We start from the raw sequence: 1,118,558 nt of genomic DNA on the forward strand, positions 1-1,118,558 counted from the left end.
AAATACACTTTTCTGAACTGAACTGGTTACCAAAGAGTCCTTTGATCCAAAGTAAATGAGGTCATTTCTGTATCTTGGCAATAGTAAATAATGCTGCTATGCATATTTGGGTGCATGTATTTTATTCATTTAGTGTTTTGGAGGGTTTTTTAAATATATATACCCAAGAGTGGAATTGCTAGGTCATATGGTAGTTCTATTTTTCTAGTTTTTTAAGAAACCTCCATGCTGCTCTCCACAGTGGCTACACCAATTTACCTTACCATCGACAGTATACGAGGGTTCCCTTTTCTCTACATCCTGGCCAACATTTGCTATTTGTGGTCATTTTGATGATAGCCATTCTGACAGGTGTGAGGTGATAGCTCATTGTGGTTTTGATTTGCATTTCCCTGATGATTAGTGACATTGAGCATCTTTTCATGCACCTGTTGGCCATCTGCATTTCCTCTTTGAAAAAAAATGTCTAGTCAGTTCTTCTGCCCAGTTTTCCCAGCACCAATTATCGAAGAGAGACTGTCTTTTCTCCACTGTATATTCTTACCTCCTTCATTGTAGGTTAATTGACCACAAGTCGATGGGTTTTTTTCTGAGCTTTCTATCCTGTTCCATTGATATGTGCATCTTTTTTGTGTCCATCAATAGATACAAGGATGAAGAAGATGGGGTATGTACATACAATGGAATACTACTAAGTCATACAAAGAAGAAAATTTTGCCACTTGCAGCAACATGAATAGACTTGAAGGGCATCATGCTAAATGAAACGTCAGACAAAGAAAGACAAGTACTGTATGATATCACTTATATGTAGAATCTAAAATATACAACAAATTAGTGAATATAACAAAAAAGAAGCAGACAGAGATATAGAGAATAAACTAGTAGTTACCTGGGAGGCGGGAGGAGCAACATAGGAATGAAGGAGTTGGAGCTACAAACTATTGGGTATAAGATAGGTTCGAGGACGTATTATACAGCAAGGGGAATATGGTCAATATTTTGTAATAACTCTAAATGGAACATACCTTTTAAACCTGTATAAAAAATATAAAGCAAAAAGAATTTGATACAGCAATTAAAAAATAACCCACTCCAGTATTCTTTCCTTGAGAATCCCATGGACAGAGGAGCCTGATGAGCTACAGTGCATAGGGTCACAGAGTCAGACATGACTGAAGCAACTGAACACACACACACAAATAAACACACACACACATTTAGGCAGAAAAACAGTAGATGAGATCCCTCCTTGAAATGCGTCCCACCTTTCCCTCCAAGGTTGGCCTGCCAGGGACTTGCTCTTTCATCGCAAATGGCCAGCCAACAATTTCCTTTCTACTGCTGCCCCAGAGCCTTTAAGGTTCGCCTCTGGTCTCTAAAGATAAGAAGCATTTCTGTCTGGTTCCCAGAGAATCCATCTTTGACTTTGCACTGTGGTGCCCTGTTCTGACAAGGCCCTACTTCACTCTTTTTCCAAAGTTTTTCACTGTTGGTATACCCTAAAATTCTCCCCGTTTCTACTCCATCAGTCTTTACACTGGATGGTTTACCCATAGCAATTTTGGAAACCACTTGTGAAAACTGTAGACTACTATTCTCAAGGTAGGAATGAAGTAGCTGCTGAAGAAATATTTTGTGAATGACTCATAACCCAGGAACGTTTAAGCTGCTGAATGAATGGTTAAGCTCCTCCCAGCCGGGGAATTGATGTCACCATCACCCACTTCAGGGCAGTGTCACAACTACTAAAATGCCTTGAATATCTGTGACAGGAATAAGATTTTTGAGGCAATAAGTCAATATCTTTTTTGTTTCTGGTGATTCATTTTCCTTAATTGTTCTGGAAGTTACTACTCATTTTGGACCCTGGACCAGAATTTGAGGAGAACAAGAGCCATCATTGCACTTTATTTAAAAATGAGGTCTTAAAAGATTATAGTTAGACAAAAGTCTAAAAACAAACACTCCAGTTTTGCAAAAGCTCATTCTTGCTGAGAGAAAGAAAAGAGGTTAAAAAGGAAATACGTGTGTGGTCTGATGAGCTGGATGTCAGAGGACTGGTTCTGGGGAAGAAGGGAGAGATAAGCAGTTCTTAGCCCCAAGAAGGGATTAGTTGCTAAGCCCGCATGGCAGCCTTCCTGTGCTGTGAAAGGAGCTAAATGAGAGGTAAGGGAGAAGGGCCAGGGGCTAGACATGGGCCCAGGGACCATCAGAGAGGCTTTGGGGAAATATGTGAACACAGTGTGAATGGGGGAAATAGTCAGCCACTCATGGATTTCCAGCAATCCTGCCCCAGGGGAATGGACCTGGGGCCACTTCAGGCCCCATGGGTCTTTCACACTGCAGTGTGGTACTAAGATGGCAAAGAGAGAATGGAACTAGGGAGAAGGGAGGATATAGATGCCAAGGGAACCATCGGACTGAATGTGGCTTGGGGAGAAGCCACAGATCCATGGAGACTACATGAATGGACACTGGACATCTGCAAGGGACACCAGCACATTATCTGAGGTGCATGGGGCTAATCATCCCTCTATGAACAGCAGACCCTGGGGGGAGTTGGCTCCTCTGCAGAAGTCTAGGGGTGTAAGGGCAACCTAGGGACCAGAGGTTCTCCTCCCTTTACCTGGCACATAGTCCTCTAGTCTAGAACAAGAAAAGAGAGGGAGATTCTTGAGACAGGAGAAACTGTCCTGTAAGAAGGTTTGAACTTTGAATGGACTCAATATTTATCCCGAAGAACTTTTTAACCTGGAAAGAATGAAAATTGTCATCACTGCAAACAGGGGCTCCAAGTAAGATGAGCTCAGTGAAGGGGGAAAAAAGTAAGATGCATTTCTTCATTTTTTTAATGTATTCTGACTTGTGGCATGTGAATTTTTATCCCACTGCAAATACATCACTATTTTTCTATCAAGGTTAAAAGGAAAAAGTGCTTCCTGCTCCCCACATTACAAGCAATGATTACTGGATTGCATCTTAAATCTAGAAAACTCACTCATTCAATGCACACTGGGTTCTTACTATGTACCATGCAATGTGAAAGCTCTGTGAGTCCAAATTTAAAATATAATGTTCATTTGGGACATTGTGAACAAAATATCTTCACTGCCAGAGAAAATAGAAAAGTTCTTAGAAAGATGACACCTGTATTAATAATATATAATGTGTTTTATAATAGTAAAGCACAAAGGTCTTCATCTTGCTTCTAACAAGACCCCAAGCCAAGCTTATGCATGTACTCACTGGTCAACAACCAGTGAGTTATTTCTTTTTTCTTGTCTGACTGCTGTGGCTAAGACTTAAAATATTATATTGAACAGAAGTAGTGACAGTAGATATCCTTATCTTATTCCAGATGAATGGATGTCTAAATCACTACTTTAGTCCTTAAAATTAAGTAGTATCTCTACATGTAAAATTATTCCTAAAGTCATAATATACCACTATTAACAACTTAAGTTTATTATGTGGGTTACAGTGAATCACACTACTTCACTTAATGTAGATGGCAGACAGGGCATTTATTACTTCCATTCTACAGATGAAGAAATGAGCTTCACTGTTCAACCATCTTTCTGAACCAGGTCTAACTCATATCTTCAGGTTCTCATACCTATACCACTCTTCTACTCAAACATCTACATTGGCTATCACCATTCCTGGGATAACAGATTTGATCTTTGCCCCTTATGTAAAGTGGATTCTGTCTACTTTAAAGTGGGGTATAGTTCCAGATCCCTTTGTACAAATTCTCCCCTGATCAACAGCCTTGTCCACACTGATCTTGCCTTCCTCTCAATGCCCACAGCATGTCTGTTCTCTTGACATAGCTATTTGATAATCTATCATACTGTTCCTGAAAAAGCTTTTTTTCTGGTATTCACCATTCAGTATGTTTACATCTTGTTGCCCAAACTAGATACAGCTCCTTAAAGATCTTTTCCTATCCAGCCCTCTCATACTCCTTTGCACAGTAGTTGGCATGCCACAAGACCACATATATTTCCAGATTCTCTGATTGGCTGAAATAGTTCTTTTCCTCTCCTTTGAAAGGAAAAGGGCCCCTGAAGATCCCTGAACCCCGGGACAAGTGAAGAACTCTATGAAGCAGGCAACCACAGTGAGAGGGAAGATGTCCTGCTCCACACTTTTTCTTATGACTATCCCTGTTGAGATCCCAGCAATCAAATGTCATTTAATTCAGTCCAGTGAAGATTGGATGATTTCATCCTTCTGACAAGAGTGCTGTTCTGTATTTAATGGTTAAAATATACATGCATGGGTTGCAAACATTATAGTTATGTCTTTATATTAAATCAATGCATTCCCAGACTATTCCTATGTCTTGCACAAAACTATCAAATGTAATTGCGCTTTCTGACTTTGTGACACAGCCCATCAGTTCCAAAATGCCTTCTTTATTTCTTTTACTTAAAAAGTACATTCAATCTACTCTGGACTTTCCCATCTGTCAGTGTAGCTTGAAGTGACTTCCTGCCATGTCAGCTGACTGTGAGTCACGTCACTGCTGCACGTTAGCGAGGCTGCTTCTGCATCCTCAGCAACTAGAGGAAGATGGACATGAGCTATCAGACATTCCCCTTTCCAGGGGGACTGCTTTTTTTCTCCTGTTCATTTGAACCGCATGGCTATAAGGGTTGCCCCCCGCTCCTGGCTTTGTGATGATGCTTCAGAAGAATAGGAAAACCAGTTTCCTCCTTTCCAGAAGCAAAGTACATTTTAAAAACTCCATCTCTGTAGTGCATGAATCATTTATCTGGGCAACCCCTTTCTCCGAGGGGGTCCTTCCTTCTAGCCACACGCCGGGGATGTCTTCAGTGAGGCAAATGCTAATGACTGAAGTTCTAGTTCTGGGACTCAGCGTGATGCAAGCAGAGTTTAGAAATTTCAAAATCACAGGAAAGGAGCTACAAGGGTAGATAGGGTAGATGTGAAATACAAAGAAGACAACTTCCTGGATTGGGGAAGCTCTTGGAGCAAAATTAAGAATAAGTAACTTCTAGGAAGTTGGAGGAGTTTAGAGACTGTTTTTGCCTTCTGCAAATATCTTGCATACTATTTAGCTACTTGAGAATTAAAAGTCCTTTTTCAAAGAGGATAAGGGGGCTGTGGCACTAACCTATCCCATCTGATGCGTTTGGAAAAAAGCCAACAAAACATTATCTTGTTGCACTCAGCAGATGTAGATGAATTAAAAATCTTTTTTTTTTCCCAATTAGGATAGTGACATAACAATTCAGTTACACTGTCATCATGTCTGATTTATCCAGAGATATGGCTTGTTAGCAATGTCAGGATATTGCCTTGGATTTCTGTTTGTTTGTTTGATTTTGTTTTTTCCCCCTTTCCAGGGATTGTTGGCACAAAAATGATTTGGAGGAGAAAAAAGCAGGTAAATTAGAGGTGGGAGTAGAAGAGTGAACTTATGCTCTTTTTTACAATCCTAGCAAAATGTATACTTGTAGGGGAGTGGGAAGGAAGTGGTCAGCCAAAATCCTCTTGAAATTTAAAGTTGGGGAGATCACTGACCCTGACGTAGTAAAGCTGAGAAAATGTCTATACGCCTCTCACAGTAAAATACTCCATCAGCATTCTGCTTGTTTCAGTATCACTAATGATCAAATTACCTGTAATCATTCTAACCAAAGCACCACCAGCTCAACTATTGATATATGTGTAATAGGAACAGATTGCAAGCTTCCATTCTGGGTTTTTTCTATGTCATCTCAATTTGAAACTTTCTTGTCCATTTACTGGACCATACATCTGATTATATAACTTGATACTGATTTTAGAGAAAAGAAAAAAGTGTCAGTTTTGGTTTTTTTTAATCAAGGAAAATCAGGCTAACATCTATCAAAGAAATAGGTGAAGATTAATGGAAATTGGCTATTAATTACAATGGTTTGAAAAAACATAGAAGTTTATGGTCTTCATATAAAAGTCTGAAGGTAGAAACCTAGATCTGCAATGGCAACTTTGATCCCCAAATATGTCAGGGGCCCAGGTTCCTTCCAGCTTTTTCTTCTGCTGATCCAAAACTATGGCCCCAAAGTTCTGGTCCAAGACATATATTAGTAGCAAGGGAGGAGAATGAAGACTAAGGGGCTTGGATGCCCATGACATTGGTCTGTAAAGAAGGTTCCCAGAAGCTACCACCCACATGGCACTTCCCCTTGTTTCCCATTAGTCAGAAGTTCATCACTTGGATACACCTAGCTACAGGGAGGCTAAGCAATGCAGATTTTTTTCTGCATACCCATGGACCTAGCCAAAAGCCCATCACTGATGAAAGCTATTTACTGGAAGTAATTTAATGTCTCAGCCACAGAACAAAAGGGCATGATATATCATGTAGACAGGTTCTACACACTTCCACATAATATGCTAGTAAAGTCATCAGCCTTGCTATAAAAATTTGAAGACAAAAGTAATAATTCACACTCAATACAATAATTTATGGATCATTTGAGAGTTGTAGATAAGACATAGCCATCTATTAGTTCTATAACATCATAGGTATATATACCTACTTCTTTATCCTAATCTTTTCTGGATTGATGATACTATAGATTCATGTTGGTGGAATAAATGTAGCCTTTAGCATCTTAGATCAGCACCGTTAAACCTAAAGAGAAAAGTATATAGGCAGATCAGGGTCATATCTTTAGAGCATTCATTGAAGTTAATTCATAGCATCCTGTTTTGGAGAAATTTTGATCAGTGCTTTCATGTATACTTACATACCATGCTTAAATAAAACATTTCACTTATCTGTATTCTTTCCCATAAGATCTAGTGATATATGGGTACTCCTCAAACACCCATTTCATGTAAGTTAAGAAATTTCAGTAATACAGATTTGGGATTCAGTACAAAATGGAGTAAATTGGAAAGTTCAAAATTTTATTAAGGAGTGTTGTGTTAGTCACTCCCACCAGGTTCCTCTGTCCATGGAATTCTCCAGGCATGAATACTGGAGTGGGTAGCCATTCCCTTCTCCAGGAGATCTTCCTGACCCAGGGATAGAACCTGGGTCTCCTGCTTTGCAGGAAGATTCTTTAAGATCTGAGAAGCTTTACCAATTATTTAGAGTAATTTACTCTAAGATTATCCACTGGCTCTCATATAGAACCCTCATATATACCCTAAAACCTCTGGAATTTAGACATCTTAGCTATTTCTGAATTGCAGATGGAAACCTGGTGATCATGCTCTGGCGCTGAACCTGTCATTCCTAAAAAGGAAATGAACAACCAAACTCAAGTGGAATCTTAAGGAAACAGTTTCCGATTCTTTCAATTAAAATGAAACTACCTTTTCAAGATAACATTTTCTGTAGAAAGTTTTTATAGGTCCTTAAACATGACTAAACTCCCAAACCAGGGAAAAGCTAAAATTCTGTCCTGACTCAAAGGCAGAATTCCACTACCTGAGTCACCTACCACTCTTCAGCAGCGCCCTGGATTTGCTGAAAGAAGCTCCAGCCAAGGACTGGGCAGGTTTGGCCATGTTCTTTTATGAAATCAGTTGATGACACAGTCACAAGAACTGCAGCTCAAAGGTTACAGGTTGGGTTGATGCCAACCCTGGTAAGATGTCCTCCATGTGGTACAGGGAACTGTAATCTCTCTAGATATCAAGACACTCCTTTAGTTCAAACATCTGTGTTGTCTGCTCATGGTAAAATCACCACTTTCAGCTCTAGCCTTTTGGGATAGCTAAGGGTGTTTAGTCCATTTTGGCTCAGTTCTGTCCTTTCCTGGTATTTATGGGAAACCCAAGTTCATATTCACCTGCATTTGCTCATTTTCTTTTAATCTTTTTTCTCTCTCTGGCTTGCTTCTAAATTAAGAATCATTCTTAAAACCATAGCATGAAAGTCAGCCTAAAGTAGCCATCATCTAGAGGAGCCTGAGAATCTTAGACTCAAATCATTTTAGAGCTATAAAAGCATTTAAAGATCACCTCATCCAAACTCAGTTCAAAGGAGTTAGGGTGCCCACTTCAGTGCTCATAAGCAGAAATGCAATCAGACCTGGACCTCAGAAATTTTCATTGCAACTTTGACCCAGTAATTACACATCTAGGAATCTAGTCTTCAGATAATCTGAAAAACATATAAAGACATTCATATATAAGCACACTCCTTCCAATTAATGAGGCCGCATATCAATAAAAATATGATCTTATAAAGTGATGGGGTATGTGTAAGTGAAGGAAACTCAGAAAGAGAATGCCCAGGAACCTATTTTCACAGTGGTTACCTCTAAGGAATAGGATTGGTTGACCAATAGGAGAGGAGGGCCATTCACATTTTATTTTATATACTCTTATTAATATATTTTCTCAATGAAACTGGTTAGGGGTAAAAAGAACACAGGTGTGATTCCCTGGCTCTCATGACCATCCTCTCATTGAAAGTATCAGTGTTAACATTTTCCCACCTTAATAAATATGTTTACCAGTTTGCCCCTTTCCCAATATTCAGATAATATAAGCATATTCAACACTCTTTCCTGCTGGCTAATGCTAGAAATGTGAATTTTTGAGAAAGATTCAGTCTAATAGAAAATGATCTGTTTTCCCCACCAACATTCCCTGTAGCCTGTGGAGGTCATGTGGATGACAACATGGGAGTTGATAAAACTGGGCTCTTTCTTCTCTTACTGTGATACTCTGTCAATGAACTAGTTATGAACCTTTGCTTGAGAGTTTCTTTTGTTGAACCCTGCACATAGAGATGAGTCCTGGCCATGGTAATATTCATATTGTAATTCAACTTTCCTCCGGGCTTACCCAACTGCACAGATAACAAGAACAACGCCGACTCAAGTTTCCCTGGTTCTTTCCATAGCCTGGGGTCATGGGACCTATAACCCCATGAAAGGTAACTTTCAAATATTTCTGACGGTTCCTAGAAGGTGTCTTCCATGCGCTGCTGAGTAAGATCCCTCTACCAAACTAGTCTAAAACTCTCCTGGCCATGTGATGGCGATCACTGTCCCCTGCTTGGCACTTCCATCTACTTTGGCAGCCAAAGCCCTGGAAATCAGAGGTGTTCAAGTTGCTTGGCATTTTCCTTTAGGTGGGAGGTATGCTTCCTCCTCCCCACCCCCACTCCTGCCCAACCCCAGTGACGGTACCCAGCAGTGCAGCTTCTGCCCCAGTATCTTATAGAATTATTCGTGATTCAGAATTTCACTTTCTCTTTGTAGTTCCCCTCCCTTTCAAAGGACTCAGGCTTTCATTCTTAAATGTGTATTGCCGGCCTGCTCTGTGCAGACTTGTATAATATGTGCAACGACAGATATTGCCGAGGACCCTGCGAGCATGGACTTTTCAGTCACTTCGTGGAGAAAGACAATGAACAAGGAAATAAAAGCAAATAAATATATAACTGAAAATGGAGACAGGTGCAGTGAAGGAAACAAAGAAATAAGAAAGCAACTTCTTTAGGTAGGATGGTCAGAAAAGACCTCCAAAGTAGTGCATGCGTCCTCAGTCACATCTGACTCTTTGCCACCCCATAGACTATGGCCCACCAACCTCCTCTGTCCGTTGTATTTCCCAGGCAGGAATACTGGAGTGGGTTACCATGCCCTCCTCCAGTGGATCTTCCCAACCCAGGGATCGACTGACCCTGAGTCTCCTGTGTCTCCTGCACTGCAGGTGGATTCTGTACCTACTATTCTTTACCTTCCCCAGAGCCATCTGGGAAGCCCTCTGAAGAAGTGATAGTGTACATAACAACTGAGACATTGAAATGCCTAATTTGGGAAAAAGGAGGAGAGGAGATGAGGCAGGGAAGAGAAATAAGAAATGGAAAGTGGAGGAAGGGCTAACATTTTTTAATTATTGGGAAGCAGGAACATCCTAACAAGTTGACATATATTATTTCCTTTAATCCTAACACAAGTCTATGAAGCAGAATGACTGTAAGCCCCACGTCACAGATGAGTCAAATGAAGCATGAAAAGGGTAAGTAAGTAGAAAGGCAGAACTTGAACCCAGGCAGCCTAAGACCCTAAGGGAAGAAAGACTTTGGGATATTTCAATAACTTACAGGCCAGTGTGGCTGCAGCAGAAGGCAACAAGGGGAAACCAGGACATGATGGAGATGGCAAGGCAGGCAGGACTAGACCATGCATGGTACATGTTCTTATTTCATTCTGCGAGACTTTCATGGTTAACAATACTCCAAAGGATCAGTACTGTACTGAGGAACCAGCTGTGGGCATGAAAATTACTTATATTCTTTTTGTATGCAGAGGTATTAGAAAATGAGCGTGCTTCCCTTCTGTTGTGACTAGGACAGGACACTTAAGATCCTGGAGAATGAATTACACTTTCTGGCACATCTGTTGACTTGATGTTTAACTTAGAAAATTGCAGTGTCTCCCAGTACTTACCTGCAGCAACTCATCCTCTGTGTTATAGAATTATGGGGGGCCAAATTAAGAGCATTCTGCTTAGGGTTGAATCCTGAGTTAATAAACATAGAGATGAGGAAGAGCAAGAAGAGGAGCCAGTTGTCAGAGTGAGCTAACCCTCTGCAGGCAACCAGGAGTTCGGCCTCGATGTGATCAGCTCTGAACAACAGAGCTTGCTCATGGCCACAGGCTACCCCCTGGATCTTCTCTTTAAGCTACCTTACTTGGACAATAAGCCCTGGAGATGAAGATGTACTGGTGCACCCAGTACAGAATAAGAATGAAAAGGGGTGAAGTGACCTCTTTTCAAACTCCAGTGAGTCATATCAATGGGAAGAAAGAAAAAATTGCCATCTTTCCATCCATAAGATCAGCTTTTTGTTTTCTTGCTCTCCTAAATCCTTTTAGAGAATTCCTCCACCTCACAAGAAAACCCAAATTTGCCCCCCCTCAACAAATAAGAGATGAACTCAATCTAATCACATAAGTTTGAGCCTAATCTCAGCTCTAGTCACATAAATTAGGAAGATCAGACAGGGGATTTCCCAAATTCTGTTTGCTTGCAGTGATAAACCCTTATTGGTTGGAGTGTTCTTCCTTCTTGTTGAATAGTGTAGCCACCCATCCGCCATGCCCCCTCTCCAGCAGGCCCTCAGTTTCTGTTTGGGGATACATGTGATTCCTGAAAGGCTGATTCCATCTTGGTGGGAAGGAGGGAATACGTGGCCTGGGCTAAGCCATCAGCACATCTATCCCTCATCACCGTGACTGTAACTGAGCCAGTTCATTCAGAGGGACCCTCAGGACTTTTGCTGGAGTTGCAAGATGATGCTTCCCCATCTCTCCTGTTGTATTTGAACTAGAAGCCCTGGAGTTAGAGCCACCAGGGGCCCACAAGAGGAGCCTGACTTAGGATAGCGTAGCCCTAAGTAAAACAAAATTGATAGAGAAAAGAGAGAAGATCTGGGTCCTGGATGACATCATTTAAATGAAGGACCCCACCCTCCCAGAAACCTGGACTTTTCAGGGACATGAGTTGATTAAATTGAGTTCAACAACAATTCACTGAGTGGCAACTTACATGCCAGATATGGTATCAAACACTTAGAATACATGAAACAGACAAGAATCACTGTCCTTATTCAGGAGACAATAGACAATAAACATAACAAGTAAACTGGTAGTGTGTTAGAGGGTGAAAGACACTGTGGGAAAAGGAAAAGAAGAGCAAGGTAAGGCGGTGGAGGGAGACAGGGTCTCTGTGGTTTAAACTGGAATGAGATGTGTCTCTTTGTTGCTTGCTGTCTACTTATTGCTTGCAAATGAACACCTTATGCATGCATGCTCAGTTGCTCAGTCGTATCAAACTCTGCGACCTCATGGACTGTAGCCCACCAGGCTCCTCTGTCCATGGGATTCTCCAGGCAAGAATATTGGAGTGGGTTGCCATTTCCTTCTCCAGGGGATCTTTCCAACCCAGGGATGGAACCTGAGTTTCCTGCATTGGCAAGCAGATCCTTTACCACTGAGCTGCCTGGGAAGCCTCAAATAAACACTTTGCTGTGCTGTGCTTAGTAGCTCAGTTATGTCCAACTCTTTGCAACCCCATGGACTGTAGCCTGCCAGGCTCCTCTGTCTACGAGAATTCTCCTGGCAAGAATACTGGAGTGGGTTACCATGCCCTCCTCCAGGGGATCTTCCCTATCCAGGGATCGAACCCAGGTCTCTCGCACTGCAGGTGGATTCTTTACCATCTGAGCCACCAGGGAAACCCAGATAAACACCTTAGGACAAATACTTGAAATACCCTCAAGCCCACCCAAGCAAATACGGAGATCCAGAAATTATAACAGACACCCCAAGGAAATAAAAGGAAGGTTAATTATATTTGTCTAAGCATCAGGAGGGGAAAAAGGTATCTGAATTCAGAATAAAGATTAAACTAATTCATTTCAAGCTACAGATCCACCTTTGGGGGCAGAGTGTGGGGAAACCCTTGAAACACTTCCATTTCAAACCTGTAGCACTTTGATATAAGTGACAATAGTTTCCTGAAGTAGCAAGATTCTTGTACTCCCACTGTTTCTGCTTCTTGACATACAAAAACGGTCACTTGTCTCTGTTTCCAATTTTGATTGATGGAAAACGCAACAAATGAATGTCAACAGTGCTTCATAACTTAAGATGTTAGACTCTATGATTCATTTTCCCAGGGACCCACTTGTAAGAACTATGATAAAGCCAAACTTTATTGCAGAACTATGCTGAAAGCTAAGAAGCAAGAAAGCAAAGAAGAAAGAATGAATGAGAGAGAGAGCAAATTACCTTAAAAGAGAGATGTCTGCTCCCACGCACCTTTCTGAGTACGTGGCTAGTGGCTTCCTGTAAAGGAAACTTTTTGTCGACTCTTGTCTTCGTTAGTTAAGACTGGCATTCCCCCCCTTGTACTCCTGTGCAATGTTGTGCGAAAGAAGAAACCATCACCATAGAGACTCTGGTCACTTGAACACTAGTCACGGCGGCGGATACTCTGTCCTTTACCACCGCACTTGCTTTTCAGCAGGTATCTGCTTACAGGCTGCTTGTTTTTAGATCCAATGCCAGACAAACTAAAGTTATGCTCTGATAATGCCAAAAGACACTTATAAACATGACTAAATTGGTAGAGTGGGTTTTCATGCAAATGCACTGTGCCTGTGCCCTTACCAGTTTCAGATCTCAGGCACCAACTTTCCCTAGGTGCCTCCGAGTTTAGCCTCAGTGAAGCTAAACTGCAGAACCCAGTAGGCAGAGCCAGGGAGAAGGGATGGGGTAGGGAGACAAACACAGAAAGTTTCCTCCCCCTCTAAGTCTCTCTCTAAAAGCTAAATGATGAAAAAGCACCTGACCCACTTCAGGAAGACACACTGACACTAGAATAGTATTGTTTATATATTTGTGAAAAGAGGCATCTTCAATCATCAGGAAAGAAAGATTATTCAACAGGTCATGTTGAGACATTGGTCAGTCTTTTGGCAAAAGAAGATCCTCCCAATCTACCATTAAATTCCCAGTGGCTTCCAGAAAATTGCAGAGGAAGATAAACTGCCAAACTCATTCTATGAGACCACCATTGCCCTAATATCAAAACCAGAAAGAGATGCCACAAAAAAAGAAAACAACAGGCCAATATCACTGATGAACATAGATGCAAAAATCCTCACAAAATTCTAGCAAACAGAATCCGACAACATATTAAAAAGATCACACATCATGACCAAGCAGGCTTTATCCCAGGGAGGCAAGGATTCTTCAATATTCGCAAGTCAATCAATGTGATACACCACATTAACAAATTGAAAGATAAAAACCATATGATTATCTCAATAGATGCAGAGAAAGGTGTTGACAAAATTCAATGTCCATTTAGGATAAAAACCCTCCAGAAAGCAGGCATAGAAGGAACATACCCCAACATAATAAAAGCCATATATGATAAACCCACAGCAAACTTTACCCTCAATGGAGAAAAATTGAAAGCATTCCCCATAAAGTCAGGAACAAGACAAATGTGCCCACTCTCATCACTACTATTCAATGTAGTTTTAGAAGTCTTAGCCACAGCAATCAGAGGAGTAAAAGAAATAAAAGGAATCCAGATTGGAAAAGAAGAAGTAAAACTCTCACTGTTTACGGATGACATGATCCTCTACATAGAAAACCCTAAAGATACCACCAGAAAATTACTAGAGTTCATCAATGAATACAGTATAGTTGCAGGATATAAAATTAACACACAGAAATCCCTTGCACTCCTATACACTAACAATGAGAAAACAAAGAGAAGTTAAGGAAATGATTCCATTCACCATTGCAACGAAAAGAATAAAATACTTAGGAATATATCTACCTAAAGAAACAAAAACCTATATATAGAAAACTATAAAACACTGATGAAAGAAATCAAAGATGACACAAATAGATGGAGAAATATACCATGTTCACGGATCAGAAGAATCAATATAGTGAAAATGAGTATACTACCCAAAGCAATCTATAGATTCAATGCAATCCCTATCAAGCTACCAACAGTATTTTTCACAGAACTGGAACAAATAATTTCACAATTTTTATGGAAATACAAAAAACTTCGAAGAGCCAAAGCAATCTTGAAAAAGAAGAATGGAATTGGAGGAATCAACTTGCCTGACTTCAGATTATACTACAAAGCTACCGTCATCAAGACAGTATGGTACTGGCACAAAGACATAAATATAGATCAAAGAAACAAAATAGAAAGCCCAGAAGATAAATCCAAGCACCTATGGACACTTTATCTTTGACAAAGGAGGCAAGAATATACAATGGAGAAAAGACAATCTCTTTAACAAGTGGTGCTGGGAAAACTGGTCAACCACCTGTAAAAGAATGAAACTAGAACACTTTCTAACACCATACACAAAAATAAATTCAAAATGGTTTAAAGATCTAAATGCAAGACCAGAAACTATAAAACTCCTAGAGGAAAACATAGACAAAGCACTCTCTGACATAAATCATAGTAGGATCCTCTATGACCCACCTCCCAGAGTAATGGAAATAAAAGCAAAAATAAACAAATGGGACCTAATTAAACTTAAAAGTTTTTGCATAATGAAGGAAACTCTAAGCAAGGTGAAATCCCAAGCCTTCAGAATGGGAGAAAATAATAGCAAATGAAGTAACTGACAAAGAATTAATCTCAAAAACATACAAGCAACTCCTGCAGCTCAATTCCAGAAAAATAAATGACCCAATCAAAAAATGGGTCAAAGAACTAAACAGACATTTCTCCAAAGAAGACATAAAGATGGCTAACAAACACATGAAAAGATGCTCAACGTCACTCATTGTCAGAGAAATGCAAATCAAATCCACAATGGGGTACCATCTCACGCTGGGCAAAATGGGTGCTATCAAAAAGTCTACAAACTATAAATGCTGGAGAGGGTGTGGAGAAAAGGGAATCTTCTTACACTGTTGGCAGGAATGCAAATTAGTACAGCCACTGTGGAGAACAGGGTGGAGATTCCTTAAAAAACTGGAAATAGAACTGCCATATGACCCAGCAATCCCACTGCTGAGCATACACACCGAGGAAACCAGAACTGAAAGAGACATATGTACCCCAACGTTCATCGCAGCACTGTTTACAATAGCTAAGACCTAGATGTCCATTGGCAGACAAGTGGATAAGAAAGCTGTGGTACATATACACAATGGAATATTACTCCACTATTAAAAAGAACACATTTGAATCAGTTCTAATGAGGTGGGTGAAACTGGAGCCTATTATACAGAGTGAAGTAATCAGAAAGAAAAACACCAATACAGTATATTAATGCATATATATGGGATTTAGAAAGATAGTAATCATGACCCTATATACGAGATAGCAAAAGAGACACGGATATAAAGAACAGACTTTTGGACTCTGTGAGAGAAGGAGAGGGTGGGATGATTTAAGAGAATGGCATTGAAACATGTATTTTACCATATGTGAAACAGATCACCAGTCCAAGTTTGATGCATGAAACAGGGCACTCAAAGCCGAAGCACTGGGACAACACTGAGGGATGGGATGGAGAGGGAGGTGGGAGGGAGATTCAGGATGGGGGACACATGTACGCCCATGGCTGATTCATGTCAATGTATGGCAAAAACCACTACTATAGTGTAAAGTAATTAGCCTCCAATTAAAATTAATTAATTAATTTAAAAAAAATTCCCAGTGGCTGACACCCCAGGACACATGCACATAAATGCACACACACAAGTATATACACACACACACAGAGGCAAAGAAATCTAACTGTATACATGTCAAAGAAAAATAGCTGAATATTTGATCACTTGGTGGTGAAAGGATTCTAGGACTCATGCAAGAAATCTCAAGGAAAATGAGGACAGACCTGATCATATGACAATATTAAACTTAAGAATGTATGATGAAAAAAAAGAAACAGGAAAATACAAGCATCTAAGCAGAGAGGAAATTCTTCAGTGAATATCATAATAATCTGACATCTTTAAAACATAGTGTATAAACAGTGATTGCGAAAACATGAAAATTGTAGAATAAAAATGGGCAAAGGACACCAAACAATTCACAATAGAGCAATACAAGTGAATTTAAAAATAGATGAAAAAATGTCCATCTCAAGATTAAAGGCAAAATTGAAACAGCTGAGGGAAAATTTTCTTAATACTGAGTTAGCAAAAAAATCATTTCTAATAGTGCTGAAAAGAGTATAGTGAAACAGGAAATTTCATTCACTACTAGTAGGAATGTACAACTTTATGGAAAACAATCTGTGTTTTCTCAAGAGGGCTCAAAAATGTTTATATCCTTTGACCTAGTAATCCTACTTCCAAGAATTTATCATCAGAAAGTAATTCTAAAATTCCAAGATAAAATTCCAAATAATCACTGCTTGTGAAAGCCTGAAGCACCCCAAAATGTCCACTATTCATTTCAAGGGGCTTCCCAGGTGGCACAGTGGGAAAGAATCCACCTGCAAATGTAGGAGCTGCAAGAGATATGGGTTCGATCCCAGGGTTGGGAAGATCCCCTGGAGGAGGAAATGGCAACCCACTCCAGTATTCTTGCCTGGGAAATTCTACAGACAGAGGAGCCTGGCAGGCTACAGTCCATGGGGTCACAAAGAGTCAGACTCATTTCAGTCTTATTGAGCACCTAATATGTATCAAACATTGATCTAGAACAGAATCCAAACACAAAATAGACATGGCCTTCATCCTTGCAGAACTTACAATCTGGGTGGAGATAAGTAGTTAACCGAGTAGTTATGACATTTGCTGAAGACCTCAGAAGAGAGGGAACCTAACCAGAGGAAGTGACATTTAATCTAAAACGAGAAAAATGTGTGAAGTTAATCAGAAGATGGGGATGATAGAGGGAAGAACATTTCAGCAAAAGAAAACAGCATATGCATGACCTAGAGGAAAAACCGGCTAGAAAGTCTGGAAGTTCAGTAGAGCTAGAACAGTGGGGCAGGAGCCAAAAGGTAGCCAGCTGTAAATCACGTTAAAAAGTTTAGATTTTATCCTAAAAGCTATGGTTTGAAAATTATGTCACATTCATTACATAAACACTTAAGTTATTAGGAGAATAGTTTCCATGTTGTTTATCATCTGCAGTTTGTTGTTTTTTGCTGCTTAGTCACTAAGTCGTGTCTGATTCTTTGCAACTGCAGCCCGCCAGGTTCCTCTGTCCATGGAATTCTCCAGGCAAGAATACTGGAGTGGGTTGTCATCCCTTCCTCCAGGGGATCTTCCCAACCCAGGGATGGAACCTATCTCTCTTATGTCTCTTGTATTGGTGGGTGGGTTCTTTACCACTAGCACCACCTGGGAGGCCCAGGGAAGCCCTGAGGAGACGCAAAAGATACCAAAGATAATTTTACTCTCTTCACCTTCTCAAGCACATGGAAATCTGCTTTGCTCATGGAAGATCCAGGCTTTGCTAATCTTCCCCTCCTTGAGCAACTCTCACCCTTCCCTTCCAACTCAACTTAGAAAGTCTTTGTGTTTCTAAGTGACAATAAAGAGAACCAAGACTCTATTGGCAGAATCAGACCTAATAGGAACTGAACTAGAATTGCTTTCCTGGGGAAGGAAGAGACAGATGTGAGGGAGTGGGTTCCATCAAGAGGAGATCTTTCCAGATTGGGAGAATGGCTGTGATGCTGATAAGGGGAGCTAAGTGTTCAATATTAGGTACCAGGTCTTGAATTCCTTAGTAAAGATGTGAAAATCTACCCAGCGGGAGGACATTCCCACTTTTGTGTGTATCACTAGGGCATGCAAAGAGCACGGGCACAACTGTCAAGGGGACTGAAAACCGGAAGCCCACATCCCTGGGTTTAGCCTGTGTTGGGCTCCAGGGTGGTAACGATGTGTGTGTGTGTGTGTTTATATCTCTAAGAGAATGATAGAATCATCTGAAAACACAAGGGAGGTTAACTTTTCCAAAGAACTCTTGGTGAGTGTGGTCAGGACAGACTTCTGACTTAGAAATGGAATCTGTGATCCATGCAGGATGCTTATGAAAAAAAAGAAAAGAATGTTGATCTTCTGTTACAAATAATATAAATGTTTTTATAACCAAAAGGTTTATTTATGAAGAGCTTGTAAAAGCTTGTAAAAATTAAACCAAAAAAACCAACAAATTGTACAAAGAGTATATTGCCGGCTTTGCTTAAAATATGCACACACATACATGCACAGTCAACAAAATACAAGAATATAGGCTATTAATGGCAGTTATCTCCAAGTGACCTTTCTCCCCTCTGCTTTAAAGCATGTTCCAAACTGCTGGGTAAGTATGTATATATTTATATATGCTTTGTACATATTTTAATCATTTAAAAATGTTAATATCTGAATAGAATAAACCTAGTTTAGTTTTTGGCCTATAGTAGTACTACATAGGAGAAGGCAATGGCACCCCACTCCAGTACTCTTGCCTGGAAAATCCCATGGACGGAGGAGCCTGGTAGGCTGCAGTCCATGCATGGGGTCACGAAGAGTCAGACACGACTGAGCGACTTCACTTTCACTTTTCACTTTCATGCATTGGAGAAGGAAATGGCAACCCACTCCAGTGTTCTTGCCTGGAGAATCCCAGGGACGGGGGAGCCTGGTGGGCTGCCGTCTATGGGGTCACACAGAGTCGGACACGACTGAAGCGACTTAGCAGCAGTACTACATAAGTAACATTCATCAATAAATGAAGCAACTTCATCACAAGAGTGTACACAGATTGTGAAAACTATTCAAATGTTTTTGACCTATACAATGTGGGCACAGTCCTCATTGACTGTTGTCAATGACTAACCTGTAATCATTTTCCTGTTTGGGGGGTGAAATTAAAACAAGATTTGATGCTACTCCTTTGCTCTCAACAAACAAATAAGAAAAGCTACAAAACATTTATTGCTTTAAAATCTGCATATCTGCAGTCTTGTCACTACTGAGTTTTCAGGCCTGAGAAACAGGGACACAAATTTATATTTTCTTTTTCAAATTACTAGTCATATGAAAATTTAGCGAAATAAATTAAGAATACTCTATCCAAAAAAATTAAAAACTTCACTTCCAAGGTCCTTTTAATCTAAGTTAAAGATAAAAAAGCATCAAAGAGGTGCCACAGTTATCTGGTTAAATTGACAACCATGAGACGTGTGGATGGTTGTCTACAAGTTCAGAAACAGGAAACAGCACTTGAGCTGCTTGCCAGGGCATACGAATCGAGGTCGTTGTAATGTAGGAAATCAAGATCAGAGGATGAGCAGCGGTCTTTGAGAACAAAACAGTCCTTGGTGAGAAACAGTGACGTGAAGTTGTGTTTATGTGAACACAAGCCATTCTCGTCCCAAGTCTAATGACTGGAGTGTTTTCTTTCCCCTCGCAACAACTTTGTGGTCAAATGACATTGTATATTCATTGTGGAAGCATGTCTGTCACTAATAACATATCAAGCAGAGGCCTTGATATGATCTGCAGCTGATCAGTTGATTAGGTTTCACCTGCAGGAAAAGCCTGGCCACAGCCTGCCACAGGCTTGCCAAGCATGACGTACAGAAGCGTCCCTGTCGCAGCCCCAGTGGGAGTATGCAGGCCTGAAAAACACACTTAATTCCATCTCCTTCTCCATGGCAACAGAGTCAGATAATGACCATCCTTCAGCATGAAGAAGGTGATCCCATGCCCAGGAGTTTTCGAGGGCAATGCATGAACAACACCCCTGCAACACGTTTGTTTTGGCAGTAGACATGGATGCACAGCCGGGCAAGGCTGCCAGAGGAGCTTTCAGAGGGAACACAAGATTCCTGCCCTGGAAGAAGGAACAAAGATATGAATGTTCCCTGTTTCCTGGGAGGAGGAGGGCAAATAGGCATCTGCTGAGTTGGAGCCTCTCATATTTATCAGATGAACAGAATACTTCCCTTCTAAACCTCCCAACACCTTGAACAAAACTTCAAATCTCTTCCATTTAGCTTGTTAGTAGAAGAAATCAGGGAAGTACCTGGAGGAAAACTAAATGAGAGAGGAAAGGAGTCATCTACTGTGTACCCTCCCCTAGAGCAAGGCGAGCCCCTTACCCACTGGAACTCTTTCTACTAGCCTTTACTAGGGGCTGTTTGGGATTTTGTTGGCTTGTTTGCTTGGGTGTTTATCTCCTCTAAATTTCTCGAGGGCAGTCCTACCATCTCTTTTTCCTCTTTCTGTCCATGTTACTTGGCATGGAACAGAAGCTTAATCAATATTTACCAGTTGCCAGGGGCGATGCTGTTGATAGTTATATGAAGTACAGCTAAGTGATGGGACATTCTCCTAGCCTTAGACAGTTGTGACAGTCTCTGGGAAATTCCAGTCCAGATCTTGGACCCTCTAATCAGGCTAGTCAAGAGTGGGACATCTCCTAGTGTCTTCTCTAAGAGAGACGCACAAACCTTGTAGATTACAGTATGGGCTCTGGAGCCAGATGACCCAGACTAGAATCCTGGCTCCACTTCAAGCTGTGTGAGCTTGAGTAAGTTACTTACCTTCTCTGTGCCTCTGTGGGGCTGAAATGAACCCATTAGAATGGCGCCTGGTGCCCTAGACGAACTCTTGTAAGTTGTCACTATTTCTGGTATTATTGCTCAATTTTAGGGAGAGAAAATTCCAGGTGATGAGAGCCTTCTGCTTCAAATTTTGAGTTTCACATGTAACTTTGCTGGGAGTCCCTGCCTAGATGAAAGATGAATCAGGTATCTAAGCTTCTTCCTTAAAGCTATCAGTTCAGTCACTGCCAATCCCCAGGGATACCTATGAGAACCTTACTAAACTCCTGCAAATGTATAGTTCAGTCACTTGAAAAGGAAAGATAAATGGTCCAAACCAACCAATCCATTGTAACTGTACATGGGGTATTCAGTTTCCCTTGAATCAGTATTATCTCTTTACCAGGTGTGATTGCTACTTATTGTCTGGAACCTCGTCAGATACCATGGCAGGAACTGTAAACAACAAGCACTCAAAAAGCTGAGGGGACCTAAAGCCAAGTTGGAGATGCAACGTGAATACTGGGTGATTAACAAACATACAGGTCCAGAGAGTGGTTGTGTTACGCAACCCCTCCCAACATACACACACACACCATGAGCCCACAGTGCAGTGTTCCAAGGACACTTTAAAGCTTAAATGATACATGAGGAATTTGATAAAGTTCACTCTCAAAGCCAGTGAAATAAGGTCACCCATAACTACAAACCAGCAGCAAAATATTGTCTGGGGAAAGGACTCTGACTGCCCTTCATTTCAACCACCACCTTGAGCACATTGTCTTGGAACTGCAAAAAGAGAAGGCAGGGAAAGAGAGAGATGGGTCACCATGGTGATGATTTCCAGAGGAGGAGAATCAAAGTGTTGGAAATTTCTACTAAGAATTTTAAGTCACTGGGACACTTGCCTTTCTTATCTAGGATTATATTCCTACCGTGTGGCTGCAGTGTGAGAAAGGAAGAGGAGTCAGTTTCCCATGTTATCATATTACAGTACATTTGTCACAACAAATGAATCAATATTGATGCATCATTCTCTCGATTTTTCCACAATATCTCTTTTTCTGTCCCAGGATCCCACCCAGAACACCACGTAACATTTAGTTGTCTAATATCTCCTTAAGCTTCTCTTGCTATGAGAGTTTCTCAAACTTTCCTTGTTTTTGATGATCTTGAGAGGTTTACTCGTCAGGTATGTTGTAGATACACAACTGTGGGTGTGACTGGTGATAGACGCAAAGTCCGATGCTGTAAAGAGCAATACTGCATAGGAACCTGGAATGTTAGGTCCATGAAGGCAAATTGGAAGTGGTCAAACAGGAGATGGCAAGAGTGAACGTCGACATTCTAGGAATCAGCGAACTAAGATGGACTGGAATGGGTGAATTTAACTCAGATGACCATTATATCTACTGCTGTGGGCAAGAATCCCTTAGAAGAAATGGAGTAGCCATCATGGTCAACAAAAGAGTCCAAAATGCAGTACTTGGATGCAATCTCAAAAACGATACAATGATCTCTGTTCATTTCCAAGGCAAACCATTCAATATCACAGTAATCCAAGTCTATGCCCAGACCAGTAACGCCAAAGAAGCTGAAGTAGAATGGTTCTATGAAGACCTACAAGACCTTCTAGAACTAACACCCAAAAAAGATGTCCTTTTCATTATAGGGGACTGGAATGCAAAAGTAGGAAGTCAAGAAACACCTGGCGTAACAGGCAAGTTTGGCCTTGGAGTACAGAATGAAGCAGGGCAAAGGCTAATAGAGTTTTGCCAAGAGAACGCACTGGTAATAGCAAACACCCTCTTCCAACAACATAAGAGAAGACTCTACACGTGGACATCACCAGATGGTCAACACCGAAATCAGATTGATTATATTCTTTGCAGCCAAAGATGGAGAAGCTCTATACAGTCAGCAAAAACAAGATCAGGAGCAGACTGTGGCTCAAATCATGAACTGCTTATTGCCAAATTCAGACTTAAATTGAAGAAAGTAGGGAAAACCACTAGACCATTCAGGTATGACCTAGATCAAATCCCTTATGAGTATACAGTGGAAGTGACAAATAGATTTAAGGGACTAGATCTGATAGACAGAGTGCCTGATGAACTATGGACAGAGGCTCGTGACATTGTACAAGAGACAGGGATCAAGAAAATCCCCATGGAAAAGAAATGCAAAAAAGCAAAATGGCTGTCTGAGGAGGCCTTACAGATAGCTGGGAAGAGAAGAGAAGCGAAAAGCAAAGGAGAAAAGGAAAGATATTCCCATCTGAATGCAGAGTTCCAAAGAATAGCAAGGAGAGATAAGAAAGCCTTCCTCAGCGATCAGTGCAAAGAAATAGAGGAAAACAACAGATTGGAAAAGACTAGAGATCTCTTCAAGAAAATTAGAGATACCAAGGGAACATTTCATGCAAAGATGGGCTCGATAAAGGACAGAAATGGTATGGACCTAACAGAAGCAGAAGATATTAAGAAGAGGTGGCAAGAATACACAGAAGAACTCTACAAAAAAGATCTTCATGACCCAGATAATCACGATGGTGTGATCACTCACCTAGAGCCAGACATCCTGGAATGTGAAGTCAAGTGGGCCTTAGAAAGCATCACTACGAGCAAAGCTAGTGGAGGTGATGGAATTCCAGTTGAGCTATTTCAAATCCTCAAAGGTGATGCTGTGAAAGTGCTACACTCGATATGACAGCAAATTTGGAAAACTCAGCAGTGGCCACAGGACTGGAGAAGGTCAGTTTTCGTTCCAATCCCAAAGAAAGGCAATGCCAAAGAATGCTCAAACTACCGCACAATTGCACTCATCTCACACGCTAGTAAAGTAATGCTCAAAATTCTCCAAGCCAGGCTTCAGCAATACGTGAACCGTGAACTTCCACATGTTCAAGCTGGTTTTAGAAAAGGCAGAGGAACCAGAGATCAAATTGCCAATATCCGCTGGATCATTGAAAAAGCAAGAGAGTTCCAGAAAAACATCTATTTCTGCTTTATTGACTATACCAAAGCCTTTGACTGTGTGGATCACAATAAACTGTGGAAAATTCTGAAAGAGATGGGAATACCAGACCCTCTGACCTGTCTCTTGAAAAACCTGTATGCAGGTCAGGAAGCAACAGTTAGAACTGGACATGGAATAACAGACTGGTTCCAAATAGGAAAAGGAGTCCGTCAAGGCTGTATATTGTCACCCTGCTTATTTAACTTATATGCAGAGTACATCATGAGAAACGCTGGGCTGGAAGAAACACAAGCTGGAATCAAGATTGCCGGGAGAAATATCAATAACCTCAGATATGCGGATGACACCACCCTTATGGCAGAAAGTGAAGAAGAACTAAAGAGCCTCTTGATGAAGGTGAAGGAGGAGAGTGAAAATGTTGGCTTAAAGCTCAACGTTCAGAAAACTAAGATCATGGCATTTGGTCCCATCACTCCATGGGAAATAGATGGGGAAACAGTGGAAACAGTGTCAGACTTTATTTTTTTGGGCTCCAGAATCACTGCTGATGGTGACTGCAGCCAGGAAATTAAAAGACGCTTACTCCTTGGCAGGAAGGTTATGGCCAACCTAGATAGCATATTTAAAAGCAGAGACATTACTTTGCCAACAAAAGTCCGTCTAGTCAAGGCTATGGTTTTTCCAGTGGTCATGTATGGATGTGAGAGTTGGACGGTGAAGAAAGCTGAGCGCCGAAGAATCGATGCTTTTGAACTGTGGTGTTGGAGAAGACTCTTGAGAGTCCCTTGGACTGCAAGGAGATCCAGTCAATCCATCCTAAAAGAGATCAATCCTGGGTGTTCATTGGAAGGTCTGATGTTGAAGCTGAAACTCCAATACTTTGGCCACCTCATGCGAAGAGTTGACTCATTGGAAAAGACCCTAATGCTGGGTAGGATTGGGGGTCGGAGGAGAAGGGGACGACAGAGGATGAGATGGTTGAATGGCATCACCAACTCGATGAACATGGGTTTGGGTAGACTGCGGGAGTTGGTGGTGGACAGGGAGTCCTGGCGTGCTGCAGTTCATGGGGTCACAGAGAGTCGGACACGACTGAGCGACTGAACTGAACTGAACTTTCTTCAAAGGAAATCTTATGGGGAAACCCAATATTTAAAAAAAGAAAGTAGAGCTGCTCTGATGAAGGGTGAGGGGGCTGAATGTTGCTTCTGGTCCTCCTGGCACGGGGGGCCCTCACTGGCCAAGTTCAACCTTCCCAGGTGATGCTTGTCCATCTCCTCCTGACCACCTCTAGTGATCAAAGCTTCTTTAGCACTAAACTACTTCCATTTTCAGTACAGCTCAAAACTTTTCAAATATTCTTCTTTCCTTTGAGCCCAGATAAGCCTTCATATCACCCTTTAGCACTAGGGCTGATTCTTTTCTTGGGGTGAAGCGAGGAGACCTAGTTCATTTTCCATTCGAAGGCTCTTCTCATTTCACAATCAGGCCTACTGCCCCCTAAACAGGGGTTGTCAGCTCAACTCATCTGAGGAGCTTTTAAAACTCCTGGTTGTCCAGATTGCATTTGAAATCCAGGTAAATTCAAAGTGTCTCAGGAAGACACAAGATATAGCCCTGGCTCATAATGAGAGCCTGTGCCATAGCCTCCGCTGCCCAGGGCAAATGTGGCCACCTCTTCTACCTGATCCTTAGTTGACATCATTTTATAGTTTCTCACCATCCTCTTTGCTTTCTTCTCAGGGTGTTGCATTGGCCAGGTACAAACATAAGTCATAATAGCACAATAATTTGTACCAGCTGTTTTTGTAGAAAGTGAAAGTGTTAGTCACTAAGTCATGTCCAACTCTTTGTGATCCCATGGATAATAGCACAACAGGCTCCTCTGTTCATGGAATTCTCGAGGCAAGGATACTGGAGTGGGTTACCATTCCCTTCCCTAGGGAATCTTCCCGACCCAGGGATTGAACCTGGGTCTCCCGCATTGCAGGCAGATACTTTACCATCTGAGCCACCTGGGAAGCTGAATGTAAAAACTGTCTAAGTGCTGGGTTGTTATGATGTCAAATGCTTCCTTGCCCAAGGAAATTAAAGTCAGCCAGTCACGTACTACTCATCCATTTCTGATCAGACATAGCCCTCCTACCTTTCTCTAAGCAAGCTTGAATTTGGTGAAAGGGAGCAACCTTCACATTCACAGCTAGTATAACCACTGTCTCAGTTATAGGAGAGGTAGATGGTGTGATGACTTTTGATGAATGACCCAAAGCATCTCCACCCAAATGGCCAAGTTCTTTGGTGTGGAGTACTCTCTCCTCCTCTATCCCTAAACCTATTAGCAAATAACTTAGCTGTGTATAGGATGTCAAGTTTACCAGTCTCTCTTCTGAGTCCTCTTAGGCAGCATTTCCTGAGATCATACAGGCCAGGAGCCAAGGAGTTTTGCTAGAGAGGGAGTGGGTAAAGCTCACTTAGAGGAAGCTTTGAAGTATCTCTATTCTCCAGAGCCAATGGCAATTACTTGTCTCCACCAAGCTGAAGAACATATTTCATCCATTCCTATCTCCGTGCGTTAACTTCTCTTTATTGAGTGACTCATAGCCATCAAGTCCAAGGAAGCATGAAGGGGATAACATCTATGTAAAAACTGGTTTCCACCAACCGCTCCAGGCTGCAGAGTGTTATTGAGATAAACATAGTAACTGTGTTGAAAGCTTCATCTCAAACCTACGTGTTCCATCCTCATTTGGACCCTCAATTCTCTCCTGTAATTATTTTGTCTTACTTAACTCTCCCCCATGCCCTACATCAGTGTCTCAGAACCTCCTTCCAAAGCTCCAGCTTTCTCATCTCTAACATGGGGATAATTATAGCATCTATTTAGTAAAGCTATTCTGAGTGTTAAATGAAAATAATGAGCATATGGTTATAAACACATGATATCATAAGTACCTAATAAATGCTGTTATTATTGTTATTATATTATGTATATACTACTACATATTATATGCTGTTATTATTATGTAACATAAATAATGATACAATGACAAAATAATAATTGTGTGATTTTCTACTCACCTCAGAGTCAAGAAACATTTTTCAATGCCAGCTGTATGCCAGTTATTGTGACAGGTACTGGGATTTTAAAAAATTAGTAAGACGTAGTATTTGTTCATCCCATAGGGAGAAAGAGGTGTGGGATTTAGCATTGATACAACATTTTGATATATTCTCTCTGAAGAGCCCAGCTTCCTCCCTCTAGATTTCCCTCATCTGATGGCTGTTTCCATCTCAGAGACGGTTTCAACCTTAGCCTATGCTGTGAGCTCTTAACACTGCAGCCCAAGGTTTAAAGCTGAGTTCTTGTTCCTGAACAGATTAGAGCAAAGCTGAGGCTACAGAAGAAAGAAAAAGAAAGAAAGAAAAGAGGAAGGAGGAAGGAAAAAGGAAGACAGAAAGAGAGAAAGAAAGAAAAAGAAAGGAAGGAAGAAAACCAACCTGGAGATAACTCATAGCTGTATAGCAAGCGCCATATGAGTCATTAAAGAAAAAAAAAGAGAGAGACACCACAACCTTCAGCACAAGAGAACCACTGAGCTCCAGTTGGAAAAAAATATGTATATGTGTGTGTATATATATATATATATATATATATATAAGTATATTCCCAATAGGAATAAAGCTAATTCTTCAAAACTTTGTAATCATATTGGTAACACTTTAATATCTTACAGTTTCTATAAAGTAATTTCACACACACGAAACTTTGTTTCCTTAAGCCATTTAATTCGGTGAGGAAGGTCAAGGAATATTCTGCCCATTTTATAAATGAAAAAACTGAGGCTGAGAGAGAAGGAGGTGATGAGGAGAACTGAGTCAGCTAGTAAGTGCTGACTTTCGGCTGGGTCTTGGGGCCCTGCTCACCTGCTTTTCCTCCCAGTATGTTAACATTTATTCATTTATTATATGCCAACATTATGCTGGGAAATTAGCATTATGTTTTCTTACCTCCACTGCACAACTCTGAAAGTTCTCATACTGCCTGCTTTTTAAGATCAGGATAACCTCATGAGGAGGGCCTGGGCAGGAAGGGAAACTGTTAAGTAACTTGCTCCAAATCCCATTTCCAGGAATCTGAAGTTGGTATATAAGTCCAAGCTTACAAAACCTGAGTTCTATGTATTACGCTATATCTCTTATCTGTCAAGGACTTTTGCTTGGGAGAGCAAAAGATAATACAAAAAAAAATAAAATAAAATAAAGTCAAGTTTAGAGCAGATGGCAGTGGCAGCAGCTAAAACTGGACAAGATGACTGTGGTTAGGTAACCTGTTTGTGCCGAAACTGGCCATAGCGCAGGATGGAGAGGGGAACACCCTCCTCAGTAATGGCCAGAAATACTTGGTTATATTCATAAACACTAATTTCTAAGTTATTTCTGGAAAAAATTTTAATTTCTCTCTCGATTTTTATTACTCTTTATGATCACATGAGATCCCCTGCTGGAAAGTCTTCAGTGACCCAGGTGCACGGCAGTGATCCGCATGTCCATTCAGACTTATCACTTACATAGACAACCTCTGACAAATGATATGATGGCTTGTGTTGTTCAAATAAATTCAGTAGTTTATATTACACTGGACATGACATCTTTGAAAAGTACCTTAATTAATTTGAAGCTTAGGATGTCAGCAAAAAATCTCTTTTGAAGAAAAAAAAACTAAGGAAGAGGTTATGAACAAGTTTAAAGAGTGTGTGTTCAACAAAATACATTAAAAATAGCACAATATAGTGTAGCAAAGTTTATGGCAGATGCTTGATATGGCAGCCTCTTTGGAATGCTAAGTTTAGAAATATTTCAGTGGGTTGGATCTCAAAATTCTGAAGCAGCACTGAATAATTTTCTACTAGGTACACTGTACTTTTATGAGGATTTCATCCTTTTTTTCCCTTTTTGTATTCAAGCTGAACTGGTTGGTGACTATGACTCAGATTAACTGGCTGTGGTTTGAAGGGTATCCAGTATCGCTTCAGAATGCTAATCTCCTTTGTCATGGACCATCCCTGGGGATTCCAAAGTGTTAACCGCCTTAAAGGAACTCCCCTTCCTCAATAACCACAACTCCCAACAAGAAATGAGCAACTTCTGGTAGTGAAGTATTAACCTCATTTTAGAAGTATTAACTAAAAGTAAAACCAAGGCGAGAAAACTCTCTCTGAAACACATTGTTTGTCATATTAGGAAATAAGCTTGGGAGATAGACAAAAACTTCCTAAGAAGTAAACTGAATTAATTTTATCAAAAGCTTTTCAACCAAAGATTTTTATTACTGTTGCTTTTCACCTATGATATATAGTGGATAGGAATAAAGAAAGGATAAACTATAACCTACATAAGGACTGAGTACCCCACTTTTGGTGCTCAGACACAGAGAAAGCAACAATTCCTAAGCATTTTTTAATCAAGTTGAGGTCTAATCAATATCTATCAATACCTACTAAGTGCCACCCTGTGTTACCAAATACTGGGGAGTTAGTAATACAAGGTATTTTCCTTTAAGAAGCTTACTATCCAGTGGAGGAGTTCCTACTATATTCACAAACTTTTTAATATCTATTATCAGAGTTATTAGGTGATACTACCTGCTAAGGGCTTTGATCTGTCCTCAAAATGAATCTGGGCTTCCCTGATAGCTCAGTTGGTAAAGAATCCACCAGCAATGCAGGAGACCCTGGTTCGATTCCTGGGTCAGGAAGATCCCCTGGAGAAGGGAAAGAGATAGTTATGTTATACTGGATAATACCCACTTCAATATTTTGGCCTAGAGAATTCCATGGACTGTATAGTCCATGGGGTCACAAAGAGTCAGAGACAACTGAGCGACTTTCACTTTCATTTTTCATGGAGAAGGAAATGGCAACCCACTCCGGTATTCTTGCCTGAAGAATCCCCCTGGACAGAGAATCCTGGTGGGCTACAGTCCATGGGGTCGCAAGAGTAAGACGTGACTTAGGGACTAAACCACCAAGATGAATTCTTGAGAGGGGCCAGAGACACGTGAAGACCTCACACAATCCTTGTCCAACACACATTCTCACTATAAACTATAAACCATTTGTGGTCTTATTTTTCTTAATCCATTTCAGGTAGAGACATATTCATTTGCTAATAATATAAGTACAATGTGTGCATGCCAGAAAATACAACATACTTATTTTCAACTTGGAAACTTAACTCTCAAAAAATAAGAGACTAATTGGAATCAAAAATGAGCCTAAGAAGTGAAGGGGTACTGGGAAAACCATCAGAGAGCCAAAGTTACTGTTAAAGGCAGAGATTTCCCGGATGTGGCTTAATGTCAATACACTGGATGCACAGATTGAAGAGTGTAGGGGTTTGTACAGATGGTTTTCTAGAAAGATTGTATCATACATAAAATACTTGAACTTTTCAGATTCAAAATTCCTAAGTGGAAGAGGGATTAGGGACTTTTTTAAGGGACTCAATGACTCAGCTTGACTCTCCAACTTTGTTTCATGAGCATTCAAAACCAAACAAACAAAACAAAGCACACACACACACCCCAGACGTGCCTAATTCCGTAGTTAGGTAATGTAGTGGAAACACCCGTGTAAGTTTGTAAATCTGTGAATTATATCAAGCAGTGGTATGAAGAGTTTGAGACTGAGTTTTCCATTTCCTTTAATTCCCCCACAGTGATGAGCAGAGTCTTACTCCCATCACAGACATTCACATTTAATGACTATGCCTTTTGAAAGAATGAATGAATGAATGAATGAATAAATGAATCAATCAGTCAGTGCCTCCATAGGCACAGACATATGTGTGGATATATAGGTGTGAGGACTTGTGGAGTTTACCTTCTAAATTCCACATCAGGATATTATAATGAATGGATTCAATACTTTGTAAACTTGCCTGCTTCTAAGTCAGGGGCCATATATTAAAAGTATCAATTTCTAGGTTTCTGTCCTGAAGATTCTGATAGGAGAGAAATCTAGAAATCTCTATTGTTAACAAATAGCTCCTGTTAATACTTGTTATCCAGCAGATGTAGGAAATACCAGACTAATTGATTCATGCTGCTTAATTATAATATTTTATTTGCTTAATTAAGGGTTTTTATTTTATTCCTTTTTATCACAGACATTCCCAATGGTCCTTTCTTTAGTTCCCCACATTTTCTTTTTTTTTTCTTTGAGCTTCATTTTCTTTTGTAAACGTTGGCCATGGAGCCCTATTCCTATCTTTACCCCTAACCTGAATCTCTATTTCATTTCCACTCACACAGTCATCATGGATACTACTCCCATTAAAAGTCTAACTGTCAAAGTGATAAGTGTTCATTTCAAGAACTTTTAAAACCTTGGAGGGAGAAAACAATTTCACCATTTCAACAGACTTCAGGAAGATTTGAAGAAAAAAAAATTGAGGAACTGAAAATGTCTGAGTCCTGTAGTCAGGGGATATACCTAAGGAATAAACCCCAAAAATGTCTTGTACACACTTCCTCCAGACTCAGTTGTAAATTATTTGCATATTCCCACCTCAAAGGAGGTTATTTTCTCATTTAGTCAAAGTTTAAAACATTGTAGATGATATTCATGTGTCTTGACCATAGCTGGTTAGATACATGAATGTGCATGTGTTACTCCCTCTAATGTGGGACCACATGAAGAAATTTAACTATGTTTCATTTTTCATTCATTCCGTAATTTACACAATGCAAATGCCTACTCTATGCCACAGGCTAGTATCTGAGCTAATAGGCAAAGACTAGTAAGAGGTTATCCTCACCTGTAACTAACTCACAGTTTATTGGAAAAATAAGCATATAAACAAGTAATTATGTTACAATAAGACTATTATTAATATATTAGGGTATATATGTAAGATGCTATGAGAACATAGAAAATATATCATGGGTATGGAGTGGGGTCACCTTTAGAAAGGAGATGAAATTTTTTTGCAAGTATCTATTGCTACGGCTATTTTTTAATTGTATAAATAATATAACACTAAGAAGGATATTTTTTTCGCCACTTTGCACATTAACAGTCTTTCTTTTCTGATGTTCCTATCCAGTCTTTTTGTTTATATGCAAATATATATGTTTATGGCTTCCCCAGTGGCTCAGCAGTAAGAATCCACCCGCAATGCAGGAGACATAGGAGATGCGGGTTCCATCCCTGGGTCGGGAAGGTCCCCTGAAGGAGGAAATGGCAACCCACTCCAGTATTCTTGCCTGGGAAATCCCATGGACAGAGGAGGCTGGCAGGCTTCAGTACAAAGGGTCACAGTCAGACATGACTGAGCACATACACACATATATATACAATATACATACATGTTAGAATATATAACATACTTACATATATGCTGCTGCTGCTGCTGCTGCTAAGTTGCTTCAGTCGTGTCCGACTCTTAGCGACCCCATGGACTGTAGCCTACCAGGCTCCTCTGTCCATGGGATTTTCCAGGCAAGAGTGCTGGAGTGGGATGCCATTGCCTTCTCCGCTTACATATATGATGTAATATATATATACGTAAATGTTTATTTATGTGTTTTTTATTTATGTGTATATTTATGTATATTTATATTTTAGAATATATATTTTGGAAAGCTGAAATCATAACATCTATGTGTGTTCCAAAGCTTTGTGTACATTTGGCTGTTTGAAACCTAAAATATTTCTCCTATAAAAACAAATTTCTTTTCAGGTTTCAGACAATTTATGAATTAATGTAAACCCCAACATACCAAAATGATTTTGTACATTTAGAGGGGAAATATTTCCTGGTTAAGTGGAAAATTGTGCAGATGGCTTCTGGAAGACCTTCATTCTAAGCAGCTTATAGTGAAACATTTCATTTGGAAGTCTGGACCTTCCTTCTTTGGTTACCTTAATCTACATTCACAGATCCGCTGGAGAAGGGATAGGCTACCCACTCCAGTATTCTTGGGCTTCCCTTCTGGCTCAGTTGGTAAAGAATCTGCCTGTAATGTGGGAGACCTGGGTTTGAATCCTGGGTTGGGAAGATCCCCTGGAGAAGGGAAGGCTACCCACTCCAGTATTCTAGGCTGGAGAATTCCATGGGGTCACAAAGAGTCGGACACGACTGAGCAACTTTCACTTTCACATTCACAGAGTAGAATTTATACTGATCATTAGGACCCAGTTGGTTCCAGCGTTCTGGGTTATTCTTTCCGTCCCAAGATAGGATGCCTCTTGGCCTGACCAATGATCTGGCGGAGTATGGTTGCAACAGAGACCTCAAGTCCAAATGGAGAGAAAAACTAATCTACAAGGCCCTGGATTAAACACTCTCTGTTAAAATGATAAAAGTTTATGAGCTTTCCTGGAATAGCCTATTTAATACACATCATTCTACCACTATACGGTTATGGCTGTACAGTGGTAAAGTAACTGTGTAGTCATTAGACAAATATATTGCTTTTCTAATGCATTTCTCTAGTAAAAAAGAAAACGGTAAAGTGATTTTTAAATATTTTAAAATATATTCCAAATGCTCATTCATCCTCAAGATGGGAATTTAGTAGATAGCCCATGGTCTGGTTAGGGAGAGATGGCAACAAGATGCTAGGGGAATGGGCAGTTCATTTCCTTTTGATAACATTACAACTGGGGGTATGAGGAATGGAAGCCCAGAGCGAGTGGAAGAGGGGATACAGTTTGATTTTCTAATTTGGAAATGGATGGTCTCACTGTGATAGGAAAAAGCCAAACAACCACAGATTGAGGTTAGCTTCTGGCTAACTGGGAAAACTAGCACCCTGGAAAAGTAGAGCATGTGTATAGCTGAGTGGGGAGAGAAAAAAAAAGGAAGCCAGTGACTGGGTCCACACTCCAGATGATTGACTGTCACAAGAAATTGTTTGCTCTGCCTGCAGTTACAGTGGAGAAAGTAGAATGATAGACTGCAGGCATCCCCCAGTCTCTGGATTCTGGATCTTGGACCCTGGGGTCATGTCCAGGTAAGTTTACTACTCATTCACGCTTCTACTTGACCTCATGTCACTTGACAACCATTTTTGGTGTATTGCTTCATTCTAACCATTTTCAAGGGGCTTCCCAGGTGGCTCAGTGGCAAAGAATGCACCTGCCAATGCAGGAGATACAAGTTTGATCCCTGGATGGGGGAGATATCCTGGAGAAGGAATGGCAACCTACTCCAATATTCTTGCCTGAAAAGTCCCATAGATAGTGGAGACTGGCAGGTACAGTCCATAGGGTCCCAAAGAGTTGGACAGGACTGAGCAACTAAACACGCACACAGCTGCTTTCAAACTTTATCCTCCTAACCCCAAGCCTGTGTTCCTGTCACATTTGCTTCCCATTTCTTTGACTGGCTACCCATCCATAAGTCTCCCATGTCAGGAGCCCAGGGGTCTTCTGGACTCTTTTATCTCACTCTCACATTCAGACCATCCACTAAATCCCATTAATTGTGACCTTGGTTTCCCAGTGAAGTTCAAGAGAGGAGCAGGGAAAGAGGGCTACCTTTACTCTGGAGTGAGGGGTGGGAATGTGGGAATCATAGAAGGCCAAGCAAAAAGACAGCAATCAGGTACTAAGAAGGGTTTGGTTGAAAGTGGTTGCCCCTGAGCTCTGTACTGGGGGAAGAGATGTGAAATAGGAGAAGAGCCCAGTGAGTGAGCAACAGTCAGGAACAGTGACAGGAGTGGAAAGTGCTCAGAGGTCCAACAGCACCTCAGCGGGTGATGGAGGAATAAGTGGCCATGATCACCGAGAGGATTTCAGGATTTAGGATAACAGATGAAGCATTGTCAGATAGTAGACTTTATTTTTTTAATATCTATTTATTTATTTATTTGGTTGCATCAGGTTTTAGCTGTAGCATGCGCGATCTTCTCTGCGTCATGTGGAATCATTCATTGGGGCCCACAGACTCTCTAGTTGTGGCCTGTGGGCTCAGCATTTGTGGGACACCAGCTTAGTTGCTCCCTGGCATGTGGGATCTTAGTTCCCTGACCAGGGATCGAACCCATGTACCCTGCATTGTAAGGCAGATTCTTAACCACTGGACCACCAGGGAAGTCCCTTTGTGGTTCAGTCACTAAGTCGTGTTGGATTCTTTGCAGCCTTGTCCCTCACCATCTCCCAGAGTTTGCCCAAGTTCATGTCCATTGAATTGATGATGCCATCCAACCATTTCATCCTCGGCTGCCCTCTTCTTTATCTTTCCCAGCGTCGGGGTCTTTTCCAATGAGTCAGCTGTTCCCTAGCTGACTTCAAGTTCAAGGTGTGCCCACGTTCAGCTGCAACTTACTGCAGTTAGCTTGCGGAACTGATGTGAAATGTGGATGTTGAAGTCACTGGGTCTCCTGGCGGGGGAGGAGAGGGACACATGTTGAGGGAGACAAGCGATGGCCTGAAAGCCCTTCTTGTGGTTTTAGAGGCCTGGCGCCCTTGGTCCCCTCCCAGTCTCTCTCCATTCTGCCCAGGCTCTGCCCTATCACTCGGATCCAGCTGGCCCTCTTTCAGTTCCTTGAATGCCCTGGACTCTGTTTCACCCCAGGGCCCCCACAAATGTAGTTTCCTCTTTTTAGAATTTAGAACACACTTCAACTCCTGCTCTCCCTTCCTCACTCCAGTCAGATCTCATTTTGAATGTGACTTCCCCCAAGAGACTTTCCCCAAGTCTTCAGGCCATAAATCTGCGTTGGAACTCTTTTAGACTTCCCCATGTTACCCTGCCCTTCTCAATACTTACCACCATTGTAACTAGTTATTTCTATCATGATTTGCTTACAGCCAATCTCTCTCAAGGGGCAAGATTTCTGAGGGCAAACAGCATATCCACCCTCTCTACCAACACAATTCCATTCCTAATAGCTGCGGCTAAGTCGCTTCAGTCGTGTCCAACTCTGTGTGACCCCATAGACAGCAGCCCACCAGGCTCCGCCATCCCTGGGATTCTCCAGGCAGGAATACTGGAGTGGGCTGCCGTTTCCTTCTCCAGTGCATGAAAGGGAAAAGAGAAAGTGAAGTTGCTCAGTCGTGTCCGACTCTTAGCGACCCCATGGACTGTAGCCTACTGGGCTCCTCCGTCCATGGGATTTTCCAGGCAAGAGTACTGGAGTGGGGTGCCATTGCCTTCTCCATTCCTAATAGAGTACCCATTTATGTATTTGTACTTACTCTTGATCCAAAAGATGGTACAAAGTACTACAGTTGTATGGAGTATTCTGAATTGAAACAATATTGCATTAAATAAATTTAAATCATTGGATAAACTGTCTAAATGAATGTGAAGGTAAAGGATTCACTGGTTGTCAAACTAGTTAATTTCCCAAATTAAGACACTACAGTATATAAAAATAGAAGGAGCTTCTACCCAAAGGACTACCTCTCAGTCTTTAACGAGGTCTGCCACTGCCATGTCAATCTTCTTTAGATACCATTTTCATCATAGCTCTTCCCTGCTTCAAGTTTTCTCAGATTCCTTTCTCCATCCCCTAAACAAAGCTGAAGTCCTCTGGTGACTTGAAGTGGCCCTTATTGAGTCAAGTTTTTTCCTACTCAAATCAGGCAAGTTTTTTTCACTCTCACATTAACTTTCTGCACTCATTTCTCACTTCAATGACTTGACACATATAACTTCCCTCTCATGGAAGGCCCTTGCCCTTCTCCAGAACCTATCTGACACTGACCCTGTCATTTAAGACCTGACCCGAGGAGGAGGTCATTTCAGCCTTGTTAGTGTATTCTCCTTTGAATTGGATAACATTTGATCACTGGAAGCACAAAATATTAATAGTACTTAACTGTATACAGTCTTGAATTGCTCAGTATAGATTTTTGTAAGTTACACGTATCTCAATGTCTCCTGTGCTCAGATATTCAGTCGTGTCCAACTCTTTTGCAACCCCGTGGACTGTAGCCTGTCAGCTTCCTCTGTCCATGGGATTCTTTGGACAATAATACTGGAGTGGGGTGCCATTAATAAATTCCTCATCTAACCAAAGTGATGGAGAAGGGCCTGACAACCCACTCCAGTATTCTTGCCCAGAGAGTCCCATGGACAGAGGAGCCTGGCGGGCTACATCCCTGGGATCACAAAGAGTCGGACACAACTGAAGGGACTTAGCAACCAAAGTGAACCAAAGCTTAAAATAGCCTAAATTACTTTGTATTCTCCAAACTAGGATGTTGGTCAAGTTTCCTTTTTACTTAATGTCCAAACACGCTTGTAAAATTCATTTGCCTCAAGAATTTATTTTCAGATTAAAAAATTTTTAGAAAATGTATTTTAGCAGCTTTTTTTCCTGTGGTTTTTCTAGTCTCATGTAAGCAAATATTAGTTAACAGAGCATTTTGAGGTTTAATTATGAACAATATCTGTCTGGAACACAAAATCAACACTTTACTGCCATAAGGATGGGTTCCCAGTCACTTACTAAAGATCATATGGTGTTTATGAGTGATGCCTGACTGAGGCTAGGAATTCCTAGTGTTCCACACTCTCAAAACATATTAAGAAATTGCTACAAAGCATGTTTAAAGCAACTCAGGACTCTTTTTGTGACTCTCATTTAACTAAATAACTCTTTCCAATGATTTTCTTGGCTGTGTATTTCATAGAAATGATGCAAGCACTGCCTTTTATCCACTATGAGAATATTTCTTATAAAACTGATGTAGATTCCATTAAAATATCTCTAGGTATTTTTTTTTATTTTAAATAATGCCTTTATTTTTATTTAAGCAACACCTTAGTGGGCATAAAAATCTCTAGGTATTAAATCACTAAAAAAGAAAACTGTTAGTCAATCTGGCATCACAAATGCCAGTTATGTGTGAAGTCCTTATATTCATGATTATCATTATAATAGTAAAAATATTATTATCATTATATATTATTTTATATGAATAAAATATTAATTATGTACTGGGCTAGAAGTCAAGACTTACCCATTACTCTATAATGCAAAGATATACAGTCACCTGGAGTGATTTCATAGAGAATTTAGAGAAATTGAAAACATTCTGTTTAGCTGGGAAAGCTGACACAAATTCATGGTCAAAGCTTATGAATACAGTTTTTTATAACCCTAAAGAGATTCGGTTCTTTATCCTTAAGAAAAGGTAATAATTTCCCTAAAAGATAAAGATTGATACAGAATAGACTAAGTCAGACAAACTGAGGATGTACTAGGCTACACTTAATGGAAGTTCTTCGCTTAATTCTTACTTATGACTTTAATAATACTGCTAGCTATGTAAAAAAGAAAAGGTAACATAATATTTTCAGGCTCAGTGTTCTTATCACAAATTAAAAAATGAAAGTGGTAACGGCAATCCTGGAATATCCAGGAAATCTGATCTCATTGTTGAGGAAGCTACCAAATATGGGCGCACAGAGGGATAGAATTTTCCAGGGCAAATTCTCTGAGGTATATAGAGTTGGGAATACCCTTATTAAAAATTCTTTTTCCAAATTGAATGTAAAAAGATCTGTTTAATTGTTAGAATGTAACTGATGGGAAAAGCAGTGGTCATGATACGGGGAATCACCCAGAGTTTTCTGTAGACTCATAAGATCCAAGTAATCAGAGGCACTCATTTCGGAAGACCTGCTTTAAGTGACATTTCCTTCTGATCCACAACAGGTTTCTTTCTGTTTCATGTCGCCTGTGCACAGTCTACACTGGAATCTAGGGTTGTCGCCCATAGAGAAAACAGGCAAAAATGTGTGTGCCACCCCCACACACCTCTGAAAATGAAATCTACATCAAGATATAGAATAGCCTAAACCCTAACTGTACACCGTATGACTACAACAGAATTCTGGCTTCAGTGGTTAGTAAATATGAAATACAAAGACAAAAGGAGGATTTCCATTACCACATGAATCAGATTTGCTATCTGTCACACCCCCGAGGCATAAAAGAATTGTAAAAGTCTAGGACCCCATTGGCTCCCTGGAAGAGACCCCACACCTGCCACATCTCCATGCTCTGCCCAGCTAATATCATTCAGAGACCTTAGAGCTCCTGGAGTGAACACTTCCAGGGTGGTGATGAAAAGCAAGGATGCTGGAACCAACCTGAGCTGCCACTTAATAAAAGGGTGGCCTTGGGCATGTAACTTACCCTCTCTTTGCATAAGTTCTTGTATCTGTCAAATGAGGATAATAATAGTGCCTACTTGATTAAGTGATTTATGAAGATTAAATAGATTACTGCTTATAAAACACTAGAATATTACCAACCACAAGGTCAGTGCTGTCAGCTATTAATTGTTACTATTAACTTAATACCAAAACACTAGAACTTTATTGAGCACATGGTAAATGCTATATCAGTTATTAAATGTTATTATTAAATTAACACCAACCATGCCAACAGTTCTCTTGAGGGATTTCCTGTGTGTGTTCGTCGCTCAGTTGTGTCTCTTTTGTGACCCCCATGGACAGTAGTCTACTAGGGCCCTCTGTCTATGAATTCTCCAGGCAAGAATACTGTAGTGAGTAGCCATTCCTTTCTCCAGATGATCTTCCAGACCTAGAGATAGAACCTGGGTCTGCATTGCACGCAGATTCTTTACCATCTGAGCCACCAAGGAGGCCCTGAGAGCTTCCCTTGCCTGTCTTAAATAGACATCTCCATACAGACTCTGCACTGACCTCACCCCCACTTTATATAACCGTATTTAGTTCTCACTACCTCCATGTGCTTTCCTCAAAATTGGATGGTCATTTATACCCATGGGCTTCCCTGATAACTCACTTGGTAAAGAATCCACCTGCAATACAGGAGACCCCAGTTCAATTTCTGAGTCAGGAAGATCCACTGGAGAAGGAATAGCCTACCTACTCCAGTATTCTTGGGCTTCCCTTATGGCTCAGCTGGTAAGGAATCCACCTGCAATGCGGGAGACCTGGGTTCAATCCCTCGGTTGGGAAGATCCCCTGAAGGGAAAGGCTACCCACTCCAGTATTCTGGCCTGGAGAATTCCACAGACTGTATAGTCCATTGGGTTGCAAGGAGTTGGACACGACTGAGCAACTATCCCACTCTAAGCTCTGGGATAACCATGTTCACTTCAACTTTACACCCACAGTGTGATGAGCAAATTCTCTCTCATGTAATCTGAGCTGATCAACTCTGAGGTCTAATCAGGTTCTGGCAGGTTCTTGTCTTCATATCCTGTTTCAGCCATGGATGCTAACATTGGAATTCTAACATTTTAATTCATCTCTGCTGGGTATCACAAAAGCTTTCTGTAGTTCATTTCTTTGTGTCTTCACAATAACTGACTCTTTTTAGTCCCACTTTGCACATGAGGAGACTAAGACACTAAGATTTAAAGGCTTTTCACGGAAAGTGATGAGGCCTGTGACAGAGGTGGATCTGACTCCAACGCCTTTGTTCTCCCATCTCAGCCACCCATCTGCCAACTCTTGTGGATGCTATCCATCTCTGAAAACCTCAGACCTCTGGCCATCCTCCTTGGTAAGTTCTTCACCTCCATCAGAGTAAGATCATTACATTTCTAGACTGACTGGAAGATAGGAAACAATGGCCTATGAGCTGATCATGTTTTTCACATTTTTAAATGGTTGAAAGCAAATCAAAGGAAAAATAGTACTTGGTGACATATGAAAATTATGTGAAATTCAAGTGTCAGTCTTCATAAATAAAGGTTATTGGACCATAGCTACAATCATTTTCTTATGTATTATCAATGGCTGTGTTCACAGTATGCTGGCAGAGCTGCACAGATATGGTGGAGACCATATGAGCCACAGAACCAAAGCTATTTACTATCCAGCCATCCCTGCTCTAGACCTTTGCTACTCGCTGTGTGGTTCAGAGACCAAGAGCATCAGCAACACTGGGGAGCTCATGAGAAAAGCAAAGTCTTGGTCTCCATCTCAGAATCTGAATTTTAAACCCAGTAACCCATCTGCATATGAAAGTTTGAGCAGCACTGGTCTAGGGAGAGGACCATGTCAAAGAGGTTTGAGGAGGGATGAGGGTTTCTGAGCCTGACCTTCCTGTTCCAACATTTCTTGTTTATGTAGCCTTGGGGGTAACACAGAATTTAATCCTCAGGTTTCACAGCTGTAAAGTGGATATAAGACCATCTACCTTTAGGTATCAGGTAGAGGAGTAGAGCTCCTCTGTATAGTGGACCTATCCCAGCGACAGTCACATAACAAGCATTTAATTAACTCCAAAGACTATGAACCCTTAACATTTGGGGCATGTGACTTAGCTAAAAAGAGTCCACCACCTTGACTTCATGGAAACAGAGGAAATCGGCAACATTTTTCAATGGGTTTGATCAAAATTGTAGACCATTTCAATATGTGCTGTGGACTGAATGTTTGTGCTCCCCCCACACACATTCAAATGTTGAAATCTAATCTTTAATGTTTCGGTAATTGGAGGCAGCGCATTTGGAAGTGAGTAGGTCTTGAGGAGAGAGCCCTCATGGATGAGATTAGAGCCCTTATAAAAGAGGCCCCAGAGAGCTCCCTTGTCCCCTCCCCCACATGAGGGCACAATGGTCATTTCTAAACCAGCAAGAGAGTCTTCATCAGACACCAAACCTGCCAGCACCTTAAGCTTGGACTTCCCTGTCTCTGGGACTATGAGAAATAAATTTCTGTTGTTTATAAGCCACCATTCTTTGGCATTTTTGTTATCACATCTCTCGAAGGCTAAGACAGTATATTTGATCAAAAATGAAGACCTGATAACAATGTAAAGCTGCCGAAGAATAAGTGTGGAGCGGCCTGCCTCCTCCTTATTCTCCTAATTTCCCCACTGGACCCTTGATCGCCAGCTGCAGGTTCAGCCCCACCCTAGGCTCTGGGATAACCATGTTCTTAGTGTACAGGTGACTCAACACCAGGTCAGCTCCACTGACGGACCTGCTGGCACCATGTGTCCTACATTCAGAAACTGGATGCCTGCCTCATGACTCATATATTAACACCACAAATACTTAGTTGAATGGCTCCTATGTGCCAAGCAAAGGACCTCCTGAAAACACACATATAGCTCCTAGAAAGAGTCTTTTTCCTTATGCCCCAGTTAGCATTAATTTCACCTGAGAACCTGCCTTGCTAAAATACCAAATACTTCAGTTTCTCCAAGACCATGTCCTAGACTTTATCCCCCCAGTTCCTCTAGGACTGAGGTCCTCTGCCACCTAGTCCAGCCAGCATCTCCTGCCAGTGCGGTGACCACATGGATCTCCATGCCCGCTGCTCCCAGACTCCAGGCCTGTCCTCCTGTGTGACTTCATCCATGCTGACTTTCTCACCCTTTGGTGGTCCCTGGCTCCAGGCCTCCACTCCTGGAAGGAGTCTACTCTCTTCCTCTCTGACAGAGCAGCCTTCTGGATGCTTTAGTGATGATCGCTCATTCTTTACCATAGCAAGCCTCACCAGCCTGTTGCAGAAACAAGCCCAAGCTGATCACATCAATGGAAACTATAAAAGGAACTCTGGCTTTGTTCATTCACCTTTTGTGATCATGGGACAGTCCTGTGTCCTGTGACTCATGCTGAATGCCTTGAGTGTGCTCTTCCCTGGGCAGTCAATTTCCCCTGATTCACTGGCCACATGCTTTTTCCCCCTTGGGAATAAGCAATTCACTGGATCATCTTTTTATGTGCTGAAATGTTTCTTGAAAGTTAGATAGGTTACCTGGGAAAGGCCAATTGGAGGTGTGACACAAATGAGTTTCCTTCCAAATGAAAGCATTTAAAAGGGAAGACAAATAATTGAATAGAGTCCTCCCTGGTATTGCTGCTATGGTACAGTTAGATCACATGAAAATGTAAATTGTGCTCCCTGAAAGCAAAGGCAGCTGAAAAGATCATTAATTTTCCCCAGGACTTTTTCGGTTGATTTTCAATAAGGGCCAGGAACTGTATCCCCAAGTTGAGGTATGATTTTATTAACAAAAAGAAAACCTACACTAATGATACCTAGCATGACAATGTTTCCATTCCAGATGAAGAAGCATGCTTGGACATGCAGTCCAATAGTATCTCAGTTTATTTTACACTTGATTTTGTTTAACTTATTCAAAATCTGCTAAATTAAGCATTGTGGTTAAGAGCACAGACTTTGGTGACAAGCAAATCTTTAGTACTGTACCAGTTTTGTCAGTTTCTATACTTGTAAACTTGATTCTGCTATTTTATCCGGAAAATGGGATAATTACACCCACTTGTGAAGATTAAACATGATAAGACAAATAAAACTTAAGCTCAGTAGCAAGCATACAAGGAGTCTGCCACAAAGGGGTATAAAACACATGGATATCGGGAACGAAGTATTAGAAGATGATAATAGAAGCTCTCTATTTGATTTGACAACCGAGCAACACTAATCAAATCCTCTACTATCTTGCGGAGGGAGATTCTTTACCTTCAAAATAGAAATAGAATCTATATAGTATTTGGCAATATTTTCTTCATACTGTACACAGTTATCAAGAGAGATGTGAAAGGCATGTCCTGTTCAGTCACCTCTGTTTGGGTGCTGATACCTTCACGGATAAGCCAGGCAGTCATAACCTGTTTGATTAACTCATATCCAACAAGAATGTCACAGATGTCCAAGTGGGACTTCTAGTCACCTTGAAAAACCTGCCACAGAGGTGAGTAGTACAGAGGAAAGAGTGCAAAGACAGGGAAATCATTTCTATTCCAGAGTATAGACAAGTATGAGTCATAATAATGGAAATTTCAGGTTATTGGAGAGACTACTTTATCTTACTAGATTAGTCACACTTACTCCAGGATACGGCACTAGAGTGTGCCTTTGTCATATACTGTACTTTTCGAGCACACAAAGGACGAGGCACTGTATATTATCTTCATTTAATCCTTAAAATAACTTTTTGAGGTCAGTACCATTATTATCCCTCTTCCTATTAGCTCTACTTTATCACATCTTCTACTGAGGGATATAAAAATAGTTAAATGGAAAGACATACCATATTCTTGAATAAAAAGTTTCAACATCATAAATATATAGTCTTCCTTTAAAAATTACAAACTTAAGGCACTCCTTTCACCAAAAAACTATTCAATTTTGTTGTAAGGGGAGAGACCAGATAAGTGGATTCTTCATATGAGATAGTAAATAAGCAAGATTAGCTAAGAAAATTTTTGAAAAAATCAGAAGATATATACATTTATTAGATGATTTCCCAGGTGGCTCAGTAGTAAAGAATCCACCTGCAAAGCAGGAGACACAGGTTCAGTCCCTGGGTAGGGAAGATCCCCTGGAGAAGGAAATGGCAACCCACTCTAGTGTTCTTGCCAGGGAAATTCCATAGACAGAGGAGCCTGGCAGACTACAGTCCATGGGGTCACAAAGAGTCGGACACAACTTAGTGACTAAACAAGAACAAGTCTATCAGATATTATATTATAAAAGTCTAATTGTTAAAACAGTATTTTTTTGTATAAGAAAAGACCAAAAAATCAGCGAGACAGTGTAGTAAGTTCAAGCATATATTAAAAGATGTACAGAAATTTAGGCTATGATAAATTCAATTGGAGATTAGTGTGTTATTTAATAGGTGACTTTGGAACAACCAAGTGGCCACCTGGAAAAATAAAATAAAATTAGAGCCCCACTTCATAGCTTAAAATAAAATAATTTTCAGATATATCAAATATTTTAATGTAAAAAATGAAGTCACAACATATTCAAAAGGAAGTTGGGAGATTTTAATTTTTAATTTCAGAGTGAGAAAGACCTTTCTAAATATGATATTTTTAAAAAATCATAGACATATCTATATTTGCAATTCATACACAGACAAAAGACTATTTTCAAGTATATAAGTAGTTCTTGCACTTTAGTAGGAGGAAAGCCAACACCCAAGAGAAAATGCACAAGACTTGAGCAGTTACAGAAAGGTTCTTTAAAACAGGAAAGAATGCTCACCTTTTGTGGTGACAAGAGAACATAAAACCAGCATGATACGATATTTTCACCCAACAATTTCATGAAGATTTCCATGCGGAAACATCACTGACAGGCCTGAATATAAAGGGACAGCCACAGTGCAGAACAATTTGGCACTGTCCATGCAACTTTCAAATACAAATATTTATTTACCCAATATTTCCACTTGTAAAAGTATATCTCACAGAGATGTATTCCTATGTGTGCGATGGCCCATCCACACTGCAGCATTGCCTGCCAGAGCAAGAGACTGAAAGCAGCCTAAGTGTCCATCACAGTTAAATCATGGCCCAGCTATATAATGAAATGCTGTGTAGCTATTTTAAAAAATAATAAAGTGAAATCACATGTGCTAATATGGGTCAATTCCAAGATATTTTAAGTGAAAAAATATGTAAGCCTGAGGAAAGAGGCTTTGTGAAATTGAGTAACTTGCCTAAAATAACCTTGCCATTCTAGGGTTGTTGGTACTAGAACCCTATTCTTTCTGAGTACAAGGCCCTGCTTAAATGGGCACTGCTGTTCTGCTGTTGTGGAAAAGTCATGTTGTGGAAAGATATGAGGTCAAAGGATTACATGTCTTCTGTGACTCTATGGATCCACTGTTTCTTTGGGCAGTTTTTCAAGGAGGGGAGAGCGTGTGGAGTGTGGAATTGACTGCATAACTTCACTCTAGTTAACCTTGTTCCCTGAGCAATTTATTAAAGTGTTCCCCTTAATCTCTCAGACATACCAGGACTGGCAGGGGAGGTATGGCTTATTGATTCCTCTCTGTGTCTCTGGAGCAGAATTAAAGCTGAGGGATCTAGTATTTCCTAACCCTTTGAAAGCACTGTGTACCTTGAAAACGGCCAAGTATTTATGGCAAAACCTTTCCATTTTCTGAAGGGAAAAGTGGTTCAGCAAATGAAGGCATTAACAGTCGTTGAAAGGTGCTCAGCAAACGAGGGCATTAATAGTCGCTGAAAGGTATGTGGCAACATCACAATTCAATTTATGAAAGGAAATTGAAGGCAGAATTCTTATCTAATTAAAACAGCTTGAGGAAAGAAAATGGGCAAAGGCTAATTACCTAACTTGGCATCTGGCCCGGGAAAGAAAGGTTAGTATTTTCCTTCAAAAACTGTCAGGAAACTTCAAATTATAAAGCTTGCTTTAAAGCTGTAGAGAATTTTTCATCCCTGAATCCCATAGTGCCTGACACATGTGAATTATTTGGCCTTGGGATGCTTCCTTTAAAAAGTAATTATTCATTTTTCTATAGATAAGGTAGTTAAATTTGATTAAGGAGCTGAAGTTTTTACAAAACAATCTAAAGGCCCAATATCTGGTATCTTATTTAACTTCTAAATTCTAGTTCCCTTGGTTTAGTCTTTACTGCTTTTATCAAGTGGAAGAAGTTCTATTTAGCAAAAATGTGTTGGTATTTCCTAGTGATATTCAGGGGTTTTCTGGTTGTTGTCATTTGCAAGTTTGTTTGTTTTTACTTTAATCTGTTTGAACGTTTCCATGGCCGCATGGTAAAGAATGTGGTCAGTTGGGCACCTGGAAACCTATGGTTTATTTCTGGTCTGCTATTAACCTGCTATGTGTCCCTGGACATATCAGTACACCTTGAAGGGGTTCAGTTTCTTCATCTATAAGATGAGGAAATGTGCAAAATAAGATCAATTCTTATCAGGAATTACAAAATACAAAGTGGATGGAAGCAATGCCTTTAGGTGTGACTATGGAGATTCACCCTTCCTACCCATCCCGCATGGCCTTGAGGATGACCTTCAAATCATCTCCCAGGAATACTAAGATTCCTGTGTAGGGGGAAATATTGGTCAAAGGACACAAACTTTCAGTTATAAGAGATTAAGAATCTCACACTCTACAGACTGAGCTAGCCAGGCACTAAACTTTCAGTTATAAGATGAATTAAGTTCTCAGGATCTAATGTACACTATGGTGACTATAGTTGTTAATACTATATTGTATACTGGAAGCTTGCTAAGAAACTAGCTTTCAGGTGATCTCATCAATATATATATACATATATACACATATATATGTATATATATATACCAAAACATGTTGTACACCTTAAATATATACAATTTTTATTTTTTAGGGAAGTAAATTATGATGTGGACAAGAAATCAAGTCATTAACATAAAATAATTGATCTTGATAAAACTCAGTGAATTAAAAATAAGAGTACATGAATCAAAACTGGTTTACCGTGTTATTTTTTTTTAATGAATCAAAAAATTAAAATGTCTTATTGAAAAACAATTTTATATACTGGATACTTGAAATTTGCTAAGACAATAGACTTTAATTGTCGTCACACCACTCACAAAATGGTGTGAGATTATGTGAGATTATGGATGTGTTAGTTAGCTTGGTATGGTAATCATTTCACAATATGTACATGAATTAAATCATCCCATTTATCTTAAATATATACAATTTTTTTCAATTGTAATTCAATAAAGCTGAATAAAAATGTTCATTAAAAAACTAAAATATCGTAAAAAAAGGAAAGAAAAGAAAATTACCAGTTTTGATGATTTCAAAAGTCCCATCAAGCACTAATATTCAATAGTTCTATAATTCTATATTTGTGGGGAAAAAAGTAAATGTATAAAGAAATTCTTGAACTCCCTGGCAGAATAAAGATAATATTCTTCCCCAATACATATGGAAAACAAACATGAAATGCCTTGTTGTGCCTTTTAGTAAGATCAATTCCAAGCAAACCTTGAAATAAAATAATTTTTGTCCTGACAAGAAAATGAACAATTAATAATAACTTGTTACTACGTGCCAGTCACTGTTCTAAGCACATCTCATGTATTAGTTTATTTAATGCTTATAATAACCCTGAGTCTTTTTATTATCTCCAGTTTTCAAATGCAGAGCTCAAGGCAAAGAAGTGAAGTAACTTGCCAAGATCGTTCAGCTAATAAATGACTGAGTTGAACTTTGAACCCAGTAGGGTGAGTCAAACCCTACACAGGTTTCCACATTAAATGTAACCCACTGGAATACTAATCCATATACAATCTTCTTGATAGAACCAAATAAGGATAAAATATTGGAAATGGAATGACTCTTAGGTATCAGTGCATCCAAATTTTTCATTTTTTTAATTTTAATTGGAGGCTAATTACTTTACCATATTGTAGTGGTTTTGCCATACATTGACATGAATCAGCCATGTATGTATAAGTGTTTCCCATCCTGAACCCCCCTCTCACCTCCTTCCCCATCCCATCCCTCTGGGTCATCCCAGTGCACCAGCCCTGAGCACCCTGTCTCATGCATCAAACCTGGACTGGCGATCTGTTTCACATATGATAATATACATGTTTCAATGCTATTCTTTCAAATCATCTCACCCTTGCCTTCTCCCACAGAGTCCAAAAGACTGTTCTATACGTCTGTGTCTCTTTTGCTATCTCGCATATAGAGTTATCATTACCATCTTTCTAAATTCCATATATGTGCGTTAGTACACTGTATTGGTGTTTTTCTTTCTGGCTTACTTCACTCTGTATAATAGGCTCCAGTTTCATCCACTTCATTAGAATTGATTCAAATGTATTCTTTTTAATGGCTGAGTAGTAGTCCATTGTGTATATGTACCACAGCTTCCTTATCCATTCATCTGCTGATGGACATCTAGGTTGTTTCCATGTCCTGGCTATTGTAAACAGTGCTGCAATGAACATTGGAGTACATGTGTCTCTTTCAGTTCTAGTTTCCTCAGTGTGTATGCCCAGCAGTGGGATTGCTGGGTCATATGTCAGTTCTATTACTAGCTTTTTAAGGAATCTCCACACTGTTCTCCATAGTGGCTGTACTAGTTTGCATTCCTGCCAACAGTGTAGTAGGGTCCTCTTTTCTCCACACCCTCTCCAGCATTTATTGTTTGTAGACTTTTTGATAGCAGCCATTCTGACCAGCGTGAGATGGTACCTCATTGTGGTTTTGATTTGCATTTCTCTGATAATGAGTGAAGTTGAGCATCTTTTCATGTGTTTGTTAGCCATCTTTATGTCTTCTTTGGAGAAATGTCTGTTTAGTTCTTTGACCCATTTTTTGATTGGGTCATTTATTTTTCTGGAATTGAGCTGCAGGAGTTGCTTGTATGTTTTTGAGATTAATTCTTTGTCAGTTGCTTTGTTTGCTATTATTTTCTCCCATTCTGAAGGCTGTCTTTTCACCTTGCTTATAGTTTCCTTTGTTGTGCAAAAGCTTTTAAGTTTAATTAGGTCCCATTTGTTTATTTTTGCTTTTATTTCCATTACTCTGGGAGGTGGGTCATAGATTTATGACCTGCTGTGATTTATGTCGGAGAGTGTCTTGCCTATGTTTTCCTCTAGGAGTTTTATAGTTTCTGGTCTTACGTTAGATCTTTAATCTATCTTGAGTTTATTTTTGTGTATGGTGTTAGAAAGTGTTCTAGTTTCATTCTTTTACAAGTGGTTGACCAGTTTTCCCAGCACCACTTTTTTTTTTTTTTTTTTTTGGAAAAAGAGCCAAGCTATGCTTTATTTCAAACTTTACATCTGTCATCATTGTGATCCAAAGAAGATTCATTTAGTTATATTCACAGGTGGTTATTGTAGGCATTATAATCTCCCATCTTACCTAGTGTTGGATGAAGTAAACATGCCTTTTTTAAACCAGAGCAAATAAATACAAGAGGGATTTTTTGGTCGCATTTAATGATTTCTTTCTCATACCATAGAATTTTCCCCTTACCTAGCTTATGAGGTCCTTAGCTTATGAGGATTGATGTTTACACGATTTCTCCTGCACTTTCAGCACAAGACATTTGTTTTTGGCTTGAATAAGGTGAAACCTAGAACAGGGTAAAGGCCAAGAATGGTACAGAGTAGCAGAAACAGGGGATAATTTATCATTCCTAACCTGGTCTCACAATCTGATTAGAACTGGATGAATCATTAATGGTATAGAGCACACCTTGCATTTTATTTATTTATTTATTTTTGTTATTTTAAATCAGTTTATTTATCTATTTTTTAACTTTACAATATTGTATTTGTTTTGCCATACATTGACATGAATCCACCATGGGTGTACATGTGTTCCCCTTCCAGAACCCCCCTCTCACCTCCCTCCCCATCCCATCCCTCCGGGTCATTGCAGCCACACCACTTGTTAAAGAGATTGTCTTTTCTCCATTGTATATTCTTGCCTCCTTTGTCAAAGATAAGGTGTTCATAGGTGCGTGGATTTATCTCTGGGCTTTCTATTTTGTTCCATTGATCTATATCTGTGTCTTTGTGCCAGTACCATACTGTCTTGATGACTGTAGCTTTGTAGTATAGCCTGAAGTCAGGCAGGTTGATTCCTCCGATTCCATTCTTGTTTCTCAAGATTGCTTTGGCTATTCAAGGTTTTTTGTATTTCCATACAAATTGTGACATTATTTTTTCTAGTTCTGTGAAAAATACTGTTGGTAGCTTGATAGGGATTGCATTGAATCTATAGATTGCTTTGGGTAGTATACTCATTTTCACTATATTGATTCTTCCAATCCATGAACCTGGTATATTTCTTCATCTATTTGTGTCCTCTTTGATTTCTTTCATCAGTGTTTTGTAGTTTTCTATACATAGGTCTTTTGTTTCTTTAGGTAGATATATTCCTAAGTATTTTATTCTTTTTGTTGCAGTGGTGAATGGAATTGTTTCCTTAATTTCTCTTTCTGTTTTCTCATTGTTAGTGTATAGGAATGCAAGGAATTTCTGTGTGCTAATTTTGTATCCTGAATGAATTAGTATATTCATTGATTAGCTCTAATAATTTTCTGGTGGAGTCTTTAGGGTTTTCTATGTAGAGGATCATGTCATCTGCAAACAGTGTGAGTTTTACTTCTTTTCCAAACTGGATTCCTTTTATTTCTTTTTCTGCTCTGATTGCTGTGGCCAAAACTTCCAAAACTATGTTGAATAGTAGTGGTGAGAGTGGGCACCCTTGTCTTGTTTCTGACTTTAGGGGAAATGCTTTCAATTTTTCACCATTGAGTAAACTTTTCATTTTATAAATGAGCACAGTGAGACCAATTTAAGAAGGGGAAAAGTCATCTCTTGGCTCAGCTGAAAGTTCTAAAGTTCCTCAAGTTTCTCAAAATGATTTCTATCAGAAATTCCTCCCTTTAAAACTTAAAAGTAAAACAAATATTAACTCATAAAATATCAAATAGATGCTTTAAGGCTTACAGTAAATGACCATTAGCTTAGGAGGTTATTTACATTTTCTCATGGAGAGTTTTCCATTCACATCAGCTGATTTAGCTCTAGAAAGACAAACTGAAAGCACAGCCACATGCAGAGTTTTGCATGGATAGTTCTGTCATCACAAAGCAAACTACTGTAGTTAGGGAATAAGACATAACAGGTTGTGCATTTCTGAGCGACTATAGTTAACACGCCCAGGGCCAAGAATTCTTCAAGCCACCCAAGCAGTACAATAATTTTCCTGAAGTTCAAAGCCAGGAATGTATATATGAATTAAGCTCTTTCATTTAAAAAGGTTTGTTTTTTTAAAAATCTCAAATCCCACACGTGCCCAAGTTTGAATGTTTGACATCATTGAGAACAAACCAAAGAATTACTATTTGGTTCAACCAGAGAAGCCAAGAACCAACCTTGAAAGCCTCAAGAATCAGGGTATTTCTTCTTAAGAATTTATTTCAGAGCTGAAATGCAACAAGTTGAGTTTGTGGGCTGGGGGATGGGGGGAGTTCTGTAAAATACCATGAAAGTCACTCATTTCAGGAGAAAAGCTTCATTTCATTTTGTGATAAGGCATGATGGCTATCTAGCCATTTTCTCTAGAGAACTGAACGTGTCTCAAGACAGTTTCAGCAGATGTAGTTCACGTGTGAAAAACCCAGGCAGCTTCCAAAGCATATATTAAAAATACAGCAATTGTGAGCTTTCCTTTTAGGTTTCTAAGTCTTCTCTAATAAAAACTAGAAATCAGATAAGCTAAAGTCGTAGGACTTTATGAAAACAGAACCAGTTCAGAAAACAGGAGAGTTTTTTTCAGTAACATAAAACAAACAAAAGGTTAATATTTTTGCATATGATAAACTTATTTACAAATGAATTTTTTAAAATTAAAGTGCATGAATAAACATTTTAAAATTCATAAACATTCTTCTGGGAGACTAGTCAAGTCCCCTATAATTAAGAGAATAATAGACATACATACCTAACAGAGGGTCTTTATTTATCTGCCCTGCTGATGTTCATTCATTCAAATAAGAAAGAATAAAATGTCTAGCCAGTTCATCTCAGGGACACATACATACCCTATGCACATGATGTTAAAAATTAATAAATTGGTAGACCTTTTTTCTTGTTCATCTATTTTCAGTTTATTTCATAGAAATAAACCTATTGAACCTAGGAATTTAGAGCTAAAGTCTTTCCTCCCTTACACAGTGAAGAAGAAAGAAGAATGTAGACTATTGTTAGTGAGTTAAAGAATGTGTGTACATGTAATAAAATGATATTAAATCCATGGTATCACTTGAGACCATGGATCCTCAGAATCATGGAAATACAGATGCTTCTCCAACCTGCAAATGTGCTCGGAATTTCCCCCTTTAAGCTCTGGGAAGTTGTGGTGCCAACAGGAATGTTTCTCAAGAAATGTAACACATTGCAATCTGGTTTCAAAAATGGATGTGAATTGACTTATTAATTCAGCCAGTCTCATAAAAAAAAAAAGTCCCCCAGGAGAGAATGAAAGCCAAAATCCATTTCTTATGGAGATGGTGGGGTAGGTGAGGAAAGAAAGCAGGAGTTACAAGGAGGCAGGATTGCAGGCAATGCAAACTGGACAAAGGGAATTGAGAGACAAGTGAAGAAAAGGGGGGCACATCGAAGGCAAATTTTCATAATGGCTTGTGCTGTTCCAAGTAACAAGAACCCATTTATTTCAGTTAACATCCAGCTTACTGCTGAACCCAACACCACACATCAACTAGTTCCTAATAACACCCATTTTAGATCTTTTGGTCATCATTCATATTGGGTCATTAACAGCAGCCTCCACAGAAACAGAAATGAAATCAAGAATTGAATATTTATCTACATGATGTCAAATAAAATTACTTTGCCAAGTGTTTCAGCCAAGAGTTGTCAGAAAATTAAACCAGAATTCGTTGAGGAATGGATCTTCTGACAAGTTTCGGATTTCAGTACCGCAAGCTTTCAGGCAAAGGAGGATAAAGAGGAGTTGTACTTGGCACGAAACCAACTTCCTCCCTCCTAGTGGAGGGTCTTTGTTCCTGTTACTAGTGACTCACTGGGTTACCTCAGTGAAGTAAGTCCCTTCCTCATGGTGGGTCTTGGTTTCTCCATTCACCGCAGATAATCCCTGTAAAGGACCTGAAGTTCCTAGATAAGAAGTAGCATTTCAGGAAAATTTGGCATCCATAGAGTGATGAAATCTATGACATCATTATCCCAGTTCTCCTTGGAGTTATAGCCCACAAAGAACTTCTACTGTCTTCTCAAAACTAGCCTTGACAATAGCCTTGAAAGCACAAACATCACACTTGGAATAATCTCAAAACTCAGCCCAGCGTTACTAAAATTTGAAGCAAGATTTAAAGCTACCCTGCAATAAGTAAACTGCCATACTTACACAAGGCTATTTCAAAATACATTTAATATGGATTTTCTTTTTCAACAGAGCACAATGCTGGGAAAAGTAGAATGATTGTACAACAGACACAAAATGTTCAATTTCAGTTTAACCTATGATTGCCAGGCCTTAAAATTCCATACATTTTTCAGAAATACACTGTGGCTATTTCTTAAGAAAGACTCATGAACTGAGTTTGAGGTGAGCCAGGTATAGGTCCCCTTCTCAATTATCAAGACTGCCTCTGTCTAATCAGGTTTCTCCTGCCCCTGCCCCCACCCCCCTCTCCACCTCCCTCTCCACACCCCCCACCACTATCTTAGGATGTACATCTTTTCCATTATGTGATATAAGAACACAGGCCACAGACACAGTCCCACAGACTGTGTAACTCCAAGAGGTCATGTGTGCTCACTCTATGAAGTTCATGACACGTGAATGTTGGCACCACAGCAAAAATTACAGATAACTCCGAAATGCTCCAAAATACCTCCACATAACCAGAATTCCTTTTCTCTCTGATAAAGAGACCTTATTTTTCTCCTGTGTGTCCACTCAGTGTTAATAATAGTTCTTTCTCTTTGCAGAGTTTTGTTCATCTCAGTAAGCTCTGTTACAGAAATTAGTTCCTTGTAAGGCTTGCCTGGAGAATCCCATGGACAGACGACCCTAGCAGGCTACACTCCATGGGGTTGCAAAGAGTTGGACGTGACTGAGTGACTAACACAAGGCTTTTATATCTCTTCGATTTCAATGCACTGCCCAGATTTCCTCAAATTTTATATCTCCTTTCCCATAAGGAGTTTCTCCTTCTATACTCTCCCTTCCTCTTCCACTCTTTGTTTCTGATTTACCAAGAAAATTCTTATTGGTCTTGCTTATGTGTTAAGTTTCATGCAAAGATAGCCTCGATAAAGGACAGAAATGGTATGGACCTAACAGAAGCAGAAGATATTAAGAAGAGGTGGCAAGAATACACAGAAGAACTCTACAAAAAAGATCTTCATGACCCAGATAATCACGATGGTGTGATCACTCACCTAGAGCCAGACATCCTGGAATGTGAAGTCAAGTGGGCCTTAGAAAGCATCACTACGAACAAAGCTAGTGGAGGTGATGGAATTCCAGTTGAGCTATTTCAAAGCCTCAAAGGTGATGCTGTGAAAGTGCTACACTCGATATGACAGCAAATTTGGAAAACTCAGCAGTGGCCACAGGACTGGAAGAGGTCAGTTTTCGTTCCAATCCCAAAGAAAGGCAATGCCAAAGAATGCTCAAACTACCACACAATTGCACTCATCTCACATGCTAGTAAAGTAATGCTCAAAATTCTCCAAGCCAGGCTTCAGCAATACGTGAACCGTGAACTTCCAGATGTTCAAGCTGGTTTTAGAAAAGGCAGAGGAACCAGAGATCAAATTGCCAATATCCGCTGGATGATCGAAAAAGCAAGAGAGTTCCAGAAAAACATCTATTTCTGCTTTATTGACTATGCCAAAGCCTTTGACTGTGTGGATCACAATAAACTGGAAAATTCTTCAAGAGATGGGAATACCAGACCACCTGACCTGTCTCTTGAGAAACCTGTATGCAGGTCAGGAAGCAACAGTTAGAACTGGACATGGAACAACAGACTGGTTCCAAATAGGAAAAGGAGTACGTCAAGGCTGTATATTGTCATCCTGCTTATTTAACTAATATGCAGAGTACATCATGAGAAACGCTGGGCTGGAAGAAACACAAGCTGGAATCAAGATTGCCGGGAGAAATATCAATCACCTCAGATATGCGGATGACACCACCCTTATGGCAGAAAGTGAAGAAGAACTAAAGAGCCTCTTGATGAAGGTGAAGGAGGAGAGTGAAAAAGTTGGCTTAAAGCTCAACGTTCAGAAAACTAAGATCATGGCATCTGGTCCCATCACTCCATGGGAAATAGATGGGGAAACAGTAGAAACAGTGTCAGACTTTATTTTTTTGGGCTCCAGAATCACTGCTGATGGTGACTGCAGCCATGAAATTAAAAGACGCTTACCCCTTGGCAGGAAGGTTATGGCCAACCTAGATAGCATATTTAAAAGCAGAGACATTACTTTGCCAACAAAAGTCCGTCTAGTCAAGGCTATGGTTTTTCCAGTGGTCATGTATGGATGTGAGAGTTGGACGGTGAAGAAAGCTGAGCGCCGAAGAATCGATGCTTTTGAACTGTGGTGTTGGAGAAGACTCTTGAGAGTCCCTTGGACTGCAAGGAGATCCAGTCAATCCATCTTAAAAGAGATCAATCCTGGGTGTTCATTGGAAGGTCTGATGTTGAAGCTGAAACTCCAATACTTTGGCCACCTCATGCGAAGGGTTGACTCATTGGAAAAGACCCTAATGCTGGGTAGGATTGGGGGCGGGAGGAGAAGGGGACGACAGAGGATGAGATGGTTGGATGGCATAACTGACTCGATGGACATGGGTTTGGGTAGACTCCGGGAGCTGGTGATGGACAGAGGGGCCTGGCGTGCTGCAATTCATGGGGTCGCAAAGAGTCCAACACGACTGAGCTACTGAACTGAACTGATGTGTTAAGTACTAGAAAGGGAAAAGTGCAGAGCCAGTGCTCTGATTCAGAAGGTGGAAATAACAGTAAAAACTAGAGAAGGGCAGGGCTAAGAAAGCATACTCATAGAGACCATCATTCCAGTGGTAGGATTATAGAAATGGGGGTAGAACTAAACTGAGAGTTACAGACCACTCTGCCTCTGACTGCCATGACCTCATTACAAACCCTCACCTTGGCAGACAAGATGGTACAGCAGTGATCTCAGGACAGTTGGAAGTGACAGATATAACCATGGTCTTTCAGGCTTGTTGCTCCTGCTATTGCATTCCTAGCTCATGAAACCAGAGAGCAGATGTAAACCAGAAAAGTGATAATGGAAGCTACAGGGGAGTTGAGGGGCCATAGCCAGGCAGTGATGTACAGGAGCTGACAAATTCTGTTTTCAAAGGAGCACAAGGGGAGAGTGGTATGAGGACTGGGGATGTTCTTTTACACCCATCAACTTTTATCAGCTTTACTAGCTCAGAAAGTTTCCTGAGGATGAAACCAAGGCCTGTCTGGCTCCCAAGACCACATGGTGCCCCTGGCCAGGGTCCATGTTTTGCTAAGTGACTGCCATAGGCTTACGAAGCTGGGCCCCTACAAACACGGGCCCTGAGACTTTAAATCTTATAGGCTCTCTTCTGAGAGTGATTGTCAATAGTCAGGACCTAACAGCGTGGGTGTAAGGCAGGCCCAGGGCCAATCATGGCTCTGTCACTGACTGATTGTGTAGACTTTGGGCAAATGGCTTAAATTTCTTAAACTTCAATTTCTTCATCTGCAAAGTGAAATTGTGAGGTTTAAATGGCAGAAAGCAAACAGCCTACAACCTGGCACGTAATAAGAACTTGATAAGTATCATCATCATTATTACTATATGCATGACTATCCATTGTTTCGGTGTTACTTGAGTTGAAAACATTTGTGAATGAGAGGAAGACAAATATCAGGTTAGGAGTTGGAAAAAAAATTCCAGTCACTGGGTTCAAATGACCAGCACCAGCCTTGGGACCTTAGTCACTACTGACTCTCACTTCTAAAAGCCGCTGGAAAAGTACCACCCCCCATGCAGACTCCACCTCATTCTCCCCAGGTTCTTACTTAGAAAAGGAATATATTTTTCTAACTCAAAACCTGAGATATATGTCCTGACAAGTACACTTAAGTCTACAAGAGGACAATGGTACGGAATACTTCAGTCTGGTTCTAGTTTAATCGTGCTAGAAAATGAGCCCAGTCAAGGGGGACACCAAGGCAATAAAAGGACTTAGTGGCTCTCTCTCCACAACTCATGTCCCTCACAGCCAAGATGGCTGACACCTATTTCCACAAGACACTCACTGGGTGAAGCCAGTGCTCTTAGCACACTACTTAATAGGAGAGCTCAGTGATAAAGAACCAGCCTGCCTTGGCAGGAGACATGGGTTCCATCCCTGGGTGGGAATATCCCCTGGAGAAGGAAATGGCAACCCACTCCAGTATTCTTGCCTGGGAAATCTCATGGACCGAGGAGCCTGCCCGGCTACACTCAATGGGGTCGCAAGAGTTGGACATGACTTAGGGATCAAAACAACACTAATAAGAGTAAGAGTAATAAGTATTATCAACCATTGACATCTTGGGGAGAACTATTATCAAGATCCCCTAAAAGGACTCCGAATAACAGTTTAGGGGAATGTGGCAAGGACAGTAAGGAACAAGAAGTGATTTGTAAATTGGTATGATACCTGAATGTGATGCCACCCGGACCCCTGATACGCAGAAATGGAGACGGGAAATCAATCAAGTGAGGGACGGAGTTGGTAGAGGTTTTGATTCCTAATTTTATCTAAGTCTGGTTTTGCCCCGTGAATTTCAGGGCCGCGAGGTCTGACGTCACCTCCAGGTAGCCTCCCACCAGCCTGGGGTCCGGGGATGGCAGGAATGCAGCGGGTGAGGACCAAGAGCTGTGACTGCATCTTTTTCTCGAAATCCCCCCCCACCCGGGGCCCAGAGTTGGACGCTCCCCTACGGGCTCATCACGTGTGCAGCCCAAGCAGTGCAAACCCAGCAGAGGTCTGTGGTCCCCGGGCGCTAGGGTGGTTTTTAGGGTTTTCTTTCTTTATGATTTCCCTTCTTGTTCTCCACAGTTGATGATTTTCTGCAGAAAAACGGCTGAGAAAAAGAACCTATTTCATTTCCAGTTCCCATCACTGCGATTTCCACATGGATGTGACGTTCAGTCCAGCTTCCGAAATGCCCAGGTGACTCACGCGGGGACACCCCGGGGCGGGGCGCAGGAGTTTCTCTGGCGGCGCGGAGGGGCGGGGCGGCGGGGCGGGGTCGGGGCGGGGCGGAGTGCATCTAGCTTCCCGTTCCTGCTGCGCCTCCTGCGCCTCCTAGCGGCGAGATCAGGGCTCCAGGAGTCTGGGGCTCGTGTCACGTGACTGGAAAGTCCCTGGGTGGAAATCCCCCGCTGTCCGCGGGCGGTAAAACAGAAAGGGAAAAAAGAGAACTGGCAGTCTGCAGCCTTCGCGGCGGCCAAGTGCGACTAGCTAGGAGGCCGTGGGGGCGGAGCGGCGAGAGCAGCCGCCGGGAGGACTACGGTGGCAGCAGCAAGGGAGATCCACACCCCCCGGCCGGCCCGCCAGAGAACTAGCCCGAACCAGGCGTCCATGGGGAGCCGCCTTCACCCGGCCCCGACCCGAATTGCGACCCCAGCCTGCGGCGCACGCTTGTCCTGACCTGGACTTGGGATTTCTGAAGAGGTTCGCGCGGCCCGAAGAGGTAACCCCGCGTCCCTGTGCCGTCTGCCACGGGCTCTCCCGTGACAAGGGCTGCGGGTGCGAATTTGGCAGCGACCCGCGGGCTGGCCCTGTCGACCTGACCTTGGTTTTGCCGCGGTCCCAGAGGGAAGTTTGTTGGCCGTTTGTGACCCCGGTAGGTTCTGAGCTGCTGAGAGTGGAGGTGGCCGCCAGATGTTGGGGTGACAGCCTGTATTCTAGGATACAGCCAACTGTTCCTTGCAGCTCATGCAGAGAACTTGAACGGCAGCTGCTTGGGGGAGAGTCGCCCCCCGGAGCCGCTTGGTCTGGGTGGTCATCGGTGCTTTGCTCTTCGGCTTGTCCCTTTTGGAGTCGAGCTCTGCATGCTTACGTCCACGTAGACCTTGCAGAACCGCCTGGCCTCCTTCCAGACTGTGCAGCACCGGTCCAGAGGGATGGAATATCGCAGCGGCATCAAAACCTAGGGGGCAGGGGTCCCGGTCAGCTCTCCTTTCCGGGGAGGGCTTGCAGACACTCAGAGTGCAGCAGTGTCAGAGAGGTATGCATGGAGCAGGAGGTCGTCCACCTGCCTTGGGGGGTGACTCCAGTTTAGAGCATCTGCAAGCCCCTACCCCCAAGTCAGACTGTCTTTTTCAGCCGGGGTCGTCCCACATCCTGCCACCTGGCCTTTCAGGAAAGCTGTGGTATTAAGTAAGGAAGGAGCTCAACTCTTGTTGAGACCGCTTTGTTTTCAGTTCTCCCTGCCTCTAATCTTTCCTCGCAAAGCCGCTCTGGTCAACTCCCTCAGGGCAGCCTTTTGGGAGAACCAGTGTTTGAGTCTTCTGGACCACAACCCCAATGTCCCAGATTATTAAGCAGCCAGTTACTGCTTCATTCTTGTGTGCTAAGGTGCTTCTTTATTTTTTTTTTTCAATTCTTTGTACAATTTTTGAGTTTTTGAAGTAGTACTTTCTGAAAATTTAATATCTGTTGGTAGGCCAATTCATGCATTGGAGAAGGAAATGGCAACCCACTCCAGTGTTCTTGCCTGGAGAATCCCAGGGACGGCGGAGCCTGGTGGGCTGCCGTCTATGGGGTCGCACCGAGTCTGACACGACTGAAGCGACTTAGCAGCAGCAGCAGCAGGCCAATGAGTTAAAAGAAACATGAAAGAAATATTATTGCTAATATTGTTTGTCTTTGCATATAAGGACATTACATTCATAGCTCAGAAATTCTTTTATCACAAGTCAGATTATTCTTTAATCTTAAGTGTGGAGAAGTCTAAGTCCTGGCCACTTAGGCAATGGGCTTTGATTTCTTTTATGGAGGCAATGCTGCAGGCCACTCCAAACTACACCAATGAATGAGGCGACACTGGACTGTCGGATATTGACATTTGCATGTCTTGCCTGTGGTTCTGGCTCTCACTATTTGAAAGATCTTAGGTGCAGAAGAAAATAATAGAAGAGTCAGAAAAGCAAAAAGAGGCTACACCTAGTTTGTTTCGGATCTTCTTGCCTGTTTCCATGTGAGAGCAGCAGTCACTGCAGCCACAGGTGTGGTGTTGTGAGATTAACAAGGGGGCTGGTTTGGAAGACCCGGCTTCTAGACAAAGGCCTGCCCTTGAATGGTGTGGGACCTACCTGAGCAGGACCAGTACTGCAGGTGCTGTAGCTGGAGACTATGATAGTCATGTGACTTCACGCTGGGGAATAAGGTTATCTTTGATCTTTTGCCTCAGCATCAAGCTGATGGTCAGGCAGTAGAAGTATGTGGTCAGGCCGTGCTTGCTGAGTGATGGATGGACAAATGAATGACATCGTGAAAGAGACTTTTGCCATGCCACCAAGGGGGAGCGTGTGTGATGTTTTTGTCCCTTAGTTGTGTCTGTGGTCCTGCCATGATTTTGCCCAGTTCCACCTGCAAGGAATGTCTGACGTCAAAAAGGAGAGATTACCATTTGACCCAGAGAATGACTTCTTCCAGGCATCATCTAGCTATCAGATTAGGAATCCTGATCTAAATCTACCACCAGAAGACTCCTCAGAAGCAACCTCGGAGTCATCTACTCCACCTGTCTTCCTGCAGTGGGCCATGAGAATTTAGACCATTTTATCAATGTCTTTAAGAAAGCTGAGACCTACCCAGGACAGGCTTCCTTGTAACGTGGGTTTCTTCTCCCTCTTAACTTCATTTAACTTCTTTCTCATCTAGAGTCTTGCCCTGGCAAACAGTATGCTACAGGACTGGGATTAACAATCACAGTGAAACTTCCTAGAGGCTCTGTTCATGCTCTGAAACTGTCTTTGTCTTCATCTTGGAAATTTGGATGGATGGCAGGGCACTCTGCTCAGGGTCAGTGAATGTCAGCTGGCTCTCCACAAAGAGATGAGCCGTAAAGTCCCATGTTAAATCGATTCACATCTTCCCATGCTATTGTCATGGATTGGAGATGCTGGGGTTATCCCCCTTCCTCTTTCATTTGCCCTGAGTGGCCCCCTCTGGCTGCAACTTCTTTCCTTGTCTGCTTCCAAACTTTTGTTTCTTTCCACTGGTTGATTGTGCTTGAAGATTTCAGGATGAAGACAGGGTGAGAAATCCATCTGAGTATTGGTAGCTGGAAGACAATGATAAAATTATGTGGGTGGTTGAGTTTAAGTACTACAGTTAATTCCATCATTACATAGAATATAATTCTGTGCTTTTAATATCTGCCCTTGGAAGTGTAGGATTTATTATTCTACTATTGTTATTATTCTAATTCTTCTTCTGATGTTGTAAAGTTCAGTGGAGAGGTTCTGAAAGACTGCTGTTTGCTCTTAAAATTGGAAAGCATCTTGCTGGGAGCAGACTTTTTTGTTGGTTATAAAACATTCAGTTCAACCCTTTACGTATATATATATAAGTAGCATTTTATAAATGAGTGCTTTATAAATGTTCCTTTTGGGGACTATAGAGAAAACTACAGTCAGCAGCCTACATGGTAGCATAAAATTGCAGGATTTTTCACAAAATATTTGTTATCTTTCCAGGATAGGGAGGGAGTGCTTGAAAGAGGTAAATCAAGACATGGACTAAAAAAAAAAGAGTTGCTTGGTGGTGCTCTTAGAAGATGAGCTGACTTGTCAGGGCTGCATTGTGCCTGTAACCAGCATTGAGGGCACCTCAAATCCAGTGTTTGCCCCCAGAACAGCATCAGGATGAGATGGGAGTTTCAGTCAGTTAGAAGGTACCATACCTGTTGCTGACAGACAAGCTTGGCTCCCTGACAAACGTTACTGAAAACACGGGTTATCCCCCTCCTCCTCATTGCCCACTCCTGCTCTTGTTTAGACTAATCTTTAAAAATGATGTAACTTAAAACTGTCCAGTGTGAGTTCATCTTTGGGGCCAGCTAGTATCCTGGGAGTAGAGGTGACTAAGATCTTTTGCCTGCCACTCAGGGTGATGACAAGATCAGACGGTGGGGTTTCCTGCAGGCAGGTATATAGGAGTCATATCAAAGTCAGACTAACAGTGTGGGGTTTTCTTTCCCTCCTCTTCAGGTATTGGAAAGCACCATGGCTGAGCAACTGCTTCCTCTGGCCTTGTATTTGAGCAATATGCGGAAAGCTGTGAAGATACGAGAGAGAACCCCAGCAGATATTTTTAAACCTACCAATGGAATCATTCACCATTTTAAATCCATGCACCGATACACTCTGGAAATGTTCAGAACTTGCCAGTTTTGTCCACAGTTTCGGGAGATCATCCACAATGCTCTCATTGACAGAAACATCCAGGCTTCCCTGGAAAGCCAGAAGAAACTCAACTGGTGTCGAGAAGTCAGGAGGCTTGTGGCACTGAAAACAAATGGTAAGACGTGCTTTTGTCTAGGGGTTGGGGTGGCTTCTACCATGCTGGGTCCCTATTTATTAAAATGCACCAGCCCCAAATCAAATCTCTTAAGGCTATAGGTACCTTAGTATAGAGACACTCTAAGGGGCATGTGATGAAAGCAAGCTTGCTTTGTGAGTATTTGAGTTAAGGGTGGTTTCTAGTGCATGTTAGAGAGCAGAGCACACTGAAGCTTGGAGAATGCATTTCTGGACACCATGCATTAGGTGTATGTGTAGGGTATGTATGTATGATTTCTGTATTTAATTCTTGTGACTGTTTAATCATCTGTGAAATACCCTTCCCTCACGAGTAACGGAAATATCAAAAGGCTTTAAAAAGTTCAGAAGAAAAGCATGGTGTGAAAATCAGTAGTGTTTTCCACTGTCATTAGAAAATGCTCGTGATGATGGCCTTACACTTCTTGAATCGATGGCATTTTATGGGTTAACCAATGGCTGTTGTCAGCTCCTCCCTTACCTAGGTTCTGTTGCCTGCAGTCCCAAGATACTAACTAGACAGATAAACGTGAGTTCTTAGCGCAAGTTTTAGTCCTCTATTTCATTCTTTTTAGGGATTCCTAGTACTGTACTGCATTTCTTGCTGTCTGTGACTGTCTGCCCAATGGCTGTTTACGACTCGTTGCTGTTTCCTGTTCTAAACTTCACTGTTTTTTTTTCTTCAATTATTTCCTTTGAGCAAGAGTATGCATATCACAGACACATTCAAGCCTAGTGTTAAATGTAGAAACAAAATTCTACTTTATAAATGTAGTTAATTATTACAAGAAGCAGTAGACTGCTTATTGTCTAGGTAAAAGCGGGAAACTCCTGTCCTTAGACCAGTGACAATCCTAAACCATCGCAATTATTTCGACTGATATACATCTAAGGGCAAAATAATACATCTTCATTGGCAGTGAGACCAGATGATAAGTGTGTTAACTTAATTAAATGACTTGGTACATTCACTTTGGCCATTTTTGACTTGGGTAACTTGGCACAGTTGAGGAACGTGACTTTTTGCTTGGGTTTTGGGGGTTAAGTGCATCACCTCAACATCGTGCTTTTATTTTTGAAGCATAGATTCTTAGAAACATAGAAAGAAAACTGAGGCTACCTAATGTTTACACTGGTTTTGGCATTAAATCAAGAGATGCTTAGAAGTAGGTAATTATGTTAAGTCATCATCAAGGGGTTTATATTCCTGACAGTTTGTGGTTTTAACTCTCCCATTTTGTTACAAAAAGAGGTGGAGTCAACTTTGGGAGAGTTGAAAAGAAGAGATTCTGCCAAATTAGAAATGTGGTAATAAGAAAAAAACCATTTTATCATGAACTGAACTGAGATTTTAGGTTCAACTTGCCCTAGTTCCTTAAGGAAAAAAATGGAAGATAAAAAGTAAATACTTGTCTTGCAAAGATACGCATTTAAGTCAAGGATTCACGCTACAAATAAAACTACAAAGCAAGTGCGTTTTGATATCATTTTCTGAGAGATGGGGGTTTTTAGGCTCAGAGTCCTTTTATTTTGCCACTTACAAGAAAATTCCTTAAAATTCTGAAAAAGGAAGAAAAAATATTTAGGGGAAGAGGAAAACAAACGACTTTTCCTTTCTAATTTTTATTAGCACCATTTTTTTTTTTTAAAGTCTTCCCCCTATAGGAAGGCTCTTCAAAGTCAATGGTCTATTTGGGGAGGGGGTGATTCACAAGTTTGCGTTTGAGGATATGAGACTGCGGTGAATGAGGAAGGGAGTAGGTGGCATAAAATTGAAACTTCATTTGAAAAATTCCAGCGTCTATTGGCTGCAGCGATTTCACTTGTATAATGAGTAGCCCTATTCCAGCTCACCCTGACCACACCCACTTGGAAAGTCCAGGGTGCACTTCGCAGTTTAAATGTCTACACACCAGAACAAAAAGTACAATAGCTGTTGCTCAACTGCTAGTCAAATAACTTAGCACTGGGGAATTCCAGATGTTACTTAGGGAATTTTATACTGGTGCATCTCAATAAAGAACTGAAAGTAAGCACAAGAAGAAGAAAAAAAGCCTTATCTTTGCTCTAGATTTTGCAAAGGGGAAATTTCAACAGCTTGCAATTGTTGCCACACTTTTGCCAAGACACAGGCTTGAGCGATCTTTTTGGTTCATTTGTTTGAATGTTTATTTAGCTAGTTTTTCTGACTGTGTAAACTGAAAGGATATTGGCTGTGGATATGTATTTGAGGGTGGTGGTGGTGGTGTTGTTGTTTACAGTTGACTATAATTAGGATATGATAAAATTTCAAATAGCTTCATTGCCCCATACAGCAATGTAAGGAAATAATTGAACTTTTCTTTATAAAAAAAATTATGCACTTCCCAAAAGAGCCTAAGGAGTTAACTTTTTTAATATTAAACATTCCTCCAAAACGTTTATTCTTTGGAGGCCAAAAAAATGCCATTTCATGAGTTGTGGATTTTTAACCTATAAAAGTAACAAAGTGACAGACTAAAATTAGACCTATCTTTTTCTCAGAAGGCTCAGAGTTCTTAAAGTGCCAGCCATAAACACTGAATTATTTTCAAATGTAGACATCTAGGCACTCTTTAACTCTGAAAAGGGACTCTAATTGCTAACAGGTTCACACAAGGCATTTATGGGAGGTGGGAGTGAACAGGCTAGTAGGTATTCTGTCTTCATCCCATTTTATAAATCAGGAGAGGAAACTCCCAGGCCCCGAATGCTGTGGTGGGGTGGTCAAGTCATTTATCCCTGAGTCATGGCCAGACGGTCCCTGTCTAGTAAGCAGAGCCAGACCAGCTTCCTGGTTTGAGCATGTTGTTCTGGTGTTCTCTCTCAGGGTCAGAGAGCAATAGGACCAGCATCTGAGCCAGAAAATCAAGGCTTGTTAGAAAGGAAGAGACTTCAGAGATCATAACCCAATGCCCTCATCTCACAAAGAGGAAAAATACTCAGAGGTTAAAAAATTCCCCACCGAGGGTAGAGCCAGACTGGAGTCAAGGTCTCCAGACTCTTTGTCCTTGGTTCCTTGGGCTTTGTTAGTAGCATTCATTAAACAGAAGAGTTACAAGAATGATTTTTTATTTTTCCCTTAAAGCTGTCATCACCTAGTGAAATGTTACCAGCTGGTCCTTTGACTAAGAAACTAAACCATTGGCATTTCTCACAAGCACTACTGGGCCCCCACCAATGGTAGCAGAGAGGCTGTTTATTCTGGAAACCTCTGCTAGGCCTTAGATGCGGATTGCTAGAATTTGCTTCCCTTCTGTCCTCAGGTGATGGCAACTGCCTCATGCACGCTGCTTCCCAGTACATGTGGGGTGTTCAGGACACAGACTTGGTCCTGAGGAAGGCGCTCTTCAGCACCCTCAAGGAGACGGACACGCGCAACTTTAAATTCCGCTGGCAGCTGGAATCTCTTAAGTCTCAGGAATTCGTGGAAACCGGGCTTTGCTACGACACCCGGGTATGTTGGAGTTCCTCCTCACGCATCTATTGACAGAGCTCCATGATGGGAAAACTGCACCTCCGACCAGTCCCTGCTGTCAGGGAGCATATGGGTTGCTGGGTCACGTGAACTTAGCTCGAGTCAATGGAAAACACCAGAAACTTCCCGTGGGATGAACCCAAGGCCCTTGTCACTGCTGGGAGGCTCCTAGGCAGCATCTTCCCAGCTGTAGAGTCATTTTAGACTGATCTTTCTGATCACGGGTTTCTCTGTGGCATTTTGGCTATTTGGGGGGTTTGATGGCCCTTCGCTTGCTTTACTGAGCCCACCAGTCAGGGGGCACCTCCCCATCTTCGGTCACAAGGCTGGGACTTTGTGCACAAGGAGCTTGGCGTGGTGCTTCAGCAGGGGTTTTTCTGAAAGCAGGTGCTGTCCCCCTGCTCCTCTGCTTCTGAGTTTGCCTTGTAGTGGGAAAAAGTAAAGGAAGAAAACCAGAATGGGGGAAAAATGGGTGATCATTTGAGTGATGATCTCAAGAAAGGGTAAACGTAAGCTCAGTGATACCAGTGAATAATTATAGAGTGGAGCCAAAGTTGTTTTTTAATGCAGAGTACGTTCAATAGTTTCTTTCCTCTCCCCTTAGAATTGGACCGATGAGTGGGATAGCCTCATCAAGATGGCATCCGCGGACACACCCGCGGCCCGAGGTGGACTGCAGTATCATTCACTGGAAGAAATACACATATTTGTCCTTTGCAACATCCTCAGAAGGCCAATCATTGTCATTTCAGGTGAGACGCCCGCTGATGACTTACCTGTATTTAGGTGCCTTTCAGCTTTAATCCCTTACCTCTTAGGAAAACCCACGCAACCCAAGTTCCAGGCGACCGTAGTTAAACGGACTCCCATGAAAGTCTCAGAGGGCCTTATCTTTTCTTTCTCTTTCCTTAAACAGACAAAATGCTGAGAAGTTTGGAATCAGGTTCCAATTTTGCTCCTCTGAAGGTGGGTGGGATTTACCTGCCTCTGCACTGGCCTGCCCAGGAATGCTACAGATACCCCATTGTGCTCGGCTATGACAGCCAACACTTTGTACCCCTGGTGACCATGAAGGACAGTGGACCTGGTGAGAAAACCAAGCATCTATTCACATTTGTAACTGCTGGTGAATCCTGGTACACCCTGTTCTTACTGAACGTCAGGGTTTGCTCTTTGGCTCCTTTTTGAAAGCCTCATTTAAGTATATTAGTTTTATTTAAATATAGTATTCTGTCATTTGTTTGATTAGCAGTAATAATGCACTAGCACTAATCATAATGCCCCCCCCACCCCCGCTTTTTTTTGTGTGTCGTTTGGGACCTACTTTGAGCATGTTAGTGGCAAATAGGAGATAATGTCTGTTACTGCCACCATTTCTTAATTAGCCCATAATACAGTGCCCGGCCTGGGGCAGGTAAACGTCTGGCAGGCTAGCTATTACTGTACTAGCTTAATGTGAAACTAATAGGGTACTTTATAAATGCTTTAGGTACAATATTTTATTTCATTTTATCTTCACAGCATCCATGTGGATGCTATAAGCACTGATAGTCTTACTGTACAGATGAGGCACCTGAAACTCAGAGAAGTTAAGTAACTTCCATAATGTCACAGAGCTGGATAGTGGCAGAGTCAGAATCTGAACTCAGGTCAGTCTGAATCTGAAGTGCAATAATGTAACCAATAAGACCCGCTGCTTGGAGGCTGCTTTATATTCTGTGAACTTCCTGGAAACAGTGTATTTTATATTAGAGTTTAGCACAGTTTGTTTCCCCGTTTGATTTTGTGGCTAGATAATACTTTTCCACTCTGTAATTGTAGCCTTTCTGCATTTTCAAAATGCAGTCGTTATATATATATGACCTCACACAAAATCTTGTTTAGTAGAATCGTTTTGCTTACGTGTTATTTCTTTTCCCCTCAGAAATCCGAGCTGTTCCACTTGTTAACAGAGAGCGAGGACGATTTGAAGACTTAAAAGTTCACTTTTTGACAGATACTGAAAACGAGATGAAGGAAAAGCTCCTGAAAGAGTACTTGATGGTGGTAGAAATCCCCGTTCAAGGCTGGGACCATGGCACCACCCATTTAATTAATGCTGCAAAGTAAGCAGTTTGTTTTTAGCTCTATCCTGGGTCACCTTTAAGCTGCTCTGCCTCAGAGACCAATAGTAAAGTTATTTGAAGCCAGTTTCCTCCAACGTGAAACAAATCTAGGGGCTTGTGTGTGTCAGAGACAATCAGCTCAAGTGGCACTGACTTTGGTTTTCAAATGAGAACAAGGAATTTTTCCAGAGGATTGTCCTGTGTATCTGGATGCTGGGAAGCCAGCATTGTGGCTTCAAAAAGTGCATTCACATCAAGGATACTTCTTTTTCTTTTAATTGCCCTAGTGCTAGACTAACAAGCGAAAATTCTTAGAAACAAAAGCCTCATTCTCCTGGCTTCTGGGTAAGGCAAGACACATCACATGCAGGCTAGGCTGTAAAATGTGTTCTGTAGCAGCCACGTGAGTTGGCCACGTGGATCAGGGAGGAGAGACCCAGAGTGTGGGTTTATAGGTATCAAGATTGTAAACACTGGCTTGATGATAAAGAGATGCCTGTTTCCTAGAACTTGAAGTGCACAAGACCGAGAAGGCCTAAGCTAAACAATTTCTCAGCGTGGAGATGAACAAATTTCAGTGAGTCAGAAGTCAGTACGGAGTGCCTGTGGGTGCGTCCGCCTCTTAGTTACTGCTCATGGCAGTTAACGCTGATAGGCACCAGATACACATTTAAAATTAATAACAGCAAAATACAGAATGCAACATTCCAGTGTAGTTTGTGCTAGAAAGTAGACTTGTCCCAAATGAATACCCTGAATAATGTTTCACTAGTAATTTGATCTCTGAGAACTTAAATAGTAAAAAGTAACTATTTCAAAGAGGAATAGAGTAAGTATAGAAGAAGTCCCCAAGTAACCCTTTCTTTAGCATTCTCTGTAATTTGGGGTGGACCAAAATTAATTAAATGAGACTGATTCTCAGAATAGTGATGTTTTCTCAGCATTACTGGACTGTGTTACGTTAGAGGTGTAAACTATCACAGACGGCATTTCAGTGGATGGGTAGAAAATTATTGCCACAATCCATATTTTCAGTTTGCTCTATGAGCCAATGATGTAAAATCGTGTGTGGGTCTGTGTGTGTGTGTGTGTGTTTGTGAAGTCTCACATTTTTCCTTTTGTTCTTTAGGTTGGATGAAGCTAACTTACCCAAAGAAATAAACCTGGTAGATGATTACTTTGAACTTGTCCAGCACGAATACAAGAAGTGGCAGGAAAACAATGAGCAGGGACGGAGAGACACACACCCCCAGAATCCTCTGGACCCTTCCATCCCCCAGCTTTCTCTCATGGACGTCAAATGTGAGACACCCAACTGCCCATTCTTCATGTCCGTGAACACCCAGCCTTTGTGCCACGAGTGCTCAGAAAGGCGGCAAAAGAACCAAACGAAAGCCCCAAAGCCCACCTCCAAGCCGGGCCCCGAGCTGCTCCCCGGCCTGGTGCTTGGGACCTCCCGGGGGGAGGTCTGGAGTCCCGCAGAGCCTGCCGGAGGCCCCCACTCAGCCCCTCCAACGGCACCCAGCCTCTTTCTGTTCAGCGAGACCACGGCCATGAAGTGCAAGAGCCCCGGCTGCCCCTTTACCCTCAACGTGCAGCACAACGGCTTCTGTGAGCGATGCCACAATGCCCGGCAGCTGCCGGCAGGCCACCCTGCAGACCCCACACAGCTTCCTGACACAGGCAAGTGCCGAGCCTGCCTCCAGGATGTCACCAGGACGTTTAATGGCATCTGCAGTACTTGCTTTAAAAGGACTACAGCCGAGGCTGCCCCAAACCTCAGCTCCAGTGGCTCCCTGTCCTGCCACCAGCGCTCCAAGTCTGACCCCTCGCAGCTGGCCCAGAGCCTGTCCCCACACGCCTGCCGCAGAGCCGGGCCCGAGGCACCCTCCAGTCACCACTCCCCAGCCACACGGACTCCAGGGGACAGGATGGGGACTAGCAAGTGCAGGAAAGCAGGATGCATGTACTTTGGGACCCTAGAGAACAAAGGCTTTTGCACGCTGTGTTTCATCGAGTACAGAGAAAATAAACGTGAGTGTGACGATGGGTTTCCTCTCCTCTGTTTAAAAATGCCCGAGTAGAAGGCTGTATGCCTCTTAACTTGAAGAAGGGAGCCCCTCTGGGCCGTGGGGGAGAGTGTGGCTTGCCTGGGGGCAGAATCCCAGTAGTTCTTCCAGCACGCTTGGAAGTAAAAGCACAGAATAGCATGTTCCAGGACCCACAGAGCTCTGTGCAGAGTTCAGAGAATTTGTTTTATAAAGTCATGCAATGCAGTGTTTGTAAGGTAGAGTTCAAACAAGACTTCTTTTGAAACTCAAGCAAACTAGAAAAAATTCAAAATCTGAAGAGCAGTAACTGAAAAGAGGGCTTCCCTAGTGGCTCCAATGGTAAAGAATCCTCCTTCAATGTGGGAGACCTGGGGTTGATCCCTGGGTCAGGAAGATCCCCTGGAGAAGGGAATAGCTACCCACTCCAGTATTCTTGCCTGGAGAAGCCCATGGACAGAGGAGCCTGGTGGGCTACAGTCCATGGGGCCACAAAGAGCCTGATATGACTGAGCGACTAACACTTTAGGGCTCCCCTGGTGGCTCAGAGAGTAAAGAGTCTGCCCGCAATGCAGGAGACCCGGGTTCAGTCGCAGGGTCGCGAAGATACCCTGGAGAAGGAAATGGCAACCCACTCCAGTATTCTTGCCTAGAGAATCCCATGGACAGAGGAGCTTGGTGGGTTACAGTCCATGGGGTCACAAAGCGTCAGACACGACTGAGTAACACACACAGAGAGTTTGACAGAGGGCAGTCTCCACTGACTACATAAGAGTGCCTCTGTGGTTTTAGAAACATCAAATCTGAAAGAAGGGCGGGCACTTAATGTCTCTGCTTGTTCTGTGGCTGTGACCTACCTGTACAGCGTGTTCCAAAGGGAGAGACTTGTAGAGTCAAAGATGTTTTAATTACAGTATGATTTCTGTTGTTTATTTTGCTGAGTGTCTGAAAGGTTGCTCTCCTAGAGTGCAACCGGCCTAATCTGTGTCAGAAAACTGTCCTTCTGCTGGGTGCCCCATACATGTTCCTGATGAGCCTCCCCTCTCTTGCAGATTTAGTCACTGTCTCCGGGAAAGCCAGTCCCACAGCCTCCAGGTTCCAGAACGCAGTCCCCTGCCTGGGCAGGGAATGTGGCGCCCTCGGTAGCACCGTGTTTGAAGGATACTGTCAGAAGTGTTTCATTGAAGCTCAGAATCAGAGATTCCATGAAGCAAAAAGGACTGAAGAGCAGCTGGTGAGACCTCTCAAGGGACTTCCCCCTCTCCTGCGGCCCCGACCTCCTTCCCACAGTGATAAGCATTTCTCCCTGCTGAGTTCCAGGGAAAAACCAGGGGAAAAGTCAGCCTGGCCCCCAGACATGTAGCAGTTCCTATTGATTTTCATGGCCTGAGTTTACTTTTGAATTCATTTGAAGAAGCAAATGAAACTAGCCATGGAATAAAACCCATGAAAGCCTCTGAGAAGCCAGATGGTGATCAGAGACGTCTTGGATTTGTAGCAGAAGTACAGACTTCTTAGTGGCCAGCAGGCTTCCTTAACTAATAACTAATCCTCTGTCATGAGATCCAAGGAGGAAGCAGATCGCCCCGGGTGCCTCCACTTACTGGCCAAAAGAAAGCAAGCATTTATTGATAGATGCCTTGCCTATTGGTTGTTGGATGGTAGGGAATCTGTCTGAGTGAGGATAGCTTAGTATTCACACAGTTACTATTCATGCAATTACTATTCACGCAAACAGAAGTGGCCTCTGTGTTAGGGTTGGTGGTTCCCCTGGGCCTCCCTGGGGCCAAGGTCTGATTTCATGGGATGGGGATAAGCGGTCCTTGGAGACTCCGGTCCGCAGGCTGCCACCTGTCCCCTTGGGCAGGCAGATGCCCCTCACCTCACCGGACCCTTTGTAGGACCCACACTGTCAGTTGAATAGGGCACCACGTTCTCCTTGCAACACATGCTGATGGCTCTGTCTGCTCTCTCCACCCAGAGGTCAAGCCAGCGCAGAGACTTGCCCCGAGCCTCACAGGGTGCCTCTAGGTCCAAGTGCGCACGGGCCACCTGCCGGAATGTGCTGGCCTGCTGCAGCCAGGAGCTCTGCATGGAGTGCCAGCACCTCGGCCAGCGAGCGGGCACCAGCGCCCGTCGGCCAGAGCACACCCCCGAGGAGCCCCCAACGCAGCGCTGCCGGGCCCCCGCCTGCGACCACTTCGGCAATACCAAGTGCAACGGCTACTGCAACGAGTGCTTTCAGTTCAAGCAGATGTATGGCTAACCCGACCCAGGGGGCCAGCCCCAGGCCTGGTGGGGCCTAGAGCCTTAGCCCACAGGGTGCCGTTCTCTCTCGGCACCCCGGTGCCACTCCCGAGGGCCCTACTCTGCAGGGTGGGCCTGGGCTGTCTGTGAGCGGGGGATGAAAGAAGCACTCGGTCACCAGCCAGGAATCTGAGCAAAGCGTGTGACGTGCCGCGGGTTGCACGGGGTCAGCCTGGAGCTGCTGCTCCTCCTCCCCTTCCGAGCAGAAGGCTGGGAACCTCCGAGCCAGGACTGCCCCACCACCTTTAGAGAAAAGGGAAAAGATGCAGGGTCCGGCTGGACTGGGAAACCCAGAGCCAGTCCCCTGCCCTCCCTCAGCATCTCTCGGAGACAGGGAGCTGAGGCCTCAGGGCCTGCAAGCCCTCTACCGGAAACTCAGGAAGCTCAGGGAGCACGGTTTCTCCCTACCAGCCTCACTCTTCTCCTACGGACACGGCAGAAGCAGAACCATCCGCAGACTGTGATGCTGAGGCTGAACTCATTCATAAAGAAAAGCAAACCAGCTGCTCTTTACAATACACACCTTTCAAGACTCAGAACATCTTAGCGGGCAGATGTCTAACTCCTGGTTACCGCTGTGTTTACTTCTAAAGTTAACTCGAACTGAGGTGTGCATACAGTTGTGTACATGTATCATGGCCCCTTATATTCTGTATGAGGGATTTTTTTTTTGGTCATGTTGAGATGCTGCCCTAGAGGTTTTAAGTAAGAGGACTGACTAATAATAATAACCTATTTTCTGGTTGTTGTTGGGGCAGGCACCTCTCATAGACACAGCTTGCATGAACTCTACCGCTGCTCTCTGAATTGGAAATTCCTGTGTAAATCATTTTATTTATTTTATTACAAACTTTAAGGTTATTTAAGTGAAGATGTTTCTTCTGGTCTTCAGAAAATGTTGTAGTGTCCTCTTGAGATAACAGACTGACTATCAGAAGCAGGCAAGTTCCTGATCACAGTGGGGGAGTCGGCCTTCTCCGTGCACTTTGCTTGCCTTCCCTAGGAAAGAAACAGTCCCTTCCACAGTAAATCCATTAAAATCTCACGCTTTCTTGTGAGACTTTTGGCGAGAGCCACTTCCCAGCTCTTCAGTGAGCAACCATTCTCCAAAGCATATATATGGTTCTGTGTATCCTACCTCCTCAGAGAGACGATGGGGAAGGAGCAGAGATGAAATCGGGAAAGGTCACGGGGAAAGATGTTGCCTTTGACGAAGGGTTTGTTTGCTGTGTTAATGCTGTGTCCTGGGGTGCGGGGCGGTGACCTCACAGCCACCTTAGCATTGGAACAGCACAACCTTGTAACCATGAGTATGAGGAAACCTCTCTCTGTCCTTGGCCTGCAGCTTCTCTGTGTGTTTTGTGTTACTGTCATACTTGTGCTAGGAAAAAAAAAAAAGGGAAACACATTGTCCCCAGAGGTAAAGGCTGCTATTTTTTTGTTGTTGGCCTGGACTTATGACCTGAAAATCTTGGCAATCTGTACCTAACGCTCCATAGCCTTTACTGGTCTGACGTGATGTGTTTTTCTCTTGAGAATCCATACACCTTTTCCCTTGGCATATCCCTTTATGTCTTTCTAAAGATTTCAAATAAACGTCAGTGTTTTCATTTAGTTCTTTTAAAGTTTCTATTTTAATATTTTATGTGTATCAATATTTTCATTCTTAATGTGAATAAAAGGAATTATTTATGCTTACTATACAAAACATTTGAAATTTGCACATTTAATTGTCTCTAATAGAAAACCGTTGACTCTCCTCTATTGGCGTCCTTCAAGTTTTCCTAAATTTAAATGTAACTTTTCACAAAAGTCAAAATTAAAAAGTAAATTATTTAAGAGCAAATTTGGATGTTTTCTATTTACGAGTGATGAAAGAAAAGGGCCCCATATTAAGACCATGCTTCCCAAACAGTTGTTTCAATGTGCACCTGTACAGGGGGTACATCTCTCACCCATAGGTAGTAAGAGAACCTGCTCCTAAGGGTGAGGCCTCTGGTTTAACAGGGAAGACACTGAGACCCAGAGGGAAACTAGGCAGGACCTGCCAGTGCCTGTTCCCATGAGATGCTAGGTCCCTGTGCTCCTGTGAAGGTTCCTGCCCTCAGCCTTACTGAAGTGCAGAGAGCGAAGACGAGGGAGGAGCAGAGAGAGACAGAAAAGGAGAGAAATCAGAGAGGAGGAAGGCGTGTAAGACTTGTGGGTCAGATCTCAGAAGAGGTGACCTATGGCTGTGATGGACATGAGGACTGGTGGTGACAGCAGTGTCCTGGGAAATTATAAATGGCCCAGTCTTCCACCCAATACAAGGGTGCCCTTAGAATATCAATGCTGAAGAACTGTGCAGCTCCTGGAATCTTTTTTTTTTTTAAAGCTCCTCAGGAGATTCTGATCATCAGCCATATTTTAGAATCATGCCTTTAAAGAAATATTTATAATATTTTTAAACTTACTGTGGGAAATTTTAACATACAAGAAGTATGTTGTTGAGAGTACAAGGTAGTTGAGAATATTTTGAACCCTCATATGTCCATCCAGTTTCAACAATCAACACTTTGCCAAATTTGTTTCATTTGTCACCTTCTCTCTCTCTCTTTTTTTTTTTTTGACTATTTCAAAGCAAATTTCAGATACTGTGTTCTCACACTCACCAATACCTCAAGGGTGAATCTCTAACCTATAAAAATATGTTCTTTTTCTATAGCCACCATTATTAACCCCAGCTGAATTACTTTTAATAACATCCAATCCTAAGAATGTATTCAATAATAATTTCTCAGATTGTCCACTATACAGAGTCCTATTGCTTTGGGTTACTAACATTTCTTAAGACTCTTGTTCTTTAACACTCCCTCTTTAAAATTTCATGCTATTTGTTAAGGCAATTAGGTCATTAGTTCTATAGCACAGCTCACATTCTGGATTTGGTGTTTTGCTTTCTTCTGGTGTCATTTCACTTATTTTTCAAGACTGCTTATTAGATTTCTGGTTCAATCAGACAAGAATTGTTCACAGCGATGCTGTGTATCCCAGCCTGTCTGAGCTCTATGAATGCTTACCCAGAGGAATCACAAAGCCTCAAATCAACCTCTTTTCTTTTTCTCCATTCTTCCTCCATCTCTCACCTGGCATTAAAAATTACAATCCTTCAATCAGCATGATGAACACAAGCATTTGACCATAAGTCATCAGGATTTCTAAAATAGGAAGTGACTTATAATTAGCAAATTATCTGACTCAGAGAATGGCACATAGACCCAAATAGGGTAGGTTTGGAGGGCAGCAAGGGAGCCACTTGGGGTATATTCCAGTCTGGAGCAGCAGATGGACCTCAGATTTGGGAACCCTATAAAGCCTGTACACAGTTTTCTATTGGGGTGTATACACTATTTTTCTGAAGTGGAAACAGGGGCTTTCTTCAAAATCTCAAAGAAATTGATGACTTTCCAAAAACGCAAAGGACCTAGGCCTAGAGGGCTGAAAAAATAAGACTTGGAAGAAACAAGCTTTGCTTCAGCTTGCCCGGCTCTTTCCTTCTAACACTGTGGAATGTCACCTTCATACCACACACAGGTGGAAGCTCAGATCACCCACACCTGAGCTCATAATACTTTATCCCTGCCCTCTTCCCGTGCTCAGGGAAGGATATTAGCAGCTTCCAAGTTGCCTCTAGATTTTGCCCCCTCCTCCCACATCCAAACTTCTGTGAAGTGTGTCTCTGAAACACCTATCAAATCCATACTTCATTCCCTTTCCTTCTGCTGCTCCAGCTTGGGCCCCAGCCTCCTGCTGTCTTTTTTTTTTTAATGTGCCTAGTCTCCCCTTTCTAGCCCACTCCCTTACTAGTTACCTATGCTTTTAAATCACAGACCTGATGATGCTTCTCCTTTAATTAAAACTCCCCAATGTCTTCCCAATGCTCCTAAAGCCGAGTGCATGTGACCAGGAGATACAGAAAGAAAATAGGAAACCTCTGTTCATTTTGCTGATATTTGATATATGAGTTACTACTGGTGTTCTCCCGTTGTCAGCATCAGGGGACCACTGTCATCCAAGCAGTCCCAAAGCAACTGTAGATTGCTCAGCTCAGAGGGGATAACAAGGGTGCCTTCATTCACTGACTTCCTGAATCTTGATACAAATAAAATTGGACCTATCCCTTGTTACATGATGCTGTTACCAAAACTGGTGTACCTGTGCCATCTGGACACTTTCTTACCTGCACATTTAAACTCAGAAACCAAATATTCTAGGCTGGTTAAAAACTATCCAAATGAAGAGTTTCAGGGGGGTTTGAACCCACTTATTGGGAATATCAATGTATCTTTACACCTTCCCAACTAATTGACATCAAAGAAGACTGGAATTTACCAGCTGCATTTTGACAAAAACCTTTCCATAACTGACAGCTAAAATTGAAATTTAACTCACTACAAATAAGGAGGCACAATGATTTTTTTTTTCTTTCTCTCCATCTTCTATTGTTTTTCTATCTTCTGCAGGTATACGTTATAAACATATTTTTGGATTTCACGGAGTTCCTGACAGAGTCTTAAGGACTTTCAGAGATCACCAAGACCACACTTGAAAAACCTCTGCTTTAGAACAACAATTTTTTTTAACTTATTTTTTATTGGGGTATAGCCAATTAACAATGCTGTGATAGTTTCAGGAGAACAGCAAAGGGGCTCACCCATACATACACGTGTATCCATTCTCCTCCAAACTCCCCTCCCATCCAGGCTGCCACTTAACATCGAGCAGAATTCCATGTGCTATACAGTAGGTCCTTGTTAGAACAACAATTCTTCACCAAGGGTTCCCACCACACCAATAACACCTGCAGAAATGTTTTGAGGATTCCAGTGTCCATGCCCTGCCTCCTCTGGGAGTTAACTGCATACAACCGTCCCTCTGTATGCTCAGGGGACTGGTTCCAGCAGATACCAAAATCCAGGATGCTCAAGTTCCTTATATAAAATAGTGTCCTACAGTCAGTGTCCTTATCTGTGGACACGGAACCTGCGAAGGGAGGGCCAACCTCACGGCAGGGCAGTGGGCAGAAAAGACTGCACCAAGCCCTAGTTTAGAAGATCCTCTCTAAGCAGTGGACTCGGTGTTTTTTTGACTATGTGCCCTACCATGAACAATTTTTGAGCAGGTACTCCCACTATATGTAAATTTGGGTTTTTTAATAAATTATATATATTTATTACTATATCAACATAGCCTGTGCTTTGTGAAACATGCAAAAGATTAAGAGATAAAAACTAAATCAAAGAAATCCTACCACTTTCCTGCCACATCCCCAGGGAATCCTCTGCACACACTTTGCAGACAGCTGACAGCTGCCAGAGAACATTCTGCAGAGGTCTCTACCTCCCTGCCTTTTTGGCAAGTCTCTCCGGATGCCCTTCCCTCCTTCACTCCCCTCAGTCTTCTCCCTTCATCAGAAGCTGGCAGAGTTCCTGTCTTCTCTTCCATACGAGCCCACGTATCATGGAAAGAACCTGATACTTTGTTTAAAAAAAAATTAGGTTCAATCCCTGGCCCTATTGCCTATTAGTTATATGGACTTATAGTTAGTTATACAGACTTGAGCTGGTTAGTTATATGGACTTACAGTTAGTTTTACAGACTTGAGTTAATTATATGGCCTTATAGCTAATTATACTGACTTGAGTCAGTTATATGGACTTATAATTAGTTATACGGACTTGAGCAAATGACCTCATGTTTCTGAGTCTCAGATTTCTCATCTGTATGAAACTCATTAAATGTTTTTAAACATGTATTAGGGAACTTCTTCCCCTTTTCTATCAATAATCAAATTAATGATTCTCAACCCTGGAGATATTAGAATCACACAGATGACTTTTTCCTTTTTCTTTTGGAGTGTAATTGCTTTATGACATTGTATTAGTTTCTGCCGTATGGTGAAGTGAATCGACTATATCTATGCATATATCTCCCCTTCTTGGACCTCCCTCCCACCACCACCCACCCCGACCCCATCCCACCCATCTAGGTCATCACAGAGCACTGAGCTGAGCTCCCTGCCTTCTATCGCAGCTTCCCACCGGTTATCTATTTTACATATAGTAGTGTATATATGTCAGTGTGCAGGCATGCTCGGTCGCTCAGTCATGTTCAACTCTTTGCGACCCCATGGACTGTAGCCCATCAGGCTCCTCTTTCCCACGGGGTTTCCCAGGCAAGAATACTGGAGTGGGTTGCCATTTTCTACTCTAGGGGATCTTCCCAACCCAGGGATCGAACCCATGCCTCCTGCATTGGCAGACAGATTCTTTACACCTGTGCCACCTAATACTACTCTCCCAATTTGTCCCACCCTCTCCTCTCCCTCTGTGTCCAAGGCAATGACCAAATATTCCCACCCTTAACTGGCCTGGGAGGGCACTCTCCCCCGGGTTTTGAACTTTTTAAAGTTCAGATGAATCTAATATAAGGCCAGGGGGTGGAATCACCAGTAGACAAAAGAGTCCCATTTCCACAGATGCAATAAGAGAAAAGGCCCACAAGTGCAGTATGTACCTGGGGCAGCTGGAGAGGATGGTGCCTCCTTTCAGGTGGCCCCTTCTGCACCCCCACTAGGAGGCACTTATTATCATGGAGTGTCTTCTTTGGCATAAAGTGTCATCTTCCCGAGACAATGTCACATTAACCAAGATCAGAGATAATGCTACTGCGCTGATAATTTGCATGAGAACAATTCACTACCAAAAGCGTACGAACACTTGCCCCTCTGGCCAAGGCATCTCCTTCTCAGAGAATCACTCTGTGGGAATTGTCATCATCCAGAGGCCTGGGGAGCTGGAGTCAGAACCAGGGGAGCTAGTCACTGATGTCCTGCCACGATGTCCTCTGCTGAGTGCAGGGATCTACCCATCTCCAGGTCTCTGACAGATTGAGTCTTTATTCTGTACACAGCAGATGCTCTCCACGATGCTGTCTCCTGCATATGGCGCTTAGATGGACTGCCTCCAGTTTTGAGACACTGCCTGTTCTTTGCAACACCCTCTCAACCCTCCTTCTGATTGATCCACACTCCTCTACTCATGTCAACACCTTCCATTAGGCCACAGTCTGTCTCTTCTGGTGACTTTGTACATTTCTGAGTTGCCTTTTTATTGAACATCCAGAGGGATATCCGATTTCTAAGATATAACCCCTTTCAGTTCCTATCTAGGAATCTTGGGTTAAAAGGTGATAATTTGGAAAATCCTTAGAATTTACTAGAATGAGATTTGACATGATATTTTCAATATTATAGTAGTACTCTAGTGTATTCAAAATGGTATCCAGTTGTCAGTCTACACAGGAAGCAAAGTAAGAGAAGACATCATTTACAGCATGTGGAATTGTAGCAAACACAAGCATGGATTTCCTAATATTAAGAACGTGGAGCCCTGAAATGACTTAGAGTTGGAATAAATACCTCTATCACCTCCAACCTGCCTCCTGCCTTTAAAACAGTGCTCATCTGTTTAGCTGTATTCTAACATCTTCCAGTCCTATAATTCAGTGAAAGCCTGCTCATATTTTAAGGGACCTGGACTTCATTCAAATTCTTGCCCCGGAAATTCTCCAGGGCGAGGAGGTGTCACATGCCCTCTCACCAGCAGTTTGGGAAGTCCACCAGCAGTTTGATGAAGATGAAATCAATGAAAATGTTGGCTGAATGTTGAATTAGTTTCACAAACACATAATGCTTCTCTGTGAATTCCAGTTTTATAGTTAAATTTTCCAGTAGAATAATGAGTCAGAAAATAGGAAGTAGCTAGCACTTCATACCACCCCACTCCAGTACTCTTGCCTGGAAAATCCCACAGACAGAGGAGCCTGGTAGGCTACAGTCCGTGGGGTCGCAAAAAGTCGGACACGACTGAGCGACTTCACTTTCACTTTTCACTTTCATGCACTGGAGAAGGAAATGGCAACCCACTCCAGTGTTCTTGCGTGGAGAATCCTAGGGACGGCGGAGCCTGGTGGGCTGCCGTCTATGGGGTCACACAGAGTCGGACATGACTGAAGCAACTTAGCAGCAGCAGCACTTCATGCTTTTCATGATCATCTTGAGCAAACTTTAACTAAAAAGATAGAACAACCTGGTGATTGTTTTATGCCTTCTTGAGAATTTCAAGCTATCATCAGATCCATGGGTTTAAAGCAGACACTTAAGTAAAAATACTAGCTACCTGTTCCCCAGTTTTCAAAGTATTATGTGTTCTAACTTATACCTGAAGTTTTATTTTATTTAAAACACCATATTCAGAATGGAGAATATTTTCAAAATAGGAAACTGATATTTTTATCTGAGATTGAGACTTACAGCTTTCCAATACCCATAAACAGACAGGAAAAGAAAGCATACAAAATTATGTCTGGTAAAAAATGTATTTAATAAATAGATATTTTAAAGGAACGGTCTTTTTCACAGGAAAAAACTGGAGTTATTTGGACAAGTGGAAAGGAAATTATTGACACAGAGGCTTCTGAATCTGCAAAAGCATCAGCCCCGTTGGCCCAGCAGAAGCTACACATGCCCTTAGAGGCAGCAGAATAGTTTGTGGGTCTGTGGAAAATGTACCACAATTATTTAACCACAGACCCTTGGTCAGGAAGATCCGCTGGAGAAGGGAATGGCAACCCACCCCAGTATTCTTTCCTGGAAAATCCCATGGACAGAGGAGCCTGGTGGGCTAGATAGAGTCCATGGGGTCACAAAGAGTCAAACACATGTGAAGCACACAGACGGACTTGAAGCTTCTTCTGTTATCTATGTGGGATTTTACAGTTTTGGGAAAGGACAACTTGATATTCCATGTCTGAGGAAATACACTCATGTCTCTTCACCTCCAAAATACTTTAATTAGGTCATACCTAATTGTCAGAGAATTTGCTAACAGAAATTGTAATAGTATAGTTGGCATATGCTCCAAACCATTAGGTAAATAGAGAATGACATTATAAAATATTATTTAATAAAAATAAAATGAACCAGAAATTTCTTTTCATTAAAAAAATTTTTAATGAAAATGGGTTAAAGTCTGTTCATTTGGAATCTACCAGCTCTTCTAGGCTCCCATGCTCAACAACTAGACTGCTCCTCACCAGGCCATCACACCAGCTTGGTAACTGGTCCTCTTAGTTTCAACTAGTACCCCTTGCAAACCATTCTATGCAGTGAAGCCAGTGGGGTTTTTACGAATTTCCATCTAATCATGTTCCCCACTTCAGGCCTGTGCAACATCCTAGACCAGAAGGATTTTAGGAGCAAAGACTTGAATGAAACTTGGGGTCCCTGAACTCTGAGCAGAATTTCACTGAACCAAATTATGTTAGACCTGCAGAAATGCAGTACAGAGCTTCCCCTTGATGATCTCTGCTTAGTAAAAGCCATGTTCTCGAATGGGGACTGGCCCTAGATCAAGAGAAATTTAAAGTATTATTCTCAAATGCCCTTCACATTCATTGGTTTTTCTCCTACTAACTGTACTGTATCTGATGCTTATCCCTTTTGAGGTTAGGGCTTCCCTGTTAGCTCAGATGGTAAAGCGTCTGCCTACAATGTAGGGGACCCGGGTTCGATCCCTGGGTTGGGAAGATCCCCTGGAGAAGGAAATGGCAACCCACTCCAGTATTCTTACCTGGAGAATTCCATGGACCGAGGAGCCTGGTGGGCTACAGTCCATGGGGTCACAAAGAGTCGGACACGACTGAGCAACTTCACTTCACTTTGAGGTTAAAGTATTGTCCCAGGAGGTTTAATATATTAATCTTTCATACTGAAAAGTTGACTGCCTCCTGAGACAAATTGTAAGGTCAACTCAAAATGGAGGTTAGTCATTTCCAGCCCTATCAAGTGGAAAGAACACTGAAATAAAAGGCAAAAGGTCTGTGTTCAAGTCCTAAAGAGATCATTTATTAACCATGTAAACATAAAGAAGTCATTTGACTTCTTAAAGTCAATTTCTTCTTCAAGAAACAGAAATTTAACAAGCATCTCATGAGAGTTATTTTAAGATTTAAAACTAGGATGGGAAAATGGATGTGAAAATATTTTTCCAAACTATAAATGTTGTGAAGGTCAGAACCCAAGAAGGTTTACCTGAAGAGTCTGCCAGTACCTTGGGGCAAAGAGAAGATGAGGATAGGAAAGGAAGCCGGAATTGATGAGAATAGAACTATATACCTGGCTATAGAACTGGGTCCTAGGATGAGTGGTCAGATTTTCAAGTCATAGTGTCCACAGGGGCATAGTAAACTTGATCTAGTATCAATATCTAAAAGGTCCAGTTTGGGGCAAAATGGACTGCCCAAGCAGTAGTGATTTTCAGAATCAGACACTTGGCAGGGTTGATGGGCTCTGTTTTGGCATGATATCACAGCAGAAGTTCCAAGTCCAGACAGTAGTTATCACTCACTTTGTTGCTTGGCACAGAGTAGGCAATCAATATATTTTTATTGACTTGACCAGCTGACTAGTAGAATAACTGAACAAATGTCTGAAAATAGGAAAGCATGTTGTCAAGGCCCCAGAAAAGCTGAGTCCAGTTCATAACCTGGCTCCAGACCCACATGGGAAATATCAGTGTTAATCAGGATGAGCTGTCCAGTGACATGGGCTGAGCAAGCTCAGTGCTGGCCAGAAGGAAGAGAAGAGATAGAGCTTAGTGGGCTGAAGATGAGGATGTGAAGCCCACCCCATGCACAACGGCGTGGCTCTAACAGAAATTCAAAACCACACCTTTGGGTAGAGATGAGGCATCTGGCTTGGTCAGACCATCAGGGTCAGGACTAGGATGGAGCTAACAACCGGCAGGTGCCTGAACTTCAGTTCAGTTCAGTTGCTCAGTCGTGTCCGACTGTTTGCGACCCCATGAACTGCAGCACGCCAGGCCTCTCTGTCCATCACCAACTCCCGGAGTCTACCCAAACCCATGTCCATCGAGTCGGTGATGCCATCCAACCATCTCATCCTCTGTCGTCCCCTTCTCCTCCCGCCCCCAATCCTACCCAGCATTAGGGTCTTTTCCAATGAGTCAACCCTTCGCATGAGGTGGCCAAAGTATTGGAGTTTCAGCTTCAACATCAGACCTTCCAATGAACACTCAGGATTGATCTCTTTAAGGATGGATTGATTGGATCTCCTTGCAGTCCAAGGGACTCTCAAGAGTCTTCTCCAACACCACAGTTCAAAAGCATCAATTCTTCGGCGCTCAGCTTTCTTCACCGTCCAACTCTCACATCCATACATGACCACTGGAAAAACCATAGCCTTGACTAGACGGAATTTTGTTGGCAAAGTAAAATAGGAAAAGGAGTCCGTCAAGGCTGTATATTGTCACCCTGCTTATTTAACTTATATGCAGAGTACATCATGAGAAACGCTGGGCTGGAAGAAACACAAGCTGGAATCAAGATTGCCGGGAGAAATATCAATAACCTCAGATATGCAGATGACACCACCCTTATGGCAGAGAGTGAAGAAGAACTAAAGAGCCTCTTGATGAAGGTGAAGGAGGAGAGTGAAAAAGTTGGCTTAAAGCTCAATGTTCAGAAAACTAAGATCATGGCATCTGGTCCCATCACTCCATGGGAAATAGATGGGGAAACAGTAGAAACAGTGTCAGACTTTATTTTTTGGGGCTCCAGAATCACTGCTGATGGTGACTGCAGCCATGAAATTAAAAGACGCTTACTCCTTGGAAGGAAGGTTGTAGCCAACCTAGATAGCATATTTAAAAGCAGAGACATTACTTTGTCTGAACTTACCAGGAAGTAAAATTATACATTAATATATTATCATACTGAGTTTTTAAACATTAACTACTCACCTAAACACAATGAAAATTTCACTTTGGGATCCACAGCCTGCTTAATATGGATTCATTTTAATAATTATCTTAATATACAGCTGTGAAAATGTCTGTTTTTTTTAAGAAAACCTGGGAAATGCTAATGAAATAATGAAAGAAGTAGATAAACAGGCTATGTTCCTATGTTCACAATTCTGTGTGTGTGCACTTTCAACAAAATAAATCTACCCTTTGTTACCATCACACACCCTTCCTAAAAGGCATTGAAGTTTATAAATATCAACAAACAAGTCCAGTAGAGTATCTATTTTTAAATGTGATATAAAATCATAAGACTTTTTTGTCCATTTACCCCAGTTCCAGGGATGGCTGGGAAAGAATGAAATGCACGAGACGGGGCACTCAGGGCCGGTGCACTGGGACGACCCTGAGGGATGGGATGGGGAAGGAGGTGGCAGGGCCGGGGGGTGGGGGGGAATGTTCAGGATGCGGGACACATGTACATCCATGGCTGATTCATGTCAATGTATGGCAAAAACCACTACAATATTATAAAGTAATTAGCCTCCAATTAAAATAAATTAATTAATTTTTTAAAAAAGAATGAAATCAACCAACCTAGAAAAGGATACCCTCCCTCCGCTCACCATACATTTAAGCCTGAGGGCTTTTGGCAAAAGATTCCCAGAAAACTGTTCAGCTGACCCAGAGATTAACCCATTTATAAATGCATCCAGTTGTCACTGAGTATGCTTTTTGTTCATTTAATGAATACTAGTCTAATGCAAATCTCTATGTAGTGAAAAATAAAGGACCCATCTAATACCCCCGCCCAGAAAAAGAATAAATGCACAAAGATTAAATCTCAGTTGTCTTCTTTAAGTAAATGTTAACACTGTCAAGAAAAGGTCAGGGCTAATTTTTTTTTTTTTAACAGTGGGGACACACTTGTAACTGGAAAACAGAGTCTATGTTCAACTAATTTACACTAGCTTTGGTGAAATGCACTTAATAGATATGGTCGTATGATGTGTGATGTTAAAATCCAATGCAGAGTTTTCCCAGAGAAGGTAGGAAGGAGGTGAGGTGGTTTCTCATTGCTGTGTTGGGCACCAGGACCCAAGCTCTCCTCCTCAGAAGACAACAGTTGACTAAACACCTTATGGCCCTGAATCATACCTGGGGTTCCTTTGTGAGTGAGAAGCTTGGGGCAGTTTCTAGAGTGTTCTATCATGGGCTGGAGAATAATAGCGAATTTCAAGTGATCCCAGAGAGTCGCGTTTTGAAGATTCTCTCATTCTCTGCTACGAGAGACAACCATCCCATGTAATTAATTATCTGTAGAGCTGTGTTGTCAATACGATAATTCATCTGCCCTAGGTTAGAGCATCCTGTGAACTGTTAGCACAAAGTGTTGATTTTACTCTGATGCTCCAGAGGAATCCACACTGCCTGTTAGTGGGAAGCTCGCCCACTAGAAACAAATCTCCAGTGGATGCCATGCTAAGATTGTCACTGGAGGGCTGAAAATCCAGAGTGAGTAGTACATCTCAGAGTCCTCAGGCTTACAACAGGGGAACGGGGTCTCCTCTGGGTGGATATGTGACTTTAGGTAAGACTTTCAGATTTTGAAAATCCAGAAAATAGACAAGGGGATTGGAAATTGAAGTTATTATTAGACTGTGATGTTAGAAATGTGTAGGACAGGAAAGTCAGCCCAGTACCCTGGAGTTCCCATGCAGTCTGTGGATTTTAAGAGGCACTTCCCAGAAGGTTCAGGTACCACACATGCCCCCTGCAAGGCCACTGTGGAAAAACTCACTGCTCTTCTGATGCCCAAGGGGCTGTGCTGCCAGCTCCTCAGTCACGGGAGGTGTCTTTTTCTAAGCCCAGATAAGACAGTTACATTGAAACTATTGCATCATCTTGCTACAGTCAAGCATGATTAAATAGATACGCTGGAAAGACAGAAGAAGGACGCTGGCTGATCACAAAGTCAAAGGAGTGTCATTTATGGTAAAACACCTTTTTCCTTTAGTTTGTAGTAAAACCAATTGCAGGTGGTAGTGATTGCTACACCACGCTTTCAGTAATGGTTCGATTTCTACATTTCTAGATAGTGTTTCCTATTCTTTTTTCTTTTTTTTTCTCTTTACATGACCTTAAAGAAACCTGAATCAAGTTTTGACAGCAGGCGGGTTGAGGGGACATGGAGTATGAGAGTCACTTCTGTTCCAGTGTTAATTTTCAAAAACTCCAGATGTCTAATACTGAAAGCCAGTCCAGAGCGCACAGAGTTAAAGAACTCGCTGCCTAGCCTTCCTCGGGCTGTGGGGCTGAATCACACTAGGGAAGGAAAGTCTGTCTCACAGAATTATTAATTCACTACTGTGATTTTCTTTCTCTGTTGCTAAAGGGGAGCTGGGGGAAGGGTGTGGGAAGTCGAGTGGGCAGCCAGGAAGTGTGACATTTGTCTTGGTTCCTTGCGATTGGAGGAAATTCTGTCTTTTTTTGGTTCAGAAATTTTAGCAGTATAACTTTTTTGTTGTCCTTTAAATGTTTGGCTTTTATCAATGGAAGCGACCCGAAGCCCACTTCTCTGAGGTTGTGAAAAATGTATAAATATATATCAAATGATGTCATTCAGATGAAGGGCTGGACAGGAAAACCTAGCCCCACAGGAGCCGGGTCCTAACTTGCCTCTAAAGCCTTGTGTAATTTAAGGCAGTACTTGTCAAGGGAGTCTAATCAGATCTGTCACCTTCAGTCTCCTTTTTGAACTTCACCTCAATTTTCTACTTTATCTTCTTTTGATGAGAATTGAACATGAATATGAATGATCGTCCATGTCAGTTCTCTGAAGACTCGTAGTCACTAAAAGGTAATCATTTAGTGACCAACTGTCACTAAGATGCTAGACAAATTGCAAGTGAAATATAAATAAATGTCCCTTACTAAATAGGCTACAAGAAGGTTTAGACAATGTGCAGCAGCTATTTTGAGTTATTTGGATAAAACATAGTCTCAAACTTGGGTGTAATATTATAAATAATGCACTAATTTAATATTAATATAAGCACTAGTAAGCCTTAATTTAATAATTATCCATTTTGTTACTGTTCTTTAGACCTTATACATATGCTCTAAATATGCTTCTTTGTAGTAAATGTTTATTTACAGTTTTTTGTTCCAGAATGTTGTTTTAGTCACTAAGTTCTGTCTGACTCTTTTGCAACCCCATGGACTATACCCCACCAGTACACAAACACTGAAAATTAATTAGTATTTAATGAGCACTAATTTAATATAACCTCAGTATGTTTCATTTCAAAAGACCAATTGTAATTTCTATTTGCTTATTTCTAAGAAATTTCTTTCATTTTAAAAGAACTTGTAATATATTTGGATAATAAATAAAATGAATAAATAAAAGTACATATATTGTATACTCATTATATGGCAGTCCATGAGCTGGGCTTAAAAAAAAAACTCATTTAATCTTCACAAAATCTTATTAGTTAGGTATTATTCCTATCTGACAAACAAGAAAACTAAGGCTCAGAAATTTCACACAGCCAAGTTTAAAAACGTGGTTTGTCTATCTCAAAAGAGGAATGCTATACTAAGAGGAATGTCTAATATCTTTCTCTCATTTTCAGTGTCTACATTCTGGGGGGCTACAGTCCATGCATGGGGTTGCAAAAGAGTTGGACAAGACTTAGTGACTAAAACAACATTCTTTAACAAAAAACTGTAAATAAATACCTGCCACAAAAAAACATATGTACAACATATATATAAAGTCTAAAGAACAGTAATAAAATGGATAATTGTATATCCACCCCTGTGCTTAAGAAATCAGACATGAGCAACAATTTCAAAATTCTTCATTCCCTTCCCCTGTCCTGTTTTTCTCCATCATTCCAGAAGACTGATGATTTCACTCACAGTATGGAGCCATCTTCCCAATTAGAAAGTAGGCATCCTGAGAAAAGCACTGTGCTTTCTTGTTATAGCTTTATGATTCTTTCATTTTTCATCCCAATTTTACCACTTAGGAATTCATCCCCAAACAATGTGTTGCTTTATTTTGCTTCAATTCGAACTTTATAAAATTAGTCTTTTGTAACTCACTCTCTTCATTCAAAATGCTCTATGCTGATAAGAATAGTGTGTGGTTCTTCATTTCACTGCTGCATAGTATTCAGTTGTAGGAATATACCTCAGCTAGTTACCCAGTCTCTTGTTTATCTGCATCTGTATTGTTTCTGGGTTTTGCTGTTACAAAAATAGTAACATTCTTGTCCACATCTCTTGGTGTACACATGCCATAAATGTATGCTGCTGCTAAGCTGCTGCTGCTGCTAAGTCGCTTCAGTTGTGACCAACTCTGTGCCACCCCATAGACGGTAGCCCACCAGGCTCCACCATCCCTGGGATTCTCCAGGCAAGAACACTGGAGTGGGTTGCCATTTCCTTCTCCAATGCATGAAAGTGAAAAGTAAAAGTGAAGCCGCTCAGTCGGGTCCGACTCTTTGCGATCCATGGACTGTAGCCTACCAGGCTCCTCTGTCCATGGGATTTTCCAGGCAAGAGTACTGGAGTGGGTTGCCATTGCCTTCTCCACCATAAATGTATATAGAGGAGTAAAACTGGCAGGTGGAAGGGTATGTGAATGTTCAATCTTATACAATGATGCCAAGTATATTTTTTAATATTTTGAAAAAAATTTTACATTTATACTTAGAGTATTTTAAATGCTCCATTTAAAAAGTTCCATTTTTCCACATTCTCATCAATGCTTGATGTCATTAAAAGAGCTTTTGAGTTTTGCCAGTCTGGTAGGTCTGAAATGACAGCCCATTCTAAGTTTGGTATAAATTGCCCTGATTACTAATGAATTTGAAATTGTTTTCATATGCTTGTTAATCATTTGAGTTTGCTGTTCTGTGACAAGTCTGCTCATATGTTTTGCTCATTTCCTCAATGTTTTTCTATCGTTTTATTTGCTGTTTTCTTTTTAATTTGCAGGTTGCCTTTATGTATTCTTATTTCGTCATTAGACATACATGTTGCAAATATCTTCTCCAGATTTGGGGCTGGATTTTCACAAAGAGAAAGTCAATTTTAATGTTGTCAAATTTAATTTTTTTCCCCTTTGTAAGCAAAAATCTTATGTTCAAAATCTTTTCCTTTCCAGAGGTCATTAATGTGTTATCCTATATTTTCATCTAAACATTTTTAAGCTTTTCTCCATATTTAAATCCTTAATGTCTCTGAATCTGTTTTAGGGATGTAGTAAGTCTTCCTTAATGGCTGGCTCAGTGGTAAAGAATTCGCCTGCCAATGCAGGAGATGTGGGTTCAATCCCTGGGTCCAGAAGATCCCCTGAAGATGGAAATGGCAGCCCACCCCAATATTCTTGCCTGGAGAATTCCATGGACAGAGGAGCCTGTCAGATTACAGTCCCTGGGGGTTACAAATGAGTTCAACGTAACTTAGCAACTAAACAACAAGAGAACAGTGAGGAATTTATTTTTTCCTATGCTTTCAAAGGAGCTGCACAGTCTGAAGCAAGATCACCTGGATTCAATAGTTGAAACGTTTCATCGGTCTCCATTGCATTTGTGCTTCTCTTTTGAAAATGGTATTTATATGTATCTTTTGGTTTTTCTTACTTTTATGACTACTGTCTTTTTAAAAAATTTAATTAGTTTTTCTAACTTGTTTGCTTTTATATAAAATAACAATTGACTTTTATGTATAGATTTTTGTTTTAATAAATTTTATAGATTTGTCTGGGTTCTCTATGAAAACAATTACATCATCAGAAGTGTGATTTTCTATATAAAATATCTAACATCAAGGACTTACTGTAGAGCACAGGTAATTCTATTCAATATCTTATAAAAACTTATAATGGAAAAGAATCTGAAAAATTATATACAAAAATATGTATATATATGTGTTTATATACTTGTGTATATATATAAACATATACACATATATATTTGTAAAACTGAATCATTCTGCTGTAAACCTGAAACTAACACAACATTGTAAATCAGCTATACTTTTTAATAAAAAGTATGATTTTCAAGTTGTGTTTGTATGTGTGTGCATGCATGCACATGTGTATAAAGATACACTGAAAACTAAAAAGTATCCATTATTCTATTAAATTGCCACTTAAAACTTGAAGTCCACTTGTAAATTTATTGCATTATTTGTCCATATATACATTTTTTGTAACATAAATTTTCATATGTTTTCTCATTTTAAGTAATATCTATTAGATGAGAAGACTTATAGGCATAACAAAAAAATCAAGATCACCCATAATTCTACCATACAATTTAATAAATTCAACAATAGATATATTTTAATAACCTACTATATTCAAATAATCTATTTATTTCCTATTTTCAATGATTTTGCTTTCTAGTGAATAGCTACTGTAAGCTTTTTGATGTTCTACTTATTTGTTCCTTTTTCTAAAGATAAATACATATTTTTAGCGCAAATGAAGTACTATTGTACATGTAATTATGTAACTTGATATATTTATAAACAATATATGTAGCCATTTTGTCATATTGCTGAAAATTCTTCTGCAGCATTACTTTTGATGAATGCATATTACATTCCATTGTATGTGGAATTATATATGTATGTGGGTTATAATTAATTATTTTGTTACATAAATACTGTGTTCAATTTTTTTACTACTGTAAATAAGTTATAACTTTCCACCATTTTATGATGATTTCTTCAGGAAAAATTTCTGAAAGTGGAATTCAAAATTCTAAGTTTTTAAAAAAGTAGTATTGCTAAATTGCCTTTCAAAGATTATGTTCTAATATGAAAATCCACCAACAGTGTGTCTGATCCATTCTGTAATACTCTCTCTCTCACTCACATACACATACACACACACACACACACACACACACACACACACACACGTGCGTCTCAAGACTCTAAACTTGAATCATTAAATGGAACCAAAAAACTTCCTAAAATTTTCACTAAAACTACCTGGGAAAACTTTTTGCAAAATTACCCACCCTAGAAATTATTACACTTGCTCCCACTGAGTTAAAAGAACAGAAAGAAAGAATTTTCTCCGGGCACTTTTCATGAAGATGACTAGAAGATAAAACTATATTTTTCTTTCTAAGGTTGAGAGAAGGTTTTTTATTTTAATTTTATCACATCTGATGGAATTCCTTCATGTATTTATTGCTTTGTTTCTAACTATAAGTATGACAAGCTCATCGCTGTCTGTGGTTACATGGGGGTTTTTGGAAACAATTTTAACTTCGGGCATACCCCTGAACGTGGGCAGCGCCCACACGCTCTCAACTCAGCCTCCTCTTACCCTTTTGGGAAGTCCTGATACCCTTATGAAAAGGTTGTTTTTTTTTTTTTCCCTGTTTTATTTTACCACTCTCAAGTCAAAGAGGGGTTTTCTTCGGTCCTCAGCCCAACTTACACAATTTTAATAGCTGGTACTACATTGAGAATGCTTGTTCTACAATATTAGTTCTCACCCTTGGCAACACATTAAAATTATTTAGGGAGCTTTTTCAAATGCCCTTCTCTGAGATTCAGACTGAATTTGTCTGAGCTATCAGCCCTGGTAACCAGTGTTCTAATGTGGATTCTGTCCTCAACCACTGTCATCATCAAAATGGCCTCTGCAAAGAAGAATGGGATTAGAAAAGGGAAAGCAAGGAGCTGAAGAGAGGATACTCATGAAGTAGAAGTGAAGACTCTCTTTTCATAGCCAAACAAGGTTTTAAAGTAAAAGAAGGTTGAATCATGTCAGTTTATGAAAATTGGATAACGTACGAATTTCATCATTTCCTTGTCATATTTGGAACATCCATTTCAGCTCAGTGTTCTGCTTGGTAAATCAGGAGTGTCTTCCAAAGGCGCCATTTCAATATATTACTTCTTATTTCCCTTCAAGGAAGTGGGAAGGAGAAAAGTATAAGGATGAAGTGCGTGCTAAATCGCTTCAGTCGTGTCTGACTCTTTGCGACCCTATGGACTATAGCCAGGCTCCTATGTCCATGGGATTCTCCAAGCAAGGATACTGGAGTGGGACGTCATTTCCTACTCCAGGAGTTCTTCCCAACCGGGGATCGAACCCACGTCTCTTATTCTCCTGCATTGGCAGGCGGATTCTGGGGGAGGAAAGAGGAGAGAAGACACGAGCAAAATGTAAAGGGTAAAAATAACGGACAGGAAAGAACATGTGAGTAAAACCGGGAAAGAGAGCAGGAGATACACGCCGAGGACGGCAGATCAAGGGCAGAGAGGAAACCCCACTGAGGGGCAGGCAGGGAGGCTCCTTAAGCCCTTGTCAAATGAAAACTCAGTGGAAAAGGAGGAAGTCAAAGTAGAGAAAGATTGACAGGAAAGAAAGAGGGGATACATACAACACCAGTGCTTGGGTCTCCCTTCAGAAAAAAAGACAGGGAAAAATGTAGGACCCCAAGAATTGACCTTCCTATTTCCCTCCTACTCTTACAGTGCAAGTGGGTCACAAAAGAAAAGATAATTCAACTCCCACCTCTTAAACAAGACTGCAATTACTCAAGGCATCATAGGTGCAGATGCTATAACTTTCCTCAGCAATTGTTTTTATCTTACAATTCAAAATTTTCCTCAATTCTTCTCTTCTTTAATAATGTCTGTGCATTTACAAGTTAGAAATATTGTTCTTCTTCGATGCAACATTAACATATACTTAGGTATCTTCCCTCTAACTTTCATCTATCTGCCTTAATTCAAGTGGTAAAAGAGAAGGTATGTGTTAGGGGCAGGGTTGAGGTGAGAAAATTTTGTTTCTACTGCCAGGCATCTTTCTTAATCCTTCTACAGGAATTAAGGGCATATACAGAAATACCCATGATGTCAATTGTATTGTTTATAAGAAGTCTGGAAGTAAGTAGTTCCAGGGTTCACTAAGCATCTCAATAACTGTTATGTTCCCAAGCAATACATCTTTCTACTCAGCCAAACTCAAGGTGTTGTCTTTGTAGTTTTGCCTCATGGTTGTAAAATTTTGTCCTCAATTCAGCTTCTCATGCAGGTATGGGGGTCAAAGGAAAGTTCCCATCCTTTTAAGCAGAAGACAAAATATCTTTCCCCAAAGTCTCAGTGCCTTCTCCTCCTTCACCAGAAATGGATCCAAAGGCCAACTTCAGTTTCAAAAGAGTGTGAGAAAGAGATTCTGTGGCTGTTCAGCTGCCATATGGAAAAGGAGACAAGAGAAGGGGGCTGAGGATAGCTTTGGGGAAGCCCAACAACAGGGACCCCTCATCTGTCTGTTGTCTGGGGTCCCTTTTGTCCTCCTCTCCTGCTTCATGCCTTCAAGCACAATTTCCAAATTCTATTGTGTTTATAGAAACACAAGCCTATGGAATTTCCACCTATTAAAATAAAACCTAGCACATCCACCTGTACTTTTTAAATATTAATTTTATAATACCTACACTATGTTTTCCTTGGGATATTATCTACCTTAATAAGTTTTTTAGGTCCCTTGCCTCTTCCTTGGTATCTACCACCTTTAAAACTCCTGGCTTCAAATATAACGTGGCTATAGCTAGTCTTGCAACAGCTGTGAAGAAATCATTTGAGGATTACTTGTTGCTTTCATTGGGATGGATTATCCTCCACCCCAATAATCTTATTCTTTTTAGCACAGGCAATTGTCTGTTCCTATTTTATTTTCCTCTAAATAAAGCTCAGTTGTTTTTAGTCTCAAAAAGTGTTCCATATGGGCATTCAATGTTTACTGCCCACTAAGAAGCCTTCCTTGACCCTCCAAGGGTGGCAAGGCTTGGAAGGGTGGGAAAATGGGGTGTGTGCCTCTCGCTGTGTTCTCATTGTTTCTACATTTTTGCTGTCAGTCATGTGCATTATAGATGCCACCATGACCCCTGCATCACCCTGTATGCTGTCTTCACCTCAGCACCCTTGAGCCCAGTGTAACCTCCAGATTAGAGTGGTCCTTTTTCATAGACACTGGGCAAAAGGTGATTGAATTGACATGAAGGGAAAGGATCTGAAATGCCCCATTTGGCCACATGACAGTCAGCTGGTTGCAGCTGATTTACCCAGACCAGGTATTAATCTGTAGAGTAAGTCCCTCTGGGACTTCCATCAGCCACAATCTCTCACTAGGCTGTTCTTCATCAAAAATCTCTCCTCCCATGAAGTCAAACAGAAAAGTAAGCAGAGTTAGGCAATGAATCTAAGTGAGGATGGATGGCTAAAGCTGCGCTCCTTTTTTGGCATCTTCTTGGCTCATTTGTGCTGGGGAAGCACCTTTATGCTACAAAGCAGGTCCATTGGCAGGAGGACAGGCAGGAAGTATGTTAGGGAAACAACAGAATTCTGGAGCCAAATTGCCTCTCTCCAGCCCCTTAAGCTCTTCTTCTTTGGTGGCCATTCTTCTCATTGAAATTCATTTCCTATTTAGAGTTTCTTCTGGGGCAGCCCTGAGGGCAGCCTTAACGAATTAGTCCAGCAAACACAAGCCTTCCTTTTTTGTCAGCCTACAAGATCCGCCATCATTTTTAACTCTCTCTTAATCAAACTCTTTGAAATCTAATTGGACTGTACCCAACAACAGTCTTGTCTATCAGTATACTTGAAAAATGTACTCCTTGGGAGCTTGTTTGGAAGTTGCAGCAGGGGAGCACAACTACTCTTATACTCTTGACGGAAGGAGCACATGGTTTAGGGAGGGAGGCAAGTGGAGTGGTCAGGGAAGAAGGGGACACCTGCCTAGCCAACCAGACCAGCCAAGTCAACCACGACAATCAAAGGATGACAGACTTTGCAGTCAGATCACCCTTGCATCCAAAAAAATGTGCTTCTTGATGAAAGACTTACTAATCTCATCTAACTTTATGACCACCCTTTGATATGACTTAGCATGGATGCGTGGAGGAATCAGAGCTGAGTCTTAGGTGAACAACATTTGTGTTGATGCATAAGCAGAGAGAAAAGAGAAGAAAAAAATGGTCAAAAGTTTGGGGCTCCCCAGGTGGCGCTAGTGGTAAAGCACCTTCCTGACAATGCAGAAGACGCACAATAGTCCAGTTTGATCCTTGGATCAGGAAGATCCCCTGAAGAGGAAATGGCAACCCACTCCAGTATTCTGTCCTGGAGAATCCCATGGACAGAGGGGCCTGGCAGGGTAAGGTCCATAGGTCGCAAAGAGTCAGACACAAATGAAGTGACTTAGTATGCATCCATGCTTTGATATACCAGCTTAGCATTTATATTCCCAGCGTTCCCTTCAATTTCTTATTTAATGTGAATGAATGATATCTCTAGTTAGATAGTAGGCTTTTTGGAAAAAGGACTGTGCTGTGTTCGGTAATGTTTTAAAAATCCTTCTACTTGACAATGTGTTGCTCCTGCTAAAGTGCTCATCATTCTTTTGGTGTGTGTGATGGATTTAACCTGACCCTGTCCTAGACAAATTCTGACCTATAGAGACACTTGGTTCAGTGTAAAGTCATCTGTATTCTTAGTGAATTCATATAATGATCCATGTATTGTAAATGCTGAGCACTCCTGCCTATTACATATTCTAACAGGGCTTGACTTTTGCAAACAGACTACTATACTCGCAATTAAATGAGTGAAATCAACACCATAAAGGCTATAAGGATCAATGGTGACCCTGGAAAAAGGTTTTCAAATGAGACACTTTTCAATTTTATAGATATATATAGATACAGATATATACACACACACACATATGTTAGTTGTTCAGTCATGTCCAACTTTTTGAGATCCTGTGGACTATAGCCCACCAGGCTCCTCTGTCCATGGAATTCTCCAGGCAAGAATGCTGGAGTGGGTTGCCATTCCCTTCTCCAGGGGAATTTCCCAACCCAGGGATTGAACCCAGGTCTCCAGCATTGTAGGCAGAATTCTTTACCAGCTGAGCCACCAGGGAAATCCATTTAATAAGCATACATTAAATTATGTCACATTACAAGAGCCTGGAGACACAGAATCAGGCTGGAAACATCATCAACAACACTGGCTCTCTCTAGCTTTGAGTTCCATAGTTTTTAGACTGTTGTTCTTTTGTCCTCCTGCTTTTTGGATCATGATAGAAAGATAATACCATAGTGGTGGATACACGTTATTATACATTTGTGAAAATCTATGTATTATATAACACAAAGAGTGAACCTCAATGTAAGCTATGGATTTTAGTTAATAATAATCTATCAATATTGGTTCATAAATTGTAGCAAGGGCTTCCCAGGTAAAAAACTTGCCTGCCAGTGCAGGAGATGTAGGAGTTCAATCCTGGGATCAGGAAGATCCTCTGGAGGAGGGCATGGCAACCCACTCCAGTATTCTTGCCTGGAGAATCCCATGGACAGAGGAGCCTGGCAGGCTAAATTGTAACAAATATACCACAGTAAAGCAAGATGTTCCTAACAGGGGCTATGAGGGGTCAGGTGAGAGAGCATATGGGAACTCTCTGTAATTTCTGCTCAATGTTCCTATAAACCTAAAATTGGTCTAAAAAAAAAGTCTATTAACTAAAAAGTTAATGTTCCTGAAATGTCTAAAACACAGGGAACATTTAGTAAATAATAACTATTATTATTCAATATCTCCCTGGTGACACAGCAACTATGACACAGTAACTTCCTTGGCTGGCTAAGGGTACCCATTATATGAGAGTTTCTGAACCTTGGTACACCACTGACATTTAGACTAGATACTATTTTATTGTGAAGGGCTGTCCTGAGCACTGTAGGATTTTAGCAGCATTTGTTCTCTCCACACTAGAGAGAACCTGTTCCCCACCAACCTCCAATCTCATTCCATGAAAACAGAAAATGTCTCCAGACTGTCCAGGGAAAACAAAATCACCCCTGGTTGAAAACCACTGCGTTAGGTGCATTTAAAGAAAAACAAAAGGACTCCAAACATCTTAATCTCTACCTCAGTCACATTAGATAAGAGTTTCCAAACTCTAATATGAAATGTATGCCCCTGGAAATAAATTCTATCTGCTGGGGATTTTTCACTTCATGATTTTGGCCTTGGGACCAAAATCCCTGAGGACCTAACCTGGTTTGGCATCATTTGAAAGCAGGAATGCTATTCAGTTTCTGTCCAAACTGACCCAAATAAAACTAAAATCATATGTCCGTCTTTTTTTTCCCCTCATCCTTTCAATAAGCACAAGATCAGAGAATGGCAAATCTTTGCCGAAAGGACATTTTCAGCCTTGCTTGTTTTGTTTAAATAAATTATTTAGGACATTTTGATACATCATGGCATTTTCCTCCCAAGAAAAAGAGTCTTCAGCTTAGTGATAATTTTCATCACTAATCTCAGTCTTAACCACTAAACCTCAGTCAAAGGGTCTGGAGAAAAGCAAAAGACCCTGTCGTTTGTTATTTGTTAGGTTAAACGGGGATTTTATGTGGGTGCCTTAACTGGGTCAGGTACCCTACGACTATCTTCTTGAAGTTTGAAAGCTGGAGTTTCCAGGAGATATGCTAATCCTGATTTGCCTGTATGAGTTTTTACTGGGTGCAAGCCAAAAGATTGTATTTGTTTGTTTATTTATGTAAAGAGTGAGAGTTTTCAGCACTAGGCTCAAGTCCAGGGGAATTCATGGTTCAGTCAAGACCAACAGCCGAGACAAGGCTACTGCGTTCCCCACCAGACTTCTTTGGATTCCTTATCAGAGGAAAAGAGATCTTCTAAGAAAGAATTTTGAATGACTCATTCCTTCTCAACAAAATTCCTTAGTATCACCAAAAGATACTCTATTTAGATGAGGAAGGAGGACGGAGAGGGTAGGAGAGGATAAACAGGAGCATGTGTGAAGTGGGGACTCAGTTCCATCCATCCTCGGAGGAGACCCTTGGCTACTGTGCTTTCTGGCAGGCTCACTTCTAACACTTCCCTGGGACTTGACAGTTAGTTAGGAGTGTTTAGGGTTCTGGGCTGTACACTAGGCCAGCATGTGGCATCAGATCCCAAGAGACAGAGTCACCCATATGCTCTTCAACAAATTTATTTTCTATGGGTTTGTGAAACACCGGGCTCACTAACTCACAAGGGCTAGGTGATTCTTACAGTAAATAAATACACAACATCAGTCATCTAAATGACCAATCTCTCCTCTCAGAGATTTCAGTAAAGGAGGTAAGTAGTTAATTCTGGCCAAGTATCAGAATCAACATGTGGAGTGTTTTTTTTAATATTATGGACACCCAACTTCTGCTCTAACTCTTCTTAATGATATTGCTAGGGTTAAGGTGGAAGCATCAACATCAGTTTGAGGTTGGAAGCCAAGTTTACATAGGCTATGTGAAAACAGTGGTTACAGAAGGTCACCCAACCATGTGTTCCATCTAGATGGCTGATGAGTATCAGTAGCACACACCATGCCCTGTCTCTGGTGGGCAGACCAGGTGGAGAACAAAGGGTGCCCTTATTCCCTAGTTCACCTTGAGTGGCCACCGCCTCAAACTTTCCATGTCGTATATATATCTTACTCTCCATAAAACTATTATCACAGCCAGCCTCCTGTTTGTGCTTAATAAGTTAAACAACTAAGGCAGCAGTTGTCTGATTCTACTCCCCGGGTCTCTAGTTCTCTCATCAATCAGTATCTAAATGTGTATTAAAAGAAACAACAAAAGTTTAAGGTTCCAGAGGGATCTGGAATAATCTACCATGGGAAAAAACTAGTTCTCATAATAGCTCATGTGTCTAAAACCCGGAGAAGCCCTGCCAGAAGGTGACGTTGTTAGGGAGAAGTTGAGCACATTCAGAATTTAAAAGATCCTTTAGTGTAGACAGACATTGGTCTGAATCCTAATTATTTTCAATTAGGTGAAGAAAGTTTTAAATTTATGTTTCAGTTCAGTTCAGTCACTCAGTCTTGTCTGACTCTTTGTGACCCCATGAATCGCAGCATGCCAGGCTTCCCTGTCCATCACCAACTTATGGAGTTTACCCAAACTCATGTCCATCGAGTCGGTGATGCCATCCAGCCATCTCATCCTCTGTCATCCCCTTCTTCTCCTGCCCCCAATCCTTCCCAGCAACAGGGTCTTTTCCAATGAGTCAACTCTTCGTATGAGGCAGCCAAAGAATTGGAGTTTCCGCTTCAGCATCAGTCTTTCCAATGAACATTCAGGACTGATCTCCTGTACGATGGACTGGTTGGATCTTCTTGCAGTCCAAGGGACTCTCAAGAGTCTTCTCCAACACCACAGTTCAAAAGCATCAATTCTTCAGTGCTCAGCTTTCTTCACCATCCAACTCTCACATCCATACATGACCAATGGAAAAACCATAGCCTTGACTAGACAGACCTTTGTTGGCAAAGTAATGTCTCTGCTTTTTAATATGCTATCTAGGTTGGTCATAACTTTCCTTCCAAGGAGTAAGTGTCTTTTAATTTCATGGCTGCAATCACCATCTGCAGTGATTCTGGAGCCCCCCAAAATAAAGTCTGACACTGTTTCCACTGTTTCCCCATCTATTTCCCATGAAGTGATGGGACTGGATGCCATGATCTTAGTTTTCTGAATGTTGAGCTGTAAGCCAAATTTTCACTCTCCTCTTTCACTTTCCTCAAGAGGCTCTTTAGTTCTTCTTCACTTTCTGCCATAAGGGTGGTGTCATCTGCATATCTGAGGTTATTGATATTTCTCCCAGCAATCTTGATTCCAGCTTGTGTTTCTTCCAGCCCAGCATTTCTCATGATGTACTCTGCATATAAGTTAAATAAGCAGGGTGACAACATACAGCCTTGACATACTCCTTTTCCTATTTGGAACCAGTCTGTTGCTCCATGTCCAGTTCTAACTGTTGTTTCCTGACCTGCATACAGGTTTCTCAAGAGGCAGGTCAGGTGGTCTGGTATTCCCATCTCTTTCAGAATTTTCCACAGTTTATTGTGATCCACACAGTCAAAGGCTTTGGCATAGTCAATAAAGCAGAAATAGATGCTTTTCTGGAACTCTCTTGCTTTTTCGATGATCCAGCGGATATTGGCAATTTGATCTCTGGTTCCTCTGCCTTTTCTAAAACCAGCTTGAACATCTCTGGAAGTTCACGGTTCATGTATTGCTGAAGCCTGGCTTGGAGAATTTTGAGCATTACTTTACTAGCGTGTGAGATGAGTGTAATTGTGCGGTAGTTTGAGCATTCTTTGGCATTACCTTTCTGTGGGATTGGGATGAAAACTGACCTTTTCCAGTCCTGTGGCCACTGCTGAGTTTTCCAAATTTGCTGGCACGTTGAGTGCAGCACTTTCACAGCATCATCTTTGAGGCTTTGAAATAGCTCAACCGGAATTCCATCACCTCCACTAGCTTTGTTCATAGTGATGCTTTCTAAGGCCCACTTGACTTCACATTCCAGGATGTCTGGCTCTAGGTGAGTGATCACACCATCGTGATTATCTAGGTCATGAAGATCTTTTTTGTACAGTTCTTCTGTGTATTCTTGCCACCTCTTCTTAGTATCTTCTGCTTCTGTTAGGCCCATACCATTTCTGTCCTTTATCGAGCCCATCTTTGCATGAAATGTTCCCTTGGTATCTCTAATTTTCTTGAAGAGATCTTTAGTCTTTCCCATTCTGTTGTTTTCGTCTATTTCTTTGCATTGATCACTGAGGATGGCTTTCTTATCTCTCCTTGCTCTTCTTTGGACTTAAAATCTGATTCCAGAAATTGCATAATAAACAAGATCCCTTTGGACTGATCTAGGGGGTAGCTGGAGGCTTCCCTGCTTGTTCAGATGGTAAAGAATCCGCCTAGAATGTAGGAGACCCGGAGTTTGTTTCCTAGGTCAGGAAGATCCGCAAGAGAAGGGAAAGGCAACCCACTCCCATATTTTCACCTGGAGAATCCCATGGACAAAGGAGCCAGGCAGGTTTCAGTCCATGGGGTTGCAAAGAGTCGGACAAGACTGAGTGACTAACATACACCCACAGGGGAGAGCTGGAGGGACCCTCTCTCAGGGGTGCCAGTAGAACCAGCCAGCACAGTGACACTGAGCCCTGCCCCCATAATGCACGATGACCCGTGGGGTTCATAACCCCATGACACATGGATGACTTTTTTGATGCTATCTTATAAAAGATATGATCTTCAATGATTGAGGCATTAGATTCATTCCTAGGCAAATACTGCCTCCAGTGGAGTCCCGTGCAGCAGGGCTCATGCAAATGGGCACCCTGAGTAGCAATTTAACTGCAAAATTTAACTATGATTGAAAATTATCTCAAAGGTCAAATCATAACCAGATAGATAAGCTATGATTCTGCCACTAAATAGCCCTCTGTGACTTTGGGGCTATTAGTCAGTTCACGCATTCTTTCATTTATTCTCTGGTTTACTCATGAACTTTTAAAATATCTGTTAAGTGCCAGAAGGTCTGTCAATAATTGGCAATACAATAATAATCAAAACAGAGAGCCTGGGCCCTTGCCTGGTAGGGAGACAGACATGAAACTAAGCATCACACAGATATATATAGACATAGAACTTATGATAAGGATTGGGAAGGAATGATGTAACAATAAGGAGGGTCCCTCAATTAGGCTGAGGGGTCAGGGAGGACCTCTTAGAATCATTAAGCTGAGGATAATTAGGACTCAGACCAAAAAGTGTGGGAAGAGGGGATCAGATATTGACAGCAACAGATGTGAAGGCAAGTGTTCAAGGGAAAAGAGTGAAGAAGTAGTCTTGGAGTTACAAATCTTTGCCTCGCAAGATGGAAATGATGGCCCAAGAATTCTAAAGTGGGCACGAAGGAAAGTGAAAGAAGAAGGTGTTGAAAGAAGAGAGAGTGTGTATATTGGGTCCAGCTCAAGGCTGATGAGATGGCAAACTGCTGACAGGATGGAAGTCTAGTCTACATGCTGAACGGATGTGATTGTCTCCTTGGAGAAGTTCTCCTATGAACTAGTAACAGAGGTGGTGTCCAGGGCATGGCAATGGTGTGCATGGCCAAGGTAGAGCACAGGAGAAATGTACCCCAGTGAGCAGGTTGTAGGAAAGAGCCTGTAGAATGGCCTCTCTGTTGAATGGGCCTCTGGTTTATTTATGGTTTTTAGGATAAAGACTAGTCCAGGTGCTAAAGTCTTCAGTGAGTGATCAGAAGGCTTGAAGACAATCACGTCACTCCCCTGTGGGGGGCCCCTGGGACCTTGGTGGTCTTCAGTAACAATATTCACTGCGTGTTTTTCATTCTTTCAACCTACTGAGAAACATGCTAGACTTAAAATCTGAAGATCCAGGTTCAAGTCTGGGCCTGGGACTCTCTAAATGTGCCCTTTACCTTGGACATGCCACTCTGAGCCCTTGATTCTGGGTTTTCTCATCTCTGAATGATATAATGACCTTCAGAAAGTTGGTGGGAGGTGGGGAAGGGGTCGTATACCTTCCTAGGGAAGAACATAAGAATTTCCAGGGCAATGATTTTCAACCCTCCTTGCACATAGCAATTACCTGCATTTGGTCTAGGTTGGGCAAGCTTTGGAATTTTTTAAAAGGTCCCCCAGTGATTCTAATGAGCAGAGTTTGGGAATTATTGCTCATGGGAAACAGATGTCATCTGAGAAGCTTGTTAAATAGACACCACTAGAATATAAGCCTGATTTCTCTGTTTTGTTCACCAAAATTACCCTCATGTCCAGAATGTTTGACACATAGTGGGCACTCAGTAAATCATGTTTGGCAGTATCCTGATTATAAAGGGACACAAAGTCAAAATTGCTACTGAAATTCTTATTCCATTACTTAACTCTTCTGGTTAGTCCTGGCCAGAGAACTGTAGCCTTAAGCATAATTCTAAAATATTAAGTAGGATTTGTCTACATGTAATTAGCCTCCTTCTGAAGTCCCTTTCCCCACACAGTCATACAAAATGTGGTCTTGATCTCATGAGGGGTCTGTATTCAGGGTATTTCTTTTGATCACTCCCCTGTGGAGATGGCAGTATCTTCTCTTCTCTACTCCCATAGCATCTTGAACCTCGTTTTCATCCCAAGCCATCATAGAGGGCAGGGTAGAGATAGCCTGTTTATAAGCCTGTCTGCTCCCTTTCCCGGAGAAGGCAATGGCACCCCACTCCAGTACTCTTGCCTGGAAAATCCCATGGACGGAGGAGCGGGGTAGGCTGCAGTCCATGGGGTTGCTAAGAGTCAGACACGACTGAGCGACTTCACTTTCACTTTTCCCTTTCATGCATTGGAGAAGGAAATGGCAACCCACTCCAGTGTTCTTGCCTGGAGAATCCCAGGGACAGCGGAGCCTGGTGGGAGGCTGTCTATGGGGTCGCACGGAGTCGGACACGACTGAAGCGACTTAGCAGCAGCAGCTCCCTTTCCACAAAGTTCCCTGAAGACAGAGAGAATCCTATTTTCCTTGTAATTCTAGCACCTATTGATGGTGAGAATGATAACGATGATAATGTCCTTGGCCTCAGGGACTTTAGCACATAATGAATAAATTTGTATACTGTCTGGGACCCACTGGGGATTTTTCTCACTGTGTTTCCCTTCTGATAGAGAAAGAACCAGGATTAAACTACAGAGGCCAACCAGAAATTTACTTCATAATCAGCAGTGGGATAACTTCAAGGTTTACACTTTCCTGGGACAAAGATAAAAGGAAAGGAGTAGTAGATGGCTTTGGTGGGCACCCAAGAACTGACTAGTGGGCTCAGGTTACTGGATTTTCCCAGCCTGCTTTGGGGAGGTCAGCCAACCTTGGCAACAAAAGCACCACTGTGAAAGGAGAGCTCACTGGGGTCAGAGGTGTTCTTAGCTGCAAATTCTTCCACCATGTGGTCTCCCAGAAATAACCGGAGACTGAGAATTAAGAAACTGAGTCTCCTGTCTTCTTATTAACCAGCCGAGTGGTATTGGGTAAGCCACCGAAACCTTCTATGGGGGAGTCTTTTCATCCATAAAAGAAATGGTTAAAAATTGTTACCTTACACAGTGGTAGTGAAAACAAAAACTAGGTACTACGTGTAAAACCTCTTTACAATGAAACTCTTTAGGTGCTATATGAAGTGACAGAGTTAGCAAATGTTGTACTCATACCACGTCAGTAACTTAGGTTCCCCAGGGATTTGCCATAGGATCTCCATGGGCCAGGCCATCAGAAGTAGCCCCTGGTTCAGCACAGGGCCTGAACATTAAGCGTCGGCAAGCTGTTGTCCACAATGCCTGTCCTTTGAGTTGTGAATGGTGCTATTGTCTTCTCTGAGGATAGATAAGAGCCCAAGAGAGATACAAACTTTCCAGAATACTTTAAGCTCTCCATTCCCACCATCACCTAAGCCCCCCAGTTGCCTCTTTGAAAATGTTAAATTACCTGCCCAGGCCTGCTAGGGGTTTCCCTGGTGGCTCAAGCTATAAAGAATCTGCCTGCAATGCAGGAGATACAGTTTCAATCCCTGGACCAGGAAGATCCCCTGGAGGAGAAAATGGCAACCCACTCTAGTATTCTTGCCTGGAGAATCCTATGGACAGAGAAGCCACAGTTAGAAGGAGAGTCCTACACCTGATAGTCTAGATAAAGTCTTATGTTAATGGTGTTCTAGCTCAGTTTCTTCCTCTGCTCTAAGAGGTCTACATTTTGCCTTTATGGCAAGTGGGTGCCAGCATAGGGGGGATGCGGTAGTTCTTATTTTCTGACTTCCTTCTATAGTCAATAGAACAAAGGCAACTTTTTTTCTCTTCTTGCTGTTGTCATCGTTTAGATGGGTCTGAGCCTTGCTGGGAGAGAAAAAAATCTTTTCCTTCCACTCATCTTAGGTTCTCAGAGAAGGCACTGGCGACCCACTCCGGTACTCTTGCCTGGAGAATCCCATGGACTGAGGAGCCTGGTAGGCTGCAGTCCATGGGGTCGCTACAAGTCGGACACAACTGAGCGATTTCACTTTCACTTTCCACTTTCATGCATTGGAGAAGGAAATGGCAACCCACTCCAGTGTTCTTGCCTGGAGAATCCCAGGGACAGCGGAGCCTGGTGGGCTGCCGTCTATGGGGTCGCACAGAGTCGGACACGACTGAAGCGACTTAATAGCAGCAGCATCTTAGGTTCTCCAGCTGGGGCATTATAAAGTGGACTGACAAAAGGCAGGTTAACAAGAGATAAACCAATCAGTTTATTAACATGGGCATCGCACTGCACATGGGAGCCCTCAGTGATGAGTGAGTGACTCAAAGCGGTTGTTGGAACTTGGGACCTATATGTCTTAACTGGGAAACAGGAAGGGGAGAAAGGGCACTTATAAAAGAGCAAATGACTTTTTGCAAATGAGCCTTTAAAAGAATAGAAGAGAGGGACTCCCCTGGCAGTCTAGCGGTTGAGACTTTGCCTTCCAATGCATAGGGTACAGGTTCAATTCCTGGTTGGTGAGCTAAGATCTCACAAGCCTAGTGGCCAAAACATCAGAACAACAGAAGCAATATTATAACAAATTCAATAAAGACTTTAAAAATGGTCCACGTCATAAAAAAAAAGGAGATATACTTGTGAGATGTCTGTCTGGGTGTGGTATGATCTCCACTCTAGAAGAAAAAATGAGATTTGCTCCCAGGGAGGGAATTTATGACAATTGAGTTCTTTTTTTTTTTTTTAACTTTTTATTTTGTATTGGAGTATAGCCAATTAATAATGTTGTGATAGTTTCAGGTGGACAGCAAAGGGACTCAGCTATACATATACTGTATCCATTCAACAGTCGAGTTCTTTTGAGAAGCTCTGCTTTTAGGCAGATAAGGGATCTCAGGAATTTAAATATTTTGACATCAAAAGAATTCTTAGGTCAAAGTGGCGTATTTGGGGGGCAGTGGAACATTCTACTTCCCTTCAACCTTCTAGACCAAATTGCTATGTGTTATAGTATTGACTTTTAGGACTAAACAAGTCTACAACCTTGCTTTGGGCAGGGCTAGGGTAGGGCTAGGGCTAGAGTGTGTCGACAGGGGGAAAAAAAAGCACTTCATGAGGGTTGTGAGTTAGGTTTTATTTGGGGTCAAATGAGGGGTAGAGCCTGGAGACAGCCTCTCAGGTAGCTCTGAGGACCTGCTCCAAAGAGGTAGGGAGAGGTCAGTATATACATTTGGCAAAGGGAGTATGTGCAATCAAGCACACATTTGAGCAGAAGGTTGCTGCCAGTCACGAGGAGCAGATGTTACCATTCATGACTTTGTGATTTTCTAGATATGAGATGAGAGAAATTGGATTCATGAAATCTTCTCCTGAAAATATCTAACTATCTGAATCTCTGCCAGTTTTTCCCAGAGCACAGAGAACCTCATTCCTAATCTCAGCCTTGAACCCTCTTCAGGGTGTGTTGAAGGTCATTGACTATAGTGGCAAATGACTTCATTCTTGCAGAACCAGATGGCAAGCTACAATTTTCAGTTGGCAGGTGAGACAAAGTGAACACTGGCCTTGACTGCAAAATTTAGGGGGAGTAGAGGGAGCAAAACCATATCATCAAGATATATAATATTTTAATTCAGTATCTTTGAAAATAAAAAGCAGTGGAAACATCCAAGAAGAAAATGTACATTAAACTAGAATCAGTATTATTGAATACAGGCCACGGGCTTAAAGGATCTATTTCTGATATTAATGAGTACAGACTGCTTGCTTCCTTGGGCCCGTACTTCCAGTGGAAATTTTCCTGAAACACAGTGTCCTCAAAAGTCTCCCACATGCTCCTCTTCTTCCTTCACCTGTGAGCCCCTCCTCACGCGCTTCAAAACAGTAGTCAACGTTTCTCAGCCAGGTGCCAGGCACTGAGCCAAGATCTTCATAATCATGACATCAGGTAAGCCTCACGAGCTGCACAGTGTTAGTAAAGCAGGCCCAACTCTGTTTTGCAGTTGAAGAAGATTCAGAGAGGCACTGTCACAGCCACAATGGGCACAACCAGTATATGGCGGAGCAGAACTGGGACTCACCCACCCTCTCTACTGTTTCTCACAGATAAAATCCTCCACTTTATCTTTTCTTACTACTTGTCATTCATCAGCTGCAGTCAGGATTCCCTTTCCAAGACCTCCTGACTTGCCTCTTTAGAAGCTTTATGTTGAATTATAGGCTTCGCTGAAATTCATCTTGCTGAAGTGGGAAGATGGAAGGGGAGGAGCCTTAGGGAGAAGGCATTTAATCCAATGCATTTCATTCCCTCAGTTTGCAAAATAGGGAACTGAGTCCTGGAAGAGCCATGTGTCTTGCCGAGTTGGCATAATGGCAACTCCAGGAGAACCTGCTCAGGGGCTCTGTCTCTCCTCTTTCCACCAAACTTTGGCTCTGCGTCATACTGTCCATCCTGAGTATGCCCGAACCGGTCTGTCCACCGGGAGTTTCTCCACCAGCTCCCAAGTTGTGGGTTTTGTCCCCAAGACTCTCCTCTTCAACCCCACTTGCTTTCCACTCCCTAGAAGTAGCCATTGATCACCTCAAGCATGCCAGGGATTTTTCTGATATTTTAGGCAGCACTCTGAAACAGAAAAAAATGTCTGGCTCAGAATAAAGTTACTGGGTTGAAAAACAAAAAGGGGGGATAGGTGAGATAGAGAAAATCTCATCTTCAAAGAGAAAATCATCTCAGGAATTTATGGTCCCAGTCTGCTTCTGTGTTCAGTTCTGAGTGCAGATCACCATCTCTAGACTAGAAGCAGCTCTGTGTGGAGAAACCCCCAACATCCCAACCCATTCTTTATCCTGACCTGCCAGTTCCCCTCCACTGTGGGGGTTTCAGTGACAGCCCTTAGAATCAGCAGAAAACTTTCAAGGTTTCATCAAAATGAACCTAAATCCCCTTTCTCTCACTCCCAGAAGCTCATCAACTGATCAACCTCTTGGAATGCACCTTGGGAGTGATAGCATTGATGAAAGGGAAGTTTCCATGAGGTGAGAGGAACCTAGTGCCTTGGAATCCTGAAATGGCCCGAGCCCCATTCAGAGATTGGCAGGCTCATGTGTTGTAGTCATACCAATGGTTCCCAAATTGGTCCATCCACAGAGGAGCTTTACCCAGAAAGCTGCCCTCTGGGGATGTTCCCGCTTATTCTGCCAATGACTAGTAATGGGGGGGAAAAGAACCAGAAGAGTTGTTCTAAAACCTTCTGTAGAAACTTGGGGTTGGGGGGGATGGCCCCAAAACAGAAGGAATTGGTCATTTCAAGTGAATGGTTCTCAGGTGGGGCTTCCCAGGTGGCGCTAGTGGTAAAGAACTCACCTGCCAATGCGGACATGAGAGATACGGGTTCGATCCCTGGGTCAGGAAGATCCCCTGGAGGAGAGCGTGGCAACCCCCTCCAGTACTCTTGCCTGGAGAATCCCATGGACAGAGGAGCCTGGCAGGCTACAGTCCATGGGGTCGCAAAGAGTCAGACAAGACTGAAGTGACTTAGCACACTCCCATGCATGGTGCTCAAACATTTTAAAATATTTGATAGAAAACTCTAACCACCAACCTGTGAATTTGGCATCACTGCTCAAGAGAGTGCAGAGAAAGTGAGCGGAACTCCGAGATCTTCCACTTTTTAAATGAAAGCAAAGAATCATCCTCTATGAATTCTTTACGTTATGACAAAAAAGAACTTCCTCCCTTGTCCTGGGTTAGTTCCATCAGCTTCAGTCTGGAGCTACTGAGAGGCAAAGCACATAACAGTTGCACAGAAAGTCCTTTGCAGGATAGATAGGGAGTAAAACAGAAATTGGATTGGACTGACCACGAGCCTTCCTGAATCCAAAATTGAATCCACAGCAATACACAATCTAACTTTCACCTTAGTGGATAACTAGAACAGACCAAGTAAGTCCTGCGAAATTATATGTGAGCCATCACTTGAGCCTCCATACAAAGCGCATCTTTGAAAACCAGCCTTTCCTTATGGAGTTATGGCATTTTATGGCATTTAAAGGGGTTTTTTTTCTTTTTAATAGAAGTAAGTTTATTTTTACTTTGTAAGCAAAACTGCTCATAAGAGAATTTTTTTCCTGATTCTATTGTTGCATGCTGTGTAACTGATATTCCGTGTTACATGGAGATTCCTGAGGCTTGCTGGCTCCAGACCGAGTCTTCGTGGCTCCCAAGATGGTGTAACCAGAGCCCAGCTGGGACAGGGAGAACCACCCTGAGAAAACTCTGCCCAGATCCGTGACATCTCCTAGGTGAAAACCACAATCTAGCAAATTTCAAAAGTACAGAGAAGCCTGAGGAAGAAAAAAAAAAAAAAAGTCCCTTATCATTTCACCGCTTTCAGCATTTTGATTAAAACATGTGTTGTCAATACAGCAGCTCTTTCCTATGTTTTCAGAATACAGCTTGATTCCAAACAGAGCCCTGGGGATAAATCAGGCCATCAGAATTCTGAAGACTGGTGCCATGTTGCAGATGGAGTTTAAAAGCTGTGATGGGGGGCGGGGAGGAAAAGCTTCTAAATATAACAAACTTCCCAAAATGGCAATCGAGCCTAACTGAAGTCGTACTATTTTTGAATGTGGAAATCCCCTCCTTGAAGCACACAAGTCAGTGGTCGAGCCGTCTAAGAATTGAACCTCTGTGCTGCCAGTGGGACAGTGTGTCCTTCGGTGAATATCACGGTCACTCCTCTTCCTTCCTGCCACCAAAGGGGTCACCAACAACTGTTACAAACTAAACGTGACACCTGGTGCCCGGGGAGCTGAATCCTGTGTGCCAGTGCGGTTCCCACTTCAGCAGATGTTCCCTTTGAAGCATTTCTTTTTAACCCTCATTTCAGTTCTGTATTACTTTCTGGACTTTTGCCAACACTTCTCCATGAAACACTTTGCATATCTTAGCTTTAATTAAAAAAAAAAAGGATTATATTTTGGAAAATACACGTCCATATACATCTCTAACTTTGAAAGGACTGAAGGAGAAATGTAGTAGTTTCTTTTTGCAAAATTTAAGTACAGGAGAGAGCTAGCAGGCACTTTTATAAAGAAAGTCAAGCTTGTCCACATACGGACATTCCCTCAAGTTCATTTCCATGTTCAACTTGAGTCAGGCTATATTTAGGGTGCCAATCAGGCTTTCAGAAACTTCTATGTTCTTGATGTTCAAGGCCACATCCTCTCCAGAAATTGGTTTAAAGACAGACCCTGTCACCTACTGCAAAACTTCTCACGCCTTCCTCCCCTGTATGGCCTCTTATGGACAGAGGCTGAGCGCCAGACTCCCATCGAAGCAAACCACTTCTGTCACCTACTTCCAGGCAATTTCTTTCAAACACTGTTTTTTTAAGAGCAATGGGATGTTTCCAACAAAACCGAGAGGAATTTACAGCGACTTCCCATATGCCTTCCAGGCAGTGTTGAGGCAACTTTTCTTCATTTATTTTCCTTGTTAAACCCTAACACAATATAATGATATCTCAAAGGCCCCTCAGTATTAAGAGAAAACAATTAAAATCCCATTCCAGGCCTCTGATGGCTTAGTATTGTTCATGACTGTAATTCCTTACTTCACGTGCTGTTCGCTTCTGTTGCTGTCAAACTGAGTTTCTGACTTACTCAGCTAAGGATGGGAAACAGTAGAAGTGAGGTGATTCCATGCGGGGCACAAAGGCAGCCTCTCAGACCACACTGTGTATTTTAAAAATTAACGTATCTTTCCGATGATGTAGGGAATTCATGTTTACTTTGGAAATTTTGGAAAAGATTTTATAACATCAAGAAGCAAATTAAATTACCAAAACGGATCATCTCCCCCAAATTATCCCTCTAAACATTTTGGGAAATAATCTTCTGGCATTTTTTTCTATGCTTATAAGTACACATTGCCACCCCAACTCCTCTAGTTAGAATCATGCTAGATAGACTATTTTTTAAACTCTGTTTTTTATTTTAATTTTATTTTATTTGGGCACACTGTGTGGTTTGCAGGATCTTAGACCTCAATCAGACATCAAACCCATGCGCCCAGCACTGGAAGCATGGGGTACTAACCCCTGGATTACCAGGGAATTCCACTGATACACTATTTTATAACATGATTTTTTCAAGCTTCCCTGATGGCTTAGCAGTAAAGAATCCACCTGCAAGGCAAGAGCTACAGGAGACACGGGTTCCAACCTGGGTCGGGAAGATCTCCTGAAGAAGGAAATGGTAACCCACTCCAGTATCCTTGCCTGGGAAATCCCATGGAGAGAAGAGCCTGGCAGGCTATACAGTCCATGAGGTTGCAAAGAGTCGGACGGGACTGAACACATGGCACAAAACTAATGTTATAATCATTTTCCTATCATTAAATTTATTCATCTGTTGTTTTGTTTGTCATTATAAAAAGCCAGAGAAATAGCCAAGGCAGTTATAAGCCCCATTTTACAGATTAGGAAAACAAAGCACAGAAGTGACTATACTAAAATAAAAAAATCAGCTCAGTTTAGGTCTTCCAACTGCCAAACAGGGCTCTTCTCTCCTGTCAAATTAAAAGAGCAGAAAAGCACAAATTGAGGGATCTTTGCTATTCCTTTGCAAGAGTTAGAGGCATTAATGAAACATAGTTATTATAAGTAATCTTCACCCATTCCTCTTTCATAGATTTTTAGGCTCAGTTCTTTTTTTTATTGAGGTATAGTTGATGTACTATATTATTATATAAATTACAGGTATGCAACATAATGATTCACAGTTTTTAAAGGCTATACTCCTTGTATTTGTTGTTGTTGTTTAGTTGCTAAGTCATGTCCAACTCTTTCGCAACCCCGTGGACTACAGCCTGCCACGGTCCTCTGTCCATGGGATTTCCCAGCCAAGAATACCGGAGTGGGTTGCCCTTTCCTTCTCCAGGGGATATTCCCAACCCAGAGATCAAACCCACGTCTCCTGTTTGGCAGGCAGATTCTTTACCACTGGGCCACCTGGGAAGACCATACTCCTTGTATAGTTACCATAAAATATTGACCACAGTCCCTATGTTGTACAACATATCCTTGTAGCTTACTTATTTTCTACATAATAGTTCCTCTTAATCCCCTTCCTTATATTGTCAGTGTCTCTCCCCTCCTCCTTCTCCCCATTGGTAACCACTAATTTGTTCTCCATTATCTGTGAGTCTGTTTCCTTTTTGTTATATTCACTAGTTTGTTGTATTTTTTAGATTCCAATATATGTGATATCATACAATATTTATCTTTCACTTAGAATAATCTCTAAGTCCATCCATGTTGTTGCAAATGGCAAAATTTCATTATTTTTTATAGATCGGTAGTATTCCATTGTATATACATACCATGTCTTCTTTATTCATTTATCTGTTGATGGACACTTAGGTTGCTTCCATATCTTGGAATTATAAATAATGTTGCTGCAAAAATTGGGGTGCATGCTTCTTTTCAAGCTAGCTTTTGGTTTTTGTCAGGTATATACCCAGGAGCAGAATTGTTGGGTAATATGGTAGTTCTCATGCTTTGCACGTAGGGCTAGTGGTAAAGAACCCACCTGCCAATGCAGGAGATGTAAGAGATGAGATTTCAATCCCTGCATCAGGAAAATCCCCTGGAGTTGGGCACGGCAACCCACTTCAGTATTCTTGCCTGGAGAATCCCATGATGGGCTACAGCCCATAGGGTCAAAAAGAGTCTGAAACAACTAAAGTGACTTAGCACAACACATGGTAATTCTATTTTTAGTTTTTTGAGAAACTACCATACGGTTTTCCACAGTGGCTGCACCAATTTACATTCCCAACTAGAGTTCCCTTTTCTGCATATCTTTGCTAACATTTGTTTTTGGTTTTTTTTAAACAGTATTTATTTGTTTGGCTGCATAATGTCTTTATTGTATCACATGGAAACTTTGCTGCATTGTGCAGGATCTTTCCTTCCAGCACATGGTGGTCCAGGGATGGAACCCACATCTCTCACACTGCAAGGTGAATTCTTAACCACTGGACCACCAGGAAGTCCCCCAATGTTTGTTATTTGTAGTCTCTTTGACGATGGCCGTTCTGACAAGTGTGAGGTGATAGCTCATTGTAGTTTTAATTTGCATTTCTCTGATGATTAATGATGTTGAGCATCTTTTCATATGCCTGTTGGCCATATGTATGTCTTTGGGAAAATGTCTATTCAGATCTTCTGCCCACTTTTAATAGGATTGTTTATGTTTTGCTAATGAACTGTTTATCTAATTAGATATCCCTTATCTGTCATATCATTAGCAAATATTTTCTCCCATTCAGTAACTTGTCTTTTCACTTTGTGGATGGTTTCCTTTGCTGTACAAACCTCATGTGAAGAGCAGACTCATTGGAAAAGACCCTGGTGCTGGGAAAGACAGGAGGCAAAGGGAGAAGGGGACGACAGAGGACAAGATGGTTGAATGGCATCACCAACTCAGTGGACATGAGTTTGAGCAAGCTCTGGGAGATGGTAAAGGACAGGAAAGCCTGGTGTGCTGCAGTTCATGGGGTCGCAGAGTTGGACACAACTGAGTGATTGATCAACAAGGTCCCACTTGCTTATTTTTGCTTTTATTTCCTTTGATTTCAGAGATAAATCTAAAAATAATATGGCTATGATTTATGTCAAGGAGTGTTCTGCCTATGTTTTCTTCTAGGAGTCTTTTTTTTAATATATATGTTTGTTTATTTATTTGACTGTTCTGGGTCTTAGTTGCTGCATGTGGGATCTAGTTTCCTGACCTGATCTGATTCCTTTATATATTGCAGTATGATTGATATTTAGCATGAGCTAGCACTGCTATCACATTATGTAATTATCATTGCTTTTGGGGGTGGAAATAATTAATATCAGGCTTCTCTGGTGGCTCAGTGGTAAAGAACTTGCCTGCCAATGCAGGAGACTCGGGTTCAATCCCTGGATCAGGAAGATCCCCTGGAGGAGGAAAGGACAACCCACTCCAGTATTCTTGCCTGGGAAATCCCATGGACAGAAGAGCCTGGAGGGCTATAGTCCATGGAGTTGCAAAGAGTCGTACATGGCTTAGCTACTAAAGAACAACAAACAATTTTTTATAATCACTGTGCTGTACCTTCAATCTCCCAGACTCATGTATCTGCTGGTTGCAAGCTTGTACTCTTAAGCAATATCTTTCTTACACCCCAATCTCCCTGCCCTTGGTAACACCATTTTAGTCTCTGTTTTTGTGCAGTACAGCTTTTTATACTCAACCCACTTCTTTATTTACTTTTCTATTTATAGTTATTTATGTTTACTCTAGCTGTTTCCTATGCCTGGAATTTTCTTCCGCTCTACATCCAAATAGCCACTCCCTCACTTCCTTCAAGTTTTTGCTTAAATTTAACTTTCTCAGTCCAGACCTACACAGACTCCCAATATAAAACTGCAGCCCCCACTCCCACCTCAGTATTATATATTTTCCTTACTCTGCTGTTTTTTTCTTTTCATCGTACATATCACTTTCTTATATTCTATGAAGTTTACTTATTTATTATCCCTATTTTCTGATTTTCTCCCAATAAACAATGAACTACACAAGAGAGATGTATTTCTATCTTGTTCACTTCTGTATCCCTAATATAGGGTAGCATCTGGTCCCATCACTTCATGGCAAATAGATGGGGAAACAGTGGAAACAGTGTCAGATTTTATTTTGAGGGGCTCCAAAATCACTGCTGATGGTGATTGCAGCCATGAAATTAAAAGACGCTTACTCCTTGGAAGGAAAGTTATGACCAATCTAGATAGCATATTAAAAAGCAGAGACGTTACTTCGTCAACAAAAGTCCATCTAGTCAAGGCTATGGTTTTTCCAGTGGTCATGTATGGATGTGAGAGTTGGACTGTGAAGAAAGCTGAGTGCTGAAGAATTGATGCTTTTGAACTGTGGTGTTGGAGAAGACTCTTGAGAGTCCCTTGGACTGCAAGGAGATCCAATCAGTCCATCCTGAAGGAGATCAGCCCTGGGTGTTCATTGGAAGGACTGATGCTGAAGCTGAAACTCCAATACTTTGGCCATCTCATGTGAAGAGTTGACTCACTGGAAAAGACCCTGATGCTGGGAAGGACTGGCGGCAGGAGAAGGGGATGACAGAGGATGAGATGGCTGGATGGCATCACTGACTCGATGGACATGAGTTTGGGTAAACTCCGGGAACTGGTGATAGACAGGGAGGCCTGGTGTGCTATAGTCCATGGGGTCGCAGAGAGTGGGACACGACTGAGTCACTGAACTGAACTGAACAGCAACATTAACTGAAAGTATTTTAAGTATCTACCACTAATTAATAGATAACTATATTCGTAATAATGACCACTTAGTCCTAAACTCTTGAGAGTCCCTTGGACTACAAGGAGATCCAACCAGTCCATCCTAAAGGAGATCAGTCCTGGGTGTTCATTGGAAGGACTGATGTTGAAGCTGAAACTCCAATACTTTGGCCACCTCATGCGAAGAACTGACTCATTTGAAAAGACCCTGATGCTGGGAAAGATAGAGGGCAGGAGGTGAAGGGGACGACAGAGGATGAGATGGTTGGATGGCATCACTGACTCAATGGATATGAGTTTGAGTAGGCTCTGGGAGTTGGTGATGGACAGGGAGGCCTGGTGTGCTATAGCCCATTGGGTCGCAGAGAGTGGGACACGACTGAGCGACTGAACTGAACTGAACTGATTCAAGAAATATTTGTCTCATGAGTGAGTGAATAAAGATGGACAATCATCCTTTTTTACTTTAGTATTTAGAATTATTGTGGTTCATAGATTCTTTCCAAAAAGATTTCAGTTATTTATACTCCCAACTAGTAATATATGAGTATGCATATTTCCCCAATATTTATTAGCATTACATGTTATCAGTCTTTTTAACTTTATACTATGCAATGATAGTTCATTGTCTTTATAATTTATAGGTTTATTAATCACTTATTTTTCTTCTAGGAATTGCATGTTTATGTTATGCGGTCACTTATTTTAAACTCTTTTTTAACTTAATGAGCTCTTTTACAAATTAACTTAAGCCTTAATCTATCAGATACAGTCTAAATATTTAATTCCATTCTCTCTTGGTCTTTTAAACATTTGTCTTGAAGTGTTTAGATATTTTTCTGTTCAAAGAAATATAAGAATACGAATGTTCCTTTTTATTATCTAGATGAAACAAAAGATGTTTATTTTATAAGCAAATTTTATGATATGTTTTTGCAAGAAAGGCTTGCTTTCAAGGATCAAGGCTCTTAACCAATTTGCAGTTGTATTGAGCAGCAGGGACAGGAAACTGTCAACAGATGACTTTGCACAAAATCTTGCCTTTCAGGAAAAGGAAAAAAAGAAAGATAATTGCTAGGCTAGCTTTAGATCACTTGATCTATAGCAGGATTCTTTGTAAGTCAGTGAGAATAAAAGAATTTGTTATGGTTGATTTTTCCTCTGTTTTTTGATAAAACAGAAAAGCCAACTAGTTCTTAGGATAACCAAGTCATGATTCTATGAGCAAAGGATAATAATTTTTATAAAATGGTACATTTCATTTGTATAATGTTTATAGTTTCAATGTACTTCCATAAATATTACCTGATTTGCTCACCGAAAACAAAACCATTTTATAGAAAGTAAACTGGAAGTTCTACAAGGTAACTCTGGCAACCAGTATCCCATATTGATTCTGTTACAGTCAGATCCCATGGCACCCAAGGAAGATTTCCTAATCAAGTGAATTATTTAGAATTTCAATAAGTTAAAATATTAAAGAAAATGATATTAGAATATTCAGTTGAAAAGTTTGGACCTCAAAATAGATTTTTTCTCCTTTTTTGTTCTAACTGATATTTGGTACCACACTGGTATCTACTTAATGCCTACTCTTGACATGGGTCAGTGTGTGATTCACAGAATGCAAGTCAACAGTGTCCAGAAAAAATGCTTCTGGCAAATCTTACTCTATTATTTTACAATCTCTTAAATTTTGAGGACCTTCTTTCTCCATAATACATTTGTCTTGGGTCCATAGATTGAAGACATTTTTTTTTTTAAGATGCAAAAGAACAACAACAACTTTTAGATAGTAATCAGGGCATTTTTATTTTAAAATTATATAAGATCACAAAATGATGCCTAGCTGTCTATCCAAAAGCTACTGAATCATATTCAAATATATGGCAATCCTATTTTATCTACTTCTATTTTCTTCTTAGTGAAGCCATTTTTTTTCTTATAAAAGCCATAATGAAGTTAAATAAGAGATAATCTGTTAAGCTCACATTTACAAATATCCCTGGTGAGGTGTCCATATGCATTGAGATCCACAAATTCTCTGAAACACTGGACTTGCTTAGCTCTATAAACTGAGGCTAAGTCCATATCCGCCGACACATTCCACACTCAGCTGGCCCCTGCCATTCTTAATTAATCCCATCTGTGTCAGATATTCTTAATCTTTCATGCCATCTGTTTCAAACACTGTTTTTGTTAAGACCTGGCTGAGTTACCCTGCATTCAAAGTCCTTATATTTGTTTCTCAGTTTGTGATTGCAGTGTGTCAGAGTTTGTGTTTCAGATATTGGTTTCATTACTTTCAGTCATAAACTCAGGGGAGGCATCAACTTTCTCCTTATTTCAAATTATTCTGGCCTTGGGCATTTTCTTAGTATTTGGCCTGAGATATGAGAAGGCCTTGTTCAGTCAGAAAAAAAAAAGCTAGCTGGCAAGACCATGTATTAACCTCAGTTTGAAGAGTAACTCATATCAGCATCGCCTCATGCCAATAAACAGAGGACTTTCAGCAGTCTGAGATGGAAACGTTCAGAGAATAATAGTGTTTTTCTTCTATTGTAAGTGAAGATGGGACTTTTGGCTTGAAATCACCTGTGGGAATGGCTTGCACTGATTTGTTCCAGAATATCCATTTTTCTTGGAGAAGGAAATGGCAACCCACTCCAGTATTCTTGCTTGAGAAATCCCATGGACTGAGAGGTGTAGCAGGCTACAGTCCACGGGTTTGCAGAATAGTCAGACAGGACTTAGTGACTAAACAAAAACATCCATTTTTCTACCAGTAACATCCTTCCAACTAATTAAAAAGAAAGATATGTAGAGGTTTTCTTAAGATGCCAATAGTCACTTGCTATTAAAATAGGCTTCTTCTTGCATAACTTGTTTTTCTATTACTAGAGAAAAATTATTAACCCACATGCTCCCAAATTTCAGCTTTAACTCAGTATAAGTCCAGAGCAACAGAAATTTCTTTGGGGTGAAACAAAGCAAGAATGTTGAAAATAAAAGCTTGTAGCGTTGTAGTTTTCCTCAATCTAGGTCACTGTTATCTGCCTAGGATTTTATTTTTAAGACAGAGACCATCATATCTGTTTAGTTTTCTTCCCCTGGATCTGCCCAGGATTTAGAGATATGACATGATAACATTATTTGAATAATTAACCATAGGGCCTTGTGCCTTCTCAATTTGATAAACAGACTTCTTATATTAGGCAAAGAGAATAGTGGGAAAAAAAATTTGACCACACCCCTGGCATGTGAGATCTTAAGTTCCCTGACCAGGAATTGAACCCATGCCACCTGCGGTGGAAGCACAGAGTCTTAAACACTGGACAGCCAGGAAAATCCCTGGAATTTATACTTCTATCTCTCCTTACAATATAGTTCCCTCCCAATATTCCTTATTGATCTTTTTTTTATTTAATTTTTCCTCTTCCTCTCACTTTTCATTCTTACCTTATGCAAAACAAATAAACAAAATACATAAATCTAATATCTCTGTTTTGGGACTTTTTTTTGCCAATAATCAGGCCCATTTTTCTGGCACTAGCTGATATATTAAGTAGTCTCCCCTCCTCTTAAATCCCACCCACCCCAACTCGAGCATCCATTACATCGGGCTGGCCCCTTGTGTTCCACTCTAACATACCTGATGTGAAGACGAAGAATTGGAGAGTCTTACTACATGCAATCCCTGATCCTACCTGAAACTAACTCTGCTTTAAACTCTCTAATCACTCTCCTAGCAGTTTCACCGAGTGCAATTGCCTGTCAGAATAGCCACAGAAATTGGGTAAATGTACTTTCACTTTTCCTCTTCATTGAAATGGATTATAGAAATTGCAGCTGACCCCATGTGCTCATCAGTAACTCATTGGTTTTACAACTGAGACTTCTCAGTGGTTTAGGGGTACTCCTCCCACGTCTTCTCTAAACCCTATTATAGAAAAGGGGACAATAGGGGAATTCTTGTTCTAACACTCCCTTCCCCCATCTCTTCCGGAAGCTGCCAATGTACTATCTCTAGAAACCTCAGGCAAGTCTGAGAAACCCCTGATCCTACACCCTGCCTAGCTCTCAAAGGGCTTTTATAGGTCAGATCTTGGCAGAAATTTCCACTCACTTTTTGGACTGTTCGGGCTTAAACAAAATCACTAATAAATATCAAATCACCCTCACAATACCTTCACTTTCACAACTGCTCATGTCCTACACTTGAAAGAAATGAGCCAGACTTTCCAGACCCAGTTCAGATGCTCCTAAGGGAACACAAGAAGCCAGGATCCTCTTGGTAGATTTTTCCTGACAAGAGTTCAGGAACCAAGGAAACAAAGAGCCCCTGGTATTTAAAGATCTCTCCCTGTTGGTAGCAACTGGGTCACAAAAGGAACTCTGAAACAGAGTAGATAATTCTACAGAGAGACTTTCACATACATTTGCATTCGGAAGATATGGGAACGAGGTGTTCCATTTAGTTATTAGTTAGAATATAGCTTATTAACTAGAATACTGGTTTGGCTGCAGTAAGAGTGAGATTCTAAATAACAGTGGCTTTTAAAACATAGACCATTTATGTGTCTTGAATACAAAAGGGCAGGTTTGCAGTTCAGGCTAGTGAGGTGGCCCCACAATCTTGCAGCTCTTTTTTCTTTAACACTTTTATCTTCAACGACTGGTTTCCATCTGAAGGTCTACAACGGCTGATTCATCTCCCACCATCACACCTGCTTTCCAGCCAGAGGAAGGAATCCAGGGCACAGGAGGGCACCCCTACCGTCTGAGGGCACAGTGAGCCATGGCACAGAGCACCTCACTCATATTCCACTAGCCAGAACCAAGTTCATGGTCACACCTGTCTGCAAGGAAGGCTGTGAAATAAATAAAAACTTTAACTGGGTAACTAAGTACCCAGTTTAAAAAAAAAAAAATGGAGAGAATGGATTCTGGAAAACAGCCACTAATTTCTGCCACCACCTACTTTCCAAGGATAATATAACATCTACAGTGAATAGAGTGGCTCTGATATTAATTTCCAACCTCTTCTCACTAAAAGTTGAGTAAAAAATATAGTCTGGAATTACCCTATTTTCATTTCTATAATTCCAAACATTTTTCCAAATCCTCTTCTGTGGTCCACATGTTTTCCAGCCATATACTTTCATGCCAAATACAGATCCTTTTGAGTCTTCATCTGACATTTCTAAATGTTCCAAAAGGTAAGATTTTTTTTACCAACTACATTTATACAGTTACTGGTGATCCTAATTTGATCATAAGAGCCATACAATATATGAATTTTAAGGAGGCAATTTGGAGGATGGGAATATTTGTGAAGAATCAGGTTTCTCTATTTCAAATTTCAGCTCAACTTTTTAAACTAATTATCTGCTCTTTGACAAGATACTTTACCTTTCTGAGCTATGTATTTTTCAGTTTTAAGCAGAGAGCTGGGACTCCCTCTTTGCAAAGCCATTGTAAAGATCAAATAGTCTGTTATATAACATTGTCTAGCACACAGCAAATGCACAGTGGACAGTCATCCTTTCTGCTTTAATTCTTGACACACTTCACAAAATTCCTGCCACAGCCCTTCATCTGGAAATGGTATCCCCCATCCTCTTTGTTCTGTGTCATGAAGAGTTGAAGACAGTCCTGACTTTGGGGTGACTCATGACACCCCACTCCAGTACTCTTGCCTGGAAAATCCCATGGACGGAGGAGCCTGGTGGGCTACAGTCCATGGGGTTGCTAAGAGTCGGACACGACTGAGCAACTTCACTTTCACTTTTCCCTTTCATGCATTGGAAAAGGAAATGGCAACCCACTCCAGTATTCTTGCCTGGAGAATCCCAGGGATGGCGGAGCCTGATGGGCTGCCATCTATGGGGTCGCACAGAGTCGGACACGACTGAAGCGACTTAGCAGCAGCAGCAGCAGCAAGCCCTAATTTACAGTGGCATATTGCCTGAAGAATTCTTTCCCACAGTTCAGAAGTCTTGTGTCCTGTGAAATAAAACCTTATCATCTCTCACAGTTCTTTACACAATAGTTATAGGGGAGCTGGGCTTCGCCATTTAATTGTTTCATATCAACTGTCCATGAATGTGCTAGGCAAGATAAGTTACTTACCAACATCTATCATTTGTAAACCTAAAAAGAATTTCAGGCAGCAGATAAAGATACATCTAGGACTGCAACAGTAGAAACTAACACAACAATGTAAAGCAATTGCATTCCAATTACAAAAAAAAAACCAGAAGACAAAATTAGAAAAATGAAACAAATGGAAAACAAAAAATGGAGCATAAACAGGTCTTCCCAGGTGGCACTAGTGGTAAAGAACCCACCTGCTGAACACGACTAAAGCGACTTAGTGCACACACACACACAGGGCATAAATGAAGCCAGGAATGAAATTGGTGTCCAAATATTCACACCAGAGCTCACAGATGCCTCTCTCTGCCATAGGACTAAACATTGTATACTTTTGCAAGGACTTTCCTTGGTTTATAGATGGCCATCTTCTTGCTCTCACAGTGTTCTCCTTGTATGTTAGTACAAATTCCCCTTTCTTAGAGAACATCGATCTTATTAGGTTACTGGTCATTCAATCATGGAGCCATCCCTTAAAGACCTCACTTTACTTGATTGTCTCTGTGAAGACCTTGTTTCCAAATAAGTGCACATTCCTTATTTACTGGGGCAGATAGGACTTCATTCTCTGAATTTTAATGAAATTGGGCAAGCAAACCCTACCATTTATTATGCTGCTGCTATTTAGATGCTAAGTTGTGTCCAACTCTTTTGTGACCTCGTGGACTGAAGCCCAGCAGGTTCCTCTGTCCCTGGGATTCTCCAGGCAAGAATATTGGAGTGGGTTGCCATTTCCTACTCCAGGGGATCTTCCCAACCCATGAATTGAACCTAAGTCTCCTGCTTGTCAGGCAAATTCTTTACCAGTGGGTCACCTGGGAAGACCCTCAACCTCTGTATTTTAGGGGGACGCAATTCAACCTATAACACATTGCTTCTGATAGAACAAACTCAGAGCTTGTTGTCTTGCTTTATGTTTTGTTTTAATTTCACAATATCTTGCTTTGAGATTTCACAGGGTCTTAGGGTGAGCATTTAAGCATCAGTTACTGCATAGAGCACCCCTCCATCACACGGGCTAAGGGATTACTAGGATTCTCTGAGAGGCAGCTGCTGCCCCTTAGATGAATGAAACTCTGAGTGCATGCCTGTGTGCTAAGTCGCTTCAGTCGTGTCTGACTCTTTGCTACCCCAGGGACTGTGGCCCACTAGGTTCCTCTATTTGTGGGATTCTCCTAGCAAGAATACTAGAGTGGGTTGCCATGCCCTCCTCCAGGGAATCTTCCTGATCCAGGAATCAAACTCGTGTCTCTTATATCTCCTGCATTGGCAAGCAGGTTCTTTACCACCAGCGCCACCTGGAAAGCCTTAAGCTCGGAAAGCGGCTGGTAATGGAGACTTTCTCAGATTTGTATCTCTTGTCTCTTCCTCTATAACTAACATATAATACTCTCTTCTTCAGTGTTTCATAGCACTCTCTGGAGTTCATGATCACTTCTCTATTCTAGTAGTTTCCCAGCAGTGCTGCTCAGTGCAATAATGTATCAAGATATCTGTAAAGTTGGGGTAAACAGCCCTTTCACACCATGGAGGGAAATGTCAGTCAAGAATCTGTCTGGAAATCCAGATGACAGTGAAAGGTCTTTACCTTTTAAAATTTTCTTAGTGAAAATAATAAGACACCACAATCTACTCTTTGTGGCATTAATGCCTCAACATTTCTCCAGAAAAGCAAGGAGTGAAAACCAGAATTTTAGAGCCAGAAGGCTATAAATGTCATCTCCTCCTTCATTTTCAGGAGAAAGAATAGAGATACAGAAAGATGAAGTCTCTCGCCTCCCAATCCAATCATCTTTTAATTAGGCTTTCTTATCTTTGTTAAACCCAGATTTAACTGCTTCAAGCACCACCTATGGTCAGGCTGTGAGAACACAGCACAGGTGCCTTTTATCTGAATCCCTCAAGACCATATGTGTTTCTGAATTCAGGAAGTGTTCAGACTTCAGAAAGGCAATATAGCACACACACAGTGTATTTCATGATATCTTCAGTGGGGTTAGGACAGCACCTTCTAACCAAACACATTAATATTTCCTTAGTGAGCTGTGTGAGTATTCACATGACGTGTGCATACTCACATTATGTGCAATTAATAAGAATCATACATAGCTTCATGGCACTTCATGGGTGAATAGTGCCCACTTCATGGCACTTTGATTTTGCCACCAAAGTAAGTTATGAAAACGTTTCAGTTTTCAGAGTTTTTAGTGCTCTCTACGTCTCAGTATTGGGAATAAGGGTTTGTCAGCTCTTCTTCCCTCAGAAGAGAGATTCTTGAGCTTGATTGTGTGAAGGAACTACTGGAGGAGCCCCAGCCTACAACTATTGATTAAGATTCTTTGGGGTATGGCCTGGGAATCAGAATTTTTGACAAACAACCCAGCTGATACTGATGCAAATAGCGGGGGCTAGGAAGGAAACAAACTTCAAGGAATACTGCCTAGAGCACAGAGTCCTGGCATGGGAGACAGAAGGGAACCTCAACTGGGTTATTTTTATCACATGCCTCTCCTGACACCTCCCTTTGACATCTGTTTGACCCTGCAGTCAAGTTTCACAGAATTTTTCCATGACATTTTGATGGGAAGTGGGTGTCCAAAGGGTGCGTATATGCAGATATTCAAAGGAACGAGAGAGAAAAACAAAGATGAATGAGAAGGAGAAAATCTCTGTTCTCAAAATCTTCAAACTACAGTCCAGTCACTGGATTACATCACATGTATTCATTCCTTATTTGAGTGCCCTGCTGTGGATCAGCCACCAATTCAGACACGTGTATAATCACAGAATAATAACTAATGTGATTATTATTATATTATTATTATTAATTCTCTTTCCGCATGTCTCTTCTCAATATTGATTTTTCCGAGGGGTGGGCATCAGCCACTGAAGCATATTGCACCCCTCCAGGCTGTAGCTCCATCTGCTGGAATACAGGGCAATTAACCAGTGCCCCACTGATGTTTAATACAGATGATCCTTCACATATATCCCTGGTGGCTCAGATGGTAAAAAATCTGCCTGCAGTGCAGGAGACCTGAGTTCCCTCCCTGGGTTGGGAAGTTCCCCCCCTGGAGAAGGGAATGGCAACCCATTCCAGTATTCTTGCCTGGGAAATCCCATGGACAGAGGAGTCTGGCAGGCTACAGTCCATGGGGTCGCAAAGAGTTGGACACAACTGAGCAACTAACACATATATGAAATCAAAATCATATGAAATCAAATCTATATGACCGTGTCAGTTGTGCTGATGGAAGTTATTTGTTTGTTCTCTGTAGGTGAGTGTATGACAGAATTATCTGTGTAACCCCATCGGAGAGCATTAGACTAATCTATTGATACCCAGTTGAGAAGGCTTTAGTGTAAATAGGTTAACTTCCCTAATATAGCCTGCACTTGCTGGGGATGAACAATTGACCTTCCTTGAAAATGCCTCCCTTTAAGCTCAGTCTCTTGAGAAAAGCCCCAGGGTGGCTATTAAGGCCTCTGGGGGTTGACTCTAGGTAAGGAGCTAGGCATGGAGCCCAGGTGACCACGGAAGCTTATTAATGGTCTCTCTGGGTTTAGCAATCCCTCTGGGCAGTCTGAAGTTGTTTTGCCAATCTCTGATTTACCCCCTCAGCCGTCTCCCCTTTCCCCATTAATTTACCCCACACTACCCGTTTCTCCCTAAATTCCCTTTTCCGTTTCACTCATCAAAGCTCACTCTCTCAAGTCTCTTCCTCTGAGTCTCTGTACCTCTCGATTTCACTCTCTAGGCTTCCCAGGTAGCTCAGTGGTAAAGAATCTGCCTGCCTATGCAGGAGATGCAGGAGACTTGGCTTCGATCCCTGGGTCGGGAAGATCCCCTGGAGTAGGAAATGACAACCCAAACCAGTATTCTTGTCTGGGAAATTCCATGGACAGAGGAGCCTGGCGGGCTACCGTCCACGGGATTGCAAAGAGTCGGACACGACTGATCGTGACTGAGCACAGTCAGCTGACACACGGAGCTCTGATCTTCTCTGTGGAGCTTTCTGTGTGGCTCTCTGACTGGGGCAGGACCTCTGTAGGAAGGTGTGTGTCTCTGCAGGAGGGAGTGGAGGTGGGCAGGTGACGTTTAGAGACACCAGTGCTGACAGGTGGGAATGTAACTGATGCTAATTTTTAGACTGAATGGCTTCTATGGAAATGGAGGATTGGGATAGAGGGAGACAAAGAAGGAGGGTAGGGAGGAAGAATGAATATCTGAGGAGGTTGGAATGGCCATGACCCACAGACGGGCCCATGAGCGGACTAGAACGGAGCCAGCCCTCTCCAAGACATCAGCTCCAGGAGAGCAGGGACTTCACCTATGTGCTTTCTGGAGTCTCCTCAGGAGCTTGAGGAGGGCCTGACAGGCCGCAAATGCCCAATATTTGTTGAACGAGTCAATGTTATCGTTGTGAGATTGCTGTTACCTAAAACTGCCCTACAAGTACTTAGAACTTTGTCAATTGTGCAGTGTCTTTTAGTCAACAAATATTTAGGAGTGGCTGGAAATAGTTTGGGGAAGTAGAAATGAGCCCATTGAAGTTGGCCTTGAAGGACAGACTAGGAGTTTTGAAGTGGAAGAAGAGGTTGCAGTAATTCTGGTTGCAGGGAGGAGGCGTTGTAGGAGCCAGACTCTGTGGGACTCTTCACAAATCCTGCATCAGTCATCACAGCTCAGCTCCTTTCTAACTGGGTGAACTGGGGCAAGAGTCTCTTGTCGAATCTCTGAATTCTTCTCCTTGGCTGATTTATAAATGATCGATGTTGGGGCATTCAGACCTGAGGGCTTCTCTTTTTTCTCCTCCATGCCAATGACCCTAAACACCATGTATATGCAGATAATCCCATTTTTTTAAATCTCTCATCCACATTTGGATACCCAACTGTCTAACCGACCTCTTGATTTGGATGAGTGCTCACCTTTTTTTCACAATCAAACTGGAACTCTTGATTTCATGTCCCATTTCTTTTTCTCAAAACCTGCTCTACTCTGATCATCCCAGCTCAGTTCCTGGCCCTGCCATTCACCCAGAGGCTCAAGCTAGAAACCTCTTTTTAAAGATATTTTTTATATGGACTATTATTAAACTCTTTATTGTTATAATACGGCTTCATTTTATGTTTTGGTTTTATGGCCATGAGATATGTGGGATCTTAGGTCTCCAAGCAGAGATCGAACCCCCGGCCCCACCCCTGCATTGGAAGGCAAAGTCCTAACCACCAGACCATGAAGGAAGTCCCTAGAAACCTCTTTAAATCCTCCCTTTTCCTCACTTTCCTCCACATCCATTAGCAAGTCACAAAGGCTCTGTCTCAAAAACAGCCCCTTCATCCCTTCACTGGTGTGCATTCTACCAGCTCCTCAAGCCCAACCCCCATCATCTCCTGCCCTGACTCCTACAGTAGCTGCCCAACTGGTCTCCCAGGTTTACCTCTTTCACCCTCATCAGCCTTACAACACACTAAGCTAGAGTGATATTTGAAATTTTAATTCAGATTTGTCTTTGCACTGTTCTCATTTTTTCCAGTCTTCCCATTGCATGGAATAAGCTCCAAATTCCTCGCCATCGAGCAGAGCATTTTCCATCTGCGGCCTCTTTCCACCTCACTCCCCTCAACTCCCCCACTCCCTCTCCAGGTCCTGCTTGTTCTGAGGCCTCTGCACTCTCTCTTCCATCCTTTCTTGGTTGAATCCTTTCTCACCCTTAACCTCTCAGCTTAAATGTCACCTAGTTAGCAATGCCTTTTTTTTTTCCTTAAAGGAAGTTTTTCTTTTTTTAACTCATTAGGTCATTTTTAACTTTATTTTATATTGGAGTATCATTAATTAACAATGTTCTGCTACTTTCAGGTGTGCGTACATGCTAAGTCGCTTCAGTCGTGTCTGACTCTTTTCAACCCTTGGACTGTAGCCCGCCAGGCTCCTCTGTCCATGGGATTCTCCAGGAAAGAATACTGGAGTGGGTAGCCATTTCCTCCTCCAGGAGATCTTCCTAACCCAGGGATCAAACCCACCCTTGGACTGTTGCCCGCCAGGCTCCTCTGTCCATGGGATTCTCCAGGAAAGAATACTGGAGTGGGTAGCCATTTCCTCCTCCAGGAGATCTTCCTAACCCAGGGATCAAACCCACATCTCCTGCATCTTCTGCATTACAGGCAGATTCTTTACCCACTGAGACACCTGGGAAGCCCTAGTTTCAAGTGTACAGCAAACTGATTCAGTTATACATATACATGTATCTATTCTTTTCCAAATTTCTTTCATATTTAGGTTATTACATAATATTGAGCAGAGTTTTCTGTGCTATGCAGCAGGTCCTTGTTGGTTATCCATTTTAAATATATGCCTTTTAAAATCAACCCAAAGTAGTCTAACCCACCTATTACTTTCTCACACAAGACTCTACTGTTCACTTCTCAGGACTCTTCGCAGTCTATAATTATTTTATTTGCTGACTTGGTTATCTCCAATTAGGATGTAAGTTACATAAGATCAAGGACCCTGTCTTACACAGTGGAGGATCTCAACCTCTTAGAAAAGTATCTGGTACAGACTTGGCACTCAGTAAACATTTCCTGAATAGATGAATGAGCTTCTGGGGGCCTCATTTTCTTTTCTTTTTAAGTTTGTTTATTTTTAATTTAAGGATAATTGCTTTATAGTATTGTGTTTGTTTCCGCCAAACATTAACATGAATCAGCCATAGGTATATGTATGTTCCCTCCCTCTTGAAACTCCTTCCCAGCTCCCTCCCCACCCCACCCCTCTAGGTGGTTACAGAGCCCTTGTTTGATTTCCCTGAGTCATACAAAAATATGGAATGCTTCATGAATTTGCATAGGGGCCATGCTAGTTTTCTCTGTATCGTTCCAGTTTTAGTATATGTGCTGCTGAAATGAGCATCCTCATTTTCTTATTCTGTGACCTAAAGGTAAAACATATGGCCCTGTTTCATAGAGTTGTTATGAGGATTAAATATGAAAAAATTCTAAGAGATCAATAAATGTTAGCCACTATTATTATTACTAATACTACTTCTAGTAATAGTCATACTAGTAATACCACTATTCTTTCAACAGCCCTTATGAGGTAGTTAAAATTATCTAGAATTTACAAATAAGGAAATGAAGATTAGACATTCGAATGGCCTATGTTAAGATCACTTAGTATGCCTTAGAGCTTGAATTTTAAGAGTGAAGAGTTGGAAATGACTAAAGAGCTCATTTCTCAGTGATTAGAAGGAAGGTGTTTTCAATGGCGTTACCAAGCTTTGGACAGAGGGACTCTAAAGGGAAGAGATATGTCATGCTGAGCAGGTATCTGAATATCCAAGGTTTGATGCCTAATAAACTATCGGGGATAGAAGCCTCACTCATGTGAGAGGTCAGCAGTTTTAGATTTGTGTATCCAAGAATATAACCTCTCCATTGTGATCATAATACCATTATCTAGAAAGCTGTTCATTTAGTATTGGCAGAAACACACATACACGTACTCCTTGAGGTGCCAGCTCCCCAGATGGGCCCCTCGCTCTTACCTACCCTGCCCCCTACTGGAATTCCCTTCTGTGTTTTCTAATCCTAGATCCTTCCTCACAGCATCCTGTATCCCTTTTGGAGGCTCACTTTGTGGGCCTCAAGCATTAACTTCAGGACCCAGAAGCAGGCCTTTGAGGTCTGATGTTGTATCATGCTTGGGTGATGTGAATTTTTTGGAATAAAAAAACAAAGTAGGATACCAAAAACTCTTCTCTTCTTATATTGATGTCTTTAAAAATAGCTAAAATTTGTCTAGCACTTATCATATGCCAGGGACTATTCTAAGTACTTTAGATGACTATATAAAATGTTTGTTTTAGGAAATAAGGAAAAGAAGAGTGATGAATAGAAGAGACAGAACAAAGACTCTAAGGCTGATGGATAAAGAAGATGGATAAGGCATTGTTTTATGGCTCAGCTAATAAGGAATCTGCCTGCAATGTGGGAGACCTGGATTCAATCCTTGGTTTGGGAAGATCCCCTGGAGAAGAGAACTGCCTACCCGCTCCACTATTCTGGTCTAGAGAATTCCATAAATACACACATACAGGTCAAGAAACATGTATAACCAGCATCCCAAAGACCCATCCTGTGCTCCCTCCCTTCCCTGAGACAGAGACTATCAGGCCCAAGTTTCTCATAACCTCCATAAGCTGCCTCTCTGGCAGCTTCAAACACAAAAGCCATTGAATGTTAGGGACCTTGGGCATTGTCTAATCAACATGCTTCCTCCTCGTTTTGAGTTCAGAGGGGAAATGACTTGTTCAAGATCACACAGAAAGTTACAGAATCCGAATCTCTGCTTTCTACTGGTCCATGGGGTCACAAAGAGTTGGACACAACTAAGCGACTTTCACTTTCACACATTTTAGAATGAAGCACTTCAAGGAAGAGATGGTCAACAGTCTCAAGTCTCTCTTAAATTGGAGGAAGAAAATTAGGTTCATATTTAATTTCAGAAAAGTGTTTATGTAGAGAACTTAGAACTCAGATGACTAGAAAAATGAGGGAGGAAGTATAAACAGAAGGTATAGAGAGTCTTCTGCACATTTGACAGCAAATAGAAGTAGGCAAGAGGCATGGTTGCTAGAGAAGACAGCAAGGTAAAGGGAAATATTTGCTCAATTTGAGAGACCTATAAATTTTGAAAGGTAGAATGCAAGAAGCAAAAGAAGTGGGAGAAGAGTGAAGATATGGAAAGGGAGGGAAATAATGATGGGTGCAAACACCCTTCAAAGTTGATCTGAGACCAAACTAAGCTGAGGTTCTTAAGCTGGGATGCACCATGGAGTCACTTGGGAGCCTTAAAAACAATTAGTGCCTGGATCCCACCTCCAGAGCTTCTGATTTAACTGGTCTGGGAGTGCCTGGGCATCAAAACATGTAATATTTCCTAATTGATTCTAACATGCAGCCAAGTTTGGGAAATGCTGATCCAGGACTCAAGAGACTCTCTCTTCTTTGAATCTGAAAATAAGAACTAAGAAAATGATATAAGGATAGATCATTCGAGTTGAAGACAAACTTAACTGATGAAACTCACACATGTTGGCTTGGATCATCTTAGTAAAAATAAGAAATTAAACAGGTGATTTGATTATCAGTGGAGTGGGAAGAAGGAAGTTTGAAGACAGAGGCTCCTTGAATAGCTACCATGAGGGGCACATGGAAGAGACTCCTGCAGCAGAGGAGTGACAGACAACGTGGAATAATGATGTTGTTGTGCCTGGGTATTGGTTAAGCCAGGATTTCACACAGATTCATCCTCTTATAGCTGGGCTTCATAGACTGATGGAGATGTAGAGAAAGCTGATGGAGGGTGATCCATGGGCTCAGGACGGTCAAAGGAAGAAGTCAATTGACCATAGAATCCAGTGTTGGGCTACGGTTGGTTAGGAAACAAGCTGAGTAGATTTGGACAGTGGGAGAGAAGACCTGTAAGGTTGTGGTTAGAGAAAGGAACATTAGCAACTGAAATTCCAATTGGAAAACAATCCTTCAGGATCTATACCTCTTAGTGCACATTAAAAATATTAAAAATGCAAGTATCATGTTTCCTCTACAATTCAAGGAGGCTTGGTGAAAGAAACAATAGACACAAATTCTCAGATCAATCATTAGACAGAGCTCTGCCAACAACCAGTCCCTCTGTCCATCTTCGGGGCTCAGTATATACTAGGAAGAGGCTTACTGTGAAAACTTCTCAGGATTTGTATACCTGAATCACTACATCAGCTTGTCAGGTTGCTTAGCTACACATATCACACACCAATAAAAATATCTTTCTTTACCATGAGTTTCTTTCTGTGACTCCACCCCTCCCAACATTTTTTTGATGTCTTCTCGCTCCTCCATACTCCCATCCCCCAAATGGCTGTCGTAATCTTGATTTTAGAATCAGGCATCTTGAGGGGAAAAACCTCAAGGTCCCCATTTGTTTTCTAGCATTAAACTCGCAAAAAAAATTTACTGGCAATTCGTTTACAGAGGTGGAGACTTATTAAAACCAAAAAACAAGTGGCTCATGGGAAACCTTTTGTGCACTTAAGCATAACTCTTCATTTGTGTCAGCCAAAAGTTGTACTGACTTATATTGTCCTGCATTTTTTAACCAAATTCAAGTATCGCATAATCATTACCAGTTTCACAATTTTCTTCTTCTTTTTTTCTGTTACTGAAAAATTGAGTTTAAGGTAAAACTTCAACCTGTAAAGTGAGCAGGGCCAACTAGTCCTCTCTCAGCTCACCTGCTGGTTTCATTTGAAATGAAACTCACTTTTGCTCTTAATTCTTTCTCCTTCTCTCCTCTCCCCTACTCTCACCTATTACCTGGAAATGTCATTCAGGTCAGAGTTCTCAGATGCAATGTAGGATGGTTCTTATCTTCCAGACCAGGTGGCAAGGAATTTGAAACTGCACAGTACTGTGGCTGCAATGTTTAGACACAGGTGTGTAAGAGAGAAGCATCTTATAACAGAATCTTACGTTTAAGGCAGACTTCACAGAAATTTTGAGTTGCTTAGTTACAAGTGAGCTTGGTTATGAAAGTAGAATGTTTGTGTATGTGTGTGTATGTGAGTGTGTGCTTAGTCATTCAGTCACCTGACTCTTTGTGACCCCAAGGACTGTAGCCCACCAGGCTCCTCTGACCGTGGGGTTCTCCAGGCAAGAATACTGGAATGGGTTGCCATCTCCTTCTCCAGGATATTTTTCTGACCCAGGGATCAAACCCAAGTTTCCTGCATTGTGGGGGGATTCTTTACCATCTGCCCATGTATGTGTGTATATATATATACATATATCCCCATACTACTGGTCTGCAAATGAAATCTACTGAAATCAAAGAAAACTTTATTTAAAAGTTATGCTATTACTAGCAATAATAATCATAATGCTTTATACTGTTCACTGTGCTTTCACATACATTTAGTATGAGTTCTTCAGAACTGTGTGGGAGGGACTTCCCTGGTGGTCCAGTGGCTAAGGCTCCACGCTCCCAACACAGGGGGCCTGGGTTCAATCCCTGGTCAGGGAACTAGATCCCACAATCTCCAACTAAAAAAATATCTTGCATAACACAACTAAAGATCCCTCATGCCTCCAGGAAGATCAAAGATCCCAAGTGCCACAACTAAGACCCAGTGCAAATAAATAAATATAAAAAAGAACTGTGCAGGAGGTGGTTGAACATTCATTCACTCATTCATTCAAGCCAACTGTCCTGTCTTGTGAGAGGGGCAAAAGTCCAAACAGCCACTTTGAGCTGAATGGACAGAGAGCTTGAGGTACTTACAGAGGCCGATTGCATCCTAAGACTCAGAGGTCAAGAAGTGATGCACAAGGCACTCAGAAGGCTCTCATAATTTATGCAAATGATTCACACTGGAGTGAACAGCATGAGATTTACTGAAATCTGACAGCTGGGCAGGAAGAATGCTATTTTAGAGCCAAGTCACCAAGTGGACATCACTGAGATTCATGTTTGGCAGCTAGCTGGAGCAACAGATTCTCACCTTGTCAAGGAGAAGGATTCATGTTCAACCACAAAATACCTTGGGGACTTCCTTCTCCCCATGCTAGTTGTTGTCTTCTTTGTATCCATTAATTGAGAAATCAGTCACTCAGCGCTCACTCAGTCGTATCTGACTCTTTGTGACCCTCTGGACCGTAGCCCACCAGACTCCTCTGTCCACGGAATTTTCCAAGCAAGAATACTGGAATGGGTAGCCATGTTCTCCTCCAGGGGATCTCCCTGACCCGAGGAATGAACCTGACCCAAGGATTGAACCCAAAGACTGACCCAAGGATTGAACCTTGGGTCAGGGAGAGTCTCCCACATCTCCTGCTTTGGCAGGTGGATTCTTACCACTGCGTCATCTGGGAAGCAACTGAGAAACACATAATGATAAAAACCAACTAGGAATCACTAAAATGCATTGTCTTAGTCCATTCCAGCTGCTATAACAGAATACACAGATTGGGTGCCTTAAATCACAAACATTTATTTCTCCTATCTCTTGAGACTACAAGACTGAGATCAGGGTGCCTACATGGTCAGGTTCTTAATGAAGTACTTCCTCTTAAATGTCCCGTCATCTGGCACAGAAAAAGGGAAAAAGAACTAACTCTCTTCCTCTTTAAGGATGCTAATCCCATCGTGGGGCTCCACCCTTAGGCCTAATTACCCACCAAAGGCCTCACCTTCAAATACCATCACCTTTGAGCCTCAACATATGGATGGGAGGAGGGGAACATAAACCTTCAGTTCACAGCATGCACCTTCCCCCATTCCCTCACAAGCCCATCCCCTTGCCTGTTCTCCAAGACCCTAACTGGAGATTGCTTCCTGCTTGCCCAGTGACTATGGGCCAGCTCTGATCCTGGCAGACAGCCACCTTCTCTGACATCCAGTGGGATGCGAACTCACCTTCTCCAGCAAGGACTGAACCCCTTCTTCCAAGATGTCTTTCCATGGGTCCTCTTTCTTAGTCCTATGGTGCCCTTTAAAGTTCCTTTTACTCTTCTATCATAGTTTAATAACTCTTTGTAATAAACATCCCCTGTTTTACATTACTATGTGGTTTCTATCTCTTGGTTGAACCAACATTAACACAAGTTCATTTGGAAAAGTAAAGACACATACATGCATGAGATAATGAATCCACAAACAGTAGCTGGAAGAGAAAAGAATTCCTTTCTCACAACCGCTATCTATAATCTTCCAGATGTCCACAGTCAGTAGGTTGGGAAACCTTGGGCTAGAACTTCAGGTTGGCAGAAACAAAAGCAAAATCCCTGACATGGAAATGAAGCTATTCAGAGAATGACATGAATGCCCTGGGGTGGGGTGGGGAAGCTTCTAGTGTTAGGGAACCATGTTGATGTTCATGGTCAGCCCTGCCTCCTCCTCTTGATCCAGAATCTATGAACATCATAAAGATGAAATGTGTCTTGGATTGAAGAGGTGGGGAGAAGGGAACTGGGTCTACTCTGTCAGGATGAGTTCAGACCCTGGACTGGGATGGAGCCTGCAGGTGGGGGAGGAAAGGCAACAGCAAACCTAACAGTGAAAATCTGAGACTGGCTGGGGGTAAAAGAGCAGAGCTGACATCAGCCATCTGTCAAGCACCTGACTGACAGGTGAGCCTCTAAAGCAAGGGATACCAGGCAAACTGCTGGAGAGCACTCAGTATACAAGTGGAACAAGCATGACTGGAAAACAGGTCCTCTGACTCCTAACTAGGATTCCTGTTTATCACACTGCTCATCCTAACAGGGCTTACTATTAGGGGCAGAACAGAAGGTTTCCATCATTTCCGATGTTCTGGAACAGATTAAATAGCATAGAAATCATCTTTTTTCGGAAGATATTTATGGAATTTGCCTTTCAAAATATCCAGATCTGGCTTTAGGAGGATTAGAGTTAAGGAAATATTTTAAATTCCTCTTCGGTTTTCCACCTAATTGATTTGGTGAGGTTTTTTAAAGCCATTCCCTGAGTCAATTTTGGTAATTTAAAATTCCTGAAAAAGACTATTGATTTTATCAAAATATTCAATTTCTTTACTTAGTGTTGTAAAGAGTATTTAATTTCTAAAGTGAAAGTTGCTCAGCTGTATCCAACTTTTGCAGGCTCTATACAGTCCATGGAATTCTCCAGGCCAGAATACTTGGAGTGGGTAGCTGGTCCCCAGGGGATCTTCCCAACCCAGGTCTCTCACATTGCAGGGAAATTCTTTAACAGTGGAGCCACTAGGGAAGCCCAAGAATACTGGAGTGGGTAGCCTACCCCTTCTCCAGCGAATCTTGCTGACCCAGGAATTGAACTGGTGTCTCCTACATTGTAGGCGGATTCTTTACCAACTGGGCTACCAGGGAATCCCATTTAATTTCTAAGTATCCTCTATATCATCTGTGGTTAAAACCCAGTTCCCGCACTAAATGATGTTATTGTGTTTTTCTCCTTTTCTTCATGGTCACAGATGCCAAGGATTTGCTTGTTCAATATCTTTTCATAGAACCACTTCTGTATTTTCCATGCCAATTCTATTGTCCATTTCTTTGTTTCTCTCTTTTTTTAATTTAATAGGAGAAATGTTACAGGGAATCTCAGATGCAGAGATATGAGTTAATCATACTTCCTTCTACATGACTCACTTTTACAATTGTTCTGTACTAGACTCTCTATTTCAGTTCTTTTATTTATTTTCTACTTTACTGTAACCCATACTCTCATTCCTTTCCTCTAAATAGACTTCTTCCAGTTCTCGGATCAGTATCTTTTCTAGAAAAACGTAATGTCTTTTTAAACTTATTTTAGCCTGTAATTTTGGAATTATTCATATTGCATGTTTCTATTAATTTCCTATTGCTGCCATAACAAATTATTTCAAACTCAGTGGCTTAAAACAACAAAATCATCATTTTACTGTTCTGGAGATCAGGAATTCAAAGTTAACATCAACTACCACCTAAAGTCACTGGTCTAAAATCAAGGGGTTGCCAGGGTTGATTTTTTTCCCAAAGGTTCTGAGAGAAGAATCTTGTTTCCGTGACTTTTTCAGTCTCTAGAGGCTGCAAAGGTTCAGGACTCCTTCCTTGCTTCTCTTCAATCTCTTGTTTCCTTCATCACATCTCCTACTCCTGACTGTGAGCCCACTGCCTCCCTCTAATAAGGACTCCTGTTACTGCACTGGGCCCACCTGGATAATGCAGGCTACTCTCCCTCCATTAACATTACTTGATCATATTTGCACAGGTTCTGGGGATTAGAACGTGGCCATCCTCAGAGGACCATCTTTCAGCCTGCAACAGTGCTCATGTAATTCATCTCTTCTAACCGCTGTGTAGTACTCATGGCATATATGCACCATCCTTCACCTATCCCTGCTCCTCGGGATGAAGACCTGCTACTATTTACATCTCTTCAATGAATATCCTCTTACAAGTCCCCTTAAGAATCTGTGTGAGATTTCTCAAGGCTCTATAGAGGGACAAGGAGGGTGAAAGGAGCTGATACAAATTTCCAACCCTTACCTTCTGGAACGGTATAAGGGTCTAGAATGGTATCAATACAAATGCCATGTAAAGACTTTTTAAATTTTTATTTTATGTTTGTTTGAGTGCACTGTGTCTTTGTTGCTATGCACAGGCTTTCTCTAGTTGCAGCAAGTGGGGGCTACTCTCTAGTTGTAGTGCATGAGCTTCTCACTGCAGTGGCTTCTCTTGTTAAGGAAGCATGGGCTCTAGAGCCCAGGCTCAGTACTTGTGGCACACAGGCTTAGCCACCCTGCAGTATGTGGGATACTCCCAGGGATGGAACCTGTGTCCTCTGCATTGGCAGGCAGACTGTTAACACTTGGTCACCAGGGAAGTCCCCCATGTAAAGATTTTTGCCAATTCCACCCTGGAAGGAGACTTGAAAACAGTTTTCCCTATAGGACAAAAATGTCATGCCATAGCCCTGAGTTATACCCAGAAGTGTTACTAACTGCAGTGTGCAGACAGGCCATTTCTCCAAAATGTCTATTGCTCTCCACCTGTAGCACAAGGAGTTTCTTATTTCCCACACATCCTTCCTAACACTTGGTAATACCTGTGTAAGTTCAGGCCGGTCAAGATGGCTGTCCTCTTGCTCTCTGCACATCTCCTGCTCCAGCAGACCCTGCTTCATACACATGCCTATCCAATACTCTTAGTTATACAGCTTAATTAGTCGCTGCCTTCCTGCTTGTCCCCTGCCCCAGCCACTGGTTTCCCTGGTAATTGATGAGCTAATTTGATGTCAATTCCACCTATAAAGGGAGCCTCCTCCTCCCCCAGGTATGGAAGATGGCTGTCATTTTCTGCTTGCTGTCTGCTGGTCACAGTGGGGTTTCAATCCAGGGCCCTCTTGCTTAGGACAGGTAAGATTCCTGTGTCCAATAAACTGTTGATGTCCCTGTCGCCACCTCTGGGTTCTTTCTCTGGTCATAAGGTTGGGCAACTGTAAGGCTTGCAAGCCTGCAGGGTGTGGCCCAACAACCTGATTTTCTAATAATTTACTACTTTATGGGGGTTAATGTATTCTCATTATTGTTATCAAGTTTCTACAATAATTAGTGAGGTTGACCATCTGTTGATATGCTTATTATCAGTTCTGCTTTTTACTACTAGGAATCTTCACACATTTTCTTCCAGGTTATTTCATTTATGGTGGTGGTTGATGTTCTTGTTTCTATCCATTTTCCGGAATTCATTGTTTTCTCAATTCATTACTTGTCAGTTATAAATACTGCAAATACCTTCTCTCAATATATTATGCATCTCAACTTTTCTATGTTGCCTTTTATTTAACAGAAATCTTTAATTTTGACATAGTCAAACTCACTAACTTTTTAACTTAGAGTACAAGTACTTGCTTTCTAACTCATTAATTTTTACATTTATTTTCATTTCTTCCTTCTTTTTATTACTTGTTTACTCTTTTTTCTCTAGAATATTGAACTAAATGCCTACATAAGTTTCATCTTTCAGTTTTTAATTTAATGACTGAATATTAGCTAATATTTCTTTGGTGAGAGATGTTTTGAATTTGACAAATTTTAAGTAAAATTTTATTCCATTTTGCTTCAATCTTTAACCAAATATTTTTCTGCTTTGAGCTATTTCCCATCCACTACTTTGCAGATGTTAGGTGCATTCCCATAGTTATATTTTATTATAACTGGGCTAAAATAAATATATCACTGGTATAATACTGAAATATATTACCGGAAATTGCAATCTTCATGTCATAAAGAGGAAAAGTAGAGTATCCAATAGCAAGTGAAAAAAAAATTGCAAGTGCAAGTCAAGCCCAGCCATTTCTTCCTATCATAATTTCACTTTCTTTTTCTAAGTTGTTAAATTTTAAAACTTGAGATTGAAGTGTTGGTTTTACTTTGTATAATAATGATTTGTGAGAACACTTAAAATCATTTGTTATAGAAACAGTAAGATTAGAAAAGGAAATTGAAAGCCATTTTGCAAGCTTAATGTTATACAGTTTTTTAATCATTGCAGGGAGGATAAGCTCATTTATACAGAACGTGTATTCCAGCCAATGCAGCAGATACAAACTGCAGCTTAAGAAAACAAAAGAAATATAGATGCTGAACTGTATTTTGTTTGTTTGTTCAACAAATATTAAAGGCCTATCACGTGCCACTGTTCTGAACACTGGGAATACAGCAGTTAACAGAGTGGGTAAGATCTACATTCAAACGGAGCTTTGGAGTAAGAGATGATGCAATAAAGAAATAAACAGGTAAATAAAGTAATTTTAGTTCAGGTATTTCCCAAGAAAAAAAATAAAACATGGTGGCCTGTGAGCCAGTAACTTACCAATAAGAAGCAGCCATCCATCCACACGGAGATGCACCTGGGCGGAGCCACAGCAAATGCACATGAGCCCCATAATGACCTGCTCTTTATCCAGAATGCAACAAGAATCTGGCTCGTTAGCATGGACAGCTAGGAAAGAGAGAAACTGTTCCACAGGTTTGTTCATCACAAAATTCATTACACAAACAGGATTGACTGTTACACTCTTCTGTCACAAGAGATGCAACAGGGAGAGGCAATCTTTTTTGCAGGAAGGCTAATTCTGGAAAAAGTGTTTATTGATTGTTTTGTTTGTTTTTTGGAGGGCGTGGGGGAGAAAGTAGTCCAGATAGCCATTAGAATAGACTTCTCAGCGATGATAGCCACTTCTCAGGGGTGTTGGAAGGGTAACCACAACCCAGCTCTCAACACAGGAATTCAAACATCCCCAAACATCACGTTTCTTCCACCCCAAACTTTTCATCCAATCAGGGGGGTTCCTTCTCAGTTCTTCCCCCTCCAATTTCCAGCCCAGCTAGCTCTTGGCTTTCACATTCCTAGTCTTTCCCCAGGCATCGAAATCTCTTCTATTTCTTACCCAGTGTATTTCCACCCAATCCAACATCCTCTTAACTCCTAGGCTCACGTCTAAACCTCAGCAAAAGAGACAGGCGCTTCAGATACTAAGGCCACCCATTAGGAGATAGTGACAAGTTAAGAGAACAAAAACCTTTTTCAATTTTATCTCCTATTGTGCTTTGGCATTGTATTTTCAATAACAACTGGTATGTGTGTGTGTGTTTCATGTTGTAAAAGCTATATAGCCAGCACATGTTACAGTAACTTCATGGTACTGACAAGTGTCTGTACAAATTGTTAAACTGCTTCTGATTATATTATATTGTGGATTTCTTTGACTGAGGGACTTCCCTGGTTGCTCAGACAATGAAGAATCTGCCTGCAATGCAGCAGACCTGGGTTTGATCCCTGGGTCAGAAAGATCCCCTGGAGAAGGGAATGGCAACCCACTCCAATATTCTTGCCTGAAGAATTCTACGGACAGGGGAGCCTGGTGGGCTTATAGTCCATGAGGTCACGAAGAGTCAGACACAACTGAGTGACTAGCACACTTTCCTTGATTGACCTTATAAGTTACTTAATTGCAATATATAGTTTGTCTCATGGTGCTTCCTAATTTAAGACAATTAATCTGAAGATAGGATGGAAGAGAAGACCATATTTACCATAGCATCTAAAAAGTAAAATACTTAGAAAAAATTTTTAAATGTGCAACTTGATGTGAGAAACTTTAAAGCCCTCCTGAAGACCTAACAATAGATTTTGAAGGGGTTTAAAGCATACTGCCCCAAAATATGCCACTCTAACATAAGAATTATTTTGAGCTAAAGGCAGTTGAAAAGAAGCAAACACACATAAACTTTCTTGCTCTTTCTTCCTCTATTATGGAGAGGATAATTTTTAATCAGTCAGTCAGTTTAGTCGCTTAGTTGTGTCTGATTCTTTGTGACCCCATGGACTGCAGCATGCCCGGCTTCCCTGTCCACCACCAACTCTCAGAGCTTGCTCAAACTCATGTCCATTGAGTCGGTGTTGCCATCCAACCACCTCATCCTCTGTCGTCCCCTTCTCCTCCTGCCTTCAATCTTTCCCAGCATCATGGTCTTTTCCAGTGAGTCAGTTCTTAGCATCAGGTGGCCAAAGTATTAGAGTTTCAGCTTCAGTATCTTATCAGCCCAGAGAAATCTGCATAACAAACCTTACTAACTAGTCCTTATCTTCGATCAGTTTCACCCATATGTGTACCTACCCACAGTTTACCACCCCTTATCCTTTGTTTTGTCACATCTTGGCAAATTTATTGTTCTTTTGCTAAGATGCTACATAAGCCCCAGTTCTAACCACCGATTTGAATTATTCATCACTGAAGTTTCTCCTGTGATTAGCTCAGCATTTGGTAATAAAGTGTTTTCTCTCATTATTCTTTTGTTACTGTAATTTGCAGGGCCCCCCTTGAAGAACCTACACGTTAGAGGGGAAGTTTTTCCTCCCCTATAACTTCAATGTATATAAAGACATAATCTTATATATCATGGATAGAAAGACTCAGTAATGAAAAGGTACCAACTGTCCCAACATTAGCTTCTAAATATGGCATTATCCACTTAAAATAACACCATAAAGTTCATGTGGAAAAATAAATTTAAATAGCTAGAAAAACTAAAAGAAAAAAAGGAATGTGGGAGATGGAGTTTACCAGATATTAAAACGTACCACAGAATCTTAATAACTATATGTCTGGTACCTAAATAGAAAGACCTGTGGATTAGAAGAAAATTTCAAAAATTTTCAGTACAAACATATTCAGTAATATAGTATATGTTAAAGATGACATTTATATCAATAAAGATGGATCTTTAGATTAACAGAACAACTGATTGTCCACATAAAGAAAAGATAAAATTAGATCTGTACCTCACATTATACATAAGGATAAACCTTCAATTATAGCAAGTATTTAAAAACAAAAGTTTTTAAAAGTTGCAAAAGGTAATATAAATGAATTCCTTGCTAACCCTGGAGGAGGCAAGTCCCTTACATGACTTAAAATACATGTCATAAAATTAAAGAACATAAATTAATATGTATTTTTAAATCCATTAACATAGCAAATATGTCCTAAGCAAGTTAAATGACAAAATGATAAACTGGGGAAAAATTGCAAATCATATGACAAATACCACTCCCCTGAATAGATGATAAACTCCTAAGGCACTCCCAGAAATAGAGGAAGAACCCAATAGAAAAACAGGTAGGCTATGCCATGCCACCCTGGATGCGCCGATCTCACCCAATGAAAAAGCAGGCAAAGCACATAAAGGACATTTCGTAGAAAAAGAAGCATTCATAGCTAAATGGGTTACAAATTAATATGAGAAACACAAATAAAAATGGCATTCCTTTAGCACAAAGGGGGAAATGTTGCAGGCCTGTGCAGGAGGATCTGGTGATATCTGCCTAAATTATGGCTTCAGTGGTCCTTGGATCTAGCAATCCCACATCTGGGCTTTTTTCCAACAGTTACATCTGCACACATAGTAAGTGAAAATGTACAAGACTATTTATTGTGACAGGGTTTGGATAGGACCCAAATAAAACATGGCATATTTACAAAATTAATCCTATGCAGCTGTGAAAAAAAAATGAGCGCCTTTTCTGTACCAAGGTACAGAAGTGTTTGGGCTGTCCTGTTAAGCAGAGAAAACAACGTGTAAAACTCAATACAATGTGGGCTGAATTTTTGTGTAATAAAATGAGGAGGGTGGGAACAGTATGTTCTGTCCTTATCTGTCAGCATCTGCAAAAAGAAATATTGGAAAGATAAATAAGTCAACAAACCAAAAGTAGTATGAAGAGTAGGAAGTGAGAGAGGATAGGATGGATGGGAAGGGCCAAGTGTGAAGTGGACTTCTTCCTGTGTACCTTTTATATCATTTTTATTTTGAACTGTCAATGTATTACTAACTTGGAAAAAATACAGTATTTTTTGAAACAAGAGGTTATTTTCATTTCAAATGAGACAAACAACATGGTCTTGAACTCAAACAAGATAGTTTTTAAGTTTCCATACTTTACAACATGACTTCTCAGCCGTTTTTTCTTTATGGTACAAGTCATGGTGGATATTTACATCTAACCTCAAAATATCTCCCTCCTTGCACACTCACACGCTCACACTGTATCCCCACCAGTCCCTCTTCCCACCCATCGTATCCCCACTGAGTGAATGAGGGCCTTCACCTCCAAGCCTCTACACCAGCTGTGTTCACTCCTTCATCAGATTTATGTGCCATTTGCAGAAAGCTGAATCCAAAGTATTAAAAGCCATCATCACACATATGTCCAGGATATAATTTAAAAAAGAAAAAAAGCTGCCACGAAACTAAAATACTTTGACAATGACAATAAAATTGTGAAGTGAGGGTTGTCCTTGATTGGCTTCTATCTCCTGTTCTAAGGACCACCTTCCACACTGTGCTGTACTCTTCCCTGGGATGCTCAGTTCCCACCTGGTACCCAACACCTTCCCACAATTAGTAAGAAGAGCTCCGATGTGTTGGGGACACACAAGGTAGCTGTTATTTATCATGTATTCATTTATTCTGTCCCTGCCTATTTCAGCTAGTGCTTTAGAAAGCTGGCAGGATTACTTTCTGGTTTTTTTTTTTTTTAATGGAAATAGAACCCAGAGAACTAAATAAATTCCCAATATCCCAAGAACTGCAAGTAGCAAAATCAGGACTGGAATCTAGGTACATCTCATGCCTAAACTTGCTCTCTTGCCTGACCCATGTACACACTATCCTTTTATTTTCCTCATGGAGCAATTAAAACCCCTCCCTCTCTCCCTCCCTCTCTCTCTCTCTCTCACTTTTCCTCTCCCTCCCTTCCTCCCCCTCCCTCTCTCTCCTGCCCGTCCAATATTCCTAGGGAGCTATTAAATGTGCTCTAGTCATAAGGGCTAATAAAGGTATAATAACGGCCTGTCATACATAAGAGGTAAGGTTCATTGAGCACTTACTGTGTGCTAGTCACTAAGCAAAATGTTTTATTTATGCAATGCTATCCTTACTAGATTTTTAAGAAGTAGGCATTACTATTACTTTCATTTTACAGATGAAGACATTTAGGCTTAGAGCGCAGAGTGTTCCCAGGTTATGGTTAAGAAAAGGCAGAGGCTGGATGGAACCAGGCAGCACATTGTGAACCTGGTCCTTCATCACACAGGTCTGCATCCCCCATTCACTCCTCCAAAGACACGTGTAGCTGAGGACAACAGTCTTGGAAAGCACAGGTATTGTCACAAGAAATAAATCTGAATTAGTGACCTCCTAATCTCTAGCTGGGAGATATTTGGTGCTTGAAGGAGCTTTCTTAAGGGCTTTCCCAGGTCTTTCAAATATGCATATTTCCTCTGTAGGCTAGTTTTGGCTGCCCTGAAATCAACCCAGGTTGAGTTTTTATAGTGTATCTAAAGAAAACTGTCTTTCTCCTTTAGGTCTCAAGGGATTCGCAGTATATGCCTCCAAAGAAACCATATCCACAGCTCAACAACTTGTATCCCTACAATGTCTGGTCAGTAGGCAGCTTCCAGGCCCATTTAGTCTAATTTTTCAGCCCCAAACCTTTTTTCTCCAGCTCTAAGTGCAGTTTTCCTTTAGTCAGAGAGAGAAGCTAGAAATGCATTCTTAGACAAGCATTTTCTCAAGAATGTTCCACGAAACTGTAAGTATTATGACTTATAAAGATGCTTTGGTCCCTTCCCAAAGTGTGAGTTAAATCATTTGGGGAAAAGTTTTCAATGGAAGGGCACCACATGTGCCTTTTTTTTCTCGCTGGAACTTCACCACACTTACCTCACACAAGAAAGGAAGGAGTGGTAGAAGAATCCTTTCTGCCCTCTGGTTCTCTTCCTCCAATTCAAACTAGACTTGGTCTCCAGCATCAAAAGAACAGAGGGATCACCACTGAAATGCAAAGAGAAACAAAAACATTCATTCTCTGCTGTTGTGATTCCATCAACCCAGCTATAAACATATTGTTAAAGGTAGTTACCCTCCTTATAAGCAACTACTGTTATTTGAAGGGTCATTTTGACTGTATACTATTTTTACCTTTTCCCTGAGCTACCAGGGAAGCCCTTACCTTTTTGAAGTTTCTTTATTCGATTTGATTTTTTGGCTGTGGCATGCAGGATCTTACTTCCCTAACTAGGGATCAAACCAGTGCCCCTTGCAGTGGAACCAAGAGTCTTCTTAACCACTGGATCACTGGGGAAGTCTCTCAAGTCTCTTTAGAACAATCCATTCTCCTACAGAGTTTTATTGTTTATATAATACCTACTTGTTTACACATCATCTATGGCTGCTTTCATGCACAGAGTTGGGTAATTGGAACAGACAACATATGGCTCAACACCACATGGCTCACAAAGTCAGAGATATTTCCTACCCGGCCCTTCACCCAGAAAAGTTGGGCAATCCCTGCTTTGGAATGTCACCCTCTTCAAGACATAACCCTTAGTGGTTAAGGGTTTTATACCGGAGTCAAAGCAAGAATTCCAATGAGAATTCAGTGCCACAGCTTTGTTGGCTGTGCTCTGAGCCAGGTTTCTTAACTTCTTCTAAATGTCCGCTTTTTCATCTCTAGAATGATAACTACAAGAACAACACTGGCTCGTGGGGTTGTGAGGATTCTGTGAACTACCCACCACGTGGAAAGCACAAACTATAATACTTGGGGCTTCAAAGATGGCATAATGGTAAAGAATCTGCCTGTCAAGCTGGAGACAAGGGTTTGATCCCTGGGTTGGGAAGATCCCCTGGAGAAGGAAATGACAACTCACTCCAGGATTCTTGCCTGGGAAATCCCATGGACAGAGAAGCCAGGCAGGCCACAGTCCATGGGGTCACAAAGAGTCGGATACAACTTCGTGACTGAGCACAATGATTAGTAATACCACGAATCTTTTCATGTGCTTGTTGGCTATTTGGCTATAGTATTTGAAGCAAGTTCACAAGAAGAATACGCTATTATTATCAATATTATGATGGATATGATGATTGATATTTTGGCTAAGATTTACAGGCCTGCAAGCATAATTAATAATCTGAAAAAACTTTTAGGGGTAGAAACTTCTTCTTGGTTTATCATTTCTTAAAGTCCTATGACCAGAGAATGGCTTGTCAGTGTTCCCTGGGGACCCTCCGGAGACAGCAGGCGTTAGTATGAAGAGCCTGTCTCCTTCCAGTCCCTGCCTCTCCTCCTCCTTCCTCACCTCCCTTTCATCTCTCACCTCTCACTCTTTTTCCTTCTATGGTCTGGCTCTGCCTGTGAACTGCTTAATGTTTTAAACACAGTGTTTCCTCCCTCCTCATTTCCAGCAAACTGTACTTGTCCTTCCACTCAGTAAGTTGGGGATCCAACTCCCAGCTCATTGAAAGCCAGTTGATGTGATAGATGAGCTAGTCTTGCTGACATATGAGTGTCTGAGGTTACCTCTTAGCACTCCAATAAGGTCTTCTGGACCTGTAATGCCTTACCCAAAGCAACCATTCTAATCAGTCTGGGAACTGCAGGCAGTGGGGCAGCCAGCTAAGGAAGAGTTGTTAGGGCCAGAGATAATTTGGCACTCTTCCAACTCACGGTGTATAACTGTCTATAAATAAAATGCTTGCTAAGTCACTTCAGTCATGCCCAACCAACTCTTTGCAACCCTGTGGACCACAGCCCACCAGACTCCTCTGTCCTTGGGATTCTCCAGGTAAGAATACTGGTATAGGTTGTTGTGTTCTCCTCCAAGGGATTTTTTCAACCCAGGGATCAAACCCACACCTCATAGCTCTCCTGCACTGGCAGGCAGATTCTTTACCATTAGCAACACCTGGGACGCCCTTGCCAGGGAGCAAACCCATGCACCCTGCATTGGAAGGGCAGAGTCTTAACCACTGAACCACCAGGGAATTCTAAATAAAATAAGTCTAGGGTAATTGGTAAAGGAATCCTTGGGCATTTGTTCTGGTTAGCACAGGTAGGGAAGAGATCTGGAAACAAACACTCATCCTCTCACAGGTGCTAATGATCACTGGCTTCATCATTAGTTTACCCAGCTTTTCTCCCCAGCATCATGTCCCATCCTGAGGATATAGGCCCTGCAGGAGACCCAGGATCTGGGATGAGAAATGGGGACAGCCTCCTGTTGCAATCAACTCTTGGTGCTCTAGCCATAAGAACACCTAATCCAAGCTGGGTTTTCTTCCAGGAATTTGAACTTTGGTTATAATCCCAGATATGAACATTCCAGAGACAAGGAAACCAAAACTCAGATTAAGTAGCTGCTCAAGTTCCCACAGTAGATAAAATGGTAAGTCTTAAATTCAAATCTCTTAGACTCCAAAGATGGCTCAGTGGTAAAGAATCTGGTTGTCAAAGCAAGAGACACGAGTTCAACCCCTGTGTCAGGAAGATCTCCTGGAGAAGGAAATGGCAACCTACTCCCTACTCCAGGGAGCCTGGCATATTTGGATATGACTGTCATGTAGCTTCAACACAGGCCAGTGGCTTTATAAAAAATGAGACTACAAAGGATGGTGGAGGTTCACCTAAGGAAAAAACAACCTATGCTAAAGATATCTTCTTATGAATTTCCTTCTTTATGATTCTGGGCTTAGGGTGATGATTGAAATGGACTTGGATCCAATGAACCTGGGTTGCATCCCATCTCCCCTCCTCTTATCTGTGAGAAGTTGGACAAATGATCTTCTAGGTCTTTACTTCAGTATCTGTAAAGAGAAGAAAACTAAGAGTACTTATTCACAGAGCTGCTTTTAAAATTAAGTAAGATAACCCATATGAAGCATTTGGTACAATGTCTGGTATATAATAAGCACTAATAAATATTGGCTACTTATATTATTTCCAATACTATACTGATCCAATCATTCTCCTGCTTAAAATCCTTGAGTTGTTTCCTTTTGCCTTCAGCAAGCCCAAACCTTCTAAAAATATCTGAAGCTTCCCCCTTCCGGTGTTTTAGTGGCAACTCCTATATAGGCCACTTCCTAGAACTGGAATGAGAGAAGTAATATCGCGGTAAAGAAGTATCACCATGAGTAAGTTCAAATGTCACAGATAATGCGGCACTAAAGGACCTGGTGACCCCTTCTAAGTCCAGGAAGTCAGGGGATCTCTCCCTGTATCCAGCTCTGTCCCCACCACCTCTTTGCTGTCCTAGCTCAGGCTTCTACAGTATGGTTAGTGCCTTGGGGTGTCAGATATTTGATGAACTAGTATTAAAATGATGCCCAGAAAAGGCAACACCCTCCAATTCTGAAATGGACAAGCCTTTGTGGAGGGATGCTCGGCACAGTGAAACAGAGAGAGGGAAGTTACCCAGCGATTTTGAAATATGTGGTTGGAATTGCCCCAATCAAAATATTTTTTAGTTCCTTTTTATCACTTTTTTTTCTGTTTTATTTTATTCTGTTTGATGGGAGTGGGAGGCGTGGGAGGGAGGCCATTAACGTGAGACCTATCCTAGTTTTCAGCACTCGTTCCCCAATGTCTCATCTCTACTGGCAGAGAGGAGACTAACAGCTTTGTCTCACCGGTGACTAGAAGCCCTGGAAGTATTTGCAACATCCTGATTCTGATCACAGCTCTGTATGTATATGCTCAGACACAGGGCTCGCTCACTCTGTGTGTGTGTGTGGTGGGGTTTCAGGAGAAGGAGGACAGGACTCCCTATTTCTGCCCCTAAAACTTCATATCTCACCCATAACACCAAAAATGACAGAGGACGACACATTTCAGGTATATCTTGTAAGAGTTATCTAAAGGAATGACCATCTGATTAAATGAGACTATCTAGGAAAATTTCCATATCTCTGGCTTTCATGAATAAGTGGATAGCTAGCTATACCATCACTGAGACAGGAGTTATGAGTCCAGTGTTTTACCTTATAAACTTGAAGTCCCCATGAAATGGTTAAATGGAGATAATCAGAAGGCAGTTAGATACACAGGTCTGAAGAACAAAGGGAGATCAGCATGGGAGGTACAGATAAGGTGTAGTTAAAGATTCAGGTGAGCTTGCCCAGGTAAAATAAACATTGCTAAGAAAGGAACATGGACCTAGAGTCTGTCCTATACAGCGAAGTAAGTCAGAAAAAGAAAAACAACTATTGTATATTAACGCCAGACACCCTGGAGTGTGAAGTCAAGTGGACCTTAGGAAGCCTGCACAGCATGGCTCATAGCTTCATTGAGTGAAGCAAGCCCCTTCTCCACAAGGCTGTGATCCCTGAAGGTAATCTAGAAAAATGGTACAGCTGAACCTATTTGCAGGGCAGGAATGGAAACACAGACATAGAGAACAGACATATGGACACAGTGGGGAGAAGAGAGGGGAGGGTAGGATGAATTGGGAAACTAGCACTGACATATATACACTACCATGTGCAAAATAGCTAGTGAGAACTTGCTGAATAGTATAGGGAGCTCAGTTCTGTGCTCTGTGACAACCTAGAGGGGTGGGATTGGGAGGGGGACTCAAGAGGGAGGGGATATATGTATACATATGGCTGATTCACCTTGTCGTACAGCAGTAACTAACACGACTTTGTAAAGCAACTATACTCCAATTCAAAAAAAATGAAAGGAACCAATAGACTCCTAAGAAATTGCATCATTTAAAGATATGAAGCCACGAAACAATTGACAGAGAGTTAGAATGAAAGTCAGGGAGAATAATACCTGAGCAACTAATAGAAGAGTGGTTTTTTAAAAGGAGGACATGGTTAGCTGAGTCACATGTGAAAAAAGTCACAGACAGGACTCATTCATTCAATCACTGATTCATTCATTCAACAAATATTGAATGCCTGATCTGTGCCATAGATGTCTAGATGCTGGGGACAGCAGTAACTATGAAACCATCTTGCTTGCAGGTAACTTAATGTATTGAGTAAGACAGAAAAGAAAATAGACAATTACAAAAACAAATATAAAGAAGTAAAGGTGTCAGGAGGTGACATGGGTATGTCTGGACATCACTTTCAGTGGAGAGACAAGGGCAGATACAATCTTGTGCAGATGTGGCATTCAAGGGACTTGGTTCTCAGCTAATAAGAGACTTAGGATGATAACTACAGATGGACAGCAAGGGGAGAAGTGGTATTTTTGAAGAGAGAATTTGGGTTTATTCAATGAAGGGAGAGATTAGAGATCAGAACTAAAAAGGGATTCACTGATCTGCACGTTGTCTGGGGAGAGTGAGGAGGAAGAGAGAAGGGTTTGAGAGGACTGGGTTCCAGAGTCAGGTGGACAAAGCAAACTTGTAGATAAAAAAAAAATCCTGTCTTTCACAGGAGATAGCTATCAAGAAGAGGACAGATGAATGGAGAGATAGAAGGAGGGAGGGAGGGAGGGAGGGAGGGAGAATGGGTGGAGGGATAGAGAGATGGATGGAGGGCTGGATGGAGAGATGATAGAGGGATGGAGGAGGGATGGAGGGAGAGAAGTGCAGATAAACTTTGGAACCAGAATGACAGATTTTCAAGTCCTAAAAATGATCAGATAGAATTATTAATCTCATCTTTCCCTCCACTCATATTCAAACAAAAATAGTGAGTAAAAGGATTTACTTCAGTGGGCAACCTCAAAGGCCTTTCAAAGAATCTGGTAGACTTTGCTGGAAATATATTAATCAGCAGCCTGATACATGGGAACTGGGTTTGTGGGGCTCTGCTGGGAAGTGCTCGAAGCCTGGGCCACAGTCCTCGGAGGAGGGGGCGCACTTTCTCATCTCAGCAAGCGTGAGGCGCAAAGGTCACAGGCCTGAGGAAGCAGTACATCCATTTCCTCCCCACAGTTTCCTCTGTAACACTACGCTCAGCCTCTGCCCTGGCTGTTTCATCGAAACCCATCTCTTGAAGGTCACCAATGACATCTTTATTGCTAATTCAAATGGCCTTTTCCTTCACCCCGTTCTCATCGTCCCCGGGAGTCTATTGTTTATCAAAGTCCTTTCAGGGACAGCTGACACGGTTGACCTCTTTTTGAAACTCTCTCCAGCCTACATGACACTGCACTACTGTGATTCCCCCGCTCTCCGTGTGAGTAAAGGGTAATCCCTAGAGGATGGAAAAAGAGAGTTGACAGTAGAATTCAGTGAAGGATGGCGTTGTGCTAGTATTACAGACAGTGTTTATAATGGCCATCAGGCCCAGCAAAATCTGCCCTCCTCTCCTGCTGATCTCTACTCACCTGCTCCCTCCACCCCAGCCACCTCGTCCTGCTGTCCTGGAAACACACCAGGCACACCACCTTCACCATTTCTCTCTCCTGGTATCCTCCTGGCTAGAATTTTCGCTTCTGCTTCCGAAGCTGAGAAAAACAGTGGGATGGATAAAACTCCAAAGATATGTTCGATATAGTAAGTAAATATCTTATGAGACATGTCAAAGATAGACTTAACCAGTGAAATATATGATTTTACAAGCATGGAATAAACAAGAGTGTTGTTTCTAGAAAGAAAGTGATGGAAGGACCAAATAGGAAAGTCCTGATCATGCCATCTCCAGGTGGACAGCTATGCTCATCTCAAATTGGCCATCGCTTGGGGATATATATTATGGTCCCCAGTCTGACTCCACATGTGTTCCACCCAAGAGAACCAGGAAAAGCTCATGGCTTCTCAATAGGCTCATACATGAACCACAGCTATAGGCGAGAGTGATCGGCCTCGATTCCCTCTGATAGAGCAAGTGTGTTGTTGGTCCCCAGACATCTTCTCTCTGTTGAGCTATGGATTAAGTTCAAATCTGGTCCTATAACTTTACTCAGTGAGAAGGCTGGTACGTGTGTGTGTGTGTGTGAGAGAGAGAGAGAGAGAATATATTAACATTGCACAACCCAGGATTCATCTAGTGAGCCATTTACCTGCTTACACACATCCTAAGTATGTCAACCTACACCAGCTCTTTCCTCTCTCCCCTCTTGCTACTCTCCATGCGTTATGTGTTAGGTTGATTCAACAATCTGTCTGATTTGAGCCTCTTAATTTGAACCATGAGCCTTTCTGTTCCATAACAGAAGAGCTTGCCTGGTACTTGAATGTTCCTACTACATCACAATCATTTCCCACAAAAATCTCTTTCAAGTCTTTGTCTAAATGTCACCTTCTCAATAAGGTCTACCCTGAACACCCTACTGAAATTTGAAGTCCCCTTTGCCAGCCCCCTAGCTCCACTCTATTATTTTTTTTTTCCCTTGTATACATGCTAAATCACTCAGTCATGTCTGACTCTTTGCAACCCCATGGACTCTAGCCCACTAGGCTCCTCGGTCCATGGGATTCTCCAGGCAAGAATACTGGAGCGGGTTGCTATTTCCTTCCCCAGGGGATCTTCCCAACCCAGGGATCAAACCTGCAACTCTCTCTCTCATGCACATACACACACACGTACCAGCCTTCTCACTGAGTAAAGTTATAGGACCAGATTTGAACTTAATCCGTAGCTCAACAGAGAGAAGATGTCTGGGGACCAACAACGCACTTGCTCTATCAGAGGGAATCGAGGCCGATCACTCTCGCCTATAGTTGTGGTTCATGTATGAGCCTATTGAGAAGCCATGAGCTTTTCCTGGTTCTCTTGGGTGGAACACATGTGGAGTCAGACTGGGGACCATAATATATATCCCCAAAATGTGGGTCTCCCACATTGCAGACAGATTCTTTAACGTCTGAGCCACCAGGGAATCCCCTTTGTCAGACCCCTAATTCCACTCTTATTCTTTTATTCACTTCGTAGATATCATTTTCAAATGCATATGATTTACTTATCCTGTTCATTGCTGTCTGTCTCTGCCATTAGAATATAAATCCTCTTGCTCCCTGTCTGTTATGTAGTGATAGTCCACATTCATAACACAGTGCCTAGAACATAGTAAAAATATTCATTGCTATGTGAGTTGTCATAAACCAGGCAAAAGTAAAGGAAGTGGCATCATTGCTGGGGTACACAGGTTCACACTCACAGTTTACGAAGATGTGAAAGTCCACATCAACTCCAGCACTGAACAACAACAGTGGGAGGTGAATGGTGCACAGCTCTGGGAGAAGGCAACACAACCAGGGGTGATGCCAGTGCGGAAGACAGGAAGGAACGTACAGTCTAATGATAGTCTTTGGCTGTATGGAAAGATGCTGAATGAAGGATTAGCTTTTGTCTCCCATTTCTAGTGGACCATTAGAAGAAATAGTCAACTTTAATTGGTTTTATCAGGTTAAATTTTTTTTTTTCTTTTTTTTCTTTTTTTTTTTTTTATAAATTTATTTATTTTAGTTGGGGGCTAATTACTTTACAATATTGTAATAGTTTTTGCCATACATTGACATGAATCAGCCATGGGTTTACATGTGTTCCCCTTCCTGGACCCCCCACCCACCTCCCTCCCCATCCCATCCCTCTGGGTCATCCCATTGCCCCAGCCCTGAGCCCTTGTCTCATGCATCGAACATGGAATGGTGTTCTGTTTCACATACGATAATATATCAGGTTAAATTTTGAGAAAACCCTTTTCTAAATTTAGATGCAAATTCCATTCCTTTTAGGGGTTAAGCAGATAGTGAAGTAAAGCAAGGATAATAGAGTGTGGTGTGGATTTTGCTGAACTGGAGAGCCCAGAGCCCATTAAAAACAGCAAGCCTTCCTTGGCTTCAACCGAGAATTGAGACAGGAATGTAGAATCAATATCACCACATGCAAGAATGTTAGAAATCTCATCTTTTCCCAAATTTCTCAATTTTTACAACTCTGAACTTAACAAAATCTATTATTTTGGCCTTTAGTTTATTATTTCTGGATTATATCCAAGGCTCTCTGATACTGGTCGCCAACCACCCTTTCCAACCTGTATTATCTCCCTTACTCAGCATGGATCTTCCACTCCATTTAGCAATCTGTACCCTATGCTCTCAACACCCTTACACAGTCTCACTGCTCTCAGAAGATTGCCCTTTTATAGAATGGAACCTACCCCGGCCCATCTTCCTAATCCATCTCTCTCATGTTCCACTCTTTCATGACATACAGATTAACACTCAACACATTCTAATAATTTCTCAGATCACCCTAGTCTACAGCCGTGTGTCCTGCAGTTTTTATGGCATAAATCATCTACCACCTTATGACATTAGACATCTTTCCTGTGTATATATACACTGTTCCCCCAACCAGGCTGTAAACTCCTCAAGCGTTAGCGTCTGAGACAAAAGTACACACAGTCCTTGGTGTTAGAAAGGCTGGTCTTTGTCACTTACCATCAATGTGACATACAGCTAGTGACTGAACTTTTTCTCAATCTCAGTTTCACCTATAAAGTGCAAATAATATCTCTTGATAGAAAGCTTGCAGAGTTTAAAGGAAATGAATAGAAAACAGATGTTTGCAAAGGATAGAAAAAGTGTCTGGCACATTGTAAGTATTCACCAGCATTGTTTTCATTTCTATAAAAATTCTTTGGCTGTTTTGTATGCCCTGCAGTGCCTGGTATAGGTCTTGCTCAACAGAATAGTCATAATAAGTATTTGTTGATTTGCCTCATGTAGAGAACACTATCCTGACTCTAACAAAGGCATTTTTGCCCAATTTCAAATTTGGAAAACTCTAACAGAGATTTGAAAAACACACATTTCTCTGATGATTCAATATGAGTTTTGCCCTTGAACAGGACAGCAAGACAAAGGATTTCCTTCATTTTTGTCATTAGAGTTTATCTTAAGCCCATGGCTCTCAAAGGGGGAGGTGGAGACAGATTTTCTCCCCAGGACAACCCTTGGCAATATTTGGAGACATATGGGATGTCACAGCTTGGGGTGCGGGTGTTGTAGGCATCTAGTGGTACATGGCAAAGATGCTGTTGAATACCCTACCCTCTCATCACCCAAAGGAGAATTATCTGGCCCCAAATGTCATTAGTGCCAAGGTTTAAAAAAAAAAAGAAAAACTCAATCTAAGAATGAGGCAATCACCATTCTTAAGATCTCTCCCTTTCTTGAACTCTCTGCTATTCCGAATTCATGAGATGGGGAGAGAGCAAGAAGCTGGAAGAGATCAACAGCAGGGCGTGTAAGCGGTGGCTGGTTCGTGGAGAATCAGAGAATGAAAGGATTCCCAGCTCAGGGGCTTCTAGGATCACTGAACTCAGGGCACCCTTTCTATTTCCAGTACCTCAGGACACTGCTGCCAACGTGTGTCTGAGTACCCTCTTCTTGAATAACGTCTCCTACTTCGCCACACAAACATGGAAACCAACGTGAAAGACCTCTACGAAGGGTATTAGATAAAATAGTCTTGAATCCAAGCTGATCATTATGCTAATGTAAGCGTGACTTAACTGGATCAGAACCCTTTGAAAATGTAAATTCATTCTCATAGTTTCCCAAAGATATAACTGCTTTTATAAGAAGGTCAAATGTCTATCTTATACTCACACATCGAGGCTGTGAATAAATGTGGTTATAACACTGGTTTCCTCTCTCAGAAATTTCCTACATTGGTGGCTTGGTTCTTTTCTTTCGTTAAATATATTCTAGCTAAATGTTTGAAATGTTCTTTCTTTGTTCTTTTACTTTCCTTTTTCATGACCTCCCCTCCCTCATTCTTTTCTTTTTTTTCCTTTGTCACTTCATTCTATATTTCTTTTTTCCTTTCTTTTCGACTATAAGATCAAGAAGAAATGATCTATTATGGTTACTTTCTAGTCCTCTTTCTATGGAGCGCTAGAAAGTCACCTACTTTTAAAAATTAACTTTGCGCTGCCATCTTGTGGTGAATTGAGATATTCAGCCAGTCAAATGAACGCAGATTTCTGAATTATTGAAATACCTACAAATGCACAACCCTAGGTAACTAAGACTCAGCATCATTCATCTCACCTCATGATTTAAGAGCCAGAACCTAAAGCTAAGGCCCCCTCAATCCCTACAACCCTCCTTTATCCCAAAGCCTGTGATTTCTCCTAGGGAGGCAAATTTACTGTTATCAAACGAGTCTTGAAAACTCTTGAGTATAAGAAAAAATAATAATAACCTTTACCTAGGCCTATGGCACATTTTAGCTTTTTAGAAGGAACCTAGCAGGTTTCAAGTATTCAGAATTCTTTTGTACCAAGTCATCCATGTAGATTCAAGATCTACAATATTAATGTAGAGGAATTGCCGAAAGTCACGATATTGATGCTAACCTAGATAAGTAACCCAACATCAGATACTTTGGGACAGGCACAAAACAACACGGAAAAGTTAGCGAGAGATTTTTAAAGATCAAACTAGTATTTGCTCAATGAAACCATACAAATGTCTATTGACTTGTTGTATTAGGGGAATTACACAAAATACAAAGGTGGTATTTAATGGAAGCTCTAAAGAGATGTATCCTGCAGATGATGCTAGGACCTCAAGCTGAGCAGGTCCAAAATGAAATTCACTCATCTATTTCTCCACCCCCAGCCTTCTCACACCCATCACACACACACACATACAGAGCCATACTGTATCTCTTTAAAATTCTCATTTGATCGTATGTCTATTTTTAATGTCCTTCGTTGGCTCCCTTTGTCCTCAGATTACAGTCTGAAAACACCAACATGGATATGATCCCCTGTCTCCTGCCCTAGGTCCCTGTGTCCCTCTGTATCGGCTGTCTTCTCATTCAAGCTCTGTGCATTCTCTCACTAGGTGGGTTCCCCTGTCTACATGCACTTGTACTTCTCCTTTTGTAATAGTCCTAATGCTGATCATTCTTTGTTTCATCTCTGTTTTTCCTGTTACTAGAGGGTAGAAGCTCTGGGGCATTTTTCTTGCTGCATAGTGATGCTCGGGAATATTGATTTAACCTGCCTCTGAATGTGGTTCACAGCAACAGGGAGATAAGATCAGACTTTAGAGTGAGGAAGACTCTAGGGTGCCTTCCAGGGAGAAACAGGCCCACCCACCACCAGGTCCCAGGTCCCAGCAAGGCTGGATGATCCTGTGGCTTGTCTAATGGCAGTCCTGGAATCAGAATCCTGTTATCCCGACAAGCAGTTCCAAGGACTCGCTGAGAGGAAAGATGGAGAGATGGATGCTACCTTCGGTATAAACATTAGATGTGACAAGGGTTTGGAGGATGAGTGTAAGTCTGGTCCCTGATGCCTCCCTTAGTGAACATGAAGGTGTTAGTTGCTCAGTCGTGTCTGACTCTTTGCGACCCCATGGACTGTAGCCCGCCAGGCTCCACCATCCATGGGATTCTCCCGGCAAGAATACTGGAGTGGGTTGCCATTTCCTACTCCAGGGGATCTTCCCCAAGGGATGGAACCTGGATCTCCTGAATCTTCAGGCAGATTCATTACCATCTGAGCTACCAGGGAAGTCCCTTAGTGAAAGCATGATCTTTCACCCTGTGCTTTGGGAGTTTACCCTGAGTTCTGTGGTTCTCTTTGTTTAGAAGCTTTCCATGTCCCACTCTGTGCCTTTGTGGTTTGGGGAAAGCCACTCAAAGTGATTTTGGTGTGCTCTGAAAAAACGAAAAGGGAAAGAAAACTAACCTTTATGTTTCCAGGTTTTATGCCCACTCTATAAAACATCTGTTACTCTCCCTAATTTAAAATGAGGACATGTAGGTTCAGAGAAGTTAAGCAACAGGGCCTGTGGGGAAATGAGCTCTGATGACTGTGGTCCTCCATGGTGCCAGTCTCCATCTCTAGGGAGGGGATGCGTCAGCCCTGAGAGCTGGAGGGAGGAGCTCAGAGGAGACACTGGGGATGCTGGAGACCTTCCTGTTGTTGATGGTAAATTCAGCCTTGGGAATTGGCTAAAGGCAGATGTTTCCATCTCTCAGATGTGATGCTGTGATTTCTAATAAGAAACACATCTTTGGCTTTGTCCTGGTTCCTGGCACCGAGCTCCTGAAACTCTTGTAAATTCCTAAGTGGTAAGTACACTAGGGGGCTTCCCTGGTAGCTCAGACCATAAAGAATCTGCCTGCAATGCGGGAGACCTGAGTTCGATCCCTGGGTCAGGAAGATCCCCTGAAGAAGGGCGTGGCTATCCCCTCCAGTATTCTTGTAAAGAGTCGGACAAGATTGGGTGACTAACCCTTTCACTTTCAAGACCACTAGGAGCATCTCTTGTTCGCTAATGAGGAGACTCTGAGAGCACTCCTGGATGGCAGCTGGTCACCAGAAAGACCAAGTCATAATTAGATGCTTGGCATTTTCAGCCTCATCCTTTCAACCACACCTCTCTAGAGAGAAGAGAGGGCCTGGAAATGGAGTGAAGGAGCCATCATGCCTACGTGATGAAGCCTCCAGAAAAATCCCAAAGTAAGGGGTTCAGAGAACTTCCCAGGTGGTGAACACATCCCTGTACCAGCCTGTGTTCACCTGTGTTGCTGGTGATGCACCCCAACTCCAGGGGACAGAAGTTCCTGAACCCAGGACCCTTCCAGAACTCACCCTATGTAGCTCTTCAGCAAGCTGCTCATCTGTAGCCTTTAACAAACTAGTAAACAAAAGTGTTTCCCTGAGTTCTGTGCATTGTTCTAGTAAATAATCAAGTCCCAGGGGGAGAAGATCAGGTGTGTAGCCATGTCCAACAGAAGCTGTAGGAAACACGAGGACCTTCACTTGCATTTACCTGCTGATGTGGGAGAGGGGGCAGACTGTTGGGACTGAGCCCTTCACCTGTGGGATCAGACGCTACCTCTAGGTAGACAGTACAGAACTGAGTTAAATTGTAGGACACCCAGCTGGTGTCACAGAAATTGCTCAGTATGTGAAAACGTGGCACACATTTCATGTCAGAAGTGTGGTGAGCGTGGTATTTGTGTGAGAGACATACAGGAGAGAAGATCGGATAGTTTTCTAAGCCACCATCCCAGGCTGGAGCCCATCCAGAAATCAAACCATAGTTACGCCAACTGTGTTGGGATTCTACTATGCCAATTTTAGTTATCTGTTATCTATCTGTAGTCTTATACATTTTGTGATATGCAGTTTTGTTGTTGTTCAGTCACCAAGTCGTGTCCAACTCCTTGCAACCCCATGGACTGCAGCATGCCAGGCCCCTGTCCCTCACCATCTCCCGGAGTTTGCCCAAGTTCATGTCCATTGAATCGGTGATGCCATCCAACCGTCTCATCCTCTGTTACCCCCTTTCCCTCCTGCCTTCAATCTTTCCCAATATGAGAGTCTTTTCCAGTGAATCAGCAGTTCGCATCAGGTGACCAAAGTATTGGAGCTTCAGTAAGTCTTTTACAATCAAAAGGACCTGGGCTGTTTTCTTCAGAGATGACTAGGAAGGGAGGGACCAAGGAGTTGGCAGGGGGAGTGGACTGGCCTGGCCCTCAGGGGACAGGAAGGGTTGGGAAAGCAGGCTGAGTCACTGTAGGCTGCAATCAAGAAAGAACAAACCGAGGGGACCCCAGAGATGTGTGCTTGACAAGAAGCTATAAGCTGAGTAAGAAGTTGAGAATCGGACAAAGTCCTTTGACAGGTGCGGGGCTGGAGAGGGAGGAACAAGGCTTCCCACCTGGGTGGGAACAACAACTCGTCAACCTGTCAAAACCCATTTCCCAGCAAGGGAGAGCTGGCAGCTGCCCGGCTGGCTTAGTGAATGGTGTGTACTGACTGTAAAGGGTCAGGCTTGGAGAGCACCTTGGAGAGGGTGCTTGTTTCAAGGCCACAGGGACAGACACCAGAGAAAGTTGCTGCTACCTGTCACTGGTTCTCTGTGGATTAGTGGTTACCAGCCTGGGCCATTGGTACAAAGGTAAGTCAGAGTCAGCAAAAGCAATAGAATTTATATCACAGATAAGCCTTGTACTCTTGGTGAGTCTATTGCACAATACACTGTACCTGAAAGGGAAATGACTTTTGAGGCCCTCCTGTCCCACCCAGCAGGAGGGAGTGAGAATTGAGCCCCACAACACTCTACCTCCCCTTCTATAGATAAACTCCCCTGCTCCCACCCTCCATGCTCTTCCTTACACTTGCCTGGCCAAACTCCATCCTGGTTAACCCCACCCTCTATCACTCTGTGCCTGCAGCCCTACCCCTGCACAGGGCTGGAAAAAAACACCCCACCATGGCAGCTGGTCTTATTTTAAATTCATGGCAGCAGATATCTGAGATTCTGCTAGGCCCATACTAGCCCAAGCAGTTCTGCCATATTTCCCAAGTCAGCTAACTCCCGTGACCTTGTAGATGATGGTCATGCACCTTCTCCCCTCTTCAAACTTCCATCACATTCTCACCCTTCCCGACTCTGCTAAACATTTGCTTCCATTTTATGGTGAAAGTTGAAACAACCAAAAGACAAATTCCACACCCTATCATCTCCACATTCACCTACCCACCTCACCTGCCTTGGTGCTCAGATCATTTGCCTTCCCTTCTGTAACTCTGGAGGAGCAGCCCATGATCATTAGATCAATAAGACCAATTTTGTACATTATGTCCCACCCCTTCTCACCTACTCAAGGACACCATGGCCCACTTGATCTCATGCACCGCTCATTTCTCTCCTCTCTTAGACCAGTCCCAACAGCATACAAACATGCTATAATAGCTCCCATGTTACACACATCTTTTGAAATCTACTTTCCCTTCTGGTTATTATCCCACTTGTCCCTTTTCTTTTATAGCAAAATGCCTTAAAGAGCTTTTAATCCTTTGTGATCTCCACTTCCATTCTTCACATGCTCTCTAGAACCCACTCCAGTCAGACTTCTGCCTGATTCTCCCACTGCAAGAGTTCTGGACAAAGACAGCACCTGGCACATGGTCAAGCCCCAGGGTCACTGCATAGTCTTTTTTGTCTCATCTATTAGCAGTATCTGTTGTTCCTCTCTGCCTTCTTGAAACACTGACTTCATTTGGCTGGTCAGTCATGACTTCCTCTTGGTTTTCCTCTGAATGCACGGGCCTCTTCTTATTGTCCACTGAACTTTATCCTCACATGAACTCTGGATGTGGGGAGTGCCTCAGGGTAGAGTCCTCTGACCTTTCATCAGCTCAGACTACATTCACTTCCTCAGCTTTCAATGTGACTCCAGGCCAGCAACTCCCATGCTGACACCTCTAACCAGACTCGCCCCTGAATTCCAGAATCCTGAATCTATCTGCTGGACATCTCTGATAACCCGTGCACAGTGCTTCAGCAGTTGGCCTCCAGTATCTATTTGTGATGGAAGCCTAGCCCTTCCACTTAGCAGATGCATGAGCAGAAAAGTGTTGACATACCAAGTGTGACTGCTGGTCTTGAAAAGGCTTCTTCGTGAGGTTGATCCTTGGTTGGTATCTGGCAACTTGGATTTTGAGACTGTTCACTCCATTTCCCAAATTGATAAGAGTGCCCCTCTGTGCCTGAACTGGGCAAGCAATACAATTCATGCTGAATATCTGCTTTCCTTCTGGGAGCCTGGAATTTGTACACATGCTGGGCAGAGATCGTCTACACAACCAGCCTCCAATAAGTATCCAGGCATTGAGGCACTGATGAGCTTCCTTGGGAGTCACTTCACATGTGTTGTCACCACTCATTGTTGGGGACATTAAGTGCATCTGGGGTGACTGTACCGGGAGGGGACTCTTGGAAGCTTGTGTCTGGTTTCCCCTCAACTTTGTCCTCTGTGCCTTTTTTCTTTGTTCATTTTACTTGGTATCTTTTCATTGTAATAGATCACAACCATGAGCATGACTGCATGCTGAGTCCTGTAAGTTGTCCCAGCAAATCACGCAGCCTGGGGGAGGTCTCAGGGATGCCCAACATACATATGTCTCTGAACTAAAGTCACTTCATCTTCCTGTGCTTTGGTTTCCTCATCTGTAAAGTGGGAATAATAATAGCATCCAATCCCAGGGACAGAGGAGCCTGGTGGGCTGCCGTCTATGGGGTCGCACAAAGTCGGACACGACTGAAGCAACCTAGCAGCAGCAGCAGCATGTGAGGTTTATACAAGTGAATACACATAAAGAACTCAAAACAGTGCCTGACTCATGGTAAACACAAATATTATGTCATCTCAAACATAAGTGTCTAAGAACATACAGTTAGATAAGATGAGAGCCAGGGTAAGAAGCTGAATATCCCTGATTTTTTGGTTTTACTGTGGACATTATACTCCCGTCATGTCTCAAACGTTAAAATTTCTCTGGACTCTATATACATGCAGCTATCTGGAATAATTCAATTCTGTAAGCCATCTGTTGGTTTACCTATAGAGATAGTGATTAGAAGTTCATCACTCAGTTTGTTTTCTTGAATAGTCATATAAATACATATGACAAATTCAATCTGTAAGAATATAATTGCAAGACATTTAATTGACTAGAATCTATTTTTATCCTAGAGGGCATTGCGCTGTGGACAAACTCAGAGATTGCTATTCATAGGTGACTCTTTTACAACAGAGTCTTCAATTTTTCTCCCTAAGCATTTATGAAGGCTGCTCTGTGCAAAGCTCTATAATGTGCGATGTTGCTGTTGTTCAGTTGCTCAGTGGTGTCCATCTCTTTTCAACCCCATGGACTGCAGCATGCCAGGCTTCCCTGTCCATCACCATCTCCCAGAGCTTGCTCAAACTCATGTCCATTGAGTCAGTGATGCCATCCAACCATCTTGTCCTCTGTCGTCCCCTTCTCCTGCCTTCAATCTTTCCCAGCATCAGGGTCTTTTCCAATGAGTCGGCTCTTTGCATCAGGTGGCCAAATTATTGGAGCTTCAGCTTCAGCATCAGTCCTTCCAATGAACATTCAGGCCCGATTTCCTTTAGGACTTACTGGTTTGATCTCCTTGCAGTCCAAATGACTCTCAAGAATCTTCTTCAACACCACAGCTCAAAAGCATCAATATTTTGGCACGCACCCTTCTTTACGGTCCAACTCTCACATCCATACATGACTACTGGAAAAACCATAGCTTTGACTAGACGGACCATTGTCAGAAAAGTAATGTCTTTGCTTTTTAATATGCTGTCTAGGTTGGTCATAGCTTTTCTTCCAAGGAGCAAGCTTTTTAAAATTTTGTGGCTGCAGTCACCATCTGCAGTGATTATGGAGCCCAAGAAAATAAAGCCTGTCACTGTTTCCCCATCTGTTTGCCATGAAATGATTGGACAGGCTGCCACAATCTTCGTTTTCTGAATGTTGAGTTTTATGCCAGCTTTTTCCCTCTCTTTCACCTTCATCAAGAGGCTCTTTGGTTCCTCTTTGCTTTCTGTCATAAAGCAGAAATGATGTTGCTGAGAAACGTCACTTAGTATTGCAGATAGTGACCATCACTGACCTTTCCACTTAGCAATATGGGACACAAAGGGGCTGCCCTTCAGACCCCACCCAGCTTCCTCCAGACTTCAGGAAATCCCAGACAGGACTTCAAACTCATTTCTCTCACACACACCACAAAGCAGGGCAGTGAGGCTCATTATTCCTGGTTAAGCATGCACTGGTTCTCCCCACATTACCTCTCCCAGGTCTTTCTCCAGGTGCTCTTATCTTCTTGGTCGGGACCAGGCATGTCACAGTCTACATGACCCATCTGTTCACATCTCTGAGTGTTACTCTGTGACTCTGCTCTCCTTGATACCCTTCTGTGATAGGGGCAGTCAACTAGTACAGCCAAGCCAAATTCAAAAAGGGAATTCTCCAGGAAAGCCCTGTGAATATGGTCATCTGTTCATGCCTCTCAAATAAGGAATCCCAGCCTATGGGGTTCTCTTTACTCTCACCTCCCTCTTTCTCCTCCTCACATTAGGTAACAGTGCAGGGAACCTAGGCTCTGAAATCTGTGAGCCAGAGCCCTTCAGTTCTGATTACAATCAGTAGGGGATGCCTGTGAGGTGAGGAAAGGTGGGTAGGCGCCAACCTGTGGAACCACCTTGTTTCCAGAACAGGACAGTTGTGAGAAACAAGTGGCCATCGAGGCTTGAGTTTAGAATTAGTGTTTCAAGTAATGAATCAAAGACAACTTCACCAGGTCCTAGTATGTCCTGATTCCTGTCCTCCCCCACCTTCATGACTTCCCAACACAGCAGCCAATGTTCCTTTAAAAACGTAAGTCCCTGGAGAAGGCAATGGCAGCCCACTCCAGTATTCTTGCCTGGGATTGCCATGGACAGAGGAGCCTGGAGAGCTGCAGTCCATGAGGTTGCAAGAGAGTCGGACACAACTTAGCAACTAAACAACAACAGCATTTGTATACAGCACATGGCAACCCACTGCAGTATTCTTGCCAGGAGAATTTCATGGACAGAGGATCCTGATAGACTACATTCCATGGGTCATAAAGAGTCAGACACAACTGAATGACTAACACTTTCACTTTTTTGCATAACTTAGATGGTAATTTTACTTCCTTCTGCAGATACTGGTTTTGTTGTTTTGTCAGTTCAGAAAGTCAAATAAACTATGATTTATCCACATGATGGAAAATTGTGCAACCATTAAAATGTTTGCAATAGCAAATGCTTATTATAAACAAGAACAAAATACAAAAATATTTTGTGTAATCCAATTACACATGTAAGAAGTGGAGAACAATAAAAGCCCAAGAAGAAAGCTACTAAACGTTAAAATGATTTTCTTTGGTATTGAAAAAAGTGAGTCCCAACATGTCACATCTGTGCTTAAAGACTTGCAGTGGCTCCCATCGTGCTCTGAGTAAAAGCCAAAGGCTTTGGGTGGCCTATAGACCCTGTGTGACCTGCCCCCACTTTACTCTCTGACCTCATCTCCTCTTGCTCACTCACCTCCAGCCCACACTGTTCCTCAAACACACCAGGCACATCCCTGCCTCAGTGTTTGTTCTGGCCACTTACTCCTCCCGAGTCTCCTTCCTCAATACAAACATGGCAGTTCCTTCACTTCTTAAGATCTGTGAGGTGTACCTCTGACACCCCTGACACCTGATTCACTTCTCCCTGCTTCATTTTTCTGCATTGTTCTTACCACCATCAGACATACTATAGACGTGATTATTTGCAGTGGTCACTCTTCTCCACTACAATGTCAGACCCAGAAGAGGAGGGAGTTTCTCTGCTTTATTCATTGTTTATTCCCCAGCACCTAGAACTGTGCGGAGTCCATGGCAGGTGCTCAGGAAGTTTTTACTACAGGAATGAATAAATGAACAGGTATTCAAACACACAGTCTAATTCCTGTGCCCAAGTGTCTTCTTAGTTGCAAATTGATTTCCAAGAATTGAGTATCCAAAACAAGAGAAGAATCCAGTCAATGAAAAGACTGGAGAAAAACAGACATTTGATCAGAATGACTTTGTACACTGAACTTTAAATAGCTTTCAAAACGGAGTTGATAGCTGAGAGTGTTACAAGCTCCAGAAATGACCACAATGGGTAAGCTGCCAATCTAGGAAGAGCCAGATTTACATAGGCACCAGGTGCTAATGCCAGAAATTCTAAGGGCTCTCCTTTTTTTTTTTTTTCTTTTAAGGTAGCCTTTGCTGGAAAATCCAACTTACATTTTAGTTCAGGTCAAGGATTCATATAAGTAGCACCGACTTCAAACATTTTCTACCATGGTTCCCATATTTGTCAGATAAAGTTCCCCAATTTTTGTTTCAAAAATAAGCTAGTCATAACTGTAACATGAAAATGACTCTGAGGATAGGTTTTGTTGGGACTTGACCCATTCCACGGGTTTTGACAAATGTATAATAACAAGTATCCATCATTATGGTATCAGAGTAATTCACTGCCCTAAAAATCCTCTGTGCTCCACCTGTTCAGCCCTCCCTCCCCCCACCTCTTGGTAACTACTGACTTTTTTTTAACTGTTTCTTTAGTTATGTTATTAACAGGATAGCATACAGTTGGAATCATACATCATGTAGCCCCTTCAGATTGGCTTCTTTCACTGAGTAATATACATTAAGATTACTCCATGTTTTTTCATGGTTTGATAGCTCATATCTTTTTAGCACTGAAGAGTAGTCTGTTGCCATGATGTTACCAGTTTACTTATTGAAGGACATCTTGGTTGCCTCTAAGTTTTGACAATCATAAACTTTGTGTGAACATAAGTTTGCAACTCATTTGAGTAAATACTAAGATGTGCCATTGCCGAGTTGTACAGAACGTTTCTCTTTTTAAAGGGGGGGGGAAATGTTGCCTTCCATCTTCCCTGGGGCTGGGCATTTATCATCAAATTTAGATACATATTCAAACTAGTTGCTCAGTGGTGTCTAACTCTTTGTGACCCCATGGACTGTAGACCACCAGCTTTCTCTGTTCATGGGGATTCTCCAGGCAAGAATACTGGAGTGGGTTGCTATGCCCTCCTCCAGGGAGATCTTCCCAACCTAGGGATTGAACCCAAGTTGCCCACATTGCAGGCAGATTCTTTACCAGCTGAGTCATCAGGGAAGACCAAGAATACTGGAGTGAGCAGTTTATCCCTTCTCCAGGGAATCTTCCCAACCCAGGAATCAAACCTGGATCTCCTGCACTGCAGGTGGATTATTTACCAGCTGTGAGCTACCAGGGAAGTAGGGAGGAGTTACAGATATCTTTCTCACTTTAAACATTTCTTCAGTTTAGCCTTCTAGTAAAAATTATAGTTAATATAATAATAACTCTTACAAACATCCTTATTGACACTCTTCCTTTTCTATGATAGCTGACCTCACTTGCTAAATCTCAAATTATCACTACCAACTGAGCCTTCAGAACATCTTGTAGACTTGTATTCTAATGTTCAGTGATTACCAACACAGTAACAATGCAGTGACTTCTAGTCATCAAGAAAAGAGTCCATGACACTTAATATACCATCAATTATATTTGCTGTGTCCCAGTTCTTTGACAATAGGAGTACTATATGTGTTTGACACTATAAATTTTATTAATCAGTATATTTAATAAACTAAAATGCTGATTTTTCTATAATATTGGAAAGTCATGTTTAATATCTACAATACATAATAAAGTTGTAGTCATCACTCAGTCATGTCTGACTCTTTGTGACCCCACGGACTGTACAGTCCATGGAATTCTCCAGGCCAGAATGCTGGAGTGGGTAGCCTTTCCCTTCTCCAGGGGATCTTCCCAACCCAGGGATCAAATCCAGGTCTCCGACATTGCAGGCGGATTCTTTACCAGATGAGCCACCAGGGAAGCCCATAATAAAGTTAAATGATGACACTATCATGTCATAGATTGTGGTGAGTTCCAGTTTCTCTCAAGAAAGAATACTAATTCCGATTTGAAAACAGGTTGCTCCGATTATTTTGTGTCCTCTGCCTGGTGCCAGCCTGTCTCTAGGTGGCGCCAGAGTACAGAGGATGCCTTCCAACGTGCACAGCAAGTTGAATCAAAATGGTATGTGATAACACACACTTAGCAAAACACTAATTGTAGAATTTAGGTGAAAGGTATATGGGTGTTCACTGTGCAATTTTCAACTTTTCTGTATGTTTGAAATTTTTTATAATAAAACATCAGGGAGGGAAAAAATGGGCTTTCCTGACATAACGGGCTGTGCGTAGAAGTAATCTACTGTGCTGTGCTCAGTCATGTCCAACTCTTTGCGGTCCCCTGGACTGTAGCCCGCCAGGTTCCTCTGTGCGTGGAATTTTCCAGGCAAGAATACTAGCTGGGGTTGCCATTTCTTCCCCCAGAGGTTCTTCCCAACCCAAAGAGGGAACCCCAGTCTCCTGCATCTCCTGCACTGGCAGGCGGATTCTTTCCCACTGCGCCCCCTGGGAAGCCGGCAGTAACCTACACAGAAACGTAAATTGGGATTCATTCATCTCTGCGCTTTATTTATCATCTTTAAAACTTCTATACATTCAATACTTTCGCTCTCACGACACTTTAAGGAATTGTGAATTGTGGTGTTTTCCTGACAAGGACTTCGGTTAATATCGACTGTCCACATGTCTTGCAAAGTTAAAATACAAACTCCTTGAGGGCAGGTTCCATTCCTCTCTGTGTATTTCCCCAGCTCCTAGCTAAAGACACTAAGCGGCCAAGAAACCCCTGATTAATTTTAAATAATGCAGAGAAGTAGCACAGTTTAAAACTGCAAAGCCAAGGGCTTGGTGATTACTGAGAATTTTAGCACAGTGAAATACAGAGGAGAGGCCTTGATGAATTTGAAATGTGTCGATGGAATTGTCTAACTAAAAGTGCCCTTGATGTCATGGTGGTCCTTAATGCTATTGTAGGCGCCCACTCTCTAATTGCTAGAAAAAAATCCAGAGACATGGACATGTGCATCCCACATGTTAAACCCCACAGTGCCTAGTGATGAGCAGATCCTCAAAATTTAGCCTATGAATGATGAACAGCTAGAGAAAGTCTTCAGTGGCAATTTGAACTAGGAAGTTGTAAGTTCTTAAATTGCCAAGCATCTTCTCTTATGACTTGTTATATATACTAATCTATGTATTTATATTTCTGAATTCTTATGTTACCTAATGTGGCTCTTTATTGATCACATTTACCCCAAAGTTACACACTTTCTATCTACTCTCAGGTGGTTCATATTTTCTCAAAGGGTCATGTAATTAATGAGACTTTGGAAGAATTAGGCCTACTATTTAAAGAATTTTTGCTATATATTAGAGTGTATCATAAAGTTTTCACAGTTTAACAAATTGTGCAAACATATAAATTACACTGTATGTGAAACTATATTTAAACATACTGTATCTGACCAAATGCACTTAGAAAAATCTCAGACAGCAGACAAAATCTCTTTATGTTTAGCATGTTCTCTTAACTCATGAAATCCCTAAAGGATGATTTGCTACCAGCCAGCTGGGGTGGGGAAGGGTGTGGAGATAATCATGTTAAAAGCTGTGAATCAGACCCACATTAACCTAGCTTTCCTTTCTATAGCAACTTCAGATTTATGCTATATTCAGCAAATATGGACCCAGTTGCCTTCAAATATTGAATATCCTCTGGGATGGAACCCTAAGAAGCACTGGTGACCATAATCTCACAGGTTCAAAAATGAATGAGAAAATTTGCTCTGAGATTTAGGGTGGGGTGGGAACAGTCATGGAATGACTGTTGAAATTCCATTGGGTGGGGCCCTTGGGACGGCATTGATCGCTCCTGGAGAGAATTCATTGTAATGAGAGAACTGAAGAGGCTGTTGAGTCATTTTGTCTTTAAATATAGCAGCAATACTCTTATTTGAGCTAGTTTTCAGCAAATGACACACTAATAGAGTTAAATTCAGGTAGACTCATATAACAGGATCTAGAGAATATACTCTCTAACCAACCTTTCTTCCTGTGTAATTTGATATTTTAATATTACTTACATAGACTTTTATTATTGCTATATAAAAATACATACATATAAATACAGAGATCCATAGACTTGGTTTTGGAAAAATACCCCGTTTTTTTCTAAGTCCTGCTTAAAATGAAGACAGCCTCACAGGATTTTTCAGACGACACATCTCTCACAGATTGTCCTGTTCCTCGCCAAGCAAGGAGTGTGTGTGTGTGTGTGTGTGTGTGTGTGTGTGTGTGCGCGCGCGCACTCAGTTGCTCAGTCACGTCTGACTGTTTGCGACCCCGTGGACTGTGGCCCACAGGGCTCCTCTGTCCATGAGATTTTTCAGGCAAGAATACTGGAGTAGGTTGCCATTTCCTCCTCCAGGGGATCTTTCTGACCCAGGGATCAAACTCCCTGAGTCGCGTGCATTGGAAGGCAGATTCTTTACCTGGGAAGCCCAAGCAAGGATTACTACAAACAAAAGAAGAACAGTCTTGAAAATGATGGGGAACATCAGACATCATTTCTTAATTCAGAGTGACAGGTGAGATCGCTGTGTACATTGTGGGTATTTCCTCTAGAATATGTGGCTTTGTTTAAGGCTTAGGGTCACTGAAAGCCTGATTATTCAAAAAAAAAATACATTCTTAATCTGAGAGATTGAGATTTTTAAATTAATCATTAGAATTCAAGTGTGACTATTACTACAGACATTTCCAGAGAACATGAGAAACTGCACTCTTCTTCCTTCTGTAGACTCTTGCGGGTTTTTTTTATATACATCAATCACCCCCTTCATACTGCAGCCTCGTTCTCAGCCTTCCCTTTTCTCCATAAGTACAGAGAGTGAATCTAAAACTTGAAGGTGTTCAGACATCTTCAGAGTACCTCTTACAGAAGCAGAAGACTGGCCCCACCTTAGAACTGTAGAGAGGGAAGTTCTGGGGCTGGAGCTGGAATCTTCATTTTAAATAAGCCACAGTCTCACTCGAACCTATGAGAACTAGCTTTGTTGTTCACTCAGTCATGTCCTACCCTTTGTGACCCCATGAAGTGCAGCATGCAAGGCTTCCCTGCACTTCGTTATCTCCTTGAGTTTGCTCCAACTCAAGTCCATTGAGTCAGTGATACCATCCAACCATCTTATCTTTTGTCGCCCCCTTCTCCTTCTGTCTTCTATCTTTCCCAATATCAAGTTCTTCTTCAAAGAGTCAGCTCTTCGTATCTGGTGGCCAAAGTATTGGAGCTTCAGCAACACTCCTTCCAATGAATATTCAGGGTTGATTTCCTTTAGGAATGACTGGTTTGATCTCCTTGCTGTCCAAGGGACTCTCGAGAGTCTTCTCCAGCACCATAGCTCAAAAGCATCAATTCTTCGGCATTCAGCCTTCTTTATGCTCTAACTCTCACATCCATACATGACTACTGGAAAAATCATAGCTTTGACTATACAAACCTTTGTTGGCAAAGTAATGTCTCTGCTTTTTAATTTGCTAAATTTATTATGCTTTTCTTCCAAGGAGCAAGCATCTTATAATTTCATGGCTGCAGTCACTGTCTGCAGTGATTTTGGAGTCAAAGAAAATGAAATCTGTCACTGTTTCCACTTTTCCTATCTATTTGCTATGAAGCAACAGGACTGGATACCATGATCTTCGTTTTTTGAATGTTGATTTTTAAGCCAGCTTTTTCACTCTCCTCTTTCACCTTCATCAAGACTCTCTTTAGTTCCTCTTCACTTTCTGCCATTAAAGTGGTATCATCTGCATATCTGAGGTTGGTGAGAACTAGCTACAGACCTGTTTTTCCTTGTATACTCCATTCTTCCATCAACTCCCCTTGACAGAGGAAGGAGTGATTTACAAAGGTGCTTCCAAAATTTTACTGCTCACTGGATCACTTGGGAATCTTGTTCAAATATAGGGTTTGGCTCAGTTGGTCTGGGGTAGGGCCAGAGCTTCTGTATTTCTAGTAAGTTCCCAGCTGATACTCATGTTGCTGATCCAAGGATTTAAGGCAGGAAATCTGTGACTTTTACAGAATGCTTCTCCCCTCCCCCCATTCATTCTTACTGGGGAAAATGCCCCTACTTTGGCCTCTTTAAATTGTTAGTTTGCTTCTTCAGCAATAAACTGTGATGGCTGAACAGGCATTTACAGAACAGTACTCTAATCAAATAAAATCCACAGAAATATTAGCTATCATTTCACAACGTACCATCACAATGTCCTGCATGGTAATTAGGCATAACTGCCAAGCAGGCCATATAATTGCCATAATTAATACCACCTTTACACAAATGCCATCTTTAGAATTTCTCTTCTCATTGGATCAAGTTCCTCCAGTGCATCATCATGTTCTCACCCAATGATGTGAATAAAGCTTAAACTGGAGTATAGATGATTTTCCAATGCCATTTGATGTTAATGTGGTAAATAGTTTAGGAAACTAGAAAGGTGTTTGAAAGGTAAATAATTAAACAAAAGAAAATAGAATCAGAGAAAGTTAAAATCAAGACTTCCCACATTTCTAATCCGTCTAGACTGACTTTCTCTTCACGAGCCCACTGAACAACAAAGCTACATCCACGGTGAAAGGTCAATGTGAACATCTTTAGAAAGGCAGGGAATAAACAGATCTCGACACCTGCGGCTGACGGAGAGGAGGGAAAAGGATAAGGGTTGGTGGAAAGGGTATCGAGAGTGAAACACTCATATAAAAAGAAACTTTGTTCAAATATAATGTATGTCTTACATGAATGTTTAAGGTTGGGAGGTGAGAAAAGAGAAAAGTAGTCCCAGAAACAAAGCTTCTAGATTTGGCCTAGACCTACAGAGGGTTCAGGGATGAAAGGATTCAGGCACATCACTTCTGGAGAAGGAGACTTTTAAGTAAAATCCCCCCAAAAAAGCAATAGAATGGTAATCTTAATTTTCTTTGTACTATCTTATTCTCAAGATTCTATTTTAGCTACTCTAGCCAGTAGATTAGAACAAGAAGAAATGAATGATTAAGGGTAGTTAAGGGTAACAGAATATGCCACTTTGGTATATTAAATATTTTGAGCTAAAGGCAACTGAGTAAGTATGAGGAAAGCTCTCTACCTGCCCCCCCCATTTGCCTAAAAGCAAGACATAAATCTGTGTCCCCAGCGGCCCCCAGCCCCTCTTTACCAGGAAAACAAGTTAATCACCAGAAACAACCCTAGACCCTTATCAGCTCAGAGAAAACACCACAGGAACCTATGTGGCAAATTTTAAGGACCCTTCTCTTCTATTAGTTCCCCCATAGATTTACCTTCCTTCAATTTGCTGCTCTAGAAACTCAAAGACCTTTCCTTTGTCTTGACACTTTCTACAAATTTATCATTCTTTTGTTTAGATGCCATATAAGCCCCAATCTCCAACCACTCTTTTGAATTACTCATCTCTGAGTACCCTGTGTGGATGTGCGCTGCCCAGGTTCATAAACTCGAATTTGTTTTTCTCTTGTTCATCTGTCTTTTGTTGTCCGATTTGCAAGGCCCTAGCTGGAGAACCTAACACTGGTAGAGAAAATTAGGCTCATGAAACGTAACCAATATAATTCTCTTAGAGAAATTCGATGAAGACTGTCACGCTATAAAATGAGATGCTAAAATACACCAAGATATGAGCTCTAATGATGCTTTCATTATGTTATAGGGAACAGAAAGGTCAGAAAAAAATAGGAACAGAAGCCTAGAGACAATAAATGCAATTAACAAATAATGGTCTTTTGATGGCAGGTGAACAGAATAGAAAGGCCATGATTCCCTGGGGCCCATCTTACAACAGGCTGACTTATTCAGGTGGTTCTAGGCCCTCTGTCTGGGCCATGATGGGAAGGGATGTGATGACATTTACAAAGCACTAGAAACCATGCTTTAGAGCTAAGACCTCACGTTAGAAACTTCCCTCACTGTAATTTAGTCGATATCTAGATCTATTCTATTTATTGTCACAGAAACATTGTTTAGAAGTCTCTCCTTAATTTTTTTTTTTCCTGAGCAGGGTATTTTAATTCTTAAGGTTATAACTTGCCATTCTAATAACAAAAAAGTTTTTAGATGTTAAGAGGAATTTCCTATTAAGTTACTCAGCATGGTGTTTGAGCAACAGTGCTTTGAGAGAAATCACGTTCGAGTACTTGAAACAACCTCCCTCCCAGCCTGGGCTTCCCAGGGGCTCAGGTAAAAGAATTCGCTGCCGAAGTAGGAGACTCAGGAGATCCCCTGCATCAGGAAGATCCCCAGAGGAGGAAATGGCAACCCACTCCAGTATTCTTGCCTGTAAAATTCCATGGACACAGGAGCTTGGCTATAGTCCATGGGATCGCAAGTCAGACATGACTGAGCGACTAAGCACACGCACAGGCCCTCACAGCCCGTCTTTCCAGACGGCCCCAAGACGTGTATGCTTAACTGGGACTGTTTAGCTGCTCAAGTCCCAGGGAGAAATCCTCACAGGACTCCACCCCAGTCACAGTTGAGAGGAGCCCTCCAGCATCCTTCTGCCTCCCTGGGCTGAGACCATTGATGCCCACCAGCTCCGAGTTTCTCTAAAGCCCCTGTACCACTTTTTGAAGAGAACGGCTCCTGGGTCTTTAAGGGTCCTCTCTGTGGCTGGGATCTCCAGGTGCCCAGGACACCTTGCAATTTTGCTGAAGTCTCTCCAGCCAGACCTGTACATCACAGAGAGGTGGTAGTTTCATTGAAGTTAATGCTACAGAAGATGACTAAGGAGGGGGGTGCCTGTGGGAGAGGAATGGGTTGGGCATTTTGCAGTATGCCTTTATGGTGCAAGAAAGTCAGCCTGTACCGGTAGAAGTTGTGCTGGTCCTGGAGGTGGATCACTGGGGTCTCAATCCAGGTCAGCCATTTATTTACTATGTAAGTTAACACATAAACCTCTTTCTATGTCTCCTGAAAAAAGAGAAAGTGTTAGTCCCTCAGTCGTGTCCGACTCTTTGCAACCCCTTGGACTGTAGCCCACCAGGCTCCTCTGTCCATGGGATTCTCCAGGCAAGAATACTGGAGTGGGTCGACATTCCCTTCTCCAGGGGATCTTCCCAACCCAGGGACTGAACCCAGGTCTCCTGCATTGCAGGCAGATTCTTTTACCATCTGAGCCACCAGGGAAGCCCATATCCTATCTATAAATTGAGGTGTATATATATCATATATATTATATATAATTTTAAAAGTCTGTGATGTGTGGCAGCTACGTGAGACTACCCTAAGATTGGGTGGGGCTCACTTAAATCAGATTCAGCCATGGGAGTCAGATCCAGCAAATCACACCACAATTATGCCTCCAAAAGAGGACTGACAGCCTCAGAAAGGCGGTAATTAAGGCTCCTGATTGCACATTATTCAAAGGTTCCCCACCTGCTTTAAGGAACAGCATGCCTCTATAGACCCAACCTGAAAACTAGCCTGAGATTGGGCTAAATTTAAAAGAAATCAAGGCCTATGCAAAGAAGCTCTGTAACAACTAAAAATGAAACCACAGTTCTCCTCTCCCATACTTCACTCAGGCTCCAGGGAGGCAAGCTAAACCTCACCATGTCTAACCTCACCTCACAGGGAGGGCTAGAACCCCAAGATGCTATTTGGTAGGAAGCTACAGGCCACAAGAAGAGCTTGCTTTTGACCAGTTGATCTTAAACTTGCTGCCCAACCAAAACACCTGGGGAGGTTTTTTTTTTTAATGACCCACAAGGTGCTGGTAAACAGGCCCTTAGGGGCTGAGGAGGAGGGGAACTTCCTGATGTGTAGTGTTTGCTGATGGCTGTGGTAGAATTACCACATGGGGGCCAACTTTAAACCACCAAACGGATGTCCCTGAGCACAGAGTAGGGGAGAGAAGCAGAACCCGGACGAGCCAGCCCCAGGACAGCAGTGAGGTGACAGGGCCTTTCTGGAGCGCCTGTTTTAAATGGCCGGCGGTAGGTTCGAGCCGGGAACGCGGAAAACCAGCCCCAGGTGCTCCTGACTCACAGCGGTGTTTGAGTTGAGCACCACAGACCCTAGCTGTGGGCGTCGCTGTCTCTCCTGCCCTGCCTTTCTCTCCCTGTTTTACAGCTCAGCTCAGTACATTCCTTTTAGAATGATGTTGCCATATTTAGATCATGTGCTTTGGGGAAGCCATCTCCTTCTTCTCAAGGCTCGGTGGTAAAGAATCCGCCTACAATGCAGGAGATGCAGGAGACCTGGGTTCGATCCCTGGGTTGGGAAGATCCCCTCGAGAAGGACATGGCAACCCACTCCAGTATTCTTGCCTGGAGAATCCCATGGACAGAGAAGCCTGGTGGGCTACAGTCCATGGGGTCGGAAAGAGTCGGACACCACTGAGGGACTAAACAACTCCTCCTCCTTCTCTCTGGCTCCAAGTTCCTTCCTGGTTGTGTGTGCGGGGGATGGGGTGGAGGGGGAGATTGTCTCTAAAAGCAGTTCATTTATTCAAAAACATGTGTTAAATAATACATTCAAGGCATATACTGGGCCCTCAGGAAACAAGGTTGAAGAACATGCTCTTCACCTTCAAGTACTTTGGAGTCTGGAGGAAAAGCAGTCAGTCAGCGGTGGGTGGTGGTGGGGGCATCAAGGGAGTGCAGCGAAGGGAGATGGGAACAGACATGATGATGAACTAATCCAGCAGTTTTCCAGACACCACCACACGCTCCACCCCCCCACCCCACCCCCTTGTAGCCAGCATGCTGCTGCTGCTAAGTCGATTCAGTCGTGTCCTACTCTGTGCGACCCCATAGATGGCAGCCCACCAGGCTCCCCCGTCCCTGGGATCCTCCAGGCAAGAATACTGGAGTGGATTGCCGTTTCCTTCTCCAGTGCATGAAAGTGAAAAGTCAAAGTGAAGTTGCTCAGTTATGTCTGACTCTCAGCGACCCCATGGACTGCAGCCTACCAGACTCCATGGGATTTTTCCAGGCAAGAGTACTGGAGTGGGGTGCCATTGCCTTCTCCGTGTAGCCAGCATACTGACCTGAAAATGGGAAAGCTAAGTATAGTAATGAGATAGCTCTCTCCTGTCAGTTTTCATTCCAATCCCAATAATGCCAATGCCAAATAATGTTCAGACTACCATAATTGGGTTCATTTCATATGCTAGTAAGATTATGCTCAAAATCCTTCAAGCTAGGCTTCAACAGTACGTGAACTGAGAACTTCCAAATGTACAAGCTGGATTTAGAAAAGGCAGAGGAACCAGAGATCAAATTCCAACATTTACTGGAACAGAGAGAAAGCAAAGGAATTCCAGAAAAATATCTGCTTCATTGACTGTGCTAAAGCCTTTGATTGTGTAGATCACAACAAAACTGTGGAAAATTCTTAAAAAGATGGGCACTTCTGTCATATAAAACTGCAATCCTATGGACTGTAGCCCACCAGGCTCCATTGTCCATGGGATTCTCCAGGCAAGAACACTGGAGTGGGTTGCCATTCCTTTCTCCAGAAATGTCACCAATAGGGCATGGTAAAATATTTTATGATACCACCCTCTGACAATATCTTTGCAACCATATTTTGGAGAATGTATTACTTACTTGTGACATAATGACTAAAGGAAAATGCACAATATATACTAATAACTATGTAGCACAAAAATCTCAACTTCTCACATGGGGAAAAAGACTAGGAAAAGAAATTATAAAATGGTAATTACAATTCTTGCTAAGTAGTAAAAAAAATACCACAGATTTTTATTTCTTCTTTTATGGTTTTTACTTTCCAAATTTTCTAAGTAAACATTTTTATAATAGGGGGAAGAGAAATATTGCCTAAATGTTGTTAAAGTGGCAGCTGAAGAGAACCAGACCAGAAGCAGAACAATTAGTTTGTTGATATTTACTGTCCATTAGATTTCTGAGTCTTTGTTCATGGCACACCAGAGTTATAAGCAGTATTCTTAGAAATTCTCTGGACCACAATCCCCTTCCATTCCCCTACTATGGTTCCCATCAAGATTTCTCGAATCTCTGGACTCTCATCCCATCACTTGCACTCTCAGCACTCCTAAGTGATTTGAACTTTCCTAGCTGCTGCAATTCTAGCTTTTTCCACAATATTGAGGGAGCCTCCATTCCACTCTCCTTGGGGATAAGAATGCTTATAATATTTTTTTATATCCCCAGGAAGAACCATGTGATCACATGTCTGTAATCAGAGTTTCTGTTGTGGTCAGAAACTCTGTGGTCAGAGTTTCTGCTCTGACCACTGCTTTTGCCCAGTGCAACCCAAAATAGCCATGGTCCATACCATGAGACTCTTCATTAGTAATGGATGGTAATAATTGGACTATGGTGAACTAGCTTGGGTACTCCAGAGAAGTTCGTCAGTGGGCTGACGTTTTGAAACTGAGCCAGGCCCATCAGGCTCTTCCCTTGGAGACTTAAATTGGGAAGGACAGAGAGGAACAAGCAGCTGGCAGAAGCTAAAGTTGAAGGGATACACAGATGAAGTCAGGAGGGAAGGCTGTGTTCATGATAAGTCATGGCCATCCAGTCATGAGAAAGCAGAAACTATGAGCAGGCAGAGTCAATGATGTAGAGAAAAGGCATGCAGAGTAGAGGGGAAAGGTGAGCTGTAGTGAGAGGCAAACCCACAAAATAGCATGGGAGAGAACCAGAGTGAAGTTTCAGACACTCCAGCTATTGAGGCTCTTAGATGTTGCTGCCTTACCACATGCTGGCTGACCTGCTGTTTCCTATTTTTTTACTTTGGTTCATCTCCCTAGGTTCCATGTGTTTCCTTATAATAACAAACCCACCCTACCATCCTGCCTCCCTTTGTGCTAATCTTATATTACAGAAGTCTCTGTTTTTCTTGAAATCAGGAGCACTGAATTTGAATTTTGGTTGATCCATTTACTTATTTATTGAATTGTGTATCCATTTATTGAATAATATATTAAAATTGTGCCAATATTCTATTCCCTAGGGACATGAAAATATGTAATTTGATACTTGTTCTTACTTATTATCTGTATAGGCTTTCACAGTGGTACATAAATATGAGAGGTACAAAGGAGAGAATGGATATAATTGAATACTGGGGTTGGGTGAGAGAAAGTATAAGGAAAAGACATGAGAGAATTTTTAAATTATGTTCCAGGCCTTTGTCTGGGTCACTGACAGAATGACAGTGCTGTTCTCCAAAATAAAGAATTCAAGGATGATGAACATTGAGTTTAAGGATATCTAGGTCTTGGTATCCAATATGCAGCTGTGGAAAGAGATCATAACTTAAAACATAGATTTAGGAAAAATAAATATTACCAATAATATTTGGATCTGACTTCCACAATGAGAAGAAGGCTGAGAATTAAACGCTGGGCACCATTTAACAGGAGGCAGAGAATTAAGTTTCTAGGAAGGGGCCACATAGGAGTGATCCATTAGTAGGAGAACCAGGAAATGAATATGTCAGAGATGCTAGAGAGTGGTAGATCATTTCAAGCAGGAGGACATAATCAACAGTCCAAATGCCACAGAGATATTGAGAAAGGTAAAATATGGACTGAAAGATGCCCATTATATTTGTAATATAGAAGTTCCTGGTGACCTAGATGAGAGGGCTGAGTGAGAAAACCACTAAGAGAATAATGAGCTGAGGCTCAAACAGTAAGCATGAATTATCCATTCAGTAAAGAGAGAGACAGAGAAACACCCCAGGAGGGAGATGTGAGGATGTGAGGGGATGAAGAGTCGGGAATTAATGGAGCCCATCCATTGGTCTTCACCCTTTTCTACAAGGGGAAAAAGTTTAACTCTCTTGGGTTCCAGCTGAGCATAGCTGAGTGTCCGCACAGATTGGCTCCTCTGTGTTCTGGGCTCCTCCCCACTCCCCCCAAGTCCAGGGGGAGCCCCTGCAGGAGTCCTGCCTGCAGCCTCTTCTGCCTCTATCTGGGCTCCTCTTCCTGCAAGACTGGAAGAGAACCGCCCCCTCTTCCAACTTACACCCGGGCTCTGCGGTCTTCCTAGCTGTTCCACGTCTGCCTAAAGTGATGTGTATGCCATGCTCTTCTAAAGAACCGGAGAGACAAAGTGGGGATTACATTGTGTAGGAGAAAACTAGGAGCTGTGCTCCAAAGTGTGGTTTAGGAAGAAGGAAAGCAGGTGTGGCCAGGATTAGGTGTGGGCCCTCCAAGTCCCATCCCCTCCAGCGTTCCCCACATCTGTTGGCGCCTATTCACACGCCTCCCTAAACAAACATTCATTCTCAAAGGATAGATTTATAAAGGGAGATAAAATACATTGTTAACTCTGGTAAGTTTCAGGAATCCTCTCTGCTGTGGATTCAATAAGACACGATGTTATAATCCCTTAGTTACACTAGAGGAATTTTGAGATGAGATAATTTGAATTCAAATAAACTCGAGGGAGATTCTCCTTAGGTTCTGTATGGAGGAAGGGAAGGGAATGCTTCATGCTGAGCTTGGTCCCCCTGCCGGGAAGGACAGATTGTCATTGTTTAGTCTCTAGGTCGTGTCTGACTCTTTTGCAACCCCACAGACTATAGCCCACCAGGCTCTTCTTTCCATGGGATTTTCCAGGCAAGAATACTGGAGTGGGTTGCTATTTCCTACTCCAGGGGATCTTCCCGATCCAGGGATTGAATTCGAGTCTTCTGCATTGGCAAGAGGATTCTTTACCACTGTCCCACCTAGGAATGGGTGATAAATGGAGTCTAGTTCCTGAGTAAGGAGAAGGGGTGGGGCTCTGGGGCACAGGAGAGCATAGCTTACCTGCTGAAAGAGAAAGATGCAAGTTTAAGAGCAGGCGCAGACACATTTATAGATGTGGGACAGGACAAGACAGAGTTCTCACTGATGGTTCTGTTTTCACAGTAAATTATAAACAAAAGCCGCTGGCACTAAGTCTTCAGGAGGTAAGAATTACTGCTACTAGTAATAGCAGATCTGTGTATTGGATAGTGAAGGGGGACCAGCTCCTTTATATACACTATCTTATCGAGCCCCCATCACAGCCTTCTGAAGTGCAATTAACCCTTAAATACAAGTTTGTTAACTTGTATTTGTACTGAAGAGGGCTTCTTCAGTATTCCAACACTGCTGGAAAAAAAAAAAAAAACAGGAAATGCTAATTGCAATATTCCACTGAATATCTATGAAAGTTACATGAAAAGCTGTACAAATATACATGTGTGTGCTTAGTCGTTCAGTCACATCCAACTCTTTGCAACCCCATGGACTCTACCCTGCCAGGCTCCTCTGTCCATGGGATTTTCCAGGCAAGAATATTGGAGTGGATTGCCATTTCCTTCTCCAGGGGATCCTCCCGACCCAGGAACCGAACCCACATCTCCTGCATTGGCAGGTGGATTATTTACCCCGTGCCATCTGGGAAGCCTCAAATAGACATGCTACTCTACATTTGAAGTAATCCATCCATAAGAAAAATTTGCTTCCCTGGTCATTTCCTATTATTCCATGGAGGCCCTAGGAGGCTTCTAGGATTAAAATTATATTAATGTCCAAGACGGCACTGTAAAAATGATTTTTAAATGATATAACTTGTAAGGATCTTTATAGTTTGATCTTCTGGTTCCTAATCATGAGACCAGCTGGAGAGAAACTTGTCAAAGAACTTCAGGAGTACTTTTATCAGATATCAGATGATTGAGAAGTGGAGAAAGGTAAAGTCACAGCTTTTAGGGTCCAATCTTTAGACTGCTGCATCAAAAGACATGGGATTCTGTTCAACTGAACAGCAACATATGAGCATTATGCTGGGCTTTAGGGTTTTCATACCAAAATGATGCAAATACACTCAATGCCCATAAGAAGTTTACAATCAGTCAGAGGAAGAAAAATACAGACATCGATAATGATTTTGTGGACTTTATGGCAGACACAGCCCCAGGCCTAGAGATTCTGATTAATCGGGCCAGGGAATCAGTGTTTTCTGAAAGCTCCTCTGTGACTCTCCTGTGCATCACAGTTGAGAACCCCTGCTCTGGCTCCTACGGCAGGTGTAGGTGGATTAGTGAGTGATGGTACAGGTAATACTGCAGTGAGAGGCTGGGGCCTCCCTGTAGAAGGCCTTGAAAACAACCTTGAGGGAAAGAGATTATTAGACCTGAATGGTAAGATTATTCCAGCAAAACTGGGGGAAGAAGATTGGCATGCGTAGGCACTGAAGGTCATGAGGTCATTTAGGAAACTTGGAAAGGCAAGAGGAATCAAGGGTCAAGTGCCGAATTGGGAAAGTAGGAAGAAAAAGGAAGGAGTAAGTGAGAGAAACATGATAACAGGTAGGATATGAAATCTAATGAGATGGAAAGAGGGGAAGAAGAGGCAGGAGTCCGAGTGGTCCGAGAGCTTTATGTGTGGGTGACCGGATAAAGGCAATGCATTAAAATAAATAAGGAAATCAGACGCTGGTGCTGGTGATCTTAGTATGGAAGAATGAAAAGTAGAGGATTCGAGGGAAAGGTCAGAGAGCAAAGTTGGAAGATAAAGATAAGGAGCAGATGACGCTCCTACTTCAAAAATCAAGAGCTGCCACTATTCCAGGAGCAAACCCTTTTCAAAACCATCTTTCTAAAATTAGCATTGTAAGTATATTTAATCAGTTACTGGAGTTTTACTGGTTTCACACTGCTGCCATAACAAATTACCTCAGACTTAGTGGATTAAAAGCAATGCAGCTGTATTATCTTACAGCTCTGTAGGATAGATGTCTGAAGTGGGTCTCCCTGGGTTAAAAATAAGGTGTCGACAGGGCTACACTCTTGTCTGGAAAGTCTGAGAGAGAATCAATTTCCTTGCCTTTTCCTGCTTCTAGAGTCCGCCTGCAAACCTTGGATCGTGGGCCCCACTCCCTCCATTTTCAAGGCCAGAAATGGTGAGTCTAGTTTTTTCATATTGAATCACTCTGACTTCCTCTTCTGCCTCCCTCTTCCACTTCTAAGGACCCTTGTGATTATATTGGACTCACCCAAATAATCCATGATAAACTCCCCCATTTTAAGGTCAGTCAATTAGCAACCATAATTCCAACTAAAATCTTCATTGTCATTTTCCATGTAATGTAATGTAGTGACAGGTTCTGGCAATTAGGATATAGACATCTTCGGAAACCATTATTCCATTTACCATAGAGCTGTTTCATGTTTTTAGGCTCATGTTATAAATTCAACTCTGACTTTCAGGTCTGATTTAGTATTTTATAATGCACATAAAACTTTGTTCCTTTTTACAGAGGCCTTACTCTATGGTATTGGAACTAACTCCCACAAGCCAGAAAATTTTGAGGTATAGTTCAACCCAGAGGAATAATATTAACTTGAGTGTGAATATTAAAAAATTGCAAAGGATTCCATTCTGTTATTATAGAAGTAAAAAAGTTTCTTAATTACTTTCACCATTTTACTTCTATTTTTTTCTTTTCATGAGATTTGTAATCATTTGCTAGAGCGGCAGTAACAAAGAACCACACATTGGGTGGTGGCTTAAACAAAAGAAATTTATTTTCTCACAGTTCTGGAGTCTAGAAGTCTGAGACCAAGGTGTCAACAATGATTGGTTTCTTCTGGGGTTCGTAGGGAAGGCTGTGTCCCAAGCCTCTCTCCTTGGCTGGTAAATGTCTATCTTATCTCTCATCATGCCTCTATCTTCCCATCATCTTCCCTTGGTACATATCTGTGTTCAAATTTTTTCTTATAAAGACAACAGTCACTGGGTTAGGGCATCCCCAATGATCTCATTCTAGCTTACTTGCCTCATTAAAGACCCTGTCTCCAAATCAGTGTCATTCTGAGGGCCCGGCAGTTAGGACTTAAACATATGAATTTCTCAGGGAGACAATGCAGGCCATAACATAATGTGCTATGCTAAGTTACTTCAGTTGTGTCCGACTCTTGGCGATCCTGTGGACCGTAGCCTGCCAGGCTCCTCTGTCCATGGGATTCTCCAGGCAAGAATACTGGAGTGGGTTGCCATTTCCTTCTCCCATAACATAATAGGGTAAACCTATGACAAAATGAATCTCGCATGCCAACTCTGCTGGTTGGTGGCTGCCTCAGAGCATCTTTTGGGAAGGATTCTGAAGGCATATCTGGATTCGTCTGGAAAGAGCATCAGAATCAACCAGCAATGACTGATTGATGCTGGCTAGTGGAGTAGCAAGTAGCATTCCATTGATTTGAAATCCTCTTATTGACTCAATTATCACACAAGGAGTGAGAGATTCTTTTTGCTCAGTACAGAGAAGACTACGATCTTGGAAGAATAATGTTGGATGCTGATATACTGAGCCATTGGTTACATTATAACCTAGAATTCATTGCCCCACTTCCACTGGAAGTTTTAAATATCTTTAATTGTATATGGTATCAGACTGACCAGTGCCTAACTGCTTAAATAATGATTAGAGAAACTGCCTGAGGAACCCAAGTCATTAATAAGCCATTAAAATGAATTACATCTTTGTAAAAGATGCCTTTTATAGGAAAAATGAATCATTGGAGAGGCAGCCATTATATTATTTTGAGAACTACATACAGATGTGTTCATTTAACAATAATGCACTTGGGCATCATCCACACCCAAAAAAAGAACTGATTAGAAAACTTTGGGGACCTGATCTTGCATTCATTGAAAGTAGCAAAGCATCATTATTGAAGGATTAATTTGATTTTTATAAGATTAACCCTGTGAAGAAAATCAGTGGGGTATATAGTCCCTGGAATAGTTTGACATGTTTCTGTATTATCAAAACTCTGCCATAAAAGGTAGAGTTTTGAACCAGCCATTTACAAGGCAGCCCACTACTATCATATTTGAGGGTGAGTCTGTGGTTGAATTGAAGAAAATTTGTCTGAGAGCCTTATCCCAATTAATCCCATTCATATATCTCTGTTCTTATGCAACTATGAGGCTGAAGATGCAGTAGACAGACAGGTAAAGCTGTTCCGAACAAGAGGGCTGAAGGAGAGTGGCTGACACTTGGCATTATTCAGTAAAGGAGCCAATTCTGTTGGGAGGACTGATGCTTCAAGGCTTGCATCAGATGCCCAGAGATTTGACAAGATAAACCAGAATGTGCGCTGGATGTACTCTACACCGTGTTTATTTTCACCACAAAAGTTAGTCTTTGCTGACAAGTATGGAATGAGACCAAGCTGGCTTCCTGCCACTCAGCTGAAGCTCTTGGGGACAGTGTCATGTGAGGCTAGCACTCAAGAGAACCAGTGTGACACAGCCAGTTCAGCTGACACCAAAGCCTTCTTCCCAGGTTGACCTGACAATGGTAGAATCAGGACATATAAGGGTTACCAAGGAATAGATGAACAGTCACTCCTCTCCTCTCTCAAACAAGTGAGGAGAGACTGCCTGGTAGTTCTCATTACAATTTTAAGTCAACAAGTATTATACCAATAGGAATCATTATAAAGAGTCTGAATATATCAATCATTTAAAAAATATCAATACGAAATTGTAAAAGATAGTGTTATATGAATAGAAATCCTTATAAAAGATGTGACCATATCAATTGTTTTAAATATCAATACAAAATTGTAAAATATATATAAAAATATAAAGAATGTTCTCTTAATGGGAACCCTCCTACACTGTTGGTAGGAATGTAAATTGCTGCAGCCACTATGGAAAACAGTATGAGTTTCCTTAAAAAGCTAAAAATAGAGTTGCCATATGATCCAGAAATCCCACTCCTGGGCATATATCAGGCAAAAACTATAATTTGAAAAGATATCTGCACCTCAGTGTTCATAGTAGTACTGTTTACAGTAGCCAAGACATGGAAACAACCTAAATGTCCATCAGTGGGTGACTGGATAAAGAAGATGTGGTGTATATGCACAATGGAATATTACTCAGTTAGAAAAAAGAGTGAAATAACCCATTTTTGACAACATGGGTGGACAGAGTGTGTCTCTAATAGCTAGACTACATGGGTCCTGAAACCCACTAGCACAAATAGAATTGGGCCTTCTTGCCATCTCTCTCAGTATCCCACTTGCAGAATCTATGCTTCCCTTGAAGCCTTTGACTCTGCTGGTTAAAAATCTTAGTTCTTTGGGAGAAACCATCAGCCAGAGGACACGAAAAAGGTTCCATCGAACTTGCAGTTGTAACTACCACCAGATCACCATCCACCAGTGGACCAGCAGTGGTGTGTTTATACTACCACAGAAGTAAGTGCCAATGATTTACATGAAGTTCTGCAGTTTTTTCCTCCACAGTGGGTCAGAGAAGAGTATATTTAGAATCTAGGAGATATACTGGGGCTCCTCTTGGTGACTCTATGCCCAGCAAGAATGATAAATGGACAATTGCAGCTATTATCCCCCAAATAAAAGCAAGATAACATCACTAGACAAGAAAAGCCTGAGTCAGCCATCAGGCAAATCATTGAGGCCAGCTCAGTGATGGTTGAGTAAAAGAGAATTCTAGAATGGATGGTGAAGCAAGAAGATAATGAAAATCAGTTATGCCTATTGGATTAGCTACAGTGGGAACTATAGTTTGTTTTACTAATCCTCTCGCTTTGGTCTTTTCAAAGACATAACTGGCTACTGCCTTAAAACAGATTCTATGACTGAACTTATGCTTTCTCTTTTGAATAAGTAAGGGAGAAAATCTTATTCTCACAAAAATGAAGGCTCTACATTTTAGTTATGGGTGTTGGACACACAGCACAGCTGAATCTGAGTGGTGCAAGGTGTGTGCTGTATCACAACACTTAGGTGCCACATCCACCTCCCATGTTTCTGAGGTCTTTGGGCGTGGTTTCCACGTCTCCACGTATAGCCTGAACTTCAAGCAGCCAAACTGTACATAGCACTTGTCTCATGCCAGCACCACATACTCTTTGCCTCCTCCCCTGGCTTTCCTATTGATGCTGAGGAATCAAGCACCAAGAGAACTTCTTGAGGTTCCTGCAGTCACCACCCAGAAACTCAGAATTCATGTCCCAAGGGACCAATCTGTAACCAATAGGGAAGGGAGCTGAGTGAATGTTTCTCCATCCCTCTTCCATTACTCCCACCCCCAACAATCCATACTGACAGTGCACTCCCTCCAGGGAAAATCCCAGATCACCTCCCCCTCAACACCGTCACCACCCAACACAACCTCAGTAGTTTATCTCTGTCTATGAGCCCCAGATAATTATGGGAATTTACATGAGAACACAATGGTACTTAACAGACTCCAATATTCCCCTCATACCAAAGCCTCCCAGGCAAAGAGCACTCAAGCAAAGCAACTTAGTGTTCAAGTCCTTTCCAGGTGCAGAGTATCCAGTAGACTCTCCCCCAGAAAGACAGTGTAAGTCTCCCCTGGGTCTCCCACACTGTGGGTAGCAAACAGTATTTGGGTTCTTCTTGCTCTGGCTTTGCTTGATCTTAGTTCAGGTTTTCTCTTGGTAAACTGGGTGCTGATGGTTAGACCCAGATCCTCAGCCAGCGCCCCAGGCTCCTTGAGCCACCAGACAGGTAAAGCCTGTAGCTTGGAGAGAGGTGCTTCCCAGCGCTGGGCGAGTGACCCAATCCCCTGCAGCAGGTCCCGCCTATCCAGTGACACCGAAGGCCCCACTCCCTAAGGGCCACTCCTTGTTTCATCTGGTTGTGTGCCAGGGGCTTCTCTTTCTCGTGATTTATTTCACGTGGACTGTGTGAGTGCAGCTCTGGACTCATAGTTCTCATCAGCTTAACTTCCTACATGAGCCCTAGAGGAGCCCCCTTGCCCCACTCTTTTTTTTTCCCTCCAGAATGAAAAACACTAAAAAACACAGTTAAGGGAAAATCATGCTTTGGAGGGATGAGGGATATCACAGCTTAACATTTTTATTGTTAACAAAGTACTAAAGGCGTCAGAAGGACTTCCCAAGGTTGTCAGTGACCAGCTCACAGCCCAGGGTTCAACAGAAATGTGAACTTTAAGACTCGCTCCTCGAAAGTCTAGTTGGCAACTGTCTCTAGAACAGGGATTCCCAGGCTTGTGAAATTTCAAAAACAAAACTTTAGAGAATGGCAGGGTTTTATTTTGTCACGTACAGGCATTACAGACAAACAAAAGACCCTGCCAATTTAGTCTCACCATTGTATCTGAAATGAAACGACATTTTTAACATCTGAAACTGGGAAGAGCGTGATTCAAATAAAGGAGAGCTTTTGACTAAATTAACTTCAAGAAAAAAAATCACTGCCTTGTTCTTTTCCTCATTTCACTCATGATAAATGTCAGCTGGTCCAACCAGACCTGCAAGAGTCCACAGTCTGGCTGTGGGAACCATTCTTCTGTAGCGTAACTCAACCAAGAATTTGCACAGTTTCCTGTGCAGTGGTGGGAAACCCACGATGGGTACCAGGATGTTACTAGCTCTCCGTGGCCCATTCTAGAGACCTGCTCCACCCTCTGACCGTGAGCAATGAGAAGCTTACAATTAAGATGGAGAATGTAGTCACATAGAATCTAAGCACAGCTGTGCTGTGTAAAGGATACCAGCAACTTGGGATACAGAGCATTTTCAGTTGCTGCTGCTGCTGCTGCTGCTAAGTCGCTTCATTCGTGTCCGACTCTGTGCGACCCCATAGATGGCAGCCCACCAGGCTCCCCCGTCCCTGGGATTTTCCAGGCAAGAGTACTGGAGTGGGTTGCCGTTGCCTTCTCCATTTCAGTTGCTAGTCCAAGTAAAATGGATTCTTTTCTATTCTTCCTTAAGCAATCCCTATTTAAAATCTGTAAGACACTGTTGCAAGAAGAAAAATATAATGAAGTATCACCTTATGGCAATGTGTTTTTAATAACATAAACTATCAAATTACTAAGAAACCTCAATATCAAAGGAAATTCTTGAAATTGGAAGAGCCCCTAAAAGTCATCAGGTGCCACTCTCCATGGTTCAGGAACCCTTTGCCCCACACTGCAGCCCTCACTCCATGCCCCCTGGCTTACCTGGCCCCCAGCGCTGCTCTCTGCTTGTACCTAGCTCTCCCAAATCTTCAATGCTAGCCATTTCCCCTTACCAGAAGTCTCACATCTTATCCCCTCCAACCAAATCTTATCCCCCAAAATTGTTTTCCTCCAACTCGAATTACAAAGTGAAACCTCACATGTGTACCTGGCTGATAACAGATAAAGGATAAGAAGAGGGAGTAGAGAGATGAAGGGCCTCTGCTCAGCCACCAAAATCCTGTATTGCATATGGGATCATATAGATTAATATTTTCTTTCCATGAAAATCTCCAGGAGCTACCTTCTTGGGAAATTTAATTTCAAAAGTACAAAAGAAAAGGCAAAAAGCAATGAAGAGCCAAATCCAGTTTTGGCTGGGTGTTTGGAAGGCTGAGGCCAGCCTGGGTGGGATTATGTGAGATGATCTGTGATGGGAAGGGGATGTGACAGGAAGGAGCCTGGGGAAGGGGGGCAGAGGTGGGCTGCAAGGCTCTGGTCACTACAATATGAGATCTGTCAGCTGAATGACTGACTTATCTTGCCCTCAAGCATAGTTACCTAGAAACCTTGCACTTTGTAAAATTTCTGCAATCATTAAACAGTAGTATTCTTATTCTAGAGGACAGTATTGAGCCCATTTTCCTATTCTTTCTATATTATCACCAGGTGATAATTTCCTCGGCTGAACCATTCATTTCCTTCTGAATTTATTGGCTATTTTTTTGCACCTGGTTGTTCTACATTCTATTCATTCACCAATACACAATCCAGAAGTCTGAAAAAAATGCATTTTGAAAGTAGCTCTTCTTGTAAATTTCATATAGAAGGGGGAAAAACCAAGCTGGAAAATATCTCCAAGAACCCAACTCTGTTCTTGGTGTGCTATTTGTGAAACGATTAGAATGTGAACCTTGCTTAGGGTACACTAGTTTTGAATTCCTGAGTGATGTAGACATATTATGAAGCAAGATTAGGCAGGTTCCTACAGACCATTTACCATTAGGAACAGAAAGTTCCCAGGAGAAGGTAGATGCTCTTGAGAAAGATAGCTCAGAGCAGTGCTATTTTGAGAAAGGAGGAGAGAAAAGATTCGCTGAACAATGATCTAAAATGTTGCATTCCCTAAATTGTCTGGGTTTTCAGTTCAGTTCAGTCACTCAGTCGTGTCCGACTCTTTGCGACCCCATGAACCGCAGCACGCCAGGCCTCCCTGTCCATCACCAACTTCCGGAGTCCACCCAAACCCATGTCCATTGAGTCAGTGATGCCATCCAACCATCTCATCATCTGTCATCCCCTTCTCCTCCTGCCCTCAATCTTTCCCAGCATCAGGGTCTTTTCAAATGAGTCAGCTCCTCACATCAGGTGGCCAAAGTATTGGAGTTTCAGCTTCAACATCAGTCCTTCCAATGAACACCCAGGACTGATCTCCTTTAGGATGGACTGGTTGGATCTCCTTGCAGTCCAAGGGACTCTCAAGAGTCTTCTCCAACACCACAGTTTAAAAGCATCAATTCTTCAGCGCTCAGCTTTCTTTATAGTCCAAATCTCACATCCATACATGACCACTGGAAAAACCATAGCCTTGACTAGACTGACCTTTGTTGGCAAAGTAATGTCTCTGCTTTTTAATATGCTGTCTAGGTTGGTCATAACCTTCCTTCCAAGGAGTAAGCGTCTTTTAATTTCTTGGCTGTAGTCACCCACCATCTGCAGTGATTTTAGAGCCCAGAAAAATAAAGTCAGCCACTGTTTCCACTGTTTTCCCATCTATTTGCCATGAAGTGATGGGGCCGGATGCCATGATCTTAGTTTTCTGAACGTTGAGCTTTAAGCCAACTTTTCACTCTCTTCTTTCACTTTCATCAAGAGGCTCTTTAGTTCTTCTTCACTTCCTGCCATAAAGGTGGTGTCATCTGCATATCTGAGGTTATTGATATTTCTCCTGGCAATCTTGATTCCACCTTGTGTTTCCTCCAGCCCAGCATTTCTCATGATGTACTCTACATATAAGTTAAATAAGTAGGGTGACAATATACAGCCTTGACGTACTCCTTTTCCTATTTGGAACCAGTCTGTTGTTCCATGTCCAGTTCTAACTGTCGCTTCCTGAACTGCATACAGGTTTCTCAAGAGACAGGTCAGAGGGTCTGGTATTCCCATCTCTTTCAGAATTTTCCACAGTTTATTGTGATCCACACAGTCAAAGGCTTTGGCATAGTCAATAAAGCAGAAATAGATGTTTTTCTGGAACTCTCTTGCTTTTTCAGTGATCCAGCGGATGTTGGCAATTTGATCTCTGGTTCCTCTGCCTTTTCTAAAACCAGCTTGAACATCTGGAAGTTCACGGTTCACGTGTTGCTGAAGCCTGGCTTGGAGAATTTTGAGCATTACTTTGCTAGCATGTGAGATGAGTGCAACTGTGTGGTAGTTTGAGCATTCTTTGGCATTGCCTTTCTTTGGGATTGGAATGAAAACTGACCTTTTCCAGTCCTGTGGCCACTGCTGAGGTTTCCAGATTTGCATATTGAGTGCATCACTTTCACAGCATTATCTTTCAGGATTTTAAAGAGCTCAACTGGAATTCCATCACCTCCACTAGCTTTGTTCGTAGTGATGCTTCCTAAGGCCCACTTGACTTAACATTCCAGGATGTCTGGCTCTGAGTGTTTGGGTTGTGCTAATACCAGAGAACAGAGAGACTAAACCAGCACATTCTATGAGAAAGAGAAAGAAAGCTAAAATCTGTTTCTCTGTCAAGTGCAGTGAGGGTTTTAGAAAGGACTTTGCAAAACGGGACAGGACTTGAAGCCACAGTTTCAGGTGACTTGAAGAACAATTTCCAGGATAGAAAATTATGTATTCTGAGACACTGATTTGAATCACCTGGAGCAAACCACATCCTCAGGGTTTCTTCACTTTTCTGCTCCCGGAGCCATGTGGCTCAGAGTGAACTAAACTGAAAGATGGCTGAGTGAAGTTTTCAAGAGGAAAGGAGTTTCAGTATGAAATTGTTCCTCTCGGGCATCTATGGTTGTGACTCTGTTGGGGGGAGGGTGGGAGGAGGCCTTGGCCAGGCAGCCACCTGTACCCAGCTTCCGAGCAGGCCCTGCCTCTCAGACACACATCATTTCAAAACTCACCACTGCCTCTCTTCTCTGCTGCACCTTTTCAAGCTTCATTTTACTTGTTATTTCCTGGGCCAAAATGTCAGAACCGTATATATATATTATACCCTCTGATCATGGTTCATGATGGACCCCTTTAAAGAGACTGAGCTTGTGAAAGAACCAGAAGCATCGGGAACAGGGTAAAGAACTGTGATGTCAAGGACTGCACTAGAGCAAAGCCCAGATGAGTTGGAAAATTTTTGAACAAACTTGCCAGAAGCGAGTGCTTCAAGCCTTGCGGGACTACGTCTTTCAAAGGGCAATTTAAAAAGAAGCAAGATTTGATTTAAAAAAATTTTTAAAGGACAAGGGGTGCCCTCAAAATCAATATCCTTACATAGATACTAGACTTAATTCTGACTCTGACATAATTCAGTCACCTTGGAAGAACAGACACCTGCCAGAGATGCACACTGCACGAGGCACTTATATAGAAGGGCTGGTGAATATCTTTGCAGAGGTGCTGGGAGGTGTGGGGCACTCTGGGCCCTCCCCTTCCTCTTAGAGTCAGCTGTCACCTGTGAGCCCTGCCTGAGCCACAGCTTCCAGGGATGACCCCTCTCTGCAGTATTTTTAGGGACTTTAAAACTGGCTATTAGGTCTCCCGAGATCAAATCAGTTCAGAACACATGCAGGCGAGTTGAATCCAGCTTCAGCAGTATTATAACAAGGAGAAGAAAGAAAACAAAGGGCTAAGTGTGCCACTGATCATGCCTGACTGCCCATGTGTGGTGAACCCAGTATCTAAGTGGGAAAGAGCTGGATGCTACACTTGGTGTGGCCTGCCCTCTGTAAGTATGGTCTGAGCCCATGAAATAGGAAAGGAATGAATGGCTGCCTCTTCCTCTTCCTATCCTTCCATCCACAAACCATCCTGGTGTCCTGAATGAGCCAGAGTCAGAGAGCTCCTAGGGTTGGCCGTTTGTGTGATAAGGATGTAGACGCCATGAGCGCTCAGCATAGAATATCCTGAGCAGGAGAGGTGCTCAGATTCCGGGTACCAGAGAAGCTTCACTGACAACAGAGACTAGAACTGCGTGGACACTGATACTGTCAGGCAGCCTTGTCCACCGGGGAACTGGCAGTAGTGGATCTCAACCAGGGATGATTCTACCCCCAGGGGCCACACGGCAAAATCTGGAGACGTTTTTGGTTGTCACAGCTGGGAGGATGCTCCTGGAATCAAGCAGGCAGAGGCCAAGGATGCTATTAAACATCCTGCGACACATAGGACAGCTGCCTTCTACAAAGAGCTATCTGGCACGAGATGTCCGTAGGACCAAGGTTGAGAAGCCCTGATCTAGAGCATGTCCCCAGCCCTATGGAAGAAGGGCTGGGAGAGAAGATCCACAAAGTGATTACTGGCTCTTAAGGAAGCAGAGCGTTGTCCTGAGTTTGCTCTAAGGAGGTTTGTCAGGTGTTAACAGTACTTTCGGGTAGGAAAGAAGCAGTGCTGGTGCATCAGGTCTGTCCTGGGTGAGGCCCATGGACTGGGCTTAGTGTTTGCTACTGCAATCCTTATAAACAATTATACAGAAAAAAAGAAGTGTGAAAAGGAATTCTTACAGCTCCTCTAGGGTATTGTTCTGAAAATCCAACTTTTTGTTTCAGAGTCAACAGAAAAAGATGACATCATGTGTGAAAGTATTAGTTGCTCAGTCGTGTCCAACTCTTTGCGACCCCATGGACTGTATTCTCCAGGCAAGAACACTGGAGTGGGTAGCCATTTCCTTCTCCAGGGGAGCTTCCTGACTCAGGGATCAAAACCAGGTCTCCTACATTGGGTCAGAGATTTTTGTCTGTTTATTGGCTGATATACCACAAGATCTTGGAGCTATATTTGGCACACGAGAGGCACTCAAAATATACTTATGGAGTGAATGACAGCCTCCAATCAATCTAGGCTCCTTCTCAGGCACCCTTCTCATTGGAAAAATAATAGTCGACTTTTATTAGTTGTTTATTAAGTGCCAAGAGCTGTTCTAAATGCTTATAATATCCACATTAATTGAATTAATCCTCCACCACTTATTGAAGTGGGCACTATTATTATCTCCATTTTACAGATGAGGACAATGAGGCAAAGAAAAGTTAAATAATTTGTCCAGGGTCACACAGCTAGTCAGTAATAGAGCTGAGATTCAAACCCAGGCCATCTAGACTCAGAGCCTGGGTGTTTCCATGTGGGTGGCACCTTTTTTCCCAGAGAAGACCCTATGCACAGATTGAATGCTGCTGTGTCTCGGCACCAGTGAGAAATAACGCTAAAAATAAAAAAATAAGATAGTACCTTCTGGCCTAGAATTAAGCCCTGAAATTATGATAAAGATGCAAGTTTAGAAAATGAAAGAGTTGCGATAGCCCCAAGTTCTGGAAGACCTAGAGGAGGCTTTGATGCTGTGAGGTGACCAGTGAGCAGGCTGGGATCAGACAGCAGTGCTTTGCCTGGCTCCCTACCCAGCTTCCTGTACCTTCATCCTTTACTGTTAGCAGAGTCTCCTCTCACTCAGCGCCCACTCCACGTACTCAGCTGTGCCTCCGAACCTCATCAGACAGAACTGCCCTGCTTCAAGACACTCAGCCACATGGATGTCAAGTTTAATGTCAGGTCTCTCCTGACTCTGTGCTCCAAATAACCCCTGGCTGCCTCCCAATTCCTGTCAGCTAATAACTGTCTTAGCTTCTGCCTGTCCCTTTTCTTCCTCCCAGGATGAGGACTTTGATCTTGAAGCTCCTTCTTCAGTTATATCCTGTTGACTTCTGTTGGGCCATCCACCCGACCACATCTGCACAGACTGTCTTTACTCAGCTACTATATGCCCATGCCCTACTCCCCTCCCAGCTCTCTGACCTGCCTGACTAGACCTCCCTGAGGCCATCACCTGCCTGGACTGTCACCTGACCTTAGTCCCATCCTTTTCACATAGTTTTCCTTCTGCCTGGATTCACCACCGCTTACAGCTGTGTTTGCCCTCAGCCTCTGCCCTTCCCCCCAGAGATGGGTGTGCCTGGTCTCCAGACTGTCTCTTCTGGTCTGTCTGGGGCAACCACCTCCTGAGAGCTGACACCTCATCTCTGGTGCTGCTTAGAATGAAAGCTTGACCCATGCTGAGATCAGCAAAACAACACCTCTGTCCTCCGCCCCACACAGAGCTGTGTCACTGCTTCTGTGCACGCTTTCCTAAATTCCCCAGGATGAGCTGGCCATCTTCCTTGGTGAACCTGGAGTTCCCAGGATAGGTCTCCAGGAAGACAACTGTCACTATAACGATATCTAATTTGTGATATGTCTAACAAGGTACAGAACATTCTCTTCCTTAGTAGCAGGCATGAGAGATGTAGGGCAGGAACCATTGTTGTTGGGAAAATTTTAAGATCACTTGGTTTTAGTGAGTTCCTATAAGAAATATCATTTGATGCTAAAGCCTCAGAGAGAGGGTCAAGATCATATCATACAAGGAAACAGATTTGTTTCATCCTCAGAGCAGGGAGAGGAAGAGTGGAGCCATCAAGACAAAAAAGCCTCACACTCTGGAATGAGACCCATCCCCCAGAAAAGCCAACCAGCCTTACAATAAATAAATTGTTGTTAGAAAGCAGCAATGAGTTGGGATTTGGCATCTGGGTGTATTTGAAAGGAATCAGAAACACTATGTGTGGACACAGACACAGAGACAGAATTGTGGGCTTGCAAACCCTTTGAAATTAATAGTATATATAGATATATCTTTTTATATTTATGTATAGGCTTTCCTGGTGGCTCAGATGGTAAAGAATCTGCCTGCAATGCAGGAGACGCGGTTAGGAAGATCCCCTGGAGAAGAGAATGGTTACCCACTCCAGTATTCTTGCCTGGAAAATTCCATGGACAGAGGAACCCGGTGGGCCACAGTCCATGGGGTCACACGACTGAGTGACTGATACTTTTACTTTGATGTCAATGTATATCAATAGATGATGGATAGATAGACAAATAGACAGATATAGTTATCTCTTGGGGAGGCTTAGAACTTCCCAGCCATGAAGTGGAGGTCCAGGCATGCCCACCTACATGTCAGAGATGTGTGGAGAATAAGAGGGTGGACAGCTGACATCTAAACAGCCTCTTCTGTGAAGCATAAGACTCCTTGACAACAAAGAACGCGTCTTATTTGTCTTTGTTCAGCCATTCTTTGACACGCTGCCTGCCTGACACGAAGATAGTGCTCGGCAAATACACGATGAATTGGTGAATGACTGCAGCTATTCTGAGCACCGCTCTGCCTTACTTGGTTCATGCAGGATATCCTTGTATAAACCTGTCTCCCTAAGAAACTGGAAACTTGTTCAGCCACTAAGTCATGCCAACTCTTTGAGATCCCATGGACTACAGCACACCAGGCTACTCTGTCCCCCACTATCTCCCAGAGTTTTCTCAGATTCCTATCCATCAAGTCGGTGATGCCATCTAGCCATCTCATCTGCTGCCACTCCCTTCTCTTTTTGCCTTCAATCTTTCCCAGCATCAGGATCTTTTCCAATGAGTTGGCTCTTCGCTTCAGGTGGCCAAAGTATTGAAACTTCACTACTTGGCTTCCCTGGTGGCTCAGTAATACAGAATCCGCCTCCCAATGCAGGAGACATGGGTTTGATCCCTGGGTCAGGAAAATCCCCTGGAGAAGGGAAGGGCTACCCACTCCAGTATTCTTGCCTGGGAAATCCCATGGACAGAGGAGCCCGTTGGGCTACAGTCCATGAGGGTCAAAAAAGAGTCGGACACAACTTAGTGACTAAACAACAATTGGAAACTACCACCTGAATAATCCTCTTCACACCTTGTGAGACATCATCTCAGGAGAGTTACCAGGCCAGTGAATTGTGTGTTGCTGTCTTGCTTATTTGGGCTGAGGGCACCAAGCCCTGGACAGCAGGGCCACCATCCCCTGGGGCCTCTGGGGAATGCTGAGGCCTGCCCTCCTGAGTCAGCTCAGGGGTGGGGCTCAGGGAGATGGCCCCAGGTGGAGGTGGAAACCCTGTCAAAGCCTGGGTGAAGAAGGGTGAGGTAGGGAGAGGAGGAGCCATTTCAGCTTCTGTGTGTGCGTGCTGGTTTAGTTCTCACAATTACTCAGACTAGCAGCTGGGCATGAGAGCCACCTACTTCCTGAGAAAGGGAGGGACTCCAGGTGAGACATTAAAGGTACAAGAGCCGCAGAATCACCGACAAGACACCAGATTTACACTCAGCCATACTCTGATGCATCGCATTCCTTTGCCTGGCGTTTGAGGGTCTCCTTAGTCTGGCCCAACTTACCCAGCGAACCGACTCCCAATACCAAAGGCAGACCTGCAGAGGTTGACCTCACACACTAACTGGAGGCCAAGTAGATTGGTCCCAAGTAATAAAATTTCCACAGAAATCACATGACCACGGACTCTGAGAGACAAAGCTCTGGTCTTATAATTGAATGAGTCACCCATTTGTTGCTGGAGTTGTTAGTCACTTTCTCTGTGTTCTAACCAAAGATGAGGTAGCCTGGATTTAAAAAGCCAGTTGATCCTATTTCTCGTCAGCTGATTTCTGTGTGCAGTTTCCACAAATGAGTATTTACTTTCTAGGCCATGTCACCACCATGTAAGAAGCTCAAGCAATACTTAGGCATGTTATGTCTAGAACACATTATTTTCCTAGGAACAATGATAATAAATGCTACTTACTCCCTCTAATGAGAACATACCAGCCTGTCTATCACCCAGGAGGAGGAATGACAGGAGGTCTTGGGATGCCCCAAAGGAAACTCGAGGACTCTTACCACATTGTTTTTTATCAACTGAGTTCAAAGAAAGAACAAACAATTGCTCTCATCGGGTTTTCCTTTAGCTGGAGGCTGATGCCATACATCAAGCCGCAGTGGGGTAATATTCAAACAATCATCACTGGAATCATGTAAGAATATGTGCAGAGCACCTGGGATCCTCACAGCTCTTCTGTGGGTCTCTCAAGATTGAACACTGTCTTGCCACCCAATCCCCCCTCAATCACAACTAAATACTAATAACTTTGATCTTTGTGCACTTAATCTTAGCAGGGACTGCTTTTAGGGCTCCCACGTGTTGACTGGTTTAATCCTCACAATTTTATGATATATACACACTTGTTATTTAGTGACTAAGTTATATCCAACTCTTTGCAACTCCATGGACTGTAGCACGCCAGTCTCCTCTGTCCACTGTCTCCTGGAGTTTGTTCAAATTCACGCACACTTATTCTCCCAGATTAATTTGCCCAAGGATATGTTTAATAAATTGTAGAACCAGGATTTCAACCCCAGAAGCCTGACTCCAAGACCTGTGTAGCTAAGTGCTATGTTACTCCAAAATCAAAGAACAATAAAACTGAGCGAAAGGGAAGAATGATATGTGAATGGAATATAAAACCAGCATAATTTAAATTATCTGAACTGGGGGAACACAATATAAATCAGAGGGGAAAAACTATCCTTTCATCAACTCTGTAGTCCTCTTCATTTAAATCTAATATTGGCTTTACTCCCATGGGGAGATGGAGGCCACAGTTAAACCACAAGGGGAAACCAAAATAATTTGCTTTGGGGTTTCAGTGTGAGAATCATGTCAGGAATTTTTGAGGGTAATTTGATTATCCAGTCTTCTTATTCACATGTTGAGTTTAGACCCTAACCCCCAACAAAATATGACTCCAGTCAGTTGCAGTGACTGAGTTGGGGGAAATCTTGTAGCATTTTTCCATCGCTGAATCACCATCAAGAGGCATCCTGAGAAGCACCAGCCATGCGTTGGGCTGACATTCAGAGCTGTTCCTTCTTTCTGCTGTGGAGGCCAGAGCCCTGAGCCCACTGGGGTAGCCCATCAGGCTCCTCTGTCCCTGGGATTTACCAAGCAAAAATACTAGAGTAGGTTGCCAGTTCCTTCCCCAGGGGATCTTCTCAACCCACGGATGGAACCCATGTCTCCTGCGTGGCAGGCAGATTCTTTATTGCTGAGACACCCGGGAAGCCCCCACAGACTAATAGCAAGTAAATTAAAACATCACAGACTTGTAGTCAGACACCGGCCAAAACACCGTGAAGCAATTCTCCATCATAAATAAATCACACATTAATAAGAACTTCTTCATACAGAGTCTATTAGCATTTTTCCTAAACCTACAGCCAAACATCTGTCCGCAAATGCCCAGTACTAATTGCTCTTCCATGGTGAAAGCCATTTCCATTGTGCAACATTCCTCATGTCACTTGACAAAGTTATTTTGCCAAAAGCACATTGGGCCTCCTTTCTGAGCATAATATTAGTCATTATCTTTGTGGCTGGTTTTAGAAGCTTCTCATAAATCGTGCATACTATCATACTATTTTTGCTCTAAGAAGCTCATTTGGTGTCCATCTTCATGAGGAGAAGAAGGCCCACACGAGAAGCTGAAACTAAGAATGATGTATTCAGGAACTGAGAGGGAAGCGGCAGTCTCCCTTTTAGTTTAGACCAGTAGTTAATTACCATAGTTCAGAATTACCTGAAGAACTAAAGAAATTAATCATAATTCCTAAGCCCCACCTAGATTTTGATTTTAGGATTTATTTCTATAAAATAGTTTGCCAAATAAATGTATAAGATGAAAAAAAAAATACCCCCTCCACCCCAGGTCAAGGAGGTAGGGTACTTGGGAATTTTTTTTTAAGTTTTCTAGGTAATTTTTATTACAGCCTAGACTAGACTTCTATTATAAGAATAATACATTCCAGAAAGCCCTCTGTGCTGAAGTTCCTTGCATTAGTTCTAGACCTACTACCAGAATGTAATTTTTCCAAGGCTTCCTGTTTATAAAAGATGAACAATTATTATTGGGCATCTTTTAATGAGAGTTTAAGATTGTGAAATTGACTTTTTTTTTTTTTTACTTCCTATCTATATTTTCTCTCAAAATGAAACAGAAGAGTACCACCTAGAAGAAACATGGACCCTCAAAGCCCCATGGCCTTGCTGTTTATCCCAACAGGTAAGAGACTGATAAATTTGTCATATGCCATAAATAAAAAAGAAAGATGAAAGTACTTTACATGCTCTCAGAGGCATCATAATACACTGCTCCCCCATTCACTGCTTTCTTTCAGAAGCCAGCAGTATTGGGGGAATGGCAAGGAAGAGTAAGTACATCACAGACAAGTGAATGTCAGGAGCTGAATTTCTCCTCCTTTCTCTGTCCTACTGTTTCCCCAGCGGTGGTGCTGGTCTCACATCAAACTTGGGAGACACCGGTGGTACCCAGTACCTTCAAAAAACATTTGACGAAGTGTGATTTCCCTTACTCCATGGGGAGATACTAAATAAATAAATGCATTTTATTAGTTGATTTGATGATTGAATTTTAGTGGTAGTATGTGTTTCGTTAATCCAGTTACTGATATCTGTTAAGATATTTGGTTCTGATTAGTTTAATTCCAAAAAAGAGATTTCTAGAATAGTGTTTCTACATCATCCCTCCAATCTGCCTCATGATGTTAACCCTCCCGTGGACATTTCCTAATTAGATCAAAAATCAAGGACTGAATCCCTGAGAGATTGGATAATAAAATGGCATCTGCCATATGTTCTCAGACTGGGAGGCTGAAAGCAAAGGAATAATCTTTCCTCCTCAGTCCACAAGAAAGGGCGTGTTTTCAAAGCAGAGATAGGTTTGCTTTATACAGCAGGTTATCTAGGCCAATAAGTCCATCTGTGTTTATTTCCTACATGTTACCCTCTAGAATGGTGGAACCCTTATTTGTTATTTCACCAGTCTCAGCATTGCTCCAGAGACTTGAGGGAAGAGAATTTATACAGATTAACCTGGCGGGTCAGAGAGGAAGGAGTCCTTTAGAGGCCGGGGCTGCAGTAAGCTGAAGCTTGAGGGGGAGAACAAACCTCAGGATATAGGACAACAGTAGTGGCCCAGTTCCACCTCCCCATCAGGAAATGCTTCTTTCAAGGAAAACAGCCTAGTTAGAGGTCTGACACTTTTTCCCTTTATTAAGTAAAGTTGCATAGCCTTCAGAGATAATATGCCCATCTCACAGAAGAAATGACCGAGGCCAAGGTAAGTTGAGTTTCTTTACCCAAAACAATAGAGCTGAAAGTGGTACTATAAGAAGTGAGAAGCATACCACTTAGTGTTTCACATCACTGATTTCCAAACTGGGGAATTATAGCACACTTTAAAAGATCTTTCTAAATTGTCATAAAATACATAACATAAAATTGTGTCTTACCCATTTTTAAGTATACAGTACAGTAGTGTTCATATAGTCACATTGTTGTGCAACAGATGCCCAGAAATTTTTCATCTTCTGAAACTAAAATTTTCTACCCATTAAATAACTCCCCATTTTCCCATCCTTCCATCCCCTGGCAACCCCCATTCTATTTTGTTCCTATGAATTTGACTACGTTAGATACCTCATGTAAGTGGAATTATACAATATTTGTCTTTATTTAAATGGCTTGTTTCACTTAGCTTGATGATTTTAGGTTCTTCCATGTTGTAGCAGGTGACAGAGTTTCCTTCCTTTTTAAAACTAAGTAATATTCTACTGTATGTATATATTATATTTTGTTTATCCAGTTATCTGTCGATGGACACTAGAATTTCTTCCACCTCTTGGTTGTGAATAATGCTGCAGTTAATGTGAGAGGGTAAATGTTTCTACATATTCCTGCTTTGAATTCTCTTGGGTGTATACTCGTAAGTGGAATTGCTAAACCATATCATAATTCTATTTTGAATTTTCAGAGGAACTATTTTCCGCACTGTTTTAAATTCCCACCAACAGTGCACAAGAGTCTCAATTTCTCCACATCCCCATCAATATTTGTTATTTTCCTTTTTTTTTGATAGGTGCCATCCAAATGAAAGTGAGGTGGCATTTCATTGTGGTTTGACTTGCATTTCCCTAATCATAAGTGATCCTGAACATCTTTTAATAAGCTTGTTGGTCATTTATATATCATCTAAGAGAAATGTCTATCAAGTCCTTTGTCATTTTTGTAATCGATATATTTGGGTTTTATTGATTTGTAGTTCTTTATTTTGAATATTAATTGCTTATCAGATATATGATTTGCAAATATTTTCTACCATTTTGTGGGTTGCCTTTTCACTCTTTTGTTTGTGGCCTTTGATGAACAAAAGTTCTGAAGTTTGATGCAATCCCATTTATCTATATTTGCTTTTGTTGCCTTTGCTTTGGTGTCATATCCAGAAATCACTGCCAAATCCAATGTCACTGAAGATTTTTGTCTCTATGCTTTCTTCTAGGAGGTATGTAGTTTTAGGTCTTTGATTTAGGTATTTTCTCAGTGCCATTTGTTGAAGAGACTGTCCTTCCCCCATTGAGTAGTCTTTGCACCCTTGTTGAAAGTACCCCAGCTAGGTTTCCTTAAAAATGATTAAAGCATAAGGATTTCCCTGATGGTCCAGTGGCTAAGACTCCACACTACCAATGTGGGGGCCCTTTGTTAGATCCCTGGTTGGGGAACTAGATACCACATGCCACAACTAAAAGTTCACATGCCACAGCTAAAAGATCCTGCATGCTGCAACTAAAAAGAAAAAAAAAAGTCCCACATGCTGCAACTAAGACCCAGCTCAGACAAATAAATATGTTTTAGAGCACATGCATGTTTTAGGAAATAAGATCTTTCTCTGATGTAAATTTTGTTATCAATCCTTTACCTCTTCAGTATGTCCAATGTCATTAATTATAGTAAAAAATAACAACTTACAAATTGATCAAAATTACATTGCAAGCCAGTGACAGAATTGTGGTATATCAGTGTGCCTCAGCATACCAGTTGGGTCCCACAATGCTAGAGTGTAGTCTCTCAGAGAAGGTATTTCTTGGAATCCTAGGCATATTTTCTCCATCCTTACTAAGGATAAACAATTACATGGATTTAATCAGATTAAATTTCCTGACTACTGTGCAAAGCATAAACATACTATTTATGTCTTTTTAAAATTACAGTTGACATAAAATATTAGGTTAGTTTCAGGTGTACTAGATAGTGATTTGACATTAGCTTTCATTTTGAAAGGATCACCATAATCATCTGTCTGCATTCAAATTTATTACTATATTAGTGACCATATTCCCTGTGCTATATGTATATTACATGCCTGTGGTTTATTTATTTTGCAAATGGAAGTTTGTAAACATTAATCCCCTTCACCTATTTCAACCCTTCCCCTCCTTACAACCACCTGTTTATACACTGTACCTATGAGTCTGGCTTTGTTTTGTTTATTTATTTTGTTTTGTTTTTTAGATTCCACTTATAGTGAGAGCATACAGTGTTTATCTTTCTCTATCTGACTTATTTCACTTACTCTCTAGATCCATCCATGTTGTTACAATTGGTAAGATGTCTTTTTATGGTTGAATAGTGTTCCATTGTGTATATATATCACACCTTCTTTATCCATTTGTCTGTTGATGGACACTTACATTGCTTCCATATCATAACTATTGTAAATAATGCTGCAGTGAACACTGGTATGCATATGCCTTTGAATTAGTGTTTTGTTTCCTTCAGGTAAATACACAGAACTGAAATTGCTGGATCATGTGATAGTTCTATTTTTAATTTTTTGTGGAACCTCCTTACAGTTTTCCATGATGGCTCTACCAATTTACAATCCCACCAACAGTGCCGGAGAGTTCCCTTTTCCCCACATCCTCATTAACACTTGTTATTTGTTATCCTTTCAATGAGAACCATTCTGGTAGACGTGAGATGGTATCTCATTGTGGTTTTGATTTGCTTTGCCTTGATGATTAGTTATGTTGAACAGCTTTTCATGTACCTCTTGGCCACCTAATATATTGTCTTTGGAAATATTTCTGTTCAGTACTTTTACTCACTGGCTTGTTTCATTTTTTTTTTTTAATATTGAGTTGTTTGAGCTGTTTATGTATTTTGGATATTAATCTCTAAATAAACATATCATTTTCAAATACTTTCTTCCATTCAGTAGGCTACCTCTTCCTTTGGTTGACAGTTTTTCCACTATGCAAAAGCATTTTAGTTTGATGTAGTCCCATTTGCCTATTTTTGCTTTTGTTTCCCTGGCCTGAGGACCAGTGTCAAAGAGTGTACTGTCAGTGTTTTCTTCTAGGAGTTTTATGGTTTCAGGTTTTATGTTCAAGTATTTAGCCCATTTTGAGTTTATTTTTTGTATGCACTGTGAGATATTAGTCCAGTTTGATCCCTTTGCATGTAGCTTTCTATCTTTCCCAGCACCACTTATTGAAGAGGCTGTCTTTTCCTCACTATATATTTTTGCCTCCTTTGTCATAGATAAATTGCCTTATGAGCTTGGGTTCATTTCTGGACTCTATAGTCTGTTTCATTGATTTTTGTGTTGTATGTTCCCTCTATGCCAACTTTGTTGAGAGTTTTACCAAAAATGAATGTTAAACTTTGCTAAAAGTGTTTTCACATATGTTGAGATGATCATATGATTTTTATTCTTCAATTTGCTAATGTGATGTACACAGTGATTGATTTGCAGATAGTGAAACACCCTTCCATCCCTAGAATAAATCCCATTTAATCATGATGTATGATCTTCTTAATGTATTGTTGAATTTGGCTTGCTAATATTTTATTGAGATTTTTTACACCTATATTAATCAGTGATATTGGTGTGTAATTTCCCTTTTTTGTAGTGTCTGTGTCTGGTTTTATTATTGGGTGATATGTAGAAAATCCTACAGACACTACCAAAATATGTATAATAAAGTCCATGTACGACAAGCCCACAGCCACCATCATGTTCAATGGTAAAAAGCTGATATCATTTCCTCTAAGATCATAAACAAAACAAAGATATCCACTCCTCCCACTTTTATTCAGTACAGTATTAAAAGTCCTAGCCATAGAAATCAGACAAGTAAAAGAAATTAAAGAAACCCAAATTGTCACTGTTTGCAGATAGCATAACACTATATACAGAAAATCTGACAGATGCTACCAAAAAGAACTATTAGGATTAACAAATGAATTCAGTAAAGTGACAGGATACAAAATTAGTATACATAAATCTTGTGCTTCTATATACTAATAATAAACTATCAGAAAGAGAAATTAATAATCCCATTTATAAAGGCATCAAAAAGAATAAAATAGCTAGGAATAAATCTAACCAAAAAGGTTAAAGTTTTTCACAGAACTAAGACAGGTAATTCTAAAAATAGTATGGAAGCACAAAAGACCTCAAATAGCTAAAGCAATCTTGAGAAAGAAGATCAAACCTAGATATTTCACACTCCCTGATTTTAAACTACACTACAAAGCAACCTGTCTCTTGAGAAACCTGTATGCAGGTCAGGAAGCAACAGTTAGAACTGGACATGGAACAACAGACTGGTTCCAAATAGGAAAAGGAGTACATCAAGGCTGTATATTGTCACCCTGCTTATTTAACTTACATGCAGAGTACATCATGAGAAACACTGGGCTGGAAGAAACACAAGCTGGAATCAAGATTGCCGGGAGAAATATCAATAACCTCAGATATGCGGATGACACCACCCTTATGGCAGAAAATGAAGAAGAACTAAAGAGCCTCTTGATGAAGGTGAAAGAGGAGAGTGAAAAAGTTGGCTTAAAGCTCAACGTTCAGAAAACTAAGATCATGGCATCTGGTCCCATCACTTCATGGCAAATAGATGTGGAAACAGTGTCAGACTTTATTTTTGGGGGCTCCAAAATCACTGCTGATGGTGACTGCAGCCATGAAATTAAAAGACACTTACTCCTTGGAAGGAAGGTTATGGCCAACCTAGACAGCATATTTAAAAGCAGAGACATTACTTTGCCAGCAAAAGTCCGTCTAGTCAAGGCTATGGTTTTTCCAGTGGTCATGTATGGATGTGAGAGTTGGACGGTGAAGAAAGCTGAGCGCCGAAGAATTGATGCTTTTGAACTGTGGTGTTGGAGAAGACTCTTGAGAGTCCCTTGGACTGCAAGGAGATCCAATCAATCCATCCTAAAAGAGATCAATCCTGGGTGTTCATTGGAAGGTCTGATGTTGAAGCTGAAACTCCAATACTTTGGCCACCTCATGCGAAGGGTTGACTCATTGCAAAAGACCCTAATGCTGGGTAGGATTGGGGGCGGGAGGAGAAGGGGACGACAGAGGATGAGATGGTTGGATGGCATCACCGACTCGATGGACATGGGTTTGGGTGGACTCCAGGAGTTGGTGATGGACAGAGAGGCCTGGTGTGCTGCAATTCATGGGGTCGCAAAGAGTCCGACATGACTGAGTGACTGAACTGAACTGAACAAAGCAACAGTAACTAAAACAGTATGGTATTGCACAAAAGATAAGTAGGTCAATTGTGACATTCTTCCCATTTATGGATCACTGAGCCAGTGGTATGGATTCTGACGAAAGCATATCTCTGCCCCTCCTGTCCATCTCATTGTGGTTTCTTCTTTATGTCTTTAGTTGTGAAAAATCTTTTCTGCTGGTCTTCAGGTCATTCTCATAGATAGAGAGATACTTACTTGATCTATAAGTACTTGTAATTTTGGTGTACCCAGGGGAAGAGGTGAGTTCAAGGTCTTCCTACTTCACCATCTTGGACACCTCTAAGGCATTACCATTTTGTAGCCAAGTACATAAATAGGATCAAACAATGACTACCACTTGATTCATGAATGACTAGGAAGCATGTGGTCTAAAATCATTTTACTGTCTCCACCCTTCAGAATGTCAGTTTCATGAAAGTAAGAACATTGTCTGTCTTGCTCACCTCTGTGTCTCCAGTAACTGTTGCAAAGGAAGCATGCAATAAAGCTGTGCTGAGAGAACGAATGGCAAAATGAGCAAGTGCAGAAAAGTTGTAAATCGTGGAAAGTCATTAAAAACCATGTTTAACCTTGTCATCCATGGGTATCCATTCTTTATACATTTTCAGATTTGTTCTTTAACCTTCTCCTTCCTCTCTCTCTGTTTCCTCTGTCTCTCACTCTCTCTAGTTGTGTGTGTGTGTGTAATAAAATATATTTAATGTACTCTCTATTTTATAGCCTGCTATTGTGTGTTCGTGTGCTCAGTCACTTTAGCTGTGTCTGACTCTTTGCAACCTCATGGGCTGTAGCCCACCAGGCTCCTCTGTCCATGGGATTTTCCTGGCAAGAATACTTGGAGTGGGTTGCCCTCCTCCAGTGGATCTTCCCAACCCAGGGATCAAATTTATGTCTCCCGTGCCTCCTGCATTGCAGGCAGATTCTTTACCACTTGAGCTATCAGGGAAGATAAAACTCCTGGCAATACTTATTGAACATACACCTCTATCAATAGTAATTATTATAAAGTATAAATATGCCTGTTTAAAAAAATAGAAGAGTAAAAAGTAAAGAATAAAAGCCATACCCCACTCAGTCCCATTCCTAGAAGTAACTACTGTTAAGATTGGTATGTATTATTCCATGGTTCTTCTTTTGTCTATATAAATACACACACACATATACATGATGTTATACAACATGTCATATATATGTATATATGTATATGTATATATACATAAATATAGGGAAATAAGGTCACAGAAATTTAAACTTGTCTTTTTAAATTTCAGAATATATTGATATCTTCCCATGTCAGAACATGTAAAAAATTGTCAGGGCTTTTAAATCTTAAGATGCCAGCAGGGTAGGGGGAGAAGTAAGCCAACAAAAAGCAAGCTGATTCCTGCTTCAGCGAGATTCAGGATTTAAAAACAGTCTCTGAAGGCAAGACTCAAGGTGGAGTTGAACACAGGAGGATAGCTTCTGAGTCTTTACAAGAAGCATATAGAAGCCCAGTTTTGCTTCTCTACTAGAGTTAAGTGACTTCTCCTCAACTTTGGCAGAAAACTAGAAATGTGCCCAGAGTATTGAGGACAAATCATGGCTAAGGAAAAGTAAGGCACATGTTGAAAACATGTAGATTATGTTAAAGGCTGTATACTTAGTTGTGAAAGTCCCAGCCCAGTCCCCCAGTGGCTCCTAGAATAATAGGAACCAGGTTCTGCTTTTTAAGCAAGAGATAGGACAATTCTGCTCCAGGAAAACTGATCAGCCCAAGAGAAAAGACTCATGTCTATCAATAATTTGGAGGCCCCCAAGGCAACAATCAGATTCACCTTCTTAACCTATGGTGACGACCACTAATTGAACCCAATCAACATATGTGGAGCTTGAAAACTAGAATTTTTGTGTCTCACTCTAAAATATAAATGATCAACCAAGGATCATCAAACATCCAAGAAAACCTCAAAATTGAAAAATAGGAACCAAAACACACACATAAGCTACCAAAAAAAATGGGTTTCAAGGAAGAAAGAGATATGAATTAAGACCAGAAGTAAACTTCAAAAACTTATTAATATCTTATGGAAAAATGAGAGGAGATTTTGCTTCCACAGAGTAAGACAGGATGATACTCTTAAAAAAAAAAAAAGAGGAATGATTGGGGGATAAGAAAAAGCCCTTGGAAATTAAATATAGAAGAAAAGTTTTTAGATTCAACAAAAAGACTGAAAGACGAATATTAGGAAAATCACTGCAAAGGAAGCATAAAAAGACAAAGAGATGGAAAATAGAAAAGGACAGAAAGAAAAGAGATTCAAACATTGAGAGAAAAAAACAGAAAATTAGAAGACATAACTAAGGGATCCAACATATGGTTCACCTTCAAGGGAAAACCAAACTTAGATAAGTGGTTGGGGAAGTGGTCTCAGGATGGAGCCTACAATTGCCTCCCTCCAGTCAGAAGGCAACAACAATGGCATTTTTGGCAGTACATGCAGCCATGAAGACTCCTGTCAGCCTGAGCATCACAATTACTGAAATGCTTACCTGTGATGGGGTGGAATGGAAGAGGAAGCGCTGGCTTATAAGATCTCTGTAGCACTTGAAAGATAATCTGTGGGGGCAATGGTTATGATAAGGATCATGGAATTGTTAACTGAAGAAAGTGAATAAAATGCTTATGTCAACCAACCATCAACTTGATGGCACATTGTGAAAGCTAGAGGTCCTCCATGGAAGCATCTAAAGAGATCTTTATCTCCTGTGTCTGTATGTCAAACTGTTGAAAATCAGGTCTAGGGTTTGATACAAGCATGACAGACCTACAATGGGGGCTGCATGCACAGTCCTAGGAAGTCTCCCATGTTAAAAATCAGGCTCTGATAGGAAGAGCTGGACTCCAAGACCTGGGATTCAGACTTTGGGTAGAGAGCTCCAGACTCACCGAATGGTGCCCTCTCCTGTGGTGGAGGCAAGTCACCTCCCACTGCCTGGAAACAAAGACCTCACCTGAGGCAGATGCCTCGCAAGATGTTAGAGTCCTCCTCATTGTTCCTTCCCTCATTGCTTCTACATCTGTGACTAGGTTGAGTTCTTAGACTATCCTGAAAAGGAAAGTAAAACTACAGGAAGAAATAGCTTATCACCAAAAGAGCTGCAGGACCTGGCTGATATGTCCAGTCAGCACTGAGAAGTCACCCATGAAAATGGACCTCAGGGATGTTGGATTGAGATGGGTGGTGGGATGAACCACCTTCCTCAAAACCTGAAAGCCCAGTATCCAGGGATTTATGGAATTATAAGAGGTGAAATCCTGTATAACATTTCCTTAAACTAAGGGAGCCAAGGTGTGACAATGGACACATGACCATAAGATCCACTGATCTTTCCATTTGCTGAATCTCCCAGAAGCTGCCAGACTAAGGAGATATTAAAACAGCCTTTTATAGTCTCTTTACAAGAAGTCTTTTGGCTTCCCTGGTGGCTCAGAAGGTAAAGAATCTGCCTATAAGGCAGGAGACCCCGGTTTGATCCCTGGATCAGGAAGATGCCCTGGAGAAGGAAATGGCTACCCACTCCAGTATTCTTGCCGGGAGAATCCCAGGGACAGAAGAGCCTCACGGGCTACAGTCCATGGGATCACAAAGAACTGGACCTGACTGAGCGACTAACACTTTCACTTTTCACTTTTATAGTCTCAGCTAAGGTACCTGCTCGCAGACCTTTCAGAGCTGGGCTCATGCCCTTGTGGCTCCACTCCCAGTGTCTTATTCGGGGGAGTTTATGCCCCCTATAACAGAAATTTTAGGCTCTGCAGAATTCAAAGTCTAGGTCTTTGAGGGGGAATGCTTTGACCAGGGGACATAATAAGGGTTCCACTGAAGCTAAAGCTACTGCCAAGGGTCATTTTAGGTTCCTCATGCAGATGGACCAACAAGCCAATAATCAGTTATTGTATTAGTGTTAACTGACCTTGATCATCACAAAGGCGAATAGTTGCTGTTACAAAATACCAATTAAAGCTTCAGGCTGCCACCATGGGGACTATAAGTCATTTCGCTTGTCTTCCCATTTATGAGATGGCTTAGAGACTATGGCCTTCAGCTACTTTGAGGCATCAGTAGCAGAGCCTGCTCTGCGTGGGCAGGGGTGCCCTGGGGGCTGTAGCAGGCAATGTCCCCCATGTCTCCTTGGCACCCGTCTGGCCCTGCAGCTACAGGACAGTTGCCTTGCCCTCTGACAGCTCCCCAGCCCAAGTGTCTGTCTCTCTAACCCTTGGCCCGAGAGCTTTGCCTGGTGCTGTGAGAATCTGCTCAGCCTGCACACAGGGCAGCTTAGACATGCTAGGATTTAAACTCCAGAGCAAAGATCAACAGTGAAGAACAGCAGCCATTGGATAAGGAGCCCAGCCTCCCAGTCCTGCAGTAGACCTGTTCCGGGGCACATTCCCCACAGCTCCTCAGCAGTCTTGAGCCCCAAGTCAGTGCTCTGACTATAAACATACACTTGACTGTCGTTTATCCTAAGCTCTTCTACTCTACTTATTCCTTTATTTGTGCTTTCTGGGATCACTTCCCAAATAAACTACCTACCCCCAAGTTCTTGTCTTAGGAATCCAAATTAAGGCAGTGTACCATGAACAAAAAAAAAAGGTGTTCTGCTGTCAAAACTCCTGATGACTTATAGTTCACTTTAGCATCTTAGTAGTTCTGAAATTTGTATTGTAATTAAGAAAAAAGAACACAATATAATAATAATAAAAGATTCTTTATATTCTTTTACCACTGTATTTCCTCAGTGTATCTATGTGTAGCTGAAAGAATGGACTTTGGAATCAAACTGACCTGGTTTGAATGATGGTTGCATTATTTACTTTAGAGTCCGTCGCATTATTTACTTTAGAGTCCGTCACCTCTCCTAAGCCTTAGGATCTCAAACTCTACTGTGGTAACAGTGTATCTACCTAAAGGGATTGTTGTTAAGGTCGAATAAAAGCCTGGCTCATGGTAAGAAAGTGATAAAACATACATATTATTATAATTACCTGACTGGACAATCTTTTTCAGTAAGATTTATTAGCATCTGGAACATGAATGTTTTTTTAGAACTTTCTGTATGCATTTCTCTAGTGAAAATCTAACCTCTCCTCTTGTGCTGAAAATACTAAATCATAATTCTAAATGATGACTTTTCTTCTATAAAAGTTTTAAAGGAATTTGTAGAACTCAAAAAAAGCATTCCTATCAATGAATTCCTACAAAGGAGAAGCCTATGTTTAACATGTCAGCTTTGTCGACATTGTGAGCCTTATGAAGCGTCTCTAACGAGTCTCGTTTGGTCCATGTTACCAAACTTTTGTTCAATGAAAATGGTGTCTCAGCAGAAAGATCTGTAGTTTTTTTTAATTTTTATTTTATATTGGAGTATAGTTGATTTACAATGTTGCGTTCGTTTTAGGTGTACAGCACAGTGGTTCAGTTATACATATATATATATTCTTTTTCAGATTCTTTTTCCATGTAGGTTATTACAGAGTATTAAGTAGAGTTCCCTGTGTTATACGTAGTTGATTATTTTATATATAGTAGTGTGTGTATGTTAATCCCGAACTCCTAATTGGAAAGTTCTGTGTTGTAACATGTAGAAATTTCTACACTTTGCCTGCCAGTGTTAACACATGCTGTGATTACTCACCTACCCTCAGATTGAGGAAAAGATTGGGCTGCTCTGTTACCAAAACATAGGGTCCCAAAGAGCACTTTCCCTACAGACGACCTTCGAAAGAAAAACTACACAAAACAGGCTGCCTGTGTGTAACATCCTTCCATTTTCCATTCATTTCCAAAAGCAGCCATGAGATTACACAGCTATAAATTCTGAAAACTTCTCTAGCCTCTTAGAACAAAAAACTGTGATGTAAAAAAAGTGAACAACCAGGCATGTTTTATACATAAATCCCTAAATACTAAACAAGGGGAATTGAGAAAACTCTGGTGAAGGGCTGGGGGCAGGCTGTCTGCTTCCTGATGGCTTTCTTGTAATGATTCAGCTTTGCCATGGGCCAAAGACAGTGCCCATCTACGGCTCCTCCAGGGATGCTCAGAGAGCCCCACCAGGGCAGTTAGGCTAAGAATTAGCCAGTTAGAGCTGGGAGCTTATTGTTAATTGGCTCAGTCAGGAGGTGGAGAAGTAGTACTCTGAGCTGAGTAACTTCAATGCAGCCTTTCTTTTTTTTTTTTTAATAAGACATAGTTTCCTTTGAGATTCGTGTATCTGTAGCACATGTGAATAGAAAAAGACAAACATCACTTAAGTCAGTTTCAACTTAACTGGTGATGTTTCTGAATGTTGAATTTACTATTTAGTGTATTCCAGGCAAGAATACTGGAGTGAGTTGCCATTCTCTTCTCCATGGGAACTTCCCGACCAAGGGATCAAACCCAGGTCTCCTTCATTGCCGGCAGATTCTTTTCTGTCTGAGCCTCCAGGGAAGCCCTTATTGTGTTTACCTCTGGCTTCCCTGATAGCTCAGTTAGTAAAGAATCCATCTGCAACGCAGGAGACACCGGTTTGATTCCTGGGTCGGGAAGATCCACTGGAGAAGGGATAGGCTACCCACACCAGTATTCTTGGGCTTCCCTTGTGGCTCAGCTGGTAAAGAATCTGCCTGCAATGCGGGAGACCTGGGTTCAATCCCTGGGTTGGTACGATACCCCGGAGAAGGGAAAGCTACCCACTCCAGTATTCTGGCCTAGAAAATTCCATGGACTGTATAGTCCATGGGATCTCAAAGAGTCAGACATGACTGAGCAACTTTAACTTTCACTGGCCCTAAATCCCTGTGGTGTTGAAGAAGACTCTTGAGAGTAACTTGAACTGTAAGGAGATCCAACCAGTCCATCCTAAAGGAAATCAGTCCTGAGTATTCTTTGGAAGGATTGATGCTGAAGCTGAAACTCCAATACTTTGGCCACCTGACGTGAAGAACTGACTCATTTGAAAAGACCCTGATGCTGGGAAAGATTGAAGGTGGGAGGAGAAGGGGATGATAAAGGACAAGATGGTTGGATGGCATCACCGACTCAATGGACATGAGTTTGAGTAAACTCTGGGAGTTGGCGATGGACAGGGAGGCCTGGCATGCTGCAGTACATGGGGTCGCAGAGTTGGACACGACTGAGCAACTGAACTGAACTGACTGCAATCCCTGATGTCTTATAGAGAATATCTGGAGAGGGATGTGTGCAGAGGGGATGGGGAAGGCTTGGCTGACTTCTCAATTCTGATAGTAATGTTCATCTACACCAGGGCTCCTCTTTGGAGTGAGGATTGTTCTACTGTGGTGTTGGGATGTCTGATTGCATAGCCAGGGCCGCCTGGTGGCGCTGTGCAGCTGCGTCCTGCACAGGGGCCCCTGGCTCAGGGTGTTTCTGGTAGAAGGCTGCATCTAGTCTTTCCCTGAGCACTAACAGCCCTACTGGGAAGATCCCTCCAGAGAGAGGACTAAGAGGCTAATTTACAAAAGTGGTTTGTGTTTGTTTGGGGTCAGCCAGGAATTCATTTTTATCATGTTGGTGTCTCTAGTCTTGAGATCTAATTTCTGACCCCCTAGATATCTTCAGAAGAGGAGATTATTCCAATAGTAAATTTTGTCAACATGAAATTAAATATGGCAAATGCAAGCTTCTTATACATTCTTCAGTTTATCAACCTTCTACATCTGCACTGAAACTAGTTTTGGTTGTTGTTGAAAAAGGATGAGGTATTGAGGTGCTGGGTTTCCCTGGTGGCTCAGACGGTAAATAATCTGCCTGCAATGTGGGAGACCTGGGTTCAACCCCTCAGTCAGGAAGATCCCCTGGAGAGGGACATGGCAACCCACTCCAGTATTCTTACCTGGAGAATTCCAAGGACAGAGGCGGCTGGTGGGCTACAGTCCATTCGGTCCCAGAGTCAGACATGACTGAGTGACTAACACACACACATTGAGGTGCTACTGGACCAGGAACTGAGTGAGGTGTAATTTGAAAATCCGAATTTTCACGGAAGCATTTCAAGTTAAAAATATCCACTGAATAGAAAGCATAGAACAGGGAAACAGGATTCGCACAAGAAATTTGCTTTCAAAGCCTCACTTGGCAATTTACTTTTAATGATTACCTTCAGAGTTTCCATGTGAGTTCCCTCTTAACTTATTCAAAAACAGTTGATACTAGCAGGTTAGTTCCCTTGAATCTTTGTACTGGAAAAACTGGCTGAGCAAACCATTATACAACCATCTCTTATGATTATTCGATGACTCATTATCACTAAGACAATCTTAAGCCATTTAAATCAACAGAATTCCATTTCTTCACTAGAGAACTATCTTTAAACACACACACACACACACTTCTGAGTTCTCCTTTACTTCTGCAGTTGGAGAGAGCAGGTTGTAAAATTTACAGTGAAACACAGAATAGTACAAGTGGAACATTGTTAATGGCAAAGAATCTAAACCTCTTTTAATCTCCCTTTTTGGCTTTTTCTCTTCCCACACTTGAGGTGTGTTATTTCTGCCACACCCCGAAGACACACCCAGATACTTGAGAAATCCAAGAACAATGCACTGGAAGGGTGCCCAGACAAGCCAAGCTCATTGAAGAATGGTCTCCAAAAGCAAAGGGCTCCCTGATCATCCACCAGTGAGTCTCAAGCTTGGTCTGTCTTCAGGAATTTTAAAACCTGAAACCACTCTACAGAGAGAGTGGTTTTTAAAACTGCTGCGAAAATAACTGTTACAGAAAGAGCATGGAAAAGAGGAAGGATTTCAAAAGCGAGAGCTGGCACTGAATCTCTTTATCCCAACTTCCTAAGCAGCCTTCTCCTTCCCCTGGCAGAGCCTTTGCTGCAGTTCCAATTATATCCTTACTGCATAATCGTAGGAATATTCTTACTCAAAGTCATCCCCTTTTCAAACCAATTTAGATGTCAAAATTATTTTTCTAATGAAGAATATTCCACAGTGTAACAAAAACTATTGATGTACTACTCTGTTCTATGTGAATATCATTTGTTCACCATGTTTTCTGTAATACATATTTCAAAGTAGCCTGTACACCATGAAGATACACAACATTCTATGCAGTGTATGGATGATTCTATTGTCTTTTTAAAAATTGTACCTCAGGACCAGTAATCTGTAATCTCAAACGCAGTATATTTTAGAAAGTCTAAAAACTAGTACTTCAGAAAGAAGATTAAAAGGGTTTTTCTTTATGATGCCCTCTCCATCAAGACTGGACCCTCTAAAGTCAGCCACACCCCTGGAATGATTTGGAAAATGGCTCATACCAGTGATGCTCACAAAGTCATGACTTATGAGGTAAGGGTCCAAGCACAGAGAAGTGCAATCCAGCCATGAAAACAACACAGTGTGAACTCTCTGCTTCTCAAACATGATACCGTGAGATACACAGACCCATGGAGATGTTTTGAATTTCTTTCTTCTCTTTGCCATGAATTTCCCTCATCTGCCTCGCTCATCCCCAATTCTCTCTGAAGAACCAGCCCTCAATGGGACCTAGTCCTTTACACTCTCCATACTTCTCCGTTATAAAATGTCCCCCAAAACACATAGAAAAGCAGAACTCTCCTGGAGTATGGAGAATGAAAGGGGCTGAGAGACCCAAACCAACACAGTGGGAGGAGGGGGAAGCCTGAAATCCTCATAATAGTATCAATACCTACTGGAAAAGTGAAAGTCACTCAGTCATGTCCAACTCTTTCTGACCCCATGGACTATATAGTCTATGGAATTCTCCAGGCCAGAATACTGGAGTGGGTAGCCTTTCCCTTCTCCAGGGGATCTTTCCAACCCAGGGATCAAACCCAGGTCTCCTGCATTGCAGGCAGATTCTTTACCAGCTGAGCCACAGGGAAGCCCAAATATCTACTGTACTGTGTTCTAATGCACCAAACAATACCACAACATGGTGTGTTTTGTATCTATTATTGCTGTTGTTATTTACTAGGTGTCTGACCTTGCAAACATTACTTTACATTCCTGTGCTTCTATTTCTTCTCTAAACAATTAAGATCATTAAGTTCATATCAGAGGATCTAGGCCAGGTTTATATGGATTAGTACATGGGAAGCACTTAGAGGATGCTGGTTAGGAAGTGTAAACATATCTTTGGGTTCTTCCACTCTGTAATTTTCAGGTGGCAGCCTGGTGGGGGGAAGAGGGGGCGAGCCAACTGGCAAATTCCTCATGGGGCTGACTTCTAACTAATCCCCCTGATTTACACCCTCCTCCTTTCCTGGTCCTACTCTTCCTTGCCAACACCAAGCTTGGCACTTCTTTGGCACCTACAAGCAGCACAGCTGCTACTTCCCTGATAGCCAGCTTGAGTTGGTTCTGACTGGCAGCTCCACTGATATGTTAACAATGTCACTCATTTTCCATCTTCCAGAAATTTGACAGAATCTCTGGTCAGCTATATATCCCTCTTTAATTATGGATTTATTCCCTCTGGCACCTGTTTACTATTCTACATTTTCTTTCCCTCCTGGTCAGAAGTGATTATTTAATAGAGAGTTCATTCTACCATCTTGAACCAGAAGCTCCCTGAAATACAAATAAATATTTGCTTCTAGGCTTCAGGGTTACTTATGTTCATAAAAAGAGTCTAGAGGCACTTATTTAGTAGATCTTCCAATGAAAGGAATATTCTTTAATTTTCAATTAAAGAAAAAAATCCATCACAATTTTAAGATGTTAATCATTTGTCTCTAGTTACGAAAATCAACTTGAAAAAACACACTAAAAAATAGCATCACTTAATCCTTTTCCTTTTCCCAAGAATATTTGAAAAAATCAACAGATGAGGAGCTATACATACAAACACACTGAATCAGAGAATTTTGTAAGAAAAAGGATCATAGCAATAATCTTACAGATGAGGCTGAGACATGAGGTGTGGTAAACTACTCAAGCTATGAATTCCAGCATAGCTAACAAAAGCCAACAGTGGAATGAAACTAAAATATGCCCTTTTCAGGTATTCTTAGGAAAACAAGTCAATTCAGCATCTGTGTTTATTATATTAACAGAACTGTCAGCAGGAGCTTGTAGCAAAAATTCAACCCAAGTTATTATGACTATATTTTTCCATTCTTTTCATTCCCTTAAGAAAAGAAAACCTATCAAATTTAATGTCAGTCCTGCAGTGTATGATTTTGAAGCTAAAAGTAATTACACTCCATAGTTACCTTGTGCAACAACTGAAAGTCCTTGACACATTACCCTTTTGTTACAGTCAATGGTAAAAGACACTTGGCATATCTGATTACTTCTAGTGTGAGCGTGAGATAATTGTTTGGGAACCTAGAACTCCTTGTTTAATGGGTGGGGACTCAGTATAATAATTACAGAGCCAGAAACCAGTTCAGCTTGATCATGGGAAATCTCATTCAGTGCATTTTTAGTCTTGAGATGGCTTCTCAAATTCTCTATTCCTCTCTGGGATTCTCTAGAATTCTCCTGCTCTGTTTATGACATAAAGGTTTCTGTCCTGATGAATGTGAACTAAGAAGGAATGGAGGGTCTCTATGCTGGAACAAGGCTGAAAAAAGTGGCACATTTTAAGTGAAGTAATGATGTTTCTTCTGTCACAGACAAATGTCTGTTAATACAGACCATGGATTCAAGGAAGCTGTAATTTTTCCTAAATGTGCATCACTAGGATCTAGTATGTTACTTATTTAGGAGAGAAAGAAGGAAGCTGGGCGGGAACAAAATCCAAAGACAAGAATGCTTGCTTTAGAGAGGACCTGTATCTGGTCACTTTCATGTCTAAATGAGATATCCAGTTTCTGAATCTCTAGATATCCATTATATTCGTGAATGGATCAAATTGTTAATTTGATCATTTCAAACCTTGTCACAGATTTTAAAATTTTGGTGTAAAGAATCACCCAGATCAAATTCTTGTAGTCTTGTGGTCAAATTTATGAAACGATCACCTTAAACTTTGAAAACCATAGAAGAAAAAGTCATTGCCAGTAGTTGACAGAAGCACTAAGAAAAAATATCCTCCTCCTCCTGCCGGGAGCCAGCTCACGAGAGTCCCACCCATGACAGAGTCATGAAGAGAAGACCTGACGAGCAGAGCAACTCAGGCCTCAGGGAATCTCAGAAGGCTGCCTCAGCGCTCACGTTAAAGATATCTGTCTTTCTGATGTTTACTATAATAAACCTCTTCTTATTTTCTATGACTTAGGCAAAAGGCCTTTCCTGATTCCCTTCTAAAATAGATTATTCTGAAACCTCAAATCAACAAGGCCCCTGAACAGTAGCACCCTAAATAAAATCATCTGGGATATAGAGTATGCTGATCTAAATTCCTTTTGCTAACATATTGGTTTGTTTAATAAATGTACCTGTGCCTTTGAAGCTAATGTGCATAACTGCTCCCTAGTAATAAAACAGCATTGAGAGCCTCCGCACAGAAAGCCCCTATGGGCACAAAACCCTTCGCAGGAAAAAAGGCTTGTTAGGAAATACAAAAAATATTGCTTTGTGAAACTGTTACTTAATCTATATTTACTCACTATGTTTTTACTCTTAACGTATTTAGCCTATATAATGAAAGCATAATAGTTAGAGATTTATATAAATAGAAGTTTAGCTTTAATACAAATAATAAGACAATTGTTGATTTAACTGATGATTCTTACTTAAAGTTGAACTTCAGCTTGCTGTTCTTTGACTTTATGGAACTACATTCTTTTCTGTTAAGCTCAAGGCATAGAGTAATTACCAAAAACAGGTTTTACCTTAAAACTTCCTGTTGATGAATTCTTTCCTGATGTGCCCTATACAAAAGTGTTCTGACTGATCAGCCCTTATCAATGTTGAGTCACAAGGTGTTAGCAGGCCACCAGGCCAGAAGATGATGTAAACAAAATGAGGCTTTTTGTAACTGAAGACATGCAAACGGCTTCGATGAGGGTCGAAACTGCTGGCGCATTGAGCTAACTTGAAAGGCCCATTAAGATAAACCCATTAAGCTAAGTTGGTATGTCCCTTAAGCTAAGTTGGTATGTTCCTTGAGCTAAGTCGGTATGTCCCTTAAGCTAAGTTGGTATGTTCCTTGAGCTAAGTTGGTATGTCCCTTAAGCTAAGTTGGTATGTTCCTTGAGCTAAGTTGGTATGTCCCTTAAGCTGAATTGGTATGTCCCTTAAGCTGAATTGGTATGACTCTATACTTTACATTTGTTTCTATATACCACTAAAAATATAAAATCTGTCTAAAAAACAATTAAGTCAGAAGACACTTGGAAACGCTGAGACTCGCTGTGTCTTCTCATTCGTATCGCCGACGCCGTCCTTCCTGAGGGAACCCCTGGACCTGCTGGAGCTGGACTCCGGCATTCTCCCACCCTGCTACTTGGAAGCCCTTCTTCACATTTATATACAATAGAGTAGAATTCACCTATGAGCCATCATGGAAAAAAAAAAAAAACAACCAGAAAATGGAAGATGGACAAGAGGAAAAGAAGTAAAGAGACTGCTTGTGGTCCCGTGACCTGAATGGAAGAAGATTCCATCTCAAGCAGGAAGCTGTGCCACAGAAGACAGGAGAACCACCAGCGAAACCATACTAATGTTCCGTGGTGTCTGGACCTACCAGGAAGCTCTTGGTCCATTCCCTCTGATGGCAGTGCTGGATAAATACTGTTTGATATATTGGTCATTGAGGAAGTAGTTTAGAGAGTAAACTACTAGAATCCATTAAAGTTCATCAAAAATTGTGTTTTTTTTTTATGTTCATCTTAAAACTTGAAAATGATATAAGCAACTTTTCACTTTATCCAATGTTCTTACTACCCAACTCAAAACATCTTTTACAAATTCCCTTCCCCCAGATTTGGGGGAATGAGGGGAGAAGCAAAACCAAAAATACTGCAAACTAGAAGCAAGATAAGATCACCTGGTTTATTGAGAAAAGTTCATAATAAAACTGCAACTGCTATTTTTACAACTTACAAAATAATTTGATATATAAAATGAATTGGTTTTCATTATGTAAGTACAAATAGTAAAAAAAATAATAATATTCCATGTGATATATCATATTTGCAAGTCAGAGAAATCCCACATTCCTGAATTCTCCTGTTAAATGTTTTACATCCGATATTTTTAATCTCTTTACCAAGGGAAACCAGGTTTTTAACCATATTTAAGTTTTTGCTTACAGTTGCAATCTATCAGAAGCTGTGTCTACATGATTAGAGCCCAATCAAGCCAAAGATGAAAAGTTCAAGCCATGTCTTCTCTTTAGGCTGTTTAATGTTACTTTTGTGATGGGAATGGCCCTCCTAATGCTTTACTGAACAACCTAATACTACTTAAAGGTCATAATGAATTAGACCAGTCCATTTTTTAATCCAGTCTACTCTAGTTTAGAGCATATAGACACCAAAGAGCACAGAATTACTAGTAGCTTTCTACCACACCCCCACCCTATGAACCACTTTAAAAGAGAACATTTCATCATAAGATTTCACTGCTTAAGGAGGCCTTATTACTGCAACAGGTTTTGGCCATGAAAGAATACTTTCCTAGATGTCATATCAAGTTAATGGGAAGCTTAGCCCCAAATCAATTATTCATGATACTCACTAGAAATTCTCACAAATTACATGCATTTAGGAACCAATTTTGCTTCTTTGAATAGCCAAAGGCTTGAAAAAAATTTTTTTATGTGTTTTAGAATATTTAGTCACTGACAATTTTTACCAGTATCTTCTTCCTCTCCTTAGTCCTTAATAGACCCAACCCATTCCATCAGGGAAGAACAGAAACTGAACCAGATTACTCAAATCTTTGAAGCCTTCTCATTTTTACCTTATAAATTATGTGGTTAGGCTAGATATAAGGAAACATTGGCATATTAGTATTGAGTTGGCCAAAAAGTGAGTTCAGGTTTTCCCATCAATCTTATGGACAAGCCTGAATGAACTTTTTAGCCAACTTAATAATTAGGTAATTAATTAAAAGAAGTAAGTCTTACTTAACACTACAAAACATATATAAAAGATGAATATGAAACTATAACACCATTTAAGAAACACTTTCCCCAGATTATTTTAGCATTTTGACCATAGTTTAATGATATGAACATTGTCCCCAGAACAGGTTCAAAGTATTCCGGGGAAAACAGTTTCTTTCTCTGGAATCTATCTCAGCAGCAGTGATGTTCTTCGGCTCATTCCCCACCTTAGGCAGACGTGTAGAAGTACCTGGGCTTGGCATTGCCCAGCAGGTCATCTTCATAGTTGGGGAGGCAACAGAAGAAGAAGGCACAGCCGATCAGGATAATAGTGGCCGCCCACCCGAAGCCATAGGCCCAGTTATAGATGTAAGTGACAGCAGGGTTGTGGTGAAGGTTAAAGGTCTGAGTGTACTTCACAGGGTAAATTACCAGGGAGATGATCTGGAACACAGCTAAAAGGAAGGAAAAAAAATTCCCAAAGTATGAATGCATGAATGCATGGTAACAACAGATTAATTCCTCTTCCTCAACATTTTTGCCTTAAAATTAAGTGTTATATCCACCTAAATAATGCTGACAAAAGGGGCTGGGAGAATCTAGTTAATCATGAGCCAAAAAAGATGGTTGAATATTTTGTGTCAGAGATACCTGGCACTGAGCAGAATACTGAATATATGAAATACAGGCAGAATATTAGAGAATCATTCCATAGTACCTGTGTAAGCATTATATATACTAGAGTAAAAATTGCTGAATTGTGGTGTGCAATAGAAAGCAAGAGGGTAGAGAAGAGCCTATTTTTTTCATCTTTGCATTTCCTGTGCCAAACATTTAATATTTCAGTGTTAGAAAAAATAATATATATATACATACACGTGTGTATGCACAAACATATACAGAATTAAGACTCAATACATTTGATAACATACCACTGGAATATTCATTCAATAAATGAATGACTAAATGAAACAATGAAAGAATGATATGAATAATCAATGGGAGAATCAGTAGAAAAGCCTTCAGAGGAAGGGAAATTTGAAGAATAAATAGAAATAAAGAGATGGAGGGCAGGAAAAAGAGCATTGCAGGCTAGAAGAATAGAAGTAAAAGAGAATAATCACAGTGCTTTGAAAAAGTGAAATAGAAGATACAGGAAGGGAAACATGTCAAAAAGATTTCTAAACTTAATATAAGAGTCACATTGTTACAATTATTATTAATCATGCATTAACATTTTAAATTGCTTAAAAATAAAAGGAGCTTTCTTAGATTTACTTTGTAGTCTTTTTCAATGAACATGCATAATTCTCTTTTAAAGCTCTAATGAGTATACACATGCTATGCTATGCCATAAACTATGACAAAAGACCCTGATGCTGGGAAAGATTGAAGGCAGGAGGAGAAGGGGACAACAGAGGATGAGATGGTTGTATGGCATCATCGACTCAATGGACATGAGTTTGAGCAAATTCCAGGAGAGAGTGAAGGACAGGGAAACTTAACATGCTGCAGTTCATGGGGTCACAGAGTCAGACACGACTGAGCGACTGAACACAATGCTATGCCATGCACTTTTTAACTTAGTATTTCATGTGTGCATTGCCATGACTTAAGGTATGAGCAAATTTTAGTTCTGTGACACTCAGACGCTGCTCTTCACAGAGGGACCAATTAGTTGGCTGTGCTTCCTGGAGTATGTCCAGGAGTGGATAGTTCTCACTGCCACTTTCCTTTCACCTTAATTTTTTTCTACTAGCTCCACAGATATATTCTTAACTAGTTTTCTGTTTCTTTTTTTTCTAAAGAAAAGTTAGTTTTTCCATTTCTTTTTTTTAATCACTAGAAAGGCTATAGATGTTTCCATATCTTGACTTGTTGCTTCTGTTTCCCAACTTAAAATACTCTCCTTTGGCAACTCATGAAGGGCAATCTTGGTGTGGATCATCATTTCTCTGCTTCTTGCCTACTTAAAATAGCAAACTTTCACTGGTTAAGCCTGTCATTTAGTGCAAATCATTGTGTCCTACACAAAAGGAACACTTCTCTGCATTTTTCTCTAATATGTGCCATAATACATGTAAAATATTGTTATGTAGCCATTTGGGTTCATCACATGGTTTAGATCAATTTCTACAAAATCTAAATTGCAGAGGACCCTTCCATGATCCACCGCATCCTAAGACTGCAAAACTTCTTCACCAAGTGCAATGGTTCAGGGACATTTCAGTCCCCTAGGCATGCGGCTCATGGCAGGCCAGTCTGGGATCACTGTGGAGACTGCCCTTCCAGTGGCGACACAGCCCTGACTCCTTGGGGACTTGAGGTCATCTATGAGAGACAGCCGCAGGTAGAGTGACAACCTTCCTCACTTGGGTGGGGGGCCTGGAACTGGATCACTATCTCAGGCAGAAGAGGAAAGGGATCAAGATCTTAAAGCACATCCTCTGTTACTTCTGCCTTTGGGGACACATTTTCTGAGAGCATATCAGGAACTGTGTTATCAGGGATCTTCACTGTGGCTTAGACATTACTATATTGGTGTTCACTGCAGATAGGAATGAAGAATTGCTGGCGCACAGTCTTACCAGCCAGGGCCAGGAGGCCTCCAATCACTCTCAGGAAGACAAGCATTTGGGGTCCACAGAGGGCAAAGAAGGAGAGGATGAAGCAGATCACCAGGATGATGAAACCACAGAGCAGCATGGCGGCGGCTGCCCTTCCCCAAGCTACAAGGAAAAACAAATGGCCATTAATACGACAGACATGCCAAATTTAAAAATTACTTAACAAAGCATCAACAGGTTTTTTTTTCGAATAATTATATTTGGGTGGAAGAACAGTTTTTCTTTCAATAATACTTAAACACCTCCGTATTTTAAGGGAAGAATAGGCAATTCGTAGGTAGGACATTAATATAGAGATATACAGAGAAGGCAATGGCAACCCACTCCAGTACTCTTGCCCGGAAAATCCCATGGACGGAGGAGCCTGGTAGGCTGCAGTCCATGGGTCGCTAAGAGTTGGACACGGCTGAGCGACTTCACTTTCAATTTTCACTTTCATACACTGGAGAAGGAAATGGCAACCCACTCTAGTGTTCTTGCCTGGAGAATCCCAGGGACGGAGGAGCCTGGTGGGCTGCCGTCTATGGGGTCGCACAGAGTCGGACACGACTGAAGCGACTTAGCAGCAGCAGCATACAGTAATGCCTTATCCCTCAGTTTGGGGACAAATGTTTATACCTCCAAAATGAAAGGTAGACATCATTAAACTGTATCTCATTTAATAAGTAGATAAATTGGCCATATAAACAGGTATATTTAAAAGATTAACTCAAGTTCTAATCCAGTACAACACAATAAACAACAACATTTTTGGTATTGAACAATCCAAATTATAATCTCTTCAGGAACTGTTTCAATTACCTTTAAAAGGATCTTTGTTTTGTATTAAGATTTGGTTCCATGCAAAAATAATTTTTGAAAACAGACTATCTATGACTAGGCTGCTGCTAAGTCGCTTCAGTCGTGTCCGACTCTGTGCGACCCCTAGGCAGAGATGTGAAATAAAACAACTTAATTGTAAAGTAGGTATGATTTTTATAACAAGTTTAGGTGCAAACAACCTTTCTAAATTTTTGCCTAAATTTTTTCTGAAGTATTCAGAATTTGTCGCACAATAATTATCAGTTATTGACAGGCACCCTAAAAACAATCGGGATGAGGTGGAAATTGAGTTCTGGTTTCAAAGATCTCTGTGGACAGCTCCAGCCCTGGCTCATTCTGCTCTGCGCCTATGGGAAGAGAAAAGCCATGACTTCCCAGCTAAGGATTCCAGCCAATCATTCTTCCTGTTCAACCTGCACCAATTTGTAAAATCTCTTTCCACACAACTTTCTCTCCAGAGGTAGTAACTGACATGTATGAAGCAATCACTTTGTGCCAGGCATGGGGCTAAGAACCTGCCATGGTTTAACTCTCTCTCTGAATTCTCACGATAACTCTTCAAGGTTCACATTCTGTTATCATTTCTATTTTAGAAGTGAGATTAAACTGAGGCTTGGAGAGTCCAGATAACCTGCCTAGAGTCACAGAGCTGGCAGCCAAGTCTGATTTCTAGCCTGTCTGAAGCCAGAATATGACTCTTTTTTTCTTTGGGGATATGATTTACATGTTGGAAAATTTATCCACTTAAAGTGTACAATTCAGTGGTTTTTACTATATTTACAGGGTTGTGCAGCCGTCACCATTTACAATTCCAAAACTTTCATCACTCCAAAAAGAAACCCCATGACCGTTAGCAGTCACCTCCCCCTCCCTTCTTCCTTCAGCTTCCAACAATCACGAATCTACTTTCTGTCTCTATAAATTTGTATACCCTATACAGTGCTTATAAACGGAATTATAGGTTATACTATGTGGCCTTTGTGACTGTCCTGTGCTTTCATATAGCATGTTTTCAAGGTTCATCTATATTGTAGCAGCATGGATCAGGACTTCATTCCCTTTTATGACCAATAATTATTCTATTGTATGGAGAGCCCACATTATGTTTGTCCACTCATTCCTTAATGAATGAACATGCACCCTTAACCTGTTTTTCTTTATTGAATTTGAAAAGGAGAGTTGCATGCACCTCAGTGCTGGTCCTACTCCAGCTTTAACACAGCTTGGCTAGCAAACATACCCTCCCTTAATTTTGGTCACTAGACTGGTCAATGTTAGACAAACCTAAGGACTAGCAGAAAGAACAAAGGCTTGGGAACTTTGTTTATACCCTGCCTCTACTACCAATTAGGGCTTCCCAAGTGGTGCTAGTGGTAAAGAACCTGCCTGTCAATGCAGGAGACATAAGAGATACAGATTTGATCTCTGGGTCAGGAAGATGCTCTGTAGGAGGGCACGGCAACCCACTCCAGTATTTTTGCCTGGAAATCCTCATGGACAGAAGAAGCTGGTGGTCTACAGTCCACGGGGTCACAAAAAGTCAGACACAACTGAGCGGCTAACTTTCACTTTCTTTCAAGTAGAAGACGCATGCTCATTTTTTTTTTTTTACATGCTCAAATATTATGTTTTCACACAAATGACTCTTTAGTAGCACTGTCAGGATGACAGTCCAAGTGGCACTGTCAGGGGTATGACAGTCCATGAGTGGGTCCAGTTTTGTTTGTAATTTTTACTACTTTCCTACAAGTCCTGCTCTTTCTGTGAGATCAATAAGAGATTTTAGGACCAAGGTAAAAAGAAATGTTTTACTTTAAAAGCAACATAGATAAAGCCAGAATGTGAAATTGAGTAATTAATTCTCTTTTCTCACTTTTGCCTTGTCCTTTGAGTAAGGTAACTTTTCAGAGAAGAGGAGCCACTTTTGGAAAGAACAACTAAGACCATCTCTAAGTCTAAGCCATAGACCACTCACACAAAACCATCAGTGGTGCTTATAAAAAATATGGATTCCTGTGTGTCCCTCCAGACACACTGAATCACAGTTGAAAAGATAGTGCCCAGGAATCTGCATTTTATTAGTATTTCTTACATTTATACTAAAGTTTGAGAACAACTAAGATAGATGATTAATCTTATTATAAGAACAGCTGTAGCATTGCCAGAAAAGAGCATGCAACTTTCAGTATGTGACCCACTGCCAATTAGAGTCTCATTTCTATAGATTTTTTTCATGGCTACTGCCAATCATTAAATTCAATTAAATACAATCATTAAATTCAAATAAGCAGACGCTGTTTTTTCCTTTTAAGTTGAATTCACAGGTTTGTAATTGTTCAATGAAAAGGCAATACATCTGTATATGCATACAGAGGAATACAAACATTATGAAGATCAATTGTATAGTAGAATGTGAGTGTTCAATAAAAACAGAAAAAAAAAATCCTAACAGGGAGCATATTTAATAATCAAACTTTGACAATTACAGCTTAAGGTTTTTAAACTATAGCTAAATAATGTATGATATTTCCTAAAGAGTAATATCAATCATTTTGCCTGTTTATTTGAGGAAAATTAATACAAAGTTAAATTATTGCTATTACTACTTCCTCTGACACTATAGCTGTAATTCACATTTAGTTTCAGGCACTTGAAAGAACTTATAGAAATAGTAAGCCAATTCACCTAAAATCAACAGGTGAATGTAAAGATAAACAGATCATTTTAATAACTCTTTCTATGCTATGTTAAATCAACTCAATTAGCGTCTTGCTTATTTAAAATGCTGAGTCTGAGAGAAATCAAAATGGACACTTCAGCAACATTTTGTCTAGAGAAAGGCTGCCTTGGAAGTAGAACATGTAAAACCTGCTCCTTATAGCGTGGAAACACCCACAGTGAATCACTTAACTATCATTTGAGATAGAAATCTCAACATGGTTTTGAAGGTCCTGACGGATGGATAACAAGGAAGGCAATCTGCTCTCATGTCAATGACTATTTTATTGTAAGATGGTGAGATGGATCCTATCAGGTCTGAGCAGGGTCCTCCCAGCCCAACATTCTGCCTGAGAAGGGGCCCAACTGCCATGTAGACGTACAACATGGCAATTTTCCAAGACATACACTTTAAAAAGTTAAGTCTGTAGGCTAAGTACCTTTGGTCTCCCTTAATTACCCAGAATGAGCCTAATATTCCCAAATTTACCAAACCCTTTTGAGAACTATTTATATTTTATATTATACCTTGATCTAAATTATACCTATTTACCAGCCCCAATGAAAAAAACATCACTTGTTAAAACTTGTCCTAAAGCTACTTCTTTCATAATTCAACAGATGTTCCTCAGTTCTTCAAAGACAATCCATCTTCATCTGTTTTGAATATAACTCTGTCCTTCATTAATATTTTATATAGTAAATTTTGTTGCCTTTTCTAATCTGTATTTTATTGGCATTTGTTACATCCACACTAAAATTTGAGAACAACTTAGATGATTAATCTCCTTATAAAGATAGATTGCAACACTGCCGAAAAGGAGCATATAAGTTTCATGAGAAATAAAACTACTATCAACTGTAGTCTCATTTCTATAGATTTTTTTTTTCATGGTTACTGTCAATCATTAAATTCAATTAAATACAAACATTAAATTCAAATAAGTAGAATTTGTGTGTGTGTGTGTGCAGGGGTTGGGGAAGTTGTCAATTACCTTTCTCTGAATTGAGACCACGACAGCATGCTGTATTTCAGGTAAACAGAGTTTCTATGCAGGAAAGTTTTTTTGTTTGTTTGTTTTCTCAAAGGAAGACAAATTTGGTGTTTCATATGTATTCATAATTTATTCTGTCATAAGTTTATTTTCTAAATACCACTTGGAGAAATTCATGTTATCAAAGAAACCAGCAATATTATAAATACACTTTTAAATAAGATTCATTAAACATCCATTTAGGTGAAGAATGGCTTATCAAATTTTGCTGTTTCTTGCAAAGATTCAACATTAAATCAACAACATGGAAACCATTCGCTATCACTAAGGAAATTCTGAGTTTTAGAAAAAAAATGTTTTTAAATTTTTTGTATGAGGAAGAATGCTGTATCTTTTTTCAGAGATTATATACTGAAACATGACATTACAAGGCAAATACAGCTGGGAAAAGACCAATAAGATCAACTGATAAAAAAAGAGCAATAAAAGTAAAAATAAGTAAATACCTCAAATATCAAGCTAGAAACCATAAATCAAACTTAAGTTTGTGGAAAAGAAAAAAAAACAAAATTTTATTTTAAGACAAGGAGAGCACTACTACTATTGTGGATGATATTTTGGAGCCTGTCATGACTTTTTCACCCCAAATTAGTATTTCTTTGAATGGATTTGCTGCATTCTTCATGAGTTTTACATGTGGGCACCAAATATTGAGGTTTCCCTAGTGGCTCAGTAGTAAAAAATCAGCCTGCAATGAAGGAGGCGTGGGTTCTATCTCTGAGTCAGGAAGATCCCCTGGAGGAGGGCTTGGCAACCCACTCCAGTATTCTTGCCTAGCGAATTCCATGGACTGAGGAGCCTGGCAGGCTAGAGCCCATAGGGTGGCAAAGAGCTGGACACGACTGAAGCAACTGAGCAGAGCACACAGCACCGAATGTTGACCAAGACCTACTGTGGCCGAGCCCCTTACTCAGTGCTCTGCAGACACCAACTGTCACCCAACCAGAGGACGGCTCCTTTCCAGAACAAAAGATTCATCTATGAACAAGACAGAAAACCCTACCTAGTGAATCTGAGATTTTGTCAGATTTCTTCCTATTGTTTCTATAAAGTTCTTTATGTCATACACAAGCAGAACTGAAAACTGGATAAGACCAATATTAAAAATATAAAAAGATGCTATCTACAAATAAACATAAGCATGGGTGAATGATATATTCAAAAAGACTGTTGCCTATTCATCAGGGAGACTTGCAGTAATACAGACCAGTGCTTCTGAAACTTAAAAGTGCTGATAAATCAGTCACCTGGGGACCTAGTTAAAATACAGATTCCAATTCAGTACATGGGCCTAAGACACTGAGTGTCCAGTAACCTCCCCAATAATGCAGATGCTGATGGTCTGCGACACATTAGTAGTAAAAATCTAGAAGATAACTCAGTACAGGCCTCCAAAAAAATCGGCATAGGAAGAGCGATTCTGAAAGGTTTGGAGGCAGGAAAGGAATGGCTTAAAGGAAGAATGGTGGGGGCGGGGGTCACTGGGGGGAGATTCCAGGGTAGGTGTGAGATTCTTTACATGCTCCACATTCCCACCCCCTCTAAACTGAGCCAGATGATAACTGGTGCCCATTGGTCTTTACAGAATCCTTGACCATCTTCTTTTAAAGTCTGAGTGGGGAAACTATCCTACACAGGAAGATGGGAAAATACAGGAAATTGTGTATGAACTCAGAAAAGATAACTAGTAGCAAATTTGGGATCTGCCCTCAAATGTCTGAAAATCTGTCTGCTGTTAGAAGGCTAGAAAGAAGAATTTACAGAGAAGCACATCAGCTCTGGTCAGTGTTAAAGAGAGGTACTTCTTTTTTTTTAATTGGAGGATAATTGCTTTACAATGTTGTATTGGTTTCTGCCATACAACAATACAAATAAGCCATAATTATATATACATTCCGTACCTCTTCAGCTCCCTCGTCCCTACCATCCCACCCTTCTAGGTCATCACAGAGTATCAGATTGGGCTCCCTGTGTTATATAGCATTGCCACCAAGAGAGGTACTTTTAAACAAACAAGTATGGTGGAGAGAATTAAGTTGCTGAACAAAGGGTGAAAGCTCAGATCAATCACAGGGGATGCTGACGGGCAGGTTTTGGAGCAATCTTGAGTAGGTGCACTCTTCGTCCCTCCTAATTCTGATAGTCTAGGAGTCTGTGCCCATTTACAGGGAGAAAAGACAAGTTAGGTCACTAAAAAGGAATTGAGGCTCTCTGGTAGTTACTGCTAAGCACAGGAAATGTGGAGTAAACTAGGCAAGATCACTGGTTCCTAGATGTCTAGATTTTATAAATCAACATATATACATATGTATTTAATCATGAAAATCAATGGAGTGTCCAACTTTTTGTTTTACTGTATAAGAATATGAACACATGCCAACAAAAGATTAATCTATCTGCTACTGCTACTGCTAAGTCACTTCAGTCGTGTCCGATTCTGTGTGATCCCATAGACGGCAGCCCACCAGGCTCCACCGTCCCTGGGATTCTCCAGGCAAGAATACTGGAGTGGGTTGCCATTGCCTAATTTCATAAGCCACAAGAATATAATCTCAAAATGAAATCCTTTAAGTTGAATTTAGCCCAGTGAACACCTGTTATCTTCGTACTTATTTTTCTCATTTTCCATACTTTGAAAAACCATAGGGCTAAATGATCTAAAACTATCTCCTATAATAATCTGACTCTTTGTCTCAAAGCTGATTTCATGTTAAAAAAAAAAAACTTTCAATGTGGTATCATTGGTAAAAATGAGGCTATGCCCTTCTGAGTTGAGATCGAAGACAAAGGTTCTCCCTTGCTGCCACTCAGACTTGCCACTGTCGTTCTTGGAGCATAAATTCATCTTTCTTATCCCAGTAACTGATCCATAAACTTAACTCCATTACTCTCCACCCTGAGCGAGTCAGAGCTTGCTTAGGACTGGAAATCTACATCTCTGAAGTTGAAAATATCCTCCTGATCTACTCTTTCTTAGAACTGGAAAAGAAGGTGCCAGCAATGCAAAAATACCATCTGTGAACACGGATTCAAATTTAATTTTGCATTTTCTTTATACATGAAATTTGAATGACTGTTTCAGCATTTAAATCTAGATTTTTCTTTTCCTGTTTTGAGGATTAGAAAACTTGATTTAAAAAAAAAAATTCAAACAAGTATGTGTATTTATTTAGTTGTTGTTGTTTAGCTACTAAATTATATCTGTCTCTTTTGCGAACCCACGGACTGTAGCCCCCCAGGCTGCTCTGTCCACGGGATTTCCCAGGCAAGAATACTGGAGTGAAAAAAAGAATACTGGAGCGTGTTGCCATTTCCTTCTCCAGGAGATCTTCCCAACTGAACCCTCCTCTCCTGCATTGCAGGCAGATTCTTTATCACTGAGCCACCAGGGAAGCCCCATTTAGTTGTTACTATAATGTAAAAGAAAATATTCAGTGTTTAATTCGGTTTATTGATGAGGAAAAATGAAGTGGATACATCATTTTTTTAAATTCTTAAAACTGTTAATGACAGTGAAGAATATAACATTCTGCTTTTTACATAATTCTAAGGAACTATTTACCTTTATGAAAAGAAGCCTATATATTATTTAGTATTATTGCCGATACCTACCAGTAACAACACAGGTCTTTAATACCAAAATAAATCAATGTTATAAATATCAGCAAATAAAAGTGATAGTGAAGCACTTTGTAATACAAAGGTATACTTTCTTAAGTGTTACAATGGTCAACCACAAGAAACTTTTAAAAAGTGGAGGTACTTACTTAATTCTCTACACTGAGATATTTTAATTAGAGCCATCAACCTTACTCTTTGTCATGTTTGTACATACGTGGGAGTATGTGTAAACTGCTCAGTGTATTTTAGATAAAGTATGACCTCATGTGAATGTATTTTTTTCGGCAAGGACTTACTGAAGCTATCTGAAAATCTCAAGAGTTCAGACACTTAGATAGTCGACCTAACGTGTAGAAATACACAATTTCTATACCTGTGAGGCAAAATTAGACAACAGTCCCTGGCAGGAGATGGAGTGAAAGTATAATAATCATTCTAACCATCTTTGACATCAATGGCCCGGGATGGACCTCTTGTGAATTCATAGCTATTTTCTTCTTCCCATGGTCACCTATAATGCTGGGTAGGATTGGGGGCAGGAGAAGGGGACGACAGAGGATGAGATGGTTGGATGGCATCACCAACTCGATGGACATGGGTTCGGGTAGACTCTGGGAGTTGGTGATGGACAGAGACGCGTGGCGTGCTGCAATTCATAGGGTCGCAAAGAGTCGCACACGACTGAGCGACTGAACTGAACTGAACTGATGGTCACCTATTGACAGTGGATTCATTTGATTCTAGGGCTTGAGCAAAAGCTGTGTCTAACACCTTCTAGGCACTTGGTTATCTTTACAAAGGTCAGGAATAACTAAATTGGAATGTGAAGGCTACCACCACCCACTTGTGAAAATCACAAAGATAGTACTAGATTTCTCAAGACTCACTTGGAAAACTGCACTTTTCCAAAGACCAAACTATTCACTGGATCTGTACTTTCTTTACAATTAAAAAAAGTTAATGCTTTAGACTCCTGTCTAATTAAAAAATTAGAAAACAGAAATAGAATCTGCTTACTCCCTTCTTTATACAAAGCACTCAATCAGCCTGAGGTTAGAAGCACCACACCCTAAGAAGGTGAGTTCATCCTGCAAGTCAAGAAAAATAAAAACTGCATTGTGCCAGTTTCACAAGAGGGCTGTGGTCACAGCCAGAGCCTTTGCAGGCCAGATCGTGTCCCAGCAATAGTGCTGATGTAGGCTCTGCCTGCACCCTTCTCCTGACTGGCTCACTAACCTTCTTAATTCACATGCCCAGCATCACTGAATATTCGTTGGGTCTGTATTAGTCTTTGCAGTGAGACATAAAGACCAAAGTCAGTTTAAAAACACACCTGTTTTAAGAAGGCCTGCTAAATCCCCTGTACGATACTGAACCTGACTGCATTTTAACCAAATATACACATATGTTATTTCAAAGAAATTAACTTGCTTGGAAAACCTAAAAGACTTGCAGGTAATACAAACCATGGCAGGTGGGCTGTTTGTGCTTTAAGAGAGGAAAAACAGACTTCAAGGAAAGTAGGAATTTCATTTAGTCTTTACATTTACCTCCTGACAAGGGCCATGCCTCCTTTGTGTGTGGGGGTTGGGGGATGTGGTGGATTCCATGTGGGAACTTCCAGGTAATTCCACAGTGGATAAGATAAAGCACCAAGCCCCTGATACAGGACCTCAAGATAAACAGAATTTGGTTTGAAGCCCTGGGCCAGTTTAGGGGTAGGGGGCAAGTCAAAGGCCCTACCAGACAATGGGGTAAAAAGCAGGATAGCTTTCTTTCTCGGTTTAAAACTATTAAACTCAGTTAGTAAGGCCCCATTCAGTAGTACCTGGCTTTAAGCTTCTGATTATGCTCCTACTTAAACCCTCTTTTCTCAGACCCCACACACGTCGCTAATTACAATAGACCCCAGGAGTTCTTCCCACCTACCAGTAAGCTGGGGGCGGTACCAGCCCAGGGCAACTCCTGCTCGGGTTCTGTCAGCTAACTAGTAGGCAGGAAATCCCCCCACGTTGGAAAAAGAAAATACTCTATCTGCAGTATTTTAAATTTGTCAGCTCCGTTTCATTTCGCTAGTGTAGAAGATGTGTTTGCTTTTTAGATTTCAAATCGAAATTGAAATAAAGTTTTCTAAACAGCAATGCTGGACTTGAGCCAAACTCTCCCTCTAACAAGAATTACACTGCAGCGTTAAACACTGCAATATCTACTGAAATTACCACTGCTAAAACTTGGACAGAAAGGGTTTTTGTTTTTGGTTTGTTTTTTTTTTAAGGAAGAAGAGCTGCTTTCTCTTAGTTCAAGTTGAATAGTATAGCGAATTAGGGAAGGTAGCACTTTTAGTACTTGTATTTTAAGCATAAGAAGAACCAAAGGAGGCCACGGAAGGGGAATAAATTTCAGTAGGTATCCAAGAAAATATACTTTGTTCATTGTATTTACTCATCAAACCCTTTTCAAATGGCTGAGATCACCTTTTGCTGTACAAACTACGAATAAATGTGGTTTGAACTAGGGTCATTGTCCTCCAATGTCGAGCTTGGGTTTTGGCCACTCAAGGCTGCTACTGCTTGATTTTGTACGGGTCCGATGTATGAACCCAGGCTCTGAAGAGATTTTTGTTGAATCACCCATTAGCCCCCCGACCCTGTTTAGGCCCTTCTCGACCCTGTTTTAGTCCATTCCCGTTGAGTGACTTCCGCACTCCCTGGGCGCGGGCGATCGCCCCAGCCGCCGCCCGGAGGACTTCACGGAGGCGGCGGCACTCACCATATTCCATGAGGCTGTCGCAGACTTCTAGTAAACAATGCCACCACAGCGAGGACGTTTGGCTGTCATCGCTCGACTGCAGCCAGCCGCGGCCGGCCAGCGCGATGATGTCAAAGACGATGGCGCTAAGCAGGAGCAACGGCAGGATCCACCTGCAGCGCTCGCAGGCCAGGCCGCAGCGCAGCATCTCGACGGCGGCAGCGGGGAGGAGAGCAGCGCGCGAGGCTCGGACACCGGCGGAGAGTGGTCCTCGAGCGCGGGCAGCGCGACAAAAGGGAAGAGGCCGCGAGGAGGCGGCTCTTGGAGGACGCGGCTCCGAGCTGGCAGCGGGGGCGCGGCGCCCGCCCCACCTAGATTCCGGTGACTCAGAGCGCGCCGCCCGGACCTGCCCGGCCGGCCCTCCTAGGCGCGCGCAGGGGAGGCGGGGCCGAGCTCAGGTTACAGCGGGTGTGGGTGAGCCTAACCCTGCCCGCGAGCGGCCTGGAGCCTCTGGGAGCCACAGTCTCGTCTCCCCCTGTCACTTAGTCCCCTCGCATCCAACGCTTTTCTTCTCTGTGCTTCAAGGTGTACACATTTTAATCTGCGCATCACCAGTTAAGTATTCAACCCCTGAAGTCGGATCGTGGTCTGATTTTCAACAATACTGTATATAAGTTTCCAGCCATTTGAGATGAGTGTTCAAACTGGACATGGGTCATTGTCGCACTCCGTTTGAGCGCGTGTTTGAGCACATGTACCGAACCGAGCACCCGGTGCCTGAGCCTCCCCAAGAACTTCCCTGGTAATCCCAAGGGCTTCCTCTCGTGGTTCAGATGGCAAAGAATCTGCCTGCAATGCAGGGGACCGGGGTTTGATCCCTGGGTGGGGAAGATCCCCTGGAGAAGGAAATGGCAACCCACTCCAGTATTCTAGAGTCGGATACGACTGAGTGACTAACAGACACACACATACACACACACAGCCGCACTTTCTTTGAGCGGGTACCCAACCGAGGACCCTGTCCCTGACCCTCCCCCGCAGAGGTGGGCACTTCCTGCTGAGCTCCACCTTTGTACCTTGTACCTCAGCTGCTTCAGACTCAAAACTGTTTACATTCCCGCCTTCTCCACTCGGGTGCCAACTCTTTGACAGAGAGACCTTGTTTTAATGATCTGTGTATCCCTGGTGCCTGCCCTGTGCCTGGGTCTTAAAGGGAGCACGGTAAACATTTTATTGGCAAACACACTGAAATTAACAAATGCTAGTTTCAGTGGTGGTGGGGAAGGAAATGGCAACCCACTCCAATACTCTTGCCTGGAAAATCCCATGGACAGAGGAGCCTGGTAGGCTACAGTTCATGGGGTGGCAAAGAGTCGGACAGTACTGAGCGACTTCACTCACTTCATCCTTTATCACTGGAGAAGGAAATGGCAACCCACTCCAGTATTCTGGCTTGGAGAATCCCATGGACCTGGGAGCCTGGCGGGCCGTGGTCCATGGGGTCGCAGAGAGTTGGACACGACTGAAGTGACTGAGCAAGAGAGAGTTTCAGTCGTGCAAGTGCTTTAACCACTTCTCCAGATAAATTCAGGTCCCCTTGGCTGCCGTCCACTCCTTAGCCCAGATCTCTACTTAGACCCCCTTCCATCTACCCTTTTCATTTACTATTTTGAGGTTTCTCGAAACAAAAACCACCTGTCAGCATGCAACCGCCAACTAAAGTCTCACCTCTGGTGTCCTGACTCTGCTTCCATTACCACCGTAGCTCCTCAGGTGTGGCTAGCAGGGTGAGGTGGCAGCTGGGAGTGGTACTGAGGAGAAACAAGTTCTCAGTATCTGTACAACCCCTCCTTGGGCAAATCATGAAGAACAGCCAATGAGGGTCATATCTTACCTTGTACCCCCAAAGATATATTCTGAATCACTTTTTCTTTTCTTTTTATTGAAGATTTACAATATTAGTTTCAGGTATACAGCATAGGGATTCAATATTTTTATAGCACCCAATATGCCAGCAAATTTGGAAAACTCAACAGTGGCCACAGAACTGGAAAAGGTCACTTTTCATTCCAATCCCAAAGAAAGGCAATGCCAAAGAATGTTTGAACTATCACACAATTGCACTCAATTCACCTGCTAACGAAAATCCTTTAAGCTAGGCTTCAACAGTACATAAATCGAAAACTTCCAGATGTACAAGCTGGATTTAGAAAAGGCAGAGGAACCAGATATCAAATTGCCAATATCTGTTGGATCATAGAAAAATCAAGAGAGTTCCATAAAAATGTCTACTTCTGCTTCATTGACTATGCTAAAATCTTTGTGTGGATCACAACACACTGTGGAAAATTCTGAAAGAGATGGGAATACCAGACTACCTTACCTGCCTCCTGAGAAACCTATATGCAGGTCAAGAAGCAACAGTTAGAACCTGACATGGAACAACAGACTGGTTCCAAATTGGGAAAGGAGTACGTCAAGGCTGTATATGGTCAACCTGCTTATTTAACTTACATGCAAAGTACATCATGCAAAATGCCAGGCTGGATGAATCACGAGCTGGAATCAAGATTGCCAGGAGACATATTAATAACCTCAGATATGCAGATCTCACCACCCTAATGGCAGAAAGTAAAGAGGAACTAAAGAGCCTCTTGATGAAAGTGAAAGAGCAGAGTGAAAAAGCTGGCTTAAAACTCAACATTCAAAAAACAAAGATCATGGCATCCAGTCCCATCACTTCGTGGCAAATAGATGGGGAAACAATGAAAACTGACAGACTTTATTTTCTTGGGTTCCAAAATCACTGCAGATGGTAACTGCAGCCATGAAATTAAAAGATGCTTGTTCCTTGGAAGAAAAGCTATGACCAACCTAGATGGCATATTAAAAAGCAGAGACATTACTTTGCCAACAAAGATCCATATAGTCAAAGCTATGGTTTTTCCAGTAATCATGTTATGAATATGAGAGTTGGACCATAAAGAAGGCTGAGCACTGAAGAATTGATGCTTCTGAACTGTGGTGCTGGAGAAGACTCTTGAGAGTCCCTTGGACAACAAGGAGATCAAACCAGTCAATCCCATAGGAAATCAGTTGTCCTGAATATTCCCTAGAAGGACTGATGCTGAAGCTGAAGCTCCAATACTTTGGCCACCTGATGCAAATAGCCAACTTATCGGAAAAGACCCTGATGCTGGGAAAGTCTGAGGGCAGGAGGAGAAGGGGATGATGACAGAGGATGAGATGGTAGAATGGCATCATCAACTCAATGGACATGAGTTTGAGCAAACTCCAGGAGATAGTGAAGGACAGGGAAGCCTGGCATGCGGCAGTCCATGGGGTCAGAGAGTCAGGCACAACGGAGTGACTGAATAACAATACTCCATTTAAAAATATTATAAAAATTGGCTATATTCCCTGTGCTGTACAATATATCCTTATAATGTATTTATTTTATATATAGAAGTTTGTGCCTCTTAATCCCCTGTCCCTGTTTTGCCCCTCCCCCTTCCCACTGGTAACCACTTATTTGTTCTCAGCATTTGTTTCTGTTTTACTTTATTCATTCATTCATTCGTTTTATTTTTTTTTAGATTCCACATATAAGTTATAATATACAGTATTTGTCTTTCTCTGACTTATTTCACTAGGCATAATACCCTCTAAGTTCATCCATGTTGTTACAAATAGCAAAATTTCATTTGGTGGATACTGATGTTGCTTTCATATTTTGGTTATTGTAAGAAATACTGCTGTGAACACTGGGGTGCATGTATCTTTTTGAATTAGTGTTTTCGTTTTCTTCAGTTATATTCCCGGGAGTAGAATTGCTGGATCATATGATAGGTCTATATTTAGTCTTTTGAGGAACCTCTGTATACTGTTTTCCATAGTTCAGTTCAGTTCAGTCACTCAGTCGTGTCCGACTCTTTGCGACCCCATGAATCGCAGCACGCCAGGCCTCCCTGTCCATCACCAACTCCTAGGGTCTACCCAAACCCATGTCCATCGAGTCAGTGATGCCATCCAACCATCTCATCCTCTGTCGTCCCCTTCTCCTCCTGCCCCCAATCCTTCCCAGCATCAGGGTCTTTTCCAATGAGTCAACTCTTCACATGAGGTGGCCAAAGTATTGGAGTTTCAGCTTCAACATCAGTCCTTCCAATGAACACCCAGGACTGATCTCCTTTAGGATGGACTGGTTTGGTCTCCTTGCAGTCCAAGGGACTCTCAAGAGTCTCCTCCAACACCACAGTTCAAAAGCATCAATTCTGGGGTGCTCAGCTTTCTTCACCATCCAACCCTCACATCCATACATGACCACTGGAAAAACCATAGCCTTGACTAGACGGACCTTTGTTGGCAAAGTAATGTCTCTGCTTTTAAATATGCTGTCTAGGTTGGTCATAACCTTCCTTCCAAGGAGTAAGCGTCTTTTAATTTTGTGGCTGCAATCACCATCAGCAGTGATTTTGGAGCCCAAAAAATAAAGTCTGACACTGTTTCCACTGTTTCCCCATCTATTTGCCATGAAGTGATGGGACCAGATGCCATGATCTTAGTTTTCTGAACGTTGAGCTTTAAGCCAACTTTTTCACTCTCCTCTTTCACTTTCATCAAGAGGCTCTTTAGTTCTTCTTCACTTTCTGCCATAAGGGTGGTGTCATCCGCATATCTGAGGTTATTGATATTTCTCCTGGCAGTCTTGATTCCAGCTTGTGTTTCTTCCAGCCCAGCATTTCTCATGATGTACTCTGCATATAAGTTAAATAAGTAGGGTGACAATATACAGCCTTGATGTACTCCTTTTCCTATTTGGAACCAGTCTGTTGTTCCATGTCCAGTTCTAACTGTTGCTTCCTGACCTGCATACAGGTTTCTCAAGAGACAGGTCAGAGGGTCTGGTATTCCCATCTCTTTCAGAATTTTCCACAGTTTATTGTGATCCACACAGTCAAAGGCTTTGGCATAGTCAATAAAGCAGAAATAGATGTTTTTCTGGAACTCTCTTGCTTTTTCAGTGATCCAGCGGATGTTGGCAATTTGATCTCTGGTTCCTCTGCCTTTTCTAAAACCAGCTTGCACATCTGGAAGTTCACGGTTCACGTATTGCTGAAGCCTGGCTTGGAGAATTTTGAGCATTACTTTACTAGCATGTGAGATGAGTGCAATTGTGTGGTAGTTTGAGCATTCTTTGGCATTACCTTTCTGTGGGATTGGGATGAAAACTGACCTTTTCCAGTCCTGTGGCCACTGCTGAGTTTTCCAGATTTGCTGGCATATCGAGTGCAGCACTTTCACAGCATCATCTTTCAGGATTTGAAATAGCTCAACTGGAATTCCATCACCTCCACTAGCTTTGTTCGTAGTGATGCTTTCTAAGGTCCAGTCGACTTCACATTCCAGGATGTCTGGCTCTAGGTGAGTGATCACACCTTCGTGATTATCTGGGTCATGAAGATCTTTTTTGTACAGTTCTTCTGTGTATTCTTGCCACCTCTTCTTAATATCTTCTGCTTCTGTTAGGTCCATTCCATTTCTGTCCTTTATCGAGCCCATCTTTGCATGAAATGTTCCCTTGATATCTCTAGCAATTTACATTTCCACCAACAGTGTACTAGGGTTCTCTTCTGCACATCCTCACAAACATTTGTTATCTGTGGGTGGTTTTTTTTTTTCATGAAGACATTCTTTTCTGACAGGTGTGAGAAAATATCTCATTGTGGGCTTGATTTGCATTTCTCACATGTGAATTCCATACTTTTTCCATTTAGAATTAAAGAAGTGGAAAATATATATCAGTGTTTAAATTTAGTCTCCTGTATTTCAATTTGGTATCCTCAATAGAAACAAAATACTGTTTTTCATTATGCAGTTCTCTGTGGCAATTTTTCAAGATGAATAAAATAAAATTACTGAGCAAATATCTGAAGCCACCTGAAATAATTTCCCCAGCCTTCATTTTACATAAACCAGATTCACATATTTTCATTAAAGGCAAATATTTTCACTTTCAAGGGGGTATTCTGCTGAGAGTTAACTGCATACCATGTAGACTATGTAAAGAAAATATTCTCAGTTTTCAAAAGTATCAAAAATATTTGTTTTATTAGCTGTATAATAAATTTATGAGGAAAAATCATTTTCTTACAAATCAAAGTACTGATTATGAGCAGATTTCAGGCAAATTGAGTGTTTCTTTGGTGTTTTAATCTCTTCGAGTAATTTTGGACTAAATATGACTTATTTCTCTTGTTTCAGTAGATTTCAGGAAAAGAGCCATTAATGCTGAAGTGAAAGCAAGTAAAGTACCTCCTCAGAATTTATGGAAGAGATCCAAATTGACGCTGGTTGTTTTCCAACAATAATGTACCTCACACATGATCCCCAGACTATGGAACCAGATAGCTCAGGTTCAGATCCTTTCTCATACTTGCTGTGTGACACTGGGCCACTTAACTTCTTCGTGCTTCAGTTTCCTCATCTATGAAATGGATGGTGCTCACCCTACAGCACTGTTGTTCAGTCGCTCAGTCATGTCCAACTCTGTGACCCCATGGACTGCAGCACACCAGGCTTCCCTGTCCTTCACGATCTCCCAGAGCTTGCTCAAACTCATGTCCATTGAGTTGGTGATGCCATCTAACGATCTCATCCTTTGTCGTCCCCTTCTCCTCCTGCATGCAATCTTTCCTAGCATCAGGATCTCATTGTAATAAAAATCAAAAGAGTTAGTATATGTAAAATGCTCAGAATAATGCCTGCATATAGTAAGTCACGACAAAAGAGTTGCTGGTGACGATGATGATAATTTTCAAATAGGTTTTCCACTTTAATGAGATTGGAATTGGGACTTTTCATGTTCGTAAGATGCAAGTTCTATGTACGAATATTAACCAAAAATCATTATCATAGACAATGCAATCATTCATCCAGACATATTCCTGAAATGCTAGCTTATAGTTTCCCAGGTGGCTCAGTGGTGAAGAATCTGCTTGCCATTGCAGGAGACATAGGAGACATGGATTTGATCCCTGGCTGGGGAGAAAAAGGAAATGGCAACCCTTTCTGGTATCCTTGCCTGGAGAATCCCATAGACAAAGGAGCCTGGCGAGCTACAGTCTATGGGGTGGCAAAGAATCAGACACAGCTTAGGACAGAGCATCCACTCTAGCAATGGAGAATAAACAGTTAAATTTCTCCCCCTACTGGATAACAGGTGGATTGCAGAACATTCAGCAACTTAGATTGTTCCTTTAAAAAGATTTACAAATCTGACGGGTATATGGTTATATAAGTAATGAATGCTATAAACAAAAATATATAAATACATCACTTGAAAATGAAAATTTTTAGTTGGTTTAACCTCCATCCAGAAAAAGTAATAGTAATCATAATAATAACAGCTAAGTCACATTTGCTGGGAGTTTGCTGTGTGCCCGTGTTTCCAACTCACCCTATGAGATATGTACCACTCTCGCCTTCATACTGAGAAGACTGGGGCAAAAAGAAGCTAAGTGGCTTGCCCAAGATCGCACAGTCCTTGAGTGGCAAAGCCACATATCACCCTACGCAGTTCAACACCAGGGACGGTGTTGTTTACGACAGCCACTCATGAGAGTCTGGGAGATATTTATACAGAAGCTTCTTTCTTTCTCTTCTCTCCTTGCCCTCCATAAACATCCAAGACACTGCCAATTCTCTCCCAAGTGAAAGTGAAAGTGTTAGTTACACAGTCATGTCTGACTCTGCGACTCCATGGACTGTAGCCCTCCAAGTTCCTCTGTTCATGGAATTCTCCAGGCAAGAATGCTGGAGTGGGTTGCCATTCCCTTCTCCAGGGGTCTTCCAACCCAGGGATCAAACCCGCTCTCCTACATTGTAGGAGAATTCTCTACCATCTGAGTAGTGAAATGACCCCCATGTAAGTTACCACGTTCTCACTAGTAAACCAAATCGACATCAGTGCAGTAGAAGAGACAATCATAAAATAAGCACTGAACAGAAGATTAGTCAGTCGGAGGTATGGTCCTTGCTGACCCCGTGTTTCCCCTCTAATCCTTGTCCAAGCTCTTCTCCCTGGCTTATGCAACCTTTTAATTATCTCTACTCTCTCTCTCCTTTTCCTTCCTCAGTCAACTGTATCTCCCTTCTACCTAGTGATGTGATGGCCAAAGTTAAACAACCAACTTTCTGAAGAAAAAAAATCCTTGACATATAGTATTTGCCCATTTCCATAGTGTAGCTACTCCCCATGGCTGATTTTCAACTACGAATTTGATGTCAGTGAACACAGAGTTAGGAAGAATATATGTATAACCATCTGTCTCAAGCTAGTAAGAGCACACCACTGCATCTACCCCCAATACCCTACTAAAACTCCTCTCACAAAGGTCCCCAGGAAGCTATCTGTTGCCCCTTTGTTGCACTAGATACTTTGGTATCTTCTTCCATGAAACTTTGTACTCTCCTGGCTTCTATAAAGATGTTGAAGTCCAGTACCAAAGACCACCAGAACACATTTATAGTCAAATAAAGTTAGATTTACTAACTTACGGCAGCAAGAGAGGCTGAACACTGTGAAGATGTCTCAATGAGAAGGTGGGGGGATGGCTAGTAACAAGATTTGGCTTATACTGGGCGATTTTGAAGAGTATTCATGGGAGTGGGTATTGTGTTCTGAGTTACATTATGTCAGAAAGAATTGCATGGTGTTTTTACTTTTTCAGCATTCAAATCTGATTATGGAGTGGTCTTGTTTTTGTCTTGTTCTACCACACAGAGTAAACTTTTCTGTTTTAAAAGTCTGTGAAATTAGCTATGCTCAGCATTAGATCACTTGTTGTTCAGTAGCTCAGTCGTGTCTGATTCTGGGACCCCATGGACTGCAGCACACCAGTCTTCATTCACCATCTCCTGCAGTTTGCTCAAACTCACCTTCATTGAGTTGGTGACACCATCCAACCATCTCATCCTCTGTCACTACCTTCTCCTCCTGCCCTCAGTCTTTCCTAGCATCAGGGTCTTTTCCAATGAGTTGGCTCTTCGTGTCAGGTGGTCAAAGTATTGGAGCTTCAGCATCAGTCCTTCTAATGAATATTCAGGGTTGATTTCCTGTATAGTCTTGGTATTGGTTGCCAGGCCAACTACCAGACATGTGAGATGTTTTTACTTTCACACTGGTTCTCTGTTGCATCTTTCCACGCAGCCCTTCCCTGTCTCCTTAATGTACTAGTCTTTCTCTGCTTCCTGCCTTCATCCAGGGTTGGATTCTCTGGGCTTCTTTCCTTGCACCATTTTTCTGTCCTCTCTATATATTTGTTTTGAGTTACAACACACACTTTCATGATTTCAACCCTTACCTACATACTGATGTCTTGAAAAAAGATGTAATTGCCAGTCCATACTTTTTCTCTATGCTCCAAACTTTTATACCAACTTCCAGCAAGATGGTATGACCTGGATTCTCCCTCAAACACTTTAAGCTCAACCAGTACAGAGTTCAAATGGCCCTCTCTTCCCTAAACCATTAGTTTCTATCTGTAGCACCTCCATCACCTTGGTCACCAAAATTAAAACTCCCAGATCATCCTTGACTCTTTCTTTTATATCCAGTATATATGTGATACTTAAAAATCTGCCACCTACTTTACCTCTCAAATATTTGTACAGTGCGGACTCCCTGCTGCTCCTACTCTGGTTCATTTGTCTTTACTGCCCCAGCTGCATTCTCCCTGCTCTGCCTGTTTCCAGTTCTGAACACTCCCCCATCCCTAATTCATCTTCCACAAGATCCTTAACATGAAACAGCTGAATGTGAGCCTCTTCCAGGACCCCTCACTGCTGCTCCCTCACTTCTGTGGTCAGGAATGAGATTTCCAGAAGTGACACACAAATTCCTCCATGGTCTGGCCCCTGTGAGCCTCTCCAGCTTCATCAGTTACCTCTGCTTACTTTACACTTTATTGTCTTTTTTTTTTCCCTCCTCACATACCCTCTACTTTCTAATGTTATTTCTGGAATACTTCTCTTCCTAGTTCCCACCTTATTCACTCATTTAGTTCTTGCTAAAGATCTGCTTCAGACCTCATGTCTTCCAAGAAAATGGCCCTGAATCTTGGCATACTCCCACCCCCAATCTAAGGTAACTATGTACTCTTTCTCTGTGCTCCCAGAAGACTTGAAGCATACTTATTAATCCCATTGTTTTATAATCATCTTTTTCTTGTCCCCATTAGATGGTGAAATTCTTAAGGAAAGTGATCATTGTCCTAATTGTCTTTGTACCCCCCAGAACCTTTTCTAATACAAGTGTTAAAAAATTGCTTGATGAATATATAAATGCATGAACGGCTATGTCAATGGCTGCCTTGGTCTTTCTGATCCTCAATATACTCACGTATTTGTTGAGGTAGTTAAAGTAGCTCTAAAAAAAGTAACAGTATTAGTCGCTCAGTCAAATAGTTCTAAAAAAAAAAAATGACAGTGTTAGTTGCTCAGTTGTGTCCAACTCTTTGTGATCTCCATGTACTATAGCCCGCCAGGCTCCTCTATCCATGGGATTCTCCAGGCAAGAATACTGGAGTGGGTAGCCTTTCTCCAAGAGATCTTCGCAACCCAGGGATCTATTGAACCCAGGTCTCCTGCATTCAGGTGAATTTTTTACTGTCTGAGCCACCATAGCTCTAAAAGATATAGATAAATGAAAAAATTCTAATCAAATTGAAAAAAATTTTATTCAGAACAGTAGATGGCGGTAGAACATTGTTATTCAACATAGCATTTGCACAACTTAAAATCCGTCAAATAACCACAGAAAAACTATAGTCACAAAGTAGGATTTTTAAGATGACTCTATAACCTCAGTTAATAACACTGTATCCATATTTATTCATTAAATGGAACAGGTGTACTATACTGATGTAAAATGTTAATAATAGGAAATTAGTGGTTGTTTATGGGAACTCTGTACTGTTGCAAGATTTCTGTAAATCTGAAACTGTTCTAAAAATATTTTGCAGTTTTAAATGCCTCTATATTGGTAAATAATTTTCCTCATGCAAAAATGAATATTCCAGTATCAATTATTTCCCTCATATAAAATTAAACCCCTAATTCAATAATTAATCTTCAAATTTTAAAAAAGTTTTTAGATATCCAGTGTCAACCAGAAAAAAATACACAACAAAAGTTGAGAATTGTGTTTTACTGGAGACATTACTGAGGAACTTAAGCCTGGGGTACAGTCTCTAAGATAGCTCTGAGGGAATGTTCCATAGAAGTAAGGAAGGAGCCATAATCATAAACAAAGGATGTTGCTGCCACCATGCCATTGGCCAGTGAAGCTATGTCCACCCAAAGTGCACCTCGAGAGAATTCAGGATGCAGAAAAGCAGGATACCGGCCCTGGAGAGTTAAGGTGCATATCAAAGGAATGATTTCTTTAAGCTCAGACTTTTCCTGTACACAGGAAAGCACTGAATTCATTAACTTGAGATGTCTGGCTTTTCTTTAATTAGCAGTAATTTTTTAATGTTTGGCTGCATGTTTGTTTGGTTTTTCATTTGTTTGCTTGCTTGCAAAAACTCTTATATATCCTGACTCCTCCTACCTCAAAATATTTTGATTTATTTCTTCTTTCTATTTCTCTTTTTTTTTTATTCTGTAGGGACACTGTCAACTTAAAAAAATAGTCACAACCAAAAAGTTGAGAGTTATGTTTTGTTCAGTGGAAATTTTTAGGACTTAAGCCTTGGAAGCAGTGTCTCAAGAGAGAACTGCTCTGAGGAGGCTAGGGGAGGAGCCAGGTTATATAGAAGTTTTGCAGCAAAAGACAGGTAGTCTGAACACAAAAGATTATTGTTAATTAAAGAAAAAACTAGATATCCCAAGTTAAGGAATTTAGCGCTTTTCTACTTATGGGAAAATGCAAGAGTCCGGGCTCACTGAAATCATTCTTTTCATATGCATTTCCATTCTCTGGGACCTGTATCCTGTGTTTTTCACCTCCTGAGTTCTTCAGTGCTCGCTGTAGGGAGTGGCTGCAGCCTGATGGCTACCAAATTATGCAGGTATTCTTCTTCTTCCCAAGTGCCCTTAGGGCTTGGGAATTCACATTTGAAGGGCCAGAATCTCTGATGATTATGATATTCTTGTTTACTGATAGATATGACAGGAAATATTCCATTTCTCAACACACACATACATATATATTGCATGGATTTTGTATATACATATATTGGTTTTTACAAAATTAGAATTAAACTCTACATATAACTAGGTATCCTGTTTTTTATTTGATATGTAAAAATCTGAATATTTTTAAGTTCTTGATATACCTTGCCAAGTGGCTTTTCTGTTTACACTTGCCGCAACAGAATTTAATACTTGATTTGTCCTATCTTTGCTACCTATGGTTAATTTCCCTGCCTGTTCTTTACATTTCTGTATAATACTGCGTATTTATTCCTCCAGGAAACATTTATTGAGTTCCTCTCATATACTCAGCACTGTGTCAGGAAATAGTCTAGGAAGCTAGAAAGGATAAGGCCCTGTAGCCATCTACTCAGTACTCGGGGCTTGGGAAAGATACGGCCACCAAGTGATGCTGCTGATGTCAGTGCTGTGTGCTGTCCTAGTGCAGGGCTGTGGGCTGGGGGAGCAGAGAGAAGGTGTGTCACCAGTAGCCCTGGAGGAACCAGCACAGTTATTAAGAGTGGGACACAAGGCTTATTTTAGGGCTGTTTGTTCTCTGTGCCTAATTATAACTCAATTCTGATTCTAACCCCCTCCCTGGGACTAATGTACCAACATAGTCAAAGGGACTTGTTGACAGCCTTCTACTGAGGAGGGGTCAACTAACATTTGCTTAAAATTGCTATGTTCCAAGGAGTCTGCTAAGTTATCCTACAAGTAATGCCTATTTTAATTCTCACAACTGTCTGTGAGTTAAAGCTGTTATGCCCATTCCACAGATGAAGAAAACTAAAACTGAGCTATTAAGTAAACTGTTTTAGTAAATGATGGTATTGACACTCTGGTTTACTTGTGCAATGTCCAGGCCATATCCACTCCGTCACACTGATGTCATGATCTCTGAGTTGAGCTAAAGATGATGTCTTAGGCAAGCACAATGTTTAGAACCAACAAGGAAACAGAGGTAAGGAAGGTTTAGTGTAGGCATATAATACTATGTACATGTAGGGGTTAAATCTCAACATCAGTTCCAAGCTTTGAAAGCCATGAAACAAATAAGAAACATGAGACTGAAATACTAAGCCCCAAAATTGTCATCTAGAACCCAAAAGTTTAATTGTGGTTTAGTCACTTAGTCGTGTCCAACTCTTGCGACCCCGTGGACTGTAGCCCACCAAGCTCCTCTGTCTATGGGATTTCCTGGGCAAGAATATTGGAGTCGGTTGTGATTTCCTTCTCCAGGGGATCTTCCCAACCTGGGGATCAAACCCAAATCTCCTACGCTGCAAGCAGATTCTTTACCACTGAGCCACTAGGGAAACCCAAAAGTTTAATTAGAAATAATAAATGCTAACATTTATTATTTCAAGGTATGTGGCACTAGTCTTTGTATATGATGTATATTAATTTCTTTAGTCTCAGAACAACCCTATGAAGTAGGAGCAATTATTATGTCTACTTTGCAGATAGAGATGCTGAAACATAGATAGTTTAAATTACATGTTTAAGATCATTCAGTAGCTTAGTGTTAAAGCTAGGAAAAGCCCAGACCAAACTTCTTGATCCAAGAACTCAGCATCACTGTGCAAATAACAATAATAGCAACTAACACTTCTCTAGCACTTACTATATACCAGTCCATGTTTTGAGAACACATTCATTTCTTTTATCCTCACAATATCATGAGCAGCATACAACTGTTGCTTCTACATTACAGATGAAGAAACTGAGGCACAAAGAAGCTAAATGATTTTCCCCAGATAACACAGCTGGTAAGTGGCAGAGCTGGGCTTCAAGCCCAGACATTTGGCTCCAGAGCTTGCACAATTAACTCCCGAAACTCAATTTATTGTGCATATTCTTAAATTTATTGGAGCACATTTGAAATTTGTAGAGCATAGCCAGCTGTCAATATATATTCTAAGACTCTAGTTATCTCTCCAAACCAGTTCCAGAGTATGCTCACCCTTCCTCCCTCTCCCTTTCTCTCTCCACCTCTAGTACAAAGATGATTGTTGCACACCTGGAATAATAATTTTAGTGATCGTCCTAAAATGCAGGTTATATAATCTAGGTTTCTTTCAGCCTGGAAAATTTCCAATAAATATTCAGCTAAGACCTAAATGAGTAACATATGCCCTTAAAATACACCTTTAAAAAATATCCTTGCAAGATAGAGAAGAGGATGAGAAAGCACAAACCCAGGCTGAGCAGAATTGTATTAAAGATTATACAGACTTGATTCATGTCAATGTATGGCAAAAACTATTACAATATTGTAAAGTAATTAACCCCCAACTAAAATAAATAAATTTATAAAAAAAAAAAAAGATTATACAGACTTGCTTCTTTAGAAAACTGAAGGCGTATCAGAGTTGTACTAAAAATTACTTTAACAACCGAGGGGAACATCAATGTTTGGAAGAATTTTTGTATTTAAGATTTTCACTCTGTCTCTGAAATGGACATTTTGTTTTATTTGGCGTTTTCTGGGAATTCTTCCCAGCTTACATTTGACCCGTTTTGTGAGGTCACTTCTGCCCATCCCATAATGACCTCTCAGAGCCCATTTGGTTTTAACTACTGCTTCTTCATACATCCATATCATCTCCCAAACTGACCTTAAAACCTCCAAGAGAAGGTTTGTGTTCAGTCGCCCAATGGTGTCCAACTCGTCACAGTCCGATGGACGGCAGCGCACCAGGCCTCCCTGTCCCTCACCATATGCCAAAGTTTGCCCAAGTTCATGTCCATTGCATCAGTGATGCCATCCAGCCATCTCATCCTCTGACACCCTTTTCTCCTTCTGCCCTCAATCTTTCCCAGCATCAGGGGCTTTTCCAATGAGTCAGCTGTTTGCATCAGGTGACCAAAATATCGGAGCTTCAGCTTCAGCATCAGTCCTTCCAATGAATATTCAGGGTTGATTTCCTTTAAGGTTGACTGGTTTGATCTCCTTGTTGTCCAAAGAAGTTGCAAGAGTCTTCTCTAGCACCACAGTTCGAAGGCATCAATTCTTTGGCCCTCTGTCTTTACAGTCCAGCTCTCACAACTGTACATGACCACTGGAAAGACCATAGCCTTGACTATCCATACTTTTGTTGGCAAAGTAATGATTTTGCTTTTCAGCACACTGTCTAGGTTTGTCAATCTATGACAATAAAAGGTTTATACTTCTCTGTATTCCTACAATTTGCACTTAATCTGCCAGGCTGTATCTCTCTGGATTTCAGGAAATAAAACTACCAAGTAACAAACTGTTTTGCCATATGGATAGAGATAAAAAAGAAAAATATGCTTAAATATACAAATGTTATGTAATATTTAGCACCTCTACGTACCCCTTCCCTTGTTTCAGGAAGTTCATTCTGCCACCATTATTTGATTATCTTTTAATTGGGGCTGGCAATGTTTTCTGAACTTTGTTAAAAATTCAAAGCCATATCTTTATATGCCTGAAAAGGTACAGAATATATGTTAACATTTTGTATTTACGAATGGTAAGTTACAAGTAATTTTTATTTTCACTTTTTAATACATTAATATTTTCAACAATGAATGTATTTACCTTATTCACTTTTCATTATGCATCATAATTACGTGGTTATAAAGCAACCACAGTTAAGTCAACCATTCTCCTATTGATGGGTATTTAGGTTGTTATCAGCTTTTTGCCACGACAAACATCCTCTTGCATATTTCTGCAAATATTTCCTTGGGATAAATATCAGTGGAAATAATGGATCAAAGATGATATGCAAACTGATTGATATTTACAAATTGCCCTCCCAAAAGGTGGGACCTATTTTTATTTCCACCAAAAGGAAAATGCTTGCCAACATCATGTTTTATAAATGATGTCATTTTTGCCAGTCTGATAAGGGAAAAATTAGGCATCTCCTTGATTTGATTTTCAGCTTATTTTAAGTGAATTGGGACATGTATTTGGACATTCGTATTTCTTAGTGATTTATATATAGCACTGAAGTGTGCTATACACAGGTGAAGTGCTTCTGCACAGCACTGAAATTAGGGTGGCTACTACTCAGAGCAGAAAGTATGAGAAAGGAGGAATCTCTCTTTTATCTGAATTTGTATTCCGTGCCCAAAGATCCACTGCCAGTGTTGTTTCTTGTAAGATTTATAGCCATCACTCAATATCTATAGAGCACTGGTTCTAGAAGTCCCGTGGATGCCAAAATCTGTGGATGTTCAAGTCCCTTACATAAAGAGGTATAGTGCACACAGCCTTCATATCTGCAGATGTAGAACCCAGGGATACGCAAGGGCAGCTGTCAGGGAGGCTGCAACCCAACTGAGCCCCTTCATAAAATGAACCTCACCCAGTTAAGACTCATTTACTTGCAATAAAACCCAAACTCCTTTCTGAGACCTAAAAGCCTTGCAGGACCTGACCCTTGCTGCTCTTACCAACCCCATCTACTGCCACAACACCTCTCTCCCTAGCCTCTTGGGCCTCTTCACTGTCCCTCTGACAAACCAGACACTTCACTGTCCCAAAGCCTTTGCAGTTTCTCATCCCTCTGCCTGGAAGATGCCTCCTTCAGCTCTTCACATGCTCCCAGACTCTCATCCCTCAGGCTTTAATTCATTCCCCCTCTTAACGAGGCACCCTACCCCCACCTTGTCAGTTACTCTAACACATCACCCTGTTTATTTCATTTAATATGGTTTGTGTCTAGAGGGTCTCCAAGACCATGCTCAGACGCAGTGACTCACTAGAAGGAATAACAGGGCTTAGAAGAGTTATTATACTCAAGGTTGTGGTTTATTAAAGTGAAAAGATACAGAATAGAATCAGCGAAGGAAAATGGTGCTTGGGTGAAGTCCAGGAGAAACTGGATGAATGCTTCTAGCTCCTCTCCCAGCAGAGTCACGTGGAGATGCCATTCATTCTCCCAGTAACAGTGTGTGACAACACTGGTAAGCTACTGCCAACTAGGGAAGTGGTCCTGAGCCTTCGTGTCCAAGGCTTTTATTGAGCATCAGTCACATAGGCTTGCAGTGCCCATGTGACTGCTTACTACTCATTTTCCAGCTCTCCTTGCCACAGAAGTCAAACTGACACAGCATGGCCCAAGGTCTCAAGCATCTGAAAACACCCTTATCAGGCACCCTTATCGGACTGGCTCAAGGGCCAGTCCCTCTGAAAACAGGACTTTCTGTGGAACATGTAGGGTTTGAACAACCTGGGCCTGTTAAGCTAACCCCTTGCTGTACAGTCTGAAATGTCCTCGTTTGTTCATTTATTCATTGCTTCTTGACTATCCTCCCCATTAGAAGACGGTTCCATGAAGGCAGAAAGACCTTGTCTGTTTCCTCCTGCGCTACACAGCCCAGCACCTGGCACAGGAAGGCATTCGATAGATACTTGCTGAGGGAATATATGAATGACTAAATGAAACATTTGAATAAGTATTTACAAGTTCCTCTTACCTCTGCTTCTTATAGTTTTGTCACACTCACACACATTGAGAGCTTGGAAGAAAGTCATAAAACATAACACTTTCACAAAGAAAAACAAGCCTCTAAGTTAAGTTCTCATTAGCATAAAATTCCAAACATTTCCTTCAAGCAATGTTTTAATTTCATAATTATTTGACTTGGCATGAAAATTCTATCTAAATATGTCAGAGGTTTGAAAAATAATTTTGGCTTTGTAATGAATCTCACTTTATTGCAGTGTCTGCCTTTCTCAAATTATACTAATAATTCTGCCATAATGTTTTCTGAAACATTTATGAATTCCTTTAACTTATATTTCAGTAGCATCTTAATCTTTTGAACTCCTTGATGCGGAAATATTTTTTTATCTACTGTCATAATTTCTTGCAATGTATTCCAGCAGAGTAAAAAAAAAAATGTCCTTCAATAGATGAAATAAGTTTCCAATTTAGAACATTTCTGCTTTAGGGGGAGGGGTGTTTTATGATTACATTCCCTGATGCTTAGTTTTTGCCATCTGCTCTTCCTGGTTATTATAAATGACAGGAACGTGTAACAGATAAAAGTGATTTAAAATGCCTATATCTGTTTCTTTCATTGAAAAATGCTGCTAAGAAGACATTTATGATTATTCATGATTCAGGCATGAACCATGGAATAAACTGGTCACACGTGACAGACCAATTTGTTTCCTGGACTAATGATTTTCTAAAGCTAATATATGCTGGAGTAGGACTACACTGAAAAGTTCATAGCTTCTTCAGCATTAAGGGACAATGCTTAGGGTAGGGTTGATGACACAGAGGTAAGTAATTTCAGCTGTATTCACTTTGTGGGAAGCTGTGTTTTGAGATGAAAGGTATTGCTAGAAAAAAGAAAACAAGATATGAGGATACATCTGTATGCTCTGTAGATTCACATAATCAGAATAATAATAAGTCCTGTTGTAGTAGAGTAAAACCTACTGCAAACAATACATTTAAGCTCTAATTAAAGCCACAGTCTCATGATAAGCACATTACTCCTGTTTAGGCAAGTGTAGGTCCTTTGCTTTTCAAAAAAATATTGCTCTGCCCTTGTAAGCCAAATACTGATATAGTAGATTCCATATGAGCCCATGCTGTGCTGTACACTGTACTCAGTCATATCCAACTTTTTGTGACCTCATGGACTGTAGCCCACCAGGCTCCTCTGTCCATAGGATTTTCCAGGCAAGAATACTGGAGTGGGTTGCCATTTCCTTCTCCAACTATAGACTTTGGTAATAAGAATCACTTGGGTGCTTATTAAAATCACAACTTTCTAGGCTCCATGCCTACAGAATGTTTTTCTATAGGAAGGGAAAGGTGTGTCAAATTTGTCTTCCAAATATTATGCTGGGCCAACAGGAAATGGCCTTGATAAGCCAGACCATATGGTCACTGACAGTAGGTCTGGGTGTTTATTTACCAGGAATTCCATGTGATTCTTGTGGAGAGAGAATGGGAATGCTCTTGAGGGAATCAATCCTCCTTCTCTCTGTCCCTTGGGAGCTAGAGCACATCTATTAATAGGAAGAGTTTCTACCTGGAGGGAACCATCTGCTCCGTCACAGGGAAAGGCCTTATCCAGAGAGTGAGCAAAAATCTGGCTTCCCTGATCCCCTGGGAAAGGGTACTCTTAGTGCTAAAGCCAAGTCCTGGACAAATGGGAACCTTATCACCCTATCATGGAAAACCAGGCAAAGCAGCTTCTCCAGAGACTGCAGGACAGGAGATATCGATAGAAGGAAAAGTGTGTGAAATATTGGGTCCAGCCTCCTGTTGGTCTCTACTACTCAAAACTGTCTGTTTGTTTTAAATATCTATTTATTTGGCTGTGCCAGATCTCAGTTGCAGTGAGAGGGATCTTCAATCTTAGTTGCCGTATATGGGATCTGGTTTCCTGACCAGGGATTGAATCCAGGCGCCCTGCATTGGGAACACAGAGTCTTAGCCACTGGACCACCAGAGAAGTCCTTCAAAATTGCTTTAATAGAAGAGAGACCTCGGTTCTCATGAATTCCTTTAGTCCCAAGACCTCCTCAGAGGTCAGCAGACACTTTGGGTACTATATCTCACTTAGAAGGAGAAAGTTTTGTAAAACACAGGAAATTAAGATATTTGATGGACTCGTATCTATTCATTATCAAAACACTGCGCTCTTAGTGCCAGCCTCAGTGAGTCTGTTAGTTCCTGAAGTCTGTGTACAAGTCCCCTTCTCTCCCACACCACCCGCATTTCCAGCTGATAACCTCCCCTCTCTCTTCACTTCCCCAAGGAGTGAGCATATGTAGTACTTAAGTCCTGCCCTGCACAGCTTGATTCCAAAGCCCTCAGGGCCTAATACAAAGCTGAAGAGAGAGAGCCTGAGGTTCAGGGACCTCATATGACTGGGAGTCCTTACTGAGGGAGGCAGGGAAAATTGCCTCTTTAATAGGGGCCCCTGGAGGTCAAGGGTTCAGGGACTTGCTGGAAGCATACCTACCCAGACCATCAGTGGGGATTCAGAGAGAAGTCAGAGAGACCAAGTGTGTGACCAGAGGAGAGCAAACATGGGGCCGTCAGGGCTAAGGAGGGGAGAGGTCACTGGAGAAAGAACTGAGAGGGAGATGCACAACTTCAGAGCACGGGTGCTCAGTTGCGTTGGACTCTGTGACCCCATGGACTGTAGCCCACCAGCCTCCTCTGTCCATGGGATTTTCTAGGCAAGAATACTGGAGTAGGCTACCATTTCCTTCTCCAGGGGATCTTCTCCACCCAGGGATCAAACTCACATCTCCAGCGTCTCCGGCCTTGGCAGTCAGATTTTTTTTACCACTGTGACATCTGGGAAGCCCTTCAGGGCTTCAGGAGTTCAAGTTAGGGCTTCCCTGGTGGCTCAGTGGTAAGACTTTGGTTCGATCCCTGGGTCCGGAAGAGCCCCTGGAGAAAGAAATGGCAACCCATTCCAATATGCTTGCCTGGGAAATCCCACCGACCGAAGGAGCCTGGAGGGCTATAGTCCGTGGGGTCGCAAAAGAGTCAGATCGGACTCAGCGACTAAAACAACAACACAGCACAGGTTGAAGAGCGGGGGGAGGGGTCTGCCTGTGAGCGTGCACCTGAGGAAGGGCTGTCAAAACTACAACTGGGGAGCAAGGAGCCCATCAGCTCCTGTAAAAGCTGCTTTCCTCCGTGATGAGGGGGCAGCTGTCAGCCTCTACAGGCTGCAGAAACAGAGATTTTTCACCCTTGCCTGCCTCTCAAGGGACAAGAACAGTAGCAGTCACCATCTGAAATAGTACAACAATTATCTCAACAGCGTGTGTCTTTACAGAACATTGCACTTTGCAAGGCTTACTGAATGAAGTAGAGTATACTTTCTTTTAACCTTTCAAACGGGCTTTCTATTTTATCCCAGATTGCAAAAGATATTTTCTTTAATGTGTGGAATAGAAAAGTTCATGAAATCACAATCGATTTAACTTCTTGTAAGGACATGATAATAGCTCATTCTAGCATGTATTTATGTGACTCACAGGAAAAATAGATCAAGTTTGAAGAACTTCTAATCATTTTTTCTATGTATAGACTACATCATGGTTTTCAGAATTGAATTTGTAGAGGACTATGTTAAGACAGTTTCTAAGATACCTTAAAAAAAAAAAGATACCATGTCATTTCATAAGGCTTTTTCTATCTTAATATGTAGCAGTAATTTCTTCTTTAAATTTTTTGAAGAAAAGACAGCTGCACACAGGTAAATTTATGTAAACTTTGGGTCCCAAGCATATTAATATTTGAGAGATGACAATAATAGAGCTTCCCAGGGTAAAAACATTGGTTCAGAGATTCCTGTGTTCTCACTCAGACTCTCCAGTAACTTACCATGTAAACTAAACCTTCTTTAACATCTATGTAACTTAGAAGTCTTTCCTATAAAATAAGTATGATATATTCAAAGAATTAGCCATTTTTAAAGTATGCCTCCTTGCCCCCAGACTCCAGCTGAATTTTCCTTCTGACTTTTCTCACTCATTCTAGCTGAAAATTGCAAAAGACTAATACACAACCCTATTTCATCCCTTTCTGAGTTTGGAAATAAGTGAATGATCAGAGCTGGAATCAGATGGAGAGCAAAATACAGGTTAGATTACTGACAGGAGATGAGCTAGTGAAGGTAACTTGCAAGTGCTGTAACAAGGGGCCTCCCTGTATATCTATCATTTAAGTCACTGGCCCAGTTGGGGCACCTCAAACCTTGCCAGACTGATAGAATATATATTTGTCCTGCAGAGGGACAGGGTATAAAGGGGACTGAAGCCCAAAAGAAGCTGAGCCAGAACATTCAGTCCCTTTTTAAAAATGTACCAACCACTTAGGTCATCTTCTTACCACAGGGAGAAGGGAGAAAACAGAGAGGAGCCAAGTGGATTCCACCCCTATTTCTGCCTCCTACAAAGTGGAATAAACATTTTAAAATTGTAGTTGATAATCGCATAACTCCCTGAATATATTAAAAAGCAACAAATTTTACAAATCAAATGCATAAATTGCATGGTACATGAATCAAATCTTCGTAAAGCTGTTACAAAAAATCAATGACATAAAGGATATATGGAGATCCAACTGCAAGGAGATCCAACTAGTCCATCCTAAAGAAAATCATTCCTGAATACTCATTGGAAGGACTGATGCTAAAGCTGAAGCTCCAATACTTTGGCCACCTGATGGGAAGAACTGACACATTGGAAAAGACCCTGATGCTGGGAAAGACTGAAGGCAGGAGGAGAAGGGTCTGACAGAAGATGAGATGGTTGGATGGCATCACCAACTCGATGGACATGAGTTTGAGCAAGCTCTGAGAGTTGGTGATGGACAGGGAAGCCTGGTGTGCTGCAGTCCATGGGGTAGCACAAAGTCAGACATGACTGAATGACTGAACCGAACTGAACTGAAAAGATATAATCATGTATATGAATTGATTTAAATGGAATTCATTGAAAACCATGTTACTAACATTCACTCAAGAAGAAATTGTCTGGATAGCCCCCATATTTATTGAACAAATTTTATTTATACTTAGAAATTCCCCCACAAAAAGAATACCAGGCCCAGAAAAATTTAATGGTGAATTCTACCAAAGAAGAAATAATAGGAATTTTATACAAATTTTTCTAGAAAGAAGAAGGAATACTTTCCAACTCATTTTATGAGGCCAACCAGCATTACCTGATACCAAAGCCAGAGAAGACATTATAAGAAGAGAAAACTACAAACCAATATCTTTTATGTATATAGACACAAAAACTCTAAACAAAATAGTAACGAATGGAACAGTACATAAAAAAGATAATACATCATGATCACATCAGGTTTATGCCAAGAATGCAAGCTGAGATTAACATTAATGATCAATCAATGTAATTTCCCATATTAAAAGCTATATATATATATATATATATCCACATGATTATTTCATTAAATGAAAAAAGAATTGGAAAAAATGGAATTTTCATTTATGATAAAAAATTTTAAGAATATTGGGAACAGAACTTCCTCAACCCAACAAAGGGAGTCTACAAAAACTCTTCACCTAACATCATAAACAATGGTGAAAGACTGAATGTATTACCCTTAAAGATGAAGAAAAAGGCAAGGATGTCAGGTCTTACGATTTTATACATTCATTTATGAATATGTATGTAGCTTGATTCTTTGCAACCAAAGATGGAAAAGCTCTATACAGTCAGCAAAAACAAGACTGGGAGCTAACTGTGGCTCAGATCATTAACTCCTAATTGCCAAATTCAGACTTAAATTGAAGAAAGTAGGGAAAACCACATTTAGGTATGACCTAAATCAAATCCCTTATAATTACATAGTGTAAGTGACAAATAGATTCAAGGGATTAGATCTGATAGACATAGTGCCTGAAGAGCTATGGATGGAGGTTTGTGACATTGTAGAGGAAGCAGTGATCAAGACCATCCCCCAAAAAAAGAAATGCCAAAAGGCAAAATGGTCTGAGGAGGCCTTAAAAATAGCTATGAAAATAAGAGAAGTGAAAGGCAAAGGAGAAAAGGAAAGATATACCCATTTGAATGCAGAGTTCCAAAGAATAGCAAGGAGAGATAAGAAAGGCTTCCTCAGTGATCAGTGCAAAGAAATAGAGGAAAATAATAGAATGGGAAAGACTAGAGACCTCTTCAAGAAAATTAGAGATACCAAGGGAACATTTCATGCAAAGGACAGAAAGGCACAATAAAGCACAGAAATTGTATGGACCTAATAGAAGCAAATTAAAAGATGCTTACTCCTTGGAAGGAAGATTATGACCAACCTAGATAGCATATTCAAAAGCAGAGACATTACTTTGCCAACAAAGGTCCATCTAGTCAAGGCTATGGTTTTTCCAGTGGTCATGTATGGATGTGAGGGTTGGACGATGAAGAAAGCTGAGTGCTGAAGAATTGATGCTTTTGAACTGTGGTGCTGGAAGACTCTTGAGAGTCCCTTGGACTACAAGGATATCCAACCAGTCCACCCTAAAGGAGATCAGTCCTGGGTGTTCATTGGAAGGACTGATGTTGAAGTTGAAACTCCAATACTTTGGCCACCTCATGCGAAGAGTTGACTCATTTGAAAAGACCCTAATGCTGGGAAGGATTGGGGGCAGGAGGAGAAGGGGATGACAGAGGATGAGATGGTTGGATGGCATCACTAACTTGATGGACATGGGTTTGGTTAAACTATGAGAGTTGGTGATGGACAGGGAGGCCTGGCGTGCTGCGATTCATGGGGTCGCAAAGAGTTGGACACGACTGAGCGACTGAACTGAACTGAACTGAGTAGAAGCAGAAGATATTAAGAGGTGGCAAGAATACACAGAAGAACTACACAAAAAAGATCTTCACGACCCAGATAATCATGAAAGTGTGACCACTCACCTAGAGCCAGACACCCTGGAATGTGAAGTCAAGTGGGCCTTAGGAAGCATCACTACGAACAAGGTTAGTGGAGGTGATGGAATTCCAGTTGAGCTATTTCAAATCCTAAAAGATGATGCTGTGAAAGTACTGCTCTCAACATGCCAGCAAATTTGGAAAACCCAGCAGTGGCCACAGGACTGGAAAAGGTCAGTTTTCATCCCAATCCCAAAGAAAGGCAATGCCAAAGAATGCTCAAACCACTGCACAATTGCACTCATCTCACACACTAGCAAAGTAATGCTCAAAATTCTCTAAGCCAGGCTTTAACAGTATGTGAACCGTGAACTTCCAGATGTTCAAGCTGGATTTAGAAAAGGCAGAGGAACCAAAGATCAAATTGCAAACATCCGTTGGATCATCAAAAAAGCAAGAGAGTTCAGAAAAACATCTACTTCTGCTTTATTGACTATACCAAAGCGTTTGACTGTGTGGATCACAATAAACTGTGGAAAATTCTTCAAGAGATGGGGATACCAGACCACCTGACCTGCCTCCTGAGAAATCTGTATGCAGATCAAGAAGCAACATTTAGAACTGGACGTGGAACAACAGACTGGTTCCAAATGGGAAAAGGAGTACGTCAAGGCTGTATATTGTCACCCTGCTTATTTAACTTATATGCAGAGTACATTATGAGAAATCCTGGACTGGATGAAGCACAAGGTGGAATCAAGATTGCCAGGAGAAATATCAGTAACCTCAGATATGGAGATGACACCACCCTTATGGAAGAAAGTGAAGAGGAACTAAAGAGTCTCTTGATGAAAGTGAAAGAGGAGAGTGTAAAAGTTGGCTTAAAACTCAACATTCAGAAAACTAAGATCATGGCATCTGGTCCCCTCACTTCATGGCAAATAGATGGGGAAATAGTGACAGACTTTATTTTGAGGGGCTCCAAAATCCCTGCAGATGGTGACTGCAGCCATGAAATTAAAATATGCTTGATCCTTGGAAGAAAAGCTATGACCAACCTAGACGGCATATTAAAAAGCAGAGACATTACTTTGCCAGCAAAGGTCCATCTAGTCAAAGCTATGGTTTTTCCAGTAGTCATGTATGGATGTGAGAGTTGGACTATAAAGAAAGCTGAGTGCTGAAGAATTGATGCTTTTGAACTGTGGTGTTGGAGAAGACTCTTGAGAGTCCCTTGGACTGTAAGGAGATCCAACCAGTCCATCCTAAAGGAGATCTGTCCTGGGTGTTCATTGGAAGGACTGATGTTGAAGCTGAAACTCCAATACTTTGGCCACCTGATGCAAAGGACTGACTCATTGGAAAAGACCCTGATGCTGGGAAAGATTGAAGGTGGGAGGAGAAGGGGAAGACAGAGGATGAGATGGTTAGATTGCATCACTGACTCAAAGGACATGAGCTTGAGTAAACTCCAGGAGTTGGTGATGGACAGGGAGGCCTGGCGTGCTGCAGTCCATGGGGTTGCAAAGAGTCAGACATGACTGAACGACTGAACTGAACTGATGTAGCTTGAATACCTCTTCACAGGTTTATTGGTCATTTGTATTTCTTCTTATGCCCAATTTTCTCTGATGTTACTCTTACCAAATAACACCTCCTTATTAGGGATATTAAACCATTCTCATGTATATTGCAAATATTTTTCTTAATTCATCATACTATTTTTAGTCATTTGCATTTTAATTTTGTTTTTTATTTTCTATAGAAATTAACATTTTTCTGAAGTCTAAATATATCAGTCTGTTTATTGCCTTTTAATTTTTGAAATTAAGCTATGGACATCATAGAAGATTTCATTGTAGTTAACAGTCCATGGACAGAGAAGCCTGATAGGCTACAGTTCATGGGATCGCAAAAAGTTGCACATAACTGATTGAGCGCATGCACATATTCACACCAGTCAACCAGATCTTCATCCCAGGAATCTTTATTTTTTAAATCTTCTCTGTAAAGATGGGAAAAACCGAGCTTACTCCAGTGAAGATACAAATAACCTTGTGTAAGAAGGTCAAGATACTGAATTTTCATGACAAATGTCAGTTTTGTCATTTTTTTTATGTACACTTAATACACATGAATCACTTTCCAATAACAAATTTAGGGCTTACCCATTTTTCCAGACCCAGTATTTCCAAAGTCATTAGAGTCAAATTAACTGCTCTACAACACCCGCCAAATGGTGCTGTTTGAGGAAGTGGTATATATCCACTTCAGGTGGTTCTGAAGATCACCCACCCCTTTTTATCTTTGCATCTGTAGACTTAATATTGTTCTTGTTGAATGAATTAACATTCCAGTTATTCTAACTGGAATGAAATGTCTAGAAACTATACAGGTACAAACATCCCCTGACTTATAAACACTTGACTCAGTAGTACACTGAATGACCACTCCCAGAAGTCCTCTCCTATCACCGATATCCTCTTCTCCAAGAACCTTCCCTCGCTGCTGGTACCAATTCATGAAGCCCTTTCTATCTGCTGTTGTGGAGACCAGTTAGGAGCCCCTGTTTGAGACCTCTCCAGCCAGTGGCACTTCCATCCATTCTTACCATCGACAGAATCACCAGGGATTCAGTGTCTCAAGACTCTCAGGGCTTAGAAATGAGAGTGTGAGGTGGTGGTCTGGTCTGTCTTTCTGGGAATACTAGGAACTGCACCCAGGAATATTTTATTCCTGTGATGGAATAAATAAGATTTGGTGACTTTGGCTAAGAATGTAGCCACCATTTATAATCTTAGGCTTAACAAATACTTTTTGGGTTATATACGTCTCATAAGTTGGGGTTACCTGGAGGGTGAACACTAAAAGTTATAGTAATTTGATTTTTTCTTTTCACTTGATAAAATATTAAATCAAATGCACATTTTATCTGTAATATTAAAGCCCAGTCCAACTGTAAAGATAAAAAAGGAAGTGTTCCTTTCTGGGCATGCCTGCAGCTAACTCAAGGGATCTGCCAGCCATAAAGGCAAGCAGAACTTCTTTCCACACAAGCACATGGCTTGTTAATTCCCTTCTACATTTGTTTGTTTGTCAAAACCCTAAATTTCTTAGGGGGCATGATCTGTGCTTGTGAAACAATATACATATTGTTCCCCAAGTCAAAAAAATAACTGAATTGCAGAGAAGAAACATTCAGCCTTCTCCACTTCTGAATTTCTTCAAAAATATCTTCAGGGTTTGCTAAAACAGAACAATCTGGGGAATACCGTGGGCACCCAATATTAGAACTTGGCGCCGTCACTGCCATACTGCTGCTGCTGCTAAATCGCTTCAGTCGTGTCTGACTCTGTGCGACCTCATAGACGGCAGCCCACCAGGCTCCCCCGTCACTGCCATAGCCTGGGTTCAATACGGGGTACGGAAACTAAGATCCCACAAGCCTTGTGCCATGGCCACAAAAAAAGAGAAAAAAAGAGAACATTTCCACAGTATAAAGATCCAAATGTGACAAGGCAGATCATAGTAGAGCTCTAGAGAAGATCTCTGCAGAGTTTTACTACCCAAAAGGCAATGTCACATCTTTCTACTTCTAGGACCAAAAGTTTCTTCTCTTAACCAGCAGGCCCAGGATAAGGGTTCTTCACTTTCAGCATCTATCATACCCTTCCAGCCAGACAGCTCCACCAGCTACCATCTCCATGTGTCCTGGACTCCTAGATTCTAAGCCATATCCTGCAGAATTGTAGTCAAGGAGTAACACATTCCTCCCCAAGTTCCCGCAGGTCAGGTGTGTCTTGTTGATTCTAATTCTCTTTCCCAGTTCCCCGACTTCTATACCCAGCCTTAGATGAGACCATTTGAGGTTAGAGAGGTGAAATCCTTTTTCTTTGGTTCTTAAGTTTCAGTTCAGTTTCAGTGAAAGTCGCTCAGTTGTGTCCGATTCTTTGCAACACCATGGACTATACAGTCCATGGAATTCTTCAGGCTAGAATACTGGAGTGGGTAGACATAACTCTCTCCAGGGGTTCTTCCCAACCCAGGGATCGAACCCAGGTCTCCTACATTGCAGGCAGATTCTTTACCATCTGAGCCACCAGGGACACCCTGGTTCTTAAATCCACTCCTAAATCCCAAGAGAAAATTGCTTCTCTTCCAATCACTAAATTATTGACTTGGCAAATCTCTCAGAGCTTGTAACAACATGCAATCCTTTATCTAAAAGTATACCTACTTCCAAAAAAGATTTGAAATAGTTTATTTGTTCCCATAGTAAATGGACAAAGTTTAAATATAAGCCAGAACATTGAATAGAAACATAAAGTTGGATGTTTCCAGGCACCTGGAGTAACATAAGTATAATCATTCACTCAAACATTCATGTATTCTTATTGAATAACAACTATGTGCCAGGCATCAAGTTAGGCACTGGCATTCAGCAGTGAGCAAAACGGGCATTTTTGGGGCACTTCCTTCTTGGCTCTTAACTTGCACTTGGAAGAGATGGCTGAGTTGGAGCACGATAAGCAGAGCAGTAATGTCAAAGGCTCGGAGAGTGGGTGTGAGAGCACATGAAAGGCGAGGAGAAATAGGAGAGGCAGCAAAGAGGGAGGGAGAGAAAGACATACAGAGACAGAGAGAACCGTGAGAAAGAGAAAGCTCGGATTGAGGTGCGAAGCTACTCTAATGAGAACCAGTAAACAAAATGGAAGTATAGTGAGAAAGTACAATTAGAATAATAGAAAGACAAGGGAAATGGGGTTTCACAGAATCCAGCAAAGGAGTGTGTTTGAAGGAAAAAGTAGTCAGTGATGTCAAATGATAAAGAGATGAAATAAAATGGAGGGCTTGCCTAAAGAATTTAAAGAAGAGACTTGGCAGGAGGGGCAGGGCGGAAACCAGCCCTGAGAGCAACCACTAAGCAGAGGAGTCCTTGAGAGAAGTGGAACATGAGGAACCCGGAACCGTTGCTTCTCTATGGTCACCTGGTTCTCTTCTACTCACATTCAGGTCAAAGCTTAGATGGCGTTGCTTGTGGAAGGGATCCCAACCCCCAGTCCTGGTTAGGTGTCCCTCCTATATGCTTTTATTTAAAAAAATATTTTATTATTTATTCATTTGGCTGTGCTAAGCCTCAGCTGTGGTACAATAGGATCTTGGATCTTCATTGCAGCATTCAGGATCTAGTTCCCTGCTGCTGCTGCTGCTAAGTCGCTTCAGTCATGTCCAACTCTTCGCGACCCCATAGAGTGCAGCCCACCAGGCTCCTCCTTCCATGGGACTCTCCAGGCAAGAGTACTGGAATGGCTTGCCATCTCTTCTCTAGTTCTCTGACCGGGAATCAAACCTGGGCCCCCCTCATTGGGACCATGGAGCCTTAGCCACTGGACCAGCAGAGAAGTCCCCCTTCTATATGCTTCTATAAGCACTGTCTACTTTCTCTCATGGCAATGACCATATCTCTTTGACTGTCAACAGAAACAACTCTGATAAACTTAAGCAGAAAGACCAGGCTCCTCTGTCCATGGGATTTTCCAGGCAAGAGTACTGGAATGGGTTGCCATTTCCTTCTCCAGGGGATCTTCCTGACCCAAGGATCAAACCCGGGTCTCCTGCATTGTAGGCAGATGCTTTTACCGTCTGAGCCACCAGGGGAGTAGTATGAGCTTTTATACATTTTCAATATAAACCCCTTAACAGATACATAATTTGCAAATACTTTCTTCCATTCAGTAGGCTTCCCTTTCATTTTGTTGATAGTTTCCTTTGCTGGGTAGAAGCCTTTTAGTTTGGTATAGTCCTAGTTGTTTATTTTTGCTTTTGAAATGCTTTTGCTTTTGGTGTCAGATTCAAAAAATCATTGTCAAGATCTATATTAAGGAGTGTATGGCCTATATTTTCTTCTAGCGGTTTTACGGCTTCAGGTCTCATGTTCAAATCTTTCATTCATTTCTAGTTAATTTTTGTGTGTGATATAAGATAGTGGTCAAGTTTCATCCTTTTGTATGTCACTGTTCAGTTTTTTTCAACACCATATACTGAAGAGACAATTCTTTCCCCATTGTATACTCTTCACCATATTACATTAACTATATTCAAAGTTACAGTAATTAAAACAGTATGGTATTGGCATAAAAATAGACACATAAATCAGTGGAATACAGTAAAGAGCCCAGAAATAAGCCCACCCGTATGTGTCAATTAACTTATGACAAAAGGCCCAGATGAATTTTAAATTCATCCATTTCTGCTCCAAGAAAGTACCTGTTGGGAATTTCACTAGAATTGCTTATTATCCAACATTTTATCTTCTTTACAGGAAATGAGGTATGTTTCTTCATTTTCTTGGATCCCCTTAAAATTCTTCAATAAAGACTTTGAGTATTCTGAACAAAGGGCTTGCACACATTTCCTTATATTTATTCCTAGCTGCTTTTTTATTAATTTATGCTGCTAATTTTTTGGGTTTTTTTGCTGGAAAATAGAAATCCAAATTATCTTTTTATATTAATACTACATCTAGAAACCTTGCTAAACCCTTATTAATTCTGAACATTTATCTGTAGGTTCTTTTAAAGTTTCCTTGTATGTACTTGTATCATCTATACATAATGACTATTTCATTTATTCCTTTTGTAATTCTTGCACTTTTTTCATTGTGCTGCCTGAGATCTTTAGTCAGTGTACAGTTGAATAGAAGTTGTAAATGGAGCATTCTTGTCTCCAGACTATGTCCCTTCCTTCTTCTTGGTGCTTGCTTCAGAATCAGAATCTCAAATGGAAACACTGATGAGGAATAATAAATGCTTCCATTATATGAGGTAGGTTTCTTTCTCTAACCTTCTGAGGAATTTTCAATACATCGTGATGCTGAAGAAGAGCAATATAGATTCTCTCCTGCACTATTGGTGGAAGCAAACATCCATATTCCTTGAACATATTCTGGCAATAAGTTGGCAGGCCCTTTAACTGTGTATGCTTTTTGACTCAGCATTTCCACATTTAGGATTTTACTTTAGGAAGGTATGTGGGGAAGTAGGGAGGTAATGTAATAACTAAGTGTTCATTGAAGTCTTCTTTATAATAGTAAAAACTGGAACTAACAATATAGATGAGTCATATAACAGAAATGATAAAAGTGAAAGTGAAGTCACTCAGTCGTGTCCGATTCCTTCCGACCCCATGGACTGTAGCCTACTGTCCTCTATCCATGGAATTTTCCAGGCAAGAATACTGGAGTGGGTTGCCATTTCCTTCTCCAGGGATCTTCCCAACCCAGGGATCAAACCCGGGTCTCCCGCATTGCGGGCAGACGCTTTAGCATCTGAGCCACCAAATGATAAGCAGCCATTAAAAAGGAAGACGTGTCTGTGACAAAACATTGAGTAAAAAGAAATAAAATGTTTAAGAACGTGTATAATGTTACCTCATTTTTATAAAACTACATCAATATTTGGAATTCCTAGGTGGCTCAGTGGTAAAGAATCCGCCTGCCAATGCAGAAGACTCAGGTTTGATCCCTGAGTTGGGAAGATCCCCTGGAGGAGGGCATGGCAACCCACTCCAGTATTCTTGCCTGGAGAATCCCATGGACAGAGGAACCTGGCAGGCTACAGTCCATAGGATCACAAAGAGTCAGACACAACTAAAGTGACTTATAACACATGCATGCACATCAATATTTGCACCTACATATACACATCAAAACACACAGATTTAGCACAACTATGAAAAGAATGTTCATTAAAATTTTACTAATGAGCGGTATCAAGCTTTTGGGGTTTATTTACTTTATTGTTTATAATGTTATGTGTAATTTTGCATGCTCAGTCACTCAGTTGTGCCAACCCTTTGCGACCCCATGGGCTATAGACTGCCAGGGTCCCCTGTCCATGGAATTTTTCAGGCAAGAATATTAGAAAGGGTTGCCATTTCCTCCTCCAAAGGATCTTCCCAACCCAGGAATTGAACCTGCATATCTTGCATTAGCAGGTGGATTCTTTACCACGGCAGCACTTGGGAAGCCCTCTACTCATTAGTGGATTGCGAAATCAATTACCATTTCATCAGATTATATTCTTTTCAGAAATGAAGTAATGTGTAACCTTCAATATCAGAATGCCATGTGTATCTATATTTTAAGTGTTGCTGTCCACATTGCAGCAAATACTGAGCTGAGTGACAGCTGGTAGAGGAGATGTAATGACTATATGTGCTGGCTGGGAGTCAACTGGCCATTCCCTCTTCTGTTCATTGGTATCTGGTTTGATTTTCTGGATTTGACCATAATTGTATCAGGAAGTCAATGTTTTTTAGTTTAATGTGTGTCAGTGTAACTTACAGTTACAGTTAATCATGAAATGAAGTTTAGAAGAATTTATCCTCTATTAGTCAGGACAACAAGACTTTCCATCAAGTTTGGGTTATATGTTTTTTGAATTAGGTGTAATTGTTAGGCATTTTTTGCTTTGCAATAACTGTACATTTTAATCAAACTTGTATATGTATGTGTGTGCTCAGTCGTGTCAGACTCTTTGCAACCCCATGGACTGTAGCCCATCAGGCTCCTCTGTCCATGGAATTTTCTAGGCAAGAATACTGGAGTGGGTTGCCATTTCCTTCTCCACAAACTCGTATAAGTTATCTTCAAATAGTTTTTTATTAGAAGAAATGAGAACGACAATGTAAAAATCACAGAAGCATGTTCTGACTGAACTGCCAGATCTAGACCTATAAATAGTGACAACATTGGGAAACATATTTCTTTTAATCAATAAATTTTAAAATTTGAGCTAGTCTAAAAAACTCAAGCCTTTTGAATAAAGATTAAGTATAGTTTGTCAAATACTCAAAACCATTGAAAATTTATTATTAGCAATATTTTTGCAAATGAAAGCTAAAAATTGTACACACACATAAACTTATAAACACAAACTTGTTTGTAAGATCCTCAAATATTTTCAAAGAAAGAAAAAAAGACATAAATTCATCAGCTTTAGTTCAGGTCAGTTAATGAAAAAGTGTTAGTATCATATTTAGTTACACATGTGTGGCGAGAGAGAAAATTACTCCCAAAGTTTCTGAAAAATCTATTCCTGGCTTTAAATAGGTTATGCCTCTTTAGAGAAATGGATAAATAATTTATGATGTATGTATTCATAAAGCAGCAAAGGATATAGCCTTTAAGAACAATGTGGAAGAAAAAAAAGAATAATTTAGGAGAAGAATATTGAATGACATGAAAAGCAGTTTCTGGGTTTCCCTTGTGGCTCAGCTGGTAAAGAATCCGCCTGCAATGCGGGAGACCTGGGTTTGATCCCTGGGTTGGGAAGATTCCCCTGGAAAAGCAGTTTCTACTGTATAGAAATAGAAGGTTGTAAAATGCTATGTACTTCTTTGCACTAAATGAGCCCAGTTTTATTATTTAAATATTTGATATAAATGCATGTATAAGTTTTAAAATACATACATACATATATAAATGGAAAATAAACATAAACTATTAACAGTCTTTTTCTCTGATGGGGTTATAAGTGAGTTTATTTTTTCCTTGAACATTTTTATTTTTATGATTACAAATTATTTTTTAAGTGGTGAGAAAATGAAATAAAAGTAGAATATTGATGATAAATCAGCTAAGAAATTAAAAATATACTTCTCCTTGATAATACATTCTCTTAAACACACTTGTGGTTCTAGGAGTCACTTAGTCGTGTCCAGCTCTTTGTGACCCCAAGGACAGCAGCCCGCCAGGCTGCTCTGCCCATGGGATTCTCCAGGCAAGGATGCTGGAGTGGGTTGCCATTTTCTTCTCCGTGTGGTTCTATAGAACACACAGAATACTTATTAGGCAGATGTGAGCAGACACAGGTTATGTGATTCTACTTAATGAGAGCACTAATATTTCCATTTTATTTAACAATAGCTATTGTTTTAGAAGTAACAATTTTGTTTCAGTTTTTTAATCTAGCTATTAACATACCTATATGTATACTGGGTGGATGCAAAGGATGTTTTCTAGTGTGAGCTGACTTTTTTTTAAAAGGACCTTTTAACTACTCTTACTTCCTTCACAGACAACATTTTGAGTGGATTGTTTAGATATATGTTTCTACCTGCTCTTAATCCACTCCAACCAGGCCTCCCCTGTGATTCCTCTGGGGCAATCCTGACTAAACTTCCACAACCATCGAATCCTTGGCTGTGTTTATCTTGTTGCCTGGCCACTTTTATTTCATTTTGCCACCACTTAAAAAATAATTTGTAATCATAAAAATAAAAGTGTTCAAGGAAAAAATAAACTCACCTATAACCCCATCAGAGATAAACACTGTTAATAGTTTATGTTTATTTTCCATTTATACATGTTCAGTTCAGTTCAGTCGCTCAGTCGTGTCCGACTCTTTGCGACCCCATGAACTGCAGCACGCCAGGCCTCTCTGTCCATCACCAACTCCCGGAGTCTACCCAAACCCATGTCCATCGAGTCGGTGATGCCATCCAACCATCTCATCCTCTGTCGTCCCCTTCTCCTCCTGCCCCCAATCCCATCCAGCATCAGGGTCTTTTCCAATGAGTCAACCCTTCGCATGAGGTGGCCAAAGTATTGGAGTTTCAGCTTCAACATCAGTCCTTCCAATGAACACCCAGGATTGATCTCTTTTAGGATGGATTGATTGGATCTCCTTGCAGTCCAAGGGACTCTCAAGAGTCTTCTCCAACACCACAGTTCAAAAGCATCAATTCTGCGGCGCTCAGCTTTCTTCACCGTCCAACTCTCACATCCATACATGATCACTGGAAAAACCATAGCCTTGACTAGACGGACTTTTGTTGGCAAAGTAATGTCTCTGCTTTTAAATATGCTATCTAGGTTGGCCATAACCTTCCTTCCAAGGAGTAAGCATCTTTTAATTTCATGGCTGCAGTCACCATCAGCAGTGATTCTGGAGCCCAAAAAAATAAAGTCTGACACTGTTTCCACTGTTTCCCCATCTATTTCCCATGGAGTGATGGGACCAGATGCCATGATCTTAGTTTTCTGAACGTTGAGCTTTAAGCCAACTTTTTCACTCTCCTCCTTCACCTTCATCAAGAGGCTCTTTAGTTCTTCTTCACTTTCTGCCATAAGGGTGGTGTCATCCGCATATCTGAGGTTATTGATATTTCTCCCGGCAATCTTGATTCCAGCTTGTGTTTCTTCCAGCCCAGCGTTTCTCATGATGTACTCTGCATATAAGTTAAATAAGCAGGGTGACAATATACAGCCTTGACGTACTCCTTTTCCTATTTATGTATGTATGTATTTTAAAACTTATACATGCATCAAATATTTAAATAATACAACTGGGCTCATTTAGTGCAAAGAAGTACATAGCATTTTACAACCTTCTATTTCTATACAGTAAAAACTGCTTTTCAAGTCATTCAATATTCCTCTCCTGAATAACTTTTTTTTCTTCCATATTATTCTTAAAGGCTATATACTTTTTGCTGCTTTATGAATGCATACATCATAAATTATCCATTTCTCTATTGTTTAGTTTTCAGTTTTTAAAACTAACTGAATGACACACTAAAATCCTTTTTTTAAAACAAACAAACAAACAAAAAAACCTTTATTCACTTCCATAACCACTTGCTTAGGATGAATTCCTAAAAGTGGGATTTCTGGGCTGAAGCCATATCTCTGCTATATCCAGAACCCCTCCAGGAATGATACCAAGTCCCCTTCCACCAGCACCCATAACATGAGAGGACCTAATCGGTCAGCTCCTTACTAACACTAGGCAACTAAATGTAAAATCTCTTAGCTAATTTTATTAAAACAAAAATTACCTTTTATTTAAAAGTCAGTGCTCGCTGGAATTATAAGTCATTTGTATTTATTCCTCTGTGAACTGACTTCATATTATCGCCTATTGTTTTAAAGTGTGCATCTCGTTGTTTTTTTTTAATGCTTTGTAAAAGCTTTTATTGTTGTTGTTGTTTAGTCACTGTGTCGTGTCTGACTCTTTTGCAACTTCATGGATTGTAGCCTGCCAGTTTCCTCTGCCCATGGGATTTCCTAGGGAAGAATACTAGAGTGGGTTGCCATTTCCTTTTGCAGGGGATCTTCCCCACCCAGGCATTGAATCTGCATCTCATGTGTCTCCTGCATTGGCAGGCAGATTCCTTACCACTGAAGTCACCTGGGAAGCCCCAAAAGTTTTTATACAAAGGTATTTTAAATCTTTTTATCTCTGAAATATTATTTTCCTAGTGTATAATTGAGTTTGTTTTTAATTATAAAAATAATGAATAATCTTTAAAAAAGTAAAAAACTTAACCACATAAAATTAAAAAGATGTTACTCTCTTTTCTCTTCAGTCTGCTCCTCAGAGTGTCATTTGCTTTTTATTCTTTGTGTAGAACTTTTAACATAAAGCTTCTACATATTGAAATAGTCAAATCTATTTACCTTTCACTTTTGCCAGTTTCTTAGCTGCTCTATGACAAATAATTTGAATGCCTTAAGCTAAGCATATTCACTTACATTTTCTTCTAAACCTTTTATGGATCAGTTCTTAAATTTAACTCAACACATTTGTAATCTACTTTTCTATACGGTATAAAGCTGTGATACATGCACATATGTGTGTGTATAGTATATATATACTATTTCCAAATAGTTAAAGATGTAGTCTTACATAATCATATTGACTACAATGTTTTTTAATTTTTTCTTAGCACTGGAAACCTTTCTTCAAATGATGGCATTATGAGGTGTGTGGATGAGTAGAGGGTCCCTAGAAGTCTAGGACTTCGCAAGTTTTGCCTCCTCACTACCAAGTGGACTTAAGGGGCAGTCTGAACACCTCCCTCCCATCTGTTGGACACCCTCCCATGACACTCCCTTTCCTCACTGCCCTCCTGAACCACAGGTTTCTAACTGCTCCTTTTCAGTCTCTTCTGTAGGCACATGCTCCTCTGTCCATCATCTGAGGGTAAGAGGTCCCCCAGCTTCCTTCTGGCGTTGTGCTTTTTCCATTTTATCTATTGCCTCCCAGTAACCTTTGCCAAATCCTAGGCATCAGCAATTCTCCTGACTTAGTGGCTTCCAATACTCTTTTCTATCACAGAGTCCTATCCTTAGTTTCTACCCATAAATAAAACACCCTATTAGTGAATGAAAGTCATTCAGTCATGTCTGACTCTTTGTGATTCCAAGGACTATACAGTCCATGGAATTCTCCAGGCCAGAATACTGGAGGGGGTAGCCTTTCCCTTCTCCAGGGGAACTTCCCAACCCACGGATGGAACCCAGGTCTCCCACAATGCAGGTGGATTCTTTATCAGCTGAGCCATAAGGGAGGCCCCAAACACCCTATGGATATCCTAATTGCCATTTCAAACTGAACTTGTTCAGAACTGAACTCATATACTCCCTGGATTCCAAACCTTTCTCTTCCTTTCTTCTTTAACTTACAGGATGGGACCATTACCCTCCCATTTTCCCAAACAAGAAACCTGCAAGTCATCCCATATATTACCATCCCAATCAGTCAGTAAATCCTACTGCTCCAATTCAAAGATCTCTTGCTATATTGTCCTTTATTCCTTTCCATCTACCATTGGCTTATTTCTAGATCACTGAAGACTCTTCTCTTTTCCCAGCTGCCAGTCTAATCCTCTGCAATTTAACTTCCTCAGTACCACTACAGTTAAATTTCTAAAGAAAAACAAAAACGCCCAGAATCTTTTCTGAGTTCCCAATCACAGCTTTCACAACAGGGGGAAAAAAAGAGACTCCAAGTAGGACTCCTGCTTTCCCCTCCCGTTTTCCTCCAACATCCATTCTAGGGCCTCCATCAGTGAAGGTCTTGAAGTGACTGAAGCACTCTCCCAAGATCTGAGATTCTGCCTCAGGCTGCCTTCCTCCGGCCACCTGCCTGAGGGTTCTTCATTGCCTAAGCTTTCTGGGTCCACCGTCTCCCACCCCTACACCTAAGTTGGGTAGCTCTCTGCTGCGTGGTTCCCTGTGCACCACCATCCCGCCGCGCCCCACCCCCCTTTTTTTTCTTCAGAGGATAACAACTCAGGTCAACAGAGGATTGGAAAGGGAAGGAGAAATATTTTTTAAGGGTTTTGGATTCAAGAGTCCAAATTTTGTTGGTTTGGTTTCCTCTTGTATAACGGGTGTATAACGGGGATGTTAATCCCACCATCACACACACACACACACCTGATTCACACTGGGTTTCCTCCTGTATATAATAGGGATGTTAATCCTACCATGACACACACACACGTGAGATGGTGTGCAATACATGGTTGGGAAGAATCAGTCAGTTCACAGGTAGCGCCCGAGCCTGGCACCGAGGGCGGCCCAGAACTAGTGAGCCTGGACCGCGGGATGCCGCGGGCGGCGCGACACCACCAGGCGCCAGAGGTTGGGGGAGGCTCCTCGAGCCGGAGCCCAGCAGCCCCAACTCCGCCCGCCCGGGATGGGGGAGGCGGGGGCAACGGCGAGGCTCCTCCCCGCCCGCCGCCCGCCGCCACCAGACGCTCCCTCGGGCCGAGCCCGGCCAACGCCCGGCCGGCGAGCCAGCCCACGACATCCGCCACCAGCGTTCCGCGAGCCTCCTGCCCCGGGGTCCGCCCCGGGTCTCAGCCTCCGCTCCCCAGCCCGCCGTCTCCAGCGCAGCGCGCGGGGCGCACCTGACCCTGAGGGCGGGGCGGCGGGCGGGGCTCCGGGCCTGACGCGGCGGCGGCATGGAGCGGGCGTGATTCATCAGCCGCGGCGCCGGGCCGGAGCGGGGCGAGCGCAGCGGCCGCCCAGGCGCCCAGGGCCGGGCTGCGGTGGCGGCGGCGTCCCCGCCGGGCCTTGCGCGCGCTCCCCTCGTTGTCGGCGGCTAGCCCGCGGCAGAGGTCAAGATGGAAGAGATCCTAAGGAAGCTGCAGAAGGAGGCGTCCGGGAGCAAGTACAAAGCCATCAAAGAGAGCTGCACCTGGGCCCTGGGTAAGCGCACCGAGCGGGGCGCCGGGCACCTGCCGGCGGGTCCTGTTCGCCGCCGCCGGAGGGCCGCGCCGAGGAGGGCTGTGATGGCCCCTCTGCGGGGGGGTGGTGGTGGGGCTTTCGCGGAGCAGCTGTGACAGATGCTGTTTCGCGCAATTGCGAGAGTTGCCTCGGAGAATTGACGGGTGATGTGCGAATTTGGATTCGGGCGTGTACATCTATCCGCCTACCTTCTGGTCTCTTTATCTTCTCCCAAACCTTAATGGGGAACCGCCGTGCTCCCCTCCTGGCGGCCCCTTTCTTCAGGTCCCCTGCACGGCGGACGACGGTCACCCATCTCCGAGTTAGGACCACAAGCCGGTGGGAAAACACCGGCCTGATTCCAAAGCGACTGTGGGCTAGAGGGAAGTTGAACCGTCAACCACGGTCTCAAGTACCTTGGCGAGTATAACGAGGAAGGAACAGCTTATTTGATTTTCCTGATAGAGGCCAGCTTGTTAAGTATTAGCTTTCATGGTTATTGTAAATGAAAAATAACATACAGGTGGGATGGTGTTACCTCTGCAATTCTATTGTTGTCTGCCCTTCGGACAGATTTGATATTAGATTTGTGAACTCTGCAAGCACTGAAATAAGTTCCAGGTAGCAAATTTGTGTTTGTTGTCAGACTCAGATTGTAGAACTCAACCTCGGAGAAAACGGCAAGACATTCCAATTAGGCAAGAATGTGGGCAATCAGAATTGTCTGGATGGAAATGCAGAGAGTTCAGGAGCATACTTGGGGTGATAGTGATGCTTGAAGAGAGAGAAAAGGAAAGGCCAAGAAGAAACCAGGGCAGCTCTGTGGGCCCCTGGCCTTCCCCAAGCCTGTATGTGATTCCTCAATTGCCACCTAGTCAAAACAGAAAATTGAATCCCTTTCTCTCTCAACCAAAAAGCCATCAGTGTTTGTCATGACACTCTGCTGTGGTACAGCCTGAAAAGGAATAGGGAAGGGCCGTTAGTAGGTTTTCTACTAAATGGAGAATTATGATGGTGCTCTACGCATCTCGGTTAATATTTAGAAGATCTGAATTCACATATGTTTGTGTGTGCACAGACCATCACTTTTTTTTTTTAATCTCTGCCTGTCATCACAGAATTTTCTAGAATGTTGTCTAGGAAGTTTATCTTGTAGGCAGAATCAGAACTTGACCATTTGTTTACTGGTAGAGGGGGGGAAAAATGGACCAGATACTTAAGTGAGCGGCAAGGCTCTTAAAGCCACAGTACTGTTTTTGCATTGCCATTGTCATTCAGTGGAGTGATGGGGTAGATTCTCAAATGCTTCAAATGAAGGGTCACAGATGGCCCGGTAACATAATCTAGCAGGTCCTGACTGCACTCTAGACAGGCTCTTACATGTACTTGTTATTATTTTGCTGTAAGTTAAGCAGATTTAGATAACAGGGGGGAGGAGAGGAATCTAGCATTTTTAATGTTTGGATTTTGATACTCTACATCTTGTTAAGTTAAAGTGCAACGTTACCTAGTTTAGGTCCTTGAAGAAAAAGCCCGGAGCTGAGGCAACTAGATAATGTGAGCAGAGCCTGGAGTCCAGCCTGATGGGAAGAGTAAATGGGATTCTTTTCCCAGGGGCCGTCCTCAGCAAGAGATGGGAGTGCATGAAACAGTTAAATAACAGTGCTGCGGGAGCATTCATTGTGCAGGTTGGAAGGAGTAAACCAGGAAAACAGATCAAAGAAGAGGGGGTGAATGTGGGGTCAGGGGTGGGGGGTGGGGCAACTGGTATGAGTTGGTGGGCTTTTGAAGTCAGTTGGACTTGAAGAATGGGTAAGCTGTGGGTTTCTGCTTTTCTTTGCTTGTGTAGCAAAGATTTATTAAGATCTCCTCTGTACTGAGCAGTGGGGAGAGAAAAATGAATAAAATGCTTCCTCCCTGTAATTAGCTTGTTAGGAGGGTATGTTGGAGGGAGAATGCTGCGGAAACAAAGACCTGAAGGTATGGCTTCCTGTTCTCTTTCCCACTCCAGTCCATTTTCTCCTGTTCCATGTTTTTTTTTTTTTTTTTTGCTATAAAATACTTTTCACTCCTCAATCCCTATACTTTTTTTTTTTTAGAGTAAAGGGTGAATTCCTTAGAATGCTCTCTGAAATCTAGCCCCAGCCTTCTTTCCTGGCACCCTCACAGCAGGGGTTCATCGGTCCCCAGGAAGCCATATACTTTCTTGTACACGCTGTGTGCTGCACATTCCTCTGCCTGGGCTCATGCTAGTCCTTCTGCCATGGCTTAAGGCTCAGCTCACATACAAAGGCTCCCCTGAGCTCTGCAAGTGAATCGGTTGCTCCTCTGGGCTCTTAGCTCTGCCCTCAGGATCCTCTTAGAGCACCTGCTCTTGGGGATTATAGTTGGTTATGCCCCCAGCTACTCTTTTAGGGACAGGATGATTGAGAAATATATTGGATTCAGGAGACAGAAAGAAAGAATTCAAGCAGACTTAAAGCAAAATGGAATGTTTCACTCTATGAACTAAACAGCCCTTGGAAGGTTAGCTGTGGTTGAGTTTGGTTCAGGGATTAGATACTGTTAGAAGGATCTTACTCTGCTCTTTTGGGATGACAAACACACTCAACATGAGTCCCCAAAGCTTTGAGTTCATCAGTCAGCACACTAAGACCATCTCAGGAAAGAGGGCTCGTCCCCCACTTAGACCATCATGGGAGAAAGAGGTCGTTTCCATACTTAGACCATCTCAAGAGAAAGGAGTCATCTTACACTTGGGCCGTTATAGGCGAGAGGGATCACCATGACATTTAGACCACCCCAGGAGAGAGTCATTCTTATGAAAGCTACCATGGGAAAGAGGGGTCATCTTCACACTTAGTCCATCTCAGAAGAAAGAGGTCATCTCCCACTTGGACTATTATAAGAGAAAGACATTTAGATCATAACAGGGGAGAGGAGTCATCTCCCACTAAAACTCTCATAGGAGAGAGAGAGAGAGCATCTCCACATTTAGGCCATTACAGGAGACTGGGGTCACTTCCCACTTGGCCAATCATGGACTCATCCAAAGGGAGTGGAGCTCTTCCAGTCGCTCCTGCCCAATCCTTGGTGTCACTAGTTCTCTGTTTGTCCTGATGGGTTGAGTGTGTATCCCTGAACCAGTCTTCTAGCTAAGGAATGAAACAGGCTAGCTGCCTACAAGGGCCACTGAAATCCCAGAGTCAGCCAAAGATGGCTTTCTCAAGACAAAATCAGGGTTTGCAACTTGAGAGGCTGGTGAGTGGATGGTGGTCAACCAAAGCAACATACGTCCACAGTGTAGACATGAGCTTCCTTAGCATAGGGACTGTCACTTAGGCTTGTTTGTGGCTTCTGCACCTACAATATGAGAGAGACATGCTCAATACATAAATAAATCATGTTAATGACTTATTTGTGTTTTAAGTGATATTAATCTTTTTTTTCTAGTTACAAAAGTTATATATGCTCATTTTAGAATGTTGAAACATATCCAAACACTATAAAGAAAATAATCTCATCACCCATAGAAAGCCCTAATCATATTTTGGAGTATTTCCCGTCTGCAAAGGGTTTTTACCATATATAGTGGATTGTTAGTTTTTTTTTAACTTCAGCATTTTCTTAACATTGGTTTCTGAAAATCTGTTTTCTTAATGGCTGCATAATAACTGGCAAGGAATATGTATATTTTTTTCTCTATTTTGAGCTATCTAGGTTATATACTTTTCTTGTCAGTGAGGAAGTGGTCTGACTAAGGAATAGGAAAAGAAAAAGGGACTGGGTCACTGTGTGGAGGGCCTGAGAGAAGCGCATTCTCCTTCAAGGACTGGCAGTCCTGGAGGTGTGGGAGCTGGGAATGGCAGGATGGAATAGAAGGGCAGATCATTAGAACTGGAGCACGCCTCTTTTAGAAACTGAGTGTTTTGCATATACCAGGGGCTCCTGTTGAATTGATTTAGAAAATGGAGAAGAGAGAGAAAATTAGAAGTTGGAACACCAAGTTAAAGAAGAAGGATGGTCTGTGTAACTAACCATCATCCTTCCGTCTGTCTTTTTGCCCGTTTTTCCTTCCAGCCTCAGTGTCTGCTATCTTCACAGCCAAACTACTTAAAAAGTGGATATAGTGCTTGTGTCCACATCCTCACTTCCTGCTCACTCTTCAACTCACTCCAGTCTTTCCCCTCTGTTCTTCCACCTCCTGAAGAATAAGGTGCTCAGACCTCAGAGTGTAGCAGACCGTTCTCACATCCCTCTTATGGGTCCTCTCAGCCACTCTGGGCATCTACTTGGCCTTGGCCTCGTGCCCTCACCCTGCTGGTTTTGATCCTGCCTCTTGAGTTTTTCTGTCTCCTTTGCAGTTTCAGCTCCCATAGTGGGTGCATGCTTAGTCATGTCCAATTTTTTGCAACCCCATGGACTGTAGCCTGCCAGGCTCCTCTGTCCATGGAACTTCCCAGGCAAGAATTCTGGAGTGGGTTGTCATTTCCTTCTCCAGAGGATCTTCCCAACCCAGGGATTGAACCCACATCTCCTGTGGCTTCTGCATTGGCAGGCATATTCTTTACCACTGAGCCACCTGGGAAGCTTTAGCTCCTCCCCAGCCTAAAAGTTTGTGTTTTACAAGAACTAGCCATGAACCCTCTTCTATGACTCCCAGGCCTCCTGGAGTTGAACACTTTCAGAGCCGCAGCTTCAGTTCAGTTTCTGAGAATGCGATACCCACATTTAGATCCCTGGGCTTCACCTTGCTCTGACACTAGCCCCCTTCTTCCTCCAGTGCAACTTCCTACCCACATCTCTTCTGGAACGGGGTGGGCTCATTATGGCTGCTCTGTGACTTTCTCTTTTCCCTTTCCTCTCGCTCTTTGTTAGCACTTGCAGGGTTGGGCACTGTTGCACAGCTTGAGTTAAATATAAACTCCTCTGATGAGGAAAACTACAGCGGTTTGGTTGTTCACTGTCAGACCCTCTTCTTGGGAGGCAGCATCAAGTTATCCTGGATATTGGCTGTGCCCTGCTCACTGCTGGGCCAGACTCACCTGCCTGGCCTTTGAGCTGCTCCCTGTACCTGCATCTCAGGGTTTTGTTTTCTTTTATGATCCTGTCTCATCTCAAGAATTGACCTCAGTCCTTCTACTTCCTCCCTTGCCTTGTGGCCCCTGCACCACTGACTCATCTTACCATCTTTCTGTTTTGGTCTCTTCCTCAAACCTGCTGCTGTGCCCCATGGACCACAGCAGTCCCAGATCCTATCATTATGGTTTGTCCTGTTTTTACTCCGGAGTCTCAGGGATACATTTGGTGTCCACTGTTCCCTCTGATCTCTTAGCTGTGTGGGAAAAGATGGTTCTCCTTCCCCAGTAAAAATAATTTAAACTGACAGAGCTTGTTGACTCTAAAACAGTGAAGAGAGGAGGCAAGAGTTTGAACAGAAAAAGTGGAGACAAGTTGGAGTGTGTGATGTTGTGATTTATGATAAATATGTATTTGGTCTTGGTCCCTGTTTTTGGCTCAGAGTTTCTAAAATCCTTGGAATTTCCCAAAAGGAAGAGAGCTAAAAATGTCATTCTTTATGTTAATGAAGTAATTTTGGACCACATCTAAGGATGGGAGCTGGTTGCCAAAACCATCCTCTTCAGTCCCACTCCCCCTGACCTCCACGGAGGGGAGAGGAGCTGAAGATCGAACATCAGTTCGATGATCAGTTGTACCTGTGTAATGAAGCCTCCATAAAACCTAAAGGGATGGAGTTTGGAGAGCTTCCTGGTTGACACCCAGGAAGCATGGAATCTCTCTGCTCTTTCCCCATACCTTGCCACGTGTATCTCTTCCACTGGGCTATTCCTGAATTATATCCTTCTGTAACATACCAGTAATCTAGTAAGTAAAAGTTCCTGTGAGTTCTGTGAGTCATTCTAGTGAGTTAATTAAACCCAAGGAGGGGATTTTTGGAAACTTTAATTTATAGCCAGTCAGTCAGAAGCGCAGGTGACAACCAGGACTTGAGATTGGCATCTGAAGGTGGGGAGGTGGTGGGGGGTGGTGGGGGAGGTGGTGGGGGTGGTGGTGGGGGAGGTGGTGGTGGGGGTGGTGGTGGGGGGGAGGTGGTGGGGGTGGTGGTGGGGGGGAGGTGGTGGGGGAGGTGGTGGGGGGGAGGTGGTGGGGGGGAGGTGGTGGGGGGGAGGTGGTGGGGGGGAGGTGGTGGGGGGAGGTGGTGGGGGGTGGTGGGGGGTGGTGGGGGGGAGGTGGTGGGGGGTGGTGGGGGGGGTGGTGGGGGGTGGTGGGGGGGGTGGTGGGGGGGTGGGGGTGGGGGGGGTGGGGGGTGGGGGGGGTGGTGGGGGTGGGGGGTGGGGGGTGGTGGGGGTGGTGGGGGTGGGGGGTGGTGGGGGTGGTGGGGGTGGGGGGTGGTGGGGGTGGTGGGGGTGGGGGGTGGTGGGGGTGGTGGGGGTGGGGGGTGGTGGGGGTGGTGGGGGTGGGGGGTGGTGGGGGTGGTGGGGGTGGGGGGTGGTGGGGGTGGTGGGGGTGGGGGGTGGTGGGGGTGGTGGGGGTGGGGGGTGGTGGGGGTGGTGGTGGTGGGGGGTGGTGGGGGTGGTGGTGGTGGGGGGTGGTGGGGGTGGTGGTGGGGTGTTACAGGCTTGTAGGACTGAACCCAACCTGTGGGGTCTTATGTTCTTTCCAGGTAGATAGTGTCAGAATTGAGTTAAATTGTATGACACTCAGCTGGTGTCAGAGAATTGCTTGTTGAGGGAACCGTCTCCCCTACCACCTCCCAACCCCACAAACACACATTGGAATTGGGTGCAGGATTGGTAAATCTATTGAACTAGAACAGCTTTTATTTTGAAAGAGAATAGTGAATGTTTCATTATCACTATAATTGGAGGCAGCAAGGGTGTGAATATCCATAGCAATGGTAAAGTGTTGTGCATCCAGGTGAGGTTAATGAGATTTGGGTGTGAGCCTTCCAATCAGTATTCTTCAATATTGTGTGATTTTTGAAAAGTTTCACCTGCTGTGTCATAAATGTGAGATGAGCTGTTACATAAAGTGCTTTGTGAACATGAAAGTCTCTCAAGTATAAGTTATTATCTAAAGGTATTAAAACAGTATTTTCAAGGAAATAGCTCTCCTTTCTCTATTGTTATTGCAAGAATATAGCATTTTTAGTCAGTTGTAAATAGATTACATTGGCATTCTGTTTCAGGTTAGGAATTGACTGTCTCTAAGGGAAATGCGTCCTAATTTTTAAGCTCTGAGAGGAAGTGTTGTGAGCTAGAAAAGGCAAAGGATTTTTAAGTGTGGATGATTTGCATGCAGATAATTGAGAACTGACTAATTTATAATTATAGGAATTTTCGGGGGGGGAAGAAACTAATAGTGAGATTTATGTAAAGTTTAGATTCCTAGTCCTCATATATTTATTTTTAACTTTGTAATTTTCCTTTTGCAGAAACCCTCGATGGTGTGGATACCATTGTCAAGATCCCTCCACACTTGCTGAGGTAAGGAGACTGGAGTTGTAGAATATAGTAGAAGTAAAAATGGCCCACCATGTTTTCTTGAAGGGCCCAGATAACCTCTTTGGCTTATAGCATTTTAGTTGCTGACTGTTGACCTTTCCGCATCTGTGAACTGGGGTATTTCATGAGTGCCTTAGTGAAATCTGTATTCCAAAGGAACCAGCTGTGGAAGTCTTGGATGAAACGATAAAATTGGTCAAGGAGGGAAATGACCAAAACCTAAGGGAGGATGTGGACTGTGGACAGAATCTCCCACCATGGGTCAGGAAATGGCGCCCACTTTGGGCTTCGCTAGTGGCTCAGCTGGTAAAGAATCCACCTGCCATGCGGGAGGCCTGGGTTTGATCCCTGGGTTGGGAAGATCCCCTGGAGAAGGGAATGGCTACTAACTCCTGTATTCTGGCCTGGAAAATTTTGTGGACTGTATAGTCCATGGGGTCACAAAGAATCAGACATGACTGAGCAACTTTCACTTTGGGGGGAAGCAGTCCTGCCCCACGTGGGGTGGATTTAAGCTGTCACTGGCCCCTTGGGTGGACACCATCTCACAAACTCTGTGGCCACCTGCAGTAGCCCTGAGACCGTGAGTCTATTTCCCCAGTTCCTCAACTCTCCCCACTCCCCCTACCTCCATCATTGTGAGAGAAATACATGCCTTTTGTGGAAATTTGGAAAGAGCAAATATGAAAGTTGCCCGTAATTACACCAACCTAGAATAACCACTGAAAACAATTTAACAGATTCTCTTAACAGACTTTTCCCCCAATACACGTACGTATTTTTACAAATTAATATGAGGCTTTATTTACAGATTTGTTTCCTGCTTGATTTTTTTGGTCAGCACTATAGAAGAACGTTTTCTAATGTCAATATATGTTCTTGAAATATTGCATATTCTTTTACTATATGGCTGTTGCAACATAAATTATTTAGTAATTTTCTTATTAAACATTTGGATTGTTTCTAGATTTTTCTTTGCAATTATTAAATACTAAGTCTTTTGAGTATAGTTTCTATATTGTCAGGACACTTATGATTTATTATGTATTTTCTCTCTTTTCAAGTAGATTGAAAAAAGAATTATGCTTCTGTCTTTTTAGAAAATGTATTAATTCTACTGTAGTGCCTGCTACAGGCTGATACATTCGTGTGTTAGTCAGTTCATGTATAAGGGAATTCATGCGTTAATCAAACCAAGTGGACTTTTCTTCTAAATAGATAGAATGTCTGGCAGCAACATTCTTACCCAGAGGAGGGGTATTCCAGCTGAGGTATGCATGCACACAAAGGAATATAAAAAATCTCCAGGAGATACAAAGGCGTAGATGGTTGAAGAGAGATGATTTCCTGGTTCCCAGTTTCTATAGTTAACCTATCTTAAAATTATTTGCTTCAGAATTGATTTTGTTGTGTCTGGTTTTTCTATTTCACCTCTTACAGTCATCCTCTCCCTCTTGACAAAGGACAGCAGAGCTGTCTCCCACCCCATCCTGACTCTGACCCTAGTGTGTTGTCCTGTGATGCAAAACCCTCTTCCCACTAACAGAGAACTATGAAAATATTAGTGTCTGTTGGTAAAGGGGATGAATATAATGACCAAGGCACGCGTCTTTTTGCAGGTTAGTTTTCATTTCTTGGCTTTCAGTGAAATTGGAAGAGGACCTAATCTGGTTATAACAAAGAAAAAAGATTTTTTTGATGATGAATCTCCTTCATTCCTTTCTTACTTATATAAACAAGGTTTCTTAGTGCTTGCATCTTTAAAGGTGGGAAAAAAAGGTATGGAATTGATAGTATATTATTATTATAATCAGTTTCATTGTATTATAACAGTAGAGAGTGTTCATTCATCAGTATATGAGCTAGTTGAGGAGAAAGAGACAAATCCTGTACATTTCTTTAGAGATACATTTCCAATAAATTTTTAATTTCCATGTTAACTATATTAACATTCTTATAAGTAATTATTAATGTTGTTTGGATTGGTTGTATGCATTAGTAATGATAGCTCAAAGAGGAAAATGGGACACTTTTAAGCCTTACAGCCATAGGAAATTTTTAAGAATCACTTTATATACATTTTTGTTGCAGGGAAATATAATAGGAAAATTCATAAAATCAAGTGTTAAACGTGTTAGATTGAGAGAAAATTCTGTGTGGGGAGTAAAATGGAAATACAAGTTCAAGGAGATAACAGTGCAGCCTTTTTGCAAAGAGGAGTTTGTTCATGTATTTTTTGATGGGTGAAGATGATTTGCAAATTGGTGTGGTATTTGGATTTTATTGGATACCTTTAAGTGAGTGATATGTTTTAATTAAAATTGTACTAATTCCAATATGCCAGAATTACAACCTTTGCAATGAATTAAAATTATGGTTGAGAAATTTAAATGTCAACTTAAAATGTGTGAAAAATAGTATTTAAAATTTGCAAAAATGTTTGATGACACTGCCATAAAGGTTGTTTCTCTATCCAAGGGGTTGTTGAAGCTACGGTGCAACTTTCTATGGTTGTGGATCTGTGATAAAAGGTTTGCCTTCAGTGTTAGAAGGAAGAAAGTGACAATGATACCAGAAGAGGCTCCTGGTACAGTGGGCATCAAAAGACAACTGGCATTTTTTACCTCTTGGTGGGTGTGGAACCAAATGAGCAGGAGAAAACACTATGTTAATGGGCCGTGTTTGGTCCCCTGCTTAGCCGCTGAGTATTACGCTTGTCCGTGATATTGAGCCCAGGGCCAGCTGGCCATCTTGTACGACCACAGGTTGCTGCTCAGTCGCTAAGTCATTTCTGACTTTGCAACCCCATGGACAGCAGCACACCAGGCTTCTCTGTCCTTCACTATCCCCCAGGGTTTGCTCAGACTCATGTCCATTGAGTCGGTGATGCCATCCAACCATCTCATCCTCTGTCACCTCCTTCTCCTCCTGCCCTCAATCTTTCCCAGCATCAGGGTCTTTTCCAGCGAGTCGCGTCTTCACATCAGGTAGCCAAAGTATTGGAGCTTCAGTTTCAGCATCAGTCCTTCTAATGAATATTCAGTATTGACTTCCAAAAAGAAAACAAAAAATCATCACCAGGCACATCCACAACTGAGTGTTATTTCCAGCTTTGGCCCAGCTTCTTTATTCTTTCTGGAACTGTTTCTCCACTGTTCCCCGGTAGCATGTTGGACACTTACTGACCTGGGGGGCTCATCTTCCAATGTCGTATTTTTTTGCCTTTTACTACTGTTCATGGGGTTCTCAAAGCAAGAATACTGAAGTGGTTAGCCATTCCCTTCTCCAGTGGACCACGTTTTGTCAGAACCCTCCACTGTGACCTGTCTTGTGTGGCCCTGCACAGCATGACTTATAGCTTCACTGAGTTACACAAGGCTGTGATCCATATGATCATTTTGGTTAGCTTTCTGTGATTGTTATTTTCTTTCAGGAGTCTGTGGGATTGTAGTTCTTGCTTCTTCTGTCTGCCCTCTGATGAATGAGGATACAACCATAAGAGGTAGTCACAAAATTGGTGGGAAGGATGCCAGATGAGGAACCATAGATGAATACATATATATGTGTGTGTGTCTTCACCAATATTAGAATATAACTCAGAGTGTTTGAATGATAGATGGTTGGTGATGTCATCCTGTATACAGAGGAATGTGGGTTTTTGCATTCCAGATGTGCTACAAAGTCTATCAAGCATCCTTGAACAGAGAACTGAGCTGTATGAATGAGACACAGCAGATGTAAGCATTGCTCTCAGAGGTTTTATATTCTCCAAGAGGAGACTGAAAACAAATGTAGTTGGGGAAAAAACACTTATGAGGCAGCAAGTATAAATTGAATATGGAATTTTATGCCTATCAGAAGGTTTCAGTTTGACTATGACTTGTAATAGTTGGGAACCTTTCAAAGCCTGTTTTAGCCTATATGAATAAGCCATAACCAAACAAAAACAATCTATTGAATTAATGAGTCTGCTTGACTATTTGAAATTAGGGAAACATACACCATAATGGACTTTCCCTTTCTATGGTAAATCAGCTTTCCTTTAATTCTTTGATTCTTCTTCCAGGCATTTTGAAACCCACAGTCCACTTACTCTATCCAGTACTGTGTTTAACATGGTATCTTCCTATTGTTTGAGCACAATAAATTAAAATTTTTTTTTTAATTTAGGTGCTGTAATTTCTTGTCTGCTTATAAGTAAGAATTTGGATTTGTTATTTTTTCTTCAGTTACACTTCTGTTTTAATGATTTTTTCTTCAGTTATATTTAGTATACGAGAAAGAAACCTGACTCATAAACTATTCTTGGCATTCTTCTGGTATTGTATTCAGATTCAGTTTCCATTTCTGTTATGTAATCACCCAGAAATGATTATTTACAAAAATGTTTTGTTGTTTCAGCCTTTGGAACGAGCCATCAGGACTAAATTAAATATCAAATACTTTTGCCGTGCTTTTTTTCTTATTTTTTCTTTTGCCATTGATTGTCTTTCAGGTTAAATCTGTTAGCATTCTGATAGATAATTACTAATACTGTTCTGATCAATTGTGTACATTAGTAATGGTAGTTCAAACCAGAAGAAAATTGAAACCTTGAAAGAACTAAGATTGTATTATCTTTTTTTTTTTTAATTTTTTTTTTCTTTTACCGTTGATTGCTCTGAGGACTTCTTGTGCAAATGGAAGTCCACAAGTCACGTGAATGATTTTAGTGACTCTAGTGACTGGATTTGGTCATGCATAGGGCACTGTATAGGAGAAACCTATGAAAAAAGGCTTTAGTTGGAATGGAGTGGTCAGAGGCATTGCTTATTTCTGCCCCAGGCTCATTCACTGAACAAATGCCCAGTCTTATTGTTGATACAGTGAGCAGTCTTGGCAACCAGGATGGGGATTCACGTAGAGGACCAGTGAGGTTCAGCGTCAGGGATGGGGGAAGGGCCAGGGAAGTTGCCCTGTAGAGCGTTTCCTGAGTTTGTTAGTAGATAGTCATGTGAACATCTTCCTGCCCATAGTCTTGCTTTTTGATCTTAGGGGTGAGATTTAAGCATCCTTATCTTCCTCCTTGAGGAGCCTGAAAACCCTCACTCAATTTTTTTTTAAGATTTTTTTTTTTTTTTGGCTGCCCAGGCTTTTTGTTGTGGCTTGAGGTTGAATAGTTGTGGTGAGTGGGCTGTAGAGAAAGTGAGCTCAGTAGTCATGTGTAGGCTTAGTTGCCCCATGGCAGGTGGGATCTTAGTTTCCCGACCAGGGATTCAACCCACATCCCCTACGTTGGAAACTGGATTCTTAACCACCATGAAGTCCCTCTTTTCTCTCTGCTTAAACTCGGGTCTTACATGTCTTCACAGGGTTGAATAAAACCTGTGAATCGGTGGGCAGTGGTGGTGTGCCCATGTTCAAGGAAGAGGCCTTCCTCAGGCTGGGGTTATCTTCTCCTCAGCCTTCTTGTTTGACTGGCAAAAGGCAGCTTAGGATGTTCCCTTAAAGTTGACAGACTTGATAAAATATCTCTGCTCAAGTCAAGTTACATCCAATAGTAACTGACTCCATCGTTGTTAGTTGCTAGTTTTTCAGCCAAGTAAGAAATGAGACTTGGAAGCTATTGATCAAGAACTATTAATAGTTAACAACATTACATGTTTTCTCTTCCCTTTTTTCTACTTTCTCTCACCCCCTACACCTCTTGCTATTCCCGCCGTGGTTTGGGAATCAAGTAATATAACCAAAGTAACCTGATCAGTTATGGAATTTTCAGGGCTGCTCTGGGTGTTGTTATGAATATTCCTGGCTGATGTCTGTGTTTTGTGAGGCTATCACCAGCCACCAGGAGGGGCCACAACTTCTGTAATGCTTAACTTGTTGCAAGTTGATACATTGGTCTTGCCCTTTCATGCCCACTGTCTTTGTGATGGCTTGGTTACGATGATACCCAGATCTGTCTGATGTTTTTCTCTCTGAAATATTGAAGAACTTATATTTTTTCTAACCCTATGTGTTAAAAGGAAAAGGGCTTATGCCATGTCTGTGGACCATTCATACCACTGTTATTTGCAGTCACGGGCTCTTCTAGATCTGCTGGCAAGTTCCTGAGGAATGTCCCTCCCTTTCCAATGGACTCCTGTAGTGTCCTTCTGCTTCTGAGTCTTGGCTGGAAATGGTCAGTCCCTCTGCTGGCATCTGGCCATCAGAGAAACCAGCTCTTCCCATGACCAAGACCATGTTTACTAAGAACCCTAAACATGGTCTTAGTCATATACACATGCAAGAGGATATAAAACTAGGGTTTTACTGAGGACATTTCCCAGTCTCTGCCCATACTCTTCTGGGAGCTATCTCATACACTGAAATAGAGCATACTTGTTATGAGTCCTCTTCCTTTTGCGTGCCAGGACCAAGACAGCAGGTCTAGAGGTCTATGGTTAGCAATGCTCCCCTTTGTATGGGACACTGAAACACTGGGGACATATTTTATGAGCTGCTTTTTTCATCAAAATTGTTCACTGTGTGTCTTATGCAGTATTCTTCACTTCCTCTTACTACTTATCCTTGAAGACTGAGCTATGGTTAATGAAAGTGGTCCTTCTTTCCTTTGTGCCTTCACTGTTTCTGTCATGAATTTATCATGGCATTTATCAGCCAGGTTGGTAATCTTTAGGGGATCTGTTTGAGACCCTTTTTCAAGGAGTTCATATACATAAATTTTTCATCTTTTTACCTCCTAGTTCAGTGCCCTCTAAATGTTCAGAGGATGAAAATGCCTCTCCAGACTCTGCATTGTGCATCTTAGTGAACCTGTGTCCTCATCTCCTAGGTTCTTGGAAAACATAGTATTTGGAAGAATCTGTACTTTGGCAGTAGAATCTCTAACATCTCATTGGCTGAAAGGGTAGGTCCCAAAGAGTAGACCAGAAATCCAACACCCTATCCATTGACCTCAGCTAGAATAGTCTTAAATCCTTTACTCTCTTCTCAATCAAAGCCCTGGCTAGTCTAATGTCTCTTATTTGATTGAGGTTGAGGGTTTGTGGTCGTTATTAATATCATGACCCCGATTAATGGTCTGTGTCAAAGGACACTGAATATACAAGGGGTTCAGCTCTCATTAGGTTCCCATGAAGAGTCCTTGGCTCACCTGGATGAGGCACTCTGCCTGCCTGCACTCAACCGCCCCCAGTGTGAATTTGACTTGGAGTCAAATTGCTGTTCTAAAGAAATAAAGAGTCTTCACCTCCGTCTCTCTCCAGTCCAGGATTTTCCCTTTCTCTGAGCCCAAGTAACTTACAACAGGACTAGTCCAGATGAGATAAAACAGGACTAGTCCAGAATCCTCAAGCAATCTCGTTAAAAGGCAGCCATTGGCAGCAAACCTCCTATTGGCATTTCTCAGTGCCTTTCGGGAACAATCCCAGACATCACTCCGGCCATGACTCAGCTGCCATTTTGCTTACCTTCTCTATGATTCTTCAGAGCCAACCTCAGCCTAATTGCTTTCCTCTTGCCGGTTGCAATTCCCAGAAAGACTCTTTTACAGTCCTGCTTCCCATTTGTCCTTATAAGTGTCCCCCATTCCCTCCCATCCCCACCCTGGCTGAGCCTCTGCCCAGCCCTGTAGAGCAGTGGCCCCCAGCCTTTTCGGCACCAGGGACCAGTTTCATGAAAGATAATTTTTCCATGGATGGGGGAGGGGGGATGGTTTCAGGATGATTCAAGTGCATTACATTTATTCTAATATTATTGCATCAGCTGCACCTCAAATCATCAGGCATTAGATCCCAGAGGTTGGGGACCCCTGCTCTAGAGGCTTCATTTTGCCTGCCTGGTCTGGACACTTCTTTCAGCCCAGATCCTTGTTTTGATTTAGGGACCTACTGATATTTTATGGAGGGTGGGAACACACTCATTAGCATTCATGTTTGGAAAGAACCATCTGTAATAACTTCCTATTCTTTGTAAGGCTTTAATCGCTTTTCTGTTGTTTTTATCTATTTTAGGGCTTTAGTTCTGTGCTTTGAACACTGCAGCAACTTCTATAGGTTGTGCAAGTTTTTTGTTTGTTTTTTAATTGAAGAAATAAGTGTCTCCATATCAACTGGAAAGGACTGTATGTGATTTCAAATGGATCAGTGGGTTTTGGCAGGCAGTTTCAATCTCATCATTGTTGTTTCTGCCTTTCTGAGGACATGGAGACGTGTTGGGCTCCCCTTGCTACCTCTCACTGTCAAGAGGTGGAATCAGAGGCTGCCGGTGTAGGATTTCCAGGTCCTGTCTTCAGCTCATGCTAACTGAATGGAGGATGTTAGCATAAATGCAGGACAGGTGCTTCTGATGAGGCCTTTGTGTTAGTCCAGATAAATGGCAAGTATCTGTGCTTCTTCCAGATTTGAACTCATCTTGAGGTCTCCTCTTGGTGATTTCTGGTTTTCCTCCATACTATGGCTGACTTATCTTTGCAGAGGCGCACACATGTAAGTTTTGACTCTCCTGATCTTTTTCTGGTTTGGCACCAGAAAAAAAAAAGAATAGGATGCTTAAGATACTTTAGTTAGTCTAAGCCTGGCTCATTTTCAGTCTTAGCGAAGTCTTTATCCCTCCCAGCCATGAAAGGAAATATGGAGGGAGCCATCAATCTTGCCTCAGGTCAGTGGGAATCATTTAAGTGAAAAAGGACTTGCCACAGAGTCAACCTGAACTGTTCCAGCTCCCTGGGATCCAGCTTCCTAAACAAGTGAGCAGAATGACATTTCTGTGTTGGCCACAAAAAACAGTTGGCAGGGAGAAAGTGGCATGTGGAATAGCCAATAAGTAGCCTGTAACAGTGCTTGCGAGTGGTGGAGATGCTGAAATCCATATTACAAATCAAGGTGCCCCAAAGATCTAGTATTTTTTTTCTCCTTTTATTCCTTTCCCTACTGCTATGGAAACAAAGTATTCCCATCACCTTTTAGCATAGTATAAATGACAATACTATATACTATTCCTGACTTACAAGCACCTCCTTCTGTGTATATGCCAGCCTATAAAGTCAATTCTAATGATTTTCATGTTCTAACCTCTTTGATAAGGAAGACCTACAATTAACTTTTAATTATAAAGCTTCTTCTTGTTAATAGCCCTGGACCTCAAAGCACTTTAAATGATGTGGTCAGTTAGAGAAGTGCATAACCTACCCAAGCTGGGATGGTAGGGGTTGTTTGGCTTGAGTGATATTTTGGGATGTGAGCAAAACCAGCCATGGCCACTCATCCTTCCATTATAACAGGTGCTTGATGCCTTTATTTTATGGCACTTGGCTCTAAAGAGAAGTGTTAGAAGGAAGCATAGAAAATGTGTAACAGTCCAACCATAAATTTTCTTTCTTCAGTTTTCATTCCTTTTGAGTGAAATGAAGGTAGGATTTTTGCTGTATGGGTTGTTCTGTGCTTGCTTTTTATAATTGTGTCTTACAGGCAATTTAGGTCCAAATTTCCTGCTTTAACTTCAGAGTATGCCGTTGAGAAATTGTTTGTACTGATTGAGTTAAAAAAATGGATTCCGAGAGATGGGTAGGGACTGGAGCTTGTCGATTCAGTGACGTAAATGACTTGGTGAAGTATCTCTCACTTCCTAAAACCTTTCTACTGGGAATAGTGCAAAAACTAGAATCCTGTTTAGTTTCTTTGGATATCTTTATTAAATATTTCCTATTTGTATTGTACCACCTATTTATGTGTAGTTGGACTTAACTCAGTAGGGTTATGTAACTACACAGTGCCCTGATGTATGTTTTTCCAGTCTAATAAATTTCACATAGGAGATCTCCTATTACTGATTTTATAACTGAGTACTCTGTTAATATGATGCCTCTTGGCATGCTTAATTGCTTGTGATTCACACGTTCTCAACTAAATTTGAGATGCTAGAACCTATATTGACATTTTTCAACCTTTATTATGTGTCAAGGACTCTTAGGTATTAAGCATGCTGGTCTCCATCTTGCCTTTTCTCTTGTGAGATAGGGGAGTCCTGAGACTTGGAAAGACTCCTTGAACCAGGCTGGAACAGAGTCAGAGTTGTTAGAGTCAAAGTGCACATTCTTAACACATTACAGAGTATTACCTCTCCCATTATGGACAACACAGAAGTTCATGTTTTCTGATTTGTAATTTATGTGAAATGCTGAGATGTATAAAACTAAATTTTATGCAATAAGTTATTTGATGAAGCACCATGATCGAAAAGAACTCTTGGGAAATGGGCTATAGTTAGCTCCTGCTCATCCCATGAATGAGACTTCCCAGGTGGTGCTAGTGGTCAAGAACCCGCCTGCCAATGCAGGAGACAGGAGAGAAGCGGGTTCAATCCCTAGGTTGGGACAATCCCCTGGAGGCAGGCATGGCAACCACTCCAGTATTCCTGCCTGGAGAATCCCACGGACAGAGGAGCCTGGTGGGCTACAGTCCATGGGGTCACAAAGAGTAGGACACAACTGAAGCGACTTAGCATGCACACACACCCATGAATACAACTTACTAATGTAGCAATGTCAATGAAGTCACTTGGTATTGAAAACAACTTTAAGTGCAATTTCCAAGGAGCTGGAGCTTTTAAAGAGGGAGTATCTTGTATGGAGACTGAGGGGCGAGCCATAAATTATTAGAGCTTTTGAGATAAATGTGTAGATGTGACTTTGCCAGGAAATGATTGAAATTGACATTTCCTCTCTGTAAAGCAAAAAGAGAGTTAAGATGAAAGAGACACTAGTCTGGGATTGATGTGAATACCCACTGGGAAGCCTGGGTAATTATGTGATTAAAAAATGAACCCTCATGTCTCCAAGTTCTGGCTCATGTGACAGAGGGAAGATTCTAGCAACTAAGATGCTTTCTTTAGGGATGGTTAAGATGAGCAAGGGCTTCTCTGGTGGCTCAGCAGTTAAGAATCTGCCTGCCAATGCAGGAGATGAGGGTTCAATCCCTGGGTTGGGAAGATCCCCTGGAGGAGGGCTGGCAACCCACTCCAGTATCTTTGCTTGGAGAATCCCATAGACAGAGGAGACTGGTGGGCTACAGTTCTAGGGTCGCAAAGAGTCAGACACGACTGAAGTGACTGAGCACGTGCACACAAGATGAGCAAACCTGCAGAATTACCAAGGGGAGACTTACGGTAGGGCTCATTGTATGGCCTAAACTAAAGGAATATTTCTAGAACAGGTTGTATTTAGAGTGGGAGGAGACCTCAGCTCATTTTTAAGTTAATGGTATCCAGAGCGAAGAGCTGACTCATTGGAAAAGACCCTGATGCTGGGAAGGATTGGGGGCAGGAGGAGAAGAGGACGACAGAGGATGAGATGGCTGGATGGCATCACCAACTCAATGGACATGAGTTTGAGTAGACTCCGGGAGTTGGTGATGGACAGGAAGGCCTGGCGTGCTGCGATTCATGGGGTCGCAAAGAGTCGGACACGACTGAGTAACTGAACTGAACTGAGAGAACTGTTGCATTTCAAAGATTTTTAAAATTCTGCCTGTTGCTTCCTTTGCTTTGTAAGCCCCGTTTTCTTTTTCTGTATTTACCAGCTGGGAGGAAAGTCCTTCGAAAACAAAAGGGGTTTTGTGTGCTCATCTCAGAAAGATTGATAGAGAAGCTGAGCAACTGGGCCCAAGGGTCATGGGGGGAGCAGGCAGAGGGAGGGGTATGAGCACAGAGGCTGCCCAAGTTGGGCCGCGGAGGGCGGCTGACCCTACTAAAATAAAGCTGCATGTGGACAATAAGGACAGTAATATGACATTTGCTTAAAAGGGGGAGGAGAGCATTCGTGTGTTTCAGAGGTAGTAAAAATACAGCTGTAATTAAAGTCAGTAGGATATTTGATTAAGAAAGAAAGCGATTGTTAGTTTAAGGTATGTGTGCAGGAGCATTCAGTACAATGGACGCCTTTATAAATATTTGTTCATGCTGATTGCCTTTCATCTCCGGGTCTTGAATGTCCACATCTCTATTGGTGGCACCAGGAACCCTGATTGATAGTAGGAAGAAAGTTCAAGGGAGATCTCGGTTCTAGGGGAGGAGGCTGTAGGTTAGGGGGGACCGGTACCCTGGGTTTGGAGCCAGGGCCAAGCAAGCAACATTCTATGTGCTGGAAACACAGTGGAAAACAAAACAGAAACTCTCCTCTAAGAGCCTGCCGCTTGTTGAGGGGAAGGAAGCATCATAATACATTAGGTCCTGGGTGCAAGTCCTGGTTCTCCCATGTAGGACCACTGGGACCCTGAGCTAGCCATTGTGCCTGTCAGCTTGTGTGAGTGGAGGAGGACATGGAAGGATGGACACTGACAAAAGTAGATGTCTCTGTTTCCCCCGTGTGATCGTGGACTGAGCTGTAGATGTGGAGGAGAGAGATCTGGAGAGACCCCCATCTCAGGCCACAGGTGTGGGCTGGGTCTCCCCAGCAAGGGCTCAGCATGCCTGCCTCCCGCCCCTTTGCAGGGAAGAGCCTGTTTTACCTCCTGCATCTTTCATCTCTTTTCAGCATCCTAGCAGGAGAGTAGCTGCACCCATGGGGCTTGTCTCAGGACCCTCTGTGTCACTCACACACACACACACATATATATCAACTTAATTGAGATAAAATGTGTGAATTTAAGGTATACAATGTGTGTGATGATTTAAGCACGTATTGTGAAATGATTACAATAAGGTTAGTTAGCATATTCATCAGCTCACATCGTTTGTGTGTGCGTGATGAGAACTCTCCTAGCAATTTTCATATATATAATACATTATTACTAAACAGTCACCATTTTGTACATTAGATGACCAGAACTTATTCATCTTCTAAGTGGAATTTTGTACCCTTTGACCTCTTTCACCCATCCCCACACCCCATGTCTGTGGTAACCACCAAGCGCCACTCTGTTTTTATGTGTTCAGTTGTTTTACATTCCATATATAAGTAAGATCATGCATCTTTTCCTGATTTCTTTCACTTAGCATAATGTCCTCAAGGCTCATTCATGCTGTTGTAAATGGCAGGATTTCCTTTTTTTTTTGTAGCTGAGTAATTTTTCATTGTGTTTGTATATGTGAATCACTGTGATGTTGTGATTTATAGACACACACACATAGCTGGCCCTTGAACAACACAAGTTTGAACTGCAAGGCCCCTCTATTTTTTAAAGATTTATTTTTTGCATGCACTGGGTCTTCATTGCTGCGCACGGGCTTTCTCTAGCTGCAGCAATCAGGGGCTACTCTTCATTCTGTTGCGCAGACTTCTCATTGTGGTGGCCTCTTGTAGTGGAGCACAGGCTCAAGGTATGCTGGCTCAGTAGTTGTGGTGCTTGGTTGACTTGGTTGCTTCTCAGCATGTGGGATCTTCCTGGACCAGGGATAGGATCCTTGTTCCCTGCATTGGTAGGCGGACTCTCAACCGCTAAACCACCAGGGAAGCTCCGAGGCTCCTCTTATACACAGACTTTTTTCACTTTATGCACACTACAGTAGCACATGAGGTTGGTTGAATCCACGGATACAGAACCAAGACTGCAGAAACCGCCCGTAAAGTTATACTTGGATTGTCTGCTGTACGGATGGTTGCCACCCCTAACCCCTAAAGTGTTCAAGGGTCAACGATACGATATTTGGTCTTCATCCCATTCTGGCACCAGAGTGCCTAAAACTCTTGGAATTTCTTGACAAGAGCCATACAGGTGATTTTGTTCTGTTAATGAGGTTAATAAGTGCCTTTTGGAAAGCACTTCAGGGAGGGCTGGGTTGCCCGTGGAGCGAATGTTGGAGCTCTCAGCCCCCTTCCAACCTCTGCGGAGGGGAGAGAGGTTGGAGATTCCATTCAGTAGCCTAGAGCCAGTGATTTAATCGCTCATGCCTGCATCTGGAAGCTTCCAGATTTCAGAGAGCCTCCTCGTGGAGGTTTTGCAGACAGTGGAGCACGTTGGAGAGAGCAGGGAAGCTCCTTCCCACACACCTTGCCCTCTGCGTCTCTTCCATCTGGCTGTTGCTGAGTTATCTCCTTATATAATAAACCGGTAATCTAGTGAGGAAAATGTTCTCTGAGTTCTCAGAGCTGCCCTAGCAAATTAATCCAACCTAAAGAGGGTGTGCTTAGAATGTCCAATTTGTGCCAGGTTGAATAGAAGCACAAGTGACAACCTAGACTGGTGATTGGCATCTGAAGCTGGTGTAGAGGAGTGAGTCTTGTGGGACTTGACTGTGGAATTTGATGCTGTCTCTGGGTAGACAGTGTTTGGAGTTGAACTGTAGGACACGTCACTGATGTCAGAGAGTTGCTCGGTGGTGGTGGGGACTCTCCCATAGGAATCGGGTGCAGAGCTCCGCTAATCACATTTTCTTTATTGTGCTGAAAACTCTGCCTCTGTGCACCGGTGCTGAGTCAAATCAGGGAGACAGAGTTTTGGGTGAAGTATTGATAGAAAAGAATAGTTTTATGGCTTTGCCAGGCAAAGAGAGAGACAATGGGCTCGTGCCCCTCAGGATGTACCCTCAGGGTACATCCCTACCTGAGAGGATTTGGCGAGGAGTTTTTTAGCAATATTCGAGGGTGGGGTTGCTGATAATATCAGTGTATCTGCAGGGTCTGCACTCCTTTAATCAGGTCTTAGGTGGTCTCCTCCTAATCAGCTTCTCTGGTTCCTCTGATCTGGCCTTACTGAGGTGAGTTTACTGAGGTAAGCTTCCTTTAGTCTGGCTTCAGGTGGTCTTCTCTAGCTTGAAGAACGCTAACCACCTTTGTTAATTGTTTGTTGATTCTTTTAGTTCTGTGGAGAGCATGTGGTAGGTGTATCCCTTGAGGGGAACCAGGACCCTGCCCCAAGGCTGAATTATTGTATCTTGGCTATGGCTCCCCTGTCTGCCTTCCCTTCCCTTCCCAGATTAGCAACTGTTTGAGTCTGCCCTTTGGAACTCCTGGAAGGTCCCAGAGGCTGGAGTCTGTTCCCTACAAACAAGAAATGAGGGACAGGGAGGCTTCCGTGCTTAGGAGCCCCACAGGGTCCTGCTTGGTTTCAGTTCGTTTGTTACTTTAATGCAGCAGTTCTCAGATATTTTGGTCTCAAGACCTTTGACACTTTTAAAAACTGAGGACCCCAGAGAACTTCTTAAGATCTTTTGGATTGTATTTACCACGTGAAATGTGAAGTGTTAGTCACTCAGTCATGTATTTACCACATTAGACATTAAAATAGAAATTTTAAAATATTTAATTAATTAAAAATAAGCCCATTGCATGTCCCCTGTAAAGACTTTTTTGTCCCTTAATGAAAAGTAGTTGTTGTTTAGTCCCTAAGTCATGTCTGACTCTTCTGTGACCCCATGGGCTGTAGCCCACCAGGCTCCTCTGTCCATGGGATTTCCCAGGCAAGAATACTAGAGTGGGTTGCCATTTCCTACTCCAGAGGATGTTCCCAACCCAAGTATCAAACCCGAGTCCTGTGTCTCCTTTACCCCTGAGCCACCAGGGAAGGCCTTCATGAAAAGTAACTGCTTTCAAAACAAATGTAGGAGAGCTTTGCATTTTTGCCCATCTCTTTACTGTCTGGTTTAATAGAAAACAGCTGGTTTAATAGAAGGCAGCTCAGCTCTTCTCTATTCAATCTGTTACAGTCTGTTGCTTTGGTTGAAATAGAAAAAGCAAACCAGCCTATACAGATAAGTGGTTTAAAACAGGAGGGGAATTTTAATCACTTTTTTGAATAAGTGTGCATTATTCTTTTTTGATAAACTCTACTCTATACTCCTAAGATATTGAGAGTGAAAAGCTTTGACCTTATGGACCTTTGACAAGATCTCAGGAGTCTAGACTATATTTTGAGAACCATTTCTCCCCATTTCCGAAGCCAGAATCTTAAATGATTGATTCTCTGGAATCAACCAGTTCTTCCTCTTTTCTGAGAATAGGAGTTGCTCTCAACCCTGCCTTCTCAGGGACTTGCCTTGGCCCCCAAAGCTTTAGGCCTGCACAGCAACATGCGGTTAAGCTTTAGCAGGAGGTGGCTGTTTGTTCTTCTGCCTCACAGGCCTGTGAAACTGTGACTGGGAATTTTTAGAACCACCAGCCATGGAAATTGCCCCATCATAATCCTGTGAACAATGTCCTCCTTACTGGCGTCTTCTAAAGTTTCCATAAGAAATCAAAAGACAGTATTTTACAGAATGTACAACAAATCATAAGTGAAACTTCCCTTTGATAAAGTAGGCTGACAGTGTTTTGGTAGCAAGATTGAGGGTTTTTTTTTTTTTTTTTTCCGGTGGTGAGTTTCAAAGTGTGATTGTTAGATTGGAGAACAAAGCTCTGGGAACAAAGAAGTAAATAAGAATCTGGATTTAAGTAAGTGTTATTTCCAATTTCCAAGAATACAAAGGGGCCTAACTGGTCTTTGGGAATTATAAACAAATTCTGGCAAGATCTGGAAAATTTCACTGTGGCCCTTACAAAATTCTTTAAAATAAATTCTGGCATTTGGAATAGGGAACCAGAACCATTATTTTTCTGTGGAACAGAAACGTTTGTTTGCCTAACTATCCCCTACCCCCAACGGGTCTGATTGGGTATCAGGAACTGCCTTTTTTAGCTTTTTAAAAAAGATTTCTTTTTGGCTGTGCTGGATCTTTGTTTTTGTGCGTGGGCTTTCTCTAGTTGTGGGAAGCCAGGGCTACTCTTTCCTCATGAGGAAATGAGGTGCTCAGGCTTCTCATTGCCATGGCTTCTCTAGGCACGCGGGCTCAGTAGTTTCAGTGCACAGGGTTAGGCACCTCACTGCTTGTGGGATCTTCCCGGACCAGGGATCGAACCCGTGTGCCCTGCATCGGGAGGTGGACTCTCATCCACTATGTTGTGTTGTGCTCAGTCACTTCAGTTGTGTCCGACTCTTTGCGACCCCATAGACTGTAGCCTTCCAGGCTCCTCTGTCCATGGAATTGTCCAGGCAAGAATACAGGAGTGGGTTGCCATGCCCTCCTCCAAGGAACCTTCCCAACCTTCCCAAGGATGGAACCTGTGTCTCCTGCATCTCCTGCATTGCAGGCAAATTCTTTACCACTGAAACACCGGGGAAATCCCCTCATTCACTATACCACCAGAGAAATCCCAGGAATTTGCCCTTATCATCAAGAGCAGGTTGATAATCAGTAGCCCCAAGCCCTGTGCTTTAGAGGAGGCTGCCCCCTTGCAGCCTGGACCGGCTTATCTGGCCATGGGCTTGCCATGTACCCCATGTATCAAAATGGAGTATGAGAGATGCTGTCTCAGTCCTATGAAGGTTGAAGTTGTCTTCCTCTGAAACTTGTCACATTTGTGTGTTGTTTGTAGCAACTAGAGACTTCCCTGGTGGCTCAGAGGTTAAAGCGACTGCCTCCAATGCGGGAGACCTGGGTTCGATCCCTGGGTCGGGAAGATCCCCTGGAGAAGGAAATGGCAAACCATTCCAGTATTCTTGCCTGGAGAATCCCATGGACGGAGGAGCCTGGTAGGCTATAGTCCACGGGGTCGCAAAGAGTCAGACACGACTGAGCGACTTCCCTTCCCTTGTAGCAACTACAGCTGCTTTGCCTCTATGAAGGGAGCCAGCCAGGGCATAAGGTTGACACATCGAGGGTGGATTAGCAGGAAGATGGAAAGAACCTGGGTTCTTGGTTGTGCCATAAGAGCATGGACTTATCCCATCCTGGAGCCAGCCTGCCTCCTTGTTTAAGCTTCTTAGGAAAGTTGGGTCTCCTGTCACTCACAGCTGAAAGCGCTCTCCCCCAGTATACGCTCCTAAAGGAACCCCCCTGAGCCTTAGGGACCCAAGGGTAGGAGGGTTGCCCAGGTGAACATGGCAGTTGTTAACAAACCTGAAGATGTATTAGCGGGATCTTTTCCTCTTTTCTGGCTGCCGTGTGGCCATTTTGTTGTCCTTTTTATTTCTTCTTCAGGTCAAGTTGAAATCTAAATTGAGTGTTGGATAACTGGTGGAATAGGAGAGCTGAAACAACTGTGGCATTTAAAGATGTGGGCGCTGGGAGATGGGGCCAAGCTTCTCTCCTACACCGTGGGTACACAGGTAGATACCATAGCCTTGTCCCACCAGCAGAAATAAGTGATTTACTTGTGTTTTCCACAAGCTAGACCCTAAATGCCATTGTCTTTATACTCAGGGGCCCTGGTATATATATAATGTGTCTGCCCCCACAATACTGAAGGCTACCAATTTTGGAGCCTTAGTCTGTGCTGATAATTGTACTAGTGACTTTATGCATTGTCTTTATTAAATTTTATAATAAATATAATAGGTTCTATTATAACCTATATTTTAATGATAAAACAGATTGGAGTGATAAAAACCATTTGCTTGAAGTTACATAGCTAATATGGGCTTCCCTGGTGGCTCAGTTGGTAGAGAACATACCTACAATGCAGGAGACCTGGGTTTGATCCCTGGGTTGGGAAGATCCCCTGGAGAAGGGAATGGCAACCACCTTCAGTGTTCTTCCCTGGAGAATCCCATGGACAGAGGAGCCTGGTGGGTTACAGTCCACAGGGTCACAAAGAGTTGGCTACAACTGTGCAACTTTCACACACACATAACTAATATACAATAGTGGTTCAAATACAGATCTGACTTGAAAATTGTTCTTTTAACTAGTATATTCTATGTCTTTGCATATTTGCTGAATACCTGTCATTTAGATGTGTTACGATAGGAATGAATGTCCCTATCTATACCTTCATTTCCCCTTTCCCCTTTGGTCAATGTGTCAAGGCAGAGGCACATATGAGATTACTTAAATATTGGCTCTTCTCTAGGGATAAGTTTTATCAGAGTGTATGGGTTATAAATGCATTCAGTGGTAAATAATAGAAAGCCTAACAGTGATTTAAATGAGATGGGGCTTATTTTCCTCATATAATACCCAGTCTGGAGGTAGGCCTTTGGCACTGGTATATCCACGAGTCTGTTGGCCTTTCATTATAGTTGGCTCTTCACACCACAAAAAGGCTGTTGCAGTTCCAGTCATCACATTCTCATCCAAAATAGAAGGCAAAAAGACTGAAAGCAGAAGGGCAATGCCAGCTAAACAGGTCTAGTCCTTTATATCAGGAAAGCAAACGGTTTTTCAGAGCCACAGGAGAAGCTGAAAAAGTAGGAAACAGGATTCTTGGGAAAGGCTTAGACTAATCTTAATCTACCATTTGGGCTGATCACACTATCAGCCACTATCAGGGGTAGAATCGATGCTTTAGAACTGTGTTGGAGAAGACTCTTGAGAGTCCCGTGGACTGCATGGAGATCAAACCGTCAATCCTAAAGAAAATCAGTCCTGAATATTCATTGGAAGGACTGATGCTGAAGCTGAAGCTCCAATACTTTGGCCACCTGATGCGAAGAACTGACTGACTGGAAAAGACCTTGATGCTGGGAAAGATTGAAGGGTGGAGGAGAAGGGGACGACAGAGGATGAGATGGTTGGATCGCATCACCGACTCGATGGACATGAGTTTGAGCAAGCTCTGGGAGTTGATGATGGACAGGGAAGCCTGGCATACTGCAGTCCATGGGATTGCACAGAGTCGGACCAACTGAGTGACTGAACTGACTGACACTATCAGCCAAAACAAAGTTGGAATCTAGTTGCTAAGGAAAAGGCTACTAACACTGCTAACCACACATTTCAGAGTAGAGGCTGTTAGAATTTGAAGAGGTGATAGAGATATTCCTATCGTGTAGATAAAACAGTTGAGACTTAAAAAGATCACAGGTGCCTGCATCAGGACTAAAGAAGTTTTCTTTAAGTGTACTGCTCTTAACACTACGCCTCCCTGATACTTCTATAAAGTGTTTGATTTAAAACCCTTTCAGGGACTTCCCTGGTGGTCCAGTGGTTAGGACTCTGTGCTTGCTTCCACTGCAGGGGGCACAGGTTTGATCCCTGGTCTGGGAATTAAGATCCTTCATGGTGCAGGGAGGCAGGGGCAAAGAAAAGCCTTTTCATATCTCTTCCTCAGTTCATCTGTCTCATCGAGAAGGCTGGGAAGGGCAGAACCTCCCTGGTGTCTTAGTAGAAGCGAAGTTCCCCAGAGAGCTCAGCAACATGGCCAGGATTATACCCTATGTTTGTTGGCCAAAATGAAATCCTAAACCTCCAGGCTGCACCGGAGTTCTTTTACCAGACTCCATTGTCTCCCACAGTTCTGTGGTCTTCCCTATGGCCTTCCCTCTTCCCCCAGAGCAGGGGGGCTCCCTGCCTAGAATCCTGAACTTTCAGTTGGGCAGGTCTGGCTGCCTGGACATTCCAGCAAAAGATGGTTCTGGGGATGACTGAGTGGAGCTGAGCCTACATAGGGACATTCGGTCCTTCTTTGTCCCCAGGGACAGAGAACAGCTACCCACTGTGAATGTGGCAACGAGTAAGGGCCCATAAACTTGAGCCTGGAAATTTACTTCCTGAGTTGACTTGACCCTGTCTTTCAGCACCAGGGTCACTGGTCATTTTGATCCTGTTCGGCATGTTCCTGCCTCCTCAGGCAGGGACTGAGAGTGCCATGGTGTCTTGCAATATGCTGGGAAAAACACCAGGATGTGGACAGTGGGCTGAAGTCACCCTTAGTAACAGGGTATCTTTTACAGCCAGAAGAGTGTTTACATGGTCGAGTCAGTTATTCTCAGTTTTCTGAGTGGGGTTCCTTTCGTTACCTTGGAAAAGGAGAGATTCTTTTCTTTAGCTAGAAGAGTCTATAGAGTGTGGTTTTATGGGTAAAAATAGTAATTATAGCAGAATCATAATTACAGTGTTTAAAATATGTGAATACTTGATAAATTCATTGACAGATTTCCTTTTCTACTGTATGAACATCGTTATCAGCCTTGAGGACCTCAGCTTGTCTTCAAGCTGGTTTTGTGGCATGCGTATTTTTGCAAACTCACTAAGTCTGTAGTTGAATTTAGGGCATTTACAGCCAAGCCTGTTGGGAATGGCTGTGTTGCATTTGTTCTTTGTAACCTCTGTTGGATATGCCTGCCAAGAATAATAACACCCGGAAGACTTGTGTTAACGCCCACGAGCAGGATCTGGACAGTCCTCCTGGTTTGGTCATGGCTCAGTTCTCAGCAGTCCCATCCCCAGGCCCAGGACTGGGATTGTTGTCAGGCAGCCCTTACTGACTTCGTTTACTGTCTTTTGGTTTTTAAAATACTATGAAGACAGTCTGCTATTGTTTCTTCCTTCAGTGTGTAAACAAATACTTGGCATTTCTTTTTCTTACAGTGTGTGTTGCATTTAGGAAGGTCATGCAGTTACAGAATAGATTTGATATTACCATGAGTAGAATAAAGTAGCCTGTGGCTCATGTAAATACAGCTGCATACAGGGTAATCATGATTAAAGCAGTTTGAAACAGGCTGAAAGGTAACTTCCCAAAGTTTGAAAACTGAAACTTTCAAATTGGCACTGTAATGCCCATCACAAGCCCAGCCTTTAAAAATAAATTTAATCTCAAGACACAATCTGGTCTTCGCATCAGGTGTGGCAGATTAATGTAGGTTTTTGATCAGCCGACTATACAGGCTCGGAGAGGGGAAGGATAGAGTGCATAATGTGTTTAAAGCAGGCAGCTAGTAAGGAACCAAACTAACCTTTTCGGCTTTCACCCAAGAGCTATTTTTAGAAAGTGCTTGCAGTGCAGAATCTATTGGGATATTCAGTCTTCAGAATACCACAAATATATTACTGCTGGAAGAAGTTGCTGTTTATGGGAAAATAAAATTTAACATCACTATTCTCTTTCTGACTGAATTGTTTAAAGGGAGTTATCTCTGTATGTGGATGGCTGAAAGTGACTTTCAGTGCCTTTGGAGAAAACTGCAGAGTTTTTAACAGGGCACAGAGATTGTAACTTCAAACTATAAAAAGATGTCATTTCCCTCCCAGCTTTGTTGAGGTGTAATTGACAAGTAAGATTGTATATCTTTAAGGTGTATTGATTTGATATATGTATACATTGTGAAATGATTACCATAATCAAGTTAATTAACACATCTAACACATCACATAATTTGTGTCTATGTGGTGAGAATTACTCTTAAGATCTTCTCTCTAAGCAAAATTCATGTATACAGATTTCAGGTATACAATACAGTATTACTGACTGTAGTCACCAAGCTGTTCACTGGCTCCCCAGAACTAATCCATCTCATAATTGAAAGTTTATACTCTTTAACATTTCCTGTTTTCCTTTTTCCATTTCTTTTCCATTTCCTTATTTCCCTACCCTCCAGCCTCTGGCAACTACCTTTTTAACTCTCTCTTTCTATAAGTTTGACTTTTTTAGATTACACATATAAGTGAGGTAATGCAGTATTTATCTTTTCACCTCTGGCTTATTTCATTAAGCACAGTGTTCTGTCGGTTCGTCCATGTTGTAGCAAATGGTAGGATTTCTTCCTTTTTATGGCTGAATAATATTTCATCATGTGTGGTTCTATCTGTAGTTAGTTAGAGATCACCTTTTATTAAAATCTGTTTATTTATTGATGAATACTTAGATTGTTTCCATAACTTTGCTATTGTGAATAATGCAGCAATGCACATGGGAATGCGGATATTTCTTTTAGATACTGATTTTAATTAGATACTGATTTCATTTGAATATGTACCCAGACATAGAATTTCTGGACCATGTGGCAACTCTGTATTTATATTTTTGAGGAAGCTCCCTACTATTTTCCATAGTGGCCACATCAATTATTTATTACCACCAACAGTGCAGACGGTTCCCTTTTCTCCACATCCTTGCCAAAACTCGTCTCTATTCAGACAGAAACAATTCTTAATTGTACTTGTCCTGAGGGAAGTGGCGATTATTGCCCTGGCTTTCATGTGCCAGGCTGTTTTAGGGGAGAATACAAGAAAGCTAGGTGATTAATATTTTTTATTACTTTGGTTAATTTCCAGGAATGTCTGTGTTTGTTTCCATGTTGTAGATGCCTTTCCCTTTTTGGTTCCTGTTCCCTTATGATGCAGAAGCAATTTGTTGCTATGGAAGGAGTGTAGGTTTTTGTGTCACGTAGTCCTTACATTTGAGTCTGGACTCATTCATTTACCAGCTCTGTTCATGGATACTTGACTCTGGGAGCCTCCAAGTCTTGAACTATAAAATGGACTTGATAATGTCCACTGCCCCATTTCTTATGACGGTTAAACAAGATAACATAATGAGAAAGTTCCTAGTTCACAGCCTCTTCCAATGGATGGGCTCATCACTTCTTTTCCATACCTTCTTCTCTACAGCAGTGAACAAAGTGTTCTAGTTTTTTCCTAAGTTTTAACAGCACCTAATACTTTATAATAGTTACATGACATGGGACAATTTACTTACCATCTCTGAGCCTGTTAGCTCATTGATGATATGGAAATAATTATCTATCACAGTACGTACACATTCAGTTGTAAGTACTGAATTAAATGAGATCCTGCGTATATGTCAAGTCATAATACCTGGCACAGAGTGGACACTCAGTGACTGGTAGATATCAGTATTGTATGGACATTTCTTGAAGGACAGTCTTCTTCCTGTCATCTTCTTGACTTTGACAGCTTCCTTTGACTTTTCCTTTGCTGGCATCATTTTTTCTGTCCACACACTGGTTAGAGGGATTTTTCTAAGCTCTGTCCATCTTTGAGTTTTCCTTGGAAGTTTCACCCATTTCAAAGGTTTCATCTACCACTTTTAGATGGCTAATGTCTAAATTTTTCCTGAGCTCCAGATGAGTATATCCAGTTTTCTGTTTGTTAGAGGAATCTTGAACTCAGAACATATATACAAAACTGTAGCTATTATCCTTCCCACTTCCTGCCTCAAAGCCATTCTTCCAGTAGGTTCTCTCTACTCTACTCCTGTGCTATCTCTAGGTTCTGTTTCCTCCTGTTCATTTTTGAACACAGGTCCAACTGCATTGTATTTTCACCTCTAGGGCCACAGCAGAGTGTAGTTCCTTCTCCCAGGCCTTCCTGCTGCCCGTAAATAATGACAACAAAACTATGATAGCAGTGATAAAAGTACCATGACAACAACCATTTGGTGAGTGTACAACAGGCTAGGCAGTATCATACCACCCTAAGTCCTGGGTGAGATGGGACCCTGCTCTGAGTTCATGTTGTAGAGGCCCCATTCTCCTCCTCCTCAGAGCTAAGGGAGCATTCCCACCCAGAGCCCACCCTGTACCCTCAGCTCATGCTCTGGGTACTCGAGTCTTCAGAGTCCCCTACTTAGATTATGCTGAGCTTCCTTCCAAAAACTGAGTGTGGGCCTTTTCACCAGTTCTGTCTTTGGCAAGGCACCCACAAGAATCTGCATCTCTGGGCTTGAGGCCTGGCCACAGGGCAGCTGTTTGTGTGGTTTGTGGTCCGAGATTTGCCTGCAGGCTGGGATGTCCATACCTGTGCCCATGAGACCTCTCTTGGGGCAGAACAGAGCCAGGCATGGAAGAGAAGGGGATTGGGCCAGGGGCCTTTAGGAGTGCTGAGGTTATGCTAGCGCTGGGCAATCAGGAATGTTTCTAATGTATTAACAGCTTCTTATCTAATCATTATAATTCTCAAGGTATGATATATTACTTCTGTATTTCTAGATGAATAAAATGAGAATTGAAGAGGTTAAATACTTAGTGCACAGGTTGTAGTTGGCAGAGCCTGAATCTGACCCAGATTAGTTTTCTTCCAAAATTTTTATTCTATGATATTTGTACTTTTTAATCCATTTTCTACATTGTAGCCAGTTCCATTTGTATAGAAAATGTCTATATCACGTTATTCCCTTGATTAAAAATCTTTTATTAGCTCTTCATTTTCATTTGGCCAAGGCCAGTCTCTCTCGTGTTGCATGCAAGATCCTTCAAAGCCTGGCTCAAATCTTCTTTGTCAAACTCATTTCTCACCAGTCTTCCCACCATGACTCTTTGGGTCATAATTGTGCTTGGGCTGTTCCGTAAATCCACTCTGCCTTTGCACTCACAATCTCAGCTGGGTATGTCCTTTTCCTCTCTTGACTGACCAAGTCTCATACTGTCCCCTCCTTTTCAGGACCAAATGAGTATCACCTTGTCTGTGAAGACACTTGAATTTTTCTAGGTAGGATGTCTCCTACCCTACTGTACTTCTGTAATTGTGTATACCTTAATACAAGTGCTTGGTGCCTTGTACCTGTGTTAGCTCTCAGTGAGAGTTCTTGGTTCAGTGAGACTTTCAAAAGTTCCTTCGCAGGACCTCTCATTCATCATTACACGCCTAACACTTCATACAGAACCTGGATGCCTATAGGCTACATAAATATTAAAATCTTTTTATTACTAAAAATCTTATTTCTCAAAAATTATTAGCCAGCAAGGAATACAAATTTAAGTTCTGACAGTTGTGTTGATTTGCGGATAGACTGGTTTTACAGGCATTTTGATGTCATAACTGGAAATTTCTATCTCACAGATAAATGTAACTTTACATTTAATCCCACCATTTTGCTGTCACGACATTTATACGTTGAGAGGTTATTATAATAAATGTATACATGTATTATTTGTGAGCCTTAATAGGCTAGTAAGTTCTGAATAGAATCTAGAGAGATCACAGTTCTGTCTCAAAGTGATTAGTTTTGTTTTTTGAGTTACCTTTTTTTTTAAATATGTATGTTTCTGAATGATGTTTATGCTACAAACTTACTGTTTTTCAAGAGGTAATTACACATTGGCATAAATCATCAGCTCATAATGATGATATGGTGTATATTGTCTAGCTCATTTTCTCTTCTTCCCTAAGATTTGAGTATTCAGGTTAGAAATCTTGTCTGTTATGGTGGTTTCTCTCTACTTGCCCCTCCATGACGGAGATTCTGGGCAGAGTCTTGCCTCTGGATTGCCTGTCGGAGCATTTTCATCATGAATAAAAGAAGCATTAACTAACAAAAGACATGTGGTTCCATGTAACAGGGCAGTGCAGAGCAATTCCCCTAGGGTATGTTTCATTCTGTTAGCATATTTACACTGTAAACTTGATTATAAGAAAACATTCCACAGAAAGAAGCAAGATTAATTTAGGCAGACTGAGTTTAGATACATGTGACTACGGTAACTATACTTTAGGGTCATAAGCAGGCCTATTTTCAGTCCAAAAGATTTGGGGGAAAAGAAGTAATTCAGTAAGTGTTTGAAAGATGCTAAGGAAATGTCTTAGGGGAAAGGGGAACTATTCCAGGAATACTGCCTGCTTTTGATAAAGTGGGAAGAGTAGTGACTTAATAGAAAAGATGAAATTAGCCCAGAGGAAAGTCAGGAAGGATTAGATCGAAGCTGTTTCTGGAAACATGGCCTTCCAGGATTCTAGGCCAAAGCTTTGAAGACAAGGGAGTGGGCGTTTATGCACAGGTAGGAGAGGGCTCGCTTCACTTCCTCTCTATTTCTAAAGGTAGTTTATTTTATTATTGAAAGATTTTTAAAATGTTGAAACATATAAATAATAAAGCCAAAACCATCTATGTTCCCAAAAGACAGAGATAAATTCTAGAGGAGTTTTGAGCAATTTCTTTCCAGCCTGTCTCCTCCACTCACTTGTATGTGTATATGTTTTAATTCAAGTGTAGGACCATGGTATGATATGTTTTCTCTATTGTATTCTCATTTTTAATTTCTTTGACATTTTCAAAGCATTTTCCTGTGTCAATAAAAACTTTTCAAGATATTTTAAGTTATTCTATTTCAGAGATATACCAGAACTTATTTAGGCTTATTTACTTTATAAATAAAACTACAGATAAATCTTTGCATCTGAGATTTTGCTAGATCTCTGTTTCTTTACAAAAGGTTAATAGAAATAGAAAATCCTAAGTCAAAGCATGCTAATATATTTTTAATGTGTTTTTTTAATTGTAGTATAATTGCTTTACAACATAGTGTTTGTTTCTGCTGTACAACATCGTAAATCAGCCATGTGTATACATATATCTCTTCCCTCTCGAGCCTCCCTCCCACCACCCCCTTATCCTAGCTCTAGAGGTCATCACAGAGCTCTAAGCTGAGCTCCCTGTGCCGTACAGCAGCTTCCCATTAGCTATCTATTTTACACATGGTTGGAGAAGGAAATGGCAGCCCACTCCAGTATTCTTGCCTGGCGAATTCCATGGACAGAGGAGCCTGGCAGACTGTGGTCCATGGGGTCGCAGAGTCGGACACAACTGAGCGGTTTTCACTCACTTCACTCACACATGGTAGTGTGTATATGTCAATGCTCCTGTCTCAATTCATCCCACCCTCTCATTCCCCTAAAGCATACTAGTGTTTTTAAGTTCTTGAGATACTTTTTACAGATTGTTTTAGATGTCAGAATGAAAGAATAGAATCTTTCCATGGTGCCACAGACAGTGATTATATGAGGAGCTGAGAAGTGTATTGATAGAGGTGAGGAAGGATTTATAAGTGGAAAGATGTAAAATTTCACATGTGAATGATCAATTTGGGAGAGAATGTGAGAAAGTATAAGGATGAATTGACCATGGACAGAAGGAAGGGAGTTTCCTTATGAAGGGTGCTTCACAGTCTTGCCGTGCGTGAAATGCACAAGGTTTGAGAGTTAAATGGTAACCATTCACCTCACATGCTGCCAAAGAGTTTGAGTTCAGGGGTCCATTGCTGCTGTAGTCCTAGTTCAAGAGTGAAAGGTCCTCTCTCCCCTCCACCTCCCTCATCAGTAAATGTCGATAATGTTCATTTCTCCTCATTGGTTTGGTGAGTGGCTTAAATGAGATTGTGTGCCTAAGCCCTTAGCCTGGTGTGTGGCACAATTCTGACATCCACTGCCACCCTCCCTTATATTAGTTAGGAATCCTGTAGTTGAAAGTGACAGAACACTCATTTCAAAGAAAAAAAGCCAGTATGCTATGTCCAACATAAAGTCTTGTATCCAACAAAATGGAAATAACCACTTGATTTGTTTTTTGTTTTTTTTTACTGGATGAGTGAATAAACGAATAAATAAATGGAAAATGCCTAAGAAGTGTTAACACTAAGTCCATTTAAAGATTGGTTGAGCTTATAAAGATAAATAAGTCCAATTAAAAAAAAAAGATCTAATCGAGTGGTATTCCCATTCCATTGGATACAAGACTTTGTGCTGGACAAAGCATACACTTTAGTGCTTCCCCTCTTGATTACACAGAACTTGTATCTTTTGGTAGAAGTAGTAGTATTGATGATCCTAGATTGCAGGTGAAAATATCTAGCCACATTTAATTTTTTTCAAAAATAAATAAGCTGTGGGGATATAATGTACAGCATGGTGACTGTAACAATACCGTATAATGTATTTGAAGGTTACTAAGAGAAGAGATCTTCAAGGAAGGAAGAATTTTAACTATGTGAGGTGATTCTTGTTAACTAAACTTATTGTGGTAGTTATTTTGTAACATATACATGTATCAAATCATTTTGTTGTAGGCATTAAACTGAAACAATGTTATATATAACATATGTCTTTAAGTCATGGAAATTTTTTTTCAAAATGAAAAATTTACATCTTCTTGATCTATTGTGTTTTATATTTTTAAAATATTACAAGAATATTAGATGAAAACTTTAAAATGAAAAAGGTAAACCGGTTTCCCTATCACAATAGTATTATAAAATGTTTTTGTATTTATGTTGCTTTCTGTTCCTTTACAGCTTATTTTTTAAATGAGACATATCAAATAGCAAGGATAAAAACCTAGATGGTATTTAAAAATTTTCAGGTGATTGATAACCTACTTTACCGCCTGCAGTTGTCCTCTCATTACAAAAGCAAACCTATTAGCATAGTGATGCCCATCAGGTAAATGGAGGTTTGTTTCTTGAACAAGAACAGTAGGTGTAATTGCTAAAAAGAACATTTGGACTGTAGATATAAGTGCCAGGAAGGAAATGAGTACCATATTTAATATTTTCTCTGTGTATGTACAAATTCACTCACCTTTTTGAGCTGAACAGGAGAAGGAAATACTGTGATGTTCATTTGTGTGAGGAGGTTAGTGACTTTGTGGCTTTGTAAATATTTTCTTCAGATTTATTGATGACCATTCTGACTAGTGTGAGGTAACACCTCATTGTAGTTTTGATTTGAATTTCTCCAATAGTTAGTGATGCTGAGTATCTTTTCATATGCCTCTTAGCCACCTGTATGTCTTCTTCAGAGAAATGTCTATTTAGCTCTTCCATCCAATTTTTGACTAGATTATTTTTTTGATGTTGAGCTGCATGAGACTATTTGTATATTTTTGAGATTCAGCCCCTGTCAGCTGCTTCTTTTGCAAATATTTTCTCCAGTTCTGAGGGTTGTCTTTTCATCTCGTTTATGATTTCCTTTGCTGTGCAAAAGCTTGTAAGTAAGGATAGAGTAAATCGGGGGCTTCCCTGGAGGCTCAGATGATAAAGAATCTACCGGCAATCCCAGGGTTGGGAAGATCCCCTGGAGGAGGGCATGGCAACCCACTCCAGTATTCATGTCTGGAGAATTTTATGGACAGAGGAGCCTGGTGGGCCACAGTCCATGGGGTCACAGAGAGTCAGACACGACTGACGCTACTAAGGAGCAGCAGCAGCAGGATGAATTGGGAGAGTGGCACTGACATATGTACCCTACTGTGTATAATATAGATAAATAATGAGAACCTACTGTACAGCACAGTGACCTAAATGGGAAGGAAATCCAAAAAAGGGGGATATATGTATGCATATATCTGATTCACTTTGTGTATAGCAGAAATAACACAACATTGTAAAGCAACTATACTTCAATAAAAATTTTTTAAATATTTTCTTCAGATTATAGCCATCTACTTTAGAGTTATTATATTAAAATTAATACAAATATAAAATATTAATACAAAGAAAGTGAAAGCTCCTCCATGCCACTGTCTAGACATACCCGTCATCAGCATTCAGCCCAGCTCTTTCTTAGGTAGCACCCTAATTGATTTTCATAGCTGTGTCTCTCTGGATTGTTTGTATTTTGTAATGTACATGTAGGCCTTTTATAATGAAATATAATAAAGGTATATTTTGGGAGAAAGTAGGAGCACAACCGTGGGCTTCCCAGGTGGCACAGTGGCAAAGAATCTGCCTGCCAATGCAGGAGACATAAGAGACAGGGATTCGATCCCTGAATGGGGAAGATCCCCTGGAGTAGGGAATGGCAACCCACTCCAGTATTCATGCCTGGAAAATTCTGTGGATGGAGGAGCCTGGCGGGCTACACTCCACAGGGTCGCAAAGAGTCAGAGACGACTGAGCAGCTGAGCACACAGACATGAACATAACTCTATTATTTAGGATTTTCTATAAAGTCTTATTGAAATATAGTTGATTTACAATGTTGTGTCAGTTTCAAGTGAACAGCAAAATGATTCAGGTATACATATATGTATTCTTTTTCAGATGCTTTTCCCTTATAGGTTATTACAAGATATTGAGTATAGTTTCCTGTGCTATAGAATAGAACCTTGTTGATTATCTATTTAGGATTCTTTTTAACAGAGTGTATCGTGTAAAATTATGCATAGTCAACCCTTCCCAACATACAGAAAACAGCAGTTTCATATGTTCTACTTAATAATTGCAATAGGCTTGCCAAGGCATCTCAGAGTCCTGCAGCAGTGGGATTTTATGTTGTTCACAGTTGTATCCCTCAGACCTAGAACAGTTCTAGGAGGAATCTAATCTTTGTTGTTCAATATAGAGGTTACTGATGAAGATAAGTTCATTAAACTAGGAGTGAAAATAGAAATAAAAGAGAAACAATTTAACTGCACTGCAGAAAAAAATCAATCAAGGAACCAGTTCAGTTCCAGTTGGCTCCATGAATTGGCTCTGGCAAAAGCTTAGTCAATGAAAATTCATCAATGTTGATGCAAACTGTTGAAAGCATCAATATTCATAAACACAAATAATAACATCTCGAATGTCACAACAGGGGGCTGAAAACCTTCTGTGCTCAAACTAGGAAAAGTGATGGCTGTCATTGAACCCAGCAGCTAGATCCAAAACCGGATATATCCCATTCATTCAAACTGTGTGTACCTTTTCATAACTGCATTCCAACCATCAAATGTAATGCCTTGTTCCATGAACGACCTGCACAGTAAGATAGTTTATTTATTCAATACCTGTCCCCATTCTGGTGGGCATCTGGATTGCTCTTTGTAGAGTAGTGTGGCATACACCACAGGCGATGGGGAGTTGCCTGGCAGAGGCCAAAGAACAGGGGTTTTGAAGACAGATGGTCTAAATTTAAATCACAGCTCTAATAAGTCAGACAGAGAAGAAGAAATAGCATATGACATCCTTTATATGTGGAATCTAATAAGGAATGATTCAAATGAACTTATAAAACAGAAAGAAACTCACAGACTTAGAGAACAAATTTATGGTTGCTGGTGAGAAGGGATGAGAGGAAGGGATGTTGGGGAGTTGGATGGACATGTACACTCTGTTGTATTTAAAATGGATAACCAAAAAGGACCTACTGTATAGCACAGGGAATACTGTTCAATGTTATGTGGCAGCCTGGATGGGGAGGGGGGAGCTTGGGGGAGAATGGATTCATGTGTATGTATGGCTGAGTCCCTTGGCTGTTCACCTGAAACTGTCACAACACTCTTAACTGTTAAACCCCAATACAAAATAAAAAGTTGAAGAAACCTGTTTAAAAAATATTTAAATCACAGCCCTGCCATTTACAAACATGTGACCTTGGACCGTTAATCTAACCTCCCTTAGTTTGTTTTGTTAACAATTAAATCTCTTCATAATAAGATAGTCAATATGATAATATGAATAGGTACTTGGGACTTACAGGTCACTGATGTTCCATCAGAGCTGTGGTTATATGTGAAGGAATCCAGACAGTTATTGAATAAATGGCTTTGATCATAGAATCCTAGAATTATAGAGCCTCAGCAGACCTCAGAAATCTAAGGTATCTTTTTGTTCCATCCCAGGCAGTGCATCAAAAAAGAGTCAACCTAAAATTTGCAAATGTATTTGGTGTTACATGAAGTTCATTTTTGTGCTCATATTAAAAGGTAATCTTTGATAAATCTAACTTTCCCCCATTCACCTATTTTAATTTCCCTTTGTCCATTGTTATCTTGGCCCAATAAAGCTGGTCTGTGAACCATGACAGCACAGTTAAAGAAATAGGCTTAGTTTCCTTGCCATGACCAGACACTGTCACAGGATGATGTCTTCCTTGTGCGTGTGCAGAACTGCTAATTATTCTTCTTTAAGAAATAATGACATGCCAGGGCATGAAACCTGGGGCCACCGTCTTTATTCAGTTAGGCAAGAGTGAACTTGCACATGCCCATGCATGAAGAATAATCACTTCGTGTAGCTGAGTGTTGGTTTTGGTGTATCTGTTCCCCAATGAGGCAGCATCTGGAAAGATCAAAAGGCGATTTATACCAAAACAGTCTGTGCAAAGGGGACCAAGTGTGTGCCACGTTGCATCTTCATTATACATTTCATCCTGAGACTCAATTAAGAAGCCTGTTATTTTTTTATTAAAATCACTTAAAAAATTAAGGCAGAAGGACTTTTATGACACCAGAGAGCAAGCCGTGTAATCAGCTGTGCCCCACATGTGTTCATTTTCTGTTATAGTCGTGATCTGAGGCTCATGATACTAATCTAGGGGATTGCTGGAGCTGAGAGGCCATGAATCCTGAGATTTGTCAACCCCCTCAACACACACACCAACACACCCACCCACACCAACACACCCACTCACACCCACCCACACACATACCAACACCCCCACCCCCCAGTGTACACCCCTCAAAACCCTCTCTGCTTCAGGGCTCAGTGTAACATTACTTCAAAGCTTTTTGTCCTACTGGGACTGTGAGCCCAGCCAGGGAACCCAGCCTATTCTCTGACACACAGAAGTTTCTGCCTTGTTGGGCAGGTCCTTTCTCCTGAAAGCTGAAGTTCTTAACTTGGGATCAAAGTGGAGTTAGATTTTGGGGGGACCTATGAATGGGCTCAGTCACTTCAGTCATGTCCGACTCTTTGCTACCCTATGTGTGGACTGTAGCCCACCAGGCTCCTCTGTCCATGGTATTCCCCAGGCAAGAATACTAGAGTGGGCTGCTATGTCCTTTTCCAGGGGACTTCCCGACCAGGGATCTAACTCTTATCTCCTGCATTGCAGATGGATTCTTTACCACCGAGCCACCAGGAAAGCCCAGGGGAGGGGGGAGAACTATGAATCCCCTGAAATGATTTGTATACTTATCTAGGAAGAGGATCTTTTTGTGTTCATGATTGAGAAAAGATTAAGAAACGGAACTATTCTAGCTTTGCTCTCATCTTTTGACACCAAAGGGTGTTGGAAGAAACTTGGTCTTGGGAGTGAGATGGATTTCTATTTGGATTGTTTCCAGTAGATTTTAGCTGTGTAACCTTGGGCAGGCTATGAAATCTCTCTGAAACTCTATTTTCTCGAATATAAAACAAGGGTAAGAATGCCCATTTTAAGGTTGAAGTGACTGGTAGATTTAATAGCAAAACAATAAATAATTTTTATTCTTTTTCCTTCTATGAATAAAATGAAAGCAAGTATCTGTTCTGTCTTGTTCCTTGTTAGGTCTTTTCATGACAGTGCCTTGCACACGGCAGACTCTCAAGTGTTGGTTGGATGGATAACTGGATGGATGGAGTGCCTTGGTTTGGTACCCAGATGAACTCCCTCTGTCTGCTTCCTTAAAGCACTGATTTTCTAAGAGAGATCTTGGTGCTAGAATTGGCCTTGCTTAGACCCTTCCAAGACCCATGCTCCATTGTCCTATGCAAAAATCTTTCTGGGTACTACAACAAGATTGGATCTTGTTATCCTGTGCTTTAAATCATGGTCTCTGCTGGGCCTTTGTCTATATCAGGGCTGGACAAACTAGCCGGCAGACCAAATCTGGCCACTTGCCTGTTTTTGGAACGTAGCCATGCTCATTTATCAAGATGTTGTCTATGACAGGTTTGTGCTATAGCAGAGTTGAGTACTTAGCACAGAGATCCTATGATCTTCGATGCTTGATGTAATTTTTATCAGCCTCTTTTTCCATAAAAAGTTCTCCAACCCCTGATAGACATTTTCTGTACTTTTTAACCCTGCAGGATTGGTCTTAAGATGCTTCTTCTGTGGATTGTGAATCTAAGATTTAGTAGTTAAGTGTCTTGACTGAGATTGCACAACTTCAGAAATGTTAAGGTTTCAATCTAGATCTGTGTGATTCCACAGCCCATAGTTTTTCCACTAAATGATGATACCTTGCAATAAGACCAAATCCTAGCCGAACCAATTACATCTTTCAGTTCTTCCTGGTGACCATGACTGGCATGGGGAGCAGTTCAGTGGTGTTCCCTGGAATCGTGGTGGGACCTGGTAGTGCTGGCATTTATCAGTAGTCTAGTTCCAATTTGCAGTACAAATTGTGTGAGTTTAGAAGTAGGTAAGGGAGTGTGATGAGGATTTCAAGGACTAGTACAGTCGATGGCAGAGCAGTATGGGCATGCTGTGGTTTATCTGCAAACGTAATACTCCCCAGAGCTCACGGGTTTCAGCATTCTAGGAAGATCCTTGTTACTGCTGAATGTGGCATCCACTCTTGTTTGATGTCTTGGTGAGAAATATGTAATATTTATGCATTTTCGGCACACAGCCACTCAACAGAGACTGTCCCTGCTCCAGGCTATGAGACTATAGGAATTTTGGACCTCCTTGTCTGCCCACAGCTACCATGCCCTCATTGGCAGATCTGACTGCAAACATTTGAGATAAAGTTCTTCCACAGTCAATTAATCCTGGTGGAAATTTAATTGTTTCAAGGATTTACAGGTGAACTTCTATAGTTCTTCTGTTAATACTCAATCAGCCCATTATTAGGGGCTTTCCAGGTAGCCCAGTGGTGAAGAATCTGCCTGCCAGTGCAGGAAACACAAAAGACATGAGTTCGATCCCTGCAGCGTGAAGATCCCCTGCAGTAGGAAATGGCAACCCACTCCAGTATTCTTGCCTGGAAAATTCCATGGACAGAGAAGCCTGGGAGGCTACAATCCATGGGGTTGCAAAGAGTCGGACACAACTGAGCATGAACACAACGAGCCCATTATTACTAATTCTCACTTGACTTTCACACTTCCAGTTAATTTTTCCAAGCTTATAAACTGGTTATGATTAAACAACAGAAATAAAATTGGGAAAATTAGCTATTCCTGCTTTCATTTGACTGCATAGCAATGCTTGCCTTATAACCGAGACAAGCTGAATATCATGATAATAGCGAGAAAATTATAGCCACCCAACTGGAAGTGACACCGTTGGGTAATTTATCCACCTGTCAAAGGATGTACTAATGAAAAATGGTTATACTGTGAATCAACTGTCATATAAAATGGGGTACTGTAACTTTGGGCTAGTAAGGGGACAGTGAGAAGGATCAGGAAGGCAAAATGTTCTTTCTGATAGTCTGGTTTTGTTCTTTGTGGCCAACATTAGGGGGAGTGTCTGGGTCTGTCTCCATCTGTCATGGAGCTGCTGATGGAGAATTCCACAGAAAAACTGCAGGGTGGACAGGAAGGAATCGGAGCTATAATTAACTTTCTGTTTCATTGTGTTCTACATCATTGACGCTTTTCCCCCTAAAGACGGAATCGTGTAATCTTACCCTGTGGCTTTCACAGTCTCTAAAGTCAATGAATCTTTCAGCTTATGCTGAAAATATAAAAGAGATAAAATGAGGCTGCTCTGATTTAAGTGAGGGTGGAGGAGCTTGGTAAAATTAAGTAACATTTCATTTGTTGTGCCAGCATAACTCTGTGGGGAAATAATGGGTTGATTAAAATTCTTGGTCTATTGTTTAATTATTTAGAGTGAATGCGTCTTACAGAAAAATAGGTTTCTCTTTGTAGTCCTCTTGGTTTATTCCTGATATATTTTAGTGCCCAGTTATTTTTTTCTTCAGCTTCAAAATATGCAAGTAGCTCTCAATCTTTTTTTCTTTTTGTCTTTCACTTGATGTCAGGTACTTCTCGTGGGTCCAAGCTGTTGATGGTTTGATTGTATTTCTGCCTTGGAAACATGTTTGTTAAGCCCCATCACAAAATTTAGGTCACGCTGATGGAGACTAAAGAACTAATTCAAAAATTATACGTGGGGCTTCCCTGATGGTTCAGTGGTAAAGAATCTGCCTGCCAATGTAGATGTGGGTTTGATCCTTGGTCCAGGAGGATCCCACGTGCCGTAGGGCAACAAAGCCTGTGCTCCAAAACTGTTGAGCCGTGCTATAGAGCCTGGGAGCTGCAACTACGGAGCCCATGTGCCACAACTACTGAAGCTCACTCACCTAGAGCCTATCCTTTGCAACAAGAGAAGCCACCGCAATGAGAAGCCTGCACACCACAACTAGAGAGTAGCCTCCACTTGCTTCAACAAGAGAAAAGCCCGTGTAGCAATGACCAGCACAGACAAAAATAAATACATAAAATTTTAAAAAAGTTATAGCTGATTAAAGAACACTTTGAATTGGGGAGAAATTGACAAGTGTATCAAATTTCAATTTATATTGATGAGGCAGACTAGTCCAGGTGATGATGCCCTAACTTGCTAGGTGGGGGAGAGATCTGAGCAAAGGCGTAGAAATCTATATAAACAGTGTTCTCTAGGGTTACACACCCCAGGTGTACTGAATACAGTTAATTATATTACTTTGGGAAAGAGCAAGGCATGTTCATAGACTGGTAAGGGACTTACCATGTGATGACTAGTTCACCAAAACAATTGATTGAGAGTCCTTGTGTGTGTGTTCTCTATAGCTTTCTTAAGAAGGCAAGCTGCTGGTACACTGTGATTTCTGCACAGTGTTTTTGCTGTTTTTTTCACTCCAGGTGCGGTTTCATTACTGATCATAGTTCAGTGTATGTGTGTGGTGGCATTTGGGGGTGGGTGTACATAGGCTTGCATCCTTTGGCTGCCAGCCTTGCTGAGCTCACATATGGTCCTTATTTGTGTGTTGCCAGGGAGAAATGCCTGCTGCCCCTCCAGTTGGCTTTGGAATCCAAGAATGTGAAACTGGCTCAACACGCCTTGGCAGGGATACAGGTACAGTATACAATACATCCTGTTCTTATCCCAACAGGATGAGAGAAATTGACAGACCACCTTGGCATTGAAAGAGCAAATAGTTACCATTCTAAATTGTAGCTGTTTAAAGACTCTGACAAAAAATGATTGAACTGTGTAATAACCATAGAGGATAACGATTTTCTTTTCTTACCAGCATTTCTCTGTGCACAGCATTATCTTGCTGAGCATGTATGGTCAGACACTGACTCTTGGAGACTCAGCTAAGCCCACATAGCAATGAAATATTTTTTATGACACCTAACTTTTGGGAGAGTAAGGGACTCCAAGAGAGACACCTCAAGTTCTATACCAGCTCAAATCTTATATGCATCCAACATCTGTGGTTCTGTGTCATGAGCAATCATGGTAAGCTGGAAAGATTTTGGTTTGTTTTCTAGTCTACAGGTAAGTTGGCAAATGTTTTGTTTCCAGAACGAGATTGGGAAGGAAAAAGAAATTTGGTCTAATCAGAAAAATCAAACTGCACAAATACACTTCCTTCTCTTAGCATTTGTTCATTCTGTTTTGCACCATACGTAGTAGTTGTTGGCTGTATAAATACATTGACTTTCTTAAAAGGATTTTTAAAATTGGAATAAATTGCTTTATATATTGTGTTAGTTTCTGCTTACAGTGAAGCAAATCAGTCATATGTATACACATATCCCCTCCTTTTTGGACCACCCTCCACCCCAGCCCCTCATTCCACCCCTCTGGGTCATCACAGAGCACTGAACTGAGCTTCCTGTGCTTCATAGCAGCTTCCCACTAGCTATTTTACACATGGATACAGATGTGGTACATACACAATAGACTATTATTCAGCTACTAAAAGGAACAAAATGGGATCATTCATAGAGACGTGGATGAACCTAGAGTCTGTCATACAGAGTGAAGTCAGTCAGAAAGAGAAAAGCAAACATCATATATCAATGCTGCTGCTGCTAAGTCGCTTCAGTCATGTTTGACACTGTGCGACCCCATTGATGGCAGCCCACCAGGCTCCCCCATCCCTGGGATTCTCCAGGCAAGAATACTGGAGTGGGTTGCCATTTCCTTCTCCAGTGCATGAAAGTGAAAAGTGAAAGTGAAATCGCTCAGGTGTGTCCGACTTGTCGCGACCCCATGGACTGCAGCCTATCAGGCTCCTCCATCCATGGGATTTTCCAGGCAAGAGTACCGGAGTGGGTTGCCATTGCCTTCTCCATATATCAATGCATATATGTAGAATCTAGAAAAATGGTACAGATAAACAATGACTTCTTAAGTGGTTTGGTGGCTGAGTGACAAGCACTGTGGAGTTCAAGCCTGCAGGGGATTCTTCCAGCATGACCATGGATTGGTAGCATTGTTGGATGTCTTTTCACATTACTGTTTCATAGTTTGCTCTTTAAGTTTAGAGAGGTCTCTAATACCTTTTCAGTGTCAATAAATATGAAAGAGTAAGAAAATTATGACTGTTTCTCCCTTCAGTTCAGTTCAGTCGCTCAGTCATGTCTGATTCTTTGCGACCCCATGAACTGCAGCATGCCAGGCCTCTCTGTCCATCACCAACTCCCGGAGTCTACCCAAACCCATGTCCATCGAGTCGGTGATGCCATCCAACCATCTCATCCTCTGTTGTCCCCTTCTCCTCCTGCCCCCAATCCTACCCAGCATTAGGGTCTTTTCCAATGAGTCAACCCTTCGCATGAGGTGGCCAAAGTATTGGAGTTTCAGCTTCAACATCAGACCTTCCAATGAACACCCAGGATTGATCTCTTTTAGGATGGATTGATTGGATCTCCTTGCAGTCCAAGGGACTCTCAAGAGTCTTCTCCAACACCACAGTTCAAAAGCATCAATTCTTCGGCGCTCAGCTTTCTTCACCGTCCAGCTCTCACATCCATACATGACTGCTGGAAAAACCATAGCCTTGACTAGATGGACTTTGGTTGGCAAAGTAATGTCTCTGCTTTTAAATATGCTATCTAGGTTGGCCATAACCTTCCTTCCAAGGAGTAAGTGTCTTTTAATTTCATGGCTGCAGTCACCATCAGCAGTGATTCTGGAGCCCAAAAAATAAAGTCTGACACTGTTTCCACTGTTTCCCCATCTATTTCCCATGGAGTGATAGGACCAGATGCCATGATCTTAGTTTTCTGGACGTTGAGCTTTAAGCCAACTTTTTCACTCTCCTCTTTCACTTTCATCAAGAGGCTCTTTAGTTCTTCTTCACTTTCTGCCATAAGGGTGGTGTCATCCGCATATCTGAGGTTATTGATATTTCTCTCGGGAATCTTGATTCCAGCTTGTGTTTCTTCCAGCCCAGCGTTTCTCATGATGTACTCTGCATATAAGTTAAATAAGCAGGGTGACAATATACAGCCTTGACGGACTCCTTTTCCTATTTGGAACCAGTCTGTTGTTCCATGTCCAGTTCTAACTGTTGCTTCCTGACCTGCATACAGGTTTCTCAAGAGACAGGTCAGAGGGTCTGGTATTACCATCACTTTCAGAATTTTCCACAGTTTATTGTGATCCACACAGTCAAAGGCTTTGGTATAGTCGATAAAGCAGAAATAGATGTTTTTCTGGAACTCTCTTGCTTTTTTGATGATCCAGCGGATATTGGCAATTTGATCTCTAGTTCCTCTGCCTTTTCTAAAACCAGCTTGAACATCTGGAAGTTCACGGTTCACGCATTGCTGAAGCCTGGCTTGGAGAATTTTGAGCATTACTTTACTAGCATGTGAGATGACTGCAATTGTGCGGTAGTTTGAGCATTCTTTGGCATTGCCTTTCTTTGGGATTGGAATGAAAACTGACCTTTTCCAGTCCTGTGGCCACTGCTGAGTTTTCCAAATTTGCTGTCATATCGAGTGCAGCACTTTCACAGCATCACCTTTGAGGATTTGAAATAGCTCAACTGGAATTCCATCAGCTCCACTAGCTTTGTTCGTAGTGATGCTTTCTAAGGCCCACTTGACTTCACATTCCAGGATGTCTGGCTCTAGGTGAGTGATCACACCATCGTGATTATCTGGGTTGTGAAGATCTTTTTTGTACAGTTCTTCTGTGTATTCTTGCCACCTCTTCTTAATATCTTCTGCTTCTGTTAGGTCCATACCATTTCTGTCCTTTATCGAGCCTATCTTTGCATGAAATGTTCCCTTGGTATCTCTAATTTTCTTGAAGAGATCTCTAGTCTTTCCCAATCTGTTGTTTTCCTCTATTTCTTTGCACTGATCGCTGAGGAAGGCTTTCTTATCTCTCCTTGCTATTCTTTGGAACTCTGCATTCAGATGGGAATATCTTTCCTTTTCTCCTTTGCTTTTCGCTTCTCTTCTCTTCCCAGCTATCTGTAAGGCCTCCTCAGACAGCCATTTTGCTTTTTTGCATTTCTTTTCCATGGGGATTTTCTTGATCCCTGATGGGAATATCTTTCCTTTTCTCCTTTGCTTTTCGCTTCTCTTCTCTTCCCAGCTATCTGTAAGGCCTCCTCAGACAGCCATTTTGCTTTTTTGCATTTCTTTTCCATGGAGATTTTCTTGATCCCTATCTCCTGTACAATGTCACGAACCTCTGTCCATAGTTCACCAGGCACTCTGTCTATCAGGTCTAGTCCCTTAAATCTATTTGTCACCTCCACTGTATACTCATAAGGGATTTGATCTAGGTCATACCTGAATGGCCTAGTGGTTTTCCCTACTTTCTTCAATTTAAGTCTGAATTTGGCAATAAGCAATTCATGATCTGAGCCACAGTCTGCTCCTGGTCTTGTTTTTGCTGACTGTATAGAGCTTCTCCATCTTTGGCTGCAAAGAATATAATCAATCTGATTTCGGTGTTGACCATCTGGTGATGTCCACGTGTAGAGGCTTCTGTTGTGTTGTTGGAAGAGAGTGTTTGCTATGACCAGTGCATTCTCTTGGCAAAACTCTTATTAGCCTTTGCCCTGCTTCATTCTTTACTCCAAGGCCAAATTTGCCTGTTACGCCAGGTGTTTCTTGACTTCCTACTTTTGCATTCCAGTCCCCTATAATGAAAAGGACATCTTTTTTGGGTGTTAGTTCTAGAAGGTCTTGTAGGTCTTCATAGAACTGTTCACCTTCAACTTCTTCTGCGTTACTGGTTGGGGCATAGACTTGGATTACTGTGATATTGAATGGTTTGCCTTGGAAACGAACAGAGATCATTGTATCGTTTTTGAGATTGCATCCAAGTACTGCATTTTGGACTCTTTTGTTGACCATGATGGCTACTCCATTTCTTCTAAGGGATTCTTGCCCACAGCAGTAGATATAATGGTCATCTGAGTTAAATTCACCCATTCCAGTCCATCTTAGTTCGCTGATTCCTAGAATGTCGATGTTCACTCTTGCCATCTCCTGTTTGACCACTTCCAATTTGCCTTGATTCGTGGACCTAACATTCCAGGTTTCTATGCAATATTGCTCTTTACAGCATCGGACTTTGCGTCTATCACCAGTCACATCCACAGTTGGGTATCGTTTTTGCTTTGGCTCCATCCCATCATTCTTTCTGGAGTTATTTCTCCACAGATCTCCATTAGCATATTGGGCACCTACTGACCTGGGGAGTTCCTCTTTCAGTGTCCTATCTTTTTGCCTTTTCATACTGTTCATGGGGTTCTCAAGGCAAGAATACTGAAGTGGTTTGCCATGCCCTTCTCCAGTGGACCACATTCCCTTAGCTGGTTAGAATTAGAGAATGTATATTTCAATATGCAGTGACATTAGGAATTTTTAAACATTAAAAAAATTAAAGTTATTAAAAAACTCTACTTTTCTCCAAAGTAACTGTAAAAATGAATAGAAGTTTGTTTCAACCTGCCACTTATGTTCTCTTTTTTCTAGTATTACATAGATTTTCCATTTAGTTTTTTTTTTTTTTTTTAAATCCTCAAACTCTAAGTTACAGTCTCATCTTTTCATGGGAACTTTACTGACATGGGGGGCTGGGCATCTTCCTCTCAGCATCCCTTGTGACCTCCCATTAAAAAGTGAAAGTCGCTCAGTCGTGTACGACTCTTTGCCATCCCATGGACTATACAGTCCATGAAATTCTCCAGGCCAGAATACTGGAGTGGGTTGCTTTTCCCTTCTCCAGGGGATCTTCCCAACCCAGGGATCAAACCCAGGTCTCCCACATTGCAGGCAGATTTTTTACCAGCTGAGCCACAAGGGAAGCCCAAGAATACTGGAGTGGGTACCCTATCCCTTCTCCAGCGGATCTTTCTGACCCAGGAATCGAACCAGGGTGTCCTGCATTGCAGGCGGATTTTTTACCAACTGAGCTATCAGGGAAGCCCCCCTATTAACTTTTAAGGCATTTTTTTTTAGAATTCTAGTCTTTATTACTTTAAGTAAAAACAGGGTTTTGTATATGAACTAACTCTGGGCTGCCCTGCATAGTCAAAAATTTCTTTTGAGTGGACACTTCAGAGATATTGTGGATTCAGTCCCCAATCACCGTAATAAAGCAGATATTACAGTAGAGTGAGCCACATGGATTTTACATTTTCCCAGTGCATATAAAAGTTATGTTTATACCATACTGTAGTCTCTTAAGTGTGCAGTAGCATTATATCTAAAAAAATGTACATACCTTAACTAAAAAATACTTTCTTGATAAAAGAAAATGCTAACATCATCTGAGCCTTCAGCCAGCTATAGTAGTAACATCAAAGAGCACTGATTGCAGATGATTATAATAAATAGAGTAAAAATAAAAAGTTTGAAATATTGCAAGAATTACTAAAATGTGACACAGAGACACTATGTGAGTAAATACTATTGGGAAAATGGTGCCAGTAAACTTAACTGATACACAGTTGCCACAACCCTTCAGTTTATAAAGAAACTTGATACTTGTGAAGGGCAATAAAGCTAAGTACAATAAAATGAGGTATAGTTGTATAGGTGAATTCAGGGAGTCCTAAGAAGAAGGTTTGAAATACATGTTTTCTGGGTCTGCAGTGACATTCAGCTAAAAGAGGGAGTCATTGTCCTGGATGAATCAGAATTCCAAAAATTCTTCTTGGTTGCAACCCCATGCTGCATCAGACAAGGACAAATTTAATAGGGATAGATATAAAATCCATCCTACTCTGGGGTCTCAAAAATCGATTGCCCCAGGACAGATTGGGGAAGAACAGCTTAACTGCAGCCCTTGAGAATGAGGTTTCTGCGTGAGTCATCATAAAATGTGCTGTGACTTCCCTCATCCTAAAATGTGCTGTGACTTACAGCTAAGCTAATTTGATCTGAGAGTGTGATTAAACTTCTGTATTACTGTTTTTTGTTTGTTTTTTGGTTTGATTTTAAGCAGTAAACACATTTAATTGTCTCACACAACTAGAATTCTAGAGGTAAACAATTCCAGGTTTGAAACAGGAGGGCAATGGCCACCAAAGACTGCATTTCTTTCCCTCTTGCCATCTTTTTTATTGTTATTATTTTTAAAAGACTATTTTAGAGCAGTGTTAGATTGACAGTAAAATTGAAAGGAGGATGCAGAGATTTCCCACATACTCTCCCCCTACACATGCATAGCCTCACCCATCATCACTCCTAGAATGATACTTTAAAAAAAAAAAAAAAGATGAGGCTATATTGACACGTCCTAATCACCCAGAGTCCATATATTTACCTTAACATGCATCTTTGGGTGCTCCTGCTCATTGCTATCAGACCACCCTTGAAGTGTTACATTCACTGGAGGCCACATGTTGAGGAAAGTGTCTGTGAAACCATGTTATGTGGAGAACGTTTGATGGCACCCAAGGAGGTTTAGTGTGGAGAAGAAGAGATTTAGGTGGAGTTCATCGCTGATCAAGTATTTTAGAAACTTAATCTGTGTGGCTCCAGGTATAACTAGGGCATACAAGTTGTAGGCAAGGAGGGTTTGGTTCAATTCATAAAGAATTTTATGAAAAATGAGTTGTTTTCAAGTAGAGGAGAGCTGTCCTGTGAGATGTAATGCCTTCTGGGAAACCTCATGAAAATGACTGTCTTCGTGTTTAGGTTTTTGTGGGATTGATTTTCTGATGAAAACATATTAAGATTTGTAGATTCGTGAATAATTCCTGGGTAAATGATAGCTCACATTAGGAAGTACAAATGTGAACAATCAACCTGTGTATATAAACCTCCTTTCCTGTGACAAAGCTTCATTCAGAAAGGGGGGGTGCAAACGTGCCTGTTGTGAGGCCGGATTCCCCTTGGCGCATTCATTCTCCATCCCCACCCACCAAACGACTTATTTGGCCACCACATTAGAATGTCACTTCATAAAATTTACAGTAAATTATCTAATAGCAGGAAAAAGCCTTTGCCAAAAACCATTTACCAAAGGCATGATGCATTTTTCTTTTTGATGGCACAGAGCAGAAACTCCTTCCTAACGGCCTCCAGCTACATGCCTCCCGAGTAAGAAACGTTATCCGTAGTACATACTAGGCTACAGCAGAATAAGGCAGCAGGGGAAAGCCTGTCTGTGATCACTGTCTTGTGCCTCTTTACAGAAGCTCCTGGCGGAAGAGAGGTTTGTATCCATGGAAACGGACTCTGATGAGAAGCAGCTGCTCAATCAGATCCTGAATGCTGTGAAAGTGACGCCTTCTCTCCATGAAGACCTGCAGGTAGAAGTGATGAAGGTGGGTTTGACGCACTCCCAGTTTGCATCACTGTGATGGAAACGAATTGCTGACCCTCATTGTTAGCTTAAAGATGCCTCTATGTGGTGGTCATTTGGACTATATGATTATTATCCTTGCTTGTGGTACCCCAGAATAACCTTGATTGTTGAACAGAAATGACAACTAAGTACAAAGGTTTACTTGGTTTACAGATTTCAATAAATCGGTAAGATTTTTGGCCTGATGCTGCATATCAAATGTTGTTAAATATATTTATGACCTTTTGAGAGAATGTATAGGAAATAGATTTATGACCTTTTGAGGAAATGTACAGGAGTAGTTCCAGCTTGAGGTAGACCTGATCATTCTGGGCATTTTGCCTGCCTATATGTGTTAAAACAAAGCAAAGACCTAATGACATATATTAATGCTATGTTGAATAGTCAGTTTAAGGAAAGGAAGATCATCCTTTGAAACCATATCAGAATCACATCTTTATTTCCATCCTCACATTCTGTGAACCATTCTCCCTTTAGGGGGTGGCATCTCTCTCTCCCCTTTTCCCTTTTTCCCCTCCTTTTAGAGCCACCATAATTGGGAGCCTCTTATACAGACTCAGGGGTGTGTTGTATCCCGTAAGTCAACAGTGAGTTGGGCAGAAAAGGATAGAAATCTCTAGCCTAGAATAGCACCTTGGTCAGAGTAGCACAGCTGGAACCCATGAGCTGGACACAACATCTGTCTGTTTCCTCCCTAGAGGAGTGTGTACAGAGAAATGTGTAAGCATAGTTGGTGTCATATAATGGTTGATTTCTTCCTAGAAATGCACTGGTGGATTTTTGTCTTTGAAAAGAGATATCAGTCTTTTACCTCTCAGTTTCTCCATTGAGAAAAGATCAGCTTCAGTCATGGCATTGTCTTAATGCCCTGGGTCTCAACTTAGCCCTACTGGTGGGTAATTTAGTATAGTGATTAAGAGTTCAGACTTTGAAGCCAGCCTGTCTGGGTTTGAATACTTACATTCTAGTTGGACTTCCTTGAACAGATTCCTGAACCACTCTGTGCTTTGGTCTCTTCATCTGGAGAATGGGGGAGATAGTTCAGTTCAGTCGTTCAGTCATGTTTGACTCTGTGACTCCAAGGACTACAGCACGCCAGGCTTCCCTGTCCATCACCAACTCCTGGAGCTTGCTCAAACTCATGTCCATTAAGTTAGTGATGCCATACAATCATCTCATCCTCTGTCATCCCCTTCTCCTCCTGCCTTCAATTTTTCCCAGCATCAGGGTCTTTTCCAGTGAGTCAGTTCTTCGCATCATGTGGCCAAAGTATTAGAGTTTAAGCTTTAGCATCAGTCCTTCCAATGAATGTTCAGGACTGATTTCCTTGAAGATTGACTATTTGGATCTCCTTGCAGTCCAAGGGACTCTCAAGAGTCTTCTCCAACCCCACAGTTCAAAAGCATCAATCCTTCGGCACTGAGCTTTATTTATAGTCCAATTCTCGCATCCATACCTGGCTACTGGAAAAACCATAGCTTTGACTAGATGGACCTTTGTCGGCAAAGTAATGTCTCTGCTTTTTAACATGCTGTCTAAGTTGGTCATAGTTTTTCTTCCAAGGAACAAGCGTCTGTTAATTTCATGGCTGCAGTCACCATCTGCAGTGATGTTGGAGCCCAAGAAAATAAAGTCTCTCTCTGTTTCCATTGTTTCCCCATCTATTTGCCATGAAGTGATGGGACCAGATGCCATGATCTTCATTTTTTGAATGTTGAGTTTTAAGCCATCTTTTTCACTCTGCTCTTTCACTTTCATCAAGAGGCTCTTTAGTTCCTCTTCACTTTCTTCCATAAGGGTGGTGTCATCTCTGTATCTGAGGTTATTGATATTTCTCCCGGCAATCTTGATTCCAGCTTGTGCTTCATCGAGCCCAGCATTTCACATGATATACTATTCATATAAGTTAAATAAGCAGAGTCACAATATATAGCCTTGATATACTCCTTTCCCGATTTGGAACCAGTCAGTTTTTCCATGTCTGGTTCTAACCGTTGCTTCTTGACCTGCGTACAGATTTCTCAGAAGGCGGGTTAGATGGTCAGGTATCCCCATCTGTTTAAGAATTTTCCACAGTTTGTTGTGATCCACACAGTCAAAGGCTTTGGTGTAATCAATAAAGCAGAAGTAGACGTTTTTATGGAACCCTCTTGCTTTTTTGATGATCCAGTGGATGTTGGCAATTTGATCTCTGGTTCCTCTGTCTTTTCTAAATCCAGCTTGAACATCTGGAAGTTCATGGTTCACATACTGTTAAAGCATGACTTGGAGAATTTTGAGCATTACTTTGCTAGCATGTGAGATGAGTGCAATTGTGTAGTACTTGGAACATTCTTTGGCATTGCCCTTCTTTGGGATTGGAATGAAAACTGACCTTTTCCAGTCCTGTGGCCCCTGCTAAGTTTTCCAAATTTGCTGACATATTGAGTGCAGCGCTTTCACAGCATCATCTTTTAGGATTTGAAATAGCTCAACTGGAATTCCATCATATCCACCTCCACATCACCTTCATCGGGGGAAATAGTAGTCCCTACCTAATAGGACCATTGTGAGGATTAAGTAAGTGATTGTTGTAAGGAATTTAGCACAGTATCTGGCCCAAAGCAAGTTCTTTAGAAGTGCTATTTGTTACTTCTTCTTTTCCTATTACTTCTGCCACAACTAGCTCCTGCTGCTTTGTCATCATCTCAGTGGGTGGGTCTAGGAATATTCTTATATGCAGTAAACATTGAGAATGTCTGAGCTACCTAATCTTTAAGAACTCATTTTCTTTAACCCTCTTTGATTCTGAAATGTGTGGTTTTGCCTTATCCTTTGACATATGTTGGGCCACTGTGCCTTCCTAGGAACCCAAGAGTAACCATCTCTAGATTTGTTTGACTTCTCCACTACCTCTGTGCAACCATTGAGAGAGGCAAGGTCAGCATCCACGTCCATCACTTTTACAACTTTCAAGTTAAGTCTGTTTATCCTTCTTCCACTTAAAGATCTCCAAATACTAGACACACCTCACAGATTTCGTATTACTGTAGAAATTCTCCCAGGAGTATAGCTTTTAATGGAATATAGGAATTTGCATTAAAAATTAAAACAAGAAAGTACCTATTCTAGGAACTATGTAGGAGCAGGATGTTTAATGGTTATGTCAACAGAAACACCTGTTTTGAAAACATACTTGTTTTCTAATTCCAGCCCAGTGGTACCTTCTGCCAGCTTTGCTGAAGACAGGAGTTGACACATGTTAGCGCTGCTGGAAACCCTGGAAACCCAGGCTTTATGGACTTTGTAATGACACCATACTAGACAGTGGTACTTGTCGTTAATGTATGGAAATAGATCAGACATTGTCAGAAAAGAGGAAAACAATCATCTGGGTTGCAATACTTCACAGTTAGGTTCCCGAAACTTTTAAAAAGAAGAGGCCCTTTGGTACATGCTTTTGTTTTTAGAAACTTTGTGAAAGTGAAAGTTGCTCAGTTGTGTTTAACTCTTTGTGACTCTATGAACTGCAGCCTGCCAGGCTCCTCTGTCCATGGAATTCTCCAGGCCAGAATACTGGAGTGGGTAGCCGTTCCCTTCTTCAGGGGATCTTCCCAACCCAGGAATTGAACTCCGGTCTCCCACATTGCAGGCAGATTCTTTACCAGCTGAGCCACCAGAGAAGCCCAAAAATACTGGAGTGGGTAGCCTATCCCTTCTCCAGGGGATCTTCCTGACCCAGGGATCGAACTGGGGTCTCCTACATTGCAGGTGGATTCTTTACCAGCTGGGCTAATGTTTTAAAAACTTAAACATTAGAATTGGGAAAAATATTTCAAGCTAGTTTTTTAGCATCAAATGAAACTTTGGAGAAGGTAGTCTGACTGTAAGAGCCCAAAGGTGAGGGTTCCATGATCATTTCTGATTTCTGAGATTTAAATTACTTGTTTGGGTATAAAGACATATACAAATGATAGCATTTGGGGCTTAGAAATAAGTTTTTTACCCTTTCTCCATGCATGAGGAATTTCTATACCAACTTCAGTCATCCTTAGATGTGAGCACCCTTCTATCTTGTAATTCTGTAATGCTTGTCATGACCAAAGTAAAAACTTTAACACAAGGACTTGTTTTGCTAATATCATTACTGCATGAAAATACTTTTACCACCTTTTCTCCCCAAAGTAGAGACAGAGAGAAACAGAGAGAAATATGAATTGGATGAGTCCTCAGAGGGAATGAGTGAATTCCATTACATATGGAGGATATATTAACTTGGTGTTTCTGCATAACTCATTCTGACAGTCAATGATCTAAACTAGATATTTCTTATAAAAATTCTCTAGTCATATTATAGAAATATATTGTAGGAAAATCTTTTAAAATGTGATATGGTAGACCTTTTCAAATACTGGTCTGAGTATACTATTCAGGACAGATAAAGCCACACCATGCAGTTTTTATTTCTTTCCAAACATGGCAAAGTACATTTTTATGACAAATCATAAGTCCTGTTTTTCAGAAAGCTGTATCGTACATTTTACTCACATATTGCTAACTGCTAGTGTTTATAAACATGAGAAATTGAATCATGTCACATTCTTAGAAGTGTGCAGCAATTGTATTAAATTCCTGGGGAGAAAATAATATGGTTCTCTCTTTTAGAAACTTCCCTGAGTTAAAACAGGAAGCAGCTAATAATGAAACCCAAGATTATGATGGTAATGTTCTCATTAAGAAAGAAGGCTCTAGACTTTCATTTGGGGGGTTCAGAAATATCAGTGATGCTTACTTCTGACAAATTTAATAGTGATGACGTTAGATCACTTAGTCTAAGAACTGTCCTGTTGAATACATGGTTATACTATCTAACAGGAGGGGGAGAAAAGACAACTTTTATTTATTGAAATGGCCATGGAATCCAAATAAAAATTTTATCACTGAGCACATAGAGTGTCAGAACTGCAGATAATCAGGAAGAGGGTTTCTCTGAAGATACATTACCTTTGAAATGGATTGGTAGATGGCAGGGAGCCAGTTAATATTTAGGTTAAATACTTATTGGCTTTGGTAACATTTTTCCTGTGGTGTGTGCCATTTCCATAAATGCCATGCAGACTTCATAGGGGCCAGGTACATAACTAATGACATCTCTGACTAGAGCAATTAGGACCCCCCCCCTACTTTCTGATGGATAATCTTTAGTGAGGTTATTAACTGACACAGCTGGCTGAGTCTTCAGCGACTGGAGGGAACTTTGGCCGGCCTTCTGTGTATCTCAGCGTGTTAGAGATGCGAGCTGCCTATCTGGGGAGGGCAGGCTGGCTTTGTCAGTAAGAAAAGATATGATGCTGGATATTGAGCAAGCATTGGATGAACGTTCTGTCATTAGATGTCTTATGTGCATCTTTAGATAATAGAATTGAATATTGCTGAACTGCTTTACATTTTCAAAGGAGAAATGACAGGGGCCAATTTCTTAACATTTATTATGCATTAGACACCCTGATGAATACATTCACACTAGGCTCATACAGCTAGTGAAATGGCAGGACCAATATTCAAATTGTAATTCAGCCTGGGGCCAAACGTGGGCTCTTGAACAGTGGGTTACCTTGTCTTCTGAGTTTATCCTGAAAATCAGGTGATTCCCAGTATTGTTCCCATTTTATAGATGATTGAACAGAAAAGGTAAATTACAGGCTAATAAGGGGCAAAGCTCAGAGCGGCTCAAAGTCCTGTGTTTTCTGTACCCTTTCTGTATCCTTCTGTATTCCCTTGCTAGTGCTGTGAGTTAGATTCAAATACAAAGGAAGAATCAAAGTCTCTTACCCATCAAATGAGCTCATGACTCTCTATGTGTGGTCATAGAGTTGGGGGAATGGAGAGAGAGTATCATTTATCACTGAGGTATTATATTTTATAACAAAATCCAACCAGACCTCTACAGAAAATGTAAAGGTGAGAGACTTGTGGAGGAGGCCCTCACTTTCTACAGGGCTGGTGGACACGCTTCAGGGTTTCCATTTAGAACTCTGGTTTTACTGGGTACCACCAGGACAGTCAGCACCTTGATTAGAGAGTAAGAAAGAGGCCAAATGGAAGGACCATTTCTAAATCTCCTCTCAATAATATTTTAATAGCAGAGTCTTATATTTGGGCTGTTTACCCAAATGGTTAGTTTTGATAGCCCTAATTCTGGGCATTTGGTCTTCTAGAGTGCTTTATGGAAGGAATGATCATTAATAAAGTTTGAGAGTGAAATGGTTGAATTGTCCTGACTTCTCATAAGCGAGGAGAAATTCCTTCTTAATCTAAAATTACCAAGACACTTTAGAAGATGTGCATCAGTCTCTAGGATGAATAAAAAAATCCGGTGTTTGGTACGTTTAGAATGTACCATTATTGGAGTTTAGCTATAGACTTACATAGTATTTCTGCACTTAATGCAAGAAAGTGTTTAAAACATGTGATTCTGTGAGCTAAATGTTCTCAAGTAGCCCTCTCTCTTCCTGCTGCTAAAATCAAATGTTGATACTCTTTTGCCTTTGTACATATACAGAGAAAACTCGGTTTTCCTCCCATGCTTCTTTACCCTTTGACATGACTGCATTAAACAGGCGATCAAAATACGTGAAAAAGGCAGAAGCAAACGTTGAAAATATGTGTGATTTTCCATTAAATACTTTATACATTATTTGTTTAGATGAAGATATTTTCACTTTATCTATGAATTTCTCTCTTTTTTTAAAGCAGGCACCACTGTTTTCAAGTGCCATGCCCTTTGAATTTAAGAACAGCTCTGCTAAGTATTTATAAAGTTTTCCCCATGATTTTTGTTAAAGCAGGTGTAAATGCAGAGACTTGCAGTATCTACTTGTGGATATTCTAGAATAGGCAGTGGGGACCTCCCCCACTATTTTCAGCCATTTTTTCCGCAGATATTTGATTGGCCCTGTCAGGCACTTGGCTTCCCTGATAGCTCAGTTGATAAAGAATCCACCTGCTATGCAGGAGACCCCGGTTGGTTCCTGGATCAGGAAGATTCCCTGGAGAGAAGGGATAGGGTACCCACTCCAGTATTTTTGGGCTTCCCTTGTGGCTCAGCTGGTAAAGAATCTGCCTACAATGTGGGAGACCTGAGTTCGATCCCTGGGTTGGAAAGATCACCTGGAGAAGGGAACGGCTATCACCTATAGTAGTCTGGCCTGGAGAATTCCTCGGACTGTATAGTCCATGGGGTCGCAAAGAGTCAGACATGACTGAGCGACTTTCACTTTCACTGTCAGGCGCTTGCCAGGCATGGAAGATCCCACGGTAAAGAAACAAAAAAAGAATCTTTGTGTGAACGCTGGTGATGGAGATAGAAACCAAAGAAATAGATAAATACACATAAATTGTGATAAATATAAAGAAAGACAAATTTAGAAAAGTGTATTTATCGTAAGGCCTGCTGGAATGCAAGTGAAGAGGACAGAGAAGGTGATCATTAAGAAATGACATTTAAGGGACTTCCCTGGCAGTCCACTGCTTAAGAATCTGCCTCACAATGCAGGGGATGCAGATTCGATCCCTTGTCAGTGAACTAAGATTCTACATGCCTTGGAGCATCTAAGCTCTGGAAGCAAAAGATGACACAGTGAAGACCCCACATGCCACAGCTAAGACCTGACACAACCGAATAAATAAGTAAATAAATACTTTAAAAAAAAAAATGACATTTAAAACAAAATCTAAAGCATAAGATCAGGTAGGTGAGAAGGATAGGGTTGGAAAAAGGGAAGGAAGAAAGGAAGACTGTATTTGTTAGGATTCCCTTCAGCTGAAACAGGACAGGGATTTATTTTTCTTTTGCATTAGCTTAGGTCAGTATTCCCATGGACGCAGGAGCCTGGTAGGCTGCGGTCCATGGGGTCGCTAAGAGTCAGACACGACTGAGCGACTTCACTTTCACTTTTCACTTTCATGCATTGGAGAAGGAAATGGCAACCCACTCCAGTGTTCTTGCCTGGAGAATCCCAGGGATGGGGGAGCCTGGTGGGCTGCCATCTATGGGGTCACACAAAGTCAGACACAACTAAAGTGACATAGTAGCAGCAGGTCGGTATTGGCTGAACCCCATTATCAGAGATTCTTGTATCTTGGATTATGTTTCTCCAGCCTGTGGTCCACAAGGGCTCCCTGTTTCCGGCCAGAATGTGCACACTCCAGACAACTGGCAGAGGAAGGTGATGCACGTCACTTCTGCTGCTGTTCCATTGGCCAGGACTCAGTCATATGGCAACAGTTGTAAGAAGCCTGGAAAGTGTAGTCTTTATTTTGAGAAGCCATGTGCCCAGAATGCTATTCTTGAAAAACATGGGGATAGTGTTGAGAGAGAACTGGCAGTCGGCCACCATCACTTATCACGTGAGAATCATAGTCTGGCTTCTCTCCCTCAGTTAGAGGCAGCTGGTGCATCCTTCCGTCCACCACCTCCTGCTTTCTTCATCACACTTTCCTCAGAGGGAGAGGGTGATGATGCATTCAGAGAGGTGTGAGGTTAGCTAAGGCTGAGGACTACCTGTCATGGCATATTCATGGAAACTGTATTGTAATTTCTCCAACTAGTTAGTCCTAAACTCTTGACTCAGGCATAGTGGAAACTTCCACTAGTTAGTCAGTAAAAACTAATTACATACTGTTAGTATTGTTTTTTAATCACTTTGGTGCCTAACAGAGCATCTGGCACACGGCTTACTAATTGCTTACTAATTTAGTTATTGACTAATGGAGAGACGGAAACACATGTGGTAGTTTTCAGTGGCCCACCGGGATATACAAAAGAAGCTAAAGCTGTGATTATAAATAATAATCTGAGTTCAAAAATGAGAAAGATCAACATGATTCACACTTTAGAATCAAAGCTTCTCTTGTGGCTCCGCTGGTAAAGATTGTACCTGCAGTGTGGGAGACCTGGGTTCGATCCCTGGGTTGGGAAGATCCCCTGGAGAAGGGAAAGGCTACCTACTCCATTATTCTGGCCTGGAGAATTCCATGGACTGTATAGTCCATGGGGTCGCAAAGAGTCAGACACAACTGAGCGACTTTCACTTTCAACCTCATACATCATCAGATCCTTCTTTTTGGGTAAATTGAAGCTGGAGTGTTCAGTTCCTTGTCTGGGCTTAAACAGTTGTTGGTAGCAGGATTGCTTTTTCAACCATTTGTGTTTTTCTGGAAAGGCTCTATAACAAGGCTGGGAGTTGATCTGGCTTTTGGATGTCTAGTTTTGAATAGGTGGAGAAGAAAACTTTGCAACCTTGTGTTTAACTGCAAGGTCAGTGTGAATAATATGACTTCTGAAAAAGAGTGAAATATAATGAGATTAGAAATCTCTTATTAGAGTAGATAGGAATTCATTGAGGAATCTGTAAGTGGCCAAGTATGTCTGAGAGAGTGGCAGAATGGCTTGGTGTAACTGTCCTATGACACCATCACTGGAAGCTATTTTTTTAAACTTCTTGTTTCAAAATACCTGGTGGCAGAGTGGTAAGAGCATTTCTTATTGAGCTTGAATGCCTGGTGACCTTGGGCAAGTAATTTATCTGTGCCTCTATTTTCTTATCTATAAAATGCACATAAAACAATGTATTGAATATGATGATGATGATGTTATAGTGAGTCTTAAATGAGTTATTATAAAAGAAGTTCCTGGAACACCCAGTGTATGGCATAGTATTAGCTTTCATTGTTGTTACAGTTACTGGAAAAGAATATGTGTAGCATGATAAGATGAGCACCTCTGAACTCACTCAAATTCTGAACCAGAACTTTAGAAATAGCATTGCTTTATACATTTATTCTTATCTCTTTTCTTCCTCTTAGCCCCTCCTATATAGGGTGTAATAGAGTAATTTTCTTCTATAGTAAAGGAAAAGAATAGAATAAAGGAAAGAAACCATATGTATTTTTTATTCCTAAAAGAGGACTTCATTATATTTACTACTGTTGAACTGGAACTTCTTGCTTAAAAGAATTTTGTAAATTACTATACATCAGTTATCTACCTAGATATATTTAGGGTCCTAACCAGTAACCCTGACCCCACAGTCTACGGAAAACACCCCACCATTTATCTGTGCCAATTAGTTCTTGCTTTGTGCCACCAGGCAGAGTTCATATGCTTGTTTCATCTTAGTAGGCAGAGTTCATGTGATTTGGATATTCTAGAAGAATTTTATAAATTATTAAACCTTTAACATATAGAGAATCAAGTTGTCTTTAGCCCTTTATAAACTCTGTCTCAGGGCTTGATTGGTTTTGTCTGTAAGCCTTGAGTATAAAATTATCAAAAGCCTCATATGTATATGGGCAGACGATCTGAGATGAAGTGCCCTTTCTGCAGAGACTCTTAGAGGAAAAGAGAAAAGGAGGTGTAAATGTGTTATCTGAAACACACTCATGAAATTCACTTCTGAAAAATCTAGCTTTGGAATTAGGTCAAAATAAATTTGTTACAGTTAAACTAGAAAAAATAGTTCATTGGATTTTTTAATTTATTTCACTGTGAATATATTTTAATTACCAACAGTATATAAAACCTTATAGAATTAAAAGCAAAACCAAGACAAGGATTTATAAATCTAATTTAAAAAAAAGATAAAGATGTACACAGTTCCCATAATTCAAGATAGCTGTGTATGTTATGTGGGCTCCCCTTTTGGCTCAGACAGTAAAGAATCTGCCTGCAGTGCGGGAGACCCAGGTTTGATCCCTGGGTCGGGAAGAGCCCCTGGAGTAGGAAATTGCAACCCACTCCACTATTCTTGCCTGGAGAATTCCATGTGTATATTATAACAGAAGAAAAGTTCAACAGGAAAATTCAGAATGAGAACCCATATTCAGCTGAACAGATCAGCATTTCAAGGAAGGAATACTATTTGATTTGGACTTTGAAAGGTGCTTGGAATTCCTATCTGTTATATTGGGAGAGTAGGCATTCTTGAAAAGAAAAGTCTTGGAGATGGAAACACACCGGGTGGAAATGGGGATTAGTGAGGAATAGTGGTGGATGAGTTTGAAAAGGAGGTTGAAGCAGATTCTAGAAGGCCTGGTTAGAGTAAGCAGCTGATAGTCCATAGAGATTGGAGAGTATTCAGAGTAAGCAGGAGATTGCCATGTTCAGAGGTGATAGATATTGAAGGTGGGGGGAAGGGGCAGGGGTTTTGCAGGATGCTCGGAGAATAGGCAGAGCCAAGTCAGGTGCTAGTGAGGTGGTACAGTACCTGGTGACTATCAGTGGTGTAGCTGGTGAGTTGGTGAAAAGGGGAGAATCCAAGATGATTATAAGACTGGGAGCCCGAGTTTCTGGCCGAATGATAGGTTTTAAGGAGCTAACTTAGGAAAGAGATGGTGAGTTCAAATTGTCAGATATCAAAGAATTGCAATATTTTAAAAGAATAAATACAAGGAGTTTCACCTTATAGTCTTTCCAAAATAGAAAATATTCAATGTAGACCTCATTGCTGTGACTGACTTTTGTATATTCACTTCTAATCATATCTATTTATGTGTTTACAGTTATATTCATTGTGTATGTAGGATTTTATTTCTTGCTTTTCACTTGAGATTATAAGCATTTCCCACATGGCTATATTTATCCCCTCACAGATAATTTTAATGGTTGCATAATTAAGAATTTCAGAGCAGAAAGAAGTGTTAGCTGTTTACCATATTAGAGGCTTAGTGTGCTTGATGTGATTTTCATGAAATTGCATATATTCATTGCTAATGTTTACAAGCCGAAGTTAAGGTTTGAAACTTGGGAGAATCTTGGCTCTAAAAATACTTTTGTGAGACTAATGTTGTTGTTCAGTTGCTAAGTCGTGCCTGACTCTTTGCAACCCAGGGCACTCCAGGCTTCCCTGTCCTTAACTATCTCCCGGAGTTTGCTCAAATTCATGTCCTTTCAGTCAGTGATACTGTCTACCTATCTCATCCTCTGCTGCCCTCTACTTTTGTCTTCAGTCTTTCCTAGCCTCAGGGTCTTTTCCAGTGAGTCAGCTCTTTGCATCAGGTGGCCAAAGTATTGAATATTCAGTAGCTGTCCTTCCAGTGGATATTCAGGGTTGATTTGCTTTGATCTCTCCTTGCTGACCAAAGGACTCTCAAGAGTCTTCTCCAGCAACACAGTTTGAAAGCATCAATTCTTTCGTGCTGAGCTTTCCTTATGGTCCAACTCTCACATCCATACATAACTACTGGAAAAACCATAACTTTGGCTATATGGACCTTTGACATCAAAGTGATATCTCTGCTTTTTAATACACTGTCTAGGTTTGTCATAGCTTGCCTTCCAAGGAGCAAGCTAAGACTTACGTGTTTGCCAAGGAAGAGAGTTTAGAAGAGAAGAGAAGAGTAAGAACGGTTTGATTATTTGTTCAAGCAAATTAGCTAAGTTCATCATAATTTAATATTTACATGTGGATATCACTGGTATAGTATGTCCTAGAATTAGTTGCAAAGGGCCCATCTGATGTATATAATGAATATTAAACTTGTGGCAACAAATAAAGACCAAAAAGAACCCAAGACTGATCATAAACCAATTAGTAATTTGCAGTGTTTTCCAAACTGGGAAGTCATGAGCCCTAGAAAAATCCGTTGACTAAAAAAGACAAAAACTCTCAGAATAGCTGTTTGCCAGAATTGGGGTAAATTGAGCCAGAAAGTGATTTCTGTAATTACCTGCCACCTCAGCCTAAAGGGTTGGCCAAAATACTCGTTCAGGATTTTCCATAAGATGGTGCAGAAAAACCCAAATGAACTTTTTGGCCAACCCAAAAAATCAGTTTAAGTTGTAAGTGGTAGAATTTCCACACACAAAAATAATTTGATTCATTGTCTTTGGATCAAAATAAAGATTGGGGTTCCTGTGCACCTGAAACATTGTAAGTCAACTACACTTCAATTAAAAAAAAATATATATATATATAAAGATAAAACCCTTAGAAAAGTGAAAAAAAAAAAGATTGAGGTCGTGGCTCAACTCCTCCATTGTTCCCTTCAATCCAGAATCTCTGAAGCTCAGTGAAGGCTTAGGGGCTCACCCTAGGTCCTCTCTGAAAGCTCTGCATTCTAGAGCTGAGGCTTTTGGAGCAGAATGATGTAGGAATTCTCAGTTGTATCCACAAGGCATGGGTATCAGTGACCTAAGAGTGGTTCTCAACAGGGGAGCATTTTGTCTCCTAGGGAATATTTGACCATGTCTGGAGACTTTTTGGTTGTCACAATTAGGGAAGAGAGAGTCACTGCCATCTAGATAGTGAGGGCCGGTGATGCTGCTAAACAGCTACCAATACACAGGACAGACCCAAAATGTCAGTAGTGCTGAGGTTAAGCAACTTTGATCAGAATAAGAAAAAAAAATGTGTATCTTTGGCATCCACATTTTAAATTTAGATGATAAGATGTCCTCTAAAATTCTCTGTTGACTTTTGTGGTACCTGACCCCACTCACTCTAAAGATGTATGTTCTGCTTTCTGCTGTCTGCAGAAGACTGAGCCTGTTTTGCTGTGAGGGAAAAAAATCTGTTTCTATTCATAGTTGGGGTACACTTCTAGCAGTTCATACTCATTAGGCTACATTCCTAGGAGGTGGACAAGCCCTGCACCCAAGAGAAAGGCATTTGATGTCAGTATTCCTGTCCTTGTCCCTGAATATTCTACCTTTGTTTTTGCTGAATTTGATAGAGTTAAAAAAAAAAGAACTGGGCTTTCTCAAGAAAAGGAATTATGCAAATATGTTTAAGTGTATGAATTTTCAAGCCAATATACATGAGAGTCCAGAAGGCAATGTACATTAAGTAACACAGCTAAATTTTCAGCCAGAACCAGAACTGGGGTTTGAAATGTGCCTGGCATCAAGGGTTTCCAGAGTTCTCTCCAAGCAAGGGAAGGATAAGGCCTCTGTGGGCTGCACTCAAATTCTGAGTTACTTTTTTGAGCTATAGTAGGTTACTTGGTTTGACTTATAAATAACATCTGATATTTGGAAAAGTGAAACTACCATCACCTCAAAGTAGATATGTATAAATTAAGCACTTATGTATATTTTAATGGCTTAAGAAAGAGGGAAAGAAGATTCCTTGTTCACTCAACATGCCTCCCTGTCCCTTAGGGTAGGTTGATTCTCCCAGATTAACTCACTTCTTGATGGTCTACTTGTCTTCCTCCCTGTGTTTTTCATTCCTTAATTATATGCATTGTTGTTGTTCAGTTGCTAAGTCATGTCCGATTCTTTGCAACCTCATGGACTGCAGGATGCCAGGCTTCCCTGTCCTTTACTATCTCCTGGAGTTTGCTCAAACTCATGTCTATTGAGTTGATGATGCTATCTAACCAACCATCTCATCCTCTGTTGCTTTCTTCTCCTCTTGCCCTCAATCTTTCCCAGCATCAGAGTCCTTTCCAATGAGTCAGCTCTTCACATCAGGTGGCCAAAGTACTGGAGCTTCAGCATCAGTCCTTCCAATGAGTATTCAGGACTGATTTCCTTTAGGATTGACTGGTTGAATCTCCTTGCTGTCCAAGGGACTCTCAAGAGTCTTCTCCAACACCACATTTCAAAAGCATCAGTTCTGTTTTCTCATTGTTAGTGTATAGGAATGCAAGGGATTTCTGTGTGTTGATTTTATATCCTACTACTTTACTATATTCATTGATTAGCTCTAGTAATTTTATGGTAGAGTCTTTAGGGTTTTCTATGTAGAGGATCATGTCATCTGCAAACAGTGAGAGTTTTACTTCTTTTCCGATCTGGATTCCTTTTATTTCTTTTTCTGCTCTGATTGCTGTGGCCAAAACTTCCAAAACTATGTTGAATAGTAGTGGTGAGAGTGGGCTAACAATGAGAAAACAGAAAGAGAAATTAAGGAAACAATACCATTCACCATCACAACGAAAAGAATAAAATACTTAGGAATATATCTACCTAAAGAAGCAAAAGACCTATACATAGAAAACTATAAAACACTGGTGAAAGAAATCAAAAAGGACATAAATAGATGGAGAAATATACCATGTTCATGGATCAGAAGAATCAATATAGTGAAAATGAGTATACTACCCAAAACAATCTATAGATTCAATGCAATCCCTATCAAGCTATCAACGGTATTTTTCATAGAACTAGAACAAATAATTTCACAATTTGTATGGAAATACAAAAACACCTCGAATAGCCAAAGCAATCTTGAGAAAGAAGGATTGAACTGGAGGAATCAACCTACCTGACTTCAGGCTCTACTACAAAGCCACAGTCATCAAGACAGTATGGTACTGGCACAAAGACAGAAATATAGATCAATGGAACAAAATAGAAAGCCCAGAGATAAATCCATGCACCTATGGACACCTTATCTTTGACAAAGGAGGCAAGAATATACAATGGAGAAAAGCAATCTCTTTAACAAGTGGTGCTGGGAAAACTGGTCAACCACCTGTAAAAGAATGAAACTAGAACACTTTCTAACACCATACACAAAAATAAACTCAAAATGGATTAAAGATCTAAACGTAAGACCAGAAACTATAAAACTCCTAGAGGAAAACATAGGCAAAATGCTCTCTGACATAAACCACAGCAGGATCCTCTATGACTCACCTCCCAGAATATTGGAAATAAAAGCAAAAATAAACAAATGGGACCTAATGAAAATTAAAAGCTTCTGCACAACAAAGGAAACAATAAGCAAGGTGAAAAGAGAGCCTTCAGAATGGGAGAAAATAATAGCAAACGAAGCAACAGACAAAGAATTAAGCTCAAAAATATACAAGCAACTCCTGCAGCTCAATTCCAGAAAAATAAACAACCCAGTAAAAAAGTGCCCCAAAGAACTAAGCAGACATTTCTCCAAAGAAGACATACAGATGGCTAACAAACACATGAAAAGATGCTCAACATCACTCATTATCAGAGAAATGCAAATCAAAACCACAGTGAGGTACCATTTCATGCCAGTCAGAATGGCTGCTATCCAAAAGTCTACAAGCAATAAATGCTGGAGAGGGTGTGGAGAAAAGGGAACCCTCTTACACTGTCGGTGGGAATGCAAACTAGTACAGCCACTATGGAGAACAGTATGGAGAGTCCTTAAAAAACTGGAAATAGAACTGCCATATGACCCAGCAATCCCACTGCTGGGCATACACACAGAGGAAAACCAGACTCGAAAGAGACACGTGTACCCTAATGTTCATCGCAGCACTGTTTACAATAGCCAGGACATGGAAGCAACCTAGATGTCCATCAGCAGACAAATGGATAAGGAAGCTGTGGTACATATACCCAATAGAATATTACTCAGCTATTAAAAAGAATACACTTGAATCAGTTCTAATGAAGTGGATGAAACTGGAGCCTATTATACAGAGTGAAGTAAGCCAGAAAGCAAAACACCAATACAGTATACTAACGCATATATATGGAATTTAGTAAATCGGTAAAGATAACCCTGTATGCGAGACAGCAAAAGAGACACACATGTATAGAACTGTATTTTGGACGCTATGGGAGAGGGTGAGGGCGGGATGATATGGGAGAATGGCACTGAAGCATGTAAATTATCATTTGTGAAATGAATCGCCAGTCCAGGTTCGGTGCATGATACGGGGTGCTCGGGGCTGGTGCACCAGGATGACCTGGAGGGATGGGATGGGGAGGGAGGTGGGAGGGGGGTTCTGGAAGGGGAACACATGTACACCCATGGCAGATTCATGTCAATGTATGGCAAAACCAATACAATATTGTAAAGTAAAAAATAGATAAATAAATTTAAATTTAAAATAATAATAATAATCCATACCTTATAACACTGTAGGATAAAACTGTTGAAAAATGTAACTTAAAAGTTATTCCTGTCAACTCATAAATTACCTTAATAAATATCATAAGCATAGTACAAATATTATGCTACCTAACTTAAGTCATGAGAATAAAATGAAATATATTCACAGTTGCATAAAAAAAAAACAAAAGCATCAGTTCTTCGGTGCTTAGCCTTCTTTATGGTCCAGCTCTCACAACCATACATGACTTGGAAAAACTGTAGCTTTGATTATTCCGACCTTTGTCAGCAAAGTGATATCTCTACTTTTTAATACATTCTCTAGATTTATCATAGCTTTTCTTCCAAGGAGCAAGTGTCTTTTAATTTTATGGCCACAGTCACTGTTGGCAGTGATTTTGCAGCTCAAGAAAATAAAGTCTGCCACTGTTTCCATTTGCTTCCCATCTGTTTGCCATGAAGTGATGGGACTGGATGCCATGATCTTAGTTTTTGAGTGTTGAGTTTTAAGCCAGCTTTTCCACTATCCTCTTTCTTCTTCATCAAGAGGCTCTTTAGTTTCTCTTCGCTTTCTGCCGTTAGGGTGGTATCATCTGCATATCTGAGGTTGTTGATTACAACGTATTAAATTTAGAGTTCCATTAAAGATGAATATAGCATTACAAGTGTACTATATTATTAGACCCTGATAACGCTTTTCACAATACAGTGTATTTTCCCAGTCATAACAACTCCTCACAATTTATTGTAATCTGTTATTTTGTTACTGTCTTCAAAACCAGATGTTAGCTTTATGGAGCTCAGGGATCATTAAGATATCTCTTTTAAATATACTCCTGTGCACCCAACACCTAATATTGTATCTGACCATTCATCACACCTCAGTGAGTATTTATGTAATGAAAGAATGGCGGCCCAAGGTAGAAGTGAAGTGGCATGCAGTTGCTATCCAGTAACTTTAAGAATTCTTTCTTTATTCCTGCATCCCCTGGAAATGGTCCTGTAGAGGACTCATATACAACTTTAACAGAAATGAGCTCTTGGACCCAGAAATGGTACATGTTACCAGTTACTATGTTGAATGCGGAAAAAAAAAATTGTTTCTCAGAGCAGAGAGTGACAGATGTTCTATGAGTCTCATCAGAGATGCCCTCTAGTTTGTAGAGGTGATTTTCTCCTTGTCCTGCCTGAGGTCCTGCCAAATAGCTGGACATCCTGAATGGGGGTTCCCTAAATTCTCATTGCCCTAACCAGGTCATCTGAAATTCTAGTATTATTACCTATGTGGTTGCACAAGCTGTCACAGTCACACCACCTGGATTTTGCCAGTCACACCACCTGGGTCTGACGTTTGGTTTCTCAGAACAATTTCCTTCTGTACCGCCAAGCTGTCTTATCACACTCTTGACACATTTTACAGTAATGACTAGGCACACAGATGCAAGTCCCCCTGAAACTCTGTGAGGTTGATTACTCCTGTGGACAATGCACAGGAGGGAGTGAGCTTAGTCTGGAACTCACCACACCTCCCAGAACCCTACGTGGTGCTGTAAACGTGGTGGGCATCAGAAAGTTAGACCTTACTACTAAGTAGCTTGTATTAGTGGGAGATGCAGAGGGCATGCAGATTTTAAGTGGTGTATCTAAACTTCTCCAGATAAATGCTATGGAATAAGCCTTTTGTGTTTTCTACCCATTCTGGGATGATCACATCTGTAATGTTTTATGTGATGGATTTTTGAACAAGGTTTATCTTCTCTAAAGCATGTTACTTTATTAGTATCTAATATAAAGCTTTATGAAATATAGGGGAATATGAGAGATTTCAACCAGATTGACTAGAATTAGAAGAGAGTCAATGGGCAGAACAGTGGTTGGATGTCACCTGGATTTCATGTATGAGTGACCATTGCATTCTTTTTGTGAATTCCCTGCATTCCTTCATCAAATGCACTCCAGTCAATTCATTGCCATTGGAATGACTAAGATCTCTCTTTAATTCATCTATGTCATATTGTCTGCTTTATCTCCCTGATTTCCAGTTTCCCTCAGTATATCTAGTTTTAGTTGTGATTTGTTGCCCTGACCAGCCCTAAAATAATATGTGCAAAACACTTAAAAGGGACATTTAAGTTGATGTGTAATAAGTTCCTGCTAACCTTTTTAGCATCATCTCCAGCCTCTGTCTTCACACCTCATTCCTTTATTCTCACGATTTCCTTTGCTTGGTACATCTGTCCCTCCCTTTTCTCTCCTGCTTCAGTGCTTTGCTCACATTATCTCATCTGTGAGTCTGTTCTCCAAAGCTGAGATGTCTTCTAACCTTCAAAACTATTATATACCTCATGGTTGCAGTAGCACTTCCTAGGTCAGCCATGAAGTATAGTTGTAACAAGCATTCATTTGCCCAATAGGTTGTGAGTTTTTTTTATGGTAAAAATGGTGCTTGCTTTGTATTTGTGACCCCACAACAATTAGAACCTTGGCGAATATTCCTTGAATTGATTTGGGACCTGAAAGAGAAGACACTAAGGAGAGAGGAAGTGGAGCTGTATCAGAACGATGAGGGCTTTGGACCGTAGGAATGGGGGCAGTGATATATAGTGGGAAAGATTTATGATTTTGAATGTGGATGATCTGATTTTTTTTTTTTTTACTTAAAATGTATGTAGTTTACATTGAAATGGCTGCCGTGAGTTCCATCAAGTGGAGACTTGTTTATTAATCTCTATGAGAAGACATCCTGGAGATACATATATTGAATGTACTCTTTAAAAAAAAAAGTCATTTAATTAATTTTTCCCCTAAATATTCTTATGAGGTAGGATGGGAATTTTAAAGATAAAGAGCTAGAGGACGTAGGCAAAGTCACAGCAATTAAATATTAAATCACATGCCACAATCATGTTACTAAAACACTTATGTTTTAACCCTGAGATCACAGCCCCTGCTCTGTCATGATTACAATCACAAGGCAGTATGAGCCTGATGGAAAAACTTTAATCTTGATGATAAGGTGCCCTTGGGAGAGAATTAATCCAGGGTTTTTCTGATCAGAGGTGCATACCTGTGATCTTGCACTTGTCATCATTATCAATCCACTTCTTTCTCTGTTCCTCGTGTGGCTACATTTCCAGATTCTTATCATTCATGCCCAGGGCTTGCAATAAATCAGCTTCTCATTCTCCTTTCCAGTCTAGTCTTTTTTGTCCAGTGTTTCTATGCACGTTTTTATTTGAAGAATTGTTTCTTATACATAGTAGCCATTCAATTATTGTTTTTTAATTATTGGGATTTTTATTAGCCTTTGTAAGGATCTTTCCCTTTTTGTGGAAGATTTTCCCCCACCTGCTTTCTGCATCCCCTCGGCTTCTTTATGGAGGCAGTACCAGCAAGCTAGATTGCAAGACACCGCCTATCACTCAAGTTCCTGCTGTTCAGTGATAATGTAGTCAATATGCTTTAATGACCCTGTGAGGGATGTATTTTTAATGGAATTGCCCTCAATATTTAGGTGCTCTTGTTTGCCTTGAGGCCAATGTGCTCAGAATATGAATCTAAACTACTTACCCTTTTGTTATGCAGTGGAAGGCAGACAGTTTAAATTAATTTGCTGTTGCCCTAAATTTCCTACATCTGATCTGTGTTTGAATCCAGTAAATTAGTGCTTGCAGGCATTGGGTTTCTCCACATATCATTTTCAACAAGTCCCTTCTGTCTGCTGTATCATCCTTGATAGACACTGGAGCTCTTTATATGTCTTGTCTTTATATGTCATGGGGGTCCAGGGGCACCATCAGCCCTGGAGTTAAAACCTACTCCTTCCAGCAAAGCAGGCTGCATGAGCTTAAGCAGCCGGCTTCTTTAATGTGCTTCACTTTCGTTATTTTTCTGGGTTTTAGTTTTTGCACAGAATTCAGTGAGTCTTTGGTTTTTAGTGGCCAGACATTAGGTGTGAAGAACCTTTTTTCAAAGATCATTTGAACAGGATCAGCCTTGGCTGGGTGCCGGGGTCCTCAGCTTCCTTCAGACTGTTGCGAAGGGCCTCCCTCTACGCTTGCTGGCTTCCCTGTGGCAGAGAGAGTCCAGTCTCCTTATTCACATGATAAGCTTCATAAGCAAATATGCCAACTCAGTGAACTTCCTGAAGACCTTACCATAGACTCTGCTCCCACTTCCTCCAGCCACTGTTGTAAAAGGCAGCTCCTGCTCACAGAAAACTGGGTTGATTTTTGAAAACTTCTTTCCAGATCTATCCTTGTGCACCTTGTCTGAATGCACAGAGCAATGGAAGGCAGGAAGTTGATTGTTGGTCCTATAAATAACATTATTTTTTTTGTTTCTTAATTAATTTTTTTATTGGAGTATAGTGATTTACAGTGTTGTTAGTGTCTTGTACAGCAGAGTGAGTCAGTTATACATCCACATCCACTATTTTTTAGATTCTTTTCCCATATAAGTCATTACAGAATACTGAATAGAGTTCCCTGTGCTATTCAGTTCAGTTCAGTCGCTCAGTCGTGTCCGACTCCTTGCGACCCCATGAATTGCAACACTCCAGGCCTCCCTGTCCATCACCAACTCCCAGAGTCTACCCAAACCCATGTCCATCGAGTCAGTGATGCCATCCAGCCATCTCATCCTCTGTTGTCCCCTTCTCCTCCTGCCCCCAATCCTACCTAGCATTAGGGTCTTTTCCAATGAGTCAACTCTTCGCATGAGGTGGCCAAAGTATTGGAGTTTCAGCTTCAACATCAGTCCTTCCAATGAACACCCAGGACTGATCTCCTTTAGGATGGATTGATTGGATCTCCTTGCAGTCCAAGGGACTCTCAAGAGTCTTCTCCAACACCACAGTTCAAAAGCATCAATTCTGCAGTGCTCAGCTTTCTTCACCATCCAACTCTCACATGCATACATGACCACTGGAAAAACCATATTCAGTTGGTCCTTATTAATTATCTATTCTATATATAGTATATCAGTCCCAATCTCCCAATATAGCCCTATCTCCCCTCAGTAACCACAAGTTTATTTTCAACATCTGTGACTCAGCTTCTGTTTTATAAATAGATTCATTTGTACCATTTCTTTAGATTCTACATATAAGTGATATTGTATAATATTTATCTTTCTCTGACTTACTTCACTCAATATGATGGTCTGTAGGTTCATCCATGTTGCTGCAAATGTCATTATTTCATTCTTTTTATGTCTAAGTAATATTCCATTGTAAATAGTTAAAAAGCCAAGAGCCCAGATGGGCCAATTAACCTCCCCAGACCACCACTTCCACCAGGCACTCTCTCATACCCCCTACTTAGAAAAAAGAAATAACTCGAGAAAGAGAAGCCATTCAAGGCAGAAAGAAATCATAGTAAGAAAGCCTCATATGAGAAAGCCTTGAGGACCTTTCAGATGCCCAGTGGATGTTATAGTCTGATGGAAAGATTATAACCATTAATTTATGAAACTGGTGCTTGCTCTGAAGCAAATGAAACAAGAAGCTGTGAGAGAGGCCATTTCAGAGAGTGTGTTCAGGGAGAGCCACATGCCTGAGGGGGTGACATTTGAGCTGAGACTGCAAAGAAGCCGACAGATGACCCACGTGAGGAACAAGCATGGGAGGAGTGGAGGACAGGAGGGTGTCAGGCAGAGGTACCATCAAGTACAGAGACACTAGAAGACATGGCCTCTCCCCAAGCCAATTTAGGACCTGGTGGCATTGCTGTCCTCAGCTTTCATCCCTTCTTGCGTACTAGACCCCAACCCCCAAAAGAGAGTCATCACACAAAAGAAAGCCTTTTCCCATGAGGCCACGGGGTAGTATATCCCACAATGCCTCTTTCTCAGCCAGCGTAGCTTTCAGATGCTTTTTATCTGAAGTTGACTCTCAACCATCAGGTTCCTTAAGGAGCAAAAGATGGAGGAGCAGACCCACAGTGAAGTTATCTAACCTTGTGACTAAAAATGGCAAGAATTCCCTTTTTCCTTCTTTAATTGTATTCCTATTTGCTTTCTCTGAAGGTGTGACTGTTCCTAGGGCTGGCCTGGCTAGTAACTAAGACTGAGAGATTAGGAGAGGTTCTTTGTTCCATGGGACAGTTGTGCTTTTGGATGTGCTGACGAGCAGTATGTTCTGATTTAGGCAAATATGCCAGGCTTCGTTGCTCTTTCATGAGTTAGGAAGAACCAGATGAGAAACGTCCTCTGAGGCTGCCACTGACAAGCTGAGCTGCAGACTAGACATGGCTGTAGGGTTTGGGGATAGAGGAGCAGACACCAGCAATTTCTCGTCTGGGACCACCAGCGAGATAATGTGCACCATCGGAAGCCAAATAGACAGGGGAGAGGCTAGCTTCTCATCTACAAAATTAGAAGCAATTCTTAAAATGCCCTGAGCTTCTATTGATCTATTCCCTAATAGCTCTGCAAGTAGAAAGTGGAATTTTTAATGGTCCTTAAAAATCTTGTAAATGTCATCAACTAATTGTCTATGTAACTTGGAGAATAAGGGGAACTTGAGACTAATAAATAAGCCCTGGGCAGTGTTCTGAGGGAGGTAAAGCAAGAAAGAACAAAGTGCCCATAAAAGACTGTCTAATCCCTTGTGGATCTGAGAAGTGACAGGAACAGAAAAATATAGTGACGCTTGAGTCTAGAAAGATATAGAGACAGTATTACATAGTTGGGCAGGGCATGGAGTCAGATTACTTGGGTTTAGATCTCTGCTCTACAGCTGGTACCTATGTGACTTTGGGCAGCTTATTTAATGGTTCTGAGCTTCCGTTTCCTTACCAGTAAAATGAGGACAACAGTAATGACACTAAAAAATCAATTTAGGTAGTTCATGTTCAGGACCTAGCACTGAGCCTGATCTTCTTTATTACTAGACAGACCTCCTGGAGTTGTTGAGGAAAGCTATCTCTGGCCAGTCTTAGAATGGTTCTTTCCTTGAGGAGAAGTTTTCAGCCTTTACTTTATTAGTCTCTATTTTATTGGGCAATGTGTGACCACTAATTAGAGAGCAGTGAGTGGAATAGAAACAAACATATTAAATAAAGCAAAGAGCAAAAAAGTCATAAAACAAGACTGCCTGTAAGTGGCATGTGAAATGGAAATTTATTTGTAGAATTCTAATCCCTTGTCTTTTTCTTCCTCCGCCTACTTCGTGGCTGTTAAAGGTTTTACTCTGCATAACCTACACTCCAACCTTTGACCTGAATGGGAGTGCAGTGCTGAAGATCGCTGAGGTAAGTACTCGTTCCCCTCGCCCCTCGAGCGTTGCTTGTTTGTGCTGTCTGCTCACAGCTGCTTTACCCCCACCTGGGAGAAATGCTGGGGTGGAGCTGAGCTGCAGCAGTGGGGTGAGCCCTTCTCTGATCATTAACGTGGGGAATTTTCACTAAGGAGTTGATCGGTGGGAAGCAGGCTATTTGGGCCACTCCGTCAGTGCTCTGCATGCTCTGGTTTGCTTGACTTGAGGCTTTAACCATGGAAATAACAGTACTGGTTCTCCTGATGCTGCTATACCTAGGTATTACACTCACTACTTTTCCTAAGGTTAACTGAAGAGGATTTGATCTTTTTAAAAAATAGGTTTTAAAAAACCAAGCATGAGATTTAGGGACGATGTTTATTGATTCAATTGCATCCCCGTCTCCTAAACTCTGAGGAACACATTTTATAACGATCGTTGGAAAACCTTCTCTTTTCCATCTGTATTGCAGCCTAGAGTAATGTGTACCTTCAGCACTCCCAAGAGTATGTCCAACAGAAAGCTTGGCTTCCTGAATGTCTGGTGTATAACTTTGGCTTTTGGATATGGCATCATTCCAAAGCCATACTTTAATATGCTTAAAATAAATTTCCTTCCACCTCTTGAAAAGGATATCTTCAGGATTTGTATGTTTTGACAAGAGTACACACGCAGACCTCAATGAGCCAATGATATTCTGAATTCTGAAATATTATGCAGAAAAAGAAAACCTAGCTCTCAGCAGTCATGGGTATTTTTTTAAACTGTAATGATTACCATTTACTGAGTATACCAGGTAGACGCTTAGCACTTTGGACATGTTTTCTTTTTTTCCTCTTTTTCTCATCATTGAGGTATACTCTGCAAAAATGTTCAGTGCTTTGATATGCATATACATTGTGAAATAATTGCCACAATTAAGCTAGTTAATATATCCCTCCTCATACATAGTGAACATTATCATGAGTAGGATTTATGACTGATACCTGATCTTTTGTGGTATTGTGTGGCATTGACTGAAAATTGAGAAAATTATTTTTGAGCAGGTAGAACATTTTATATGTCAGTCAAAAGAAAAATAGATAGCTGACCCCTCACTACAGTATAAATCAGTTCTCAAATGTGTATTTAGGTAGGTAGAAAGAATATTTTTCATTACCATATTTGTATGTTTCACTCTATGTAACTAAATAAATAGAATAGCTATCAGTATTTTTAGTTGAATTTTAAGAGATACCAGTGAGTGATCTTATCATTTGTAGGTTTGGGTTTTTAAAAAAAAATAGCTGTGGTAAGAACTCTTAACATGAGATCTTAACACACTTTGAAGTGTACAACTCAGTAACATTAACCATAGTGTGATGTTGTATAGCAGAACTCTAGAACTTGCTCATCTTGTATAACTGAAACTTTATACACATTGAACAGTAACTCTCCATCTCCCCTTCCCCCTGGCCCCCCAGCAATCACCATTCTATTCTCTGTTTCTAGGAGTGTAACTATTTTAGATACCCCACGCTGGTTTGCTTTTAAAATGACAAATGTAGCATTTGATCAGAGCAAGAAACAGGATTGGCATGTAGGATGCTTGTTGGTTCTTTGCTGTATGAAGCACAAGACAGGAAATGCAGTGTGTCACTCACTGGCGAGCCCGTCCCCTTCCAAGGAGGGAGGTAGGCAAGGAAGACAGGCTGTTGTAGGACCCTCAGGACTGTGCAGGCCACCAGGGGTTCCCAAGCTCCCTTTGAGAGGGAGAGTGCCTTTATCATCCTCACCAGGTTTTTGAATGAGAATCTGAAAAGACTTGTTATGTATCTCATTGTGGTCAAAAAGTTCATTGGGGTTTACGTAAAAATAAAGGACACAGTTTTCATTTTCAGCAAGAACTTTATTGAACAGCGGATTCACTGACCAAATTAACTTTTTGGCCAGCCCAACAATTCCTAAACAGCAGATTCACACTGCTATGGGCCACCCAAGTCAAAGGTGTTCTCAGTGGGGATCTGGAAGACAGAGTAGAGACTTAGCAGGCCTTTGTAGAGAGAATGAAACATAAAACCACACACACACACACACACACACACACACACACGGTGGTCTCTAACACAGTGGTCACACACACACACACACACGGTGGTCTCTATAAGAACCTATAAAGAAAAAATAATTAAAAAAAAAAATCTCAACCCAAGAGCAATATACAGATAAAGGCATTGAGCGTGGTAGTGAGAGCGTGGGCTCCGGAGACTCACTATGTTTGGATATAAATCCTGGCCCTCCTACCTCCCAGCAGGGTTGCCTTGGATACCTCCCTGGGTTTGTGTTTGTTCTCTGTGTAAAAGCAACGCTAACAGCACCTGTCTCGCTATCTCGCAGTGTGTGGTTGTGCCAGTTAGACAAGAAAAAGAGAACCCATGTAAAAAGCTTTCAGTGCAGGGGGCCACATAGTAAACGCTGGGTTAACGTTAGCTTCTGCTTTTCTGGAACAGCAGATTGATGACATCCAGGCTTCCGCTAAATAATGGTGATCCGGCCAGGACCCTAAAGGGATGGGTCATCGACGGGGCTGGCTTCCTGAGACCACGGTAGCAAGCTGACTCCCCCTACCTTCTTGTCCTACCTGCAGCCCACTGAGATCCCCCAGTTGGAAGAGTTTGTAGCAGAACATCAGCTTGAAGGTCACAAAGCAGGGGTCAGACCTTCGCAGAAAAATGCCTTACTTCCAGTGCTAGCTTTGACTTCTAGTTCAGGATAGGGGCTTGGGACTGTATTCCTCTGAAGGAAGGACTTGGTCCTCTGAAGGAAGGACTTGGTAAGGATCGTAAAAAGAAATTTTTCATCCAGTATTTGATAGTGGGGGTCCTCCCTTGACAGTGTGCAGGGTTCCAGAGGATGTTTTCAGGCTGTGCCTCTTGTACAAACCCACCAGAAGGTCCTACCACCTCCCTGCCCATGGTGGACCTTAACAGCTGAGACTGCAGGTTCCTCCAGGCCTAGCTTCGAAGCCCCACGCCTCGCTGGTGACTGGACACAGGGGCGGATTGTTCAGCATCAGCAGGGGGATGGAGACTGCTTTGTAAGGGCCATAATCATCACCACTTCAAAGTGCTTTTGATAAATGGCAGTGTTCAGAATAGCTCCTCTGTGCTAGCCTGGACCTGGCTTGGATACCACGTTCAGAGGAGTAAGAATCCAGCTCTTGCAGCTGGCCAGTCCCTGGGGGAGGATGTCTACACACCAGTCTGCCGAGAGAGGCAGAGACATCCAGGAGCACCACGAGCAGGCAGGTGCCAGTGCCAGGGCCTCACTTAATCCAGCAGCCCCGATCAAAAGCCAGTAATTGAAATACCCTGGAAACTGTTCTCCTGCTGAGAACAGTGGATCTTTTATCCACCAGGCTTGGAAGCAACTCAGTGTACTTCCATCAGGTATTAGCTAAGAGTTCTGGGTTCACTGCTTGCTGTGGCCATTCCCGCTCAGAACTGATCATTCTGAGGAGACTTGAAAACATAACATCGCTTGTAGTGACAAGAGATAACTACAGGGGCCTTCCCTGGTGGCTCAGTGGTAAAGAATCCGCCTCCCAGTGCAGGAGACATGGGTTCGATCCCAGGTCCGGGAAGATCCCATGTGCTACAGAGCAGTTAATCCCACAACTATTGAGCCTCTGCTCTAGAGCCTGAGAGCTGCAACTACTGAGCCCACATGCCACAGCTACTAAATCCTGAATGCCCTAGAGCCCATGCTCTGCAACAAGAGAAGAAGCCACTGCAATGAGAAAGCCTGTGCACTCCAACTACGGAGTAACCCCCGCTGGCCGCAGCTAGAGAAAGCCCACACAGCAGTGAAGACCCAGCACAGCCAAAAATAAATAAATAAATAATATGAAAAAGAGACAAGTGCTTATACTCAAAGTGTTACATGGCTGCCTTTAATACATATTTAGTGCTTACTCTCTGCGAGGCACCATTCTAAGAATTTTCCCTGTATTAAATCATATAAACTGCACAACAGTACTGTGAAGCAGGAGCTATTGATTATCCGTGTTTTACAGATAAGGCAGCTGGCACAGAGAGAGATCCACCAACTTTCCAAGCCACACAGCTAGGAAGCGATAGTACTGGGAAGCAAGACTGGTTGGTGTGACTGAGCTTTCAGTCTCTACAGCCTGTAGAACGTGTTTCATAGTCTGGTCATAGAAAAGCCACTCACAGGGACCCTTAACACTTGCCTCATGGAAGTTGGTGGTATTCCTCCAAGGGGCTGCCCCTCCCTTCATCCATACCACTCCCAGGGGTGAGCACCCTGCAGACACAGCATTGATCTTGCCTTTTATCTTTCAAATAGATCTTTTTATGAAGGGAATAGTGTGCCTCAGTTTGCTACAAACAATGATTGAAGATCAGAACAAAAGACAGGCTTCCACAAGGTTGCATAGGTTCCTGAATAAGGCTGGCTGTTTTCAGTAGTTACTTGATTAGATTTTGACTTCTCTTTACCCTTCCAAAATGAATTCTCTTATGTAGGGGCTACTTACAGTTACATAACATTGGAGGCCCTACTTTTATGTTGGTGGTTCTCCTCAAAGCCTACACATTTGAATCAACTGGGAAGTATTAGTGAAAATAAGACGCCTGGTGTCACCTTAGGAATTCTGAGTGTTTTTATCTTGAAGGGACCTGGGCTTACAAATTTTGTGAAGCCCCTAGTTGATCCCTGGGTTGAGAAGATTCCCCTGGAGAAGGGAATGGCAACCCACTCCACTATTCTTGCCCGGAGAATCCCATGGACAGAGGAGCCTGGCAGGCTACAGTCCATGGGATTGCAAAGACTGGAAACAGCTGAGTGACTAACACTTTTGCTTTTTTCACTTTCACTGGCTGATTCTACTATAGAAGTCAAGTTGAGAATCACTGCTCTGATAGTTACTGTTCTCTCCAGCAAGCTGTAATGTAAAACCGTATTGAAAGGAGTTGTGAGGCTGTACAACCTCAAGTGTGATCCACTTGGCAGATGCCTGGGAGCTTATTAGAAATGCAGATCCTTGAACCCCGACTCAGACCTCTGAATAAGAATCTGCCTTGTAATAAGATATCCCATGTGATTCATAAGCATATTAAACTTTGAGAAGCACTGCCATAAGTGAATATTGGTATAATCTCATTAAAATGAGATCTAAAGATAGCATTCTGCTAAGACCTAGGTGAGAGCTGTCATGCCTCTCTGCCATGGTGAATCGAGCCACCCCCATGAAGTAGGGACTCCCACCAGCAATAACATCCTCTTAATGGTGGCCGCCTTGTAAGTGCAGCATTTTGATTCTTCTAATTTCCCTTGTCTTTCTTCATGTTCCGCTAAACCCTGTCCACGTTTTCTCCTTCCCGTTTGTCATTGCTTGATATATATCAAACATATTTCTTAAATGCTTTTAATGATTTAATCTGCCACTGTTCCTTCTGAGTGTATGTTTTCGGGCCACTGTTAACTTGTGAAAATATGCCTCCTACCCCAATCCATATTTATATAATCTGGCATAAGACAAGTATGGAGTAGATCTATTTATATGGAAAGCCTAAGAACAACTTATAAATATAAGCTTGCTGAAAAAAAAATTGCACAATGTGAAAGTTAAGTATTATTTGGGGCAAACTGAGGACTGTAGCCTGGGACACAAAGTCTCAGATAGCTCTGAAAATTGCTCTGAGGAGGCGAGGGGAGGGGCTAAGATATATAGGAGATTTGCATCAAAGGGCAGGTAGTCAGGAACATCAAAAGATTACTGTTAATTTAAAGAAACCAGATAAGTCAAGTTAAGGAATTTAGCACTTTTCTAGGTATGGGAAAATGCTAGAGTCTGGGCTCACTGAATTCATTCGTTTGATAAGTGCCTCACTTACCTGGGGCCAGTATCCCGTGTTTCCACATCCTGAGTTTCCTTAGGGCTCACCGTGGGGAGTGGCTGCAGTTTGATGGCTGCTAAATGTCAGATATTCAAGAGAATACCCCAGGGTTCACCAGGTCATCATCCGTGGTGGCCGCAGTTGCCAGTCACTGTGACATCCTTCTTTACTGATGGCAGGAAATATTCCATTTCTCAAGTTTATGGATCAGCAGTTACAGATAGTAGATTATTAAGTGAATGATGCTTGTGTAATTTAAGAAAGGATAGTAGTAGAATTATTTGAAATCATTGTTTACTTCAGATACACCTGATAGGAATAAGCATTTTTCTTACTTTGCCTTCATTGTATGTTTCCTCAAATTGGCAAAATAGCTTACAGCCCTTTGGATTTTCACCGTGGAAATTGCTTAAGAAATAATTTTTCATCAACAAGAAGAATGAACTACAAAGGAGACTGCCACAAAAATAATGGTATTCTGTAGACATAGTGAGACCCAGTGATTTTGCAGATTCTCACATGCTTTCCACCTGCCAATTTAGCCTTTGAAAAATCTGCATCTCTATTTTTAAAGCAGGACATTTCAGCCTAAAACTACCACTTAGCTCTTGGAAGCTTTCTTGATTGTAGTTGAATTTCTCATAAAAATAAGTCTTTCACTTAAAAAGATCTTTTCTCCTATTGTTACTTTAGATATAGCTAAGGAAACAATTTATAAAAACATTTAAATCATTTAAATCACCTGTGGAAATGTTGGGGGAAGAATTCACACATTCTTCTTTCTTACTCCGGTCTGCATTGACTGTTTACTCAAGAACAGTGCTTACCCTGGAACCTGTTGATCAGGAAATGAAATGTGTACTTAAGTATGAAAAATGATGCTGTTTTCCTAAGGTACTGCTGAAACTGTAAAAGGATCATTAAGCACTGAAAATGTAAATAAGAAGGCAGCCTTCATTTGTGTGTCTAACTTTAACTTGCTTAATTAAATGGCAGTGATGACAGTTTTTCAGAATAGAGTCTTCTGTGATGCAGGAGGAATAAGAAATATGAAATGAATTTAGAATTGGACAGCTATGAAACAGCCAACATGTTTTCTGTTTAATTTCATGAATGATCATTACTAAAACTCCATATGGATACAAAATTCTTTTATTGGTTGAAAGCGAGACCCTTAGTATTTCTCTTACTATTACGTTCAAGTTAGCAGACGTGTTGAGTGTTCTGAGGGTAGTTACCTTAATATAGGAAAAACTATCAGAGTAAAAATTGCCAAGGCCTTAGGGGTAAAGGAAGAGGTGGTGCCATAGCCTGAAGCTCTGTGAAGCTGAATTGAAGATGGATAATAATAATATTGTTTCATTGGTAAGATTTGGAGCATATTCTCATGCCTGGTAAAGGCTGCTCTGTGGAATTTTTCTACATGAGAAAGCCTCATTTGTAAATATTTATTTGTTGGTTTGATCTTAGTCATGGAAAGCTTCTAGTCTTTGATCCTATAGCATGTTATCAAGCTCAAGCAGAGTCTCGCTCAAAGACCTTTTTTTTTCTCTTTAAGATTTTACTTTCAGGAGTCTCCCGTTTTCGTTCCATCCATCCTCCATCCCTTAATTCCAAAACAGTGGTTAATGTAACTACTGATGGTTGTGTTCCTAGGACATGTCAATAAGTAGCATTTCCTACACATCTTCTTTTGATCTTTACCATAACCCAACTATATAAAGAATCCCAAGGAAAGGGAGGTTAATTTGCTTGCCCAGTGACTTTAGGTCAGGAAGACCCTAAGGTGGATGGGAGGAAGGGGTCTCCAGGCTGAAGTCTGATTGCACCCACTCCACTGTCGACATACTTCCTTTGTAAGCAGGTCAGCAGCACTGCTCCTCCCACTGCCATCTGGACTTATTTTATGTTGATTTGTTCATAAATAAAAACCAATATTGAAAAAATTTTAGATATTCAAACCCAGGCTTTTTATATTTCAAATATGTGCCATTAATCACTATGCTATATTGCCTCCCAGATACCCTCAGTCTTAGAAAATGTTAGTGAAATCTTGCCATATTAATGTAGGAACCAACTGAAATTCTTGGGATTCTTATCCACTTTACCAAGGCATTTAGAGAATGGCTGTATGGTGGTTTTACATGTGAAGCAGAAGTACTGATGCATTTACTTTTTTTGTGACCGTACATTAAAGTGATCATTAGGCATATGCCACTTGTTTGGGTATCTTTACACATTGATACTCAGTTTATGTTTTCTGAGCATTTGATTACCATCAGAGGATAGGAAGTTTAACACAGTTCCACCTGTTACTCCCAGGGAATTTAAAAAACACTGAAAATCAAGACCTGCTGCCAAAGGTTCTGATGTAATGGTTCTAGGTATCACTAAAGCATTTTTTTAATTGGGCTGACCTCTCATTAAATATTCAGTGATTCTAGTGATTTTTTTTTTTTAACTCTACACTGTGATAGCATTATTTGTGAGCCATACCTCGAATAAGATATTTTACAATTAAGGAGCTGAAGGTCTCCAGATACAATCCAGGAAAATGGACCAGGTCACCTGTGTACTTTTTATCTTGGAAGCATCTTATTTGTCATGTTCCCTTTAGGACTCGGAGAAGGCAATGGCACCCCACTCCAGTACTCTTGCCTGGGAAACCCCACGGACGGAGGAGCCTGGTAGGCTACAGCCCATGGGGTCGCGAAGAGGCAGACACGACTGAGCGACTTCACTTTCACTTTTCACTTTCATGCACTGGAGAAGGAAATGGCAACCCACTCCAGTATTCTTGCCTGGAGAATCCCAGGGACGAAGGAGCCTGGTGGGCTGCCGTCTATGGGGTCGCACAGAGTCGGACACGACTAAAGCGACTTAGCAGCAGTAGCAGCTTTAGGACTGGGAGGGGTAGCCCCACCTCCTGGCAAAAAAAATCAGCCAAGAGAGCTGGCCCATTGCTTTAAACCAGCTGAGGCTACTGGAGTGAGGAAACCCCATTCTAAGGAGCTTCTCCACTTTTCCTTCCAGAAACGCCTGCCTTCCTCATGGGCCAGTCTCTTTGCTGACTCTGGTTTGACTCCTGTGGGGTGTCTGTTTTTGGTTACTTACTGCCAGAGATGGGCTTTGAGCAAACTAGTCCTTTGCAAGAAATTCAGCACTTTCCTTTAACCTTTGACTTGCGTGGCCCTTGAACAACTTATCCAGAGTTAGAAGACATATGGAGCAATGCAGGGGTCCCTTCTGCTTCATTCTGGGTTGGTTCATTGGGCAGAGGCTAGAGTTGGGTAGGCCTTCTGCAGACGAAGCAGAAGGCTCTGCCCGAAAAGGTGCAGGAATTGACGGGTTAAGGTGTCCTAAGCTATTTTAATAAAATGCCAGCTGAAGCCAAGAAGAACATGAAGGAGAAAGAACAAAGTCATAGTCAGTTTTTTGTATATCCCTGGGCACTTTAAGAATTTCCTTGTAAGTTGAGATCCAAAAGGAAAACCAGCAAATTTCACTACCCAAGCATGAGACTAGATTTACTTACCTAGCTATTTCTTAATAATAATAAAGCAACTTCAGTTTGCTCTGTCTGTGTGTATGTATGTGTGTATGCCTGTGTACTTGCGTTTGATGAGGTGCCTCCTGTCACATACCCACTCGTTACTGCTGTTTACCTGGAAATGGCAGAGCTACTGAGCTGTTACCGTGATGCAATGTAGAGTTTAGACTTACAGTAATAATCAGAATTTCCATTGGTCCTACTGTGATCAACAGACATTCACATAAGAGACATTTGTGCTTTTTTGTAGCTTACTTAATCTCTGATCCTTTCTATTTCTTAATTACCATAAACTGTCATCTCCATAAAAATTTTCCAATCAGAAACATACTAGCTCTGCTCTTGACTAACAGTCAGAACCACGCACTGTTTTAACAAAGCTATGCTGCTAACCCCATTCAGATAGGAAAGAGAAGGTAAAAGCGCAGTTCAATAAAGTGAAGGTCATATGCACTTTGTAAAGCTAAGCAAACTTCTACTGTGGCAGCTTCTTTAAAATGTATTATCCCTTTGGTTAGTGTGTATTGACTATCTGCTACATTCCACTATGCTGCTTCATATTTAATAATAGTGATTCTACCGTGGTTGTAACCTAGTACTGTTATTTATCAGTCTACTGACTTGATAATCTAAAATTTGCATTGCTTATGTATGGCTTACAGACTTGTGTTTTCTAGTTCTTTTTCCTTCTGCTTTGGGGTCTGTTTTACATCATTAACGATGTATGTTTTTCCCCTCAGTTGTGTTTCGCATGCCATAAAGCTGGATGTCCGCAAATGCATGAAATGATCAAAATGTCCCTTACGACACTCCTCACTGCCCTGTGTCTTCGTGCCTTCCCTGGCAATCCAGGGCCTGTGGCTTTTCACAAGGTATTTGACTTGCCCTTTGAGCCTCTGGTCGAGGTGCAGAACTGAGGCTTCCAAAGTGTCCGTTCTGCACCACAAAAGCAAAGGGCGTGGGGAGATAGAACTGATATTGGAGATATGAAAAGAAATTTATGAGTCCCTTCCCAGAAACTCAGCCTGATTTTGGACATGGTATTCTCTGGGCTTCTATGATTCAATGTGTTCATCTTGGTACTGTCCTGAGGTACAGGAAGAAAGATGTTCACAAAGTGAAAAATCATTGGCCTTGAATTACAGTAGTCAGGTTTATTATGGAAACCCTAGTTCTGCAGACCTTACTGATTTACCAATTTATTATTAATACAACAAGTTTAAGAAACTTTTCTTTAGAGGATGTCAGGATAGCTGATAAAGCATCTCTTTCTGAGTACCTGAAGAAAGTGATATTATCAGTTACATGATCATTTTTAAGTTTAAAAAGACATCCTTTGTCATATTCAGTATTTGTATTCACAACTTTAGTAGACTGAGCTCCTTAGATTAATCTTTTTTCAAAGCAGACTAAACATGCCTACCTTTCCCTTTATAAAATGCCTCTTGCAGTAAGTCATGTCCCATTTTGTATGTGTAATAATAACACCTAAACATTAAAAATGGTGGTAACATTAAAAAGTCATAAAAATATATTATTTATGAAATTCATCTGTTGACAGCACTATTTGTGTTTCTTCAGATCCAGTTCTTCATGAACGCATTCTTTCTTGGGTCTAAAGGGACTGATAGAGTTTTTTAAAGAAGGCTATAAATGGCTTTCCATATTCAGGAAAATCATGTTTATATTAAGTGTGTAGTTCAGCTCTCCAGATAGTTAATCTCATCTTTAATGCTTCTAAGCTTAAAATTCCCCCTTAAATTTATAATGTCAGAGCTTAGAGAGCTTAAAGATCAATAGTTATAAACATTTCTTGGGAGAGTATAAGATTTAAAGAAAACTGTTAGATCTTAAGGTACAAATAATATGAGTGTGCCTAATTACACTGTGGAGAATTTGGTTTCATCATAGTGAAATATCACACTCAGATGTATTTTCACAATTTTTAAACTATTTCATCACATGCAAAAGTAAAAGTCTTTCAAGATTAAAACACTTTTTTTCGAAGTACATATAAATTCTACTTTCAGGTACATTATAATCCATGATTGTTTGAGAAAATGAGTTTAAAACTGATATACCCTAAAATGGTAATTTGACAAATATATATTTTGGAACTTGCTCTTATTTTTTAACTTAAATTAATCTAAGCCAACTTCCAAATACATTTTTGAGTTTTCGCGGCTCATTTGGAATATTAAGCATTCAATAGGAGGTAAATTAAACTGCTAGGAAATATTTGCTTTTACCTAGTTGATTTTACAAAAAGATTTTTAATAATGAGGCCTAACAGAAAGGTTTAGCTTAAGCAGTAGCAGCAGCAAAGATTCACATTGAGTTTCTCTCCCTTCTCAGTTATCAGTCATCAAATTAAACTTGCCATCCCTGGAAAAGGAAATGGTACCCCACTCCAGTATTCTTGCCTGGACAATCCCATGGACCGAGGAGCCTGGTAGGCTACAGTCCATGGGGTCCCCAAGAATTGGACACAACTGAGCAACTTCACTTTCACTTTGGGTGAGAACCCTATTATTTTCATTGTAGTCTTGAAGTTACTCCTAGAAAAATAATCGAGGTATATTAAATCCCCCCTTTTTTTCTTTTTTTTTTAAACTTTATTTTTGGCTCTGCTGGGTCTTTGTTGCTGCTCAGGCTCTTCTCTAGTTGTGGTGCACAGGCTTCTCATTGCAGTGGTTTCTCTTGTTGTGGAGCCTGGGCTCTAGGGTGCTCCGGCTTCACTAGTTGCAGTTCCCAGGCTCTAGAGCACAGGCTTAATAGTTTTGGTACACAGGCTTAGCTGCTCTGCAGCATGTGGGATCTTCCCAGATCAGGAATTGAACCTGTGTCTCCTACATTGGCAGGCGGATTCTTTACCACTGAGCCGCCAGGGAAGCCCCCCTTTTCTCCTTTTTGTGGGACTAAATATGCTTGCGAAATGAAAAGGATGACATACGTTATGGAGAGGGAAAAGTGGGAAAATTTTTAAAGCATGCATTTATTGTCAGTGTCCATTCCTATAGCTTCTAAAAGAATTAGAGGCAATAAAATCTGAAAAGCCGTGCCATTTAACATCGTTACCATCAAATGAGGGATTTCCGCCCCCCCCCCCAAATTGGAACTTCTCCATGCTGCAGCCTTCGGGGAGTTGTCTAATGTTCAACTAGACATTCAGACTTGCAAGACCCTAGTAGATCACGACTGGCTTTATGTTTGCTTAGCAGAATCTAGGACAGGGAACAGAAACAGGGCACCAGCAGGCATTTATCTTTCACAGGAGTCCTTGCTGCAGTCCAGAGATGGTCTCTGGCTCTCAAATGTCAGCTTAGGAGCAAAAGGATAAGAGGCATCTCTGTGGGTGCAGAGTCACCTTGACTTTGGAGCTCCAGGTTTCAACTGTGTAGGAACCAATATTCTGTAACAACCCCATGAGCTGAGCTGGCAGAGTTTCTTCAGTGGGTATACGTAATCAGTGACAAGAGCTTCCCAAGGAAATTTCTCACCAGGTTTTTTTTTTTGTAGTTTGTTCACAGTTTTCTAAATTCAGATGCAGCTTAGTAATCGGGGGGACATTTTTACCCTAAGTCATACCGCCTAGTAACACAGCTGACGTGTCCCACCTTTATCAGGTTTCCAAAAGAACACAGAGTTAATCCAAGGTCAAACTTGTTTATAGAGGAGAAAGGGATTCATTAACCCTTTTCCCCAACCCAGGAGTTAATAAATTCTGTTCCTATTTTGCCATGGAGAGAACTTTTCCTGATTAATTTCCAGCCACCTGAATTTGTTTTGGATAGAACTGTTTGGCATATCTAAAAATCACTCATTTGCATTCTTCTGTGATGCTCAGAATAGTAAGCTTTGGAGAGTGATTGTCTTTAGGGAAATATTACTTTTCCTCTATGATTAAAAACAAATTCCCAGGGACTTAAAATATTTAACAGTACTCATTGATAACGAGTCCTAAATCAGGCTGACTTTCTATTTAAGAGGAATTTAACATCCCCTCCTATTACTTCCAAAGCATGTTGGTAATGAACTGATATCTACAGAGTGTGTATGTTGCTATCTTATTTCTTTACCAGGTGTGCATTGAAACATACATATGTAGCTGTCACCAGCGTAGTATAAACACTGCTGTGCGGGCAACTCTCAGTCAAATGCTGAGTGACTTGACTTTACAGTTACGACAAAGGCAGGAGAACACGGTGAGCCTCTCGGTACCCACACATTCATCCCGGTCTTGCCAGTGACTCTGTAATCGCATGATGAGTGTCCCACATCTTCTGTGCTTTCCCCTCCCCCGCCAGGGCTGCTTCCTACTGAAACATTGGGAAGGGCTGGCTTGGTTCACTTGAACTTTTATTTATATAAATTAAACCCTTTAAATATGTTTTTGCCTGTTTCCCTCCAAAGTTTAAAGAGAGATTTTTTCCTAGTGGTTTCGGTGATTGTTTTAGTCATTATTTTAAAGCTCACTTTTCTTTTAAAATTGTGTTCTAAACATTGCAGATTGAACAATTTTATATAAAAATATTGTGATGTATTAACAAACAGTGAAGTAAATTCAAAATTATGAAAAATTACTGGCAGTTAATTACGTACCTTGAGACTTGAGGTATATGTTTCTCTTTGTGAGATAGAAGACTGTGGCAGTGAAGAAGCTGAATTTATCTTCTCTCTGTCATCAGAGCCTACTTGAGCTTTTTGCTCTTAACTTGAGCAGATTGTTTAAAATGAGCATTCCTGGGAAAAAATGTAAATGTAATCAGCTTCTTGTATATATTATCTTCTGGGAGTGTTAATGAGGAGATGATTCCTCTTCAAAACTGGTGTGTTTTTTTTTTTTTAAAGTCTGTCTCTAATAATTGAGATTAAAATTTTTTAAAATCTGCAAAAAGTATTCTGAATGAACACTTGTTATTATTTTAGAATAGGATATCTCCAGTGGCAATCCAGAATATCTCAAATTAATTTTATAGAAATGAGTTCATGTTTAACTTCAACTATTTCTGATTTTTAACTTCAATTATCTTCTAATTTTTAGAAAATTAGAAAATTTAGAAAATTATGGAGTTGAGTGAAACACTAGAGATTATCTGGTCAAATTCTTTTATTCCTCAGAAAATCAAGTGGGGAAGATGAAGCTCAGAAAGGTGAAACTGAAATCTAAAGTTAATGAGCTTATCAATGAAAGAGCCAGAACAAATGCCCTGGTCTCCTTACTGAGTCCAGTCCAAGTTATTAACATGTGATCTGGCAGCCAGTGTTTAAAAAAATAAAACACTAATCTGAAAAAAAAAACAAAAAACTGATATTTTGTTTGCTATATCTAAAGCCTGAATTTCTATTAAAAAATTGTTTAAACTTGAGATATTTTTATTACATTAGCTTTCTCTTTGTTAAAAACTATTTTGTTTATACTATGGTTTTGAATATGATGCTGTAGAAATATTAGTTTAAAAGAAATTCAAGTCTGTAAGTAGAAAACATTAAGAGAAAAGAGTATTTTTAATGGAAACAAACCTAAAATGTTGAGAGTCCTTATACTAGTATACAGTCACGTTCCGTCCTTGCTAGACGGCAATGTGGTGGGAAATACTATAACAGTAATGTTTTAAGATGAAGCATTAAAATGAAACTTTTTGTTGTCTCAAAGTGATTTCAATTAGTTTATTATACTTTGAAATTTTTAAGTAGGGGAATTTTAGGTTTTAAGTAAAAAGACTGATTCTAGCTCATCTTGCTCTTCTGTTAGAGTGACAGGTAAGGTGACAGGTGTAGTTGCAGAGGTCTGGATAAAACTGGAGGGTTGTGTGCCTGTAGCCTGTGTATGATGTGGCGAATCAGCCTTCTGGTCCTGCTTGTCACTGACCATCTGGGCTCACCCCATCCGGGGGCAAGATCCCAAATTAGATAGAAAATTAGTGTTTCCTGTTAATTTCCTTTCTATTACTCAGTAGGTCCCTGGAGATGTTTTTGTGTCCCAGAAAAACATGATTCTCAGGATGCTAATATTTGAAGTATGTTTGAAGTCTAGTAGAGGGAGACATAAGTTTTACTACATAAGAATAGTTATTTTTAAAAAGCTATTACAGAGGAGTGGTCCCTAGGGATGGTGAGGCTGCAAGTCCTCCCATGGGACACTAGCATTACTTGGAGAAGATGTGTATAGTGCTTAGCATGACCCATCACTGGAAACACATCACAGGCCATCTCAGAATTAGAAAGACTTAAAGACAGTGGAAAGAAAATAAATCTAGAATGCCAAAAACTTAGCATGAAATGTATCATCAACTTAATGTCTAGTCCCTCTCCATCCCTATGCCCTGGGCAGATTACTCAGTTTGATTTTGTTTTGTATCCTCAGAAACCCTACTATCAAGCATTATTATTGAATTATTTTGATGACGAAAGCCATTGTTAAATTATTATTAAGCATTTTAAAAAGAAAAAATGCCATATGTAACTATCTGGGGGGTAGGAGATAGTAGTTCTCCTCTCCATAAAAATGATTCAGACTGATTTCCTCCAAAAAATGTTGTTCTGACCTTAATATTTAGCCATGTGCTGAGCTGTCGGCATTAACATCGCACTTCCTCAAAATTCTGTGGAAGCTGCTGAGCTTGCAAATTTATGAACAGAGATTAGTAGAAATATGTGCCTGTAACAAGCTTTAAAAAGGTCAGTGCTGTGCCAATAATTTATATCTGGTAGTTAATTGGCATGAAAATGCCTTCTTATTATCCCCCAGTGCTAAGAGGTAGGGAGACTGAAGGGCTGCCTTCCTGTTCTCAACTCAGTAGTCACTGAATTATCCCTACAATGGGAAGTAAGTCTTACTACTAGTAAATATCTTTTCCTTCCTCTTCTCCCTTCCCTCAAGGTTCTGCCTCTACCCTGATAGTCCCAGATCTACCTAGTGATAACCTGGAGTGGTCTGTCTGGTCAGACAATTGAAAGTTAATATCCTCCCCCCTCAAATAGGAGCCTGGTGCTTCTGACTAGCAGCCATCGTGGATGTGTACGTCAAAGTCCAGGAACTTGATCCTTCTTATGACTAAGAATCTGCATTCACTAGGTGCCACTCAGAGTGCTATTTGTGACTTTGGGACAAAGTGTTCTTTGCGCAAAGAGAATGCACATGTTTAGGCAGGTACTGCCCCCAGTCATAGCTCTGCAACACCCTAGAATGATCTAGTGCACCGTGGGGCTTAACCTCCAGGCAGTTGTGGACTCTTGGCTGAGTTATTTTTGAAACTGATAATAACTTAGTTCCAGACATAATAGCCTTTTCATAAGTGCCATGAGTAGTGAAATGCTATCAAGAGCTGGAAGGTGCACCTAGGTAAGTTAGCAGAGCCCAGAACACTCAGATGACATTTTGTTTCCTAGACCTTTCCATTGTTGAACAGTCAGGATTTTTCTTGCCTGAATCTCCTAACTGTCCTGTGTGTGTCTCCCTTACTAGATAATTGAAAACCCGGATGCCCCCCAGGAATTCAGGAGTCAAGGTATTGGATTTGATTTTTGCACGTTCAGTTGAAAAAGTGGGTATAAGAACACCTACTGTGTGCTCAGTATGCAGATGTAACGCTGAGTAAAAGCTCTTGGGCTCTGCTTAGCTTTAATCAGCCATTGTTTCCTTCTGTTCCTACATCCTGTGCCAGCCATACCTGTTCCTGCTCCAACTGTGCCAGGGAAATTAACTCTTCACACACCTTCCTGTTGGAGGCTGGTTTTTGTAGTTACTTTACTCTTCATGAAGTCAGGTTCATTAACTGTTAAAATGAGAACTGGAATACAAAGTGGCAGAAACCTGACTGGCACCAAGTGCTATTACACCTGGAGGATGTTTATGAAGTTTTGTTATGAAAAATAAGTCATCTCACAGGGAAAGACAGACAGCCAGGTTTAAGTAGCAAATGAAATCAAGGTAAGGAACTGTCATTCTGACTCATAGGAAAGGAAAAAATGTCTACTATAATAGACAAGCACTCTGCTTTCTTAAAAATGTTTGATGGTATTGTCTTCTCTAAAAGAGATGAAAAATTCAAATCATCTGATTGAAAAACCAAAATGCCAGTTTTATCTAGGGTTTTATTCAGTAATTTTTAAAATGTTGAGGGTACTTTCATAGTCGTCCAGTGGCTAAGACCCTACACTCCCAATACAGGGAGCCCAGGTTCAATCCCTGGTCAGGGAACTAGATCCCACATGCCACAGAGTTCACATACTGCACTGAAGATCCCAAGGGCCATATCTAAGACCTGGTGCAGTCAAATAAATATTTTTTTAAATGTCGAAAAAAAAACCATTTTACTTTGATATTTTTGCCAGTTAATAATGGGAAGAAAGGGGTGGGGTAGAGAGAAAAGGAAAAAGAGAGGGAATGTAAGGAAGAGAAAGAAGTAGCTAAGCAACCACAATTAGGAGAAAAAGAATAAATGAAAGAAAATGACTGCTTTAGATCATTTTCTAAAGCATTGCTTGAGTGTGTTTTTGTCACATTTCCCTGTATTCTTGGGCTACAAGTACTGCAGTGTCTTTTCACCTTTTGAAACTCTCAGTGGTATGAGCCAAGATTTTTCATCTCTTTTGATTATTGCAGTTCCCACAATGTTTTCACTTTAATATAGGATGATTTTATAAACTAAAGAAGAGATCAAAGTTCTCTTGGTTAAGGATGCATATTTAAATATTGTATCAGCAAAAAATTGATGGACTCATTTGAAATTTACCTAAAATTAAATTTCAGGATTCCTTATGGGTTCATTTATTTTAAACTGTCTTTTATCATTGCACTTTATCATTTCTCAATTTTTTTTTTTTTGCATTTAAGACCTTAAATTCTGAGGATCAGCCATTTCTCATTTCCCTGCCACCTTTCAATTTTATTTTTATTTTTCTTCTTACACTCCTGGCATTTTTTTTCTCCCTCTTCTTTGACCTCATGGTCATTCATTCATGCATTTATACATTCCTCAAATACTTGGCCACGTTTGTATAGACCTCCACAGGTTTTTATTTTAAAAAGGAGATGCTTCCAACTTGTTACTTCCCTTGGCCTAGCAGTTCTGAGACTGTTATTATTTAACCCCACTTGCCAAAGGCAAAACTTAAGCTTAATTGAAGCAAAACTGAAGCTTAACCAAGCTCATGCAGTCAACAAGCTATGGACCAGTACTTGAACAGATTCTGAATTTCAGCCTTTTTCCAGTACAATTCTGTGGGATTTTTATTGCTAGATTCTGGACATGAACGTGTTTGGAGGGAAAATTATTTTTTCTGACATTGACTGTTGCTCCCTGAGGATGCTGGACAAATAGCTGAAATAGGTGGAGATGGTGACTAACTTATTTTGCCCCTTTCCCTAGTTTCCTGCTTTGAAAAGCCCATCTTTCTTTCATGCCACTGTAGTTTATCTCTCTGGGATACAACTCAGATCTGCTCAGAAGACCCAGAAATTCAAGCTATCAGAGAATAAGGGATACATGTATAGTCTGCTGGCCTAAATACTGAGAAAATTGTTATCAATTGTGTTGTTTCTTAAATTAACCAAATTTTTTTTCGTTAAGTGTGAATGAATTTTACTTATAAGTAATAGTCTTGTATTTCCTTCCTGGATTATCTTTTGGGTGTCTTACCTTGGAAAGGAATGATGATATTTAATTCTTCTCTCTGATACTTTTGGTGGCCTGAGGAAGGCTCAGCATCTGAAAATCATCTTTTCAGGTCTGAAAGTATCAAAAGCAGAGGATGGGAAGGAGTGTTGAGGAAGCCTCTAGTGCTCCGCTGCCGATGTCTAATGCTTGTCCCCTCCTCTGTTTGAAGGGTCAACAGTAGAGTCCCTCTGTGATGACCTTGTCTCTGTGCTCACTGTTCTGTGTGAGAAGCTCCAAGCCGCCATCAAGTAAGTGCCTTCAACACTAGTGCTCTGGTCTACTCAGGGCCTCTTTCTGAAGGAACTTTTGCCCACAGCATCACTTAGAGTTGCAGAGTATAGGGACAGTGGTTCCCCACCCCACCCCCCACCATTGGTAAATTCACTGTCATTCCTGAGAAGTGTATTCAGTGATCTTGGGCAAGCCCACCTGGTTGAACATGATTACTGAAGGATGCTATTTTCTAATGGAGGTTAGTGGAAAGAATGTTGGCTAAGAGCTAGTTGATGTGAGGGCTAGTCCTAACCTGGCTCATCTCAGGTGTATGACTCTGAATGAGCCTTCTTATCAAACTATTGCTCCTCTCTCCTCTGCCAAATGGCAGGATTGGCCTGGGTGGTCATTTTCTATTTTTTCTGACATCTCCTGAGTCTGTGAGCTCACACACTTATCTTTTAAAAGACCGTGTTATTCTGACTTTTATATACTTGTCATTTATTTGCATGCCAGTTTAATCAGTGGTATTAGGTTATCTGTGATGTTCATTGCCCCAGCTCTCCAGGCAGTAAGTTGATAACTTATGCATCTGTAGTAAAGCCAAGTCACAAAAAGGCCAGATTTGCCAAGGTGAGATGAAAACCTCTACTAGATACACATATAATTAACTACAACACAGTAGGATTCTAAAGTGCCCTTTGAAATGGAAAATACACATTATTGTTTAATGAAAACTAGACATTCGATAATTCAGAATGTTTTGCTGTAGAATTTTATGTATTGTCATGAGCTGGGAGAAACAGTCCCATTATAGAGACTCTTGAGAGTCCCCTGGACTGCAAGGAGATCCAACCAGTCAGTTCTAAAGGAAACCAACCCGACTATTCATTGGAAGGACTGATGCTGAAGCTGAAGCTCCAACACTTTGGCCACCTGATGCAAGGAACTGACTCACTGGAAAAGACCCTGATGCTGGGAAAGGTTGAAGGAGGGAGAAGGGGGTAACAGAGGATGAGATAGTTGGATAGCATCACCTACTCAATGAACAGGAGTTTGAGCAAACTCCAGGACATAGTGAAGGACAGGGAAACCAGGCGTGCTGCAGTCCATGGGGTTGCAAAGAGTCTGACATGACTGAGTGACTAATACTATGATAAATCACAGTTTATTTACTATTGGTTCAACTGCATTATTTTTGTTGGATTGTGTGTTAGTCACTCTGTCGTATCCGACTCTCTGTGACCCCATGGACTGCAGCCCACCAGGCTCTTCTGTCCATGGAATTTTCCAGGCAAGAATACTGGAGTGGGTTGCCATTTCCTTCTCCAGTTTTGTTGGATTACTGGAGTTAAAAACCCGTGTTTTGCCCCTTACTTGCTCTTGACTTTGATCGAAGATCTCAACCACCCTAAGCTTATATATCCTATAATTGGTAATTATTATCATGTTATTTTATATTAATAATATGCCTAATAATAATATTGAAGTATACCATAATATTGTAATATTATATTAGTAATATAATTTTAACATTAATATACTTAATGATTATAACATGGTTCAATATATTGTTAATTTGCATTATAACCGTAATAGTAATATGTAATATTAGTAATATAAAATATTCTAGGGTTTTTGTATAGATTAAGCTAGAAAATTAACCTAAAAGATTGTCAGTGCCCACGAAGATCAGAATAAACAGAATTAGGTTTATTAACTTCCTATAGCAAGGGAGCCTGTCCACTATGAGGAATGATGGGGCATCCAGTAAAAGGGTGGGTGTTAAGAATTGTTATAGGATTTGTACCTGAGTTGGGTAATGTCAGGTGGATTAAAGGACTTGGATATTCTGTTCAAGAACTGGGTACTGTCAGAAAGTGAGGGACAATTCTAGCATTGAACATCCTATTGAGTTGGCCAAAAAGCTCCTTTGGTTTTTCCATAAAATCTTACAGGAGAACCCCTATGAACTTTTTGGCCAACCCAGTTGTCATCATCTAGACAAGAGGGCTAGATGGGAGCCAGAGTTGTCACTGGAGAATCAGCAAGGGTCAGTTACAGGGGAGGGTGATATTTGGTCATTTTTGTAATTGTACAGATATTTTTAAAATTTCTGTTCAAGTGTGATTATAGATTGCTTTCATCTTGTTCCATCACCATCTTAGAGAGTCCTCATCTGATATTAACATTCTGAGCAAGTGTTGATGTTTCCCAGGGGAACACACAGCTGGCTGTTGCCAGCTGTCAAGGATTCTTCTTCTCGGCCCACCCCCGCTCAGGTCTTAGCATTGTCAGAAAATAAACCAAGGACCACCAAAACTTTGAAAATATAAAAGCTATGTTCATTACTGAGCTGCCAAGGGACAACAAAGAAGTTAAGCTTTTTTTTTTCCTGAGTAGTTTGCTAAAGGAGAAATCTAAGAATTTTAAGTGCTACAAAAGTGCTAGTAATAGCTCAAGGTAATTATTCCATTAATAAATTTAAAAATAGTCATCAAGATAAGTGAGAATGAATCTATGGGTCTATAAATGATACCATTGTTTGTTGGTCCAGAATGAGCTTTTAGCAAAGTCCAGTAAGGACCTGCCTGGCATCTGGGGTTCAGTTCATGTTCTTTAAAACCTGAATGGCTCTAATGTCACCTACAGGGACCCCTACCTGTAGGGAAACCATATGACCTAGTTTACCTTAAACAGTCCTAAGTAATGCTTATTGCATAATAATTATTAAAGACATTCAGATCGATATCTTCCAGGAAGTACTGGTATAAGTAGAATCTTTTTTGCTGCACAGCACATAATAAATATTTGATAAATATTAGCTCTAAAAAGCTTGTTTGCTTTCAGAATTATCAGTGCTAATTCTAGTTTACAGTGGATTTAGGAGTTTCTTACATTAGAAATTTGGACTGTAGATTGTTAGAAAAATACATTGCACAAACATCACAAATGTTCACTTATGTGTATTAGAAACTAAAGGTTATACATTTCTATCAGTCACTGAAAAAATGGAAACATGTGTGAATCGTGTAACTAAAGGATAGGCTTTAACTGGAAAAAAATAACTCATGTGACACGCACGTGGTTTTCTAGGATTTCTCATTGAATATTGGATCAAAGGTGGCTTTAGGCATATTGTTATAGAGCTTCATGATTTTTTTAATAGGATTCTCATAGTCTTGCTTGGTTTTTCAAAGCAATTTCCTTATCATAATTCTGCCTCTAGAGACTTGTTTGGTTATGGTCTTTCCCATCGTGACTGCACTGCCCTATGACAGGGATTCTGTTGCTGTAGAAGCTGAGGTGTAGCAGGTTTAGTGCAGCTTCACTGGGAGACCTTCACCTGATCAGATGATACCATGCCCTTGGCCGCTCTCACTCTGGTGGTTCTATTCATTTTCTTTGTTAGAAAGAAAGACGATGCTTTCTTTCACAATGCTCTTTCTTTCACAGTGCTCTTTTTTCACATCTGTATAGTTTCTTCTGAATTTATTGCTTTAAGTCCTTTTATTTTCTATTGGCTAATCTTGACACCTCTTCTAAGTAGGTTCTTCATCTGAAATCACGCTATGGTCATCCAGTTGAGTTCAGTCGCTCAGTTGTGTCCGACTCTTTGCGACCCCATGGACTGCAGCACACCAGGCTTCCCTGTCCATTACCAACTCCTGGAGCTTACTGAGACTCATGTCCATCGAGTCAATGATGCCATCCAACCATCTGTCGTCCCCTTCTCTGTCGTCCCCTTCTCTGCCGTCCCCTTCTCCTCCTGCCTTCAATCTTTCCCAGCATCAGGGTCTTTTCCAGTGAGTCAGTTCTTCTCATCAGGTGGCCAAAGTATTGGAGTTTTAGCTTCAGCTTTTATGGTCATTACTTCCTCTCAATATCCATTTCCAAAATCAGTGCCTATATACCTCCTTGGGCTTTAGCTTTATAGGGGTGTATACTCATGATATGTTCAGTCTCCTGGGAGCATTCAGAAAATGCTTTCAGGCACACAGCTTAAGTCACATGCCTTGGAGATGCGGTATTAATAGAGCACTTTATTAGTCAGGTTAAGTTACACAATGCTGTTTAAATCCAAGAATTTGGGGGAGAATCACTGGGCTTAGGAAGATATTTCTTCATTCTCTGCTTGTTGGTCTCCCACACCATTTCCCCATTTCCCTCTCTTCCCAGAACAGAATGTCAGAGAGGAATCAGTGAGGCAAGAGTGACCTTCATATTGCACATTCTAATTCCATCCCACTCCTGTGCAATTAACTCTCTCTCTCCCTTTTCTAACTAAATTTGAATCTGTTTCTAAGGGAGGTAAAGTCAAAACAGCTCAAAACAAAACCGATTTTAAGAACTCCAGAGACTGAGGGTATGGTTCCAGGTGGCCTTCACTGTAACCTTGCCAGGCCTCTTCTGCTTCTTCATGGACCCCTGTCATCTACAAGAGCTGTTCTCTGTGGATCTTGAGCCTGGAGGAAATCCAGAGACAGGCAAAGAGTGAGACCAGTAGATACTCAACCTGTTCAAACAAAAGGCCAGGCAGAGTGAGTCACAGGCCTCCTAAGTGAGCACATATTCCCTAGTGTGTGTTGAAAGACTTGACTGGTTTCTAGGCTCCTTTCTGCCCTGTGCATTCCACAGATTCACCTATTGTCAGACAAATATGAAATGTACACCCTGTGCACACACATCTGTGTATCTAGTGAAGGGCCTGCGTGGAAGGTGTGCCTCTAATGAAGTGACTCGTGCCAGGCCATGAGTACTCATTTTGCCAGACTGCAGCAGCCCACAGAAAAGCTGCCGCATTCAGTCTCCAAGGAGATTTCCGGGCCAGTTTCCTTGGCAATGAGCACTCTCTGTCATCGAGTCCGATGCCTTGGGGTTGCCGTATTGCTGTCGCATGCTTTGCTGTTAGGTACTTGTAGGAAACTTGACTGCTTATAACTTTTCTCTGGGTTTATTTCCAGTGATTTCAGAAGTTGAGACTTTTTATTGTCTATAGTTATTTTATTTTGTGATGATCAATTGATGGTTTGAAAGATAAAGATGTTTTTTAATAGGGCATTCAATTATTTTTCTTAATAATGAGTCAAATGATTGGTCAGAAAGACAACCCACTTGGATTTTAATACTTTCTGGTGGATTAGGCAGGAAATTTAGTCCAGGTATAAAAGTGTGCATCTCATAAAGTTACATGCTTTTTAAAAAAAATCTGGTTCTAATGAAGAACTCTATAGTAATAACTGAGAAAAATAATTTGTCCATTGAAAAACACTGGTGCTTTCAAAAAAAATAAGAAAAGCCAAATGCAAGTTAGTAAAGTATTAGCCATCTAAAAGATATCATGGTACATAGTGTCTTGAAAAATTTAGACAATTAAATGTATTAAAATTTAGTATTTCTGGAGTAAACTGTAGACTTAAGTCAATATATCAATATTTGTTCCTTAATGGTAACTGTTAATTTGTTCTTTAATGGTAAGATGTTACTAATAGGATAAACCATGTACAGGGGTGGGTAAAATATGGTCACATTCCGTAGCATGCTACATTTTTCTATAAACCAAAACTTCTAAAAAGTCAAGTTTATTACAGAAAAATCATCCTAATCGGTTTGCTGGGGCTGCCAAAACAAAGTATCACAAACTGTGTATCACAAAAAAAGTGGCTTTAATAACAAAAATGTATTGTCTCATGGTTCTGGAGGCTGGAGATCAGAATGTCATCGGGGTTGGTTTCTTCTCAGCGCTGGGAGGCCTCACTCCTCATCTACTCCCCTTGTCTCTTCACATTGTCTTCCCTCCATATGTATTTCTGTGTCCGAATTTCCATTTTATGAAGATGGTTGTTTAGTTCCTCAGTCACGTCCAACTCTTCGAGACCCCATGAACTGCAGCACGCCAGGCTTCCCTGTCCCTCACCATCTCCCACAGTTTGTTCAAACTCGTGTCCATTGAGTCGATGATGCCATCCAACCATCTCATCCTCTATCGTCCCCTTCTCCTCCTGTCTTCAATCTTTCGCAGCGTCAGGGTCTTTCCCAATGAATTGGCTCTTTGCATCAGGTGGCCAAAGAATTAGAGCTTCACCATCAGTCCTTCCAGTGAATATTCAGGGTTGATTTCCTTTAGGATTGACCAATTTGAGCTCCTTGCTGTCCAAGGGATTCTGAAGAGTCGTCTCCAGCACCACAGTTCGAAAGCATCAATTCTTTGGCACTCAGCCTTCTTTCCACTTCCCTGGTCGCTCAGTCGGTAAAGAGTCTGCCTGCAATGCAGGAGACCCAGGTTCAATCCCTGGGTGGGGAAGATCCCCTGGAGAAGGAAATGGCTACCCACTCCAGTATTCCTGCTTGGAGAATACCATGGACAGGAGAACCTGGTGGGCTGAAGTCCCTGGGGTCACAGAGAGTCAAACACGACTGAGTGACTAACACTTTCAGCCTTCTTTATGGTCTAGCTCTCACACCCATACTTGACTACGGGAAAAACCATAGGATACCAATCCTGTTGAATTAGGATCTACCCTAATAGCTTTGCTTTAACTTCGTTACCTGTGTAAAGACCCCACCTCCAAATAAGACCATGTTTGAGGTACCAGGGATTAGGACTTCAAAGTGTGAAATGGAGGTGGGGGGAGCACAAGGCAACCCATGACATTACCAGCCTCCCCACAAATGAACACTCTGTGATGCCTAACATTTTCTCAAGTGTTTCCCACATATCACCTCTTTAATCTTCCCTTTACTTTGGGTGTGTTTGTATGTTGCTTCTGTTTCCCCGCAGCGACAGCCAGCAGCTGCAGCTCCTGTACCTGGAGTGCATCCTGTCCGTGCTCAGCAGCTCCTCTTCTTCCATGCAGCTGCACCGAGGCTTCACAGACCTCATCTGGTGAGTACTCGTCTTGATGTCCACTCTGACTGCAGGCTAGCCCAGGAGGCTCGCTCTGTCCAGCTGGATCTGTGGGTCCCTTCCCATGGTATCCGTGCCTCTCTTATTGTTCCATCTCTGTGTAAATGTATTAGAGGGAAAGTGTGGAAGCTGCTTTGTTTATATGCACCAGACCAAGTTACAGAGAGTAAAGGATAATTATTGTAACCAACTATGCCTCCCAAGGCCCACCTGCATTTCGTTTACATCATAGGATCATGAAAGCCTATGTTCTAAATCATATAAAATCACCAGTGAATTGCACAAGGGAGATAGTTCACCTTCATAACTGATCCTTCTTCTCAGCCTCACCCGGATACTCTCTCCATCTCAACCTGCAAACTAGTCTCTTAATTACAGTCAGAGATTCACACAAATGATAGGGCCCTCAGGCAGCCAGCAAGTTGCTCTGGGTTCCTGGGCTTATCTGACAGGGAGAAAGTTGAGTGCTATGTATCAGTGTGATATGTGTCAGAAATTTAAATCAACTTCTCAAATGAGGAATATAAGTAATTTCATTATTTATAGTAAAATGAAACTTTATCACTAAGCCATTTAGCACTGTGAGTCCATTTTCTTCATAGAAGATGCTTTCTGATACTTCTCGTGATAGTTTATACAGTTAACCCCAGCTTGAATTATGAAGAAAAGTATTCTGTTGCTATCCCCAGGAGTGATGGAGAGACAGGACACGCTGGAGCAGGAGGTAGCCAGAAAAAAGGGGCAGTAAAGAGCCCAGCTCTTACTTCTCATTTTTGGGGCACCTGGCATTTACCCTCAGGATAGTATTCATGTTTTATCATCTGGCTTGAAGGGATACTGATCTTTCCTCTCGTCTCCTCTCAGGAAGAACCTTTGCCCCGCTCTCATCGTGATCCTGGGGAATCCGATTCATGACAAAACCATCACCTCTGCACACAGCAGCACCACAAGTACCAGCATTGAATCAGACTCTGCATCTCCCGGGGTTTCCGACCACGGCCGGGGTTCAGGCTGCTCCTCCACAGCTCCAGCCCTGAGCGGGCCGGTGGCCCGGACCATCTACTACATCGCGGCTGAGCTGGTGCGGCTGGTGGGTTCGGTGGACTCCATGAAGCCCGTGTTGCAGTCACTCTACCACCGCGTGCTGCTCTACCCCCCACCCCAGCACCGTGTGGAAGCCATCAAGATCATGAAAGAGGTAGGGAGGCTGTGAAGGATGCCCCCAGCTTTGTTGTGGGGCTGAGCACCTTGTCTTGCACACAGGAAGTACTTAGAAAGTGTTTGCCAATCATCTGCTGGAGCTTAATTGCTTCTATGCAGTCCAATAATAGTATTTTTAGCACTGGGGGCTTTGTGGGCATGTGTTGGGAGTTGGGCTAAGGGGGCATTGATAAATGCTCACTGCAGCAAAGCCGTTTGATAATTTGAGCCACATGCATCTGACTGGAACCCAGGCTGAACTTTCAGTTTCCTCCCTAAGGTACTGTCTGTGCAGATGTATGTGTTTATTCACTTTTGCCAAAATTGGATTTCAAAATGATTTATACTCAGATTGTACATTATCCAAAAATGAGCTTTACTGATCTCTGATTTCTAAAAGGGACCCTGTTCTCCATTCCTTCTTACGCCCTATTTCTCCCACATGTCATGAGACAAAGGATGTCCAGCTTAGGATAGATGTCCCAGTGAGCCAATTCATGATTTTGAGGAGGAATTGGAGCTGTTTTGAGGCTACGTCAAGAATTCCTCTGCTTCTCAACTGAAAAGAAAAGTGATCAACTCTTTTGTATCTGTAAACTTGGCCATGAAGGTCAAATCACACTGGTTTTTGGTACCTGACACCAAAAAAATGAGAGTAACAAAATTACCTTGAGCAGTATTGGCTACTCACCAGTTTTTAAAAAGCTTAATTTGAACAGCTTGCTGATGTTGTTTTCATGAGATTTGACTGTAATTCAATAATGGAAATTCTAACCCAGTGTTTCCAGAAATGAAGGAGCAATCCATGTTTAATTGTTGATTAAGAAAATTTATGGACCCACAGTAGTAATGACCATTTTTTCTTTATGCCAATATTTAACATATATTTGGAGAAGGCAATGGCACCCCACTCCAGTACTCTTGCCTGGAAAATCCCATGGACAGAGGAGCCTGGTAGGCTGCAGTCCATGGGGTCCGCAAAGGGTCAGACACGACTGAGCGACTTCACTTTCACTTTTCCCTTTCATGTACTGGAGAAGGAAATGGCAACCCACTCCAGTGTTCTTGCCTGGAGAATCCCAGGGACTGCAGAGCCTGGTGGCTGCCGTCTAGGGGGTCGCACGGAGTCGGACACAACTGAAGCGACTTAGCAGCAGCAGCAGCAGTAACATATATTATCTTTAATAGTCATGATAACTTTGTGTGATTGTATACCAGTAAAGAATGTTTTCCCTAACAGAGCTTCAGGCAAGGGAGATCAAAGGGTCAGCTTTGATATCTGATCACCACTCGGTTGATGAACACAGTACAGCTTTGGAGGCCAGTGAGACTAGAAGCATTTGGTGGTTTAGTCACTAAGTCATGTCCAACTCTTGTGACCCCTTGGGCTGTAGCCCGGCCTCTGTCCATGGGATTTCCCAGGCAAGAATACTGGAGTGGGTAGCCATTTTCTTTTCCAAGGGATCTTCCCAACCCAGGGACTGAACCCAGGTCTCCTGCATTGCAGGCGGATTCTTTATAGACTGAGCTACCAGGGGCCACCACCCAAGCAACCCTTCCCTAGGAAGCTGCCCCTGCCCCTGTGAAGCTTGTCGTCTGGGGGAACGGGGTGGACTTTCTTTGAACTGGCTCATCTCCAGGGAGAGGAGAGTGGAAGGGGCCACCTCGCATGCTCATCTCTTTCTGCTGAATTCACCAGTCAGACCAGCCACTCTTCCTCCACTGGGAAGAAGTGAGAAAAGGAGAAGGACCCAGAATATTATTCCACTGGGTGTTCTTGCCCATAGAAACATGAAGCCAGGAAAAAGGAATTTTCCCTTCCACAAAGAAACTAGTTCAAGGGGTCAAATGACTTGCCCAGGGTCAAAAGAAAGAGAAAGGGTGGGGACTTCCCTGGTGGTCCATTGGTTAAGACTCTGCCTTTCGATAACGGGATGTGGGTTCCATCCCTGGTTGGGGAACTAAGATCCCACATCCCAAGGGGTAGTGACGAGCCACATGCTGCAACTAAGACCCTATGCAGCCAAATAAATAAATAAAAATAAAATTAACTTTTTTAAAAAAGAGAAAGGGTACAAATCTCCATCTGAACTCAAACCCCTGGTCTTTCCCTTCATACACTTACCACTGGCCTGGACTTTCATATTACAATGCAGATGATTCCAGCAGCTCTTTTCCTGGCACTGGTTCAGCTACCCTCTTCCATGAACTTGAGTCTAAGTCAAAGTTTGAATCCCCTCTCTGCCACTCATCAGCTAGATACCATAGCTAAATCATTTAACTCTGAACTTACCAGTTTATTATCTGTACATGGTGACAATATTCCAAAGGTTGCCAGTTCAAAATGCCATAAAGTTGTATAAATGTTTTGTGAGTATTTAAAGTGATAAACAAATAATGTGGTGCACTTATGAGCTTCCCTAATGGCTCAGATGGTAAAGAATCTACCTGCAGTGCAGGAGACCTGGGTTCGATCCCTAGATCAGGAAGATCCCCTGGAGAAAGGCATGGCAACCAACTGGAGTATTCTTGCCTGGAGAATTCCATGGACAGGGGAGCCTGGAGGGCTTCAGTCCATGGGGTTGCAATGAATCAGACACAACTTAGCTGCTGAACAATAACGTAAAGGAAGAGAAAAACATACAGAGAGCAGGTCCTCATCACCTCCTGCCTGAAGCAGTGAGTCGTTCAAGTTGGTCTCCGTGCCTCCTGCCTGTGTTTTTTTCTCCCTTTTGTTTTCCTGGATGGGCTTCCCAGGTGGCTCAGATGGTAAAGAATCTACCTGCAATGCAGGAGACTCTGGTTAGATCCCTGGGTCAGGAAGATCCCCTGGAGAAGGGATTGACTATCCATTCCAGTATTCTTGCCTGGAGAATTCCATGGACAGAGGAGCCCGGCAGGCTACCCTCCATGGGGTCTGAGTTAGACATGACTGAGCGACAGCACTTTTCACTATATTCGTAAATGGCCGCTGTTAATTTTTCCACTCTCCAGTGGTCCATGTTGCCTCTCCCATCAAGTCTAAAATACTCTGCCCAGTTTCCAGACCCTTCCATCATCATTCTCATTTCCCATCATTTCCCAGGATGCACCCTCATTCCATCCTGCTTTGTTCAGTTTCTACTTTCCTGCTTCTATTCCAGCTCCCCCTGCCCTATGCCCATTGGCCACTTTCACTTAACATAGTAAAGTGGTGGATCACAATAAGCTAGACAGACACTGCTGGCACTTCACATTAGCTTGTTTACAGATTTCTTTAGGGAGATAATATTGCACCCATTTTCCAGATAGGGATACTGAGGCTTCATGAGGAGAGGTTTACTCACTCAAAGTCCTTGTGAGCAATATGACTAAAACATAAACCCAGGTGTTCTAGTTACACCTCTGTCAAAATCCTTCTCCTTTATGGCTCTGCTTCCTCAGACCAGTGATTTGACTCTTCTCTAAATCCTGTTCCACCATTTAGCAATTGATTATAATGTCTCATCACACTGACTGCTTCACAATACAGTGTGGAACAAGCGTCTTGTCTCCCTAAACATGGTTTTGTATACATTGTTTTTGTGTGTTTCCTCCGGTATCTAACACTACAGTCCTTGAAGAAGAATAAGTGTTCAATACATTTTGATACTCAAGTGTTCGATATTCTGACCTGAAGACAGAATATATGCAGAGGGTGTTTTGAAGCCACAGCATCCTTTCTTTCCCCCTCAGAACTTCCCAGGTGATGCAAGCAGTAAACAATCTGCCTGCCAATGCAGGAGATGCAAGAGACGAGGGTTAGATCCCTTGGGTTGGGAAGATCCCCTGGAGAAGAAAATGGCAACCCACACCAGTATTCTCACCTATAAAATCCCATGGACAGAGGAGCCTGGTGGGCTACAGTCCATGGGGTGGCAAAGAGTCAGACATGACGAAGTGACTGAGCATACAAAAAGCAAGTACACAGAGATGACAGTAACTGGAGTTATTGTTGCCCACGGTAGAACCACTTGACAACTGAATGCTAAGTAAATACTTTGCCTACAAGGTGTGTAGGTCTCAATGCACTTTCTATAACAGCTTCCTTAGTACTGCAAAGGAAATTAGTCCTGTGTTCCCCTCTTCATGGATTTGCTAGCTCCCCACGGTCAATTTGCTAAGCGAGGCTGGAATTGACACCAGGGTAGTGTGTCCAGGCCGTGCTGCCCTGCAGAGCACGACACACTCACGTGGGCCAGGTTGTTCTCACGAGCATAGCCTCCACTTACTGTGGCAACACCAGTAATTTGGGAAGGCTGGTAACCTAGATACCAAAATGCGCAGGGCTCACGCATACAAAGGAAACCACTGGGCACCCAGGATGTTTGCTTACTCTCTTGGATTTTGAACACCTGGTATGTTATTTGCTGTTCTCTCTCTAATTTGTCTCTCTGCCATGTGTGCTCTGTGCTTATTAATCAGAGGCATACAGGACATTTTGTTTTTCAAAATACATTTTCTTTTTTTGCTTCTACTCTCCCCGCCGAAAACATTCCATAACCAAAAAGAACACCTTGCTTCCTTTTCTCTCTCCCACGTTTCAGCTTTAGAAGGAAGCCCTAGTCTTTATCAGACCTGTGACACCCTAGCCACTGACACCAATTCCTCATTCCCACCAGAAGAAGCTGAAATTAAACAAGTCTTGCTTTTCTTTAAGTATTTATTGAGAGTTCTCCAAAACTCTATTTCCTTTCCCTCCAGACTCTGAAGCACCTGAGAAATAAACACAAGATTAATGTGAGAATTCAAATATGTCATCTGATTTATTCCTGGTGAAGTTGGATTAGGGAATGTAATGGGATCCCAAGAGAGAGTCAGATTTCCCACTCTTGTACCTCTGAAAGGCACTTATCCTTCTAACAAGAGATGGGACAGCTAGAGGCTCAGAGGCATAGCCACTTCACTTGGCTGCAGGTCTGGCAGGCTGACAGATGGAGAGAGAGAAAGAGAGACTGCCTTCATCTCTGGTAATATTGCTCCTTTCTGGATGTCAAAAAAAAGAAAGTGGAAGCTTCGTGTTTGTACCTTCAAGAGAGAAGTTCCCAATTTCTGGCAGAAGAAAGGAATTTTGAAGGAGAAAAACATGTAATTTTTTCTACTTTATATACTTTATCTTGCAAATATAAGTCATTTTGAAAATAATGAACATAACAGTAGGATGTCTGCTTCAATGTACGTGATTAATCAATCTTTCTTTAAATTAGCCTCAAATTGAAATTCTCTGTACATATGTCTACCCGTATAGAAACAAAAATTAACTTGAACCAAAAAATTACGAAAATCCTATACATGAGAACTTGTGAGATATAGCCAAAACAGTGCATGAAAGGATATTTATGGCTTTAATGACTTACCTCAAAAAATAGAAAGTCTAAAATTAATGTTCTAATTCTCCAACTTAGGTAGTTTGGAAAAGAAGAGCTTAAATTTTTTAAAAAGTCAAAAGGAAGACAAGGATTGTTGCTCAGTTGCTAAGTCCTGTCCAACTCTTTGCCACCCCAAGAACTGCAGTACACACATCCTTCACTATCTTACAGAGTTTGCTCAAACGCATGTCCATTGAGTCGATGATGCCATCCAATCATCTCACCTTTCTGTTGTCCCCTTCTCCTCTTGCCCTCAATCTTTCCCAGCATCAGAGTGTTTTCCAATGAGCTGGCTCTTTGCATCAGGTAGACAAAGTATTGGAGCTTTAGCATCAGTCCTTCCAGTGAATATTCAGGGTTGATTTCCTTTAGGATTGACTGGTTTGACCTCCTTGCTGTCCACAGGACTCCCAAGAGTCTTCTCCAGCACCACGGTTCAAAAGCATCAGTTCTTCGGCACTCAGCCTTCTTTATGGTCCAACTCTCACATCCATATATGACCACTGGGAAAACTATAGCTTTGACTATATGGACCTTTGCCAGCAAAGTGATGTCTCTGCTTTTTAATATGCCATCTAGGTTTGATATGGCTTTTCTTCCAAGGAGCAAGCATCCTTTAATTTCATGGCAAAAGTCACCGTCCGCAGTGATTTTGGAGCCCAAGAAAATAAAATCTGTCACTGTTTCCACTTTTTCCTTATTTGCCATGAAGTGATGGGACTAGAAGCCATGATCTTAGTTTTTTAAGTGTTGAGTTTTAAGCCAGCTTTTTCAGTCTCCTCTTTCACCTTCATCAAGAGGTTCTTTAATTCCTCTTCACTTTCTGCCATTAGAGTGATTTTATCTGCATATCTGAGGTTGTTGATATTTCTCCTGGCAGTCTTGATTCCAGCTTGTGATTCATTCAAGCCCAGCATTTTGCATTATGTACTCTGCATATAAGTTAAATAAGCAGGATGATAATATACAGTGTTGACATACTCCTTTCCCAATTTTGAACCAGCCTGTTCCATGTCTGGTTCTAACTATTGCTTCTTGACCTGCATACAGGTTTCTCAGGAGACAGGTAAGCTGGTTTATTATTCCCATCTCTTTAAGGATTTTCCACAGTTTGTTGTGATCCATATAGTCAAAGGCTTTAGCATGTTCAATGAAACAAAAGTAGATGTTTTTCTGGAATTTCCTTGTTTTTCCTGTGATGCAGTGGATGTTGGCAATTTGATCTCTGGTTTCTCTGCCTTTTCTAAATCCAGCTTGTACATCTGGAATTTCTCAATTCACATACTGTTGAAGCCTAGCTTGAAGGATTTTGAGCATGACCTTGCTAGCATGTGAAATGAGCGCAATTGTATGGTAGTTTGAACATTCTTTTGCATTGCCTTTCTTTGGGATTGTAATGAAAACTGACCTTTTCCAGTCCTGTGGCCACTGCTGAGTTTTCCAAATTTTGGCGTATTGAGTGCAGCTCTTTCATAGCATTATCTTTTAGGATTTAAAATAGCTCAGCTGGAATTCCATCACCTCCACTAGCTTTGTTCATAGTAATGCTTCCCTAAGGCCCACTTGACTTCACATTGCAGGATGTCTGGCTCTAGGTGAGTGACCACACCATTGTGATTATTCAGGTCATTAAAACATTTTTGCATAGTTCTTCTGTGTATTCTTACCACCGCTTCCTAATCTTTTCTGCTTCTGTTCGGTCTTTGCCACTTCTGTCCTTTATTGTGCCCATCTTGCATGAAATGTTCCCTTGATATCTCCAATTTTCTTGAAGAGATCGCTAGTCTTCCCCATTCTACTGTTTTCCTCTATTTCTTTGCATTGTTCACTTAAGAAGCCTTTATTATCTCTTCATGCTATTCTCTGAAATTCTGCATTCGGTTGGGTATATCTTTCCCTTTCTCCTTTACTTTTCACTTTTCTTTTCTCAGCTATTTGTAAGGCCTCCTCAGATAAACACTTTGTCCTTTGGCATTAAGTAATGTGATTAAAAGCAAACACAATATAGTGAATCAATAAAGTAAAACATACCAGGACTTGGAAAAGACTAACAAAATCAAATAACTTGCAGAAAGAAGTCAAAATTCTAAAATAGGTAAAAAATAAACAGAAATAATAATTTTTTAAAAGGGCATATGACCATAGATGTTACAAATGTTAAAGAAATTAACAAAGGTATTAAGGCAATTTAGGCCATTAAATTTGAAAACTTAGATAAAATAGATAAGTCCCTAGGAAATAATGCAACTTTAAAAAAAGTTGATTCAAGGAGAAATTGAGGACCTAAGTAGTTTTATCATCTTTAAAGAAATTGAATCAGTAGTTAAAATCTTTCCATTTAGAAGAAATTAGTGCCCCCATACAGCTTGAGAAACAAGTTATACCAACATTCAAAGAACAGGTAGTTCTAATAATACATGAACTTTCCCAGGTAATAGAAAGGTATATTTCTTAACTCAGTTTTTGAAGCTAGTCAGTTTCATAGCAAAATAAGGTAGGGAGAGGATAGAAAAGTTAAATTACAGGCCAGTCTTACTAAAGAACATAGGCATAGGTGCTTTCTAGTTCTGTGATATAAAAAACTTTGAAGCATTCCCTCAAGGGATATTCTTTGTCTAAGCCAGTCCTGAACTGGGGAGCTGGAGACCCAATGGGTATTCCAAGTCAAGGAGAACACTAAAGTCAGATTTATTAAAATTTGAATTCCAAATTGTGTTTTGTTCTTAGACAGTATCACTCAAGAGAGAATGTATATGTTTATTTGATCTCACAGTTCTTGTGCTTTTTTATGATATTCACTTTTCTGTTGTTTTTTTCCTCTTATGCTTAAAGCTACTCGGGAGCCCAAAGCGTCTCTGTGATTTGGCAGGACCCAGCTCCACTGAACCTGAATCAAGAAAAAGATCAATTGCGAAAAGAAAGTCTCATCTGGATCTTCTCAAACTGTATGATATGTTCTCCTTTTGGATCTTTATTGCTTGGTGAAGAATGCTTCTCTGAATATTCTTAACGTTGTTTCTAAGTTCCTGAAATTATATGAATCTATTATATGAGATATGACTATGTAGTAATGTACCTGCAGGCCAGAGGAGAAGTCTTATCTCAGTTTATTGTAATCATATAACTTTCCATATTTTCATACTGACTTAGAGAAAAGCCAGTGTACAAATTGTACAGAAATTCTTTATTGGGCTTATTTTGGGGAAAACCTTTTTGACTTAATGTGTTACAGCTATATGATTCCTTTCCATAGAGTCCCTCTTGGAAATGGAATATTATCTGCCTTGTAATAGTTGTAGTAACATGCATCTCTTCAGAAGCACCTTTCTTGAATAAAGGAAGGTCCGTACTATCCTAGAGGCATTATAAATGTTTTCTGTTTGGAAAAATGAACATGTTACAAAAGTGAGATTATTCTATGCCTGTCCTTGTGAAGATTATAAATTTGCATCCAAAACCTTTATTTGTACCTAAATAAACCAGGCAACCGAAAGAGTGTGATTCAAAGTGGGCCACTTTCCGGCCTGAGTTTCCTTTATTGTTCATTTTATTTTTTTGCCCAGATCATTTGATTTCATGTGAATCAAGAGTATCTCTTCTGAATACTTAACTGTTCACCAGTCTAACAATTCTTGTTCATTTTGTAGCATTTGTCCATGTTGCCTGTACTGATGCCATCTGCTCCTTTGAACACTTTCAGCATCATGGACGGCATGACCGAGGCGTGCATCAAGGGCGGCATCGAGGCCTGCTACGCTGCTGTGTCCTGCGTCTGCACCTTGCTGGGGGCCTTGGAAGAGCTCAGCCAGGGCAGGGGCTTGAGCGAAAGTCAGGTCCAGCTGCTGCTGCTGCGCCTGGAGGAGCTGAAGGATGGGGCCGAGTCCAGCCGCGACTCCATGGAGATCAATGAGGCCGACTTCCGCTGGCAGCGGCGAGTCCTGTCCTCGGAACACACACCCTGGGAGTTGGGGAATGAACGGAGCCCTGACATCAGCATCAGCGTTACCACGGACACGGGCCAGACCACCTTGGAGGGAGAGTTGGGTCAGACCACACCCGAGGACCACTCGGAAAACCCCAAGAATGGCCTCAAGTCGCCAGCCGTCCAAGAGGGCAAGGAGACTCTGAGTAAAGTGACAGAACCGGAAGCTGTGGACCAGCCAGACGTGGTTCAAAGGAGCCATACAGTTGCCTACCCTGATATAACCAACTTCCTGTCGGTCGACTGCAGGATGAGGTCCTACGGATCCAGATACAGTGAGAGCAACTTCAGCGTGGACGACCAAGACCTCTCTCGGACAGAATTCGACTCCTGCGACCAGTACTCCATGGCAGCTGAAAAGGACTCCGGGAGGTCGGACGTGTCAGACATTGGATCCGACAACTGTTCTCTAGCTGATGAGGAGCAGACCCCCCGGGACTGCCTGGGCCACAGGTCCCTGCGGACCGCGGCTCTGTCTCTCAAGCTGCTGAAGAACCAGGAGGCCGACCAGCACAGCGCCCGGCTGTTCGTGCAGTCGCTGGAGGGTCTCCTGCCGCGCCTCCTGGCCTTGCCCAGCGTGGAAGAAGTGGACTCGGCCCTCCAGAACTTTGTCTCTACCTTCTGCTCAGGTTTGTAATTCATTTTTTGCTACGCAGTCCACTAGAATATTCAGAGCATTTTGTTTAAGGGGCAGTTACCAGCATGCATGGAGTTTAAAGTGCTCAGAGCATCTTGATGAATCTTTAGGTTTCTTAAAGAGAGCCAAGGACTGTAATTGACTGGTGGTGGTTTGTTTGAATTGTGCAGCAGTCGGTGGCTGGAATACACCGAGAGGTGCATAAATGTGTATGTGCAGAGGGTAAGAGGTAGGTGCCTTCTAGAAAGCTGCTACTGACTGAAACAAAATGAAAATCTGTGATTCTCAGAACACTGAATTCTTCCTATGCTTCTACACTTTGATATCGTAAAATCATAGTGTGTTGCACTTCTGGTTTGTTGACATGTAAATTATTTCAGATGAGGTCTTGGAGCAGATGCAGGCGGTCCTACCACTATATTCTGAATTCCCCTGAATTTCCCGTGGTGTGCGATGTTCCAGTGTTCTGTGTCAGCATCGCATTCTCCAATCTCAGACCCTTCTGTCTGCCAAATGTCAACATTGTGACCCAAACGGTATTTAAACAGGTGTGCTGTGGGCTGTCTTGGCCAGGGTACACCAGAGAGTTATACTAGTTTTGCTGAAGGGCTGAAAATCATCACCTAGGATTTTGGTGAAGAAAGGAGGTAAAGAATACAGGGAAGCAGCATTTAACACAGGGAATAATGAATTTATTAATAATGAATTGAGATCATTTTCTTGTAAGGTATTTGTAGAAGGAGCATGCAGCTTTTTCCTTCATATGTAGAGAAAACCCCAGTTCTTCCTTATGGTGCTTCTTCCCTCTTTTATGAGTCACACAGAGCACTGTACTTCTGACACTTGGTCACCAAATGTGTGAAAGTTTTCCCTTCAAACAACAAGCAAACCTCAGACAACAGCTGAGTGTCTTACATTATAACTCAGTTCTGATGCTACCTACCCCCTCCACTATAGATGCCAGCTGCAAGCCCAGGCTGTCGCCTATGCTTCTAACCGACTGGCTATAAATCAGAGCTTCTCATGACCGCCTCCTTAGGTTCACTAAATTTGCTAGAATAGCTCACAGAACTCAGGAAAACACTCACTTTTGTTTACCAGTTTACTAAGGGATCTGATAAAGGATATAGATGAATGGCCAGATGAAGCGATACACGGAGTGAGGTCTGGGAGGTCCCGAGTACAGGAGCTTCTGTCCCCGTGGAGTTGGAGTGGGTCACCCTCCTGGTGAGGATGTGTCCGCCAACCTGGAATCTCCCCAAACCCCTACTGCTGGGATTTATGGAGGTTTCGTCATGTAGGTGTGATCAATTATTAACTCCATTTCCTGCTCCTCTCCTCTCTCTTGAGGATGGCATGGTGGGGATGGAGCCAAAAATTCTTTGCTCCTATCGAGGAGTTATCCAGCAGCCCACCCAGAGTCACCTCTTTAGAACAAGAGATCCTCTTAGTGTTCTTATTACTTGGGAATTTATGAGAGTTTTAGGAGCCCTGGGTCGTGGATGAGATCAAAGACACATATTAGAATAAGAGGTACTCCTAGTGTTCTTATCACTTAGGAAGTCACTAGGGTTTTAGGAGCTTTGTGCCAGGAACTGGGAGCAGAGACCAACATGTATATTTTCTATTCTCTCATAGTGCTACAGAAAGAAAGCAGTTAATGAGTACAAAAAAATTTAGAGCAGGAATAAATGATTGCCTGACCTCAGGGTGGTCAACTGTACCTTCCCCTGAAATTCAAGGGTCTCTTGACCATACAGAACTGTCAAAAGCCAAGACCATCACTTGCTCTTCCACCACTGAGCCTTGAACATGTGTCTGTCATGACACTTCCTATATTTGTCATAGTTATATGAGTTCATGCATCCACTTTCCCTTTCTAGACTTTCAGCTCCTTGGAAGCTACAACCCCATCTACCCCATCTTTGGTATTCTAACAAGTAACACATCACACACAAATACAAAAAAAATTCTAGCCCGGTTCTTGGAACTGGGTAGAAGTGACTGCTGTATTGTTAATAGGGAGCTTAAGTATCTTAAGAAGCTGATCAGATTGTCCTTTGTCAAATAGATCCAGGTATATTTAAGGAAGAACATTTTTTAATATGAGAGTGATCCAAAGTTATAGCATAAAGCACAGCAGAGATACAGCACTTCTAATCCTGGACTACTCAGTAACTCTCTAATGTACCTAGTGGTTAGAAAGAGATGCATATAATTTCTCAACTTTCCTAACTGCGTTGCCATTCTTGTTAAGGCAGTAAAATATCAATTTCTAAGACTGCCCAACATTTTTCTCAATATTTTTCTTTTAAGAATTAGATATAAAAATAGTTGGGATATTTAATTTGTGTGAAGGAATACACATACATACACAATCATGTTTCATTTCATTTCAAAAATTATGTTTCATTTCTAGTCATTGAAATACTAGAAAAATGTATAAATACTCTTCTTAAAAATTGTTTTTCTCCCTTATGTGCACAATCATTAAATTTTACATTATTTTATTGAACATTCCTAGTGTATGTGTGTTGTGTGTGTGTCTCTCTCTTCTGTCTCTTTATCTCTGTTTCTCTCATACACACACATGTGCACCCCACACACAAATGCTTCTTCAGTCAACATTTATAGAGAAACTTCACTGTGCTGTGTCCAAAGGGTGCATGATTTATCCTCAATAAGTATTTATTGACTGTAAATTGATGAACTTGCTTTTTGATCCCTAAAGATGTGGATAGTTATGTGCTGAAGGAGTAAAGCTTGAGTTAGAAAGGGTTTGGTAGGGTCTCTGAACCTGTGCATCTTCCTAACTGGAAGCATTCTTGGGAAGAGGAGCTTGGCAACTTCTCCAACCAGCTTGGTGTCCCTGGTGACAAGGCAGAGAGTCTGGCACCCATCAGTGATCCCAAAACAGCTGTGTATCAGATCACAGTACTGCCCCTGGTTGCAGTGATGATGGCCTTGAGTGATCAAGAAGTGGTAGAATTATGTTTAGGCCCTTCTATGTAAAATTAAAATTATCGATACAAAATAACAGCTGCAGAAGTTTCAGTTTAAGAATGTGAGATTTAGCTCTCAGATCAATTCATGTTTACAAACAACATCCCCTAGTAATTAAAAGACGCTTGCTCCTTGGAAGAAAAACTATGACAAACCTAGACAGCGTAATAAAAACCAGAGACATCACTTTGCCAACAAAGGTCTATATAGTCAAAGCTGCGGTTTTCCAGTAGTCATGTACCATTGCGAGAATTGGACCATAAAGAAGGCTGAGCGCCGAAGAATTGATGCTTTCAAACTGTGGTGCTGGAGAAGATTCTTGAGAGCCCCTTGGAAAGCAAGGAGATCAAACCAGTTAATTCTAAAGGAAATCAATGCTGAATATTCATTGGAAGGCATAATACTGAAGCTTCAATACTTTGTCTACCTGATACAAAGAGCTGACTCATTGAAAAAGACCCTGATGCTGGGAAAGATTGAGGACAGGAAGAGAAGGAGATGACGAAAGATAGATGGTTGGATGGCATCACCGATTCAATGGACATGAGTTTGAGCAAACTCTGGGAGATGGTAAAGGACAGGGAAGCCTGGTGCGCTGTAGTCCGTGGGGTTGCAAAGAGTTGGACACAACTGAGCAACTGAAAAACAACAACAAAGTAATTCCAGATTAAATGAGTTGTCACATTGGCAAAGAATGACTTCTAAAGGCCCTACCTCCTTTCCTAGGAGAATTGGGAAATATAATCCTAACAAAGTCTTTTACAAAATTTGAAGTAAACCTTCACATTTGTTTTTGTGTTTTTCAAATCAATACTTATTTGTAGCATGTGCAGAACGGCACTTGGCGTGGATTTTATTTGACCAGAATGCAGCTCCATGAATGTTGCAAACTGCTCAAATTTTAGATTTATAAAATGTCCCATCAGATCCAATATGTTGTGACATTAATTTTTACATGTAGAAATCAATACATTGAAATGAGACTTCAAAATCTTTTGGTTGTTTCTAAATGTAGCAGGTTTTTTAAATTTATTTTTAATTGGAGGATAATTGCTTTATAATGTTATGTTGGCGTCTGCCGTACAAACAATGTGAAACTGCCGTAAGTATACATATGTCCCCTCCCTCTTGAACCTGCCCCCCAAACCCATCCCATCCCTCTGGGTTGTCACAGGGTACTGAGTTGAGTTCCCTCTGTTATACAGCAACTTCCCACTAGATATCTATTTTATGTAAGGTAATATATATGTTTCAATGCTACTCTCTCAGTTTATCCCACCTTCTTCTTCCCCTGCTGTGTCCAAAGTCTGTTCTGATGGATGAACCTAGAGCCTGTTACACAGAGTGAAGTAAGTCAGAAAGAGAAAAACAAATATTGTATATTAAAGCATATATATGAAATCTAGAAAAATGGTGATGAAGCAAATGTAGTTTGTAGTGATTGTCTATAACCAAGTTGTTGGTTTTATTTTTTTAGTCTGGTGACCTCCACAGCACTTTTACCAATTAGGAATTGGTCTCTATATCTGAATTACAAATTCATCACTCTGTGGTCCTGCTGCTAGTAAGCTGGTTCTCTTCAGTTACTGCATTTAGTGGTTCAGTGGATCCCACTGACTGTTGCTGTGGATCAGCTGAAGCTACTGGGTACTGGGCTGGGTCCACGTCTGGCCTGAGGCAGAGCTCTCCCTCCAAGATGAAAGACTATTCAAAGACAAACATCTGTACCTGTGAGACAGAGGAATGGCAGATTTCCTTTGTTCATCGAGAGAAAGTTAGGAAAGAAAAAACAGGAGAAGCAGAGAAAGAGTCTCCTGGAGTCATAACCCAGATATTTTACTCATTATTTCCTTCCGTGTCAAAAGCTTCAAACCTTATTTTCCCCAAAACTCCCATCAAACATTTGTCCCTGACTGGTTATTTGGGTCCACCCTCCTGGCTGAGGTCAGCCTCACTTGGCGTTTCTCAGGGCCCCCTGTTCTCCAATACTTAAACATACAGTTGAAATGTCTCCTTAATTCCACGTGATTCAAGGGGCTTTTTCTTTGAAAGAAATTAAAGTTTTTTTTGGGCAGGGTAGGGAGTAGTTTGCAAACATCCAGACAAACCCGGGTTTCATTGAGATATTAATATCTTTAATAGACTACTGGAGTGGATAGCCTATCCCTTCTTCATTGGATCTTCCCAACCCAGGACTCGAACTGGGGTCTCCTGCACTGCAGGTGGATTCTTTACCAGCTGAGCTACCAGAGAAGCCCATCTTTAATGGAAAGCTGGTATTGAATGTGAGCCGTGACAGCTGCCGAAATGCCTCTGATCCTCCATAAAAGAAAGTGGCATCTGTATACAGCCTCCTCAGGGGTGAAAAAGCAACAGCTGGCCTCCCACAGCCACTGACAGAGGGGTATGCTCACAGGCTTTGGGATTGCTGTTCCTCAGATCAGTGGTGTTTGGTTGGAATCTGGAGGCTCACTGTGACCAAGTGTGAGCTTACTGCAAGCAACCTAATATTTATCAAGTGCCAAACTTCAGAAAAGGTAATATAGATAATGAAAGTAAATGTGTTAGTCACTCAGTCTTGTCCAGCTCTTTGTGACCCCATGGACTATATAGCCCACCAGGCTCCTCTGTCCATGGAATTCTCCAGGCAAGATTTCCTGGTAGCCATCCCTTTCTCCAGGGGATCTTCCCGACCCAGGGATCAAATCCAAGTCTCCCACATTGCAGGCAGATTTTTTACTGTCTGAGCCACCAGGGAAGCCCAATATAACTAGTATGAATTTCAGCTGTGCAAGAAATATGTATGTCTTTAAATTAAATTTGACTCCTGACCTGCAACCTGCCTAGCTGGCTAGACGTTTGATCTCTGCTAGCCCTCAGGGTCCCATGCCAGGGTAAATCTAGAAGCAGGAGCTTGTGTGGGGTCTGGAGAGGGAGGCCCCTCACCTCTCATGTCACCAGTGAGCCCTCATTGTACACTTCACTGGCTTTCTGGGGGTCCCATGATTTTGCTACCTCCCTGCCAGTATGGGGCCTGGAATGCTCAGGCAAGGCAGGGAGGCCCTGTGCATATCCTTTGTCCTCCTCCAGGGTCCTGCCAACCTCCAGATGCTGCCAGGCATCAGGAAGCCCCAGACCTCCAACCCCTGCCCAGCCAGGGAGTGTCTCTTCTCTTCCTTGCTGCTTTCTCTCTTCATCACCTCTGGGTGCATGTCATTTGCATGCACATATTTAGGATGGGCTGTTTCACCTACATCCCTAAATTCGTCCTCAGCGTGTTTGCAGGAGCAAATGTAGCATTGGGGCGAACATAGTATCAGATGAAGAGAAGTGGACTTGGGTAAGTTTTGTCACCCCAAGCTCTCTGTGACACCAGCTCTCTCTGGCTGAATGAGACCATCTTTAGAGTGCGAAGTTTTATTAGTTTTTGTTTTTCCAGTTAATTTGTAAAAAAAAAAAACAAAACAAAATATAGGCACCTTTCAAAATGAAAAGCATAGTATGAAATCTAAAAGAATGTTTTGAAAAAATAGTTGGAGGAAACCAACAACTATTTCTTTATACATATATTTGAAACTGTCTCCTCATTTGTTAACTGCTTTTATATTTTAATTAATTTATTTTAAATGGAGGATAATTACTTTACAATATTGTGATGGTTTTTGCCATACATCAATGAGTCGGCCATAGGCACACACATGCCCTCCCATCTCAAACCCCCCTCCCACGCCCCTCCCCACCCCACCCCATCCCTCTAGGTTGTCCCAGAGCACCGGCCTTGGATGCCCTCCTTCATGCATCAAACTTGCACTGGTTATCTATTTTACATATGGTGATGTATGTTTCAATGCTATTCTCTCAAATCATCCCACTCTCTCCTCCCATTGAGTCCAGAAGCCTGTTCTTTACGTCTGTGTCTCCCTTGTGTTAACAGCTCTTACTGAGATATAATTTACATACTATGCAATGCACCCTTTTCAAGTGCCTAATTCAAAGGGGTTTTTCTAATATATTACATTATTATTTGTGTTAGTTGCTGCAGTGAATATTGACATATAGGTATGTGTTCAAATTCCTGTTTTCAATTCTCCTGGTAAACTCCTAAGAGTGCTAAATTACTGGGTCATATGGTAATTCTGTGTTTAGCTTCTGAGGAACATTATTACTTTTAGAAAGAAGTGAAGTGAAGTGAAGGTCGCTCAGTCATGTCCGACTCTTTGAGACCCACGGACTGTAGCCTGCCAGCCTCTTCTGTCCATGGAATTCTCCAGGCAAGAATACTCTTCTCCAGGGGAATCTTCCCAACCCAGGGATTGAATCCAAGTCTCCCACATTGCAGGTGGATTCTTTACCATCTGAGCCACCAGGGAAGCCCACTTTTAGAAAAGTTTGTGCTTATGAGTTACTGCACTAAGCATCTTAAATGTTTTGCATCTAGTTGCCATAGTGAACTTGTTTGTTCATTTTCATTCATTCAGCAAATAATTTTAAAGAATCTACTATGTATTAGACTGTTCTAGGCACTGGTGTTATCTAGTGAAAAGAACTGACAAAATCCCTCCCTCTCATAGGTCTTATGTAATAGTAGTAATGGCAGAGAGTAAGCAAAAATCTATTAATAAATGCCATTAAGGCAATGAATAAAAATGCCTGGTGAGGAGGATTATTGCAGAGGATGAGGGTAGTGGGCCAGATGCTATTTTAGATGGAAGTAAAGGGAAATGTCTGTGACAAGCTTGCACTTGAGCAGAGCCCTGAAAGAATCAACGAGGCAGCAAGTCATCCAGAGATCTTGGGAGACCACTGTGGGATGGGTGTGGAGGGGACAGAAATTCAAATGCCCTGAGGCGTATCCAGGCTTAGTGAGGTCAAGGAACAACAGACAGTTTGGGGTGACTGAGGGGAGTAAGAGGAGGTGGGGGGAGTGCCGGGAGGTTTTTTATATTGTGTTTTGGAGAGTTTGAGCAGTAGATAGAGATAATCAGTTATTTTGCTTATCTCTAGGTAAAGAAGGGTTTAAGTGATTTTACCAAAGTTCCTGGGGAGTAACCAACAAGGTTTTCCCAAGTAGGTTCACTCCAGAGTGCATGCTCTTTGAGGGCGCACACCTGCCATGACACTGTTCCTCGCTGGCTGTTGTCCTACGAGATGTCCCTGTCCCTGGTTCGTGGAGCTGGTTGGTGACTCCACTAAGCGGTCAGCAGTGTCTACCCAGCGTGCTGTTTGAGGTCTCTGGGTTTTCCCCTGTAGGTATGATGCACTCACCAGGGTTTGACGGGAACAGCAGCCTGGGCCTGCAGATGCTGTTGAACGCAGACAGCCTGTACTCGGCGGCGCACTGCGCGCTGCTGCTCAACCTGAAGCTCTCCCACAGTGACTACTACCGCAAGCGGCCCACCCTGGCACCCAGCATCATGGTGAGTGTGCATCTTCCCCGACCAGGCATGCCGAGGACCGACGGCGGCCTCTGGGCTGGCACCCAAGCATCACTGGCCAGAGAGGGATGACTTGGCTATGCCCACAGGGCTGTGGAGGGCAGGCACTCACCATCCACAGGAACCTTTGTGCAGGTTGCACAGAGCGGTGAATCACAGAGCTACCCACTTGGTTCCAGGAACAAAGAACACCATGTACCTGGCATTGGCTGCCTGCCAGTGGCCCAGTAACTCCATTGGGTGGCATTAAACACACGTGTATAAGACACATTCAAAAATGTGATCAGCGTGTTAAGTAAGTGCAGGCGATATGCAGAGAATGGTCCCCTTTGCAGAAAATGAAGGTGTGCTGTTTACAAAAACCCTTCATTGGGGTCTGAAATGTACTGAGACGTACTCAGACCCCAAGCCAAGCTGGCTAATGCTGATAACAAAGCCCCTCTGTAAGGCGATGAGAGTGATGGGAGGGCCTCTTTCATGGTTGGTTCCCTGGCATGAGCAGGCCCTTCCATGGTGGACCCTAGTACCAGTTCGAGAGCCTATAGCCCTGAAGCTGCCTGAAGGGATCATTTGTCTGATAAACGATTAACAGATTGTACACTTCTGAAGGTGAGTGGTGGCTATATGAGTGTCAATCAGGTATCTCTTGAGACACGTATGTCCTTCAGGGGGCACAGGCCACCTCTGGTGCTGACAAGGTGGTGAGAAGGAGGTGTTTTGAAACATCTCTGTGCAGTTTCTAATCCTCCCACACGTCAGAGAGTAACAATATCAAGTGTGGTATCTCTACTGCTTCTGTTGTTTAGTCACTCAGTCGTGTCCTACTCTTGGTGATCCCGTGGACTGTAGCCCACCAGGCTCCTCTGTCCATGGGATTTCCCCAGGCAAGAATACTGGAAGCAGGTTTCCATTTCCTTCTCCAGGGGATCTTCCCCACTCAGGGATCAAACCCACATCTCCTGCATTGGCAGGAGGATTCTTCACCACTGAGCCACCAAGGAAGCCCACTCCTTCTGTAGGTTTCTTAAAAAGATCACGCAAGTGAAAGGACCTTCATGAAGTTTGTGACCTCTCCACTGCAGTTTCCCCTTCCCTCGCCACCTCTCGAGCCCAACCAGCAGAGTTGTGTTTTTCCTGTAAGCAGTGACTCCAGGGATGTGGGAGCCTGTTGTGTGCAGGGGGTCATATTTGGTCATTTTCTCCTGTGATCTTCTCTGCAGAAAGAGTTCATGAAGCAGGTCCAGACCAGTGGAGTGCTCATGGTCTTCTCCCAGGCCTGGATTGAGGAACTTTACCACCAGGTTCTCGATAGAAACATGCTTGGAGAAGCCGGCTACTGGGGCAGCCCTGAGGACAACAGCCTCCCCCTCATCACCATGCTGACGGGTCAGTGGCTCCTTGCAGGACTCCATGGCACTGAGGGGTGGGAGGGCTTGGGCTTTGAAACAGCACCCACAAAGCCTCCCTGGACATTGGTGACAGTTCCCGGAAAGTGTCATGAATTCACCTCACAAGAGCTCTCTCTCCTTCCATGTGGGACTGTGCAGGCTCACTGTGCCCCATTAGATTAGGAATTAAAAGTGAAAGTCCCTCCAGTTGCGTCCAACTCTTTGCAACCCCATGGTCTGTAGCCTGCCAGTCTTCTCTGTCCATGGAATTCTCCAGGCCAAGAATACTGGAGTGGGTCGCCATTCCCTTCTCCAGGGGATCTTCCCAACTCAGGGATTGAACCCGGGTCTCCTGCATTGCAGGCGGATTCTTTACCACCTGAACCACCAGGGAAGCCTAGATTATGAATTACTTAGCATCCATGTCCAGTGGGATAAAACCATAGACCTTTTCTGGGGATTTGAAGTACTGTCTGGGTGCAAAGCCCAGAGTTATTCCTGGAAACTCTCACAATAGGTACCCTGTATCATTCAGTGCTCCTGGGAATTTGCCAGCAATGTAAAAGGATTGATTGATTTTAAACTTGTCTTCATCCCCATTTCATGTCCATATCAGAGGTCCTCCCTTATCTTCCCAGCTGTACCAGAGTTAATGCAAGAAGAGATAAATGGGAAGATTGTATTGATGTGTACACACTACTATATATAAAATAGGTAACTAAGAAGGACCTCGCGTATAGATAGCACAGGGAACTCTGCTCAGGACTCTGTAATGACATAAATGGGAAAGAATCTAAAAAAAGTGTGGCTATATGTGATTGACTTTGCTGTACAGCAGAAACTAACACAGCATTGTAAATCAACTATACGCCAATAAATTTTTCTTAAAAACCATGAAGGGGCAGTTGATTAAAGTTGAATATGGATTTGAACTACATAATAAAATTTTATCAATGTTAGATTTCTTAACTTAAATGATACTCTATTTATGGGTAAAAGGACTGGATGTTTCTACTTATTCTAAATTGGTTAAGAATATATATCTATATATACACACACACACACACAATACAGATACACACACAGAGAATTGTGGAATAAATGGGGCAAGGTGAATGTAACTGGTGGATGTATGATATGTATGTGTGTGTGATGTCACATATCAATAATACACACATATATCAATAATGTGTCTCATACTTAATACATACATTCAATGAGAGGTCCTTGTACTATTCTTGTAACTTCTGAAATTTGAAATTAAAAGTTACAAAAATATTAGATAAAAAAAGAATGCAGGATAGTTGCCCAGAATCTATGTTTTTAGCATCCAGAGTTTTAATTTCTATTGGAAATTTTTGGAAGCAGTATTGGGATTCCCTGGTGGCTCAGAGGAAAAGCCTCTGCCTGCAATGCGGGAGACCTGGGTTTGATCCCTGGGTCAGAAAGATCCCCTGGAGAAGGAAATGGCAACCCACTCCTGTACTCTTGCCTGGAAAATTCCATGGGCTACAATCCATGGGGTTGCAAAGAGTCGGACACGACTGAGCAACTTCACTTTCACTTTTCATGGGATGTGGTCATAAGGCAACATTTTGGCAAAAGCAGCTATTCATGGCTTTACATGGTATAACCACGATGTCAGGTCAAGATCAGGGGTTGCTCAAAAGTTTGGACTGGTTATCAGGAATCTTAATAAATTAGATCTCCAGGCTCGTCCTGTATTTGATCTGAGTTCCTAGACTGCTGATCTGAGTGATCATCTCTTGGCTTCTGCTGACAGGATAAGTAGAGCATGGCCCTACACAGACACCATTTATTTTATTAACTATGATAATATTTACATCAATTTGAAAAATAGGAATTCATACTTATGAAGACATTTATGAGACATTTAGTCAGTCTGCCTGTAAACAATGCTTGTTTTCCATCTGACTGCACAAACTCCCTTCAGACTGAGATTACAGTCCTGCCCAGTGCTTCTAAGTGCCTTGGAATTTAGATGAGGATCCTAAACCTGCCAGTCTTAATTTTCAAATACCATCCTTTCTGCCAAAATTAATCTCTGAATTTCTTCCCTGAACCTTAGTACAAGGAGTCATTTAGTAGATGTACAAATGAACAAATACCAGGCTATTCACAGGAGCCATTTTCATTGGTCATCACTGTTAATCAGCTGTCTATTTTATAATGGAACAATAAGTTCAATTGCTTCATCCATAGAAAAGTTATCTAGCTGTAGATTAGTGATAGAAAATCAGAAGCTTTTCATAAGAATTCTACAGATTTAGGTTCTGTGATTCTTTGTAACAAATTTCAAGTATGAAGTGACAAGTGAATTTGAGCAGCAATTAACCTAGAGCTTAGAAACGTCCATCTGAGCTTTTCATTTTGTGCCAGGAAAAGCAATAGCAGCAATCTGGTGATTAACGCTGTACTACCTGTGGCCATCCCTTATGTCATGTCATGTCAGAGTGTTCTGTACAACTGAGGATTTTAGCACTTGGATAAGTTTTGTGTTACTTGAATTCATCAGTTCATTACCTAGCACGTAGGAAACAAAACTGTGTTACATGGCAGTTTCTAGGATGTCATTAGACCATTTGACCATCAGTCAAATTAGTTCAGTGAAACTAGTCTGTTTCTACTGTAGTGGTCAGAAATTTCTCACTGCCTTCCCCCACTCAGTTTTACTGAGCTATAACTGATGCATAACACTGTATGAAGAATGTGAATACTAAGTCCGATTTCTTCCTTTGCCAGCCTCATGACCTTGGGCAATTTATTTACTTTGAAAACTTATTTCCTCTTCTGTGAAATATCAATAGGAAAAATGATACCTACCCTACCTGCCTACTTGGAGTTGTTGGGAAGATCTAATAAAAAAAAATGTTAAGTGAAAACACTTTGAAAATGGTACAGTGTTACTAGTAATATACTGTGCTTTCCAAGGGTTTCCCTGATAGCTCAGTTGGTAAAGAATCCACCTGCAATGCAGGAGGCCCCAGTTTTATTCCTGGGTCGGGAAGATCTGCTGAAGAAGGGATAGGCTACCCACTCCAGTATTCTTGGGCTTCCCTCGTGGTGGGTACTTTCCAATCAGGTTATATGATAATCTTACCAAAGAGACTTATCCTCCTCTTAATTCTTATGAGGAAGTGCTGAAAGATCCATGTTGGAGTAACCTGGTACATACAAAATGTGGGAATAATGCCTTGGTTTGGAATAAAAGGGAGTATTCAAAGGTCAAAATATTCTAAATCAATAGATTTTCTAATAACAGAGATAGCAGAATTTATCTTTATTTTTTCAAAGAAAAAATATGCATCAGCCTAACAGAAGAAAGATCTAGCAATGAAAGAAAACTGTACTAAATGGATAAAACAAAAATTTTTAACATTCTGATAAAAGGTTGTTATATACTTGGTACATAATGGATCCCATGGCTATTCACTGGGGGGAAAAGTGAATATTGTGGTAGCTGTTTGTTTTTGACTAGAGTGTTCTTTAAAAAAGAGGGAAAACACCTCGCCCTTTTTCCTTGACAGATATCGATGGCTTAGAGAGCAGTGCAATTGGAGGGCAGCTGATGGCCTCAGCTTCGATAGAGTCTCCTTTCACCCAGAGCAGGAGAGTTGATGACTCCACGGTGGCAGGTAGTGATTTGGGTCTTGGGTTTATGAATATGCATCCATCGTGTGTGTTATCATCTGTTAAGTTATTATGCAGCAGCTTTTTGTGCTGACATAATTAAAATTTTTGTCTTGGCAGGAAAATACCTGATAGAAGTTACTGGCATCACCCAGCTGCTGATGCCACATTCATTATTTATAAGCATAAACTGAAACACAGTCTGATATCCATTCCATTGTATTTCCTGTAGTAAAATTGCATACACCTCAGTAATGCTAATGGGATGGCCAGAGAATCCCATGCCATTCATCACCAGGTCATTTTTGTCTCCGGAAGGTAACCCACACCCCTTCACATTCTAGGTGTGGCGTTTGCTCGCTATATTCTGATTGGCTGCTGGAAGAACTTGATCGACACTTTATCAACCCCCCTGACGGGCCGAATGGCTGGCAGCTCCAAAGGGCTGGCCTTCATCTTGGGAGCTGAAGGCATCAAAGAACAGAACCAGAAAGAACGCGATGCTATCTGCATGAGCCTCGATGGGCTGCGGAAAGCCGCGCGTCTGAGCTGCGCTCTAGGTACGGCAGGTGGAGTATTCCTGACCCGTGGCCCAAGGGGTGTCCCTGAGGAATGCGTTATGAGTGGCCCTGGGGACAACAAGTCTTTTAGAAGTAGTTATGCCAGATGAACGGCTAGAGAATAAACTCAGTTAAAGGGTGATTTGTTTGTTTTCTCTAAAGGAGTTGCAGCCAACTGTGCTTCAGCCCTCGCCCAGATGGCAGCTGCCTCCTGTGTCCAGGAAGAGAAAGAGGAAAAGGAAACCCAGGAACCCAGTGATGCCATAGCACAAGGTAGCAACAGAAGGGCCAGAATCCACCTGGAACCTCATGTGAGGTCTGCACACACAAGCAGACACATTCCTCCCTGTTGCATATGTGATACACAGCGCATTGTATACACCACTGATGATGAGACCCTGCCCGACCACAGACTTGGGTCTGTTTTATGGGCTGATCCTCTAGACGCTCAGTAGATCCCTGTGAAGATAAGAGATATACTGGCCACTGGTGACTAAGAAAGTGCATGTGGCTGCTAGCCAGAGGCCCCCTGACTCAGCACTTCACACCTCTGGCGTTCTCTGACCACTGGCTTTGGAACTTCCTAGGGTGCACATTTGAGGACTCCTCAGGCTACAGGGGGAAGGCAAAATGGCCAGTGTTCTGGTGGGGGGATCACACTGATGGACGAATGCCAAGAGGAGGCTCAGGAAGACTTTGCTCTTGTCTGAGAAAAACCCGAGCTTTGTGAACTCAGGAAAGAGTTGATTTTTAACTTGATAAAATCAGTTCATCAATGAAGCAGATGGTTATCTAGATAAGAGAATAGCCTTTCTCATAGCAACGGGAGATGAATGGCAGGCAGCAAACAAGGAAAAATTGGGAGCTTGGTCCGACTTGTGCTAACAGTGTATCGGGTACAGAAAATAAGTAGTTGCAGAAAGAATTGGCATATTTTTAGCTGAGAAAATACAGATTAGGTTGGTGTTCCTCGAACTTGAGTAATAGAGACCCATGTGAAAGCAGACCAACTCTCACACATCCCCAGTGTTAACAGCAAAAGGGTATCACACTTGCACGTAAAATGGACAACTATAAGTTACATAAAAGCACTTAAAGATCTCCAAAAACTATTAAACCAGAGCTAATATTTGAATTATAGACAAAAAATTAAATCAGTATCACATCCAGGAGACAAATGATGCTTTACTAAAAATCAGTTTGCCCCTTATAGTAGGAGCATGGTTTGGCTTCCTTTGAAGTGAGTGTGCTGTGTTTCTGGGTTCTGGACTTGGTTATCCCACTAGACCCATTTTCCAGTGACTGGACACCTTGGTTCATGGAGGATGCTCTCATTTGTCCCTGCCTTGGCATTTTGCATAATTGACATTTTCAGTCACCTTCTACATCCTTTATCATGTATAATCTACAATTTTAAAAGTATTATTTGAAGATCACAAGTAAAACTGTAAACTCAGGGAGTAGAATATGGGCATTTTCAGTTATAAAGCAGTCATCATGGTACTCAGAGCGTACATGCATATTGTTTTAGATGATCATCATTGTGAACACCTAACAATAAACAAACCTCAGAGAGGACTTGCTGACTGCCAGGAATTCTTTCTTATTTTCAGTATGAGTACACAGGGGCAGAGGATGGGTCTGGGCACAGACGGCTTTAGCTGGGATTGGCATTCAAAGCCCATCCCTGCTGCTGTGACTGACCCAGATCCCAGCTCGAATCCATCCACTTCTGAAACCACAGAGCTGGTGTCACCAGTGTCTGTGGGCCTGTGGGCTGGGTGGTTTGCATGATGAGCCTCAGGGACATGTCGTTGAAGAGCTCACTGCCAGTGACCTCTAGTAACATCTCAGATTTCCTGGTGCCCTTGCACGAGCGCACGTTCTTTCCCTTCCCTCCTTTCTCCCTCCCCTTCTGTCTCCCTTACTTGGACTGGACTGTAATGAATGTCTTTCTGGTGCAGTGAAACTAAAAGTGGAGCAGAAACTGGAGCAGATCGGGAAGCTGCAGGGGGTGTGGCTGCACACGGCCCACGTCCTGTGCATGGACGCCATCCTCAGTGTCGGCCTGGAGATGGGCAGCCACAACCCCGACTGCTGGCCACATGTGTTCAGGTACGCAATGGGATCCCCGCCCTGCAGGCCTGGCACCTGCCTGCCATGAGGGTGGGGCAGGGGGTGCTGCACGGAAGGAGTAGACTTCCGTGCCTGCTAGCACTTCAGTGGTGCTCAGTCACTCAGACATGTTCGACTCTTTGCGACCCCATGGACTGTAGCCCACAAGGCTGCTCTGCCCATGGGATTTCCCAGGCAAGAATACTGTAGCGGTTGCCATGCCTTCCTCCAGGGGATCTTCCTGACCCAAAGATCAAACCCATGTCCCCTGCATTGGCAGGTGGATTCTTTACCACTGAGCCACCAGGAAAGCCTCTATAGATTACAGTAAGTCACAGAGTTTGGATAAACCCTAAATGAGAGACTAAAAAGAGAAGAGAGAATAAGCAACTGAATGTATATATTGAAGAACAGAGTGACAGAACTGAATTTAGAAAACAGTGAATTATCACTTGACATTGTCTGAGAGGCAGATATGTTATCCCAGGGAAGAAAAACTGATTCTTAAATAGAGTCTGGTAAAAGACCACATAACTTAGGTGAATAAGGCATATCTAAAAGCTGGTCATGTGTCAGTAACATAACATTCCTGTGTGTTTAGTAATGTCTTTATTGAAAGGACTTTTGATAACTTACATGGATACATAATAAATACAACTTTTAATTTAGCTAGACAAAAAAATGGAGTAGCCTTTTGTGCCAAAATTGGCCAAAAATTTGGCTCTTAGCTTTGTAGTATCAAAATGAAAAGAACCTCCCACGACACCTGTAAAATAAAAACAAAGGAAGAGCGCTCCAGTCCTCCCACAACCAAGAAGAAAATCCTTCCTCCCCCAGCACTGGCAATCAGCCAGACCTGAGACGAAGGACCACTGTCCCCCAGCATCAGGCACAGGGCTGCTGCCCACCTTCTTACCCTTCTCCTCGGCATATGCCCACTGTCTCCAAGCTCAGTCTGGCCGAGCAGCAGAGGGGTGCTCAGTAGCAGGATGACGGCCCCACGGCCGGGCTCAGGCATTCTGATCTTGCCCAGGGCAGTGGCCTAACCTAGGTTCTGTTTATCGTCCTCAAAGCAAATCCAGCCTTGAGTGAGTTTGGTCGACTTTCAAAGATCCTTCTAGGGTTGAAAAGCCCACAAGAGGCTTTTGTGGAGAGGAGCATGTGAAAGGGCCAGGGTGAATCAGTCTGGGGCACAGTGGGTTCTACTGTGGGGGCTGGTGACCTGATGTTCTCCATTGCTCTCACAGCAAACAGGGAAAAGATTTAAATTGCACCCGAGCGATTTATTTGGATCAAAAAACTGGCCCGATTATGGAACATCAGAGTAGATTATCCAAAGTAGTCTTTCCTAGTAGCTGGACTTATCCTGGGATGCTGCTGCTGCTGCTGCTAAGTCGCTTCAGTCATGTCCAACTCTGTGCGACCCCATAGACGGCAGCCCACCAGGCTCCGCCATCCCTGGGATTCTCCAGGCAAGAATACTGGAGTGGGTTGCCATTTCCTTCTCCAGTGCATGAAAGGGAAAAGTGAAAGTGAAGTCGCTCAGTCGTGTCCGACTCTTAGCGACCCCATGGACTGCAGGATGAGGGGTCTCCAATCCCAGGTCCTGTCGGGAAACAGTTTGTTTGGAAGCTGAAGATTGTACTACGTTGTGTGTTTTCTCTGAGTTGACTGTGATCAGGTGACTACTCCACCCCAGTGGGAGTTACATGGAGCTGTCAGGACCCAGTGGGACAAAGCTGGGCGGAATCCCTGAAATGAGGGCCCACTGTGACCAGAGAGCCAGTCCACCATATGCATATTCATTCTGGGATCTCAGAGAAAGGAGATGTTTCATAAGTCCTGACTAGAGCACAAGACAGAGAGGGAAGAGGACCGTTTGGGAAAACGAATTCAAACAGCCAACGTCCTGATAAGCCAGTATCTGGACAGGACAGACCCAGATGAACAGAGTTTTGTTCCCATACTTTCCCAGAGGAATCCCCCCCACTCCCACCTCCACCTCCAGGCTGTCTGGTCCAACTCAAATGTATATAATGAGGAGAGAGGGAGTGGGGAGAGGGGGAGGGATGCTGCCTTCACTGGGGGAGGGCAACGATTCAGGAGGGCCGTGAGGCTGGTCCAGCTCCTCTGCTTCTCCTTGTGGGGTTGACCGCGCTGGCCTGGCTGCAACTCACCAGCTGCTTATGTGTGACTCTGCAGGGTGTGTGAGTACGTGGGCACCTTGGAACATAGCCACTTCAGTGATGGCACCTCTCAGCCCCCACTGACCATCAGCCAGCCCCAGAAGGCCCCCAGAGGCAGGCTCCTTGGGGAGCCGGAGAGTGAGGGCTTGCCCCAGGAGCAGAGCCTGGAGCAGGAGAGCTCCCTGAGCGCGGCCCCTGTCATCCAGCCACTCTCCATCCAGGAGCTCGTCCGAGAAGGCAGCCGAGGCCGGGCCTCCGACTTCCGTGGGGGCAGCCTCATGACAGGCAGCAGTGCGGCCAAGGTGGTACTCACGCTCTCCACGCAGGCCGACAGGTGCGTGCCATTCCCCACACGCCCGGGGCAATGGGGGGAATGGAATGCCCCTCCCCTCCCTCTTCCCTGTTCCCCTCCCCCTCCCCTTCTCTCCCCACTGCCCCCCCAGAGCACCCTTCCCCTGCTGACCACACCGCATCCTTCTCTTCTGCTCACAAAATCATTCCCAGGACAACTTGATTTGTTAGCTGGGCATGGAAGCCTCTTGTAATTTTTTTCAAGCCCACCTCTGTCTCTCTCGTCTAGTGACGATGGCTGCAGGCTTTTGAGCAGAGGGCAGGCTACCCAGGGCAAAGGTTCTGCACTTCCTCTGTGTCCAAAGGCAGCTTCCTCTCCCTAGGCCCTAATTTCTCATAGCAAAATAGAGTCATAAAATAACTCATAGGGTAGCCATAAGGTTAAATTAATAAGCTTGAAGCAGTTAGAACAGAGCTTGGCAAATAGTAAACACTATTTTTGATGGTAATATTTTAAAATCCTACACCCAAGAGTATGATCTATTCTAAATTGATGCCCAGCAACCACGTTCAGGTGAAGAGGGAGAAACCAACAGTCATTCCAGCTGTTTAGTGGCCCTTCTTGATGTGGAAGGTGCTTTGGTCACCTTCACCTGGAGACCACCCCCCTTCACTCCCCATTCTTGGTAGCTGTGCCCCAGACCATCCAGTACAGGTGCAGTGAGGTTCACATGGGAGAACAGAGAGATGTAGGAAGAGCATTGCTGGCTGGGCTCAGAAGGCCCGAATTCGTTCCTGGTTTTGATATCATCCAGCTGGAAAGTCGTGTCTGTGTAAATAGTTGTACTGAGACTCGGTTTCTTCATCCACTAACTCAGAACAATAATCCCTTTTTCCTGTTTAACCATTAAGGTGGCTTTGAAAGTGTTTCGGAATCTGGAAAGTGGTATACAGGTGTCAGGTGGGATGTAATATTCTTCCCACTAGGGAAGAAGGAAACGAAATGACTAATGAGATCTAGAAATCAAACAGTATTGAAATTGCAAACCACAAGAAAGATGTATTTGTTTCAATAATTTACAAATGATTAATCCACCGATTCCCATCTTAAAACCGTGTGCCTCATGTCACCTCTTCAGGGCCTTGTTATTCAACTTCTGTTGGAGACACTCTCCCTTTCACAGCACATGGCACCCCACAGGGCTGCTTGCCCATCTGGTGTCATCATGGATTTGGAGGTCAGGCATCGGGTTGACCCCAGAGCAAAGGGAGGCTGACTCGCCTCACTGCTCAAGTGCCAAATAAGCCAGCGTTTGGTCCATCATTCCGAGGTTCAGTGAGCCTCTGATCCTCCTGTGAGCCCTGCTACCTGCATTCCCTTCCTTCTCCCTAACTCCTTCTAGAAATATCTGTGCCCAACAGAGTGGAAAACAAGAAACTACAAGGTCTATCATGTTAGGGAATATTCATTATTGCAGTAGATGCTCGAGCGTTACCATGTCCAAGGCTCTGGGTATATGAGGCAGAGGAGTAAGAAGGTCATTTCCTGCCCCAGGAGGCGTACAGATCAAGTGGACCCTGCTTCTGAATCCTCTTCCAGGCCAAGTCCAACATTATACTCATCAGTTGAAGCCCAACAAAAGCCTTGATTAATTTACTGGGATTTTCTTTACCATAGTTTAATGAAATCGAAGTTAATTGTGAGGATTCCATTCCCAGTTGTTCAGCCTCTGTGAGTGATGCTTTGCCATCTTTCAGCTTCTTGCCAAACATTTAATGAGTGCTCATTTCAGCTGAGTTATGCCATGTGGCTACAAAGATTTTTTTTTTAGGATGGTCTGTGCCCCTCAGATTAAAATCTTGTAATTAGAGCAGACTTGTACTCAGTAATAATAGATATAACAATACCATGCATTTCTTTATAGTGTTTACACATTTTCATTAATCACATTTAAGAAAATTACCATAATCATTCTGCATAAAGACTTTGCTGAATTGTTTCTAAGTAACAACTCTTTTTGTTTCATCCAGGCTCTTTGAAGATGCTACAGATAAGCTGAACCTCATGGCTCTTGGAGGTTTTCTTTACCAGCTGAAGAAAGCATCGCAGTCCCAGCTTTTCCATTCTGTTACAGAAACAGTTGATTACTCGCTGGCAATGCCAGGTAATTCTTTCCCTGCAGAAACTGTGCCATGAAGCTAGCAGCAAACAGCCCAGATCTCTGATGCCAACAGCCTGCCTGAAGACTTGAACCCCCATTCCCTTCATACACGGTCACTCTGGCTAAGTTCAAGTGCAGATTTGTCATGTAGAGTTGAGACATGATCTGTGTGGGTGGTGCTGGTAGGGGGTTGGTTATTATCCTTTGTGAATGGAAATGTTGTTGCCACCACAGTTGCAGGTATTGTCACTGGTTGTTCTGCTAAGTTTTGCTTGTGATGTAGAAATGGTGTGGTAACTCAGGGTGAAGGTAGCTTCACATACAGGTAGGAACTTTTCTCCATATCACAAAGCACACACCTGCCTTAGTCCAGCCAACTTGCAGAAGCAGCTTCTAATTCCAGAAAGGCCTGGGAGAGAAAAATGGAACACTCAACAGAAGCCTCAGGCCACTCTTAGAAAAACTGCCCCTGGGGCATGTCCCTTTAATGGTGGGTCAGAATCACTGGGCTTCCCAGGTGGCTCAGTGGTAAAGACTCCACGTGCCAAGCAGGAGATGCAGTTTGGATCTCTGAGTCGGGAAGAACCCTTGGAGTAGGAAATGGCAACCCACCCCAGTATTCTTGCCTGGGAAATCCCATGGACAGAGGAGCCTGGCGGGCTACAGTCCATTGGGTCGCAGAGAGGTAGGACATGACTTAGCGACTAAATAACAACAGAATCACAGTCTTCATGGATGACACCAGGTGAACACCCTCTTGAAGGCCAACATGTGGGAGAGTGGGTAGAGTTGGATTGAATCGCCCATGAGTGGGTCCCAAGTGAGTGGCGGGTTTTGCTCACAAATGCACCTGTCCATTGACAGCCAGATTGTTGTGCTGTTAACAGAGAGTACCTTGTTCCCAGAAATTCAGGCAGAGGCACAGACCCGTGTGCCAGGATCACACTGTGGTGGCAGGTTGAAGGGCACAGCCTTTGAGGTCCCTTCCACCATTAGGAATTTTGACTCTTACTGCAGATTCTAATTTAAGAACCACAGTGCTTTCCTGTGAGTTTTTAATAGACTTTAAAACCTTAGCTGTATAAAGCCAACTTTCCAGACCCAGCCAACTGCCAGAGACTCTCTGAGCCCAGGGGCAAACTCCAAAGTATTTTTCATGTAGAAATCAACAGACTCTGAGCTTATGAGAAAAAAAAAAAAAGCTGTGTGAGGGACAAGAAGCAGCAACAGACCTGGGAGGAGGAAGCGTTGACTTTCAAATCAGTCAGATCCGAGTTAAAATGCTCCCTTCACCACTTACCAGCTGCCAATTTAGGCAAGTCAGTTCACCTTTCTGATCCTCAGTTTTCTAATCTGTACATAGCAATAGTTACATTTACTTCTTCAGGTTTGCTTTTAAAATTAAAGTGATTGCAGACAGAGAACAGACTTGTGGTTGCAAAGGGGGAAGAGAGGTACAGGAGAGATGGACTGGGAGTTTGGGGTTAGCAGATGTAAACTATTATATATAAGATGGATAAACAACAGAGTCCTATTGTATAGCATAGGGAACTATATTCAATATCCTGTGATAAACTGTAATGGAAAATAGTATAAAAAAGTATACATATATATATATGTATACCCGAATCACCTTGCTGTACAGTAGAAATTAACACATTTAAAATCAACTATACTTCAATAAAAAAGAGTGATTAAAGACACGAAGAACCAACACAATGTCTCGTGCAGAGTAAACATTCAGTAAACGTCAGTGATTTTTGTTACTGTCATTTTGAAGTTTGTATGATATGGCCAGCCTAATTAAAAAGGCACATTCTGGTTGGTAGAGGCTGATTGTGATCAGCATTTTGTGGGCATTGTAGGGGAAGCAGGAGCACATGAGCAAGAAGAGGGAAGAAGACTAAGGTGGCAAAGTAGTAGCAAGAAATCAGAGCAAGCAAGGATTGTACAGAAGCAAGACAAAGCAGGTTAGATCACATGCTACTGGGTAGTAAAGGGGCCTTACCTGTTTGGCAAGGGCTTCAGAGGTGCTGTTAAGGACTGACAAAGTGGACAGCGGCTGTGAACAATGGGATGGTAACTACAGTAACTGTTGCTAAGAGTGGAGGGCAGGTAGTCTGTGCCAGGCCTGTGCTGAGTACTTTTGAGTATTAATCATATTTCATCCTTGAAGTAACTTTAAGGAGAAGGCACTGTTATCCCACTTTTATAATTAGAAACCGTGAGTTAAAGAGGTAAAGTTCCGGTCCATCGTAACCCAACTGTTAAATGATGGAGCCAGGATTTGGGCCTGGGCAGCCGACCTAACCTTTCTATTGATACTTAACCACATCATTCCTCCTTATCACAAGCATTGTTCACACTTGTCACAGCAGGCACTAGGGACACTGTAGTGAACAGATGGGTGGGCTCTGATCTTGTTGACCACACTCCTGTTCATTCTTGAATCTGGGCTCCTTTCCTATCTTGGCAAATTTGCACCAAATACTCCTACTTATCAAGTGTGACTCTTTGATTTTCATCCTCTCACCATGCTTAGACAGGTCAAACTATTTCTGAGATGGCTTTTATGGTCTTGCCTTCTTGTAGGAGAAGTGAAGTCCACCCAAGACCGAAAAAGTGCCCTCCACCTGTTCCGCCTCGGGGATGCCATGCTAAGGATCGTGCGGAGCAAATCAAGGCCCCTGCTCCACGTGATGCGCTGCTGGAGCCTTGTGGCCCCACACCTGGTGGAGGTGAGCACCTGAAAGTGGGAGGCCCAGGGACTCCAGGCAGGGTGGGGACAAAGGGCACTGTGGCCACATTGCTGGGTCACAAGCATCATCATTCTCTGATTACACCTTATGGTTCCTATCACCCCAACAGCAGCACTGCCCTGGTCTCACTCTGACCCTTCTTTATACTTATGTGACTTAGCTGGGCACCTCATACAGCCAGTTTCTTATTCTTCATGGTCTGCTACCAATCTGAGTCTGAAACTTTTTTGTACTTGAATATAACCATGTCTTTTGTTCCTGCCAGGCTCCCTTTTCTAATAGCTAAATATATTCCCTCTACATAGGGGAACCATACATCCTGGTTTTCTCAACCGAGTTAACACTCCTAGGACTTCTTTGACTTTCCAAAGGAAAGCAGTTTATATGATAAATTATATGGTAACTCCATCTAAATATCTCAATACATGACTGGCTACTTCTAAGTTGATGGGGAAATCATTGCCTGTTTGACAGTGGTAACTAGTCCATATAGCCCTTTAGCACTTAATCTGGTAGAGCTATGCCATAGCTCATCTGGTCTCTCCTCTAGCCGACTAGCCCTGGCTTGTTCACGTGGAATTCTTAGGATTCCAAAGGAAAGCAAGAGGGCAAATCCCAAATCAGAATTATTTATTCGTCCTCTACTTATATATTGCTTGCTATCAAATATTATGTAAGCAAAGTTTATATAATATCAAATATTATATAAACAAAGCAAGTCACACATCCAAGCCCAGGGTCAGTGTGGGAGAGGATTACTAAAGGACACAAATACAATGATGTGAGTCAAGTAATTCATTATCGGTGCAGTCACCCCACATCCCCAAGGGACAAATGACTCATCTGATCTTTATATGTTTGAAGCACAGCTAGCAAGGATACCAGGGGCAGTTTCCAGACAAGCTTCCAGTGTATTAGTCAGTGTGTTCTATACTACCCCCCAAAATGTCACGTTATTGGGAAAAAGAAAAAGAAGAAGAAATTATTGTACTGTGTGTGTGTTAGTCGCTCAGTCGTGCCTGACTCTTTGCAACCCTATGGACTGAAGCCTGCCATGCTCCTCTGTCCATGGGATTCTCCACTGGAGTGGGCTGCCATACCCTCCTCCAGGGGATCTTCCCAGGGATAGAACACTTGTCTCCTGCATTGCAGGTAGATTCTTTACTGTCTGAGCCACCAGGGAAGCCTGGTTATTAGAAACTCTTATTTTTCTAGAAACTTCAAAGCGAAACTGAAGATGTGTCTGATAAGTTGGTTAAATTATTTAAAATGCAATTTAGTGTGCTGTTCACTGATACTTATCCTTGAAATCTTTTACTTTAGCAGAATTGCTGCTTCCACCTCCTTCCAGGAAGGTGGGTTAGGAAAACCTTCAGGGACCAAGTTCTTAGTTGCCTGAAGTCCTGAGGGTGTTGGACTCTCTTGTGAATTTTGCAGGCTGCCTGCCATAAGGAAAGACATGTGTCTCAGAAGGCAGTTTCCTTCATCCATGATATACTGACAGAGGTTCTCACGGACTGGAATGAGCCACCTCACTTTCACTTTAATGAGGCTCTCTTCCGACCTTTCGAGCGTATCATGCAGCTGGAGTTGTGTGATGAGGACGTCCAAGACCAGGTCAGTGTTTCACCGTCGCAGCGCCACCCTCTTTGCGGTAGCCTGCTGGCCCTCACTGAGCAGCACTGCTGTGTGCGCGCTGCAGAGTTAATCTTTCCAGTACTGTAAGCCTACATGAAATCTGGGACCAGAAGAGGTTAAGCAGTTTAGCTAAGGATATATGATTAGTGATTGGTGGAGCTGGAATTTGAATGAGGCACCCTGGCTGTAACTAGTCGGTACTCTCATACCCACAATGTACTGTTAACCACTGTCCTACCCTCTATGGAAAGACAAATGGTAAAAAAACTAGAGACTTCGTATCTTTCTTATGATGATGATCTAGGAATACAGATCCTCTGTCTCTGACATCTACTAAAAAGGTTAAATTAGGGCTAAGCTTTTTCTTTTAAATACACTGACACACAGGCAAGAAAGTAAGGAATACTAAGATGCCCAAAACTAAGTAACAGTGGGAAGCCAGAGAAGCAGAGCTCTGAGACTGGATTGGCCATGAGTGAACTGACCATCAGGTAAAGCTAAATGTCTGCCTTCAGTCAAAAATAATTTACTCATTAGGAAATAACACGTGATGAATACAGAAAGAAAAGCAAACAATAAAAATAGACACATACACCCTCCCCAGCTCCCCACCAAGGATCCAGATATTGCTGTTATCAGAGACTGATTTTAAAATAACTGTGTTTATTAAAATTCTAAACAATCATTTAGAACAGGAGAGATTTTGGCTATGGTGGCATAAAGAAGTTAGCGAATCCTCTCCACATAAAGAAGTTAGCTGATCCTCTCCACAAAAATTAAGTCTACAAAAAGAAAAAATTGTCAAAAGCATCCATTGCAGGGCTCTTGAAATTAACCACGGGCAGATGACAAATTGGGTAGTGTTTACGCTGAAAAATAGTTCTTGCCAGAACTTTGGTTAAGGACAATGGGAGCCTGTGGCCTTCTTATTGAAGGTGGAAGTCATCACTTAGAAGCTATTGGTAAGAATAGTAATTTGACCAGTGTAGGCTGACTGGGAAAAACAGCCTTTCTGCTTAAGAGACAGACTTGGTTTGAAGAAGACTACTGTTTTGTCCACTAGAAGATATAGATTTGGTAGGAAATGAGCAATAGAATACTACAATTTTGCTGGCCTAAGGTTGCAGTGGTGACCCAGTAACAAATGTAACATGAGACTCTGGAAACCAGAGATTTCATAGGACAAGGTAAATTCCTTATGCACCCCTAGCTGACTGAAATATGGACATATATAGGATAGACTATCTAGATCCCGTCAGAAAGAAAAACACCAGAAAGAGTTATGAACGGGCTGAGCTTTGAATATTCTCCCCAGCCTGGTTGGCAGAGGGCAGTCTCCTTAAAGGCTCAAAGTATTTGAGCAAAATCTCTGCCTGCTTCATCAGCTGATGACTAACCCATGCAGACATGAAGACAGCACTAGGAAGTCAGGCTGAAAAATAAAAATAAAGAAATTTGGTAGAGACACTGGTGCCTCATACCACGGTAAGAGCAGAGACAGGGTCTACAGTATAAATCCAAGCAATTTATTATTAAAAAAAAAAAAAACTCATGAATAATCAGAATCCAGCATTGCTGTATTATCTAAAATGTCCAGTGTTCAGCCAAAAAAAGTATGAAATGTTTAAAGAAATTAGAAACAATGATGTATACTCGGGGGTGGGGTGAGGGGCAGACAATAGAAATTGCCTTAGAGTGAGACCAGATGTTGTATTAAGCTAAAACCAGGACTATTTGGATCCAAAATTCTGATTTGGAGGTGGGAAGACAAACAGACACAGGATCTAAAAGAGGTGGTGACCCTTACCAGTGATGCCTTCATGGTAGAAATTATAGAATATTTAACCAAAGAAGTTCAGCGCATGTGGTGGGAAGAGGGCTCTGTTCACTGCGTCCTGGCTGTGGCTTGGGATGTTGAATTAGGGGACAGAGACTTTGAAGCAGCTACTATAAGTATGTTCAAAGCATTATGTTCAAAGATGACAATGTCTAAAAAATAGAGAATCTACATAGAGAAATGGAAACGGAAAGAATACAAATTCTAAAGTTGACAACAACAAATGAAAAATCCACTAAATAGGCTTACCAGCAAGATTTGAGATGGTAGAAAAAAGAATCAGTGCAAGATTGGTTTAACAGCTCAAAAATCAATCATGTATCTTTTTAGTAGAATAAAGGATTAAAACCCTATGGTTATCTTGATAGACACAGAGAAAACATTTTACAAAATCCATCACTCATTTTAAACAAAAAAAACTTTCAAGAAATGAGGAATAGAAAGGAGTCCACTAATTGGATGAAAGGAGTATTTGAGAATCGAATATCAAACTTCATACAATGGTCGACTGAATGCTTTTTCCCAATAACTGGGAACAAAGCAAAGATTTCCACCTTTACCAATTCTGTTCGACATTATAAATTTTACTCACTGTACCGAAAAATTAATGCCATCCAGTTTTTGAAAAACAAAATTGTCTTAGTTCATAGACAACATGGTCTTATATATAGAAAATCCTGATTTATTTTTTAAATTACTAGAATTAATAGTGAGTTTAGCTAGGTTACTGGATATAAAAACAACACATTAAAGTCACTTGCATTCCCATATCCAAGATGTAAGTTATCAAAAATTGAAATTGAGAACAATTCCCTTTACAAGAGCATCAAAAACAAAATATTTAGGAATTTAGCAAAAGATGTTAAATACCTGTGTGCTGAAAGCTACAAAATATTGCTGAGAAAAAAAAGAATATTCAAACAAATTATGAGAGATGCTACATTCATGGATTGAAAGACAGTATTTTTAAATGGCAAATTTCCCCAAGTTGATATATAGATTCAGTGCAATTCCTATCAAAATCTCAGCAGACTTTTTTGAAGAAATTGGGAAGATGATTCTCGAGTTTATATGCAAGTTCAAAGGATCTAGAACAGAGAAAACACATTTGAAAAAGAACAGTGAATTTGGAGAATTTACATTACCCAATTTCAAAACTTAAGGAATCTACACTGTGGAATATTGGTGTAAGGATAGGCTTATTATCAGGGGAACTGAATAGAAAATATAGAAATAAATTCTCACATTTATGGTAGGTTTTTGACAAAGATGTCACTGCAATTCAATAGAGGGATAGGATATTCGTTTAGCAAATGGTGCTTGAACATATGCAGTAAAAATGAATTTACACCCTTTCTTTTACCATACAGAAAAAATAACTCAAAATGGGTCATAGGCTTAAATAAGTGCAAAGCCTATAAAAGCTTCCACAGAAAGCATAGGAGACCACCTTGGGTTAGGCAGAGATTCCTTAGAAATGACACCAGCAGAATCTGTAAAAAGAAAAATTGATGATTTGGACTTCATCAAAATGTAAAACTTGTGTTCTTCAAAAGACACCATTTAGGGACTTCCCTGGGAGCTCAGTGGTGAGGAGTCTGCCTGCCAATTTGAGGGACATGGGTTCAATCTCTGGCCCTGTAGTATCCCATATGCTACGTGAAACGGCTAGGCCCATACACCGCAACTATTGAGCCTGTCCTCTAGAGCCCGAAAACCACAGCTACTGAGCCCACGTTCTGCAAAAAGAGAAGTCACTGCAATGAGAAGCCCACACACCACAACTAGAGAAAGCCCAGGCACAACAATAAAGACCCAGCACAGCCAAAAAAAAATGAATTTTTTTTTTTTTTTTAAAAAGAGACCATTTAAAAATAAAAAGACAAGCTCAAAGCTGTGAAAAAGAATTTGCAAACCATGTGTCTTGGAAAGGGCTTACATTTAGAATGCATGAAGAACTCAATGATAAAAAGACAGTAATGAGAAGACAAAAACCTAACTTCAAAAACAGCAAAATATTTACAAATAGCATGTGAAAAGTTGCTTAGTGACACTTAAGTAAAATGCAAATTAATGCAGTATGTTTGCTTACTTAGGAGACTTTTGAGTGAGTTTGTCTAGGTTTTGATTTTTCTCTTGCACTAAAATTAACCCAGAAATAGGGAGCCGGGAAGCACATCCATCTTCCCAGAAACTCGCCTGCTTCTTAGAAGGAAAAGGCACTAAGTGCCACCCCCTTTGCCTCTGCAGGTTGTCACGTCCATCGGGGAGCTGGTTGAAGTGTGTTCCACCCAAATCCAGTCGGGGTGGAGGCCCTTGTTCAGTGCCCTGGAAACAGTGCACAGTGGGAACAAGTCTGAGGTGAAGGAGTACCTGGTGGGCGACTATTCCATGGGTAAGGTTGTGTGTTGATTTTGCATCCTGAAACTTGTTTATTAGTTCTACATTCTAATGACTGTAGTTCTGTGGTTTTTGGTGGAATCTTGAAGACTTTGTATATATAAGATCATATCATCATCAAAAAGAGGCCATGTTACTTTCTGATTTGGATGCATTCTATTTCTACACTTGCCTGATTGCTCCGGCTAGGACTTCTGGTTCTATGTTGAATGGGAGTGCTGATTTTGGCTCTGGGGCAATAGCTCTTTATGTCAAAAGAAGTTGGAGAACAGGGAAGACTGGCATTCCACTGTTTTATCAGCAGGAAATGGTATAGCAGGAACACAAGTTCTGAGTTCTGCCAGCAGGTCGAGAACCTTGAGCGTTACCAGGCCCTGCTCTCAGTGACAGAGGAGACAGAAGGCTGAGAGACTTCGGTCATTTCACTTACACATATCTGTGTTGAGTTCATTCATAAAACCAAAAGGAAAAAATGTTATCCACTATCTAGGAAGAAGCAGAAAATATCCAAATAACAGAATTGGAATTAGGGAGATAGGGTCTGGCTGGAAATAGATGGGCAGCCATACAGCAGGCCCAGTGACCAGGGGTGTTGTGTCAGGGGCCTCCACGACTAGCTTTGCATTTAGAGACCTAGCAGAAGGACTCATGGGACTCAGCGGTTATGCCAAGATTTATTATATAGCTCAGATTTATTAATGGCTCACGGCCAAGGTTTATTACAATAACATGGTAAGGACAAGCCAGATCCTAAGGGGAAAACACAGAATTGATGTTCAGGCCTCCCTTAGCTCTCCCCCTCCCATGAGGGTCCCACGGAGCACTTTTCCTCCAGCGGGGAAAATGCAGCAGTGTATGTGACTCGGGACAATGTGTGAGCCTTTCTACCCAGGGAAGCCCATTAGAGACCCAGCTAAGGGCTGGTCACTTAGGTACCCTGTGCCCAGCACATTCCAAAATCCATACTTCCTAGAAAAAACAAACAAACAAACAGGTGTTCAGATCAAATTGTGTTCTTTGTGACAACCATCCGGACAGAGTAAACCACCCAATTAACAGATTATTCAGCGAGCCAGGTTCCCAGACCAGCCAAGGGCCAACCCTTGAGGCAGGCCTTTCTGAGGATAGCAGCCTCGAGCCTTCTATGTTAGCTCCTTTCAGCACAGGTATGAATAAGTTAGTATGTGCCATCAGGGGGTTATCTAAACCTTCCCAAATCTATAATGATGTGTGCAGAATTCCAAAGGACCACATGTTTAATGGCCCTGTGTAGACCTACACATTGCTCAGCCCTGCGTTCAGCCAGCTTTGCCCTCATCTGTCTGCTAAGCTCTCCTCATAGCCTTCCTACAGCTCCCCCTGCAGGCAAAGCTGAGAAGGACAACACAGGAGCCAAGCCAGTTATCCAGTCAAAAGACGCCGGCTTTGCTCCAATAGATATGTATCTATATCTATCTATCTGCATATATATATATTTTAATGCTCTTTGGAAGGTTCTGGAAGTATGGGCAACCTGAAGGGTAGAGACATAACTTTCTTAAAACTCTGTAATCTTCCTCCCTCAGGAAAAGGCCAGGCTCCAGTGTTTGATGTATTTGAAGCTTTTCTCAATACCGACAACATCCAGGTCTTTGCTAATGCAGCCACTAGTTACATCATGTGCCTTATGAAGTTTGTCAAAGGACTGGGTAAGTGGATCCCTCCCTTCCTGCCTCCTGACAGGTGGAGACTCTTATCCAGATGGATCTGTGTAAGCTGGCTGCAGGCATCCTGGGGTAGAAGCAGACGGTGCCGCGCTGTATGCTCAGGAGCACAGAGCACAAAGCTTACTGTAAACGCAGCTTGGATTCTGTCCAGGGTTGATATTTTTCACTGTGTTCATGGAATAATTTTATAATGAAGTATGTCTTCATATTTTATTTTACTCTAACTTCTTTTTGAATCTTAAAATGGTCAATATTATGTTTAGTAATTGCTTTTATGCAGGAAACTGCTGTCCTCAGTGTCACATAATTAATGATCCTAATTGGAGTTTGAGTTCCCAGCTCTTAAGCAAAAATTAAGATGTCTTCCCCCAGACCATATTGATTACAAAATGTAGTTTGAAAGTGTAGGAGTCACCCTTCCTTGAGATTTCATGTGTTTCAGGAAATACCTAGCTGATTTTAGGCTTAATTTAGAAATTAAGAATTAATTTAGAAATACTTTAACACAGTAGAGTGCTCACTGAAAAATAGCTCATTGGAAAAGACCCCAATGCTGGGAAAGATTGAAGGCAGGAGGAAAAGGGGTCGACAGAGGATGAGATAGTTTGATGGCATCACCGACATGAGTTTGAGCAAGCTCCGGGAGTTGGTGATGGACAGAGAAGCCTGGCATGCTGCAGTCCATGGGGTCGCAAAGAGTCGTATACCACTGAGTTACTGAACTCTATATAGCATGACCTGCTGTTGCTATAGCTCCGTTTTATCTGGAGGTGAAAGTGAAAGGGAGTGACGGTTAGTTAAATGCAAAGTTTAGAAGAAACTTTAAGTTTTGAGACTTTCACCCTGGAGAGCTCTTAGATATGGAGCCTTGAGAACCTTTTAAATAAAGAAATTATAAGTCAACCCTTATAAAAATATAAAGGATATCAACCCTGAATATTCATTGGAAGGACTAATGCTGAAGCTGAAGTTCCAGTACTTTGGCCACCTGATGCAAAGAACTGACTGAGAATGATTGGATGGTATCACCAATTCAATGGACATGAGTTTGAGCAAGCTCAGGAGATAGTGAAGGACAGGGAAGCCTGGAGTGCTACAGTCCATGGGGTTGCAAAGAGTTGGACACAACTTAGTGACTGAACAACAACAACAAAAATTATTTTGTATTCTTGCAAAATAACTGACAATTTCTTTGCAAAAGAAAATAGGACATGAAGAAGCTAGGTGATTTCATTCATGTTCCTCTTATTTTGGAGCAGGAATAAAATGCAAGTTTCAAGAAAGAGGCTGGAGGCCGCAGGTCTGATCCATAGACCATCCTTGTTACATTATGTTCTTATATACAAATTCTGTTTTTCTCTGTACTCTGGGAAGTAGAGGGCTGAGCTGAGGGAACATGAAAGCCCCTCACCTATCCACTACACATGCTGGGCTTCAGAGGAAGATTTCTTTGAACAGAGTAAGATTTTACTATTTGTAAAGTCTTTTGTTGTTGTTCAGTTGCTCAGTCATGTCCGACTCTTTGCGACCCCATGGACTACAGCACGCCCAGCCTCCCTGTTCCTCACCATCTCCCGGAGTTTGCCCAAGTTCATGTCCGTTGAATTGGTAATTCCATCCAATCATCTCATCCTCCTTTCAAATTCTGTCCTACATTAAATAGAAACCAAATAGTTTAGTATCTTAATCATAAGAATACCTTAAAGCATGAGGTAATCTCTGCATTAGATAGTAAAAAAAAATCTAGTGCTTATTTAGAAAAAAACACTTCCTCCTATGCTTCTCTCTTACTCTCTCAAGTACTGTCTCACTCACAAAAGTTCTGATACCAGATGTGCCTGGGGTTTGTTCCCACACCAAGCAGTTCTCTGTGACACCAGCCGGGTGTCCTACTGGTCAATTCAATTCTGACACTAACCAGAGTTAGCACAGGTTAAGGGCTCAGTCCTACGTGACTACCCCCCACCCTCATTTAAAATGACAGTTGCAAGTAGTGGGTCCCCAAGTTACTCACAGCTCTGTCCAACTTGGCTACAAATCAGAAATTTCCATGATCCCCTACCCCTTGGATTTGATGATTTGTTAGAGCAGCTCACAGAAGAGAGGGAAATACATTCACCAGCTTATTATATAATAACGCATATGATAAATGAACAGTCAGGTGAAGAGATAATACAAGGTGAAGTCCAGAAGAGTCCCAAGCTCAGGAGCTTCTGCTCCCATGGAGTTGGGGTACACCCTCCTCCCCACATATAGATGTGCTGACCATTGCAGAGGCTCTCTGAATCCCATACTTTGGGGATTTTTTTTATGGAAGCATCATCATGTGGGCATGATCAATCATTAACTCAATTTCCAACCCCTCTCTTTCCCCATGGTCTTTCTGGTAACCAGCCCCCATCCAGGAGCTCACCAAGCTTTGCCTCACGAGAACAAAAATCCTGTCACCCAGGAAATTCCAAGAGGTTTGGGAGTTCAGCATCAGGAGCTGGAGTCAAAGATCAAGTATCAGAACAAAAGATGCTCCTAGTATCCTTATCATTTGGGAAATTAGGGTTTTAGGAGCTCTGTGCCAGGAACTGGGGGCAGAGACTAAAATATTTTCTAGTGTTCCACAGTCTTACATTTCATTTAAGAATCATTATCAATGGTAATGCAGGAGATTTGGGTTCCATCCCTGGGTCAGAAAGATCCCCTGGAGGAGGAAATGGCAACCTACTTCAGTATGCTTGCCTGGGAAATCCCATGAACAGAGGAGCCTGGTGGGCTGCAGTCCCTGGGGTTGGGTTGCAAAGAGTCAGACACAACTGAGCACACACGTGCATGCACACACGCATGTGTGCAACACTACAAAACAGATTATTGGTATTCTGTTGTTCAGTGAACAATCAAGTGCCTGGTACATTGGCACAGTGAACAAAACATGCTTCCTGCCTGTGAGAGGTTTGCTGCCTCTTCTGGGAAACAGACACATAAATCAATAATCACAGTTCAGTAGTAAGAATACTTTCATAGATGCTAGTTAAAAAAAAAAAATGTCATTTAAGCTGAGATAAACAAGCTGTTGAGACAGGGTGCTGGGTAGTAGACCCCATGCAGGCTTCACAGGAGAAGTGACCTTTGAACTTGGTGGAGTGAGCTGTAGGTTTACTTTTCTAAAAGTTGGGTACCTTGTAGGTACCCACAGAGGAGGGATCCTGGGTGATGAGTGGGAATGGGCCCTGCATGCCACATCAGGGGACTGAGAATGTGCGGGGAAGGTTTCGAAACTAAACTCTGGCAGGCACGTGTTCCTGTAGGTAAGGATAAGAGGCTGGAGGCAGAAACCAGTGTGCAGTAGTTTGGAAGTGAGCAGAGAACATGGAATTCAGGACATTGTAGAGGTAGGATCAATAGGGCTTGGACTGCTGTGATGTGAGGCCCGAAAAGAGGAGGAACTGAGGCTAACTTCCCCCTCCTCAAATTCTCTGTCAGAACTGATGTTACTCATAATCAGGATTTCCAAAAGGAGTGGAGAAGAGGGAAAAGTCATGAATACTGTCTTTGGACATTTGTACACGTAAAGTTTCTAAGAAATATTCAAGTGGAGATGTCAGAATTTTGAGATCTGATCTTGAGGAGGGAGTTGGGGCCTGAAAATAGAGCTGCAGAGTTGTCAGTGTGCAGCTGAGGATATTTAAAACCAAAAGGTTCTAATTTTTCTGTGAATAATGAGGCAGAGTTATTTGTATGTGGCTTAGGGTCAGTGGGACATCTGTTGTTGTTGAGTCACTCAGTTGTGTCCAACTCTTTGCAACCCCATGGAATGCAGCACTCCAGTCTTCCCTGTCCTTCACTATCTCCCAGAGTGCACTCAAAGTCATATCCATTGAGTTGATAATGCCAATCAGCCTTCTGAGGCCCCAGTATAGCCACACTGGCTAAGTCCTGCCCGTCTCCAGGGGGCATAGACTTTGATATGTAACACAGCAACCTGGATTAAAAAACTGAACATTCACTGTGGTTAACAAGATAGGAAATGGATTTATTTGTTTTGGGTTTGTTTGTTTTGGTTTATTTGTTTGGGTTTGTTTTTACTTTTTATTTTACATTGGGGTATGCATGCTCAGTTGCTTCAGTCGTGTCCAACTCTGTCTGTGGGATTATCCAGGCAAAAATACTGGAGCAGGTTGCCATGCCCTCTTCCAGGGGATTCTCCTGACCCTGGGATCGAGCCTGCGTCTCCTGCACTGCAGGCAGATTCTTTACCCACTGAGCCACCTGGGACCCTTTATTGGGGTATAGCTGATTAATAAACAATGTTCTGATAGTTTCAGGTGAACAGCAAAGGGACTCAGCCATATACATACATGTATCCATTCTCCCCCAAACTCCCCTCCCATCCAGGTTGCCACATAACATCGAGCAGAGTTCCATGTGCTATACAGTAGGTCCTTGTTGGTTATCCATTTTAAGGGTAGCATTGTGTACACATCAAGAAATGAATTTATTTTTAATTCCCACTTGGTTATTTCAACATGAATTTGAACTGCTCTGTGTTTTTATACTGTAAGATATGTTAATCTAACTAGGAGTTGGCAAACTATGGCCCACGGGCCAATCCCATCCACTCAGAGTTTTTATAAATAAAATTTTATTGAAACACAGCCATGTTCGTTTGTCTGTGGCTGTTTTGTGCTACAATGACAGAGTTGAGAAGTTGCAACAAAGACTGTGATCTTCAAAGCCTAAAATATTTATATATAAATAAAGAAGTTTGCCAATCCCTGATCTAAACCATAAGAAATGGTTTTCTCTTCTTTTTTGAGAAAATGTGCCTCTTTACCTTTTAAACTTCAGCTAATGCCTAGTCATTATGTCTGTTTACCCGCAGGGAGGGTGCTAGTTACTACAATTGTAGACAATTAGAAACAGTTACAGTACTATGGAGTGATTTTATTAAAAAGTATAGGAATAGATTCATCATGCAAGAGGAAAAATGGTAATTCTGAATTACTTATTTACCTACAGACTATCTAGATGTCCTCTACAGATCTGTTACATTTCTAGATATAGACACAAAAAATAGGTCATTTCAGTTCAATTATGTTGTCGCCACCCCCAAACTGCAGACATTTCGAATCCTCCCAGAATCTTCGTTTATGATCACTGTTTAGTGCTGAGCACTGGCAACAAACAAGGTCCTTCTCTAAACGGAGAGGGACCTAGTGCTTTGTCCCAGCCCAGCACATGGCTGGTCTCCAGGATCATCCTCTATCATCAAAGCTTCAGAAGTCAGAGCATCAGCAGCAGGCCCAGGAAAGTGAATTACAGTTACAGTGTGCCCAGGTACAAAACACACACCCTCCAGCCACTGAAAGTACTGTGGCAGGATATGGATTTGAAAAGACCCTGACGCTGGGAAAGATGGAAGGCGGGAGAAGGGGATGACAGAGGATGAGATGGTTGGATGGCATCACCGACTCAATGGACAAGAGTTTGAGCAAGCTCTGGGAGTTGGTAATGGACAGGGAGGCCCGGCATGCTGCAGTCCATGGGGTCTCAGAGTCGGACATGACTGAGCGACACTGAACTGAACTGACTAGTGAAAAGAGGAATTACAGAAGAGAATAATTTCAACAAGGTATGATGTGTACTATATGACCCCCAACTGTATTTAACATGTACACATGTAGGGGGAAATTTGACTGAAAGGGCTTTTCTCACGGCTGTACAATGTAGAGTACTTTTTCTTTTCTGTTTTGGTAGGCATTTGGTGAACGAGTGCTGTGTGACTAAGGTCTTCTGTTAGAAGGGGATGAACAATATTTGTTTCTTTCTCGCCCTGCTGTCCCCAGGGGAGGTGGACTGTAAGGAGATTGGAGACTGTGTCCCAGGACCTGGAGCCGCATCCCCAGACCTGTGCCTCCCTGCCCTGGACTACCTCCGGCGCTGTTCTCAGGTACCCAGACCCCCGAACCTGCCTCTGAAGATGCTCACAAAAAATGCGCAGGTGTCTTTGTGAAGCCCAAGAACAGTACTTTCTGCTCTCTCTGAGGAGAGTGGGGCTTAGATTTGGAATATAAATTCTGGTCCCCACCCCTTCTACAAAGGAGAGAAAGTCATGAGAATATACTAGAACACACAACTGGGTTTTGAGGTCTCTGAAACTTCTCATTTATACGCTGATGAAAGAGTACCATCATCTCTCTATGTCAGGCTAAGAGGTCATGGGAAATCTTACTGATGAGACCGAAACCTGGAGAGTAGGCTGCACACAGTGAAGAGAGACGTAAAGAAAGTAAGAGGGTGGTATGTAGTCAGGATCTAGTAAAGAAACCCAGTGAAACATCACCTGCCAATGTGAACAGTGACCTTCCTTGTGCCAAGTCCAGTTCTTATCCGTGTCACATGCCAGTGGAACAATCCAGTGCTCCTTCCCCAAAGCCCTTCCTCCTCACGGCTTCAGTGATACCCTCTATCCATAGCTCTTCTCATGTCTTCTCAAGTGTGTCCCCTGGCCTCCTCTTGTCTGTCTGTAACCCCTTCCTTGGCGATGGGGTTGACAGCATTAAGCCCCAGTGCTTTAGAAAGGATGCACCACCCTGACTTCCTCCTCCATATGCTTCCATAAGGCCCATGTGACCTGACCTCACTCCCCTACCCCCTCAGCTCCTTCCCTCTCTCACTGCACTCAGCCACACTCCCTTTCTCACCCTCAGACATTCCTGACTTGTTAGTGCTCGGGGCCATTGCTGTTCCCTCTGCCTGAATTTTCTCTCCAGGGATTTCTGTATGGGCTCCTTTTCATCAAATCTCATCTGAGACATCACCTCCTCAGAGAGAGCAAGGCTTAAGTATCTACCTACTTCCTGCCTACATCCCCCACCCACCTGGTCACCCTTTCTAGGAGCCCCCTGTCTAATTTTTCCTATAACCTTTCTGTCAGAAATATTATTTGTGAAAGGAGTATGTCTGTAAGACACACACGGCTGGATTTCTAGCTGTCTCGCTCACAGCTGTTTCCCTAATTTCTAAAATAGTACAGGCACAATTCTAATTTGTGAAGTACAGGGTTTCTTGTGAGTTTGTCCCAGTGACAGCCGGGGAGTCAGGATAATAGCAGTGAGACAGGAATGAAGAGCCTAGGGCAGCCATTAGCTCTGCTTCTCTTGCCCACCCTCCCCTCAGATTCCTGCATCCTCAGGTGCCCCATATTTCCTTGATGTTGAGTCAGGGGAAGGGGAATAAGAGTCTGATAAATCATTTGCCTAAAGACTCTCTTCTCAGTGCTCCCCATAGAACAACTCACCCACAGGCAAAACTTAACATGTTTCATACCTTCATAGGTTTATAGGAGTCTAACTCCTATGCCATTGAGATACTGAAAAGGTATCCACAGAATCTTCTCCCTTTTTGTTACCATTGACTCTTATCTGCTTCACAGGATCAATGCCTCTTGTGAGCTGCCTTATGCTTTCAAATCACAACCAAGTTTAAAACTTTCCTAGACTGGGAGCTTTTCTGGTTTTCTCTCCACCTTTTCTTACCTGTATGTAGTTTTGTTGTGATTTAATAGAGTACAGCTTTTTCCAGTATATAATTGCAGTTTGGTATTTTTTTTACTTAGTTGTTGGCCAAAATCTACAAGATGCCGTTGAAGCCAATATTCCTTAGTGGGCGACTTGCTAGCTTGCCCCGAAGACTTCAGGAGCAGTCGGCGAGCAGTGAGGATGGAATTGAGTCAGTCTTGTCTGACTTTGATGATGACACTGGTAAGTTAATTGACTGAGCTTAACTGGGTTCTTTGCTATGTTTGTATTTCCAAAAGCTGAAGTCAAGAATTCAGTAGCTCATAGATCATAAATGACCATCCACTTACATTGTTATTATTTATAATTCTAACAGAACAAGCCTACCTAAAGTTTCCATGGACTCTTCAAAAACATTTTACAATCAAGGTCTCCAAACCCATCCTTTTTAGATGGATGTGTGTGTGTGTGTGTGTATTAGTTGCTCAGTCATGTCCATCTCTTCGTGATCCCATGGACTGTAGCCCACCAGGCTCCTCTGTCCATGGGATTCCCTAGGCAAGAATACTGCAGTAGGTTGCCATTCCCTTCTCCAGGGGATCTTCCTGAGCCAGGGATCGAACCCAGGCCTCCTGCATTGCAGGAAGATTCTTTACTGTCTAAGCCATCAGGGAAGCCCCCCTTTTAGATAGATACCTCCATCTAAAACCAGTGTAGATTTGCAGATTCCACTAAATAAAGTTTCTAACTCCAAATTCTCTTGAATTTAGCAAATTGGGTTGTGGTTGCATTTGGTGCATTGATACTTAAAATGCTTGGTAATTGTCTTTAATACATTCTAGGAAACACAGTCATTATATAATTACTTCCTGGAGGACTATTTGGTTAGAGACTGGGGAAATTAAGCCATTAGGGAAGAGAGAATCAGTTTGTGACTGGGTGAAGCTGAAGACTCATTAAAAGAATGTTTAAAGAATGTTTCAAATTAGTTCCTGTGTAATTTCCTGTGAATTCCAGTTCAAAGTAGTAACCGGATAATTTTCAGATTGGTTCACTCATGTTCACTGTTGCGATCTTATTACTCGGAGAAGGCAATGGCACCCCACTCCAGTACTCTTGCCTGGAAAATCCCATGGATGGAGGAGCCTGGTAGGCTACAGCCCATGGGGTCGCTAAGAGTCAGACACGACTGAGCGACTTCACTTTCACTTTTCCCTTTCATGCACTGGAGAAGGAAATGGCAACCCACTCCAGTGTTCTTGCCTGGAGAATCCCAGGGATGGTGGAGCCTGGTGGGCTGCCTTCTATGGGGTCGCACAGAGTCGGACACGACTGAAGCGACTTAGCAGCAGCAATCCAGATTACTCTGTCCTGTTTCTAGACCTAAAAATGGAAATGATATCCTTCTAGGGATCTAATATCTGGGCATAGGTGTTTCAAACCCTCGTAAAAGGACTTTTTGGGAAAGATTTTTTAATTTATTTTTTGTTTTTAATTCTTCTGTTTTATTTTTCAGATACAAATTCATTTATGGGGATGTCTAGAAATTTTCCAGTTTTGCATAGGGATCATTAACAGTGAAACCTTACAATTTCAGACTAGTTGTTAGGAAAATTATAGGAACGAATAAATATCTAATGTAGAGAACAAGCAGATATTGGAAATTGGCTAGGTGTTGCCTAATAGAGGTTTCACTTAAATGATTGGGTAAGAATTTTTACTTAGCATCTTAAACCTCCAACCCAGAAAATTAAAAGCTTATGTTGCTTGTCTATAATACAGTCTTTAAAACGGTTGTAAACTATTTGTACAAGTAACAGTGAGCATTCCCTTCCCATTTTTGCAAATTGCTAATCTTTTTTTTCCCTAAGCAGCCCACCCAAGAAAATAGATCAAGTTCAGCCAAGCACCAATCTAAGGTTTCCAACAGTATAAATTCATTAAGGGCTTTAAAGTTACATATGTAACATATCAGAGAAAAGAATAAAAGCTTTAAGTTGGTATTAAAAATTACTCCTTATCATTGATATGTTTAGATATTATTCCTCTTGTTTCTGAAGGCAAATAACTGCTTTTCCATTTTCCTATGGAAATTTCAAACACATATAAAAGTAGACAGGATGGTATAAGGAACCGTTATATACCCATCACCCAACCAATTTGCCAGTTTTCTTATATATATCAGTTAATTTCCATAATTCATGTGAGCTCTACATTACATGTTTGTCTGCTCCATCTCTTAAATCCTTATCAATCTATAGATCTTCCTCTTCAAGTTTATTTGTTGAATGAGTGAGGTTTTTGTCCTGTAGAGTTTTCCTCTTGGATTTTATTGGTTGCACCCCTCATAGTGATGTTTAACATGTATTTCTGTCCTCTGCATATCCTATTAATTAGTTTGTCTACCCCTGCTTATAGTTTGAGGTTCATGAGAATTTTTTATCACCTAGTTTTTTTTATACTTATTATCCATGACTTTGGTTTTACCTCCTATTAACAGGGATATTCAAAATTAGGGAAGTAGTTTTTTTTTAGTGGGAATATTTAAAAACTGCATCTTCTCATAGTTTTCTTTTGCTGAACAATTAGCAGTATTAAAACAAAATGTAGAATGAGCTGGTTTGTGTATTCTACTCTAGATACTTTTGTACATTGACAAACAAAACATACAATGGAATACAATTCATCCATTAAAAAGTAATGAGATTATAATGCATGCTACAACGTGGGTGTACCTTGAATACATTATCCTAAGTAAAATAAGCCAGACACAGGTTACCAGGGGCTGGAGTGAAGGGGAAAATGCAGAGTTATTGTTACCAGTTACTGAAGTAATGAAAAAGTTTTGGAAATTAATGGTAATGATAATTGCAGTAATACCACTGAATGGCACATGTTAAAATGGCAACTTTTTGTTTATACATCTATCTGTAATAAATTTTTAAAGGATAAAGGTGATGGAACTAAAAGGATGGATCACTTGTATCATCAACTCCCAACAAATATAATTATTTGATTTAGTAGAATTTATATACCACATCACCTTCTTCCTGAAGGGGAATAAGGAAGAAATGTGTACAGTATTTCTTTTCCTTTGACTTTGTCAGAATACGAAATCAATTTGTCCATATTTATAGGCACTGAAGACTGCCTTACAAGGTGACGGCTTACATCCCTATAGCTTGGCAGTTTACAGAAGCCTTTTACATACAATGTTCACTGTGATCTTGTGATGATTCTGTATTGTTCAACTGAATTTCACAGAGGTCTGCTTTTGGCTTCCAGGTCTGATAGAAGTCTGGATCATCCTCTTGGAGCAGCTCACAGCAGCTGTGTCCAACTGTCCACGTCAGCACCAACCCCCCACTTTGGATTTGCTCTTTGAGCTGTTGAGAGATGTTACCAAAACACCTGGTAAGTATTTCTATGTCTGTCTTTTCAGAGCGTTTTTATACATATAGCTTTTTCCAGGAAGATATTTCTGTGTCTATTTCACTGCTGTAATGCTAGACAGCATAACAGATGCTCAATACATATATTTTTAATGGCTGCAACGCAGTGACTTTTAAGACACATCCTCGTACTCTTTATGGGTTTCCCATCAGGTCATTTATAAATAATGGGTGGTGGCCAGTTAGTTGAATGTGTTGAACCCCACAATATTCAAGTCACAGCTCTGGTATCAGTGTTCCCTTGAGCCAGCTAACTTTGCTCTGTTCCATGGTTCCAGCCTTCCTCTTTGGCTGGGTCACACATGCTGTTAGCCCCATGGCATCAGTAAAGCTCACCAGATCTACCACTGATGTGAACCAGCCACTCAAATGTATATATAATATAAAGATAACAATACCTTAATTGTATAAGGGGAATCGATGATTAGATTTAGGGAAAGACATCTAGTGACTACCCTGATAGTACAGGGGAAAAGTGGCCCTTGGGGATTTATTTCTTGTAATGAGTTAGATAGGGCTAGCATGTGCACTGAATAAGCCAAATTTTCCCAAAATCAAAGAAATCTTTTATAGAAATGTTAGTTTTCGCTGATAGAATTAGAACCACAAATGAAACCACCAGTTTAAGTCCATAGTAATAAGAGGAGCTTTGTATTCAACATAAATTGATGACTTGATAATTGATACTAATTTAAGACCCAAAACAAAGTTTATATCAGAATTATTTTTAGGAAAACCATTATGACTACTCTTATGCATTAAAAAGTTAAAGATTTTCTATCTAAGAAGAAGCAGATATTTTATAGAATGAATTATATACCATTATTTTGAAATCTATTTTATTGGCCAGTACCATTTTCTTCTAAGTGTGAGTGAAGTAGCCCAATAATTCTACTTCTAGAAATCTATTAAAGGAAATTAACGAAGATAAAAATCTATACATAATGAAAATTGCTAAAGCATCTTAAATACCAAAATAATTATGAACAACATAAATGGGTTAAGTAAATTATGGTAAAAGCATGTAATATTCTATAAGCATTAAAATGAATATTTGTGAATAGTATTTAATGACATGAATAATTATTTATAAGGCACTATGTTAAAATATATAATGTGTGTAAGCACAATCTCAACTTTATGAGAAGCATTTATAAATACAGGTACCCAAACATACATACATACATTCAAGAAGTACTAGAAAGAAACATATCAAAATATTATTTTATTCTCCCTTGTATTCTCATATGTTTTCTACGTTTATGACAAAAAGCATACCTTGCTTTTGTAATCAGAATTTTAAAAATCTATCAACATTCCCACAAAGATTCTTATTATGGCATTGCTCATAAAGCAAAATATAGAAACCTCTTAAATGTCCATTAGTAAGGGAATGGATAAGTAAACTAACACATATACAGTTTGAATTACTTGGAACAGAATGTAGCAATAAAAATGAATATCTAAATTTGCTGACAAAGAATGATCTCTAACACATACTGTTAAGGGCAAAATAATCATACACACCAAGGTTTACAATATCCCATTTATAAAAAGTAATAAAACTATATTCCTCTTTTCATATAAACATATGTACTTACAGTTTAAAGGGTACAAACCATATGCATGTACGTACTGTATGTTTATGTCTGGGGACTAAGGAATTGATCAAGTGATGCTTTAAGTTGCATCAGCATTATTTGAATTTGTAGTCAGTATATTTGTGTATTCCTTGTGTAATTAAAATCATACAGAAACAAAAAAGAAAAATGTCACCGAAGACCATATATTCATTCCCCAGTCAGTGGTAAATTCCTTTTCCCTGATCCTTCTCAAACAATGGAGAGCTCCTGCGAAAGAGGTGGCAGAGAGCTTCCCTTTTATTGCAGGAGAGGTGCTAAGATCACAATTCTGACACTGGCTTTGCTTTTTCAGGACCAGGGTTTGGCATCTATGCAGTTGTTCACCTTCTCCTTCCTGTGATGTCTCTTTGGCTTCGCCGTAGCCATAAAGACCATTCTTACTGGGACGCTGCCTCGGCTAACTTCAAGCATGCCATTGGTCTGTCCTGTGAGCTGGTGGTGGAGCACATTCAGAGCTTTATCCACTCAGGTATCTGTGGTGCCAGAGCAGCTCATACTGAGTCGTTGTTTAGTAGACAGCATTGTTGTCTAAAAGTGCCTATCTAAAAGTGTCTAGTAAAGGCCAGTGTGTGATTTTTGTCCTGGAAATTATTAAGATAGAATTACATGGTCATTGCCAGCCTTCTAACAGGAGCTTGTCAAAAAGAAAAGTGGTACCCATGTGTCCTCTATAAAATTATCAAACAATTCTTAAGATACATGTGTGAATAAAAGGTGGCACTAGTGGTAAAGACGGAGAAGGCAATGGCACCCCATTCCAGTACTCTTGCCTGGAAAATCCCATGGACAGAGGAGCCTAGTAGGCTGCAGTCTATGGGGTCGCTAGGGGTCGGACACGACTGAGCAGCTTCACTTTCACTTTTCACTTTCATGCATTGGAGAAGGAAATGGCAGCCCACTCCAGTATTCTTGCCTGGAGAATCCCAGGGACGGGGGAGCCCGGTGGGCTGCCGTCTATGGGGTCGCACAGAGTCGGACACGACTGAAGTGACTTAGTAGCAGCAGCAGCAGCAGCAGCAGCAGTGGTAAAGAACCTGCCTACCTAATGCAGGAGACATAAGACACAGATTTGACCCCTGGGTCGGGAAGATCCCCTGGAGGAGGGCATGGCAACCCACTCCAGTATTCTTGCCTGTCTTCCTCAGACAGAGGAGCTGAGCAGGCTACAGTCCATGGGGTCACAAAGAGTTGGACACAACTTAGCATGCATGCAAAAGATAAAACACCTAATAAGGTCTAGGATATCTATGCATTAGGAGAGGGAAGGCAAGTTCAAGTACTGATATGTAAGAAATTGAAATATCTGTATAGCCTGGGGGTAAGGGAGGGATATATCCCATTATCCTGTTGCATCTGGGGAGGCCAGGTTTTAGGAAAGACTCAAATTATGGGCAGGGAGTCACTTAACAGATAAGGAGTGAAGAGAGAGGTCTTAATGTCTGTGGCACTTTGGAAAAGATTTGGAAGTGTGGGGTGGATAATATGTCGAAGTCAGCAGATGGAAAGGGAGCTAGAGGCAGGAGAAATCTGTCAGCTGTTGTACCAATGGAGTAATATTTGTGAAATATGGATTCTTGTTCATGACTCTTGCCATGGAAAGATCTGGAAATGTGGGAACAGAAATCTTGCTGATAGCCCTAGAGGTTACAGGGGAAAGGTGTTGTACAGAAGTATAAAGGAAGAGGTAAGGTTAGAGAAACTCATGAGGACTTGACCCCAAGGGAGGGTCAGAAAGTAAAGATAAGAAATGGGGTCTCTGCTGCTGCTGCTGCTGCTAAGTCGCTTCAGTCGTGTCCAACTCTGTGCGACCCCACAGACAGCAGCCCACCAGGCTCCACCATCCCTGGGATTCTCCAGGCAAGAATACCGGAGTGGGTTGCCATTTCCTTCTCCAGTGCATGAAAGGGAAAAGTGAAAGTGAAGTCGCTCAGTCGTGTCCGACTCTTAGCGACCCCATGGACTGTAGCCTACCAGGCTCCTCCATCCATGGGATTTTCCAGGCAAGAGTACTGGAGTGGGATGCCGTTGCCTTCTCCAGTGGGGTCTCTACTAAGCACAAAACACACACAGCCACTAACCACATCCCTAGAGGGTAGTGTGTCTGTCCAGGTCAGGGCTTTGCCCAGCTCAGGATCCTTGCAGATTCTACTGAGAATTGGTTGTGTGGCATCACAAAGACTTTGTGGAAAACAGAATGTGATTTTGGAAGGTCTTGTTTTCTTTAGTCTGGGGACAGTATGCAGACTGAAGCCAAACTGAAAAGGTTCAAGAAGTGGTAGTTAATACAAGATGTTTTGTTTACTAAGAGCATTTAATTAAATATAATAATAATTCAACTAGCAGCAGTAAGGAATGTTTTATCTTTCCCTTTAAGAATTAACATTTTTTACTAATTAGTATTCAATCTGTATAATAGTATATGTTCTGTTCTGCTTAAGTAGATGGATTATATACTTTGAAAAGTCAGTCTCATACATTTCATCTTGATATATCTAGAAATGGATGGAACAAGCCAAAATTAGATAAAATCCAAGAAAATTTGTGCTGTAATGGGTGTTTTATTTTGGTTGTTATGGCCATTTTTCTCATTGTTCTATTTTCTTGATATTTCTGTATGTTCTTCACACTCAGCCTTCTCTCTTTCGCCATTCAGCCCATTCCTTTGCGCTACCATTGAGTGCAGTCTCACTTTGATTTCCCTGCAGACATCAGGTATGAGAGCATGATCAACACCATGCTGAAGGACCTCTTCGAGCTGCTGGTAGCATGTGTAGCCAAGCCCACGGAAACCATCTCCCGAGTAGGCTGCTCCTGTATTAGGTGAGAAAAAGGTTTCCTGACTCTCTACAGTTTTTATTATGAAGTCCAGGGAAATTAAATTCTTTTGTGGTAGCAATCTACTTTTTATAAATAAAAATGACTATGCTACTAATTCTTCATTTCATTTAATCGGCAGATATATATTGTGGAAGTCATTAAACAGGGTGCTCTACTGCCCAGAAAGTAATGTGACCAAGGTCCCTACCCTTAGGGAGCATATAACCTGTTCTAAAGGACAGAACAGGCAGAGTCATGGGGAGAGTGATAACAGTGAGGGGGAACTGGAAATGCAACGAAAGGACAAGAAGCCTGGGGAGCAGGGCGGTTGGCAGGAGGTTTTTATGGTAATGATACGTGGTCAGAGCTCCCAAGGTGAGTGAGCTTCTGATAGGTGGTGACTTTGTAAGCAGAGGAATAGCATGAACAAAATACATCGAGATAAGAATTACAAGTGACAAGGGGGTTTTATCTTGCTATGTGTAGAGGAGTAGTGGAAAATAGGGCTAGAATGGGAAAATTAGTATAGTATATATATATATATATATATATATATATATATATATATATATATAGTCTTGCATGCAAACCTAAAGTTTAAACATTGGCCTGTTTGTAATGGGGGTCCATTTTTATATCCAGTGCGTTAGGAAATAGTGTTAGGACAATGGCATGCCAGATGGGCAGAGAGCCCAAAACACAGTAACAAAAGATAGCGAGTCTCATAGGGAAACTGTAGACTAAATCTAGGCACTCACTAGGAAGGGCCTACCTTTTGTGACAATAAAATGTCTGAATGCAAGACTTGTTCCTCCTGGCAGGTACGTCCTCGTGACAGCCGGCCCCGTGTTCACGGAGGAGATGTGGAGGCTGGCCTGCTGTGCCCTGCAGGATGCCTTCTCGGCCACGCTCAAGCCTGTGAAGGTAAGCCACTCAGACGAGAGAACAGGGCGCCTTCAGTGGGCACCTGCCTCCTAGGAGGCTGTCTCACCAGGTGAGAACAAGATAGCCCTGTCAGTACTTTGTCCCAGACTCTGTGACAGTGTCAGATCCCTGACAGGGCATGGAGCCATGCGCACCCAGCAAACGACCACTGTGTTGCTCCCTAGGACCTGCTGGGCTGCTTCCACAGTGGCACCGAGAGCTTCAGCGGGGAAGGCTGCCAGGTGAGGGTGGCCGCCCCGTCCTCCTCCCCAAGTGCCGAGGCCGAGTACTGGCGCATCCGAGCCATGGCTCAGCAGGTAAGGGCAGGGGCTTTTGATCTCAGGGGCTCAGGAAGCTTGAGATATTGTTGGAGGTCCTTCCTAAAGGCTGTGTACCTCACACTGCCTTTCTTTCCCTTGGGGACAGAAACCTCCTGGGTCTGACCTCTGACCAGTGCTGATCTTTACCTGAAACAACTTGAACCCAATCAACAGCATTAAGGTCCTCTCACCATCTCTAGCTTGTTACATCCTCCCCATCCTCACACGGGGTCCTTTTCCACATGGACACTGCACTCCATATATAATTTGCTTGCCCTGCTTATAAATATTTACTGCAATAGTGTTGTTAATCCTCAACTATGAGTGCTTAAGTTAGGATGGCAAACTTACTTGTTTTTTCCTATATCTCCCATAAGGAGCATAGAGCTTAACATTTACAAGTTGCTTAATAAATTTGAGTTGAATGTTAACAAAGCAGTAAAATTAAAATGTACTTGTCCATGCAGAAATCACCATGTACCAGTGACTTTTTCTTCCTGACACGTGGCAGAGCTCATAAATATTGGTTGTAAGCCAAGCCAGGAGCAGAGAACATATTCTGTATATTTTTCTTGGCAGTCTCAGAGCAGGCCAGATAGAAGGCACTTATTAAATGTTTGTTGGGTCAGTGAATCACAGAAAGCCTTACAGCTTTATCATGGGCCACAGATACGCACTCAAAAACTTAACTGACCTGTCACTGACCTGTCAATCTGCCTCTTAAGAAACCCTGCATGAGGCTTTCATCAGTAGTGTGCCTTAATTCATGTATATTCATAACAGTTCTATTCATAATAGAGGAAGAACAAAAATGGACTAAATTCCAAATCACTATTGATAGGCTAAATTCCATCATGAATTAGCAAGACATTTGAATTACGTTTTCCTATGCAGAAGATAATTTATATATGCACGTGTTTAAAATATTAAGCAGTTTTTATAAATGCATATGCACTGGGAAAATGAAGTGAGTTGGGGTTTATCTTCAAAAGTTCTCTTTCTCTACAAAATCTATTTAACTTTTTAATTAATTAATTTTAGTTGGAGGCTAATTACTTTACAACATTGTAGTGGTTTTTGCCATACATTGATATGAATCAGCCATGGGTTTACATGTGTTCCCCATCCTGAACCCCCCTCCCACCTCCCTCCCCATTCCATCCCTCTGGGTCATCCCAGTGTACCAGCCCTGAGCACTTGTCTCATGCATTGAACCTGGACTGGCATTCTGTTTCACATATGATAATATACATGTTTCAGTGCTATTCTCTCAGATCATCCCACCCTCACCTTCTACCACAGAGTCCAAAAGACTGTTCTATACATCTGTGTCTCTTTTTCTGTCTCGCATATAGGGCTATCGTTACCATCTTTCTAAATTCCATATATATGTGTTAGCACACTGTACTGGTGTTTTTCTTTCTGGCTTACTTCACTCTGTATAATGGGCTCCAGTTTCATCCATCTCATTAGAACTGATTCAAATGTATTCTTTTTAATGGCTGAGTAATATTCCATTGTGTATATGTACCACAGCTTCCATATCCATTCGTCTGTTGATGGACATCTAGGTTGCTTCCACATCCTGGCTATTGTAAACAGTGCTGCGATGAACATTGGGGTACACGTGTCTCTTTCAAGTCTGGTTTCCTCAGTGTGTATGCCCAGCAGTGGGATTGCTGGGTCATATGGCAGTTCTATTTCCAGTTTTTTAAGGAATCTCCACACTGTTCTCCATAGTGGCTGTACTAGTTTGCATTCCCACTGACAGTGTAAGAGGGTTCCCTTTTCTCCACACCCTCTCCAGCATTTATTGCTTGTAGACTTTTGGATAGCAGCCATTCTGACTGGCGTGAAATGGTACCTCATTGTGGTTTTGATTTGCATTTCTTTAATAATGAGTGATGTTGAGCATCTTTTCATGTGTTTGTTAGCCATCTGTATGTCTTCTTTGGAGAAGTATCTGTTTAGTTCTTTGGCCCATTTTTTGATTGGGTCATTTATTTTTCTAGAATTGAGCTGCAGGAGTTGCTTGTATATTTTTGAGATTAATTCTTTGTCCGTTGCTTTGTTTGCTATTATTTTCTCGCATTCTGAAGGCTGTCTTTTCACCTTGCTTATAGTTTCCTTTGTTGTGCAAAAGCTTTTAAGTTTAATTAGGTCCCATTTTATTTTTGCTTACAAAATCTATTTAACTTCTTTAGAGAATCTCCCCTCAGCACACTGATAACTCAGGATGCCCTATCAGTCAATGTAAAGAACTCAGTCACATTCACATTATCAGTGGAGAAGTCTCTTGTCAAGTCTGTCTTCTCCCCAGCTCTCCTCAGAGCATGGGACAAGAACCTCCCACCTTCAGCATCTCTTTCATCTGCTGAGCACATCCCTCCCCTCAGCAGTGAGTCTGACCAGGAACCAAAGGGAAGGCAAGAGGGTGGGCCTCCAGAGGGGTGGCTTTTCCAAATAGAAAACCATCCCGGCTGGCTAGATGAGGAATTTTCCCATGTGCCTCCAATGGTCTTTTCAACCACATCCTACCACATAGTGAGAAAATGGAATCCTGTTCTGAAATAGATTATTAATGGAGAACAGCAGCTAGTGACTCTTTCATTTCCTAATATTTCTTTCTTCTTCAGTCATAAACCTTCCTCCCATATTCACTCTTCAGATATATTATCATAATTGAATATTGGGTTAACAAAATTTGAGGCTTCCCTCATAGCTCAGTCAGTAAAGAATCTGCCTGCAGTGCAGGAGACCTGGGTTCGATTCCTGGATCCAGAAGATCCCCTAGAGAAGGAAATGGCAACCCACTCTAGTATTCTTGCCTGGAAAATCCCATGGACAGAGGAGCCTGGCTGGCTACAGTCCGTAGGGTCACAAGAGTTGGACATGACTTAGCTACTAAACCACCACCAACAAAATTTGGAAAGAAAAAGTTCTTTAAAAAACACTCATTTTCAAAGGTAAGTCATGAAAGTGGATTAAATAACATCAAATGAAATCATTTAGATCAGAATCCAAGCAGTGGTTACTATTTTCTAAGTCACTTCTCCCAGTGTCTAATAGAGTAGCATGGCCACATCACTGTCCTGAAAGGAGAGGTCCCAGTTAATTTCCCATTCCTGCATAGGATAGATGTACCAAACAGACATCTAAACCAGAGAAGATCTCTCACAAACATAGCCCCTTTTTATTTACTCTTAATATTAAATGTCAGTCCTTGCTGTTTGGAATGTAATGACTTGTTATGTGGTAGAAGCAGTAGTGTTATTACTATTAGTGCCAGCAGCTAACATTTATTGACTATTTACTCTTCTAGTGCTCTGCATGTGTTAATACAGTTATTAATTCATTTAATTCAACAAACATATCAAGAAGGAAACCATCACTGACCTCATTTTAGAGGTGAGAAAATGAGTAGAAAGAGGATATCTCTGGCCGAGGGTCATCCATCCATCCAGCTGATCCCTGGTAGAGGCAGGTCAAGGATGGTGGCACTCAGAACTGTACCTTTATCTACCTGTGCAGGTATTTATGTTGGATACCCAGTGCTCACCAAAGACTCCAAACAACTTCGATCATGCTCAGTCCTGTCAGCTCATTATTGAACTGCCTCCTGATGAGAAGCCAAATGGACACACCAAGAAAAGGTAAGCAGCTAAACTTCAACAGGGAGAGCACATACAAACCAGGCAAGTTCATTTATTCCCAGCTCTTGTTCATTGTAATTCAGTCTTCAGCTGAGAATGCTGAAAACAACTGTGGAATCACTTAGCAAAGGTTTTCATACAGGACTGTTCATGTCCTACATTTCACATGTATTAGCTTGCTAGGACTGCCGTACAAAGAACCGGGTGGCTTAAACAATAGACATTTAATTTCTCACAGTTCTGGAGGCTGGTAGTTCAATATCAAGGTGTCGGCAGTGCTGGTCTCTTTGGAGGCCTCCCTCCTTGACTTCTAGGTGAATGCCTGCTCCCTGTGCCTTCACATGGTCTCTCCTCTGTGTCTATGTCCAGATTTCCTCTTCCTGTAAGGACACCAGTCATTTGAATTAGGGTCCATCCTAATGCCCTCAGTTTAACCTAATTGCTTAACCTAATTGCTTCTTTAAAGATCCTTTTTCCAAGTACATATTCTGTGATGTTAGGACTTCTACGAATCTGGGGAGGATACAACTCAGTGTATCTATAGCATCATACATATTATAATCCTTTTTTCCCCCCTGCTTTTTGTGGCTATTTTTTTTTTAATATTCCTTTTTTAAAAAGTAATTTGAGGCCTGATCCATACTATTTCAGTGAGAAATATTTCTCGTTGTTGTTAGGATAGAGAAAAATCTGTGTGTGCCACAAGAAACTTGCCTTTTTAATTACTGTCATCCTGCCTAAAAACCATTGTTCCTAGAGTTCAGGATGAAGCCAATGACTGAAAGTTTCCGTTTTTAAACTTCCCACACACTAATCCACCTGTGCATGAGGAAACATTCAGGAGGGCTGCAGAGCAGGGGACCCAACATCAAAGCCAGGTCAGCCAAGCGCAGTACCTGTGCCCTTTTCCATTGTAGGGAAAGAGTTTGATGTTTTCAAAAGTTACAGCAGTTAATATAGCAGTTTGATTAATACACCTAATTTGGGTAAAATTTCTAAGTACTAATTTTTTAGTCAAGCATGTATGGTACATACAAAAGACTATGTGGAAGGTTCATAAGTTATAGACCATGAATAAAAAGTGAGATAACTAGTGAACCTGCCCCTGAACTTCAGACATAGACCTTTCCCAATATCCCGTGTGCTCCTCCCGATTCTATGCTGCTTCCCTCCACTGCAGGTCACTGTTCTACATACCCATGGCTGTACATTCCTTTCCACATCTTTAGGCTTTGGTCTACTTTTAAAATTTAGTTCTTTTTTTATATTTCTAGTCCCTTCAGCCAATTATTCCTGCTAAAATAATTTTTGAAGTAGGAGAAAAAGGAAAGGAATAAGCTGAATTCACATTATAAATAAAACATAGAAAAAAAACAGGATCACCTAATATTGCTGTGTTATTGGTTTAAAGGCTATAACAGGTTAAGATTTAATAGACCATTACCCCCTCAATGAAATTTCAGCAAAATAGGAAAAGGGTATTAACTTCTTTAGTAGAGACCACTATGCCTAAAAACATTCTCTAAAATCCTTTGAATATTTTGCATTGTTGGACTGGACTCACAGGGGCAATTCTTAGCATTGAAGGTAGTAAACGATGAGTTAGATGGAAGAAAAGTTTGTGTGATGGTCAGTTGCCTCCTAAGAGTCCACGTCAAAATCACCCATGGGAGGAAAAAAAAATAGAACTAAAACCAGATAGTAACATTTAAGAGAAATTTGGGTTTCATTTTTAAGTCATTTTGACATTGACAACCATGTGACATTTAAATAAGCCCCATAATCTTAATTTGAACTTTATGATATACTTTTAACTGTGAATCTGTTTATCTCTGCTACTGACATTAGCATGTTTTAAGTCAGTCACTTGTTAAGCAGCTCACTCCAAATTACCCTGGCTGGAGGCTTGCTGGCCTGTACACTTTGCATCAGAAGCAGGAAAGGAAGGTGTAAGTTTCTCCACTTCAAGGTTCCCGTCGTAAAGGGTGTGCTGGAGAAAAATTACCTGTCGATTTGGTTTGCTCTAGATCTGTCTTGTCTCCTGTCTGCATAGATGATGATGAAGAGTTACAGATCTATAAACAGTTATTTTACTGTTTCAATACTTTTCTGAAAGTTTGATCTCTTTAGTATTACTGCTTCTTCCCCATTGCTTTCTTATTGCTGCATTATGTGGCTTAAACCTAAGGGGGATTCTCTGTCCTTTTTAACATGTTCAGTTAGCAATTTATATCTTAAAGCACCAAAAGAAATACCTTGGTTGATAGGATGCTTTGACATGGCTTTGATCAACTCTCTCTTTAGGCGTTTGCTGGTAAAAGGCTTTGCATTTCTCAGGTAACAGGCAATATTCTCCTGAGCTAGGCTGCTTATACCTGCAGAAGTCACACACACACACTCTCCCTGGGTATGCGTCTTACTTCAGGAGTCCAGGCTGCCAGTGGAAAGGGGCTGAAGTGTCAGAGCCATTGCTCCTGGAGACTCTTTCCTCCGGGTGCCTACACTCAGCACTAAGCTGGTTTTTCTTACTTTGTTTGAGCATTTCTCTCACCATATACTTGCCCTGGAAGAAGATGAGTAAGGCACTGCCTTGTCCCTTGAAGATGTATGGGGCAGTGGGGAGGCCAGATAAGTGACAGGATTTCCCTTCTTAGGGTCCTGTAGTTGCAGACCTGAGGCATTAGACCAAACTGGTGGCTTTCACAGCTGCTTCTTCAGAAGAGTTCATATTCAGGTCTCCTGATAACCTCAGATAACTTACCAAAAGTTACTTCTGTGGCGGGCAAGTTGAGAGGGATTGGGGAATTATTTTTTAATGGGTTCAGAGTTTGTTTGGGATGATGAAAGATGATGTAGAAATAGATAGTGGTGATGATTACACAACATTGTGTGTGCACCTAATGCCTGTGAATTGAACTTTTAAAAATAGTTAAAATAGTAACTTTAGGTTATATAACATTTTACCACAAAAAAAGTTGCTTAAGTGATTTGTTAGAAGGGGTTTTGTGAGTGCTTTGAACTTATTCCATTTTTGCTGAAAGTACAATGTTATCTCTGAAATACCACTATACAAAGGACAAAGTCAGCCTTTCAAAAATGTATGGGAGGGTTTTTTTTTCTTCTTTTGCTAGTTAAAATATTTTTCCTGCTAGTTGTAAAAGTAATTTTTAAATTCATGGTCTAAAAAAAACGGCACAAATGAACTTATTTACAAAACAGGAAGAGCCACAGATGTAGAAAACAAACTTATGGTTACCGGGGTGGTGGGGGGGAGGGAGGGATAAATGAGGAGATTGGTATTAACGTAGATAACTGATAAGGAACTACTATATAGCACAACTCTACTCAATACTCTAATGACCTCTGTGGAAAAAGAATACTCAAATCCACTCTTTTTTAGATATGTATAACTGATTCACTTGTCTATACACCTGAAACCAACACAACATTGTAAATCAACTGTGTTCCAATAAAACTTTAAAAAGAATAAAGCAAAAAATATTAACAGATTTATAGTATGAATGAGTTATAATTGTCTTTATCCAGTTATGAGAATTAGTTTGCAACATGATCTAAGCTATTTTCATGAAATTCTAAGAGCAATGAAAAGAATGAGAAACCATAAAACCAAAGCCACAGTGATGAATTAAAATATTTTCTTAGTACAGGAATCCAACCAAACAAAAGGAGCTGAATCACCAAGTATTTGAGTATTCACTTGTAATATCGCCTTATCAGGTCTTTGCCCTGATTAGGAGGTTGTCATGACTGGTGCGGAGAAGGCAATGGCATCCCACTCCGTACTCTTGCCTGGAAAATCCCATGGACGGAGGAGCCTGGTAGGCTACAGTCCATGGGGTCGCTAAGAGTCGGACACGACTGAGCGACTTCACTTTCACTTTTCCCTTTCATGCACTGGAGAAGGAAATGGCAACCCACTCCAGTATTCTTGCCTGGAGAATCCCAGGGACGGCAGAGCCTGGTGGGCTGCCGTCTATGGGGTCGCACAGAGTCAGACATGACTAAAGCGACTTAGCAGCAGCAGCAGCAGCATGACTGGTGAGTTTCACCTGCTTTTCAATCAGGAGATCTGGCCAGATGTCTAGAGAGTATTCACTCTCTCCCACTTCCCCCAGGTGCACATCCAAGGCCCACAAACAAGTCCCATGTCATTGCTGACAGAAAAGGATGCAAGGAAGGAATTAGCCTGTTCTGAGCGAGTGCTCTCTCTTCTAGAATTGCTTTAGAATGCTGCAAATTAAATTGTCGATTTCTTTCTTTGAAAATGTTAGCCCTATAATACCTCTGAAGTTAAACCTTTTCAATGTCTGGATCTCTTCTATCACAAACTGGAAGAAATAAAGCTTTTATACATATGCATCTAAAGCATGAACATTTTTAGTCCTGGAAAACTGGTTTGGTGCCTACAAATCAACTTCAATAAGATTCTAAAACTTCGGGTTAGAAGATGGCAGAGTAGAAGGACGTGAGCTCACCTCTTCTTCCAGAAACCCAAATCACAACTAACTGCTGAACAACCATGGACAAAAAAAAACACAAACCTGCCAAGAAAGATACCCTGCATCCAAAGACAAATAAGCTACAAGAAGATAGTAGGAGGAGCACAATCATGATAAAATCAAATCCCATACACACCAGGTGGGTGACCCACAAACTGGAATGGAAAACAGTTATACCACAGAAGTTCTCCCACAGGAGTAAAAGTTCTGAGCCCCACATCAGGCTCCCCAGCCTGGGGGTCTGGCAACAGGAGGATGCGCTGATGAGGCCCCAGAGAATCTGGCTTTGAAGACAAGTGGGATTTGATTGCAGAAATTCCACCAGATTGAGGAAAACAGAAACTCCACTCTTGGAGGGCACACACAGGGCCTCAAGTACACAGCAACCAGAGAAAAAAAGCAATGACCTCATAAGAGAGAGGGCCAGACTTACCTGCTAGTATTGGAGCATCTCCTGTGGAGGCAGTCAAGGGGGCAGGTGTGACTCACTGTGGGGCTGTGGACACTTGTGGCAGTCATTCTGGAGGAGTACTCATTGGTGTGAGCCCTCGAGGAAGACGCCAGCTTAGCAGCAAATGCTGAAGGAACTTCTGTAGGCAGAAAAGGCCACAATTAGAAATAAGAAAATTACAAATGGAAAAGCTCACTGGTAAAGGCAAACATGCAATAAAGGTAGGAAATCATCCACACACAAATATGATATCGAAGTCAGCAGTCGTGAGAACAGGAGAGAATAAATGCAAGATAACTGGAAATGCATTCAGAATTAAAACACCAGCAGGGACTTCCCTGATGAATCCGCCTGCCAGTGCAGGGGACACAGTTTTGATCCCTGATGTGGGAAGATTCCACATGCCGTGGAGATACTGGACTCATGTTCCACAACTAAGCCTGCCCACCTAGGTCCTGTGCTCTGCAACAAGAGAAGCCTCCACATGAGAAGTCCATGCACCACAACTAGAGTAGCCAAAGATCACTGAAACTCGAGAAAGACCCAGCGTAGAAGTAAATAAATTAACATTAAAAAAAACCCAGCAATTTAAAGCAATCCTATTTATGTATAGACTGTTACAGTATCAAAACCTCATGATAACTGCAAACCAAAAATCTACAATAGATACACACACAAAAAAGTAAAAGGAATCCAAACACAATACTAAATTTAGTAATCAAATCACCAGAGGAGAAAAGAGGAAAGGAAGAAAAAAGATCTACAAAAATAAATCCAAAACAATTAACAAAATGGCAATAAGAACATACACGTGTGCGTGAGTGCTAAGTTGCTTCAGTCATGTCTCACTCTCTATGTAGCCTGCCAGGCTCCTCTGTCCATAGGATTCTCCAGGCGAGAATACTGGAGTGGGTTGCCATGCCCTCCTCCAGGGGATCTCCCCAACCCAGGGACCAAACCTGCGTCTGCTGTATCACAGGAGGATTCTTTACCGCTGAGCCACTGGGAAGCCCAAGAACATACATATAATTACCTTAAATGTAAAAGGATTAAATGTTCCAACCAAAAGACATAGTCTGGTTAAATGGATACAAAAACAAGGCTTGTATACATGCTGTCTACAAGAGACCCATTTTAGATCTAGGGACACACACACACAGAAAGTGAGGGGATAGAACAAAGTCTTCCACGCAGATGGAAGTCAAAAGAAAGCTGGAGTAGCAATACTCATATCAAACAAAATAGACTTTAAAATAAAGACTATTACAAGAGACAAATAAAGATACTACATAATGACCAGCAGATCAATGAAAAAGATCTAACAATTGTAAATATATATGCACCCAACATAGGAGCTATACAACACACTATCACATTCCTGACTTTGTACTTTCAGAGGCTATGCCTGAACAAAATAAAATTATGCTTTTGGAGAAAAGAAAACTGTGGAATCTTGCAATTAGCTACTTCTTGGAATTCCCTAGATAAGTAGCATAATAGAGGTTGTAAGCTCTTAAGCCTATCTTAGTGAAATAATGACTTCATTCACAGATAGTCAGGAAAAACTGAAACTGAGGAAAAGAAATGAACTCAAAGATCCAAGCATAATGTTAATTATAATTTTTCTATTTATTAAAAATTCCTCAGCCAATACTTTAAAATAATAAAAGCCTTGGATTTAAGGGAAAATGCCAAAGGCCAATTAAAATTAGTATTTGTGTGTGTGCTTAGCTGCTCAGTCGTGTCCAACTCTTTGCAACCCCGTGGACTATAGCCCACCTGTCTATGGAATTCTCCAGGCGAGAATACCAGAGTGGGTTGCCATTTCCTCCTTCAGGGGATCTTCTGGACCCAGGGATCGGACCCAGGATGAAACCCATGTCTCTTGCATCTCCTGAATTGGCAAGCAGATTCTTTACCACTGGTGCCACCTGGGAAGCCTAAAATTAATATAACTCAACAGAAATTGTTATTTTCTTGATTTGTTTACTACTCATAACTACTAAAGAAAACAGGTTATATACATATTTGTGCCTATGTTAAAAAGTTTTTATAAAATCGCTCTGTTTCCCAAGGCTTGTTGACAATTGTTAACTCAGTATCATAACATTAATTCTATAGCTCCTAGAATAGTCAGGAATTCCATTATTTATGATTAAAGTTGTCATCCTGTAATGTCATCCAAAAAATTGGCCCTTTTTGAAGAAATACAAGTAGTTTGTAATTTTGTCTAGTCATTCTGTTTGTGTAAGATCTCACTTGCTTTAAGGTAACTCATATACAAGGCAGCAGGCTGTTAACCAATGCATTTTTTTTTTTTTTTTCATTTTAAGTGTTTCTTTCAGGGAAATTGTGGTGAGTTTACTATCCCATCAAGTGTTACTCCAGAACTTATATGATATCTTATTAGAAGAGTTTGTCAAAGGCCCCTCTCCTGGGGAAGAGAAGATCCAAGGGCCAGAAACCAAGCTGGCTGGCTTCCTCAGATATATCTCTATGCAGAACTTGGCCGTCATCTTTGACCTCCTGCTGGACTCCTACAGGACGGCCAGAGAGTTTGACACCAGCCCAGGGCTGAAGTGCCTGCTGAAGAAAGTGTCTGGCATAGGGGGCGCTGCCAACCTCTACCGCCAGTCCGCCATGAGTTTCAACATTTATTTCCACGCGCTGGTCTGTGCTGTTCTTAGCAACCAAGAAACCATCACTGCTGAGCAAGTGAAGAAGGTCCTTTTTGAGGACGACGAGAGGAGCACAGATTCGTCCCAGCAGTGTTCATCAGAAGATGAAGACATTTTTGAGGAGACTGCCCAGGTGAGCCCCCCGAGAGGCAAAGAGAAGAGGCAGTGGAGGGCTCGGATGCCCTCGCTCAGCGTCCAGCCAGTCAGCAACGCGGACTGGGTGTGGCTGGTCAAGAGGCTTCACAAGCTGTGCATGGAGCTGTGTAACAACTACATCCAGATGCACCTGGACCTGGAAAACAGTATGGAGGAGGCCCCGATCTTCAAGAGCGACCCTTTCTTCATCCTTCCCTCCTTCCAGTCGGAGTCCTCCACCCCGTCCACCGGGGGCTTCTCGGGGAAAGACACGCCTTCCGAGGATGACCGCAGTCAGACCCGGGACCACGCGGGCGAGCCTCTGAGCCTGAGGGGGACCAGCGGGGAGCTGCTGCTGCTGCCCCCGAGCCCCAAGGTGGAGAAGAAGGACCCCAGCCGCAAGAAGGAGTGGTGGGAGAACGCGGGCAACAAAATCTACACCATGGCTGCCGACAAGACCATCTCAAAGCTGATGACCGAGTACAAGAAGAGGAAGCAGCAGCACAACCTGCCCATCTTCCCCAAAGAGGTCAAGGTGGAGAAGAAGGGAGAGGCGCTGGGCGCCAGGGGCCAAGGCTCCCCGCTGCTCCAGCGGCCCCAGCACCTGATGGACCAGGGGCAGATGCGGCACTCCTTCAGCGCCGGCCCCGAACTGCTGCGCCAGGAGAAGAGGCCCCGCTCCGGCTCCACCGGCAGCTCGCGGAGTGTCTCCGCGAGGGACGCGGAAGCCCAGATCCAGGTGGGTCCCCGCTCACCGGAGGATGCAAAGGGCTGCGCCCGGCCATGCAGGAGGGTGGCTAGGTACAGTTGCTTTTTCATGTCTTGGCAATTTGCTTATAATTTTAGATGCTATGCTATGCCTGCGTGCTTAGTCATGTCTCATTGACATTTTGGACTAGAGCCCGCCAGGCTTCTCTGTCCATGGGCAAGAATGCTGGAGCAGGTTGCCATTTCTTTCTCCAGGGGACCTTCCCAACCCAGGGATTGAACCCCCCTCTCCTGTGTCTCCTGCATTGTAGGGGGATTCTTTATCGGCTAAGTCATTGGGGAAGCCCCACAATTTAGATGTTATCCTAAACTAAGGCAAAAAGTGAAAGTGTTAGTCACTTAATCATGTCTGACTCTTTGCAACCCTATGGACTATAGCCCACCAGTCTCCTCTGTCCATGGAATTCTCCTGGCCAGAATACTGAGGGGTTGCCATTCCCTTCTCCAGGGAATCTTCCCAATGCAGGGGTCGAACCTGGGTCTCCTGCATTGCAGGCAAATTCTTTATCATCTGAGCTACCAGGGAAGACCTCTTCCAAGTTTTCTAGGTATTATAGAGACTATTGACTAAGTGTCTTGTGGCCTATGAAACTCTCATTATGAGAAGGCAAGAGATTTTTTAAACATCTGAAGAATAAGAATTTTGTACTTGGTAAAAACTGAAAATAAGATATTCCTAATGTTAGATGAGTCTCTGCCACCCTTTATATATATTAACTTAAGCTGACATTTTATTATAAGCACATTAAAGTAAAGACTTACTTACTGAAGCTAGAAGCCTGAGAAAACTCATTTGCAGATTAGCCACACTCAAATGTACAAATGAAACCACTGGAGAAAACTGCTCATTCTCTTAATTCATTTCTCTTAGGCATGGACCAACATGGTGCTAACAGTCCTCAATCAGATTCAGATCCTCCCAGACCAGACCTTCACAGCCCTCCAGCCAGCAGTGTTCCCGTGTATCAGCCAGCTCACCTGTCACGTGACTGACATCCGAGTTCGCCAGGCTGTGAGAGAATGGCTCGGTAGAGTGGGCCGTGTCTATGACATCATTATGTAGAAGACCCACCTTCCAGGCTCAAGGAAAAACACTAGGAAAGTTTAGAGTATGTCTGCCAATCCAACTGATAGCATTTTCCCCACCACCAGCCCCAGTGTCTTAGAGAACACCCAGTCCATCCCTAACTAATCAGCGCTGGGGCTATTCTGGATACTAAGGTTATACGTGGATGACGTGAGTGATACTCTCATTTTGCAGAGCATTTCTGAAGAGTCTACATTCCTTGACACATTTCTAAATCTTATTTCCCAATGCATTTGCCTGTACTGTTATCCCCAAATGGGTCACTTTCAAGGACCACTGCTATGAAAACACTACATTGATCCATTGATTCATTATTTTTAAAAATGCAATAGCTAAAGAAATATCTGGTGGTAAGTCAAGCTGATGTACATGCAGAAATCTTGTATCAGACATGGTTAATTGGAGGAAGAACTATATTATGATTGTAAGTTCGGCAGGGAAGAAACAGTTGGAAAAAATGTATTCTTGGGTGTCCTAATCAAGAAAGGGAAGATTCACTTCCTCTGTAAAATATTCCAGAATATTTCAAAATTGTTCCTAAGGTGTCAAGATTTTCTGGTTGGTATTCGCCAACTTCATGTAAGGTACTGTTGTGCCTTCATGTCCCTGCTTCTAAAGGGAGAAAGTTCTTTCCTGGCAGGGTTTTAAGTCTGTGGCATGGAAGCCTTTGATGCGTAGTACCCCGTGGTATTGGCTGATACAGTTCCAAATGTCTTGACTGGCCACCCTGACAGTCCCACTAGTCTTTGCTTTGCTCCCAAGGCAAGATATGAAAAGGGAAAGCAAAAATGGTGCCTTAGTTCCTTGTTGCACAGACATTTCTATGCTCCACAATAATCTGAATATAAGGTATAACATTTGGTTTTTAAGAAAACAAAACAACTCATTTTATGTCAACATGTTTGGGAAAAAGGAACTCAAAATTTGCCGTCCAGTGAGCAGACTTCTCAGGGAAGGGGGCAGGAAGTACAGGGGTAGGGAGACAGTTGGAAGAGGTGGGGAAAAAAGATGATTAAACCATTTAAAATCTGAAAATATTAGACAACAATCATATAAAATTATAGTGTCATTCATATATGCTGTAGTCTCAAAATAACATAAAACTACAGGAGAAAAGATCATAGAATGAAGTTTAGGAAATAAAGTTTTTCAATTTAAAATATTTCTCCTCTCTGGCAAGTAGATTGGCCATGTTTGAGGCCTTTTTATTCAGGCCATTATTTTAAGTGGATATTTATTTTTCTAATTATCACTCAACAGTTTGGAATCTTTGTCTTATTATTTACAGTATATTTAATATTAAATTATAAAAGTGATTGCAATTCCTCAATCAAGCCCACTCATACACATTCTAAAGAGTTAGTTGCTAAGATATATGTCATAATTTTCCCAGCTCCTAATAATTATTGAAAATTGAACATCGTATCCCTAAAGCATCAGCTCTTCAGTGTGGAAGTAAGGATTTAAAACTGACAGCTTTATTCAGTTCTAGTATTTTTAAATTTTGTCTTCCATGGGAATATATAACTCTATACAAGGTTAAGAGGAAGACAGACTCCCTGATTATTTAGGCATTCTAAAGTAGAAAACCTTATCCTTCACTATGCCATCTAGAAATCACCACAGAATTCAGAAGACATGTTTCCAGTTCCACAAAACACTCCTTGCCTTCAGTTTTTGCTCATTAGACAATAATGCAGGTTTAGAGACAGGTGAACAATTTGACCTTAACAGGCAATGAGTTGTTGGTATAGCAGTGAGTTGTGTTCTGTACTTTTGACTTTGTATATTTTTAAGTGGAATTCAAAGTTGGGTACTTTTTTTTTTTAAAAAAGCCATACACCATGGTTGTTTTGTTTCTTTTTGTAGCTTAGCTAAGGTTCATTTCCTGGTGAACCTGTGAGTATTCCACAATCTATGGGAGTGAGAGAGGAGCTTCAGCAAAGCAGAGTATTAGCAAATTAATTACAAAACATTTATACCTAGCACTTTTTATAAAGTATAAAAGTTCTAAGGAAGCCAGTCTCAATTTATGAATGTCATGTCCTAGAGGTTGTTAACTGCTTAGAAATCAGAATTTATTCTCTATCACGGGATCCATGGCGCAGTTATGAAAACAAGTTTACCCCAACTCTGCTCTAATACCAGCTTAATTATGGGTCCCAAGAATAAAAGATGAGAGAATGTACATCCGTTCTCTACCTACAATTTTGTCAGAGGGTTTTAGTCCCTTCACATCATCTTTTCTCTAGACCACCCCTAGGCCTACAGTGGTCTTCAGCCCATCTCCATTCCCAACATGCACTGTACACCACATCCATGTCAGATTTCAGCTGGAGAGTTAGCTAAGCCACAGTAATACTTTTCAGAGGTATCAGCAGTTTTCAAAAAGGACATTGCTTGATGCAAATAATCTCCAAAGAATAGTACTTCAGGTCACGGTGAAGTCTGTCAAATCTTCACAGGGGTGGAGAAGAGAGAGAGATAATTAAAAACCCTTGGTTGAGTGGTCTCTCCCCAGAGTGCCCCTTCAGTCCATCACTCTTTCTGGTGTTTCTGCCTTTCCCCATCTCTCTCATCCCCTCCCGTGGTCTCTGAAAGACCAAGGTCAAGACAAGCCTTTGTAGTTTCAACAGCTATTAGCATATATTTTCAGATCTAAGTAGAATAAGATTTTGCACCTTGCTTTTAATTGCCTGTATTTACTGCCAAAAGTGTGTTACCCTTTGGTTGAGATTTATTCTTTTTCTAATATTTTGGTAAAGTGTTCATCTTTTCCAAAGTGAAGAAGCACCTGTAAAACTCAAGTGCAAAAGAATTCCTGACTGAACAGCCCAGCCAGTTACACCACACTCTGCAACAGATTTCTCCTTGCCATGGGAGATTTGAGGGAGGGCCAATAAATTGCTCACAGCATCTCTCCTACCTCATGCATCTCCTGATCAACTTTTACAGATGCTTAGGCTGCCTCTTTACACCCTCTTGTCATCTCTCCCCTTATGATTATTTTTCTGCCTTCTCCATCAATATAAAACTAGGACACCTTTTTACCACTTTGAGGCTATTTGACTAACCAACGCAGATGCTAACATATATCAGCTCAGACTAAATCCAACATGACAAAATGTTAGCATAATTCCATAGTACCTTTAAATTGAAACTTCTTTGTACTAGGATCACTAGGCTTTGCTGTTGTTCTTGGTGTTCTAAGGAGAGGACTTATACAAAGTCAGCTGAGAAAGTCACATAGCCTTAACTATAAGAAGGTAATGCAGTTATGTAATAGACCCTTTTGACTTCCCCAAATACATCATAGTATTGGTTCTCTTGCCTGGAAAATCCCATGGACGGAAGGGCCTGGTGGGCTGCAGTCCATGGGGTCACGAAGAGTTGGACACGACTGAGCAACTTCACTTTCACACTTTTCACTTTCATGCATTGGAGAAGGAAATGGCAACCCACTCCAGTGTTCTTGCCTGGAGAATCCCAGGGATGGCGGAGCCTGGTAGGCTGCCATCTATGCGGTTGCACAGAGTCGGACACGACTGAAACGATGTAGCAGCAGCAGCACCATTGCTCGTGTAGGAAAGTTTTCTCAGAAAGAAAAATTCATTCATGTCATCAGTCCCATCAAACTAAGCAAATGAAGACCTTTGTTTGGAGTTGATAATAGTAGCAAGAGGTTACAAACAGCAGGGGGTGGGGGGATATCACTGAGCGCTTCTGAGACTGTGGACCTTAACCAAGATTACCATATTTAACTCCCACAGTAACACTGTGAAACAAGTATTGTTGTCCTCCTTTTTTCAGATGAGGATGCAGACTCTTGAGAGGTTCAGAAAACTTGTCCAAGATAACTCATAAATGGTAAAGTTGGTTGCAAAAGAGATGTTTCTGAATTCAAAGGCCAAGGCCTCTCTACAACACCATGTCTAAGCGCACAAACACTTCAGTGTTTCAAGAAATTAAACAGTTAAAATAAGTTGAAGATAGTTCATTGATGTCCCTATCTACAATGTTATGGAGATTTTTCAAGTAGAATTTGAAAAAGAATAAGATAGTGCTTAGGCATAGTAAGGTCATATATAATATAAAGAAACCAAATCTAAACTTTTAAAGCAGATTCTCAGTGGAAATTTTAAAAACTCGCCAAATTAGGTGGAAATGATGGAATAATATTGTCTGTGGCCAGATGTTATACAGAAAAACATGACAGTCTGTGTCTGGAGAGACAGGATCTGTTGACCTTTATCAATTACCATTTAATCACTCAGAATAAAGCACCCTGTAGCCAACAGTGCCTCTACTTCCCTAGGAAGTATGTGGGACTAAATGGTAGGTCATCATCAAACTTTGGGAATATGCACAAAAAGTAACCATTTTTCAAAATGTGCGTTCTCTGAAGAGGAAACAACTGGTCAGACAAGATAGCTTAAAGATTCAGGTACTGCGGGCATCAGGTCACTATCCATAGTAACACATACCGTAACACCTAAATATTCTACTTGCTTTGTAGATAAGGAAACAGGCAAAAGGAAAATCCAACATACTGCATTAAGTGGATGACAAAATTTACATCTGCTTGGGTACCATTTAGGGAGATTTAGTGTGGCCTTAAAAAGCAAACGACTATTTTTAAGCACTTTTTAATTGGATATATGAGCTTATTGTATGGTAAGATGTATGAAACTGGGTAAAGAACCCATTTATAAGTATGCCTCATCCAAAAAAAAAAAAAAGAAATGTGTTCTCCTTGTTCACAAGTAGAGCAATCTAGAAAACTTTGTCTCTGTCTTTCTGTGAGATCCCTTTGCTCTGGCTATATTGTAATATATGTGTTTGATGTGGAAGTAACTAATAATCAAGATTTTTGATTAAAACACCATTTAGATTTCCAAAATACAATGATTACTTCAGGGAAGATAGACCAAAAAAAAATAAAAATCATCCCCTGGGATAATGTAAGAGAAACTTACTTGAGAACAATGCCTAATTTCCTTGTAAAGGGCACTATTTATTAACTGAAGAAAAACACACCACTCGCACCATACAAAACCCTTCCCCTCTATCTCTGTATAATAATGCAAAGCGGGAGTTGGGTGAGGCCAGGGTCCAGGAAGGAGAGACTAGCTGGCCATCTTACGGATAAAACTGCAGTCAGCTTCTGCTGAATTCCATCCAACTCTGGTCCTTGCAGCCGTTTTAACTACCAGGAGTTATTTGTACTGTTAATTCCTATCCTAAAGGTTCAAGCAGTGGTTGTCTAGTATCGTATGACTTTACAACAGCAGTTGTCAAACTTTAGCACACATCAGAATCACCTGGAGGGTTTGTTAAGACACAGATTCCTGGGCCCATGCCCAGAGGGCCCAATTCAGTAGGCCTACGGATTTGCATTTTGCTTTGATTTTCTAACAGGTTTCCAGTTGAGGCCAGTGCTGCTGATCTGGGGACCACACTTTCAGAACCAATGCCTGGAAAAAGTTTCTAACTACTCCCTTTAAGATCAGCCTGACTTATCAAGCACTAGAGAAAAACTGACAACTTGGATTCTCTACAGCATTCCTGTTCAATCTTCCCAGTTTCCAGGTTTATCATGCCAACAATTGATTTTTACAAGCTAGAAGACAATGAATGTATACGTTCTATGGAACAGTGAGATCAGTGTGAGCTTCTCGTCTTTGTATTTAGAAACATTAACTCTATGGACAACCTTTTGTATCATGTTGACTTTTTGACTTGTACTGAAGGTGATTTTAAAGTATGTAGTGTTTTAATTTCTTCTGTCCACACAGTTTTGAGAGATGTTTCCATGCTGATTCCACCATAACCTTGGCTCCTGGCTCCAGAAATGTTTGAGTAGTTTCTCCCTTGCCAGTAGTTTTATATCCCTCATCAGTCACCAGAATATCAGCACATCAAGATGGCATCATACTACTTGATGTGCCTTCATCTTTCACTTAACTGTCTGGTGTAAATTAATATTTTAATTTCCTATGTATCTGTAAAGTCTACCAAATGGCTTCATGGGAATTTGCAAACTGAACCAACTCCCTTCTGAGCAGCATATGTGCCTGTTATAAGGACTTTACAGTAAATATGTTATGTTTGTGCACATATCTACCCAATTGAGACCATATCTGTAATCTCATCTTCCAAATGATGAGAAAAATGTCAAAGGGCATCAGTGTGTTTTGGGAGTACCGTGAAATCATGTTACATATAAATGGAGCCTTAGTTTATCTCCTAACTCTTTATTCAGTTAATTCACTTTGGAAATTCTTTTTCTATTAAAAAGAAAAACAAGAGAAAAAAATTAAGTACCTTAAAATAATCTCCCTTTTATAAACACATTAATTACACATAATTTTTATTGGTTCAGTAAGTTTCTTTAAAGACTTCTCTTTAAGTATCCTGACATTATTTAAACTGTTATATAAGTGGGAAATAATGACTATATTTACTGGAATTAGATGAGAAAGCATATCAGTGTCAATGATGTCGAGGATTGACGTTCTTGCCTCTGTAGATGGAAATAATTGAAGCTTTCCTATTGCAGTTGCATTTCCCATGATGATTTTTGGAAATTGTGTGTGCATTTAGTTCTTTTAATAATAACTGATACTAAATTAAATTTTAAAAGTTAATCTCTAGAAATAATTTTTGTCTTACCAACTGGTGCCAAAAAGGGGAGAGAGGAATCTAGAGGCCAGTCTTTTGAACCAAGACGTGAAATATGCTTTCTCTTCACGTCCGGAAGCGCACGGCCCTGACTCCACCATGGCCGCCTCATGATTAAGTGCAGGCAACTCTGTGTCCCTCCCTCTCACGTCTTTCATCCAATTTTTGTTGGAAGTAGTTCGCTCTAATAAAAATTGGTTTCCCACAAAATAGGTAAAACTGGACAAAGGTCAATGCTTTTGGTATTTTCGGTTTCAACTGAAACCATGTGGTAGAATTCCCAGGTATGGCATGATCGGGGCAGGAGCAAGTGCCCAGAAGGAAAGGCTGGTTTTGTCTGATTTTGTTTCTTGATTTGTTTTTAGTGGGAGGGGAGAGCCAATAATAAGTTTCTTGCCCTAATCGTGCCAAGAGATGATTTTCCTGCTGTTCTAAGAGGAATAGACTTAGATAAGTTATGTTATAATCGGTTCCCCTACTACCATTTCCCACTCTTAAGTAAAGCCAATGGGTGGTAAGGGTCCTTTTATCCTTTCTTGTATTATGCCAAAGACTATACTTGTTTTCTTTGAAAATTATAAATTACTGAAGCTTGGTATAGCCATAATGATTTGAGTCAGTATACCATTTTATCCATAGAATGCAAAACTCATCTTTGCAATCCCCTGCACCAGGAGCCTTGAAGCATTTTGTTTACCCCAAAGGACTTGTCAAGGAATTACAGCTTTTGTTTTGCCTTCTTACTCAGTCAGTTGGTCACATTTATTTTTTAAAAAATGAAAACTACTGTCCTTTATATGTTGATATAACTATTTGATTTGATATAATCTGTCTGTTGTTTAACAGGTTCCTGTTAGCAAGCTTGCAAGTGTATTTTGTGTACATTTTATCTGAGGTGAAAATGAAAATTCTAAAGAGAAAATATTTTAAAAGATATTGTATTTATGTTGCTTGTGTTGTAGAATAAAGATTCAGATGCATTAAAAAATCTGGTATGTGAAACCATTTTTTTCACTGAATAAATATATCAAAATAATCTATGTAAATATCCTGTTTACAGAATCTGCTAAATGAACTAGGTTCCTTTCTTTGGTGTTTCATTACTCTGAAGAAACTCTCCCCTCCACCTATAATTAGGAGATAGTCACTGTTGATAATTTGGTGAACACCTAGAAAATACATCTGAAGAAAAAAATGTATATAACATAGTATTATATATTACATATAATTATATAATTATATGTAATATAATTATATAATTATAAATGTGTAATATATTATCAATATATAATTATATATTTTATAATTATAAAATTATAAATGTGTAATATATTATCAATATATAATTATATATTTTATAATTATAAAATAATTATGTAATGATTATATAATAATTATACAATTATAACATGATATAAAATATAATGTAATAATAATTATATATTATATATTATTATATGTCTTATATATTATTTATAATATATATATAACTAATATATATTATATATATAATATATATTATATATAAGAGTATGTAGATATATTATATGTAATACTGTATATATTTACTTCATATGCACCATTGGTTCCTTTTTAACAATGAGAGCTTATTTTGCAATGTTATTTTGATGCTTCTTTTCCTGAGAATGGATATCAAATTCATATGAGTAGATATTGATGTAGTTTATTTAAAAAAACTAAGTGAATGTTACCTTGTTTGTTCATAACCAAATCCCTAAATTAATAGGATATCGTTATTAAAAATGTAATATTAAAAAAAGCCTTTTTAGCTTTTAATAGCCACTTTTAACTTCATTATCTTATTGGATTGCAGTTTTTAAAATGACTCTTTCAAAAGCCTATTGAGAGCATAAGTCTAGGAATCATCATACCCAAATTGTGGAAAACAACGATTTGGCCACTAGAGGGATCAAAGCCGTACAAAATGGATGGAATCTGTGTATATGACCTTAAATCATGATTCTATCATTCTTGTCACACACTCTGGTAAACTCACAGTTGTACTCAGTCCCTTCCATTGTATGAAAAAAATTAAAATAGACAGTAACATACTTTACATAAGGACAACACCAAGAAGGGACCAGCCATGTTCATAGAGACAGCTGCAGCAGCATAGAGAAGGCCTTGGGACTCAGCCAGAGAAGCTGAGGTCACACGCTAAGCTTTGCCCCTTCCTGGGAGTAGGAAGACCAGACAACACTTGTGTACAGAGCTCAAGGTTCCTACTCCATAAAAAGAGTATAATCTCAACAGGTTGTTTTAAGATAACACAAAACAACACTCCAGTGTTGCAGCGCTTTATAAATGCTAATGCCTAATAAATGCCAACTATTATGTGTTAGAGAATAACCCATTTCATAACTAGCCCCACTGTTTTGCAAGATGATTTTATACTTGAGATCTAGTGTGGACATATTCTTGACATTCACATCCATGAGTGTACTACAACACAGAAAGCTTAACGTCTTGTGCCAGTCTTATATGAGGTCAGCAGCTCATATGCAGATCCCTTTAACCAAACATTTTTTAAAAAATGCTAGGTCAAAACCAATTTTTCCATTATTAGTATCTCACAATAAATACAATATGTGCATAAATCTATATGTATTTCTCTAGAGACTGGATATGCTTCAATTATGTGGCTTATGACCAAAACTTCTGTTATGATTTAACTTTGATAAATATTTCATTTCACTCATTAGAAAATTCACTTTCCCATCCAGCCTAAAGATAGATTCAGTAAAGAAGTGAAAATAAAACTGAAGTATAATGCAATATTGTGGCTTTTAAATACTGACCAACACTCCTATTATCTCAAGCCTTTGGAAGAGCACTCTAAGCATGCCTTTCATCTTTACTGTGTTTTTACTGTATTTCAAGATTCCTAGTTACAACATCCCGTCATTTGTGCCCTGAGTCTGCCCTGCTAACTTAATCTGGTTGAACAAAATGTTTGGTTGTCAGAGAAACAAACTATCCCATTTAATGATCTCATCCAAACTCAGAGATGGTACGGCATAATTAAATTCCTGAGAAATTTATAGCATTTTCTAAATCACAAAAAAAGTACTATTTCAACATGAAGGGATCAGATTTATAACAGTTTAGAGCAGAGAATTCAAATGTTGAACTTTAATTGATTTTGATATGGTTTCTTTCATCAATATTTATTATATTGAGCTATTCTTGTAACTAGTGCAAATGACATAAAGAAGTCAAACAACATCCTTCTGCCATTCTCTCCAGCAGAGAATAATCTTGAAATAAATTAGATGTTAAACATTGCAATACAGAAGCCTCCAGCATAAAGTGAAAGTGAAAGTATTGAAGTTAATTTACCAATTATAAAGGAACAGATACTATTGGCTATACTAGAGTTAACAGTTTAATAGTTTAAGGTTTGTTTTAATCAGCTCCTGAGATGGCTATCAAATCAGTAAATACTAATGGATTTTCTAATATAACAATAAATTATAAAAATAGCATTCTTCTCAAACCCTACATAGATTTATTTTTGAAGTAGAACAAATATATCATTACAAACCTCTCATATCAAAGTTACTTAGAAATAGATTTCTTGGAAAACTGAGCATAGCTGACATCTGTTCCGTATCTATTCAAGTAGATAGGTGGTTCAGGGGTCACTGTTTCAGGAGAGGGCTAGGATATGATGGGGCCGAATGACCAAACTGCCTGTGAGATTCTCTGGCTCTTATATTCCGAGATAGAGAAGGAGGAAGGGAGGACATTTCATTTGGGTTGTGAGGGAAGGGTGTCATGGAAAGGAAGAGGGTAGACAAATTCTCTAAGGGAAAAACATAGGGGAAAAGAATTCCTTCCTCTGACTAGAGCTGAATTCGCTGGGCTGGAAGAAAGAGGAAGAAGGGGTTTAATAGCAGAAAGGCTTCAGGTCAGGGAGGACCTCTGCATTGGCAAAGCTATAAGAGAAGGCAGTCCTACATGGTATTCCTTGGCTGTAGTCAGGCCAGATAGCATGGAGAAAAAATCCCAACCCCCAATGTGTGGCACAGAGCCGCAGAAAGATGGTAATAGAAGTAGAAGAGTGATCAGCCATCCTGGCAGAATGAGGCTCAATACACTTTTTTAAGTTAGAAGAAAAATAAAAAGAAAATAAAATTGAAATTTGATATATGAACTTATGGACTGAGATTTACATCAGCTTTTGTAGTGAATTACCTAAAATCCTGATCTGGTTGGGTTTACAAGGCAACTGGAATCAGCAGTGGGTGGGGGTAGGCAGAGATAGCCACTCCTACTAATGCAAATTTATTTCCAAGGAAATGCCCCCAGAGTTGATGCTTGAAAAGCTCTCCCAAGTCCAATGTCGTTAGCCCTTGGCAGCATCAGAAAAGTTTCTGCCTACTTAGGGAGCAAGGGCTGTCTTATCAGGTCCTCTTCCTTTAAGGTCCCAAATTCTCTCCCCTGGGATGTACGAGCTGTTTATGACAGAGCAGAGCTCAGTTCCTCCCATCTGGGAGCCTCAGATGCTGCATGTAAACCAAATGTGTCCTCCACCTGATTCCATAGCCTCCCTTCTAGTTGCTTCTGGGTATACTTGGGCATCTCACCTCCCTTCTGCCAGTGGCTGATTTAGTCCCACTTTATATTTTAGCTAACCAGCAAGACATCCCCCACTTCATGTGAATTATAACTCATAGTTACTCAGTCGTGTCCAACTCTACAAAGCACCGGGTTCCTCTGTCCATGGAATTCTCAAAGCAAGAATACTGGAGTGAGTGGCCATTCCCTTCTCCAGGGTATCTTCCTGATCCAGGGATCTAACCTGGCTTTCCTGCATTGCAGGCAGATTCTTTATCACTGAGCCACCAGGGAAGCCCATGAGGACTATCAGTTCAGTTCAGTTCAGTTGCTCAGTCGTGTCCAACTCTTTGTGACTGCATGGACTGCAGCATGTCAGGCTTCCCTGTCCTTCACCAACTCCCAGAGCTTGCTCAGATTCATGTCCATCAAGTCAGTGATGCCATCCAACCATCTCATCCTCTGTCGTCCCCTTCTCCTCCTGTCTTCAATCTTTCCCAGCATCAGGGTCTTTTCCAATGAGTCAACTCTTCACATGAGGTGGCCAAAGTATTGCAGTTTCAGCTTCAACATCAGTCCTTCCAATGAACACCCAGGACTGATGTCCTTTAGGATGGACTGATCTCCTTGCAGTCCAATGGACTCTCAAGAGTATTCTCCAACAGCACAGTTCAAAAGCATCAATTCTTCGGTGCTCAGCTTTCTTCACCGTCCAACTCTCACATCCATACATGACCACTGGAAAAACCATAGCCTTGACTAGGCGGACCTTTGTTGGCAAAGTAATGTCGCTGCTTTTAAATATGCTATCTAGGTTGGTCATAACCTTCCTTCCAAGGAGTAAGCGTCTTTTACTTTCATGGCTGCAATCACCATCTGCAGTGATTTTGGAGCCCAAAAAAATAAAGTCTGACACTGTTTCCACATCTATTTGCCACGAAGTGATGGGACCAGATGCCATGATCTTAGTTTTCTGAATGTTGAGTTTTAAGCCAACTTTTTTACTCTCCTCTTTCACTTTCATCAAGAGGCTCTTTAGTCTTCGCTTTCTGCCATAAGGGTGGTATCATCTGCGTATATGAGGTTATTGATATTTCTCCTGGAAATCTTGATTCCAGCTTGTGCTTCATCCAGCCTAGCGTTTCTCATGAGGTACTCTGCATGTAAGTTAAATAAGCAGGGTGACACTATACAGCCTTGATGTACTCCTTTCCTGATTTGGAACCGGTCTGTTGTTCCATGTCCGGTTCTAACTGTTGCTTCTTGATCTGCATACAGGTTTCTCAGGAGGCAGGTCAGGTGGTCTGGTATTCCCATCTCTTTCAGAATTTTCCACAGTTTGTTGTGATCCACACAGTCAAAGGCTTTGGCATAGTCAATAAAGCAGAAGTAGATGTTTTCCTGGAACTCTCTTGCTTTTTTGATGATCCAGTAGATGTTGGCAATTTGATCTCTGATTCCTCTACCTCTTCCATATCCAGCTTGAACATCTGAAAGTACACGGCACATGTACTGTTGAAGTCTGGCTTGGAGAATTTTGAGCATTACTTTGCTAGTGTGTGTTTCTTCAAGATGGCAGAGTAGAAGGATGTACACTCATCTTCTCCTGTGGGAACTCCAAAATTACAACTCACTGCTGAACAACCATTGACAGGAGAATGTTGGATCCCACCAAAAAAAGATACCCCACATCCAAAGGCAAAGGAGAAGCCCCATCAAGATGGTAGGAGGGGCAAAATCCGTTTAGAATCAAACTGCATACCTGCCAGAGATGTTCAGAGGGCTCAAACAAAACCATGCAGATTACAGACAAATTCAATTTTAGAACTGTAAATTATTCCTCTATATAATCTTCATAAAGAACATAACTGGACAAAAGCTTACTGAGTGGCTCAGTCTCCATCAAAAGCATGCCTCCTCTCACCTACAACCCCTCCTACTTACACCCTGAACTAGCTCAGCTACCATGGACAGTCTCCAATTGTAATGTAAATAAGAATCATTTGACTGACTGTTGAACTTTCAGGTGTGCAGGTTTCCCTCAGAAATTCTCACAGTATGAATGGCACAGGGCTCAGGGATCTGCATTTTGACAAGCTTTCAAAAAGATTGATAGCCTATGGGATCACTCTTAAAAAAATTATTCTATGTTTGGTCTTATTCTAAGAATCTAGTTGTATATCTAGATTCTAAGAATCTAGTTGTATATCTAGATTCTAAGAATCTAGTTGTTTATCTGATGTATAATATGTAAAAGACTGTAAGCTTGGTTCCTCAAAGAAATTGTGTAGAGAGAGGCCCAGAAATGGGTTGCAGTTGTTCAAGAATTTAAGCCCCCAGGTAGTTCTACTTTAGAGCAGAGATCTGTAACTTGGGTATGCATATAATTAAGTGATTCACAAACAAGAAAGAGAAAAACATAGCCTTATTTTTACTGACTTCTAACTGAAATTTACCATGTTATTATTTTGAAATGTAGGCAGCAAACCTGGTGGTGATGGCAGGCCCAGCAACTTGTTACCCACAAAATCACAGATCTTTTCCTATTGCAGATCCCTCAAAATTTTCATATTTGGGAAGCACTTGAGTTACTATCAGAACCACTCTTAAATCTTGTCATTTAATGTGTTAATGGGAAAAAATTTGTACATAGTAGTGTTTCAAAAGTTGAGTATTTTGATAGCTACATTGGTTTCATTTGTAATAAAATATATTCTACTCTATGCATTTAAAGATATTGAAAATTACTTTGAAAAGAGATTTACAGATTCCCCTCAAAGGAATCTGTGGCACAGTAGTCAGTAAAGGAAATTCCATTCTAGGATGATCATAAGGAAGGATGGCTATAAATCGAGGGTAAACTCATCAAGCTATGTTTGGGACATGTGCATTTCCTCTCAGGTCACCTTATATTCTATAGTGATAACCAGGGAATCAGAAGTCCTAACTCCCAGTGCCAGACCAACACAGGGTGTTTGTAAGCGAATTACCTCGGAGTTTCATTCTCTCATCTCCATGTGACACAGCTCTTGAAGTGATTGCCAACATCCATTAAAATATGAACAACTCAGTTTTCTAACCAAAATTCTGATGGCAAGGCAGCTCCTGTAAAGTCTCGCAAAGGCTCCTGCTTTGGAGATATTCAAATGAGGAACAGTACATAGATTTTTTTCCTACTCCAAAGTATCTCCCTGCTCTAAAGTTTACTAAAAATAAAATTCTGTACATAGCCATGAATTTCATACTTTTTTAAAAAATTTCACTTGGTCTGGGTTTTAATGCACTATAAGAAAAAAGAATTTAACAATAGAAAAATTCAATGTTTTAATGTCAGGATTGACCCTTTAAACTAAAAAAATACTAGTCTGATGTAAATTTTAAAAACTGCTTTGAATTAGGAATATTTCAAAAATAAAAATAGAACTAACAATATTTAAAGATGACATGGGTAAGGTGTTAATAAAAAGATTGAATTTTAAATTCTTATCCAGATTCAGCTCCCTATAAGTGAATATACCAAACATTACAGGTTTGGAAACAATTTGACCACTAATTACTAAGCTAATAGTCATTGTTAATATATTCAGTACCTAATTCTGGCAATAACTTTATTAGGCAAACCTGATAGATAAATGATCAAACTCATTTATCATCACAATCTCATGCTATTAGTCAATGGACTATGAAATAAATCTAGGAGAACTTTACCTATGACATCAATACTGAAGCAACCAGTGTTGACTAATCATTTGTTCATTATATTTTTTCCTTATTTTCATTTTAAAAATCAATTTATACACCACTGAAGTAAGCTGCTTAAGAAAGGTGAGACTAAGAGGACAGAACTTCCCAGAGGAATGGGAGTCTGCTATTCTGTGTTTAAACTTCTGATAGAAAGAATATTTCCTGCTTGAATGGAGCATGAGATGGTAGGGAATCTAATCAAGCTCCCAAAACTATATCCTCACTATCTCAATATTCAGACTGTACTAGACAATGTACTTGCCATATCTCCTCTTATTCTCACCAAAACACTGCAAGGTAAGTAAGTGTCTCAGATCACATTTTACAGGTGGAATGTTAAGGCTCCAGAAAGTGGAAGGGAGCATAAGTTGCTGAAGGTCACATGACTAGCAATTGGCAGAGCCAGAATCAAGCCCAAATCAGTCTGACCACAAAGCCATGCTCTCTCCATCACAACATGATGCCCTGGGATGAAAATGAAATTAACAACCTGGATAAAACCCTGTCCAGTGTAGCATCTCCAATCTCAGTCAGTTGAAATCACCCACAAACTTAAATTTCAGACCTTTTTAAAAAATCTGTATTCTCAAAATAATTGTGTTACAGTAGTCCTCAGGATTAGAGACAGCCTGGTGTCATGATCATGAAAAGTGAAAGTGTTAGTGGCTCCATCATATCTGACCCTTTGTGACCCATGGACTGTAGCCCACCAGGCTCCTCTGTCCATGGAATTCTCTAGATAAGAATACTGGAGTGGGTTGTCATTTCCTACTCCAGGGGCTCTTCCCGCAGGGATTAAACCTGGGTCTCTTGCATTGCAGGCAGATCCTTTACCATCTGAACTACCAAGGAAGCCCCCATGACCATGAAAAATACCAAATAAATCCATCTGCTATAAAAATAAGCAGCACAAAATTCAACTGATGGTTGTATTCAACCCAACAATCTAGCACTTGCAAAAGGATAACTTGAGAGAGGTAATATTCCAGACAAACATAAAGGTCATTTTAAATATCCACAACTTTTAGAATTTCTAATTTTATTCCTGCATTAAGCTATGCAGCTGAGAAGCAATGTATTTAGACCAAATTATCTCAGCTTCCTCTAGAAATGCCTTCACTGAATTAAGATTTAATGTTATACCCACAGCTTTTAAAGAGGGTCGATATGAGAAATCGCCAACCTTGTCTTTCATAAGACTTTGACTTTTCAAAAAGTAGGCAATTGCTTGCTCTAGTTTTTACTTTAACTTTCAGAAAACTCAGAGCTAAATTCAGGCTTATATAGAGAACGGTGTTAAGGAGCAAAGGAGTAACAACCTACTGGCCCCATGTTACTTACTGCATATCTTAGCTCAATTTATTTACTCTTTACAATCACTCAACAAAGTACTTTCAATTCATGTCATGTTATGGCAAGAAAAGTGTACTGAGGGAACTTTCCTAAGGCTGCCAAGCTAAGAAAAATGGAATCCAAGCCCAGGTCTGATTCGAAGTTCAACTCTTCCAGCCATGTGGAAAGAATTGTTTCACTCTTATCCTCTGGTAGCACTCATCACCCTGCCCTCTAGTTTTGCATTGTTTTTATTTATGAGCAACCTTAAAGCCTTCTTGTAAGCAAGCGATATATAAATCACATGTAAATAAAATATTGGGTTGGCCAAAAAGTTCATTCAGGTTTTTCCATTACATCTTATGGAAAAACCCAAATAAACTTTTTGGCCAACCCAGTATTTTCCCAAGAAATATGTGATCTAGCTAACTCTATAATAACTGAAACCATGCCACACAGGGCTAAAAAGCCCACCATGAAATTGTGTCCCAGAAACTGGTGAGTAACTGAAATACTTGAGCTTCTCTCATAGAACAGTCAGTAATGGAGCAGTTTGTTAAAAAAAAAAACCCTCCAACTGTAGGTCAGAGGGGAGTGGCGTAATATATTTAAGGTGATTAAAGGGAAGAACTTACAACCAAATTTACTCTACCCAGCAAGGCTCTCATTCAGATTCAGCAGAGATATCAACAGCTTTACAGACAAGCAAAAGCTAAGAGAATTCAGCAGCAGCAAACCAGCTTTACAACAAATGCTAAAGGAACTTCTCTAGGTAGAAAAGAAAAGGCCACAACTAGAAACAAGAAAATTACAAAATGGGAAAGCTCACTGGTAAAGGTAGACATACAGTAAAGGTTGGAAATCATCAACACACAAATCTGATATCTAAATGAGTAATCATGAGAGGAGGAGAGTACAAATGAAGGACACTTGAAATGCATTTAAAAACAAGAGACCAGCAACTTAAAATAATTGTGTGTACATAGAGACTGCTATATCAAAACCACATAGTAACCGCAAACCAAAAATCTATAATAGAAAAAAAAGAAAAAGGAATCCAGACACAACACCAAAAATAAGTCACCGAATAACAAGAGAACAAAAGAGGAAAGCAAGATAAAAGATCTACAAAAATAAATGCAAAACAATCAACAAAATGACAATCACTAAGTCACTTCAGTAGTGTCCGACTCTGTGCGACCCCATGGATGGCAGCCGACTAGGCTCCCCCATCCCTGGGATTCTCCAGGCAATAACACTGGAGTGGGTTGCCATTTCCTTCTCCAATACATGAAAGTGAAGTCGCTCAGTCGTGTCCGACTCTTAGCGACCCCATGGACTGCAGCCTACCAGGCTTCGCCATCCATGGGATTTTCCAGGCAAGAGTACTGGAGTGGGGTGCCAAAAATGACAATAAGAACATATATATTATAATTACCTTAAACATAAACAAATGCTCCAACTAAAAGACAAACTGGCTGAATGGATACAAAAACAAAACCCATATAGATGCTGTCTACAAGAGACCCACTTCAAATCTAGAGACACATACAGACTGAAAGTGAAGGAATAGAAAAAGGTATTCCATGCAGATGAAAATCAAAAGCTGCAACAGCAATAAGACATATAAGACAAAATATACTTTAAAATAAAGACTGTTACAAGAGACAAAGGACACTACATAATAATCAAAGGATCAATTCAATAAGAAGATATAATGATGTAAATGTATAGACACCCAACATAGGAGCACCTCAATATATGAGGCAAATACTAACAGCCACAAAAGGAGAAATCAACAGTAATGCAATATAGTGGGAGACTTTTAACACTCTACTTACATCAGTGGACAGATCATCCAGACAGAAAATCAATAAGGAAACACAGGCCTTAAATGAAACATTGGACCAGAAAAACCAGATCATTCCATCCAAAAACAGCAGAATACATATTCTTCTCAATATGGAACATTCTCCAGGAGAGATCACATGCTGGAGCAAGCCTCAGTAAATTTAAGAAAATTGAAATTGCATCAAGCATTTTTTCTAGTCACAATGCTATAAGATTAGAAATCAACCACAAGGGAAAAACTGCAAAAAATGCAAACACATGGAGGCTAAACAATATACTACTAAACAACCAATAGATCACTGAAGAAATCAAAGAGGAAATCAAAATATTCCTGGAGACAAGTGAAAACCAGAACACAGTGACCCAAAGCCTATGGGATACAGAAAACAGTTCTAAAAGGGAAGTTGATAGCAATACAATCTTACCTCAGGAGAGAAAAAACTCTCAAATAACCTCACCTTACACTTAAAGTAGCAAGAGGAAGAAGAAAAAACAAAACATAAAGTTAGTAGGAGGAAATAAATAATAAAAATAAGTAAAACAGAAACTAAAAAAGCAATAGAAAAGATTAATGACACTAAAAGCTGGTTCTTTGAAAAAATAAACAAAATTGATAAACCTTTAGCCAGAGTCATCAAGAAAAAAAGAGAGAGGGCCCAAATCAATAAAATTTGAAGTAAAAAAGTTACAACTGACACCACAAAAATACAAAGGACTATTATAGATTACTATGAGCAATTATATGTCAATGAAATAGACAACCTAGAAGAAATGAACAAAACTTAGACAGATACAATCTCCCAAACCTGAACCGGGAAGAAATAGAAAATATGAATAGACCAATCACAAGTACTGAAATTGAAAATGTGATTTAAAAACTCCCAACAAACAAAGTCCAGAACCGTGACTTCAGAGGCAAATTCTGTCAAATATTTAGAGAAGAGTTAACACCTATCCTTCTGAAACTGTTCCAAAAAATTGCAGAGGGAGGAACACTCTCAACCTTATCCTATGAGGCCACCATCACCCCGATACCATAACCAAAGAGACCACAAAAAAGAAAACTATGGACCACTATCACTGATGAATATAGATACAAAAATCCTCAACAAAATATTAGCAAACTAAATCCAACAATACATTAAAAAGATCATACACCATGATCAAGTGGAATTTATTCCAGGGATCCAAAGATTTTTCAGTATCCCCAAATCAATCAATGTGATACATTACATCAAGCAACTGAAGAATAAAAACCATATGATCATCTCAACAGATGCAGAAAAACTTTGATAAAATTCAACATCTATTTATGATTTAAAAAACCTCTCTAGAAAATGGGTATAGAGCAGTGGTCCCCAACATTTTTAGCACCAGGGACTCATTTTGTGGGAAACAATTTTTCCATGGACCAGGGAGGGAGGATGGTTTCAGGATGATTTAAGTACATTACATTTATTGTGGACTTTATTTCTAATCTAACGCAGCCACTGATCTGACAGGAGATACCAGTCTGTGGCCTGGAGGTTGGGGATTCTGGGCATAGAGGGAAGCTACCTCAACATAATAAAGGCCATAGCTAACATCATTCTCAGCAGTGAAAAGCTAAAAGCATTACCTCTAAGATCAGGAATTAGACAAGGATGTCTATTCTCACCATTTTTATTCAACATAGTTTTGGAAGTCCTAGCCACAGCAATTAGAGAAGAAAAAGAAATAAAATGAATCCAAATTGGAATAGAAGTAACACTATCACTGTTTGCAGATGACATGATACTACACATATAAAGTTTTAAAGATACAACTGATCAAATGAATTTGATAAAGTTGCAGGAACAAATTAATATCTTTATGTATTAGTGCATTGTTGCATTTCTATACCCAAACAAAAGGTCAGAAAGAAAAATTAAAGAAACAACCTCATTTATCATTGCATTGAAAAGAATAAAATACCCAGGAATAAACCTACTTAAGTAGGCAAAAAGCCTGTACTCCTAAAACTATAAGATGCTGATGAAACAGACTGAAGATGACACAAACAAATGGAAACATATATTGTGTTCTTGGATTGGAAGAATCAATAGTGTCAAAATGACTATGCTATCCAAGGCAATCTACAGATCCGATGCAATTTCTATCAAATTACCAAAGACATTTTTCACAGAACTAGAACAAAAACATTTATTTGTCTGGAAACACAAAAGATCCTGAATAGCCAAAGCAATCTTGAGAAAGAAAACTGGAGTTGGGGGAATCAGGCTCCTTGACTTCTGACTATACTACAAAGCTACAGTCACCAAAACATTTTGGTACTGGTGCAAAAACAGATCAGTGGAAGAGGATAGAAAGCCCAGAAATAAACCCGTACATCTGTGGTCAATTAGTCCACAAAAAAGATGGTAAGAAGAAAAAGTTATCTTCAATAAGTGGTGCTGGGCAAACTATAGACAACTACATATAAAAGAATAAAATTAGAATATTTTCTAACACCATACACAAAAATAAACTCAAAATGGATTAAAAACCTAAATATAAGACTGCTTAGTCACTTCAGTCATGTCCAACTCTGTGTGATCCTATGGACTGCAGCCACCAGGCTCCTCTGTCCATAGGATTTTCCAGGCAAGAATACTGGAATGGGTTGCCATTTCCTTCTCCAAAATATAAGACTGGATCCTGTAAACTCCTAGAGGAAAACACAGGCAGAACACTCTTTTACATAAACTGCAGAAATATCTTTTTGGATCCATCTCCAGAGTAATGAAAATAAAATATGAATAAAAAAATGGGACTGAATTACACTTAACAGCTTTTGCACAGCAAAGAAAACCTTAAACAAAATGAAAAGACAACCCACAGAATGGGAAAAAATGTTTGCAAACAATGCAACTAACAAGGGATTAATCATCTAAATATAAAAGCAACTCATACGGCTCCATTCAAAAACAAAAACCAATCAAAAAAATGGGAAGATCTAAAAAGACATTTCTCCAAAAAAGATATACAGATACCTTAAAGGCCCACGAAAAGGTGCTCAACATTGCTAATTATTTGAGAAATGCAAATCGAAACTACAAGGTATCACCTCACAGTGGTCAGAATGACTAACATCAAGAAGTCTACAAATAATAAGTGCTGCAGAGGGTGTGGAGAAAAGGGAACCCTCCTACACTGTTGGTGGGAATGTAAATTGGTACAGCCACTATGGAGAACAGTATGGAGTTTCCTTAAAAAACTAAAAATACAGTTACCATATGATCCTGCAGTCCCACTCATGGGCATATATCCAGAGAAAACTCTAATTTGAAATGATACATGCACCCAAGTATTTGTAATGACACTATGTACTATAAATAATATTTGAGAAAAACCTAAGTGTTCACTGACAGATGAATGGATAAAGAAGATGTGGAATAGAATATGCAATGGAATATTACTGAGCCATAAAAAAGAAATAATGCTGTTTGTAGCAACATGGATGGACCTAGAGATTATCACACTAAGAGAAATAAATTAAAGATAAATGTCAAATGATCTTGCTTATATTCAGAATCTTTAAAAAATGTTGAAAATGAACTTATTTACAAAATACAAACAGACTCATAGACTTTGAAAGCAAATTCTGGTTACCAAAGTGGAAAGGTGGTGTGTGGGGGGCAGGGGTGGTGGTGGTGGTGGTAGTGGTGAATTAAGAGTTTGGGATTAATATATACACACTACTATATATAAAATAGAAAATCAACATCAAACTATTGTAGAGCATAGGGAAATCTACTCAATATTCTGTAATAACCTATTTGGGAAAAGGATATGAAAAAGAATAGGTATTATGTATAACTGAATCATTTTTCTATACACCTGAAACTAACACAACATTGTAAATCAACCATACCCCAATACAAAATTAAAAATATTTTTTAAAAGGACCTACTGTATTGTAAATAAATAAATCTTTTATAACACACACACACACACACACACAAGCAAAGATCTACACAAAGGGTCATTTACTATGGGCAGATCTCATCATGTACTGGCCCAAATTCCAGTGTAGGTTATCCTTCTGGTCTTGTCTTTCAAATCTGTTATTTGGAGCTGTGAGCAATAAAAATGTGGTATAATTTAGAGAAATTAGTTGTTTGGTATTTACAGCTGCAGAGAGAAACATTTTTCTTTCATATTAATTTCTGTCCCAAAGATATGGCCCTCACTAGACATTTTTTATAGAAAAGTATGTTAAACTCCATGCCATAAAAAATTAGGGTTGGCCATCCAGCCTATGGTTTTTTGTTATAGCTGCTTGAATGAATTAAGCCAGTTATCTTCTAGAGTTGTACTTATATTGCTTTGATCCAGTTATGGTACTGATCTATAATTGCTCTCTTATCAGTAAACTCCCTTTCCATGCCAGTTCTTTTCTAGACAAACTCCCTCACAGTTTTTCTTTGACAATGCCATGTTTCTAAAAGTCAGGCTGGAAGAAGTTCAGGACAGCTCTAGACTCCCCACCATCTGCTTCCACACCACTGTTCTGCTTCTTATCAATCCTGTCCTTTTAAACCGTGGATCCACTTTGTTTCACAGATTGTAGTCATCTTTCTCTTCTGTGTTTATTCCATTTTCTATCCCAGCATTCAGACAAATGTCTTTGTGTGAACTTATGTTTTCATATTGCTTGGACAAATGCCTAGTTTTAGTGGCATTGCTGGCTCTTAGGGTATATGTAGGTTTTACTTTTTTAAAAACGTGTGAAACTTTTTTTCTCCCAAAGTGGTGATACTATTCTGCATGCCTAGCAGCTATTATGAGAGCTCTAGTTGCTCTGAATGTGTGTCAACATTTGTATTGTTAGGAAGATTAAAATCTTGTTAATCTTATCCATTCTAGGGAGATATGTAGTGACAGCTTATTGTAGTTTTAATTTGCATTTCCCTATTGACTATGATGTGGACGATCTTTTCATGTGCCTATTTTCCACTTTTACCTCTATTTTGGTGAAGTCATATCTGTTTTACTCACTTAAAAATTATTTATCTTCTTACTGTAAGTGTTCTTTTGTATTATGGATACAGTCCTTTATCAGATATAGGTTTTGTAAATCACTGTCTTGTCTTTTCATTTTCTTAACAGTTAATTTTGAAAAGCAAAAGTTTTAATTTTGATAAAAGTTTCAATTTTAATTTTTGGTAGGTCATGATTTTTATATCTCAAAGAAATCTTTGCCTAACTTAAGTGTATAAAGAAATTCGTCTGAGGGGTGGCGGGTGGGAGAGAGGCTGAAGAGGGAGGGGATATATGTATACTTATTGATTTCATGTTGTTGTATGGCAGAAACCAACACAACTTTGTAAAGCAATTATCCTCCAGTTAAAAACAAATTTAAAAATCTGTCCTGTGTTTTCATCTAGTAAGTTTTTCTGTTGTTGTCATTGTTATTTAAGTCAGTGATCCATTTTCAGTTACCAAGTTCTTCTTTATAGTATAAAGTAAGCATTGACTTATTTTATTGCATATGGCTATCAAAATATTCCAGCACTATTTGTTGAAAAGATTATCATTTGTCTATGAATTCATCTTGGAGCCATTTCCAAAAAATCACTAAATCATATATTGTGGGCTTGTTTCAAGTTTTTTCCAAGTGATCTATACACTTACACTGTACCCCATCAACACAGTTACTCTACTTTTAGAGTAAGTCTTAGAGTGACTATAGAGTAAGCAAGACTTGTGAGTATATCATCCAAAATTTTTCCCCTCAAAATTGCTTTGGCTATTGGAAGACTTCAATTTCCACACAAATTTTAGAAAATCCTATCAATTTCCTCAAAAAATCTGCTGGAATATGAATTGAGATTACATTGAATTTGTAGATTAATTGAGGGATAAATGACATCTTACAAATACTTACTGTTCTTTTACACAAATATAGCATTACTCTGAATTATCTTTAATTTTCCACAATATTTTGCAGTTTGTGCACAATTCTTGCACATATTTTGGTAAATTTATCCACAAGTATTTTATTTTTATGATATTATCATCTGTATTGTTTTTCCAATCTTCAACAGCTTTTGCTAGTAATACAATTGATTTTTTTTATATTGACTTTATATGCTGTGACCTTGCTGAAGTCACTATTTCTACTAGTAAGAATAGTATCATATTCTGTGTGGACAATCTTGTCATCTGAGAATTAAAATAATTTTATTCCTCTCTGTCAGTCTACACAACTTTTATTCCTTTACTGGCCTTACTGTACTGGATTTTGCTTCCAGTAAGACATTTAATGGGAGTGATGAGAGTAAACATCTTTGCCTCATTTCTTTTCTTCATGGTAAAAGACTGACTGCTTTCCTTCTATGTATAATATTAGCTGTTCTTTAGCAGGTTGAGAAAGTTCTCTTCTACTTCCAATTTGCCGAAACTTTTTTTTTCTCATGAGTTGTTTTTGAAGATTGTCAAATGGCTTTTCTGCATCTGTTGAGGTTATATGATTTTTCTTCAGTCAGTTTTCTAAACCTTACATTTCTGGGAGAAACTATTTGGTTATTGTATTGGTCTTCTAGGACTGCCATAACAGAATACCGCAAACTGGATGGCTGAACAACAGAATTTCATTTTCTCATATTTTGGAATCTATAATTCAAGATCAAGGTGGTGGAGGGGTTGGTTTCTGGTGAGACATCTCTTCCTGGTTTGCAGATGGCCCTTCTTGCTGAGTCCTCACGTGGTCTTTCCTCTGCGCATATCCAGAGAGAGAGATCTCTGGTAATCTCTCCCTCTACTAATAGGATATCAGTCCTGTAGGATTAGGGCCTCATCTTTATGACCTCATTTAACCTTAGTTATCTCTTTAAAAGCCTTATCTCCAACTTTAGTTACATTGGGGGGTTAGGACTTCAACCTGTGAATTTGGGGTGGGGGGAAAATTCAGTCCATGTAAGTCATAAGGTATTATTATCTTATCAGTTCAGTTCAGTAACTCAGCTGTGTCCGACTCTTTGTGACCCAATGGACTGCAGCACGCCAGGCCTCCCTGTCCATCACCAACTCCCAGAGTTTACCCAAACTCATGTCCATTGAGTCGGTGATGCCATCCAACCATCTCATCCTCTGTCATATATACTATTGTATAATTTGCTAATTTTTATTTTTTTATTTTTATTTTTTTTAGTAACATCACTTTATTTTAACTGAAGTTAAAGACAAAAGCTGGCCACATTCAGAGTTTAACAGACCTCCTCCAGATGGTTAAAACCTTCTTCTCTTTCTTGGCTAATCTCCTAATTTCAGTCGATTCCCACAAGTTCTCTGGAATCACCTGAAACTGTCCTTTAAGGAGACCCGCCACACCACCCTGTGGCGAAGCTTGACCAAATGCACCACTGGACAGAGCTCACTGGACATCATCATCGTCAAAGAGATCTTCAAAATCGTTAAAAAAGTCTGCGTGAACCGCCTTCTCATTGGCTGCCAAGTCCATCAGGAGCCCGGTGCTGCCTCCTGCCTCGTCCAGGTCCACATACGGCCCGGCGCCCTCAGGAAACATCTCGTCCACCGCCGGCTTCATCTCCTCACGCAGTCCCGGCGCAATTTGCTAATTTTTAAAGGATTGTTACATCTATATTCATAAGCAACATTAGTAGGCAGTTTTTTTAATGCCTTTGATTTTGGTATCAGGGTGATACCACAAAGAAATGAATTATGAAGTGTTTCTTCCACTTCTATTTTCTGTAAGGGTTTTTGTAGGTTTGGCATTGGTGTTTTGGTTTCCTTAGATGCTTAGTAGAATTCACTAATGAATACATCCGGAACTGGGGATTTCTTTTGGGTTAAGTTTTAAACTATGAATTTAGTTTAAGAGATATTGGTTATTCAAGTTATCTTTTTCTTCTCTTATATAATAGCTTTATTGACCTTCACATACCCTAACATTCACCCATCTAAAGTGCACAATTCAATGGACTTTTTAGATTCAGAGAGTAGTATAACTATCACTACAGTAACTTTCAAAGCATTACATCACTTCAAAAAGACACTCTATAACCTTTAGCTGTCACAGCCCTCCACTTGCCCTAAGCAGTCTATTTTCTGTCTCTCTAGAATTGCCTGTTCTAAACATTTCAAAAATGGAATACATGCTACATGTGATCTTTTATAACAGGTTTCTTTCATGTATCATTATGTTTTCAAGATTTATCTACATTACAGCATGTATCAGTACTTTATTTTTTATAACTGATAACAATACATTGTATGGTTATATCACATTTTGTTTATCATTCATCAATTGATGGACATTGATGGACATTTGGGTTGTTTCTACCTCTTGATTATCATGAATAATGCTGCTGCTATAAACATTTGTATATAAATTTTCTTTTCTCTTGCATAGATACCTAGGAATGTAATGGCTAGATCACACGGTATATATATCTTCTTGAGTGAGCTTTGGTAGGAACTTATTAATTTCATTTAACTTGTCAAATTTACTGGTCTGAAAGTGTTCATGATACTTCCTTATTTGCTAATACCTACTGTAACACTCCAATCACTCCTGAAATTAATAATTTTTGCCTTTTGTTTGTTTTCTGATCAGTCTGGTTAAAAGTTAATTGGTTTTATTACTTTCAAATAATCACTTTTTAATTTAATTTTCCCAATTTTGTCCATTTTTAAAATTTCTACTATTTATTATTTTTCTCCCTATTGCTTACTTTGTGTTTAATTTACTACTTCTTTTGAAGTTTCTTAAGGTGGTATTCAATTCAAAATATTTAATTTGCCTTGTGATTTTTTTATTTAGTCTTGTTTTACTGAAAAGTGAGCTGTTTAATTTCTAAATATTTGGTTATTTTTCCATTGATTTCCAATTTAAGCCCTATAGAACATGATTTCAACTCTTTTCAATTTATTGAGACTTTTATGGCCAAAAATATGGTTTGACTTATTGACCATAACATGGTCATATGTTCTATATATACCTAAAGAATCCATATTCTACTGTTGTTTGGTGGAACATTCTCTAAATATTAACTAAGTCAATTATACTGAAAAGGAATGTCAAAATCTCCAACTACAATTGTGCATTTGTCTATTTCTTTAAATTTCTTCTGTTTTGCTTCATATAGCAAACCTCTGTTATTAGGTATCTACATTTCAGATTATTATATCATCTTAACAAATTGACTCCTGTTAATATTCCTTGTGTTGTTATCAATTTATCTGATCAATCTATTGATATTCATCACTTGGTTAATGATAACATGATATATTCTTTCCTATTCTTTTCCACCCAATCTACTTGGACCTTTATATTTAAAGCTTATTTTTTGGAGAAGGCTTACCATTGGGGTCAATCAATTGGGCAAAAACAAGCCTGTGGAAGAGTGGCTCACAGAGGAGACTGTGAACCACCAGTTGGACTAGTGGAGAATAGAATGTTACAAAGTCAGCTAAGTGAGCACATCAAGAACAGAGTTTTCAGCAAGAACATCCAGTGAGATGAAGGCTGGAAATAGTCCATAGTTGATTTGAAGCTTGTGATAACTTTCATTAGACCAACCTCAGGGCAAAGGTGAGGGCAGAAGCCACATTGTAGACAGAAGAGCATTTGGAGAAAGGAAAACAGAACAATGACCATGTTAAATTGTGGAGATAAGGAGAGCAAGAAAGGACAATGATCAAGGTAAACAAAGTTTTTGTTTTGTTTATTTCAAGATGGAAGATAATCTAATGCTCATGGACTGAGAGGAAACCATTTGAAAGAGAGGTTAGTCACTATGTGCTAGGGATGAGGGGTGGGGTGGATGTGGCATCCTGTGGTATGAGAGAAGGGGACTGTAGAGAAAGAGAGAGAACAGGATCCCAGGAGGGAAGATGCTGGGTTGGATGATAGATTGGAGGTGGACCTGGGCAGACAGAATCTGCTTTGGACAAAAAGGACAGCTCTTCCACAGCAAATCCCCACCACGATGGATGAGAAAAGAGGAGGAAAACTGACAAAAGTGAGATGGATAGAGTCTTGCTTAGTAGTTATTTCAGAGAGAAAAAATGAGACCAGAAGAAAAGAGGAGGAAATGGCATAGAGTTTAAAGAGAGTAGTGAGTGTTTGGAAGGAACGATAAAAGAGCTAATTGCATATATAATCCAGAAGACCGGTCCTCACATTCCTATTAGGTCTAGATGCCCTCTTCCAGGGTTCCAGTTGCATCTTTGGGTACAGAGATACCCAAATGCTTCACAATGACCTCTAACTCATCATTTTCTTGTCTCACGCACAGTCACAAGTTTCTCTGGAGAGAGAATGTTTTATATGTACACATCATAGAGCCTAGAATTTTACAGACAGATACCCAATAGAACCGCTTGCTCAATAAATGACAAAAATATTGCCAAGTAGTAAAAGATCTATACCATGTGTTTGGTGGTTACTTCAGAATCTGAGGCAGTGAACTAAGAATCCTTAAAACTCTAGTATCCTATAATTCAGTGAGTGAGGGAGAATGAGCTTCAAATTTCAATTCAATACTAACTGATTATAAATGGTAAAAAAAAAAAAAAAAATGTACCTATATGCAGGAAGAACTAGTAGCTGGCCTACTAAATATATGTGCAAAGTATAAGCAAAATATATAAAAGTAAGAAACAGAAATAGAAGATTCAGCAAACTTTTTAGTTACAATTACTATTTTTAAGGCATGAGGCTTAAAATGAGAATACAGATTAAAGTTGGCATTTCAAATCTGATGTCCCCAAATTAAATCACCAGTATCTCAATTGTATATCAAAAAATAGGACTGTTAAATAATGCACATTTCAATTCAAAGGCTTTCATCTGGATAAATGGGTCGTGAACTTACTTATTAATGCCTTACCCCTCTGTGTTTCAACAGCAATACCCTAGAGTATATAAATACCTTTCTAAGTCACCTAGTCTAATTACTGAGAAACTACACAGCATATACTCCAATCAAGCACAATACCTATTATAATATCAACCCCCTCCAAAAAAAATTATCTCTCCAAAAAAAATATATAAGCAAAATCTTAGATTCTTTTCATAAATATCTGCCCCAAGTCATTCTTAGAAACATGTCTAATGGTGAAATATGTCACATACATTCTACTTGTGGAACTTTCCAGGCTTAGAAACCACACTGGATTTATGGTGTGAAGTATTTTTCCCTGGTTCTAATGCTAATTCTTTGTGAAATACTGGACAAGTCACACAGCTTCAGTTTCCTCACCTATAAAATGAAGTTGTTGAACTAGAACAGCATTTCTCAAGGAATGTTCATTGGTAAACTAGATCTGAATAAGACCTTCCAGCCCCGATAAAAGCCCCATGATCAAACAAGATTAAGAAATACTCTATCCTCAACAACAAAAAAACAAACAACCCAATTGAAAAATAGGTGAAGACCTAAAGAATTGTCTCTCCAAAGAAGACACACAGATGGCTAATAAGCACATGAAAAGATGCTAAGCATCACTAATTATTATGGGCTTCCCTGATAGCTCAGTTGGTAAAGAATCCACCTGCAAGGCAGGAAACCCAGTTCGATTCCCGGGTCAGGAAGATCTGCTGGAGAAGGGATAGGCTACCCACTCCAATATTCTTGGGCTTAAATACATCTAACTATTATTAGAGAAATGCAAACCCAAACTACAGTGAAGTACCATCTCACACCAGCCAGAATGGCCATCATTTAATAAGTCTACAAATAGCAAATGCTGGAGAGGATGTGGAGAAAAGGAAAGCCTCTTACACTGTTGGTGAGAATATAAGTTGGTGCAGCTGCTATAAAAACAGTATGGAGGTTCCTCAGAAAACTAAAAATTGAATTACCATATGATCCAGCAATTCCACTCCTGTGCATATACCCAGAAAAAAAACTGTAATTCAAAAAGATGCATGCACCCCTATGCTCATAGCAGCACTGTTCACAACAGCCAGACATGGAAACCACCTAAGTGCCCATCAACAGAGGAATGGATAAAGAAGATGTGGTTTATCTGTACAATGGAATACTACTCAACTATAAAAAAGAAAATAATGCCATTTGCAGCAACATGAATGGCTCTGGAGATTACCATATTAAGTGAAGTAAGTCCAGAAAAATAAACAGAAGTACCATATCACTTACACATGCAATCTAAAATATGGCACAAATGAGCCTATCCATGAACAAAGACAGACTCACAAATATAGAGAACAGACTTGTGGTAGCCAAGGAGATGTGGGGTGGAATAGGGATGACCTGGGAGTGTGGGGTTAGTAGATGCCAACTATTACATATAAAATGGATCAACAACAGGTCCTACTGTAGAGCACAGGGAACTACATTCAATATCCTGTGATAAACCATAACGGAAAAAATATTTTAAAAAGAATGCATATATGTGTAAAATGAGTCACTTTGTTGTACAGCAGAAATTAGCACATTGTAAATCAACTATACTTTAATTAAAAGTTTAAAAAAGAATTTTAAAAAAAGAAATGCTCTATCCTGTAGCAATGTGCAAAAGGATACTCAAGAATCTGGCAGGTGGGGTAACGTGAAAATAAAACTAAAGAAAAGAATAGCAAGGTAGACTTGCCTCTATCACTATGGAATTAAAAGACTGACAGGGGTGTGTGTGTGTGTGTGTACATGTGTGTGCACACATGCTCAGTCATATCTGACTCTTTGTGACCTATGGACTGTAGCCCACCAGGGTCCTCCGTCCATGGGGTTCTCCAGGCAAGAATATTGGAGTGGGTTGCCATGCCCTCCTCCAGGCAATCTTGCCAACCTAGTGATCGGACCCATGTCTCCCTCCTTGGCAGGCAGATTCTTTACCACTGAGCTACCTGGGAAGCCCCATAAGATGAAAAATCAGCACTTTATTCTACCCAAAGCATTCAAGTGCCTACAAGATGTCAATACTCGACTGAGCTTTAGGAGAATGTAACTTAAAAGATAATTCTTTGTCTTCTATTAGTGAAGTAAAGAAAGACCTTCATACAGTTTCAACACAAAATATAGCACGTGAACTAATGAAAGCATATATTGGGTTAGCCAAAACGTTCTTCTGGATTTTTCCACAAAATGTTACAGGAAAACCCAAACAAAAGTTTTGGCCAACCCAACACATGGTACAGAAGCAGTTCAGAGGAGGTGGTAGTTGACTGTGTCCAGTGATGGAGGCAAATCAAGGAATGTGTCAAAAAATAAGTGATGCTAAAAAAAAAGAATGCTGCTGCTGCTAAGTCACTTCAGTTGTGTCCGACTCTGTGTGACCCCACAGACAGCAGCCCACCAGGCTCCCCCGTCCCTGGGACTCTCCAGGCAAGAATACTGGAGTGGGTTGCCATTTCCTTCTCCATTGCATGAAAGTGAAAAGTGAAAGTGAATACGAGTTCTAATTTTTCTATGAGGCTTTGTATTTATGATCATAGCACATCTGCCATCTCTAGGACTGTGCACCAAATGTAAGACTGCTATGCCTGTTAAAAGAGGGACAGTCTTCTTTGTCATCTAAACTTCCTTCGCTTCACAAAAAGTGAGGCATTTGGTACATTCACACCTGGCTCCTGGAACTGTATCCTCTTGGAAAACCTTGGACAACCTTTCCCCAAGATTGTTTAATTCAAGCCTTAACTTCCTAATCTACAAAATTAGTAACAATTCTTGTAAGAGTTGCTGTAAGAAAAATAGATGATAATAATGACAGTTTAAGTATCGAATAAGTCATGAGGTTCTTCCATCCCATCTAACCCACTCTCCCTGTCATATATATGAATAAAGAGCTATGCATAAGAAACATGGATGGAGCTAGAGATTGTCACATTGAGTAAAATAAGTTGGACAGAGAAGGAGAAATATGACATACCTTATGTGCAGGATCTAAAAAGAAATGATACAAATGAACTTATTTACAAAACAGGAACAGACTCACAGACCTGGAGAATGAACTTATAGATACCAGGGTGAAGGGTGGGGGAAGGGATAGTTAGGGAGTTTGGAATCCGCATGCACACACTGCCATAATTAAAATGGATAACCAACAAGGACCTATTGTACAGCACAGGGAATTCTGCTCAATGTTATGTGGCAGCTTGGATGGGAGGGAGTTTGGGGGAGAAGGGATACATGTACCTGTGTGGCTAAGTCCCATTGCTGTTCACCTGAAACTATTATCAGCATGTGAAATGCCAGGCTGGATGAAGCAAAAGCTCAAATCAAGATTGCCGGGAGAAATACCAATAACCTCAGATATGCAGATGACACCACCCTTATGGCAGAAAGTGAAGAAGAACTAAAGAGCCTCTTGATAAACATGAAAGAGGAGAGTGAAAAAGCTGGCTTAAAACTCAACATTCAAAAAGCAAAGATCATGGCAAAAGGTCCCATCACTTCATGACAAACAGATGGGGAAACTGTGGAAACAATGACAGCCTTTATTTTCTTGGGCTCCAAAATCACTGAAGACAGTAACTGCAGCCATGAAATTAAAAGACGCTTGCTCCTTAGAAGAAAAGCTATGACCAACCTAGACAGCATATTAAAAAGCAGAGACATTACTTTGCCAACAAAAGTCCATCTAGTCAGAGCTATGGTTTTTCTGATAGTCATGTATGGATGTGAGAGTTGGACTATAAAGAAAGCTGAGAGCCGAAGAATTGATGCTTTTGAACAGTGTTGTTGGAGAAGACTCTTGAGAGTCCCTTGGACAGCAAGGAGATCCAACCAGTCCATCCTAAAGGAGATCAGTCCTGAATGTTCATTGGAAGGACCGATGCTGAAGCTGAAACTCTAATATTTTGGCCACCTAATGTGAAGAACTGACTCATTTGAAAAGACCCTGATGCTGGGAAAGATTGAAGGCAGGAGGACAAGGGGATGAAAGAGGATGAGGTGGTTGGATGGCATCACCGACTTGATGGATATGAGTTTGAACAAACTCCAGGAGTTGGTGATGGACAGGGAGGCCTGGCATGCTGCATGGGGTCACAAAGAGTCAGACATGACTGAGCAACTGAACTGAACTGAAACTATTATAACATTGTTCATCAGCTATATTCCAATATAAAATAAAAGGTTTTTTAAAATAAACCATGCATAGACAAATTACATGAGAAATTTTAATCTAAAATCCACCCAGTAATTCCTGTTTTAAATTCATCAATTTGATTTCTACACATTTGTGATCATTATTCTATTTTAAATATGCCAAGGTTTTCCTTGATTTCTGGTTCAGAAAACCAAAGGCCAAATGATTGAAAATACTCAAATTCATAATCAGAGAACACGGTAAGCTTATAAATTTCATATATCCTGCTCTCTGATTTTTCTAGAGAATTGAAATTTTAAAAAATACTTTGTAGATAGAAAATTTTATACAATTGACAGAAGGAGGGAAATTTCTAGGATGAAGGAAATGTTTTATATCTTGTTTCATGTGGTGATTATAGGAGTGAATAAAACTGTCAAAATTCAAACTGAACACATAAGATCTTTGTTCTGTTTGATATTATTCCCTCATAAAGTTTTTTAAAAACCTTTTGCTCAAACCTCCCTTTCCATAAGTGCTCATATTCTTCCAAAGTAAACTGTATCAATAATTTCTTTTTTATTGTCATACATGGTTGGTTTTAAAACATCATTCTCAGGTAGCTTTTTTTTTTTTCAATCCATATTGCTAAGGACTTAGTCAAACTGTTTATGTCTTTTCTTCCAGATTATCAAGGCCAAAGTTGAACAAAAACCAAGGCCAAATCTCCTGACCCTTCGCTGAACTCCTGGGCCTCCATGGACTCTGATGCAGGCAGAGATTTGTCACAGTGCTGCCTGCCATCTGCTGATTAGTTTTGCAGTCATCCTAATCAAATATAAGTTTATTTAATTCCTATAATTGTATCTTGAGAAAGCGCACTGACAAGTTTGCTAAAATTCAAAAGTATTTACTAGCTTAGAAATTAAATGTAAAAAAAAAAATCCTACCATTTTACAGGAATCTCTCATTTATTTCAATCTTCCCTCACTTTGAGTTTTCAAGGGCTTTTTCTCCATCACTGGTCCAGAAGATGAAATGTGTAACACAAAGTCAAACTCCCATAAGTTCCACAAACCAGAAGGAAACCAAAAACTCTTGGTAGTTGTTGAAAATAAAAATAGGAAATTTACAACGTTGAGTTTAAGGAAATTAAGAAAAAACAGATCAAATGAAATGGGTGAAAAAATTAAAAAAGAGAGAGAGAGAAGGAAAAGAATTAAGTACAACATGGAAAAACTCTTCTCTCCTCAGTTCTAAAACACTTAGAGAAGTTTCAGAGGTAGCTAATCAAGCTTTCAGAATTATTATAGTCAGTGTTTATAGTTAACACCAAACTGTACAAGTCCTAAGCAGAAAAGTCTTGGTGAAAAGCCCACGAAATCAAGGAAATGTCCTGTCTTTTAGTGTAGCGATAAAGCAAAAGATCATGTACTCTGGAGGCCTAAAAAATAAAAAAGACTTTAATTGCTAAAATCCACACAGGTATAACTTTCTAGAGTTAAACACTACAGCATTTCTGTAAGCAGTTACAGCAAATTCAGGCTATTGACTCTGTAGGCTAAGCATATATTAATAAAATTGGAAGTCACACCAGAGATAACATTATTTCATCAGAAGTTTCAAACCTCAATTTTTTTTAAATCACTAAGATAATAAATTTTTCAGACTTTTAGCAGTAATACTAAACTTCTAATCCAATTCTGAGAATATAAAGAAATATGATGGTATAAAAAACATGAAATTACATGTGATATATACTATTATTAACTAAAGCACAGATTTTATTCAAATCTCACAAAATTTTATGCTAGACTCTGATGCTGGGAAAAATTGAAGGCAAAAGGAGAAGGAGGATGGCAGAAGAGGAGGTGGTTAGATAGCTTCACCAACTCAATGGACATGAGTTTGAGCAAACTCCAGGAGATAGTGGAGGACAGGGATGCAACCCATGGGACTGCAAAGAGTCGGACATGACTTAGCAACTGAGTAACAACAACCCTGACAATGGGTTCTAACTATTATCCGTGGTCCAGTTCTCTCCTAAACTCCAAATACCCAAACTCACATACATTGCAAACTTATCATGTCCAAAACTCAACTCCTGATCTTGTCTTGCTTAAAAAACAAAACAATCTACCCTATCCAGTCTTTCCCCTCCAGTGGTCATCCTTCCTATCACTCAAATCTAAACCAGAATTCTTCTTGATCATTTTTCAATCTTCTACCACCTTTAGTTAAACAAATCTTGCTGACTCTAAAATATATCTAGAATCTCACCACCTTCACTTCTATAATACTAATCTGGTCTGCTATTTCTCAAGAGTCCCTTCTTTTGCCCTTAATTGTTGTATCAATTTCCCACACAGAGGCCTGAGTGATTCTTTTAAAATGGAAGTCAGATCTTGTCACTCCTCTGCTCAAAACTGCATGGCTTCTCCATTTTACTCAGAATAAAAGCTGAAATTCGTAAAATGATCTATAAACCCTGCACTCTGTGCTGTACCTTCCATGTATCCTCCCCGCCCTTGTATTCTATCTTCTACTTTCTTCCTGGCCCACTGCTCCAGCCACTCTGACCTACCAGGCATTCTGAGAACTTACCATGCATGTGACTGTCTCAGGGCCTTGGCATGGCTATTCCCTTTGTCTGCAATGCTCTTCCTTCTGAAATCTTCATGACTCAGTCCCTTGAACCCTTCAGCTTTTTACACAAATATCACTTATGCTGGGAGATCCTAATTGACTTCCTACTTTAAAAATGCCTCCTGCTTTCAGCATTTACTCTGCTCCTTCTGCTTTTTCTCTATAGAATTTATCACCTTCTGATGTAGTACATGTTATTTATGTAATTACATTTGTTTCTCTTGGTCCCCTCAAAATGTACCCATAAAAGCAGGAAGTTTTGTCTGATTCATTCAATGCTGGAGGAGGGTCAATATTACAGATTTACATTTAATGCATTTGGTCCAGATCTCCCTTCTGCTTCTCAAGAAAGGAAGGTATTTAAATAAGGAGATAAGATGGAGAAGAGGCCAAAGGCATAGTATTGGCAAGGCCGTTGACATGCAAAATAGTGCAGTAGTCCCTAGGTGTTCCTCATGTTTCAATGTGGGGATACAGGATTGATATAAAATAGGAACACATTCATGGAACAAGGTAACGTGTCAACCAAAAGCACAAAATCAACTGATTGCATAGTAAGAAAGGAAAGCATGAAATGACAAAGGTGTTCCACAGCAGGATACCAACTGAGGTACTAGGATCTTAGTGAAAACCCTTATCACAAATAAGTTTGACAAAGTGCCAAAGTGTACTGGGGAGGACAATTGTCTTCGAAAATGTAATGAAAACTACGGATCTTTCCACAAAAATTAAATGTATCTAAAAGTTCAGAAAGTTCACCACCCTCCCCCAAACCTATCCATAGACCACCATGGGCCAAATGTTAAGAATCTTAATTAAGAAAAAAAAAAATCCCACTTAATATTCCACTTAAAAATATGACTTCAGCATCATAACAGTCACTTGAATGATGCCTGGACAGGAATATTGGTAGTTGCAATATTGAGTTGTAACATTTTGAGTAAATATTTGAAGCTAAAGTTTACTAAAAGGAAGAATCCAACAGCCATGTCTTAAATGTTAAGTTCTCAACACGTATGTAGAATTAAACATCCCTAAGTTACCTCAGTGAATATGTAAACTGAAAGTTTCTTACTGCTTGATATAATTTTATAAAGTTCATAAGGTAATCATAAGGAAGACTATGTAGGTACTGGCAATTTGACTTTTTTAAAAAAACTGAAAACAGCAAACATTCTTTCCAAACAATCTGAGCTATTGTCTCTCTGGCTTCTGTACAATTTTATCATTTAGCATCCTTCATCTAAATAATTCACCAAAATGTAATTAATGAGTCTTGCTTCTCTACCAAATACCCGCTTCTCTTTGTACCACAGAATCCAGAAATAATTAAAGGAAATTCAGGTTGGGTAGCTTTTCTTGCTCAGCTATATCTCTGGAGAGGGGTGTGGCAAGGGAAGGGAGAGGGTATTAGTTACCTCAGATATAAATAGCTCTTTACTCACTGAGACCATTTGCGGCACTGTAATAACAGGAATGCAAAGAACATCTGTCTGAAATCTATTCCGTGTCTGGTATCTGATGCCATGCTTATATGATGAAGGCCACAGAGGCAAACCCAGAGGCACGGAATTTAAATATAGTCCTCAGAGGCCCTCGGGTTGGTTTCTTTTCCCTTGTTGATCCTCATCAGAGAACAAATTCACCAAGAGCCATCAGCCGAACACACCCAAGCTGGATGTGGGCCAAGAAGCAGCAGCGCTGTTGAGATCTGGGCAGCGAGGTGGAAGGGTGACCAGGGCACCAGTCGGGTAGAAGCATGCGGGCACTGCTGGGCAGCAGCTGGAGGAAGTTTGGCCACGCTGGCCGGGGAACGTACGAGTGGTTAACCAGCGAACCCAGCCTCCCTCTTCTGGAAACTCAGCTGCAGGTCTGTACCTACAACTTATGCCTTTTCTTCCCCCCAAATATCCTTGTTGGCTTTAAAACCAACATTGCCTATACTGTTAGGAAAACTTGGTGGCAACATTTTGCATTACAGGTGTGACAAAAATATGAATTCACTGACTAACCTGGTGTAAGGAGGTAACTTGAAAGCTGGATTCTTTTGACAATGATAAATTCAAGTAAAAACTGTCACAGAATATTCTAAGAACACCTAAGATAACAAATATATAAAAGAACACCTGAAGGCAGAAGTCAGCAAATTCTTGTCTGGGTATGACAAGGTTGCATTTTTGCTCAGTAAGCAATGTCTACATTTAAAAAAACAACAAAAAAAAGAAAGAGATTCCCTTTGGCCCTCTAACTGTTTCTAAGAAGCCAAGGATCTTACTTCAGGAGGGGCAGCAAAGAGTTAAAGAGGTTTTGCCGCTAAAAAATACAGCAGCTGCTTTGCTTTATCTGGGAAATCCCCAAAGGAGTCCCAATCTGAGGGTTCATTAAGGAAAAATATTCATAGAAACCTAAAAACTCAGAATTAATTTTATGGTCAACAGGAAAGTGAGTGATACCACTGTCCCACAGAAAGAGGGAAAGAAACCTATTTTCTTGTTTTCTAGAAAGTTGAGGGCTGAGATTGATATTTAAGTTCTCTAAAACCACTTTTTACAGAAATAAATTATACATATATATGATATATCCTTCAGCAGTTACACTTTCTATTGCCTTTTTCTTTAAAGTAATCCCTGTACTTCAAAGTCCTTGAGAAATATTAAAAAGCTACTTTGAGGGTAATGAACCATTTAGAATATTTGACTAAAGACATTCTTTCTGCATTAAAAAAAAAATCCAAAACAATTTGAATCAATATATTATGAATCATTTAAAAAACAAAGATACCATCATAAATTTGTTCTATAGCTCCATGGTCTCTTAATTAGGGGAAAAAAAAGAGTTCTTTATCTCAAGAAATTGTCCTAATCTGCTGTATAAGTGTTATCTTGACAAGATAACTCACCCAATGGAAGTACTGATTACAAAAGAGGACAGTAGCATCTTTCTCAAATTTTTGCAACTAATACCATTAGTGGTATAAAGTAAGAGGATTACATAAAAACTTTTAAATAGAATATTAAGTATCTTCATATTCAATGCATATGGAACTTAGAGGGTATAACAGTATTTAAAATTTGATGCCCACAACAGTTTAGGAACTATTATTACCCACATTTATTGAAGGAGAAAGAAGAAAAATCAATTATGCAAAATGGTCCATGGTTATCAACGTTGAAGAGTGATTAAATACTGAGATAATAGCTTTAACGTTTTAAATGATTTATCTAGTGGGAGAAGATAAACATAGTTTAATTGCTTTTTGAGTCCAACTTGATTTTTTTAATAATTGTAGTAAATTTATTTTTGAGTTCATCTATTCTTAAAGCTTATATAATCAAAGTCCTTGTTTTATCATAACAGATTTTAAGAGTTCTGATAAACTTGATTATGTGTGAGAAAACAGAAAAAATTCATAGCTCATTGATTCATTACATTCTCAAGCCAACCCTCCAAAAAAGACTTTACTCTCATTTCATACTGAAGAAAAACTAGAATCAGAGCGGGTAAGTGAACAGTCCACGGTCACACAGGTATCAGAAGGTCATACTGACATTCAAGACCACAGCTGTCAAAGCCCAAAGACGATGCTCTGCTGCTCAAGTAAACCTTAAAAAATTGTAAGGATTTTAAGCTAAAATATCATAACTCATATCTTACCAAAACAAAATATCTAACAGTGTAAATATTAAATAGACCATCTAATTTCAAGTCAAAATAGCATACATAGTTGTAAATTCTTTAGGAATTCAAGATAACGACAACAACAAAAAAAACTAGGTAAGTCAGCCTCTTAAAACGTCAAGACCAGCAAAACATTTGTTCTTTCCACCAAAATCAAGGCAAAAAACCCAGCTCTCATAATTTTACTAGTGTAAGTTTTATTTTAAATCAGTAGATATTAGTATGTTGTTTTTTAAACACAATTATAAGGTTTTACACTGTTTTCTTTCCCTCTGTAGTAGTAGATACTAACAGTCACATGAGTTGTCAATGGAGAAGCATTGTAATACTTATTTCTTAGCAGCTTTATGTAAAGTGATGTCTACGCAATTTGGAACAGGACTTCTTTTTTCATACCTTGCTGTTGGAGTATCATTCTGTGCCTATTATATTATTTACTCCATCAAGAATCATCATTATTCTTATAAGCTGATACTATAAAATCAATACCTTTTAGGTTACTTAAAAATTTACCTGCAATTCTTTTTCTTGAGTTCCAAATTTCTATATTTATCCTACAAATATTGCAAAAACAAATTGAAGGAATTTCACAATCTTAATTATCATAAGCATTGGCTATCCAATCAGATTTCAAATGTTATTTATATGTCACAGGAGCATGTAACAATGTCAGATTTTACTCCAGAATTAAAGAAGTTCCAAATGACCCTTGTGCAGCATAAAACATTATTGGTCTAATTCTAAATAAAGTAAGTACATAAATAGTAAGAGTTCTCATTCAATGAATGTGTGATGGACCTACAAACTAAACCTTATTCTAAGATTTTTACTTCAGTGGAAATATTGTAGGGTATCCTTGTGTACTTTTGATATTCTGAATTCATACTTTATAAGTACACCTTAATTCACTGGCATAAATGAATGATTAGAGTGATTTTTAGAGTGAGTAAATGATGATGAAAGTGAAAGTCGCTCAGTTGTGTCCAACTCTTTGGGACCCCATGGACCATACAGTCTATGGAATTCTCCAGGCCAGAATACTGGAGTGGGTGGCCTTTCCCTTCTCCAGGGGATCTTCCCGACCCAAGAATCGAACAGGGGTCTCCTGCATTGCAGGCAGATTCTTTACCAACTGAGCTATCAGGGAAGCCCAAACAATGGCAGAATACAAAATAAAGACAGAGGCCAACCTTAGAACTCCAGGGGTCTTCTTTCCCCATCTTCTAACTCTATTCCGTTCCCCAACTCCAGGGAACCCAGAAGAGAAGTTCCACCCGGGAAGATGTGGAGCCCTTCCTGTTCATCCTTCTTCCAGCCACCGTCCTGCTCTTCCTGGCCTTTCTACTGCTCTTCCTGTATCGCCACTGTCAGACCCCTCGGCCCCGGGGCCAGGTTTCCGGCCTGGACCTCCCAGAGCACCCGCCTGCCAGGGAGGAGACCGACTTCCTGCCCGGCTTACCCTGGAGCAGCGAGCAGACCTCCCCTTACTCCCCACTGCCCCCGGAGGCTGCCCTTCTCTCCGAGGCATGTTCACCACCCTCGTATGAGGAGGCCACCAAGAATGCCCCTGGGGAACAGGCTCGGGATGCGGGCATTCAGTGTGAAGAGGGTTCACCTGGACTGGATAAGCAAATATAAACTGCTTCTGGAAATCATACAGAACATGGCTCTCCGCCCTTCAAAGAGCCCACTTGGGCAGGGGGACAAGGGCCTCTGGACCTAAGAAGCTGTTAGTCACTGGCGGACACCGGGATGAATGGGCTGGGGGGGTGGGGGTGGAACTTGACAAACGTCAATCTTGTTAACTCATTTTCAAGTTCCTTAGGGGAAAGTCTCCCCAGGTTGTTCTAAAGATGACTGGGCTCTTCTATAACATATATCCCTGAGAAAAACAAAAAGTTCTAATATGAGTTGAGGGGAAAAAGGAATTACTAGGGAACATAAGAACTAACTCAATAGAGAAAGAAAACAGAAAAATGTTGATAAGCCAAAGATAACTGCTTTGACCACCAAATAAAACTTTAGGGCCTCACTGTTTCACTTCTGTGTGAAGAGGCTTGGAGAGTTCTAGAAGGAGAGAAAAAACAGCTCTAGAGCTGCAGGGGTCAGTGGACCCAGTACATTTTCAAGGCTGTTGTAAATAATGGTGAAGTATGTTTCAATATTAATGAGGAAAGAACTGACATTTGCAAGCATTTTAGCTAAAAAAAAACAAAGTGCTACAAAATTCTCTCGTTAGTAGCATCGCTCTTATTTACCTTCTGACTTGCTTCCTAGATTGTAAGGATTTAGCTTGGTGATATGGGAATGTCTCACACTAGAATATCATGGGCTGTCCAACTGTGCCATGGCAGGACAAAAGGTGGCTATTTCCACACATTATCTTGGGGGGATCCGGTGACAACGTATGTTCATCAAGCAGCACTATTAAGAGTAGAAATCAGTTTAACATTGGAAAGGAAAGGTCAAACCTTTTTTTCTCCCCCTTATATAGGATTGAAGGATTGTTTTATTTTTGCTATACAGTAGGTCTTTGTCGGTTATCTATTTTAAAGTAGCAACATGTACAAGGAAATGTCAAAATTTTAAAGAGAAACACAGATAAGCTCTAACAGGGTCTTATAAATCATATTGTTCAAGCTCTTGCTTTGCAGATGTCAAAGCTAGAGCTGAGAGAGGATAAATACCTCCTAAGAGGCAGAGCTGGGACCAGAAGCCTGGCCTCTCTGCCCTGGGTCACAGCACCGTCCACAGTGCCAGTTGGTCTCCCAGAAAAACTGTAAATGTGGAATTTCCATGACCACTCCAAACTGAGGGTCAGGGCTCAAAATAAGATAGTACAGCTGAATTTGGAATGGATGCAAATCTCCCTCTGTGATTTTCAAATGGGGAAGTAGAGGTGGGTCATGTACACTTGGGGGCTACATCAGGATACCCATGGGGTGGCACACATGGTCCTTAAACTTGTATTCAGTGCTATAATTTCAGAGGTAAAACTTTATTTTCACAGTATAAACTAAACAACCTTTAAGCAACCTTTTGATGGTTCCAAATGAAAAATGACGACTCTTTGAAATTACTGACATGAACATTTTTATACTAGATACACAACATGGTACAGTTGTAGAAAAATAACAAAGTTCGATGCATTACTTTTCAAAGGTAATCTGATAGAAATAATACCAATCTACTTGAGTGAAAAATCAATAAAATTTATTTCAGGAAAATTGTACTGAACAATTCTCTAATGGTCTTTAAGGGAAGTAAATAAACAAATGGCGATGAGAAGCTCAGCAAACAGCCTTCTTTTTTTAATCCTAGGAATCTAGTTCTCTGTGAGACTCTGTTAATTCTTTCCCAACTGCCATTTCTTCCTCTTCTCTTGTTAACAGAACCCTGATTTGGTTCTGAAACTCTGGGACCACCTTTGAGAGGCAGACAGATTTTCCTTCCCCTGCCCACGCCAGTGGATGCCCAATGAGAGTTAACCATGGTGATCTCAATTCCTTTGCCAGGGGCTGATTTGGTCTTTGGGGCTGATGGGGAGATGTACACGGGAGAGAGGCTTGCTCTAAAAAGACTTCCTCACCTTAAAAACAAATGCATGGAAGGAAACACTCATCCTCTCTGCTGGATGTTATGTGTCTGCACGTGGTGCCTAGGGCTGTTCCTTTCAACCAGGGGCAAGACATCAACCAGGACTAGTATTGAGGATAGTAGAGTAGAAAAATGGACAATACGTGGGTTGATAATTGTCATGCTGCTGAATAACCCTGCAAATGTCTATATTTTCGTGAGAGAATAACTTTCCCACTATTTAACCATTTAAGCCACGCTTGATATTTGTAGACAAAAGCAGCCCAATCGCCACAAATTCAAAGGCTAATATGGAAATGCATTGTCGTGTTTAAAAATGTTCTGATAGGGCTTCCCTGGTGGCTCAGTGGTAGAGAATCAGCCTGCCAATGCAGGAGACACGGATTCAATCCCTGGTCTGGGAAGATCTCACGAGCTGCAGGACAACTGAGACTGAGTGCCACAACTACTGACAGAGCCCAGGAACCACAACTACTAAGCCCACGTGCTGCAACTACTGAAGCCCGAGTGCCTCAGAGGCAGTGCTCCACAACAATGCAGCCACCACAGTGAGAAGCCCGTGCATCACAACTAGAGAGAAGCCCCCGCTCGCCGCAAGTAGAGAAAAGCCAAGACCCAGCACAGCCCAAAATAAACAAATAATAAATGTGTTCTGGTAGACTTGCTTAAGATAAGTAGTCAATGCTAGGACTCACTGAAGACATTATCAGTGATGTAGTTAAGGAAACATTTTCTTCTGTGGAACCAAATCAAGCGGTGAAGAAAATAAATTACAGCCCCCAGGCCAAGTCCTACTTGCAACCTGTTATGGTACATTCTGTGAGACAGACTGATTTTTACATTTTTCAATAGTTTAAAAAAAAAAAAAAAGAAGGCTATTTCATGACACATGAAAACTATAGGAATTAGAATTTTAGTGGCTAGAAATAAAATTATTGGAACCCAGCCATGCCCACTTGCCTATGGCTCTTCCTACATCAAGAGTTGAGTAGGAGACTATTTGACATTCAAAGCCCCAAATACTTACTGCCTGGTTCTGTAAAGGTTTGCTGACATGTGCTACATACCAGTGGACTTCAACCCTAGTTGCATGGCAGAATTACTCGAGGAAATTTATAAATACTGATATCAGGACCCATATAGACTAATTAAACAGAAATAGAGCCAGAGATTCTAATACCAAAGCCAAGTCATTTTCTAGGTAATGTGAGTGGATACAAAATTCAGGTAAGCTTCTACCCAGGTTTAAGGCACCACGTTTAGAGAAAATAAGTCTGTAAATCTAGCTTTGAGCCATCATTTTAACACAACATTTTCTGTAAACACTTCCCTGAAGCCAACAGCCTAACATGCATCTGCCACCAATTCAACTCACAAAGCAGGATTTGCAAGCAGAATATTAGAAACAATCGTGTAAATAGTGCATCCTTTTAAAAATGTTGACAAAACAGGTGTACTCGGGTAGTACTGGCTGTTAGCACTCCAAGCCAGAGAGTGGAATTGATTAAAAATCCAGGGATGAAAGAACTAGATTTTAACAGCTAAAAAGTATTTGGGGAAGCAATAACTGTAGCCAGAAAAGATTAAGAATTGGAGGGAGGCAACTTCCCTGGCAGCCCAGTGGTTAAGACCTCATGCTTCCAATGCAGGGGGCCTGGGTTCTCTCCCTGGTCAGGGAACTAGACCCCACATACCACAACTAAAAACTAAAAACCCTCAAGGCCGCAACTACGACCCGGCACAGCCAAATAAGTTGTTGTTTTTAAAAAGAGGGAGGATAATAGTAACAGTGACCAGAATGTAGACATTTTCACTAAATTCTACACTGGACCAGAAAATATCACTAAGGCATCATTTTCTACAAAATGATGGTCTGGCATGAAAGGAGTTTGAAAGTCATTTCTCCATCATAACAACAACAAAAAGGCCAACAAACCGAAAAATCAATAGCTCCTCTTAAATTCAGCGAACGGTGGTCACAGGGCAAACCACTGGCCTCCAAACTAGAGAGAGACGGATACAGAAAATCACAACTTACCTTGAGCAGAAACCCGCGCATAGAAACCTCTTCAGGAAACTGGGCCAGAGTCAGGGAAAGCTGAACTGCAATTGAAGGACTGCCGGAGGCTCAGAGTAGGCAAATTTGAGAAGTGAACACTTCAGTGGGGCCCACACTCTGTGAATTTTGCCTCTAGGATCCCTACCAGATTCTCACAACGGAGCTCTGAGAAAAAACAAAAACCTTCTGTTCTTCCAGCAGAAGGAGAGGCCGAGGAACCATCTTGAAAGCCGCCAGTATGTTCCGTTCTTTGCAACAAAGTCTGCCCTCAGGAGAACTACTTCTCCAGGGCCTAACCTGCCCGGGTTTTATCGGAACCTAATTCACCTGGGAGGGGGCGGGGAATCTGCAGTCCCAGCTGATTCTAGTCTTACACTGGAGAACCGGTAAACACCCAACCTCCGCCCTGCTAGCTAGCTTGTTCTAATAAAAGGGAGAAAAGAAAAAACGAGAAGCACTTTTGACGTTCACAGCCCAGCGGCACAGGCTCACTAAAAGACTGAGACCCAATCATAAAACTATAAAACATTTTCCCTTTCCCCACATCTAACCACTGACCACCACGTAATTAAAGGCCTATTTACTGCAGTTCTTTTTGCCTGGTACATTGAGTTTAACCTTCAAGAAAAAATTGTAACGTATACTAAAACGCACAAAACACAATATGAATTAACAGAGCAAGCATCAGAAACAGTTCCAGAGATGGCAGGAATGTTGTTGGAATTATCAGACCAGGAATGTAAAATAAATATGATTACTATGCAAAGAGCTCTAATGGAAAACACAGACAACAAGAACAGAAGAGCAATGTCTGCAGAGAGATGGAAATTCTAAGAAAGAACCAAAAAGAAATGCTAGAAACCAAAAACACTGTCACAGAAATGAAGAATGCTTTTGATGAGCTTATCAGTAGACTGGACACAGTTGAGGAGGGAATCTAAGTTTAAGGAAATGTTAATAGAAAATTTCAAAAGGGAAAAGCAAAGAGAAACAAAAAACTGGAAAAAAAAAAAAAAAGCAAAACAGAATATCCAAGAGTTGTGAGACAACTATAAAAGGTGTTGGTGCGTGCATGCTCAGTCGTGTCCGACTCTTTGCAACACCATGGACTGTAGCCGGCCAGTCTCCTCTGTTCATGGGATTTTCCAGCCTAGAATACTGGAGTGGGTTGCCATTTCCTACTCCATAAAAGACCCTGATGCTGGGAAAGATTGAAGGCAGGAGGAGAAGGGGACGACAGAGTATGAGATGGTTGGATGGCATCACCGACTCGATGGACATGAGTTTGAGTAAACTTCGGGAGTTGGTGATGGACAGGGAGGCCTCGTGTGCTGCAGTTCATGGGGTCACAAAGAGTCGGACACAACTGAGTGACGGAACCAAACTGAAAAGGTGTTACATAGGTATAATGGGAATACCAGAAAGTGAAAAGAAATATTAGAAACAACAATGACAACAAATTTCTCTAAATTAATGTCAAATCACAGATCCAGGAAATGCGGAGAGCATCAAACGGGAAAACAAAAAATACCCCTGCTGCTGCTGCTGCTGCTAAGTCGCTTCAGTCGTGTCTGACTCTGTGCGACCCCATAGACGTCAGCCCACCAGGCTCCGCCGTCCTCCCCAGGATTCTCCAGGCAAGAACACTGGAGTGTGTTGCCATTTCCTTCTCCAGTGCATGAAAGGGAAAAGTGAAAGTTTAGTTGCTCAGTCGTTTCCGACTCTTAGTGACCCCATGGACTGTAGCCTACCAGGCTCCTCCATCCATGGGATTTTCCAGGCAAGCGTACTGGAGTGGGGTGCCATTGCCTTCTCCGAAAAATAACCCCTACACCTGGGCATTTCAAATTCAAACTGCAGAAAATCAAAAATAAAGGAAAAAATCTTGAAAGAAGTCATAGGGGGTGAGAGGGAAAGTTGTACATGGATAAGAGGAAAGATGAGACCAACCACTTCATCTCAGAAACCCTGTGGTCCCAAAGACCAAATCAGTCCCTGGTGAAGGAACTGAGATCACTGTACTCTGATATTAGAATAAAGCATCATAAGTCCCACCGTATTCTCAGTGCAATGCAAGACTTTGTGATACAGAGTTAAAATAAAGCTTCTCCGTCTCCAATTCCTATCCCCCATATTCAGACAATACACATAGTTGGATGCTTTGAAACTCCAACATTAGCATTCATCCTCTCTATCTGGATTCTGAACCAGGCAAGGCAAACGTTAAATATTCTCACTTCAAGCACTGAATCTTCTTGGTTCTAAATTATTCATTATTTACTCCTTTATGACACTAATAAGCCCTGCCTCAGAGAGTTGTTAATAGAAGGATCCAATGTTGAAACACACACTCACCATAAGGGCAGAGTAAGTATTAGTGCCTTTCTGTATCTATCATCCCACATACTATAGCAGACGTTCTCAAACTCTTGTAGGGAAACTAAGACATTAGGACCCGTTTGGCCATCAGCCTTACCAGGCTCCATGCCTAGAGCTCACATCATTTTTAGGGGCCCATGAAAATATTTTACTTTCATTTAAAACCAGAATTTAAAAAGTTAATTTGGGGGAGGGGTCAAAAATTATATTCATCTTTATAACAACAGAGACATAAAATACAATGTTTATATTTCTCTACAGAGGAAGGGACCCACCAAAGCAAAAGTGCTTTGGGCCCATCACAGTTATAATGCAGCCCTGGGAGGAAGGCTGTCCCAGATCAAAGGAAGCCAACTTTAAGCAAGAAAACCAGAGAAATCTGAAATTTTTTCAGAGGAAATACCTGTGTTCTCTCTCTCTTCCCTACATACACCCAGTGGTTCAAGCCACACTTTCCCTCCCTCTCTCCTCCTCTTGTTCTGTTAGTGTCATCAAAGCAGTAAATAATCAAGTGATTTCAATAAGTCTTCTCCTTAGGTAGAATGTATAAGAACACGCGTGCTGAATGAGCAGAGGATCAGGTAAGTTCAAAGAACCAATTTCAGTTCTTAATGAACTGGTCCAGAGTTTTTATTCACAAAAGACCATACTAATAACTACTATTTATCAGGATGTGACATGCAAAACGTTGGGCCAAGAGATGACCAGGCATTACCTCTTGGAATCCTCAAAAGCATACGAGGTGAATCCCATCCATTTGTACAAATGAGGAAACAGATTCAAGAAGGCTGAATCGTATGACCAACATGACACAGCCAGAAAGTAGGAGAGTTGCAATGGAAAGCCAGACTTTTAAACCTTGAAGCAGGCAACTTCTTCTGACCTGGTGCAAAGTGAAAGTGTTAGTCTTTCAGTCGTGTCTGACTCTTTGCAATTCCATGGACTATAGCCCATCAGGCTCCTCTGTCTATAGAATTCTCCAGGCAAGAATGCTGGAGTGGGTAGCCATTCCCTTTTCCAGATGATCTTCCCAACTCAGGGATCTAACCTTGGTCTCCTGCGTTGCAGGCAGATTCTTTACCATCTGAGCCACCAAGGTATAGAATTTGTGATGATGGCAGGATTGAAACCACTGTAGCCCCAGAAACTGATGCCCAACTCCAGTTCACTGGTATTAAAAATATATTTCAACTCTTACATTCTCACAAGTAGAATGAACCATGTACTGACCACATACAGAGACTTTCCTTTGATTATCCTGTACTTCAAGTGCAGGTCCAAAAGATTTCCAGCTGTGAAAGCAACATTAATGGGAGTCCAAGCTGTCTCTACCGCACCCATCCAACCTGTTTCATCTGTATCTCCAAGCCTAGAGAAGGTAATGTCAACTCACCAAATGATATTCCATTTGTACAATAAATATGAACCTGGAAAAAGCCCCATGTTTCTGAACATTAAATAAATAATAAAAACCAAACTAAAACAAAAATGTATATGATATGTTTCAATATGGATTTATACTATTTTTTTCCAGAGTTCTTTGAGAATGTGAGCTACCTAGTTGTGGTATATTTGGTTTTCACTTTTACTTCACATCATGAAACTGTTAACATCAGTGTGGATGTCCCTCTCTGTTTTTAAAAACACTCACCGCAGTCTCAGAAGTTATATCAGCCTCATATTGATTAGAATTGATGTTTTAAGTTTTAAAGACATTCCCAGCTTTAGACCTCAGCTTTCTTATCCTCAGCCCCACATTCAATAAATGTCTCTTCATTTTCTGTGGTCCATGAGAAAGGTGGTTCACAGGTGCTTCTAAAGATACTCAATCACAATCCGTGTCTGATAAATTCCGATTGGCATTCATTCAACATTTATCAAGCAATTATGTGTCAGGCACCAGGTGTAAATGGGGCTTTGTGGGTTGCTTTGTGACTAAATAATGGATGACTATTAAAATTCTTACCCAAACTAAAGGAGAAACCAAGCAAAAGAAAAGATTACACTTTCCATTAGAATACCAAGTTGCTATCCATTTTATAGTTATATTTGAGATTGTAGTAACTGTAAAAAGACCAATATTTAATTACATTGTGAGCACAAGAATAGCCTCCGAGTAAACAATGACTTGAATGTAAAATAAAAAAGGCTGAGCACCAAAGAATTGACGTTTTCGAATTGTGGTCCTGGATGAGACTATTAGGAGAAGGCAATGGCACCCCACTCCAGTACTCTTGCCTGGAAAATCCCATGAACGGAGGGGCCTGGTAGGCTGCAGTCCATGGGGTCGCTAAGAGTCAGACATGACTGAGCGACTTCACTTTCACTTTTCCCTTTCATGCACTGGAGAAGGAAATGGCAACCCGCTCCAGTGTTCTTGCCTGGAGAATCCCAGGGACGGCGGAGCCTGGTGGGCTGCCGTCTATGGGGTCGCACAAAGTCGGACACGACTGAAGCAACTTAGCAGCAGCAGCAGCAGCATGAGACTATTAAGAGTCGCTTGGACAGCAAGGAGATCAAACCCGTCAATCCTAAAGAAAATCAACCCTGAGTATTCATTGGAAGGACTGATGCTGAAGCTGAAGCTCCAATACTTTAGCCACCTGATATGAAGAGCCTACTCACTGGAAAAGACCCTGATGCTGGGAAAGATCGAGGGCAGGAGAAGAGGGCAGCAGAAGATGATATGGTTGGACAGCATCACTGACTCAATGGACATGAATCTGAACAAACTCCAGGAGACAGTGAAGCACAGGGAAGCCTGGAGTGCTGCAGTCCATGGGGTCACAAATAGCTGGACTCAACTTAGTAACTGAACAACAACAGCAACAAAGGACAAAATTTTATACATTTCTAAACCCCACCAATACCTACTACAGCACTATTCATAGATGACATATATAATTACACTCTTCCAGCTATTATTCCTGAAATAAACCACCTCAAACAGAGTGGCATTTTAAAAGTAGCCATTTTTTTTATGCTCACAGATTCTGTAGGTACTGCCTGTGTCTGCTCTGTGACCTCTGGGGCCTCAGCATGGAAGAAGGGAGGCTGTCTGGAGGATAAGGCGCTGGCACCGTCGGAACCCTTGGTCACTCACGTGTGTGGTGGTTGTCGCCAGCTGTCAGTCAGGACCTCAGCTGGGAACCTACGCATAGCTTTCCATGGAACTGCCTGGGCTCCCCTTCAGCAGGGTTGTTGGATTTCTAAGAGGGGGTAGCCCTAGAACTCGGTGGAAGTTTTTAATGACCAGGCCTCAGAAGTCACACAGTCTGCCTGGTTTCAAGGAACAAGAGCAGAGACCTCACTCTCTCAATGGGAGGTGCAACAAAGTCAACTTATAGGAGTAGCATGTTGGATGAGAAACAATGTGGCAACTATCACTAGGAAATAAAGTCTGCCTCAAGTATGAAACAACTGATGACCAAACAATATCAGCAATTGGCATTAGTACTTCTCTCCTATATATTTGAATTCTTCTTTGACAACATGGTGCGATTGCCCTTTCACACCCTCCCAAAGTCAGTTAAGGCCTGATGACGTGCTTTGGCTCATGAAATATGGATGGAAGTGACACATATAACAGTGCAGGAAGCACTCACAGTCAATCCTCATGATTCCTAGACTCCATACTTGCAAATTCACCTACTTGCTGATATATCTTTGTAACCCTCGCATCAACACACCACTTTCTGGCTCATGGGTGGACGTGTATATGTGTAAAGTGGTGAAAAAACTAAGCCACCAAAGACACATTCCCAGATAAAGTCGAACAAGGCCAAGCTCTGTTTTCTACTTACAGGTCTCATACATTGTCCTTCCCATAGTTTATTTAGTGGCACATTTTTCACATTTTTGTGCTTTTTGTTGGTGATTTTGCTCTTTTAAATGCCCTCCCAGGCATAGTGCTGAAGTGCTGTTTAGTGCTCCTAAGAGAAAAGAAGGATGGGATGTGCCTTTTGGAGAAGATACATTGCCGGGAGCCAGCACACGAGATCCCACCCATGACAAGGTCCTGAGGAGAAGACCTGATGAGCAAGGCAACTCAGCCCTCAGGGATTTTGATAAGCTGCCTCAGCGCTCACCTTAAAGATGATATCTTTCTGATGCTTGCTATAATAGACTGCTCCCTAATTTCTGTGACTTAGGCAGAAGGCCTTCCCTGATCCTTTCCTAACCAGGCCAATTTAAAACTCTAATCAACATGCCCCCTAAACAGTGGCACTCTATAAGATTATTCATAAAAAAGAGTATTTTAATCTAAGCTCCTTTTGCTAGCATCTTAGTTTGCTTGACAAATGTGCCTGTACCTTTAGAACTAGTATACATGACTGCTCCTCAACAATAAACAGCATTGAGAGCCTGAATGCATAAAAGGCCCCAATGCACACAGAGCCCTTCGAGGGGGAGAAAGCCTATTGGAAAAACATAAGAAATATTACTTTATAAAACTGTTATTCGGTCTATATTTACTTGCTATGTTTTTGCTGTTAATGCCCTGACCTATATAATAAAGGTATAGTAGTTAGAGACTTATGAAAATAAAGGTTTAGCCTTAATATAAAAATAATAAGACAGTTGTTAATCTAGCTGGTGATTTTTGTGAAAGAACTGACCTTGGTGCTACATTGTTTCAGCCTGCCGTACCATGACTTTATGGGACCACATTCTTTTCCCTTAAGCTCAAGGCAAAAGATAGATTATAAAAAACAGGTTTTACTTTGAAACTTTGAGTTAATGAATCCTTTCTTTGTCATAATCCACTGTGCCTGTATTCTTTAAAAAAATGTAGCTCTGGTACGTTCTGTGCCTGATACAAAAATACTTTTAGAAAAAGTGTTCTGGCTAATCAACCCTTATCAATGAAGAGTCATAAGATGTTAGCAGGCCTCCAGGCCAGAAGATGATGTAAAAAACATGAGACTTTCGTAAATAAGATATACAGAAAAGTATCCTGGTTTAGATAAAGGCCAAAAACTGCTGACCCATTGCGCTAATTTGGCATGACTCTACATTTTACATTGTCCTCTATGTACAACTTAAGATATAAAAGGCTCCCTTTGAAAAATAAAGCTCAGACGCTGCCTCACACCTGCCTAGTCTCGCTGTCTCTTCTCTCCACCGACGCTGTCCATCCTGAGGGAACCCCTGGACCAGCTGGAGCAGGACTCCGGCAATACATAAACTTCAAGAAGGTATAAGTTACAGTGCTGTTTTTTGTGAGTTCAGTGTTAATAAATTAACAGCATATATTAGGGACTTCCCTGGCAGTCCAGTGGTTGAGACTCCATATTCCCAATGCAGGGGCATGGGTTCAATGCCTGGTTAGGAAACTAAGATCCCACACATTGCACAGTGTGGCAAAATAAATTAATAAAAGCAGAATTTGTCAGAATGGATTTTAAAAAGTATATATTAAATGAGTTATCTTTATGCAATAACACACAGAAAATAAGGCTACATATTGATGAAAATGTAACCAGAGGTTCACAGGAACCTAAGTCTGTATTTCCTCTAGAACTGATGGTTCAGTATTCACTAGCTCAATGTCCATGGTGACCGTATAGAACATACATAGCTGCCATGAATAATGAAAACCGGCTCAAATTCCTGCTGCAGGATTCTCCAGTGCTTGCTCCCCTGCTGGGATGAACTTGGAGATCCTGGTAACATAAAAGTGCCAAACTGCACGATCACGAGTGCCGTAAATCTTAAATAAAACATCTTCTTCACAATGTCATGTAAATGCTGGTTAAATATGAGCTAATAAAAAGAAAAATTTTACCTTAATTAATCAGCAAGAAAACTAGCTAGATAATTTGACATGTTAGTATAAAACTTGAGTCTTCTGAATTTCATTGTTCGTTCTAACTGAAATTAGTTTAAAATAAATCCTTTTCTTTCCTTCCTTCTGTTCTTTTAAATGACTAATTACCAACTTGTAAATATAGATAATGCAACTTAGTCACCTGCTGTTATTTTAATTAACTGTATATTCCACACCCTATAAAATGAATGTCTCCAAATTTAGCCTCAGTTTTTCTACAAATAAAATAGTCTTCCCCTCAAAAAGCATTGATAACTGTAAGGTATGCTGCAGGTGAAAAAGAACAACATATTTCTTAAGCAACACTGTAAATTACTTTCTTTTCCTCTTAAAAAAATATTTCTGTAAAGTAAAATTGTATTCTCAACTTGGCAAATTTACCTATGCAATGGATCACATCTGTTACATGAGTTAAAATAAACAGGCTATTTAAAAATAAGTCAAAATTCATTATTTAGCCTTCACTAAATAATTCAAACATATCTCAGCAATAGTAATAGATTTGCTATAAACCCTAGAAAGTGTCATATATCCTCAGACCACTGCATACCTGTTTGAGCAGGAAACAGGAAGGAAACGAAAAGACATCAATTGCTTTAAAAGCACTAGGCCCACAGAACATGATATTATCCAGCAACAGAAAGGAACGAAGTACTGATAGATGCTACAACATGGATGACTCTTGGAAGCATAACACTAAGTGAAAGAAGCCAGTCACCAAAGATCACATATTATATATTTTTCCATTTATATGGAATGTCCAGAATTGGCAAATCCATAGAGACAGCAAGTAAAGAGTCAGACGTGACTGAGCCACTAACAATGTACTCTATACACTATTGAGACAGAAAGTAGATTAGTGATTCCAGGGACTGGGAGGCTGGGTGTCTGTGTGCTCAGCTGCTTCAGTCGTGACCTACTCTTAGCAACCCTATGGACTGTAGCTCGCCAAGCTCCTCTGTCCATGGGATTCTCCAGGCAAAAATACTGGAGCGGGTTACCATGCCCTCCTCTAGGGGATCTTCCCAATTCAGGAATCAAACCCGCGTCTCTTATGTCTCCTGCATTGACAGGTGGATTCTTTACAATCTGAGCCACCAGGGTAGATTGGGAGTAACTGTTCAATTGTATAGGGCTTTTTTTCTGGAGTGATGGAATGTTCTAGAATTAGTGTTGATGCTTGTATAATACAATGAATATACTGAAAAACAATGAATTGTATTTGTTAAAATGGTGACTTTTACACTCATGGCTGATTCATGTCAATGTATGGCAAAACCCACTACAATATTGTAATTAGCCTCCAGTTAAAACAAATAAATTAAAAAGATAAATAAATAAAATGGTGACCTTTATGTTATGTGAACTATATATCAAAACAAAAAGTTTTTAAGGCAGACCCACTAGAATGGCTATAATTAAAAAGTCAGATAATAACAATTGTTGGGTAAGGATGTGTAGAAACAGAAAGCTCACACCCCACTGGTGAAAATCTAAAATGGTACAGTCACTTTATTTTTTTCGCATTATTTTTGTATTTTTAAAATTTTATTTTCTAGCTGCATGGCACAGCTTATGGGATCTTAGTTCCCTGCCCACCCCCACCCCTTCTCAGTGGAAGTGTGGAGTCCTAACCAATGGACTGCCAGGGAATTCTGTGGTACAGTCACTTTAAAACACAGTCTGCCAGTTCCTCAAAAAAGTAAATATAGAGTTACCATTTGACCCAGCAATTCCATTCCTAGCTTTTACCCAAAAGAAATGAAAACATGTCCAACAGAAACATGTATACAAATGTGCACAACAGTACTACTACTCATAGTAGCCAAAAGTTTGAAGCAATTCAAATGATCATCAACTGATGAATGAAAAAACAAAACGCTTATTGAACTGAATATTTTTCAGCCGTTAAAAGGACTGAAGTACTGATACATGCTACAATGTGGATGAACCTTGGGAAATATTTTGTTAAGTGAAAGCAGATAGTCAGGAAGGACCACATTCTGTATGCTATGTTTGTGTCCTCCTAAACATTTGTATGTTGAAACCCTGATGCCCAATATGATGGGTTAAGTAAGAGGTGAGGGCTTTGGGCAGTGATGAGGTCATGAAGAAAGACCCCCACACGAGTGAGATTAGTGCCCTTATAAAAGAGACCAGAAAAAACTCCTTCCACCATATGAGGGTACAATAAGCAGTCTGCCACAAGGAAGAGGACCATCATCTGACCTTACTGGACTTGGACTTCTGGCCTCCAGAACTGTGAGAAATACGTTTCTGCTGTTTAGAAGTTATCCAGTCTGTGTTATTTTATTATAGCGGTCAGATGTGTTAAGACACTGTACGATCCCATTTATAGGAAAGGTCCGGAATAGAAACAAAGGGCAGATGAGCAGTTGCCTAGGACTGGGTGGTGATTTAAGAAGGATGACTAATGGGGTTTCAATGGGATTTCTTTTGGGGGTGGAAGATGAAGACAATGTTCTAAAATTCACTGTGGTGACGGTTTCACAACTGTGGATACACACTAAATACCATTGACTGGTATGCCTGAAGTGGGTGAATTATACGGTAAGTGAATTTTTTCTCAATAATTCTCTTGGAAAAAAAAAAAAAACAGACTAAATCTAACCAAAAACTTCTAAAATCACTAGGGCCTGCCCACTGTCCCCTCTTTCTCTTTCCCACCGCACTTTCCCAGCCTGTTAGGTCTGATGGGGTGACCTAGGGGTTTGGGGGCCATTTGGTGGGGAGAGGACAAGAAACCAGGACAGCTCAAGATTGTCTCCCGGTGTGACTGTGGCCCCACCCACTTCCTTCCCCTGGGCCCCTGACTGTTGTTTGGACCCTAAGCTCCCGTCTAGGTGTGAGTGGGGCGGCCCGCTTGCTTCTGTCCCGGGATCCAACCCGGGCACGGAGCACTCGGCCCACAGGGGTGCGGACAGGGGCGGCCAAGGTCAGAGTCGGGAGGAGCGTCGCCTCACCCCGCCCCGCGCCCTGCACTGAGGCACTCCCGAGGGCGAGCCGTGCTCACGTCCCTCCGCAGGAGTAGACCGGTCAGCAGAACCGGCTCCCAGCGCGGGTGCAGCCGCGGGAGAAGTGCCCGGGCTGGTTACACCAGAAACCCCACGGGCCAGCTGCTCTGCCCTCCTCCGCCCCCGGCTCCCACGGTGGACGCCTCTGCATGCCGGTTAACTAAAATATAAGGGCGAGGGCGGAGGAGACACCCAAGGAAAGCCCGGCCAAGCCCACCCTGCCATCCTGTCTCCCGGGAGACCCGCAGGAGAAGCGGCCGGCCGGAGCTGCCCCGGGTGGGGATCGCGGTCGCTGCCTCCCCTCCCGGTCAGGGCCCCGCAGTGTCCCGCGGACTCGGGGCTCCCGCACTGCGCGGAGGTGGCCGCGCGTCTGCGGGGCGGGGACTCGGGGACACGCAGGCGGGGCGGTCCCGAGCGGCCCGGGCGCCGCCCCCTTCTTGGCGCAGCTCTCCGGGCTCTTTCCCCGGAGCGTCGGCGCCGCCCATGGCCGAGGTGGTGGAGCCCGTTCCCGCGGCGGCCGAGGGCTCGGAGGCCCTCGCGGTGGAGACACCGGGCTGGGAGGTCCCGGAGGATGCGGGCCCCCAGGTAGGAGACGCCCGCAGGCGCGGAGGGTGCGGGCTGTTGGGTGGCGAGCGCGGGGGTGTTCCCCAGCTGATCTGCAATGAAGCCGGAGGGTCCCATAGGTTAACTAAAAAATACTTTTAAAAAAATGGTCTGAGTCCTCGCCCCATTTCTGCACAAACAGGAAAAGGGGGTCAGTGAGCCGTCGTAACCGTAGATGCCACATCTCAATTTTGTTTCTTTGCGGCTAAAAAAAATAATATTGGTCACGTCCCTAAACTCTAGATGGTGCCCTCCGGGCAGAGGGGCGGAACAGTTGCTTGTTTTTAACCTGAATTGAGATGCCGCCTGCGTCTCTAATCTAAAGATGGGAGCCGCGGGGGAGGGGCCCTGTCGGAGCTGAGAAGTCAGAACCTCGGGCCGGACCCCAGGGCAGCGCCCCTCCCCGGGACAGGCCGTCCCAGTGGACCAGAGATCAAGGTACCTGTAACTGTCGCGTCTCACGTTCTGGCATAGAATTGACTCCTCGAAGTTTTCCCTGTTCCATCTTAGCCCGGAAGTTATGAGATCCGACACTACAGGCCCGCCAAGTGGGTCAGCACTGCGGTTGAGTCTATGGACTGGGATTCAGCCATGCAGACTGGCTTTACAAGGCTGAACAGCTACATTCAAGGCAAAAACGAGAAAGGTGAAGGTGGTTTACCTTTAACGACTGTATTGTGGCCTGGCTTATTGGGTTTTCACTTATTAAAGAAATATATTTTTAGAATAGAAAAATAACCAGATGATCAAAGACAATGTCTGAAGAGGAGGGAGGACTGTGCTCAGGATCCTTCGTGTCTTGAGCAGGTTCTCCTGGGCCTCTGTTCTCCTTTCTGTGACTCTGCTGAATGAACTGGGCCTCTGTGTACCTAGCCTTAAGGCCTTTTCATGGCTAATGCTTTGCGATAATTTGATGACTGGTAAAACAAGAGATATTAAGAGGCAGGAAAGGTCAACCAACACAAGATCCAGAGTCTCAAGATCTGTCTTCTGGTTTGGCGCTGATGCTGTTTAGATTTTAGCAGGTCTTAGCCAATGAGACCTCAGTGTCTGAATTGTATAAGTAAAGAATGAACTAGACCATGTGATTTCTAATTTTCCCTTCTACCCCTAGAACTATGGACTGATGAAAAATATTGATAGTAATAATTGTAATATTAATAGTACAGAAAGTGTTTAATGTGCACAGTCGCTAATTGTAATTTTGCCCTTATTTTTATTAAGATGAAAATTATCTTAAAGGTAAATATTTATGTCAAAAAACTCAGGTCAAAAAATACTTATGTTTTAAAATGTAGTCATAAATACACTAAATCTGCTTTAATGGTCTCCTTTGCATCTAAATATATATTTTCGTGGCACAGAGATGAAAATAAAGATGACAGCTCCAGTGACGAGCTACGTGGAGCCCGGCTCAGGTCCTTTTAGCGAGTCTACCATTACCATTTCCCTGTATATCCCCTCTGAACAGCAATCTGATCCGCCCAGGCCTGCAGAGTCCAATGTCTTCATTGAAGACAGAGCCGAGATGACGGTGTTTGTACGGTAAGTGGTAGATATCATTCATAACACTGCTGACTGCTGGTTTTACTTGTGGGCACTCACAGTTTAGCGCATGTGTAGTTTAGCTCCTGTACTTTTCACCCTTCCATGGAAACAGGCCTAATGCATTTTGCGGTATTTTTCTAGTGACTTGTTTCATATGTTACTAAGGGTCTGTGACATGAAAAAATGAATTCATTTGAAGAGACGTCTCATGCATCCCTCCCACAAATAAGAAGCAACACAAATTACACTGCCACCCCACCCCTCAAAGGCATTAGACTGCTTTTACCTGCCATTGAGTTAAATCTGGAGAAAAATGCATTAAAACAGTGTGTGGTACCCCTCCTCCCAAATCTAGGTTCTGATAACCTCAAATTCTTCCTTGTCCCTCCAGCCTAAGGGATGGTGGCTGCTTCCTACAGTTACTGCCTCTATTGGTTTACTGGTTCCTTTTCAGTTTTTCAGACCTTCAATACCTTTCCACTCATTTCTTGTATTAAATTCTCTGTTGGTATTTTTAAAGAGCCCCACAAAATACATACTAGTCTTGTATTAGAGTCCCTTTATTATTCCCTTTCTCACCCTCTTGTATCCCCTGGTGACTCAGATGGTAAAGAATCTGCCTGCAGTTCGGGGAGACCCGGGTTCCATCCCTGGGTTGGAAAGATCTGGAGGAGGGCATGGCTACCCACTCTAGTGTTCTTGCCTGGAGAATTCCATGGGCTACCGTTCATGGGGTCAAAAAGTAGAAAAGGACTGAGCGACTAACACTTTTACTTTTACCCTCCCTTGTTAAAAGACTCTGTCTCTCTGTCTCTGTTTCCTCAAGGCCCATGTACCTGTCATACCAGCACAGCCTGGTACCGCTGCACCTGCTCCTTGGGCTCCCGTCACCCTCCGCAGCACACTTGAACTTGTCACTCGAGGGCAGTGCTTTCCCATGTGTCTCCTGCAGCATCGTTTTGCTGACCTGTCTGGTCCCATGATCCTTGTCCATCCTGTAACTCAGAATATCACCCTCTTGTCATTCCTCTCCTCCTGGTTCTCTCCCTTCGGCAGTGCCTCATCCACTCCCCACCCAGAGGTCACTGTTGATGGCCCTTACTGACCCTCATGTCATAGCAGACGTGCTCTGGGTGGTCTGTTCACGCTGCTTCAATTATCTGTGGCCCATGACTTAAATTTAGTGTCTCCAGCCCTGATTTTCCTACTGGTTGGGCATCTCCGTGTGGGGGTTTCAACAGCTCTGAAACCCAGCTTTCCCCCAAGCCTTCCTGACCTTACAGTGCCTGTGTCAGTAAAGCGTCTCATTGGTCTGACAGCCTCCCCAACAAGGACCACTGTGGCCATCAGCAGCATGCTCCACCCTGATAATCAGTCCCTAAATCCAGCCCATTTGCCTCAGAAACAGTCGTGATTCCGTTCCCTTCACCCCCCAGTGTCACTTCCTCGGGCCCTCACCTTACAGGGACCTCAGCTGAGTCCTCCGTGCTACCCCAGTGCTCGGCACATGCCCGACGCTCACCAGATACTCCGACGGTTTTCAATCTCAGGTTTCCCCTCAAGAGCCTCCCATTTTCTGCCCACCAGTCTCCTCCTCTCTCCTGCCCTCCACTCTGGAACTCCGATCTTTCTTACAATAGCAACAAAACCCAACCTGTTACAGCATTTAAAAATCTGTTGGTTTCCTCTTGCTTCAGCATGACATTCAGACAGTTCACAGTGTACACATCGCCTTCATAATGTGGCCCAACCTGTCTCCCTGACATCTGTGCTCCCCGCTCCCCCTGCCCTTCACTGAGCAGGCCAAGTTCCTCCACATCTCTTTACCTTTGATTTTGGGCAAGTTGCTGAGATTTTCCTTGCCAAAAATCTCATCTATAAAACGTGTATAGTCAGAGTACCTACCTACCTCACAGAGTTGCCACGAAGATCAGGTGAGTTAATTCACATAAAATACTCAGAACATGAGCAGGATCTTACTACCAACTCTAGCTCCCTCCCTCTTCTCTGCTTGGAGAGCCTGCTTTCATCCTTTAGGACTTAGATCAATGGGCACCTTGTCCATGAGGCCTTCCTCAGTGTCTGCAGTCAGCCAGCCACTCTGTCCTATGATTGTAAGATCTAATGATCTATTTATAGATTGTGACATCCTCAAGAATACAGCAACATGTTTCTCTGCCCGAATACGTCAGATCCTGGCAAGGCAGGTGTTTGGGGGAGGCTCAGTATTTGTCTGTGTCCTGAATAAAGACATGGATAGATCACTGTAGAACAACATGTATTCAGAGGACAAAAGATGATCTCTAAGTAGGAGGTTCAAGATTTGATTTCAAGAAAGAAGTGAGATCTGAAACAGATTCCCTTTTGGCAGAACATATTATACTAAGAGTTGACTATTCCTTAAGGAAATAAATAATAAATTTGGCAGTCAGAATGTTTCCTAACACATGGTTCAGAATTATTATTATCAGTCAACATGATGAAGATTAAGGAGATTGTCAATTGTCTTCAACATTTTATTTTATATACATGTGCGTAGATTCCTAAATTTATTCAATTAGGATTTAAAAGGTACTGCGTGCCAGGAATGACTAGGTGCCTGGTAGACACTGTTGAATAAGACAGGCCTAGTTTGTACTCTTGAGACTTACATCTTATCTGAAGAATGGTAGGAATGCTTTCCATTGGCATATTGATAATAAACTTTGTGCTAAAGAAGAATTAGAAATCCTATTAGAAATGATTTTGTTTGTTTTCCTATTCTCAAACTTCAGATTCATCGTGTTTACATGTCAGCAACTCAGCTAAGTCAGTTTGCTGTCATGATTTAATCTCAGGGTGTTTTTGTTTGTATACTTTAAAATCTATACTTAAACTTTTAACTTCCCACTTTTTATTAGAATCTTTTGACTGTCTTTTCATCCCCATCCTCTTAGCAACCTCCTCACTGGTCCCTTGTCTGCAATCTAGTTTCCATCTCTCTGCCTATATTCTTACCCAGATCTGATCAAGTTACTTTTCTGCTCAGTATCCTTTGGAATAATCTAAAAAGGCTTTAGGATGATACACAAAGTTCTTATTTCCATGTCTGACTCACCTTTCTGACTTCAATTTATGCCTCACTATGAAAATGCTTTGTGTTTTTTGGATTTTAGTTCTCTTATCCCTCCCCTTTCTCTGCCCAGGAAAACCATCCTCCATTCTTGACCGAACTCAGAGACACACCTTTACCCTTGATCTAATCATACCCTCAGTGTTCCCAAGCACTTTGATTCTGTCTCTGATAAAACTCTGCTCGGACTGTATGGAGAGAGTCGCCAAAATGTCCATCTTTTCCATTAGACTGAAAGTTCATAGGGTCAAAACTATATTATATTCATCTGTCATACAGTACCTACCCTCTTCCAAGGAGAAAAAGAGGTAGTGTTTGACAGAGAGTAGAAAGTCTGAAAGGGAGCCTACTGAGGGGGTTTCACTGTGGTCTCACCCGGAGAATCAGCATTATCAGGAGTTTGTGAGAAATGCAGGCACTCAAGCCCCACCCCAGACACCCTGAACCAGCATTTTCCCAGCTAACTTGCATGCACATCTAGTTTGAGAAGCCTGGCATTAGAGCACAAGATGGTGTAAAGTCCAAATCTGCCCAACAGATGAGACCCTGTGCCTCCTCCTGGGTCCCCTCAGGGTGTGTGAGGTCACACTGAGCCTGGGAACCAGAGAAAGGGAACAGGTAGGTCATTTCAGGTGCCTAGAGGGAGGAACTCTGAAACTGCGCTTCATCCAGATTTCCTTGTATCAGCCTCTGCTTTTTTTTCCTAAACTAACATTCGCATCAGTATTAAAATCACTGATTGTCATTTACTTTCTCCTTTGTAGGTCTTTCGATGGATTCTCTAGTGCCCAAAAGAATCAAGAACAGCTCTTGACATTAGCAAGCATTTTGAGGGAAGAAGGAAAAGTTTTTGATGAAAAGGTTTACTACACCGCAGGCTACAATAGCCCTTTCAAACTGCTTGATAGAAATAATGAAGTATGGTTGATCCAGAAAAATGAACCCTCCAAAGAAACGGAATGAGAAAAGGAGAGAAACGTCCACTGCCTGGGGCAAAACTTCTGTTTAACATAGACATCATCATTACCTATTAGCAAAATGTGTCTAGTATCTCTACCTGAGAGTACTACTATGAATTGAGCTTATTTACACTGTGCCTTTTTAATGCTTAATGCCTTAGATACACAGATAATAGGGGACAGGATTCTATAAACATGTAACTCTGGCTTTATTTCTATGAGGCTCCAGGGAAATGGAATGTTTTCTCTTCACTGCTATATCACAATCATTTTGCCTTATTTCTACTTGGATTTGCGTCATTACCCACTCCAGATATTATCAATAAAAATGGTAAAGTTTATCCTGTGTGGAACTACGAGGCTGTCAAGCCTGGAGAAGTGAAGTTCAGTTGGAAACAAAAATCAAATCATCTTCTGCAGCTGTCACTGTTACTTTCTCTGTTGAGCCTACTCTCCTATCTGCCCACTGCCCCCGCCACACAAGAAAAACTCACAATACTCATAAGTCTTGCTAGTATTTTGTGATAAAAAATGTGTTTGTGAAGTTAGGGACTTCTGACTTAATTTTGATACTCAAGAAAGACATGCTTTTCCCAAACAAATGTATACTAACATAGAATTTTAAAATTCACTTGAGTTTTTAAAGTATTTTATGTGGTATTTCTGGAGGTCACATAAAAATGATTCAGTATTCAAAGAGTGGGCTGTTGCAAAATGAGGAAGTTTGAAAATTGGACCTAATTGTATTGGAATGTGCTTGTTCTGGAGAAGACATCACATTCAAACACCTGGTAGCCTGTCATGGGAAGCTTTACTGTGGGCTCCTAGGGGATGATGGCTGTAGGTGTGAAGGAGAAAGCAGGTTGGAGCTCAGTAACATCCACTGAATGACATTACTTCCTGTTCCCATCTTTGTGTGTGTTTAAGCAGGGATCATGTGATCACTTGTATGGAAGATTTGGGTATCTAGTGAATGAAAGAATGGGGCTAGATGATGCTCAAGGTCCCTTCAGCCCCAACATTATACAGTACTTCCCTAACCTGGATACACTAGACCAACATACCTACAGTGAATAGTTTCCATAGCTATTTACGGATCGCCTTCCAGGTATAGTCTTCTGAGCATTTCACTTGAATTCCCAGTAAACCCTCAAAGCAACCCTGTGTCACCTTGTGTCATCCCCATTTCACAGATGAGAACATAAAGGCACAGAGATGTTAGGTAACTTGCCCCAGATGGCGTCATAAGGGCAGAGGCCGATTCCAGCCCAGGCAATGGGACTCCTGGGTCCAGGCTGTTAACTACCATGCCTCCTGGCAGTCCATGTTTAAGAGTGCAGTTTTCTCAGGCCATCAGCAAGCTCAGACTGTGTGGAGGGGTTCTTCCTGCATGTATTACATGCACAGTCAACATGATCATGACCTCAGAGAGGCCCTTTAGATTATAATTTTTGATAAAAAATAAGCTAGGTTTTGAGTTTCAAAATTACTAAATGGATATACTTTTTTTAAATCTTAGGCAATTATTTTCCAAAGGTATATTGTTGCATTAATTGGTTTTGATTCTTTGCATTTTTGTGTTTGCTAAGAAGAAGTTAAATTTCTTTCTTAGCTCATTTACCAAAACTAACTGTGGGTCTAACCCTTCTAGCCTTCCTACTGATGAAATGTCCACAGTACTCGCCTCTACTGGTATGAGGTAAATATTTACATATTTGCTCTATAGCCCTATAAAAAAATAGGCATCTCTTATGTAGTAAATTCCATTTTAGATGAGAAAAGCATATTTCTGATTGCCAAGATGTAGTTGTAATCTGAAACATGTTCCAGAAAAAAAGCAATTTTGTACTCTAAGTCCAAGGTATGCCATTTTTCCCTCCTCCTCCGTAAATCATAAATGAAAACATTTTTCAACCCTAAATTAATCCAGACCAGACAGGATTTCTCACAGCAGTGAATCAGTTATTTTAATTATGTGGCTGGCACTGACTACAAAATATCCCTCAGTATTTCAGTTGAGCTTTCTCTTCTCTTATGGATAGGAAATTTGTGTCTAGATTCCTTTCTGAGGCTAAACCTTCTACTCTTCCTGTGGTGTAATTCATGCTCCATCAATTAGAACTTCCTCCATCTTCAGGCTCTCCCTTTGCTCATGCTCCAAACACTTTGCTCACCAATAGGCTCTGATTCTGCCTGATCTTCCCCACCCCTCAAAAATAAAATCCTAGTTCCCCTAGATCCTTACTTGGGACAATAATTTCCATCTCTCCCTTGCCTTGATTATCCAGTTTCTCTGGAATGAGTTGTCCAGAGGCTTCCTTGGAGCTCTGGGTTGGGAGGACATATTTCAGGAACCATGACAGGGAATTAGGGCACTAGTGTTAAAGAACTTGCCTGCCAATGCAGGCGAAGTAAGAGATGCAGGTTCGATCCCCGGGCTGGGAAGATCCTCTGGAGAAGGAAATGACAACCCACTCGAGTATTCTTGCCTGGAAAATCCCATGGAAAGAGGAGGCTGGTGGGCTACAGTCCATGGTCACAAAGAGTCAGACATGACTTAGTTACTAAGCAGCAGCACGATAGGGAATTAAGGTGGGCAACCCCCCCCCCATCACTGTGTTTCCCACAGACCCATTCACATTTGTATGTCAATTTTTCATAAGATACACTTTTAAGTCTGCAAATTCATTTAAAGAATTCATTCATCCATTCTTTTCTAGTCATCCCTTAGCCTTCTAGAAATCTTTCTTTTCCTTCTAAATATTTCACTGAAATGTCATTTATTTTCATCTTTTAGTAAGTCATTATGGAGTCCCTCCTGTGTCGCAGGCTCTGCACACTGTCCAGGGGTTTGGCTACAGTGGCAGGCAGAAATGCCCCCGTCCAATCAGTGAGGTGAACCCATCAAATTCAACCACGTCTTCCACTCTTCTACTCAGTCCAGCTTCCAGTTGAGAATACAGCAGTGAGCAGGACAGGCAGGGCCCCAGCCTCGTGGAGTGTACGTTCCAGAGAGTGAGCGAGTGCAGATACCAATGGGGCCACGGGACAGAGTGTGGCTGGGGGGTGCAGTGGCCGTCACATGGGAGGTCAGATCAGGCCTCCCCAAGGAAGAGACATATGAGACTTGAATGGTGAGAAGGTGCCATTCAGATGACAGCCTGGGGCAGGGAGAGCCTTTTGAGCAGAGGTGACATGTCAAAGGAAGAGGCCACCTTGGCTATACAGAACAAAGCTGCACATACTGCTTGCTGAGCAGGGAGCACCATGCTGGCAGGACAGAGCCTCTCCAGACAAAGGGAACCGCTGACTTGTACAGGGTTTCCGTGAGTGCAGAGTTCTAGGATTAACAGACTTGCAGAATCACTTAGGAACTGACTGAGCTTTAGTTGTGGAGGTGTGGTTACCAGAGTGAGGCCACTGCTGATAAGCATGTTTTAGGAGCCTGGTTCAGAGGCGAGATTACTGATGCAAAGTTGCCACCGATCACTTCTGGCACTTATTTGCAATGGTGGCCAAAGCAGGGGCCTGTCTTTTCTGAGATTTGGAGTCCTGGCAGGCAAGCAGAGGGAGGTGGACCACTTGGATCTACCTTCGCAGAAGGACTGTTGCCAACTGTGAGGGGTGTGATTAGCTGATGTCACCAGCTGTTACTTTCTTCAGGATCCACTGCAGATAAAGACACACTACTCTCCAAAATAAAGACACACCACTCTCAGGGAGGTATCTTCCCTACAAAGGAGCCACACAGTGAAATTTGACAGCACACTTTTCTCTGGCATCTTTCAGCCAATGTCAGAGCAAGGTTGTGGTACAAGGACCCAGGCATTGCTGTCTGACTCAGGACCCTTTGTATAAAGTCATTGTTCCGGAGTTCCCTAGGGGGCTGGTGAAAAGTGAAGTGAAACTGTTAGTTGCTCAGTCGTGTCCAACTCCTTGCTACCCCAAGGACTGTAGCCCGCCAGGCTCCTCTGTCCATGGAATTCTCCAGGCCAAGAATACTGGAGTGGTGGCTGTTCCCTTCTCCAGGGGATCTTCCCGACCCAGGGATCAGAGACTATCAGATCTGTGTTGCAGTCTCCAAATCTCTTCTTCCCTTTTCCTTTCATTGGTATAACGTCACCATACATCTTTTGTATTCCCAACCCTGTCTCAGCATTGAACTGGCACAGCTGGTATCAGAGTGGTCCCAAGATCATGGGCAGTAAGACAGCACTTTGGAGACTGGGTCACAAACTGCCTGGCTGGTCCCATCCCTGCAGACAGACCATATGTACACAGCTCCTGGCATAGGCTGTCTAGTTATTAAGTTTAGATGGAATGGCATACTGGTGGGAAGGAATGCAGTGACTGGTGAATGATTCAGGTGTTTTAAAAATTGGAGTTGGGGTGGATAATGAGTATAAGGGCAGTGGACTTGAATGGTCATTACTGAGTTGGATTGTTGTCCCACAATGATCCAATGTCCCAGGTGGATCACGGAAAGTTAAGGTTAATTAACATTTAAAGCTATGCGTAAGGGCCAGAACCTCTTTAGTAGCTTGTTAAACAATCCTCACCTCATACTGAAGGCAAGTGCAGCATTGGATGGCAAAAGTAATAACTGCCAACAGATGTTCAACTAAGCCCGATCTGCCGTGTCAAGGTCAGAATCAAACCTGGAATGTGAAATGGGGGCATCTGGTGTGTGCCACCCACAGCTTTGATGCCCTTAAGTTTCTGAACATTCTGAGCCTGTAGAAGAGGCCCACCCTCCCTCCATTAAGAGCTAGAACTACCATCTCTCCCTCCTCCTCTCACCCTAACACAAGGAAAGACAAGATATAGGTCTTTCCCCCTGATAAGGCGGCAGGCAGCCCTAGGAGCTGTCCCTACCCATCTCCCAGCTACCAGGCATTTACCCAAGGTTAAGTCACAGCATGACCTGGCAGAAGCCAAGCTGGCCTGATGAAGAGATGGACAATGCACCAAGGTTGCCACGTGGCCTAGCCAGCATGTCCTGGCAGGAGCCAGGAAAGTACCCTTGGGACCAGGCTTTAGAGGTGCTTGGTCAAAGATGCCAGGACACAAGACTGAAAAAGGGAAAGTTTGACTTGGGAATATTGCTCAGAATACAGCATTGAAGGCCATGAATAAAACTCCAGAGGACAGAGCAAACTTACTGCTTTAGGGCCGTGCCTAGTAGCCGGAAAAAAGTGATAGAAATGTTGAAGTGCCTGAACTGCTGAGAGAGGTAAGAGAGGAAGGAAAAGTCTCACAGAAGGGGCGTGCTGGAATGGGTATAGCACATGTGGCAAGGAGGCCTGTCAGACTTTTGTCTTAAGTCTATTTGGGCTGTCCTAACAGATCATCATAGACTCAGTGGCTTAAACAAAGAGAAAAGTATTTCTCGTGGTTCTGAAAGATCAAGGTTCTGGCTGAATAAGTGCCTGGTGAGGCCCACTTCCAGGCTTGTAAAGTAGCCATCTTCATCCCACCTTCTCACACAGTGGAGAGGGAGGGGGCTCCCTAGTCCCTTTCTCTTCTTGTAAGGATACTTCTAAGGACACTAATACCTACCTGGGGACTCCACTCTCATGACCTCACCTAAACCTAATCATCTCCCAAAGGCCCATCTCCAAATATTAATACCATCACTTTGGGGGCCAGGGCTTCAACATCTGAATTGGGGGCGGGGGAGACAATTCAGTCCACAGAAACTATGTTCCATGGGAGGGTTCAGAGGACCCACCATTTACCAAGGCCAATGGTCACGTTGGGGGCCAGGGCTTCAACATCTGAATTTGAGGGGGAGACAATTCAGTCCACAGAAACTGTGTTCCACGGGAAGGTTCAGAGGAGCCACTATTTTCCAAAGCCAGTGGGCATGCACTGGTGCAAGAGGCATGCACATCACCAAGGACTCTGTGGAGGCTCTCTCTGCAGTCTGGGCTGGAGAGGCTGGGATGGGGCTTTGCTTGCTGAGAACGATGTGAGTGATGATGCGACCTTGCAGAGGCCAGGTGGCAGTGCTCACCACAAAAGTCAGGATGCATCAATTATATTAAACAATAAGGTCAAAATGGCAGCCAAGGGGGCCTGTATTGTTAAGTCTTAGGAGATAGCTAATAGAACATGACATCCTTAAGGACAAAATACTTTGGCCACCTGATGTGAAGAGCCTACTCACTGGAAAAAGACCCTGCTGCTGGGAAGGATTTAAGGCAGGAGGAGAAGGGGGCAACAGAGGACCAGATGGTTGGATGGCATCACTGACTCAATGGACATGAGTTTGAACAAACTCTGGGAGATGGTGATGGACAGGAAAGCCTGGTGTGCTGCAGTCCATGGTGTTGCAGAGTCAGATAAGATTTAATGACTGAACAACAAAGGATGAAATAGAGTAACCAATAAGAATAATTATATATAATCAAAAGAGAGCAATGATGGATAAGCAGGGGGCTGAGATCATCTTCCCCCTCAACTCCTCCCTAACCCCACTATAATCCCTTGCCCAGTTTCCAGACATAAAACTCACTGGCTGAATAACTGGATCCTTAGGGGAAAGATCACTGCAATATTTCAGCAAGTGTATACACTAAAGATTCCCCTAGTGTTTTTCCAACAGGTCCTATGGTCATTTACTCAGGTGATTGTACACTGGAGAAAGAAAAAAATACCCAGAAATGTTAGGGTTCAAATTGACATTTGATACCTAGAAACTCCAACTATCATCATAGTTCCCCTCCCATTTTAAAGTGGGAGCATATGGACTGAGGTTCATGATATTGTACAGGAGACAGGGATCAAGACCATCCCCGTGGAAAAGAAATGCAAAAAAGCAAAATGGCTGTCTGAGGAGGCCTTACAAATAGCTGTGAAAAGAACAGAAGTGAAAAGCAAAGGAGAAAAGGAAAGATATTCTCATGTGAATGCAGAGTTCCAAAGAATAGCAAGGAGAGATAAGAAAGCCTTCCTCAGTGATCAATGCAAAGAAATAGAAGAAAACAACAGAATGGGAAAGACTAGAGATCTCTTCAAGAAAATTAGAGATACCAAGAGAACATTTCATGCAAAGATGGGCTCAATAAAGGACAGAAATGGTGGGTACCTAACAAAAGCAGAAGATATTAAGAAGAGGTGGCAAGCATACACAGAAGAACTGTACAAAAAAGATCTTCACAACCCAGATAATCACGATGGTGTGATCACTCACCTAGAGCCAGACATCCTGAAATGTGAAGTCAAGTGGGCCTTGGGAAGCATCACTACAAACAAAGCTAGTGGAGGTGATGGAATTCTGGTTGAGCTATTTCAAATCCTCAAAGATGATGCTGTGAAAGTGCTGCACTCAATATGCCAGCAAATTTGGAAAACTCAGCAGTGGCCACAGGACTGGAAAAGGTCAGTTTTCATTCCAATCCCAAAGAAAGGCAATGCCAAAGAATGCTCAAACTACTGCACAATTGCACTCATCTCACACGCTAGTAAAGTAATGCTCAAAATTCTCCAAGCCAGGCTTCAGCAATACGTGAACCGTGAACTTCCAGATGTTCAAGCTGGTTTTAGAAAAGGCAGAGGAACAAGAGATCAAACTGCCAACATCCACTGGATCATCAAAAAAGCAAGAGAATTCCAGAAAAACATCTATTTCTGCTTTATTGACTATGCCAAAGCCTTTGACTGTGTGGATCACAATATACTGTGGAAAATTCTGAAAGAGATAGGAATACCAGACCACCTGACCCGCCTCTTGAGAAACCTGTATGCAGGTTGGGAAACAACAGTTACAACTGGACATGGAACAACAGACTGGTTCCAAATAGGAAAAGGAGTACGTCAAGGCTGTATATTGTCACCCTGCTTATTTAACTTATATGCAGAGTACATTATGAGAAACACTGGGCTGGAAGAAGCACAAGCTGGAATCAAGATTGCTGGGAGAAATATCAATAATCTCAGATATGCAGATAACACCACCCTTATGGCAGAAAGTGAAGAAGAACTAAAAAGCCTCTTGATGAAGGTGAAAGAGGAGAGTGAAAAAGTTGGCTTAAAGCTCAACATTCAGAAAACTACGATCATGGCATCTGGTCCCATCACTTCATGGGAAATAGATGGGCAAACAGTGGAAACAGTGTCAGACTTTATTTTTTGAGGGCTCCAAAATCACTGCAGATGGTGATTGCAGCCATGAAATTAAAAGACGCTTACTCCTTGGAAGGAAAGTTATGACCAACCTAGATAGCATATTAAAAAGCAGAGGCATTACTTTGCCAACAAAGGTCCGTCTAGTCAAGGCTATATTTTTTCCAGTGGTCATGTATAGATGTGAGAGTTGGACTGTGAAGAAAGCTGAGTGCAGAAGAATTGATGCTTTTGAACTGTGATGTTGGAGAAGACTCTTGAGAGTCCCTTGGACTGCAAGGAGATCCAACCAGTCCCTCCTAAAGGAGATCAGTCCTGGGTGTTCATCAGAAGGACTGATGTTGAAGCTGAAATCCCAATACTTTGGCCACCTCATGTGAAGAGTTGACTCATTGGAAAAGACCCTGATGCTGGGAAGGATTAGGGGCAGGAGGAGAAGGGGTCGACAGAGGATGAGATGGCTGAATGGCTCACCGACTCGATGGACATGAGTTTGGGTAAACTCCGGGAGTTGGTGATGGACAGGGAGGCCTGGTGTGCTGCGATCCATAGGGTCGCAGAGAGTCGGACATGACTAAGCGACTGAACTGATATGGACTTTGGAAAACAAATGGAGTTCTAGTCAAGTTTGGCTTATAGTGGGTTCCCTGGGTCTGCAAACCCTCACTGGTTATTTCTCCAACCCTCAAATATATAATTAAGATTGGCATACTTGACAAGCAGGATAACCCCACACTGATTCGTTGAGTCTTAGCTCATGTTCACCATAGCCAACCCCTCTTATCTTTCTCTGAGAACTGTATCAGTCAGCTGCAAAGCAGGTGACAAATGACTTACCCGGTGAGTCTTGGAGGTAGACAGCCCAAGGCTGGTATGGTGACTCTGGATGTTATCAATGGACCAGGCTCCTTTCTCCTCTGCTTTCTACACCATGTGGCTTCTTTCATCCTTATTGGTGCCTCAAATGTTGCAAGAGTCGTTTCTCCTCCAGCCTCCCATCCATTCGAGGGATAAAAGAAGGACAGGGATGGTACCTACATAAGAAAAGCAGCTTTCCTGGAAACTCCCAGACTATTGCCTATGTCTCATTGGCCAAAACTGTACCATGTGGCCTTTCTGACAATGGGGGAGCCGGGGTGGAAGTGTTTGGGTTGGTCTGAACCAATTTCACATGTTCTGTTGGTAAAGAAGAACTCAGGTGGTAGGGGAGGGAGTCCCAGCAGGGTTTTCCCAGTGTTCTTCCTTTTCTATCTACTCTGACACTAATGTTTTATAGGATAGTTCATTGTATGTCTTTTTCACCAAGTTTGATGTACCTTAATTATCTCTAATCCACATTTTTCTTAGAATTCCCTCATCTTTACCTAGCACATGATTAAGAATTTGATAAAGGGTTTCTTTTTTTCATTGCTAAACAAATGACTATAGGTCACTAGTTCTGGTTCTGTGAATAAGGGCTGGCCTCTGTGCAAGGTAGGTTAGGGCAGATCACTGCAAAACAAAAAACAAAAAAACTATGTTACAGTAACTGAATAGTTTATAAAAGGAAATCAGACCTCAAGAATCAGGTCCATGTTTTATTCAGAAGTCCCTTCTTCCCCACCTCAACAATATCCTGATATTTGTGAAAGTAAATTATCCTATTGTGCTTATTTCATGATGAAATCCCAGCAATATAAACAATTATAAAAATTCAATTAAGCACATTAATGCATAACCAATAAGGCCAATCTTGTGTTTCTCCTGTCCTCCCGGGATGCTCACCCCAGCGCTGGATGTGGTGTTGGTGGATGGGAAATAAGATCGAGATAAAGAAATGCCTCCTTTTCTTTCCTCAACATTGTGATTCCTCAAACAAATATGCTCTCATCCCCACAGGAGAAGCAATGGTTACAATCAACATTCTTTAGAAACAGGAGGGCAGAAATCAGATGAAAGCTAAGGCTGCTTCCAACCGACAGACCAAATGGTCATTTGTTTCTCTCCCAACTCTCAGAAAAACAAGGTGGAAATAAATAGCTTAGCTGGGGTGGTGATGGGGGCTTTCAAGTCTGGGGTATAAGGAAGAGTCAACAAGTCTGCCCTCATTGAGTTTTTAAATACAAGGTGTTCATTAACAGTAGCCAGTCCCACAGAGGAAATCAAGTGGCAAACCTGAAGATGCCCTGTTCTGGGATGAGTCTAGATTCTTGTCTCCCTATATTTCATCCATGTTGTGCAAAGCTCTCACATCTCTCCACATATCACATGATCTAAACTCTCAGTCAACACATTATTGGGATTTTATTCAAAAGTCCACAAGACATCACTTAAGAGTTGCTTTTCCCACTGTCCTTTTAGACGGTACCATCCACAGTGTCTATGATGTTCTATCTCTTCTCTGTTGGGTCCTCACCTCCCACGGGCACCTTCTGGTTGTCACTGCTGTTCTGTCTGTATCCAGCAAAGCACTCAGCAGTTCGGTACAAGAAGACCTAACTCATCATTCAAAAATGCACGTACAAACAACAAGAACAAAAAAGATTCAAATATTTACTTTACAATTGTTTTATTCAAAGCAAATGAAAAAACCTAGTATATTTTTCCTTTACAAATGGAAATAAAAAAAAGCTTTATTATTAGTTTTGAGGGTACTTATCTTACCTTCAACATAAATGATTTATATATTAAATTTGTTTTCTGATATCCAAGTACATTTTAATCTTTTTTAGGTAGCTATAAGAAGATTTCATATCCGAAAGCCAATGTTACTTTTCTGAAATTGAGGATAAAAGATTCTTGTGCCCAATGTAGAATACACTTACTCCAAGTGGTAGACAGTCCTTTTGCTCTTGGCCAAGTGTCAGGTTTTGATATCTGGTTGTGTGAAAAGACGTGTTTTGCTTTCTTCAGAGAATAGGAGTCTTAATTATTTAGATTTGTTTGTCTCAAAGATGCATCTAAAATGGGTTTGTCATATTTTAGTGTGTAAACCTGATGATGACTGAGCCTGTGCAGTCCAGCTTTTAGATGATATTGTCACACCAAAAAAGATGATAATTGGCAACCTCATTGTATTTAGGCCCATAATCTCAGTACTCTCATCTGAGGTCCTTCTGATGAAGAACACAAGACTCTGATTTTATTGAACCAACAAATAAAGAAGTCTATGTACATGACAGTTAGGAGAAAGAGGTCACAAGAATATCACATAAAAATAAATACTTTACACACTTTTCTTCCAGTCTAAAAGTGTTAAAATTCTAACCGGAGAAGATTAGAAGGTAATTAGCCAAATTCAATTATTTATAAAAAATATAAAAACACACAAACCAAATGATGCAAAAAACTTTTTAATCTAAAAATTCATTGCCCAGGGCTAATTAAGAGCCAAGCCCTGCCAATGTTTATCAGTTTATTTGACCAAAAAGAGCTAGTCAGCATTTTCTTCCAAGTAAGATGGTATATAATAGATTTTGATAAACCTTTCTCAGTGAGGACATGATACTGCAGGCAGTTCAAGGAAAAATAGCATTAACTTTTTCTTTGGTGTAACCAAAAGTTAGCAAATGTTGACATTTCAAGTGATAAGAAATTACCAAATGGAAGTTTAAACTCTGGTGTAAAAAAAAAAAAAGAAAACAGTTGTAAAAGGAAAGGCTCCACCCACAGTTCTGTAGTGCAAGTTTTAAAGTTTAATTCTGAAAAATAATTTTATTGAATAAGCAGGAACCAAATTCCAGCAGTGTATCACTTACTCCTCTCCCCTACTCTCATCTCCATTACCCTCTCTGCATGGGCCACTGTCATTTCTGTTCTCCAAGGAGGTCTCAGCTGCTACTCAGGGAGGCAAGGCATTAAAAAATGACCCACATTTCTTCCAACCAGGCTAGAAGTGGTATCTCTGCTGCACAGCAGCAGACCCTGAGTTACAGCACTGCCATGTCCACATGTCTGTCATTTTTACAAAAAAGGAAGTACCTGAACCAATTAGTTGCTTAGCCCTTTTCCAACTTTTGGGGTTAACCACAACCCGCTCGCCTGGAAAGCCCATACCCCCATGTGCTCAGAACCAACAAACCTACCCCCTCTTTCCTAGAAGTAATGGTTCTCTCCCTGGAACTAATTTCCATAAACATGATACTTTTAAAGCAATTACCACCTAGCCCAGAAGGCTCCATTACTCTACCTAGCTTAACAGCTCTCTCCTATTTCTGTACATGGTGGTGGTGGTGGTGGTGGTGGCAGTGGTGGTGGTGGTGTGTGTGTTTTTTTTTAATGTAAAAAGTGTTCTGAATGCACACACACACACGCACATTCCTCCACACACACCCAGCATTTAGCAAAAAAAAAAAAAAAAAAAAATCTTCCCCAGGAAGCACTTTCAGAAGTTAAGCTTCTACTCGCATTTAAGCCACAGGTCAAGTGTCACGTGAGTCCTCAATAGCCCTTCCCGTCCGCGGCGAGGCTGGCGGTGCCCGGGCCCACAGCACAGATGCTGAGAGGGATCACGGGACAAGGCAGGGCAGGGGCCTGTCAGGCCTCCTAGAGCCATGTGCTGCACATCTCCCTACATCACCGGGGAGCTCCTTGCCCCTAACTCTCATCCCCGGCAAGACAGCCTCGCTGTTCTGAAGGGCCCCTGCCCTCTGCACTGGGCAGCCCCACTGCCGGACCAGGAGCCTGGGCCCCCAGCGAGACAGTGGGTCCCCCGGCACAGAGCAGGCTGCCCTCATCCCCACCACCTCCCGCCAGTCCATCCAGCGAACATCCCCTCGCAGCACTCAGGGCCCGAAGAGCCGTGCTGTCTATGGGCTCCGTGGCTTCCCCTTCGCCCTCCGAGATGACGGTCATGGGGCTGCTCTGGATCCGGTTCCGCACGCTGTACCTGCTGCTGGCGGCGGAAGGCGGCGTTCGACTGCGGCCGTACCTGGGGCCGGAGAAGGACAGACTCCGAGGCATCAAGCCTTCGGTCTTGGCCCACTCCTCCTGCGCCCTCCTGTTCTTACTCGGGGAGCAGCTTGACGGGCTCTCCGGCGTGTCTGGCGATGGCTCCGACCTTGACCTCTGGAATCTAGGGTCTGTGTTCTTGAGCATCTCGGCTGCTGACATGCGGGCGCTGGTATCCGAGCGACTCCCCTTTTTCAGCAGCAGAGCTTTGAAGTTGTCACTGCTGGTGCTGCTCTTCCGGACGCTTCTCTGAATGGACCCCACCTGCTTCTGGGAGGCCAGGCTGGGGACGGCACCAGTGGGTGTCACTGGTGGGGAGGGAGAATGGTTTCGGGAGTGATCATCATCTGAATCTTTACGACCAAGGACTTTCCTCTTAGACCTGAGATTTAATAACATTAAGATGAAGGTTAATTCCCGGTGGACCACTGGAATGTAGGCCACAGCCACCTTGCTTCTCTTACTGATATTCAGGCCACCATCTATTATTTTCACTATGGAAAGTTCCAAACACCCAGGCAAAAAGAATAGTTCATTGTATTACTATGTGTGTCCACGACCCAGTTATGATAATTATTGACTTATGGTCACTGTGATTTCATTTCCACACTCACTGGATTATTTTGAAATAAATCTCAAACATCATATTATCTTACTTTGGACAGGATCATTTCCAAAGTTTTTCATAATTGCCATTTCTTATTTAACTCTTCTACATGCGAATGATATTGATGTTGACCTTCCTTTCTTTCTACTCTTCCATTTCTTGTTTGGTGCTGGCACCTGAATGGCCCAGGAGATAAGCCAATACCTAGAATATCCCACACACTGAGACAGGCCCCCCATCTCAGATTCTAGGACAATGCTAACTTCACATTCTCAGTCATTCTAGAGTTTGACATAAAACCAGTTTTCTTTAGCTCTTACTGGACCATATGTCAACTCCTAGAAATCCAACTTTCCAGAAAACAAGCGTGAAGCTTCCACACTAGATCCTGTTTCCTGACTGACATCCTCTGACTGAGCCAGAGAATGTGAAGAATGGGGTAGAGAGTGAAAGAGGAGGGGCCTTCAGGGAGAGTAAAATTATCCTGGGGGTACTTCTTGTCCTCAGTGTCTAAGAACCTCCCTGCTCAATGTGTTTTCTGCTGAGAGTGAATTAGAGAAAATAAAGCAGATGATCCAAGTGGCCCCTTGCTGGTGTCTTCATAACAACCACCCAGTGTGGGATGAGTCGCTCAGCTAAGTGCAGGTTGAGCTTGCTTTAAGAAAACAATGTAATTTTAAAAATATGTGGTTATACCTCTTCTTCTGCTATAAAATCCTAGAACATGCAATGGACAAAGGTTGAAAGGGTACTATCTGAAATATAGAGATTAAGAGTTGAATCTGAGCAACTTTTAACTGTGTAATCCTGGACCAGTAATTCATCTATTTACAAGGTTTTCATACTTGTAAAGTGCAGGTGATGATATCAGCCTCACAAGTTTGTGAGGATTCAGTGAGATAAAGGATCTCTGGAGTTACCCACTGCAAAAGCTTCCTTGCTCTGTGAGCTGGGGCAAGTTTCTGACCTTGCTTCCTACCTGGAAAAGGGGGAATAACAGTAGATAGCTCATAGCTTATCAGTCGCGATAAATGCAGTTACAGCCTTAAAGTGTCAGGCATACAGTAGGTGTCTAACAAACCTTTCAGTGTCATTTAGGGAAATGTAATTCTCCCTTCCTGCTATCAGCTCGGGCTTCAGCGATGATTTTACATGTCCTGGCAGCTAGGCACAGAGGAGGATAGGCCTGTGATGGCTGCCCTGGGCTAGGTGCTTCCAGGATCCTCTCCACGCTTCTGGCCAAAAAGAAGCTACCAAAATGAAAGATCAGAAGTGGTAAAAATCCAATTAAGAGGCTGGATGGGGTGACTAGCGCTGACATCATGCCAGCTCTGACTGGCCTATGAAACTTGGGTTCCATGGTCCTGCTCCACTGTCAACAAGAGCAGTGCTTTAGAGTAAGTTACTGACCCACTGACAAAACCCATGGAAACAATAACATCTCAGAATTTCAGAACTGGAAAACAATTAGATGGTTTGGTCCAGCCAGAAAAAGTAATCGATGTCCAGAGAGTGAAGTCACACAGCTTAATACAAGAAGTAGAATTTGATGGACTATCTTTCCACATAGAGCACGTGACCTTACAATTTCTTCTGGTTTCTTCCCAAAGACATCTCTGCTCATCTGATTATTGCAGGTATTGGTTTTAGGATAACTTTTTTGTTCCTTTTAAATGGAGAGGGTGTTCTGAGATCCATATAAAAAGCCATATCTATGTTTGATTAAATCTACAATTAAAGGCTTTTAATTCAGAATGAAGAGAAGATGGGAATTTATAAAAGTATTGTTGTTTCTTAAGAGCAACTGGCCTGAAAATGAGAATTAAATCTAAATACAGGAATTCTGGGCATATTATGTATGTATGTGTATATATATATATATGTGTGTGTGTGTGTGTGTGTGTGTGTGTGTGTGTATGTGTGTATATATATGTGTGTGTGTGTGCGTGTATATATATATATATATATACACGCACACACACACACACACACACACACACTGTGTGTGTATTTCTAAGGAAGATGGCTATTTAAAACATGGTTAAACAGTTAACACTGGCTTAAAAACTAATTACTTCAATAAATATAAAAACTTCACACTTCAATTGGTGGTGTTCTACATTTTCCATCTGGCTTTAAATCTGAAGTGAATTAATTTGCATTACAAAATTTGAAAGCTGTGTTTCAATTTAGATATTCTTTATTTTAAATTATTAGCTTAGCTACTGAAGGATATAAAATAAAGCCTTAAAACTCAAAGACTTTAGATGGCTTCCTATTATGTGTGCTAATATATTATCTATCTATCTACTAAAAATTAGCCTGCATCCTTGCTTTCACTCTGCAAACCACACCCTATTCGGTCTTTATCGTGTGTACATGGAATAACACAGACTGGCCAATTTTTGCATCTGCAGTAGATATAACTCCCTAGTAGGAGAAGCCACAATTTTTTTTTAGTGCCTTAAGAGGGTTGCCAAAATAAAATGTAGAAGAGATTTTTCACATATTTTTAGGAAAAGTATGTAGTAATTTGGTCCCACAACAGTTGGGTTTGTCCCTGAGACTAAGTATTTAGTACACAGAGCAACCAGCAACACATCTTCTCAGTGGATGCTATTTTAAATATATATGTCTGCATATTTGGCAACCCAGTGCATCCCATACCAAATGGAAGATGTCAGGCCTTGGAAGAATTTCCTAACAGTTAAATTCCAATTGGTCCCATTTAATTCAGAAAACAATCATGGGGAGCTTATTAGATGTCCAGCATGCTTCTAGTTAGAAACCTCTGTGTAAATCTCTACAAATCTCATTGAAGTTGGCTTCAAAGAATGTGGCATTTTTCATTTCCCTGTTTGCAGGAATAATTTGATAACTAGCTACTTTTTAAAATTTCTAATAACAAGAGACCAGTCAGACAATGTTACAGACGCGGTGTTTAGGGTCTATCAGGACATTATACCAATACTGGAACCAAAGTAAAGAACGCAATTCTTGACAAACACTTTGATTCATCAGCTTGGTTGTTTGGCCCCTCACCCCCTGCCCCGGGCCAGGTTAGATGTTTACACCTTGCATGAGGAATCTCAGGTAGGGACAGCACATCCTATGCTTTCCATCTCATGTGATCACAGCCACTTCAGTTAGATTCCAAGAACTGGGACAACACTCCTGACACAGGTTACTCACACAGAGAATCAAATGATTTTACAGATGTTTAGTTTCAGGAGGAAGAAAGAGGACCTTGGTTCAGGGAAATATAAGGCCATGGCAGCACAGGGGCATTCATAAGAGTTATCTGAAAATATTGTGGTAAAGAATTCTAGGAGAAAGCAAAGGGTTTATACAGCACACAGTTTAAAGTACTTGCACAAATACAATCTTATCCATTTTTACAATGGCACTGTTGTGAGAGAATTCAACTGCTTATAGCCAGAAAAATTAGGCAATAAAACTGTAGGGCTAAATCACTCTTTAAGGTGATCGCTTGTAAAAAGTACAACAGTTCAGGCAGTTATTCTGAAAAATTGACTCCACATTTTTTAAAAACCCAATAATTTCTGATGCCAGCAGATGGCACCAGCAGTATACAATAATAAATTTAAATTCCTTTTGCTCCTGCTTAAAAAAGATGTACTCTTTTATTGAAACATTTCAGTAGCCAAAGAAGTTACACTATAAAAACCTAGTTTTTCTGTAAAATGAAAATAGTAATAGCAATAAAACAAAACACTTAGGAAAGAAGTCCTGTAGAGCTAGTCTGTGCATGTTAAGTCCACAGAACACAGCATCCCTCATCCTAGACTGGATCACTGGCTGCTCTAACCCAACTCCTGTAAACATCCAGTCAAATACAGTGACACTGCATTTCTTGCTAGCAAGAGCAAGGCCAACCAATCATCCTCACACTGACCCTCTGTCCCCCACATCATCATAAAAAGCAGTGGAACAAAGTAAAACAGAAATTGGAGTTAAAGGAAATAAAAATATAGAAACAAACTAAAAAATCAACCATCAAATTAATGAAGTCCAGTCAGGTGAGAGTAAGAACCTCAAGAAAGAAAAACACTCTGAGAACCGATTTGGAAAAGGGGACTCATAAAGTAGATTCAAAAAGGAGGAAGGAGTTCTGGATACCTGTGAATAGCTGCAAAAAGGTCTTCTGTGGTCCGGGGTCTACTGGGGGTCATCACCTCATCACCCCCGTCGTCCTTAAGGAAGTCACAGGTCTCTGAGGAAGCACTGGCTGTCTCAGCCTCCAGCACCCCAGCTATGGAGAAGCAAGCAGGCAGACACAAGATGCATGAGTGACTTGAATTTCAGTCTTTAGCCAAGCTCCCAAATATGCTTCTCTGCCATTCCTGACAACGTGAGAATCCCAGGGAGAGGCAGCAGGGTCTGTTGTCTGATATATCACAAAGATGGGGAGATGACACAAGCATGACAGTCAAAGCTCAGGCTTTTCTGTTAAAGGTCCAGATAAAACGGAATCTCTCTTAAATTTTGCTGTAACATTCATTTGCTGCTCTCCGGGGGGATTACTCAGTTATTTAGTACTCCATCTGCTGCCCACCACCCCACCCCTTCCATTTTCTGCCCTTCTATGAGCTCTACCCTTAGATATGGATATTAAAAAAAAAAAATCATAGAAATGCCAAGTTGGTAACCTAAGCGCAAGGCGGCACAGGGAGCCAACATGCAGCCGGCTTGAACCTGAGCGTGCACCAGCCCTGCTCGCCTCAGCTGCGTACGGTCTAGGGGAACAAGAGAAAACCAGACTCACGCTTTGGGTCCTGCGGAGGCAAGCAGAGCTCCACACCGTTCCTGGCGCCTGGCTCCTCCGCAGGGGCTGGCACCATGGGGACATTGGCTTCCACTCTGCCCGGGGACTCGGATCCTGCAGCTCCTCCCACAAGAACCACCGAGCTGCCAGAGTCGGTGTCATCGGAACCAGCCCCTGCTGCACCCCTCTCTCGTGCCTCTCCGGTCGTGGGGCTAGGAGACGCCGCGCTCACGTTCTCTGCGGGCTCCGCCGTGAAATCCCTCTGCGGAGGTGGCACCACGAGGAACAGTTTGGGCTTCTTGGAAATGGGGGGCGGCTTCCTGCTGGGCGACGGGCCGAGGGGCGGGGTGGCCCCGGCTCCGGCCTCCACCTCCCCGGCCGGGCTGTGACTCTGGAGGCCATGCTCGGCTGCACTGTCCTGGTGACCCTGAGTCGAGCTCTTGGCAGGAGTAGGGAGCGAGCTCGTCGCGGAGGCAGGCTGGCTTTCACTCTCCATTTCATGTATGCTATTTCGGGATTTCAGGAAAGCAGATGGCTTTAAATGATACTGGGGAACAACCGGAGTTCGTTTTTCCTGAGATGCGTGTTCCTGTAAGGGGGCTACCTCGGTTCCTGAGTTCTTCTTCACCGGCCTTAACTGCACCATCTGCAACGCTTCGGTGGTGATCAGGGGCATGGGGGGTCTGCTGCCCTCCTCGATATAAGGCTGTCTGCAGGTCTCCCAGGAGGACTCTGGCTGGCCAGGTTTCTTGAAAGAAGGCCTGGCATCTTTCATCAATTTGGGGTCAAGCGGTGGGGCAGGCGGGGGCACTGAGTGGGGTAAGGCAGGTGGCGGAGGTGGCAGGGAGGCAGATGAATCCAGAAAAGGGGTGCTCAGCGCTGTGGGGGGCGGAGGAAAGCAGGTGTCGGTGGGAGCACAGAAGGGAGTGAGCACTTCTGGTGGCGGAGGGGGGAAGAGGGGAGAGTGAGGCAGAGGTGAGCCCTCGGGGAAATCTGCCAGAGGCGGCGGGGGAGGGAGGAAAGGAGACTTGTCAGCGGGACAAGGGGCTGGAGGAGAGGCGTGAGGAGCAGCCGCGAGGGGAGACACCAGCGCTGAATCCAGCTTCTTCACCGTCCCGCTTCCTTCAGTGGAAGTATTTGAGGAAAGAGACGTGGAGGAGGAGGAGACGGATACTGAAGATACAAGAGACGACTTCCTTTCTGGCACCTTGGGTTTGGGCTTCCCCTTCCCATTGGCTGGTGACATTGATTTTAAGAACACAGGCACAGGGGTGAGAGCAGTGGGCGTGTTCGACTGACTGGAATACCCACTGGATGGAGAAGTGACTCTGTGCGACTTCTCCGGCGATGTGATCTTTGGTTTGACGGCGCCACCGGGCACCGGGGGTACCGGGGTCCGGGACCCTTCCAGGAGATGGCGGCCCGGCCCACTTCCAGGTGATGCTGCGTTGCGGGTCAGACCGGCCCCGCCTGCGTTTCCCCGATCTTCCTGCACTCCCATGTAGTCAATGTAGTAACCCCACGGGTCTGTGTACTCGGACTTGACGCTACTCGTGTCGCTCTGTGCCGGAGTGAGCCCGCACACGGAGTAGACGTTGGGGGCCGTGGCAGATGTCAGGCTGCTGCCGGCGCTCACGGTGCTCTGGCTGCGGGAGCGAGGCAGCCACGGTTCTTCGAAGTCACTGCAGGGGCTCTGGGAGGGCGAGCTGCCGCCCTTGCCCGGGAGGTTCAGCTGCAGCGAGTGCTGCAGCGAGGCGATCAGGCTCTCGTTCAGCACCTGCCCGTTTGACTGGACGTTCTTCTTGGGAACCCTGCGCAGAGAGTCCGTCCGAGAGGGTGGCAGAGGAGGCTTCTTGGCTTTCTTCAAAGAAATGCTTCGTGCGAGGGATTTGTCTTGGCAATTGGACCGGTCCCCTTGGTGTCTCTGAGCTCTTCCATCAAAAACATTGACCACGCTGTGCCTGGGGTTCCCAAAGCCATCATTACTATTGCACAGATCCCCAGGTCTGTGTCCAGAGTCTGGGTGCAGAGTAGGGGAGTAGCCATCATGGTCCTCTGAATACACAGACCTGGTATCATCCTTGTTAGAGGTCTGATCCAAACTGCAGCTGCTCGTGTTGCTTACAGGAGTGGAGTAACCAGGAGCTGCCAAATGTGGCTTCAGTGGGGATGCCCGCCCACTACCCGAGGCACTGTATTCCCAGGGCTCCACGCTGCCACCCTGGCCCCGGCTGCCTGAATAACTGGACTCACTCTTGTTGTCCACATCCTGGGGGTGGGCTGGGATGCTCAGGTTATTTCTACAGTTATAGGCCATGGCCTGGGACCCATTCTCCCGATTTGCTGGTATATTTAGAGAGACTTCGGAGTCACAGAGGGACAGCAGTGTGGTTGCACTGGACAAATGATGACCATCTTTCTGCCTGGAGAGGAGGTGGTCTCTGGATCTGACCTTTGAGTATGAAGACGAGCTGGTAATTTTACTGTCCAGCTGCCCTGAGCTCTGAGCAGTGTGAATCACAATGATCTCTGAAGAGGAGGAAAGCGTGGCATTTGGGATGATGCTGGTAGAGTAGCTCGTGTGAGGAGACACCACACACGCAGGGCTGGTTACGTTTTCACCCTCTAAGTGTCTCAGCTCCTGAGATTTGGGTCTCAACAGTGTTCCCATCCTTGGGGCAGCTCCTAGATGCCCGAACTCTTCATCTACTTGTGTGTGATCCCGCTGGTACGGGAAAGCGCCCCCCAGGTCTTCCGCAGGGCCCAGGGCATCCAGCCGTGGCTCCAGGGACTGAACATTTGCCCTTGCTCCAGACCGGGGAAGACTGTGGAATCCAGCGTCGCTGTTGAGGCGGGAAGGGAACACGACCCCCGCAGAGTCGCTCAGCACAGACATGTTCCCAGAGGAGCCTGAGAAGTGACTCATCTGCGCAGCAATGCCTTGCCCCTTCTGGGCTCTGATTCTTCTCATTGAAGGTGGTACAACTTTCACTTCCTCAGTCTGACAGCTGGAATCCCTGGTTTCTGAGCGCTGTCCTGTAGATCGATAGCTGTCGAGCCTTCCGAGAGTAGAGTAGTGGTCTGGGGTGTACGCCGAACGACCACTAACATCGTCTTGGCCAGTGCCTCCCAAAGCTGGAGAGAAAGCATAAAGAAGCTCATCACCTAAAAATAAAAATCAATATCTGAGTGCATCACACCTTGATCTCTCACCCTCTTCTGATTCTGTGGTGTTGCACTTAAAAGAAAAAAAAATTCTTTTCTATTTGGCCTAGTTTCTTTTTTCCTATAAGCACCTAGGTGACAGTTTAAGTAGTTACTGATGGCCCCCCAGATGAAGACCTGTATTATAAATTTCATGTACTTCTTTTCATATATACCTCATAGCCTCCTATAGATTAAGTGCTGCATATGGAATTCTCAGGTACTCCCTTTGAGATCAAAGCTGAGGGCTCCTTGGAAGGTTTCCTTTTTACATAATCTCTTTTTGGTAAAGGTAAGACTCTCACCCATCCAGTGACTGTACAAAACATCCATCTAGCAGTGACGGTCTTTCTCAAAGACAAATGAATATAGCAGCTCAACAAAAGGGCTACAGAGGTATTATTTAGGAGGGATATTGGTATAAAACAGCGTTAATTACATTAATTTTTATGTCAGAAGGAAGTCCTAAGAAAAAGAAAAAAATGATTTACAGGCCCATCTGTGTTTCAAACATTTCATTATCCATCTTAAGCCATTATCATCTGTCTGTTAGTGACATTCAAAATTCAGTAGCAATCTGTTGTGTTCTGGGGAGGGAAAAAGCAGCAGGAACCGATCCAGTGAATATTTCCTCCAATTAGGATTATTCATTTCTTGGAGCTTTACAACCAAATGAAAGAATAGTATGTTTAAAAAAAGAAGAAAAGGAAGAAGCAGCAGCAACAGCAGCACGAGGCAGGGTTTACAGTAAAGAGAGGGAGGGAAATGGATGAAAAAAATCCTTACACATAGGTAAAGATTTCAAGCTACCTAGGAAAGAAGAGAAGCTTAAAATAAAATCATGAAGCCAAGGACTTATTTAAAGTGTATAGAGAAAAAAAAATCCATGCATAAAGACCAATTAAATCTTGAAAAATAGCAGTGAAACCATAATTCTTTCTAGGTTGTTATTATCCAACAAGGGCCCACAAGCATCACTGTTCACCTGGGTAAGGATACTGGTGATGATGGGATTCCCGAGATCTCCCTCCCTACCCCACTTATACTGGCCATCATATGACAGCTGTCCCTGATTGGATAGCATAGCTCATCCAAACAGCAAAGCATGATGCTAAAATGGCAGCAATGGTCTTGAATCAACTGCACAGGAGAAGCCACCCTGCAATGAAGGTTCCCCAGCGTAAAGCTATTTCCTTCACTGTGATGATGGAGAATCATTTTTGTGCTTGTATCTTTGGCAAAGAAAATCTATTCCTCCCCCCACCCTCTGCCAAGTACACTTACTGCACACTCACACTACACGTGTACATGTGATGTTCTCCCTCAGAAAAAGGGGAAGTGGGCAAAAGGGTAGGAAAAGAAGAAAAATCCACTTTAAGCAAAGAAAAACAAAAGGTGCAAGTATTTGCAGTCTAGTATTTTAAAGTGTGTGCACGCTAAGTCGCTTCACTCATATCCGACTCTTTGTGACCCTATGGACTATATAGCCTGCCAGGCTCCTCTGTCCATGGGATTCTCCAGGCAAGAATACTGGAGGGGGCCTGCTATGCCCTCCTCCAGGGGATCTTCCCAACCCAGGGATCGAACCCGGTTCTCTTACATCTCCTGCAGTGGCAGGGGGGTTCTTTACCACTAGCACCACCTGGGAAGTCCTTTTAGATGGTGGAGGGTTGATTTGGAGGACTGGATCAGTTTGTACCAGTTCAATACAAACATTCAGCACATCTTATTTCATTCTGAGAAGGATTTTCATATCTTTTTCTTTCAAATTTGTACTAGCTTTTACATGAGGTCAGTGGTAGATTTTTAAATGTCTTTAAAGGTCATACACAAAATCTTGATTCTTTCAGGTAACAATGTTGCATGTGAATTCTAGGCTTCTGACAATGGGACTATAGCCACTTCTTCACCACTTACAGTTCAATACAATTTTTAAAATAACAATGTTTTTCTAAAGACCTCTAAAATATATATACATATGTTATTTATCATAGGGACCACCGAAATTCTATTCCTGAAACAGATCCTCCAATATTTTCACAGTACAGAAAGTGTGACATAATTACAGGACACAGATGAATGCTATCTCAAGTAGCAAAAATTACAAAAATAGAACTACAAATATAGTCCACTCAGCTGCTGCTAAAAATCTTGATGGAATTTACCTGATTTTAATTTAAATAAATATGAAAGCTTAAATTATTTAAAATAATTACACATTTTTTTCTTTAACTTATACTACTACAAGGACTATCCAACTTTAAAAAAAATGTAATAAAAATGATAGAAATCTACAAGTTAGTTTTATTTAAGGCTTAATGTATGAATTTTTTAAAAAGTCTTGACAATAAGTTGACAGTAAAGTAATGTTCTCAGTATCAACCAACAAAAATTATTCAGAAGGAGATTCCTTTAAATAAGTCCTTTTCTGCTTGGGGAGTAACATACTGGGATAAGTTTCAGGAAAACACAGACTATTCAGCAGCCAAACATAATTATATATGAACCAAATAATCTCATCTGGTTCTAAAAGACGGAATCTCATAACAGGCTGCTCAAATACAATTCCATGTCCGTTTAAGATGAGAGTAAAGAAAATGACAGTTTATCCTTTTATTTAAGTGGAAGGCAACAAATTACATGCCATAAATATGCTTTAAACAGAAAGTATCATACTTTGATTTTAAAACTTTATACGCTGACCAGTCTCTAGAGTCCACTACAGATTTTGAAGTAGAAGCTGCATATAGTTAAGCACAATTAACTCTAATACTAGGAGCATCTCTGGTTAGATTTTAAAATTGAAAGTCCCAGCAATTTAGGCAGTATTTTGTGGACAGGCTGTATCTTTTCCAGTGAATGTCTTTTTTTCAGATAATCATATCCTCTTAAAGTCTAATTTGTCTGACTCAGTCATTCTTCCCCACGCTTTCCATCTAAGGAAGACTAATTCTTAAGATAAGAAGCGTCTACTTTTGATAATAATTAGTAAGATAGCACAAAGCTTTCAAATCAGAGGCCTTATGAGTACAAAATATTAGGAGAAAGGGCAAAGTCAACCCTTGTCCAAATGAATGAAGCAAAGGAAAGGTACAATCCAATTTTTTTGCTAAATGTGGGAAGATTCCCTGGAGAAGGGAAAGGCTATCCACTCCAGGATTCTAGCCTAGAGAATTCCATAGACTGTATAGTCCATGGGGTCACAGACAGTCGGACACAACTGAGCAACTTTCACTTCACTTCACTGTATTCAAATGTTCCTTTCCCTTACTCTACCCACTAGTCCTTCCAACTGGCCTATCTATAAAACTAGAGTGGTTGTCTAAGTGTTTTTTTTTTTTTTTTAAAAAAACAGCTCTAACTTAGATACAGCTGTCTCAGCTGACCTCCAGCCACAATCCAGGTCATGTCATCAACTGTGCAATGACACCAAAAGTTTCTTGTTTGGCAACACTCACAACACAGGTGATGTGCGGGAAGCTTTTTTTTTTTGGCCTCCGTGTTAGTGGTGTTCCTGTTATGGGCAAAAGAGAAATGAATGAGGGCCTCAGAGAATCTATCACCAGTTTTAAAAATATTAAAATTACAGAAGATATGATTTACCTAGCTGATCAGATACTTCCAGTAAGGTCAAAGAGGCAACTGAGTTACTGGCTCCATACTGATTGGCTCAGTTAAAAAAAAAAAAAGTGTTAAAAGTTCTTAACTTTGAGGCTCTAGAGTTCAGACAGATAGATAGATAGACAATTCATATTGAATATTTACGTGTATGTCTATCTTTATCTGGGCCAAACTATTCTTATACTCTGGGCACAAAGCCATCCAAAACCTACTCATTTTGACTGGAAAGTCACTTAAAACGTAGCCTACCTGGAAACATCAATCTTGTTACCTTACAAAGAGTTGTCTGTAAAGTTACTTTTTTACGTTAAGGCACATCTCCTAAAAGAGCAGTCAAAATATAAATGTGTGCTGAATGCTGTAAGAAATTAGCCCATTAATATCTGCTAGACATACCAGTACACATTATTTTTTCTCAAATCTGTTGTCTGTCACCTAAAGGAGAAAGAAAAACAGTATAAAAGAATGGGATACAGGATGCCTGGGCCACTAAAGGAGGCAATGTGAGGGCATGAACCAGAGGCAGCCTTCGTAAATCCTGTGGATGCAATCTGGCCTTTGTTCGTGATAAAATCCCTGTGTTATGGGGTAAGATGAGCATCCACTATCATCTGGGTCACTGAAGCTACCCAGTGCAAATGAAAAGCATCACTATTCATCCCTTTGTAGTTGCAGTCTGTAAGGCAAAGAACACATACTGTAGAACTGGATGGCAGTAAAGAGAGAAAATGCCAGGTAAACAAGAATAAGCCTTCCCTCCCTAATACAAGGCATGTATGTAGGCAAGGGTGTAGAAAAAAGCACATAGGAATGATGTCTGTGACACCTAGAAGCTGAAACTACCTTGATGTGCTATAACATATACTACCATTGCTGGGATAAACTCATTTTGCCTAAAACATTGATAGGCAAGTTCAGAAGTAATGATTTGGAGTTTTTAGAGTATAGCCCTCAATAGCAAATAAAAAGTAAAAATATCAGTTCAGTTCAGTCACTCAGTCGTGTCTGACTCTTTGCGACCCCATGGACTGCAGCACATCAGGCATCCCTGTCCATCACCAACTCCCGGAGTTTACTCAAACTCATGTCCATTGACTTGGTGATGCCATTCTAACCATCCCATCCCCTGTCGTCCCCTTCTCCTCCTGCCTTCAATATTTCCCAGCATCAGGGTCTTTTCCAGCGAGTCAGTTCTTTGCATCAGGTGGCAAAGTATTGGAGTTTCAGCTTCAGCACCAGTCCTTCCAATGAATATTCAGGACTGATCTGCTTTAGGATGGACTGGTTGGATCTTCTTGCAGTCTAAGGGACTCTCAAGAGTCTTTTCCAACACTACAGTTTAAAAGCATCAATTCTTGGGTGCTCAGATTTCTTTATGATCCAACTCTCACATCCATACATGACTACTGGAAAAACCTTAGCTTTGACTAGACAGACCTTTGTTGGCAAAGCAATGCCTCTGCTTTTTAATATGCTGTCTAGGTTGGTCATAACTTTTCTTCCAAGGAGTAAGCAGCTTTTCATTTCATGGCTGCAGTCACCATCTGCACCCCAAAATAAAGTCTGTCACGGTTTCCACTATTTCCCCATCTATTTGCCATGAAGTGATGGGACCAGGTGTCATGATCTTAGTTTTCTGCATGTTGAGTAATTATAAGCAAAGAAGTCCACAGGTTGACCAAAGAGAAAAAGGCAAGATTCAAGACAGGTAGTATTAAGTTGGTACAATAATTACAATAGCAGCTAATACATATATATTAATAGTAGTGTGTGTGTGTGTGCACTCAGTTGTGTGCAACTTTTTGCGACCCCATTACATTGTAGCCCACCAGGCTCCTCTGTCCATCGAGTTTTCCAGGCAAGAATACAGAAGCGGGTTGGCATTTCCTGCTCCAGGGGATATTCCTGACTCAGGGATTGAACCCTCATCTCCTGCATTGGCAGGCAGATACCAGGTACCACGTGCTCTACCTGTATAAATTCATTAAATCCTCAAACAGCCCTATGAATTAGGTTCTATCAACATCAGCAACCACAATTTTTTTTGAGTGAAAAAGCAGACTCAGAGAGGTGAAATAACCAGCTTGAGGCTGCCCAGCAAGTAAGTGGCAGAGACAGGATTCACACTGAAGCACCCTGGTACTGAATCTCCTGCTGCCTCAACAGGCATTCCTGATGGGCCATGAAAAAACAGGTGAGGCAATGAATACAGAAAGAAAAAAGGTTATCCAAAGCATATATAAAGATAAGCAGAAACAAGATGGGTCAGTGAATAATGAAGTAAACCATCTTCTGCACCAGTCAAAAGAAACTTTTGGTTTCTGTTTTTCAACCATAGGTTGAGAAATACCAAATCAAAAAGCTATGAATTTGTTTCACCAGAAGTGCCAGTAAGGCATTATCCAACACAAATGACTATTTTCAATTTTACTAGTATTTACTAATGATGTTGGATGACAAAATGCCACCAATATTGTCAGTATAACTAATGAAGTCCATACTCACAATTTGAAGTCCTAGAATAAGTTTTTGGTTTCATGAAAACTTAAGCTCTAAATTGAAAGTAATTTTATTGTGGGCATGCCCACTGTTGAAGGTACACAGAGATGATGACATAACTGTTTAATATTTATCATCCCGGTCAATAGTTTTCATATATGCTCTTCCTCTTACCTTGTCATCAAAATTCAACAAATCACCTGTATGGGATGTTAAGATTTGTACCCAGTGCCTCATTGAGGAAAGAAGCTGACCCTTTGGGGTACCAAAAGGCTATCAGAATGTATTGATTTCATAAGGACCACCGATAAGGTTAGGGTAGTAATGGTGAGTAGCAATGAGGGGCAACAGAATACAGTTCTGATGAGCCATACCTAGCTCCTTCTGTATGCTGTCAGGGACTCCTGTAATAGTCTTTCTCCTTTTGACTTTCTTCGGTCGTCTTACCAGAGTGTCTGTGTAAATTAGAGACCGCCGAAGGCTGGCCTGGCGATCGAAATTCTCCCCTAATGCAGAGTAGTAGAACAAGCAAAGCAATGTTATTTTCAAGCAAGCCGACACCATGCACTTTCTTCCAGAAGCTTGTTGTAAAATGATAAGAAGGTATTAATAATGATGTTAGCCAGTCATACAATGATGAATGGATGCTGAAGGGCAAAAAGGGAGGAAAGCACATTAGCATCATAAGGCTGTTTTCCAATTTCTGGGTGTATGTCCATTCAAAGAAAGCATCTTGAGCTCATTTGCAAATGCAAACTGGTGAATAACACACTGGACGAGTGATTTTGTGTTATTTAAAAAATGGGTTATTTTGGAAGTGTTTCACAAAAGTCTTTGGTCACCAAAATCACGCTTTACATCAGCGTGTGTTTTGGTTCTGGTCACCAAAATCACACTTTACATCAGCTGGAGATGAATTTATTTGCTTCATCTGGTCCTCTCCAGAGACCAAAGTAATGTCTTGTCCTATGTGACGAAACAAATAACTTAATCAAGAATTCCTAGGTGAAGACTTTTCTTCAGTCAAGGAGGCTCATAATTTGAATAGACCGAGGTAATTGCTATGGTGTGAGACACAATGATAATGAAAAAGCCTTATAATGATAAAGTACTTTTATCACAATGAGACCCAGTAGCACTGCGGTTTGTTAAATCTAAACTGCTTCTCACTGTTTCTCAATCACTTTTCAAAAGTTGATCTAAATTCATTACAGGTATGTTGAAATCAAACCCAGAATGCCACATCGAAGTTTTTTCTTTCTAGTGTGTAAGTTGTGTGATTATCACACCATGGGATACCCTAAAATAGTTACATATCAATTACTGTTTGGCCTGCTTTAAATTACTTGACATTTGAAGAAAAGTTTTATAGCATTGACCTTATTAAATGGTTCTTCTCAAAAAGAGATTTAAAAAATACACATGTAAACATACAAAATACATACTTCCATATTATAAGAAAAGTTTAAAAATTATTCACTCTTTTTAGCAACACCGATGCACATTCAAAAGTGGATATGCTGTGAACAACGTATCTTCTATTTTAATAGGAATACATTGTGAACAGAACCAATAAGGTTTTAATCAAAACAGAGGATTAAAGATTGGAATGATCAAAACACATTTCACCTACAAAGCAACAAACTTAGATGAGGGCTTGTAAATTTGAAAATGCTCGCAACTTTGTTCCTAACGGAGAAAAAACAGAAATGATTCAGAGAAAACTCTGAAACACCAGAAGGTACCATCACTGTGATAAATGCATCACTATGTACAATAGCAAATATGGCCTGTAAGAGGCCAGTCAGGACTTCACTGGTTCATTTGTTTTCTGTGGCAGAGGAAAAACATTTTCTTGGCTCAAAACATTAAGAATGGACAAAATATTAACAGACAGTTGCATTTAGTTTCCAGGTTTGCTTCCTACACAAAAAACAAAGATAAACCACCCAAGCTCCAAGGAAATTAAAAAACAAACTGCGAGGATGAACACCTAAGACATATACCATTACTGGTGCCAAACTCTCCATCCTTCATCATGACCTAAAAGGACTGTCTCTACTGGGTTAAACATTTCTGAAGGGCAGGGACCATGATCATGCACCTGGGCATCGCCTGTGGCATTCAGCTCGATGCCTGACACAAAGTAGTTGTTCAGTAAATGTCTATTGAATTGAGAGGGATTTAATTATTCCTTTTCATTGAAAAATGGCAGTAGTCTGTCAGGGTTACTACTCAGAAATCAATTTAGCTAGCTCAAACATCAGTCCAAAGGCAGTTTGTAGGAACTGCTTCAGCATGTTTACTCATTCTATTTATCTTCCAGGTGTAAGAGCTGCTATCCCACATGGCAGATTAAACAACATACTCATATGCACATTTTATTTTAAACATTTTTTTCTCTTCAACTCTTAGAACAGGATGAGTTCCCACAGGACACAGGACTATGACTAAAGGGAGTAAATCGATTTTCAAGCCAGCAGCTCATTGTGCTAATGTTTTCTTCCTCTCTGCCTGGCAAGCATCTCTCTCCATTTGAAATAATGTATTTATTGGCATTCTTTCCTCTGCTGAACTGTACTGAAAACCAAATAGAAGGTCAATGTTCACCCAAATAAATGAGCACATGACAACGCCCTACAGGAAGCTACATTTTATCTTCTTGTGCTTTGGAAATGTATCATTTAAAGAGGGGGGGGGGGAGAGTTGTATAACCTATGTCAATTCAACCACTAAAAGTAAACAAATTTAATGCTTCTTTATACCAGAATATCAGAAAAACTACTTTTTTATGAAATGTATGTGTGTATATGTACACACACAGATCCAGAAAAGGGACCAATAAATATATCATTAGGCATTTGCCTTCTACATTTCTGAAAATGTTAATCACTCAAAAGTAAACTGCATTTTCTCCTAACTCGTATTGCTCATTTCTTTATTGTCATTCACCTCGCCTGTGTGGCATTTTCAAGGCCTCCTTTTAAACTCTATGTAATTCATATCCACTTACTCATCAGACAGGAGAGAATAAAGTTCAGAGGCTGACACTCTCTGCTGTCGTGACAATGCGTTTCACTGTAAATTATTCTTTATTCCTGAAAAATCTATTCTGCTTTAAATTTCCTAATTTCACGGTAATGCATTTTATCTGAATTCCATTAAAGGATTGTTACATTTCATAGCACAATCTTACAATATTAATTCTGAGGCTTTTAATCAATCAAATAATGTAATGCATTTTCTCACAGAAAATACATAGCCATATAAACATTACACTTTGTTCTGAAATACAACTATATACAAAAATACTTTCAAAAGTATGATTTGGTGAATGAGAATCATACTCAGAAAAATCAGTGCTATTTGCAAAGAGAATGGAATAAAATGCCATGCTATTCCTGCAAGGCTTAAGTACAGTAAATGTGGGAAAATGTACATGGAATTGAAAATAATTCATGTACTTATTAAATTTCTCTTGAATTCAAAAGAGTTTTAAATGTAATTTTTAAACATCTTGTAAGGTTTAAAAAAATTTGTCAATAACTATCAAAATGTTTTTAGTCCCTTACAAGCTCACCAGTGCCATGGTAAAAAACTTTCTAACAGTAGTCAAGAGCCGTAGCCTCAGAAACATAGCAACGGTATGATGAGTTTTCATCCTAATTTTTTATGAAAACTTATCCTTATTGATCACCTGATTTTTTTAGGTTCTAGCCTTATAAGCCAGATTTTGTATGAGCTGATTATCAGTATGACTACCAGTAACGTTTTCACTTGAACACAGTCTAATGTCTGAAGCTACCAACTCTTAACATGTCTATTTTGCATTTTGTACACTCCCCAGACCAATGATCTATCTTTTCTGCAGGATATGGAAGTGACAGGGCAGGAAAATTTTGATACTTATTAACAGTTCTCTATGTTTGTGAAATACTGTCTTTGAGCTTTTACGTACCTTGTCACTTTAATTATCACAGATGATTAAAACCTGAATATAATATTCTGTAAGAACTTGAATTTCACATTTGGTGATTAATATTCATATGCCAGCCTAACATGTTTTACATTTTTTATATTTAGAAGGAATGGATTTTTATTTGATGATTACAGAATTCAAATTATGGAGATCAAGATATAATTTTACTATTCTATTAGGTTTTTTTAAATGTTTGTTTCATATTTTTATTTCAGGTAATTTTCCCCTTTTTCTACTTGAGAAAACAAGAAGGTAAGAAAATCATTCAGAAATATTAAATGTGTTCTTTTTCACTTTTATAAATGAGTTAAAATAGCCTTTTAGAAAGTAAACCTACTTTTTTCTCACCCAAGATCACATTTAGAAGATATTTCCATATAGCCAAAATATTTTAAAAAGGCAATTCAATTAAAAGACACACTTTAGCTGAGTGGCTGGACCACCGAGTTCTCTGACATCAGCCTTTGGTGATACAGTCTACAAATCTAAAAGCAATAGATATTTGACATGCATACACATATACATTTTAGTATTCCCTTCATTCAACAAAGAGCAGGAAGTCAGACCACAGCTATCTACCTCTGTTGTATGAATGATATGCTAAGAGCATATACCAAACAAAGAGCCATAGTCATTCTCCCAGAACATTTGGAACCTGTCCACAGCACAAAGCATACCAGTTATGTTAATGGGAACCACGTCAGCCTGGACTGTTTGGGCTTGCTGCCGCATCTTCTCTTCCGGTGTTGGCAAGGGAAGTGACTTGGTCCAGTTGGTTTGAGTATGAAGGTCAGAACAGTCACTTGACGTTGGCGTCTTAGGTCTCCTGGTGGAAGTAAGTCTTTCCTCTTCTGATGAAGAGATAGAACACTGCAGGGGAAAAAAGTGAGAGGAAGCCATAGTGTGTAATTGCTGGCAGAAACACTTAAAAATACATTAAAAAAAAAAATTAAACTGATTTGAAGCAAGCCAAAAAAAAACTGGTCACATTTAGGAACAAGAAGCAATGGTTCACAAGGGAATCGCTCATCATCTTGCATGTAACCCATAATATACATGATTTGCTAAGGCCTTAGTCTCTAAGCCATGAGGACTGGAAAAGGTTTTGCTGACCCAAGAAATTTTTTCAGTTCTTCCTGTTTCTTTCAATATTTACTGTGATCAGAAAGCTTATGGATTTAGTTTAACATTAGAAGCCCAGAGAAACATCGTGGATTTGATCATCAGTCTCTATTTTTATTAAAATTTTCTTTTTGCTCCAAGTAATTTCTAGCCTCAATCTCATTTCCTTTAGGCACTGACCACAAGTTTGAAAATGATAGAGCTATTGTTGTTCAACTATCTGTGCTCTTTGGAAACTATTTACATAGAAAAAGAAAAATCAACTGCGAAATTGTTAAATTATCAGAAGCTGACTGAAGCTCTGCTTGGAGCCTATCAGAGCCCCAAGAAGACATTTCTAGCAGTGTCTGTTTTGCTACACATTAACATCCTAACTGGGGAGCCCTTTTCAATACCTTTCTTCACTCACATCTTAAAAAGTATAAGCAAGAAAGTTGTTTTGGCAAGCATTTCATGATGAACTTCACCATGGCTCCAGCAGCTAGTTCTATGACAAACGCCAAGAACTGAAAAAAATTGCCACAGGCTCGTACATGCTAAGCTGCTTCAGTCGTGTCTGACTCTGTGATCCTAGGGACTGTAGCCTGCCAGGCTCATCTGTCCATGGGAATTTTTCAGGCAAGAATACTGGAATGGGTTGTCATGCCCTCTTCCAGGGGATCTTCCCAACCCAAGGATCAAACATGCTTCTCTTATGTCTCCTGCTTTGCAAGGCAGGTTCTTTACCACTAGGGCCACCTGGGAAGCCTGCTACAGACTCAAGAACAACAACAAAAAAGGGTAATTGACTTTTGTTGAGAAATGGCAGTTCATAAGCATAATAAACGCCTAAGAGCTGCTCTTCAAGTTGAAAGCCTTTAAACTACTACCTAAGGCATTAAGACAAATTTTACTTAAAAATGAATGAATAAATAAATAAATAAACATTCCCAAGGGAATACCTGTAAAACTAGCAGCCAAGTCAATTCAACACTCTCCACCACAGCACAGCCCCCTAAAGGGGTAATTGCTATCCTGACTTCTAACATCCAGCTTCATTTGCCTGTTTTTGAATTTTCTCTAAGGGAAATCATATTATATTTTCTCTTTTGTGACTTACTTCTTTCATTTAACACAGTATTTGTGAAGATTTATCTATCTTTCAAAAGCATGTCTTGATACCTTTCCAGATCTAATGCAAGTTTCTAAGAGGATATTAGTAAGACATCTACAGAAATACATTAGTTAGATACCCTGAACAGAAGAACACCACTATCTCTGTTTACTGCTATTGAATTAGCCTTCCTGAAAAAATCTGTGTTTATTCTACAACTAATAGCACTCCACATATCTGAAAAAGACTACTCTAGAGTTATGAAAACAGTGTAGTATGGAGACAGAGTCCTAAGCTAAGAATCCAAAGACCTGAGTCTATTTGCTTTATATTTTTCAGTCTAGGGACCCTGAAGTTGTTCCTAAACACTGAAGTTTCCTTTACTGTAAAATAGGGCTGTACTCTCTGCCACATCCCACTAAGGGTACTTGTGAACCTCATGACATGATAGCTATGAAAAAGGCATTGTGGAAATAAAAATATATATATATGAATAGACATCTCAATGTATGAGATTTTACATTATTAATACATAATACTTATAAAATGATAACCTACTTTCTTTGCCACCTAGGGAAAATGTGAAATGTTTGTAATTAAAACTGACAAATAAATATACTCAATTTATTGAGCATGTTACTGACATCTTATTATGACACTAAATTGCATTGTATCGATTCATGTTTGATCCAACACTGGTTAAAATGATCACATGTACTACAGATCCTCGAAAGGCAATTAAGGCTTCCCACGTGGCTCAGTGGTAAAGAATTTGCCTGTCAATGCAGGAGACAGAGGACACGTGGGTTCGATTCCTGGGTTGGGAAGATCCCCTGGAGGAGGAAATGGCAATCTTCAACCAAAGAAATGTTTGAAAGAATTAAATTAAGTCATGGAGATCAAATCAGTCAATCCTTAAGGAAATCAACCCTGAATATTCATTGGAAGGACTGGTGCTAAAGCTGAAACTCCAATACTTTGGTCACCTGATGCGAAGAGCCGACTCACTGGAAAAGACCCTGATACTGGGAAAGATTGAAGGCAGGAGGAGAAAGGGACAACAGAGAATGAGACGGTTGGGTGGCATCACTGACTCAATGGACATGAGTTCAAGCAACCTTCAAGAGACAGTGAAGGACAGGGAAGCCTGGCGTGTTGCAGTCCTGGGGTCACAAAGAGTCAGACACCACTGAGCAACTGAACAACAAAGTCATATCAATGTAAATCAATTATGTCTATCCTTTATGCAGTTGTGACACTCAAAATAGGTTTGATATACAATACTTATTATCTACCCTCACACTGTAGGTACACAAAACACACACAAATTAAAATTAATTTTATTTGAGAATTTCATGACAGTTTGTGTAAAGTTCACATTCAGCTTCACATGCCTGAAGTTGAATCTCAATTTAGTAAATTATGTTACTCTTTCTGATACATATATACATAGAAATAATTTTTCAGGCAGTCTTGAAATATAGCACAGATTTTAAAGGCCATAAGAAGCAAATCTTAATAGGCTTAAAGGAAAGCAAAGCTTCAGCTTGATGGAAAATAAATAGCATGGCAACACCCTACCGAGAGGGTTCCCTCTTCCATGTGACGTCTGCCTAGGGAGATGGTGAAGCACTGTTCTAATGGTCTGTATTCTGCTCAGTGGGACTCATCAGCCCTGGTAACCTACTTCTCTTTCAGTTGACTGAGATTGTCAGATTCGATAACTCTCACAATGAAACAGATCTTCAGTTCAGCCTTGTTGTCACGGGATGATCACCAGGGACTGCTCCAGTATAACAACTGACAAAGATAATCTCGTTTATAAAGTATTCCCTTCCTTTGCGAGAAAATCCCAGACAAGCAGGGCACAGATAAAGTTATATGCAAATGTGACTGTTACACAGTGCCACAATCTACTAAAGAAAAATAAGAAACCAGGATGGCACTCCTTTCAGAATGATCCGACTCCCATTGCTCTCAGTATTTATAAATACAGCAGGGGCACAGGAAAAACCTCATCCATCTCAGCGGCAGAACACATCACAATTACTCTATTAAGATGGATACTGGAATGCTGTGGATTATTACCTTAGCCTCTTAACTCTGACCTTGCTGGCCACCCTCCCCTTCTCCCCATCCCTGCTTTAATAGTCTATTCCTCAACACAGAAGCCCAAGGGATCCTTTCAAAACATGTCAGATCATGCTGCTCCTGTACAATCTTACTAGAACCTACAAGACCCTACATGACCTGTGAACTGGCCCACTGCTATCTCTGACCTCATCTCCTACAATCCTTCTTTATCCTACTCTAGCCACACCATCTTCCATCCAGTTCCTTGTACAAACCAAGCACACTCCTGCCTCAGGGTCTTTGCACATGATGTTCCCACCATCTGAAATGCTCTTCCTCTAGACATCCTCATGGATAGCACCTTCTTATTCTTCAGCGGCTTAGTCAAGAGTCCCCTTCTTGTTGAGGTCTTAAACCTGCTAACCTGCCTAAAATTTCAACTCCTCCCCAATATTTTATATCTCCCTTTTCTTCTTTCTTTTTTCTCTTTAGTACATATCACCATGATACATCTATTTTAGCTATTTATCTTGTTTGTCTCTCCCTTGAAAATGTAAGTTTCAGGAGGCCTTAAATCAGAATTACACAGAGTGCGGTTTCACAATTAGCACAATTCCTGTGCTAAAAAGGAGTCACCATTTAGTGACTGATGTCTCAATACCTTGCCCTAGGTTACAGGCTTTATAGGAATTGGTACCTCATTTAATCTTCATAGCATTAGCCTCATTTTGTAAATATGGAAATGGAGTAAAGCAACTTTACTTGTGGAAAGTTGACAAGTGGGCAACGGATTAGAACCTACAGCTGGCCTCACAGATCTGCTGCTAAACAGTGTAAAATAACAACTTGATAATATTTGCAATAAATTACTGTGTTTCCTAATCTAAACATAAAAATATCCATTTATATCTCTTCATAAGAAAAAGATCTTTAAAAAAAAAAGAATCTATAGTAAAGTCAGCAGTGTGGTATAATGAATGGAACACTATAAGTATCAGCACACTGGCTCTGTCATTTACCAGCTATATGTTTTGAGCAATTCAAGCTCCCTGTGTTAAGAACAGAATAACTTAAATAGCATCGCCATGCTTCATGTTAAGGGATCCCTCAGTACAGGGTGAATTTTTTTTTTTAATATTGCGTTTAAAGTGGACTTGCTTTTGGAATTTAAATGCCGCTTGATTTATAAATGCAGTTTAATTGATCAATAATGTTCATTAAAAAAAATAATGTTCATTAATATCTCATATCCTTAATCTGGAAGGAATGGACAGTCACAAATGAAACGTTAAGAAACCATGATTTCTTGTGCCAAATTGCTTAATTCACAAAGGGAGATCACCTGCCATACCAGGAGTTGTTTTGTGAATTTTGAATGCTGTTAAGCACTGCATTTCAGAACTTTGAGGTCCTATCTGGAAATCAGACAAGTTCCCACCAGATGGATGGTGAGGCCCGAAACATGGTCTCTTTGGCAGACTGCCAAGTTATCAAAAAGTGGACTTAAGTGAAAAACACATTTGCCCAGGCTTTTTTTTTTTTTAATCTGCTATGCTTTTAAAAATTAGAAAACCTAATTATAACCAGAGTTAAACTTAGCATTCATTTAGCAATTATTATATAAAAACAGATATTGAACAGATGAAATTATATAGAGCACCATTTAAGAGGAAAGCCACATACATTTCAGTCCTTTTTATAGGACACTTACTTAGTCTATGGTGTTTTTCTCTTCAGAATTAAACCCTTCTTGGGTGGACTCTTTCTTTTTAAAGATTCTAGATAGTTTATAAGGTGCCAAAATGTTTGCAGTCTTTTTTGGCTATATGCTTATTCCACCTTTAATATACTTAGACAGAAGCGATCCTGACTTCATTCTCTTCTCTCCTTATTCCCCTTCCCCCTCCCCTGGGCTCTGGACCCAACAACAAAAACCAGGGGTAGTAGTTTTGGGGGGAAAACACACAGAAACACAGTTTGTGGCCCATCCAGAGCTCCACAAAGGCCAGGAGATGGGTTCCACATTCCATTATTAAATAATTTCAATTGTTCCTTCTCTCCTATTCAATATATTACCAAAATCCAGCCCTTTCATCATGGGCTCTAAACTTTGTTACCACGTACTGAATTGAAATATTTTGGATTTAAACTATCACATATAAAGTGAACATAAATGTTCAAAATGATAACATAATTTCTTGCCTTTAATGGTCTTTTATTATAATAAATCATATATACAAAGTATGTAACATAACAATGAATTTTTAAGAACCTATTACCCAACTCATGACTTAAAATATTACCAATAATTGCATCTACCCCATACTGTTTCCTGCTTGCCTCGAGGTAACTGCTCACCTGAATTCTGCGTTATTTATTATGCTTTTAACTTTTGTTATGTATGTGCATAAATATGTCTAAATTACATATTTAGACTTGCTTAGTTTGTATGTAGTTATACAGGAATACTTACAAAGGTATAAAAGCATATGATTATATGAAGTATTAAATTCAAGTTTATCTTCAAATAAACACATATTTGAGTCCATAAGATGCCTTCTTTATCAGCCATTGTGTCCATGATACTTTGCCATTCTCTTTAGTGTTATTTACTTACCATTATGTTTCTAAGCCATATCCATGTAGTTATGTGAGCCTATGGTTAATCCATTTCACTGAAGCATACATTCCATTCTAATACATTTATTTATCCATTCTTTTACTGATGGATGATGGGTTGAAAAAGATGTTCATCCTATTATCTCAACAAGTCAAAACTCAACAAAACTCAACAAGTCAAAACCAAGAGAGTGGTTAGCCCGTGAGAGATAAAGCTAAGGCTCAATTCCACATACTCATTGTTGAGGGAAAACAGGCTCTGGAGCCACAGATCTGGGTTTCAATCCTAGTTCACTTTTAGGGGTGAAGGGTGTGTTCACTATCTTGATTGTGGTCTGTCATTTGAGACATGTATGTATATGTATGTCAAAACATATTAAATTGTGTACTTTAAAAGTGCATAGTTTATTTTATATAAATTATACCTCATAATGCTCTTTGTAAAGAGAGGGAGAACTCTGTTTCAGGATTTTAAAGCTATGTGATCTTAAGCAAGTGGTGTGATTCCTCATAGACACATCTGTGACCTGGGTACAAGCTGCCTTACATGGTTGCGGTAAGAATTAAGCAGACTCACAGGTAACACTAGCCCAGACTCTGGCTCCTGAGCTTTTCCATGTGCCAAATGCTTGGCTCCATGCTGGGAATATCAAAATCAATATGGTGGGGTGCTGTGTGGCCTCCCGTCTCTGCCCTGATCTAGAAGGGAAGGCAGATATGAATAGAGCCTCATCCCCGTGTAACGGGATGTGTGGAACAAGAGAAACTGGAGCAAGTAGAGAGACGCCCTCGCTACTCGAATGCATAAAGGCCTGAAGTGAGAGACCACGATCTGCTCACCCTGCCTACACAGGACAGAGCAACAAGCGCCACAGATCTCAGAGCAGCGACCACACGGAACCAGCAAAAACTCCTCTGTGTTTCCACTGTGTCCTGCAATCACCTACCCAGAGAGACCCAATAAGAAAGTAACTGTATCTAGAATCATGTTTCTAGATAGTTAAGTGACCCAAGGCCAGGGGCTCTGTCTGTATATTGAGACTAAGCAGGACTTAACATGGTTTTTGAAAACAATACCGTGAATAAATGAACAACACCAAACAAGTCAAAGACAGAAGGAAAAGTGACAACAGCAGGCATAATGAGAAGGAACTTGGGTAATTTAGTAATCTTGTCCTATTATTTCACCAATACGGGGCAATGAAAAGAAATGAAATATAAAGTGAGAAGCCCTGCGTTCATGTTTTCTCGAATACGTTCTGGCTATGTGATCTTGGGAAAGTAATTTAACATATACGAGTCTCAGTTTCCAGATGGTTAAAGTGATAGCAATAATTATTAAAAATACTGATTTTTATGGAAGTTCTTGTGAAAATGAGATATAATTTGTGAAAAAGTTCTGAAGTGTTCTACTATTATTATAAAGTGAGTACCAGTATATTAGCCACTGGTAGTTCTACACACAGATGACCTGTAAAGTCATAACAACTAGAAAGCTTTAGTAATTGCTGAAACCTCTCAAATTTATTGCCTTAGGTAGGAAATTCTATGTTTGTGGAATAAAAGACTTAGAATGATTGAAAGAGTAGCCAAACTTTCATAAAACCAGACACTGTCTACTGAGCTAATTTCTTTGAAATCTGGTTTGAAAAACCAAGCATTTTAAAGATATCAGTCATTATTATTTGAGCACATACTGTGCCAGGCACCATGTTTAAGGATTTAAAAAACATTAATTCACTTCAGCCTCACAAGCATCTTCAAGGTGGGTAAGGCAATCAAGTAATTTATTATCAAAACCAGAATGCCTTTGAGAGTGAAAGGAGTACTTTTAATAATTACACAGAACAGCAGCCGTAAACCAGGACTATCCTGAGCAAAACCAGAGCATGTGGTTTATGACCCTTCACAGTTGACGAAACTAAAACTCACAGAGGGAAGCAATTTGCCAAGGCCACCAACTTCGACAGGTGGGAAAGCTGCTCTAGACCAGTCTCCCAAGCATCACCTTATACATGCTTCCTACACGTTAAGAGTAAGGCCACTGTCCTTTTGTTATCTTCAAAATCCTCCTTTGATTTAAATCTCTCATATCAATAAAGACTAAAACAGAACCTGAGATGATGCCAGTTCAAAGAAAAACAGAGACTAGAAAAGAAAATTTCAGTTTCTATCAATACCATGAAAGCCAACCATTTATTGCCACAATCCCAGTCTAATTTATCTGTCTGGGGAGAAGGGGGGCAAATTTTACACAAGAGATTGAGTAACTTATGACTGACACCCTTTCTGCTGAGACAATGCTGCCTCTGTGAATGTTTCCCTGATTCAGTGAACATGTCATCAAACATAACCTCCCATAATGGCAGTTAGAGATATGCCCTCTCAACTCACAGGAAGTATCCTGTCATCTATAACTGAAATTTCCTTCAAATACCTGAATCACCTCTTTGGTAGTACCTGGCACACAATGCAAACTAACAAAACAAAAAACTGTCAAGACTAGAACAATACTAGAGCAACGGCTTACTCTTTGATTTCACAGTTGAATAAAAACGTTATTTTGTGAGATTTCTCAATCCCTTTGCAGACAGCATTTTTTATGCAGCATGTTTACTATGTAGATGACATATATAACATATACTTGGAAACAGTTCAAGCAATTTCTTTTCTTGCTACACTACATCACTACTTTGAAAGATATATATGTGGAAATCATCAACAAAATAACTTTCACTATACCATGAACACAAGTCCTACTTGGGAAATGTTTTGTATTTGGATAATTACTTTGGAATGATGAGCCAGAATAAATAACCAAAACAGACATCTCCTAAGTTCTCTGTTCTAATTTATATGTCCTTAACTTCTGCCTCATTAGCAACTCTCATTTTAGGAGAGTGCTTTTATCCTAAGCACATAATAAATGCTTAATTATTACCTGTTCCTTCTTCTCCAGAGTTCACCGCTGTTCTCACCATAGCCTACTTTAGAAATACAAAGTTTTCCCAGTAGAATTTTCCTTCTAAATTGACTTCTGTATACTCTGTATTTAAAATGACCCCAACTGCTAGAGTGACATTTAAAGACATGATTGCAGTCAGGGGTCTTGGTCTTAACATAGAGACTATAAACTGTTAGCTTGGAGCCCCTCGTACAATGAATGGATCCCCACCTGATCTCAAATGCCAACTTCATCATATGCATATATGCATGCAAAGTTGCATCAGTCATGTCCAACTCTTTGTGACTCTGTGGGCCGTAGCCAGCCAGGCCTCTTTGTCCATGGGATTCTCCAGATAAGAATACTGGAGTGGGTTGCTATACCCTCCTCCAGGGGATCTTCCTGACCCAAGGATGGAACCCTTGGTCTGTTATGATCTCCTGCATTGGCAGGTAGGTTCTTTACCACTAGTACCACCTGGGAAGCCCTAAAAAGTTAGGTCACTTCCTGGACTTTACATTCTGTTTTTAACATTCTGTTCTACTGATTTGTATATTCAGGTGCCACACTGCAGTGACTCCTGACTCTTTATGTTTTAATACCTGGTCAGGCTGGTTCTCCTTCCCCATTGCTCTTCTAGTTTACAGCTTTGCCGGTAGGAACCTTGGACTCAGCCTCTCCAATCCTCTCTCTCCTCCTCCCAACCCCTAAAAGAATTCCACACTAAAACAGAACAAAACTACTCAATTTTTTATTGCTACTGTGTTAATTTTTAAAATTAACTTGGTCAGAATTGACAGCTTTTTGATATTGAATCCTCTAATCTAAGAGCATGTTATATCTTTTCATTTATTCAAATCTTAGCTGTGTTCCCATAAAATATTTTAAAGCTTTTTCATATATAACTTGCATTTTTAAATTAAATTTTTCCCTACTTTGTTTACTATAGCTATTTTAAATAGACTTTTTCTACTATCTCTTCTAACTTGCATATGTAGATATGAAAGTTATTGATTTCTATACATTAATATTATACCATATGTATATCTATACTATGTTATAGTGACTGCAAATGCCTGTCTTATTCTTTGTTCTAATGAGAATGGCCCATTAAAAATTATGTCGGATTTGGTGACAGGTAGGTACTTTTGTTAAGTTACAAATATCCACTTGTTCCCATATTATTTTTTAATCAAGACTGGCTGTAAAATTGTATCAAATGTTAATATCTACGGTTTTTATATGATTTTTCCCCTGAAGTATATTAACACAATTAATACATGATTAGATTACCTATTGATGAGCATCCTTACATTACTATGGAAATAAATCCAGGTTGATTTTGAAATATTCATCTCATAATGAGTTACTAGATTATGTTTCCTGTTATTTTTAATTTCTAATGCCAATATTCATGAGTGAGATTGGCCAGTTTATCTCTGATTTGTGTAGTCAGGTTTTAGTATCAGTGTTAAAACTAATTTATTATTATTTTTTAATTTCACCTTTTCCTTCTTTTTATTTGCTCTCAGACAGTTTCAAGCACTGGATTAATCTACTCTTTAAAAACTTCAGTAGATTCTTCTTTGTGAAACTATCTAAGCTTGGTGTTCTTCCTCAATTTGGTTCAATTTTTTTTTACTATTTCACTTTTCCCCCAGTTTTATTGAGATACAACTGACTGACATTAATATTGTGAAAGTTTAAAGTCTACAATGTGATGATTTGATGCATATATATTATAAAACAATTACCACAATAAGGTTAGTTAACACCTTCATCAACTCAGTTACTACTTTGGAGGTCAATATGGTGTAATTTTTGATACAATTTTTTTTAACGTGGAAATTAGTCTGTTAATATTCCCCCTCTAGATGTTCTAAAGTCAGATTTGATACTTTAAATAAATTAGAAAACCAGTTTCAACATTAGCTATGTATTTCATCTAACAAAAGATATATATAATTTTTATTCCTAATCATAAAATCTGTTTGAAAAATGTTAGTGATTTCCTATTAGCTATGCAATAAGAGCTAACTCTTTCACTTGGCATTGCCCATCTGTAATCTTACTTCAGCCTCCCTCCAACACTATTCCTGTCATCACTCTTGGTGAACTCAGTATCCACTGAGCTGTTCCATCTAACACCTGCTCTGATCCTTCACAACCTTACCTCCAGTATGCCTCAGCCACCCACTCTTAGGGACATGCTCTAGACCTAGTTGCTACATAATACCTGAACTGCAATTCTGGAGTGGTTCACTAACTGATAATCCTACAGAATTTGCTCAAGATGTGAGAAAAAGAAAAGAATCAAGAATGTGCCCAATGATTTTGACTTAAAAATGGGTAGAAAGAAGTTGAAACTTACTGAGGTGAGGAAAACTATAAAAGAATCAGGTAAGTTTTTTTTTCTTTTGGAAGAGAGATGTGAGAATCACATTTGAATTTGAATCAGTTTGAGATAGCTGTAAGAGACATTTAAGTGGAGATGGACAGTAAGCATATAAATGCATGAGTGTGGACTGGAGCTTAGAAATTTAGAAAACTTCCATGCATGGAATTTAAGAAATAAAGTTAAGAGGTAGTATTATTCTAGGAATTAGGAGGCAAACTTCAAGTCTTAGCTCTGCCACTTGCTGTATGCATCACTTGCATCTTCAAGGCATTAATTCCTTTATCTAGAAAGTGGTGAGTGTAAGACTGTTCTCTAAGATCTTTTTGAACAGGCTGTTCATCCTCCATTCAATTAACTCAATAAATATTTATGCAGGAGAACAGAACTGGAAGAATCATATTCCCTGATTCAGGCTATATTACAAAGCTACAGAAATCAAAACAGTATGGTACTAGCACACACAAAAATAGATCAATGGGACAAGATGAAAGCCCAGAAATAAACCCCTTTATCTCTTAATGTCTTCCCCCTTTCCCTCCCTGCTTCCTCACCATTCACACAGCCACTCTTCAGATCTCTAGGTCTTTAGTATGTCTTACCTGTTATAAGAGCCCTATAACTATTCTTTTTACACACTACACCCTCTCCCAGCCCCTTCTCCATTTCCTAACAGTCCAAGTAAGAAGTTCTCTTTCAAATATTACCATATGACAAACACTTATTGTAGCATGTAATATATACAAAACTTTTTATTCTGGTGAGTTCTCCCTACCTGAGAGCTGTAAGTTTCCTGAGGCACGTCTGTACATGCTTAATACCTTATTAATCTTTGCATTTTGTAGTATCAGGCATATGCTATATATATTTATTCACTGGCTGCTGTTTCTTCCTGGAATGTCCTTCTCCAAGATTTCTGCATGGCTAACTCTTTTAATCCCAATCACCTCTTTGCTTGGGAAAAACCTACGCTTTAACTTAAAATTGCAGCCTCCTGTTCTATTTTACTCCAGAGCACCCATCACTAAAACAGCATCATTGCTTACTTATTTTCAGTGTCTCAGCACCAAATCAAAGCACTACAAGAGAAAAGATTTCTTCTGTTTGCTTCATTGTTACATCGCCAGCACTTAAAATATTTCCTAGCACATGAGGTGCTTAATAACTATTTGTTTTAAAAATGAATTATAATTCTGTGTTTAAAGTAGTGAGGTGATGGACATGTTAATCAGTCTGACTGTGGTGGTCATTTCACAAAGCACATGTATATCAAATTATTACACTCGAAATTATATATAATTTTGTCAATATACTTCAATAAAGCTGAAAAACAATAAAAACAAAACAAAATCCTTACCATGTAATTCATCTCCTGATTTTAATTTTTCTTACTCACACCAACAAGGAAAAAATAAGTTTTAAAAAATTATAGACCACATCAATTCTGAAATAGCTGCTTTTCCTATTATGCTAAAAGACTTTTTTTTGTATAGACCTTCTTCAGCTTACAATGGGGTTTTGTCCAAAAGACCCATTATAAGCTGAAAACAAATGTCAAAATGCATATAACTCACTAACCTATCAAACATTACAGCTTACCCCAGCTTACCTTACATATGCTCAGTACACTTAACATTAGCCTAAAGTTAGGCAAAATCATTTAATACAAAGCCTATTTTATAATAAAGTGTTGCAAAGATAGTATTGAGAATTCCTTGCGTACCTATCACCCAGTCTTCCCTAACATTGACATATTATGTCATCGTGGTACATTTGCCAAAACTGAGATTAACACAGGATAATACTACTAACTAAAAAACAGACTTTATTCTCATTTCATGAGTTTTTCTAACTTAGGTCTTTTTTCTGTTCTGGGAGCCAGTTGAGGATCATGTGTTGAATTTAGAAGCCTTACCTTTGGATCTGTTTCTTCATCCTCATCTTGGTAATCATCACAGAGGGGACTGGAGTTGGCTGCAAAGGTGGGTCCTTGGGAATAGTACTGAGAACTCCGGTAGCCATCCCGCCGTAACTTATCACATTCTGCAGGGGTAGAGGCCAGGGAGGGGAGAAAGGGCTTTAAGAACCAGGATTTGCTTACTCCTTTTTATTTACCTTTTCTCGCAATATTTCTCTACATACAATAATGATTTAAAATAATAATAAAAATGATGATAAAAAGAACTAAGAGTTAGCAAAGCAGCTACCACAGCTTATAGGCCACGTTAATACACTTCAAAGGGACTGCTTTATACCTCTCAAAAACTCTCTGAGTCAGGGTAATTACATTACTTTTATTGAAGTATAGTTGATATACAATGTTGTGTTCATTTCAACTGTATAGCAAGTTGACTCAGATATACATGTATACATTTTTTTTTAACATTCTTTTCCATTATGGTTTATCACAGGATATTGAATATAATTCCCTGTGCTATACAGTAGGTTGCTATTGTTTAGTCACTAAATCATGTCTGACTCTTTTGCGATCCCATGGACTGTAGCCTGCTAGGCTTCTCTGTCCATGTAATTTCCCAGGCAAGAATACTGGAGTGGGTTGCTATTTCCTTCTCCAGGGGATCTTCCCCACTCAGAGATCAAACCCAAGTCTCCTGCATTGGCAGGCAGATTCTTTACCGCTGAGCCAGCTGGAAGCCTGTCCATCCTATATATGATAGTTTGCATCCACTAATCTCAAACTCCCAATCCTTTCTTCCCCTACTCCCCTCCTCCTTAGCAACCACAAATCTATTCTCTGCCTGTGAGTGTGTTTCTATTCTGTAAATAAGTTCATTTGTGTCATATTTTAGATTCCACATATAAATGGTATCATATGATATTTGTCTTTTTCTGATTTACTTCATTTAGTATGATAATCTCTAAGTCTGTTTATGTTGTGGGTATGTACCACATCCTCTTTATCCATTCATCTGTTGATGGACATTTAGACTGCTTTGATAGCTATTGTAAACAGTGCTACTATGAAACAGGGATGCATGTATCTTTTCAAATTAAGAGTTTTGTCTGGGTCTATGCCCAGGACTGGAGAAGGCAATGGCACCCCACTCCAGTACTGTTGCCTGGAAAATCCCATGGACGGAGGAGCCTGGTAGGCTGCAGTCCATGCGGTCGCAAAGAGTCGGACACGACTGAGCGACTTCACTTTCACTTTTCACTTTCATGCATTGGAGAAGGAAATGGCAACCCACTCCAGTGTTCTTGCCTGGAGAATCCCAGGGACAGCGGAGCCTGATGGGCTGCTGTCTCGGGGGTCGCACAGAGTCGGACACGACTGAAGTGACTTAGCAGCAGCAGCAGCAGCATGCCCAGGACTGGGATAGCTGGATGACATGGCAACTCGATTTTTAGTTTTTTGAGGAACCTCCATACTGTTTTCCATATGTACTATAATTTTTGACATGTAAGAATTGATGACGTAATTTCACATCAAAAAATGCCAGTGATTCTCATGTGAGCCTTGCTTTCTAGACTGATCAACTGGAAGTGAGAAATCATGGATTATAATCTCTCATTCTGTTTTTACTTCCAATTTAATTTGATGCTAAACAGCCTGTAATCACTGCGTGGAGTTTATCACAAAGCTGGGTGGCAGTCTGAGATGTCTTCCAGTTCATGGAGCAATGAATGGGGCCATTGGCTGCTCAGAGACTGGGGATTCTCTTCAAGGAGGAACCACTGCACTGATAACTCCCATCAGTTGAGGGAGAACACAGCAAGGGTTCTAATGACATTTTAAAGTCCCAGGAGCTCTCCTATGACTTAGATACCTCAGAAAAGTATTTGCCTTGCAAAAGGATTCCCCACAGTGTTGTTTTAAATATCCATCTTGCTAAAGGAAGGTGATAGGTGTTTGATTTTGGGCAAGTTTCCTCTTTGCACAGTTTTACAAAACCATGCACCTAATGGCACAGAACTAAAGTAGGGCATCTTCAGAGCTCCCTTTTAACGCTAGGATCTAAGCTGCTTCTTCAAAGAGGAGATGAGCAGCTGCTTCAGTGGAGGGATAAAAATAAAAAAATCCTCACTCTCCTGTGTTACCTGTCTCATGGTGGGAGCAGAGAGTCAAACGAAAACTACACATCAGATTTTTTTTAAAACTCCACAGAAATAGTCACAAGGCTCTTTTAGAATGCCAAGCTAACTGAAAAATTGTACAGGTAATCATAAGATAGTTAAACACTAATACTTCAGTAACTTATGGGCTGAATAATGTGTGGGCTGGACTGGCAACCAATGCTAACTAACATTGAATAAAAAAAGAAAATTTTAAAAAAATTTCTGAAACCTCCAGAGTACATTTGAAAAAATGAGGATTTATAACACTAATCAAACCATTTTCAGTGAAAAAGACTTCCACATTTTCTCCAATATTTCACAATTTCTCTACAAAAATAAATAGTACAACCAGATTCTGTTCTCATTCCTACAGGGATGTTACAAAAAGCATAGTTAGTTTTCAAATGGTGTTCAGTGCAGAGTTCTGGGATTCTGTAAATATTTCACTTTTTAAAAAGATTTTAATTATTTCCTTTTGGCTGTGCTGAGTCTTCATGTTACACGAGCTTTTCTCTAGTTGCGGTGAGTGGGGACTACTCTCCAGTTGCGGTGCACAGGCTTCTCTTGTTGTGGAGCATCAGCTCCAGGGCGCATGGCCCTCAGTAGTTGCAGCTCCCACGCTCTAGAGCACATGCTCAGTAATTATGGCACACAGGCTTAGTTTCTCCATGGCATGTGGGATTTTCCCAGATTAGGGATCAAATCCGGGTCTCTGGTACTGGCAGGCAGATTCTTTACCACTGAGCCACAAGGGAAGCCCGATTTTATTTTATTTTTTTATCTTAAAGCTAAAATAAAACATAACACTCAACTCCATAATTCTACATGTCATTAATTTGTATTGCTAAATTAACTTTTCTGTAGCCCTATAAACTGAAGTCTCCTAAGGATTCAGGGTGAATCTTGTAAAACAAACTAATAAAACCTATTATCACTGTAAGTTACTTATCACATAATTTGGTGCTTTCAAATAGTTACCAAACAAAACAAAACACAAAGTTAAGGCCAAGGCCCTTTTAAACCAAATCCTTTTTTTATTCAAAAAATAATCCTTTTCACCCTCATTCACTGACCTTAAGATAAGTACAAGTCTCAAATTATAGAATTTTATAGTACTAAAAAATCTGTTCTCAATATCAGGTACCATGTAAGAATGTGTTTAAAAAAAGATTCCTCTGCAAGGGACTGCTAGGCTAGGTCATCTCTAAAGGTGGTATTCATTCTGATATTCTTGGCAATAATATTAAAAACATCCAAAATGTTATCATCAAAAAAGACAACAAATCACAAGAGTTGGCAAGAATGTGGAGAAAAAGTAACCCCAGTGCTGTTGGTGGGAATGTAAACTGATGTCGCCACTATGGAAAACAGGATGGAGGTTCCTCAAAAAATTAAAAACAGAACTATCATACAATTCAGCAATTCTGCTTCTGGGCATTTATCTGAAGAAAATAAAACAGTAACTCAAGAAGATATATGTACTCCAATGTTCATTCACACACACACACACAGAGGAATGTTACCCAGCCATAAAAAAAGAATGAAATCTTGCCATTTACAATAGCATGAATGGACCTAGAAGGTATTATGCAAAGTGAAATAAGTCAGACAAAGACAAATACCATACGATTTCACTGACATGTGAAATTTAAAAAACAAAACAAACAAATTGGAAACAGACTTAAAGATACAGAGAGCAAGTGGGTGGTTGCCAGAGGATGGGGGGATGGGGTTCTGCATAATAGGTAAAGGGGATTAAGATGTACAAAATTCCAGTTATAAAATATATAAGTCATAGGGATGTAATGTATACCCTTATATAGAACATAGTTGATAATACCATAATAATTTTGTATGGTGACAGATGTTACTAGACTTACCATGATCATTTTGCAATGTATTTAAATATCAAATCAGTATGTTGCACACCTAAAACTATACTGTACATCAATTACACTTCAAAATTTTTTAATTAAAAGAAAATTAAAAATAGTCAATGACATACCTGTTAAAGCTTATAAAACCAAAATACTTCACAACTGTCATCCATATATTAAAATCATGAAAAGCTGGCAATTGTTAGTACTCCCAGTATGTGTCATCTTTCAAGCTTAGTTTAAAGGACAATGTCTTTTCTTTCCATAGTTAAGTTTATGTCACAAAAATGTTTAAATAGTGGTATAACAAACTAGCATATCAAATGAACATGGTGCTCATCTAAGATTAAATTAGGCCATATAAATTTATGGCAGATAACCAATTTTTAAATTACCAGATTAATCTAATAAACTCATTAATTAATTCATTATCTAATTAATCTAATAAACTCTTCGAGTTCCTCTGTCATTTATCTTCAACTCTAATGGGAAATCTAGGAAAATTTCCTCTTGTCAAGTTGCAGAGGCCCTCAGCTTCTAAAACCTTGGCTTTGTTCATTAAAACGTGAGTCTATGGAGTGAGATATAAGTGAGTACTAGCAATCATGAATAAACAAAGACTTTTCAAACACTAAACTGATGGTAAGGGCAAGGCAAAGTATAACTTAGAGCCAGGTTATGCCAGCAACCACAGGCAGGAAACATGATACTAAATGTAATAGAAGCTCTCTCTTTAACATGTATGCTTCTTGCAACAGAAATTTAGAGTAAAACCGTGCTATTGTTCTCCCAGTACTGCTCAGATAAAGGTGTCACTGTTTGTAGTGTCCTCTGGTTTCCCAGCCACAAATTTCCTCCTCCTTCCTGTCCTGTCCAGCTATTTTCTTTAGCACAAGAACAATGGACAAATAACTTAGGTGACCAAAGTTTTAAATATAGAAGCAAAAAATACTGTCATAGGCTTAGACATCTTATGAATTTAATACTGTTTTGTCCTCCCAACCTTCACATATTACATTATTTGTTGGATTTTCTGCTTTAATATTTTAGAAATGTTGAGGGAATCTGCTGCAAGAAGATTTAGAGTTATCTTCAAACTCATTTTCTCTACCGGAAATCCTTGACGAATTTCTAGGCTCTCTGTTTTGCTCCTAAGTGTAATGAATTAGTGATAATGAGCTGGAGTATAAAGCAGTCACAAATACTTCCAAACCCCAGGGGCTTAATACAACAAGAAGATGCTTTTCTGACTCTGCACATTCTCCCGGTCCAGGCAGAGGTTGCAGTCACACGGAGATCAGGCCGAGGGAAGATTCTCCTCAGAAAGTGCTCAGACCATCACGCAGCAGCACTACTAGCTCTGGAAACTTCTGCCAGAAGTAACCAGGTTACTTCCTCTCCTGTTTCTTTGGACACAAGTCATACGTCCACATGTACCTTCAGAGGTGAGAAGGAAGGGCAACCTTACCTCATAAGCAAGGGGAAAATCCAACTATTTCAAACCAACTCTAATGACTCCTCCAGAGACAACACCGAATCTAAGACTTCCCAGATCCTTGTCACACATTCTCCCAACACTTAGCAAATGTTTGCTTTCAATCCTTCCTGAATAAGGTTGAGAAATGTGGGATTTGCAATGAAAAGCTACATTTGTGTGTTTCCAGTAACAGAACATTACCCACTGCGGGGGGTGGGGGGGTGGGGGGGTGGATTGGTGGGTGGCGCGGCCGTGGGACAGCTCTATGGAGGAGCAGCTGAATGTCTGTAATTAAGACAAACCAGGTACCACTCACGACCTGTGAGCACCTTAACCTCCTAGAAACTCAGATTCCACTTCTAAAGCTGCGTCATTACTTCTTTGGAGAAGCTGTCATGAGAATCAGTCAACAAGTATTTCCGAGAACTCTGCTCTTTCAGGTAAGAGACTAGGTCAGGGTGTGTCAGGACTTGATACAGAACCCTCCCACTTGGCCAGCGCTCAAAAAACACGGTCACTGATGTCAACATTTACCACATAAGCCATAACTACCTCAAACCCTCTCGCTTTTAAAAGTCAGTAAGCAATTCCATAACAAGACCTGCCTGGCTACACAGTTCTTTAAGATTCTATAGTTTGATCAAACTGTTGGCTACATCTTGACTAAAACATCATGAGGTTGTATTTCTTTTCCTGCATATGACACTCACACAGGGATTCTCTTACTGTCAGTGGCCTAAACATTTATTTCTAACTCCTCTCAATACAAAAAAAGAGCACAAATTTTTGAGTTGATCTAAGTACAAAATTTATAAACCTAATTGGTTTCATGTAACACAAAGCCTTATACTTAGGAGAATTTTTACACTAAAAGGGTATCACCCAGATGCCTGGTAAATGTATTCGATGTTTTGTAACTTCTAAAGCAAGGAGAAAAAAGGATCAAGGTTTTTTGATCTGAAAGTATGTGTGCTGGGTTGAACTGTGTCCCCAGAAAAGAAATGCTGAGCTCCTAACCCCCAGTACCTATGACTGTGACCTTATTTACAGTCTTTCCAGATGTAAGCATGTTAAAATGAGGTCTTTCTTGGGTTCTAAGCCAAGATGACTGATGTCCTTATGAGAAGAGGAAACAGGGACACTGGGACCATTTGAAGACACTCTGACACAGAGGAAAGACAGCCAGGTGCAGACAGAGGCAGAGACAGACTGGAGTACGCGGCTCCGAGTGAAAGAGCACACGGCATCACCAGACACTGGAAGAGGGCGACCGCAAGAGGCTGAAGGGAGTATGGCCCTGCCAACACCCTGATTTTGGACTTCTAGCCTCCAGAATTGTAAGACAATAAATTTCTATTGTTCTAAGTCACCCAGTTTGTGGCACTTTGTCATGGCAGTCCAAGGAAATTAACAAAGATGGAACCAGGAGATGCTAAGATGTGAAAGACGTTCATAAGGATCTTTGAAGAAATGGGGCGGGGTTCCCTTTGGTAGGAATCTTAGAGCATCATGGTGAAGAAACTGCAACAGGAATTGGGCATCTGGAGTTGGCTGTTTGGCTGCTGAAGAGCTGTGCAACTCTGGGCAAGAAACATCTGCCAGCTTCAGTACCAAGCTCTAAGGTTCCAAGAAAAGTTAGCCTTTGTAGTAGGAAAAGGCAAGACGTAAAAACAACTCTCAGCAGACATATAGTAACTGCTGCGTATTACTAATATTAACTTTGATTGAGGGTTCCCTATGAACAAGCCATTGTTCAAAGCACTTTACACAGAGTAAATCATTTACTCTCCACAATGATCTTAAGAGATGAGGATAACATCTATATTTTATGTACAAAGACTTTCAGAAACAAAGAAACTTGCTTCAGTTGGTGGAACCAATATTAGACTCCAGGTGCTCTGGCCACAAAGCTGGTGCTCTTTCCTGAGAGTGTCAACTTGCTTATGATGAGAAACCATCCTCCTCCATGTCTCTGGGTTGCTGTTGTTTAGTCGCTCAGTCATGTCTAGCTGTTTGTGACCCCATGGGCTGAAGCCCGCCAGGCTCCTCTCTCCATGGGATTTTCCAGGCAAGAATACTGGAGTGGGTTGCCATTTCCTTCTCTAAGAGATCTTCCCAACCTAGGGATTGAACCCATGTCTCCTGCACTGGCAGATGGATTCTTTACCATTGAGCCACCAAGGAACCCCATATGTTTCTGTGCCACACTTAATTATATATAAAATAACACTGGTCTTTATCTGATAAATCAATAATACATTTTTGGGTTTTAGAAATTAAGAAATTGAACTAGTTTTACTAGAGTTTTTTCCTATACTTAAATTTCCATAACAACAACAACAACAAAAATATGAGTACAAAATGCAATAAGTATTGTTCATCTTAAAGAATGTTGGTATTTAAGCTTTACTACAGTTAAAATTAGAGATGGACTCTTAGCTTTTCCTCAAAGGGAAAGCAGGTCTGTAGTTGAAAACACTACCTATCTCATAAATAATGAAAATATTAGCAGACTCAGCATTTTAAGATGAAATGGAAAATCCTTTGATCCTTTCTGAAAATTATTGTATAAATTCTTCAATTTATACTAATTATACATATTAATATATAATATATACTATCATCACCAGTTCCCAAGTCCTCTTACAGCTGATGGTATCCAGGGTCTACTGGCTGGCAGTGGCAGACGCCATGCTTACAGGGAACCCAAGTCACTGCACTACTTCATGACAGCTTCCCCCAAATCCTTTGAGGTTTACTTCAAATCCCCTTCTTCACAAAGCCTTCCCTAGTTACTACAACCTTCTGTGTGTGTGTGCACACACGCACCTGCTTAGTCATGTCAGACTCTTTGTGACTCATGGACTGTAACCCACCAGGCTCCTCTGTCTGTAGAATTCTCCAGGCAAGAATAATGGAGGGGGTAGCCATTCCCTTTTTCAAGAGATCTTCCTGAGCCGTAGATTGAACCCATGTCTCTTGCATCTCCTGCATTGCCAGGTGGATTCTTAACCAATGTGCCACCTGGGAAGCCCACAGTCTTCCATGCTAGCCTAAAATCTTCAATATTATAAACCACATCGCATACTTCCTTAGATCCTCTGCTGTGCCTCACACAGTATAAAGGTTCAACTAGAGATCTCTTCAAGAAAATTAGAGATACCAAGGGAACATTTCATGCAAAGATGGGCTCGATAAAGGACAGAAATGGTGGGGACCTAACAGAAGCAGAAGATACTAAGAAGAGGTGGCAAGAATACACAGAAGAACTGTACAAAAAAGATCTTCACAACCCAGATAATCACGATGGTGTGATCACTCACCTAGAGCCAGACATCCTGGAGTGTGAAGTCAAGTGGGCCTCAGGAAGCATCACTACGACCAAAGCGAGTGGAGGTGATGGAATTCCAGGTGAGCTATTTCAAATCCTAAAAAATGATGCTGTGAAAGTGCTGCGCTCAATATGTCAGCAAATTTGGAAAACTCAGCAGTGGCCACAAGACTGGAAAAGGTCAGTTTTCATTCCAATCCCAAAGAAAGGCAATGCCAAAGAATGCTCAAACTACCTCACAATTGCACTCATCTCACACGCTAGTAAAGTAATGCTCAAAATTCTCCAAGCCAGGCTTCAGTAATACATGAACCGTGAATTTCCAGATGTTCAAGCTGGTTTTAGAAAAGGCAGAGGAACCAGAGATCAAATTGTCAATATCCGCTGGATCATCGAAAAAGCAAGAAAGTTCCAGAAAAACATCTATTTCTGCTTTATTGACTATGCCAAAGCCTTTGACTGTGTGGATCACAATAAACTGTGGAAAATTCTGAAAGAGATGGGAATACCAGACCACCTGACCTGCCTCTTGAGAAACCCGTATGCAGGTCAGGAAGCAACAGTTAGAACTGGACAAGGAACAACAGACTGGTTCCAAATAGGGAAAGAAGTACATCAAGGCTGTATATTGTCACCCTGTTTATTTAACTTATATGCAGAGTACATCATGAGAAATGCTGGGCTGGAGGAAGCACAGACTGCCAGGAGAAATATCAATAACCTCAGAAACACAGATGATACCACCCTTATGGCAGAAAGTGAAGGGGAACTAAAGAGCCTCTTGATGAAAGTGAAACACGAGAGTGAAAAGGTTGGCTTAAAGCTCAACATTCATAAAACTACGATCATGGCATCTGGTCCCATCACTTCATGGGAAATAGATGGGCAAACAGTGGAAACAGTGTCAGACTTTATTTTTCTGGGCTCCAAAATCACTGCAGATGGTGATTGCAGCCATGAAATTAAAAGACGCTTACTCCTTGGAAGGAGAGTTATGACCAACTTAGATAGCATATTAAAAAGCAGAGACATTATTTTGTCAACAAAGGTCCATCTAGTCAAGGCTACGGTTTTTCCAGTAGTCATGTATGCATGTGAGAGTTGGACTATAAAGAAAGCTGAGTGCCGAAGAATTGACGCTTTTGAACTGTGGTGTTGGAGAAGACTCTTGAGAGTCCCTTGGACTGCAAGAAGATCCAACCAGTCCATCCTAAAGGAGATCAGTCCTGGGTGTTCATTGGAAGGACTGATGTTGAAGCTGAAACTCCAATACTTTGGCCACCTCATGCAAAGAGCTGACTCATTTGAAAAGACCCTGATGCTGGGAAAGATTGAGGGCAGGAAAGAAGGGGATGACAGAGGATGAGATAGTTGGATGGCATCACCCACTCAATGGACATGGGTTTGGGTAGACTCCGGGAGTTGGTGATGGACAGGAAGGCCTGGCGTGCTGCAGTTCATGGAGTCGCAAAGAGTCGGACATGACTGAGTGACTGAACTGAACTGAGTGTTTTCAACAAAAGAATAGAGAGAGGAAAAAAAAAAAAGGAGTAAGGAGGATTAAGGAGGTATAGTCGCAATTACTATAGTCGCCAAAAAGGCAGGCTCTTGGAAGAACAATTCTAAGACCGTTCTCTTTTCTCAGTTCCTCATGTGACATGACTCCAGAGCAAAGCATTCCCATCCCACATTTATCTATTAAGTCACCAATATTAATATGTATGGAGCATCTGCTATCTGCCAAATGCTGTTGTAGGTACAGGAGATTCCACAGTGAGCCCCACAAACAGAAATTCCCGTCTTCAGAGAGCTTGTGCTCTAAGAAGACACAGACAACAAACAGTAAAAAGAGCCAACTACATAACAAGAAAGAATGTCTAAGTATTAAGAAAAAAATTAAGCAGAGAAGGGTATAGGGAGTGGTGTGGAAGCAGGCCTGCCTGAGTGAAGAAAGGGGGTCCCATCACCCTGAGAAAGAGCTGGAGGGACGTGTGACCTGGGCTGGGTGAAGAGAAAGGACACTAGGAGATGGTTAGACACGTAAAGGGCCTTGGAGGTTCCTGTAAGGACTTGCTTTTAACCATGAGGCTGGACGGTAGCCTCTGGAGACAGAATTCTAACAGAGAAGTGACTTGATCTCACCTGCATTTACCCCCTTTTTCCTGCCTACGTTCTTCTCCCAGGTACTACGACTTAGCTTAACAGTACTCAAATAGATGAATTCCAAATAAACCTGTATGAGGAAAAAGTAAATCACCTAGTGGTGCTAGTAAAAACACACTGAGGGGCTTTCCTGGTGGCTCAGTGGTAAAGAATCTGCCTGCCAGTGTAGGAGACACAGGTTCGATCCTTAACCGGGAAGATCCCACACACCATGGAGCAACTGAGCCCATGCACCACAACTATTGAGCCTGTGCTCTGGAGCCCAGGAACTGCAACTACGGAAGCCCACTCCACAACAAAAGAAGACACCGCAATGAAGAAAATCCTTGTTCACCGCAACTAAAAAGCCCGCACAGCAACAGAGGCCCAGCACAGCCAATAAATAAATAAATAAATAAATAAATAAAGTTATTTTTTTAAAAAAAGCAATCAGTATTTACCACTGATTTGTATAACTTGTCATAATTGATTTTTTTCATATTTATAATTCCATGAGATAAACGTGTGAGTGGAACTTTTCATGAATTTATTATAAAGATTTTGAAATACATTCCGAGAGAATGCTTTCAACTTAAATAGTCACTAATTCTGACTTCTTTAGATGAAAGATAGAAGGAAAAGGAGGAGATGGAGAGAGAAACTGACCGCAAAGTCAGAATAAAAGAGGATTTATCATTTATTCCCTAAGGAAATGAGGTGAAAAGATGAGTTGATGCTAAAAGGGAAAAAAAGTGAAGTTTGCTGAATGTTAGCTTATCTGAGTTAGAAGAAGAAGAAATGATAAAGGAAGTAATATTAAATGAGCACTCTTGTCCTTAAAAAACTAAAAATAGTGTTACCATATGGTCCAGCAATACCACTACTGGGCATATATCCAGAGAAAACTCTAACTGGGAAAGATATAGGCACCCCAATGTTCACAGCAGCACTATTTATAACAGCCAAGACATGGAAGCAACCTAAATGTCCATACACAGATGGATGGATAAAGAAGATGTGGTATATATACACAGTGGAATATTACTCAGGAAAAAAAGAATGAAATAATGCCATTTGCAGCAACATGGATGGACCTTAAATTTATCAACCTAAGTCAGAGAAAGACAAATATCATGTATCACTTATGATACAAATGAACTTATTTATAAAACCAGAAAGAGACTCATAGACATAGAAAACAAACTTATAGTTACCAAGGGGAAAGGTGGGGGGGAGAGATAAATTAGGAATTTGGAAATTATATGTATATATTACTATATACATAAAAGAGAAAAACAATAAAGACCTAGCGTATGCTCAATATTTTGTTATATATATGTGAGAAAAGAATCTGAAGTATATATATAATAAGAATGTACACAAATATAACTGAATCACTTTGCTATACAACCAAAAGTAAGACAAAATTGTAAACCAACTCTACTTCAATAAAAAATAACTTAAAAACATTTTTAAATGACACAAATTATTTTATTTACAAAACAGAAATAGAAACAAACTTATGGTTACCAAAGGGGATAACGGGGGTGGACACAAGAGATAAATTAGGAGTTTGGGATTAACAGATATACACTACTATACATAAAATATATATAAAAATATGTATAAAATAGGTAAACCACAAGGACCTACTGTTTAGCGAAGGGAACTATATTCAACATCTTGTAATAACCTACAATGGAAAAGAATCTGAAAAAATATAATTTAATTATAAAATATAATTTAATCACTTTTCTGTACACTTGAAACTAATATAATACTATAAATTTAACTGTACTTTAATTAAAAAAAAACAGAAACTAAAAAGCAAAAAACAAGCACGGTTGCATTAAAAGCCAGAAGGACTGGTTAAAAAAGGCTGTTTTGTCATTTTTCAGGTTGTATGGATAGTGGTGGTATATACAAGTATGAACTGCTAGGAAAGTGTCTAAACATTCAGGTCAAAAGCACAATGCTGGTATTCCACAACAGTACGGCATTTTATACATACCATACTTTAAAATCTGAATGTGGTTTCTTTCTAGCAGTATTAAATCTTTCATAATCCTCCTCCTATAATTCAAGGTCATTAACAACTGGGAGGACTCCAGTTCCAAAGTTAATTATAAATAATGGCCATGATGTACTGCTTCAGTGAGAATGTCCTGTGATGAACCACAGTCTAAACAACTTTTTTTTTCACATCACTGATTTTTAAAGCCATTACTCCTGACACTTAATAAATGCATTATTTTCTAAACTGAAAGCCCTTGGCCATCATTATTTGATTTGTGTGTAAAATATTTCTGTGCGAACTGAAGGAAAGCAGATATTATACCTGTCTTATGGATTATGAGACACAAATGTTTTACATTTCTGGAAGATCCAGGTTTCCAAACTTCTATCCCAGTTATTTATCCATCAGATTATCAGTGACAAGGCTGAAAGCCAGTTCTACTATATATCTTTGTCTGGTACCAGAGGACTGAGAACATGGAAGACTACAAACGTATATTTAGAAGAAAATCAATAATCAATTTCAGTCCAACAGCTGTATCAGGTCTTATACAGCTAAAGATTCTAGTTTGAGTTTTCATTTAACACGCAACATAGGAAAAATTTTACTGCACTCAAATATTATGCTCTGTGAACATTAGGGAAGTTATTTTTTTTACTGAAAATCAAACCAAAATGCATTTCAAAGTAGAAGGAATCTGCCTTCTAGTACATTAATTTATTGCGTCTGGCAATCCTGAAGAGGAAATCATACTGATATTGTAGTTATGATTCTGCCTTGCCAGTCATGTACACTGGATTTTCCAAAATTACATTTGGATTTTCCATAAATTCTCTTCTTCAAAGCAGTTAAGCCCCCTTCAAAGCAGCTAGCTGTACTTTAATTTATTGAAATTGTCTTCAAGAATCAACAAATTAGATCATAATTAAGGGACTATAAATGGTCAAAAGTTTTTAAGTTTCTCAATTACTTGCAGCATATCAAGTGAGCTGAAAAGCTATGTTAAATCTTAAAGACACCATGGATTTAATATAGATACTTTCAATGGATATTGTCCTAGATAATTTCACAGCAATTATAAATAATAGATTCTAAATAAATATGACTTTTTGCTTTACAATTACACTAATGATTCATTCTTTTCTTCCTTCTCCCCTTAAGAGTAATTGTCTACATATAGTTATACAGGAATACTTACAACGATATAAAAGTATATTATTATATATGAAGTATTAAATCCAAATTTATCTTCCAATAAATCCACATTTGAGTCTATAAGATGCCTTTTTTATCAATTATCATGTCAATGATACCTTGCATCCAAAGTACCATAAAATATAAAAGGAGAAAATATATGGCTTTAAGGATTAAGTCTCTCTAAAATTTCTAAAATCTCTCCTCTCTTCATGTCTTAATGGTGCATGGACATTATGCACCACTGGACATAATGCTCCAATGGACAAAATACTCCAGGTGCTAGAGTATAATTTATTAACTGTGGGTAAGAAAGAAATAGCCAATCAGAAAATATGCCAACAATCACCCACGTGTCAAGGAAAAGGAAGCTTCCTGGAAGGAGATGAATCAATTCATTCAAGTAACCTTCTACTAACAGCCAGGGAGATGAGTGGTGGTGGCCAAGATCTTAAACTCTGGCAGTGAACAGCTGTGTGTTCGAATCTTAGCTCACAATGAGCTAGTGAAACTGAAAGGGGTACAACTTTCAAGGTGTTTACAATTTGGTTGACTGATTAAACAAGTTCACATGACAATTTACAGAGCAAGTTGTGTCTGACTCTTTGTGGCCCCTTGGACTGTATAGTCCATGGAATTCTCTAGGCCAAAATACTAGAGTGGGTAGCCTTTCCCTTCTCCAGGGCATTTTCCCAACCCAGGGATCGAACCCAGGTCTCCTGTATTGCGGGCGGATTCTTTACCAGCTGAGCCACAAGGGAAGCCCTAGAATACTAGAGTGAGTAGCCTATCCCTTCTCCAGTTGATCTTCCCGATCTAGGAATCAAACCAGGGTCTCCTGCACTGCAGGTGGATTCTTTACCAACTGAACTATGAGGGAAGCCCTAAAGGTGCCTAAGCCACACACAATTTACTCATTGTAGGTGACCAGGAGTTCATTAAATGAATGAACCTTCAGTGCTTGAAAGGGCCCTGTGATAATGTGACAGATGGGCTGTCCCTAGCCCTCACCCAGGTGCATTTTATCTTTGGCCATACTTTTCATCTTAATTTATCCAAGGCATGTGACCTGCCTATCTGGTACACCAGAGATGTCATCAGTGTTTATTAAGTACAACTGACACGTACGGGTTAGGGCCAGCATAAACACAGAATTTAATGGGTAAGGGGCACCTATTGTATATATGTTCAGTAAATAAGAAGATGAGGGAAGAGCCGATTGAGAAGATGATGCTCATTGCTCTATTAGGGTTATCTAGCCAAGAAAATTTGGTCTCAGTAGAACTTTAGAGACACTGACCAAATCCAACATCACAATACTTATTCCATCACGGGCAACTCTTGTGATTTCTGGTCAGATAGAACAGATGTCACAGGAAAGCTCCCAGAGAGGTGGTTCTGGGAAGGAGTAAGGTGGAAAAGAGGGCTTCCCGTGTGATTCAGACAGTAAAGAATCTGCCTGCAATGCAGGAGACCTGGGTTCGATACCTGGGATGGGAAGATCCTCTGGAGAAGGGAATGGCTACCCACTCTGGTACTCTTGCCTGGAGAATTCCATGAACAGAAGAACCTGGCAGACTACAGTCCATGGGGTCACAGAGTCAGATATGACTGAGTGATGAATACTTTCACAAGGCAGAAGGGAGAGAGTGGAAAAGCTGCCTTTGAAGCGAATGGGTTCCACCAAGGGAGGGGGGAAATGACAACCAAACTTCTGAATCCATACACCTAATGCTTACTTTAGAACAATTCCAAATGACTTCTCATTTCAATCTGCTTAGTGTGTTTGGGGAGATAGAGTGGTCAGGACCCGGAAGGCGGAGTACCATGAGAACACTTACCATTAATTGTATCAGCTCAACAGTCACACAGGAAAAGAATTTGCTGACTAATACACTGAAAAGGCATTGAAAAGAGTCTCTTCCCTCCATATCCCGGGACCAGTATCTCCTTCAATGACTAATATTAAACACCATAGACAATGTCATTTATGCAAAAGGGTAAAAAGAGGTCATATTGGTTGATATTCTCCCTCTATAGTTAATTTCTATTAGAGTAGAATAAAACCCTCCCTAAACACTTAGGGCGGAGAAGGCAATGGCACCCCACTCCAGTCCTCTTGCCTGGAAAATCCCATGGACGGAGGAGCCTGGTGGGCTGCAGTCCGTGGGGTCGCTAAGAGTTGGACACGACTGAGCGACTTCACTTTCACTTTTCACTTTCATGCATTGGAGAAGGAAACGGCACCCCACTCCAGTGTTCTTGCCTGGAGAATCCCAGGGACGGCGGAGCCTGGTGGGCTGCCGTCTATGGGGTCGCACAGAGTCGGACACGACTGAAGCAACTTAGCAGCAGCAGCAGCAAACACTTAGGGATTAAATATTAAAAAATTCACACCACTGGATAAAACTGTTTGTTAGCTTTATTTTTCACTGCAAACCATGGAAAGAATTATTCCTCAAGTGTTATTTGCCATGGCAGAAAACTGGCTTTAACATTGCTTTTCTTCACATAGCCAAAATCATTTAAGGAGACTTGAAGAACTAAATCTTATTTAAATTAAGGTGAAAGCTTTCTCGTACCCATGATAAATGTGAGGGTGCTGTGGGTGTGCAAGTCCTAGTTGAGCGCCACCAGAGCACAACCAAATTGGAGGTGATCTCATTTCACTTTAGAATGAAAAAGCCCTATCACTGGCAGCCGTGGAGCATCACCAAGGTTACTCAATATCAAATAACTTGTAAAGAGTCTAAACCAACACCAGGGACTTCAGTTGTATGGGGAATGATAACAAACCTTATCCACAGTACCTTCAATGTAGCATTTTTATGCTGCACTGGGCAAAAATACAGCAGCCACTCAAGTTACTCAGTTTATCAGGAATTAAACTGGAATTGCTGAAACAGCAGACTGGCCATGGACACAAAAACAAAACAAAAAGCCTTTTGTTCAAACCATCCATGGTGCTTTGTTAAGACCTGGATCATTCAAGTGACTGTCTTTGCTATTCTATCTTTTGTGTGTTGCTTGCTATTAAAGGCGACAGGTCTCTTTACCCACTGAAAAAGCAAGGATTGTTCCTTTTTCCTTTGTTCTTGCAACTGACTTCCCTCACACAGGTTAACTACCTGTTCAGGGTTACCATATCCAGAGTTAGTATTATAAAAAAATTTGTGTGCCATTGAATCCAACAAGAGAAGTTAAACCATCCCTTTGTGTATCATTCTATTCTGTAAATTTTTTATTTTTGTCTTGCACTTCATTTTTCTCAATAGGGAATCTAATTCATGGTTTCATCATGTTGGGCAACTTTCCCTAAGGACAAAAATTCCAAAGGAAGTGCAATAAAATACTCAACATTACAAAAAAAAAAAAAGTCTTTAATAACATTACCATTTGGCTTTGAAAAGTCAACCTAATTACATTCACAAGCACTGAACAAGTCAGCTCCAAATGAAGTCATCCTTCTCACCAAGGAACTAGCCACACAGTGGGGGCCACACTTGTATCACGACTCTAATAAATAACACCAATGTTTTTTTGCTCCATCTCAAAACTGCTTTCTCCAGTTTTCTGTCTGGGAGTTTGAAGTCAAAACCTGACCTCCGCCTGTGCCCATTCACGGCCTTCTGACTACTCAGGGAATATGCTCCCACGCCCTCTTTACAATATGTGCAACCTTTCCTCCTCCTGTGGGCTCTTTTGGCTATAATCATGCTTTAACTGGCTCTAGTTTTTAAAACAAGTAATAGTACTACTTTTAGCCTGCCACCACCTCAAAATACTCTTTGCCTTGGCGACATCATTTATTTTATTTCTTAGAAAAAATTACTTATATTATTATTTTTCTGCTTATTAAAATAATTCTTATCTCAGGACACCTGGCTTCTTGGCTTCTGAAATCCACAGACCCCCTGGAAAGCACTCTTTTGACAGTCACCAGTGGCCACCTCCTGACCAATTCAGTAGCCTTTCTTCCGGCCCTGCCTGTCCCTGAGGACCACGACCACTGCCCCATCCTGACTTGCTCTCTTCCTCCCCAGTTACGCTTTTCCCAACTGCTCCTTGCCAAGCCCCTAAAATAAGAGCCTCCCAGGATCGACCTTCACCACTCCTCTCTCTGCATGCTCTCGTCTCCAATCTTCTCGCTCTCGCCTTCTCCCCAGTTGTTCCCTGGCTATGACTGATCTTCCTTGTGAGGTTGAGATGACTATTCCAGGACCTCCACCAACACAACAGTATTTATAGTACCAAGCATTGGGGTCACACAAATGACAAGAAAAGGTCCTGCTCCCAGGGGTCTTGCTGACAGGTGGGGGATAAACATGTGAACACAATTACTAGCAGTTGAACGGAGGGGTGTAAGGCTCTGTGGGCATGTGTGGAAAAGTGGGGAAGGGATGTCTGGGTCTGCCCTGAGGAGTCCAGGAAAGCTCTATGGGAACCCAGGCAGCCACTAGCTGACCCTCACAAGGGGAACAGGAGTTGGCCAGGTGTAGCGGTTGTGGTTCAGAAGGGAGAGGAAGTGTTTTGAGACATGTGTGGATAGATAGAAAGGGCAACACAAGCCAGCATTCCAACGGAAGGACTTGATCCTTATGTGTGCAGGCACAAAGTGAAGACTCTGGGAGGAGGAATACAGCAGCACAGGGGAGAAAGGGTCATCTGGTAGGTGAGGCTGGACAAATGGGGGAAGATCAGGAAGGTTCTCAGATGCTACAGAGGTTATACTTTATCCTGGCAATGGTGGGAAGCTGGTAAAGAATTTTTAATGAGAGGCATGATCGGATTTGTGTTTTAAAGACAACACCCAGGGACATGGGTGTGGCTCAATGATATCACCATCATCAACCTTGTCAGCGAGTTATTCATACACTTATCTCTGACTGGGTGTAAACTAGGAAAGCAGCCATGTCGATTCATTTCTGACTCTGCTGCAGCTTCCAGCCCAGCACCTCATTTGCTGGATGCACTTAGCAGTTTTTGTGTCAACACAAACTTAGATTCTAGACAACTCAGGACTTGCATTCAGCTGTAAATTCTACTTTTGTGTCAATAAACTGCATACATATCACCCTTAAGTAGTTGAGTACAGAGAGGCCAATCAGAATGTTGGAGCTTAGAAGGGAACTTGGAGATAAATAAAGTTCTTTTCCGGAGGGAGAAGCCAAGTACAAAAATAGGATATGATTTTCCAACATCTTACAGGCTACAGGCAGCACTAGAATCACAATTCTGGCTGCCTATCTCATTTTTTGGAATAGGTAATAACAGGAGAAGATGGCAATGCTACTGTGGGTGAGAAACCTGACTTGGAGTTCTTGGCAGAGTTATCTATAAACTGTAAAGTAGCTATCAATTAATCCCTTAACTTCAATAAATCCTGGCTTATCATATACAAAATAAAGTGAAAGTCGCTCAGTCATGTCCAACTCCGTGACCTCATGGACTATACAGTCCATGGAATTCTCCAGGCAAGAATACTGGAGTGGGTAGCCTTTCCCTTTTCCAGGGGATCTTCCCAACCCAGGGATAGAACCCAGGTTTCCCACATTGCAGGTGGATTCTTCAGCAGCTGAGCCACAAGGGAAGCCCAAGAATACTGGAGTGGGTAGCCTATCCCTTCTCCAGTGGATCTTCCCAACCCAGGAATGGAACCAGGGTGTCCTGCATTGCCGGCGGATTCTTTACCAACTGAGCTATCAGGGAAACCCCTAAAAGAAATGGATTCAAATGCAGAGGGGATTGATTAACCAGAAGACCAGGGAGGGGCCTTCTGCTCTAGCATCCTGGCTATCTTTCAGAGACTGATGGGGAGTGGAGGAAAAGGCATCTTGCTCATGTGGATGAAGTTAATGTGTCTGTGATCGTCACTGTCATCTGATGACATCTGTCCCTTGTTCCCTGCCTCCCTCCCTCCTCCCTAGTGTCTATCTCTGAAGCATAATGGCTGGGAGGGAGAGCATCAGCTAAATCATGACAGCATCTGGGAAAGAGGACTGAAAGTTCTATCTGTATCTCACTGCACTTATATTAAAAGACACTCCTCCTCCACAAACACTTTCTGCTTCCACATTGAGGGACAGGTACTTTGAGATACTAAACTTAAATAAGTTGGTTTTATTCCCATAAAAATAGGTATTGGGATCTTTATTTTACAGATAAAAAGCAAGTTCAAAATCTTAAAAAGAGACACACTCAAAATAAAACTCAAATAATACATTCCTAGTATCCAACAGAGGCAGGACGTGAACCTAAACGTCACCCATGTACTTTTCATGAAACCTGGCCTTTTTCTATTAGAAAGCAAGAACAACAGGAGGTTTCTGGCAGTCAGATCATACTCTATTTTTTGACCAAAGTAATAGTACCATGGGCTTCCTTAGTGGCTCAGATGGTAAAGAATCTGCCTGCAATGCAGGAGACCCAGGTCCAATCCCTGGGTCAGGAAGATCCCTGGAGAAAGAAATGGCAACCCACTCCAGCATTCTTGCCTGGAGAATTCCATGGACAGAAGAGGCTGGCAGGCTACAGTCCATGGGTCACAAAGAATCAGACATGACTGAGTGACTTTCACTTCACTTCACATTCACAAGGGTTAGACAGGTATCTTCCAGAAAGTCCTGTGAAGAACGCCACAGGATCCCCAAGAAAAGACTCTACAGTCAAAACCGCAGGGCACCTGGGATATCCCAGGGACCCATGTGCCCAACACACACAGATGTCACCATCAAGCCCCCTCATCAAATCCAGAGAGGCCCCACAGCCTTTCCCAGAACAGACTCACTTGTCCAAGTCTACATGGAACTAGTTGATGTCTTCCTGACAATGGAAGGCTATGCAGTGACCTTCAGATAAAGTCTGTGTGTCAGGAACTGTCAGAGAAACCTGGCTGGAACAACTTAGAAACTTCGTCTATAATTTTGAAAAAGGTATACCACTCTTTAATGTCAAACAGGTTGGTCTGTACACACACACACACACATTCTATTGCTTTAAATCACTTGGTACAAGTAGTCATTTCTTCACAATGTATATCCTCAATTCCTATGTCTCCAGATATAATAAATATAACCTTCTGACTCTGAATTAACACAAGCCAGATCCAACATTCCTCCCTGTGCTCACACTTCTAATTCTGGAGCCACAGAGCGTGCTGACCTGCTAATGTGTGTTTTTTCAGGAAAGAGAGCTGTGACTAGACATTTCTGATGTCAACAACAAAAGCTCTGTGAACTAATTCAGGCAGGAGTTACACAGATGCAGTAACTAAACTGCCTACTAAACACACTGTGAGAAAGTATGTTTACCCCTCTCAAAGTTGAGCTTTTGGGGGATGAGGGCTTGAAATAACATGTTTTCATTACAATCTTTAATAATCTTATAATTGTCGAACGAAGCCCACAGTTTATAAAGAAAGAAAATCTAAACTTTCATTGAGTCCAAGCAAGCCTACCCCATCCCTCAATTCCCCCTTTCCCACTGAATTGTGCCCCTTTCAATAAAAGCTAAAACTATTCAGTTAAATATTTAGTTAGATAGAGGTTATTCATTATTACAGCTAACTCTGATGAAGTTCATGAAGGGTTTAAACAACCATGGAGATTGAAAGAGTATAATTCTTCTGGAAATTTAGTAAAATTTACTATTCAGCAAAATCCACTATTCGTTACTAGCCAGATGTCCTATTGGGTCTAATATCAAAATACTCTTTTTAAATCTTGGTATATTTTTGTGTTATTGTTAGCAATAAATCATTACCTAAGTCTCCAGTAACTAAATACATCAATTAAAATAAAATCATTTGATCCAAGAGCATGGCCACTAAATTCTATCAAATTCTCCAGAGACTAGTCCCCAAGAACAAATACAAGAGATCTCTGCATTAGTTGGGCCAGAATGGAAGCTACCTTCTCTAGGCACTTCACATGCCATTTGTAACCATAAAAGCCCATCCTCTCTTCAATGGGGGAATGGGAGAGTGGAGTCTCCCAAGGCTTTTCTGGCAGACAGAACTCTCCTCTACGTACCCAGTGTACTTCATACACGTCTCCAGCACTCTACTGTTTGTTTATTTCAGTCTTGACACCAGACAGCAAGCAGCTCAGCTCTTTAAAGCTGGGGACCCATGACCTTTTTCTCCACTCATTTAAAAACTCTTGGCACAGTACAAAATTGATCCTTAAAACACATATTATGTAGTATCTACATCTACCTTTAGGTACTAATGCAAGCTTAGCTTTTTCATAAAAACATTTTTGGTAAACCTGTGGTCTACTGACCAGCAAGCATTTCTGCATTACTTTAATATAAACCAATATTTACAACACTTACTTATTAATTTCTTGTTGTTTAGTTGTTTAGTCATGTCCGACTCTGTGATCCCATGAACAGCTTCCTCTGTCCATGGGATTCTCCAGGCAAAAATACTGGAGTTGGTTGCCATTTCCTTCTCCAGAGGATCTTCCTGACCCAGGGATCAAGTCTGCATCTCCTGCTTGGCAGGTGGATTCTTTACCACTAAGCCACCAGGGAAGCCCTCAAAGGATAGTATTCTCCTTCCTTAAAACTGTGAACAAGGTCACAGGAAGAATAGAAGGAGGAACAAAATAGATTACTCATTGTGAATACTGACTTACCTTTCTATATTTTTAATCAAAGAATGCTGAGGTTAAGTTATCTTAGACTAATAATCTTATATAACATCATACTTTAATAGTATCATATATTTAGGGGCTGAATTTTTTCTTTTTAATCTTCACTGATAATGATATAACAAATACTTTGCATTCATGTTGTGTTTATTACTGGTTGCTAACATGATGTCAAGGAAGTGGTATGTGAAGGTACATGGGATTAAAAGTAAATAGATGAGAAACAAAAGCACTCAGATATTCTTTCTTGTTTCATCTCTCTCAACCACTATTCTTCAAGTTATCAATTATCTAAAATCCCTCAAGGCTCATTTAAATCCAGACTTTAAAAGTTGAGCTCTAAGAATTTTCCAAACTTATAAATTTTATTAATAGTAGATCCCTTTGATGAACCATTTTAGGGCACTTAAGCAATCACTGAAGCATTTACCTTTTCAAAATAAAATCTAAGTGTAGGCAAAATTTGGGCGATGATATTTCATAGGTATCTACTGAACAATTCAAAAGAAAATAAAAGTCAGAAAAATCTATATATAGATGTACAGTGTCCTAAGGGCAGAAAAGAGAAGCTCTGTTTAGGTACTTGAAAATACATGAAAGAGGTCATGAAGCACAATTTCCTGGAGAGTGATCAAAAAACCACTGGGCCTGAATATTCAAACTCACACATACCTTCCTGAAGGTATTTTCTACAAGCCAGACCAGGCAGGGCTTGGCCTTCAGAGCAACAAGAGAAATGTTAACAATGGCACTGCCTCCGGGGTTTGTCCTGGGAACTGTGCCATTTAATATTCTTATTAATTCTTCGGTGGACGAACGTGAACTCTAGGTAGAGAAGCACTTTGTCCAAAGTTACTAAAGACAAATCACTAGGAACTGAAGGAATCGAGAAGAAATTCTGGTTGGAGTTAGGCACATCATGAAGGCAACACAGCCAAAGTACATCTCCAAGGCCACACAGAAGAGCCCAACTCACATGATTCTTTTCATCTAAGCTTGTAGTCACTAAATATGTAGGTTGTGTGCTGAGTTGCTTTAGTGGTGTCCGATTCTTTGTGACACTATGGACTGTAGGCCGCCAGGCTCCTCTGTCCATGGGATTCTCTAGGCAAGAATATTGGGAGTGGGTTGCCATGCCCTCCTCCAGGAGATCTTCCTGACCTGGGGATCGAACCCGCATCACTTGCATTTCCTGCAGGCAGGTTCTTTACCACTAGTGCCATTTGAGAAGCCCATATAAGGGGTTACTCAGGCTAAATGAAAAATGGAGCCCAGTAATGCCCTCCTTTCTAGACAGTGCAGTGCCAACACTGTAAGATACATGATAAAATACATAAGATACATATGAGATAATCAAAGCATTATACAAGATAAAAAGAAGGAAAAACAGGGCTATGATTAGAAATGTTTGTACAGTTCTGTTCAGACTATCAAATCTATTGTGACTCTATTGACAGCTATTCTTTCTCTAAGCAGAGATGATCTGCTTTCTTTAACTGCAATACAGCAATTTTTGGCACCTCTTTTGTCGATAAATTTATCGACAGCTGAGATCCTGCTGGTGTACTCTGCATTTTGCTAGAATAATAGATTTCCAACAAATGGTTGTTAAAGGCAGCAGTTAAGAATGTGGGCTTTATAGCCTGAGATGGTCCACGTTTAAATTCTGGATCTATCACTAAGTCTGAGATCTCAAGCACATTTCTAAACTTTGTGTCTCCATGTTTTCATCTGTAAAACTTGGCACATAATGGTCTGTAGTAGGATTAGTGTGAGGATTAAATGAGATACAATGTACAATAGTTTAGAACAGTACTTCATATATAGTTGAGTGTTAACTGTTAGCTAATAATCAGAGCACATTAATAAATGAATTAGTTAACAATTGATACACAAGTGAAAACTATCATGAAAATTAGAGGGATCCTCAAGCTGGGGTTTCCTTCAATCAGTAACAGTATTTCTCCAGATGTAAGTCTTTCACAATTAGATAAAATACAGGATACGTCCAGTTAAATTAAATTGCACATAAGCAACAAGTACTTTTTTTAGTATAATTAGACCCCAAACAGCACATGGTAGGAGAAAACTGGTAGAAACAGCATCTAGGAGAAAAAGAATGTTGGTTTTTTGTTTTAAGGGAAAGTCTCTAAATCTGAATCGATACTTTCGAACTATGGTGTTGGAGAAGACTCCTGAGCATCCCTCAGACTGCATGGAGGTCAAACCACTCAATCCTAAAGGAAATCAACCCTCACTATTCATTGGAAGGACTGATGCTGAAGTTCCAATATTTCGGCCACCTGATGCGAAGAGCTGACTCACTGGAAAAGACCCTGACACTGGGAAAGACTGAAGGCAAAAGGAGAAGGGGGCAACAGAGGATGAGATGGTCAGATAGCATAACCAATTCAATGGACATGAATTTGAGCAAACTATGGGAGACAGTGAAGGACAGAGGAGCCTGGCATGCTACATACAGTATGTGGGGTCACGAAGACTTCAACATGACTTAGTGGCTGAAAAACTCTGAATCTTAAAAATCACTTCTTCTTTAAAAATTACTTCTTCTTCCCTTCTTTATCACTTTGAGAATGTCCTCTTTGCCATGTATACACTTTTACCAACATCAACAAGTTGAGGTTAAAATGAGAATTTTAAACTAGATACAAGTGTCTACTCTTCTTGGATTTCCTACCAGCCACAGTGCACTCTGCCCACCTGGACTAGAACGAGTACTGCTGGGGTCAGCCCAAATTTTGGTAAATCAAACCACTCTGCACGCCCTCAAGTATGTATTTAGGTGTCCTTTCCACCCAACTTGAATTAACTGAACAGATCATTACAAAGTACTAACTTTAACAATTTGCTCTGAATATTTAAACTATGGTCTTAAAAAAGCAGTGGCAAAATTTCCAATATCGGCAGGGGTTTATTTGAGTACTGGTGGTTTAAACATGCTAAGTGCTGCACTCAATATGTCAGCAAATCTGGAAAACTCAGCAGTGGCCACAGGACTGGAAAAGGTCAGTCTTCATTCCAATACCAAAGAAAGGCAATGCCAAAGAATGCTCAAACTACCGCACAATTGCACTCATCTCACATGATAGTAAAGTAATGCTCAAAATTCTCCAAGCCAGCCTTCAGCAATACGTGAACCGTGAACTTCCAGATGTTCAAGCTGGTTTTAGAAAAGGCAGAGGAACCAGAGATCAAATTGCCAACATCCGCTGGATCATTGAAAAAGCAAGAGAGTTCCAGAAAAACATCTATTTCTGCCTTATTGACTATGCCAAAGCCTTTGACTGTGTGGATCACAATAAACTGTGGAAAATTCTGAAAGAGATGGGAATACCAGACCATCTGATCTGTCTCTTGAGAAACCTGTATGCAGGTCAGGAAGCAACAGTTAGAACTGGACATGGAACAACAGACTGGTTCCAATTAGGAAAAGGAGTACGTCAAGGCTGTATATTGTCACCCTGTTTATTTAACTTATATGCAGAGTACATCATGAGAAATGCTGGGCTGGAGGAAGCACAAGCTGGAATCAAGATTGCCAGGAGAAATATCAATAACCTCAGATATGCGGATGACACCACCCTTATGGCAGAAAGTGAAGAAGAACTAAAGAATCTCTTGATGAAAGTGAAAGAGGAGAATGAAAAAGTTGGCTTAAAGCTCAACATTCAGAAAACTAAGATCACGGCACCTAGGCCCATCACTTCATGGCAAATAGATGGAGAAACAGTGGAAACAGTGGCTGATTTTATTTTTCTGGGCTCCAAAATCACTGCAGATGGTGACTGCAGCCATGAAATTAAAAGGCACTTACTCCTTGGAAGGAAAGTTATGACCAACCTAGACAGCATATTAAAAAGCAGAGACATTACTTTGTCAACAAAGGTCTGTCTAGTCAAGGCTATGGTTTTTCCAGTGGTCATGTATGGATGTGAGAGTTGGACTATAAAGAAAGCTGAGCACTTTCTTAAGAAGAATTGATGCTTTTGAACTATGGTGTTGGAGAAGACTCTTGAGAGTCCCTTGGACTGCAAGGAGATCCAACCAGTCCATCCTAAAGGAGATCAGTCCTGGGTGTTCATTGGAAGGACTGATGTTGAACCTGAAACGCCAATATTTTGGCCACCTCATGCGAAGGGCTGACTCATTTGAAAAGACCCTGAAGCTGGGAAAGATTGAGGGCAGGAAGAGAAGGGGATGACAGAGGATGAGATGGTTGGATGGCATCACCGACTCAATGGACATGAGTCTGGGTAAACTCTGGGAGTTGGTGATGGACAGGGAGGCCTGGCCTGCTGCAGTTCATGGGGTTGCAAAGAGTCGGACACGACTGAGCGACTGAACTGAACTGAACTGAAATGGTTCTAACCCATAGAAGCCTCCTTGAGGATACATTTGCCTATCTGTAAATAGGCAGCTTTCTATAGACACCAGAACATACTCAGCATGTATTAGGTTGTATTTATGATAACTTATAAAGACACAGCATACTATAAGTTCATTATAAATAGCAACCGAATCTATGTTTTCATTTCTAACAGCCAAGAATGCAAGAACATCAAGCTTGGAGGGTTTCATCTTACCCCTCAGTACTGATTTGAGGTTGAGCTTGGCTTGGCGGTGCAGGTCCTCTACGCAGGGGGGTCTTGTGGTGGGGAGGAACACATTCTCCTGCTGGTGCCATGGAGCAGTGTAGTGGACTGTCCATCGACTCTCCTCATCTAGGTTGGAAACAGCTGTAGAAACAGAGAGAGAATATATTCAAGTGTTAAATTTACTGCGTTACATAAAGACGGGTTCTGGGTACCTAACACACTCATAGGTAAGACCAGCAAGGGAGAAATGGAACAAATGCTGAATAAGATTCAATCTTAGACCCCAGGGGTCCTTTCCACTGTGCTTTGTGTTTGTTCAGTTAATTGCTTCCCAGCTTTTTAGGCCCTCCTTTTACTCCAAAGTTAGAAAATAATTAACAAAATCAATAAAGACCTCCTGCTTCACTCCATCATGACAAATATCTATTAGTCAACTATACTATGTCATTACACTAGTAAATGTTAGATCACAAGACATCAAACAACTTTTCTACTAAGAACCTGGCACCAATTCTTTCCTCTCTAAAGCATTATTTTAAATCACCACTGTTATAAACTCACTTAAATTTTTAAAAACTAAGCATAAACATTCAATGTAATACATTTAAATAGCATAGTTCAATTAGAAATCCATTTGTGCTGAAAAATTTTCTCTGCATTTCCTGCTTTCATGGAATATGCTCATATTCAAATGTTTTTAGAAACTCCAATGCAATTGATTTTTCCCAGTATAACCCAATTCAATTGAATTTTTCCAACACAAAAGAGGCTGAGGACATCAGAGGAAGAAATGGTAGGTTAAATCTCTATGATAATTTTCCTTTTACATTTTAGGGCTTAGGATTGCTTTGTCTATTTGATTTTTCCTGACAACACAACCCAAGAGGGGCTACCAATGGATCGAAACATGAAACTGACAACACCATACAAATTCAACAGCGATTTTTTAAAATACTTTTTATATAGCCATTGCTGTAAGCCAGCGTTGGAGAGACTAGAGAAGTTTGAGAAGGACTCTGTGTTGAGGTGTTTACTGGGGGTGACAAGTCTAACACCTGTAAAACCAGAAGATACGACAGGGGGAATCTTCCCCTAACTCTGACCTATGCCACAGAGGACACACTGGGCATACGCGTTTCTACAACATAATATGTCCCTTGAAATGAGACCATAAAGTAGATTCACAAAATAAAATGAACAGGCATACATGAACTATTGAACCTTTCTATATGAACATGTTTAAAATTAACTCAATGTACCTAACAGCACGGCTATTACCACCATTCTACAGATCAAATGAGCTAATATATGTAAAGTTACAGCTTATGAAATAACTCATGAAAAGAATGGTAGTGGCAAGATTAGTGCAATGACTTGAAGGAAGTTCCTGACTTTTAGAACCATCGATGAAGAGGAACTTGGCCTTTCTCAGTGCCCCTGGGAACATGAGTCACCCCACAGACTAGGGTGAGGTCAGCACTCACCCCATATACCATCTTCTTCACAGGTACTGAATTCCACAAGCCAGACTTTAAATAATTAACTTTCTAAATAATCCCACTCTCTCCAGTGATAACATAAATTAGGACTACGTATGTAATATGTATCATGATGAACACAATTAACACTGTTGGGTTATATATAAAAGTTGCTAAGAGAGGATGAGATGGTTAGTTAGCATCACCGACTCAATGGATAAGAATTCGAACAAACTCCAGGAGATAGTGAAGGACAGAGGAGCCTGGTGTGCTGCAGTCCATGAGGTCACAAAGAGTCGGACATGACTTAGCAACTGAACAACAACAAGACAGTATATCCTAAGAATTCTCACCACAAAGAAAACATTTTTTCTTTTTCTTTTGTATCTAAATGAGACTTTGAATGTTCACTACACTTACTGTGAGAATCATTTCATGATGTCTGTAAGTCAAATCATTATGCTATACACCATAAATGGATACAGTGCTGTATGTCAATTATACATCAATAAAACTGGACAAGTTTTTAAAAAAATCATCCCACTTTCTCTACAAATTGCCAGATGGAAAAATAAACATTGAGAACTAGACATCAAGTTAAAAACAGAAACGTCCCGTGTGCTTTCTGCTTTTAATGTTTACTAAAAGCTGCATGTAAATTAGGCACTTGGCATTTCACATAACCTCTGTGGAACAAATGTTTTGCATGGTGCATAGAACTATCAATCGTAACCCATAAAAGCCAAAGAGCCCTGACTTAGTTCTTAGTTATGATCTGAGAATCTTCCACAGGGTGGTACTCGCCGTATGTCCTCCAAAGAGTAGCCAGTTAATTATAAGGTTTTGTGCTGATGCCCATTTATTTCGAAGACTAAATTATCATACTTCGTAGCTGGAAAATAATGAAAATGGAAACTCTTCCTATTCACCAATTACATCAAATCCAAGTGATAGTGTCCGTGTAATTGCACATTCAGCCCCACCATATAACTACCAACTGGCTCCTAAGAAAGAACAGTTGTCTCTCCCTGGTGTATCGTACTCTTGCCAGGGTAGATTTTAATCAGTCCATCCAAAGACAATCTTTGATGAGGAGAGCTGTAGAAATGAACCCCAAGAGCTGTTCATTTGCTTTCTCCAATTTCTCTTACCAATGCTCCTACCTACATTTATCCAGTTTAAACCCATGGCCCCAAAACTAAAATAAAATAAACCAACAACTACGTAAAAACAAAACCATGTATAAATAAAAGTTATACTGTCCAAAGAATGATGAAGCACCTGGATTTAAAGAAATTGAAACCAACTGTAAGTACATAATGAAGCCACACCACAAAAGTTGTGTACTTTACAATGACTGATCAGTCTAGACAGAGGCTGTCCTTGAGCTCTTAAATACCTAACAGAGTACAGGAGAGTTTTAGAGGATCGTCCCCACCAAAAATATGTGATGCATCACACAGAGGCTCCTCATATTTAGCCAAAGAATCAAAGCACCATACACTGTACATCAAGGCAGACATAAAGTAAATACAAGGGCTTTTTTCCCCTTCTTCAAAGGATTATTATTTTTTTTTTTTTAGAAGCCCAATAGAAGTGAATTCACCTAAAATCCCAACCATAAACAAGTTAAGTCATGCTTTTTTAAAAAAAATCACATAATTCTGCCCTAGAGTTACAAAAGTCTGAGGTATTTGAACTTGGTATAGAAAGGAGTTAAACACACACCAATTATGCTGTTTTACGCTCTTAATTCCATCACTCAAAAGGATGAAGTCTTACATAACACACACACATATACTTACATATAGTGCAGAGAAAAGAAACTACTTACTTTTCTTCTTAAAAAGCTTAATCAAAGACTTGATCTTTGTATTAATGAAGACCACCATTTCCAGGACATCTACAAAGGATTTAGAAATTTGAGTCCCATTAAAAGCTCAGTCCAGCAAGCAGGTGGCAGTCGGCATCCTTCTGCTCCAGATTCTAACTTTTTCCCTCTGGTCTCGAATCCTCAGACATCTGTCTGGGCTGATGTAACTTTGAGGTTGAACTTATTGTCAGGCAGTTACAAACCATTAACAGTCCTTGAACCTGAAAAGCTCCCACTGAAACCTAATCTTTAAGTCTGAGAGTCAGCAGTGACAACGTGTACAGAAAGAAAGAGAAAGCCAATCGCAGTTCTTATTTGAATGAGAGCCACATCTGTCTTTCTGCCTTGGTGCTCAATGATTCAGTTTTCTCTCCAGCGGATCTTAAGTGCCTCCTCTCTGGAGTCCACAAAAACAGTAGAGATTTTGCTTTATGGCAGTCAAGGTGAAGCAAAGGGGTTCCCCACTTTCACTGGGCCACTAAGAACATCCAGATCTTTTTACTGGAGCCGACAAGTCTTAGAGCAAGTCTGTTGATTCTTTGACTCCCTAGTTAAGTCAGGCATTTGAACTGATTTAGGGGGGAAAAAGAGCCAAACTATTGTTTCCCCAACCACGCCCCCAGGCTCTGCCTCCCACACCAAAGGAAGGTTTGCAAGCAGTAAAACTTTACAATACAATCTCCAGGGAGCTGTAAATGATGACTTGGTTGTATTTTAGTTGCAAATTAGTACACCCAGTCTTCTCACCCAGTTTTTTTTTTTTTTCCTTGCCAGTGCCGGAGAAAAGCATTGTCATTGTTCCAAAGGGTGATCTTGTTTGCATCTAGCTGCCACAACTCTCTCACCACCCCCATCCCCCAAACCCTTAACTTTTCCCACTCCAAAGGAGAAAACTGATGATAAAGTAGCCTAATCATTTAAATCTGTATTTTAAATTTAAAAACCTAGCCTAAGCGCCAGGTTTTTAAAATTCCACACCAAACACATCCCCAATAGGAGAGAAGAGGAATAATTTCTAACAAAAATTATCTGAGTTTTTCTCTTCAATGTGAATGTACTGTACTAAGTTGCAGTTCGTTTCTCATGTGCAATTGGCCACAGAGAACTGGGTAAATATAAACAGAGAAGAATCAGAAATGTGGTACAAGCAGGCACTAGAAAAATACACTTCGCGGTAAAGAGACAGGAACAAAAAGGAAAAGAATACAAATCAAAAAATATTATGAAAGGGGACAAAGGAAAAGAATGTGCCTCACAGCTCTCCCCAACTTCACTTCATGGCAAAACAGTTTTTGAAACACGTTAGACAACCTCTCATTTCATAGCTTTGGGCCAGACTTACAACTGAATGGAAAAATGTAATAACCCACTAATTCAAAACATTTAGTTTATAACAAAAGCTTTTAGTCAAAGAATAAAATGTATATAAGGGGCTCCCTCTAGGGAAAACTTTGGAATGATTCCTCCTCAAATTATCCCCCCAACACATACACAATCTTATTTTTTAAACAACAAAATTGAAGCAAACAAAACCCAAAACACACATATTATCCTACCATCATACATATTATCATGGATTTCCAACTTGTGTTCTTTCACCTTATGCACTGCTTTATTTAAAAGTAATTACATGGCCAGATGGCAAATGAGAAAAGACTGAGAGTGTAAGTTAAATTATATAATTGCTTGAAAAGTGTGCAAAGTTCCCCTTAGGATAACACATTTATAAGCAAGAGCTGCCTCTTAGCTCACTATACTCAAAACAGGCAGTAGTCAGTTTTAACCAGAAGCACTCCTACCCACAGTCCACGAATTTCTGAGGTTGAACATTGCCATCTGGACTTGCAACTAGAAACAGCACATGGCCTTTCACGTTCGCAACGGTGGCATTGGAACATTGATTTACTCATTCAAAGACAAATACTGAGCACGTACTAAATGCCATTCATTTGAGATCCCTCTTGGAGCTTACATTACTTGACCATAAACCACAATTATATGGTATGTTAGAACATGGTAAGTGGAACGCACAAAAGAAAAAGTTGCACAGGATAAAAGGGGCTTGAGAGGAGGAGGGTGGTGGCCAGGTTGTAGTATTAAATAGAGTCAGGGTAGAGCTCATTGGAAAGGTGAGACTTGAGTAAAAACTTGAAGGAGGCAACAGCAATAGAACAAGAATCTGTACAGTGAATCCAACTGGCTCTCATTTTAAAGAGGGAGGAAGTAAGTTTATTGGGTAGCGAAACATTTTTAACCCACCAGGACTAGTCAGAGAAGTGCTCTAAGAAATGAACTTTGGTAAGAGTCACACATGGAGTTATCTCCTTTCTCATTAATAAAACCTGATATCAAGTGACCACAGTCGTGTAAAGATAATGCCACTATCTGGTTACACAGCGACCAGTGGCAAGTCTAGGGGTTAAAAAACAGGCTTCCACCCCAGCATCTCATGTGGCACCAGTGGCAACGAACCCACCTGCCAATGCAGGAGACATAGGAGACCTGGGTTCGATCCCTGGATTGGGAGGATCCCCTGGCGAAGGAAATAGCAACCCACTTTGGTATTCTTGCCTGGAGAATCCCATGGACAGAAAAGCCGTTGGGCCATAGTCCATAGGGTTACAAAGAGTCAGACACGACTGAAGCAACTTAGCATGCTCCCCAGCGTCCCAGGGCACACCGTCCTCTCAGCATTATTCTGCGCTGCCTCTTAACTTCCTAAGTCCAAAGCTACCGGAAGGAAACACATAAACTATGGTATTTATTGTGTTAAATATTAAGTAGGGTTTGGGAAGAGCCTTTTAATTATAAAGATTTCCCCAGTGGTTTTCTCATCTTTTACTTTACAATCTGAGTGTGCTGTGCTGTGCTTAGTCGCTCAGTCACGTCCGACTCTTTGCGACCCCATGGACCGCAGCCCACAAGGCTCCTCTGTCCATGGGGATTCTTCAGGCAAGAATACTGGAGTAGGTTGCCATGACCATCTCCAGGGGATCTTCCCAACCCAGGCAACAAGCCCAGGTCTCATACATTGCAGGCGGATTCTTTACCATCTGAGCCACCAGGGAAGCCCCAATGATTGCCCTAAACCTATCAATTCCAGCTTTGATGCACACATTATCTTTCCTGCTGTCTAAAATTCTATCACCCGTCATTTAAAAAAAATTCTCAGTGGTCACCATGAACTTCTAACGAGTACCAACAGTCTTTTTCTCTCTCATCTTTCTAGTTATCTTTTTAATCATATACTACTAGTGATCCAGTGTGGAACTGTTTTTCATCAACACTGCAGACCACTATTTCCTTTCCTACACCTGACTGTTCCTTTTCTGGATTCTGACAAACTCTTAACAAGCTTCCAAGAGCCAGGTGTTAAATTTCTGCCCTATGCTATTTACTTATTCCCCCTTGAAACCTTAATGATTTTGCTGGTGTGAGGTAGGAGTCAGCAAATTATGGCTCTTGGGTCAAAGCCAGCTGGCCCCTTTATGCTGCTGCTGCTGCTAAGTCGCTTCAGTCGTGTCCAACTCTGTGCGACCCCATAGACGGCAGCCCACCAGGCTCCTCTGTCCCTGGGATTCTCTAGGCAAGAATACTGGAGTGGGTTGCCATTTCCTTCTCCAATGCATGAAAGTGAAAAGTGAAAGTGAATGGTTTTAAAAAATTAAAAAATAATATCTCATGACATGTGAAATTATAAGACTCAAATTTCAATGTCCAACAGTAAAGTTGTGACGGCACAACTATGCCCAGGCCTTCATCTATTGTATACTCTGCTCTCAGGCTACACACAACTGCAGAGTGGAATCGTGTGCCGAAGACTAATACATGCCCGAAAGCTGAATATATTTATTCTCTGAGAGGCTGACCTCTGGATGAAGCCACTGCCTTTAAACAGGCCCCTCAGTCTTCACCTTCATCTGCTGTCTTCTGCTGGTCTGCCCTCCAGCTCCATCTTAACCACCCTCTACTCAAATCTCATATTATCTCAAGCTGAATGCCTAATTTAAGCCAGTTTCCTTAAATCTGCTGCTTATCAAGAACTTTTTGATATCTATTAGGGATGACAGTCAATTTTTCAATGAACCAGAGAGGTACATTTAAACCCCACTTAAAATGAGAGAACAGAGATCTAGATGCTAATGCTGTTGAAGCTAACGTGAGACTCTGTGTGTCTTGATCCATCTCTAATTAGCACATACTAAGTTTTGCAAGGGGCTTCCCTGGTAGCTCAGCGGGTAAAGAATCCACCTGCAATGCAGGAAACCCCGGTTCAATTCCTGGGTCGAAAAGATCCCCTGGAGAAGGGATAGCCTACCCACTCCAGTATTCTTGGGCTTCCCTGGTAATTCATATGGTAAAGAATCTGCCTGCAATGAGGGAGACCTGGGTTAAAGATATCTTTAGTTAGTATGTTCAAGTTAATATATCTTACACAAAAGTCTTTATTAGATCTCGTAACTAATAAAAATATTTAAAACTAAAAATCTTCAGCTCATGCATTCAAGTTAATGTATCTTATATAAAAGATACAGAGAGACCATAAATAAAAATATTTAAGAGTAAAGCATTATACTCTAAAAATGCTGTCAAATATGACAAAGAAAAATATATTCTAACATCACTTGAATAATCCTGGCAGATTATCCTGGTCCAGATTTTTGAAATTCTTTACCACCACTATTACATTAAAATTGCCATCCTTATTTCTAAAATTCCAACAATTCTGCTTAATCTTTCAATGAAATGAAATCTTACTTTTAACCAACATTTAAATTTTTTGTTCTAGGGAGTCATCTGATCATTTCTACAGTTATCCTATTACTTCCCAAGAGCAGGTGTGTAACATACCAGCAAAGAGATAGAGGAATATTTTAAAAAGTAATACATATTCTAAACATTTTAATTGTAAATGTGCACTTATGTTCCACCAGTCAGAAAGTTTACATTGAGTACTTATTAGCTGCCTTGTGTTAGGCATCTGGGTTAAATGTGAATCCATCATGGGCACTGACTTTCTTAGGAAGGGCATAGTCCAGTGGGGACGGCACACCCAAACAGATAAAAATAATAAAATCATGAATAAGTACAGGGACAGAGATAAGACAATGCTGTTAACTGAAAAGATGACAAAGGGCATGCAGCTCATTTATTTTAAACTTATTTTTTTTATAAACTAGTTTTTTGTGTTTGAAAGTGAATGCATTTAGCTTTAGCCCCTATGTTGTGATCTGAAGTTTTAGGTCAGGAAACAATGTCACAGTTTTGAAGAATTCAAGCAAATCCAAACATATTTTTAGTTACTGGTAGCCATTTCCTGGGTTTCCCCAATGGCTCAGGGGTAAAGAATCCACCTGCAATGCAGGAGACACAGGAGGCACAGGTTCAATCCCTGGGTCGGGAAGACCCTCTAGAGAAGGAAATGGCAACCCACTCCAGTATTCTTGCCTGGGGAATTCCATGGACAGAGGAGCCTGGCAGGCTACAGTCCAAAGGGTTGCAAAGAGGCAGACACAACTGAGCAACTAAGCAATTAAATGCCACAAAGTATTACATACATTTGATGTATACAATATTATATTTAAACTTCTGTCCAAACTTCAGCCCACTCACCACCAAAAGTTTAGTTTTCATCACCATATAGTCAACCTCCTTTATCCATATTGCCCTCCCCCACTCCCACCCCTTCTGGTCACCACTACTCTGGTCTCTGCATCTGTGTGTTTATTTGGTCTATTTATTCAGATTCCACATATGACTGAAATTATATGGTATTTGTTTTTCTCCGACTTATTTCACATAGCATGATACCCTCCCAGTCCATCCATGTTGTCACCAATGGTAAGATGTCATCTTTTTGTATGGCTGAGTAGTATTCCATCTTATGTGTGTGTGATCTTTATCCAGTCATCTGCTGATGGGCATTTAATGGTGTTCGGAAAACTAGAGACCACATGACAAGAGTGAAACTAGACCGCTATCTCTCATCACATGCAAAACCAACTTAAAATGGATCAAAGACCTGAATGTAAGAAACCATAACACTTCCAGAAGAAACACAGGCAGTATGCCCTTTGACATCAGCTGTAGCAATCACTTTCTGGCTATGCCTCCTCATGACCTCATTTGGAAGACAAACAACTGTTAGGGAACAGAGGTGAGGAGGGGACCTGTTGGAAAAGCCTAGTCCTGGGAAACAAGGAGATCTGCAAAGGCCTCGGTGTAAATTTAGGGGAAATTAGTGTGGAGAAGAGTGGCAAAGGAGGTGGAGAGACAGGCAGGGGCCTGACCCTGAAGGGCCTTGCTTGTCATAAGGGGGTGGAATTCAGTGGGTGGGCTAGGGAGTCACTGAAGGAGTTGAAGAGAGGAAGTTGTATGGCCAGTGTGACATCGTAAAGACATCACAGGTGGAGGTGAAGAGTGCGCCTGAGTGGGCTGACTGGAGGCAGGGAGAGAAGGTAGCGGGGACCCAGTCCAGCAAATCACACCAACGGTGAGGAGGTCAGAACCATTTCTCATGGAGGGCTGTTTTTCTACAACACTCTTGGTCTTAGCGGCCCATCTTTAACAATGTGTATTATGTTTCAGGAACCATTATATACTTAATGTATAAAATTTTAAAAGTTAGACCTTAGTTATTAATAAATGACCCTGTTACCATTCATGCTTTCACTTGTAGTATACCTTAAAATATACCCTTATTCTTTTTATTAAGGACCAAAGATTGCACGTGTAAACCTAAAAGCTTAAGAGCAGAGCTGTCTAAGGACTCATAGGTAAGACCTCTATCCCCCTGGAGCCCGTCCCCTCTCCCACCCGTCTCCCCATATACACAAAGCTTCAGGCCCTCTTCAGTGCATTAAATGAAGCTAGGGCATTAAACGTGTTTATTTTGAATCCAGAACTTTCACAAACTTTGTTTAAAAGTATTTAGTAAAAGGGAACATTTTCAAATAATAAACACAGGAGTTATAAGCAGAAACAAGGCATGATTATGTCATATAATATATACACACATTTTGAATTAAACAAAATGAGTCCTGGATCAATTGAAAGTGGACTGTATAATCAATAAAGATCACCATGGTCTTGTAAGAGGGGAGGGGAGGGAAAGAAAATAAAACTCAGATGTAATGGAGTTCCAGTCAAAGCTCCAGAGTCTAAATGATAATGTAAGCATGTCTCAAAAGAATTTTAGCTCTTGCAAATAGAAAATATTTCAGCCTAGCCTTATCTATAAATGGTGTTTTTAATGACTGTTGATGTGTTTCACTCTTTTTTTTTAAATCAAACATCTGAAATAGAAGACCGTACATGACTAAGTTAATTTAAGTGTACTGATTATCTTTATGCATGGTTAAAATACTTGAAATACAATGTTTAAATCCACAGACACACCCATTCATTCTTCTGCTTTTCAGACTCATTGGACTGGAAATCATCACAGCAGAAGAGTATCCAATATAAGCCCACAGGCCTGTAGGATAAAATGTACACATTTAGTAGTAAGAGATTTGAGAAATTTATAAAAATAAACTAGTAACATAATCTCCTTAATAAACATTCATAATAACACTTTAGTTATAGACTTACAAAAAACTTAGGCCTGGCCTCTGTTTATTAAAGAACAAAGCTTCCCATATTTCAACTTTTGGAAGTGAGATATATGTTTCATGTTTTTATAAATACTTTCACATTGAGAGCAATTTTATACAGTCTGTAATTCTGGTCTATGAAAATAACAATCATTAGAAGCTGCAAAGCAAATTAATAACACAGGCAGATGAATTAATGCAATCAGTAAATATATAAATAAGAGTAAATTCAAAAACAGGGCAGTCAAATAAAATACAGTATGACCAGATAAAGCTGAATTTCAGGTAGACGAAATTTGACAATTAAGGGACTTTTAAAAAATGTACAGTTAAATTCATTTGTTAATACAATTGTAATTTATGATATTAAAAGATAGCCTTAAGTATTTCATACAACAGACAGAAAAATATACTTTATATTATTCAAAACAAATTGAACTGACTATAGGCTCTTGCTGTTTGGCATTTAATTGATTAAAAACTGAAAGAAGGGTTGGTCAGTTGTTGACTAAAGAACTGATCTCTTATTTTTCATATCAGGAATTTTTCTCACAAGTTACTACTCTTCATCTCTGTAGTCTAGATTTTAAACATGCACAACTTCTTTGATTTACTTGCCAGTTTTATATGCCATGACAGAAGAAATGCCAAGCACGAGGTCTATTAGAGCAACTGCACAGCACACACATCAGCCTGCCACCTCCCTAATCCAGCAGGCGCTCCTGGGACAATGCTATTACGTGGGCCACAATGTGATGAAACACTAAGTATAAACATCACCCATGGTGAATTCAAGTTAAACATTGTTGTTGACAAGTTACATTTTTCCAGTTTACAGGAAATGCTAGAGCTAGAGGAAAAAATGAAAACCTCACTCAGACTAAAAAGCTGAATGTTTACCTGGTCTGGCCTCTCTGCAATAAATTAATTAAATAAGAACAACAAAGAGAATGTGCCAGATTTATAGAGCTTTAAGGAACAACACAACCAGATGTATGATCCTGGATAGGATGCTAGTTTTTGGATAAACCAGATATGAAGAAAACCCTTTTAGGCAAACAGGGAAATTTGAATAAGCACTGTGTGTAATCTTACACATTTAACATTTGAATACTGTTAAACACATACACACACATACACACACATGCACGCGCACACACATTGTAGAGATGCTGTCCTGGAATGAAAATATTGATATGTGTCTGATGGTAGATGCTCATGAAGAGTTATTTAACTGTCTCATGAATCATGTTATTTCACAAAAATGCATTAAAAATCACCAATATTCTAGAGCCTCATTGGTACAACAGTCTTTTCTTTCTTCTGCTTCTGAATTAATCTTTAATGATGAATCATATGGCACGCTGAAAACAAGACAAATGGAAATCTCTCTTCTCATCAATATCTAGTTGGGGGAGTGGCTGGGAGTAGAAAGGGAAACCTTGAGAGATGATAATGTATCAATTCGTTAGAAGGAACTTGATCTGGCATCCACTTGGCCAGTTCATCCTAATGCTAGGAAATACCCCTTTCTCTACACGTGTTGAAGCTAAAGGCTTCAGCTATGGATCCTAGTTAATAATTTAATCTAAAACCACTGGTACCATCTGCTCAGTTAATTTCAGAGCGTCTGCTCTGACTGTGACTAGTTTAGTCATGTCACAGTGTGCATGTCACAAGTGTTGAACAAATGAAAGGCGAGGCGGACAGAAAGCATGCCGTGGAGAAAAGAAACCCCCATCAATGGTCTAAAACACAAAGGGAGCCCTGCTGACTGAGCATTCAAAGTTCAACCCTGCCTGAGGGGATGGGAGGATACACCTCTCTAATGCAGGGAATGAGACAGTCCAGAGGCTGTCCTGAGAATGATGGGCACAAGGTGGGGCAGACAGAGGAGAGCTTTGTAAAGGGAATGGGCCCTGAGATTGGAAACACAGATGTGTAGGGATACAGCAAGGGCAAACTGGAAAAGGGAGATGTAACAGGCAACTAGAAAGTTATAGCTGAAAAGGGCCCTAGAGAACATCCAATCCACTCCATTTATTTTATCAAATAAGCGACCTGATCACAGAGCTACCCAGCAGCTGAGTGGATTCTCCATCTTGTGCTCCAGATTTTAATACACCCCATATTGCTGCCTGCACTGCAGAGGGTTGATGGGGCGGGGTACCGACCATCCACACTCATTTCTCCCTCCATGCTTTTGTAATTCTTCCATGGGGATGCCAGATCCCTGACTTATCCACTTGGCAAGCTCCTATTCATTCCTTAGGGCTTCCCTGGTGGTTCAGAAATAAAGAATCCACCTGCCAATACAAGAGACATGGGTTCGATCCCTGGGTGGGTAAGATCCTCTGGAGAAGGAAATGGCAACCCACTCCAGTATTCTTGCCTGGGAAATCCCATGGACAGAGGAGCCCGGCAGGCTATAGTTTACGGGATCACAAAAGAGTCGGACACGACTTAGTGACTAAACAACAACAATAATTCACTTTTTAAGTTATAATTCAAGCATTAACCGTCCTTAAGAAGCATTCCTTAACAGCTTTCCTGTTTCAAAAATTGTGTCATTTTACTTGAAGGATAATTCCCTCCTAAGTGAACTGTGTCCGACACGCAGAAAGAGAATGAATAATTTCATGAACTACAAGCATTTTATACTTAGACCAATTATGTGCCACATGTTTTTTACTCCTAATCCATTCACCTGAGTGTCCTGATTCATCGAATTCATTTTACTCAGCCTGTATCAGGTATATAAAAGCTCATTTCAGGAGGGAAATTATATGAGTGGATATAACAACTAGTTCAACTGCAAAGTTAACACTTTACCTTTCCCAGTATAGTCATTTGAAACATATTTTCTGAATGTATATAAAGGGGCTAGCACATCTTAGAGAGTAATTTTCAATCACTTGGCAATTAAGATGTATTTTCTGACAAGGACCTACTGTACAGCACAGGGAACTCTGCTCAATGTTAGGTGGCAGGCTGGATGGGAGTTTGGGGAAGAATGGATACATGTGTATGTATGGTCAGTCCCTTTGCTGTCCACCTGAGACTATCATAGTGTTGCTAACTGGCTATAGTCCAACACAAAATAAAAAGTTTAATTAAAAAAAGATATATTTTCTGGGCTATTAAAATTTAATATAGTTAAATCCTTTTATAATAAAAATAACAGGGAAATAAAATTTCAAATTTGAAAAGAAAAATCAACACAAACTTTCTTCTAAACCTTCAAGGAAGAAAAAAATAAACCTCATCGTAGAATGAAAAGCCAACATATATGTGATGATCTTGGAAATATAAGAGAGTCATGTGATTAGCTAAGGTGCTTTATAGTTTGGGCTTTCTCGTATTTTTAAAATTGGATGATATTAAGGACCTGCTTGATTGGTGGTGTTACAAAACCTACAAAGAATCTACATTTGAGAAGAATTTTCTACCCAGAAAAAAAACTGAGAGCAAAGGATACTTCCTAATCAGGACTACCAGGGGAAAACTGACAAAATCAAGTTGAAGATTGCCACCTACAGGGGGATGCTGTCCACTCACTGAGACACTGGTGGAGGAAAGGATTTCTGCTGCTGTCTCTCAACAGAAAAGCTTGGGGAAAAGGGCTCTGGTTTAACACACCCCCTTTCAAGGTCACATCTCAAAAGAATGCTCTCATCTTCTTCCACCAAAGAAAGACCATACTCCATAATCTCCATGCCCTTTCTGAGCCTCAGTTTAAATGAAGTTGATCTCATGCCTCCAAGAAGATTTGTGAATATTCCTAAACTCCCTAGTATCTGCAACCAAGCCCAGATTAAGGAAGCACTCCTGTGCTAGAGAAGGCATTTCTGAATCAATAAGGGAGAAGCTACATGACATGTGAATAACTGGGACTAAGAAAAAAAGAGGCTCACATCAATCTACAACCAAAAGGTAAAATTTTATAACAAAGGAATCCAAAGGAGTGTTTTCCATTTGGAGAGAAGACGACTTGAAGTCATACTGTCTGTAAATACAAAAAATACATTATTTAGTTTTAAACGAACGAGGGAAAATCAGATTCATCACTGCCTAAGTTCTTCCCAAGTAATCATCAATAAGTAGGAAGAGTTAGAGAAAAGAATTACTTGAGCTTATTATTTTGCAAGCAGTGGGACAATCCTATGAACTGTTTAGCTTTTCTTCTATTTCCTGTGATTTCTTATATTGTTTCACATATGGTAAAGATGAAGGCTACAATTAATAAGCTGGTGTGATCAACTGCTTTTGTTAAGAGGCCAGCTGGTTCACATGCAAAATGATAATCAGACAAATTAAGACAGACTGCTTTGGTTTGCTGATGAACTGACAGCAATACTTATAGTTAAATGTCTCCAACTGTATCTGGTTTTCCAGTAATGGTACAAGTTGATCCAAGTAAGGATAATATTTATCTGATTCGTGTTAGGTTTTATTTTTTTTTTAAATTACACTGCCCTAAACCACTGAATAAACAGCAGCAGAATTCTTTGGAGAAACCACAGCTTCCCATTAACCATAAATGCTACAAAGATTTTATAATCATGCTAGAGGTATCCCAGCAGGAGCAAAGGAAAGTCAGCCTGGCATAAAAAGACATTCAGGCTTAGTCTAGAGACTACAGAATGTTTACTGAAGTTAGGCAGTCACAGACTTTTGACATGAATAAAACCTTTCTATAAACTCAATTTTTCATATATTGCCACTGATTTTTCTTTTCAATTCAGAGATAAATGTTAAATATATGTTAGCTGCTCAGTTGTGTCTGACTCTTTACAATCCCATGGACTGTAGCCCACCAGGCTCCTCCGTCCATGGAATTCTCTAGGCAAGAATACTGGAGTGGGTTGCCATTTCCTTCTCCAGGGGATCTTCCAAACCCAGGGATTGAACCTGGGTCTCCTGCATTGCAAGGCAGATTCTTTACCATCTGAGTCACCAGAGAAGTCCAAAAGTTAAATAAGTAAACAACAAATGACAGCAAGAGGCAAGAATAAAAACATTGATTATTGTACAGAGACAAATGTTCAGTATCTCTGCTGCTGCTGCTGCTACTGCTGCTAAGGCGCTCTAGTCGTGGCCGACTCTGTGCGACCCCATAGACAGCAGCCCACCAGGCTCCCCTGTCCCTGGGACTCTCCAGGCAAGAACACTGGAGTGGGTTGCCATTTCCTTCTCCAATGTGTGAAAGTGAAGTCACTCAGTCGTGTCCGACTCTCAGCGACCCCACGGACTGCAGCCTACCAGGCTCCTCCGTCCATGGGATTTTCCAGGCTAGATTCTATTAATCTATTATTTCCAAACCAAAGATTTCATGATGTAGACTTCTGAACTGACACTGTGGAAGTGTTTCCATGCTTGTGGGCATTCAGTTCAGTCAGTTCAGTCGCTCAGTCGTGTCTGACTCTTTGTGACCCCATGAACTGCAGCATGCCAGGCTTCCCTGTCCATCACCAACTCCCAGAGTCTACCCAAACCCATGTCCATTGAGTCAGTGATACCATCCAACCATCTCATCCTCTGTCATCCCCTTCTCCTCCTGCCCTCAATCTTTCCCAGCATCAGGGTCTTTTCAAATGAGTTAGCTCTTCGCATCAGGTGGCCAAAGTATTGGAGTTTCAGTGGTGCTCAAAGAGTATAAAACTGGAGACAGGTCGAAGGGAAGGGAGGTGACTGCTGTGCCCACATATTAGGCCCACAAAGAATCTGAGAAAAATCAATGATAATCAAAACAGTAATGCTACTACTAGGTAATAGCTGGCCACTGGTTTTGTAAAAAAAAAATGATATGTTTATTAGCTCCTTTGCATCAGCATCATGACAGTCTGAAATAGAAAGCAGAAAAAAAAATGAAATTCTTTACATCTTAGCAAATATAATAATATTAGGAAGGATTAAGGTCAACAATCTTATGTGCCTAACAATATTTTTAATATGCAGCCAAAAATATGAAGCAGGTAGGGATATTTCATAATTTGGTCTACTGCTTAGTGTGTGTGTGCATGTGAGCGCACACTGTATGCTTTTTTCACTAAAGAAAAAAAATAAAGGCATTATAGGAATTTGGTAATGAACACATGGGCAATCACTGTTTTCCTCAACCAGAATTATTTGGAGAGAAAATAAAACAGTTAAGTTCTTACAATCCAAATAGTTTTCCCAAATCTCTCTCAAGTTACACGTCAGTTCTCTGAAGACTCAGCTCCATCCATTTTTATCACTTCATCTGAAACACCTATCTCTCATATGAATGGCAGCCCATACATATCATTCTATGATTAAAACATGTTCAAATGAAGCTGCCACAATCAAATATCATTAGCGAATTGGATTTAATTAAGTATACATTTAGGCTATCGAGGGTGGTCCTAAACTGCACTTTTCAAGACTTGCCTTGATGTTCATGTACAATCACCTTCACCTTGACTTGAATTTAATTATTTTATTATAACTGCTTTCTGAGGAGAAGTACCAATTGCACTCAGCAATAGTGGAACCAACCAGACTCCAGACAATATATTATATTCATTATCAACTAAGCCCCTGAGCATCTCCAGAGAGCTAGTTTTAGTAGGACATTCCACGTTGAAATAGGATAAAATTCACTTCTTCACTCAGTAGCCTCCCCCTACCTCTTGTCAATACAATCAAGCCGCGCATCAACAAGGATAACTCTATATTCTGAACTTTCTAGCTTCACTCAAATTGTTTAACATCAACACTCCCCTCCCTGCCAAATGGCCTCTTCTTTCTGCAGCTGCTGCATGCCACAAATAGCTTCTTGTATAATTTGACTTAGAATGCACCCCAAACTAAACATGTTGAATGGCAACGTGAATGCTTCATTCAGAGAGTGCTAAAATGTGTAGAATGTCCTAAAAACATCGCAGTGGCAAAGGGATTCGTTTGGTAGTCTTGGGGCAGAGGACTGCTTTCCGCCATAAACCTGCAAATTCTCCTCAGTTCTGTGTAGCCGGCTTCGGAAGATTCCCATGGTGATCAAAGAAGGATGAATTTCCCTCAGCTTGCCCTGTCCACAAGGGCTTTCTCTAATGTTGCCTCCATTCCCCACAACAAATAAATTCTTTCTCACTTTCCTAAGTAAATGTACTTACTCTCAATCTATTCATGCTCTAGCATCAATTATCCATTCTTGGGTTAATTCAAATGGTTAAGTTTAATTTAATGTTCTGTGTATGCTGGGCTTCCGTTGTGCCTCAGCTGGTAAAGAGTCCCCCTGCAATGCAGGAGACCTGGGTTTGATCCCTGGGTTGGGAAGATCCCCTGGAGAAGGGAACGGCTACCCACTCCAGTATTCTGGCCTGGAGAATTCCACGGACTGTATAGTCCTTGGGGTCGCAAAGAGTCAGACACCACTGAGCGACTTTCACTGTCTGTGTATGCTACACATGGCAAGACCCCCCTCTGCCATTTTTGTAAGGTCCTGGGAGGCTGGGATGAAATTCACACAGATCTCTTTACACAGGGCCAACCTTGATGCCAGGCAAAGCCAGATGCTTGGGAACTCGATACAATGTGACAACACATAACATTCACAGGAAGTGAAGTGAAGTGAAGTGAAAGTTGAAAGTTGCTCAGAGTGTCTGACTCTTTGCTACCCCATGGACTATACAGTTATGGAATTCTCCAGGCCAGAATAATGCAGCAGGTAGCCTTTCCCTTCTCCAGGGGATCTTCCCAATCCAGGGATCAAACCCAGGTCTCCCGCATTGCAGGCAGATTCTTTACCAGCTGAGCCACAAGGGAACATCCATGGGCACATTTAAAAAGGGGCGGGGGGTAATCACTCATCTTTACCAAACAGGTGAGGGAGGGAAAGAGCCTGGAGAATTTTAAAAGCATTTGTCTATAGGGCCATAATTGTCTAAACTAAGAAAATTTCCCATTAAAGGTAGCTTGTAGCTACCTTTCTAAATTCTTAGAAAAGTACGACTTCCCAAAACTGAACCAGGAAGAAATAGAAAATCTCAACAGACCCATCACAAGCATGGAAATTGAAACTGTAATCAGAAATCTTCCAGCCAACAAAAGCCCAGGACCAGATGGATTCACAGCTGAATTCTACCAAAAATTTAGAGAAGAGCTAACACCTATCCTACTCAAACTCTTCCAGAAAATTGCAGAGGAAGGTAAACTTCCAAACTCATTCTATGAGGCCAGTCAGTTCAGTTCAGTCTCTCAGTCGTGTCCAACTCTTTGCAACCCCATGAACCGCAGCACACCAGGCTTCTCTGTCCATCACCAACTTCCGGAGTTTACCCAAACCCATGTCCATCGAGTCGGTGATGCCATCCAACCATCTCATCCTCTGTCGCCCCCTTCTCCTCCAGCCCCCAATCCTACCCAGCATTAGGGTCTTTTCCAATGAGTTAACCCTTCGCATGAGGTGGCCAAAGTATTGGAGTTTCAGCTTCAACATCAGACCTTCCAATGAACACCCAGGATTGATCTCCTTTAGGATGGATTGATTGGATCTCCTTGCAGTCCAAGGGACTCTCAAGAATCTTCTCCAACACCACAGTTCAAAAGCATCAATTCTTCGGCGCTCAGCTTTCTTCACCGCTTCGGCGCTCAGCTTTCTTCACCGTCCAACTCTCACATCCATACATGACCACTGGAAAAACCATAGCCTTGACTAGACGGACTTTTGTTGGCAAAGTAATGTCTCTGCTTTTAAATATGCTATCTAGGTTGGCAATAACCTTCCTTCCAAGGAGTAAGCGTCTTTTAATTTCATGGCTGCAGTCACCATCAGCAGTGATTCTGGAGCCCAAAAAAATAAAGTCTGACACTGTTTCCACTGTTTCCCCATCTATTTCCCATGAAGTGATGGGACCAGATGCCATGATCTTAGTTTTCTGAACGTTGAGCTTTAAGCCAACTTTTTCACTCTCCTCTTTCACCTTCATCAAGAGGCTCTTTAGTTCTTCTTCACTTTCTGCCATAAGGGTGGTGTCATCCGCATAATCTGAGGTTATTGATATTTCTCCCAGCAATCTTGATTCCAGCTTGTGTTTCTTCCAGCCCAGCGTTTCTCATGATGTACTCTGCATGTAAGTTAAATAAGCAGGGTGACAATATACAGCCTTGATGTACTCCTTTTCCTATTTGGAACCAGTCTGTTGTTCCATGTCCAGTTCTAACTGTTGCTTCCTGACCTGCATACAGGTTTCTCAAGAGACAGGTCAGATGGTCTGGTATTCCCATCTCTTTCAGAATTTTCCACAGTTTATTGTGATCCACACAGTCAAAGGCTTTGTCTATGAGGCCACCATCACCCTAATACCAAAAGCTGACAAAGATGCTACAAAAAAAGAAAACTACAGGCCAAAATCACTGATGAACAGAGATGCAGAAATCCTTAACAAAATCCTAGCAAACAGAATCCAACAACATATTAAAAAAATCATACATCATGACCAAGTGGGCTTTATCTCAGGGATGCAAGGATTCTTCAATATCCACAAATCAATCAATGTAATACACCACATAAACAAGTTGAAAAATAAAAACCATATGATTATTTCAATAGATGCAGAGAAAGCCTTTGACAAAATCCAACAGCCATTTATGATAAAAACCCTCCCAAAAGCAGGAATAGAAGGAACATAACTCAACCTAATAAAAGCTATATATAACAAACCCACGGCAAATATTATCCTAAATGGTGAAAAACTGAAAGCATTTCCCCTAAAATCAGGAACAAGACAAGGGTGCCCACTCTCACTACTACTGTTCAACATAGTTTTGGAAGTTTTGGCCACAGCAGTCAAGGCAGAAAAAGAAATAAAAGGAATCGAGGTTGGAAAAGAAGAAGTAAAACTCTCACTGTTTGCAGATGACATGATCCTCTACATAGAAAACCCTAAAGACTCCACCAGAAAATTACTAGAGCTAATCAACGAACATAAAATTAACACATAGAAATCCCTTGCATTCCTATACACTAACAACGAGAAAACAGAAAGAGAAATTAAGGAAACAATTCCATTCACCATCACAATGAAAAGAATAAAATACTTAGGAATATATCTACCTAAAGAAACAAAAGACCTATATATAGAAAGCTATAAAACACTGGTGAAAGAAATCAAAGAGGACACAAATAGATGGAGAAATATACCGTGTTCATGGATCAGAAGAATCAATATAGTGAAAATGAGTATATTACCAAAGCAATCTATAGATTCAATGTAATCCCTATCAAGCTTCCAATGGTATTCTTCAGAGAACTAGAACAAATAATTTCACAATTTGTATGGAAATACAAAAAAACCTCGAATAGCCAAAGCAATCTTGAGAAAGAAGAATGGAACTGGAGGAATCGACCTGCCTGACTTCAGGCTATACTACAAAGCCACAGTCATCAAGATAGTATGGTACTGGCACAAGGACAGAAATATAGATCAATGGAACAAAACAGAAAGCCCAGAGATAAATCCACGCACCTATGAACACCTTATCTTTGACAAAGGAGGCAAGAATATACAATGGAGAAAGACAATCTCTTTAACAAATGCTGGGAAAACTGATCAACCACTTGTAAAAGAATGAAACTAGAACACTTTCTAACACCATACACAAAAATAAACTCAAAATGGATTAAAGATCTAAATGTAAGATCAGAAACTATAAAACTCCTAGAGGGAAACATAGGCAAAACACCCTCCGACATAAACCACAGCAGGATCCTCTATGACCCACCTCCCAGAATATTGGAAATAAAAGCAAAAATAAACAAATGGGACCTAATTAAACTTAAAAGCTTTTGCACAACAAAGGAAACTATAAGCAAGGTGAAAAGACAGCCTTCGGAATGGGAGAAAATAATAGCAAATGAAGCAATGGACTAACAATCTCAAAAATATACAAGCAACTCCTGCAGCTCAATTCCAGAAAAATAAACGACCCAATCAAAAAGTGGGCCAAAGAACTAAACAGACACTTCTCCAAAGAAGACATACAGATGGCTAACAAACACATGAAAAGATGGTCAACATCACTCATTATTAGAGAAATGCAAATTAAAACCACAATGAGGTACCATTTCACACCCGTCAGAATGGCTGCTATCCAAAAGACTACAAGCAATAAATGCTGGAGAGGGTGTGAAGAAAAGGGAACCCTCTTACACTGTTGGTGGGAATGCAAACTAGTACAGCCACTATGGAGAACAGTGTGGCGATTCCTTAAAAAACTGGAAATAGAACTGCCATATGACCCAGCAATCCCACTGCTGGGCATACACACAGAGGAAACCAGAATTGAAAGAAACACGTGTACCCCAATGTTCATCGCAGCACTGTTTATAATAGCCAGGACATGGAAGCAACCTAGATGCCCATCAGCAGATGAATGGATAAGGAAGCTGTGGTACATATACACAATGGAGTATTACTCAGACATTAAAAAGAATACATTCGAATCAGTTCTAATGAGGTGGATGAAACTGGAGCCTGTTATACAGAGTGAAGTAAGCCAGAAAGAAAAACACCAATACAGTATACTAACACATATATATGGTATTTAGTCAATCAGTGAAGATAACCCTGTATGCTAGACATCAAAAGAGACACAGATAAATAGAACAGTATTATGGACCCTATGGGAGAGGGTGAGGGCGGGATGATATGGGAGAATGGCATGGAAGGATGTAAATTATCATATGTGAAACGAATCACCAGTCCAGGTCCAATGCATGATACAAGGTGCTCGGGGCTGGTGCACCAGGATGACCCGGAGGGATGGGATTGGAAGGGAGGTGGAAGGGGGGTTCTGGAAGGGGAAAACATGTACACCCATGGTGGATTCATGTCAACGTATGGCAAAACAAATTTAAAAAAATAAATAAATAAATAGATAAAGGTAGCTTGTAAATAAATACTAAACAAAAATTTCCACACAGATAATGGTCATTTTCACCTCATTTATACAAGTCATTTTTTGAAATGCTTCCCAGTGTGTTGAAATTGGAATTTATCTTCTTGAAGTGTGTGTGTGTGTGTGCATGGCACGCGTGCCCGTGCACTTAGTTGCTCAGTCCTGCCACACTATTTGCGGCTCCATGGGCTATAGCCCACCAGGCTCCCCTGTCCATGGACTTCTCCAGGCAAGAAGACTGGAGCGGGTAGCCATTTCCTTCTCCAGGGGATCTTCCCAACCAGGGGAATGAACCTGGGTCTTCTGCATTGCAGGCAGATTCTTTACTGTCTGAGCCACCAGGGCATACTGGCAACCAAATGATTGCTGGAGCTGATGGACAAAAGGAGAGGAGTTGAAGGAAAAAAGCTCCCTATTATTCACTCATGGAGACCTGTACTCTTCTTCCATGACACTACTACTTTGCTTTTGCGTAGTTATTTGTTTAGTGACTGTATGTCCCACTAGACACAGGATCTAGTCTGTAGAACAGAGGCCATGGCTCAGTGGGTCTGCAGGGTCGAGGTGTCAGGCACCAGATCTGATACACAGTAGGTATGTAATTAATATTATTTTATTAAAGGAATGAGTTACAGGAAGAAAATAAACAGTTTAAATAGCTCTAGAGAATTTAGCTTTATTCTATGGCATTAAAAAATAACTAATGTTAAAGTATCAGTATCAACAGAGAGCTTTAAACAAGAGACAAAAGTTTATTTGAAAAAACCACTTTACTCCTTTCCAACCCGGTCTCGTTTATTACAAACACTATATACCAAGCACTACTCTAGGCACCAGGGACATCAACAAGAAGAAAAAAAGAATTTTTTTTTTAAACAAAGTCTTCTTTGATCCTTTCACCTCCCTTTCACCCGACTCCCTTCTGGTTTGTCCATTCCATCATTGTGCTCATCTGTCTCCCCTATTAGGACTTTCTCTCCTTGAGGACAGGAACTAGGCTTTTATTGGCTTTGGAGATGCCAGTAAGTTTGGTGATCGTAAGGAATTCTATTGAAAGAAGACAGATATAAGAAAATGGTAATAAGACACATTTTAAAACAGAGGGTGACCTCTAATGGAAGCCAGGAGGAAATGATATCAGGGCAAACATGACAAAGCAAGATGACATGTGTGCTAGACCTTGATGGGCTTGCTACATAGAGAAGGATATGAAACACATTCCAACTAGACAAAAGAGCGTGAGCAAAGGCATATAGAAGAGAGGGACGCATCTGTGTGTTGGGAATGAGTCACATGGACAGCAGATGGTGGTGGCCCCAGTCAAACCCCTTGGCAGACTGTGCCGCACGTGAATATCTGGGAGCTGGAAACCACATTTCCCAGACTCCTGTACACCTGATCCTCTTGGTTTGAAAAACCTCTATACCTTAACTTGACTGAGGACTTGAGTCCACACTCCTGGGGCTTCAGCTAGTTCTGGTGCTAAGTCTGGCTGTTGAGGCATTTTGGTAGGAGTGGTAGCTGCAGTCTCAGCGCCCAGTACGTACTTCGGTGGAGATGGTAGGTGGGACCGGCGGCCCTCACTCTGCAGGTAAGGCACATGGCTGAGGCAGTGTGGTCTCGGAGTCCAAACCTGGGTGCCAGCTTTCTAACTGCAGCAGAGGTTAATGGCTCCCTTGGTAAGCTAGTTCTGAGCTGGTTTCTTGGGAATCATTTCTGGGAATTCAGCTTGAATCTGTTCCCCAAAACTTACCAATGATCTTTACACCCTGTTGAATCTTCCTCTGCATACATTTGTTATCTGAACCTGCCTGAGACAATCTGCTGGCCCTGCCAATGACACAGTGGGCTTCCCAGGGGTGGTGATGGGAATACGGCTGGAGGAATCTTGCCTGTTGAGTAAAGGGGTTAGACCTCATTCACTTAGTAATGATTGAACATCAAGAGTTTTCATATAAAACAGTGATTCTGTGTTTGAGAAAAATTTTAGAGATATAGAGAAATGAATTGAGAAAGTAGGCACATTCTATAAAACCAAGGTAAACTACTGTTGATGAAAGAAGGGAGAGAAGTAAGTAGTCTGTGCCCCTTATTATGTTAATGACTTCCCCCATGCCTAACTTTTGGCTGTATCCTAATGCTGCCTCCCTCTCTTAAATGCTAATTTATGCCAGGTAGGACACCAGCAATCTGGAGGGTGAGATAAAGCTATCCACTGACACATGTAAACCTCTAGTCTACCAATCTCCTTTCAATTTCATACTGTTGAGCAATTTTGAAAGACTATTTTAGTTCCTGATTACTTCTTACTTTGACAAACTGATTTTTTTCCCTAAGAGTGCCTTTTGTGTAAACTGTATGATTATGGGCTTCCCAGGTGGCACTAGTGGTAGAGAACCTGCCTCCCAATGCAGGAGACAGAAGAGACAGGGGTTTGATCCCTGAGTCAGGAAGATCCCCTGGAGAAGGGCATGGCAACCCACTCCAGTGTTCTTCCCTGGAGAATCCCATGGACAGAGGAGCCTGGCAGGGGTCCACAGGGTTGTAAAGAGTCAGACACGGCTGAAGTGACTTAGCAGGTATAAACTGTATGGCCATGATCAAAGTCCATAAATGATGAGCAACAGACATGTGAAAAGACGCTCAACATCACTAATTACTAGAGAAATGCAAACCCAAACTACAATGAGGTATTCTGATATCACACAGATCAGAATGGCCATCATCAAAAAGTCAACAAATAGTAAATGCTAGAGAGAGTGTGAAGGAAAAGGAACTCTTCTACACTGTTGGTGGGAATGTAAATTGGTACAGCCACTATGGAGAACAGTATGGAGCTTCCTTAAAAAACTAAAAATGGAGTTACTATATAATCCAGCAATCCCACTCCTGGGAATATATCCAGAGAAAACTCAAATCTGAAAAGATACAGGCAATAATAGTCACAGCAGCCCTATTTACAATAGCCAAGGAATGGAAGCAACCTAAATGTCCATCTACAGATGAATGGATAAAGAAGAGTTGAAATACTACTCGGCCATAAAAAAGAATAAATAATGTCATTTGCAGCAACATGGATGGACCTAGAGATTATTATACTAAGTGAAGTCACAGAAAGACAAATATCATATGATAATACTTATATAAGGAACCTAAAAAAATGATACAAATGAATATATTTGCAAGACAGAATCAGATTCATAGACTTAGAAAACAAACTTATGATTACCAAAGGGGATAGTGAGAGGATAGCAGGGGTGGGAGGAGAGATAAATTAGGATTGGGGATTAACATATACACACCACTATATATAAAACAGGTAAACCACAAGGACCTACTGTATAGAACAGGGAACTATACTCAATATCTTAGAATAATCTACACTGGAAAAAATAAAGCAATAATTCATGAAAAAAGACCATAAATGAAAAATAACATAGTCTCTGTATTTATTTTAAAATGCTGTCTTTTCCTCAATGTTAATTACATACAACTCTGAAATACTGCATCAATTCTGATAAAGAATACACAACAAAAGCTAGCCACAATCACTATTTAGGGGAACAAACATCCAATAATTGAAACCAGACTGCCAACACTTTGTTAAAGCACCTATGACGGTCATGCCAGAACATTTAGACTCAAACAGAATCCATTCACTATACTAAGCTAAAAGGCATTACTGAGAGACATTAAGGAACTTTCAGAATCTCCAGGTGGCCAGAGGATAAGTTTACACACCACACAGCTATTACCATGAAACACTGATGCTGTTACCACCTGCATCAGTGGCTGTGACTGGTCATGTACAAAACTGGAAGTCAAGTGTCCACATAAACGAATGCTGGAAGAGCAAGAAACCAGTGCTGCTGGGCTTGCCAGTAGATCCAAACAGCTTACACAGCTGCTGTCTACAATTCCTCCGTTTGCCATCCAAATTCAATGAGCCTGGGCGACAAGAGCCTGGGTCACATATCTGCAACTCTAGATACGAGGCATTCTGGTAAGTGAAGATGTTAGCTTAGCTAACGTGATAGAAGTCAGGCCACACAGGAAGTGAGATGGAGCTGAATGAGCCAGTGACAGAACCTGCTATAGGATGTCTGACCAAGTTCTTGAGCAAGAACAATGATTAAGAGGCTCCAAAATCAACTGGAATTTGTCACCTTTTATTTCTGTTTTTGATTCAAATCCAGATATATGGTTATTTATGTCTGAACTTCTTAAATCAGAAGCTGAGAAAGTTGGAGAATTTTTTTACACAAATTGCATCAGTGACCCACAAGTAGTATTCGACATGGTCACTCACTAAGTACATCAACTCAACGCAGCCTCAGATTGGTTTCTTTCTATAGATTGCCTTTTTGGAGAACTTAAAAAACTACAGTAGATTCTTTAAAAGACACACTCAAATTCACATTATATATAAAAATAATGGCAACAGAAGTGAGGATGGAAGGTTCAAAGGAATGATTTTCAAGAAACTGAATATTCCATACATTGTTGCAATCTGACTTCACATATTAAAAGACCAAGTTCAATAAACTCACTTTCCCAATTACCTTATGTAATTAAAACTGGGGAGAAAATGAGCAGAAACAAAGCTTAGAAAAGTTTATGTTTGGCCTTAATTCTCTACTATATCATAAATTCTCAGGAAGGAGATGGAATAATCTAGGCAATGATATAGAAACTTTGACACACATTCTCAAACATCACTGAAGGTTTAAACACTCCATAGGTGAGCATTTATTGAGAGAATATAATTTTTCTGAGCACACTGCACAAATAAGGCTTCTTTGAATGAGGCAAGGAAAAAATGCTTTACTATGTACATAGTAATTATCTTCAACAGTATTGTTTTCAAGGCATAATTTAATGGCAATACTAGAAAGCGAATCTTAAAAAAAAATTCTATTCTGTTGTCCAATTTTCCTTTTGATAAAATAAAGACCTCCAAAAAGTCTTATCAAGAAACAAATGACAATCAAATGGAATTTCTATGTACCTCATAACTCAAAATATTTACTTCCTCATAAACACCCTGATATTATAATAATAAAAGCATTAAATATTAATGTTCTTATTCAATTTTTTAAAAATCAGAGAAATGGCATCTTGGATGAAGAAAGTAATTTGCTGCCATCTCCATATATGAATTATTTAATTTTGCAGGGCGAGAATGACATGTGTACAAGATGTTTTTTTTAATCATCATGATACACAGTCCCCATCAGAAGAGCAGCAGGGAGCAGGGGAACTTTCGAAAATGATCTTTGAAAACAAGCACAGTGTTGTTGTCTGGTACCAGTTTTTCCTCGCACTTCAGAAAGGACACTTCTCCACACACAACCAAGGGTTTCTAACAGGATGTCTGGAGAAGGATCCAGAACACTTACATGGGCCATATTTCTTATTCCCTTCTATTTCAGGATTCAGAGAGGGTTGATTAGCAACTCTTTGCTTCATGTTTATATAATGAAATGTTCTATCTCATGTCAGAGCCCTCGCTGGCGGAATGAACAGAGAACACAGAGTGATGTTCACCAACCAGTTCTGCAAGGGTTAACCCATAACTAGCTGCAGTCATTGACCCACAGGGCACCCTGGGAGGAAATTAAGATGGTAATAGAGTGAGGCCCTCTGTGCTTTAGACAAGCAGGTCTCTTAGACAGATGCATATCTCAGGGAGAATTTAAAAGACTCCATATCTTTGCGTCTTCCCACACACAGAAAAGCACTAAAAATCATTCACTTGAGATATCAGATCTTTGTGATCAGCAGTAACCTTTTACCAAGACGTATGCTTGATTGCACATATTTTCTCACCAAAAATCATACATAAACTGGTTTCTACCCCTGCCTCTTCAGAACAGTTTCCTCAGAGCCACTGAGTGGCCATCTCCTGGGCTGTAGTCCTCAGTAAGACCCTGAATGACTCACAACTCTTGATGATGGGTGTTTTTCTTTCAGTGGATAAAAGAGCGTGAATGAGAAGTTGACCAGGTCCACCTAGAGTTCTAATTTTTGGGACAAGTACATGAGTACCAGATCTCTTTGACCACTGTATAGAGAACAGATTGTGTATGAGCAACAAGAAGTAGGAAGTTATTGTCATAAACTAGGCAAGAAACAATGCAGGCTTGAGCTCATGCTGAAAAATGAGAGAAATGTGTGGATTCAAAATATATTTAGGAGGTAGAACAGAAAGGTTAGTTAGATGTGGGACGGAAAGAAAGGGAGAGATCAATGACAATTCCAGGGTTTTTTGTTTGTTTGGTTTGGGGTATTTTTTTTAATAGAATTTGCCTGGGGGGACACTAGTGATGCCATTTGTTGAGACAGGGAACTCTGGAGGGGGAACGGTTGAAGGAGAAGGAAGTCAAAATATGCTTCATGGAAACCCTCAAGTGCAAAAGGAAGTCTCACACGGGCTATTGTATCCAAGTCTGAAGCTCAGAGGAGAGGGCAGGGTAGGAGATTAAAGACAACTTGGAAAACAACAAGGTCCTACTGTATAGCACAGGGAACTATATTCAATATTCATAAACCATAATGGAAAAGAATACAAAAAAGAATGCACATATATATATAACTGGATCATTCTGCTGCATAGCAGAAGGTAACACTACACTGTAAATCAAATATACTTGAATAAAATAAATTAAAGAAAAAACACACCCTTGGAAATGAGCATACAAAAGGTACTTAAAAAGCACTGAATGAGAACATTTGGGGAAAGGAAGTGGGTAGAGAAGAGGAAAGAGGATTGAACCCTAAAGCTCTTGGTTAGAAAGAGGAAGAAAGAGTCAAGAAGTGGTCAATGAAGTAGGTTTTTAAAATCTAAGAGAGGGAACTGTTTCAAGGGGTGGGTGGTGGGGGGAAAAAATAATAGCCAACTCCACAGACTGTGCTCCTAAGTGAGGCAAAGACAGAAATGTGAGCGCTGCACTTGCCATGGAGAAGCTGTGAGTGCCCCTGTGGAGGATGCACAGCACAGCAGAGGACCAGGAATGCAGACACATGAAAAACTATGAAGAAAAGGAGGGACAGTGAGGGGACTGGATGCCGACACAGACCACTGGTTTTATTAATTTGTTTATTAATATGTTTTGCTTTGAAGATAAGTAGAAAAATGGGCGGGCAGTGGGCATGGAGGGATATGTGAGGCCAAGAAAGTTTCAAAATCTGAAATACATCATTATAACATCCTTTTTCAGAAAATTTTTGGTTTATTTCTCATTAAGCTCTCTGGTTTGTTTCTGTGTCCACAGGTCACTGAAAAATCCTTTTCAGATTCACATTGCAAAACAAGATTCAACAATCGGGGTTAATGAATGACAATAATCTTTAGGCATAAAGGCAGGGAATTATTTTCTGAATTGATAAGTTTCATTAATGGAAAAAAGAAAAGGTCCCCATCCCCTCACCACACCCTTTCATGATCTCTTTGCATAACGTTTGCAACCACCACCTTCTCACCAAACAATGGCTGGACTCAGGTTCCGAGCATTCTTGAGAAGAATCACTCATTTGAGCAAAAAGTATCCAGCAAAAGCAATTAAAGGAAGTCTGTCCACAGTGCCTTGCAGCTCACCCAGCAATTTCTGTATTTAGGAGAAGAAACTATCAGTGAGGGAAGGGGAAGGCAGTGGATTAAAGGGAACTTTTTAAGGTAGAAAAGCTGGAGCAAAAGAGCTCAACAGCTCCAAGAATGGAAGACAGTGCCCTAAAATGGGAATTCTCGATTTCCTTGATTGGGAATTCTTGACATGGAACCATCATGAATAGGAAGTCCTGGAATAGAAGAATAATGGAGAGTATGAAACCTGAGAACGTTAAGAACAGGAAGCCCAAACCCATGTCTATGTTGTAGGTCTAGCCTAGTGCCAAATGGTAAGACTGTTGTGTATTATAAAGCACAGAATAGCCTTTAGGGAGACTAAATAAAAACAATAGCTAGAAATTAGCACTGCTTACTCTAAGCTGAGTATTCCCATACATGGTCTCATTTAACTCACCGATGCTAATCAGAGCCCTGAGGTGTCTGCGTTGCTGTTGAGGAGATGGAGACACAGTAAGGAGCAAAGTACTTTCCAAAGGCCCTACGTATGTCCAGTGGTGGCCCAAGGTTTAGAACCAGGTTCTAGAACCAGGCATGAGTTCTAATGAACCTGGTTAACCAGGCATGCCAGGGGGTATCTCCTAACTACTCACCATTACATAGGCGCTCTAGAGATGCCTATGGCAGGAAAAAAGCACTTAGGGAAGCAGAGAACCAAGTCCCACACAGATGCACACAAAGCCTGAGAACCGAAAGCTAAAATTAAGCATGAATTTTAAGTGCACTTTTTATCTGGTACAGAAAAGTGCACAAATGGTAAGTGAGCAGCTTACTAAATTGCCACAAAGTGGATGCCCGTGTAACAGAACCCAGATCAACTGGGAAAGTTGGACAACTGCATGTAAATCAATGAAGTTAGAACACACCCTCACGCCATGCACAAAAATAAACTCAAAATGGCTTAAAGACAAACATAAGACAAGACCCTGTAAAACTCCTACAAGAGAGCACAGGCAAAACACTCTCTGACATAAATCGTACCAGTGTTTTCTTAGGTCAGTCTGCCAAAGCAATAGAAATAAAAAAATAAAATAAACAAATGGGACCTAGTCAAACTTACAAGCTTTTGCACTTACAAACTTACAAGCTTTTCCCTTTTCAAGGAAACTATGAAAAAAAAAAAAAAGACAACCTACAGAATGGGAGAAAATATTTGAAAATGATGCGATAGACAAGGGCTTAATCTCCAAAATATATAAACAGCTCAAACAACTCAATAACAAAAAAACCCCAAACAACCCAATCAAAAAATAGGCAGAAGACTTTAATAGACATTTCTCTAAAGGCATACAGATGGCTAGTAGGCACATGAAAAGATGCTCAACAGCACTTATTATTAGAGAAAGGCAAATCAAAACTACAATGAGGTGTCACCTCACACTGGTCAGAATGGCCATCATTAAAAAGTCTACAAATAATCAATACTGGAGAAGGTGTGGAGAAAAGAGAACCTTCCTACATTATTGGTGGGAATGTAAGTTGGTGCAGCCACTATGGAAAACAGTGTGGAGGTTGCTCAGAAAAACTAAAAACAGAACTACCATATGATCCAGCAATCCTACTCTTCGGCATATATGGACTAAACTATAATTCAAAAAGATACATGCACCTCTATGTTCATAGCAGCACCATTCACAACAGTCAAAACATAGAAACAACCTAAATGTCCATCAACAGATGAATGGATAAAGAAGACCTGGAACTTATACGCAATGGAATACTACTCAGTCATTAAAAAGAACGAAATAATGCCATTTGCAGCAACATGGATGCAACTAGAGATTATCATATTAAGTGAAGTAAGTAAGAAAGAGAAAGACAAATACCATATGATATCACATATGTGGAATCTAAAATCTGGCAAAAATGAACCTATCTACAAAACAGAAACAGACTCACAGACATAGAGAACAGACTTGTGGTTGCCAAGGCGGAGCGGGGACAGGGAGGGAAAAACTGGGAGTGTGGGATTAGTGGAGATAAACTACTCTATACAGAATGGATAAACACCAAGGTCCTACTGTATAGCACAGAGACACAGGAAACTATATTCAACATCCTATGATAAACCATAATGAAAAAAAGAGCATCAGAGACATCTAAAATAATAATGATGAACAAATTCCAGTGGGCTTGTCATTTTCCTCCAATTTTTATTATAAGCCATTTCAATAACCATATACCTTCATACTTTTCCTGGAGTCAAGAACTTTTTATTCATTTTTTTGTTTAAAAATAAAAACATGTAAATTTACTAATTTTCCTCTGCATGCAGTTTTGGCTACAATTCATCAGTTCTGAAACTTAACTTCCTCTGAGTTACTACTCTCGAGTCTACTTATGTATTTAAATATTCTCATTTCCTTCTGTCTTTTAGCTGCAATACTAATGAATTTTAAATAATCTGACACAGGGTCTTAAGTAGAATAAAATCTATCTTGATAACACAAAACTTTGTCAATCTCGATCCTTTTTTGAAATCACTCCAGCATCTGCCCTGCTTCTTTACACTCAAAGATACACCTTAAAAAGGTAATATACCCTGTAATGTATAACATTAGCTTCTTTGTCTTGGCTTTGCAGTGTTTAAACAAGAGAGCAAATTGAGCCAGCTGTATAAGCAGCACACAAATCAATGTTGTCTCTCTTCAGGCTCCTCCTTTTAATCCTATTGACATATGAGGTCAAGATCAGTGCTGTGAGGCTGCACTGGATTTTGTACTGATAAGGATTTTTCCATAGTTACATATTTTAGAAACTAAAGTTATGTGTGGAGGAAAAAAAACCCCACAGAGAATGGATGCATGTGTATGTATGGCTGAGTCACTATCACAAAAATGTTAACTGGCTATAGTCCAGTACAAAATAATAAATTAAAAAAAAAAACCCACAACAAAACACCAAAACCATTTAGATGACGGTCCCAATGGTGCTCACAAACGGCAGCCTGGGACTGCGGAGCAGAAAAGGCAAAAGCGCAATGACGATAAAACAAGTTTCTGTTCTTGCTGAAATCTGAACTGACAAAAGAGTAATAAGGCTTATAAGGCTTGTCACACTATGAAAACAAATCCCCTCATTTTCATTCGTGAATAGCAGCTGAATTTATAGCTCCCATTACTGGCAAGTCAGAATGCAGTGGGACTCCAGTGCTCAGGCACTTGCTGACAGCGTTTGCATATGAACCGTAAAAACAAGTGGGTGAGTACCACGATCCCTACCAATCCACTTAGGAAACAGAAAACACAAAACGAAAGCGTCCTCTCTGCCACTGTGGTATAACAAACAGTGGCTAGATTAGCAGAGGCTATGCCACATTGAACACACATATAGGACAGAAAGAAAAACAGTAGTTAACAGTTACCGGGTCTAGCAGGTTCCAAGCAAGCTTCACATGTATTATTCCACTTAAAGTGCATGAAAAATCTCCTGAGTTAGAGAATTACCATCTGTGTGTTAGAGGTGAAAGAGCCCAGACATGGGTAAGGTGAGTGACTCGCCCCCTGCTATTCAGTCTCCTGGCAGAACTGAAGTCATCAGTGATCAGACAGCTCCACAAAAGAGCCTGTGAACTAGATGCCAGACTTGTCTCCCAATTTATCCCTCCATATTCTGGCTTTTCCAGTAGTCATGTACGGATGTGAGAGTTAGACCATAAAGAAGGCTGAGTGCCAAAGAACTGATTCTTTTGAACTGCGGTGCTGGAGAAGACTCTTGAGAGTCCCTTGGACTGCAAGGAGATCAAACCAGTCAGTCCTAAAGGAAATCAACCTTGAATATTCATTGGCAGCTCCAATACTTCGGCCACCTGATGGGAAGAGCTGACTCACTGGAAAAAACCCTGATGCTGGGAAAGATTGAAGGTGGGAGGAGAAGGGGACGACAGAGGATGAGTTGGTTGGATGGCATCACTGACCTCTTGGACATGAGCCTGAGCAAACTCCAGGAGATAGGGACAGGGAGGCCTGGCATGCTGCAGTCCACGGGGTTGCAAAGAGTTGGACATGACTGAGCGACTGAACAACAACATTCCTCCTCTGAGGTTCATGGGCCATATTCCAGTTCATACTTTGTAATTTACAGGAAACTAGTAAATTGTATACAAAAGACTCAGATGAGAGGATCAGGAAGAGAAAGCAAGTTATTTGACATAATTACAAGGCTTTATAAGTAAATATAATGTCAGACAATTATATAAAAAGCCTAAAATATCAAAATTTTGTTTCTGATAATAGTTTTTAAAACATATTCCTAATAGAGAGAAACTGGAGTAATAAAGAAGTAAAAGAGTGGTAGAATGAAGGGGGGGGAGGGAGAAAAAAACCAAAGGTTTGCATTCACAAGGAAGGTATGAAACATATTTAGAAGAAAAAAAGTGAGCAGATCTGGGTTAACAAGTACGCCAAGTGTGAGGGCCAAGAAAGAAAGGAAAGGGACAGTGACAGTTTGGTAGCCAGGCTAGTCTTCAACCACCACTGAGCAGGAAGTTTGCTCTCATACTAAGCAAATATTTCTTTTGAAAAAATGTGCAGAGACAAAATGAAGAAAAGCAAGAAAATGTAGACAATATCTGAGTGATAAAATAAATGTGCAGAAGGTCAAATGAAATTCATTTCCAAGGTCAAAATCATCTCAAATGCACCATGCATATACAATAACCAAAGCAAGAAAACTAGAAAAACTCACGTTTTAAAACTTTGTTAGTGGTGTTGGTCTATTAAGCCAGCGACCTGTTCTTTTTAATTTTCATTCTTCAACTAATCAATAATTCAAAGAATTATCTATAAGGTTGTTATTTCGTACTCTGAGAGGAATATATTTGTGCTCTAGAAAGATGGAAACAATGGTCATTTAATTTCTACCAAGGTAAGCAAGCAAGCAGGTTATCAGCTCTGTTTGTTTCCAACTCTGCTATCATCATCCTGTGCAGACACAACTGTTCCCTATTTTGATACCAAGTCAACTATTTTAGTGTTTAATACGAACAAATTTACAACACTGACAAAGCATGGTCCAGACTTCAGTCTTTGCCTATCTTGTACATCACAAATAAAATGAAGAGCTTTTAGAACTGTGATACGAGAGTACAGTATTTCTGAAGTGATGTCAAAATCAAATCCTCTCTGTTTTCATTAACAAATGATTTTTAGTGTGTTTCAAGTGTTGGGGGCTTGAGGGGGCCTTTGACAAAGAGGATGACTCTCATAAAGACAATATTAGAGAAACTATGCTAAAAGGAAGCAAACATCTTTTTATACATCACTTGGAAAAATTGAAACTGGGGCCTTTGATATTGTGCTACCCAAAACAATCTCCATTCCTCTGATTTATTATTGCTAACCTTTCCTGCACAAAGTCAGCATATAATAATGTAAGGTTCCCCGGTTGATTTTTCCACTGGAGCCCTTGAAGTCTATGACTCACTTAGGGGCATGCTTCAGGTCAACTCGGATGTTCCAGAGGTCAGGGAGTGATCTCAGATCAACTAGAAATAAAGACCCCCTCATGGCTGTCAGAAAGAGCATTTAATTTTAGGGCTTGTCAAACATAGTCCACTCAACATGAAGGGACACTGGAAATCAAGTCTTCCAGCAAATAGATTCCTAAACTAAGAAGCTCCCATATGCCAGCCCCATCTTTTGCTTTGTTTTGTTGGTGCAGTCATTTTCTATGCTGTTGTAACAAAATACCATGAATTTGGCACGTTAAAACAATACCCACTTGTTTATTTTTTGGTTGTACAGGTCTGAAGTCCAGTGGGCTCAGCTGGGTTCTCTGCTTAGGGTCTCACAAGGCCTGAATCAGGGTGTCAGCTGGCGTGGGCTCTTACGTGGGCTGTAAAGGAAGAACTGCTCCCGAGCTCATTCAGGCTGTTCAGTTCAGTCGCTCAGTCGCGTCCGACCCTTTGCGACCCCATGAACTGCAGCACGCCAGGCCTCCTTGTCCATCACCAACTCCCAGAGTTTACTCAAACTCATGTCCATTGAGTCGGTGATGCCATCCAACCATCTTATCCTCTGTCGTCCCCTTCTCCTCCTGCCCGCAAAGTTTCCCATCATCAGGGTCTTTTCAAATGAGTCAGCTCTTTGCATCAGGTGGCCAAAGTATTGGAGTTTCAGCTTCAACATCAGTCCTTCCAATGAACACCCAAGACTGATCTCCCTGAATTCAATTCCTTCTCAAGGTTCCCCAGTCAAGCCAGTGACAGCACACTGAATCCTTACAGCCTCTCCCACTTCCCCTTTGCCAGCAGCTGTGCTCTTAAAAGCTCATGTGATTATGTGAGGCCCACCTAGATAATCCAGGCTAATCTCCATTTCTTAAGGTCACTGAGTAGTAACTTTGATTATAGCTGCAAAGTCTCTTTTTACCAAGCAATGTAAGAACCTGCCTGCCAGTGCAGGAGACATAAGAGATGTGGGTCCGATGCCTGAGCTGGGAAAATCCCCTGGAGGAGTGCATGGCAATCCACTCCAATATTCTTGCCTGGAGGATCCCATGGACAGAGGAGCCTGGCGGGCTACAGTCCATAGGGTCACAAAGAGTTGGACAGGACAACTGAAGCAAGTTAGCACATGTGCACATAACACACTGACAGGTATGGCACCAGGTGATGAACATCAAGGGGCCCAAAGTTTGCCTATCACAGGAGAAGGAGGAGCAGTGTTCCTTAATTCGGATTCCTCAATTCTAGAAGACTCAAACATACCATTTTACCTTGATAAACAATTATGGCTCAATCATTAAATTGTTTATCTGTACTTTTCTTGAACAGGTTAATATTTTTAGCTTGCACCATCATCCAGGTAATAAATCTCTAGTCCTGAACACTTGACCTTGGTTGACAACATCCATGTCATTTACTCCTACAGAAAATTGTGGTATTGCATCCTGATCATGGTTTCCGAGGTAAAATGCAAATTATTTTAGGACTTTTTTTTTTGCACAGTTACTTCTTCCCAGACAAAAAGTTTACTTGTGCAATTCTTAGTGCATTTCAACTCCTTAGAAATTACTTAAAAAGAGAAGAGTTGGAACGAGCCTCAGTACCCCAGGTATGAACAGTTTATAACTTTATATATACAAGGGCAGGATAATGTTTTCTATTTTGCTTTTAATACTAAGCCAGATGATACACCAGAATTTTCCCTACTGTTTTAAAGATTTTCAAACATTAATGAATTAATTCAACCAGGTTTTACATGATTTTTGGCATCAAGGACAATGACTAATACACATGCCGTGCCTTTTAGGTTCCTATTGCCTAGCACAAGACAGCGACATGACAGTGTGACAGGCAGCACAGAGCAGGGGTTCAAAACCGGCTTTGGAGGAGGTACCACATGGAGTAAGTCCTGTCAGTCCAAACTCAGTGTTAGGTAGAAGGGACAGGAGAAACAGACAGTCCTAAGCGGAGGGTCCCAACAAAGAAAGATGAGCAAAAGTTGTGAGTGAGTGTGGATGGGTGAAAAGGCTCATGAGAACTGATGCTGAAGAGGAAAACAGGGAGGTGTTCTTTAATAAAGGGCTCCTCCAAAGTTAAACTTTATCCTAAAGGCTCTGTACTGGTAGAGGGTTGGGTGGGGGAAACTGAAGAGTTTTAGAGAAAAAACATGATAAGTGAAGTCTGTTATTCACGTCCTGGATAGGGTTTGGAGTAAGGGATTAGAGAGCAATTAGCCGAGAACCAGAAAAGTTTCTGGATAGGATTTAGAGTAAGAGATTAGAGAGCAATTAGCCGAGAATCAGAAAGTTAGGAGCCCAATAAACTAAAAGCATGAAATGCTAATAGTCATCAGACTAAGGCAGTGCTAGTCCAGGAAATAAAGAGCAGAGATGGGATCCAGAGCATACTAAGGTGGAACTGACAAGAAGTGTAGGAGAATGAAAGAGGGATAGCAAAGAGGACTGCCACTTTCTGAGCTAATATCCCAGGTACTTTATCTCATTTGATTTCTACAAAGAGCACCTCATCAAGTAGGCAGGGGAGTCACTTCTATTTATTAGATGAAGAAAATGGTTCTGTGGTTAAGTGGTTTTCTCTGAGTCAGTAAGCGACAGACTTAGACGAGAAAAACTCTTGATTCCTAGGTTAAAACTGTTTCTGTTTCACATGCAAAAACTTTACTCGTGGTTAATCACAATGTGCCAATTTCAGGCTCATCACCCTGAATGTGAATTTTATTAAGATCTCAACTGGTCATTAAAATGACAGGTCCATTACTTTCATTTTATTGAGCTGAAAACACAACCTACAAGTCAAAGTTCCTGTAATTTTTAATAATCATAATAGTTCACAGAGGTAAAGAGGAGGAAATAAAGTCCTCGATGCAGTCAAGCACTCATTCAATCAACAGATATTAATAACACCTTGAGGTGCTCTCCGATAGAAGGTCCTGAATAAATAACCAGCTTGTTCTCATTGCACCTAAGATGGACAGAAAAACACAGTGACCAAACTGTAAGGATATTTACATAGAAAATGGGGAACAGTGTTGTAATGGAAATAGAATGAAAAGCACACAGGAGAACCCTAGAAAGTAATCCAGTGGATCTGAAAAATTTAGAATAAGGAATAGCAAGGTCAAATGAGATAAAATTTCAGTAGAAATATTTAAACAGATATAAAAAGGAAAAAGTCCCATAGTTACATGATGACTTGCTATGAGAAAATGATCTCATATTTCTAAAGATAATTTTATCACTTTTTTTCCTTTTAGTCTACAGTCAATTGCTCATTCTTGGAACTATGCATTGGAGTGTTTTAGTTCTTTGGTTTTCTTTTTTCCAATTGAAAACTCAAGGGGGAAGAAAGTGCTTGAAGGCTGTGTTTCTCCGTGGTGAGTAAAACCTCAGTCCTCTAAGAGAAGAGTAACCACTTCAGAACAGTACTTGAGAGGAGCCAGCAGGGGACTGGCCGTTTTCCTGAGGGTGACTTGCCACTTCAAAGACCAAGAAGCTACCTGGGAAGCATATCTCCCGCCCTGTCACCAGAAAGTCTAGACTCATTTGTCTTGAATGTTTGAATTTCTAGAAACACATTAACCTTTCTCCTCTTCCATGATCAGCTTCCTTCCCCCTCTTATAAGTCATTACTGGTTGAAATTGTCACACTGGGTTTTTCTACCCAGTTGCTATAGAAGATAAAACTTCAAAAGTTAAAAATCTTTCTTGCTCTGCTTATTGCCTTCATATTTTCAGTCCCATTGGAAGTAAGAAAATCCACTTTTCTATTTTTAAGTCATCCTCGAAAGAGTCCTTTTATTTTCATGGAGAGTGATGGCTAAAGTCCTTTTTACCTGAACTAGATTAAATGCTACATTTCATTCCTTTAATCACAAACTATTGCTGTTGTTTAGTTGCTAAGTCCTGCCTGACTCTTTTGCAACCCTATGGGCTGTAGCCCGCCAGGCTCCTCTGCCCATGGGATTTTTCCAGGCAAGAAAACTAGAGTGGGTTGCCATTTCCTTCTCCAGGGGATCTTCCTGACCCAGGGATCAAACCCATGTCTCCTGCAGGCGGATTCTTTACCACTGAGCCACTACGGAAGCCCCTTTAATTACAAATATCAACTAGGATTCCTTCTTGGTTAAGACAATGGGATATGCCCTCAAGAAGCTTAGAATCTAATAGGGAAGCCACAGCACCTATCACTACCACACACGCAATGTAGTGTATGTCCCAAAGAAATTCCACTCAATGAGTGGGGTCAAAGCCTGCCCTCCATTTTAATAATGCTATGAAAGAAAAAAAAAAAGCAGGGGTTCTATGAAAGAATAAAATATCAAGTACTTATCATGAGAGGATTTTCTGATATTCCTTATAACAAACCAAAGCTCAGGAAAACAAACATATGCACAAGAATAAAACCTGAGCTGCTTTTTAAATATTCCAGTTAGCTTCCTAACTGAATATGGACAGTTTCCCTACTATTTAGTTCTAACTGAATCCCTATTAAGAAAAAAAAATAAGCCATGGGAATCAATTTTCCAAAATTCCAACAGAAACTCCCTTATCAAATTTGTTTTATAAAAACTAAAGGTACATCTGTAGCTGCACTAAATACACACATGGCTACATGTGATGAAACAATGACACAGATTGGAATGATCTTTACTCCCACTGCAGAAAAGATGAAGGCCTCTCAGTAGACAATACCTTCCAGGAGCACCAGACAAGAGCACGACTAACCTGGGGCTGCGGTTTCAGCGCAGAAACCTTTTCCTTTTCTGCCAAAATAAAAGATCTGACCAGCTACCAGTTCTGTAGCTTAGAAAACCACCTTTCTCCTCTATGGTTTGATTTTGGCCTGTGACTGATGTTCCCAAAACAAAGAGAAATTGCCAAGGCTTGAGCTTTTACTCTGAGTAAAATGGTGTTTTGAGCAAGGGAATAGCATGAACTCACAAAGGCTACTGGGTTGAAAACAGGCTGCTGAGGGAAGCTGTGATAGCTGCCCAGGTGAGACCCAGGCAAGGAGGTGGCAGTGAATGGAGCGAGAGGGAGTCAGATCCCAGAAAAGATATTTCACACTGAGTCAATAGGATTTTCTGACACATTGAACCAGGGCGGGGGTGGGGGTAAGAGAAAAACAGGAGTCATACATGACTTCAAGGTTTACAGCTTATTCAACTGGAAAAAAAAAAAAAAAAAGATTTGTCCCTCATGGGAATGAAGAAGGCTGCAGCGGAATAGACGTGAGGGCAAAGGGATGAAGGGGGCACCAGGAGTTCATGAAGTCCATTGGACACCCAGTTGGAAATGTGGAGGAGACAGCTGGATATTCATATTTGAAATTTAGGGGAGAGGTCTCGGTTGTAGAGAGAAATGTGGGAATTATCAGTATATCACTAATACTGGATTGCCCTACTGGAAAGCAGCAAAAAGTTCTTGACACTGATTAGAGAACTGTCTTAGAACTGATGTGAGAAGCCTGTGACCTGATTGCAGGCCTCACACAAGAGTTGCTAGAGGCCAATATCAAGCAGGAGACAAAGAAAGCTTGTCTTCATGCACAGAGCAGGCAGATCACTTTCCAATATGGAAATGAGGCAAAGCAAAATTAAAAGGAAATCCAGTCGAACACTGTCCAAAATAGGAGTCAAGGAGAACCCTTTGGTATGTCATGTGCCAAAGGAATCTCACATATTTTAGGGGTTCCTGTTTTCCTGTCAGTTCACAGACACTATCTTTTGCAGATTAACAGTCCCACAATGAATCTATTCACCAATTTCATGAAGGTGACTGAGGGGCAGGGAGCAGCTAAGACAAACTCAATTTCAGCCAAATTTGTTACCATAAGCCAAAAAGCATACAAATAAAGATTCATAATATCTGCCACACCAACATGAACTTTCTGTGGGAAGCAGAAAATGTACAGGACTTTAAATTTAGATGTTCTCAATGGGTGACTGAAAACAAGCTATCTCTGTCACCGTCTTATAATTTTAAACCTAAAAGTTGATGGCAAATATCAAACTAATGTTTTATCTCATGTTAACCAATGCTTTAAATCATGCTTTAAGCCATCAAAAATTTACTCACCTGCATTCAGTCTTTTTGGAATTTATGGACCCTGCAGTTTTGGAAGGATGGACATACAATGTCATCTTTTGAGTCTGCTAGTTTTTTTAAACTTCTATTGTAATTTACTGATAATTCAGCTGGACAACTCTTCAACTAACTTGTTCTGAGATGGAAAATGGGTCAGTTACCAATGGAAGAAGGAACTGAGTGAAAGGAGAAATACTCGAGTGAGTAAGGAGAGCCAGTTACCAGTTCCTCAGCAGTCAACCTGAAATAAGGACATGTCTACCGATGAAGGATAAAACCACTCATCTAGCCGTTCCTCTCATCCAGATATGGAGAGAATTTTTCTTTTTTTTTTTAATACAAGCAATTTTATAAAAGGCGCCACATGAGTAGCTCAAATCTTGTTTAGGATTTTTATCAAGTGTATGTTCTGCCAGAAAACATTTCCAAAAAGGAATGGTTTTTGTCTCAAATGCTGTGGCAGCAAATACTTCCGCTGGAGCAGTTAGAATTGTGTCAGGACATTCTCCTTGGCTTCCCTGGCTTTCAAAATATTTGTGTTGCTATAACGTTCATTTGCCAGTATATGTGACTTATGATTCTTTGTATTCACCTGGGTGTATTTATACAACGGTGATGCCAGAAAACTTTACAAAAGTTGGTGTAAATATGTTGCAATGAAAAACCAGAAATATATCTGCCTTTCTCACTATATAGTTACACCGTATTCTTAAATTATGGTATCAATACAAATTAGTCTTTACTTTCAGAAAACCCAAAGTAGCTCTAATCAGTAACTTTATGAAGCACTTACCAAGGTCACAGTTAACTAATATTACTACATACTTGTGATAAAATGTCTAGCATCTTATGTAAGTTATTATTTACCCTTCAATCTTTTGTCAAGGAGATGCTACTCTCCTGTGGCTCAGTGGTAAAGAATCCACCTGCCAATGCAGGAGACATAAAAGACATGGGTTCAATCCCTGGGTCAGCAAGACCCACAGGAGGAGGAAATGGCAACTCACTCCAGTATTCTTACCTGGAGAATCCCATGAACAGAGGGGCCTGGCGAGCTATCATCCATGGGGTTGCAAAGAGCTGGACACGAGTGAGCGACTGAGCAGTCACGCATGCTACTCTCAAAGCTAAAAGATTTTTATTCAGGCTTATATTATTAATGGACACAGTTGGGATTTCTTGAATCTTCTTTACTAATCTGTTGATGTTTTATTATCTGGGTGGTCATTAGCAGAGAAAACCTTAAAAAAAAGTTCCTGGCCTTGCTTTGTACTCAAAGTGAATCTTGGGGAAAGAAGAACTCCCCCTGCCCCCCTCAAAGCAGGCACAAGCAGTAGTGCCTTTTGAGAGGACAGGAAAGCAGCTGGAAAGGTCTTGGGTGCTGAAAAGACCCAGGCCTGGGAAAAAAGTCTGGGAGCATGGGAGAAGGGAGGCTTTCCTGGGGCAAGGGAAATCAGGCACACGGTAACTGCCATCAACATCTGATGAATACTTATGCCCCAAACTCTATCAAAACATTTTGGTCAGATGTGATGAACCTCAAGAGGTATTTCAGGGTATCAACAAATTTGAGGTGAATCTATATATAATTTATATATAATATAAATTAGCCACTGTGGGATAATATGCATGTTTTGCATAAAACTAGGTAGTCTGTTACAGCAACACTTTTGTAAGGAATAGAAGGGACTAGAGTTTCTTTTATCCTCTTAAAAAAGAGGAAAGGGGTAAAGAAAAACTCCAACAAATTTGAAAGAGATGGCCAAAGAAGGAGAGATGTAGAACCACCTGGGCTAGGGGCTCCCCTATGTCTGGTTCTCTCTCTGCCATGCCACCTCACGAGCGTCTTCTATGGTAGAATGGCTGAGGAAACTTTTCTGTTTGAAAACAGAAAAGTCACTACTACTTAGTTTCCCCAGCCAGTCTTCTAACCAACTCGGAAATCTCCTGGCCTCCTGCCTTCTCCTGAAGCCACTTTAACCCTTCTGGATGCCCTGTTCCTTCCTTCTCCTAAGAACATTCCCGAGGCAAGTCGCAGTGTACCTTTCCCTCCCTCCTTCTCTGCTCATCAGTGACTCTCGGGAGAGTGGAGGCATGTGTCACGACTTTCATTCTAAAAGTTTCCGAAGCTTGCACAGTTCCACTCAGTGAAATAAGACCAGAAATAGCATAGATGTCCTCTTATGGTCATCAGAGGAGGGAATTTTCCCCTTTTGTTTCCAAATGCGGTCTTGCCAAATTTCTCAAGAGCAAACATGTAATATATAACCTGACCTTTGAAAACCATACTCCACTTAAATATAAATTTGCTTAAGACTATATTTCAACTCCTGGTTCCTAAAGCTCAGTTTATGCTATTTATATCTTTTTGTTATAAGAAGACATTCCAATGAAGAAGTGGCAATGAGCACTTACATTTCTCTTATCATGCAAGTAACCTGTCCCCCTCAAATTAAATCCTCGTTCAAGTCATCATGGCCTTTGTTTCAATGGCTCTCGGCATTAACCACATTTTGGCAGTAACAACAATACAAACTCTAAAGTCCAAGTTAACAAAACCTGATAAACATGACATAATCAGCAGATGGAGGATGGACATTGCTAATATGATCTCCAATAGTTTGTCATTATACTACTGCCTGTCAAATGAAGACCTCTTTATCTCAAATCCAACTGCTATGTATGATTTTAGAAACCAATGGACATTTTTCAAATTTAAGAATATCCATCTTCCTACCCTGCATCACCAATACACTCAATCATTCAAAAGCTATTAATTGCTTTTAAAGCCCTTAGGTTGTTTCAGCAGGATTTTCTTCTGATGTTTAAAATAGAAAAATACATATCCTTGCATACCTTTGTGCCTGGCTGATGGTGGTGACATGACGTCCTGAGTGGTAAATTGCCTTTATCACACTGGTCCATCTGCCTTCGTCTATTAACTATCACCTTTACTAACACATGTGTAGATTACTGATCACACCTTCCTAACTAGAGGGAGTTCAATCTGGCGTAGGGATATTACACCCCCCATCAATGTGCAATCAGAGGAGGAGGAAAGGAGAAAAGAGAATAACTAGAAAAAAGAGACATGGAAATTAGCAAATAAAACAAGAATAGGTAAAAATGGGACAGGAGATCCTCAAATGAAGAAAGAAACTCATGGAAACCTTTGCCAATGCTTTTGGTAATTCAAGTCATTTGATTCAGTTCCACCAAATCACAGGGCACTGTCCTTGCACAGAGCATGCTCCACAGACAAGCAGACCCCCAGCCCTGCACGCTTCTGGCAGCAAAGCTCTGTTAACTGCTCTTTCATACCTTAAGGATAGCATCTCCTAGTTTCTATTATATCATCTCGTCAGCACAGTGATCTGGCTTCTGCTGCAATATATTTAAAAGCAAGATTTTGATTAGTAGTGGAAGGAAGAAAGAGAACTGGAAAGCATGATCAAGTTTTCAAGGGAAAGACAAAGGAAATAAAAGGCGAGCTTTGTTTGGTTTATTAAATTTCAAGGGCTTTGCCCGCCAGTTTGAAAAATGCATGATATCATCAGTGTGTTTATTAAAAGTGCTACTTTAAATTGCAGATTGAGCAAATGTGAATTCCCCCTGGTAGCTGTAGGTTATTGGCTAGCAATTATATGCAATTTTTAAATGAAAGGAGGGAAGAACGGCTTACAGGACTATGGCTCTAAAGGCTATGGCTGATTTAAATTTAAGTAAAATTCAAAATGTGAAAATATGATAACGAAATGTCCAGATTCACCCAGATACAAGATTCCCGAGGTCACTTCACATTTTGACTGTTCTAGCCTTTTAAAATGATACTCAGAATCAAATAGTAAAATAGTGTCAACTCTGCTCAATGCTTACTTGACAGTTTATTACTGGATTCATAAAAGGTGGGAAGAAGGGGTGGGGAAACCGTCCAGAGCAAATGGTTGCTTGCTAACTTGAAAAAAATGCACTTGTTTCAGCACAGAAATAACAAATCTGTTTCTGATTCCAGACATTATTTTCCAAATGCTGCCAAGAAAAGAATCTGAGGAATCCTTTTACATGTACAACACGCACGAGACAACTGGGAGGAGGCCTGTGATCTGCTCCAGGGCGCACGAGGAGGAAGGACAGAGCCGGGTCTCTAGGATGAACTACCCTCTCGGGAGCAGACGTACATGCCTGACATAGTTCATCGCTGTAATCTCCAACATAACTCGGCTATTATTAGACAACCTAAAGGCTTTCCTAAATCTGTAACTTGTGAAGCAGAAAAGGATATAGACGGGACCCTACCATGCTAAGTATGCAGGCAGCTGGGATACACCCCGTCGACAGAATGCACCACTTTTCTAATCCATGAAACTCGATTTCTAGATCTTGGACATCGCATAAGAGGAGAGTAAGGGAAAGAATCTAGTCCAACACTGAAGCCAGGTTGAAATCCCTGGAGAGAATCCTGATCAGGTAAAATCCAATACTAAATTCAGAAGCTTGAGATCCATGATGTTCACAAAGCGTACTGAAATTATTTTTAGAGTACAAAAGGATGACTTTTGTGGATTTATCATTTCCACAGAGCAAGGACGTTTTCAAAATAATACCTTATTTTTTTAAACTCAACTATATAGAAGTATCCTTCTCCAACATTTCATAAATTATGTAAGGAGCAAGTCCATGTTTCAAAAGTACATAATTTAGCAGGCATCACTTTTGTTATATTATCAAGGGAGAAACTGAACAACAGAATCCACTTTGGAGAGAAGAGATAACAGGAGAATTCTGAGAGACCGAGTCATCCCACAGCCTGAGCTAGCTAATGCAACTGTTTAAATTTTTGGCTCACACTGGGTTGACTGCAGTGAACTAAAGTTCGATTTTGTTTTTTTGTTTTTCCCCCTTCTCAGCAGGATCAGAGTATATGAAGGAAACTGGGTAATTTATAGGAAACAAAAAGGCAATGTTTTCTTTTGCACAACTGATTGTAGTGGGCACATGTTCAACCCTTCTATCTATACAAACTGGTCAAACTTACAATGCTACACATTTCAAATATATCATCAAAACAGCTATACTGGATGGTTATCCTTACAGCTCTCCATTAAATACATCTCCTATGATGCCACCCTCAATCCAAGCAACTAGGCATCCTAATGGGGTGACTAGTGCCCCCCAGTCCATGCCCATTGGGAACCTCAGAACGTGACCGTATTTGGAAGCAGTTTTTACAGATGTAATCAGCTAAGATGAGGTCATATACCGGAGGAGGGTGAACTCTAAATCCAATGACAGATGTCCTAATAAGAAAACCAAGTGACAGAGTCACAGACAGACTCCTAGGGAAGAAGGTCATGCGAAGACAGAGGCAGAGGTGCGGCCACAAGTCATGAAATACCTGAGGCCACCAGAAACTGGAAGAAGCCAGGAAAGATTCCACCCTCGAGACTGTGGACAATGACCGTGCCAAAACCTTGTTGTCAGACTCTGGCTTCTAGAACTGTGAGAGAAGACATTTCTGTTTCAAGCCACTCCGTGGTAATTTGTTGCAGTCACTCTAGGAAACTACTACAGATTTGTCTACTAAATAGTGCCAATGCCTTGTTACTAGTACACAATTACAATAGGATTACAATAGGAAATGGAATAAATGTTTAGGAACTTTATTACAGCTGTTTGACATTGTGGTGATAGCCCACAGCATGTGATTCTATGTTTTACAAAATAACTATGATGGATTGGAAATCAAAAGAAAAAAACCCAGTCCTCACAGTTAGAGATGCACTGAACAGATAATATTTATAAAGATGAAGCTGGCAAACTGTAATTAAGAAATTTGCATTTTTTGAATTGTCTCAGGAAACCTTAATTGTATTCCATGCAGTTTTAGAAGTAAAAGTATTTTACTGTAATTTTTCTGAATAAAGTATATGTATACCCATGAATGGTATACAATATATGCAAGGTAGTTTCCTGTTAATCGTATTATTTAATAAGCTGGAAACTCACTTCCAAGACCCCTGATTACATAGTGAAGAACAACATACCATGGCTTTGTTACCAACAGGGACGGGGCAGAACTTGAGAGAACATGTTCCCAGAGACTGGGAGCTCAGATGTTGTTCATGGGAAAAAGACCTCTGTGGAGTGAATATATCTGAGCTATTTCAAAGGCAACAGTAGAGAGTAGAGATTATAACTACATGAGCTGTTATAGTCAACAGCAATGATAAAGATGACATCTCTCTTCCAAGAAGGAAATTTTTCTAACACCAAATCGGTCAAAAACTGAGTAGACATGACTTCAAGAAAAAAAAGTAGTCTAAATGGGGAAAAGGAAACTCTGCATGCATGTGGGAGGCTGTTTGATGTGTTTTCTTTAACAATTAAAAGAAATACACAAGACATGATTTAACCCAAAAGAAGGGCAATCATGCTTCCTTTCATATCCACGCAAATCATAACCACAGACTTAAAGAGCTCCTAGGACCTCAGTGAGCCACAGAAACAGGCCAATTAGTGAAATCCTCTGAAAAAGCCTCCAACAGAGGCAAACACAAAAGCAGGAAGGGCACAAAGCATCCCAAGTAGCCCTTGATATTCCTGTTCTTAATCTCACCATGACTTTATCATGGGTTGGCCATACACGTAGGACCTAGAGTACAACCTAAAAATCATTATTGTAAATCAAGAGGCTACAAATCACAGGAAGAGAGCAAATGTCAAAGGTTGTCCTGGCTGCTGGGAGACGGGAGAGTAGATTTTAAAAGGGATTGTAGACTCCTGATTACAACACACACTTCAGCATAAAAGCACTCAGTTGCTATCATAGGCCACTCATTCGACTTTCTCAAATCTCCCAAGTTACCTCGGAAACTAAGAGTCCATGAAACTGGTGAGATTCCTTAATAAGATGAAATTGCTGTGATGGGAATGGGTGGAGGCAAATACGTTGAAGCAACAGAAGACATGCCCTGCAACAACTCCAACCACCTGCATTCAATTAGAAGCTCCAAACCGGAAGCTATCGTTAGGTCATGAGGATTTCAGCTGGGGAAGTGACACCAGGGTAGCAGGATATGAGGAGAGCATCCTCATCCAATGATACTGAATTTTGGCTCTTCTTAGTCACACTTTTTTGGGGAGCAAACAATTTTTCGAGAAACAGCAACAGGAGGACCCATGACTCATTTCACCTAAGAATATTTTTTCAGAAATACTCAAATTCACTTCAGCTGACGGATTGCCTTAGAAATCCATTTCAACTAAATACACTAAAATAAGAATTAGTTGAATTCTTAGGGAGGAAAAGATGTGAAGCTCTTTCCCATTTTTATCTTGTCAATTTGATCAAATTTGTACCAACCATATAAATAAATAACCCCAACTCAGAGTTTGATATTAAAGACTTGGGTGGTTTTTAAGATGTCAGGTTAGGGTTAAAACTGTAAAGGCTGAGAGTAGAGAACACTGATCTGCACCTCAGAAACAGAGGGAGGATAAAAAAGCAATCAGCAAAGCAAGCCAGGCTCACTTTACTTCCCCAAATTGAAAAACTGTCAAGAATTTCACATCAACAGGCTGACATACACTGAAAGATATGAACAAAATAGTCGACTCCAGTTCCAAAGAAATTCACTTGAATCCCCCCATTCCAACAATCTCATTGAAAAACACATTCTCAAATGCTTAAATTATAATAACATTGACAGAGTTGGAAGAAAAAGTTGAAGAAAAAATAATTGCCTAAAGAGAGAAAAGCACTCTCCAACTAATGGAGGAATCAGTAAATATATTCATATAGTCACCGTCTTCCAGTACTTCCCAAAGTACTATAGTGCATACACACATAGCTAGGACAAGAATTTCTATTCTATGGTGAAATTAATTTCATTCATGAATTCACACATTAAAGCTGCATGTAATAGGATTGCTCCCCCCTTCTTATTCTAACCTTTTCCAGGAGCAACTCATCACATGAAAACTTCTCTAACAGGACTCATACCCCAACTGTAAACCATCCCCATTTAGATGATGAAGTTTCCTTTCATTCTAAACTTTTAACTACTTAGTCTATGACAAAACACATCACAAATGCATCCAAATAGAGAAATATCCTATCTAAAAGAAAAATTCCATCTCCCCAGCAGGAGGTCTTTCTTCCTGTTTGCAACCAGAAAAGAACAATGACTTTTTCACTTTCATACTGAACTAAACTCTCTCCAACTTTGCTTTTAACAGAACCAGCTCTCAGTTCTGATGCTGAATGAACATTCTTCTACTTCACCACCCTGGTGGGCCCAAAGCCCCCTCACCTTTCAGGCAGAACATGGTGCGGCAGTTCCATGAGGGGCCAGTGCTCCAGGCCGTGCAAGCAGCGGGGCTCGCACAGCTGTCTCCAGCCCACCGCCCAGCCCTCACTGCCAAGAACGGGGCAGCCAGCCAGCGCCGGGGATTACAGGAAGCCACTGCCCAATCCCCAGCTTTCTGGGCTGAGCTGCTGACACCTCCCTATCTTTCACGGGGAGTTTCACACCCTGGATCGGCCAGGATCATCTGGGAAAGTGAGGGAAGCCGGGAGGTGGGCAGTGGCTGTTCGTGTGGTCCAGTGCCGGGCAGCGCGAGGGCCGGGTTTAGTTTGTCTTTCTCTCTCAGCATTTTCCATTGCAGCAGATGGAGCACCTCATGTGATCGACAACACAAAAAAGAAATCCCTCGATTCGGTTTCACTGTTTGCTATTAATTATCACGACTATGCTGTCATCATTATTGTTCTGCTAGTCACACTCTTTCTCATGGGGAGCAACTCATATACTACTACAGATCTGGCACTAAACGTTGCGATATGAAACTGTACACACAGCTGAGTCTACATAAATGGGTGGATGTGTATGAAGTGCTCAAAACAGAGCCAGACAAATTGTAAAGTACCATGGAAGCATTGACTACCGTTATTATTACTACTACTATAAATACTACTACTATTAATATGGGCTTCCTGATGGCTCAGACAGTAAAGAATCTGCCTGCAATGCAGGCGACCTGGGTTCGATCCCTGGGTTGGAAAGATCCCCGGAAGAATGAAATGGCAACCCACTCTAGTATTCTTGTCTGGAGAATCCCATGGGCAGAAGAGCCTGGGGGGGGCGGCTACAGCTCATGGGGTCACAAAGAGTCGGACGTGACTGAAGTGACTAACATACACACACACTATTTATATGCTTTTGTGTTAGGATAAAAAATGTGGAGGGTGTTATACCTCTATGGCACTGCCATTTTTCAGATGAGGAAATAAAGGAATAAACACACAAGTTGGCATCAGAGTATGTGAACTTCTAACTCTGTTGCAGTCATTAGCATATTATTAAGTATCTCCCCCTCCACTAGAAAGCTAAAATTCACTCTGGCAAGTTCAAGGCTTACTTTACTGAAAACTCTTTAACACAGATTAAAAAGTGACAGATTGTTTTGAAGTTTTATTGCAGATCTGAAGAGGAACAGTGTGCAGATGAGGCGCCAGGAGTACCCCTGCCTGAAAGTGCCGGCTGAACCAGGAGCGTCTCCCGGTCCTCAGACTCTCTCCAGTCTCCTGGTCACAGGAAGTGACCATTGTTCATAAACCCGTTGCTGCGTGCAGGTCTTCCTCTTGACTCTACAGGATACAGGAAACTGACTCAGAACCAATCTATCTATCTGTCTGTGTCCTAGGGTGCTTGCTGCAGCTGTGGCTACAGACTGTGGATGCTCTGAGTCTTCTGGTTTTCAACACTGGGCTCAGCATAGCCTAGTTGGGTTTTGCTCCTCATCTAGTATCACTAGCAGGGCCTGGTTAACAAGCTCGCTACCATAAGGAAGTCACTGTAGTAATACTAGTTGCTATGACCACTGAGAAACAGAAGTGGTTCCTAGCCAGAAGCTAGTAGGAATGGAAAGACGCCTGCGTGCAGAATGACAAACAGTGATATTCACTCCTAGAACAGAACTAGAAGGGACCTGGTAGCTCATCTGATGGGGAAGAATGGTTCAGACACGAGGTGATTTGTCCAGCTAAGGAGCAGCAACTTCAAGATCTAAGTCAAACCACCTGACTCAGCCTTGACCATCTCAACCACCTGACCCTCCACCCAGAGTGTTGGAGTCATCCTTTATCTTTTCCTATCTTGAGTGGTTTTTCATGCAATGTATGAACTGCAAAGATATTCCTGAAAGTATTCTTGTGTGTTAGACTGAACTTTTTAAATTGCACACACAGAGAGAAACTTTACACCTTGAAGAGTTAAGGCTTCTGAACATAGGTTAGTACTCAGGGTTTGGAGTGACTGCATGCTTTAAACAGCAATCTCAGGATACTCACATTTAAACCTTAATACAGAGACAACCTGACAAAGTAGAAAGAACAATGAATTAGAAACTAAAAAGAACGTGACTGCAGCCACGTCTATAGCCTTATCTAGCTCGTTTCTATATTAGCTCATGACCCATAAAGGTGCAGACTGAAGGTAGGGACTAAATTAACTCTAAGATTCTATCCTAACCTACTCCATTGATTTTTTGCTGTGACATATACAGAAATGGATATTAATATTAACATAAAGGAGCATTTTGTTAAGTGCATTATGTCAAGAAAAAGACAGTCTTTGCTTTCTTATGACTTAATGCAAAAAGTGAGTAAATATAACAAATAACTATAACACAATAGGATAAATTATATAATAGAATATACAAAATTAATAATGATCAACGATAGCCTCTTGCCTACTACCATTTAACCAGGTTACTCTTGCTACCCAGGTTAAATCATCTGTAATGTAATGGGCTAGACAGTGTCCTCTCCCCTCCAGTTTCTACCTATCAGAACCTCAGGATGTGATCTTGTTGGAAATAGGGTCTTTGTAGACATACTTGAGATAGGGATCAAGATGAGATGACACTGGATTAGGGTGGTGTTAAGTATAACAACAGCAATATTAATAAGGGTAATAAGAGACAGAAAAGAACACACAGAGACACAAAGAAGGCTATGTGAAAACAGGCAAGGATTAGAGTTATGAAGCCACCAGGCAACGAATGCTTGCTGCTGATGCTGCTGCTAAGTCGCTTCAGTCGTGTCTGACTCTGTGCAACCCCACAGATGGCAGCCCACCAGGCTCCACCATCCCTGGGATTCTCCAGGCAAGAATACTGGAGTGGGTTGCCATTTCCTTCTCCAGTGCATGAAAGTGAAAGTGAAGTCGCTCAGTCGTGTCCGACTCTTAGCGACCCCATGGACTGTAGCCTACCAGGCTCCTCCATCTATGGGATTCTCCAGGCAAGAGTACTGGAGTGGGGTGCCATTGCCTTCTCCGAATGAATGCTTAGAGCCATCAGAAGCTGGAAGAAGCAAGGAAGGATTTTCACCCAGAGCCTTGGCAAGGAACATGGTCCTGCGTGTGTGTCTGCTTGGTCACTCAGTTGTGTCTGGCTCTTTGTGACCCCCTGGACTGTAGCCCACCAGGCTCCTCTGACCGTCGGATTCACCAGGCAAGAATACTGTAGTGGGCCCTACAAGCACCTGAATGACGACAGAATAAATTTCTGTTAAGCAACCCCATTTGTGGTCCTTTCATACAACAGCTCAAGGAAACTACTACATTCAGCAAGGTAGTGACTGTGAAAGAAGGGGTATAATTTTTTTCTTTTTAAACTGACTTCAATTTATGATCATAAGGGCTTAAAACTTGTTTTTCCCAAATCACTGCATGTACTGTGGCTAAATTATTACTGCAAAAGTATACTACCAAAAAGAAAAACCTTTCCATGATGTAACATTACTAAACAGCACAAACACCACCTTAGATTGGTGAAATGATAGACATCACTGTCTGAAAAGCTCACAGCATTAAACACAAGCAGTGGAAATGGAATAGGCCTTTATTAATATTGAATAAGATTACCATTTTTAAAACGAAATCCCTTGTTTTCACCAAACAACTGTGAATATGTTTGAGAAATAAAATATGAAAAGGCATGCTGTTCCAACTAGGAAAAATTAACAAGAACTATTCATTAAAATTATTATCTGGGGGTGGAGGGAGGAGAGAAAAAGGTGAGAGAGACTGAGGTACAAATTTTCGCTTACAAAAGAAATGAGTCACAGGTATGATACATACAGTGTGGGGATATAGCTAACAATTATATAATATCTTTGTACAGTGACAGATAATAACTAGACTTACCAGGGCAATCATTTTGAAATGCACAGAAATATCAAATCACCTTGTTGTGTACCAGGAACTAACAGCATTTTAGGTCAATTATATTTCAAAAACAAACAAACTCATAGAAAAAATGATCAGATTTCTAGTTACCTGGAGTGAGAAGGAGGCAGAGTTGGATGAAGGTGGTCGAAAGGTACGGACTTCCAGTTATAAGATAAATAAGCTCTAGGGATGTAATGTACTAATTGAGAGATATGGTTAACACTGCAGTATGAGATGCAAACTGGTGTATAAAGAAAGAATAAACAAGGTCCTACTATATAGCACAGAAAACTGTATTCAATATCCTATGATAAGCTGTAATTGGAGAGAACTTGAAAAAGAATGTATATATATGTACTAAGTCATTTTGCTGTACAGCAGTAATTAACACAATAGTGTAATTCAAATATATGCTGTGCTTAGTCGCTCAGTCATGTCTGACCCTTTGTGGCCCTTTGTACTATAACCCTCCAGACTTCTTTGTCCATGGGATTTTCCAGGCAAGAATACTGGAGTGGGTTGCCATTGCCTCCTCCAGGGGATCTTCCCAACCCAGGGATCGAACCCACATCTCCTGCGTCTCCTGCACCGCAAGTGGATTCTTTACCTGCTGAGTCACTATATTTCAATAAAAAATAAATTATAAAAACATTGCTGTATTTGAATATGGAAGTTATTGAGAGTAAATCCTAAGAGTTCTCATCACAAGAAAAAAACATTTCTTTCTATTTCCTTAATATTCTATCTATGTGAGATGATTTTCATTCCAATCCCAAAGAAAGGCAATGCCAAAGAAAGCTCACACTACTGCAAAATTGCACTCATATCACACGCTAGCAAAGTAATGCTCAAAATTCTCCAAGCTAGGCTTCAACACCACATGAACCAAGAACTTCTAGATGTTCAAGCTAGATTTAGAAAAGGCAGAGGAACCAGAGATCAAATTGCCAACATCCACTGGATCATAGAAAAAGCAAGAGAATTCCAGAAAAACATCTACTTTTGCTTCATTGACTACATTAAAGCCTTTGGCTGTGTGGATCATAACAAACTGTGGAAAATTCTTAAAGAGATGGGAATACCGGACCAACTTACCTGCCTCCTGAGAAATCTGTCTGTGGGTCAAGAAGCAACAGATCTAACAGTGTCAAGTTAGAACCAGACATGGAACAACAGACTGGTTCCAAAATGGGAAAAGAGTATGTCAAGGCTGTATATTGTGATCCTGTTTATTTAACTTATATGCAGAATACACCATGCGAAATGCTGGACTGGATGAAGCACAAGCTGGAACCAAAATTGCCAGGCGAAATATCAATAACATCAGATATGCAGACAACACCACATTTATGGCAGAAAGCAAAGAGGAACTAAAAAGCCTCTTGATGAAGGTGAAAGAGGTGAGTGAAAAAGCTAGCTAAAACTCAACATTGAAAAAACGAAGATCACGGCATCCGGTCCCATCACTTCATGGCAAATAGATGGGGAAACAATTGAAACAGTGACAGACTTTAGTTTCTTGGGCTCCCAAATCACTGCAGATGGTGACTGCAGCCATGAAATTAAAAGATGCTTGGTCCTTGGAAGAAAAGCTATGACCTACCTAGACAGCATATTAAAAAGCAGCAACACTGCTTTACCGACAAAGTTCCGTGTAGTCAAAGCTATGGTTTTCCAGTAGTCATGTGAGAATTGGGCCATAAAGAAGGCTAAGTGCTGAAGAATTGATGCTTTTGAACTGTAGTGTTGCAGAAGACTCTTGAGAGTCCTTTGGACTTCAAGGAGATCAAACCAGTCAATTCTAAAGGAAATCAGTCCTGAATATTCATTGAAAGGACCGATGCTGAAGCTCCAGTACTTTGTCCACCTGATGCCAAGAGCTGACTCATTGGAAAAGACCCTTATGCTGGGAAAGACTGAAGGCAGGAGGAGAAGGGGACAACAGAGGACAAGACGGTTGGATGGCATCACCAACTCAATAGACATGAGTTTGAGCACGCTCCAGGAGATAGTGAAGGACAGGGAAGCCTGGCGTGCTGCAGTCCATGGGGTTGTGAAGAGTTGGACATGACCAAGCAATTGAACAACAAATGCTCACTAAGCTTATTGTGCTAATCATTTCACAATGTATGTAAGGCAAACCATGATGCTGTACACCAGTGCTATATGTCAGTTATATCTCAATAAAATTAGAAGAAAAAAATTATTATCTACCACCACTGATCATGAGTGCTGGAGAAGACTCTTGAGAGTCCTTTGGACTGCAAGGAGATCAAACCAGTCAATCCTAAAGGAAATCAACCCTGAATACTCATTGGAGGCACTGATGCTACAGCTGAAACTCCAACACTCTGGCCATATGATACAATGAGCTGACTCGTTGGAAAAGCCCCTGATGCTGGGAAAAATTGAGGGCAGGAGGAGAAGGGGATGACAGAGGATACGATGGTTGGATGGCATTACCAACTCAATGAATTTGAGCAAACTCTGGGAAATGGAGAAGGACAGGGAAGCCTGGTATGCTGCAGTCCATGGGTTCGCAGAGAGTCAAACATGACTTAGCAACTGAACAACAACTGATCACTGCCAGTGAAATTCAAAACTTAATTCCTAGGAAGACTAAGTGAATGGAGTGGGCCAAGGATGATGCTTGTTTGAAGAATTTACAATCCTCTGGACAGAACAAATGTCTTGCCTTTGCCAACCATGACTTTAGAGCCCCAACCTCTTCACTCTGTTGTAGGATTACAACATTCTGCATCATGTTAAAGTTTAATATTATTGTCTCAGACAGAGGGAGTGGTAGCCACAAGTACAGCCAAAAATGTTTAGATGCTCATGTCTTCCAAACCACTCCAGTGCTATTTCATTTGCCTGCTAAAAAAATGTTTGGTTTCAATAAAATAGTAGGGATGTGGGTAAATTAGGAATTAATTTGCATAATACATATAACGAGTGAGTCTACATGGGCTCAAAACTCTACTTTGGTCCTGGCAAAATGGAAAACAAAATTACACAGGAAAAACAGGCAAACCATAGTTTTGTTGTTGTTTTTTTTAATGCATCCTGATTTTGACTTTTACTCAAAAAGCCAAAGATGGAAAAACCATTTTCCATACCCATTTGAGGATTTGTTTCACATCAATTAAAAAGGTATTCAATCAGGCAAAGTCTGTTTTCATACCTGTATCTTTGGAAGCAATGGAGACGCAGACACAGAGAACAGACTTGTGGACATTGTCGGGGTAGGAGAGGGTGGGAAGAGTAGCACGGAAACACATTTATTACCAAACGTGGAATGGATGGCCAGTGGAGATTTGCTGTGTGGTGCAGGGAGCTCAAATCAGATGCTCTATGACAACCTAGAGGATGGGATGGGGTGGGAGGTGGGAGGGAGGTTGAAGAGGGAAGGGACATATGTATACCTGTGGCTGATTCATGCTGATGTATGGCAGAGACCAACACAATATTGTAAAGCAATTATCCTCCCAGTTAAAAATAAATAAATTAAAATATATTTTATAAAAGTCAGAGGAGACCAAACACATATTCCTAATCACAGGTGCTCCTATTTCCACTCCACTGCCAGAGACTATAGATGTTGAAACCTTGTGAGGCTGTTTGTATGAGAATGTCCACACAAAAAGCCATGCTGGTGGCCAAAGCTGACTGACACCGTCTTACCAAAGTATTAGTCATTCTCATCTCACCCACTGTGCTAGGATACTTCAGTTCTTACCAATATTCAGAACTTCTCAGAAGAAAGAGATTTGGTCTGGGTTTTTCTGCATATTTATCACTCCCACAAACCCAAAAGAAAGAAGGAAAAAAAAAATGATAACATGGTACCTTTAAACTGGCTAGTTTAAAGCTACTGTTAGTGGCCCTTGTGGTAAAGAACTTGCCTGCCAATGCAGGAGATGTAAGAGACGTGAGTTCAACCCTTGGGTCAGGAAGATCCCTTGGAGGAAGGCATGGCAACCCACTCCAGTATTCTTGCCTGGAGGATCCCATGGACAGAGAAGCCTGGCAGGCTACAGTCCAGAGGGTCGTATAGAGTTGCACGCAACTGAAGTGACTCAGCATGCACTGGTCATAGTGACCCAGTCTGGCCACGTCTGTAGGCAGCATTGCTCAACACTGGGAAAGTTGGCACACAGGACTTTGTTATGGACACTTCCTCCTCCTAACTTCATCTAACCTGGTATCCTGTTTGATTTTTCTGCACTCTGCAGCCAGGGCTGACCAACCTGATCCCAAGGGCAATCTTGATCCTTTCCTGCAGTCACTTTTCTTTCAAGAGACCTTTGAATCCTGGCTCATTAAAGACAGGTAACTTTGTGCTGAACACAAACCAACCATGAAGCTCCAGGGTGTCCTGCAAATACTGCACTGGGGGCTATTGAATGGCTTCTGGCTGTAGGTAGCCTCTTTGAGTCACTGGATTTCCTCCCGGAATCATGGAAATTCTGCTTTAATTGGCCAGTTTAAAATATACTCTCGTGAGGCAGTTTTTAGAGTTATTTCAATTTTTTTTTTTTTCAGAGCCAAATCTAGACTTCTTGACATCACAACCAAGAAGGAAGCCATCATTTGTCTCTTTATCATGAAATTTGTCTCTAATCTCATTCATGAAACCCTAGCTCTTCTAACACTCAATGATTTCTTTCTTTTTTTCTTCTTTTTTTAAGAACCCTTGGTCCCCTGTGGTTCTATGTCCCTAGAGAATGTAGGATAAGAGTCCATGTTGACCTGAGCTCTTAGATCATCCTACAGCCTCTCCTGTTCCTCTTAGATGTGCAGAGATTCCTTGACTCTATTGCTGTCCACTGGGCTTCAGTCCACCCCACGTAGGAGCACAGGATACTTCCTAGGCAATGACAGTAGGAAGGAGCTTTTAATGTGAAACCTTGCTCCATTCATCCAGCCAGAAGAAGCTTCAAAAGGTTGTGCCAATGGCTAAGATATTTCTTTAAGTGACAATATTCCTTTATAACTTTATAGTAGTTTACTTTTTTCTAAGTCAGACTACTTAAGCCACTGTCATACCTACTACATCTTTCCAAAAGAGCCCCAACTGCTCCATTCCCTCCCTGAGGGGAGAGGAAAACAAAACAAAACACATGTTTCTACTTATGTAAGAAACACAAGATAAGAATAACCCCCAAACTCCTCATCTAGCAATCAATTTGGACTTGAACTCAATTCTCTTCTGCAAATTTTCTGGCCATTTCCCTTTAAGCCACCCCATCAGTAGGCTTTGTTCCATAATCCATATGGTCTCCTATCTGCACTGTCCTGGATCAGACTATCACTGTCTGGAATACAGCCCTACCTTCACAGCTTGTTTGTTTTGGCTTTTTTTTTTTTTTTAACTTCTCTGAAGCAACCCTTGACCATTCTTCTCTCCCCCAGCTTTATATAGGTAGCTACGATAGTGTCACAATTCTGTCTGCCCATCTAAAATGAGTTACTTATCAAAATAAGGACTTGCTCATGCACACCTAACTTCCAACACCCTGTGAAGTACCTGAAACACAACAGATGATCAGTGCTTATAGCCTAAACCAGAATTACCATCACTCTACTATTTCATTCAAAAGCAAACAGATAGTGTATAAAATCTGCATGAGCTATCTATCCGATAACACAATGATTCCTATGAAAAGTCATAAAAATATTTAACATATTCCTTAAATGGATACTACTGTCCCACACACAAGTGTACTAAAATTCATCATTAAATAATAGTTATTAAATAGTTGAACTTATGGTAGAATTTTTATAAATCACCATTTCTTTAAACACTAATAGTCCAAAGAGGCTTCATTTTCAAACATAGATGCTATTCTCTTTCAAGGCAAGTTCATCAGAACAAACTCAGAAGGCAGTTTTTCCTTCTCTCATTCAGCCTAAATTAAATATTTGAAGGATGATGGAAGTAAAAAAGGAAAAAAAAATTTTTTCTGGAAGTATCCATACAAGAATGCTGAAGTCAGTGTGTCCAGCTGGAGGGAGGACACCAAAAGATGTCATAATAATGACCCCAGATCCCCTTTCTTGGTGCATTTGTAATGGGTGTATTATAGAAACAAAATAAAACCACCAGGGTGTAAAATTTTATCCTCTTCAAGATTTACCATTGTCAGTGCACCAAATAAATATGTGTATATTTTGGAGCATCAAAATAACCTCACATTCTTTCATGCTGTGTATTTCATCAATGTGATTGTGAAGGGACTATACATATACATTTCAATGGCAACTTTTTCTGCAAAAATCCAACTAACCTAAAATAAAGAGGTCATTTGTATCATTTTCTCCTAAGCATCTGAGTAATGTGAGGAAGTTAAAACATTAGTCAACCTTCAACTATAGAAACAGGTGCAACACAAGATCTTCTACTCACAAAATCACCGTCCTAAATCATTCTAAAGAGAAGTCAGGCTACAAATCAACAGAATTCAAGATCACGTACCAGCCAACCAAGAGGAACACAAGTTGGACCACAATTTACTTGTTAATAAAACATAAGCCCGTAACCAGAGACAGTTACTGGACTATAATTACTTAATTACTTTTAATCATCAAGCAAAATCATAAACATTAAAAGGTAGATACCAAGTTAAAATGTGAAGGCTCCTGATAATTTCTGCATAGATAATTAATCTAATATTTAAGTTACTTAAGATTTATACCTTTAAAATATTTTGATTTATAAAATATTTTTAAAATTCAGAGTTCTGTATGAAGAACCAGAGAATTTCCATTTAAAAAGAGTAGTTTATTTCTGAATCACCACATTCTCCAACTTCTGACCCACTTAAACCTTGCGGACAACACTTAAAGGAAAGAGCTAATCATTTCCCTTTCAACTGCCAAGTCTTCTGAGCAGCCAGGCAGTTTGAAAATTCAGGAATAGCAAGTTATTTCAGGACCCATAGGATTTACAACAATAATGGTTTGAGGAAACCGCAGCATTTAGGCTCCTTCAGTCTTTTTCCCTGTCCTTAGGAGTTTAAAAATAAGCAGGAAAATGGTTCTTCAAATTGGCAGACCAATTTCAGGGTGGCTTCTTGCCATGGTGCAGGATAATCACAGAGTTACATGATCCACAGTGGGTAGAACATCCCACAGAAGCAGCTCTTTTCTGATTCTCTTCTTTGATCAAACAGATTTGAGCCTTTTCCATTTTTATTTTTGTTTTACCTCTTCCTCTCTCCCTTCCTGCCCCCCTTCTCTCTCTCTTCCTTTCTCCTTTTCTCTTTTTCCCCTCTTCTTCACTTAACACCTAATAGAAGTCACCTACAATTCTGTTGATGGAAACAGCTGGCATTTACTTCATGTTTTATTTTTATTTAATGCATCTCAGCAGATTCAGCTGTTAAAGATAATGAAAGTCTACAGTCTCGCAAGAGGAAAACCATCTATGTCAAAACCATAATACAAGGTTCACAGTTTTAAAATACACTTATTTCTCTTGAGGCAGGTGGGTTTCTGACGCTGTCTCTAGGGCCTTCAGCTCATACCAAGGAAAGGCTGCAGCCTGGGACCCTTGGGGTTTTCGGTTTGTTTGCAGGGAGGGGTTGTTTTTTTCTTTTCCTTCAATTCCTTGAAACCTGAATGAATTTTGCCTTTGTAAGCAGAAGCAAAGTGACCCAGAAGAGCCTGTTTCCAGGGTGAATGCTGTTCCTCTTTTGCCTTTGCCATCATCAGTAAGCTGTTTGTCTTCGACACATCTATTTAGAAAACTTTCATTGTGACACAGAGTGGGTGACAGGCTTTCAAAACCTGCTCTGTACGGTCAGCAAAGAAATCTGTCACTAGACCATCACAGGTAAGTCAGGAATGCCAAAATTAAAGAAACTAATAGAAGGGAACACAGTTGCAGTACTATTTAAAAGAGGAGAAAATAACACCAGGGCACAGCCTAACTGGGCTTGTGCCCTTGGGCTCTTGGTTGTGAGGTCTTAAAGCAAGCAAACTCACCTCCCTGGACCCCTACTTCTCATCCGTCACACCAGGTTATCCTGGAGATTCCTTCCAGCCCTAACAAATTACTTTTGTTTTTTAAGGTAACTCTTAGATCTCTTCACAACTCCAATTTAGGAACTATATTCAAATATTTACTAAAATGCTCTCAAATGGCACTGAGAAAAAACTTGTGGTCAGTCATTCCTTCAGTAAGCTCTCTCTTAAAGAGTTGCTAAAGTTGGTTTCTCTAGGTATAACCACAACAGTAAGAATTCTTTGAAATTTCACTTCATCAAAAATGAAAGACATCTTTACAATTGTCATCTCTGAGACTTTACAAACACAAAACAATGTAACTATGCTGGATATTACGGTGAGCATCTTTCATCAATTCTCTTATATTTGGAGAAAGAGAGGATAGCAATCCCTATTGAAACTGCTACTTTTCTGTAGGCCTCATTTTTTGAGTCACAGAAAAAAAGTTTTCTTCTACATCTCTATTTTCAAACTACACCCAAACATCTTTGCAGCTCTCCTATGTATAAATCAAAACATTCACTGAGCAACTACTATAAGCCTAGGATGCAAAACGAAGATTATTTCAACACAGACTATTAAAAGGTCCTATTAGTTCCAAGAATTGGGGGTTTAGTGGTTTATTAAGAAAGTCACAGAAAAGGCAGAGAGACAAATCAGCTTTTTCAGTCACACTTTATATAATTCTCATTTGTGTTCAGGGGGATCAAACATCATTTTAAGTGGCCAAAAAGGTTTAGTAGAGTAGAACCGACTTCAGATAATAGAAATACATCTTATCATCACCCTCTTTTAACTTTTTTATAAGCAGATGATGTGAAGAAAAATATGAAATTAGAGATATGGAGAGGCTATTTCAACCAGATGAAAAACAATACACACACATATTTGGTGTCCAACTATTAGTCGGAGAAAAGAGTGGAGAGTGAGAACTCAATATGTAATTAGAGAAAGTGGTTAATGATGAAACCAAAGCTTAAAAGTGATGTTGCTTGTTTCAAGTGAAACAATACAGTAATCCTACTTGGAAACTCAGAGTGATTTTATAGATGTGTTTAAAATTTAACATTTACAAAAAGAACTGGGATGCCCAAATATAGTCACAACTCCATAACATTAACGCAAACATGTGCTTTATTTATTTAACTGTAGTAAAAAGAAAAGCCAACAGAAAAAGATAAATGTGGGAAAAACATATTTGCATATTACAGAACATTCCACTTATCAAGAGATCATTTTTCTGAAAAACTCAGCCACTCAAAATGTGGTTGAGACCCAAGAAGCCAAGATGGTCTCTGACCAGACAGTAATACTCACAGGATCGTGGCTTAGGATCTTATTATAATCCTTCAGTCACTAATACTCACAGGATCGTGGCTTAGGGTCTTATTATAATCCTTCAATCACTACTACTGTAATAAGCTAGATTGCCCAGATCCTCCACAGAAGGAAACATATTAGAAAACCCATAGCAGAGACTGGTGGGGACAAGAGGCAAGCATGACTACAAGAGTGAAAAGAGAAAGCTCACAGCCTTACAGTAAAAGTGGAACAAGAAAGAAGCAGGCACCGGAGACCCAGCTTAAGCCAAAGCAAGGATCCTTACAAACCTCAATAACCACCAGGGCGACACCAGACTCTTACAAGGTTCAATGACACCACACTGACACCAAGGCATCAAAACAAGCTTCAGATGTCCTCTGAGGATTGAGTAGAAACACTACACGGAATCATGCAGAGAGGGAGGGACCAAGTCATAAGAAGTGAATTTCAATCCAACTATACCACTATTATCTATAAGGCTTCAGGCGAGCCCCTTAATCTCTCAGGACAGCTTTCAGGGGGAAATGCCCCCATCCTATCATTTCACAGGACTATCAAAACAATGAAATGAGATCAGACATGAGTGAGCACTGTGTAAACCGTGACCTGCAAACAGACTCTATTTGCGGAGCAAACTTCAGAAAGATGTTCGTTAATTTTTTAATTGTTTTAGAATTCTGAACGATGAATGGAACAAGCTTCTGTTACAGAGAAATAAAAATGAAAGGCATTTTTCCTCCAACATTTTATGTAAGCTAACATGTAGTCATATGAGCACAATTTAGAAAGGATCTCTAACCAACCGTCAGGGTTTTACAGTAACTTTATGTTTCAAAGAAAATGCAGCTTCTTACCCAGTTCAGACACAAAATCTCTGACACATACAGGCTAGAGTCCAACAATTTGAAAGTAAAGTGAAATGGACTGAACTTCTTAACTAATTTTCCTCTATGGGGGATGGATGGACAGCAGGCCAGGAAGCATAATGCCAGAGAAATCTCCAGATCAGGGCAGAAATTCATCAGACGTTGCTATTCATGAGTTTTCCCTTGGGCCGGTGAGCAGGTGCAAGGAAGCCATGGAGTGCATTAGCAGGCTGTGCACGGCTGTGCTCAGGCAGGGAGCAAGGTCCATGCTGGAAATCACTCGGTCCTGCCTGCAAGTTTTCAAGCACAGCATGGCCCTGGGCTAGGGGCGCAGAGGGAAACCTAGGAGAGGGCTTATTCTGTTCTCAGACCCAATGGTGTTCTGATAGGCACAACTCATCTGTACTGCATCTCAGGATGCTTCTGGTATGTGAGGCCTCCTACAACAGGGACATGAAGATGGACTATCCACAGAAACTGCATCGCCATTTATGAGGGAGCAATCTGGTACACAGCATAATACAACCCTACTACCCGAAGTCTACTGAAAGCATTATTTCGCCAAAGCCTGTGACTTAATAGGGAATGACAAAACCAGTTCAGTAGGTCGGGACTGACATTTTCTGTCTAATAGACTAGACTAGAATAAAACAGAAAAGAGAGAGAATTACACGTACCCATACAATAAGGGTAAGTAGTTTCACAAAGCTTTTCTTTCATTTTCTATAGATGTATATATGTGTTGATATGTATATGAACATATGTGTGTGTACAGATCTGTTGTGTAGATTAGGAACAAATGTAAAGTGTATTTGTTGCTTTGGACACAGGCCAAACTGTTCAAAGCCAATGACAAACAGCTATAATTAAACTTCTCAGGCACTAAAAAACTCAAAAAGTTCACATCATAGATTTACCGTAGAAGATTCTTTTTTCCACATTCCAAAAAAAAATTTGTTGGCGAGAAACTTTGCTCAACTTTCTCAGAAACTAGATGAAAACTTACAATTGTGCTTTTGTCCAGGCCTTTATTAGTTGGAACCTAAACATAACCTTTGGGATTTCTAAACTCAGTTACCTAACTTTTCCCTGGTTACAATGACACGAGCACACGGAGCCACTGCACAAACTAACACAAACCCCAGTGTGCAGGAAGTAACCAAGGGCTGATGATCTGAAAAAAGGAAAGGAAACTAAAGTCGCTCAGTTGTGTCCGACTCTTTACGACCCCATGGACTGCAGCCCGCCAGGCTCCTCCGTCCATGGGATTTTCCAGGCAAGAGTAGTGGAGAGGGTTGCCATTTCCTTATCCAGGGGAGATGATCTAAAGGAATGCTGAAAGAGTGCAACCCCAATCTCACCAGCTTCCTAAGGCACACAAGAACATCCCAAATGCAACAAGAAATCTCAAAAAATTCCATACATATCAAACAGAACTGGGATCCTTAGAACAGAACCACACTCATACTTAAGGGTAAAGAATTGGATGTGGAAAAGTAGCAAGGAAAAAAAAAAAAGGACTTAAATGATCTTTTTATAGTTGGAATAGAGTATGTTGATTAACTCTGCAATAAAATTATTTTAAGGTGAAAAATCAAAGTTCTTTTTCCAGGAAGTCAAAGGACTCTATGTACTTTCCATGGGTGAAAAAAAATTATGTAAATAAATAACCACCAGTCAAGATGACCACAGCAACCAAGCCAAGAACCAGCCCCAAGCACCCACCAAGGTAAACTCATAAATTGCCTTTTGTATTCTTTGTAATAGAACCTCCAACCACTCAAGACTGAAGCAGTATACACCTGTGTCCAGATAGAAATTCTGGTTTATCTCAAAATGTAATCCAGAAACACCAGATACCCAGCTTCTACTTTGAGGCGTTTCCAGTTACAAAGTGAAAGGGAACCTTCAGGAACACAGGCAAAGGAACTGTAACAACAAGAAAACATATTTATTCTCACTTTCTCTTTTTAAAGTTTACTGAAAAACAAAAACAAAAATCAAGTGATGCAGTTTATGAAATCTCAACTGTTTGTGGGTTTCTTTCACTTATAAATAGGCTTTCCTTAAAGCAAGGTAAGTATTTATTAAACCCAAATCTAACGGTTTACTTGTACACTGAAATTTTAGCCAGTAAACATGCTAGCCTTTATTTTTACTCCATACTTTTCAACCATGTACAGAAGGTTTATTAAGCTATGTCTTAAAAACAAACATATCTTAACTATTATAAACAATTAGTCCTGCAGGGAGCACATTCAGAAACATGTCTGAGTCCCACTAGACTACCATTACTTTATAGATTTAGGAGATGGAGTCAGAAAAGTGTTGGCAAAAAGAAGGCAGAATAGAGAGTTATGGAGACCTATCACCTCTGCTCTCCTTGTATCTCATCCCTCCTCCTTCCCACCCATCTATTGCCATCTCGTTTGGTTGTCTTCCTTTCACTACTGCCCTCAACAGAACCTTTTTGGAAAATAGGAGGGCATGAAAATGGCAGGGCAGAGTCACTCCTCATTCCACCAGTCTCCACGAGCGCCTGCTCTAGGGAAGGTCATGGGTTAGGTCACTCTAGGTCACTCGCAAGTCAAGCCATCTTCACTCCTATGAGAGACTTCCTCCTCTTCATGGCTTTTTCCAGGTTGCTTTATACCAAGTCTACAAGGCCATAGAAGCTCTCAAAACACAAGGATCCCCAACCTATACCCAGATGCAGGGAATCAGTCTAAGTAAAGGACAGTGCAGAGGGAGAGAATTAACTGAGGAGCCCGGCCAACAAATCCCTCTGCTCCAGGGAGATGGTCTCAGACAGCTGCTCAGCTAGGCAAGTGCTCACCATGTATTATACATGCTTACATAGCCAAAATGTGATGTGCCCAGCACAGTGATGGGTTCTAGCAAGAACTAAGTAAATAATTGTTGATCTAATGTCTTTGGTGACTAGTCAGTAATCAGCCATAAATGACAGCAAACACCCTGAGATGCTGCACTGGATAGTCGGAGAAGAGGTGTTGCTATACAATACAAAGGTGTAAAAGGCAAATTATCTTCCCTTAGGATTTCAGAGTTCAACAGGGTACTAACACTGTTACGATCATGTGATAAGAGATGTCAGTAGAAGTCATGCCAGATGGAGTCATGGCTTACACGACTGTAGGTTTGGTAGAACAAATGTACTTGCAAACATAAGTGCCAAGTCTATCATCAAGGGACGGTAGAAAAGAATACTTAGATCATCACGCAATTTTCAATTGGCTGATTAAGTAGTGACAGACACTTGGAATAAGAAAGTTACTCACATCAGTAAATACTTAAGGCTCAGTTTTGATGAAAAGATCAACTTCCTACAGGTGGCTTTATGTGGGGCTGCCGGCACTCAGCAACCCCAGAGCAGCTGCACCCAAGTTCAGACTCTAGTATCCTCACTCAGACTATATCCCCATCGTCCACATTGCAGAGCATCACAGGAAGGGAATACAGCTGCAGAGGGCAGCATCCTTCTCTGGGAATCCAGCCTTATGGTGGGACCAGTACTCGTCAGCCTTCACACTGCTCCCCAGGATGGCATGAGAAATGCAGAGACCATTCAAGTGCCAAGAATCCAAAGATGTGGTAATTTTAAATAGGGTCCCTGGTGATTTTTTCAGCAAAGACCTGAAGAAAGCAAGAGAAGGTGAGAATAAGATGTACAGCTGGGAGTCTAGGAGGAGGGCAAGGTCAAGTTGCATGGCCTGTCCTAAGAGCAGCAAGGAGTCTGGTGTGACGTGGAGGAGAGTTAAGGAGAAAGCACAGGTGATGAGGTTGGGGAAATGATGGGGTCAGGGAGCCCACCCCCGTAGGGCCTCCAAGAACACTGTGAAGACACTAGTTGTTAAACTGTCTGAGAAAGGTTTTAAGCAGTGAAGTCACACGATTTGACTTCTGTTTGATGTTTTACAGGGTTGCTGAGGCCGCTGTGTTAAGACTGCCTGGCTTGGGGTGAGGGTGGGGATGGGGAGCAGAACAAGAGTGAAAGAAGGAAAACTGGTTAAGAAGAGATGGCAATAGCCCCCATCTGCCTCTCCTTATCAGACATGGCATCATCCAACCCACACCTCAGCCCTGTTCACTAAGTCAACTTTACTCATGGTCAAAACAGCCAGGGTCAAATGCTTGTACAAACTGTCTCATACAGGCACGGTGTGCATGGAGTAATAGGAAACAGCCTACTGCTACCAAAATTATGTTCCCACAAACTGCACCCTCTCTCTCGCTACACTCGGAAAAGTCAGGAGTCAGGAGCACTTTAAGATTACATTCAGCAGTATAATTGACAAAGCAAGTACACAGTGCCACCTATAACCCACCACACCTTACGCAAATCCAGAATACTGTCTGGCATGTGGGCCTGGGTAAACAGCACTATTAAGAGTGTCCCAGGTGAGTTTTGCTCACCCTATCAGCATCCCTTTTCTGGGTACTTAGCCTTGGGGATAAAAAAGATAAGGAAGACCTGGTCCCTGCCCTAAAGGAATTCACAGTCTAGCTCAAGACACAGGTGAGTAAACAAATAAGTACAACCCAGTGTATGATAAATGTAATCACAGAGGTATGTAGAAGGCCCAGAAATAACACAGAGAAGGGAGTAATCTGCTCTGCCCTCCAGGGATCAGGGAAGACTTCACAGAGTTTTAATGCAAGTTCAGAAGGTTAAGCAGGCTAGTTACAGGCAGAGGAGGAGACTGGAGCATCCCGACTGACTCAGCGACTGGGAGATGAAGTTCTGGAGTTGTGAAAGAGCTATGGCTCTGTCTACTACTTGTGTAGTTAAAAGGGAGAGCAGACAGGAAGGCATCAGATAGAGGAGGGTCTCATGCCATTGTAAGGACTTCATTCCACACACACTAGGGGCCACAGACGAGTGACTGAGTTAGACAGCAGTTCCACTTTATCCACAGGGGATACGTTCTAAGACCCCCCAGTTCAGTTCAGTCGCTCAGTCATGTCCAGCTCTTTACAACCCCATAGACTGCAGCACGCCAGGCCTCCCAGTTCATCACCAACTCGCGGAGTTTATTCAAACTCATGTCCATCGAGTCAGTGATGCCATCCAACTACCTCATCCTCTGCCGTCCCCTTCTCCTCCCACCTTCAATCTTTCCCAGCATCAGGGTCTTTTCAAATGAGTCAGTTCTTCACATCAAGTGGCCAAAGTATTGGAGTTTCAGCTTCAACATCAGTCCTTTCAATGAACACTCAGGACTGATTTCCTTTAGGATGCTCTGGCTGGATCTCCTTGCAGTCCAAGGGACTCTCAAGAGTCTTCTCCAACACCACAGTTCAAAAGCATCAATTCTTTAGTGCTCAGCTTTCTTTATAGTCCAACTCTCACATCCATACATGACTACTGGAAAAACCATAGCTTTGACTAGACAGACTTTTGTTAGCAAAGTAATGTCTCTGCTTTTTAATATGTTATCTATGTTGGTCATAGCTTTTCTTTCAAGGAGCAACCGTCTGTTAATTTCATGGTTGCAGTCACCATCTGCAGTGATTTTGGAGCCCCCAAAAAGTAAAGTCTCTCACTGTTTCCATTGTTTCCCCATCTATTTGCCATGAAGTGATAGGACCAGATGCCATGATCTTAGTTCTTTGAATGTTGAGTTTTAAGACAACATTTTCACTCTCCTCTTTCACTTTCATCAAGAGGCTCTTTAGTTCTTCTTCACTTTCTGCCATAAGGGTGGTGTCATCTGCATATCTGAGGTTATTGATATTTCTGTCGGCAATCCTGATTCCAGCTTGTGCTTCATCCAGCCTGGTATTTTGCATGATGCACTCAGCATATAAGTTAAATAAGCAGGGTGACAATATACAGCCTTGATGTACTCCTTTCTCGATTTGAAACCAGTCTGTTGTTTCATGTCCAGTTCTAACTGTTGCTTCTTGACCTGCATACAGATTTCTCAGGAGGCAGATCAGGTGGTCTGGTATTCCTATCTCTTTAAGAATTTTCCATAGCTGTTGACCCAGACTTGCCTGTGAGTGTGCAGGAATCTCCAGCAGAGGCGTGGGTTGGCGGTGGCCTGCTGCAAGGTCCAGGGCACTCAGTGCAGCAGTGCCTGCGTGGGGCCTTTTGGAGGAAGTCACCATTATCTTCATTACCTCCACCATAGTTTCACCTCAGGTCAAACAACAGGGAGGGCCCACAGTGCAGCCCAACAACAGAAAATTCGATTAAAGATTTACTGAGCATGGCCCCCCCATTAGAACAAGACCCAGTTTCCCCCTCAGTCAGTCTCTCCCATCAGGAAGCTTCCATAAGCCTCTTATCTTTATCCATCAGAATGAAAACCACAATCACAGAAAACTAATCAAACTGATTACATGGACCACAGCCTAGTCTTACTCAATGAAACTATGAGCCATGCCATGTAGGGCCACTCAAGACAGTCAGATCATGGTGGAAGAGTTCTGACAAAACGGGGTCCACTGGAGAAGGGAATGGCAAACCACTTCAGTATTCTTGCCTTCAGCACCCCATGAACAGTATGAAAAGGCTAGGGTATGAAAACATATGAAAAACCCCATGAAAACAGTATGAAAAGACAAGACACTGAAAGATGAACTCCCCAGGTCAGTAGGTGCCAAATATGCTACTGGAGAAGAGTGGAGAAATAACTCCAGAAAGCAAAAATAACACCCAATTGTGGATGTGACTGGCAATGGAAGTAAAGTCTGATACTGTAAAGAACAATATTGCATAGAAACCTGGAAAGTTAGGTCCATGAATCAAGGCAGATTGGAAGTGGTCAGACAGGAGATGGCAAGAGTGAACATTGACATTTTAAGGATCATTGAACTAAAATGGACTGGAATGGGTGAATTTAACTCAGATGACCATTATATCTACTACTGTGGGCAAGAGTCACTTACAAGAAATGGAGTAGCCATCATAATCAACACAAGAGTCCTAAATGCAGTACTTGGATGCAATCTCAAAAACAACAGAATGATCTGTTCATTTCCAAGGCAAACCATTCAATATTACAGTAATCCAAGTCTATGCCCCAGTAAAAAGCTGAAGTTGAACAGTTCTATGAAGACCTACAAGACCATCTAGCACTAACACCCAAAAAAAGATATCCTTTTCGTTATAGGGAACTGGAATGAAAAAGTAGGACGTCAAGAGATACCTGGAGTAATAGGCAAATTTGGCCTTGGAGAGAAGCAAAAAGCAAAGGAGAAAAGGAAAGATATACCCATTTGAATGCAGAGTTCCAAAGAATAGCAAGGAGAGAAAATAAAGCCTTCCTCAATGATCAATGCAAAGAAATAGAGGAAAAGAATAGAATGGGAAAGACTAGAGATCTCTTCAAGAAAATTAGAGATACCAAGGGAACATTTCATGCAAAAAGGGGCACAATTCAGGACAGAAATGGTATGGACCTAACAGAAGCAGAAGATATTAAGAAGAGGTGGCAAGAATACACAGAAGAACTGTACAAAAAAGATCTTCATGACCCAGATAATCACGATGGTGTGATCACTCACCTAGAGCCAGACATCCTGGAATGCAAAGTCAAGTGGGGCTTAGGAAGCATCATTACAAACAAAGCTAGTGGAGGTGATGGAATTCCAGTTGAGCTATTTCAAATCCTAAAAGATGATGCAGTGAAAGTGCTGCACTCAATATGCCAACAAATTTGGAAAACTCAGCAGTGGCCACAGGACTGGCAAAGGTCAGTTTTCATTCCAATCCCAAAGAAAGGCAATACCAAAGAATTTCACACTACCACACAATTGCACTCATCTCACACGCTAGCAAAGTAATGCTCAAAATTCTCCAAGCCAGTCTTCAACAGTACGTGAACCGTGAACTTCCAGGTGTTCAAACTGGATTTAGAAAAGGCAGAGGAACCAGAGATCAAATTGCCAACATCTGTTGGATCATCAGAAAAAATGACCCCGCAGGGGTACCTGAAACCAAGGATAGTACCGCATCCTATGTACGCTATGTTTCTTCCTGCATACACCTATAATCAAGTTTAATTTATAAATTAGGCACAGTAAGAGGGTAACAGAAATTACTAATAATAAAATACTACAATAAAGGTTTAAGAATGTATCTCTCTTTCAAAATATCTTATTATACAAATTTTATGCTTTTTTTCATCTTAACTAAGCACTTATGACACACTGTGGCTGTAACTTGCAATTTGAGGTGCAACAGCAAAACTAGCAAGAATTTATTTTTCCTTCTTCACAATTTCACAGGTAGAAGATTCCTTCTTACCATAGATCTTGGCAACATCAGTCAGTACATGATTTTTTTTCCCTGTCCTTTAGTCGAGAAGTTCACCCTTTCACTTAGAGAAGGCACTTCATGGTTTCTCTTTGGCTTATCTGAATTGTGAACATCACAATTCTTGTGCTTTGGGGCTATTATTAAGTGAAATGAGGGTGACTAGAACATAAGCACCATGATACCGTGACAGTCAATCTGATAATCGAGGCGAGATGGCCACTAAGTGACTAATGGGCGGGATACTCTGAACAAAGGGGTTACTCACATCCTGGGCAGCACAGGGCAGGATGGCAAGAGAATTCATCATGCTATTCAGAACAGTGTACAATTTAAAACTTATAATTTCTTGAATTTTCCATTTAATATTTTCGGATTTCAGTTGACCACAGGTAACTGAATCCGTAAAAATTGAAACCATGGATAAAGGGGGACTATTTGTGGGGCTTCCTAGGTGGCTCAGTGGCAAAGAATCCATCTGCCGATGCAGGAGACACAGGTTCAATCCCTGGGTCAGGAAGATCTCCTGAAGGAGGAAATGGCAACCCACTCCAGTATTCTTGCCTGGAAAATCTCAAGGACAGAGGAGTCGGACATGACTGAGTGACTCATGACATGAGTGACTGAGCTACACAGATATATGGTATTTGTATTTTAAGAAGATCATTCCAATTATAGTGTAGACTCAAGAATATTAATAGCTCAAAGACAACAAGAGTGAGGATAACAAAAGGAGAAGACCTTTCAGAAGGCCAAGTAAGAGCTGATGAAGACCTGGACCACCGTAAAGATGGACAAGCAACTGAGTGCAGGCACAACAGACCTTGAGATAAAACTGACAACACTGGAGCTCCCTGAAGTATCTGATAGGAAATATTGTGGTAAAAATAAACACATACACCCCACTTAATGTGACAGAAAATGACAGCTAAATCCCAACCCCCTGAAATTACATGAAAATATAACACTTTCTAGGAATACCTAATTATATAAATATGAGTTGTAAGAGACATAAAAATTAACCCTAATTAATGTGCAGTGTCTTTTTAAATTATTTTTAAAATAACTGTTTGTAAAGAACAATTTCAAGAAAAAGTTTTCAAAACCCAGTCAAGACATTTCCATGGAAAACAACACAGGTTATATTAACTATATGTTAATTTTTAAATTGATTGAATTTTTTAAAAGAAAAAAATAGAACACAGGTTACTCACTTTCAAACCCAAGCTCTCACAATAAGTTATTTCCTTCATTACTCTATGATATCTCCAGTAATCTAAATAAGTACCTTAAGTCTCAAAGCAAATCCACAAACTTCTAAAAACAAGAAAATAAAGCAAGGGTATTAGATAAAATATTTCGATAGAACTTCATCAATTTAATAACAAATAGGATCACTTTTGCAATAAGGCAGCAAGACAGAAACTCTAATTTCAAAAGAAAAAACAAAGGTTAATAAAGGGCAGTCTCAACGAACCAGACAAAATATTAAGTGGCATTCATTGTTTGTCTGTTTCACAGAATGTCAGCTTCAGTAGAAAGAAAACATTACATTCACCACACTGAGAATATTCTTCTTACCTCTTTGTATTAAGACATCAAGATAAACTCCATTTAGCTATTTTTCCAACATACACAGTGATCTCAGCATAAATATTTGTGTAATGTGTAATTTTACTCTCAAATTTGCGGTGCTGCTTTGACAATATCTCCCAAGTTTTTTTTTTTTTTAATGTCATGGAGGAAATGTTCTCAAATCTTATAATGTTAAAGATTTTATGATCAAAAATAAATCACGGGTATTTACATAGTAACAGGATCTTGACCTTGCAGCTTTTGGTCTGCCATGCCATTTTTCTCCACTATAATATCTGACGCCATTGCTAATATAATTATGCACAAGCATTCTGTTTTCTGTGACTGTTTTATCAGCGAGGACATTGGGATGAAATTATTTTAAATACGGCCAACTCCCAGACTGGACAATTGATTATCTAGTGTATGGATTATTCATTACCCTTGATACCTAGTAAGGCCATTCTCTGGTCATTTTTGTAGCTTCTGTGAAGGGAGTGAACTGAAATTCAAATGATTCCAATTTTGCAATGTTATTAATACATATGGCAACATTCAGAAGAAGAGAATAAAAGCACCCTTTAAACTGAGGCTTTGCATGTCAATTACCCAATCTGTTGACCTGCCAATACCAGAATCATCAATCATGCCCCTGCACAGCTGAACAGAACTGGGGCTCCAACAAAACACACTCTGCTCAATGAGAGGATACCCCACTATAATTTCTCCTCTTTTGGTTTTAATTGACAAGAGAAGAGTAAGCATGTGAGATAGTGGAAGCACAGAATAAATATTACTGGTCATTAGTCTCCCTTGAGAACCTTCCACAGTGCTGGAAACAAAGCAGGAGCTCATTAAATATTATTTAAATCAATGCACAGCTGGGAAACTTTGCAAAACATGAAAATGCTCCAGATAAAGTATCTTCTCCTTCTAAAACTCTTTTCACACTTTTCCACAATTTTCTTGCATTTTCTCTTTAATTCTCCATTAGCTGCCTTATCCACTTCTCCACTGAAGTATGAACTCCATGACTTTAGGGGCCGTGTGTTTATATTTCTCTGTATCCTACACGATCCTCAATGAGAATTCCTTCTAAATTCTCTCACAACACCACAAGAAAAGCAACAGCTTGTCTCATTTACAACTAACTTCTACTTTTTGACTATACGGGTATCTAGTAAAACAGCGCATGGTTCACTAATATTCTAAAGAACACTGATTCGCACCCTTGATTATCATGGCTAATTAAGTCAAAATATCACCTGCTGTTATAGTGGATCACGTCACCTAAAGACTATAAGGATGGGTCACTACTGTTACTCAATTCATTTTTACCTTCCGGAGTACCAATGTCAATACAAAAGAGTTTTGAAACTTGCCATGTGCTAGAACATAAGAAAGCACAAAGGTCCTTGTGATTGCTTCAGACATATCAAAATGTATCCTCTAGTTACTTTTTAGGCTCAGGAATTTTATCCTTAGCTTCTTGAATATAATCAGTAACACTGGATTATAAAGTGATGGGACTGTGTACTGATAGACAGCCATAAGGGTAACCACTTGAACACTTTATGCTGGTGTTATTGATAAGCAATCTAACATGGCAATTCACTATAAAAAGCACAAAAACAAAATTTGAAAGAACTGTTTAATAAAGTGAACATGCATCTTATTCAACATACCACTGAAAGACCACTGAGAGTGGTGATTCAGTAGGCTAATTGAGCAAAGCAATGTGACCTGGAGAAGTAAGCAGAGGGCAGGGCAAGCACTCTGACCTAGCAGCAGCTGCTGGATGGGAGGGAGAGAGCCTGCAGAACCGGACACCCCATCACCCCATCGGACAGATCCCTGGGGGGTGGGGGTAGGGGGAAGAACACAGACAGGACCACTGACTTGAGGAAGACCTGTTAAGCTGCACTGCCCTACCTCTGGCTGTCACTGCTTGATGGTAGTATATGTCTGCAGAGGAGAAGATGAAGAGCAGGTTTTTAGAGACCTGTGTATATCACAAAAATGTTAAAATAAGGTCAGGGGGTTGGGGAGCAGGCTGAAAGGAAGTGGACTCAGATGCATGAGGTCTAGGCAGACAGATACAAAAGAAAGATGCTATACAATCCCCATCAGACCAATATGTCTTCAATATATATTTATTTGCAAACAAATCTTAATATGGCCATTGGGTATTCTTGGCACTGACTGATAATCGTTGTTAGACTTCTAGCTTATTTGATGTTCCTAAAAAAAAAAAAAAGAAAGAAAAATCAACAATAAAAACTAAAACAAAACTCCAACCCTGTATAACTTTTCTGAAAGATATTCCCTCTTTTGATCTCTAAGGATAAACAAAAGTCATTCCATATTTCTCCAAAGGAAAGAATTATGTGGAATAAGGATCAACTGTTATAATGCTCCTGAGGCAACATGTCAAAGTTGGGAGCCAATTTTCTTTTACAAGTCAAATGTGAAAACAGAATCCAAGACCATGAATTCTGATCTATACGCAGCTTTTTAAGGACATCCCCGTAACTGCACATGTCAAAGTGATAATATTATCCATGTCCAATTATTTCTAAGCTCCGTATAAATGTACACACTGTATTATACCACCATTTATCTTCACGAGGCTATAGAATTCCCCATTACAGTAAGGGATAAAAGGCACAATCTTTTGTTTTCTTACATAAACAAGTCCTCCTTCCACAAATCGCCCTGGTCTTTACAATGACTTCTTTATTTTGTACAAGTCGAGTGTACAGTATTTGCTTCATTTCCCAACCAAAACTAATCCATGCAAATTCAGTTTCTTTCCCTTTCGTGTTAATTTAGATGGAGCAGCTATGATAGAAATCCTAAAGCCGCGTGCTCACATGTACACAATCTTTAACAGAAACTTGTCAGCGGTTGATTTAAAACAAAACAAGTCATAAAACAACCACCTCTGGCAAAGCCCAAAGGAATTAAAACTACACCCTCTCACAACCACAGCACTACTGTATCCACCCTTCGAACATGACAACCCACCCATTTACCAAAACCACAGCTTATTCCTGATTTAGAAAAAGTAAAGTTCGTGGACTTACTAAACTACACAACTCCAGCCAGAAAGTATAAAAGCCTTTTCTATGCCAGGCAATTTATACACCATCTGAACTAAAAACATCATACTGTGGCTCAGTATCAGCAGACCACTGTGGACCACCTTCTTGACGTAATAAACAACTGACATCTTCAAAGAGCATTAACTAGTCCCTCCTGAGCCATAGTTTAACAGACAAGAGCAAATGGCTTAACCTACATTATCCATGAAGATGGATGCGTTTAATTTCCAGTCCATGAAATATAATTACTGTCCCCATAAGCCCATATTTAACTTAGTTGATTCTCTCACATTTCAGCAGTTTCGTTTCTCAAAAGAAGGGGAATGACAGGTCTCTGAAAGGTTTTAGCGAGGTTTCTCTTGGCACGGGAAGAATGTGATAAACAGGGAAAACACAATCACGCGGAATGTCTGGATGAGGTTCCTTTGTACGCCTTAAATAGCACTCCCCCACTGGGCTGTGCCACTGCTCTGAATGGAGAAACCATTTTAGAGCCTAACAATTCAGTCTCTCCAGTAAACATTCCAAGAGAAAGACCTCAGAAATTCTAAATATAAAACAGGGGTGTGTTTAAGAAATATTGAAATAGTTCCCCTCTCTTCCGCTAGGACTGATATTTTTCTTCACCTTGAAGAAGGCAAAAGATGTTAAACCTGAGAACAGAAACTAGCACTGGTCTGAAAAGGAACTTGAAAGAAATCCATAAACTGCTTTTGACACGGTATCAAGGGTCAGTGCTTCGTGTGTTCATTTCCTCGGTGTCACCCCAGCACCTGTTCATTCAAGCGTTCAGGTAATTCAGTTGTCTTAAAGAAATATGCAGAAAGTCTACCCACAATTCCCAAAGTTTTCTCAGCGCATGGTTTTAGAAAAGAGCTCCATGTCCTAACTTTCAGTTGTTGTAAAGAGCAGACGATTCTTCCCAGGACGGTGACTTACCATTGAACTTTGCACAAGTCACATGAGTGTGCGGAAGGAGGGGGCAGGGGACAGAGTGCTGGGGACACATAACAGCTATTTTATCCTTCTGAGAAATACACGGTCTCAAGTTGAATCTAGTTGAAGGAGTATTTTTACTTTAGACATGTACACAAATGACTGACGCTGAATTCCAACATAAAAACACCACAAAAACTCCAAAAGGGGCCAAAAACTGTGAACGGAAATCAGTGATAGAAACAAAGAACTGTACAGAGCAAACTTCTAAAAACGTGTGAATAAAAAAAAAAAGTCAAGTCACCTTTTCTGGGCTGGGTTCTGTAGGTCCAGTTTTCATCATCCGCTTCCACCTGCTGCCCACAGACCGACAACTCCCCATCACTGCGAAACAGCCTCTTTGTCTGCCTGGACAAGGAGGAGAAATTTATCCAACTCACAGCACGTGAGAGGGAACCTGGGTTTGACTTGAGTCTAAAGGAACCTGAAGAGCCTTCCTTTTTCATCTTCTTTCACATCAAAGTCGACTACAGAGAAAGGTCAATCCAGCCAACAAAAACCTCGTTTTTTCAAATTGCCCCACGTCCTTTCCAAGAACCTCCTTCTTGTTACTTATTCAGACAATATTGAGAGTCTGAATCTGCAAAAAGATTGCTTCTGTGTCACCCAATTACAAAGAAAAGAGAAATGAGAGGTTAAGGGGGGGAAAAAAATGTTTTTTCACATTGTGGTACTTGGTTTAAAGATCAAGAATATCCACAGTCTCCCCCCACCCAATAAAAATAACTAAAAGTATAATTTTAAAAAAGAAGCAAAACGTTCATTTCAGGAACGCTTGTCAGGACTTGGTGAAGAGCAGGACCAAGGCACTCCGACTCTTTGGTGTGTACCTAGCATCCCGTACTGTAATCCTATTCCTCTCCCAGGCATCTTTCCCCGCTCAGGCAGAAAGCCAGCCGTCTGCTGCAGACAGAAGGAACTCCTCAGGCTGGAGAAAAAGATTCAGCGTCAACTCAGGTGCCCAGTTTAAAGTTCACCCACACAGGTGACTTGGGAGAAATCAAAGAGTTCGGCTCACTGACCCAGCTCAGTGCAGAGTCGTAAATCCCCCACTTGCCCTCCTTCCCGTCCGTGAAGCGCCCAGGAGCCACAGGACTCCACAAACAATAAAACAGGCTGCGTGGCTATTGCTTGGATTACAGAGTAAGCGCTCCTGTGAAAGGCGATAGGCTTTTCCGGACACTGAAGCCACCTCATTGGAGACAGAAAACCCCGCCTCCCCACAGCCAACTCTTCAGAGGGAGCTCTAACTTCTGAACTCCAGCAAAGCTATGAAAATGCAAGTCTGTGTAGAATACAGACTTCCAGACAAATTTTTTAAAGCCAAAACTGGATTATCATCAGACCACTTCTGGAAGTGGGATTTTTTAGAAGGTGCCTTCAAAGATTATGTAGTTAAATCTCATCAGCATTCCTAAATGGATTTAAGAATGTCATCATCTACTTTCAAAGGGAATGAAACTGACCAAGCTATGATGTCACTTGCAGCTTTCAGTGAAGGTGAAGTGCAGTCATTTCTGCACCTGTCTTGGCCTCTCCCATTTTCCACCAGCAGCCAGAGCCTGGGACTGATGAACCACCTCTGCTTCACCACCAGCAGCCCCTGGGGGTCATTCCTCTCCTCTTTGAATGATCATCCTATCACAAAGAACCAGCATCTGAGAGCTATGCTGGTAACAACTAGCTGTAGGCTCGAGCCCTTTGTAAATCTTAATCAGAGCATGCAAAATATCTAGAGCCACATGTTGGAATGCATTAGGGTGCAGCATTTCACCCAAGGCCAGCATAATTCCACAATCCTAGAGGTGTGAAGAATTTCTGCAATTTTCTATCATAGAGACTTGGGTCAGTATTCTCTCCCAAGAGTCATTCAGAGTAAGGACACATAGAAAGCTGGGTCCATATCTCACTCGCCTGTACTTGTTTATTCGCTCAGTTGTGTTCGACTCTTTTGTGATCCTAAGGACTGTAGCCTGCCAGGCTCCTCTGTCCATGCAATTTTCTAGGCAAGAACACTAGAAAAGGTTGCCATTTCCCCCTCCAGGGGATCTTCCCCACTCAGGGATCGAAGCTGCATCTCCTGCATCGCAGGTGGATTCTTTATCACAGAGCCACCTAAGAACCCCCTTCCTGTACTTAGCATTGAGCATTATGCAAGTAAAGCTAACAAGCTGCAATAGAAAACCAAACTTGATTGAAATTAATAAAAGCAGGATTTTGCATCATACATCTACTGCAGTTAACTGAGACTGTAAGAAAAAGGCTCTACAAGCTTAACAGGATCGGAACATTTATAGAAAAAGAACCCAGAGCAGCTGCCAAGTGTTCCGTGGATGGGCAGCTCATACTACCACGGAAACTATGACAGGGACAGGCGCTAAGACTCAAGGGCAAAATTATAGAACAATCCAGGTAGCAAAAATATGGACTCGTATAAAAGCTCAAAGTGTCCTCAAGAAATCATGTTGTTTAAATCTCTCAATTTACTGATGGAGAAATTCAGGTTCAGAGAACATATATAAAACACCAGTGTCACTCAGAGGAGTGAGACCTCTACTTTGATCACTATTATAAGGGTAAAAAATGATATAATTATACATGACAACAGTGGCTAACATCAAAGTTCAAATATTCAATATTCTTTTCAAGTCAAAGACTCTGAGAAACTCAAAATAGTAAAAAAAAAAAAAAAAAAACCACCCCACTGGGCCAGAAAATACAAAATGTCCCAAATGCTGCTTACCGTTGGCACAGAGGACCCTCTGACATCCAGGTTATGTATTCGTTAAGGATCCATGGACCCCAAACAAGGAACACAGTGGTTTCCGCACTGATGTTTATGTCCTACAGTTACAGTTTTAACACAGAAACATATAAGCCCTGAAATTAACCTTGTGCTGTGCTGTATATTCAGGAAGTACTGCTGAACATTTTCCCCAGCCCGGCGTCCTCCAAGTGTGCACACATACACATGCAATAGCATAGATGAACTGGTGTCATTAGCAACTGGTGTGTCTTCCTCCAGTACCTCCTGTTTCTCCACTCATCTGGGAAGAGGCCAAGCAACCAGGAAGGAAAACTGGTCCATTCAAGGACTAGACTCATGACCCTCCCTCAAATTAAGCATACACTTATGCAGAACTTCCAAGAAACTTAAAGGTTTCCCATTATTCACAAGACCAATGGATATGCTTGCATATAACCAACTCTCCATCTATTAGCTATTCTGTTAGACTGAGCCTTGATTATTAGTATCTTCACTTAAGTAAAAGGAGGCCAAAGAAATTAATTACTTTTACAACTGGATCAGAGTTCCCCTATGACCAAGATAAAATACAATGACCTAAATCAGCTTTGGAGGAAATACTTGCATTTTTTTTTTTTTTTGAAATACTTGCATTTTAACTCTTCATTTTAGATAGGTGGATTCTTTGGTGCCTTAGATGGTAAAGAATCTGCCTGCAATGCAGGAGACCTGGGTTCTATTCCTGGGTCAGGAAGATTCCCTGGAGAAGGGAATGGCACCCTCTCCAGTGTTCTTGCCTGGAGAATCCCATGGACAGAGGAGCCTGGCGGGCTACAGTCCACGCGGTCACAAACAGTCAGACACAAGATAGATACTCCAACTAGATAGGTACTCCAATTAGCTTAGAAAAACATAAGTGAATTGCTTAAAAAGCTGTTGTGCGTGTGCTCACTGGTGTCCAACTCTTTGCGAACCCATGAACTGTAGCCCACCAGGCTTCTCTGTCCATGGAATTTTTTAGGCAAGAATACTAAATAGGTTGCTATTCCTATTCCAAGGGATTTTCCCGACTCAACCTCTTGCATCTCCTGCATTGGCAAGCGGATTCTATACCTCTGCACCACCTGGGAAGCCCTAGAAAGCTCTTACATTCATTCAAGCTTTATTTATGCCACAACTATGATGAACCACACACATTATCTGGATCTATCAAGCCAAGGGCCATACAAACCTACCCCTACCCCAAGCATTGGGGGTCACGGCTACTTTGTGCCCCGCACACCACATACACTACTGCTAATCTTAACAATAACCCCACAGTGGAAAATCCCTACTTTGAGAGTATAGCCCATTTCTTCAAATAGCTTCAGCGATAACCTTCAATAAAACATCTTAGTTTAACTATTATTTCCAAGAAAGTCTACAATAAAATACACTCTTCCCAGACCTTTTAAACAGACATGCTGAACAGATTTTATCTGCATTCCTGACTGTGAAGTGCTTCCCATCACCCCCACTCACTGTCAGGCTGTCGACGTGAAACTTCTGTTGTCATCATATGTGCCAATAACTGTTCCCTTCCTACCACTTTGCCCCTGCTGAGCTTCAGGCATCAGGAAATCAGATAACCAACCTTGCCTAAATTATACGTTTCATGGGAGTCAGGAGTGCTCATGGAGAGAAATACGTAACTTCAGGGGAAGGACTGTCACAGCTGCCTCCTGGCTGGCACCCTTGCCCTTTTACTTGTGAGATGGGAGCCTGAAGGTTGAAATGGCCAGTGGTCAGGTCTGGGAAACTAAGATCTTGCTTCCAGCTACTGCTGACTGCTATTTGCTGCAAGCTACCATTCACTGCTGTGTGCATCTGAAATCAAAACAGCCTCTGGGTAACGACCCCCATGTGAACTTACACCAAGTTTATGATTTATTGGCTCTTTTATTCTTAGCATTTGAGGGTGGTGAGAAATTAACCCAATGCTATTGACAAAAGGACAAGAAATTATTATTTCAGGAATGATTTAAGTAATACATCAACGAAAAGTTATTAATAACTATAAAAACTGGGAGGCACCAGAATGTGTTACTAAGGGAAGTTCTAGAATCATCTTCTTTGAGAATTCCTGAGTCAAATACCTCTTAATTTGGAAAGATTTATTTATATTTCCAGCATAAGTCAAAGGGATAGACTGAATACGTTTGGAAAGTCCTTGCCAAAAGACACAGTATTTCATGTTTTGATATATACCGACAACCTTAAAGAGGAATTTAGCTCAAATGGAAGTTTTTGATTTAATAAAAGTTGTTAAACATGACAGGATATAGGATTAGACAAACCTCTCAACCCAGTCAGGCATGTAATTGCTCCCCCTGCCATCTGCATTAAAATGCCAGCCAAGAGTGGGAACTAATTTCAAGTGCCATCAGTTTTTTGGCCTCAAAGGCCACAAAGGAACACTATGACTTTTAATTTTCATGTGTACCTTTTCTGCCCTGACCCTCTGTTACCGAGTCTAAGCTCATACTGCTCCCCACACAACAGGCCAATAATCGACAGACGAGCTGTTGGGGAAAGGAAAAATGACTTTATTCGGAAAGCCCGCAAACTGAGAAGATGGTGGGCTCATACCCCAAAGAACCACCTTGCCTGAGTTAGAATTCAGGCTCCTTTTATTCTAAAAGGGGAGGAGTAAAGCCAAATACTTCCCGGTTGCCATCAGCTTCCAGAGGGAATGTGTTAATTTCTTTCTCCCTGCAGTTATTCACATGTGGACCTAGTCAGGATGTTTCCTGTGAGCTAAACAAAGGTATTTTAGCTTAATGCTTATTGTCAGGGAAGCACAGTTCCCAGAGATGGGCCATTATGTATAACTTAAGCTCAAAGGCAGCATCCCTTTAGTGATTAACTTGTAATAGAATACAAAAGGTTCTTCCCCATTGCATCTCCCCTTCAAACGGGGTGGGGGCACTGGCTTGGCTGGAGTGGGGCGCACAAACAGAAGGCTTATGAACAGAGACAAACATGAGAAAACCATATCCCACGGTGAGGAGTGTGTCATGTTCTAAAGCAGCCCTGACCGGGCAGGAGCAGTTAAGTGTGTACCCTATCGGATTACCCCATGAGCCACCCAGATGACCGACAGCGACCTTCAGCTTCTAGAACTGGGTGAAGCAGCTTTTCCAACTGTCATCTCTCCTAAATAATTGAAAAGTAGGTTCAAACGCTAAATTTCTATGAGGTAATCTGCACACAAGAATAATGAATACTTATCTCAACATGGAGAAGTAAACAGTTTGAGCCCAGACATTTATAACTAACAACAAAAAGGAAACCTCATATTGCCCCCAGGGCCACAGCAAGCTAACTCCCACAGTACACTAAATCCTCCTTCCTCGTCCACCTCCCACTCCCTACAGAATTAAGCAACTGATTTACTCAAGGAGGAAGTCAGGGAAGATGAAACATTGCCAATTAACTATTCAGAGAGAGAGGTCTATTTTCAGGGTGCTCCTCACCTACCTCGGCTTCACCATTTACAAGAAAGAAAAGCATTGCCTTTTCACTGAGTTCTAGCTGTGAAAGACACAATAGGCTCCTTTCCATGGAATTAAGAGTGTTTACTCAAATGGGAAGACTAAATGCAAACATTTGCATTTATCTATCATCACAACCTAAATCCCACCTTTCAGTGTCTTCATGTCTGAAAAGGCCCCCCAAACAGTTCTGACACGAAGCCTTAGTGTCACTGGTCCCACAGGATCACTTGATACAGGAGCAATATGGCAGCCCATGACTGCTCTCAATCCCCTGGGATGTGGCGTGCTCCAAGGGGGTAAGGGATGTTCCTGGTCAGAAGCTGTCACTGATCCGTACTGTCATTGATGTGTACTGTGGACTGTTAGGGCTTGGTAAGCAGTCTATAACCAAGAATGTAAACTTTGCCCCAACCTTGACCAAGAAAATGTTCCCATCCAAGAGATTCCTTCTGATCTCCTCATACCTCTCCTATGGTCTCTCCAGATCCTTATAATTATTTTTTCATTCTACCTACTCAACCAATTCTTCGCAAACTTTGTCTGGCACAAAAATTATAGGAAATCTTATTAAAATGCAGGGTATGATTCAAGTTTGTTATAGGGTCTGAAATTCCAAATTCCCAAAGCACCCAGGTAGGGCCCTTGAACATCTATGAGTTAGCACAATACTAGATGATAATGTTCCCTGAGCTCTTTCCTGATGGCTCAGTGGTAAAGAATCTGCCTGCGATGTGGGAGACCCCGGTTCGACCGCTGTGTCAGGAAGATTTTCTGGATTAGGAAATGGCAACCCACTCCAGTATTCTTGCCCAGAAAATCCCATGGACAGAGGGGCCTGGCGGGCTAAAGGCAGGGATCTCATCTCTTTCCCTCCACCTCCCCTACAGTACCCAACACACAGCCAACACTAACCAATCCTGGTCAAAAGAGTGAACAACAGAATCGTCTACTCATTCCCATGTTACCTCTTGCTTCTGATCTTAGCATGTTTCAAGTCAAAGAGATAATTTGACCTTTATAACTAAATTTCATTCTTTTAGCATTAAATTCTAAAAGGCAAAAGTAAAGTGTATAAACTGACATATATATGTACATAATCTGAATTAAAGAGTTAATAATAAATTTCTATTATCCATAGATAATGGTTCACTTTGAGAAGAAAGACAGTCACTAACTGCTAGGCTATATACTTTTCTTAATTTGTAAGGACATGTACACTGCTTCCATTCACCAGAACTCCAGTACTCAACGGTCCTACCCAAAACTTCGGGTAATCAACAGCAAGTCAAAATCGGAAAAATAGCTCACATTCTACCTAATAATCCATGCAGACAGGCTGGGACCTCCTCGGTTCCACGATGTAAATTTAGTTGCTTTGTGGCAGTGGGAAATTTTTTTTCATCAGTTTTTCCTGGTACATGTTTAAGACAAAGAGTTTTTCAGTCAACCTTAAGTGACCTTCCAAAATGTTTATTGTATTTAGTTCTATCTTTAAAGAATATTCACTATGACTCTATGAAGCACACTGAATATATGTTTTTTTTAATTAAGCATTTTACCAGTTCAGCTATATCCTTTATTATACTACCATTCCATGCTAAACATGTGTTAAATATTGCTTATATCTGCAGTGATTTCATTGAACCAGATAAATGTGTGAGAAATAAATGTGAAATTCAAACATCTTAAAAAAACAGATGGGAAAGCTTGCAAAGCAATTACACTTCAAAAAAAAAAAAAAAGTGGGAGAATGAAAAGTTAGAAAAGTTCCGAAACCAGTGAGCCTACAGGAGCAATGCTCATCTTGCTTTCAGGCACACTGTTCTAACTGGAACATTTGCTGCCAGCTTGACAGGTAAGTACAGAGTCAGAATGAAGAAATCACAGACTTTCCTGTGATTTCCCTCTGACAAAAACCCTGTGAAATGTGCCTCATCATACATGTTTTATAGATGTGGATACCGAGGATAAAGGTGATAAAGTAACTTGCCTAAGTGTCCCTCTACCCTCAACCACAACTATACCAAATTATTAGGAAGCTTGAAATTTGAGCCAAGGTTTGTCCTACTCCCTATTCTGGCCTTCCTCTCAACCATAAGAAAGCCATAGCCCTCGAGTGTCTCCCTGGGCTAATGCAATACCCTGGAAAGGGGCCACCTTGCTTTCAGCTGCACCCGCCCCCCTAAAGTTTGCCCTCCACGAGCCAGCTCACACCATACTCTAGGTCCCTGGGCCCTTGATGCTTACGTGCCCTCATGTGCCAAAACACTTCTCATCTTTTTCACCTGCTCAACTTTTACTAAACCTTCAAATTTTCTGCCCGGAGCTGTCTCACTTGAAATAAGCAAATGTCTATCAGGCACTATATCTCTTAATGACTGCTGCATAAAAAGGCACCCCGGCACTCAATGGCCTAAAGAAGCGATCATTTAGAATTTCTCACGCGTCTGTGGTCATCTGGAGGCCAGCTAATCCAGGCTGGACTCGACTCTGGGTGGCTCCACTCTAGTATGTGAGACTGAGAAATTTCATGGAACTTATTTTAAAATGGGGACAGTCACAGGCACACAGGGAAAGCAAGTCACCTGAGGAACAACCTGTAGTGTCTCTCCTGCTCCTAGGACCAGCAGGCCAGCTCAAGTTTACCTTTCTCATGGCAACAGCAACAAAGAGCAAAGCTCAACTGCATCAGCTTCTGCATCACGGTTGCTAACATTCATTAGCCAAAGCAAGCCAACTTGGGCATGGGCGGGGGAGGGGGGTGGGGGGCAATAACACTCCTGAGCAAGTGACGGGATACGTGCCTGCTCAGTCATGTCCAACTCTTTGCAATCTGATAGACTGTAGCCCGCCAAGCTCCTCTGTCCACGGGATTTTTCAAGCAAGAATACTGGAGTAGGTTGCCATTTCCTCTTCCAGGGGGTCTTTTCAACCCAGGGATTGAACCCACATCACCTGTGTCTCGTGCATTAGCAGGTGGATGCTTTACCTTTGATCCACATGGGAAGCCAAGTGAGGGGGAGGGAATGCTTATTTCTGAATCTCCTCTCCACAAGCATCTGCTGGCACTTTACTGAGGGCGAAAGACTCCTAGGACATCATTCCTGACCTCAGGGATTAGACCGAGGGACTGTCCCTGCCAGGTTCCCATCGCATCCCATGAAGACAGATGCTGTCCTTCCCCCATCACATCTGAAATCATGCACTTGCCACAGAAAACTGTAAGCTGCCCAAGTGGGAAGACCGATGTGTGTACGGTACCTGACATAAAGAAAGGGCTAAATCAATGCTTGTTAAACTGAACTGGTCATTATATGCCCTTTGTCATCACATTCAATTCTTTCTTATTAAATATATGCCAGTTTCTTTACTGGACTGTCTTTGATATTCTCCCACACAAAATGTAGGGGTCAGCAAGCGTTTTTGGTAAAGAGCCAGAGAGTAAATATATTAGGTTTTTCCAGCTCTTTTCCAACTACTCTGCCATTGTGGCAAAAAAAGTAACCAGACAATATGTAAACAAATCAGGGTGGCTGAGTTTCAATAAAACTTTATTTATAAAAACAGGTGGTGGGCTGTATCTGGCCCCTAGACAATAGTTTGCTGATCCTGGATTTTTTTTTGATTTTTTTTTTTTTTAAGTAGGAATGGCACTCAAGCACAGATAGTTCAAACCAGTGTTTCCCAAAATGTTCCTGGCAGTATAACTAACGACTCTGGTATCAGAATCAACTTAGATTGGGTGGGGGGAGCTCGGAGGCCAGGAGGGCTTGTTAAAATGCACACTGCTGGATCTTATTTAGTTCACACCTCTGGAGAGGAAACTAGGAACCCACATTTAAATGAGTCTCATGCATGTTACAGTTTAGAAATCACAAGTTTCAACACTATTACACCACAATTCAAGTAAATAAGCAGAATTCAAATCTCTACTCATGATTTCACTAAAAATGCACAAATATTATGCCACAAGTATAGTTGTAATACCAAATGAATACAAAACAGACTAGGATGATATACTTAAAAATTATCAGTGGATATTACAAGCAGGATATAGTATAACAAATTTTTAATTTTTTTACTTTGCCATTTCTGTTTTTCCATAATTTGTATGCCAAACATGAGATATAAAGGTTTTAATCACATAATGTTTAATACTCATGCAGAATTATTTTAGACTTAGAGAAAAGGAAAGAAATCAATACAGATTTACTTAACATACGGCTATATGTATTTGTTTTTAAAAAATTAAGTGGTACAGATAAATTTTGACCCTTTTTCCATCTTACAGTGGTAATATCATTCTAAATTTGATGTGTATCATTCACAGACATATTTTTCATATTTTTTTCTACATACTAAAGTCATTAACAAGACAGTACTGTTTTGTGTGTTAACTTTTATAAATTATATTGCAAATCATTCTTAAAGTTATTTTTAAGAAAACAGTTAATATTTAAAATTTTCCAATCACTCTGCAACCAAAGGCATGTCAGGTAAAGATACCATGGACCTGGTACTGCTCATGAACCAGTCCACCTGATTATTTTCCTACAATCTTGTTTAGATCATTAAAGGAACACTTCACAGCAGGGTATGTCTAAAAATCAATCTCTAAGCTTCTACACTAGATCTATTAAAATTTTACTCATTGCTTAAGTGGTTTTTTTAAAAAAGATTAACAAATTTAAGCCTTCTGGAACACATGAAAACATAATAAAGCACATAATGATGACTTCATAAGATTTTCTCTTCTTTCAGCTCAACAGTTTTTATAGTCATAAAAAGCTCCAAGTAAAAAGGCTTCTTAGAGAAGGACAATTCAATCTGATGAGGAGGACTTTGGCTGTCCCTGTATAAGCACATTCGTCAGGGTCTTAAGTAATAAACTCACTTGGATAAGGAGAAATTCAGAAAACAAATGCCCTAAAAGACACTTAAGACATTGAGAAATTTTTGGTTGAAACACCTGTTTCCCAGGGTCAAAACGGATGTGTTAAATCAAGAGAACTTTTGTTTCTATAATACGCTTCTCCAAGATAACGCCATCAAAAGAACCTCAATAAAGGATGAAGGACTTCTACAACATAAACACTAGACCCTTGCCACTGATGGCAGACTAAAGTGGGTGGGTAGAGACTGGCCAGCACAAACGAAGGTGTTGGTTATAGACTTCCCCTTCTCATCTCCCTCCTCCCAATCCAGCCACTCTGCTGTCTCCTTGAAACACACGGACAACTACCAACTATGACAGGGCTTCCTCAAAAGGCCCCCAAGTGAGCGATGCCCTCAGTTCTCATTCTGGGGCTTAACCCCCTGCAAGACAAAGACACCAGAAATCCTGAAAACTAACTGGCATCATTAGTGAAAAGTAAAAGTGTCAGTCCCTCAGTCATGTCCGACTCTTTGTGACTGCATGGACTGTAGCAGGGCAGACTCTTCTGTCCATGGGATTCTCCAGGCCAAGAATCCTGGAGTGGGTAGCTATTCCCTTCTCCAGGGGATCCTCCTGACCCAGGGATCAAACCCTGGTCTCCCGCATCGCAGGTTCCTGCATCGCAGGCAGATTCTTTACCATCTGAGCCACCACAGAAGCCCAACATTAGCCCTTGATAATTGGTAGGTTATTTTCATCTGCAGCAGCAGCAAAGAAGTAACTGTTGATCTTACGGGACCTAAAGTAGAGGTGGCCAGTACTCAAGTGGAGATGCCTGGTAAGTCCAGAAGCAAGAGATGAAGATTGTGGCTGCGTATTGAGGGAGGAGATGGTGAGCTGCAACAGAGGGCCACATTGCCATGAGAGACACAGTTCACTAAACATCAAGCATGCCAGCTTCACCTATAGACAAAATTCTCAAGGAACTGCACCTCTGTCACTTTCATGGTTCAGTTCAGTCATTCAGTCATGTCTGACTCTTTGTGACCCCATGGACTGCAGCACACCAGGCTTCCCTGTCCCTCACCAACTCCTGGAGCTTACTTTCATGATTTCTAGGCTCATTTCTCTTCCCAAATGATATGAGGCAATGAATGGCTTGAAGAAAAGCGTGAAATCCTTACAGGTTAAAAGGAAATGCTACAAAAATAGCACAGGTGTAGCTACCTTATCTCATAAGTAATGACAGTTGTCTAAAATAGCTGAAAAGTAATCTAATTTCATCACCACATATGCACACGAATGGACACACTCAAAATGTGTTCCAGCATTTTCTAAAGTTTAGTTTATTGCTAGGGCAGGGGAATGAATACAGAAGAAAAGCACCAGTTACTGTATGGTTCCATAAAATACACATTATTGGTTATAGTTGATAAGAAAGTGCTTGGCTAAAAGTAATTACAATTCCAAATAAGGAAAAAAAAGTTAACAGTGTCACATAACTTTTAATGAATCACACAGTGCAATACTGGTTAGCCAGCCCCTAGGAAATTATAGTAGGCTACAGCCTGTATACAAGATCAGATCAAACGGTGTCACTTAAGGAAGTGACATCATTCAAGAATTACCTAAGTCACTTAAGAGTTAGGTAAGACTACGCTCAGCCATTCCCAGAAAAAATACCCTTTACAAAACGAAATTACAATGAAGTCTCAGAAAAGTTTAAAATATAATTGACCATCTAAGGCACAGTCTCATACTAAGTATAATTAAGGAATCAATAGCCTAATAAAATGTTTTGCCACCAGCCTAGTAAAGGTGGAAGCGGGTGAGGATAGAGAGAATGATTGGTAAGCACCTGTGGGTATCCAGGGTCCAGAGTTGAGCACAGTGTCTGGGACCCTATATGTCCCCGAATGTCTGACGGCCTAGCATTGCTCAAAAAACACAGGGTGGATCAGGCTCAGGTAAAACTGTATTCACTTTTTAAAAACATAAGTGCCAAACAAAAAGCCCTAGATCCAACCTACACGCAACCTACTGGATAGGCATCTTTTATAAAAAGATGATTCCGATATTCCCTCACAGTAGAGAATCAAGGCACTAATACACAGGACTGACCCATCCTGTGTCTCTCTGAGCAGGGTAGGCCATCAAACATTTTGGTCTATGCAACATATGCCCCCTACCTCAAATTAAGAAACACCCATCTTTGAGAAAGTTTACCTTTGGTTCACAGATAGAGCTAAGTGAAATGCCGATTCTGTGTTTCAACCGGTAACATTTAAAGGAACAATAAAATGAAGAAGCCTGTCATTTTTCCAATTCTCACTTTTTAAAATATTTAAAAGAGCATCAGAGGCAAAGCATAAGCTAGCCTCCTCCAAAGCTTCTAGACAGCATCAGTGTTAACAGGGCCTGGGGGCTGTGGTGGGGAGGGGGAACCCATTTGAAGGACCAAGAACAGACACTGCCTTCCACAGTCACTAGGAAAGCTAAGTCTTCTACTCATGCTGATTGAGTTACAGGAGTCTGGGACCAAAGGAGATCTCAGAGATTATTCTGTCACACACTTTCATCTTATAAGATGAGGAAACAAAGAATCTGGAGAGGCTGTGTGAGACACTGTGACATTAGCTGAGATACTCCAGAACATTTTCAGAAAGTAACAGTCAGGTGATTGGCAAAGATGGGACCCAGAGTCAGGCACAGTTTAAAATAATGATGATGACGACGATGCAACTGCACTGAAAATAAACTGCTCTTAAGAGAGGTAAAGAAATTTTCCAAGATCATACCCTTCCAACACTCAGGAGCCTGAATCCCATCTGTCTTCACCGCGGTTTTGAATTGCCGGAATCATCTGTCTGTTCATCTGTCTGAATCATCTGTTTTATCAGACATGAGGCATAAAAAACTATTCTTTCTGAGATTAACGCAGGTTAACTGATCTCTCAGAATGTGCTGTTGTTATTAGTCTTTTAACACTTGGGCTGGAAAAAAGGCTCCCGTGAGAAGAGGAAATTAACTTTGTCAGATTTGCAACATTAAGTGTACAAGGTTTAATTCAGAGCAGATGGCCTTATTAGAAGACTTTTTGCTTCAGCTATGCTCTAGTGAAAATCATGTTTGAAATCTTGAGGCTGGAGTAACCCTCAAAACCCGATATGGTTTGCCTGTGGTTGACCAGCAGGTGGCAGAAGAGAATAATCCATCTTCCATAAAGCCCCAAGAAGTAGATGTTGTGCACATGTTGTTATCATGTCCAACTCTTAGGACACGCCAGGCTTCTCTGTCCATGGGGTTTTCCAGGCAAGAATACTGGAGTGGGTTGCCATGCCCTTCTCCAGGGGATCTTTCTGACTCAGGGATTGAACCCTCGTCTCCTGAATCTCCTGCACTGCAAGCGGATTCTTTACCACTGAGTCATCCGGGAAGCCCTAGGCTTGGGTAAATTCAAGGACGGAGTACTTGTAGTATTCAGACACTGGTCAAGACATTTAAGAACTAGCAAAGAATCCTGCATAAAACTCAAAAACCTGAGGGTATTTTATAAGATGGAAACAGTCAAGTATCCATTCACTTCAATAACCTACAGGTTAAAATTCTGAAGTGTCTTTGTACTTACACAAGCCATGGCTAGATGGCTCAGGAGCTCAAGAAGAAATATCACAGAGGACACTGTTCAGCCTTTAGGACACCCCAAAATCCATATCAATGTTTCCCAAACTCGCCTGCCTATTGGCATGGACTGCAGGATGTCTATTAAAATACAGACCCCAGGGCCCCATCCCAGACACGCAGAAACCTCACAAGAAATGGCCAGGGAAATACCTCGGGGGCTTATCAGACAAGTTTGGGGGTCACTGGCTGTGTACTAACTAACTCCCTGGAGGGGAGCTACAGGTCAAGGTGGGCAACACCTGGCTGGGTAAGGCTGACGAACCTCACTGCTCAGCAAAGGGTGGGGCCCCCACAGCTTCCCGACAAGCCACCCTTGCAGTGGGGGACCTGCCAGACTCCTCATCCCCAATTCCCCACCTCCCTGTTTCTCCTTTTCACTGCAAAACCTCCCTCACATAACCCATCTTCCCTCTCCTGGTTCACTCCCGCTTCCTGGACCACCGTCTGCAGCATGAATGCATTTGCTACCTGGCACTTCCAATCTCTTTTTCTAGAGCCTGCTTTTCTCTCTCTCAAATGGACAAACAATAAAATGCCTCCCCCCTCCCCCGGCTCTGCTCCTCAGCACAGGGTCTGTCTGGAATCAGGACAGTCCCCCCTCTCCCCCACCCCCAAGGCCTCCCTCCTCCTTGGCCCCCTGTAACTTGGCGCTCTCTCTCATCCTGTTAGTCCCTAACACCTTGTAAAAGGGGAAACAGCCTGACCATAAGTTGGATCGCCCACCTTCACTGGGCCCTCATCTTTCTACAGTGTTTCTGCACTTACTCTGCACATTGCCCCTGTTGTTTCAAACCATTAGGTTTTCCTTTAAGCCTCACTCCTTCCTACCTTCATACCCAGACTCAAAGATAACCTCCCTTTAAACAAAGGAACAGCCAGACCTCCCTGATGGTCCAGACGTTAATCTGCTTTGCAATGCAAGGGACACGGGCTCGATCCCTGGTCCGGGAAGATTCCACATGTCACCGGGCAACTAAGCTCGTGGGCCACAACTAAAGCCTGTGCTCTGCAACAAGAGAAGCTACTGCAATGAGAAGCCCATGCACCACAACTAGAGTAACCCTAGCTTGCCGTAATTAAAGAAAGCTGGTGAGCAGCAACGAAGACTCAGCACAGTCATACATAAATAATTTTAAAAATAAAATAAAGCAACAGTCAAGGTCCCTCTTCACTTCTCCCTTTTGCCCTAAGGAAAATTCTTGCAGCTTCCAGCTTAGTTCAATCCATTTGAGCTGGTCAGTCTAGCCTCCACGTCCTGCCACGTCAGCCTCGAATCGCAGCCCTCACCACTCAGGAGCCACCATGGCTAATCTAACCCAGACTTCTCGGTCTGCTTTAGGCCCCCTAGCAGAGTCCAACCCAACCCCTTCTAGATTCATCTCAGTGCCCCTTCCTCAGTGGCATCATTTCTGATCCCCCCCAAAGCAGCTATTTTGTTTATTTACACTTCCCACCAAGAACTCACAAGCACCATGAAACTGATATGGGATTTCTTAATTTGCCACAAGTAACTGAGGTCTAACCAGCCACACTGCCCCTTCTCCAGTCCACCAATGATGGTTCCTTGAAAAGAAAAATGTTAAGTCTGTGGGTGGTTCAGTAGAAACCTACTGAATAGATCCTGTATGAAGCAAGGCTTTACCACTCTCCTGCCCTCCACCCCAAGACATCCTGGTACGGCACAGAGAGGAGGACAGCACAAATATCTGAATTAGGCAGACACAGATTCTGATCTTGATTTCAACACATACTTATTGACAAACTGATCTTGTGCAAGCCTCTCTGAACCCAGCCACACACAGAAAACAAAGAATAATAATAGCGCCACCTAGTGGGGTTATGAATCAAGCACATAGCACTGTAGGACACTGTCAATACATAAAGGGAAAGGATAACTGTCAGGTGTATCTTTTTGAACAGAACAATTTGCAAAATATAATTGGAAAAGAATAGGTAAGAAACTCTTGGTACCACTTTATCAAAAAAACAAAAATCCACTGTAGTAAAATATTACATTGTGGTTTAAGCTGCTGGGGGAAAAGGGGATAAAATTACAGAAACTTGAAGATATGAATTAACTTTGAAAGTTATCATTTGAAAATATAAGCTTTTTCCACAATTCAGTCAGTTCAGTTCACTCGTTCAGTTGTGTCTGACTCTGCGACCCCGTGGACTGCAGCACGCCAGGCTTCCCTGTCCATCACCAACTCCCAGAGCTTGCTCAGCCTCAATTATTCCATGACAGTAATTATTTCCACAATTATTCCATGACAATTGATGTATCTGCATAGCCAAAATTAAAGATAATTAATTAGAAACCTCAGAATATTTTGCTATGCCCCTTCTCCAAAACATTAGATAAGTCAGATTATCACTTTTAAAGAATACATAGGTCGTTTCTAACAGGCATAGCGCTGATATTTCAATGTATCTATCAATCTAGCCTGCATGAGAGAAAGTCATTCAGTGAAAATGGTAGGACATAAGACTATTTTTATACACTAGTGACTGTGCAAAAACTATGTTGCTAAAGATCAGACTGCTGTTCTTAATCAAAAATGTCTGTGGATATATTTCAGTAGGGTGATCTTCAGTATTTTTTTAAAACATAGTGAGGCATACTGGACAGGGTAGCTAGGTATTATTTTACAGCTTTTAAAAAGAAATCCTGATAGAGCAAAACTTCTGCCTGTAGACAATAATGAGCCTTTCTCTGACAGTATCACAGATGCATCATTCTATATACCAAATGCCACAGCCACAGGAAATCTGCTGCCCACAGCCTTATAAATCAAAGTTTACTTGCTTCCTCATTCTCTGTCGTGGACTCCCCTGACCATGCTCTGTCACAGCAATTCATTTCAAATTTTAAAAATAAAGATTTGTTTCATGGAGCTTTGATGAATCCCATCTGAAGGCCATTAAAACATACACACCCACTTCCACACAAACCAGAAAATCCGTAGAACTCAAAAACTCATCAAGCCTCAAGGCTGGCAGTCATCCTAACAACAAATAATTCCTGCTTCCCCTTATGGACAGACTGAAGGCTGAGAGGTTTGGAGATTCGGCCACCATCACCAGCCAGTCAGAGGCACTGCGGGGACTAGAACCCTGGTCTCCTCGCCCCATCCAGTTCCCCCTGCTTTAAAGCCACGTCTCAGGGCTGGCTCTGAAGTTAGCGAGTCCCCCGAGATGCTCTCCAACTCCATCAATGAGTCATGTGTCCGTTTCCTCACACTGTTCCAAGTCCTCCTTGGTAGCACCGAGCTCATTCATTCACAATAATGCTAACTCACTCACACCGAGTTCCAACACACTCAGGAGTTGTGAATCACACGCCACCTTCAAGTCAGTGAGGCCAATGGCTAACTAAATCTAAAAATAAAAATCAAAAAAAACCTCTAACTCGTAGCACTTAAAATACTTCCTTTCAACCTACTGTAAAACGACAGCCTATTTAGGAGATGAAAAGTAAGCCACTGCTTTCATCAAGCAGAAGGGTTCCCCAGGCACAAACTCACACACATTATACACATTATACTTCACGGGCCTTTTAAATATTTACTTGTTAGCAGTATTCTTCCTTTCAGGTCAAAGATTATAGTACTTAGCAACACAGAGAAAGCAGAGGGATATAGTTATGAATTAGTAAACTGCTTTGGCAAGGCTTCCATTCGTTAATTCAGTCCAACTTCAAAGGGGATTTTAAAAAGAGGTTCAGCTGTCAGAAATTAACCCTCACTAAATTACTGAATCAAAAAGTGACTTGGCCAGTCTTTCTCAAACTGGTGTTAAGGGGAAAAAAAAAAAAAAGCTCAATTGTAGGTAGAGGAGCAAAAAGTCTCTTCCAATGCAAATAAGTTTATTTAACTCTAAGTTTTAAAAAAGTTTTTTTGTTGTTGTGTTAACCACAGGACTTTCCCAGCCTTTGATATGCTAATGAACACTGGAAATTTCCAAGGATGGGGTGAGAGGGGATTTCAGTTTATTTGATCACATTTATTATCTGGAAGGAGGGCGGATGGGAATAAAGCATGAGAAACACACTACCCTGGCTGCTCAGGTTCCAGGCAATAGAACCAAGAAAAAGCTTTTCCAAAACACCACGTATACTTGTTCTACAGTAGCAGAGACTGGACTCCCATTCACAACTACTCCAGGATAAGGTGAGCATCAAACGTGGACTGGGAGGAGGAGCCTCAACAGAGCTAAATCCCTAAAAACTTAACTTCTGGTGGCCCCTGGGACTGCCAGTTCAGCTGGGCTTCTCAAAGCATTCCCTGGCTCTTGGGGGCGGGAGGGGAGGTACCCCTTTGCCTCCTTACCTGTTCCTGCAGAATGACTCTTCAGAGTAGTGGTGTACTTTCCCTAAACTTTTACAAGTGCATGCTCTCGTCTATTTCAATGGGTTTTAACCGTAGCGGAACATCAGAATCACCAAGGGAGCTTTTAACTCTACAGATACGTGGGCCCAAGGCCAAATCTACAGAATCCAACATGATTCCCAAGGAGCAGCAGCCAGAGCTGAAAACCACTGTTTTGCTTCCCAGGAAGACAAAGCCAGTAGACAAAGAATTGATCATGCGTAGACCATGAATTGAGCACATTGACATTAATAAGGGAAGGGCTACGTAGCAAGATTTTAATGAGTCCCCAAGTTTACCAACAAATCACAGGTGGCTTTTTTTTCTTCCTGGGCCACTTTCACAAGGAAACAAAAACATATTACTTTAAGGGGAGTAGGTGCTTAGAACAAAACGTGCTCTCCAAAGCCCATTCAGGTACAGAGGGCTGTGGGTGGGTGTCTGCTAGTTCATAGGAGCTAAGTCCCCGCTTCCCCACCCTACCCACCCAGCACATGACCCTAATTTGGGACTCATTTCATTGCTGTCTTGAGTCTTTGGAAATCACCTGAGACAGTCAAAACCAGGAGGGTTCACTGTATTAAAGGCAAGACTACTATATGCTACACAGCACAGGGTACACACCTCCAAGGGGGTCTTCATAAACAGCTCAGTCACATACATGAAATAGCAATTTATCAAAACCAGCTTCCTTCTAAAATTATATTCACTCAGCCTTTCTTATGCATATAGTCTCTAAGCAGAGTATGTCAGAAAAGGGAACAGACATGAAAAAGAGGGAGAGAGTTAAAATTAAAGATACATAGGGACTTCCTTGACAGTCCAGTGGATACTGCCTTCCAATGCAGGGTATGCAGGTCAGACCCCTGTTTGGGGAGCTAAGATTCCCACATGAAAGTGAAAGTGTTAGTCACTCAGTGGTGTCCAACTCTGTGACCCCACGGACTATAGCCCGCCAGGCTCCTCTGTTAATGGGAGTCTCCAGGCAAAAATACTGGAGTGGGTAGCCATTCCTTTTTCCAGGGAATCTTCCCAACCCAGGAATCAAACCTGGGTCTCCTGCACTGCAGGCAGATTCTTTACTGTCTGAGCCACAAGGGAAGCCATAAGATTCCACATGCCAAAAAAAAAAAAACCAGAAGCAATATTGTAATAAATTCAATAAAGACTTTAAAAATGGCCTACATCCAAAGAAATACTAAAAATATTTTAAAATCAAAGGTACATAAATATAGATATATAAAAGAACCAACTTTAATAGGGGACTCTGGAATAGAATATAAAAAGATTTCTCTCTTTCCTTTCTGAATTTCTTTAATCAGCAGAAAAGGTGTCTATGCACACTGAATGTGTAAGAACGGTCTAGCACAAAGACAAAGTTGAGAACTGAAGAGGAAACAAAGCCATGAGTCCTGATGGAGAAGATGGATAAGAGAAAGTGAGGGTCCACAGGCTACCCAGGTCCTGGCAGCCACAACATCGTCTGTACACACACCTGCTGCAGGATCTGAGTAACTGACAACGGTAGCGCCAATAGAGCCCACCTTTCTCCTCATTTTAAGTAGCATAGAGGCATTTGGGGGGCTTCCCAGGTGGCTCAGTGGTAGAGAATCTGCAGGAGACACAAGTTTTACCCCTGGGTTGGAAAGATCCCCTGGAGAAGGAAATGGCAATCCACTCCAGTATTCTTGCCTGGAGAATCCCCACGGACAGAGGAGCCTGGTGGGCTACAGTCCATAGAGTCGCACGAGAGTTGGACACAACTGAGTGATTAAACAACAATAGTATTTCTGAGTCTCTCTCTTCCCTTCGACACTGCCTTCTTCCCAACCCCAAAGAGAAAAAAAGGCCATAAACGTCACTTTGAAAGCTTAAACCAAACACATTAGGGACAAAGGTATCTCTTCCTTTGTAGCTCTCCTCCAAAGCAACTTGAAAGGCATTTCTTTGGCAAAGATCTCAATCTCTTCAGGAATTCAAGTGTCAGTCTGATGGAGGCAAAGAACAGGGCCTAGGAGTCAGAATATACATTGTCTGACCAGTGGAATCAGCTGGGTAAAGTTGCTGCAACTCTCTGAGCAGCACTGACAATAAAATGAAGAGGTTAAATTACCACCCAGACACCCTCCCAGCTCTAAAGCCAGGGTGCCTGTTTGCTAGCACTGACTCCACTTTGCAGTTTCAAACAAACAATGCAACAGCTCAACTACTGTTCAACTACAATAGGAGGCCTCCAGGGTCATGTGGAAACAATTTCTTAAATGAAAGCTTTTTTATCCACTATGTGAAAAGCACTTAATAAATCTAAAAATAGACTAAAAAGGATTATGTGGACAAGTCAAAATAGAATTTTGATGGCTAAATGGATTGCTAAACTATCATGACATACCTCAAAGCAAGTGGAGAACTGGAACAGCGTTTCATTTGTTAATATGTTTAAGATAACAAAGACATGATAAATTTGGCAAAATAGCCAAGGTTCATGGAAGCATCAGCATCACCACAAAAGGACACCCCCAAGAGTGCACTGGAATTAATTCAGCAGAACTTCTCGAAAGGGGTAAAGAGGTTGAGTATGTTTTTAAGCTCACATCCGTTTCTCACCTAGATTCAGTGGAGGTTGAGGCAGGGAAAATGGGCATCTATGGACAGACTCTCAAAGCTTCACTGAGATAACTCTTTAAAAACAGTTTCTAGAGGCAGCTGCAGCCTCTCAATCAAAAAATTAAGACTTTCAAACACTGAGTGGAACACGAAAACCTAATATACAATACTCCCAGCAGGTCCTATGTAAATGACGTTCTTTTTTCATTTTATTTTAGTATTTGCATTTCCCTTTTTGCTTTCTTTAGCAGATACATATTAGGAGGACCCAGAAATGAACATTATGATCTATTAAAGTGCAAGAAGCAGGACAAACCAACTCTCCATGAACCGGCTCAATAAGCAGAAGATATCTGCTTATTAAAAAGCAGTTAAACATATACACTTCCCTGTACACATGTTATCTTTCAATTAAAGTTTCAAAAAATGAACACTGTTCTCTTGGGTAACAAAGTCTGACATCACTTTGATAAAGTTAACTCTTAAATAGAAAAGTAACTGTTAGGTTTTCCAACAGGTCATCTTAGGGTTAAAAATAAGATAATGAATAGAAATACAGATTTGTAATCAAAAGCCAAGTGATAATAGACATTTCTAATAATGTGAAAAATCTAATGCAACTGAATTATATCAACTTATTCCCCATTTCTTAGTTTTCCAACCCCGGGTAAAACAAAATGGTATTTATTTTACTGAGCTAGTGAATCGTTGATCAAGTACCTAAAATCCTCTTATGTGACCTTCAACTCTTAATTTTCCTGCATCAAATGGAAATGAGAGAACACATAGAAATAACAGGTATCTATTGGGGACCACTGTGTACCAGAGGATACTACTAAGGATACAGGATGAGTAAGAGGTGGTGGGTGCTCCAGGGGGTGCAGGGTCAGGAAGGCAGGAGAATGTGACTTAGTAGACATCACTACAATATATGATACATAACTTCTCAATTTGTGAACTGCATGGCTATGTTTTACACATACCCTTTTATATATGCAAGAACAGATGTGTCATGAATTAATATTAAACTTACATTTTGACTCAACCAGTGGAAAACAACTTAGGTTCATTAATGTCTTCTTTCATCTCTTGATAGTCATCTCTTTTTTTGAGGGGAAGTTCTCTTTCACTCTACCCTTCCTACTTAATTTTTCTGCAATAAACTTTGACTTTCTTATCTCCTAGCCTAGTTTCAAACTTAGGCCTTTATGGCTTCCTGACACTATATCTAAGTTGGTTAACTGTTTTTAGAAGTGACCTTTATTATATTCCTGACCTTTATTGAAAGTGCTCGTCTGGTTTTCCATTAACTGGTATTTTTTCCCTAATTGCCACCCAAATGAATCTGCAATTCCTATTCCTATTATTTCATTTACACAATTAACACTGGAACAGTTTCTTTCCAAACCAAATAGGAACTCTGCGCCCCTTACTGCCATATACAATTTTATTTTTTTAACCTATTATTGTTCATTTAATTTGGTAATGTAGTATGCCTGCCAAATCCCATCTTAAAATTCCAGGGGATGACCTGAATTCCTTTTCTGTATTTTCTTGTATTTAACTAACACTTTGAATTCATCTTCTGGGCAAGGGATGGGCATGAGGGATGGGGTGGCTGTGGATTCAGACACCCCTCACTGACTCAATTCCACACGCACTGTGTGAGTTTGAGGAACACAGCTTTAACCTAACTTCTCTTTCTAAAGTCAAAGAGGTTTGTGGAAGGAGTAAATTAGGTGACATATACAGAACATTCAGCCAGACACTGCACGCCTCACTGAATAATGGGTATTTTAAGAGCACATCTCTGGACAAACTTGGATTTCCCCCTTCACGTGGAAACATTCCTTCTGTTCTACCTTCCTCTTGAACAGACATTGTCTTCCCTTCTTGCATTTGTGAAGGAACAATCTATGTTGTTGCCTCCATTTTTTCACTGCACAGTTCTTGCCTCAACACACAGCAATAGAACTTCACAACTTTTGTACCCACTATGCTGATAATACTGATAAATGTTTACTGAGTCGTTTTAAAGCCAATCACTGTATCGGAAGGCCACTTCTCCAGTGTGCTCTTCTTTGCTGACCCTCCTCCTCTGATTGCCCCTAAATTGGTGCTGTTCATTCACGGCCCTTTCTGGGATTCTCTCTGGTGATATCTTCCAGTCAACATGCCTTCAAACAGCATAACTAACATACTACAAGGACTCTACAATGATGGTTCCAGCACTCACACTGCAGTTACCATGCCCAGCTGCTTTCCTGGCAATCCTCATCTGATTAAGCTGAAGACCCTCAATCTCCGTACTTTCAAATCACAGCTTAACGTCCTTCCTCAAACAGAAAGTTAACACCATCTAACTGGTTAATACCAAACCTACTAGCCCCACAGCTTAAAACAGAAATTTCAGAGTCAATGCTGATGTCTTACTTTACATCTTTCTTTGAATCTCTTTAATCCATGTCCTTAATTCAGACCCTAATTAAATGAAAGGGTTTACACAGTGTCTTAGTCAGCTTAGGCTGTGTGTGTGTTAGTCACACTCAGTTGTGTCCGACTCTTTGTGGTCCCATGGATTGCAGCCCACCAGGCTCCTTTGCCCATGGAATTCTCCAGACAATACTGGAGTGGATTGACATTCCCTTCTCCAAGAGATCTTCCCGACCCAGGGATCAAACCTGTGTCTCCTGCATTGTGGGCAGATTCTTTACCGTCTGAGCCACAAGGGGCTGCTATAACACAAATATCATAAATGGGATGGCTGAAACAGGTAGATTTGGTGTCTGGTGAGAGCCTGCTTCCTGGTTTGCAGATGGTGGTCTTTTTGTTGAATCCTCACATGGCAGAGAACTGATAGAAAGCAAGCTCTCATGTCTCTTCTTAAAATGGCACTAATTCCCTTCATGAGGGCTCCACTCCTATGACCTAACCACCCAATGGCCCCGCCCCTTAAAACCATCACACTAGGGGGTTAGGCTTCCAACGTAGAAATGGGGCGGTGGGGGGCGGGGGAGGCAGGGCCATGGACAAGCATTAAATCCATAACATACAATAAAAGATACCCTGAAAAGGACTGATATCTACTTGCTCTTTTTCACCTTTCCCTTGATTACCTCACGATTCCATTACAGTGGGCTTCTAGTGTTTCTTTCTGCTTCATTTTTCTAGTCCACCTAACTGGCAACAGCTTCACAAAGACTAGTAGAGTCATATCCAGTTCCTTAGAGTAGTACACTACAATGTCTGTCTCAGTTTGGGTCTCCACTAGTTAGCATCCCTTGACTAAAAACAACAGCAACAAGCTTAAATAAGCTTAAGCAAGGGGAATGTATTAGAAAGCCAAAATGGCAACTCATAGAAACCAACATTAAGAATACAACTGGCTGCCAGGGAAAACTGGAAATAACCTGTCAGGAATCCATGAAGTTACTTCTTACCACATTCAGTTTGTGCTTTATTCCCTGCAAATCAACTTCCTGTGCTCCCCAGTCCACCCAGCAGGACACTGGTTTCAAGCACTTCTTATGGGTTGAATTGAGTCTGCCTTAAAAAGATATGTTAGTATCCTAAGCTTGTATCTCAATGTGACTTTATTTGAGGATGTGGTCTTTATACAGGTAATCAAGTTAAAATGAGATCACTGGGGTGGGCTCTAATGCAATATAGTTGATGTCCTCATACGAGGGGGAAATTTGGACACAGAGATACAAACAGAAGGGAGCCAATGTGAAGAGACACAAGGAGAAGACAGCCATCTACAAGCCAAGGAGAGAGGCCTCGTACTGATCCTTCCTCAGCCCTCAGAAAGCACAAAACATGCCAGCACCTTGATGTGAGCCCTAGCCTCAAACCTACTACACAGAGTAATTCTGTCTCTCTCTCTCTCTTTCCATTCTCTTCTTACATTCTCTCTGGCTCAGTACTCAAGAGGAGCCCCTGTGTGGCCAGCTTGGGATTGATGGCCAACCTAGTCCAATGCACTGGGTCAGGCTCCCCAGACAAATGTGGTTCTGAGGACCAGGGGTGGTGTTTGGGCATCACAGAACCACATCTTCATGAGGTGAAGCATCCAAAATGCAAAATGCAATGCAATTAACAGTAATTTGGGACAGTATTGGAGAAGGCAATGGCAACCCACTCCAGTACTCTTGCCTGGAAAATCCCATGGACAGAGGAGCCTGGTAGGCTACAGTCCATGGGGTCGCTAAGAGTCGGACACGACTGAGTGATTTCACTTTCACTTTTCCCTTTCACGCACTGGAGAGGGAAATGGCAACCCACTCAAGTATTCTTGCCTGGAGAATCCCGAGGACGGCAGAGCCTTGTGGGCTGCCGTCTATGGGGTCACACAGAGTCGGACACGACTGAAGCGATTTAGCAGCAGCAGCAGCAGAACAAATCACTATTATTATGTTACGGCACATTCTGTTTCTACTCTATCAGGTGACTGCTGGTACACACTAGTCAAAAACAGCTACACTTGATATGTTTACGCAGTCACACTCAGCTGTCAGAGATTGGTTCTGGTGTGAAAACCTAAAGAAGGTGGTTTGAGGCTTTGAAATTTTACAGTTAATAATATTGATTAGTTCAATTGTTCCTATGAAAAATTCTAACTAACAATCCTGTTTCACAATAGTTTTTAACACACTCTCTAGCATAACTGTGGAGAAGATGAGGTCGGGCAAATGATTTTTTCTGGGGTAAAAAGCATTATTAAGGGTAGAGACCCATCACCCCTCATGAATTAAAGTCAAATACTCTCCATTACGACAAACTACACAGTCTTCTCCCAGCTCCCCACCCACAAGAATACCAAAAGAGAAGATAGGAGATGTTTGACAGAGTGCCTCCTGCTAAAGTATGCAAATCATCAAAAGCAGCAGGAAATGAACACTGGGAGTGGGAGCAGCACCACTCCATAGCAGGCATCGTGGAACCGTGTGGAACATTTCGAGTTGTCACACTGACTGGGTCACTTCACTAGCATTTCGTGGGCACACAGCAGGGACCACTGGACATCATACAATGTGTGGGAAATATGTGGTCCTACGTCCTTCACCGATTTCAGAAGTTCCAGAATTATGTCAGTAAAAAAGGTCTTTTTCATATCATCCGAGCTTAGAAACTCAATTCTATTTTGCATAAAAATGCAACATTTGTGCTTGACTTTACTGTATGCTAAATCTTTCAGAAATGCAGATATTGTTAAATGGAAAGATCATTTCAGTTTGCTTAGTTTGGAGTTTTATCAAGAAGTGTTTATCATTTCTGAAAACTGCATCACTGACAGCACCCCGCTCGCAAAGTTTGGTGTCTCAAACAAACACAGGGTCATTGCACACATATGGAGGCATCTAACTGCTTCGTTACATCTTCTAGTACAGTTTTGCCTGAGCAATGACTATGAAATTACTTTCCCTTTAGTTCTCCTTACATTACAGCTAGGGCATTATATTGACTTTAGAGGGGTGAGATGGGGCGGGAGATGGGAGGGAGGTTCAAAAGGGAGGGGATATATGTATACCTATGGCTGATTCATGTTGAGGTTTGACAGAAAACAACAAAATTCTGTAAAGCAAGTCAATAAAAAAATAAATTAATAAGATAAAATGGAGTATATAAATGGATTACATTACCTAAGAAATTCCCATTTTACTACAGGAAAGGCTATCACAAAGTATTTGTTAAATCATTTATATCACTTTAAAAATACATGAGCATGGAACCTTTCTCCACAGTACTCAGATTCAGATTTGTCCAAACAGACTAACATGAAGGCAGCTCGTCTGTGTACTGGGGTGGGAGAAACCATACGATTCTATTAATACCCAGTGCTGAAACCTGCCTCTGTTCCTTATAGGATGACTGCATTCGCACACCTTAGGCACTATAATGAAGATGAAATTCCAGCAAGTGACCTTCTGCATACTTCTTTTCAATTCAGGTCACTCTTGTATTTTCAGTCATTAGGTTGCGAAAGTACACAAGTCAAAGTTCAGAGCTCAGAGTCCTGTTTCCCAGCAGATCCCGTTTGACCATCAGCAAATCTCCTATTCTGTGTTCAAGTTTATCCTGCTGTAAAATCAGGAGACTTGTTTGTTACCTCCCAGCACAGGGGCATTTTATAACCTAAAAAACATGCTGAGCTACCTAATTGTTTCAAATTCTGGTATGTATCTTTTCAAAACAAATTCTATATGATAAGAATAGTTTTATAGTAACCTGTTCTATATGAAAGAGATTTGGAAGGCTGTAGTCTTTTTCCCCCCTTGTAAATATATGCAGAAAATAGTGGTGTTAATAAATTAGAATTGGCTTATCTAACCAAGTGTGTAACCCAAGATACTCTAGAAACCCCTAGTTTCTCCTTGAGTGCTTGAGATACCTTGAGCTTATCAAATGACAGATGTGCAGTTTGATCCAATCTGATCTCCAGGGAAGGTCTCGGGCTGGGCTAGGTTAGTATCGGCACAAGGGCTAGAAAGTAACTTTCCAATGTCACCTACATGTCTTTTCTGTTGACTGGTGCTGAAAGAATTCAGAATATAATCCTATGGATACCAAGTGAAGCCTGTAGCAAATTTTAAATGGATGAATACAGAGGTGTTTTGATGTTCTCTCACAGCCTTTTTTCAACTTGATTTAACAATGCAACTGCAAATATTCAGTGTTTACTAGCACCATAAAGGGTTGTTAAACTCAAAGTTGCTGAGTGACAGAAACCTAAGAATTTTCTTTCCAAATGTCCTTAAACTCTAACTTTCATTTTTTAATCAAAAGAGAACATTGCTAAGCCAAATCAAATGTAATCCATGCTTCCTTAGGTTCAGACTAATTGTCTCATTATACTATAGTAAATTTAAATGGAAAAATAATTTTGGCACTTTTTTAACAATCCAGAATTTTACTTGAAATTTTCTTAAAATTGTTTTTAGTAACCAGAGAATTCAAATACCTATCTCTTAATATCCTCATTAGAATTTACATATTTGGCAATTACAGGGATCAAAACGTTTCATTTGTGAGAGGGTAAATTTGTTTTACAATAATCCAGACCTCCAATATTTCAAAATGTTCTTTAGAAAATCCATCCCACAAAAATGACCAGTTCATTCTGTAGCATGATACATCTGCCTGTATCATCACATAACAGAATATACTGTCTACTTGGAAAGAGCTGTCTCCACTTCAAAATCATTTGTAACCCATCTTAGAGCATTTTTTCAATGATGATTATGAAAGCATTAAATTAAAAAAAAAAGGACAAAGGATCCTACTCCAATTTTATGTGCCTCCATTTACCTTTTGAGAGATTAAATGTACTGAAGAGAATCTGGACTAACTGGATAGGCATGACTATAAAATCTGGTTGCTCTATAAAACTAAATCATTTATCTTGGAACTTTGATCTAAAGTAAACCTTATCAAAATTGTTGGACATCTTTTGATTACACTCCTTGGCCTGATTTTAATGCTTTCATTCTAACACAGCAACCAAATCTATTGTTATGTTCAAAATCTGTCTAGTTATGTTTTCCAGTTTTCTGTATAGCCATTCTCAAGCCCAACCAATATCTATGTCATTAAGGAAATGTCAAACATTCTTGGGAATCTGTTGGAAAACCTTTTAACCTTTTGTTACGCATTCAGTTTCATCTTTGGACATGTGTTGCTATTGCCTAACTGCACCTGTCATGCAGAAAATGCATGTCAGAGGAATACTGGTTTGTTTTTGTTTTTTTTCTTTTTTTAAAAGTACTCTTTGGTAAAGCTAAAGTAATGACTAATACTCACGATAGGTTATTTTTCTTCAATCAGATAATCAGTTCAGTTCAGTCGCTCAGTCTTGTCCAACTCTTTGCAACCCCATTGGATTGCAGCATGCCAGGCTTCCCTCTCCATCACCAACTCCCAGAGCTTGCTCAAACTTATGTCCATCGAGTAGGTGATGCCATCCAACCATCTCATCCTCTGTCATCCCCTTCTTCTCCTGCTTTCAATCTTTCCCAGCATCAGGGTCTTTGTGCAATGACTCAGTTCTTCACATCAGGTGGCCAAAGTATTGGAACTTCAGCTTCAGCATCAGTCCTTCCAATGAACATTCAGGACTGATTTCCTTTAGGATTGACTGGTTGGATCTCCCTGCAGTCCAAGTCTCAAGAGTCTTCTCCAACACAGTTCAAAAGTATCAATTCTTTGGTGCTCAGCTTTCTTTATGATCCAACTCTCACATCCATACATGACTACTGGAAAAATCATAGCCTTGACTAGACAGACCTTTGTCAGCAAAATAATGTCTCTGTTTTTTAATATGCTGTCTAGGTTGGTCATAGCTTTTCTTCCAAGGAGCAACCATTTAATTTCATGGCTGCAGTTACCAACTGCAGTGATTTTGGAGCCCAAGAAAATAAAGCCTGTCACTGTTTCAATTGTTTCCCCATCTATTTGCCATGAAGTGATGGGACCAGATGCCATGATCTTTGTTTTTTGAATGTTGAGTTTTAAGTCAACTTTTTCACTCTCCTCTTTCACTTTCATCAAGAGATTCTTCAGGACCTCTTCGCTTTTCTGCCATAAGGGTGGTGTCATCTGCATATCTGAGGTTATTGGTATTTCTCCCAGCAATCTTAATTCTAGCTTGCGCTTCATCCAGCCCAGCATTTCACATGATATACACTGCATATAAGTTAAACAGGGTGACAATATACAGCCTTGACATACTCCTTTCCCAATTTGGAACCAGTCCATCGTTACACGTCCAGGTCTAACTGTTGCTTCTTGACATACATACAAACTTCTCAGGAGGCAGGTCAGGTGGCCTGGTATTCCCATCTCTTGAAGAATTTTTCACAGTTTGCCATGATTCACACAATCAAAGGCTTTGGTGTAATCAATGAAGCAGATGAAGATATTTTTCTGAAACTCTCTTGCTTTTTCTATGATCCAAAGAATGTTGGCAATTTGATCTCTTGTTCCTCTGCCTTTTCTAAAACCAGCTTGAACATCTGGAAGTTCTTGGTTCACATACTGTTGAAGCCCGGCTTGGAGAATTTTGAGCATTACTTTGCTAGTATGTGAGATGAATGCAATTGCGTGGTAGCATGAACATTCTTTGGCATTGCCTTTCTTTGGGATTGGAATGAAATCTGACCTTTTCCAGTCCTGTGGCCACTGCTGAGTTTTCCAAATTTGCTGGCATATTGAGTGCAGCACTTTCACAGCATCATCTTTCAGGATTTGGAATAGCTCAGCTGGAATTCCATCACCTCCACTAGCTTTGTTCATAGTGATGCTTCCTAAGGCCCACTTGACTTCACATTCCAGAATGTCTGGCTCTAGGTGAGTGATCACACCACCAAGGTTATCTGGGGCATGAAGATCTTTTTCGTATAGTTCTTCAGTGTATTCTTGCCACCTCTTAATATTTTCTGCTTCTGTTAGGTCTATACCATTTCTGTCCTTTATTGTGCCCATCTTTGCATGAAATATTACCTTGGTATCTCTAATTTTCTTGAAGAGATCGCTAGTCTTTCCCATTCTATTGTTTTCCTCTATTTCTTTGCATTGATCGCTTAGGAAGACTTTCTGATCTCTCCTTGCTATTCTTTGGAACTCTGCATTCAGATGGATGTATCTTTCCTTTTCTCCTTTGCCTTTTGCTTCTCTTCCTTTCTCAGCTATTTGTAAGGCCTCCTCAGACAATCATTTTGCTTTTTGCATTTCTTTTTCTTGGGGATGGTCTTGAATACTGCCTCCTGTACAATGTTACAAACTTCAGTCCATAGTTCTTCAGGTACTCTATCAATCTAATCCCTTGAATCTATTTGTCACTTCCACTGTATAATCATAAGGGATTTGATTTAGGTCACGCCTGAACGGTCTAGTGGTTTTCCCTACTTTCTTTAAGTCTGAATTTGGCAATAAAGAGTCATGATCTGAGCCACAGTCAGCTCCTGGTCTTGTTTTTGCTGACTGTATATAGCTTCTCCCTCTTTGGCTGCAAAGAATATTATCAATTTGATTTCGGTAATGACCATCTGGTGATGTCCCTATGTAGAGTCGTCTCTTGTGTTGTTGGAAGAGGGTATTTGCTATGACCAGTGTGTTCTCTTGGCAAAACTCTGTTAGCCTTTGCCCTGCTTCCTTTTGTACTCCAAGGCCAAATTTGCCTGTAACTCCAAGCATCTCTTGACTTCCTACTTTTGCATTCCAGTCCCCTATGATGAAAAGGACATCCTTTTTGGGTGTTAGCTCTAGAAAGTCTTGTAGGTCTTCATAGAACCATTCAACTTCAGCTTCTTCGGCATTAGTGGTTGGGACACAGACTTGGATTACTGTGATATTGAATGGTTTGCCTTGGAAATGAACAGAAATCATTCTGTCATTTTTGAGATTGCATCCAAGAACTGCATTTCAGACTCTTTTGTTGACTCTGAGGGCTACTCCATTTCTTCTAAGGGATTTTTGCCCCCACTAGTAGATACAATGGTCATCTGAACTAAATTCACCCATTCTGGTCCATTTTACTTGATTCCTAAAATGTTGATGTTCACTCTTGTCACCTCCTGTTTGACCACTTCCAATTTACCTTGATTCAAGGACCTAATATTCCAGGTTCCTATGCGATATTGTTCTTTACAGCTTCAGACTTGACTTCCATCAACAGTCACATCCATAACTGGGCATTGTTTTCACTTTGGCTCTGTCTCTTCATTCTTTCTGGAGTTATTTCTCCACTCTTCTCCAGCAGTATATTGGCACCTACCGACTTGGGGAGTTCATCTTCCAGTGTCATACCTTTTTGCCTTTTCATACTGTTCATGGGTTCTCAAGGCAGGAATAGTGAAGTGGTTTGCCATTCCCTTCTCCAGTGGACCACATTTTATCAGAACTCTCCACTATGACCCATCTGTCTTGGGTGGCCGTACATGGTATGACTGATAGTTTCATTGAGTTAGACAAGGCTGTGGTCCATGTGATCAGTTTGTTTAGTTTTCTGTGATTGTGGTTTTCATTCTGTCTGCCCTCTGATGGATAAGGATAAGAGGCTTATGGAAGCATCCTGAGGGGAGAGACGGACTGTGGGGGAAACTGGGTCTTGTTCTGACAAGCAATCAGGCAATCAGCACTACAAAAACTCAGTAATTCATTTATTTTAATGACAAAAGTCAAAGTGAAGGTTAAAAAGGAAGGAAATGTATATGCTTTCACTGTTTCCTAAGATGACCTATCAGATCATACATCCCTATAGCACAGTTAGTGTATCAATCAATACTCCTCGGGACTATGAGACAGCACTACACTGAAAAATGATAATTTAGTTGAACTTGTTTTTTTTTACGATGTGAAGGTGAAACATCAGGTTTATTACTGAAAATTTGTTATTTTGAAATCATTTTTAATTTACAAGAAGGTACAAAGAAATGTACAGCGAAGTCCCCATGCACCCCTCTCCCAAAATTAACATCTTACATAAGTACAGTACAATATCAAAACCAGGAAACTGGCAGTGGTACAATCCATCCATATCTTACCTGTTATATATGGACTCATGTGTATGTGCGTAGTTCCCCTTTATAGCCACTCCCACCCCACCCTTAAGCCCTGACAATCATGAATCTGTTCTGTATCTCTAAATTATGTTATTTCATGAATACTATACAAATGGAATTGTGCAGAGTATTTCCTCTTGAGATTGCCTTTTTTTCCTTCACTCAAGCATAACTTCCTTGAGGTTTATTCCTTTGTATTACTGAGTATTATTCCATGGTATAGAGGTATCACAGTTTGTCCATCCACTGAAGGACATTTGAGTATTTTCTAGTTTGGGGCTATTACACATAAAGCTGCTACTAACATTCATATATGCATTTTAATCTTTCTGGCTTATATGCCTAAGAGTCCAACTGTTAGGTCATATGGCAGGTCCAAGTCTACTTTTAGTTTAAAAGTGCCAAATTATTTTCCAGAGTTTCTGTACCAGTAATACAGAAATGATCTAGTTTCTACCTATCCTCACTAGTACTTGGTATTATTTTCTTTATTTTAGCCATTCTGAATGGTAGGTAGTGACATCTCATCATGGTTTTAATTTGTATTTCTCTAATGGCTCATGATGTTGGCTATCTTTTCATATGCCTATTTGGCATCTGTATCTCCTAGTCAGTGAAAGTTCTGTGCACATCTTTGCCTAGTACTAGTCCTAAAGATTTTTCCTTTGTTTTTTACCTAGAAAACTTTGTAGGTTTATGTTTTACAGTTAAGTCCATGACCCATTTTGAGTCAATTTTTGAGTAAAGTGTAAGGTGGCTTAGGTCAAGAGTAAATTTTTGCTTATGGATATCCAGTTGCTTCAGCATCACTTATTAAGCATATTTCTGTAGACCTATTTCAGAATTCTCTATTCTGTTCTACTGATCTACTGCTTACCCAATCTCAGTACCACAATGTTCTGATTACTAAAGCCATACAGTAGGCCTTAACATCAGGAAGAGTGATTGTTCCCATTTTTTATTTTCCAAAGTTGTTTTGGATACTCTATGGCTTTTCCCTTTCCATATGAATTTTAGAATAAGTTTGTCTATTTCTAAAAAAAAAAAAAAATTACTGAAACTTTAATAAGAATTACAGTAAACCTAAGATCAATTTGGAGGATAACTGACATCTTTAAAATGGTGAATATTCCAATCCACAAATATGGTATGTCTCTCTAAGTATTTAGGTCTTGTTTGATTTCTTTCATTAGCTTTTTATAATTTGCAGCATACAGAATCTGTACATGCTTATATTTATTATTTCATTTTCTTCAGAGCAAATAAGGATGCTGCATTTTTAATTTTCATTTTCATAGAAAATGATTTTTGCATGTTAATAGAATTATTTTTTAAAGTTTACTCAATCTAATTTTGGATTATTACCAACAATTGGGGGCATTTATCATTTTCCATGGGTAACACAGCAAAGAGAATGCACCTGGAACTGCATATGACATGCTTTGTGTTCTTTTCATCATCAGTACACATAAGTGTTTAGAGTTATATCCTTGTCATCAGATGCATTAAGAATCCATGCATTCAAGACACTGTTGTGCTCTAAAAAATTAAAGCAGAATTTCTTCCTAGGCAGTTCATAAATCAACAATGGACATCATCATGGTTAAGCATGTGAGGAAACCCACAGAGAAAGCCCTCAAACAAGCCCTCAAACAAACAGAGAAATTGCCGACATGAACAAAAATTAATTCAGCTCACAATATGATTTGCTGGCTTCAGTTTCCATTTAGGAAAAGAAAAAAGATGACTTCCACTCCCCAAATTAGCTACTTAAACAACTGGCCAAAATGTAACTATTAAATAGTTAAGCTTTTAAAATGAAATAACTTGCTGAGAAAAGAATAACATTTTATCCACTTCTAGGGGAAACCTTTTTGAGGATTTCCAGCATTTTAAAAACAAAACACCACTCAGTGCTTTATATCCCAAGACTCAGAGATCAGTGTAACGGTTTCCCGGACATTCCTCAGTAAGCACTGTGAAGTTTGGTGGGATCTGCACAGCCCAACAGTGCTTATGTGAGAATGCTTTCACCAAACAATTACTGACAACTACTGTGTGTGGACCCCACACTAGGGGTTAAGTGTAAATTGCCTTGGCCCTGGTCCTCAAGCAGCCCACAATCTAAAGACAGGAGACTGGCTTACAAGTTATCATTACAAATTCTTACAGGTATAACCAGACCTATTTTAGACCAAAATTACATTCTCTAATTCTGAATCTCTCATTCTAAGAATATCTCACTTCTTTCAAGTGGAAACAGGTCATATACCCTAAATGTTACCAAGATGTATATCTATAGTTGCAGGGCAATATGGTTCAATATAAATTCCAAATCAATTTTGATTTTTCTTCTCAGAGAAAAATCACACACTTGTCCCAGCCACATATAGAAGAGAGAACTTGTAAACTACATTGTGAATTTTAAGCTTACCTGGAAGTAATTTAGATTCTGAATAGCATAGCTGTGTGGGCAAGTTGGCCACTTGGGATGAAGGAGCTGGAGCTTTTTAAAGATAGTTGAGAACTATATTCAGGATTCTCCTAGATATTGAAATTTCTTTTTGAAATCTATGCAAGAGAAGTAATTTTTCAAACAGCAGTCATTAACCTCTGAAAATCACATGAAAACTAAAGATACCTTCTGCAGAAAGCACATATGCACACAAATGTTACCCCTGAAATCCATAGGCCTCAGGTTAAGAATTACAGCTGCATAACACAGAAACAAGGCTGAGACTTTTTCCAGCCAACCCCTTGCAGAAAGGCATATCTCCATTATTCACATCTAGGATAATGCCTGGCACAAAGTAAAGAACCCCGAAAATATCTAGTGAATTAATGAATTATGAGCATGTCATTTGTGCTATGACAAAGTCATAGCAAACTGTTTCAAACCTAAGGAAAATACCTGATTTCCATAATATTAACTTTACTGATAAATCTTCTTTACCTTTTTATCAATTAAAAAAAATTTTTTTAATTATAGATTCACAAGAAGCTGCAAAAATAGTAGAGAGATTGGTGTACCCATCACCCAGCCTCCCTCAACAGTGACATCTTACATAATAATGGTGCATCATCATCATCATCATCATCAGAAGCAAGAAACTGATTCATACAGCACAGTTAAAGGGACAGCAGACCTAACTTGGATTTCACCATTTTTACCTTTCTATGTAAACAAATAAAAATATAAATGCTCACATTCTCATCTCTAAAGAGTTTGCCAGAATTAAAATACTGCAGCAGTCAAAAATGGAACAGATTTCTCTCAGCTATAAGTACACGAAAACGAACTACTGAGCAGAAAAGAGACAAGGGTGTTAATTCTCTCAGCACTATTCACTAACCAGCTTCCAGCTTCACTCACCCTGTCTCCCCACCACGACTTTACTATTTGATTAAAGTGTATTTTTAATGACATTAGGCACAACCATAAAAGCATAACTGATTGTCATCAAAGTGAAGCATCATATAACCAAAATGATTTTGTTTCCAGACAGTAAGCCTGACACCATCTTCATCTGACTGAGGTGTCTGTGCTGTTAAGGGTCTGTTCACACAGTGACTTCTCTGCTGAAGGAAGCTGCTTGCAATGCTGGGAGGAAAAGGGCCAAGATCCTTGAATGGCGAGCAATATGGAAAGGACCTGAGTTCTGGAGTTAGAAATTCAACAAGTTTTACCACATCTTTCAATTCTTAATTGCATATTCTTGAACATCTTACTTAATCCCTCTGAACGTCAACTGTAACTACATAGGAATTACTGTTCTGCTTCTTTTCTGTTGCTGTTCTGCTTCTTAAATAGAGATTTTGTGAGCTCAAAATTAATTATATAGGTGAAGGGGCTTCCCAAGCAGCAAAGGGCTTCATGATGGCAGGTCTTTATTGCATTCTCAACGCCCTCAGCTGTGACCACCCCCACCCACAAATCACAGCCTACATGGGCTGCTTCGCTCCACTCCCTCCCTCCAGCCTGAAGACTAAACTGTCTGCACCTCTTCCTCTTCCTCCTCCTCCCTCCACCCCAACTTCCCCACTTGCAATCAAAATTCTTCATTCTCCACAAAGCAGGAACTATTATTATTGTCTCATTCCCATCTGTGACAGACTATAATTAATTAATTCACCAACCATCATCACAAAAGTTCAGAGCAACAAAATGATACAAAGTCCCACAAGGTCCCTCATGTGTGCCTGCACACTGTCATGTCCCGACTCTTTGCGACCCCACGGACTGTAGCCCGCCAGGCTTCTCTGTCTATGGGATTCTCCAGGCAAGAACACTGGAGTGGGTTGCCATGCTCTCCTCCCAGGGATCTTCCTGACCCAAGGATCAAACCCAGGTCTCCTGCATTGCAGGTGGATTCTTTCCTGTGTGAGCCACTGAGGAAGACCCCTGTGTCCTTCATGATAATGTTTTAAATGTCTATTCACTTAACAAGCCTACAGAGTCGTCCATTTACTCAGCATATTGCCTTAATCACTCCAGGTCACTTCTACAGGCTAGGACTGACTCTCCTTTGTATGCCAGCCACACAAGGCTCTCCATGATAAAAGGACTACACCCATCATAGGTCTCGTGCTACCAGGCACCCACCTAGCATCATGTCCCCAATGCCTGTATTTCCTGCTCACAATGCCCCTGCTCACCTATCAGCTAAGATAGGGCCTTCTCAAAGAGGAGGTGACTCAGAGCCGGATAAAAAGCTCTCCAGTGCTACCATATTCCCTGTGCACTGGCCTGAAGGCTCCACACTGTTGAATAACTATTTCTTCTTCTGTATCTCTCTCTTCCATCTCATTAAGAACAACAGTACCTTATTAAACGTTGTATCTCCAGAAACTAGCACCATGCCTGACACTGTGTTCAAGGAGTAAATTCATCCATTCACTGAACGTAAGCCTCAATGCTAACAGTGTGAACAGAAGAATGAGTCAGCTATGGTCTCTTTCTTACAAATGTCTGACATCACTGCAAATTTCTAAGTACACTGTCATCTGATAAACCAACCAAAAGAAAAAGAAAGCATTCACACAGACCAGCCCTGAAACAGATTGGAAGACAAAAGTACTCCATCTGGCCCATAAGCAAAAAAAGCAAAGAATCTTGTAGCAATGTGATTTTTCAGTTTACACAGGGCACCATAAAATTCTACGAGTTTCTTTGAAGTTGAATTGAGGAGTGAGGTGGGAATATTAGTAGGTTTAAAATTTTGATGCTCTGATTCTTTCTTCAGTGTATGAAAGCTTGGGGAACTCAAGAAAAACAAGTTGCTTTGCACAGAACGAAAGCAGTGACGAATGCTTCACAAATGTGAGGACCGTCAGTGGTCATAACCGCAGAGTGGAGTTGCTTGTCTGCCTCCCTCCACAGGGCCTCAAAGTTAAATGCTGAGGTCTGTTTCAGAAGGACAACTGCTCAAAGGGAACAGAGTTGGGAGACCAAATGGATGCTCCGTAATGTCTTTAAAATCACACCTACCATGAAACAAAATCCCGCAATCTAGGCTCCAACGACTGGTGCCTGTGAGAGGAGATAGGAGGCCTCTTTGCGACCCCAGAGGCACAGCTTCCTTTGAGATCCTCTCAGGAGATGCAGCGGTATTACCAGAGCATCCTCAGAGAGAAGCCTCACCCTCCCCAGACACCTCCACCCACCTCCACGCTGACCTTCAACCCTGCCAGCCTCACTCACTGTCCAGCCACAGGGAAAGCTGGGAAATCTGTTCTACAAGAGTGAGCCCCAACAAAAGAATTCTAGACGAAGACACGGCTTTGTCCAAGCACATACTTTAGTTCACAGGAGCAGAAATCGTATTAGAGGAAGGCTTTAGTTTGTTTGAAAGGCGCTAACATGTCTGTCTGTCAGAAAATCATGAAAACTACTTTGAATGACATGTTTTGCATACCAAGTCATTTCTGAAATAAAGGAGGTCAGTTTGCAACAACAAAAGGGTCTCAGGCTTTTAAATCTGAGTAGCAGTAATCCAAACACAAATGCTATAATACACACATGCAACAGAATTTTAACAGTTGGTCTTAAAAAAAAAATTAGCTCATTTTCAGGCTCCATATGGGCAAGTCAAGTTACACTGGGAAGAGGAGAGTTGAAAATTTTATACATATTTCAATGTACTATGTAGCCAAGAATTCTTGCTTTCTGTATAAAATAGGCATTCTTACAAACTAATAAGTCTGTAGCCCAAATTTATTTCTTGAGCCTAATAGTTTGAAAAGACATGTTACCTGCACCGAAACTTTTTATCTACTAACTTCCCATATTATTTCAGTTAACGTTCAATGAAGAGAATTTCTGATCCACTACTAAGGAAGAGAAACTGAAGTTACTACTTGGAACAAGGATTATTTGGCAAAAAAAAAAAAAAAAAAACAACTAGCAATGTCTCCTTCAACTGCAGCTATGAGCAAAACTGTAATTTATAAGACAAATAACTGTGCTAGTTACATTATAATATACAAATAAATTCCGTATAAGATTGAGACTATCCCTTTCTTTTGGGGGACTAGGAAAAAAACCTTGAACACAGGAAAGCCATTTACATGATAGGAGCATTTCCTTCATACCCACTGTATTGCACATCTACTCCGTTAGTCTGGAAGGTAAGGAGACACTGGTTTCAGGATACTCATGAGCCCAAGAAACTATGCAAATTGACACACACACATATATATATATATACAATTTTCTGTAGGGAGAATAATGCTTATCCAAAGAGTGCACAGTCCCCAAAAGATGAAGAACAGCTGATGAGAAAATACATACTGGAGAGTTCCCGAGAAATGTGTTACTTCCAAATAAAGTGATCAAGAAGAGTGGATTTTCCACTCTTTGGCAGTTTCACAGGCCAAAGTCAATAGAAATGGGGCTCAGAAGGGAGGGAGAGAGTGCTGGGGACCAAAATTGTAGCAGAGCATCATGTCAGGAAGAACAGAGGACCCAGCTGAAGCTGCTCGGACAAGCTGGAAACACATCACCAACAGGATCACATGGTCCAAGAATCAGACTGCCTGGGCTCAAGTCCCACCACTGCCACTAAGCATGACCTTGACCAAGCTTCTTAACTTCATTCTCCTCTATCAAATGATGACATCACCTACCTCAGATGTTGTTATGAACCTTAAATGAGATAATGAATGGAAAACGCTGAGCACAGCCCCTGGCACCCAGCAATGCTCTAACAGCCATCACTGGAATGCTGACAACCATTACTGCTACCCCTCCACTGTAACACCCTCAGGAATGTCCATTTGAAGGAGAGATGTGCTCAGGTGCAGGGTGTATCATACGCTCATGGTGTCACACCACGCTTCTCCCTTCTACCTGAACTGAGGATTCAGCAGGACACTCTCAGCTTGCATCCCCTTATCACTCCATCTTCTTGAAGTTGGCTCACAAGAGAGGGGCTGTTTGCCCCCACAGGACTCTACCAATGCCTCCTCTCAAAGTGCCCCAAACACATTCTTGAGCCAATTAAGACTCGAGAAGAAAGACAAGTTAGGTCTGGAGGCTGCGTTGGCTACGCATTCAGTAGCAAATACTAGAAATACAATTTAGAAGACATGAGCAAACAGTGACGTGCCCAAGGACAGATAGTTTGAAAGATGGGACCACAAAACTCTCCTCTCAGCTTCACTTTCCTCTGTGTTCATTCCATCCTGTCTCTTGTTAGCTCCACCCTAAGACCCACGGCTGCTTATCACTGGCCCAGGGAACCCAAGATGGTAACCCTTTCCAAGGCTGGGACGAGTACCCACACTTAACTTGGCTGCCCCCAAAGTCACAGAAACCAAGAATGGGGCAGGCCGTCTCCCAAAAGAAAACTGAAGTGTTATTTAGAGAAAATGTAGGGAATATACACTAGAAAGGCACAAATGACACGTCTGTCAAAGGAACACATGATTCGATTCACACCTTGGGTTAATGTGTTCGCTCAGTCGTGTCCGAATCTTTGTACCCCATGGATTGTAGCCTGCCAGGCTCCTTTGTGCATGGGATTTCCCAGCAAGAATACTGGAGTGGGTTGCCATTCCCTTATCAAGGGGATCTTCCTGACTCAGGCATAGAACTGGCTCTCTGGCATTGTAGGCAGATTCTTTACCATCTGAGCCACCAAGAAATCACAATGATTCTTGGCATGATATTCTCATCTGTTTATTTGAATCTGTTAGAACTATTTTGGCTAAAAGTGGCACCAAAAAAAAAAAAAAACAAACCCAAAATGTCTCAAATAAGAAGACAATTTGTTATATGGCTGCAAAGACTGCGTCGGGAGATAAATCATGAAAATTATTTCCCATGCCTATTACCTGACTTCCGGTTAGCCTCAGATGTGAAGACACCCATGTGCCCCAGTGCCAGGCATGAGGTGAAAGAGCCAATCTGCTGAGAGTATCTGCTATCTGCTACGTGGGAACTCCTTTTGTCTAGAGTTTTTTGAGAAGCCAGGAAGTAACAAGTATAAAGGAGAAAAGTCAGCATATGGAAAGAAGATAAATCTGAGCCTGGATAACATCACTGGGAAGCTGAGCCGAGAAAAATAAACCCTTCTTCAAGCCACTTCAGTTAAATTTCTGTTACTTGCAGCTGAGAGCAATCCCAGCAGATCTGGCAGACCAAGGACCCCATCTCTTTCCACCTTCCCTTAGCATGTTCTTGAAGACGGAGACAACTGCTGTAGGTGTCACCATGAGAAATAATACATGCAGAATAAAAGCAAATTGTTCGCCCAAGCCCTTCAGCAGGCGTCTCGCCATGTCTTGTGAGACTGAACTACATTTCATGTTTATACCTCAACTCAAGTGGCCACGAAAATGGTATCTCAATGATTAATGCCTAAAATGAAGTCACTTTCTGAAGGAAAATAAGGAAATTCTGCTAATAAGTATAGGGTGTATGGATTCTTAGTAGGCAACTCACAATGCCAATTATACATAGCAATCAATACATAGCATTTTAATCATGCTTTTCACACATACATACCTCACTAAAGGAGAGCCTTAAGGGTGACACAATTTCTCAGTGTACTTTTGCTGCTTCAGTGGGATGAAAGTGATTTATTACTTATCACTGTTTCAAATTTAAAGCGTTATTAAATATATGCAAGTACTAAGTGTGGCCTCCAAGCATGTCATATAATGAAAATGTACACAAAAGTTCACCATTAAAAGTTGTTAAAAAAAAAAAACAACACAGAATGGAAATGCCATATTAAAAGTATGCTGAGGGAATTCCCTGGTGGTCCAATAGTAGGACTCTATACTTTCACTGCCAAGGTGTGGATTCATTCAGTCCCTGATTCGGGAATTAAGATCCTGCAAGCCACTCAGAGCAGCCAAAAATAAAAAATTATCGCAACTTTCATACACTGTTGCTAGGCAAGTACATTAGTACAGCCCCTTTAAAGGCAATTTGGTAGTATCCATTAAAATTTTAAATGCCACATTCGCTATGCCTCAAATATTTTGGTTCTCCATATCTATCCTGGAGAAACACTCACAGATGTACACAGAAAGACAAATGTAAGAACTGCACCATAGTTTGTAATACCCAAAACACAAGGCCCCAAACAAAAGCAATGACAATAACCTAAATGCCCAACCACAAGGGAATGACTAAAACTATGGTGTAGCTATAATACAGAATACCATGCAGCAATGAGTAAGTGTTAATGTACCCGTGTGTAATAATAATATTTAAGATGTGCTATTCTGATCATTAAACTTGTTAAGAGACTACAACTTAAGTATTCTCACAACTAAAAAAGAAATGATAATTATGTCATATACTAGAGGTGCTAATTATTGCTAAAGTGGCAATGATATTACTATATAAATGCATCAAATTAACATGTTGTACACCTTAAATTCACACAATGTTATATGTGAAATATATTTCAACTTAAAAAGGATATATTCTGTTAATAGCACAAAGTTGTATAATGCAAATTATAATACTCTATGCAATTTTAAGGATAATTTCTATAAGTAAATATAAATGCATAGAAAAAAGTCAAGAAATATATATGACAGAAAACACCAATTACCTCTGAGGAGGGGACTAGGAAAAGTGGTCAAGGAGAATTGTAACATTTGAACATTTTACTACGAGAACATTTCCACATACAAAAAATATATATCTATAATTGAATTGACACACCAACCTTTCAACCATCTTCTTTTTTAACTGATCTGACACAGTTGTTGTTGTTCAGTCGATAAGTCATGTCTGACTCTTTGGAACCCCATGGACTGCAGCACAGAGCTTCTCAGGTGGCACTAGTGGTAAAGAACCTGCTTGCCAATGCAGGAGATATAAGAGACAGGGGTTTGATCCCTGGGTTGGGAAGATCCCCTGGTGGACATGGAAACCCGCTCAAGTGTTCTTTTCTAGAGAATCCCATAGACAGAGGAGCCTGGAAGGCTGCAGTCCATAGGGCTGCAAAGAGTCAGACAGGATTGAAGTGACTTGGCACACACGCATGGACTGCAGCACACCAGGCTCCTTGTCCTTCACTAGCTCCCAGAGTTTGCTCAAATTCATGTCTGTTGAGTCGGTGATGCCACCCAACCATCTCATCCTCTGCCGCCCCCTTCTTCTATTCCCTTACTAGCATCCACCTTTCAGTCATGAGCTTTAAATAGATCATTCATCTAGAAATGAGCTGGTTTGTGGAATTTATATAGCATAAACAAATTAAATATAGACTTAAAAAAAATTAACTTCCCTTGTTTAGCCACTGCTTTTATAAACCTCTTGACTGAAGGGGGAAAAAATTTCTTTTTTAAAAGAGAGGGCACTAGAGATACCACCTTGAGTTTCAGCCAGACTACAGAGCATTTATGCCTTCCTAATGAGCTGTCCATAATGGTGTTTGCATTGGCTCTCTATGGAGAGCTAATGGAATTAGAAGTAGATTTAAAGCAAATCCTGAGAAACCACCACACCAGGCCACCCTTTTTTTTTTTTTCTAATGGAAAGTTCACTGATTCTGGAGGGAAAGCAAGACTGCTGCAAACAGGTATGGAAAGCTGCTTAAATGTTGGCTGGTATTGTGCTTTTAATGAAATGCAAGCCAAAATACTGGCTATTAATAAAATAGCCTATAACAAAACCCAAGCCCAAGTTCTAAGTAGTTGGTTCCATGCTGACAAGTGTTTCATTACTTTTGATTGAGGTGGAGTTTTAGGCAATGACACCTGGCCTCTTGGCCTTCCCCAAATTCAGAGTCACTGATAGATATGTGCGTGAGCCAGTCACTTTGGTGATGTTTACCACAGAGGGGAAATGCCACGCCAGGGTCCAAGAGCCAGGCTTTCCCTTGCTGCCACATCCAGGCAGAGGCTCTTTTTCCATTTCATCAACATTCACCATGGGGGTGGAATGCCAATAAAGCTGAGGAAGTATGTATAACTAAGAATTCAATTAGTGGAGGAAAAAGGACAGCAAGCAGGGGAGCTGGACTCTGGGAAATTCCCCAAAGACACGCTACCTGCATGGTCCTCACCCTATGGGCTGCCTGCATCCTGTTCTCAGCGCTGATGGGGCCACCAGACTGCCACTGCCTCCAAGTGCTCCCCCAAAGCACCCTGAAGTTTGTGAACAACAGAATAGAAGGAAAATGTCTATTAAGGACATTTAAGTCCCTGGAAAGTCATAGGGGAAGGGAGGTGGGCCAGGCTGAGAAAGCAGGACAAAGATGGGAACGAGTCGGTGCTAGGCTCACAGTCACTCTGGGATGGCTGGGAAACGGATGCTTCACTCTAGAAATCACTCTCCAGAAGTTGTGTGTATTTCCAAAATTCTCATCAGGATCCTGAAACCTCCTTCTTCCATGGTTCCCCATCTCCAGGGACATCTACATTCAAGACCCTTCCAACAGTAATACTGACTGTGGTGCAGACACTGCCAGTTTGCCTATCCAATATCCATTTCCTACTTCTTCCTTCCTACCAGTAACAACAACCTTAGTGCTGCTGAGGATGATAACGTGACTAATTAAAAAAAAAAAAATACGCTTCCTTTCCTCCCTTATAGATAAGGCCATGTGCTATCATTTTGGCCAACAGGATGTAGGTAGAAATTGATGGATAGGGCTTCTGGGAAATCTCTTTACAAGATGAGGCAGTTCAGCCAGTGCTCACCCTTTGCCCTTCCTCTTCTTCCTGCCTGGAACCTAAGACAGATGCTGGGGATGAGGCACCCATGTTATGACTATGAGGTGACAAAGACCCACACTAAAGATAGCAGAGTAGAAATACTGGAGTCTGATGATAGCCTCATGAAGCCACCATATCAGTCCTGGAATATCTACTTCTCATTACAGGAGGAAGAGAAACATTCACATGTACTAAATCACCACTATTTGGGACATGTAGCTGAATGGTGACAAATGAAGCAAGTGCTTGCTATAGAGCAGGACTTTGTCGTGAAGCAAGTCACTCACTGAGTCCTCTCAGTAACCTGCAATGTAGTTACTGTCCACAACACTATTCCAGCTGAAGAAATGAAGACCCAGCAAATTTAAATAATATACCCTAGGATCACAGCATCAGGAAATGGCAGACTGGGACCTGAGTTCAGACAGAATAGCTCCAGGGCTCTGGGAAGAGCAAGAAAGCCCTTTCCCTCCCCAGGTCTCAGCCCCAGTGTTAATGGAAACCTCAGGTCCACGGGCTACAGCAGAGGAAGCTAGATCAGTGCCATCCTTCCACACCTTCTCCACCCGGGAGGAGAGCCTGACAGCCCAAGCTGCCCTCCAGGTAGCAACCGAACAAAAACTGTGTTGTTGCTTGTCTCACAGTCCTCTCACTGTAATGTTTCAAAGGATGCCTTCCAGCCCCTCCTTGGCAATACAGCTATCTTGTTGGTGAAGATGATGATTCTACTCACAGATAAACTCCCAATCTTCTTTAGCTACAAAAAGACACTCACATTTTATATAAATGGAAGCACTTCATTTAAGACACCACTCTTTGATATGAAAATGATCCAAGCCAGCAAGCCAGGTAAGTAAATAAATAAATATTTAAGAATAACAGGAGGAGGGAAGAGGAATATGCAAATTCAAACTGATGCCCACTGACTTAAAGCATGAAGCCCAAGTTTACACCAGTACCCAGGACTCCTGGTTATGGCTCTACTGACATGAAAGCACTTAGGACTCTATTTCAAAATATCTTCTCTAATGAAATTTACCAAAGTCCCAGAAGAAATAAAGTCTGACTTGCTATATTTTTTTGAAACAAAACAAATAACAAATTCATACACAAGCTTTATTTCTCATTGATGCTATGTCTGAAATACATGCTAAAGGGACCACAAGCAGACTGCTTTGGAGCACAGCTATGCCACAGTGAGACAGTTGCTACCTAAGGCCCAAAAATTGCAAGTGGGACTTCATAAACAGCAGACACTTGGCTCCAACCCTGCGTTTCTTGAACACCAAGATACCTATCGATCCCCAGCAGTGAACTCAAGGAGAATGTGCACTCCACTGAGTAGCAAAACTTCCAGCAGGAACAGGACAGCCAATTCATGCTATTACAACTCCTCCAGTGAGAGAGGCTGTGGGTGGGAGGGAGGGGTGGAGGGAGAAAGAAAGGGAAGGAGACACAGAGAGAGGGAGAGAGAAAGCGGAGGGCAGGAGACAGTCCCTTGAGTGTACCCTGCCACTCCAAGTATTTGGGTCAAAGTTTAGCAAATGCTGGGGTGCCCAGCAAGTCAGGATAAACCAGACCAGAGGGGCCACTCGACAACACGAAACTGAGGGGAGAGGCCCAGAACAGGTCTTGCTAGATATTTGGAATTTGTGAAACCAGTCTACATTCCCCTCTCCTCCCACCAAGACTATAGCAAAAGGAGGAAATGCTCCAGGAAAATTGCCTTGTCAGCTAGAACCAGGTCAGAGAAACGCAGTGAGCTCCAGCCACACACGTCGCTGTTCTTAGGGCTGATCCCGTCTGGGGAGCAGAGATGTCTCTCTCCATCACTCATCAAGCCACAGGCCAAAAGGAAGTAGTCCTTTGAGTTCTCTGGGAGGGTCAGGGCAGGACCAGGAAGCACTAGCGCTGCTCTGCTAAGGGCCACAGGGATACCAAAGTGAGCTAACGAGCAGTGCTGCTCTTCATAAGGTTCCCATCTGTTTGGGAAGATAAATTATCTCGCTCACATAAAGCAAGAAAGAAATCAAAAGAGAGTGTAATGAAATGCACAAGTGGGAAGGGTAACTCAAATACTACAGTAACTCAGAGGAGAGGAGGAAGACTAGAGACTGCAGAGGAAGGAAGATGGGACCACTGGGCCAAGGTGAGGCTTACACTTAATAGAAAATGTTGACTAATCAGAGCAGGAAAGGAGATCTTTTCAGGCTGTGGGAAGAGGCAGAGGTAACATGTACACAAAGTCAGGTTGGTGTCCTGGCTTGTTCCAAAAAGTATTTCACAGGAAACAAGATAAACTGCAAGCCCCCTACCCTAATGAAATTGCATTTACCTTCCAGACTCACTGGAAAGGTTAATCAGTCAATAGCCTCCTGCTCTCTTTTTCTCTCTTTCTCCCACTCCCTCCCACCTACAAGCCACCCTCTCCATTCAAACACATCAAGTTCACCTTCTGCGCACTCCTCCACCTATGAGTCTACTCCCCCCTCCCTCCACTATCTGCTCATAGAGGAAGCACTGTTCCCCACGACATGAGTCTGCTGTGTTGAGAACAGTTGGGAAGAGAAAATCATGCTTGCAAAAATAAATAGAGTGAAAAACAGAACAACAACAGCAACAACAAAAACCCCAAACAACAACAACAACAAACGGAGGATATCAGATAGCTATTAGCTAAAGTTGACAGCTCTTCTGAGTATGTCAGAAACACTACAGAATGGCGGGTACCACGTCCACATCACTCCTGAAGGACAGGAGAGTAATACAGAAAGGTATATACCCTGCTCTCTGTCTGATCCCAACACAGTCCCGTGCTGTTCAAACTGCTGTGAGCTGAGCGGAGCACACACAGTGACCCACAGGTGATGACAGCTTCATGCTCACATCTGAGGCTGTCACTGCTGCAGTTGTGATCCTGACCACCAAACGTTTCTAATGAAGCTTTGTTTGTGCCTTTGGGTTTTCACTAACACTCTGTAGGTACTCTTTTGAGTTTTGACTAAAACTCTGTAGATACACAGAGCCATGAGAAGTTTCAAAAATAGAAAACATCTATTAGCAAATTCATTAGGGGTATATGAATACTTGCATATGGATATGATTTTCTATGCATTAATTTATAAAAACTTAGAGAATTCTTCCTGAAGGGCAAAGCCATGCAAGTATTCTCGGGAATGCTGGTAGATCAGGACTTCCCCATCACGGCTGTGTACCGGCCACCCAAGGAGATTTTGCCGAGAGCTACATGCCTGGGCCCCGACCCCTGCTCCTGATTCACTGGGGTGGGAGTGATGTTCAGACATATCTAGTCTGAAAACTCCTCAAACTGGTTCCAACACACAGTTAAAACCTGGTGTAGGGACTTCCCTGGTGGTCCAGTGGTTAAGATTCTGCACTCCCAATATAGGGGGCATCAGTTCGATTCCTGTCAGGGTGCTAAGACCCCTACATGCTGCGTAAACCCCTCCCACCCAAAAAAACTTGACGTATACCACAGTCTTGCATGACTTAGAACATTCTAGGCCCTCTGTTGAACCTACATTAGTAGCTGTGTTCAAGTCTCATCTTATTCAAAAGAAGAAGCACTTTTCAAATAGCAACCGTATGTAGCTGAGAGCAAATGCTAATTAAAAACATCATTTTCTAACTAGCTGTTTAGATCATTTCAGGAAAAAACACTCACCTGATTAATATGGCCAGAGGATCAATATAGGATATGGCCATCTGACTAATATAGGACATCTCAACAACCAGTTATGAAATCAATTTTTTAAAATTTTAATTATTGTACAGTTGAAACTAATATAATATTGCAAATCAACTATATCTCAATAATAAACAAATGAAGGAAGGAAGGAAGGGAAGGAAGGAGAGAGATGCAAGAGACCACATATTGTGCTTAGATGAAGTATCCAGAAAAGGCAAATGCATAGAGACAAAAGGTAGATTAGAAACGGAGTAAGAATCAACAGTAAATGAGCATGAGGGATCTGACTGGGGTGATGAAAATATTCTAAAACAGATGATGATAGCTTTACCCCTCAGTAAAGCTACTTAAAATTATTGAATTTCACACTGGAAATGTGTGCGTGCATGCTCAGTCGTGTCCAACTCTTTGTGACCCCATGGGCTGTAGCCCACCAGGCTCCTCTGTCAATGGAATTTTTCAGGGAAGAATACTGGAGTGGGTTGCCATTTCTTTCTCCAGGGGTTCTTCCCAACCCAGGGATCAAATCCACATCTCCTGCATCTCCTGCATTGGCGGGCAGATTTTTTACCATTACACCACATGAGAAGCCCCTTCTGGAAATGGGTGATAAGTTTCGTCACCCATGGGTGAAGAAATGGGTGATAGGTACATCAATGAAGTTTGTTTAAAACAAATTTACCTACTATAGGTAAATGGCAACCCACTCCAGTATTCTTGCCTGGAGAATCCCATGGACAGAGGAGCCTTGCAGGCTACAGTCCATCGGGTCACAAAAGAGTCAGACACAACTTAGCAAAACAACAACAGTGTACCCAAATGTGATGACAATGCAAGATAAATTCATGGGCCAAATAAATCACAGAGGGCAGAAGAGGCAGGTATAAAGGGAACTGCAGAGATACCACTATGGTAGGAAAGAATATTTTCCCTCCTTTTTTCTGCCTCTCCAGAATTTTACCCTCTTGTAACTCACTTTTGTGTGAAAGAAATGCACAGAGAGCTCTGATGGTAAGAGGCCCCATTCCAGCCACGTGTAAATGAAACAGGGGGCCCGTCTGACACCTAACAGAGAATTGAGCAATATATGTTTGCTAAATTGAGTTTGTGATGCTTGATATTTAAAATAAACAGGCACAATGTCACATGTCAATTATACCTCAGCAAAGCTGAGGAGACATTGTTAAAAATAAATTATTTAAAAAACACACAAATCATCACCTAAGCATGTTCACATGTCATGACCCTCTTGTTTCCTGGGTCACTGGCCTCACCCCTTGGGCCTGCGTGTCACAGGGCCCCTGTCTCGCCTTCCACAAGGTCCACTTCTAGAAGAGTGAGAAAGAGGAGGATGTAGGTTACTTAATAAAAATGAAAAATGTGTAAATACCAAATGGACCACTGAAATTTCCCGAAAGTCAGTGCCGCTTTATAAAGGAAGAACACAATACTAAATGTGATCATTAAAAGCTAGTACAATTAGAAGGAGAATAAAATTTACTAACTCCAGCAGTTATGGGAGGGACTGATGGGCTGTTGCTTTTCATACTCATCATTGTCAGCCAATTAAAGGACCTGCTAAAGACAGCCACAACGTGCTTTTAAGTGAAAGAACGAGTTCAAGTAGTGCATATTCAGCATATTCTCCATGGAGTTTTTAAAAAAGAGGGAAGAGTCATATAGAAACTTGGGATCCATGAAACTCTGAAATTATGCATCTCCCTTTTTATGAGCCACAGTTTTCCGTAGGACACTCATCAGTAGTTGTGTTCAAGCCCAAAGTCCAAAAAGTTCATGGACTATTTCTTCAGAAAGAAACTGAAGGCATAAATGAGCTAACAAAAATCAAAACCATATCCCACTCCTGGTGATGGGCAGGGAAGCCTGGGGTGCTGCAGTCCATGGAGTCGCAGAGTCAGACATGACTGAGCAACTGAACTGAACTGATATCCCACTCCAGAGAAATAACTTATTTGAAAATACACTAGTACAATGTACCCAGGGCTTCCCATTGGCTCAGTGGCAAAGAATCCAACTGCCAAGCAGGAGACGTAGGTTTGATCGCTGGGTCAGGAAGATCCCCTGGAGGAGATAATGGCAACCCACTCCAGTATTCTTGCCTGGAGAATCCCATGGACAGAGGAGCCTTGCAGGCTACAGTCCATCGGGTCACAAAAGAGTCAGACACAACTTAGCAAAACAACAACAGTGTACCCAAATGTGTGATGACAATGCAAGATAAATTCATGGGCCAAATAAATCACAGAGGGCAGAAGGATTTGAGAAACTGAACAATATGAACCAAAATCACAGAAATAATTTGTTTTAATTTATAAGAATTGGAGACTAGTATATAAATTATTAAGAAGTAATCTTCAAGTTAAACCCACCCAAATGAACAAAACAACCAAACAACCATAGCTAATGGTCAAGTTTTCAAAGTGTACTAAAAAAAGCCAAAAAACAAGATACTCTGTAATATCTTCCAGGAAAGATGATGAGATAACACTTAAGATGCTAAGAAAAGAAACCTTCAGATTTAGGTGAGGAGAAAGAAGAGCTTGAAAGAAAATATGCACAAAGGAAATTGCCACCACAGGCCCAGAACTGAGGTAAAACCCTCGGTTTGTTTAAAGATAGAAAGTATTTCATGACCTAAATGACCTGAAACAATCTGTCAACAAGACAAACATTCAAAATGGTCACAATAAAAGCAACAGAAAGAGTTTATGCAGGAGACTCATGACCCGCTTCCCCCAAATAATTTAATGTTAGCAAAATATTACAATTGTTTATAACATTAGTCAATTGAGAAGAGCAAGGGATAACAATGAAAGTTCACAAAGGAGTCCATTACTGTAACGATAGAATATGACTTATTCAAAAAGCTAAACTTAGGACTTCCTTGGAGGTCCAGTGGTTGAGACCTCGCCTTCTAATTCAGAGGGTACAGGTTCGATCCCTGGTCATGGAGCTAAGATCCCACATGCCTCGGGGTCAAAAAATCAAAACATAAAAACAGAAGCAATGTTGTAACAAATTCAGTGAAGTCTTTTTAAGTGGTCCACATCTTAAGTAAAAAGAAAAGAAAGAAACAAAAAAAGAAAGCTAAACTCCACAAGCATCAATTTTAGGAAAGAGGTCAAGATGGTGGCCGCTGGCATAAAAAAACAAGAATTAATTAAAATGACCTTACTACAAATGCTAATATAAATGAAAATAGAAGCATTTCTTTATTGTCTATAATGCACTTCAAAAAGCATGCTGAAACACAAACCTCTGACATTAGAACAGACATGCTTTTGAATTGTGAGGGCAAAGGATTCTAGAATTTAAAAAACAAAAAAACAAAAACATATAATATTCCCAACTATTGCTCCAGCAAACGCAGTCTTGTTCAAGCCCAGTAGTCCATGGCAATGTTGACTAGGGTCTAAGGTGGAAATCACCTACAGAGACCTGAGACAAGCTGGTGGATCTCCCAAGTTGCCCCACTTATGACTCTGAGAGCCAATCTCTATTTTTCAAATATCTAATGTGCTGGGTATTCAGGGCAGAAGTAGGGATCAGAGACATGAGACTTGAGGACAATTCCTCCTGGCTCCATACCTGAGCCACACATCTGGGGCAGGGAAGATGCGGTGAGCAAGGGGACACCACTGTTGGAGCAGCTCTTACTGACTTTCCAAGTCTTGCGGGGAAAGAACAGTGAGGGGGGAGGTGTATAGTAGCACCTCTGCTACTAATGTGAGCAGCCTCTGTTTTTTCCTTGAGTAACCACTGTTCTATTAACATCAGAGCTAAGAAATCTGAAGACTGAATCCTGAATAAAGAGGCTGTTGAGAAGGTTTAATTACACTACCAATGGTACACAGATCACATATAGGAAAGTTCAAAGCTGCCTATATAGAAAAGCACATATCACTATCTTCCAATTTAGCTCCATAGAAACTCAAAGTTTAAGTTTAACACAAAAGGGTGAAAGCAAAAAAATGCAAAGATAGTCAGGATAGTGGTAATAGCGCAAATTTACATCTCGTTTACATCCCATTTACATCTCATAGTTTATCTTGTGAAATATCTCAAATATGAAAGAAAACATAAATAGAATAAACTTCCTACCTTTTTTTAGTGTAATTGATTACCTATCAAAAATGCATGCAGGCTAAAATCTAGGGGATATTCCCAGGTGGACTCAGAGTGAACAAAACCCACTGTCACAGCAAGGTCATGCTTCAGAGCCAGACTCAGCACGTAGACAGCCCTCAGACTGCTGGTCCTTCTCCTCCAAGGCATGTGACTTGGGGAACTGTGTCCAGCATCTGAATACCTCAACTTCTTCCTAGAGTCAAATGAGAACAACGCTACCTAACTTGCAGGGATCCTGTGAAAAATAAACAAGAGAAAATATGTAAAAGCAACTACCATGGTAGGTAGTGGGCACCCCAAACATGATAGCCATTAGGGAATCAGGCAAAGAGCCTTAAGGTGCATTAAAGCAAATCTATTTTAAAATGTTCCGGTTCAGCCAACAAATAAGTAAAAATAAATGAAAAACTAGCAGCAGTGTAAACAAAAGGGGGAAGGCTGGGATAATATGGCCAGAGAGAATTACAGAAGTAACTAAGACTTGAAGGGTTCCTGCCAGAACAGGCCAGCTTAAGCAGACAATGAAATATGCCTGGAATAACTTAATTGTCATATATGGGTGAATGAAAAAAACAACAGAACACACCTGATTTCCAATTCTAACCTATTGACTTATAAAAATGGATCAGGTACTAAGTTCAAACTTTGGCCTATATTAGTAGTTATTATGACAAAATTAGATTTTAAAAAATCAGTACCAAAGTATCTTAAAGACTGAACCTGGGAAGAAATTCAGAATATAATAAAATATTTTTTGGTAGATGAGATAACAAAATGCATGGAAAGCTGCTAGGCAGTATGAAGACGTTCACTGCTCTTCAACTAAGTGATTATATTGGGAACAAAATTAAAAAAGAAAAGCATAATACATCAAGCCTCTTGAGTTGGAACTTAGGGAACAAGTGAACAAGCCAAAATAAAATTAGAAAAGGCAAACTTGATAAAGAAACAAATAGAAAAGGAAAATGAAATGAAATTGACAGCCAAAAATTGTAGATGACTCTTTTGAAAATGGCCAATCAATGCATAAAGTTAACAGATTTTTAAACTGGAAAGAATGGACAAAACCCTAAAGATATGTGAGTAGGAAATACATCAATACATTTGATAAATGGAAAGAAAATCTATATTAAAAAAGGAAAAATTTCAAAATATAACAAAATTCCATTCCTCAAGAAAGATTTGAGTGAAAGAACAGAAAAATCTGACAATCTTTCAAAAAAATCATTCTTATAATTAAAGTGACCATACAGTACGATGTTTAAAGTTCTAATTTCAGTCAGTCAGTCCTAGTATTAACCAGTACACTTCAGCAAACCTGTTCTACATTTAATTCATAAATACTCATATAATCACTATCTATAACAAATTATAAAATATATATAAAGCCAAAATATTTATTTTAAAAGAAAATATTTTGATCCAAAATAGTGAAAGAGAGAAGAATGAGCCATACTCAACTCAAACAAGAACTAGAAACTTAGTAGGATTTTTATAGAAGGAAAAACATTATGATTTCTCATATTTCCAGGTAAGTTCCATATCAAACAGATTTATCTTAACAGATAGCAAGAAAGCCAAAAACATCAGCCTTTCCAAATACAAACCTTATTGAAGGAAAACAGTACTGCAGTGAAGCAAGGGTCTAAGAGTGCTATGAGCATACACTTAAAACCAAGAACTAACCCCTGCCTCCTGAAGAAATACTGTGAGCCAATTTAAACAAACAATCAACTATCAGGTGAGGATGGCATGTGCCACCTCTCCTAATTAAGACGATAGTAACTACTGCCTTCAAATAGTGTCAATAGAGAAAAGAGAGACTTTATTGTATTGCTTGCTTTGTGGGGTTGTTTGGAGGATTCACTAAATTAATAAAGAACTTGCTCATCAGCATGCCTGGCACAGAAGAAATGGCCAAGGGAATCCAAGAATAAGCTGTCAAGGATGGAAGGCAGGAGAGGGAAGGCAGCAGGGAAGCAGGGGACTATACAAAGGAGATGTGTGTAGATGAAAAGATGAAAAATAATGTACTGGTTCTCACGTTGAGGAAGAAGAGGTTTTAGGAGTGCACATTACTTTTCTATCAAATAAATCAAGGGAGGCAAGCACGGACCAACGATAATCTATCATTAACCAAGAACTATGATTGATCCAATTATGCCTACCCGAGTTCCAGAAGAGAGGAAAAAGACTTAGCTATTCTAATAACTAGGCAAACAAAATTTCCTAGTCAGTGCAACAAATTCTAGTCAAGAAATATCTACTGATTACTCATTATAGTTATCAGACATTGCACTCACCCACAAAATATCAGCGACAAACAAAAATACAGTGCTGCTCCCAAGGTACACTGCTGTGTGGGAAAGCACAGACATACAGGAACCCGCCTCTGGGCGGCGCTCTCTTGGCAGTGGAGGATGGGATGGGCGGGGGGAGCGGTCAAGGGCAGACAGAGTAGGTGACGCTACAGTGAGGTTCAAGGGCTGAGCAGGAAGGAAGAGTTCAGGGGAGTGGGGGAGCGGAGTATAAAACAGAGGATGGAAACACTCAGGTGTGTTCAAGGAGTTACTTCTAAAAAAGAGCACTGAGTCATGAGAAGCCACTAAGGAATTCCAGCAGGTGTGGAATCTGGATTTACAGGCAGGTGGATGTGAGGGGGAGCAGATGAGAACGATGCTTATGTGACTCAGTCCAGAGAAAATAAAGGACCGGCACAGTGAAGTGAGGGTAGCCAGGGACGGTTGCTCGCAAGCGGATTACTTCAGGGACAGGCAGGTAAATGACTGAAGGAGGCAAGGAGACGACAGGAAAGCTGGAGCCTGAGGTACTCTGAGAGCTTCTCAACAGCTACAAGCCCAACCCACTCTCCTGATTATTGAGATTACTGAGGAGAGACGACCTTTCGACATTAGTGATTGACTGACTGGATGTGAGAGAAACAGCCGAGTTTAAGACAGTATGTCTCAAACTTCAATGTGCACAGAGTTGCCTAGACAGCTTGTCAAAACGCAGATTCAAATTCAGTATGTCTGGACTGGGGCTGGAGCCTCAGCATTTCCAACAAGCCAGGTGACACTGATGCTGCTGATCAGTGGACACACTTAGAGAAGTGCGATTCTGAAATCACTGGGAGACAAAGTATGGAAAAGAGAAGGGGGGGCAGCTGTTAAGAGTTCACAGTACGACACAAGGTGACTCAGGTCACTGAAGTTGCATGTGTGAGTCTGGAGTTAGAAGGTTGAGAGCAATTCCCCTAAGTACAGAAAACAGAACAGATGAAATGAGATTACCTGGGGAAATTATGTAATGTCAAAGTAGAACAACGGATGCCCCTTTTAGCCTGAGTGGGCAATTAATACCATTCAGAAACCCTGTACTCATGACACTCAGATCAGTAAGGCTCGCCTCTGCCCCTTCTCACATTTCTTCCACCTGGATTAAATACAGTCGAACCCCCTCTAACATTTCTTCCCCATATTAATGAACTTTAATATTTCCAAAGGTCCTAAATGACAGCAGAAGGGGCATCAGCAAAAACTTTGATGGATCCTTGGAAAAATCCCTCATGAGCACCAAATTTCTTAAATATCTGTACCTATCTCTACTACTTTGAATTACAGGTTCTCCTCAAGTTCTGTCAGGGAAGCGTGGGATAAATGACCAGAAAAACAAACCATTAACTCTCTAAATAAAATTCCAGGTAAACATGTATCCTGATTACGTCGAGACATTGCTTTTCCAGAGTTCATGTCTATTTCACACTTCAAGTTTCAACAATCAGCCCTCACCCCTCACCCCTCAGTACCTAAGTGCTCTGTATCTCTGCAGGAGTCCTTTTCTTTCTCTCTTTGGACTCTACAAGAGTAAGACAGTGCCATGATACAGTGTAAGCTCAAAAATGTCCGATGAATAAATGTTTCCTTATCCCAGCATTTCTCTGTGGAAAATTACTGTTGAGGGGTGTTTCTCTCCTGCCTTCAGCATCAGTCAGCTTCGTGACCCTACACAAAGGCACTAAAGGCTATAACAATCCATTGTTAGAATCAAGAACAGGCAGAAGGCTGTCTCCAGACAGTCTGGTTTTAAGTGATCAAATGATCCCTGGCTCTGAGGTGTCCAAATTATTCCATGTACCTTCTTAGCCAACAAATTAATGTTGATCTGGGAAGGAAACATCTGGAAACAACCATCCAGCCCTGCCTGATCGGTCTACTTAATTTAAAGACTGTTATTCAACTTTTAGAACTAACTCTTTTAGGTTGGATGTTAATGCAAGAATCTCTTTCCTCTTAAGGCAAAAATCCCAAAACAGCTACTGTCATTTTCTCACAGTTGATGTCCTTAGATGGGCTGATTCAATAGTATATAAATTTTGCTCTACCACCAGACATACCAGACATACCTGTGAAGTGCCCTTGGGATTGAGGGCACATTTCGCCAGTAAACGGGTTCTTTTTTGCAATAAGCTGTTCACTGGGGTTTCAGTATGAGCGTCTCTTCTCTGTGATCCCAGCAGGGAGGAAATCTCAAAAGAAAATACTCCTTGTTTCCCTAGTGCATTTGACAGGCCTGAGGGGAAGAGGAGTAGCCAGGTACTGAGTACACCAGAGTGTGTGAGAGTGTGTGTGAGAGTGTGTGTGTGTGTGTGTGTGAGAGTGTGTGTGAGAGTGTGTGTGTGACAGAAGAGAACAAAAGTCAATGAAGGGTGTCTGTGTCACAGAAGAGAACTGAAGACAGTGAAGCATCCCTGCTCCTGGCTCTGTCTCTTAGTCTTCTCTCCTGGCAAACTGAGTCTCTGTCATAAACATTCCCTCTCTGCCCCTGTGGAGCTATTTGGGTTTTTCCTGGCCCTTCTTAGCCCATTATCTCAATTTTCCTCTCTAGATTTGTACTTTGCTGGCCCCTAGAATGACAAGCAGCAAGGTTACCTGAGAGAGAAAAAAATTCACAAAGATCAACTGAATTCTTATGCACTAATGATACAGGCCAGGGTGGTGCGAGGAGCCGACTTTAAAAATTATCACACAGTAATCATGTCCAAAATATTTTTAAATAAATAATTTGAGATTTAAAAGGTTTAAAAACAATAATAATACAGTTTATACAGCTGACCCTTTGTATCCTGAGGTTCCACATGCGTGGATTCAACCAACCAGAAATACTCAGGGGAAAAAATTCTAAAAAGTTCCAAAAAACTATTTTGAATTTGCCACCTTGGCAACTATTTACACAGCATCTACACTGTATTAGGCAGTATAAGTAATTCAGAGATGATTTAAAGTGTGGATGTGCCTACATTATATGTGACTACTACAAGCACTTTCTATAAGGGAGTTGAGTATCGAGGATTTTGGTCTCCTTGAAGATCCTGAAAGCAATCCCCTCACAGTCGTCCTAAGGGATGATTTTGGATGAGGAAATAAAGACAAGAATAAAACAGCAGCTTGCTCTCGCCAGAAAATTTAAAACAGGGCTAAGTCTTCAACGTATGAATTCAATGTTGCATTAAAGACCTTGTGTTATTAATTCGTTAACTGGCACACAATTTCAATATTCAAATCAAATTTATGCCTCCATGAAGTTAAAGAATTTCTAAACAGTGGAATGAAAACACAAAGGACACACTCCTCCAGTTCCCAGGTTATCAGACATAATTTTCTATTGCTATATTATTATGAAACTTACATCCTCAATACTCTCCTTACCCAATACTCTCAGTTTTACTTTCAGCAACTTGTTTAGATATTTATATAGCTGTCTTCTCTTTTATGAAAAAGATGACAATGATCACATCTAAGGCTACACAAAAAAGTAAAATAATTAAATGTAACAGTGTAAAAACATTTCCTCATCAGTCTTCACTCTACTCAAAGTAGCATTTCTTTCTGAATAATGTCAGAATTTCAAAAGAAAACAGCAATAGTGTTTGTGTGTGTATATATTCATATTAAATTTTCACTTAAATAATGAGTCATACACATATTTCATGTATAAACTTTATAATATTAGACATGACAAAAATACTCTTATTCAAAGAATCAAGCAACTGGGCCTATTAAGGATTATGACAAACTATAGTAAGCTAATAGTAAAAACATAAATTAGAAAACCTAAATGTTCAAAAATAGAGAAATGGCTGAATTATGGTATATACATAGGATGGAATATTCTGTTTTCATTAATAACTACAATCAAAAAAACCTGAGGAAATGTTCATAATAGTCGAAGAAAAAACAGAATATCAAACTGTAATAGTCTACACATGAATGCATATGCACATATACATCTCAGCTACACTCTAAGCTCTAAATTAATATTAGAAAAAAGTCAAAATGTAGCAGATATACCAACTCCACATGGCAGGCTGCTGAACTTTCTAATTTTTCAGCATTAGCAAATATTGCTTATATAATCAATAAACATTTTTATAAGTGACTATCTCATTTAATAATTAAGACTAAACAAAACATTATTGTATATCATATACAAATTCTTACTCCAGCAGCATATTTCTGAATATTGAAATTTCTGCTGCACACACACATATATATAATACCTAAAATAATGTGAAATTTATTTTCTATTTTTTATTTCCATCGAGGAATGTGGAATACTTGCTATTCTTTCCCTTCTAACGGCAGTATTATGATTAATGAAATGTTGATGGGAAAGCCTTCTCTACTCAACATTTCCTGATACAAAAATACCAACCTAATGCCAAACCTGTTCCCAAAAAGAAGAGGACCATAAAATTAGACACCTAGAATATTCAGTTCCCAAACTGCTCCCTATACAGTTTGTCAGTTTTGTAGGTCAGTACAATACAGGACATTATCTTTCTTTTACTCTATATTTTAGGCATATACCAAAGGCTGAGTTGATGAACACCAACAAATTTTACCATACAGAAAGCTCCTGAATCTATTCTCCTTTGTACCTAAAAACTAGTCTAGAATAGCAGCTCCCCTGTTTGGTTTCTCTGGGTTTATACAAGAGACACAAAAACTAATAAGGTTAATAACAGTAAGTTATATCAACAGAGCCCACTGTATATAATCTTAGATTACAATATGGTAGTGGCTTGACTATTATTATTTGATTTTATCAGGCCACAGTATCTCTGACATACATACATACACACACACAAATACACTATATATATACACATACACACGTATATATTTATAAATTGAATGAGCTCTTCCTTCAGAGAAGAAAATCTTAATTTTCATAATACTCATCAGAATATATCAGTAACATACTAGATATAAGAAATTTATTTATATGAGTTCTATAAATTATTTAAATATTTTATCAACATAATCTGGAAAAACAAATACACACAATTTATACATCGAGACAATCACTCATTGTGATCAAAGTCTATTAATTTCCTATCCTCATCTTCAATATGTATATCTAGGAAAGGATTATACTATTTGGCAACATGAACAGCAAGGTCAATTTGGTCTATGGAGTCAATGACTTATAGCTTTACCTTCACACTTTGTAACATTACACCCTACTCTAGTTAGGCTAATTCCCCTATTTCAATATTTTAATTTACCCTGAGTATCCCAAGAAGAATCATTCACTAGATAACTCAAAATACTGATTCTAGATTACTTTTAAATATTTTAAAACATTATTTTGAATTATTTACATTAAAATTATTTATTTCTATGTAATGAAAGCATGCTCCTCCAATCTCTTTCCACAGTAGCCACTGGCCAAGACTAACAAGTATTTGAAGCCCCACTGATTAATAGAAACTGCTAGTGCAAAAACTCAGTTACTCAATTACATAGAGTAATTGCGTGTTGAGTAAATATGTACACAATTACACAATCACTTCATGGCAAACAGATGAAGAAAAAGTGGAAACAGTGACAGATTTTATTTTCTTGGGTTCCAAAATCACTGCAGCCAGTGACTGCAGCCACAAAATTAAAAGATGCTTGATCCGTGGAAGAAAGGCTATGACAAACCTAGACAGCATATTAAAAAGCAGAGACATTACTTTGCCAACAAACAACCATCTAGTCAAAGCTATGGTTTTTCCAGTAGTCATGTATGGATGTGAGAGTTGGAGCATAAAGAAGGCTGAGCACCAAAGAATTGATGCTTTTGAACTGTGGTGCTTGAGAAGACTCTTGAGAGTCCCTTAGACAGCAAGGAGATCCAACCAGTCCATCCTAAAGGAAATCAGTCCTGAATGTTCATTGGAAGGACTGATGCTGAAACTGAAGCGCCAATACTTTGACCACCTGATGTGAAGAGCCAGCTCACTGGAAAAGACCCTGATGCTGGGAAAGATTGAGGGCAGGAGGAGAAGAGGGTGACAGAGGATGAGATGGTTGGATGGCATAACAGACTCAATGCACATGAGTGTGAGCAAACTCTGGGAGATAGTGAAGGACAGGGAAGCCTGGCGTGCTGCAGTCCATGGGGCTGCGAAGAGTTGGTCGGACACGACTTAGCAACTAAACAAGTAAACATTTATGTGATAAACGGATGCCAAAGAAAAAGCATTTTTATTCGACACTGATAGGTATGAAAAGAAAACATCAGACATGTCATTATGGAGCTCAACCACTTCCAGTCATACCATATCAGCCTCAGAGAGGCACCATCAGAATTCTGATAGTAAAACACAGTCATCCTCCATGGCTGCAACCTCAAAAAGAAAAAAAGAAAAAAAAGCATGTTCAATACTGAAATCATCTTGAGAAGCTCTATTGCTTGTATAGATAAGAATATTCCATTCATAACACTGACTGAAGTTAGTATCCAAGGGGGAGGTAATGGTTTCTACCTCCAACCTATCAGCCCTGCCCAGAAGCTACTACACTGTGGACAATAGATGGAGTAGCAAGGAACAGTCACCCCTATTTCAATGAAGGCCAAATCCCACTATAACTTAAAAGTACCAAATTTGTTTGTTGCCCAGTAATTTTTATATCAATATTATACTGAATTTTAAAAAAATTTAATAGTTGTGGAGGCATTTGTGGTAACAAAATTTACCTAAATTACATTATAAAAGCATTTGTGATAACAGGATTTCCTTCTAACCTTACAGGAAGCCTCAAACCTTCATAAGCAAACAGACAGGATTTAGAAATTGATTTCTATGAAAACAGGCTTCATAAAAAAGTAGTGCAGTGTAAAAAAATAATGACCACACTCTTTAATTATGTATTTTTCACATTTTCTTGAACATAACACAATCATTTTCTCATGAAGAAAAAAAAAATTTCTATTAGAAGATGTTACAGTGTAAAACCTTGGAAGTTATATATGGAGATTACTCTTTTCAAAGCTGTCTTATAAAAAATAATTGTATCCTTGGATGAAGAGCTAAATGTGTTTTTCAGTATGCTGAAAAGGAAACAACTAATTCTGAAGTTACACAGTTTCCACTTTTACAATCAATTTCATCTCAGCCACATGGCAGACAGTAATTCTTAAACAATTTAATACTTGTCAATCAGGGTAAGTATCCCTGAGCTAAGAAATGTGTTATGTTTATCTTAATCTGATTCATTATTTTATTTTCAACAAGAAAAGTATATTTACTGTACAGGAGGCAGAAAAGTTAAATCCTAATTGAATTCACATCAAAAGGAAAAGAAAAAAAACTTCCTATTTAATGGGTTGAAAGCCTTAAGCATTGAACTGACTTAAGAAAATGAAACTTGGGTACACTATTCCTGGGGACATTTGCATCTTTCCTCAGAAAGCCCTGGTAGGATCTTTCACTGCACTAGTTTCCAGTCTTTTGCTGCCTTCTCAGTCACTATGGATCAGGCTGAATATTAATGAGTAAAAGCAGCCAGAATATGGGAAGCTCAGCCAAGAACACTGGGACAGACAAGAAAAGAGCTCACTATTTTCAAGAAAACATCTTTTAAGAGTTCTGGGCTCCCAGAAGTCAGGCCAAAACAGAGAGAAACTGCTTTGGATGAGGATAAATAAGTTTGAGCTTTGCCCATAGGGGATGGTAAAAGACTTTTCTTCTCCTTTTGTACCATCTGTTTTAATAAAGTTAAATCTGGGTTACAGCAGAGTCATACTCACATCAGGATTACTTGGTTTGTCTGGAGAGGAAATACAACAAAATGCATAGTTTGTAATTAGGAACTTAAAGGAAATTTAGCATTTTTTAATGGCCATCTGGAGACTGTCAAATTATTTCTCCTCTCCATCTTCTCCAGGGAGCAATTAAGGATATTACCTGAAACTATCTTCAGGATAAAACTTGAGAATCTTGGATAAGTATATTTTATTCACACAAAATAATATCCACATAATAACTTTTACTCTTCAACTGCTTGAAATATCAAAGTATACACCCTTCTGATCCTTATAGAGGAACCAATTTTTAAATTCTAGCTACTTATTCTTTTGAAGCCAAGTAACCCAGTTCTTGTCAACAAGACAGAAGCCTTCTGCGAGGTCATGGGCAAGGCTTTTCTAGAAAAGCAAGCTCAACTACTTAAGAAAAACATGTTTCTTCTTCTAGAAAGAGAAAACGTAAGATAGAGGTTCCTTCCAGCTGCCTGGCCTCTAGCCCTCCCATTCACACAGCTCTGTGAAGACAGAACGTCTAAAGCACCAGTTTTCTAGAACTGTTGCCTCTAAGTTGCTAAGAAAAAAAAGGCAATGTGAGATAATATCCCTAACCACAGAGCTGAAAAAAGGCTTATAATCAGAATACATGACAAATTACCACACAATAATCAAAAGACAAACAACCCAACAAAAACAGGCAGAAGACCTGGACAGGTTCTACCTAAAAGGACATATACAAATGGCCAATAAGTAGACAAAAACATAATCAATCAAGTGAAAGTTCAAACTACAATGAGATATATCTTCATACACAATAAAAAAAGGTTACATTGAAAAGAATGACAACAGCAGGGTTGGACAGCAACTAGAATTCTCATATATTCCAACCACTTCAGAAAAAACATGTGGTAGTTTCTTACAAAGTTAAGCTTTTAATAATTCTTTGACCAAGCAATCCCACTCAGAGGTATTTACTCAAGAGAAATGAAACAATTTTCACGCAGAGACTTATATACAAATATTCACAGCTTCATTCATAATAGTCCAATGTTAGTCACTCAGTCATGCCCAGCTCTTTGCAACCCCAGGGACTGCACCTCGCCAGGCTTCTCTGTCCATGGAATTCTCCAGGCAAGAATACTGGAGTGGGTAGCCATTCCCTTCTCTGGGGATCTTCCTGACCCAGGGATCAAACCCAGTTCTCCAAACTGGAAGTAACCCAAATGTTCCTCAACAGGAAAATGGATAATTATACTTAGGTATGTTCAAACACTGGGATACTACTCAGCAAAAAGAAGGAATGAGCACTGGCACGTACAGCAGCCCAGGTAAATCTCAAAGATTTTACATTTGGTGGAAGAGGCTAATTCTACAAAGAATGTATATCTCTGCTCGAGATATAAGACTAAAATGTACTTTACAAAATACATTCTCTAATGTTTTACTATGTCATGCAAGATTTTTTTTTTTTAATCGCTGAAATCAGAGTCAGGAAGAGACATTTGAAGGGACGTAGAATTTGAATACATCCTTACAAAATGGGTTTGACTTGAGGTAGAGAAGATGAGGGAGAATGTGAGCAGAAAGAACAAGACACACAAAACACTGCAGGTAAGGAAGTGAGTAAACTCTGGAAGACAGTTAAGAACAGGGAAGTGTGGCATGCTGCAGTCCATGGGGTCGCAAAGAGTAGGACACAACTTAGCATGTGAACAACAAAGGAACAGAGACAAAATACATAGGGTTGTGCATGGACTCCACTGACTGGCTTTAGGAATCATGGAAAGTTAAACTGAATAAGGAAGTGAGAGGGTTTCAGATGGTAGTGAACCATGAAGTTTAGGCAAAGAACTTCGAACGTGGTAATAAAGAGCCAAGGTAAATGTTTTAAGAAAATAAAAGAAGGGGTATGGTGATGCTTTAAGAAATTTATTCTAGCAACAGTGCGTAGTGTAGAACAGAGTGGCGGGAGAGGAGAACAGGGAGTAATTAGTGGGGAGAATCCAGAAGGAGGCCAAACACAAGGAGATAAGGGCTGTGGGCCTGCAAGGGAAAAATAATAAAAAGGAAACTCAGGAGTTCAAAGAAAGACACTATAATTAAAGGGTAATCATTCTCAAGTATTTTACGCTAAGATTCTTTTAAATACTGGATCTGCTTCATAAACGTACTCATCAAACACTTAGGTGGTTATTTTCAAAAGGCTGACGAGCAGAGTAAGGAAAGGTAAGCTTAACACATTAGGCAGAAGACATGTCGGAGATGAAAGCAAATCAAGCCAAAACAGCTAATAAGTGAGACGCTTTTTTTTTTTTTTTTAAGTTAACAGCAGCTACCATTTACTGAGGTCTACTGCATGTCAAGCACCAGGTTAGACATTCTGCAGGCATCATCTTCATTCCTCATAATACTGAAGGTATCATTAGTTCCATTTTTTTATAAATGGGAAAATTGAATCTCACAGAATTAAGTAACTAACTGGAATGAGGGCACATCTTTAAAACTGGTAGGGCCAATATTCAAACCCATACTCATTTACATATGTTTAAAAACACATGTATATAAGATGAAGATGTGCCTGTGTTAGCACCTAGTCAACCCCTGGCACACAGTAGGCCCTAAACAATGTCAAAATTAAAAAATATGAAGTCAAATTATGGTATAATTAGGTACCATTTTAACAGAATCACTTATACTTCTAATAAGAAATAAAACTTATTTTTCAAGTTTATATGTATATGTTTAAAAACTGAAATCAGAATGAGAAGACAGCAAAAATTTTCTTGAAAATACTTATTTTCATATTGTAATGGTCAATATGAAGCAGTATCTTTTAAAATGTCAGGTGGTCAGGTTAAAAATCCATCTGAACCAGAAAGCTGAAAATGTGTAATATACAAATAAATCAATGTTTTTAAAAGGGAGACACAGGTATTGTTGTGTTGTTATTACTGTTATTAATTAAAAATCTGATTTTGATTTGGAGGAGCAGAGACTATAAGAGAAGGAATAAGATGGTATATAAAACAAAGATGAGAAAAAAATAATTATTACTTTTTAAACAAAAAACAAAAATTGGGCTTCCCTGGTAGCTCAGTGGTAAAGAATCTGCCTGTCAATCCAGAAGACTTGGGTTCGATCCCTGTTCCAGGAAGATCCCACTTGTCACGGAGCAACTAAGGCCGTGTGCCACCACTATTAAGCCTGTGCTCTATAGCCTGAGAACCACACTGCTGAAGCCCCCGGAGCCCATGCTCCTCAACAAAAGAAGCTACCACAATGAGAAGTCTGTGCACCGCAACTAGAGAGTAGTCCCTGCTCTCTGCAACCAGAGAAAAGCCCGAGAGGCCACAAAAACCCAGCACAGCCATAAATAAATAAATATTTTAAAACTGACATGTGTTTTCTATATAGGTATATAAATATTAAAATTCAACACCTAGTTAAAATTCTGATTCCAGATTCAATTAATATCTGCAGAGTACTTAACTATACATAGGCACAGATGTAAGGAATTTTACATATTTCCACTCCTTTCATTCTAATTATCTGATTTATATGGTTTCCAACCTTGAATATAAGGTCAATAGTTTTGAACCCTAAACATCTAAAAGGCCTCTGGGGCCTGATCAAGGAATTCCAGAACCACAGTTATCTGTCACTAAGGCATTGTGTAATTTACAGAGGGCCTCAAAACCAGAAGGAGAAAAGAGAGGTTTGAAGGTCATAACTTATTACATGATTCTATTCTAGTAATTTCTTCTTTTGGTGTTGTTTCATTTGATAATAGGATAATAAAATGATCATTTCCAATAAGGTTCATAAGCGCTAGCATTATCTAGCAGCAATCTGGACCAAGCTGAACCATCGAAGTATCCCTCAGAAGCAGCAGTTAGCCTGTACCCTGCTGTGGCCCTTTCCCACCCCTCTCCTTCCTTCCCTATCCTTCCTTCTTCAGGAAGCCTCTCCAGGCCTGCATCTTCCTGACTCCCTCACCTCCTCCAGCTTTGCTTAAAAGTCACCTTCTCAAAAAGGCTGGCTCAGCTTGTTTAAAATTATAACCCCGTCTCCTCGATTCCCACTACCCTGCTTTACTGCTTCCACTGCACTCATCACCTTATACCTACGAACATCTCCTTTTTGCTGTTATCGTCACTGTTTGTCTGCTTCTCTATACAGCAAGGCAGACATCCTCAGAGGGGGGATCTTGGTCTTCACGTTCACTGTTGTACCTCAAGGACTTAAGAGGTATCTGGCATAAAATAAGTGCTCAATATGTATTACTTAAATTTTTAAAAAATGAATAAAATAGAGTGTGACATATTCTGGGCAAAAAGGTAAACTGAAAACCAAAATGTCTTTATATTCTTTTAGGTGAGGGGAAATTTTAAACACAAACAATTAACACAGTATCTTAGTAAAGTTCCTAGGAACCTAAAATTTTTATCATATAATTATAGGGCTACAAAAACTTTTCTAAAGCATCTTTGTTACTCAAGCACCTTCCAAATCAGTAATTCCAGAAACCTCGAAACATTCTTAACATTCCACATAAATCCCTGGTTACACAGGTTTTCAACAGGGAATTATAAGAAAATCAACAATGCCAATATTTTTAGTCCTAACTCCAAATAATATCTTGTAAGCATTAGAAACTGTAAGGTGAAAAGACTCAGCACATTACACATACTTGAATTAACAATTATTATCAATGCTTTATGAAACTGGGGGAGAAAAAAAAATCAGTGATTATTCAATGAGAAAGAAGTATGGAAATGTGACTGCTTCAACATAAGCTGCCCATCTGGAACTGTTACCTAGACCAGTAACTCCTAGCTGTTGGCTGGGGTGGGAGGCGGGGAGGCCGGGGGTTGCGGGGGGCAGTGCGGGAAATGTTGACTAAAAAGCTAATTCATTAATTTAAAAAACAATTTGAGTGTAGACTGAGAAATGCTCAGATCTATCCTAGATTTCAGATCTTATCGTCTTAAGCAAGTAAGACATGATTCCACTTTCTGGAAGTTTACAACTTTGAAAGAAAATGCTTCTCTATAAAATTACTTTTATACGATCACACAGATGAATGCCAAGAGGGAGGGAACACTGGTGTATTCAAATGTACACTGTCAAAGCCCATTAAGAATTTTAATTAAAACGGAGCATATTATACCAAGAAGAAAAAAGTTACAAAACAGGAGAGGGCTTTCATGTGAATGTTGTCCTTCTTGTGTCAAAATAGTGATTCCCAGCTTTACAAAGTATCTGTGATGAAAGACTGAGATCTTGGCTCATCATCTATATCCACTAGGGAGCAGCATTCAAGTGTCAACCTCTTCTTTCTGCACTAATCACTCAAGAATAGTGAGTCACCAAAGGACCAGCACTGGTTACCAAAATGAATATATTTTGTTCTGCAGTTTCCTGTCCCAGGGGCAAAAATACGAAACAAAACAAAACAAAACAAAACATACAGCACAAAATATTCAACTCAAGGCATCATGCCAAGAAAGCAACAGAAAGTTTTATACTTGGGCCAAGGGCTTCTTGGTTTCTTTTAAAAATTTAAATCGTGACAATTATCTTGATGTTTCTTGATGAATCAGATCTGTCCACAGAACAAAAGCTTGCTCAGGAGTTGTGTACTTTGTGGAAAAACTATTTTCTAAGCTTACTCGCTTTTTTAAGAAAGCTGCTCACAGACAAATTTAGAAGCTAGTGTGCTTGAGTGAAAACATTTGTAATCAGTCAACCTACCCAGGTATTTACCTTGAAACATCAGTTGAAAAAGAAAAAGGATTCTGAGAAGAAAAGGAACTTAGTGCATCTCATCAAAAACTAATATTTTTAATGTTTTGCTTACATTTCTCTTCCAACTTTGTGGTCTAAGTTGAAGTCAAAATCTTCAAAGTCATCAGTACTTTCTAAGGCTTGTATTTAATAACACCACCGAGTGGCATTCAAATCTCTCCAATGGCTATTTTATTCTTTCCTTCTTGATGTAAATGTATTCGTAAACAGCACATAGTACAGTGATGAACTTATTTTAACAGCTGATCACCGACCCAATGGACATGAATCTGCGCAGACTCCAGGAGACAGAGGACAGGGAAGCCTGGCGTGCTGCAGTTCAGAGGGTCAAAAGAGTGGGACACGATGTAGCAATTGAACAACAAGCACATGGGACAGAGATTTTATATTCTTATGGCAGATTCACATTGCTGTACAGCAGAAATCAACACAACATTGTAAAGCAATTATCCTCCAAGTAAAAATAAATTAAAAAAAAAATAATACATATATAAAATAGCCCAACAGTACCAAGACTGTACAATAAAAATAAACTCTAAAAAAGAAAAAATCTGATAAGCAATAACTTATATTTCAGTTTTCTAGCATGTAAATACAAATTATTACTAAGTAGCTATTATGACACATTTTTTAATGTTGGGGTGTTTTCATCTTTCTATTGCTGCATAGTAAACCACCCTAAAGCTTAGTGGCTTAGAGAAACAATTGCTTTACTTGCTCACAATGCTGCAGTCTAGGCTGGGCTCAGTTGGGCAACTCTTCAGCTCATCTTGCCAGTCATCACAGGAGGCTGCACTGAGCTGGCAGGGACCAGCTAGGACATTGGAAAACCCAGGCCTCTCTCTCTCCTGTAGGGTAACTTCTACAGCCTCTCTCCATCCACATGCCATCTCCATTAGAGTAACTGGACTTCTCAGAGGTAATTACTGGGACTTCCTAAAGCTTATGTCTGGAACTTACAGTATCACTTTGGCTGATGCTGTTAGTTAACATCTCTGACCAAACCCACATTCAGAGGGAAGGGCCCACTCCAAGGTATAAATACTGGGAGAAGAGTTCATTGGTGCTCCCCAGTGTAACATAATCCTCAAAGGTCCATATAATCAAGGCTATGGTATTTCCAGTAGTCATGTATGGATGTAAGAGTTGGACCGTAAAGAAGGCAGAGCGCCAAAGAATTAATGCTTTTGAACTGTGGTGCTGGAGAAGACTCTTGAGAGTCCCTTGGAAAGCAAGGAGATCAAACCAGTCAATCTTAAAGGAAAACAACCCTGAATACTCTTTGGAAGGACTTATGCTGAAGCTGAAGCTCCAATACTTTGGTCACCTAACTCAAACAGCTGAAACAGATGCTGGGAAAGATTGAGGGCAGGAGGAGAAAAGGGCATCAGAGGATGAGATAGTTGCATAGCATCACCGATCCAATGGACAGCTTGGGCAAACTCCAGGAAATGGTGAGGGATAGGGAAGCCTGGTATGCTGCAGTCCATGGGGTCACTTAAGAGTTGGACATGACTTGGTGACTGAAAAACAAACAACAAATATAACAGACAATCAGGGCAATTTAATTCTGCCTTCCAAACATACACTGTATTTCTTTGGGTCAGCACCACGAGAAAGGCAAGAATTTGTTTTTTAAAAAAGTTTTCAGGCAAAATAATTGAAAGAGAGGTACTAGATGAGGGTGGTAGAGAGGAAAGGTAAGATGAATATACTCAACCACAAAAATAGCATAAATGGGGACTTCTCTGGTGGTCTAGTGGTTTCAGCTCAGCAGCACTTTCACTGCCAGGGCCCAGGTATGATCCGTGGTGGGGGAACTAAGGTCCTACAGCATAGTCACATACACACACAAAAAGCATAAATGAATGCAGCTGGTGTAAAACTGTACCTTAATATAGTGTGTTTTAAAATCATTAAATTGTTTTATTGGTAAATTAAGGAGTTGCATAAGGAAGCTTCTTTAGCCATTATTTATTACACATCATATAATTCTCATGAAGCTGAACAAAGAGTGACAAATCAGGTTACTACAGGTGAGTGTAGATATTACACCCTCATCGGCATTTAGGACAAGAGTCAGGCTAACATGCAGAGTCAGTGGAAAGACAATAGCAAGAAGTGGCTTGACCTTTATATGCAGAACTCCTCAAAGACACAGAGCATGACAGCCTGGGAGGGTGTGGGTGGATTCTGTAAACTTCTGGCCCCTCATAGGGAAGGAACTAGACATACTTTCATTTCATAGACTATTTCTATGCAGTATCTTTACTTCCACAAGTCAATGAAGCTATTCTGAAACTTGAAACTCCATGGATCTTCCATTAATTAGAGCTACATGTGAGGGCTTCCCTGGTAGCTCAGATGGTAAAATGTCTGCCTGCAATGAGGGAGACCTGGGTTCAATCCCCGGGTCAGGAAGATCCCCTGGAGAAGGAAATGGCAACTCACTCCAGTATTCTTGCCTGGAAAATTCCATGGATGGAGGAGCCTGGTAGGCTACAGTCCATGGAATCGCAAAGAGTCGGACACGACTGAGCAACTACACTGCACTGCACTGGTGATACAGATCTTTATTTCCTTCTATAAGGCTACTGGAAGAAGTCACGGAATTCTACTTTTGAAAGACTTCATGTGGGTCTTCCTCAATTAGACCAAATTAGATCTATTTGTACAAGCTGGATTTAGAAAAGGCAGAGGAATCAGAGATCAAATGGCCAACATCTATTGGATCACAGAAAAAGCAAGAGAATTCCAGAAAAACATCTACTTTTGCTTCATTGACTACACTAAAGTCTTTGACTGTGTGGATGACAACAAACTGTGGGAAATTCATAAAGAAATGAGAATACCAGACCACCTTACTTGACTCCTGAGAAACCCGTATGCAGGACAAGAACCAACAGTTAGAACTGGACATGGAACAACAGACTAGTTCCAAATTGGGAAAGGAGTATGTCAGGGCTGTATACGGTCAATGTGTTATTTAAATTATATTCAGAGTACACTATACGAAATGCCAGGCTGGATGAATTACAAGTTGGAATTAAGATTGCTGGGAGAAATATCAACAACCTCAGATATGCAGATGATACTCTAGTGGCAGAAAGAGCCTCATGATGAGGGTAATAGCTGCTGCTGCTGCTAAGTTGATTCAGTTATGTCTGACTCTGTGCGACCCCATAGACGGCTGCCTACCAGGCTCCTCCATCCCTGGGATTCTCCAGGCAAGAACACTGGAGTGGGTTGCCATTTCCTTCTCCAATGCATAAAAGTGAAAAGTAAAAGTGAAGTCACTCAGTCGTGTCCGACTCTTCACGACCCCATGGACTGCAGCCTACCAGGCTCCTCCATCCATGGGATTTTCCAGGCAAGAGTACTGGAGTGGGGTGCCATTGCCTTCTCCAGAGGGTGATAGACGACAGTGAAAAAGCTGGCTTAAAACTCAACATTCAAAAAACTAAGGTCATGGTATCTGGTCCCATCATTTCATGGCAGACAGGAGAAAAAGTGGAAACAGTGACAGATTTTATTTTCTTCGGCTGCAAATCACTGTGGATGATGACTACAGCTATGAAATTAAAAGACGTTTGCTCCTTGGAAGAAAAGCTATGACAAACATATAGACAGTGTATTAAAAAGCAGAAACATCACTTTGCCAACAAAGGTCCATATAATCAATGCTATGGTTGCTCCAGTAGTCATGTACGGATGCAAGAGTTGGACCATAAAGAAGGCTGAGTCCCGAAGAATTGATGCTTTTGAATGGTGGTGTCGGAGAAGACTCTTGAGAGTTCATTGGACTGCAAGGAAATCAAACCAGTCAATCCTAAAGGAAATCAACCCTGAATATTCACTGGGAGGACTGATGCTGGAGCTGAAACTCCAATACTTTGGCCATCTGATGCAAAGAACCAACTTATTGTAAAAGTCCCTGACGCTGGGAAAGAGTGAGGGCAGGAGGAGAAGTAGGCGACAGAGAATGAGATGGTTGGATGGCATCACCAACCCAATGGACATGAACTTGAGCAACCTCCAGGAGATGGTGAAGGACAGGGAAGCCTGGCGTGTTGCAGTCCATGGGGTCACAAAGAGTCAGACAAGACTTAGCGACTGAACAACAACAATAGATCTATTTGTAACACGCTTTGTTTGAATTGTCTCATATTTTGATATTAATAACATTTCACAGAGCTCACCTGTTAAGCCTTAACAACTACATGTGCCCATAAACTTAATGTAATATTTAATGTTTTCGAAGAAAAAAAATCATATCATAAATTACAACTGATTTTCATTGGCATTTCTTTAGTTTTTTCCTAAATGTTGACTAGTCCTTTCACTATCTAAATGTGGGAAGGGCATCTTAGAAGAGAAAAAGTAAAAAGGTTGTTGAGTAGCACAAATAATTCTATTCAAAGAAACTCACAAAATATGTTTTCCTAAATTAAACATATGGAACATAATGTATTATGACGTTAGCTTTCCTTTTTCTTTCTAAACATCTACTAAAATGACTTTGTTTCTGTAATATGCAAGATTCTCTCATCAAGCCAACCAGTCCAATTAGCATTCACATCATTTTAAATTGACAAAAATAGAAGGGCTAAAGTAGACACAATGAAATATTAACACTCGTTCATATCACCTAAACCTTGTCTTCTCTTTCTTGATGCTGCAGCTTCTTCAGATGAAAGGTGAATGGAAAGGAGTAACCTTCAAGGAGGAGAAAGATCAACAACATACTTCTATAAGGTAACTATAAATTCAACTCAAGTATTGTCTAACAAAGTCCCACAAGATGCTTGACAGGAACCTCAGTCATTATACTCATCACTGACAAAGTACTTTACATAAGCAAACTTTCTGGTAAGTTAGTAGGAGATGCTGATCCATATGGAGAAGGCAATGGCACCCCACTCCAGTCCTCTTGCCTGGAAAATCTCATGGATGGAGGAGCCTGGTGGGCTACAGTCCATGGGGTCGCTTAGAGTCGGACACGACTGAGCGACTTCACTTTCACTTTTTCCTTTCATACGCTGGAGAAGGAAATGGCAACCCACTCTGGTGTTCTTGCCTGGAGAATCCCAGGGACGGGGGTGCCTGGTGGACTACCATCTACGGGGTCGCACAGAGTCGGACACGACTGAAGCGACTTAGCAGCAGCAGCAGCAGCAGCTGATCCATAACCACAATAGGTATCAGATGCTTTGATACTACTGAGCAAAAACTGAGATGCACAGAAAAACGCACGCTCTCTGTCAGGACACTATCCCATAGATAGGATTAGATTGCCAACAGTATGTATAAATTTATTTTCTGACACTAACATGACACTGTAAATCAACTATGCTTCAAACAAAGTATACTTACCAATAAATAAATAAAATCATTTTAAACTTTGGGGCGGATTAAAGTGAAGTGAAAGTCGCTCAGTCGTGTCCGACTCTTTGTGACTATACAGTCCATGGAATTCTCCAGGCCAGAATACTGGAGTGGGTAGCCTTTCCTTTCTCCAGAGGATCTTCCCAATCCAGGGATCAAACCCAGGTCTCCCGCATTGCAGGCAGATTCTTTACCAGCTGAGCCACAAGGAAAGCCCTTGTGGGTAACACAGTAAGTATATCAATGTCAACACAGCCTCTTCATGCTTCATATGAAAGAGAGAACACTGGTACCCAATAATATCATGTGGTGGTCAACACTCCTTAGAGAACTTGCACTTCCATCTTCTTTGGTTCGTGAAACAAGATGTATTATCTAGTGTTCATATTTGCCAAAAATGTATCAGTAATACCTTGTAAAATATGTAAGAAATTAATTGACTATATCACAGAACTTTAAACACACCAATTTTCTAACATCGCTATTTACAAGTCCAGAAAATAAGCCAAGTTTCCATTCATATCTGGAGAAGGAAATGGCAGCCCACTCCAGTATTCTTGCCTGGAGAATCCTATGGATGGAGGAGCCTGGTGGGCTGCTGTCCATAGGGTCGCACAGAGTCGGACACGACTGAGGCGACTTAGCATGCATGCGTGTATTGGAGGAGGAAATGGCAATCTGCTCCAGTATTCTTGCCTGGAGAATCCCAGGGACGGAGGAGCCTGGTGGGCTGCCGTCTATGGTGTCGCACGGAGTTGGACACAACTGAAGCAACCTAGCAGCAGCAGCAGCCATTCATATCATTTTTATGAAGATACAATTATAAGAATAATTCAAGTAAGAACATTAGAACTAGTTGAGGCAAAGTATCACAAATGAAAGCTATAAGCACTTGGGAAACATACAGTGCAGCACAAAACAGTTAATTATCATCATTATTGCTCTCCAAATGATGGAAAATACCGAACTATAAAAGGGATAATACACAAAAGTGTGGGTAGAATTTCTAACAGAAAGGCCATTGTTTACCCATAAGTCTCTCACTTTAGAAGTAGGGACACCTGCCAGGTAATTAAATACACCCACACGCGGAGTGTTCCACTGCTTTTTTTTTTTTTTAATTTTAATTACCACCATTTATTATAATCACCAACAGGTAATTTTCTAAGCAATGTAAGATCAGTATTGGAATTGAGGAAAGTGAAACAGTCACCACTTTCGGATGATCAGTTGCACATGTGCAGCTCACAAGGAGAAATTGTTGAATGTCAAGATTTACTCTGCGTACTTTTGCCTGCATAGTAGACTTGATGGACATGAGTTTGAGCAAGCTCTGGGAGTTGGTGATGGACAGGGAAGCCTGGTGTGCTGCAGTACATGGGGTCACAAAAAGTCGAACATGACGGAGCGACTAAACTGAACTGAACAGAGTGATGCAACTACTGTAGAGTCAAGGGTAATAACTGCACGGAAGCACAGATAAATGACACTGCTCAGTGAAATTAAGTTTAGTAGGGTATAACTCATCATTTCTTCATCCTGCACCCAAGCCAATTTGGCTTTACACACCCATTATATCTCCAAGTCCAATTAGATGACATCTATCTTTAAGCATTTAAGCCCCTCTATAAGCCTTTGTCTTTAAGCTTTTATATTGATACTATTGAAAATTTATTTTTTAATGCCACAAACAAGTATGAAACTTCTTCCTCGGTTAGGAAAAAAATAAATTGTTTTGAATAGATTTGTAAAGCTAAGACTCTCCATACCAGAAATCCTCAACCCAGCGATATTTTACATCACAGTATAGCACTCAGACATACTAAATAGGCATATATATATATATTTAAGGACAGACATATTCAAAACACATACTAAAAGACATATTCAGTGAGTTTCATGAAACATGTCTTACCTTTACTATATATGAGATCTTCTGGTATTTTCTATTTCTTTTTTTATATTGCTAATTTGGTTTTACCAACCCACTAATTGGGCAGCAACCAGATTTTGGAAAACACAGCTCCCTCTAGAGAAATATCAATCATAGGTCTTCATAAAAATCACTCCAGTCAGTATCGGTATGACACTCCCAGCAGATGACACAAAAAAGACACCTCAAAGAGGTGAATGACTGGTGAATAGGACGGTACCTGAAACATGAATGAAATGGACAACAGCATGTCCAGAGCAGACGAGCATGCACTGCACTTCTCTAAAAGCATACTGGTCGCTTATCACCATATTGGAAGGACTGTGTAACAGGAGTTTGGACAGGAAAATGGAAACTTAAACATAACTTTGTTTTTTTCTCATTATGTAGGCAAAACATTTTAAGTGATGATATCTCATGTTGAAAAAGGATGTGGGAGAATGTGTTTGCTGTTATTAGGACTACAATTTTGTATAGTGGTTTGAGAAAGCAATTGGGAGTATATAACTAAATTTTAAATATGCATACCCTCTTGACCAAGAAATTCTTCTAGTAATTTGTGCTAGGCTCTTACAAATGTGCACACACACACACACACACACTTAAAGTCACTGACCAGGAAGGAAGAAATATTTATGATATAATCACATTTTTTAATTATCAAAAGAAATGTGAAAAAGACAAGGCATTTCTGTATCACTGTTTCTCCATGAGATTGGCAGTCTGGGCAGGATATTTTGTCATAAAAAGGCCCCCACAATTGATGCTGATGTATGGCAGAAATCAAACCAATATTGTAAAGCAATTATCCTTCAATTAAAAATAAATAAATTTTATAAAAAGTCCCTATATATTTAAAAATACTCCCTTGCAATAACCTCAGATACACAGATGACACCACCCTTATGGCAGAAAGTGAAGAAGAACTAAAGAGCCTCTTGATGAAGGTGAAAGAGGAGACTAAAAAAGCTGGCTTAAAGCTCAACATTCAGAAAACTAAGATCATGGCATCCGGTCCCACCACTTCATGGCAAATAGATGGGGCAACAGTGGCAGACTTTATTTTGGGGGGCTCCAAAATCATTGCAGATGGTGACTGCAGCCATGAAATAAAAAGACATTTACTCCTTGGCAGGAAAGTTATGACCAACCCAGACAGCATATTAAAAAGCAGAGACATTACTTTGCCAACAAAGGTCCATCTAGTCAAGGCTATAGCTTTTCCAGTAGTCATGTATGGATGTGAGAGTGGGACTATAAAGAAAGCTGAGCACCGAAGAATTGATGCTTTTGAACTGTGGTGTTGGAGAAGACTCTTGAGAGTCCCTTGGACTACAAGGAGATCCAACCAGTCCATCCTAAAGGAGATCAGTCCTGAGAGTTCATTTGAAGGACTGATGTTGAAGCTGAAACTCCAATACTTTGGCCACCTGATGCGAAGAGCTGACTCATTTGAAAAGACCCTGAAGCTGGGGAAGATTGAGGGCAGGAGGAGAAGCGAATGACAGAGGATGAAATGGTTGGATGGCATCACCAACTCAATGGACATGACTTTGGGTAAACTCTGGGAATTGGTGATGGACAAGGAGGCCTAGCATGCTGCAGTCCATGGGGTCACAAAGAGTCGGACACGACTGAGTGAGTGAACTGAACTGAACTGAGGGGAGGGAGGTAGGGTGGTACCATCTTTGGCTTAGAAATACTTCTTTGGAATAGAAAACCACTATTTCATGTGTACTCTGGAGAAAAGAGTCAAAAAAGATGTCACAAGAAAAAAAAAAAGGAAGTTGTAGACTCACCCATAGAGTATGACTGTAATGATGTGAAAATAAACCAGCCACACCAGTATGTGTGCACATGAATGCAGTTAACTGGGGGACCAATGAAGGGATTTTCAAACCCTGCTGTATGAGCCCCGATATTGTTTGATTTTAAAAAGAATTTCTGTATTTGGGGTTTAGTTTTATTAGGTTAACAATATTTTATTTGGGAAAACTAAACTCCAGAATATATTCACACGTCTTCAGTGGCTGCTTTGAAAACTAGGATTGAGCAGAGTCTAGGAAAGAGCTATAAAACCAGGAGGAAAAGAGAATAAGAGGAATGAACATGCTTCTAATGACATGTTTGAGTCCTAAAAGTTCTTTTCCTTTCCTATTAAAGTGATAAGATCTGTCTTTACTATGTTAATTAAACGTACATAAAAAGACAATTAAAAAATGAAAACTGAACAACATTACTGGAGCTTTAAGTCCACCCTGTTGCTCTCTTTCCACAATACACGTAAAAGTCTGACCTCCAACCTCTACATCCAGCTTGTATTTCATGCTTGCTTTTACTCTGGTCAGCAGCTAGTCCCCCGCTGCTCCACCAGATGGGAAGCTCTGTGAGGCCAAAGGCCAGATCCCATCCACTGGTCATTCTCCACTTTCCCTTGAAAAGCTGCTGCTCAGTAAGAGGCTGTTGAATAATGATTTTTTTTTTTTAAATCTGTGAAACAACTATCTAATTTGGCATGAGTTTATAGCTTTGACATAAGTCAGAGGAAAATAAATTATATTCAACAGCAACTGTGGAACACAAAATTACAATCGGTCTTCCCTCCCTACTATAATGAATACTAACATTTTTGCACTTTAATAACTTTGACACTAAAAGAATTAAGCAAAGCCACATGACATGCCATCATCCTATGTAAGCAATTATTCAAAAGGATCACATTCAAATAAAATTAGTGGAATATTAATAACATTCTCTTGCACACACTCTAGAGCCGATCCAGAACCCATTCTCTCCTCTTTCTTACTAACTCCACACCAACCACTTCCCAGGGCAGCCACATGCCCAGATGAAAACACAAGACCCTCCCCTCCCATCACTGTGGTGATAGACACACACAGTTCTTGCCAATGTGATGCAGGCCGAAGTCACCAAGAGATTACCTCCCCCCAAAACTCTAGAGAGGAACTCCCATGACCAAGGCGGGCTCCCCAACACAGGAAGAGCCTGGGCCCCACCAACACTGGTAAGAAGCTGTGTGACCCCAGCCTACCTGCCTGACCTTCTGTTACTTGAGAAAAATAAATGTTTGTTTCATCCCAGGGCAGGGGTTTTCGTTACAACATTCCTAGAGATATATTATTTATGGGAGTGGAAGTTAGCAATGCACTCAGTGCTGAAACCTGTTTCTGAGACTCTGAGTTGTTGCTGCTGTGCAGTCACTAAGTTGTGTCCAACTCTTTGCCACCCCATGGATGGCAGCACACCACATATAATGAGGAGTAAGAGCAGACAAAGCTGCTAACCCACGCCGTGATCACACACACAGGCACACTGGTGATCTGCTCCTAGCGCTCACCCCTATGGAGAACTGGCATTCTGTTTCCAAACTGGTACACACCAAGGAGGTTTCCCCTCTTCTGGCAACTTCTTTAGGAGCTGAAAACTTTCTGGATCACAACATCAGTAGCACATCCTAATTAGCCAACTAAGAAAACATGATTAAGAAACCCAATGCAGATTCTCAATACCACTGTCTTTAGAGGACAACCCTGAGGAAAAATTTGTTTCCTTACATATCATGTTTAAATTACCCATTCCTCATTTATCAGTTGCAATAATCAATTCTCATTTATAGAGGATTTCAGCCTTACTGTTGCTTCAATCTGTAAGCGCTGTCTTCCACCCTATAAACACACACACTCTCTTCTCTCTCTCTTACGTTTCACCTCACAGATGCTATTCTCCCATTTGAACTGGATTCCATGCTGACCATATTCATGCATAACTGGGCAATCACACTCACTAATGAGTTGCTCGAGAAGGCTGCATGATTTACAGACAAAACAGCAACATGAAGGTAACTTACCTATATCAAGGTGCCTGAAAAAAAAAATCAATACAGGCTTTGTTCAGTCCGAAGATCAGAGCTTATAGAATTGTGGTTGCTGGGGGTTTTTTTATTTACATTTTAGTTATCCTGCAATTTTTTAAGTTCATATACATTTTATAAGCAAATTACCAGAGGCCTTTGATGACATCGGAAACTCAGAATCTTCCTTGTAAAGACGTTAAAAAAAAAATTCCATCTAATGAGGGCCTATTAATACCCATGCATCTTATGTCTTGGCATGTCAGAACTAAAACCAATGCTTAATTTTTAAAAATAATATAAATTATCAAATATGAGAAAATTAAGGTTTCATTTCTCACATTTGTATTGTAAGAAAGATTTACCTTTTATTACATATGGCAACAACAATAAAGAAAGTTAAGAAACACTAAGGCTGTGATTTATGTCGGAGAGTGTTTTGCCTATGTTTTCCTCTAGGAGTTTTATAGTTTCTGGTCTTACGTTTAGATCTTTAATCCATTTTGAGTTTATTTTTGTGTACGGTGTTAGGAAGTGTTCTAGTTTCATTCTTTTACAAGTGGTTGACCAGTTTTCCCAGCACCACTTGTTAAAGAGATTGTCTTTTCTCCATTGTATATTCTTGCCTCCTTTGTCGAAGACAATGTATGGCAAAAACTATTACAATATTGTAAAGTAATTAGTCCCCAACTAAAATAAATAAATTTATATAAAAAAAAACTCTATAAATAAAAAAAAAAAGAAAAGAAAAGAAAAAAAAAGAAACACCAAGGCTGATCCACCCTGTTGCTACAAAAGAATGTGTTTCATTTCTTTAGAGAATTTGGAAGTTTCTAAAATGTCCCTCAACTATCTGGAGAATGAATGAAATCTAGATAAAGAAAAAGTCTATAAATAACTACAATGAGGAAACTGCAAGAAAAGGAATTTTAAGATTGACTTGGGAAAGTTTTTTAAAATTTTAAAATTTTTTAAGTTTAAAAAAATTCGAGTATCTGGTAAAGACTATCTTGGCAAAAATCTTTTGCTATCTACAATCATCTCCTAAAACAGAAGCCTCTGGCTATTCTTGAGTTCAATTATGGTCCATACAAGTCCCTTTAACTTTCAGTTCAGTCGCTCAGTCGTGTCCGACTCTTTGCGACCCCATGGACTGCAGCACGCCAGGCCTCCCCGTCCATCACCAACTCCCAGAGTTCTTTACCTTCAACTTTAAATGGTACTTAAAAGAATTTTAAGTTAATTTGACTAAATCTACTCTAATGACAAGAGGATTCATGGGGCTACCAGGAAGAAGCAGAACTTTGAAAATGTTTCATTTCTTTAATATTTACAGTTGTAAAGACAATGGCTATGTCCCATACTATGGCCACAGTGGTACACGCTGGCGTAACTAGTCAACATTTACACATACTGACAAAGGGCAAGAGAATAGGGAAGCAGCTTGAGATACTTGCTCAAATTCTTAACTTTTATCTTACAAAATCACTTTCATACTTCCCCTGACTACTAATGAAAATATAAATAAATTTAAGACATTTCTGAGCAGCAGCTGTGAAAGAGAGTATTTCGCTACTCAGTTCAGTTCAGTCGCTCAGTCGTGTCCAACTCTTTGCGACCCCATGAATTGCAGCACGCCAGGCCTCTCTGTCCATCGCCAACTCCTGGAGTCTACCCAAACCCACGTCCATCGAATCGGTGATGCCATCCAACCATCTCATCCTCTGTCATCCCCTTCTCCTCCTGCCCCCAATCCTACCCAGCATTAGGGTCTTTTCCAATGAGTCAACTCTTCGCATGAGGTGGCCAAAGTATTGGAGTTTCAGCTTCAACATCAGTCCTTCCAATGAACACCCAGGATTGATCTCCTTTAGGATGGATTGATTGGATCTCCTTGCAGTCCAAGGGACTCTCAAGAGTCTTCTCCAACACCACAGTTCAAAAGCATCAATTCTTCGGCGCTCAGCTTTCTTCACCATCCAACTCTCACATCCATACATGACCACTGGAAAAACCATAGCCTTGACTAGACGGACTTTTGTTGGCAAAGTAATGTCTCTGCTTTTAAATATGCTATCTAGGTTGGCCATAACCTTCCTTCCAAGGAGTAAGCGTCTTTTAATTTCATGGCTGCAATCACCATCAGCAGTGATTTTGGAGCCCAAAAAAATAAAGTCTGACACTGTTTCCACTGTTTCCCCATCTATTTCCCAGGAAGTGATGGGACCAGATGCTATGATCTTAGTCTTCTGAACGTTGAGCTTTAAGCCACCTTTTTCACTCTCCTCTTTCACCTTCATCAAGAGGCTCTTTAGTTCTTCTTCACTTTCTGCCATAAGGGTGGTGTCATCTACTACTGAAGAAAAACCAGGATAATTCTGGGCATCTTCTATCAAATTATGGATCTGGAGTTAAGAGAATGATGCTCTCAGATCTAACGACTGACTCACTGAGGATTCAAAAGCCCAAGAATTACAAAAATTCCCAGCATTAAAAATTCTTCATGACATTTTAATTTATTATGTTAATTGAACAAAATCTTGAGTCACACAAGTTAATTAAGAGTGAGTTATTTTCCCTGCCATACCCTTACTGAAATACATAACTTGTATGATATCCTTCTTTCACATAATGTCTCACCTTATCCTTACTCCTTTACTGATTCAAAATACTACGTCTTGTGTTAAAAAAAAAAAAAAAAAAAAAGTCTACATGACTGAAGACCCTGAACCCCAGGAATTTTTACCTGGCAGTTTTAACCCCAACCAGCAACAGGAGCCACACCTATGTAATTCCCCTTTTGCAGCAGCAAACTCAGGAGCAGCTCTCTGTTTTTAGATCATCTGTCTATTTTTCCATTTCTTCTACCTCTTAATTAGGCTATGCTGGAACATCTAAGGCTTCAGTTAGCTATAATTGAATCTGAGCACAGAAAATTTCAGACTGGTGTGTGTCTTTGTGTTTCCATTTGAATCTTTAGTGAATCAAATGCATAAACTTGATTACACAGAAATTTTCTTTTATATAAAAGCAGTCCTTCCTTGAACTCTGGGAAAGAAAAATATAGGACTCTGGCCAAAGGCACAGAAAGGTAGATTTATTCAGTTACACATACCCCCTTAATTTATAGGAACTACTTCATGGGAACTACTTTAAATTTATCCATGTGTTTTCAAAATTCCAAAAAGTGTTTAATGATCTTCAATCAAAAAATAAAAATGGTTAAAATGGGAGAAAATTTTAATTTCATTTGTCATATTATGGATTTATCTTTTACTATACTTATTAACTGCAGTAAAGAAATAAGATATATCAGGACTGATCCTATGAAACTATGTCTTGATTTTCTGGCTAGAAATCTGAAGTTTCTAGAATGTCCTTGAGCTTCATGGAGAAAAAATTAAATCTAAGTAAGAAAATGAGTCTTGAATAATTTCAAAGAGAAAACAAATTTATTGCTTGAATGAAACTTTTTCAAAAAAATGATCTTAGAATAAATGATGGTCCTTTACACTAAAGTAGCTTTATGAACAATGACAAAACCAGAAATAACTACCATAGCTTTCATAATTTTTTCTGTCCTAAAGTTTTCTGAATTATCATGAAGCAATATTACAAGTATAGCTTAATTGTAATCCATGAGAAAAATTCAATGAGACTATAATAGTACTCTTTCAATATTTCTTATCAGAGATGAATTAAGATACAAGATGTGATCCTGGTTCTTGGGATACCATTATTTTTAACTGATGGTTATATCATTTGTAATTGTTTGGAGTTTTATGACAATATAACATGATTTGATGTGCTATACTTCATCCTCCAGGATTGGGGTTGGGGATAGTTCATTCATCTTCATACTATATTATGGTTCCTTTAAAGATTCATAGTCTTTTGACTTGCCTCCTCCCATCGATTTGCATTTCAAACAAACAAGTGAGTCACTCACGAATGCTGCAAGACTGGCTACTCATATTTTGGATGCTTGAGCATTCTGTTCAAACAAGCATGGATACATGATGACTATTAATTTATCTGGATAGAATCACTAATAGGCTTAACAGGTTGAACAAGATCTTACACAGAATATTCAAGACTTTAAGAAAAAACAACCCATCCTAGAAGGTAAAAAAAAAAAAATCAGTCACTTACACACCTGTACATATTGCAAGAATGCCATTCATGGAACTCTCCTGTGTCACTGGAATTAAACTATGTTGGTAAAACGTATTTGGAAGGCACTTAGGAAACATATTGCAAAAACCTTTAAAAATAAAGCTCATTGCCAGTGACCAGGGCTTCCCCAACAGCTCATTGGTAAAGAATCCGCATGGAACGCAGTAAATGCAGGTTCGATCCTGGGTCAGGAAGATCCTCTGGAGAAGGAATAGGCAACCCACTCCAGTATTCTTGCCTGGGAAATCCATGGGGAGAGGAGTCCGTGGGGTCTCAAAAGAAGTCAGACACGACTTACTGTCTAAACAACAAGTGACCCAGAAATTTTACTTTTAATAATTCATTCTTAGGAAATAATTGTCAAGTATAGAAAGATACATTGTGCAAACATACGCCCTGAGCCCATATTTAAGACAGAAAGGAAGAACAAGGAAAAGGAGAAGGGGAGGGAGGAAAAGGGGAGGAGAGAGATCAAATGTCCAATAATAAGGGGATTGATTAAGTAATATATTTCCCTATAATGGAATACTACACAGGTAGTAAAAAAATGTATAGTTAAATAACAGCAAAAGATGACATGACATGTTTACTTTTAAAAAAGGAAAAGTTATCCTACACAATATGCTATCACTGCATATATCTGAGTATACTAAAAATTCTAAGTCAGTCTATTAAAAAAAATGTTAAAAAAAAATGTTTATTTTTTTGTGGGTAATAAGATTATAAGCATTTGTTTCTTGGTCCTCTATGTTTCTTTGAAAATGTCTCTAAGAAATATTTTAAAGTCTAGTGTTACCTAGCCATTACTGGTGAAGTCATATCTGAGTAAATATTTGATAAATTGAAAAACAAATATTGATTAGATAATGGTTGGCTGTGGTAGCCAAGTGACCATAATATGTATCACACTTGCCATCCAACACAAGACTATAAACCAGAAGATGCTGCCAATGTGCTTGCCAGCCTCTCTGGTTCTTTCTGGTCACACTTTCCATTTTAGTGTGTCTCCTTTTGAGTTCTTTCTAGTATCGGTCAGAGGTAAACTGTTTAACTGAATAGACACACTGAGACAAATTCTTATGTGCCCCCCAGGCTGGCTACCCAAGCTACACAAGCCAGTAGGAGCAAGTCATAAGTTGCAGGAAGCTCACAGATTTATTTAGGAAATAGACATATAATGCCTAGGAGAGGCACACACCAGGTACTGACCGAGCCAAGAGCAGAATCAGAAACTCCTGAGAAGCAGAGAATCATCTGTCAAAAGACTCAGAAGCCAGCATGACACTAAATGCTAAATAACAAGCTCAGTAAATAGAAAATACAACTTGACTCTAGCTATGTTAAAATCTGTATTAGTTAGGGTTCTCCAAAGAAACAGAACCAACAGGATGTGTGTATGTGAATGTATGTATGTATGCATGTGTGTACGTACGCATGTGTCCATCCATCTATCTAGAGATGTTTATTTTAAGGAATTGGTTCATGCGGTTGTGGGGGCAGCCAAGTCTGAAATCTGCAGGCCGTGCTGGAGGCCCAGGGAGAAGCTGACACCGCAGTCTGGAGGCAGAACTGCCTCTTCCTTGGGGGACATCAATCTATATCTTAAGACCTTCAAGCTGATAGGATGACAGTTGCCAAGCACATTGTGGAGGGAAATCAGCTGTACTCAAAGTCTACTGATTTCAATGTTCATCACATCTGAAAAATACCCCAACACCTGGACATGTGTTTGATCAAACATTTGGGCACCAGAGCCTAGCCAAGTTGACACAGAAAATGAACCATCACAAATACCAAGTCAGAAAAGTGGAATAAGAAACAGATACAACAAAATTAGCAGTTCTTTGGCCCTTCATCCTCGTTTTGTCAACTTTCCATCTTCCCTTTGCTCCCACCTGAATTCAGTGTTCATTTCTCAGTCCTCGTGTCTACTGCCCTGGCTGTGAGAGGAGGAGGGCTTTCAGAAACCCAAGGCTTCTGCACTACGCCACGACTGAGAGTGATTGAGCTTTCCAACGAGGCAGAATCTAAGTAATTCTTGGAGTGCTTTACTTCTGGGGCCTCAACTCTCACCTTCACACAGATTAAACACAAAATCCATTTCAAAAGAACTCATGTTGCCAACAATATTCTACTGAACATTCCTCTGCAGCTTAAACTCTACAAGTCAAAAAGCTAACAACACTGTCCAACAAAACCAGTTCCTCCTTCCTGGCTTAACATTGCCCATAGTGGCATTACCATGCTATAGGCCACCCACCTTCCACACCCGTTCAGCAGGCTTGTCCTTTGCCCCTTTCCATCAATGCCTAACACAGTGCCCAGCATGCCACACCACACAAGTAGTTGAATGAATACATGGATGCTGCACCTAGTCAGTCGTCATATTGGCAAATTCTATCCCAAAATGTCACCTCTTTTCTTTTTCTATTATCATTACCCAAATACAAGCCAGACCACTTTAACCTCATTCTTGTTTTTCAACTCCTGTTTCAGTTTTCCATTTCATCTCATACATAACAAGACTTAATCTCCTTAATCAGAGGTATAATCCTATCCCACCTCTATTCAAACACCAGTAATTCCCCTATTACCCATTGAATTTAGCACTAAGTTTTTTACCTGGGGTCCAAGTCCCTCCCAGTGTAAGCCCCAGGCTCTCTCCACAGTTATCCCCACTACTGTATTCAGTCAAGAATTTAACATACACGATATCTAGCTGGGGATGAAACGATCTGTAAAACAATCTGTGAGTGCCTGCTCTCAAGGTACTTGATCTGCAAGGACAAACAGTAGGGAAAGCACATGACACTATGTGCAGCAGAACTAAGATGGGTAGGGTGCCAGGAGAACTCAGGAGAGTGGAGAGGCACAGAGGGAAGGGAACAGAACACACAGCTTAAATGCTACCTCCTTGCATGAGTTGGTAGATTTAGCCAAGTGGACAAACTGTAGGAAAGCCCAGGCAGTCAGAAACAGCAGCCGTTACAATTCGGAGAGTGAAAGTCAACGATGAATCAAAGTACGTTTATTTAATTAAAGATTCAGGAAAATCATCTGTTACAACTAAATACAATTCAACAGCACATTGAGTATAATGTCTAACTATAAAGTAAGGAGATGAATTAAACACACACACACACCCCAGGAACTGTTATATCCAGATCAATATCCATCTTTAGAAATGATCTTGAGACATTTGTTTCAGGAATAACTCTGGAAATTACCACTCTATGTCAAAATTTTCATTATGTGAAGAGCTTAACACATACCTTATCACCAGATTTCTTGCCATATAATTTTGCTGAAAATGAATTCGATGCTCTTCAAAAGACAGTTAGCACAGGGAACTCTGCTCAGTGTTAGGTGGCAGCATAACACTGGATGGGAAGGGAGTTTGGGGAAGAATTGGATATATGTATAGCTGAGTCCCTTTGCTGTCCACCTGAAACTATCACAACACTGTTAATCAGCAGTACTCCAATACAAAATAAAGGTTAAAAAATAAAAAATTATCAACAACATGTAACAATAAAAAAGGAGACAGCTTCACAGTAATACCAGATATTGTCAATACTGCTACATAACAAGGTGGATACAAGGATGGTCACTGCATCATGGCTTGAGATGATAAAAATTTAAAAACAACCCACATGTCTATCCATAGGGGGATGACAAAACAATGTGACAGGAGCTGTGAGGATAGACATGAAAATGCTGACTGTGATTCTTCCTGAAGAGGGAAGTGGGACTAGTGAGCATGGGGAATAAAATCCTGTACCACTAGCACCTTTTCAATAACAATTTCATCATACAACTAACACATGAGCACAAACCAAAAATGTAAATATGCTAACAGATTCCAGATTCAATTTTTTAAAAATTCAACAAAGTTTTTAACGACACTAAAAACACTGGATGAAAGCCGTACTCTCTCAAAGTAACTATTATGAAAAGAATGTGTGTGTGTGCTTAGTTGCTCAGTCATATCTGACTCTGTAACTGTAGCCTGCCAGCCTCCTCTGTCCATGGGATTGCCCAAGCAAGAATATTGGACTGGGCTGCCACTTCCACTTTCACCTAAATGCAGTGCTGTGCTGTGCTTAGTCACTCAGTCACGTCCGACTCTTTGCAACCCCATGGACTGGAGCCTGCCAGGCTCCTCTGTCCATGGGGATTCTCCAGGCAAGAATACTGGAGTGGATTGCCATGCCCTCCTCCAGGGGATCTTCTTAACCCAGGGATCGAGCCCAGGTCGTCCACATTGCAGGAGGATTTTTTACCATCTGAGCCACCTATCAGATTTTTTTCTTAAATGTCAAATTTCATCTTTCTATTTGCAACCATTAGAGTTCCAGAGCTGTGGTTCATGGGAAAACTGGGGGCCTCATTACCACTGCTGTTAACATCCCTTTAAAGGTAGCAATTCCTTAGCTAAGGCAAAGAACTAGAACTGCAACCCAGATGAAACTGTAAACGTAGGAACAAGCAAGTGGAGTCCCATTTCTGAACTTAATAGCACAAACATAACAAAAGGAAGCAAAGTGGAATTTTAAAATGACTATTCCTGGACTGTTTCAGAGGTCAAAGTCCAATATTAATTCATAACATCAACTCTAATTGAAAGCCTTTTGTAGGACTGTAAAAGATGTATTTTACCATACAACAGTGGCCTTCTTAATGAAATTAAAGAATATTTCTTTCTATAACTGGTCAATAGGAGGTAAAAGGAAGGATAAATCCACACAACAATGAAGCAACTTCTGGCATTGTTAAAAAAAAAAAAAAAGACTGAAATAATGGAAAACTTCAACATTAAGAATTACTTTCGAGTCCACATCAGAATTTTGGATTTTCATGTTTTGTCATCACGTAAAATAATGCAAAAGTCATCAAAGTGAACCCTTGTTCTGCTGTATGTAATAAATTAAGGAGGAGAGCATGACCATCACTCAACATGACATAATTTCTCTTGGAAAGAACTGAATGGAAATGCATATACTTGAGACATGATTCTAAAGAGCAGGGGAAGAAAAGGAGGATAAAATGTCAATGTTTGGTCAACCACAATGTTTTCAGTTCTCTTCTAGAATTTCATTCACTCACCAAATCTCAACCAAGTCAAAATGCAAAGCAGCTAACAGAAAGAATCTCAGACCCTTTAATTGCCTGTTCAAGGAATGTATCTTTATTTTGTTCATTATTTTCCCTACTTTCATACCCTTTCCACATTCTCACAAACATGAATTTAGAAACGGAAATATCAAGTGAAGTATCAATAACTGGAAAATATCTGTGGTGTTCAAATCCTTTTGGTACACACCAACTGTAGTTGCATTTTGGAGGCCTATGAAAAAACGTTCATTAGTCATACAATTCGAATATTTTAACAGTTAATATTTCACTCTTGCTATGAAATCAGAAAAACATTCTAATACATGTTACACACTGTGTGAAAACTTAAGGATCACTGAGAAAGAACTCATTATAATGGACACACACTATAAGTCTTAAACCAGCACGGACAGCCTCAACTTCAAACAAGACTGCAAGGAAAATATGCATGCAGGTGTGCTCAGCCGTGTCCAACTCTTTGCAATCCCATGGATTGTAGTCCAACAGGCTCCTTTGTCCATGGGATCCTTCAGGCAAGAATACTGGAGTGGGTTGCCATTTCCTCCTCCAGGGGATCTTCCCCGACCCAGGGACCAACCCTGTGTCTCTGGTATCTTCTGAATTAGCAGGCGGATTCTTTATCACTAAGCTACCTGGGAAGCCAAGGAAAAGAACTCCTCTTTATAACCCAAAGTAGAGAAATGCCAGCTGCACTCAGTACCAAAGTACACTGCATAATGAAATCACCAGAAATTCTTACCCTATTTGTCCATTCTATCTGATGTCAGTTCATAGTATCCCAATGTGTGAATTCGCTTAGGAATTTTTTAAAAACAAACAAAAAATCCACTTTCTTTACTTTAGATTCTAATCCAAAGTAAAGCTCACATAATCTCATTCACCTACATTTCAAATGAGGAAACTGTAGCCTAAAGAGGTGATATAAGTCACCCAAGTATTGCAGTATCAAGCGCTAGAAAATCCTCAAAATTCTAACACTCTTCCAAGGTCAAGGTCACCTCCAGACACTGCATTTGGCACTCTGTCTGAACATCTGTGAGTGCACGAAAAAGAATCTTAAGCAGCATAAGGCAGCTCCTATTCTTGAGGTATTAGTATTTTTGCTGAACTTTAGAGATAAATAACATGAAAAGCAAGCCATTTTCTAACTGTTATTATTACTTAGGTATAAAAGAAAGACATCTGGAAAGAAAGGGATTTTTAACTTGGCCCAGAAATATATCATTTAGGGTTTTTAAAAGAGGTTTCATTACATAGGTATGATTCATTAAATCACTGGTCATCGGTGACTGAACATTCATCACTTGAGATACACAGAGAGAAAAGGGCAGACTGTTCTAGGACAGAACGTAACCAGGAGCCTCAGCACAGACACTCTACTCAGGGTCCTCAACCATCAGAACAGATGTCAGTCAAAATCTATCGCTAACTCAGTTGCTTACCAATTCTAAACATGGCATAAGCAAAAGATGTGGGGGCAAAAATAAGCAAGTTAGATTCAGAGAACAGTGACAAACCAGCCTCGCTTGAGGGCAGAGAGTGGGCAATGGGGGGGGAGGGGGTGGAGCTAAAAGAAAATAGGGACAAACTTATAGATTTATTAACACGAATAAAAACGCTAGATCTTTATGACTTTCAGCTTGTAAACTTTTTTAATAAGATTTATCTCATTCAATCATCAGCTAACTCTGGAAGTTGGCCATTACAATCCTCCCATGTTGCAAAAAAGGAAACCAGGACAAGTGAAGGGACTTGGCTGGGTCAGTCAGTCAGCAAAGGGATGGAACCAAGAGGTCCATCTGTTGACTAGGGGCAGTCACAGATCAGAATAGAAAGCGTTTTCCATGTCAAGACTTTATTTTTTCAACTTCATTTTACAGGTAATGCATTTTCAACTGGGGATATGACATAAATATTTTCAAAACATTCATCTGGAAGACAAGGGCAAAATGAATTTGATGAACAGGAACGCCTGAAGAGGGAAGACTCTTAGAAGACAACTGAAACAATGTGGCTGCAAAATGACTAGGCCTGGGTGAGTACGGTACGGGCCTGTATCTGATTATATTGTGATATAAGAAATATACTGATTTGATCTCTGTCCTGGTTCCTAGCAGAGAGCTTCTAGGACACTTGGAATATCCAAAAGGACAGAGGTGACGGAAGTGTTTTTTGATATTCACAGGAAGCTCCTTTCAACTATACCTGAATTTATCTTAATGGTGGGGGATGGAACCAACCCTCTGTTTAGGGGGTTGGAATTTTCAGTCCCACCTCACTCATCTCCTACCTCCAGGGAAAACAGAGGGACTGGAGACTGAGTTCAATCAACAATGACCAGTGATTTAGTGAACCATACCTACGTAATGAAACCTCCGTTAAAAACCCTAAATGATGAAATTCAGAGACCCTCTGGTTGGTGAATGCATCCCTGTGCCAGGGCACACCCCAGCTCCACAGGTACAGAAGCTTCTGTCCAGAAGGCCCTTCCAAATGCCACCCTGTGCACCTCCTCAGCTGGCTGTTCATCTAGATCTTCTATGATACTCTTTATAATCGACCAATAAACATAGGTAAGGGTTTCCCTGTGCTTAGTCACTTCAGTCTTGTCCGACTTTGTGTGACCCCATGGACTATAGCCCACCAGGCCCCTCTGTCCATGGGGATTCTCCATGCAAGAACACTGGAGTGGGTTGCCATGCCCTCCTCCAGAGGATCTTCCCAACCCAGGAATTGAACCCAGGTCTCCTGCATCGCATGCAGATTATCGTCTGAGCCACCAATTCTGTGAGCTTCAAGCAATCTGAGGAGGGGGTTATGGGAACCCCTCACTTATAAACTGGTTGGTTAGAAATACAGGCAATAACCTGGGACTTTATTTTTTTTTTTTTAGAAAAAAAGGGACCTTTAACTTGTGTCTAAACTGAGGGTGGCAGTCTTGTGGGGCTGAATCCTTAACCAATGGGGGTTGAGTTAGCTCAAGGTAGAGTGAGAATTGCTTACTGTAAGAAGAAAGCCAACACGCGTGGCATCAGAAGTACTGTGGGTAGTGTTCTCATCTTGGTGGTGACATGGCAGATCTGAGGATGACCTTTAGCAGTTTTCTCCCTTCCACTGGCCCTCGGCAGAATGCCCACTTCACCCAGAAGACATCACACAGCCCTGAAAGAGAAAATTAGAGAACCAGAAGGCCCAGCTCCTGTCTCTCCTCCTAGGACCTGTCAGGTCTCTCCAAATAGGTTATCTCATTAAGAATGGTTCGAGCCTCACTATGACAGGCTGCTAATCCAGTCCCTGTCCACAAGGCTACTTTTACAGCCCTGCCAGGAACACGGTGGCCCTGTGATTCACACAGTAGAATGAGAGAGATCTTCAGGAAGAAATTGTTCACTGGGTGGGTACACAATGAGGGAGACAGAAAAGTCAAAGTTGACCTTCAGGCTCCTGTGTGATGGCTAGAAGAATGGTGGTACTCCCAACAGAACAGGGAAAACAGAGGAACTATGGGGTGAAGACATACTTGAGGAAGTATGGATAACATACCCAAAAAAATGCCCAGGGACTCCAGGCAAAGAGGGGTAAACTGAATACAAGTATAAAAAGTCCCACTAAAACTAGAGACAAAAAAAAAATTTTTTTTTAACTATTTTAAGAAGATGGAAAAATGGGAATGCGTAACAAGAAAATTTTGGAAATTGGAATACAGAAGGTTGAGTAGGCTGGAGAATTGACAAGGCCAATGCTGAGGCAGCTGGAGGAAGCTAAGGACCTACACTGTTTACACTGCAGGGTCTTCACAGCGCAGGTCTTGGTGGTAACAAGCACTGACGATGTAGAAATGAGTTGATTTTCTTGGGAAGCAGGGAACAGCAAAAACAAGGATTGGTTGAAAACTGCTTAAGCAGTCTGAATCCTACATCCCACCAGTCCCCTCCTCAAACCACTGGTGACCAACCCTCACCCACCCTAGTAGGAGACTGGAGATTATTTCTCACCAGAGGCTAACATGGAAGGTTTACAGTTGAGAATCTACCAAAAGCAGAGGTGTTAATAGCTGCCATCGGAATGCTCAGACTCCTGCCTTCTTTCCACAGTCTCTGCAAAGCTGACAGCCAAGTCTTACCCTCCAGCTATGAGATGAAAAGTGTTTTCTCTGGAGAATCTGACCAGTCTATTATCTGTCTGCCAATGCAGGAGTCTCAGGCTTGATCCCTGAGTCAGAAGATCCCTTGGTGAAGGAAATGGGCAACCCACTCCAGTATGCCTGCCTGGGAAATCCCACGGACAGAGGAGCCTGGCAGGCTACAGTCCATGAGGTCGCAAAAGAGTTGGACATGACTTAGCAACTAAACATGCATGCATAATGACCTAAAGTTATTATCAGCAGGGATTCTCCCACAAAATCTGTCCACTTAGTTAACTCTGTCTAAACTCTCAGACCCTCCAATCCGCCTTTATGTTCCACCATGCGTAAATGAATAGACAATATAGTACTACCCAGACACCCTGGGGGAAAAAAATGACTAAAATACAAAGGAGACCTAAACAGAATGGGAAAAAAAAAAAAAAACACTAACTTGATAGAAACATATTCAATGTGAATAAAATTTTTAAAACATTAATATTCTCAAAGAGATATGAGGAGACAATATAACAGTGCAACTAAGAGCAGGATGGCATATAAAAGAGCACTCAGAACAACAGAAAAAGAGCTCTTGGAATTAAAAATCTGACAGCAGAAATGAAAGGCTCAACAGAAGACCTGGAAGAGAAAGAACAAGAAATAGCTCAGAAAGTAAAACCACAAAACAATGAGAATGAAAAATGTAGAGAAAAGATAAAGCTTGAACATCAGCCCAGATCTCACATCAGAAAATATAAAAAGAGAGCAAATTAAGAATTAATTCAAAACCTTTAATCAGAACTAAAGCAAACAGTTTTCTTGATTTAAAAAACTCATCAAGTACACAACAATATTAACTAAAACAAAAACAAACACAGCCCAAAGGACATCACTGTGAAATTTCAGAACTTTAGGATGTAAGAGCTGACGCTAATATCTTTTAAAGAGGGAAAGAAGAGTCTTGAACTTGTTTTTCAATTTTGTTGTTGCTTTTGGGGCTCCAAAATCACTGCAGATGGTGACTGCAGCCATGAAATTAAAAGACGCTTACTCCTTGCAAGGAAAGTTATGACCAACCTAGACAGTACATTAAAAAGCAGAGACATTACTTTGCCAACAAAGGTCCACCTAGTCAAGGCTGTAGTTTTTTCAGTAGTCATGTATGGATGTAAGAGTTGGACTACAAAGAAAGCTGAGTGCCGAAGAATTGATGCTTTTGAATTGTGGTGTTGGAGAAGACTCTTGAGAGTCCCTTGGACTGCAAGGAGATCCAACCAGTCCATCCTAAAGGAGATCAGTCCTGAGTGCTCATTGGAAGAACTGATGTTGAAGCTGAAACTCCAATACTTTGGCCACCTGATGCGAAGAGCTGACTCATTTGAAAAAACCCTGATGCTGGGAAAGATTGAAGGTGGGAGGAGAAGGGGATGACAGAGGATGAGATGGTTGGATGGCATCACCGACTCAATGGACATGAGTTTGGGTAAACTCTGGGAGCTGGTGATGGACAGGGAGGCCTGGCATGCTGCAGTCCGTGGGGTCGCAAAGAGTCAGACACAACTGAGCGACTGAACTGAACTGAAGTTGTGTCTGGACTGTAGCCCACCCGGCTCCTCTGTCCATGGGATTTTCTAGGCAAGAATACTGGAAAAGGTTGCCATTTCCTTTCCCATGGGATCTTCCCAACCCAGGGATTGAACTCCTGTCCCCTGCATTGACAGGTGGATTCTTTATCACTGAGACACCAGGAAAGCTCCACCTTCTCAATACCAAAGTGAAAACTAAAAGCTAAAAAAACTTAAAGGGCAATGTTTTCAGAGTAGAAAAAGTAAACAATTTTTAACCTAAGATTCCTATTTCAGCAAAACTACCAATCAAATGAAAGGGTTGACATGCAAAAAACTTTGCCTGTAATATAGTCTTTCTAAGGAAGACACCTAGGCCAAGCTCCACCCAAATGAAGGAGTAAACCAAGAAGGTGTTATGAGACAAACCTAAGTCGGGAGAGAGTAGGATCTCCAGGATGACAGTGAAGGAGTTCAGAGTGACAGCTGCACAGTAGTTATAGAGAAGAATCAACCTTGATTAGATCAGATCAGAAAGCTCAGGGAGAAACTTCAAAAACAGATGGAATTCAGAGAATTCTTAAGAAGACACTGCTAGGATAGAGTCTGAAGTGGACATAACAACAAACACACCAAAAAACCCACTAATGTCAGGGGAAACAGAAGATGTATAGTAAATGAAAAATAATCATGTTTGCTGATGTGGCTCTGCTTTGAATAGCATCTGTAATAATACGGCAAACGCCAAATGGTGAATTAAAAACCACAAGACAAGTGTGTAGGGAGGATGTGGGGATGGGAGGTATACATGTGTGGTAGCGGCTGGATAGAGGGAAGGAAAAGAGCTAAATCCTCATCTGAAGAGGTTAAGAGATATTAATAACACCTAAAACTAAAAAATCATGAAATCACAAAACCAGCATGATTATGCAAGTAAACTTCTTAAAAATCAGCTTAAAAAATGTGAATGGCTACCCATGTCCATGGTTTTTCACATGAGCCAATCCCCACTGCTCATTTCCATGGCCATAAAGCCAGCTCATCATCAAAGGAAATGTACCCAACATGAAATCAATCACCATAAATCTGCTACAGCCATAGAGAAAAGTCAAAGCAAGTAGTTAAACAGTTCCTTAGCAATTACTGGTTTTTTCAGTAGCTATATACAGATGTGAGAGTTGGACCATAAAGAAGGCTGAGCACCAAAGAATTGATGCTTTCAAACTGTGGAGCTGAAGAAGACTCTTGAGAGTCCCTTGGCCTGCAAGGAGATCAAAGCAGTCAATCCTAAAGGAAATTAACCCTGAATATTCATGCAAAGGACTGTTGGTGAAGCTCAAATACTTTGGCCACCTAATGGGAAGAGCCAACTCATTGGGAAAGACCCTGATGCTAGGAAACTGAGGGCAAGAGGAGGAGGCAGAGGATGAGATGGTTAGATAGCATCACTGACTCAACAGACATGAATTTGACCAAACTCTGGGAGAGAATGGAGAAGAGAGGAGCCTGGCATACTACAGGCAGTGGGGTCACAAAGAGTCAGACACAATTTAGCGACTCAACAGCAACAACAACAAAGCAGTTACATCCTTGAATGCTAAAGACAATACATTACCTTTCAAGGTACTGCAGTAACTATTTAGCCAATAAAGAATTTTATCACTGCCTCCACCTCATGGTTTTCTTTCCCCTTCACAAGTTATTCATCTGACCACCCAACAATAAGATTTAAAAAGGAAAGCATTTAATTATTATCTCCGACTGAGGAAAATTAAAACCCACAGTATGTTAATAGGGTACTTCAGCTTTGTCTAGATCTGCAAGGCCACTTGAAAGGTAACGTGTTCTATTTTTCATATTACATGGTTATAGAAAAAACATGTGAACAAAAGCGGTATATCTGATGGCTCAGCTGGTAAAGAATCCACCTGCAATGCAGGAGACTCAGGTTTGATCCTTAAGTGGGGAAGATCCCCTGGAGGATGAAATGGCTACCCATTCCAGTATTCTTGCCTGAAAAAATCCCATGGACAGAGGAGCCTGGCAGAGGAGTCTACAGTCCATGGGGTTGCAAAGTAGTTGGACATGGATATGACAGAGCATCCATGCACAAGCAATCAAGTAATTGAGAATCCTTTCCAATTCTTCCTGAAACAGATATTCACTATGGCTCAACTTAAAGTACTACATTATGACTCTGAAAACATGAAATATATTCATTTTCAAGGACTTAATAAAGCAAAAATATTTCTAGATTATTCCTTCTCCATTAGCCTAAATAATCCACTTTGACTGGAATTTCATCGTCAGAACTGTACATTTCCTAATTACGATCAATGTTAAATTTTGTCTATTCATATGTTTTCAACGAGAAGCTTGCAAAGTGATTGATTTCCCAGGGGAGAAAATTTTTCACTAGAAAAAAAGATTATTGTTATTTGGTCTTACTCCATTAATATAAACAGACATTTATATAGTGAAGGTTTAAGTGGCTAGAACAATTTCTCAGACTCAGCATTTTTTACCTCTTCTCTTTCTCCCTCCATTTTTATAGCTACAAAGGAAACTGTCAAGATTCATTTCTAGCTGCAGAGATGGTGAAGCTCAGCTCCATATAACACAATTGTTGCATAGTTCTGAAAGCTCTTCATTGGTTTTTCTTTTTTCAAAGTTCAAGTTAAAAAACAGAAGTTCATTTTCACTTTGGAAATCAAACTTGAAAGAAAAATGTGACCTCCCAGAACTTGGTTCCTTCCAAGGAACTCCCTCAAGGACATAAATTGTTAAGACATGGCCACTTGGGGAAAACATTTTCAAGTCTTGTTTGACAGGCAAAGTTACATGGGACTTGACAGGAGTAATTTTTTTAACAAGCTCAAGTCTGTCTTTTCTTTACATGTTCAACATGATTTAAAAACATGTACTTTACCAAAAGCTTGTTGGATTCTATAAACATCTCAGATCCTTTTCCAGAGAATGCTGAGTAGAAGTGGAAAGCATCTTTAGTGCTTTATATATCGTTTATTTAAAACACACACACCATATTACAACAGTAATCAAATGTAAATGCATGCTCATATAAAACAGAGGTAAGTAAAAGCAAAAATACATTTAATTATTATAATAAGGGGGCTTTTAAAATTGATAAAACTGCTGACCCTTATCCATTTAAACTCTCCTAGAAAAAAATTTAAAAGAGGCACCATAAGCAGCAGCCTATTATAAACACTCAGATTGAAATACTCGGCATATAGTTGCCAGTTGCCCCACATGACCCTGCAGGCTTCAGCTTCTCCAACCCGGCCTGGACCTCTCAGGGGTAATACGTGCCTGCAGCCGAGACTCTGCTAATAAGCACAAGACCTAAAACGTGCCCCGTGCCATCACCTGCACACCCTAGAAACCATCCTGTTCCCTGCCCCCAAAACTCTGCACCCACACATCCTACTACCACAAAATCATAGTCTATCTTCCCCTCGCCTAAAAAAGGTCTCTGGAGGCCTAACTCAGATCATCCATGCTATAGATGAAGCCAAGGTCACACAGCTTAAGCGAAAGGGTTGGGAAGACAAAAAATCCTGGTTGTCATTTATAATTCTCTTTCCCACAGCAAATTCTCACATGATGATTAGACCCTGTGGCACTGCTGGTCTGGGGATCTATCTTTCAGGTTGAACAGGCTTACATTACATTGCCCTGTGCCTGGTTATGCTTTGGAAACATGGTTTATAAGAGCAAATATATTACAAGTTCACAACAATATACAAATTCACTTTTGTAACCTGACAGGTTTCTAGATTTGAGATTATGTGTGTAATAAAATCAACTCATTGGAACTCAACAAACCAAAACCCCTAACTAATGTGATTTTATCTGATCCCAGTCTGAAAAAAGGATTCCCTGGTGGCTCAGATGGTAAAGAATCTTCCTGCAATGCAAGAGACTCAGGTCTGATCCCTGGGTTAGGAAGATCCCCTAGAGAATGGAATAGCCACTCCAGTATTCTTGCCTGGAGAGGCCCATGAACAGAGAAGCCTCGTCGGCTACAGTTCCTGGGGTTGCAAAAGAGTCGGACATGACTGAGCGGCTAACACTTTTATCTCACAGTTTGAAAAGAGGAAAAACATCAAAACATCAAAATGTAATCAAAACACCATTTTTAGAGAACATGCTGAATACAGTTAATCCAATATTCTAGATTTTCAGAACTGAATTATCATGGTATCTACAGCAGTAATCCTGAAGTCCCACAACTACCCCAATTACCAAACCTAACTATTAGCCATCTAGAAAACTCAATTAACCAGAACACAAGCACACTCATTGCATGTGTGCTAAGTTGCTTCAGTCGTGTCTAACTCTTTGCGACCCCATGGGCCATAGCCCACCAAGCTCCTCTGTCCACAGACAGACAAGAATACTGGAATGGGTTGCCATTTTCTACTCCAGCAGATCTTCCTGATCCAGGGATCAAACTCACATTTCTAACATCTCCTGCATTGGCAGGCAGATTCTTTACCACTAGCGCCACCTGGGAAGACCATACGCTATAAGAATCCAATCAAATAATTAAGTCTAACCCTTTATACCAACATTTAAGCCCAACCCTTTATTCCAAAGTCTTAACTGTATTTACATTCCAATTTAAAAATACGCTAAGAAAAAGTAAGAAGTTAAAAAAAAAAATTGTAAGGGCCAGTCCAAAGTACCTATCAGCTAATATTTCTTGTTCTATAGGTCAGGTACTGTTCTATATATCTAATTTTATCCACACAACAACCATTAACACAATGCCCATTTTACCAAGGAAAAAACATAAGCACAGAGAGGTTAAGTAATTTATTCAAGGTCACACAGCCTCTCTCTTTACTATGCTCTGCAGCCATTATCAAACTGCTTCAATTATCTTTGACCTCTCCAAATTAGTGGATTATACAGTACTAACAGCTAATTTACGGATAGCTTCCATTAATAAGAAAATAATCAATGGAAAAGCTGAATTATATTGGGTAAAGCAAAATAGGATTCCACCGCCAACAACACCAAGCACTCGATACATTCATGCTTGTATAGTTTCCTCATGTTTATTTAAATGTGTACGTCCCATCCACAAGTAAAATCCCATGTCTGCCTCAAGTTTTCCTAGTTACGTTTTTTCGTTAGGAGGCACTCACTAAAATATCAAAATGGGGGTTTTATGTAATCAGTATTTAGAAAGAATAATCCTCTCCCTTCAGATTTTGTTTAGAAAGTCCATCCCTACCCTGTGATTGTGGTGAGTCACCTCCCCACTCTCTAGATGCTGTTTAAAGTTCCTGGGAAAAGGGAAATCAGAGAGGCTGCCCTTACCCTGAGGACGAGGAACAAGCCCAGGGGGCAGGTTATTAATCTCCAAATAGGCCAGCTAGCGAGTGTGCCCCTAAGGCACAGACTGGCAGGATTCGGAGATTCTTCAAGCAAGGCTTTCAGTGTATGGTAATGAAGCATGTGTTCAAAAACCCAAATTGCTCCAGACCAGAGGAAGAAGCTCAACTCTCTGGGAATCAAGCTTCTGCAGCCCCAGTCACTGCCAAACACAGGCTACAGGTCTCTATGTACAACCACTCCTCTGGCCCCAGGCCAGCTGATAGTGCAGACATGGGTCCTCAAACTTCAGATTCAGAATCACCTGGAGGGCTGTTAACAGCAGATTGCTGAGCCCATCCACCGGGATCCTGATTTAGCAGACCTGGGATGGGGCCAAGATTTTGCATTTTCTCCAAGTTCACAGGAGATGCTGATGCTGCTGGCCAAGGAATCATATTTTGAGAACTGTTGAATGAAGTTAATGGTTAGGGTCCCAATTCTCACAGCTGCTGCCACCAGCAATCACTATGAGGTTAAAGGTATTTTCCATTAATACAGCTAAACGTGCTAGAGAGTGGAGTATCAACCAGTTAGTCTCATCACCGCTTCTCCTCCTCCATCACTAACAAGTAAACTAGGCCATTTCCTTGGGGCATAACCTTGAGATAGTATATTACAGTGCTACAGTATTTAAATACAGCAAGCATGGGGAGAGAAGGAAAGACAAGATGAGAAAATGCCCCCTTAAAACACACCACTAAATAAAAATAAGCCTGAAATTGAATTTGTTCCTAAATTATCTCTCTTCTGACACTGATCATGAATGTCTGGCAAAAGAAGAGAGGCCAGAAGATGGGAATCATTAACAAAAACACTTTGTATTTAGAGACTAGATTACCTTTCATCAGTACAGCTCAAAGAACCACACAAACTTTATTAATTCTCTGCAGACTCACAAAAACACTGTCACACGGGCTGCTAATTCACCTCAATGGGTCACGCCACTGGGTTAGTGGCACAGTGATTAAAAAATAACCTGAATAAGGCAGAAAATACCTAACACACCCTAGCCAAATTCAGAAATTTTTCAATATTAAAATGAACAAAAGTTCACAAAACTTAAAGTTATTCACATAAAATGTTTAAACACACAACCAACCTTTACCACATTTTGTCTCAACAACTTACCAATTTTGTGACTCTGGGCAAATTACCTCTCTGTGCCACTCAGTAAAACGGAGGTGGAGGTGGTGACATGTCTCTCTTACACAGTTATTCTGAGTATTAATGAAACCAGATTATAATAAGTATCCTACAAATGTAAGCTACAAAAGTTATTCGGTCAATGTTAACATAATTATTACGTGGACTTTGCAATTTACAAGCAATAGATTTAGATTACTAAATGTAATGGAATGTGAAATGTAATAATAGCACTCAGACATTTTTCTCACTCATTTCACACCTTCATCCCCTGCCACCACTATCATGGGTGTAGTTGCTCTGTCCCCCTATTTTTCCATAGACCATTAATGTTTCAGCTAAACCATCCAAAATTTAGAGTAAAAGAAACAAGGTTAATCTTCACCTTTCCACAAAACAAGAACCAAAGCTGCAGCAAGAGATATTTGACAGACCTTTGTTTTTAAATTCTGGTGAGCCAAATCTAAACAGACCCCATATGCTGCCAAGACCAGGCACCCGCAAAGGTGAGAAATCTTGAGACATGTCTAATCGCCATTCTGGTGAATGGGGAAGGAGATGTTTATTTGTTTTTCAAGGGGGAAAAGAGAAATGTAATTTCAGAGGAAAAATAGCAACATAATATTTACTAGTATAACAGGAACACTACTCAATTAAAGAACCGATAAAGTAGGGAGGAGACAACTATCTTTCGACTCAACAATCTGTTTGTGGTAAAGATTCAGAGAACTGTCATTATGGGCAAACAATCTTAGATATAAAATATGATGAATTCTTACAGCAGATGAGTATAAGAACAAAGACTTAACAATCCACTGGACTAATGGATAGAACTCCAACACATCCTCTCCTAAATACTACTCATGAGTGCAACTGGCAAGTTCACAAATACTAAACACAGAGAAGAAACCCTAGGAAGCAGGAGGAGAAAAAAAAAATTCTATCTGCTTGGTAACTCTGTGTGAACACACAGGTCCCTGGAAACATCATAAGGACTTCACTTGGAAGCCAAAGCAAAGTAAGAGATTGTCAGAGAGATGCACTCCAATGCTTCTCCTATTTAAAACAGCTTCTGGATGTCGACGGCCTGGCAGAAATTCTCACATAGCTAGGTTTTAAAAGACGAGGACAAAAAGTTATAATGAGACAATGATACCACTGTTGTCTTAAAAATGTTATCTAGTGCTATACTGATAGATAGATAGATAGATAGACAGATAGATAGATAGATAGGATCTTCCTGACACAAGGAGCGAGCCTGGGTCTCTAGGATTTGGGGCAGATTCTTTACTGTCTGAGCCACCAAGGAAGCCCCAGATAGATCAATACATATTAGCAAAAAAGGAATAGGAGGGAAACAGGCACACTCCAGCTTGTGATACTGTTTCTTCTTTATATCCTCTGTACTTTACAAGTTTGAAATTTATGATGAATATACACTAATCTCATAATCAGAACTATTGATGACATACTTTGCAAGGTTGAAAGCTTGTCGACGTACTTTTATTTATACAAAACTACACTAGCAGTGTAATTCAATGATTAAGTTTCTGAGTCTACCCTATGAATAACACTTAAGTTCATCATTTCTATACTAATTCAGTACCAATCTTTGGTCTTAAGCATACTGACAACCAGGAAAAAAATAACTCAAATATCCACATTTGCTTCACTCAAATGTCTTTGAGTATTACTCTACACTGTTCTCTGCACTCAAGGTAGTTATAACCAACCCAGTGAAGTTAAAATACTAAGCAGACCTCCAGATCACATGCATTTATTTAGCTAATAAAGTCACTCTCTCAGAGTAAAATGTTCCACACTGAAATTCAAATGCAACTCTGTATCAGTAATGGTCTCCTCCCACGTCAGGCAGTAATTCACAGTCAGGCAGTAATTCACAGGCAGTAATTCACCTTCTGCATGCAGGATACCCAGATAAAAGGCAGAAAATGCCCACCTGTAAACAAACTCAACTTACACTGTGTTCTTAAAAACATTTAACAGAAGTACCTCCTCCTTTTTTCATTCTCAATACAGGAAAAGCTTACTCATCTCTTTGGAGGCTCATATTTTAAATGGATCTAAATCAAAGCACTGACGATAAAAAACATATAAGAAGATGCTTAAATTAACAATCCATTTCAAGGTTAATTAATCTCATTTTTCCCTAATCAATTGCATTCTCTGACGCCCCCTCCCAGAAAAAAAGCTACTTTTGGTTTCAGAAATAAAAAAGAAACTGGTTTAAAATACATACAGAAAAATAATGCAAGTAATCACTGTGAGCATATATACAAGTAAAGGGTAATGAGCAAATTAAAGGATAAACAAGATAATCCAGAAATTACATATATAGCAAATGGAGGGAAAAGAATATTTTTAAGCTTGCATGGAGAAATTCTGGAAGAATACAGAGAAACTAATAAAAGTGGTTATTCTAGTGGGGAGAAGGGAGGACAAGGCAGATGTGGGATAGAAGCAGAAGTGAGCCTTCCCAAGGCATAACTTTTTGTGTATTTTTTCAGTAATGTAAGTGGATAGCCTGTTCAATAAATTATGTGAAAAACTATGCTAAGATTATTCGGACTGCTCATGATTTTCCACCAACCACAGCCCTCATATAATGCAGACGTACAAAATCCCAGCTATGGAGTCAGGCTGCCTGGAGTTCCCTGAGATACCACCAGCTGGCTAAGCAGAGCTGAACATTCTGAGAGCTGCAAGGCGGCGCCCGTGCCCACATGGTGGTCACAGGAGCCAGACCATCAGCAGGGAAGTGGCAGAGCACCTCAACAATGCTTCTCAGATGCCAGCAGAGCCAGGCAGGAATTAGTTACGCACAGCAGAGCCCCCAGAGAAGGCAATGGCACCCCACTCCAGTACTCTTGCCTGGAAAATCCCATGGACGGAGGAGCCTGGTAGGTTACAGTCCCTGGGTTCGCAAAGAGTCGGACACGACTGAGTGACTTAACCCAACCCAGCAGAGCCCCCGCTTAACTCGGTCTCCTTTTCTACTCACCTGAGTGCTAAGTCCTCAAAACATTTTTGTCAGATGTCTAACACAGCCACGTAAAAGTCCCCCACTATATTTTACCATGTGTTACTGCCATGTTAATCAGTCAGTTACTACACAGTCCTTCACACAGTACTTTCCCAGCTTTTAATCAAAGGGGTAAAAAGTAGAGGAAAGAACAAAGGGATTTCCCTGTAGGAATAACCTCAGTCGTCTGTTCTCCCCAAGCAAGACATCGTTTTTTTGGGGGGGAAGGAGGGTAATGTCTTGTGAAACAAATCAGAAGAATAAATGAAAATAGAAGAATACTAATGGAAGAAAATTTCCACCTTCTCACGATGGGGTGGGGGGTGGGGGAGGCGGAGTGAAAAAAATCTTATTCCAGAAGGATTTATATTTGTGTTTTAGAATATAATTTTTAGACGAAGCAAGCAAGCTAAAAACACCTAAAATCAGTATTTTACATGTATAGAAGTGCCACTGTCCTTCAAACTTACAGGCAGGTTTTCTAAGTTAGATACCAATTTAAATTGGTAATGTGGAAGTCAGAACAGATTTTCCTTCTAGGCATAATGTTATCAATAATGGTTAATTCCATTCCTTAATATTTACTTGCGTATCAGATCATTCACATGAAGTGGTAAAGTACCCTATTTCCCTTGTACCCCTTGCAACCCAGCACTAACAGAATAACCCCAAACACACCTCACGAACGGAGGACTATCCCACAGTCTTCAATCGACCAGATTCCTAACCCACAACACAGACTGGTGTTTCCAAAACTCTGGTTAATCAGAATCACCTGGGGGTACTTGTCAGCCAGGCGTGTTCCTGGCCTCACCCCAGACTTGCTGACTCAGAGTCTCCAGAATCTCTGGGAATCTGTTTTTAAACAGGGCCCTGGTGCATCTGATGACTCAGAATATGTGGGAAACACCAGATGAATGAAATAGTGCTAACAACTGTTTTGCACCCAAAGGTGCTCAGGGAACGCTGAGATCTGAGCAGAGCCCCTGAAGTTCTGAATGGGGACATGAAATCAGGAAAGAGCAAGGTTTAGGCTTTGATAGCTCCCTGGGCAACTGAGATAAAGGAGATGGTTCTTAGAGGTTCCCAAATGGTGCAGTGGTCAAGAATCCGCCTGCCAATGCAGGAGACACAAGAGACGTGAGTTTGACCCCTGAGTGAAGATCCCTTGGAGAAGGAAATGGCAAACCACCCCAGTATTCATGGACAGAGGAGCCTGGCGGGCTACAGTCCGTGGTGTCACAAAGAGTCAGACATGACTGAGCTCCTGAGCACGCACACTTAGAGCTAAAAACCCAGTGGGAGCTCAGTTGGGTCTGCAGTTCCTATGAAGAGAAGGGAGGAAATGGAGGTGCACAGGGCCCCCAAACATTTGCACAAAGACTCCAGGAGAAGGGCTCGCTTCCCCTATCCCCAACCTTCTCCCACTCTCAGCCCCACAAGCCAAACCCCCGTAAGGTAGAAAGAAACCACCACCCTTCACACATTCCTGTCAGGAACCACATGTACTTTAAGATCCTGGGCAGAATTCTCTGGCTTTCAAATGGGAAGTAGCTGTGTGTTTCTCTCTGACCCAAGCTTTATCTTCTCAGTTTCAATGAACAGCCACCTGAGGTAGTACATGGACATCCACGTACACCCAGATGCTAACTCAGCCTTCACCGTCATCAAAACAACAGCAAATGTTAAACACACATGGGCTGTGTGCCAGGCACTGTGCTAAGTACTTCAGAGGCATGTCTCCAATTTCTTGGCTATTTGATAATAGTTTGAGAGGTTTCAAAATGAAGAGAAGGAAAAGGGAGAAGGCCAAAAGACTTAAGACTCCCCCCACCTCCGATATTTGACAGGCTTTTGCCATATCCTCTTGGCATCAGTTTCCCTCATCTGAGTACAGAATGTCATGATTTGAGGAAGGATAGTACCATGGAATGGTTAGGACAGGCTCTGGACACAAGTCTGCCTGGGTTCAAATCCCAGCTCTGTCACATATTAGCTGTGAATGTGGACAAGTTATTTGTGCCTTAGCTGCATCGTCTTTCAAACCAACAACAACAGTATCTGCCCCATGAAGCTGCTGTACATGGTACAGTGTCTGGCCTACAGCAAGTACTCTGACATCAGCTGTCCTCATTACCAGGCAATACAAATCAACAAAAAGACAGCCCAATACCAGAAATTGGAATTGTGCTGCTGCCTAGATATCGATATCTCTTTTCTATTGTTGTTGGAAAGATGCTAAACACTCTCATAGACATATTTAATTCAGAACGAAAGGGACTCAGGCTGGGACCTCCAGGGCCTTTTCTCAGAAGAAAAGCCTTCATTCAGAAACAGAAGGTCCATATCTTTTGCTACATTTGTCTGATGTGCTACTAAGGCACGCGTTTTTAGAATCACAGACCACAAATGTAACATGTGAAAGCAAGATGGCCATTGGCACCATCCTGCTGATTCTGAACTTTAAACCTTGCAAAACTAATTCACTCTGGGATATAAACCAATTTGAGGAGAAACAGAGCTAAATAAATAAGTTAGTAGGTGCCTAGTTAGGTGCAAGTCATTTTATTTTACACTTAAACTGTCATTTTTAAAATATATTAAAATGATAGCCAGACAAAAACACTGCATGATTTTTGATTCTAAATTTTCTTTCAAAATATTAAGACTCTCAAAAACTTCTCTCTCATTCGTTAGTCCCAATCCTAATACATACAGATGAAATTTTAATATTGGCTCTTCCTTTTATACAGAGGAAAAACTAGGTAATTACTAAATAAATCATTTCAACTTAAATCAAGTAATTATAGTTTCAATATCCAGATGTCAAAGAGTAGATTGATGTTTTGGCTTAAACAATATATGCTCATATTTTTTCAAAAACACTCTCTTTTTTAAAAATCTAACATATGGCAAATGCATTTAAACAATTCTCTTTCCAAAATGATGTTAACATTTTACAAAGAGGAAGAGGAAGCTATGAATGGACTGTGGGCAGGATATACGCAAATTTGAAACAAGTACCTGCCTGATCTGTTTGGAAAATGACTAACCCCTCAAGACATGATGCTCCATGCACTCCATGTGGGTAAAATGTGAGTTGAAAGAGTCTGTGTGATCTTAAAGAATTTACTTCAGAACAAATGTTAAGAATCAAAGAGAGAATATTGATAAAAGTTGCATTTACAAAATCATCTGAGATACCACTGTTATCAAAAGTTGGCTTAAAACTCAACATTCAGAAAACTAAGATCATGGCATCTGGTCCCATCACTTCATGGCAAATAGATGGGGAAACAATGGAAACAGTGACAGACTTTATTTGGGGGGGCTCCAAAATCACTGCAGATGGTGATTGCAGCCATGAAATTAAATGACACTTGCTCCCTGGAAAAAACGTTATGACCAACCTAGACAGCATATTAAAAAGCAGAGACATTACTTTGCCAACAAAGGTCCATCTAGTCAAAGCTGTGGTTTTTCCAGTAGTCACGTATGGATGTGAGAGTTGGACTATAAAGAAAGCTGAGTGCCGAAGAATTGATGCTTTTGAACTGTGGTATTGGAGAAGACTCTTGAGAGTCCCTTGGACAGCAAGGAGATCCAACCAGTCCATCCTAAAAAAATCAGTCCTGAATATTCACTGGAAGGACTGATGCTGAAGCTGAAACTCCAATACTTTGGCCACTTGATGCAAAGAACTGACTTATTTGAAAAGACCCTGATGCTGGGAAAGATTGAAGGCAGGAGGAGAAGGGGACGACAGAGGATGAGATGGTTGGATGGCATCACCAACTCGATGGACATGAGTTTGAGTAAACTCTGGGAGTTGGTGGTGGACAGGGGGGCCTGGTGTGCTGCAGTCCATGGGGTCGCAAAGAGTCGGACACAACGGAGCGACTGAACTGAACTGAACCACTCATTAGAATCACAAAATGCCAAAACTGGAAAGGCCCATAGGGGTTATTTTAGTCAATGTCTCTATTTTACAAACAAGGAAAGAGGTTTTGAATAAATAAATTGCTCCAATATGCATTAGAAAATGGCAGAGGTGAAGTCGGACTCAAGTCTCAGGATTCTGAATCCAATGAGCTTCCCCATCTATTTTAACACTCCTCCCAGTGCTCTAAGAACACAGGAGTACTTGTTAAAATATTGGAGACTATGGCTCAACAGGCTTTGGAAGGGTCTGGGAATTTGTAACTTTAATTAGAGTTCCAGGCAGTTCTTAAGGTCTGGCTAGTATGGGAAACACTGCTTCATCTCATGCAGTCTCCTTAACCTGAGGTGCAATCTGGTCACTCAGCTGTCAGTTTCCATTAATACATTTAGCGACCATCCAGGGATTAGAGGTGGGTGGAGACCTCATTTCCACACCAACATCCTCCCTAGTATGTGGTATGTTTCAACGAAAGCAAGTCTTAGGCCAATTTCACCAGAAATAACAAATATTTATCAGCAGGCAGGCAGGCATAAAAACAATCACACAACCTGCTCTTAAAAGTGCAGCCAAGTCTCTACTCTGTCTTCTGAATTGACAACCACCCTGAATGAAAGGTTCATTCTGAGGAAGAAGCAAAGATGTTCTGACATTGGGACCAGTCAACCCTCTGGTTGGGTCAAGGGAACAGTCATTGTGAGGTAGGGCAACATGTATCACCCAGAAAGTATTAGGCTACAGTGTCTGCCTAATACCGACACTACAAACCCAAACTTGTTTATGTAAAAATAGTGCTCGTACAATCTTTCTGCTGGCTAGCTATCTTGACCACCACTTTTCTCACCTATAAAAACTGTATACATTCTACCAAGGCTGTCACATGCAGGTGCACACGCTGAGAACCACACCTACCCCATGGAAGCACAGTTAACAAATACTGATGTATGAATGGTGCTCCCTAGAGTTGTGCAACACAGCAAACCTCCCTGAACTTAGAACACTTCTAGAATCTTCTGAGGGGAAGAACAATCTACTTTTCTGGAATTGTAAGGGGAAAAAAGCCAACAAATCATCTTTTTTCCTATTCTGTTTCAACAGTTTCAACATTTCGTATTCACCCAGGAAGCACTGTTAAGGTGAAGTTTGGGACTAAAATCATAAGACTCATTTGTCTGTCTGTATATACCTCTCCGGAGAAGGCAATGGCACCCCACTCCAGTACTCTTGCTTGGAAAATCCCATGGATGGAGGAGCCTGGCGGGCTGCAGTCCATGGGGTCGCTAAGAGTCAGACACGACTGAGCGACATCACTTTCACTTTTCACTTGCACGCAATGGAGAAGGCAATGGCAGCCCACTCCAGTGTTCTTGCCTGGAGAATCCCAGGGACGGGGGAGCCTGGTGGGCTGCAGTCTATGGGGTCGCACAGAGTCGGACACGACTGAAGCGACTTAGCAGCAGCATATACCTCTTACTAATTCCAGAACTTCATTTCTTTGTCTGTAGAACAGATACACTACAACCTGGCCCTTCTACCTCACCAGGTTTTGAATCAATAATGGATGAGAAAAACACTCTTTCAATTATAAAAGTGCTACATAGTGTAATGTTATTATTAATTATAAAAAGAAACAAATCACACAGGGTTTAAAAATAAAACAGGGCTGTGAGGTTGAGTGTATATTGATTTCTGCAAAGAAAAGTCTGATTGTTTACAGAGCCAAGATATAACCACCCACATTTCTGGCCACTGTCACTATTTTCAATGGGAACTTATTTTGTCAGCAAAATTAATGACATTTGACTTCTATGAGAAGAAGTATTCTGGTAGTTAAGTTCATAACCTTAAAGAGGTAGAGAGTTTACTTTTTCATATGCTTTTAGAGTAATTGTCTTGTTCGTGCAGACTTGCAGCAGTCAGTATACCAGTGCCTCCCAAAAGTTTTGTAGTGATTCTTGCTGACACTGAGCAGTAAGAAACTAAATATTAGTTCAGTTCAAATATCGACTGAGGTAGTACATTCCAGACACTGTTTTAAACTTTAAAAAACAAAGATACAGCCACCTTTGACCCTGGAAGCTTGCTATCTAGCAGAGGGGTGCAGAAATGAATAGATTTCAGCCCACACTAGTAAATGTGGGGACAGAGGTACAAAAGAGATGTCCATACTGGATACCATGGGAGCTCTCTCTCCAACCTGGTAGTGTCGGAGGAAGCATTAGCAAAGTCTTTAAGGATAAGTAGGAGGGAAAAAAGTCAAGTATGTTATCCCCAATCATGACAAAAAAATTATTTTGGATGACTACCTATGAGGTTGTGAGGAATGGCAAACTTGACTAGATACTTCTTAGAATTATTGAGGCAGGGGGCTGGCCCACAGGACTAAAATGCTGCTTCTGTATTGAAAAGATAAAGTGTATCCGTTTTTTCAACAGTTCCCTGCTCACATCTCTGATTATTTAGAGACACATCAAGCAGTGAAATATACACACACCACTGCTACACTCTGGCTTCTGATCAACTGTTAGTTGTTATTTGCTCCTTGGGAGACTCATTACAAGGTTTATCTAACAAGAAGGATGAAATTAATAGTCATCGTTATCCTTGGGACTGTTTATGAAACGTATCTAAACTGTTCCCCATTCCCACATGACCCTAAAAGGGATGGGATATATGCAATGGGTCAGCAGGTGAGCCAATCAGAAGGTCTGAGCTCCAGGCCTGCCTGTGCCATTAGCCCACCACCGAAACTGGCGTTAATCACTTCAACTCTCTTGGACTCTTATTTCCTCCCGCGTTAAGCGTTAATGAAAGAGATGACCTTTACAGTCGGTTCCAAGTCAAAAAGTCTGTGCCTCCGTTCTAATGGAACATGTTATTCTCTACACCTGACTAAAAAGGGACCAAAATGACTTCAAAATGTAGCTTTTACACAGAAACAAGACATTAAAAAAAAAAAAGAAGAATCTTACCTGAGTCTAAATAAGATGAACGCATAGTGTTTCAACTCATTTTAGCACAAAAAAAGTTAAGTGTGTGAAGGTGAAAAACCACAGAAACGTGTTTATAGTTCAGCTTTCTTCTCTACATTTGTACTTCTACTATCCGACATAATTATATTCAATAAAAGCCTTCCATCTCCATCATTTAAAAAAAAAAGATTAGCCAGCTTTTCTGGGATGAAATCAAAGATTCAAAGAAACTTGTGAAAAGTTTTAAAAAGAGTTATTTTAGTCACTAATTAGGATGACCTTAGTTAACTCAGGGAATTGGGGGGGATTTGGCTGCAAACCTTAGCTATTGCTGCATATCTATAAAAGAGAGAAAAGTGATACATTTAAAACAAAACTGTCAAAAGAAGGAGTTCTGAACCTTCAGGGAGTTTTTTCTAGTCTTTCAATTCCCACAATAGATCAGTTCACCTAGCAATCAGATCTGCCTCATCACAGCATTCCTCAAGGGTGAAATTCTCCTTCACCTACACACAGACACTACACGGGAAAGATATAGAAGCAACTCGTGATTACTGGGATGACCAGGACATTCTACTAAGACAGTATATCCTGATGCATGAGGTCATTATTCACTTTAAGTAGATATATTCTACTTATGTCCAACAATTTTGAGACTACTCTGATTTTTTTTTTTTTTTAGAGGGCAGGGTAGGGATACAGCGAACTCTCCCTGGGTGGAAACAGCCCACAACTTATAAGGATGTGTTGACAGCAATATTGAAGAGATGAACTGTAAAATGTAAAACCATTACATGGTAACTTCACAACTTGGAGAAAGACAACAAGCAATCTCACTGGTATTAAAGTACTAAAAACGAACTCTTCCAGTTTTAAGGTGGTAAAATATAGTTAAGCTTCTCTAAAAAGGAGAAAAAAAAATTAAAACCAGCTATTCAAGATTGCATATGAAGTAATTCGAAGAGACACAGTATTTCATCCTGAGCTGCTGAAATCTAGGCCGTGTATTACACCTCCCCTCCCACCCTGCAATCCATTTCCACTTTACTCGTCACATTTAGGATTATGATCAAGTCCACCTACCAAAAGGGGAGAAACCACACAAACATCACGCTGAAAGTTTCTCTACTTTGGGCCAGCAGGAAATTCCAGTTACTTCATTCACTGGAGCTAGTTAAGCTACTGAACTGAAATGCTTGCATGAAGAGATCACTACCTCGCGACAGATACTTGATTTTCAGGGTTGGAGGAGGTCAGACAAGGACGATTGGGATTTTGAGTCTCAGTACAAAGTCAAGGACCCCTGAATTACAAAGAACTGGTCTGCGAAGCGGCTAGGGGTCGGCAAGAATAAGCACCAAAAGAGAAAACCCTGAACTAAAAGCATACTTTTATTTTTAAGTAAGAGCACCGGTCAGAGAAGTGGCCAGCAGCCCCAACACTCTCTGAGAACCTTCGAGATTTTCACAAACGGATCCTCCTGAAGTCTCGAGGACTGGAATCATCATAAATCCATATCCATGCAGTACCCTGGCTCCTCCAACAGGCTACCTTCCTCTGACCCTTTTCCCACGACCTTGGCTCCTCCTCTGCCGACAGCGCCCAGGGGCTCCTCTCAGCCTCCAACACAGAGAGAAGGACCGGACAGACGGACAGCCCAAAGCCATCAGGGCGCTCACTCCGTGGAGGCGGCCAGCAACCTTCGGAACCCGAGAGCGCCGTGCGCGCCCTCCACCTGCACGGCCACCGGATCTCGGATCACGCCATCCCCACCCGGGAGCCCGACCCTCGCGCGGGCCGGGGGCTACGAGGCTCCGCGCGGACGCCCGAGAGCCGGCCCGGAGCCGCCAGGGGGCGGGAGGGAGCAGCCGGCCAGGCGCCTCCCCGCCTCGTTCCCCTCCCCCGAGCCTCCCTCCACTCACGGATTTTCACTCGGCGGTGGTCGAGGCGCGCGGTGGCGGCGTGCAGCGCGTCGAGGCGGCGGTGCAGAGCGGCGGTGCGGCGGCCCAAGGCGGCCGCCTGGCCCTCGAGCTCGCCGAAGATGTCCCCGGCGCAGCGCGACAGGTCGGCGAGCTGCGCCAGCAGGCAGACCAGGGCGTGCGAGCTGACCTGCTCCAGCGAGCGGAAGAGCGGCGCGCCCGCCGCCCCAGCCGCCTCGGGCCGGCGCAGCCGCGCGGGCTCCACGGTCCTCTGGTGGAAGGGCATGGCCGGGGGGTGGGGGGGCGGCGCGGGAGCGCGGCGCTCAGTCCGGCCCCCGTCTGCGCGGGGCGCGAGTCCTCATCCAACACAAAGAAAAGTCCGGGCGGCGGAGGGGCGCCGAGGGCCGGCGGGGCTCCTGCCCGCCGGGGAGCAGCGAGGCGAGCGGGCGGGACGGACCGACGGACGGGCGGCGAAGAGGGGAGTGGCGGCCGCCCGGGGAGCCGCGAGGAAAGGCTCCGGAGGGTCCGAGCGGCGACCGCCTGGCGCCCGGCGGCGACCTTTCAGCTGCCGGGGCTCCCGGGCCGCGCGGCCAGAGGAAGTTCGAGGAGAAGCTCCGGGCTGGGGGCGCGGCGGCGAGTTGGAGACGCGAGTCCCGCTGAAGTTTGCAAGGGAGGCAGGAAAGAGCCGGCGGCTCCTTCCCTCCCTCCCGATTGGAGAGGGAGGAGGAAGCGGGGGAAGTGCCGCCGACACCGGGCAAGAGGGAGGGGAGGCGAGAGAAAGGAAAGGGGGAGGAGAAAAGGGCCGGCCCGGGGAACCACCTGCGGCTCCCGCAGCCGCCGCGCCCGGCGCCCGCGGGGAGGTGGTGGCCCCGCTCCTGGGCGCACCCTGGCCGGCCGGGCACTGTCCCCGGGTCCCGGGTCTCCGATGTCGCTGCCGCACTTCCCTCCAGAGCCTCCCGGAGGCTGGACAGAGCCCTCGACCGCCCCCGGCCCAGTGCAGGGAGGGTTGGGGCGCCGCGGGGGCGGAGGCGGCAAGCCCAGCTGCGGCTGCTCACCTGCGCTCCTGCCCGCGAGGCCTGGGTCAGCGCACCCCACCCGCGGGGACACCCCGGGGCCTCTGTGGAGTTCTCCAGTCCCCCTACTGGAAAGCGGCCAAGGCTTCCGGGCTGCTGTGGTGGATCTAAATGAGGACATCGTTAGATCGTCCAGTAGCTAGTGGTTTTGTAACAGACAAGGAGTGCGCGCCTCCTAATTAGGGGGAAGAGGAGGACTCTAAGGACTTCTTTTTGGAGGGGGGCTTCAAGTGTTCGTTGGCAAGATGGCTCCTTCCGTGACTCCCTCCCCTCCATCTGGAAAGGTCCTGGCTGAAATGTGCCGAATCTGGGTTTCTTCCCCCAGGCATGTATGTGTGTGTGTTGGGAAAGTGGGGAGCGCAGTGGGGTAGGGGGCAGATCAGAACCTAGAACCCTGAATTATGTACCTGGAAGACGTTTAATTTAAATGCTATTGAGGTCATGGTCATGGGACACCCCACTAACTCAAACCTTCTGGTTAGAAGCATTTGAGGAGTCCAATACCGCGAAGCTAAAATCCCACTGGCCTCATCGCGATGTTTGCTCAGCAAAGGAATCTCACTTCTTTGGTTTCTACCCCCCAAGTGACCCGAATTGCTGTGCTGTTGGGCTTTAGTTTGGGAATCAGTCTCCCAGAGCGGTGCTGATTGTACTACAAAGTGGCTCCCCTTTCTCTGAGAGACAGGAGTGCAAGACCAACAGGCCTGAGAGAGCCCCTCAGATGAAAGTTAGTGGACAGAAATGGGTTTTGGTCTTTTTCCCTTGTTGTACAACTGATCATTTTTCACAACAGGGGCGAATAACAATCTCATAATCACCCACTCTGACCACCTTTGAGGTGTTCTGAGGCACAAAGGAACTGCTGCTGTCCCTGAAAAAAAAAAAAGCTTTGAAATTTATGAAGCACTGTATAAACATCAGTTACAGTATAAAAGTGTGCGATTGCCTCAAGAAGTATTTGCTGAGTGCCTGTGTGTGAAGCATGGGCTAGAAATAATAAAAGTACAGTCAGCAAAGCTGACTCCATCCCACCCATGAGGGTGCTCCCAGTGCAAGGGACCAGAAGTAACATGCTGAATTCACAAACCTACAATTCACTTATTTAACGTATACAATTCAGTAGGGTTTTTTTAGTATATTCACAGTGTTAGAACATGAACAGATATTGGAACATTCATAGAGAAAACATGAAAAGATGCTCAAAAGCTAATTAGATGAAGCAATATTATTAAAACATTTTTTCCCTTAAATGCTTGAAAACCAGGTCTAGCTCAAGATGCCACTATGAGAACCATGACACTGCCCACCCCAGTGGGCCATCCTCCCCTTTGCTGCTGACAGAACTCACCTTGTGTACAAGTATGTCCAGCCTCTTGAAATAAGTCATAATCTTTCTGTCCTATCCTGGTCTGACAGTAAGTGGTCAGGTGTGACCCAACTATAAACCAATAAATTTTAAGGGGAAGTGGGAGGCTTCAAGAAATATTCACCTCCTTGATGAGATGAGAAAGAAAAGGCTCTCATTCTCACCTTTCCTGTCGAACCCTGCCTCCTGCCTTTGGATGTACTCAGATCATGATGGAATGTCTCAAACAGTGGCAGGATCTTGAGACCATGAGAGGCAGCCCTGGAGAATAAAAGCCATCATACAAATGCTGCACTTACCCCATAAGGATGACCCTGTATGCACTTAAGGGCTTCCCAGGTGGTAAAGAACCCAGCTGCCAATGCAGGAGACATAAGAGACACAGGTTCAATCCCTGGGTTGGGAAGATCCCCTGGAGGAAGACTTGGCAATCCACTCCAGCATTTGTGCCTGGAGAATCCCATGGACAGAGGAGCCTGGCAGGCAACTGTCCATAGAATTGCAGAGTCAGACACAGCTGAAGTGACTTACACACATATATGCACTTAAAAAGGTAAATCCTTGTGGTCTGGGGACCAGGAACATTAGCATCACCTGTGATCTTGTTAGACCTACAGAATCTCAGGCCTCAGACTGACTGAATCTAGTTTAACAAGCTCCCCAGGTGATTCAGATGTATTTTACAGTTTGAGAAGCACTAGCTGAACTCCTGTGGGGTAAATTTTTCTTTTACTTCAGTCAAATGCATAGGAATTTATGAAGAAAAGAAATAGTGGGTGATCAAGTGATTGAAGATTCTGGAGAGAATTAAGTGAGTATGGAAGGATGAGACCAAGAATACAAATGAAGTTGCCAGATGGCCTAGGTGTCCAATAAGGAGAGAGCAAAAATCATCTGTTTGGAGCGGATATAAGAAAGAGGAAATGGTGGGGAGTTTCTTAGCAACTCAATAAGTGGTGAATATAAGAATTACTGAATAAGAGCTCGGGTGAACTGGATGGCTTGAGTAAGAGGTACATGGATCTAACTTTCCCTGCACTCTAGAAGCCCCAAAGCAGAGCACAATGGTTGCAAAGCTGACTGTGGAGTATGCGGTCGATTAAAGAATGCAGTGGACAAACATTAAATAAATGGCCTGAGTTCCATGGGAGAGTTCCATGCAGTCCTGGGTCGGCTGCAGAGGAATATTAGGGGAAAAAAAAAACAGGCAAGAACGTCACCATTAGAGAAGGGGGCACCCAATATGAAATCTCAGAACAATGACTTACTATGTGAATGGAGAAAAGAAATGTCCTTAATAAAAAAGACAGCAAACTGCATCAACCATGTCTTCTTGATAATTATCCAAAAGGTAAAACTTAAAATCTGTCTTTAATGGGGCACACTCAGTTGCTTGAGTCGTCTCTGACTCTTTGAGACCCCACGGACTGTAAACCACCAAGCTCCTCTGTCCATGGAATTTTCCAGGCAAGAATACTGGAGTGGGTTGCCATTTCCTTCTCCAGCGGATCTTCCTGACCCAGAGATTAAACCCATGTCTCCTGCATGTCCTTTATTGGCAAGTGGATTCTTTACCACTGAGTCACCTGGGAAGTCCTTAAATCTTAATCAAAAAGGACTCAAAACTTATAATAAATATGGGTCTTTACCTCAGGGTTTATGATAAAAATTGACACCAACTAATGTAGTTTCCTAGGCTACCATAACAAATTACAAACTGGAGGCCTTAAAACAACAGAACTTTATTGTCTCACTGTTCTGGAACCTAGAAAGATGAAATTAAGGTGTTAGCAGGGCCCTGCTCCCCCTGAAACCTGTCGAGAATCCTCTCTTGCCTCTTCTAGTTTCTGTATTTGCCAACAATCTTTCGTGTTTCTTCACTTAGAGGTGGATGCACCAATCCAATCGCTGCTGCCATGGCTACACTGTCCCCATATGTCTTTGTGTCTCTCCCCATCTTATGAGGACACCAGGCATATTGGATTAAGGGCCCAGGGCCCACCCTACTCCAGTAAGAGAGCTTCCAAGGTGGCACTAGTGGTAAACAACACCCCTGTCAATGCTGGAGACATAAAGAGACACAGGTTCAATCCCTGGGCTGTGAAGATGCCCTGGAGGAGGGCATAGCAACCCACTCCAGTGTTCTTGCCTGGAGAATCCCTTGGACAGAGGAGCCTAGTGGGCTACAGTCCATAGGGTCACAAAGAGTCGGACACTACTGGAGTGACTTAGCACGCACACCTGCACTCCAGTCAGACTTTGTCTTATTTATTACATCTGCCAAGTAAGGTCACAGTCTGAGGTACTGGGGGATAGGATTCAACATACCTTTTTAAGGGACACAATTCAAAAATATCAGCCCAATGAGATGACAGAATCAAACTATTTTTAGCTTAATTATTTAGATAGACTCTTCATGCCTGAATTACTTCAAGCAAAAAGCACTGGCATATTAAACTCCGAGGTCCCAGTTTGGGACCTTTCTGGGTGAGGCAGGGGCTGCTGGGAAGGGTAACAGGATAGAAACACCAGGTGAGGCAGGTGTTCTGGGCTCTGGTCACAGCACTCCTGTTGTTTAATCCTATGCAGCCATCACCCCGCATTCTCCATTCATAAAATCAGCAAGGGATCAGGCTCTGCCTTGATTCTGTTCATCTCTGCTCAATGGTCAACAAGAACTGAGAAAGCAGAAAGGAGCCCTGAGGTCCTAAGCTATATGTGTACATGAAACCATGACTAATATGCTGTATTCACACTTTTCCATTAACATTAACCTGAAGAGAGAATAAAGAGAAATCCTATTCAATCAATTCCAGGACCAAAGTAGTAGATGTTTGTATATTTTTAAAGATTCCAAAAATGAATGGAAAGCAAAATCAGAAGTCCTGATAGAGTATACAGTATTTTCCAACTTTTTGATATAGAGTACAAATTGTTATTGTATGAAAAGGCTAATGGTTGATACACTCTTAGTATCACTTACCATTAGGGAAAAGAGCAACAAATTATCATAATGTGAAAAAAAACAACAGGCACAGTGGGGTGTACCATGTAACATTCTGTCCATGAAATACTGCAGTTCATATGTTGGATTTGCCAACTGAGAAATTTCTACCTATTCAGTTTGGAGACTTCCATAAACCCAAAAGAGTCTTACGCTTTTAACAAACAATGGCAGGCAAGTGGTAATTTTCCCCAAACTAAAAATGGCACTGGTCTTTGATTAGCCAGAGAGATCTTCAAATCCAAATCTGATTATGGCCCAAAAACCTTCACAGCTTTTCCAAAATCTCTAGGATTACCCTTAATAAGGAGCTTAAAGCCGTGAGGGTGTGGTCCTGCCTTTTTCTCCAGCCTCTATTTCCTGCTTCCACTCTCCCAGCCACCTGAGAGTCCTTACCTGTTAGTCAGGTGGGTTGGATGTACAAACTCAAAGTTTTCTTCAGTTAAAGATCTCTCCTTCCTTTCCCCTCCCCTACTTCTTCTTCATAGTTACCTTGGCTCCCCCTTCAGATGTTCACTCACATCGCTTCCTTGACTAAGCCTGTCCTCACCTCCCCAGCCAGATAGGGTCTGCTTAGTATGAGGTACCGTACTCCTTCTTGAATACATGAGAGTTTGTATTTATATATTCAAGTTATTTTAAAATAAATATATTAGTCAGGACTCTGAAAGGAAATAAATCAACCTCAGTTCAATTAAGAAAACTGAATCAAGAGACAATATTACAGAGGTGTGAGCAGGTTAAGAGAGGCAACAATGGATGTTGAAACCCCCCAGGGACTAGTCTTTGGGCCACCTGGATTTAAGGGGTGTCAGGGGAACACCATCCTGATTCCCCTCCAGGACTGACCTCATCCATTAGCAGCTGGGAGTACTGGTGGCCAACTGGCATTAGTCAAATCTCTCTTTGGGACTTATCCTGCACTAAAAGAACCTTCTTACTGAAGACACGTCCTTTAACGCACCCAATAACTGGTCTACTTGGAGTTACAAGTTCCCGCCCACTTGCCCCCCTTCACCCCACCCCCCAACCCCATCTGACAACTGCAGGGTCATCCCAACTCATTCTGCCCAGTCCTGCTTCCCTCACCTCACCTCCCCACCGCCACGTGGCAACTCCAAGAGCACTCACTCAGCAGGCCTTCTACAGACAGAATGTTGGAGTCTGTTTCTCACGGAACCTGACCTGGATAAAAGGCCAAAGGGAAGGAAGTGTTCACCAAGCACTATATGAGCTGGTACCATGAAGGAGAGGTCACCTGTAGCCTAGAGAAGTGCATTAACTGCCAAAATATAGCCCCTGACCAGGAAGGAAACGGGAGAAGTAGTTCAACCTCTCCTCTCCCTCCCTGTCAATTTCTTGCCTTACTTCCCATTGCTGGGAAGCCGGCCCAACATCCCGGGCTAGAACAGATCAGGTAATAGATGGGGTGGGCAGAGGGGAGCAGATGCAAATGGAGGTTAATCAGAACAACCCACATTTTTGTTCCTCAGCATCCCTTTTTACTCATCCCTGAAATGAAGAAACTGTCCTCCGTGTGGAAAACACCCCTAGCTATTATCAGCCTCAGGGTGATATCAATTCAGGTTTGTTTTGAGCAGGACCTAAACTGCAATGTTATCTACCTTCAGTACCTCATATGGGGAAGGAGGAAAGGAGGAAGATAAAGACAAAATCAGTTAGTATAAGTTATGCAGCCGCCTCTATAGCTAATCATGGGGTCTAAACTGATAACCGCAACTCCTGTCTTCTACCATCCACTCCATGTTCTCTTTACTCTTGATCAGCATATGTCAGGGTAAAACAAAACTTCATTCCTGCAGCATCCTGTTGTTCTGAGGACAACAGTTTTTCATGGACTGTTTTGTGTAGCAACAACCAAATTTCTCCTTAGTAAGTGGCCAATAGCTCCAGTGGCAAGAGAGTCCCAAATAACCAATAAGGTTGCCTTAGATTCCAGTATAGTGGAACCACAGCTCTGTTCTCCAACAGAACATTGGCCATTTCCCCCCTTGTGAATGAGGAATTACAATGAGGAGCCAGTTGGCAAGGGAGACGGAAAGATGCTGAGAGATGCTCAGGTGAGGGGATAGATAGCAAATAGAAAATACCAGCACAGTGAGAGGAAAGAGAAGAAGGGGCTGCCACCAGGGGAAGTAGGGGTCAGGAGAAAGAGTTTGCCAGCTATATAAGATATGAAAGAGATGATAGATGAGTTGTGACTAGAACAAGTTGAAAATAATCATGCCTGTTGGCAGATGATCCAGGCAACATCCAACAAGTAGAACCTAATGCTCAAGTGAGAAGAGGCTGGAAAATATGCCCGGGGGGCAGATGTTCATAGGGAGTGAGAAGTAAACCTCAGGAAGTAGATAAGATTTAGAGTCAACAGAAATTGATGGTGCAGCCTCACAGAGGCTTCCTCAGGGCCATTTTCATTCTCCCAACACAGGAGCATAGTAAGATTGCTTCCATGTTTGAGATGAACAAATAGATTCAGAAAGATGAGTGATTTTCTCAAAATTGCACAGAAGCAAGGAGCCTGGGTCTCTAGGGAATCTCACCAAGGGAGAGAGAAGAGGCAGGGAATTGTATTTCTGAGCATTCTGAGCACTGGGGCACGTGTGCCTATTATCTCACTTGATCCTCATGTAATCTGAAGGTAAGTTTATTGTACCCACTTTACAGATGGGCAAAGTTAAGTACTTTGCCTAAGAGCTCAAAGCTAGGAAGCAATAGAGTCAGAGTCTGAGTCCAGGTCAGACACAGGATCCCTAATTGTTCAACTATGTCATACCACAGGTGGGCCTGGAATACAGTTAACTGATGAGAGAAGAAACAAGATTCATAATACCAGAAAAGAGTTCCTCAATCCAAAAATAGCCTCGTATCTTAGAAGTCAAGGGGAGACATTTTCACTGGGAGAAGATATAATACCATGGAAAACACAGTGGACTCTGCTAGTTCCAGAAATGCTACAAGCTGGCTGTGAGACCCCATACCAACCTTTTAGCTTATCTGGGCCACTATTTTCTCACAATGAACAGTACAGAGGCTTCTCCTCTACCTCCAGTGTGTGTGTGAAAGTCGCTCAGTCATGTCCAACTCTTTGGAACCCCATGGCCTGTAGCCTGCCAGGCTCTTCTGTCCATGGAATTCTCCAGGCCAGAATACTGGAGTGGATAGATAGTCCCTTCTCCAGGGGATCTTCCCAACCCAGGGATTGAACCCAGGTCTCCTGCATTGCAGGCAGATTCTTTACCATCTGAACCACCAGGGAAGCCCTATGTCCAGGCCTCTCTGTATACATATTCATCATTTCCTCCATCTCCAGGTGGATGGTTTACTTACTTGTGCTTAAGAAGGATTCCTGCATCTCTTTCACTTTGCTCCTACAATCACCGCTCTTTAGAATCTTCGCTCCCTCTGTCGCTCCACTTGCCACTTGAGCATTTAAAACACACTCAAATCTCGCAAGAATACCAGAGTGGGTTGCCATGCCCTCCTCCAGGGGATCTTCCAGACCCAGAGCCAGGGATCGAACCTGCAACTCCTGCAGCTCCTGCATTGCAGACAGATTCTTTACCACCGAGCCACCAGGGAAGCCCACATAGTTTGTTGGTACTTAATAAATTTTTGCTATGTAACAAGATCTCAATTTCTTTCTTTTTTCTTCCTTTTTCCCTTTTCTTCTCCTTGTTCTTCTTCCCTCCCTCTCCCCTCTCTTTCTTCCTTCTTCCCTCCCTCAAATCCATTTGCTCAATTGATAAAGAACATTTCAACCTGAAAGTCTCACAGAAATGTCTAGAACTGAGCTCATCTACTTCAGCACCCCAACCTGCTCTTCCTTTAGCATTTCCTACACCTTAAACTCTTCCTTACAACATGCCACAGAGTCCTCCATCTGGGATAACAGCTGTCTATTAACATCATTTTGGGGATATAGATGTTCAACTGGCTACAGATCTGCCACCCAAATTATATCCCTCCATCTTGTCTTCAAGGATATCATGGGAGTCTTCCAAAGGCTTTACCAAAATCACACTGCCATTCTTCTGTACCAAGTAACCACCTCAAGAAGGAATGAAGGAACTGTGACTCAGGGAAAGAAATCAGCTACAGAAAATGAAATGCAGCAAATAAATAGCCTTTAAAATCTCAACCAGAGCAGTTAGAAATAACTTCTTTAAAGTTATTTGGCTGTACTGTATGAATTTTACAAAAAGCAAGGTAAAAGAAAACCTGAATTAGAATCAGGGCAGAAACGTCTCTCAGCCAATGTCAACATGTTATTGAGAAGAGATTGGAAGTACCAGAATTATACTACATATTATTTTAGCTTGTTGCTTTCATATTTATGCTTTGGTAAACTGGTTAGTAAATGGTTTCAGGTTCTTTCCATAGTTTGGATTACTCCCTGCAGAGCTGTTTGGACCCAGCAGCATTTCAAAAATTCAGCTGGCCTTCATCAACTGACAATACAAGAAACAGCTTATAAACCCATTATTTTTGTTTTCTATGAATATTGTTTACTACAGTTTCACTTGAGAAATTCATTTTAAACCTTATGTTATGAAAATCATTGCTTCCTAGAAGAAATGAGTACATTTTTTCTCTCAACAGTTACTTTAAAAAACTGTTAACAGACCATAGATTCTTTTAGGTTTCTATGAAGCTTCAAGACAAATTTATTGTCCTATTATAGGATCTGTGCCCTCCTGGCCAGGATGAGTGAGTGTGTGCTAAGTCCCTTCAGTCACATTTGACTCTGTGTGACCTATGGACTGTAGCCCACCAGGCTCCTCTGTCCATGGGATTCTCTAAGCAAGATTACTGGAGTGGGTTGCCATGTACTCCTCCAGGGGATCTTCCCAACCCAGGGATTGAACCCACTTCTCTTACTTCTCCTGCGTTGGCAGGCAGGTTCTTTATCACTAGTGCCACCTGGGAAGACCCCCTGGCCAGGATATATGTGTTATATTTGCTCCCAATCTCACCACAACAATTATTAACTTTCCAGTCCCTTTTCCATAACTATACTTTTTTTAAAAAAAAATTCTATTTATTTACATTTTTACTTGTGTATCCATTGAGCTGCCTCAAATTCTTGGTTGAAAAAGATGAGGTGTGCATTAAATTTTAATTATGAATTAATTATTTAATGAGTGCCATTATTCCCAACTAACCCATTATTATTTTTATATTTTTATTAAAAGTTAAAAAATTTGTTGTTCTAGTTTTGAAGAGAAGTAAAAGTCACTCAGTCATGTCCAACTCTTTATGACCCCATGACTGTAGCCCCATTGGCTCCTCTGTCCATGGGGATTCTCCAGGCAAGGATACTGGAGTGGGTTGCCATGCCCTTCTCCAGGGGATCTTCCTAACCTAGGAATCGAACCCAGGTCTCCCGCATTTCAGGCAGATTATTTATCAACCGAGCCACCAGGAAAGCCCCAATGAGAACATAATTGATATACACCACTGCTAAGTTTAAGGTGTACAGCGTAATGATTTGACTTACATCATCATGATATGAAGACCACAATATGTTTAGTGAACATCCATCATCTCATAGATAGAACATTAAAGAACTAGCAAAAAATATTTTTCCTTTTGATGTAGATTCTTAGGATCTACTCTCTTAATAATTTTCATATAGAATGGACAGCAGAGTTAATTATATTTATCATGTTGTACATCACATCACTAGTACTGTTTGTTTGTACTTATCCTGTTATTTTTAATGTTCTTAGGTTGTAAAGATAATTTATGCATTATCAAGGAGGGGTTACCTGAATCAACTGCAGAAACCACCTTGCTGCTCAGTCTGGACAGACCTAACAAGTCCCATCCCATCTGAGGGCAACAGATCATATTGTCCACACAGCTGACATCTCTCTTTTCCAGTGTCCCTGCTCTAAATGTGATGTCAAAAGATGATGAGATTGGTGAGATTAATTTATTATTCACATTATTTTTCTTCTTCAGTATCCAATAGAAAATCCTAATTTTATGCCTCTTTCTTCACCTTCTTCAATTATCTGATCATTTAGTTATTTCATTCTTTATCTTTAAAAAGGAGAAATGGGTTGGAAATAAACTAAATGTCCACCAACAGATGAATGGATAAAGCATATATATATACAATGGAATACTATTCAGTCATAAAGAATAAAATAATGCCACTTGGATGGACCTAGAGATTATCATACTAAGTGAAGTAAGTCAGAAAAAGACAAATACCACATGGTATCACTTATATATGGAATCTAAATATGATGCTAATAAACTTATTTATGAAACAGAAACAGGTTCACAGACTTACAGGACAGACTTGTAGTTGCCAAGGATGGAGTGGGAGAGGGATGCATTAGGAGTTTGGGGTTAGTGGATGCGAACTATCATATATACTATGGATAAACAACAAGGTCCTACTATATGGCACAGGGAGCTATATTCAATATCCAGTGATAAACCATAATAGAAAAAAATATAAAAGAGAATGTATATATTTTAACTGAATCACTTTGTTGTATAGTGGAAATTAATACAACATTGTAAATCAACTATATTTCAATAAAATAAAATTTAAAAAAGAAAATAGGAAAAACATGACCAATTACTAAGCTATTAAAATTATGTACCTGAGACAAGAAAAAATTGAGAGACCAATTCCTTATAGTCAAAATGGGAAATTAAGAATGTTCTTATTTCAGGAGGTTCTGAAAAAAGTTTCTTCTAGAATTATCTACAGAGATTACTTGTATTTCCTACATGCAGTAAATATCTAAATTGTCCACTTCTTTTTGATCTTGGAGATCTAAGAAGCATGGTCAGAAAAATTGTTCTCTCTCTGTTGTAAAATTATTTTAAGTTTAGGCTCCTTGCTTTACTTTTCTTCTTTCCGCTTTGAACCACTACTTAAACCTAATATATTAATGGAACGTTCTTTGAGAAAGTAATTATGTAAATACCATCAAGATAAAATTATTTTGAAAAAAATCTCCAAAGGAAAAAAATGCTTTCATATATATATATATACATATATATATACATATATATATAAAATCCTATGTTTCTATTTCCTCACACTTGTGAAAGTGATATTGGCTACTTCCTTTAAAAAATGGTAAAATTTTTAGTTATTATATCATGCTTCAAAAAGTAGACATAATAAGGGACATTGTCAACAATAGAATAATTTATCATCTTATGTAGTAACTGATTATTTATAATATTACCTGTCCCCAGGGATCAAACCCAAAGAGCCTTTTCATGAATTTGGGAAAGTGGAGTATTCTCAGAAGCTTTCACAATAATATACATTTAACCAGAAGTGAATTTGCTGTGAAGGTAACAAGGCTGAGACCTAAGGGCTCCTCACTTGATTTTTCCTTGACCTTGTGAGGGAACCTTTCCAATGTGTTCATAGGGTCATATGTTTTTGTAAAGTTTGTAAAAATCAATTGCTTGGTCTTTTTTTTTTTTCTCGAAGAGGAACTACAAAATTGCATAAGTTTTGGACTGTATAAAACCTGGATCTACACCTCATCTCAATGGAAAGCAACCTAGCAATCTGTTTTTCTCCAAAGTAAGATTTAAGTACAGCAAACCAACTCTCTTTGGTAAAATACTGTTTTAATTGCATAGTGGTGGTGGTTTAGTTGCTAAATCATGTCCGACTCTTGTGACCCCATGGACTGTAGCCTGCCAGTCTCCTCTGTCCATGGGATTTCCCAGGCAAGAATACTGGAGTGGGTTGCCATTTCCTTCTCTTGAGGATCTTCCCAACCCAGGGGTAAAACCTGTGTCTCCTGCTTGGCAGGCAGATTCTTTACCACTGAGCCACCTGGGAAGCCCTTTAATTGCATAAGACTGAGGGAAAAAAAAATATGTGCTCATTTGAGTCATTATACTAGACTATTTTGAAAGTAATATTTGGAAAAAAATGCCCTATTTAATATTCAACTAAGTCCAACTGTAATTTAAACCATTAGCATTTAGCTTCTATTAATAATTTAGCCATAACTCATACTTCCTAATAAATTAGGAGAGCTTGGCAATAATTCAATATACAATTAACATTTCACAGACATGCAGATTTTTCTTTTAATGTATGCCCATACAGAGTGAAATAATATGTCTCCTCTAGCATTTCCCTTTTGAGAAAAACTATTTTTAAAAAGCTTACTTAAAAAATTACATGTCCATTATAACCATTTCATAAGGGAAGCTAATATTTCATCAAATCAGGATAATTAGGACATATAAGTATCTTTCATCAGAGTGTAATCTTTCTGTCACTGAAATGCAGCACTTATAATCCTAAACTGTGCTTGCTAATCTTGGCCACAAGGAAGTTAGAGGAAAGGTAATTCATAAAACAGCTCAGAAAGGTAACTCCTAAGACACCTCAGTACACCAAACCTCCTAGATTACTGTGGGCCACAGTCAACACCCCAAATTATACTGAGAAACAAACTGGCAACTAAAGGGAAATATAAAGTACAATTCTGAGCAAGTTATAATTTTATCCCTTGTTGTTTGTGCCTCTCAGCCATCAAGTGGCCTAACTGTGCAAGATCTGTGGCTTCCAAACGGCTCCTCGAAGTGTGTTGCAGGCATCCAGCCTCAAGCTCACAAAGGCCACCGAGCATAGTGCCCTGAAGCTCTCATAAGTTCTACCCATGGAATTTTCCTCTGGAGCGAGTTGCCATTTCCTACTCCAGGGCATCTTCCCATCCCAAGGATTGAACCCCCATCTCTTGTGTCTCCTGCATTGGCAGATTCTTTACAACTAGCACCACCTGGGAAGCCCCTCTTTCAAGGGCACTTAGACCTGAATTATGGTCGATTCTACAGTTAAAATAAGATTCAGTGGTGTGTTTCTGTACCTTGAGAGTGAAGAGATTAAGTCAAGGTCAAGCACAAGGTCTCAACTTCAGGATGGGTAGAGGGAGAGGAGAGAGCAGACAATACCCAAAAGTGTCCTGATGTCGGAGTTACAACAGTGACTTCTCCTTAAAAGTTACTGATGTTTTCGAGGCAGATGTGCTGTGCTGGGCATTATGCCAAGAACTGTGCATGCATATCTCACTTAAATAACTAGACAGGACTGTGAAAGGGGCTTTATTATTACTGCCATTCTACAGGTAAGGAAGTAGATTTGGTGAATAGCTAGTGCATGGAGAAGAGACTCCGGGTTTATATTCAGCCTGATTCAAGAGCCTGGATTTGAAAACATTATGCCAGTGTTTCCCAAAGTCAGAAACAGAGTCTCTGCAATCTGTGACAGGATTTTACTTGGTGCACAGATGCTTCATTAAATATTGAGAAAGTCATGACTTTCCTTTTGAAGGTCTTTCAATCATTTTCCTGTCAAGGAGAAAGGCTCAATTTGGTGTTGAATTGTCAACACCTCTCTAACTCTTGCTGGTCCCCTTTTGTAAACAAGGAGACCAAGCCATAGGCTTAGCCTTCAGCAGGCAGTGAGTGGTGTCTAGTTGGAATTTAGTGAGTATTTTCATAGTATTTGTTTCCATATATTTTATATTTGTGGAATGAAATATGGGTTTTTCATCCTGTAGTAAAACAAATTTTTCTTTTTTCAGTAAGTATATTTAAATAGTGTGCGTATTTAAAGAACATAGTAAGTAACTGTGGTGACAAGCTTATGGCTATCTATCTCCCTAGTAATGCCATCAAACGCAATAAGTATTGCTGTGAAGGTATTTTGCAGATGTGACTAAAATTCATAATTGCCTGATTTTAAGTGAGGGAGATTATCTTGGAGTATCGGAGTGAGCCCAGTGTAATCAAAGCGTCCTTAAAGGGAAAGAAGGAGGCATGAGAGTCAGAAGGAGATATGAGGACCGAAGCAGGAGTCAGAGTGATGAAGCCAGAAGCCAAGGAATGTAGACAGCTGTTAGAAGGAGGACAAGGCAAGGGAATGGATTCCCGCTCTGTGCTGTGTCATGGTCAGTCAAGTATGACTCTTTGCAACCCCATGGACTGTAGCCAACCAGGCGCCTCTGTCCATGGAATTTTCCAGGAAAGAATACTGGAGTGGGTTGCCATGCCCTTCTCCAGGAGATCTTCCCAACCCAGGGATCAAAGCCAGGTCTCCCACATTCCAGGCGATTCTTTCTAAGCTGAGCTACCAGGAAAGCCCGAATTTCCCCCTAGAGCCTTCCAAAAGATGCAGCCATGTAGATACCTTACCTCAGCCCAGATTTCAGGCTTATGACCTCTAGAACTGTAAGAGAATAATTCTGGTTGTTTTAAGCTACTAAGTTAGTGGTACTTTGTTTCAGTGGCAACAGAAAACTAACACAGTCAATGGTGTTTGCTAGGCCACAAATGACAGGGTAAGGCAGGTAGTATTAAGTTACAACACCTGTCTAGAAACCAAGGGCCAGGTTGCTTAGTAAGCAGTTTAGAGAGAACAGTGCTCTTCTCTGTAAACTTTGAAATATGTTAGTTTATGCCTGTTAGGGGTTATTGGTGTATAGCAGGTGCTCTGTAAACATTCAGGGAGTGGACGGATGATGAAAGGTGAGTGAGAGAGAGAAGTATTTCCCTGGAACGTGCTGTGGGACTTGCTCTCCTCTACAAGGCCTGTGTCTGCTAAGTGAGAATGGCCATGTGCCTCAACAAGAAAAGTAGAAAGTTTCCTGGGTCACCATTAGGAAGCCATTAGGAAGCAGTCTTAGGGCTGAAGGTTGCTGCTTGTAAATGTACCATTCTGCAGATACCAGTCAGTTTCCAGGACTCTGAAAGTCTGCTCTTTTTGTGTTTAGAGGCAACATCTTCTGTTTTTACAGAGGGTCCATCCTTTTTTCTTACAAATTCTTCAAATAAAGACACATTATTGAATGAATTTTTTCCCATTTAACCCTCTTATTTTGCCCTAATCTCTGTTTCATTATCTAGTTGCTGGTTTCCTTCTTGTCTGGACCTTCAATCATTATTTGAACCTTACGGCATTACTCAAGTAGAAAGTTTAACCCATCTCAAGCATTGACTTCTGAGTATGCTAATACACTGCTTTTTCTGAGCATCAATTTCAGAACCAAAAATATTTTATTTTTTAGTTTTATACAGTATAGGCTCAAATTATTTAGATCTGCTTGAGAAGGAAATGGTAACCTACTCCAGTATTCTTGCCTGGGAAATTCCATGGACAGAGGAGCCTGGTGGGCTACAGTCCATAAGATTGCAAAGAGTTGGACACAACTGAACAATGAAACAACAACAAAAATAATACATGCATGTTGGTTTTTTTAATGACATAGCAACAAAAAAGAATTGAACTCACGTTGAACTCCAGTTCCCTTCTCTATAGGCATGTGTGTGTGTGTGTGTGTGTGTGTGTGTGTGAGAGAGAGAGAGAGAGACGAAGATACAGAATTATTCCTCCAGAGATATTCAGTGCATACGCAAGGCTATCTGTATTCTTTAACAGCAGTAGCATTCTGTACACTGTTCTTTACCTTGTTTTTTTTTTTAACCTAAAAATCTATAGTAATAATCACACTTCCTAGGGTTGCTGTAAGGATTAATCAGTTAATCCTAAACTCATCCCTGGGCACTAAATGAGACTTTTGTTAAACAAAATGCATACTCTCTTTAAAACCAAATTTCTAAGACTCTAAAGGATGTTATTTAAAATAACACACCCCATCATTAATTTTTATTATTTCATATTCTTTTAAAATAATATGTAATTAAACATATTATACTCCTACAATCAATAAAAACTTGCAATCTTGCAAATGGGATGTTGTGTGAATAGCTGGGGTGGATAGTTGCTTCCCCAAACTGCTACAGAATCACAAACTACACTTTGTGTGATGGATGGGTCCCTCTTTCTAGGGGATACAATATCATTTTATTAATATCTCTTCAAAGCAGGAGTGAGTTATGTACATGTGCATATATGGTATAAGATGTTTTAAACTGCTTATTAAATTTTATTTTCATATATTTATCTTTGTCTTAATTATGTGTCTATGGTATTATACACTGACATATGGAGGTGTTGGAATCACTGAAAACATAATCATTCTTAAGTTTATAGCATGTAACATACTATGCAAGGGATGAAGTTAAATTGCAAGAGTTTTGGTTCCTTTACAGTAGTAAAAGTAAAAATTTGCACTGGATGATTTGGTCAATGTAAAAAAAACATTTAGAAAAAAATAAAAATAATTTTAATTCCCCTGTTAAAAAAAAAACAAAAACTTGCAATCTTGATTGTTTTTTTAAAATCATTTATGTAGAGCTTGTCATTAATGACTCAGCCTGTAAACTTGTAACTTTATATATTTAAAATGCAAATAAGTCATAGTTTGTGTAATCTGTCCTCTGATGTTGAGCATGTGTAATATTTATAAACTTTCACACTACTAAAATAAAGGAATCTTAAAATGAAGAGGGGGGGTCTTAGAAGTCACATTTCCTAGACACAGATATATCCCACAACAGTCTGTATTACCTAACTTCCGCTGAGCACACCTAGCGAAACTCACTGCTTCACAGAAGAGTCCATTTCGTGTTCCCATTTTGAATTGTTCTAATACAAAGTTCCGTATCTTTAACCCCATCTCTTGCTTTTATCCATGTCAAATCCTAAAAGATGGTGCTATGAAAGTGCTGCACTCAATATGCCAGCAAATTTGGAAAACTCAGCAGTGGCCACAGGACTGGAAAAGGTCAGTTTTCATTCCAATCCCAAAGAAAGGCAATGCCAAAGAATGCTCAAACTATCGAACAATTGCACTCATCTCACATGCTAGCAAAGTAATGCTCAAAATTCTCCAAGCTAGACTTCAACAATACATGAACTGTGAACTTCCAGATGTTCAAGCTGGTTTTAGAAAAGGCAGAGGAACCAGACATCAAATTGCCAACATCCACTGGATCATCAAAAAAGCAAGAGAGTTCCAGAAAAACATCTATTTCTGCTTTAATGACTATGCCAAAGCCTTTGACTGTGTGGATAACAATAAACTGTGGAAAATTCTTCAAGAGATGGGAATACCAGACCACCTGACCTGCCTTTTGAGAAATCTGTATGCAGGTCAGGAAACAACAGTTAGAACTGGACATGGAACAACAGACTGGTTCCAAATACGAAAAGGAGTACATCAAGGCTGTATATACTGTCACCCTGCTTATTTAACTTATACGCAGAGTACATCATGAGAAATGCTGGGTTGGATGAAGAACAAGCTGGAATCAAGATTGCTGGGAGAAATATCAATAACCTCAGATATGTAGATGACACCACCCTTATGGCAGAAAGTGAAGAAGAACTAAAGAATCTCTTGATGAAAGTGAAAGAGGAGAGTGAAAAAGTTGGCTTAAAGCTCAACATTCAGAAAACTAAGATCATGGCATCTGGTCCCATCACTTCATGGCAAATAGATGGAGAAACAGTGGAAACAGTGTCAGACTTTATTTTTGGGGGCTCGAAAATCACTAGATGGTGACTGCAGCCATGAAATAAAAAGACACTTACTCCTTGGGAGAAAAGTTATGACCACCCTAGACAGCATATTAAAAAGCAGAGACATTACTTTGCCAACAAAGTTCCATCTAGTCAAGGCTGTGGTTTTTCCAGTAGTTGTGTATGGATGTGAGAGTTGGACGGTGAAGAAAGCTGAGCGCCGAAGATGATGCTTTTGAACTGTGGTGTTGGAGAAGGCTTTTGAGAGTCCTTTGGACTGCAAGGAGATCCAGCCAGTCCATCCTAAAGGAAATCAGTCCTGAATGTTCATTGGAAGGACTGATGTTGAAGCTGAAACTCCAATCCTTTGGCCACCCGATGTGAAGAACTGACTCATTTGAAAAGACCCTGATGCTGGGAAAGATTGAAGGCAAGAGGAGAAGGGGATGACAGAGGGTGAGATAGTTGGATGACATCCCCAACTCAGTGGACATGAGTTTGAGTAAACTCTGGGAGCTGGTGATGGACAGGGAGGCCTGGTGTGCTGCAGTCCATGGGGTCGCAAAGAGTCGGACATGACTGAGCGACTGAACTGAATTCTATCCCATCTTGCATTTCTCCTCTGGCCTCTAGATCTGAGCTCAAGTCTCACCCTGTGCCCTAACCCGTAGGCACCCATTCCAGCATGAACTCTTAAAATAAATTTCTAATTCTAATGGGACATCTCTTTAGAAGGTTTATAATATGCTTAGTTTAGATGCTTTTATATTTGTGTAAAATGTCAAACAATAACATGTGCTAGCTGAGCAAATGTAAAACAAAGCTGTAAGTTTACTTCTGATAGGTACCATGGGCAAACTGGACTGAATTTCTGAAACAGAGTCAGATTAATAAACCATCAGCTAAACAAAGTTCCATAGAGACCTGGAAGCTGTCAGTTGATGACTCAGATAAGAACAAATGTGTTACATAGTGACTACAACATATCAGAAAAATGTGAAAACTAGATGTTGTACTTTGTTTTTCTGATATTCTTTGTACAAGAATTTTTAACTTTGAAAACTCCAGAGAAGTTTAAGCAAATACTGAAATAGCAATTGAATAATTCCAAATTTCACAAAGAAAAGCTGAAAATAAAGCTTTCCTAGGATTTAAAAGTAAAATGTTATCTTGGGACAATATAAGCACTATCATAATAAAATGGTGATTGGGAACTGGATGCATTGAACATGAGGTCCCATAGCTGAATTACAGACTCCATGAGGCCTCAGAACTGGTATTCTTTATCTCTGAGACAGCCCTTTTACCTAGCAACAGGGCCTGGCCCATTGTAGGCATTAAAACAAACAAACAAAATTCCAGTTAAAAATAAGACAGACACTTTCCCTGGTGGTCCAGTGGTTAAGAATTTGCCTGCCAATACAGAGGACATGGATTTGACCCGTGGTCTGGGAGGATCCTGCATGCCACGTGACAGCAAAGCCCTGAGCCTGTGCTCCTCAACAAGAGAAGCCCCCCACACTAAGAAGCCCATGTATGGAATGACTAGCCCCTGCTTGCAACAACTAGAGAAAGTCCATGTGCAGCAACAAAGACCCAGCACAGCCATAAATAAATAAAAAATTTAAAACTAAGACATCATTATGCTGAAAGATATAAATGTAAGCATGAGTATATACTCCACATTCAAGCCTGTAATAAATCGTTAATTAATCCTGAGAACAAAGACTAAATCATTTTAACCACAAAGTTCCTATTTTACTGAAACATACAAATGCTGAAAGAATTCATCACTAGCAGACCCATGCTTTAAGAAATATTAAAGGCAAAATAAAATATTCAGGCAAAAGAAAATAGATACCAGATGGAAATATAGACCTAAACAAAGGAATAAAAAACACTGGAAACTGTATCCACATGGGTATATTCTATGATTTTTTTCTCTAATTATTTAAATATTTTTAAATGATAATTGAATGTTTAAACAAATATAATTAAAATGTATGGCACAAATAGCATTTAAACATCACTAGGGGAAAAAGGTCATTTTATAATGATAAAGAGCTCAATTCATCTGGAGGATATGCCATCATAAATGTTTATGCTCTTAATAACAGAATTTCAAAATATATGAAACAAAAACTAATAGAACCACATGGAGAAATCAATAAATCTACCACTATAGTCAGAGATTTCTATATCCCTCTCTCAATAATTAATAATACAAGTAGAAAATCAAGGAAGATATAGAATGGAACAGCACTATCAATTTGATTTAACTGATATTTATAGAATTCCTCAATTCCTCAAGCAGTGGCAAAAACAATTTTTTCAATTGCACATGGAGCATTTAACAGACCAAAAAAGTGTCAATAAATTTTAAAGGATTCAAGTCATACAAAGTATGTTCTCTGACCACAATAGAATTAAATTAGAAATCAATAGCAGAAAGATCTCTGGAAAATCTTCAAATATTTGAAATAAAATAACATACTTCTAAATAATTCTTAAGTCAAAGAAGAAATCAAAAGGGAAACTGGAAAGTATTTTAAACTGAATAAAAATTAACACATAATTTAGTGGGAAATTTATAGCACTAAGGGCTTCCTAGGTGGCACAGTGGTAAAGAATCCACCTGCCAATGCAGGAGACTCAGGAAACTCAGGTTTGATCCCTGGGTTGGGAAGATCCCCTGGAGCAGAGCATGGCAACCCACTCCAGTATTCAGAATTCCACGCACAGAGGAGTCTGGAGGGCTATAGTCCACAGGGTCACAAAGAGTCATACACAACTGATCATGCTTACACACACACACACACACACACACTATAGCACTTAACACTTACATTTGAAAAAAAGAAAAGATACCAAATGACTGATCCAGCTTCTACCTTAAGGAATTAGAAAAAAGAAAATGAATGGAACTATAGTAAACAGAAGAAAGGAAATAAGATTACAGAAGAAATAAAATAGAAAGTATGAAAACAATAAAGAATAGCAATGAAATTAATAGTCAAGGCTATGGTTTTTCCAGTGATCATGTATGGATGTGAGAGTTGGACTGTAAAGAAAGTGGAGCGGTGAAGAATTGATGCTTTTGAACTGTGGTGTTGGAGAAGACTCTTGAGAGTCCCTTGGAGTGCAAGGAGATCCAACCAGTCCATCCTAAAGGAGATCAGTCCTGGGTGTTCATTGGAAGGACTGATGTTGAAGCTGAAACTCCAATACTTTGGCCACCTCATGTGAAGAGTTGACTCATTGGAAAAGACCCTGATGCTGGGAAAGATTGAGGGCAGGAGGAGAAGGGGATGACAGAGGATGAGATGGCTGGATGGCATCACCGACTCGATGGACATGGGTTTGGGTGGACTCAGGGAGTTGGTGATGGACAAGGAGGCCTGGCATGCTGTGGTTCACGGGGTCGCAAAGAGTCGGACATGACTGAGCGACTGAACTGAATATACAGAAGTCAATTGTATTTCTATATATTGTCAATGATCAATTGGATATTGAAATTAAAAAAAAAAACTTTCAACAATGTCAAAAACATATGAAATACTTCAGGACAGATCTAACTAAATATGTGCAAGAATTCTATAGTAAAATCACTATATTGTACACCTGTAACTTATATAATATTGTAGAGCAGCTGCAAAGATCCCCTAGAGAAGGGAATGGCAACCCACTCCAGTATTCTTGCCTGGAAAACTCCATGGATGGAGGAGCCTGGTAGGCTATAGTCCATGGGGTTACAGAGTTGGACAAGACTGAGCAACTACCACTTTCACACAGCAGTTTTAATTCAGTTTTTTAAAAGATATACTATTAAATGCAAGCATGTTATTTTTAAAAAGCACTAGGCAAAATATAATAATCTAAGCAGGCCCTTGTAATAATGGAACCAAAAGTATCAGGATAGTAAACCAATTTGTTAAAAAATAAAAACAAACAAAAAAAAAACCTACAAAACACTGCCAAGAGAAGTTAAAGGAGACTTAAATAAATGGAGAGATATCTCATCATGATTTAAAACACTTGATATTCTTAAGAGGCCAATTCTCCAAAAACTGAGCTATGAATTCAATGCAGTCCCAATCAAAATCCCAGCAAGAGATACAACACGAATGGCTCTTGTACACAGTACGCTAAGTGAAAGAAGATAGGCACAAAAAGGCAAATATTGTATGATTTCATTTACATGAAATGTCCATAAGAGGCAAATCCATAGAAACAGGAAATAGATTAGTGGTTACTAGGAGCTGGTGGGAAAGTAATGGAAAGAGATCGCTAACAAATACAAGGTTTCTTTTAGGGGTGATATAAAGGTTCTGGAATTAAACAGTGGTGATGGTTGCACAACTTATATACTTTAGAATGGCTAAAATGGTTAATTTTATGTGATGTGAATTTTACCTCCATTTTAAAAAAATCTACTTAATAAAATCCAACAGGCATTTTTATAGTAATTGACAAGTTGATTCTAAAATTCATGTGGAAATGCGAAAGACATGACATAGCCAAAACAACTTTGAAAAAGTAGAACAAATTTAGAAGGCTAACTCTACCTGATTTAAATGCTTATTATAATGGTACAGTATTCAAGACAGTGTGGTACTGAAGTAACGACAGACAAATAAATCAATAGAACAAAATAGAGAGTGCAGAAATAGACCCACACATAAACAGACAACTGCTTTTCAACAAAGTTGCAAAAGGAAATTTAGTGAAGGATTTTCATTTCAACAAATGGTGCTGGAATAATCAGATATCCAAATACAATAATAATAGTAATAGTAAACTTCCATCCATACTTTGCACCATATAAAAAAATTAACTCAAAATTGATAATTGGCCTAAACGTAAAACCTAAAACTACAAAGCTTCCAGAAGCTTTGTTGTTGTTCATTCGCTAAGTTGTGTCCTACTCTTTATGACCCCATGGACTGCAGCATGCCAGGCTCTTCTGTCCTTCACTTTCTCCCAGAGTTTGCTCAAACTCTTGTCCATTGAATTGGTGATGCTATCTGACCATCTCATCCTCTGCCACCCTCTTCTCCTTTTGCCTTTGATCTTTCCCAACATCAGGGTCTTTTCCAATGAATCTGCTCTTTATATCAAGTGGCCAAAGTACTGGAGCTTCAGTTTCAGCTTCAGCATTAGCCCTTTCAATGAATATTCAGGGTTGATTTCCTTTAGAAATGACTGGTTTGATCTCCTTGCAGTCCAGGACACTCAAGAGTCTTCTCCAACACCACAGTTCAAAGCATCAGTTCTTTGGTACTCAACCTTCTTTATGGTCCAGCTCTCATACATTTGTACATGAGTACTGGAAAAACCATAGTTTTGACTATACAGACGTTTGTCAGCAAAGTGATGTCTCTGCTTTTTAATATGCTGTCTAGGTTAGTCATAGCTTTCCTTCTAGAAGATAAAATAGGACAAAATCTTTCTGATCTTGGGTTAGGCAAAGATTTCTTACATATAACACTACAATCACAGCTCATAAAAGAAAAATACTAACATATTAGACTTAAAATTTAAAACTTCTGCTCTTTGAAGGATATTGTTAAGAGATTTAAAGCATGAACCATGGATTGGGAAAAAAAACATTTGCAAAGCATATATTTAATAAAGGGTTTATATCAGAAGATAAAGAACTCAAAGAAAGAAGTTGACCTGCAGAAAAGGAGTGAAATTGAGAAGCAAACAAGTCTTGGCAGTGTTCTGGCTTCAACTGTGGGTTGCCCTGAGATACAGCTAGACTGGGGTCTTTCCTACAATTTGGTTACATGAGTCAATGTGTGTGTGTGTGTCTGTATGTTGCACATGCACACGCTCAGTCGTGTCCGACTGAAATGACTTAGCATACACAAAGCGCTCCTTAGCTCTGAGGGGAGTGTGCATGCCTGCTCAGTCGTGTCTGACTCTTTGTGACCCCATGGACTGTATAGCCCACCAGGCTCTGCTGTCCATGGAATTCTCCAGGCAAGAATACTGGAGTGGGTTGCCATTTCTTTCTCCAGGGGATCATCCTGACCCAGGAATCAAACATGCCTCTCTTGTATCTCCTACATTGGCAGTCAGATTCTTTACCACTAATGCCACTTGGAAAGCCCTGACATGAGTCAACAAGTTATCCCTTCTGTCTAAGTAGGTTTGAGTAAGTTTCTCATTCCTTGCAACCAAAAATGCATCTTTAATATGAATCATTTAGAGGAATGGAAATATGAGAGAGAGGAAGCAGAAGAAGAAATATAAGAATGATGTTCTGTAAGAGTAACTGTTGAGAAACAAATGATTCATTGTGATCACAAGGAACTCGTGGTATATGGCCATGTACTTAGCCATGAGTTCATATCTTACTATTTATTAAAAATTTTAAAGCACACATTTCAATTCAAGAAATCAACCTGGCTGTCCAGTGGTTAGGACTCTGCACTTCTACTGCAGGGGGCACAGGTTCCATCCCTGGTTGGAGAACTAAAGTGTTGCCAATAAATAGCATAAAGAAAAAGAAAAAAAATTGATTGCTAGATATCTATCCTAGAGGAATACTGGCACCTGTGCACAAGGGGAAATGTATAAGGGTGTTCACCACAACTTCACTGTAATAACCAACAATTACAAACAACTAAATTGTCCATCAGAAGAATATTAAATAATCCATTATAGATCCACATCATGGATCTCCCTGGCAGCAGCTTAAAAGAATAAGATAAATCCATAATATACTGCCATGGAAAAGAGCTCTGAGACAAGTGGTTATGTGACACAAGCAAATTGTATTCTTTAACATGTTTAAAACATAAAACATGCAAAGCAAACCTCTATATTTCTGTAGATGGATATACATGTAGGTATATATATAGAAGAGAACCAGAGGTTTCACTGTCAACTGGTAATTGAATTCACCTCTAGTAGGGGATGGAGATTGGGAGGAGTTAAAAGGAGACTTTTAGTCTGCCTTTTTAAAAATAATTCCAGTTTTGTTTAAAAGTATTTATCAGCTTGCCTGTTTTGTTTGAAGTTTTTACATATGAGTAAATTCACTAGAACTTGTTTAATTAAATGAAAGAGGATGAATAAGTTTTACTGTGCATAGTATATTAGCTATTATGTAAAATAGGTAAGGTCCATACCAAGTGGAAAAGGCTAAATATGCACAATTTTAGAATCACTATATTAGGGGCCTGTGTATCTAACTTCCAATAATAAAATGAACAAATAGTACTAGGAAAGAAAATCTTTCAAAAGGTCAATTAGGATAAAATATAAGGAACATAAAATGTTTTAAAGTTATGAAAGGAACATCTGACTTTCTAATGGATTGTTTTTAAGCCATTCAACTACAGGTTTCTTGTAAACAGTGCATTTCCCCATGGGAAAAAAATGTTTAGATTTTCTAGTTAAGTCACAAAACCTACTGTATTAGTGTTTTTCGAAAGGAAGCATGGGGAAACTCTGGAAATAAAGGCCAAAATGTATTGAACATGAGGGAGAGGCTCACAGAATCTAAGGATCTATGAAACTTCAGTCCTCAGGAAGAACAAGAACCAAGACAGCTCTCAGATCTAGGCTACTGGTGGACATCTGAGCCATCAGGCTTCCCTGGAAAACAGAGTCTTGCACCACATGATACAAATACACCAAAGCAATGGCAAGTCCTCGAGTCTCTTCCAGCCTCCCACATACCCAACAAGGCCCATTCAGGTCTTGAGAATTTTGAGGTTCTGAAGACTTTCTGAGTTGACATTCCAGCTGTGTTACTTACCTACCATAAGACTCTGAGCAAGTTATTTAACCATCATTATCCTCATCTAGGGGCTTCCCTGGTGGGTCAGATAGTAAAGAATCTGCCTGCAATGTAGGAGACCTAGGTTTGATCCCTGGGTCAGGAAGATGCCCTGGAGAAGGGAATGGCAACCCACTCCAGTATTCTTGCCTGGAGAATATCACAGACAGAGGAGCCTGGGGGGCTACAGTCCATGGGGTTGCAAAGAGTCAGACACATCTGAGTGACTAACACTTCACTTCCTCATCTATAAAAATAGGGTAAAACTGTACCTAGCTCCTAGAGTTATTGAGAGGATTAACTTATATAATACATCTAAAATTATTAACCTAGAGTATGTATTCAATTAGCACTGGCTATTATTACTTCCTATTTATAAACAGAAATATATCAAAATGTTCAGTACTCTTAACAGTGAATATATGAAGAGTTCTTCTCTCTTTTTATCAAGTTTCTCTAATGAGAGTGTTTTATTCTAACTGTAAAAAGAAATATTTTAAATCTGCGTTGTAATAACTTAATGATTAGAATTATAGTAGGGTCTGCTATTCAAAATTGGAGAAGGAAATGGCAACCCACTCCAGTGTTCTTGCCTAGAGGATCCCAGGGACGGCGGAGCCTGGTGGGCTGCCATCTATGGGGTCGCACAGAGTCAGACACAACTGAAGAGATTTAGCAGCAGCAGCAGCAGCTATTCAAAATAGATACTTTTTTATGATCAATCAACAATATTTGGATGTCTTTACAAGAGTTTAAGAACAACAGTGTGAAATTTTATCCATGGAAATTAATAAACTTTTTGCCTCCAAAGAAAAAGATGACACAGTTCTTTAATTGGAACTGTCTTAGTTCAACAGACTCAAGTGAATTTCTTGTTCATTTGTGTATCTTCTTGTTGGGCTCTTTTTTAATCTAGTCATTATTCGTGATGGTTCTGTCTTGGTCTTGAGCAAATAAACAGCAGAATATTTAAAAATACTGGACTGTCTGTCCTGGCAAGAAATTCACCCCAAATGACTGAAACCAAAAGGTCACAAGATGTTTCCCTTCATTTTGTCATTTGATCTTAGATATGCTGCTCTCAAAACACAAGCTACAATAAGTAGCTATTTAGAGACAAGACAGCCCAAATCTATCATTTAAAAGAGGAAATAAGTGGTGAGGACATTGCATTCTTAAACTAGAACTTCTGAACTGAAAACTTTTTGTTTGTTTAAAATAATTCCACACGACAAGGAATCAGTGAGAGAACAATCTCCAGTCAGTGGTGGCAGATACTGTAAGCTGGCTCCCTGACCAGCCATTTCACCACCTTTCCATCCAGCCTTCTCTACTAGGATGCTGACTGGGAAGAAAGATACTTGTTTTCCTATACTTGGCCAGTGGAAGCTGGGTGGCCATGCAATCCAGTTCTAGCCAATGCAGTGTAAACACAATCTCTGCTTAAGGTTTTTAAAGAACTGGGCTGACAACTTCCTTTTCACTTTGCCCTTCCTTCTTCCTCCTTCTTCCCCCTTGCAACTAATATGGTATCTGAAGTGAAGCTATCTTTCAACCATGAAAATGAGAGCCACATGAAGGCACTGCTAAGCCACCACCCTGATCTGGAAGCTTGCCCCCAAATATCTTGTTGTTTGAGGCAAATAAACCCCTCACATGATTAAGCCTCTCTTCCTTGCATTTTTGGTTGCTTGCAGGCAAACACATTTACATCTGATCCAAGTAATATACCAAGGAAAATAAATTACTCTCTGACATTAGTAACTTATTTTTTGAGAGACTATAAAGGACCTAAGAAAGATGTTTTATCAAATTACACTAGGATAATGCCTGAGAAACTTGATTTACATGATGTATAATGTGAATTTTGCATTCCTGAGCTTATCATTAACTTAGTGGAAAGAAAAAGTAAAGTTAACATTTTTAAAAATTTCATTTTCATGGAGAATGAATATATAAAGAGAGTATCAGTGAAATACTGGCATGTGAGTATACAATACCATCTCTGTAGTTGTATATTCCTAAAGAAATTAAAAACATTCTTCACTATTAAGTTGAAATATCACAACATAACAATTACATTACATTTTCATTTTGGGGCTGGGGTGGGGTAGGTGAAGTAAGAAAACTGGGGCAACTCTTGGAACCAAATAGAGTTACCAAATAGAGCTCAACCACTCCCTTTCCCAAATCTCTGCCCTTGAGATGATGTGAATTTTGGAGATCGCTAGCTCTTGGTTATTTGTCTAATTTTTATAATCAAAATGACATCATTGGACCTTAAACTGGAGAAAATTTTTGCTATCTAGATTAGGTCAATCTCTTCAAAAGGAAAGAGGCTTATGAGTTTTAGGCAAGGTTTAGTTGCCATGAGAGTCTCAGGGTCCACATATAGGGTGTGCACTTGAAGACCTCTGGAGATTACCAGATTAGCGCTCTCACCCCCTTGGGATTAAGTATGGGGTTGGTCATTACATGTATACTTTTGAGTACAGAGTTCCATTGGAGTTAGTCAAAGGTGACCATGAGGAAAAAAAAATAAATGGAGGAAAAAATGATCTTGCAAATCCACCTGCCACCTCCCCACACCATCTCCCATTTGATCCAGAGCTGCCATGCTTTAGGTTCTTCTATTTAAGGGGTTTTGGAGTAAGTTTTCATTTGCAGGAAGTTTATATTGCTTAAAAAAAAACAATAACTGGGTTAAGATATATCCTAATGCCTGTTTACAGATACAAATATATTACTTGGGAGTGCATGCATTCTAAGTCACTTCAGTCATGTCTGACTCTTTGTGACTCTATGGACTGTAGCCTGCCAGGCTCCTCTGTCCATAGGATTCTCCAGGCAAGAATAGTGGAGTGGGTTGCCATTCCCTCCTCCAGGGGATCTTCCTGACCTGGGGATTGAACCACATCTCCTGTAGCTCCTCATTGCAGGCAGATTCTTTACTGCTGAGCCACTGGGGAAGCCCATATTACTTGGGAGAGGTAACATTAATTCATCAATATCCTCATACACATTAAAATTTAGCTGAGCTAGTGAATTAGAGCAGCGGACCACCTTGGAACTATTTATTTGACTCTCAGGTTGCTAATTCTTCAATTATTAATACATTAATTAAAAAAACTAGTGCAACCCATGAACCTATATTTACACCCCAAGTTTCTCATCAGTCATTTAATAGTTTCACGAATGTAGGCAAGTTAACCTCTTTAGTCTGTTACAATGGAGCTATCTTCTCACCAGTTAATATGAACATGTGTGAAGCACCTAGAAGCACAGAAAACCTCTGGTCTCAGGTATCCTGCATAACTAGTACTGTCAACTTCTGGAGCAATGGAATAATCATCAGATTTTTTTTTCCAGATTCTGCATTTAACTCTGTTGAAGTCTTTTGGACCTCTCTCAACTCTTACTGCTATACTTAGAACAGCTATTTTAGGGAAAATGTATTTTTTTATTCCCAAATCTAAGCCCTTAGCCAGTTTTTATTGCTATCCTGCCTCATCATTGCATAGGGACTCTAGAGAAATAGGACACGGAGCTCTTTCGAGGGAAATGCACATTTGTTACTCTTCTGAATAGAGTTTCTGCCTGAGATTTATCTCCTACTCTGTGAGCTGGGCCAGACAAGATAGAAACCACAAATATGTCTTCCCCTTAGGCCCAAAGCAGAGCCAGACCAGCTTTTCTTGTAAGCTCAGAGCTCTGAGAGTGAAGTCATGGACTGGGAAGAAAGCAAACCCTCTTCAAGTTCCACAGGGGGAGAGGGAAGATGACTCAGCACGGGAGAAGGAGTATGTGGATGCCTTTGTTCCTCCAGAATGGCAGCCCCATTGTGCTCCTCTCTCTCATCTTTGATGTGTCCATTAATGCAGACTAGAGTGTGATGTTAGATTGGGGTGGGGGACCTCTGGTCAACAAGCCCTTTCAAGGCCAGCTCTAGTCTCAGCTCCCTGAGAACCACAGTCCAGGTTCATCCTTCCCTCCCAGGAAGTCTCTTACCACTTACTATTCATAGTCATAGCTCTTTTAGGGCAGCTTTTATTTTTATGTAAATAACTTTTCTACTTAGGTAGATTATACATTCTTTGAGGACAGATGGAAAGATTAGTAGCAGATTATAAAGACCACAAGCACTACGGGACTTGTGGTCCAGTGGACTAGGTGGTCCAGTGGTAAAGATTCTGTGCTTCACTGCAGGGGCCGCATGTTCAATTCCTGTTTGGGAAACTAAGATCCCTGCCTGCTTCATGGTGCAGCCAAAAAATTAAATTAAAAAAGAAAAGACAACAAATACTAGTTAAATGTTTATAATCAATAGTCAAGGAAGGATAAGTACTTGATAACTCTGCCTGGATTAGATGGAATTTGGAAGCCTTCTTATAAATCAAGAAATGTCCAAACAGAATGTCTGGAGGCCTCACCAAATTAGGAAAGTGAGTCTGGAAGCACTAGGTCAATGAGGCACCACCAGAAGAGGAGGTGGATTTGGAGGCAAAGGGTAAGGTCAGCATTGCAGACACAGCAGGGACGACCACAAACAGAAATTCCAGCCAGGAGGAACCAATGTGTCAACTGGAGTCCAAGCCTGGGGAGCATCTAGTGGTTAGATTCACATCTGAACCATTCCTCAGGGCCTCTTATGTGGCACTGGGGGATACCCGCTGTAGGACTGGACCACTGTGATTTGTCTAGTGCAGAACATATGGACATACTTGTTTGTTTATCTCTAAATAAAACTTGGTTTTACTACACTGCAATTATTCAACTTGCAAGTGGAGTTCATGCCAATTTACCACACTATCAAATGGACAGTTTTCTCCGGTTTTGGCTCATGCCAAAGAACATGATTTTGGAGTCAAAAACCCTGACACTTAAACTTTCTGAGCCTACTTCCCTCTTTTCTGAAATGAAAATATTTTTCACTTTAACAAGTTTTTGCTTCTAACACCTTACCAGGCATATACTAGACACTTCATGAATATTAGTTTCCTTCCTTTCTTTATGCCATAAGTGTATCTGGCAAGATGATTACCACCTGAGACATTAGTGCATGTTTAAGCTATAATAAATGTTTCCTGTAAGAAAGCAAAGGAAATAGCCTGAACTTTCAGAATCATTGAAAAAAACCCAAGAAGGCATTTAATTACTTCAGTCTTGCTCTTCTCCTTAAGCAGATGACCTACTATAAAAAGCAAACTATCTTTCAATTAAGTTCATTTTGTTTTACGATGTGTTCAGTTTTCATAAAATCAACTCCAGGAATTACTTTACTTTCTTCTAAGAAGGAAATAATCTTTCAAGGAGCATTTATTCTTTTTACTACCTTTCTCCTGCACTATGATCCCTTTATATCATGCACAATTTGAATATTAAATGCTTTTTTAAAGCAATTTAAAATGGAATTTTCACTGGCTGATATTTATAAACTTGAAAGTTAGTAGATTTTGCCTATATTGGTACATATGTCCAAATACCCTTTTAGATATTCTTCAAAGGACTCTTAGCACATCAAAGGGATATGTAAGTGATTTTTAAAACAAACCTGAGAAAATCCACAATCAACACTTTGAATTAGTCCTGAAAAGAGCAAACAGACTCATCACTTTCCTATATATAATATAATCACCTTTTTGGTACAGTAAACACATGGATGAAATTAATTATAAATACATCATTATATTAAGAAAGAAAATGTCTATTCAAGTACAAGTTACTACTTACTGATCAGTAACAACAATTAGCAAATAAGAAAGCAATGTACTTCAAGTAACAAGTATTTATCAAGCATACCTTATGTGCCCAGCACTGTGCTAGGTCCTACAAACCTGGCTGTGAATAAGACCCCTTGTTGTCTTACTAGTTATAGTGAATATTTAAGGATACATCAAATAACAGAATCATGTACTTTTTTTTGCTGCATTAAAATATAAAATTAAATCAATATATTCTAAAATATCAACTTTATCTTAGAAATAAACCAACAAAGCCAGAGGTTTGAGCCAAAATGGAAACTCAGCTATAACAGCTACTGGATTTATAGCCATTAAGCTATCTGGAAACTATTCTCTTCCTTTAAAATCCAAACTAGCTATAGAAAACCCTCTCACTCCCACGGGGTACATTAGCAATAGAAATTGAGATCAGAGGGTTGGAGAAGCAGAGACAGAGTTCATACAAAGTGAAGCCATATGTACTAGATTGGATTATTGTTCACAATTCTTCCCTCCATCCCTCAGCCATGTAAACCTACAGCACACTAGAGTGGATCGGCGTATTTCCTCACTCTGTTGATGTTGTGCCATGTAATTTGCTCTGGTCAATGGGATGTCAGTGAACATGACATGCACAAAGGACCTAAATAACCTTGCATTCTTTGGCTCAGTTTTTAGCACTCCTATGATTGCCATGAAGAGGCATGTGCTAGCTAGCTGCTCCCCATCAGTGTGGGCCCCAGAGTAAGATACACAGGCTGTCCTACACTTGACCTAAAGCCAAGAGCCAAGACAAGGTGACCTGTGGCCTAAACCAGAGCTGCCTCTGCCAACCTGCAGGCCTGTGAGCAAGAATATAAATGCTTCCTGTTAGAAGCCAGTGTTTTTGAGATCTTTGCAGGATTCTTAGAGCAATAAGTAATGCACCACTGCTGGATAAAATAAGTAGCACAAATACAGCAGTATGAGAAATAGTATGAAGACTTCATGCAATTGTAGACAGTTGTGCAATTAGTATAAAACACCTAACAGAAGTAATAGACCACACCAATGACGGGAATCATGGGATGTAAGTGGGAGTCAGTGGAAGGTGCAGAAAAAGGGCCACAAATTAATTAAGCAAGTCTAGACATCATACGGAGAAAGCAATGGCAACCCACTCCAGTACTCTTGCCTGGAAAATCCCATGGACTGAGGAGCCTGGTAGGCTGCAGTCCATGGGGTCGCTAAGGGTCGGATACGACTGAGAGACTTCACTTTCACTTTTCACTTTCATGCATTGGAGAAGGAAATGGCAACCCACTCCAGTGTTCTTGCCTGGAGAATCCCAGGGACAGTGGAGCCTGGTGGGCTGCCGTCTATGGAGTCACACAGAGTCGGACATGACTGAAGCGACTTAGCAGCAGCAGCAGCAGACATCATAGGCTTGCCTACCTACCAAGAGTTGGCATGTCCTAATGGCCAGTTGACAAAAACACCACAGTTGAATTTGTCTCTTGTTAAAAACACAAAGCTTCATTTTCCATTCATGGTTGAAAATATTTTCATAGATCAAAGACTTTGACTTAAGTAATTTAATAAAACGAAACTTTAATTTGATATCAATATAATTTGAAAGGCAAGCACAATGATATTCTTCTTTGTCTTAGTGACTAAGAAAAGTAAAGAGGCTGACTTATTGTGTAAATTATATATCTGTACCAAGAGGAGATTGAATGCTGTCACAGTAAGCTCTGTGTATGAAAATTTTGCAATAGTTCAAATAGAGAAAAGCAATGAAGAAATGATTCACTGCATAGCACACACCTTCTGTGCAGGACACAAAGGCAAGCAGAACTTCCACAACATATTAGCCAACACCACATTCAAACTGAGAAATGAAATTTAGTCCAGTAAAATGAGGTCTATAACACTGTTGATTTGAAATTCTCTAGTTTGGTAATTAGGTTGGCATCTAATTTAAAATTTTGTTTTTGTTTTATAGTTATAATAAACACTTGAGGTAAAAGATTTTGCCTCAATTAGTATCCTGTTGTTGTGAGTAACAGAGAACTCAAACGCAAACTCACTTAACTAGGAAAGAAAATTTACTTATTCATGTAGCGGAAAAGCCTTGGGGTTGTTTAGTGTCATGAGTGGCTTGATCCAGGGGTTCCAAAAATGTAATCAAAATTCAGTTTCTCTTCATTTCTTGGCTCAGCTTTCTGCTGTGTCAGCTTCATTCTTAAGATTCATGTGGTAGCCTCTGGCATCTCCAGGCTTACAATCATGTCCTTATTGCTAGGGGTTTCTGTGGAAAGAAAAAGTGGACCCCATACAACTGCAGTATTCACTCTGGTTGAACCAATCCCTAGAGCCAAGGCCATATCTCCTGTAGCACAACCTGAAGCAGACAGATTGACAGTTTCCAATGGGAAGTGGAGGTGGGGAAAAGTTTCCCCGAATAAAATCAGGGGTCCATTAGCAAAATAATGGGTGACTTAGGGTGGGCAAGGAACACCAAACCTCCTCTGTAGCAGGGGTTGGTCTGGTCTATGTACCAAGGATGTCCCACTGCCTGCTTTTATACAGCCACTGGCAGAGAATGGTTTCTACATTTTTGAATAGTTGGAGGAAAATAATCAAAAGGAGAATATTTCATGAAATGTGAAAGTTATATGAGATTCAAATTTCTCAGTCACCAAATATTGGGAGAGAGCCACATGCATTCATTTTATGTACTGTCTACAACTGCTTTCATGCTACAGTAGTCAGGACAGAAATGATATGGCCCTCAAAGTCTAAAATATTTACTATTTGAGCCTGAAAGAAAAACTTTGCCAACTCTTGCTTTATAGGTTTATCCCCATAGCTTTATTCTAATACATTGTAAGTTAGCGTTATTGCTAAAATGACATGTCAAGACTGAGGATCTTTAGCTATACATGTCCTTTTAAAGTAGATCAGTCTTGAGTTTGAAAACTTCAGTTTTATCTACAGGATACTGAGTAGCAAAGATGTAACAACAATCGGGATTTCAGTTAAATAGAGAACACTGAAATAGACACTGCCCAGAAAGTTAGGATTCTGATAATGACAAGTAGATTTTGAAATGCCCCTGTGACATCACTTCCAGATGTTTGTCCCCTTGGACACAGGCAGTGCTGTGTGGGAGACTTGAATCACGTCAACTGAGACATTTTGTGCATCAGGGAGGAAGAGTATGGATGGTTGGCAGCCAAGCATTAAATGGTTTGAGACATGCCAGTTACATGTCTCCTATATCCAGTGTCACTTCAAAGGAAATCACCATCAGCTCTACTCACTACCCAGCTCTAAGCCCTTCACCCAGGGGTGGCCAACCCATAGCCCAGGCAATGGCCTAGGAATATTAAAAACCCTCAGAGATGAGATGGGTTATTAGTTTCCTGTAATTGCCATGACAAATTACTCAAGCTGGATGACTTAAAACAGAAATGTATTCTCTCACAATTCTAGAGGCTGTAAGTCTGAAATGAAGGTGTTGGCAGGGTTGGTTCTTCTGGAGGCTCTGAGGGAGAATCTATTCCATGTCTCTCTCTTGGCTTCAGATGGCTGACAATGCCTGGCATTCCTTGGCATGTGGCCACCATCTAATCTCTGCCTCCATCTTCACAGGCCTTTACCCTCTCTGTGACCCTATTTCTTCTCCTTCTTTGCCTCTTATAAGGACACTCATGATTGGATTAGGGTTCACCTTATTCTAAGATGACCTCATCTCAATATCCATGCCTTAATCACATCTTCAAAAGCCCTTATCTCAAAGAAGGTCACATTCTGAGGTTCTGAGTGGACATGAATTCAGGGGGACACTGCTCAACCGGTACATCTGGATCAAATAAAATCAGGAATTTGAAATGGGAGAATAGAGATGAGGCAACTAATATTGGGAGCTGAAGTTTCAAAGATGTCCTAGAAGGAACCAAGGGCAAACCAAACTTACGAGCAAGCAGAAGGCACTAAAAAAATCAGAAAGTGTAGATACAGAAAAGGCTATGAGGAGGAGAAAAGGTACAAAGAAGACTGTAAGGAAGCCAGGTGGTAGCAGAAAGAGAAGCAAAAAGACACTAAGAGAAGCAGAGATCAAGACTATTAGAGTCATATTAACACCAGGGCACTTATAACTCTGTGTGACCACATGTAACTGTCCCTGTACTAACTTGGGCATGTTCCAGAATCTGAAGATATCTATTGATCTTAAGTTTCTTTGAGGTTCTATCTCTCTTTTCATCAATTACATTTTTATAATCATCACCATTGCTAAACTTTGTTGAAAGATGTCCCTTTTACTTATCACTTAAAGAGCTTAATATCTTGAGTATATTTAAGATAACTACTGAGTAAAATTTATGTAGTACATGTTCATAGTGAGGTCCCAGTGAGTCTAGTTAATCTTATCCCTTTATTTATAAAAATTCTTGAGTTAAAGAGCTCCCTAGATAATTATAAAAGATATCTGAGTCAGATTTACCCGGCTGATAACTGTAGTCAAAACATAATTATCAGCAGTCATCATGGCTGTGGATTAGTCAACATTTAGTAGTCAACTTTTACTAGTAACAATCCCCAAATCACAGCAACTTAGATAATAAAAGATATATTCATTGTTTATCAGTCCTGGGTTTATGGCAATTATTTTTCTGCCACAAGTTTCTTCTTTAATATTCTCATACCAAAGGGAACAGAGAGGGCTGGCAAAAACACACAATGATGATCAACACTTCTCTTTAGACATAGTGTAAGTTATATCTGCTCACACTGAATTTCAGGGAATTTGAACTTGGAACAAAGAGCTTTGGTTCAGTCTGGTGGCGATACTGAATACGGAACGTGTAAACACAAAAGACATGGATGGTCATTCCCTACTCACCCTGCATTTGTGAATCAAACAGAACTATGCAGGAGCTGGAAATGAAGGAGATGTACAGAGAACAGCAGATGTGGAGAGAGTACCTAATGAGATTTCAAGTACTTGACCTCAGATACATTTGAAATCAGCTGCATTGTCACCCTTGGGTCCCATGAACTATATCAACACGTGTCTTGGAAACTTTTTGTGTATGTTTCCAATCACATCTGATTGTGATACAACTGCTTTCACACAGGCTTCCACTCTTTTTTTTTTTTTTTCCAGCATCTCACCTGGAGAGTGGACACACACTCTTGTTTCCTGTGCCGGCTTTCTCTGGACCAGTGGTATAGGGCAACTTGGGAGCCCGCTGGGACTGACACAACACACCCAGAAGTACAAACCAGCAGTGAGAGGCAATGTTTCTCATCTCACCTGGTCCCTATGACAGGTCTCAGCAGAAGGTCTCAGCAGGAACAAGTACCAATCAGTCTCCTAATAATGCAGCCCTGTGTGCCTTTCTCTCCTTCCCTGGTTCACTTTCTTTCATCCCTCCTTTCTGCTTCCTTGAATCACATCCCAAATAAACTACTTGCATGTAACTCTAGACCCAGGCTCTGCTTTGGGGGAAACCCAGAATAAACAAGTTGACACCAGAAGTAGCCATTGAAAGAAAGCCCTCAAGACAAGATTCTAAACCTGGATCACCCACCGGTTATGCAGCAAGAAGAACCTCATTGTTGGTAGTATGTGAGATAGTTATAATCTCTGGCAACAATGCCTTCATAAACTGTAATCGTCCCTGTTGGATTGGAATGTGGTGGAAGTAGAAGGCATAGCATGGGTTATGTGGTAATTTGGGACTGGAACAGATGGCAATAGTAATTACAAAAATTATAGAATGGTTTGGCTTCTGCTAACTGCTTTTGAAGTCTTGATAAAAGAAAACATATTCATGTAATTCAAATATAATGCCAAGTCCACTATAAAAATAAAAAGTCTTCCAGGTCAGTGTCTTTTCCATAATTGGTGCTGGATCTACTAGACATCCATATGGAAAAGGTGAACTTTGACCTCTTACTTCACACTATATTCTGAAAGTAATTCTAGATGGATCATTACCTAAATGTAAATATTAAAACAATGAGGTTTTAAGCACCAGGAACTCTACTCGATATTCTATAATGACTTAAATGGGAAAAGAATCTAAAAAAGAGTGGACATATGTATATCTATAACTGATTCACCTTGCTGTACACCTGAAGCTAATACAATGTTGTAAATCAACTATACTCCAATAAAAAATTTAAAAATTAAGAAAAAAACAATAAAACTTTTAGAAGAAAATAAAGGAGAACATATTCATGACCCTGGGGTTAAAGAGATCACAGAGAGCACTAACTATAAGAAACAACTGATAAAATGGACTTCACTAAAACAAAGAACTGTTCATCAAGATACCATTAAGAGAGTTTTTAAAAGGCAAGCCAAGGACTTGGAGCCTGTATCCAACAAAGTATGTAGATTCAGAAACATAAAGAATTCTTAAAAATCAATAAGAAAAAAAATAAACTCATATAGCTGGATTTTAAAAAACTGCCTCCATTTGGTATATATGCACAATGGAATGCCACTCAGTCATTAAAAAGCATGAAATAATGCCATCTGCAACAACATGGATGGACCCAGAGATTATCATGCTAAGTAAGTCAGAAAGAGAATGACAAAGACTATATGATGTCATTTATATGTGGAATCCAAAATATGACACAAATGAACTTATGTATGAAACAGAAACAGACACATAGACACAGAGAACAGATTTATGGTTACCAAAGAGGAAGAGAAGTAGGGGAGGGATAAATTAGGAGTTTGGGATTAGAAGATGACCAGCTACTATATATAAAATAGATAAACAACAAGGTCCTGCTGTGTATTACAAGGAACTAGATTCAATATCCTATAATAAACCATAATGGAAAAGAGTATGAAAAAGACTATGTATACGTATGTATACTGAATCACTGTGCTATACACCAGAAGCTATGGAAACCACAACTTACTTCAATCGAAAGAAATCTGTCTCCAAAACACTTTTTACAAGGATAAACAAATGGCAAAAAGCATATGAAAGGATGATTAATGTCATTATTCATCAAGGAAATGCACATTAAAAACCTACAATTTAATACAACTACACTCCCACAAGAATGACTTAAAAGAAAAGAACTGTCAGTATGAAGTAAATATCTGGTAAGGATGTGCAGCAACTGGAATTTGCTGCTGGTGGGGCATTTAAATCAGTACAACCACTTTGGGAAACTGCTTGGCACTATTTAACTAAATGTATATGTACATATGGTCCAAAAGCTAAGCAATTCTACTCTGGGAAAATTGTACTCCCCAAAGAAATGAACATTCATGTTCACCAAGAGTCACATGAAAGAATGTACATAGCAGTTTTATCATAATAACACAAACTGGAAATAACCCAAATATCCATCAATAGGAGTATGGATAAATGAACTATGGTGACTATGGAATGCCAAACAGCAATGAACAAGAGCAACTGCTTCCCACAACAACATGAATACACCTCACAGACATAATGGTGAGCTGAAGTACAAACCACAAATCAATTTATACAAAGTAGATAGGAAAAATGCATTTGTGATGAGAGACATTAAACAGTGATAACCTTGTGGGGAAAATGTTGATTGGGTGGGGCATGAAGATGCCTTTTGGGGTGTTGGAGATGGTCTGTATCCTGATTGGGGAGCAGTTATAAGAGTGTATGTAAATGTAAACGTAGAGCAAGCTCTACATCTAGTATGTATTTACTTTGTTGTATATAAATTGTACTGGGCTTCCCTGGTAGCTCAGCAGTAAAGAATCTGCCTGCCATGCAGGAAGATCCCCTGGAGAAGGGAATGGCTACCCACTCCGGTATTCTTGCCTGGGAAATCCCATGGCAGGCTGGCAGGCTACAATCCATGAGGTCGCAAAGAGTCAGACATGACTTAGCAACTGAGCAACAACCATACAAATTATACCTTGATTTTAAAAAAAGTAAATAAAAGGAGATAGAGGAAAAAAATTTCAAATGACCCTCATTTCCTATAGCTATAGGGCAAAATATGATTAAAAAATCAGGCCCCAGATTTAACAGGAAAGGTGGCAAAACTGCAAAGGAGAGTGAAGGCACAATCTCAAAAGTCTTCTATGCCAAAGTCAGGGCCCTGCTAGGGAGAGCTGTACCCTGACATCTGGGATAGTGACATTTGGGTGGATACACCAAAATATCTTAAATCCCCAAATTTCCATGAAACTTCTGCCAGAAGCAGCAATCCTTTCCCCCTTGCTAGAGAAAAATTCACAATGGCTGGAAGCTTTGCAAAAACCTCACCTGAGTCAGGCCTTTTGTAAGATAATGCTTTGTCTATTTAAGATCTGCCACCACAACCTTCACTGCCTCAGGAATAACAAGGGTTTACTGGGAAAAAAACATTTCCTACTCTGGGAGGAAATAGCTTATACAGTCAAAACAATCACAGTACCAGAATAATAAGTGCTGGCAAGAAGTGAAAGAACACGTGTGGGAGTGTATCTTGACAGTGGTCAATCAGGGTGGACAGTAGGGCAAAGAATATAAATCTCTAAATCTGCATAGTGGAGAACTCATCCACACTGGAGCACTCTCCTGTGTCCTGGGGTTATGCCTCCTGCAAAGGAAATCTGGAATTACCCTAACATGCTGCTGAGATGGGCTCTTGAAGTGTGGCCAGCGAGATGTCTTACTGTAAGCAAGGTCAAGATGCCAGAACTGCTTTGCAGTGAAGAAGAGGTCATAAAGCTCAGTGGGGGTGAAAATGTTAAGATAGATTTACCACACTTCTTACAAATGATTCAAGAATTCACTATCTGACCATATTCCCCAGGAAGTCCTAAAGGACCCTTAGTTCACTGAATGGATAAGAAACACATCAAGAAGTTTGCATTGGGGGACTTCCCTGGTGGTCCAGTAGCTAAAACTTTATGTTCCCAATGCTCCTGGCTTCACTCCCTGGTCAGGGAACTAGATCCCACATGCTGCAACTAAGTTTGCATGCTGCAAGTAAAAGATCCTGCATGCCACAACTAACACCCAGTGCAGCCAAAAAATTTTATAAAAAGGAGAAGTTTGCATTGGGATCTTTGAGAAATTCAACGACACATTTCCTCTATGTGTTGAAGAGATGCTGCCTTGAAACGAGCAGAGATGACAGAATTCTAGAACAGTGGGGTCCTGGGAATGGCACTTGACAGAGTCAACATGGACATAATTACTGTAATAGACAGCAAGGCTACAGTAGCAAACACAGTGTCTTTACAGAAGCTGTGGCAATGGTTATAGACTATGACCTTCCTAGGAGCAAGACAGAGGGATACCCAATCACAGTCTTTCTTCAAAAGCTTTTGCAGCCATTTATGATAGAAACTTTACAGTGGAGAAAATAGTCTTTCTACACTTCTTAAAAATTAATTAATTACTTGATTTTTGGTTGCACTGGGTCTTTGTTGCTGCACAAGCTTTTCTCTAGTTGCGGAGAGTGGGGGCTAAGCTCTAGTTGCAGCGCATGTGCTTCTCATTGCGGTGGCTTCTTTTGTTGTGGAGCACAGGCTCCAGGGCTCTAGAGCTTCAGTAGTTCCAGACTCTAGAGCACAGGTTCAATAGTTGTGGTGCACAGGCTTAATTGCTCTGTGGCATGTGGGATCTTCCTGGATCAGGAATCAGACCCGTGTGTCCTGCATTGGCAGGCAGATTCTCCACCACTAAGCTACCACTAAACCACATAGGAAGGCCCTCTTCCTAGATTTTGTGAGGACGGTTACAGAATAGGGTCTGAACTGACACAGAGTCAGACACAAGATGCCATCATAGACCTCTGCGTGGGTAAGGACTTAATGGGTGTCAGGTAACGTCTTTATGCTTGGCACAAGTCCATTGTTACTATGATCCCCAAAACTCTGCAGAATAGAATAGAATCCTAAAGGTAGGAAATAACCTATTCTGTGGTTATTTCTCCAGTCCCCAAGAGTGAAATTTGAATGGACATACTTATCATTTGGCAGAATTTTCACATTCCATGACCTACTATGTAAAAGTTAACGTGGTAAGAAAGGCTACAAAGAAATCCTTGAAAATGTCCCCCATTGTAGTCAGTCTAAGTGTGAAGATAGCAAACCAAACACATCTCATGAGGAATTTCAAGAATTCACACAACTCAAATATTTAGAGGATTCAGAGTGTTGGTTTCCCTGTTTAATTCACCTGTATGGCACCTGCAAACACCAGATAGATCATGTTGGTTAATGGTGATATTTTAAACTTAACCTCTTGCTAGCTCCAACTGAAACTGATGGACTGGATATAGTTTGTTAAAAAGAAATGATCAACACAAGCTCTGCTATACAGTATACAGCTCTTGCCCAACAATAAAGAGGATCCAAAAAATTTACGTGAGAAAGACAGCAGTACATTTTACTGTCTTGACTTAGGGCTTTTAAATACTTCTGCTTTCTTCATAATATTGTCTCCAAATTCCTGATCATCTTGATATTCTCCAGAAAATCAAGCTGGTCCACTATGACATCATGCTAAGTAGACTTGGTGAATAGAAAGTGACAACTATTCTGGATGCCTTAGTAAGAACCTTGCATGCCAGAGAGTGGGAGATAAACAATACAAAGATTCACAGGTTTGCTACTTCGGTGAAACTTTTAGAGGGCCAGTAGTCTGTGATGTCACAGACAGGCCGCCTAAGGAATAGAACAAGTTTTTGTCCTTGTACCACCACCACCAAGGGGCACAGAGCTTAGGGTCTCTTTAGATTTTGGAGGCAATATAATACTAAACTTGGAAATACTACCCTAACCCATTTATTAAGCAGTTCAAAAGACTGCAAGCTTTGAGTGGGGCCTAAAGGAAGAGAATGTGCATCTACAGTTTTAAGTCACTCAAGTCATATGTTAACCAAGAACCAGTGAGATTAGGTGTATCCTTGATATTTAAGGATTTAATGATGTTAAGACTCAGGGGCTTCCCTGGAAGTCTGATGGTTAAGATTCTGAGCTTCCACTGCAGAGTGGCAGGTTCGACCTCTGGTCAGGGAGTTGAGATACTGCATACTTTGCAGCCAAAAGAATAAGAGGAAGAAAATTTCTTGGACTGAATAAAAATGAAAATACAACATATCAACTTAAAAAAATTTTATTTAAAAAGAGGATGTTAAGGATCACTGGAGAACCTCAATAGGAGAGTTGCAACTCAGACCCTAGGATTCTGGTAGGAAGTGATGTCTTTGGCAGCGGAGAACAACTTGTCATTTGAAAAGCTAGGCCCCAGTAGAGACTGTCATGAGACATCAAATGACTGTGTGATCTAAGCAACCTACACATCATGAATGAGAGTTTAAAAGATCCATTAAGCCATAAATTCAGATGGATGTAGCAGTAACCCATCATAAAATGTAAGTGGTACATAGAGGATCCGGTCCAGCATGACTCTAGGGTTCAAGTAAATTACATAAACAGGTGGTCCAAGTGCCCATATCTCCTACTTTTATTGTACTGATGCCTCACTTTGCACCTATGACCAAATGATGGAGGAAGATAAAACACAGCCTTGATTGTCAGACATGTTCACTCAGTATGTTGGTGTGAGCCAAAAATGGAATGCAGGCACAGCTAACTCCACCCAGGAGGTGCCCAGAAACATGCGGGCAAAGGGAAATTCTCCCAAAGGAAGAGTTAATTTATATTAAAGAAATCTAGCATTTTCTTTGATTATGTATATAAACAACAAACCACACTAATATTGATAGCATTTGTGACATTGGTATGAATAGAAATCATAAATGTTTTCATTATTATTTATGGCTAGTTATTACACATTAAATTCATTAAAAAAGAAGCATTCCTTTTGTAATCCCATGTATTTTATCATATACATTTAAAAACACATTTTGAGATGAGTCTACTGGCTTCACCAGATTGCTACAGAGGTCACAGCACAGAAATGGTTGAGAACCCTGTCCCAAAGACACTCATCCAGTGGTGTCTGTGGACATATACCGGCATAGTCACACTAATACCTTCTATCACAGAGGAGAGCTGGTGGCAAGCTATGTCTTCATCATTAGAAGGAATAAGTTAAATGTTGTAGCTTTATTCTATGGAATACTAAAGCTACATATACTAAAACATGGGTTTCCCTTGTGGCTCAGCTGGCAGAAAATCCGCCTGCAATGTGAGAGACCAATCCCTGGGTTGGGAAGATCCCCTGGAGAAGGAAAAGGCTACCCATTCCAGCATTCTGGCCTGAAGAATTCCATGAACTGTATAGTCCATGGGGTCACAAAGAGTCAGACACGACTGAGTGACTTTCACTTTCAGTATCCAGTATTGTCAAGAGAAGGGGAAATCTAACCTTTCAAACACTATTAGTGGAGAAGAGAAAGGTAATACAAAGTTTCTGAAAGGAAATTTGGCATATATTTAAAATTCCATGAAAATTTGCTCTAAAAACCTGCAAATACTTGGCGTAGCATTTTCACATTTAGAAGTGTATCTTAAGGAAATAATGAAAGTACATAGATATTTAGTTACAAAGATGCTTACTGTGGAATTTTTTTCTCACAACTGAAATGTGAAAAAAAGATGATTAGATACAGGCAAGGTAAACTGTAATATCTACATATTAAAGAATAGGATGGGGGCTTCCATGGTGGTCCAGTGGTTAAGAGTTCACCTGCCAATGCAGGGGACACAGGTTCAATCCCTCATCTGGGAAGATATCACGTGTTATGGAACAACTAAGCCCATACACCACAACTACTGAAGCCTGTGCGCCCCAGAGCCTGTGCTCCATAACAAGATAAGCCACCACAGTGAAAAGCCCCTGCACTGCAGCTACAGAGTAGCCCCTGTTTGCCACAAGTAGAGAAAGCCCTTGTGCAGCAATGAAGATCCAGCGCAGCAGCAAAAAATAATATTAATTAATTAATTTTTAAAATATAGAATGATGTCACTGAAGTAGTATCAATAAGATAGGAATACATTTTAAAACAGCATAGAAGAAAAACAGAACCTATGTAGTATGAAACATTTTGTGATCTAACATTTATACGGCAATTTTTCATTATAAGAGTTTCACATTCATGAAGCAAATTTGGAAAACAAAGGTCAAAGAACATAAAAATCACCCAAAATTTCAACCAACCAGATATATTTACTGTTTATTTCTTGGTGAGTAGTATGTTATGGATAAGACTCTAATGTAAACAAATGGAATAAAAACATAATTTTTAGGAACCCAAATATCAAATTGAATTTCAAATCTAAATGTTCATCCTGTATGTAAGTAGAATGAATTATGCTATACCTATCTGAACTTCCAAAAGAGCTAATAACTCAGAAATGTTAGGGATGCCCATTGGGTAAATTTTCCAAATCCTGATCAGGAAACAAATCTGATTGGAAAGAGGTAGGAAAAATGAATAGGAGCCACCTGTAGTTAACATTTGTTTTTTGAACTTTTACCTAAACACTACAGGCCTGAGGTATGAAGGATTTTATGATAAACTGCTATGTTTGCATAAGTTAAAATTCAAAGCTTGGGTTCTGGAGACCATCTGCCTAGGGTTAAATCACTGCTCCACTACTTACAAATTCTGTGTTATTAGGCAGCGTACGGTCTCTGTCTCTCAGTTTCCTCCAAATGGAGAAGATCACAAGCTCCACTTACAGGGTTATAAAGTGAAATGAGATAATATATATATATGTAAAGCACTTAGAATCATACCTGGCTCTTAATAAGCACACTGTAAATGCTGACTACTGGCTTTGCAGGCATTAGTGAAGCAACAGAAGCACATTTTTAACAGCAATCTGAAGCCCTTTGTATCATGTGCATTGAATAAACAACTCATTAGGAAGCTGCATAAGCTACAGCCTCCCCTTCAAGTTTGTTCAGGAAAGCTGTTTAATACCACCGTAAACACTCATGGCCACCATCAGAACTAGAAAAGCTGAGAAAGATTTCCCTGTGAATAGAGCCAGTGTGTGCAGATGGGACATCTAAAAACCAGTACATAGTTTCTTAGGGGGTGAACTCTCCCTTCTCCTCCCTGAGTTCTTAGAATCAGATTGTGATACTTTCTGTGCTCAAGACCCTGCTATAAATTTGGCCCATAAAGATACTTAAGGCTTGGTACCCATCTTCTCAGAACTTAAAATCATATAAGAGGATGATGTCAAAATACCTAAAAAGATAACTAAGTAATCCCAGTACATTAGTTTCCTAACGTTGCTGTAACATATTTTCACAAACTTAGTAATTTAAACAATACGAATTTATTATCTTACAGTTTGGGAGGTCACAAGTCTTCAGTGGATCTTACTTGGCTACAATCAAGGTATCAATACGGCTTGCATTCCTCTTAGACACCCTTGTGGGAGTATCCATATTCTTGTCTTTTCCAACTCCTAGAAGCTATCCACATTCCCTGGCTCATGGCCTCCTTCAAAGCTATCAATGTCAGACTGAGTCCTCACACTGCATCTTTCTGGTTCCCTCTTCTGCCTCTTCCATTTTTTAAAGGACTGTTTTATGATTATATCTGCATAATCCAGGATAATCTGCCTACTTTAAGATCACCTGATTTATAACTTTAGTGCCATCTGCAATCTTAATGCTTCTTTACCATGTAACTTAACATCCTCTCAGGTTCTAGGGATTAGGATATGGATATCATTGGGAAGCTGTTATCCTACATTCTGCTTCTAGTAAATGATAATGATCAAGTGAGATAAAGAAATGGCACATGATAGGATTTCGGTGGAGTTTAAAGTCACTGCAGCTGGGAACAGTCAGTGAAAGCTTAAAGGAAAAGGCAGATCTGTTCTGGCCATTTAAGCATAGTTCTGAAAGTGGAGTGGGAGGAGTCCAAATGAGAAAAGGAACAAGAACAAAGTCTTGAAAATGTAAATGAAATGAAAAGGAACCAGGGGACAAAGGACAGAATACTTTGGCTAAAGGAAGAGTCACAAAAGGGGGAAGCAGAGTGGCTGGGAACCAGCTTGACAGGGGTCAAGAGTTGATCCCCTGTCAAAGCAAACTGACCCCAGTGCGCTTTTTAACATGATAATGTATTCACAGATGACCATCAGGATGTCAGTGCTTTTTCATGTAATAACATCTCAATGTAATACCATCAGAAAATCCGTAGTTACAGTTCCTGGCCAAATTAAAGTAGGCAGCCAAAACTGTCCCCTCAGATGAATGATAAGAAATTATCAAATTTGGGTTTTGTCCATTTTTAACAGGTCCACTCATAGAAATCAAAATATTTTACTAAGAACGAATGATCTGTTAAGATGTCTCATATTATATCTTTACTCTACAAAATAACATACAAAAATATTTTTAAATGTGAAAAGGGTCCTTTTTTTCTCCCCATAATGTGGCTGTTTGGTGCTAAAGGTAATGTTACAGATCAGGTTCTCATATCAGGTGCTGCATCAAGCCTGCTCCTTCATTTTGTTTTCACAAAACAAAAATGACATTTTACAAGGTGCATAGTAGCAGATGGAGTACTGCATATGCTGTAATGTCCAAGTACTTGTGAAATACTCTTCCAAAAATCACTGAATATTTTCAATAGTTCATCTCACCATCCTGCCTCCCTGCCCCCACTGTTGTTGTTTAGATGCTAAGTCATGTCCGCCTCTTTTGTGACCCCATGGACTGTAGCCCACCAGGCTCCTCTGTCCGTGGGATTTCCCAGGCAAGAATACTGGAGTGGGTGGCCATTCCCTTCTGCAAGGGATCTTCCTGATCCAAGGATCAAACCCAAGTCTCCTGCATTGGCAGGCCGATTCCTTACCACTGAGCCACCATAGCTCAGTTGGAAAAGAATCCGCCTGCCAATGCAGGAGACTCCAGTTCAATTCCTGGGTCAGGAAGATCCCCTGGAGAAGGGATAGGCTACCCACTCCAGTATTCTTGGGCTTCCCTGATAGCCCAGCTAGTAAAGAATCCGCCTGCAATGCAGGAGACCTGGGTTCAATCCCTGGATTGGGAAGATCCCCTGAGAAGGGAAAGGCTACTCACTGCAGTATTCTGGAGTATTCAGAGTTGGACACGACTGAGCAACTTTCACTTTCACCATGAAAGCTCTGTATATTACTTGTAATTCTTGCTATTACAATACTGTGATAAACATTTTTGTGTCTATTTTCTTGTGCATGTTCTTGTACTTAGAAGCAAAAATATTGAACCATGAGTGAAACACATCTTTAATTTACTAGATAGTGCCAATCAACTCTCCAGGGTGGTACTTATTCATACTCCCATCTGTTGTTTCACATTCTTCACAACACTCAACATTATCCGACTTTTCAGTTTTCTGCCAATCTGAGTATGAAATGGTATTTTCAGTTTCAATTTGCATTCCCTCTATCTCTAGTGAATTTGAGCATCTTTTCATGTTCATTGATCATTTTAATTTTCTCTTCTGTGAATTACCTGTTCATATCTTTTGCTAATATTTTTATATATTCTTGATACCAATCTTCTGCCACTTAAATGTGCAGCATGTAAACTCCAGTCTCAATGGTCTTTAAAGGTTTTTTTATTTACAGTAAACTTTATTTTAATTGATTTTAACATTATTTCAAAGTAGGTCTTTGCTGTAGGTTAAGCTAAAGAACAGATATCCTAAATCTCATTAAGAGATACTTTTCACACTGTTCCTTGAGTATACATTGAGCTTTGGGGGTTGAGTAGGGCACAGAGCTTTGGATGCTCCAATGGTGACACCCTAACATTCTATCCCTGGAGATTTTACCTAGAGATACAGAAAGAACAGATAACACCAACATACAAGAATCAAATTGTACGAGGGTATGATAGGAAGGAACTCTTGTGTTACATTCTACCTACCTCCTTAGGGTTGTCATCATGATGACTGATTTTTTTCTCTGCAAAGTTTAGTGCTGTTTTCTTGTCTGTTTTTGTTTTAAGTAAAAGAGTACGTGAAAATGCTATATTTATTTAGCTTAACAATAAAAATAGTGAAAGTTTACAAATTCTTCCTGAGTCCAAGCTGGGCCATGACTATTACTGATGGAGTTTACCCAAGACACTAACTCCAAGTTTGGTGACCGTCAGCAAACTGGCACAGTGGCTGAATCTCATTCCCATAATGCCAGCCAAGGTTACAGAAGTAACTAGGAAAAGCAAAATGTTCTGGATCCTGAGACAGCTGATAGGTACCCAGGTCCGAAGAGGAGCCCGGCAGCCAGGGATGGGACACTGCCTGCTTTTGCATAGCCAGTTGATCCCACCTGGGGCAACCAGTGCTGCATAGCCAAAGTCAATCCAATGTAAAGGCACCAGTGGGCTGGAGTCCTGCATTGTTCTCTTTCACTTCATTCGAACAGAATTTTATACTAGGCCTGCACCTCCTTCCCAAAGGTCTGCATGGGCCAACACCTGTCTTTTAACTTTTTTAAAGTGTTGTTTTTTTTAAAAAAAATAATTAATCCAACTTTTACAAATGTTTATTTATTTGTGGTTGTACTGAGTCTTGTTGCTGTGCACAGGACTTCTCCGGTTATGGCTAGTGGGGGCTACTTTCTATTTGTGGTATACAGGCTTCTCATTGCAGTGGCTTCTCTTGAGTGGAGCACTGGCTCTAGGCCGGGTGGGCTTCAGTAGTTTCGGCTCAAGGGCTCTAGAGTGCAGGGTCAGTAGTTGTGGTGCATGTGGCCCCTCAGCATGTGGGATCTTCCTGGACCAGGGATTGAACTGGCATCCTTTGCATTGCAAGGCAGATTCTTAACCACTGGACCACCAGGGAAGACTTTAAACTGGTTTTTGATGTACAGAAGTTGCCATTCCATTTCTTAAAGACAAATTGTTTCATATTAATGATTTCTTAAAGGTGTTTAGAGTTTTTCTTACATACATAGAATTAAAAACACATTTTAGAATTCTTTTTTTTTCCCATAGGCATCTATTTTTCAGCACAATCTATTACTATATTTTAGAATAGCAGTGTTCCCATGGCACAGATTTGGGGAGACACCTCTCTAAAAAAGAGGAAAGGACAGTGGGCTTTTGAGGAAGGCAGGGACCTGATGGGAAGAGAGTTTAGGAAGAGAGAACACTGTTCTCTCATTTTTTTTTTCTGTGGGAAACTTTGCCTCTGCCATCGTGAGCTCACAGTCATTCAAAAAGTCTTGACTGACTTATACAATGGCTAAATTTATCCTTCCCACTAAAGTCTTGTTTTTTCAAAACATCTGACTAGGCTGACATTATTTCGCATGTTACTCTGCCAAGAAGGTTCATAGGTCCTGGGGAACTTCTTTCCTGAAATATATTATTGGGAATTTTATATACCTAACTTCATATTTGAAAGATTTAGTGTAGCTGTAATACTCTAATTATTCTAAAAACTTTAACCTTCTGTAACTGAAGTGATGGAATTCAGTCAGTTATTTTCATTTTAGTTTACCTAAATTCCTGATAATTATCAATTCATCATTAAATGCCTAAACTCCAGTGTGACTGAGGAGACTTTGAACCCCAAGTTCCTTTCCTCAGATTGTCAAGGGAGCATTCATCCTTATCAAGTTTGATGCTTTAAAGATAGAAACAGTAAGAGGCTACTTGTAACTCAATTCTGATCCCCTCCTTGTCTCTCCATTACAGTCTCAGGTAGCTGCTGCTACTGCTGCTGCTGCTAAGTCGTTTCAGTCGTGTCCGACCCTGTGCGACCCCATAAACGGCAGCCCACCAGGCTCCGCCGTCCCTGGGATTCTCCAGGCAAGAACACTGGAGTGGGTTGCCATTTCCTTCTCCAGTGCATGAAAGTGAAAAGTGAAAGTGAAGTCACTCAGTTGTGGGTTGCCATTGCCTTCTCTGGTAGACCACGTTGATAATTCAAATGACGTTTAATTTCCTCAGTGTTTCCTTTTCCTTATTCTTTTGACTTCTATTTATCTTAACACATTTCTCAATTCTAGATTAGGAGTTAATAATAAGGTTGTCTAGGCCTGGTTGGGTGAATAATAAATATAACATAGCAACAAAAACTATGTCATTAAAACATAAACTAACTTAACTTCAATAGAGACTGCTACTTCTTCAAATATCATTATTATTCACAATGCTTCAATGAAAGGAATTACTGGATAATTGTTAAATAACCAAACAAAGACAATTAGTAAGAGAAATTACTAAGGACATAAGAAAAACAAATTAGACATAATTTTAAAACACTGAACTTAAATGCCAGTAGTTCCATATGTATATAAAGGAAAAATAATTTTGTTATAAATTAACTAATGAATGAACAAGACAATGGTTTGGTTTGTTTCACTGCAAAATACTTGTTTTGATATTTTATCACAGTCTTGTAAACCTCTCTCTTTTATGTAATAAAATTGCATCAGTTATTTTCTCTGCTGATGGATTTAGCTATTGAGATTTATTATAGATCATAAAAAGATTCAAACTGTGAAGTTAGTTTTAATACTACAGCATTTCCTACTCCAGGAACCTGTCTAGATTTTTAAAATTTTTCTTCATCATGTCCTAAGGATGATTGTTCTCTTTTTTTCATCCTATCTTACAACTTGCTGTCAGCCTCTTGGCCAGTCTAGACTGGAGGAATAGTAAGGGCACTCCTATAACCCAGAGAGGTTAAGTGATAACTGGGAGGGATGGTGAAGCCCCTGTGAAGAATATAATGGAAATTCTTAGATGTGCAAATTCTCTAAATAGCATCACTTTAAGGAAATCTCCCACTGAAAGTGAAAAATTTAATAATCTTAGGAGTCCCACGAGGACTTCCCTGGTAGCTCAGACAGTAAGGAATCTGCCTGGTATGCAGAAGACCCAGGTTCAGTCCCTGGGTCGGGAAGATCCCTTGAGAACAGAATGGCTACCCACTCCAGTATTCTTGCCTGGAGAATTCCATGGACAGAGGAGTCTGGAAAATTCCAAGGACAGAGGAACCTGGTGGGGCTATAGACCATGGGGTTGCAAAGAGTGGGATATGACTGAGTGACTAACACTTCCACTTTCACTTTTAGGAGTGAGATAAATTACCATTAGGCTCAAAAACATTGTTTTTTTTTTTTTTCAGACCCACTAAATGAGTCAATCTTGCAAAATTGGAAAACAAAACTAAAAGTATTTACTATGAAAATACAGATTCCTTTCCTTTCTGTGTAGCATCCTCTTCTAGTAACAAATAGAAACAATGACATTTATTAACATCATTAAGGCTACACAATACATTTATAAGTGACATCAAGATTTAAAAGAGCAAGGTATGGGAAAGGGGAGAAAGTCAAGGTTTGATAAGAAGCGGTATGAATCTGGGAGATAATGGAGAACAGGGGACCCTGGCTTGCTGCAGTGCATGGGGTCGTGAAGAGTCGGACATGACTTACAGACTGAACAACAATAACACAAATAAATAAATAAATAAAACATTGGAGAAGTATGCAGAAAAAAAGAAGAACAAAATTTTTGGTAGCTCTGACTGATAAGTAAGGTCACAAATACAAGATACTATGACTAAAAGTTTTTCTTTTTGATCTGGAAATCACAACTATTATCTAAGTGTTTTAAAAAGCTGTGCTATGTAATGCTTTAATAGTATTACAGCTTAAAGGAACTATCAGGTGATCTTCCCTTTTTAGAGTTGGTAAAATAAATCCCCAGCCATCATGCTTGTTATTTGAGGAAAATGGCAAGATCCTGATACTTTCTTTCGGTCTAGTGTAGACTTCTCTCCTTCCCGGTCTGAAGCTCACATTATTAGGGTCACACCTTTTGTTTGCATAATGCACACAGGTCACTGGCCCAGAGGATGCAATTGCACCCAGGGATGGTGAAAACCCTTTCCCTCCTTAGCATGGATTCTCTTGTCAGCTCACATCCCCTACTTCTTTCAGGCAGTAACTTATACTCTACCTATTGGCAAATGAAGAAGATACAGTCTTTCTCCTTTAGGAGCTCATTGTCTAGCAGAAAATAATATACAAATATAATGCAACATGATACATTTTCTACTATAGTTGACAGAGGTTGAAAAGAATAATGAATAGTCAAACATAATAAATAATAAAGATTGAAAAGAATAATAATCAGCATTACCTAGAATGTTGGGAAACAGAGCACTGAGACATGATTGCTAGAAGTTCAAATTAATAAGTATTCTGGAGGGCATTTTAGTATTATGTATCAAAAGCATTTTAAAAAACTAAGAAAAAGTGAATACTATTTACCTTAACAGCACCATAGCTCAGGACCTAACCTAAGAAGGAAATCCTCCAACAAATTTGCAAGGATGTTTGTACAAATATCCAGAGAGAGTAGCATTTGTTGTAATAGTGAAAATGCTACAGTTTCCAGTAAGAGGTGGTGATTAGTTAAATGAATTTTGCTACATCCATACAACAGAATATTATTCTCACCATTAAGAATGCTATAGATTTATATATATATACACATATATATATAGAGAGAGAGTAGAAAATATGCATTTGATATATTTTTGAGTGAAAAGTAGGTTATAAAGCATAATAGATACGATGAAGATGGCATATAACTTCTTCCTCTCCAGAACCTATAACCCTCGTCTAATCATGAGAAAAACATCAGATAAGTTCCAATAGTGAGGCATCCTGCAATACACTGACCTACTTCACAGCTGTCAAGGTCATCAAAACAAGGAAAGTCCAAGAAACTGACAAAACCAAGAGGTGCCTAAGTAGTGTGTTAGTCATTCAGTCATGTCTGACTCTTTGCAGCCCCATGTACTGTAGCCCACCAAACTCCTCTGTCCATGGAATTCTCCAGGCAAGAATACTGGAGTGAATTGTCATACCCTCCTCCAGGGGATCTTCATGACCCAGGGATCAAATCTTCATCTCTTAGGTCTCCTGCTTTGTCAGGCAGGTTTTTACCACTAACCCACCTGGGAAACCTATGTATTTTACATATATACACACACATATATATATTATATATATAAATTGTCTTTCTTATAGTAGCTTCATCTTTCATGCCTAGTTAGCTGCTTCTTTTCCCCCCATGCCTACCCCATTCTCCCAAAGCATTCCATTCCTCTCTCTCTTACTGCATTATATTTATAGTGTGGCATTGTAACCACTTGCTTATAATCCTGCAATCTCCAGTTTGACAGGAGTTCCTGTAGATTCTGTCCCCTACTTTACACCATATTCCAGAGAGGTAGAAAATCCTTAATAAATATTTAGTGAGTGAACAACTATGTTTCCACATGACAAAGAAGGAAGAAATCACGAGAGGCAATAATCCATGGTGGATATGTTTCTATAGGAAGAAAAAGAAGAAACTAAGAACTGAATGATTAGTAGGATGAAAGGAAAGACAGGCCTAAAGCTCAGGCAAATGCAGTGGTGGCGGCCTCTCCAGAAAAAATCACTTGACAGTTTTGACTGGAATAACCTGGGGAGCTATCACATCAATCTTAATATACTACTATATCTACAAGATACAAGTTCTACACATGTCAATATGGAACAGAATCTAAGATACACTGTGAAGTAAAAAGAGAAAGTGAAAGAACAGTGTGCATATCCTAAGTGTGTGTATGAATACATGTGTGTACACACATATATATATACATTCATATACTGCCCATGTGTGTGATGAGACCAATAACAAGGCTGTGTAGAAGAGAGAGCTCCTTTTCATCATAAACTTTTATTACCTTTCATTTTAATATCACATACATGTATTAATCTACTCAAAATTAATTTTAGAGGCATCTATAAAGTGAAATTTTGGATTATATTTCTAAGTGAACTTTTAAAAAAGGAAGCCATATGCAGCAAGGAAAAAAAGTCTGGAATACGATATACTAAGACGTTTATGGCATACCCATTGTCTGTAGTAATTTTTAATTTTCTCCTTCTCTAGTCTTTTCTGTCTCAGTCTCCTAGTTTTGCCAGTTCCTTTTTTCCCAAGGCTCACTCCTTACAAGTGTTCGCTCTCTGGATTCTCTTGGTGATCTCATCAGGTTTCATGGCTGTAGGTATCATGTATGTAATGAACAAATATATACATCCAGGCTAGATCAGAGCTCCAGACTTAAATATACAACTGTTTCCTCAACATTGCCACCTGAATGCCTAAAACACCAACTCAAGTGTAACATATCTCCAAATGAACTTCCTGCCCTCCCTGACCTCCAACACACAAGTCATACCATCTTCAGTTCAGTTCAGTCGCTCAGTCGTGTCCGACTCTTTGTGACCCCATGAATTGCAGCACGCCAGGCCTCCCTGTCCATCACCAACTCCCGGAGTTTACCCAAACCCATGTCCATCGAGTCGGTGATGCCATCCAACCATCTCATCCTCTGTCGTCCCCTTCTCCTCCCGCCCCCAGTCCTACCCAGCATTAGGGTCTTTTCCAATGAGTCAACTCTTCGCATGAGGTGGTCAAAGTATTGGAGTTTCAAGTTCAACATCAGACCTTCCAATGAACACCCAGGATTGATCTCTTTTAGGATGGATTGATTGGATCTCCTTGCAGTCCAAGGGACTCTCAAGAGTCTTCTCCAACACCACAGTTCAAAAACATCAATTCTGCGGCGCTCAGCTTTCTTCACCGTCCAACTCTCACATCCATACATGACCACTGGAAAAACCATAGCCTTGACTAGATGGACTTTTGTTGGCAAAGTAATGTCTCTGCTTTTAAATATGCTATCTAGGTTGGCCATAACCTTCCTTCCAAGGAGTAAGCGTCTTTTAATTTCATGGCTGCAGTCACCATCAGCAGTGATTCTGGAGCCCCAAAAAATAAAGTCTGACACTGTTTCCACTGTTTCCCCATCTATTTCCCATGGAGTGATGGGACCAGATGTCATGATATTAGTTTTCTGAACGTTGAGCTTTAAGCCAACTTTTTCACTCTCCTCTTTCACCTTCATTAAGAGGCTCTTTAGTTCTTCTTCACTCTCTGCCATAAGGGTGGTGTCATCTGTATATCTGAGGTTATTGATATTTCTCCTGGCAATCTTGATTCCAGCTTGTGTTTCTTCTAGCCCAGCATTTCTCATGATGTACTCTGCATAGAAGTTAAATAAGCAGGGTGACAATATACAGCCTTGACGTACTCCTTTTCCTATTTGGAACCAGTCTGTTGTTCCATGTCCAGTTCTAATTGTTGCTTCCTGACCTGCATACAGGTTTCTCAAGAGGCAGGTCAGATGGTCTGGTATTCCCATCTCTTTCAGAATTTTCCACAGTTTATTGTGATCTACACAGTCAAAGGCTTTGGCATAGTCAATAAAGCAGAAATGGATGTTTTTCTGGAACTCTCTTGCTTTTTCAATGATCCAGCGGATATTGGCAATTTGATGTCTGGTTCCTCTGCCTTTTCTAAAACCAGCTTGAACATCTGGAAGTTCACGGTTCACGTATTGCTGAAGCCTGGCTTGGAGAATTTTGAGCATTACTTTACTAGCATGTGAGATGAGTGCAATTGTGCGGTAGTTTGAGCATTCTTTGGCATTGCCTTTCTTTGGGATTGGAATGAAAACTGACCTTTTCCAGTCCTGTGGCCACTGCTGAGTTTTCCAAATTTGCTGGCATATCGAGTGCAGCACTTTCACAGCATCATCTTTCAGGATTTGAAATCGCTCCACTGGAATTCCATCACCTCCACTAGCTTTGTTCGTAGTGATGCTTTCTAAGGCCCACCTGACTTCACATTCCAGGATGTCTGGCTCTAGGTGAGTGATCACACCATCATGATTATCTGGGTCATGAAGATCTTTTTTGTACAGTTCTTCTGTGTATTCTTGCCACGGCTTCTTAATATCTTCTGCTTCTGTTAGGTCCATACCATTTCTGTCCTTTATCGAGCCTATCTTTGCATGAAATGTTCCTTTGGTATCTCTAATTTTCTTGAAGAGATCTCTAGTCTTTCCCAATCTGTTGTTTTCCTCTATTTCTTTGCACTGATCGCTGAGGAAGGCTTTCTTATCTCTCCTTGCTATTCTTTGGAACTCTGCATTCAGATGGGACTATCTTTCCTTTTCCCCTTTGCTTTTCACTTCTCTTCTCTTCCCAGCTATCTGTAAGGCCTCCTCAGACAGCCATTTTGCTTTTTTGCATTTCTTTTCCATGGGGATTTTCTTGATCCCTGTCTCCTGTACATACCATCTTAGTCTATGGCAAATCCTTCCTTGCATTTGCTCAGGCCAAAAACTAGACTCATCTTCCCACATCCCATATCCAATCTCTCCATAAGCCTTGTTACTTTCACTTCCAGAATGGATCTAGGTTTTGACCACTTCTCACCTCCTTCCAGCTGCCCTCCTGGTCCAGGCACTGTCTCCTCTCACGTGGATCACCTGGATGGTCTCCAGATTGGTCTCCCTGCTCCTCTCCTCCATTCCCACAATCTCCCCCGAGGTGGTGATCTATCCACATGATGGCCAGATCACGTCTGTCCTCTGCTCAAAACTCCCCAGATGCTTCCATCTCTCAAAGGGAAGAAGCCCAAACCATAAAAACAGGTCACTGGGTCCCACATGACCCGTCACTCCTTCCGATGCTCCCATCCACAAAGCCTTATCTCTCTCACTTCACCACTTGCCCTTTCCTGTGCTCACCCCTCTCAAACCAGCTCAACCCCCTTACTGGTCTTCTTTACACACCAAGCCTGCTCCTACCTTCTGCCACGGCGCTGTTCCTTCCTGTGCTCTTACCCCAGGTATTCTCATGACTCACCCGCTCCCTTTCTTCAAGTCTTTGCTCAAAACTCACTCACTCAATTAGGCCTTCCCTTGTGTACCTCCCTATCCAAAATTGCAACTGCCTATCCATGACCCTATGCCTCTTTCCCAGGGCTATTTTTCCCCATAATACTCATCCTTTCTATTTTATAGAAGTGATTTGGTTATTAGGGTTATTTTTACAATCTGTCATGTCTACATTTGAGTACAAGCTCCATGAGAATGGGGACTTTTGTCTGTATTGTTCACTGAGCCTAGAAAAATATTTGACATATAGTAGATGCTCAGTAAATAGAAGTTGAATGCACAAGCTTGTATTACTTGCATAATAAGGAATGATTCAAAAATAAAAGTTACTATAATGAATGAAGGCTACAACAGTCTACTTGTTCATAATTTAAAAGTTTTGGGGGTGTTACAAACATTGTATTTTGCTTTGAAAAGATCTTCCCATTCTTGTTGTCTTAGGAAAAAATATTTTATTTTTAAAGAAATGTTTTATAATATTCTTTTTTCTTATTTCTCAGGGCTAAAGTAGAAAAAGGTTTTATTTTATTTTCACCATGGGGGGGATGTAATCCATTTTATTTCCGTGGTTGCATTTTCTACTGCAGGCAGCACTGCAGAGGAGAGAGCAACAGCAATCAGGGGTAAATGTCAGGGTTTCACCCTATCTCCACCACGCACTCACTTGAGCCTCCTTTTACACATCTGTAAAATGGGAATGATACTTATGTCACAGAGTTGTGAAGATTAAATGGGGTCACAGCTAATATCTGTTGGGTGCTTACATCACAGAGTGGGTAATATCATGCCTGTTTTCCTAGCTTAGGAAACAGGGCCCAAAGGTTATCCAACTAGTCAGGTAGCAAGGTCAGAGGCCCTGAATGGTAAGTCTGGGATTCTCTCCCCTCCACTCTCCTATCTCTTATCTCTTTGGGAGAGGATAAATGGTGGAAAGGGCATCTAAAGATGACTAGGTGGGGACTGGAGTTTGACTCTTCCCTTAGCACTGGAGAGACTGTTGCCTTGAGCAATGTCCTTTGGGAAGTGCACCATGGATATGACTGGATCATGCATGAACCACCTCAGGCTATCACAAATCTGGACGAGTTACATAAAATTAGCAATAATCCAGGGCAACATCTCTCCCACTTCTTTTTTTTTCAGGTAGATAATTATACAAAGTCAAATTCTTCTACTTTTGATTTTTCTTTTTGGGTCTCAGCTATTTCCACTCCAGAAATTTCTTCCTCACACATGTGCTCCCTAATCTTCTTTCACCTTTTATTAACTCTTATCCAATTCCCTCAGGTAAATCTTTCTTCTCCTTACTGACATTCTTTATTGCACCTATAAACCCCAAAACAGTTATGTTCAGGTTGGTAAGCATAAAAAGAGTATTCAAAATACAACTAAGCTAAGGAAAAGACCAGCCCTTCACTTTGAACTGTTCCAGGCTCAGTGAACAATATGGTGTACTACCCCAGATGGAGATCAGATACCCTCTTCAGCATCTTCTCTTACGGTCCACTGACCTCTGAATTCACATCAACATAGCTGTGGTGAACAGGGCTTAATGCAGCTGTGGGTGGGCCCAAGTCTCAGTTCTAGTTGGCAGCTGTGTGACTTCAGGCAGTTACTTAACCCTCACCCCATTTGCTCATCTGTAATTTGTGCGCTAAGTCGCTTCAGTTGTGTCCGACTCTGCGACCCTATGGACTGTGGCCCACCAGGGTCCTCTGTTCAAGGAATTCTCAAGGCAAGAATACTGGAGTGGGTTGCCATTTCCTTCTCCAGGATCTGTAATGTGGGATCATAACAAAATCTACCTCCTAGGATTACTATGAGGATTAAATGGGTTAATTCAATTAAATCACTTAGAATGGCTTCTGGGACCGAGCAAGGGCAAAACAAACACATTAACGGAGATTTCCTCAAATATGAATATTCAATATTAAATTTTTTTCTATATTTCTTACTCTTTAAAATACTAAAGAGTATTAAAAAAAATACTTAAACTTTTAAATTACAAATACAGTGGTTCAGTCACATAATTTTTTTTTCAGTCACATAATTAAATACACTTTTACTAGGTAAACTGAAGATCTACCACTCATAACATTGTTTCTATGGAAAGCTTAAATACAGAAATTTTTATAAATGACATTTTAAAGCACATTTTATCTAGAAGTTAGGGAATGCCCATATTGAAAGTGCAAATATACATAAAACTATAATATATGATTGAATTTACCAGAAAAGTCTTTACTTTTTTGAAACAGGATTTATTTCATAAGCAGTTTACCTATTTCTGTTGCCAGCGCTGCTGTAAATCTGGTACCTCTGAAAAGTATTAGAGGTGACGGGATCTAGAATCTCACTTATTCACGGTTTGGCTTTTGCAAACAGAATCACATGTGCTATTAAAAAAAAAAAACCAAAAAACGGTGTTTGTATAAAATCACCACTTCAGTTTCTACCATCTGTACTTGCTTGAGGGGTCAATTTCCTGCAGATAAGTCACCCAGCTGAGGAACTCAGATCTGCATGGGTAGAGTACAAAGAGTGCTGAAGTTAGACTTAAAGTGAGGAAGCCCGCCCGACCAAGCTACTTCCTTTTTATCCCTCCAAATAAGGAAACACTGCAGCACCCAGCAGACCTGGGGAGTTCTGTTTATTTTGGAATGAACGACAACAACAAAATATCTGTTGGTAAGATTGTCAGATTTAGTAAAGCAAAATATAGGATGACCAGTTAGATATGATTTTCAGATAAAGAAATACCCTTTCAGTCCCCAATATTGCATGGGATATACTTATATGAATAAAGTATTCTTTATCTAAAATTCAAGTTTAACTGACCATCCTGTATTTAATCTGGTCACCTTATTTGTTGGAAGATGGATTATTTCCAGACATATAACTGCCCCCTCCAACACATTTCCATACTTTAAAGAAATATATGTGTTTTGTATGCAAAGTATACCAATTTGAATATATCTTCAAGGTTTTAGAAACTGCTTGAATTAGAGAACCACCAGTAATCCTCATTTGTGTTGAAACTGGAGAAGAAATCTATAATCTCATGTAAGTAATTTTAATTCTAATTTTGGCTCAGTACAATTACAGAAATAAGCTACAGAACTGTTTAATTCCTTTTTTTTCCCTCAAAAGTTAAATGCAATTCTCAATTTAACATGAGATAATACCGCCACCTGGAGGCCAGAGATAGGTATGTCTAAGAATCAGTGTCATTTCTAATTCATCAGTCATCTGAGTTATGGTGACACTTGATTAGTAATACCATTCTGCTACTTGCCATTATATAAGTTTAGCTTTCTCCTCATTTATTCATTCATTATTGAACACTTTCTAGGTTTCTACTGTATGACAGACACTATGCTAGACTTTGGGAATACAAAGTTGTATAAGACCTAGCTTCTTCCTTCAGGCAGCTAACAGACTAGTGGGAGAGAGCAGGGGATTACCAGATGTCATCCCAGGTATTCTTGCCCTTTAAGGTTAAAATGAAATTAATATAAACCTCCAATCTTCAGATGGTGGAAAATTCGTGTCTTTCTAAGATTGTAGGGGAAACTGTGGCTTGCGGTTTTCTTGTTCACCTTGGACTCATAGCTCCTGCTTCATCTGACATAGTTCAGTTTATGGACTGCTTAAGTGTTCTATACATGCTGCCCCTGTTCTCCGTCAAACCTCCTGAAGATGTAGAATACAATGCTTTTCCCTTGGTTTTCATAATGATTAATTTACCCAAAGCTTAGAGCTTGTCGGGGATTCATTTTGATGTTTTTTAAAAAGATTTATTTGTTTTATTTTTGGCTATGCTAGGTCTTCATTACTGCATGCGGGCTTTACCTAGTCGCAGCGAGCAGGGGCTACTCTTTGTTGTGGTGCACAAGCTTCTCATTGCATTTCAGGGCAGAGTCTTAACCACTAGACCACCAGGGAAGCCCTATTTTGACATCTAGAAGCATGGGGGGACGTGTGTGTGTGTGTGTGTGTGTGTGTGTGTGTATGTGTGTGTGTGTGTAATTTAGAGCCACACTAACAATGATAAATTGAATAGACTTCCTTGCTCTTTTTAAAGTCCTTCTTCCCATCATTTTGACTCTTCTTCCCACCTTTTTTTTTTTTTTGCTGTCTATTTGCAATACTTCTTCACCCCCATCCTCTACCACAGTGAAAAACTTTCTCCAATTTATTATACAGAATGATTCAACTTTCTCAACTTCATATTCCCAAACTCAGTGTCACGTCCACCTGTGCATATCCAACACTCATTATTGCATTATGACACATACGGGCCATCTACCTAGAGTCTCAGCCTTTATTTTTTTCCCCTATATAACTGTTTATTTCCCCCATTAACAGGAATTACAGCAACTCCTTAAAAGATAGAATGATAACAGTTTAGGCTTTCTGTAACATTTTAAAATTTCCTTGTTACTTTACTACCTTCCCCTCCCACCCTCTCTTCCTCCCTCTTGTCCCTCCTTCATCCACCCTTGCAGGTATTTCTTAGCAATCTTGTGGTTTGTTATTGTTGTTCAGTTGCTAAGTTGTGTCTGACTCTTTGTGACCCCAAGGACTGTAGCACTCCACGCCCCTGTCCTCCACTATCTCCTGGAGTTTGCTCAAATTTATGTTCATTGAGTTGGTGATACTATCTAACCATCTCATCCTCTGTTGCCCCCTTCTCCTTTTGCCTTCAATCTTTCCCAGCATCAGGGTCTTTTCCAATGAGTTGGCTCTTTGCAGGTGGCCAAAGTACTGGAGCTTCAGCATCAGTCCTTCCAGTGAATATTCAGGGTTGATTTATTTTAGGATGGACTGGTTTGATCTCCTTGCAGTCCAAGAGACTCTCAATCTTCTCCAGCACCACAATTCAAAAGCGTCTATTTTTCGGCACTCAGCTTGCTTTATGATCCAACTCTCACATCTGTACGTGACTACTGGAAAAGCCATAGCTTTGACTATACGAATCTTTGTCAGCAAAGTGATGTCTCCGCTTTTTAATACCCTGTGATTTTGGAGCCCAGGAAAATAAAATCTGTCACTGCTTCCACTTTCTCTAACCCTAACCCTAATCTTGCTTCATGATAATACTACTGAGCCTCAACTAAAATTCAGCAACAAGAGAGAAAACTGATGGAATGACTGAAATACAGTATAGCTAATTAGCTGGTCCATTGTATCCTTTGCTTTCTGGTTGAGTCTATAATGCAGCGCTTCTTCTAAAGCCCGAGTGCTCCTATGACAAGACTTGGAGAAAGGATACTGGAAGGATGCATTGTTCTCATATCTTGCAAATGACCACTCACTAATCCTGTTAACTGCTCCTGCCCTTAAAAAGGACATGTGAATATGAAACTGGATTAAAACCTTAGTTTTGTAGAATCACAGGAAGACACTATCCCAAATATTAGGTTTTTAAAATAATCACTCAGGCAGGCAACAACTTCCCAAAGTGTCAGAATTAGTTCCTTCATTAGATCCCTTGGTATGAAGACTTCGGTACCCAAACTCAAACTGCCCAGCTGGAAAACGAGCAACTGCCTGGGCCATTAGTGATGCCATCTGACTGGCATTATGACTGGGCCTAGATCTATGGACTTTGGGGTTTAAAGAAGGATTATTTGAATGACTTTACTTTCAGAAATAAAATTAGTGAGCTTCATTTGTTTGTAACACATACATTTGAGTACCCACCTTATGTCATGTTCTATGTAATGCACAAGGCAAAGTTCTTAAGATACAAAAATAAACTAAAAAAAAAATATCTGTCCTCAAGGAACTTAAAGCCTACTGAAGGAGACAGATTAAGCAAAGGCCATATACGTGAGGACTTTGCAAATGTCTAAGTCTGTAACTTTTCATGCCTGTTGTTCACCCTCTTGTTTGTTTTACAAAAGTAGCTAGCAGTAAAATACTTACAATTTAAAAGATCTCTCTGTTTACTTTGGGAACCTGCACTAAAGCTTAAGATGTACATCTTCAGTTCAGTTCAGTTCAGTTCAGTCGCTCAGTCGTGTCCGACTCTCTGCGACCCCATGAATCGCAGCACGCCAGGCCTCTCTGTCCATCACCAACTCCCGGAGTCTACCCAAACCCATGTTCATCGAGTCGGTGATGCCATCCCACCATCTCATCCTCTGTCGTCCCCTTCTCCTCCCGCCCCCAATCCTACCCAGCATTAGGGTCTTTTCCAATGTGTCAACCCTTTGCATGAGGTGGCCCAAGTATTGGAGCTTCAGCTTCAACATCAGACCTTCCAATGAACACCCAGGATTGATCTCTCTTAGGATGGATTGATTGGATCTCCTTGCAGTCCAAGGGACTCTCTAGAGTCTTCTCCAACACCACAGTTCAAAAGCATCAATTCTGCGGTGCTCAGCTTTCTTCACCGTCCAACTCTCACATCCATACATGACCACTGGAAAAACCATAGCCTTGACTAGACGTACTTTTGTTGGCAAAGTAATGTCTCTGCTTTTAAACATGCTATCTAGGTTGGCCATAACCTTCCTTCCAAGGAGTAAGCGTCTTTTAATTTCATGGCTGCAGTCACCATCAGCAGTGATTATGGAGCTCAAAAAAGTAAAGTCTGACACTGTTTCCACTGTTTCCCCATCTATTTCCCATGGAGTGATGGGACCAGATGCCATGATCTTAGTTTTCTGAATGTTGAGCTTTAAGCCAACTTTTTCACTCTCCTCCTTCACCTTCATCAAGAGGCTCTTTAGTTCTTCTTCACTTTCTGCCATAAGGGTGGTGTCATCCACATATCTGAGGTTATTGATATTTCTCCCGGCAATCTTGATTCCAGCTTGTGTTTCTTCCAGCCCAGCGTTTCTCATGATGTACTCTGCATAGAAGTTAAATAAGCAGGGTGACAATATACAGCCTTGACGGACTCCTTTTCCTATTTGGAACCAGTCTGTTGTTCCATGTCCAGTTCTAACTGTTGCTTCTTGACCTGCATACAGGTTTCTCAAGAGACAGGTCAGATGGTCTGGTATTCCCATCTCTTTCAGAATTTTCCACAGTTTATTGTGATCCACATCTTAGAGTACATCTTAGAGTAGACCGAAGTCCAGAACACCCCTATTGACTGGCATTCTTTCAGTTCCATGAATATGGCAAGCTCATTTCTGCTTTAAGCCTTTTTTACTAGCTGTTTCCTGAGCCAGGCATGCAAAGAAGCATTAAGACTGATCTATCTTGGCCTGGGCTTCTGGCATGGGAGGAAAAGAAGACGGAGGAACCCTTAGAAAAAATCACAGGTTTCTAAGTTAAAAAATCTCTTTCCTAAAAGAACCACAAGGGACAATAAAGCAGTGACTATTTTCTAGGTAAAGCAGCCATTTGATTTGGGTTGATATACCTTTTCCTTTGGAATGTAATCTCAAGGGGAAAAACAATGCCTGACTTCAGTTCAACAAATAAAGATGCACAACAGTGGCATCCAAACCCACTCATTGCCCAGGACCTTACAGAAAAATATTCCTGAGTCAATAAAATGTGGAAAAAATTATGACGCATGATTCTATTGGAAATTTGAACACTGACTGCATATTTGATAATATTAAGTAATTATTGCTGTTTTCGGAGAAGACAATGGCATCCCACTCCAGTACTCTTGCCTGGAAAATCCCATGGACGGAGGAGCCTGGTAGGCTTCAGTCCATGGGCTCACGAAGAGTCAGAAACGACTGAGCGACTTAACTTTCACTTTTCACTTAAATGTATTGGAGAAGGAAATGGCAACCCACTCCAGTGTTCTTGCCTGGAGAATCCCAGGGACGGCAGAGCCTGGTGGGCTGCCGTCTATGGGGTCGCACAGAGTTGGACACGACTGAAGTGACTTAGCAGCAGCAGCAGCAGCAGCAGCATTGCTGTTTTAGGAATAATGGTGATATTGTGATAAAGTTTTTAAAAGATCCATACTGAAACATTACAGATTCAGTCATGTCTGGGATTTGCCTCAGTGTATTACTGGGGAGAAGAAAATATCATGGGAGGAATATAAATAAAACAAGATTGGCCATGAATCAACAGCTAGATGTTGGGTGCATGGGGATTCATTATACTATTCTGTCTTCTTTAGTACATGTTTGAAATTTTCACAAGAAAAAGTATTCTTGAAAATACGCTATAGAGTACATTAGTGGGGGGTGAGGGGATTGGTCTTGTTGATCACAGCTCCTATTCTGGAAATATCTACTCTCTTTAGGAAGAAAGTATCTGATTAGAGTAATTTATACAAGGTGCGCATTTAACAATCCAAAGCAAGGATTTCTAAGTATAAAGGAAAATCTAGTAAGTCTCAAAGAACAAGATTTCTTTCAAGCCTCTATATTTCAAATAAAAGAAATCACACTCAAAATTGTACTTCTATGACTCTGTCTCATGTCACTCTGTCCCTAAGTCAGTACAATCCAAGCACACTGACCACTGGCCTCCTCAAATGTGCCAAGCTTATTTGTACCTAAAGACCTGTGGTTTTAGTATATGTTTTGTCAAAGAATGCTCATCCCACTGGCTGGCTCCTGTCCTTCATTCATATCTCAATCTCCCCCACCAAAGTTGCCTTTTCAGGAGGGCTTCCCCAGCATTCCACCTTTAGAACCCCAACCCTTACAATAACTATGACCTTAAGCTGTTATTTCAGAGCACTGATCACTAAATGAAACTGTCTTATTTGCCTAATTTATTGTCTGTTTCCTTTATCAAGGTTATAAGATTTCTGACTGTAGGGCTCTTGTCCATCTTGTTCATGGATGTCCCCTGATCTCTTACAAGTGTCTGGCAAAAATAGATATTAAATACAGAACTTTGAACATGGAACTATGTAATTTGAAAGAATACCTTCTTGCACCCTTATGTTATATCTGGGGTTGCAAATGCAAATACCACAGAGCTTAGATGGGTACTAAATGCATGGGTCTTAGAGAAAAATAGAGATCACCTGAACTTATCTAAAAGAGTCAGCTGCTCTTGAGCTTGAACTACTGTTGCCAGGCTACAGTGCAGCTCTAGTGTGGTCAGATCTTCCCATTTATTATTGTGATGACAAATAGATGGGTTGACACAGCTCAAAATTAAACCCGTTTATAAGCTCTGCTCATACAGATAAGACAATTCAGAGATGAGTTGAGATATTGAGAAGATCACACTCTACAGCATTGCTTGTAACAGCAAAAAATGGGAAACAAAAAAAACACCCACCATTATGGGAATTCTCAAATAATTTGGAGCAAGCCTATTTGATAGAATACAGTATAATTAAGACAAATGAAGTCTAGCCATCTACATTCATGTAAAAAGACCTCAAAAGCATACAATTGGGTGGCAAGTCAAGTTGTAGATCAATATACAAAATATAATAGTATTCATGTAAAACTAGAAACCAGGATAACTGCGTTCAGCTTTGCTTTGCGTATCTGGCATGGATACGATGCCAGATAGTTTCCTCACTAGCAATGAGGAAGAAGTACGTGCTGCTGTCTCGTCTTTTCAGTCTAACAGTTTATGAATCTAAAATCTCCCCATCCCCATCCCCCACACGGAGAAGGCCATCCAGACTAGGGAATGAAACACGGATTCGCCCCTCACTTAGGAGAGTTCGATCTCTCTCAGTCCTCAATTCCTTCTCCAGAGGCAGTCTGTGTGGAGAGGAACAGCCTTGGCGAAAGAGAGACGTGGATTTATCAGCCTTTTTCAGTGTCATATTCTTCATTTCGAAACGCAGATTCTAACACCTACCTTATAGACTTTAGTGAGGTTTACAGTTAACGTGTCAAACGACTAACAGTAGCTATTTTTAGTAGCAGTAATAGAATTTAATTTAAGGGCTCAGCATCAGGGTCACTAAACAGAATCACGGTTTTTCACGCTGCCTTCCAACCAAAACTTTACTTTGCTTTATCCTGGTGATGTTTCAGAAACAATCCGGAACCGTTGCTATGGCGACACTCTGGTTCCGCCTCCAAGCTTGTTCGAACAGCTTGCTGGGAATTGTAGTGCGTGGGAGATTACACTCACGGAGCGGGCGGGGCAGCTTCCGGAAAAGGTATATTTCCGGTTCTTGCCTTCACACCTACCTTCCTTATCCTCCCCGCTTCTGGGCCATTGAGCCCAAAATAAAAGCCCATCTATGTGTCTTCCTTTCCATGCTCGTCGAACTTACAGTTGAAGGTAGGATAAGGGACGCAATCTGGTGCCAGGGCCGTAGAAGGGAGCCGCACAGGTGGTACAGGAAGAGGCGGGGCGCCCGCCTAGGGCACGGAGGCTCTGCCTCCTACATCATTTCCGTAAACAAAGAGCACTGTGGAGGAGCGAGGTCCGGGATGTGACCCCGGCTCGAGCAGCAGCGGTAGCATCGGCGGCTGCGGCTGTGGCTTCAGAGGCCCCGGGGTCTTTGCAGGGTAAAGAGAACCAGGATCCCCTTTCTCCTCAGGTATGAAGTGGAAACAAAGGCACCTCCGCAGTGTCCCGTGTAGGCCCCTTCCATCACTCTCTCTGGCCACTACTGGATTCTGGGCGGTGAAAGGTCTCCGTGACGGCTGATTGGGGAAGGGAAATAAGGTGAAGTCTAGAGAGACTCCTAGTGGTCTTTCTTGGAGGCTGTGAGTTCCTGGCTCTCAAAAGACTACAGCTGTATTCTGTGAAGGTCTTTTCTGAAAGGTTCCTTGCTGCTTGGTATACAGGAGGAATTTCGGTGTTCTTGTAGTAGTGATGTTACCTTCCCAACACGGGTAATTTTCGAGCCCTTCCCCCTCAGAATATCTTAGTTTAGACCACTCTTGGTTTATTTGCGTTGCTTTACTTCCTAGTTTTCTTTTTTTTTCTTGTATCACCAACTGTATATAAGCATCATTAAATTCAAAAACCAGTGTGTTTATGTGTAACATAAATGTATAAGATCCTTGCTTCTGAAGAACTGATATCCCATCTTCTGTGTTCAGTTATTTTTTAAACATTTTAGTTTGTGTTGCATGCCGAACCAACCCCAGAAGTTCTGTTCTGTTACTGAGAATGCTTCTTAAAGGAAAAACCGTTAACCAAGATTTAAGCAATTTGTTCTCTGCGCTTACAGACTGGGCAATACAGCCTTTCCTTTACAGCCTTTGGTTCTTTGGCAGTTTAGCTCCAGTAATGATTGTCTAGAATCAGTCGAATAAACTGAGTTCAGTGGTTTAATAACAGTGCTAGTAGCACACACACACAAAAGTTGTTTCATTAAAATTTTCAAGTAATTACTTTAGGAGTGATATCAATTTATTTGAGTCTTTTTGAATGGTCATTGTTGTTTAGTCGCTAATTTGTGTCAGAAGACTCTTTTGCGACCCCATAGACCATAGCCCACCAGGCTCCTCTGTCCATGGGATTTTCCAAGCAAGAATACTGGAGTGGGTTGCCGTTTCCTTCTCCATTGAATGGTCATAGAATGATTAAATTCAACACAGCATAGTCAAGACCTAATGCTCCTAAAGCTTTTTGCCATCCGATGAGACAAGTAACCATATAAATTTGTCATCTTATGATATATGAAACAATATAATTAGGAAGAGTTGAATTTATCCATAAGTAAAAAGGAAATGTAGAAGGATGTTTTTAGATAAGTGGCTGTTAGGAAGATAAAGCAGGTTAATAAAGCAGGTTAAAGTTAAGGGAAAGTACTGGGTAAATTCCCTTTTGGCTCAGCTGGTAAAGAATCCGCCTGCAGTGTGGGAGACCTGGGTTCGATCGCTGGGTTGGGAAGATCCCCTGGAGAAGGGAAGGGAAAGACTACCTACTCTACTATTCTGGCCTAGAGAATTACATGGGTCCTTGGGGTCACAAAGAGTCGGACATGACTGAGAAACTTTCACTTTCATATATATTCTCTCTGGAAAAACCAACTGTAATTTCATAATGTAACTTTTTTAATGAACATTCTTTGGAATTGCCTTTCTTGGAAGTATGTGAACCATGAACTTTCAGATGTTCAAGCTGGATTTAGAAAAGGCAGAGGAACCAAAGATCAAATTGCCAGCATCTGTTGGATCATCGAAAAAGCAAGAGAGTTCCAGAAAAACATCTACTTCTGCTTTATTGACTACGCCAAAGCCTTTAACTATGTCGATCACAACAAACAGTGGGAAATTTTTAAAGAGGTGGGAATATAAGACAACCTGACCTGCCTCCTGAGAAATCTGTATGCAGGTCAAGAAGCAACAGTTAGAACCGGACATGGAACAACAGACTGGTTCCAAATAGGAAAAGGAGTACATCAAGGCTGTATATTGTCACCCTGCTTATTTAACTTATATCCAAAGTACATCATGTGAAATGACAGGCTGAATGAAGCATAAGTTGGAATTAAGATTGCCGGGAGAAATATCAATAACCTCAGATATGCAGATGACACCACCCTTATGGAAGAAAGCAAAGAAAAACTGAAGAGCCTCTTGATGAAAGTGGAAGAGGAGAGTGCAAAAGTTGGCTTAAAACTCAACATTCAAAAACTAAGATCATGGTGTCCGGTCCCCTCACTTCATGGCAAATAGATGGGGAAACAATGAAAACAGTGAGAGACTGCAGCCATGAAATTAAAAGATGCTTGCTCCTTGGAAGAAAAGCTATGATCGACCTAGACAGCATATTAAAAAGCAGAGACATTACTTTGCCAACAAAAGTACGTCTAGTCAAGACTATGGTTTTTCCAGTAGTCATGAATGGATGTGAGAGTTGGACTATAAAGAAAGCTGAATACCAAAGAATTGATGCTTTTGAACTGTGGTGTTGGAGAAGACCCTTAAGAGTCCCTTGGACTGCAAGCAGATCAAACCAGTCAATCCTAAAGGAAATCAGTCCTGAACTGATGCTGAAGCTGAAACTCCAATACTTTGGCCACCTGATGCGAAGGACTAACTCATTTGAAAAGACCCTGATGCTGGGAAAGATTGAAGACAGGAGGAGAAGAGAATGACAGAGGATGAGATGGTTGGATGGCATCACTGACTTGATGGACATGAGTTTGAGCAAGCTCTGGGAGTTGGTGATGGACAGGGAAGCCTGGCGTGCTGCAGTCCATGGAGTCGCAAAGAGTTGGACACAACTGAGCAACTGAACTGAACTTTTTTTATATTGGCAAAACTAAATGTATATAATAAAATTTCATGTTTCCTTGGAAATAGAGAAAGTAAATTGAAAATAGTCATGGAACAAGTTTAACTTTACAAAACAGTTTTTGGTCAAGGAACTAGAATCAGTATTATCTCTTGGGAGAAACTGAATTTCTATGTGGTAGTTGAAATATGGTTTCTGGTTGCTAGTTAAAATGCAGGTACCTATGTCAGTTATACATCTGTTTGAATCTAGTTCTTTTTTCAAAGAATACATTTTAGAAGGGAAACCTAAAGACCACCTAATGCTTGAGTCAGGCTGAATAATTTGGTTGGTGTTTAGGTATCATACCCCTTCTATAACGATATAGGTTTTTTGAGGGCAAGGACTTTGTGTTGCTCAGTACTGTCTCACCAATGCCCAACATAGTGTCTGACATGTGGAAGAGACTAAATATTTATGGGATGAATTAGTAAAATGATGAACAAAATTTTTTGTCTAACAGGCAGTTTTGGTTAGGGTTTCTGTGTATTTAGTACAGTAAATTAAACTCAAGGATCCTTGTTCTAACTTTCTTTAATGACCTCTGAAATTCTTGATCATATTTCAGCCTGTAAAGTGGGTCTTTGAAGCCCTTTCATTTTGGCATCTTATAGCATATGTGTATAAATCTGTTGTATTTCCTTAGGTCCTAAGAAGCTGGCCTGGGTGCAATAAGGAACTTAAAACAATGGAGGAACGCAAAGTGAAGAGGAGAAGTCCTAAGTCTTTTAGTGCCCACTCTACTCAGGTTGTTAATACCAAAAAAAATGCGATTCCAGTTAGTAAAAGCACGGGGTTTTCAAATCCTGCATCCCAGTCAACTTCACAGCGACCAAAGTTAAAAAGGTGAATTCTTTTCTTTTACATTATTATAGCAAAATGCTATTAAAGTAAATACTAAATCCACTCAATCTTATAACATTTTTTTAATCTTGGTTTGACTTTTGAGGCACACACTATATGTGATTTAGAAAAAATTTTATGAAGGTTACAGTGTACAGAGATTAGAAAATGCAGAATGAATGATTGGCTTTAGGGCTCTTTGTCTTACATTAAAATATACAGAGCAAGAGAACTTGTAGACAAAGTTGATGAGCTAGCCAGAAATGGAAAAGAGGTATGTGGTGGTTGTTTTTTAAACTTAATATTTGTGCTTCAGTAGCTTTTTTTTTTAATAATGAATTCATTGTTTTAACAGAAATGATTTGTATTTATTGTAACTATTTAAACACAGGAAAAATTCAAAGAACAGAAGGACACTAAAATTCCACCACCTGGAAGTAATCATTATTAACATTTGGTGAACATCGTTTGTCTTAAGACTTGAAAGGAAACGGGGGACAAGTTTGAATGTGTTATGTATTACTGCTGCATATATGTATTTTGTAGTGTTAGATATTTGGAAAGCAAGATAATATCTTTAGAGAAAAAGCACTTCATAACCTCCATCCTTTAGATAATTATGATTAAATAAACTTCCAGTTGCAAGTTCATCATGAGAGTCAGTTAATGAAGTAACGCTGTAACACTTTGTAGCCGCTAGATTTACACAAAAGACAAGAGGGCTGTCTTGGTGATGATCTCACACTCTCTTTGAGGAAGCCAAAGAGACATAGCCAGAGACACTTGGAAAAGAACATTCCAATAAGGACTAAATGAAAAACAACAGGAGTTATAAGGGCTTCTTTTAAGTACATTGTCCAACTGGAAAGGAGTTTTCCTCCTGGAGGAGTTTAATTTCGAGTCAGATTTTGAATATGGTTATGGTTGGTGGAAAAAGAGGGCCAAGAGATTTGCAAGGAGATCACTCCTTTTTCCAAATTTTTGCATCAGTTTGTTTGTAGCTCATTGTCATTTTCTACCTGGTACTTTTATTCTTATACGCCATTCTAGAATGTAGGCTTTCTGAGGCCTGGGGCTTATGTGCCAGACAGTATTTAGAGTGGGACTTGGCACAAAGTATAATTTCAGTGGGTACTTTTTAATTGAATTATTTTAAAATAAAGTGAGACAGCATGACATGATCAAAAAACCTGAAATAGGAAGGGACAGATTTGTATTTTCTTTTTTGAGAGGGTTGTTAAATGATGAACTGATGCAAAACACTTACTTGGATAAAGCTTCCAGTTTGAAAGAAAAACAGTTTGCTACACCAAGACCTTATATTTTGTAGCAGTTTATCTCACATTTTAATGTGAGTATGAATCTCCTGGGGATCATTTTAAAATGTAGTTTCTGAATTAGTTAGTCTGGAATGGGGCTTCAGATAAGCATTTCTAGTAAGCTCACAGGTAAGAGGGATGGTACAGGTCTTGGACAGCACTAGAGTAGCAATCTAATATCATATACATATAAAATTACAAATCATGCTTTGTGAAGAACTGTTACTGACCTACTCTCAACAGCCCATGTGTTCTAAATTGATTTCAAGAGAATTAGTTTATCTTGCCACCTTCCCCCCACACCCACAGCCCACCCTATTCATCTGACCCAAATTGTAGTGAGTACAGTTGTGGGGAAGATGTCTTGACGCAACATTATGCAGAAACTAATTGAGTACTCAGTATATGTGTACTTCAGGATCTGTAGTATGTGTTGTGTTTATAAAAGTAACCCCTGTTCCCACTTAGTCTTTGAGCCTTCACACATACCACCTTTAGGAAGTTTCCTCTGCTGTCCCTAGGCTGAATGAACTGTTCTTTCTCTTTGTTCTCATATCTCAGTGTGTGTAACACCATCACTCAAGTGTTTGGGAGCCTGGGATATGCTAGACATGTATAATAAGAATCAATCTCTACTAAGGGTTCTGAAAGGGCCTTCCTGAGGAAATCACATTTAAAGGATGTGTGGGAAGTAGCCTGGCAAAGATGGCAGTGGGGGTGCGGGGAAGGATGCTAATATAGGCAGAGGATTAGCTGAAAGTAGATGAGAGAATGGATTTCTAGGAAGCAAAAGAGATTCAGAATGTCTGGAGCATTGACAGAACAAGAGAGAGTAGGATTCCTGAAGGTTATTGGACTACTGAAGGGTTTGAATTAAGTCAATTATATGATCTGATTTTACTTTTTAAAAATTGACTTGACTGCTCTGTGGGCAAGGAACGGGGACTCAGACAATACAGAGAGGCAGGGAGGCCAGTTGGGAAGCTGTTGGAATCGTTCAAATAAAGAATAGTAGCAGTGGAGAAGGAGAGAACTAGAGAGCTTATAGAGAGCTTTATGGATATAATCAACAGGACTTCATGCCTGCACATGGGAACCATAGGAAGCTAGAGGAGTCAAGGATGATAACAGATTTTAGCACTCCATCACATTATGATTGTAAGTTTATGTCTGTCTGTCTTCTTAGACTGGGCACGCTTCAGTACAATAACTGATGTCCTGTGCATGTTCATGTACTCAGTATCTGGCACCAAGTCAGCTACAGAATAGGGGCCCCATAACCACTTACTGGACAACCCATAATTCGGGGAACAACTGGGATAAAGTTTAGATGAGAAAGCGTAATGTTTCCTGAGAAATGAAATATGAAACATAGGCTAATAAGAAGACTTAATAATTCTCTTTTCAGTTATTTATTTATTTATCTTTTTGCATATAGAAAGAATTAGCATACTAGAGGAAAAGAATTTCCCCTGGAGGAGGAAATGGCAACCCACTCCAGTATTCTTGCCCGGAGAATTCCAAGGACAGAAGAGCCTGGCAGGCTACAGTCCACGGGTCACAAAGACTCGGACAGGACTGAGTGGATGAGCACGAAGATACATTACTCAAACTTTTTATATACCTTAACAGTTCTATTTTACATTTGTTTGAGATTTTCACAGCCTGTTCTGGTTTCTGCCTTGAAATGACTGGTTTTATTTAGTATTGCTTTTATCCTGATGTCTTGTTTTTATGTAAATTCCATGTAACTCACTAATTTTGCTGAATCTAGAGCAACCTGAAAAAATAGAATTATCTCTTTTTAAAGATAATCACATGCAATTAATTTTTTTATTGCATCCTTTTAACAGAGCGATGAAAGAAAAGGCCAAACCTCAGGGCGGAGAAGGCAAAGGCGCCCAGTCCACCCCAATCCAGCACTCCTTCCTCACCGATGTCTCCGACGTCCAAGAAATGGAAAGGGGCCTCCTCAGCCTTTTAAATGACTTCCACTCAGGAAAACTCCAAGCATTCGGTAATCCACAGTGTTTCTTTCCACTCTTTTTCTTCTCAAGATGTTTGCATCACATTTTCTGCATTATTTGTCATTCCTTTTTAAAGTGTCAGTTTTTTTTTTATTAAAAAGTCCAGAGGCATAAAATGCAATCATCCTAGATTTCATTTGTCATGGGATATAATTTGCCTTTTAAAATTTCAGGAGAAAAGATTTTTTTAACAAGGGCCGATTAGTTGAAACGTTAAAGTAGGATTGTTGTTGATGGATTAAGTCTCTTGAAAGTTTAACGAACAACAGGGACATTCTTTGTCAATTAAAATATTTTAGATTTAGTGTTTTCAATCTGGAAAGACTCGATCATTTTTCTTTGAAGCCTAAACTTGTTTCTTGCTCATGAGTCCTGATTTTCAAGAATTTCATGGCTGAAGTTCTAATAAGACTCTTAATTTCACTAAGATTATTATAAAATGCTGAGGTACTTAATTCTAATGGCATTTGTCAACTAGGACATGAATAGATGGTGTTAACACTCCTATATATGATATTACTATTTAAAAAAATTTTTTTCAGCTAAAAGCATTCTTTTATTTAAAAAATTTTTTCTATATAATTTTTTAATGCCTGATCATGTTTTAGATTGTTGTTGTTTTCTTGATCAGGGATTTGATTTATAATTTTACGCAGAAAATATGTAGTCATTACAATATAATTTACAAAAGAAAGAAAACTGATTTATTTTATGTACCTAGACTTTAGAAGTTTTTCCTCCAGACAGTTAGTTTAACCTATCCTAATCTTTATTAATGTTCTGGAATGCTCCCCCAGGAAATGAATGTTCCATTGAACAGATGGAACATGTTCGGGGAATGCAGGAGAAATTAGCTCGCTTGAACTTGGAGCTCTATGGGGAGTTAGAGGAACTTCCCGAGGATAAGAGAAAAGCAGCCAGTGACTCTAATTTGGAGAGGCTTCTGTCTGATGTGAGTACCATCCTCTTTTCTTTAATTCTTTTTTTAGTTAAAATTTTTGTTGAGATAAAATTCACCATTTTAACCATTTTAAAGTATAAATTCAGTGATTTTTAGTATACTCACAAAGTTGTGCAGACATCACCACATCTAATTTCAGAACATTTTCATCACCCCAGAAAGAAAGCCTATACCTCTCCATTCTCCCTTCTCCCCAACCCATAGCAAATACCAATTTATCTTCTGTCTCTATAGATTTGCCTACTCTGCACATTTCATATAAATGGAAATCATAAAATATGTGACTATATATGTCTGGATTCTTTCACTTAGTGTAACATATACTCTTTTTTTAAAAGAAATTTATTCAAAGGAAATTATATTTACATCTAAGCATATATTCTGAGATGCTGGCAAATCTAAAAGTAAAAATTTTTTGCTTCTGTACATATATAAAGGATCTTAAGATATAAAAGATAGTATCTCAAAAGATCCTGGCATGATTAATACATTTTGCATTAATTACTCAAGTGGTAGTTGCATATACATTTGGTGTTTATTGTAATTTAGTCCAGGGTCTGCATAGAACTGTGTAACTTTAGGCAATTTAATGTTTTTGTAACTCAGATTTTTCTTTCTGTAAAATAGGGATGGTTAATTCTACCTGCTACTGAAAGCTGAGTATCATGTGAAATCTTTTTGTAATCTATAAAGTTTTTAAAGATTTTGATCATTAAAATGGCAACTTTTTTCTTTTAAAAACTATCAGAGATGATTATAGTTAAGAATGGTTTTAAGAATACTTATAAAGCTTCTGTTTTTATCGTATGGTTTTAACTGTTTTCTCATATTCTTATTTCATAAATACTAAAGCTACTTTATTATTGTTTTAGTGACTTTCTCAGTCTAAAAAGTTTTGAAAAGTTCTTTCTTTAATATTTTGCTTTTTTATTTAAAGAAAGTTTAAATGAGAATTTCTTTAATGCCTGATTAACAGTTATCTATTTATCTATGATATTTATGTTATGAAAATAAAAATTAAATTTGTTGCTTTGTGTTTACAGCTAGAAGAATTGAATTCTTCCATGTATCCTTTGCTTAGTATCAACAATGAAAAGTTTACAGATTGTAATTTTTGGTGAATAGTACTAATCAAGTGAAGAAACCTACTATTATTTACTGGGACCATCTCTTTTTCCTTTTGGTTTCTAAATGGAATTTCCTAATTGTTTTGTATGTTTAAATTTGTTTTTCTATCATTTGTGCTTTGCTTATGTATTGTTCTTGGAATTTTAAAACAAAATTTTTAAATATTTTAATCAAAAGAATTAAGAATTAGCCTAGTTGCCATATATATTATTTTGAATCTTAGATTCTTAAGGTAAATGGAAGTGGGATAGCAGACATAATAGACTATACTAAATTTAATGTTAGAATTAGAGGCATTAAAAAAGTGTATTATGGGGTTAATGTAAAGGAAATCACCCAGGCACATGTAAAATATTCATGTTTTGACCTTCCAATTTAGAGCAGTTATTTCAAGAACTTTTTAAAGTGTATGTTTGAATGTAGTGATAGGCATAATATGAAGTATGTAAGAATAAAAAAAAAGATCCCGTCTATATAAAATAATTTTAGAGGTAAGGCATCTCTTTGAACCAAATAATGAGATACTGGTAAGGATACTGGTTATAGAGTCAAGAGATTTGATTTTCAAAATTTGGTTCCACATTTTGCTAATGTGAATTTTGGTAGATTGTTTCACATCTTAGAGTGTCCTCTGTTATTTGAGGTAATTGCTACATGTAATGATGTGTATATGAAAATTTCCAAACTATATGTTATAGACTATATATTTTAAAAATATTTTGCTATTATTGCTATAAAATATACTATTTCTAACTGCTAAATTATACAATAAAAACAATGAAGAAACAGGAAGATATATATAAATCCAGTAGTAGTAACTAATATGTAACCTTTATTGAATACCTATTATTTGCCAAGTATTATATGAAGCATTTTACATGCATTATCTCATTTAGTCCTACCCTTGAAAGTAGGTGGTCCTACCCTTCATTTTACAGATAAAGAAAATACAATTTTAAGAAGCCACATAAACTGTAGGGAGATGTGGATGTGAGATATCATTGTCAAGAAAGACTTTAATACAGGGGTAAGATACGAGTTAATTAGGAGGCTTTTCTCTAGGGGTAGTTCCTAGTTCTTCTTTTATATTCTTTTTATAAAAATATTTTTATCTATTTATTTGGCTGCACTGGGTCTTAGTTGCAACATGTGGGATCTAGTTTCCTGACCAGGGATTGAACCCAGGTCCTTGCATTGGAAGTGTGGAATTTTAGCCACTGGACCACCAGGGAAGTCCTTTTTATATTTGTTTTAAGCTTCATATTCTATGCTTTATATTCTTTCTTATATGCCTAAGACACATAATTCTTATCCTCTTATCTGAGTTTTTGTTAAATATTTAGACTTATTTGTCTCAGCAACTTCCTCAGTTCAACCCCCACATTTAAACAAGGCATGGTGGTAGAGTGCAAGAACATGGGCTTTGGATTGCTTGGTTTCAAATCTTGGTAAGCAACTGTAACCTTGAGCAAAGCCTGGCAACATTAGTTTCCTCATCATTAATAAATGTTCTCTCTGTAATCATACTTTCCCCTCCTAATTTTCCTCTCTGCAATCAGTTGTTGTTGTTGTTCAGTCACTAAGTCATGTCAGACTCTTTGTGATCCCATGGACTGCAGCATGCCAGGCTTCCCTGTCTTTCACTATCTCTCATAGTTTGCTCAAACTCATGTCCATTGAGTCAGTGATGCTATCCAACCTTCTTACCCTCTGTTGTCCCCTTCTCCTCCTGTCTTCAATCTCCCAGCATCAGGGTCTTTTTAATGAGTTGGCTTTTCACATCAGGTGGCCAAAGTATTGGAGCTGCAGCTTCAGCATCAGTCCTTCCAATTAATATTCAGGATTGATTTCCTTTAGGATTGACTGGTTTGATCTCCTTGCTGTCCAAGGAACTCTCAAGAGTCTTCTCCAGTACCACAATTCTTCGGTGCTCATCCTTCCTTATGGTCCAACTCTCACATCTGTACATGGCTACTAGGAAAACCATAGGTTTGACTATACAGACCTTGGTAGGCAAAATGATGGCTCTGCTTTTTAATATACTGTCTAAGGTTTATCATAGCTTTCCTTCCAAGGAACAAGTATCTTTTAATTTTATGGCTGTAGTCACTGTCCTCAGTGATTTTGCAGCCCAAGAAGGTAAAATCTATCACTCTTTCCACTTTTTCCCCATCTATTTTCCATGAAGTGAAGGGACCAGATGCCATGATCTTAGTTTTTTGGATGTTGAGTTTCAAGCCAGCTTTTTCACTCTCCTCTTTCACCCTCATCAAGAGGCTCTTTAGTTCCTCTTTGCTTTCTGCCATTGGAGTGGTATCATCTATGTATCTGAGGTTGTTGGTATTTCTCCTGGCAGTCTTGATTGCAGCTTGTGATTCATGCAGCCTGGGATTTCACATGATGTACCCTGCATATAAGTTAAATAAGCAGATCGTCTTGGACATCTGAGTGCCTTCCTGAGTACACTTGAAAATTTGGGTAACCCTGAGTCCAACTCATGAATGACAAAAACCAAAGAGAGACAACTACAGATAAAGACTCCAAATCAGTGGGCAGAATGGTACTACTTCTATCTTAAAAGTGCCTGGTCACCCCTTAGACCCAGCTGAATAGGGGAGGCAGAAGTTGGTTAGTCTTAAGTATGGGTCACCCATTAGAGATGGTTCTCAAAGTGAGGTGTGAAACAATGTTTCATTGTTACAACCTTTAGGAGCACCAGAATCAGGTGCGTTCAACTCTATTTTGGGGCATTAAATAGTGGAAGGTGGGTGCAATGCAGTGTTCTTTTTATCTTTTATATTATGTTCCAGTTGTTAAGCTGAACTTAGGACACATTTGAAAAAAAAGTACTGGGATTTAAACATCACATAGAAAAACTGGTTTCTAATCTACAGGGTATTGGGCTTTGGAAAAAAGAGAAGGAGAGAGAAGAAAATCATTTTTACATATTTCTTTTCCCCTCATATATATTATGAAAAAAATAATTAAAATATCTTCCCAAAGATTTTAGGTAATTGAAATATATCCCTGGATATCCGTGAGCAGTGTTTTCTGGAATCTATATACAGAAGAAAGAGCAGTTTATTATCTGCTGAGCAATAGATCGGTTCAGTTCAGTCGCTCAGTCGCTCAGTCGTGTCTGACTCTTTGCAACCCCATGAATCACAGCACGACAGGCCTCCCTGTCCATCACCAACTCCTGGAGTTTACCCAAACCCATGCCCATCAGTCGGTGATGCCATCCAGCCCTCTCATTCTCTGTTGTCCCCTTCTCCTCCTGCCCCCAATCCTTCCCAGTATTAGGGTCTTTTCCAGTGAGTCAACTCTTTGCACGAGGCGGCCAAAGTATTGGAGTTTCAGCTTCAACATCAGTCCTTCCAGTGAACACCCAGGACTGATCTCCTTTAGGATGGACTGGTTGGATTTTCTTGCAGTCCAAGGGACTCTCAAGAGTCTTCTCCAACACCACAGTTCAAAAAAGCATCAATTCTTCGGTGCTCAGCTTTCTTCACCGTCCAGCTCTCATATCCATACATGACTACTGGAAGAACCATAGCCTTGACTAGACGGACCTTTGTTGGCAAAGTAATGTCTCTGCTTTTAAATATGCTATCTAGGTTGGTTTCCCCATCTATTTCCTGTGAAGTGATGGGACCAGATGCCATGATCTTAGTTTTCTGAATGTTGAGCTTTAAGCCAACTTTTCACTCTCCTCTTTCACTTTCATCAAGAGGCTCTTTAGTTCTTTGCTTTCTGCCATAAGGGTGGTGTCATCTGCATATCTGAGGTTATTGATATTTCCCCTGGCAATCTTGATTCTAGCTTGTGCTTCCTCCAGCCCAGCGTTTCTCATGATGTATTCTGCATATAAGTTAAATAAGCAGGGTGACAATGTACAGCCTTGACGGACTCCTTTTCCTATTTGGAACCAGTCTGTTGTTCCATGTCCAGTTCTAACTGTTGCTTCCTGACCTGCATACAGGTTTCTCAAGAGACAGGTCAGATGGTCTGGTATTACATCTCTTGAAGAATTTTCCACAGTTTATTGTGATCCACACAGTCAAAGGCTTTGGCATAGTCAATAAAGCAGAAATAGATGTTTTTCTGGAACTCTCTTGCTTTTTTGATGATAATCAGATGTTGGCAATTTGATCTCTGGTTCCTCTGCCTTTTCTAAAACCAGCTTGAACATCTGGAAGTTCACGGTTCACATATTGCTGAAGCCTGGCTTGGAGAATTTTGAGCATTACTTTACTAGCGTGTGAGATGAGTGCAATTGTGCGGTAGTTCGAGCATTCTTTGGCATTGCCTTTCTTTGAGATTGGAATGAAAACTGACCTTTTCCAGTCCTGTGGCCACTGCTGAGTTTTCCAAATTGGCTGTCATATTGAGTGCAGCACTTTCACAGCATCGTCTTTCAGGATTTGAAATCGCTCCACTGGAATTCCATCACCTTCACTAGCTTTGTTCATAGTGATGCTTTCTAAGGCCCACTGGACTTCACATTCCAGGATGTCTGGCTCTACATGGCTGATCACATCATCGTGATTATCTGGGTCTTGAAGACCTCTTTAGTACAGTTCTTCTGTGTATTCTTGCCACCTCTTCTTAATATCCTCCTGCTTCTGTTAGGTCCATACCATTTCTGTCCATTATCGAGCCCATCTTTGCATGAAATGTTCCCTTGGTATCTCTAATTTTCTTGAAGAGGTCTCTAGTCTTTCCCATTCTGTTGTTTTCCTCTATTTCTTTGCATTGATTGCTGAGGAAGGCTTTCTTATGTCTCCTTGCTATTCTTTGGAACTCTGCATTCAAATGGGAATATCTTTCCTTTCTCCTTTGCTTTTCACTTCTCTTCTTTTCCCAGCTATTTGTAAGGCCGCCTCAGACAACCATTTTGCTTTTTTGCATTTCTTTTCCATGGGGATGGTCTTAATCCCTGTCCTGTCTCCTGTACAATGTCACGAAACTCCATCTGTAGTTCATCAGGCACTCTTTCAGATCTAGTCCCTTAAATCTATTTGTCACTTCCACTGTATAATCATAAGGGATTTGATTTAGGTCATACCTGAATGGTCTAGTGGTTTTCCCTACTTTCTTCAATTTAAGTCTGAATTTGGCAACAAGGAGTTCATGATCTGAGCCACAGTCTGCTCCCGGTCTTGTTTTTGCTGACTGTTTAGAGCTTCTCCATCTTTGGCTGCAAAGAATATAATCAATCTGATTTTGGTGTTGACCATCTGGTGATGTCCATGTGTAGAGTCTTCTCTTATGTTGTTGGAAGAGGAGCAATAGATAGGGTTGAATAATTTTTATTAGTTAGAGAGCCTAAGAAAAGGCTACAGTCCCTGACAGAACAAGTAGAAAAGTCTCTGCCTGCTAAGAGTGATGATAAGTGGTCAAACATAGCCCTGTCATCAGTGTCCCTATTTTTTTAATGTTCAAGATAATTTAAAAATCCTTTCTATGACTATAGCAGATATTGCTAATTAGTCATGGCACTGTCTGCCATTTAACTGGACAAGGACATGAAATTACTTGCCGTCTCTTAACTACAGTTAGTTGTCAGGCATTATCAGTTCTGTTTTATATTCTTTCATTCTCTACCCTCAGCACCTGATTCTATAATATATCAAATTTCTGTTCTCTAGAAACTCTAGAGTTGCACTGTTCAATATGACAACCACTAGCCAGGTATCTACTGAGCTCATGAATTGTGTCCAATATGGATTGAAAGGTGCTATAAGTATAATGTGCACACCTAATTTCAAAGATTTAGACTGAAAAGAAGAATATAAAGTATCTTAATGTTTTTATAAAGATTACTTGTGAAATGATAATTTCATAATTATTAGTATAAATATTACATTTTAAAAACTATATCTGTTGCTTTCATTATATTTCTGTTGGACAGTACTGCTGTAGACTTTAGACATTGCCACTAAAAGTTATTCTTCTTAAAACATCACTTTTATCTTGCCATTCCTGTTTCTTACCAAGTTTTTCACTGTGTCAGACTTTTTAAAGGCTCTCAATAGTTTGATCTCAACATATTTGTCCTGTTATGTTTTTCATTATTTTTCATTCCCATCAAGTTGGTTCTCTGGATGCTCAAATTCATGCTCACCTTAATGCCTTTGTTCAGGTTGTACTTTCTACCTAGAGTTATTCTGGCCTCCCCTTTCTCCTTATCAAATAACACTCAAGCTGACCACATTCATAAAGCTTTTTGTTTGTACCTCAGACTAGCATTCTGCCTCATTTCATTATCTGTTGATTCTTATATGTGTTAAATTTAAACCTTCCAACCGACCGAGAATATCTTTGAAAGCAGAGCTCATGTCTGTACATTTTTTGGAAACATCTGCTACACATGAATTGCTAGCATTTAGTTGTCAACAGGATATCCAGATCATTGAACTAGGTCTTGAAAAACAGGTGATAAGTGGATCATACAGGTGAAAGAGGAAAATGAAAGGCAGTGATTAGAAGGATAGGGAATAAACTTTGCAGGAATTCTATCCTATTTCCAGTCTTCTTGAAGAATAGTTCGGAGGATTATAGGAAAGGTTTTAGAACTATGATGTTTTTCTTTTATTTTATTCTTTTGGACTTTCAGAAAGAAATTATCTTCCCAAGGATCATAAAGTGGTGTTGTCTTCTCAAGTGAATTTTGTTAATCCAGTAAGTTTTCATATTTACCATGAAGATGATTCTTGCTGCATTAAAGTCATTTTGTGCTCTATTAGAACCAGGAACATAGTCTTGAATCAGTGACTTTTTTTTTAAGTCTTCAGATTCTAGACATAGTGAACTACTTACTGCATTTAAAGACCGTTGTACCACATCCAAGTTTCTCAGTAACAGCATAGGCACTTTCTCTTTAAACATATTTCTTTTTCTAATACCTCTCTTAGCTCTTCAATATAATTTCCAGAAATGTAAAAGAAGTACTCATTAGAGAATGAAAATGTTCTTAACTGATGAATTCAGACAAAAACTCCATTTGGCAGATGCACAAGATGTTCCAAATACTTCCACCAGCTAAAATGAAATGCAGTTGCTTTCTCGTGGTTTGAAGAAAAGCAGCACTCTTTACTTTTCCAGCTGATCCAGTAGCAGAATCATCTTCCACAATAAGGAATTAAAGTAATTAAAGTGCAAATACAGTGATTGCTTTCACATGCTGCTTTTAGTAAACTTGACTTGCCATAATTCACCTAACTGGAGGTCTAGGCCTTGTTGAAGGCTTAATCAGGAAATGTGATACAGAGCTTTTGCTGCTATGCTTAATATTGTTGCCTTATGGGTTTATACTTGAAATGCACTGTGCTAAATGTTGTTGATGGGGCTGAAGGATTTATCCTTCCTGAGCTCATCAGACTTATTCCACTGTTGATAAGTTGATGATGCACAGGCTTTTTGTGGCAGCCCAGCTTCAGTTTACGTTAGACAATCAGTACACACACCTGGTGTGTTTTCCAGTGGCCAGTGACAACAAAATGTTGAATGAATCTTTGTGAAATTTGCTATTTTTAATAAAGTGATTGTTTTAAATTAAAAACAGTCTCTCTGTTTTAGATAAATTTACAGTCTTCAGTTTGGGGATACAAGGGCTGGCTCAATCCTCAAAGGGCAAACTGTATTTAGAAAGTTGAGGTTCTGTACCTTTCATGCAAACTTTGCACCTTATGCACATTTAAATATTGATAAAATGAAAAAGAGCATGGGCTTTGATCTTACTTAGACCTTGGTTTGAGTCTCCATTCTGCCCCTTAGCTTTAGGTTCATGTGTGTTTACTCAGTTTCTGTTTTTTGTTTTTAATCTAGAAAAATGTGGTTAATAACCAGCTTGTAATGGTTGTAATGAGGAAGTAAAACATGTACATAGAAGATCGTTAGCACGATAGTTGACACCAGTAATGTTCAGCAGTCAGTAGCTTATTAATATTAACATTAGCTTTTAAATAACTTTATTGAAATAATTCATATGCCATAAAATTTGCCCTTTTTAAAGTGTATAATTCAGTGGTTTATAGTAGGTTCAGAGTTGTGCATCCATCACCACAATTTAATTCTAGAACATTTTCATCACCTCAGAAAGAAACTCATTAGCAGTCACTCCCTATCTCCCAAACCCCTCAGCCTTTGGCAACAGTAATCTACTTTCTGTTTCCATGAATTTGTCAATTCTGGACATTTTCTATCAATAGAATTATACCATACACAGCTTTTGTGACTGGCTTCTTTAAGTTCGTATAATGTTTTCAAGATTTCAAGTTTCATCCATGTTGTAGCATGTATCAGTACTTCTTTTCCTGGCCGAATCATATTGTTGTATTGATATACCACATTTTGTTTATCCACTTATAGCTCACTTGCCTTCACCTTGTAGAATAGGCCCATGCTTCTTCCACCTTGTTTCCAGGCCACAGAAACAAGCACCTAAATGGAGATGGGGAGGGCAGGGACCTACTAACAATATTTTTTTAAAATCTCAATTTCAGTAAATTTTGGCATCCTGAGTTGAAAGAATTTTGGTCAGTTTATCTAATCATCTTTTTAATCCCCTTTTAAAAATGAGAAAGTCACCAGAACATTAAATGCAACCTTGAAAACTTTTCTGTTGGGATGAGCAGATAGTGATTCCAGGGGAAAGAGCGTCCTAGGTCTGACAGAGCAAAAGGAAACTCGGTCACTTGACATGTTTTTCTTGGATGAGTCCTGAGACAGAGTAAAGAAAAAGCTGTTTCCTGTGGCTTAATGACAGAACAGTAGATTGACCTTGTTTGTTCAGTTGGTTCATTTGTCCTGTGTGTCAAGGAACTCCAAGTGGGTCTCAGGTGACAAATTTTTAGTTTATCTGATTTGTATCCTTTCACACAACTTAAACATGTTAAAAGACAGCAGGAAAAAAACGAGGTAATTGGATTAGAACAAACCTAATTAGAATAAAATTTATTTTTTATTATACACATGTTACATATTTATCTTCCCAGGTGGCGCTAGTGGTAAAGAACCGGTCTGCCAATGCAGGCGATCCTAGAGAAGCAGGAGATGCAAGAGACACAGGTTCAATCCCTGGGTCGGGAAGATCCCCTGGATAAGGAAATGGCAACCCACTCCAGTATTCTTGCCTGGAGAATTCCTTGGACAGAGGAGCCTGGTGGGCTACAGTCCATAGGGTCTCAAAGAGTCAGACACAACTGAAGCGACGTAACACACATGTTTACTGTAGAAAATTTTTACTTAAAATTGGATTTTTAAAAAATACTACCAGATCAAACCATTTAACGTTTGTTCACATACTTCCAGAGTTCTTAAACATTTATTTACAAAAATTAAAGTGAAAGAAAGTGTAGTCCCCCAGTAGTATCCCACTCTTTGTGATTCCATGGACTGTAGCCCGTCAGACTTCTCTGTCAGTGAAATTCTCCAGGGAAGAATACTGGAGTGGGTAGCCATTCCCTTCTCCCAAGGATCTTCCCGACCCAAGGATCCAACCCAAGTCTCCCATGTTGCAGGCAGATTCTTTACCATCTGAGCCATCAGGGGACTCGAAAAATTGTAAAAATTAGGTAGCACAATTCGTTTTCTAATATACCTTAAATGTTGTGAACATCTTTCCTTGGCGGTAACTGTTCATCTACATATTAAAAAAAAAAAAAAAGGCTTCACAATAAATACTTAAAGGCATTTTGACCAGAATCAATAAAAATTTATCAAGAAGGATGTTGTTTGGGCGTTGGTACCTCTTGTATAATGTGAAAATTGGCAATAGGTATTAAAATATTCGGAGGATTTGCTGAAGATTAAGAAATCCCACCGTTTGCATCGCACAGCCTTAAAGTTACTGACTTTCTTGGAGACCAAGCAAACATTGGCTTCATTATCCAAGTCTCCTGTTGGGGTTTGGCTCCTCTGGTCTGCGTCTTCAGGGGTTTCTAGGACTACAGCGACTCTTGGGAATCCTGTCACAAACTCCCTGGAGGGTTAAAAAGGAGCAAGATCGCCGACCTCGCCAGAATCCGGTGCAGCCTTGATGATGGGGGTGTAGTCCGCCTGGCTTCTCGGCCCCTAGCTGGGACAGCTGGCCACCGGGTCCCTCCAGCCTCTCAGGCTCGGCTATGGGGTGTGGATGCTGATGCTGCAGAGCTGCCTGCGGGGCGGGGCGGAGCCGTGTTGTCGGGTCTCTATGGAAACGGCTCGCTGCCGGTCGTAGCCAGCCCCTTCCCCAGGCTACGGCCCTCATCCTGCTCTCGCCCCTCCAAGCGATCCAAAGAGGAGGCAACCGCCAGGAACCGGGTCTCTCCGCCACCTGCTGGAGGTAAAGCTCTTGGCTTCCGGGCCGCACAGCTTTTGCTTGGGGCCATCGGGGCCGTTTAGTTCCCGGTGCAGCCTCGGGAAGACCTTAAGCTGCGCCCTCAAAGGGCTCCCCTTCCGTGACCTTGGGGAACCAGCGCCCAGAAGTGGCGCTTGGAAGGAATGAAACTATCCCTGCCTAGGGTCAGGTTTGAACTGGGTCGTTGCCAGTAAACTCTTAGCTTCTGCAGAGCACGCATTTGGGGTAGAGATGAAGTCACGTTCTTTAGCACTTCGGAAAACACTGATTTTCGTAGGATTCTAAACTCGCTCACAAGGACTCCCACCCCTCTTTGGCTAGTTCTCGCCCTTTTCCTCCCGCGGAGTCAGATATGTGGAGGGTGGGAGGGGTCGGGGTGGGGTAGCAAAGGAGAAAGACAAAGAACCTGCGAGTACAGTTCATGGTTAGAACTGCATAGCTCTGAAAAGTTAATATGCTAAGATTTGATGAATAGGATTATATTCGTAAATAGGTCAATAGAATCAAATCATGGTACTTGTATTTATCCTTTTAAAAGTACTTATGCTCTTATTAATAAATCTTGCCATATATCAGACCAGAATATCCAGACGTCGCATGTGTTCAAGTGCAGCTCAACCCGTGTAATTGTTTTCAAGCCCATCTTGACCTTTGTGCACCATAAGAACCTCAAAAATCGTGCTCTAAAAACCATTATTTCCATGAAAGAAATAAGGATTGAGACTTGAAAGTTTTAGAACAATAATTGGTTATTTTTCTCAAATGAATTTAAATAGTACAGTTGCTTCTTGTTATAATTTTAATGTTTACAACTTTAAACTTCTCTATCAGTGAGCAAATTCATCATTTGAATATGTCCAGTTTTGGCTCTCGGGCTTCCCCGGTGACTCAGGGGTAAAGAATCTGCCTGCAATGCAGGAGATGTAGGTTTAATCCCTGAGCTGGGAAGATCCCCTGGAGGGGAGGACATGGCAACCCACTCCAGTATTCTTGCTGGAGAATTCCACGGACAGAGGAGTCTGGCCGGCTACAGTCTATAGGGTCGAAAAGCGTAGGACACTACTGAAGCCACTGAGCAGCAGCAGTTTTGTTTCTCAAATGTGGTATTTCCTATCCCCTTCTATGCTATTGATAGGGCAGATTTCTTCAAAACATGCTGTTATTTTCATCATTTATTTGTGCATTTAATAAAAATTATATACAAGTTGACGTTCAAGTGTCTTGTTTTTACATGCCCTGCATATTGGACATTTAACTTAACTAGAATTATCTTTCATTTCTATTTTTTCATGAATCACATTCACTTTTTCTCTACACCTGTTCTTTTCTGCAGTCGTTAGAACCATACAACCCAAGAGGAGGCATATTTAAAGAGTTAAAATTTAGATAATAAATGAATCATTGTACAACTTGCAGTGTGAATTGCCAAAGTAGTCAAATGTAGGTACCTCTGTGCCAGGGAACGGTGTTTTGTTTCCAGGTTCCACTCCAAGTCAGTGTCTTGTTCTGTGGAGCAGAACCAGAGTAATTTATATTCCTCCAACTGTGTAACCAGTCACCTGTGGAAACATAGTTAAGGACAACATGGTTCTGATTTATCCCAGTGATGATTTAACTCTCTGTATGGACTGGCGATTGTCCAGCTCTCTCACCCTTTAGTCTGGCTTTGATTGTCATACGAATCACCCCCTTTTCTTTCAGTAAGCATGGAGGTACCAGTGTCAATTGTTGTTTCTCATTGATATGTCAGTTATAAAGAATAGTCAGTCACGGAATAGAAAGTATATTTCCAAATTAACCCATAGTAGTCATATATCAAATTAAAGTTACACTCACATATTAGGAAAAATCCAGTATAATCTTTAAATTTGATAACCAGTTACTGCCTGGTTGTCTGTAATCAAACTCTCAAGGTGAATGTGAGAAATATATGATCTTATGTATAGGAAAGAGACTTGCCAGCACCATGCCAGTCAGAGTAGCTATTCAAAAAATGGATAGTAAATACAGCATTTATGACATGTTTCCCTCTCCAATTTGATTTTGTTACTTATTATGTTTGTTGGATCCAGTTACACATGAGAAGAGCTACAGACTAGGATCTCCTATTTTACTCCCCCTTTCCATCAAACTTTAGATGTATAGCCCTTGTTTTACCAAGTGAGGTAAGAAGGAGTTCTCTAGTTTGTGTCACCCATGCTGGATTTTCAGTTCAGTGGAAAAAGTAGGCTGTAAGTGAAGAAGCAGCAGGACATTCCCTCTTCTAAGAGTGACACACTGCTTTGTGTAAAAACAAGAGAGATCCTAAATGATCGAGGAAGATCTTTATGATACAGTGTTTCGGCTTTTGGAGAAAGGACACTGAGAAAAGATGAAAAAATGGATGAGAATTTGATTTTGTACTCAGGTTTTGTGTCTCTCTTGGTATTAGAAGATATTGTAGCTGCCTTATTGTAAATAGCTGCCTTATTGTGTATTATAAGTCACAATATCTATTCTTGACCCCAGAGTGAATTCTCACCTCAAATAAGTATGCTTTCTTCCCGTTTGCTGATGTCATAAAAAAAAAAAAATCTGTCCTATCTACACATGAACTCGATTGTAAGCTTATTTTACCACCTAACTCACTTGACACAGTGATGGAAATTACTAATAAGATCACACAAGTGGATAAGTTGTTCCAGTTGTGATGCAATTGTCAGACCCTAATAATCAGTGAAGGAATTGGGCTTTTTCTTGGTTAGCAACTTTTCTTTCAGCTCTTGCATTTAGAAAATTGGTAGATGTGGTAGAATTACTCATTTACTCACTCAGCAAATACTTATCAAGTCCCTAACAGTTGGCTGGCTTCCCAGGTGGTGCTAGTTGTAAAGAACCCGCTTGCCAATGCAGGAGACACAAGAGACGTGGGTTCGATCCCTGGGTTGGGAAGATCCCCTGGAGTCAGAAATAGCAACCCACTCCAGTATTCTTGCCTGGAGAATTCCATGGACAGAAGAACCTGGTGGGTTACAGTCCATGGGATTGCAAAAGTCGGACATGACTGAGCAACTCACACTTTCTACCTGTTGGCAGGCACTATGTGATAGGCAGCTTCTAAAATGACTCCCTACAACCCCAGCCTCCTGGTATTTCTGCCCTTGTGAAACTCCTCCCCTCAAGTGTGGGCTAGAATTGTTTCTAATGCAGAGGTTGCCAAACTTTTTCTGTAAAGGGCCAGGTAGTAAATATTTTTAGCTCTGTGGGCCATATGGTTTCTTTCCCAATTACTCAATTCTGCTATTATACTACAAAAGCCTCCACAGCTGATATGTAAATAAATGTGATTAGCTGTCTTCCAATAAAACTATTTACAAAAATAGGCTGTGGGCCAAATACGGCCTGCTGATCATGTTTACTGACCCCTGCTCTGGCTAATCAAAAGTGATGGTATATTACTTCTGAGATTTTGTCACAGACTCCAGCTTCCATCTTGCCTGCCCTCTCTTACCCTCTCGCCTGCTTACCATTTTGTGAGCTAAGCTGTGGAAAACCCAGCTGGAAGGGGAGCCTCCAACCTACAAGGAACTCTTGTTCCAACAGTCTGTGAGGAACTGAATCTTGCTGACAGCCCTCTACCAGGGCTTGGAAGTGGCTCCTTCCACAGTTCAGCTTTGGGATGACAAAAGCTCCAGCTGACACTTGGGTTATGAGAGGTCCTGAACCAGAGAACCTAGTTAAGCCATGCTTGACCCCTAACTCATGGAAACTATGACAGAATAAACGCTTTTTTTAAAAAAAATTATTTTTATTTATTTGGTTGGTTGCACTGGGTTTTAGTTGCAGCACACAAGATCTTCACTCTAGTTGTGGCATGCAAACTCTTAGTTGGTTCATGTGAATTCTTAGTTGGGGCCTGTGGGATCTAATTCCCTGAGCAGGGATCAAACCTGGGGCCCCTGCCTTGGGATCTCAGAGTCTTAGCCACTGACCTACCAGGGAAGTCCCATAAATGCTTTTTTAATGCAACTAAGTTTTGGGACTGTTTGTTACATAGCACTAGATACCCACCATGTTATCCATATCAGATAACTTCATGATAGGCTCCTATAACAATGAACAAGGGAAATGCTACATATTATATCCTTGTCTTGGAGACTGACCATGGACATCAACATACTAAATTTCTAAAACATCCTGCAAAAAAAAAAAAGCCCACAATTTTAATTTTGTTCCATCAATCATTTCCAGGCATATTTAACCACATATCCTCTTTTTCTGGGAAATACCTATTAATATCCTATGGAGCTACTACTTGGAGAGATTTTAAATGCTAGACTGTGAAAAGAAATCATTCCATTTAAAGAAGTGGTAATTGTCAGCATGCTGTCTCTCCCTCAGTCAAATAACTAGTCAATGAAGTAAGATATTAATCTAAGAGAATGAATATAATCCTGTGGGAATTTGCATCTGAGTCTGTATCTATATCTATATATGATGTACTATATCCACATATTGAAGCCCACCAGCAGAGATAGTAACTATTCTTTCTCCAATGTTATGCTCATTTTGTAATTCAGCAAATCCCTTACCACAGAGGATAATAACAATTCTGAGAACTTGCTAAATAAAGATCCCTTATGTTGGCTCTTAGAGACATTTCACGTAACAACAGCTGGGCATCTTATGAAACTAAGGATTTGTTTTCATTTAATGTTGATTCAGAGGGAGGTATTAATTTTCCACATCGCCATGAGGTTTTTATCTGAACATTGTTGTAGTGTAGTTTGCCAAGACACATCACTGCCTTGCTTCACACATGAGACTGAGGCCCAGAGATGAAATTACCTGTGAAGCTTCAATTTTTTTCCTTTTGGCTATGCCCACATGGCACTTGGGATCTTAGTTACCAGACCAAGAATCAAACCCATGCCCCCTGCAATGGGAAGCAAGGAGTCTTAACCACTGGACCACCAGACAAGCCCCTAAAAGCTTCAGTTTGGGGGAGATCAGAGCAGGAGTCCAAATTTGGTGCTTACCATGTCATGCTGCCCTTCCTAATATGGTGCATGCCTTTCTGAGATACTCATTTTTAAAAGATGCTTCTATCTGACTGAAGTGTAATAAATGTAGAGGCACCACCAGTGTTTGTCTTATTTTCAGATTTTTCTGACTTGCCAAAAAAATTTCCTCAGCTACTCCAAGCTAAAGAAATTCACGTTGTTCCCTCTCTTCTTTGTATTTATAGCAACAGAGGTTGCTTAGAAACTTAAACATTTCTGATGCTTGAACCTCAGCTATAATTTCACTGAGAAGCAGTCATCCAATTTGTGTTTTAATGCCTTCTGTAATGGACATAATCTTCCGGGACAGCTAATGCTGCTGAAGTGGTTGTTTTCCTACTAAGACTGAGCCAAAATCCATCCCTCTGACCTCATCCATTGTTCTTAATTTTGTCTTCTGGGCACTCACAAACCATATGTAATTGATTTTATATGTAAAAAGCCTCCAGATTTTGATGTGTGTGTATCATATGAGAAAGGGGTCCAGTTGCTTTTCTCTTTTTAAAATAGATATTCTATTTTTCTATAAATGAAAAAATCTCTCCCTTCCTCTTTGATTTGTCATCTAAGAAGTGTCTGATTAACATGAGTCTATTTTGGATTTTCTTTTCTGCTCCTGTGATTAGTTGTCTGTCCCCATGCTAATACCATGTTATCGTATTACTGCAGCTTTATAAAGTCTTTTTTATATTAATTTTTTATTGAAGTATAGTTGATTTGCAATATTTTCATTTCAGGTGTATAGTATAGTGATTCAACAGTTTTACAGATTATACTTGATTAAAAGTTATTATAAGGTAATGGCTGTAATTCCCCATGCTATACAATATATCCTTTTTAAAAAAAAATAAGATATACTTGTGATGTGGTGGTGACTGTGATTTGGTCACTCAGTTGTGTCCAACTCTTGCAGCCCCATGGACTGTAGCCCCCAGGCTCCTCTGTCTATGGGATTTCCCTGCAAGATTACTGGAATGGGTAGCCATTAGCTATTTCCTTCTCTAGGGGATATTTCTGACTCAGGGATCAAACCTGCGTCTCTTGTGTTGCAGGCCGTCTCCTGCATTGCAGGCGGATTTTTTACCAACTGAGCTACCAGGGAAGCCCATAGTTGTGATACAGTTTATTTATATATATATAAATAAACTGTATATATATATATAAACTTTGCTGTACACCTGAAACTAACGTAGCTTTGTACATCAACTACAATTAATTTTTTAAAAAGCTCCACAAGGGCTTCCCTTGTGGCTCAGTCATAAATAATCTGCCTGCAATGCAGGAGACCCAGGTGTGATCCCTGGGTTGGGGAGAGCCCCTGGAGGAGGAAATAACAACCCACTCCAGTATTCTTGCCTGGAAAATTCCATGGACAGAGGAACCTGTCAGGATACAGTCCATGGGGTCACAAGAGTTGGACATGACTTAGCGACTACACCACCACCACCATTCTTTTTCAGGTTTTTTTCCACCATAGGTTATTACAAGATAGTGAATATAGTTCCTTGTGCTATACAGTAGGTCAATAGATACAGTAAGAAATACTGTATCTATTTTATATACAGTAGTGTGTGTATGTTAATCCCAAACTCCCTATTTATCCCTCCCTATTATAAGTCTTGATATATAGAAACACATCTCCTTCTCTTGGTCTTCCAGAACATCTGGACTACTTTAGTCCTTTATTTCTTGGCCATGCCACGTGGCTTATGGGATCTTAGTTCCCCAAAAAGGGATTGAACCCAGGCCCACAGTAATGAAAGTGTGGAGTCCTAACCACTGGACTGCCAGGGAATTCCCAACTTTAGTCCTTTAAACTTCAATAAATATTTTAGACTCAGCTTTTCAAGTTACACATACACACCCCCCACAATATCTCTTTGGAATTTTTTTTTTTGAGATTCCATTGAATCTGTAGATCAATTTGAATGAATTAGTTTCTTCATTTTTCTGAATCTCTAATACATGAATCAAACATATCTCTCCATTTATTTAGTTCTTTAAAAGTTGTTTTTCAGTAAAGTTTTCTAATTTTCTTTATAAAGTTGTACTTTTATTTTTTTCCTAGGAAATTAGTAGTGTTTGATATTATTCTTTTAAAACTTCTTACTTGAAATAGAAGATATAGAAAAATATGTAAGTCCTAAGGGTAAATACTCAATAAATTATGAAGTGGATTCACCTAGGGTCCCACTCCTCGATTAGTACCATCACCCCAAAATCCCTTCTCATATCCCTTCTAGTCATTCCCATCTCTTTCCTCACTAAAGATAACCACTATCCTGACTTTGAACACTACAGTGTAGAACTTCATATAAATGAGACTATAAAAATGTATTATTTTGTTCCCAGCTTTCTTTTTTAATGTCTTATGATGTGTGATTTGTGCATATTGATGTGTGTAGCAGCAGCCTGTTCATTGATCTATAGCATTTTATTGCATGAATATTTGACAATATATTTATCCATTCAACTACTGATGGATGCTTGGGTTGTTTCCAGTTTGGAGCTATCCTATGCAGCTATGAATATTCTTGTGGATATATTTGGTTTATATGTGCATGTTTTTCTGTTGAGTCATCTGTATCCATATTTTCAACTTTAGGAAATAATGCCAAACAGTTTTTCAAAGGACTTATACTAATTTACACTTTCACCAGCTATATATGAGAGTTCTGGATGTTCACCAACACTCAGCTTTGTCAGTCTGTGCTGGGTAACAAAGCATCCCCAAATCTGAAACAGGAATCATTATCTTTCACAATTCCCTGGGTACACAATTCATCTGGGTAGGTACATTTCCTCTTTTTCATGATTAATTATTTATTTTTGGTTGCACTAGGTCTTCATTGCTACTCTTGGGCTTTCTCTAGTTGCGGCAAGTGGAGGCTACTCTTCATTGTGGTGTGTGGGCTTCTCACTGTGGTGGTTTCTCTTGTTGCAGAGCACAGACTCTAGGTGCACGGCCTTCAGTAGCTGCAGCACAGGCTCAGTAGTTGTGGCTTCTGGGCCCTAGAGCTTGCAAGCTTCAGTAGTTGGAGCTCTAGAGCGAGGGCTTAGTAGTTGGGGCACACAGGCTTAGTTTCTCTGCAGCATGCAGAATGTTCCCAGACCAAGGATTGAACACATATCCTCTGCACTGGCAGGCAGATTCTTATCTACTGTGCCACCAGGTAAGTCCTCTACTTCCTTTTATAGGCTGGAGTCATTCATATGGTTGCATTTACCTAGGAGCTCAATTGGAACTGGAATACCTGAGTTGGCTTCATTCACACACCAGGTATTCTGACTTGGGTGGCTGAAATAGCTGGGGGCTGGGTTCAACCTCTGTCTTTTCATGTGGTCTCTCCTCACTCAGTAATGTAGCCTAAGCTTATTTACAGGGAAGCTACATCTCAAGAGTGCAAAAAGAGAAACTGCAAGTCTTAAGGCCTAGGACCAGAAGTCATTAACCATCACTTCCACAACATTCTAGTGGTTAAAATAAGGCAGTGCTAGTTCAGTACAAGGGGAAGGTCAATAAGACTCTACTTCTTGATGGAAGAACTGGGATGGGAGCAATTATTCTTGGCCATAGCTACAGACAATATATGACATCCCACCCTCTGGTCATGATTCACATGCCTTCCACAAGCAGAATACAATTACCCTATCCCAGTACACCCAAAGTTTCATCCAGGTTCATTCAGATTGGTAAGATTTTTGTTGTTGTTATGAATGGGAGTTGAAGCTTATCAAATGCACTTTTGGGGGAATTCTCTGGTGGTTCACTGGTTAGGGCTGTGTGCTTCCACTGCAGAGGCACAGTTTCAATTCCTGGTTGTGGAACTAAGATCCTGTATGCCACATGGAACAGCTGGAAAAAAATGCACTTTCTGTATTTACTGAGATTTTTATGATTTTCTCCTTTATTGATGATAAGTACATCAATTTTGTAATATCAAACTAAATTTACATTCCAAGAATCAGTCCAAATTGGTGGTGATATGTTAACTTTTTCATATATTGGTGTGTTTGGTGTTCTAATATTTTGATTAGGATTTTTGTTTTAGGATTATGTTTACGATAATAAATCTATAATATTCCTCTCTTGTAAGGTCTTTGTTGGGTTTTGGTGTTAAGGTTATATTGACTTCATAGAAGAACTTGGAAATAATTCCCAATTTTCTATTCTCTTGAATAAGTTCAATTGATATTTTTTCCTTAACTGTTTTGTAGGTACAAATATTGGCTCCAGGAGTAGGGTACTGCCATACCAGCATCAATATATTCCAAATTATGTGGCATTAACATCCAATATAGCAGCATGAAATTGTTATTGGGAACTTGGACTGTTAGCAATCCATGTCACCAAAAAAATCTGTAGAACTATATTCTAGAATAGCTTAAAGGGCATATTATATACCTAATAAGCTTATACTTTATGCAAAGAGGTAGAAAATAGCTTATTATAATGAGTCTGTTATTACTGGCTGCATTTGCCAAGGTACTACCAGAATTAAAGGAACTCAGAAGAAAAAATTTGCCTGGTTTGCAAGCAGGAATGAAAAGGAATTCAGAGACAACCAAAAAACTCAGATACCTGCAACTGAGTGGAGGTGCAACTGAGTCACACATTCAACTAATGCTAAGTCACTTTAGTCGTGTCCGACTCTGTGCGACCCCATAGACGGCAGCCCACCAGGCTCCCCCGTCCCTGGGATTCTCCAGGCAAGAGTACTGGAGTGGGTTGCCATTTCCTTCTCCAATGCATGAAAGTGAAAAGTGAAAGTGAAATCGCTCAGCCGTGACCGACTCTTAGCGACCCCATGGACTGCAGGCTACCCGGCTCCTCCATCCATGGGATTTTCCAGGCAAGAGTACTGGAGTGGGGTGCCATTGCCTTCTCCGACATTCAACTAACAGAGAAGCAATAGAGAAACCCTTTGAGAAACAAAGGCTGCTTAAAACTCAGCATCGCAGCAAGACCAAGTGAAGAAGAAAATAGCTGTCACACCACTGTTAGGATCTCTGAATGGAATAAGGTGGTACCCAGCAAATACTTTCACAGTTAGGAGCATATCTCAAGAAGAGGAGACTTAGAGTTTGGTTCTTCCCAAGGAAAGTCTGATTAGGCTCATAGTTGTTGTTCAGTGGCTAAATTATATCCGACTCTTTGCGACCCCATGAACTATAGCATGCTAGGCTTCCCCATCCTTCACTATCTCCCAGAGCTTGCTCAAACTCATGTCCATTGAGTCAGGGATGCCATCCAACCATCTCATCTTCTGTTGCCCCCTTCTCCTCCTTTCTTCAGTCTTTCTCAGCATCAGGGTCTTTTCCAGTGAGTTGGCTCTTCACATCAGGTGGCGAAAGTATAGGAGCTTCAACTTCAGCATCAGTCCTTCCAGTGAATATTCAGGATTTATTTAATTTAGGATTGACTAGTTTGATCTCCTTGCTGTCCAAGGGACTCTCAAGAGTCTTCTTCAGCACCAAAGTTCGAAAGCATCAATTCTTTGGCCCTCAGCCTTCATTACTGTCCAACTCTCACATCTGTACATGACTACAAGAAAAACCATAGTTTTGACTATACAGATAGACTGAGACAAGTCTCTAAACAGTTGTGAACAAAGCACTGCCTGAATTCAAATAGTTTTAAATAAATATTAAGAAATCAGTATTGTCAAAGAAGTCACCTACATGGTCTAAACGAGAATGTGATTGAGACTAAAAATGACAATCGAGATCCAGCCTTCTACAGCAGGATCTCGGAATTACTATGGATTAACTCTTTTATATACCATTCTTATCCTTTACAAATGGGAATACTCATTGCAGTTATCCTTTTATTGTTCTACCATTTTATATGTATCTTGTATGTATGGGGGCTTCCCAGGTGGATCAATAGTAAAGAATCTGCCTGCAATGCTAGAGACCTGGGTTCCATCCCTGGCTCAAGAAGATCCCCTGGGAAGGAAATGGAAACCCACTCCAGTATTCTTGCCTGGGAAATCCCATGGACAGATGAGCCTGGTGGACTACAGTCCATAGTGTCACAAAGAGTCAGACATGACTGAGCATGCACGCATAGTGTGTGTATGGGATAGGCCAGATAACTTTTCTTTTTAGTTCAGAGATCTGTAGGTCAAGAGTATATCTTGGTCTGTCATGACCGTTATGAATCATTTCTATCTCCTGGAATCTAAGCTAAAAGTATTGATGAAAAAAAAAATATTGTTGAGATGTAACTTTAGGGTTGTCTGCTTTAGGGAGTGGATGAGTATGTTATGCACATAGGAAAGGAAGGAAGTTGACCCAAAGGGTTAACTGTGGTAGATTGTATTACTCTTGTATAATCTGCTCCCCTTGAATGTGGCCTGGACCTAGCTACTTTCTTTTACCTAATAGAATAGAGCAAAAGTGATGGGATACCGCTTTTGAGGTTACACAGAACCTGTGCTTCCCTCTGTGTGTCCTCTCTTGCTTTCTAATTTGCTTACTCTGATGGAAGCCAACTGCCATATGAACTGCCCTATGGAGAAGCCCATGTGGCAAGGAAAACAAGGGATTCCTCCACCCAACAGCTCATGAGCAACTGAAACCTGGCATCAACCACATGAATGAGCTACAAATCCTTCAGATGAGGGACTTCCCTGGTGGTCCAGTGGCTACTCCATGCTCCCAATGCAGGGGGCCTGGGTTTGATCCCTGGTCAGGGAACTAGATCCCCCATGCTGCATCAAAGATCCCACGTGCTACAGTGAAGACCTGGCACAGGCAAATTTAAAAAATCCTTCAGATGAGACTGGAGTCCTGGCCAACACCTTGATTGCAGCCTATGGGAGACTGTGAAGCAGAGGTACCCCTTATGGACTGAATTCTGTCCCCGCAAAACCCGCATGTCGAAGCCCCAACCCCCAGTGTGACTATATTTGGAGATACAGCCTCTAAAGAGGTAATAAAAGTTAAGAGAGTTTATAAGGTCGGAGGCCTTAATCCAATTGGAGTGATGTCCTTATAAGAAGAGGAAGAGATACCAGAGTGCACCCCCACCCCCACCCCAAACCACATGTGCTCAGAATGTAGGCCTTGTGTGAACACAGCAGAAAGGCTGCTGCTGCTGCAAGACAGGAAGAGAGGCCTCACCAGAAACAACATGTAGATCTTAGAGTTTCAGCCTCCAGAACTGTGAGAAAATAAACTTGTGTTGTTGGTGTCCCATCCCCACCCCAGTCTGTGGTATTTTGCAATGGCAGATCTGGTACCTTAACAATACTATACCCTACTAGGTTGTATGTGGATTTCTGACCCCCAGGAACTTTGAGATAATAACAACAGTTGTTTTGAGCTGTTAAATTTTAGGATAATTTTCCATGCAGCAATAGATCATTAATATATTAGTCTAATTGTTCTCTGCTTATCCTCTGACTTATGCCTTCAAAAGCTGGGTAGGGGTAGGGGGCTGGTGGGGTGCATCCTCTTTGAGCCTTTCAGATTGCAGGGAAAGAAAAAGTCAGTATTCATGGCTAGTAAAGAATCATTCTAATTTTTGAGTCAGTTTCCCAGCTAAGTAAAAAACAACTCTGGTTTGGATTCATATTTCAGTGCAAGTAGTTGAGGAGAGAATAATTTCAATGATTTAGAGTTCATGAACTCCCTGTGCATATTTGTATGGATACATATATATATAGTTCTAATTATATTGATATAAACAAACATATATAGATGAATTGCTGTAATTTTATTATTCCTATAAGGACAGCATTGATAAACTGGATCTAGGTGATCTTAATTAAACATTTATTGAAATCAATGTATATTTTCTAGGACTGGACAAAAATAATTTGCTGAGATGTCAGCTGGGAATTCTCCCAGGGAAAGCTTGGAAATGGAGAGCTTCCACACAAGATTCAGTGCCTGGACACCTTACAGCAACAAGTCATTAAATCGACAGGTGAGTCACATATTCTAGAGATAAGATTAAATTCTAGGGTGACATTTACTGTGATATATTGGGTCTCATGTTACCATATTTAAAATAAATGTTTGTAAGAACTTAGTTTTTGAGTCACTTTAAACAGAAATGAACATACGTTTGTCTGCCTCAAAGATAATCTCTCTTCACCCCAGTTCACAACTCCAGTTTTATGGGAGGCACAAGACCTGCCCCCACTTTTGTCCTGTTTACACCTCAGGAAACAGAATCGAAACCTCCAGGACACACCCTGATTGTTGTAAGGGTGGTGTTTTGGTGTGGAGAGCATTAGTGTGTGTGTTTCTTTAATCTCTCTTCCCTCTTGTGCCTACTGCACAGTTCCCTGGGGCCTGAGGATTCCCCTTCCTTTGAAAGGTAATTTGAGAGGTAGTCACTGAATAGCCCAGACAGTTCTACCAGACCTCCATGGAGAAGGAGGCTGCCTGGGTACTCAGAGCCCCAGAGTGGCCCAGGCTCTTTCACAAAGGAAAGAGACCAGATGGGCTGGGACCAAAGCCTGACTAGTAATAATAGCAATGAGTTTATATATGTCATCTAAGCCAACCTGGACTGAGGTCCTGGCGTGGGGGCACACTGGTCCTGGTGTATGTCTTTTGTGGAGACACTCCTAACAAAGGCTATTCAGTAATATTTACTAACTTTCATTTTGGTGGGTGTTATGAAAATGTAGGACTCTGGCTTAGTAAAATCACACCTACTCCACATGGCCCTGTTTTCACAATTAAGCAGGTAGCTGGTATGTATTTTCAAGATGAAATGTTTGGGATCTGTTTCTCCGGACCACACTAGTTTAGGTAGAAACAAGAGCAAGGGTTCACTACTTCTTTGTGCCCTCCTTGGGCGCCTCTGTAATTACGTCCCCACCAGCCTTTCCCACCTGCCTACCCAGCAAGCCTAGGCTTGCCTGCATCCCTGGATAAAAAGCAATTTAAGCTGAAGGGAAAGACCCTTACTACAATGTGAAAGTGCTTTATGAACTGTAAAGTGCAAAGCAAATATTAGCTGTGAAGTTGTTAGGTTGCTTATGGCTTGCTTAGCAACTTGGAATATATTGAACTATAAAGGAAAATGTCATTTCTCCCCCAATTTGTAGCTCTTTCAGGAAAGAGTTGCTCTTATAAGTCACTGGTTTGATCTCTGGACTAACAAGCAACGTCAAGAATTCTTATTCACGATTTTTTTACGATGCACTAAATCACAACTAAGGTAAATGTAGCCTAATGATGTAATTATCTTAAAGAAAATAAAATATTATACAATGCTCATGTAACCTTTAAGAGTTTCTCTTTTCCCTAGAGAAAAACAACACAATTGATATTTTAAGGTTTATAAACAATCTTTTCTAGTGCTGCTTCCTCTTTGAGGGTGAAATGGAGCCTTAGGGAACTTGAACACCTTCATACCATAGTGGGATATTTGGTTTTTGCAAAAAAACTTTTGCAAAAAGTTATAAATAGCTTCAGCCAGTGAATCTTTAACAATCTCTTAGTATATTAAGTTCTCCTTGAAACTATCAGGTAAGGCATTTCAAGTAGGTGCTCCAAAATATTTGTTACATAAGTAGATGGATCTAAAAAATATCTGAGAAGTGACAACGGCAGCAACATTTAGAAATATGGGCAGGACTTGTACAGCAGTTGTTACTGATTACCGATAAGTCCTGGTTTTTAGTTGTTTCCCTTACATCCTATTATATCTGTAATTTATTTTAAAATATTCCAGCATGGCTGGTGTGACATGTGAAAGTGTTCACTGCAATTATACCCAGGGGCAGCTAGTGTTATAATCAAGAGTTAGTACTCTTGGGTTGGTTAGCTAGCCACTGTATTCAAAAGGATTGGAGAAGGAAATGGCAACCCACTCCAGTGTTCTTGCCTGAAGAACCCCAGGGACGGCGGAGCCTGGTGGGCTGCCATCTATGGGGTTGCACAGAGTCGGACATGACTGAAGTGACTTAGCAGCAGTAGCAGCAGTATTGAAAAGGTTAAAATGTCTTAGTTATTACCAGATACATTGCTAAGTAGCATATCAAATATCAGACATTAGTTTTTCTTAGCAACTTGTGGCACAGCTTGCCGGATGAATGCTAGAAATGGCCTGTCTTTTGTGAAATTAAAGGTATTCAGATATGTGGACAGACCAAGATATTCTAGAGCACCCTCTGGCACGCCTGGACCTGGTTGAAGAATCCAGCCAGGCTGGTAGGTGCTTATAAGGATGGATTCATCTCCCAAAATATGGCCTTGTCTGCCTGCGGAATCTCTGAAAGCCTTAGGGCAACAACAAGGGTAGTGATAGAATTTTTTTTCTGGAACACTGTTATTTCTCAGTTGAGTGAACCTTTCACCCAAGGGTCAGAGAGCTGGGATTTCATCAAGCCCACAGAGGAGACTACATGAAGTGGTGAGGTTGGGAGGACAGGCCAACCTTTGAGATTCTTAGGTAGTTACCAAAAAGTACCTAAGAGTGGTGCAAGACCAAGCTGGCTAATTTTCATTTATAGCATCTGCTGCTCACTCTTTCTTAGCCTTCCGCCTGCCCCATTTCCTTCAATCAACGGTTTCTTCTCTTCTGCCTATGAACTCACCTTTTCCGCTGTCAGCTTTCTGTGCATCCGTGGGCCCATGATGGACTATCCCTGGAAGAGTCACTGGAGGGAGACAGCCATCTTCTCCCATTAACAGACTGTGTTGAAAGAGGCTGCAAAGACAGGTCACCGATAAAGAGGCTCTTCAGTCAATGCTTAAAAATCAGGGGGAAGGGACATTCTTATGGTAGTCATTGGCTAGGTTTCCTTTGGCTCCAGCTTTGCAGCTTTCAAGATAAGAAAATAACAGACCAAACCCTTATATCCATAATTGCTTTGTGAGCCATCCTGTTCTAGCCTTCCGCATCACAAAGTGAGCAATTTTAGTTGTAACCACTGGAGGTCATTAGTGATCTTGTAGTATATTTTGAGGCTCATTAACATTAGGCCTGACATTTTTTCACTGGAAACTTCATCCATTGTCTGGTACCTGAATTCTTCTTTCTCTAGGACAGGGATATAGAACTAACCGGTTCACTGAAATTACTCTGCTTTGTTGGACAGCAGTTTCTGCAGAGCTGTGTGTATTTCGTAGTCCCGTGAAGCTATTATTACATGTTCTGGGCTAGTGACTTCAGGAGAAGTTGTATGTCAATTTCTAGTCTTTGAGATTGGCATCCTGAAACCAGAATCTTTAATTTGCAGTGGTGGTTTTTGTTGGTGAACATCAGTCAGTTCATTCCCCACAGTCTGGATGAAGTCTCTTTTACACTACTTCCTCCCATCTTTTTTGGTCATTTCTTCTCTCTTACAGACAGCTGCAGATACCATGTGCGGATGGTCTAATCTAATTTGAGCTATGCTTGATTTTAAGTAAATCTAAAAGCCCAACTCATTTTCATTTTTAGCCTAAAGTTAATGCAATAAATTTTAAAGCATCATTATTGAAATGTAATCCACATACGTAAAACTCATCCATCAGAAGGACACAGTTCAGTGGATTTCGTACATTCTCCAAGTTGGGCAACCATCAGCACAATCTAAGTTTAGAACATATCCATCAACCACAAAAGAAACCCCCTTTCTATTAGCAACTTCTCTCCATTCTAACCCCTCTCCAGTTCCAGCCAATTTCAATTCCTCCAATTCCATGTACACCCACTAATTATTTTCTTTCTCTATAAATTTGCCTATTCTAAACTTGTCATATGAGTGGATTCATACAATATGTGGCCTTTTATGACTGCCTACTTTCATAAATTATAATGTTCTCAAGGTTTACCTATTTTATAGCATTTATCATTACTTTCATTTTTATCATGAAACAATACTCCATAATATGGATATGCCATATTTTATTTATTTATCAGTTGATGGAATTTGGGTTGTTTCCACATTTTGACTACTGTAAATGCTGTTATAAATATCACTTTATAAGTTCTTCTCTATGGATGCTTATTTCTTTTAGGTTTATAGCTAGAAATAGAATTGCTGAGTCAAATGGTAACACTAGAATCAACTTTTAACTATTGTTTCTTCTGAATTTTGTTTACTCCTCTAGTCCCTATTCCCCCGTAAATATGAATAAGCTTGTGACTAAATGAGAGAATTTAGCATTATTTGAATACCTGAACTCTTTGTATGTAAGCTCAGTTATTTTTGTGTAATACCTTGTTTTCAAGACAGAGAAGCCAAAGTTTGAGATGCTTTGTTTTATAATTTCTGAATAACTTTGTTTTAATTTAGGCGGTTATAAAACTTAAATAGGCTATTGCAGTATTGGCCAGAAATACGTTGTCACAGTTTTTATTAAAAGTTTATTCTTAATCTCTACAAGATATATTCACATATCTAATATTTTTCTGTCCTAATAAATATTCCATGTTGTTAAGAGTTTGGAATTTTTCTTACAATATTTAAGACATTTTTCAATGGTTCACCTTCTTAAACCTTCCATCTGTCAAGTTTTCCCTCTCATCTCAACTTAAATGTCACCTCTTCTGCTCAACTTTCACCCCCATGATTTTTACAAACCTCTATCATGGCATTTCTCCCAACCCCCCATCCATTATGCCTATCTTGCCACATGTCTGATGATTTCCAGTGGTGTTGTCCCCCTGCCTCTTGCCTAGGCTGACCTTTCCTGTGACTCCTTGAAGGAAACTTGGTTGTTTGTGTCTGTCATGCTTGGAGAAACCTATGAGACATTTGAATTGGTCTCCTAGTCACACTGGTGCGACCGGTTTCAAATTGCTTCTGTTCAGCCAAAGGTAATACCTCCTACAAAGACCTTTTATTCTGGGGTTGGAGCTGTTCAAGCTTGTACCTTTTCCTGGTGGGTGGGGCAACATTCATGGTTCATGTAACTGCATTCCCAAGACTTGAGAGTTACTTGGACAGCAAGGAGATCAAACTAGTCAATCCTAAAGGAAATTAACCCTGAATATTCATTGGAAGGACTGATACTGAAGCTGAAGCTCCAATACTTTGGCCATCTGATGTGAAGAGTTGACTCATTGGGAAAGACCCTGTTACTGGGAAAGATTGAGGACAAGAGGGGGAGGGGGTGACAGAGGATGAGATGGTTGGATGGTATTACCGACTCAATGGACGAGTTTGAGCAAATTCCAGGAGATAGTGAAGGACAGGGAAGCCTGATGTGCTGCAGTTCATGGGGTCACAAAGAGTCAGATGTGACTTAGCTACTGAACAACGACATTCCCAAGACATGGATGGAGAGTGTGTGTGTGTGTGTAGGAAGAGGGAGATCACAACCAAATAAAGATTAGCTCTTGTCATTCATCTCTATCAGAGTCACCTGGAAACGGGGTTGGAGGGCAGAAAAATGTACCAACCCATGTATAGTTAAGAGGGAACATCCCCTCTTACTCTCATCTCATTACACCCACCCACACCCCTCCCAAGGAGTTCCTTGGAGGACTCAGTTGAGGATGTCTGTTTCAGTTGTAATCTCTGAGGAAATCTAGTGCATAAACTTTTTCAGAAACAACATACTTCTAGATTATCTGTAAATATAGAACATGTTGAGTTACTGCCATCCATTTGAAAGGAGGATATTTCTGTGTGGAGGTGGTGGAGAAGAGGGGGAGTATTCAGAGACACATTGTTTTCTAAATATCCAAGACAGGTCTGGAAATATGGGTCATCCTGCCTCTTTCCTCTCATCAGCCTCATATTCTGGACATACTGAGTTGGCCAAAAATTTCATTTGGGTTATCTGTAATAGAAAACCCCAAACTTTTTGGCCAACCCAATATTTCTACCCTTTCACATAGATCAAATGGTTATGGACAACCACAGGGAATATCAATATTTGTTTTGGGGGTGGCTTTTAGGGGTGGATGAAACAAAGAAAGAAAATCCTGAAGTTTAAAAGGAAAGGAAAATATGATCTATACAGTCCATGGAATTCTCCAAGCCAGAATACTGGAGTGGGTAGCTGTTCCCTTCTCCAGGGGAATCCTCCCAACCCAGGAATCAAACCCAGGTCTCCCACAGTACAGGCAGATTCTTTACCAGCTGAGCCACCAGGGAAGCCTAAGAATACTGGAGTGAGTAGCCTATCCCTTCTTCAGGGAATCTTCCCAACCCAGGAATAGAACTGGGGTCTCCTTCATTGCACGTAGATTTTTTTTTTTTTTTACCAGCTGAGCTACCAGGGAATCCCTAAAGAAAGAAAATCCTGAAGTTTAAAAGGAAAGGAGAAACCTAAACCCAAAGCTTTTTTACCGGGTATGGGTGGGGACAGAGTAAGAGTGTGTGGTAGGAAAGTCATTGGCTTACATTAGGCAAAGCCCCTGCACTTGAAGTCCTCACTTCCTGTTTCTCCTTTTGTAATGTTTCACTTCTCTTTACAGCGCGTAGCTCCACCTGCCATTCTTTATACACAGTAGTACTTACTTGTTTAATTAATGTCTGCCTATTCCATTAGAGGGTAACTCGAGTGCAGGGACTTATTCTGGTATCTCTTTCCATCCCTAGTACTTAAAACAGCACCATAGTAGCCACTCAACAAATACTTGTTTGAATGAATGGAGATGTGTTAGACACTCCTATTACAATGATGATAAAAAGATAATCAGGAAAAAACTTTCCTTTGGTAATTCTTTAGGAGGAAGGACTTTTTTTCAAGATATTACAAGTTATAGAATATAGGATATTACTAATACTTTGCTTCATTGAAGACTTTTCATTTTTAATCAATTCAAGACTTCTGTAATACAATTCCAGAAGGAATTATGCATAGTAATAATACCTAAGGGTATTACATATTGCTGGAAAAGGGCATGGCAACCCACTTCGGTGTTCTTGCCTGGAGAATTCCATGGACAGAGAAGCCTGGCTGGCTACAGTCCATGGGATCACACAGAGTCGGACACGACTGAGTGACTAACACGCGTTACATATTGCACACCTCCAGAGGGTGCTGTTTCACTCTGTCATCTGTGTGAATGGCACCTGCTAAACTTGTTTATTGTACAGCTTCCCAAATGTAGCAGCCCTGATAATATTCCAGTCATTTATAAAGTACATGATATTAGCTTCCAGATCTACCAAGTATCATTTACCCTCTGCGTAGGAAGAGTCAAATCCACAGATAATTTATTGGAAAATGGAGACAAGGTTTTAGGAGGCTATTTGTCTCTATTCTGTATTTAAAAATCTCTTTAAGAAATTTTCAGGAGGGTTGTGGCAGAGTCAGAGTAGAAGTGGGTCTTCCCTGGTGGCTCAGTGGTAAAGAATGCCTGCCAATGCAGGAGACATGGGTTCAATTCCAGGAAGATCCCACATGTGGCGGAGCAACTAATCCCATGCGCCACAACTATTGATCCTATGCTCTAGAGCGCGGGAGCTGCAACTACTGAGCTCACGTGCGGCAACTTCTGAAGCCCACAAAACGCCCTAGAGCCCTTGCTCCATAGCAAGAGAAGCCACTGAAATGAGAAGCTCAAGCATCACAACTAGAGTAGGCCCCACTTGCCACAACTAGAGAAAAACCCACACAGCAACAAAGATCCAGCACAGCTATAAATAAATAAATTTTTTGAAAGAGTAGAAGTGGCTGCCTATAAGACCTAAATGGCTAACAATCTTAGAAGCAGAAGGAGGATGCTCTTATTACATACATAGTAAATGTTCAGTGAACACCTGTAATCTTTTGTCCTGCCTTCTCTGTGTATTCTTTTGATGTCATGGTCAGAAGGCTTTCAACTGCAAATAATAGAAATGGAATTCAAACGAGACTAAGAAGAAAAGGAAATTTAATGACCCAAGATTTGTCAAGTTATAGGCTATGCTAGATCCTAAGATTCAAACAATGTTACCATGGCTCTTTCTTTCTCCCTTCTCCCAGCTCTGCTTCTCTTGTGTGCTGCATAAAACTATAAAGATAAGCACAAGACCTTTATGAAGGAAATTAGAAATCTGTATTAAAGAACAGTAGGAAAAAACCTGGGTAAACAGATATGCTATGTTTAAAGATACCAGTTCTCTCCACATAAATCTTTCAATTCAAGTCAATCCTAGTACAAATCCCCAAAGAGCATTTTCTTATGACCTTTGAGAAACTAATTCTAAAGCTAATCTGGGAAAGAGAATGGACTATAACAGCTATGAAAAATTTAAGGATAAAGAAAAAAATTAGTGAGTTGCACTGCCAGATATTAAAACCACTTTTATCCATTTATGAAATATCTTCATGTAATAACTCAGGTGTAAAGGGAAAAAGGACTGAGATAAGTGCTCTGAAGGGGAGGGAAAAAACAGGCAGCTATAAAGGTTGGGTAGATCAGGCACTTGGGCAGCTGGATGGAGATCCTTCCTCTTCTTGCATCAATTCCTGTTTAAAGGGCTAGAAACTGTCCATCATACACCCTCCCACCCACACGGTTCTCCACTTCCTCTTCATCTTCCTACGAAGCCCTTCCCCCTCCTAGGTATCCTGTGCTTCAGGGGTGGTGGGTCACCCTGACATCCAAAGAGTAAGTCATTCCCTCCTCCTTGAGGTGTCTGCTTTAGGAAAGGGCATGCAGTTCTTTATTCTGCCCAAAGAAACACAAGAGAGTGGCTGCTAGAGTTTCTGGGAGAATTTTCTTCACTCTCAAAGGGACCTAAAAAGGAACTTGAGGAAAGGACTTGCCTTCATCTACCCTATAGCCTGTGGTCTCTGTTGTGTGCAAATCTCTGCTCACAATAGTCAGTCATTTGGGAACAACTTCAGAAAACCAGCTTGAGGAGCACAGCAAACTACTAAGCAGGCAAAGTGAAAATACAGAAAATCTTGACCCTTGACTACTTTGAGTTCTTGAATTCACCAACTCTGGAGCTGCCCTGATTTTCCTTCTTTAAGAAAAGAGAAAGGAAGATAAACAGATTTTAAGGTGGTCCATAATAGTCCATTTATCTACTTGTCACTCTCTTGTCATATCAACTTTCCAGGATCTAGCAAAGAACCAGATTTGGAAAAACAAAAAGCACCTAGTGGTCAAACTGGTCTCCTTTACACAATAGGAGAGAGCCTGTCAGACCTTCCTGTAGAGTATAAGTCTTTAATTCAGGGCTTCAAACAGGATTATATTCTTCTAAGGACATCATGCATGTATTCAACACTTTGTACCTGATTGGCATCAGCATCAATATCTGCTAGGCTGCCTCTTCTACCAACAGGAAGTCTAGTTCACCAACACTGAGGAGGGTGACTCCATTAGAGTCACTTGGAATTTGGTAAAAACGAACTGTGAGCCTCACCCATAGACATTTTGGCTCAACATACCTGGGGTGGGGCTGGGAAGCTGTTTTTACTAAGTTCCCAAGATGATTTGATCTACAAGTCAAGTGTATAACACAGGCAATCCTAAAGGAAATCAGTCCTGAATATTCATTGGAAGGACTGATGCTGAAGCTGAAGCTTCAATACTTTGGCCACCTAATGTGAAGAGCCAATTCAGTGGAAAAGACCCTGATGCTGGGAAAGATTGAAGGAAGGAGAAGGGGACGACAGGATGAGATGGTTGGATGGCATCATTGACTTGATGGACTGAGTTTGAGCAAGCTCCGGGAGTTGGTGATGGAGAGGGAAGCTTGGTGTGCTGCAGTCCATGAGGTCACAAAGAGTCAGAAACGACTGAGCAACTGAACTGAACTGGGTGACCTGAAGGCCCCAAGGCTTCTTCCACCTCTTCATCTATTCCTTCTTGGAGGCGGGGATACAGACCATGAGTGTCCTATCTTTTCTATTATCAATTAACAAAGCAAAATTATTTGTTCAGCTTCTCTAGGTTTTTCATCTTTCATATCTGATACTTCTTAGTAGTTTTAGAATACTTCACTGTAAGTAACTTTCAACTTGACACAAATAATAGAAGAAATATTTTACTCTCATGTAATTGGAAAACTCAGAGGTAGGTTTGGCTGCAGTTGAAGCCTGATCCAGAAGTTCAGTAATAAAACCAATGATGTGTTTTTTTCTGCCCCTCTGCTCTACCTTCGACAGTCCTGGCTTCAACTATTATGGTTCCTCAGTTGTGTCTAGATGAGAAAAATTCTTATTTTGGTTTCACTCTGATTGGATTAGTTTGGGCTCATGCCCATTTCTGCCAGTGGCTGTGGCCATGGGATTGACCCACACAAATTTAATTAGCCTTGACCATGTGATTTTTTGGAGTCAGCTTCTGTAGAACCATATGGACCACCAAATAGGAATTGAGGTTATTTTATCTATAAAAAGAGAAAATACATGATAGATGCCAAAAGTGAAAGTGAAGTGAAAGTGTTAGTTGCTCAGTTGTGTCTAACTCTTTGCGAGACCATGGACTGTAGCCCCCCCAGGCTCTTCTGTCCATGGGATTCTCCAGGCAAGAATACTGGAGTGGGTTGACATTCCCTTCTCCAGGGGATCTTCCTGAACCAGGGATTGAACCTGGGTCTACCCACATTGCAGGCAGATTCTTTACCATCCAAGTCAACAGATAAAGTCTATTCATGGAGCATTCAATGAATCTTTACCAAGGATTGGTAACTGTATAACAAGTATAGTTCTGGGTATGTGAGATTCAACACTAAACACATGGTAGTGTAAAAGACTCCTACCCTTTGAAGTGCATATTTTAGTAGACTAAAACTTGTCTTAAAATGGGAAAAGAAGAATGTCCATGAGTCTCACTGGATATTTGATAATACAGAATAGCACCCCTGGAAATATTTGGGAGTATTTTGCATGTCTTAGAAGCTAGAGCACTGTGGTAGACTGGATAAATGTCTCAAAATATGTCCAGGCCCCAATCCCTGAAACCTAGAAATGTTATCTTGTATGGAAAAAGGACTTCACAGATGTGATTAAGGATTTATGATGGGGAGATTATCCTGCATTATTGGGGCTCAACATAATCTCAGTGGTCCTTGTAATGGGTTCAAGAGACATCATAAGCAGAAGAGGATATGATGTGATGATGGAAGAGATGGAGAAATTTGAAGATCTCAAGCTGCTGGCTTTGAAGGTAGAGAAAGGGAATATGAGTCAAGGAAAACAGTCAGCTACTAGAACCTGAAAAAGACAAGGAAACAAATCTCCCCTTAGAGTTTCCAGAAATAAACCAGTCCTGCCAAAACCTTGTCTGTAGCCCAGTGAACCTGATTTCAGACTTGTGATCTCAGAATTCTGAGAGGACGCATGTACTGCTTTAAGCCACCAAGTTGGTGGTAATTTGTTATAATGAAAAGGAAATTAATACAAGCAGTGATTTTGTCTTCCTTGTTTTTCAACTTTTTTCATCCTTTATTCTAATTTACACATATTTATTTACCCCCTGCTAAGCTACAAGCACCATATTAGGTGCTGGGGACAGAGCAGCCAACAAGACTGCCGCTATGCCTTTTTTATTTTTTTATGGCGCTTCTAGTCCCGTAGAAGAGAAAGTCTTTAAATGGTGAATGAGTCAAAAAAAAAAAAAGGACTAAAAGATTTGAGGGTTAGCTGGAAAAGAAACACAAAAATAGTGCTTAGTTTACACTATAGTGCATATCAATGTAAAGGATACAGGTTTTGGCAAAGAATATGAGATGGAATTAAGTAGGCAGGGCTCAGTGAGCAAGCAGTAGCCTCACAAGGGGAAGTGTTTGGGCAACAGAAACGGTCAGCCTATTGGGAAGGTGAGAGGATTCTGGCAGTACCCCAGAAATATCACCCCCCAAACAACTAAGGTCCGTCTAGTCAAGGCTATGGTTTTTCCAGTAGTCATGTATGGATGTGAGAGTTGGACTGTGAAGAACGCTGAGTGCTGAAGAATTGATGCTTTTGAACTGTGGTGTTGGAGAAGACTCTTGAGAGTCCCTTGGACTGCAAGGAGATCCAACCAGTCCATCCTTAAAGGAAATCAGTCCTGGGTGTTCATTGGAAGGACTGATGTTGAAGCTGAAATTCCAATATTTTGGCCACCTGATGTGAAGAGCTGACTCATTTGAAAAGACCCTGATGCTGGGAAAGTTTGCGGGCAGGAGGAGAAGGGGACGACAGAGGATGAGATGGTTGGATGGCATCACCGACTCAATGGACATGAGTTTGAGTAAATTCCGGTAGTTGGCGATTGACAAGGAGGCCTGGCGTGCTGCGCTTCATGGGGTTGCAAAGAGTCGGACGCGACTCAGCGACTGAACTGAACTGAAGTGAAACCCACCTTATATGGTCACCTATATGTCACAAAACTAGCTTTTTAAAAGCCACATGACTTTGATATGTTATTCTGGTTCCAGAGAAAGTTTCATGCTCCTGCCTCAGAACCATATTTTGCTTCATTGGTCACAGGTCATATAATAATAAGAATCACACAAGGAAAGTCATCCTGCATTCACATAGTGATATCAAGTCCAAGTACATGCATTATCCTTTATTTTCTATAAACCTCAGCAGCTTTGGCCAACCGAATCAGTACCAAGGAAATAGCTACAGTTGTGCAAAGTGAAAAAGGAAAAGTAACTGGGGTCTCACCTAGGACAGGTGCTCAGGGAAGCCTTCCCTGGTGATCTGACACTTCAGCTGGAATCTGAAGGATGTTTAGAGATAGACAAGCCAAGACGTGGAGAATGAGTGTTCCATTTGGAGGGGACCACTTGTGTGAAAGCCATGGGCCTTCTCTGTCTATTCAATAGTTCTATAAAATCAGGCCTTTGTAGATGCATTAGAAAATGTGAATAAGCAGAAAGAGGAAAATACCATAATCACCCATAATTGCACCACTTAAATGTGACCTTCTATTTTTTATGCTTTTATGTATCCATTTAACTGTTTATGAATTTGCATATACAAATTATTTTAAAATCTTAAAAAAATCTTTAGTCAGCCTCCTTATTGCTGTTCCCACACCTAGGTTTGCTCTTTCTTTCACTGGAGACCTCAGCACATGGTTCTGCATTTTCTGTCCACCCCAGACCCAGTGGTTATTCTGTGTGACACTCGCTTCCATGTGAAAATCCACCTAGCACAGACCCTTACCACCTCATCAAGTGTGTGAAGCTGCTAGATAAGACAAGGAGACACTACCTAAACCATTAGAAGGCAAGGAGCTCTGCCAAGTCCGCTCAGCCCTCTCCAGACCACCTCTCCAACCTGCTCTCTCAGTTGCTTCATCATGATTGTGGCAGCTTCTTTCTACTTCTTATCAGAAATTTTACAACAGAGAATTAGATTCAAGTTCCATGTTACTAAGCGTTGTTATTTTCGCAAAGCACACATTGTGCATTGAATAGCACACTGCGAGGCATTATCATGAATTATTTAAATGAAGCTATCCCTGTCACAGCAAATGAGCAAAGCACATTTTGTTCATTGTCTCCTCACATGTTGTTATTTCTCTTCATGGATTTCTTCCTTTGCGACATTAACTAAAATGCAATGAGCCACAGTGTCATTACTGCAAACCACCCTATTTCTCTGCTCCTTATGCACTGATTCTTTTTTTAATGTGACTGAAGCATTTTCTTTCCTTCATGCTTAAGATTCATTATACTTGAATGTTTCCTTGTAGCAATGCAGACTAGGAATAAATATAAAACATGTGTAATTAAGGTTTACTTTAAAAAGCAACTCAGACTTGATTCTCCTTTACTTGACTGGGATGGAACAGTAGATGCTAAAGTGGATGGGGATGAAGACTCTGAAGATACTGAGAACTGTCTTTGAAAAGGAGGCTGAAAACTTCTGTTTTGCACTTATTTTATTGATCTCTTTTAGAATTCCAAATGAAAGCAAATTGTCTCTCAAGGGCCCGTGGAATGATTGTGAAGCCTGCCTCAGACAGTGAGGAGTTAAGGTCATGAATCCACTGGGATTAACTGTCCTTGTTGTTGTCACAAGTCTCATTCAGTTTGAATGTTAATCACTGTCACTACTGAGAAGATCCCTATGAGACACTTCTGTCTGTGGATACTCTGTGCTGCCATCCTTTGCCTCCTGCTTACCTCCAATCCCCATCCTTTCCAGACTGCAGGTTCATTTTAAACCACTCCGTTCTATCCCCAGTTATGACAATGCTGCATGGACAGGGATCAAGAAAAAGCAGTGACATAAAGTCAGGGGAGTAGAACACACAAAAATAATAGGCAATCATTAAAACTTGGAACTGAAGCAAATAGTTGCTTCTTAAAAAACAAAAACAAAACAACTTTTTACATAATTTTTAACTTACAGAGAAAAGGTGCAAAGCTAATGCAAATAGTTTCTTTAAACTTTTTACCTGGATCCCTTGATTGTTAACATTTTACCATTTTTCCTTTATTATTCTGATTATTTGAGAGTGAGTTGTAGATGTAATGTCCTACTAACCCTAAGCATTTCAGTATGTTTCCTAAAAATCAAGTGCACTCTCCTGAAAAATCACAGTACATCCTCCAATGTCAGGAAATCATCATCAATTCAACACTAGTGTCCAATGCACAGACGCCATTCAATATTCCTGATTGTTCCAACAATGTCTTTTACAATCATCCTTTCCTTCTCAGTCCAAAATCCAGCCAAGGTCATTTGTTGTATTTAGTCAACAATCTGTTGGTGAGAGTAACTAAGGTCTTTTTTTGTCCCTCACTGGAGGTACCATTTTCATTTTGCATTGAATCTTTCTGAGGCTTGGCCCACTCTATGGAAATTTAGGTCAGAGAAGACCTCCTGATGGATGAAATCTGCTCAGAGTCATCACTGTTTTTTCAGTGAGTTAATCTGTGTCCATTAGGACTCAGTAATAGGGCAGCAGTAGCCACTTAGTGAGAAAAAGTCTTGAAGTCCCAGTGGCCTTAGGTAAATGAGTTCTGGTAGGTTTTTATACCAAAGTTTTCAATTAGCTGTAAGATTAGTCACAAAATGTCAGTGATTCTGCAGAGTTAGGAGGAAATCAGGGAGTTTCAGGGAAAAGCTTAATTTACTGATACCTGGATTGCTACCTGGAGGCCTGGAACTATAGCAGATGTTTATTGCTAATATATAAAGAGAACAATCAGGTATTGTCTTTTTTGTGTGTGTAATTGTTAGCTTCAGGGCCAGCAGTACATCCTTCATGGACCATGAAATGTTTTTTGGCCTAAGAGGGCCTCTAGGATGATCACTTTAGTAGGGCCTTGGACTTTATTCATTCAAGATCTATCTGTGCTCAGGTAGCATGCATGTAAGAAGTTTTCTTCAAGGATATTGTATTTTAGAAGTTTTCTTTGTGGATGTCATATTAAAAAGTTATTGTTGAATGTATTAACATATGATATAGTTTATGCTTAATTTTTCTTATTTAGTGATAAACACTGAATATTTATGGAAGAAATTATATAATGTCTTGGATTTGCTTTAAAATAATATGGAGATGATTGAGGAAGATGAAGAACAGGATATGGCAGAAACCAGGTTGAGTGCAGGATGATAATTATTTAAATTAATTACTGGAGTCATAATAGTATTACAAATATTAATGCAAGATAAAGACATTTTCAAATAAAAGGAAACTGACAAAATTTGTTGTCAGAAGACCTGCAATAAAGAAATACTAAAAGAAGTTCTTCAGGCTAAGGAAATTGATACCAGATGAAAACTTGGATTTAAAAGCAGGAATGAAGAGCACAGGAACTGATAAGTGTGGGAGAAAATATAAAATTTTAAAGTTATTTTAAAGATATATGACTAATGCAAAACAATGTAGCCATTATAACATAAGTAGATGCAGTAGAGATGACAACAAATGCACAAAGGATAGTGAGAATTATATTGTTGCACTGGTCTTTAATTTTACATAAATATTAGCTTTATGTAGACTATGAAAAGTTAAAGATGCATATCATACTTCCTAGAAACAACTTTAAAAAGTAGTGCCAAGATACCCTAAAAAACAAATAAAGGAATTAAAATGGAATACAAAAATGTTTATTAATTCAAATCAAGGCAGGAGAAGAGGAATAAAGTTTCATTAAACAGATGGGAATACCAAACAACAAATAACAAAATTGAAATTTGGGTTCAACTATCACCAATCAATCCTAAAGGAAATCATCTCTGAAGATTCATTGGGAGGACTGATGTGCAAGCTGAAGCTCCAATACTTTGGCTGCCTGATGTGAAGAGCTGACTCATTGGAAAAGACCCTGATGTTGGGAAAGGTTGAAAGACAAAGGAGGAGGGGGATGGCAGAGGATAAGATGGTTCAATAGCATCACCGACTCAATGGACATGAATTTGAGCAAACTCCGGGAGATAGTGAAGGACAAGGAAGCCTGGTGTGCTGCAGTCCATGGGGTTTCAAAGAGTTGGACATGATTTAGCAACTGAACAACACACCAACAATAACAATAATTCCCTAGAGAAGGAAATGACAACCCACTATAATATTCTTTCCTGGGAAATCCCATGCACAGAGGAGCCTGGTGGGCTACACTCCATGGAGTCACAAAAGAGTTGGACATGACTTAGCAACAGAGCACATAACAATAATTAAATTAAATATAAGCAGACTAAACCATCAAATAAAGACAATGTTTGTCAAGTGAGCAAAAAGATAATCTCACTGTATATTGACTACAAAGGGCACTTTTAAATATGACTTTTTTTTTTTTTTTGCCATGCTATGTGGCATGCGGGATCTTAGTTCCCCAACCAGGGATCAAACTCGTGCTCCTTGTAGTGGAAGCATGGAGCCCTAACCATTGGACCACCAGAGAATTCCCTACATTTTAAATATAAAGGCACTTATTGGTAAAGTATAAGAATAGGAAAATATACTTCATGCAAGTAGTAAGCATATAAAAGTAGGATGGCAACATTAATATCAGACAAAATGGACTTCAAGACAAGGAATGTTACCAGAGAGATAGAGATGGGCATTTTATAATGAGAAAAGTAACAATTCATATCAAGAAGTCACAACAATTATAAATGTTTATGTACCAAATAACAGAGTTTGAAATTACATGAAACAAAAACTGACAGACTAGAACAAAAGAAAAGGAAATTAGTTTGAATATAGAAGACCTCAGCAATCTTCTCATTCTCCTAGAACTAACATTTATAGAAAACTAGACACAGAAATTTACAATTATATGTTGTTTTTATGAGCAAAGTAACATTTATCAAGATGCACTATTTCCTGGTCCACAAACTAAGACTCAAACATTTCAAAATTCTTGAAATCTTATTAAATATATTCTTTAACAACAATGCAATAAATTTGGGGATTGATAAAAATAAGATATCCAGAAAATCCCCAAATATTTAGAGATTAACATCACTTATAAATAACCTATGATCAAATAAAAATCACAAGAGAAATTAGAAAATATTTCAAGTTGAACGACAATGAAAATACGACATGGCTAAAGTGGACTGCAGTACAGCTTAGAGGGATAATATCATGTAAATATTTTTGTTAAAGAAAAAAACAATTTAAAATTAACAACCTAAATTTCTACCTTAAGAAAAGGGGGGAAAAATATAGCAAACTATACCCAAAGTAAGTAGAAGGAGAGAATTGGTAAAGAATGGAAATAAATATAATAGAAACTGAACAAACAATAGAGAAAAACTATGAAAACAAAAACTGGTTTGTTATAAATAGTAATAAAATTGATGAACTCCTAGGAAGAGTAATCAAGGAAAACAGAGAAAATGTGAATTAGTAATATCAGGAATATAAAATGGGATGTTGCTATAAATTCTATAAACATCTAAAAAATACAAAATTATCAACAATTTTTTACTAATAAGTTACACACTTTAAATAGTTTTATAGATTCTACATACATGTGCATGAATTGAGACAGTTTACTGCTCTCTTTCCAATACATATACCTTTATTATTTTTCTTCCTTTATTGAACTGGCTAGTATCTCTATCCCATGTTAAAGTAGTGAGTGTAGACAATCTTGCTTTGTCAAGAGGAAGACATTTACTATTTCACAATGAAGTATGATGGAGCTATAGGTTTTTATTCTAATTGCATTGGGAAATCATTGCAGGCTTTTACTTGCATGAGTGATATTATCTAATTTATATTTTTAAAAACCACTTGGGCTACTGTGTGGAAAACGGGCTCTAGGAAGACTGGAGTGGAAGCAGTGAGGCCATCAGGTGGTGGCTGCCCTCACCCAGGAGAGAAGTGGTGGTTCTCTGACCAGGGAAAAGGCAGTGGAAGTTGAGAGAAGTGACTGTGTTGGGGCATGTGTTTTGGGGGATGTCTACTTGTAGAGATGACAGGACTTGTTGATTTATTGAATTTGGGTAAAGAAAAAACCCAGATTTACATTGTATACAACTATGTTTATTTCAGATTTATTTTCTTCTGTGAATTTTAGATATTGATTGATATTGGTAATATATAATTTTGTATTGATAACTCATCTTCCTCTTTAAAATGGATCATTGAATGTGGATACAGTATTCTTAAAACTCTAGCCATATGTTATTTAGGACTTAATTTTTTTTAAGGTAGAACATTAGAGAAAGAAAAGTGACCAATATTTATGCCAGATTTTTAATCAATTTTAAATATTAGTGTTCTGAACAAAATTTCTGTATTTTTCTTTTTAGGGTTATCCAAGACTGGTTTTCAGAAAGGATGCAAGTGGCCAAAGTGGATTTCTCTACAGTGTTACCACGCTTCATTTCTCTATATATCTTTTCCTTTCTGAATCCAAAAGATTTGTGTGCAGCTGCACAAGTCAGCTGGCCCTGGAAATTTTTAACTGAACAGGTTACCATTTGTCACTTCCTAGTAATAGGGCTCAGATGCAACTGTCATCTGTAATGAGGCAATGAGGGTAGCTCCTTTACCTGAAAATAATAATTGAGGGTGTCTGAACCATAATTAATTTATCCTTAAGAGAAAAAAATAGGGAATTTTTTTTCATGGGGAATTATACTTAATGGGGGAATTAAATACAGTAATTTATAGGTCAGGGGATATACACTACTCTAATAATTCATATAATTTTGATCATATTTAAATACTCAATTTAGTTATTTAGGAAATAATTTATCTTGGTTAAGAAGTCCAATCTTTTGTGCAAATTTATATAAGACTTGGTTTTAAATGATATTGTTTTAGTCATGATAACCCACCTTAAAAATTGCTCTACAACCACAACTTTAACTGCTCCCTCTTTGGCTAACCTCTGTTGAAGAATATAAATCTAGATCTTCTACATCCGCTGCCATTAATTCTGCCTCTGGGATGTTTATCTCTTTACTTTTAAAAGACTTAATGAAATGTAATAGTTGGCATACTTTAAATACAAATCAATAATTTACTCCTTTAACTTGTACAAACTTTCCAGGATGGACTTATGTTGAGATTCTGATCTCACAGAATACCTGGCTCTCCATGAAGGGGCCACATGAAAAGCCAACTGTGAGCTCTGGATTTATAGCATTTGTGAATCCAGCTTTAGTGTTCCCATGGTATAGTGTTTCCTCTTTTTTTACTTTCAACCTTTCTCTGTCCTTACATTTAAGGAACATTCTTATAAACAGAATATGGTAGTGGTTTTCTTTTACCACTTGACAATCTTTTTTGACTTTTACCTGGAATCATTTAGGCTGTTCACATTTATGTAAATACTGATACATTTGGGCTTAAGTCCACAATTTTACTATTTTTATTTACTATTTTATATTTTGTTTTTCTGTCTTCTTTTAGGATTAACTTAAATATTTCTTAGATTAATTGTAAATTCTTTACCAGTTCTTTCATGGCTACCATAGAGATTACAGCGCTTATCCTAGGGTTATTTTACTACCTCTGAGATAATGCAAGGAGCATAGACCTCTTTAACTCCATTTGCTTCCCTGCTCAGTTTCTATGCTTTTGTTCTCAAAAATTTTAATTTTACACATACACACATATAAATACACAAACATACATTAAAATATATATGTAAATATATAATAATAAATATATATTTTATAATATCTCTATTGTATATGAAATATATGCATACCTCATGAATATTTACTACAATTGTTTAATATAATATATAGCCAATATTTATTTACAAGTCACTTTTTCTGTTATATTTCATACCTTTCTGCATCTCTGATTTTCCTATGGGGTTCAATTTTTTCTGAATTCTCTTTAGTATTTCTTTTAGTACAGCTTGCTACTGACAGATTCTCTTAGTTTTTGTCTGAAGATGTCTTTATTTCACCTTCAAATTTGAAGGATATTTTCACTGGGAATTTGAACTCTAGTTTGGCAATTAATTTTTTATTAGAACTTTGAAAATGTTCTTGAAAAGTAGGGGGTTTTATTGTTGGTTCTTGAAAGGTAATGCTTCTGTTTTTCTCTAGCTTCTTTTAGGATCTTTTTCTCTGTCTTTGCTTTTCTGCAAGTAAGATCTCCTGGGGGAGGAAAGGACAACCCACTCCAGTATTTTTGCCTGGGAAACTCTATAGATAGAGGAGCCTGGTGGGCCACAGTCCATGGGGTTGCAAAGAGTCAGACACGACTTAGTGACTGAGCAACATGCACAGAGGGGTGTGTGTGTGTGTGTGTGTGTGTGTGTGCGTGCGTGCGTGCGTGCGTGCGTGCGTGCGTGTGTGTGTGTGTGTATCTTGTTTTGTATTTTGCACTGATTTGTAAATTGGGGATTTGATGTCTTTTATCAATTGCAAAGCTCTCAGATTCTCTCTCTTCACATATTGCTTTTGCTCCACTTTTTCTCTTTCTTCTGGATTTCAATTTATTACATTGATTCACCATGTCCCATAAGGTTCATATTCTTTTTTGTGTCTTTTCCATTGTTCTGGCTTTCAGTGTTTCAGTCTGGATTTTTCTTCTGGCCTAGCTTTCAGTGTACTAATTATCTCTTTAGCTGGATTCTAATTTGCTCTTAAGCTTGTCCCTTGAGTTCTAAATTTGTTATTATATTTTTCAGTTTTATAGTGTTGATCTGATTACTTTGCCAAAATTTTCCACCCAGCCATTTAATTTCTTAAGTGTATTAACTACAAGTTTCTTTTTTAAGTTCATGCCTGATAATTACAACTTTTGGATCTTCTGAGAGTCTCTGCTTACTAAAAAAGAAAAGATGAAACAAACAGTTCTTGTATTTTCTGTGTGCCTGCTATTTTTGGTTGAGTACCAAATATTTCGTATAAAATATTAATGCAATAATTTGAGTCTCCAGATGATATTATCTTCCTCCAGAGAGAACTTGCTTCTGGCATTTGGTTAGGCTAGGAATAGCTTATTTAAATCCAATCAGAGAATGAGATATTTCAAAGCTAGTTTCAACGTAATTCTTTGTCATCTTGACTGGAAAGGATCTCAGCTAAAAGCCAGGTGTCATTACCAAGGCTATTCCCCTTTGTGGGCTCTGAACGTTTCCCCTTGTCCCTGCAAGAATCCTTATAGTTCTTAACATCTTCTAAATCTTTCAGTCATAACTTCCTGCTCTGCTTCTCAGCCTTAGTTTTGCTTTGGAACTGTCAAGTGTCTTGAAGTGAAAAGTGAGACCGAATCAGGATGTTACTTTTCTGAGTTTCCCTCCTCTAAGGTCTTGGTTATACAAGTCCTTATTGAATTTGTAGCTTAAGTAATTGTTTTATAGTATTTTGTCTAGATATTTGATTAGATGAAACCACATGAAATTTGCTGTTTTCATATCTCAAAACTGGTTGCATATTGGCAGCATTATATGGATCAAAGTTGTTCCTGGTGCAAAGGCTAGTGTTAAACAAATTACCATACCATCGCTAGAAGCAGAATTCTCAGAATCTGGTGCATATGCTATGGGAGCATTGAATAAGTGTACAAAGATGACTAATACATATATTCATATAAAATATACATGTTCATCAAATAATATTTTTCCTATGGAGTAAGGTATGCGTCTTATTTCTCAGAATCAAGTTTAGATGGCAAGTCAACTGCACTAAAAATCTCAATGTAATAAGAAAAAATTATCTATGTGCCTAAAAAGATTATTACCCACTCCAGTGTTCTTGCCTGGAGAATCCCAGGGACGGCGGAGCCTGTTGGGCTGCCGTCTATGGGGTCGCACAGAGTCGGACACGACTGAAGCGACTTAGCAGCAAAAAGATTATTACTAGGAAACGGTCCTTGCAACTCATCTTTCTCATTTCTTTTTCTGAAGGATTGCTTATGGATGCCCAAATGCATTAAGTTTGGATGGTTTCTGCCCTATACACCAACAGATAATGAGTACGGTGCTTGGAAACACCATTACATTGCTTGTGTGTCTAACTTAGATTGGCTAACCCCTAGGGAAGCCGCTGCTATTTATGGGACTCTGAATGAACCCAAAACAGAAGATGAAGAGCTACAGGAGAGGCAAAGAGAAAAGCGCCTAAGGAAAATAATTTGGGAGAAAATTGCACTACATAAGAGTGAGTGGCATTTTACAACTTTATGTCTTAGCCGAGTATTGTAGAAACCAATGGATTTACATACAAATTCCCACAGAAGAAAATAGCACGTTCTTCTTGAAATAGCCTATAGATGGCATTCTTTAAAGTATGTCAGGGAAAGCTCTTTGTTCTTTACTATTAACTAAGAAAAACAAAAAGATTTCCAATGAAATATGTAAGGTTAAATGCCAGTGCCTCCGTGAGACTAAAGATAAGGAGAGAGAAGCACAAACACAGGCAAAAGCAAATAAATACATTCAGGACAATTCAAAAGAATTAGTATTGGTGACAACAGAGGAAAAATGAAAATGGAAATGGAAGCAAGAAGAATGACATTTTTTTTTTTTTAAGGTGAAAAGGAAGTAGGGATGAGACATGCTCTCAGCTAAGCCCTCTGATCTGCACAGTGTGTAATCAGTAAACCTGATCTGAGTTCTCCCATCTTGCTTTTTCACTGACTCACCCTCTGTGAGACTGTAACAAATAGGAAATTTACTTGAAGCCAAGAAAAAAGGCAAAAATGATGTGAAGCCTACAAATTGATGAACTGGTTTCTACAAGAAAAGAGTTGCTTATTCTCTGAGCTTTGTTTCTTGACCTGAAGTGACTGGTAACTTGCAGCTACAGAGCAGAGAGGATAAGAGAACCAAAGAAAGTCTGTACAATGGCTGTAATTACTGCCATCTGGAATACTGCCCTGGTACAGCTTTAATTTTGATGGCTTTATCTGTGTAGACTTGGCTGGGAGAAGCTTGAAGTAAACAGCCAAGACTGCTGCTGTTTGTTTTTCAGAGGAGTTGTTCAAAGTTCGACCCCCTTGGGTGAGTGGAACACACTGCTCTAGATTGTTCAAATCCAAATGCCAACCACGTCTCTCCCAGACTGCGAGGGATCGAGTGGGATTACATGAAACTTTGGAGAAACAGCTTGTTTTGTCATCTTTAGAATCTTTGCCCAAGCGGTAAGCAAACCTTCATCTGCTGAAGGTTCAGCACTTTCCCATGATACCAAGAATTCATTCTAGAATAATTTAGCTAACATGCAGTGGTCTTGTATAATTAAATCACTTATCCTATAAAATAGCAATAGAAATAGTTCCTTAATCTTCAACAACAGTGGTCTTGAACATGCTTTCTGAAGTAAATATGTAACATTCAAAATTTACATTTAAAATATTCTTAACTCTGCAAAGAAGCTATATTGTGGATGCAGCAGTTTTTCTGTGTAAAGTTATTGAGCAAAAATAACATTTTTCCAGTATTTTTTTTTTAATGGAGTAAGTATATCCGAATGGTGGTGGGGATGAGGCAACTGTAGAAATAATGGACATTATTTGAAAAAACCATGAGGCCCAGGTGATTAGGGAAATTTAAAATATCTAGGCTGCTTCCTTTTCAAATGTTGTTTTAAACCCTTTAGTATGTCACCACTTAAAGGGCTTTAGGTGCCCTACAAAAGTAAGTTCCAAGAACACCTTCTAGCATCCCACGAAGACAGGAGGAGACACCTAGTGGGCAGCTTTGGCTCCACTCACCAGGAGTCCCCTTTGCTGACATCCCTGAAAACCACAGAGAGAGACCGAGGTCCTGAAGCCGCTTGCTTGTACAGAGAACTGATGCCCAGAGGACACAATGGTGCTCACTTATCAAAGTCAAACTAGAGAAAATAAAAACTTCATTCCCCCCCCGCCTTTTCCTTATAGAAGCAACATTTCTGGATGCCATTCCTACCCTTTATTATCAAAGAAAAATTGGCGTGGAGTTTATAAAAATGACAGCAGCTCTTCAAATGCTCTCCAGCCACACTTCATATTAATATCATCTCGGATTCCTGCATATGAGGTACAGTGTGTTAGGAGGCCAGCCCTTCTCTGAATTGTTTTTTTTTAATCTCCCCTAGAATAGACGTATGGCAATCTTTTGGTCACCATGTGTATGAAAATGATTCATCTCCTAAAAGGAAAGCTGTCTGATCTAAGTGGAAATGTACAGACCCAAACAGTTTTAAAAATCAGCAGCAATAAAAATAACCATAAATTAAATTTTTTTAAAAAGTATTAAAGGCCCAACTGCCTTGCTTTTAGGGGTCCAATAAATTTTTGTTGAATTCAGTTTTTTGCCCTAATCCACAAAAGAGCAAAGTGATACAAATCATTTTAAAATTTCTTTGGAATGACTAAGGAATTTAATAATATCTTATAACTAGCATCTCTAAAAAGAAAACTGTCAGAAGTCTATTTTGTGATCTACTTAATGAAGGTGACTTTAAGTGAAAATATGCTCTTTCTATAATGAAGTTATATATTTTAAATTTTAATGTGAATAAGAAAAAAGCACAAAGAAGACATAGGAAGCATGTATACATATATATATGAGTATGCATATATATGTACATATACATGCATTGATACACACATAGGCATATATTTAAAGGATGGCATTAGTAGACTATTTATTGGCTTACTTAGAAAGTTCTTGCAAAAAATTCTTATTTGTAAGAAAATGGTTGCTTTCAAGGTATAAAATCACTTCACTATTGAACATCTAGGAATGACTTTGATCATTTACAACTGGCTGGCTTAATGGATCCATATGAAAGCTAAGATCAGAGTTTGATCTCCATGTGAGCCATAGATAGTTTCTCTAATGTTTAAAAATACCTCATGCTGGGCACAGAGGATAACTGATGACAGAGTAAGGATGAATAAAGTAGAATCGAATAAATCCATGATCCTGTTAGTCTTCTTTATGTAGGACTATGCCAGGCTTACTCATTTGATTATGAGTGTAATGGAGGTTTAGGTAAAAACCATGTAACCATGTGGTAGTTCTCTATTCAGTTGAACTGTGATCTCCAGAAAGTGGCATGAGGTTTTGGGAAAAATCAGTGCCTTCAATGACTTTCCAACCTGACTGCTGCTAAGGAATTAACTTTATCAAAGTGAAAAGTTTATTTGGTTGTTGAATTCAAAGAACAGTGGTTTTAGCATTTATAATATATAATTAAGAGGAAAACAAAATCTATTTAAGAAGTCCATTACAAAATTACATAATCTTAATTGTATTACTTTAGTGTATATGTCACTGTGTATGGGTGTGTACAAAGATAAAAAAAACTGGAAGAAAATAATTCATTAGTGTTTCTTTGAGTGGTGGAGTTACAAATGCACTCAAATTTCCCGTTAGAAAAGAAACAAAATAATTTAAAAAAGAAACTAGGGTCGGGGAAAACTTATCATCTTCTTCCTATAATTTCTGAAGAAAAGCAATAGTCTTCAAAAATCACAGATTATATAGTCATGTTTTTAATTTATTAAGATGTATTATAAAGTAACAGGCTTCGCTGGTGGCTCAGATGGTAAAGAATCTGCCTATAATGCAGGAAACCTGGGTTCGATCTCTGGGTCGGGAAGATCCCCTGGAGAAGGAAATGGCAACCCACTCCAGTATTCTTGCCTGGAGAATTCCATTGACAGAGAAGCCTTGTGAGCTACAGTCCATGGAGTCACAAAGTCAGACATGACTGAGTAACACATTCTAAAGTAACGGGCTTTGGTTCCTACTGGTCTGGTTTTGTTTTCTAGATGGTGGCGAACAGTGTTAGAGCAGGTATCATTTCTGTGGTGTATGAACACAGTGGCCTAACCTTGGAGACCCTACTTTATCTCATAGAAAAAGCTCTGGATGGGCAGGTGGCACAGAGTGTGGGAATATTCAGTGACGGAGACAGCAGAGAAATCAACTTACTACAAGGTAAGACTGGAGATTGGGAAGAACAATTTGCACTGAGGTAGTGTTTGTCCACAATTTAAGGAGGTTGATATCTCAGCTCAAAGCAATCAGGCAGGAGGAGTTCCTTCTTACTCTTTTCTTTCTTTCCTGGGGCTTAGGAAGGCAGTCTCCAGGACTCCTTTAGAAATGGGTCCAGACACATGCAGACTAGCTGAATCATCACATTCTGTTCCCACGAAGTGAAAGGTACAGTGAAGTTTCCCATGCCTGGGAGCCTTACTTCTGCTCTCGAGGACTTATTTATTGATTGGCAATCATGGGAAACATTTCCACTTTGGGACTTGGTTGCAAAGTCCCAGGACTTGACTGGCCATTGACCAACCATGTTGTGAGCCTGGTAACTCATACTGCTGCCCTGCTGAAGCACAGACACAATGTCCTTAACCTAAGCACTCAGTGTCTAATAAACCCAGGATGGGAGGAGAGTGTTTTCATGTTGGAGTCCAGTGGTACCTTCTGTGGTCCTAACATGGGGCCATCACTGAAGCTGAGATGCCCTGCAGATCTTGGTCTTACAAGCAGATGTTGTCTTTTTGAATCTCTATATTTTCACAACACAAACTGCTAAGAGCTTCTGTTAAAGTAATGTGACATTTTGATTCCCTCCCCCTCAGGCTATAAAATTGGTATTAAAAATTTATTGAGGCCTGAAGTGAGAGACTTCTGGGAAAAAGTAGGAAGCTATGTGGCCCCCGAAGAAGAAGGGGGTCACGTGGACCTCTTTGTACCGCTTGGAGCATCAGGTCAGTTTTGAGAGGTAGTGGTCATACCTACTTTGTGATGATATTTCATGGATTTATAAAATGTCCTCAATTCAAATAACTAAGTTACATTTATTATTTTTTATCCTTATACATACTCAGGTATTTAGGGGGAAAGGGCATCAAGGTTAGCGGTCAGAGTAACCTGTCCCTAAAGAAATAGTCATTAGTGGTAAGAGCCAACCAGAAAAATTATTTGTTTCTTCTAGAGAACACAGTAAAATCAGCCTCCACAGTACAGGTGAAAATGCCAGACCAGCATTGGGACCATGATCAGTCTTTCTGAGGAAACTTTCCCTGTTAGGTTCAGAACCTGGAAGGAGTGGGCATGAACTTGGTGACCAGGGACCTGAACTTGAATTCCACTCATGTGACTTGAGCTGTGTGGTCTTAGGCAAGTTTGTGGACCTCTGTTTCCTCATATGAAATTTAGGATAATAGTACCTTACCTTATCGGACTTGTGAATATCAAAATACATATAAAATACTTAATTGTTGGAGTATTTAAAAATAGTGAAGTGCCTTGTAAAGATGAGTGTGGTAACTGATCATGTTAAGTGCCTGTCTAATATCAGCCATATTTAACATAAAAGCTCTGCTTTCATGAATTCATGGGCTATGTTTCTTTATTTCTTTGTTGTTGTTTTTTAGCCAAGCAGAACATGGGAAAGGAAGTGTGGAATTAAAGTTTCTCAAACTGTTTCTTGCTACCCATTCCTTAGGGAACTTAAATTTAGTTCTTAATCCTTAGATTTCATTGGACTGTTCAATACATACAAAGCATGACTCTGGCAGGATTCCTCTAGGCAAAGGAAGTATAGGAAGGAGTTTAAAAGAAAATGAAGTACAAATTATTGTAAAAAAAAGTTTTTACAATTACTACAAGTATATAATCTCAATTATGTAGAAAATAGGGATAGACAACTCTAGGAGGAAATATAGCACACTATTAACACTGTCTATCTCTAGATCTGTTTTTCAAATTTTCTTTTAAAATGCTTGAAAGCAGTAAGTTACAAAGAATGTGGAAGGTGTGACGCCAATGTTTAAAATCTGTGTATGTGACAGGGAGGGTGGTGGTGGGGTGTGTGTATAAGAAGGGTTTGGAAGCATATATACCATCATGCTGACAATAGTTGGATAATATTAGTGAGTTTTCCTTTATGTTTTCCTTTTTCTTTGATCTTTTGTCTCTATTTTCTGTAGTGAACTAGCATTACTTTTAAAATGAGAGCAAAACAAATTTTTTAATGGGAGTAGGAAAAAAGGATGTTGAAAAGTAACATATTGAAAGGCCAAGAGAATATGGGCAAAAGGGGAAAAGAACAGTAGATTTATGATACAAAAATGGTTTCAAGTGAAACTTAGTGGTACTCAAACAATAGATTTCCCATTGCCATTCTGGGCCCCCAGCTCATCCCTGAACTTCCATCAAATATAATTTCCCCTAGGTGAATCATCGAGACACTGGTTCAGTCAGAAGGCTCTGGCTTCTCAGTCAAAAATCTTCCACCACCTCAGGAATCACTCTGGAGCCTGTCACCCCTGTAGCTGTACCACCTCTGAAATCCTGATCTTAAGCATTTGTCTCTGAGTACCACTTCCAAATCGTGTCCTCAAATATTCCCACTCTATTGGTTCTTTGCCTGAGAATCTCCAATCCACACATTCCTACTTCCTCTCCATCACCATGCCTTCGACCTTGGTTCCTCCCTCATTACATCTAGATTTACTGGTTTGTCATTATCATCTCTCTTGCAAAGAACCTGAACTTCTTTTTCTGCTGGCCAAACCCCAGTTTATTTGGCTAAATCCCAATGCCGGTTAGAACACAGCCTTCTGCATAATCTATACCTGCCAGTACTGAAGCAGCTAAAGACTGTTGAAAAGAGTAATACAACTGTTCTTACTGATCTAACTTGAATGCCATAAATACCAAATGGGATTGGAGCTCTGATAAGCAATCCTATCACATTTCCTTGGTAAATTCATTTTCCTACTCTTTAATGACTATGTAATCCCTTCTCCTCTTTAGTCAGTCTTTCAATACCCTCTCTCTCACTTGTTGATTTCACCTTTTACTTCCCTAAGGAAACCCCTTAATATACCTCTTACCACAAAAGCCACCATCTATCCCACCTCTTACATTCATCCTGTCTTCCCTTCTGTTACGGTGAAAGAAGCACCCCCGCTGGAATCAAATATCAGCTACTCCGCTTGGACACTGAATTGCACCGCCTTTCACTTTCTCAAGACATCACTCCTATGCTCAAATCCTCTCCCAGAGCCTCAGTCGTCTCTATTAGATTAATCCTATCAGATCAAGAACACCTGTAGTAGCGCCTCCGCTCGCCCTCCCCCCCGAAAGAGAGAGAGACCATAAACTTTCTCTCACAAATCTTTTGAGTTGACTATACCAATGGTTCTCAAGTTTTTGACATGTATTTGATTCACCTAGAGGACTTATCACAATCCACATTGCTGGAGCCCACCCTAGTGTTTCAGATTCAGGTCTGGCATGGGGGCTGAGAATTTGGTGATGCTGATGCTGCTGATCCCAGAGCCACACTTGGAGAACTACTGGTATAGTTCAGAGGTCCCCAAACTTTTCGGCAGCAGGGACCAATTTTGTGGAAAATAGTTTTTCCACGGACTGGAAGTGGGGGTTTTGGTAGAATTCAAGCGTATTACATTTATCGTGCACTTTGTTTCTAATCTAATGCTTTCACTGATCTGACAGGAGGTACCAGTCCACAACTGGGAGGTTGGGGATCCCTGGTCTAGCTGACTGCTTCTGCCTTCCTCACCTCTCACTTGCCCACCGTCCAAGCTCCTCCAAGTGGTCTCTGTCTACCAAAGCCACTTTTGGAAGACTATAAACGACTCCCATGTGCCCAAACCCAGCAGTCCCTTCTCCATCCGCACCTTGCCCTGACCTCTCAGTGGCGTTTGAGGTGGATGAATACTCCTCAAAACTCTCCTTCCCTTGGTTTCCCTAATACCACCCACTCCTTGTTTTCCTCCTACCTCAGCAGTCTGTTCCCCTCAGTCTCCTTTGCTGGCTCCTTCTCTTTGGTGAGGCCCTTAAATGTATCCCGGGCTTGATCCCAGGCTCACTTATTTTCCATGACTACACTCTTCTTTTAGGGAGTTTCATTTATTCCTATGACTCTACGTTCAATCTGGATACTGAAGACTCCCAAATGTATGTCTCCAGCTCTGAAATCTCAGCTGTAAACTGTTATCTAGCTTTTACTTGACATTTTCATGTGGGTATTTAGTTTGCATGGTTAATAGGCATTTCAAAGTTCACACACCTGAAACAGATTCTTGATTGCCTTGCAGCACAAACACACCCCTTTCCCAGGATTCCTCACTTAAGATAGCATTATTCACCAGTTACTTATAAGCCAGAAACCTAAAACTCATCTTTTTTTGGCATTACTTACAAATTGTAAGCACTTTTATTAAGGTATAGTTGACATGAAGTATTTAAAGTGCGTAATATGATAAACTTTGACATATGTCTACACACCACGTGAAACCATAAAACAGTCAAGATAATGAATACATTCATCATCCCCCAAAGTTTCTTCCTGCCACCTTGCGATTTCTCACTTTGCTTCTCCACTCCAACCAGAGGCAACCACTGATCTCACAGTATATTAGTTTGCATTTTATAGAATTTTCTGTAAATGGAATCATACAGTGCATTTGTTTGGTCAGGCTTCCATCAGTCCAGATATTTTAGATTCATCCATGTCATGCTGGTATCAATGGTTCATTCCTTTTTACTACTGGGAATGATTATATTGTATAGTTATACCACAATTTGTTTATCCATTCACCTGTTGACAGATATTTGAGTTATTTCCAGTTTAAGGCTTTTACAAGCAAAGCTGCTGTGAACATATGCTTTCATTTCTCTTGGGTAAATAAATACCTAGGAGTGGAATCACTGGTTTGTATGATAGATGTATGTTTAACTTAAAAAAAAACCCAGCCAAACTGTTTCCAAAGTGGTTGTGCCGTTCTAGATTTCCACTCCAGCTACCCAACACTCTGACACTTGGTAGGGTCAGTCTTCTTAATCTGAGCCATTGAAGTGTGTCCTGATATCTCTTCATGGTTTTAATTTGCATTGTCTCTAATGATCAGTGATGCTAAGCTTCTTTCCATGTGCTTATTTGCCATTTGTCCTCCTTGGTGAAGTGTCCGTTCAAATCTTTTGCTCATTTTAAAAATTAGCGCTTTTGGCTTTTTACTGAGATATCTTTGTATATTCTGGGAAAGTTGTTGCAAATATTTTCTCCCACTCTATGACTTATCTTTTCCTTCTCTGAATAGGTTCTTTTGAATACAAGAAATTCTTAATTTTGATAAAGTCAAATTTATCAATCTTTATGTTTTATAGATTATGCTTTTGATGTCATATCTAAAAACTCTACCTAACCAAAGATCACTTCTATGATTTCTCCAAAATTATTTATAGCCTTAAGTTTGACATTTGGGTTTGTGATCCATTTGATTTATGCTTTTTTAAAAAAATAGAATGCAAGGTATGAATTGAAGTTCTTTTTTTAAAAACACATGGCTATCAAATTATTTCAGTACCATTCCTTGTAAAGACCATCCTTTTCCCAGTGGATTTTATTTGCATCTTAGTTGAAATCAATTGACTATGAATGTGTAGGTACTCTTATGAACTTGCTGTAATTTCATTGATCTATTTGTCATTGGAAACATTAGATACAAATAAGTGACAGACATCCCAATCTTTCAGCCACAATCTTTCAGTTGCTGCAAGCAACTGAAACAACTTGGAGTAATCCTTTACTCCTGGACCACAAAGAATTAAAATACATTACCCTATAGTTTCACTTGAAGTAGTTTGATCTATATGCTGTGTCATGAAAGAAGAGGTAAAATTAATGCTAAAATCTGACCATTGTATTCCACTGTGTGTTTAACAGTTTTAAAACTATCCTCTTGCAGTGAGACTTCGAGTCAGACTATTTTAGAATATCTGTATAGACTTTTCTGTCTTTGGCCTAATTCCAAATTTGAAAATAAATACCAGGTCAAACTGCATCCCTCTTTCTCCACCCTGTTGTCAATCCTCCTGAATGAAGTGTCTGGACTTCAGCACTGAGGGATGAACTGTAAAGCGTTGATGGACTATTCCACGAGGGATTTGAATTGAAGACAAGACCTACAAGTGACCTTTCTTGGCCAGCTTATTAGTGCTTCTAAGTAGTATTTAACTGTTATGGCAAAACCTGTGAGTGAACTAATGAAAGTATTTTTGACTGTGCAGAGGCAGGAATAGAAGTTCTTTCTCAGCTGTCTCAACTGACTGGCACGTTATTTACTGCTCCCACTGGGATTGCCACTGGCTCTTACCAACATCGTAAGTGTGTATGGGTGCTGACCACCGTATCCAATGATACCCACCAACTCCAGGATCACCAAGGACAAAGCACAGCTAATAATACTGGTTCTGGCAATGTCAATTACTGCCTTTCATTCCTACTCTGAAGGAGTGCTGTCACTTTCCAAACTAGTTCATTCCTCATCACTCAGTCATTTGCTTAGAAGGGAATTATTATTACAAATATCTGCTTCAAACCACCATTTGCAAAAACTGTTGAAAATACCAGCTTTAACAGCTAAACAAAGATGTAGCTGATCTAGAGAAATGATAAGCACGGAGAACAATTTTTCTTCGTAAAACATTATCAATGTGCTTTCATTTGGAAAAATGAATTGGAGCTTTAAGGAGCTAGTGAAGGGGCTGGCTCAAGTTTCATTGCAGTAGCATTAAGGGAGAGGAAGAACAAACAGAAATTACACTTGAAAGCAAAATTTCATTTAGATACTAAAGCTGCAACTATTGGATCAAAATGTAACATTGGCTGACCAACAAGAGTCAAATTGCTTTGCTATAATAATGTTAATCATTTTCCCCTTTAAAACTCCCTCACTTCCTATCAAACAGGGATGGGAGTGATGTAAAACTATATAAAGCATTACTTCTCTAATCCTGAATGCTAAGTGCCTTTCAAGACAGGAAAGCTGGCATCATTGGGAGACTTGTAAGGGAGAAGATTCATGATGATACAACAAGAAGCACACTGACCTAATACAGTTTTGTAGCAGAAGTTTCTTGTTAATTTTAGGTTACATAGCAGCAGCATCCAATGAGAGCATATTTGGCCCCATGCAGGGAGGAAATCAGCCTCGCAGAGATAGCAGGGTGTAGACACTGCAGTTATAAAATGGGTTTTCATCCTTTTCTCCTCCTCTGTCTCTTCTTCCTCCTTTTCCCACTCTTCTTCTTCTCATTCTAGAAGAACATGTTACAAATAGTTCAACGTTTATCAGCAAAAAATGTGGAGAGAAGAATGAAACTATCCATTTAGGACAGAAAATCAAATTTCCCTTGGCCCTGTGTCATTCAGTCACTGATTTTCAAGGAAAGAAACTTTCTTAAGCACTCATTGCAGTACATGTAGAGATGTTTGTAGAGACAGCAGCTGGACATGATGTAAATAAGATGCAGGGTTGGCTCCAGTGGAGATGACTTTTGGATGACATGATGGGGAAACCAGGCAAAGTGTGGTTTTCCTCTATTTTTACTTTTTAGGATGTGAACATAAAATAGTATATTCTTATTTGGAAGTCTATTCTGCTTTTGATGCAAAAATCCAGCAGCTATTTAATTTTACTTCAAATACAGTGTAACATGTCAATCTTATCTATCAAAGACCAGATAGATATTTGAAATTATTCATTTTGTCCTTTTTGAGTTTCTAATTTTACTTTTGAAAGCAGAATGAGTATTTATCTTAGTCTTCTAATGAGAAAGGGTAACAAGCCTGATATAAATACAATTAAGGGTTTGTTTGTTTTTTTCATACTGTAAACAAGAAGAACTCACTTGAGCTTAAGTCTGTGATACTAAATGGAGAAAATATTGTCAGATCTTAGTGACTGGCTGGGACGACAGTGGGAAACGGCACCCCCTTCCATCTACTTCAGTGAATCAAAGCTGCAGACATGGTCCAGCCTCACGGACTTCCTGGAAGACACCTTGAAATCCGTAAGGAAACAATTAAGTCCTCTCTTCAAGGAGCTGCAGAAGAACATCAGTGGCAGGATGATAGGTAAGAACTGTTGCTATTGCTGTTGCTGGTTAATTATGAAGCTTGTCACATATCCAGAGTGAATGCAAATATAGGAATGCAGAAGTAAAAAACTGACTGTTTATTGTCTTTGTTTTTCATAGCTTATTTCAGATATCATGAATATCCACTAAGAACAAATATATTCATCTTTAAAATACTGAAGCTAGTTCCTGGTTTCAAATTTTACCATCTTATTAATTCTGTCAGTCAATTGTTTACCTCGGCAAAATTCACTTTGCGAAGGCAGAGAGCTCTGTCCTTTTCCCTCTACAATTTGCTCTCAAAGTTAAGCACCAACATCCCAGTTAAGCATCTCTTAGACCACAGCACCCATTACTTAAATTGTTCTATAATTAAATTCTACGTATTTTCTTTCTAAAATATTTAATTTGGTGATGGGCTTCATGGACAGGCCTATTGGACATTATTGAATTTGTTTTCACATTTACACTCCTTACTCATGATCCAGTTATCACAATAAAGACTTTTGGAAACAAGTTCTGTTTCAACTTTAGATCTTCATCTAAACCAGCCAGTTCTTCAAAATCAAATACTTTTTAAAAAATCTATTTAAGTAGGTTTTTCCTTCATCTTTAACTGCCAACTCATTCCCCCCCGCAACTCTTCACATGTCACTGAAGCACTGTACCAGTCAAGTCATTATATATCTATGTCTTACTTCTCTCTTCCCTTCCTCTGCCTTGCTCTGTCTACACAAGAGCTGTAACATACACATATGTGTGCAGGTATTTTATCTGTCAACATATGCCCATATCTCTTTGCATAAAGCAGGGATTTGTCTTTTTGGTTTTAACTCTACCACATTTAGTAGGTGTTCGGCTAATATTTAAAAATTGTTGTGAGGCTAAAAACAAGGAGAAATTATTTCTCCTGGTTCTTTCACAGATATTAACAACTAGAGAGATAAATGAAAAGATTAACAGTGTTTTTCGATCATGTATGTCATAAGGCATGAAAATCAAATGAAGAAAGGTTGCTTTTCAAATCAATGCAAGTTGCTCAAAATATTTTTAAAATATAGAAGGTGTCTGTCTGTATGTTTGTATGTTATTCCCTATGGACTTAAAATGTTTATGGAATTGAGCACAAAAATAATGCAGAATATGGAACAGCTTTTGGTGGAATTGAGAATCTATACTTCATAAGGTTTATTTTTACATGTTCTTTCCCTGTCCAATTTATAGATTTCATTCAATATCAACTTTGTCAGGGTGGGTACTTTTTATATGCTACACATTTAGATGCTTTTGCTCATTTTCTATTTTACTTTGATAGATAATCTTGATGGCATAATAGAATTTTTATTCTTAGTCTGCATTTTTATCCACTAACAAGCGTATGTAAGTACTGAGTTTTCTTCTTGATCACATTCTTAAATAAATTAGTTACAAAGCATATGGACTTATATTTACAGGGCAATTTGTATTTGACACCATGAGTGTGGCTAACATTCTGAATAACCAAGAAGTCATGCAAGCTCTGGCAGATGGATTGGTAGAACTTTCAAAAGAAAATCCTGTAAGTATTCCTTTGAATAAAATAAGCTACAAACCCCCAAAAACTTAAATTTTAGTGTGCATTTACCACTTTATCCTTTAGGACACAATCCCTCAGAGAAATAGCATCAGTTTATGAAAACAGCCACTGAAACAGTCTGAACCCAAGATGTATTATTACACAAAAATAGACATATAGGAAAATCTTTTCGGTTATTTGATATTAATCATATGGTATACTGTTTTCTGTCTTGTGATTAATTTCAGTCAGAAGTGATGCCTTTAAAAAAAAAACATGTTTAGTGGCTTATATTTCACATAAACATTATTCAACAGTTAAAACAATTAATAGTATGGCAGAAAAACTGAGAAAGTGTGAAACAAGCTATAATAGATGAAAGGTAAGGAAGGCTAGATGAGAGAGGAAGGAAAAGAGAAAACAACAGAACAGAAACAAGCAAGTCAGTAATTTGGTTGCAGATAAGCTTGGGGAAAGCCTGAAAAAATCAGAAGCAAATCTTGAATGCTCTTCCAGAAAAGTCAGTCCACATACCAGGACACAGTGAGGGGAGGCAGTATAAAAACATAATCTGCCCTAATATCATAGAAAGGCTCTAGGAAAATAAAATACAGTCAACTCTATGTATCCTTGGGTTCTGCAACCGTGGGTTCTGTACCCTCAGATTCACCCAACCACATGTTGAAAATAGTCATTAAAAAAAATTCCAGGGATTCACCTGGTGGCTAAGACTTCATGCTGTCAATGGAGGGGACCTAAGTTCGTTCCCTGGTCATGAAACTAGATCCCATATGCTGTAACTAAGACCTGGCGTAACCAATTAAATACATCTTTTTTTAATTCCAGAAGTTTCAGAAGGTGAAACTTGAATTTAGCCATGCATTGACAACTATTGACATAGTGTTTACACTGTACTAGGTACTATAAGTAATTGAGAGATGATTTAAAGTATATGGGAGGGACTTCCCTGGTGATCCAGTGGCTAAGACTCTGCACTCCCAAAGCAGGGGGCCTGGGTTCAACCCCTTGTCAAGAAACTAAATCCTGAGAGCTGCAACTAAAGACTGAAAATCCCATGTGTGGCAACTAAGACCCGGTGCAGCCAAATAAACAAATATGTAAAGTATATGGGGCTGTTTCCCAAGTAGTGCAGTTGTAAAGAATCAGCTTGCCAGTGCAGAAGATGCAAGAGACTTGGGTTCGATTCCTGGGTCGGGAAGATCCCCCAAAGTAGGAAATGGCAACCTGTTCCTGTATTCTTGCCTAGAAAATTCCATGGACAGAGGAACCTGGTGGGCTATAGTCCATGGGGCCACAAAGTGAAAGTGAAAGTTACTCAGCTGTGTGCGACTCTTTTTGATCCCACGGACTATAGCTTACCAGGCTACCCCATGCATGGGATTTTCCAGGCAAGAGTACTGGAGTGGGTTGCCATTTCCTCCTCCAGGGGATCTTCCCGACCCGGGGATTGAACCCGGGTCTCCCACATTGCAGGCAGACGCTTTAACCTCTGAGCACACACACCAAAGTATATGGGAGAATGTCCTAGGTTATATGCAAGTACTACATCAATTTTACATAAGGGGCTTGAGCATCTGAGAATTTTGGTATCTGCAGAGGTCCTGGAGCAAATCCCCGTGCATAAGGAGGAATTGTATGCAGCCCTCAGTTCAGAGGAAGCTGAGAAGAGGACAGGAATGGGGTATTATTAACATACCTGATGCTGTATAAGGCTTGTAATTTTCCAAGAAACAGTTCTCAAATCCTTCCTTCCCACTGTAGTAATTATACTTTGTGGGAGATTTAACATTGCCTTTGGACACTTTCTCTTTATCCGTCATAGTTTCAACTTGGCTTCCTGGGTAAGCACCAGACATCTCCTGGGCTCATGGCCCAGTGTGGAGCCTGAGGAGTTGCAGGTAGCCATGATTTTCTTCTCTGAAGACTCAACTCTCCAGTGTACTAGCCAACCCTCTCACAGCCCAGCAATAAAGGTCCTGGAGAGTTCTGCTGATAATATGATCCGGGATGTTCACAGGGATAATCCTGAGGCCCTGAAATTCTCTGCACTGTTCTCAAACACCAAAGAATTATTCAATGTTTGATGTTGATTCATGGTACTTATGCCACCAAATTATTTAAAAATAGCCTTGTATGATATATTTTTCATGGTGTTCAAACCTACAGCCTGAGAGGGAACCAGATTTGGGAGTCTCACCAGGGTGTTTTCCCCAAGAATTCTGCTGCTTGGAGGCTCTCTTCTTTCCCCGGTAACACACCAAAGTTGTCCTGTCCCCTTTCCTCCTCTGGCTAAGAGGCCAGTGTGGGCCTCTTTGGTTCTGAAGACCTTGAGACCCTCCCACAAGACCTTGGCATCCTCACTGAACTGTGACAATAAGCTGAGAACCAAGCTTAACCAGAAAGCCCCATTTACTGCCTCAAATAACAGTTACTTTGTTTTCTAGACTTGTAAATTAATTAGGTAGAAAGCTGAAAATGCTACTAATGTGTTCTCATATCTGCAGCACTGTTGTTGACCTGCATTTGAAATAATTCTTTTTTTTGGGGGGGGGTGGTAATCTTTCAGGACAATCCTCTGGAATTTTTGTCATATTTTATGCTGAAGAAATGTAGTCAAAAGAGCAAGCATTTTGAAGGAAATGTCATTCTGACAAAAAGTGACCCAAAGGCAACACACAATTTACTCACAAAGGTAAAATTACTGCAGCATTTTTATGCTGTTGCTTCACTGTACAGTTCAAGAAATGTGCTTAAGAAATTCATAATCAGTAATGATAATTCTAACCTGGAAAGCTTTCAATTTGTCATTTCTCGTAAGAACTTCATTTTCATGGATTTTTATTTTTAAAAGGGTGTTTTGTAGTTTCATAATGTTAGTAACACTTAATCTACTTACGAGCATACATGGCATCATGCTGATGAGAGTAACACTAGTTGACTCTTGGGGGAAGAATTGAATATTTGCATTCTGTCCAACATAACCTAAAGAGATTCTTTTTTTTTTTTTTTCATTTGCAGCCCAGGACACTTTTTTGGTGAAACTAAAAATGGTTCTTTTTTTCTTTTAGTTGAGATTCAAATTCATAAAAGAAAAAAAAGTGGGTTTGAAGCTAGTTCTTTAGTCGAGCAAAAATAATTTTGCCAGTACTATATTCATAATACGTACATTCTTGGTTAAGTGAAGTAATGTGGATTCAAGAAATACTGAAAGTTGCACTGTCATTCAGAGAACTGATTTCTATGAAAATGCCATTTCATGCCCATTGAAAAAGCACTTATCTTTGATAACTGAAGGCTGGGGATGCCACCCCTAACACAAAGTCACCATGGAGACTGTCAGGAGAAATAGACTTGTAAGTTCCCCTAGTAGCAAATGGTGTGTTGCCCTATTAACCTGATATTCTGGAAGACTTTGTTGCCCTGGCTTTACAGGACAGCACAGTGCAGGGAAAGGCAAACAGAGCACCGCTGGGGCTGTGTCCTCTCTGCCAAGATGCCCTAGACCCACTCAGCAGAATGAAAGACCTGCAGTTATGCAGCCCCTGCCCTGTCTTTAGTAGACCATGCCTCTTAGCAGAACCCCCACCCCCTGAAGCAGCTTATTCTTCCCAACCACAAGCATCCTCTCCAGGAGGAGTCTTGATAAACACATTCCCAGGGACATCAAAGCCTTTAGAGGTTAGAACCCTGCTTCCCTGTAGCCTCACCCCTAAATCTATCTCTTAGGAAACTCACAGACCATGTACTCATCAGAGTTCTCCAGAGAATCAGAACCAATAGACCTGCTCTTGTTACATCACTTTCCTGTAATAAAACTACAGAAATGTTAAACTCCTTAATGCCTGGGGATATCTTTGATATTTTCGTTTTTTTAAAAATAAAATTAGAAAAAAAAATAGGTGTTAGATTCTTATTTGGTTTTCTGTTATTTAACACTTGGGAGCTTGTGCATGATGCCCATGAAACAAAGTTGGTGGCCCTAGGAAGGAAAACCACAGATTAAATATAGGTGCTGAATTTGGATAAAATGGAGGTGAGTTTCTCCACACCTTGGAGTTTATTTTTAAAAGTGTAGATATTCATCCAGAAGAGCACACAATCTCTCAGCCACGGGAGTGGAAAGTAATGCCTTCTTCTGAGACGACTGTTTTATAGATTCTTCCACAAGGGTTTGTGTAAGAGGATTAGTCTGCCAAATCCAGGACCAAATACACATACATATATACATATAGATAGGTAGACAGCTCACTCTATAAATCTATCTATCATCTTGCTGCCCAGTCAGTAGTACAGTAGTAACTCCTGGCCTTGATATGCCTGCAGTGTTTACACTGATGCTATAGAACCATGGTGATAGGTCACAGCCAGAATCATAGCTGTTCTTCAGCACTGTCATTTTTACAACTACTGCATGCATGCTCAGTCACTCAGTCATGTCCAACTCTTTGCAACCCCATGGACTATAGCCTGCCAGGCTCCTCTGTCCATAGGATTTCCCAGGCAAGAATACTGGAGTGGGTTGCCATTTCCTCCTCCAGGGGATCTTCCGAACCCAGGGATCAGACCACATCTCCTGTGGTTCTGCATTGGCAGGTGGATTTTTTTTTTTTTTTTTTTTTAGCACTGAGCCACCTGAGAAGCCTCACAATTTTTTCTGGACCCTAATTCTGGTAGTCAAGTGTTTTCTGGGAGAAGCACCGGCAATAAGTAGGATGTTAGCAATAACTAAGATCCTAGAGGAAAATTCTGAATATGTGATCCAAAGTCTCCCTTACAGGCTGTGGAGAGAGTTAAGGCAAAGGCCCATCGAGTCAAAATAATTGTTTTCTTAAAAATGTGCGAAGTTTGCTGCTCCATTACTTCCTTTGAGTTTATCCTTCAAAACGAATAGCGGATGGCATCTTAACCTAAGAACAGGCTCTAAAAATCCTAATAATTAGATAATATAAAATGAGAGAACGTGTTTTTTTTAGGTTCAAACACAATTACTATGTCAAATTGACTTTCTATCCACAAAGAAAAATTTACATTTAAGAAATAGCTGTAACTGGGAATTCCCTGGTAGTTCAGTGGTTTAAAAATTCTTAAAAATCTGTTGCTGAGCCAGAGGTGAAACAAAGCCCAGTCTGAGTAAGCAGGTTCTAAGACAGCCAGGGTGGTCTAGGAGTCCACTGCTGAACTTCAATGACTGAGCACTCATGGGAGCCTGTCCAAAGGGATGATACCCCAGATAAGGGGGCCTCCGTCATCTGTGGAATCCACAATCCGATTCTGTATGGCTTGGGTTCTCTTAACCTCCAGTCAAGCAGGCTGAGTTTCATTTTCATTTTATGCCTGCAACCACGTCTACCTACACATCTACGATGTCACCGCTGACTGGTTGAAGTTATCATTTCTCTACATGAACGATCAGCATTATTACATATTTTGAAAGAAGACAACGTTCCATGCATAGAAATTTTGAATTATTTTGTCAAAATTCAAAGTAGATTCCCCCCCACCTGGCATAAATATAAATACTGGAATAGGAAATGACAACCCACTGTAGTATGCTTGTCTGGAAAATTCCATGGAAAGAGGAGCCTAGTGGGCTAAATTTCACGGGATCACAAAGAGTTGGACCTGACTGAGTACACATGCACGCAAGTATAAATACATGCCAGACTGGTGTGGGTCAGCCCCAAATGCGGAAGAGAAAGGACATGGTGAAAAGACTGTGTGGAGCAGCCATGAAGTGCTCAGACTCAGGTGGGGGGCCTGCAGGCCTGGGAGAAACTGGCTGGCTGCGTGTGCTTCTGGGCCCAGGGGTCTTACACAAAGGCTTCAGCAGCCATGAGGGATGTCTGCAGGTACAAAATAAAAGTGTGTTTTTGTCTGAGTATAGTAAGGCAAAAGGAGTCTTAGTTATAAATTGGTGTTTTTCTTCTAGTTTCACTCCTACATATCAAGGGGTTGCCATGGATAGTTTTATCTTTGACTCGGAAGGGCAGCAGTAGTGATCGTTAATCATCATTAGCTTTCAACACAAATGTAGGACCATTGTTCCATTTCTTGGGTGGACCCTGGGATGCTGCAGGGTGAAGGGGGGCTATTTTTTAATGTGATGATTTATATGGAAGCCACAAGAAAAATTAACAAGGCAAAGTGAGGAAAGAGTAAGCCACATTTAAATGTGGAAACAGATCTAGAAATGGCATGTGAATTTCTTTATGACACTTTTTCATTAGGTGAAAAAAGAGGTGAATTTTACAAAGTACTGTGAACTTTTCTTCTGCTGCCAGAACTGAGGCAGAGACCCGTTTCCCAGACACATGTGAGGAGCTGCTCCCAGGGTAAACAGCAACTGCACTGAATTTAGTTTCTTAACACAGTTTCTAGGAAGCAAAAAGTTATTATTTTTTAAAACATAAAATTTAATTTTGTTGAGTGCTTAATTTATGTGTCTAGAGAACACTGTGATTAGGGCCAAAGGCAGAGCTACTGAGATCCTCCTGTGGGCTTAGCACTGACTGGGCATTTAGATATCCCAGGGCCTGCCTCCAAATAATCAAGTCTGCATTTAATCCTCAGGAAAGAGATGTTATAGAAGATAACCCTCAGGACATAAAACCAAGTCTCAGGAAAAATGATCCAAATTTTGAGTTGCTGGTTAAGCTGGTAAGCCAACTATTCTGGTTTGTTCTTTCTTTTTTCTTGAGAGTTTCTCTTAGGAGGAGAAAAAACCCCAAATATAACTGGAGGAGATCCAGCCGGTAGCTTGTTCTTTTGAGTAAGTCCTGATCTGAAAAGAAGTTGAGCCAAGGGGATGGACATGAAACATCTTGGCAACAACAGTCATCTCTGTGCTACTCCATGCTTTTCTAATAGGACGCTAGAAAGGCGTTTAAAGAAATGGTCCACAGACATGAAGGTTCACAGTTTCTAACTGACCCATCAACTGTTGATTGAGTATAATCAATCAATCACTGTTTCTAACTGACTCATCAGCTACGGTCTGATTTCAAATGTTGAGTATAATCAATATAACCTTTAGGGCTGTCTTTCAAAGGGTAGTGGGTGGAGGAGGCATGGACTGGCAGAGGCTTGGTCCTGTGCAGCTGGTTAACACACAGCACATGCGTGCCATCTAGCATTTCTACAGCACACATCTACTTTTACTATCATGTTTCAACCTCAGAATCCTGAAAGGCAGACATTAGAACCCACATTTTGTAGAAGAGGAAGTCAAGTCAGAAAACTTAAATGATTTCCTTAAGGTCAAGCAACAGGCAGAGAGAAAAGTTTGAATCTTGCAGAAGGGTGCTCAGCCCTGGGCTCCTTCCCAACCATGCAACAGCTGGGACCAGTCCACCTACAGTGGATGGTGCCTACAGTCCGCCTACAGTGGACAGTGTCCCTGTGGGCCTCGGCGGCCGCAGGCTCACTCAGCCCCATGTCATCCCCAGGAACCACCCAGGAAGAGGGGGTTTACAACGAAACAAATACGACAGTATCTCCTCTGACCATTGGTGATAATACTGCACAATTGTTTTGTTACCCAAACACAACTCCATATGTCCAACGCACAGTGAGGCCAAACATACCAAAATGTGGGAGTTTGGAGCAGAGAAAAGTTAATCGCAGGGCCAAGCAAGAGACAGGTGGCTCAGGCCTTGAAAACCCCAAACTCCCTGAAATTTCTCAGCAACGTCCTTTTCTAGGAAAGGTGAGGGGGAGTGCGGTTGGTCATTGCAGACTTCTCGGTGTCAGAGCCTTTGTTCTTGAGGTCAGGTCATGGTCAGGTAATGACGTTCCTATAAATTTCTACCAAACAAACATTATCCTCTGTTCTGACAGGAAAGGGCCAGATCCCAAGGCACAACTTTCACCCTACGAGCTCTGGTCTTGGCTGAGAGGAGGCAGATCTCAACTGGTGGCTCCCTCAGGGCCAGGTCCCCAGACCCTGCCCAGCCATCATCACTGAGGGAGCCAGGCACCCAACTGGACTGGCCCACCCTCAGGCTCCTCAGGCCACCCAAATGGCAGGGACAGTTTCTGGAGACTATGTTCCAGGCAGATGGACACTGCCATTAGGTCACAGAGGTGGGGATGGGGGAGACACTCACCACTGCCTCAAGGCCTGGGCTTGGCCAGTGGGCGGCCTTGGTGAGAGCTCCAGAGCCCTGCAGAACAGGGTCCCTGCTGGCCCAAGGCTGGGTGAGCTAGAGAGCCCAGGGAAAAAGCTGAGATCCACCTCTTACCTCACTTTCTACCAGAAGACCACCACTCGGCTGACGGTTGGTGGAATGCTCCCACCAACGGTAGCTTATTGACAGTTGGTTGTTTGTGGGAGGGGCCACTGTGGCACCAACCAATGGCTGAGCAGGAATGCTAACGGTCTCTCATTAGCTGTTGCCTGGTAACAGGGTGGGGTGAGGAGGGTGGCTAGGGTGGGGTGGGGGTGGGGCTAATGGTTCACAGCAATGGCCCCATGCTGAGAGCTATGCTGGGCAGCGCTCTGTTATAGTTTCAAGATAACTGCGAAAGTTTGACAACTGAAGCCTTAAATCAAAATCGTTATAAATATTAGGTAACTCCAGTATTTTAAAGATCACTTCATGGCAAATAGATGGAGAAACAGTGGAAACAGTGACAGATTTTATTTTGGGGGGCTCCAAAATCACTGCCCATGGTGACTGCAGCCATGAAATTAAAAGACGCTTGCTCCTTGGAAGAAACGTTATGACAAACCTAGACAGCATATTGAAAAGCAGAGACATTACTTTTCTAACAAAGGTCCATCTAGTCAAAGCTATGGTTTTTCCAGTAGTCATGTATGGATGTGAGAGTTGGACTATAAAGAAAGCTGAGCGCCAAAGAATTGATGCTTTTGAACTGTGGTGTTGGAGAAGACTCTTGAGAGTCCCTTGGACTGCAAGGAGATCCAACCAGTCCATCCTAAAGGGTATCAGTCCTGAATATTCATTGGAAGGACTGATGCTGAAGCTGAAACTCCAATACTTTGGCCACCTGATGCGAAGAACTGACTCATTTGAAAAGACCCTGATGTTGGGAAAGATTGAAGGTGGGAGGAGAAGGGGACGACAGAGGATGAGATGGTTGGATGGCATCACTGACTCAATGGACATGAGTTTGAGTAAGCTCCAGGAGTTGGTGATGGACGGGAAGGCCTGGCGTGCCACAGTCCATGGGGTCCCAAAGAGTCAGACACGACTGAGCAACTGAACTGAACTGAAATACACACAAAATATAATATGGGCTGTAAGCCAGCTGCCAACGGATATAGATGTAATTTTAAACTCATTGTGCCCACTCAGTCACCCAGTCTTGTCTGACTCTTTGCAACCCTATGGACTGTAGCCCATTAGGCTCCTCTGTCCATGGGATTCTCCAGGCAAGAATACTGGAGTGGGTTGCCATTTCCTCCTCCAGGGGATCTTTCTGACCCAGGGATCGAAACTGTGTCTCCAATGTCTCCTGCATTCCTGTGGATTCTTTACCGCTGAGCCACCAGGGAATTTAAACTGTCTAAATAGGCTTTATATACAATAGGCATGTGTTTGAAAGATTAAAACTAACCAAGAACAGTGTTTATAGTATTTCAAACAGAATGAGGGTTCTGATTCTTCTCTTAAATTATTTTCACATTTTAATTTTAGCGCATGAAATTATGGTTGACATTTCAGGTGCAGATCACATGGCATTAAACATTAGTATTGTTATATTCTATTTGGGGCAGTGTGGGGCAGGGCTGGAGGGGAAAGAGGAAATTGTGTTCTAAGAGTTTTAATCGTTCTAGGTGCAAACACAAGGCCATTAGATTTTTAAAATTTGAATATTGTGATTGTTTTCTATTGTAAAAATACTAATTTTACTACTTCAAAAGTATAAATAGAAAGGAAAGAATCCTAATTTCAGTAAGGAAAATTAATTTTTCCAATCATAAACATAGCACTCAATATCAGGGTGCGGGATTTCTTTACATCAGTGCATGGCTTTTCCCTCAGCATTGCTAAAACAGGACTTTGATATATAGAAAGCATAGAACATCGGGAAACCTAACTACCCAGGAGAGACAATACTTTTTCTTAAACACAGAAAGAAGAGCATGATTTTGGTATTTCATAATACACAGTGGGAAATAACTATTGAATTATTTCATAATGAGAGGTCTAGCTCATTTAGCCTTGTTTACAGGATAATCAATAAAATGCTACTGGGGAAAAAAAATAGGAAAACAATGCACAAACCAAAGGCTTTCTCACCATCACCTCTGTAAGGGCAGAATTCTGCCTTTGTGTCATTGTAGAGCCTACACCTAGCACATGACACTAGATATCTATTCGGATGGATAGATGTATAAAAGTAAATTCTCAACCTGCACCTTTTCAAGATTCAAGAGTCCAAGGCCCATCTCTACTATGGCATCAAGCTGGCCAGTGTGAGGGACAATTTGATAATGGGGACAAGCAGTGGTCAGCAGAGTCCTCCACATTCCCTTATCAAGTTTCCCTTCAGCCCTGCGTATCACGAACCAGAAAGACACCCTCAGAGCAACCGCCTGACTGCTCAATACTTTCATTTCTCTGTCTCCTTTGACCGTCAGGCTTTTTGATGATGGAAGCCTGAAATGAGTCATTACACTTTCCTTCTGAGTTCTTAATGCTTTTCCACAGGAGAGAAAACTCCATCTGGATTCAGCCGAAAAGCGAACCAGAGTCGTCAGAGAACTCTTACAGAGCGAGAGAAAATATGTACAGATGCTGGAAATTGTGAGAGATGTTTATGTGAGGCCACTGAGAGCGGCGCTGTCATCAAACAGAGCCATTCTGAGTGCTGCAAACATCCAGATCATGTTCTCTGATATTCTGCAGATCTTATGTCTCAACAGGTAAACTCTGAATAGCTATATTTTGAAATATTCATTGTGGTATGGGAGGAGCACACACTTGTTTCAAAAAGTTATACAGAGGCTCAGTCATTCTCTGCCCTTTTTGGGGACACTGCCTGATCATCTCACAGGAGAGAGATGATTCTCGACACTGGGCTGCAAACAGTAGTGATGATTCCTGGGGTGTATCCCTGCCTGGACTCAGAGCTATAGTACAAGGAATGGAGTTCAGTGCCTGGTGATTCTATATTCATTATGCTATTTACACAAAAGACAATGGGAAAGGGAGCTGTTCACAGTCATCAGTGTTTGGCTGATCAGTGGGAGAGGACCAGGAGGCTGTAATGGTGCTAAGTCACTAGAATACTTGGCTTAGAGAACCAGAGGCTGGGGATTAGTGTAATAACAGTATATGTATATGGAAGGGTTCAGAGAGAAAACTGATCATTTGCACTGAATAAAGTAAGACAAACTGAGCTTGTGTTTCTCTGCCAGTAACTCTTTAGATAACTTAGACCTAAGTTCCTTAGCTTCAGGGACCCCAGATTCTATAAAAGGAACTAGTGTGCTTCCAGTTTTGAGATTCTGTGATGGCTGAAGAATAACCTTTGATCCAAGGGAAATGGGCTTAGTGGTGGTGATGGCATTCAGCCATTGAAGTGAGTTCAGCACCCTCCTCTGAGGACTGTAAGAAACTGTCCCCAGGCAAAGGGGAGAGAGAACAGTCAGGGCAGCCTCTCCAGGCCAGCCTGGGATCCTGACTCAGCCTCCAAGTCAAACTACTTCCTCCCTTTCCAGCTCTGTGTCAAAGCGAAAGGATCTGACAAAAGCCCCGCCCTAAATGACTGAGTACAAATTTATTTTTTATAAGTTTATAGGCTGTCACTGGTCAATATTTCATAGCCATGCTTTTCTCATGTTGCAGGCGGTTTCTAGATGACCTGAGAGACAGACTACAGGAATGGGGCCCCGCTCACTGTGTGGGAGAAATATTCATAAAGTTTGGAAGCCAGTTGAACACGTATACCAATTTCTTCAACAATTACCCTGTGGTTCTAAAAACTATTGAGAAGGTAACAGATTGAGGAATCGTTTAGGCATTTATTAGACCTTCTGAACTTGCAAGGACTAGAAGGACTAGAATTAGTAGGAAAGACTTCTTTTTTATCCTTGCCTTCCAGATCTCCTCCTCTGGTTTACCGTGAGCTCTTTGAGGATGAGGGAACTGACTGACTTAGTTTCGATCACTAGGGGCTGGCACAGTGCTTGACCCAGCAGTGCCTAGGAACTGGTTGTGGGACTGAAGTAGTCCTCATGCAAATTTCCAGACTCCCACCTGCCCCAGTTACCCTGAGGCTTGGTTATAGGAACATAGTTCACAGTTAGGCAGAAGCAAAACTGTGAACCTTGCTTTCACACTGCCTCTACAGCCCGTGTGGTGAGTCCAGCTCTCTCATGGAGAAAAGGAATTCATAATCATGTGTTGGAATAATGACACTCAATGTGTGAAATCTCACGATAAAATAAGGAATTCCTTTGTCTTGTATTCCCCGGCAAGTGCCTTTTAAACAGTTGTCTTTGTTGTGACAATGTGTATGTAGTCTGAGCAGGACTATGCAGCTCTCATCTGTGCCCCTTGCTGCTCTCATTGGGATCTCCTCTGATGACAATAAGATACTTCTTTTCCCTCCTCGGCTTCTATGAAAAAGGCAGCAGGAGGGGCACCTTGGGACGTGGTGGTGCCCTCTGCCCTGTCCCTGTGTCCACTGTGGCCCTGCCCTCCTGTCTGCCCTGAGGCCCTGAAGTAAAGGCCTGGGGCTGGGAGGTCTCTGAACATTTCCTGACCTCAGACATCTCCCTTTATCGTCTTCTTCCTGCTCCACCTGGGGAGTTTAAGCTCTGCTGGGCAACTCGATTATGTGAAAGTCGCATGAATAAAGCAGTGTCATAGAACTGACCTTTGGGACAAGAATTGAACAAAGCATCACATGTTATCATAGCAGACTGGTGCCAGCAATTTTATAGTTATGGATAATAATGTGTCTATTTCAGTAGTGTGGGGGTGCATATAAGTAAGTACTCAGTAAATGTTAGCTATTAATATTATTGAAATCAGTGACTATTTGATTTCTAGAAATTAGAATTACTGGCATCTGAGAAAAATGAGGTGACTTCCTGGGGGCTGTAATGGTGATGAATAATGCATTTTAAAACAGATTTTAAGTACAAAGGAGCACCTTCTTAATGTTATTGTGGAAAACATGCTTAACGGCAGAATTACACACCAATGCCTACACTTAACACTTACTGTATGCCAGGCACTCTATGGATAGGATTTCTGCCCCTTCCCCAGCCCCTCACCAAAAGAGTTAGCTATGACATCCATGAGAAACTGAGGCTCAGAGGAGTTAAGTAAGCTTGACAAAGTCACACAGAATTAGGTAAAATTAAATTAGAAAATAAATTAGAATTCTAATTCAGGCCTACCTGCAGGCAAAGTCCATTTTCATTTTTCTATACTGATTAAGTTCAATGACTAGGGTTAATTTATAGTATAATTAATACACTATACTTAGGATATCAGGAAGCACCTATAGTATTAATAGCACTGTGATTAGGTGTAGATGTTGCCCTTTTGCTTTGAGCGCTTCACAGATTATGCTTGTCTGGTGAAATAGAAACGACACTTCACAACTGTCTTACAGAATTTTGACAATATAACTCTCACCTTTAGTGCAGAGAAATGATACCAGCATTCCGAGCTTTCCTGAAGAGGCATGATAAGACCATTGTTACCAAAATGCTGAGGTAAGCTCTGAGGGAGAGCACAGCTAGGGCACCCCAAGGACTGGTGTTCTGTGGCTTCAGAAAGGGACCAGAGCTCCCTTCTCTCTGTGCCTCCTACAGTCTTCCGGAGCTGTTTTTGTACCCATCCCGAAGATTTGAAGAATATATTCATCTTCTCTATGCTCTGAGGCTTCACACTCCTGCAGAACATATTGACCGTGGAAACTTGACCACTGCAATTGACCAAATCAAAAATTACAAAGGCTACATAGATCAGGTTGGTTGCTGTTAAGAGTCTGTGTCCTTTAAAATTGTTATAATGCTTTTGTGGTACTCTGACTCAAAGATTCCGAAATCCCTTAGCCTCTTGGGGTTCTCTTCAAGCTTTTTCATCCTTTTAATGCTAAATCATTGTATTCAGTGATATTGGGCACTGAGGGCCTTTATTCTAAACCAGATAATGTTTTCAGATATCTCTATAAGTACCCTTATACAGATTAAAAAAAGAGCAAACCTCTTTGTTTCCTGAAAGTACTTCTTAATGTATTAATCAACTTTCCTGCCTAAGAAAGTACAGCAATCACAATTATTCTCTGCAAGATTTGATCATCTTGGAGTATAGGACTACCATTCTGAACATGTCATTGTGATGGGCACACAGCCCAGGAGTCTGGGCTGAATGGAAACAGTAACACAGTACACCCAGAAAAAAACTTTTTGAACAGAGTCTTGCCACTTGCCTCTTTGTTTTAAAACACTGGGTACAGGATATTGAGATTCTTATGATAGTTTATGAAAATACAATGTTATCAAGTGCCATAATATATTTTAATCTATTTTTATGTATAAAAATATCACAATTTCAGTTTGTCTAAAATCACCTTCTTTTCTAGATGAAGAGGAACATCAATATGAAAGATCACCTGTTAGACATACAGAGACTCATCTGGGGGTGCCCTGTACGTATTCTAATGAACTTGCTACATCTCATACTCAAAAAGGAGATGTAGAGATTCTGATTCAGCTAACATCTGTTGAGTGCCTGTTGTGTGCCAGGTTCTGCCAAGCTCTCATATTCCACATCCTTGTTATCTGCAAGGATGCTAGATGAGAAGAGGCACAAGTGGGCTGGACCCCATCCCATGATTTCTCTGTAGTCTTAGCACCTTGCTTGGTACTACAGAGCTCATGACCCCCTTTGAGGAATGGGGCCATGTCTTTATTGTTTTCTATTTCCCTGCATATAATATCTGCTGCAGGATTCTGCCCACTGAGAACATCTGTGAAAATCCTGGAAGTCCTCTGTTGGTTATGTTACCTATGGAATATCGTCTGACTCATTCTACTTTCCTTCTCACTGCCTTGCCTACCACCTTATGATCAAACCACATAGACATACTCACAATTCTCTAATGTCAGCCTCTCCTTACACATTTGTTTTGCTCATGCTCTTCCCTCTCAGAAATTGCCTTCTTTTTCTGCTCCACTGGATAAACTCCTATTTGTACTTTAAAGATCCAGTTCAAGTATCATCTGCCTTGAAAAGTTTCCCCTGACATTTCCAGGTGTGAATTGCCCCTTCCTAGGTATTCTCAACATCCTGAATCTCCCTGTCACACTTTCTTACAGTCCTTTATCCACAAGATTGGGAGCTCCATCAGGTATGAACTAGTGTCTTCTAGTGTTCAGCATATAGCGGGAGTTTAATATGTGAATTATATTGATTTAAAGTATCAGTCGATTGTGTTTTTATTTGGCCAAATTGAGGAAGCAAAATGCAGTTGTTTTGCCTAATTTAGATCTGCATATTTTGAAAGGGAAAAACTAATGGGATTGATTTGGATTACAGAAAATCCAAAAATCTTGGGACTCACAGAGTCCACAGAACTTTATCTCTGGATCACTATACGCCCCAAGTGATCATCTCCATGGCTAGATCAGTAAAAGAGCCTGACATCTTAATTTGTAACATTTCATTCACTTTCTTTTCTTGATAGATCCCTTCTGACTCACCCACATCCTCACTTTATTTTTGGTAGTAGGAAAGCATTTATAATAAAAAAAAATAATTTCAATTTAAAAATTAGACAACTCCCTCAAGTATAGTTTTAAAAACAATCCTTTTTTCATAACTGAACTGAGTTCTACTCAACACTTACATCTTTTGGGATATGATTATTCAGTAGTGAGACTCATTTTATAAAAAAATATATGTATTTCTAATTCTTTTTATTTCATAGACTCTATCAAAAGCAAACAGATATCTGATTAGGGTTCAAGATGTGGCCCAACTTCACTGCTGTGATGAGGACATAAGTTTCTATTTAAGGTAAATATTCAACTATCCTATGGCTATGAGTGTGCCTTACTTATCTTGTACCCAGAATCCAGTACAATGTCTGTCATATTGTAAATATGCAATAACTCTTTGTGTTGATCCGGAAAGTTTCAAACACACCCCTCTGAGACGATGTAAGGTGTTTATCACCTTACTCACATTCCAGGCAGCTACTTCGCAGAATGGAAGAAACTAAACTGTCATTGCCTGGGCCACTAACTTGAGACATGGGATTTCTGGTTTGGTCACTTTCCTACTGAGAGGAGAGCTGATGTGAGATATCACATGGATGATCTGCTCAACTCTAAGAAAGAGAAGACCAGTTAATTATCTGCAGTTAGTTACTGAGGTCAGCACTCGAAAGGTCTCACCGTATGACCACCATTGTATTGAGGTCTCACATGTCTAGTTTGCACAGTGCTCACAGTAGTGTAAAAACTATTGTGATGCAAAGGTGCTAACATTTCCTTTTCTCCTTTAGAACAAGGATGGGCAAACTTTTTCTGTAAAGGGTCAGATGGTAAGTAGTCTAGGTCTTTCTTGCCAAATGATATCTGTGGCAACTACTTAACTTTGCCATTGTAGCACAAAAGCAGCTACATAAATACAATACATAATGATTAATATGATCTTCATAAACAATACAGTATATAAATGGACAAGTGTAGTTGTGTCCCAATAAAACTTTATTGACAAAAAGCAAGGAGTGGGGCCATCGTTTTTAAATTCTTGCTTTAGAAAATTGTTTGCCAATCTATGTTTTCAGTATTAATGGAAAAATGGTAGCTCCACGAAGAGCAACCAAATGCAGAGGAATTAATTCCAATAAAAGAAATGAAAATCAGATTGCCTGTTATTTCAATGAATATTTCACTGAATGTTTCCCAAAGGCCCAGGATGGGATTTGGGGTGGAGGAGAGGTTGGAATAAACCAGTCCCTTCACCTCGATTTAACCAGTCCCTTAAATGAAAATCAAATCACACAATTGTGTCACTTTTCTCACTGTCAGTGTTTTTGTTTTCTCGTTTTGTTGTTTTTGGTCCGGAACAACAGAAATATGAGTTACAAGAGAAGGAAACTAGATATCAAGTCAGCAATTCGAAACACGTCAGTGTAGTGGGACACATGCTAAGGATTATTCCAGCTTTTTATTATTAATTTTACCTTCATATATTCATTCTCAGACACTCTTCCTTTATCTTTATCTAAGTCCATATTTTTGACTGACAGAATTTGCTCTGGGGAGAGTCATTTTAGAGCTAGGAAACCTGGAGGCATTTGTCCCTCTGTAGATATAACCCACGTAGTTTTGGATTAAGCTTTTATGTACCTTGGAACTTTGACATTTTCATGTGTGACTTTAAACTTGCTGATTTTTTAAGCATTTTTGTTTACTTTTGTTCTCCTTCTAATGGGGTGTCGCCAAGCGCAAAAGTGGAGCCTCTAAGACTGGTGAATAGAGGCACGACTTTAGATCACCAAACAGAGCCATCCACTGCTCAAACCCTGAGTCCTCCTGAGGACAAACATCACTAAACTAGAGTATGTGTATTGTTAACTTTACTTTTAGCTTACCCAAAGGGACCTATAGTCATTGACCAGGAAACTGGGCACTGGGAGAAGAGAAATACCCAGATTTCTCAGGGGTACAGGACTCTGGCTCTGAATTGACTTTTATCCTGGCAACTGCCAAAAGCCACTGTGATCTACTAGTCAGAATGTGGATGATGAGGACAAGGTGATAAACCGAGTTTTGACTCAGGTCAGCTCACAGAAGCTTCCCTCATGACTCAGACAGTAAAGAATCTGCTTGCACTGCTGGACACCCAGATTCGATCCCTGGGTTGGGAAGATCCCGTGGAGAAGGGAATGGCTACCCACTCCAGTATTCCTGCCTGGAAAATCCCATGGACAGAGGAGCCTGGCAGGCTACAGTCCATGGCGTTGCAGAGTCGGACACGACTGAGTGACTAACACTTAGCTCACAGAACCAATGACGTACTGTTATCTGTTCGTGCCAAAGTTTATGCTCGAAAAATTAAAGCTTTATGTATTTATGGAAGTTGGATACTTTGTTTATTGGCCTGGCTAATATATTAATAGTGATTAAATAATGACAAAACACTTCTAGAATGGTGTTAAGAATTTAAACTATGTTTGGCATAGTCATTGAGTCTATTTGTGAAAAAGCAAAGAAACCCTGTCCAGGTTCAAGGAAAACACTCTACCCGTGGAGTTGGTTCTTCTGAATCTGAGCAGCAGCAGTTTTCTGAAATTTGAGTAGGATCCAGAGTTTCCATTTCAGTTGTTCCATTATGTCAATGTGAAAGGCAAAATTATTTGTTTTTACATATGTAGAAGAATAAAGGTTTCTTAAAAAGGGTTCTGGTGTTTTTTGTCTTTGGATGAAACTTGTTGAAGCTCTTGGTGAGTATAAATGGCTTTTGGAAAGCTTCTTCCTAGGCAAAATTCATTTATATGTATTTTAAATAGCACTTTTCTAATCAGATTAAAATAATAAAAACCTCTTTGTGCATTTATCTTTCCCTGCTCACGTCCTCAGGTTACAAGTGGCCTCAACTCCAAGTTCAATAAATGTGCCTGCTCCTTCCCTCCTCTGGGCCATCCACCCACCCAGTCCAAGTGGGTCACGCAATTAGAATTCTCCTTCATTTAACTTACTTTCAATGCTATCCCTTCCAAAGGGAAAAAACCAAACATGTTTACCAAAGCAAACACCCCTTTCAAAGCTACATCTTCAAAGCACTCTGGTAGGCACATTTCCTGGCCATTCAGAAAGGCAAAGTTTTATTACAGCTTTTAACCATTTTTCTCAAATGATATGATTCTTATCAGTAATAAGAGTAAAAATATTGCCAAAGAAGGGTCACAAACATAGGTGGAATTCTTTTGCCTTACGTGGCCATTCAGCACATACAGCTCACCAAATACTGATCTAAATGCACCCCCTTTCTTGCTTCCCCTTTCCCTCACCCCTACTTCTATTTGCTTCCTTATTCTCAGAATAACCTATCAACTTAATCTGGAACATTATTTCTTGCAAACTATCAGTAAATATGAAGCACTCCACTCCTTCCAGCCTAAATCACAGATATGGGAAGGAAATGTTTGAAAAAGGAAGGTGGCTCCAGTGGCTGGATGACCGCTGCATTTCTAACTCTCCACACACCTAACATGACCTGTACCCCCAACACTCTCCCAAGAGCTGAACCTGAAGCAAAGCACTCTTTAAAAATGTCTAAACTCTTTTAAAAATGTCTAAACCACTCCCTCTCCCAATCTAGTCTTTTGCCCACTCTGTGGGCACAGCTGTAGTGCCTCAATATTCTCAAGTGTGGTTGGCGAATCAGCATCACCAGGGAGCTGTTAGAAACACAGAATCTCAGGCTAGTCTAGTTCTACTGAATTTGCATTTTAACAAAAGTCTCTGGGTAATTCAGATGCATAGTAAAGTTTGTACAAGTCAGAGCCATTATAATACAGAGTGGATTCTAAATGTGAATTATAGTAGCTTTTATGGAAAACAACCTGTCAGTCTTTGGTAAAAATATATGTACCATTTGGCCAATCAATCCTACTCTTGGGAACCCTATCTGACAGAAATATCAGCGCATGTAAGGAGTCTGTTTATATGTAAGGAACTGGTTTTTTCAAACGTTGCTCACAGTGGCAATAAAGAAAAAACAAAGGAAACGAGGGAGGGAAGAAGGAAGAAAGAGACCTGAGCCTGCAAACAAAGAAATGCCCACTAGTGAGGGAAGAGTTAGAAAACTGATGGTCCATCCATGCTACTATTTGGTCATTAAAAAGAACTTAAAGTGATTTCTATTGCTGAGAAAAGCAAGAAGAGAGCCTGGAATAATACTTAAAACAACCTACCTGTAAATAGATGCATACATAGGTACATATGTGAGTGACTACTTGAATGGGTTAAAAAAAAAGTGGAAAGATTATATACTGTTTGGTAAGTTGGGTAACATAAGTGGAGGGAGGAGTGAGCCAAAGAAAAAGTGAAACACAACAGTAGTACACTAAAACAACCGACTGTATATACTGATGGAACTGTGTCACTTCTGTACAACTTTATCTGGATCTAACTCAACAATTTAAAAATTAAACACAGATGATGAAGATAAAAAATAAAGAGAATTCCTCTGAGTAAACCGGTCAACTGAGTTGCTTGCTTAGAGTAACTTCCTGAGGGCTTCTTGATGCTTCTAAGAGAAAAACATTTTTGGGGGCTATCCTCCATCAAAGTAACAAGCTTGCTGCACTTGGGCACTCCTGGTGCTGGACAGAGATTGGGGGCACGGGGTGAGGCTCTCCCAAGTTCCTCCCTTGTACATCATTTGATGCTTGGTTGAGTACTCCCATGAGATAACCCACACCAGCGCACAGTGAAATCTGCTAACCACTGTGATCTGGCACCATCTGCAGAAAACCAGAGAGGACACTAGATGGAGGTTGGGGACCAAAAAATGCCTACCACTGACCATGGTAGCAATCTCAGTAGAATTGAAGAGCTACTTAAATCCAACTTTTCATCAATTTCTCTCCAACTGATATTAGAAAATTCTCTATTTCCTACTTAGCAAATGCTTTTCTTGTCCCTCCTTTCCACTTAAGACAGTGCACACCTGATTCTTGTTTCTCTCTAACCCAACCTGTTACCCTTAAAGATGAAACCAAACTAAATGAAAACATTTCCCCCAGATTGTCTAAGTACATCAAACGCAAAATACTAACACAGCTTTAACCTGACTTGTGTTGTAACACTGGGAAAATCCAGGGTTCATTTTTTCCTGCATCGATTGGATACTGTCCAATGGATAAGCTCAAATCATTCCACCAGAAAGCCCGAGGCCCACCCACATGACTGGTTTGTGAGACAGAGGGACTACTCACACCAGGAGAAAAATATACAGAGAACTTCAATAAGTCAGTCCAAAGGTCTGAGGTGGGGAAAAACCCTGACCATGAGCTTATCAATGTAAAGATGGTGAACTGTGTAACAAATCACATATGTATGCATACGTAAAATTAAACTGCTCTTTCTCTTTTTTAAACCAGGCTCTATGAACATACCTGTGATCTCAGTCTTTTCCTCTTCAATGATGCACTGCTTGTTTCTAGTCGGGGTACATCTCATACTCCATTTGAAAGGACTTCAAAATCAACCTACCAATTCATTGCATCAGTGGCACTTCATAGGTTAATCATAGAAGACATACCAGATTCCAAATGTATGTATTCTATTCCTCCTAAGAGATAATCCCTTTAAGAAGCTATATTATATAAAACTCATTAGTTATTAAAATAGAAAAACAGGAAGAGAACTGGAATTTGCATTTGCAAATAACTGCCCAAGTATTTTTAGGATCTCATTAATGTAAACTTTCCTCTACCTTTGAAATAGCGAAAGAAAGGAATGCTGGCATTGTCAGACACATATGCTACACATTAGGAAAATAGCTTTCCAAAGTCACAAAGGGAGACATAACCCTGTATCATTGCCAGGGAAGTTGGAGTCCTTAACCACTACCTTCTATTGCTTATAGATGTTACAATTCTTATCTATTACTTCCATTATACTAGGACTAAGTGATTATTGCAGATTTGACTGTACTTTTTTTCTGTAAGTTTGCATTTACAAGTTCTCTAAAGGATGCATTTGCAAATGATGTTTAGTAACAAACATTTAACTCATAATAATCTCAAAAGAAGTAATTTACAAAAAGAAATCCTACTTAAACCTACCGTACCTTTTAGTTTTTATCTTACACTCCTTCCCAATCTTAAAAAGATCTGTATCTCTTTTCCTGTATTTCTGTTAGGCCAGGCAATCTGAATGTTAACACCTTTTGTTCCAGTATTTTTCACTGCATGTGAAGGTAGGACTTACGGGTGAAGTTAGAATCAAGATCTTGGAGAAGGAACTAATCTAAAAAGAGTTGCTTTCCATTAGCTTTGGCTTCATTTAAAATCTGAGCATGAGAAAAATTGAACACTAAATGTGGGAATAAATATTTTCACCTGTTGAGAAATAAATATTTTCAAACTCAGGTAAAAAGGGTTAGTTACCCATAATGTGCATGACATGTCTCCTTCCATCTCCCCTTAATCAGCTGTGCTCTATGTCAGAACATCATAATGTAAGCTAAAAGTGGGCATTCAGCTAAGTCGTCAGCTTCATTCTGTCCTGGTGCGCATACCAGGGTGGCCAAGGTCCAGCTCTCGGCATCTTTTATCTACAATAACTCTTGTAAAGACCTCTACCGGTTCCAGTTCCTTCTGAAATTAAAGAATATCATGTCATCTATTACTTTACAAATAATTGGTAATTATAATTAAACAATTATAAAGACAAGTTTATTTTAGACTATATTTGAATTATTCAGTAATTTAGGAAGTTATATTCTAAACTGGATTTGTGTTTGAAACTTTAATTTTCAAAAAGTCTTCAAGATGACTTGATCAACTCTTGAATTTTAAAACATTTTCTCCTTTTGATTGTTACCTATAAAAATTAATTTATGTATTTCAAATATTTTTACAGTTATCAAGAATGCATTTATTCTTCAAGGTCCAAAACATGAATGGATTTGTGCAACAGAAGTTGAGGATGATAAATTTCTATGGTTGTCTGTACTCCAAAATGCCATCAAAAGTAGTATGGAAAAGTGAGTCTGGACTTCAAACACCAGGGGTGCCAACCTGCCCTGACAAAGACAGCATGTTGTCTTCTGTTCCAGAAGATCCAGTAAGAAGCAGAATAATGGTTCATCATGGATGATCAGTGGATGAACTAGGGGGACTCATAACGTTCCTCCTAACTTTTAAACTTTATCATCTATGCTCAATTAAGTGAAATGGACAATAAAAATTTGAATATAAAAGTTTGAACCACTTCTTTTGATAGTTGTTTTTCATGGACAGTATTATTTAATCTGACTGACAAAACCTAAGACTGAATAAGGATATTGAGTATTTAAAGATTTGTTTTCTGATCTAATGAAAAATAAAGTCATAATGAAAAGTCTTAAATAATCAGTCTAGAGAAATGTCTTAATCTGTTGGTGATTTACCAATTATCAACATCCTTTAACATTTCCATGAAATAGTTATGGATTTTAAAAATATGTATAAGAAATCTAAATAATACTTTACTAAAAAGCTGGTCACATATATCTATAATATGAATGTATTCCTACAGACAGCATTAAAAACATACCACTATAAAGCACTAAAATTTTCTGTACTTAAGTGTTCTTTTGTTGCAAAATTAAATTCTTAGACCTTCCAAATAAAATGGTTTAAAAATCTGTTACACTGCTAGATTAGAAGGCTGTTGGCAGAGGGTGAGGGGGTACTTTCTAAAAAACAAAAACAAAACTTGCCTGTAATGGATTTAGCTGAGTAAAAACTGAGAAATTAAGATAATTCTATTTAAAACAGAAAAAAATAAAAATAGGTACTGAGTAGTCTTCTGGGCCCTTAAAGTTTCATTTAATTATTTAATAAACTGAAGCTATAACCTGGTTAGCCACTTTGAAACTTTAGCTGATATATGCAGTAGTAATATTTTTCCTCAGTTAATGGTAGATAACATTGTATTAATCTTGGAAGCTTTTGGCTGTCAGTTTCCTCTGCTTTAAATTCTCCTTTAAGGAAACGAAATCTACCAGGACAGTGTAGGATTGTGAAGTAGGTTATTTTAAACATTTTCTTTTTTCTATAACAAAAATACAAATTCCCTCTAATTCTTAAAAATTTAAATTCTTGTTAAAAAATGTACAAAAGTAAAAATGTTTTTAATTAGTGTAAAATCACACTTTTGATTCTTTTATGATATAACCATGCAGCTTAACATCTATGTCAGACAGAATAAAACATTAAAGGAATGTCTGCTGTTAGTCAGCAATAAATGTAAATTCACAAATGTGATCAAAATGGAAATATCATATAATACAAAACAAATCCTGAGACACTACATTATCCTGAATAGGACAAAGGAAAAATCTCTCTCTATAGCAAAAGAACGGAGTAGAAATGGCAACCCATTCTAGTATTCTTGCCTGGAGTCTCATGGACAGAGGGGCCTGACGGGCTACAGTCCATGGGGTCGCAAACAGTTGGACATGACTGAGAGACTAAACAACAAAAACATAGCAAAAGAATGAGTAACAAGAGAGCTAAAGATGACTAGAAATCTTAAGGAATTTTCATTTATTATAATAGTGAATAATTAAGATCCTCAGCTTAACGATCTCAACTTAATAATTAAAATCGGGAGCTGACTGTGACTCAGATCATGAACTCCTTATTGCCAAATTCAGACTGAAATTGAAGAAAGTGGAGAAAACCACTAGACCATTCAGGTATGACCCAAATCAAATCCCTTGTGACTATACAGTGGAAGTGAGAAATAGATTTAAAGGACTAGATCTGATAGACAGAATGCCTGATGAACTATGGATGGAGGTTCGTGACACTGTACAGGAGACAGGAATCAAGACCATCCCCAAGAAAAAGAAATGCAAAAAAGCAAAATGGCTGTCTGAGGAGGCCTTACAAATAGCTGTGAAAAGATGGGAAGCGAAAAGCAAAGGAGAAAAGGAAAGATATTCCCATTTGAATACAGAGTTCCAAAGAATAGCAAGGAGAGATAAGAAAGCCTTCCTCAGTGATCAATGCAAAGAAATAGAGGAAAACAATAGAATGGGAAAGACTAGAGATCTCTTCAAGAAAATTAGAGATACCAAGGGAATATTTCATGCACAGATGGGCTCGATAATGGACAGAAATGGTATGGACCTAACAGAACCAGAAGATATTAAGAAGAAGTGGCAAGAATACACAGAAGAATTGTACAAAAAAGATCTTCACGACCCGGATAATCACGATGGTGTGATCACTCACCTAGAACCAGACATCCTGGAATGTGAAGTCAAGTGGGCCTTAGGAAGCATCACAACAAAGCTAGTGGAGGTGATGGAATTCCAGTTGAGCTATTTCAAATCCTGAAAGATGACGCTGTGAAAGTGCTGCACTCAATATGCCAGCAAATACGGAACACTCAGCAGTGGCCACAAGACTGGAAAAGGTCAGTTTTCATCCCAATCCCAAAGAAAGGCAATGCCAAAGAATGCTCGAACTACAGCACAACTGCACCCATCACACATGCTAGCAAAGTAATGCTCAAAATTCTCCAAGCTGGGCTTCAACAATATGTGAATTGTGAACTTCCAGATGTTCAAGCTGGTTTTATCCGCTGGATCATTGAAAAAGCAAGAGAGTTCCAGAAAAACATCTATTTCTGCTTTACTGACTATGCCAAAGCCTTTGACTGTGTGGATCACAATAAACTGTAAAATTCTGAAAGAGAGGGGAATACCAGACCACCTGACCTGCCTCTTGAGAAATCTGTATGCAGGTCAGGAAGCAACAGTTAGAACTGGACATGGAACAACAGACTGGTTCCAAATAGGAAAAGGAGTACATCAAGGCTGTATATTGTCACCCTGCTTATTTAACTTATATGCAGAGTACATCATGAGAAACGCTGCGCTGGAGGAAGCACAAGCTGGAATCAAGATTGCTGGGAGAAATATCAATAACGTCAGATATGTACATGACACCACCCTTATGGCAGAAAGTGAAGAACTAAACAGCCTCTTGATGAAAGTGAGAGAGGATAGTGAAAAAGTTGGCTTAAAGCTCAAAGTTCAGAAAACTAAGATCATGGCATCAGGTCCTATCACTTCATGGCAGATAGATGGGGCAACAGTGGAAAAAGTGGCTGACTTTATTTTTCTGGGCTCCAAAATCACTGCAGATGGTGACTGCAGGCATGAAATTAAAAGACGCTTATTCCTTGGAAGGAAAGTTATGACCAACCTAGACAGCATATTAAAAAGCAGACATTACTTTGCCAACAAAGGTCCGTCTAGTCAAGGCTATGGTTTTTCCAGTGGTCATGTATGGATGTGAGAGTTGGACTATAAAGAAAGCTGAGCCCAGAAGAATTGATGCTTTTGAACTGTGGTGTTGGAGAAGACTCTTGAAGAGTCCCTTGGACTGCAAGGAGATCCGACCAGTCCATCCTAAAGGAGATCCGTCCTGGGTGTTCATTGGAAGGACTGATTTGAAGCTGAAACTCCAATACTTTGGCCACCTGATGTGAAGAGCTGACTCACTGGAAAAGACCCTGACGCTGGGAAATATTGAAGGTAGGAGGAAAAGGGGATGAGATGGCTGGATGGCATCATCGATTCGATGGACATGGGTATGGGTGAACTCCAGGAATTGGTGATGGACAAGGAGGCCTGGTGTGCTGTGGTTCATGGGGTCACAAAGAGTCGGACACGACTGAGTGACTGAACTGAACTGAAGATCCTCAGAAGTTCTAAAACCTGTTACTTGAAAACACTTCTAGAGACTGATGAGCATAAGCTTGTAATTGTGAGTTTATTGCATCAAACATGTAAAAAGTGATATCTGCAACTGGACAGTACTTTTGTGGCTTGCAGCATCAACAGTTTCCCTTTGCTTCTAGCAGACAATTTAAAAATGCCTATCTTCAGTTATTTCCTAAGTTTACAAGACTGCTGAGGAATTAAAATCTCACACACAACAAAGTTTAAGTCACAGGTGATACTGATCAAATTTTCATAAGGAAAACATAAAATTTGCCCCCTAAGCTGATGTAAAAAAGCCTGAAAGTGCCATGAGACTCCTGAAGAATGTTGATTACAGCAGAACTTACGGCTGCTGCTGCTGCTGCTGCTAAGTCGTGTCCGACTCTGTGTGATCCCACAGACAGCAGCCCACCAGGCTCCGTCGCCCCTGGGATTCTCCAGGCAAGAATACTGGAGTGGGTTGCCATTTCCTTCTCCAGTGCATGAAAGGGAAAAGTGAAAGTGAAGTCACTCAGTTGTGTCTGACTCTTAGAGACCCCATGGACTGTAGCCTACCAGGCTCCTCCATCCATGGGATTTTCCAGGCAAGAGTACTGGAGTGGGGTGCCATTGCCTTCTCCGAACTTATGGTTAAAGTATGCCTTATCCAATACAGTTCTTTCAAATTAATAATTAAATAGGAAATGCATTTTAAAGATTTTTGGATTCTTTAAGTATTAAACCTAAAAGACAAATTGACAGTTTATTTAATTTTGTCTCCTTTTGAAAATATTTGAGTTTGTGCTTAAGGTGTTAAATAAGAAGCCCATCCTGTAAATCCAAGCAGTGTGAGGTTTTGGCCACATAAGTATAATGCACCAAAGTTATGGGATAACAAGGGGCGGGGTGCGGGGGGGTGCGCGGGGCTGTGCCAACAAACACAATACACCCTCCAGAAAAAGTCATCCTGACCCTTTTATTGTTGAAATTAAAAAATAAAAGATACTTAAATACAATGGTGAACATATAGGGCAAAACAGAATCATAAAATTTAATGTTGAATTAAGCAGTGAGCTGAATGTCTGGGTCTCCAAATTGGCTTTGAACCCAAAACCGCTTAAAAATGGGTATGTTCACAGTTAACGGCAATTGGCTTATAGGTGAGAGAATGGTCGAAGCTGTTCCAGTTGAACTTCCAGGGAAATTCTCTCCTCAAGAACATCCTGAAAAAGATGGAAAGACAAGTTATGATTCAATATATACAAAAATGAAGGCATATCTAACAGCAGCTCTGCATGAATAGAACAATTTATGTTCCTTAAGAAGATGAAGGAGGGGGAACACATGTAAACCCATGGCTGATTCATGTCAATGTATGGCAAAAACTACTATAATATTGTAAAGTAATTAGCCCCCAACTAAAATAAATAAATTTATTTAAAAAAAAAAAAAAGAAGAAGAAGATGAAGGGACAGCTGTTCCTTTTAGAAACATAGTTTCTTTACAGGTGCATACGTTAAAATACGATCTTAATTAAAATCTTTTTTTTCATTATTAGAAAAGCCAGTATTTGCAGATGATGGCTATTAATACATGAATTTTACACAAAGCCCACCCCCTGTAGTAACTGCAGATGAGCTGGTTAACAAAGATTCTTTCCCTTGGTGATTACCTCTGATCATAACAACTCCTGCACCTCATTTTGAACTTCAGTTTCACAATGAATAAATGTATTTTATAATCAGAATTTCTAATGACTGTCAATTTGGGGCAGTCTTTTCAGACAGTCAGCAACTTCTTATGCATCCATATCCTTTTTTCTTTTTCTCTATCACACTGACAGTATCATGTTTTAACCAGAATGATGTCCTCCTATTTGGTACCATACTTTCTCAGAAGATAATGAGAAAAGTGATTTTTAAAAACAGCTTCTAGATACATTTTTTTGTGGTTTTTCATAGTTCTTCAGAAAAAAAATGCATTAACAGCACTTTCACCTCAAGGTATGCTACTAGCAAGTTTGTCATTTAGTTTTACATTCTTCCTTTACAATGGACCAAATTCACAAGTAATAGAACAGCTATGAATATCTTCTTTGATCAAAGAGCTATACAAGAATATTATTCCTTTAACACACATTTATCAAATGTCCAACATGTGTGAAGTTTGGAGGACGGAGACAAGATGGTTATAAATCTATCCACGACAGTCTCAGTTCATCTCTGATGTCCTGGCCCACATATTAACACATCCCTTTCTCTCTTTTCTCTTAAAAGTACTTTGGTTTGAACAATATATTACATGGTCACTGTAAACGGGAATGATTATGAGTGAGTGCCTCAGTGAGTTCAGGTTAGTAGGACAGAGACACAAATGTGCCATAGATATGGACAATGTGATAAACGCTAGAAAAGGAATATGAACAGAATGTTACGGGACTCAACTAACTCTGTATTCATTTTACATTTCCATGGACTCCTTCCTCATCTTTATGGTTTACAACCTTGCTACTCAAAGTGGAGTCAACTGTCCAGGAGCATCTCCATCACCTGGAAGCTTATTAAAAATTGCAGAATTCTCAGGCCCCTCTCCATACCTGACATGAATCAAAATTTTCATTTTAACATGACCCCTTCCTAAGTGTATACAATTAAGGTTTGAGAACCACTAGTTTATAAGATGTGAATGCCTAATAATGTTGATGAATCATACATGATTCTGCTTGTTAGTTTTTATGTATAGAGATTCAAGAAAATCATGGTTAGTCGTAAGTAAGAAAACAAACTCATCCTCTCAAGTACAGATGACAGAAGCACACACTGGCTCTGAGCACCATTTCCATTTAAGGTTTGTCTTTTCTGTTTTAAAAATAATCTAAATTGCTCCCATCCCTCTTCTTTAGACCTGTCATTTTCATAGAATCTGAGTTGTTTTGATAAGAGATAAATTAACAATACTCGAATCATTGTAGAATTAGTGTGTAGAGAGCCACATATGTGATCCTGGAGGTAGCTAAGGTCACAACATTTCTACTCTTGGGTTTCATTATGAAAGCTAACGAACATTTTCAGTTCAGTTCAACAGCCCAGTCATGTCCAACTCTTTGCGACTCCATGGACTGCAGCAGGCCAGGCATCCCTGTCAATCGCCAACTATCGGAGTTTACTCAAACTCATGTCCATGGAGCCAGTGATGCCATCCAACCATCTCTTCCTCTGTCGTTCCCTTCTCCTCCTGCCTTCAATCTTTCCCAGCATCAGGGTCTTTTCAAATGAGTCAGTTCTTCACATCAGGTGGGCAAAGTATTAGAGTTTCAGCTTCAGCATCAGTCCTTCCAATTAATCTTCAGGACTGAACATTTTAGGAACATTTTAGGAAAATGCTTCACATACATGTAGGATAAGGCAATCATACAAGAAATGAGTACAGGAAATTTTTTAATATTAGAAGATTCAAAGGCATATAAAACATTTTAGATCCATACTTCTGCCTCTCAGATAAGTTTCATACTAGCATAAGAACTGCTGGATCACCTCCAAGCAGGCTCTGAGTCCATGGAACTTTCCAAATAAAGATTCAGAAACTACATTACCTTTAACTGTTGCTGCAATTCACTATTCAATCTGGCCAAAACTGTGTTGGTTTCTTTATTGCGTCTAATTGATGCCTGAATAGCTTTCTTATCTTTCCCAACAGACCTGAGAAGATAAAGAGAGCAAAAAACTTGACCTTCATTCTCATTAGATTCGCTCCATTCTTCCCTGTGATCTATGGCTAATCCCAGAATGCCGAGGGAGCATCTCTGCCCTGCTAGCATAGCTCAACCTTGCTTGATCAGCTTTAAAGCTCAACCAAAAACTACTAAGCTTCAGAGGCTTAATTACTGTAGTTATTGATTTAGTGACTTTTCTGTAGAATCACCTGAGTTTAAGTCAGTCCAGAGCAGGCATAAGCAAACTTTTTCTATACAAGATCAGACAGTAAATATTTTAAGCTTTGCAGACCATACCATTTCTGCTGAATATTCTGTTTTTCGTATCTTTTCTTTTTCTCTTTTTAAACAAAAATGTAAAAGCCCTTACAAAAACTGGCCATGGGTTGACTTTGGCCCATGAGCCCTAGCCTGCCAATTCTTGATTCTAGAACAACCATAGTTAAAACATCAGTGTTACTGTGCGCTGTAATTTTTAAAGTCTGCTCTAGGATTTACAATAGAGTATAAAAATGGAACTCGAGTTGAACTTAATACAGAAGGGGGAAAAGTGGGAAGAATATTCCACCTACTTGTAAATGAGAAAACTCTCAAAGGGGATCAGTGGAGGACCTGTGCTTAACTATAGGACCAGTCTGACCATAATTCTTTCTTTTTAATATTTTTAATTACTCTGCATTTTGTTTCCAGTAATTACGTGTTTGGGAACAGCTTTGATTACCGAGGAATAGAAGGTTGTGATGCAAGAACAGCAGCTAGGACACCTGTCTTCTGTGTATGTTCATCAACTTCTGGCCTTAATTCATCTTCTGATTTTAATCTCCTTCGAACAGGTTTAGGTGGTGGAGCAAGAGGTGTTGTGCCTTTGCTCTGGGAGACAAGAATTCCATGAATAATGAGCATTTCTTGAAGACATTTGTGGTTCGTTAGCACTTTGCCAACATCATATGCTTTCTTTAAGCCTTTCATTCTCCAAAAATTAAGGGTCACTTGTCCTACTTTAAAGCAACTTATATATATGTGGCAACAGCTAACTTAAATGACAGTGGGAAAGAATGTTCCTAGTGACATCACAACTGTAAATGTATCTAACAGACAAAATTTTTTACAGGGTGACATAACAAGCTCGAGGCCTGAATTCTGTGACTCAAGGCTATAATATTCAGTTTTAACATAAGTACAAAACACACTCAATATATACCTGTTCAATAACTATAAAAGGGAGTCTCCAGAAATATGCATCTAGCATCACCATAGGGTTTTCTATTCAAATATCCTAGGATATATTATCTTAATGAATAATTAATAAAGAAGTGGTAAACCAGGCAATTCTTAAAAAATCTTTCATGAAGATACACAATAACTCTTAAAAATGAGTGGATATTTTATTAGAGATCTGTCCTTAACAGAATCAAATATAACAGTCTGGTATTTACCATAATCTGATTTGACCTGTTAACAAATAAAAACAAGAGTCAACTGCCATCCCTCTGGTTAAATGCTAGTTTTAATCTATTGCCATTTAACTGACAAAAATAAAATTTACTATTAAAAAAATTACAGAAGCACTAACAGTAAAAAAAAAAAAAAAAAAAAAAAGCTGTCCAGAAAGTAGCATTTAAATACTTTCAGAAACACTCATTGTTTTAATGACTATTGGGTATGTCTCAACGATAACAAAAAAAGTGACCCAAATTTTTTTCTCAAGAAGTGTCCTGTTATCTGTAATGTACTTTGAAATGCAAACAACAGATAAGAAGGACTGACATAGAAAGAGGATACAGATATAAAGCATCTGTATTTATATGAAATGAAGAACATTCACTAAACATATTGATAGTCATTTCATTATGTATGTAAGTCAAATCATTATGTTGTACACCTTAACTTATACTGTGCTGTGTGTCAATTATATCTTAATAAAACTGGAAGAAAAATATAGTAAATATTAATGGTACAATCAAGGTGTGGCTTTACTGATGTAGAATATAAAATTCAATTTTTCTGTATGTTTAAAATTTTTCACAATAAATTTTTGGGAAAAAATTATTCCTAAGACAGCTAAAAAAAAAAAAAAGGAAAGAGTACAATATTAACCTTAGACGGTTGATAATCTTTCCCTGTTATACTCAGAACTGAAATAATAGAAACTGAGTATGACAAAAAAAGGAAGTTCTACTTTATGTATTTGAAACAATGTAATAACCACACAAAATCTGAGAACCTGTGGCACACATTAATACAATGACAGGCTATCATCTCTATCTCTAGGTGGACTGGTGTTCTGAGACAGGCTATATGTATTACAGTTTAAGGCAGTGAACTGGGTTAGATGATCTCTAACTTTATTTGTAAGATTTTCAAATTATCTCATGTAATTTTTATATATATAAAACAATCAATACTATAAAAGACTTTTGTATACCACATTGGCAGGAGCACTAGCAGCTGTCTTTTCTTCAATTTTACTATCTGTTTTGGCAACTCGAAGAGAACTTGCAGGATCAGAAGCTTTTTCAACCTAGAGATGAGTATATTATTTTAAATTATATGTAAGTAACATACATATATGAATAAATATATAAGTAACAAATCAGAGAGTAAAATGTTTAGAAAACGTTCATTCTAACAGTAAGAACCTCAGGTGAAAATGAGGAGTTTGAGACTACCCTGTGAAATGATCATGCATCTGCCCCTTTAGGGCAGAGAGGGAAGAGAATACATCTCTGAGGGGATGGCAGACGCTGTCCGGGAAGTTCTTTGGTTGGGGGAGGGTAAGTACCGGTACCCCCTGCACACCGCTACTTCCCCCTCAGGCCCACTCTGCCTTCCTGGAGGTGCAGCCTATTTCCCTAGTAGCCCCCAGGCAGGCAGAAAGTTACAGGTTTGAAGAACTATCTGGTAGAAAATTTTCCATGGACCAAATCTGTAAGAACTCTTTATGTAAATTATGCCAGTCAAATGGTAGTTTTTTTTTTAATCTATTAGAGATCAGTATCAACTGGAATAATCAGAGCAAACTTCACAATTCCCCTGTTCCCTCCAACTCCACATTTACACTTAGGAGGACAGGGATCCCTGTCCCTCATAGAAAAGTTTCTGCTGCTAGAACTAAATAGTTCCCCAGAACACTGGCTGCAAAGATGAAATTCTGGCATCCTGTGGTCTGTCTGTCTAACTGATGTGACTTACTCCCATACAATTTTCACCAAATCACACAATCAAATGCTTAGCATTAAGATGGAATCCCATAAACTGACTTATTCTCATACAAACTGAGTGTAGCTATGACAACCACAGCTTCTTCATATACAGAAATCTTCAAATCATACAATCAGATGCTTAGCATTAAAATGCAACTCCCAGAACAGTGTTTTGGCCAAGACCAGATGGTTGCATCTTTTCATGTGACATCTACCCTTCACCCAGATATTGATTCTTATTAAGCATTTTATGCAACCAGCAGGTGGTCTGAGGCCAGTAAGAAATTGAGAAGCATTGATCTAGGGAATATAAACCCTCTAAAAGCAGCAACAGCAGGTATTTTACTCACTGATGTCACTTCTATTATCTGCTCTTTTAGGGGTTCCTCTGTTTAAAGACTTGCTTATGAGCACAATATTGGAAGAGTCCCAGCAGAAAATTAGAGAAGCCCTTGAAAACTGACCGGTAAGACCTCTGGATGTTTCTCGGCTTCATCATCTTGTTCTTCATTTACATTTGATGCAGCAAATACTTCAAATTGGCTGAAATCTGCAAAATTTGGTTGTTCTGGTATCTGTTGAGGTGAGGTACTAGTGTGAGTTATCAGGCCATCGGCATCCACTGGTCGATGCACAACGGGACCAGAAGCCTACAGCAGAGGAGCAAATATTTTACTGATCTTAGCGTCACAGAGTAGCCTTCTTTTTCTTTGAAAATTTATCATAAGGATGTTCTGTCTTATTAGCTGAAAATTCAGGAAGGTGAGCTACTGTAACATTTAGCTCTAAAAAACCTTAAGTGAAATGCTAAGACACTAAAAAATTAAGATAACAAATCTCCAAATAAAAAGATACTTTAACAGAATTCTTTTTGCCAAGAATGTGCATCAAAGGAGAGAAGTTCTGGCCTTAATCTCTGATTCTCCCCTTGCATCTATTTTTTTCTTAATTCAGTTCAGTTCAGTTCAGTCACTCAGTCGTGTCTGACTCTTTGCGGCCCCATAAATTGCAGCACGCCAGGCCTCCCTGTCCATCATCAACTCCCGGAGTTTACTCAAGCTCATGTCTTATCGAGTTGGTGGTGTCATCCAGCCATCTCATCCTCTATTGTCCCCTTCTCCTCCTGCCCCCAATCCTTCCCAGCATCAGGGTCTTTTCCAATGAATCAACTCGTCGCATGAGGTGGCCAAAGTATTGGAGTTTCAGCTTCAACATCAGTCCTTCCAATGAACACTCAGGACTGATCTCCTTGCAGGCCAAGGGACTCTCAAGAGTCTTCTCCAACACCACAGTTCAAAAGCATCAATTCTTTGGCGCTCAACTTTCTTCACAGTCCAACTCTCACATCCATGTGTGACTACTGGAAAAACCACAGCCTTGACTAGATGGACCTTTGTTGGCAAAGTAATGTCTCTGCTTTTTAATATGCTATCTAGGTTGGTCATAACCTTCCTTCCAAGGAGTAAGCGTCTTTTAATTTCAGGGCTGCAGTCACCATCTGCAGTGATTTTGGAGCCCCCAAAAATAAAGTCTGACACTGTTTCCACTGTTTCCCCATCTATTTCCCATGAAGTGATGGGACCAGATGTCATGATCTTAGTTTTCTGAATGTTGAGCTTTAAGCCAACTTTTTCACTCTCCTTCTCTTTCATCAAGAGGCTTTTTAGTTCCTCTTCACTTTCTTAATTAGGCTGCTGCATAATTGTTCATTATTTTAAAAAGCTGTTTTTAAAAATGTTTCATTATGTTTCTGAAAAGACTGTTATCCTTAAAGTGTGAAAACCGGTGTGCCAGCTGTTCTCCAGCACTCCAGTGCACTCCCCTTCAATTTTTCCTCCACTCTTTTACAAGATCAACGCTTCTAAAGTTTCCATTTGAAAACTAAATTTTTTGAGTATCTACTTTTGACCAAATAAGGTTCACCCTTAACAAAGCTGATAATCTAGTGCAGGATATGAGAGAAGTAAAGAAAGGATTAAAATACAGTGTGAGGAGTTTTGTGACAAAGGAAGCACAGGAAGCTATAGGAATAAATCTGAAGTCTCTCCCCTGCTTACCCTTAAAAAATTCTCCATATCCTACAAGAAAAACTCCACTGTCTTAGTATGATATAGGAGATGCTCTGTCATTTCCTCTCCTCTTCAATTTTCTTTCCCATCACTTTAGTTGTACTGAACTCAATAGCTTTTCCTTGAAGAATATGACAGGCTTACCTGACCTTCTATGTCACTCCTTCTGGTTGTAATGCCTTCTCCCCAAGAAATAGTATTTTATCTTTCAAGTCTCTGCTTAAATCTAACTTCCTTCATTTTACTTTACTTTTTCAGTGTGATCCATGACGTTAGTAGCTAGGATATCTATACTAAAACATTTTATAAGTATGTCTAGTATAGCACTTCTATTATAACTATTTACAGGTCTGTTTTCCCCACTAGACTTGTTCTTGAGTCAAGAGATAACTCACTGGGTTTTACACCTTAATACAGTGTAAGTATTTTCGTTGACCCTTTAGATAAAATAAATACTGGAATATTCAAATTTCAGTATCTTTGACAATTAAGAAACCATCTTTTTAACTCAAATAACCAATTTCATTATAAGAATTTAACTCAGGAAAATCAACCAAATTCATCCATGTAAAAATGTAGCCAGTCAGTCACATAAAACTAAGCTACAATCTAGAATCTATTTTGGTACATAATAGTTTTATGCAGATGAAACAACTTCAATCTGTTAGTTGTGCAACACTATCACTGATGCAGTAACACATCCAGGGAGATGCAGGGAGGTTACTAGATCCAGGACATACATGACATTTCCTGTTCCTCAATCCACTGATCCTTCTTCTAAACCCTCCTTTGTCGAGACACTATCATTTTTCAAAAAACAACCCAAATCATTATTGGAATTCTTACCTTCTAAGAAAAGACCTAGCTTCTCCGAATTAAATACGCATTAAGAATGACAGTTAGGCAATTCCCGATTTTCAAAATAATTCTAGAACAGAATCAAAGACCTAACAGATGACCAAGGGGACTATAATAACTGATGCTTACTAATGAAAACCTAGGAGAATTACCTGTGAGGGCTGTGGTCTTGGAGGCACTGCAGGAGGTTGGGCAACAACTCCAGCCTGTTGCTGTCCTGTGTGAATACACAAGTCTTCTTTTTGTAAATACATATAATTACTTTGTTAGTAGAACAGATAGGCTGAATGAATGTGATCAAACGACAAAGATTTCAAATCCCAATGTATAGTACTGGAAGCCAAATCCATCTCATCAAACTGTCTGGATATGGTCGAATTTCACAGCCTCTTCTCAGACCTCACTTCTCTTGCTTTACTGCAAGTAGCACTCGTCTTGCTCCTCCCTGTTCCTGTAACACTATACGTTCTTGGTTTTCTTCCCACCTACTCTCAGCTATCAAATATGAGGACTTCCAAATTTCCTCTATCCATTTAGGATTTCAGTCGATCATTTCTATGTAAATGATTCTCAAATAATACATCAATCTTGCTTAGCCCATAGGTCCAGCAGCCTGTTGATTTCTTTCTCATCATTCCAAACACATAATATCAAAAAAAACAACACCCACCATCCTCTACCCTAACTTTTCTATTTTGACCAATGTAATAACAGTAAGACCAGTCATATAAAAACTGAACCCTTTGAGTAAGTTATGACTCCTCTCTCTCCTCTGTCATGTAATGTAAGACCTATTAGCCTTTTCTCCTTAATATCTCCACATTGTTCTTTTAAAATCCCTTGTGGCATCGCTCAGGTTCCCATCTTTATCATTTGAACTCACATTTTAAATAGTCATTAAGAAAAATAAATTCTCTCTCATCTGATACTTTTTCAATTTAAAATTTTTCTTCAGATAAATATCAAAAAATAAGAGAAAACAAAATACTCTGTGTCTTTAATCAACTAAATATATTTAACAATGTAATATATTTAATTTAATTTGTATCATGGTTCTCTGACCCCTACCTGTTGTGACGGAAAAGGTCCGATTCATATCTAAAGATGATGATCTAGAATGAGAGGGCTGAGGCCTTGGAGGTGGAGGTGGTGGTGCAGTGTTTTCAGGCGATGTTCCTGAATGAGACCTGCAAAATTGACCCTGTTACAATTCGTCATGTTATTGATACTGCAGCTTTTCTTTTTAAGCAATTTAACTTAGCTAAGCAGCAAAGGATCTTATTGGTGTGACATTTTCTCCAGAGGGTATACAAGTATTACAATGAATAGAGTACTATTTATGATGTGCATTCAACAAGCACTTACTTAATATAATCTTCTTTATAATTATACATTTAACAAAATTTTAAAAAGCTTAAAAAAGAAGTTATTAACATGAATTCAAGGTAGACTACTAACCTAGTGTAATGTTTTCCCATTCAGTTAAAGACAATATTAGTCTGAAAAGCTATTTTCAGAGAAAAGAAACTGCACTTTCACATACAGTTAGCTTTCAACTTATTTGAATTTGGTAACCTGAGGTACACTTTGGCTCAACTATGTGAGATGCCATCTCAACTTAAAATCACTCATTTTAGAGGTGATTATACTCATGTTCACTCACCCTGGAGATCTGCTTGTTAGCCACCAGAGTCTTCTATATTCTGAAGAATCTCATGGACTAAGACAATCTGATCCTCACTAACAGGAATAAAAAGCAGACTAAAATCCCAAATGACTCGAGAACTCTTAAGACATATGAAGAAGCGGCCTTCTGACAGTGTGAGCTCTTGGAGATTCTACATTACCAGTCTCTCCATACACCCTCCAGGTGTGTGGCAAAAGACTCTTACGATGTATGAAAAGCAGCGGAGAAAGATGCCTCTGTCCTGTGCAGTTTTGAGAGGATGGTGAAGCCCTGGGAGACAGACCCCTTGCCACCTCACCCTATCCTGTATCGTTTTTGTCTGTGCCTGAAATGTTATCATGTGACACAGGTCTTCAGGGTGGGTAGGTAGCCCAACACTGGGCTGCGCGTCCAGATGACATTTTAAAACACCAAATTATTTGGTACTTGTCCCATACGGAATCTGTACATTTCATACTTAAAGAGACTCTCACTGCTCAGCTACAAAAAGGACTGTATTAAACCAACTGCCAAGAAGTTATCGGTTTATTTTAAACCTTCCACAGAATACCATGAAGACAACGATTCCTTTTGTTTTCCTTTTATTTTCTTTGGAAAGAATAAAAATCATTTTCCTTTTACATAAATCAATAGGTAACCTGACAACCTTTAGAGAAGTGAAGAACTGAGAAAAATAATTTATACTTGATTTCAAATAATTTTCAATATTAAAATGTAACAAAATAATTATGCTTTTTTAATTAACAGAAACACTAACCTTTGACGAGTTATGTTGTTTCCAATCTGTTCTGGATCCGAAGTAAAAGAGTCTGAACTACTGTACCCATCTGCTGATAAATGGGATATATCCTATTTAATAATAATCACTTCTTTACTTTTTATTCTATATGCCCTAAACAGGTAACTGAATTATTGTCTCAAACCAGGGATAGTCAAAGATTGGCTAACAGGTTAACATTTCATCACAGAATTACTAACTATAAAAGATTAGATATAAATCAAATAAATGGTCTACTTATACAACAAAATACTACGCACAGAGAGCAATTACAATCTAAAAACGTTACTGTTTGATAACAGAGAACTATTCAAAATTAGTTACACGGAAGTAGGGCAGAAAACAGTACATATATTACAATTTCATTTCATATAAAAATATAACATGCACAAAGTAAAGATTAAGGCTGACAATGAATGTTAATTATGGTCATTTGTGGAACAGTGAGATTGTAATTTGTATTTTCTTATTTTTGTTTATTACATTTCTACAAGTGTGAACAGTTTTTGTAATGAAAAAAATCACTTTTAAAGGATAAATTAAAAGCATTTTAAGTTAAAAAGTGAACTTAAAAATTGTTAATGTAAATTTAAAAAAATTTGATAAAGGAATAAACTGTGCTTAGACAATGATAAAACTTATAAAATTAGCTTGAGGGTACCAATTTTTCACCTGAGGACGTATTTTCAATTTCCTAAAAATCTTATAAAGGAGCAGAGAATCCCAGAATCAGACTAACAGTTATGAAGCAATAAGGAAGTTTTAAAACAGAAACTCTAGGGATAATCTGAATATCTTTCAGGGTAATATTAAATACCTCTCAAGAGTTATAAATTGAAGGGACTGGTTATTTGGTTTAGTTTCATTTCATAGTGTATCCCTCTTCTTTTTCCTGTCAAATCACTGAAAAGTTTACTTAAGTGGTACAGGAATGATGCTAAAATTAACACATTCCCATTTGGACATTGTTAACAGGCATCTCAGACCGAACGTGTCCAAAATTGAATTCCTACCCTTTCTCCCACAAATCTTCTACTACAACTGACTTCTTCAATTTCCAGTTGCTCTGGCTAACATCCCTTGAATTACTCTGATTTCCCTGCCCCCACCCCTCACATTCTGTATCACAAAGGTAAGCAAATCCTATGGTCTTTTCGTACCCAAATCTAGCCAGAAGCTGACCACTTCTTAGCACTTCTACTGCTACCACCCTAGGCCAAGCCATCATCTTCTCTTGCCTGTATTATTATAACTGTTTCCTAAAATGGTCTTTCCCCATTTGAATTCTTGCCTTCTTCTGGTCTATTACCAATATAGCAGCCAGAATGATCTTGTTAAAAAAGGAAGGTCAGGTTACATCACTTCTCCATTCAGAAACCTTCTAAACGGCATTTCATCTTTCTTGGTAGAAGTCAGTTTTACACTGCTCCCCGGTTACTATTCTCCCACACATTAGTTCTAGTTCAGGTGTTTGCTGGCTGTTTCCAGTAGATATAAGGAAGGCATCTTCCCTAAACCAGCGCTCCATATTGGCTATTCCTTTCACCTTAAACGTTCTTCCTTAAGATACTCACACAGTTGAATTCATCACCTTCAAGTTTTAAACCAAATGCCACTTTTTGGTAAGGCTTTCTTTGATCACCATATTTAAACTGTCACTCCCTCTCCCCTTTCACAACTTAATTTTTATCCAGGGTGTTAACTATGTCCTAAGATACAAGTTATTTTTATTTTTTCTCTTATCTCCCCCACAGAATGTAAACTTTGTAAGGGCAAAGAATTTTTTGTTTTGTTTACTGCTGAATACTCAGTGTCTAGAACAGAGCCTGACACATATTAATAGTATTCCATTAACAATGACTGAATGAACATGTATACAATTTCCTGTGAGAGGAAGAAAGGAGTTAGTGGGGAAGAGCTAGCTGAGAGGGACGGCCAACAGGAGACCTGCCTTGAAGCAAGTGCAGTGGCAATAGGCATCCATTTATTAATACAGAGGGTAGGGGTCTTTAAAAGGATTGACTATTCTCTGCATTATCCAGTGAAGATAATACTAAATGGTTATATATTCAAATTATTCAGACTCTAAATGTAGACTAAGGATAAGAGACAAGATGGCAGAGGAGCAGGTGGAAGTGGAATACACCTCTCTTCACAGGTGTATCAGGATACATCTTCAGATGCAGAAGATCTTGCAGAGCACCAGCTTAGAGCTAGTAGGAGTCCCTGACCACTGGAAAGGAATATACAGACCCATACAAAACCAGGTAGGACAAAGAAGGGAAAGGAAAAAGAGGCGTAGGGTTAGCACAACTGAACCTGTACCCGGCAGGTGGGGAAATGGAAGAAGGGGTGATATCCTCATATCAGGGCAATCGGTTGGGACAAAGGGGAAGCATCTGAGACTGCTGGAGAGTGAAGGAGCTGATCTGTGACCGTCTGAACGGAGTGAGAACCACACAGACAATCTGTGCCGTGGCCCTACGTACCCCAGGCAGGGATGCAAGTCCACCAGAACCCAGAGCAGCTGGGAGCTGAAGCGTAGTAAGCACAATCCCAGGGCAAGGACTGCTGTTGACTTTGGGGAAACAGCCTGAAGGGATGGGAGGGAGGAGATCGCTGTGGGGAATGCCTTTGGAATAAAGTCAGGCAGCCATGGAGGCAGGGTGCTACTGCTGAGTCACACACAAGGAGTGGAGCCATCACTTCTCTCCCTACATGCTGGCATGAGCAGCTGAGTAACAGAGGAATACCCCACAGAAGGTGGCCATCTGAGCGCCTGACATGCCAAGCAACAGAGAAGGATCCTCATCAGGCCCTTTGAACGCCAACTGCCAGAAGCTAGAAGATTCTTACAGCACCATATCTCCTGTGCCTGTGGCTGCCAGCTTCCCTGTGTACCTGGCACCATCAGAGTCCCCACGACCTAAGCAGTTGCACCACCTCCATACCTGGTCCTCCCTGGGGCAGACCAAAGTCCTAGAGGGCAGCCTCAGGAGCTAATTCTTGTAAATGACCCACAAGCAGAGGTGGGGATAAAACCACAACTGAGTTCCAGGGGCACAGTGGACAAGGAAGAGGGTTGAAAACCTTTTCACCGGCTATACAAGCTAGAGATTACATCCACATGATCAACTAGGTAGACTCTGTGTCTATGCAATGTATAGAAGGACGAGTGTATCCGCAAAACAAAATGGCCTAGCTCTGACAGCTGTGGATACTAGAGGCAAGAACCTACAAGAGCAGAACTAGATCAGAGTCTGTGCTGTCCTCACAGCTGGTCTAGAGACCAGCTCCTCCAATACTGGAGGGCTTCCTAGCAAGGTGGAAGTGGACTGTGAATCACAGTAGGGAAAGGATGCTGACAGCTGAGACCCGAGAAAAACAGTTATTATTCTTCTTATATTTTGATTTGTTCTGTAGTTGATTTTGTTTTTCTTTCCTCTGATGCTGTGGTTATTGACTTCATTATTATTATATCTATTTAAGCTTTTGAGAATTTTGTTTTAAACACATTTTATTTCCTTCATATACATCTATCTCTACAATGGCTTTTTGCAGATGTGTGGGACTTTTTCTTTTTTTGTTGTTGTTTCATGTTGTTTCATTCTTCTTATTTATTATATATTATTTATATATTATATATACAATATATACACTATTGTATACAATATATTCTTTTTATAGATATTGAATATATATACATATATATAGAATACATATATAGATAGAATATACATATATATAGATATACAATAAGATTATTATATATAAATTTTTATATACTTTAACTTTACTTTTCTATTTTGTTTCTTCTTTTCACCATGTTTGTTTGTTTGTTTGCTTTATTCCTCAGTTGGCTCTCCTTTGGTCTTGTTTTCTGTTTAGTGTTGTTTTTAATTTGTTGATATCACTTAATGGTTTCCTTTGCTCACAGGGTCACTCTCTTGTACTTTGTTTTCTTTGGACTATTTTGGTTTTGTGTGTGGTATGTTCCTTTGTTTCTGCTACTAATTGTCTGATTTTGAATTTACCATTTGTCTGGGGTTCTTTTTTGTGTGTGTTTGTTTTAATCCCCTTTATTGCCATAACAAACAGCTTGTGAGATCCTGGTTCCTCAATGAGAGACTGGGCCTGAGCCTCTGGGTTGGAAGCGCTGAGTCTAGGACACTAGACGGCCAGAGAATTCCTGATCCCAGGGAGTATTAATTAGTGAGAACTCCCACGAAGGGAGTATTAATTAGTGAGAACTCCCACGAAGGCCTCTTCCTATATCCAAGACCCGGCACCACTCAACTGCTGGCAGCACTCAGCAAAGGGCACCTTACCCAAACAACAAGCAAGACCTAATCAAGAGGAGATTAGGCTTCCTACAAACACCCCGAAACACACCACTCACAGCCCTGCTCATTAGAGGGGGGGAAAAAACTCACCTCCTCCCACAGAAGGCAGGCACGAGTCCCTCCCAACATGAAGCCTACACAAACCATCAAACCACCCTCACTCACCAATGGCAAGACCCAAAACGAGAGGATATGTCAAACACATTAAGTTAGATAACATGAAAAAACAGAGAAATATTGTGCAAATGAAGGAACAAGGTAAAAACGCACAACACCAAATAAACAAAGAGGAAATAGGCCAACTACCTGAAAAACAATTCAGTCATGATAGTAAAGATGATCCACAATCTCGAAAATAGAATGGAGAAAATGCAAGAGTCATTTAACACATTTAACAATGACCCAGAAGAAACAAAGAATAAACAGAGACAAACACAATTACTGAAATTAAAAATAATATAGAGGGAATAAATAGCAGAACAACTGAGGCAGAAGAATGAACTGAAAGACAGAATAAGTGAAAATAACTGCTGAAGAGCAGAATAATCACAAAAGAATGAGAAGAATTGAGGATAGTCTCAGACACTGCTGGGATAATATTAAACTACCCACTCCAGTATTTTGGCCTAAAGAATACCATGGACTGTGTTGTAAAATATTAAACACACCAACATTCAAATTAAGGGGTCCCAGAAAAAGAAGAGAAAAATAAATGGTCTGAGAAAATTTGTTAAGAGATTATAGCTGAAAACTTGCCTAACATGTGAAAGGAAATAGCCAATCAAGTCTGAGAAGCACAGAGTTTCATAACGGATAAACCCAAGAAGAAACATGCTGAGACACATATTAATCTTACTTACAAAAATTAAACACAAAGAAAAAATATTAAAAGCAGTAAGGGAAAAGCAACAAGAAACATACAAGGGAAACTCCATACAGTTAACAGCTGATCTTTCAATAGAAACTCTGCAGGCCAGAGGCAATGGCAGGATATATTTAAAGTAACGAAAGGGAAAAATCTACAACCAAGATTATACTACCCAGCAACAGTCTCATTCAAAATTGATAGAGAAATCAAAAACTTTACAGACAAAAGTTAAGAGAATTTAGCACCACCAAGTCAGCTTTACAACAAATGCTAAAGGGACTTCTATAGGCAGGAAACACAGGAAAAGGAAGACTTACAAAAACAATTAAGAAAATGCCAGTAGGAATATACGTATCAACAATTACTTTAAATGTAAATGGATTAAACACTCTAACCAAAAGACACAGACTGGCTGAATGGATACAAAAACAAGACCCGTATATATAAGCTGTCTACAAGAGACCCACTTCAGACCTAGATATATATGGACTGAAAGTGGGAGAATGGAAAACGATATACCGTGCAAATGGAAATTGAAGGACAAAATTGTCCTTCAATAGACAATACAAAATTGTCTATTTGTCTATCAGACAAAATAGACCTTAATATAAAGGATATTACAAAAAAATAACAGAAGGACACTACATGATGATCAAGGGACCAATCCAAGAAGACATAACAATTGTAAATACTTACACACCCAAAATAGGAGCATTTCAATACATAAGGCAAACACTAACAGTCATAAAAGGGGAAACTGACAGTAATACAATTAGTAGGAGACTTTAACACCCCACTTACACCAATGGACAGGTCATCAAAACAAAAAATTAATAAGGAAACATAAGCCTTCAACGACACATTAGACCAGATGAATCTAACTGATATCTTTAGGACATTTCATCCAAATGCAGAAGAATAAACCTTCTTCTCAAGTGCACAAGGAACATTCTCCAGGGTAGATCACATCTTGGGTCACAAATCAAGCCTTGGCAAATTTAAGAGAATTGAAATTATATCAAGCATCTTTTCTGACCACAGTGCTATGAGACTAGATTATCAACTGCAGGGAAAAAAAGCTGTAAAAAACACAAACACATAGGGATTAAATAGTATGTTTTTAAATAAGCAACAGGTTACTGAAGAAATAAAAGGGGAAATAAACAAATACCTAGAAAAACAAATGATAATGAAAACATGATGACTCAATACCTATGTGATGCTGCAAAAGCAGTTCTAAGAGGGAAGTTTATAGCAACAGAGTCCTACCTCAAGAAAAAAAGAAAAACATTGAATAGACAACCTAACCTTACACCTAAAACAACTGGAAAAATAAGGGAAAAAAATCTCAAAGTTAACAGAAGGAAAGAAATCATAAAGATTAGAGCAGAAATAAGGAAAAAAGTAATAAAGGGAACAATAGCAAAAATCAATAAAACTAAAAGCTGGTTCCTCGAGAAGATGAACAAAATTGACAAATTATTAGCCAGACTAATCAAGAAAAAATGGAGAACACTCAAATCAACAAAATTAGAAATGAAAAAGAAGAGGTTACAACAGACAACGCAGAAATACAAAGGATCCTATTACGAGCAACAATATGCCAATAAAATGGACAATCTGAAAGAAATGAACAGATACTTAGGGAAGTTCAACATTCCAAGACTGAAACGAGGAAGAATTAAAATTTTGAACAAGCCAATCACAAGCACTGAAATCAAAACTGTGATAAAAAATCTCCCAAAATACAAAGTCAGATGGCTTCACAGGTGAATTCTATCATATGTTTTGAGAAGAGCTATCCTTCTCAAACTCTTCCAAAAAACTGCAGAGGAAGGAACACTTCCAAACTCATTCTATGAGGCCACCATCACCCTGACACCAAAACCAGACAACGACATCACACAAAAAAGAAAATCACAGTCATGTCACTGATGAACATAAGATGCAAAAATCCTAAACAAAATTCTAGCAAACACAATCCAGAAACACATTAAAAGGATCATAAACCATGATCAAATTGGGTTTATCCCAGGGATGCTAGGCTTCTTCAATATACACAAATCAATCAATGTGATACACCATATTAACAAATTAAAAGAAAAAATCATATGATCATCTCAACAGATGCAGAAAAAGCTTTTGACAAAATTCAGCACACATTTATGATAAAACTCTCCAGAAAACTGGAATAGAAGGAATCTATCTCAATATAATAAAGGTCATATATGATAAACCCACAGCAAACATTATTCTCAATGGTGTAAAACTGAAAGCATTTCCTTGAAGATCAAGAACAAGACAAGGGTGCCCACTCTCGCCATTATTATTAACAACATAGTTTTGGCAAGCCATGCCTAGCCATGGCAATCAGAGAGGAAAAAGAAATAAAAGGAATCCATATTGGAAAAGAAGTAAAATTCTGTTTGCAGATGACATGATTCTCTACATAGAAAACCCTAAAGATACCATCAGAAAATCACCAAAGCTAATCGGTGAATTTAGTAAAGTCACAGGATACAAAATTAATACACAGAAATCTCTTTCATTCCTATGCACTAAGAATGAAAAATCAGAAAAAGAAATTAAGAAATCAAGCCCATTCACCATTGCAACAAAGAGAATAAAACACCCAGGAATAAACCTACCTAAGGAAATGTAAAAGCAATATATGTTAAACTATTAAGACACTGATGAAGGAAATAAAAAACAACATAAACAGATGGAGAGATATACCATGTTCTTTCTTGGATTGGAAGAATCAATATTGTGAAAATGACTATACTACCCAAAGCAATCTACAGATTCAAAGCAATCCTTATCAAATTACCAATGACATTTTTTACAGAACTAGAAAAAAAAAAATCCACAATTTGTATGGACACACAAAAGACCCTGAATAGCCAAAGCAAACTTGAGAAAGAATGGCATTAGAGGAATCAACCTCCCTGACTTCAGACTATACCACAATGTACAGTCATCAAGACAGTATGATACTGGCACAAAAATAGAAATACAAACTAACGGTACAAGACAGAAAGCCCAGAGACAAACCCACACACCTATGGGCAGGTGTGACAAAGGATGCAACCAGGCTTTATCTTTAACAAAGAAGGCGAGACTATAGAATGAAAACTCTTTTATTGAAAAGACAGTATCTTCAATAAGTGGGGCTGGGAAAACTGGACAGCTATGTGTAAAAGAATGAATTAGAACACTTCCTAAAATCACACACAAAGATAAACTCAAAATGGATTAAAGACCTAAATGTAAGACCAGAAACTATAAAATTCTTAGAGGAAAACATAGGCAGAACACTCTTTGACATAAATCATATCAAGATCCATTATGACCCACCTCCTAGAGTAATGGAAATACAAATATACAAATGGGACCTAATTAAACTTAAAAGCTTTGGCATAGCAAACGGAAACCATAAACAAGATTTAAAGACAACCCTCAGAATGGGAGAAAATAACTGCAAATGAGCAACTGATAAAGGATTAATCTCCAAAATATACAAGCAACTCATGCAGCTCAGTATCAGAAAAACCAACAACCCAATCAAAAAATGAGAAGACCTAAACATACATTTCTCCAAAGAAGACATACAGATGACTAATAAACATATGAAAAATGCTCAACATCAATTATTACCAGAGAAATGCAATCAAAAGTACAATGAGGTATGATACCACACCAGTCATAATGGCCATCATCAAAAAAATGTACAAAAAATAAATGCTGGAGAGATTGTGGGGAAAAAAGGAACCCTCTTGCACTGTTGGTGGGAATGCAAACAGCCACTATGGAAAACAGTATGGAGATTTCTTTAAAAACTAGGAATAAAACTACCATATGACCCAGCAATCCCACTACTGGGCATATGCCCTGAGAAAACCATAACTGAAAAAAACACATGTATTGCAATGTTCGCTGCAGACAAAGAAGCAACCTAGATCTCTGTTGAAAGATGAATGGATAAAGAAGTTGTGGTACAAATATACAATGGAATATTACTCAGCCATAACAATGAATGAGTTTGAGTCAGATCTAATGAGATGGATGAACCTAAAGCCATTTATACAGAGTGAAGTAAGTCAGAAAGAGGAAAATATCATATATTAATGCATATATATATGGAATCTAGAAACATGCTATTGATGAGCCTATTTGCAGGGCAGGAAAAGAGACTCAGACATAGAGAACAGTCTTATGGACACAGTGTGGGCAGAAGAGGGTGGGATGAATTGAGAGAGTAGCATTGAAATACAAACATTATCATATGTAAAACAGATAGCTAATGCGAAGTTGCTGTATATCACAGGGAGTTCAACCTGGTGCTCTGTGATAACCTAGAGGGATGGGATGGGGTGCGAGGGAGGGAACACATGTATATGTATGGATGATTCATGTTGATGTATGACAGAAACCAACACAACACTGTAAAACAATTACCTTTCAACTAAAAATACATAAATTAATAAAATAAATCTCACATGGAAGATGTAATTCTATTTTTCACTTACCTACAGTATTTCCAGAAGCAAACTTCACTGATGAATTTATCTTATTTTCTTCTGAAAGGTCAGATGTTTTCACAAGCAATGGGCTAGTGGGATTAGTATGATCTAGGAGAGAATTAAGAGGTAAACATACAAGATATAGGTACCTGAATTAATAAATTCATAAACCTCAGAGTCTAAGACTTCATTTTAATACTCCAAAGAAGTAGCAAGGAAATCCATGAAATATAAGACAAAGTAATATTTTAATAGGATAAATATAAACCTGTTTATATAAAATTTGTTATCTGCCACAACAGAAGATACCTTATAATGAAAAAGTCAAGCTGCACATTCATACTTTGTTAATTTTACCCCTTAGGGAAAATAGTTAAATAAAACACCACACAAACAACTGTAAAATAAGTAATTTATTGTTGTTGACATACATAGAAAACAAATCTACCTTTGAGAGACCCTAACTAAAACATTTAATCTAAAATGAGGAGAAACTTCAAGAATTAAAGCAAAATAGACAATTTCAAAGACAAAATTCATTTTAACATATACCTCTTCAGTTAAAATTTGAACATAGTTTCAATGTATTCATAAGAATGATCATAATACAGAGCATATTAGAAAAGTCACATTTTCCAAGTGTCCTTATTTTAAAACTTTATAAATTAAGTTCAATAATTTGCTTAAATTTAAAAATATACACATACACATAATACATATATTGCTGTAAAAGTACTATGTTAAAAATAAGTAATTAACAAAAGGAATCTGAACTCAGAATGATTGCTTATATATTTTGGTTTGATGCTAACCTAAAATATTAACACAACACACTAAACTAAAAAACAACCCAGCAATAGTTTCCTTACCACTGCCAGTTCTTTTAAGTTCCATTTCCTGCATGTGGATTTTGCTTGGAGTCATACGAATGGGAACTGGATGAACAATAGCAGTATCCTACAGACGAATGGGAGGACATACAGAACTTGTATTACAAATGCCAAGTAGATACCATGAAATAACCAAAACTAACGATACTTCAAAAACTAGTGGACAGAGTTCTCATTCACACTAAGCTAGGCATGAGAATTAATTTTTTAACTAAAAATTCCAGAATTATATTTTAAAAAATCAAGCTTACTATATATGCTTAGGAATTGGATTTGTTTTATAAAAAGTACATTTTAACTTTGAATGATTAAAGATGTGAAGAAAAAATTGGTCTTACACAATTCACGACAATATTCAAAGGCAAAGTGTGAAATGATCTGATGAAATTATATAAATTTGAACCTTTGAGGTTAAAAGTGAACTATTTATGAGAATTCAAAGACTAAGTAACAGATTGAACTCATTTTCACTAAACTGCTGGAGAAAACTTGACACTCTTCTTTTTCATATATAAAACAAAGTTAAGGAAATGCCTGTCATATTGTAACAGTAGGCACAATACATACTTTATATAGATTAGTTCCACAGAACTGTTTAAAATTCATGCATAAGACTTCCACAAAGGAATTCACTTTTAAAGTTAGGATAAGTAACACTCCTACTCTAATCCTTTACTTAAACTTTTCATGACTATAATATATCTGATAATCCTCAACTTAAGTCATGAGTGGCAAGTCTAGCTAGAGCAGTTAAGGAACTGGTAGAACAAATTTCTGAAAAGACTGAAAAGTGTACAAGGCACTGTATGGTAGCCTCTCCAAATGGGAAGGAAGAGAGAAAGGTGCATCTGGGTAGCCAGGCAGGCCTGGCCCTGGGAGCTGAGCCACCCAGGGGAGGAACTAGAACAGGATCAAGCAACCGGCTTAATGGCAACAGACCAGCTGAAAAACATGGCTACAGGAGTTCAGCTCCTTCTACAAGGAGTTGGCTCATATTTTGAATGTGCTGCTGCTAAAGACAACCTGAGATCCTTAAATTTTTAATATCTTGTAATGAGTTTATAATTTAGTATAAAGAATAATGACCTTTCAATTTAAGTTAGACACTGTTTTGGTGACAATATTAGATAACACTAGAGAAAGTTGAGTTCCAGCATACCATCTCCTGTTTGACAGGTCTCTTAGCTAATTCTTGTAATCTCTAAATTCAAACCACTAATAACAAATGAATTCTTTATTGCAATTTATGGATAAATCCATTAACAGTAATTTCCTGTCCCCATACCAGTGAGATTTTGGACAGATAGTTATGTACTATCTAATAAAACTGAACTAACATTTCACCTACAACTCTAAAATTATAGTTATAAAAGATGACTATAATAGATGGATAAAAGTTTAGATTTCTCAAATAATGAGTCATACTCAGAAAATTATTAACAATAACTCTAGATGTTGTTTGTTTATGGTTATAAAAAATATGGCTTCAAGAATAACTGTTTTCTTAACTTACAATTTTAATAGCAGAAATAACTGCTAAGAACCAGAATTTAACATTCTAAGGCAAGATTAAAGGAGAAAGCATGATATCTCACTATTCCAAACCCAAACAAACTAGGAAAAAACAAGCAAGGAAAACTTATTAGATGCTTTAACTCATAATACTGATCTAATATGTATTCTGTGTGTATGTTTATAAAGTCAGATTTATAAAATTTGTAACAGAAATATTAAATAGCTTTTTCATGTATTTACCACATAAAAAACAGAAGTCACAGTAATGACCCCAAGAAAAGAAAATCATGAAATCTTCTAGAATGAATATTCTCTAAATAATTTGCCTAAGTTTCTGTACTAATAAATCAATTTTCTGTTGCTATGAGCCTACAATAGCTTTAATCCACTAGATCCTGCTACTAGCAGGACAAGGCAATTCCTGGAAGAGTTTTACACAGATGACCAGGCCTAACCTCAGACTAGTGGATTGGAAGCTTGGTTTGTGACTGTGATGTGTAGCACAATAAAGAGCATTTCAATATCCAAATGAAGAACCATAAATGCCTATGATTCTTTGAGTCCTGAGCCAAAAGATGCTAAGTAAAACTTCTTCTGCTCCAAATTAGCATCTTCATATTTAAAAAAAGAGTAAAAAGACTGACTGGAGGCTCTGCCCATTTCTTCTGTCTACTCAAATCACACAAAGCCTTTAGGACCCACTCCTACACACTCACAACCATGGCACATCTGTATCATAGATTTGAGTACTTCATTTGATACAATTTAGTACTTTACTGAATACTCTATTGTGCTCATGTATCTATATTTTCTACTTGGCTTAAATCTTATTATACTGTTTGTCTTATTATCCTGTTTATCCCTGCTTACTTTCTGTTCCTGTGTCACTAACTTAGTTCAGGTGCTCATTATCTAACTCTCTCGACCCCATCAATCATTCACATTGTTGCCTGAGTGACCCTCCCCAGCTACCTCTTCAGAAACCCCATCCTCTCATGATACTTCTTGTTAGCTCCCAGTGTCTATGAGATTAAGCTCAGATCTTTGGTCGAGCATACAAAGATCTTCCCACTTGTGTTTCAATCATGCTCTTTACTCCCCATCACTGCCCCAAACACCCCTACCCTGTATCTCACTGCACTGAACTGCTCCTGCTCATGATTTTCTCCCTGCTTGGAATGCCCTTGTCCGCTTCTGCCAATTAACAGTTTTATTAAAAATTCATCATACAAATGTAACCTCTTTTGTGAAAACTTTCCCCAACATACTGGGCTGAGTTATTCTTCAGTTCTTCGCCCACAGTTTGTTCACAGCTACTATATATGATAATTATCACAATCAGCTCTATTACAATCATCAACTTCTAATGATCAAGCTGTGGTCTACTTAAGACTGGAATTTTTTTTGACATCTTGGTATTCCGAGAGAATAACATGGGCACCTGGAAGGGGGCTCCACCAAACCAAGTGACTTGGCTGGGCATAATCAGTGATCAAATGAACTCCCTTTCACATGCTGAGTGACACAAACATTCTGCAGCACTCAAGCTCAGACATAAACCATGGCGAAGACTAGTGCGCTGCACTTCTCATCATTTCAGAATTTCCCAGCAGCAACAGATTCTACCAGAAGCTATTAACTGATAAGCAGTTCAACAAAAGTAATCAAGTTTCTGGAAATGAGATATCAAAAACCCAATTTCATAAGAAATCTGGGAGCCTAAAGCCATCTTGGTTTTCATGTGAGGTCACTGTACTGTGTGACAACTGTCTCTAAGTGTCACAGAGCAGTGTGGAGCTCTTCATAGACTCAAACTTTATTGAGCAAATGCCTACTTATCAAATTTTGGCTTTTAAAAATTACTCCATCAATTCTTTCTGACATTGTAAGGTACACTAAATTTGTATATCTGAACTGTGGTGTTCTTTTTCTCTTATGTGATTCTAATCTGAATGGATCTTCTTTACTTACTTATAATTCTCATTTATAAAAGCCTTGCTGAGGATCATTTGGGATTGTGACTACAGACTGTTCTGTGGACAGGCAATATGTCAAGGAAGAATTAGATGATGGTTAAGAAGCTTAGACCCTCACTGAGAGCAGAGCATTGTACCAATTGCAAGCTTATAGTGAGATTATAATTCACCACAAGAGAAAAAATATGTTTTCTGGTACCAGATTATAAATATTTAAGACTGCCAACATTATTAAATTTAGAGGTCTAAATTCAAGTTTAAAATGTTGATTGACCATTTAAATTTTTTTTTCCTAGAGCCTTCTGTCATACTAGAAATAACAAAAGAAAGTATTTTGTTACGTCATTTAAAACATTAGGCTGGAATTCACAAATTTGGATATTATTTCCAAGAAGTTACAAGAACATCACTATTATTATGTCAACTATTTCCCTGCATTTCCTGCCAGTCATGAGTCTATTTATTTTGCCTTTGAGTCTATATTTTTAATGTTCTTTCCTAGCCTGACAATCATAATACAATGAATTTCTATTTTCAATATCACTTAAGGGTTAGAGAATAAAAGAGCGTCTCGACTGCTATATCCTTCCCTGTAAAGTACTTTTACTAAAGTACTTTAAACAAAATTAACTTGACTATGTAAATAGGAGATAGGAATAATATGGAGAAATGAAATTCAGAGCTAAAGTAAAACTTAGCTTATAGCACACCTGTCACTTTCCAAGGGACCTTAATTACTGCTTCTAATAAGCAGCAAAAATTGTTAAGCGTTACCTTTTTATTTCTCTTCCATTTTTCAGAGACTAAAATCAAACGTTAACATCCTCAAAGTGGTAAGAAAAGAGAAGCCAAAGGCATAGATAATCTACTTATTAATTGTTCCCTGAATAATGAATAATTATAAAATATTGACACTTAAAACATTTTGATACATTATGTTTGAATGTAACAGCATTCTCTATATTTCAAATAGATAAAAATTCTTTAAAACTGTAAAACATCAAAGGTTCATTCATTTAAAATGTTGAAGCTGTACTATTTAAATGCCACTTCTCCCCAATTTATATTAAATAACAATACTATTTTTACATTTAATGAATTAAATGCTGGCTATCTTCAGTCAGAAACACCTCAAAAGAATGCCTCATGTCACTTCTCCGTATCTTTTCACTGAACTCATTTTTAAAAATCCTACCTTTACACTCTTCTTCCCTTCCTACTTACTTCCTCTTTTCTTTTTGAAAGGTGCTTATTAGCATGTCCTTCTCTTTACAGGAAAAAAAATTAAAAGAAAAAGCAGAAGTGAGCAGTGAGAAGAATGATTAATAGCTAAGGTTTTGAAGTTTTCAAATAACTTGAGGGACAGGTGGGGCATATATCAAGTTCAATCTATGGGGACAGAATTTATTTTTAAAATCAGGATGTGAACTTTGTAGCATTTTCAAAGCAACACAGCAAACCACAGGAAGACAAGACAGAAGTCCTCCGCACAAATGAAAATCTTTGACTGACAACTCTATGTTGTCTTGCTGAACTTGATTCTCTTGTAACAGAACTCAACATACTGATTAAGTCAAAGCTGTACCATCTGGACTATGATGACACTGCATATTTACATACATAGTACATATTACATGATGTGTAAGCATACAAATAAAATAGTATTTACTGTCATTACACTGAAATAAACAGCATGTTTAATAAAAACGTACACTGAGTTAGCAAATAAAAACAAAGTTAACTATCAGTTGTTCACAAAATGCTTTAGACACACGTACCAGATTTTAAAAACATAGATTTCTCTCACCAAAATAACTAGAAAATACAGAGAATGGTGAAAAAAAAAAAAAAAGGTTTTTCCACCACTGAGCACACAAAAATTGAAAAGCCTGCCACCATTTCCCTCTAAGCACTCCACTGAATCATGCATATCAGCTGAAAACCATAATGAATGAAAACTTGGGTTAATAAAATTAATTTCAAACAAGCAAGCTAAGTGATTGACTTACAGGATCAGCTGGTGCAATGTTAGAATCAAATTGGGTCAGAGTTTGTGAGCTTGAAGAGCGTTCACTAAATGTCTCCCACTGCTGAACAGACAGAGGAGAGACAAGTCAGCATGATGAGAAAGATGGAGTAAAAGATCACTGGAGAAGATTTAGCAAAGTAATTCAGAGGTTGCACTGCAAGTTGTGTTTCGTAGGCCTGACAAATTCCATAAGTTTTATTTTTCCATAAACATTTTATATTATCTATGTAAAGTGAGCAGCTTCACAATCAAATGTACAGTAATAATTGATCTCTCTGTGGGAGAGATTCAAAGCCTTACAGAATTTAACTCAAAACACAATAAAGGAACAGAGTCTAAGTGGTATAAATGGTAAAAGATAAAAATTTAAAAGAGTTTTTTTCTAGACTAGAGAAAGAATAACTTCAAATCCTTCACTGAAAATCCAAGCGTTAATGCACTGAATTAGTGATGCTAATGAATTCTGATTGTATCAGAGTTTTGGTCAAAACAAAGCAAGTCAGTGTGACTTGCCAGTGCGACCCCTGAAAGATGATTCTATTATGTACGTGCACATATTTTATACAAATGTATAGATATTTAATAAAATATAACTGAGATAAAATGCAAAGAATTCTGGAATTAATATAAGTTGCAGTTTTTGTCAATCTGCAGCAAATCAACCCCTATATTCAGCATTATGAACAGGGCCATGCCAGACCACAAGACAGAACTGCCAATCAGACACCCACCTCCAACCCCATGCTAGAAAAATCAGAATGCGGCCACAATGAGAGCAAATCAAGCAACTGAGTATGTGTTATATAATAGAAGATGTATTTTGATATGAAATACTACTCTTCTGAAAGAGGTACACAAATATCATACCTCAAATTAGGTGGAGTTATGTGAATAATTTTAGTAACTCCATTTGAAGATCTTAGTAATAAATAGTATAGAATTTTTAGATCAAAATCATTAAAATTATCATTACAATTTGATTCTTAAGAATTATCAATTAGACTCTGAAGAAGAAAAAACATTTGCACATATAAAATATATACACACAAATGTTTACACACAGACACACCTATCCCATTAACTAAAATCCTTTTTATAATTCAGTAAACATTTTTATGCTTCAAAGTTCCACTTAATATTTAAAACAGTGCTATTCAATTTGAGAAGACATGTAGAAATTAAATAATAGCAAATGAACACATTTCTAAAAATAATCTACAAAAATGGCTAATGTAATCATTCAACAGTTTTTCTCTCAGATGTTTCAAAATCATAAAATTAACAAATACTTAGAAACACTGATGCATTCAGAGTGTCTCCTGAATAAAGACACCGTAGTAATTCACTCTTATCGTGGGACATCACTTCAGGGAAGTGACTTACCAATATCTGTTAATATAATTCGTTTCTTCAATAATAACTGTTGCATAGGTACAGAAGGAATTTTTAAAATTGTAATTATCTAACTGTGGAGAAAAGTTTAGATGCAGACTACTTTTTCTAAAAAGAAGACATTTATTTACCTATTTAGTGGCATGATTTTACCTGATTTCACAAGGCTGTATGTAAGCTACCTGGAGTGCAGAAAAACATTCTTATCTTTCTAAGTTTGGTATAATGGTTAAGAGCACAGTCTCTGGAACCAGACTCCTGGAATCCTAGTTATGCCGGACACCCTTAGGCAGGTTATCTAACCTCTCTATGTTCCAGTTTCACTATGTAAAGTATGAGATTAATAATGCTTATGTCACAGAATTGTTATAAAGATGTAAACAGTTAATATATGTAAAGAGCTTTCTGAACAGAGCTGGCACATCAAAAGTCCTCAATAAATTTTATTGATTATTATTAGTGTTATTTCCTACAGTGCCTCATCTATATTTACAGGTGCTGAATAAATATTTACTGAAAGATTAGTGCTTCAAGGCAGAAAACTAAAATATAAACTCCATATACTAAGGAGATTTTTAAAAAAATATTATTAAAGTGTGTCAAAAAATCAATGTTAGTTTTAGTAGCATTTTGATTTTCAACACACAGTAAAAAAAAGAAAAAAGAAAAATTATGACATTCAGATCCTTATCAGCAAATATTACAAAATGAAACTTGCTAGGAATATTTAAGAAGAAAAAATGCAACTGCTTAAATCAGAGTTCAAAGGGATTTCCCTTCCTAATTTTTAATGATCACATGTGATTTTATTTAGAATGAAGATGAACTTTTGAATTGAGATGCCTTAGAGTTGCTTTTATTTATGAACTGACATTGATAAAAATACTTTTAAAATCTGACACTGCTTTTTAAAAAATGACAGAAATTAATAAATGCAGCAGAAACAGTGCTTTCAAGAAACTGACCCTATTCTATTATAAAGCCTCTCTACTAGTAAATTCTTTCAAGGCTTAAATTTTCCCTCCAGGAAAACACTCATATAAATGGTTTTATATCTGACAGCACAACGATGTATGTTATAATGTCTCAGAAACAGGTATCTGTGATTATGTCATAAAGCAGCAGCAAGCACTTTAAATCTGCCAGTTACTTCTCTGTTTTTCAACCGTACAAAATTAACTAGTGTCTCTTAAACCCACTATTTTTCTGGCTTTAAAAGACATGGAAAACACAGAAGCTTAGAGAAGTTTCTTCCTGAAAGTCAAAAAACTTTTATATTTGTAGCACTATCTAAAAGTGATACAAAAAAACTATAAGAAAAAAATATATAGATATAACTTGTTCACAAAGAAGACTGCTCTAATAAATTAAGCAGTGGTTTTCAATTAGAGATCTACAGAGCACTAAGGTTTAACAGAGGGGCCTCAGGGGGTGCTTTGTGGAGGCAGGGCCTCAGGTCCTCTTCCCTTATTCTAACCAGAGTGGCCCTACTTTCACTGTTTTATATAATCAAGTTCCAAAGTAAGGGGTGGGAGGGAATGTATGTCAAATTCTGTTTTGTATGCTGTGCTTGGTCTTACATAACATGGTCTTTATATAAAGTGGTCTTTAACCACTGCATTTAACAGGGTTGAATCATTCCATTTTGTATTAAACAAAATAAATTACTGTGAATAGCTTGGAATACTTTTTCATGTGGAAAGCCAGTTGAGTGGCTTCTCATATCACTTCCAATGCTAAGATTCCAAATCTATTATCCCAGGCTTTCTTATAGGAATCAGAAGGCAGTGTGACACAGCGGGTGCGCTAGCTGACTGAATGTCAAAGGACTTGTGTCCAAACCTCAGCCCCTGTCCCTTACAGGTTGTAAGATATCTTGTCTAAGACATCAACCCTTTGATTGTTAAGTTCATGCACCTGCCTCATTTAACTCACAGGGTTTTAACAGGAATGAATGGTGGAAACTAAATGATAGTACATGTATGAAAAAGTACTTCGAAAACCTCAAAGAGTCATATAATTACAAGTATCTATCATAGTCACATTTGATATGGTCCAACTATGCATGCATGCTGAAAGAGCTATAGGCTGAAATTACCCTGCTTGGAACTTCTTACCTTAAAAAAGTGAAGGTTAGTGAAAGAAAAGGGAAGCTTTGCTAACCTCACTGCTCTGATTTAGCTCGGGCCAAGTCTGGTTTAGTGACGGCATTGACGGAGACTTGCTTGGAGGAGCTTCCGCAGGAGAGCCTGAATAACCTACCTCACCTGGCTGATCCCCAACATCTGCAATTTAAAAATAGAGAAATTTTCTGTAAACAATATATTTTAGTTCTGGAATTCTTATTCATAAAAACCTAACAGAAGATTTTCACAAGTAGTAATTTATAATCTGAATTTCCTTTTCTCAGTTCCCCAAACAAACATTTTAACAATTAATCAGGCAATATGTATTCCTGCTACTTATTGTCTACCTGCAACCAGAGTTTTCCATGAAAAAGAAAATCTAGTTAGAAATACATAGAGAAAGAGTGTTGTATGTAGCGGTGTAATAAGGCACATACTTTGAATCTTCTAATAGAGATGGATTTGTACCAGTTCCCAAAGTGTACTTCAAGGAATGTTAACCGGTAAGGCATTTTTAAAAATTAGGTTTTCTATTCAAATAAATCTGGGGATACCATAATTCTCTGTTGGATGTGTCCCCATGCACATTTGTATATTAAAGAACTAGAGCAAATAAACTTTGTTTAAATCAGTCTTTCCCAAATATAATCTTTTTTAATATCAGATAAAAATCCCTCAATATTCCCTTGGTATATACTTTGGGAAATGTTGATTTACACTAGTTCACTTGCATTTTCTCTACAAGTCTTCCTTGTAACCAAGAAGCAGCATATATTTTTAAGGCAGACAGCAAAAGGAGAGAAAGAACCTAGGCACGAGCAAAAACCAAAGTCAATGAGCCCACATGAAACAAACTTATCGTTAGTCTCACTAGCATTTACAGACTTAACTGAGAGGGCTACAAATCCATGACACAATTTCAAAGTGGTTTTTAAAGTATTATGTGATATCGTGTTCTACTTTTAATTAGTTAAGGCTTCATCTATACTCTCTCTTAAACTGTAATTTAAAAATGGAAGAAAATTTCAATGGTAACTAAATTCTCATTCCAATCTTCCCAAGTTATACATGACTTTGAATATAATTTCTGTCTAAAAATCACATTAACTTTGCCAAATTAATGGATTATACCTAATCTGTTTAGAACCTGTGTCAAAAAATATTCTAATATCCGTCACCATCTTTTTGTGACCATGGGCAAGGTGAATAAAATAAATAGCACCTGAGTTTCTCCATCAGAAAGGAAGACATTCCCCATTAAATGTTAGTACTATATTTCAGATTCCTATAGAGACAGACATACAATAACTTAGTGAAGTATAGGTTTAACCTTTCAATCTATTCATAAGTAAATCCTCACACTTTAGTACTGAACATAGAACCTAATACTAGGCACTCAAATCTTTACTGAATGAGTTACTTTTTGTGATCTTCATTTAAATTCATTCTAAAACCAGAGTTAACTACTGAGACTTTGAAAAGTTCTCAAAATTTTTCTTTACCTTATTCTGAACATGATTACCTCGAAATATCACTGCTTCCCTTTTACTCACCCTGACATTATTTCTTTACAGTCATATCACACTGCAGGTTCTAATATATCATATTTTGATAAATTTTGGTTTTCAAAGATCAAGAGTTATTCAGATTTCTTTCTTAATTCCATGCCTTTCTTGATAAAAGTGCCATAGTGATACAGAAACAGTAAGAGGCAGACATGCTTTAAATAACGTTCTACGAAGACTTTTTAACCCAAAGCTCTCAGAGAACAACTAATGAAAAAAATTATTTATGATAAATAGTAGCAGCAAATTCCTCGTGGAGACAGCTTGTGGTTTTCAGTCTGAACAAAAATCATGGACTTTTTTTTCCTATGGTAACAAAGGAAAGGGAGTTGGAGGAGGATACAGCTATAGATCTGACAGTTTATTGGAAGTGGAACTGTGAGAAGGATAGGGACTGAAGAAGTATCTTTAAAAGAGCCCTCAAAGCAGGTATTAAAGAAACGAGAAACAGAATAAAAATAGTATTAACTATAGGATTATTAATTTTCAAAAGAACCTATTTAAAGGTCATATTCCATTTTAACTTAAGCTTCAAATATCACCTTAGGGCACACTGGGGCCCTCATTTGACTGTCTAGATCTCTGTTCTCCTGTTAGTCCACTACTGAGAAACTTAGGGCCAGAGTGCATGCCACACTCAGTGCCAGGAAGTTCACGTTTGGTATGGATTCTGGGTACCTCTCTGATTCACTAGTACAAAGGTGCAGCTAGTCTAGGCCCTTGAAGCTGAGAACTGAAGTCAGTCACTCAAATAATTACACGTCATAATCCTCCCAATACAGTTATTTCCCTAGAGTAGTAGTTCTTAAAATTGTGAACCATGGACTCCTGGGAACCCCCATGATTCTGCTAGGGGGTCTAAAAAAGTCAATTATTTTTGAAATAGTAATAATGCTTTTTCCTCTGTGCTGGTACATGCACTGATTGGTGGGTAAAACTGCTAGCTTATCAGCAAGAATGAAGCCAGTGGCTCCTAAATACACTAACAGTCATTGTGTTCTTTACTGCCATGCATTCCAGTTAAAATACATAAAAATAAATAAACCAATAATTTCACTAAAGAATGTTCACAATTAAGCAGTAAGAATTATTAATTTTATCAAATCTCACCTGAAAACTCATTTTTAAAATACTCTGGATGATAAAATGGGAAACATATATAAAGCACTTCTCCATATTAAAGTGCAGTGCTTTTCTCATGGAAAACTACTTGTGTTCAGTTGTCAGCTGAACAGGCCACTTTTTTCACTGAACACTGTCATCCTTGAAAGAACAGTTGATAAAACTATAATTATTCAGACATGGTAGGGTACAGATTTCCTCAAAAATGGATTAAGTGACCCCGTATCTAAAATAACGATTTTCAATATTTGTTACCAATGACAAAGTTTGAACTTTTAAGTGAAAGCTGGAATTCTGGAAAATGTATACCATGTCTATAAGCTCAAGAGGTTCTCAGTACTTAAAAGACTTCTTTGATAAGATAGGTTATAATATTAACAACTATACTTTTTGATATTTTACAATAAAATGGTCCAACATTTCAAAGAACTGTACAACTCAATAAACTGATATTTTACAAATAATCAATGCATTATGTTATAAAACCATGTGTGGGTAAAAGACTCATTCAAAGTGCAAGACAGATCTATGTAATAGTACAAACAATTCATTAATATGGTTTCAGCTTTCACTGCAATTAATCTTTACGAAATTACTATTTGTTGAGTTTTGGGGTAGTACCAAAGAATATCCAAAATTATATAAAAATAGTCCTCCTTTTTATTATGTGAGGCCAAATTTTCTTCACGTACCAAGAATTAGCTATCTTTTTCTACAAAAGGCCAGAGAGTAAATATTTAAGGCTTTGTAGGCTTTAAGGTCTCTGTTGCAACCACTTAAATATGCTGCTGTGGTCAAAAGAAGCCATAGGTAATTCATAAAGGAACAGGCTCGGCTGTGTTTCAATAAAATTTTATTTATGGATGCTGACACTTGAATTTCATGCATTTTCATGTGTGATAAATTTATTCTTTTTTGAAAACAAAAACCACTCTTTGCTTGTGGGTTATACAAAAACAGTCAGTAAACTGGCTCTGGTCTCAGGGCTTAAGTGTGCCAACCCCTGCTATACTTCAAACAAAGTAAAACACTCATCAGATTGAATGCAGAATGTAGACAGATGAGATCTAAGCTGTCTTCTATTAAACCAAATATTAAAGAGATTTGCAAAACTTTAAAACAATGCCACCCTTTTTGCAATATAGTTATTTTCCTAAAAATATCTATGCTAATATATAAGGGGTCTATTTTTATTTCAAGATAAAGAAGTAGTTTTTTAAGTGTATCACTTTTAATTCCTAATAAAGTTACTACTGATAGATCTAATCTACAAACACAAAGCTATTTTGAGGGTCCACAATTTTTTTTTAAGAATATAAAGGGGTCCTAAGACAAAAAACTTTGAAAAAAATCACTGTCCTAGAAAATTCAAAAATTATCTCTGGAATAAATTAGCAAAATTACCCATTGGTTCTTTCTTAATTTCATACACAGAACAAATGGCAGTAGAAAAAGAGCAAATTACCTATGTTCTAGAAACTAACAGTCATGAGTTGGAGGGGAGGAATTAAGTGTGTAAATTAACTGCACCTCCTTCAACTTGGCTCCTTACAAATACTCCAACAAAGGGCTTCACGCCCACCCACAAGAGTTAAGTCTTTAAGACTGTATTCTTACGGAGGCAAGGGTGTAGTTTTACTCTTACCTGATGCAGTGTTCCAACCTAGCCTCCTGCTGGAACACTGTGTCAACCCTGCCTCCCTCCTGAGGGTTCTGCTCTGCCCCTGACATCATCAGAGCATCAGGGCTGAAAAAGAAGAGCATGAGCCTTTATTTGTTAAAGTCAACCCCAAAAGGGCTTTTATGCAGAAAATATTTCCATGTATAAAAAGTTTGTCTGGAAGACACAACCCACTATGATCATATTGATGTACTGTCAACCTACACTGAAAAGTTAAGTAATAATAACATTAAAAGTACAGGCTTTATTTTCAGTATAGCACTAGCAAATAAACAGTCAGTAGTTTTCATCCTTCGAGCCTCCATAGACTCTGAAGAGTTCCCCAGATTTAATTCAGTTCAGGTATATCTCCTGAACAAGCTCTTTCATGAAGAGCTTCGGTTTTATTCTAGGTTTATAACCTACCTAACCCAAATTTATCTTATTTTCCTCGTATTATACTGAAAAATTGTTTCAAAAATGACTGCCAGCTATTATTAATCTTTTAGAAATACATACACTACCTGAAATCTTATGGTTTACCTTATTTTCCTTTCAAGTAGCAAAACAAATCCAAGAAGAATTCTTCAGTCATGAAGGTTCAAGGTTCTAAGTTCATTTAAGTTTCATCTAAGCAAAAGTAACTATATCTTTTATTTATTTGAGGTATAAATATTATCCGTACAAGAAAACAAATTTTAATTTAAAAAAGATTTCAATAAATTTTGAGTTTTCAAAAACAAACCCTATTAAATAGTACTTTTCTCATTCATATTTTTAAAAGACAGAGGCAAGAAATGCATATGCAGAAAGAAATTAAGGACTTAGTTTAAGATATGCTTTGCCTTGAATGATATTACATGGATCAAAAAACTAAGCTCTAGTTCCAAAATTAATTCCACTTCTCCCTGATACTCCACAAATGGAAACCTACTCCATAAGCAGATATGAAGAAGGACTCAATGTTGAATTAAAACCAAAGATTTTTTTCTAAAATTAAAGTAAAAACATGTCCAACAAGGTTTGAAAAGAATAAAACATTGACTCCAAATACTAATTAAACTGCATTTGTCTCTCTTTTTTTTTTGCAGTATTTACCAATATTTTATAGCAAATACTGTTTTGACTCAGCTATTATACTTCAAAGAAAACTACCTACAGATACACAGGAGGTTTCCATTATCTAAGGATACTTAAAAACGGAAAAAGCCCATTTAAAACTAATCCAATTAAAATAAGGACTCAGGTTTCATAAACAGGCGAAAACAACTAAACTGGGGCTTTATCTTTAAGACTAACATAGAAAATGAGTATAAAGAATAAAAGATGTTAAAAATCGGGCGTGAAATTTGGTGGCACAATTAATAAAAGCAAGAATTCAACAGCGTGCAGAGTTACTGAGGGCCTATAAGTAAATACAGTAAACAAAGATATAGTATTGTGCAAGAAGACGAGGCTCCCATTTATTTCCATGGAGCTCTCATTCTAACAGAGCAAGACAGACATCCTTCACTTCGTTTTGACTTTCACAACACAATCATCAAGATAATATCTCATTTCTGCAAAAATAATTAAGGGTATCATTAAATATTCCCAAGACTCTTATTAAATCTACTGTATTTAAGCCATAATCTTGTAAAGCCCCTAGTGTCATTCTTGCAGAGATTTCCTCCTTTAAGTATGAGCTAGCCTTGTTTGTCACTGTTTCTGCCAGGAATTTGAGGAGGCTAAGTATCTTTTCCAATTTCATTAAGTGGTGCCCCTTTGCCAGAATTTGCAGTTGTTCTGATTCATCAGTTCCAATACCCCACTATTTGAAAAGAAATGAAGCCATTAAGAATGTATACAGATATGGTGGGGGTGGTGTGCTTGAGAACTAATTCCTTAGGTGTAGTGGTAATGGTGAATATTGGTGCTTATTTTCATTATTTTTATCTCTGCAACTAAAGGCACCTGGAGAGTAAATTTTCCAAAACAAAGATTCAGCTTTCTTTGTACAAAACAAAGATATGTGTGTGTTTGTTTTTTTCCCAGCACCACTTTAAAGGTAAAGCCAGGAAATTATCTGAAAATTCCATCAATATGAAGCTGGTTGAATTAAGGAACATTCATATGTATGACAAAGATGTGACAACTCTATATGTAATAAAATGCAGAGATGTCCAACATTATTAGAAAAAAATTCATGGATGTATAGTGTGATTGCACTTGTGTAAAAACAGCTGCATGTGTTATTTCTGTAGGCTTTTACATGTTAAATTTTCTGGGTGAAAGAAACTTAACATTAATCAATCTAGTCTCGGGACTTCCCTGGTGGTCCAGTGGCTAAGACTCTACGCTCCCAATGCAGGGGGCCTGGGTTCGATCCCTGGTCAGTTAACTAGATCCCACATGCCACAACCTGACACGGTCAAATAAATAAAGTAAAAAAAAAACTAAAAAAAAAATTAAATAAAATCAATCTAGTCTCAAGTATGGCTTTTTGGCAAATTACTCATAATAAAAAGTCTCTGGCCTTACAAACATTCATGTTAAGTACCACTAGGAGCTTGGGGATCTATGCTATGTATCATATATTAACAACAATGAAACACACTCAAATTTACTGCATAAAGAAGTGATACTAATAAGAACCTACTGCACAGCACTGAATAGTCATTGGAAGGACTTATGCTGAAGTTGAAGCTCCAATACTTTTGGGCACCTGATGCGAAGAGCCAACTCACTGGAAACGAACTTGATGCTGGGAAAGATTGAGGGCAGGAGGAGTGGGGGGCAGCAGAGGATGAGAGGGTTAGATAGCATCACTGATTCAATGGACAGCAGTTTGGGCCAACTGTGGGAGATAGTGAAGGACAGAGGAGCCTAGTGTGCAGCAGTCCATGGGGTTGCAGTCAGACATGACTTAGCAACTTAACAATGAGAACTGCATTGTCAAATTCAGAGATGTTCAATGTTAAATATTTTAATTCAGGTCCACACAAGTACTTCTACCTATGAGACTTAGTTTTTCTGGTTTATCTGATATTTGTGCTTAGTCACTCAGCCGTGTCTGACTCTTTGCGACCCCATGGACTGTAGCCCACCAGGCTCCTCTGCCCATGGAATTCTCCGGGCAAGAATACTGGAGTGGGTTGCCATGCCCTCCTCCAGGGGATCTTTCCAATCCAGGGATTGAACCCAGGTCTCCCACATTGCATTCTTTACCATCTGAGCCACCAGAGAAGCCATCTAATATTTAATCCTATAAATCTGTTCAAATGACTTTGGATAAAATACATATTTATCCCACCTACGTTTGCACGCCTACAGAAAATTTACTTCAAGCAACTGTAATTCATCATCATTGTTCATCATCTACCTTTCTATAAGAGTTACATAAATTATAAATACAGAATATTTGTGGAGCTAAAGCCTCAGTGGTAAAGAATCTGCCTGCCAATGCAGGAGACTTGGGGGTTCAATCCTGGGTCAGGAATATCCTCTGGAGAAGGAAATGGGAACCCATTTCAATGTCCTTGCCTGGGAAAGTCCATGGACAGAGGAGCCTGGCAGAGTCCAGTCCACGGGGTTGCAAAAGAGTCAGATATGACTTAACGACTACACAACAAAATAACAACGAAACATCATAAACTTATGACAACAAATGATTTTATTTTCAAAGATAGAAATGTTAAGAAAAATATTTTACTTTAAAAATGGCACATATTTAGGATAATTTACTCAATAATTATTTACTGAGCTACTTAGTACATGCTTGCAAAGTGCAAGGTCCCGAGGATACTACGATGAATATGATCATTTCCAGTTTTTTAAGGTGCTCAGAATGTTGTGGTAGAAAGAGGGGGACAAAAGAACAGGATTCAGCATAATGTGTGCCAAAATAAACAGCAATGTAGGATATGCTGTGACAGATCAGAGACAGAAACCACCTATGCCTGTAAGTCACAAAGGCACTACAAAAGGGATATTTATGATAAGTTCTCAAGTCAGCCAAAAGAAAGTATTTAAATATTTCTCCTTTAATTGGGAACTTCTAAAAACACAGCTATTTAAAAATAGTTTTTAAAGATACGGATTGAATCACAGTGTCCCACGACAATTTCTGTATTTCAAGGGACTTTGTGTCATATAAATCTCAGGCTTACAATAGGTAGGAGAAAAAAGATTAAACGGTTCTTCCCACCTCAAAACAGAACTCCAAATTTATCATTTATAAGTAAGCAAAGCAGATTTTAACCCAATATCACGTGGTTAAAACATTTACAATAAATCTGATTGGAAAACCATATAATATTATAATGAATTGGAAAAAACTGAGTCTTTGATAGCTTTAAAATTATAGTCAGAGCAACAGTGTACAGATACATCCAGGCAAAAAACCAGAGTGTCTCTTTGCTAAACAAATCCAGCAGATGTAAAAAGATAAATGCCCAGGAAAGAACTTCTTGAATCATCAGTCTTAAAATTCCATCAGATCAACATGACAAAGAGCAAGACTTTATTTAAAATAAAGAAAGAAAAAAAAGACTCCATTGCCAAAACATGAAAGCCAGATTCACCTATCTGAATCTAAAAGATAATAAGACCAGAGACGTCTCCAGAAAATGACGTACAACAGAATAAGTCTGACTTATTTCTTGTTAGTACACTATCAGTTTTTAAAAACTTAAACTCATAGAAAATCTCTACATACAAGGTCCAATTTATAAATCAATGATACAGCAGTCTTTAGTTACCACAACTGTTTCCCTTTTGGCTTACCTAACAAATATGCTGAATAAAGAAGTAATTTTTATTTATTTCTTAATTAGTTAGGTAAGCCAAAGCAAAGTTATCTAACAAAAACACATAGCTTTCAGCTCAAGTTAGAGGGTAACTAATACCAAATAACTACCTGAAATGATCAGGAAAATCCTGGGATTCTCACAGGATAGTGTTTCTAAAAAAACTAAAATCAACAGTAAATTATTTAATCAACCTGTTGGTTGATAGAAAGTCAGGATACAATTCAAGTCTTAAAATAGGAATGGTCAAATTCACATTTTCAGGTGGAGAAACAGATGAAAAAAACAGAGTAAATGGTTAGAACTTGCCCAAGGTCAGAGAGTAATTAACAAACTAGAAGCACATTCAGATTCTTAACTCCAAGGAGACTTGTTCTCTTCTGGACAGCAATGACATATATATGGTTCCTTCCGTATAATTTAGAAAAAGAAGTCAGATCAATTCATTTCTGAGTTAAACAGATGCTGCCCTTTTAAGAGCCAAATTCTGTTCTATCTTCTTACACCTATAAAATTCCTTCCAACATAATACACAAAAGGTTATTTAGATCTTAAAAATTTGAAAATAGTAATTTAGTTTTAATTAAACTCATTAAGAATTTAGCATTAATTTCCTCTTATTCATTCAAAATGCAAGAAAAATGTATTCCTTTTAAAGAAAGCTACCAGTCAATATGAGCCCTTATAAAAACATTCTGGTAAACATTTTTTAAAAGCATTATCTATAATCAAATACAAATTTCCCAGACTTCTTCAAGTCTGAAGAAAAGAAGTGAGCTTTTTAAAGGAAATGCTTTCAGATTGCAAAGATCTAATGATAAATCAGGCATTCCCTTCAACAAATCAAGATGCATTAAATGCAAAAATGCTGATAATGAAGACTGGCTACTTTACCCACTTCAGATAATTTATAATACAGTTAAATGCAGCAAAATAACAAGACATTGTGAAATGCTCTTCAGATCTTCACAGTTCCTAAGTGTTAAGTGAAACAGTGGCATACATAGTGGCAAATATTCTTTATCTTTTTATTTCAAGTTTACTAAATAAGTGAAACCATTAATCCAGGTTTAGCCCATACATTCTATCCTGATGGCAAATCTATGTACTTCTGATGAAATGTCTAAGCTCTTAACCTAAGTTATAACATCTTGATTTTGCTTTAAGAATCAAGTGTTATGTTTATGAAGGTATGCAGTCGGGTCTCTTCAGCTCCTGATCTTACCTGCTGAATCTTCCAAATCAATCAGTTTGGGCATTAAGCTTTCAGGGAGTTTTTCCGGTAAGTCATAGCCATTCTTCCTAGCAACTACCAGATGAAAAGCAGCACAAAACTCATCCAGTGTCAAGGCTCCATCTTTATCAAAGTCTGAGAGTTCCCTAGAATAAAAACTTATTATTAATATAATCATATTCTGCTTTGGCTCCTTTTAGTTTCAAAAAGAAGCAAGAGAAATTCTTTCCCAGAAAATAGCAATTAACAATTTAAAAAATTCCACAGATGGAAGGACATTTAATAAAACAAGTATGTGCATGTTAAGTCGCTTTAGTCATGTCCGACTCTGCAACCCCATGGACTATATAGCCCGCCAGGCTCCTCTGCCCATGGGATTCTCCAGGCAAGAATACTGGAGTGTGTTGCCATGCCCTTCTTCAAGGGATCTTCCCAACCCAGGGGTCGAACCCAGGTCTCTTTTGTCTCCTGCATTGACAGGCAGGTTCTTTACCACTAACGCCACCTGGGAAACCCAAAACAAATATAGCAAACTGTTAATTGTAGGCAGTGGGCATATGGGTGTTCAAGGCACAATTCTTTACACTTTTCTGTATACTTTAAATTCTCATAATAAAATGCTGAAAAAATAGTCCCAATAAATAAAGTCACCAAAAAATGACCTTTAACCCACATGCATTTCTAGTAAAAGGATTTAGTTAAACCCTGGCTTACTTAATAAGTCACTGAAATTTTAAAAAACTGTTTTTATTGTTATCAAATTTCTACATGTGCGCATTTTAAAGCATCCAACAGAATTACAAGTCCTGGTACAAAGAAACAGCAGCCCCACCCTGGTGTCCATTTCCTGGTTGCAGAAGCAATCATTTTTCAATTTATTACCTTAAATTACATAAATGTTAACAGCATGCATATATTGCCAGTTCTTGATTTTTCAGTTTTAGGCATTATCTACCTACTTCCTACCAGAGTATCTTATGCTTCTAAAGATGCTACTAACAAAGTAATTTAGAATATAAATATAAATACATTGATATAAAGCAGAAATAACATGTATTTATCTGATAATTGCTTTTAAAAAGTAATTTGTGATTGCAATTTGTGTTCTAATGGCTAATTTCAACTACATACCAGCTATCCTGAGTCTCAGTTTAAATTTAAATGGGAGCTAAGCATGTTCTGGAGATCATGCCTTGGTACAGGACTTACTAACCCTGTTAAAAACCAAATGGGATAAACATAACCATGTATGAACAAACCAGCTTTTATGCTGCACAGTATTCTTTCAACAAGAAACAGCTGATACAGCTTAAGAACTTTTAGCACACTTTGAAGAACTACTGCAGAGTAATCACTTAGTTCCTTTCTAAAGAGTGAGAGAGAAGCTGGATATTCTGAGGCAATAGTGAGTTCTTTGAGAACATTCTTGAAAAGGTTACTCTAATAGTTTATTTTTAAGTTCAAAAATGAACATGCTGTAAACTTGTTTGAGACAACCCACATCACCCAACTAATGATATACCACACTTACCAAATATGAGAAAGTTCAAGAATAGGAAGTTTTGATTTTGTAAAAAACTCTTTAGCTGCAGATCCTGAAATATTAAAACAGTGTTTAATGTTATTCTGAACTTACAGCTCCAAGAATAAAATGTGAGGTAAGAGTCTTAAGACTTCTGTAACTGAGAAAAACGTAACCTTAACATGTATACATGTCATATTTTTGGTTTCCAGTGACTATAAACCTTTTAGACAATTTGAGAATTAATTTATCCTTTATCATCACTGACCAATAAAACCGTGTCTTTGAGATTATGAGACTGAGACCGTCCTATCCCATTTAGAAGAACTTCTGTTTTTAACAACTCACCTGGAATAAATCCGTTTAGATCAGGCTGAATGGTTTTAAACTGATTTACATAATACTGTCTTTGTTCATCTGTTATTTTCCAAGGATCGTCATAACTACTGGATTGCCTACGAATTTCATTGGCAGTTGTAGCTGAGGCTACAGTTCGTACTGTTGTCTGATCCTGTAATGAAACATTTTTTCCTCAGTACAGTATCTATCTATATGACTATATGGACCAAGATCGTTAAGTTACTTATCTTTGAAAGTAAAACTTACTTTTTGTGGATGTTTAAAAGTAAGTCTTAAACTCATCAGCAAACCACATATTTGCTACATAGGTTATTAAACATTTTTGCACAAAGATTACATAAATGTGTAGAATGATAGCAAATATGTAAGCAACAGAAAGCTATGTAAAAGGTGCTAAGAAAGCCAAGCAAATACATTCCTCAATGCAGAAACCTTTCAAAACTTCACTATGTATTAGCAAGAAAATCAGCCAAAACTTTCAATAAAACATTCCAATGAAAACAGACTTGAAGAAAAGGCACAAAGCTCTTTTTTAATAAGAGTGAACTTGCATTTATAAAATGTGCAACAGCAAAATATAAAAACAATGACAGCAGCAATACTCTTAATGAAGCAAATAAAAATGCAATACCAATAAAATGTCACACCTGGACAGAAGCAGGATGCATGGTTAAAAGAGTACTGGTTGGTGGAGTATCTGCAAAACTGACCCAATTTTCTTGAGGTGGAGGTGGAGAATGTCCTGACCACACTGCATCACCAGCAGAAGAACCTAAAAACAGAATGGGTAAACATGCTGACTCACTTTTGGAAGAAAAAATAAAGTTACTAGGTTTTTAATGATATCAAATCACCACACACACGAACAAGTTTTCTTTTAAAAACCTAATTCTGAGGAAATATTAATAGTTTTCAAAATGGAATCTTATCTGTCAACTTAAAATTATACCTCATTTGGCATAATAACCAGTTTATTGCTATAATAAGCAATATAGCAGCAGAATCATTTTTATAACAGTATACTTCCCTTCACTAATATATATACCTGGGACTATATCTCCAATATAATACATCTCTTATACATTTTACCCTTCAGATAGAATCTGATACCTATAAACTTTTGTCTAAGCATCATAGATATAAGTAAATGCAATTACCACTCAATTTACTTAGAAACTTTCACAGTTGGCTTTTGCTTCTATTTAAGGCACTTAATGAGTTTGAGTAAACTCTGGGAGTTGGTGGTGGACAGGGAGGCCTGGCATGCTGCAGTCCATGGGGTTGCAAAGAGTCGGACATGACTGAGTGACTGAACTGAACTTATAAATTAAAAGCTGACTTAGAGGCAACTCTTAAAGGAACATTATCAAGTTTCCTTCAATTTACAACCCTTAATAAATGTTACTTTAGAAAATTTTCTAAATACCTGATTGTGCTTCACCAAAGGGAGACCAGAACGGTCCAGGTCCTGCAAGAGGCCTCTCACTGTTTCCTCCACTGGGATGACGGCTGTGCTTCCTCCATGTGTGTGGAGAAGCTGGCGGAGACTGCTGTGGGGAAACTACTGGGGACACAGGTTCCTAGAAAGAACATCATTATCTGAAAATTTAAATTTTAAGGTAACATTTTCATTACTCAGGCAGTCAATAAATGTTTTAGTGTAAGCATTCCCACAGTACATCAATTGGCAGCATGTACATGTATGTGATTACCTGCTGGTCTACAGATGCACGAGGCTGGACAGTATCATGGCTTGTGGGCCCTTTTTTCACTTGTCCCCTGCCAGGTGGTGGGGGGATTACACCAGAGTAAGACCCTTGATTTTCAGAATCTGAAGAATATGAGGTTGCATGACGAGATTCCTGTTCATTCTTTGAAGCAACAAATCTTGGCAGAGGAAGGTCCTTTACTGTTAATCACAAAAATAATTATTACTTCAAAATAAAACAGGGTATACACATTAAAAACTGAAATGAGATGAATTTGCTATTAGAAAGAATTTTTGCAAAAACTAAGACAGAAACAACAGACACAAAATGTTTACTGCCACAAAACTCAGATCATCTCCCTTAGATTGTTTAGGGAAACTCTAATCTAGAAGGTAGTAGTAATAAGCAAACTGTCACTCTAAGGGGTTAAGCTGTATGAAATGTTCAATGCATGTCAGGCTTTTGTTTATACTTTATATTTATCTCATAACCATATAAACTTTACAAAACCCCCATTTTACAGATAAAGAAACTGAGACTCTAAGATGCCAAGGTCACTGACACTAACTGACAGTTAGGATCTGCACCTAGGTCAGTCTGACCCTGAAGCCTAGACTGTTTCTACTCACACTGGTTCCCTAAAGGAAGATGTCAGAGCTCTAAACAAAACAAGAACATGTCACTAAGTTTGAAACTAGATTAATCTAGATATTTTCATTGCAGAAATTCACGAAAACATCTTACTGTCCACCTACCAAAAGGACACAGTACAAGGCGTTAGTTATACCTCCCACTTTAGTCCGGCTTATGACACTCCTACATGCAAATATTCTACATTCACTTTTAAATAGAGAAAAGGATAAAAGACTGAGAATGTCTCTGCACATTTTTAGACTAAAACAATACAGCAGCAGCAACCTCTTTAGAAGAAAGTGTACTTCCCTGCACCATAATTACCTCCATTTCTCTTTAGAATCTCCACATTTAGGAGGGAAAATAGTAATATTTATGCAGCATTTATGTAAAGGAAATAAAAATTACCTAAAAAGAATGTAAACTCTCAATTCTAGAACAATGAAACGAGAGCTCCACATTGAGAAGTTCTGGATGACTATTAAACAGAGGTGGTACTTAAAACTATTTTATAAAAATTCTAACATTAGAGAAAACCTCAAGTTTTCTCTTCCCACCCCATTCCCTATGAAAACCAAAGAACTCTGTATTTAAGAATGAAGAAGAAATTCTTAAGGATTTAATTCTTAAGAAATTAAGAATTTTCAACTACTTAGGCATCAATAAGCCTTCAAATATTAGAAAACCAAATTATCCTAGGTGACGCTTGTAGGGTGGGCAGATGTTTGTATCTGGGTTTTAGTCTGCCAATATTTTAATACTGTCTCTACCAATCAAAATTTTGGTTAACTAATACTTTCTAAATTTCAAATGGAACTTTCATAGCTTTTCCAAACAGGAAAACACTAAGTATAATGTTGTTTTATACTTAGTAGAAAAGAATATAAGGAAGGCATATATGAAGATAGTCACTACAACTCATCAGCTACCTTGATAAAATTATTCATCTAAATTCTAAGCAATTTTTAGTAAATTAAAGTTGCCATTTTAAGTTTTTATATTACCATAAAATATGTGTGAAGTACATAAATGCCACAACAGAGTTAAGGTAAACATATTTTTCTAATATTAACAAATGAAAAAAGCATGGCAAGAATAAAGGCACGATACTTTAACTCAAGGTCACAAATGCCACTGAAACATCAGAAAGACTCCATAGTTCTACTGACTTTATTTCACATTTGATTGGAAGTTCATTTTCCTTTCAGTTACTAATATATTCCATAGTTACCTGTATTTATACTTTCCACTCTTAAAGGGAAGCCAGACTGGGCAACAGCTACAAGTTTCAAAGCAATATAGAACTGACTTCTTCCAAAATAACCAAGTCTTGTTGCACCACAAAGCTCCATAATCTATAAAAGAAAACAATGTTAATATCAAGAATTACGACAATAATTCTATTGTCAGAGAATTCAGAGCTATCCAGCCTCTGTTTGTAACTTTTCCAAAATACATAGCTGACATATGGCATATTACTCTCAACTGACGAAACTCAAGTTTCAGTTTTAAATATTTGAAAATAAAAAGGCACTGACCTTACAATAGGTTATCATTCTCCTACTTAGCAAAACTCATGTGATAAACAATTATATTTTTTAGAATAACTTTTGTCTTAAGAATCACATCTTTTAGAAACAAGTGTACCATCTGTTCTTCTTCTTCATAAACACTGTGCATACAATAGGCCAAAAGTTTCTGCAACTAACAGATAATTACCCAATCATTTAAGGTAAGTCATAAAACGACATACTAAGTGGGAAAGGGCATGATCCATAATTTTGACCACATAAGCACAAACTTTAAAACAACCAGATATATAAAGATTCTACCAGCAAGTTTTCTAGGTGAGACTGCGAGTATGGGTTATTTCTCTTTACTTTCCAGATTATATTTAATATGGTTATACTACTTTTCTTTAAAACAATTTTTGTTTGCCTTTAAAAAAAAAAAAAGCATGAAGCCTTTTAAGGGTTGTTCTAGTCATTCGACAAATGTTTCTTGACTGGCTACTACAAGTACCAAACTGTGCTCAGCCACTCAGTCATGTGGGACTCTGGACTGTAGCCCACCAGGCTCCTCTATCCATGGATTTTTCAGGCAAGAATATTGGAGTGGGTCGCCATTTCCTTCTCCAGGGGAATTTTCCCAACCCAGGAATCAAACCTATGTTTCCTGCACTGGAAGGCAGAGAGTCTTTACTGCTGAGCCATTGGGGAAAAGAGAATTTTAGGTTACAAAATAAAATTATAATCCCAAAAAGTGTATTAATATCTACTATACAGACATCACAAAGTAACCTTAAAACAAGCACTAAGTAACCTTGTCTCAGCTTCTCAAAAATCCAAATTCTTGTACAAAGAGAGCATATTTAGTCTACTTTCTTTTTCCCAACACATTCAAAGGAAGATTAAGGTACCTGAGATGATGTGGTACTAAGTCAGAAGTAAAGTATTTAGAAGAATTGCAAAAAAGTACCTATCGATGGTTCAGCAATATATCACAATAACAATAACCATTTGTTTACTTGCACAAGGAAAGAAGACAGTTAATTTTTGCTACGAATGATCATCATGGGAGGAAGTTCCTGTTTCTGCCACTAAGGGTCATCACTTCTGTGTAAATTTAAAAGGGCAAGGAGGATAAAGAGGTAGGTATACATTAAGAGAACTATGGGGAAAAGGAAGGTGAGAGTTAAGAATGGAAGAGCACACAGCCATGCAGGGTATGAAGGCACTCTGTTATGGTTATTGTGCCCACTTGGAACCCCCTCAGGGATCATTATACATCTCAGATACTTTTACTTATAACCCAAAGCATCTAAAATACACCAGGTAAGAGCTAGATAAAGGGAAGACCTAAAAGGAGATCACAGGTAGTTTGTTTATCCCTACAACATATGTTTCAGGTGCCTGTGGGATTTTCAGGGGGAGATACCCTGGGAATAGAGAACAAAGAGGTAGAGTTCAGAAGGGAGTACACTGAGGAGATACACTCTGTACCTAGGAAGCAGACAGGAGGTCATGACTGAAGCTGGGGGACCAGTAAATGAGACTGCCAGGGTCATGACTGAAGTTGGGGGACCAATAAATGAGACTTCCAGCAAGCCCAGAGTGACGAAAGGAAAACTAACAGGCAGATATAAAAAAGAGCTTATGAAAGAGAAAGTGGGAAAATACCAGCAGAAAGTGGGAAACCAAAGGTGGGACAAGGCTTTGGAAGATGTGAGCAAGCTTTAAAGGAAACAATAATTGCACATAAGGATTTACATACAAGGTGTTATGAGAAGCAACCTAAACTCACAAGAATAGATAAAATTAATTATGGAATAGCCATATGAGAAAAATACATAGCCTTTAAAATTCACTTATAGGATTAATGTTATGAAAGCAAAAAGCAGAACACAAAGCAGTATATACATAAGCGTAACCCAATTCTATTAAATATATACATAAAAATGGTAGTGAATATGCCAGCATTTATTTCTGGGTGCTGAGATTAAGGGATATTTCTATATTTATTTACATGAGGCTGTATTTACTCCAAAAATATATAATATTATTTAATCAGAAAATTGATAAATAATTTCTAAAAAGGAGCAGTAGAGCCCCCAAAAAGGGGGGGAAATATACTCTATGTTTTGCAATTATGTTTTGTTACTTGAGCAGTTATAGGGATGAGGTAGGATAAAATCCAGTTTGCAATGGGTTAAGGAATAAATAGGAGTAATTTAAGTAGAAAGACAAGTACAAAACAGGTTAAGATATTTGGCTTTAAAGAAAGTAAGTTCAGAGGATACTTTTGCTTCTCTTAAGTCTCAGAGCTAGTTCAGCAGAAGAGGCACTAGAAATCAGGTCTTTTGATTCCAAACCCAAAGTTCTTCCCAGGATGTAAGGGTGGAAGTGGGGAGTGGGATGGGGTAGAAGAGCAAGGAGAAATACTATCCTTCTACTGTAGCAGACATAACAAAATTTTAAAAGTCTGTATGCCAAGCTGCCGCCTCAGGAAAAATGTTTTGAAAAGAGTAGATAAAAAGAATCAGAGGCAATAAATGCAATTATTCCTCTACAGCTCCTCCCGGCCGCATCCCTTACGAGACTCATTCTGTGGCCCAAGTCAGGCATGTGTGTCACTGTGTGAACACTGGAGAGGAGGAAACAAGTTATGACATATAAATTCACAGAAATAATACCTGACAAAATAGTTGAAAGAAGTCTTTCGAGACTAAATTACCAAGAAGTCTAAATTACTATCACAACCTGTGAATTAGACAAAATCTGTCTAAAGAAATATTTGGAATAAATTCCTAGAAGGAGACCTGCTGGACCGAACTATCAGTATATTTTAAAATGTATTACCTCTCGCCAATTGCCTTTCCAAAAAGTTACTGAAACTTATTCTCTCACTGTCAGTAGGAGAATGTTTCTCATCTTTTGTCATTTCATCTTCTTCTCCAGCAACTTGAAAAGCCACTCACATACTTAGATGTATTTATTTTTGACCCCCTGTGTTACACAGTTCTACATAACTATTCTTGGATCTGTAACATTCTTTTTTTGTCATCTTCACTTTTTAAAAACAATTTTAAATTGGGATATAGCTACTTAACCTTCTTTTAAAATTACTTTAGCTTTAGAATATCTAAACACATGGAGTAAGGTTAGCCCAGCCTTCGCTTTTTCTCTTGTTTAGAATTTCCTTTGCTATTCTCACGTCACTTAATCTTTCAAATAATCTTTAAAATCACTTTTCATAATAAATTGAGATTTTAACTGGGACAGCAATTTTCATGTACAGTCTGGTTTCTAACTTTAACAAGACCACTTCACTGTTTTACCATTAAGGGCAACGTTGGCTAATACTGTGCGATACCTTTATTAAGAAACTCTTTAGTTAGCTCTACTATTCTAATAGTTTTGTCTGGGGCCTTATATTTTAAAAAACCACAGAGGGATGTTAGTTTTATTATGTTCATTTTGGGGCAGAAAATGAAAAGATGGTTAATTTTTCTCTTTGGTCTTATTAATATTAATAGTTCTATTAATAGAGTTCCTAACATCAAATCACCCCTTGATCCCTAAAATGAATTCCATTTAGTCATGGTGCATTATATTTTCAAACAATATTTATATAAAATTTTAATCACAATCTTAAAATGATTAAGTGTTAAAAAAATATTATATCTGAAAGGTATGGAATTGATATTAGTTGGCTTTGTAACCACAACTTGCAAGCTTTACCTTTTTCCTGCTCTAAAATACTTTAAATAGATTAGGAATTACATAATCCTTAAAGACGGAGAAGGCAATGGCACCCCACTCCAGTACTCTTGCCTGGAAAATCCCATGGATGGAGGAGCCTAGTAGGCTGCAGTCTATGGGGTCGCTAGGGGTCGGACACGACTGAGCGGCTTCACTTTCACTTTTCACTTTCATGCATTGGAGAAGGAAATGGCAGCCCACTCCAGTATTCTTGCCTGGAGAATCCCAGGGACGGGGGAGCCCGGTGGGCTGCCGTCTATGGGGTCGCACAGAGTCGGACACGACTGAAGCGACTTAGCAGCAGCAGCAATCCTTAAAGATTTAGAAGACAATTCACCAATGACACAGGGTGGGCATCTCTGATATACAACTCATTTTCTTTCATGTTAGTGGGAATAAACTAGGTTTTCTATCTCTAAAATATTTGATAATTCCCAAGAAAATCATTTATCACCTCCAAATTTAGAAATTTATTATTAGTTCAGCATTATTCAAAGGAGTCTCACTCTTTTCATTGCCTCTTTATGGTAATTTTCCCTTATTCTAAATCATGCATATTTGTGCAGATGCTCACACAGCTATCTGATCATGAAAACTACTTAAAGTCCCTAGGCTGCAGAGTCTCACACCCTTTCCATTAGATTCTAACTCATTTAGGTGAAACCCAGGGCCAGCGAGTGATTGCTGGTCTGCTACTGACAGCTACTGAAAACGATTAACCTTTATTTTCTTAACATTAAAAAATTTGTATGTATGCTCATGGTAAAAGAAATAAGATATACTTAGGACACAGAATTAAAAGTTCTTATAATCCTCATCAAAAATAACAATTTTTTTGTGTTCTTCCAATTTTCTCTATACATATACAAACATATGAGCACACATACTTCACATCCACTTTTACCCATGTAGGGTCATACTATATATGATTTTTTCCACATAGTACTATTCAAAGATCTTTTTATATCAGCATATATAGTTCTCTCTCTTTTTTTTTTACACAGCATTCCACTGCATGGATATTCCTAGGGCAAATTAACCAGACCCTTCCTGATGAACATTTACGTTTTTCCAGCTTTATATTACAAATAATGCCATAAACATTCATGTGCATGTATCTATCTTCGTACACCTGTACAACTGTAGAACAAATCTGCAGAAATAGAATATGCTTTAAAATGTAACACAGCCAAGTACTGTAACTCTGAATAACTGTAACATCTTACTGAAGGGCACAGAATCCTGGCTGCCTGGTTTTCCTTTCTTCCAGGAAAAGATAAAGTAGATTGTAGTTTACTTTAATACCTACAGAGATTACTGTTGTTAGGCAGTCATTCTATATCATTCATACAGTATTTGAGAAAGTTATATAATTTTAATGTGCCTCAGTTTCCTCATATGTAAACTGGGAAAAAGAATATACTGTTTCATATGGCACTTACAACAAGGTCTGGTCCACGAGTATCATTATTATCACTTTTTACTTACTATCCTGATCATAATGTACTTAATTTAGTCAGAGATGTCAAAGACTAAATCATTCTTGAAAACCACATTTTCCTGAGAGCTGAGAGCTAATGCCTATAAGCACCAAATTGGGTTTTATTATAATTTTTGAAGAATAGTCTTTAAATTCTAAAATATAGGGTTCCCTCATGCCTTCACAAGTATTTTGAACTTGTGGCTTAAGATAATACACCAAACACAGGAATTTATCTCCTTTCCTTTCAGGTATCTTATAAAAATGATAGTAAGGGAATTCATAAAAATAAACAAGAGGAAAAGGGGAACAAAGAACTGACAGGAAATTTAAGTAAATTTTAGCAATTAGAAAGCAGATGGGGCTTCCCTGGTGGCTCAGTGGTAAAGAATCCGCCTGCCAGTGCAGGAGACACAAGTTCAATCTCTGGTCCAGGAAGATTCCACGTGCCACAGAGCAACTTAGCTCACATGCCACAACCATTGAACCTGTGCTCTAGAGCCCAGAGAATGCAACTACTGAGCTCACGTACTGCAGCTTCTGAAGCCCACATACTCTAGACCCCGAGCTCTACAACAAGAGAAGCCACTGCCACGAGAAGCCCACACGCCAGAGTAGCCCCCACTAGCCGCAACTAGAGAAAAGCCCATGCAGCAACGAAGACCCAGCACAGCCAAAAATAAATAAATAAATTTAAGAAAAGCAGGTGCCACACCTAATGAAGTAGGGTAGAAGTCAGTGCCAAGAATATCCATGGAGAAGAATTATTTTGGCCTGCAAAATGCAGGGACTCATCCAGAAATGCTAGGTATGACTGAGAGTAAGAGTGGGATAGAGATGAAGTTCCCTATCCCTACAGTTGCTCACAGAATATTAGCAACTAGACTTTACCTTCCAAGTAAAAACAAAGAAACAAAAAACCAGCAAAAGCAAATGTCAAGGAAGTACTAGGACTGCTGACATAGACAGGCGTTGTTGCCCTAGAGAAAAGCTTCTGTTTCTAGCATTTAGCAACCCAATTAAAAAGAACATCTGACCCACTCCTCCTAAAGTGAGGCAGCCTTCTGAGGTGTTATGCCCCATTATACAGTGCTCAGTTTTTCTACTGCCTCTAAAATCAACAACCAACTGAATGAAGCCTACAAAATGGAAGAGAATTGCCAAAGTTACAAATGAGGGGAATAAAACTCTGAAAGACATAATTCAAGGAAGAAATATCACTTAAAAATATTCTAGAGTGTATCTTCTGGGAGATTTAAGATAATACTGCCTCACCCACAAAACAAGAACAGGATAACAATGATACTATGAAAAAGGAAAAATCAGAGAATAAGATGTACGGAACTTCAGCCGGTCCCTTGGTATTTACAGGGGACTGGTTCTAGGGCCTGCCAGGGATACCAAAATGTAAGGATGCTTCAAGTCCTATAGCTGGCCCTCTGCATCCCTGATGATGTAGAACCCACAGGTACCAAGAGCCAACTGTATACTTGTTGGAAAAAAATCTGCACATTACTAGACTTGCACACTTCAAACCCATGTTGTTCAACAGTCAATTGTATACAAAGCTCAGTAAAAATAACGAGAAGATTAAAAAAAATCTTTTTTTCTCCAGAAGCAGGAAAGGGAAAGGTGAATTAGAAAATATGAGAGAAAAGAAACAAAGAAGATTAATCTAGATGGGCCAAATTTTTATTAAAATTATATCTACAAACAATGCAGAGGAAAGAGAAGAGTGATAATGAAAGAATAAGAGATTTACCCCAAAGCTAAAGGACAGAGGTTTTCTGATTGCAAGAGTCTACTGAGTGCTCAACATAATGAGTTCAAGAATTTCTATACACATGATTACTGTGTAACTTCAGAAGAGCAAAGATAAAACAAAGATCATAAGAGCAGCCAAAACAGGCATAGGGTAGGGAGATAAGGAAGATTGCTTCAGAAAAAATATTAACTGGACTAGCATCAGACTTCTCATTGGTAATACTGAAGATCAGAAAGCAATAGAGCAACATTCTCAAAGTTCTAAGAAAAAGTATTTTCAACCTAGAATTCTGTATCCAGTATCAAGATGATAACAAAAACAGATACTTTCGTAGATGAAGGAATTTTAATAAGTTTATCTCCCACCAACTCTTTCTTGGGAAAATGATGTTAGTTAGCAAAATCTGGAGACAGGGCATACAGGAAAAAAAGTAGATACACACCAAGAAAACAGAGAAATAATGTTGCAATGGAGAACAGCTACACAACTGGCCTAAGCAGTAACCAGTTCAGACAGAGTAAATTGACACAATGCTCTAGGAGGAACATTTCAGAAAAAATAAAGGAATGGATATGAAAGCAACAGTGCAAGAAAAAAAAAGAAAGGCAGTTGAGAAAGTAAAAGAATGTAATCACAGTACAAAGCCTGAAACTGAAGTAAAAATAGTTATATCATATTGTAAAGACCTTTTTACATTGAATTTTTATATTCTAAAGTCAAAACATTAAATAATCAAGAATTACAGTTCTAGAACAAGGTGCCAATGTTCTCAATATTAAGTGTGTAAAAGAGCTAACAAGTTGAGAGAGGGAAGGATAAGAGAAGGTGAAGGAAAAAGACATCCGCTTCTGGCTTCTGGTCTACCTGAACAAACCAAAAAAGTCAAGAACTCTTTTTGGATATGCAGGAGAAGAGAGATCATACAGAAAACTGCTGCTACCCAAACTGGAGACCAAGAGGAAGCAAATACAGAGAATCACAACTTACTAGAAGAGAAACCCATCAACATCAACTTCTCTAAAACCAGTGCCAAGGAAGGGAAGACTGAACTGTCACTGATGAAGTGCTGTCGGCTCGGTGTGCGCAGGTCTAAGAGAGAGAACTACGGGGGACCTAGTCACACAGGGGCTTCACCTCCAACAGAAACCTCCAGCAGGTTCTCACAGTGAATACGGGAGAAAAACCTGGTGCTCCTAGGAGGGGGAGCGGAAAAGCAACCATCTTGAAATCCACCAAAGCATTTTGCTCTTAACAAGACCTGTCCTCAGGAGAACTTTTAACCAGAGCCCAACCTGCCCGGTATTTCTCAGAGTCTAACTGACCTGGGAGAAGAGCAACTGACCTGGGAGAAGGGAAACGCCGTTCTACCCATCCTGTCCCACCTAAGAAGGGTAGAGGGAATATAGGTGGGACTGAGAAGCAATTATGAAGTTCACAGGTTCACTGAAAGACTGAGACAGAATCATAAGACTACAGAATGCTTTGCTCCCTCCCACACCTCACCACCACATTACTAAAGAAGTATTTATGGTAGCCCATTAACCCAACACTTCATGTCATGCTATATAGAACAAAAATTACAAGACATACTAAAAGGCAAAAAAAACCACAAACATGCTTTGAAGGAACAAAGCAAGCATTAAAATCAGATTCAGATACAGTAGAGATGTTGGAATTGTCAGGCCAGGAACTTAAACCTACAATTAATATGTGAAGAGTTCTAATGGATAAAGTAGACACCATGCAAGAACAGACAGGCAGTATAAGCAGAGAGATAGAAATCCTAAGGGGAAAAAAAAGTTGGATATTTAAAACACTATGGAAGAAATAAAGATTGTCTCTGATTGGATTATTAGCAGAGTGGACATGGCTGAGGAAATAATCATCGATTCAAGCTTAAGGATATCTCAACAGGACCTCTAAAACTGAAAAGCAAGCAGGAAAAAACAGAATATTCGAAAACTGTGGGACAACAAAAGATATGACATGCATGTAATAAGGAGAATAAAGAGAAATAAAACAGAAGAAATATTTGAAACAATAACGACTAAAAGTTTCCCCCAAATTAATGCCAGAAATGGAACCGCTGAACCAGGAAGCTAAGGGAACAGAAGGCAGGATATATGCCAAAAAAAAGTACACCTAGACCCTCTACAAAAATTAACTCAAAATGGATCACAGATCTAAATGTAAAGCACAAAATTGTAACACTCATAGAAGATAACGTATGTATGTATTCAGGACCCTTAAGAAAAGCAGAATTTTTTTCTTTCACCTAATAGGATAACACTATTACAGTTTTTGTTTTGTTCTGTTCTTTTCAGTGATTTATGACTTTTGCCTTTTTGTCAAGCTATCGTTTCTGCTCTATCAGTACTCTTTCCAGTTGCTGCCTTTCTACTTTGTATGCCATGGTTTAGAAATGAAACCAACCTTTTTATACTGTAGAAAACAAGAATAAACAGTTCTTTAATAGTAACTCAAAGAGCTCTCCAATGAGCAAAAAGGACACAAACATCATTTTTTACTTCCGATACACAAAGTACGGAGGTGGTGGTGGGGCTAACATTACTGAGCACAAACAATGCTAAGCACAGAGCTAAATACTCAAGGTGTTCCCATCTAATTCTGAAAATAAAGGAGTAGAATTAGTATTATTACCATTTTACAGAAGAAAAAGAATCAGACTGGCTAACTAAGGCCAGCCAACTCAAAAGAGGGGAGGAGCTATAATTCAAAATAATGCTTTTAATCTTCTACCACGACTTGCTGTCCACTGTCCTTTTCCTGGAATAATGTTGGCTACCTCAGAGCAAGTGCCCTCAATAAGTCCTAAAAGTCCAGAATGCCTAGTACACAGTGACAATGAAAGAGTAGTTTAAATGCGTTAGGGAGGCTTTTTAATACTATGCTCATAACACTGGGTACAGGAAATGCTAACAATAAAGATATATGGAAGTTATTTGAGAATTTCAGCTTGAATACTTGACCTGAATTATAAATAGAAAAATGCAAAAAAATGGAATGAGAAATACATTGAAACTATACATAATACTGAGAATCAATACATAATCACTAAGAATACTGTCAAAATTCTCTCCAAAATGAAATCTTATGAATGTTTAATATAATAAAATAGAAAGAAGATCCTCCCTTTAAAGTCAGCATCAAATTAAAATTAAGAAGGTGATTCTATTGTTTTCATTTTTATAAACATTCTTTAGTTTAAATTGGGCTGGGTCAGCGGACAAGCTGTTTTTGTTGGCTTAAAACCCCAGTTTGGTCTACCTGTACGCACAACACCTGCTACCAAGTCAGTCTAACTTTTATTGTTCCACTAACTTGTTAGACTTGTCTCCACACCTCTCTGTGACTCATTAGCTTTCCTAACATGGGAATACTTGTAATGGAGACTCAGGTTTACTACAAATTAGTGGAAAATAGGGAACAATTATACTGAGTACTTATTATCAGGAAGACTGTTTACTTGCTGTCCCACTTAATCATCAGAACAATCCTCTAATGTTGGCTACCGTTATCCCCAGTTCACAGGAAAGGAAACTGAGGCAAGTAAGTGGCAGTCAGGATTCAAATCCAGATCAGTCTGAGTCCAAAGGCTTTCGGTTCCCAGGTGCCTCTGAGGCATAGTTAAATAAAACTCTTAACAATGGCATGTTTATGGGGCAGTAGTTCCAAATGTATTCCAAAGAACACCAGTCAAGTTAAAGGCTCTGCAGCTGAATAAATTGATGTGTTACCGTTTCCTTGGAGACTTCACAATGCATTTTTAGCCCATAAGAGGCACTAAAAAAATCCTACAGCCTAGGAACAAACTTCTTTTTGGTTTGGGATCTATTAAAATGTTTCCGAACTAGTGGTCCGTAATCAGATACTCTGTATTAACACACTTTGGGAATCAATGCTATAAGACCCTAACCAGAGCAGTGATTTTCAAACTCTCTTGTATAAGGATCCTTTATACATGCTTTACAAAGTTATTGAGGACTTACTCAAAGCTTTTGTTTTTGTGGGTTGTATTTACTGATATTTACCATGTTAGAACTTAAATTGGAAAATTAAAAAATACATACCTATGAATTTATGTAAACACAAGAATAATAAAATTCATACCTATGAATTTATGTAAACACAAGAATAATTTATGTAAACACAAGAATAACACAAAAATAATAATTTTCCATCATGTGTAACTTAAAATTTTATGAAAATAACTTTTTCCCCAAATTAAAATGAGAAGAGTACATTGTTTTATAAATACATATACAAATTTCCTTAATGTCAAGCTTACAACAACATTAATGTCGTTTCTATATTTGATTTACTGCAATATATTGCTTTGTTGAAAGCCATAAAGACACTCCCACTTCACACAGATACGTGTTGGAAAACAGAGGACAATTTACATAGTCTTTTCAGATAAACCTGATATTTTTTGATACTACACCAAAACTCTACAAGTGGTAGTTGCTTAAAGGTTAGCTGCAATACAGAATCCAAAGCCACATTAATAAAGTTTTCTGCATACTCTTACATTAAAAATCCACTGGTGTACCTGGTCTATTGCATCCCATATTGCCCCATATGTAAACTATTGGTTCATTGAGTCATGCAGATCTTCCAAATGTTGACATATTTTATTTACAAAATGTTAAAAAATTATATTTGTTAATAGCACCACTGGTCTCATCAGAAAGGTCATTAAACCCTGGAAAGCAGTCAAACACATGGTTGCAGGTAAATTCAAAAATCCTAATTTCTGCAGAAAGTTTGAATTTTATATCATTAGTAACAAATAGTAATAGCTGTTTTCCCTTAAGTGACAATCATACTTTTTTCATTTCCAAGAAAATCTTTGCCCAATACCCAAGTAAGCTGTTTCTTCAAGAAAAACGATGCTACATAAAAAAAAAAAAAGAAAGAAAGAAAGAAAAAAAAAGTCAGGTCACAACTCAAACAGTAAAATAAGTACTTCTCCTCAAGACAATCATCACTTTTCAGTATGCAACAAATGTGGTTTATGCATACTTTCCATTGCATCACATAAGATACTAAAAAATACATACTAAAGGATGAAGACTTTTTTAAATTAATTTTTTCTACATACAAAACATTTTAAAGTGAAACTGGTTTTTTGCCTTTATGTCAGTAAAGAATACAATACTATTACAGTTGCTAAGTCACGCCCAACTGCAACCCCATGGACGGCCGCATACCAGGCTTCCCTGGCCTTCACTATCTCCCAGAGTTTGCTCAAACTCATGTCCACTGAGACAGTGATGCCATCCAATCATCTTTTCCTCTGTTGCCCCCTTCTCCTCTTGCCCTCAATCTTTCCCAACATCAGGGTCTTTTCCAGCAAGTCAGTTATATCGACAACTTCTTCTGCATTATGAATGAAAACATCAGCACAGCAAAAAAAAAAAAATGGGGCAGCAGGGAGGAATAACACTATTATTATGAAAACGTATTTTAACCTCACAGACCGGGGCTCTGAAGACCCAACTTTGAGAAATGCTATTAGAGAGCACACTCTCTATATGGTAGTAATTGCTTTGATGTCAATGCTATACACTCCCTACCCTAGAGCAGCCACTGAAAACATGTCTACAGGTGCAAGCAAGTATACCATAAATTAGTGAAACTGGCCAAATGCAAGGATGTAGTGAGCTAAGATGAGCAGGTGTGACAGGAGCAGCTGCTATTCAGCTCTAGCTAACTGCTGCTATAGAAGAACATCTGTCAAATGATGCAATCTTCAGATTTTTCTAAAGCTGGAAGTCTAGAATATTCCATGATACTGTTCTCACTTTTAAATGCTAATGTCGATTCAGATAATTTTTTTTAAATATGCAGATCAACTAAAACACCTGGACCATCTATCTACACATAATGTCTCAAAGAGTATTCTACAGTTACTACTAGAAAAATGGCATAAAATAAATGGCAAAAACTGCAGTAATGTTCCTTCAGCTCTTCTAGCAAGCAAAGTGGAAAAAGGTGAGAAGGAGTTTCATGAAAGATAATCATATATACAGACGTTATTACATATTATAATCCTACTAATGGTCCTTGAGTGTTTTAGCTCTAGAAATACTAGAGTGAGATTCCGAAGCCCCCCCAAATTATTCTGTTATTAATGAATATAATGGCTTAGTACAATATTTCATTATCTAGCAAGAGACTCAAATGACTGAGACAAGTGAAGAGTAACCAAGGGAAATGAATTCTCTCATCCTTCCCTGACCTGTGTGTCAGGTCCAGTCCTTACACACACCCAGAGTATAACATACAAGAATTCTAAAACACCCTTCCTCCTTTCCTTCAATAAGTCAAGACTGCTCCCGTTTCAAGGACTTTGCACTTGCTGCATCCTCAGTTTGTCTGCCCCTCAGATCTTCGCTTGGCTACTTCCTGGGTCATTCAGGTCTCAGCTCAAAGTGCAATTTCAGGGTTTACCATGAATACCCTACTGTTCACTTATTTATTGCCAACATCTTCCAAACAAATCAGTCTCCAACAAACAAGGAAGATCTCTTCTATTTCTAACACTTAGAACAACTCCTGATGCACAGTACCAATATATGTTTTTTGGATGGATACATGGATGAATGAAATATTTTTGAATCAATTTTGCTGCAGTGTCTCTCCACTCCTACAGACTACAGGATTAAAAATCTTAAAGTACAGCTCCACACAGTGTATATTATATGTGAAGAACAAACTCATTTAAGTCTAGCTCTTAAGATTCTCTGTAAAGTAGTCCCCAACTGTCTTCCCACTCTTACTTTGGTCAGCCTAGACTGGGCTCACCTATCTTCATACTTTTGCTTTTCTCTCTCACCAGAACACTCTCTAACCTTTGTCTGCCTGTTAAAATTATGCCCTTCCTTCACAACCCATAGTAAGAACCTCCTTCCAATAATATTTTCTATCCTTTCTACTCCATAAACAAGAAAACGAGTGCTTTCTTTGTACTAGCAGTCCAGCTTCTATATACCATTTGAGTGACTTGAGTTATCTGTGTAATTAGGTTAACACTCCTGACACCTCCTCCCTCCATTAAACTCCTTGAGGACAGAGACCATGACTTAGTCACAACTGGAACCCACCGAAAGATACAGCACTGTATTTTGCCATCCTGACACCTCCTCCCTCCATTAAACTCCTTGAGGACAGAGACCATGACTTAGTCACAACTGGAACCCACCGAAAGATACAGCACTGTATTTTGCCAGAGTAGACAGTGCTGAAGGGAACTGCTCTCCCATGGTGCTCACATCCTCCTGACTTACCGAATTCATTCTGTTAGTCTTCATTTGAATTAAATTTTTCTTACCAGGAAAGATCATTTTTACCTTTTCTTTAAAAATTAAACATTTTCTAATAATAAACATGCTTGCTTTGTTCAATGTAGTTTGGATTACACATGATTATGTGCGTTTGCATATCATCTTTGCTGCGCTACAGTGTGGCAAGTAGAAAGGTTAAGAAAAAAAAAAGTCAATGGCAAAAAAGATAGCGGCACAAGTCAAAGACCAATCATTCCAACGTGACTTAATATCTTTCAAATACTACTGTCTACAGAGCATGTTTTACTTGTTTACAAGAAATGTGGACACATCAATCTCTAGTATTTTCCTTTGTTACAAGAACAATTTAAATACTTAGCATAGTCCAACAATATGGGAAACCCACCGGTTACTAGACTCATGAAGCATGTATGCGTTCCTAAATGACTCTAGCTGTCCCTCTGTGACCAACTCAATCGCCAATTCCCTACTAAACTTAGGTCTAAAGTGAAATGCAATCTTACCAACCCTTTCAAGATACTTAATTGTGTTACTGGGGCAAATATCTAATCTCACTTTTACTATATTACTTTCTTATCTAAAACCTTTAACACTTTTTGCTTTACTTATACATCTCAAATGATTTTTGATTACAAGCCTACAGTTCAAGACCACACGGCTTCTTGCTTTCTCCTGCTATGATTTTATCCTAAAACTTAGGTAAATAAACAGGCATTCTCTTGATTCTTTTCTTCCTTTCACTCATACCCTCATTCATAACTTTCATTTCACATTTCAACCACTTTCTTATCTCAGTTAAGGATGAGTTCTCCAAGTCTTTCCTCAACAGTTAAGTCCTTAGAGAAAATTTTAAGAAAACATACATTCATTGCTGACAAACGGCACACATTATTTTAGAGACTACTTAAAAAATAAGAAAAACATAAAATCTGTAAAAGTTCAGCTAAACAGCAACATCAAATTTTCCTGAGCCCTTACTATATATCAGGGACTGAAATATCAGGTAAGTATTAAAAAAGTAATAATCCCCTTTCTACAATACATGTATTTGCAAAAGCCGTATTTTTTCAATGTAAAGAAGAACTACCAATGTCTCCTATAATTTGTCAGCAGAAAAAGTTCAAATATACGTTCTTTTTCCCTTACTAATATTATCACAGCAATTCATCAACGAGCATACTATTACAATACAGATTACTGCTACAGGACTTAGAAGCTTCTTAATATTAGAAGGCAGATTTCATTCTACCTGCCAAAAAAAGAAACCATAAAGAATGTACTGAGTTAAATAATTAACATAAAAGAGGACAGAGACAGATTTTAAAAGTTTATGAAGTTCTTAACTTGAACTTTTAAATAGTATAGGCAATTAGAGAGATTCCTCTCAGCAATATCTAATTCCTAATTCTGTAACTATAATTTTATTTGCTTTGGTCAATATCAACTCCCTTTGACAGTCAACCATGATAAAAGTAGTACACATAGACCAATAAGTATTTTACTGCTTGTAATCAGTATCACAGTCATTAGTTGTCTAAACAAATAAAATACTTCTGACAGCCTTGAATATAAGGACTCTGATATGAAAAATTATGACTGCTAATAAAGTTTATTGGTAGTTCCTGTGCTCACATTCAATTAATGTTTTTGTACTGCCTACTTAACAGCAACAACTTAAACAACTTAAATACAGACTAAAGAAAGGACAAAAACAATAAAAATACGAAAGTGATCTGAAAAACTCCACAAACCATCCACACCTTAAGCTTAAAATAGTAGTATTTCCCTTTAGAAATATTACTAAGGCATGGAGATAATCTGTAAAGTAAATCTGGCCAGTAAACTACACTTAGGGTGAACATATAATTTATAGCCAACCTGAGACATCTGCAGGAGAGAAAGGGAGCACTATTTCTAAGTATGCCTAGACAAGAGGCATAAGTCAGGATTGTTTCAAGCAAATCAAGGCTTATAACTGCCCTTTCAAAACATCATTAAAGATAAATGATTCCATTTAACCAATAAGAAGCAAAAGGTGACAGGAAAAGCAACATTTAAAACCTATTCCCTTACAATATACCATATTGAATATTAATCTTAATTAAAGAGTCATTTTTTAGAAACCAGTTACTAGTAGTCAAACCTCTCTGTTTTTCTGCATGAAGATTTAACTGACTATTCTAGAGCCTCGGCAACTCTAGCAAAATTTTAAAAATAAAAACGTAAGTTAAACCTTTAAATACTGTGGGCCAGGCATCATTCTTAGCACTTAATAAATTAAGTCATTTAGTCTTCATATCAGAAGCTTTCACCTCTGAAAGACAGAGACTTTTATCCTATTTTATAGATAAGAGAACTAAAGCACAGAGGTAAAGTCACCCTCCATGGTCAAAGGAAGTGGGGAAGCAGAGAATTCCCTACTGCACTAAGCTACCACTATCGCTTCTTTAGTGGGAAGACAGGAAGTCCATGACTTTTCATAAGCACACAGAACAGAGTGGAGGTCTAAAGCGTCTACCTGCACTCAATGAGCAGAGTCAGCATGAACAGGGTTAACCACTGCGATGTAACTTTTTGTGCATATTCTCTACCACTGGCCAGGAGTCAGCAAAACATGGGCCTGGGAAATTTCTATATCACTTGTTATAAAGAAAAACCCACATCCCACTCTTAGGAGAATGTTCTAACCTGTGCTATGGGCTACTGAGGGTTATTACAGGGTGAGGATGATGGTAGTAATGATGATGATTATGGTAACAGTTAACCCTGACAGTGTATATATACAATGTGTCAAGTACTGTTCCAAGCTCAGTAACCTATTAACTAACATAATCATCCTAACAACCTTATGAGGAGGGACTTTTCTCAAAAGAGAAAACTGATATGCTGGTGAGCTTGCTCAAGGACACACAGGAAATAACAGAACTTGGATTAAAACCATGCACTTCACCACTACGTTATTTGCTAGGGATCATACTGAATATTTTTCCAGTGGTAAATTCATATAGCAAGTTGTACTATACCAGAGTTCTACTACGTTACATTATAAAATAGTTTTGGTGAATCACAGAATCAAGTTTTCATAATTGCTTGCTATATGAACATAGGTAAGTTACATAATATATCATTTCCTCGTAAATAAAAGGAAAAGGTTAGATTTTACCTCTAAGACAGCATCAAGTGCAAATATTATTTCTCTGAATGAAAATTTCATGTCAAGTCTGTAACTACAATGCAAACTACCCTCTGAAAACATTGAATTCTCAAAAATCTGTATTTCTGCCAAAGTACCATAGATTATTAGTTATGTGCCCCCCTTTAAAGATGATACATATTTAAATAATGTGTTTTTAAATATGAGTTGTTATAAAAGCAAAAACCATAAGGAATTAAATTCACTGGGGATTTAAGTAGGAACAATTATTAATAAGTCACTTGCTAAACTTTGTCCTATAAATATAGCTCCAACAATATCTGGTATGAAATTCAAGGATCAGTATTTCTGTTTTGTAAATGAGTGTTTTATCACATTTTTGTATTAAATATTTGATAGTGAAAAACTTTCTGCACTCTAGTTTTTTATTATGTCTTAGGGTTAATTTTCCCCTCTCTACGAAGAGAACCAATTTAATTACTCAAGAAAAATAGGAACATGACTTGGCTTGTCACATTTGTTTTATAACCATTAGGAACATAATGCACATAATAAGAAACAAACACTACTTGTCCTGAAACCAGGTGTATCTTACAAAATAGATAAAAACTGGAGAATAAAAGTAGTATTAAATATAACCATTCAACTATTATGAACCCATATTACACATATACTTAAAAAAATACTTATACATATCAATATCAAATGTTCACGACATTTTACTCCATTAGAAAATACTATACCATACAGAAGTTCATGATGATTCAGCATGAGACCCCCTCAATCCTTTAGGGCTTATCTGTCTTCCTTTGAGTTCCTTTCAATGTATGCTGTAGTAACTGCAGGGTATGGGTAGTAGCTCAGAACAGTTCTGCAGAAGACCAAATTCTCTATTGCAGTGATCCCAGTACCAAGATGCTTTACAGCCAGTAGATGCTCAATGAACATACCAAACATCACAGAACACCTTTAACCCCCCAACTCAGGATGTATGGACAAAAGGGAAAAATGCCTCAGGATCTGCCCAGAAAGCTACTTTCTTTCTAAGAAAAAAATAATAGTTAATAGCTATACAGCACACTCCAAATAACTATATAGCACTACTGTAAATGCTATAATATTCTTATTTTACAAATTCATTTAGTCCTCAAAACAACCCTATACGGGTGTTAAATTATTCTCAATATGCAGACAAAAAAACTAATGCCTAGAGAATCAAAGGCCCAGAGCAGTGAAATACTTGCTTGAAGGGCAGAAATACTAAGAATTACACTGCATCTTTAAAATTCTATCAAAGATTTCTAGTTGGCCAAATGAGGAAATAAATAATAAACAAATTATCAAAATTGATGATAAAGCTGCTATTTATTCAGTGGTATACTAGTACTTATTTAAGATCATCCTCAAACAATTTTAGAAGCAGGTATTGTTACATTAATTTTATAAATCAAAACAGTGAGACAAAGAGAAAGTCCTCGTCCAAGGTCATAGACTAGAAATCAGCAGGGCCAAGACAGGAGCCCAACTCTGAGAAACTTGAAAGCTTGATTTTTTTCCCTTATGTGTTTCCCAAACCTCAGCTTCCTGCAGACCACCTTCACAAGCTTGCCATGTCCAGGAGCCACTTGTGCACACGTTCTTAATATTTCTTCTTTAAATCAAGACACTTTTTAAAAACTCAACAGATTTATTTTAGAAGGAACTTGTTATCACTATGTAAATGGAAATTAAGTATCACTTGAGATAAACAGAAAATAACAAAACCAGTAACACATTCAATGAAAACAAAACTGTCATTTAATTTCAGCCAAATACCACTGTCTGCAACATGTGCTTGTGGCTATCTCAAGGCCTATCTGTTCTTTATTAAGCGAGTTAACTGTGTTAGAAAGATGTTAAAAACTTACCAGTACTAAACTGGAACGTTCTCCTTAATCAGATTTAAAGAACAATTCAAAAGGAATAGCTTTCTCACAACTGCGCCCTCACATTGTTGGGTACATGCCTGACACTCTGGGAAACACACCACAAGGCTGCTCCAGTGGCCTCCCTTAATTCAAGTACGCAGCCAGGTCTGCAGTCATTCTTGCACTCACAACATCGTAGAGAATGCTCTTACCCGGAAAGGAGGCAGGCTGTTATAATTTGTAGCACTACAGACAGGCCTTGGCAAAATGTTCTCCTCTTAAGTATGCACAATGTTCAAAGTATACAGCGGGCGCTGGGAGGCACTTAAGGTTCTCACATGCAAACCCGTTTTCAAGAAATGTCTAACTTAGTTACAAACATAACATACAAATGAAACAACATAAACTATCATATAAGGTTGTACTCTTATATGTTGAAATGACTGGTGTTTTGAATACAAACTTTGTTATCTGATAGAGCTGGATCTGAATACCAGCTCATGTGGAGAATGTAGCCTCCAGAGCCCCAGGTTTCTCATTTATAAAATGGAAATAATATATATCCTCTTAAGCTTAACATTAAACACATGTCAAATAGCTCTATGCCAGACCCATAATAGGTACTATGTAATTAATACTTGTTTCTGTAAGAATTAGAGACAGATTAGAAATATTTGTTGGGGGAAAAAAAAAAGCCTGATCTGGATCTTAAAGAATGAACAGGTTTTTGGATAAGTCAAAACAAGATGGGCATTGTGATTGGGGGATGCCAACAGATCAAAGCAGAGATTCTAGTGGGGGTTAGGTAGTAAATTGGATCAAACTAGACGGTGAGGGTTCTAAATGCCAGACTAATTTTTACTGAGCATTTCTGAAGAATATCATATAATTTTTAAGAAATTCACTCATTTGTTCTTCAGCAATTACAGAAAAAAAAGCTAGTTAAGACTTAGGAGGCTAATGCAGTAGTGCAGCAATAATCTGGTTGAAGCTCAGAAAGTAATTAATAAAAAGGACAGAAAAGGATGATTGGCTGAAATTTTTCAAAAAACGTCTGAAGGACTTTGTAGGCTGAATGTAAGAAAAGGAGTCAAAGCTGACTCTACAAAAGAGAAAAACGTAGTAGGAAGATGGGATACTTAAAGACAAGAACATAATTTAGCATCACAGAGAACAAAAAAAAGAGATAATATCCAAGAAGTAATTCAGTGTCAATTACAAGGGAAGTAAGTGATAAAAGAGAATGAAACCTAAGAAAATATTACTGGAGTTGGTGACTAGGATAAAGGTGAACTTTAAGAGTATCTTTTTTTTTCCCCAAGGGGTAGAGTGGGAGGAACAGAAAAGTTAGGTTACTACTACAGACAGCCGAGAAGAAATCTGGGTCATTTGTTATTCAGAAATAAAAGGAAGAAGAAAAATAGGAAGGCAACTGGATGGGTGTGCAGGGTCAAATGAGTAACACCGGAAGCAAAAAGGAACACTACATAAATAGAAAATAACCATAATACAATACAATTAGCTAACTATGACCATAATGTTTTTGTCTTTTGTTAGGTGTAAGTGAGAAACACTTGTTTGGATTCACTCCAGAAACAAGTCTTAGGGGGAATCTAAGAAAGGTGATTAGGGAAGTAAAAGATTTCTCTCTCTAGGGGTTTTAAATTGTGGGTAGTAATAGAAAGAGCTTCCCCGGTGGCTCAGTGGTAAAGAATCTGCCTGCCAGTGCAGGAGACGTGAGTTTGATCCCTGGGCTGAGAAGATCCCCTGAAGAAGGAAATGGCGACCCACTCCAGTATTCTTGCCTGAGAAACCATGGACAGAGGAGCCTGGTGGGCTACAGTCTGGAAGGAGTGGCGGGGGAAGACACGACTTAAGTGACCAAACAACAACAGTAATAGAAAACCTAACTATAAACTCCCTTCCTCTGGTTATTAAATCCTTAGCTTCCTGAAGGCAGGCACAGAATAAAGTAGGCTCTTAGATTTCAAAGGTTTAACATCAGCAGTTTCCACTATTCTCGTCATGTTTACATTTACTGTGACAAGGACCAGCAGTAAAACCTGTAACTGTGACATGACACAAATCTCAACAGCCTGTGGGGGGAATGTGCAAGCACGACATGATATCATGTGAGTGTATCCGGCACCTGCCCTCTAAATGGATCTGTGGTTTTCACCTTTCAGCCAGGTACACTGGAACTTAACTGTGCTTTATTACATTTTGTAAAGAAAACGTAAGCAATAGCGCCAAGATATCTATATTCCACCATCATTTAACTGCCAATAAATTTCTAGTTTTGTTTCTTTTTAAGTTTCTTGCATTCTATTTAAAAAAAAAGAAGAGGGGAAAAAAAGGTTCTGGAAGGAAGAGGGAACTGGCAATGCTGGTCAGCAAAGTGCAAAGTCAAAACTCAAAGAGAAATTAGTGCTATTTGTTCCTGTTCTTGCCGCCTACTTCTCTTCTCATGCCCAGAATGTTGACTGGGGTGGGGAGAGAGTACCCACAGTGCTGGCAGTGGAACATCCAAGGCTGCAAGCTTTACCACCCCCGCTTTTTACTTCCCTGGGTGAGAAGCCCAGAACTGCCTTAATTCATTACCCCAATCACGTCCATGGATGCACAGAAACAGAAGAGCTAAGCAACTGTCTTCCTTAATAGTTAGATCTATTTTCTAAACATCTACTATGTGCTTTTGCTACTGGAGTTAATCATGAGGTCACAAAAGAAAAGAAACCTGAATGTTACTTGGAGTTTACTTATAATTCTGTTGGGATGTAAATATCCTGGAAAAGCAGTTAAGCAATGACATAACTGAACAAAAAGCACCAACAGTGCAAAACATACACAGGATAGGTAGGAGGCAAATGAGAGTTGCAGAGAGGGTAAGGTTGTTCAAATAAGATCTCTAAAACATACAAAAGCTAAGGAGCCTTTCAAAAAAGGGGAGGATGGAAGCAAGAAAGCTGAGAGAGAGTAAAAAAAGTAACATGTTAAAAAAAAAAGAAACACAAAAAAACTAACAAGTAACTGTGTGCAAAACAGAAAACAGATCTGCTGGGTTTGAACACAAAGTCCATGTTAGAAGAAGAATCAGAAACAAGACTGTGCAGCGTGGGAGTGAGCTGGTAGGTAACTTTTAAGGCTGGGTAAGCATGACTGCTCACATCTGATATGCTCTCCCTGTTACCATGCATTTTACCAGAATGCTATGTTTTCTTCCAAAAGAGTCAGCTTAATTAAATGAGAAACTACTGACCTATTTCCTTATTTAGATTACTCATCTACCACTATTTGTTCATTGTCCTGTTAAAGAATTAGAAATTACACCTCTGAAAGGCAGAAAATCTCATGTGAGTTTACTATTAAAGTAAACTATCTTTAAAAATAAAAAATTAAAAGAATAGCCCTGACGTACAACAGCTTAAAGGAAAGTTATTAATATGCATGTTTACTATACCTGACTAAAGTCACCTGATCAACTTCAAAAGTACTAGCTAGCTTACTCAGTCTAATTGAAAGATTTATACAATCAAGATCTCAGAGGTTCCATATTGTTCAAAAATGCTCATTCTCTGTCATTTGGGATTTTCTAAGTGGCATGACAAAATGCAGCAGTGAGGCTAGGACCACACAAGGCATTGATGAGGAGTAAAATCCTGTAGCACTAATCAGTCCAGTTAGATCTGGGTGCCTATCATACCCAGAGTGATCTAAGGAAAACAAGGATAAGATAACACTTGCCTTCAAATTGCTTGTCTCACCTATCAAGGATAATATACACATACCAACAGGAATTAAAAGTTGTATACAAGTACAAACATATACAACAGTATGGGGAGATAACAGAAATGGAGGTTATCTGGTTGGGAGGATGAGGGAAAAGTTCAAAGAAGTAGGATGTCAAACTAAAACAAGACATAAGTGGTATTTTTTAATGTTTCTTGAATTATGAAATACCTTTATAATTTCATGAAAACAATACAACACTGTCTTTTCAGAACATCAAGATTTTCCTTGATGATTCAGACTTTTTGGATAAATGTTACATAAGGGATAAAAATTTTGAAGGAAACTAAAGGACTATAAAACATGAGTTAGTTTGTAAATATCTGAGCATAGAGAACTCATCAAGAGAAGGATTTGCTCTGGATCCTAAGGGAAAATTAACACAACCCCAGTAACAGAGTTATACTGAATGTTGCTCCTTTCCCTCTAATGCCTCAGGCAGCTACTACCTCAGGCTTCCTTTTGCTCTCTCCTTTCACTCCGCAAGTCCATCCTGACTAATCTTATTTATATTATACCTATGGCGTAAACCGCCACCCCATCCTAAGGGGATCCAAACCAGGTTACCAGGAACCTTCTCCTAAGTTCCAGTCCTCTAGAGAAGCAGGTCCTCATAAAAATTGAACAAATTAATGTTACCTAGACTTCCTAGAGAAGACAGTGACTAAGTCAGCCCTAGTAAATCAAAGTATTCCGCTTAGCCATCCTTTAGAATGTTATTTGTTTCATATAAAAAGTTTAAAATTTTATCCCTTGACTTCAATAAAATTATTAATTTACCTAGCAAATGACTGAAAATAAACAATGGTATCCAAGTAAATGCGGCAGAAGGATCTATTTTTAAGTTTTATTTACAAAACTATTCCAAGACAAGCTGCTGAAAGACATGGATGAACAGGACTTGTTACAACTTTTAGAGTCCAATAGGACTCACAACAGGACAGGGACTCCGCAAACTGGTATGGGGCCCTCAACATGATCTATAAACATCAAGTAACTCGAGAGAAGAAATTTGGGGATTTAGGATATACAAGAGATATAGTAGAGGGTAAAGATACGAGCTACAAGACCTTCTAGAACTAACACCCAAAAAAGATGTCCTTTTCATTATAGGGGACTGGAATGCAAAAGTAGGAAGTCAAGAAACACCTGGCGTAACAGGCAAGTTTGGCCTTGGAGTACAGAATGAAGCAGGGCAAAGGCTAGTAGAGTTTTGCCAAGAGAACGCACTGGTAATAGCAAACACCCTATTCCAACAACACAAGAGAAGACTCTACACGTGGACATCACCAGATGGTCAACACCGAAATCAGATTGATTATATTATTTGCAGCCAAAGATGGAGAAGCTCTATACAGTCAGCAAAAACAAGACCAGGAGCAGACTGTGGCTCGGATCATGAACTGCTTACTGCCAAATTCAGACTTAAATTGAAGAAAGTAGGGAAAACCACTAGACCATTCAGGTATGACCTAGATCAAATCCCTTATGAGTATACAGTGGAAGTGACAAATAGATGTAAGGGAGTAGACCTGATAGACAGAGTGCCTGATGAACTATGGACAGAGGTTTGTGACATTGTACAGGAGACAGGGATCAAGAAAATCCCCATGGAAAAGAAATGCAAAAAAGCAAAATGGCTGTCTGAGGAGGCCTTACAGATAGCTGGGAAGAGAAGAGAAGTGAAAAGCAAAGGAGAAAAGGAAAGATATTCTCATCTGAATGCAGAGTTCCAAAGAACAGCAAAGAGAGATAAGAAAGCCTTCCTCAGTGATCAGTGCAAGGAAATAGAGGAAAACAACAGATTGGGAAAGACAAGAGATCTCTTCAAGAAAATTAGAGATACCAAAGGAACATTTCATGCAAAGATAGGCTCGATAAAGGACAGAAATGGTATGGACCTAACAGAAGCAGAAGATATTAAGAAGAGGTGGCAAGAATACACAGAAGAACTGTACAAAAAAGATCTTCATGACCCAGATAATCACGATGGTGTGATCACTCACCTAGAGCCAGACATCCTGGAATGTGAAGTCAGGTGGGCCTTAGAGAGCATCACTACGAACAAAGCTAGTGGAAGTGATGGAATTCCAGTTGAGCTGTTTCAAATCCTCAAAGGTGATGCTGTGAAAGTGCTGCACTCGATATGCCAGCAAATTTGGAAAACTCAGCAGTGGCCACAGGACTGGAAGAGGTCAGTCTTCGTTCCAATCTCAAAGAAAGGCAATGCCAAAGAATGCTCAAACTACCGCACAATTGCACTCATCTCACATGCTAGTAAAGTAATGCTCAAAATTCTCCAAGCCAGGCTTCAGCAATACGTGAACCATGAACTTCCAGATGTTCCAGCTGGTTTTAGAAAAGGCAGAGGAACCAGACATCAAATTGCCAATATCCACTGGATCATCGAAAAAGCAAGAGAGTTCCAGAAAAACATCTATTTCTGCTTTATTGACTATGCCAAAGCCTTTGACTGTGTGGATCACAATAAACTGTGGAAAATTCTGAAAGAGATGGGAATACCAGACCATCTGACCTGTCTCTTGAGAAACCTGTATGCAGGTCAGGAAGCAACAGTTAGAACTGGACATGGAACAACAGACTGGTTCCAAATAGGAAAAGGAGTCCGTCAAGGCTGTATATTGTCACCCTGCTTATTTAACTTATATGCAGAGTACATCATGAGAAACTCTGGGCTGGAAGAAACACAAGCTGGAATCAAGATTGCCGGGAGAAATATCAATAACCTCAGATATGCGGATGACACCACCCTTATGGCAGAGAGTGAAGAAGAACTAAAGAGCCTCTTGATGAAGGTGAAAGAGGAGAGTGAAAAAGTTGGCTTAAAGCTCAACGTTCAGAAAACTAAGATCATGGCATCTGGTCCCATCACTTCATGGGAAATAGATGGGGAAACAGTGGAAACAGTGTCAGACTTTATTTTTGGGGGCTCAAAAATCACTGCTGATGGTGATTGCAGCCATGAAATTAAAAGACGCTTACTCCTTGGAAGGAAGGTTATGGCCAACCTAGATAGCATGTTTAAAAGCAGAGACATTACTTTGCCAACAAAAGTCCGTCTAGTCAAGGCTATGGTTTTTCCAGTGGTCATGTGTGGATGTGAGAGTTGGACGGTGAAGAAAGCGGAGCACCAAAGAATTGATGCTTTTGAACTGTGGTGTTGGAGAAGACTCTTGAGAGTCCCTTGGACTGCAAGGAGATCCAACCAGTCCATCCTAAAGGAGATCAGTCCTGGGTGTTCGTTGAAGGGACTGATGTTGAAGCTGAAACTCCAATACTTTGGGCACCTCATGTGAAGGGTTGACTCATTGGAAAAGACTCTAATGCTGGGTAGGATTGGGGGCGGGAGGAGAAGGGGACGACAGAGGATGAGATGGTTGGATGGCATAACCGACTCGATGGTCATGGGTTTGGGTAGACTCCGGGAGTTGGTGATGGACAGAGAGGCCTGGCGTGCTGCAATTCATGGGGTTGCAAAGAGTCGGACACGACTGAGCGACTGAACTGAACTGAAAGATATGAGCACGGAAGTGAGATAATAACTATTTAATCATAAAATATTTAGGAAGCAGAGCACAGTGATTTGATTTAAAAAAAGGACTACTTAAATCTCAGCTGTACCACTTAGGAATTGTACAACCTTGTAGAAGTTGACACTTGTCCTTTCTTTATCTTCATTTTAAAAGCAGGCATAATAAACTATCCATTTCACAATACTGAGAACCAAGCTGTAAAAGAGTGCAAACAGTGTCTGACATAGAGCAGGCACTACACTATTATTACTATTTGAATTGGGTGCAATATATATATAGTCAAGTTAGTGATAAGCAGAGATATTTGGAAGGGGGAAAGGATAAATCCATGCTCACCCATTCAACACTCAACAAATGTTAACTGACAACAATGTGCCAGAGATAGTGGTGAACCAGATAGGAACACTGATCCCCTACTATGTTCTTGGACCTTAGGAGATTAGCATACCCTGATGCTTAGATGTTTAATAACAGTATTTGTTGAATTCATGAATTATAAGATATTAAATAGAAAAAAATGTTCTGAATATATGGAAAGCAGAATTCAACAGAACTATCCTTGAAGAAATGGTACAGCAATACTACAAGGTAACTCACCCTCAAGGCATTGATCCACACATCTACTAATTCTTGAGTATTAAGAGAGCATCCAATTTTTTATTAATGAAATAGGGATAACAATATCTGGCAGGCTTATAAAGATTAAAAGAGATCTTGTGTTAAATGAGAAGCACAAAGCTGCAATGAAATGCTGATGGCAAAGGATAAGCTAGACTCTTTCAGCTCTGAGGTTCACTTCTCAGCTAAAAGCAATTCTTTTGCTTTGGAACTTGCCTGCAAAAAGCTAAGACCTCTTGCTTTAAATGTGCAAATGCCTTTTGGGTTTAACATCCAAGGTTCAACTCTTTGGAGGCTGGACTAAGTTCAGGTAAAGAGATGTTACTTCCTCATTCACCTTACCTTCTGCTAACAGTCTCAAGATAGTTTCAGAAAATTTTTTAAGTCGTTTAAGTGAGAATACCTAAACCTCTACACAGTGCGATTTACCATCTACTCTGAAAGGACATTTCAAATATGGTAAGTTAAGTTTGCATCTATCATTTCTATCGAATGGCCTTATTCAGGAGACAATACCAAGTCTGCAAAAGCTTCTAAAGCCACCCAGTTGCTGCTCTCAAACTTTCAAATGCCTACTATACCTTGCTACCCAGATGGACTGAACATGACATGGGTGTGTGTGCTCACTCAGCACATCCAAATTCAGCACATTGCTCTCAACTAAACTAGACACCTCCCTCCACTTCTTTATTTCTGTTAATGGTTATCATCACTCAGCAAGTCATGTAGACTCAGGACCTCAGAACCACCTTTTATTTTAATCGTTTGGGGTAAACTTCAGAAGGACAAATCTGCTAATTATAGGGTAAAAGGGAGAAACATAAGGCACTATTGATAGGATCAAAGGATTGGGGGCAGTGTGTTAAGCTCAATGCAACAAAAACAACAAAAGGTATAAAGCTAGGTTTGAAAAATAATGGAGAGACTTTTACTACTATTAAAAGCCAAGATCCTACAAATGATTAGTTTTCCTTAACAGAGCAGAGCTTGAGTGAACAAAACTTCTTTGCTCACCCTCTGAGAGCCAGGCACTACACTAGATGTTTACATTGTACTTCACTGTGGTATTATGAAACTTTTGGATGTGGTATCATCCTCAGTCTACAGATGAGGAAATGGAGTCTTTAAAAAAAGGTTAACTTACTTGCTCAGAGCAAGAAAGTCAATGAGCACTGAGATGGAGATTCAAACCCAGAACTGTCACATTCCTAAGTCTATGCATTCTAACCACGTACAATACTTGTTGACACCGAAAATCACAAGGGTGTTATATGAAATATAATTAAGTGCTTTAGAAAAAATATGAATTCTTGTAAAACAACTAATAATAACATACAATACCAATAAACATTCTGTAGTTTAAGGAGTCAAACCTCTGATCTTTCTAACCACAAATGAGACTTCAAGAAAATCAAAAATACTCTTGAACAGTTTCTAGACAATAATTCCATTTTTTAAGGACATAGATACAGCTTTTTACATAATCCACAGACAAGAGGCAATAATCATTCTCAGATCAGCTCTTTCAGAAACTATTTTTTATCCAAAGGAGCACATTAATATAATGTGGCCCAAGATCTATGTACTATACCTCAGATTGGATACAGCAATGTAGAGAAACTACACAGACAACAAATTGGTGACTAAGTAACAGAAGCTTTTGTGTGTGTGTGTGTGTGTTGACATGTTTCAATTTACTTTAAAATAAAAAAAAAAATTAATTGTAAAATACACATAATACACAATTATCAGCTTAACCATTTCTAAGTGTACAGTTTAGTGGTGTTAAGTATATGCACAGTGTTGTGTAGCCAATCTCCAGAACCCAGAAGCTTTTTTTTTTTTACCAAAAAAAAAGTCATGATAGTGACAGTAATTATTTCAATAAAAAGAAGCAACCAGAAGTAGTCCTGTAGATTGAAACCACTATTTCATTAAAATTATTACTTATTGGGCACAATTATTTCAAACTAGGATTAATGTTAAAAGTATTAATTTCTGTAATTTTCCATAAAGTTAAGATATCTGAATTAAATGTATATAAAGTCAGCATACCACCCAAAGTTAATAGATGGAAATTAATTTCCATTATTTCAGACCACAAGTTTTTCAGCCCCTTCTTAATCTATTAATGTACTTATTCATACCCAGTTGTAATGAATCTTCATATGGCAATGTCCTTCATACATAATATCTATTGATAAGTCATCTTCCATATGATATTCAAAACACAAATGCATAACCAAATGCCACATTACATTAAGTTACACTGAGGTTCTGTAATATAAATTACACAGACAGCACAAAGGGACCTTTATTCTCTACCCCTCACCTGCACATTCTCCAAAATGACAAGTTCATGCCTTCTCCTCACCCTCCAAATTGTTAAAGGTTTAATTCACAGCTTTGAGGTATAATTTATACTTCACAAAAAGTGTGCAGTTCATTGAGCTTTAAGGAAATTCATCCAATTTTAGAACTTTTCCATCACATCACCCTCCAAATTTTCCTCCAGTGCTTCCACTCCTGCCCTGGCCGCAGGTATCCATGCTGTTTTCTGTATTTCTAAACATTTCATATAAACGCAACCATACAACATATACCTTTAAATGTTTGGCTTCTGTCACTTCTCATGTTTTTGATATCCATTTCTGCTGTAGCATTTATCAGTAATTTGTTCCTTATTTTTTATAGGAAAGTATTCCATTGTATGGATATACCATATATTGCTTATCACCATTTGAGGGACATTTGGATTGTTTTCCAATTTTTGGCTATTGTGAATATGGCTAAAATGAACATTTACAATTCTCTGTGTGCACACATCTTCATTTCTATTGGACAGATTCCTAAGAGTGGAACTGCTGGTTTGTATGGTAAGCATATGTTTAACTTTTAAAGAAACAATCAAACTTTTCCAAAATGGCTGTAGCATTTACTTTCCAAGAGTAGTGTGTAAGGATTTCAGTTTCTACACATTAATAATATTAGGCAATGTCAGTCTTTTAAATTGTAGCCATTTAGGTGGGTGTGTGACAATACATCACTGCAGTTTAATTTGCATTTCCTCAATGACTAATGATGTTGAACATCCTTTCATATGCTTATGTGCCATTCATAACATCTCCTTTGGTGAAATATCTATTCAACTTTTGCCCATTTTTAAATTGCTTTTTCCCTTTATAATTGAATTGTAAGACTTCTTTAATCTTTATGATTCATGCTTTTGATGTCTTATCTAGGAACTCTAACACAAAGTCACAAAGATTTCCTCCTGTGTAATCATTTAGAATTTTTTTAGCTTTAGTTTTACAATTATAAATTTACAAAGTCTATGATTTAGAGATAATTTCATGTATGGTGTGAAGTATTAATATATAAAATAGTATATTTAAATCCACTTTTTAAAAACATAGAGATATCCAACTGTCCTAGCGCTATTTGTTAAAAAGACTATCCTTTCCTCAATGAATTGTCCTAGCACTTTTTAAAAAAACCAAGTGAACATAACTATAATGGGGGGCATCTATAACACTTATCCTTATGCCAATCACACTGTCCTGATCACTATAGATTATATAAGTTTTACAATTAGGCAAGGTAAGTCTCCTATTTCGTTTGTTTTCAAAAGTGTTTTGGCTATGCTAGATCCTTTGCATTTCCTTATAAATTTTAGGATCAGCCAGGCAATTTCTATAAAAGAGTTTACTGTCATTTTTGCAGGTATTTTATTGAATCTATAGATCAATTTGGGGAGAATTATCATCTTAACATTCAATCATCCAATCTATCAACACAGATTATCTCCCCATTTATTTAAATTTTATTTAAGAGAATTCGCTGATCCAGTGGTTGGAACTCCACACTCTCTCACTGCTGAGGGCCTGGGTTCAACCCCTGGTTGGGAACTAGTATCCCACAGGCCTTGTAGTGTGCCCAAAACAAACAAACAAAATCTTATTTAAATTCTCTCGGTTAATGTTTTGTAATAAAAACATCTTGGTTTTTTGTTGTTGTTGTCAAAGTTTATTCCTAAGTGTTTTATTATTTCTGATGCTACTGGGAATACATTTTTCCCCTTCTTTCCTCCTTTTGAAACTGTGGAAGTTATCTGTTTCCTATCAAAGAATTGCTGTACTGTGCAGTCAGGATCCTAGACCATTCTTACTTTCTCAAGGACGTCTCTCCTCACCTTCCTTCCTTCCCTTATTAATCCTAACAACTAAAACCATGCTGTGGTATTTCTCATACACCCAAAAAAACAAAGACTTCCTTTATATCCTCATACCGCAACTTCAGCCCCAGGTCTGTTTCCTTTAACTTCTTTAAACCCAATTTCTAGTTCCTGGGTCACTGTATGTCCTTCAGATCACTCCAATCTGGCTTCAGTCTCTACCAGTCTGTGACACAGGCTCATTATAGTCACTGATGACGTTTAGGTTGCCAAATGCAAAGGTCATATTTCTGCCCATATCTTCTCACCCTCTCAGCCAAACTCGAGAGTTAACTATCCCTTTCTTGAAATATTTGCATTACTTGGCATCCACGACATGATCCAATAAATATTTCCAATTTCCACTCGGGCTATCCTTCTTAGCGGACTTCCAGTTTTCCCAACTTAGAAATGTAGTGTTCCTCAGGGTTCTATTTCTAACAATTTTTCTTTCCTCTCTATAGTCTCTTCTTCAGGGATTTCACCTATTTTCATGGCTTTGAATATCACTAATCACTGCAGATGGTGACTGCAGCCATGAAATTAAAAGACACTTGCTCCTTGGAATGAAAGCTATGACAAACCTAGGCAGCATATTAAAAAACAGACATCATTTTGCTGACAAAGATCCATACAGTCAAAGCTACGGTTTTTCCAGTAGTCATGTACAGATGTGAGAGCTAGACATAAAGAAGGCTGAGCACCAAAGAACTGATGCTTTCGAACTGTAAAGATGGAGAAGGCTCTTGAGAATCCCTTGAATAGCAAGGAGATCAAACCAGTCAATCCTAAAGGAAGCCAACTCGGAATATTCACTGGAAGGATTGATGCTGAAGCTGAAGCTCCAACACATCATTGGAAAAAAATCTGATGCTGGGAAAGATTGAGGGCAGGAGGAGAAGGGGGCCACAGAAGATGAGATGGTTGGATAGCATCACTGACTCAATGGACATGAGTCTGAATAAACCCCGGAAGACAGTGAAGGACAGGGAAGCCTGAAGAGCTTCAGTTCATGAGGTTGTAAAGAGTCAGACATAACTTAGCGACTGAACAATAAACACACAGATAATCTTTAAATCGACATCTCCAAGTCATATATCTCTGAGTTCTTCAGGATTTGATGCTCCTCTCTGATAGAGGTCTACTTAATCTTACAGGCTTCTGAGAATTTAAGATTGACAAAAGAAAACTGCTGAATTCACATTACCCTTCACCCAAATAAAACAAAACCCCTTTAAAAAAGCCTATTTCTTTCCCAGCCTTCCAGTAATAGTCACTTACAGCAAGATCCCTGAATTCTTTCCCCCATTACATTCCATATCCAATCCACTATCATGTCCCACTACATCTACCACCTACAAATACCTCAAGCATGTCCACTCCTCTCCACCCTACCACCACCTCACTAATCTAAGCCATCATGTCTCCTACCTGAATTACTGCGTATCTAGTGGTCAATCTTCTCTACACAGCAGGGTAACCTCTGACAAATGATGCTGTCACTCCCCCGGTGCACTCAATATGCCAGCAAATTTGGAAAACTCAGCAGTGGCCACAGGACTGGAAAAGGTCAGTTTTCACTCCAATCCCAAAGAAAGGCAATGCCAAAGAATGATCAAACTACCGCACAATTACCTCACACGCTAACAAAGTAATGCTCAAAATTCCCCAAGCCAGGCTTCAACAGTACTTGAACTGTGAACTTCCAGATGTTCAAGCTGGCTTTAGAAAAGGCAGAGGAACTAGGTATCAAATTGCCAACATCTGCTGGATCATCGAAAAAGTGAGAGAGTTCCAGAAAAACATCTACTTCTGCTTTATTGACTATGCCTAAGCCTTTGACTGTGTGGATCACAACAAACTGTGGAAAATCCTGAAAGAGTTGGGAATACCAGACCACCTGACCTGCCTCTTAAGAAATCTGTATGCAGGTCAAGAAGCAACAGTTAGAACTGGACATGGAACAACAGACTGGTTCCAAATCAGGAAAGGAGTACGTCAAGGCTGTATATTGTCACCCTACTTATTTAACTTACATGCAAAGTACATCATGAGAAATGCTGGACTGGATGAAGCACAAGCTGGAATCAAGATTGCTGGGAGAAATATCAATAACCTCAGATATGTAGATGACACCACCCTTATGGCAGAAAGTGAAGAAGAACTAAAGAGCCTCTTGATGAAAGTGCAAGAGAAGAGTGAAAAAGTTGGCTTAAAACTCAATATTCAAAAAACTAAGATCATGGCATCTGGTCCCCTCACTTCATGACAAAAAGATAGGGAAACAATGGAAACAGTAAGAGACTTTATTTTGGGAGGCTCCAAAATCACTGCAGATCGTGACTGTAACCATGAAATTAAAAGACGCTTACTCCTTGGAGGAAAAGTTATGACCAACCTAGACAGCATAGCTGGAGAAGGAAATGGCAACCCACTCCAGTACTCTTGCCTGGAAAATCCCATGGACAGAGGAGCCTGGTAGGCTACAGTCCATGGGGTCACGAAGAGTCGGACATGACTGAGCGACTTCACTTTCACTTTTCACTTTCATGCATTGGAGAAGGAAATGGCAACCCACTCCAGTATTCTTGCCTGGAGAATCCCAGGGACAGAGGAGCCTGGTAGGCTACAGTCCATGGGGACACACAGAGTTGGACACGACTGAAGCGACTTAGCAGTAGCAGCAGCAAGCAGCATAGCAGAGACATTACTTTGCCAACAAAGGTCCATCTAGTCAAATCTATGGTCTTTCCAGTAGTCATGTATGGATGTGAGAGTTGGACTATAAAGAAAGCTGAGTGCTGAAGAATTGATGCTTTTGAACTGTGAGGTTGGAGAAGACTCTTTAGAGTCCCTTGGACTGCAAGGAGATTCAACCTGTCCATCCTAAAGGAAATCAGTCCTGAATATTCATTGGAAGGACTGATGCTAAAGCTGAAACTCCAATACTTTAGCCACCTGATGTGAAGAACTGACTCACTGGAAAAGACCCTGACACTGGGGAAGATTGACAGCCGGTGGAGAAGGGGAGGACAGAGGATGAGATAGTTGGATGGCATCCCCAACTCAGTGGACATGAGTTTGAGTAAACTCCGGGAGTTGGTGATGGACAGAGAGGCCTGGCGTGCCACAGTCCATGGGGTCTCAAAGAGTCGGACACAACCGAGTGACTGAACTGAACTCCCCCGAACATAAACTTTCAGTTGTTCATAATCCAAATGCTTGATCCGTGTGTACAAGGCCCTGCAGCACGTGGTCCCTGCCATTCTCCCCTCTTGCCCATACTTCTCCAGCTTTCATCTCCTCAAACACACCAAGCTCTTCATATATTGTTCCACCCCTTAGCATGCTCATTCCCTCTATGTGAAACATCTCATTTTTGTTCTCTTGCTATGCCCCTCGGAGAAGGCAATGGCATCCCACTCCAGTACTCTTGCCTGGAAATCCCACGGATGGAGGAGCCTGGTAGCCTGCAGCAGTCCATAGGGTCGCTAAGAGTCAGACACGACTGAGCGACTTCACTTTCACCTTTCACTTTCATGCATTGGAGAAGGAAATGGCAATCCACTCCAGTGTTCTTGCCTGGAGAATCCTAGGGACCAGGGAGCCTGGTGGGCTGCCGTCTATAGGGTCGCAAAGAGTCGGACACGACTTAGGCGACTTAGCAGCAGCAGCAGCAGCTATGCCCCCAAATCCTTATAGAGGTCTTTCCTTACACTTAGGTAGGTCCCTATAGCCTCCCACCATTCTCTATTAACACAGTTCTTTTCCTTTTAAACATTACCACAATTTATAATCTACGAAGGCTGGGAAGATTCCTGAGTTTTCACCACTGCGTATACAAACGCAAACATAAATAGTAGCCATGAATTACTTTCTGAAAATACACAAAACTGATTTAAGAAAGACTTATGGTCAGCTTTTCCAGGTCTGCCTGCTGTTCCTTAAAACTGTCTTAATGTAGAGGTCCATGGGACAAGCTTGGCTAGGTTAGGGGAAGGTTGGCAACCTCAAATTATATGCAGACTTTTGTGTAACTAAGTCTTCCAAGCAGAAATCCAGCATGTGCACCAGAATCTCAAAGGAATCCACAACCACAAGAGGTAAGAAGTAAACATACAGTTTAATAAATTCTGTCTTCATCATGTAACAAGCGACTCAAATTCAACATAGTCAATTCTTAAAACAAAATGAGATGTAGTTTCTTTTAAGCATTTTAAGTCCTATAATTTCTCAAACTGCAACAAAATTTGGTATATGGTATGAACTTAAAAAAAGATTTCTGAGCCAGGTTATTATCATCTCCTGATTTTTGTCATGCCTATATATGCAACTGGTCAGCCATAAATTCCTTACACAGAGGTAGAGGGAAAAGACAAATCAAGATGCATCTATCACAGGAAAGACTACAGAAAATGAAATATATTATCAGGGAAAACATCAAAAATGCCAAGTCTTATTACCCATCAAATTCTCACTGGCCAGACACCCTGAAGAACTAAGTATCACAGACCATACAACCCTTGCACCAGTTCCCTCTTATATACACAGTCACTTCAGCAATCTAGGCAAGATTCACCTCTTAATATCTCCCAAAGTGTGTAAAAGAAATCAATTCCAGCTTAAAAATAGCGTATCAACTAATTTCAAGTCTGAGTGACTACTTTCTTAAGGATGTGGCTGGACAGAGGGGCCATTCCTACACTGTAACCTCTTCCTTAAAAAAACCCAATCAGGAACTTCTCTGGCAGTCCAGTGGTTAAGACTCTGAGATTCCAATGTAGGGGGCATAGGTTCAGTCCTTGCTCAAGGAACTAAGATCCCACAGGCTGCATTGTGTAGCCAAAAAAGTATAAAAAATATATTAAAAAATCCAACTCAATCATTTCCATGGTGAGAAGTAAAATCCAGGCAATAAGTAATCTCCTCAGGGGCAGGGCTGGAACTTGTCTCCCATGTTTAGCGATCCTTTACACATCAACTTCTCACATTCTTTTAGAGCTCCGTCAAAACGCCTAGCTTAAATTCTCAAGTTATTCAGACTAACTCTGGGCTACTGACTAAAGAAACAGACTCAAAGTACCTTACAAGAAAGAAAAATTATTTAAGTAAATATGATACTGCAGAAAGCCAATAAGTGTGACTTCTTTCTCAAACAGTAAGTTTTTCAACTGTGTATACTAAAGTGTTTAAAGTAAGATTATTTTTATAGTGTGTTATAATTATTTTAGCAATTACAAATGAAAAAAAATCACTTTTCCAGAACAAACTTGACATTTATTAAGTTTGTAACTTTCAATGCATAAATGAAGCTCTGCTTCTTTATTTTAATCTTATCACTAATGAGTAGATCATATAATTGAACAAATTTCAAAAGAAAAATAAGATGGCTTATGTTTCATTATTATCACTTTTCCTGCACTAAACAAACGTGTTATTCAAATGTTCTACCAAGATATTGCTCAATACAAATGAACTAAAAGATTTTTCTCAGACTCATTAACGCGTACCTTGCTTATAATCTTCAATAAAAGAACAATTACTACTAGAACCTTTTATCAAGCTATTGTGCATTCAAAGTCTATATGAAGTTTTAAAACATTTTCCAAAGTATAAATTTTAAATAAAAGCTAGAAAAACATACTGATTAATGTGGTAAATAGCATACCTTCCCTAACATTTAAAAAATAATTCTGAAGATTATTTTTAAGCCACTGAATATTTTCACGCTCAGCAGACAGCAAAATTCCTCATGATTAAATCCTATGAGCCAGATTTTTCTCTGCCTAGTCTTGTTCCTCTCTGGTGTGGAGCAGAATACTATGAAGCTCTAGCTCATTCACTTCATCAATTAACACACTGTCTCCCCAAATAAACCCTTAAATTCAGAACAGGTTTTACTCTGGTATTCCCAAACAAGTATAACGAACATTGCTTCTCCTGTTGCAGAGCCCGGGCTCTAGGTGTGTGGACTTCAGGTGTTGCAGCATATGGGCTCAGTAGTTATGGTGCATGGGCTTAGTTGCTCCGTGACAAGTGGGATCTTCCCAAATCAGGAATCGAATCCATGTCTCCTGCGTTGGCAGGCGGATTCTTACCTACTGGACCACTAGGGAAGTCTAGGACAGTGTTGCAATGTGAAACTCAGGATACCATATACAAGAATCTTCCTAGTTCTCCGAAGTGACTATGTTTCCAGACATCATCATGGATAAAAGTATTTATTTTGCAAAGGAAGAAATCCACATATAACTCAAAATCAAATCATTTAAAATCTCTACTCTTTGTAAGAACTATGGCAAACCAAGCACACGAACAGTGAAAAGTAGGAAAGAATTGACAAGTGGCAAGAAATAATGGTAAAGGAGAGGTATTCTATTCACTAACTAGTTATTTAACACTTCTCTGCCGATCAAGTTTCTAGTTAACGAACAAGAATAATACTCTCTTCACTGGATTGTTTCGCAAGGATCAAATGAGTTCCTGCATGAAAATGACCTGCACAGTAAAAGAACATAATAGGCACTCAATAAATGCCAGTTCCTTCCTCCTTTAGTTCTGGGCCCTCTGTTCTTTGTTCTCTATACTCATTCCTCAGATGACTCAGTCTTCTCATGACTTTTATTAACAAATGCTGAAAACTACTATATCATCAAAGCCCTGATGTGTAAAAATGCATGCCTACAGTGTGAGAAGCTGTCTGGTCTCTACCTCCAAGATATGCAGGTGAGAAAGGTAGAGGAGAGATCCCAAACACACAAATTTCACTGTAAGAATCAGCACTCAGAGTCGACATTCACACATTTCCAACTATCTCCTGGAGTACTGCATTGGCATCTCAAAAACACCTGAAAACAAACTCATCAATTTCTCTTCAAAAATCAGGCCCTCTTCCTGCCCCTTCTGTAACTGTGAGTGGTGTCCTACAGAGAATAAAACTTGCCCTTCTCTTCTCTCATCAAAACATTACCAGCTAACCCAGGCTCATCAGGTCTACCTTCATCATCCTCTACTGTATCTTCAGCCTCATTTTCTGATCAACTGTTACCACCAGAGTCCACAGCAAGTTTTCTAAAGCTTGGCACTACCGACATTTTGAGCCAGATGACTCTCTGTTGTCGGGGCTGTCCTGTGTATTGTAGGCTGTTTAGTAGCACTCTTGCCTCTATCTACTAGACGCCAGTAGAACTGCTCCCTCCCTCTGAGTTATGAAACCAAACGTGTCTCCAAGTGCCTTTTGGGTGCCAAAATCCCCCTCCCTCTCGTCCCCACTCCCACATTTGAGTTCCTCATCACTTTATTTACATATGAAAGAATCAGTACCCAGTTTCTTCTTCCTTCTACTTTCAGTTGCTCTGGTCTCCTAAATGCCTCCTGTGTTAGTAGCTCAGTCATGTCACTCTTTGTGAACCCATGGACTGTGGCCCGATAGACACCTCGGTCCATGGAATTCTTCAGGCAAGAATACTGGAGTGGGTTGCCATTCCCTTCTCCAGTGGATCTTCCCAACCCAGGGATGGAACCCAGGTCTCCTGCATTGCAGGTAGATTCTTTACCATCTGAGCCACCAGAAATGCCTCCTAAAGCATAGCTTTTATGAGTCAGTTTTCTTAAATCTGTAACTACCTGCCACCTTCACAATTAGTTCAAAGCTCTCCACCCAGTCTCAAACATTATCCCACAAAACACGTCACACTGTGGCTTCCCAGCTGCCCTTCAATAACACAGACCTGTTCATCCAGCCCCTCCTTTTCTGTTCTACTGCTGTCACACTGGTTTGGGTGCCCAGTATCTAGCATCCATTCTGAACCACTCACTGCTCGAGCCTCTTTCCCTAGCCTCTGCTCTCTTTCTCACTCAAAGTCAAAAACTATCAGTGAGTCTCCACTGCCTCCTGAAATATGAAACTGGCCTGTTCTTCAGAATCTTTCCCAATGTGGTCTCTAAGTGCCAGTATCTCCAAAACATACTACAGCTTTGGCAAAACCTGACTATCTGCTAGTCCTTGCAAAGGGTCCTTCCCACACATTCTACCTCTGGCCGTGTTTTATCTCTGCCTGGAAATCCTCTTCATCCCTCCACACTACTGTAAGGTCTATCTGAATTAAGTGAAGAGGCCTTTCCTGGTCATCCCTCCTTCATCCATCTCATGATATTCACACTGTTTTGTTACACATGTTTATTTCTGGAGCTTACAAGGTCCTTGAGAACTTCTTACTCCTGCTGTGATGCCCTGCAACACCTAGCCCAGTGCTAATTTGTATGTGAGTTGCTCCAAATGTTTTCAACTTAGGAAGCAAGGGAGGACTGTGTTTTCCAACAATCTAAGCTTCCATTAGGGAATTAAGTCCACATTCCTCTTTTATTTCACATTTTATTTCCTAGGCCAATTTTTTAAGCAAATTGCCTTCAAGATACCCAGAAAGCTATAAGAATTGTGCTTTAGGGAGTTCCTACAGTTTCCAACTTATTAATATAACTGAATCCTGAATATTTACGCTATTTAAGCTCTCTAAACAAAAAGGCAATAGAAATTTATTTTTGAGTGTAAATAAAACTGAGCATGACATGAAAATAAGTTGGACTGGGTTAAACATATTTGAAGCAAAGGTTAATTAAGCCTAATTTGTATCCTAAACAATAATATAATGTCCTAAAGTCTTCATGCACCCTTAAAAATATGTCAGTTGATTTCAGCTTGCCCTACCCCGAAGAAAGAAACCAAACAGAACATGGGAGGTTCCCCCTTAATTTTAGTTTTCTAATGTCTTGAAGGTATTTCTACAAAAAGAGCAAAATCATTAGTGAGTATATTCCTGTAAGTCTAACTCCAAAGCCATATGGGAAACATACAGTACCCACACAGCAGGAGTCAGCAGTTAGAGGCCCTGTTTTGTATGCCCCTGAGCTAAAAGTGATTTTTACATTTTTAAAAGACTGCAAGAACAAAAACAAAGAATATACATACAGAGACTGTATGTGGCCAGCAGAGCCTAAAATATTTACTTTGTCTCTTCAGCAGAATGCATATGAGACTCCCAGCTGCTGGTGTGTAAGACGCCCAATTTTCCTCCCAAGATTTTTAAAAAGCAACATAAAACAAACCAGATTATGCGAAAAGAACTCGTTCAATTTAGTCACAATTAACACACAGATAACTTCTAAAAGAGAGGCCTGTGTGGACATTTTTGTATTTCCCAGAAGGTTCCTCAGAAGGAACTTGACGCGCATTCTAAGCACACTTAGGCTTGAAGAGTTTAAAGCGCCTGGCCCAAAGTCACACTGCGGGTTAACAGAGTGGGAGTCAAGGGTCCAGGCCTGAAAACTCCTGATTCAGGGCTCTCTGCAATACACTACATCATACCTATGCACATGGCCGTAAGTTTTGGATATTTGGATAACTGGCTTGGATCATCATAAAGAGGAAAGCTTAAAACCTGTTTCTGATATGCTGTTTAGACAAAATCTTACCAGCAGCTATGAATCATGAGACCCAGAGTAACATCAATGCTCACCACATACATTAGATAAGACGGAGAAAGCTTAAAACTTAACTCTCCTCGCGCCCCTCGGGCACTGAGGCAAATACGCACCTTTGACTTGCAGTTGCTCAATACTTATCTACCAACCCAATCCACCAGTTCCACCAAATGCTATCGAATGCCAATCGAAAAACGATTCAGTTTACACCAGCCACGCATCCTATAGTTAAAGTTCTTTTCATACCTACTTGCAAACCATTAGTTAAAAGTTCAAATTTTTTAATCTCCTTGAGAATTCAGCTTCCTTAAGAAAAAGAAAAGTAGATCCCAAGACCAAGGATTCAAAAGCATGGTAACAATCCCAGATCTTTCATCTGAAGTTGATCTTCCAGGGCTGAAAATTCCAGATTCTGCGGGGCAGCCGAGAGATACACGGCTTACGCTCTCCAGAGATAATAGAGCGCCCACCCCCTCCCCACCCCCCACAGTATCTCTGCCTGACTTTTGTCCTCGAAGAGCGACCCCCTCCCCCTCGCGAGTCCCGGCCGCCCGGGCACCTGCGGCCACGGCCCGCAGCGGAGGAGTCCGGGCAACCTGCCCACCGCCGGCCCTTCGGGAAACGGCGCCCACTCCCACCCCGCGGAAGCAGGCGGCTAGAGGCCCAAGCCGCCGGGAAGCGACCCCTCGGCGGCCGACCGACCCCAGGACGCGGCGGCGTTACCTGGAGGACCACGTCGTTGGGCAGCTGCGCGGCCCGGAACAGCTCCAGCACCCGCCCGTTGGCCGACACCTTCTTGGTGCTCTCAATGTCGCAGTAGGAGAAGAGATCCGAGTAGTATTTCTGCTCCGCATCGCTCAGCGTTAAACCTTCCATCTTCGCCTCCGCTCACGGCCACCCCGCCCCGCATGCAACACCGGGGGCCTGGCCCAGCGACCCGGGACGGCGGGGGCTGTGCGCCGCCCGGCCTCCTTCTCCTCCTCGCCCCCCCGAAGCGGCGGGGAGCCCTGGCCTCACGCGCGCGGGGGGCGTCGGAGCTACAGGGCCCGGAGGTCGCGGGGAGGGGGCCCGGCTGGGCTCGGCGCGCCGCCGCCGCCGACGAGGCCCCGCGCAGCGCGCGGCTCCGGCTCCGCCTCGGCGGCCACGGGGAGAACACGGGGAAGGAGGCGGGGGCCGCGGCGGCGCGAGGCCGGGGGGGACTCCGCCACCGCCTCCGCCGCGAGTTCGAGTCTCTCCGGCTCCCCGCCGCTTCCCCCAAGACTTCCCGCCTCGCCTTCCCCTTCCGTCCACGCCCCCGGAGAGGCAGCACTTCGCGGAAAAGTTGTGGGGCTTCTAGTCTAAAGTTTCGGGGGTTCAGGGCTGAGCGCGGCCACCGCTCCGCCTCCCTCCGCCGCCATTTACTGCGCCCCGGCCCGGCCCCCGACGCGACCGCAGCAACACTGACAGCGGCGGCCGCGCTCCAGACCCGGATGTGAGGCCGGGAGGAGAGAGCGCGAGAGGGAGAGAGAAACACCCACCGGGCTGGCTCGGCCGCTCCCGGGAGAGGTGGGCCGCAGCGCCCCCTGGTGGCCGGAGCTCCACGGCAGAGGGTCGAGCCGCCCTCCGCGTTGGGCAGGCGACCCCTGGGAGCAGCGACCAGTGGGGAAAGCCGGCAGCCCATTCATACCAGGAGAAATTAGATACGGGATGCAGTTTGGATTATTTCAGAGCTTCTGGCACCGAACGGTTAATAAACAATGAGTGAAAGGGGAACAGTGTTCAGGTTGTTACGACTGTACCCGTTGTACTGCTTTGAGGTCAGATGTTACTGAGGATCAATTCAGTATTTCTATGTGCTCTGAAGGGCTATGAACATGCAGCCAACCCATCTGAGAACTCGCATCGTGTAGACACTAGCCACTGAGACCCAACTCCCACTTTGGCTCCAAACCGTGTTTACCTGAGAAACAAAATTACTGAATAGGGGGAACATCTGGCAAACTTCATCTCGTTATACAAGGTGGTTCTGGTCACCAGGAGCTTAGTGCCATAAATATATACCATCAGCTCTATAAACCTGTTTAAACTCTGGGCCGACCACAGGGGCTCGCTCTGGCAACCCCTAATTTCCTCCTTTATGAAAATGATGTGTTTGCACCCATTCTACACCTATCTGGGAGATGCTTCTTGAGATGTCTAAAATAGAATATCATAATAGTTTATCGTTAACAAATAGAAAATAGTTCAAAAACAGCAGCTAGGGTAGAATTAGACTTTTCAGTTTGGGTTTTTATTTCGCCTGCTACAGGTTGCTCCGCAGAGTCCTGACCTTACAGATGACCCATGAAAGGAAAGTACTACAGGTTTACAATCCTCTATCTGGAATTCCAAAATTCAAAGGAACTGAAAACCCCAGGGTTTTTCTTTTTGGTAACACTTTGTCAGCAAAACCTGCCCTACCTCGTTTGGAGGCAAAATCTCAACTCAACTCACATGAGGCTATTTATAGCCTTTATATATGCAACGTAGTGTCAATATTTATTCATTTTACTCCAGGCTTTAATGTAATGTTAAAATACACACAATTGTAGGCATTGCATTACCTTTCTTTTTTAAAAAAACAAACAAAAAACGAAGAGGGATTGTGGGACCATATTTGAACTTTATATACTTTATATACTTACATATATAACATGACATTAACCTCAAGTTTCTCTAGTTCTAAAACTTTAAATTTGTCACAGCAATACCTCATATGCCCTTACAGGACACCTACCAGAGGTGATCGGAGACCCACAGATGTCCTGTCTTCCAAAGGTGTAAAAGGGAGGAGTGTGTGAAATAGGAATTGGCTCACATCATCTTCAGCTTCTTTTTCTCCACACCTTTTCCTAGACCCTGAAGCTCTTTCCTGCCCCAGGGCCTTTGCTCCTGCCACTCCCATAAGCCTTTGTGAGACTTGTTCTCTCACACCTCAGGTCCCTGTACAGGTATCACCTCCTCAGAGAGAGACCTCCCTCAACACCTGATCTGAAATAGCCCCCACCACTCCAGTGGTTAAGAATCTGCCTGCCAATGCAGCGGACACGGGTTTGATTCATGGTCAAGGATGATTCCACATGGTCAAGGAAGATTCCACATGCCAAGGAGCAACTAAGCCCCTGCACCACAATTGCTGAAGCCTAGAGGCCAGTCCTGTACAACAAGAGAAGCCCACACACAGCAAGGAAGACCCAGCACAGCCATTAATAAAAATAAAATAGCCCCCCCACCACTCTCTATCCCCTAATCTGAATTATTTTTCTTTGTAGCACTTTTCACTCCCTGACATTAACATATATTTTTGTTTACATTCTGAGAATAGAGATATATCTGACATACAATCTTTTTTTATGGTGGTGAGGGGAGTCCTGAACATCAGTACTTGTAAGGAGCACCGTATCTGTGTAACAGTTCCTTCAAACACACACATACACACTCCAAAAACCAGAAAGCCTTGCACGAAGGGGAGACCTTTACCAGCCCCAGCCAGATACTGGGTTGGCCTGGTGTTGGAGGGTTTGACAGTTTCACAAATGCAAGGATTTTTCTCTGTATCTGTTACTTAAATTTATATTTTAAGGTACAAATGGGAAAAAAATTAACATACAGACCCTTTGAGGCCAAGTCTAATTCTTTTCTATACATGTCTAGGTATATCAGTTTTAAAAAGGGACATCATGAAAATGCTGTTTTAAAACAGCTGGTCTATGGTACATAGCTACAAACTTAAAGATACTGGTCTTCAGGTAAGATCAATATATTCTGAGCTACTGATGCAGAGAATATGGAATGGCCTTTTGAAAGTACAGCTGATATGTCAGCAGGGAGATAATGTTCTGTGAAGATGGGACCCCATACTCTAGGATGCAGTAGTACCCTAAATTAGCCATCTTGTATGTTACTCTGGCTCCAATTGGTAGACTATATGGGACAGAGAACCAAGGGATAGAAGCAAAACTGGCCGAATTTACCTTTGCCCTCAGGGACCCACTCGGGGAGTTTCCCATCCCCTCAACCTTAGATTTTGAGCATGCAAAAGTCCTGGTTCTGACACAGGACTGTTTCCACTCGGAGGCTTATTATTAGTCCCATTAAACTGTATGCCACAAACGGTGTTCTGTCAGTTGAGGCTCCTTGTGTCAATAGATCAGTAGGGAACAAAAGAATCAACACACTGTGAGGCAACTGAACCAGCTCAACTACCCACACACTTCTGCTCCTATTCAGTGACTGACTTAGTGCTTACTAACCTGTTGCACTTAATATTGTAATTGTTATGATTGGGGTTTCCCTAGTAGCTCTGTTGGTAAAGAATCTGCCTGCAATGTGGGAGACCTGGGTTCAATCCTTGGGTTGGGAATATCCCCTGGAGAAGGAAATGGCAACCCACTCCAGTACTCTTGCCTGGAGAATTCCATGGACAGAGGAGCCTGGCAGGCTACAGTCCATGGGATCACAAAGAGTTGGACACGACTGTGCGACTAACTTTCACTTTTTTCATAATTGGAGTAAATATTACATGATCTAATTAGGAAAACAGAAAGATAAGTTTTCTTTCTATGGAAACTAAGAACATGCTGATGGCAAACTGCTAAGAAAAGTGGCTGCTGAATTAGCTGGTGGACTCATGAGGAAAGACTTAGAGTTGCAAGAAATACCACCATATCTATGGGTTGGGCACACAGGATATTGATGTGTGCTTCTTGTTCAATTGGTTGATATAGTGATCAGAATGGAAAATAGTTTCTTTCCTGTAATTAGAAGTTTCTGGGTTTTTTAAATAATTTTTGAAAAACCAATTATTTTTATAAAAATATACATACTCATGGTAAAAACTCAGAAAAGAACAAAGAAAAAAAAATTACCTGAAATCCTCCCCTCAACAGACAACCTCTGTTAACATTTGATGAATATTTTTCTTAACATTGTTTACTTAAAATTCACACAAAAAGATAGGCAAACAATATCAACTAAAAGGATGTATTTTTATATAATCTATAAATATATATACATTATATTTTATATATATTATGCTATATATACACATTACAAATATGTAATTTAAAAATCAATGGATGCATTATTTATTACTATATATTATTACTGCAACATATATTCCATCATATATTTAATATCATGTGCCTACTTCTTTGTCATATCTTTTGTATGTAACAGGTCTTTTTCACTAAACTATAGGTTATACTTGTAAAGGAGTTGTCGTTTTTCTTCAAACAATATGAATCTTACTGATTCCTTCTTTTGGTGTGCTCAGTTGCTCAGTCATGTCTGACTCTTTTGACCCCATGAACTATATAGCCCACTAGGCTCCTCTGTCCATTGGATTTTCCAGGCAAGAATACTGGAGTAGGTTGCCGTTTCCTTCTTTTTCTTTCAGAGCCATCAATATAAATGATATATAATCAGGTTAACTTAAAAAACCACAACTATATCCTCCAGAAACCACATGAGGCAATCTTATACTGTCTTACCAATGGGATCTATTTTCAGTACTTAATAGGAGAGAATCATAAAATGATAAATTTTTTTAGATGTTGCAGTTGAGGTTTAATAATGAGATAGAAAACACCAGATAAATGTAAAATCTCAGATAAGCATCAAATTCACCAGGAACAGAGGCAAAAAAATCTATACAAATTGTTGACACAGCAAAACTAAATCAACTCTTTATATAAACAAAATTCTCAAGCGAGATTAATGAAAAACGGAAAACCAAATAAAGATAAAAAATAAAAATACAAATAAAAACCAAGCTAATAAATATTTATTACTTACTTATGCAAGGCAGCTGTCCCTGTAAGTATCCTTTGTAAACCTTCTCAATTTAGCATGTATTCAATATTCTGAACTTTTAGCAAGGGAAGAGTCAGAATGGTTTCCGTCTTCTTTAAAGTACTGAAGCATGCAGAGGTAGTTGCAAAAAATACTAAATGTATGTTGCTTGTTATTAGTAGTGTTTTCTAAAGCAAAAGCTTTGACTTAGGCAGGGCCATCTCCAAAAACTGCAACTTTTTAAACTAGTAATTTAACAAAAATAAAACAATCTGTCCTTAATTCTATATCTACAATCTTCATTAGTGTCTGTTAACATCCATCACCCTACCATGAAAATATGTTACAGTATTATGGGTTCCATAACCTTTAATGGGGCCCAAGAGCTAGAGGTTTTCTGCTTTGTGAAGTATTTTTCCATTTTAACACTTTGCTATTGTCCAAGGTTGTTTAAAGTTTATCTCTGCACAATCTTAAAAGCTAAAAATGTGTAAAGTGAAAATGAATATAAATCTTAATGGCTACAGTAATAGTAAGGTACCAAGTAATGAAAACAGATAATACTAGTTTGAGGTAAAATAGCTTTGAAGTCTGATTCTGGCAATTGCTGTTCAGTCGCTCAGTTGTGTCTGACTCATTGTGACCACATGGACTGAACCTTGCCAGGCTTCCCTGTCCTTCACTGTCTCCCTGTGTTTATTTTTTAGCCAAGCTGCTCAGCACGTGGGATCTTAATTCCTCACCACCCCTGCCTTGGAAGAGCAGCAGAGCCTTAACCACTGGATCACCAGGGAAGTCCCTAGGGCAAGTTTAATGTCTGTTAGTCACAGTGTCTTCTGTGAAATGGGATGCTTCATTTGGCCAGTATAAGAACAAGAATGAATATAAAAGGTTGTTATCAACTGATGTTTGACTACTGGCAGCTATTATCAAGGACAAACATGGTCAAGATCTGTTTGCTTATATTTGTTCTTGTTATTTGTTCAAATAATTCAAACAATCAGGGATATTCTTTAGTAAGATATAATAGTAATTTACTACATGTGATTATTAGCTGTAAAATCCATTTCTTCCTAGTCTTTGAGTTTTTATTATACTATAAACCCTCTGGACAAAGAAAAACTGACGTGTCTAGTGCTTTGGATACATACAACAAATGTTATAGCCAGTAAGCATCTAGTGCTTAAAATCTACTTACCTTTTTATTTCAATGATTACATCAGTGTAGTGGGATCAAACACTTCAAACACTATATGTGGCTTTTAAACTTTCTCTAGTATGTATAATCTTCCTTAGCAGCAGCATGGGGTTGAACTTAATTTTGTCAGTCAAACCTCAGGATCTCCCTATTAAGGTGTAATCATTTAAGTCATTCAGTCTCTTTCATGTAAATGCTCAGCCTTTCATATTTCTTCCTCTTTTCTCTGTTTTCCTCCCAGATGCCATGGGGTTATATGAGGGCAGAAGATGGGGATCAGCTGACACAATTTCTTGACTGTGAGAGAGAAGGGGCCTCAAATCCACAGGCAGGAGTCCATGTGCCGTCCTCTGGTTCCACTGCAAAGTGGCTGGTGAGGCCTGGTCCCAGAGTCTATGTGAGGTATCCTCAGAGTTGGTCTGGCCTGTTGGGGCACCAGGCTGGTATCATAAAATCACTTGTAAATCTTTAATTTCTAATCATTCAGTCTCGGCACTTGGTAGCTTCTGTAGTCCACCAACCCTTTCATTAGTAGTTCCATTGGTCCATGTGGGAACTTGGGGTGGGGGGAGTGCTTCTTAGAACTGAGAATTGGGCTTAGGCAGGTGGTTTAGTTATCTACTGTTACATAACATATTATCCCCAAATTGCATGCCAGGAAACATGATTTTGTGAGTCAGGGGTTGGGGAAGGGCTCAGCGAGGCAGATATCTTTTGTTGTATCTTATCCTGTGGTCATCTGAAGGCTTGACAGGGCTGGATGTCCAAGATGATTCACTCCTGTGGGTAGCAGTTGACGCTGACTGTTGTCTGGGAATTCATCTAGGGCTATCTACTGGAGCATGTCATGGCATCTCCATCTGCCTAGACTTCTTACAACACAGTGGCTGAGTCTTTAGAGAGAGCATTTAAAGAGCATGCATTCAAAGAGATCAAGGCAGAAATAATGCAACAGAATTTTAAGGCATCCTATTGATTATAGATGAGTCAGGAGGCAAGTGCAGATTTAATAAAATGAAAATTATATCCCACCTTTTGATGAAAGGATCTACTGCTTCTCATAATGAATAAGTCACATAAAATGACTTGCCTTTTTAAACCGTATATGTTATAAATGACAAAAAATGAAAACAACTAACCAGGGACTTGACTTTAGATTGGATTTCTCTGTCACTCAATCAATATCACATCTTTCTGTTGCCGGTTTGGTACTGTTGCCACTTTCCTATCCAGATCATGTCTCCAAATTAACTGGATAGTCTTTTTCTATTTACCATGGGAATGATTCACCTATAAAACCATTTGATACTTTGGAGTGCTGTTTCTTTGGCAACTTTGTTAGTTTCTTCCTACCTAACTGACCTGTTCAGGTTTTCTTTCTCTTGTTGAATAACTTTTTTTCCTCAAAAATTTATCCGTTGCATTAAGATTTTTAAATTGATATCCGTATTTTTTAATGTGCCTTTTGTAACTATTTGTAACTATTAAGAAGAGGTGGCAAGAATACACAGGAGAACTGTACAAAAAAGATCTTCATGACCCAGATAATCATGATGGTGTGATCACTCACCCAGAGCCAGACATCCTGGAATGTGAAGTCAAGTGGGCCTTGGGAAGCATCACTACGAACAAAGCTAGTGGAGGTGATGGAATTGCAGTTGAGCTATTTCAAATCCTGAAAGATGATGCTGTGAAAGTGCTGCACTCAATATGCCAACAAATTTTGAAAACTCAGCAGTGGCCACAGGACTGGAAAAGGTCAGTTTTCATTCCAATCCCAAAGAAAGGCAATGCCAAAGAATGCTCAAACTACCGCACAATTGCACTCATCTCGCACGCTAGTAAAGTAATGCTCAAAATTCTCCAAGCCAGGCTTCAGCAATATGTGAACCCTGAACTTCCAGATGTTCAAGCTGGTTTTAGAAAGGGCAGAGGAACCAGAGATCAAATTGCCAACATCCACTGGATCATCGAAAATGCAAGAGAGTTCCAGAAAAACATCTATTTCTGCTTTATTGACTATGCCAAAGCCTTTGACTGTGTGGATCACAATAAACTGTGGAAAATTCTGAAGGAGATGGGAATACCAGACCACTTGACCTGTCTCTTGAGAAACCTGTATGCAGGTCAGGAAGCAACAGTTAGAACTGGACATGGAACAACAGACTGGTTCCAAATAGGAAAAGGAGTCCGTCAAGGCTGTATATTGTCACCCTGCTTATTTAACTTATATGCAGAGTATGTTATGAGAAACACTGGGCTGGAAGAAGCACAAGCTAGAATCAAGATTGCTGAGTGATATGCAAATGACACCACCCTTACGGCAGAAAGTGAAGAAGAACTAAGCCTCTTGATGAAAGTGAAAGAGGAGAGTGAAAAAGTTGGCTTAAAGCTCAACATTCAGAAAACTAAGATCATGGGATCTGGTCCCATCACTTCACGGGAAATAGATGGAGAAACAGTGGAAACAGTGTCAGACTTTAATTTTGGGGGGCTCCAAAATCACTGCAGATGGTGATTGCAGCCATGAAATTAAAAGACGTTTACTCCTTGGAAGGAAAGTTATGACCAACCTAGACAGCATAGTAAAAAACAGAGACGTTGCTTTGCCAACAAAGGTCCGTCTAGTCAAGGCTATGGTTTTTCCAGTAATCATGTATGGATGTGAGAGTTGGACGGTGAAGAAAGCTGAGCACCAAAGAATTGATGCTTTTGAACTGTGGTGTTGGAGAAGACTCTTGAGAGTCCCTTGGACTGCAAGGAGATGCAATCAGTCCATCCTAAAGGAGATCAGTCCTGGGTGTTCATTGGAAGGACTGATGTTGAAGCTGAAACTCCAATACTTTGGCCACCTCATGCGAAGAGTTGACTCATTGGAAAAGACCCTAATGCTGGGAAGGATTGGAGGCAGGAGGAGAAGGGGACAACAGAGGATGAGATGGCTGGATGGCATCACTGACTCGATGGACATGAGGTTGGGTAAACTCTGGGAGTTGGTGATGGACAGGGAGGCCTGGCGTGCTGCGATTCATGGGGTCGCAAAGAGTCGGACACAACTGAGCGACTAAACTGAACTGACTTGTAACTATTTTAAATACAGGACATAATTAATTTCAAGACAGAAGATAAATTTAATTAATTTCCTGGATTATTTTAAAAAATAGATTTATAGTACCTTAAAGGTTTTACTTTTGTCATTGTGAAAATGTACTGCTTGGATAGTAGCAAAGCTGATTTTACCAAAATAAGTTTATCTCAGGTAACAACTATAAAATTTAACTGTATGCCGCTTTCTATAGCATATAAAATCTCTTAAAGGTTAATTCAACAAGAGGTCAGTAAACTCACTAATGGTCAGTCTCAGTGATCTCAGGATTCACAATCTCCATATTTCTTGGATTAATACTTTGGTTTAAGAACAGAAAACTGTATTCCCAAAGTAACTTAATAAGCCAGTTCATTAACTCAAAGAGAATAATTTTAAAGGGTTATTTATTAGAAAGGCAACCATCAAGATAACCACTATGTGTACAAAAAGAAATTTAAAAAAATAAATTCCCCTGAAGAATCAAAACCAAAAATTTCCCCAAATTGCCTGATAACCAAAATGAAATTTGCTTTTGTTTGGTTAGTTTGACCTAGTGTTTGTTGTTGATGGTTGTATTTTTAGAAATTGGAGACTTTAAAAAAACAAACAGTTGCTTAAACTGGCTCGTTTCTCCACAGTTCAAGATATGCTCTCCAATTAGCCAGTTCATTTCAAGTGATCAAACTGAGGAGTCATTAGAGTGATTTTGCCATACGAGTGCATAGGCATAATTGGTTTGCACAATTTTAGTATCTTATTCTTCTCTTTTATGAATAGAATTCTCCAAAATGAATTCACTAACTTTTTTCCTCCTTCTTCCTTCCTTTTCCTCTTTTCTCCCTTCTTCTCTCTCTCCCCTCACTTTCATTCATCAGTTATTAAATACACATCAGGCACCGTACTAAGTTTGAGGATTTGAAGAAAACATGTCTTGCTTTTAAAGAGGTAAGAAGCTAGAGAGGGTGACATTCACTATGAGTAAACAAGTAATTAAGTAGGGTGTTGCATGGTCTAAGAGAGAGGAACAGAATACCCTTAGAATATATAGAAAACTTTCCTATGTAGACGGGGAGTGGTGATAAGCTAAGTTGAATGTCATCTTTTACTGTTGACCCTTCCATCAGGAGAGAACTGCAGGGTGATGATGAATAATTTGATAGATAGAAAAGGATATGTGAGAGTTAACAAGATGAAAGAAATGGCATGTCCAATTACATCTTTGAAGATGAGAAACTGAAGAATGGAACTAGAGGTGATGTTGAAGGCAAAGGTAAGTCAAAGATAGTGAGAAAAAAGGAGAGAAAAATTTAAGACAGTTACCCAGGTGGAATAAATTCCAGTGTTCTGCTGTACAACAAAGTTTGGACACATAACAATACTATATCATACACTTGAAAACTTGTTAAGTGGAAAACTCAAGTTAAGGGTTTTACTACAATATATTTGAAAAACAACAACGATATTCCCACAATACAAATCCTTGTGTTGACCAGATTGAACTTTAGTGGAGAGTGATGCCTGGTTCTCTGCTTCAACCAGATCCCAGAATCTACTTGACATTTCTGTTTTGTAATTTCTGTCCTGTTGCTTTCTTCATTTTGAGAAAAAGGTTTATTTTGGAAATAAGACTATTTATGATGTTTTAAAATCTGCTCTAATAAGATCAACTAGAGTTATTTTAAAGACATTGTTTGTTGTGATGAGCTTTGGAATGAGAGAACTACCACTTACTTTACATTTGACACCCAGGTACTTTTCTGCCTATTTCCTTTATATTTGTCTTTCTTTTCATTTTCCTAGGGCCTTCACTGATAGGCATTCATTGAATGTTTCAATATATCTCTAACCCTCTAAAGGTTCCAGTTGTTCAAGATATGTAGGACTTTTAAGACATCTTGGGGACTTTAGTTCACTTCAGTTCAATCGCTCAGTCGTGTCCAACTCTTTGCGACCCCATAAATCGCAGCATGCCAGGCCTCCCTGTCCATCACCAACTCCTGGAGTTTACCCAAACCCATGTCCATCGAGTCGGTGATGCCATCCAACCATCTCATCCTCTGTCGTCCCCTTCTCCTCATGCCCCCAATCCTTCCCAGAATTAGGGTCTTTTCCAATGAGTCAACTCTTCGCGTGAGGTGGCCAAAGTATTGGAGTTTCAGCTTCAAATCAGTCCTTCCAATGAACACCCAAGACTAATCCCCTTTAGGATGGACTGATTGGATCTTCTTGCAGTCCAAGGGACTCTCAAGAGTCTTCTCCAACACCACAGTTCAAAAGCATCAATTCTTTGGTGCTCAGCTTTCTTCACAGTCCAAATCTCACATCCATACATGACCACTGGAAAAACCATAGCCTTGACTAGACGGACCTTTGTTGGCAAAGTAATGTCTCTGCTTTTAAATATGCTATCTAGGTTGGTCATAACCTTCCTCCCAAGGAGTAAGCGTCTTTTAATTTCATGGCTACAATCACACCTATAAATTCCTGTCATGGAAATAGTTTGGTAAATTTAGTTCATTTCAAGCAAATATTTACTGAGCACCTAGTAAGTGTTAATAATTCTACACCTAAATGCTGAGAACAGAGTTGAATACCACAATCATGGCCACTGAGGAATTTATAGTCCAATGGAGGAGACAAGTGTATACTACCTAACAAATTCTTTTCCATCTCTCGTGTTGTATATTATCTCTATGTAACTTCCTACCCCCACCCACCACCTCTGTGTCCCAAGTTGGCTTTGTCTCTAGTTCAAGGATGTCTGGTTCTTCTCTGCTGGCCTTTGATCCCCTTTCATGTGAATATTTTGCAGTAGCTTGTGACATTTCAGGCTGCTGACTAGAAATGCTGTGTTTTCCCCAGCTTGTCTGCACTGGAGAGAAGGAATACAGAAATCTCACCTCAGTTCCAAAGGATTTGAAGTTAAGATCTCCTCACTCCCAAGGAGAGCAAAGCTGTCAGGTTTTAATGAGGAAATTACCTTCTAAACTATCAAGGTCTACGGTGAGAGCACCCCTGGAGAAGAAGGCAACATGAAGGGAGATAATACTTCTGAGAAAAAAGGGAAGTAGGTGAGGAGGGATTTTCCAACGAGAGGGGATTACCAGAGGGCCCCTTGAGAGGATGGGGGTTGATCCTGGGGAAGCAGTCTAGAAGGCTTTAGGCCACTGCTCAAGAGAAGCAGGGTGACCATGAGGGACATTGTCTGAAGGCCCAGTAGTCATAAACCTCAGAGTCCCCGATTTCACTGGAGAAGCCACTTGTCCAAAAACAGGGACCACACTCGGCTTTCTCTGCGTCCACACTCAGTCCTGCCCAGCACAGCGGAGCCCACTCAGGCTTGCTCCGTGTATCACCGCCCAAGTGGACCCACCTCCAGTCTTGTCAAGACCTCGAATAGCCACACCTCCAAGAGAAAAGGGCAAAAGCTCTACCCTTAGTTGACGAGAGGCGGGAAGGGGAAATTCCCTCATACTTAATTAAGGGCAGAACCAGTGAAGTTAACAATCGGCCTAGGTTATGATAATAACTGACCTCACCGTTACCTGTCTGCTCTCCTCTAGGCAGTCTAACCTGTGTGCACCCACCCGCTCATTTACCACCGACATTTTTTCAGTCCTCATGGCAAGCCATTACATGAAAACTATCCATGTCATTGGGCCTTCCCAGATGGCTCAGTGTTAAAAAATCAACCTGCCAAAGCAGGAGTCACAGGAGACACGGGTTCGATCCCTGGGTCAGGAAGATCCCATGGAGGAGGAAATGACAACCCACTCATGGACAGGGGAGCCTGATGGGCTACAGTTCTTGGAGGTCACAAAGAGTTGGACATGATTGAAGCAACTGAGCACACACACATGCACAACCATGTCAATTAATATTCTAGAAAAAAATTCAGGAAAAAACCTTCATTTCTTTCCCTTTATCCAACTCTGTTCTACCTTTGATTCCACTTTGCTTATATTCAGCCTTTCTTTTTGAACTTGGCCTTTATATTAGACCCTAGACTTGGTGCTACTAATACTTCTGGTTCTTTGGAATTTGGCTATTGTGCATGATTTTGATTTCCTTCCAGGAGAGCTCAATCTTCCTGCTCCTGTTTCCTGCTCCTTCCTCCTGCTCAGTCTACTGCCTTACGTGGACCCTCGTCAACTCCTGCCCCTTGGCTAGTGCCCTGATCAGGCAATGTTCTTCCCTCATCTCACCAAACAGAAGGGGGAGAATCAGACCCTGTCCCTGAGCCCTAGAACAAAATCCAGGCTATTGTTACCACAGCCATTTCCAGCTAAACTTACCTGTAAAGTGCTCCTGTCAAGTTTCTTTGAGTTACCACATGAATGTGCTTCCTGAACCATAGCAACTTTCTGGCAATTTCAGAAAAGAGCTTGTACTCTGGTCTAAAGGTGGAAAGAACTTGAAACCAGGCCCTGGGTAAGGTGCTGCGTCAGGTACCTGTAAGAGCTCAGACTTGTGGGCAGAGGACACATCTGTACTTGTCCTCTTTGAGCACCTGACAGGCCTTAAAGGAACCCTTTGCACATCCCGAAATGTCTTAACCAACGGATGAGAAGTAGACCCAGGGGGTTCCCATCACCCGCACGAGGTTAAATTGGAGATTAACTTGTTTATAACTAAATAGAAAATTAAATTACCATATCTGAGCAAGATCAGAAGTTCCTGCTGGTACTGCATGGCAGTGTCCTTCAGCAAAATGCAAATCAGCAAAAGGGACATGGCACCCACTCTGTTATCTGGAAACTAGGCTGTAATACACACATTCTACTCAACAATTATAGAAGAGACTGGCTGACTTCACCCTAGACAAGGTTCCTCCCACAGCCTGGAAAGATAAGCTCCATCATTTAATCCCACTGTACCTAGGAATAATAATTATCATTCATTGAATGATTGCTTTGGGCTAGGTAAACGTCACAATTATTCTATAAAGAAAGGTTATTATTCCCACTTTATGTATGAAGGATAGAAGTCCTAGAGAGGTGGAACTCAAGCACACTCATGAAGTAATAGAGGTGGGATTCCAGCCACAGCTTGTTGAGCCCCAAAGTGTGTTCTTTCATGTTTTCATCACTGTTGAATGAGTGCACCAACTTCACTGAACCCATTTTTTTTTCCAGAAAAAAGACCTCTATTTTTTGGCTGCACCATGCAGGATCTTAGCTCCTGGACCAGGGATTGAACCTGTGCTCCCTTCAATGGAAGCATAGAATCCTAACCACTAGACCACCAGGGAATTTCCCAAAACAACTTTAAAAAAAAAAAAAAATTGGAGAGAATAAAAAAGCTACAATAAACATTTAGCTTGAAACATTTAGTGGCACAGTGGTAAAGAATCTGCCTACCAATGCAGGAAATGCAGGAGACACAAGTTCAATCTGTGGGTGGGGAAGATCCCCTAAAGTAGGAAATGGCAACCCACTCTAGTATTCTTGCCTGGAAAATTCCATGAACAGAGGAGTCTGGCGGGTTCATTGGATACCATACAGTCCATGGGGTCACAAAAGAGTCAGATGTGACTGGGCACTCACAGCTTCAATTGCAGCAATAAAGATGGGTATATAATTTATATATCCTAAAACAATAATATATAAATTATAAAATAACACAGTAAATTACTATATTTGGCAAGTGTGATGAAAGTTGTTTAAATAGTGTAGATTCACTGGGTGCATGGAGTGGAGTGAAAGTCTCTCAGTCCTGTCCAACTCTTTGTGACTCCATGGACTGTAGCCCACCAGCCTCCTCTGTCCATGGAATTCTCCAGGCCAGAATACTGGAGTGGATAGCTGTTCCCTTCTCCAGGGGATCTTCCCAACCTAGGGACAGACCCAGGTGTCCTGCATTGCAGGCGGATTCTTTACCAGCTGGGCTACCATATAATGAATTAAATGTTACCATACAGAAAACTTGGGATATTTTGAGAAGTACATATCACTTAGCAGTGGCTTATTAGAAAATTATTAGCCTGAAATAAAGTTGATGCAAATATATAATGATACACATTAATAATGATGTATTTAATTAAAAGTCACTTATAATAAATCATAAACATACTTAACAATACATTTATGATAATTAAGAAGCAGACTAACAGTAACTGAAAACAAGAATCATCACAAGCCAATTGTTGATGCCTCACAGTAAAGAAAGTGACCTTCCTGATACCACCGAATTGCAGTGTTTTACCTGTGAAATACAAGTAGGTGCTTTGAAACATAGTTTTGTGACCATTATTATTATTACTTTCAATATTTATTTATTTGGCTGTGCTGGGTCTTCATTGTGGCATGTGGGATCTTTAGTTGTAGCGTATCAACTCTTACTTGTGGCATGTGGGATCTTGTTCCCTGATCAGGAAATGAACCTGGGCCCCTTGCATTGAGAGCACAGAGTCTTAGCCACTGGACCACCAGGAAAGTCCCTCTGACCATTATTCTTAATGGTAGGTCTTTCTAATCTCTTATTTTCTCAGTGATGGCTGCTTACCCCATGTAAAGTCTCTCTACCTTTAATTAGTTTGAAAACAATAATTGGATTAATAGTTGAATTGATAGTTGAAAATAAAAGTCGAATTTAGCAAGTTATCAGAACCTCTCTACTTATTGGGGGGACAGAAAAACAACTACAAATAGAAGCTTTCGATCGTTGCCAAGTACTGAAAAGAGAGTGTTCGATAAAGGACTTACAAAATCTCAGCTGAGCTATTGTATTGCAGGTATTTCCCCAACAGAGGAAATGATTCTAGATATCAGACCAAAAAACTCTGTTAAGGTAAAGAGCAACCTATTAATTCATGGTGGTTGGTGAGTCACTAAGTGGTGACAGACTCTTTGTGACCCCACGGCCTGCAGCACGCCAGGCTGTTACATGGTTACTGTTAACCATCTTCTGGATTTGTGTCATAGCTGGAGGAGCACCTGAAGTCCCATAACTATTTAAAAGAGGAACCCATGTAGAAACATCTGGATGTTTGAATTCTTAAATTAAAATCTAAATATTTGAATGATATCACCTCTCCAACTCAGACTTTGTAAGCCCACAGAACTAATTAGCTATTTTAAGGAAATTTGTGGCAACAAAAACCATGTACTGAGTTCCTTAGAAATCAATGAAAAGATTGGAATTAATTCTAGAAAAAAATGCCATTTATCAAAGAATGCTTATGACTTATTTAGAACATTCCATTTAATTTTAATCAATACTACTAAGACCAAGAAAGAAAAAAAAATACAGTACATGTGCTTTCCCTACAATTTTTATTATTTTATCCCCTAATTAAACATATAGAACAATTGCCAAAAGACTTTTAAGATTTACTTTTATAGATATATCTTTTCAATTTATGTTGACAGAACGTCAAACTACATTTCTCCTCTCTTTCTCTGTGGAGTTAAAAATATGTATTATGAATAGTAATAACTGATGGCTAATAGGTAGTTATTATAAAGAATTTTATATGCTATTAATAACACTTAAAATTCACATCATGTTAGCCAAGATGTCAAAGCAACCTAAGTGTCCATCAATAGATGAATGGATAAAGAAGATGTAGTATAGCTACACAATGGAATATTACTTAGTCAAAAAAAGCATGAAATTCTGCCATTTGCAACATGGATGGACCTAAAGGGTGTTATGTTCAGTGAAATAAGTCAAACAGAGAAAGACAAATACTCTACATTATCACTTATATGTTGAATGTAAAAAGTAAATCCAACTAAAATATATAACAAACCAGAAACAGGTTCACAGATATAGAGAACAAACTAGTGGTTACCAGTAGGGAGAGGGAAGGGAAGAGGGACAAGAGAGGTTTAGGCAATTAAAGGGTACAAACTACTATGTATAAATAAATAAGCAATAAGGGTATACCGTGCTGCACAGGGAAACAGCCCATCATTTTGTAATAACTTAAAGCAGAATATAATGTGTAAAATACTGAATCACTATGTTGTATACCTGAAACTAAAGTAAATCAACTATACTACAATAAAAAATAATTTTAAGAGTTCACATCATATTATAAATGACAATATCAATGAAATTTTCACTATTGTGATTACTTGCACTTTATCTCATTAAAAATGCATCCACAGAACTCTGCTCAGTGTTATGTGGCAGCCTGGATGGGAGAGGGGTTTAGGGGAGAATGGATACATGTATATGTATGGCTAAGTCCCTTTGCTGTTCACCTGTTGCGAAACTATCACAGCATTGTTTGTTAATCGGCTATACCCCAGTATAAAATGAAAAGCTAAAAAATGCATTCAATTAATTTTTGCATGTTTTTGTGGCTTATTTCAATTGAATATGGTCCAGACAAATTGATACTGAGGGCAGAAGTATGTTAATGTCACATTAAAAGTGCAGTGGATGGAGAAGGAAATGGCAACCCACTCTAGTATTCTTGCCTGGAGAATCTCATGGACAGAGGAGCCTGGCAGGCTACAGTCTGTGAGGTTGCAAGAGTTGGACACGACTTAGCAACTCAACTACTACTGCTGTGAACATTAATGCATAAGTATTTGTTTAAATACCTATTTTCACTTTTTTTGGGTATGTACCTAGGAACAGAATTGCTGTTTTGGGTGTTTTGTGTTTTTTTTTTAATTCATAGCAATATTTTCCCTTCCCTTCCAGTAGTAGTAGGACAAGGAAAATTGGAAATATTTTATATTTGAAAGGGGCCTAAGTGAATCTGGAGTCCTTAAACTTTGGTTTCCCTTAAACTTTCTGTAAGACTAACCTAAGTGAAATATTTTGTCATTAATCACAGTAATGTATTCATTTTGTAAGTAATGACTACTACTCAATTTAAAATTAATCTTCCTTTCAGAGTGGCCAGATTTGCAGTGTCTTGCTAGAGCAAGACACTGTCAGTCAGGGCCGTGTGACCTTTGGTAGGTTACTTAATCTTTTTGAGCCTCATTTTTCTCTTCTGTTGAGTGGGAGCTACCCACTACATAGGATTACTGTGCATTGCCCTCTCTTTGTTAACATAGAAAGATGTTTTACATTGGACCTAATCTACCATTTATCAATTTTTTCAGGGGCCATATGATACATTTTGTTTCACAAATTTGCTATCAATTTAGGAGAATAATTTGAAAAGTGAATACTTTGAAAAGTGTATAACTGTAGTTATTAAATGACTTGTAAACGATGTTTATATTCATATTTTGCTATATTTAACCTTCTGGTTTTTTAGAACTTTTGGGAGGTCTCAGACTGCAATGACTAATGCTAGGGTAGCTGTTTGACATCTTTGGGTCAAGCAAATATTTTAATGAAAAGGATACCTGCATTTGTCAAAGAACTGGGATTGCCACAGAAGTAAATTCCAATGATCAAGTGTCCAACCTGGCTGTTTAAGGAAATATAATTTGAAACAAACAAAAAGTGCAGCCAAAACAGAACATAAATGCTGGTAATTATACTAATTTTTTTGGTATTACCTCTTCCCTAGAAACTTGTTTAAATTTTGGTGAGGGTGAAAAAGATATTTAGTCTACAGTGACTAAGGTAATGCGTGGACACATCTACTCTTTCATTTTAATAGTTCTAAGAGGAGTCAAGATGTTAGAAAGGAAACATTCAAGCCCATTTAACTAAACACTTCCTGAGTAACCACTCCCTGCCTGGCATGGTGCTAAGCACTGCAAACGACACAAAATCAACAAGACACTGTCCACCCCCAAGAATTTTACAACCTCTAAGAGGAAATGACTATAGCACAAGTTCCATACAAATTTACATAAATGTATTATTCAGAACAGTAGACCGGAGCAACTTCACCTTCCTGAGAGAGTTGTTGTTAACACACATAACTGAGAAAATAAATGGCTGTAGACTTAGAAAGTGGCTGATAGATTAGAAAGTGGTGGAGAGGGACCAAAAAAAAAGGCAAATTCTAAAGCTTCTGCTAGGTCTTTTAAGCCGCTCAAAGGTCAGAGAGGAAGGTTCCTTTTTCAGCAGAGCACATTAATGAGACTTCGGAATTTGGACCGGAAAGCTAAACTGCTCTGTACAATGAGGAAGGGAACTGGAGGTTCTGAAGACTGAGAAGCAGGGCCTTAGGAAGCAGGTGGGGAGATGTGAGGACAGAGCCTGGCAGCAGATGGGGAGGCTGCAGCTGTGAGGAGGGGGTCCAGGGAGCAACTAAACCACCATCACCACAAACTTCCTGCTTCTTGAATATAGCTTGCCTTCATCCTTAAAACTTTGATAAAGTCTGATATTCATCACAAATGCCAAATGTTAGTTTCAGGAAGGAAGGGGGAATGAGTTAGTGTGAAGGGTGAGTAGAGAAATGGAGCTTTTCCACATCTGTTTTGGGTGGAATATCTGAACACTGACAATATATGAGATGTAATTAGGATTGGAGAACTCAGAACCAGTGGAAAGCAGAAGATACATTCTGAGAATTGCAAAAATAAAAGGAAGAGTATTGGACTTCCTAGAGGATCAGAGTAGTATACTTGAATTCATTTCATTAAATTTCAAATATGATGATGAGATTTGCATTTCATAAGATGACATGATATTACTGTCCAAAGTGCCAGAGGACTCCCAAGAGAGGGATGTGACATATTGGTGACAGAGGAGAAGGGAGTGAAGGAAAAGACACAGGGCCAGGCACAGTTACTGTATCAATTCATTTCCCAAGTGTTTTTTTGTTTTTTGTTTTTTTTTTACAAAGAGGTAAGATGCTTCAAAAAGAGATGTAATTTAATTTAATCATTACAATAACCCTGTAGGTAGGTTTTAGTATCACTAATTTTTAGATTAGAAAACTAAGACTTATTGAGGTTAGTACCTTTCAAAGAACATATACAGATAGGAGTAGAGACACATTAGGGGCCTGGGTAGCCTCTGCCCTGTAGGTAACACAGGGGGCTTTGTGAAAGAGCTGGCATTTGACTTCAGCCTTGAATTTCAGTAGGCAAAGATAAGGCAGGAAAGAAGGACTCATTAGGCAGAGGAAAAATCTGAGCAAAGGCAAGACAGTGGGGATTTGGTGGTTTCAGGCTCTGGAGAGAAGAAGGTACAGGTTGCATGCTGAGCACACAGAAAGTGCTAACTAAACATTTACAGAATAAAACTGATTTCCTCCTCATCCCCGTACCCTGAACCAGATGCAGAAACAGGATGGAGTTCAACTTGACTGACTCATGGTTTTCACAGATGGTTTGCGGGGGAGGGGTGTTCAGGAATCTGGAAGGTAGTAGGGGCCAAGTTGTAGAAGATTTTAAAAGGCATGGCTAAATATATATATATACATGTATACACACACACACACACACACACATATATATATATACATAAACATACTTTATTTAATGGACCATGAGGAAACCCTGAAGATTTTTAGCAGGGGTGTGTGGGAAAAACAACAGTAACAAAATCAACTAAGTTTTAAAGATCTAATTGGCTTCACTGAATGATTTATTGAGTGATTCATGAATCAGGCAGCATCCTATCTAGCAAGCAGAAAGAACCTCCGTGGAGTCATATAAAACAGAAAGCTTTTATAGACAGAAGAGGAAAAAGCAAGGGTTGTTTCAGCCTTAGGTAATCTACCTACAGGGATAGAAGGAGGTAGATTACCTCACTGGAGCTGACCAGAAAATTCCAGACTGACCAGTTAAGACTATATACTTGGGAGAGGTTGTAACTGCAATTAATTTAAGTATTAAGTCTTGGTTCGCTGATATGGGGCTTAGCACAGGTGACTTCATTTGGGACCTATTTCTTTTTACCAGGTACGATGCGATTGAAGCTATCAGTTCAGTTCAGTTCAGTTCAGTCGCTCAGTTGTGTCCGACTCTTTGCGACCCCATGGACTGCAGCATGCCAGGCCTCCCTGTCCATCACCAACTCCCAGAGCTTGCTCAAACTCATGTCCATTGAGTCAGAGATGCCATCCAACCATCTCATCCTCTGTCGTCCCCTTTTCTTCCTGCCTTCAATCTTTCCCAGCGTCAGGGTCTTTTCAGATGAGTCAGTTCTTCGCATCAGGTGGCCAAAGTATTGGAGTTTCAGCTTCAGCATCAGTCCTTCCAACGAATATTCGGGACTGATTTCCTTTAGGATGGACTGGTTGGATCTCCTTGCAGTCCAAGGGACTCTGAAGAGTCTTCTCCAACACCACGGTTCAAAAGCATCAATTCATCGGCACTCAGCTTGATTAAAGCTATACTCTCAGAAAATTAACTTGACCATTAGGTGAAGGATAGCCCAGAGCAGGGCATCTCAGACTTGAATATAATGGCAACTCTGTTTCAATAACTCTGTGATCCTGTATTTCTAACAAGTTGCCTGCCTTAGAGATCCCGACCCAGTGTGGCTGGAGTAGGCTTAGGAATCTGAAAACTCCATGTAGAAAAACACTGGCAGGTTGGACCCAAGCAAAAGTGAGAAGTTTCAAGCTGAGAGGACTTTCTTTGTTTAGAGCCTCAGGACAGGAAGAGGAATTAGAGCAGGAAGAAATGGTGGTTCGAGAAGCCCGGAGGTGGCTTTTTGTCCACCCATTGACACAGGAAAGGGTCCAGGAAAGGGTGAACTATTCCGTCCTTTCCCAGCCTTTCTATGCACACACGTGAGTGTTTTCTGGTCATCTTACTCCTCTCCCACAGTAGATTAAAGGAACTTGAGGCTGTCTGACTCTGGTTTCTCCCAGAGTCCCCTCCCCAGGGGAGGGTGTCAGCAAAGCAGTATTCATCAACATTCTGCTGAGAGCTTTAGGGTGCGCATGTTGAGGGATCTGACCCCTGATTTCCTCTGCCTGAGCCCTGCTTCTGGCTGTAAAATATTCCCCCTATCCCCAGTCTTGGATCCAATGGCAAGATACGCTTTTGCTCCTGCATCGGGTCCAGAATATAATGTGGATGGGGTGAAGGTCAGTTCTGTTCTGTAAATGGTTATTTGGTGCTTTCTGTGTTAGGCATACAACCTTATATCTTCTCTCTTGGACTGGAAACTTCCAGATCAGAACTTGAACTCTAAACTGCTTTATCTGTGCTTCTTTTGAACTCAGCCTTAGAATATCACTTTTTTCCCAGAAGACTGTAGTTGACTCTGTTGTCTGAATTCCCTTGTCTTCTGTTTGCACCCTCAACTCCACTCTGAGGAGCTCACTTCTTGCTGATCTCCAGCAGCCTAGAGCCACTTACTCTCCCTTACTGGGACTGGCGTCAATGCCAAGTGCTATGGAGAGCTGCAGGACAATGAGAACCGGGGACAGGTAATTCTGTCTGCCAACTGAGAGTCATTAGTGACCTTAGACTAAAGAGGCACTTTCAGCCAAAAGGTAAAGGCAAAAGCCATATTATAGGTAGTAAAATAAATAGTGAGTGGTGAGGGCTAGAAGTAGCAAATCTAAAGTGTTCTTTGAAAAAAATGTATCCTGAAAAAGAGAAAACGGAAGTTCAAGCAAGCAGTAGGTTTGAGGGAGGCAGTCGTGAATAAAGCAGAGGATTTATCAGGACTGTAGAAAGACACAAATGCTCCAACAGAGATCTGAGAAAAATGAAATCCTCCTTTGCTACTTCTAGGGACATTTGCATTTTGGGAAGGGACTTTTCCATCCCGCAGACAAGTTTCATTTTGCCTGGTCAGTGTGCTAAAAGCATTTAAATGAAGTGCCTTATTTCTGAAAAATGGGAACTTTATAAATTTTTAAAAATCCAGGTTTCTATCTTCTCTTGAAACATGGTAAGAGTTAGCAACATTGGGTGAATATTCCCCCAGCTGTCATTTATATTATGTATATTCTTTGCCTTTTGCTAAAGGCATTTGAAATTGCAGTGTCTATGTTAAAGTCATCTATATTGATTGGAGGGCTTCCCAGGTGACGCGTTAGTGGAAAAGAACCTGTCTGCCAATGCAGGAAACATAAGAGATGTGGGTTCGATCCCTGGGTTCAGAAGAACCCCTGGAGGAGGGCATGGCAACCCACTCTAGTATTCTTTGCCTGGAGAATTCCCATGGACAGAGAAGCCTGGCTGGCTAGGGTCCATAGGGCTGTATAGAGTCAGACGTGACTGAAGTGACTTAACTTTAAGAAGGGCACTGCTTCTTAAAGGGGCAGGTGATTCTAATGTGTAGCCTGAGTAACTCCTATTGTCAAGCTTTGTGGCATTAACCCCTTTCACTCCAGGCCTTGTGTCACCCCTGGACAAGAGCTGGATATTTGGACTAGAAATTGTATTTCTTAGCACCTACTTTGACACCCGACTCCTCTGTGATCATCACAGCTGCCTACCTGGTTGCTCTTTGCATGTGGCATTTAGCCCCTCGTGACTGCGTTCAATGATCTTGAATTTTAACTCTCAGTTGCAAAGCTAACCACTTGATCCAGGCTCACTAAAGGATAACACAGCCTCCCTTTACTGGAACTGCAACAAAGGACTCAGGAAAAGCAAAGTGGAAGAATTGAAAACCAAATGAAACAAATCTACAAAGGCTAAAAATGAAATATGGGTAGGGTGATCCGCTGTCCTAAATTGACTGGATAGACCCAGGTTTAACTTTTTTGGTGAATCATTTTGGGTAAGAATTTAGATTTCTTGCCAGAAAAGTAGGGGGCCTAGGAACAGGTGGTTTGTAAATTTTTCAGTTTCTGAGTTGGTGGGGGAGAAATGCAAAAACTAAATAATAGCTATTATCTTATTAAAATTCTTAATAATAACCAGATTTTGTTGATACTTTCTTAACTTCCTCTAACAACTCTGTCCAAAAGAACTTTCTGGGAAAATAGAAATGTTCTGTGCCATCCAGTATAGTAGTCATTAACCATTTGCGGCGGGTGAGCATTTGAATTGAGGCTACCTTGACTAAAGATCTGAAGTTTTAATATTATTTCATATCAATTAATTTAAATGTTAATGAAAATATCTGTAGGAGTTTAGTAGCTAGTTACTGTACAAAGCTTTATTTTTATTGTACTGCAGACTTGCTATTATTTATGGTCGACATATCATGGGGTGATTCCTCTCCTATCCTTCCTTTGTAGAGAAAGAGCAACCCTATATACTGAATTTAGCAGATTTAACCCGGTGAGGGGACGTGGGGCGGTGGGGAGGGAAGGGCTGTTGGAGAGAGGGTCGGGCCAGAGAAATAGTAGTTGATCCAAACTGGGCCAATTAGATTTTTTCTTTCAAGAGTCTGAAATTGAGATACTGAAAGTCTGTATCCATTTGGTAATGGTAAGCTGAGCAAGCAGGGTTGGTACAGACACTGTGCCATGGAGTCTCAACTCCATGTTAGGACTAATCCTAACCTAACATGTGCAATCATAAGTTATGCTTGGGTGGAGACTAGAAACTCGGTAGTGCAGGTGGGGTAGAGGGAAGAAAAAGAGGGGGATGGAGAAGGGAAAGAGGGAAGAAGTCCTTTCAAATGAGTGATGGACGTAATACCCGAGCTTTGTTGTACTCCATTGTTTCTGATTTGGATGTTGGAGAAGAGGGAAAAAAAAAAAGAAATACAGATATGGAGGAAGGGGGAATAAAAAATAACAAAAATATCTTAATGTAAGTTCTAGAAATAATGGTGACATATATTTTCTAATAAACCAGTTTATAAAAGTCCTATTTTTCAACTGACAAACAATGGTTCTCTTTCACATGGGAAGTTTGTCCTCTTTGATGACTCTTTGAGAAAGAGACATATCTTAGCCCGTAATGGTTTTCAGTAAATATTTGTTTAATGAACAAATAAATGAATGAGCAATGGGAAATGCAGCATCTTCCCAGTCATATCAACACTTTTGTGCAACAGGTTTTTTTTGTTTATTTTTTCAGCCAAAGCATCTTCATTTGTTCTCTGGTTTGTTTTTTTAAATATATTTATTTTTTGCTGTGCTGGGTCTTCGTTTCTTTGCGAGGGCTTTTCTTTAGTTGCAGAGAGTGAGGGCTATTCTCTAGTTGTGGTGGGCAGGCTTTTCGTTACGGTGGCTTCTCTTGTGGACCTCAGGCTCCAGGGCACAGGCTCAATAGCTGTGGTGCATGGGCTTAGTTGCTTCAAGGCATGTGGGATCTTCCCAGATCAGGGATCCAACCTGTATCTCCTTCACTGCCAGGCAGATTCTTAACCACTGAACCACCAGGGAAGCCCAGTTTGTTTTTTTTATTATTGTTTATTAGTCTTGTCCTTCCATTATTTCTTTTTTTTAAAAATTGAAATATAATTCACCATAAAATTCATCCTTTCAAAGGGTACAATTCAGTGATTTTTGGTGTATTCAAATGATCATGTGATCTTCATAAGTATCTAATTCTAGAGTATTTTTCATTGCTAAAAAGGAAACCCATAACCATTAGCCCTATTTTCTTTTTCCCAAAATAACTTTCTTGAATTGTAATTCTTTACAGATTAACAGGAGGTTTATGTTACACTTAGTGTAACATTAATACAAAGTATTTTTTAAAGAGTGAATCCATTTTTATAGTAACAGGGATTTTATTTGCTTCAGTTTAGTTCAGTTCAGTTCAGTCTCTCAGTCGTGACTCTTTGCGACCCCATGAATCGCAGCACGCCAGGCCTCCCTGTCCATCACCAACTCCCGGAGTTTACCCAAACCCATGTCCATTGAGTCGGTGATGCCATCCAGCTATCTCATCCTCTGTCGTCCCCTTCTCCTCCCGCCCCCAATCCTTCCCAGCATCAGGGTCTTATCCAATGAGTCAACTCTTCGCATGAGGTGGCCAAAGTATTGGAGTTTCAGCTTCAACATCAGTCCTTCCAATGAACACCCAGGACTGATCTCCTTTAGGATGGACTGGTTGGATCTCCTTGCAGTCCAAGGGACTCTCAAGAGTCTTCTCCAACACTACAGTTCAAAAGCATCAATTCTTTGGTGCTCAGCTTTCTTCACCATCCAACTCTCATATCCATACATGATTACTGCAAAAACCATAGCCTTGACTAGATGGACCTTTGTTGGCAAAGTAATGTCTCTGCTTTCAAATATGCTGTCTAGGTTGGTCATAACTTTCCTTCCAAGGAGTAAGTGTCTTTTAATTTCATGGCTGCAATCACCATCTGCAGTGATTTTGGAGCCCGAAAAAATAAAGTCTGACACTGTTTCCACTATTTCCCTATCTATTTCCCATGAAGTGATGGGACCAGATGCCATGATCTTAGTTTTCTGAATGTTGAGCTTTAAGCCAACTTTTTCACTCTCCTCTCTCGCTTTCATCAAGAGGCTGTTTAGTTCTTCTTCACTTTCTGCCATAAGGGTGGTGTCATCTGCATATCTGAGATTATTGATATTTCTCCTGGCAATCTTGATTCCAGCTTGTGCTTCTTCCAGCCCAGTGTTTCTCATGATGTACTCTGCATATAAGTTAAATAAGCAGGGTGACAATATACAGCCTTGATGTACTCCTTTTTTTATTTGGAACCAATCTGTTGTTCCATGTCCAGTTCTAACTGTGGCTTCCTGACCTGCCTACAGGCCTCTCAAGAGGCAGGTCAGATGATCTGGTATTCCCATCTCTTTCAGAATTTTCCACAGTTTATTGTGATCCACACAGTCAAAGGCTTTGGCATAGTCAATAAAGCAGAAATAGATGTTTTTCTGGAACTCTCTTGCTCTTTTGACGATCCATCGGATGTTGGCAATTTGATCTCTGGTTCCTCTGCCTTTTCTAAAACCAGCTTGAACATCTGGAAGTTCATGGTTCACGTATTGCTGAAGCCTGGCTTGGAGAATTTTGAGCATTACTTTACTAGCATGTGAGATGAGTGCAATTGTGCAGTTATTTATTTGCTTAAAGTAATCTATTTCTGTCTCTCTTTTCCCCCCCATTGGCAGAGTACTGTGAAATACTACTTACTTGTAAAGAAGTAGCACAATACAGATTGATTATTCATTTCACTGGATGTTATCCAAATGAAGAACTGTCACAAACCAAAGGAGCCAGGTGCTGCCCTGAGAACTGCTAAATATGCTTTTTTCTTGAATTATACTTTTTGCATTATACAGACTGAAAAATACAAACTATTACTTCTCAGCTTTAGTAAGGAAAAAATATTTCTCAAAAGGATTTTGGAGTCACCTTAAACTTGACGTGACATGAGAAACCTTGATCAATCAGACCTTTGTTGAGAGTAATCTTTTGGTGGTTGGGAACAGAGACTCATTCAAAGTCACACCCGAAGTGACAGGTGTTTACTCTGACAGGGTAACTAGGATACTCTTTAGGAAGTGGCTGGATACAGTACAGCCACAGGGACCTGGATACTCATATTATCCTCCAGAGCAGGTCTTTGTTGTTCTTAATATATCACTGGGTCTCAGCTTCGCTTAGAGTCACTTCTACCGCTTCCACCCATACTCACCTTCGACTTCATCTTTAGTTTTTGCTTACTCCAGTGTTTTGCTTTGTCAGGCCCATTTTCCCTATTTCTGCCTCAAGCCCTCTCAGCTTCAGCCTTCCTGTCAGACAGCTCATTCTCTGTATTCATTCTCCCTTTTCAATTTCCAAGAGAGAATCTGATTGGCTTATTTAATGATCCGAGTTCTGGTTTGTGAGGACTGTTTGTTCCAGGTCACCTCCTAGAGTGATGGCCAGTTTACGGACTGTGTCTCTTGGGCCACATGACCACTCTTAATCCAATCAGCTACAGGGGTTGGGGGAGAACTTTGGGGGAAATCATTCGTGCAACCTTTGTCCTAGGAATAGTTCGGGTCAGTTCTCTTGGTAGGGGCTTGGTTTCCTTTTTGAAAGGATACCAAGTAGAGCAAACATCACACACACTCAGAGATTAAAATAACAGTTACTATAATAAAGGATGTATGAATAAAATGATTGAATTATGCGGTTACATGTAGGAAATAATGAATAAAGAGGGGAAGAAATCTACACTGACCTAGGGCCAAGAATTATAATAGCTTTATCCAAGTAAAGTTTCTTTGCAGTAAAGCAGTTTTCAAAACTGCATTTTCTTTGGCCAATCAGACCACCCTGCTCTCATATTTGTAGCTTTCTGAAAGCCCCCTGCCCTGGGCTTAAGTTCTGCGCAGTGGTAAAGAATCCGCCTGCCAATGCAGGAGCCACAGGAAACACCACTTCTATCCCTGGGTCTAGAAGATCCTCTGAAGAAGGGCATGGCAACCCACTTCAGTATTCTTGCCTGGCAAATTCCCTGGACAGAGGATCCTGGCGGGCTACAGTCCGTGAGGGCAAGGAGTCAGACCGACTAAGCACGCAGGCAAAGGAGATCTCAGCATTCTGCACGTTGGGGGAGCTTTTTTTCTTGCGTTAGGAGAGAGATCCTGGCAGGAAGTCAATTTCCAGGAAAAGATGCGGGGGTTGGAGCTCCTTGGCTCCGAGTGCCGCGGGGCAAAGGTGGCGGTAATTGGAGCTCTGAATGCGTTTTCCTAGAAGCCTCCAGCGCTCCGCCACCTGTGCGGAGTCTGCCCCCTTTTTGGCGTCTCCGCTCCAGAGTCGCCTCCTCCTAGGTTAGTCCCTAGGAGTGTGGGCGGCTCCATTCCTGAGAGCTGAAACTCTTCCCCCCTCCCCCCGCTCGCCCTCCGCCTGCTGCACACCAACCAGCCTTTCTCTTTGCCTCAGTCACTTCCTTCCTCGGCTTCTTCCTCCCCACTGCGTAGAAGAAGGCAACCAGCCCGCACCGACGCTGCCCGTTTTCTCGGAAAAGAACAGAAGGCAGAGAGGTGAGTGACCGCCCTGGGAAGTGGCGTCCAGGTAGAAAGGATGGACTAGGGTAGCCGGGGGAGGTCTAACAGCCGGAGGAGGGGATCGTGGGCTGAGGTTGGAGAGCCAAGACCGGGAAGAGAGGGGGCTAAGGCGCCTGGAGGGTATAAGTGGCATTGGGCTGAGCCAGGTGCTGGGGACCGCGTGGGCGCGCCCCCGCGTCCCCACCTCTCGGGCAGACTTCCGTACTCGGCTCACGTGACATTTTGCAGGTCCAGGGGTAGACCGGGCAGGGAGATTAGCAGCGTTTATAAAGATTATGTTTTTGTTGTTGTTGTTGTTTTGTTTTTTTTACCGCGGAGCAACTTGCCGGCTTTGCACTTGGAGAGCCAGTTCCACAGAAAGGAGCGGGAACAGACTGGCAGTGAGGGGCCAGGTTCCCCCCGAGGAATTCTGTGGCTTCAGGGCAGTGGACTCTGCGGGCGCGGGCGGCGGGTGCGGATCAGAACGCTCCCCGTTCTGTGTACGGGGTGGGGGGTAGTGAGAAGACACTAGCGACTCGGGGAGCCCCAAGCCGGGTCCGTTTGCGTCGCTGGGTTTGGGCGCCGGCTCTCGAGGCGCGCCTGCGGCGCACCGACCGCTGGGGAGCGCGGGCCTCGCGGAGACAAAGGCTTCCGGGATGCGGATGCTGCCCTTCCCCGGGAGTCCGCTCGGACCCCGCCGTGCGCCCGGGAGCCAGGGGCCGAGCCTCGCGCTCCCCAGCTCTGCAGCGGTGCCGGTGATGACCGTTCTGATGGCCTGCGGGGGACAGGGTCTTGGGACCCCTTCCGGGCCAGCTCCCAACTTGGCTCGGGGATGACCAAATATGGAGTGTGCGCGCCTGCGAGGAGGCGGGAAGGAACCCAGTCATTCTTTGACCTGCACCAGCTGCTTGTCGGGGACTGTGAAGGAGGGCTGGGAAAAGAGCGGCCAGCCCTAGTGTGGACAGGTGGCTCCCCATTCCCAGATGTCCCCACTCGAGTAGGCTTATTCCTTGACTTTAGAAAATCTCCAAGTATTGCCTCCAAACTTAAGAAAACAAACCAACCAAAATAAAAAAAAATTCCAAAACTGTTAAGAGGGTCCTTAAATATATCCTCAAGTGCCTACTGAAAGTGGAGCATTTCAGCATATGGTCCAGTCCTCCCACATTCCGCTTTCTTTGTGGTTCCCACGCACAGTGCCTAATTGGTTTCTGTCACAATGAGAGGGCTCAGCTAGCATCTGCCGTATCTTTCCCGTGAGCCTCCCATTGACCCGGCTCTTTCTTTCCCTTAGACTTGCTCTGCCCGTGGCCTCTCATTGTTCTTGATCTTGCTGCTTGCACCAGCCCCAGGCTTCTGTCCTCATAAAAAAATGTCGTGGACCTTCTGAGGTTTGTGCAGCAGAATATTTTATACTCCTTTGTCCTCATTAAATAATCAAAGAAATAAACCATGCCAGGTTATGTAGGCTAGCATTAGTTTTTAAGCCTGTCATTTTCCTACTCAAAAGGGTCAGCGCAGGGAGACTTTTTCGCTTTTTAAGGATTCTTAGTACTCAAATATTTCACACAAATACAACTTACTGTTACATTTAGTTTCATTTGCATAATAAACAGCCCCACCCCAAAGCAGCAGAAGAGGCAAAATGATGAAGTAAAAACAGCATTTAATTGTGGGAAACCCCTCTGAGTCAGTTTCATCATCCATAAAATAGGGATAAATAATACTTTCCAAGGTTCTTAGAATAAGCACAGATAAGGAGCCTCAGGTGTAATTAATTATAAGGAAATTCTGGTTGCCTTCCTTCTTAAAAGATGAACATGCATCTGCTTAATGTGGTGCACGTATTCACACTACTTAAGTGTGGGATTCCCTCTTTGAGTCTCATTATTAAAGGAGAACTATGACTGTGTGGATGGTGGTGGGTGGAAGGAATGGAAAATGATATGAAAGAGATGAATATTCTGGGTGGGAGGAGATCAAAGCATTTGAGAATTAGAGAAGACTGTAATCCCCTTGGACATTTCCCTTTCCCTTTTGTCCAATGTGGGCTGATTTCCTCATCAGCCCTCACAGATCCTTACTACTTCTGCAAACTATTCACCATTAGACAGGTTTGATTATTAGAGAAATTTTTTCTCTTATGGCTTCCAAATCTGCCTTTCTGTTCACCCATCTATTCTACCCAATATGGTAACGCAAACAAGACTATTCACATGAGTACCTATGGAGTTTTACTTTTTTTTAAAAGCAGCAGGTCGTCTCTAGGCTAACTTTAAAAGTCAAGATTCTTTAGAGTGCAAGTGACAGAAACTCAAATCAGCGTTAAGCAAAACCAGGGAAGATTGATTAGTTCATGTAACAGGAAAATCCAAGGTCATATACAGGCTCAATCATTGATGCATGGTTGAATTTTTCTTTGTGCTGGATTTATTCCTGGCATGCTCTTTTCACATGGTAGCCATTTATATACCAGCTGTAAACTTAATCTTAGAGCCCAGTAGGAGAGTGTCATTTTACTAGCAGTCTGACAAAATTCCTGGGCTGACCCCATTGTTAAAGATAGGATCACCTATCCTATGCTCCAAACCAATTACTCTGACTTTGAACCATTCCTGGAGTCCAGAATGAGGCTCCACCCAAGATCCATGAGATAAGAACAAGGAAGGAACGTTTCTATCAAAAAAAAAAAAAAATTGGACTGCTGGCTCCAGAAGGTAGAAAGGGTGCTGAGCAGGGGGAAAATGACAGCTATTCACCACACTGACTTAACAGGTTTTTTTCGCTACCACTAGTCTCATGGTATGTCTTTCAGTTGTGTCCTCTGGTTATATTTTAGCGTTTTAATGTCTCTCTTAAACTGTGTTTTGAATTGAATACAATGTTATAATTTCACCAATAAATATAAAGTTCTCACATTTGGACACTAATTTTTGATACTGGGTTTTATGTAGCTGCATTAACCTAAGATGTTGCATCTTGTTGCAGTGTTGTTTAGTTGCTAAGTCCTGTCCAACTCTTTTGGGACCCAGTGGACTGTAGCCCTTCAGGCTCCTCTGTCCATAGAATTTCCCAGGCAAGAACACTGAAGTGGGTTTTTGCCATTTCCTACTTCAGGGATCTTCCCCACCCAGGGGTCAAACCTGTCTCTTGCATCTCCTGCATTGGGAGGCGGATTCTTTACCACTGAGCCACCAGGGAAGCCCATCTTGTTGCAATATAAGCTTCTTAAATTATAAGATTTACACAAAAGTGTAGCAGATGGTAGTGGTGCTTTTAATTATTAACTATTAGAAATCTGGGGTCCTGATCAATATAATTTAAACATAGATGTCATTCTTGTTTTTTAAAAGCTACCAAGAATTAGTTATGATCTGTCTGAATAAAATTATTTCTTCCAAATCATCACCCCAAAGTAAACCATTCAGGCCATCCAACTCTTTTCATCCCTTTTTTAATTTGGAAAACTTAAAACACGACTGCGTTGATGCCTCTTCTGCCCATGCTTTTCACCCTCATATTGCTGTTTCCAGTGTAAATTATTTCCTTCTTGTAGAAATTTATTCTTCCTCCTTTCCTGCTTTACTTCTTTGCTCCAACAGAGTTGGGTTTCTCTCTGTCAGCTCTACCTGCGGCTTCCCTGTTTCTTGCTGGTATCTGTCTCCTCCCACTTTCTGTAGCTGTTTGCCACTCCCCCTTCAGGCTTCCTTTTCTGAGTCCACTTCCTCCCCTTAGAGCTCCTCTCTGTGCCTCACTGAAATCAGCAGCTCCCTGGCAATAACTCCCACAGGTGTGTTTTCATCCCCTCTCATGCCTTTGCTCATTTTCCTGTTTGCCAGCCAATTATTTGTTGAAGTCCGACTCTTGGTGCCAAACGGGGTCCTGCGGTAGCAGAACGGTCAGATCCCCGCAGAGAGGAGCTCACGTCTAGTGATAAAAGACAAGAAGCTGGTCATTCCAATCAAGTGAAATGAACAGAATGCACAATACTGTGGGAACACACTCGGGGGAACACTCCTACTCCGGAGTTTCAGGGAGGGCTTCCTGGAGGAAGCTGCATCTCAGTTGGACAAGTGAAAGTTAACTCCAAGAAAGAGGAATAGTCAGAGCTGGGTTGAAGAAGAAGCAGTACCTGTGAAGGGTGGACGTAAGAGAGTGAGGCGACATTTGAGGAATGAAAAGAAGTGCCGTGTAGCTGCAACCGGGCATTCAAGGGCATAGATGTGAGGTGGCTGGAATGATGGGCACAAACCCAGCCAATGGAGGACCTCATGAGCCAAGGGAACTCGGCCAGCTGCTATGCTAATCCTGAACTCCTTCCTCATCCGAAGATGAATGGTGTTCATCACAGGCTCTCCATTGAAGTCATATTGCATTACGAACTGTTGGGGGAAGAGCATGAGTGTTTGTGACCCGGAAGTCATCATTGCACTGACCTCATGGTACTGAAATTGCATTTGGAGGGGTCCTCCTGGACCTCCTTTTTCACCTCGGGGCTCCTAGAGGGGAGGGATTGTGTTGGTTTATCCGGTTTATCCTGGTACCTCCAGCTCCTAGTTTAAGGCTTGCCCCAGGTATGCTGCGGTTTCTCCTTGTTTCTGTGCTTTTGCTTAGTCTCTTCCTGATGCTTTTCCCAACTACTTACCTGGTCCACTCCTCCCCCAGGAACCTCCCTGAAACCTATGGCTTTCTCCTTCAAGCTCTCTTAATGCCTTGGACCTGCGACTCAAAGAGAGCTTGTCCCATTGCTAGTCATTCCAGGCCTTTCTCTGCTTCTGGATGATGAGTTCCCTGAGGAACTCATCAGGAACTCATGAGTTCTTGTGTCACTCACCTTTGTGTTTTTGGTGCCAGGCAGAGCTTGGGTTTGGAGTTAATAGTGGGTGCAAGGAGAATGGCTTCATTCTTCCCAGTAGACTGCATGGAGTAAGAGTGGGACTGCCCACAAGGGCAGTTATAAAGATGGGGGAAATGGAGGTACTCTACCTGGGGGAGATACATCACACAAGAGTTTTTAGGAAGAGGGACATGGTAAATTAATAGTGACAAATGCTACATGAAAAAAAACAAAGGCCCTTGGATTTGGCAAGATATGCTTAATGGAATGTAGAAACTAATAATACAGATTTTTTTTTTCTCCCTCAGGCAGCAATGAATGTGGATCATGAAGTTAAACTCTTAGTGGAGGAAATTCATCGTCTTGGTTCAAAAAGTAAGTATTATATGATAGATACCGTGTTTCTTCTGAGTTTGCTTTAGAGCAAGAAGGACTAACTCTTTGGGTGCTGTGCTAAATTGCTTCGGTCGTGTCCCACTCTTTGGGACCCCATGGATTGTAGCCCACCAGGCTACTCTTTTCATGGGATTCTCCAGGCAAGAATACTGGCGTGGGTTGTCATTTCCTTCTCCAAACTCTTGGTAGAAGCCTAAAAGTTTTGGCAGCTGTCAGCTAACTGCTCTCAGCCCTGAAGTAATTTCTGGAGACACAGAGCTAGTGGAGTATTGTGATTCTTATGCAAAGAATGGTTGAGTTATTTCGTTATCCTTTGAATGGAAAGAAAATCACTGTACATCTGTAACCTAGCTGCATTGAAATCTTGTAATTGAATCTTGTTCGAATTTTTGTCATACTATTAAAATTCATTTTTTTTTCTGCTTTACCCTGCCACCATTTTGCAAATTGCCAAATGACTAGGGACTCATTGAAATTGCAATACATTGTCTTTATTTTCTTCAAACTTTTGAATTTTGTATAATCAGGTATTTATGTATATATAACTATAAGAACCCATCCTTTGGGTAGTTTTTTTAAAAAGTCAGCTTTTCCCTCGGCAGCATATAAGCAGCTGCCATGAAGTATGAGACATGTAAAATGGGTAGTATTAGTGCCCTTTTCCTAAATTGTAATGAATGCAACTCTTATGCTTGTAACTGTAAGTATTAATATTTTGTACATCTTAGACCAGACATGTAATAGGTTGGGGAGCATTTTAAAAAATGTAAGAGTGATAGATGTATTCAGCAATGACTGGGATAATGGACCCCAAAGTTTTAAAATTGTATCATGTAAGTGAAAAACAACTTTAAAAAGTACCTTATAAGAGTTGTCCTGTCATTGTAGCTTTTTTTTTTTTACATTGGAGGATAATTGCTTTACAATGTTGTGTCATCATTATAGCTTGATTTTCTTACATATAGCTGTGATTACTTATGAATCACAAATCATTAGAAATAACAAGAGGTACTTTGAAAATTCCATTGTCATTATTATCAAACATCCCCTGTAGTTTTCTTTTGCTTATGTAACATTACTGCAAACTTTGTGACATGAAACAACAAGGGTAATACTTTTCATTAAAGATATATTGAAGTATAGTTAATTTAAAACATTGTATTAATTTCTGCTATACTGCAAAGTGATTCAGTTATATATGTATTCTTTTCCATTATAGTTCATCATAGGATGTTGAGTATAGTTCTCTGTGCTATACAGTAGGACCTTTTTGTTTATCCATTCTATGTATAATAGTTTGCATCCACCAACCACAAACTCAAACCCTCACACCACCTCCTTCTTGGCAACCACAGGTCTGTTCTCTTTGTGAGTCTGTTTCTGTTTCGTAAATAAGTTCATTTGTGTCATATTTTAGATTCCACATGTTAGTGATATCACATGGTATTTGTCTTTCTCTTTCTGACTTGCTTCACTTGGTATGATCATCTCTAGGTCCAGCCATGTTGCTGCAAATGGTATTTTTTCATTCATCTTTGTGGCTGAGTAGTATTCCATTGTCGGAGAAGGCAATGGCACCCCACTCCGGTACTCTTGCCTGGAGAATCCCATGGATGGAGGAGCATGGTAGGCTGCAGTCCATGGGGTCGCTACGAGTTGGACACGACTGAGCGATTTCACTTTCACTTTCCACTTTCATGCATTGGAGAAGGAAATGGCAACCCACTCCAGTGTTCTTGCCTGGAGAATCCCAGGGACGACGGAGCCTGGTGGGCTGCCGTCTATGGGGTCGCACAGAATCGGACACGACTGAAGCGACTTAGCAGCAGCAGCAGTATTCCATTGTTCGTATGTACCACATTTTCTTGTAAATAGTGTTACTATGATCATACGGGTGCATGTATCTTTTCGAATTATAGTTTTGTCCACAGTTAATGGGAGTCTGTCTCAATCTGTTTGGGCTGCTGTAACAAAATACTCCAGACTGTGTGGCTTATAAACAGCAGAAATTTTATTGCTTATAGTTCTGAAGGCTGGAGGTCTGAGATCAGTGTGTCAACATGGTCAACTTGGAGTCTTTTCTAGGTCTCAGACTTCTTGTATCTTTTCATGGTGAAAGGGACTAGGAATCTCTTTGTAGCATTTTTATCTATCATCAGTCTGTCTATCTATTATTGTGGTAACACTGATTTATAAGATCTTGTAAGTTTTATATAGAATAATACTGGGTTGACAAAAAAGATCATTCAGGTTTTTCCATTACATCATATGGAAAAACTCAAATGAACTTACTGGCCATCCCAATACTTGGCAGACTACACTTCAAAATAAGCAGGTTTACAACCTAGATGACTGTAAGGTAATTATCATAACTTGTATAAGGATGAAAATATTTTGAACATTGCAGCTTCACCAGGCCTTCTTGAGTTACCTATTCAGGGTAATAGATGAATTATTGACTTGGAAAGCATTTATGGAGATACGCTGTCTACTGACAGATTAAGGTTAATTATTTATGTTATGTCTGGAATAATGTTGACTGATCTAAACTATGAATTTGATGAATAGATTGATGAATTTAGTTTTATCTGTTTCTTTTAAAATAGAGTTCTTTAAAGCCTTTCATTTTTCATCCCATCACTTCAGTTCAGTTCAGTCACTCAGTTGTGTCTGACTCTTTGCAACCCCATGGACTGCAGCACACCAGCTTTCTTTCCCTGTCCATCACCAACTCCCAGAGCTTGCTCAAACTCATGTCCATCGAGTCGGTGATGCCATCCAACCATCTCATCTTCTGTTGTCTCCTTCTCCCACCTTCAATCTTTCTCAGCATCAGGGTCTTTTCCAGTGAGTTAGTTCTTCGCATCAGGTGGCCAAAGTATTGGAGTTTCAGCTTCAGTATCAGTCCTTCCAATGAATATTCAGGACTGATTTCCTTTAGGATGGACTGGTTGGATCTTCTTGCAGTCCAAGGGACTCTCGAGAGTCTTCTCCAACACCACAGTTCAAAAGCATCAATTCTTCGGTGCTCAGCTTCTTTATAGTTCAACTCTCACATCCACACATGACTACTGGAAAAACCATAGCTTTGACTAGATGGACCTTTGTTGGCAAAGTAATGTCTCTGCTTTTTAATATGCTGTCTAGGTTGGTCATAACTTTTTTTCCAAGGAGTAAGTGTCTTTTAATTTCATGGCTGTAGTCACCATCTGCAGTGATTTTGGAGCCCCAAAAAATAAAGTCTCTCACTGTTTCCATTGTTTCCCCATCTATTTGCCATGAAGTGATGAGACCAGATGCCATGATCTTAGTTTTCTGAATGTTGAGTTTTAAGCCAACTTTCTCACTCTCCTCTTTCACTTTCATCAAGAGGCTCTTTAGTTCTTCGATTTCTGCCATAAGGGTGGTGTCATCTGCATATCTGAGGTTATTGATATTTCTCCCAGCAATCTTGATTCCAGCTTGTGCTTTATCCAGTCCAGCATTTCTCATGATGTACTCTGCATATAAGTTAAATAAGCAGGGTGACAATATACAGCCTTGATGTACTCCTTTCCCGATTTGGAACCAGTCTGTTGTTCCATGTCCAGTTCTAACTGTTGCTTCTTGACCTGTATACAGGTTTCTCAGGAGGAAGGTCAGGTGGTCTGGTATTCCCATCTCTTTCAGTATTTTCCACAGTTTATTGTGATCCACACAGTCAAAGGCTTTGGCATAGTCAATAAAGCAGAAGTAGATGTTTTTCTGGAACTCACTTGCTTTTTCAGTGATCCAGAGGATGTTGGCAATCTCTGGTTCCTGTGCCTTTTCTAAAACCAGTTTGAACATCTGGAAGTTCACGGTTCACATACTGTTGAAGCCTGGCTTAGAGAAGTTTGAGCATTACTTTGCTAGTGTTTGAGATGAATGCAATCGTGCAGTAGTTTTTGCATTCTTTGGCATTGCCTTTCTTTGGGATCGGAATGAAAACTGACCTTTTTCAGTCCTGTGGCCATTGCTGAGTTTTCCAAATTTGCTGGCATATTGAGTGCAGCACTTTCACAGCATCATCTTTTAGGATTTGAAATAGCTCAACTGCAATTCCATCACCTCCACTAGGTTTGTTCGTAGTGATTCTTCATAAGGCCCACTTGACTTCGCATTCCAGGATGTCTGGTTCTAGGTGAGTGATCACACCATCGTGGTTATCTGGGTCATGAAGATCTTTTTTGTATAGTTCTTCTGTGTATTCTTGCCACCTCTTCTTAATAAATCTCTTCTGCTTCTGTTATATCCATACCATTTCTGTCCTTTATTGTGCCCATCTTTGCATGGAATGTTCCCTTGGTATCTCTGATTTTCTTGATTTCTAATTTTTATCCTATAGAAAAGAGTTAAGTGGATCAAGATTATTTGGAGATTTAAATTCTTTAACAAATGTACCTTGAATGCTGCCTTTGTGCTGAAGTGCTGGAGATGGGAAAATAAACAAAAGTCTATCTCAGCCCTGTGGCCCTTTTTAGGTAGTGAGAAGACAGATAAATTGGAAGCATGTTTTGGGAAGTGATTAAGATCGTGTGCTCTGGAGTCAGACTCTGGGAAGGAATTCCAGCTCTTCCACATTCCTGCTGTGTGACCTTGGGCACATTTCTAAACTTTTCTGTGCCTTGGTTTCCTTATTTGTATAATGATACTACTCTATTTCAGTGAGTGTTGGAGACACATTTTTCACACTTTAAAATCTCTAAAATTAGGATTATTTTATGATACATGGTATGCTATCGTTAAATTGGCAGTTTAATTGGAACATGAAATAATGGTGCTTCTTACAATCAATGGTGTCTTATCTTTGACAAAATGGTTAAGTGAGTTTTAATGACTGTAAAATGCATTGAACAGTTCTAGGAACATACTGAGTACTCAATAAATGGTAGCTTTCATTACTGTAATTAATGGTGAATGCTTTGATTGATATACATTCCATTTTTTAAGAAGCGCTATTAACTCGACTAAAGGAATCATAGAGGACTTCTCAGAGAAGGTGACATTTGAGTTCATTTTTGAAGGAAAAAGAATTTAGCTAGAAAAGAGGATCGGGATGCCAGGTAGATGGCTCAGTGTGGGCAAAGTTACCAGGGGAGGTGATTCTTATCACCCTGGATTACAGCAGGTTGCTCATTTTGACTGAATCACAAGATGCATGGAATGAGATGGCAGGAGGCCAGGTGAGAGGTGAGGCAAGGGCCAGAGGATGAAGAATCTTATTCACTCTATCTTAAAGGTGCTAGGGAGCCATTGCAAGATTAGAGTAGAAGAATATCAATTAAGCTTGTATCATACAAAGTTTCTTCCACATTTTAAATTCTGTATGAATGTGGAGGATGTATTGAGGGTAAAAATAGAGAAGGAGTCTCATAAGGAGACTGGCAGTTAGCCACGTGAGAATCAATTTGGGCCTGAACCAAGGAATTAATTGTCCATGGGCAGGGAAGGCTAGAGCAACAGAAGATACAAAGAAGGTGACATCACTCGTACATTTGTCAGATTGAGGGGTTAGCGGGCAGGAGAACTCCAAGATTACAGCAGGGTTTCTGCCTTTGGTGGCTTTAAAAAATTTAACCTAAATTGAGAATTTACCATAGACTGGGCATGCTATAAAAGACTTTACCTACATTGTCTGTTTTAATCCTTGCAACAACTCCAAAAGGGATATTTTTACCCTTGTTGATGGATGAAATAATTGCAGCTCAGAGAGCTTGAAGGATCAACCAGGTTACCCAGCAGCTGCACTGATTCCTGTAATCAGTGAAAGGTTCTCACTGCCCACAAAGGGTTGTGCTGCTGGAAGTGAAAGAATCAAATAGGTACATCTTGGCTTTCCAGGCCAAGCATGATCAGACTCCCTATTTTCCATTACCAACTTATTTCCTTGTTCTTCTCTTAGATGGTTTACTTGAGCTGAGTAAATTAGTCACTGTTCCCCTAGACACTTAACTTGTTTCACCTGTGCCTATGGCTTGGCACATTCTCCCATTTCTTTCACTCATATTTGAACCAGTGATCACTGATCTAGTGCTTGGCATGGGCTAAACACTGCTCTGTGCTTCAGAACTGTGTCCCCAACCATACAGTGTGGGAGGTATTAAGATCCCCATTATACAGATGAGGAGTCAGGCTTAGGGAATTTTTATGCAGGTTTCCCAGGCCAAGCAACTAGCGGATGGCCAAAATTTTGGCTGAGGACTGTCAGGGTTTTTGTTTGTTTTGTTTTTAAAGCTCTGTATTATACTCCCCTTAAAGTCCGGTGGCTCAGAGGGTAAAGTGTCTGCCTGCCATGTGGGACACCTGGGTTCGACCCCTGGGTCAGGAAGCTCTCCTGGAGAAGAAAATGGCAACCCACTCCAGTATTCTTGCCTGGAGAATCCCATGGACGGAGGAGCCTGGTAGGCCACAGTCCATGGGGTCGCAAAGAGTTTGACACGACTGAGCGACTTCACTTTCTTTACTTTCTTTCTCTAAAGTCCAGAACAGATAACCACCATTCACGAAATCTTCCCTTCCTGGTCTAGCCCAGAGTCATCTTGGTCTTGATAAACAATCATGTTCCTCTTTGTTCTGTTGCTCTACCTACTATGCGAATGGTTATTTCCTCGTGGGAGGGGAAATCATTTCTTTGATAGCTAGAAAGTGATTCTATACTTCCTTCTCCCTGCCTCTAGTGCCCAGCACTCACTACACCCACAGTGGGAGTTTATTAAGCTGTAAGCTCTAGCAGAGGAGCACGGGAACCCAAGAACCCTTCTCACTGTGATGGCCATCTCCTTCACAGGGGGTACAGCTTAGGGAGGGAAGAACTTGGAGCATTGCAGTAGGATGGGGTGAAATGTTCAGCCAGGTAGATCGAAGGATTCAGCTAACATTGGGGAAGTATCCTTGATTACCTTTGAGACTTCCTCGTATTGACTTTTAACCAAAGATCCACCTTTTGTTTACCTTAATTTAAAAAAGACTTTATTTTTTAAGGGCAGTTTTAGATTTACAATAAAATTGAGCGGAAGGTACTGAGGTTTCCCATATACCCTCTGCTCCCACACATGCATAGTCTTCCCTATTATTATCTTCCACCAGAGGGGTACCTTTGTTACAGTTGATGCCCCTGCATTGTTGTTGTTGTTCAGTTGTTAAGTTGTGTCCGACTCTTTGTGGCCCCATGCATTGCAGCATGCCAGGCTTCCCTGTTCTTCACTATCTCCTGGAGTTTGTTCACACTCATGTCCATTGAGTCAGTGATGCCATCCAACCATCTCATCCTCTGTCAACCCCTTCTCCTCTTGTCCTCAGTGTTTCCCAACATCAGGGTCTTTTCCAATGAGTCTGTCCCTAATAGCTCAGTTGGTAAAGAATCCGCCTGCAATGCAGGAGACCCCGGTTCGATTCCTGGGTTGGGAAGATCCCCTGGAGAAGGGCTAGACTACCCACTCCAGTATTCTTGGACTTCTCTTGTGGCTCAGCTGGTAAAGAATCTGCCTGCAATGTGGGAGACCTGGGTTCCATCCCTGGATTGGAAAGATCCCCAGGAGAAGGGAAAGGCTACCCACTCCAGTATTCTGGCCTGGAGAATTCCATGGACTGTGTAGTCCATGGGATCGCAAAGAGTCGGACACGACTGAGCAACTTTCACTTTCACTTTCTTTCCTATCAGGTGGCCAAAGTATTGGAGCTTCAGCTTCAGCATCAGTCCTTCCAGTGAATATTTGGGGTTGATTCCCTTTGGGTTTGACTGGTTTGATCTCTAGGATTGATCCTGCGTTGACATAGAATTATCACCCAGAGTCCGTAGTTCACATTACATTTCACTCTTGGTTTTCTACATTCTGTGTGTTTGAACTGATGTGTAATGATGTCTCCATCATTATAATATCACAGAGTGTCTTCATTGCTTTAAAAATTCTTTATGTTCTGCCTGTACACCCCTCCCTTATCCTAACCATTGAAAACCACTGATGTTTTTACTTTGTTTTCTCTTTTTCCATAGTTTTGCCTTTTCCAGAATATCCCACAGTTGGAGTCATATAGCACATAGCTTTTTTTCAGATTGCTTTCTTTCATTTACTAATATGTATTTAAGTTTCCTCCAGGTTTTTCATGACTTGATAGCTCATTTCTTTTTAGTGTTTATTTTAATTTTTAGCATTTATGTTAAAAACTGGCCTTCAAACTAAATAATATAGGGATTCTGGTAAATAAAGATTTCTTCATTTTTGTGGTCACCATTCCTTTCCTGGGGTTTCTGAGCATGTTCAGAACACACTTAGAGAAATACTGCTCCTGATCTGGGGTTTCTCTTGTATTTGTTATTTTTACTGATTCAACAACTAACAATTAGGAAATTGAAATTTAGAGACTTCCCTGGTGGTCCAGTGGTTAAGACTGCCTTCCAGGGCAGGGCGTGCAGGTTCGATCCTTGATCAGGGAGCTAAAATCCTACATGCCTTGTGGCCAAAAAACAAAATCATAAAACAGAAGCAATATTGTAACAATTCAATATAGATTTTAAAAATGGTCCACACCAAAAAAAACCTTTAAAAAAAAATCGATATTGAGACAGATAGGAATGGTCCACTATATGAGCACTGTAACACATTCACTTTTTGTTAATATTTCTTAGTTCTCACTCCACTCTTTGTACAGATGATACTAAGGCTAGAAGATATACTACACATTGCATTTACTCCATTCCTTTTTGAAGCTGGCAAGAAGTTATACTGAATTTTTGACTGTTGACTGTTACATTGTGATGTTGGTTAACTTCCAGATATATATGAAAGTTGATGTGTATTTGCCATACATGGTGGCAATAAACAGACTTTGCATTGGCTAATATTGTGTTTTCTTAATTAGATGCTGATGGAAAATTAAGTGTGAAATTTGGGGTCCTCTTCCAAGATGACAAGTGTGCCAACCTCTTTGAAGCACTGGTAGGGACTCTCAAAGCGGCAAAACGAAGGAAGATTATTACATACTCAGGAGAGCTACTTTTGCAAGGTGTTCATGATGATGTTGACATTATATTACTTCAAGATTAATGTGGTTTGCATAGCTCTGTTTATTGTTTTTTGTTTGTTTCTGGTAAACTGGAATATTAAGTCAAAGGACAAACATATGAACCTACTTAATGTATTTTTATAGAACTTTATAAACAAAAGGAGACTCATTTTAGAAGTCTGTCCTTTTTTCTATCTTGAAAACAAATTTGTGTATTACACTGTAAAATGAACAAAACCTATTATTTTTCTCAGGAATCTGGTTGGAAAATGTAAACAATGGGGCTTTTTTGGTGGGGGTACCAGGAATGTTTGTTTCATAAATTATTCGTAGACAATTTCTACAGATATTGGACATTCTGTGAAATCGAGAAACAAACTTGTAAGACTAGCTCCCACAAGGAATATAATGTTTATGTAATAAAAACATATAACTCCCTTAAAATTGTCTTATTGTCTTATTTTGTCATTTGAGATTTAGGTACCTCACAGACTTGAGTTTTTGCATCACCATTAGGTAACTGCAGTAAAAGTTTTCTTAATTTGGAGAAATATTTTCTTAAAACTGCAGAATTTAAAAAGTAGGGATGATTAGTGTTACGATGGGGCCCTGTTAAATATAATGATTTTGATGCCTATAACGTGCTTAACACTGGTAGGGGACATGCCCAAAAAATGTAACCCCAAAACTTCACTTTCTAACTGGATTAGTCAGACCCACCTGAAACAATACAGGAGTATTTATGATTGCATGTTGCAGCTTGTAGTACAGAACTGAAAATGATACAGAATCTCAAGGAGGACAAGATCAGTGAAAGGCCTTGTGGTTGGAAGAGGTATAGAGGAGGCAGAATTTGTAGGCTTAGAGCTACAGATATTCAGAGGGGGAAAGATGAGATGGATGAGGGTGATGACCCAAGGGAAGGCAGAGGGACACGGATTATTAGCAAGGCATGATTTTGTGAGAGGATATCAGAATTCACTGGCACTTCATTGTCACTGTGAACATTTATTGAGCCTTTATTATGCTAATCCTCATATAACCCTGTGAGGTCGGTATTAATGTTATCTCCCATTTCATAAAGGAGGTAAGAAAGACACAGAAAAGTTAAGAGCTTGTTTAAGTTCACCCAGCCAGAAAGTGGGTAAGTCAGGATTTTGAAATTTGACTCATCTAATTGGCAAGTCCAGGGATAGGATGGACTTCAGGCATGGCTGGCTCCAGGGACTCAAACACTGTCGTTTAAACACTACCTTGCCATATTGGCTCTGATGCGTTTTTTTGGTTCTTTCTCATTCTCTTTCTACTGTAAATAGATTTCCTGCATATATTAATAGATGCCTGCAGATAGTTGCAAATGCATCTACTCTTAGATTAGCAATACTAGTAGAGAATTATATATTATTAATCATATATAATTATATACCATTAATTATATATAATTGATTATTAATGTTAATTATGAATTTTAAGATAGGAACTCTGATTGGCTCCACTTGCAGCATAAGTTGACCCTTCTGATCAATAGCATTTGCCAGAGGGATGAGATATCTTGAATGTTCTGGGTCATATGCTTGTTTCTGAGTGAGGATTGTGTAGGACCTGTGCTTCACAGCCTCACCTCAAATAGGAAAGGGATAGTTCCCTAAGAGAAGGATGCTGAGCACATGGGAACAACACAGGTTGACCATAGATAAAGGACACCTTTTGAGGGATGAATCCACAAAACCATGCATATGAGAGAAAACAAAAGATAAATGAGAAATGGTCAAAAGCTATTATGGTATGGCCTCAGTAACTGGGAGAAAAATGTGTTTGCAGAGGTAGGGAAATTGAGTAGAGCAGGAAGGCTGGTTTTAGGGGAAGTACATTTGGACATGGTGGACTTGAAGTGTTTGGACTGGAAACGTGTAATAAGCAGGTGAGGATTAGGTTCTGCAACTTAGGTGAAGGTTCAGGAATATCGATAGAGACCTGAGAATTATTTTGATTTTGATATATATAGATGATCATAATTCTGCCTCTATTATTACCTAAGTTGAGATTTTAATTATTCAGTTCAGTTCAGTTCAGTCGCTCAGTCGTGTCCGACTCTCTGCGACCCCATGAATTGCAGCACGCCAGGCCTCCCTGTCCATCACCAACTCCCGGAGTCTACCCAAACCCATGTTCATCGAGTCGGTGATGCCATCCAACCATCTTATCCTCTGTCGTCCCCTTCTCCTCCCACCCCCAATCCTACCCAGCATTAGGGTCTTTTCCAATGAGTCAACCCTTTGCATGAGGTGGCCAAAGTATTGGAGCTTCAGCATCAACATCAGACCTTCCAATGAACACCCAGGATTGATCTCTTTTAGGATGGATTGATTGGATCTCCTTGCAGTCCAAGGGACTCTCAAGAGTCTTCTCCAACACCACAGTTCAAAAGCATCAATTCTGCGGCACTCAGCTTTCTTCACCGTCCAACTCTCACATCCATACATGACCACTGGAAAAACCATAGCCTTGACTAGACGGACTTTTGTTGGCAAAGTAATGTCTCTGCTTTTAAACATGCTATCTAGGTTGGCCATAACCTTCCTTCCAAGGAGTAAGCGTCTTTTAATTTCATGGCTGCAGTCACCATCAGCAGTGATTCTGGAGCCCAAAAAAGTAAAGTCTGACACTGTTTCCACTGTTTCCCCATCTATTTCCCATGGAGTGATGGGACCAGATGCCATGATCTTAGTTTTCTGAACGTTGAGCTTTAAGCCAACTTTTTCACTCTCCTCCTTTACCTTCATCAAGAGGCTCTTTAGTTCTTCTTCACTTTCTGCCATAAGGGTGGTGTCATCCGCATATCTGAGGTTATTGATATTTCTCCCGGCAATCTTGATTCCAGCTTGTGTTTCTTCCAGCCCAGCGTTTCTCATGATGTACTCTGCATAGAAGTTAAATAAGCAGGGTGACAGTGTACAGCCTTGACGTACTCCTTTTCCTATTTGGAACCAGTCTGTTGTTCCATGTCCAGTTCTAACTGTTGCTTCCTGACCTGCATACAGATTTCTCTAATTATTAGGCATTTAGAAAACAGATAAGATATACAATCTACAGACTTTGTAAAAGCTTTGCATGAGAAATTGAAGCAATTTTAAAAGGAAAACAATCTGGGTAACTCACATGTCTGATGGAAGGTTTTTGAGAGGAGGTTGATCATAGTCAAAGACCTCCTTAAAACTTCAGAAGGTGAAAAGAGTTACTCAATTTGTTACTTTGTTTAATGTCTTCTTGGTGAGTATCAAAAGCAATTTCAAACCCATAATGGTTTTAGAATTTGAGATATATCTTCCAGAAAAATATCCATGGGGTTATCTAGTTATTTTGAGAAAATTAGCAGAGCAGCATTTTTATCTACCACTCATATCCGTAATAATACAGTTTTATATATTTTCCCTTAGATTCAAGGTGGTCAGATCCTTGGAAATAATATATGTATCATGGTCTTAAAATTCAAAATCATAAATTTGATTTGATCCAAATTCACAGTTAAAATAATTTCTCTTGGCCATAAACTGCATTTCAGTTAATCATCTCAGTAATGAGTGTCACTGACAATAGGCAGATGGGAATTAGAAATTATAAACAATTGTACACAAACATTTCTTCTGTTATGCAACAGAAATGTATAGTATCTACTTTATTCAAGTCACTGTGCTAGGCATTAGGGTTTATTATTCTCAAAGAGAAGCAAGTAACTTGCACAATGTATATTAAATATAGAACCTTTGGATAAATGACATAGGGATACAGGTGCAAAAATGATGAATTGTTCTGGGGTGAACTGAATGAAGATTGCCTTAAAGCAGGAGAATGATCCAGAAGGACTTTTATTGGTGCAGTTCTTTATGCCTGCAAGGGTAGAGAAAGGCAAGTAACTTAAAGAAGAAAGAGGAGTATTGGGACCCGAAGCTAGAAAGGGTTGGGACATTACTTTGAACCTTAAAGACCGAAGAAATGATTCTAAGTGCATGTCTTAATAATAGTGAATTACAAAGAACTGTATAAAACATGTGAAATAATTTGATAAATCCCACTCATTATGAAGTATTTAATTTGTAAGATCCACAGCAGTGCTATTTTGTATACTGAGATTATATGAAACAGTCTATAATTACAGCTTATTATCTTCAGAGTGGATGACTGTTAATTGTAAAATTGATTAGTGTCACCACTTCTGCAAACTCAAATTTCCATAAGTTCCCATCATAGAACATCCAAGCACACATTCCTTTGTTTGCTGGAGGAACAATTTAAAAATAGGTTACAGAAATGTTGATTTGAGGAATTTGTCTTAATCAAACGCTCGCATCCCCAGAAGTCCCTGGTGTCTGAGCTGCTTCCTATGGTTTCAGACAATGAGGGGGAGAAAAGCCTGTGTATTGACACACAAAATACAAACATATATGTGATGGCAAAGGAACAAGCCTGCTTTTCTGTGTGGCATGCATGTTGACCTCACTAATTTATAGCCTCGAATATCTAAAAAAGTCAAGAGAATGGTAGGCATGTACTTTTAATTTATTTATTGTCTGATAATCTTGGAGTTTCCTTTTCCTTAACAAAAGCTATAAATAACTCTTCAAAGAAAACCACTCTTTGGGAGCCTTGTATGATGAGAAATTAGAAATGACCACATGTGTTTTGGAAGATGTTTTCGTATGGAAACCCCTCTCTTGTAGCTTTTATTTAGGTGACTCAACCAAAGGCTTAATTTTTTTGACATCTGCACTTCCCCTTGCAGTGGGGAGGTGAGAGACTTTGTAGTGAGAGACTTCTGGTTAGAAGGAATGGAGACTCTTTGCTGGGTAAGGGGGGTTAACTATGAGCATGAGAACTGGGCAATTGGAAAGATAAAATAACTCCCTGAAATTGGCGACCCAGACATCACCAAAGCAGGACTTCTGGGGGAACTCCTAACCAGAGAGCATCAGAGTGACTTCTGTAACTTTTTCAACATCTAAATGTTCTGCAGACTGAGTGAATACTTTGGGGTGGGGCCCCAAGCATTTCCACTGAAGTATCATCTCCCAGGTTGATTCTGATGGGCAGCTGTGGGATAGAATTACTCCTCACTGGGATAGAATTACTCCTCACTGCCTTAGAGCAGAGGCCCCCAACCTCAGGGATCTAATGAGTGATGATCTAAAGTGGTGCTGATGTAATAATAATGGGGGAAAAAGTGCATAATGTGCTTGAATCATCCCCAAACCATCCCCGCTGCTGGCCCTGGTGTATGAAAAAAAGTCTTCCATGAAACCAATCTCTGGTGCCAAAATGGTTGCGGACCCCTGCCTTAGAGAATCTCTGTCAACAGCACTCATCTGTGTTCCTGGATCCACTTCTTTCTATTTGCTTCCCCTCCTGCTTCCAATTAGATAACTCATCCTCTATCTTTTCTCTATTCACAGCTTCTCCTTAAGCGTCAATTTGCTCCCTATTCCTCTGATTTATTAGTGCCAGTTCTTGCCGCTGGCTGTGTCATATGCTGAATGTCTGTATGTCTAAATTAAAATGCTTAATATAAAAGAGTTTGAGTAGCACAATTTGTCTTTACTGTGCCAGACTATCCCATAGGTCATTGGCCAGTTTAAGCACTGATTGGGTCAGCTGTGCACCCTCATCCCATCAGTGATGGCTGCCAACGGGGCAGGGAAGACTTATAACCTGGAGCTGCTGTCATAGGGTTTGAGAGCTGAGCTGCCTCAGAAGTGACGGTGGATCTGGCAGGCAGTGGGACTGCATTCTAACCATTTTCTCAGAGATCCTCTGACTTACAGTAGAATATGAAAACAGTAACGTTCAATTCGGAAGACATGACCACCCATTTTAAGCATAAAGAATATTTCCTCCACGTGTCAATTGTACTTTCAATATCCATGATTAAGAAAATACATAACACAAAAGGTACAAAATACAAAAAAAAGAACAACTGAAGCAAAGATTTTTAAAAGTTTGCATTTTATGACTTGTAAGAGCAGTACTTACGCTTTAATGATAATAGCACAGTTATTTATGTATACAAGACACATCATTTATCCACAGAAAATGTTTGATACACATATGGTTTCTTAGACTCTTTGAAGTAACTCTTGGTTCCTTAGGAGTGCTCCTTCCACAGGTTACAAGTGAATTTGCAGTACACTAAGCACAGGTCCTATATCAAGAAAGGCTGCATTGGGGCCTCCAGGGTTGACTACTCGCTAACTTCAGTTCTTAGAGTTAGTGGTAGTTCTGTTTGCCTCCTCTGGAATCTAGGCAGGCTTGTGACTACTCCAGCAAATGGAATACAGTGGAAATTGTGGTAGTGGTTTCTGAAGGTATGTCATAAATGGCCATAGAGCAGCTACCAGGTAAGTGTAATGAAGTGTTGAGAGGGAAGCAGGGCTTCAGGGATAGTTTGATCAAGAAATTCAATGACGTCCCCAAGATCCTAGGTTGTTTTTTACTCTGCCTTCTGTGATGTAAGTTTCATAGTTTTCGTCCTAAGTACGACTTTCTTCTGGGTCAAAATAGAGCTGCCGACAACTTCAGTCTCCTGAGAAGAATTCAGCTACTTTTTTTTTGTCTAGGTGTGTTTCATGACTGCCGTCACTTGGAAACCGGGTAGAGGGAAGAGGCTGGTGGGTCCTACTCCTTAACCAGCTAACTGGACTCCTGTTTTCAGCTCTTTGCATCACCCTTCCTCTCTGCCATAACTGGGGTTCTCTGGTATGGAACTACTTCCTTTCCATTTTCCGGTATGTCTCTGTGTAGTGGGGAGGAGGAGGGTTGTCTGGTTTTATGGGAGGGGACGTGGGACCAGGGAAAATTCTACCAGCTCAGTGAACAGAAGTCAGCCAATTCTCCACATGAATCTCATTGCTGCCTTAAGGGTTCCCTGGAAGTGCCAGGTTCTGAGCCTCTCTGGGGCCCTGAGTGGGTGAGAAGGCTCAGTTCTTATCATAGATGCTTAGGTGGCATCTTTCTCAAGTCTGTTATCATGCTTCCATCTGCTTTCCAACCTCCAAAAGACTGTTGATGTTGTCCATCAGCTTTGTCTCCTCTTACATTCTCTTTATCCTTATGAATCTGTGACTTTCTTCTTTTGTCTGCTGCAGTTTAGAACAGATTCAAGAGTAAAAGAATATTTAAAAGGTGATTGATTCAGCATTGTTGTTATTATTGTTTAATCAGTAAGTTGTGTCCAACTCTTTCGCGACTCCATGGACTGTAGCCCACAAGGTTCATCTATCTAATGGATTTCCCAGGCAAGAATATTGGAGCAGGTTACCATTTCCTTCAGGTCATCTTCCTGACCCAGGGATTGAACCTGCATCTCCTGCATTGGCAGGCGGATTCTTTACCACTGAACCACCAGGGGAGCCCTGATTCACCATTATTTAGGTGGAAAAATCTCTCCCTTTCTTTCATTCTTAAACTATTTTCTCTAATATTTTTTGCTCCAAGACCCCCAGATTACAAATGAAAGAAATTAAGAGTTCATTTTTAGCTCTACTTTGTCATCAGTTGTGTTGGAGGTCACTGCTGTGTTGATCCCCCAGTGCTGATTCTGTAACCTTCTCAAGCAAGGCCTGATTCTTGACTCCTTCAGCCTCTAGGTCATCCAGAGAGAAGACCAGGAAAGTAGATGAGGTGTCCTAGGAGAAGCACAGAAAGATCTTATTTCAGGGGAACATGGAGTTTAGGCCACTGGGAAACACAGTCCAGGTTCATCATACTTTATTTCATGTGAGTGTGTTTGGAAGAGATAGAAGAAAAGGAAGTGGGAAAAGAAATAGGACATCATATCAGGAAATGGTAGATCCTGCAAAATTAAAAAATGAGAGTAGAAAATATAGGATAATTATTTGGGGACAGATTACAGAATTTATTGGAACTGCTTTATGTAATTGCCATACAATTCAATAACAATTATGTGTCTGATATTTTAAATAGGTGTCAAATTAACTTTGTGGAGTGCAATATTTGATTAGAATAGTATTCAGTATTTATTGTGTTGATGTAATCAGCAGAGAAAGAGCTTGCTGACAACTGGCTGTTGAGAGAGGCAAAGGGCATTAGCACCTATAGCACATGATAAAAGTGAGGTGTTTTTGGATCTGAGTTTACCACTGAGTTCAGGACTCTACCATTGCAGCTAAGAGAGGTTTGGCAAATCAAAGAACTAGATTCTTGTCCTGTGTTGGTGGGAAAGTGTAATAACCTTTAATTCCTGGTCTTTCCTCATCTGTAAAATGGGCATGCATGCTTGCTTAGTTGCTAAGTCATATCCGACTCTTTGCAACCCCGTGGTCTGTATCCCACCAGGCTCCTCTGTCCGTGGAATTTCCCGTGCAAGAATACTGGAGTGGGTTGCCATTTCCTTCTCCATGGGATCTTCTTGACCCAGGAATTGAACCTGCACTTCCTGTTTGGCACTTACCACTGAAACACCAAGGAAGCCCGTAAAATGGGAGGAATAACAATAAATATCTAACTGCTAGGATTGCTGTAAGGACTAACTGTCTGAAGTATAGTACAGATCTTTCTCGCCTTATAGGTTACATCCAATAAGCCCACCATAAATTGAAAATATCCTAAGTTGAAATGCATTTGATACACCTAACTGACAACACCATACCTTATCCCTGGTCTGCTGTGGTGTGTGTGTGTTCAGTTGTGTCCAACTCTTTGCAACTCCACAACTGTAGCCCTCCAGGATCCTCTGTCCATGGGATTTTCCTGGCAAGAATATGGGGGGAGGGGATGAGTGTGGGGTACACATTTTCCTCCTCCAGGGTATCTTCCCGACCCAGGGATCGAACATGTATCTCTTATGTCTCCTGCATTGCAGGCTGATTCTTTACTGATGCACTACCAGGGAAATCCAGCCTACCTGAAATGTGCACGGAATATTTACATTAGCTTATAGATGAGCAAAATCATCTAACACAAAGCCTATTTTGTAATAACTTCTGTATTGAAAAAGAAAAACAGAATGGTTCTAAGTGTATCAGTTATTAATCCTCATGGTCATGTACCTGCCTGGGAGCCAGGGCTCCCTGCCACTGCCTAGTGTCACGAGAGAGGATCCACATATTGCAATGAATCTGTAATTCATATAGCAATACCACATATTGCTAGCCTGGGAAGAGATCAAAATTCAAAGGATGGCTTCCACTGAATGTGCATCACTTTCACATCATTGCAAAGCCAAATAATCGGAAATGAAACCATCATAATTGGAGATCATTTGGAATTGCTTAATAGCCTATCTCTTCTTCAGCAGATCTTCCAGAGCCGGGAATCAAAGTGGGGTCTCCTGCATTGCAAGCATATTCTTTACCAACTGAGCTATGAGGGAAGCTCTAATAAATGTTAGTTGTTACTATTGTTGTCTTGGCAGGGACTTTGTTGTGGGGGTTATAATTGTTATCATCATTTGTTTTATGCAGTATTGAAAATGATCTGAGGATCAAGGGTGACTCTGGCAAGCAGGAAGTGGTCATAGATCAAGGTTTCACTGCATCAGAAATCAAGCAGAGGAAAAAAGGCTTACTGAGAAACACAGACTAAATCCAGAGACTGATTTACAAATGATGTTTTTCTTCGGTGAATTGTTGTTGGAAGGCTAAATCTCCAGCTCTCATCACTCACTATACCTTCATCCATCCTACGGGAGACTGTCTTTTTGTTCACTGGTGAATCTCTAGTACTAGAGCATTGGTATCAAATAATAGGTTCTTAATAAATAATTGCTAAATGAATGGGTAAATGAAAAAATTATGGATGGATGGATGAATAAATTTAGTAGATGAGCTTGGTTTTTGTTCTGAGCATCAGAAGCATGCTCATGTATCATGGTCACTTACAGCTTAAAATAATAAGAAAGAATATGAGTTGGCAGTTACAGTTCTTTGATTTGGCGGTATGCTATAGCTTTTTTAAGTCAGTGTTTTGGCAGTTTTTATTATAGAGTGTTTGGATGATAAATGAGTACTTTCTTACAGAAAGGTAACACATGGCTCCTGTATTTTATGAAATAAGAAACCCTTCATTTCATTGCCAGATTTTTAGAATATATTTCATAATTAGAGAAATTAAAATGAGCCTTTGCAAGGATGTGCCAAAACTGAAAAGTTTTGGGATAGATCCAGAACGATGCAGCCTTAGGATTGTGCACATTTGGGAACCAAAATCTTATATGCACAAGAGCTCATAAGGGAGGGGCAGAGAGGGTGGCAGCTGTTTTCCCAGAGAGCTGTGGCCGACAGAAGCTTCCACTATAAATAGGCCTGGTTGATGAGGCCGTTGTTTCACATAACATTCCAAAGGTAATCAAAGAACAGAAGTAGGATATGGTGGATTTGAATAAAGGTTTGGTGAGGTTTATTTTGGAATGACAATAGGTTTGAAAGTTTGGAGAGGCCTCAAACTCTGGGTTGAGAGAGAGGGAATGACAAAGTTCAGAGTACACAGTAAAATGAGAGTGAAGAGCTTCAGTTGCAGAGATGGGGCAGAGACACCCATAGGGAGGAATAGGGCAGCGAATGGCCTAAAGAAGCAGTTGTTTGCATATTCTGGGGCGCCCAGGTGCCATTAGTGATAAAGAACCCTGATGCAGGAGACTTAAAGATATGATTTCCATCTCTGGGTGAGGAAGATTTCCCTGGAGGAGGGCATGGCAACCTATTCCAGTATTCTTGCCAGGAGAATCCGATGAACAGAGGAGTCTGGAAGAGCCATAGGGTCATAAAAGAATCAGACACAACTGAAGTGACTTAGCACACACACATGTTTGCATATTCTAGATTAGCATCATGATTAAAGTGGGGTCCATTGCAGGGTCCACTTGGGAGCCCCAAACTGATTTAAATATGCCAAGTATTTCTTTGGTGCTTAGGGACAAGTGACTTGCATTTTACATAGGGCTAAGAGAAGCTTCCCTGGTGGCTCAGATGGTAAAAAAGTCTGCCTGCAGTGCAGGAGACCTGGGTTCAATCCCTGGGTCAGGAAGATGCCCTGGAGAAATGAATGGCTACCACTCCAGTATTCTTGCCTGGAGAATTCCATGGACAGGGGTGCCTGGTGGGCTACAGTCCACGAGGTCGCAAAGAGTCAGGCATGACTGAGTGACTAACACTTTCACTTTCAAAAGATGCTTACTAGTAACTTATGAAGAAAGCTAAGAGTTGCCAAATTTTGTTATTTGGAAGTTAAAATTAGTGTCCTAGTAGAGCTGACACATCACCTAACTGGAGACTACTGATCACTCTGGTTGGAACTCAGTACCACCCAGTACTGTTGTAAAGCTTATATTGCATATACATATGATGAGAGTTGGAATTCCCATACTTTTTTGAAGGGATTGCTTTGTTTAATGTTTATCATCAATGTTTTATTGAGTTAATCATGATTTTCAGTTGCTACCATGCTAGCAAATTTATGATTATGAATTTAGCATTATTATTATAAATTTGTTGGTTGTTTGAGTAGCATATTTGCATGTGGTAACACATGTTTGAGGCAATGGCATTTTAGCCTTAATTTTCCCCAAAATTAAACTTTGAGATATAATAACCCATACTCAGTTGCTAGGGTATTACATGAAATATATGCTTATAGAGCAAGAGTTTATTTTTATCAGTTCTTTCTCCTACTAGAAAATGAGACTATTTGGTGATACTTGGGCTCATTTTTCTTACTTAAAAGGACTATGATCCAAAAACTTTGAGCTACAGTATTCAGACAAATAGCTTAATAAAACTTTAACAAAGCACAGCTACTTATTGAATGTTGGTGACACTGAAGAAAAAGAAATTCCCATTTATTAGGTTATGGTAAAAGTGAAACTGAGGGCAGTCATCAGTTAGGTCCCTTAAACCATAACTTACTTAATAAATAATATCCTGTAACCTGCCTTCACTGACCAAGCTTGCTTAACTGTTCTTGAAAATTGCATATCCTCTAAGCTTCATGTGGTTTGGGCAATATATTATATTATAAGATTCCTTTAACCACTTCCTCCATGAATTCTCCAAGTAAGAACACTGGAGAGGGTAGCCATTCCCTTCACTATCGGTTCTTCCCAATCCAGGGATCCAACCTGGATCTCTCTCTTTGCAGGCAGATTCTTTACCCTCTAGGACTTCCCTGGTGGCTCAAACAGTAAAGCGCCTGCCTACAATGCGGGAGACCCGGGTTCAATCCCTGGGTTGGGAAGATCTCCTAGAGAAGGAAATAGCAACCCACTCCAGTATCCTTGCCTGGAAAATCCCATGGATGGAGGAGCCTGGTAGACTACAGTCTGTGGGGTCGCAAAGAGTCGGACACGACTGAGTGACTTCACTTTCACTTTTGTTTACCCTCTGAGCCAGCAGGGAAGCCTAACTAATACATAGATAACACTGCTGACCTATTATAGGTCTCTATAGTAACAGTTGCTTAAGTTGTTTTTAAGAGGTAGTCTTGCTCAGTTTAAACTGGCCAAGGCTACCAACAATTCAGTTGGACCTGTGGGGAGTATCTAATGGATGACCTTTTGACCTCAACAGGGTAAGAACTCTACCCTCAGATCATGCTAATGCTGCCATTATCTGAGCATGCATCCTGTAAAGAAGCATATAACTCGGATACCCCTGCACAGAGCAGTGGTTACTTCACCTTTTTCCGGCCTCTAATCACCTTCTCCTGCACCTTTGACCACCTTATACTCTTCACCTACAAATTTACTCCCAGGCCTGGCTTTCAGGGAAGTGGATCTAAGATTTATTCTCCCACCTCCTCAACTGGCGTGATTAAATTCTCAGCTGCAAACCTCAGCGTCTCAGCATTTGGCTTGTTTGATGTTGGGCCACTGAACTGAGTTCGGTAATGAGTTTTAACTTTACTTTTACTAACGTATACTTGGAATTCTAGGTGTCATGATTTAGCAAGATTTGATTGCAAAGGAAAACTTACTGGAAAAGTCCCTGATGCTGGGAAAGGTTGAGGGCACGAGGAGAAGGGGATGACAGAGGATAAGATGTTTGGATAGTATCATCGACTCAATGGACATGAGTTTGAGCGAGCTCTGGGAGATAGTGAGGGACAGGGAAGCCTGGCCCAGAGTCACAGAGTTGGACACAACTGAGTGACTGAACCACAACAAAACAACAAAGAAGCAGATACCTCTGTAGCATTGGATTTCCAAGAAATGGTGCCTGTAGCAGAGTATGTGAGAAACTCCAGGTTGACCCAGTTAGTTTGAAGGTACCAATCTCTGTAACTCTGAGATGCTGACTACTGGGTTTCTTGAATCCAGAATTCTAGCGCAGAATTCTAAATCTTCAACTGCTGCTGCTGCTGCTGCTGCTGCTAAGTCGCTTCAGTCGTGTCCGACTCTGTGCGACCCCATAGATGGCAGCCCACCAGGCTCCGCCGTCCCTGGGATTCTCCAGGCAAGAACACTGGAGTGGGTTGCCATTTCCTTCTCCAGTACATGAAAGGGAAAAGTGAAAGTGAAGTCGCTCAGTTGTGTCCGACTCTTAGCGACCCCATGGACTGTAGCCTACCAGGCTTCTCCGTCCATGGGATTTTCCAGGCAAGAGTACTGGAGTGGGGTGCCATTGCCTTCTCCGAAATCTTCAACTAGGCAAAACCATAGATGCCCCTTAATTTCAGTTGATCCTTTAATAACGTGGGAGTTGAGGGGCATGAGCACATGCCAGTGCTCCATGTGGTGGAAAATCCCCATGTAATTTATCCACGTCAACCCTCTATATTCACTATTCCTCCATATCTGAGGTTCAACATCTGCCTATTCCACCAATCATGGATTGTATACAATACTGTAGTATTTCTATTAAAGATATTTGCATGTAAGTGGATCGTGCAGTTCAAACCCCTGTTGTTCAAGGGTCAACTGTAATTATATGTCAGGCCTGCCTACTCTCGGCTCTGTTAGAATGTCTTACAAGACTCAACTCAACCCAATTCTAAATCAGACATGAGAAAGGAGGGACAAGAAGGCTGAGAATGAAGGTCTGAGGCCAGAACGATTCTCTGAATGGGTTCGGGTGTTTTCAGGGGCTTTTTAGGCAGTGACTCATGAAGCAGAAGGGGGGTGGAGAAAGGGAAAGAATAAACATAGGCTCCCCAAAGAAACTTACTAATCTCTCTTTTAGGATCTGCCAAAGTCCAAGACAACTCTCCATTTTGGGCTAAATTATGGGTTTCTTTTGGAGAAGGAAATGGCAACCCACTCCAGTATTTTTGCCTGGAGAATCCCACGTACAGAGGAGCCTGGCGGGTCTACAACTTCATGGGGTTGCAAGAGTTGGATATGACTTAGCAACTAAACCACCACCAACATGGGTTTAAGTACAATAAGACAAAAACTGAAGAACATCAAAAGGCAAAGAACCGTGAATAGGTTTCTCTTCTTTTTATTCACCATCAAATCAAATATTAAATGTTCAGGCATCAGCTATACCTGAGGGCTTTCATCCCTCAGCCTGAAGTGAAATGATGGTGATAGTAATAGCTACCGTTTATTACATTTTTACTCTGTATTTAGCAATGTACTAAGCACTTCACATACATTATTTAATCTTTACAACATCCATGAAATAAGTATTAATAAAAGTATTATTATTCTTCATACTTTATATTCTGAGGCTAAGGGAATCTAGTAACTTTCTCAAGTTACTCAGCCAGGAAATAACATAATTGGGAGTCTGAGTTCTCTGTCCACTATCCTACATGGTTTTCAAGAAGTTTACAATCTAGTTAGGAAGATAAAATAAATGCACATGAAATGATTAGTCTAGTGGCTGTCTCTATGTTCCACTCAGGGCATATGAATCACCTGGAGACCCTAGCAAAATGCACATGGTGTTTCAGCACGTCTGGAGTGAGGCATAAGAGACTGCAGATCAGGTAAGCTCCCAGGTGAGATCGGTACTGCTGGCCCCCGGCGAGGCACTGAGAAACAGGGGTCATCTGTGGAACACTGGAGTGAGTGTGAGTGAGTGTTAAATGTGCTCAGTCATGTCTGATTCTTTTCAACCCCATGAACTGTAGTCCACCAGGCTCCTCTGTCCATGGGATTCTCCAGGCAAGAATACTGGAGTGGGTTGCCACTTTCTTCTCCAGGGGATCTTCCTGACCCAGGGATTGAACCCAGGTCTCCCACTTTACAGGCAGATTCTTTACCATCTGAGCAACCAGGGAAGCCCTGTGGAATTCTGGAACTACCCTTAATTCAGAACTTTTGATTAAATAGATTCACTTTTAAAAAATGGAAATACATTGTTTCAAATTTTATTGACTTTTTTCTAGAATAAGTGCTAAAGTGCACACATCTTATCTGTGCAGTGCCATGGATCTTTACACACACATACACACAGATAATTACCACCCATATTAAGATATATAGCCTTCCCAGCCCTAGAAGACTCCCTCTTGCCCTTTCTGAGTGAATATCGCTCCCTCAGGTAACCACTGTTTTGACATCTATCCCCATAAATCAGTTTTGACTATTTTTGAATTCATACAGATGGAATTGTATAGCATGCATTCTTTTTTGTCTGCCATCTTTGTTGATCACAGCATCTGAGAGATTCATCCATGTTATTGTATGTAGCAGTAGTTTGTTCTTTTTTTATTAATGTATGCTATTGTTCAGTTGCTAAGTCATGTCTGACTCTTCGCAACCCCATGGACTGCAGTATGCCAGGCTTCCCTGTCCTTCACTATCTCTCAGAGTTTGCTCAGATTCATGTCCATTGAGTCAGTGATGCTATCTAACCATCTTATCCTCTGCCATCCCCTTCTCCTTTAGTGTATAGCATTCCATTATACTAATATTCCACAGTTTATTTATCCATTTTACTGTTAATAGAAATTTAGGCTGTTTATATTTTGAATATTAAAAATAAAACTTGTACTTATCTTTTGGTGGGTATATGTATAGTATTATTGGATCGTAGAGCTGACAGAAATTTGCTTTTGAACTATATTTATAAAAGGGAACTTCTATCATGGGGTTGAGGTGCTAGCTATTTTTTCTAAATGCACAGTAAATATTTACATTAATAATATTAATAGCACAATAAAATACTAATAACTGTTAACAATAACATTACCTATGTACCACTGAAAATTTTTTCACATATGTTATTTTGGAAAACATTGATAAAGCAGAAAAAAAACCATGGGCTTTGGAATGAGACAGTCTTGAGCTAGACTCCTGGCTCTGCTGCTTTCTACAACTGTGTGCTCTTGGTCAAATAATTTGCATGATTTAAGTGATAGTTTATAATCTCTGAGTTTCACGTTAATGAACTGTAACATTATGTTAATGGATAAATCTTACAGAGATAATGGTTGAGGAAATGAGCCCAAAGCTGGAACCCAAAGAGTACACATTTGTATGATTCCATTTATATAGAATATAGTAATAAGCAAAATGAATCTTTGCTATTAGAAGTCAGGATAGTGGGTACCTTTGAAAGGAAGTAGTGATTGGAAGAGAGCCAAAGGGAACCTTCTGAGGTACTGGAAATGATTTATATCTTGATCTGTATAGTGGTTACACATATACATTTATGTATATTCAAACATATTTATATAAACATATACAACATAATGGGGGCCTCACTAGTGGCTCAGATGGTAAAGAATCTGCTTTCAGTGTGATCCCTGAGTCAGGAAGATCCCCTGGAGGAGGAAATGGCAACACACTCCAGTATTCTTGCTTGGAAAATTCCAAGGACAGAGAAGTCTCACAAGCTACAGCCCATGGGGTCACAAAGAGTCAGATGTGACTGAGGGACTAACACTTTCACTTTCATACAACATAATACTTGGGGTGCTTTTGGGGCACTGGTCAAGTTGCTTCCTGCTCTAAGTGCTGGCTACATAGGTGTGCTCAGATTGTGAAAATGCATCAGGCTAAAATTCATATGATGTGCTCTAGAGGTGATTTCCTTCTCTGTAAAAATGGGGATAATAATAAAAATAGTCTACTTCGGAAGTTCGTTGAACAAAGTCTAATAAATGTCTGCTTAGTAAATATTAGTTCCTTTGCTCATATTTCCCCGTGGATTGAGAGGTGCGGCCAAAAGAAGAATTAGGACTCACGATGCTCCATGAAAAAACATTCACTTTATCATATTCATATTTTACTTAAATGGTTTAAGGTAGAAACGATGAACAGGGATTGACTGGAAGAAGTGCAATTTCCAGATTCATTGATGGGGATCTTATCAGTTAGTTCAGTTCAGTTCAGTGGCTCAGTCGTGTCTGACTCTTTGCAACCCCATGAATCGCAGCATGCCAGGCCTCCCTGTCCATCACCAACTCCTGGAGTTTACCCAAACCCATGTCCATTGAGTCGATGATGCCATCCAACCATCTCGTCCTCTGTCGTCCCCTTCTCCTCCTGCCCTCAATCTTTCCCAGCATCAGGGTCTTTTCCAATGAGTCAGCTCTTCACATGAGGTGGCCAAAGTATTGGAGTTTCAGCTTCAACATCAGTCCTTCCAATGAACACCCAGGACTGATCTCCTTTAGGATGGACTGGTTGGATCTCCTTGCAGTCCAAGGGATTCTCAAGAGTCTTCTCCAACACCACAGTTCAAAAGTGTCAATTCTTCAGCGCTTAGCTTTCTTTATAGTCCAAATCTGGCATCCATACATGACCACTGGAAAAACCATAGCCTTGACTAGACGGACTTTTGTTAGCAAAGTAATGTCTCTGCTTTTTAATATGCTGTCTAGTTTGATCATAACTTTCCTTCCAAAGAGTAAGCGTCTTTTAATTTCATTGCTGCAATCACCATCTGGAATGATTTTGGAGCCCAGAAAAATAAAGTCAGCCACTGTTTCCACTGTTTGCCCATCTATCTGCCATGAAGTGATGGGACTGGATGCCATGATCTTAGTTTTCTGAATGTTGAGCTTTAAGCCAACTTTTTCACTCTCCTCTTTCACTTTCATCAAGAGACTCTTATCAGTCAGGGAACTCTAGAAAAACAAAATCAATAGGAGATACATCCATATTGATGGCTTTTGAACTGTGGTGTTGGAGAAGACTCCTGAGACTCCCTTGGACAACAAGGAAATCAAACCAGTCAGTCTTAAGGGAAATCAACCCTGAACACTTGTTGGAAGGATGATGCTAAAGCTGAAACTCCAGTATTTTGGTCACCTGATGTGAACAGCTGACTCATTGGAAAACTCCCTGATGCTGGGAAAGATTGAGGGAAGAAGGAGAAGAGGGCATCAGAGGATGAGATGGCTGGATAGATGGTGTCACCAATACAATGGACATGAACTTGGGCAAACTTCGGGAGATGGTGAAGGATAGAGAGGCCTGGCATGCTGCAGTCCATGGTGTCGCAAAGAGTTGGACATGACTGGGTGACTGAACAACAACAATATCCATGCATATATAGAGAGATTTATTTTGAGTCAGCTTATGTGATTGTGGGTACTGGTAAGTCTGAAATTTGTAGGACAGGCTAGTAGGCTGGAAACTCAGGCAGGACTTCTAGGTAACAGTCTTGAGACAGAGTTCCTTCTTCTGTGGATAATCAGTCTTTGCTTCAACTGACTGGTCAAGGCCCACCCACATCATGGAAGGTAATCTCCTTTACTTAAAACCAACTGTTTATAAATATTTATCACCTCTAAAAAAATACCTTAACAGTAACAACTACACTAATATTTGGGTATCATAGGTCAGCCAGTTTGACACATAAAATTAACCATCGCGGAATCTATAAATTTAAGTTTAAAGTTTAAGACAGTCAGTGATGGGCTCTCCTTGAATAGCCCTGACTAAATATTTAGTCAGAGCACATTAATCTTCTTGTAGATATTTATATCCATTCCAAGAGATACATGATCTTATGCTTTAATGTTGCATGGGCCATAGGCAATGATACTAATCTTGACAGAGGAATCTTCATTATGAAGGAGACTAGATATTTTCCTCACAGCAAGAACATCAGATTCTCCAAAATCTTTTCAGGTCATATCTCACAAAAAACTATCTCGTACTAAAATACTGGATACCATGGTATCCTTCCACCAATGAAAGGGTTGAGTTCCACAAGTGTACTGCTTTTTGTTGTTGCAAATTGAAAAATATTTCCCCCAAATAATGTTATAAGTGATAGTTATTATGTTCCCTTCACCAGGGGATCTTCCTGACCCAGGCATTGAATCCAGGTCTCCCACATTGCAGGCAGATTCTTCACTGTATGAGCCACCAGGGAAGTCAATTATGTTCCCAGGCTCTCAGAAAAACCTCGATAGGTAGAGCTATAGATCTATTTTCTATCTAGCTACAGAAAAAACTAGTTAGATCTCCATTTGTATAATTTTAACCATTCCTTTAGGTAATTAGCTTCACAATTCATTTGCAGATTGCCCAGTCCCCTTTCTCAGACCTCCTGAAGGTGTTGGGAACAAGTGACCAGGTGCTCCCACCACAAAGATCCAAGTAGAATTTCAATGAACAGAAAAAATTGTTTAACTGACACATGGATTTTGAGATTATGTCTGCCCCACAGAAGTATTTCATTTTGATTCATTGCTTAAAAACAAAAGCAGTTATTGACATTTAAGGGGTTTCCTGATGGCTCATAAAGTAAAGAATCTGCCTGCAATCTGGGAGATGGATTTGATCCCTGGGTTGGGAAGATCCCCTGGAGAAGGGAATGGCAACCCACTCCAGTATTCTTGCCTGGAGAACCCCATGGACAGAGGAGCCTGGAGAGCTACAGTCCATGGGATCGTAAAGAGTCGGACATGACTGAGCAACTAACGCACACACTGATGGCTCTGTGGGTAAAGAACGCACCTGCAATGTAGGAGACACAAGAGACTGATCCCTGGGTCAGGAAGATCCCCTGGAAGAGGAAATGGCAACCCACTCCAGTATTCTTGCCTGGGAAATCTCATGGACAGAGGAGCCTGGCAGGCTACAGTGCATGGGGCTGCCAAGGGTTGGACACGACCGAGCAACTGAGCACCCACCGACATTTAAAAATCAAGAGATTTCTCAGAAAAACACAGATTCCTGAATTTTCTTGAAAATAAAGCAAAACAGAGATCTGGTGAAACTAGACCGAGATTATGACACGGAAAATATTGGCGGGAACAAAGTAACAGAAGCCCCTGAGTCATGCTCCCCAGGTCAGCAGAGCACTCCCTGGCTGACTTCACTGCTAGTGACCAGAGTTGTCCTGCAGGCAGCTGAGTTGTGTGACCTCCTAGAGACACTGACACCTTGCTGAGGTCTGTCGCAGATCCAGTGACTGGCTGTCAGTGGGGCTTTATGGCCTTTATTTTTCTCCTCCTGTCTGCTAAGTAGATACACAGCACTTAGGGTCCCTGCCCCAAGGGACACTTGCTGCCCAAATCTTTCTCCACGACTGGAGGAAAAGGCTTAAATTCTTACACCCTTGGGGGTGTGGGGAGGAAGGTCGCTATCCTTCCTTCCCTTCCTTACTCGTCTGCTTGCTTTTCTCTCTTGTCTCTATTTCTTCCTTCTGCCTTTCTTCTCCCCTTTCTCTTCATCCTTCCTTCTCTTCTTTCTCTCTGTCTTTCTCTCAGTCTCTCTCTCCTACTGTCATCCTAGCAGTGAATTCTTCCCTCAACAACTCTGCAAATATCTCCCCTCCTCTATCTCCTGGGGAGGCCCTCAGTGGCTGCCACCAGGGTGAGAAGTGGGTAGTGGAGCAAGGCTGGGGCCAGGGCTGTGGGTCTGCATTTAGAGCAGGGGTCCTGGGGTGCAAGCTGAGGGCTGAGGGTGGAAGAGTTGAGCCAGGACCATTTCCCCCTTCTTTTCCAGCCTTTCCCTTTGGGAGTTTCTTCTCCTCTTAAAGGCTCCCCAATTGGCTCAGACAGTAAAGAATCTGCATGCAATTGTGGGTGACCCAGGTTTGATCCCTGGGTCGGGAAGACCCCCTAGAGAAGGGAATGACTACCCACCCACCCAGTATTCTTGTCTGGAGCATTCCGTGGACAAAGGAGCCTGGTAGCCTGCAGTCCATGGGGTCGGAATCAGACATGACTGAGCAGCTAACACTTTCACTTTATCTTCTTAAAGGTGAATGGGAAGGAGGCTTTAGCCAGAGAAGTTTCTCTTTGCCTCCTTCCTGATGCCTCCTTCTTATCTAGCCATTCTCTATTCTTCTGCTTGCTCTGTCCCTCTGTCTTACAAACAGTCCTGCCTACTTTGCCCCCTCACCCCAACCTGATTGGGATTCAACACAGGGGACTTGGCATGTGCACCGGAAGATAAATAGTGGTGCAGGGTACTCGTGTACCTGTGGCCATCTCTGGGAGGAAGAGGGATGTTCTGAGAAACCCTGGAAGGGAAAGCCCTTCCTGAAGCAACTTCATGAGATGCAGTATTCCACTGCGTGCTGAGGGGTAGAGGAAGACACCTTTACTTTACATATTTACCCCACATTCCCGGAGCTATGTGCCCTGTCGCCTTATGCAGGTGTGTTTCAATTAAGTAAATTATATGATCATTAAAAAAATGCCTAACAAAGCTAAGGAAATGGGTCCTCAAGTCCAGTCTTCTTTCCTTCTGTGCCTATCATGCCAGAGTTTCTAGTGCTATAGAAAGGGCCTTTAAAAATAGTTACTAATCACTGCATAGAATAGAGAAACAAAGACTGGCCAGATGTTTCAAACACAGTGTTTATTTTAATTTAGTCAAAATAAATCTGGGCACCATTATCTACTCTCAACTCCAAGTACATAATCAACACATGTGGCAAGATAGTGCCTGTATTACAATGATCAGATGGACAATTTACATTGTTAGTATTCAATTAACATCCCCAAATGTTTATTAAGTGCTGACATATTGATGGAGCTGTGATTAGACTCTACATAAAACAAATTAATCAGACAGGTAACCACTCAGGCACCATTCACTATTCAAAGTAAACAGCATTGCTAATAAGACACATGAAACAATGACAGTAGTCTCATAAGCCTGGCATTTTCAGAAATGAATGGGCTCATTCCATTTTACCACCCACTTCTGTGGAAATAATAACTTCATCAAAGCTATGTTGGCTATAATGGATTGGATTTTTAACAATATTTGTATAAAATGCATATATAAATATGTATTTTTCTATATTTGCATAGAGACTGCAGCATTTTTAATTCCCATTTTGCAGAAAAGAATAAAATAATTGTTAAATCAAGTTTTATGAATCCTCTAATTCTGTTTCTGTTTTTTTCAGTAAGAGAGGGGTGGAGCCAGGAAAGCCTTCGAGAGAAATATAAGTTGAGTGTTGAAAGAAGAATATATGCTTGCTATGATGACATGAGTATGAAGGTTTTTTTTTTTTAATTTATCGGCATATCAGAATGAATCTTATTTCAGAGGAAAGAGGAGAGAGAGAAAAGGTCTAAAAACAGTGGACAACTTAGTGTAGCTCAGTTTTCTGGAGTGCAGGATGGGAGAAGCATGTCAGGGATGAGTCTAGCAAGGCAAGCAAGCATCAGATCACATTCTAGGACCTAATGTTTCATTTGAAGATGTTGGTGCTTCATTCTACAGTCAACAGAGTCCACTTAAAGCTCTAGTGTCAAGATGAGACTCTAATAAGTAAACATTGCTTCCAGAGAAGTGGACAAACCGTAAGGCAAGGGCTCAAACTAAGGCAGTGGCTGTCAGGACAAAGAAACCAGAAATGACAGAAATGTTAGGGAGATAAAATGATTAGGGCTTGGGGCGCTTCCTTGGTGGTCTAGTGGTTAAGAATCTGCCTGCCAATGCAGGGGACACAGGTTTGATCTCTGGTCCAGGAAGATCCCACGTGCTGCAGGGCAACTAAGCTCCTGAGCCACAACTACTGAGTCCATGTGCCACATCTACTGAAACCTGCATGCCAAGAGCCTGTGCTCTGCAACAAGAGAAACTACCTCAAATGAGAAGGCCATGCACAGCAACAAAGAGAACCCCTGCTTGCTGCAACTAGAGAAAGCAGCAACAAAAACCCAGCACAGCCAAAAATAGATAAATAAATCTAAAAAAAAAAAAACGATTAGGGTTGGACACCAGGTGGATGTGGGGAGTGAGAGAAAAGGAGACTTATAGAACAATCCAAGTTTCTGGGTTGGTTAAGAAGTCAGGATTGTGCTTGGCTAGGAAAGCTGGCAGCACAGTCCATCTACAGATTGTGATGTGGGCAGGGCTATAGGCTCCTTCTAGCTTTCTGTCCAACTTTCTTTAGTGTGGGCCTTCATCCACATTTTGTCATCTTGTTACTGCGAGAAGCGTATGCTATCACATCTGTGGTCCAGGCTGGATGCAGAAGAGAGGCCAAGAGGAAAAGGCTGAGTCTGCCCCCATTTAATGACATCCCCAGGAATTCTTGAAGAAATGACTGATTCTGGGGCTGGTATGTGTGTATGCTAAGTAACTTCAGTTGTTTCTGACTTGTTGCAACTCTGTGGACTGTAGCCTGCCAGGCTCCTCTGTCCATGGGATTTTCCAGGCAAGAATACTAGAGTGGGTTTGGGATCTTACCCACTCGGGGATCAAACCTGTGTCTCCTGTGGCTCCTGCATTTCAGGCTGATTCTTTACTGCTGAGCCACCTGGGAAGCCCCATTTAAAGGAACTTTCCTGGATGTCCCATCCCTGTCACTATAATATGCTCCAGTCAGAACTAGTCTGACCGTTAGCCACCCTTAGTTGCAAGGGAGTTTATATTGCCTCTCTGAACTAGGTAGTGGTTCTATTAGTGAAGAATGGATTTTGAGTGAGCAACAGATGCATTTTCTACAGGTGATGAGGTAGACACTGGTTTCATACTCTGAGGCAGGAAATATAGAATGAGTAGAAGACCTGAATAGAAAGACAATGAGTTCAGTTATGGATGTGCTGTGTTTGAGGTGACTGTGAGTCATCAGTTGTGATATACAGCTGGCATCTGAGAATCATGAAGAAACATGACTGATGATAATTTTAGGAACCCTTAGCCTGTAAATGGCAACTGGCCTTTCTCAGCATAACAATCATTATTATTGATTATATGCCTGGTTCCTTTAGGTGTCAAAACAGATTGATTCCTAGTACCAATAGTCTTCAAACAGGGGAACTCCTGAACATAGGAGAGTTTCCAAAGGGCACCTGAGGATAGTTTTGAGGGCATCAACGTCTAGGTTCTCAATTCCCATACATATTCTGACTTGAAATTGATCAACTTGCGAAGTGGTAGCTCTGTTTATGAAGGTTATTCATTATGAATATTCCTTTTCCAAAAAGTTCTCTCCTCCTTTGAAAGGGAAAAATACACTTCCACTCAGCTGGAATTTCAAACTACATCACTTAATTACAGATTTGTTATAAGAAATAGCATTATTTTCTTGTTTCATGACTTATTGTTAAAAATGAAAAAATTAATTCTATTAACTCTACATAATTTAGATCTCATGTTTACTACTCTAGCAACCTGTTTTATAAGATATTCTTCATAATTTATTTCTCAATAGTTTCTGTCATATTTCTTAGATGTATATATTAATTGATTTGTTTGAACAGAAACTGAAGTCAGAGTTATTCTGAAGAGAGTAATTCTGAAGTGACTGCTTTTGCTGCATTGATTTTCCACAAATTCAGTGACCTAAATCTGCTGTTTTCACTCATCAAAGTTTTGACAAAATATGGTGGCTCAGTGGTAAAGAATCCACCTGCCACTGCAGGAGACATAAGAGACGTGGGTTAGATCCCTGGGTCAGGAAGATCCCCTGGAGTAGGAAATGGGCACCCATTCCAGTATTCTTGTCTGGAAAAATCCATGGACAGAGGAGCCTGGCGGGCTACAGTCCATGGGATCGCAAAGAGTCAGACACGACCAAGCAGCTGAGCAGGCACATACACACACACACACAAAATACTTAAAACATGTGATGAGATAAAAATAATTTTATTAAAAACTATGACTGTGCAAAGTTATATTAAAAATGAAAGATTTTTATTTTATCAACCTGTTTTGAATATATCCTATGTTAGAAAGTACCTCTAAGTAGAAAATAGCATGTATAATTAATAGTCTTTTGATAAGTCTTGGCAAAGCTTTCCTGGTGAAAGCCCTAATAACTGGATAAAAATTCTGTTGCAAGCCAGGTAGTTTCCAATTCTTTTCTTCCAACAAAATTGAAGGCAAGTCTAATCAAGTTGTCATATGATAGAACATGAAAAAGAATTTTATAACAAATCACTAGGTGCTCTTGACATAGAATGAGTTCAAAGAATTGAGTGACTGTGTTTCAGCAAAATCTTTTCTATCTGCATGTATTTATTTATCTCAACAAGATTTCTCAGTCCCCACATTTATAAAATTGAAAAATAGAAATAAAAGCAATCCCAAATCTTTATCATATTAGTAATAATAATATTCATGAGTGAATATATGAACTAACTTTAGAAACATGCCCTTATTCATCTCATTAAGAGAAGCATTTCCAAAGAAAATTTTCTTCTGGTTTAATGATTATCCAAAGTGTCAGCATTTTGATTTTTTTGATCCACTGTGAACTAGTAATTATAATGATAGAAAATTTTAACATTTAAGGCATTGTGGGTACAGAAAGTAAAAAAAATTTCCATTTATATACACATTTCCCTTGCAGATAGTATAATATGGTGATCTAGAAAAGACCTGAGCATAGAGTGATATTCCATTTGGATAAATCCATGTGGGAGAGGTTGAATGGATTTAGCAAGGGATAAAGTAAAATTTCTGACTGCTAAATGGAATTACTTGCTCAGATCTTTTAAAAACCGATATGTGTGGGTATCAAATCACTAGTATATTTAGATTTCATTGGCTGCTTTTAAAAGACTGAGGTAACAGTTGTAAGAATGCATCAATATTTATCACACGGTGGAAATTATATTCTTTGCAACTATTAAACCTTATCATAGCAAGTAATCCTAGAATCAGGTTGCCAAGAGACTAAGGACAAATTAGGGCTTTTTGGACCTACTCTGGTGGTGGAAGAGCATCAGGATCAGGACTGATGCTGAAGCTGAAACTCCAATACTTTGGCCACCTGATGCAAAGAACCGACTCATTTGAAATGACCCTGATGCTGGGAAAGATTGCAGGTGGGAGGAGATGGGGATGAAAGAGGATGAGATGGTTGGATTGCATCACTGACACGATGGACATGAGTTTGAGTAGGCTCTGGGAGTTGGTGATGGACAGGAAGTTCTGGTGTGCTGTAGTCCATGGGGTCACAAAGAGTCGGACATGACTGAGTGACTGAACTGAACTGAACTAACTGGTGTGGAACAGGAGTCATTCGAATCTTTCCAGATAAATGGCAGGATGAAAAGATAGATTTGCCATGTTCTGGTTTTGTAGCCTTAGTAACAGCCTTAATAATCTCCATGTAATAAATATAGTATCAAGATTGCTATTGCTGCTTACCACTGCTAGGATGACTCACTCTTAATGCTATTATTAACATTACAACCCTCTTTACAATGAAATCTGGGTAAAGTGGCTGCCTGTTTGTCACTCTAAAGTGGCAATACACCAAATGGTAAGTTTGTAGGCTGCAAGGTGGAAAAACTGAATTCAACTTTCTGGGTACCCTATCATGAACACATTATTTGGACTTAAAGGATCATCTAAAAAAAAAAAAAGATTATCTAGCTCGTTTCCTACTTTGTTTCTCATGGAGCACATTTATTCATTTTTTTAAATGTGTTTATTTATTGGAGGATAATTGCTTTACAAATTGTAAAGCCACACATCAACATGAATCAGCTACAGGTACATACATACATATGCAACCTCCCTCCTGAATCCCCCTCCCATCTCGCACCACATCCCACCCCTCTGTTGTCACAGAGCACTGGATTGAGCTCCCTGTATCACACAGCAAATTCCCACTTGCTATCTATTTTACATATGGTAATATATATGTTTCCATTGAAGGACAATTACTTAACAATGTTGTGTTGGTTTCTGCTGTACAACAGTGTGAATCAGTTATAAGTGTACATATATCCCCTCCCTCTTGAGCAACTACATTTAAATAATCAAGACAGATCTGATCATTAGTACTGTATCTTAAGGATTTTTCTTGTATCCTGAAAGAACTACATAAATAATAGGCTATAGATAACAAAAAGACCAGCCTCTTTTTAAGCCTGTGATGTCCCAACAAACAAAATAGCACATATCATGCACATATTTCGCATAGGGAAGTTCATCTGTAGATTTGAATCTGAATACATTTGTGATGTGACTATGCAGGTTATTGATAAAGGACATTTTGAGGAGATTATTTCATGAAAGAATGAAAGACAAGTCCTCTCCAGTGGTCAGAAAAGAGAGAAGAAAGTTGTCCTTTTGAAACGGAGCAGGACCGTATGGTCCTTGCGTTCCTCCCTGCCCCAACCCCCATGTTCTCTGCGTGCATTTTGCCTGTGGAAACTTTAGTCAAAGAATGGGTTTAATCAGGGAAGTGAGAAATGCTGAAACAAAGGAAAACAGTCAAAGGAGACTAAATAATAATAATATAGTCATTAAGCATAGTCAAGGACCTTTAGTTCTTTCTCAGGGCTATAGATAATATTCTGAGCCATATCCTGTGAGCTGTCTTATAGATACTAAAACACCAGGTAGAGAAGTTAACTACATGATGACCAGACTGTACCCAGGACATGAGTTGCCACAATTCTGAGAACGAACTGCAAAGAAATGGCAACAAGTGCACCCCGGAACTGAAAATTAACTGTACCTAAAACAATCGAGATGTTGCTAGTCAGACCACTGATGACCAATTTGAAGATGACTGTTAGAGATAACTCTGCTGTTTCTGCATTTTCCTCCCCTCCCCTGACTCTGCCTACAATGCTCTCACTCCCTGCTTGTCAGGTGGGGGAATTGGCCTTGGACAGATGTCCACAACCCTCACCCCCAGTTGCTGGCATCTGAAATAAAGCAAACTTTCCTTTCCACCAACCTGGTCTGTTTACTGGCTTTTGAGCAGCGAGCAGCTGGACCCCCCATGCATACCTTTCGGTAAGACTTTCTGTATTAACTAAATGAAGTGCTCTGAGTCTCAGCCGCAGTGCCACTCTTCACAGTGGAGGCTCTAAGCAGGGTTAAATGGGGTAGGACGTTACTGAGATGAAGAAGGACCTTTTCCTTTGCATATTTCTGTATTTCTGCTCCCATTCTCTATTTCTGTCTCTCTCTCACACAAAGACACACACAGACACACTCCACACACGTTTTCATCTTTACCCAGTTTCGGGAGGCAAAGCCACTCCATAGCTAAGTTTGGGCCTTGAAGTCAAGCTCCACTGTGGCCTAGTTCTGGGACTCTGCTAACACTATTTTACTCACCTGAGTTTCAGCTAACGCACTGAGAATTATTATGACTCAACCAGCCTCTTAGTGTTGTTGAGGGAGTGAACAGAGTAGTATCTATGAGATACTCAGTGCAGAGCGTGACACATAGTAAATTCTCGTTAAACAGGAGCTATTTCTCAGAGAACAATTACAGATCACATTGTGAAACTGTAGTGGCCAGAAATTATGTCTAAATTTTTAAACGGTTCATTTTTGGAGGAAATAACATTAAGAATAAGCATATACCGAGGTTATTATTAGAGCACTTATTAATATCTCATGATAAAATAACAAGAAAATGGTGTTTACTAGCAGCCCTAAAGTTCAAGTCTATATTTGGTAGTTAACCTTAATGCTTAAAAGTGGCATCAGCTCTTTTAGTCCACTGCCACGACATTAAGTATATTAAAAAATACATTAAATAGTTTATAACGTTGTGATAAAAATGTAGAACTCATATTCAAGGGGGAAAAGCATGAAAAAGTAAAAGAATTTTTTAAGCATTGAAAAGGGCTCTCTGTGGGGATAGTGGTTGGAGGGTTGGTTGCAAGTTCTGCATATTAAGTAAAGATCTTTTTGTTTCTTGCCCTGAAGCTGTGGAAGAAGAGAGATCTTTTCAAAGGAGATTCAAGAAGCAACTATAGAGAAAGGAGTCATCTATTCCTATGGAACTTAATCCTCCCTGGCAAAAGTGGCAGGGATGGTTGAAATAGTTCTTTCCAGGAGGATGTGAGCAGGACCTAAGATTCAGGAAAACACAGGAGCATTTGGAGCTGAGAAGTTGAATGAGCCACAGCAGCACCCAGGAAAAGAGCAGGGGCCCACTGAGGCTGGGGGGAAGAATGGACAGAAGGTGAGGAGGGCCAGAAGGAAGTTACTGATCTTGTGGTCTTGCAGCCAAGACACATCCTCTTGGGAGACTGTCTTTGGGGCCTGCTGAGCAAAGAGAAATAACAGTTTTGAGTAGGCGGAGCAAAGGGCAAAGAATCACAGATCAAACCAGGAGTCAGAGCTTTGGGACCTCACCCAGAGGGCCTGGCACCCAAGGATGGGTTTAATATTGCCTGTGAGTGGACATGAATGCCACAGTGATAGGAGGTATGAGATAAAAGCATTGAGGTAACAATGGTCTCCTGTGAAAAGGCCAAAAACCTAGGAAAATTTGAGGACTTCTTGCAAAGTCATGACTACTTCAAAAGACAAAGTAATCTGGCCAGGTCAATCCTAGAATCCAGGACAGGACAAGGCTGAGGACCATGACTAAGACTGAGGCTGTGTTTGACTTCCCTAGTGGTCCAGTAGTTGGGACTCTGAGCTTCCAATGCAGGGGAGTCAGTTCGATCCCCGGTCAGGGAACTAAGATCCTGCATCCCTCACTGGGTTTCCAAAAAAAAAAAAAGACTGAGAGTATCCACACTCACTGTGTCTGGACACACTGACCAGTCATCTGATGAGAAAGTATGTGGTGACCACATGGAAATCATGCCTATTTATTACTCTTTATAGGTAACAGAATGCAAATATATGTCCACAGTAAAAGCTTGTCGCATCTATAGTATAGCTTGGACTCCTCTCAATTAATCTCCATGTATTCTCAATTCTCAAGATAAAGAGTTCTATTCAGATGTTTCAATAACATCTGATGTTTCAGTAACATCAGTTTCATTCAGAGGAAGCTGAATCAAAGTAAACAACTAAACTTCAATGATGACGATGACTGTCAGCTTGGAAAGAAGCATGGTGCAATTGTAATCATAATAAGAGTACATATTTTGGAGTCAGCCAGATCTAGGTCTGAGACCCATTTTGAGCACTAGTTAGAGCTGTGGGCATATTTTTAACCTGTGCTGACATTAACTCCTCAGGCACTGTAATGACAACCTTGCAGGGTTGTTTGTCTTATAAGATTAAATGACTTTACACATGGAAAGCATCTGGAACAAGGTTAAGTGCCCTTTGGTAATGATTTTGACCTTGTCAAGAAACGCAGACCCAGATACAGGTCTGACAGGCACCCTGACAGCTATGACCCCTGTGCCAAGTTTTGCCAAATTGTGCAGGCTTCCAAAAGGGTCCTAAGGTCCCTGGAGTCAGACTTACTGGGCTCAGAACCACTCGGTGGTGGCATGAACTTGGAAGAACTGAACTGCTTACACTCTCTATGACTTAGATTATTTACCTGTCAGTTAAGATGGTCATATGCACCTCACAGGGTTGTTTTGAGTGCTAAAAGAAATACTTCACATAAGGCACTTGGAATGATCTAAGAAATGCAGAATTAGGTGAAGTCCATACAGATAGATTTTCCAGAATGTCAAGATCTGATGTAGCAGTCTCTAGAGCTCCCTGGGTAAGCCTAGAGGCAGCACTGGAGAGAAGCGTGTTGATTGCAAGGGCCCCACTAGTCCCTGTGGATGATGGTAAATAGGCCATAGCAACCTCCAAGGAGACATGGTAGCATAGATGCAGAACCTGGAATGGCCTCTTCTGCTCAAATATAATGCCATCCAACTTATTAGAGCTAATCTCCGTGGCACTCCAACCCCCTAGGACCAACTGTGGAAGCCTTTACTCAAGGTTCTACTCTCTGTTTGTCTTCTTACTTATTAATTTTTTCTTCTCCCCACTTAAACATAAGCCTTCAGAGAACACAGGCACTGAATTATGCACTTCTGTGTCTCCAGTGCCTGGAACAGAACTTGACACAAAGGAGATGAGTAGATGCTCTGTAATATTTACTAAATGAATGTGTAAGTGTTCCTCTGCTGATCACACGAGATCATTTCTGAGACTTGCATCCAAGGTGCTGTACTTTGACAAGTCTCTTTTGGTGAAAGCGAGAGGAACTGCACGAACCGAACAGGCTAAGTTAAAAGGAAATTTATTAACTTATATAACCAATGCCAGCAAATCTGGAAAACTCAGCAGTGGCCACAGGACTGGAAAAGGTCAGTTTTCATTCCAATCCCAAAGAAAGGCAATGTGAAAGAATGCTCAAACTACCGCACAATTGCACTCATCTCACATGCTAGTAAAGTAATGCTCAAAATTCTCCAAGCCAGGCTTCAGCAATATGTGAACCTTGAACTTCCAGATGTTCAAGCTGGTTTTAGAAAAGGCACAGGAACCAGAGATCAAATTGCCAACATCTGCTGGATCATCGAAAAAGCAAGAGAGTTCCAGAAAAACATCTATTTCTGCTTTATTGACTATGCCAAAGCCTTTGACTGTGTGGATCACAATAAACTGTGGAAAATTCTGAAAGAGATGGGAATACCAGACCACCTGACCTGCCTCTTGAGAAACCTGTATGCAGGTCAGGAAGCCACAGTTAGAACTGAACATGGAAAAACAGACTGGTTCCAAATAGGAAAAAGAGTACATCAAGGCAGTATATTGTCACCCTGCTTATTTAACTTACATGCAGAGTACACCATGAGAAACACTGGGCTGGAAGAAACACAAGCTAGAATCAAGATTGCCGGGAGAAATATCAATAACCTCAGATATGCAGATGACACCACCCTTATGGCAGAAAGTGAAGAAGAACTAAAGAGCCTCTTGATGAAAGTGAAAGAGGAGAGTGAAAAAGTTGGCTTAAAGCTCAATGTTCAGAAAACTAAGATCATGGCATCTGGTTCCGTCACTTCATGGGAAATTGATGGGGAAACAGTGGAAACAGTGTCAGACTTTATTTTTTGGGGCTCCAAAATCATTGCAGATGGTGATTGCAGCCATGAAATTAAAAGACGCTTACTCCTTGGAAGGAAGATTATGGCCAACCTAGATAGCATATTTAAAAGCAGAGACATTACTTTGCCAACAAAGGTCCATCTAGTCAAGGCTATGGTTTTTCCTGTAGTCATGTATGGATATGAGAGTTGGATGGTGAAGAAAGCTGAGCACCAAAGAATTGATGCTTTTGAACTGTGGTGTTGGAGAAGACTCTTGAGAGTCCCTTGGACTGCAAGGAGATGCAATCAGTCCATCCTAAAGGAGATCAGTCCTGGGTGTTCATTGGAAGGACTGATGTTGAAGCTGAAACTCCAATACTTTGGCCACCTCATGTGAAGAGTTGACTCATTGGAAAAGACCCTAATGCTGGAAAGGATTGGGGGCAGGAAGAGAAGGAGACGACAGAAGATGAGATGGTTGGATGGCATCACCGACTCAATGGACATGGGTTTGGGTAAACTCCGGGAGTTGGTGATGGACAGGGAGGCCTGGCATGCCGTGATTCATGGCGCCGCAAAGAGTTGGACAGGACTGAGCAACTAAACTGAGCTGAACTGAACCAAGAAGTCCAAGGGTTGGATCCATGGCCTTGATCATGGTAATCAGGATTCTAGAATACAGCTTTCCTCTGGGTTAGTGTTGTAGGTTTGAGATAAATGTTTGTATACTGTTCACTGGTAAGTACTCTTGGTATCAGGTGTGAGGAGAGTAAAGAGTAGGCTTGGATAGTGGGAGGCAGCTGATTCTGTGGGGAGCTTAGGAACTGAAGAATCCTTCAGTCATCCATTCAAGTGTCTCTGTCTGGCTGAGGGCAAGTCATGGAGAGCAACTCAGTTGAGAGCTATCAGCTGCCAATATTCCAAGCCACCAGGAAAATGAATGCTCCAATGTAATCTTCCTGTTGGTTGACTTCAGATTCCATATTGGCTTAGGAATCTGAATTGTAATGTCTACTTATCTCCAAAGGTATTCTTGGCTATCTGTTTTCTACATGGATCTGTCATTTTGTAAGGGATGACTTCTCTCTCATTTTCTTCCTCTAGAGAAAGACTCCCCCAAACCGCAAGAACATCTGACATCCTCTGTTGTCCTGACTCTCCAACTAGGATTTTGATGTGTTTTCTGGCATCACAGAATTCATTTTTTAAGAATTGGGTTTATACAATTTCATATTTAATTTTTCTTAGCTTAGTCTAAAAATGTTTTCATTATTAACAATTCTCGGGAATATCATTTCTATGATTTAGTAGCATATGTTCTATGAATGTATCAATAGTTATTTTAAATTATTTCTCCATAATTGTACATTTAAGTTAATTTCAATTTTTTATGCTTATAAATAAATAAACTATAGTAACATTCTGTGCATGTCTGTTTACATTTCAAATAACTTTTTAGGGTTGATTTCTACCAGTAAAATAAATGGACTCTAGAATATGGACATGTTTATCCTCATTATGTTTTAAAAATTACAAATGCAATGATTGCTTATTATAAAGAATTCATGAAATACAGGAGATTTAGCTAACACATTTCTATTAAGAAGTAATTAATATATATACCCTCACTCCCAAACAAATAAACCAGCTCTTATTGCAATCATCTGGACTTCTGTTTCCTGATGATCATTATTATGTTTCTATTATCTTAGAAATTCTTTCTTGGTAATTATATTGATTCTTGAAATCACATAATTGACAATTGCACTCATCTCACATGCTAGTAAAGTAATGCTCAAAATTCTCCAAGCCAGGCTTCAGCAATACGTGAACCATGAACTTCCAGATGTTCAAGCTGGATTTAGAAAAGGCAGAGGAACCAGTGATCAAATTGCCAACATCTGCTGGATCATCGAAAAAGCAAGAGAGTTCCAGAAAAACATCTATTTCTGCTTTATTGACTATGCCAAAACCTTTGACTGTGTGGATCACAACAAACTGTGGAAAATTCTGAAAGAGATAAGAATACCAGACCACCTGACCTGCCTCTTGAGAAACCTGTATGCAGGTCAGGAAGCAACAGTTAGAACTGGACATGGAACAACAGACTGGTTCCAAGTAGGAAAAGGAGTACGTCAAGGCTGTATATTGTCACCCTGCTTATTTAACTTATATGCAGAGTACATCATGAGAAACGCTGGGCTGGAGGAAGCACAAGCTGGAATCAAGATTGCCGGGAGAAATATCAATAACCTCAGATATGCAGATGACACCGTCCTTATGGCAGAAAGTGAAGAAGAACTAAACAGCTTCTTGATGAAAGTGAAAGAGGACAGTGGAAAAAGTTGACTTAAAGCTCAACATTCAGAAAACTAAGATCATGGCATCTGGTCCCATCACTTCATGGCAAATAGATGGGATAGGCTTGAACTGGGCAATACTGTTCTGCCTGTTTAAGGTAAAGCAATGTTTATGGGGCTTCCCTGGTGGCTCAGATGGTAAAGAATCCATCTGCAAAGCAAGAGACCTGGGTTCGATCTCCGGGTCAGAAAGATACCCTGGAGAAGGGAATGGCAACTCACTCCAATAGTCTTGCCTGGGAAATCCCATGGACAGAGGAGCCTGGTGGACTATTGTTCATGGCATCGTAAAGAGTCAGACACGACTGAGTGACTAAGCTTGAGCACAAATGTTGATCAAGTTCTTGTACGCTAGTTTCTCAAATGTCAACATAATTAGCTATTATGGTTTCAAAAGCTGCCTTTATATAGTTATGTCATTGAATATCTGGCTTTATGCATAACAGTTGTGTAATAATGTCTAGGCTATGCAGTCAGTTGTCCTCTGGGTTTCAAAGTTGAAGAGCAATTAATTAGGTACAGCAAGCTTGACCAGAACCAACCATAGCACGTTAACATTTAAGAAGAAATAAAGTGAAACCAGGGGCTTCCCTGTGGCTCAGATGGTAAAGAATCTGCCTGCAATGCAGGAGACCTGGGTTCCATCCCTGGGTTGGGAAGATCCCCTGGAGAGGGGAATGGCAGTCTACTTCAGTATTCTTGCTTAGAGAATTCCATGGATAGAGGAGCCTGGTGGGCTACAGTCGATGGGGTAGCAAAGAGTCAGACACGACTGAGCGACTAACACTACAACCACTACTAAAGTGAAAGTAGAATAATAGGAATTTAGAGGAAGACTTTCAAAGTAGTTGAAGAATAAAAGGAAATGTATAAAACTAAATTCACTCAAAATAAGCAGGGAATGATAAGACATAGACACACACACACAGAAAAAGAATCAATAGTTTTTTTTAAAAGACAAACAAACAAACAAACCTGCCTATAAACAAAACTAAACATCATAAGGCCAAAATGGTTTTATAAGCAAGTTGACTGACTCTTCAAGCAACAGAACAGATAATTTTCATCTTATACATAATATTCCAAAGAGTAGTTAAGAAGATCAATCTTCTAATTCATGTTATGACAATAATGTGACCTTGAATCTAAGGACTGAACAAGAAAGGGAAATTATTGGTTAATTTTACCTGGAGACACAGGTAAAAATGCAGTCAGAGAGCAGTTTGAGTATATCATTGACTCTTCCAGCAGGGGGAGCCCACTGACAGTATCCATCCTCATGGTAGCTCCTTCCCAGCGGTTGAGTAGTTGGGCCTGTGGGATCAGGTCCTGATCTGAGAATTTTACTGCTGTTCTTCAGTCTCTCATAGTATGAAGAGTCAGGTTGATACCTGTTGTGAGTTGAGTTACATCCTTTCTCTAAAATATGTTGATGTTTTAATCTCCAGTACCTGTGACTATGACCTTATTTGGAAATAAGGTCTTCGCAGATGATCAAGTTAAGGTGAGGTCATAACCCAAGGTGACTGATACTCATATCACACTTCCTATGACTGGGTGAGATTTATACACAGATACAGTCACACAGGGAGAATGCCATGTGAAGAGAGAGGATTGGAGTGATATATCTACAAGCTTCTTATTACCAGAAGATAAGAGTACAGTATGGAACAGATTGTCCCTCAGACACCTCAGAAAGAACCAACTCTGCCAATACCTTAACTTTGGACTTCTAGCCTCTGTTCTGAGACAATATATTTACATTGTTTTAAGTCACCTGGTTTGTGGTACTTTGTTATGACACCCCCCAACCAGGAAACTGATACATTACCTATAACCTTAGTTACAAGACAAGATGAAATTCACCCCCTATTCCATGACATATTAGGATTGGGGCTAAGATGATATAAAGATCTCCTCTGTTTCCACTCATGGTTTTCCTGGTTCCCATTCCTCTGTTAAGCTGGTACTTTCCCAGATACCCATGCCTAAGGGTGGGAATAATTGTCCAGCCTGGTGTGTGTGTGTGTGTGTGTGTGTGTGTGTGTGTGTGTGTGTGTGTGTGAGTGCACGTGCGCATGTGCTCAGGTGCTCAGTCTGTCTGACTCTTTGTGATCCTATAGGCTGTACCTCCCAGGATCTTCTGTCCTTGGATTTCCCAGGTGAGAACACTATAGTGGGTTGCCATTTCCTCCTCTAGGGGATCTTCCCGACCCAGGGATTGAACCTGTGTCTCCTGAATTAGCAGGTGGATTCTTTACTACTGAGCCACTTGGGAAGCCTGTTTCAACCTGCTACTGGAGTATTTTATGGGCATCATCAGGTAGAGGTTTCAGGGAGGGCATTTTATAGGATTCTACTACCTCCCCCCAATATTATATCTTGGTGAAGGTCTCCTCTGGGATTGAGACAAGGTCTGACTGGCACCCAAGCCTTCCCTCTCTACTTCTATATAATTTAGAGAAGCTAGAACAGTGACTCTCAACTGTGCAGTGTAAATATGGGATAGAAACTCTCTACCATGATGAATATCAGAATTTTCAGGAGTGAGAAGGGAATAAGACATGTTTTTGAAAAATGTGTCAGCAAATTAGGGAACATTCTGGGAACCTATGTGAAAAGTCAGCTGTGGTTGCTACACTCTTTAACTTTGTTGAAGTTTTGAACCTTTTAAATTCAATAGCCACTTTCAATAAACCTATACACATTCCTAAAAGTCTATTTGAGATTTGAAAATAATTAGAAAAATAAATTTCTATGAATTTGTAATTATTTAAAAATTAAAAACTAAAAAATGGAAAATCATGTGTATTAGCTTGCTAGAGCTGCCGTAACAAAGTACTATGAACTGGGTGGCTTAAAACAACAGAAATCATTTTCTTGCAGTTCTAGAGGCTAGAAGTCCAAGATCAAGTGTCAGCAGGTTTGGCTGCTTTGATGGACAACCTGTTCCATACCTCTCTGGACTTGCAGATGCACGACCCGGATTTTGGCCTTCATCTTCACATGGCGTTCACCTTGTGTGACAGTGTTTGTGTCCAAATTTTCACGTTTTATGATGATACAGGCTTCCCAGGTGATGCTAGTGGTAAAGAATCCACCTGCAATACAGGAGACACAGGTTTGATTCCTGGGTCAGGAAGAGCCCCTGGAGGAGGGCATGGCAACCCACTCTAGTATTCTTGCCTAGAGAATTCCATGGACGGAGGAGCCTGGTGGACTATAGCCCAAAGGCCTGCAAAACAGTCGGACATGACTGAAGTGACTAAGCATGCATAAGGATATAGTCATATTAGACTAGGGCCCACACTAATGACCTCAACTTGGTCATTTGCAAGGTGGCTCAGGCGGTAAAGAATCTGCCTACAATGCAGGAGACCTAGGTTTGATCACTGATTTGGGAAGATCCCCTGGAGAAGTGAATGGCTACTCACTCCAGTATTCTTGTCTGGGAAATCCCATAGACAGAGGAGCCTGGCGGGCTACAGTGCACGGTGTTACACAGAGTTGGACATGACTGAGCAACTAACACTTTTCACTTTTTTATGTTAAAATAATGTCACTTTTGCAGATACTGAGAATTAGGAATCCAACATATTTTGGGAGCGGGAGGGGACACAATTCACCCCACCACAAAGTATATGAGCTTTTTATGTTTATCAAAAATAGATATTGGGTTCAAAAGGTTCAAAATGTTAAAAAGCTAAAAAGTGTAGCTATCTCAGCTGTGACTTTTTACATTGGTTTCCTTGAGATACTCTCTAACTTGTTGACACACATCACAGCCTTTTAAACTTTTGCTATAGAACTTCTATTCCCCACCCCATCTCCAAACATCCCTCAAATTCAGCAAATCAGAGGATTCAGGGGTCTCACTAGGGTAGTTTCCTCACTGTCAGTAATTTGGGCTTCCCAGATGAGCAATAGTCAACAGTAATTTTCCATGTAGTTTTCTTGAAAAATTAAGTTTATATCTGCAGAGAAAAAAATAATTAACTTTATTTAAAAACCTAAATTATGCTAACAACACCCCCAATACATACACACAAAACACAGACACACACACATGTGTGTGCATATACACAATTCAAGGCTGAATCTGCTACAGAAGAGTTTTCACAAAGGAGACAGTGAGGCACTGACTCGGTTTGGGTCCTGCAGAAGGTGTTATGGAGCAGCAGAGAGGATGCAGTTGAATAGAAAAAAAAGATCCTGTGCAAACAACCTGGTTGTGAGTTCCTCACCATCCAGCCCATCCAGCCCCATGTGCCATGCTATGCTGAGTTGCTTCAGTCGTGTGCGACTCTTGGTGATCCTGTGGTCTGCCCGAGTCTCCTGCATTGCCAGGTGGGTTCTTTACCACTAGTGCCACCTGGCCCCTAGAGTCTTCTCTCTGCGCTAATTTCTTCTCCTGATTGTATGCAGGGCTGGTTTCTTCTCATTAGTCCCTCACATAACCATCTGTTTATTGCCTTCATAATATTTATTTTTCAATTTTTAATTATAATTTTAAACTTGTCTGCCTGTTTATTGATAGTTTCCCCCCATTAAACTCTGGGAGAGCAGAGACTAGCCTGGCCTACTCAGCATCTGGCATTAGTGCAGCCTCAGTATTTGCTGAACGAATGAAAGGGTGAATGAATGAATTTATGATTGAGGGGTTGTGGCCTCAAAGACAAACTGTGACTCTTTCAATATTTTTCAAAGTCAGACTTTATGCCATTCCCACAGATCCTATGAATGAGTCTAGCATATCTTATTCCACGTTTTCACTGGAAGATGATAAGGATGCTCTGGTTAATCCTGCCATGTCTTGCTACTTATTGATGACAACTGCTGATAAATGCTTGCTATTGGAGCTACAGATATTGATTGCATGGTCCTCAGGGAAAGACCCTGATACTGGGAAAAATTGGGGGCAGGAAGAGAAGAGGGCAACAGAGGATGAGATGGTTGGATGGCATCACTGACTCAGTGGACATAAGTTTGAACAAACTCCTGGAGGTAGTGAAGGACAGGAAAGCCTGTCCAAAATCAAGGTCAGACATGACTTAGTGACTAAACAACAACAGCAACAAAGAAAGATGGTACAGGGAGGTCATGCTTGATTTTCAAGCAAGTCTCATTAAAATTTCACTCTCAATTAATTAGCCAGTGAATAGCTACTTAATATATCTCACAAACTATCCATAGTTGGTCCCACTCTCTCTTGGAAACAAAAGTAATATTTGAAACAGTATGATAAATATTTCACAATTTTTAAAAGGGAACTAAGTATAACTCTAATGGTATTATTAGATTCTAAAGTTCAGTGAAAATATTTTATTGAAATATGATCTGTTTCCCCCCATGGTCCTAGGACCATCAACATAGAACCCTTAACAGCTACCTACTATGTTTGGGGATATTGGGAAATTTTATATGATCTCAGAGTTATGTTTCACTCAACGCAATCAGGGTAACATTTGGTCTGCTGAAAATAAGAAATTACTAATAGATTGCATTTCCATTCAAATAAAGACAGTATGCAGTAGGAAGGGAGAGTGAAGAACATGATCCTTGGGTCTTAATATTTCTAAATCTCTGAGAGCAGACCCAGGATTAAACAGATACAGTGATAAATAGAGAACTTAATCTGAGCCACTTAATGATCTTCCATTAAGGTTATTTCAATTCAATAACAATGAAGTTTAATTACTATTTATTGAGTGCCTAGAAGAAACAAAATTTTGATGATGGATTTCTTGGTATTCCTCAATTGTTCTCAGTTGAAAGCTCTATTTCAGTTCTGAACATAATTCATGCTTACACATCTAACTCCCTGACCTAATCTTGGCTCCTCTATTCTTATAATCAAATTATGCTTCACTGTCTTTCAAAATTTTGCTTAAGCCTCATCTCTTTTAAAAGCTTTCCCAGACTAATACCAATGGATGCCTCTGGGGACATTTATCCCCACAATCTCTTTAATATAAGCAGAAATATTGACTCTCAAGAAGAGAAAGTATGAACTGTCATCTGCCCAACTTCCATTCTCCCAATTCCCCACAGATACACCCTAATACACCCAGACCAGTAGTCCTTATTCCTGAGTGCACATTAGGATGACACAAGGATCTTTAAAGAAGTTCTTTTTAGAAGATTAAGAAAAACCTAATTTGGGAGATCTTGGTCAGGCTAATTAAATCATAGTCTCTGAGGGTGAGGCTTTCACAGTGTATTTTATTTTTTAAAATTTTCAGATCATTTTAATATTGGTCTAAGGGTGAGACTCTGTACTACACAAAGCAGGACTCTCAAGTACCCTAATATACCTGTCTATGTTTCTTGCTTTGGTTTGTGTGTGTGTGTGTGTAATCTCACAGAATTACATTTTATTTATTTATTGGCCACACCATGTGGCATGCAAGATCTTAGTTCCCCAACCAGGGATGGAACTTGTGCCCCCTCAGTGGAATCATTGTCTTAACCACTGGACCACCAGGGACATCCCTAGAATTACTAGTTTTAAAATTAAAACTCTTAGGTCATCTCTTTCAATTAATTGTTCATTTTTGGAAATCTCCTGCAAAAGACCTGGTTTACTCAATCCATGAATAAAGCACCATTTGAAAAATTTCAAGATTTACTAAGTAAAAGATGTTCAGAATATAATTATCTAGAAAGCAAATGCAAGGGTCCTTTGTATTTGGAGTAGCAGACGAAAGTGAACCCAGAGATCAGTGGAACAGTGATGCTGTGGTGGACATACCTGGCTCTGAGATATCAAGTTTGGCTCCTGGAATGTTGAGTGTGTCTCAGCTCTTCCTCCTTCAGCTTGTTTCCTTATTTGCAAACATGTGGACAGTAATGCCTCCAGGCTTGTTTTGAAGATTAAATTGGGTAAATAGTTGTGAAAGTAGATGATACATAGTTTAATTTTTTAACAGTTGTAAAATTGTGAGAACCTTCTTTCACTGATCTTAAAAAGGTAAAAAGAAAAAACAATTTTATAAGTATTTCTTTATTCTGCCAATTCTAGTGATTTTTAAACATCTCAAAGTTTCCCTGCATAATCTGGGTTTTTTGGCCTTTTGGTTTCAAAAATGTGTCCATTTCTAGAAAGTATTCCAGCTTTCTAGAACTCAGTCTGCTCTATTCTTTGAAGCATGTGATAGAAATATACGCTCTGCTGTTGTTCAAAAGGAATTTATTGTATTAGTAACCTATGAGAGAACTAATCTACAGTGTTGGAAATATACCCCTTTCAGAATTTGTTTAGAGGAAGAAAATATTAATCATTTGAAGTAAACAAACTTCTTTATGACGTTATGGTTATAAAAACCCAAAGCAGTTAGAGGACATTGTGATTTATCCATCACAAATGAGGAAGGAGTGTTAGAAATGCAGTAGACTAATACTGTGTATGTGTGTCTGTGTGTGTGTGTGTATGTGTGACTGTATTTTCCTGATGGTCTTCTTTTAGTTTGAGCCTGGTGGAAAGCAAATATCAAAGCTCTTTTCTCTTTCGCCCAAGGCAGCCTATCAGAGGAAGAAAAACAACAGAAGATAAGATCTTAACTAGAGTAATGAGGGCAAGCACTTGCTTTTAACCTCAGATGCAGGGGAAGTGGTAGAGTTTCAGGGTGGTGTTTGTAAAGTCTAAAGTTTTGCTTGAGGCTGAAGTGATGCAGATGTCTCCCAAGGCCTCTTTGATTTTATGTGACAAATTTTAACATCAAGTTTATTGGGTTAAGAATTAAACAAAAATAAACGTCATTCCCTAATATTTTTTTAAGGAAAAAAATTCTTGGAAAAATTATTTCCCTTTGTCTCCTCTTCCCAAAGCCTTTCATCTGCTTGGTTTTAGGGGAATGACAGAAACTGGAACAATATAAGAAATCGAGTGATGACAGTTGAATCTAGTTAGAGAGAGTGTAGCATTGTACTTGGGGGTAGTGGTGGTGGTTTAGACATGAAGTTGGGTCCAACTCTTGGAACCACATGGACTGTACCCCACCAGGCTCCTCTGTCCATGGGATTTTTCAGGCAAGAATACTGGAGTGGGTTGCCATTTCCATCTCCAGGGGATCTTCCCAACCCAGGGATCAATCCTGCGTCTCCTACATTACAGGTGGATTCTTTACCATTGAGACAACACTTAAATTTTAACTCCATACACTATATGCCTTGAATGTAAGTTGGAATAATGAGTTATGCTATTTACTTTGATTCAAAAGTCACTATTGGATATATACGTATGTATTTTATTTCACCTCTCTTAATTCTCTACTCTTCAGGCCTAGGATATCTTAAATTGTCACTCTAGCTACTCAAAGACTTCTCCACAAATTATAACATAGAATCTTTCAGACAGCAAAACGATGATCAATGGAGAAAAATTGTAAGTATGCAATATTCACCACAACATACAAAGGAACTTTCTGGGAAACAACATACAAAGGAACTTTATGGGAAACAAAAATGTCCAGTAACGAGTCTGCCTTCGCTCAATGTCCTGGGAAGATTTCAAGTTAAGGCTAAATAATGAAGCAAGTTTGGAGTTGGCCTGAGGCTAAATGATCATCTGCTTCAGGACATAGTAGAAGGAATTCCAGGGCTCAGTAAGAGCTTAGATTGCAACGTCTCCTCCCAATATAAGATTATATGATTTGGGGACTTCCCTGGTGGAGCAGTGGGTAAGAATCACCCTGCCAATGCAGAGGACAGGGGTTTGATCTCTGATTTGGGAAGATTCCACATGCCTCGGAGCAACTAAGCCCATGTGCTACAACTACTGAGTCTGCATGCTGCAACTACTGAAGCCTGCATGCCTAGAGCCTGTGCTCAGCAACAAGAGAAGCCACAGCAATGAGAAGCCCCTGAACTACAACAACGAGTAGCTCCTGCTCTCCACAACTAGAGAAAGCCTGCACAAAGCAAAAAGACAAATAAATAAATAATTTAAAATATTAATATACAGTTTTTAAAAGATTATATGACTTTGGATAAAATAAATTTGACACAGAATACTTTGGTTTCTGCCACCTTTCTGACTTTAGATGATTCTTCATCAAGCATTTATGAATAAGGCATTAACTTACAACTGAGAGAATGGTGAATATGGCCTATTTGCAAGCTGGAGACTCTCTTGCTATATTCTGAGAGTTCCTTAGATTTAAAAACTGAAGTATCACTCATATTTATTGTCTCGGATTCCTTTTACACATATTCCCTTGCTCCTCTTATATCTTAGCTGTCAATATATTCTTCTGTTTCATGTTTTACCTATTCATTATGTTCAATTATACATGAAGACGGGGTACTTTAGTGGTAGATTGATTTCCATGGCAGACTAGAGTGAAACCATATACATCATTTCACCAATAACTTTTGCATACTGTGTCCTGTGTCTATCGCAGACATCAGGATGGCCAAAAAGATCTATCGTTGGTGCTTTGGATGAAAAATATATTGCATAAAACATACTTTATTCCGTTTAACTTTTAGAAGCTATTTCAAAACTGATAGCAAAGTTTATTCCTTACCAAAAATGTAAGGAGAGGTGGCAGATAAAATCGAGTCTTTCTCCCCAATGCCTGGGCATCCCACATGTTGAGGTAACAGCTGGCATTGGATATTAATAGATAGCCATTGTCCTGGCACCTGGCTGGGGAATCACAGTCTGAGACTATAACCAGTGCAGCTGCAGGTTCTTGTCAGATTTTTCTGAGCCACAGAAATGAGAAAAATAATCATTTTAGAAATATATAACATACTGGCTCTCATGAAATACCTCTAATACTCAGGAAAAATAAATGAAGTACATTGTAAAATTATTTTGAACAGTCTCTAAACTATTTAGTCTATTTTTCTACTGATGGCTCAGTTGGTAAGGAACCTGCCTGCATTCAGGAGATTCCGTTGGATCCCTGGATCAGGAAGCTCCCCTGGAGAAGGAAACAGCAACCCACTCCAGTATTCTTGCCTGGAAAATTCCATGAACAGAAGAGGGCTACACACAGTCTGTGGGGCTGCAAGAATTGGACATGACTTAGTGACTAAACCACCCACCCTACTATCTTAAGAATAAAGCACATTGATTGTAAAGAAAATCAAAGTAGAAGAGGTATTGGAGTAAGAGGAAAATATGGGGCTAAACATTGATATTTGAATATGTATGAACGTTGTATGGTTTACCAATTCCAAATAAAATAAGGATGCAGTTATGAAAAAAAGAAAAAGTATGAAAAAGCTT

At 40.4% G+C, this 1,118,558-nt stretch overlaps 12 protein-coding genes, 3 long non-coding RNA genes and 1 pseudogene across 107 annotated transcripts; 9 read left to right on the forward strand and 7 right to left on the reverse strand.

Annotated features, from left to right (window-relative positions):
- Positions 1–58,808: 58,808 nt before the first annotated feature.
- On the forward strand, positions 58,809–74,736 carry TNFAIP3 (TNF alpha induced protein 3). Of its 3 annotated transcripts, none has more exons than XM_081528882.1 (9): positions 58,809–59,615; positions 62,605–62,914; positions 66,219–66,409; positions 67,035–67,182; positions 67,347–67,517; positions 68,355–68,535; positions 69,665–70,569; positions 71,636–71,817; positions 72,565–74,736. In XM_081528882.1, the coding sequence occupies exons 2-9, from the start codon at positions 62,620–62,622 to the stop codon at positions 72,847–72,849; spliced, it is 2,358 nt and encodes a 785-aa protein (XP_081385008.1). In that variant the 5' UTR covers positions 58,809–59,615; positions 62,605–62,619; the 3' UTR covers positions 72,850–74,736. The 3 variants fall into 3 exon arrangements, with proteins under 3 accessions (XP_081385008.1, XP_081385007.1, XP_081385006.1); XM_081528881.1 differs by having other exon boundaries at positions 58,809–59,231; XM_081528880.1 differs by having other exon boundaries at positions 58,809–59,078.
- A 54,269-nt stretch (positions 74,737–129,005) lies between these two features.
- Positions 129,006–129,099, reverse strand: LOC145522094 (U6 spliceosomal RNA; annotated as a pseudogene).
- A 90,829-nt stretch (positions 129,100–219,928) lies between these two features.
- PERP (p53 apoptosis effector related to PMP22) lies at positions 219,929–234,978 on the reverse strand. The gene is made up of 3 exons (XM_081526695.1): positions 234,612–234,978; positions 223,588–223,728; positions 219,929–221,454 (listed from the first exon to the last, which is right to left on the reverse strand). Exons 1-3 carry the CDS (start codon positions 234,796–234,798, stop codon positions 221,228–221,230), a joined length of 555 nt encoding a protein of 184 aa, XP_081382821.1. The 5' UTR covers positions 234,799–234,978; the 3' UTR covers positions 219,929–221,227.
- A 38,725-nt stretch (positions 234,979–273,703) lies between these two features.
- Positions 273,704–456,858, forward strand: ARFGEF3 (ARFGEF family member 3). 2 transcript variants are annotated; one of them, XM_081528883.1, is made up of 36 exons: positions 273,705–274,162; positions 281,637–281,688; positions 318,789–318,870; positions 326,423–326,554; positions 350,588–350,656; positions 360,852–360,983; positions 364,194–364,316; positions 367,580–367,622; positions 369,943–370,021; positions 376,768–376,872; positions 377,758–378,091; positions 386,313–386,425; positions 387,181–388,091; positions 396,353–396,519; positions 397,758–397,923; positions 401,474–401,581; positions 401,921–402,136; positions 402,299–402,409; positions 404,101–404,251; positions 406,454–406,771; positions 408,760–408,893; positions 411,483–411,628; positions 413,087–413,266; positions 417,375–417,519; positions 419,090–419,212; positions 425,068–425,171; positions 426,840–426,984; positions 430,027–430,155; positions 432,129–432,305; positions 434,542–434,656; positions 435,475–435,577; positions 435,763–435,894; positions 439,429–439,550; positions 446,855–448,073; positions 448,974–449,204; positions 454,608–456,858. In XM_081528883.1, exons 1-35 carry the CDS (start codon positions 274,078–274,080, stop codon positions 449,163–449,165), a joined length of 6,663 nt encoding a protein of 2,220 aa, XP_081385009.1. In that variant the 5' UTR covers positions 273,705–274,077; the 3' UTR covers positions 449,166–449,204; positions 454,608–456,858. The 2 variants fall into 2 exon arrangements, with proteins under 2 accessions (XP_081385010.1, XP_081385009.1); XM_081528884.1 differs by lacking the exons at positions 360,852–360,983; positions 454,608–456,858 and having other exon boundaries at positions 273,704–274,162; positions 448,974–449,482.
- On the reverse strand, positions 407,763–509,878 carry LOC145521066 (uncharacterized). 18 transcript variants are annotated; one of them, XR_014065067.1, is made up of 6 exons: positions 509,698–509,878; positions 508,638–508,787; positions 444,504–444,660; positions 439,294–439,930; positions 435,426–435,569; positions 407,763–409,299 (listed from the first exon to the last, which is right to left on the reverse strand). XR_014065067.1 is itself a non-coding variant. In XM_081528890.1 (5 exons), the coding sequence occupies exons 2-5, from the start codon at positions 508,771–508,773 to the stop codon at positions 416,149–416,151; spliced, it is 432 nt and encodes a 143-aa protein (XP_081385016.1). In that variant the 5' UTR covers positions 508,774–508,787; positions 509,702–509,878; the 3' UTR covers positions 413,934–416,148. The 18 variants fall into 18 exon arrangements, 5 of the variants coding, with proteins under 5 accessions (XP_081385019.1, XP_081385017.1, XP_081385020.1 ...); XR_014065064.1 differs by lacking the exon at positions 407,763–409,299 and adding an exon at positions 428,657–430,127 and having other exon boundaries at positions 508,629–508,787; positions 509,702–509,878; XR_014065065.1 differs by lacking the exon at positions 407,763–409,299 and adding an exon at positions 428,657–430,127 and having other exon boundaries at positions 508,629–508,787.
- LOC145521068 (COP9 signalosome complex subunit 9) lies at positions 474,455–474,962 on the reverse strand. Its single transcript, XM_081528895.1, has one exon. It carries the CDS (start codon positions 474,946–474,948, stop codon positions 474,775–474,777), a length of 174 nt encoding a protein of 57 aa, XP_081385021.1. The 5' UTR covers positions 474,949–474,962; the 3' UTR covers positions 474,455–474,774.
- On the forward strand, positions 486,510–492,029 carry SMIM28 (small integral membrane protein 28). Its single transcript, XM_081528889.1, has 2 exons — positions 486,510–486,933; positions 489,993–492,029. The coding sequence occupies exons 1-2, from the start codon at positions 486,823–486,825 to the stop codon at positions 490,377–490,379; spliced, it is 498 nt and encodes a 165-aa protein (XP_081385015.1). The 5' UTR covers positions 486,510–486,822; the 3' UTR covers positions 490,380–492,029.
- HEBP2 (heme binding protein 2) lies at positions 506,084–512,204 on the forward strand. 3 transcript variants are annotated; one of them, XM_081528885.1, is made up of 4 exons: positions 506,084–506,226; positions 506,755–506,896; positions 507,609–507,789; positions 511,669–512,204. In XM_081528885.1, the coding sequence occupies exons 1-4, from the start codon at positions 506,125–506,127 to the stop codon at positions 511,865–511,867; spliced, it is 624 nt and encodes a 207-aa protein (XP_081385011.1). In that variant the 5' UTR covers positions 506,084–506,124; the 3' UTR covers positions 511,868–512,204. The 3 variants fall into 3 exon arrangements, with proteins under 3 accessions (XP_081385011.1, XP_081385013.1, XP_081385014.1); XM_081528887.1 differs by having other exon boundaries at positions 506,755–506,890; XM_081528888.1 differs by having other exon boundaries at positions 506,755–506,890; positions 507,609–507,671.
- A 10,044-nt stretch (positions 512,205–522,248) lies between these two features.
- Positions 522,249–922,550, reverse strand: NHSL1 (NHS like 1). Of its 16 annotated transcripts, XM_081528899.1 has the most exons (11): positions 922,504–922,550; positions 881,122–881,234; positions 866,963–867,073; positions 585,235–585,387; positions 557,777–557,904; positions 544,293–544,485; positions 540,011–540,142; positions 530,313–533,447; positions 529,667–529,799; positions 524,858–525,301; positions 522,249–522,464 (listed from the first exon to the last, which is right to left on the reverse strand). In XM_081528899.1, the coding sequence occupies exons 2-11, from the start codon at positions 881,210–881,212 to the stop codon at positions 522,350–522,352; spliced, it is 4,635 nt and encodes a 1,544-aa protein (XP_081385025.1). In that variant the 5' UTR covers positions 881,213–881,234; positions 922,504–922,550; the 3' UTR covers positions 522,249–522,349. The 16 variants fall into 16 exon arrangements, with proteins under 16 accessions (XP_081385025.1, XP_081385037.1, XP_081385038.1 ...); XM_081528896.1 differs by lacking the exon at positions 522,249–522,464 and having other exon boundaries at positions 522,522–525,301; XM_081528911.1 differs by lacking the exons at positions 585,235–585,387; positions 866,963–867,073; positions 881,122–881,234; positions 922,504–922,550 and adding an exon at positions 565,940–566,062.
- LOC145521076 (uncharacterized) lies at positions 594,998–616,775 on the forward strand. 2 transcript variants are annotated; one of them, XR_014065079.1, is made up of 3 exons: positions 594,998–595,098; positions 595,313–595,373; positions 615,386–616,775. It is a non-coding gene; the product is annotated as an uncharacterized LOC145521076 (long non-coding RNA). The 2 variants fall into 2 exon arrangements; XR_014065080.1 differs by lacking the exon at positions 615,386–616,775 and adding an exon at positions 596,019–597,484 and having other exon boundaries at positions 595,035–595,098.
- On the forward strand, positions 733,755–762,102 carry LOC145521074 (uncharacterized). Its single transcript, XR_014065076.1, has 4 exons — positions 733,755–733,898; positions 737,661–737,734; positions 755,361–755,515; positions 761,723–762,102. It is a non-coding gene; the product is annotated as an uncharacterized LOC145521074 (long non-coding RNA).
- LOC145521075 (uncharacterized) lies at positions 827,449–845,712 on the reverse strand. Of its 2 annotated transcripts, XR_014065078.1 has the most exons (3): positions 845,508–845,684; positions 838,027–838,264; positions 827,449–827,810 (listed from the first exon to the last, which is right to left on the reverse strand). It is a non-coding gene; the product is annotated as an uncharacterized LOC145521075 (long non-coding RNA). The 2 variants fall into 2 exon arrangements; XR_014065077.1 differs by lacking the exon at positions 827,449–827,810 and having other exon boundaries at positions 836,927–838,264; positions 845,508–845,712.
- On the forward strand, positions 846,056–862,736 carry CCDC28A (coiled-coil domain containing 28A). 2 transcript variants are annotated; one of them, XM_081528918.1, is made up of 6 exons: positions 846,056–846,201; positions 849,541–849,740; positions 852,910–853,073; positions 853,881–854,035; positions 855,088–855,110; positions 862,166–862,736. In XM_081528918.1, exons 2-6 carry the CDS (start codon positions 849,583–849,585, stop codon positions 862,218–862,220), a joined length of 555 nt encoding a protein of 184 aa, XP_081385044.1. In that variant the 5' UTR covers positions 846,056–846,201; positions 849,541–849,582; the 3' UTR covers positions 862,221–862,736. The 2 variants fall into 2 exon arrangements, with proteins under 2 accessions (XP_081385044.1, XP_081385045.1); XM_081528919.1 differs by lacking the exon at positions 855,088–855,110 and having other exon boundaries at positions 853,881–854,039; positions 862,134–862,736.
- On the forward strand, positions 865,387–937,204 carry ECT2L (epithelial cell transforming 2 like). 4 transcript variants are annotated; one of them, XM_081528913.1, is made up of 22 exons: positions 873,602–873,729; positions 878,366–878,492; positions 879,628–879,740; positions 897,128–897,290; positions 900,694–900,946; positions 901,760–901,928; positions 902,670–902,808; positions 904,551–904,719; positions 905,373–905,501; positions 910,837–910,929; positions 912,503–912,685; positions 914,142–914,245; positions 916,830–916,955; positions 920,834–920,920; positions 924,940–925,154; positions 926,080–926,227; positions 927,889–927,962; positions 928,062–928,218; positions 928,835–928,900; positions 930,182–930,270; positions 935,372–935,544; positions 936,858–937,204. In XM_081528913.1, exons 2-22 carry the CDS (start codon positions 878,391–878,393, stop codon positions 936,983–936,985), a joined length of 2,880 nt encoding a protein of 959 aa, XP_081385039.1. In that variant the 5' UTR covers positions 873,602–873,729; positions 878,366–878,390; the 3' UTR covers positions 936,986–937,204. The 4 variants fall into 4 exon arrangements, with proteins under 4 accessions (XP_081385041.1, XP_081385039.1, XP_081385043.1 ...); XM_081528915.1 differs by lacking the exons at positions 873,602–873,729; positions 916,830–916,955 and adding an exon at positions 865,387–865,499; XM_081528917.1 differs by lacking the exon at positions 897,128–897,290 and having other exon boundaries at positions 900,825–900,946.
- Positions 937,205–941,655: 4,451 nt separating this feature from the next.
- On the reverse strand, positions 941,656–1,031,438 carry REPS1 (RALBP1 associated Eps domain containing 1). 50 transcript variants are annotated; one of them, XM_081528973.1, is made up of 20 exons: positions 1,031,329–1,031,438; positions 988,491–988,614; positions 986,630–986,826; positions 986,344–986,497; positions 985,565–985,689; positions 984,906–985,068; positions 984,567–984,630; positions 983,027–983,181; positions 972,705–972,826; positions 969,130–969,210; positions 963,609–963,696; positions 962,746–962,847; positions 952,985–953,054; positions 951,609–951,727; positions 950,693–950,757; positions 948,078–948,263; positions 946,836–946,931; positions 945,132–945,280; positions 944,291–944,396; positions 941,656–941,921 (listed from the first exon to the last, which is right to left on the reverse strand). In XM_081528973.1, the coding sequence occupies exons 2-20, from the start codon at positions 988,609–988,611 to the stop codon at positions 941,853–941,855; spliced, it is 2,232 nt and encodes a 743-aa protein (XP_081385099.1). In that variant the 5' UTR covers positions 988,612–988,614; positions 1,031,329–1,031,438; the 3' UTR covers positions 941,656–941,852. The 50 variants fall into 50 exon arrangements, with proteins under 50 accessions (XP_081385099.1, XP_081385077.1, XP_081385074.1 ...); XM_081528951.1 differs by lacking the exon at positions 1,031,329–1,031,438 and adding an exon at positions 1,030,535–1,031,225 and having other exon boundaries at positions 969,130–969,207; positions 985,628–985,689; XM_081528948.1 differs by lacking the exon at positions 1,031,329–1,031,438 and adding an exon at positions 1,030,535–1,031,225 and having other exon boundaries at positions 952,985–953,057; positions 969,130–969,207; positions 985,628–985,689.
- Positions 1,031,439–1,059,535: 28,097 nt separating this feature from the next.
- Positions 1,059,536–1,074,311, forward strand: ABRACL (ABRA C-terminal like). The gene is made up of 3 exons (XM_081526692.1): positions 1,059,536–1,059,607; positions 1,064,756–1,064,822; positions 1,073,724–1,074,311. The coding sequence occupies exons 2-3, from the start codon at positions 1,064,762–1,064,764 to the stop codon at positions 1,073,906–1,073,908; spliced, it is 246 nt and encodes an 81-aa protein (XP_081382818.1). The 5' UTR covers positions 1,059,536–1,059,607; positions 1,064,756–1,064,761; the 3' UTR covers positions 1,073,909–1,074,311.
- Positions 1,074,312–1,118,558: the final 44,247 nt, after the last annotated feature.

Source organism: Giraffa tippelskirchi, chromosome 9, assembly GCF_054371585.1.
Source record: "Giraffa tippelskirchi isolate mGirTip1 chromosome 9, T2T-mGirTip1v1.2.pri, whole genome shotgun sequence".
Classification (NCBI taxonomy): Eukaryota; Metazoa; Chordata; class Mammalia; order Artiodactyla; family Giraffidae; genus Giraffa; species Giraffa tippelskirchi.

What these genes read in the sequence shown, in the direction of transcription:
- SMIM28 (XM_081528889.1), top strand. Translation starts at nt 486,823, where the DNA reads ATGCGGGCACTGCTGGGCAGCAGCTGGAGGAAGTTTGGCCACGCTGGC. An exon ending in TTCTGGAAACTCAGCTGCAG is followed by an intron (nt 486,934 to 489,992) that starts GTCTGTACCTAC and finishes CCCCAACTCCAG; the next exon opens with GGAACCCAGAAGAGAAGTTC.
- NHSL1 (XM_081528896.1), bottom strand. Translation starts at nt 881,212, where the DNA reads ATGGGAGAAGATGGCTGTCTCCCTCCAGTGACTCTTCCAGGGATAGTC. An exon ending in ATGAAGAAACAGATCCAAAG is followed by an intron (nt 544,486 to 557,776) that starts GTAAGGCTTCTA and finishes TTTCCCCTGCAG; the next exon opens with TGTTCTATCTCTTCATCAGA. An exon ending in CAGCATACAGAAGGAGCTAG is followed by an intron (nt 533,448 to 540,010) that starts GTATGGCTCATC and finishes CTTTCTCTCCAG; the next exon opens with CTTTGGGAGGCACTGGCCAA.
- ECT2L (XM_081528913.1), top strand. Translation starts at nt 878,391, where the DNA reads ATGTCAGCTGGGAATTCTCCCAGGGAAAGCTTGGAAATGGAGAGCTTC. An exon ending in GGAAATTTTTAACTGAACAG is followed by an intron (nt 897,291 to 900,693) that starts GTTACCATTTGT and finishes CTTTTTCTGAAG; the next exon opens with GATTGCTTATGGATGCCCAA. An exon ending in TTGAGTTGCTGGTTAAGCTG is followed by an intron (nt 920,921 to 924,939) that starts GTAAGCCAACTA and finishes GCTTTTCCACAG; the next exon opens with GAGAGAAAACTCCATCTGGA.
- HEBP2 (XM_081528885.1), top strand. Translation starts at nt 506,125, where the DNA reads ATGGCCGAGGTGGTGGAGCCCGTTCCCGCGGCGGCCGAGGGCTCGGAG. An exon ending in CGGAGGATGCGGGCCCCCAG is followed by an intron (nt 506,227 to 506,754) that starts GTAGGAGACGCC and finishes GTTCCATCTTAG; the next exon opens with CCCGGAAGTTATGAGATCCG. An exon ending in GAGATGACGGTGTTTGTACG is followed by an intron (nt 507,790 to 511,668) that starts GTAAGTGGTAGA and finishes TCTCCTTTGTAG; the next exon opens with GTCTTTCGATGGATTCTCTA.
- ABRACL (XM_081526692.1), top strand. Translation starts at nt 1,064,762, where the DNA reads ATGAATGTGGATCATGAAGTTAAACTCTTAGTGGAGGAAATTCATCGT. An exon ending in TCATCGTCTTGGTTCAAAAA is followed by an intron (nt 1,064,823 to 1,073,723) that starts GTAAGTATTATA and finishes TTTCTTAATTAG; the next exon opens with ATGCTGATGGAAAATTAAGT.
- LOC145521066 (XM_081528890.1), bottom strand. Translation starts at nt 508,773, where the DNA reads ATGGGACCAGACAGGTCAGCAAAACGATGCTGCAGGAGACACATGGGA. An exon ending in AGCGGTACCAGGCTGTGCTG is followed by an intron (nt 444,661 to 508,637) that starts GTATGACAGGTA and finishes TTCTGCCTACAG; the next exon opens with AAGTTCCTTCAGCATTTGCT. An exon ending in AGATGCTCCAATACTAGCAG is followed by an intron (nt 439,369 to 444,503) that starts GTAAGTCTGGCC and finishes TGCCTCTACCAG; the next exon opens with GGATCAGCTGGATGGATGGA.
- ARFGEF3 (XM_081528883.1), top strand. Translation starts at nt 274,078, where the DNA reads ATGGAAGAGATCCTAAGGAAGCTGCAGAAGGAGGCGTCCGGGAGCAAG. An exon ending in TTACTCGCTGGCAATGCCAG is followed by an intron (nt 408,894 to 411,482) that starts GTAATTCTTTCC and finishes GCCTTCTTGTAG; the next exon opens with GAGAAGTGAAGTCCACCCAA. An exon ending in GTAGGCTGCTCCTGTATTAG is followed by an intron (nt 434,657 to 435,474) that starts GTGAGAAAAAGG and finishes TCCTCCTGGCAG; the next exon opens with GTACGTCCTCGTGACAGCCG.
- PERP (XM_081526695.1), bottom strand. Translation starts at nt 234,798, where the DNA reads ATGCTGCGCTGCGGCCTGGCCTGCGAGCGCTGCAGGTGGATCCTGCCG. An exon ending in CGACAGCCTCATGGAATATG is followed by an intron (nt 223,729 to 234,611) that starts GTGAGTGCCGCC and finishes TTTTCCTTGTAG; the next exon opens with CTTGGGGAAGGGCAGCCGCC. An exon ending in AGGCCTCCTGGCCCTGGCTG is followed by an intron (nt 221,455 to 223,587) that starts GTAAGACTGTGC and finishes CCTTCCTTTTAG; the next exon opens with CTGTGTTCCAGATCATCTCC.
- REPS1 (XM_081528921.1), bottom strand. Translation starts at nt 1,030,687, where the DNA reads ATGGAAGGTTTAACGCTGAGCGATGCGGAGCAGAAATACTACTCGGAT. An exon ending in CCAACGACGTGGTCCTCCAG is followed by an intron (nt 988,615 to 1,030,534) that starts GTAACGCCGCCG and finishes TTTCTTTTATAG; the next exon opens with ATTATGGAGCTTTGTGGTGC. An exon ending in AGCTAAATCAGAGCAGTGAG is followed by an intron (nt 969,211 to 972,704) that starts GTTAGCAAAGCT and finishes CTGTCTGTTCAG; the next exon opens with CAGTGGGAGACATTTAGTGA.
- LOC145521068 (XM_081528895.1), bottom strand. Translation starts at nt 474,948, where the DNA reads ATGAAGCCGGCGGTGGACGAGATGTTTCCTGAGGGCGCCGGGCCGTAT.
- TNFAIP3 (XM_081528882.1), top strand. Translation starts at nt 62,620, where the DNA reads ATGGCTGAGCAACTGCTTCCTCTGGCCTTGTATTTGAGCAATATGCGG. An exon ending in CGAGTACAGAGAAAATAAAC is followed by an intron (nt 70,570 to 71,635) that starts GTGAGTGTGACG and finishes CCTCTCTTGCAG; the next exon opens with ATTTAGTCACTGTCTCCGGG. An exon ending in AAAGGACTGAAGAGCAGCTG is followed by an intron (nt 71,818 to 72,564) that starts GTGAGACCTCTC and finishes CTCTCCACCCAG; the next exon opens with AGGTCAAGCCAGCGCAGAGA.
- CCDC28A (XM_081528918.1), top strand. Translation starts at nt 849,583, where the DNA reads ATGGAGGAACGCAAAGTGAAGAGGAGAAGTCCTAAGTCTTTTAGTGCC. An exon ending in CAGCGACCAAAGTTAAAAAG is followed by an intron (nt 849,741 to 852,909) that starts GTGAATTCTTTT and finishes TCCTTTTAACAG; the next exon opens with AGCGATGAAAGAAAAGGCCA. An exon ending in GAAGAATTGAATTCTTCCAT is followed by an intron (nt 855,111 to 862,165) that starts GTATCCTTTGCT and finishes TGATGAATTCAG; the next exon opens with ACAAAAACTCCATTTGGCAG.